This window comes from Natrix helvetica (assembly GCF_964273705.1).
Source record: "Natrix helvetica genome assembly, chromosome: 2".
In the NCBI taxonomy this organism is placed as follows: Eukaryota; Metazoa; Chordata; class Lepidosauria; order Squamata; family Natricidae; genus Natrix; species Natrix helvetica.
Genome location: NC_138552.1, coordinates 139,656,345 through 140,631,344, shown reverse-complemented (window position 1 = coordinate 140,631,344; position 975,000 = coordinate 139,656,345). Strand labels below are relative to the sequence as shown.

The 975,000-nt window shown below is 40.2% G+C and overlaps 14 protein-coding genes and 1 long non-coding RNA gene across 30 annotated transcripts in view; 8 read left to right on the top strand and 7 right to left on the bottom strand.

Moving 5' to 3' along the window:
- Positions 1–33,276: 33,276 nt before the first annotated feature.
- Positions 33,277–45,337, top strand: LOC309388323. Of its 2 annotated transcripts, XR_014174755.1 has the most exons (4): positions 33,277–33,724; positions 34,038–34,255; positions 40,115–40,219; positions 44,367–45,337. It is a non-coding gene; the product is annotated as an uncharacterized lncRNA (long non-coding RNA). The 2 variants fall into 2 exon arrangements; XR_014174756.1 differs by having other exon boundaries at positions 33,277–34,255; positions 44,367–45,335.
- A 26,069-nt stretch (positions 45,338–71,406) lies between these two features.
- Positions 71,407–566,806, top strand: KLHL29 (kelch like family member 29). 3 transcript variants are annotated; one of them, XM_081940649.1, is made up of 15 exons: positions 71,407–71,850; positions 170,409–170,511; positions 213,068–213,131; positions 261,506–261,819; positions 390,642–390,783; positions 391,533–392,075; positions 456,828–456,966; positions 475,332–475,531; positions 482,516–482,775; positions 511,317–511,515; positions 515,971–516,153; positions 517,559–517,739; positions 534,125–534,318; positions 548,667–548,811; positions 564,070–566,806. In XM_081940649.1, exons 4-15 carry the CDS (start codon positions 261,556–261,558, stop codon positions 564,251–564,253), a joined length of 2,634 nt encoding a protein of 877 aa, XP_081796775.1. In that variant the 5' UTR covers positions 71,407–71,850; positions 170,409–170,511; positions 213,068–213,131; positions 261,506–261,555; the 3' UTR covers positions 564,254–566,806. The 3 variants fall into 3 exon arrangements, with proteins under 3 accessions (XP_081796775.1, XP_081796774.1, XP_081796776.1); XM_081940648.1 differs by lacking the exon at positions 213,068–213,131; XM_081940650.1 differs by lacking the exons at positions 71,407–71,850; positions 213,068–213,131 and adding an exon at positions 156,124–156,144.
- A 10,831-nt stretch (positions 566,807–577,637) lies between these two features.
- Positions 577,638–656,203, bottom strand: ATAD2B (ATPase family AAA domain containing 2B; the record flags this gene model as incomplete). 4 transcript variants are annotated; one of them, XM_081943301.1, is made up of 28 exons in its annotated part: positions 655,714–656,203; positions 648,401–648,555; positions 643,943–643,989; positions 643,275–643,428; positions 642,240–642,342; positions 640,999–641,107; positions 640,315–640,431; positions 638,892–638,967; positions 637,872–637,970; positions 636,704–636,794; positions 636,375–636,490; positions 634,802–634,976; positions 633,097–633,185; positions 626,323–626,482; positions 625,178–625,268; positions 617,701–618,012; positions 614,539–614,671; positions 610,965–611,151; positions 609,197–609,382; positions 607,430–607,565; positions 605,427–605,623; positions 601,129–601,288; positions 599,611–599,733; positions 591,397–591,534; positions 583,765–584,448; positions 582,941–583,044; positions 581,743–581,871; positions 577,638–580,924 (listed from the first exon to the last, which is right to left on the bottom strand). In XM_081943301.1, the coding sequence occupies exons 1-28, from the start codon at positions 655,885–655,887 to the stop codon at positions 580,883–580,885; spliced, it is 4,287 nt and encodes a 1,428-aa protein (XP_081799427.1). In that variant the 5' UTR covers positions 655,888–656,203. The 4 variants fall into 4 exon arrangements, with proteins under 4 accessions (XP_081799427.1, XP_081799425.1, XP_081799426.1 ...); XM_081943299.1 differs by having other exon boundaries at positions 636,704–636,815; positions 655,714–656,202; XM_081943300.1 differs by having other exon boundaries at positions 605,442–605,623; positions 636,704–636,815; positions 655,714–656,202.
- A 340-nt stretch (positions 656,204–656,543) lies between these two features.
- Positions 656,544–682,230, top strand: UBXN2A (UBX domain protein 2A). 5 transcript variants are annotated; one of them, XM_081942758.1, is made up of 7 exons: positions 656,544–656,678; positions 670,990–671,040; positions 674,630–674,756; positions 676,311–676,420; positions 677,197–677,334; positions 680,012–680,170; positions 681,668–682,230. In XM_081942758.1, exons 2-7 carry the CDS (start codon positions 671,000–671,002, stop codon positions 681,861–681,863), a joined length of 771 nt encoding a protein of 256 aa, XP_081798884.1. In that variant the 5' UTR covers positions 656,544–656,678; positions 670,990–670,999; the 3' UTR covers positions 681,864–682,230. The 5 variants fall into 5 exon arrangements, with proteins under 5 accessions (XP_081798884.1, XP_081798883.1, XP_081798881.1 ...); XM_081942757.1 differs by lacking the exon at positions 656,544–656,678 and adding an exon at positions 665,560–665,682; XM_081942755.1 differs by lacking the exon at positions 656,544–656,678 and adding an exon at positions 665,666–665,905.
- Positions 682,231–688,603: 6,373 nt separating this feature from the next.
- MFSD2B (MFSD2 lysolipid transporter B, sphingolipid) lies at positions 688,604–723,131 on the top strand. Of its 2 annotated transcripts, XM_081944198.1 has the most exons (14): positions 688,604–688,810; positions 696,585–696,710; positions 697,905–698,029; positions 706,191–706,314; positions 708,013–708,091; positions 709,895–710,043; positions 711,409–711,499; positions 711,602–711,723; positions 713,086–713,169; positions 713,525–713,605; positions 714,743–714,852; positions 715,747–715,890; positions 716,756–716,932; positions 718,269–723,131. In XM_081944198.1, the coding sequence occupies exons 1-14, from the start codon at positions 688,676–688,678 to the stop codon at positions 718,315–718,317; spliced, it is 1,596 nt and encodes a 531-aa protein (XP_081800324.1). In that variant the 5' UTR covers positions 688,604–688,675; the 3' UTR covers positions 718,318–723,131. The 2 variants fall into 2 exon arrangements, with proteins under 2 accessions (XP_081800324.1, XP_081800325.1); XM_081944199.1 differs by lacking the exon at positions 711,602–711,723 and having other exon boundaries at positions 713,126–713,169.
- Positions 723,132–723,275: 144 nt separating this feature from the next.
- Positions 723,276–736,853, bottom strand: LOC309387595 (WD repeat and coiled-coil-containing protein-like). Its single transcript, XM_081944197.1, has 4 exons — positions 736,822–736,853; positions 732,947–734,862; positions 731,955–732,072; positions 723,276–724,326 (listed from the first exon to the last, which is right to left on the bottom strand). The coding sequence occupies exons 2-4, from the start codon at positions 734,837–734,839 to the stop codon at positions 724,043–724,045; spliced, it is 2,295 nt and encodes a 764-aa protein (XP_081800323.1). The 5' UTR covers positions 734,840–734,862; positions 736,822–736,853; the 3' UTR covers positions 723,276–724,042.
- Positions 736,854–739,145: 2,292 nt separating this feature from the next.
- LOC309387398 (WD repeat and coiled-coil-containing protein-like) lies at positions 739,146–748,003 on the bottom strand (the record flags this gene model as incomplete). Its single annotated transcript, XM_081943871.1, has 3 exons — positions 739,146–739,352; positions 740,941–741,061; positions 746,093–748,003. 3 exons carry the CDS (start codon positions 748,001–748,003, stop codon positions 739,207–739,209), a joined length of 2,178 nt encoding a protein of 725 aa, XP_081799997.1. The 3' UTR covers positions 739,146–739,206.
- Positions 748,004–750,915: 2,912 nt separating this feature from the next.
- FKBP1B (FKBP prolyl isomerase 1B) lies at positions 750,916–776,931 on the top strand. Of its 2 annotated transcripts, none has more exons than XM_081944923.1 (4): positions 750,916–751,131; positions 756,628–756,675; positions 775,230–775,342; positions 776,649–776,931. In XM_081944923.1, the coding sequence occupies exons 1-4, from the start codon at positions 751,095–751,097 to the stop codon at positions 776,775–776,777; spliced, it is 327 nt and encodes a 108-aa protein (XP_081801049.1). In that variant the 5' UTR covers positions 750,916–751,094; the 3' UTR covers positions 776,778–776,931. The 2 variants fall into 2 exon arrangements, with proteins under 2 accessions (XP_081801049.1, XP_081801050.1); XM_081944924.1 differs by lacking the exon at positions 750,916–751,131 and adding an exon at positions 751,167–751,305.
- Positions 776,932–779,079: 2,148 nt separating this feature from the next.
- On the bottom strand, positions 779,080–786,857 carry SF3B6 (splicing factor 3b subunit 6). The gene is made up of 4 exons (XM_081941937.1): positions 786,664–786,857; positions 784,686–784,804; positions 783,734–783,872; positions 779,080–780,084 (listed from the first exon to the last, which is right to left on the bottom strand). Exons 1-4 carry the CDS (start codon positions 786,691–786,693, stop codon positions 779,995–779,997), a joined length of 378 nt encoding a protein of 125 aa, XP_081798063.1. The 5' UTR covers positions 786,694–786,857; the 3' UTR covers positions 779,080–779,994.
- Positions 786,858–791,415: 4,558 nt separating this feature from the next.
- RNASEH2B (ribonuclease H2 subunit B) lies at positions 791,416–811,128 on the top strand. Its single transcript, XM_081944938.1, has 11 exons — positions 791,416–791,556; positions 793,365–793,436; positions 793,815–793,922; positions 795,267–795,343; positions 795,635–795,752; positions 797,773–797,837; positions 798,886–798,991; positions 799,279–799,360; positions 804,815–804,857; positions 809,095–809,175; positions 810,724–811,128. The coding sequence occupies exons 1-11, from the start codon at positions 791,469–791,471 to the stop codon at positions 810,829–810,831; spliced, it is 948 nt and encodes a 315-aa protein (XP_081801064.1). The 5' UTR covers positions 791,416–791,468; the 3' UTR covers positions 810,832–811,128.
- Positions 811,129–825,141: 14,013 nt separating this feature from the next.
- SERPINE3 (serpin family E member 3) lies at positions 825,142–874,851 on the top strand. Of its 2 annotated transcripts, none has more exons than XM_081943536.1 (10): positions 825,142–825,173; positions 827,137–827,198; positions 858,907–859,200; positions 860,834–861,067; positions 862,452–862,643; positions 864,855–865,053; positions 865,977–866,077; positions 868,182–868,268; positions 869,134–869,217; positions 874,273–874,851. In XM_081943536.1, the coding sequence occupies exons 1-10, from the start codon at positions 825,163–825,165 to the stop codon at positions 874,314–874,316; spliced, it is 1,308 nt and encodes a 435-aa protein (XP_081799662.1). In that variant the 5' UTR covers positions 825,142–825,162; the 3' UTR covers positions 874,317–874,851. The 2 variants fall into 2 exon arrangements, with proteins under 2 accessions (XP_081799662.1, XP_081799661.1); XM_081943535.1 differs by lacking the exons at positions 825,142–825,173; positions 827,137–827,198 and adding exons at positions 832,745–832,793; positions 839,866–839,928.
- LOC309385729 (guanylate cyclase soluble subunit beta-2-like) lies at positions 829,643–832,775 on the bottom strand (the record flags this gene model as incomplete). Its single annotated transcript, XM_081940435.1, has 3 exons — positions 832,462–832,775; positions 831,423–831,519; positions 829,643–829,857 (listed from the first exon to the last, which is right to left on the bottom strand). Exons 1-3 carry the CDS (start codon positions 832,771–832,773, stop codon positions 829,643–829,645), a joined length of 624 nt encoding a protein of 207 aa, XP_081796561.1. The 5' UTR covers positions 832,774–832,775.
- Positions 839,930–846,161, bottom strand: LOC309387210 (uncharacterized protein C13orf42; the record flags this gene model as incomplete). Its single annotated transcript, XM_081943537.1, has 3 exons — positions 845,551–846,161; positions 842,811–842,955; positions 839,930–840,174 (listed from the first exon to the last, which is right to left on the bottom strand). The coding sequence occupies exons 1-3, from the start codon at positions 845,965–845,967 to the stop codon at positions 839,930–839,932; spliced, it is 807 nt and encodes a 268-aa protein (XP_081799663.1). The 5' UTR covers positions 845,968–846,161.
- Positions 874,852–884,399: 9,548 nt separating the features above from the next.
- On the top strand, positions 884,400–938,988 carry WDFY2 (WD repeat and FYVE domain containing 2). Of its 2 annotated transcripts, none has more exons than XR_014174302.1 (12): positions 884,400–884,632; positions 913,294–913,361; positions 921,589–921,662; positions 927,521–927,575; positions 930,217–930,367; positions 931,786–931,898; positions 933,309–933,435; positions 934,516–934,621; positions 936,410–936,511; positions 937,373–937,459; positions 937,814–937,922; positions 938,007–938,988. XR_014174302.1 is itself a non-coding variant. In XM_081940697.1 (12 exons), the coding sequence occupies exons 1-12, from the start codon at positions 884,493–884,495 to the stop codon at positions 938,034–938,036; spliced, it is 1,206 nt and encodes a 401-aa protein (XP_081796823.1). In that variant the 5' UTR covers positions 884,401–884,492; the 3' UTR covers positions 938,037–938,988. The 2 variants fall into 2 exon arrangements, 1 of the variants encoding a protein (XP_081796823.1); XM_081940697.1 differs by having other exon boundaries at positions 884,401–884,632; positions 937,373–937,503.
- Positions 938,989–943,993: 5,005 nt separating this feature from the next.
- Positions 943,994–975,000, bottom strand: part of ATP7B (ATPase copper transporting beta) — a 64,234-nt gene continuing 33,227 nt past the window's right edge. For both annotated transcript variants that reach the window (XM_081943523.1, XM_081943522.1), the window contains exons 10-21: positions 967,736–967,863; positions 965,916–966,070; positions 963,833–963,967; positions 962,097–962,291; positions 961,104–961,289; positions 959,555–959,747; positions 957,800–957,946; positions 954,482–954,624; positions 951,228–951,431; positions 950,996–951,113; positions 949,078–949,180; positions 943,994–946,724 (exon numbers count right to left, since the gene is read on the bottom strand). In XM_081943523.1, coding sequence (XP_081799649.1) covers positions 946,469–946,724; positions 949,078–949,180; positions 950,996–951,113; positions 951,228–951,431; positions 954,482–954,624; positions 957,800–957,946; positions 959,555–959,747; positions 961,104–961,289; positions 962,097–962,291; positions 963,833–963,967; positions 965,916–966,070; positions 967,736–967,863 — 1,963 coding nt within the window. In that variant the 3' untranslated portion in view covers positions 943,994–946,468. The remainder of the gene's footprint in view (positions 946,725–949,077; positions 949,181–950,995; positions 951,114–951,227; positions 951,432–954,481; positions 954,625–957,799; positions 957,947–959,554; positions 959,748–961,103; positions 961,290–962,096; positions 962,292–963,832; positions 963,968–965,915; positions 966,071–967,735; positions 967,864–975,000) is intronic.

Genomic DNA, 975,000 nt, shown 5'->3' with positions numbered 1-975,000 from the left:
ATCAGTAGAAAAAACATTAAGAAAAAGCTTCTTTCCTTCATTTGCATCCGTGTATGGCCTGCCTTTCCAACTAAACCCTCTCCAGATAGCAATAGCACTTAGACTTATATAGTGCTTTACAGCCCTCTCTAAGCTGTTTGCAAAGTCAGCATATTTCCTAGTTCAGGGTATCAAACTCGCAACTTGAGGGCAGATACATCATGCACTGGCCATGCCCACACCCAGTTTAATGAAGGGAGGGAGTCACGATATGTTACGTGATGACACCAGGATGACTCAAGTTAGACGCCCCTCATCTAGGTTCTCAGAAGGATGGCAGTCTGAATCAACTTTGAACCGGTCAGGATCAAACTCCTGGCAGTGAACAGAGTTTGCCTGCAATGCTGCACTCTAACCACTGTGCACCAGAGCTCCCAGATCAGTGATGGCGAACCTATGGCACACGTGCCCCAGGTGGCACACGGAGCCATTTGTCAGGGCACGCGAGGCACTGCCCTGTCAGGTGACCAGCGCGCATGCACACGCTGGCCAGCTGAGTTCACCCTTTTTTAAAGCCATTTTTCGCCCTCCCCAGACTCCAGAGCCTTTATAGGAGCCTGGGGAGGGCGAAAACAGCCTCCCTGCCCCCCAGGACGCCCTCTGGAGGCGTCAGGGAAGCCTCCGGACAGTCCCTGAAGCCTTCGGAGCGCTTAAAACGACCCTCTGAGCAAACCGGAAGTCACTTCTGGTTTGCTCGGAGGATCGTTTTGAGCGCTCCGAAGGCTTCAGGGACTGTCCGGAGGCTTCCCTGATGCCTCCGGAGGGCGTCCGGGGGAGGCTGTTTTCACCCTCCCCAGGCTCCTATAAAGTCTCTGGAGCCTGGGGAGGGCAAAAAAAGCATGTAAAAATGGGGGGAGCACCTGTTGTGCACGCATGCGCACTGGGGGTCACGCATTGCATTATGGGTGCGGCATACTCGCACAAGACCCCCCCCTGCGCTCCCCCCACTTATGGCACACGAGCCAAAAAAGGTTCGCCATCGCTGTCCTAGATGCTCCCAGCCTGCAATTCTTAGAATTGCCACACAGCTCAAAGCCATAATGCATGAGAATCCTAGGAGTTTCAGTTCTTGTAGTCTTGCCAGGCCCCAGGATGGGAAGAGATCAGGAAGAAATTGGAAGGTTATAGGCTAAAGTGCGCAGTGAGGGCTGCTTTAATAGGAATGGTTTCTCATGCAATTGTTTGCCTGGCTGGGATTAGTCAGAAGTCCTCCGCCCTCCTATCTCCAATATTTGCCCTTTAACAGGCTCTATCCTGCTTCTCACTGCCAAATAAGCTGTCCCTTGGTTTCACCTGTACTTTTCTATTTGCACATTAAGACATACAGGCAATTGTAACTTATTTGCCTTTCCCCCAAGTGTGCCATTAGCCATCCTAATGTGCTTCAATACTGCAGCTCTGTAATCTATTAGCCCTTATTTTAAGCCTCTCCAACCTCTGGATGCCACAGCTGGATTTTTTTCTTGACAGGTGATTAACCTGCAATCACACCGCAAGTAGATGAATCTGGCTTTTAGCACAGCCTCCCATGCAACCATACCTGAGAAGCTCAATTTGAGACAGGAAAGCACATTTCAAAGAAATTGATCAGAAAAAAAAATATATGAAAAAGATGAGCAGGGCTTTTAATAGCCACAGAAATATACTTTATCCTTGCCTTTGATATCCCAGGAGTGCCATCATTTCCCCTCCACCATTCCATTAAGTGTCCTTTTGAAATTAGCACCAAACTTCAGCCAGAGCAGGATTATCTCTGGCTGTGTGGCAGATTAGATCCTTAATTGAATCTCTTAGATAGGATAAAGTCTAATACTTCAACCAAATTGCAAATGGTACATACATGTATGCCTACATACATACCCATCATGTTTTTTTCTTTTCAGGACAAGCCACATTATACACAGTGGGGAGAAAATATAAGTAATGGTAAAGACATGGGATTGAAAAAGAAAAGGTAATGCAGCTAGTTCTTGCTTACTGAGTGCCTCATTTAGCAACTGATCAAAGTTATGACATGTAAAAGATGAACAGCTTTGTCATCAATCTTACATTTATGGTTGTTGCAGCATCCTGCTTCCATATGCTTGTCAGTTAAGTGCTTTACAACCAGCTTCCAACAAGCAGAGTTAATGGAGAATAAAAGAAATAAAATTGCAAATCACAGACACAGGATGACTTGCTTAACGACTGCAGTGAATCACTTAACGACCAAATGAGAAATGATGTCATAAGCTCAGCATGGTCATGTGATTTTACACTTTGCAACCAGGGAGCTTAGTGATGGAGTTGCCAGTCCCAATAGTGATTTCTCAGCTGGTACTATCTCTATAGCTGAATCTAATATTTCCTACATCTTTTCACACTTCCTGCTTTTGCTTCCACTGTGACCCTATGAAGTTTCAAATGCTGGGATTTATTCTTTAAACTGCTTGTCTCTTTTCTCTGGAAGAATTTATCAGGTCCATCCCACTATGACACCATAACCTTTCCCTTCCTCTCAACCTATTCACTCATTGGAACATCTTGAGCAGGGGTGTCAAACTTGCTGTCATCACAGTGTTGTCACGTGACATATCAGGACTTCCCCACCCCCTTCACTAAACTGGGGAGGGCGGCACCAGTACAAGACGCATCTGGCCCACATCCCATGAGTTTGACAGCCTTGATCTTGAGTAAGCCAACTAGCATGTCCTTCCCTCTATAAGTTTCATGGAATTGAACAAGGCATTAGGCCACTGTTTTATAAAGACTGCTTCCTCGGGAGCACAAATGGCACCTTCTCTTCTCCTTTGTTTGGAAAACTGTTAAAACTTTATTTGCTCGTGCATTCAGCTCTACTTGATTAGCTGTGGGTGCTCATCTGGACATTTGTGCCTTTATGTACTTAGGCATTTGTTTATATAACGAATGAAGGCAAATAGACGTGTGTCCCAGAAGTGCAGTCTTCCGAGCTTTCAGGCTCATGCTGGAGCCTATCCTCAGGGAAGTTCTCTCTAACAGAATGCATGTTTTGGGCTATTCTATGGGATATTCTATTTATATGTTTGTTTATATAATTTATTTTTCTATCATAGAAGTTCTTTTGTTGTTGTTCCCTTAGTTTCTATTTTAATATATGCCATCCAATTGTTTCCATAAATAGGATAAATAACTATGTATTTTGCAGTTTGATCCTCATTATCTCCAAAAGACCAAATCACCTCAACATACTAATATTGGATACTCGTTTTTATTTAATCCACCTTAATTCAGTAGCCATCCATTCTTCTCTGCTCGATTTGCCATATACTATTCTTTTATCAATTGCCCTATATTCAATTTATTTTATGCTTCCACTGACATAAGTTTTCATTTTACATAACAAAGTGGGTGGACATACAGTGTTATAAACAGCCATTTTTATTTCTTGCAAAATTGTACTAAATTCCTGACAATAGCTCATATATTACCCACTGCTTGTCTACCAGCTTTTGCATCCCTTAATATTTACCCATCAAATTTTTCATATTTAATATTCTTCCAAGGTACATGCATTCCTTTGCCTAGTTTTCATCTGTTGTTGTTTAGTCACTATTGTTAGAGATGTAACCCTAGGCTTGGCTTGGCAATGTATATAAGCTATGATTACTTTACTGTTACTTTAAATGCTTAACAGATGTAATTGGCTTGTTACCTCAAGCAGCCATAAGAGGGAGACAGAATGGTTGTTAGATCTCTCTCTCTCTCTCTCTGTTTTGTTAGAAGCTGATCGGTGTATTTTGAGGTATTGTGGTTTGCTACTGTTTAGCTATACTTTGTGTGTTAGACTGACTATTTTGATAACTGAATTACTGAACCGTGTATGACTTGGACTGTTAACCGGACTCTAAATATCTCTATATTTCTACATAGTAAATTACTATATTTTTATACTATTCAGTGTCTCTGTATGCTGGTTTGTGCATGTTATTCCATATCACTCTCATTACGCTTCTATGCATACTCGCTCTTCTAATGGGGAGCTTAATTACTTAACAACTATGTCCGATTCTGCAACCCCATGGAATGCCTGCCCCCCTCTTGCTCCACTGTTTTCTGGAATTTTCCCAAACTCAAATCCACTGTGTCAATGACACTATCTGTCTCATCCTCTATCATCTTCTTCTCCATTTCAACTTTCAAACTTTCCTAGCATCGGGGTCTTTTCCAATACATCCCGTTTTCTCATTAGGTAGCCAAAGTATTTGAGTATAATTTTTAACCATTCACTGGTAATTATAACTATGGCCTTTGATATTTTAATTTTCAGGTTTGTATTAATTATTGTATCACACCATCTGAATAATATTTGCTGCAATTCACTCAAGTTCTACATGCATAATCCTATCCCCCCAATCAATACAACCCTAATATCACCATAAACATCATTAAAGGGTTTTTCCCCCCCATAAACACATTAAGCCATTAGGGAGTTTACTTGATCACAGTCACCTAAATCAACATACAAAACACTTCCTTCATCACTTGTTTACATTTCTCAGTGGTCTGCTGAAGAAGTCTTCAAAATGGACATTAAAATTACATGTAGTTTCCAAATTTTGCTCATTGTCATCTCATAATCTTTCAATCACAATCCCACTAAAAATATTCCCTGGAACATTTAATAAACCAATTCTCCTGTGGATTTTGCATTCTATCTTGCTACCATTCCCTCTGTATAAGAAGCAGATCTGGCACTCTTCAAATTGTCAGGTATAAATGCATTTCAAATTGTCAGGTATAAATTGTCAATATAAAGGTATAAAATGTCAGGTATAAATGCAATTTCATAGATAACTTAAGCAAATTGCCCACCCACTCCATCAGCAGATCAGATCAATATTTCAATCTTTCTCCAGTTGCTTCCAGTTGCCTTTTGAAAAAAAACATCTTTGCGGCAACCATGATATGGATGACTGAAAATCTCCATAGACATCAACCTTTCTGCAATTAACTTGTTTACAGTGTAGCCATGCAGTGTTTTCAACATTCTCATGGCATTTATGAATCCCATCATCTTGGGTTTTTTGAAGGGGTGGATGCTAACATTGATAACATTTAGTTCAATTGCACTCTTCAACATATAATTCACATTCTCAAATAGATCTCTAAAATATCCTCCCAGTATTTCTTCCCTTTGCTTTCATACTAAATGTTTTCATCACTTACATGTTCATTCACTCAGCTGGAGGTTCCTTATTTAGCCCTTTTTATCTACTTCCAAATTAGTTTGTATTTCTATAACAATTGTTCTTCCCTTTCTCTGTCTTTTAAAATCTTACTGGCTCCTTATTCTATTTAAGTACATTCTTCGCAACTATATTTTTCTATACATACACATCGTGCAATAACCTTTCCCCTTCTCATTTTAAGCAATCATTCTCTTACCTGTTTTCTTTTTTTCTCTTCCACTTCATCTTTCCACCTTTCTCTTCATCTTCATCTTTCAAGTATCCTCTTACATACTTCTCATTAGCATGATTCACTTTTATGGCACTTTGTAATATAATTCTTTTCACTCTATTCTAAGAAGCTTCACTCCTCTTTCTATGTATTTATCAACATTCCATTCATTCAGCTGAGAGATTGATCTGTCATCTAATATTTTTTTCATATAGAATGCAAACTTTCTCTTCCTGCAATCATTCTACGTTCACTCAGATTTCTTTTCTTCCTTCCCTTTTCTTCAATATCTATTTTCCCAAGAGCCACTCTTGACACGATCGAATAATGGTCTGTGCCACCTAAAGAGCCTTCATTAATTCTCTCAGTCTTTCATCATAAGCATTGAAATCAATCATGCTTTTAGAGACAAGCCCTTTGCCAGTGTATGTACGAATAGACTTATGCTTACGTATTCAAAATAAACAACTCTTCTTCTAAGCAAATAATCACCATTCTTATTCATTCTTGTCTCCTAATGGCACAATCACTTTTTCTGTACTCTATCATCTTTTCCTCACCCATCCATTCATGTCATCTAATAGAATTTTTCCCCTCTGCATCTCATTTAAAGTCTTGCACAATTTTCTCCAAAACTCATCCCAGGTTCTTCCATTATCATCATTCACTTGAGTGTAACATGTAACTAAAACCTTGAGTGTAACACGTAACTAACAACTATGAATTCTTATTTTTATACTTCACTTGAGCAGCCAAAGGACATAACTTTATATGTTATGGAGTAAATTTTAACCTTTTTATTCATAACTAAACTCAAACCTTTACTTCTTCCGATGCACTTTAATAACTTTTAATTAAAGTGTAAAAAAATACAAAGATAAAAAAACTAATGCAAACTAACAGAGAAAAATTAGTGGAAAGAGAAAAAGAAAAAAGGGGAGGGAAAAAGGGGGAAATATATAAAAAATGAAAGAAAAGAAATATAGAAATAAACAACTTTCTCCTTCAACAAGACAAGTACAAGCATTTTCATTAACAACTTCTCTAATATTTCAACCAAAATCTCTTCAATGCATAGTTCCTCTTTTTTTCTATTGGCAAATAATTGCCTCACATTTCAATCACTCCTCTGCATATGTTAATCACCTCTACTGCATTCAGATAGTTCTACACTTTCCCTTTATCCTAGATTCACATTGTCTTTTCTTGTTTTCATATTATTCATTAAAATATTTCTTAATGTATACCTCTGTTCCAGGGGTGGGTTCCTGCCAGTTCTAACCTCTTCTATAGAAGAGGTTCCACAAATCTACCATGCCGTTTAGAACCGGTTCCAGCTCCCTCCCCCCGCCTGTCTGCACATCATCAAGATAAAGAGCGAGAGGAGGAATTCTGGGAGTTGACGTCCACAAGTCTTAAAACTGTCAAGTTTGAACACCCCTGGGGTTTTTTTCCCTAAAGGGTTAAGGGTGCAAGGGTCTTGTAACTTGACAGCTTTAAGACTTGCACTCTTCAATGCCAGAGTTCCTGAGCCAACATTTTAATTGCTAAGCAAGAGCGTTGTTAAGTGAGTTTCACCACATTTTACAAGTTGGCCATGCCCACCCAGTCACATGACTGCCAAGCCACTCCCACTCAGTCACATGGCTGGCAAGCCACTCCCACCCGGTCAAATGGCCACAAGCCACTCCCACCTGGTCAAATGACCACAAGCCACTCCCACCTGGTCACATGGCCGGCAAGCCACTCCCACAAAGCAGGCCACACCTACAGAAGAGGTTCTAAAAAAATTTGAAACCCACCACTGCTCTGTTCCTTTCCAAGTCACAGATAAGTCTGTAGATATTAACCTAAGGCCACTCATTAAGGTTTTGCCCAATTGTGTTTTCCACGTTCTTCTTCTTAGCACTGTTAAGTGAGTGGGTTTTTAGAAATTGGAAAGAGGTGTGGAATGAAGAGGTATTTAAACGTGTTTTAAGAGACAATAAAATGTTAATATTGAATACTTGCTGTGGATGAAGGAAGAAGTTTCTTTTCTTTTTTCTTTTCTTTTTGTGTGTGTTGGTGTGTGTGTTTGTGGAGGGGGGTGTTTCTGCAATTACTTTCTCCCTCTCCCTATACATATACTGTAGTCCTTGCTTACTGTTGAAAATTACGGCACTGAAAAAAGTGACTTATGACCATTTTTCACACTTATGACTGTTGCAGCATTCCCAGGATCATGTGATTTACATTTGGATGCTTGACAACTGACTCACATTTATGACAGTTGCAGTGTCCAGGATTGCAGTGTCCTGGGGTCATGTGATCCCCTTTTACAACCCACTGACAAGCAAAGTCAATGTGTAAACCAGATTCACTTAACCATGTTACTAATTTTACAGTTGCAGTGTTTACACACACATCTATATATAAACAAATGGATTTCTGCATTACGTTTTTATATTCTTCTTTGTTCAATATAATTCTTAATAAAATTATTGGGGGGGGGCAGGGATTGTGGGATCCACATCATGTGTAGATTGTGAGGTGTTGTGGATTGATAATTTGCATCATTTCACAGGAGGTTGATTGCCTGGGCCTAGACTCCAAACTCTCCCGTGTGTTACCCGCTGTCTAAGCCAGGGGTGTCCAAACTTGGGAACTTTAAGACTTGTGGACTTCAGTTGAAGTCCACAAGTCTTAAAGTTCCCAAGTTTGGACACCCCTGGTCTAAGCAATTCAGCTGAAGGAAGTTGGGACTGAAGCTAGCAAGCAAAGCAGGAACTGAGTCAGTAAATAAATACGGGGCTGATCTTTACAGTGTTGGTTTAAAGTCATTAAGAAGCTGCCCAGAGAAATTCTGAAGTTTAAAATGAGATAGAAACTACATTAATTGCGAATATTTAAATAGAACTGTTGTCTCTCATACATCAGACTATGAAGCAAATAAAAACCTGTTTAGGACCTCATAAATAGTAAACCTATTCTAGCATTGCAGGACTATAGCTTTCCCTTTCCCTTTTAATTTTTCTACACAGAAAAACAAATTTCTATGCTGACTTTGCTCTGTATGGTATAGACATAAAATATCCTTTTCCTTCTGAACAGAAAGTAGTATGAGCTCCTTTTTCCAAATGGTGGAAGCCAAGGGATCTAATTCTACAGTAGTCTCATTGTATTCGGTGGGAAAATGGGGATAGGATTGCATCTTGAACCGCCTGCACAAGAATAGTATATTTCTTAATGCCCCTTTTCCAATTCTCCAGGTGTGTTAGATTTCTCTCTCCCATAATTCACAGCTTTATGCTGGTTGAGAATGATGAAACGTGACAAGAAAGCATTTCTGAAGGCTATTTTAATCAAGATTTGAATTCATCTGTATCCATGTGACCAGTTCAGGTTGCTGAACAATTAATGATAGGCAAAGCAAGTTTCTGGCCTATGGCAGCAGATTAAAAGAGTTTAGTATTTCCCTCAGACAAGCATATTGCAGTCAAGGACAATGGCTTCTCTGGGAGACGATATACTATATACTTAATGTGGTAACGAAACTTCCACAAGCAAATACCAAGCTCAAAGGGCACCAAGGTCTCCACTATAGAATTTATGAGACAATTATTTTCATAATTGTATATTTGCCATAGTTATACCTGACTTTCTTATTTCCATGCAGTACAGTTCTTCTTTGCTATATTCTTTGTTAGCATTTTTTCCCCTTCAGCTTTACAATAGAGCATCTGTAAGCCAACATTCTAAATTACCTGCAGTTCTAAATGATATTTTTTCTACATTGTTAACTTTTCTGCATTAGAAGATAGGCTTGCTCCTTAACCATTCCCCCGCCCCTCCATTCAATTGTGGTCGATGCTCAGAAACGTCCTGGACCAGGGGTGGGTTGCTGCCAGTTTTACTACTGGTTCGCAACCTGCGCCAGATGTGCGCAATGCACACATGTGCTGTTCAATTTAAATTGTTCTTCACAGATGCGCAGAACAATTTACAGTGAACTGTGCAAGTGCAGTCACTAAAAAACCAAATGGTGGCAGCCCAGCAGTGGCAAGGGAACCGGTTCAGGGGCATGGCAGGCCTGGGTCGCTTCTGGTTCTGCAACCTAGGCCTGAATTCCACTACTGGTTCAGCCGAACCGGGCCGAACCAGTAGCAAACCACATCTCGCCTGGACTCATCCCTGCAGTTTTCTTGACAAGGACTTTCAGAAGTGGTTTGCCATTGCTTCCTTCTGAGGGCTGAGGGAAAATGACTGGCCCAAGCTCACCTAGCTGGCTTTGTACCTAAGGTGAAACTATAACTCATCATCTCAACCACAACACCAAACTGGCTCTAATATCTATGTAGTAATGTGTATATGTGTATGCACATATGAATGCACTATTAATATGTGCAAATGCTGTTTGACATGCCCAAGTTTCCACCCTATTTTTATACACTCTCTTTCTTTACCCATCCTTAGATGATAAATAGGCGTCATACTGCCTTCTTGATGACGTGGGATACAGTTCCCGCTATCTTTTGGTACTGGTCTTAATAGGAGATGAAGTTCAAAATATCTAATGGTTTCCATATTGCTTAGGTCTGCCTTTGGCAAATACTACTAGCCTTCCTTTCTCACATAGCAGTGGGGCAGAGGCAATAATAACATCAAAGGAATTACTCATCCCCTTTTCCCTTCTCTGGACCCTTTCTCTAGCAAAGGGCCGCAACATGCCTGAGCACTGGCAAATGCTCATGTGGTATTGAATGATAATATGGTTTGTTTAATTTTGGTTTAGTGTGTTGCATGAATGAAATCATCAAGAACTATTGTTCTCTAGCTTGTTAAAGAAATCAAAGTTTAATGCTATCTGTGAGTGCAACCATTGACTCCTCTTTATTATTTCTCTATGGCAGGGCTATCAAACTCCTGGCCTGCACTGGCCACGCCCACGCCCAGTTTAGCGAAGGGGGAAAAAGTCCCGAGATGTTACAGGACAATGACGTGATGATGTGATTTTGACACCCCTGCTCTATGGGAACAGTACAGTCTAACACACCCCTACTTGGGACTTCTGGCTTACAGTTAGTCCCCCTGATCACATATTTTGCAAGGATAGTAACTTTTGTGCCCATTTTTCTCAAATAAATGCAATAGATGGAAGCAGCATAGAAAAGCCTAATTCTTTGGATATAAAAATGATTTCATGGTTCCATAAAAAAATGAAGAAGAAAGATATCTTAGCAGCTGTATCACTCATACCATTAGCTCCCAAACTGGTATCTATGTACCATTGATCATTTGCAGAGACACAGATAATCCTGACTGCAAATATTAAAGTTCTGTGTCTAAAATCTTAAGAAACCCACCAAGTCTTATATGAATGTTCTTACTTCAAATTTTGGCAAATGTCAAAACTTTAAGTGGGAATAGCAAAATCTTTTATGATTTGGCAATGGCAAATCATAAAAATATGATACATACAGTTTGCCTTAGAAGGTAGAAGACTCTTCCTTTTTAGATATTTTTGAGTGGAAACTGAATACACACCTGGAAATCTGTTTTATTAGATTAGCTGCACTGGGAAGGATTGGACTAAATAAGCTTTTAAGGTAACCTCTACTTTAGACTTGAATGCCACTTGTAAGAATATCGTTCACATTAATGTGAAGAGAATTGGGAGGAAATTTTGAACTTCTTTTTCTAATTCATTCAGAGCTTTGTACTGATAGAATGTTTTCAGTGAATACTTTTCAAGTGGCTTTCATTTCAATTTTCTTTTCTCATCTTTCCTTGGTTCCTAAAGGGAATGAATAGAAGACACTATGTTAGATTGATGTGGATCAGATTTCCCACACTTGGGGACTCTGAAGATCTATTCATCCTAGCCAGCAGAGTTACTGGGGTTGGTGAGGATTCTCATCCAAACATTTGATGAGCACTGGCCAGCTAAAATATATTTGTGTAGCATCCTTAAAAAGTTTAAGCTTGATTACAAACACTGACTTTATCCTCTTTCCTATTATTTTCAAAAGATACTGGGAAAGCTTTTTTAAAAAAAAAATAGTGTCCAGACACAATGTATTTTATACTCACTATTATTCCCATCTCTTTCTTAGTCCCTCTCTCTTTGTGACATATTGTCTGCATGCTGTGCACTAAATCATAAATATGCATTTACATGATGACAATGCTGATATCAGATATGGAGCAAAGAGGGAATCTCAACAAGAAAAGACTTCACATACACAAAAAACACCTTCCCCATCATTCTGTACGTCTTGCTTTCAATTCCATTTCTTTCCACTGGATACAATCTAATGCAGTGTGAGAACAGCCCAGCTGCTTCTGTGGAGGCACCTGTTGAAATATACATGGCCACCACCTGGAGTGAGGAGAAAACCTCAAAATGGAGAATAAATAACTTACTGTTAAGAAACAGCTATCCAATTGTTATTCACAGTAATAGAAGGGGGGGAGAGCTCCTGCTTCATAATTTAGGGATTCCATCAGGTTCACATCTTTATAATGCACTGGAGTCATATATCAGCTAAAAAGGGAGAATAAGCATGTACTTTTCCATTAGAAAAAGAGACAGGAAGGCAAGATAGCTTGATAGACAAATGCTGTTCTCTATCAGGGCAGCATCCAGGCAAGACTTGCAGAGTGGTGTTGGTGGTGGGGGAACCCTACCCTTGGTATTGCACAAATGAATACATATTTAATTTAGCAGAATCATGAGAAGAATATATGAAAATTGGTAGAATTGAAGGGCACATTAATGGTATTAAACTATGAGAGAATGAAGTTAATAAAATGGTCTACTAAAGCCTGAGGGCCAAACAGGCCCACAACATCAGCATGAGAACAGATTTCTGCTCCTGGCCCCAAGCCAGCCAGAACATGAATTCCTAATGGAGGTGATGCCTTATTATTCATGCAGGGTCCAATACGTTAATCATCAACAGAGTCTTAACAGTATAGCTACAGACCTGTAGGAGTGAACTGAGATCCTTGGCCTCTTGGCAAGAACAAAAATCTTATGCCACAATATCACAGCATGTGGAAACAAAAAAAAAAAGACCTTCCACCACCAGACAGGCACAGGCAAACGTATACACGCAAAACAGGAAAGAGATTTGAAGATACCTGCAGTATGCTGACATTTGGACATTGTGTTTCATTTTCAGAACAGATGGCTATTATGTGAAAGGTATGAAATATGACATTTTTCACTAGCTAGCAGTGGGAACCTTGTTATATCTGTTTCATGCTCTCCATGCAAGAGTCAGAAAGAGCAGAGAGAGAAAATGTTTATTCCCTGAATTTTTGCATTGCCAAAAGGGGAAAAAAAAGAAGTTAAAATATTTTAGGGTTGTCGAGAATGGATTGGAAGTTTCAAAGCTGCTAAAGACTTTATATCTGTTTCATGTAAAAACGTAGCTGTCAAACTCCAGGCCCATGAGCTGGTTGTGTCCAGTGGTGCATTAACCATTAAATAGACTAAGCATGTGCTTAGGCACTAGGCCCAAAGGGGGCACCACAAAGTTGAGAAAGAAAAAAACCCAATGAAGATTTGAACAGTATGTACAAAGGAGGGGGGCACCAAGATTTGTCAGTGCTTAGGGCACCAGTGAGCCTTAATCCGCCACTGGGTGTGTCACGCACAGGCCACGCCTACGCCCGGTTTAGCAAAGGGGGGAAAGTCCCGATACATCATGACACTGCCATGATGACATGAGTTTGACACCCCTGATCTAAAACAAAGTAGTATGGTTTTCCAAAGCACTTATTTAAGAAAACACATACACACACCAGCATAAAAAAACAATCTGGACAAACACTCCATTGAAAACTATTTTGAAATTAGCACAGCAACCTCAGAATGGGTACCTTCATTATTAATCACATCAACTGTAATTATCTTAATTAAAGTACCTTGCAACCCTCATTTATTTATTTATTATTATAACCCTAAATCTGTTCCTACAATAAAGGTCCTAAAATATGCTTTACTAATGTAAGATTCAACTGCATTTACATTCAAAAAATATATAGGATCTATGGATTTTTAATATAGTATGTTTTTTTGCCACCTAAGGCTCTTAAGCTTGCTGATAGCTTTGCTGAGGCATTTAGAGTACAACCTTAAGTAGCTTTCTCTAAAAGGAAATCTGTCAGCCATAATCTGAATGATGTTATATATAAACACTAGTTGCCATCCAAAATCTGTTTCTGCTATCATATTGGCACTATTATTGACTGCTCATTTGTTTGTTTTTAGTTTCAATTATTATGTTGGCTATGTCGGAACATAGCTCATTTCATCCAAGGGTTACCAGACAAATTGCAGACGGACAGCACCCATGTGTCTCCTCATGACACATAATATGGGCCTTGGTATCATCAGCAAATTCAACAGGGAAAATAAAGCAACACGCATCATGGGATGTTTGAAATCCACAGCTGTCCACTCCGCCTGGAGACAACCTCAGCTGGATAAAGGCATGCTAATTGCCTTCATTAACCATCTTAATTTGGCCACAGGGCAACTGCAGTTTTGCATAAGCAGAGTGTTGATGAAATTCCCCATTACATTTTGAGTTGACTGAGAACTTAGCTTTGCCTGGATTGGTTTATCTTCTATTTAATCAATGTTTAAGATTTATTTAATCAATGTCTAAATGGTTTCAAAACAGGTAACTTGAAGGATATTGATTAAAAGTGATCAGTGAGCAAGGGCACTCATCTCAGCATGGGGCATACACTTCTCTTCATGAAGGCCTAACAAGTGAGAAGCTACTGCCATTGGCATGCAGGCTTTTTCAAAATGTGTTTCCTTTGAATGACTTTGTGGAGGCTACTCAATTACCTATACTTTTTTTTTCGGTGCACATGTATAATTTTCCTGAAATGAGAATCCCAGCTTCTGCACTTTGTTTTTTAATCTCCTACTTAATATGATTATTTTTATTCAAATAGCAAAGGTTTTACTCTCATAGAAACCTTAGCGACATTAATTTCTGACCCTTGGTGTCTAGATAATATCTTTTAAAATGACCCCAACAGGGCTGTGGAACCTATGACAATAAATGTGAGGGAGGGGGGAATAAAGTCTTCTGTTAATTTAAAACTTCAGCTGAATAGGGGGAAAAGTTTAAAACATATCTGTACGGATAATCAAACACGTTAACCAGCCAAATGCATTATTTTAACTGGGTTTGTCAAAAGTTAGATTTGTTCAGAGAACTGGCAAAGTCTCCTTCTAAGTTACATCAGGTGAAACTGGATAACAGATAAGGCTAGATTAGCCTGGAGCCAGGTTTATAGTTAACCTACTGAAGCCTATTAAAGTTAATCTATTCTAGATCTGTTTGAGTGTCAGACACTGAGTAAAAACTATTATAGGCAAAGTGCCATGACATTCATCACAAAACAACATTACACAAAACAATATGAAAGTGATATGTTAAAGGTGTTACAGAGAAATTGCTATTATTTCATGGCAAGTTTCACATATGGACCATATTATGAGTAATGGATAAGTAAGAGCCACTGCAGTATATTGCTTAAGATGCTGAACTAGGAATGGGGAGAGGTAGGTTGTAAGTCCTCCTTTAGGGACTGCAGCTCGCTGGGTGATCTTGGGCCAGTCATTCTCAAAACCTAGAGCTTCACTGCCGGAACTAGGCAATTCTAATAGATAACCATTGGTCCTACAACCAAGTGGGATAAATGCTAAAGAAAAAATAATAATGTTTAAATGTGTATTTGAAGGGAAACCTAGAATTCATCTGAAAATCTTGAAAAAATCACATGCCCTTATCAAACTTGTTTGCATCATAATACAAGAATAAGTATTTTGATTGTGCATAACCAGAAGGATACATCTGTTCTTTATTAAGCCAACTGATGCCAACTGATGAGATGCTAAAGTGGGCTCAAGAAAAGAAAAAAACCTCTGGCTAGCTAGGCAGTTTCAAACTAAGTTAGATGGTTAACTAATCATATTAAAATCCAATTTCTCTTTGAAACTAGCGTTAGCTCAGTCTACAGACCCGAGTCTCTCTTGCTTTTTCATATGCTATTAATAGCAAAAGGAGTACTACTGGAAAGCCATAGATTTACAATTTATCTGATAAGGCTGAGCGGTGGCTTATCCAAGACTGTTGAATGTACCAAGCCTAATGGTTAAAAGTTCAGTTTTAATCAGAAGCTACAAAAATTCAAACCTGGTTCACCACCCTAAGTGGGCCACACTCCACAAACAAGGCTGCACTACCAGACAGATGTCTAGATGTTTTCAGCACCATTGTCCTCAAAAATTCGGGTTGTACTCTTTTGACTAGTGTGATTGGAATAAGGTTCTAGCTGAACTGCATGATGAGGCTGCACTAAAGTCTTGACTGCAAAACAGATTTGTAACAGAAGGAACAACTTCTTCTCCTTTTAATAGTAAATTGTCACTTAGGAAAGTTATCACTGATGTGCATTTTTTAAAGACCAACCCGACTGAGACTGAGGTGAAATTGCTGCATCACTAGCAAGGAATAGGACTTCTCTGGATCTGTTACATAATTCCTCTGTATTTTCATTATAGTGTCACTTCATATAGATCTCTGCACACATTCAAAATCAAAAGTTCATTGGGTCCGTCTAGAAATCCTCTAGTTAACCTTAAGATTTATAGAAATGTAGAGTTGACATTCAATTCAATGTATAGAATTTTCAGCATTTACTTTTCTTATCTTGCTATACAGTAGTTTCAATGGAAAGAGAAATTTACGTAATAATTAATTGTTCATAAAGTGGATTATTTCAGTCACCTCCTTCCTGTTTAACAGATAGTGTAAGTGTACTATATTTTCTCTCTTGAACATTTTTCTTAAATGAACTATATGAATCATGAATACTTGCAATCTATCTCAACTTGGCGTTTTTTTTCCCTTGACTGAAGAAATTAAAAATGTTAAAGATGTATGGTCATAAATGTCAAATGCAGAATATGAAAAGATATATCTTATTTTTGTTTAACCAGCAATCGTTTACCATAAGGTGAATTTTAAAATCTATTTTATACCCAGCTTGGAAAATTAATTAAATAATAACAATTTTATCTGACTTCTAAACACTAAAGCACAAATGTTAGAAAGAAGCCATACCAACTGGAATATGAGTATATAGATAACCATAGATATCTGGATGAGTTATTAATTTTTGCCTAGTTGCCAATATATACCCATAGAGAGATCCTCATTTTTCAGTTGCATCTATCCATGCACAAAGGGAAAAACAAGGAGATATTACATTCATTGAAATTAATGAGCAAGTCTACTTGCATAAAAGCTGCATATATGCTTTGGGCTTGGAAAAATGGAATTTCATTACTATAGCAGCAATACATTGTTATATATGTTTAGGTCCAATTAGTATGCTCCTCTCAACAGTTTCAGTACCCCCAGATATTTTCCAGAGAATCTCTTAACAGTCCAGGTTTTGATAGGCAGATGGAAACAACCCAATATTACAATATGCCATAGTGATTCCCCAGGCCTTTCCAGAATGGAAGATGGCCACATGTTACAAAAAGCATTTGATTTTGTGTTAATTGCTATTCAAAAGTGATTATCGTGTAGGAATTGTATAAAATACCAAATCGACCTGAATAAAGTTGTTGGGTGATATATTTACCTGTTCCAATTGTTCCCTCATTGATCACAGTCGTTGTAAATATACCGAGATGATTCATTGCTTGTAATCAAGCACAGCATTTATTTTAATAGCTTTTCCAATATTAGTTCTGAAGCTCCTAGGGAAATATGAACTTGATTTCTGTTTTCAGTCACCATCACCATATGTAACTGCATGGTAGCTACTACCATTCCTGCAAAAATACCCAAGATTGTACTGTAAAAATGCACTGAAGTTGCTAAGTGGTGTGCAGTATAGTTTTCCATTATATTATCATTTTACAAAGTCAAGTACTTAAAAGTAAGAAAATCAATGGCCGATAAGCATAAATCTTTCAGGGCTTATATGATGTACAACTATACATTATTTTTGCCAAGCATAAGGATTGTATGCTGTACATGTGTCTTGCAATGTTTGTGTTTTAAGAATTCTAGAATTTATCACAACAGATTCAGAATTCATCAGAATTATGGACCTTTATCACTTTGAAATAACTGTTATCTATTTCTTTTATGCAGATGTATATAGGGAAAATGTATTTTTTTCCCCAGAATATACATAGACAATCAAATATTAGGTATGTTTCTTTAGTTCATCTACATACTTTCACTGATTTTTATTTCCCTCCCCTCTCATATATCTCCAATCAGGACAAAATTTATTTGAAGTTTAAACTATTATGAAATTAAGCATGAAGATTTCACAGAAATCAGTACAGAAGTTTATATGCAGGTAGTCTTCGGCTTATGACCCCAACTGAGCCCAAAATTTCGACAGTTGTTAAGTGAATTTTGCCCCATTTTATGACCTTTTTTGCTAAGTGAATCACTGCAGTTGTTAGGTTAGTGACACGGTTGTTAAGTGAATCTGGCTTCCCCATTGAGTTTACTTGTCAGAAGGTTGCAAAAGGAGATCATACAACCCTCGGACCTGGCAACGTTCATAAAACTGAACCAGTTCCAAGCATCTAAATTTTGATCATGCGGCTATGAGGATGCTGCAACTGTTGTATGTGTAAAAATGGTCATAAGTCACTTTTTTCAGTGTTGTGTGTAACATTGAACAATCACTAAATAAATTGTAAGTTGAGGACTATGTGTCGGTTTTTTTTTTAACCACATTAGTTCCATACTCTGACAGTTCCAATTTCAATTTCCCAGAGATTAAATACATGAGTGAAACATATGATTGGTTCAGAAATATCTCATCTGTTCTGATTTGTCCCAAAATTCCATAGCAGGCAGTTTCATATATCACCAGCATTTCCATTTTCCAATCACTCAAAAATTCCTTGAAGCCAAGTCACAGGTGTCTTTACTTCCACTTGACACGGAGATGTTAACCAAGAGTGCTGAGAAGAATTATTTGACCATAGTTCTGTCCAGGTGTGGGTTGCTGCCGGCATTACTGCTGCTTTGGTGCACACACAATTTTGCGTGAGTGCGCTAAATTCGCATGTGCACCAGAGGCGCAGTTGCCCAAAAATAGGTCTGCACATGCGCAGAACATTTAAAAAATGAAAAAAACCTATCACACCAACTGGGGAACCAGTTCAGACATGTGACAGGACTGGGTCGCTGCCTGTTATGGCGATCCAGGCCAGCAAACCACTACCAGTTCGGCCGAATCGGGCCAAACCAGTAGGAACCCACCTCTGGTTCTGTCCCACGCTACTGCTGTACCTATGATAACAAAAACAGCTTCGCCCCCCACTCCATGTAAAAGGACAAGAGATCCATTTACTCTCCACTCTCATTCCCTTTCTTAAATCATATTGCGTGCATCTGTCTGGTTTTATGCAAAAAAATAAATAAATCTGTGAAGAAACCATGCTGAAAAGCCACAAACCAATCACTCTATTTAAAGGGCTTTTGCAATAATAGCACAGGTCTAGAAGTTAATGTGGGCCAAAAATGTTCATCTACGGGGGAATGAGCTCTGCACAACAGCAGCATTGTAGAAGATTAAATGGAGATGCCTCTAAAGTTACTACACTATGTTCATTTCTGTTTGGTTCTGTTGCTGTTCTGTTTAGTAGATATATGAACAGGGAATTGTAAGCACACCAGTGGTGAGTTTCTGCTGGATCGCACTGGCTCGGGAGAACCGGTTGGTGAAATTTACCGATCCGGTGAGAGGAGGTTTGACCGGTGGACCCAGAAGTAACTTCCAGAACGCCTGGCCCGGCCCTGTCACTCGCTCGCCCTGGACGTCCCATCACAGCTCACTCGCTCCCCCGCCCGTCCGCACTAAACTAGCCCAGCTCACCGCTCACTGATTGGCTGGAGCCCAGCCAATCAGTGAGCGGGCTGGAGGCGACCCATTTAAAAGCATGGTGTCAATGGCCAACATTCTTCTCGTTCCCGAGCAGCTGTCGTATTGCGCTTGCTGACCAGTCCTCCCTTCACTTCAATTCGTCTTCCAACAGCTTGCTGCTCCCCTCAGGTAAGCGACTAAGCGCGAGGGGGTGGCGGCGGGAGGCTAGCTTATGCCAGCTTGTGGCTTTCATGAGGGAAGGCTTCAGGCCTTTCCTCGCGAAAGCCGCGAGCTGGACTATGCCACGTGGCCGAAAGCGGGTGGGCGGCGGTGGCGGAAGGCTAGCTTTTGCTGCGTGGCCAAAAGCAGATGGGCGGCAGTGGTGGCAGGCTAGCTTTCGCCACGTGGCTCAAAGCGGGTGGGCAGCAGCGGCGGCAGGCTAGCGAAAGCCGCGAGCTGACGTATGCCACAGGGCAGAAAGCAGGTGGGCGACGGCAGCAGGCTAGCTTTCACTTTTGAAAGCTGCGAGCTGGTGTACGCCACGTGGCCGAAAGTGGGTGGGCAGTGGCGGCCCCGGCGGCAGACTAGCTTTTGCGGCTTTCGCTAGGGAAGGCCTTCAGGCCTTCCCTTTTGAAAGCTGTGAGCTGGTGTACGCATGTGGCCAAAAGCCCCCCACCCCCCCTCCAGCCTCGCCTGGCTGGCTAAGCCTGCCAGGCGGGGTGCCTAGCTAACCGACAACCCTTGTCCCTCCCGGACTAGTTTACCTGTCCTGCTGCTTCGTTGCCTGCCTGCTCCCTGCTCCCTGCTCCCTGCTCCCTGCTCCCTGCTCCCTGCTCCCTGCTCCCTGCTGCATCCATCACATTGGAGAGCTGCTGATTCTGCCTGCTGGTAAGTCTTGCTTTCTGTGTCTCTCCTTTGTGCAGGTTGTTGGAGTAAAGTGGTGATGTGATGGTGCAGAAGACCGGCAAGCCAGTGATCCTTCCTCTGTACGTCTTTATTGCTGGGTGTGCTCTGTGCTGGGTTCATCTTTGAGATAGTGAAGTGCAAGCAATTAAAGTCCTGCTTTCTGTGTGTCTCCTTTGTGTAGGTTGTTGGAACAAAGTGATAAGGTGATGGTGCAGAAGACGCAAAAAAGAACAGTAATTTTCCTTTTCTATTAATTTGTATGCTTGTTTCATCCTAATGCAGTGCATGCAATTAAAGTCTTGCTTTCTGTGTCTCTCCTTTGTGCAGGTTATTGGAGCACGGTGGTGAGGTGGTGGTGCAGAAGACCAGCAAGGCAGTAACCTTCCCTCTGTAAGTAGCTGTCTTTATTGTTTTGTGTGCTGGTTTCATCCCAATGCAGTGCATGCAATGGAAGAATTCATTTCTGTGTATCTTCTTTGTGCAGCCCATTCATTGGAGTCAGTGATACTGAAGACTGGCAAGAACAGTCATCTTCCTTCTGTAAGTAGCTCTTTTATTGTTTTTGTACTTATTTTAATCTTATTGTAGTTCATCAATTGTGGCAAAGAATACAGTGACATCATCTTGGCCGCTCCCACCCAGTCACATGACTGCCAAGCCACTCCCACCCAGTCACATGCATGGCAAGCCACTCCCACCAGGTCACATGGCCAGCAAGCCACTCCCACAAAACAGACCACACCCACAGAGTAGGTTCCAAAATTTTTTGAAACCCACCACTGAAGCACATCCATTAGCTGCATAGATCCAACGGGTGGGTCGGTAGGTAGCACTAGGTAAGTGTGTGTGTGTGTGTGCCTTTGTCCGTGTGCAAACATGTACGTTCATGCTGGAAGGCCAAAAGAGACAAAATGTTCTGCTTTACCTACCCATGATTTAATGTCAGCAGCAGGTCCTTAAAAGCTTTGAAATCGTAGCATCAAATGTTTCTTGTTCAAAAACAATCTAGTTAAGAAACTGAGGAAAAAAATTCCACCCTCATATGCCAATCTGGATGGCTTTTAATGTACCTAACCCTAACCCTATATACAAGTAGTCCTCGATTTACAACAGTTCATTTAGTGGCCATTTGAAATTACAATGACACGGAAGAAGGTGACCGGTGGCCATTTTTCACACATACGACCATAGCAGCACCCCCATGATAAAAATTCAGATACTTGGCAACTGATTCATATTTATGAAGGTTGCAGTGTCCTGGGATCATGTGATCCCCCCTTTGCAATCTTCTGACAAGCAAAGTCAATGGGGAATCCAGATTCACTTAGCAACTGTGTTACTAGCTTAATAACTGTAGTGATTCATTTAACAACTGTGGCAAGAAAGGTCATAAAATAGGGGGCAGAACTCACTTAACAAATGTCTCACTTAGCAACAGAAATGTTGGGCTCAGTTGTGGTTGTAAGTCGAGGACTACCAGTACCAAGAAGGGCTGGCATGAGTTTAAAAAGATTGTGACTCTCTAAGATGGAGAACTCTGTGTTGCAAATTCCACCAGGTTCTCCCCCTCCTACCACACACCGACAGAGACACAAACACAAACATACAAAACCCATTGCTCCAGATGGATGAAGTGCTTAGGGAAACTCCAAACTTTGTTCCTTCTTCTGTAATGCTAACAAAGGATTTCCCCAATGGCATGTTTTAGAAACAGTCTGAAGAAGTACAAAAATGTTTACTCTGCCTGGATCACACCCTATTTTATGCTGACTTTTGAGGAAGGGAATATAGATCTATTGCTTTCTGCCTTTCTTATGGAGTAACTCAAAGGTTAGGGTAGTAACATAGTTCCTACCAGTGGTGGGTTCCTACTGGTTTCAACCAGCTCGGCCAACCCAGTAGTGGTTTGGCGGCCTGGGTCGCTGGAACCATCAGTGACCCAGGCCTGCCATACCCCTGAATCAGTTCTCCGGGTGGCACCATAGACGCTGCCATCTTGTTTTTCACTTCTGTGAATGCGCAGAACAATTTTTATTGCACGGGCATAAATACACATCAAGCATGCATGCGTGGAGCACACCCACGAGAGAACCAGCAGTAGTGCCTGCCGGAACCCACCCCTAGTTCCTATCCTATGTTTCTGTCCTATATTCTTGTATTTGCTCAGAGTTAAACAGCCATACAAATTATGTTTAAATTCAATAATAAACTTGTATTTCCATACATTTGTTCTCCTATTAAAAAACTGATTTCTCATACCTTTCACAAGAAGAATTGTTAGAAAGATCATCTCGAAAAATGGGACAGAAAAGACTTCTATCTTTTTTTAACAAGCCTTGTTCATCCACAGAGAAGATTCTGGCAGAATAAACCCTCTTTCAAGAAAGATGTCCCTTAGATATCTTCTTTTTCTGCAATCAGATTTTTTTTAAAGAGCAATGTACTTCTGCTCTTTCAGTTCCTAGATTTTTTACATTGGCTGATAAGAGCGAAGAACAGGAAATCCAAAAAATACACAGAATGTATGGAATAATTTGAGTTCTGGAGTAGAAGACAAAAATTTAGATGGATTGTACACATACCATGTTTTATCTTTTCTAGAACTTCTATTCAAAAGAGACATAACTTTGAGCAAAAAAAAAATGATGTTCCTTGGTGTACTGCACATTCTAAGCCCAATCACATGCTACGGTTGATACATCTACAGTAGATGGAACCTCTCTAAATGTGGAAGCCATTAAAAATTCATGGCAGACTAAGGAGAAATGACTAAAGATTCCAAGAATCACATCACATGGGGATGGATTCCTAGAATAATATCACGTGGAGATATTCAAAAGTACTCATAGGTAAATCATAAATATAAATAATAATAATAATTAAATAATTTAAAGAAACCCATTGCTCTGAAATCCATAGAAGTCGGCTCAAGGGACATATTCATTGGAGAAAAGCTAGCAGTTTTCACTGATTCACTGATTTGCCTAAAATTATTTTTCTGGAGAATTGGGAGACTCTCTGGAACTATATGGAAGGCACGTAGGGCAGGGAGTGAGGAAAGTGAGTTTGTTTTCCAGGTAGATTTCCTTATTAGGTTTCTTTTATGAAAAACATAAAGTAACCAACATTAATATAACACTTGGTATGTCAAGGAACTGGATTAATATGTGCAAAAGAAAACTGGCATGCTGCTGAATTAAAATAAGGTCTGAGGGATTTGCTGGTATCATATATGCTGAACCAATCACAGCAAATTATCTGATCTAGATCTCTGGGATCGCTGAATATTTTGAAAAGATCAGGGGGTGCTAGAGCCAGTGGAAAGGAGATGTGATTGCCTCTGTTCTGGCCCATGATCCCGTCAGCTCAGACTCTCTTCTTACCTGTAAAGAAAGATCTGCCCTTGCCAACGGATTCTCTCCCTATTTATAATTCACTAATGAAAAAAATGGAGATTACTTTATTCATTGCTTCATTCATACTTCATTCTTATAATAATCACTCATGATTTCTAAATTCTATCCAGGAAAAAGGATGTACTACATGCCATAATGTAAATCTATGCCAGGATCCCCCACTCCCTCCCTGTACATACATACGTGTGTGTGTGTATGTATGTATGTATGTACGTATGTATATGTAAAAGTTCCCTTTGCACATGTGTGCTAGTGATTTCCGGCTCTAGGAGGTGATGCTCATCTCCATTTTAAGCCGAAGTGCCAGCTCTGTCTGCAGGCGTCTCCGTGGTCATGTGGCTGGCATGACTAAATGCTGAAGGAGAAACAGGAGCTCACTCCGTTATGCAGTGCTAGGGATTCGAATTGCTGAACTGCCAACCTTCTGATCGACAAGCTCGTATATACATATATACATATATATGTACGTATATACTGTACGTACATACGTATATACGTACATACGTACGTACATACATACGTATATATATTGCCCTCATTCAATTACATAGCACTGAATTGAATATAGACTTAAAATCAGTGGTCTCTGTTATATTTAATAATACCGAGCAGAATACCAAAATGGCAGCCTTTACCTGTAGCAGTATTCTTCCCCTCCTTCACTTTAGCCACTCCTTTCTATAGCTTCCAATTACGTAACCAGGAGGTGGAGATTCAGATTGTTTGCTTATTGGAGACTGTTTTGTTTAAAAGGTAACTGATATTCTTCTACCTTATTTAAGCTCCATTTAATTCAGGTTCCCATCTGCTTCATTTTGATTGTGTTTTGAAAATGAACATAAAAATCACTCTTTCTGCCAATGGAACTTGGGTTGGGGAGTGGGGAGGAAAATAATCCTCAACTATGCAGCTGGCACAGTTCCACCCACAAAAGAAATCCATTGATCTGTCCTGATTCCCAATCCTTGGTCTTTCAGAATGGCTCATATATTCATAAACAAGCCATTGAACAAATGCATGCATCATCTTTATTGTTCTTTATAAGCCGGCTGTTGGCTCATGCTAGCTTCCAGTATGAAAAATGAATGAACTTACTCCCATGTTTGCCTTATCGCTTAGCTCATAATTGTTTTGTTTGGAGCAGGAGGAGAGACCAATATAAATATATCTGCTGTTTTGTCATTTCTAAAGCTAATACATCCTTTTCTCTGAGGCATATTCTCCTGACTTTGGTTGGGACTTTTATAACTGTTTACTGTTGGAATCCATCTTAAAGATATTTATTGCTGGATCTGATGTAACCTAGATGGCAATATCAAGGCACCATCTTTCTACCAAGCCTTGGGAAAACATCAAGAGTTTTGAGTTATATATAAAATATTAGAAGCATATATAATAATCAGTTCAATAAAGACAAATATATTACTTTTGCAGAATGGAATGTAGGATTAGAGGCATAATATAGGTAACATATTGGAAACTATGTTCATTATACTTAAAGTTTAAATCCTGAATAACATAAATAAATTGCAAGAATTCATACAAGCTATTCTTACAAACACTGTCTTTATAATCTAGTAAAGCTGAAACCCTTTTCCATAAATCCCATCAAATTTAGTGAAACCCACTCCTGAATATTTATTTTGCTTATTTAAAACATTTTTTTTATCATTCATGCTAATTTTTTCAGAATCCTGCAATGGCTTAACCCACACACCTTCCCCTCTTTCAAGAAAAACGTTTTGATTTCTGCTTTTTTCAGCTCCTCTATAAGAGTTGTTGTTTGCAGTGGAACAATTAAAAAACATGAGGGTTAAACATTAATTTTCTGATTGTTCTTAATCATTGTTATAAATATGCAGTACGTGTTTCTTAACCTTGGCAATTTTGAGATGTATTGAATTTAATTGTTAGAATTCCTCAATCAACATGGCTGTATGTCTTGATAGTCGTAAAGCAAGTCATCATGTGACCAACCCAATTGTATGAGCTTTTTTGCATTGTTAAGTGAATCGCCCTGGCCATTAAGTGAATCTGCACTCATCATGTCAACTGTCCCGTTTACCATTGGTCACGTTTGCCAAAAACCAGGAGTAAACACTGGGTTTTGACAAAAATATTGTAAATTGTGGTCAGGTAACCATGGGACACTGGAAACAGCCATAATTGTGGGCTGATTCCTGAGTGCCCAAAATGCGGTCATGTGACCATACAGAGGAGCCCAGGCATCAAAACTTTGAAACTGAGTTATAAGTATCTTTTGAGTAGTCTGTCATAACTTTGGGGGAGGGGGGTCCATTGTAACTTTGACTAACTGTATAACAAAAAGAGATAGAAAGAACTGGGTTCAAACTTGGGAAGTGTTAGGTATTTAAATTTAGTAGCTGGAGCAGTGGAATTGTGCAATGAATCAGAACACATGGTTAGAGTTGATTGGTTGAAGAGTGCTGGCTCCTGCGTGAGGCTGCTCTGTGATTGGTCACTGTGGGTGCGGAGGGGGAGTTTCCCTTTTTCCCCTCTTTTTTCTTCTGTGTCCCCCGTGTGCTCTGTGATTTACCTCATGATTTGCCTGTATCTTGTTTGGTGTATATATAGATGTAAAATATATTCATTTTTATAAAACTACAAGTTTGTGTCAGAGTCTCTGACTTCATTTGGATACCTGATGCACAATTCCCTGACAGAAAGTTAATTGCATTTTCGTATGCTTGTTGTCTCACTACCTAGATGTGGAACATTGAACTTACAGAAATTCATAATGGGCCAGTATTGCTCTTTGGTGTTCCCACTTTGATAACTGTAGCAACAGCACTTAGTGTCAGTGTTCCAAATATCATCCAAAATAAAATCAGAGTCCAAGGCAAAGTACTGCTCTAAGTTCCAATTTATTAAGAGAGACATGTTGGCACATCTATGGAAAACCCGAATCTTGAAAGCTTCCTGGGTTTTCCACCCAGTTGAAAGTTCATGATCTTGCCCCCACATCCACAAGTCCATCACATGGTCCAATCTTCCACTGCCATGCTGGCAGTTCCACCCATCCAGTTCCAGTCAGGTGCAGAGGTGCGGAGACAAAAAATGACTGGGCTTCTAGAAAGGAATGATTTATTTCGACAACAACACATTCTACTCCTTACTATTCCCCCTCCCAATTACCCCACTAATGAAACAGCATAGTAAAATAATAGAGAGTGTGACACGCCAAAGATCCTAAAAAGAATATGACTGCACTTAGACTTGTATGTCATTTCACAGTGCTTTACCGCCCTCTCTAAGCAGTCAGTCTATTGACCCCAACAATCTGGGTCCCCATTTTATCGACCTCGGAAGGATGGAAGGGTGAGTAAACTTTGAGCCTGTTAGATACTAGCTACAGTTATAATGGTTTCCACCAAGGTCCTCTGTTCCGGCGGGGACAGAGGTTTAATCTCATTGGTCGAAGGGTCTGACAGCTCCCTATAAAAGGGCTGCTGTCAGATTCAACCTTCGCTGGATTGTACATACTTGTTCTGTTACAATAAAGAGCTGTTGTTGCCTTTAGCCTGAATGTGCCTTTCCATTTCCCGATCTAACAGAGCCGGTGATGTTCGAACTGCTGGAAGTGAGCTGAATTAGCTTGCAATAAATACTGCATTCTAACCACTGTATCACCATGGCTCCTTGATTTTTGCAAGACAGATTTTGTATAAACCAACCAACAACAACAACAAACAATTGTAAAGAAAATAAAAAGTGCAGCAACACTTCTAGAAAAAAACATGTGCTTTAGGAGAAAACCCATGTATTTGAAATAAATACGTATATTAAGAACTCTGTGATTTACAAGAAGGACCCTTAAAATGCATGAAATTTTAAACATGAAACATTGCATGCAGTTTCTTAAAACATGCTTGAAGATTCAGCTGATAACAAGGCATAATATATTTATGTACTGATGTGTAAAAAGTTGACAAAGGCAGTAATGCACTCAATCTGTCCATCCCTACTCTGAAAAGCTTGAAGGTTAAGGGCCAGGTGCAAACACACTTGGCTGATGAACCCTGTGCCTGCCTGCCTTCACTAGGTGTAGAAGACACAGTTTTTAGGAGCCTTGGAACCGGATGGAAAGAGGAATTGCTTCACATGCTAGACATAGATTGCTTTATCTTCTTATTGTTTTATCTGCTGACTCTCTTCAAATAAAGTTTTGAAACTGAACCACCTGTCAAATGTGTTTATAAAAGGAGAAAGTGAGATGAATGAGTCTATCATGAATAGCAATCTCTATTTAACAACCTAGAATGCATACAGGAAGGAAAGAAGGAAGGAAGGAAGGAAGGAAGGAAGGAAGGAAGGAAGGAAGGAAGGAAGGAAGGAAGGAAGGAAGGAAGGAAGGAAGGCTGGCTTTCATCTATCTCTGGACACCAGGGGGAAGATGACATACCACCTGAGTAATAATTATTGGTTGACACCAAGTACATTGTAGAGGAAAAATACTATTTTAAGGAACCTAAATCTGTGTTTATGTCTCTGGGCAATGACAATTAGTGAAGCAGGCTTCAAACAGTAAATAAATAAATTCCCAATGCTGAAGGTCTTTGTTTTCTTTCAGTTCCCTATTTTCTTTTCTTTTCTGGAAACAGAGAATGAGAGCCATTTCAGTAAGTGCCATGCTAAGCATCAACCCCGAATTCCAGTATCTAATGCTTAGTTCACACTTTCTCCTCTCTAAAGGGCAAAAGAAAAGGAGCACATAGTACTCAGTTTACAACTTTGTAGGTATTGCATTCAAGATCTAATTATGGAAGTATTATGAACTATTCTCCAAGGCACCTGAGGGTAGAACAAGAAGCAATGGGTGGAAACTAATCAAGGAGAGAAGCAACTTAGAACTGAGGAGAAACTTCCTGACAGTTAGAACAATTAATCAGTGGAACAGCTTGTCTCCAGAAGTTGTGAAAGTCCCAACACTGGAAGTCTTTAAGAAGATGTTGGATAGCCACCTGTCTGAAATGGTATAGGGTTTCCTGCCTAGGCAGGGAAGACTTCCAAGGTCCCTTCCAACTCTACTATTGTATTGTATTGTATGGAGACTTTGTTTATTATATTTATATAATATTCACTTGTACTATAATTTAAATAGATGTGTCATATATAATTCAGTCTCAACAAAGGGACATGCAAAAAATAAGCCCCTACTGACGGGTATATGAAATTTCAGCAAAGCCAGCAGGCAAAATAAATGGCTTGCTTTTAGGTTTTGCTTTCCGCCCCAGGCGTCTGATGGAACCAGATAGGTTCCAGGCGGAGCTTGGGCCACCTCCTGCAGACCTGTCCCGCTCCCGGGCAGAGGACCTGGTGGCCGCGTGGAACAGTGCGGCTGCCGGGGCCTTGGACCGGGTTGCGCCTTTGCGGCCTCTCCGATGGCAACGATCGACTCGGGCTCCCTGGTTTAACGGGGAGCTAAGGGCGATGAAACGCCACAGGAGACGCCTAGAGAACAAGTGGAGATCCTCCTGCTCCGAATCCGATCGAACACAGGTAAGAGCCTACTTAAGGACCTACCTTGTGGCAATAAGGGTGGCCAAACGTCAATATTGTGCCACCCTTATAGCGTCCGCAGAGAACCGCCCTGCCGCCCTGTTTCGGGTGACCCGCTCCCTGCTGTCGCAGGGACAACGGGACCCCCCCATTGCAGGGCAGGGCAGAGGAGTTTGGTGAATACCTGCAGGATAAAATTGATCAGATCCGGAGGGGGTGGACCCACTCCAGTGCTCCAGGGGGGGCGTCCGAGGCTAGTCTTGAGATTCCACGCTGGGAGGAGTTTGACCCTGTTGTCACCGAAGATTTGGACAGGTTGCGCGGGCGACTACGAGCCACCACATGTTTATTGGACCCGTGCCCCTCCTGGTTGGTACTGGCTTCCTGGGAGGGTTCACGTGGCTGGCTACTGGGACTGGTGAAGGCTTCGTTGGGTGAGGGCCTTTTACCAACCGCCTTGAAAGAGGCGGTGGTGAGACCCCTGCTCAAGAAGCCTTCTCTGGACCCAATGGAGCTAGCAAATTATCGTCCTGTCTCCAACCTTCCTTTTTTAGCGAAGGTTGTTGAGAGTGTGGTGGCTCAGCAGTTCCCGCGTCACCTGGAGGAAGATGATTATCTAGACCCGCGCCAGTCCGGCTTCCGACCCGGTCACAACACAGAGACGGCCTTGGTCGCGTTGGTGGATGATCTCTGGAGGGCAAAGGATGGGGGTTGTTCCTCCATCCTTGTCCTATTAGACCTCTCGGCAGCTTTCGATACCATCGACCATGGTATCCTATTGCGCCGTCTGGAGGGGTTGGGGATCGGGGGCACCGTATTGCGGTGGTTCCGCTCCTACCTCTCTGGCCGGACGCAATGTGTTTTGACAGGGGAGCAGAGGTCGACCCCGAGGCCCCTCACTTGTGGGGTCCCACAGGGGTCGATCCTCTCGCCTCTCCTGTTCAACACATATATGAAACCGCTGGGCGAGATCATCCGTGGTTTTGGGGTGAGATATCATCTGTACGCTGATGACACTCAGCTGTATTTTTCCACCCCAAACCACCCCAACGAGGCTGTTGAAGTGATGTCCCGTTGTCTGGAAGCCGTGCGGGTCTGGATGGGTGACAACAGGCTCAAGCTCAACCCCTCCAAGACAGAGTGGCTGTGGCTTCCGGCACCCCGGTACAACCAGCACATTCCATTGCTGGCCATCGGGGATGAACAATTAGCCCCGGTGGAACGGGCACGCAATTTGGGCGTCCTCCTTGATGCCCGGCTGGCTATGGAAGATCATGTGGCAGCCGTGGCGAGGGGGACATTCCACCAGGTTCGCCTGGTGCGCCAATTGCGACCCCTTTTGGACCGGGAGGCCCTGCACACAGTCACTCACGCGCTGGTGACGTCTCGCCTGGACTACTGTAATGCTCTCTACATGGGGCTCCCCTTGAGGTGCACCCGGAGACTGCAGTTGGTCCAGAATGCAGCCGCGCGGGTAATTATGGGGAGATCGAGGTTCTCCCATATAACACCGATCCTGCGCGAGCTGCACTGGCTTCCTGTGGCCTACCGGGTGCGCTTCAAGGTGTTAGTCACCATCTTCAAAGCGCTCCATGGCACAGGGCCTAGTTACCTGCGGGATCGTGTCCTGCCCCATACATCCCTGCGACCCATTCGCTCACACAGAGAGGGTCTCCTCCGGGTGCCATCCTCTAGAGATTGTCAGAGGACAACAAGGAGTAGGTCCTTCTCTGTGGCGGGCCCTACCCTTTGGAACGACCTCCCCCCAGACATTAGAACAACAACCGATCTCCGCTCCTTCCGCAGTAAACTGAAGACCCACCTGTTTTGGCTAGCCGGCCTGGCATAATTCGACAACTTTTCCACCCCTAGGTCATTTTTAATTGTCAATTTTAGTTTTTAAACTATTAATGTTATTTATTGTAATTATTTATTTATTTTTTACCTCCTCTGTATGACACTGTGCTAACTGTTGCTTGTGTACGTCGCCCCGAGTCCCTGTGGGGAGAGGGGGCGACTAATAAGTTTAAATAAATAAATAAATAAATAAATAAATAAATAAATAAGGTGGTGTATTACAAAAATATGGATTACCAACTAGCAAAAGTTGTACATATCTGGGACAAGGGTTAAAATGGAAGCAGAAACCAAGATCATATCAATCTATTTTAGTAGAATATTATATACTGCATCCCAACTGCCAGAAGTTCTCTAGTATCTCAGGTAAGATGTTTCCCTCCCTCCCTCCCTCCCTTCCTTCCTTCCTTCCTTCCTTTCTCCCTCCCTCCCTCCCCCCCACATACATACATACATACATACATACATACATACATACATACATACATACAATTTATATGGCTACCCATCTATCAAAGAAAATATTGAATTTGCTGCAAGGGCACCAGCATAGGGCAACTACATCCAGTGGTGGGATTCAGCCAGTTCGAGTGAACCAGTTGTTAAATTGCTGCCCCTCCCTGCCCTGCCCCTCCCCGCCCCATCCAGCCACTATTGGCCTTGCAAGCCTACCCCCGTCGGATCACCTTGCCCTGCAGCTGGTCCCATAGACCTGCATCCACCTCCTACCTGGATGGTGGCTGCCTACCCCTGTCGGATCACCTCACCCTGCAGCCCACCGTACCTAGGCCAGTCTTCATCCTGAGCGGCGATCCCAACACCGGTCCAGTGGCCCAGAAGCCAGGCCTGGCTATGGCATGCTGCCCTCGCCTGGGCAGCTCCAAAATTAAATGCTTCCTTTTCTTGCAAGTATGTATAAACATCATTAAAGGGTGAAATGACGAGTGAAGGAGAAAGGAAGTTCTGTAACCAGAAAAACTGAAAATGAAAACAATATATTCCAGTTAAATTAGAAGTGGTTCTTTGTGAAGGATCTGTGAAAGTTTTGGAATATTGCAATAAGGCCCAAGAAATAAAAATAAAGCAGAAAGATTTAGTTAAAAGAGAAGAGAAAGAATGGTAAGACATCCACAGACTGCTTCGAAAATGCCTTTCAATTTTGTTTTCATTTACAATGGATTGGAAATATTTGCTTGACTATATGCTTTAATGTTCAAAAAGAATACTCTTTATCAGTATAAGCAGAGATGTATTCTTCAAGCTTTAGTGCATTTTGCAAAAATCATTATGAATGCCGCTGTAGAATGCCAGGCTCACCAAAAATGCAATTTAATGGAGAGTAAAGTAAGATTTTACACTTAGGCAAGAAAAAAAAACCAAATGCACAGGTATGAATAGGTGATGCCTGGCTCAACTGGAAGTAACTGTGAGATGGATCTGGGAGATGGAAACTTATCAAACAGATCCAATGTACAAATAAGAAAAAAATCCCTGACAAGGAGAACAATTAATCAGAGAAATGGGATGCCTTCAGAAGTTGGGGATATACCATCACTGGAGGTTTTTAAGAAGAAATTTGTCCATAATAGTATAGGGTCTCATGCTTGAGCAGGGGTTGGCCTAGAAAACCTCCAAAGTCCCTTCCAACTCTATTATCCTTCATAAATCTCTCCATTCAGTCTTACCAAGAGAATGGTGATAAACAATACTTGGAAATGTACACCAGATCTTCTGATAGCAAAATCTCATCTTAATATCAAGAGGAAGATTACTTTGAAAAAGCTTCCTCTCTCACCATAAGAAGCAAGACAAGGCGAGGACTGGCTGAGAGGAGAGGGGTGAGGAGAGGCCAAGCGAGGCGCCCCTCGATGTGAGTGACATTGAGTTGGCCACGTCCACCCAGTCACATGACCGCCTAGCCACGCCCAGCTATGCCCACCCAATCACATGACCACCCAGCCACGCTCACCCAATCACATGTCTACCCAGCCATGCTCACCCAGTCACATGATCACCCACCCATGCCACATAGCCACGCCCACATAACCTGCTGTTACATTATTTGAATCCCACTACTTACTATATCTGTCTGCCCAGAAGTAAATCAGACTAAATTCAGCTGACACGCATGCAGGTTTATAGTTTTAACCTACTAATTCACTATGGATAAGAAGCCACAAAACATTTCTGGTCAACGTTAACCAATGTAATATTTTTGAGAAATCAGACAGTTTCAAAATGGTGTGTTTCTTCCTCCCAGTAGCTATAAGAACGTTAATACATGTCACTTAAATGATGCGCGGAATCTCTAAAGCGTTACAAAAGTATCCGCTATTTTAACCCCAGCAGTCTCCTAAAAGGTCAGTAAGTAAGTACAACCTGCAGTTCTGAAGTGTGCTTTCTGACTTTTCTTCTTTTCCCTTCCTAAGTGCGCAGTTAAAGTTACAAGCAAGGTGAATAATACATCTGTGTGGTAACCATGGTAATCAGCTGTATTAACAATTTTAAATGACAGTGTATCTGCCAGGACTTCACAAAAGAAGACAAACCCTTGAATAAGCCTTGACGATTTTTTCCTTTTCTGCCTAATTGCAGACCTAGTTCTTGGAGGCAAGTCCCATTGAAGTAATAGAAGTTGATGTCACGTAAGTATTTTTGGGATACACTGTTAGACACCCTCAGGGAGGCTTCAGTGGCTTTCATTTGAAATTAAACGGCCTGGCTATGGGGAAAAAAATCTAAAAATTCAAGGCTACTTAACTTCCTTTTTCTACTTTTATCTTAACGCACTCTTTGTTTTGCTTTAAGAATGGATATGACATTGGATCTCTCTCTCTCTCTCTCTCTCTCTTTCTCTCGGTGTGTGTGTGTGTGTGTGTGTGTGTGTGTGTGTGTGTGTAGTCAAAAATTTGGCAGAACATTATGTTCCAACTCCTTCTTCCCCAACTTGGTTTCCAGATGCATGGCAACTAGAACTCACAATCAACACAAGCCAACAATTTTGGGGCTGCAGTCATAAGATACCTGGAGGGCAGCTAGTTGAGGAATAGCATGAAAATACTGGAGAAAAAAGCTGTCATGAAAGGTCCATATAAAGGCAGAATCACTTAGTTTTTGTAGTACAATAGAATGATCTTTGAGGTAAGAAATCAGCCCTGCTCCAAGTCAATGTTTTGGTGAGTAAAGTCCATATTAAATCTGAATTATATAGTAAATGTCAATAGAATTTCACAGGGTACAAGATTTCCATGTTCCAATGTGCAAGCTACAACTCTACTACATAATTTTATGGAGCAGAAAGTTCAAGTCGATGCAGGATCCCAATTAGAATTCTGTAATGACATAATCTCAAGCTTGCATGATATTTGGAAATACTTACTTTGTTCTCCACATAGATCTAATGGCCTCGTTTAACTTTTGGTGAAGTGTCAAGTCTAATAATTTCTTGAATATAGCATAGCAAATATACAGGCCTAAAGTCAATCTGTCATAAAGAAAAACTCTTTAGGCTAATAAAACTCGTGGATATTGGATACTGAAGATCTTCTTGATGGTCAGAATGGCCTTGAGTACAATTTCATTGCAGAGGGCTTCCTCTGATAAGGGATAATTTTACCAATGTCTCTTTTCCCTTACATTCTCCAGAGGCCTGCTCCAGATATTTGCAGATCCTGTAGAAGAGAGTTGAAAGGGGAAAAAAAAGAGTAGGTTAACATTTATTTGTTTGTTTGTTTGTATCCTGCTTCTATTATTTTTACAAACAACTCAAGCTGTGAACATAAAGTACATAATATTCCTTCCTTCTCCTATTTTCCCAACAACAATCCTGTGAGGTGTATTGAGCTGAGATTGTTCCAATTGGGCAGAGACTGGCCCATAGTCACCAAACGGCCTTCCTTGGTTAAGGTGGGACTTGAACACACCGTCTGGTGCCTTAACCACTAGACCAACTGGCTAAATATTACCTTCCCCTTCTTTACAAATAGGCTCCACTTCCCTAACTGAAGAAAGATGATCTATACTCTAGCTATCCAAAATTTATATGACCTTGCATTTGAATTAATACCCGCTCCATGATTAAGAACCGATAGAGAGAAAAAATTAAAATCCTGTGCAATAAATGTGTGTGCTATATGCCTACTATATGTGGGTATGAAACTGGGAGAGATTTGTACGCATATAGGGGTAAATATTAGGTACTATATGTTCACTGTCTTGAGATATTTATAAAAATAATAAAGGTGGGGTTGTTGTTTTAAAAAAAAGGCTAAGCTAAGCAACAGAGAACCTCTTGGTAAGCTATAGGAAGTGGCAAGAAATTACCTCACCAGACTGCTTCTTATTAAAAGAATCCTGCCTTGTTCTCATTAGCAGCCATTTTATAAGAATATACCTTCCCATTAGCAGCCATATCTACAAAATATAATAATAATAATAATAATAATAATAATAATAATAATAATAATAATAATAATAATACTTTAATTTATAGACCGCGCCCTTTCCTTGATAGGACTCGGGGCGGTGTACAGTCATATTAAAACAATGTGGATACAAAAATATAGATATACATAGATAGACGGAGGAGGTAGGATATACACTGTACAGTAATGGATTAAAATACGAATAAAAGTTAAAATTACCCTTAAAAATACCCCAAAATAAGATGTTTGCCAGGAGGTTGAAAGTGGGACTATAAATCAGCTAGGCTAGCTAATTGGAACAGGTGGGTCTTAAGTTTCTGTCGGAAGGAGCGGAGGTCGGTAGTAGTTCTGATATCGGGGGGGGAGGTCATTCCAGAGGGTTGGGCCCATCACAGAGAAGGCTCTACTCCTGGGCGCCGCCCATTGACACTGCTTAGTGGACGGCACCCGGAGGAGTCCCTCCCTGTGGGAGCGAAATATATACAACATCCCTCAAAATGATAAAAGCTACAGATCTGGCTATCATGAAGGGACCAAAGGGGGAAAATCAGAGTTGTAACTCAACCTTGTAAGAGGTTAAGTTGTCATTCAAAACCATTATCGCTCAGTTCTCATTGCGTATTGTATTACACCGTGCAATAAACTAGTATGCTACTTTGATTTTTTTTTATATTAAAGGTTAAAGGTTGACAATAAAAAATATCCATGCAGAATTCATCACAATACGACAGCTAATATGTGCCAGATCAGTGGTTCACTCCATTAAGATGATTTTTCCTTTGTTAAAAGTTTAGCCTTTTTCTGCCTATGGAATGAACAGGCCAATTTGGGGCAGTTGTCTTAGGACCAGAAGCAGTATTCAGCCAGTTCTGATAGGTTCTGGAGAACCAGTAGCGGAAATTTTGAGTAGTTTGGAGAACCGGCAAATAGGCTGGCCCCACGCCCGCTGCCTCTCGCTGATCTTCTTTTGTTGCCCTGAACAGGAGAATGGAACTGGAAAGCAGGTTAGTAGGGTGGGAAGAGAATGGGGATTTTGCAGTATCTTTCCTCAAAGCCACACCACGCCCATAGAACCGGTAGTAGAAGAAATTGAATCCCACCACAGTTCGGGACCCATTGTTTGTTTGTTTGTTTGTTTGTTTGGATTTATATGCCGCCCTTCTCCAAAAGGACTCAGGGCGGCGTACAACATTAAAAAACACACATCCCAAAAGTTAAAAAAAAATTAAATCCATATCCAAAAGAGGCGACTCCAACTTTGGCTCAGTGTGACATTATATGACATTGTCAAGCACCCCCTCTTCCTAAATCTAAAATGGCTTTCTTTCTTTAAGGGTGGGGGATGCTCACTTTTTTCCCCTACCAGTTTGGCACTCAAGCCCCCAGACAGCCAGTTACACAGAATGAAAAGGATTAGCGTTTCTGGCAAGATCTCATTGCACAAGAAGTAGGGGAAGGAAGAAAATACTTGTTTTAAAGGCAGTCTCGTTTTTTTCTTTAGGGTGGACATTTAAGATAGATCATCAATGCCGAATGGCTTCTCACTGTCTAAAATCCTGGAGTTCATTGAAAGTGTTTTATAGAATCTGTTTTGTGCCAGCCAACATTAAAATATGTCTCCCTCTGGTGGCCAACTTTATAAACAGATGAGGTGACCTTTTGACCTACCTCATAAATTCCAATTTACAGGAAAAAAGTCAAATTCCAAATAACATCTCTACCCTTCCAGCCTAATACATCACTTTTAATTACAGCGATTCTCATTTGGTTCAGTGAAAGGCAATTTTTTTCCCTTCCTTTTAAAGCAGAAAAGTGCTTCTAGTATTGAGCTGTTGCATTGTATTTTTTTACTTTGCTGCTCTTGTCCACATTAACTTTGTTTTTATCTTTTGCTGTTGTTCTATTTCTCTAATTGATTGGCCTTGAATAGTCAGAACTTATCTCTGGAGTTCTACTTTGGCTTTAACTAGAAGTTAGTTATGATTTCTTATTTATTATGAATGATTATGAAATAGCTTCTATTTTTTTCCAACTGCAAAAGCTACTGCTTGCAAATAATGTAACCAGTATGTTGTAGACATTAGAAATTATAAGTCTCTTAATATATTCCCACAGAAATTCAAAATATAAAAACAGTTGTCCTGTTTCTATAGAAAAACATCTGGCTAATATGTATATTCTCCAATATCCATCCTTCCTTCCATCCACCCTTGTGACTGGAATTAAATTTATTATTTTTTGCACATTTTATGATTTAGTCCTTTTACATATAGAAGAGTCTCAGCAATCAAAAGAGAGGTGGGGGAATGGCAATTGCAGAATCAAAGAAAATGAAGAAAAAAGAGAAGTTAATTAATACAACATTCAATAAACAGCTATGAAAAAAACATGAAATGGAAGATCTAAGAGACTGCAAATAACAATGCCTTGATTCAGCAAACTTCTGAATTCAGAAGTGCAAATAGATGTAATTATTTGTCAGGAGGAGGAGGAGGAGGAGGAGGAGGAGGAGGACAGAGCTATAGAGATAGAAACAGTGGTAGTATTAAGCCGGTTAGAACCAGTTTGAGCAAACCAGTAGTGGTGACCTATGGATGGCCAGCCCAACCACCCTGGTGTATGCTGTCCTATTTAGCCACGCGCATGCATGCAAGCCACACATGCGAGAAAAGCACATTCCCGGAAGGCGCACGCTCATATTTTCAGTGCACGTTGAACTAGTGGTAAAATTACGTGAAACCCACCTCTGGATGGAAATTAAGTTGATATTATTGTGACAAAGAGTAAGAAAGAGGGAAAGAGATTTAGATCAGAGTTTTTGCATTTTACTCTTATGGCCTGGGGAATTCTCAAGATGTGCTGGGCTTCCACTCATGCAATTTCCAGCTGACATAGAAGCCACCAGGCTAGAGAAGACTGCCTAATAGGATAAACTTTCCACACAGCATTACTAAGCCACAGCATGGATAAGCATAATGTTAGTTTTCATTTTAGACCTCGGAACAAACTCCTGCCTGCCTATGTTTAGCAACTTTGCCTTTTATTAAATTTAATCATTTCCCCCTGTGGCTTTAAATTGAGGGCATTTCCTGTTTAAATTCAATTACTTTCCCATTTAGATTGAATGCTGATAATACTAATAATAATATTTTAACTTTGCATAACTGTAACCTGATAAGCGTGAATAGGAATCGTATGGCAATGAAACAGAGTGGCTTCCAAAAATGATATATGAATTTATTAATAAAAAGAAAAGATTTTATTGCAGCTTTTGTGAAAATCTAAGCTGTTTCTATTAAAAATGAAGGGAAGGGAAGCAAGGGAACATCCTTTTCCTTTGGAAATAAATTATGTTTACTTAATTGCAATATATATAAAATCTGTATATTGTTGCTCGAGGTTGGGCCAACTAATCAAATATTAATTCCATAACAACTACATTTGCTTCTATTCCCATAATTGCATTTGTGATATTCTATCCTCCTCTACAGTAAAGGTACCCCTCAACCTACAACCACAATTGAGCCCAAAATTTCTGTTGCTAATTGAGACATTCGTTACCTGAGTTTTGTCCCATTTCATGACTTTCCTTAGCACAGTTATTAAGTGAATCACTGCAGTTGCTAAAATAGTAATACGGTTATTAAGTGAATCTGGCTTTCCCATTGACTTTGTTTGTTAGAAGCTTGCAAAAGGAATGACCTCAGGACACTGCAACCATCATAAATATGAACCAATTGCCAAGCATCTGAATTTTGATCATGTGCAATTGACGGTAAGTGTGAAAAATGGTCATAAGTCACTTTTTTCACTGCCATTGTAACTTTGAATGGTCATTAAATGAAGTGTTGTAAGCTGAGGACTACCTGCATTTATACAAATCAAACCCAAAGGGAATCAGGACTGAAAAGTGAACTTTGAAACATACAAAATCCAAGAGCTGAAGTAGAAATTGTCTGTCATAACTTTTTTTTTTTTGACTAAGATAAGAAGTCTCCATAAATTCCTCTTCATCTGGGCCAAACTAATTGCCAACCTGATCAGGAAAGTCAGGAAAGTTATTCAGCAATAAGAACCTGATAAGGCAGCCTGAGACAGAATTCAGAAATTCTGGTCACAATGCCAATAGATCCTGGATATCTTTAAGGGTTCACACTCCAGACTACCATAACCAGATTTCATTTTGGGATCTAGCCTCCTCCAAAAAAAAATATATTTCTTTCTAGCCAGGTGGCTATATGAGTTCCTAAAGTTCCAAAGTAATTTTTTTATTATTATTTATTTAATTAATTAATTATTATATTTGGAAGCCACCCATCTTCCTCACAGAGCAGTTCTTGGTGGTCGACAAATAGACATGAAGACATAAAACTTGTTTATAAATATTACAATAAAAAAAAAAACAAGAATACATTCATTAAAGAGTGCTAACCAGCCCCATAGCTGCATGATCATCTATAAGCCCCAAGACTCACCTTTTGTAAGTGCTTGAAGACCTCGCTCTGATGACATCAGAGCAAGGTCTTCAAGCACTTACAAAAGGCGAAGAAAGGAATGTTGCTATGGCTAATCCTCCACTACTCCTTGTTATTCCCCCTCCCGTTTTCCCAGGCACTACATGTGGCAAGCGTAAAGCTCCAACGAAAAAGATGGCCTCCGGGGCTGACACTCTAGCTGCTTTTCAACTTGGGCAAATCCTATATAAGGAAACTTACAGTAAGTTATAAAGAAAACAGAATGTAAATTTGCAATTGAATTAGCTTAGTATGTGGCCATCATTGAAACAACTATTATTATTATTATGTGTACCCTTCAAGTCATGTAGATGGCGGAGGTTTCTTTTATCGTAATGTCAGCTAAGTGTTAAGAACAGACAGATCAGCCCTTTTCTGAGTTGCCTCTAAGTTACTTTTTGTTTTCTTAATTAGTAGTTTGCTTTGTTCTTTTTCTAACGAAAGGACTAATTATGAGCTCTTTGCCACCAGAAGTGTTCTGTAGATTCCCTCTTTTCAGAATTAGAACCCAACCAATTTGACATAGGTCTCTTCCAAACTACAGGTAGTCCTTGACTTATGTCCATTTAACAACTGTTTGAAATTACAACAGACTCCCAAAAAGTTATTTACAATTTAGATTCGAACTTCTGATATTTACCACTACCACCAGAGATGGTATTCTGCCAATTCAGACCAGTTCACTCAAACCGGGAATGGAAATCACCCAACCGCCTACCCGCCTACCCGCTGCGGCTCTATGCTGTCCTATTTAGGCACTTTTTAAAGCCAAAGTGCATACACAGAAATCTGAACGCATGCGTGGACAGGGAGCGTGCACTCACATTTGCGAACCGGTAGGAAGTAAGTGACTACTACCCCTGACTACCACCCATGGTCACATGACATTTTGGGCACTCAGCAACTGGCCCACAATTGCAACACCCCACAGTTAGATGATCAGAATGTATGACTTTTTTTTTTTTACCAAAAACCAGTGTTTATTTCTGTTTTCTGGCAAAAAAATACCCCAAAATGAACAATGGGCTTGCTTAACAATCATAGTGTTGGCTCGATGACTGTGGAATTTGTTTAATGACTGCTAAAAAATGGGTAACAAAATCAGGCGTAGTCACTTGGTGACCTGCTTAATGACTGTCATGACTTATAACTGAAATGGTTGTAAGTGGAGGACTACCTGTACCACAACCTGTTTCAATCCAATCCATTCCTTTCCTTACTGCCATGAGGCAATCCACACCACATGCAGTTGAGCAATAGGACATACAAAAAAAATGACATCCATGCAGTTTCCTCCCATCTGTGAACAGTTCCATTTAGCTTTTAAAACATCTGAACATTCACAGTAAGGAAAACTGCAAAACTGTGAAGACACCATGCCACTGAGGCTGTGTTCTCCTTCTCAGTAGAGAAATGATAACATAAAGCAATAGCAACTGAATGTCTATGGAAATTGGGAAGAGGCAGAATTAGGCAACAATTCTGACCAATGCAAAAACAACCCAATAGAGGGTTCTATGTCTACTGGAAAAGTGGCTGCTATGCATGTCTCATTAAACCATGATAAATCTCAAAATAAATAGGCTCAGCTGCCAAACATGGGATCATACCACTGGTGAAATCCTCTGAAGTCTGTTACCAGTTTAGTGAGTCTGCTACCAAGTGCTCACTTTGCTGAGACACGCCCGCACAGCGCTAAAAAAGGAATATTTGCAGGAGTCTGCAAATGTAAGTAGAACACTCAGGAGGGGGGAATCCGCTGTGCCACACAATTTAGATTAGCTAGAAAGCAGGAATTCTGATGATTCTAGCTAATATAAATTGTGTGTCACAGCTGATCGTCGGAAATACCCGTTCGCCTGAACTGGTAGCATTTTTTTTACTACCGGTTTGGGTGAACCAGTCCGAACCAGTAGCATTTCATCCCTGGATCATATGGTGTAAATTCCCATATTTGAATGAAAATTCTTCAATTTTCCTACTGGAAAATTTCCAACTGGAAATTCTTCATTGTGTTGTGGAAATTGAGAACTCAAAGACCAGCTCTTTGCAATGCAAGAAAGTTTATTGCGCAGGTTCAAACAGCTCAAACAGCATATGGGGGTTTGAACCCCGAACAGTCTCAAGCAACAATCTTATATAGTCATTTTGACGTAAGCATACACGTAGGCATATATTTGCTAAATTGGTAAAAGGGAGAAATGGAAAGATACAGAAGAGGTCAAGAATAAAAATACATTATGGAACATTAACATCTGCTAGAGAAATACGGAACTATCCCCTGTCCTAGACAGATAGCAGGATACACCCCTCATGATCTGTCTGAACATAAGACAAAAATATAAATGTCTACAGCTAAAAATATAATGTCATGCCCCAGTGATTTCACCCTGCAACTGTTTGTAACTATCTTTTTTCCTTGACCAGTCTTTGCATTGTTATAATGAACCAAAGTCTGAACCAAGATTCAGGGCCTGTCTTCCCTCCTTCCTTAATTGCAGTTAGACATCCTAAGTAGAATATTCCATGGTCAAGATATAATAGCAGAGTGAAATCTGCAGGACATTATGTTTGAGAAAACTGAGCTAGTGCATATGCACTTGGAACATTTCCTGAACTAAAGCGTGAGAGGGAGTAAATGTAAGAGCAGATATAAGAGATACAGCCGCTAGATGCTTATATATACTAAGATCTGTGGATACTTCAATCCTTCGGCCTGAACATCTTAGATTGGGTCAGAAGAATTGGTGGTCCTCCAATTGGTTTAAGTTCTGGCCAGCATGGTCAACAAATAAGTTGGGAAGAAATTGAAAGTTAGCAGTGGGTTAAGGACCCATAAATTCCAACCAATCCCAATTGGTTGGAATTAGTTAGTTTGATTGATCCCAATCAGACTAAATAATGACAAGTATGTTAATAGTTTAGCAAGTTAAAAATAAACAACTGCACTCATTTGGGGAAGAAAGTTCTGTCAATAAATAATCATCTTATGAAGCCGAAAAGGCTTTTCAAGATTACAGGTGGTAACCATTTGATTGTTTGATTCAGGTTATCTCTGGCATGTTGGACAGGAGATTGGCCGAGATTATTCTAGGAAGGCACTATTCTGAAATGTTGCTGCTGTCCTCAAGGTTTTTTTTTCAGCCAAGCATGATGTTCAAATAGTTGAGATCACTGTGCTTATAATTGTTTATGAAGTAAATAAATCTTAAGGATAAGGCAAAGGTATACTGAAACAGATGGAGTTTGGTAACCATCAGTAGGAACCACAATTAACTGCACAACTGATCCCACTTCTGCCTTTCATCATGTTATTTATACATTTTAAAAAAGCAAAGGTGCAGGATAATGATTGAGAATTTTGTCAGTTTGTGCTAGAATATCCATGTTATTATTACTTTGGGCAAAATATCCAGCTGTGCTGATTGGTATCTAACATTGAAATGGATACAACAACAAGGTGTTTTTGGCAGAGGAACATGGTGCAATGCAAAGACAGAGTACAGGATGCCTCTTAGATGCATATGCTCTTCAGTAACAAACAATGAACAATCAGGCTGACCTGCCTCCCTCCCGCTCTCCCCATGGCCAACTACCACCAACTTTGGGACTATGGATGATAGGAAACATATGAAAGAATTCTCATAGGCAACATTCTGTGACACAAGACCATTATGTTGCAAGACCCAACGGGGATAAAATGATCGGGTTTGGCTGGAGTTGTAACTTGTCCCATCTGAACAATGCCAAGTTAAGAAAGTCTGACCTCAATAAGTCCAGAACTGCAGTAGGACAATCATATCTTGCATTATGAGTTTTGACCCACCATCATATCTCTGCTAATGTCCACCTTTAAAACATTTAAGGTCTAATATATGCCATGATCAGGTGGTAATGTGAAAAAGATACAAATACAGATGAAAATTCTACACAGGACACAATTGGCATATTAGCATTTTTATTCCTTTTTGGGGGAGTGGCTGCCCTTACTATGTCCCTTTGAGTTGGACATACTACCATGTGGCTGCCATCAATAGCAATAGCATTTAGACTTACAGTATATACCATTTCACAGTGATCTGCAGCCCTCTCTAACTGAGTTAAAGAGGCAGCATATTGCCCCCAACAAACAGGGTCCTTATTTTACTGACCTCGGAAGGATAGAAGGCTGAGTCAACCTTGAGCCAATCAGGATCGAACTCCTGGCAGTCGGCAGAATTAGCCTGCAATACTGCATTCTGACTACTGCGTCATCACAGCTCTTTTCAAGGTATATTGCAGAGAATACTGTTGCCAAATTGAAATGGTAAAATATGCATATGAAAGTGGGTTTTCTTTTTTTTTTACAGAAAGAAAACAAGCAACACCCTCTCCGGATATAATTTGAAACAAAAGATCCTGAATGCGAGGGATTTGCAATCAGAGGTCTAGTAAATCACACAATAAGCTTTGCAGACATTGCTAATGCACCAGTGATCAGGGCAAGACTGGTCCCCTTCACAAAGAAAGAGGAGAAAAGAAGCAGCCCTACAGTTCAGCTTATAAAACGAAGCTCCATCTTTTCTTGTCTATGAGCCTTTGATGGGAAGAATAATGTTGTCTGTGTCACTAACCACAAAATCAAATCAGAAAGGTGACTGACATGTAAGCCCACTTCAGTGTTACGGAAGAATGGGGAAAAAAGATCACACATACAGTTGTTATACAGCTGGCTGTATAGTACAGCAGCTAAGAGCTCAGATTCATCTTCTGCCCAAATTTTGCCTCTGGTTCTGTCATCAGTTCACTAGGAAACCTTAGGCTAGATTTTAGTTCTCAGCCTCAGCCGATATACAATCTGGGAGAAAGAATACACATTGACTTTATGTGGCTGTGCTATGGATTGTAGGCTAGTACCTGCTAATATGTTAAAAAGCTCAGAAGTACCGTGCGCGTACTAGGTGTGAGTTGCTTCATGTCAGATTGACCAAAAAGAGCATTTTGGCTTTTTTCCTCTACAACGTTTCAATTTATAGAGAGGCGTGTAAGTTTTTCAGAGGACCAGATGGTATCAGAGGTTTTGCTCTCTTTCCTGCCCTCACCAATCCCAGCAATCTGTTCTCTGTATACAATATGTTCATAACTTACCCTCTCTGGCAGACACTAGTCATTTTTGAAGATATGCGTGTGTATGCATATGAACCACCTGTCCTCCCTCAAATTGTCATTTTTATTAAAATGCCTTCTATGGTTTTTTTTCTGCAAGACCTTCCCTGGTTGATTTGTATCTCTTCTTTGGAGTCACCTAGGATTTTGCCTGCTACTCACAAGGAGTTCTTGATTTCCATGCTTCCTAAAAGATCCCTCAGTCTAAGGCTTGAGTTACATTTCTGCATCACTTCATGGCAGAGAACGTATGTGTCTACGATTTGGAGATGGTTGCCCAGCTGTTTCATTTATACTTCTGCAAATGATAAAGTCATTTGAATATGCCTGGCCTTCTACCAGTGGTGAGATTCAAATAATTTAACAACTGGTTCTCTGCCCTAATTTTTATTTTATTTTATTTTCTTCGAATTTCTAGACCGCCCCCTCTCCCGAAAAGGACTCGGGGCGGTGTACAGTCCACACAACAAACAATAAGTATCAAATACAAATATAAATACAGATATAAATACACATAAGGAGGAGGTTAAAAATTTAAAAAGAACTGTACGGAAGAATATAAATCTGGTTCTAAAAACCCTAAAATCAGTTAAATTTAAAACCGTACCCTATAAATAACCAGGTAAGAATATGTTTCCAGGAGGTAACAGTTGTCACAATTATAATTATGCCAGGCCAGCTAATCGAAACAGGTGAGTCTTCAATTTTTGTCGGAAGGAGCGGAAGTCTGTGGTGGTTCTGATATCGGGGGGGAGGTCATTCCAGAGGGTTGGGCCCATCACAGAGAAGGCCCTACTAATGACCAGTCGGGTAGGCTTGGCTCGGTGATCATGTGACCGTGTGGGTGTGGGCAGCTCAACGTCACTCACGTCGATGGGTGCTTCGCCTTAGCTGTTACAAGGTAATAAGGGTTAACCAGAGGGGCAGTTTCTGTAAGCAGGGCAATAAAGATTAGGCTAGAAATAACATCAGAATGTTTCGTTGCCGTCTTCCTTACAGGATCAGCCCAGTAAAGTGGAAAAACAAAAGGAGATTTCTTCCAACAACTGGTTCTCCAAACTGCTTTGAAAGTTAACAACCAGTTCTCCCGAATAAGTGCTGAATCCCAGGAAGCCAGATCAACCAATTAGCAGGAAGGACACGCAACTCCACACAATGCATAGTTGAGATTTGGGAGGTGTGTACACTGGCCTGTCTGCAACCTGCATTTACCCATCAACCCCTTTGCAGTGTAGGTATGCATTGACACTTACACACAGTTGTTGACAGGTTTAAACCAAGCTTAAGGTGTGAAGCCTACAGTGATGAGCCACATTGTCCAAAGATCAAGGATTATATCTTCAATGTAATTTATCATTTTCTTTAAATGGAAATATCAAATCCTCACCCCGTAAGATGAGACATCTGTTAAATTTACCATGTCTTTTTAATCTTCTCCTGATCTTTTTTTTCAATAAAATGAAGCAGAAGTTGCAAGACATTTCAATTATAGGGAACAATAGTGGCCACATTTAGAATGCTGATGTGCATATGTGCATGTGTGTGTGTTTAAAAACAAAGTATAAAATTAAAATTAGCATCAAGTTTCTGGAAGTTTTTTGAACCACTTTTCAGAAAACTTAACAATAATAATCTCTCTTTTGCTTAGCCTTTCCTTCTCTGGATTTCTATTACAATGTGGAAGAAAAACACAAGGCAAATGGAAATGCTGCCCTATTTATTTACTTTTCCAGTGTGTATGAATATCCCGTTTCTCCGAAAATAAGACATCCCTGGATAATAAGCCCAATCGGGCGTTTGAGCGCATGCACTAAAATAAGCCCTGCCCCGAAAATAAGCCCTCCCCAAAATATTGCAACACAGCAGCAGCCATGAGGTGACCACGCTCGCCGCCTCTTGCACCTCAAAAATAATAAGGCCTCCCTGAAAATAAGACCAAGCACTTATTTCAGGGGTCAAAAGAAAATAAGACCCTGTCTTATTTTTGGGGAAACACGGTATATTCTCAGAAGAGGGACATGGCTTAACTCATGTTTACCTGGTGATGAAATTTGAGTTTAAGTAGTCTTAAGCCTAGCTGCTGGCCCAATATGAAATTTCTTTTTCTTTTGTATAGTCGATATTTAAAATATAGTGATAAGATATTTATTCCGCACAAGAAAGGAGCAAGCTTTGGAAATGATAAGCATACTCCATTCCAAACATTACTTGTCTTATAATCTTCTGAAGATTAATCTGAGTTTGGTATATGAAATAAAGATGAGAGTTTATAAATTAATATTTTCTGGAGAAATACAGACACAGAGAGAAACACACAAACATACAAGTACTGGCTTTGTTTGTTTTTTAATATCCTCTTAAAAATGTCATATTAATGATATGAAAAAAATATGACACTAAACATCATGTAGAGCCCTTGGTGGTCTCTGAGTTTGGTTGTTTGCTTGCAGACAGTTTGTTATCAGACTAGATAACAGTTTCAGTGCTAGAAGGGAGTGGGTTTACTTATTGGTTATGTGCAGTAGCTTGCCATGTCAGTGTTGGTGGGAGTGTTCTTGGTAATTCTTCGATTAAGCTGTTGTTTACTGCTTGATTGTTTGTCTGAGTTGGTAGTTCTTGACTGCGGTGTGGTTTACTGCTTGACTGTTTCTCTAGTACTAATCCTGGTGTTAATCTCTGCTTGTCTGGGTGTTGTCTGATGAGGAAGTATTGTGGTGTTTTGGTTTCTTTTTTAGCTATATAAATTATCTCTTTTGAGTGGCATTTAAATGTTGTTTACCTCTATGTGCCTGTTGATGGCTGATTTGTCTGAGTGCCAAGCTTCTAGGAACTCCTTAACATATTTGGATTTAGCTTGCTCTAGGAAACTTACAGATTTCCAATTGAAACTATGGTTAATTCTGTCCATGTGTTGTGAAATTAAGGCATTTTTATTGTATCTTCTGACTGCTAGTTGAGTGTTCATGAATGCGCTCTGCTAGTCTTCTGCCTATTGTCTTACATAGTGGCTGTTACAGACCTTACACTGTATGTTTTAGATAACTACTGTTTTTTTCTTCTTGGGCTATTGGATCTTTTAGTTTACTTAAAATATTTCAGAAGGCTTTAGTTGGTTTAGTTTATGTGCTATGATGATGCCATGTGCTTGTAATATTCTGTTAGTTGTTTCTGAGATATTTTTGATGTATGGCAGTGTTATCTTTTTCATAGCTGCCTAATGTTCTTACACAGCTCTTCTTGTGGGAGTTTGGGTTGTTACTTTGGTGGTGGAGCACTTTGCTCCCATTTCTCTCTGCTGATAGGGATATCTGGGAAGGGTAGTGTTCTGCTTTTTCTCCTTCCCAAAGTGAATCTTATTCCTCTGAAGATATTGATTTCTTCATGTGTCTCCTTAATTGTTCTTTTTTCTATTATGACAAAGGTGTGGCCTAGATCCATATATAAGACAGCACTCAATTCCTAGACAACTAGCGATTAATACCAAGATTACCCCTAGACAGTAAAGAACAGCCTAATCAAAGACCTACCATGGAGAAAACATCCATCACCACCACCAACACATACACCAAAATGCTGTGTGTATAAACAGAAAGCAAATCACGTACACTTCTAGCACTAAAGGTGTTACATTGTCAAGTAATGAAACATCTGCAACCAAACAACCAAGCTCAGAAAGCACCAAGGGCTCCACATTTCAACCCTGAGCTGAACTGCTGGTTCAGAACCAGTCCTTTCTGCTGGTTCTATATATACTGACTCTGAAAAAGATCAAGTGACAGAAAACCATTTTCTAGAATAAATTGTTGTAGGCATAAAAATACCATTGAGCCTCCAAAAATTACAAGCAGCAATGGAGTACTTAAATATTCTCTAGAAGAATAGCTGGATTTAATGTATAGAGTATTGTGGCGCGCACACAGGGATGCTATGCTTCTTTCAAGTTCTATGTTCACTAGATAAACATTCACCAGGCCTCAATAGCTTAGTTGCTTGTATTACATAAAACGATTTCCTTTACTGAACATTTGCTCTTCATGCAGCATCAAGTCTAATCTTTTTTGGAATAAAATAACAGGAAATGGATAAAACACCTTTTCAACCTACAGTCATCAAATTCCTTCAATCTGTCCAGAGGTGGGCGTCACGTACTGTAACAACCGGTTCGCCCAGAACCGAAAATGCGAGCGTGTGTGCAGCATCAAGAAACTGGTGATTATATAGGATGGGATAGCGTCAGGGCAGGTGGGCGGGCCCAGCCGCTAGTCAGGACTACCGGTTCTCCTGAACTGGTCCAAACCGGCAGCAGCCCACCTCTGAATCTGCCCCTCCAAATACTAAGCTGGTCTTGCTTAGATTTTACATAAAACAATTTCTTTGGGGTATATGTTTGCTCTTCATGCAGTGTCAAGCCTAACCTCTTCTGGAATAAAATACAGAGTATAAACAAATCCAACCATTCTGCTGCTGCAGTCATCCAAAATGACTATTTAAATATAAGCGAAGACACTAAGCTGCAGTGTGGAACCAAAAGACTGCACATATATATGTTCTCTGGTTTTTATTTTGCATCCTTTCTCCATTCCTGGGTGGCTAAAGCAGCAGGGTCCATACCTTTGTCACTCCATTTATCTTTTGTTTATAAGATGGATGAACAGTCTTTCAATTGTTAACCTACTGCAACAAGTATCTACAAAGAAGTGATATGTTAAATTCAGCCAGGAAACGCAATGACTGGTGAAGCAAAGTGAGAATTGTTTAATTGTTTCTATACCAAAAATATCATTTTATTTCCTAAATAAATGTTTTTTTACTCTAAGTGAAAAAGAAATCTTCTGGGGTAGTCCTTGACTTACGACCACAACTGAGCCGGGATTTTCTGCTGCTAAGTGGGACATTGTTAAGTGAGTTTTGTCCCATTTTACGACCTTTGTTAAGAGAATGACTGCAGTTGCTGAGTTAGTAACTGGTTGTTAAGTGTATCTGACTTCCTCATTGACTTTACTTGTTGGAAGTTTGCAAAAGGTGATCACATGACCTTGGGACACAGCAAGGATCATAAATATGAACCAGTTGGCAAGCATCTTAAATTTTGATCACATGACCATGTGGATGGTCCTCAAAGATTGTAACTGTAAAAAATGGTCATAAGTCACATTTTTCAGTGCTGTTACCTTGAATGGCCATTAAACAAACTGTTGTAAATTGAGGACTACCTGTATTGAGAAAATGACAAAAATTCCCTGGAGATTTAACTGACAAACGGGAAGCCAAAGTAGCTGCAGATCACTGGAAAACAAACAAGCAAACCGGAATTTTCCTTCCCATCAAATAAATAAATAAGATCTTTTAAAATATTGAAAATTGGAGGACATAAAGCATTAAATCTGAGTAGGAATTTTAAAAGCGGGATACTTTTCCATTTCTGATTCCATAATATTTTCAATGAAAACATAACACATAGTGTCAATATAAGATTCACATGATGTGTTTGCTTTTGCAATGCAGCTTCAAATGAGAGTCAGTTAAGTGCATCATGGCTAACCAAATCAGTAGGACTTGCAATACAGTATTAATTGTTTCCATGCCTCAAAATTGGGGGAGGGACCTTTGTACGACAGTCATAGTAGGTAGATTTAAAGCCCCTTCTTGTCAATGCAGATTCGGCAACATGTATGATTGAATAACTATCCTATAAATTTCTATGTTTTAATTTTCTATGCAGATTTAAGAGGATTGCTTATTTCCTTGACTACATTCTATGACATTCTGTTGATTTTGTTTTTGTTTTGTTTTATTTTGTTTTACTTTAACAGTGTGAGGCTTTTAAGAGCCAAGGTGGCACAATGGTTAGAGTGCAGTACTGCAGGCTACTTCAGCTGATCGCTAACTGCAGTTTAGCAGTTCAAATCTCGGCTCAAGGTTGACTCAGCCTTCCATCATTCCGAGGTGGGTAAAATGAGGACCTAGATCCGTGATGGCGAACCTATGGCACGCATGTCAAAGGTGGTACATGGAGCCATTTGTCAGGGCATGTGAGGTGTTGCCCTGTCAGCTGGCCAGCGCGCATGCACGCGCTGGCCAGCTGACTTCGGCCTTCTTTTGAGGCCGTTTTTCACCCTCAGGAGGCTTTCCTGAAGCCTCCAAAGCCTGAAAAACCAGCTATAGGAGCAAACTGGAACTTCAGGAACAGACTTCCAGTTTGCTCATAGGACCATTTTTCGCCCTCCAGAGCCTTCAGGAGGCTTCCCTAAAGGCTCCGGATGGCAAAAAACGGACCTACGGACAAACTGGAAGTCACTTCCGGATTGGTCATAGGGCCGTTTTTCACCCTCCGGAGCCTTCAGTGGCCTTCAGGAGCCTTCCCTGAAGGCTCCGGAGGGAAAAAAACTGGCCTTACGAGCAAACCAGAAGTGATTTCCGGGTTCCCCATAGGGCCGATTTTCGCCCTCCAGAGCCTTCAGGGAAGCCTCCTGAAGGCTCCAGAGGTCGAAAATCGGCCCTATGGACAAACCGGAAGTCACCATTCCCGAACTTCCGGGTTCCCCATAGTCCATTTTTCGCCCTCTAGAGGCTTCAGGGAAGCTCCTGAGGCCTCCAGGGGGCGTTTGGGGGGAGGGGAGGCTGTTTTCGCCTTCCCCAGGCTCTTAGAAAGCCACTGGAGCCTGGGAAGGGTGAAAAAACCACGGCTAAAGTGGGGGAGGTTGCTAATCGCGTGCATGCACGCACACCGATGGAGTCGCGCGCATAGCATTATGGGTGTGGCACACTGGTGTATGATCCCCCTATGCTCCCCCCACTTTTGGCACAGCAGCCAAAAAAGGTTTGCCATCACTGACCTACATTGTTGGGGGCAATATGCTGACACTGTAATCCGCTTAGAGAGGGCTGTAAAAGTACTATTAAACAATATATAAGTCTAAGTTTTGTGGTCTTTTTTATGCTGTTGTTGCTGGTACGTTACAAATATTGAGGGCAAGTAGTTTTGGATCTGAATGTATTGTTAAAAATGAGTGTATTCCTGAATTTTTGATTTTATGCTCTGTGAACAGGGATAGTAAATATATTTTTCTTTTGAAGTCCAAGGAGAGCTTGTATTAAGCACTCTATAAAAATCAAGCCAAGACATTATTAAAGTCCTCTTGACAGTAACCAGAGTCTTAGTCTCTAGCAACCGGTAAATTACATGCTAGTGATAAAACTTGTACCGAGTAGAAGATAAGGGATATTAAACCTCAGGTTCAGCCTCAAGTTTCCCCACTTTGGTCTACTCTAAATATGGACTCTAAAATATGGACTTCAATTCCCAGAATTCCCTGGCTTTGATTGTCACAGACGAGAATCCTGGAAACTGATGTTCACACTATATAAGACATCCGGCTTGGGAAATGTGGAAGGTGTTTCCTGTCACCCACAGTCCTAAATATGATACCAATGCTGTCCTATTGGGCAGGATTACAGTTCCTGCAAAGGGCTATTAACATTGGAAAACTAATAACATGCAAAATAAATTCTGGGCACTAAAACCTACCTGACAGAACCACTCTGTCTGACTTGACATTCCCAGATTATAAATCTCTTCTATTAGGAAACTATGCATCTAAAACAAGCAAACTCAATTTCTAAGGAAGTAGAGAAGACTAATCTTCAATATACCTAAGACTGTTTCCAGTCTGTTAACTTTTATCTGGCATATAAAAGAGAAGAAGGATAACTATTAACAGCCCCACTTTCTTTTTACAGGCTTTTCCTGAGAGAGAGACCCAAGATAAATTTTAATCAATATATTCATTTAGCTGCTGTGCTATCCTAAAGACACTTCAGCTGTAATACAGCCTCCCCAATATGGTAGCTAGCCAAGTGCTTCACCATAAATCACTAAATCTACATCTGCAATTTAAATAAACTATGGAAGTATCTAAGCACAACTGGAAGGCACAAAATGGGGAAAGCAGTTATAATTCTATAGTATTAGGAATGATCTCTCCCTCCCAAAGTAGAAAATTTGATTTCAGCTTAGAAGATTTGATCTGAGAGCATCTTTCTTCACCATTTTACAGCTCTCTCTGTCTCTGTCTCTCTCTTTCAGTTTTGATGGATCTGGGATAGTTTTGGAGATTACATATACCAATTCTCTCCCACCAACAGAACTTTAGTTTTATTGGAGAGTCTACCATTCTACCACCTTTCAACCACAAGAGATGGGATCTAACTCCAACTGAATCTGAGTGACTTTGTCCACCAGATAGCATGAATATACCTCACCAAAGCCGTGTAGATAATTCTGTGATCCAAACCTCCGCACGTCACTCTAAACAGGGCTGGTGGGGAGCTACAATGACAGATAAAAACAAGATGGAGAAATAGCAATGTATCTCTACGTTGGCAGGACCAAATCGGGGATCTTGCTGACATTCAGCCAGATTCATTCTTTGTCTTTCTTCAGTGGTCTTCATAAATTGTTTCCAGCTCCCAGAGCTCCTCAGAAAATAAAGGTGCACCTCAGAATCAGAACCCAGAAAGCAACCACATACGAGCAATACAGTCGAGGGCCTGTATCACATGTGTTGGAAGAAATGTCCATCTGGGTTCAGTTCCAATTAGGGAGAAAGACACTGGAAACAATGGTGCCTGTTTGGAAAGATGGTTCTAATGGTAGACAGGACCACATGGTTTGAGGTCCTGGGCAAAAAGGGCACATAGGTGTGTGTGAGAGAGATTTATACCCTCTGTTGGGCTTTGAATTTGAGCTTGTATTTTGATTGGTTGTCAGACTCCCATAGGGGAACTCTGTAAGCTGTGCTGAGTCCCAAGCTTGGTTGACTCTTGCTGGGTGATGATGTAATAAAAGGGCTTTGGGATTCCTATTATGGCTCTGCCTGAAGGAGGTAGATCTTTGTTATGTAGACTAAAATGGCCCAGGCCTTAATGGCCCATTGAAAAAGATGGGGAAGAGGAGTTTCTGCCTCCCTTTTAGGGGAAATATTCTGCCCTTTTAATATTTCCTAAAATATTTCATTTTTCTAGGAGTTGGGTGGGTGCTAACTTCCTATTCCTACACATGCCTATTCCAGGCTTAGCCAAAGCCTTGACCAAAGTATCTGATAGGGAAAAACTCCAAGCTCCCTCTGGAATCCAACAATTCTCAGGTCTTGTTGTTTCACTTCTGGCTGATTGTTATTCAAAAAGTTATGTCTGTCTGTCAAGCACGATGATTCCTCTGTAGGAACAAGACGAATTCATGTTGCTTCAGGCCTATCATGGCTTGTTTTGTTTGAAGTTAATGCACAGTGTATTCAACAAACTCTGGATTAGAAAAAAAAATGATTTCCCTTAACTGCTGCCATTTTCTCCTTGCCTGTATTGTTCTGCCGAGACCAGTTTCAGTTCCTGAAACCTTACTTGAGTTGATCATGAAACCCAAAATCAACTTCGGTGAAAGTTTTTAGGGCTAGAGAATGGAAAATTGTAATTTTTCCAGCAAAGAAACTACATTCAGCCGTTAGGCAAGATCTTTCATGACCTTGAGAACTACTGGAATCCAGACTGAAAGTCTGCTTTCTGAACATTTCCTCTGTTGCCATTTTCATAGTTTGTTTGTTCCTGGTGCAACATAATTGTGTAATCAAGACTTTAAATTGATCATGTAAAGCTCTGCTCTCTCCTTCAGTGTATCAGGGGGCTGCGTAGCTAAACCTAAGATCAAAATTATTTTTGGCAGAAGAGAAACTAATTTATTTTCAGTGGTACAAAAGAATCTTTGTCATTTTGACAGTGCCCTGGAACTGTCAAGTTTCTACTGTCCGAGTTAATGGATTATTTTTGAAATATAAGAGTGATCTTTTTAGATTTATGAACAGATTCTAATTCTTATTTTATGTATGTAGCTTGTGCTCTTTATAGGTTTCTATATACAATGTGAACATGATATACAGTACCCATGTACTTGAATGACAAGAAACAGGAAGAATGGCACCAGCCTGCTCAGGAACACATTATAGGAATATACTATATATTGGAGAAAGAATAGAATGGAGTGGAGTGGAGAAGAGTGGATTGGAATAGAATAGAGCAGAGCAGAGCAGAGCGGAGTAGAGCAGAATAGAATGGAGCGGAGCGGAGTGGAGTAGAGCAGAATAGAACGGAACAGAACAGAATGGGACAGAACAGAACAGAAAAATGAGCCTAAATAAAATAAAGTATCTTGAAATAAATAACAGTGCCCAGCTTTTTATCCTGTGTATATTAATTAGTGACCATAAGCCAAAACTGGGAGTGCGCATAGCATGGCAAGCTTGTCAGAAGGGACCCTCTCTAGTTTCTTGGACTGTATACGCAAGGAGGGGGGAATGTACTTTCAGACTTGAACGATTGATATAAGACTTACAAGATAGACCAGACAAGGAGCATTATTAGAAGTGCGGCCCTTGGTACTTCTGAGCTTAGTGGTTTTCTTGCAGAAATTTCATTACCAAACTAGGTAACATCATCAATGCATTAGCTACTTAGTCTGCTAATGAAATGTCTGCAAGAAAACCACCAAGTTCAGAGAGCACCAAGGACCCCATAGTTGAAGCCCGAGTTACAAATATTCTCTTTCTATCAATATGTAGAAGGAATAGCGCTAACTTATTTTAAGGTTACATTAACCAAATCTTGCAAGTTTGAAAGTACTGCAGGCTTTGTCTACCTGTTCCAAGGTTATCCCCACATACTGTTACAGGTATAACCTATCCGGCAATGTACCATAGAATTTGTGAATTGTTTCCCTGGATGAAGAGACCAAAGAGTGGAACAGGCAGAAATAGCAATATAATATAAAACTGCTCAGTTGAATCTTAGCTGTTCCTGAATTAATCTGTCTTCTGCTGTATTCTAGTTCTTGTAACCTGAACTCCCTTAGCCTTGACCCACAGATTTATTCCTGGTTATACAAGATTCACATGGGCAGGGATGGCTGGGGGAATGTGGGAAGCGCTAGTTGAATGCACCCAAAGTGTATCACACACAGGCACTTGAGCTTATATTCTGGATGCAGAACCAACCCCGTGCTACTGTGCTATCTGTGTGCATAACAGAAGAGCAACACGAAAACATTATTTTTCTACTCTACTCAGTTTCATTCAGCCATGTTTAAACTGCCAGCTTCCCACAGACAATATTACTGGAATTTTGTTTCTTTTTTTTCATTAAAAGAATGAAAAGGTTATAAATATGACATGCCTAGAGCGAGAAGGAAAAGGGGGACTTCAAATGGCACACCACAAACAATATGCTTACTATTGTAGTTAAGGCTGTAATCCTCAAATGAAGTGTCGTTCAAATCGGCTTTGTGAGAGAAACAATTTGTATAAATAATTGGAGGGTAACAACCTGCATTATTATATTATAGGCTATGTTCAGATGAGCTGCTTTCTTTCTGTACCTCCAGAAAGGACAAGGGTGATAATTTAACCTGACATCATCTAGAGAAAGGATTTGCTTCAATTCCACATGTCACTGGTTTTCATCCTGGCTCATATTCCTAACCAACGCTTTCATCCTGGCTCATATTTGTAACCAACACATGGCAGGGTATAATTATGATACTGCCTGCAAAACAAAAACCAAAAAGAATTGGATAATTTATTTGTTGGAATCTCAAACAGAGGGTTGGAGAACTGTGGCCTGATTCTGCAGCATTATACCTGCCAACTTTTCTGGCCTTCTTGACGTGGTCTGTAGATCTTTTTGCAGTAGGCCAGCATCATTTGGGTAGCCCTGAATTCACCCTTACTAAGTCTGAAAAGCAAAAGGATATTGTGGGCATCTATTGGTTGTGATTAGACCTCTTTTTAAGGACTGCATCTATAGGAAGCAAGTTTTCTTCTGGCAGGACAGAGTTCCCCACCCTAGCTCCACCTCATAAACCCATTTTGTAGATGAAAATTAAAGATTTCACACAACTCTTTACCCTACTCGCTATGTCTGAGGATGGGCATTGTATTGAAGGAGCTTTTACATTGTGTTCCTTTGTGAGCGGGAATCCTGATTGGCAAAAAAAATGGCTGGAAGATATTGTGGGTCAGTCCTGAACTGTGTAATAAGCTGCCCCAGCAAAACTCTATTTTGAAAGCTGGCACACAAATTCATTTTTTTTAAAAAAATACCAGATTTTCAGGAAGAGCAGAAAAATCTACATTTTATGTGTAAGCTTCATATCTTAATCTCAAACTGAATTAACAGGAAATTATTTTTGCAAAAGGATTGAATGGTCCCCTTTAATTTAGTTTTTAGCTGATTCCCCCCCCCCTATTTTGTGTTATGTCAGGTGTTGGTCTACATGATCTCAGGGCTGTCTTAACGCATGGGCCTAATGGGTACTTGCCTGTGCCCCCCACCCTACTAATCTGCGTATGTTAACCCTTCAATGTAATTTGTATCAGAGGTGGCATTCTGCCGGTTTGCCCTGGTTGGGTCAAACCGGTAATGGTGGTGGCGGGAGGCTCTGCCCACCTGCCCAGGTGTCATCACGGACACTCTGCACATGTGTATAAGGTTCTGCGCGTGCGCACGCTCCCAGTTCCAAACTGGTAGCGAAGGTAAGAGAAAGCCATTCCTGTCTTGTATCTTAAATACAGCAACTGTATGGCTTACTGAGTATTATTGTTTTTCAAGCCTCGTGTATGGTTCAAATGTTTATCATGTTAATTATTTGCTGCTGCACAGCATGTTTTTAATGTTTCAGCACCGATTTTGTTGGAAGTGCCAATAAAATCAACATATGCTTCATTTTATTGACCATTTACATTTTTATTCCTGTGAGTTGTCGTAGGGGCCCAGGACACTGCTTTGCCCCGGGGCCCATAATGCTGTTAACACGGCCCTGCATGATCTCCAACCTTTCAATCTTTTGATTCTGTGCCGCTGCTCCTCTTTTGCTTCATCTGAAAGTTTTCAAGTTATGTGCTCTTTACTGCTATTCTGCTATGACCAGAAGTGGGTCTAAATGAGATTTTTCCAGTCACAATGGCTAGTAATTATTAGTAGGACTTACTGGTAAGCTCTCATTTATTCACCCATGACAGTAATTATGGCAATAAGAACCGTGGTGGCACTGTGGGTTAAAATGCAGTATTGCAAGATAATTCTGCTGACTGCCCACTGCCAGTAGTTTGATTGTTACCAGCTCAAGGTTGACTCAACTTTCCATCCTTCCGAGGTCAGTAAAATGAGGAGCCAGATTGTTGGGGGCAATAGGCTGACTCTGTAAACCACTTAGAGAGGGCTGTGAAGCACTGTGAAGCGGCATATAAATCTAAGTGCTATTGCAAGTGCTAATTCTGTAATTATTATTATAAGATAGATCATATGAAGTATGTCTTTATAGACTTTATAGACTGTTTCCGATTCTTTGGGGAAGTTCCGCCTTCTTCATCTGATAAAAGTTTGTGTTCTTTTCTCTATATTTCCTTATACCATACAGTTATATATTTATTTGCCTCCATGTGCTGCCTAGGGCAGTGTGTGTGTGTGTGTGTGTGTGTGTGTGTGTGTGTGTGTGTGTGTGTGTATTTTGATTCTCATTCACTAAGTCATTCACTCTTCCTTCAACCAAGTCCTGATTTCAGTGGGGCTTGCTCTAATATAAGAAGATGTAAGATTGAATGTCCAGATTCACAAACTATAGTAAGCCATATTGTGATTTTAGTTTTGTCTTAATTTTGGCTTATGCTTACTATATCCTGCAGACCCAGGCAAATGAAATATGGCCAAACCATTGTTAAATAAAGCATAGTTTAGTTCATGTGTAACAAACCATAGGCAATTCTACATCTACTTATCTTTGAATAAGATCAATTACATTCAGTTATGATTGGGAGCATTCATATAGACAAGAATGCACTATTTCTTAGGAATAATTTCCAAAGTCTAAGCAAGATTCATATTTGAATAATATTCGAAGTATTTTTCCATGCATTCTTTTTTTCTGAAGAGATATCCTAAACAGATAGGAGGAGGGCTGTTTATCCAAAAACGCCCCAGTCCATCAAAATATGAACAATACTGGAAATATAGCACCTTATAGAAATATAGCACCCACCTTATTCAAAAGTGGGTCAGTTCCATGGATATGTATGCTGGGAAGGAAGAGGCGGTGGAATTCCACTTGCACACTAAGCCAAGGGCTTTTTATCACATGGCATATGGCAACCATTTGAGAGAACCTTTCTAAAATACTATTGTTTGTTGCTCTACTAAAATTTCCATTGCACTGCCAATAGTGCATCTGCCTACAGAGATATCAGCTGTTTTGAAGGGTTGAATGAAACATACACAAAAAAAGGAGGCAGCACTGACCATGATCATCTGCTATTTTACAAAAGAGAAATCAAATGCTGCACTTCCCTATAATAGGGTTATACCAGATATTTGTGAAGTGCAAATTCCAGGTGACAACTAGGTCAGTGATGGCGAACCTATGGCATGCGTGCCACAGGTGGCACGCGGAGCCATTTGTCAGGGCACACGAGGCGCTGAGTTCACTCTTTTTTTAAAGCCATTTTTCATCCTCCCCAGGCTCCAGAGGCTTTATAGGAGCCTGGGGAGGGCGAAAAGAGCCCCCCACCCCCTCTAAGGCCCTCCGGAGGCTTCATGAGCTTCCCTGAAGCCTCTGGAGCGCAAAAATCCGGGCCTATGGGCAATCCAGCCCTACGGGCAAAAGAGCCTTTTGAAGGTCCCTGAAGCCTTCGGAGCGCTTAAAACGACCCTCCAAGCAAACTGGAAGTCACTTCTGGTTTGCTCGGAGGGTCGTTTTGAAGGTCCCTGAAGCCTCCGGAGGGCTTCCGGGGGCGGGGGAGGCTGTTTTCACCCTCCCCATGCTCCTATTAAAGCCTCTGGAGCCTGGAGAGGGTGAAAAAAGCAAGTAAAAATGGGGGGGGTCGCGCCTGTAGTGTGCGCATGCGCACTGGGGGGGTTGCGCATTGCATTATGGGTGCGGCACTCCTGCACACGACCCCCCTGCGCTCCCCCCACTTACGGCACGCGAGCCACAAAAGGTTCGCCATCGCTGAACTAGGTGATAGCCAAGAATTGATATTTTGCAGTGACCATCCAGATTTTGCGGACAGAGACAATAGTTCTATTCCTTAACTGACTGCAGCATACTTGTTTTATTATTTTCTATGAACAAGATGATCTGCAGTGTATTTCTTTTTTTACTATTTCCAACCAAAGGCAGAAGAGATCATATCTTCGCCTTTCGAATGACTTTCTAAGGTGTTGCACTGAAAGAGAATGGCTAGGGGGATATCACCAAAGATTTATGGTGGAGAAGGGATCTTGACAACAACATTTTTTAAATTTATTTGTATCCTGCCTTTATTTTTACAAATAACTTAAGGAGGTGAACATATCCCACAGACCTTCCTTTTCCTATTTTGCTCACAACAGTAATCTTGTGAGGTGGGGTAAGCTGAGAGAAAGAGAGCGCGACTGGCCCAAAGTCACCCAGCTGGCTTTCATGGCTAAGTCAGGATTTGAACTCATGGTCTTCTGCTTTCTAACCTGGTGCCTTAACCGGTAAACCAAACCAGATCAACACTCTAAGTAGAACTTTCCTGGCAGTGATTATGAATGTAAAATACTCTGCTAAGTTTAGATGGAGGTTGAACATAGGTATAAGGTAAGGGGGCACGCACACATGCGCGCACACACACACAGAGTGTACAGGTAGTCTTCAACTTACAACCATTCATTTAGTCACTGTTCAAAGTTGCAGCAGCGTGGAAAAAAGTGATTTATGACCATTTTCACACTTACTGCCACGTAGTCACATGATCAAAATTTGGCTGCTTGATTACCGACATGCATTTATGACAGTTGCACTGTCCTGGGTTCATGTGATCACATTTTTAGCTCTTCTTACAAGCAAAGCCAATGGGGAAGCCAGATTCGTTTAATAACTGTGTTACTACCTTAACAACTGCAGTGATTTACTTAACAATTGTGGCAAGAAAGGTCATAAAAGGGGAAAAACTCACTTAACAACTGTCTTGCTTAGCAACAGAGGTTTTGGGGTCAATTGTGGTTGTAAATTGAAGAGTATCTGTAGTTTTATGTAACTGAAATAACAAGCAATAATCAGATTCTTTGATACGTTTAGGAGATAGGTTATAATGTTTAGAACTGTCATGTTTAATTGTTCTTGAAATGTTATCTCCTCTTAAACATACTGGATATATTTGTTGAAATCGAAATTTGCAACAGCCATTCGTACTGGATTTTGGCTTCTTCTTTAATTTTATTGATTTTACTGATAATGTACTTAATTTGCATTTTTTACACAATTCCTTTATTTTATAATACAATTTCCCTAAGAATCATTACTAGTTTTATCCATATGTGCAGCATTAGTTTACATAATACTGAATGCCTCATACCTGGAAATTGTTACAACGAAAAAGCAGGCTGATGGTCGAAAGCTTCATCCCAAATATTTAATGTGTTCCGGATTATCCAAAAATATCAGCTGTTACCTGATTGTGGTACCATAAAATACTAAAGAAACCTGATGTTGGACTAAATTATTTGAAGTACAATAAAAAATATTTTGCTGGAAGCTTTTGATTCCTTTATCTCAGTAAGAAATATTCTCTACTCCTCTCCCAGAATTTGATAGATAATGATATTTCTACAAATAATTCCTAGCCATTTTGTATCCTATTTTATAAAAAGCTGTTGTATTCTCAGTGTTCTTATACAGTCAAAAAGTTCACATTGCTTTAGGATGGTATTGGATTATAATTTAAAAGATTCCTAGTAACATGATCATTAACTGGTCACTTAATACAGAGCATTTATATTTAAATAATGAGGTAAATTTATATTACATGACATCCAGCATCCCAGTACTTTACAACCTGTTGGTACTTTGTTTATTGGCAAAGTAATTTTAAATGGTAATATTGTCCCTGTTGGTTTTGTATTTTTCAATTTGTTATCTGTCACATGTTTATTTCAATTATTATAGAAACTTCGCTGCATTATATTGCTGCAAATGACTTTGTGAATTACCTTGGCACCCATATGAATGAAAAGCAGGTAAAAAATATTTAAATTTTGAGAAGTTGCTAACATTAAAAATTCTTAATCTTCTTTAGTAACAAGAACAGTAACCCTAATATTTTTGAAGGCAATTTCAACATCCTAACCACTTTTCAAGAACATCTCAAGATGGTTTACATAGTAAAAACTTAAAAGAGAAAGCAAAACATTAAAACTGACCTTTGTTTTTCAGTATCACAATAAAAACTTTTTCAAATAATACTGAACATCCCCTGCCTACTACTTTGTTACCCAACAACTTGCTGTACAAGTAGTGATACGTAAATTTCATTTATTCCACAGAATCAGGTTTCCTAGTATAAATTTGAAGTAATCACTATGTAGACCAAGATTATGTAGTAGCATTTTACATCTTATAAGGAAGATGGTAGATTTGGTGCATAAGGCTATGCTAATGTTCTTGTGTAGATACACATATAAAAGAAAATTTAAATACAAACATGTAATCATGGTGGGAACAGACTGAGCAGGCAACCTGTGTGCTGTAATTCTATCAATTAGATGCAACCTGTTGATCAACACCTTTAGCATTCGTGACTTACTTTCTTATATTTCTCTGTAAACTCTTAAAATAAAAGGCTGCTGAAATGAAAGAGTGTCTTTGGCTGCCCTTTGAATAAAAAAATATCTTCAGTGAGACACATGGAGACATATAGGAGGAAGGGAAAAGAAAGACACAATCCTTTCATAGGCTACCCCAGTAATGTTCTTACACCACAAAATAATTAACCTCCAAGCAGAGAGATGTGAGAGGGCCATGTCGAAGGGCTGCAAGAATGAAGAAAGAAACTTCTGCTGCACAGAGATCTACTTGCATAATGCTGAATTAATCCCTCTATCCCAGGGGTCACTGTGATAGGCTAAAGCTTCCATGGGTCTCAGAGGACAAATTTTCTGTCTCTGCAACTAGCAACCTGGTTCATTTGTTTGTTTTTTAAACAGAAGTTGCCTAGCTCTGACACTGAAATAATGTACATGCCATAATATGTTCTACCAAGCTATGATTCTTTCCAATAGAATGCATTATACAATTATTTAAAGTCTTTCCAGCTTCAAACGTGCTGTACTGTTCTCATCTGCGTGTCATAGACCATTAACCCTCTACAAATTTTGCGTCGTCACAGCATTTCAGAATTGCCAGGACTCCAAGGTATGTGTTGGAAAAATCAAATCAGAAGGGAACAGAGTCCCCTTTCACAGGATAGAAACATTATCCCAACAGAGGCAAAAGTTTAAAATTAATATATTTGAAAAATATAGTATTATACTGAAAAACAAGGCAACTTAGATTTTTAGATGGCTCTCCCATATCCAAAAGAAAGTTTAAGAGGGAAAATTCATATGTCACCATCATCTCTCACTTCAAAAGTAACTGGTTTTCCTTCCCTGTCTATGTAATATGTCAACTTTAATTTGTCACCAGGTTAACGGCTTGAAACCCTTAGGCTGCATCTTAAAGACCATGTGTAATAATCTCATAATACACCAAATTAGTTTTCTAAGACCACCCAGGCTTTGATGTTGCTGAAGGTTTTTGATTCACACTTCTATAAGTTTGGAGATTTGAATATTGTTCAGAGATTACCATGTTATATATCAAGTCAGCTACCGACTGAGTTTTTCTCATCAGGTTCCAGTTCAAGTATTTGTCATAGGTAAATAAGACTTAGACTAATGAACCATGTTTGATTTTTTTGAATAATTCACATCTGTATTTTTTATTCTCACCCCTCAAGTATTAGAAGTTCAGCGTTAAGACAGGTAATCTACCCAGCAATTTATCAAGCTTTTCATTTCAGGCTACATGATAAAATAACTAAATAATAACTAAAATAATCTCATTAATAATACTTAATAAAACATTTTGTGCCCGTAAACATTGATGGCGCTTTTCCAAAGCCAGTTTGTTTTCTTTCAGCCATTATTGGTCCTTTATTTTAAAACATACTTTTCACTTTCGATCGTTCCACAAACCACTGATTTCCATACTTTCCTTCCCCTGCTCATCACAACTCTGATTGCTATTATGACTGTTATTTAGCATGACTCTTATTTTCAGAATGGAAGAGCACATCTGTCTCTAACAGGCATTCAAGTGTGCTGGTTGCTTCCTGTCCTCTGCCTACAACGTATGATTTGATAAATCAAGAGCTACAATCCACAAATCACTTACTCCGAAGAAGGTCTGTCGCTGCCAACAAATTGCCTCACATACAAGCTTCCAACTTGAAAATATTTTTAATGCTACTTATGTCAAAGGGATTGACACACGTTAAAAGGAAAAAAAGAGAGATGCCCAAAGTTCCCAGCCCAAAGAATTAAGTGAGTTGGAACGTCTAAAATGCAGACGCTTCTAAGTGAGTTTAAATTTCAGCTTGGGGTTGTTGCCAGTGAACACACGTTTCAAGTCTAATATTTCATATTTAATGTTTTGGTATTACAGTAGCTAGATATCTGGTAAAATTGTTTATAACTGGCTTATTAAGAGAAAACCGCTCACTAATTTCAGTGGCAGTCTGGTCAGGTCCATTGGGAAACAGCTATTTAGTGGTCGAAAGGAACTTAAGCTGCCCCTTCTGAAGACGTAAACTAATAAACCCAGTGGGAAGAGTGAATGTTAAGTAAGGACACATAGGATCGGGTTGCCAGTCCTTAGCTCAGGAAACCTGACTACCGTACGTCAAATTCTGGGTTATTTCAGTGGTTGATTTTAAACCGATCCCAAAGTAGCGAGGATCCAAGACAGCCTTGCATAGGGCTCCTCTGTTCCACCGCTCGCGCACGATATACGATACAGGTGGTACTCGCAATGATTGTGGTGATAAAGGTAAATATTACAACCCCTGGTTTTGAATCCTCGGAAACATGAGGAAACGCCACAACAGTGGCTCCTCTCTCTCCCCGAAACGTCGGGTAAAGGAGGAGAGCCTGAGCGCGGTTGGATGATTAAAAAAAAAATACCAGGGAACTGTTGTATCTTTAGTGTCAATCAGGGTTGAGGATGATTGCCATTGGTTGAAATTAAAGGAGGGTTCTGGCGGGAAAAGGTCATGTTCTAATTGGTTATCGGGTTGAAGGCCACCTGTATAAAAGGCTGTCAAACTGGCAGGCTCTGTTCTGTTCTAATAGTTGTGTTATTAAAGCAGTTCGGTTTCAGTGACCACTAGCCTCAGTCATTTGTTCCTTCACAGGGAATACATAAAACTGACGACGAGGATGGGATTTTAAATTCCCTCAGCCACCCGAGTTACAGTTTTAATTATAAGCCTCATAATGGCAGCCATTCCGAGCTTCGCACCTTTCAACGCAGAAAAAGAATCCTGGGAAGCATTCATTGAGAGATTTGATTGCTTCATTCTGGCCAATGATCTTACTGAGGCGACGACTGAAAGGAGGAAAGGATTTTTCCTTAGTGCCTGCGGCCCGGAAATATTTGGCACAGCCAGAGCGCTGTCCACCCCAGCGTCCGTTAAAACTATTCCTTGGGAGGTGCTCCTGAATAAATTAAAAAATCACTATGCTCCGACACCGTCTAAAATTGCGAGAAGACACGTGTTTAGGCAGTGCATTCAGAGGGAGGGTGAACCAATAATTCAATATGTGGCCTCGCTGCGCAGATAAGCTATAAATTGCCAGTTCCCTGAACTTGACGACGCACTAGTGGAGCAATTTGTGTGTGGTATTCGGGACTTGAAATTGCAGCGGAAGCTGTTGGCTAAATCAGAACTCACCCTCCAAATTGTTATTGATGAGGCCAGGGCCAGCGAGAGGCCGAGAACTCCCCAAATACAGAGATATATCTCAGCCATCCCCACAGGGCTCAAATCAATGACTGTTAACCAACAAGAAATTCCTGAGGAGGAATTATTTAATGAGGGTGATGAGGTTGCCCGTCTGAGAGCTAGGGCAACTGGAAGTGGATGGCCTGCCAAGTTACATCAGAAGGATTGCCTCAGTTGTGGGGGCAACCACAACCGATTGAATTGCTGTTTCAAAACAGCCACATGCCGCCGATGCGGAAAAACAGGGCATTTGGCAAGCGTGTGCCAAGCTCTGCTTCCTAGCCCCGGTCAATCTAACGATGCTTATTCAGGAAGAAAGTCGGCCAGCCAAACGGGGGGCCCAAAAACCTATTGCGCTGCTGTGGATGACGAGTAATCCCAAGAGGTTTGGGATGTGCGCTCGATGGTAGAGTGCTCCCAGAAATATTTTTTTTCTTATGGTACAGATCGAACAGTCACCTTGCAAAATGGAAATCGACACCAGTTCCACTAAAACTATCGTTTCCTGGTCAACACTTAAACAACTGATGCCTGCTGATACGAAGGACTCGTTAACGCATTGCAGATGCCGTCTCCGCGATTACCAAGGAAAGGCGATTCCGGTGCTTGGAATATTGTCGGTGTTGATGGAGCATCAAGAATTCAAGGGCCACCTACTATTTATTGTCGTCGCCAATCCGTTGGCTAGCCTTTTGGGCACAGACTGGTTTGAACCGTTGGGGCTAACTATTGCCGGGATACATGCTGCAACTGTATCTGATGATTTTGACCATTTGTATGACGAGTTTGCTGATGTGTTCGAGGGGACATTGGGTAACTATAAGGGCACCAATATTACATTGAATTTAGACCCCACAGTTATGCCTATTCGGCTAAAAGCCCGAAGGGTGCCTTTCGCTATTAGAGCTAAAGTGGAGGCAGAATTGAATAAATTAATCAGCCAAGGTATCCTGGAACCCGTTGATCATTCGCAGTGGGAGACCCCTATAGTCACCCCTGTGAAGGCCAACGGTTCCATACGGATCTGCGCTGATTACTGTTCCACTTTGAATAAAGCACTGCAGGCCAATCCGTACCCTATTCCAGTAGTGCAACATTTATTGCATTCATTGGGACAGGGACGGATTTTCGCTAAACTAGATATGGCCCAGGCTTATCAATAGCTACCTGTTGCTGAGTCTACGGCCAGGGCTCAGACTATTGTCACCCATAAGGGGGCCTTCAAATGCCGCAGATTCTAATTTGGAGTCTGCGTGGCTCCGGGTTTATTTCAAGGACTAATGGAACGTCCGCTGCAGGGGCTGGACGGGGTGGTCCCGTATTTTGACGACATACTGCTGGCTGCCAAGAACACAGCGGATCTTGTTGTCAAGATATGGGCCGTCTTAACACGTTTTAGGGAAGCCGGCCTGCGACTGAAAAAAAAAGTGTCTATTGGGAGTTCCATCAATAGAATTTTTAGGATTTTTAACTGATGCTAAAGGAATTCACCCCATGCCTTCCAAAGTGGAGGCTATTCATAAGGCTCCTACCCCTACTTCTAAACAAGAGCTGAAGGCATTTTTAGGCTTGCTTAACTTTTACGCGGTATTCCTGCTGCACAAAGCCGCTGTAGGGGAACCGTTACACAGGATTCTGGATAAATCAACGGTATGGCATTGGGGACATACAGAGGCCAAAGTGTTTGCCGCCGTGAAGTCACTGTTGACGTCAGCAGCTGTCCTCATACAGTATAACAAAAGGCTACTGCTGACTCTAACATGTGACGCCTAACATGTGACGCCTATCTAACATGGCTCCTATTGCCTATTTCCCCCACACCTTATCGACCACGGAAAGGAATTACAGCCAGGTCGATAAGGAGGCGCTTGCGGCTGTTGTGGGAATCAAGAGATTCCACGACTATTTGTATGGCCGCCGTTTCCTCCTTATCACTGACCATAAACCCCTTCTGGGCATTCTGGCAGGTGACCGCCAGACGCCTTTAATTTTATCACCTTGGATGTTACGTTGGTCTGAATTCTTAGCTGCCTACTCTTACCGGTTGGAGTATCGGCCTGGGAAGCACTTAGGGCACACTGATGCCCTAAGTCGCTGCCCATTACCCATTTATTATGATTATTAAATTTATAGACCGCCCCCTCTCCCCGAAGGGACTCGGGGCGGTGTACAGACAACACAATAAAAAACAGTATACAAAATTAAATACTCTTAGATACCCCTAAAATCAAATTAAATACTAGGCTGTACAGTATGATAAAAATTAAAAACAACCTAAAAACCTACCCCTAAAAATTTAAAATACAGGCTAGAAGGATTAAAACTACGGTTAGGCCAGGCCAGCTAAGTTGAACAGGTGGGTCTTAAGTTTCTTGCAGAAGGAGCGGAGATCGGTGGTTATTCCAATATCGGGGGGAGGTCATTCCAGAGGGTCGGGCCCATCACAGAGAAGGCCCTACTCCTGGGCGTCGCCCGCTGGCACTGCCTAGTGGACGGCACCCAGAGGAGTCCCTCCCTGTGAGAGCGAATCGGCTGCAGGGATGTATGGGGCAGGATGCGATCCCGCAAATACGTAGGTCCTGTGCCATGGAGCGCTTTAAAGATGATAGTCAACACCTTGAAACGCACCCGAAAAGCCACAGGTAGCCAGTGCAGCCCGCGCAGGAGAGGTGTTACATGAGAGTACCTAGTACCTCCCATAATTGCCCGCACGGCCGCATTCTGAACCAACTGCAGCCTTCGGGTGCATCTCAAGGGAAGCCCCATGTAGAGAGCATTACAATAGTCCAGTCGGGACGTCACTAGCGCATGGGTGACTGTGTGAAGGGCGTTCCGGTCCAATAGGGGACGCAATTGGCGCACCAGGCGAACCTGGTGGAACGCCCCCCTTGCCACGGCCGTCACATGGTCATCCATCGACAGCCGGACATCCAGGAGGATGCCCAAATTGCGTGCCCGCTCCACAGGGGCCAGCTTTTCATCCCCGATGGCCAGTGATGGAACCCACTTGTTGAACCGGGGCGCCAGTAACCACAGCGACTCCGTCTTGGAGGGGTTGAGCTTGAGTCTGTTACTTCCCATCCAGACCCATACTAGTGCAGGACCCAGCTCCGGCGTGTCAGGTCCTCGGTCTGGACGATTTAAAGATGCCTATTACTGCATCTGATATAGAAGCACACTCACACAAGGACAAGGTAATTCTAAGGGTCCTGGAGTGGGTCTGTAGAGGCTGACCTCTGGGTCAGATGGCAGAGGAGTTCCTGCCATTTGTCCAAAGGTGAACGGAACTCTCCAAACTAAAGGACTGTCTCCTCTGGGGTAATCGTGTTGTCATTCCAGAGACACTATGCTCCCAAATGTTAGAATGGCTGCATGAGGGGCATCCGGGCATTGTATACATGAAAGCCTTGGCCCGGAGTGCCCTGTGGTGGCCTAAAATGGACGATGCAACCTTTGCCAGTTGTCTCGGCCGGTGCCTCCGATGGTAGAGGCCAGGGAATGGGAGTTGCCCTCATCTCCGTGGTCCTGAGTGCAGGTGGATTTCGCTGGCCCAATTCAGGGAACAATGATCTTGGTGCTGGATGCGTTCTCCAAATGGGTCGAGATCGTACCCATGGGCTCCACCACAGCAGAGGCGACAATCAGGGTGTTTAGACGTTTATTCACCTGTCATTGGGTACCCGACGTAGTGGTTTCAGACAATGGTCCGCAATGGACAGCTGAGTTTCCAAACATTCTTGGCCTCCCTTGGGGTGCGTCAAGCCCGTACGTCACCATTCTATCCTGCCAGTAAATAGCAGAGCAGAATGAGTGGTCCGCTCTGCAAAGAAGGCATTAGAAAGAATGTGGAATGGGCACTTACAGGACAAAATATCAGATTACTTATTGTTACAACACTCAACCCCTGTCCATTAAATAATAAGAGTCCAGTGGAGCTTCTGATGGGCCGACGGCTCCGAACGACTCTAGACAGAATACACCTTCATTATGCAGCCAATACCCATAGCCCGATTAGGAGATTGGGCAATCAAGGGTTTGCTAAAGGGGACTGGGTTTTCGCACAGAATTTTGCAGGCACTCAAAAATGGATGCCCGGAGAGATAATTGAAGTAACAGGACCCTGCTCTTACAGGGTCCTACTCACTGATGGTCGGTTGTGGAGACGACATATAGATCAACTATGTAGCCGGCACGCACCTATCGGCCCAGAGGCCCAAACCGACACAGAACACAGACAACTCCTGGAAACATCTAGCGCCGTCTGCTGGCCTAATACCCCACCAAACCTCTCATGCCCGCCGTTCCCGCCAGACATCTCGACAGCCAACTCACCTGGCAAACAGCGTTACCAGGCAGGGGTAGTCTCTCCAGGGAGTCCTGCGGGCTGTCATCACGAAGGACGGGAAGCGAATCCAACACTTACTTCGCAGACGCCAGGCCAACCCCTTCGACCTCAACGAAGCAGGCGACTGGCCAGCCTATCTCTCAGACTACGCATGCGCAGTCTGGGGGGAAAGTGGTGTTGTATCTTCAGTGTCAATGAGGGTTGAGGACAATTGCCATCGGTTGAAATTAAAGGAGGGTTCTGGCGGGAAAAGGCCGTGTTCTAATTGGTTGCTGGATTGACAACCACCTGTATAAATAGCTGTCAAATCGGCAGGCTCTGTTCTGTTTTAATAGTTGTGTTATTAAAGCAGTTCGGTTTCAGTGATCACTCGCCTCAGTCATTTGTCCCTTCACAGGGAATACATAAAAGGAACCACGGCACTCGTGGTGGAGCAAGCGCCGGGCTGGAGTGGAGCCCGCAGGCGGCAGTGCCGACGGCTCTTTCGCCGGCTCCCTTTCCTCATGCCAATTGCAGTCTCTGCACCGGGGTAACTTTATCGGTAGAAGCGCTGCGTCCGATCTCTTTCCCCTCTCGCCTCGCACCCTCTGCGGGGGGCGAGAACATGCTCTTTGCCCGCAGGCTCTACCGCCTGAAAGATGGCACAGCTCGTCCGCCAGTCAGGCCGAGGAGAAAGCGGGAAGGGAGACAGAGAGAGAGAGAGAGAGAGAGAGAGAGAAGGAGCGCAAGCTGCTTGCAGCAACCCCGGGAAAACCACCGGCGCTGCTCGCACTCGGGTGCAAACTGTCGGCTCCAAGCCCTCCCTGGTGGTGGTGGTGGGGAGGCTGGGCTGGGTGGGCCCAGGCGAGCCTCGCGCGGGTGGGGTGCCCAGCGGAGAACAGGCAGCGGCGGGTGGGCCGAGCTCTCCGCCTGTCCCGCCCTCCATCCTCTTCGTCCCACCCGCCCACCGCCCGTGATTGGTTTCGCCCGCCCCTCGCCCGGGCGCGGAGGCCGCCTCCCTCCCCAGCTAAAGCGGCCAGTATGTGAATAGGACGGAGCCAGAAGGGAGCAGCATGCAATCGACTCTGCGCCAGCTGCCTCCGTCTGCCCAAGTGCCCCCGCGGCGGCGGCGGCGGCTCCTCTCGCTCCGCGCCCTGCAGCTCCGCCGCCTCGGCCTCTTCATCGTCGCGACGCGGAGTTGAGAGAAAGCAGCCCCAGCTGTGTGTGCGGGGGGGTTGGCGGCGGTGGGGTGGCGGTGGCGGAGGGAAGAGAGGCTGCAATGCCTAAGCCGCCGCCTCCTTCGCCTCCTCCTCCTCCTCCTCCCCCTGCTGTTTCTGTGCATCCTCCTTCTCCGCCAGCCTGAAGAAGGTGGCGGGGGGGGGGGAAGGAAACCGCTTTTCGCCCGACAAGGACACGCACACTTGCGCGAGTGTGTCGCCCCCTTCCCGCGCCGCTGCTCGCCCGCCCTGTGGGCGAAAGGTAAGGACGGAAGGTGTGCGGCGGGTGGATGGGAGAGAGTCGCGAAAGGTGTTGGGGAGGAGGGCTTGTGGCGGCCCCGCGGAAGAAGAGCCCGAGGAGGCTGCCGGCTTGGCTTGGCTCGCCCGAGGCGAGTCTCGCTGCCACACTTTTTGCGCGCCCCGTTGGGGTGGCTCGCTTGTTGTAGCCGAGGCTGGCCGCTTTGCCAAGAGTCAAGTCGCCTCCAGTGGATTGAACGCCTGGCTCATGAATCCCCCCGCGCCTGCGCTCGCTGCCTGCGTGGGAAAACTTCCTGCTTGGGTGTTTTGGGTGATGTGCAAGACCAGGAGCGGTAGCGTGGGGGTGCTCTGAGGTAGGGTTTCGGGCTAAGTTGACGCGGGGTGGGTGGGTGGGGGGGATGTAGGAGAAGAAGGGAAATCTGCTCGGGAGGCGACATCAAGCTTTCCTTCCCCGAGGCGGCCACCCCATTTCTCTTCCCGGCCACCTTCTTTGCCGTGCTCTCTCTCTCTGTACCAGACCTTTTTAACTTCCCTCCCGGTGCGGGTTGGAGACGCCGTCTCACCCCGCGCGATGTATAAAAAGGTGGTTGACTTTCTCCTCTGCATCGAGGAGGTAAATGACACCAGGGGCTTCATCTTGTTGGTCGGCCCTACGTGTGTGTTTTAAAAAGGCTCCCGTTTTGTAGATGGCTTATTAAAAGGGGGGGGGGAGAGAAACGCACACCACATAACCACTGCAAAATCATCCATCATCACCACAAGGCAGAGGCTATCTTTAATTAAAGCTATCTTGAAAGGAATACAAAATGACAAGCTCCCACCTCAGAATTGATTCTGGAGAAAGTCTCTCTTGGTGCCCATCGGTCACTTTCCATGGATCTTTTAAAAGATGGTTTTGTTTAAATGCACTCAAAAAGATAAAATAAAACCCCAGTCTGGTAACTTCCAGGTATTAGCCTTAGTTGCCTATTCTCCCTTTTGACCTGGCTTCCCTCCCATGGTCTTAATCTTATCCCCTCCTCCTCAAATCCTACTTCCTTAAAGTGTCTTAGATGTTTTTAGGGCAGGGACTGAATTCCTTTTGTTGTATCTGGTGTCTGCCAGCATGTAAACAGTGCCAGGTTGAAGGTGTGTCCAGAAAACGCTTGAGGCGATTGTTATATATTTGTAACACTTGAAACCCACTTTTTACTGTTGAAAACGAATCCCAAAGTGTGGTGTCTTTGATATGATTTTCAATAAATTCTGTCAAATTTGAGGAGTCTCACTTGAAAGTAGATAGGTCTGGACTCAGAGGTACTGTGTCTCTGTTGGCAGAAGTTGTATCTATGGATCAGCTCTCTCCATCTCACATATACACCTTTTTTATGGAACTTTGTTAATAGTGTGAAGACTACGTGTGTTCTTGTTCTCTTCATGGGGAGCCATTAACATTTTACTGTTTAAAGAAATCAGGGTCTGGTATGGTTCTTATCTATTTTCTGTATTATCCCACCAGTGTGTTATGAAAGCATAACCTCTTGTTCTTCTCTTCTTTGATTAAAAATATGTATTGTAATCTAAACAAATGCAAACAATCCTTACTGACATATTTAATGTAGAGATAACTTGTGAAATTGTGCAATATTTAATACTGTAAATGTTATTCTATTACTACATGATTTTTAAGCTAATTTTTTCTATCCTTCTTTGACTTATTGCTCGCCAGAGAGTTTATTTTTGAGAGTTTACTAAAACAGGCTCTTACTGTATGCCTTTAAGACTGCAGGTATCACATAGCTGTCTCTTCAAATTAAGCAAAGAGCTGAAAGTTTTAAGTCCCCTTCAGTAGTATGACTTTTTATTTTATTTAAAAAAATGCAGTGTTCTTTTAATCCCTTTCAATAAATCAGCAGTAGCTCTGTATTATGATGGGATTAAACTAGCAATAGCATTTACTTTATAAAGTGATATATAATCATATTTTATTGATATTCTGCTGTTTGAAACTTTAGTTATGCACAGTGGGTTACCTGTTCTTATTTGCATGAGAAGCAAGGTTTTATTCTTCAATAAAGAGCCTCCCCCTCATCGTGGTTGTCTCTGGGAGAGTTTTTCCCAGCTTGCAATGAAGTATGGCATTAATATATTGGCTTCTATAAAAGAAAATTAATAATCAGTACAGTAGTTAGAACAATGTTTTGTGAAAAGGTCCCCCTCCATTATAAGCAGTGTGTTTCTTTGGAATGAATATCTTTAAAAGATGTAGTAGTTAAGTATTGAAACCAACATAATAAATTTAAAATATGGCAATTTTACTATAACTTTTTTTTTAAAAAAATGAAGTTTTGTCAGCTGCATTATCATTTGATATAATTTTAGATAAATTGGACATTCTATATGATAGCTTCTTGGATGATTCTGAACATAATGTACTTCGGAAGAACCAGTGCATTTGAAAGTTTTAGATGAGCTAAAATTTCCAGTACCATCTAGCGTAGTATAGTTTAAGAGCCACATTCATAGTTTTTAAAGCTTTCTCTTGACAATAGAAGCCATGAACAAATGTTCAATTGGAATTATTGCCGGAAAAGAATATTTTATGGTTGTCATGACTACAATTAGAGCAATGTTAGCTGGTTTTCACCTGAACAAGTAGTGGTAAAGGGGGATAGAATTCAAATTCTTTGTTTCTTTGAACTGTGTTTCTAATGTATGGTATCCAAACTTTAGATGTTCAATGCATGTAAAATTGATTTTATGGAAAAACCTTGCTTAGCATAAAGAGCTTTCTCCTGTTGCTGAATTCTTTCTCAAATGTAGTACAGAAGGATTGAAGGAAAAAAGGTCATCTAGTCCAGCCCCCTACCCCAAGATTTTCTGCATAATCCAGGCAATGGCATTTCCAAGTAAATAATACACACATGAAAGTAATGTTAATGGAAAAAAACTGAAAGTGATTCTAGTTGTACGCTACAGGGAAATAGATACGGAACCATTTTTTATCCTTTTAAAAATTAAGAATCATTGTTTTTGTGTGTTTAGCAACATGAAAATGCTAATGGTGCTATCTCACCCTGTTTTTTCAAGTATATATTGAAGAAATCATAGGGAGAGAAAGTTCCCTGCTATGTACAGCTCAAGAGCATTATTGTCATCTATTCACGGACATCTGCTTACAGGGCAGTAGTTCTGTAATTTTGTATTATGTATTGTAATTATTAATGTTATATATGCTATAATTTGCTTGCACCTTGATCTGTAGCACATATCTTTGCTTTTTGCTTATGTGTGATCATTTTCATTTCAGTCTTGTTTACTGTATTCTCTCCATTTCCCTATTCCCTTTATATTTAACTATTTTAGGACAAATATTCTTGAAATTAAGGCCATGTTTTTTTCTTTCCTACGTTAATGTATAAATGTACACAAAACTTTTTAAAAGATACACTAATTGCATATATTTTAAAATGTAATATAGTTCCAGATAAATAATTTATCAGGAACTAACTTTCACTTTTATTAAGATGTCCAAAATTTGGTTGCAGTTTTATTGGTGTTTCATAAAGGATCTTTAAAATCTAAATATCAAAATAATCTCTGTACTTAGACAATATTTTATGGAGGAAGAATAGCCTGTTGGATTCTGCTGCAACTTTACTATTTAAAGGAAGCAAGAGGATTGGAAATAACCTCTCTCATGATCTACTTACAATGCAAAAGAATGCAACTCTGTAAAGGTCTATATCTGACTTATTAATGGGTGATAATGTAAAATACTCTGAATTTGAATTATGATATCTTGATCTGAATATGAAAGAAATAATTTATTATATGTTTTTAAAAAACTTTTTTAAAATGAAGAGATAAAAATAGAACTGTGTGAAATATTTTTTTTATATAATAGTTGCAAATGTTGGTGCCAAATGTGTAGAAACATTAACACCATAGAAAATGAGGTCCCCCCATATTTTTTTTAAAATGTTACTTCTGTTTAAAAAATAATTATAATTTATTAACATAGATTTAAACCAATATTAATAGTTTTGGGGAAAACAATGCTATGGTGTTATCAATGAGCACCCTGTGCAACATGATCACTGATTTACATTTTTCATTTTATCAAAATAGATTTGTCCAGGCTAAGTGCCAAGTGATGTTGTTAGAAACTTTGAGCTTTCAGAGTCTGTTTCCCTGACTGAACACATAGCTTAGGCAGGATTGTTATGTCCTTATGCAGTGACGGAGATGAGTCAAGCCAGGCAGAGTAGTTAATTAAGTCAGAGAGATAATATAGCAAAGGCCAGTTGGGGGCAGAATATAAAGGAGCAATGGACATTCCTACTGTCAATCTACAGAGGCAGCAATAGAATATCAATCATGAGAATTATGGAATCTTTTCTAAAGTATGAAATTCGTGTTACCTAAAAAATGTGCCCTACTTGATGTTGTAAAATGTTGAGTTATAAATTAACATGTATTGATCAGATTTGTACCGTCAAGAAATGCACATTACATTTAAATTTAAGATTATTGGATGAGAAATGATTGGCTGTTTTACCGTGCATCCAAAAGGCATGACATGATGAAACCCTCACAATAAGGTTGCCTTTTCCTTCCAGATATCGAGGCTTATGCACTAAGATGAGTGTTTCAAAGGATGCTGAAAAGAAAGCATCCATTTTGGAAGAACTGAAGAGTAGATGGATAATTTGCATGATACAGAGTTAGTGTAAAGTATTCTTTAAACTTTACTTCTAATTTGTTCTTAGAATAATATGATTTTATCCCATCTTTTTAATATATAATTCAAAGCATCAAACATACCTGACATTTCTGTTTCCTTTCTTCCCCATAAGAACAACTGTGAGGTGGGTTGGGCTGAGAGAGAATTCTGACCCAAAGTCACCTAGTCGGCTTTCATGTCAAAGGGAGGACTAGAACTCACAGTCTTCTGGTTTCTAGGCTAGCATGTTCACCACTAAAGCACCGTAAATTGGTCCATCAGTTAAATATAAATTTTATCACTCGGTCCACCGCTTTCCAAAGTTACTTTTTATTTGATTTTTTTTATGGTGAAAAAGCTTTTAGTATACACATATGGGAAATATGGATATAAATATGTCAAAGCTTAAATAGTCTTTTCAAATTTTGCAAGGATGCTTATGGAATCAGCTTGGATAGCCCTGAACCCTATTTTCTAACCATAGTAAAACAGTCTTCCTCAATGTTAGTTTAAATAATTTCCATCTAGTTTACTGTGAGTTCAATATGATATATACCTAATGCAAAAATAATATGCTTGTCAATTGGTCTGGATTCAGAAGTTGCCATCTTTGCAAGATCAACATAGTGAAAACTATTACTGATGGACTGGGTGGGCTGGCTTTTAAGTCAAAAGAGCCCTTAAAAATAAAGATATCTTTGGAATGACTGGAAAAGGCAATGGTAAGAATAGGAAAGGCAGAGCTGTGTCCCCAAGCTTAATTGATGGTAGCATCTTTAATCTGGATGTATTTATTCACTTGATCATTATATATGAATAGGCTAGTTTAGATGAAAATGTGTGACAAAGAAGATAGTAACTTTGGGAGTTATTTCTTTAAATCCATCTTGTCTAGTGGATTTCCAGGAGATATTTGGAGAGCTCATGGAATGTTATCCAGGGATGAATATTTCCCCAGTTCAGGAACAATAGAACTAGGTGAGCAGTGTTATAAAATACCCCAACTGTTGCCATAGAATCTATCCTATTGGTCACAACAATGTTGAAAGTAGGAGATGTTAGTTTTTAGGAAAATAGCCAACCCAAGTCATTGCGGCAGTTTATTCTATTTTGGGGGGCACTGGTGCAGAAGGTTTCAAGGCACTTCACCTCTCCGGGAGAGGGGGCGGTCTATAAGTGTGAATAATAAATAAAAATAAATAAAGAAGATTGCTGGTATTCCCTGTGAGATTCATCTTGGAATTTGGCTGGTGGTTCAAGGGCTGACTGAATAACTGCTGATGTTATTCTGATATTCTGCATTTTGTTATCTTGGTTAAGTTAACCAAGTTAACCTAACATTAAATTTCATCATATACTTTTTAACAAATCAGGATAGATAAAACGGAATTTGCTCATATCAATTCTTATATGATTATATTAGAAGACAGGCATTTCCAATAAAAAAAATCAAAATTCCCATTTTATTTTCTAATCTGTAGCCCTCAGATGGAATCCAAAAGCCTCTGGCCTTTCTTCCCTCCACCCTCCCTCCCTCCCTCCCTCCCTTCTTTCTCAATAGAAAATAAAGACCACTGCTGTTGCAGTATTATGCCACAATATTTTATGAAGTGCTAGTAATGTATACTTCAGCCCATTTCCACAACCACTTACAACCTACCTAATTTCTCTTTCTCTTAATCTTGTTTGGAGCTTCCAACATTTAATATCATTTGTGTTGACAAAAATGTGAGAGATACTCTGTGAAAACATCAGTATCCCCAAACTATTCTTTTGTGGGAAAGTCAGTGTAAACCCCAACAAGAAATAGCTCCTGTGTTACCACCTATCATTTTTTCCTTTAATAATAATAGCCCACATGGGGGGAACGTTATAGGGATCATAATTAACTTGTAATTCAGATATTCAGTTTGACATTGCTGGAATAAAAACATGTGGGAAAGTAATCAAATAATCTAACAAGAACTTATCATGGCTTCCTACTTTTACTTGATTTTGCTGTTATCCTTTGGATTCCTTGGTTAGCTTAGGCTACCACTGTGTCATTTTTTTTTAAATTGAGATCTTTGATAGGATCTGATCTGTATATCTTATGACAGCAGTCAATTTTTAGCTTTCAGGGTACATAACTTGGGGAAGAAGATATAGTGGAATACAGTATCCAGTTCCTCAATGGTATTGCTGTATGTAGCATTAACTATTCTTCATTTTTCTGAATTAAAACTGTCTATTTTTTCTTCTTACTTCCTGTTACTTAGATTTTATTTTAGTATATAATGTTAATTATAAGAACAAATTGATACCTGTCATGATTGCAATGTATCAAAATTAAGAAATTAAGGTGAATATGGTATACGGTTAAAAGTGATTATTAAAAATATGATTTATTTTCTAAATAATAATAGGGCAGCTGAAAAATGAGTTAACAGCTTACTGGTTTTGCCTGGTTTCGTACCTTAAAAAACCTGCTTAAGATATTGTGATTTGCTTTGAAATGCTTTCAAAATGCATTTTATTTAAAATAGAACTATAGGGGCTGACGTCTACCCGTGCATTAATAGCTATATAAATATTAAAACAGTCCTGCTAAAGAGTTGGTTTGAAGCATGGGCTGATTGTAAATGCTTCTGAGAAGACATCAGCTTGTTCATTTGTGTTTCATGGTCATCCATATCTATTATTTTCTCTGAGCTGTAAGAATGTGTTAAAATCCATTACAAGAGCATTGTGCTTTGGAATATATTAAAGTGCTAAATTGGAAAACAGATTTCATTATGGTTGTCTAATTAGGGACTGGGGAAAGATAGCTTTAGACTCTGAGCTGTAGTGGTTGAAGAGTATTAAGAAGGCTAAGCAGATCTTGGTTTTGAAGGGAGGCTGCTTAGAAGCATAGCGTAACTGCTTTGAACAGTGTAATAGAAATAACACTTGTTTTTCAAATCCACAAATTTAAAATAATCGCTTAGGAGAGAATATCAATGTTGAACATATTCCTGCCTCAGTCTGAGTATCTGACTAAATAGACTAGGCTGCTCTTCTCTGTCCTACTTTTTTGCAGATCTGTCACACTGGGATAGAAATGCACATGATGAACTGTAGCTAAAACCAACATGTTTTGATGTGGTCCCTTTTTCTCCTAATAGTAATTTTTCCAAAAAATAAAAATAAAGTAAAAATGAAATCTTTATGTAACCAAAACAGTCCCATCTGTACACAAGAGGGAGATCTACCCACAGGTTTGTGAGAATCTCAAAGCTTGTTGAAGTGCATTAGAGAGAGAGAGGTTAAAATATAATTGTAGTTTTAACTGCTGTGAAGAAAAGAAGCCACATCTTTATATATTTTTATATCTCTTTTTTTCTATTTGCTTCTACTTTTGTTCTTATTGAATTTTTAGCTTTCTCTTTTTATTTATATATCAAATTTATATAGCTGCCCATCTCAAATGAAAGTGCATCTGGACGGCATACACGAAGATATAAAACAATAAACAAAACCCCCATCATTATTAAAAAGTTAGAAAAATATGTGGCACAGTAGAGATTAGATTAGCGAGGAGATCTCACCTGTTTGCTGAGAACCCCAAACCTAACAATAAAACCAGTTTTTAAGGGACTTCCAGAAAGTAAGTTTTTCTTTTATTTCTCTTTTCATTACACACACAGACACACACCAGACATTTGTTACTCTAAATTGCATGGAGCTGCTTAAAATATAGAAAGACTTTCAAATTAATATTTGCCTCTTTCTGGTGGCAGTATATAAACATACTTTTTTCCAGTAGAGTGGAGGGAGGGGTCACAGCAGGGTTAACACAGCCTGATTGGTCCATTTGACTGAGAGAAAACTTCTTAACCTTCGCCTTCTCCCGTTGGTTCCCAGTTTCCTCTCAGTCAAGGTCCAAGACACAGGTTTGGTTCCTAGTAAGAGAGTTTTATTGGGTTTTATTAGTCAGTGTTAGTGTTGTTGGCACTTTGAATTCGGATTTTTTTTTTTTTAGTTAAAATTTTTTGTAGTGGTCCGCCTTGCAGGGCTGTTGTTTGGCTGCCCTCAGGAGGCTGAGATAGTCAGTGGGGGGGGCGCTTCCTCCCCCTCTCCTAAGGGATCACTCCGGACTGGTGCCTGGGGTCTCGGGTGTGCCGGGCGATCCTGCGTGCTTTAAATTGTCTTTTTTAAAACTTTCTGGTGAGGCTCGCAGCGCGCTGGGGCTTTTCGGCGCGAAAGCGGCTTTTCGGCTTCTAATTTAAACCGCTAGCTTCCCGGGCTGGTTACAGCCCACGGCAGCAGCGCGGAATCGTTTTCTTGGTGTTGGAAGGCTCCTCGTGGCTTAGGAGCCCAGCAGTGATTTGGAGAGTTTTTTGGGAAAGGCGAGCTTGCAGCTGCAGGCATTAGCAATTAAGGGCGAGGTAAGCGGCCATTTTTAGGCGCGCTTTTGAAAGAACCGCCCAAAGAAGCCGGCGGCCATTTTGAGTCACGTGTTTGGGGCTTGCAACACGGAGAGGCTGTGAAAAACGTGGCAGTGCTGTTTGCAACTTTACCGGAGGCCCGGAGCAGGCGATTCTCACCAGCTGAAGGGCAATTCCTACCAAAAACTTCGTTCTGGAGCACGTGAGTGGGGATGGCAGATAGAACTGAGTCCCAGCAGGCCGCGCCAGCTCAGGCAGGCGAAGATCAGGTTGAGCCCACTCCCCCAGTTAGGCCTCGGGTTTCTAGGCCTTCAGCTGAGGACAGGCCTTCGAGAGCTCTGCAAAGGGATGAGCTCAGGCGATCCAGGGCCATAGAGAAGGTCATTGAAAGGGCTGAGAAGAGACAGGCCAGGGATCCTAGGCCCAGATCCAGATCCCCACACGCGGTGGCATCCTGCCCTCCCCCACCGGTGGCTAGGGGGTTCAGCCCTTCCTCTTCCTCTTCCTCTGCTTCCCCATGCAGATCTGATAGGAGTCAGGAGCGGGGGGCGCCTCGCTCTCCTTCTGCTTTCCCGGGGATTAGAGAAGAAGATAGGGGGGATCCATTGGAAGGTACCTCTGCAGGTCCAGTTAGGAGTAGGAGATCCAGCAGGGCCTATGTGGCACCAGACTATGATTCAGAAGGGGATGAGGAGGATCTCGAAAACCTCCCTGAGAATCTCAAAAGGCTTATTTCTGCAGCCATTTCTAGGGGCATTTCCCAAAGGGACAGACCTTATCACCACAGTCGAGTTACTCCCTTTAGTAGGTCCAGATCTAGGGCTTCTTCGCCTTCCCTCATGAGTGAGGTCTCCTCTAGGGGGGAGGCACGGAGGGATGATTGGGGGTTCTCTGAGGAGGAGGATGCGGCTCCTGAGCCGCCTCGCTCTTCCAATCTTTTCCTCCAGGCCATGTTCAAACCATTGCTTAAGAAGGCTAGGAGGACCACCAAGGTGGGCACGGGGGACCCCACGGTCCCACCGCCCACGGATCCGGACATGGTCATGTTCTCAGCGACGGCCACCAATGAGGAGATTCCTGCCCCTCCTCTTTTCTTAGAGGTAGCTACTAGCCAATGGGCCCGTCCTTCTAACTTTTCCCCACCTGGCAGCAACGACCGTCGCGCCTACAACATGGAAAAGTCTTTTGTGCAGGCTATTCAGCTTCCAGTTATAGATCAGCCCATAGCAGCTTTAGTCTCCTCTTCTCCAGTAGTCTCGGGGGACGCGGCTGACAAACTTAAGGCAGAGGACAAGAGGGCGGAGCTCACATTACGTAAAAATTTTAAGGCCTCAGCATGGGCGGTGCGGGCAGCGGCTGCTGCCTCGTACTTTAACCGCACTACGGTCATGTGGCTCCGCCAGCTCCAGGAGCGCATTCCGATCCAGGAGGAGCGCGTACACCAGGATTTGGCTAAAATAATGGCAGCGTGTCAGTATTCGGCTGATGCGACCCTAGACGCAGTTAGATTTGGTTCAAGTGCTTTGGCCACCTCTGTGGCCTCTCGTAGACTTTTGTGGCTCAGGAACTGGCAGATGGACTATAAAGCCAAGTGGGACCTAGTAGCTGCCCCCTTTGAGGGTCCAAATTTGTTCGGGGCTTCCTTAGACCCGATTTTGGTGGAAAACAAAGATAAAAAGAAAGTTATGCCTACATCCACCAAGAAGGCGGAGTCCCGTAGTCATCCCTATCGCAGGCCCCAGTTCAAGTCTTATGACAGGGATCAGGACCAGCGATACCAACCGTACAGGCAGGACAGGTCATTCAATAGACAGAGTTTTCAGGACCGTTCTAGATATCAGCCGCAGTCCAAGCGGCCCTTTCGTGGGGGGGGGCGGCCGCCCCTTCCGCAGAGGGAAATGACTCGAACCCGAGTCATCCCATCGGAGGCCGCCTGGCACTGTATGCGGACGAGTGGGATCGGATCACGTCAGATGGTTGGGTCAGGGCGACCGTTCGCCACGGCCTAAGGTTAGAATTCCTCTCCAAACCCCCAAGTTTTTTCAAAGTTTTTCCCCCGGCTCGGGACCCGAAGCGGCGGCGTCTCATGGACCTCGCGGTCGCCCATCTTCTAGAAATCAGGGCAGTGGAGGTCGTTCCGGAGCCGGAGAGGGGTCTGGGCTACTACTCCCATCTGTTCGTAGTTCCAAAATCCTCGGGGGGTTGGAGGGCAATCCTCAACCTGAAACGCCTAAACCGCTACCTAGTATACAGGCGGTTCAAGATGGCGTCCCTGAAATCCATTCTGCAGGGCATTCGGAAGGGGGATTACATGGCCTCAGTAGATTTGACGGAGGCCTATCTCCACGTCCCCATCCTTCAGTCTCACCGGCGTTATCTCAGGTTCTCTCACCGGGGCAGGCATTACCAGTACCGGGCTCTCCCGTTTGGTCTGGCCTCAGCTCCGCGGACGTTCACCAAGGTCCTGGCAGCACTGGCGGCTTACCTGCGTTCCATTCCGGTGAGACTTCAGTGCTACTTGGACGACGTCCTCGTTCAGGCAGGGTCCCTCCCCAGAGCCAAGTCGGATCTTCGGCTGACGATCCGTTGGCTTCAGGCGTTGGGGTTTTCAGTGAACTTTCCCAAGAGCCACCTGTCCCCATCCAGGCAGATCCTACACCTAGGGACAGTGATAGACTCCGAGTCAGGGAGGGTCCGCCTGTCTCCAGAACGTTTGTCCAGCCTACGCCAGCTGGTCTCCTCCGTACAAAAAAGACGGTCTGTTTCCATCCTGACCTTGTCTCAACTCCTGGGGAAGATGGTCTCTTGCATAGGGATAGTGCCCTGGGCCCGGCTCCACCTGCGACCTCTCCAGTGGGCCTTGATCCCGGTCCAGAGAAGGATGATGAGCAACTCCTTGCGGCCAGTTCCTCTACCGGTGGAGGTGAGACTCTCGTTTCGGTGGTGGTTGTCCCCAGCGCTACAACAGGGGGCTTGTTTTTGGGAGCCCGAGAGAGTCACAGTGACGACGGATGCCAGCCTCTTTGGCTGGGGGGCCGTGATGGACTCCGACATGACCCAGGGACATTGGTCTGCCTCGGATCTCCGCCACAACATCAATTGGCTGGAGTTGAAAACCGCGCGGCTTGCCCTACGGACTTTTCGTCATCACCTGCGGGGGCGCCATGTCCTCCTGCTTATGGACAATGTGGCGACGAAGGCCCATGTCAATCGCCAGGGGGGCACCCACTCACGTTCTCTCTGGAGAGAGGCGCAGTCGTTGGGCTTGTGGGCGGAGAGACACTTGGCCTCCATAGTGGCGGAGCACATCTCAGGAGTGTCCAATCTTCAGGCGGATTGGCTGAGTCGCACAACCCTAGACGATGGCGAGTGGCAACTGGGCCCGGAGTTGTTTCGGAAGATATGCAGCAGGTTCGGCACACCTCGGGTGGATCTGTTCGCCTCCCCCGACAACGCTCAGCTGCCCCGGTTCTTTACCCGGTTCCAGTCTCCGTCGGCGGAAGGAGCGGATGCTCTCAGGAGCCGGTGGCCCCCGGGCCTCCTTTATGCCTTTCCTCCCCTTCCCCTCGTTCCCCGTACGATAGGGAAGATAGTCACAGAGAGGGCTCTCGTTATTCTGTTAGCACCATACTGGCCGAGGAGACCCTGGTTCGCGGACCTGGTCCAGCTGTCGGTAGCAGACCCCTGGAGGATTCCCCCGGGGGAGGTCGTTCTGAGTCAGGGGGCTTTACATCACCCAGGGCCTCAGTGGCTTCATCTGACCGCCTGGCTCTTGAACGGAGGATCCTGAGGGGGCAGAGACTTTCGTCGGGAGTTATTGCCACCTTAGAGGCGTCTAGGAGGCCGTCCACGGTTAGGATTTACAATGCCACATGGAAAGCGTTTGCGAAGTGGTGTATTCCTTTGGGGTTGGATCCTTCTAGGGCTACCGTCCCAAACGTGTTGGAGTTCCTCCAGAAGGGGTTGGAGGACGGCTTGTCGCATAATACGCTCCGGCGTCAAGTGGCGGCCTTGGCCACCATTCTGGGGGGGGAGGGTTCCCCCATCCTTTCCCGTTCTCCCCTGATTAAGCGTTTTCTGAAGGGGGCGGCTAACATCCGTCCGCCTCCGGTTCATAGGTTTCCAACCTGGGATCTGACCCTGGTTCTCCAGGCTCTGACGAGCTCCCCGTTCGAACCACTTAGGACGGTACACATGCGTCTGCTTACCCTTAAGGTGGTGTTTTTAGTGGCCATTACATCGGCCAGGCGCATTTCAGAGTTGGGGGCCCTTTCTTCACGCAGTGACCTGTGTGTAATACACCAGGACAGGGTGGTCCTTCGCTTGGATCCTTCGTTCATTCCGAAGGTGAATTCACAGTTTCACAGGGCCCAGGAGGTCGTGCTCCCGAATTTTTGTCCCAATCCCTCGAGAGAGCGGGAGTTGGTGTGGCATAAGCTGGATGTTCGCCGGGCTGTTCGCATTTACCTAAAGCGAACTGAGGGCATTAGGAGGACGGAAGCGTTATTTGTTTCCTTTCGTCCAGGCTCGTTAGGATGTAAGGTGTCTTCTTCCACCATCGGACGATGGATTAGGTTGGCCATAGTTGAGGCTTACGGGGCTTCTGGGAAGACTCCCCCATCGGGGATCACTGCGCACTCCACCCGCAGTGCCGCTACTTCGGCGGCCTGGGCCACCAGGGCACCTTTCGAGGATATTTGTAGGGCGGCTGCCTGGGCTTCCCCCACACCTTTTATTAGGCACTATCGTTTGGATGCTTATGCCTCGGCTGAGGCATCTTTTGGCCGGAGGGTCCTTCAGAGGGTGGTGGCCGATTCCTCACCTGGGACCCAGTCTGCCCGCCCGGGGACGTAGCGTGGGTATGTCCCTGCTGTGACCCCTCCCTCCACTCTACTGGAAAAAGAACGTTGGTCTTACCTGAACGTTTTTTTCTGGAGTAGTGGAGGGAGGGGTCACATTTCCCGCCCTAGTTAGTTAGTTAGACTGGGTCTGGGAGGTGTAGAATCGGGAGGCCCCGGGGGGGCTTGTTCTTGTTTGTGTTTGACTTGCAGTTGCTGGCCGTGACATCGCGGAAACTGGGAACCAACGGGAGAAGGCGAAGGTTAAGAAGTTTTCTCTCAGTCAAATGGACCAATCAGGCTGTGTTAACCCTGCTGTGACCCCTCCCTCCACTACTCCAGAAAAAAACGTTCAGGTAAGACCAACGTTCTTTTCCTTGAATTCTGGATGCTATATCATAATCGATTGATTATATGCCATGAAGTAATTTTTGATTCCTAGCGATCACATACATTTTACTAAGCTGAGGTATTTTTTGTTTCATTATTGTTAAGGCTGGTCTGACAGTCAGATGTTTAGACTAGATTTGGCAGCACTTCTTGAGTCTGCTGAAAGTAACGCTACCTTTTGCAAATTGACCGATGATAATTTTGTGAATGCTGATGGAGTCTAAGTGGTGCTCCAGATGTTTTGGGATTGCTTCTGAGATGCCTATCACTATTGGCCTTATCTTGTCTTTCTTTTGACATAGTCGTTCTACTTCTATTTGCAAGTATTTGTATTTTGTGATTTTTCTCCAGTACTTTCTCTTCTCTTCTGCCGACTCCAGATACTGCCAAATCCACTAGTTAGACTTTTTTGTCTTTCTTATCAACTGTTATTCAGTCTGGGGTGTTATGTGGTAGGTGCTTGGCTGTTTGATTTCTAAAACCCCAAAGTACTTTAACTTCATCATTTTCTATTACTTTTTATTTTATTTTATGGTCTCACCAGCTTTTGCTTGTAGCCAAATTGTATTTCTTGAAGATCTTTCAATGCCCGTGGTTGCGGCTTTGTCATGCCGTTGTTTCTAGTCAGTCTGTACGATCTTCTTCAGTTTCTTTCCAGAGGCAGTTTGCTGTTTGTTGTTTTCTTCTCGATTCTTTGAGATACTTTGTATGCATTTGTTCTTTTAGTTCTTGTGCAGTCAGAATTAGCCCCTCTCTTTTTTTCTTTAATTTTTCTGCTCTTAACCATTGCCATTGTCATTTATTTTGCCTGCTACTTTTTTATGTACTGGCCATATAATACTTTGTCTCTTTTTCATTCTTCATACGGTCTTTGTTGTAAGCCAGTTTGATCTCTCCAATATTCAGTAACCCTATGGCAGTGATGGCGAACCTTTTTTGGCTCGCGTGCCACAAGTGGGGGGAACGCAGGGGGGTCGAGTGCGGGCGTGCCGCACCCATAATGCAACATTCGACCCCCCCAGTGCGCATGCGCGCACAATGCGCAACCCCCCCATTTTTACATTTTTTTTGCCCTCCCCAGGCTCCACGGGCTTTATAGGAGTCTGGGGAGGGTGAAAAGAGCCTCCCCCGACCCCCCGGAGGCACTCCGGAGGCTTCAGGGACTGTCCAGAGGCTTCCCTGAAGCCTTTGGAGCGCTTAAAACGACCCTCCGAGCAACCCGGAAGTCACTTCCGGTTTGCTCGGAGGGTGGTTTTAAGCGTTCCGAAGGCTTCAGGGACAGTCCCTGAATCCTCTGGGGGGGCGGGGGGCTCTTTTCGCCCTCCCCAGGCTCCTATAAAGCCTCTGGAGCCTGGGGAAGGCGAAAAATAGCTTTTAAAAAGGTGAACTCAGCTGGCCAGGGTCTCGCGTGCCCTGACAAATGGCTCCGCGTGCCACTTGTGGCACGCGTGCCATAGGTTCGCCATCATGGCCCTATGGTATACTAGCTTCAATGGATCATCTTTACTGTCCTTCCGATATTTTTCCAGTGCCCCTTCTTCTTCAACTTTTTGGTCTAGTTGCAATATTACATACTCACGGGCTTTAAATAAAGTCTGTCAACATCACTGCATGGATAAAGACATGATTCTTTGTCTCTCTTTTTTTGGTCTTCCTATCCAGGGCTTTTAGTTCTGCTTGAGTCCAGTCCACTATTCCAGCTGTGTATCTAATGACTGGAATTTCCCAGGTGTTAGTTTTAGCATTTATGACATTTCCTCTACTGAATTAAGATATTTTCACTCTCATGTTGTATTTGCTTCCAACATTTATCTTGACTTCAGTGTGCTCCAGTGGTGGGTTGCAGGCGGTACACCCCGGTACAGGTGTACCGATGCCTGCCAGGAGCCCACTCGCCCGCCCGAGCTCCTTACCTGTCTTTAAATTCTTTGGCGCTTCCACGCACGGCATGTATAGCGCCTGCGCAATGTTCTGCTGAGCAGCTGGAGAGTCGCAGAGGCATTGCTGAAGGGTAAGATGCATGTGCATGCTGTGTGCGTTCATGTGGAGGATGTCGGGCCCCGTTGCAACTGTACCAGTTAGCAATGGGATCCAGAACCCACCACTGGTGTGCTCAATGCGGTCAGTTTGAAGGATGCACAAGTATTTGTAGTTATCATCTTCATTCAGACTCTACTTTATTCCCATAACGTAGGGCACCTCGATTCCTTCAGTTTTCATTATTTTTCTCCTATTATTGGTGGGGATAGCCATTTATCCAGCCCAAAATTCCACTGCAATGTTGGGCAAGTTCTTGATGACTCATTGTCATCTTCAGATTATGGGCAGTGTGGTTCCAATACTAGTTGTAGGGTACCTGCAATGGCAGAGGGATTATGTCTCCATTTTGTGCTTCTATACATCCCAGGGGCATCTGAATGCCTATTTGGGAAAATGAAATGCTACCTAAATTAGACCTTAGCCTGATCCAGTAAAGTTGTTTTTACATAGAATTATTCACAGGTTTCACTGTTTTCAGAAATAACTGACACATAGGTAAAGTTGCATAGAATGTTAGGTGTTATTTACATTTATCAAAATGGATAGCAATGTGTACTGTAAATCTTGGAACTGCAGATTCCTTTGACATATATCCTTTTTTTATATTTTATGTAGAAGAAAACATTGCCGTCCAGTGTAAAATAGGGGGAATAAACCCTTTTGCTGTATCCATTTGCTATATGTAATAAAAATGCAAATGTTATAAAGAATTATAAGAGTGCTTTGTTTTCCATATTAATTTTTTGTGATGGAAGAATTGCCTATGGAAATGACCTTAAATCTACCCAAACTACTTATGTTTTTTGCAGTTAACAACTGCTGCTGGAAATAATGTAGATAGGAAAATCCGAAAGAAATCACTTTGAGAGCTAGAGAGGGTTTTTGAAATTAGATTTCCCCCTATGAGTTCAACTCTTCTTCTGTCCTTGTAGGAGTGGAGGGTTAAAAAAAATCCAATGTTCACTGTTTCTCTCCTAGGGAACACAGCCTTGACTTATCAACTCTACTTAACTATCATTTTACATGATAAAAGGACAAAGGAGGTGATATTAAATCCCAGTTTACTGCATTTGCTGGCTTGTATATTTTCAAAACTATAGTGTAAATATCATAGGAATATATTTACACAGCAAGGAGGGAGAGGATGAGGTATATGCATCAGCACAAGTCAAGCTTGCTTATCCCAAAGGGAACTACACTTTGTCCTTCAACACAGCTTCTGACCCTCTTCTCCTCCTTTCTCTGCATTCAAAAAAAGCTGTCAGCCAGAAAAAAGTATACAAACATATATATTTATGCATATATTCCATTATTTATCTACAAGATGCTTCAAAATGAGGAGAGATGTCTAATCTGGGTCGGTCACTAGAGGTTTTGTCTTCAGATCTTTCAGATTCATGCCCATCTTCAGGGGACTGTCATGCCTGGAAGCCAACTTTTACATTGGGCCTTCAGGCCTGCCACATTTTCTACTATAGGAAAATGGGAGGGGGGATTATATGGAGTATGGGCGATATATAGTCTAAATAACATTCCTTTCTCAGAGAGTCAAGGTCATCTTGCCCTGCACCTGGAATGGTGTGACTAGGAGGCATCTCCAGTTGGGACGGTACCTGATTGGGCCATATGATGGACATATGGGTGCTGGGCAGGGACTTGAAATTTCATTTGGGTGGGGAAAACCTGGAAGCTTTCAGATTCAGGTTTTCCCAGATATGCCAATATGACATCTCTAATAAAATGGAACTTTGAGGAAACTCAAGCCTTGGAGTCTTCTTTCATTGCGGGTGTTACTTGGAATCCTGACAGGAACTTCTCTCTAGCTAGAAGCTGACTAGAGAGAAGTTCCTTGAGGATGGGCTCCAGCACAAGTCTGCAAGCCTAGAAGACAAAATCTTTGGTCCCAGTGAACTACCCAGATTGGATCCTGCATCATTATCCTGGGACAATATTCACCTTCATTTGTAAGGAGAAATTGTCACAAAATTCCTGAGCACATTATGGTATGTTTATTTAGGAGTAGGACTTAACTCTGTTTACTAAGATTTTCCAGAGAATTTTATACAAGCAGTCCCCGGGTGAAGAACAAGTTGGCTTCTTAAGTTGAATTTGTATGTAAGTCGGAACTTGCACTTACAAATGGACTGTCTATTTACACATAGCATTCTTCATATGATTGGTTACTTAGCCATTGTTACAGTAGAATTGCCTGAGAATATTTATGAGCTGGATTCAAAGTTCCCACAGTTGGCCCCTTTGCAGTCATTTGATCAGACTTCAGGTACTAGGCAGCTGGGCTGCATTTGCAACCATTTGCAATATCCCGTGGTCACACAAGAAGACATTTGATTCTGTGCTTTAGCATAACTGGCCCATAATGAACCATTGGTTGACCTAACGACCGCAGCATTTGCTTAATGACCATGACAATCACATTATAACAATAGTGTTTGCTTAATGACCACCACAAAAATGGTCATAAAATTAGATTGGTCATGTGAGTGACCCAATTGATGACTATCATAATAATGACCATGAAAGGCAGGCTCCGTTATGGCCATAAGTTGAGAACTACCTGTCCAAAAAATGGCAGATGTTCTTGAACAGTGAACCTCAGAAAACATGCAATATTTTCATGAACTTTTGACAACATTTATGGACTGCCTGTACCTACAACAGCCTGGATGTTACAAGTATACAATTCAGCAGGTTATAAAAACATTGCACAGTTTCATCAGCTCAAGGAAGGACAATACTGTCTGACAGTTAGAATAATTAATCAGTGGAACAACTTACCTCCAGAAGTTGTAAATGCTCCAACCCTGTAAATTTTAAAGAAGAGATTAGATAACCATTTGTCTGAAATGGTGTAGGATTTCCTCCAAGGTCCCTTCCAACTCTATTCTATTCTATTATTCTAACAAGCCATATTTAGTAAAAGACAGCCTGTTGTAAGTACAGGTAGTCCATAAATCAAATGTTTTTGATCTGGGGACTGCCTGCATAGGATTGTAGCAATCACAGGTAAAAATTATACTAGCAGGGGATAATGGAAGCTAAAGAACAATTATTTTTGGGAGGTTAATTTGGTTGCAATCTGATGCAGATTGATTTAATATGACTTTCAAATAATGATTAGATTGTACTATATTTGTAACTAAAGATTGTTTAACCCACACTAGCTGCCTTAAAACATCAAATAAGGCCACCAATAGGTATTCAAACCCATTTAAAAATGTATTTATCATTAAGCGAGTGAGCTATTCCCAAAAAAGAGAAATAGGCAGACGCAGCCTCACTCTTTTCACAGTTAATGAACTTTAGTATAACTATGTAGATTAGGCTGTTAGTTGTCTTCAAATATTGCTGGTGCCATGTTGTAGGGAATTAATCAGATATGGTACCCAGAATGTAATCTATAAGGCTGCGCATTGGTAGGATAGAATTTCCCAGGGCCCCGATAAATATTGACAGAACTACTTCTTTGTAAAATAATAAAAATGAAAAGTAACCCTTCAGATAAATTTTCTTCTTTCTTAACCATAACCTCATCTTGAGAAGTATTTGACATTGAAGGATTTTAAATCAGCTACAGGTGGCTTAAAGATGGCTTTATATGTTAAGGGTTAGGGTTGCTGTAGACCAGTGGTTCTCAAAGTGGGCAGTACCACCCTCTGGGGGGCGGTGGAATGATTTAGGGGGGTGCTAAGAGGCAAGGGGCGGTGGCAGGGGGGCACTAAGAGGCAAGGGAAGTGGCAGAGGAGTGCTGGAGATGTTCTGCTGTACTGTATTCCCGACTCGCCTAGCTTAGCGCGCAGGCGCGGAAGAGAATGCAATGGGACTGAAATCGAGAGTCCTTCCCTGCGCGCTTGTGTGGAGGTGGCGGCTCAGTCTTGCCTCACCAGGAACCGGTGATGCCGCACCTTTGGGAAGGCTTGGGTCTCGTGCGCGCCTTCAACGGGTAGAAGGGCTGGGTTCTTCGTCACATGAGACTGGCAGTTAAAACTGCTCCTCCAGTTGTGGGGTCGGGGCGGCCGTGAACCCCTAAATGTAGCAATGGAGTTGTCTTCCCTGCTTCTTGCCGGCTTTGCCCCCTTCCTTCTCTGCGGCCTGCTGAATGGGCGCGTGGGTGAAAAGCTTCACAAGAGCTGAAGGTCCTGTCCCACCCGACATGAACGCATGGAGACCCTCGGTTGGTCTGTCATGCTATGTAGAAATTGTGGTTTGCTTAAAACACAGCTAACAAATCAGATTATAAAAATAAAATGTGATACGACTAGAAATTGTAATATTTTGAACAAGCCAATAAAATAAGGAAATAAGTAATATGCAAGCCTCAATCTTTTGTTGCTTGATACTTGCCACAGCAAACTTGTTATATCTAATGTGCTTAGTTAGCTAGTCAGTGGCTCAGAGTCTATTTGAATCGGAAGGCTTAAATGACCTCTTTTTATTTTGCCTATATGGTAATTCCTTGATATGAAAGAAAAATCTTACTCTATTAAGGTTGAACCCCTGCTTGCAATCCAGCTATTTTCAGTAATGATTAATATCAAGGGATACTTATTCCTTGATTCCCAAACAACCAAGGGAAATGTAAAAGGAAATGTTAGAAATTAAATCAATTACATCCATAGTTGAATAAGATAACTAGCTATAAACAAAACGTTCAAATCAAACTACCAAGCATATCCCTAAACTGTATGCTATTTCATAAATATATAGAATATTACTTAATGGGAGCAAATGTAAAGTATCTACTGTATTTGTTTTAGTTTTATAATGGAAGAAATGCAGTTATTTGCTGCATTTCAATAATTCCTTAGTCTGAATATCTAAGATTCACCAGTTTAACCTGGACAAATATTATACTTCATTTCCAAACAGCAGAATATCACTGGGGTTGATTTTTTCCCCCCTACAATGCAGAAGACATTATTTTATTGCTATGTATGTTAAAAATTACTCCGAGGTCCAGTTTGGCCACATGGATACAGCCATGCAATTTTCTTGGGACCAGCATGGAATGTGCTAGTAAAACTATATGGCTATTAGATCTTGAAGCTATCTAGACAGGTCTACTATCAGAGGTGGGTTTCTGCCGGTTCGGCCTGGATCGGGCAAATCGGTAGTGGCAGTGGCGGGAAGCTCCACCCACCCGCTCGGACATTGCAAGCGCATGCGAGCAAGCATGCGCACGAGCAAACTGTTAGTAAAAAAAAATGGAAACCCACCATTGTCTACTATGGCACATTCAATGGAAGTCAACATTTTGAAGACTGTCCCATTGAATCCAGTAATTCATTTAGGAGTAAGCTGTGTGAAGCATCTAGTGCCTTTGCTCAGATATCCTGGTACGATTTCCCAATACTGTAGAAACATTGAGATTCTAATTTTTCAGTCTACAGCAGAGTTCCCTCGACCTTTCTGGGTTTGTGGCTTGGAGGGGAGGAACAGGCATCTTTACATGTGCGCAAGCAAATGGGGCGGTGTGTGTGCCATTTGCAGCTACAGTAGCACCTGTGTGGTGCTCGTGGTGATGCTAATGGCCTCGCGTTGTTAGCTCCTGCATGGTGGTTGCAGTGAGGCTAGCGTGAGTGGGGCGTGTGGCTGTAAGCACATACACATGCACACTGGCCAGTCAGTCATGTGGCCAATAGGTCACAGCCCACAGGTTAGGGACCCCTGGTCAACAAAATTGATTCAAATCATCATCTTGAACTTTTATGTACACATTAATTCTTGTATCAGATTAATACTGGATATGGATAACACAACAGAGTATATAAAATAGCCTGAATGAACGAATGAATACACACACCTATGCACACACACACTTAGGATATGGGAAAGTATAAAGTTTTCAAGAATAATCTGTAGATTCTGCTGAGAAATCTCCAGGAAAGTGCCAGAGAGCTTTTTCAAACAATTTGTAGATGACAGTGTCATTTACACATAATAAGATTTCTATAAGGCAACACTGTGCAGCATTTGAAATTTTATTAGGTGTCCTCATTTGGGAGCATTAGCAAGGATTGGTTGATGCCAAATGTCTTAAATGTTAATATGCGGCCTTTTTAGGCTGTTGTTACAGTGTGGGAGTTGTATTTCCCAACTCTATTGCCAGCAATGTCTTCTGGAATTCATGAAGTCTAAATATGCAGCTTACAGTGTTGTTGGAATACACATTTGACTAGCTCTGTACTAATTAATCATTGAAAATTATATATTATTTGATTATGAAATACTGAATTATAAATTATCAGTGATATACATATACAAACACACACACATATTTTGCCTGTTAGTGTCATATAATTTTGGCTATGATTTATAGTTACTGATGATCCTTTTCCATTTTCATTACGAGTTTGCTGTATGTCCCTTTGAGAGACTGAGTCGAGCTCATTTTCCATTGAGTAAGAAGCCCAACAAAAATTAAGAAATCAGTGTGTTTTAATATCCCCCTCAATTTGTTCTAGAGGACTTGAGCAGGCAGGTGAAGTGGACAGATCATAGTTCTTGACTCACAGTCAAATGAGAAGTCTTCCCCTTTTAAAGTTTCTCACTTTATTTGAATGTCTATAGAGTCTTCTTTACGATATACTAGGTTCCATAAATATAACCTCTTATCTCTTTTTAGCTTGCCTATAAGAACAAACACTTGGATCAGACTATGTCTTGTCTTGGTCCAACATTTTGTTTCTCACAAGGACCAACAGATACCTTCATGAATCTGATAAACAGGAAGTGGAGAGTTACAGATAGTCCTTGACTTAACAACCACTTGTTTAGTGACCATTCGTAGTTAAAATGATAATGAAAAAAGAAACTTACAACTAGTCCTTGCACTTACGAGTATTGCAGCATCCCCAAGATCATGTGAATCACCTTGCTTAGCAACGGAAATTCTGATTCCATTTTTGCTATAAGTGGAGGACTACCTTTAATTTCCTTTTTTTGTTCCCATGAATGATGATGGGTATTATCTTTTCTAACAGTGTTCAGCTGATAGGTAGGGTAATAGCATAGAACAGTGATGGATAACCTTTTTGTTGTTGGGTGCCAAAAATGCGAGGGTGCGTGTACATTTGCATCCATAATGCAAAGTGCCCCCCACATGTGCACAACCCCCCCCATGTGCACCGCTACTCGCCTCCAAGCTGACTTTGGTATTTCCTTTGGGTGGGCAGGTGAGGCCGTTTTCGTCCTCCCCAAGCTCCAGGAAGGCCTCCTGAGCCTGGGGAGGGCGGAAAACAGGCCCAACAGGCCAACTGGAAGTTTGGAAATGATCCGGCTTCTGTAGGGCCTCTAGGGGGCCGGGCTCCATAATGCAAAGTGCCCCCCACATGTGCATGTGCGCACAACCCTCCCCTCATGTGCACTGCACTACTCACCTCCAAGCTGACTTTGGTATTTCCTTTGGGGGGGCAGGGGAGGCCGTTTTCATCCTTCCCAAGCTCCAGGAAGGCCTCCGGAGCCTGGGGAGGACGGAAAACAGGCCCAATGGGCCAACTGGAAGTTTGGAAATGATCCGGCTTCTGTAGGGCCGCTAGGGGGCCGGGGGAGGCCGTTTTCATCTTCCTCAGGCTCTGGAGGCTTTCCTGAAGCCTCCCCCGGCCCTCCGGAACGCCAAAATTCAGCTGTGCATGTATGCACGCTGGAGCTGACGGCTCGTTTGCCAGCAGATATGGCTTCGGGGGCCACCCGTGGCATGGTGGCCATAGCTTCACCATCACGGGCATAGAACATAGACCATAGAGTTGAAAGGAACTTCAGAGGTCTTCTAGTCCAACCCTCTGCTTGAGCAGCAGACCCTATACCAGTGATAGCGAACCTATGGCACGCGTTCCACAGGTGGCACGCGGAGCCATTTGTCAGGGCATACGAGGCGCTGCCCTGTCAGCTGGCCAGCTGAGTTCACCCTTTTTTAAAGCCATTTTTCACCCTCCCCAGGCTCCAGAGCCTTTATAGGAGCTTGGGGAGGGTGAAAAGAGCCTCCCCTGTCCCCCCAGAGGCCCTCCAGAGGCTTCATGAGCTTCCCTGAAGCCTCCGGAGCGCAAAAAAACGGCCCTATGGGCAAACCAGAAGTTCGGGAATGGACTTCCGTTTTGCTTGGAGGGTCGTTTTGACTGCTCCGGAGGCTTCAGGGAAGCATCCTGAAGGTCCCTCAAGCCTTTGGAGCTCTCAAAACGACCCTCCGAGCAAACCAGAAGTCTCTTCCGGTTTGCTCGAAGGTTCGTTTTGACTGTTTCCGCCCTCCCCAAGCTCCTCTAAAGCCTCTGGAGCCTGGGGAGGACAAAAAAAGCATGCAAAAAATGGGGGGGTCATGCCTGTAGCACGTGCATGTGCACTGGGGGGTCGCGCATTGCATTATGGGTGCGGCATGCCCACACACTACCCCCCCCGCGCTCCCCCCACTTATGGCACGCGAGCCAAAAAAGGTTCGCCATCCCTGCCCTATATCATTTTAGATAAATTATTGTCCAGTCTCTTTTTGAAAGCCTCGAGTGACGGAGCACCCACAACAAAGGCAAATTGTTCCTTTGGTTGATTGCTCTTACCAGTAGGACATTTTTCCTTAGTCCTAGATTGTTTCTCTCCTTGGTTAGTAAACCAGTACGGAACAAATACAGATTTAGTTTTTTAGTATTTGTGACTATTGTTGGATATAGAAGTTTTTAGATTACTATTCTTCCTTACACTCAGGGCTTCGTACAAATAATACGTTGAGTGTTGTTGTTTTTTCTTTTAATCTGTTTCTGAAATATAATGACAACATCTTAATTATGAATATTGCTCCTCCATAAAGCTCCCCCAATGTGATTCAGATAGTTAATATAAAACAATCTAGTTGAAAAACTGAAAGCAGTAGTCTAAAAGCCCACTAAAACTTCTTCAGTAAATCACTAAATGAAACCAATTTTCAGCTACATTTAAGACTAGCCAAAGATGAAGCCATAAATTACTTCCTTCAGGTTACCACTTGAAAAGGTTATGTCTGTAGTGCCAGCCAATCTGATGGACTATGATGGCAGAGCCTGCAAGCAAGGCAGGAAAAGCCTATCTTAAGTTGTGATATTTTTCTAAACCTTATAATACTTCCATCAGTTCTGGAAAACGTTTTTTTCCCCACCCTTAGGAACTTGTGTTGAATTCTTTTGGTGACTTCCCTTTACCCACTTCGTCTGAAAAATATTAAACTGCTGGGATTTCTATCTAGGGATCTTAGGTTTTGCATACTATGAGCGAGCTAGCTGGTAATGTTTCCCCCTTTTTGCTTTCATACTGTGTTAAAGATAGCAATTGGAAAAGAAGAGGCAATTCGGATTCCAATTCAAAGGTCCCTAATTAGAATCGCAAATGTAAATTTCCTATTCTTTACAAAATTCATAATTTTGTAAAGAAGATTAAATGTAAAGGATATGCTCAACCCAGTTGAGGAGCTTAAGCTTTTAATCAGTCCTATCAGTTTATTTTCTTCTCATTTTTGCTGTGGAAAAGATCAAGTATTTTAAAATGCATTTCCCCTTCTTTTCATGGAAAATTTATGCTAAACGGAGAGAAGCAGAAATGTTTCTAAAGCCAATGTAACTGTAAGCCATTATGAACCTGAATATGATGGAAGCATTTTTCAAGAAAAACTGTGAGTGGCTGTGTGAAATAAATGCAAAAGTATTAGGACTCTTTAGTAAGACCTGAAAAGCATCCAAAGTAGGTACTTTGACCTGGTATACAGCCAGGTGCAACTTCTGAAGCAGTTATGTGAGCCTTGCAAAATATGTCGCTTTTGCAATTCAAAGGGAGGTACTTTGTATGCACTCCAACATTTTGCAAATTCTCTCTTCTCAATACTCTCCACAGTCTTACTCTTCAGCATTTTGGAAAGAAAGTACCAATTTAGGGACTTGGTTTATAGGATTCTAGAACCTGCAAATTAAAAAGCATCCAACTAAGATAGCTACTGTTTAAATAAACAGTTGGCAGTCAGGAAGCATAGATCTCCCAGATAAACGCAATGTTCTTTAATCAAGTGAAGATAATCCTAAGGGATTATATAGAATAGAATATTATCACATTTAAAAAAAAAAAAACCAACCCTCTCTATTTTCATGTCTTTAGCATTTATAGGCTGGGATCCAAAGAACTGCAAATAATTTTTCAAAGTTTCTTTGGGCCTGTTCTTTTTAAATTTCTATTTGAAACGTGCATGCCCTAATGTTTCAGAAATCGAAGTGTAGAGTTATGGCATGAACTTCTTGAGAGTGTTTATTTGAAAGCCTTGTTTTGGGAAATTAACACTGCAAAGCATTAACCTCAAAGTAGTCTTTAATTACATTGGAAACACCAGCACTCTGCCTAAGATTCATTGCAGACAATAATGTCTTCTCCAAGTTGCTCTGGTAAAAGCCTTTAATACCATTAACTGCTCATCACTTTTGTAAAGTGCTGTACTTCATTTCAGTCTAAATTTAAATAATAAATCTGATTGTTTCTTAACAAATCAAACCCAAGTTCAGTTGTCTTTTTTAAAAATTGTTTTCTGGAAATCTTTATGCTTCTTCATTCCATCTTTTCCTCTTAGGAACAATCAGTACGTTGTTGGAAGGTGTCGAGTTTAAAGCTTGTTAATATGTGAAAATCAGGATCATTTATATGCTCTTGAGGTTTTCTTTTTAATAATTCAGAGGCTATAATTTATTTCCAAAAGGAATCAAACAATGAAGTCTCTATGTAGTGGCATGACTTCAGAAATTGAGGATGCCTTCAGGATTATAGCATCATTTTAAAACATTGTTTTGTAGTTTGGAGGTACAAGGAGGAAGATAATTTATTTCTTTGTTTTAAAAAAGCGAAATCATCCTGCATTATTTGAGTTGTTCCCCGCCTCCTAATCCAATCATAACTGTTGGGAAAATAATGTATGTATCAGTATTCACCATTTACCAGCTTCCATGTATTTCTTGCAATGGGCGATAAACACCAAAATTATACATCAGTGTAATTACATAATCAGTGTTCTTTTATTCATCTGGAATGATATTTATGTATTTATTTGATTTTTATCCCAAGGTGGCAAGCATACCTTATATTCCTTCCTTCTGATATTTCCCCCAAACAACTCTGTAAGGTGGGTTGGGCTGATGGACCCATTACGGCTTCCATGCCTCGTTTTTTATTTTTTTTTACAATTGTGTAACACAGCTAATTTTTGTGAACTTTCTATTATAAATTGTTGGCTGAATGGTTCTGTTTAGTTGGTTTATTTATGGGATTATTAAGGGAGGGCTGACCCTTTCTAGTATGCATTACAGGATATTTTTTACATTTACGTTATTTTGTAGTGCTGACATTTTTGTAGTGCTGACCTTTTGCCCACTTTAGGAAGCTCTCCTTATTTATATTGCAATTATCCAGCTTGATAGTATTAGTTACTCTAGAACTGTGATAGTGAACCTATGGCACATGTGCACTGGCCAGCTGATTGTCGGGAGTGCATGTGCGCCAAAATCTGGAAGTTCAGCTTTTCCAGAGCGCGATTCCTTCACGCGCACAGCAGTGCTGAAAACCGATCTGCGCATGCGGGTCGGCCAGCTGATCGTTGGGCGTGCATGCGTGCTAGAATCCAGAAGTTCAGCTTTTCCAGAGTGCGGCCCCGATGAGAGAGAGAGAGAGCATGCGACAGGTTCGCCACCACTGCTCTAGAAGAATGCAGTTTCCAATAAAGTTGACTGAATTGCAACAAATATTTTTCCTCCTGTAGTAATGGGGGGTTTGATCCTAACCCCTTGAACCTTAATCTCAGGTTAGGTTTTGTGTAGAACTTTGGGCATTTTGACTTAATAAAGGTTCTGTCTGTCACTTGAGACATGCACAGTATGTACATACTGAAGTACAGTATTAGTGCTGCAAAATATCCTCAGAGGAAGAATATACATATCCTTGAACAAGCTAAATTGAATTTTCTTAATCTCATTTCCTGATGTCCTTAAATTATTGTTCCCAATAATATAATCTGCTTATTCTTCTGAGAGAGAAATACAAAGAATGTTGTGGGAGAAGGTCGTTCGTATAGCAAAAGAAAAGGAAAAAGGAAAAAAGTTTCTGTTCACAAACAAGAGAAAATTTGCCCTGCACATACTAAATATTAGTTAAGGAGAGATGAGATATTTTGATAGACATTTGAGGGCAAATGGGAGTTTAAAAGGGAACTGAAGTCAGAATGGTTAAATACAAATTATTGTTAGCCCAGCTCTGGGAACTAATGGAAAAATACGACAGCCTTCCTAATATGCTACATAAGGCTCTCCCATTTGAAATCAAACACCAAATATAAACAATTCTGGTTGAGTTAAATGCCAGCTTGTTGGCCTACACCAAAGGGCTTAAAAGGGGGAGAGATGGTTTTAGAAGCTAAACTTTACAGAATCTATAGCAAGGAACGGTTACACTCCATTCCTAAAATATCACTGGATTAATTAAAATGAAGGATAAATTGCTATCCTTAATCTTCCCATATACCAATAACTTTTAAAAGTAGAATCAATGCTATATCTACAAATTGGAGGAAAACAGGGAAACAAATAATTTAGAAGCCGCTCTCCTGAAGACAGCAAGCTCTTGTTGAGCTACTGAGACAAGCAGAAAACTTCTCATCCTGTGGAATGCCCTAAAGCAGTGTTGTTGAAACTTTGTTGAATAGACAGTGGAATTTAATCTTACTCTTACAACAAAATAAAACTTATTTAGCTAAGAAAATAGCTAAGGAACTGGGGCAATGTTTTTACAGAAACACACACACATCCATATATGTATGTATACACACGTACACACGCACACGTACATGCACATGCATGCATAGAAACATAGTTTTTATATACACACATAAGTTGATTTTCTATAGCTGATAGATATGAAAATAGAGTATTCCATATCTTTTTTGTAAGATAATGTTTATAACTGCAAGACAAACTACAGGTACTCCTTGAGTTATGACCCTAATAGCGAATGGCCATCATGGTTGTAACTCACGATGGCTGTAAAGTGGATCAGTCACATGACCGACCTGATTTTCTGACTTATTTTTAAAGTTAACAAGTGAACCCCATTGCTGTTAAGCGAATCAGTGGCTCATTATGGGAAGGCTTTGCCGAAAACTGGAAGTAAAGTCCAGTTGATGTTAAAAACTATTGTAAACGCAGTCACACGACTGTGGGACAGTGCTAATACCAATGCCGGGTATTTGAAAGTTAGTCACATGACTATGGAGGGTTCCCGATTATTGGGACTTCTGAATCCAGGTTGTAAATATCCCCCAGGTAGGTCCATCCATCAAAACTTTGAACAATCGCTAGGTGACCAGTCATAAGGTTTAGCTATACACTGAATATCCAATGAAGAGCGTTAATTACAAAAAGCATAGATCAGTATGGATCAATGCATAAAAGCAGGAAAAAAGTTTTCTTATTACAGCAGCCCCAAACCTTTGGGCACCAGGGTTCCATGGAGAGAGGATTTTCCGCAGACTGGAGGTGGGGGGGGGGGGGGTAATTTCACTTGCTGCCTGCATTCTGCAAATGGGCTTAGTTTATTTGTGCAGCCCGGTTTCTGGCATGCCGGAGTCCGGTTTCAGTTCACGGACGGGGGGTTGGTGACTCCTGTCTTATGATATTTAACAAAAGATTATTTGGAATCAATTATTGAGGAAACACTGTTTTCAGGAATGTTGCAGGGTGTGATAAAGTGAAGAGGGTAACCTTGTTAGTATGATTAAAGCTTCATCTGCGTGCGGCACAGGCATTGCATGAAGAAAACATTGCAAGTTCAATTTCACCATTGCAACTATCATCTTGATTCTTTTCTCTGTCTCTTTTTTTTAAACATTCTCACTAGACATCCCTGACTGTCTTTTAAAGGTAAAGGTTCCCCTTGCACCTATGTGCTAGTCGTTCCCAACTCTAGGTGGTGGTGCTCATCTCCGTTTCAAAGCCGAAGAGCCAGCACTGTCCGAAGACGTCTCTGTGGTCATGTGGCCGGCATGACTAAATGCTGAAGAGTCGAAGATGCATGGAACGCTGTTACCTCCCCCCCCCCCCCCAAAGGTGGTCCATATTTTTCTACTTGCATTTTTACATGCTTTTGAACTGCTAGGTTGGCAGAAGCTGGGACAAGTAATGGGAGCTCACTCAGTTACGCAGCACTAGGGATTCGAACTGCCAACCTTCTGATCGACAAGCTCAGCATCTTAGCCACTGAGTCATCACGTCCCCTTCGACTGTCTTTTAGGAAATGTTATAATGGTTAGGTTTTGGGCGCATGAAAAAAAATTGCTTGTCTTTTGCATGTAATTTGTTAGAAGTCTAGAGGTAAGTTTTACTTACCACACCCTAGAGCACTCTAAATTGATCATATCTTTACATGGATTAAATTATTTCTGGTTAAATGGTTACGTTTGGTGATAGAATAATCTCTGAGTTTCATTTTCTGGATAATATTTGCTTTTCATAATCATAGCTAATCAGTCTTTGCATTTAGATTATAATTTGTATGTTGCTCAGATAGGTTGTAGCACCTAGCTGACCTTAGCTGATTTTGTAACCTAAGAAAAAGAAACTCTGCTTAGAGGAGTACTCTTCTAAATACAAGAACTATAGGCTAGATTAGGAAGTTTAAACAAAGTAGGTAGCAGCATAGACAGGACTATTAAATCACCATGAGTCACGCTCAGTGTACTTTTTACTCAGCTGTCTGTTGTTCTCTTGGCAGCAGCAGATATGAATTGATAGGTAGTTTGGTTGCATTCCTCTCTTTGAATTGGCATCTACTTTTCCTTCCTTTTCTGCAGTCTGTCAAAACTTTAGGGTGTTGGAGATGACAGGACAGGATTTCTATTTATAAGAGAAGCCATTCATTTCTCAATTTTGCTGTCTCATAGAAATACAATCCAGCTTCGCTGCATACCGGTTCTTGATTTCGCCAGTATAGATATCTGCAGGTCTCATAGCTGAAGACATTATAAAACTAACTCCAATTAATTGTAGACAGAATGAGCTGGTACTAAACGAGTCTAGTTTATGTAACCATGCCCCCTCTAGTGGCTGATTCCTGTGACTTATACTTCTTTATCATTTTGAAGTCTCCTACTTCATCTTTTGAGATAGGCTCCTTGTTCATAATAACAAAAACATAATAATGCAAAATGGGTAAATAAACAATTACAAAGTTTATTTTAAGTAAATTGTAAAAGTAGATTTTTGGATCTTGACATGAAAGTTAAACCTTTTTTCAGAAAGGAGAAAATCTTTTTTCCCCCCAAGCATCAGAGCACATTTTAAAATTTTGCAGAGACATTTGTTGACCTCTGTGGTCTATCCTGGGATATACAGTTCATTTTGGATCAACATTTTCATCTGTTATTGTGAGGACACCCAGAAGTGGGCAGCATTAGGGTAAAGTCCTGCCTTGATTTAGTGTACATTTTTATGTAAGAGTTATTAAACTAACGATTACTCATCATATATTTAATGATACCAATACAGAAGAGTCAGTTAATTATTTTAATCATGATTTATCCACAAATCTGGAAGAATCTAAGATAACTTCTAGTAAAAATGTATTCAGCTTACTTCATAAAATCTGAATGCATATTTAATACTACAAGGGACATGCAGATTTCTAGAATTACGAAATACAGGTAGTCCTTGACTTATAACTCTTCTTTTAGTGACTGTTACAGCACCCCATGGTTAGATGATCAAAATTCAGATGCTTGGCAACTAGTTCATATTTATGATGGTTGCAGTGTCCTGAGGTCATGTGACCAGCTTTTTAGCTCTTCTGACAAAGCCAATGGGGAAGCCAGATTCGCTTAACAATGTTACTAACTTAAGAAATGCAATGATTCACTTAGTGGCTGAATTTTTATTGAGATGGTTGTTGGATACTTCATTTATATTGTTTGTGCCGCACACAGAATCTTAGGCAGTATAAATATTATAATAATAAAACAATAAACAAATCTATTATCATTGCTATATAAAGGTAATCCTCGACTTACGACCACAATTGAACTCAAAATTTATGTTGCTAAGTGAGACAATTGTTAGGTGAATTTTGTCCCATTTTATGACCTTTCTTATCAGAATTGGTAAGTGAATCATTGCAGTTGTTAAATTAATAACACGGTTGTTAAGTGAATCTGGCTTCCCCATTAACGTTGTTAGTCAGAAGGTCGCAAAGGTTGATTACATGACCTCAGGACACTGCAACCGTCATAAACATGAGTCAGTTGCCAAGCATCTGAATTTTGACCACATGATCATGAACTAACGGTATAGTACAGTATGAGGCTTTAAAATGTCAATTACATACCGAGTATCTTATTCCATTGTAAACCTATTCTGAGGGAAATCCTTTGCTTCATAGCCATTTTTAACAGGATATTTGTCAACTCGCAAAGCAATTATGATCTGCTCTTGAGTTGCCATGAGCAGGAAGGGGGGATAACTGATGGAACAGTTCAGCAGCCACATTCAGAAGCACATTCCACGCATACCTTCCTCAAGGTTGGTTCTCAGATTACCAGGACCAGCCTGAAATGCCCATGAAAGTGCCTCATTGGACATTGTGATTAATGACACACTCTGGGAGGACGGGGGGGGGGAAACAGGGTCACAGTTGAACCGTAAATCATGTGCTTCAAACGGGAACAATGCTGACATGTTGCGCCTAATAAATAACTGGATTTCTTTTGGAATTTGGCTCGAGGCTCATGAGCTAATTAGGGTATCCATCAGAACCCTGACAATAATATAGTTTTAGTTCAGATTTGATGCTTGTTTTTGTCAGTTCCAGTCTTGAGTAATTTAGACTGGGTTTGGATTTATGGTGAAAGCATTGATTACCCAGAATATACGTTTTGCAATTAGATGGATTTAGAGAGTCAATTTGGGGTAGCAGTTAAGATGTTGGCCCAGAAACCAGGAGAGAATGAGGTCTAGGCTTCCCATAGGCACGGAAACTACTATGCTGGTTGACTTTGGGCCAGCTACACACTCTCGGCCCAGTCTACTGCACAAGGTTGCTATGATGGAAAACAGAAGAAGGGAAGATTTTTTGGTATGCTTGCCAAAAAGTTGGGGTAAAATACTGTAGCAATAATAATGTAATTTTAATAGAAGAAATCGTGTCAAGGGTGCAAGATGTAGATTACATTAGGAAAAAAAAATAGCTTGTGCAACAGTAAGTGAGCATTACCTACAATTTTCTTGGATTTTTTATAATAATAGAGGGGACTTGGGAAGCAGTTCTGTCAGATCATTCTGGAAAATAAATAGTTGTTAGGTATTAGATTATCCAAGTAGTTATAAATTTATTTATTTATTTATTTATTCTTCGCATTTCTAAACCGCCCCCTCTCCCAAAAAGGGACTCGGGGCGGTGTACAGTCCACTCAACACATAACAGGTAATAAATACAATATAAATATACATATACATATACATATACACATGGAGGAGGTTAAAAAATTAAAAGAACTGTCTAGAAGAATAAAATATGGCTCTAAGAGCCCTAAAATCAGTTAAATTTAAAATACTACCCTTAAAATAACCAGTTGAGAGTATACTTCCAGGAGGTAGAAGTTGTAACAATCAAACAAACAAACAAAGCTCTGGATATTTGTTATTAAATATGCTTACTGAAATTAGCGCTCGAAAGTATACAGGATTACATTTGAATTCTACCTGGACATGGTATTATAGAAAAACAAGGTGACTACAATGGATTTAAAATCATTATGAATATGGTATGTATGTAATGTCTGAAAACTTGAATTGAGAGTTTATTGTGGATTATTGTGTGTTGGGGCAATACCACAAATGAATAGATCATCCAAAGGCAATGAGATTTAGCATGGGTCCTTCCACTGTGGCACAATTTAACAAAGCAGGCTTGATCCTCTTTGTGTGATTTGCTAACCAGAGGATACAGCTTCTCCCACCCGCCATCTGATTCCTTGCTTGCTACATGCCTTGCCAATAGTTGCGGCTGGTTTGTTTAAAGATTTATGTCCTTTTGGTACTCCGCCCCTTGTTAAAAAGAGAAACAAATTGGAGATTATTTTAAGTTTTCTTCCTCAGCAGTAGACAGAAATTGCTGGCAGACAACACTCAAGAAAACAACAGCGGTATTCATTGGGGAACTATATGGAGCATCAGGAAAAAGCCGTTTGGAACTTTTGGGTGCATCGGTAACAAACCATTGACTCTGGTGTTCTTGTTCTCTGTTAAAAAAACAGTTCTGTGGGTTTGCAGAATCAGGGCTTTTCCTCCCCTACTTGAGCATTTATCCAAATATATAGGCTCTAAATAAACTTTAAAATGTATACAAAACCCAATATTTTTAATTGAATGTTGCAGTTATTAGTTCTTCATAAAAGTAACTGCTTTGGGTCTATCACATTTATTACCTTACCTACCTGTTTCTCTGTTCCTTTAATGTTTAATTTTAAATGTGATGTGGAAAAACCTTGCAGCCTACCTCTAAATTTAAGATAACAGATAAATGCAGGATGCCCTTGGCCTACTTATTACCACAGCCTCCTTATTCCCATGGTCTTGAAATGAAATATTTGTACTTATTCTTCTGTTCTGAAAATGTAGTAGTGATTATCGGGTCTAAACTTAGATTTGTTCATGTCATTACTAATGATACCTATTGTTGTGAGGGGGATGAAATGAAAGGGATATCAATATGCTATCTTTATTTAATTTTGGGGGAGCACTTGAAAGAAGAGTTCTTAATGTCTCTTTTGTTATCAAGTTATGTCAGTAGCTGCTTTTGACTGAATAAATTTCTTAATTTAGACAGTTCTGAGTAGGAACTCTGTTCAATTTGCTTAACAATTTTTCTCCTTGTCTACCATGTTGCCGTGCTTTATCATAGGGTGGATAGGGTCTTTCTAGAAGGGATAAGTGAAGAAAGATGGGAGAGTATGCCAAGGATACAGGTAGTCCTCAACTTACAACCACAATTGAGTCCAACATTTCTGCTGTAAGTGAGACATTTGTTAAGTGAGCTTTGCCCCATTTTATGATTTTTCTTGCCATAGTTATTAAGGGATTCAGTGCAGTTGATAAGTTATTAAGCTAGTTGTTAAGTGAATCTGGCTTTCTCATTGACTTTGCTTGTCAGGCCATAAAAGGTGATCACATGACCCTGGGACACAGCAAAGATTGCAAATATGAACCAGTTGCCAAGCATCTGAATTTTGATCACACGATGATACAGATGATGCATATACCCGTTCTCCCCCCAGCTCCCATGGCTTGGCGTCTTCAGGATACCACTAGGTTGGTGAGTGGCTCTCTGCCCGGCTGGAGAGGGGGGGTTGCCACGCAGCTGCTCATGAGCATGGTCACCTCATGGCTGCTGTGTTGCGCTGCTGCGACAGTGCAACACAGCTGTTTGCCCCTGAGGCTACGCCCGTGTCCTCCCGTCCCCGCGCCAGGCTCTTCGGGAGGCCATTCGCAAGAGAGCAGCCGCCCAGCAAGCCCAAAACAATAAGCCCCCTCCCCCGATAACAAGGCCAGAGGCATATTTTGGGGGTAAAAAAAATAAGACCTTGTCTTATTTTCGGGGAAGCATGGTGTATGTCCTTGAGTATATACCCAGCATTTTCAAAAGGATCTCATTGATAGAGAACCAGATTCTGCACTGTGCTTATGATATAGGTCAGTGATGGCGAACCTATGGCACACGTGCCACAGGTGGCACGCAGAGCCATTTGTCAGGGCATGCAAGGCACTGCCCTGTCAGCTGGCCAGCGCGCATGCCCGTGCTGGCCAGCTGAGTTCACCCTTTTTTAAAGCCATTTTTCGCCCTCCTCAGGCTCCAGAGGCTTTATAGGAGCCTGGGGAGGGCAAAAAGAGCCCCCCGCCCCCTGGAGGCTTCATGAGCTTCCGTGAAGCCTCCGGAGTGTAAAAAACCGGTCCTACAGGCAAACCGGAAGTTTAGGAACAGACTTCCGGTTTGCTCGGAGGGTCGTTTTGACTGCTCCAAAGGCTTCAGGGAAGCCTCCTGAAGGTCCCTGAAGCCTCTGGAGGGCTTCTGGGGGGGCGGGGGAGGCTGTTTTTGCCCTCCCTGGGCTCCTATAAAGCCTCTGGAGCGTGGGGAGGGCTAAAAAAGCATGTAAAAATGGGGGGGGGGGTGCGTCTGCAGTGCGCGCATGCGCACTGGGAGGGTTGCGCATTGTGTGGCATGCCTGCACACAACCCCCCTGCGCTCCCCCCACTTATGGCATGCGAGCCAAAAAAGGTTCGCCATCACTAATATAGGTAGTCCTTCACTTATAACCACAATTGAGCCCAAAATTTCTGTTGCTAAGGGAGACTTTTGCCTCATTTTACAATCTTTCTTGCCGCATTTGTTAAGTACCGTGTTACCCCAAAAGGGTCTTATTTTCTTTTGTCCCCCGAAATAAGCACTTGGCCTTATTTTCAGGGAGGTCTTATTATTTTTGAGATGCAGGAGGCAGTGAGTGTGGTCACCTCATGGCTGCTGCTGTGTTGCAATATTTTTGGGTAGGGCTTATTTTAGCACATGCACTCAAAAGCCCGATTGGGCTTATTATCCGGGGAGTCTTATTTTCGGGGAACAGGGTAGTAACACAGTTGTTAAGTGAATAAGACTTCCCCATTGACTTTGCTTATCAGAAAGTCACAAAAGGCGATGACATGATGCTGGGATCCTGCAACCATCGTAAATATGAGTCAGTTGCCAAGCGCCTGGACTTTGATCAAGTGAGCTTGGGGAGGCTGCAATAGTCATAAGTGTGAAAAATGATCATAAGTCACTTTTTTCATATGTATATATTTGCTAGCATTTTCTTTTGAAAAATTTACCCCTCCACAACCTTGGGCAGTTAGCTTGGTTGGGGTGGAGTCACTGGCCCCAAATCATCCACAAACCTTCCATCGGAAGCTTAGAAAAAAGGTAATAATGGCTTTGCATATATATGAAGAAGGCCAGTTTGGTATAGTGGTTAAGGCACTTCTTTTTATTTTGAAATAAAATATTTTTACAGTGAGGGACGGGAAATGGAATATCTTTGGGCCCTTTAGCTCATTTTGTTCCAAATTGAAGCTGCTCACAAAACACACTTTGCAAGAATTTCAGGGGCTCAACCACAACAGAATAAACTCCTAGCCTTTTATAGTAAGTGATTCTCTTTAAAAGGTTTTCCAAAAAAAAGTAGTAGTTTACATGCTGAGATTTAGCACTATAATTCCATCAAGGCTGTTATGATAATGTACAGAATATGGTTTGATATAGACAAAACTTTATATTTTCAAATTCTCCCTTAGAGAAACTATGACTATCTGGTGTGTTTTGCATTTGTTTCAGGCTGGCTATGATTTTAAGCATAATCTTGTCAGAATAAAATACCTTATGCTCATTCGAAAGCCCATTCCAGGAAAAGAGAGCTGACGTTGCGATGATAAGACGTGCGATCCTGGAGCTCCAAGATTGCAGTTGATATTTCTGCCACTGGGCGGTCCTTTTGGACCTAAACCGTCCCAAAGAGACGGTGATAGAGAAGAGTACGTCCTGCTGATCTCAAGGACACCACAAAGTCTCTGATTGATCCAGGAGAAGCTCTTTTTCCCAATGACAGAAACCCAGCTGAAGTTGGGACAGCTCTGGAACGGAAAGAAAACAGTAGAGAATAGTGTGTCGGATTGGTGAGGAAATTTTATTATTAGAAAAGAGATTACCCCCAAAAAAATTAAAACTAAATTAAAATTGAAGATAAAAGAAAACAAGCGGCGAAATTGAGCTACATTAAACTTAGTGTGTTATCCTTTTTTTTAATTCTCTTTTTACGAATGGAAGTTCTGCAAATGTTTCCTATTTTTTAAATTGGAAGGCTTAGTTTTTCTTCTTCTACTTTTTAATTTTTACTTTTTCTATATATACTTGTGGATTAAAAATTTCTTGTTTTTCTACAACGTTTGATTGGATTCGTTTTTTTTATTAAGAATTTTTCTCGATATGTCTGCTATTTAAAAAGGGCTTTAATAACAGAGAAAAAAAAGTAACACTGCCACTTTAAGGCTAGAGGCTCATTGTATTTTCTTTCCGCTCTTTGATCATCGGAGTTACATTTCATAGCCTTTCAGTTTGTTTATTGAGAGTGATAGTGGGAAGAGCATGGTTTGTTTATACAGCTGCTCTTTCAGAGTTTTTGCAGTGAAGGCAAAGTTTTGACTTGAAAGATTATAATGAACTTGTTTGGAATACAATAAAAGCCTTGAATGCTATAGTGGCAGTGTTTATAAGTTGGAAGGATGGCGCAACATGAAAAAGAAACATTAATATTGCAAATGATTATGTTTAAAATTCAAAAAATATTAGTAATAACAGAGAAAATTGAGATGAGAATGGATGACGCAGAACAAAGAACAACAAAAAGAGATGGAAAAATTGAGAATATTTATCAAAAGAAGAAAGTTGAGGACAGAGTTCCAAAAATTGAAGGAAAAAAGGAACAAAGAGATGAGAAAATTGTGGATAGTGACAGCATACTGAGTGTGGTTGGAAATAGTAAGAGTGGAGTATGGAAAGGGGAGATAGGTGGACTGGAACTCTACCTCAGACTTCAAAGTACAGAAGAAGAAAAAAGAGAAAATTTGAAGGAAGTAACGAGAAAAATCTTGACTGAAACATCGGTGATAACCAAAGATAAGTTGATGAAAGGAACAGATGCAGGGTTTCGAGTGCTCATCAGATATACAATGAGCAACCAGCTGCGAAAAGAAGTCCATAAAAGACCCACTAAGAAAACAACCAGAATATTAATTCCACACATGACATGAGATATAAAACTGCACTACTACTGGAAAGATACAGGTTGATGTAGTGAAAGTTTATAATAAAAATTAAGTCAAACTTAGTTAAATTTAGAGTATTATATATAGTCATATAAATGAATAATATTGATAATAATACATATATTGGTACTAGTTTGAGGATATGAAATTTTATACAAACTGCAAATGAGGACTATGAGAGGAGACTTAAAAGTATTTGTTATTAAATATAATCAATTTTTATTTAGAATATGTTAGAAAGATGAAATGTTATTGAATGGAATGCTATTATATAGTTTTACCTCAAATTTAGGATATTTCATACAAAAGGATATAAAAGGATATTTATAGTCAAATGAATGTTTAATAATTATAATAATTTTTATATAATATACTGGATTAATGATAAGAGAATTTGTTTGAAATGAGTTGATAATTTGCGATCCTACATACATTTAAAAGTGAGGACTATGGAAGTGATGCACAAAAACTTTACAACCAAACGACATGCTGTATGTGATTGAAGAAGGTTCTATGTGTTATTTGTTGTCTGTCTTTATCTGACCAAAAAAAGAAAAGTATTCTTTTTAAAAAAAAAACAAGAAATGATATACAAAGATTTTTTGCGGAAATACCACCCCAAGAAAATAGAAATTAAGAGCTGGAAAAGACACCTGCAGCAACAGAAAAAGAAAGGAAGAGAGGAAGAGAAGAAAAGGAGGGAAGGAAGAGAGAAGGTGAGGAGAGAAAGATGGAAGAGGGAAGGAGAGAGGGTAAGAAGTGGAAGAGGTAGAGAGAAGTAGGGGAGAGGTAAGGGAAGAAGGAAGGGAAAGGAGAGTAGGAAAGAAGAAAGTAGAGAAGGGAGAGAAAGGAAGAGGAGAGGAGATGAGAAGAGGAGGGAAGGAAGATAGGAGGAGAGGAAGGTGGAAGAGAGAAGAAGAGAGGGTAGGAAGGGGAAGAGGGGGAGGGGAGAGGTAAGGGAAAAGAGGAAGGAAGGAAGTAGAGAAGGGAGGGAGGGAGAAAAGGAAAGAAGGTGGTGTCAAAATAGGCAAGGGATGGTAAACAAAACAACCCAATGGAATATTACAATTCTATAAATTGAATGACAAATGTATTAGAATTATGAATGTAAAAAAAGAATAATAATTATGTGAATGTATATATAGAGAACAAAAAAACCCTTTATTTTTTAAAAAAGAAAGCCCATTCCAAATTGAATTGTAATAAATTTCTTAGCTTCCCCTATTCCACAGGATGATAAGGATTCTAACAAGTTGATTGATTATTTTAAAACAAACTAGGAAGAAAAAATGACTTTTAAAGAGGTTTAATTAGAGAAAAGTAGTAAAAAATGTCTTTTAAAACTTAGAAAGGCTGAACCAATGATGACAAGATAAAGTTTCTGATTTTAATGAACTGGCAGGATTCATATTATCAGAAGAATGATTTATATTTTTGTTGGTAAGTCTATAAGAATCACCTTATAGAGTGTCAACCAGAAGTTCTCCAGCTGGATAGACAAGAGGTGTGTGAGCTCTGAAGAGACTCACATGAACTCTGTCTGGCAAACCAATTCTGAGATCCTTTTTGATCAGAACCCCCCTGGGTGTGTGTGAGAAGAAGGAGCAGCATCACATCAGACCCAGAGGGAGTGCAACAGGTCCCTCATAGGTTGGAGATTTGCTCTCTGAATCAGAGTCGGGGCGTTAGCAAGGCAACATGGCTGCACAAGAAGTTGGCTTCCAGCCAAAGCAACTGAACAGGAGCATGCAGGATGAGATGAAAGCCCGGTAAGAAGATCTAATTAACCCACAGTCATAAATCAGAACTTGCAATAGGCAAAGAACCTTGAGAGTATAAATAATATTAATGGACAGATTTGGATTTTGGCAAAAATAAAGAAAGAAGGGGGAAAATGGAGGGTTGAACCACTAGCCCAAAAAGAGCCATTTGCTTGAAACTAGTGTGGACAGAAATCTGGACAGAAAAGGAGAAAGTAGAGAAGCCACAAACCCACTCAAATACAAACTCTAAATTTGGTTTTGGATTTGAAAAGATTGTGTTTTTAAAAGAGGCTAGGAGGTTGATATGAAAATTAAAACATACCAATGAGATTTGCTCAGTTCGAATTTCTTCTAACTAACATATCGCAGGCAACTCCAATTATTAAGAGGCGGAATGTAACAAGGGGAAAAAAATCAAGAAAAAAGCTCTATTTTCTCAATGATAATCTAATCTTGCTCTGCGGTGAATGGAATGAGAAACTCTGAGCAGAAAGATTTGATTAAACAATTGACATAAATCAGAACTTGGAAAAGCAGGAAGCGAAGAGAAACATACCAGAATTTGGCTGTATCCAAGTTTGTTACAAAGTACATTTTGAGCAACTATAACCAACGAGAAGTGGAAGGCAACAAGGGAAAAAATAATAAAATCAAGAACCGGGAAAATACGAAGTTTTTTCTCTCTGCAAAAGATCAAGATGGCTTCCACTTCTCTTCCTCTTTACATTAGCTGAATTAGCTAAATTTAAGGTGGACCAGAACTTTGAAATAAGAACTATATAACTGCAATTTTGGAACTGGACATTAAGGAAGAACAAAAGATTAAGATGGCTCCAGCTTTCTTCCTCTCCACATCAGCTGAACCAGCTAAATTTAAGGTGGACCAGAACTCTGAAATAAGAACTGTATAACTAATTGTAACTTTGGATCTGGACATTATGGAAAGGTGGGAATTTGAAGAACTACATGGAATTATAAAAATATGCATAAATCATTAAAAGTACGTCTAAATAGAATTTTGAACTCAGAGAAGCAGGAACTGAAGGAAGAAGTGAAGGAAGAAGGGGGAGGGATAATGAAGGGGTAGAAACGGTGGAAAATAAAAAGACAAAAAACTTCATTGGGTTTGACAGTGGTACTAGGGAAAATTGAAAAGGGGGGATGTGTCCCGACAAAAGGAAATAAAAAGCAGACAAAAGATTTTACTGAGGTTGACAGTGGCATAGGGAAAACTGTAGAGGGGGTTATGCCCCAACAAAGGGAAATAAAACAGATTTCACTGGGTTTGACAGTGGCTTGGGGAAAATTGAAGAGGGTGGACATGTCAAAACAAAGAAAAGAGAAAAGATAGGAATAGCGAAGTAGGACAAAAGACTTACTAGGGAAAGAAATGAGATAATTAGAAATTGTTATACGGGGAAATATAAAGCTGAGATGTGGTTTACTCCTATACATGATAATAAAATTGAGTTGCTAACTGATTGAATATGATAATGGAAAGATAATTAAATAAAGGTTAAAATATATGGAATATTGACAAATATGAAACTGTTATGGGGAGAATGTAAAGCAGAGGTATGTGATCCACTTTTATACATGATAATTAAACTGAATTGCTAATTGATTGAATATGACAATGGAAGGACAATTAAGTATGGATTAAAATATATGAAACATGGATACATATAGAACTCCTGAGATGTGTACCACTTGTTATTCTATATAGTAGATTAAGGGAAATGTAATGAACATTGAACGGTAAGGATTGTTATTTAAAGACAATTAAGGGTAACCTAAGCCAAGATATGGAAAAATGGAGAGGGAATATGAAATATACCTACAATGGGAAATTATTGAGATTACAAAGAATCACAAATTTGGGACGTGTAAGGATGCATAATTATATAAATATAATGAGAATAGCTGGGTCTACATCTCGCCCAAAAATAGGCTGGGGGGGGGAGTTTAAAAATACAATTACTATATATGTATAGTTCTTTTTTTTCTGTTTTAAAAAAGAAAGAGGAAGATATATATTGAAAAGGAATTATAAATACCATCAACATAAAATGGAACTCGCTCAGAGGCTGAAATACACCAAGTAAATGAGATGAAGAGTGTGAAGTAGAGGAGAGAGGTAAGGGAAGAAGAGAGGGATAGGAGAGAGGGCGGGGGGAAGAGGAGGAGAGAAAGGAGTGGAAAGGGGAGAGAGGAGAAGGAGAGAGGAAGGGGAAGTAGAGAAGAGAAGGCCGACAGAGGGAAGGAAGGAGGAAGGGAGGAGGAGGAGAGAGGAAGAAGAAAGTGGTGTATGCAGAAGAGCCAATAATTGTTTTTGGGAGTTGATGGTAAGACGAATTGATGTAAACAGTTAATATAATATGATGTTGGTTATGTAATACGTAATACGTGTGGCTATATGTTGTGAAAATGAAAAAATAAAAAACTTTATGTATATGTATATATAAGAATCACCTTATAGAAGCATTAAACAATAAATGGTCTGTTAATATTGAATTAGATGCTAAAACTATATTTTATGCTAATTAGAAATAAATGTAACAAAAATATTTGATAGTTTTATTACAATATAGTACTACATATATGGGTTTGAAGATTACTGCAGCTGGGGAACGTTAATGTGTTTTAGAATATTTTGCTTATGGCTTTTTTGTGGCTGAATGAATGCATAGGCGAAAAGCAGTTTTTAGAAGCTGCAAAGTATACTACATGAAGAATTGCACTGCAGTTAAGTTTATTGAGCATAAATAACAGAAAGGATATTGCTCCTCTCTAAGAAGTGAACTTTTCCTGAGGTGGAAAAATTGTGTTTTCCAAAATAATATTCGTAATATAAGACCGCATGCATAAGATAACAACAGTATGACGTCATCATCAGTATGAAGTCATGAGATAACAGTATGAAGTCATCTTGGGAAGTTTGTGGATGCGCTCATGCAGGCTGCTTAACAATAATACAAAAATGTTATATGTGCCAATACAGGTAGCCCTCCCTTAGCGACCACAATTGGGACCAGCATCTCCATTGCTGAGTAACGTCATAAAGCAAGATCGCATGACCATGGTGTATTTACAGTTTCACTTCCAGCATTGTTGTTAAGTGAATCTCTCATAGTTGTTAAGCGAGACATCACATAATTATAATTTGTGATTTTTATTGCTGGCCTCTCCAGTTGACTCTGCTTGTCAGAATCTGGCTTTGAAGCACACAGATGGCAATCAGATGACTGCAGGACATTGCAGTGGACATAAATGCCCAGATCTTACATTGGGATGCTGTAATGCTTGTAAGCACAAGGATTGTTTATAAAGTTACTTTTTCAGTACCACGTAACTTTGAATGGTCACTAAGCAGGGCAGTCATTGAGCAAGGACTACCTGTACCTTCTGGGATGTATTTTGACTTCCTTTTCTAATCTATAGCCTTAATATGGTCAGTCACTATACGTGAACATCAAAAATCTATAATGTACAGTTTTACAGGACATTTTCTAATCAGAAAATAGAATACTGTTTTCCTCTTATTATGCACAAATTGTTTACATTTCACAGTTCATGTATTCGCTTATTTTCTTTATAGATTTCTTGTTATGTGATTTAGGTGGCAAAGCAACCATTTCAAACATGTTGATGAAGTGGTTTCTAATAGCAGTTATCTAATAAAGGTTAGTACTTAAATGGGAAATCACCAGAAAATAGTTGGATTTCAGGCTAGGTTGTAATTTTAAAAAAGAGAGCCGAAAACATTGTCAAATAATTCAGTATGTATTATTGCCCAGAAAATCATGTGGACCTATTCATAAAATCCACCATTTCTAAACCTTTGATTATGTAGAAACTAAAACGTTTCTATAACATTGATTTATATTTTCAATAGTTTTCTGTCAACTCCAGCTAATATTCTGCTTAAATTGTGAATGCCTGTGTATCTAGGTATCTGTCCGTCCGTCCGTCTGTCCGTCCGTCCATCCATCCATCCATCCATCGATCTGTCTGGAAGGATCTTCTAAAATGAGGAGGAAACAGAACAAATCACATTATGAAGTTTTTACCAAATTGTTTTGGATCAGCCATAGTTGAGCCCAACCAAAGCCTAGAAAGTAGTTTCTGTTTCAGGTGGTTTTTGTTTCAGGTGAAACAAAAACTGCGTTAATAGATGAGAAAAGGCTTTCTGCCGTCCACTGTAGCAGGTTCCATCAGCCTCCCTTCACCTCTTCTTTTCATTGCCTTCACTTCCTCCTCCTATCTATTGTCACAGGATGGCACAACCCTCTGGCCCCACCACTTTCCTAACACTTTTCCTCCTGTCCAGCTCCCACCATTGCTGCCAATTCTACTTGGAACAAAACACCCTTTTTGATAATTGTACAGACTAAAACACCTGGGCATGAAAGCTTCCACTTTAACTCGCGCCTGAAACAAAACTGTTTTGTATGTGGTATCTTTCTCAAGTTGCATCTGATAGTTCTTTATTCAAACTGCTGGAATTATAAGAACAGAAGTGGCTGCCTCATGCTGTTTGTCATACACCGTATACCTTGACTGATTGTAAATTTTCAAGTCTTTCTCATCATCTTGGTCATTTTAATATTGGAAATGCTGGAGCTTAATATGGGAGTCTTCCATATATACAGCATGTAGGGCGTTGTGACTTTTATCTATTGTGAGATTTCATATTCCTATATGAAGAACAGAAGCAGCACTTATTCAGTCTGAATAAACTGAAGTGAATAATATGCTGCAAGTGTTAATGGAATAGATTTGACTTCGGAGGCCTGTGTGATAAACTTTTAAAGCTACCCCACAGTGGCTTGCATACAGAGTCTCACTTCTGTTTGGCTAATCATGTTTGCATTGTAAAATATATCCGTAGCTCAGCAGTGTTCTCAGAACAGTGTTAGATTAGATTAGTAACATACTGTGTTAAATAGAAATATTTGAGTGTAATGACATAATCTGGAATGAAAATGAAGGAAGTTGTCTTACTTTTCTTAAAGCCTGCAGGTTAAAATACTAGTGGTTTGTTCATAATTCTCAAATTAATTTTTAAAAGTTTAATTTGAGAGAAAAGGGGACGACCTTTCCTGATAGTTAGATATAGATGATAGATTAGATAGATAGATAGATAGATAGATGATAGATAGATAGATGATAGATAGATAGATGATAGATAGATAGATAGGTAGATGATAGATAGATAGATGATAGATAGATAGATAGATGATAGATAGATAGATGATAGATAGATAATAGATAGATACATACATGATAGATAGATGATAGATAGATAGATAGATAGATAGATGATAGATAGATAGATAGATAGATAGATAGATAGATAGATAGGTAGGTAGGTAGATGATAGATAGATGGATGATAGATAGGCAGGCAGGCAGGCACCCAGCCAGCCATCCAGCCAGCCAGCATTGTATAGGAACATGTTTCCTAAAATGCAGTTCTCATTTAGCGGCCACAATGAGGACTGGAAATTCAGTCACTAAGTATTGTGGTTGTTAAATAGAAAACCACATGACTGCAGATGTGCTTACGATCTTATAGTTTACTTCAGATTTCTTTTTTCTCTGTTTAGCCAGAAGTTGGGATAATTAGCCTGAAGGGAATTGATATTTGCATTTACATTTTTTGAAGAGGAGGATATTTACAAGTGTACTAGGAAAACCAGCAATGGTATTTTCTTATAGCGACTCAGGTGGCTCAGTGGCTAAGATGTTGAGTTTGTCGATCAGAAAGTTCAGCAGTTCGAATCCCTAGTGCTGCGAAATGGAGTGAGCTCCCGCTACTTGTCCAAGCTTCTGCCAACCTAGCAGTTCGAAAGCATGTAAAAATCAAATCAAATCAAATCAAATTTTATTTGATTAATAATAATAATAATAATAATAATAAATTGAATTTATTAGCCGCTCCCTTTCCAAGTAGGACTCGGGGCGGCGTACAATGGAGCATATAAAACATAGAAAATGTATAAAAAACAAATAGATTAGCCGCAACCCTCTCCCGAAGGACTCGGGGCGGCGTACAGTCAAAAAGATAAAATACACATAGGACACACATACATACGAAAAAACAAGGACAATTACATTTGTGCATGGAGGAGAGTAGACCTGCAAGTGAAAGACAATAAACACGGCTAAAAACACAGTTAAAACACAGTTTAAAATCCCCTAAATAAAATTGCTGAATTAAAAACCCCTCAGGAGCGTAACGAAGTTATGGTTGGGCCAGGCCAGATATTTGAAAAAGGTGGGTCTTGAGCTTAACACGGAAGGAGCGGAGGTCTGTAGTGGTCCTAATATCCGGGGGGAGGTCATTCCACAGGGCTGGGCCCGCCACAGAGAAGGCTCTGCTCCTAGGCGCCGCCCCATGACATTGTCTAGTGGACGGCACCTGGAGAAGTCCCTCTCTGTGCGAGCGAATAGGTCGTAGGGATGTATGGGGCAGAATACGGTCCCGGAGGTAACTAGGTCCTGAGCCATGGAGCGCTTTAAAGATCATAATCAAAACCTTGAAACGCACTCGATAGACCACAGGAAGCCAGTGCAGCTCGCGCAGGTGTGGTGTCACGTGGGAGCACCTGGTGCTCCCCATAATCACCCGCGCGGCCGCATTCTGGACCAACTGTAGTCTCCGAGTGCATTTCAAGGGAAGCCCCATGTAGAGAGCGTTACAGTAGTCCAGGCGAGACGTCACCAGCGCATGGGTGACTGTGCGTAGAGCGTCCCGGTCCAATAGGGGGCGCAATTGGCGCACCAGGCGAACCTGATGGAACGCCCCCCTGGCCACAGCTGTCACATGTTCATCCATGGACAGCTTGGCATCCAGGAGGACGCCCAAATTGCGCGCCCGCTCCACGGGGGCAAGTTGAATGCCCCCAATGGCCAGAGATGGAATTATCTGGTTGAACCGGGGAGCCGGGACCCACAGCCACTCCGTCTTGGAAGGGTTGAGCCTGAGTCGGTTGTCATCCATCCAGACCCGTACGGCTTCCACACACCGGGACATCACTTCGACGGCCTCGTTGGGGTGGTTCGGGGTGGAAATGTACAGCTGAGTATCATCAGCGTACAGGTGGTATCCCACCCCAAAACCACGGATGATCTCACCCAGCGGCTTCATGTATGTGTTGAACAGGAGTGGCGAGAGGACCGACCCCTGTGGCACCCCACAGATGAGGGGGCTTAGGGTCGACCTCTGCTCTCCTGCCAACACACGTTGCGTCCTGCCGGAGAGGTAGGAGCCGAACCACCGCAAGACGGTGCCCCGGATCCCCAACCCCTCCAGTCGGTGCAACAGGATACCATGGTCGATGGTATCAAAAGCCGCCGAGAGGTCTAATAGGACCAGGATAGAGGAACAGCCCCTATCTCTGGCCCTCCAGAGATCGTCTACCAACGCGACCAAGGCCGTCTCAGTGCTGTGCCCAGGGCGAAAGCCGGACTGGCGCGGGTCTAGATAATCATTCTCCTCCAGATGTCGTGGAAACTGAGAAGCCACCACACTCTCCACAACCTTCGCCAAAAAGGGAAGGTTGGAGACAGGACGATAATTGACCAGCTCCATAGGGTCCAGGGAAGGCTTCTTGAGCAAGGGTCTCACCACCGCCTCTTTCAAGGCGGCCGGGAGAGACCCCTCACCCAACGAAGCGTTCACTAGGTCCAGGAGCCAGTCGCGTGTAACCTCCCAGGATGCCAGTACAAGCCAGGAGGGACACGGGTCCAACAAACATGTGGTAGGTCGCAGTCGCCCACGCAATCTGTCCAAATCCTCGATGACAACCAAGTCAAACTCCTCCCAAAAAGGTTTCTCAAGACTCGCCACTGGCGTCTCGACTGGGCCACTGAAGGGGACCCAATCCTTCCGGATTTGAGCGACTTTATCCTGCAGGTATTTCCCAAACTCCTCTGCCCTGCCCTGTAAAGGGGCCTCCCGTGGCCTCTGAAACAGAAGGGAGCGGGACACCCGAAACAGGGCGGCAGGGCGGTTCTCTGCGGATGCAATGAGAGCGGCACAATATTGACGTTTGGCCGTTCTCAATGCCACTAGGTACGTCCTTAAATGGGCTCGTACCTGTGCTCGGTCAAGTTCGGTTCGGGAGGATCTCCAACGACTCTCTAGGCATCTCTTGCGGCGCTTCATCACCCTTAGCTCCTCGGTAAACCAAGGGGCCAGGGTGGATCGTTGCCGCCGGAGAGGCCGCAAAGGCGCCACCCGGTTCAAGGCCCCGGTAGTCGCATTATTCCACGCGGTCACCAGGTCCTCTACCCGGGGGCGGGTCAGGGCTGCAGGAGGTGGCCCAAGCTCCGTCTGGAACCTGTCTGGTTCCATCAAGCGCCTGGGGCGGAACCATCTAGTGTTCTCCGGTTCCGCCTCCCCGCGGCGAGGAGTAGCACCAGGGAAGTCAAGACGGAGGAGTGAGTGATCTGACCATGACAGAGGAGTGATGGTTAAATTCACTCCTCCCAGATCACTCAACCACTGGCGAGAGACAAAGACAAGGTCCAAGGTGTGACCTCCCTCGTGTGTCGGGCCCTGAATCATTTGAGTCAGGTCCATGGCTATCATGGAAGCCATGAACTCCCGAGCCCCCTCTGATGCTTCTCCCACCGACGGCAGGTTAAAATCCCCCATCACTAAAAGTTTGGGGGTCTCAACCGCCACCGATGAGATCAGCTCGAGGAGCTCAGGCAGGGTCGCTGATGTATGGCGGGGAGCCAGGTATACTATCAGCAAGCCCATCTGCCTCCTAGGGCCCCATTTCACAACCAGGGATTCACATCCGGACGTCTGTAGCACAGTGGACTCCCTCGACTCTAAATCCTCCCGGATGATCACTGCTACCCCACCGCCCCTTCCCCGGGCCCGGGGCTGGTGAAATGCTTGGTAACCTGGTGGGCACATTTCCACGAGGGGTAACCCTCCCTCGTGGCCCAACCAGGTTTCCGTTATTCCCGCGAGGTCCGGCTCCCCCTCCAAAATCAGATCGTGAATGAGGGGGGCCTTATTGACAACGGACCTCGCATTGCATAACAACAGCCTCAGGCCCTGGGCCTGCAGATCCTGACCACCTAGAACGCGGGGGTTGGTACAAGCGACCGGGTGTAACCAGCACCCACGGTCTCCCAACCGACTACGGGTTGTTAGTCTGTCCTCGCATCTGCCCCTCCCTACGACTGTTGGAATCACGAAGCCCTGTATGGGAATGATATCCTCTCCCCCCTCCTCCTCTCTGCTCCTTCTGCTCAAGACCTCGCCTGGTGACCTGGCTCCGTCATCGCTCCTGATCTGGCCCACCCCCCCCCAACCCCTAAACCCCTAAAAGAATTTAAAAAACATTTCACTAAAAACCCCCTAAGTCTCCGCTTCCTCCAAGTAGGAAAATGCAAGTAGGAAAATAGGAACTAACTTTAGTGGGAAGGTAATAGTATTCCGTGTGCCTTTGGTATTTAGTCATGCCGGCCACATGACCACGGAGACTTCTTCGGACAGCGCTGGCTCCTTGGGTTTGAAATGGAGATGAACACTGACCCCTAGAATTGGGAACGACAAGCACATATGTGCAAAGGGAACCTTTACCTTTACCTATTTTCTTATCATTCCTTCCTCTTCCATCTCTCTGTTCTGGGTGTGTTGAAAGAAGGAAACACATGGGTCACGCATAGGACAGCACATGTTAACTGACTGTAATGGTGAATACGTACCGAAAAACACCATGTCAATGTGATAAATGGGAATCTTGGTCACAAAGTTATTGTATTTTTGTAATTTCAAATGGTCGCTGCCCAATGTAGTTACTAAGCAAGGCCTACCTGTAAAATTTCTTATTATAAGTGCATCATTCACCTTTAAGCTTTGTAAACTGCAGGGTCCATATCTTTATTTTATTCAGTTCATAGCCTATTTTTCTAAACAAATCTGAGCACTTGGCCTTGCCTGCCTGGATTCATAAGTTGGCCTGTTAATTTTACCTAATTTTTAAAATGTTAGTGTTATATTAATTGGGTTTGTTTTTTTGGATTGTTTCTAATTTCCTTTTAACTTTTGTAATATGTGTTTTTTAATGCTGTACACCGCCCTGAGTCCTTTGGGAGAAGGGCAGCATATAAATCCAATAAAACAAACAAACAATAAGTTAAATAGTGTCAGGCTGGAATGGGTGGGGTGGGGTGGGGGGATTCTAGAGAAGTTCCTTGTCTGTAAACTAGAAAGTCTTAAAATGTCACTTTATCACTGAGGTGGGTGGAATATAAATTTAATAAATAAATAAATCTGTATTCTGTAAGACATTGGTGTCAAATCAGTTCTGCAGTGCTGCCAAGAAAATTATGTGGATATGCACATAGATGAACTCATCAAAATTCAAATTAGAAGAGATTTTACCTTCTTTCTGACCATAACACATAAGGGAGTATCTTGGTTATAAAAAATGGGTCACCTAGGCTGGAAAATACATATAGGATTTAGTAATAATTGGCAATATCTTATTTTATTTTATTTTATAACTGGGAATAAAATACTGCTCTGTTTTGAAACATTTAATTTCTTACTTAGGAATTTCAATTGTGCTTCCCGCACTATCAGCAACTTTTCTAATTTAATGTTTGTATTCTTGTCTTCTACTTTAGTTGAAAAAATATTTTTTTCTCCACAATTATAATTATCCTTAGTGAATCAGTTGCTAGGGGTTTTTTTTGTTAGAAAAGAGAATATTTAGGTCACATAAAGAATGTGGTTATAGACTTGATTTATTTGTGCTATGAACTTTATAGCGAGCTTTAAAATGAGTAAAAGGGCCTTAGCTAAGTTGTTAGATGAAATAAACAAAGCATTAGCATGCAAATCAAGTGGCACATTAAGTAAAGTTGATAATAGATAATTAATAAAATATAGAAATTAAAATATGGAAAGTATTTTAGATTGTGGGCCAGAGTGGATTTGATTTAAATCAAGTCGATTTAAAGCATGATTTAAATCACTAGTAAAAAGGCTTGATTTAAATCAACTCGATTTAAATCATAATTTTTAAAGAGCAACTGTTATCTCCGTCCCGCAGCGGCTCTTCCTTTGACCCACTGTTGACTCCCCAATAGTCCCATTCACTTTAATGAGACAACTGTTGATGCGGCAGAGACACAACAAGATGAGGGACGTGGTAGGCAGCAGGTGAGTGGTTGCCTGCTAAAAGCGCTGCCATGATGGATCTGAAATGACAGGTGCTCTTTAATATTATATTTATAAGCTGCTTAGAAAGTTTCACTTTTATTTTTACTGCTTACCAGTCCTCCTCACAAGAGCCTGATGGTACAGATGCATTTCTCTTCAAACAATCATACAGTTTGTAGTATGCATAGGTTTGCAAAACAATGGGATAAAGGAATATTCCTGAATTTTGTTTTATGATTTATCTCATGGTTACTGTGAAATTGTGTGAATGCATCAATGCACATTATCTCAGCTTGCAGAGCTTGGATTCATTGAATGAATTTACCAAAAATGTAAATATTGCACAATATACAGCCTCATGCTACATAACTAAGCTCCATTTCAGGAGAGACTGAAACCAAAAGGGAAATTAGCCCAATTAGTTAATCATATTTTAAAGAACAATCGCAATAGAATTTAAACTTACATATCACTTCATAGTCTCTACAGCACTAAGTGGTTTAGAGAGGCAGCATATTGCTCCCCCAACAATCTGGGTCCTCATTTTACCAACTTTGGAAGGATGGAAGCAGTGGTGGGTTTCAAAATTTTTTAGAACCTCTTCTGTGACCGGGTGGGAATGGCTTGGTGGTCATGTGACATGGGCATGGCCAACTTGGAAAATGTGATGAAACTCACTTAACGATGCTCTTGCTTAGCAACCAAACTTCTGGGCTCAATTGTGGTCATAAGTTCTTTTTCTTTCCTTCTCTTTCCTTTCTCCTTCTTTCTCTCTCTCTTTCTATCCTTGGCTCTCTCTCTTTTTTTTCTCACTCTCCTCCATTCCTTCCTTCCTTGTGTGTATCTCTCCCACTTTCTTTCTTTCTCTCTTCCCTCCCTCCTTCCTTCTTTCTTTCTCTCTTTCTCTGTCTCTTTCTTTCTTTCTCACTTTCTTTCTAAATCACTCAAAGGCAGTGTTTCTCAACCTTGGTGACTTTAAGTCCTGTGGACTTCAAATCCCAGAATTCCCCTGCCTGGCTGGGGGATTCTGGAAGTTGAAGTCCACAGGACTTAAAGTTGCCAACCAAGGTTGAGAAACACTGCTCTAAGGTTTGATGAAAGCAGTCACAAGTTTAGGGTGAAATAAGTCTTTCTCCAAAACTTGAACCAGGATTTCAACAAAAACCTCTAGGTTAGCATCAAGCTCAGGTTTTGACTTTTATCCAGAGCCCACCCGCTTCAAAAGTTCGGGACAGACCAGGTCTCTCCAGCTTAGATTCCCCAAATAGCCCTGGCATTCAGGAAACCATGAGTGTGTGCCACCTCTGAACTCTCAGCAAAACCCTCAGCCACCCTTGATACTACATGAAGACTTATTGATGCTCAACTATCATGGGCTGTGGGAGAGTGGCCACCACAAGGGATGGAAGGTAAGCAAGGCTAGGAGGCATCAGAAAGCTAGGTTGAGGGATGTCTATGGGGATTCTTGGTCATCCAGGATGTCCCAAAGATGTTTTTTTTTTCCAAGAGGCAACTGGACTTTCTGCTTTTTCTTTGAAGACCTTTCACTTCTCCTCCAAGAAACTCCTTCAGCTCCTCCAGAAGCTTCCTCAGAACTGAAGAAGCTTCCTGGAGGAGAAGGAAAACATCTTCAAAGAAAAACCAGAAAGTCCAGTTGCCTCTTGGAGGAAAAAGAAACAGATAAGGACACCGGGTCCTAGCCTGTGTCCATCCCAAGGAAGGACTCAACCCGGCTTCAAAAATGACCCATGCTCCACAGCCAGCCAATCTGCAAAAGCGTGGAGGTGGGCGGGGGGGTGCGTTCAAGACCAGTCACGCCCAGGTTCCCCCAATGTAGTGCCTGGACACACGGGGGGGGGGTAGGTGGGTGGGAAAGGGATAAAAGTTGCGGTTATGGCATCCCTACTCCCCCGCAAAAAGCGTCTCGTGTGGTTTCTTCAACCCTCAGCTACGCTGTGCTTTCTAAAAGAAACCCCTGAAAAAGCCACAAGATCTGGAGAGACAAGCAGTTGGACTTTGGAAGGGGGGTGAAAATCCCCAGAAGCAGCTTGCCCGGGACCTGAAGAGGTCCGTGTGGGGCTCCGGAGGCTGCAAAGTGTGGCACGAGGGGCAGAAGCCCCTGAACCCAGAGGGGAACGTAAGCAAAGGAGGAGATGGAGAGCTGGGTGGAGGAAGGGGGAAACTACTGCTACTGCTGGAGCTGCGTTGCCCCGCTGGGTTCAGGGACTTCTGCCCCCCATGCTGCACTTTGCAGCCGCCGGAGCAAGAGGTCCGTGCAGGGCTCCGTTGACTGCAAAGCACGGCACAAGGGGCAGAAGTCCCCAAACCCAGCGGGGCAACACAGCTCCAGCAGTAGCAGTAGTTTTCCCCTTCCTCCACCCAGCTCTCCACCTCTTTCTTTGCTTACGCTCTGAGGCTGCTGACACCCAGGGAAGGGGGGAAATGCCGGCCATCTGCCTCCCTCCCAAAGCAACCTCGCAAGTTTTCAAGATCCTCTGGAGAGGCTTTTTTTTAAAAAAAAAAAACCCAAAGCCGTAAGATCTGGAGAGACGAGCGGGCGGTCTTTTGGGGGGAGGGAATCCCCAGAACCAGTTTGCCCAGCACCCTGAAGAGGTCCACTTGGGCCTCCAGCGGCTGCAAAGTATGGTACAATGGGCAGAAGTCCCCGAACCCAGGGGACAATGCAGCTCCAGTAGTTTCCCCCTTCTTCCACCCAGCTCACTCGCCTTTCACCCGGAAGCTCTGCTAGCGGGACACCTGCCATTTCACCTCCTGATAGAAGCTCGGGAGAGATGTGCAAACGGCCGCAACTCGAGGCTCCCGAGGAAGACGCTGGACACCGGGGGTGGCGGTGTGGCCCCCTTCTGCTGCTTCCGATAATGCAGGCTTCTTGGAGAGCATTAAGTTGCGGGCACAGTGGAGCACTGATTCCCGCAGCTGCGTTTTTCCTTGAAATTTGCTGCCCCGGTAACTCAAAGGGGACACTCTCCCAGCAGCATCTCAGGCGCTCCCACCCTTAGCCGGGAGATGCCAAACTGTGCCCAGCCATCCTCACTCCCCCCTTGGTAAGGGTGGGAGTGCCTGAGATGCCGCTGCGAGAATGTCCCCTTCGGGTTGCCGGGACAGCAAATTTCAAGGAAAAACGCAGCTGCTGGAATCAGTGCACCACTGAAAGTTCTCTGGTTCGGCTGCACCCGAGCTTTTCTGAGCATGGGGAGACGGATGGCACAAACTACCGTCCATCTCCCCGTGCAAGTCCTTTGCTAGCAGGCAGGTTCTAGGATGCGTGCCGCCACCAAAGGACCTTCCCGGAGTTGCTTTCCTGAGCACGGGGAGACAGACGGTAGTTTGCGCAATGTGGCCAGCGCCTAGGAGGTCCTAGGAGACCGGCCGTGCCGCATAAGCTCCCACCGCCGTCCCCACCCCCGCGCCCATGCTTTCTGGCTGCCAGACATCTTAGGCAAGTCCAGGGCCGTTGCAAAGGCCTTGTGAGGTCCCTGAACCTGTCAAAGATGTTGGCCATGCCGCGTAAGCTCCCGCCGCCGTCCCCACCCCCGCGCCCTTGATTTCTGGTGCCCAGGCATCTTAGGCAAGTCCGGGGACCTTGCAAAGGCCTTACGAGGTCCCCGAACTTGTCAAAGATGCCGGCCGTGCAGCGTAAGCTCTCGCTGCCGTGCCCACCCCTGCACCCATTCTTGCTGACAGCCATGCGGCCCTGTGCTATAAGCGAGCCTGGGATCCTTGCAAGGCCGCAAAAGGTCACCGGACTCACTTATAGTGCAGGGCCATGGCAGGCCGCTCCTGATGGCCTGCCACTGCCCCCCCGCCCCATGCTTAGTTGCAGCTTACTTACCTCCTTGGAGTCGGCAGGCAGCAATAGAGAGTGAAGCAGGAAAATAGGTAAGTGGGTTTAGATAGAGTTCTTAGAGGTGGGCGGGGCAATTGGTGAGCCAGCCAATCAGTGATGGGTGGGCAGGGCTATGATAGTGCAGACGGGTGGGGGAGCGTGCGAACAAGCAGCCTCTGGATGGGCGGGGGTGAGTGAGCGAGCAACAGGGCCGGGCAGGCGTTCCGGAAAGTACTTCTGGGTCCACCGGTGGAATCTCTTGTAACCAGTTCGGTAGATTTGACGAACCGGTTCTTCCGAACTGGTGTGAACCAGTAGGAACCCACCTCTGGATGGAAAGCTGAGTCAACCTTGAACCCCTACAGGATCGAACGACTGACTGTGAGCAGAGTTATTCTGCAGTACTGCATTCCAAACACTGCACCACCACGACTCTTAATGCACAGGAAAGGGTGAGGCCTGTGAAAAAATGCCATGGTACCACATTTGTTTTAAAACTAATAGCTTCTGCAACTGAAAATGTTTTTAAACTCTTTGCTAGAAGAACGTGCCAGGTTGATAGCAGTGTTCCAATATCTAAGGCACTGCCACAAAGAAGAGGGTATCAACTTATTCTCCAAAGCACTTGAAGGCATGACAAGAAGCAATGGATGGAAACTAATCAAGGACAGAACCAACCCAGAACTAAGTATAAATTTCCTGACAATTAGAACAATTAATCAATGGAACAACTTCCCTCCAGAAGTTGGGCTGCTCCAACACTGGAGGTTTTAAAGAAGAGTTTGGACAGCCATTTGTCTAAAATGTTATAGGGCCGGGATGGTGAAACTATGACACGCGTGCCACAGGTGGCACGTGGAGCCATTTGTCAGGGCACATGAGGCATTGCCCTGTCAGCCGGCCTGCGTGCATATGCACGCTGGCCAGCTGTGTTCAGCCGTTTTAAAAGCTATTTTTCACCCTCCCCAGGCTCCAGAGGCTTTATAGAAGCCTGGGGAGGGTAAAAAGTGTCTCCCTCCCCTCCAGAGGCTTCAGGAGCTTCCCTGAAGCCCCCGGAGCGTAAAAAAAACAGCCCCATGGGCAAGCCGGAAGTTCGGGAACAGATTTCCAGTTTGCTCGTAGGGTCGGTTTAAGTCCTCTGGAGGCTTCAGGGACCTTCAGGAGGCTTCCCTGAAGCCTCCGGAGGACTAAAAACAACCCTACGAGCAAACCAGAAGTTCGGTTTGCTCATAGGGTTGGCTTAAGCCCTTCGGAGGCTTTGGGGAAGCCTTCTGAAGGTCCCTGAAGCCTCTTGTAGGGCTTAAACTGGCCCTACAAGCAAACCAGAAGTCACTTCTGGCAGGGCTAGGCTGTTTTCGCCCTCCCCAGCCTCCTATAAAGCCTCTGGAGCCTGGGGAGGGTGAAAAAAGCATGCAAAAATGGGGGGAGCGCCTTGCGCACTGTGGGGTCGTGCATTGCATTATGGGTGCAGCACGCCCGCACATGACCCCCCCTGCGTTCCCTCCCCTTATGGCACACAAGCCAAAAGTTCTAGGTGCTGTTATAGGGTTTCCTGCTTAAGCAGGGGATTGGATTAGAAGAACTCCAAGGTCCCTTCTAACTCTGTTATTCTGATGATTCCTTCCTCCCTCCCTCCTGTTGAAAATGTTGTTCTCCCTAGTGGTGGAGGCAGCATCCAGACTGGGTTAACCTTCATCCAATTATATTGAGGACTGGGTCTTGTAATGTCTTTAAGATCCGCCCCTGTTGCTAGGTAGACCCCAGCTTTGACTCAGTCCAGTTGTGAGGACGGCTGCGTTATCGTGTTTAGCCTATCAAGGTCACAATCCCACAGATACTGGAGTTCATGCAAGATGGGTTGGATAAGGGGCTAGCACCAAACACCATCCGGAGGCAAGTGGCAGCCCTTTCGTCAGTCTTGGCATGCGGGGGGTCTCCTTCCCTGGCTCAGCTGCCCATGGTACACAGTTTTCTCAGAGGGGCGTCTAACCTCAAGCCTCATGCGGTCCATAGATACCCTTCCTGGGATTTGACCAAGGTTCTTGACCCCTTGACCAGGGCTTCCTTTGAACCTCTGAGGGAGGTTTCACTCAGGTTTCTGTCATTAAAGGTAATAATAATAATAATAATAATTTTATTTGATTAGCCTCAACCCTCTCCCGAAGGACTCGGGGCGGCGTACAATCAAAACGGATAAAAATACACATAAGACAAACATATATACAAAAAGAACAGAGACATATACATATGTGCATGGAGGAGAGTTGACTTATAAGTGAAAGACAATTAAAAATACAATTTAAAATCCCCTTAGATAAAATTACTAAATTAAAAAACCCATCAGGAGCGTTACGAAGTTATGGTTGAGCCAGGCCAGCTATTTGGAAAAGGTGGGTCTTGAGCTTGACACGGAAGGAGCGGAGGTCAGTAGTGGTCCTAATATCCGGGGGGAGGTCATTCCACAGGGCTGGGCCCGCCACAGAGAAGGCTCTGCTCCTAGGCGCCGCCCCATGGCACTGTCTGGTGGACGGCACCTGGAGAAGTCCCTCTCTGTGCGAGCGGATGGGTCGTAGGGATGTATGGGGCAGAATACGATCCTGCAGGTAACTAGGTCCTGAGCCATGGAGCGCTTTAAAGATCGTAATCAAGACCTTGAAACGCACTCGATAGACCACAGGAAGCCAGTGCAGCTCGCGCAGGAGAGGTGTCACATGGGAGTACTTAGTACTCCCCATAATCACCCGCGCGGCCGCATTCTGGACCAACTGCAGTCTCCGAGTGCATTTCAAGGGAAGCCCCATGTAGAGAGCGTTACAGTAGTCCAGGCGAGACGTCACCAGTGCATGGGTGACTGTGCGTAAGGCGTCCCGGTCCAATAGGGGGCGCAATTGGCGCACCAGGCGAACCTGGTGGAACGCCCCCCTGGCCACTGCTGTCACATGTTCATCCATGGACAGCCTGGCATCCAGGAGGACGCCCAAATTGCGCGCCCGCTCCACGGGGGCGAGTTGAATGCCCCCAATGGCCAGAGATGGAATTATCTGGTTGAACCGGGGAGCCGGAACCCACAGCCACTCCGTCTTGGAAGGGTTGAGCCTGAGTCGGTTGTCATCCATCCAGACCCGTACGGCTTCCACACACCGGGACAAGGTATCCTTTCTGGTGGCCATAACTTCAGCACGTCGGATTTCGGAGTTGCAGGCTCTTTCATCAAGGAAGGAGCTGTGCATTTTCCATACAGACCGAGTGGTCTTGCGCCTGGATCCCTCCTTTGTGCCCAAGGTGTGTTCCTGCTTCCATAGGACCCAGGAGGTTGTTCTCCCCAACTTCTGTCCTCATCCGGTCCATCCTCTGGAACGCAAATGGCACACGTTGGACGTCAGGAGGGCTCTTAAAATTTACTTACAACGTACTGCTGCAACTTGGAAATCTGATGCTCTCTTTGTCTCCTTTCAGCCCACTTCCCTGGGTAACAAGGTCTCTGCTCCTACCATAGGCAGGTGGTTAAAGGCCTGCATTTCCTTGGCTTACCAGTCTCAATCTATACCAGTGCCTGTCAGGATCACAGCGCATTCCACCAGAAGCGCTTCCACATCGGCTGCATGGGCGGCTCAGGCCTCCCTGCAGGAAATCTGTAGGGCGGTCACCTGGGCTACACCCAATGCATTCATTAAACATTATAAGATGGATTCTTTCGCATCAGCAGAGGCGGCCTTTGGTCGCAGGGTGCTGCAGTCGGTGGTCGGGGCTGATGCTTTTTGTCACAGTCTTAGACCCACCCTGGGACAGTTACTGCTTGGGTACGTCCCAGTCTTGATGCTGCCTCCACCACTAGGAAGAAAGGGTGTTGGTACTTACCTGAGACGCCTCTTCTCCTAGGGTGGAGGCAGCATCCAGCCCCTCCCTGTTTGGGGGTATGTTCTTCCGTCATGATTGGAGTGAGTGTTGAAGGTTTGATTGACTGTTACCTGTTTAAATAATAATAATAATAATAATAATAATAATAATAATAATAATAATAATAATAATAATAATAATAATAATAATAATAATTACAATAAAAAGAAACAGAACTTGCTGTGTGTCGTTGGTTCCATCACAAGGTGGCCGGATGAGGATCTTATGGTATTGGCAGGTTTGCGCAAATGTGGGCCGGAATGTAAGTATGTTCTTTCTGTTAGACGATAACGCATGGGGTCTGTTATTTCTCTTCGTCAAAGCTGGGGTCTACCTAGCAACAGGGGCGGAGCTTAAAGACATTACAGGACCCAGTCTTCAATATAATTGGATGAAGGTTAACCCAGTCTGGATGCTGCCTCCACCCTAGGAGAAGAGGCGTCTCAGGTAAGTACCAACGCCCTTTCTGGAGATTTTCCAGAATAGTATGGTTACTGATGCTGAATATTTCAATAATCAAAGCAAATTGCCACTCCATCACATATGTTCAGTGAAAAACCTGTACTAGAACAGCATATGAAAGCTATAACACTATCTAATTAGATCATTTTCTATATGAGGAAGGCAAAGCCAGCTGTATGCTCTTTTCTGATTCATCACCTAGTTTCCTCCATTAATTAGTTCTTACCCATAATGGCAAAATCATGCACATGTTAAGGGAGACTTTATGCAAAACTAAGTATGGTTTATAACATTATGCTGTAAAATAATTCATGTAATATATAACCTGTTATTTCCCTTGTAGCGAATTTTATTAAAATTCAGTATGATACAATTAAAACCTTGGCATTAAAACATCTCGCTTCTCTAAATACTTCTGTTATATATGTCTGAGTGTAATTTTTATAATTCCAGGTAAGGAGAAACTTCCCAAGTAAGGAATACAGGAGGGTATTACAGGGAGATACTGGAGGGCTTGGGTGGACCAGAAAAAGCCATGTGTGAATTTGGGGCAGGTGGGGCAGGAAAAGGCTTGGTGCAGTCTGCCTGAGGACCTAGGAATGGCAGAGAATGAATGGCACAGAGGGGCATGTGCCACAACCTCCCAGTAGGCATTGTGCCACAATCCCAGAAAGGATGTCTGCAAATTACCGGAGGGACTTGTGACCTTCCCATTGATTTTGCTTATGGAAAACTATGGTGAGGGTCACAAATGGTGACTATGAGATATTACAAGAGTTATAAGGGTAAGCTGTTTGCCCAGTGTCCAAATCATTATCATGTGACTGTGAAATACTTGAAAGCCAAGAAAATCTGGAAAAATGAAACTCTTCCTTTGTGGTCTAATTAAGTCTGATATAACAAGTTATTTACATTAATAATTATTAATGTTCATTTGCTAACAATAATAGTTACTGTAAAATACTAGAGGTACTCGTTTACAAAAATGTTTTAGGCATAAGACCCTTCTCATTTTAGCCGTATAACTTTCAATATTATTTTTCCCCCTTTGGCCAGTTTCCAGCAGTTTTTCAAACTAGACATATCCCAAATTCCTTTTCATTTGGGGGGCTGATTTTAGTCTACAAATAGCAAATATATAATGATATCCATAATCGTTGCTTTCTGCACCGAGGTTTATATTAGCGTTCTTGAAAATTAAAAATGTATAATATGAATATATGAAGGGCCCCAAATCCTTTTATTTATCAATTCGCTTTTCTAATTTTTTCCCAACTCCTTTTTCACATAGGGATGTTTGTTTTCCAAAATAGGAGCTAACCACTTAATTGTTTATGTACATTTCCCTTTGCATTGCTCCCAAATAACATAAGGCATTACTTGCATCTTATAATAAAATAAAGCATTTTTTTTAAAAAAAGTAATTGCAAAGCATAAAAGCATTTTTCTCCTTTTGAAAATGGCTACTGCAAAGCCTATTCTTTTCATATATTTGGAGATAATATATTTGGTGCTATATCTTCTCATTATTTCATTTTGAAATAACTTTAACAATACCCTTCTACTTTAATTATAACTAATGTGGTATGTTAAAAAGTAATGTGTTTATGTTGTTGTAATAGTATTTGTGTCTGTTCAAGCCTCAATAAAATTTCATTGTCACTTCAAAACCTATGCATGGTTTGAATAGTTGTTTGTGTAAACCTACCGTATTTTTCAGAGTATAAGACGCGCCTCCCCTCTTAAAAAGGGTGAAAATTTGGGTGCATCTTATACACTGAATGAAGCCCCACCCACCCACCAGCTCCAACCCTTTGGCCTCTGCCTCCCAGCAATTTACCTCCTTGCAGCAAACAGGCGGAGGCTGCAATAGGCTATAGTAATCCCTGCAGCCTGAAACAGCTGATGATCAGGAGAAAGTGAAAGTGAAACTTGCTGTTTGCTCCGTGGCAGATTTTTTTTTCTTGTCCTAATCAGGCTGTTTGCTGCAAGGAGGTAAGTCAATAACTATAAATGCCTATACAATGGTCAAATTATTAGACTTATTTTTTAAAGACTGCTTTATTATTGTTCTAGACAGGTTAACAAAATGAAGAAGCTTTTTAAAATAAAAAGGATTTAAACAAACTGGCGACAGCCACAGAATATTCGGCAGACGCTACTCTCAATGGCTCCAAGTTCACCACACGAGCTATGGCAGCTAATGTGGCTTCAAGGCATCTAGCTTGGCTTCGCCATTGGCAGGCGGACATGCGCTCCAAATGGAGCCTTGCTTCCGCTCCATTCAAAGGGGATAAACTCTTTGGAGAGGCTCTTGATCCTGTTTTGGTAGAGACAAAGGACAAGAAGGTCTTGCTGGTCCAGCGCAAGAAAACAGATAACAGCGTTTCTCCATACTTGGTGACTCAAGTTTCGATGGAGGAAATATGTAGGGCAGCCACTTGGGCCTCTCCATTGCCGTTCATCAAAAATTATAAACTTGACTCATTTGTCTTTGCTGAGGCTTTGTTTGGGCACAGGGTCCTATAAGCGGTCCATGAGGCTGACAGGGACCCGGATAATTCATCATCCTGCCCATAGGACTTAAGCTTGGGTATATCCTATGCTTGGATTCTCCAAGCAGCGTACAGGAGAAGGAACATTGTGTTGTCTTACCTCAACCGTAGTTCTCTATGCGCTGCGGGAGAATCCAACTCCACCCGAAGATCCGGGTCCACATCCAGATTAAGTCAAAAATGAACAAGTCGACACATGCAACGGGTCGTCAAAGCCTTCAAATGGTCCACGTCTTCATTGATAAAAACTGAAGTCAAGCTGGGAGACGTGGCTAAACCACTCTAAAATTAACTCAGTCACCGGGCAGAAAAACTGAAGTTGAACCCCATGTTTGGATTCTCCCGCAGTGCACAGAGAACTACCATTTAGGTAAGACAACAGTCCTTCTCTCACATTTCTCCTTCCTTGCCATCTGAGTTCTTGTTAGTTGTTCAAGGAACTCTAGTTTGTTATCTTGTTCCAATATCCTATGTAAAAACAAATTAAGAAAATACTGTTCTTTTCCTATGTCCTTCTCCTTTTGCACTCAAAAGTAGATTTGTGTGTTGCTTCTTCATCAGCAGTGACCCTGGCAGTGTCACAAGCGCAGGGATAGTTGTATGGGATTTTGTACTTGCTTCACTGTTTGTTCAAATTCTACATGATTTGTTACAGTGTGCTTCAGGGTTCTTTTTTAGTCTTCATAGATTTAGCTTAAGTCATAATAGGATCTGTTGGTGGTGGAACTGAATTTGTGCAGAACGACTTCATTTACAGTGCTGTTCTTCCAAATTGCTTTGAACCTCTTCATCTGTCATTCATTTGCAACAAGCAATACCAGGTCATTTTTAATTGCTCCCAAGAGCTGATCAAAACTGTACAAGATTCTTTGTTGTTGTTGTTTTCATAGTTTGTACCTGTTGAAGGAAATATTTCTGGGCACATTGGCGTGGACTTCATCAAATGCCTGTCTTTAACACCATCTCATTATTGTCCCTTTTTACTGCATCTCCTGGATTTCTCTGAACATCTGCAATTAGTCTTCTATGTCTTCTATCTTTTGAAACCATATGGATCAGTCTAAAGCTCAGTACAGTGGAGGATCTTAATGTAAAGTACGTGTAACAACAAACAATAGATATTTGTTTATTACACAGGAAGCCTTTTTGTATACAACAGCTCACTTCAGCTCTATGTGTTGCATAAGAAAACAGGACAAAATGTATTTTGTAAATTTGTGTGTATTGGTACCGTGTTTCCCCGAAAATACGACATGTCCTAAAACTAAGGCCATGCCAAATTTTCGGGATGGGCAAAAATATAAACCCTCCCCCGAAAATAAGCCCTAGTGAAGGAGTGGGTTTAGCCAGAACAGGGGGAAGCCCTTCCCTTCCCCGTCACCTCAGGGCTTCTTGGCCCCTTAATCGGATCAGCTGGGCCGCTCTGTTCACAAAACAGCTGATTCGCGGGTGCTGCTCAGGCCTCTGCCTATAGCAAACGCCTGTCACTTTTGCAGCCAATTGCGGCTGCAAAAGAAGCCAGAGCCCAAGCAACACAACCCAAATGCCTCATGCCCTCCTTGCCTAATGGTGACAGTCACAGCTCGCAATTACGTCCACGGAACAGGAAAAGAAGGCATGGAAACCTGCAGACCGACCTTTCAAAGAGGAGTTTCACCAAGATGAAGGCGACACAAATGCTGCCTTCAGCCACCTCTTCGTCCTGGTGAAACTCCTCTTTGAAAGGACGATCTGCAGTTTGGGGGGGGGGAGATTTCTTGCACTTTGGCAGCAGCGTCTCCTCGCAGGGCTTCTTCCGATGTACCAAGTGTATGGATTTTAATGCCTACAGGAGGTCGCTTCTCACCTGCATATTCACACTGAAGGCTCGAAATGGGGCGTTTTTGCGAACGGCTTGTAAATGGGGGGGGGAGATATTCCTGCCTCTCCCCCTGTTCTAAAGGTCAGCACAGACTCAGAACAGGATAAGAGATGAAATCCCCCCTCCCCATTTTCAAGAGGTTTGAAAAACGCCACATTCCAAGCCTTCACATTATCCAGGATTACAGGATTGAAGGCATGCGGGAGGGAGGATTTTGTCTCTTATCCTGTTTTCAGTCTCTTACCTCCGTATTTTCTCCATTTTTTCAAACGGTTTGCAAAAACGGCTCCATATTTTCAAACGGTTTGCAAAAACGTTCCATTTCGAACCTTCAGCATATTGCAGGATTGAAGGCTCGGAATGAGGCATTTTTGCGAACAGCTTGAAAATGGGAAGGGGAGATTTTCCTTCCTCTTACCCTGTTCTGAAGCTCAGCACAGACTCAGAACAGGATAAGAGGCAAAATCCCCCCCCCCTTTTCCTGGCAATCATTCTTTCCTTGGGACCTCAGCGCAGATGCACATCCCCCAAATGCTCTATCCGAAGCCGCCTCTGCGTCTTTGCAGAGCTCCCAAGGAAAGGATGGTGTGTGGGTGGGTGTGAGAGAGATCCCTAACCCCCCCCCCCCAAGGCAGCCACATCCCTCCACTAACCTGCTTTTCTGTTCCATTCTCCACTGCCACGTGCAGGGCAAGAAAAGTAGTTTGTGGGACTACTTCCAACTTCGCAAGATCTTTTTTTTTTTTTTTTTGCAAGAACTTGGAAGGTATTTTCTGGTATTTTTTTTTTTTTTACCATAGGCACACAGTCTACTTTCCTTGTCCTGCACGTGAAGCTGGAAAGGAAGTTAGTGAAGGGATGTGGCTACAGGCAAGCAGGTGGTGGGACGGAGAGGGTGGGGCTGGTGGGCTTGCTGCCTCCTGCACCTGGAAAATAATAAGCCCTCCACTCTAATAAGCCCAAGACCATATTTTGTGCGTCAAAAAACTATAAGACCCTGTTGTATTTCCGGGGAAACACGATATATGTATCTTCATGTCAGTGTTGATTCCTGATGACTGCTTGGATTAGTCCCTGCAGGTTTTTTTGGCAGAGATTTTCAGAAGTTGTTTGCTATTACCACCTACTCAAGGCTAAGAGAGAATGTCCTGCCTAAGGCCACCCTCTGGTTTAATCCCTAAAGCTGGATTAGAACTCAGCTTCTTGGTTTCTAGTTTGGTGTTTTAACCACTACACCAAATTGGCTCCTGTTATTTTTTTCCATTAGGCAACTCTAAGATCTTTGAAAGTTCAATTAATTATCAATTAGAAGTCCCAGAATTAGCGTCTATATTTTTTGTTAGCAAAAAATTAGCTCAACATTAGCTTTTTATATAACTGCAGACTTCATCATGCCTCTAGCCAGCCTATAGTTTTCTCCATAGGAAACAATTTATATTTAGACTGGTAGATAAAAAATAGACCAAACTTCAATCAGTCAATCAGTCAATTTTATTTTGGTCTTTCACTAGCATAAATTATAGAACAAAACAAAATTAATCATAACTTTATGAAATATTTTACAACATAAAGGCACTGAATAATATTAAATGTTAATGACATAAAATACCTACTGAATGAGAATAAGATCTATAAACCAATTACTACAAGCATATAACATAAAATGCATTTACTATGAAATACCCATGAGATTAAGATCCATTAAAAAAAATCCTTCAAGCAAATAGCCTATATACATCTAAATCCTATAAACTATTTATTAAATTTATAATGCGCTATAAAATACTTATACAATTAAATCTATAAAACTGAAAAAACTTAAATAGGTAAGTTAATTGATTTAAAGTCTGTAAAATGTTCCAACTTAACCAAAATCAAAATATAAATATTGAATATTTCTAGCCAGTTTACATGTAATTTACCACTGCATTCTGTATGTGATGCACAAAACTTATTGTAAATAATGGAAGATTTGGTATCCAGAAATCATCGATGCGAATGGTATTCTTAAGTAATGTCTGCTGTAAACACTTATAGGTACAGTGAATTGTATCATGTTCAGTAGTTTCTACTCACAACGATAGAAATGATCCATTAAAGGAATCTTTCTGCATTTTCCTTCAAACACAGGCAAAAGAACAGCACTGAAACTTTGTTTTGTTTTTACCTCTTTTGTCTCTCTCTCTACAAACATTTGTTGAACATTTTAATGGTGAAAGGCTGTTGGTGTGAAATAGATGGAAACATCAAAAAGATATCCTGATCTAAAGACTACAGAAATTGACACAGATAGGACGAGTGACAACTTTGAGGAAGAAGGTGAGACTGAGCTATCTGAAATATGGAGAACAAAGTCATTGACTTGTTTCTTCCTTTGATTAATCTTTTGAACAAGCCCGTTCCAATGTAATACCATCTAATATCTGAAAAGGCTTAGGGTGCCTAATTGGAGGCTGTCCATCACTCTTCCAATGTACCTATTTCCAAATACTTTCAGAAATACTTTTGCTTCATTTTACAAGGGCATCACCATGGATGTATCCATAAATGTGCTGAGTAATCCCAAGCTGATCAACATTTATAACAGAACAGAATAACACAGTTGGAAGGGACCTTGGAGGTCTTCTAGTCCAAGCCCTTCTTCAGGCAGGATATCCTACATGTGCCACATGTGGCACACAAGAGCCCTCTCTGTGGGCATGTGCGACATCGCCAGCTATACTTCGTGGGCACCGGAACACCGGGAAATGGCCCGAAAAACAGCCTGAAAACAGCCCCCAAAATGGCCAAAAAACTGCCATGCATGCCTGCCAGCTGGTCTTTGGATTTCCAGTGCTCCAGCACACACACATGCATGCGTATGAACGTGTGTTCAGGTTTGGGCACTTGGTGCTGAAAAGGTTCACCATCACTGCCCTATACCATTTCCTCTTGCTGCCCGGCAGGTATCTGCACAAATTGGCTTTAAGCTTGCTTGCTTGCTTGGTTCAGTTAGTTAGATAGATAGTTAGTAATCTATCTATCTATCTATCTATCTATCTATCTATCTATCTATCTAGATAGATAGATAGATAGATAGATAGATAGATAGATAGATAGATAGATAGTTAGATAGATGATAGACAGATGATAGATAGATAGATGATAGATAGATAGATAGATAGATAGATAGATAGATGATAGATAGATGATAGATAGATAGATAGATAGATAGATAGATAGATAGATGATAGATAGATAGATAGATAGATAGATGATAGATAGATAGCTTATAGACTGCCACAATCTATCACAACTCTGCGTGCCTTACAGAGTAAGACATGCTTAGACCAAAGAAGAAAGTTATGAAAAACAGACACCATCTAATCTATGCACAAGGAGTTTCTCTTCCACTCCAGCCCAAGGCCAGGGGAAAGAGCCAAGTTGTTGCTGTTGTTTAAAGCCAGGATTGGAACTATATGACTTGCCAGAGGCCGGTACCATGACAGAGAAGGACAAGTTCCTGAGTTGTACCAGGTGACAATGTTTGATTGATAGGACCTGATAGAAAGTACCAGGGTGGGTGGTCCTTCAGTGCTCCTGATCTTCATCAGTATTTTATTTTCACAGCAAATAAAACATGAGTGTCACTTGATTTAAAAAGACAGTGAAATATTGCCAACTATGATGGTACATTAGCTTCAGCAAAGATAGGGAAACTGAGGAGATGGAAAGCAAAATGAGTTCTTGTCACCTTGCAGTTCAAGTGTTAATGTTTGAGACCTGCTCTTGCAGCATTTGTCCCTGGCATCACAGCTGCACTGGGGATGTAGCTGCAGCACCTTGATGATCACATGGAATATAGATTTTGTAGAGTGCTCTTAAGTTGATATGGATGTGACTTAAATATTAGTTATGTCTTTCCCTCTTTTCTAGTTTTTGGGTATCTTGTCCAAAAAAGTATTCTAAGAAATGTGGTGGCTTGCAATTAGTTTACAATTTTCACTAAGGTTTTCCTTCAGTTATATTTCAATATTTTTTCTCAACCTAGTTACCAATAGAACTATCTAAATAGCTCCACCTGCCAAGTTCTTCGAGTTCTATAATTGAGGGTTATATTTAGGTCATGAATTCATTAAACATTTTGATTCCATTAAGTTCAAATCTGGAAAATTGCTGGTAGAAGGAGAGGAGTTGACAGTTCGATAAGATTGGCCAGGTCTGAATTTAGGAAAACTGGAGAAAAAGAAGGTTTATTAGAAAGCAAAATTGACAATGTATTGATAAGGCCAGTGGTGGGATACGACCAGTCCGGGCGTACTGGTGCCTGCTGGGAACACCAGGTACTGTTCCAGTATGGTGCTCTGGGGGGCCCACCCGCCCACCCCGTCTTCTTACTGCTATTTGAGCTGATAGGGGCATTTGCGCATGCGCACGGAGCATAAGGCACCTGTGCAACGCTTCACCGAGCAGCTGGAGCATCACGGACAGTGGGTACGCATGCGCCCTTGCTGCACACATGCACATGGTGGGCTTCCGGCCCCGTTATACCGTTCTGGTTGCAATGGGATCCAGAACCCACCACTGGATCAGGCAATACATAAAGATACTGCTGGATGCAGAAAGCAAACATAGTCCAGACTAAATTGACAGTTTAGCTCAGGTAATAGGGCATATGGAGTTCCTAACTGTGCTATATCTTAAGATGGTAACACTGAACGTGCTCTTCTACCAAAAATGGAAGATTTATCTGTGCTACTAAATTTTCCTAAGATCACTAGAGAAAGATCTGATTCAGTGAAGTTTATTCCTCCATAAACTGATTACTAATGTCAAGTGGATGATAAATGGCTGCAATTAAATAATTTCATTTCTACATCAAGAGATTGGATTGAGTTATTGACTGAGTTATTTTAAAAGTTGTTGCAGGAGATTGCTAAAAAGTGGTCAAAGAGAATTGGAATTTGTAAAACTGATTTAACAACCAAATCAGGCTGTCATTTCATCTACTTGCTCTAGGAATTGTATGAATTAATTGCTCACTCTAGAAATTTTTGTAGTTGCAGGGTCATTAAGCTTGGTCCATGTTTGTTAATACATTTAACAGGACAAATTTGTCAGTAAATATTTGGGGGGGAAGTGAAAATTTCTGATAAGTTCTGCAAACATAACTTCGATACATTTTTTTCTGAGTTGAAATTACCATTAAAACCTTCCATGAAATGAAGATGGTGACAAAATCAAGTAATGGTAATGAAAAACATGATCTCTTCATATTTCCAAACTCCATTCATTAAAGAATGTGATACCCCAAGGCTCTGTTTTAGACCCAGTATTCTTCAACGTCTTCATCAATGATTTGGATGAGGAGATAAATGGGGAATGCATCAAATTTGCAGATGACATCAAGCTGGCAGGAATAGCCAACACTCCAGAAAACAGGCTTAAGATACAGAAGAATCTTGACAAACTTGAACATTGGGCACTATCTAATAAAATGAAATTCAATGGTGAAAAGAGTAAGGTTGAAAAGAAGGACTAGGGGAGACATGGGGGTTGCCACAAAGAAGACGGAGTCAAACTATTCTCCAAGGCACCTGAGGGTAGAACAAGAAGCAATGGGTGGAAACTTATCAAGGAGAGAAGCAACTTAGAACAGGAGAAATTTCCTGACAGAACAATTGAACAGTGGTACAGCTTGTCTCCAGAAGTTGTGAATGCCCCAACATTGGAAGTCTTTAAGAAGATGTTGGATAGCCATTTGTCTGGAACGGTATAGGATTTCCTGCCTAGGCAGGGGGGTTGGACTAGAAGACTTCCAAGGTCCCTTCCAACTCTGCTATTGTATTGTATTCAGTGGTGGGTTTAAAAAATTTTTAGAACCCCTTCTGTAGGTGTGGCCTGTTTTGTGGGAGTGGCTTGGTGGTCATGTGACCGGGTGGGAGTGGCTTGGCAGTCATGTGACTGGGCGGTCATGTGACATGGGTATGGCCAACTTGGAAAATGTGGTGAAACTCACTTAACAACACTCTTGCTTAGCAACCAAAATTTTGGGCTCAATTGTGATCATAAGTTTTCTTTCTTTCTTTCTTTCTTTCTTTCTTTCTCTTTCTTTCTCTTTCTTTCCCTTTCTTTCTCTTTCCTTCTTTCTCTTTCTCTCTCTTTCTCTTTCTATCTTTGTCTCTCTCTTTTTTTACTCTCACTCTCCATCCCTTCCTTCCTTTCTTGTGGGTATCTCTCCCACTTTCTTTCTGCAAAGTGTGGCACGAGGGGCAGAAGCCCCCGAACCCAGCAGGGAGCGTAAGCAAAGGAGGAGGTGGAGAGCTGGGTGGAGGAAGGGGAAAACTACTGCTACTGCTGAAGCTGCATTGCCCCGCTGGGTTCAGGGACTTCTGCCCCCCATGCTGCGCTTTGCTGCTGCCGGAGCAAGAGGTCCGTGCAGGGCTCCATTGGCTGCAAAGCGGGGTAGGAGGGGCAGAAGTTCCCGAACCCAGTGGGGCAATGCAGCTCCAGCAGTAGCAGTAGTTTTCCCCTTCCTCCACCCAGCTCTCCACCACCTCCTTTGCTTAAGCTCCCCGCTGGCTCTGAGGCTGCAAGCACCCAGGGAATTGAGGGGGGGAAATGCTGGCCATCTGTCCCCCCTCCCAAAGCAACCTCGCAAGTTTTCAAGATCCTCTGGAGAGGCTTTTTTAAAAAGAACTGCCCGAAAAAGCCCCAAGATCTGGAGAGACAAGTGGTTGGTCTTTTGGGGGGGGAGGGAATCCTCAGAACCAGGTTGCCCAGTACCCTGAAGTGGTCCACTTGGGCCTCCAGCGGCTGCAAAGTATGGTACAACGGGTAGAAGTCCCCGAACCCAGGGGGCAATGCAACTCCAGCAGTTTCCCCCTTCCTCCACCCAGCTCACTCACCTTTCACCCGGTGGCTCAGCCAGCGGGGCACCTGCCATTTCACCTCCTGAGAGAAGCTTGGGAGAGATGTGCAAACTGCTGCAACTCGAGGCTCCCGAGGAGGACGCTGGACACCGGGGGTGGCGGTGTGGCCCCCTGCTGCTCCTTCTTCTGCTTCCAGTAACACAGGCTTCTTGGAGAGCATTACGTTGCAAGCACAGTGGCGCACCGATTCCAGCAGCTGCATTTTCCCTTGAAATTTACTGTCCCGGCAACCCAAAGGGGACATTCTCCCAGCGGCATCGCAGGCGCTCCCACCCTTATCTGGGAGGCGCCAAACTGCCCAGCCATCCTCACTTTCCCCCCCCCTGCTAAGGGTGGGAGCGCCTAAGACGCCGCTGGGAGAACCTTCGGATTGCTGGGACAGCAAATTTCAAGGAAAAATGCAGCTGCTAGAATCGATGCACCATCGAAAGTTCTCTGGTCCGGGTGCACCCGAGCTTTTCTGAGCAAGGGGAGACCGACGGCGCAAACTACCGTCCGCCTCCCCATGCAAGTCCTTTGCTAGCAGGCAGGTTCTAGGACGCCTGCCGCCATTAAAGGACCTTCCCGGAGTTGCTTTTCTGAGCAGGGGGAGACGGACGGAGCAAACTACCATCCGTCTCCCCGCGCTCAGGAAAGGAAGCCCGTGCAAGTCCTTTGGTAGCATGCAGGTTCTAGGATGCCTGCTGCCACCAAAGGACCTCCCCGGAGTTGCTTTTCTGAGCACGGGGAGACGGACTGTAGTTTGAGCGGTGCGGCCAGTGCCTAATAGGTCCTAGCAGACAGGCTGTGCTGCATAAGCTCCCAACGCCGTCCCCACCCCTGCGCCTGTGTTTTCTGTCGGCCAGGCATCTTAGGCAAATCCAGGGGCCTTGCAAAGGCCTTGCGAGGTCCCCAATGTGTCAAAGATGCCAGCCGTGCCACATAAGCTCCCTCCGCTGTCCCCATCCCCGCCCCCATGCTTTCTGGTGGCCAGGCATCTTAGGCAAGTCCAGGGACCTTACAAAGGCATTGCGAGGTCCTTGAACATGTCAAAGATGCCGGCCACGCCACGTAAGCTCCCACTGCCGTCCCCACCCCCGCGCTCATGCCTTCTGGTGGCCAGGCATCTTAGGCAAGTCCAGGGACCTTGCAATGGCCTTGCGAGGTTCCCCGAACTTGTCAAGAGACGCCAGCCATGCCACGTAAGCTCCCACCACTGTCCCCACCCCACGCCCATGCTTTCTGGCGGCCAGGCATCTTACGCATGTCCAGGGACCTTGCAAAGGCCTTGCATGGTCCCCGGACTTGTCAAAGACGCTGGCTGTGCCGTGTAAGCTCCTGCCACCATCCCCACCCCAGCACCCGTGCTTGCTGATGGCCTTGTGCTATAAGCGAGCTCAGGATCCTTGCAAGGCCGCAAAAGGTCGCCAGACTTGCTTATAGTGCAGGGCCGTGGCAGGCCGCTCCAGATGGCCTGCTGCCACTTCCTCCCCGCCCCGCACTTAGTTGCAGCTTACTTACCACCTCGGAGTCAGCAGGCAGCAATAGAGAGCCAAGCAGGAAAAAAGGTAAGTGGGTTTAGATATGGTTTTTAGAGGTGGGCGGGGCGATTGGTGAGCCAGCCAATCAGTGAGCGGTGGACAGGGCTAAGATAGTGTGGACAGGCGGGGGAGCGAGCAATGGAGCGGCCTCCGGATGGGTGGGGGTGAGCGAGCGAGCAAAAGGGCCGGGGCAGGCGTTCTGGAACTTACTTCCGGGTCCACCGGTGGCACCTCTTCTAACTGGTTCGGTAGATTTTACAAACCGGTTCTACTGAACCGGTAGGAACCCACTTCTGATTGTATTGTATTGTCATACCAGTATACTGAAAAACCTAGCCAGCAGTAGCCATGCAATAATATTAGTACCTCCAGTTTGTTATAAAGAAGCAAAAATATTCCTGTTGTAAGATGAATTAGGCATGATTTTTTAAAAGTACTAATTAGCAAAACCTCAGCTGGTTTTTCCTATTGTCATTCCATCACTTAAAAAAGCAGATTTCTTCAGAGCTTGTAGCAGATCCTGTTGAAGATCACGATTCCTTACAAATTGCACAAGGCTTGGAATCATGGTATAAAGGAGAATTGTTTTGGAAATGGTTTCAGGAGGCAGATGTCTATCAATAGTAAAAGAATCACTGCATTTGTTCAGTGTGTTTTAATTTTGGTGGCTGATATAAATAATAGAAGTTACAATGCTCCTTTTCTGATTCTGTGCAATGCTGCTGAGCTAACTTTGCTTCATGGCTTCTGTTTCTCTTTAGAATGGCATTTTCTCCCAAACATGTTTAGGCAGAAGAGCTGTTAAGAGAGGAATTGGTCCAACATTGTAATTATGGGCATTTCTTAGATTTGGTTTGGTAGGTAATGCCACAATGGTATTGAAGTACAGCATTTTTCATAGCAAATGAATCGGACCTGGAAGGTGAGGAGGTGATTGTAAATAGATGTATTAGCTGAGACATTGTTCTTATTATTTTGGTGGTATAGTTTATTATAGAAGTGATAAGTAAGATGGGAAGGGAGGTCGAATCTTTAGAAAGCCCCATATTGTGGGACTGCTCTAAGACTTTGATCCAACAATATGAAGAAAGGATTATATATAAAATATTTTGTTAGACTGAGAATAAATGATTATGATGGTACATAAATATAATAAATCAATGTATTTCTCTTCTGTGTTTGCATGACATATCTAGCTATATTAAGTTAATTGTGTTATGTGTAAATGATGGTGTTATCCAGGGGTGTCAAACAAAAGGCCTGTGGACTGGCCCTGGCCTGTGGGAATATTTTGGTTTGGCCCATGAGCTTGTCCTGGAAACAGGGAAGGACCAGTCCGTGGTGCCTGCCAGCGAAAACTGAGCATTTGAACATCCAAGAAGGGACAGGAAATGAGAAAGGGAAAGAGGGAAGAAAAAGATGGGAAGAGAGCAAGGAAGTAAAAAGAAGGAAAGAGGGGAAGGAAGAAGAAAGGAGAATGAAGAGGGAAGGGGAAGGAAGGAGATTATTATGAGAGGGAGGGAGGGTCTGAGGGAAGTCCTACTTTAGCACTTGGCCACCACAGGTGGCCCCAACACGAGTGAAGTTGAGCTGGCCACATCCACCCCCGCCATGTCTCCCCCCAGGTCAAACACAACCCTGATGCAGCCCTCAATGAAATCGAGTTTGTCACTCTGATGTTATCCATTCAGTAGTGTTTGACTCTTGGCAATTCTGTGGGCCATATTTCTCCACATCTTCTGATCTTGGACTACTACTTTGAGTTTTTCTATGCTCTGGCTGCTGTCAGCTTTGATGATGTTCAGCCACTGTGTTCTTTGATGGCCTCCCCCCACTCTAACTCTTCCAAACATAATTGCTTTAATCCAGTGAATATGTGTAAAAGGCTGATGCAAAACATACTTTGTTCCTTGATACCTTTATTGCTAATTATATTTTGAATGCATTTTGGAATAAAGCTATGGCAATGCTTGTCTGTTATGAAAATTGTTAAGTATCAAACACTTGAATATAAAGTAATCATCCAAACCAAAATATGTATTCCCTGGGGAAAAAAAACAGCCTCTTTGCTCCTTATATCTCCAAACCTGGTGTAGAGCCTTGAAAGCTGATATGGTGGTCTTCAGACCCAATTGATAGCTGCATATTTCAGTCCATTACGAATTTATGCTCAGCATCAGTCAGGGAATCCTCCTCTTTCCCCAAAGACTAAAAAAAGATTATCACTTTAGTCAAAGCGTTTAAATGTTAATTGCAAGCTAGGATGTATGCTTCTGTCCAGCTGAATTCTGGATTGATTGATGTGAAAAGTTTTTAATAGACTCTGAGGGCCAGGACGTAGCTATTAATGAAGGGTTCTAATTTATAAGAAAGTATCAGGTTGGTGGGAGGGTTAAAGTGAAGAGCTATTTTTATTCCTCCTCCTGCTGGGTGGTTTGGAGCAGATCTGCGGGGGGGGGGGGGGAGGCTGTTGGAGTGATGCTTTGTGAATGATACAAAATAGTTCCAGTGGTCACTTTTTATTCTTTCTTCCGTTTGACATCTTCCTCTGAGATTTTCTAGTTTTCTTGGCAAGTGGAAGTTGCCTGGAGCCTGCTGTCTTTTTCCTTGGGTTATCTTCAGTGAGCCGGTGTTCTCCTAAGACTTTCTAAAAGAGGAAGTATGAAATAAAATATGCTGTAGAGAATCAGCAAGGGCTAAAGACAGCAGAGAATATGCTCACTTGTATGAGCTAAATGGAACTTTAGAGAAAATGATCTTTGCTTAACCTGTCATTGGAAGAAAATAGGATCTTTTCTAGGTCACTTTCATAAATTTGACATCATAAAATACTCTCAGGTACAGTGGGGAAAAATACTAACTGAACAATGAATATCATCTTGACTATTCTCCATTTCCTCTATCCGTTTTTACTGTCAGTTATGTGTATGGTGTATAGTTCCTTAAAGTTTTAGTCGTAGACCAAGCAAATGGGCAAGTATATGACTAAAGGGAAAGGTTTCCCTGTACCAGTCTTGTCCGACTCTAGGGCATGGTGATTATCTCTGTTTCTTGGCCAAGAAAGTTAGGGTGTTGTCCGAAAACATATTCCGTGATCATGTAGCTAGCATGGCTATAGGCCAAAGGTGCACAGAATGCTGTTACCTTTCCCACTGAAGGGGTACCTATTATTCTCCTATGATCATGGAGACAGCAGCCAGACTGGTTTGCTCTGTCCAGTAACCAATTGGACTGAGTCTACACTTGTGATGTCATCGAGCCCTGGTGGCTCCTCCCAGTTTAGACTCAGTCCAACCTGGACAAGCTGTGAGAATTGATCTCTCTCCTTAAAACTTTTTTAAATTGAGCTATTTCATTTATTGGCTTTTTTTCTAATTTTTTTTCTAAATTTTTCTATCAATTTGGCTAACTTTTAAATTGGATTGAGAATTATTTTTCCCTTTTTCTCTAGCCGCTTTAGGGCGGAAGATTCAAACTTGCTTCCAGCTCCCTGCAGCAGCCTTGCGACAACGAGTTAGCTCCAGACGCAAGCAGGCACTAGTCAGCGTGGCACTGACTTTCAGCTCACGAGCTACGGCTCAGAGGCTGATTTGAGGCTTTCGGAGCGGCACGGAGGCTGGAAACAGCGAAGGGATGCCCAGGAGGCTGGTGGCGCTTCGGAGACATCATGCTAAGGCAATTGCCGTTGGGACATACTAGAAGCGTGCCAAAGGTAGCGACGGCTTCTTTTCTACTTGCGGAAGCATGCGAAAGCTGTGGTGGCCATCTTGCGGCTTGGGAAAAGCACGCGAAGATGCTGGCCGCCATTTTGATTGCCCAGCGATCTGGCAGTGTTCGCAGAGCAGCCCTGAGCCTTGGATTCCTGCCTGCAATCCCCAGAAACTCGTGAGATCGTTCCTCTTCTTCTTCAATTTGGGGGATTTGGTGCTGGCAGGCAAGGCTGAACAGGGGGCTATCCCGGATCGGGATCTGGAGGAGGCAGGACCGTCAGGAGTGAGGGGCAGCCGCAAACGGGCTGCAGAGTCGGGAAGAACTGTAAAACCCTCTAAATCTTCCACCAGAGATAAAAGACAAAATGCCCTGGAAAAGGAACCGCAAGAGGCCCAACAGCAGTCTAGCCAGGAAATCCAGGCCCCACTACCTCCTGCTGTGGGGGATCAGGCTGCTTCCCCTGGGCCCCCAACCCTCCCCCTGATGGGGTTTGCCATCACCTAGATGAATCTGATGGGGAATTGTCATCCTCATCATCCTCTTCCTTAGAGCCAGATACCAGGGGCAATTTCTTTGATCTCCCTCTTAATAGGGATTGTTCCTTTGAACAGGCAGGCCACCTTCCTGCTCAAGCCTCAGCACTACCTCAAGCCCCTCTTTCTTCTCCTGCAGATATGGCAGCCATAATCTCAGAAGCCATAAAGCAAGGCATTGCTGCTGGACTTCAGCAGCGCCCTCTTCCTGCACCATCTCGCAGTCACAGGCATAGATCACCTGGGGATACCCAGCATCACCCGCCTTCTGCTTCTGTTACTCAGGCTTCCAGCTTTGGGGAGCAAGACAGTCTTAGAGATTGGGACCTGTCTGATGATGAGGTGGCCATTCCGGATGCCCCTGCGTTTACTGGAGTATTCAAAACTGATCGTTTTAAATCCCTCCTACTAAAAGCAATAAAAGCAGCTAACTTACCTTCTTCTTCTTCAGCTTCTTCTACTCAGACATCAGCTACTGAGCCAGCTACCACTGATCGTCCCAGCACTCCGTTCACCAAACTTACAGTGGAAAAAGAGGTTATTCCTTCCCCCCAAATCTTCATGAATGCGATCCAAAAGCAGTGGGAATCCCCTGGTTCAGGTCCACAGCCTACCAATCTAGACAAACGCCTCTACAACGTCACTCCGGACCTCACCAAGTTTCTCTAGACTCCTCCAGTGGATGCTCCAGTCGCAGCCTTGTCTTCATCTACAGTGGTCTCTGGGGCTCCTGAAGAAGTCCTCAAGCCTGAGGAGAAAAGATTAGATCAAACCTTAATCAAAAGTTATCAGGAAGGTGCCTGGGCAGTTAGGGCCTCCACAGCCACTTCATTTTTCTACAGGGCAGCTCTAGTCTGGATTGAGCAGCTCCAGGAACACATTGCTACCACTGACACTAGATCACATAGGGATCTAAACAAGATCAGGGCAGCTTTTGAATATGCGGCGGATGCTTCCCTCAATGCTGCCAGGTTTGCTTCTAAGGCCATAGCCTTTTCGGTCATGGCCAGGCACCTGCTATGGCTCAAACCATGGCAGGCAGATATCTGTACCAAGTGGCGCCTCACAGCCTCCCCTTTCAGTGGCATTCAGCTTTTTGGGACGCCTTTGGATCCGTATCTCACAGAATCTAAGGACAAATGCAAAGTTCTTTCCTCTATCTATAAAAAGCAGGACAGTTGCCCCACTCCTTTTTACAGGAGTTCGCCCTTTCGGCCAGCGGACGGGGGATCCTCCTTCTCCCATCCCCAACGCCATTCCTTCACCCCCAGACAGGGATCTAATCAGGAGAGATCCAACCGGAACGCTCAGCGTTTCCCCACTAAGAAGTCTTACCGAGGGGGAGGAAATCGCCATTTCTCCCATCGAAAGTGACTATCTGGACTCTCTTCCAATTGGGGGCTGCCTAACGTTTTTCGCCCACCGCTGGGAGGAGACCACGGCAGACAATTGGGTAATCAAAACAATCAAATTCGGTCTGATACTGGAATTCCTCTCCACCCCCCAGGAACACTTTGTACCATGCCCTGTATCTCAGTTCCCTCGCAAGAGGCTTCTGATGGAGCAGGCCATTCAGCATCTGATAGAGATCCGGGCCATCCAACCGGTCCCCTCTCATCAGAAGGGATTTAGCTGCCCTGTTGGTGAGACATGACCTCTGCATATTCCACCCTGACCGTGTGGTTTTAAGAGTTGACCTGACATTCTTACCGAAGGTCAATAGCCATTTTCATAGGAGCAAGAATTGACCTTGCCTGACTTTTGTCCGAATCCTCATCATGAGAGGGAGTACAAATGGCACACCCTTGATGTACGTCGAGTCTTTAAGATCTACATCAACCACACGGCCCCGCTCCGCCATTCAGAGTCTCTCTTTGTCTCCTTTCGTCAGGCCTCCTTGGGCAACAAGGCCTCACCGTCGAGTCTCTGGTGGTGGATCAGGGCCTGTATTAAGATGTCTTATGAACTTCAGTCATTGCAGGTCCCACAGAACATTACAGCTCATTCTACATGAAGTGCAGCAACTACGGCAGCGTGATCTACGCAGTCTATCTTACAAGAAGTTTGCTGGGCAGCCACGTGGATGTCTCCCACCGTCTTCATACGCCACTACAAGTTAGACAAGTATGCGTTGGCTGATGCTTCTTTTGGTCGCAGGGTGCTGCAACAAGTACATGTGCCTTAACGTCTTTCCCTTATCGTTCCCACCCTAGTGGACAACCCATTCTTTGGTACATCTCAGTCTGGCTGCTGTCTCCACAATCATAGGAGAATGGGCGTTGGTTCTTACCTGATACACTCATTCTCTGTGAAGTGGAGATAGCAGCCAGCCCCACCCTTTTGTGCGTTGCTGTGCCTTGATTTTTGGGTACTGTGGAGAGAGTCTGCCTGCGCAAATACTTTGTTTTTGTTTCACAATTCTCACTTGAGTCTACAGTTTTTTTCGTCTAAACTGGGAGGAGTCACCAGGGCTCAATGACATCACAAGTGTAGACTCAGTCCAATTGGTTACTGGACAGAGCAACCAGTCTGGCTGCTGTCTCCACTTCACAGAGAATGAGCGTGTCAGGTAAGAACCAATGCCCAAACTGCTAGGTGGGCAGGAGCTGGGGTGAGGAACGGGAACTCACCCTGTTGCACAGTCTCGGGCCTCGAATCTGGGCTGTCAAGCTTTCCAGCTGACAAGCTCAGTGTCTTAAACCACTGAGCCATTGCCTCCACCACCACCATATAAATGTAGGGGTATAATATATATATACACATACATACATACATACATACATACATACATACATACATATCCTAAAAATGCGAGTTGTAGTTATAAAAGAAACAGACATTGTGATCTCCAGAACTTTAAAATATATTGCTCACTAAGCTTTCGTTAGCCACTGCTAACACCGTCAGAGTGTAAAAGCCATTAAAGAGATACCTGCCTTTATACAATGTTAATCAATTTGGCCGTTGCGTGCGTGATAGGCCCATCCACCCGCCTCCCACCGCATTCGCTTTGTTGTTTTTACATCAGGCATGTTAATCGATGCTCCTATTCCTTCCTCCCTTATCAAACAGCTGTCTGGCATTCTCTCTGGCTTCCTCCCACGTCTCCTCCCTCTTCTTCTGTCTCACAGGCACATCTGATATAGTAACCAGCTTCATTTGTTGTTTTGCTTGTGATCTTGTAACTGACCGGGCTCGTTCCTCACTGTTCATATCTATTATAGCTTGAGGTAATTCTGCCAGCTCCTCGACATTCGACCTGGGCTGGCTATGTCTTCGTAGTGCATATCTGCATGTCCAAAGGTGTGTGTGTGCTGTCGATCTCTACTCCCAGATAGAGGTTGGTCTCTGCTCATTCTGCTGGATCTTTCTTGGTGCCTCAATGCTTGGTAAGCGGGTAAGCAGGTCGATGTGTCTATTGATGGAGTTTTTGTCGGAAAACCAGGCTTCTTTCAATGGGCATCCCCCTTTTGTTACATTATGGGTAGCAACTTCTGCCTCTTGAAAGTTGAATGTATGATTGTGCTCTTTCATATGTGTCCAAATCTGAGAGCGCTGTTCTTTGCAGCAGATAGCCAGTTCATGTTCATGCACTCTAGTCTGTAGCCCTTAGCTGTTTCCCCTACATAGTTACTTGCACAATTGCCTCCTTTTTGGGTAATGCTTCTTTTGGGTGCATCACTTTAACGGCTGTTACACTCTGACAATGTTAGCAGTGGCTAAAGAAAGCTTAGTGAGCAATATATTTTAAAGTTCCAGAGATCGCATTTTTAGGACAAATGTGTATGTATGTATGTATGTATGTATGTATGTATGTATGTATGTACACACACACACCACGCACACATACACATATACACACCTACACATACATACATAATCTTGATCTCTTGTAAACCTGACTTTTTATTTAAAAAATACAGATTGAATTTAAGTCTGCCAACTATAAAAAGAACCCGGTTTATTCGGGGAAATAACATATTATATGATCTGTGATGTGATGCAATGTGATATGTCTGCGATGAATGCCCTTGTGTAATGAGCAATATAGTGAAACATGGTCAATTAATGACACACTAAATGCTCAGCCAAAGGGGTCTTTCTCTATCTTCCATACACAACATTGAAAGAGTGAATGCTCTGTATTTTGGAACCTTCAAAATATTTAATCTATTGGATTAAAATTTTTGATGGAGAGATATCTTCTGTATGTTCTGCTAATATTTTTTTGTATCCTAGATCTGTTTGTTAACATCTTACAAACAGTGATCCCCTAGCTATTAAAATAGGGAAGAGGAACCGAATGTCAAGAGTTTACTTTCTAGCAATTTTATACTGGTTGTCTTAAAATTGCTTGCAACTGAAAGGGAAACCAAATCCTCAAAAATCAAACAAGTTTCAGACAATAGTTGATATTGATTTGCTTGGCTTTCAATACCAGGGAGACAAAATCAGCCTCTAACTGGGGGACTGCATTTGGTATATAAAATCGATCTAACCCCCCCCCCCCAGATATTTTCTAAAAAGGAAAAATCTTACATGCAAACTTGTCAACCATACAAAGCTAGGGCAACTTCTTTTCTTCAGAACATTTTGAGTGCTGAGGGGAATATGTCCAGAAGTAATATTTTGATTATTTTTCAAGCAGACTTTTTTCATATTAGTAACTAATATCCTATGTAGTACAGGATCCAGCTACTTTGGGACTTCTTTTGTCTAATGGTATCTACCCACCCTAGTGGGACACGGTGGCTCAGTGGCTAAGACACTGAGCTTGTTGGTCAGAATGTTCGGTGGTTCGAATCTCTAGTGCTGCGTAACGGAGTGAGCTCCAGTTACTTGTCCCAGCTTCTGCCAACCTAGCAGTTTGAACGCATGTAAAAATGCAAGTAGAAAAATAGGGACCACTTTGGTGGGAAGGTAACAGCGTTCCGTGCACCTTTGGCGTTTAATCATGACAGCCACATGACCAGGGAGACGTCTTTAGACAGGCTTTGAAATGGAGATGAACGCCACCCCCTAGAGTCGGGAATGACTAGCACATATGTGCGAGGGGAACCTTTACCTTTAGCTACACACCCCACATGCTCTAAAAAGATGGGCATAGTTCAATATCTGCTTATTTTTGTCTTAAAGCTGGAGTAAGTTTGAGTCCACTCCAGTGTAAGTGCAATTGTATAGTTTTATAGGCAAGTTGACTATTGGGGTGTGTCAAATTTTTCAACTTTCAATTTCCAAACATTAGGGGTGCTCAAAATTTGTGACATGCCTTGGGGATTCTAAAAATATTTTAGTTACTTTAATACAGGGGTGTCAAACTCGCAGCCCGCCATGCCCGGTTTAGCAAAAGGGAAAAATGTCGTGCTATGTCATGTGACAATGCAGTGATGATGCGAGTTTGACACCCCTGCTTTAGTATAACTTACATGTGCTTGCTAAATAACTACATAACTATAACTTTTTAACTTATTGTTTCATTTGAATGTCAGTTCGCAATAGAAAAAGCCTTTTTCCATATTATTTTCATTATCTTGATGTCTCTAGTGCGAAAAATGTTATTCTGATCAGAATCTGGCTTGAAGTCTGAAATATTTCTGTCCTTCACTCTTGAGTTTTATGTGTCTGAGTTTGGTTCTAAATGACTGTTTTTATGCTTTCTAATATCTGAAACCTCATGGTTTGTTGAGTCTTAACAGTTGCAGGGTTCAGTTGACTAAATTAACTTCTGCTGATCCATGAATGTAAATGATGCTTGCTTGCTTTATTTATTTATATATATATATATATGTCTCAAATTCATTACTCTGGGCCAGCTAAATATTAAAATCAGCATAAAAATGTAAAACAATCTGTAAAAAAATGAGCTGACTGTTTCAATTTCTGTTATTCTGATTTCACCATCAAATAAAACCTATGAACAAGCAAAGTTTGGGGTAAATACAAATTTTCTGGAGTGTTTGGAAGAGATTCCACCCAAACATCCTTGGCCTATCAAGAGAAATTAGGGATAAAAATAGGCACAACACTATGCAGTTTTAGCCTGCCTAAAAGAGAAGCACACACTTTTTGTGTTGATGAGTATTAACATTCAAAGTAGGTCACAGTGCCTCTACTGAATATTTCTAATAGTATAACCCTCTCTGTTTCCAGAGTTTAATTACAACGGGGATCCCACAGGGTTGCTAATTTCATGTCACAGAGCTAGTGAAGTTTCTTGATTTAAGTCATATATATATGGGATCCAGATATGTCTGTCAAACCACAAATGGTAGCAAAGGAATGAAGAATGTTAATTCAATTGACTATTTTTCTGCTGTTAATGGTAAGTACCACCAGCTGCAGATGATCAGTATTGCTTTTCATCTGCCTCTGGTATTTTTCACCAGAGCTGACATGATTGATGGAGGCAGAATTGGAATGAAGGGTGAGCATCGCAACTTCTTTAGCCATTCTGTTTCTGATTGTGTTTTTATTACAGGAGTCAGCTTGGAATGTTTAATTACTTTTGGAAACTAGCAACTGCTGATGATGTCAAATGCTGATAATTGGTTTAGGGCACAGATGTGCTATAAATTAAGCTGAGGTCATCTCAGATAATTTGTGTATTATTGCCTACTTACTTGGGGTGGCGGGGGAGAGGAAGGAGGTGGAAGGCGCTTTCTTGCTGGCTTTCAGAAGAATTTCATGCCTCTAACCCAAGGTGATGGTTTTGTGGGTCATGGAAGTTGAATAACAACACATTTAAACTCGGAGGTATGAAAGCCACACTAGGTAAGAATAAATTCCATAGGAAAGCTAAAACTACTTTTATTGAGATGGGTAATAATAACTAAATCATGCAAGCCTGTTTGTGGGGTTCCTCCTCCTCCTCCTTATAACTTGAATTAGGTACTTGCCTGAACCACTTCCAAATATTTTGTCATTTTCTCGGACTTACGAAATGTTTTAGTCCCTTTTGCTTAGAACAGGGGTCTCCAACCTTGGCAACTTTAAACCTGGCGGATGTCAACTCCCAGAAATCCGCCAGGCTTAAAGTTTCCAAAGTTGGAGACTCCTGACTTAGAGAACAGTTCCTGCATATTTCCATCATGCCCACTTTCCTTATTCTCTGTGAGGTATTGGGGGGGGGGAGATACATCACATGTATGTTTTGGAGCATGTTAAAGGACACATGTGTGTAATTAGGATATTTGCACAATGCCTTAATGATACACATGTCATTTTTACATCACTGTGACTGGTGGTTGATATCTCCATCTAGATAGTGTTCTGTTTTTCCATATATAAGCGTTGCCTTTTTCATCCCAGTAGCTGTAGCCCACCATGATCCGGGAAGAGGAATGACAGTTTAGTAATAGCTAAGGTTCTCTATCCCTGCTGCAAAGCAGCGCTTTTTAAACAGCATATTATATCAGACAATGGACAGCCTTCAACAGTGATAATGTGCAAAATACTTTTATAATTACTAAAGTTACTGAATAATGTAAATCTTCGTAAAGCACTGCTCTCCAGAATATTAAACATTTATGTTAATTTGAAAAAGAAAACTTTAGGCCCTCTTTTCATCCATCAGCAATTAGATGCATTAAATATATATCCCTGTTTTTGTTGCATTTCATCCTGTTACATTGGCAGTGATTAGTAGGGAAGCTTAATATGATTCTGAAGGCAGCCTCGGCATTTTTAGTTGGATAGCCTGCTCATCTTCAGTAAAACGGTACTGTAGGACTTGGAACCTGTATAGCTGATTCATAAATCAAATTTTACTATGAACTTTTGTGGAGGTCCTCTCTCCCTCTTCCCCCCTCCCTTTTTTGGCTAAAGGTAATAAGATTGTGTACCGAGGATTTCCTCTTCTCCCCATGGAAATGGGCTTTGTGTGTGTGTATGTGTGTGTGCGTGTGCACACACACACACACACACACACACACTCCCATGTTTCCTTTGGATCCAAGACATTCTTTCTATACAGAATAAAATAAGCCCAGCTATATCTTATTTAGCATGTATTTGATCCAATATTGGGTAAACAGTTATGTCTTTCATATCGAATGCAGAATGGAAGGCTTCATAGTCTCGTCTTATACATGTTTTCATATAGAACCTGCAATATTCTATGTCAATTTGGAATCATTGCTCCTACGTAATATTTTTTAAACTCTAACTATGAGTCTCTAAAGGCCAAGTAAAAATGCCAAGTTTAGTTATATGTTACTTCTACATATAATTTCAAAGCTCTGCTCTGGTCTTTACATATAATTAGAAACAAACACTTTTCAAATACCAGAATCTATCAATCTATAATCTTATCCATCCACCCATCCATCCATCCACCTATGTTTTAGTTCTTTGTTTAGCATCAAGGTTGTTCTTTGGTTTTATATGGCAACTTCTTTTGCAGTTGTAATGTCTTTGGCAGATTTTATAAACTAATATTTTGTGTTAGCGCAGCTACTACTGTATAGTCATTTGAACTCCTTTATTACATTCCTTTTTCTTGATTTAAAGAGTTATGTTGCTCATTAAACTCACGCTCATGCATGGGAATCGGTTATGAACTTGTTGTGGCCTGCATGGATTGAACAAACAAGCAAAATTTGTTAACAACTCCATTAGCACAGTTCCTTTTCATCAGGCTTGGATTCTACCTAATGTACCACTAACCATTATTTTCTCACCTAGTTTGCTCAGCAGTGACAGATAATAGATGAAGCCATTACAAATATATTTGACACTGCATCCCTGAAGATGTGAAAATTGAAGTCTCTCATCATGATTTAAAATGTGTGTTCACTTGCTTAAATGAGGTGGAAGACGTAGCAGTGGAAATAAAGCAAGCCAGATTTCTAAAAACACTGGGCTGGCTGTTACTCGGGTTAATATACTGCATCACGCCCATATAGAGCCATCTGAAGATAGCTTAGGTTGAATTTGTGCTTAATCAAATGTTCTTGTGGCATGATTTTTTCCTGTGATGTGACATTCAATAACATGTGTCTGTCCTTGGAAATGGAATTTCATTGGGCTTCATAAAAACATATATTACTTTCTCTTTGTTTCATCTATTTTTTGAATTATGGTATTAACGTGAAGATGGTCCTTTGCAGTAAAGTTGGTAGTGGTTTGTGAGAATTAAGGCAAACATTTCAATTTGCCCCTGTAATATGAGGGAGCTCAGAAACTGACCAGGATGGCTGACTCACAGCTGATAGTGGTAGCTCCTTTCCTCCTTCCTTTATCATTCCACTCCTCCACTATGGGTCTTACCAGAGACCTCCGGAGAAAGTATTTTTTAAAGGTTGAAGGTGTGGGATCATGAAAATGAGTTCGGGGCCCTTTGTTCTGGTAGGACCCAAAGTTAATGTCTTCTTTCCCTACACTATTTTAGCCCTTAGGTCCCGTGCCCCCCAATTTCAGTGCGTACTCTCTCATTTGTTTTGTGCTCTTGATAATTGAGTGCCTACCCAGTTACAAATGAGAACAGTTTGGGTTAAATTATGTATTTCTGTATTTTCTCTCTCTTTTTGCAAAAAGGCAAATTGTACGTATAACACAAGGTTTATAAATGAATGAAGTACACTGTTGTGGATATGGCCCATTCCTTAGGAAATGACGTAGAAATCTAAATTAAGCTTGAAACACCATGGCTTTTCCAATTTTCACAGAAAGGAATCATTTGTAAGTAAGAGAAGCATTGAGGCTACAAAGATAATTGTATTTTAATTTAAGTGGCCAAACTATTTCCTAGTATTTTGTTTTCTTAGTATATTCTGCCTTAGATCCTATTATATCAACAGCCCTGTGCATCCTCTTTGTCAAGCTTCCCTTCTCGCACTCTGCCTGATCCTTGCTCAGCCTCCCTTGAACTCTTACACACCTTCCCTGACCTTTTCTGTGCCTCCCTTGCACTCTCACAAAAACACCTTTCCAAAGCTCCCCATGCCTCCCTTGTGCCGACCTGCCTCACTGTGCACCCTCCCCAAGCTTTGCTGTGTCTCCCTCGCTCCCTTGCATATTAGTTCATGCCCTCGCCTACCTTCCATCCTCTATCTTCCAGCTTGTTTTGCAAGCTACATTTTACTGGTTTCCCCACTGACTTGATTTATGGGAAACCAGCAGGAAGTTTTCTTGCCTAATGACCATCGGATTTGGTTAACAACGGCAATTGGGATTGCAGAGATTGCCATTGCTAAGTGAAACGTTTGTGCTTTATGTGTATGTCTCGGTATATGTCTCTGTTATATGTTTGTTTTGTCCACATATTTATTTCATATGTTTCGTTGTACGCCGCCCCGAGTCCTTCGGGAGAGGGTGCGGCTAAGAAATAAATATTTATTATTATTATTATTATTATTATTATTATTATTATTATTATTATTATTATTATTATTATTATTATTATTATTAATTCAGCTCTGCAAAACAGAATTCCCAGTTTTGTGTGTGGCCCCTTGGGAAAATTAATTGCCCTGCCCTGATCTAAGTTCTAGAAAATGTACACTTTTTACTACCTATGTTCTCCTATGGACTGCATAGAAAAACCTATCTACTTCTTGCTTTCCTCTAAACTGACCTTCTAGCTGGAATACACTGAACTTTTCTTTGCCTATTGATTTATTTTTGAAAATGCACCGTGAATGGCTGCCATTTTAACTTATGAACTCTGGGTAGCTAACAACAATCAACAAAAAAGGATATCCTAAAACCTTTATAATGGTATAGAAGCATCTGGAGAGAGCATGAAATAACTAGGTTTACAGCACAAATCTTTTCATCATCTTTAAGTTATCTTCTTATTAGTTTGCAGCTTTCTTGCAATATCCCAGGAAGCATTAAGACAGATAGACAGGTTTCTACTGACAGTGTGAAAGTCCCAGAGATTAATCTGGAGAATTATTTTTATATAGTTGTGCAGTAGAGTAGAATAAGGAGAAAATAACTCATTTGTCCAATTTATGTTATTTGCTAAATGGCAAACATTCTCTTAGCTATTTTTAGGTTCTGTAACAACACTGAAATAAGTGCAAGCTTCAAAAAAAGCTTCAGATAGTCCTCACTTACTGAATTAAATTGGATCCAGCAACTCTATCTCTAAGCAACGTTGTGACCATGTTGGATAACGGTGTTAGTTCCACTGAGATCATTTAGCAAACCACCCACAATTGTTAAGAGCAATGTCACTTAATTGTGACTTACAACTTTCTTCTGGTGTCCCCATTGACTTTGCCTGTTGAAAGCCACAAATGATGATTAAATGGGTATGGGATGCTGCAGCCATTGTAAATGCACATTGGTTGTGAATTGCAATTGCAATCACATGACTGGGGGCATGTTGTGATGGCTGCAAGTTCAAAGACTGGTCATAAATCTCCTTTTTTCAGTGCTGTCGTAACTTTGAATGGTCACTGAACGAGCAGTCAGTAAGTGAGGACTACCAATATTGCTCTCCCACATAGATGAAAAATGCTGAACTATATCACTGGAAACTATGCAAAACATAAGGGCAATAACAAATACTTGGAAAATATAATTTACTGTTGGCTTGTTTGTCCTGGGCCTGTGGCTGCATTTCCTACTAAGTGAAATGCAAAGCACCAAATGCAAATTCCAGAGCTTCAGAAGACAAGACAAGAAGCAATAGTTGGAAGAGCAGCAACCCAGAACTAAGGAGAAACTTCCTAACAGTGAGAACAATTAACCAGTGGAACGGCTTGCCTTCAGAAGTTGTGGATGTTTCATCACTGGAGGCTTTTAAGAAGATACTGGACAGCAATTGGTTAGATGGTAAGGTCTCCTGCTTGAGCTGGGGGTTGGACTAGACCAAGGTCCCTTGCAACTATGATATTCTGATTATTGGGGGAGTGAAAATATCCTAATAAACCAATTTCTGTCCTATCACAGTGTTTCCACTTGATCTCCACACTTTGCCCTTGGCTTGCATGCTTGCTTGTGTTCAGCAATATTCAGCCTGGTTGTTGAAACTGGGTGTTCAGTGCACCTAAATTGTACTGTTCGGGAAAATGTTGCCTGAAATCATGGGTGCTACAAATGCTTTAGTATTATTTGGGAGAGTTAGAGATGGGCAAGATATAAACTGTAGTATCCATTGACTCGTGCCTGGTTCTTGCTAGAAAGCAAATGTCTTTTGATGTGTATGACTTAAAAATATTGACGTTGACCTGATGGAATTGCGCAGGAAGATTATGCACTATTCGTGTAGAAGAAATGTTTAATACGGGGAAAGACGTAGTCAGATGAACACTTATTTATAGTCTGATGTCACAGATTGATTAAATAGGCGAGTAGGACATTGTGAACTTGTGCAGTTGATGGTTTTCCCTTCATGCCAGACCTTAAGCATTTGAAATCCTTGCTTTTCTTTGCCAGTTCACAACCATATTTCCAAAACCTAACAGCTTGAATGAAATAGCATTTCCAGATCTCTGCCTGTTGAACCTGAAACAAACTCCTACATTAACAAAGATATTGGCAGCCATGCCTGTATTCAGGGGTTTGCAAACCTCTATACCTCCACCTCCTACCAGCAATATATCTATTCTGGGTTTTCTCTAGGCTCAATAAACGTAAAGCCTCTCATAAATAGATAATGTGCAATAATGTGAAGTGCTGGCGGCTCTGTGTCTGAAAACAACCACATTTCCTAATATTTAATTTTTCATCCAGCTATTTCATTTAGACCTATGTTTCTATGCTTTTGATTTATTGCTGTAAATTTTCTCTCGATGGTGTGTTTTGGATTTAAAAAAAAAATTTTAAGCAATTAACTGTTTTCTCTCATTTTAAGTCAGTCATCTAAAAATATCTTTAGCACAGTTTTAGGAAACGCGTAATGAATTATGAACTGAGTGTTGGGTGATAAAGTAACCCTGCTATCATACAAATTTTCTGTATGTATTAGAATTTATGGCCATGCACGCAATGCATACCTTGTTTTCTCTGAATGATCTATAGAAGGCGATTTGTCACATACTGCTTTTAGAAACAAAAACATTTTTGGACAATAATTATAATTCTCCACTTGAAAATATTTCTCAGCTGACTTTAGCCTGTGTAGGAGGTAAAAGTATTTGACAAACAAGAGCTCAGTGGGTGGTGTTTAATATCATGTAAATGAGACTTGAGGCTGTCTTTCTCTCCTCTGCCTCTATGTTTGCCTCCCATAGTATAATCTGTTTGGTTTTGAGAATAGGTAGGTTTGCATCATTGATAGATAGATGCAGCAGAATACAACCAAATTGGACTACTGCAATACACTCTACATAAGACTGCCCTTGAAGAATATCCAGAAGCTACAGACTTCCTCTGTATATATACCTCTGCTCCGTGAGCTGTACTAGTTGCCAGTTTGCTTCTTGATCCAAGTCCTGGCTTTAGCACCTAAAAACCCTTCATGGCATGAAACGGGTCTACCTGAGAGACTGCCTCTCCCCAGTTATATCAGCCCACCCCATTAAAGCTGGCAGAGGAACCATGTTGCAAATACCATCAGCTGGAATCTACAATTGGTGAGTCCCAAGAGACAGGCCTTCTCTGCTGTGGCACCCTCCTTATAGAACATTCTTCTCACAAAATTAGATTTAAGTAAAGGTAAAGGTTTCCCTCGCACATATGTGCTAGTTGTTCCCGACTCTGGGGGTGGGTGGGTGCTCCTCTGCATTTCAAAGCCGAAGAGCCAGCGCTATTAAAAGACGTCTCTGTGGTCATGTAGCCGGCATAACTAAATGCCGAAGGCGCACGGAATGCTGTTACCTTCCCACCAAAGGTGGTTCCAATTTTTTCTACTTGCATTTTTACATGCTTTCGAACTGCTAGGTTGGCAGAAGAAAATTACATTAGCTCCATCCTTTTTTCATTTTGCAAAGCTCTTAAGACTTGGTTTATGTTATCAGGCCTGGGACTCCCAAGGAATCGGAGATTTGCTTACAAGACTCCATTGTTGATTTGACTATTTTTATCCTCTTTTTGTCTGGGGTTTGTATATTTGTTTTTTATACTATTTATTTCTTAATGCAATTTCTTTATTTTTTTATATCTTTTATATTTATGTTTTTTCTCTGATAGTTATCTGTCATCAATTTTTGGTGGGATGAGCAGCTATACAAATTTGATCAATACATTGGGTTATATTAAGTGAAATACAGCACTCTTATTTAATCAAAATTATTTTCAAAAATAATACTGTTTTATTGAAAAGGCGCCTGACATAATTCATTGTGTAATGAGATCACTGCATCATTTATAATTAAAACTAGAGTATTTCCTGTGGGCTTCTTTGAAAAACTAAAGACTTTTTAAAAAATAAAACCCTTTTTCTTTAAGTAAGTAGAATAATCTTTAAACTCCTTTGATACATAAATATTAAACGATCTTTTCTGACATTAATAGGCCTACATGAACTAAATATAAAATTGATCTATATTCTTGGTTATACATTCTAATTTTTTAAACAATAGGAGCTTGATCTAAAGCACTTTGAATGAAAAAAGAAAACTACTAGTGAAAAAAAATTGCATGTTGGTACAATAAACATTATTGTATTAGAGCAGCTGTCTCCAATCTTTGTGGCTTGGCAACCCAGCTGGGGAGGTGAGAGGGGAACCACACCAGGCAAGTGGTGTGCACCCATATGCCATGCAGCTCGAGTGCAAGTGGAGCTGCGCATGATTGTGTGTGCTGGCCCGCAGCTCATGCAAGTTGAACTGTGTACGTGTGCACGTTGACCTGCCTCTCGTACAGCCTGGTTCCAAATAGGCCACGGCCTTGTAGTGGGCCACGGCCCATGGGGTTGGAGACCCCTGTGTTAGAGGCTCTTGTTATACTTCACGTACATATTACATGTATTTGGTTTTTTACCTTACTCTTTTATGAGATGTAAAATAACTCTTGATTAGAGCAGAAAGTACTACAGTGTGACATTTCCATATTACTTGAACAATAGTTCAGTATTGAATATTGTGATGGGTGATGGAAGTAGCAGTATCGGATGCTTTTAATTTCAGTCTCTACTTGTTCAGGATAGTACAGGTAGTTCTCAATTTACAACCATTCATTTAGTGACAGTTTGATATTACAAAAGCAGTGAAAAAAGTAATGAACAACTGCTACTCACACTTATAACCATTGTAGCATCCCCACGTGATGAAAATTCTGCTGCTTGGCAAACCAGCATGTATTTTACCTCAGTGGCTTTGGTCCAGGGTTTTGTGAACTCCATTAATGACCTTCCCAACTGGGTTCTGACAGCCAAACTCAGTGGGGAAAGTTGGGTTCACTTAATGACTCCATATGCAACCTAAATTGTAATGATTTCCTGAACCATGACAAAAAAGTTATAAAATCAGGTGTACTCACTTAACAACTGTCTTGCTTAGCAACATAAATTCTGCTCCCAATTGTAGTTGTAAGTTGGGAACTACCTGCATTTACAAAATAGTTCAGGTGTTCCTTTTCCCATAAGAATATTTTTTCTTACTGAATTCTAAAAAGAATAAGGATTTAAGATGCCTCCATGTCCTATTCTTAAATTGACATTTGATTACTTGTCGAACAATGTACAAGAAACATGTAGCAAAGTTATAATTTTAAAAATGCTATAGATGTATTGCACGAGAATGAGCAATTACCAATATAACCATTATTTATTTTATTTTTTATTTTTTAGCTTTAGGATGCTGCATAGGGAAATTGTAATAAAATACTGAAAAGTGACTTACACTAAATTATTTTCCAAGTTGGGCCTTAGAAAAACAGTGCTATAAGCAGATTGTGAGGTAAAATCACTTTTGTTGTTAGGTGTTTTTCTGATGCCTTATTTTCTGGCTGCTCTTTCTGACAAAGAAGACTCCAGCTAACAAAAGCATCTACTACAATAAAGTCACTATAAAGTCACAGTAAAGTGTCACAGGACTTTCTTAGAAGAGGTTAACATTTACACCTCTAAAAATGATCTTAATGGTTCTAAATAATTTTGATTTGCTTCTCACCAAGAATCTGCTTGAATTACTTCCTTACTGTGTAAGTGTTGTCTTTAATGGCTATTTAAACGGTTGCATGGTATTGTATTTTATGAAATATTAATAAGTGTGTGAGTCTGATGGAACTAAAGAACAAAGCACTATTTTTATAATACGGTAGTGAAAATTTGCTTTCTACGCAAAGTACAAAGACAGCGAGACTGGCTTTCTAAATTGTCAAATATAACAGTTTTGTGTGTGACTTTAGGCATATAGAGCATACTGTTTTTGTAGAAAAAGTTACTTGAACACATAACAAGATGGAACAGTCTCCCAGCATTAATTATTGGAGCGGAGGGAGTTTGTGTTTGTGCCAAACAATGTGTGGATTTTGTTTTCTTCATCTGTTCTTACAGGAAGAAGATAAACGTGACACATCCCAAAGTTTCTAGAATTAAATAGCTGTAACTCATTTAGTTTTACAATGCAATACAATACAATAGCAGAGTTGGAAGGGACTTTGGAGGTCTTCTAGTCCAGTTTCCTAGGCAGGAAGCCGTACACCGTTTCAGACAAATGACTATCCAATATCTTCTTAAAGACTTCCAGTGTTGGGGTATTCACAACTTCTGGAGGCAAGCTGTTCCACTGATTAATTCTTCTAACTGTCAGGAAATTTCTCCTCAGTTCTAAGTTGCTTCTCTCCCCATTGCTTCTTGTTCTACCCTCAAGTGTCTTGGAGAATAGTTTGACTCCCTCTTCTTTGTGGCAATGCCTGAGATATTGGAACACTGCTATCATGTCTCCCCTTCTTTTCATTAAACTAGACATACCCAGTTCCTACAACCGTTCCTCATATGTTTTTGCCTCCAGTCCCCTAATCCTCTTTGTTGCTCTTCTCTGCACTCTTTCTAGAGTCTCCACATCTTTTCTAGATCGTGGCGACCAAAACTGAATGCAGTATTCCAAGTGTGGCCTTACCAAGGCATTATAAAGTGGTATTAACACTTCACGTGATCTTGATTCTATCCCTCTGTTTATGTAGCCTAGAACTGGGTTGGTTTTTTTGGCAGCTGCTGCACACTGCTGGCTCATATTTAAATGGTTGTCCACTAGGACTCCAAGATCCCTCTCATAGTTACTACTATTGAGCAAGGTACCACCTATACTGTACCTGTGCATTTCGTTTTTGTTGCCTAAATGTAGAACCTTACTCTTTTCACCATTGAATTTCATTTTATTAGATAGTGCCCAATGTTCAAGTTTGTCAAGATCCTTCTGCATCTTAAGCCTGTCTTCTGGAGTGTTGGCTATTCCTGCCAGCTTGGTGTCGTCTGCAAATTTGATGAGTTCCCCATTTATTCCCTCATCCAAATCATTGATGAAAATGTTGAAGAGAACTGGTCCTAAAACAGAGCCTTGGGGTACTCCACTGCATACATCCCTCCATGTATATGCAGTTCCATTGAGGACAACACGTTGAGTGTGGTTGGTCAGCCAGTTACGAATCCATCTGGTGGTGGTGCTGTCCAACCCACATTCTTCTACTTTATCTAGTAGTATGTTAGGGTCTATCTCAGCAATGGCGAACCTTTTTTGGCTCGCATGCCATAAGTGGGGGGAGCGCAGGGGAGTAGTGTGCGGGCATGCCGCACCCATAATGCAATGTGCGACACACACCCAGTGTGCATGCACGCACTATAGGTGCTTCCCCCCATTTATTGCATGCTTTTTTTGCCCACCCCAGGCTCCAGAGGCTTTATAAGAGCCTGGGGAGGGCAAAAACAGCCTCCTCCACCCTCCCAGAAGCCCTCCGGAGGCTTCAGGGACTTTCAGGACACTTCCCTGAAGCCTCCGGAGCAGTCAAAATGATCCTCCGAGCAAACCGGAAGTGACTTCTGGTTTGCTCGGAGGGTTGTTTTGAGCTCTCTGAAGGCTTGAGGGACCTTCAGGATGCTTTCCTGAAGCCTCCGGAGCAGTCAAAACGATCCTCCGAGCCCGTTCCCGAACTTCCAGTTTGTCCGCAGGGCCGTTTTTTTGCGCTCCGGAGGCTTCAGGGAGCCTCTGGAAGGCCTCCGGGGGCCGGGGGAGGCTCTTTTCGCCCTCCCCAGACGCCTATAAAGGCTCTGGAGCCTGGGGAAGGCGAAAAATGGCTTTAAAAAAGGGTGAACTCAGCTGGCCAGCGCCTCGCATGCCCTGACAAATGGCTCCACGTGCCACCTGTGGAACGCGTGCCATAGGTTCTCCATCACTGGTCTATCTTATCAAATGTCTTACTCCACTGCATACCTCCCTCCATGTAGATGCAGTTCCATTGAGGACTACACATTGAGTGCGGTTGGTCAGCCAGTTATGAATCCATCTACCCTGTCCAACCCACATTCTTCTACTTTATCTAGTAGTAGGTTATGGTCTACCTTATCAAATGCCTTACTGAAGTCCAAGTAAACTATATCGACGGCATTCCTCTGGTCCACTAATTTTGTCACTCTGTCAAAGAATGCAATAAGATTAGTCTGGCATGATCTGTTTTTGACAAACCCATGTTGGCTTTTGGCTATTACTTTGTTTGCTTCTAGGTGTTCGCTAATTCGTTGCTTGATTATCTTTTCCAGAATCTTTCCTGGTATTGAGGTCAGGCTGATAGGTCTGTAGTTTCCTGGATCTATTTTTTCCTCTTTTTTGAAGATAGGAACCATATGAGCTCTTTTCCAGTCCTCTGGCAGTTTCCTGGTGCTCCAGGATCTCTGAAAGATATACCGTATTTTTCAGAGTATAAGACGCATCTTTTTTCCTCAAAGAAGAGGCTGAAAATCTGGGTGTATCTTATACACCGAATACAGCATTTTATGCCTCCCGAAGCCCCGCCCCTTCACCAAAATGGCCATGCATATCCTTATGGACACTTTCAGAGAGCTCGTGGGGGCTGGGGATGGCAGAAATGAGCAAAAAATGGGCCATTCTTTGCACCCCAACCCTCAGCAGCTCTCTATAAGCTTCCATAAGGCTATGCATGAAATTTGTTTTGACAAAAAACGGGCCCGTTTTTGTGAAAAACTGGCCTTTTTTGCTCATTTTTTGGGGGCCCACCCCACTAGGAGCACTCTGCAAGCCCCCCTCCCCAAGGCTATTCATGCCTTTTTAAAAAAACAAACGGGCCCATTTTCGGGAGGTTTGCAGAGTGCAAAAACTTTTTTTTTCCTTTTGGAAAGCTCTTTAACTGATTGTTTAGAATTACATTGATCAAGTGCTGTGCCAGCAGAAACACCTACTATCTACTGTATTTATCTCTATTTCTCTCACTCTATCCCTCTACCTTCCTACCTACCTACACTCTCTCTCTGTCTCCCAGCTACCTACTGTATTTCTCTATCTCTCTATCTCTCTATTTTTCTCTCTCTATCCCTTTATCTACCTACCTACCTAACTTCTCTCTCTCTCTCTCTCTCTCTCTCTCTCTCTCTCTCTCTCCCTCCCTCCCTCCCTCCCTCCCTCCCTCCCTACTGTACTTCTCTCTCTTTCTCCCCCTCTCTATCTTTCTATCTACCTACCTACTTTTTTTAAAAAATTGCCTTTTCAAAACCTTGGTGCGTCTTCTACTCCGGTGCGTCTTATACTTTGAAAACTACAGTAGTTCAGTGGTTCTGAGATCTCGTCTGCCAGTTCCTTCAGAACCCTGGAATGTAATCCATCCAGTCTTGGTGATTTGAACTCGTCTAGGGTAGACAGGTGCTCACTTACCATTTTTTTCCCTATGTTAACTTGTGTTCCTAATCTGATTTTTGTGCTGCTGTTTTTGATAGGTTGGACTGTTTTATCCCTTTGTGTAAAGACAGATGCAAAAAATGAGTTAAATAGTTCTGCTTTCTCCCTGTTGCTTGTCACCTTCTTGCCATTTTCTCCCAGCAATGAACCAATTGTTTCATAGACACTATTCTTTGTTTCCCTAAAATCTTTGTTATACAGAACCAAAGTGTGTTGCAGTAAAAATGCAAAATCAATATATAGCGTTACATTCACTTTAAAAGATTAAAAAAAAAGATTCCTAGGCATTGCCAGCAGTTCATTTTGTAGAATTACATGTCATAGTTGCGATAAGGATTATTTTCACATTTATTACATCCAAGATAGGCCAAGGATAGAAACTGTCCATTTAAACTTTCTTCTGTGAGTACCAACCCTGATAAAGTGTTAGATAATTAGATAGACATAGGTACACAAACACAAGCACACACATTTTGTGTGTTTTTTATTTTAAAAAACACAAAATCATACAATCCTTAGTAATTGCCTAGATTCTCCCCATTGTTTATAATACCTCAAATACTTCTTACCGAGACATAGAAAAAGACTTATTTATCTACTTAACAGAATTAATCAATTATTTAAATACATTTTGCCCTATCTGATATAAAATATCTAAGTTTAAAGGAATCATTATATAAAAATTGCAACAAATACTATATGAGAAGGCTTGACTAGACTGGGCTTTTTTTCAAGGACATGTTAAGTTTCTCCATACAATAGATTTATATTGATATGATGAATTTTTCAAACCATCCAGGAAATTATTTTGCATATAATTCTGCTAAATGTATAAATTATCCAGAGACAGGCAACATGGCAATGGAAGCAACCAAAGTTCTTTGCATGATTTTTATTTATGATTTGTAAAAAGCCAGCATTCATTTCAGTGATGGGATATGACTGGTACGCCCCGGTACGGGTGTACTAGTGCCTGCTGGGAGCACCAGGTACCGTTCCAGTATGGTGCTCTGGAGGGCCCACCCACCTGCCCTCCTTACCTGTGTTTGAGCCGATTGGGCTTCCATGCATTCGCACGGAGCGTACAGCGCCTGCGCAATGCTCCGCCGAGCAGCTGGAGCATCGCTGGTGATAAGTACTTATGCGCATGTGTTCTGCGAGTGTGCACCGTACCGGTTGCAACTGGGTCCAGAACCCACCACTGATTCATTTATACAGTCCTTCGAATGGATTTAGTTCTATGTAAAATTCTTAACTTCCTAAAACCATTTAGCTGATTTCTTTCTTTATTTTCAGGTGATCTGATTTCACAAATAGCATCTTCTTTAAATGACAAGAATCTTGGGGCTACATTCATTTACAAGATACTGAATTAAAAACAGATTCTGGAAAGTATAAGGTAAGCTTTTAGTGCACTTTAAACATGCCCGTGTACTATGTGCTGTTGTACGTGAGCCTGTGAACTGGTGTCAGTTTCCTAATTTGTGACTGTTTATAATCTGTATTAGTTTACCGGCCTCTCTTGAGGTTATTACATGTGAAGCTATTTTGGGAGCGACCTGCAATATCTGGTAGAATGGAGAAACATACAGGCACATATACTGCTAATTTTTTTGTCAAGCTGCTGCAGTTGAATGGGTTACTGCATGGTGATACCAAGGTCAGTTTTTTATTGAAACACTTTAAAACAATGCCCAGAGATTATTACCAGTTCCAAACTTTTTGTTCATTGTACTTTTTCTGTGGAGTAGTCTTTAGGAACTATTTAATAGACATGGAACCTGATATATAGCAATATCCTGCCTCTATAATGTTTAAAAAATACAAAACTAAATTCTAGCCTATTCGTTTTTGGTCCTGGGTTTTAAATTTTGTCATATTTCAGCAGTTAGAACCAAGTCTGAGATTTCTCAGAGTTCAGATTAGCTGTTCTGAAAGTCATGTTCTCACAGCATCGTAATAAAGAACAACTTGTGCTGATGTGGCAAATCTCCCCTGTTTTGTCTGTTGCGTTTTTGTTTTTCTGATAGCTGATTCCGATGTCCTTTGAGGCCCAGAAAAAAGAGAGAAAAACCCATGCTTGCATTAATGTTGATGTCTTGTACCATACAAAAACTCTGATTTAAATTGTACTGCCCACTTTTTCTGCAGTTGACTTGGAATTTGCTTTGGATTGATAACATTTGCCTGCTATGATTTTTATTCCTGGTGGTTATTTCTAAATGTCTTTGCACTCTCTAGTGGGGTGAATATTTTTGTTTTAACATTCAGAGACACTGCATAGATACTACAGCACAGAGAAACAGTCTTAATAAAATGTAAAGGATGATCAAAATAACTTTTGATAGGGAGCAGAAATTTGTCTCTCATTTCTTTTTCGATATCTATAGACTGTAATAGAAACAAGTATTAGAAGTTAAGCTATGATGCTGTTGTTTTTAATAACTTTAGCCTATTACCTCAGGAAGGTTATGTGGGGCAGGGAATAAGCTAGAAGGGAAATTTCAGTTGCAGTATTAGAGGTTTGCACACTGTTAAATTGAATTAATGAGGTTATTAAAAGCTTATTGCAGGAGAGTCCCAACAGTGAATCCCTTCATTGGCTACTCAACTTAGCAAGCAAAATGCATCAGAATTTTTTTTTTAAAAAAGTTATATCAAGACCCCTAACTTTGAAAATAACAGTGTTGGAATTTATTTTTCCACTTCTGGATGTGTATAGGGTTTTTACTTGGTTGTGATTCAAATTCATATATTTTTTAAAAAGCTCTTAGTTTCTTGCAACAAAATTAGGTCCTTTATTTTTAAAAGTCTAAAATGTTATTTTAAAATTAAAAGTGAGTTTCTTATGGTTCCTTGAATGCCTTGATCTCATAAGTTCTGGAATTTAAGAGATGTTAGGAGCACAGTACTGTTTACAAGCCAACATCATTCACAAAAACTGCATACAAAAACACAAAAAATCATCTATATATATATAAAAGCGAAATACCACTCACGCATCATCACAAAATTGGCATGTTTGTTCCTCCTGACTTCTAGGTGCTTGCTAAAAAAGGATTTTTTGAAATGACCATCAGATCATTAGTATTCCTTATAAAGTATAAACATGCTCTGATGCTAAGGAGCTCTACTCCCCCTCCCCACCTGAAAAGAACTCTATTCCAACTGCCAGTTGCCTCACATTCCGTTACCTCAGTTGAAACTGGCAGACATTCCACTCCTTCACTCAGGAGCGGTCTGGGGCTCCTTGCAGTACTAAATGTGGGTATCTCACCAAAATGTCTACGCCTTCCACCTATGGAACTGCTTCCAGATTCAAGGAGGCAGGAGCGATATTCCCTTATGTCTTTCAATCACTGACCACCACTGAACCAACAGATTGTGAAACAAATTTCTCCTGCATACCCGTTGCGAAGAATGGGTATCCAGCTAGTAATGAATATAGCATAGTCGATCAAGAACATAGAATTACTATAATTTTAAATATTTAAACATTGAATCTTAAAGCTTCTTTCCTTTTTTTCCTATATAGGCATTTATTCTGATACATCATTATTTTGTAGAAAATAAGAGTGAGTTTCATTTTTTTACTTTCAGAGGAGTTTGCATTTTTTTCATTTAACCTGTTGTCAGTCTAAAAATATCTGATTAGTTAGCTTCTTGAATGAGGATTTTTTTTCTGTTTTATACTGTTGATATTTCAAAAAGAATCCTAAAAATAAGCTTGGACTAGGATTGAGCTGCTTATGAGATCAAACTGTCTTTTTCTAGCTCAGAAATAATAGCAAAACAATATAATTTACAAAAACCAACAACAGGGAAACAATAAAACCCATTAAAGGTGGTCCTTGACTTAAAAACATAATTAGGACCAGAATTTTGGTTGCTAATCAAGGTGGTTGCTAATTGAGTCATGCCTGATTTTATGACCTGTTTTGCTGTGACCTGTTTAAGTACATCACTTTAGTTTTTAAGTGAATCACTTGGTTGTTAAGCGAATCTGGTTTTCCCCCTTGACTTTGCTTATCAGAAGCTGGCAGGGAAGATCAGAAAAGGTAATCACATGACCGGCGGACATTGCAACCATCGTAAATATATGCTAGTTGCCAAACACTCAAATTTTGATCATCTGACCGTGGGGATAATGCAACAGTTGTAGGTTGAGCACTGGTTGTAAGTCACTTTTTTTTCCAGTGCTATTATAACTTTGAAACAGGCGCTAAACAAATGGCTGCAAATCGAGGACTACCTGTACATGGATATGAGGTACCTGGAGAGTTTCTCAGAAGGATCACAGGTTTTCAACACTTTGCAAAGGAGCTGCCCATTTACAATTATGTACCCTTTGGGGAAACGCTACTAAAGAGGAGCAGGGACAGTCCCAAAAAATGATCATTTATGTGGCTCTTCCAGGAAGAGTGGTTTATTGAAGATTAAGAGTAAGCCAACCCTGCTAGAGTTTACTGGATGGGAAGAAACGTCCAAAAAAGGCAAATGTAGGTACCCAGATTTCTAAGCCAGGTATGGTTTGACTATGCCTATAGCACTCTTGTTCAAGGTACAACCAAATTTTGGTTTTGCATAAATTTGGATACTAAAGGTTTTTAATTGAACACTTCTTCGAACACAAACTGAACCTGTATAAATTGAAGTTAAGATTCAAGTCCTGAGAGTTTATGTAGTTGCTTCCTTTTGGCTTACCTGGTTGGAGAGGACTTCAGGTAATCACTCACATCTCACAGACTTTTTGTAGTCTGATAAATGTTGATGACTTATTTTTTCTTCTTCTTTTCTGTGAGCTGCTTGATATACACACATGGCAACTGTATGAAACCAATTTCAGAAAGACGCATCATTCTATCATAGAAATACTTTATGTATCTTATTTGGCAGAGATTTTTTTATTTATGCTGAAAAACTCCCAATGATAAATGATTTCAATTAAATATATATTAAAGGAAACATTTATTGCTCAGTGTCTTTTTTAATTTTATTATAAGGGAATACGTTTCCCTCTTTCCTCAGCCCGGAATTTAGAGTTGATTTTCTGGCAACCAGAGATAAAGTATAATGGAGACTGTAATATAGTTTTAAAAGACAGAATGACTGCATGCTTTATTTCAAATAGTGGCAGGCTTTTCCCATATTACCGGAATAACTTTTAATACAAATAAAACAAACTGAGATTAATAGCAAAGTCTGAGTCACTTTGACATATCTAAGAGAACTGCCTAGAGATAGGACTCAGAAATTATATTATACATTATATTTACTTTATACGCATTATCAAATAACCTATTATTCCCCTTGTTGTATTCTCGGAGCGTCCACCAGCAGGTGGCGCTAGAGGAGGCCTGTCCACGCGCGCCCAGGATTGGTCGTTTTAAACAGGTTCCAGGGCGGCACGAGCATCAAGCCCCTATTGGCTACCGGCTTGACAGCTGGAGAATATAAATAGCTGTCAACCGGCTTTCAGTTCAGTTCAGTTACTAAGTTGAATAAATCAGTTACTGTTACTGGTTGTCTGTCAGTTATTACTGATACTTAATACTGGCGACGAGGACGGGCGGATCCAACCCAGCAAAACAAGTTACAATGACAACTTCATCGATGTTCGCCCCATTTCGTGTGGAGGCAGAAACCTGGGAGGCGTTTGTGGAAAGGTTTGAATGTTTCCTCCTGGCACACGACTTAACAAGCCTTTCCCTGGAGAGGAAAAGAGGCATATTTTTAAACTACTGTGGACCAGAGATGTTCGCAACTGCAAGAGCTCTCTCAGCTCCCACCCCTGTACACACGGTGCCTTGGGAAACATTAATGGCAAAATTAAAAACACATTATGAACCGGCACCTTCACGTTTTGCAAGGCGACAAGATTTTCGCCACTGCATTCAAGGAGAGGGGCAATCCATAAGCCACTACGTGGCTGCGCTCCGTGCGGCTGCTATTCCTTGTGAATTTGCTGATTTGGACGAAGCCCTGTTGGAACAATTTATTTATGGTCTGAAAGACATTAAATTACATCGCCGAATTCTATCCCGGTCAGACCTCACTTTGAAAATTGCCGTTGATGAGGCTCGCGCAGCGGAGATGGCCGAACAGTCAACCCCTGACCGTAGACGGTTGCCACAGCCGTTGCCAACGGGACAACAGTTTCCATCGCCTCAAGTAAATCATCAACAACTAGCCTCCTCTATACAATCAGAAATTGACTTAGCAATAGATCGTCTGCAATCATTAAATTTTAGAGACAGTCGCGCCTGCATGAGCTGCGGCGGCAAGCACGCACGCTCAACCTGCCGATTTAGGGCAGCTATTTGCCGGAAATGCGGAAAAAAGGGACACTTAGCAGCAATATGCCGCTCATCCGCTCCTGACAACCGGCCACAAAATCAAAATGCTGCCTACCGTTTTTCTGCACCTGCCCCACCAAATCGCCGCCTAAATTCTCTATCTCTGGGAGACATCCAAGAATACAACCCCGAATGGGTTGTCGACTCAGCATCCGCATCTGCAGGAGGTCGCGGTAAGATGCACCTGACTATCTTCCTCGAAGGCCGGCCTTGCTCTATGGAGCTAGATACAGGCTCAGCTCGCTCAATTATTTCTTGGCAAACATTATCATCTACTCTACCCCACTACAAAGTAAAGCAACTCAGCCCTGCAAACTGCCGCCTGAAAGACTACCAGGGAAACTCCATCAAGCTCCTAGGCTGCGCTAAGCTACTAGTTACTTATGGCTCCTTCACAGGCCACCTACCATTATTAGTGGTACAGGATCCCCTGGCCTCTTTATTGGGGCTCGATTGGTTCAGTGCTCTGGGTTTGTCAATAACTGGCATCCATGCAACGCAATACTCTTCCTTACCTACTAACAATTTCACCTCTCTAATTGCGGAATTCAAAGATGTTTTTTCACCATCATTAGGCTGCTACAAGGGCTCCCCAATATCTTTAAACCTCGACCCTTCAATAGCTCCCATCAGGCTTAAGGCCAGACGTCTACCATTCGCCTTAAAGGCGAAAGTAGACGCGGAAATTGACAAACTCCTGGAACAAGGAGTTCTACAACCAGTTGATTTTTCCCCTTGGGAAACTCCAATTGTTGTTCCCCTAAAATCTGACGGTTCTGTAAGAATATGCGCAGATTTTAAAACAACAATTAATAAAGCCCTCCAAGCACATCCCCACCCAGTACCGGTAGTCCAGCACGTACTACACACATTAGGACGAGGTAAGATATTCGCAAAATTGGATCTAGCCCAGGCCTATCAACAGCTACCTGTTGATGAAGCCACAGCACTGGCACAGACAATAGTCACCCACCGCGGGGCTTTTAAATGTCGTAGGCTGCAATTCGGCGTCAGTGTGGCCCCAGGAATATTCCAGGGATTGATGGAGCGGTTGCTCCATGGCATTCCTGGGGTCACACCCTATTTCGATGATGTGCTCATCGCAGCCAAAGACGCCCCCACGTTAATAAAATCCCTACGTGCGGTCCTCCAAAAATTCCGGGCTGCAGGCCTCCATCTTAAGGCATCAAAGTGTAAATTGGGAGTCCCTGCCGTAGAATTCCTGGGATTCCTAATAAATAAAGATGGAATCCACCCATCACCAAAAAAGGTGGAGGCAATCCTTTCCGCACCAACCCCAACCAATAAGGTTGAGTTGCAGGCTTTCCTAGGCCTCCTCAATTTTTATTCGTCGTTCATTCCACACAAAGCGTCGTTAGCAGAGCCCCTCCACCGACTTTTAGACACTTCAGCACCATGGCTCTGGACCAGCCGCGAGGCGCAGGCGCTCGCGGCTGTCAAAAAGGCTTTGACAGCTCCACCAGTGCTAGCGCAATACGACGAGAAGTGGCCCCTGCAGCTAGCTTGCGACGCCTCTCCATTTGGAGTTGGCGCAGTGCTGAGCCATGTATATCCTGACGGCTCAGAGGCCCCCATAGCGTTCTACTCCCGCACCTTGTCCAAGCCTGAGCGTAATTATAGCCAGCTGGACAAGGAGGCGCTGGCCGCCGTTGCGGGAGTAAAACGTTTCCACCATTACCTGTATGGGCAGCCATTTACCCTCCTAACGGACCACAAACCACTTCTAGGCATTTTAGCTGGCGACCGCCCCACTCCAGAAATTTTATCTCCCCGCATGTCCCGTTGGGCGGAATTCTTATCAGCCTATAACTACACGCTGATCCATAAGCCAGGCATAACAATGGGCAATGCAGATGCTTTGAGCCGTTGCCCTTTACCTATTGGACCCAGCTCCTACAGAAACAATCTGCCTTTTAGATGAATTGCAACTTCCACTGTCTGCATCAGACATAGCAATACATTCCAAAGCAGACCCCATCATCTCAAAAATAATTCATTTCGTCCGCAGTGGATGGCCTAATTCTGATATAGACCAGCCACTACTGCCATTCTATCGCCGCCGAACGGAACTGTCATCTCTCCAAGGCTGCCTCCTCTGGGGACACAGAATAGTAATCCCAAGCAAATTGCGCCAGGCACTGCTATCTCGTCTCCATGAGGGCCACCCTGGCATTGTCCGTATGAAATGCCTGGGGCGCAGTTACATATGGTGGCCCTCCATGGATGCGGACATTGCAGCGTGGGTACAGGAATGCCCCCAATGCCAGCAGGTCCGCCCCGCACCACCAGCAGCCCCATCCAGAGAATGGGAACAACCCAGATCGCCGTGGAGCAGACTCCACGTGGATTTTTTAGGACCAATAGAGGGAACCACCTTCTTCTTGGTAATTGACGCGTGGTCAAAATGGGTAGAAATGTTCCCTATGCATTCCACTACGTCTGCAGCCACTATAAAAATCTTAGACAACTTATTCACAACACATGGGTTACCTGACATCATAGTGTCGGATAACGGGCCCCAATTTACTTCACAAGAATTTCAGACATTTCTCCAACGCCAAGGCATTCGCCACGCTCCCGTGGCTCCCTTCCACCCGGCGGCTAATGGAATGGCAGAGCGCGCGGTGCGCACGGCCAAGGAATCACTGGCACGCATGGCTCATTTGCCAATGCAGCAACGAGTAGCCACATTCTTAAGATGCCAGCACACCACCCCTTGCCCAATAACTGGCAAAGCCCCTTCCGAGTTGTTAATGGGAAGGAAACTACGTACAACGTTAGACAGATTACATCCCTTTTACGCTACCCCTTCCTACCCATCCTCTCCCCCCCCTAGGGTTTTCATGGTAGGGGAAAGAGTGTTCGCTAAAAACTTTGCAGGGGATCCTAAATGGGTGCCTGGTGTTGTATCGGAGCTAACGGGGCCCTGTTCCTATAGGGTCCTCCTTGGAGATGGAAGAGTGTGGAGGAGGCACATAGATCAGCTGAGGCGAAGAGACACCGGTGCAGCGTCAAACAACTCAAATGTTCCAAATGTTATTCCAAGTTCACAAAGACCTGTTGACGCCGCCCATCAGCCCAGATCTGAGCGAACAACTAGCTCCGGCCGCCAAATCAATGATCCGATACCGGCAAGCTATCTACCTGGTGAGTTGGGAGGAGTTCCACGGTTTGGCCCTTCATGGACACTTCATCGAAGCGATCCTCCCTCTACGGCGGCAGTCACTCCACAGCTAAGAAGATCGCAGCGCGTGCGCAGAAGGCCAACAAGGTTCCAGGATTACGCATGCGCGGACAAGGGGGAAGGAGTGTTGTATTCTCGGAGCGTCCACCAGCAGGTGGCGCTAGAGGAGGCCTGTCCACGCGCGCCCAGGATTGGTCGTTTTAAACAGGTTCCAGGGCGGCACGAGCATCAAGCCCCTATTGGCTACCGGCTTGACAGCTGGAGAATATAAATAGCTGTCAACCGGCTTTCAGTTCAGTTCAGTTACTAAGTTGAATAAATCAGTTACTGTTACTGGTTGTCTGTCAGTTATTACTGATACTTAATACCCCTGAATGTCTTTAGGTTTTCTTTTTTTCTTGTTTTGGCTTAATTTACACAAATTTAACATGCATTCAAAATGTAGTTCTCTCTCCACTAATACTGGTATTTATGTAGAACCTCTGTCTGGAATCATGTTTTTTTTAAAGAAAATACATTAAGAGGTAGGCATAATATTAACCTATTTAATGTAGTAAATTATTTTAGGTAGGTGTTCAGAAAGGCCCCTCATCATCCTATCTTCAATATGTGATTGGTAGGGAGTTGGTTTGGGTCCCCCACCCCACCTCCTACAAATTGCCAGCAGTTGTTGGTTGCCTATGTGACTTTGAACCAGGTGATCTTAGGGAACATCTTCTCCTGTATTCATCTGCCCATTCACCTTAAATGAAATAGGTTCAGTGTCCTCCAGGTCCCATCCCTCCAGAATTGTCACATTTCTGGTGGCAGCCCTTAACTTTTTGGAATTGTCATCCATTCAAAATCACATCTCTCTTTGCCAGGATGAGGGTGCACTTTGGTTGGAAGGTGGGATTGCAGGCACATGGTATTTTTGTTTGTGTTGTTTTTGTGTTTTGGAATTTGGGGAGGGGATAATGTATCTGTTTAGATAAATCAATATATAAGCGTTTTATATGGTTGTTTTCTGAATAAAGCCATTCTAAAGTGTCAATTCAGTTGTGGCTTGAGAATATTTTTAAACGTTTCTTAAAACACCTACTTGTTATATGAAAGCATTTTTATGCTGATTCTCACTAAGACACCTTACTGCTGATTCCCTTGTTCTTCTCCTGCTATGTCAAGTAGGAAATCTATAAAAAAAAACAGTACCCCAGTACTTGCAAAGGTAAAAATAAACTAAATGAACCAAACTTGCAATATGTGCTTGAAATCAGACGTTAACAGCATAGTAATGAAACCAAGCTATGCCTGTATACTTGATACCCAGTGTTTTTAAAAGCATGCGAGAGCAGGCTTACTAAGGAAGAAAAGCAAATCCAAACTTTAAAGCCTTAGATTATCACTTAATGTTCCCAGGAAATAATTTCTTATATTTCCAGGAAATATTTTTTTTATGATTCTTGTGCAGCACCTGCAACATATGCCATACGTGTGACCCCTGTTTTTAAATTGGACTTTTGAATGTTACAATTGCTTTTGTGAAATGGGTATTTTCATTTGTATTCAAAGATCTGAAATAGTCATTTGAAGATTCTTGATCACAGTTTCAAGCAAGTATTTGTCTTGGTGCTGATTTTCTGTCTCTGGCATAGAAATAATTTGTGCCTAGCCTCTCTGGAAATCTTATCTCCCTGAGTCTTGGATAGCAGGCTATAAATGCAGAAGAGTCCAAGGGAGAAAGATGATATATCATGTTATCCAGTAATGCTGAGTAGTGACTCATAATATTGGGAATTATAAGGCAGATTTCCCAGTTGGGAGGTAGGCATATTTGACATCATCTTATTTGTGCTAAAGGTTTCCTTCCAAAATTCTTATTTTCAATCCAAACATTTTATGAAAAGCTGTATGTGCCATCTATCCTTAATTTTTTTCAGATAAAAATTTGGAACACTATTTGGTTTTTTTAAAAAATAATTGAGTCAGTTATTTTGTTTTATAAAATAAATAAGTAAGTATAAAATATACTTTCCCCCTGCAAAGTTCTAGTTTTTTTCAAGCTTCATGTAACTCAAGCTAACAAAGCAGTGATGTAATAAAATAAATAAATGGTTGATCAGCCATTTTCATCTGGTCTCTCACCTGACTGAATGTGTATTTTCCTAAAGATCCATATTTCTCACCTGTTTTTTTCCCCTCTCGATTAGGCCATACCTTATATTCCTTTATTTTCTTCTACCAAATATCTCAGCTTTTTCCTTTCTAACTTCTCTAATGGTGCTGCCTTTGTTTTAGCCAAAAGCTGCCAAGAAATGCAGAGAAAGGGGTGTTTAATTTTTATTTCTCCTCAGGTGAGTGAACGGATGTGGCTGCCTTCGGGGGTGGTGGTGAGGGACTTTCTTTGTGTATGTGTATGTCTCCCTCCCTCTTTCTCTGGAGGCTGGAGAGATGGGCCCATTTTTGGCCTCTTGAGGCCCCTGCGCCTCTGGTTTTTGGCCTCCAGAAGCCATGTGGGGGCTGGCGGGTAAGTGGGGCAATGTGGGCAGGGTAGCCTCTTCCCGCGCGGGCTGGATTAATGGCTTTGGCAGGCCATAGCTGGCTCGCGGGCTGTAGTTTGAGGACCCCTGCTGTAGCTGATGGTCTTTGGATTCAGGACGATTCTGATTGTTTAAACTGGGATGTTGTTTATGCTTGTTTAAATATTCATCATTTCGGGCATGTTTTGAGAGGAAAAAAACTAGGGTGGAAGAGACATCCAGTTTAGGTTTTAAACTTAATTGAAATGCTATATTTTCCTGATTTGTTTTACTGTGCCTGTTTGTATGCAGTAGTTACCTATTAATTATAACAAGTGGTAATTACCACCAGCTCTCTGATACTATTTTCCAGAACAAATAGACTCGCCCTGTGACTGTTTATACTGTTGGTTTGTCTTTTTTAAAAAATATATAACATATTTCATCTTGGCAGTAATTAGATGTTCTGTTCTTAATGTACATCAGACATAGTATTTAAAATCAATAAAATTAATATTTTTAAAATTAAAATAATGTTTTCTGGCCTTATTTTCCATCTAAACAAGGTATGTTTTATGATAAATTAAAAATATATGGATATAGGTAATAAAATTGCCATGCTGTAATTGTTTTGGGTCAAGATGTAAAGGAATTCTGTCAGAAACAAACACACACACACACACACGTACATACACACACAAACGTTTGTCAAGCTGACAAGCTGAACAATAACTAGAAAAGGCTTCCTCAACCTGATTTGAATAGTTTGGATTACAGCCTCTATTAGCTGATTGGAGATGAAACTTGCTGTAACTAAAGGGAATTATAACATTCAGTTACTAAATCTGGGAGGTTTGGATTAGAAATTCGAAGAAAGGAAAGATTTCTATCTTCTATTTGATCTGGGATAGTTTTAATCAGTCTTAGTATTCTTCATTGTGTAAATTTTAATTTGCAGAATTTTAATGCCCATGGTGATTGGGAAATTCTCGGCACTAAAGTCCATACAATTGGGGGTGGGTGGGTTACAGTGGTGGGTTTCAAATTTTTTTAGAACCTCTTCTGTAGGTGTGGCCTGCTTTGTGGGAGTGGGTTGCCGGCCATGTGACCGGGTGGGAGTGGCTTGCCGGCCATGTGACCATGTGGGAGTGGCTTGGCAGTCATGTGACTGGGTGGGCGTGGCCAACTTGTAAAATGTGGTGAAACTCACTTAACAGCACTCTTGCTTAGCAACCAAAATGTTGTATCAGAAACACTGCCATTTGAAGCACGCAAGTCTTAAAGCTGTCAAGTTACAAGACCCTTGCACCCCTAACCCTTTAGAAAAAAAAACCCAGGGATGTTCAAACTTGACAGCTTTAAGACTTTAAGGTTTAGATAGGACTCTTAGAGGCGGGCGGGGTGATTGGTGAGCCAGCCAATCAGTGAGCGGCAGGAGGGGTAAGCATGGTGCGAACGGGCAGGGGGAGGGAGCTGGAACCGGTTCTAATTGGCATGATAGATTTGTGGAACCTCTTCTATAGAAGAGGTTGGAACTGGCAGAAACCCACCCCTCGTGGGTTATGCAAACTTTGGAGAAACTTTGTCTGGGGTAAAACTGTAAGAAGTGGGTTTGCTACTCTTTTAATGCTAGTTATGAAAGCTCTGTTTTCTAAAGCATTTTATTCATTTGTCGACCAATTTAGCATCACTATTTAATAAAAGCATGCATATTACTTAATTGAAGTAGGGGGTCCAAATGGAACAATCTGGTGACATGCAGATGAAAGTAAAGCATAGCACAGGTTTTCTATAGAGACAGTTGATCCCACAATAATTAGTAATTGCTGAGAGTGGGAAACATGGTGTGGGTTTCAGGTTCAATATAAATATTCAGAGACAGCTTGCAATTTAGTGCCTTCCATGTATTTTGGATTTCAATGTATGGCTGTGAAAGGTAGACCATAAGAAAGGCTGAACGCCAAAGAATTGAGGTCTTTGAAGTATGGCGCTGGAGAAGACTCCTGCAAGTCCTTGGACTGCAAGGTGATCAAACCAGTCAGTCCTAGAGGAGATCAACCCTGACTGCTGTTTAGAAAGCCAGATCCTGAAGATGAAACTCAAATACTTTGGCTACCTAATGAGAAGGAAGGAGTCACTGGAAAAGAGCCTGATGCTTGGAAAGACTGAGAGAAAAAGAGGAAAGGAGTGAGAGAATGAGGTGGCCGGATTGAGTGACCGAAGCGGTGGCATGAGCTTAAATGGACTCCAGAGGATGATAGAGGACAGGAAGGCCTGGAGGAATGTTGCCCATGGGATCGCGATGGGTTGGACACGACTTTGCAACTAACAACAACAAATCATCAGTGGCAAAGTACTTTGAGAATTTTGAGTTTTCTGTTATATATTTCTTGTAAATTAGACGTGGGATTAAAATGGATTTAGGGTTACCTCTAATATGTGAGCACAAGCACTTGGGTTGTTATTAATCTCTCTGAATGAAGTTATATATTTTTACAGACACATAACAGCTGTATCTAACTGTGTCCACCTGCTAGTAGAACAAATGATCGCTTCCTAGTATGTTAGTTTCTGACTCCGACACAAGGTGGTTCAAGAGGTAAGGGAAAAAAGGTCGTTAAGATCTAGTAAGACTTTGGATAGAAATTTCCAACTCACTGCTCTTGAACAACAATCTATCCCCATTCCCAAGTTTGAAAAAAAATGTATACTTCGAAGTCTCCCATTTTCCGTTTAAGATAATTGAAAATAAAGATATAATTTTTGTCTCTTAACCTCTTTACCTGTAAACAGAACATGGGTAGGGAACCATTTTAGCCCAAAGAAAATATATCAGTATAGAAGTCTTTTGGAACTGCATTATAACTTTGGACAGAGCAATGGCAAGGTAACCTAATACACATGGCTAAAAAATATGATGCCTGTCTTTGAGATATAGTAGTGTCTGGGATGTATCACTCAGAGAGCATAGCACAAACCTATAAAACTATTTTAAAGAAAATCATTTTTTTTGTAAATGCAGTTATTAAAAACAATGCTTAAAAACAATACACACACACACACAACGCCTGGATAGTGTACTGGTTAGAATGCTGCTCTTTGATGCAGATAATGTATTCATGTGTGTGTGTGTGTGTGTGCGCGCGCGCGCGCTGTTTTTAAGCAATCTAGGGATCCTTGGCGAAAGACTCGCTAATATTTTACCTTCCTTCTTGGATATGAGAGTGACATGAACTAAGAGAGTCACACTGATTCTGACCATGTCTGGATTAACAAGGTCCACACCAGATGTTCAGGAACCAAGATAATCTGATTATAAGTGGGCTACTGGAACAAACCATACATGGACAAGACAAGAGAACCTAGAATTGATGGAATGCTATTACATTAGTAGACCTAATCAGAGGGAATATATGAAACATCTGAGGGAATTATGAATGGACAGAAGACCTTTATCCACACTAACCAAGAAACAGCTATTAACAGCTAAACAGTATGGACCTTCGGTATGCATTATTGCAACATCTGCCGTTTGACGCAATTAATTCCAAGGTTACCAAACCACTACAGAAAGTGTTCCTCTCTGTGTAACATTCAGTTATAAGCTAATGTATCGGAGCATCGGGTTGCCTTGTTTTAATAAACATGCGAAGAACTATCCATAAAGCACCTTGGCTTTAATATGAGTTTTCTCTTGGTGATTTTAATCACTGGCTTTAAATCTCCTTGATTTAAATAAATGTGTCTTGATAGATGGACAGTTTGGTGAGACTCAGCATAAACTTTGCACTGGAAGATACCTGATCCCGAGCATTGACATCTTTATTAGTTATGTTGTCAACAGCAACTTAAATCAAAGTACAGGAGAGTGGCAGCTGGCATCAACCCATATATATATATTTATTTGGTAAGTAGAAATGGGTTGATTCACACGCTTGATTATTTGGGCGGCATCTCTTCATGTAGATTTTGTAGACGGTACCTACTTACTTGAAATCTTTTGTCATTTCTGTTGAATTGTGAATAGGCTACTGTTTGCAATTAACTTTCATTATGCACAAAACAGGTGTATACAGATTTACATTTGATTGGGAGTTTTCTTTCATTTTTAATTGACAACCTAGCTAGAAGGCAGCATCTAACCAATCTTGGTTAATCTCAAAGAATTAAGCAGAATTGAACATGTTTTATTATCTGGATGGGAGACTATTAGAAACTACCAGATTCCAGAAATGACTTAGGAAATTGAAAAACACTCCAGAAGAAACTAATGGCAAATTATTTCTGTATTAGTGACCAAGAACTTGCAGGGCAATAATGCTATTCTGCTTTTGTCATATGCCACAAGCTTTCGTAGATGCCCATTGATAAGACTGCAGAGAGAAAACAGAATTGCCCTAAAATCAGAGGTACTTTGCAATTTCATTCTGAAAGTTTTATTTCAGTTGCTTTGGAGTGGTTTATAAATGCAAATAAAATCAATACATTAACATTTCGGGGGGGGGGGGTGTCAAAACCTCCCCACTACCCATTTGCTGCCCTCTGACATTGGAAAAAAATATTTATCCAGAAGTTTGTAAAATGAGCATGTTGGTGAGCATTCTGTTCGTTAAAGAAGTCAAATATTTATGAACATGATACTAAGAAACAAAAGTGACACAAACTTGCTAATACTTTTTATAGAAAAATAAGTACAAGCAAAGCTGATGACTGAGTTTAGGGGTTTTTTTTTTGTTCAAAAGAAAAAGATGTCTCAGTAACAGTAGTAGCAGCTTGTGTTTTCCATAGTCTCTCACTGCACATTTCTCCTTTGCACTTCTTCCTACACTGTCTTTTCTTCAGAGATTGAGAGATTTGCATTCTAGCAGATCAGACTGCATAGCTTGATGCCTGCTGAGAAAAGCTTACACACCTGTTAAGCTGTCTGTGCAACTCCAGCAGGGAGTCTTGCTACTCTGAATTCAAACATCTTTACTTTGGGAGAGGCGGATGAAACGAGATTTGATCTAGAGAAACTCTGGAGATGATAATCCTGATGCTAATTTTATATCTTGAGAAGACTGGTTTATACGCTGCTTGGAACAGAATGGAGGGGTGGGAGCGGATAGGTAGATGGTAGTCATAAATTTCACATCAGAAGAATTGTATTTAAGATCTAAGGGAATTTAGCAGCTTCACTTGTTGCAACTTCGTATGTAAGGTGGGACGCAGTGGTTCAGTGGCTAGGACGCTGAGCTTGTCAATCAAAAGGTCGGCAGTTCAGTGGTTCGAATCCCTAGTGCTGCGTAACGGGGTGAGCTCCCGTTACTTGTCCCAACTTCTGCCAACCTAGCAGTTTGAAAGCATGTAAAAATTGCAAGTAGAAAAATGGAAACCACCTTTGGTGGGAAGGTAACAGCGTTCCGTGTGCCTTCGGCGTTTAGTCATGCTGACCCCATGACCACAGAGACGTCTTCAGACAGCACTGGCTCTTCAGTTTTGAAACAGAGATGAGCACCATCCCCTAGAGTCGGGAACGACTACAAAATATATGCGAGGGGGAACCATATGTAAAGAATAGATGGGAGTGCCATTTCATTGTAGGTTTTTTTTCTCTCTTTCTCATGTGAAATTCATTCATACTTATATCTACCTTGGGGAAAAAGAAATTAAATCTGCCAAACTACTTCCAGGTTATTTATATCATGATCACTGAAGTATATGGTTTGAACATCTTCTTCACTAAATTTTAAAGAAGACAGGGTTTTTTAAAAACAAAAACAAAAAAACAAGAGGAAGTTTCTATTTTCCTTGCAGAACACATCCGAAATAGAGGAAACGGGTTTTGTAATGTTAATCCATGCAAACCTTTTCAGAATCGTGTCTGGCTTGTGCATTATACTAAAACTGAGACTGCAATATGGGTCTAAATTTAAAATGCTATATCGCAGGTCATTAAAAGTGATTTATGGCAGTTCTAAATTATTTCCAATCATTTGCTATGCAGAAAGACATTCTGTAGATAACAGAAACCTAGGATGCACTTTTTATAACTATTGACAGAATATCTATTAAAAAGCAATTTACTTTCCCCTTTCATAATATAGGTTTCCCTTACCCCAAACCTTTATAACTAATATTATAACCCATATAAAATACAGTTTTGCTTCTACTTTTACCCTAAGCTTTGAACTGTCTGTAAAATTGCAAGAGTCTCTTCCTCCCTGTTGGCATTTTTTATTTGACAGATCTGTTCATTTTGGGAATGATTGAAATGCCCAATTAGACTTAGGTACCAAGAAGAGCACTCTTATGTATTCAGGTCCCCAAATACTTAAACACTTGAAATTGAGGACAAGACTTTGGAACTACAAAATATTTTGCTTTTCACTGAAGGAAGATCTTAACATTTCCATGCTTTCTAAAACTGATAAGAGGGAAGAAATGCTCTATCCTGCCCTAGGGATAAAATGTACATAAACAAAGGATTTGTGTCTTTAACCATCTTGATAGTAAATACCTCTTTGCGTTATGTTGTTGGAATGCTGTTAGGCTGCTTTCTCTAGGATTTTGAAACATGAAAGCAAAATACAATTCAATAACTGGGTATGAAAAAGGAAGAAAAATATTCGGTCTGCAACAACAACTGATGTACAACATTAATTTTTACTACCTTCTCCATTGAGTGTTTCAGCTTCAAGGAGGAGATGGAGCATGGCATTCACTTGATTACTACCAAACTGCTGTTATTAGCCGTTCTGCTTGACAGTATAATAATAGTAATAATTCATTTCGTGAGTACAATAAACTATAGATCATAAATGTAGGAACATTAAAAGTAATAACTAAGGGAGTTGCTCTGATAGAAGTGGAAAAGTTTCACTGTAATAAGCTAATCCTCATTTTTGTTTTTCATCTGCTGTAATGAGAGTAGAATCTCTTTGTAATTTTTCTAAAGAAACAGTTCTCTTTCTGAGTCTTGCATTTGCTTTAGCTGCTCCAACTGTTATTCTTGGTTACTTATTTTTTGCAACAACACTGGTTCGGCCGAACCGGTAGTGGTTTGGCAGCCTGGGTCGCTGGAACCAACAGCGACCCAGGCCTGCCACGCCCCTGAACCAGTTCTCCAACGGTGCCATAGGCGCCGCCATCTTGTTTTTTGCTTTTGCGTATGTGCAGAACAATTTTTATTGCACTGTGCGCACATCTCACACACGCAGTGGGGCCACGAGTGAACCAACAATTATGCTTATGTGTAACAGAAAAAAGTATTGATATTAAGACTGAATTTCCTTCTATTCAAACTTTAAGTATCTAATACAAAATAACACAAATTTTAGTGTTTTTAGTTTTACATAGAAAGATATTGTCTCTTTCTTTTAAATTATCTCAGTTAAGTCATATGGATTTGCCATATCTTGTCTCCTCCCCTGATCCCACCCCCAAAAGTTCATCCACTTTGGGGAGGAAATACAGTTACAAGAGAGCAGCATCTTCTTTTTAACTGAAAATTATCCCTACTCTTTCCAGCCCTCCCTGTCCTGGAATGGCCACATTGTAACACACATTAAGGTATATGTAATGTATGTATGTAAATATGTATGTATGTATACAAAATAAGGTAACATATACACATTACACTATGTTCTGTCCCTTCCATACATTCAGCCAGATCATAACTTAGATTGACAAATCACAAAGAATAAGTTTAACTTGCAGAATTATAAGACTGCTCATTTCAGCTCTGACCCTGGTCAGTAAGTCACATTAGAAACAAGTGCAATATCTAAAAACAAAGCAAAAAAGTAAACATAAAGGTACACAAATCAAGGAGAACAAGCATACCTCATCAGAACAGGTTGCACACATCAGATAGATGTATCCTCCCCCCCCCCGCAAAAAAAAGTTGGCAGGAAAACAGCATATGAAATCTACACACATTCTAGATGTATGATTTTCAACTGTTAGAGCTTCTCAAAAAAAGTAACTATAAAGAGGCTTGTGTATATGGCAGTCCCATCTCTGTATGATGCTTCAACTAGGGAAGACTCATAGGCAAAATTGAGAGGAGCAGCTGTACACATTTTAACCTCCCTTTGAACTATAAAATGTCGAATGACAAACCTATCTTTCATTATTCCATCATTCTCTAGCTCTAATATATACAGTATGTACCGAGCCCCACATAGATCACAATGTTTTACTAATTAATTATTATTTTTTCCTTTCAGAGAAAATGTTGTAGGCACATTCCGAGATCATGTGTCAAAAGAGTAAGGAAATGTTTAGAAAGAAATGGCAACCAATTTGAACATTTAATGTACGCTACATACTAGATTGTTACAGGGAGCCTGGTTTTTGGTACACTGTGTATATATTTGTATGCATATAAATATGTTTATTAAAAATTTTAAAAAATAAATATGTTCACACTTCTAGTCCAAGAAATGGGAAGCCTACCAACCTCTGCAGAATATTGGAAAGATTATTCCCTGCTTGTTTTGTTGGCCTGTTCACCCAACTGGTCATAGTGGCTTCTAAGTGCTATCTGGGGAGAATGCTGGTTTTCTGTAAGAAAAAAAAGATACCTTTGAGGTTCAGTTGGTATAAATTAGGAAATTAGAGTTTAAGTTGAGTAAAATGGGAGTACAGCATCACCCATCTGAGATCTTAAAAAGAGCCTTGTCTGAGGATAGCATACATGCATTTTTCTTATTGATCTTATTAGAATATTTGGGATTTTAATTTCTTTTGTGGGCTATGGTCCATTGTGTCTTTCTCAAAGATGTATAATCAATTATTTTAATTCTATTTTAACCACTTTATAATCATATTGGGTAGGTTATGTAAAATAAGTATATATTTAAATAATATCTGCATTTATTTTGCTTTCCAAAAGTCAACATTTTGGGGGATGCATTTTATATAATTGCTTTGCACCCGGTATAAGCTATTGTTTTGTACCAGTGGTTCAATAATATATCTTTTTTCCTATTTATAATTCATTTTTTCTTACATCTGCCATAGTGCTTTATGTATATTTTCTAATTTTCCAGTACCATTGGTGCTTTACTGTCCCAGCTCATTTGTAGTCCTTTTGCTTGTTTTTGCTTTTATATATCTAATTTTTTACACAAGTTGGAATGACACAAGAAATAGAGTCTCTGACTACAGCTATGAGAATTTGCTAATTCAGTGTGCTGAGTTACATTCCATATTTGAATTTGTGGGGATATTTATAGTGCAAAAAAATTGCTTACAAAGACAGGTTCTCATCACCTGGAATAAATTTCTTTGCATATTTTCAAGAAATAACATTATTCTGGCAACTAATTGGAGGAGTTTAAGTACTATAATTCAGAGACATCCAAGCAGATTAATATTCAAGGATTTACTGTATATGATAAGCTGAACAACAGACCTTTTCAGTAGCAGCTCTGCTAGCAGATGTGAAACCCAATGAAGTAAAACATCATGTCTCTTTTTTATATATTATATATTCATTGCCGGCTATTAAGCATCTAAATTAAAATGTGTAGCAAACTCCAGTGACCCCTTAAAAGGTTAACACACTTTATTCTTGCATATAATAAGTGTCACACTGATTAAGTGTTAATATATTCCTAACTTTGGCACTGTCTACAAACTCAAAAACCTTGCTGTAATCTATAAAGCAAGAATAAACCACTTTTAAGACTCTTGCTCTATTATCTACCTAATGCTAGCAATCTAATATACCGTCTCTCCCGCTTTTTTGAAATTGTCAGTTCATCTAGCATTTCTTTATCTATGGTTACATTCTTCTGTTATCTTAATTGAGGAAACAGCTCTTGTGAGGAATTTATATAATGTTCCAATAAATTCTGTATTCTCTTGCATCTCCCTTCTTCAGAATTAGTCTATAATGATCTCTAAACCTGTTAGTCTTCATCCATGTCACCAAAATAGAGGACGGGATAAGGTAGAGCTGGATATGACTGCATACAGTGTCTGTTGGACTGGTAGAACAAATATATTATAGAAATGGCAAGAGATGACATCTGGATTCAAAACTGGAGACTGAAACACTAGCAAATTGAGATGGATAGATAACAACATTTTGTTAGCTGAAAATAGTCTTAAAAGAACTATTTCTGAAAGTAAAGATGAAAAATGAATATAATATGGGTTTCAGGTTGACTATAAGTAGATAAAGTGTGCTAGAGAAGTAAACAGAGGATTAATCTTAGCGAGGAAGGCAAGATTATGGAGGATAAAGTTAGTTCTATGACAGTAAAGATCAGCATTGTTGAAGCAATGTTTTTCCTAGTATAATAAAATATGTCAAAGAAAGCAGGGCAAGGAGAGAGAAAGAAGAGACCCAAGCTTTGAATTATGGATTTGCCTACAGTTTCTGTATGCAAAGTCTAAAACAATGATGGCTAACTTTTTTTTTTCCGTGCATCCTGCTCCCTGTGCATATGTGCACCCCTCTGCGCATGCGCACACGACTCCCCGCACCCTGTTTTGGGCCTAGCAGGCCTCTCTGCAGTCTCCTCGGACCAAAAAACAGCTGACTGGGGGCACCGCATCCCTCTTGTGGCCCATTTTGGGCCTAGCATGCCTCTCTGAAGCCTCTTGGGTGCCAAAAATGTGGGGCACCATGCTCCCCTCACACCACACACATGTGCACGCCCCCCCACATGTGCACATGTCTCCCACATGCATGGCAGAGAACTGAAAATCAGCTGGCTGGTGGGAGGCATGTGGACATGCCAGTGGAGCTGAGCTGGGTGACGGCAGATGTGCCCGCAGAAAGGGCTCCGCATGCTACTGTTGCACACATGGCAGAGGTTCACCATCACGGCTCTAAAAGTAGGATCTATCCTGCACCAAATATTGACTATCTTCTGCTTTGAGATCATGATTATCAACCAGAAACTCTTTAAGGTTTGGATATGTGATATGAGCAGATAAGGAACTAATAAAACAACAACTGTGCTTTGTAAGATTAGAGAAGTAGAATGGAAAAACAACAGATAAGGTGGGTAGGCAGAAAGAAAAAATCACTGGAATGTCCTCAGAAGGGTTTTAGATTATCTCCAGATTCAGATCAAGAGGGTCGGGATATACCCACACGGTTGCCCCACAAATACAAAGCAATAGCCTCCACTACTACTTCTCTTCAAATTAAGGCTTACAATATAATTTCTCAAAAGATTTTCCAGATCATTACTCAATGCACTGTTTGCTCATAAGGAAGAATTAAAGTTTGAAAACATTAATTCTATACTTCCCCTTGTCCCTATTGCATTGAATGCAATAAATCATGCTTGTACAGAGCATTAGGTGCAAGTCTAATAGTGAGTAACATTGCTGGGATGAAATGCCTAAGACCCTGAGAGAGAAGGCAGTAAGACAGGAACAAGGCTGTTAACGTAAAACATACTGAAGTCAGATGAAGGCAGAGTCTGCCTTAATTGCGCACAGTACAAGTTGTGCAGAACACAACTTGGTAGGCTTTGCAGATTTGAATACTTTATCCTACGTATTAGTAATAAAGATCTTTCGGGAAATCCAAGTGATACCAACTGAACTTGCCAACCTCACAGGCTTGATTCATCTTTGTTTCAAGGCTATTGAGTCATTGTCCAAAGACATTTCTGCCGTCATGTGGACAGTATGATGCCACAGAGTGCTGCTCTTTCCCCATCAAAGTGGTACCTATTTATCTACTCTCATTTACATGCTTTCAAACTGCTAAGTTAGCAGTAGCTGGGGCAAGGGTATTGAACCTGGGCTGCTGGCTTTTCCAGTCGACAAACCCAGAATCTTAACCACTGAGCCGCCATGCCACCACAGGGCTTGATAGTTATCATTTTATTGACTCTAAATAATTTGGCACAAAGAACTCAATTTAAAGGTTAAAATATATTGAGTTCACAATACCTTGTTTTTGTTTTGAGAGGGAGATGTTATATTTGAACTGGAAAGGGTCCTGAGCTCAACATACTTCTGAAATGACCAGAACAACATTAGACATCTTCTAAGGAACAGTTTCCTTCAAGCTGAAAGCAATGGCTTTAAGCTAAAAACAAGGCATTTCAGACTCAAAAAGTTTCCAGTTCGAAAGGTTTTTGCACATTCTTAAGGATTACTTCTTTTGCAAGATAATAGTAATTCATGTTCTATTAGATTATTGTGCCCATGGTACCTATCTTTTAAATGGTCCAAAAGAAATTTATTAAACATTAGGTATTACAATGGTCATTTTTATCTAGAGAAATAAAATTCACATTTTGTTCTACAAACAAGATTACTTCATGTTATGTTGATATGGAAACATTTTTTAAAAAACATATTTATTTATTGGACTTCTGTGTATACCTGTGTTAAGAAGCCTGTTGTGGGCAGATTACCACAGTAATAAAAACCAAAATCAAAACAAAACAAAACCCCAATAATAAAAGCAAAAAAGCAAAACCTTAGTGCATCTACCTGTGCTTGCTATAAAACCTTTCCCAATTTCATCATATCCTACCCTTACTCTATCAGTCAATTACATATAGAAATTTGTCTTTTGGATTTGGCATGCTATTTGTAGAGAGATTGAAAAACACCCCAAAATATTTTTTTTTGAAACAAGCTGTCTTGAATTCAAATGTTCCTGAATTTGTTTCATACACTCTTTTCTCTCACCATCCAAAGGATCTGTGGATCTCAAAAAGAGAAACAATTATGACTTATTATTATTATTATTATTATTATTATTATTATTATTATTATTATTATTATTATTATTATTATTATTTTAAAGTAAGCTGTAAGCCAGTTTTTGAAAAGTGGACTGTAAATCTATTAAACCAATACACTAACATGCTTGTGGCAAATAAATTATGAAAAGTATTTCATAATTCATTTTTAAGGCTCAGAAGAGTTAGTATCCTTTCCTCTCACACAGATGTACAAAACAAAGAGGAACTTGTCACTTTCTCTGTTACACTTGATAGCTTTTAACAATTTTCAATCCAACATTTGTTTTGAATTCTCTCTTCAAATGGAACTGAAAGCAGTGCAAAAAATAGTTAGAAAGAAGGTTTCACACAATCCCTTTTAAAATAGTACAAATCCTTTATTTTAGTTTATCTGTAGATACAACTTCAGAGGAATTATTTGGCAAGGTAAGTTATTGCAGAACTAGGATATTGCTTTCCAAGTATTTTGGACTTTGGTTTCCTAAATGTAGCCAGTGAAGAGGACCCTGTCATCTGAAATACCTAGCGACTTCCATATTGTCAATTTCTGGCTAGTTTTAATACTATATCTTAATGTAGATTGATTATAGTAACACTGCATCTTCCCAATAATAATTTATATTTTGGATACAGTGTTCTAGTGTTTCAGTTTTCCCTTCCCCAATTCTGCTTCTAGGGATGGGAGAAGTTGGAGCATGATATCAATGAATTTCTTTTTTGTTGTAAATCATAGTTGAAGAGAAGATGTTGGGACTAGAGAGTTCAAGGGCAACCATGTATTTTCATCAATACTCTGTTTTAGCCAGCTTGAGAATAGGAAATACACTCTCCAAATCTGATTGATTCACTTGATGTTACGTCTTAAATAAAAAAAAGTTTCCAAATATGACCTTTATTAGGCCAACAGAAAGGTCAGAGTAGCATGCGAAATGTATGAGTTCTCTTTGTTTGTTTTCTTGTGATGTTAAGTTAACTCAATACGTATTGTCCAAATCCACAATTTGAAGTTTTTCTTTGGGGAAATATTGTTGTATTTGAAATCATCTATTTTGCATGAGAAGCATCATTGTGAACATATTTAGGATAGAGTCCTCAACAGTTCTTGAAACCCTAGGAAGAAATGGGATCTGAATGTTGGGGATTTATTGAGAGAGACATCTGATCATGTCAAAGGATTTTTCCTTCTCCTCCAGCCGTCCTTCCTCCAAGTCTTCCAAGTGTATCTTGGATAGTTCCCAGGTTAACTTCTTAGAGCAAATTCTGAGAATGAATAAGTGTTGGAGGATAAGACAGAAATTGTCTTCATCCATTCTTCTGATAAAAGCAGTTCTACCAGGAGAGGGACTTAATTGGATCCCAAAAATATTAATATCAAAATCTGATATACGCTAGAAATGCTGTTTTTATCGGCAATATTTTGCCAGCAAAAACTATAATTTTCAGTTTCTTTACTTTTTCATATATTATATTTTATATTTGTCAATTTAGTTTCCTTTAGCTTACAAATATAGGGATAAAAAATTATTGTACCAATGTATTGGTATAAATGCTCATGAATCATATTGAATTTCACAGTGGGACTTGTCTATTTATTCAAATCTCAGATGGATCTCTATGTTGAGAGCCATATTTTGACACTGCAGTATATTACAATTCTGTCTATTTCTACTTAATTGTAGCTATGATTTCTATAATATATTACTCATTTTAAAATGAATATTATCTGTGTATGTAATAATATGTTTCAAAATCAGGCTGTCTGTGTAAATGATATTAGTATTTATTCAAGATTACATTTACAAGATAGAATTGTCCATGTACTCTCAATTTCTCAGTTATGTATCAGCTTTATCTCAATGTTTTATCTCTGTCCTACAAATATTTTTGATTCCACATAAAATAAGAAAGTGGATGGGAGACCTATTTGTAAACATCTTCAAAGGTTTAACAAGCTTTCATTTTTAAAATTTCAGCCAGATTTTTTAAATATCCAACAAGACATCCTTTTCCTTATCATTCTCTTGGCTGGTTATTTGGTTCCATTTTTAATGCTTTCTGCATCTTGTCAGACAAAATTTATCCACATCTGTCATATCCTTGTCTTTTGGACATAATCTATCTGTAGATTCAGGCATAATTACAGATACTATTCACATCTCATCTACTAATTTCTGGCTCCATTCTTCAAAGATCTCCTTAAATATTTCCAATATTATGGCACTTTGCATTATTTTAACTGATACCAAAAGATAACTTGTAATTTTTTTTCAACTTAGAATTTTTAGTCCCCATTAGTGTCCAGTTTCTAAAATCATAAAGTCCCTTATTTTAGTTATGGACCAAGATAGCCAAAATAACTCTGGCTCCCACAAGAAGCAATTTATATTTTGTCTAGTCAATTCCAAAATCTTACAGTAAAAGTCAGTATTCCAAATGTAACTGGAATACTGCAACCTTCTTAGATCGAAATCATATTTATTTTTGTTTTTTTATTTCAAATTCTTTAAATTATTAAGCCTGTAATACGTTTTTCTTTCATTCACATTTGAGGTAATGAAGATAGTTTACAATTTTCATTTTGAAATCTCTAATAGCTTTAAAATGGTTAACAGGCAATTTTCAAAAGTAATTAGAAAGTGAGATTTCTATACGTAGTGCCCTTTAAAAGTTCCATTGTAGTTGTGAACAAACAGGCACTGAAACCTAGAGATAAATGTGGTCCTGCAGTCTCCTCATGAGACTGGGGCATGTGTGGGTGGATCTCCCATCCTCTCCTTATCTTGTATCTTTATCTACTAATTCTTTTGCACAGATGTCTTCAGTTGTCCTACTTGCTTATCATTATCATTAAATGTAGACCACATAGAAACATCATCTATCCCTTTTAGAAAATGGTTAACAAAAATTATCTGTAATGAAAATTACAAAAACCCAGATAAACAGCAACTACAAAAAGTAGCAGATTCATATTCTGAATCCATTCTTTGAAATCAGAAGAATGAGTGTCCCTCAATTTACTGAACATCTCTTTAGTATTAGCCAGGCTTGTTAGAGCCAAAGCTCTTCCTAATAATTGGGAAATGTTGCTATGTCTATACATTTTCCTCTCTAAAAAGAAAAAGAGAATGTCTTGTAGGGAAGCAACAAAAAACCCCAAAAATATTTTTTAATAAACAGCAAAAGGGTGACTAGAACATTGATTTTGGGTTTTGAAAAATTATAGATGGATTAAGGCAGGGGTGTCCAAACTTGGCAACTTTAAGACTTGTGGACTTCAACTCCCAGAATTCCCCAGCCAGCAGAGCTGTTGAAGTTATTTATCACTTGTCTGGAGGGAAGAGTCGTTTATAGATCTTTTTATTTTACTTTCTCCTTTTTATATTCTTCTTAGTTTGTATTCGTTTTTTATCTTTGTATAAACTTTAATAAAAATTATTAAAATTAAAAAAAGTGTATTTGGCTCTCTTTAGGCTATTATGGCATTGTGGTGCTAAGAAAATGAAAGCTGTTTTCCTGTAAAATTACCTTTCATCTTCATTGGTTCCTTTAGCCTGCTTTCCGACTTGCTAGAAAGTATATGTCTTGTCTTTCTGAAACATGATATATGTAGGCTTTTCACCCTGCTTGTGCTGTAGCAGTAATATAATTCAAGTGAAGCTCGCTAAGATCCTGATCTCTAGAGCGCAGGAGGGAGTGCTTTAGAGATTAAGATTTAAGTATGCCATCCTCACCTCTCGTGGAGCATTGAGTGTGCTGAGAAAACACAATAGCAAGAGCCAACCATTCGATCAGGAACCTTAGCTTTTATTACCCAGTTTTCATTATTGTTTTGTCACTGGAGGGTTGTATTTCCTAACTTGGGGTGGGGGAGGTAGTGGAGTGGCAGTATTCATATTCTTGTTTTATGTACTATATAGGTAGTCCTGGACTTATGATCATTCATTTAACAACTGTTTGAAGTTACGATGGCCCTGAAAAAAGTGACTTAAGACTGGTCCTCGCACTTACGATTGCCACAGCATCCACATAGTCACATCATCAAAATTTGGGTGCTTGGAAACTGCCATGTATTCATGTTGGTTTTAGCATCCAAGTCACGACTGCCATTTATGATTTTTCCAAGAAGCAAAGTCAGAGAACAACTCCTGATACATTTATGGCGATTCACTTCATGAGCCTGGCAAAAAAATTGTAAAATTGGGGACGCCTCCCTTAATGATTGCCTTGCTCAGAGATGGGACGTTCTGGTTTCACTTGCGGTCATAAGTCAAGGACTACCTGTATTATTATTGTTAAGAAATAGTTCACTTGCAGTTAATTATAGTATTATTTGAATAAACCATGTCTGTCTGTCTGCCAGTCCTGTGTTTCCTACTTCTGTTGCACAGAAATACTTTTGTCTTGTTCTGTGAGGCATTGTGAAGCTAGGAACCAGTTTGTGTGTGTGCGGGTATGTGTGCATGCAACCTCGTTCCTATTGTACTTATTTAAAGCCATGCTGTTGCATCCCCCCCCCCCAAAAAAAAAAAAACCAACAACAGCAACGAGCCATGCTTTCTGCTCATATTCCATTCATTTACTTTACAGGTCATCTTTGACAGATTCTGCTAATGCAATTGTTTATAACTATATTGCTTTTAATACGAATAACTGGATTGGATCCGAGTAACTGGATTGAATCCGTGTTTGTGTACAGTGAATGGAAGCCCATAGGCTTGTACTCTGTGGAGGAAAAGACAGAGGAGTTGTCCCCACTTTGTTTCATTTTTCATTCTCGTTTATCTCCAGAAGGCATGAAAAGCCCTCAGAGTCTCACAGAGAATAACGTCTAGAGGTAGAAAAATATGGGTGAATATTGCTGCACATTCCCTCACCACAGCCACATATCCTGTGTTTTTCCTAAAGAAGAATTCTCCAGTTCATAGTGGTGCAAATTTGGATCCAAATATCTATATAAAAATAGATTGTTAGTAGTAGTATGAAAGGAATTAATACAGTCCTCCGCTTACAACACTTGTACACAGCCTGTGCCTGGCCTTCTAGGGCCTCCCTCACTCCCTTGCGATACAACACCATCCTTATCCTGCTGCCTGGTGCTGAAAATCCTCCTTGAATTTCACTAGGGGAAATTTCCAGTGCCACAGCAGAGAGACACTGCAGTTAGTCCCTTAAAGGCAGCACATGGCATGTCTTTCCACTTAGGAGCCGAAAATTCTGCTTAGAATTCATGGGAGAACATTTTCAGCACCAGAGTGAAGAGTCAGTGTGGTAAATTAAGGTGTGCAGGATACCTTGGGTGGAGGAAGTATGGGGAGGCCTAGCGAATATCTCTCCACTAAGGAGCTGCTTGGATTTTACTTAACAACTGCTTCACTCAATGACCTGACAATATTCCAGTTCCAATAGCAGTCCTAAGTTTAAGGACTATCTGTGTTAGACTGACATTACATTGTTGATGTTACATTTGTAAACAAAGCTCTCTCTCTCTCTCTCTCTTCATCAATAGTTTTACTGAGACTAGTAATATAATTGATAATATCCACTTAAAAAATAATGACACCTTGTAAAAAGAAAAGAAGATTGAGTGATGTAGATGAGATAATAGTGTTAAATTGCTATCCCTGTCTCCTATGTTTTAGTGCCTGAGGGTAGCACAACAGCTTTCTGTATATAAAACAGTACATAAGAATTCTTCTCTTCTCACACCCTAAACAAATGCTAGTTTATCTTAATCAAAGATCAAGAGTTTTTCACTGAGGAATTTTCTAATATGATAATGTCTATCAATTTGTTAATAAAAATACACAAAGGGATATTTTTCTGTCGTTCATAGTAATTTTAATATTTTTAAGCAGCCCATACCTCAACATTTACAGGAATGGTAAACATCTATCACATAATTTTTCAAGAAAAAAAGGAGGGGAGAATTGAGACTATAGTATCTTGGTCTTTATTGCAAAACAATCATTTTTGTTTGTGTAGTTAAGAACATGTATCTTTAATTATAAAACTTGAATAGAAAAATCTTGGGTATTTGGAATTAATTAAACTAAAATCTATTTGGAACAGAATTAGGATATTGTATTGAATTATAATTGCAAACAACTGTAGGGATTATATTTTTATAATCTATGTTCTTGATTTCTTCAGTCTAAATATTTTTTCATGTAGTAACTAAGCAGACATGGGAGTTAAATTGGGAAGAGATGGGGGAAAAGAGAGGAGAGTGATTGTCTTATGGCTTTTGATGAAATCATACTCTTCCTGATTTTTGGCTGTCATAAATTATCAAGGGTGAAGAGTTTGCTGGTTTGCTTCCTTTAATCTTGCAATCAGCCAGCCCAGTATATTTGTATGACATAGGCTATTTTTAGTAGGCTATATCGCTCAATTATTGCATTTTGAGGATATTGCACAATTTAAAGTATTTTAGGAACCTCTTGCCAGGCCTCTCCAAAACCCTGTTGCCACGATTGTTAAGGGATTTCTTTTTTATTTCCTTCCATTGGTAAAATTGTCCATTTATTCCTACAGTACTCTTTCCTTTCTGCTTGTAACCAGCTGGCTATCCATTAGAAGGCAGTTCCTTTTGTGTCATGACAACCAAGTTTAATCATTAGCCTTGATCAGAAATGTTGCCAAAGGAATCTAAGTATACAATGTTTACGGGTGGTTGCCAGTTGACTTGATGCTCAAAAGATCTCAAGAAGGTTGTTGTTGAGGCTGGCAGGTTTGTTGCCCTCAATGCTGACGGGTTTTGTTTTTGTTTTTTGATTACCTTGTGAATGTTTGGATGGGAATCAACCAGGAAATGCCAAAAGTGTAAGCTAGATTGTGAAGTTGAAAAAAATAATCATGAATCTGTCACTCAACTCCATTTCATTTGAACTTTCCTGTGGCTGGTGATTGGAGCTGCTGGCTGGAAGGGGGGGGGGGAGGAGACAGAAAAAGAGGAGCAGGTAGTGAACCTTTAACTTCATTTAATTTGAACTTTCCTGTGGCTGGAGATTTTAATTTGAACTTTCCTGTGGCTGGAGATATCAGCCTGATCTCAATACCAGGAAAGATTCTGGAAAAGATAATCAAGCAACAAATTACCGAACACCTAGAAGCAAACAAAGTAATAGCTAAAAGCCAACATGGGTTTGTCAAAAACAGATCATGCCAGACTAATCTTATTGCATTCTTTGACAAAGTGAAAAAATTAGTGGACCAGAGGAATGCTGTCGATATAGTTTACTTGGACTTCAGTAAGGCATTTGATAAGGTAGACCATAACCTACTGCTAGATAAAGTAGAAGAATGTGTGTTGGACAGGGTAGATGGAGTCAAACGATTCTCCAAAGCACCTGAGGCTAGAACAAGAAGCAATGGGTGGAAACTAATCAAGGAGAGAAGCAACTTAGAACTGAGGAGAAATTTCCTGACAGTGAGAACAATTAATCAGTGGAACAGCTTGCCTCCAGAAGTTGTGAATGCCCCAACACTGGAAGTCTTTAAGAAGATGTTGGATAGCCATTTGTCTGGAACGGTATAGGGTTTCTTGCCTAGGCAGGGGGTTGGACTAGAAGACCTCCAAGGTCCCTTCCAACTCTGCTATTGTATTGTATTGTATTATATTGTATTGTATTCTAACTCACCAAAGGCTGATTTCATGTTAAGGGAGTGTATATCTTTTTAGTTTTAATCAATAGGAAAGTCCACTATGATAATGCAGTTTCTAAATTCAAAATGAATGAAGCACTTTGGATTGACTGTTAACCAAAATGTGTGTCTCTAACCTGCATTATTCCTGATCCAAAGTCCTCCCTGAAACTCCCCTTTTTATATTTTTGTTTGTTTATTTGTATCCCGCCTTCATTATTTTTACAAATAATCCAAAGAGGCAAACATATCTAACACACCTCGTCTTTTTCCCAACAACCTGGGAGGTGAGTTGGACTCAGACAGAGAGATAGACTGGTGCAAGGTCATCCAGCTGGCATTCATGGCTAAGGCGGAACATAGTTTAACCAAGTTTGTTTAACTATCATTTTTCTTCTAAACTTCATTGGGAGGTCAATTATAAAGGAATTGTAGGGGTCAGACATGTTTTGTTTCTATTTTAAACCCTCATTATGACACATCTAATAAAATGTTTTTGAAGATCCATAATCACCTTAACTTAATATCATAAATAGCCATGTCACCCAAACCTCAGATCATGTCCTTCCAGTTCCAGTAACCACCTATTCCTGAGACACTCAATCTCTCATCCATACCAGACAACAAGCAGCAAAGTACAATTTTAAATTAGGTAATCCTAGCCTGCCTCTTTCTTTGGCATCTTGCAATCATTTATATTTAATTCTTGGTTGTTGTTGTTGTTTTTTTAAAAATTGCCATACAAACTTTAAAAACATCTTTTTGCCATTGTTTAAATGGTACATGCGTCAATATTGGCAGTGTCTGAAACAGAAATAACATCCTAGATAAAACATTCATCTTCATCACTGAAATTCTATCCAACAATGACAGTTGTTGTTTGTCCCACTCCAATAAGTCTGTAACTGCAAAATTTTGAGTGAGTGATATGCTTCTGAAACTACAAAATGCAACATGGAAGTGAGAGTCCCTGCAATATGTATTGAACGGCTTTGCTCTGACAGTTCTCTCTGTTTTTATTGTACATCCGTCTCAACAAATCTCTTACAGTGTTCAGTGATCTGGGGTGCTGGTGGAACAGACTTCAGCAGTTTTATAATTCTTTCCATTTCAACTTAACTCATCAAGGAATTGGCATTTTGTATGAGAAACGTTGGGGAATCTTATCTTTGTATAGTTGCTTTTTAATTAAAAGGTCCCCATTGAGAGAGTTCTTTTTTAAATAAAAAAAAAGCAATTACATTTTATTAATCAGAACTTAACTGTCCTAAAGGGAGGAAACCAGAATGCAACCTGTGGGATTCTTTCTCCCCCTCCCCCACCCCAAGTGTAAGGAAGATCCCGTGCGTGAAAATGGGATGAATTAGATATGTTTTGCTTTAGGCTTTCTAGAAGAATGAACTTTTGTGTTGTCTTTAATATGACTGAGATATGCTGCTGTTTGTCCCAGATGGTCTAATCTTGCATTCTCAAGATAGGTTGGAATTGCAATTCCCACAACTTGCGGTCCCAGCACATCTGAAGGACACCAGATAGAGTTAGGCTGCCTAAATTTGGAGTTTTGTCTTTGCATGTAAATTAAGAACATTTGACTATTGGTGAAAGGAGGGGAAAAAAATTATAGTACGAAATTGCTCCTGAAAGACAAAAGAAAAACCTAGCGAACACAAGAGATTTGGCAGACCTGTCGTGTTTAGAAATAATTACCGCCCCAAATTTAAGGTGCTGTGTTCCTATAATTCCAGTGTAGTTCTCTCCATATACTTTCTGGAGCACAATGGTTTTGATAAGCTACTCTGCATTTTCTTGGCAAGTTTATTTTCTTTGCTTGTGTATACATGTAAGTGTAGATATAATATATAAAAGCCCCGGTGTGCTTCCCACCCATATCTTTTTGTATGCCACACATGAAGTTAAGTTTCCTGTGGGATTTGCTTACAATCTTCTGTGTATGCATTTGAACATTTTGGAAATGACAACCTGGCAACCTCCTACTGGTATTTTTTTAAAAAAATGTTGTAATAGCATGCAAGGATATTTTTTTAGTTTATGTACAGATTTTCAACTAGAGTAGCTAACAAAATGTTGCAAAAGCCACTGGAGAATTGAATTTTAAAATTACAAGTGCTAAACCTTGGTTGACCGGAGGCAGACATCATGACCTGATGTAGAACTGTACATGGACGTGTGTGTGTGCATGTGTGTGTGTGTGTGCATGTGTGTGTGTGTGCGTGCGTGTGTGTATCTGCAAACTGATTATAGCTTTAAAAAAAAAAGTCTCACTTTTTTTCTATTTTTTTCTTTGTTTTTCTTTCTTTTCTTATGTACAGCTAATCCTTGGGTTATGACAGTTCACTTAGCAACTGTCGAAAGTTATGACATAATACCCCCCAAGTACTTGTGACACAGTCCTGAAGTTATAAATGTTGCAGAACCATGGCAATCGTTCACACTTACGAATGACGGCAGAGGCACTGCAATATTTACCCTGCATATTCCTCCTGCCAGGTCTCCAGAGGCTTGTGGAGACTCACTTACCTTGTGATGATCTAGTCAGCCGTTGGTTCCTTTGCCTGCTTCATTGCATTCGTAGAGAACAGAAACCTAAAGTCATGTGAGATATCGCACTACAGTACTTTAGGCATCTGTTCTCAGCTAACCGAGGTCTGTACCAGATCCGGCCGAAGAGCGCTTGCAAGTTGACGAGACTTTGGGGCAGCAAAATCACGTTGCTTCAAGCCTCCCATCAGCTTGCAAATTTTTTTCGTGGCAAGACTGGAATTGCATGAAAAACGTTTGCAAGTTGATGGGATGCTTAAAGCAATGAGGTTTTACTGACCCAAAGTCTCGTTGGCTTGCAAACGCTTTTCGCGCCAAGACTGCAGGCAGGCAAAGAGGCTGGAGAGGAGACAGCTCGCTAGATCTCCACAAGGTAAATGACTGGGTGTGACAGGATGGGGGGGGAGAGCAATTGTGGGGACCTCAAGGGACCATGAGTTATCTCCGTTGGGGGATGCCTTGTGTGGTCTGAAGCAGGTGGCCTGTTCCATCGCTAGGCCCAACATGGCCTTCCCCTCTGAGATACCTCATGTGCACTTAACAACCTGCACATTCAATTAGCGAATGTGTGAGCGAAATTGATTGATCACATTTGATATGATTTACTGTTATGACTCCTCGGGTTACAAATGTTACACTGCATTCGTAACCTGAGGATTACCTGCTACCTTTCTATAATTGAGTGCAAAGTTTATATTGCTGGAGGAGAAAGAATAGATATACGTTTGTGTGCATTTAAAAATATCTTTTTGTTTACTGTATATACCCTGAATAAAAAAATGATGGAAACATTTTATCATCAAAAAGAAAAAAAGGTAGCATTCATTCACGTAACACTTGTATTCCATATATTTTATAGGCATCTTCACAGAAGTTCTTAAAACAACCTTATCAGTTTAATTATGCCCATTTTTACATGGCCAAAATCATAAAGTAAATTCACACCCATGATTTTTTTCATCTAGAAACTTTTCTCCTGCATAAAAACTTCTTTCTTCTACTCATGTTTCAACATTACAAACTATTAACTCATTCTGAATAGTTTTGAAAGCAACACATAGTTTTGTATACATTCTCACATTTAATATCTTTTCTTTAGTGTTTCAAAAGCTAGCTGTAAATTTATGATTCAGACCAGATAGATGGACAGACAGACAACATTTGTCTGCTTCTCTTCATACAAATAGGTTAGATCTCATACTGTAATTACTTACTGTTAATGTACAATTATTTATTAGATTTTTATTCCATGTGAAGTATTCAAATAATTCAGAACTTTTTTTAAGTGTAATGTTTTCAAACGGGGGAAAGTTGCAATACATCACATGACAACAAGGTGATGCCGTCAGTTTGACACACACACCCGCCCCGTTCCAAAACAATAAAGTCCCCCAAATAAGCCTCTACTCCTGTATATCCTATTTCCCTGACAATAAGACCTTCCCAGATAATAAGCCCAATCAGGCTTTTGCGTGCATGCGCTAAAATAAGCCTCCCCCGAAAATAAGCCCTCCCCCAAAATATTGCAACATAGCAGCAGCCATGAGGTGACCAAGCTAACTGCCTCCTGCACCTCAAAAATAATAAGACCTCCCCGGAAATAAGGCCAAACACTTATTTCGGGGGTCAAAAGAAAATAAGCAGGGAAACATGGTATTATGCATAAAGATGCTATCCAAGTATTCTATAAAAACTTTTAAGACAATGAAATCTGTTGAAAAACAATTATAGAATACAATATACTATGAATATTTAATTGAGAATGTATGATGATAAAAATGAAACAAAAAATGACAAAAAATTGAACTTTAATTTTGCTTTTTTACCAATTAGATAGATTTGTTGTTATAGAAATGGCCATTTTATACTATTATGTAAAAGTAAAAAGTTGAGGTTTTATGTTATTATCTTATTCTACTGCACCAAAGGGAGTCGGAAGTCAATGTCTTTTCCTTTTTTCCTTTCTTTTCCCTGACTTTTCCCTTCCCTTTTCTCTTCCCTGTTTTCCCTATTTACTTTGTATTTTCTTTTTTTGCTATATTATAAACTAATAAAAACTGTTGAGAAAAAGAAAATGTCTGATGACTTTCTTTTTATTTTACTAAGAACAATTAAACTTCTCTTAGTGGAAGATAGAAGCATTCAAGCAGAGTGAGAATGTATTTAAAGACAGCATAGCAGTAAGCGATTAAAATTATCACAAGGAATAACATTAGCAGGAAAGAAAAAAAATTCTGAATATAGAAAAAAAAACCCTCTGCTTAAATAAGAATATAATATCAAAGAAGAGGGTATTATGAATTCCACATAGTGGGTGACAAATACACTTGACAAATACCCATGACATTGCATTTTTAAGTATGAATAGTAGTTAAGTGGGAGCTTTAAACCTTTATACTTACCTGAAGAGTATATTCTCAGGGTAAAGCATAATCAGTAACAGTCAGATGAAAGAAAATGATTTCATTATGCATTGTGGCAGGAATGCCAATATTAATAAGCTTGGGGACTGTCCTTACAGGATTTTGCTGATCGGCCATTGTTCCATGATCCCCACTGCAGTGTATATCATTAGATACTTGCTTGTGGGCATGTATTTGTGTGGTGCATTTAATTTTCACAGCAGAGTTCTTACATGTATAAACCAAGTAAATAATAATTTACTGGTTTAATATGTGCATAATAATAAGAGCATACATTCTTTTTTTGTCAAGTGTTTTATTTTATATTGCTTATACATATCAATGCATGAATAGTGTGATACGTATAAGTACATTTTAGTACTTATAAACATAATATTATTACTTATAGTTGTTACATTTCATTTTCATTTCATATTGTTTAAACATATCTAATACTACTGCCATTCAATTTCTGAACTTCCCTCTTATTATTACATATATCTTTTGTGTTTGTTTGTGTGTGTGTGTGTGTGTGTGTGTGTGTGTGTGTGTGTATATATATATATATATATATAATTGTTCCCCTCTTATTTCTAGTTCTATTCTAACTTTCATTCATGTCACCGTTGTATTCAAAAACTTTTCTGTCTTTCATCTTTCACCTGCTTTCATAGTTCCCTTATTTAACTCTTCACATCTGTAAATATTAAAGTTTCATCCTTCATTCTTTCATTATTCAGGGTTTCAATATACAATTCTAAAATCAATCACAATATCATTTGAACACATAGGGTAGATCTATTCATATTCCTTCCATTCATCTAATCCATGTAATTCTACTTTAAATATACATGCTTATATTAAAATATATTCTTCTGTTATCTAATTACTCATTTAATGTTATTATTAACAATTATATTATTTATAATTTCATTAATTATTATTAATAATAATTTTATTATTATTTAGAAGAGCATACATTCTAAAGAGAAAAGAAATTAGCCCTGGCTCTTGACTAAAAAGCTTTCCGTTGTCATTGTGGCAAGTGTGAAAGATTGAAGCTACAGAAAGAGCCATTGAATGCAGCCTGACCCCATTTCTGAATAAATGTATTTAGTCTGATTGTGGATGTTTCAAAAAATCATTTGAGGAAAAGTTTAGTCTTTATATTAGTAGAGTACTTCTATGCTATTCATTTAAAGACCTCTTCTTCCACTGAGCCTGAGGAAAAAGCTATGGCTGTTTTAGGAATTTTATTTTAATGAACAAATTCCTTAAGGAGTATACATTTTTTCTATTCTAATTCATCCCCCCGCTTCTTTCCCAGCACACTGAGTGGATGGCAGTGGAGAAGTGTGCTAGGATATTCCATGACCAGGAGGAAACAATGAAAGTATGGATGAGTTTGGATGGAAGTTGCTTATGAAAGGCTGTAGGATTAATCCATGGAAGTTTGGAAAATGGTCCACTAACCATGGCATGTAGCTTCTTAGATGGGGAGGAAGGAAATCTAATAAAAAGGCCAATGTGGATTTTCCTGTTGGTTGTAGTTGATTTCTAAAGAGAAAAAGCTAAGCTTCTGGAGTGGGGAAACGCCTGAAAGCTTGGCAGCATGCTTTGATGGTCTCCATATAGCAATAGCACTTAATCTTATATATTACTTCATAGTGCTTTACAGCCCTCTATAAGCGGTTTACAGAGTCAGCAGATTGTCCCCCAACAATCTGGGCCCTCATTTTACCGACCACAGAAAGATGGAAGGCTGAGTCAACCTTGAGCTATTCGGGATCAAACTCCTGGCAGTGGGCAGAGTTAGCCTGCAATACTGCATTTTAACCACCGTGCCACCATGGCTCTTGACTTCATAAGGCAGCATCTGAGTACAGGAATGAGTTAGCAATGACAATGTTGCTCCAAGGTGATATCCCCATCCCTTCCCTTTCCTTCTTCTTTGGATAAGCCTCTAGGTCAGGGGTGTCACACTTGCGGCCCATGGGCCAGAAGCATCACACACTGGCTATGCCGACCCCCATTTTAGCAAAGGAGGGAAAAGTGACAATACGTCACAGGATAACAATGTGACGCCTCGAGTTTGACACCCCTGCTCTAAGTGCATTGACGTCAGCAATTCAGCTGTGCCCGACCCTCAGCCGTTGTATAGATCAGCGCTGTCCATGCCCTTTCTCATACTGTCTCCTCCAAATCTGCCATGGTCATCCTAGTATCATCCTTTTTAGTATCCAGCCAACAGGTGCTATGGTGGCCCCTTCTCCTGTTTTGCTGATCATTCCCAGCATGATTAATTTTCGAGTGAGTCAGCTTGCACGACACCCCCTGATGCATTCAGTAGGATTTTTAGCTTTAGCTATTGTTTTCCTCTGTAGCCAAATTTTGTATTTCACTTGCCAAGTATTATAAGAATTGCAACCTGCTTCCTAAAGCTAGTAGCTGTATTTAATAACTAATTACTCTAATGATCCTATAGACATCCTGGAGACCTGTTTTAGCAGTGGTGTCAATTGCAGCCATCTGCACAATGAATAGAAGGAACTATGACCCAGCTGTAGAGTTGAAACTTGTTGGCGTTTTCCTACGGGCAGCCATATGGTACTTAACAAGATTGAATTGTTCACGCTGCAAACTTCTCTAATGAATGTTAACATTTTTGTTCTGAGAAATATATTTTTTTCACCAAAGTGTTGAGTATTTTTAAAATGGTGAAAGTGTTTAAAAGTGACAGAATATAAATGGAAAAGTCTTCAGGGAATAGGGAGGGGGGAGTGGTAAGGCGGGAAGCCTTTCTCTCGCTTGCTCGCAATTGCTTCCAGAGGCCTTTATGATAGCACTCCTCTTTTTAATAGTGCTGTCACTTCGTGCATGTATTGGCAGCACTAAAACAATAAATAAGGAAGGGTGTAATTAGAAATGTTGCTCACGTTTGCCACAAGCATGCCCAGGTTTTCAGATGATTTGAGTTAATAGCAGCTTTCTTTCATGTGCATTTGCTTACACGGTTGAGACAGCTGCCATCTTGCTCATCACTCCAGGGAGTTGGGCCAGTGATACTAAACACATGAGACTGTGTGACTCAAGCTGCAGGCTGTCCTCAAGTGACAACAGCTAGCTGGATTCCAGCTGAGGTCTTCTGCAATACCCTGAGCATGTTATATGGCTAAATATATAATTCTGCAATTAACCGGTTAGCAAGTGCTGTTCTTCTGACTGGTGAATCAGAGAAACAACAGTTGACATGGCAGGGCTGGGCCATTGGAGGAGCATCTGACTCCTTTCTGGTGGTTCATGCTTTGTTCTCTGAAACATTGAAAATGGGTGGAAATGTAGCCTTATCTGCTACAAGAGCCATGGTGGTGCAGTGATTAGAATGCTGTACTGCAGGCTACTTCTGCTGACTGCCAGCTGACTACAATTTCGCAGTTCAAATCTTACCAGGCTCAAGGTTGACTCAGGCTTCCATCCTTCCGAGGTCAGGAAAATGAGAACCCAATAAGCTGACTCTGTAAACCGCTTAGATACCGCTTTACCTCTGTAAAATGGTATATAGGTCTAAGTACTATTGCTAGTGCTATCTCATTGGCTTCTCTTTCTTTCCCCAAGCTTATTATGGTTGACCAAGTACCTAAGAAAATACTACTCTGACACTAGAGAAGCAGTAGGTACCCTGTGATTTTTGTTGCTGTTTTAAACATGTGATTGAGATGTTTTCCTATGTACTGTTTGGAGAGTCCAAGCAATGGTTTAAATCAGTCTGGTTGCCCTAGGACTGAGGAATCTTTTTCCTTGGCCATGCCTCCTAGTGTTGCTTAGCCCCCAGAATTTTTCCTTAGTCTGCCCGTTCAGGAACTGTTTTTGTGAGCTCCAGCTTAATTTATCCTAGGCTTGGACTCTCCTACCTTTTATTCCTATTTCTTTTTCCTTGTTGTTTGTTTTATTTGTATTTTAAACCCAACTTAGTGTAAGTAATCGAGTTTTATTTATTTATTTATTTTTTCGTTGGAACTTCCAACTGAGACTCGGAGGTAGGCATGGTGTGCTCCACTGGCCACACCGCTTCTGGACGGCAGTGGAGAGCTGCCGAATCGCCTTTAAAGCGCGGCAGGGCAGCAAGGCTCTCAGCAGTTAGCGTTTTCTTTTCATTTTTTTGTGCTTTTCTTTGCCTTTGAGAAGGCACAGCCTGCCACGAAGAGGTGCGTGGCCATTTTTTAAAATGTGCGACCGCCATCTTCTCTTCCTCCTTCACCTTCGCACTGGAGTGGTGGCCATTTTGGAGGGGCTTAATTTCACACCTTTTTTTCCATTGGCTTTACCGCTCAGCCGCGCTTCAGCAGATAGCCGCAGGGTGGTCAGTTGGCCCTTTTCGGGTCTCCGGAGGGGTCACTGCCACCCACAATGTTTCCCCAAGCGGCGCTGGTGTTTTGGCCACCCAGTGGTCATACACCCACACTGGAGGACATTTTGGTTCTACCCCTCTGTAGACCCTCCTATAGCGGCCCTCACTTCTAATTTGGTCCTGCCTGATGACCTATTAGAAGGCCTCAAGGCAGAGGACAAGAAAGCAGAGAAGGCCTGGTACAAGACTCACCTGGCGACAGCCTGGGCCATTAAAGCATCTTCCTCCGCGTCCTATTTCAACAGGACTTCTATCATTTGGCTACGCGAACTTCAGGCTAAACTACCGGCGGGAGACACTCGTCTTCGCCAGGACATAACCAAAATTATTGCAGCATCCAAGTACTTGGCTGATGCCTCCCTTAACGCGGTTAAATTCGCTTCCAGGGCGTTAACCTCCAACATGACGTCCCGCCGCCTTGTGTGGCTTCACCATTGGCAGGCGGATCAGATGAACAAGTGGGAGTTGGCTTCTGCTCTGTTCAAAGGGACTACATTGTTTGGAGAAGTCTTAGACCCCTTTTTGATCGAATCCAAGGATAAGCGAAAGCTTCTGCCTACCTTGAACAAGAAACAGAACCACAAGTCCGCTCCCTATTTCAAGAGGCATTCCTTTCGTTCCTATGAATCCGCAGGCTCCTCCCCCTCCTCGAACGGACCAGATGGCTTCAGCTGTTCGCCCCCCAATGGGAACTGACCACGGAGGAAGCCTGGGTCCTCCAGACCATCAGGGAGGGACTCTCACTAGAATTCCTCTCTCAAGCCCCTCAGAACTTTGTTCACTGCCGAACACCCTCTTGCCCTCTCAAGAGGGAGCTCATGACCCAGGACATCCACCATCTCCTGGAGATCAATGCCATGGAGCAGGTACCACCCGATTCTATCGGTCGGCTCTATCTGTCCAGGAGGACCTTTGTGTCATACACCTGGACAGGGATGTACTGTGCCTGGACCCTGCCTTCATCCCAAAGATCAACACCTGGTTCCATAGGGTGCAAGAAGTCATCTTACCAAACTTTTGTCCGCACTCCAACCACCCAGGGAATGTGTATGGCACATGCTGGATGTCAGACGGGTCCTGCGGATAAACGTCAAACGAACAGCAGTCTTCCGCAGATCAGAGGCTCTCTTTGTGTCATTCCAGCCAGGTTCTTTGGCTAAGAAGATGACATCTTCTACTGTCGGCAGGTGGCTGAGAGCATGCATTGCAGCAGCATATGAACATCAGTCCAGGGCAGTACCTCGTAACATTACTGCTCACTCTACAAGGAGCACTGCCACCACCACGGCCTGGGCTACCCAGGCCACCATTGACGACATCTGCAGAGTGGTTACGTGGTCTTCCCCATCGCCCTTTGTCAGGAACTATAAATTGGACATGTATGCATCGGCCGAAGCTTTGTTCAGCAGACGGGTTCTCCAGGGGGTTGTTTCCACGACCGAATCCCAAGACAGACTTTCTGCCCACCCTAGTGACATGTAACTTGGGTATGTCCCATTGCTTGGACTCTCCAAGCAGTGCACAGGAAAATGACCATTGGCTTACCTGAAGGGTCCTTTTCTGTGCACTGCAGGAGAGTCCAACCACCCTGGTTCTTCCGATCCAGGGATTTGAGACCATCGTGTCAACTTGAATTTTCATTTACTGCTTCATCATACTTCCAGCCTTCACTGTTTCCAGACCTCGTCAAAAATCTGGGGGCTAAGCAACACCAGGAGGCGTGGCCAAGGAAAAAGATTCCTCAGTCCTAGGGCAACCAGACTGATTTAACCCATTGCTTGGACTCTTCCGCAGTGCACAGAAAAGGACCCTTCGGGTAAGCCAATGGTCATTTCCATTTCTGTGAGTTACTACTGTGCATTGAATATTATGCAAGTGCTACTCCATTACATACATAGTCAAAGAAATTCTTAGGCATTTTAGAAATGTCTTAATTAACTGGGAAAATATGAGATGCACTATTGGAATGTAGTGCACAAATAAATAAAGGGAATATATACAAATATTTCAAATGCACATACCAGTACTGACATTGAAATAGAACAATTGCAATTGCCTATATATCTATCTAGATAATTTTGTACAAACCAAGATGAGATACTCTTCAGGTGGTGGTTGATGTATCAGAACAAATAATCTTTTCCTGTATCTTCTGTTTGTGTGCCAACAGAGGCTGGGGTGCCTTGCAGTTTGCAAAACAGGCAGTTCAGGGCATGATGGCTACACTATAAATGTGTAGGTAGCTTTGATTCCCCCTCTTTTTGTTTGCAAAAACCTTAAGGAAATTTAAGCAAGGATTATTGCTTAGTATCCTACTCAACAGTGCAGCACAGATGTACCTTGGGTCAGATGGTTTGGGTAAAGTCATGCTTGAATATATGCTAAGAGAAAACTTCATTTTCTTTTACACTAATCTCAATTCTTCTTTTAGCCTTTTGCTCTTTAACTAAGGAGCATAGCTTTCAACATTAAAACCTGTTCAGGCCTGTGGCTTTAAGGTACTTAGCTATTACAGGTGCATTTACAAGTGCATCACAAATAGAAACCACAACTTGAGAGTTTCCTTGGAAAACATTAAGTAATCCAGTTCTCTACTATGGCTACCATGAGTATTCAATAGCTGCCATCCCATGTGATTTTGTGTCTGTTGAGCAAAACACATACTTACAAAGAGACTGAAACTCCTTTTCCTTCATCATAATCCCGTGTATTTAGAGTGGAAAATCTTAAGAAAACCTTGACCCTCCTCCCCAAAACAAAACAAAAAACAAAAAAGTCTAGCTCTAGTGTACATGTATGTGGCATAATTTCTCCTATTTCTATGGGGGGTCACAACCCTTGTGAGAATATCTTCCATTAATTATCTGAACCCTTCCTTCACCAATTTCTTAGTATAGTTGTATAAGATTTAGGAAGTAGGTCCTGAAAGCACTACAGGTAGTCTCAACTTACCATCATAATTGAACCTAACATTTCTGTTCCTAAGTGAGACAGTTCTTAAGTGAGTTTTGCTCCATTTTACAACCTTTCTTACCACAATTGTTAAGTGAACTGCTGCAGTTGTTAAGTTAGTAACACACTTGTTAATGATTCTGACTTCCCCATTGACTTTGCTTGTCAGGAGGTTACAAAAGATGATCGTATGATTCTGGGACACTGCAACCACCATAAATACATGCCAGTTACCAAGCCTCCAAATTTTGATCATGTGACAAAAGGGATGCTGCAATGGTTGTAAGTGTGGAAAACAATCATAAGCCACTTTTTTTCAGTGACATTGCAACTTGGGATGGTCACTAAACAAATGGTTGTAAGTTGAAAGCTACTTCTATTATTTAACTCTTCCACAGTGTTGCTGATCTTCCTTACAGTCTTACTGAGTAGTTGTGGTCCCAGATCGAAGACTCAATGTTCCTAAAATACTCTGTGTAATCACATACTTCCTGTCACTGGTTAGAAGATATGACCAGATTAAGCTTGTTGTAGGACCATGATCATCCCATCCCATAAATATACTAATTAGCATTCCTGTAAAGTAATCTATTCTTTGAATAATACTCTCTTTAATTTGTATGCCTATGTGTAACTGTTGGTGTTTATTGGTAAGTATGCTTTGTAATTTTTTTATTGTATTTTCCTTATTCACCCCCTGCTAATGCTACAGTTTCATAAGCCAGTGGTTCTTTTAAAAGCAGAGTGGGGAAGCTGTGGAGTCAACAATTATTGGCCATGTTGGTTTGTGGCTTTGAGGAATGCAATAGTTTAGTAATGGCTAAAAAAGCCCTATTTTAGTTGAGTTTTTAAAACAGGAAGCAAATCATTAATGAAGCTGTCTTCAAATTAAACTTTGCTCTGCTGACTTCATGGATGCATTCATATACGGATAGTCCTTGCTTTATGACCCTTTGTGTGATGCTGCTGAATGAATAGTATCTATGACTGGTCCTTGAAATTACAGCTGTTGCAATTCCCCTGTGGCCACATGTTAAAAAATTCAAGCCCTTGGCAGCCCGTCTGCACAGAGTACACTTCAGCTCCCAAATGTCTAGCTCTCTCCCATCTCTGTCCTTTTATCCAGAAAACACTCCTCTGTTGCCCTCCGGTCCCACCAGCTGATCTTCACCATCTCTTCCCCTGTGCTGACAAGGCATACCTGGTAACAGAGTGCAGGGTGGCAGAGTTGGCAGAAACAATGGAATGAAGAGTGGTAGAGTGTAGGCTGGCCAAAAGGACAGAGATGGGAAGAGATAGTCAGAGAGTTGAACTGAAGGCAAGTGCAGCAAAGCAGGACAGGAGAAGCATTAGGTCCTTGCCTAACAATGGCATAGTCTCTGTCTAACAATCGCAACAAGTACTACCGAAACTGCCATTGCTAAGCAGTGCAGTCATATGATGTTTCTCTTAAAGACCATATTGCTTAATGATGGACATTCTGATCCCAGTTAGGAGTGAGGACTACCTATAATTTCTTGGCCGAAATGTACAGTGCTGGGCTTTCCTTGTTGTCATCCATTTAATAGTTGCCATGCTGCCTATTAAAGCAGCCTCCTAAGAGACCAGATTATTTAAGACCTGATGGGTAATAGTTGCCCATATGAATGGCCTAGAGTTTAATTCTTTTTTTTTTCAAAAAGTTTTATTGGTTTTTTAAAACATTTATAAGGAAAAGGGTAAGTGGAATGGTTACAAATTTTGGCAGTTGCAAGTGTGGCAGACGCCCCCTCCCTCCAAACTCATAGGATACATCTAAATATAAAACATTAATACATAATCATAAAAAATCAGCATATTAATTCTAGAAAAAATAGTTTTCAATCAGTTTATATAGTTATGATATAAAGTCTAGATATATTTTCATTATTACTTTCGGTCTGTTTATAACATTGTGGTTTTCTTATTCATTTTTGTGATCTGAGCTTTCTTGGTGTTGCCCCTTCACCCCCCGCTGGCAGAGCTCCGGCCCCTCCCGTGTCCTGTGTGACCATTGTGGTGTCTTCTGTTTTTTCTAGGTTCGCTTTATTTTTTTCCATAAAGGCCTGTGCCTCTATGGGTGTATTGATTCTGATTCTTGTCTCCTCCCAGAATATCAGCATACCTTCAGGCATCAACCATCTAAACCACACCCCCTTCTGGTATAGTTTATTCGCCAATTGCGAATAGTTTTTCCTTTTCTCCCTAATTTTTTTGGGGATCTGCTTCAGGATGGTTATCTCCCTGTCATGATATGTCAATGTTTGCCCCTTTTGTACACCCAGAATTTCATCTCTTGTGCTTTTCCTAAGGAATTTAATATGAACCTCCCTGGGTACATTGTGTGTTCTGGCATATGCTGAATTCACTCTATAGACCAGATCTATCTCCCATTCCATCTGCTGTTTATCTTTGTGTATGTATTCAGCTAAAATATTAGTCATAATGTCCCTTATATTTTCCCCATCTGCTTCTATTACATTTTGAAATCTAAGATAAAAGGACATTCTCTCAAACTCTGTTTTCATTTGTTGGATATCAAGTTCTTTGTTTCCCTTCTGTAAAGCCTCTACCCCCCCTCTCGCCTCCGCCACCCCACCCTCCACAAGGTCCAGTCTCTGTGAGTTCTTATAAATTTGGACTTGATTCTCTTTAATTTCTTCCTTCATTTCTTTTAATTGTTTCTTAATTTCTTCCTGGCCCTGTATGAGTTGCTGGAGCATTTGTTGCAAATCCACCTCTGTACTCTTAGGTTGCATCAGTTCTGTAATCTTTGACTGTGTGGCAGGACTGGATGTTGCAGATGTCGGTGCAGAAGTAGCAAAGCCAGGTTTTCCAGGGGGTGGTCTTTTTGGAGACATGGTTTATAAAACAAAGAGATCAGTCAGTGTAGAGACTGGGCAGCTGGAGAAGTAGAGCAGGCAGATGAGTCCAGAAGGCAGAGGATCCAAACAGGTGGGAGTTTCTTTAGTCAATCTAGCAATAGATGAAAGTTTTTTCTCCAAAGAGTTCAGGAAATAACAATCTACAAGAGATTCCTCTGGGTGACACGGAGACAAAGACCGGAAGCCTGAATTTTAAAGGTGGAGTCAGATTTCACAGTTCATGAAGACAACGGAAATGTGCCATCTTGCCCTGCCAGCTTTGGGCTCAGAGGAATAGGGAAAATTTTAAAAGTTCAGAAAGTTCTCAGGTCATCAATAAGTTCTGGAACTAAGTCCCATGAAAAACACTTTTACTGGGGTGAGGCATCATTAGTTGGCTCTCCCCCCTCCTCCTTCCCCTGGGGACGAGAGCAGAATTTTTACAAGCCGCTTGTCCAAGGGGGGGGGAAATCCCCCTCCCCTCTAGCCGCTCCTCCAAGAATAAATCCGAAAGATTAACTTTTAAGATTACTGAAAAGTCCATCAACTCAAAAGTAAGGGGATGAAGAGAGGAAGCATCTCACCGCACCGCCGCTGCTTCCTTCAGTTTTACGTTCTCCGATCAGCATGGGGCGAGACGCAGGCGCGCCCTCCAAAACTGCTCCCCGGTGCCTGGAGCAAAGCGGAGAAGCCCCCACCAGCCGCCGCCGGTGCCAGAGCCTTCCGCGAGCCGCTCCTTCGGCAGGGCGCCTCTCCAGGGCGTCCTGTGCCCCCCCAAGGACGGGGGAAGCCCACCGAAGAGCGGGAGCGGGCAAAGTTCTTGCCCGTCGCCGTAGCCGCCAGAACCGGAAGTCCGGCCTAGAGTTTAATTCTTAATTCTGTCACTGTTGTAAAACAACCTTGTAATAAATGTTGTTGCTGCTTCTTATTCGTTAAGCATTATTCGGTGGAATATTAGTATTTATTTGGAAAATAAGAGCCAATCTCTGCTATATTTAACAGTAAACAGAGATGAATTTTCAGCATAGGCATTTCATTCGAGAAATCTGTGGCACGTAATTTCCTCCAAACATCAGTTCTGTGTTACGGAGACATTATGCCATTCAGGTTGTTGTTTATGTTATCAGTGTATACATAATTCCATGCTGAGCCTTATTTCTGTCCAATGCCCAGTCTCTGCTAATATGTCTTGGAGATTTGCAGAGCGGTAGCCTGCCTTCAAAATTAAGAGGAAATGCATTCTGAAGAGGCTCCTTAGGAAATGCATTTAAATTACAAACTCCGGTTTCTGCGTCTTAGTATTTCATATAAAGCACTTGAGAGAAATTCCCCCTGGCTTGAACCACTGCACAAATGGAAGAAGTGCAAAGCAAGCATTCTCAGGACTATGCAACAACAGCTGAATGGCCTTATTTAAATGCCACGGGCGCTCGGAAATAGAGGGAATCTAGACAGAGCATGCTAATAGTCAAAAATGAATTTTGGCTAGGAGTAAAAGGCTAATGGGATTGCAGGCAGCCAGGTATTAATTGCTATGCAATTTGCAATTAACTTGGGGAGTTGTTTCATCTGTGTGGGGATATTACTGGGTGTGAAGGGAGACAGATTGGATGGACGAAACACCTGCTCTTATGATTGCAGCTCTCTGAACGTTGAGATAGCTAGGATGAAAGCTTTGAGTTCTTGATTGGAACTTGCAGGGTAAATTTTCTGAGTAATGTGCACTACATCTAAAGTAAGCCCCCCCCCCCCAAGCAGGTTTCCCTTATATTCATAACATATAAGTGATACAAATCAAGGATTAAGAAACATGAACATGTCCTAAAGATGACACATTCTGCATGTGGTCTGTCCATGGCAGTAATTGAGCAATGTGGACACAAGGAAGCTGGACTAAATGGGAAATTTGTTCTGATCAAACATGTCTATTCTTACATTTTCATAATACAGTTTCCCTTGGTAGGAAGGGATGTTAAAGGCAAGACACTGAAATATAACATTAAAGGTACAGGTGCTATTGTGCAGCGTTTATTAATAATCCTAGTAAAGGTTAAGAGTTTAGGATTACAGCCTTAATTATTCACTGTGTCTAAATCTGAATTTCCAGGATATTGACCTTTTTTTTGGCCTTAAGCAAAAAAGCTTAAGAAAGACTGGATGGAGAAATTTTGCTTAATCAACCAGGAATTATTTAATTAGACCTCACCATTCTGTAGTAAAAAAAATAAATGAGGGGGGATAATTTTGGAAAGTGCAAAGTTTTATCACAATTTTCAAAATGTGGTCTTTAAGAGAGAATTACAGGAGTACATTCAAATGGGATATTTCTTTTAATGATTCAATCATACATTCCTTGCTCAATACCTATAATTTTAATTTTTACAAAATGATATCATCTAGATTTAAAAATCAGGAAACCCTTTCACCATTTTATTTCTTTTGGTGTGAGAGTACGGGATGGGTAGGGGAGTCAAGGCAATGAAGTTCTCTTAGCAATATAAGCTATATCAGCTATAGATCTCTAGTACAAAATTGTAATCAAACGGTACATTATACAGATATAGGGGCTTTCCTCTAGTCTGGATAGTTTCAAACAAGCAAATAATGATGTATAACCCTATAATAGATTTGCCTGTTCTGTCTTTTAATCCAGAGCTTTCCGTACACTGATAGGGATTGCCAACATCAGCTACTTCATTTATCATCAATGTTACATCCCATGTAAGAATCATGTATTGTCATGTGTCCTCTACTTGATCTCGCACTCATGTCTCCTACTGCCTCAGCATTCTCAGCAGCTCTTCTTTGGGTACCCCCTTACTGATCTATTTCTAGATGCTTTAGTTTTATTCAAACAATAGTGGCTTTGGCACTTTCCAGACTCTGCCCATACTCTTTTCAGCCAGTATACAGTCTCTGGGTGTTGAACTTCGGGTGGAAATCTCTGAACATTATGAGGAGCTTCCAGGTCTTCACATTGACAACCACCATGTCCTCCTTTAGCTAACGTACTATATCAGCGGGGCGTACATGTTGATGGTGTGGATCATGTTCTTCCCACTGAGCTCATTCTTCAGGACCTGTCTTGCCCTTTGGTGGTACATGGACGTTGCTATCCTTCTTGCCCCCTCCTCATGCTTTCCATGTGACTGTGGCATACCAAGGTGCTGGTAACCAGTCTATATGTCTGCTATTTGGTCCACTGGTGGACTGCCTCATCAGTCTTAACTACCTTCCCCCTCATGACTACCATCCAGTCCAAATGACATCCCAATGTTCTCACTCTATATTAGTGATCAGGGAGTAGATGTTTTGTTCTCCAGTTGAGGTTACAGGAGGGTCAAGGATTGGGTTGTTACATCTTTTTCTGCCCAGAGACTGAGTCATTATTGAAGCCACACCGCCAGTCCTCTCTTGCTTGGCCCCAGTTCCGACTCAATCTTTGCCCTATAGAGACAGGAAAAAATTGACTCTTTATTCTGATTGAAATTTTCCAAATTATTCCAAAATACTGGACTCTCCAAAACTTCAACTGATTGAGAGCCGATGTTACCCATATAGAGGAGGTCCCTGATGGTAGTTTCACTTTTGATCTTGTATCCTTATCCAGTCCTTATGATTACCTAGTTGAGAGGGTTCAAGTCTTTGCAGAACAGCAATGAGGTCAGTGCCTCATCTTGGTGTAAGCTGCACGTGATAGCCACTAGTGTGAGCTGTCTTGACTTGATTTCCAACATAATCTTTCACAGTCCCACTGAGTTCTTTAGGAAGGTCCTTAGCGTCCTGTTGACATTGTCTAGTACAAGACATTCACAGATCCATGTGTGGATTTAATGATTATTTGCTAGACTTTGAGTCTTGGATGTCTGTTCTGAGCAGCTGGTATTTTAAGCATCTAGGGTTGTTCCTAGTTCCCTTCTGAACTCTGCTCATATACTGATCCATATGTCCTATGCCTTGGCCCCTATGATTTCTGATAGGACTTTCCGTGTTATGGGGAGGTGAGTTATTGGCCATTTGTTGACAGATGCTGTTATCTTGTGGGGTTCTTTCATGATCAGCATTGTCCTTCCTTGAGTTAGTCAATCTCAGTGAGAGCCTGCTGCTAGCAGGTGATTCATCTGTGCTTCTGTTAGTTTCTTTAGCCAGTAAGTGATAATGTCCAAACCAGTTGCCATCCAGCTATTCATGTTCTTCAGAAGTTGTTGGATGTCTGCTACTGTGATAGTGACTGGTTCCTCTTCGGGGAGATTGCTCTATTCTGCTCTCAAGTCCTACAGCCACTTTGCACTTGTGTTCTAATCAGTACACTATCCGGCAGCTACAGTCTAGATATACAGTGTGTGTTTTTGTCTGTGTGAATTTTTACACATACTAAAACTTTCATATCTGTTTCATTGTTTATAACGTTCAGTTTGGATGCAGTGGTCCATTATAGAGCCACGAGCTTTGAATCAGTGTACCTCAAATGGGTTAACTTACAGTATGGATCCAGAATCCATGATTCCCATGGAATTGAAATTTGCAAAGTTGAGTCTGTTTCAGTGCTGCTACGTTGCCAGACTTCTGCAATCATCCACAATCACATGAAAATCATTTCTAATGCTCCCTGCCAGCTTTCTCCAAGGAAAATGGGGAAAACAGCAAGAAGGGATACATCATTTGGAGGTGGCTAGTCAACTAATATAAGACTCCACCTCCTCTGTGTGCACTTTGCTCCCTTCCTTCCCATCATTGCATTATTGTCAATTTATACTATTTTAATGTTACTATTTATGTTTTTAATGTTTTATTGGTTTTAATGATTGCGTGCTGTCTAGAGTTGCTTCCAGGCAAGATAGATGCCACATAAATTGAACAAATAAAGAAAATGGAAATTGCTTCCGCTCCAACTGTTGTTGGGGTTTTTTTTTTTTTTGGAAGGGGAGGGGGTTGCTGGCCTGGGATCATTCTGTTTGTTTAGATAATGAAATATCTCTAAAATGATGACCTAGCATGTCATGAGTTGTTTAATACTGTATGTATATGTTTAAAAGAAATAAATGAGGAATGACACCTTGATAAGCAGTTAAGACTTACTGAAAATCCTTGGTCCATAATAATGCTGTGGCCATTACCATTTTGTACTTATACACTCAAGAATAACAATAGATGAATGATTAATGTTGTTATAATTAGTATAAAGTAGTCTTGGTCTTTCCCCCAACATTAAGAAACTATGAGATAAGAGATCCCAACATCTAAGCTAGGAAATGTATCAAAGTTATATGTTGGAAGATTATAAATTGGATGATTCCCCTCATGCACATTTAATTCTGGTTTGTGATGGCAAAGTTTTAAAAAATGCATGTAAACTTCAAAAATTTCAGGTTTTCTTCTTCATTCCTGACCACCTTTTGAGTAAGCCAGCATTTCAAAATGTCCTTCTGGACCTGAAACTGACATTCAAACATTAGCTGTCTGATTTATACATGAAGACATTTGGGTTGTGCTGCTGGATTGACATATGTTTGGGATCTTAAATCAGTGTAGTATGTGGAAAATTCAAATATACCCCAAATGTGAAAACATCAGACAAAATTTGAAAAGCTGCTTGCCTGCTGTGTGAGATGCAGAGTGTGATTCATTTTTGATAGCATGCAGAAAAGCCAGCTTGTCACTTTCACATATGCTAGGGTTGTATTTATAGTAAGAGAATATAAAAGGCTATTTTATCTATGGCTAAGGAAGCAAATAATTCAATCTAAAGGCAGTTAACAAGTGCAGATCTCTGTATTATATTATAAATCTGTACAAAATCTGTGTGTTCCATCCACAAAACTGCCAGGAATTTTATATCAATAGAATGATATCAACACTTTTCCCATCACTGGATTTTGATGTCCATGTCTTAATCAAATAGGTCACCTACATATTTCCATTTTTAAAACGCTAACATTATTATTACTTCTCTTGAGAGTGAAATCCCAAGCTTCATCTTTTATCTTACCTTTTATCTTTTATTGATTTTACCATAATTTCTTTGTTTGACTGTTGTGAGCCATCTAGAATTACCTGTGAGTAATATAAGCATTCTAGGCAAGCATGTTATCAGTGTATAGTTTCCTGATGCTGCCCCTTTTCCTCGCTCTTTTTGAATCAGATACATTTTGCCAGTTATTAACCAGTCACAGATGTCTCCTTTATGCAGTATTTCATGAAGCTATTTAGCTATAATTGGATGTAAGCTACTTACTTATCTGAGCCAAAAGCCATGCAATTGATCATTTCAATGATGATTAGGGGCTGGAGACTAAAACATATGAAAAATGGTTGCAGGAATTGGATTTGTCCAGTCTAGTGAAAAAGAAAGGACTAGGGGTGACATGATAGAAGCGTTACAACATTTGAAGGGCTGCCAAAAGAGGGGGTCAACCTATTTTTCAAATCACTACAAGGCAGGACAAGACACAATGGATGGAAACTAATCAAGGAGAGAAGCAACCTAGCACCAAGGAAGTTTCCTAACAGTAAGAACAATTACCCTGTAATTGTTGGAAGGTTTTAGGAGACTGGACAACCTGGAGGCTTTTAAGAGACTGGACAACCACTTGTCTGGAATGGTATGGGGTCTCCTGCTTAAGCAGGGGGTTGGACTAGAAGACCTCCAAGGTCCCTTCCAACTCTGTTATTCTGTTACCTTGTCTTCTGTTAAGAGTTGTCCAGTTTTTAATCCTTTTCATTTTTCAACATTTCTCCCATTATTTCAGTGCCTTTCTCTAAGGATATTTACCTGACCTACCAATATTTAGGGGACTAGGAGTGGGCATGCTCCTAGTCTCCTAAATATTGCCACCTTATGTGAGCTACCAAAGTGTGCGTTTGCCATGGCAGCCACTGCCCTATGGAACTCTCTTCCTCCTGAAGAGCATCCACTTAGCCTTCAGAAAAGCTTTGAAGACCTGGGCCTTTCCTCCAAGCGCCAGGAGAAGATTGGATATTTAAATATTTCCCTTAATAATTAATTTTTGGTAATGGAGCTCCTTTTGATTTGTCAATTGTTGTTCAGTGAATTTGAGTCTGGATAAATTCTTTTCCAATGTTTAAACATTCATTTTAAATATCCACAGTTTACTGTTTACAATTTATAATAGTATATAGTAAATGTATAAAATATTTATAATATAGAACAATTTGTAATATAATAATAGCAGGTGCAGTTTTCAAACACAGTGTAGTTTTGTCTTGCCTATGGTGATTGTTCTTTCACTAATCCTACAGCGCCCGGTTGCCCAGTCCTAGTTCCTGAGTCCCGTTGCCTACATGTCGAAAGATGTCCAGATACTCTCATATCTGACATGTTCCTTGTTGAGCTGGGCAACGATTGATCTGGTTACAGGATTCCTTTTCTGTTTTCTCACTATATTAAATGGGTTGGTGCAGAAGTGGTATTCAGCCAGTTCTGACAGGTCCTGAAGAACCAGTAGTGGAAATTTTGAGTAGTTCGGAGAACCGGCAAATAGGCTGGCCTCGCCCCCGCTGCCTCCCAGTTGATCTTTTGTTGCCCTGAACAGGAGAATGGAGCTGGAAAGCAGGTTGGGGGGGTGGGGAGGGAATGGGGATTTTGCAGTAACCTTTCCCTGCCATGCCACAAAGCCACACCCACAAAGCCACACCCACAGAACCGGTAGTAAAAAAAAAATGAATCCCACCACTGGGTTGGTGGTTACCCTTAGTCTGGCACTTCTTTTAAGATCTGTCTGCATGAGTGACTCTTCCGGTAAAACAAATAACTGCCACATAGCTCTGGACTCCATCAGAGCATCGCAAGCCCCTGGCAAGATATTCGTGTTTTGCTTTTATTATTTTTACAAATAAAGCAAGGCGACAAACCTATCCAGCACATCTTACTCCTCTTATTTTTCCCACAATCACAACCCTGTGAGGTAGGTTGTGCTGAGAGAGAGTGACAATGGTTCATTCTGCAGTCAATCAGATATTTAGATTGGCTTGGGTGTTTTTATCCACTTATCAAGTCTTTCTCAAGGACCTGGGAGAGTCCAATGATGTGGTTTGGTGATGTTAAAGGGGTATAGTTGCAAGATGTAAGCTTTTCCAAGTAAAGTTTATTACGAATACTGCTTTGTTTAAAAAAAAGCTTATGCCTAGTTCTTGTTCAGTAAATTATTTTATTGCACTTGCAAAAAAAAAAAAAAAAGACACGGATTTAGATCTGTGGTAATAATTGGATACAATAATCTTTTACTTTTTTAAAAAAAATATAAAGCAACAGTTTTCTCCTAAAGACAATCTATCTTGCTTTTGTTCCTTGTAAGAAGTATGAGCCTGTTCCAGGCACTTTTCACAGCATCTCAGATTTGTGTGTGTGTACTGTGAGTCCTTTGGATATGGTGAAGGAAGATCTTTTGTTTTAAATATGAGTCTGACCCGGTCATGTATAATGCACAAGAATGTGTGAGCTAATGAAACCACCTTGTAACTCTGGCTTATCCACTGTTGTCTTTGCCCAAACCAGGCAGTTTTTCTCTTGCTTTCATTCCCTCCCAAGAGCAGAATCTGGCTGCTATACTTTCAAGACTGAAGGAAGGAAGCTGCTGATAGGAAACACAGGTTCATCAAAAAAAAAAACCTCTTTTTTTCCTCCTCATATCAGGTTTTTATGTTACTTTATACCAGATGTCTAATTTGCCTCTTTACTTTCTGCATATTTTCATAGCTGACATTTTTAAATACACCTGCTAATTCCTTGACACATAATTATCTATACCCACATCTATTTTTAAAAAATGTTAATTATGAACTTTCTATTTTTCATTTTCTTATATATAACTTACTATATGAAGTTAATCGTGATTGGCTACAGTACTTGCTTTTATTAAATCACTGTGTCCTGAATCCTCAAACCTAGTTTGTTTGACACCAAAGGAAACTACTGTGTATGAAAGGCACTTAACGTCTGCCAACTCTTATCATCATTTTCAGTCCCTCTGGCATATTCCATGCCTACGATCTCTTAATCCTCAAGGCTACCTATTTGTGTGGCTCAAAATTAGAATGAATTTTTTTTTTTAAAAAAATCCTGTTCTCTGCAAATAAATTTAATCCAATCAAGTGGTTTCAATATTGACTACAAACCATTTTAAACGTTTTTTAAATGGACTTCAGTGTGTTAGAATGTTGTGGTTATATAATCCATTTCTGTAGCAATTTGCATTTGGGAGTATAATAAGTAATTGCTATGTATATTAGGGCTGACTACACAGTGCTTCGGTTTTTATTTGAGAGAGGTGCTTTGCAGTGTGCAGGTTTGTGATTATGTCTATCTGTAACTCCTTAAAGCAATTCTGTATTTTCCCAGGACTTTGTAACTGATCACTATACCTGCCCTGTCATCCCAGCAAAAGACACGGTTGCTGTAAGGAGTTGTGGACAGTCACTACATTTGGTTCTCTCCATATTGTGAAGCACATTAATGGAAACAAATATTTTACAGTTTGAGGGTTGTTGTTTTTTTGTTCCCATGACTGCTAGGAAATTCTGTGCTAATCTCTCAACAGTTTTCTAATTTAGCAGCCCAATATTTCCTCCCCTATAGAAACCTAGAATAGTTAAACTGAAAAGAATACAAACAATTTTTGTTTTGCAGCATCAGATTTACGGACTCCAATTACTCCTGTAAGAGTATTGACTCAGAGTTGCATTTCTGAGTTTTGCAAAAGTTACACTGCTTTGCTCTACATATTGAATTCCCTGAGACAGTTGATTGTTTTTCTGTACTTTTCTGATTAAGTGATAATACCCCACTTTATAATGTTTGTATAGAATTTTGGGTGATAAAATAATATATTTATTACTTATCAGGCTGTACATAAGTGAATGGCACGACTTACTCATCAATAAAATTTATTGAGTTTAGGTTAGCCAAAAAAATTAAACATAACAGTTATCGAAGGTATTAAGGTTCATCACATTTTCTTGATTTAGACTTTTATCAGTAACACTGATAAATTAGCTTTCTTCTTGCCACCAACAAAACGTCTCCATTTTGAAAGACGAGACATTTTTACAGCGCTGTGATTGGAGGATGATTTGAGCCAGATAGCTTTCCATTTTTTTCTCTAGGCTTTTTCCCTGCTGTAACTGCAAAAGCCTTGCTAAAGCGAAGCAAGAAGAAGGTTGTTAGCACTCCCAAGTGGTCTGTGCATACCTGATCAGCTTTAAAAAAATGACCCCCTCTAAGAAACTCAGAACTCCCTGGAAAGTCATGACCCACATTTTGAAAAGCTGTGACTTAGCATTTTTTTTCTTTCCCCCTTGTGTATTGCAAATTGAGATGCTCGTTGCTGGAGAGTTTCACAGGTTTGAAAATGGTTGCTTTAAACCTTGCGAAATGGCAACCTGAAACTGACCCAAAAGTGTTTGCAGAGATCATTCAGAGTTCAACGCTGTTAGATCATCCATAATTCAAGTACCATCATGCAAGTACTGTGATCACAGGGTTTATAACTTAAATGGCATTTAAAGTAAATTGATCCTCTAGAGCAGTGTTTCTCAAACTTGGCGACTTTAAGTCCTGTGGACTTCAACTCCCAGAATTCCCCAGCCAGCTATGCTGGCTGGGGGATTCTGGGAATTGAAGTCCACAGGACTTAAAGTCTCCAAGTTTGAGAAACACTGCTCTAGAGTTTGGGGGCAGAGTTGGAGTTGATGATAAGGATGCTATTGGGGCGAAGCAGAAGGTTCAGTTTTATAGACTTACTTTTAATTTTTAATACAAGCAAAAATCTACTTATAATAAATACGTATTACAGTCCATGAAATATTTATCGGTTGAACATGACCGACATACAGTACATGTTATTATGGATTGTTTTTAAATTACATTTTCTGCACTAGGCAGTTAGTTTTACATGACTGCTGTTTTCAGTTGCTTATAAGAAAGAATCTTCTAATAATAAAAATATATAGGTTTCCAAAACTTTCAATAGCTACATTTTGTGTTTCAAAATGATTGGTTCTACCAGCTGTTAATATCTCTTGATGAGCTGCCTTCTTTTCTTTCTTTCTTCCCATCATTTTTTTTTTTGTACTTTTTGCATTTTAATAAATCTATAGTTAGAGCTGTTACATCACAGCTTGGCTGTATTGCTGGAAAGCCTGTTGAATTTTTTCCTCTTTTAAATCTCTCTTAGCAAGAATAGCTTGCACCATTTTTGGGGGGTCTTGATTATGTAAAATGAAGTTTAATCAATTGTCTTGGAAAATTAAACAATAGAGATTGCATGGCCTTTAAAAAAAAGAATTGTTTGATGATTTTTATTTATTTTTCCTTTCAATTCTCACAGCCTCTAAGTAGCTAGCTTACAAGAAGCAAAATCATATGATTAAAACAATAATAGAACATACCGTTAATCTAATGTGCCACCCATAATAAATCATGACAACACACACTTATCAAGAGTCTTACACTTTTTTTGTTTATTGTCTGTCTTGCTATAGTTCTTAGCTTAATACTGTAGTATCATGAAAAAAAAATCATATAAAAGAAACAGCAAGATACATTTATTGTTTATTACAAAGGAAATGAATTCTCTAACTCTTTTTGCTTATGCATTATTATTTATTTCCTGCCTTTTTATGTCTATAACTAAATCAAGGCGATCAACACACACAATATTCCTTCCATGTCCTATTTTTCCCACAACAACAGCTCTGAGAGGTGGGCTGGATAGAGAGGCAGTGACTAGCCCAAGATCACCCAGCCGGCTTTCCTGCTTAATATGGGACTAGAACTCAACACACTATATCAGTTTCTAGGCCAGGACATTAACCACTATAACAAACTGGCTCTCTTAACATTTATTTAAAGTTAAAGAAAATAAGGTTACTAATTAAGGAGCCTGTGTATTGCTAAATTCATTTCTTCACATCTTCATAAGATATTCATTAAGCTACATAAGCTTATATGGCATCAACACCACTGTTTTGTGGGATGCAGTGGCTCAGTGGCTAAGACGCTGAGCTTGTCAATCAGAAAGGTCCGCGGTTCGAATCCCTAGCACCGAGTAATGGAGTGAGCTCCCGTTACTTGTCCCAGCTTCTGCCAACCTAGCAGTTCAGAAGCATGTAAAAATGCAAATAGAAAAATAGGGACCACCACCGTGCGTCTTTGGTGCTTAGTCATGCAGGCCATATGGCCACGGAGACATCTTCAGACAGCGCTGGCTCTTTGGCTTTCAAACAGAGATGAGCACCGCCCCCTAGAGTTGGGAACAACTAGCACATATGTGTGAGAGGAGCCTTTACCTTTACCCTATCACTGTTTTGGCATAACTGCAGCATGCTGTAAATCAGTGGGTCTCAACCTTCCTAATGCCGCGACCCTTTAATACAGTTCCTCATGTGGTTACCCCCAACCATAAAATTATTTTATGTTTTCTGTATTTTTTTTGAAAATACGTGTTTTCCGATGGTCTTAGGCGACCCCTATGGAAGGGCCGTTCGCCCCCAAAGGGGTCCCGACCCACAGCTGAGAACCACTGCTGTAGATAATACTGTGATCCTGTTGAAAAATACAATAGAGGCTTGAAGCAACATTAGCAGTCTCTGGTAGAAGAACTGCAAATACAATTTTTCCTTCAATTAAATATCGAGCTGAAGTGAAACCCCTCATATGAACGATGTGATGCAGGTTACTATTTGAAATGCAAATTCGTGTACTTTTTTTTTTATTCTTAAGTTTTTCACTCAAAACCCCTGTGCAGAAGCCCCAAATGTGAATGCTTTGATAAGCAAGAAGGTTTAAAGTCCTGGTGTATTCATATTCTTGCTTTAAGACTTCAGCTTTCTTAGTGTATTTACACTTGGGTAAAAGAAACCATGTTTTTGTCCATATAACGAGCAGAGTTTATTCTGCTTCTTTTTGTTTGTTATGCTGCTCCTTTTTGTTTCTGCAAAGCATTACTCAGTTTGTTTTGAACATTTCTGGCTCTTCTGGGATATAATTATGTATCTGCAAGTAGTTTTTCTTGTTCCCATGTTTGTAAGTAGAGCATAGCTTTAACATAGCTTTGGTGTTAACTTTATACAAGAGCTCTTGTACAGGAATGGAAGGCCACTGAATATAGGAATTGATGAAGCTGTCTTTATGTCCAGCTAACTCAACCAGAATAGAGCTGGAAGGGACCTTGGAGGTCTTCTAGTACAACACCCTGCTGAATCATGAGAACCTATACCAGTGATGGTAAACCTTTTCGGCACCGAGTGCCCAAACCGGAATACACATGCATATGCATGCACCAAAGCGCCTGGTTTTTTGGCCTGGTTTTTTGGCCATTTTCCGGCACCCCGGAGCCCATGCAGAGCAGCTGGCTGGAAACCAAAAGAGCAGCTGGCGACAGCACAGGAACCCACAGAAAGAGGTGTGTGCCACCTCTGGCATACGTGCCATAGGTTTGCCGTCACGGCCCTATGCCATTCCAGACAAGTGGCTGTTAAAAAACCTCCAGTGATGAAACATCCACAACTTCTGAAGGCAAATTCTGTTCCACTGGTTAATTGTCCTTACTGTTAGGAAGTTTCTCCTTAAGGTTCCTAAGAAGAAGGTTGCTTTTCTCCTGGTTTAGTTTCCATCCATTGTTTCTTGTCTTGCCTTCTGGTGCTTTGGAAAATAAATTGACCCTCTCTTCTTTATGGCAGCCCCTCAAATACTGGAATGGTGTTATTATGTCAACTTGGATCAACTGACTGTAAGGTCCTTCAAAAAAATTTATCAGGATAAAAATCCACCTCTACTTGGAGAAGCTATGGATTGATCATGAAGTATTTTGTTTTCAAAATGTGTGGCATGCTATTAAACTCTGTAGAAATCAAGCCAGAATATGTTATGCATTGGGAGCAATAAGTGCCCCTATAGCACAAGGTATACTGGTTGTCCTTTTGGTTCTGGGTCCAATTCATTACACCGGTTATTACTTTAAAGCCCTTTATGGCATGGTATAAATGGTATCTGAGAAGATGTGACACCCCATTGGGATTGTTACATCCCACTCCAGCAGAAGCAGATAGCTATGGACCCTTTCTGTCAAGGAAATTCAGCTGGCAGGGTCCAAAAGAGCTTTTTCTCCTGTGGTCCCCCTCCATTTGAAATAATCTGCCAGAGGCAGCATGGGCTGATCCTTTGCTATTTTCAGGCTGGCCCTGCAGGCCAGATTTAAGCACCCCATGGGCCAGTCCTGGCTTGCGGGCCTTGAGTTTGATACGCCTGCTATAGGGCCTCTAAAATAGGGGTGTCAAACTCATCACATCAGTGTCACATGACTACTGCTACTTTTTCCTCTTTGCTAAACCAGGTGTGGGAATGGCCAGCACTTACGCCGCCCCGAGTCCCTTGTGGAGAGGGAGCGGCTAACAAATTAAATAAATTAAATTAAATTAAATTAATCCAGCCCGTAGGTCGGGAGTTTGACAGCCCTGTTCTAGAAGGACCTTAAAACCTTGCTCTGCCAGCTGGCCTGGCCCCCCCGAAGATGATTCTTAATGCTGGGTGGCTGACGGGATAGAGAGAAGTTCCTATCCCTGTGCCATCAATCCCCTTTGGTTTTTCGTTTCTATTTAATTCTTGTTAATTTTTTCTCTATTATATTTTTCATCATTGTATAAGTGCCCAGTGTTGCTTCAATAGTGAGATGGGTAGCATATAAATTGATTGATTGATTGGTTTATTGAATCTTAGATTTTGCCATTTCTAAAGCACTAACAGGTTGAGAGCATATCTGTCATGGAACCTAAGCCTTAACAGATGCTACTTTTCGGAGTTAGAGAATGAGAGGAGATTGTCACTTAGCCAACTTGGAGCTTTGTTTATTTTACCTTCAGCTGACCTGGGTCAGTCTATCAGAGGTCACACTTCATAAAGGAAAGCGTCTTCCTTCTTTCTTTATTCCGAGTTGACAACTTCAAAACGAAACAAAAGACTTTTTCAGCTGGGGCAAAAATACTGATTGCCGTTTTGTCAGTGGGTCCCATTGCCTAGTGCAGAAGTAGTTGGTAAAGCATAATAAGGGATAGGAGCAGGAACAAATTAAACAGGAAGATGCTTAATAGCTTTTCCGTGGGGAGAGGTAAGTCTAGAAGGTAATAATGATGCAAATCCTTTGAACAATTTGTATAAAGGATGTGACACCTGCATTCTCAAAGGAAATACAAACACTAATGAATAGAAATACATGGCTTAGCTAAAAATAAACAAAAAAGGAAACAGAAATCTAAGCTTAATTTTCCACACACAAGCTGTTCAAACAGCCAGGCACAATGCTAGAACGCAGACTGTATCAACTGGAATGCCCTTGTTTTGCATGTTTAAAGCTTGGCAGCAGAATTAGTGCTGTGAGAAGGATAATAACAGAAAAGGTTTCAAACTGAATCAAAAGGTTTCTAATCAGTAGGTCAACGTGAAAGGCCTCCTCCCCACATATGGACAAATATCTCTTGACCAAAGAATCTCAGGTAATTTATTGTGAGCTGATATGAAGAAGCTTGGGTGGAAGGAATCATAGTCTTGAACGTTTCAAAAGTTAAAAAAAACCCAGTGAATTCAGTTTAAGATCACTAGATGTAGTTTTTTTTTTCAACTAGATTCAAATGATATCTTTCTTTCCTATATCCTAAATAATGTACATAATAAATTAAAGGGACCTTTCTTTAGGAAGCACAAAGTGACTGAAATATAATTGTGGGCTTTAAATTATTGATACCCCTTTAAATTGAAGTGGCTTCTGTAGATATTTAAGGTTGATTTTTTTTTTAGTGACATTGACATAGATAAATTTTGCAGCCAGCAAGACGAAGGCTGTATATTTAATAGTGAAAAAGAACTATCGTAGCTCCTTTTTCCCTCTCAGGATTTTTTTTCCCCCTGTAGCTTCTAATACAGAATGCTATGTACTCTGGCATCGTTTTTATTCTCATTGGAGCCATAACCAAAATTATTCACAGAAGTTTGAAAAAAATTGTATTAAAATGATAAATTGCAAAAGAGTTTGGGCAACAAACAAATAAAACAGCTTTCTCAGAGACTTTAATTTTTGAAAACTGCCAAAGGCTGTAAAAGAAATTGGGTTTCTTGGTTTCACTTTGGTCACTGACTAATATCATTCCACATCCCCAAAATGCCACATTTAATTCTGCCTGATTTGGAATAATTGACCGATCAGGAGCAAAACCCATGAAGTTAGCTTTAAATTACTTTGTACCCTTAAGGGAGTTTGTAGATTGAGAAGGCTGTAAATGGAGGTAGAGCTGTGCTACACATGTCTCTCCATATTACATTTGGCCCGTATAAATTATGGTGACATTCTAATGTTAATTTTTCCCCCTATATTAAAATGAGGTAACATGAAATTTGGTATTTCTGTATTTAAATGTATCTTGACGTAAGCGAGTACTTTTATTCTGTCTTATATCTATCCTTTTACCTCACGTTTTATCACTATGCAGTTCTTCATTATCACGTCTTCAGACTGTGTAGAGAAAAAAGAAATAAATGACCCAGAAGGATTTTTTAAAAAATATTGTGGGTTAAATATTTTAATAAATGTTATTGCACTCATTCATAAGGAATATTCAGATGTTTTATATTAGAATTTTAAATTAACATTTTGGTTTAACTGTGGATCAAATAATTACAGATAGAGATTTTAATCAAGATTTAGATCCTGTGTTAGATCATACAGGTAGTCCTCAACTTAATGACCATTTGAAATTACGACAGCCTGAAACGGGCTTACAACCTATAAAGCACTTCTGGCTATGGTAAAATATTTTCTCCCTCTCCCCCATCACACACACACACACACACACGCACACACACAGTCATATGACTGCATTTTGGGTGCTTGGCAAACAGCAAATCTTTATCACTTGTTGCAGAATCCTGTGGTTATATGACCATGATTTGTAAGTTTTTTACCAGTTTCTAGCAAAAAGCATCCATTTGAAAAAATACGGTAGGTTTGTAGTGTTTACTTAATGATCACAGATTTGCTTAGTACCGTAACCACCATGAAAATTGGTTCTGGTCACCTGAGTGCCTTTACTTATAACAACTTACAACTGGAAATCCAATCTTAAAATGTCATGGTAAATCAAGGCTTACCTGTAATTCTGTTCCAATGGTATTTAATTCTCATGCAGGAAAAGTGCTATAAGCTTCTATGTAGGTGTTCAATTTTCAGGGTATATGGCAATTTTTAAATTCTTAATAGGATGTGTGTACACACGCTCTCTCTTTCTCTCTCTCACACACACACACACACTTCAGATTTATTCTGACTCAGTCATTTCTTACCATTTTGATCCTTGGTTGAATAGATAACTGTAATATAGATCCCGCTGAAACATCCTGTCATGCTCCAGTAACACTATCAATTACTACAAGAAAAAATAGTCCTATTTTTTTCAGGATTGTACTTCAATACATCATAATTAAATGATTCACATTTTTTTTTAAAAAAAGAATGAAAAAAGTTTCTGAAGATTTTTTTTCTAAATTAATAGATACTCCACAAATGCTTTATGGACAAAAAAATGTAAACAAGAAAATTAGAAAGAATGTGTATATATACAAGAGAAAATTATACAAAGCTTTTATGTGTTAAACTGGAACTCTATATCCACTTAATATACGTATGTTTATTGAATGGCATGAAGCACAGAAGCACGGCTTGGTAAATTGCTTCTTGACTGAAACTGCATCCACAAAGTAATATCATTTCTATACTATAAAGTGTATAATTACTGTAATTTAATAAATTGATATTTTCATTTCTAAACTTGTCTTTATAATACCGATTCATACTTGGAAAAATTAATAGTTTCTTAAATTATAAGAAATATTCCTTTGAAGATTACACATGAAGACTGTTAACCTGTGAGACAAGGCAGAAGCTGCCGTGCCTAAAGCTGATGCAGGGTGGACCAAAATCAGGAATTTTGTCTAAAAGATCCCTTAGGAAAGGGGTGTCAAACTCGATTCCATTGAGGACCACATCAGGGTTGTATTTGACCTGGGGGGGCGTGGCCAGGGTGGGCATTTGACACAGACTCAAGATGCATTTTTCCCTTTACATTCAAAAAGCTATTCCAGACAAAGGGAGATTTTCTCTCTGGCACAAATAGTGTCATTTCCATAATATAGAGATTAAAGACATATAGAGTCCCCTGCTGCTATTGGGCTTGACTCTTTTGTATAGGAGCAGAGCATAAATGAACTGACAATTTCTCCAGATGTCTCTAAAAATCGTCTATCCAACAGTTTATCAATCTTTGTTACTATCTTTGACACAGCCCTACAGGAGGACTTAATATTAGTAATAATTTACAAAATTGATATACCACCCAATTCTCAATGACCTTGGGTGGCTCACAACAATAAAAAAAATTACAATTAAACCAATCACAGGTAAAAGATTAAGATAAAAGATGACAAACTCAGTGATACGAGGGGGCTCACTCTCTCTCATCAAAGACCTGGGTGAAGAGCCAGATGTTTTTGGCTCTTCTGAACAACAGCCATCCAGATCTTGAAGGGTATCAAGTTCTGGTTGGCAAATGCTGCTAAAGAGAAGGTAAAGAAGGTGCTGCCCCCTGCAGCACTCTGGCAGCCAAAATGGGTCACAGGGGCACTCTACTGACTGAAAACGGGCCATGAACGGGCCTGTGTGGCCCATTTTTGGCCTCCTGTAGCACTCTGCCAGCTGAAAACAGGTTGCGGGGTGGCTCGCATGGCCCCCCCGTGGCTCACTTTTGGTTGGAAAAGTGCTCCAGGAGGCTGTAGAGGCAGAAAATGGGCTGCACCCCCCTCCCTCATGGCCTGTTTTGGCTGACAGAGGCATCATGGCCCGGTCCTTTGATATCTCCAGGCTGGTCCGCTGGCCATATCTAAGCAGCCTATGGTTCACATCTGGCCCGTGGGCCTTGAGTTTGACACCCGTGCCTTAGGGGAAGTAATTAAGAAAGAACCAAGTCATTAAGAAAACACCTGAAGCCAGACAAAAGAAATTAGTTCAGAGCACATGAAACTATCTGTGGATAAGAATGGGTGAGTTTGTATGTGTGTTAAAAGAGCAAGTGTATATAATTTATCCAATAAAGTTTTGCTATTATTTTAAATTATATGACATCACGCAGTCAGTCTTTAAAGGGGGTACTGAGTGGACACATCACCCTGAATGATCTTGGATTGGATGAAATTTGCCCATTAAGATTTAGCTACTTCGGAAGCAGAACCGAGGGAAGCAAGGGAAGCTGTCAAAAATGTGGGGAAGTAAAGAATGTGAGGAAGGTGCAAGTAATGAAAGAAAGACGGGAAAGAAGAGAGAGAGACAACAGGAATAGGAATTTGGGACCACCAGGGACAGAGAGCGGGGAATGGAGATGAGCAGGTGCAAATGTGGCAGAAGCTGAGAGATTTGAGAGAAAACTTGGAGAGATGGGAAGGGGCTTTACTAAGAGCTTGAAGGAGCAGGTACAGTCATTAGAAATCAGCAAAGAAGGCATGGATCAGAGGAGGAAAATGGAGTGAATACAGTTAGTCCTCGACTTATGACCACAATTGAGCCCCAAATTGCCATTGCTAAGCAAAGCCGTTGTTAAGTGAGTTTTGCCCCATTTTCCGATACTTTTGCCGCAGTGGTTAAGCAAATCATTGCAGTTGTTAAGTGAATCATGCAGTCATTAAACAGGCTTAACCACAGTGAAGCTTCAAGGGGGGGGGAAAGAGTTTACGGAAGATGAAAGAAAATGATGGTGTATCTACTGATTTACAATAAGCCAAGATGGTTTTATAGAAATGCTAGGCACTCTGCCTGGTTCAGTCCTATGCTGCAGGCTTGGGATTTGAAATATGGAAACATCATAATGGTAGGACGTAAAATATGTAATAAATATAGTTTATATGTCTTGCTGCTGCAGGCTAGTGTTCAGTGACAGTACTTTTCTTCTGCTTTTCTTCTTATTTCCCAGAGAGGAAATGTGCAGACAGTTGAAGTGTTGTTTGAGGTTTCTAAAGGAAAAAGGGGAGGGAGAAAAGTACCAACCCCAGTTGTAATGTAGTTGCAGTGCTGTAATGAAGCTCAGATGGACGCGGTGGCTCAGCGGCTAAGACAATGAGCTTGTCACTCAGAAAGGTCAGCAGTTTGGTGGTTCAAATTCTTTGCGCCGCGTAACGGAATGAGCTCCCGCTACTTGTCCCAGCTTCTGCCAACCTAGCAGTTCGAAAGCATGTAAAAATGCAAGTAGAAAAATAGGAACCACCTTTGGTGGGAAGGTAACAGTGTTCCATGCGCCTTCGGCATTTAGTCATGCTGGCCACATAACCATGGAGACATCTTCAGACAGCGCTGGCTCTTCAGCTTTGAAACGGAGATGAGCACCACTCCCTAGAGTTGGGAACGACTAGCACATATGTGCGAGGGGAACCTTTACCTTTTTTTTTATAAAGAATTTTTTTTATTTTAATTAAACAAAAACACAAAAAAGAATCATCCTTCAATACATCTTGTAGAAAGTGTGTCGATTGGTTACAAATAACTTTCGTACATTTCTTCCAAAGTCATTACTTGTAGTTCATAATAGATTATACATTTTTCCTGTACACCGCTTGGAGAGTCCAAGCAATGGGTTAATTCAGTCTGGTTGCCCTTGGATACTGAGGAACTTTTTTTCTCCCTTTAACCACACCTCCTCGTGTGATTGCTCCCAGAATTAATTCCTCAGTTGCCCGAATCGGATGCATATTAAGAGCTTAGGCTATTAATCTTTGGCTTGGACTCTCCTAGATCTATATTTTGGAAATTTTTCCTGTTTAAAACTGCTTTTTTCTCCCTGCCCTTTTTCCTTCTGCAATCAACATCTGCTTCAAGCTACTCGAAGGCCAGGAGGTAAGCGTGTGTGGGGGAGACTTTTCTCCACAGCCTCGCACTCGTGCAGGCTTGGAGGTCTGCCGCTTGCTTCTAGAGCGCGGCAGCAGCGGCGAAGGTTTTTTTTTTTTTTTTGCTCGGTTCCCTTCCCGGTTGTTATTTTCCGGCCTGGTTTTTTGTTTTTTGACTCCCCCTGCGTTTTTTTCCATCCCTCAGCCGCCACGGAGTAGCGAGTGGCCCGGATTGCTCCTGACTGCCGCTTTCCTCTCCGCCTAGCCCCTCGCTGTTGCGGCGGCCATTTTTAGGCGCGAAAAGTTCGCGCCTTTATTTTTAGGCCTCTGCCGCTCAGCCACGCTCGTGCAGGAGGCCGCCTTGGTGGCCACAGGGCCTCGCCGGGCCCGCCCAGCGAGCCCTCGGCCACCACTCACTGGACCTCAGCGGCGCTGGTAATTTGGCCACCACGTGTCCTTTGCACCGGCACAGGGAAGGGTTTTTATCCTTAAGAACTGGCCAGGCCTTGCCTTTTCTCAAACCACTAGTCTCCTGGCCTACTGACTTCCCTGTCTCTCCTGCCGGGGTTACTGCAGCCTGAGCTGCAGGCCCACTTCATAGCTCAACCTCCTGGGTGTCCTCCTTTTAAACTGGCTACTAGTGTTAAGGCTGAATTGGATTATTAATTTTTCTATGCCTGCATTATTAATCATGATTGTGTTTTTTTGTGCATTTCAGTGTAGCCAGTCGAAATCCGCTGCAGCCTACCCGCTTGCCTGTGTTTTCTGCATCATCCTTGTGCGGTCATTGGCATGGAGCTGCCCCCTCCATCAGGTTCCCTTGAGGCTAGACCTGGCCCCTCTCAGGCCCCTAGCAAGGATAACCCCTCCATTAGGGGTGGGAGCGTTGGCAAGGGCGTTTCAGGGGCCACTAACAAGCCCCCTGTCAAGGCCCCGTCTGCAGCCGAAACCAAGGATGCTGAGAGGCGCCAGCGGGCCCTTGACAAACAATTTGAGAAGGCCTGGCGCCAGGCTGGGGCAGGGTCCCCCCCAGGGGAGACCCCCATCCCCCCATCCAGAGGTGATATCTTGGCATTGATGAATGAGGAGGTAGAGTCTCAGGATCTGTCCCCGGACAGATCACTGGTGGAACCAGTCTCTCCAGCTCCTTCCTGGTCATATGAACAGGACCCAGTCCCAGAGGGTCACAGTAGGGCTCCCCCAGCCGGCGGCTCCCATTACCATCTCCAGGACCCCAGGGACCCGGAATCCGACTCCGATCAGAAGCCCGAGCTATCAGCACGCATGCAGGCCTTGGTCGATCGCGCGATCGCCAGAGGCATCGCTGAGGGCCTCTGAAAACACACCCCTCCCCCCCAGGGTCAGGGGCCACCCTCCAGGGTCCGGCGGCTCCTCCTCCGGCCAAATGTGGCCGCCACCCTTCCCTTGAGTCGTCTGTGGTCAGCGAAACCTCCGCCATCGAGGACGCTGACCAGGACGGGCAAGATCTATCTGAGGACGAGGGCCTCCCTCCAGACGCCCCCTCCTTCTCAGGACTTTTCAAACCTAGTCTCTTTAAGTCCATTCTCCACAAGGCCAAGCAAGCTACCAGGGTAGGGATCAAACCTAAGCCGGCCCAACCTTCGGCCGATGCTGTTCCCGAAAACCCCAATGCGGCCATGTTCGACGTTCCGGCCCCCCAACAAGAGCTGGTCCCGGTTCCAGGCTTGTTCCTGGACGTAATCCAACGTCAGTGGGCCCAACCAGCCACCTTGTCTTCTCCCAGCGGGGCAGACAAGAAACTGTATTCAATGGATCCCACCTTGGAAGACCTTTTGGCCCTCCCAGCTGTGGACCCGCCTATAACTGCCCTCACCTCCAACTCTCCCCTCCCAGCAGATCTGCTGGATGGGCTCAAGGCAGAGGATAAGAAGGCGGAGAGGGTATGCCATAAGGCCCACCTGGCGGCTGCCTGGGCCATCAAAGCCTCCTCTTCCGCCTCCTTTTTTGGCAGGGCCTCCGTTATATGGCTAAGGGAACTGTTGGCCAAACTCCCGGCAGGGGACTTGCGCCTTCGCCAGGATGTTTCAAAAATAATTGCGGCCTCCCAATATGCGGCGGACGCATCCCTTAACGCCACCAAATTTGCGTCTAGAGCCTTGGCGGCCAATGTCACCTCCCGCCGCCTACTTTGGCTCCGCCACTGGCAGGCGGACCAGAAGCATAAATGGAAGTTGGCCTCAGCCCCCTTTAAGGGTGCCAAATTATTTGGGGAGGCGCTTGAGCCCCTCCTCATTGAATCCAAAGATAAAAGAAAGATCTTACCTTCCACCACGAAGAAGCAGGACCGTAAGTCCGCTCCTTACCCCAGGAGGCAGCCTTTTCGTGCCTCTGAACCCTCTACCTCGTCCTCCTTCACCCCACCCTACCGACCGGCCGGTCAGTCAGGGGACAGGTTCCAGGACAGATCCAATTTCAGGGACAGAGGTAGACAACAATTCGGCTTCCGTAAATCCAACCGTGGCGGTGCCTCCAACAGGCCCTTCCGCAAATCAAAGTGACTCCCCGGGCCTGTCACCCATAGGGGGGCGGCTCCAGCTATTCGCCCCACATTGGGCCCAGACCACGGAGGACGCTTAGGTCCTCCAGATTGTCAGGGAGGGCCTATCCCTGGAATTTCTATCCCCCCCTCCCCGGAACTTCATCCGGTGCCCCACTCCTTCCTGCCCTCTGAAGAGGGAGCTTATGACCCAGGAGATACTTCATCTCCTGGAGATAGACGCGATAGAGCAGGTTCCCCCCGACCAGGAAGGGAGGGGTTTCTACTCCATCCTCTTCCTGGTACCAAAGAGCTCGGGGGGGCTGGAGGGCCATCTTGGACCTAAAGAACCTCAACAGGTACATCGCCTACCGGAGGTTCAAGATGCAGTCCCTCCAGTCCATCGGGGATCCGTCAGGGAGACCTCCTTACCTCTATCGACCTCAAGGAGGCTTACCTACACATCCCCATCTGTCCCCAGCACAGGAGGTTCCTGCGCTTCTTTTATGCCGGCCGGCATTTCCAATACCGGGCCCTTCCCTTCGGCCTGTCGTCGGCTCCCAGGACCTTCACCAAGGTCCTGGCGGTTGTGGCAGCCCAACTAAGGCGCAGACCCATAAGGCTACAGTGCTACCTGGACGACATCCTGATCCAGTCGTCGTCCAGGCAGCAGGCCTTGCGGGACCTCCGCATCACGATGAGAACTCTGAGGAGCCACGGCTTCTCCCTAAATCTAAAGAAAAGCCATCTGGTTCCCACCACCAGACTTATCCACCTGGGGGTGTCATAGACACTTCCCTGTGCAGGGTTTTCCTATCCCAGGACAGGCTAAACAGCTTAGTGGCCATGACCCGCAAGGTGATGCTCGCAAGACAGGTACCGATCATCCTCCTGTCACAGCTGCTGGGGAAAATGATCTCTTCCATCTCGATCGTCCCATGGGCTCGCCTTCACTCCAGAGCTCTCCAATGGCTCCTCCTTCCTCACCAGAGGGCCTCAAGGAGCAACTCGAACCGGCTGGTGAGCGTCCCCCCGGCGGTGAAGAGGTCACTCCGATGGTGGACGTCCCCTGCACTCCTCAAGGGCCACCTGTTCAAAGAGCCCAACCGGTTAGTGGTCACCACAGACGCAAGCCTCGCCGGCTGGGGTCACACATGGGTCATCTAGTGGTGCAGGGCAAGTGGTCACCCGCAGAGAGGTCCTGCAGCATCAATCTTCTGGAGCTGCGTGCGGCCCGCCTGGCACTCCGGCATTTTCACCAGGACATTCGCCATCAACATGTCCTGTTGATGACGGACAATGTGGCCACCAAGGCCCACATAAACCGCCAGGGGGGCACCAGATCCAAGACATTGATGAGGGAAGCGGAGTCCCTGGGGCACTGGGCAGAGAGGCACCTGGCATCTCTTCGCTCCGACCATATTTCGGGGGTCGACAACACCCAGGCGGACTGGTTGAGCAGGACCACCATAGACCCGGCAGAGTGGAGACTGGATCCGGCCCTGTTCCGCCAGCTGTCCCGCAGGTTCGGCACTCCAACGGTCGACCTCTTTGCGTCCAGGGAAAATGCTCAGCTTCACCGCTATTTCTCCCGCTTCCAGTCCCCGGGGGCGGAAGGGACGGATGCCCTTCGTTGCCCATGGCCCCGGGGCCTACTTTATGCTTTTCCACCTCTACCCCTGATTCCGCAAGTCCTCCACAAGATCATCGCGGAGGGGGCAGAGGTACTCCTCGTGGCCCCGCACTGGCCCCGAAGATCGTGGTTCGCCGACCTGGTCAGCCTATCTCTGTCGTCTCCGTGGAAGATCCCTCCAGACCGAGTCTCCCTCAGCCAGGGGGCCGTAGTTCATCCAGAGCCCCAATGGCTCCAATTGGCCGTCTGGCACTTGAGGGGGACCAGCTGAGGCGCGAGGGCTTTTCAGAGGACGTAGTCCACACTATACAGGCAGCTAGGCGGCCGTCGACCACTCGAATTTACGATGTGTCTTGGACTTCCTTCGCCACATGGTGCAACACCTTACATTTGGACCCGGTGACGGCCCCGGTTTCCCGTGTCCTGGACTTCCTGCAAGGGGGTCTTGACAAGGGCCTCGCCCCGAATACTCTTCGGCGACAGGTAGCGGCCCTCTCCACCGTTTGGGCTGGTGACCCGGTCTTGTCCCTCAGCAAGGTTCCTAGAGTCCGTTCCTTTCTCAAAGGGGCCTGTAACTTACGACCTCCCACGGTCCATCGCTATCCCACCTGGCAGCTGTCCGTGGTTCTGCAGGCGCTCACCGCTCCACCTTTCGAGCCTCTCAGCACTACGTCGCTACGTCATCTCACACTCAAGACGGCATTCCTCATCGCCGTGACATCAGCTCGTTGTATCTCAGAACTGGCAGCCCTGTCGGTTCGCCAGGACCTATGTACCGTCCACCCAGACAGGGTGGTGCTGAGACTAGATCCGACCTTTATTCCAAAGGTTAACACTTGGTTCCATAGAACGCAAGACATTGTAATTCCTGATTTCTGTCCGCGACCGTCACATCCCAGGGAACGTCAATGGCACATGTTGGACGTGAGAAGGGCGCTGAAAACATACATTGCCCGCACCTCCGAGTTCCAGAAATCGGAGGCCTTGTTCGTGTCGTTTCATCCAGGTTCCCTGGGCAAAAAGGTCTCTTCTTCTACTGTTGGCAGGTGGCTGCGCGCTTGCATCGCCTTGGCCTACGAAAGCCAGGCCAGATCGGTGCCATGGGGTATCACTGAGCACTCCACTTGCAGCGTGGCCACCACTGCGGCTTGGGCCACTCAGGCATCGATCCTAGACATTTGTAAGGCGGCTACGTGGTCCTCCCCGTCGCCCTTCATTCGACATTACAAGCTGGACATCTACGCCTCGGCTGAGGCGTCCTTTGGCAGGAGGGTACTTCAAGGGGTTGTGTCTTCGACCGAATCCCGGGACTCTGCTTCTGCCCACCCATCTGGACAATAACTTGGGTATGTCCCATTGCTTGGACTCTCCAAGCGGTGTACAGGAAAATGACCATTGGCTTACCTGAAGGGTCCTTTTCTGTACACCGCGGGAGAGTCCAACCCACCCTGGTCTTCGGTCCGGGGATTCGTTCCTTTTATCGACTAAAGACATCTTGGACGCCTTCGCTCCATCCTCTCGACAGACTGACTTTTTTCGTCATTAATTCTGGCAGCAATCACACGAGGAGGTGTGGTTAAAGGGAGAAAAAAAGTTCCTCAGTATCCAAGGGCAACCAGACTGAATTAACCCATTGCTTGGACTCTCCCGCGGTGTACAGAAAAGGATCCTTCAGGTAAGCCAATGGTCATTTAAATCAAAGATCTTTATATATCTTACCATCATTATATCACAATTCTCATTTGACTACAATTATTTGAACTTGCTTCAGCCTGAACTTATTCATACTTAAAAACACAACCACATAATGGCACTCCAAACCTCCAATAACATTACACTTTTATGACATATTCTAAGTAAAAATCAGTTAATAAAGTTTCCAAAACTTTTTTCCCCGCTGTTTAGAATATTATATCCAAGTTGCTTTTACCAATACCAGAGCATGTATATATTATTAAACAATATTCATTAACATTTCCTTGTTGTTATTATAATTAGCTAAAAGCCATTTATTCTTTATATCCCAACTCCTCTTGTCACACACACATACACCCAAAAATTACACCTTTATGACAAAACCTAAATAGAAGTTTGTTGGTAAAATTTATAGGTCTTTTTCCCAGTTTGCACAATTTGCAATCTACATCCAAATTTCTTTTACTAGTTTAACAATACATAGTATATATCATTAAGTTGTATCCATTATCATTCCATTATTGTTAATTATAGTTATTTAATTGTTAACGAATAAACATAACAATCTAAAACAATCTAAAAATTACTAAATTCCTACTTATTGCTCAACCAAGATTAATTAATTTTTTATTAAGAACTTTCATTGTCAACCTGCATCTTTCCAATACCAAAACATCTCTCTTGCCAATTGTGGTGTCAGTCTTCTTTTTATCTCCTTATAAGGTTTTTATAGATTTCTCTCCGCACTTTGTTGCTTAAAGGATCTCTCAGATAATCTCGTTGCCCTCCAATTATTTTTAAGATTAGCTTGTTTTTGGTTATCAATCGTGTTTCTGAAAGAGTTTCTCTTCTTAAATCCATCATCATTACCCTTTTTTCCTCTTCTGTATCTTGAAATCTGGGATGGAGCTTCAATTTGTCGAAAACCTTCTTCCTTGTTCCCTTCATTCCACTTTCACCCACATTTGCTCCATTAATAAATTCATCAGTTGTCTTGTCTTTATCTTCTATATCTTCATTCTCCACTTTAATTTTTGGGGCTCCAGCCCCTTCATCTTTTGATGTGAGAAATACTAGTTTTTCCAACTTCTTCTCAATTCTCCTGTATCCTTCCAATAAGTTTTGAATTCCAGCCGAAATGTTTTGAAATGTTAAGGTTTCCTCCTCAGAATATTGATCCATGTTTCCAAAAAAGAAGGAAGAAAAGAAAAAAAGAACTAATAGCCACTGCCACTCTAGTCCTCCAAGCCTCTTTTATTTTTTAATTTTAGGTTGATTTAAGCACAAGGTTTTTTTGTGCTCTTCAAAAGAGAAGGGTTCTATTTTGTTTTGTTTTCCCCCTTTCTCTCCCCTGCCAAAATAGTTCTCACGGGCACCTGCAAAAACAATTTGTGCCCTTGGCTCTTTATCAGTTTGTATAAATAATTTACAAACCCTTCTGTTACAAAGTCAGTGCAAACAAAGAGAAAAAATGAGAGATACATTGTTTCAAAAACTCCAGCTTCCGACTTCTGAGTGGCTATGTTGTTACCTTCCACTTTCACTATCTCAGGCTTAAATGAAATAAAATTCTTTAATAAAATTTAATAACAAATACTAGGAAGAATTGTTAAAAACAAAAAGGAAGGTTTTAGTCCAGAAATCAAAAAATAAAGTAACAAAGAACAGAAGAAGAAAAAGGTTGATCCGTTCACTTTAAGAGAAGAAACAATGTTACGAGCATTTCAATCCACAAAATATGGTTACAAAGAAAAAAAATGCAATCCAGTATTAATTAATTTCGCAGCTTAATTTTTGCTTGAGGGTCTAATTTGGCTTTTATTTTTTTAAAAAAATTCTTTGGGCAGTTTTTCCCAAAATAGAAAAAAAGTCTCACCACTTTCTCTTTTCACTTCCTCCTTCCGGAGCGTCCCGACTTCATCAGCCTGGGGGCTGCCTGTTTACCGCCGGCTTGAAGAACTTCCCTTGGTCAATCAGGGACTTTGTGATGTCCCTGAGACCAGCAAGGCTTTGTCTTCCTGATCACCGTCTCTACGGGACGGTTTAGGTCCAGCTGGACCGTCCAGTGGCAAAAGTGTCAACGGCGGTCTTGGAGTGTCGAGACCACACGTTGTGTCATCGCGACATGGCTCCTCCTTCTCCCAAAACCTTTACCTTTAATGAAGCTCAGATAAGAAGAATTCTTCCTTCATTGGAAGGATTCTATGAATTCATAATGTATTACATTGTCTTGATATACATATATGCAAACAGAAAGGATAAAGTGGTGTTGGAAAGTCAAAAGGATGTGCCTCCGGAATCAGGGACTCTAATCTTTCCTGAAAAGCAGCCTGGGGAACAAGGGAATATAGCCCCAATAATAACTCAGTTGAGATAAAGCAGAATATCAGTTTAGTTTGTATTTAATTTGTGCCCATATCGCAGCATCCAGTGAAAGTGTCAGAGATAAAACAAAAGGTCTTGATTATTAGCCATGCTGAACTCTGTGCTTAACTAAACCGGTATTGACCTAATAGCGTTAAAGAAATTGCATAACAGGCATGTGAGATAGTTTTCAGCAAAGAGAAGAGGAGGAGTGCTTTGGATGAGAAATGCTTAATTTTGCAGTTAAACTACTGGTACTTTTTTTTGTTAGGGTAGCTGGCATTGGCCCCGTTGCTCTTCAGGCATTGTCTTTAATGTCAAAACAGAAGTAACTAGCAGATGAAATCAATACCGTTTTCCCTTCCATATTTTACTAAAAATAAGAGGATAACAAGATCGATAAAAAGGTAATGATCTGCGCACATTGATATACTCTGGGAATAAGCATGATGAGCATGCATGTTAAATTGACAAGCTTCAATAAATAAAAAACAATTCTGCTTGTACATCCAGTTGTTGTATATAATTAATATGTAAAACTGAACTGCCTTCGCTGCTTTTATTAGAATATCCCCTCAAGCCAAAAATTATCTTTATTTTTAAATGCTTCATTTATTCCCCCGCCTTTGTCGTAGATGCATATATTCTCAAAGAAAGTTGGGTCTTCTCTTATTAATAAAGCAAACAAAATACCACAGGGCTAAGAAACTGCAGAGCATGGTATTAGGGGAAAGCAGACTCATTAAAAGATTTCTCTCTCCTAACCTCCTGGCTGAAATTCTGTAAAGGCCTTTAAAACGAGGTGGAAGTTCCTATTAGTACAGAATTTGGTGGCTACGTTTCTGAAGGGTTTACCTAATGGCGGGATGTGGGGGGGACAGCAGGGGGGATAAAGGAGGGAAAATGACAAACGCAATGTCACACCATGGCAACACAAGCAAGAGGTGGAGCTTGCATAACAACAGTAGACAGCTGCTTTTATCATTTTGAGGGAAACATTGGTTCCCGCAGATATCTCTGCCTAAGGGGACCCATATTAAAACAGCTCCTAGGGCAGCAAACTGCAGGGAGGTTAATATAACAATGTGTGTTGTCATGCAAATGCCTCCATTCCCTATTTGTGTTCTGACATTTGAATCAGGGACATAAGGCGTTGTTGGATAACAGCTTGTTTTGCCTTTGCCCCCTTTCACCAATGTATGAGACGTATCCCACACTCATTGTACAAAGGTAGTTCTCGATGTGCAACCTGTTTGAAACTAGAACAGCACTGAAAACTGTGAGAGGGATCTTGGAGTCCTAGTGGACAACCATTTAAATATGAGCCAGCAGTGTGCAGCAGCTGCCAAAAAAGCCAACACAGTTCTAGGCTACATAAACAGAGGGACAGAATCAAAATCACGTGAAGTGTTAATACCACTTTATAATGCCTTGGTAAGGCCACACTTGGAATACTGCATTCAGTTTTGGTCGCCACGATGTAGAAAAGATGTGGAGACTCTAGAAAGAGTGCAGAGAAGAGCAACAAAGATGATTAGGGGACTGGAGGCGAAAACATATGAAGAACGGTTGTAGGAACTGGGTATGTCTAGTTTAATGAAAAGAAGGGGAGACATGATAGCAGTGTTCCACTAACTCAGGGGTTGCCACAAAGAAGAGGGAGTCAAACTATTCTCCAAGGCACCTAAGGGTAGAACAAGAAGCAATGGGTAGAAACTAATCAAGGAGAGAAGCAACTTAGAACTGAGGAGAAATTTCCTGACAGTTAGAACAATAAATCAGTGAAACGGCATGTCTCCAGAAGTTGTGAATGCCCCAACACTGGAAGTCTTTAAGAAGATGTTGGATAGCCATTTGTCTGGAACGGTATAGGGTTTCCTTCCTAGGCAGGGGGTTGGACTAGAAGGCCTCCAAGGTCCCTTCCAACTCTGCTATTGTATTGTATTGAAAAAAAGACTCCTGCAGCATCCCCATGATATTGCAAATTCAGGTGCTTGGCAACTTGGAAACTAATCAAGGAGAGAAGCAACCTACAACTAAGAAGAAATTTCCTGACAGTTAGAACAATTAATCAGTGTAATGACTTGCCTCCAGAAGTTGGGAATGCTCCAACATTAGAACTTTTTAAGAAGAGGATACCATTTGTCTGAAAATAGATGCCATTTGTCTGAAATAGTAGAGGGTCTCCTGCCTGAGGAAGGAGTTGGACTAAAGGACCTTCTAGGTCCCATCCAACTCTGTTATTCTGTTCTATTTCTATTCTACTCCTATTCCTATTATTTATATATTTATATTCTATTTATGACAGTTGCACTGTCCTGAGGTCATGTAATCACCATTTGTAGCCTTCCCAGGTGATTTCTAACAAGCAGAGTCAATGGAGGAAGCCAGATTTAAGTAACGACCACGTGATTCACTTAACAACTACAATGATTTGTTTAACTTTGACAAAAAAGGTAACGAAATGAGGCACAGCTCACTTATATATAGCAACTGGATGTACATGCAGAATTGTTTTTTATTTATCAAAGCTTGTTAGTTTAACATACAGGGCTCATCATGCCTTGCTAAGCAACAGGAATGCTGGTCTCAGTTGTGGTGATAACTAGCTGTACAGTGATATACATTCAATGTGAAGTCTGATTCAGGGCACAAATGGAACCCAAATTAGCATGTCCATTTAATATGGATAAGACACTTGAGAAAATAATGCTTGGACATGACAGTGGATTGGATGAAGTACCACTAAAGTGCCACTGAACTGCTCCATTTGATTGGGGGAGTTTTGTTCCATTTTAATGGGAAAATATTCAACTTGCACTTCATAGCTAAAATATGACGGGAAAATAGTTATATTCCAATACTTGCACTTTTCTTAATGTTGCAATATAATTAACCAATCAGACGGTGTTAAAATGTACACGTTATGAAAAGGCAAAACCATGTTTTTATATATTGGGGGAAATTATATGCTGCAAATGCATTAAAATAGGTTAAAGTGCTTTCAAAAACTACCTGTATTTGTCCAAACTGAGCTAACAATTTCATATTAGGAAATAAGTACATTAGGAAAAAATGTTTATGGAAATCTGTTTCAATTTGTATGCATTTATAACTGATGGAGAAATTACATACCAAAGATATGAAGAATTGCAGACAGGAATGTCAGCCTGTCTCTCTCTCTCTCTCACGCACACACACACACACACACTTACTTACTTACTTACTTTAGGGGGATTTGGAGAGGGATAAATAAAAGGTCAAGTCCAGGGAACATTATCCTATCTATCTCCCTTATATCTCCTCAGGTGTCAGCATCTGGCTGGCCTGGGGTGGTCTCTGAAGCTAAGCAGATTTTTTACTACCGGTTCTGTGGGCGTGGCTTGGTGGGCAGGGCGTGGTTTGGCTTGGTGGGCATGGCAGGGGAAGGATACTGTAAAATCTCCATTCCCCCTCCACTCCAGGGGAACGTTACTGCAAAATCTCCATTTCTGAGCTGGGACTCAGGAAGCAGAGAATAGATGGGGGTGGGGTCAGTCAGAGGTGATATTTACCAATTCTCCAAACTACTCAAAATTTCCCCTACCGGTTCTCCAGAATTGGTCAGAATCTGCTGAATACCACCTCTGTAGCAGTGGTAAAACTCTTCTGTAGTGATGCCAAAAGAACTACAGGAATGGGTCCATGAAGTCACCAAGAGTCAAGCTCAAAGGAAAAATCTTACTTTTTAATTCATTTTCCTTCTTGCTTCTTAATTTTGTTTTAGTTATTGACCACAGATTCACCGTGAAATCACAACTGCACAATCTTGTACAGTTCTCAGGAAAGTGGTGGGTCTCTTAAGGATTGTGTTTTTTCCTAAAGCATCTTTCTTCACTTTGGTTCCATGATACATTACTGTAGATGTTACCTTGCTTTTGTACTTTTATTGTCATCTTAAAGTGTCGCAAAATATATATTTAAAATGGTGACTAGGCAGCTTTCCTTTATTTTCCCTACCGTTGTGTTTCAGACTTTTGTATGCTATCCGGAGAATTGAACTGCTTTAAAATGTTAAACATTGAAAAGAAATGTTTTTCCTTGGTTCTACAGAATTTTTTTTGCAGAGAAAAAATAATAGTGTCCTTTGTCATGATTGTCCACCAAATAACACCTGTACATATTTACAGCCCATAAGAAATAATATTTTTTCTGCAACTGAAATTTAATTATTAAAAATAATGTACAGGCCAAACTTATGTCCTGCTTTGGGGAGATTTTTCTCTGTTTTTTGTTAGCCTACTGAGCGCCTGTGTTCAAAAGCAGCATATCTCTGAAAACAAAAGAGTACCTCCTATTGTTTGGGCAGAACAAAAAGCTGTAGGCATTTTCTTCATGTCTGGTTGTGAGTTTCCTGAAAACTTCTGGCCGACCAGATAAACTTTAGATCTGATCCAGCAAGGATACATTTATGGTCTGACAAATCTTTAGAAGAAAATGAGTGCATGGCTTTCCTTTTTGAGGAACATAATGGAGGGTGGAGATCAAGACAGAAGCTGAAACGAGAGATTTTGGTTCTTCAAAAAATAATAATCAGAAAGCTGGATAAAAATATTGTAATCCACTAAAAGGCTACAAAGTGAAAGCAAATGAGCCAATCTTTCTGTGGGTTTGTGGTATTGGCTGAGTACTCAGAAGCATCCACTCAGTACAGCTGAAATCTACGCCAAATTGCCATGGGCAGGTAGGGCTTAATTTATCAATCAATATAACAATTATATTTACAGATGCGCAGAAATACCAAGGAAATATTTCCTGACCATACTTTTTGGGTGGAGGTTACAACCTACTGGTCAATGTGGTTAAAGAAAATGCTGTCTGGATAGATTTACTGATGCCATGAGCAGTTCCTTTCACCTTAAGTACTGGATAGTGTTGAGCCCACCAGAGAAATACCAGGGTCTTCTGTAGATCCCCTTCTCTCTCAAGGCCTTGGTAGATATATAACCAGAACTTTCAAATGCTTCCGGGGAAACTCTCAGAAGACAGGATGTTGACTGCTAAAAAAATCTCATCTGCTTTTGAGTAGATATTACCTGTTTCACCCATGCTATTGTATTTCACTCATCTTCCCCAAATCCTCTTAAAGTTGTATTACTTAGCAGAAAAAAACTCCTACTGTTGCCTGGATGGCCCTGTGCCCATTATCTAGTCTTCTGTAGTTTAAACTCTTTTCAGAAAGTTATGGCTTGTTTTAATCATGATTTCTTGAATAAACCAGAATGGCTGGATTCCTACATGTGGTAAACCAGAGCTGTTAAACTCACAGCCTGCAGGCCAGATGCGTCACACGCTGGCCACACCCACGCCCAGTATAGCGAAGGGGGGGGAAGTCCAGATATGTCACGTGACGCCCCTGTCTAAACCAAAACCAAATATGGTTTTTCAGTCAACCTGTTTAGTGTATGGCTCCTCGCTACGCTACTGAAAGGGGACAATACAGATCAAAAGAAAAACAAAATAAAAAATTTCACCCAAGAGACTGAGTTCATATCTTAATAACCAACCAGTAAAACCAAGATTTAGAACAAAAACCGATCAAATCTAACCATTCATATTTTGTGGGTTCTCCAACACTGGAGGTGTTTTAAAGTTTTTAAAAAGAGATTAAACAAGCATTTTTCTGAAATGTTATAGGGCAGGGGTCAGCAACCAATGGCTCTGGAGCCGCATGTGGCTCTTTCATCCCTCTGCTGCGGCTCCCTATCGCCGGTTAGCTCCACAATTGATAGGGCTTTCGGTTAGGACATGTCATGATGTTAAAAAGTTTGCTAGGCCTGAACTGCCTAAACTGACACTCAAGAGTTAAACTAAGAAAGCTTTATTGCGCAGGTCATAAAACAAAATGTTATCTGAAAGTGATTTATTGCGCACGCGTTACACATTCCAGAACTAAATTCCTTTCTTCTTTGTTCGGCTGCCAGCTTGGCAGACGTAGCTTTCATTATCAAAATGTAACCATTAGTTATTTTCTGTTTCATTTACTTTTATTATTTTATTATTAAAGTTTGTTTATTAATTAGAATACTTTTAAAGACTTTTATTTTTCTCAATATCTCAAAAGATATGCGGAAGGGAATCAGCCACGGTCCATTGATCTCAGATTTCCCCAGGGCATTTTTTTTCCCTGACAACTTGGTAGCAGAGGATGGTTGTAGCTGAGATGGCTACAATTTATGGCTGTATTTTCCCTTCATGCTATCTAAAGATAACCGACTAAGCCTAATTAGCAATGTCGGAGAAAAAGAAAAAAAAGAAAAGGAAAGATGGGGCGAGCACAGATGAATCAGCTTCCTCTGACAAGGAGGCCCCCTCGGACACAGAGAAGCAAGATCAAAACGTGCTTCAGGAACAACAAATTCCTTCAGGTGCCGAGCCAGATGTGGGGGAAGGAGCTACAGGACGCGACATCCATGAAACTAGGTCAGTGGTTCCTCCTTCTAAAATATCTCCAGGAGATTATGAATTTTTGGGGGCCAAGCCAAAACTTCCCACTCTGCCAGAGCCACTCCATTCCCAGACCCTCGCAGATTATCAAACAATTGATGAATGGCCGGCTGAAAAAACATCCTCCCACGCAGAAAGCAAAGTCTATGAAATCTCCCCAGATGATGAGCAAGAAATGCAAAGCTATCTTGATCAAATAGAACGTTTCGAAAAATATGCTAGGGACGCGAGAGTGTGTTTTGAGGAGATAAGGCGAAGTAGGAGAAGCTCCCCCATTCCCAAAATGTCTGAGGACGCCATCTTGTCTTCAAAACAACAGCCTAAGACACACCCCACAGAGTTCATTGGTCAATCAGAACAAAGAGACATGTACACGTCACCGAGGTCACGTGGTCCCTTTGAGTCAACTGAACTTCCGCATACGTATAGAAAGGCAAGGCAGCCAAAAAGTGAAGCTGCACTGCCATCTGCTGGCGGAGAAAAATTATTACAGCAAAAGATGAAGCAGTTGGACCAGATTTTTAGAGATCTGTCTATGAGTTTTACAGAAGCCCAAACTTTGCCCTCAAAGGATAAGTCTTCAACACCCCCTGGCGGTGCTGAATCCTCCCTAGATGGAAAAGGGCAAAGCCAAAGGCGAATTCGAGGAAGCCAATTTGATGTTGCCACGCAAAGGCCAATGATGCAACCCCAGCATCCCCTGGTTCAACAACCAGATTTGCAACCAGAGCAACAAATTGTTCCGATGCACATTCCTCAGCAGGTATTCACAGTCACCCCTTTGACTGGTGAGTCCAAATTAAAGGAGTCAGGAGAGAATTATAAAGCCTGGGTCAGTGAAATTGCGCTCTTGCTTCGAAGAGAAGGCCCACATTCCATGGTTTTTAATCCTCCCCCTCAGCCCTGGACACCTGCAATGAGAGACCTCGAAAACAGAGCAATCACGATTTTACTCATGTCAATGGAAATTGAGATCCAAGGTATCTTTCCACCTGATGCAACTGCCCAAGAAATTTGGGCTATTTTGGAAGATTGCTACAGGCCCGTTTCAATTGAATCCTCATGTTTGCTCATGTCTGAGTTCCATGGTTCGAAGTTGAAACCTGGTGAACGAATTGGTGGACATTTGACCAAACTGAAAAGAATGAGAAGTGAATTGAGACAAAATGGCCATGTAATCGATGATATCCAAATGATTAGCATCATCATTAACTCATTGAATTATGAATGGAAAGATGCTGTTGCAAAGATTAACTACGTGCCTATTGCTCAACGCACAGTTAACCACGTTTGCAGACTTTTAGTGGAAGACGAAGCTATCAGGTTAGCTACACCACATCTGCAACGGCCTCCAGCGTTAAAGGCTCCAGCCAGACGTCCCTTCCGAGGAAGAGGCTACGCTCCAAGGATGCCAAAATGCTACACCTGCAACCGTGTGGGACATGACACCCGGGATTGTCCCCAACGAGTTCCAGCTCCCGTCACGTACCAGCCCAGAGGAACAGATTCCAGAGGCAGAGGTAGAGGCGGAAGACAAGGCCGTCGTGGTCCAAGGCGTGATTCACAAGCTCCACTTGTGACACTGGCCATAACCAACGTTCCACAACCTGATCCAAAGTTCGACAGACGTCTTTTGTGGACTTTAGACAGTGGAGCAGCTGTGCACGTTACCCACAGAAGGGAACTTTTCACAGAGATGGGCGAACCAGAGCCCGAGTATCGAGAACTGTATTCCTTCACCAACCACACTTGCAAGGTTATGGGAAAAGGAACTGTTTACATTGAAGAACTCGATACACACATCCCTGATGTTTATTACATACCTTCAGCAACCAGTAATTTGCTTAGTCAAAGTCACTTGTCTAGAGATTTAAAGTTCCAGGTTCACCACCTCGAAAAAGCAAGTTACTTAGTTAAAGATGGTGATATTATTGCTGAAACTATGCTGATTGGTGGTGTTTATTATTTAAAGCCAATGCCTAAAGGGCAAGCACAGGCTAGTATGCAAACTCCAAAAAGGCACAACGTAGACCCAGAGAGAGTTGTCCCAGAGAGAGAAAACGTTACTGTGCCAAAGGCTCCTAAAGCCAACAAACAGAGAAAACAAAAACAGATTGCTCAGAGCAAGCCTGAGGGTCCTCATGAAACTGTTAATGTTGAGAATTCACTAACTGGTAAACCTTTGCATTCCAGGTGTATTCACAAGTGGCACAGAAGATTGGGGCATGCCAGTTTCCGTGTTCTTAGAAAGATGCCGGAGTTCGCAAAAGGTTTGGATCTAAAGGGGTGTAAGGTGTTTTTGGATTGTGCGGTTTGCAAAAAGGCTAAATCCAAGGCGGCTGCAATTCCCAAACACGCTACACGCCGGTCAACACGCATTTTTGATTTGGTACACACTGACATAGTGGGTCCTTTCCCACCAACACTTGGTGGCAGAAAGTATTTTTTAACAATTGTAGATAATCATTCTAGATATGGATTTGTATATCCTATGAGAGAGAAATCTGAGACCTTTCAGATCTTTAAAGACTTTGCAGCGTTTGTTTCTACACAATACCAAGTTCGCATCGCCAGAATCCAGAGTGACCGTGGTGCAGAATTCATGTCTCAGCGTTTCCAGGACTGGATGCGTAAGAATGGAATTCTTCATCAGACATCTGCTCCATATACACCGGCTCATAACGGAGTCGTAGAAAGAAGACAAGGGGTTCTACAAACCATGATGCGTTGTCTTCTAGAAGATGCCAATCTCAGTAACGCATACTGGGGTGAAGCAATCAAATATGCAAATTACATTGTCAACCGTACTTGGAGCAGTGTAATCAATCAAACTCCTTTCTACATGCTGTATGGCTACAAGCCTGATCTCAAGAACCTCCACATTTTTGGTTCATATGCTATGGTGAACACTCCCTTAAGTCAAAGAAGAAAGGGAGGTATAGTAGCAAAGAGACTGAGATTTATGGGTATTGATGATAATTCAAAATGGTACAAATTCATTGATACTAAACATGTGATTGTCATTTCACAATCTGCTAATTTTGAGGAAGACATTGGCTGGTCCAGGATTCATTCCAATGATCCTGAAGTTTATTTTCCTAGAGATGGTGTTCCAGATGCCACGCAGCCTGATGACAATTCGCAGGCAGATATTCCTTCTACCAGTTCTTCACAACCTGATGTTCCGTCTTCGCAAGCCGCGGATGCTGATGCTAGCAACGAACGTGAGGACGAGGATGATGATGATGATGAAGAAGAAGACTGGTCTGTTGTTCCTAGACGCTCCAAGAGTGTCACAAAAGGAATCCCTCCACAACGTTATTCATGGCAACTGACAAAGTCACCATTACCTTTGATTTGCAACGTTACTCTTCCTCCAGAGACATTCACACAAATCAAACAGCTTCCTGATTCAGAACAAGACAAGTGGTATGATGCAATGCAGGATGAAATGGACAGTTTGAAGAAACTTAATGTATTCACACCTGCAAAACCTCCAGCAAACAAGAAAGTCATTGGCACCCGATGGGTCTACAGAATCAAGAAGAAACCGAATGGTGAGTCTTTATACAAAGCCAGACTTGTAGCTCAGGGTTTCGCTCAACGTTATCCTGAGGACTACACAAACACTTACTCACCAACAGTCAGAACTGAAAGTGTAAAAATTGCCTTAACCACTGCAACTATTCTTGGTTTAGAAGTTTTTCAATTTGATGTGGACACAGCTTATCTACATGCAGACCTAGATGAAGAGATCTACGTGAGAAGCCCTCCAGGATTCCGAAAGCAAGAAGGGGATACCTGGTTCCTGAACAAAAGTCTTTATGGTCTGAAACAGTCAGGTTTAATGTGGTATTTATGTCTTACTGACAAACTAAATTCAATGGGCTTTATTAAGTCCGAAACTGATGAATGCGTGTTCACAAAAAGATCTAACAATGCATATGAGATAATTCTTGTTTATGTTGATGATATTGTTTATATTGGTCCAAATAAGAAAATGAGTGAGATTTTTGCCAAAAGTTTGCAGAGATACTTCACACTAAAATCTTTAGGACACATTAGCACTTATTTAGGTGTTCAAATTTAAAAGACACAGAAGGGGTTTAGTCTTTCACAAGAAGAGAAAATTGACCACATTCTACATCATTGCAACATGAAAGATGCTAGCACAACAAAGACACCCATGCAAACAGATTTTCACAACTTAACACATGAACCAAGTCCTGAGTTCGAGGATCAAACACTTTATCGTTCAGTCATTGGTTCACTATTATACATTAGTAGTTGGACCAGACCTGACATCGCACTTAGTGTTAATCTTTTATCACGACACGTAGGTAAGGCAACACAATTTCATTGGTCATGCATTAAGAAGTTGTTGAAATACCTGAAACACACTAAACACATGAAGTTATTGCTAGAACCAACACACACTGATCAACCAAAGTTGATTTGTTTTGCTGACGCCGACTGGGCGAGCGACAAGAAGTCACGCAAAAGCACTTCTGGTTACATGATGTTCCTAAATGGTTGTCCTGTTTACTGGCAAGTGAGAAAACAGAGTTTTGTTTCATGTTCATCTACTGAAGCTGAATATGCTTGTGTTTCAGATGCTTGTAATTCTCTAACGTGGTTTGATGCTTTGATCACAGATATCTGGACACGTCCGATTCGACCAATCACCGTGATGGAAGATAATGTATCTGTGGTTTATATTTCTGAGTCACATTTTACAGGTTCTAGGTCCAGACACATTGACATTCGTTATCAAAACACAAAGCAATTAGTTAAGCAAGGTTTTGTTAAATTGCAATATGTTTCTACACATGATCAAATCGCAGACATGCTTAACAAACCACTTGCCGCAAATCATCACGAGTATCTGCGAAAGAAGATGTGCCTTAATTGATGATTTGATGACGTCAGCCCAGACTAGCAAAAGAAGGGGTGTCACGATGTTAAAAAGTTTGCTAGGCCTGAACTGCCTAAACTGACACGCAAGAGTTAAACTAAGAAAGCTTTATTGCGCAGGTCATAAAACAAAATGTTATCTGAAAGTGATTTATTGCGCACGCGTTACACATTCCAGAACTAAATTCCTTTCTTCTTTGTTCGGCTGCCAGCTTGGCAGACGTAGCTTTCATTATCAAAATGTAACCATTAGTTATTTTCTGTTTCATTTACTTTTATTATTTTATTATTAAAGTTTGTTTATTAATTAGAATACTTTTAAAGACTTTTATTTTTCTCAATATCTCAAAAGATATGCGGAAGGGAATCAGCCACGGTCCATTGATTTCAGATTTCCCCAGGGCATTTTTTTCCCCTGACAGGACAGGTAGAGGAAAAAGGATGCCGCGCTAGGAGGAGACTCTATGTTGGGGAACTGGATTTCCGATCAGGGGGCTTCCAGTTAGAACCTTTGTGGCTCTTTTGAGTGTTTAAGGTTGCCGACCCCTGTTACAGGGTTTCCTGCTTGAGCAGAGTTGAGCTAGAAGACCTCCAAGGTCCCTTCCATCTCTGTTATTCTGCTCTTTAAAAGAACTATACGACACTACTTTGTGTCTTTAATGAATATAAAACAATTCTAACCTGAAAACAACAGATCTTACTGCGAGTAGTGTGATATGAGCAGCCCACAAACAATAACCTGTTAGTCAAATAAAAAAGTATTTAAACTTTCACAGAGGAAGGGTAGGTGGGAACAGATTTCAGATTTATAGAGACAGAACCCTAGGATCTTGTAATTGGAAACAGAAAGAAAAGTCAGAGGAGCATAAGAAACTAAAAGAGCATTTGGTGAAATAAGGGCAAATCAATATGTTTTTTTGGAGGAGGGGAGATCAGAGGGCTCAGAACCCAAGCTTTGAACTGGCTCTGGTTTGAAGAGGAAATCAATGAATAACCCAGCAATGTACGAAACATTGAAATAGTGTAGAAGCTCCTGAATGGCTTCAGTGATACAATTCTGGACTAAGAGCAGGAACAAAGAGAGGAAAAACCAACTACCCAGACCTAGAAAGAATGGGGGGGGGGGGAGGAGGAAACCTATACCACCTTTACAATATTTTCTTTGGTTCTGCAGTTGGCAGTATGTAGCTTAAAAGGTTTCTTGTTAAAAGTGATATTCTGTTAATCCAGATAAAATCAATAATTTAGCACGCAGAGAAGCATTTGGCACGTAGTGCATCCTTTTCATGTTTTTGACAAGAGAAAATACACGGTGCTTTGTTTTTAATATGCTGTTGTGGTCCAAGAATGAAAGTATTCCCATAAATCTGTTAACATTAGCACATTTTGTTTGAATTTAGTACCACGGTCTTCTGTGTTATTTATTTTATGTTTTCAGATAAAACGCTTCCGCTTTTGAATGTCTCTCTGAAATGGTTCTGGCTTTGCTATGAAGATGTAGAGTATTTCACACTCAGCAGATGCAGTCCTTGTCATCAGATCTGATTACAGAAAAGCTCTCAATCTTTCTGCAGCCATTGCATGGGGAATGTGAAACAAAGTAGGGCCTGTCAAAATATCTAGTTTGGCAACTTTTAGTGCAGTGTAGATGCTTATCTGTAAATGCATAGATCTCTCTCTCTGTTTTTTTTTATTTTCCCTTCTAATAACAAGCTATGGTAGCTATTTTTATAGCAACTGTGACTGTATGTTTTGGTATAATATTTTATCTGTATGTAGAAACCACGAAATAAATGTTCTGTATTGTAGAAATTTTCAAATTAAAGCATTCTCATTAGATTTTGAAGACAGTGACAACAGTATGTAAAAACACTGCTTCATAAGTTGCTCTGGTTCACAGTAAATTTCTGGGTGGAATTCAAGGTATTGTTTTCCCCTATTGTTTTCTCCTTCATGGCATAGAGCCGTGATGGCGAACCTGTGGCACGCGTGCCACAAGTGGCACGCGGAGCCGTTTGTCAGGGCACGCGAGGCGCTGCCCTGTCAGCTGGCCAGCACGCATGCGCGCGCTGGCCAGCTGAGTTCACCTTTTTAAAAGCTATTTTTCACCTTCCCCAGGCTCCAGAGGCTTTATAGGAGCCTGGAGACGGCGAAAAGAACCTCCCCCGCCCCCCCCCCCAGAGGCTTCAGGGATTCCGGTTTGCTCGGAGGGTGGTTTTAAGCGCTCCGAAGGCTTCAGGGACGGTCCCTGAAGCCTCTGGGGGGGTGGGGAGGCTTTTTTTGTCCTCCCCAGGCTCTTATAAAGCCCCTTTATAGGGATAAAAAAAATGTAAAAATGGGGGGGTCGCGCGTTGTGCGTGCATGCACACTGGGGGGGTCGCGCATTGCATTATGGGTACGGCACGCCCGCCCTCGACCCCCCTGCGCTCCCCCCATTTGTGGCACGCGAGCCAAAAAAGGTTCGCCATCACTGGCATAGAGTCTGGTTATGTAAGGGTCTTTCTATCTTAGAAAACTGTCTGTATCTACCTGTACTGTATGATATATATGTCCTATATCCATGATGGCGAAACTATGCCACATGTGCCATAGGTGGCACGCAGCACCTTCTCTGTAGTCACGCGAGCTGTCGCCGCAGTTCAGCGAGCCTCTCCTGCTGGCCAGCTGGTCATCGTATCCCTGCACACGAATGCATGGGTGGCACATGTGCAGGGGACATGTACGCATGTGCTGGGGGAGGGCACGTGCAGCGGGTGGAGCACATGCATGTGGGTCACGTGGGCATTGGATTTTGGGGTTTCGAGCATGTGTGCGCTTTGGGTCTGGAAAAGGTTAGCCATCCCTGTCCAAAGTTCTGTTGATTAAGCAGGATCACTTCATGGGATTCAAAAACTAGGCCTTGAATATTGTAGCATCTCCCTTCTGATCCCATAGATCTTCCCCCATAGATCTATTCAGTCCTCACTCTGGCTTTATTGAAATAGCCCCTTAAAATTTGATTCTATCCCCAGTCTTTGGGCTAGAATGGAGTGTGCGATGTTTAGAGGTTATGGCATTTTTCTCTCAAGTTTGTTTTTTTATATTGTTCTGTATTGCATTGTTTTAAATTGATATTATATGCCATCCAGATTCACAGTGGAATCAGATGGCTTACAAATTTATAAATAAATTTCTCCATTTTCTGACTGACATTCTTTGTATTAAAGAGGAGGGAATATTGCAGTATTTTTTTTTTCTTTAAAAAATGCATTAAAAATAAGATTTTTGTTGTTGTTGACTTTGAGTGTTCTGTTTAATCTGTAGGCATGAACTCCATCCTCCTACAAATTTGAATTAGCAGATTGTAAAAACAATATTATTACTTTACAAAATAGAACAGAGAAATTAATAGGGGGAGTTTAGGAGTTTGGCAGATAAGAAATTGATTCTCCAAGAAACGGAGTTGACCTTTAGGAATTTTGAAGGGCAAATCATTATACTGGATGTATTTTCATCTTGGGATTCTGTATCAAATTATGTTTGTTGGACATTCTAGGAAGCTCTTTCTAAAAAAAATTAGATATTTTTCTCAAGGATGTTGACATTTAACATAAAGAGTGCCTTGCCTTCATAATACCTAACCCCCCCCCCCAAAAAAAATATTATAATTGGAAGCCATTTATATAGAAAAATAGTAATTAAATCAAAAGTATTTATCTGCCTTTAGAAATCCTGTCATACTGTAAAACTCTATGGCACTGTTCCTTGTGCACCTTACTCCTTTTATATGTTAAAACTAAATAATTTTCCATAGCAAATCCACTTGCTACTCATCTTTCCTATGTAGTGTTTTCAAAGAACCATATAACATGGAGGGGGGGAGGGGTTGTGCGATACAGGACCCAAAAAGGGTATTTGGGGAGGGAAAGTGAAACATAATCCTGCTTTCAGAAACTAATCTGTCACTGAGAGCTGAAATGGCAATTTATGTGGTCTGGTGTTTCATTGTAGCCTGTCTCTGGTTTGTCTCCCTGGGTCATTGTGGTACCTCCTCTATGTGCTAGAGGCCATTCTCCTAGGCACTGCTTGGAGTGTCCAAGTACGGGTTAACTTCATTTGCCAATCAAAGAATTAAAACAAGGAAATTACCTCTAGTGGCATGTTTGGTGTGTGTGTGTGTGGATGTCTGTGTGTGTATTTTCTCCTGAGGTTTAAATTATTAACTTCTCTTTGTTTTTTGCTTTGGTTCTTGATAGGCAATCTGATAAAATCCCAGTGAGAAACGGCAATTGCTGGTTTTGCCGAGATGTCACGGCACCACAGCCGGTTTGAAAGAGATTATCGCACAGGATGGGATCGCCGGGAGTGGAATGCCAATGGGAATCATGTGAACAGCAACAGTAACTGTAACAGCACAGTGAACAGCAATAGCAACAACAGGCCAGGACTTCTGCCTGTACCAATTGTCCAATCCAGACTGCATGCACCGGCCACAGGGGCTTGCACTACTGTGAACAGCGATGTGATAACTACCCTTGCAGCCAGTAATTCTGCAGCCTCAACAACCAAAGTAAGAAGCAGCTTCTTTGTGTTCTTTTTTTAAAAAATTGATAATGAGTTAAAACTTTTTAGAGGGTGTGAATTTTTGCTTTCGGTGACTTGCCTGTTGATGGCAGTCTGCACTGGGATTCTGCTCTCATATTAGTTTATGGTACTCAATTGCCTAGATGTCCATAGACAACTCTTACATTGTGGTATTGTGAAGATACTCAAAATCAGCCCAAATCAACTCTACTATGAAATTCTGAGCATTTTACCACAATGTTGATAATTTTTCATTGCAGTTGCCTGGAGCAGCATTAGAAAATGCTTACCATTGCCTCTTGGTATCTGTATGACCTTTCTTAGTAGTTTACTATATGTATACTATTGTATTATAGAATTATTTAAAGTACTGGTAATGGCGATCTTCTTAGTCCTGTTATATGTGTAGCACATTGTAATTATTAGCTGGGGTCTCTCATAACACTAAACAACAGTGCGATTGCTTGGTTTAACTTTTGTGGCTTGTGAATCATGGTTTATGGCTTGCTGTTTTGTATGACCCACTCCGTTCATTATGGAATAAACTATGAAGTAACATGATACACAAGGCAGGCAATTATCTGTTTTAGTAGTTTATAATTAAGACTTAGTAAAAAAAACTTAGAGAAGTGCAGTATATTTCTCATAAGTACAAGTTACTGACTTCTTTTCCAGAAGCAACACAGCTTCTCTTGGAAATTAACATCCAGAACATTTTTAGCATTCAGTTGCTGTCAGAGATTCTGTTATCTCTCATGCTTTTAAAAATTCAACTTTTCATCACCTTTATTCACCCAGCATATTTTCCTACCTTTATTTATTTTTTTCTCACTATAGTAAGTCTCTGACATCTGTTCTAAGCATTCCCTTCTTGACTTCTCTTTTTACTTAAACAATGTACTGCGTATCTTCATTCAGTTCAAATTGCCACTGCTCGGGGCTTGTAAATAAGAGCTTTTCTCAGATACCTTGGTAATTTACTTATTTAGGTCAAACATCATAAGTACATTATTGTGTCATTTGTGGGATAACATTTTTATGAACAGTACACATAGTTTAATGTCATTGCAACTTCTTACAGATGTCTCTACTGTATACTAACAATAAAAGTTCTTTGCCTGGTGAGGAATAAAAAAATGAAGGAATAAAAGATGATCTTGGCTTATAATGTCTATGGCAGGTGTGTCAAACTCGATTTCATTGAAGGCCACATCAGGGTTGTGTTTGACTTCAGGGGGCTAGGGTGGGCGTGGCCAGCTAAGCTCAACTGAGGATTCTTGTCAAAATAATTTTGTCTATGATATATTTGACCATAAAAACTATTTATTATGAGATATGTTTTCTGGGTTATTTGGCAGTTGGAGACTGCTTTTATTTTTCATTAGTCTTTTTAGGATATTTCCCACTTGAGATTTCAAAACTACTCCCGTTTCCACTTACATAATTCAGTTTTTCAATAGACACTGTAGAGTTATTTGTTCGTGTGTGCGTGACTATCCCTGTCTTTATCACTCTATATTTCATCACAAAATAATACCAGGGCAATATATCAATTAGAATACAAAATAGGTTAATAACGTAGGAAGGAAAAGCTGAGAAAGACCTATTAAACTGGAACACTATAGCATCTTTTTTTGTTATGGAAAGTAAAGTGCAGTCTATTAAATCAATCACTTAGAAAAACTGGATTTTAACTAGATTAATTTTAAAAAATCACAGGTTTTAACAGGTACCAAACACTAACCTGCAATCGTTGCGTGATGATAGATATTCCCTTCGGCCGATCCGCTCTCACAGAGAGGGACTCCTCCGGGTGCCGTCCACTAGGCAGTGCCAGCGGGCGACACCCAGGAGCAGGGCCTTCTCTGTGATGGGCCCGACCCTCTGGAATGACCTCCCCCCCGATATCAGAATAACCACCGATCTCTGCTCCTTCCATAAGAAGCTTAAAACCCACCTGTTCAATTTAGCTGGCCTGGCCTAATCCCAGTTTAGTCCCTCAAGTCGGTATTTTAAATTTTTAGGGGTGAGTTTTTAGGTTGTTTTTAATTTTTATCACTTTGTACAGCCTATTGTTTAATTCGATTTTATGGGAATTTAAGGGTATTTATTTTTGTATACGGTTTTTTATTGAGATGTCTGTACACCGCCCCGAGTCCCTTCGGGGAGAGGGGGCGGTCTATAAATCTAATAAAACTTAAACATTCCACAGTTATGGACCTTCCTATCTTTTTACCTGTGGTGGCCAAGTACTAAGGCGTTCCTGAGACCTTCCCACACTCTCATTATAATTTCCTTCCTTCCCTTCTTTTTCCTTTCCTCTTTATTCTCTTTCTTCTTATTTCCCCTCTTTCCTTATTTTTCCTTCCTTGCACTCTTCCCACCTTTCCTTCTTTTTCTTTGTCTTTCCTCTTTCCCTTTCTTCTTTCCTGTCCCTTCTTGCATGCTCAAATGCAAAAGGGGAAATAGATGCTTAGATCTGGCTGGCGTGTCTGGCCTGGAAATAGCAAAGGATTGGCCCGTGGTGCTTCTGCCAGCGAAAACAGTGCTCAACGCGCCCCTCGATGAGCTCCATTTTCACTGGCAAAGACACCGCGGGCCAGTCCTTTACTATTTCCAGGCCAGACACGCTGGCCAAATCTAAGCATCTTGAGTTTCACGCCCCTACTCTAGGATAAACATTCTAGTTTTCTCACCAAAACCCTCGTGCCCATAACATTTTACATGTTGTGGGATTATTTCTTTCTATCTGGATGGTATTAAGGAATACTCTGAAGTCAATGTTCCCAATGAGAGCAAAGATGTTACCTCACAGTTCTCCTGGAAGAGGATAACAGACATAATTCAGGTCTACCAGCTAGCTAAGCAACAGTATAAAGAAACATGTCTTAAGGTATAACTATATTTTGGAGAATCTCCCCCCCCCCCAAACCACACACAGATGATTACACTACCATCAACATCAATCTGAATACCAGGCCCTTTTGATATAAAAGTTTGTCACACAGTCAGTCAGATCTTCAGACTGGATTTGGCATTTTTTTCAGCCTATCAAGTCCTTCCCAAGGATCTAGGATAGGCAGATGATATAAATATTTATACTGATATTTTATTTGGAATAGTTGTTCTCTAATCGTTACTCTTTTTCCTGTTTCTACCCTGTTTCCCCCAAAATAAGATCTCCCCGGGTAATAGGCCTGATCGGGCTTTTGAGCGCATGCGCTAAAACAAGGCCTCCCCAGATAATAAGCCGCCCTCAAAAATATTGCAACGCAGTAGCAACTATGAGGTAACCATGCTTGCCGCCTCCTGCACCTCAAAAATAATAAGATCTTCCCAAAAATAAGGCCAAGCGCTTGTTTCGGGGGTGAAAATAAAATAAAACCCTGTCTTATTTTCGGGGAAACATAGTATCATCTGAGTCCTCTTTAGTTAGGACACTGATAAGTAAGTAAGAAGCTATTTGGAGGCAGCTGTTCATTTCAATCCCCTTTTGCAGAAAATAGTAAGCTCCAACACTGACAGGATGTGCAGGACAAACAAATAAATACATTTAAGGTTCTTTTTTTTTCTTCATGTCAAGTTTAAAGAATAGCTAAGATGTTTAAAAATATATAGAATAAATGGCAGACCAGTAGATTTTGTCGAAACGTTTGTGATAGTTGAATGGGAATACATGTATTTCTGGTTTTCACTTTATAATAGGCAAAAAGCTTTCCTAGAGCCTTTTTAATGATTGCAAGTGCCAAATAAAACAGATGTGTAAGGGGGTGGCGACAATAAATTTATTTAAAGGAAGCCAGGCTTGATTGTTTTAACTATGTTTCCATGCCACATTGTTTCTACCACACATATTAAATAAACAAATTGATGCAAAAGAAGAGGAAAACACTTCAACAATGATTTATAAGAGTAGTGTCCTTGAAAAAAAATGCTTCAGTATAATGCAACAATTTTCATTTGCTAACAGAGAAACAGAGAAATAATATTTCACTAAGCTACTTTTTTTTTTTTGAAATTGCTGTTTAACTGTGTTTTGATTGGAGAAAAGTAGAAGGCAAGCTTCTCAAGCCAGCACAATGGATTCATTTGTCTTGACCTCAACTCCTGGATATTATGGAACCCATTTGTTGGCTGCTGTTAATCTATCATTGCTCCAGATGTTTGAGACTACTAAGCAGCCTTTGTTTTCAAAAGGAAAATATTCATCAAATAATTACTCTGAAGACAATATTTCTGTGGGTAATATTGTGAAACGTAGATTCTTCAGGACATTTTCCTTTGGGCTTAGCATCCAAGCAGCAGAAACAAGGCTATTTCTGAATCTGCTCAGATAGTACACTTTTTATTTGTTTTTATTTTATTTGATATTTTTACATCATTTCATCAATTGATATTTATGTCATTTAGATCATTATATAAATGATGCAAATTAGTGCAGATAACATCTGCAAATGTCAGTTGTGCAGATGATATAAATTATCTGAGTTATATGATTCTGATTTAGTGGATTTTTGGCTTTAATGAAAACCCTTTCATCCTGAGGGTCTGTTAAATTGAGGTTTTACTGTAACTAATTTTTAAGACAGCTTTCCACAGCAGATTAAGTCATCACTATATTGTGATGTTCATATAAAAAACGGAATGAAAATGTTTAAAAGGGATAGCTGATCATGTATTTCAGACCAATAGTTACATAAATCAATCCTAGATATGTTGATCAAACTTCATGATTACATTGCTTGTATGAAAGGACAAACAGCTCACGGTAATGTTTGTGTGCACAATATTATGACAAGCAATTTTTAATATTATCTTGGGAGTCTTCTTGATATGCTGTTTTTGTCTGATATAAGGATCTATACAATCCTTTCTTTGGTTTCAGACCATTGGAAAAATCCTTTACCTGGAACATTTAAACTGCAGGATATATTTTTAAAGTTTTATATTTCTAATAATATTTAATTAAAGTTATTCAAGCCCCAAGTTTGAAAGGAGATGGGATTATTTTTCCCTTGGCATTACTTTAGCAAAGGGATTTGATGATATAATTTTATGTAACAATGTTTAAAACCGAGGCTTCTTTTGTTAACAAAATTAACATATTTTAACATTCCTTTGAGAGAGAGTCAGGATTTTCAAGTAGAACCAAGAAACGAGGGGGCGGGGAAGGAATGCACCTGATAGAATTTGTCACTTGAATCAATTGTTGTTAGGATTTTCCTTTTTTTTGCTCCTCTGGGATATTCATGTTCTCCATGTCAATGGAGATTAAATTGGCCAGCAGGATCCCAGCACAGTTGAGTTGTCTGATGTCACAGAAAATGGCCTTCTCCCCACATAAAGGCAAGGGCTGCTGCTTTAACACTACCAAGCATTTTGAGAAAAAAATATCTACCTTTGGCCTGCCTAGTCCTCTTTTCAAATAATGCAATGTCTTCTGTGTAGGTTATTTTTCTCACGTTCACTCATGTGACCTAGAATGAGAAAGCTACTGTATCACTGTAATAAAATTCAGATAAAATTATCTCTCATCATGGAACTCCTGTCTCTGCATGGCTGGTGGGTAAATTTCAATTGCTCAAAATGGAAGAGGAGGGATTAAATATTGAATGAATCAGGACAGATTTCCACCAGAGCATTTTTCTTCTGTTTTTTTCTTTTCTTGAACTTTTTGTTTTTCTTTCCTTTTGCTTTTTTCCTACTTACTTTATATTAGTCTATGTTAGCCTTTAGCTTTTCATTTAAAAAGTACATTTAAATCAAAATTATATATACTGACTAATGCATTGTGACTAAATATGTGTGTGTGCTTTACATTTAGATCCCCTGTTTTTCATATCCTACAAAACTTGACCATCCTTCTGTAGCCTGTGTTGGAAAACTCACTCTATGCTTCCTTCAAGATGATTTGGATGCTGTTTTTCAGCCAAAGCTATTGGATTATCTAGACAATTTAGGAGGCAAAAAGTTCCAGGCTACTTCTCTTCTTGTCTTGTCTTCATCTTTCACCCACAGTTCTCACCCTCCCGTCTTCAAAACATAGCAGCTAGAAGACAAATATAGCTGTGTTCTAGCAGATAACATAAAAACACCTTCGGTTTGAGTTCCTGAAGAAAAAGTAGGTTATAAATCAAATAAATAAATTAGCTCGCTAGCTAGTTATTAGCCAGAGGTTTCCTGTCCTTCCTCTCTGTAGGCTACAATAAGCCTCAAACCCCAATGTATTATTTAAAACTCCATGGCATGAAAGAAGGACTTCAGTAATGATTGGCTGAGAAGTGTTTAAAGTTCCAAAGAACAAAAGTACAGGATGGAGTTTTGTTAAAAATGAAAAGGCCTTGTTCCCAATCAGGGGCTATCTACCCAGCCTTGGTTGTTCCTTCTTTCCCTCTTGAATTCATGTGTCATTAATATTTTAATTTGCTTGCAGAGGTTTAAATGACTCAGTCCATTTCCATGATGACATTGCACCATATTGTCCAAACAGACATTGATTGTTATCTATGATATCATTTACTGTGTTTTTCAAACACTGCAGCATCAATTGGCCAAAATCAGAATACATTCCAAGTTAGGGCAATTAGGGCACTGTTTGGTTCTTACGTTATTTATATACTTTAAGATGCAACTTGTATGAAATATCTTTTTAAAAAATTAAGGGAAATAAAAAGAAAGGGGAAAAGAAAATAAGAGATACAAGGGAAGAAAGAAAAAGGCTTTGACTTCCGACTCTTTTTAGAACAGTAAAAGATAGCAACATTATAACTTCAACTTTTTGCTTTTACACATTCATATATAACCAGCCATTTCTGTAGCAAGACATCTATCTAAACAACAAAACTAAAGCCAGACTTTCATTTTTTTTAATCACAAGCACAAAATCCAGAAATGATATCCAAATAAAAAAACATAAACATATTCTCCTCTTTGAATAGAACAATCAGTTTAATCATTACTGCTTTATCTTCCTGCTGCTGAAATAGTGTATATTTCTATTTGCACTTGATAATCTTTATAAACAGGGACGCGGTGGCTCAGTGGCAAAGACGCTGAGCTTGTCAATCAGAAAGGTCAGCACTTCGGCGGTTTGAATCCCTAGCGCTGTGTAATGGAGTGAGCTCCCATTACTTGTCCTAGCTTCTGCCAACTTACCATGTTTCCCCGAAAAGACGATCTGTCCTAAAACTAAAACCTTGCCACATTTTTTGCGTGGGCAAAAATATAAGCCCACCCCTGAAAATAAACCCCCTGGACAACACCCCCTCCGGCCAGGCAGAGCACCACTCGCCGACATAGCGGTATCCTGAAGGCAGGCGCCAAGCTGCAGGAGCAGGGGGGAGAAAGGCGCTCACATTGCTTGGCGCCTTCAGGATACCACTAGGTTGGGGAGTGCTGTTCTGCCTGGCCGGAGGGCGGAGTTGCCGGGCGGCTGCTCCCTTGCAAACTGGCTCTCGAAGAGCCGGGCACAGCCTCAGGGGCGAAGGAGCCATGAGGTGACCAAGCTCACGAGCAACCGCCCTGCAAACCCCCTCTCCAGCCGGGCAGAGCACCATTCACTGACATTCACTGGAAAACTTTCTGTCCAGAAGACTCTCTTACAGAGAGTTCCAGCAGCCAGCCCACAACCATAGAGCGCACTCCTAGAGTGGCAGCTCCTGGAAGACTCGGCAGCCAAGTTTTGGAGTTTGGAACTGGAGAAGACGTTATGCTCGGAGCACGGCGCCAGCTGCTGCAGGGAGAGCTGGGCCCGAACATGTTGAGGCTAGGAGGCATGCCTGCTGGAGGCGGAACAGGCACTCGCACAACCCCCTTCTCCAGCCAGGCAGAGCTCCATGCACTGACCTAACTGCTATCCCTAATGTGCCAAGCCACAGGAGCTGGGGAGCAGGCAGAGCGCTACACAGTTTGGTGCCTTAGTGATACCCCCTAGGTCAGTGAATGGCACTCTGCCCAGCTGGAGAGGGGGATTGCCGGGCGGTTGCTCGTGAGCTTGGTCACCTCATGGCTGCTTCGCCCCTGAGGCTGTGCCCAGCTCTCCGGGAGCCAGTTCGCAAGAGAGTAGCTGCCCGGCAACCCCAAAACAATAAGCCCTCCCCTATAATAAGCCCAAGGCCATATTTTGTAAGTAAAAAGAAAATAAGACCCTGTCGTATTTTCTGGGAAACACGGTAGCAGTTTGAAAGCATGTAAAAATGCAAGTAGAAAAATAGGAACCACCTTTGGTGGGAAGGTAGCAGTGTTCTGTGCGCCTTTGGTGTTTAATCATGCCAGCCACATGACCAAGGAGACGTCTTCGGACAGCACTGGCTCTTCAGCTTTGAAACAGAGATGAGTACCGCCCCCTTGAATCAGGAATGACTAGCACATACATGTGCAAGTGGAACCTTTACCTTTAATCTTTATAAACTACCACCATTTATATTAACAAAGTTCACTGTATTCTTTCAGATTCTTTAACCTTAAAGGGGAAAATACTTTTTCGTCCATTTTAAAATATTAAGCTTTTATTTACGAAACATTTCTAAACTGAAAACATTCTAATACATCTTTTTAATTTTCTCTTAGCATACATATGATAAAGTTCACTCTCAGACCTATAAAATTCTAACTAAGCCCAATTAACTCATTAAATTTAGAGTCCTGGTATCGCAGTGGTTAGAATGCAGACCTGCAGGCTACTTCTGCTGACTGCTGGCCGTCTTAAGACACTTTGAGTCTCACTGGCTCAAGGTTGATTCAGTCTTCAGGCCTTCTGAGGTTGATAAAATGAGGACCCAGATTTTTGAGGGCAATATGCTGACACTGTAAACCGCTTAGAGAGGGCTGTATGAAGTTGTATATAAATCTAAGTGCTATTGCTAAATTTAGATCGCTCCCTCCAAGTTAATTTTATAGAATATTTTTTCTTCTTGTTGTATATATCCTTTTTAAAGCTCTAGATTTTTCTTTAAGCTAATACATCTTTTTCTTTAACTTTCTCTTAACATAGGTATTTTCAAATACATTTTCAATAATATTTTACAAACTGTAGGAATTACTTAAGCATTATGTATAAAGGAAAAAATACATTTTCAGAGTTTAGATTAAGACTTTCTTTCAGTTACAAATATCAAACCGATGAAAATCCATCCTAATTCCAATTGACTCATTAAATTTAAGTCACTACTTCCAGTTTGTTTCATGGAATAAAATCTTTTTCTCCTCTGGAATGTTTGTCAAGTGGTTATAAGCTTCTCTTTTTCTTAAGGATTTCTCAACGTTGTTAATATCCATGAGGAAAAAGCCCCAACTTGTCTTTTTAAATATTGCAAATTTTCTTGCAGTTCTTCTTTCCATTATATTAGGAGGCTTCTATTTAAGCCATCACAATAAAAATTAGTGTCAGGTTTATATTACAAAATTACAGTTGACTCCTCTGCATTGTCAGTTATTTGTGAAATTGCCTCGGTGGTTTGATGACTTTCTACACATATTTGCATCTCTGAATTAGTTGAGTAATCTTTTTAACATCCTTGGAGCATAGCTGTTTTATAAACAATTGGCCATCTTTTCACCGCCATCTTTTATACATTGATAAAACAATAAAAGTTATTTAAAAAGAAAAAAATAACATACAAAATAAAATAATCAGAAAAAAAGAGGTGCATTCTTTAGCTATAACATCTATTAAAACCCTTTTTGTTCTGTTATCTCTTTAGTAATAGTTTAATAAAGATAAAAACTAATAGAAACTGATATAAGAAAAATAAAGAAAATCTAAAGAAGTAACTTCTGATTTTCTTGACAGCAGTTGTAAATATATGTTTATGCCAGTGGTGGGTTGCAGGCGGTACGCCCCGGTACGGGTGTACCGGAGCCTGCCCGGGGCACCGGATACCATTCTGTTCCAGTGCTCCAGAGGGCCCGCCCACCCGCCCAAGCTCCTTAGCGGTCTTTTAAGTCTTCAGGGCTTATGCGCACGGCACATACAGCGCCTGTGCGATGTTCCGCTGAGCAGCTGGAGCATCACAGAGGCTTACGGAGGCGCTAAGATACATGCTTCCTTGCCTTAAATCAGCTTCTCTTACACAGCTCTTCCAATGGTTTCTGGTTCGCGCATGCACAGCAGCCAGCCGGTCTTCAGGTTTCCGGGGCTCCAGCACCTACGAAGATAGCCTGGCTGGCGCACATTTGCATGCCAGAAACCAGAAGAGCAGCTGGAGATGGCGCGCATGTCCACAGAGGAGGCTCTGTGTGCCACCTCTGACATGTGTGCCATAGGTTCATCATCATGGCTATATAGTCATTCTCCAAACTGGAGAGACAGCATGATGTGGTATTGCAATGCTGAATTGAGACTAAGGAGACCCAGGTTCAATCCCCACTCATCCACGTGTTCACTCTTTTTTTTTAATTAAAGTTTTTTATTTTTTCATTTTCATAACACATAAGCACATGTATACTGTTACATAACCAATATTATTAAATATTAACAACAATTCGTCTTACCATCAACTCCCAAAAAATGATTACTGATTCCTTTGCTCTCCATACACCATATTACCCTGTCCATCACTTTCTTCTCCCTGTCTCTGCCTCCTCTCTACCTCCTTTCTACCCTCTGTCATTCTTCTCTTCTCTACTTCCCCTTCCTCTCTTCTTCTCCTCTCCCCTTTCCACTCCTTTCTCTCCTCCTCTTCCCCCCTACCCTCTTTCCTTACCCTCTCTTCTTCCATTACCTCTCCCCTGTCTTCCACACTTTCCCTCTTATCTTCTGAGCAAGCTCCATTTTATTTTTATGATATTTATAATTTCATATCAATAAACCTCTTTAATTTTAACATCTTTTTTTAAGCAATGAAGAAAAAAATGTGTACATATATAGCAATTATATTTTTAAACACATCCCCCAAACTTATTTTAGTCTGGAATATGGACCTGATTACAATTCCAAGCTATTCTCATCATAATATTGTATAGTTATATATCATTACCTGCCCCAAATTTTAATCTGTCTTTATAATCTCATTATAAGTATATTTCATGTTCCCCTCCATTTTTCCATACCTTAACAGCTTATATTTGATTGTCTTTAAATAACAATCCCTGTTGCTCAGTGTTCGTTACAGTTCCATTGATCTGCTACGTAAAATAACAAGCAATACACACTTCACTTTGTTCATCTTCTTAAGAATTCTATCTGCATTCATATTTCTTGTATTTTAATTTATATTTAATTGTCTTTCCATTATCATATTCAATCAATTAATAACTCAGTTTTATTTATCATGTAAAATAATGTTTCATATATTTTAACTTTTAAATTATCTTTCCATTATCCTATTCAATCAGTTAGCAACTCAGTTTAATTATCATGTTGAGATGTAAACCACATGCCTAACTTTATATTCTCCCCATAACAATTTCTAAATATCAGATTTTTCCCTAACAAGTCTTTTGTCCCAATTCTGTATTCCTGTCGTCTCCTTTTTCTTTGTTGGGATATGTCCACCCTTTTCAATTTTCCCTAAGCCACAGTCAAGCCCAGTGGAATCTTGTACCTTCTTTTTATTTCCCTTGGTTAGGACATATCCCCCCCTCTTCAATTTTCCTTGTACCACTGTCAGAGTCAGTGAAATTGTTTTTCTGTTCACTCTATCTTGAGCTTCCTAAGGAAACAATAAAACAAAAAACAATAAAACAATAAATAATAAAACAATAAAAACTTACCTGGCAAAGTCATTGTAGTAATATGTGTTAATAAAATCACAATGAATTAGTTAGAGTTGCCATACCTAGGCTGAAAAAAGCTAGATGGCAGAGAAGAACTATTAGAATCTTTCTTGACATCTAATGGTCTTCTAAATGTTTACAGACCAGGTAATATAGCCCTAAAAAAATAACACAACCTGAAAACTTATTTATTTCCCATCCATTCTATTGAATGGATCTTGATGTACTTCAGCCTTTCCATAAATAGGGATATAACAGTGTTTTCATGATGTAGGTTCAGCTCTCTGAATTCCTCAGGCAATATGACCATTGCTGAAAATTCCCCAAGTTGAAATCCTACATCTGGAAATTGATTGTTTAGAGTAGTTAAACAATAAATACAAATGGGATTTAATTGTTGAGGAATCTTTTTTTTTTTTTCGTTTGTTTGTTTTGCTGTAGGATGTTATTATCTCTGGAACTGCAACCATTGTTTCTTACATGCTCATTCATTCTGAACCATATAAAATTGTTCCCAAATCAAGATTTAACGTTTCTATATGTTTCCTATTAAAGGAAATCTCAAAAGGCTATAATATTAAAAAGTACAGTTAAAACAATATGTTAATAACAATACGCATTAAGATGTTTTATAAAAGATAATACAAAATTACATCAACGGGATAAACATTCAAATTAACAGAACGTGAAAGCAGCGATTAAAAAACTAAAAATTATGGCAGCATTAACACATTATTAAAAGACTTGAGAGAATAAAATGTCTTTGCTTGGCATCAAGAAGACAGCAAAGATTGCACAATTATGTTTAATTGCTTTAGAAGAGCGTTTTCCCTCTCCAATTTGGGATTGCTATAAAATGAAACCAACTATTTCCAAGAGGCAAACACACAAAAGACTTTATGATCGTCTCTTACATTTTTAGTTGAGCTTGATGTGATGCTTTTCACATTCAGGGGAAAAAATGCTTCACTTTACCCCCTTTTTGTTAGGTCAGTTATTATTCACTTATCTTCCTTGAATTGTATGCAAATTCCATGACCCTTACATGTCCCTTAGGGACATTTGGACTTCATTTCGATGGCATAATTTGTAGTAGATGTGTTTTACTTTAAAGACAGAAAGCTTACACAGTCTCTTTTTAACAGCAGATAACCAAAAGTGTGTTTCTGTGTTTAATAAATTAAATTTCCATCACATCTGATAATTATTTCAACAAATCAAAATCTCCATCAATATAATAGGTTGTTACAATGCTTGTTTTATTGATTTCCTGAGTGTTTAGTGTATATCAAGAAACCTAAGAGCTCTGGCCAAATTCTAAGCCTAAGTGTCTTGAAGATGAAAGTCTTGTAGTGTAAGAACTATAATTTACATCACAAAGCACTTAGAAAATTATATCTGCACCACATGTAAGATGTTTCTAAGGTGGTGTTTCTAGACCTTATACTTGGAAATTTATTTTAAAAAACGGGAGAAAGACTTTCTAGTAATTGCAGTCTAGTCGGTGTATTTGCTGGGAGTTCTTTCCTTTTTCTAATCATCTTGTTCATTTTCTTCTCTGCATGTATCTTCTCTTTCTTTCTTTTAACTTTACTTGAATCTATTTGTAGATTCAAATGAAACAAGAATTCTTTAGATATAAAAGGCACTGCTGTCACCCGCATTTGTCTGATTTCAGAGAAATTGGAAACTTTTATTTTCCTCCATACATGAAAAGCATTCTCTCTTCTGCTAGAGAGAAGTCCCGTGAGGATGGGCTCCAGCACGAGTCTGAAAGCTCAGAAGACTAAAACTCTAGTCCTGGTGACCAACCCTGATTGGATCCTGCAAAAGCAAACAGCATTTATTAAATCTCCATCCCAACCCCTGAAATTCTATGGATCCTCTTTTGCAATAAGCAGTCAACTCAAATAATGTTTTTTTTCCCCCATAGGTGTGTGGCTTTGTTTATGCTATTAATTTGCCTCAGAGAAGCCTGAAGTCTGTCTTAGTTTGCCTGTTATGAATGTGGACGTTTCCCCACTGCTGTTGAAATCTGTTTGATCCATCATTAAATCAGCAAAAAAAAACATACTAACATGAGATTTGCTATCTCTGTTGTTGACCCCTATCCTGTCTCCATTACCTCTGACTTTCTGTCATAGTAATGTTAGCAAAAGACTGCTCATGGAGGGTGGCAGAATAATAATAGCTAAGAGTCCCTTTCTGGGAGAGGGGCGGTCTAAAAATCTAAGAAATAAAGAATAGTTAAGTATGTCATTCATAAGCGGTGAACCAGATAAAGACAAGGAACAGTCAAAAAAAGATGTTGCAGCCCCCCCCCCCCCAAAAGTACTTACAACACAGTCTCGAAGTTACAAATGTTGCAGCACCACAACTTATGACTGAAAGCAGAGATGCTGAAACATTCCTCCTGCCTATTTCCCCTCCCCCCCATCCTATCACTGATCGCTCACTTATTTATTTATTTATTTATTTATTATTAGCGTTTATATACCGCCCCCTCTCCCGAAAGGGACTCGGGGCGGTGTACAGTCCACATTAAAATGCAACAGATTAAAACATAGAAATAACTACAGAAATACATGTATATGAGGAGGATAAAATATGCCAAACTGTACTGCTAATAAATAAGTCAATACAAAAGTTTAAAATATCAGATTAAATTTAAAACACTATCCCTCTAAAAACCAGTAAGAATGTGTATGCCAGGAGGTAGACGTTATAAATTATGCCAAACCAGCCAGTCGGAACAGGTGTGTCTTCAGTTTCTGTCGGAAGGAGCGGAGGTCAGTAGTGGTTCTAATGTCGGGGGGGAGGTCGTTCCAGAGGGTTGGGCCCATCACAGAGAAGGCCCTACTCCTCGGTGTCGCCCGTTGGCATTGCCTCGTGGACGGCACCAGGAGAAGGCCCTCCCTGTGAGAGCGGATTGGCCGCAGGGATGTATGTGGGAGGATGCGATCCCGCAGGTAACTAGGCCCTATGCCATGGAGCGCTTTAAAAATGGTGATCAGAACCTTGAAACGCACCCGAAAGACCACAGGTAGCCAGTGCAGCTCGTGCAGGAGAGGTGTTACGTGGGAGTACCTAGTACTCCCCATGACTACCCGCGCGGCTGCGTTCTGGACTAGCTGCAGTCTTCGGGCGCGTCCCAAGGGAAGCCCCATGTAGAGAGCGTTACAGTAGTCCAGGCGAGACGTCACCAGTGCGTGAGTGACTGTGCGTAGGGCACCACCGCCTCTTTCAAGGCAGTCGGTAAGGAACCCTCGCTCAATGAGGCGTTCACCAGGCCCAGAAGCCAGCCTCGCGTCACCTCCCAGGATGCCAGTACCAACCAGGAGGGGCACGGGTCCATTGAACATGTGGGTCGCAGCCGTCCACGCAACCCGTCTAAATCCTCAGGGGCAACAGAGTCAAACTCCTCCCAGAGTGGGCTCACAAGACTCACTGATGTCGGCTCGTCCGGTACTTACCTTTTGAACATCTGTAGTCAGGGCCATGTAACATAAAAGCAGCCGTTTTCTTATACACCTTTCTGTGCGGAGAACGGAGACCTGCAGGGCAGTGAGATTGCTCCCCTGCAGGACTCAGTTTTCCATGCCACAAGCCTTGAGGAAAAGGGAGGGAGATCCCTGTTTCAGTACAAATAATCCTAAATTTATTATGACATTCGAGACTGGAACTTCAGGCCTGTTGTGGTCATTAAGCGAGATACCCACATAAACTGCTTCACTTCATCAAGGCACCCATATTAAGCAGAGGCATAGAGCTTCCTCAGGGAGTAAAGGGGGGGGGCTGGGGGTGCAGGCTGTGAGAACTGGGAGTCACACTGCAGTACAATATAACAAGAGAAAAATGTCTGAAGGTAAGTGGTGTATAGTAGCTCTTGGGGAGCAGTGGATTGCGTGGGGCAATCATGCAATTCCCCAAGGCTCATGCACCTTGGAGAATAATAATAATAATAATAATAATAATAATAATAATAATAATAATAATAATAATAATAATAATAATTTGAATTTATTAGCCGCTCCCTTTCCAGGCAGGACTCGGGGCGGCGTACAATGGAACATATAGAACATAACACATGTGTACAAACACATAAACATACATATATACAAAGACATACATGCACGGAGGAGGTAACAAATTACAACATTTAGACAATTAAAATCACCATTAACCTACCCCGATAGTAAAAACCCAATGTACAATTAAAATTTAAAATTTAAAAAAGACAGTCAGGAGGAGTAAGAAAAATTACGGTTGAGCCAGGCCAGATAATTGAAAGAGGTGGGTCTTCAGCTGTACACGGAAGGAGCGGAGATCGGAAGTAATCCTGATGTCACGGGGGAGGTCATTCCACAGGGCTGGGCCCATCACAGAAAAGGCTCTGCTCCTGGGTGTCGCCCCCCGACACTGTTTGGCGGACGGCACCCGGAGAAGTCCCTCTCTGTGTGAGCGAATTGGTCGTAGGGATGTGTGGGGCAGGATGCGATCCTGCATGTAACTAGGTCCTGTGCCATGAAGCGCTTTAAAGATCATAATCAAAACCTTGAAACGCACTCGGTAGACCACAGGAAGCCAGTGCAGCTCGCGCAGGAGAGGTGTTACAGGGGAGTATCTAGTCCTCCCCATAATCACCCGCGCGGCCGCGTTCTGGACCAACTGTAGTCTCCGAGTGCATCTCAAGGGAAGCCCCATGTAGAGAGCGTTGCAGTAGTCCAGGCGAGACGTCACTAGCGCATGGGTGACTGCGTAGGGCATCCCGGTCCAATAAGGGACCCAATTGGCGCATCAGGCGAACCTGATGGAACGCCCCCCTTGCCACGGCTGTTACATGGTCATCCATGGACAGCCGGGCATCTAGGAGGACGCCCAAATTGCGCACCTGTTCCATGGGGGCTAGTTGCACGCCCCCAATGGCCAGAGATGGAAGCACCTGGTTGAACCGGGAGGCCGGAAGCCACAGCCACTCCGTCTTGGAAGGGTTGAGTTTTAGTCGGTTGCCATCCATCCAGACCCGTACGGCCTCCAAACACCGGGACATCATTTCGACGGCCTCATTGGGGTGGTTCGGGGTGGAAATGTATAGCTGAGTATCATCAGCATACAGATGATATCCCACCCCAAAACCACGGATGATCTCGCCCAGCGGTTTCATGTATGTGTTGAACAGGAGAGGCGAGAGCACCGATCCCTGTGGCACTCCACATGTGAGTGACCTCCGGGTCGAACTCTGCTCCCCTGCCAACACACGTTGCGTCCGGTCAGAGAGGTAGGAGCCAAACCACCGTAAAACGGTGCCCCTGACTCCCAGCCCCTCTAGCCGGTGCAACAGGATACCATGGTGGATGGTATCGAACGCCGCCGAGAGATCTAATAGGACCAGGATAGAGGAACAACCCCTATCTCTGGTCCTCCAGAGATCATCAACCAATGCGACCAAGGCCGTCTCCGTGCTGTGCCCGGGTCGGAAGCCGGACTGGCGCGGGTCTAGATAATCATTTTCCTCCAGGTGACGTGGGAACTGCTGTGCCACCACACTCTCTACAACCTTCGCTAAAAAAGGAAGGTTGGAGACTAGACGATAATTGACTAGGTCCGTTGGGTCCAGGGAAGGCTTCTTGAGCAGGGGCCTCACCACCGCCTCTTTCAAGGCGGCCGGTAGAGATCCCTCACCCAGCGAGGCGTTCACTAGGCCCAGGAGCCAGTCGCGCGTAACCTCCCAGGATGCCAGTACAAGCCAGGAGGGACACGGGTCCAATAAACATGTGGTGGGTCGCAGACGTCCACGCAACCTGTCCAAATCCTCGATGGCAACCGAGTCAAACTCCTCCCAAAGCGGTCCCTCAAGACTCGCCACGGGCGTCTCTACTGGACCACTGAAAGGGGCCCATCCCATCCGGATTTGAGCGACTTTGTCCTGTAGATATTTCCCAAACTCCTCTGCTCTGCCCTGTAAAAGGGCTTCCCGCGGTCTCTCAAACAAGAGGGAGCGAGTCACCCGAAACAGGGCGGCAGGGCGGTTATCTGCGGACGCAATAAGAGCGGCACAATGTTGACGTTTGGCCGCTCTTAATGCCACAAGGTACGTCCTCAAATAGGCTCGTGCCTGTGCTCGGTCAAATTCGGAACGGGAGGATCTCCAACGACTCTCTAGGCGTCTCTTGTGGCGTTTCATCACCCTTAGCTCCTCGGTAAACCAAGGGGCCAGGGTGGTTCGTCGCCGCAGGAGAGGCCGCAAAGGCGCCACCCGGTCTAGGGCCCCGGTAGTCGCACTATTCCATGCGTCCACCAGGTCCTCTACTCGGGGGCAGGTCAGGTCCACAGGAGGTGGCCCAAGCTCCGTCTGGAACCTATCTGGTTCCATCAGGCGCTTGGGGCGGAACCATCTAATACCTTCCGGTTCCGCCTCCTCACGGCGGGGGGTGGCACCAGGGAAGTCAAGCCGGAGAAGTGAGTGATCCGACCATGACAGGGGAATAATGGCTAGATCCCCTATTCCCAGATCACTCGTCCACTGGCCAGAGACAAAGACAAGGTCCAGCGTGTGGCCTCCCTCGTGAGTAGGGCCCTGAATTAACTGGGTCAGGTCCATGGCTGTCATGGAAGCCATGAACTCCCGAACCCCCTCAGACGCTTCTCCCATCGACGGCAGATTAAAATCCCCCATCACTAAAAGTTTGGGGGTCTCAACCGCCACCGATGAGATCAGCTCAAGGAGTTCAGGCAGGGCCGCTGACGTATAGCGAGGAGCCAGGTATACTATCAGCAGGCCCAACTGCCTCCCTGGGCCCCATCTCACGACAAGGGACTCACACCCGGATGTCTGTGGCACGGTGAACTCTCTCAGCTCTAAGTCTTCCCGGATAATCACTGCTACCCCACCGCCCCTTCCCTGGGCCCGAGGCTGGTGAAATGCTCGATAACCTGGCGGGCACATTTCCACGAGGGGTAAACCACCCTCGTGGCCCAACCAGGTTATTCCTGCGAGGTCCGGCTCCCCCTCCAAAATTAGATCGTGGATGAGGGGGGCCTTATTGACAACGGACCTCGCGTTGCATAACAGCAGTCTCAGGCCTTGGGTCTGTAGATCCTGACCACCTAGTATGCAGTGGTTGGTACAAACGACCGGGAATGACCAAAAACCCCGGTCTCCCAACCGACTACGCGCTCTTGATCTGTCCTCGCACCTGCCCCTCCCCACGACCGTTGGTATCAAGGAGCCCTGCACAGGAATGCTATCTTCCCTCTCCTCCCCCACTCCGCTCCCTCCTCCTTCGACCACACCTAGGTGCCTGGCTCTTCCATCCCTCCTGACCTGTTCCTCCCCCCCACCCCTGGAACCCCTTACAATTTTTAAAAAACAATTAATTAAAAAACCCCTCAATGTGCGCTTCCTCCACCTCTCTGGGTTAATGAACCCGTCCTCGAGGTGGGCCCTTGAGAGGGCAGGAGTCCATAACTGCGAGAGGGGGGACTCCCGCAGTAAAATAAGGTCAGACCTCGCATACATGATAAATGATAAATAATAAATACATAAATACACCGGGCTAAAGATGGATACTGGGTGCTAAAGGTGTTAAATCAGTCTACCCGTTAAAAATCATGACAGAACGGCAACCAAGATTACAAGATGAGAGAGATGGGTAAAGAAATAGGTAGAAGTGGTTAAAAAATAAGTAGGGCCTATAATCTACAGTTCTCAATAGTAGGGGGTTAGGCAGTTCTTAAAGATCCGTAAGAGAGTGAGCAGATGATCCATAGCGGACGGGGGGGGTTCAACAGCTCCCCGCAGTCCTTCCAAGCCCCAGATGGTAAGGGGTTAAGCTGTCCTCAAAGTCTATACAAAGGCAAGCGGATAATCCATAATGGGGAGGGGGGGTGTCGACGGCTCCCCGTGAACCTTTCAAGCCCCAGCGTCGCCTGAGCGCCATTTCAGGCGGCCTCTGTTATTCACTCCACACCTTCTGCCCGCCTCCGGCGCCCTCCGGCGACTCCGATATTTCAATGTTTCAAGCCCAGCTCAAACCTCCCACGACCTCCACTGGGCTTCTGGTAGGCTCGGGGCTCCCAGCAGGTCCAGCGGGGCGGGGGACTGATGTTTAGAGCCCCTGATGATCTTCCGGGCCGCCTCTGCCACCAACGCCTCCCTCCGCCTTCTCTCGTGTGGGACGCCATCGTGTCCCCGTCGCTAGCCGCTCAGGGCGTCGCTGGTCTCACCTCGGGCTGTCGTAGCTGCCGTGGCTTGCAAAAACGCCCGCAAACGCCGGCCAAGCAGATCGTAACCGCCAAGACGCCAGCTCCAGCAGCCGTCGACGCCTGCAGTCTCCCGGAGTAAGCCGACGCGCGCGCACGCCGACCGCCATTTCCCGGCTCACTACAGATTTTCGAAAAACACCGGTTTGCTTCTTCCACTCTCCTGTGCCGTCCGGCCAATGCAAAATAGGATTTCTAAGTGACAGTGCTAGTGCTAAGACTGACATTGAAGTTTGGGCCAATGGCAGCTGGCTCAGATTGCTGAAGGCCCCAGGCCATTACTTCAGGCCCAGACCCGGTGCTCCAGCTGAGTGTCACTATGCAAGGCAGCCTAGGTGAGAGAAGACTTGCAGCACCCCTGTAGTAGTAAGGATGGGTGTGCTAGCCAAGTGCCCAATTTTGTTTATCATGTGACTGCAGGGGCATTGCAGTGTTCATAACTTCAAGCATGGATCATAAACTCTTTGCTCCGTGCCACTGTAATTTTGAATGTAAATGTGTTGTTCTGTTTTAAAATCAGCTTTTTGCTCCTTGTGTATCTTCACCGGGCGTTCATGAACTTCAGGCCCAACACGATCATAATTTCACTGGCAACATGATTTAATAAAGGGTAGGGTGGCAGATCTTACAAATACAAAATCTTCCTATCCTTGATATAAAGAATTCTCTGTTTACAGTGTTTTTATATTGTTGATTAAGCAAAGAAGTAATTTCTTTCTTAAATATATGTACTCTAATACGCCATATTGCAGAAACTACTTGAGAAAAGCCCTCTGCCATGGCATTTGGCCAGTAAATTTCATGGAAATGCACATTCTAGCTGGTTTGACCTTTCTCAATTTAGAGTTAAAGTAGCGCATGGGTCATTATAGATTTTTCTTGTCCAGGAAATGAAATCTTTGGCACTGGAAATGAAGGAGAAAGTCAGCTATTAAATAAATGGTGACACTTCCCTAACATGTTATCCGCTAAGTGTTGAAAAGGAACTGTTTCTCACTACCTGCACAATTGATTTTTCACTTAGCAGACTGTCTATTCACTGTCTTCTGCTGTAGTGAAGTGGGGGGTGGGGAGTGCTTCCTTCCTATAAAGCTTTCCTTAGCCCCACTGTATTCCTTTTGAAATTCCTCATTTTTCCAGTTTTAGACATGATTCACAATACCCGCATTTGCAAATATTGACATACTATATTTGATGTAATTTTGTAAATACATCTGTTGGGCTTCTTTCTATTAAAGAGGGGTTGTGCAAAGAAAAAGTTCCAAAGATTGAATTTATTCAGAGCAAACCTATAGTGGGTCACAGGTCCGCAGCGTATGGAACCACCTCACAGCAGATATTCTGTTCCCAAAAATTCCTCTTTCTCATACATATGCACAGCATTCAAAATACCCTCATTAGTATGAACTAATATGAAGTCTAATTGTTTGGTGGGGTTTTTTTTTAGTGGAGATCACAGAGCTCAGGAAGACATTATTCTTTCCTTCCTGTAGTAACCTCCTTCCTAAATTCATTTGTGTAGTAGTTAGGCTTTAACATAGCCCCCATTTCCGTGTGCTGTCTTTAAGGCAAATTAAGACTTGTTTTTTATTATGGTTGGTCGCGCAGTCAGATAGATGTTCAGACTGGCTTTTGGTATCTTTGTCCACTCTGCCAGTGAAAATGGGCTCCTGAGCATGCCCTCCTGAGCTCTGTTTTCGCTGGCAGAGGATTGCAAGAGGCCGTCACAGCCAAAAAGGGAGCTCGGGAGCCCGTTTTCACTGGCAGAGTGCTTGGACCACCACAGGCGGCCCCAACATGAGTGATGTAGAACTGGCCACGCCCACACTGGCCATGCCCACCCCACCCGGAGATCAAACACAACCCAGATGCAGCCCTCAATGAAATCAAGTTTGACTACCCTGGTCTAGCTTATTGGTGGTCTTCATGAAATAGCTAGGAAGTTAGTGGATTCCCATGTATCACTATGTATTCCATTGTTTTTTGATATTGAGGATCATTATTACATCACAGACATACAATATAGTTCATTATGGTTCCTTGGTTCCCATTTGGACAGTGCACACACTAGATTAATACAGTTCAAAATCACCTACTCTGTTTCCCTGAAAATAAGACCTCCCCGGATAATAAGCCCACTCAGGCTTTTGACCGCATGAGCTAAAATAAGCCTTCCCCTGAAAATAATCCCTCCCCGAAAATATTGCAACACAGCAGCAGCCATGAGGTGACCACACTCACTGCCTCCTGCACCTCAAAAATAATAAGACCTCCCTGAAAATAAGGCCAAGCACTTATTTCGGAGGTCAAAAGAAATAAGACCCTATCTTATTTTCAGGGAAACACGGTACCTGGCAACCTCTTACTTTGAAATACTTTACAAAATATGGGGATTTTTCTTACATATGTTACTTAATGTCATGTTCTTGATGAAATATTCATACATGGTAACGCTACTTCTTCTGCTCAGTTTTAATAATAATTTTTTTTTAATGTATGGCTCCTATTCTGTAATAACTAACATAACATGAATTTTATTTTGGCTGTATGTTTTACTTGGGGTTGGGGGCTATTGTACCAAAAAAGTATATTCAGAGGGCATTTCATTTTTAAAATTGTCCAAAAGAATTTCTTACGTAGAGCTAGTTTAATCCTATCTTCCTTAAGATTTTTGTCATACAATTTAGTGTATTTAGTTCGTGGTAATAAATTTATGGAGGGTCTTACCTTTTTGGTTCAGTGGAAAGATTAACTTTCTTCAAATGAAGCAGGTGTAGGTGTTCCAAAGGATTGAGGGCAGGGGAGTTGGACTTAAAGTACAGTTTCCTTCATTTTATTCAAAGTTTCTGCTTGGTAAGCATTCAAACAAGCATATTGAATAGCCCTGTAATTAGGTAATTTGAATTCACACTTGGAAATTGAGGGATGCATTCTGGCTAGCTGGTTTGCTGTAAGGTGGTGCATTCAGTCTTTAGTTGAAAGGCTTAAAGCCTTTATATCATTGTTGCTTGCCTGCCTCCAAACTGCTTTGAGTGCAAAACATGTATGTGTTTGGTTTACCTCTCTTTCTCAAGAGAGGCAGCAGATGTTAACAGTGAATTTAGCAAAGAGGGAATAAAGTGCAGTGGTGTCTTTAATGAAAGTATTAAGAAGATGAATTTGTGTTCATATAATGAACAAACTATTACTCTAAGCTTTACACATAGATTTATAACATTCTTTTCTTAGCCCAAATTTTTTTTAAAGTATTTGTATGTCTGAACAAAGCTGTCATCAGTCGACAAAAGTAGAATTTTGAAGTCTGAAGCTCTCTTGGAACTGTAATTCAATATGAAACTTCATCAGAGTTAATACAATTGTGGAGCAAAATGTGGATATTTAAATACTGAAAGTATGGCTTGAACTATATTTCTTGACCATTCCCACAGTGAACAAAAAGAAAGGCCAGTCTGGAATTTTTTTAGCGCGGCATATCAGTACATAACTAGAGCCAGCTTAGCTATGCATCTTGGTGAAGATGGCAGAGATCGAGGTCTCAGTAATGCAGGAAGCCTTTTAAAATATTGGCTTTAGTGACACCACAAGACATCTTTTTTAAAAATATATGTTTTCATTTTTTAAAACAAACATAAACAAACAAAACATGTAACATAAAACATCTTCAAGTGTGTCAATTGGTTACAAGGTTTTTGTGCATCCTTTCCGTAGTCATCCCTTAATTTATATAAAGTCACATATTGTCAATCAAGTATATTTGTATACATTATTATTATAGTACTTCATTTGTTTGACTGTCAATATTATTTCTTCATTTTAAAAAAGGTATTCTAAATATGGGTTCATTTATATTATAATAATTCATTACATCATCTTCAACATGTCCAATAATAAGTATTTTTTCATATATACATCCTTTTTTAAATCATTCTCTTATTTTGGTGTTGGTAACATTCTCTAATAAATTTTCAATTCCATATTATTATTATTTTAATCTAATCACTAATTAAATAGATCCCATGTCCTATGAAATTGTTTATCTTCTTGTTCTCTAATTTCATATGTCAACTTACTCATTTTTGCACATTTCATTGCTCATATCATCAATCTAATATATATATGCATACAATTACTATGATTATTAAGCATTCATTGAATATAGCTATTATTACATCCTTTTTATGTGAAGCATACTAAATTTAAAGTAAATTTATATTATGACATTTCATTACATCATCCTGGACTCATCCAATGGTGTTACATCTTTGTATTCTATTCTATATAGAATTGTTTATCTTTTATAAAAGAAAAGGCTTTTCCACATCATCTCCATGATCCTCATTTACAGCTTATATAAAATTCCATATATCAATCTGGTATATATAAATGCAATATTATCATTATTAATCATTTATTTGACTATAACTATTATTACTTTGTCTTATATATAATACTCAAAGTTTAACTAAGTTTAACTTAATTTATTGTGACATTTCATTTCATCAGGAGTGATCTGGGAGGAGGGGACTTAACCATCACTCCCCTGTCATGGTCAGATCACTCACTCCTTCGTCTTGACTTCCCTGGTGCTACCTCCCGCTGCGGGGAGGCGGAACCGGAAAGTTCCAGATGGTTCCGCCCCAGGCGCCTGATGGAACCTGATAGGTTCCAGACGGAGCTTGGGCCACCTCCTGTAACCTGACCCGCCCCCGGGTAGAGGACCTGGTAGTTGCGTGGAATAATGCAACTACCGGGGCCTTGAACCGGGTGGCGCCTTTGCGGCCTCTCCGGCGGCAACGATCCACCCTAGCCCCTTGGTTTACCGAGGAGCTAAGGGTGATGAAGTGCCGCAAGAGACGTCTAGAGAGTCGTTGGAGATCCTCTCGCTCCGAATTTGATCGAACACAGGCACGAGCCCATTTAAGGACGTACCTTGTGGCATTGAGAGTGGCCAAACGCCAATATTGTGCCACTCTCATTGCATCCGCAGAGAACCGCCCTGCCGCCCTGTTTCGGGTGTCCCGCTCCCTCTTGTTTCAGAGGCCGCGGGAGGCCCCCCTACAGGGCAGGGCAGAGGAATTTGGTAAATATCTGCAGGATAAAATTGCTCAAATCCGGAGAGATTGGGTTCCTGTCAGTGATCCAATGGAGACTTCCATGGCGAGTCTTGAGGTATCGATCTGGGAGAAGTTTGACTTGGTTGCCATCGAGGATTTGGACAGATTGCGTGGACGACTGCGACCCACCACATGTTTATTGGACCCGTGCCCCTCCTGGCTTGTACTGGCATCCTGGGAGGTTACACGAGACTGGCTCCTGGGCCTAGTGAATGCTTCGCTGAGCGAGGGGTCTCTCCCGGCTGCCTTGAAAGAGGCGGTGGTGAGACCCTTGCTCAAGAAGCCTTCCCTGGACCCTTTGGAGCTGGCCAATTATCGTCCTGTCTCCAACCTTCCCTTTTTGGCGAAGGTTGTAGAGAGTGTGGTGGCCTACCAGTTTCCACGACATCTGGAGGAAAATGATTATCTAGACCCGCGCCAGTCCGGCTTCCGCCCCGGTCACAGCACGGAGACGGCCTTGGTCGCGTTGGTGGATGATCTCTGGAGGGCCAGAGACAGAGGTTGTTCCTCTATCCTGGTCCTATTAGACCTCTCGGCGGCTTTTGATACCATCGACCATGGTATCCTGCTGCGCCGGCTGGAGGGGTTGGGGGTCCGGGGCACCGTTTTGCGGTGGTTCGGCTCCTACCTTTCTGACCGGACGCAGCGTGTGTTGGCAGGAGAAGAGAGGTCGACCCTACGCCCCCTTACTTGTGGGGTGCCACAGGGGTCGGTCCTCTCGCCACTCCTCTTCAACACATATATGAAGCCGCTGGGTGAGATCATCCGTGGTTTCGGGGTGGGATACCATCTGTACGCTGATGATACTCAGCTGTACTTTTCCACCCCGAACCACCCCAACGAGGCCATCGAAGTGATGTCCCGGTGTGTGGAAGCCGTACAGATCTGGATGGATGACAACCGACTCAAGCTCAACCCCTCCAAGACGGAGTGGCTGTGGGTGCCAGCTCCCCGGTTCAGCCAATTAATTCCATCATTGGCCATTGGGGGCGTTCAACTTGCCCCCGTGGAGCGGGCGCGCAATTTGGGCGTCCTCCTGGATGCCCGGCTGTCCATGGATGACCATGTGACAGCCGTGGCAAGGGGGCGTTCCACCAGGTTCGCCTGGTGCGTCAATTGCGCCCCCTACTGGACCGGGATGCCTTACGCACAGTCACTCATGCGCTGGTGACGTCTCGCTTGGACTACTGTAACGCTCTCTACATGGGGCTTCCCTTGAAATGCACCCAGAGGCTACAGTTGGTCCAGAACGCAGCCGCGCGGGTAATTATGGGGAGTACTAGGTACTCCCATGTGACACCGTTCCTGCGCGAGCTGCACTGGCTTCCTGTGGTCTATCGGGTGCGTTTCAAGGTTTTGATAATAATCTTTAAAGCGCTCCATGGCTCAGGACCTAGTTACTTGCGGGATCGTATTCTGCCCCATACATCCCTGCGACCAATCCGCTCGCACAGAGAGGGCCTCCTCCAGGTGCCGTCCACTAGACAGTGTCGGGGGGCGGCGCCTAGGAGTAGAGCCTTCTCTGTGGCGGGCCCAGCCCTGTGGAATGACCTCCCTCCGGATATTAGGAATACCTCTGACCTCCGCTCCTTTCGTATTAAGCTTAAGACCCACCTTTTCCAAGCAGCTGGCCTGGCTCAACTTTGATCTAACCATATCGCTCCTGACGGGTTTTTACTGGGTATTTTAATTATATTTAATTATCTAGGGGTTTTTAAATACTGTATTTTAATTGTTTTATTTATCAGCCGACCTCCTCCTTGTGTATGTCTCGGTATATGTCTCTGTTATATGTTTGTTCTGTCCACATATTTATTTCATATGTTTCATTGTACGCCGCCCCGAGTCCTTCGGGAGAGGGTGCGGCTAAGAAATAAATATTTATTATTATTATTATTATTATTATTATTATTATTATTATTATTATTATTATTATTATTATTATTATTATTATTATTATTATTATCATCATCATCCTGTATCCTTCTAGTAGTAGTGCAGTCCAATATCTCTTGCCATTTGTAAAATCTGTATTCTAGGTGTTTTCTTGATAAGTCTTTTGTGAACTTCTCTTGGCAAGTTGTTGTTCATTGCATATTTTGTAAAGACTCGAAACCCTCCATCTGTTCCTTTCATCAGCTTGCCTTTGGTTATCACTGGTGCTTCTGCAAAAAAAGATACTCTCATTGTTTCTGCCAAATTTTCTCCCCTTTCTTCATCTATGTTTTGAAGCATGAGATAGAGATCCAGCTTGTCTACCTATCCTTTCAGTATTCCATACGTATCATTTCCTTCCACTCTCGGTTTGCTGTCAGTATCAACAATTTTCTTGTCACTTTCTTCATATTTCTCTGCAATGTTTTGAGCTCTATCTTCAAGTTTCATCATTGTTTTATCAACGTCCTCAACTCTTTCTGTTCTTTCTGTTCTTTGTTCTATAATCTCCAAATTCTTTTCAATTCTTTCTGTGCTTATTAGGACTTTTTGAATTTCTAGCATAATTTTTTTTGCAAAGTTATTTCCTCTTCTTCTTCATATTGCACCATTTTTCCAGGTTGTGAACACTGCCACTAGGACATACAAGGCCTTTTACTAGGTTTCAAATAAATTCACTATAATCTTTCAAGTCAAGGCTTTCTCTTTACTGCAGTCCAGCTACTGATAATATTCCAAAAGAGAACCTGTACCACAAGACATATTTTGCTGGTGCTACGCATAGCTTAGTTCACAAAGTCTTAAGTTACTGCAGCACAGTGACCTACTTGTACTTGTTGGAAAAAATATGCAAATCAGAGTACTTTCTTTATATAATCTGCTTTTTAAAATCAAATATGTTTCTTTGGTCAGTTATCTCCAGACTCCCAACTTGCCAGGACATCATGTTTGCTGTAAAGCATCTATACATTTTAATCTTTATATGCCTATAATACCATTTCTTGTGATCTTGTGGCAGTTTCAAGATTAATCATACATGGATGTGGCTTGAAAGCTCTCTGAATGCTGTGTGAAGATTTTGATTTGGTGTCTTGGCTGAAAGAACTCTTCTAATTTCCAGGGAAGGAAGTGGATTTTTTTTAAACTTAGAAACTGAAGGAAATTATTCCCACTGAAATAGAAAATGTTCTATCACATGCATACTGACATTGAAGTGTAAGGGAAAAAATATTGTATTTCACAATGAATAAGTGAAAACACTATTTTAAACTTCAGTGATTTCACCATTCTTGTAATCATTTTCAGAATTCTAATTTTTTAATGGCTTGATAGAAGACCCCTGTTGAGACTGATATTAATGTTTCTTCCAGACATGTGCCTACATTTTCAGGCTGATATTTTTAAAAGTGTATAAATTTCCAGCAGGACTAACAAAAAACCAGGTTTGTTAAAATAGGCAGTTCATTTGCTTTATTGAATGGAAAATTACCACAATACTTCAAATGTCATTCTGTGGCAAGGCTAGTAAATACTAATGTACAATGATACTGGGCATAGCTGTAGATTACTATCTTTTATTTAACAAAATCATACATGAGGTTAAGGTCAACTATCAGTAATACTCATAAACTGAATAATATGGTCCTGATACATATTGACAATTAGTTTTTAACCTGGTGTGATTTTAGTTTGAAAAAGTACCTATAATTTGTATTAACAAAAGATTCTGTACAGTAATGTGTTATTTTTATGAAAATTAGAAGGGAGTGCTAAAAGCCTTTGGAAGAATTACAAATTCAATTCTTACAGTCCTTTTCTTTATAAGTAATTTATAGCAAAGCTGGGCCTTGATATGTTTGGAAAAATCCATTTGTAAATATCCAGCAAATTATCCTTTGGAGCTTATTGTGCCACACTGATCTAATTTATAGATTTTATAAATGCCATGGTTTTCTAATTTAATCAACATATTAAGTCTGCATTTTGAAACACTGAAGTATTTTGAGAAAGCATTGCCTTCAAAGTAAAATGAGGTCTTGTGATGTTTAATAATTATATTATAATATTTTCTTTCATTCTTTAATGGAAATATATTTTTCAGAGCAAGGGTAAATGCTTTTATGTCATTTTATAATGGATATTTTTATTTTGTTTTGGGATATTTTGGGACATTTTGATTTACCAAACATCATATAACTTCTAAAAGCTTATTTTAGTTAATCTATTACAGAGGTGTCAAACTCGCGGCCCGTGGGCCAGATCTGTCATGCGCTGGCCATGCCCACCCCCATTTTAGCAAAGAGGAAAAACGATAGATCACATGCTGAGAATGTGATGCTGCAAGTTTGACACGTTTGATCTATTATATTGCTTTTTTCCTAATGCTAAGGTTCCATATGGAAACAGTTTAAACCTATAAACTGCTTTAATCTATTATCTATGTTTCTGTCTGTCTATTATCTGTCTGTCTGTCTGTCTGTCTGTCTATCTCTTCATTCCAATATTTAAAAGCCACAGAATAACCACATACATGTGTTTGTACAGACAAACACATACATACACACACACATGTATACATACATATATATCAGATATGTTCCTTGAGGAAATACCTAAGCAGAATAACAAAGAAATCACATGAGTCTTACAACACTTTTTTATACATATAAATATAGGTAACAATTAAATAAGTGTTTTACATTTGGATGATGGAATGTCCATTGTGGTATAAGTAACAAGAATGGGGTGACCTTGATTCTGACCTTTTGACAATGGGGATGTTATTTTCTTTGAAGAAACTGAGACTACATGCTATAATGTCATTTAGGGTTTTCAAAAATCCATCCTTTCTGTTTGAACTATCCAAAGAATCAGTGCAAATACTGAAGCAATAAAGTAATGTGTTATTCTCTCAATTAACCCACCAAATAAATGGGCTGTTATATTCTGCATTAGCCAGCAGTCTAAATATCCATCAAGAGCAGCTGGCCACATAGTGCCTTGAAATTACAAAGGGCTGAATATTATGCAGAAGGTATGAATCTGTCTTAAATAGCTCTAGGATCTCCAATGCTCAGGGCCTTTTGGTCAGAAGTAGCCTTGGCTACAGCAGCCAGCAAGGCTGCAGAGCAGCTGAATGAGCAGGAGAGACATCACTCTGCAATGGAACTGTTGTCTCTCTAGATGACAAGCCTTTCAGAGCATCATTGTTTCAATCCTGCCCTGTCATTAGCTTGTTTGACAGGATTTGCTATAACACACTGCTTCAGTCCAATAATAGGTCTCTCCTACTATTTAAATCACAGTGTTCCCAACTTGTAATTGGCGGGCAATAAGCACCTGTAGTGTAGTTCACACTCTGCTTTAATTTTAATCTAGCAGTCTGTGGAGAACAGATGATGTTTCCTATCTAGGGGCTAGTAAAAAAAAAAGGGGGGGGGGACCCTTCTGATTACTTTGTGCTTGTCAGAGCATCCAAAGACCTAAAATATGTACTTTCTGTGGATTTCTCTCTTTCACACAGTGAGGTTCTGTGAGTTATCCCTAAAATGTAGTTGCTTCAACAATGGTCAAGCAACAGCTTTAAATCAGTTGTCATTAATCCAAAGAAATAATTGTTGAAGTTGGCTATAAATTTGCTTGTGTAAAAGAATTGGGGCAGGACACCTCTTAAAAGCTGGAATTGCAAGCAAGTGAAAGCCTAGTAAATGCATAAATGCATTTGTCTAGTTTGTGTTTTTTACTTCTCTTATCATCCTTGAAACGTGCTATGCTGCGTCGTTGTTGAAGTAGAAATCTAAATAAGAGGAATACATTATTTTGCAGATTCACAGACAGAAATAGGTAAGAACCCCTCAACTTAAGTTTGACTCTTGGTGGCAACATAGATACAACCTTGCTGCTTTCTTGGCAATAATACACAAATGCTTTCCCAACTGTTAGCTCCCAATAACATTTAATAATTGAACCGTATACTAAGCATATGGTTTCCCCCTTTCATCCCTATACCTCCCTCCCTAGATTCAGAAACATGAATACATTAAACACCCAAATTCTGCGGATGAATTTTAGAAAGTGAAAAATAGCGGCACTAGATTCAAAGGGGGAAAATGGTACTTCAGATTGCTTATATTTATTTATTATAGGCACGAATGTGGCTCCTTTCTCCAGTTTCTTAAACCAGGGAAATATTTTCCAAGGATCACATGCCCACTTAGTAGGAAAAGATGCAGCTGCCTTAAGGCATTGCAGACAGGTGCCACTTTTTCATCCTCACGTCCCCTGAAACATCTTTTTGCCTTCAAACCCAAAGCTCTGCACCACCATAAGAAACAAGGAAAGACTAACTAACAAAAACAGAGGTTAGAATTTTAAAAGAATTCAAAGAGATAATAAAAATTTGCATTGAAAATATTGCAAGATGGACAAATTAATTGTTTTATTATTTTAAGATTAATATTGATATGTTTATTAAGATTACTAGTATGATTATAGTTATTGTTGTACCTTTACTTTAATTATACCGAGACAACACGATGTTCAGATAGACATGGAATTTTTTACATTTTTAATGAAAAAATGTATCAATAAAACATATTCAGAAGGAAGGAAGGAAGGAAGGAAGGAAGGAAGGAAGGAAGGAGGAAGGACAGACAATACTGTATTGCAATAATGAGCAATTTGAAATAGAATGGATAAAATGTTCTTGGACCTCTTTATTTCTAGATAAAATGGATAGTTGCAGATGAGAAATATACAGTATATCACAGAAGTGAGTACACCCCCTCACATTTTGTCAATATTTAAGTATATCTTTTCATGTGACAACACTGAAGAAATGACACTTGGCTACAATGTAAAGCAGTGAGTATACAGCTTGTATAACAGTGTAAATGTGCTGTCCCCTCAAAATAACGCAACACACAGCCATCACACAGAGATATACTTAAATATTGACAAAATGTGAGGCAGTGTATTCACTTCTGTGATATACTGTGTGTCTGATGTGATTAATAAGTACACATGCAAGGAGGGAAGAGGAGGATCCTAAGCTATCCACTGTTTAATGAGTAAAAACACTTTAACATGAAATAATCATAAAAGAAAGTTCTTCCTTTTGACTAACTGGGTGATAGGAGTTTTGATTCATTATTTACTATTATTTACCAGGCCAGGATTGACAGATCTTAAAAGGATCTTCTCCAGGATGATCTAACCCCCACCTTTCAAGCCTTCTAGGAGTGTATCTGGTGTCACTATATAATCAAATCCTTTCCCTAATAGTTCTAATCGTTCTCTTTCTTTTCATCTTTCTTTTTCTTTATATCTTTATTAAATGTTTTACAAATAGCATGAATCACAAACTAATAAAGAGTAAAAGCAGTAAAGAAAGGAAAAAGAAAGCAAAAAAGGAAAAGATAGAAAGAATAAAAAGAAAGAAAAAGGTTTTAATTTCCTCTAAAGCAAATATAAGTACAATTACAAAATTATCTCTTACTCAGTGATTACAAAAAAGTTCATCCTCACCAAAACCACAAATCATAAATTAACATTTCTATTTTATGGAACAAGTCTTCAAAGGCTTTCCAGTCAAACTTAAATGTGGTCTTTTATCTAATCACAAAAGTTAATTCAGTCACCTCTGCAAGTTCCATCTTCTCCACCAATCTTTCCTTTTTTTTTAGAAATTCATACCTTCCCAGTTTTGAGCACATCATAGTCTTGTTACAATTATCATATATAAAAACTAAGCCTCGTGACTTTTTTCTATCCATTAGTCCCCAAAAAAGTCTCTGGTTTCACTTGTACTTTAACTTTTAAAATCTTCTGAATTGATGTACCTTTCTTTTCATCTTTCCAAGCATTATGGACTACCCAAGGGAGCTGAGTCTGGGCTGGGCACAATATGCCTAACTATGATACTTTCAACTTGGTCATTTATGCCTCAAGTGAGAACTTTGAATTGATTTAATTTATGATCCATTTGTTTGTTTTCTTTAAAGAACTAGAATTTGTTGGAAGATGGAAAAACCTCAAGGGGTGATTAATATTACTATAATAATCTTAAAATGGTAATGTCCACAGATTCTTATTGTTTTGTATTGTTAGAAATTATGAGTTAGATGCTACCCATTATTTAATATCATGGTTCTATTAACACTTTCTTAAACAATTATTTTATTAGAAAGGAGCTAGCCACAGTGCATATTTTAGGTACAGATTTATATAGGCTGAAAGTTGTCAAGGATTTTCATTCTCTAAAAATAAAAATGCTTCACAGGCAAGTGATATTCGCATACTGTGAAACTTCAATTTTTCGGATCTAAGCTTCTGCCTATACAGTTGAATATTTCTTTCCACCCTGGGATTCCCATTTTCCTACTCATCCTCTACTTATCTTTTAAATTAATTGAATCTTAACTTTTTCAAAAAAAAAATAAGGATGCTTCAACTCAGCATGGAAGTGAAATCAGATTTGTGAATAATAGCAATTTGCTGGGAGTAGATTTAATAAAATAACATCTGAAGCACAATATGTGTAATCAGATTCAGACCAGGAATTATCATTTAAATTTTAAATTAGTATGTCATCAGTGAGAACAGTTCAGTTGGTTATCCCCCTTGGTTTTTGAAATATTTTAAATGGTTGGCTTTTAATATGTTGGTTTGCATGCAGTGCTAACCTATTTTAGCACTTCATGCATAGGTTGGAATAAGATTGACCAGAGCCTTAAATTAGGAAATTTCCTCATTCTTTCCTGTGCTTTCATACATAGCTGAGAAAACAATTTTGAAGGGGAAAAAAAGTTTGATACACTTTCCAAAGGATTGGCTTTTTCTTATAGAGAAACTAAGAATACGTTTAAAAGAAACTGGTCACATTTAAACATGCCAAATTCTCAAATCATGCATTGTTCAGTTGGTTTATTTACTTCCTCTGGTTTTAACCTAATCTCAGATTCATAGGTTGCAATAAGTTAACTTCCATGAGATGCCAGGTTTTCTTTAGGCCCCTGAGAGAAAGGAAGTGACTACAGTCACTTATGGTTTGTACATATGATCTTTTTTTTTAAATACTAACTTTCTCCCCCTCCAATTAAATGTCATTCCGGCTTTACATATAATTGCTGCATTGCTATATAGCAGCGGAGGCGAACCTTTTTTGGCTCGCGTGCCATAAGTGGGGGGAGCGCAGGGGGGGGTTGTGTGCGGGTATGCCACACGCATAATGCAATGCGCGACCCCCCAGTCCGTATGTACGCACTACAGGGGTGACACCCCCCATTTTTACATGCTTTTTTCGCCCTCCCCAGGCTCTAGAGGCTTTATAGGAGCCTGGGGAGGGGGAAAACAGCCTCCCCCGCCACCCTGGATGCCCTCCGGAGACTTCAGGGACCGTCAGGAGGCTTCCCTGATGCCTTTGGAGCGCTCAAAACGACCCTCCAAGCAAACCGGAAGTCACTTCCAGTTTGATCGGAGGGTCGTTTTAAGCGCTCCGAAGGCTTCAGGAGGCTTCCCTGAAGCCTCTGGAGCAGTCAAAACAACCCTCCGAGCAAACCGGAAGTCCGTTCCCGAACTTCCGGTTTGCCCATAGGGCCGGTTTTTTGCACTCCGGAGACTTCACGGAAGCTCATGAAGCCTCCGGAGGGCCTCAGGGGCGGGGCGGGGGAGGCTCTTTTCACCCTCCCCAGGCTCCTATAAAGCCTCTGGAGCCTGGGGAGGGCGAAAAATGGCTTTTAAAAAGGGTGAACTCAGCTGGCCAGCGCGCACATGTGCACTGGCCAGCTGACAGGGCAGCGCCTCGCGTGCCCTGACAAATGGCTCCACGTGCCACCTGTGGCACGCGTGCCATAGGTTCGCCATCACTGCTATTCATCCCAACAAAAAATATTTCTTCATCTCTTAAGAAAAGAACCTTATTAAGCATCTGTGTAAATAAATTTTTGTTTGAAAGAATTTGTCCAGAAATAAAATGGAAAAGCTTGAGAATAAAGATTTATTAAACATCTTACCTGATTGTATCTTACTAGAATATGAAGTTACAAACATATGTGAATTCCCTGTCCCTCCTAGTTTCCTTTTCACACAGCTAGAAGTGTATTTCATTTCTGTAAGTATTCCTCAATCATGTTACCTAGATAAAGAGTATTTGGTACTCTTTGAGGTTGGTTGTTCTCCATAGTGAGGGGGGAGGAGTATCCAGGATGGGTTGACCTTGTCCTCTCTTGTTTGGACTGAGTCAGATAAGCTCTTTGGGCCATGCCTTGACCACCAGGTACTACCCAGTTATCGACTCAGTCCATCAACGGACGGCTGTGGTCATCCTGAGATCCTGAAGAAAATTAAAGAAATCTTAATTTGCTGCAAACTTGATCGCAATTGCCTCCACTGCTTGAGCAATCACTAGAGGCTGAACAAATCCCCGGTGGGGGTAGAAAGCCCGTGCAGCAATCGCTAAGGCGGCGCGCAGCCCAGGTCATAGAGCGAGACCTAGGGCACTAAGTGAGGACTCTCACCGGAAACCAGGCAAGCGAGCTCCGCAGAAGCCTCTGCAGCAAAGAACAACCGAGGAGGCTCTAAAGGTGCCGGAGAACTCCGTCACTCCCCTCGGGTTGAGCGACGAACCACGGCATTTTAAAGCGCCACGGAGCACCCGTGCCTACAAGCGATTGCGAAAACACCAAGGAGAGCCGGAGTGGCTCGGAAAGAGCAGTGGAAGGCAGGGGGAAGCAAGAGAGCCCCAGCGGCAGCGGAAGCCATGCAGCAGTCTGCAAAGGCACAAGCCGCTTCCATGTGCTCCCAGGAGGAGGAGCTTTTTGAATTTGGAGCTGGGCGCCATTTTAAAATCACATGGTCCAAGATGGCGGCCCCCAGCAGCTCTGAGGATGTCGGCAGGACTCAAGCACCCAGTCCTGCAACCAGCAACCCCATCAGAGGCTCTGGGGAGCCCTTAAGCAGGTGAGAGAACCTCTCGGAGTCTTCAGCCAGGGGCGGGGGAGGCAAGGCAAAGTCCAAAAAGAAGCAAATCTCCACCACGGGGGCCGAGGAAGCAGGCTGTGGATCCAAACCTCCCAAGCCTAGCTCCAAGTATGAAAAGCAGAGGCACCAAGCATTGGAGTGCATCTGCCACAAAGCCAGCAGTAAAAAGGCACCCCCTGGCCAGGAACCTGAGGAGAGACCATCTGGGCTGCCTTCCCCCAGCAGGCCTGCAGAGGGGGAGCCCCCCCTACAGATGAGGATCCCCTTTGATACCTTGGGCATCTGGGGAGCTGCGCAGGGATGGCAATCACCCCCACGTGCATCAGCAGCGGGGCCATGACATCAGGTCTTCCCCACACACACACCTGCTGGCATGGGGACTGGACATCCAACCACAGCAGGGTTTCCAAACTTCCAGAATATGATGGTGCAGGCCTTTCAGCAATGCATGGCAGCGGCTTTTCAACAGCCACAGATTCAGCCTCAGGTGTACCTTGCCAGGGGTCCCTGAGGAGTTAGAGCCCCAGGAGGAGGACCCTCCAAGTCCCCAGGCCTCATCCCAGGAAGACAACGACTTGGAATCCAAAGAGTGCGAAATCAGAGAGGACAAACTCTCTGAAGATGAAGGTATGCTTCCTCCTACACCTACCTTTTCCAGATTGTTCCAGCCCTCCCTGTATAAATCTCTGCTGTTCAAGGCCAAGACAGCTGCCAAATTGGCAACAAACCAGCAGAAACATTGATGCACTCCCAGGGCTTCTCAGCTGAAAACATCTTTGAAGAGCAGCCCATCGAGGCCAACATGGTGCCCACACCCAAGTCCTTTCTGGAACTGGTCAAGCGACAATGGACATCCCCCATGACAGGCCCCATGCCCACCTCTACGGGCAATACATTTTTCAACGTGGATAAGGACATGGTACAGGTGCTGTCGCAACCCGCCATCGATGCACCTGTTACGGCCCTGCATGCACCTATCAACATGCCCGGGGAACCAGAGGATGCTCTGAAACTGGAAGACAAAAAGGCTGATCTCACATTACAGAGGAGCCACCAAGCGGCAGGCTGGGCAGTGAAAGCAGCTACCACCACCTCCTTCTTCAACCGGTCTTCTCTTCTGTGGCTACAGGACCTCCAGCAGCAGATCCCCATTTCAGATGTCAAGTCACAGCAAGACATCAACAAGCTGGCGGCTGCCATCCAATTTTCTTCCGATGCCACCTTAGCTGCAGCCAGATTTGCTTCTAGAGCAATCACCTCTTCCATGGCATCTCGCTTTGGCTGTGGCAATGGCAAGCGGACGTGCTCCACAAGTGGCGCCTGGCATAGGCTCCATTCACGGGGGACTCCCTCTTTGGAGCAGCTCTTGATCCCTTCCAGGTAGAGAACAAGGACAAGCGGAAGGTGCTTCCCACAGCCCCGAAGAAGAATAGCTTCAGGGCGGCTCCATACCCCAGACGTTCCTACCCTCGGGGACAAGACTTTGGGTCCTCCTTCCGGGGTCAGGATTCCTTTAGGGGGTCAGATTTTGGGTATTTAGACCCCAGACAGTACCAGGAAGGCTTCCATTCCAGACAGAGATTCCCAGATAGACATCAGAAGGGCAGACAGCAGAAGCGGCCCTTTCAAGGGGGCGGTGGAGGAGGAGGAGGGCGCTCCTTCTGCAAAAACTAGAACTAGACCTAGCTCACCCCCAATTGGGGGTCGCTTGGCGTACTTTGCCAACCGCTGGGACTTCTCATCCTCCAATAAGTGGGTTCAGAACACCATTCACTATGGCCTCTCACTCGAGTTTCTCTCCAGCCCCCTGAGCTCCTTCCGGATCTGCCCAGTCTCAAACAACCCAACCTGCAGGTTGTTAATGCAGGACGCCGTCCAACACCTCTTGGACATCAGGGCTATCCAACCAGTACCTCTAGAGCAAATAGGCCAGGGATATTATTCCATTCTGTTTGTGATCCCCAAGGCCTCGGGTGGCTGGAGAGCGATTCTTGACTTGAAACGCCTGAACCGATTCCTATGCTATCGGATGTTTAAGATGCATTCACTGCATTCCATCTTGGAGGGGGTTAGGCAGGGAGATTTCCTCACTTCCATAGACCTCATGGAGGCCTACCTGCATATACCTATAACCCCAGAACACCATCAATATCTCAGGTTCTGCTACCTAGGGCACCACTTTCAGTATAGAGCCTTACCTTTCGGGCTCTCTTCGGCCCCTCAAGTTTTAACTAAGCTAATGGCAGCATTGGCAGCGCACCTGAAGCAGGTACCGGTGTGAATTCAATATTATTTAGATAACCTGCTGTTACAGTCATCTTCCTTTAAGGGTGCCCTACAGGATCTAGACATTACTATGTCAATCCTGAGAGATCACGGTTTTTCGGTGAACCTCGCCAAAAGTCACCTTCATCCCTCCACTAGTCTGATCCATCTAGGAGCCCTGATAGATACAGAGGCAGGCACAGTCTCTCTGACATCAGAAAGAGAGCTCTCTCTTAGGCAGCTAGCCGCCCAGGTAGCCAGGGAGCGTAGGGTGTCCTTAGCCAAGCTGTCCAAATTGCTAGGCACCATGGTGTCTGCCATTGGCATTGTTCCTTGGGCTCGGTTCCACACCAGAGGCCTCCAATAGTTCCTTTTGCCTTTCCAGCGAAGGCACATGAGCTGCTCCCAGATCAAAGTTCTTCTACCAACAGAGGTAGCCCGCTCACTGATTTGGTGGACATCCCCAGTGATAACCAAGGGCGAAGTCTTCAGAACGCCAGACCGGGTGACAGTAACAACGGACACCAGCCTGTTCAGATGGGATGCCCATCTGCGAGCGCAGATGGCAGAGGGACAATGGAGCCGGGTAGAACTGACTCACAACATAAACTAGCTAGAGCTAGGGCGGTCCGCTGAGCCTTGCTGCAGTTTCATCATCTGTCAGAGGCAACCATATTCTAGTCCTCACGGACAACATCACTACCAAGGGGCGCATAAACAGACAGGGGGTGGGGATCAAATCAAATGCCCTCATGCTGGAGGCCAAAAGACTGGGCCGTTGGGCCGAAAGACATCTTCTTTCTCTGACTGCAGAACATATAGCAGCACCAGAGTCGACTGGCTCAGCCGGACCGAGGTAGACAATTCGGAGTGGAAACTGTAGCCAGCAATCTTCGAAGAAGTGGCAAAGCGCTTTGGACACTCAGAGGTCGATCTGTTCGCCACTCCCCTCAACACTCAGCTCCCGAGGTTTTATTCCAGGTACCAGACACAGGGGGAGGATGCAGTAGATGCTCTCCGCTGCCCATGGTCTCAGGGGCTCCTCTATACCTATCCACCCTTGTCCCTGATCCCCAGGGTCATATAAAAAATCATACGGGAGGGGGTGAAGGTGGTTCTGATTGCCCCACACTGGCCCCGGAGACCTTGGTTTGCAGATCTCCAATCCCTCTCGGTGAACAGGCCCTGGAGGATTCCCTGGAGAGGATCTCCCTCAGTCAGGGGTCGCTGGAACACTCGGACCCTCAGTGGTTCCAGTTGACCACTTGGCACTTGAGCGGAGCATCCTGGGGGAAGACCATTTTTCCCCCAGTGTTATTCCGACAATCCAGGCAGCTCGCAGACCTTCCACGGAGCGCATTTACAGTGCTACATGGCAGGCCTTTTCAACATGGTGCATCTCCAAGGGCCACGATCCGGTTTGGGCAACTGTTGCACAAGTTCTGGACTTCCCTCAGGTGGGTCTGGACAGAGGGTTGGCTCCCAACACGATTAGGAGACAGGTCTCGGCCATCTCATCGGTACTACTGTGTGGTAGATATCAAACACTGACTCACCACCCCATGGTCAGGCGGTTCCTCAAGGGGGCCTCCAACCTTAAACCGCCCACGGTACACAGGTACCCTTCCTAGGACTTACACAAGGTGTTGGACTCTCTGACAAATCCCCCGTTCGAACCTTTACAAACTGTTTCTCTTAAGTTTTTGACACTTAAGGTGGCCTTTTTGGTGGCCATCACCTCTGCTAGAAGAATATCCGAGCTGCAGTCTCTGTCTACCAGAGAAGATCTCTGCGTGTTCCACCAGGACAGGTTAGTGCTAAGGTTGGACCCCTCCTTCATACCCAAGGTGTGCTCTTGCTTCCATCACTCGCAGGAGCTGATATTACCCAATTTCTGTCCTGACCCTTTTCACCTGTTAGAGAGGAAGTGGCACACCTTGGACGTGAGGAGGGCTCTGCAGATTTACCTCAGAAGAATCAGGCTGCACAGGAAATCGGAGGCCCTGCTTGTCTCCTTCCAGCCGGGATCCCTGGGGAACAAGGTGCCATCCACCACTATAGGCAGGTGGTTACGAACCTGTATTGCTGATGCCTATCAAGCACGAGGTCTGCAAACACCGAGCTCTATCACAGCACATTTTACATGAAGCTCCACCACATTGACGGCCTGAGCCACGCAGGCCTCATTGATTGAGATCTGTAGGGCAGCCACGTGGTCTTCCCCCTCACCATTTGTGAGGAACTACAAGTTGGACTCCTTTGCTTCTGCGGAAGCCTCATTCAGATGTAGGGTGTTGCAGGCTGTTCACAGGGCGGGGGAAATGCCTTACCAGACATAACTCGGTGCGTGTATGTATGTATGTATGTATGTATGTATGTATGTATGTGTATATATGTATGTATGTATGTATGTATGTATGTATTCGGGTCTTTTCCCGTGTAAGGTTGAGATTGTCTTTGCAACGTTTCGGCAGGATCTCACCTGCCAACTTCAAGCTGTGGGCTTAAAATAAAACATTTCTGCCGCCTATATATATGGTACGCCCCATCCTGGATACTCCTCCCCCCTCACTATGGAGAAAGGGTGTTGGTACTTACCTGATATGCCTCTTCTCATAGAGGGGGAGGAGTATCCAGCCCCTCCCTGATATGGTTATGTAGCAATTCGTTATGCTGGTTGTTGAAATGTTCTGTTGAAGGAATAAATAATAAAGGTTTGAAACTAAAAATAAAGCCTAGAGTGGATGACACAGTGAGTCGGATAGAGTTCTTTGCTGATAACTGGGTAGTACCTGGTGGCCAGGGCGTGGCCCAAAGAGCTTATCTGACTCAGTTCAATCAAGAGAGGACAAGATCAACACATCCTGGATACTCCTCCCCCACTATGAGAAGATGCATATCAGATAAGTACCAACACCCTTTTTCTTGCACACATTTAATTACCCAAACTAGGTAACATTCAACCCTGATCCAGAAATGTTCCCCTTTATTGTTACCTAGATATTCATCACTGCCATTCATTTGGTTCATCATTGGAGATCGTTGAGAACTTGTGAGAAAGAGTTAACTCTGAAAAAAATAGGCATTTCTTTTGATAATGTTAAGTCCTATCTATTCCTCTTTCTTAGGAAAGAATTTATGTGCCATACTGTCCTTACTCACATCTTTAACTTTTTAACCTTACAAAGTACTGTATATTTCTGTATGAAAATAGATGGTTATAAGAAAGTGACTTACTTCTTATGATATTCTTATTTAAAGCTGTCCTTTAGCTGATGTTCAACCCGTGGTTGGGTTCCCATTTTATCTCGTTTTGAATGCCTACAGGTCTGTTTTTGATTCTTGGCAACTGCCTGGGCAAGTTCCTGCAGTTTTTCTGGCACAATTTTCAGAAGTGCCTTGACATTACCACCTTCCTAGGGGTGAGAGACAGGGACTATAATAATAATAATAATAAATTTGGATTTATTAGCCGCTCCCTTTCCAAGTAGGACTCGGGGCGGCGTACAATGGAGCATAAAACATAAAAGATAAATAACAGCACAAAAACGTACATACATACACAACACACATACATACATACACGGAGGAGGAAACAAATTACATCATTAGACAGTTAAAAATCAGCTTTAAAATACCCCAATTGTCCAAGACTGGTCCAAGATTACCCAGTTGGCTTCTTGCCTAGAACTTGTTAAGTTATTAAGCTCCCCGTTAGAAGAGTGAGTATGCAGAGAAGCGTAACGAGAGTGATATGGAATAACACGCACAAACCAGCATACAGATACTGAATAGTATAAAATATAGTAGTTTACTATATAGAAATATAGAGGTATTCAGAGTCCGGTTAACAGTCCAAGTCATACACGGTTCAGTAATTCAGTTATCAAAATAGTCAGTCTAACACACAAAGTATAGCTAAACAGTAGCAAACCACAATACCTCAAAATACACCGACCAGCATCTAACAAAACAGAAAGAGATCTAACAACCATTCTGGCTCCCTCTTATAGCTGCTTGAGGTAACAAACCAATTGCATCTCTTTAACATTTAAAGTAACAGTAAAGTAATCATAGCTTATATACATTGCCAAGCCAAGCCTAGGGTTACATCCCTAACAGAACTCATGGTCTCCCGGTTTCTAGCCTGGCACCTTAACCACTACACCAAACTGACTTTCTTATCCAATGTTGGAAGTATTATTTTCTGCATACTTTTATTTAGCATATTTTATATCTTTTCTTCCTTCCATTGAAAGTTATGAAGTGCCATATGTTCAATTCCCAGATGTCTCCTAATCAGACACTGCCAAATCTATACCTGTTTAGCTGCATTATATCATATCCCTCAGATCATGCCCTGGGAATATATTATTTGGTTAGCTGATGTTGGTTGCAGGAGCACAGAAAATGTTTTAAATGAATAGATTTGTGTTTGCATTTTTTGTCTTCACTGAATTGGATGCTTATCACTCCACTAGTGTATATTGCTTAACCCTGTTTCCAAAGCTACTCCTGTGTTTCATATATAGTTTGAATTACTTGTTGGCAGAATGTGTGCAGATTCCCTGTATTACATTCCCACACATGAACCTTATATTATAATTGAAACTGCAAAATGACATTTCTGTATCAGCAATTGCTCAGCACCATCTTGCTAGGACAGCCAGAGGCAGGAATTTGAAATACAATTTCTGAAGTGTGTCATCTGTAGAAATTTACTTTGGAGGAAAAATCTATACTTGCTATTATTCTCCTGCTATATGTTCTCTTCTTTAACAGTTTAACAGGGAATCAACTTCTGTTATGAAGTCTACAAAATATAATCTGTTATGGATCTTTAAAGACAAACAGATCAATTGTAGGCTAAACTTTTGTAATCCAGAATCATAAAGTCTTATTCCATAATAAATATGTTATCTTTAATAATGAGACAATGTTGTTGTTTTAAATTCTTTTCTGTTTTTTTTTCTTTTGTGACTTTTATGTACTGATAAATGTCTTCAAATATCAGCAAGAAATCAAGAGATTCTTGGGAAGAGGAAAAAAAAGGCTTATGAATGATAGGATATTTTAATATATCGGAGTTGGTAAAGCTCCCCTTTGTGTAACCTTCCATTAATTCCATTTAAATGTGAATTACAGTTTATTACCATTAAAAGCAAGAGGAGGAAGCAGAGCTTTAATTCTTTTAAACCAGTAAGGGACAAAATCTAGGATGCCTAACTTGCTTGGAAGCTAAGCAGGGCTGGGCAGGGATAATATTTGGATGGGAAACTTCCAAGGATAAAGGCTAGACTAAGAAGTTTTTTTAAAAACCCAGGAAGAAATTATGATAAATTTCTAAAAAAGAAATCACTGTACAAACGTTGATATGTTTGTATGGTGATTTCTTTTTTAGAAATTTACCATAATTTGAAACCATCAGGAATTTATCTCAGCTTGAAAGAGACTTGATTCTACTCTCCATATGCTTATTAGGATACGCTGGTTTTCTGCTTATTTTATTTTTCTCTGTATGGTTGCAAATATTATTCTTGAGATGTTCATTTCATTATTATTTATGGCTTGTCAAGAGTAATGTTATTATTGTTGATTACTCACAATAGGTTATTTCATCAAACTGTTTTCAGAATGCTTGAGGAAAAAAACCCCAAGAGGTGAAATTTCATAATTAATGTACCCACATGATTTGTAGTGTTGTGTGATTGATTTTTTTTTCTGCTCTGCAGAAAGAAAGAAACACTCGAATTCCTCTTATTTGGTTTCTAACGGCCTTGTTGTCAAAATAATAACCTTCCCCCCCCACCCCCTTAAGCCTGCCCTTTGTAGGCTTCAAAAAATTATTTGCAAGAGCAGGCTAATGTTACTGAATTTGGGGGCATAGTATAAACTACACCATTATTAGTGAAAATATACTTATCACAGAACTATACCAGAATTTTGTTATCTATATGATATATGTGATTTTTTTCCCTCAGAGGTTCATATTATGGTTCTAGATTGAAATATTTTAAATGTGTAATGGAGATGACCCTAAACGTGGGTTCACATACACATAAAGAATGCTTAGATATGGATATATTCATTTGAAAAAAAATATGAATATTAAGTTAGCTGATCTTAGGAAAACGAAATAGGATATTTTCATTTGGACGGATGATCAATAATAAAAAGCCAAATCGAGGAACTGGAAAACATTGCAGAAGAAGGCACTTCTGTATTATGGCCGATAAAACTACTGGAATATATTCATTCTCCATTTCATAACAATGGATTACACATATTACCATCTCTAACAAAATTAATGGGCATGTATGTATCTAGACTTAGATTCAAATAATCATTTGAGATTACTAATCCTTTATTCATGCACTTCACTATGTTAGTATCACTTCCTTTTATTCTCAGTTAAGTTTTGCTTTGTGGGTTCTAATCTGAAATTTACAATGGGATCCTTAATTTTTTCCAAAATCAAGGTTCAGAGTTTTAAAGTTTTCTCAGTCATCACTGATGAATCACTGGAACTCTTGACAGTGAAATGGGAGACAAATCCTTGAATCACCGTAAGCTTTTATAATTTATATTCAACCAAAGGACAAAGAAATAAGGACTTTGAAGTCAACATTTTAAAAAATATCCCTATTTAATATAATGCCCTCTATAAATTTTAAGGAACTCTAGACATTTTGAACTCCTTTTCACATTACTTTCTTTTGCTATGGAATCCTACTTATCATTGCTCTATGGTTATTAAAATCCATTTTCTATAAATCCACATTTAATTACGGAAAGCTTTTAATGTCTATGAAGATTCTCAGTCATCCAGGTCATGGTTGTCCCAAAGGTGCTTTTTTCAAGAAGCAACTGGACTTTCTGATTTTTCTTTAAAGACGTTTCGCTTCTCATCCAAGAAGCTTCTTCAGCCCTGATTTTCTTTTCTTCAAAGAAAAACCAGAAAGCCCAGTTGCCTTCTGAAAAAAGCATCTTTTAACATCCCTTAAAATCAAGGATTAATTTTTCTCCTGAGTTCCAGCTATTTCTGCCAAGGCTTCCCTAATAGTTTGCATCAGGTCAACAATTGATTCCACCATTTCTTTCCACCTAAGGAAAGAAGATATCAGAAAGACAAATGAGGAATTTCCTAAAAGGATGAAGTTTGAAGAGTTTCTCTTCCAGCAGATATTTATCACTCCTACTTTATGCCTCTGGGGAAAAAAAAAAACCCTGTACTTTGCTTTTGGAAAGCATCATCCCACTGTTTCCCTTGCTAGAATTACTATTATATTTATTTATTTCATTGTAATCTAAATACCCCCTGCAGAGCATCACCAAGTTCCTTTACTTGAACTTTAAGCAAACTGTATCCTTTAGTTGCCTAAATAAATGTGATGTCCCATTCAGAACTGAAGGAGAGTTTTAAAAATAAACTCCATTTCTTAAAGTACTAACATAGGGATTACAAAGGCCATAACAATCAAAAAGTATTACTCTTCCTATCTTTTGAGAGGTTTTATAGATCTCTTTGAAGCAAAAGTCTGCATCTAAGACCCCTTCAAGAATTTTGTCTGTGACTTCAGCATCCTGCATTTTTAAAGCCACCTCAGCCAAATGCATTTTTATCAGTCCTTGCAGTGCAACATATCTCATGTTTCCAATGCATCATTCAGATCATTCACACCAAATCCCAGACAGCAATACCTCCTATCAGCACTTTTTGTTTAAAGAGTCTTAACTGATTCTTCTTCTACCTTCTTGATTCTTTTCTTGCACCAGAAGGATAGGTGAGAGGAACCTATAGATCCCCAAGTTTCGACTTTTCTCCTTATATCGCTAGTAGTTGTCACTCTTTGTAATAGTATAATTTGTCTCACCTGATATAAGTCTTAGAATTTGTTCTCTCACATCCCTGATCCTTCTCTCTGGCAAGCAGAGTGCTTAATGAGCTGATAGGTCTAATAAAGCACATGTTCAGGAGCTATTTGTAATATTGAAGCGATGTTTATGTAACTCAGCATTCTGCAGAATTCAGTTTAGGGATCAGTTCTTTGGATCCAGAGCAAGAAGGATTCTTCAGAGCAAGCATGGACGTACACACCTCCTTTAAAAAGTTGTTTCTTTTGCTAGGGTTGCAAAGTAGTTATATAAATCCTAGAAAAAATGCATGTTTCGCTTAAGCAGATTCCACCAGGGTGCAACAGGATGCTTCAGAGTGTCTTAGTGTTAATTCAATGCATCTCCTTTGTCCTTGAGGGGATATCCTGTGCTGTTTATCGTGCAGACTTGGATCTTGTAATTTGCCTACCCTCTTTGTCACAATGTTCAGTACATAAAATGAATATCTCAAGAAAAAGATGCTCTCTCTGTTATGTAGGCACACACCATTTTTCCCTTGCCTAGATTTAAAAAACTTTGTTTCTAAAACAAAGCAGGAATGGAAAAGGGAAAGAGGTTGCTGAATAGAGGCTGATAAAAGAGAGGATTAACCTTCAGATTATATGTTGGTATTTCTAGGGACAAATGAAGTCAGATAAAAGGAAGTAAGTATCTCTATTTCAAGAAAAAAAAATCCTATTTCTGTACAATTAGGCAAATTCATTTGAGCCATGAACTGAAAGGTTTTGTTGATCTGTTTTGTTTCTGTGTGTTATGCTGAAGTCTCATCTTTATGTTTCTAAGCTTAGTAAATGTATTTTATATCAGATTTTTTTCACAGTTTCATAACATATTCCAGAATATCCAATAATTTATTTCCCTACTCGGAATCTTGTAATAATACTAATGATTCTTGAACATCCCTTGTCCCTTTACTGGGACTGTGAAGTGAGGAAATCCTTTTTATAGTAGACCAGTATCTTGTCTATATTTGGAGTATCACGTTATCTTCTGAATTTTATTCTTTTGAGAAATTCTTTTTCACGCTTAAATGTTTTATATTGTAATATTTCAAGTTAAATGGGCATTGTAACAGCTATTTTTTAATTATCTCTTGTGAGATTGGACTCTCCCAATATAGGGGGAGAAAGGTGCTGATTCCACTCCTGTATTCTTCATGGCCAAGAAGAGGTCCTGTAGAATTGATTGGATTTGTGAGAGTTCCAACTCTCTAGTAGCCATGCAAGACATGGGGAGAACATTAACGGAAGAACCTCCTGAAAGGTAGTTGTTGGTAGAATGAACTATCAAGTCTCCAATCCAAATAAGAATGTTTGAGCATTTCAGTCTTCAGTTCTATGGGCTTCTCTAGGTTCTGTTACAACTCAGACCCTGTTTCAACCATTAGGTCCTCAACACGGCATTTTAATTCTTCAAGGTTGTTTCTGAGTTCAGCTTACCCTTTAAAAAAACATACCTGTCTGAATTTAATTTTATTTAAATATCAAATAAAATCGCCTTTTTCACATCTTTAATATATAAAAGCATTTATATTTTATGGTTCTGAGTATATAAGTAGCAATAAGTGCTTTCTTTCATTTAAAACATGCTAGATATTTGTTTGGAGCACATTTATCAGATTATGTATAGCAATCTAATTAATTCCTAAAGTTCTGTATAGTCTAGATCAGTTATAGAGAATTGTTTTGAGTGTCAGTGTGATTCCTGGAGTAAATAAGAGAGAAGTTACACATTTAACAAGAAAACTTAAAAAGAACCACAATATTAGTATTAAGTTTTTCATCTTTTCTGTAGAATGGAAAAGATGGATGCTTCAGAGCTGACAGTTAGAGCTACTGTATACAACAGAGCTGTCAGCCAAAGATGTATGTAAGCTAGGCAGAACTTTAAACATTTTTACTGAGCCAAACAGATGTAGGTCAGCCAGGGAGGAAGTTGGCTTAAACATCTGAGGAGTAAACAAAATATGCCTAACAAAATCTTCAAAGCCATTGTTGAATGCATTAGATGAACCAGTGGGACCTCTTGTCCTTCTGAGAAACTAATTTCTCAACTTTCTGGAGTTTCTTAGTGTGATAGAATTCTAAGAGTCTCTAGTGTGAGACTCTGGAAAGTAGAAGAAGAAAAAGGACTGTTACTAAAGAGATTTCTCAGCCCAGGGGAGGTTAGAATTATGAGAAAGAGACCCAGAGTAATCTACCTTAATAACTGAAAGTATAACTAGAACAGAAGAATTGCTTTGACAGGCTTTTGAGATTGTTACAAAAGCAATAAAGATCTTTCCAGAATTCCAAGTAGTATTTGTTTTTTTTAAGTTTACCAGCTTCATCATGTCCTGCCTCAGGTTTCAAATACTGAAACTCGTCACACACAGTTGCTATGGTAGCTCATAGTTTATTCAAGGTCAAAAAGATAATCACAGTCAAAGCATGCAATTCAAAACACAATCTCTGACCGCTGGCCTGAATGATTTGCTTTTAAAAGAGCCCTACAGAAGAATAGTCCAAAAACAGTCCAAAGTTCTGAGAGCCATGTCTGAGTTGTCAGCCAGTCAGAAGATTTTCAAGGTTTCTTATGCAAACAGAATGAGAGCCAGAGGTCAAACATTATTTCCAGCAAAGGGAACAGAAATCATGGCTGCCTCTTCAATCAAGCTGTAGCTAGTTGGTTCATCCCTGAAAGTTTCAAATGTTTGGGACCCAAATATCAAAAGGACTTTCAGCCTCTATTCTTCTGTGTGCTAATGTAACTTTCTATGTAATTCAGCCACAGGTATAAAATTTACTGGTAAAAAAGAGGGACGTTCTTGGTAATTATAATTATAATGTCTTTCTTAAAGAAATTAATCAATTGTTAATAATATTATTTAGCATTGTATTGTATTGTATTAAGCTTTTACCTATTTAAAAGTTTTATCTCCTACATTCTTGTTAGGTTTTTTTTTAGATATCCATTGCAGTGAAATCTGACATGTTGAAACTCAGCGCGTAGGTTTAAGTATCTTAAAATAAATTCCAGTCTCTCTGGGGAGACTTAAGAATATTGTTCGCATGCTTACTTTCTATATTTACACATGTCATTTAAATACTCTCTATCCACAAGAAGTCAGATAGATTTGGTGAACCTTTTTTCACCTTTACCGTATGTGCTTTCACATTTCCTGGTCATTTTGTTATTGAATGTTGAATGCTTCAGTTCCCAGATTGATTTTGGTTTCAGGTATACCTACATTGAGATCCAGTTTGATATAGTGGTTAAGGCATCAGACTAGAAACCAGGAGACTGTGAGTTCTGGTCCCACCTTAAGCACAAAGCCAGTTGAGTGACCTTGGGCTGGTCACTTTCCCTCAGTCCTAGGAAGAAGGCAGGAGCAAAACACTTCTGAAAAATCTTCCCAAGGAAACTGTTTATCTACCTCTAAGGATGGGGCCAAAAATAGATTTAAGATTTCCATTAAGAATGCAGAATGCTACACTGAGTCCCATAAAACTGGCAATTCAAAAAAAACAAAAAACAGGCATTCCCGCAAGTAACTTGTATACGCCTGCCCTCTAAAAAAGCATTAATTCTGTATGTAGTTTTTGAGCCTATAAGTCCTTGATTTACAACAGTGCATTTAATGACTGTTCAAAGTTACAATGGCACTGAAAAAAGTGACATGACCATTTTTCACAGTAACAACCGTTGTAGCATCCCCATGGTCATGTGATCATAATTCAGATGCTTGGTAACTGATTCATACTTATGAGAGTTGCAGTGTCCCGAGGTCATTTTGCAACAGTTGGGCAAGCAAAGTTAATGGGGAAGCCAGATTCACTTAACAACCAGGTCACTAACTTACCAATTGCAGTGATTCACTCAACAACTGTGGCAAGAAAAGTCGTAAAATGGGGCAAAATTCACTTAACAAATGTTTCCCTTAACAACAGAAAAATTAGGCTCATTTGTGGTTATAAGCCGAGGAATACCTGTATAGTCTTGCCATTTAGTGAATTGATGTGGTTAGTTTGGTTATTGCAGTCCCATACATATCAATTTCCTTAAACCTTTGACTCAGTCAGCTTTTCTAATAGGCCCACATAGAATCATGAAGTCTAAAATTCTGCAAATCTTTTTAACAGTGTTGTTTTAAAATGCATCACAGGATATACAGATATCTCCATAATTCATTAAAGCAGCCTGGTCTCTCTTTTTTTGGTTCAAGTTTCAGAAGGAAGAAACCCCGGGTTTCTCTGCATGCATGTTCAAAGCATTAGGTGCTTCAAAACATTAGGTGAAAATGTTGCTTCTTTCTCTAATACTTTCCCAGCCAAAGGAAAGGTTATTGTATTACTGCTAAGTCAGAAAATAATACTGTACTCAGTGTATACTATATACATTTACTTTTTTGCCAGTGCAAACTCTCATAAATGTAAAACAATTCATTTGTTGGGAAAAACAATATACACTTGAATGAAAGTTAAAGAGAAAGCTACATTAATGAAAAGACTGAAATAATGATTTATGCAAAGGAAGACTTTATGAATCTTGCATAAAAGTCAGAAATTTAATAAAGTATGTGGTTGAATGGGTAGATGAAAGGTAGGTACATTTAATGGGGATTGTTATTTATTAGGAATTATGTATCAATTTATCTGATTTCTTTTGATTCTTACACAATGATTCTTCTTTCATATAACACTAATTCAGAAATATGCAGGATAAATTGTAGGCAAGCCAATTCTACAGGCATTAATAATGACAATAATATGAAACAGTTGTTACTGAATTATTCACATTTGAGTCAGCATTTATCCTTTTATTTAAGCTAAACTCAGTGTAGAACTCAGTAAGACTTACTTCTGAATTTAACCCACATTGAATTGAATCTTTGAAGTGAATGTGAAAAATATTAAATAGTTCATATTTGATAGGTATTCAACATATTCAAGGTTGATTCAGCCTTCCATCCTTCCGAGGTGGGTAAAATGAGGACCCAGATTGTTGGGGGCAATATGCTGACTCTGTAAACTGCTTAGAGAGGGCTGTAAAGCCCTGTGAAGCAGTATATACATGTTATTGCTATTAATATATTCAAATATATATTTGTATTACCTTTCACATAAAGCAAAACTATTGCTAATTTTATAGTAAGGTATTTATTTCAACTGAATTTTCTCATAATTTCTTTAACGAGCCAAGAATATTTTAGCTATAAATACCCTGTAATAACATCCAACTGGTCCTAGAGATTTTTTTACTTCTAAATTTCTCTAGAGTATTTCTGCATTGCTTCATTAGTTCTTGAAATAAACTGAAATTGTGTTTATAACACTAGCAGACTTTGAATAAAATGTCTTTTGGGATATATTCCAGTTTCAATTTTTGTTCTTTTTGGTTCCTTTGGTGTCACTTACACCATGGCTCAAAAATATTATTTTTTTTAAAAAAAATTATTTCTTTCAACTCTTCATTGGGAATTGATTCCCAATGAAGGTGAAGCAAAAAACTAATTATTTGATTTTTCCCCCTGTTATTTATTTTGTAGCTGGTACTTTTCACCTCTGTATTCCATGCTTTGTTTTAGTAACTTGTTGGTATTATTTGTGCTAAGTTACAATTTTAAAACAATTTTACCTATGAGTAGCAATAGAAATTTATCTCAAAACAGATGGCTTTAATTACATTTGTACTACTTGTGAATTCCATGTTCCTTCAACTATTATGCCTTTGTTATTAATGAGCATTATTTAAAATCTATAAAGATTCACACTAGTTAAACTGAGAAAATTAAAAAAATAAACTTATAAATGTAGAAGTTTTCCTGAACTTTCCAAAGTTATACTTTCAAGCTGTTCTCTTGCGGCCTGCTAGTTTGTTTTGACATGTAGCACCTGTTGTTTTAAATCACCTAGGAAGTAAAAGGGTATCTCCAGAAGGTGCGATGTAATTGCTATTGTTACTGATAAATGCTTGATACAGAAAGTTCTTACACTTTCCTAGTGTTTTTGACATCTTTTTGACTTCTCAGTGTTCTCGTTGTCAGAGCTGATGCCTCAAAAGCATGTAGTAGTTCAATAGGGTAATAGGGACTGGAGTAAGTAGCTTTGACTGACAATTTGAAGAAAGTGTGAACTTCAGTTGCTCCTCTTCAACCCCTTACTTTTTAGGAAAATGTAAACTCTTGTACACTGTTTAGTTGTGTATAGAGGTAGCATTGCAGTGTCATAGACATCAGCCCATGAGTTTCTCCTGACAACACAATCTGGTGATGGAAGGAATAAGGTTTCTGATACTCCTTACTGGAAATCTACAAATAGCCACAAACCTAGAACTATCATTGTTTTGCATAAAACATAATCTTTATTCTGATAATTTTTATCAGTTGAGATGTGATCTGCCAGTGGAGGACATGCACACCAGCCCATTGCCATGGACAGATCACTCCCTGCTCAGTGGTGGGATTCAGTTACCTTTCCTATCGGTTCGCAAATGTGAGCGCATGTGTCTCGTCTGCGCATGCATACCACCTTCTGCGCATGTGCAATACTCGCACATTACATTGGGGCAGGTGGGCGGAGCTTTCTGCAGCCGCCACTACTGGTTTGCCCGAACCAGAGCAAACCAGCTGAATACCACCTCTGTCCCTGCTCCCCCTTTGACTCATAATATCATTCCTCCATGCAGGGAGGCAGGGCCCATTTGATCTGCCCACCCCAAGCAATTGATGGAGTCCAAGGGGTTTCAGATGAAGCATGAGGTTTTCCCTGAGAATTTAGTGAACAGTTCAGTCAAGTCCTTAGTCTATGCTTGAAATGGACAACTGGCTGGGGTGTTGGGTTGTTCACTCCTGTGTGGTTTTTCTCAGGGGGTTTCAAAAGAACTGTAATCCTCCAACAGCAAAATCCTTCATTTAAGTTTCACTAGGGAAGTAAGTTTTTTCTTTTTAGAGATTTAGCCAAGATGTTCTCATACATTTATCAGAGGGGGAAGGGATTAGATCAGGGGTGTCAAACTGGTGGCCCATGGGCTGGATGCATCACGCACAGGCCACTCCCATCTCAGCTCCACAAATGGGGAAACATCACATGACTGCAATATGGCACGGCGGGTTTGACACCCGTGGATTAGACTGTAGGGCAGGGGTGTCAAACTCAAGACCCAGGGCCAAATCCGGCCCGCGGGGTGCTTAGATCTGACCCACAGGGCCACCCTGGAAACAGCGCATTTTCGCTGGCAGAACTCTCAGGCCACCAGAGGCACTCCTGACATGAGTGATGTATAGCTAGCCATCCCCACCCTGTCTCCTGAGGTCAAACGCAACGCTGATGCAGCCCTCAATGGAATCGAGTTTGACACCCCTCCTGTACGGCAGTTATGAATAATTCTCAGCTAATATGGTTGCCAGCAGGAATGCCAAATACGGCAATATTTGCAATCGAGGACTCCAATTACTGGAGAACATAAACGCAGCTATACTCAAGACACTATTATGCTGGTAATGAAATGCATCTTTTTAAACAGTACACGGCAATGGCAAAGTTGCATTTTGAAGCAAGTTTAAAGTGATGTCTTTATTGATGACAACCATCTGATCACTTTGAGGTTGGTATTTTATTTCAAGGGGAGACAGGCAAGTTGATATTTGTTTTACAGCATTATCTAAAAAGCCTCTTCCCAGTAGTAAGCTTTTATTGTTCCAAATATAACTTACTCTGCTTTGTACTATTTTTCCTTTGTTAACTATTATTCGTTATTCTAAGTGGAGCAAATATGTGATTATTACAAGAATGTATAAGATGTCAGGTGAAATAAAGAAATATGCATGCATGCTTTGTAATATTCTGCAAAGTAAACAGGTAAAATATATGTATGCAAGCCTCACTCTTGTATCAAATCAATGTACCAAGCAGTATATAGTGCCATTGGCTACAATCAAGCATTTTAGGAAACTTATTTCTTTCCTAAAATGTATTTGTTTTGTAATTCCCCTTTCCTAAATTTAGAATGCACAGAGTTTGGGTTTTGTGTCCCCAAAATCATTTCAAACGCTGCCGTTTATATTCCTTTTTAGTAGAATTAACTGTAGATAACATTTGCTTTAACTTACCTATCATTAAATGAAGTGTAAAGTCACTGTTTATTCTTCATCTTATCTTTGTATTCCCCCCTCCCCTTTCTATAGTGCCATTTGATATATTGGCAGTCATGGAATAGATTTTAGACTTCTTTGTGCATTATACCATATGAAAGAATCTCAGTGTCTATGACGTACTGAGAAAACCTATGAGACTTTGAAGCATTAATTTACTTTTTAAAAGATAGCTTAAAGATAGCTTTTTGTTGCCTGCAGCAATAGTCTAACAACACCCTGTGGGAGTAAGACAACTGGGTAAACATTGCAGGAAACTTGCGCTTATGATTTGAACACTCTGAAGATGTGTTTAGCTAAGGAGCATTGCTTTAAAAGAATCCTGTAAGTCAAATCGCTTGGGGTATAATTGTACACACTTGGAATGATGCCAGTATCAGTCCCTAAACAAACTGGAAGGGGATTGTTGGGTTCACAGCATTTGTGGATTGGTGTTTTAAGATTAGATTGATTTGCTGAAGAATGGAATAAGGCAGGATTATACTGTATTCTGCTGAAAATAGTAGTCCCCCAGTAAGACTATCAAACGTCCTTGTGATCTCAAAAATATCATTTGCTCAGTTATTCCTCCATAGTCAATTCAGTCTATCTTATGAAACAAGACAGCATTGGTATTTCCAGGAGTACATTTATTTCTCATCAGATGCACTGCATGCAACCCATATTAATTATGCTATTGGGTAGGTTATTATATATATTATATCAAACAAGCTCTCGTGTGGCAATGCTCTTTAAAATGTTGTCCCTTGTTTTGTGCTATTACAATTTAGCTCCACTTGTTTTAGACCTGCTATCTTTTTTGAGAAATTCAGTTCACATTGTAGTGACATAGTAAGAATTCATACATACATACCTATTACCTTGGGGGGAAAGCAATGTTACACCGACAACAGAAAAGGAATAAGGAGAAGTAAGCTAAAAGCATAGGATAAGGAAAAGGAAAAGGAAGAACAACTGAACTTTATTAAATTCCTATTCGCTACACTTGTCTATTCTTTTTTTAATCATCGATAATCAACCTTTCTTTCATCACATACAATGGTTGAACTAAGCATTTCATTTATTCTGACCCATGCTTTATGCCTATATGTAACTGCTCATAATACATCCAGAAATCAACTTTTAACTTCATATTTGCACAAAGACATTTTATAATTCAAGCCTCTTTGCTTTATCATACTCCTTATTTTAGTGCTGCCTCTTATGCGACGGGGGGGGGGGGGGTGATGTCCATTAATGCTATTGTTATTTTGAAGTCAACTCTTTTGAGCTATTAATGATTTTCCTGAGAAAAATATAGTATGCACCACTATTCCATTGCCCTACAAACGTGTTTTCTTTACCACATGTGCAGAAGAAATCTATTTTTTTAAAGAGATATCAGCAATCTCTGTTCTCTAAATGCCCGATGATGTTTTGTATATTCTATCATCTTGTTCCTATTGATCTATTCATGTCACCTGGCAGATTGTCTTTCTCTCTTACCCGCATTCATTCTCTCTTACCTGACATTCATCCAGAAGGTTGTACAGTTTTTCCCCATGTTTCCCTCTTCCGTGTTCACTGGAGCCTAACATTCAACTATCACCCACCTATAGATTTATTTCCATTTGCACCCACCACAATCGAAATAATACAAATTCATACTTTCTAGCACACATTTTACCCCTTTCAATTACAACTAAACCTACACCTTCAATTTCCTGGATGCATTATCAATTCCATTCCACAAAATCAATTCATTTTCATTCAGAACCGGTCCAACCCAGTCTTCCATAGATATACATGTTTTTCAGAAAATTCCATTTCATTGTTAATACCTGCAGCACTTATAGTACTTAGTGTCCCTCCTAAGGATAGCACAGATCAGTTTTGCCACATTTTGCTCAATAAGCTACAAATGTTTACCTCAAGCATATTCATACTATTATTTAAAAAAATAATTCAGATACACTATATTATAAAAAAGCTAATTTTAGTATTGCGATCATATATTATTATCTCAGTGCTAGGATACTGATAAAAATAAACTTATAAGTGAACTCTAAATTCTTTAAGGTCAATATATAGAATAGAATAGAATTGTTATTGGCGAAGTGTGACTGGACACACAAGGAATTTGTCTTTTTCATTCATCATTGTTCTTCCATAGCCTAAATGATTTTTTTTCCCAGGAATGATTCTCATTTGTCCTGTTTAAATTTGCCTTTGTTTTGTTCTTAAATAAAAATGTTCCATTGCTGTTCCTTTTAATTTTCTGATGGGAACAACTTAATCCATATTTCACTTGTTGCTACATTCTAAAATTGTGCCTTGTCTTAACCTCATAGTAAGGCTGATTTCAAAAACTTGATTTTTAAGCAGGTTAGGGAATATTTTTAATGTCTAAGACAGTGTGGGGTGTTTTTAGAATCCTATTCATGATGTTCACAATCAGGAACAGTATTCTAAAAAATGCATACATACCATAAAGAAAACATCCGAACTTGCTTCCTATGAAATATTTATAGAATGAGTATATTAGCAAAAGCAGCAGGAGAGTTTTGGTACTCCACTCCACTCGGAAAAAGAAAGCCTGCCTGTATTTACATCCTAATTACAATATGGCATGCACATACCCTGTGCTTGGCAAAAATAAAATAATGATCTTATTTTAAAACTTTTGAAATTCTTTTTTTTTTTTTTGTAATAAAATTTTATTGGTTTTTCAAGATTTATAGGGAAAAGGGTAAATGGACAGGTATACAAATTTTGGCAGTTGCAAAATGTGAGAGGCCCCCCTCCCTCCATACCCATAGTATACATTTATATATAATGCATTAATATATAATTGATTACAATCAGCATATTAGTTCTATTATTAAATTCAATCAAATTAAACATTACAGTATAAAATCCAAATATAATTCCATTTTCACTTTCGGTCAATTTATAATAATATGATTTTCTTGTTTATTTTTGTGATCTGAGTCTTCTTGCTATTGCCCCATCTCCCTCCACTGGTAGAGCTCTGGCCCCTCCCGTGACCTGCGTGTCCGTTGTAGTGTCTGGTGGATTCTCTAGGAGTGTTTTATTTTTTTCCATAAAGGCCTGCGCCTCTATGGGTGAATTAATTCTAATTCTTGTCTCCTCCCAGAATATCAGCATACCTTCAGGCATCAACCATCTAAACCACACCCCTTTCTGGTATAATTTATTCGCTAATTGCGAATAATTTTTTCTTTTTTCTCTAATCTTCTTAGGGATCTGCTTCAGAATGGTTATCTCCATATCATGATATGTCAATGCTTGCCCCCTTTGTACACCCAGAATTTCATCTCTTGTGCTTTTTCTAAGGAATTTAATGTGAACCTCCCTGGGTACATTGTGTGTTCGAGCATAAGCTGAGTTCACTCTATAAACCAGGTCTATATCCCACCCCATCTGTTGTTTTTCTTTGTGTGTGTAGTCAGCCAGAATGTTTGTCATGATGTCCCTTATATTTTCCCCATCTTCTTCTATAACATTTTGAAATCTAAGATAATAGGACATTCTCTCAAATTCTAATTTCATCTGTTGGATGTCAAGATCTTTGTTCCCTTTCTGCACAGCTTCCACCCCCCCCTCACCTCCTCCACCCCCCCTTCCACAAGATCCAGTCTTTGTGAGTTCTTATAAATTTGGGCTTGATTTTCTTTAATTTCATCTTTCATTTCCCTTAGCTGTTTCTTGATTTCCTCCTGGCCCTGTAAAATTTGTTGAAGCATTTGTTGAAAGTCCATCTCTGTAGTCTTAGGTTGCATCAGTTCTGTTATCTTTGACTGTGTGGCTGGACTGGATGTTGCAGATGTTGGAGCAGATGTGGCAAAGCCAGGTTTCCCAGGAGGTGGTCTTTTAGGTGCCATCCTTTATAACATTAGAAGTTCAGTCCATATATAAAATAAACAGTTAGAAAAGAAGGGTAGCCAGGTGAGGTCCGGGAGCAGAAGAACCAGGCAGAAGAGAATCTCTCTAATAAGTCTGGCAATAGATAGACAACGGAAGTGTGCCATCTTGCCCTGCCAGTTTTGGGCACAGAGGCATAACAAAGTTTTAAAAAGTTCCAAAAGTCCTCAAATCACAGTAGAAAGTGAAATTAAGTTGAAAAGAAAATCATCTCAACCTGGGTGAGGCTTCATTCGTTGGCTCTCCCCCCTCCTCCTTCCCCGGGGGCTGAGAGCAAAATTATTCCTCGCCGCTTGTCCAAGGGGGGGGGAAACCCCCCTCCCTCCAGCCGCGCCTCCAGAATACTCCGAAAGTTATTTTAAGGAAAGCTGACTAATTCTTCGTGCAAAATAGGGCATGAAGAGAGAAGCAACCTCACCGCACCGCAGCTGCTTCCTTCTATTGCTTCATTCTCCAGACGGCTTTAGCGAGGCGCGAGGCGCAAAAACGCGAGGCGCCCTCCGATCTAGCTCCCCGGTGCCTTGGGCGCGCGAGAGACCTCCCGTCGGCCGCCGCCGCTGCAGGAGCTCCCCGCGATGCCGCCCCTCTGCGGGGTGTCCTGTGCCCCCCAAGGAGTGGGGAAGCCCACCGGAGAGCCGGAGCGGGCAAAGAGCTGCCCGTCGCTGCTGCCGCCGGAACCGGAACTCCAAAACTTTTGAAATTCTAAAGGGGATAATAGTGGTAAGCAGCAGCAAACAGGCTAAGCAGCAGCCTCATTGAAGCAAAATGCATCATGAGCTTCATCCATGATAAGGGGACATTTACCATATCTGCAGATGACATAACACTGGGCAGAATGATGAATACTTTAGATCAAAAAGAGAATATTAAAAATGAACTAGATAGAGATATTTATGTATTTAGTAATGAAATATAGAAAACTACAACAGGCAGAGAGGGAGGGAGAAGGGAGAGAGAGAGAGAGAGGGAGAGAGAGAGAGTTAAAAAAACAAATCTCCATCCTCAGGCATAGCGGTGGTTAGATTTTCTTAGGCCCTATTACGATTTAAAAGCGCACTTCTTTTCAAATAGGAAAATGTACAGGTTCATTACCACGGTGTTTTTCTTTTTAAAGTTTCATTAATGTTTATTATAACATAAAATACAATGAAAATAAAGATTAAATGGGGGAGTGCAGGATCCCAGAGAAGAGGGGGGGTGGAAAGGTGTTGACTTCCGACTGTTTCCAACACGATAAAATACTAACATAATGATGACCTCAACTTTGTACATTACCTATAATTATTACAAGCCTGTTCTGCAACTACAGTTATTAAACCTTCAAACTAAATTCTAATTTTTTTTCTATTTCAAGCATATAAACCAGAATCCATATCCAAATAGAAACATGACCAAATAAAATCTCTTTGTTTAAAACAATTTAACATCTTGATTGCCATCTTGATCAAATCCTCCTCCCCCCCCCCCTTTGTAGGAAATGATATATATTTCTATTTACACTTCTTAATCTTTCTAAACTATCATCATCTACATTAACTATTCTAACCTTAAAGGGAACACTCTTTTATATTCATCTCAGGACTCTTAAGTCTTTCTTTAAAAAATTCATCTTTATAACTAAAATCAATTTGTTCTAATGCATCTTTTCAACTTTAACATACATACTTTCAAATTCACTTTCAATAATACTTTGCAAAGTTTAGAAATTGCTCAAGTGTTATATATAACAAAAGAAAAAAGAAAAGGTCAAAAGAATTTCCATTTTCAAACCCACTTTATTAGCACAAAAGAATGCACTGGAACTATTTTTAATTACATATGTAATTAAATCCATCCTAGCTCCAATTAACTTAAATTTAAGTCACACATTATAGCTTGTCCTCATAAAATAAAATCTTTTTCTTCATTTGAAATTCTATTAAACAACTATAATTTTCTCTTTTTCTCAACAGAAATATGAAATACGACTTTTAAAACAAGTATGTTAAAATTGTCAGTTTTCATGCTGATTTTGAAATGGAGTTTCCAAACTTGTTTCTTGGGAATTGTAGATTTACTTGTAAACTCTTCTTCTTTCAGTTGCACTAGGGGAGCTTGTAATTAAACCATCTTCATAGTAGGGCCTGTTTGTGTTGGATTTATACTCCAAAATTATAAGTAAGTCCTTTGCATTGTCAACTACTTGTTCATTAGCCACAGTGGTTTGATAACTTTCTGCACTTGGTTGCAATACTGGGTTAAACATCCTTCTTCCAGTTATTTAACTAATTTGTTCCTCTTGCTCCTCTTTCATGACATCTTTGGAACAGTTAATCTATGGAGTGCTTTGTTTTGTTTAAATACTCTTTCAAAATAATGTTTGCAATTTCTATCTGGTTTAGGTTCCTTCTGTGTTTCTTCATCTTCTATTCCTTTAGCTCCCTCTAATGGTCAAAGAATAAAACTTTTTTGAAAAAAAAGGTTTTTTTTGTAGATCAGCTGGTCAACCAGAATCCATTAAAATTGGAAGATTTCAGCCTCCCACAATAAACAATCCAAAATTGAAAATTATAATTCCCAATGTCAAATAAAAGTGGCGAATTAATGGAAATGACAAAAAAAAACTCCTTATGTTTCTTCATCAAAAATAGAAAGAAAAAATATTACACTTAGCTTGCTTCCAGCAATATCAATATCCGCAAAATGGCGCAGATTTTCAAAAAGGATTAACAGAATATTACTGAAAAGTGACTTTTAGCTGAATAAAGGTAAGAATCAGTATTTAAGACGTGAAAGGTGAGACTTATTCTCTGTTTGAAAAATAAATTCAAAATGGCTGCTTTTTCAACAATGAAGTCACCTCCTTCCCAGTTTATAGGTGACTCACATAGCTACTTAGGCACATCGCTCAAGAGTTTTCTTGCAATCACCACTGCAAGAAATGTTGTGAGATGAATCTGGGGCTTTTCCTAAACTAGGAAAACTCATGGAACCTAGTGCCCTGTTTGTCCATTGAAAAAGCTTCAGTTCAAAGGAGAGTTTTCCAGACTGGTCAATCAGCCATCTTCACTTGACGTCCCTACTATGATGTGCTTATATTTATTGGACCTTAAATCAGACTTTAAGTTGGACTTTAAGTTCTGGTGATTTTAAGATTATTGTTGAGTCCAATCTCAAACATGCACCACTGGTTGAGAATCACTATCGCAAGGGTTTGCATACTAGGTCAACAAAGGACCATAAGAAATGTATCTAAATTCTGGCAATGCTCAATGTTTGATTGTATAAAAGGTGACTGGCAATAAGTCCCCATGGACTGATGAAAATCATTTTGATGTGAAAATATAATGTAGGAGATGACCGGGTTGAGCCTGAGAGAGGGGTGAAATGCATCATTGGTTTCGAGTCCCTTCGCGCCCATAAGACATCCACCTTGAATTCCATTGACTCTTATCTACCGCCAATTTGCTTTGAACATTAGTAGTTCAGACTCTTGTAGAGAGCATAAATCTTTATATTCCTTTTGTACTGCCTGGACTTCTGATTTCCCACGCTTGACGTATAGGTTGGTTCATAAAGAGTTGTGGTAACAATATTTTATAGGAACAATTTTTCAATAACTGAACATTTCCACCAGACAGAGGGAATTTGGCTCATTGAATTATAGGCAGGCTGGTTAATGTACGCTTCTTGATAAAAGCAGATTAGAAGGAACAATGAAATTACTCATACTGACTTGTGTTAAATAACTTTTTAATAAAGTTTTCATAATGTAATCTCGAGAAGGGGAAAGAAAATGTTATGGGCTTTAAAATGCAGTACCCGTATTGTAGGATCTTTGGTCCCCTAACAGTACAGTTTTCAGTCATAAATTTTGGTTGTTAGATTAGACATGTTATTCACAAATCACTATTTGCTTTCCTGTATTGTAATCAGGCTATTTATTTCTTCCCACATTTATTTGTTTATTTTATTTATTTTATTCAAAACATTTATATAGCATCTTATATCAAACTCTGGGTGGCTTCCAATTAACAATTAAAACATCAATAATAAAATAAAATCATACATATATCTATTAAAATCACAAACACTAAAGACCTGGCACCAAAGTTAAGCTTCCATATGCTTTGTTAAAGTTCTTATTAAATCCTCTTGCTACCTCACTTTCCCAATCCTTGGGGGGAGGGGAGAACCAGGTCTTTAGTGTTTTTTGGGAAGGCAAGAAGGGTAGAGGCCTATTCTGAATTGGTTCAAGAAATTCAGCAGGTACTGGTATGTTGGTTGCTTTTCTGCAGGGAAAAAAACATTTAAAGTGAAAATGTTAGCACCATTTGCTTTTGTATTTTTTATGTTTGTATTTTTTATTTTTTATTTTTTTATTAATGCCATGGTGAGCTGTGGGAACTAGATTTGAAGATTGTTTGAAAGTTTGAAAGCATGTTAATGTGAATGAAGTATCTTTATTTGAAGCAAAAAATAACTAAGTTCCGTGTGCCTATGCATTCATGCTCAGTCCCAGCATAAATGCTGGGTGTGCATACATATGTAAGCGCAAGCGCGCGCACACACACACACACGGTAGCCAGCAGACAACAAATTTTTGCAAAAGTTTTGCTTCCTGAAAAACTTCCACTGATTATGAAAGACTCCTTCAAACTGAACACAAATATAATTTGAGAATGATTATATCACATAGGAAGCTTGATAAATATGGAATTAATTTTAATGCCTCCCAAAATGAATAGCTTGCCTCCCAGTTTTATGGGTGCTCCATAATTGGAGGATTTCGAAATTAGACTGGACAACCATTTGACCAAGGTGATATAAGCACCTTTCATGATCAGCTGTTGAACTAGGAGATCTCTAAGTTTCCTTCCAGACCTATATTTCTGCGTTCTGTGTTCCATGTTCTATTTAATTGCATAATGTTTCCAACATGCTACATGAGTTCTACAGAGCTATGTAAGTATTTTGCTATGATTATTTTTTTGTACCAACAATAGTCAGCCAACATTGATGGATTCCATTTGTTCTGATACCATTTTTCCATTGTGGCAATGTCTTGGTGAAGCTTTCTACCATGTCCATCACTGACTGCACCTAGATTTTCAGAAAAGTAATCCAAGGGTGAATGCAGAAAATGATACTTAAATGACATGTTGAACTTCATGGTCTTATATACTGTAAGAAGTTTGTCAACCAGCTGAATGAGTTTGGTGCTCTTTAGTTTCCAAGAAAATTCTCCACGACATTCTTGAATGCTTTCCAGATGATTGTCTCTCTCCAGGTGATTTTTTTCAACACAGCCACCCCCAATCTTTCCAGCTCTGAGGATCGGTGGCAGGGAGAGAAAAATGGTTTTGCATGTGCACCTTCTACTTGTGCAAATGGAGCTTCACACTCTTGCCTGCCGCTTACATAGTCCCAATTCCCAACGAGCCTTGGACCAGGGATTGAGAACCCCTGCACTAACAGATTTTCAAATCTCTTGTCATTGATGACATATCTGATCTGTGGATCAACAAAACTTTTCTCCTTATTCTTGGCATCACTTATTCTGGAAACATCTATCTCAATTAATGAAAACTTTACCTTCCTTGTTCACCACTTTCACACAATTTCCCATCAGTCTTATGTGAAGTGGAAGCAAAAAATATCTTTGTTGGATTAGCAAGTGGTTCATGCGCCACTTTTTTCTATCCTGAAGTGACCATTTCTTTTTCATCTAATTCATTCATGCAATTCTCTTGAATGGCTGTCCCATTTGCATGTACAACAACAGTGCTTGGTATTGCTGAGCTGCATTCCAAGCAGCAGAGCTACTACTTTTAGATCTCCAAAGAAATTCCAGCTGTATTTGGTGTACTGCATGTGTTCCAACAACAGTTCCATTTGTTACATGTTTCTTTCATACTTACAGCATAACCAGCAGGTTCTGAAGGGTGCATATCACCATTATGTAAAAACAAGATGTCTGTAAAATGGTATGTGATAGGTTAAATTACAGGTTATTTTGTGATTAGTAACCAAAAGTCTGTAAGATACACCCAAAAGATGTTCAGGAAAGGAACTCTTTGTTGTCCAGTGTAATCTAATTTAAAGTTAACGAAAGACAACTACTTAGATCAGGGATGTCAAACTCAATTTCATTGAGGGCCACATCAGGGCTGTGGTTGACCTTGGGGGGTGGGGGGGCATGGCCGATTGGGTGGGCATGGCCAGCTTAATGGCACTCCCCAAACAGCTGAACTTCCCTTTTCACACTGGGTAGGCTGGACTGAAGCCACGCTGGCCTGATCTTTCTTTTTCGCATTGAGTAGACCAGGCTGAAGCTACACTGGCCTCTTCGCACTGGGCAGACCAGGACAGCCCCTAGGCTGGATCCAACCACATTGTGTGCAGGATCCAGCCCATGGGCTTGAGTTTGACGCCCCTGACATAGATGAATGATTTAGTATTTTGGTTAGGAGATGAATGAATCCATGAATGTTGTTTTTATTGGTTAGATTAGACTCAATTGTAAAAGAAACCTCTGAAGGTGTGGTGCATATATATCCTATGCCATTTTTCTGGAGCCAATTAAAATTGTATTTATGAATGGGTCCAATTGACCTTTGCCCAATCTTGTATAATACAATGAGTTTGATTTGTATCATAGTTAATCTGATTGACCAGAAACAGCAGTGTGGTTTAATATTTTTGACATGGCTTGGTCCAAAGATAAGCTGCTATTGTCAGGAGAAGGCTATATTCATTCATTACCCTACTCTAAATTATGAATGAGATTTCTTAGTTCAGGTTTAGTTGCTATGTTTAGTTTGGTCCAGAAATGACAAAATGGAGCTGTGGAGAAAAACAGACCTTACTTTCAAAAATTATTCAATTTACTCTTTGAGTACAAATAATCCCTTTAATTCCAAATAGATAAGTACATTTCTTATAGTCATAGACCAAAAGAAAATAAGTAAATAAAATGTAGCTATTAACAATTGGAGATTGCTGTAGTAGAGCAGAGCTTATGCGAAGTATAACAACAGAAATTTGTTTGTCTTTGTCGTCCACTAAGTAATGTAAGTGAAATAAATAAAAATGCCATCTGGAGTCCTTGGTGCTCTCTGAGCTTGGTTGTTTGCTTGCAGACTATAGAAAATGCTCTGGGAATTTAGAAAGGAGATCAACTGCAAACAAGGGTCCCCATGGAACTGGCAGCATAATAAAACATGGAATGTATTTTCTATCATACCTACATCAAAAGGGCACTGTCATTTAGCAATGGGGATTTTCTTCTATATTAAAATAGACCAGGGATAAGCCTCTTCTGAGGTTTGCAACAGTGATCTTGTTCAGGTAAGAAGATGATTTAAAATTTGCAAACTGACATGCTGCATAATCCAATTGGCCTTCTACATCTAGAATCCTTTGCTTCAAAATTAAGTTGGCCTGCTCTAACCCCAGTGAATGTCCCCCAAAAAGCCATTGAAATGCAGTTTCCTAAAAATAGCCTTTTTGCTAGGAGTCAAAATTATCTTTTATAGATAAAGAGGCCAATCCAACTAAACTATGTAATAATTTCAACCCCAACATTAAAGATTAGAATCCAAAGGCCAATTCAACTCTAGTGATTCCTGCTTCTTTACCGAAGCACTGTATTTGTAATGCAAGACAGCTAGAACATATTGGATGTAAATAGCTTAAGAGCAGCATTTTGGTAACCAATTCAGGCCAAAGAAGCCATCATTAAACATTTAAAGGTTTAAACTTGCTTTGCTAGTTCTGTTATTTGGGATTTTAATAGCTTTAAGTCCTCATTATTTCAAAGAAATAAAAAAAATATGCAAAGCTCTTTTAAGACCAAAAGGAGTCAAGGACACTACTACCACATCCTCAGCCAATGAGTGAATTGATAGGGTATTTTAGGAGGGTAGAAATTCCAGTCTGCTTAAATTGGCCGTCAATGAATTTATATAAAAGTTAAATAGTACTAGTACCATGACTTACCCCTTTATTCATTGGTATTACCTTGGCTAGATGTCCTTAAGCATTACATCTGACTTTTACTGGAATGTTCCCGTACACTTTAAATATTAGTAGGAACAAACTTTTGTCATTTATGGAATCATTAAATTTGTGCCACAATTTGGTGCTGTAGATCAATCAAATGCAAACTTTAAATCTGTTTGTTTATTTAGCATATGACGTTACATTAGCCAGGAGACTACAATACTAATGCAGAGTAGTAGTTTCCCAGGGTATACCATAATAGGGCACGCTAGCTTCGCACCAGAAATAAAGGTGAGTTGCTTTTTCTTACAGCATCATCCAAGGTCCTCTCCTCCCTCCCTCTCTCCCCCCAAAGTTGCCTTGCAAATGGGCATTGCAACCAGGAAGGTTCTGTGCTGGCAGGATTCCAACTATTGTACAGCCAGCTCGTCTCCCGACTGAAGTGGTACCTATTTATTCACATAGAACTTGCTTTTGAACTGCTAGGTGGACAGAAGCTGTGGCAAATGACAGGAGCTCACCCTGCTACACAGTGCTAGAACTTGAACTGCTGGAGCAGAGGCCATCTCCCTGTTGAGCCACTGTGCGTATTTTTAAATCTGTGAAAGACATAAATAGATATGAACCACATCTGAAGCAGTATGGTCTAGTTTAAAGGAAACCTACTTGTCCAGAACTATACCTGTCTGTCTCTTAGGAGGAATTCAGATTTAACCAATGTAGGAATTTAATCTGCAGATATTCAATATGCGTATGACTGATCTAATAGGGTGGAAATTGGCAAGGTCATCCCTTTTGCCCTCTCTATAGGTCGAATCGTGATAGTCAAGTCCCAATCCTTCACAATGTTGGTGAAATTATCTCTGAACATGATTAAGGAAGCTAGTTGCACCAGTTCGTAATATTTTTCATAATTTCATACATAATATAATCTGATTGCCTGCTTATTTGATTTAAGAGCATTAAACTGGAGGTCATGTGGTTAAAGAGATCAAATTTATCTCCAAATCTAGAAAGTGGGTCTTTATCTGGGCATACAAGATAGTGAAATGTTTTTCTCAAATTGCAGCCAGTATATGAGAGGGCAGACAGAAAACATTATTCATGAAGTTACAAGTATTGCCCAAAATTTCTAATTAGAATAAATGAAAAAATGAAATAACTTACTTAGCATTAAGGAACAGGAACTTTTGGATTATTCAAGTAATTATACTTGTCATTTGATGAAGATTCTTTTTAGTATGAAATTATCTTTAGATAAGTTCATAGCATCATAACTCTGATAATCTATTATTACTATTAACTCTATAATCTATTATTATTAAATATTAATAGTCTGTAAGGGGGGAGCAATAGTTAATAGAAAACTTTTTAAATCTTTCAGAGCTGTAGGATAAATTTCCCTGGTATTCTAGTCCATGTTAATGATATGTGAAGTTAAAGCTTGTATTGATGTTCTAGTTTAATTAATTTGGAGTTAAAAGAATAATTTTATACAAGTTTATGTTGTTTTCTGGGTTCAGTTATGGTAAATATTATTTGGATTTGTTTTTGGAAGTTGTTGAATTAAAAAACAAATTCAACTAATATTTACCATAATTGAACTTGGAAAACAGCATAAACGTTCATAAAATTATTCTACCATTCTGTTGTGAACTGCAAGTTTAATGCAAAATCATTTATTTCAAACTAATAGACATTTGCTACAAAAATGGTATTATAACTATTAATGCATTCTTGTTGGGATAGTTCAGCCAAATGCTTCATTCATGTTTCCAGACAATTGGATTGTCCTTTACAAATACAGAGTTTGAAGGACAGAAATATTTTGCAAAACATATGCTGTTATACATTGCCGTTGTCCTCCTGTGGCATTTTTGGATCACCGAGTATAAGGTTTAAGCATCCAGATAAAATATGTAATATTTTTTATTTTAAAAAAAACATTTCACCATAACATTTTTGGATATGTATTTTTAAAATGTTCTGTCAGTACATCCTGCTGTTTAATATGAAAAATAGAGTTCATGGCTGCTGTTTTTTCCTGTCACCTTTGTCTTTAACAGCGTGACAGATTTTGCTGAAAATGTTCTTAGTAGGATGACTTGACCTTTGAACAGAAGCCCTCTGTTCAGTTGTAGTCCAAAGATGGGCCAGGGGTAGTGCCATTGTGCATTTGCTCATCCTCCTTACAAAAGGGAGTTAGTATAAAAATTGTAACTGGCTCTATGGTATGGCTGGCAGGCTTCTCTGTACTGTTCAGCATTTATATTTCAACAAAGGGGCTTTGTGCTCTGTTGAAAACAACAGTGCTATATTAAATAGGAATTTAGAAGCTAGAGGGGTTTACTCAAACATGCAGTAAATGGCAACAGAACAACAAAAGATTACTGTTATGAGTAGATAATCTGATTAGTAAATATTTATTTCACAAAAAAAGACTGTTGTAATATTTGGGATCAGAGTGCGGTTTACCAGTTGAGTAAATGCACTGTCCTAACCACATTCACTTCAGCTTTTAAAATTATATTCTGTAGATCAGTATTTCCTAAAATGTTGCTTTTAGACTCATTGGGGGAGGGGTCCTTTGAGACCTTCTCAGGGGCCATGAAATCAAAATTATTTGTCAGATACTGGAGGTATTTGTAAAAATGTAAAACAATATCACTCTTGATTAGCTTTAATTTAAAAAAAAACACCAGAAGGTTATTTCCATTAAAATGTTATATATCTACTAGGTTTAATATTAATTTTACACTATTCGGTAAATAAATATTCTACAAATACATCAGTTTTAATTTTGAATACAGTAAATATTGAAAATATAACATCTGCTACAAAAGTTCTTTTCTTTCATAATTTTTAAAAATGAAAAAGGGTCCCAATTTTAAAAAAAAAAGTTTAAGCAACATTGCTATAGAGCAGTGGTGTCAAACTGGCGGCCTGCAGGCCAAATGTGTTGCGCGCAGTCTATGCCCACCCCAGCTCCGCGAAGGGAAAAAACCATTGCGATACGTCCTGTGATGGCAACGTGATGCGGCACGTTTGACAACCGTTCTGTAGAGCATCAACCAGAGAGGCAAAAGAATCATGCATGTACGTTGGAGAAATAAAGTTTAGTGTTGAGTACATTTACAGAAAGATATTAGGGGATGGTGGTTGCCACAGTGGGTTTAGTTGTTTTAGTCTAGATTGTTTAAAAGCAAGTCAGGTTTGAAAATTCCAAACAAGGGTGTTTCTCTATAAAACGTTTAATTAAGTAGTTTGTAGAAATTAGCATTCTAATTTCTACACAGTTTAAACTGGCCTAGAGGCAAAAATCAGTAGATTAATGAAATCTTCTTTTCAGCAGACATATACAGAGAAAAACAGTATCTCTTCTGATAGTCGGATGGTGTATGAAATATGCATCTCAGCTCTCTCTACAGAAACTGCATTCAAAATACATGTTAGTCAGCCAATGTATTGCATTCATTAACTCCTCATATCAATATGTAAGAGGGAAATGGAAAGAGAAACTTATTCTGCCCCAACACCACCATCTTTCCCCTTGTTCAGTGGGAATGTTTCATATTAAGGATTCCCTTAAAGTTAGCTATATAGCTCATTTCTTTATTATTTTATCTCAAGAGCAGAAAGTGCTTTTTACCACTTTAGAAATTCTACTTATGTTATCCTTTCCTTTCTGCATCACTCGATACACACTCCATCGACTTGATATTATATGATTTTGTAGTTCCCTTACAGAGAAGAGAGGATGATACAGGGTTTGATTCATGTCCTGTACAAAGAAATACACTTTAAAGGGAAGTAAGTGCTATGTTGTATCATATCATTAAGCAATTCGCAGAGAGTACCTAGGTCTGGAGTGCCCAACCTGAAGTCTGTGGGTGTCATTGTGCCCACAACCCCTTTCCTTTGCTACACCTTTCCCTGTTCCACTTTTTAAATGTTTAAAATATTATGCCTATTTTCAAGAATGCCCTTATATTTCACACAGGCCCCATTCGTACAAAATACATAAGATGTTGACTGCAGACCCCTACTTGGTTGATAGATCTGACAAGAACAACAAGCAAAGGCATGCTTGAGGTTGACATATCCAGGTGGAGACGGGCCTTTAAAGGGCACGCAAGATGGTGCTTCTGGTGAACCAATGTTAGATGTAAGTAACCAGAATCACTCATGAATAATCTCAAGCAGAAGCTTTATTGTTAGTCACCTGTGTTACAGGAATCTTGCCACACTGACTGAAATTGCTTGGCAAATGGTCAGATAAGGCTTCAGGGATTCTGAGGGAGGTCAGGCCTGTGCTACTTTCTGCAGTGCACAGACTCCAAGCTTGGTCCCCTCTTAACATCTCCCTCCAGTCTAGCTGGAGAGTCCACCACACTGATGTTTTGTGAGCGTAGCAGGTATTTTGTGGAATAACCAGCTCTCTCCCATTTTCTTTGCATGCCCACAGCTTGCAAAGCCCCAATGCAAAATATATCTGATTCATATTAATAGGTAATGGGGCTTTGTTCTAGAAAATCATTCTTATTGCTGCCTGTTTTAAAAGGAACAGGGTCGTGCGGGCAGGGGAGGCAGGGGAGGCAGAGCCGCACCGCTCTCATCATGAAAATTAAAAAAGGGGGGGAGGGAAAAGGCGCTGAGGAGCCTTCTGCACACGTGGTCGGGAATGGGAGCGCTCCGTGGTCCCCTTCATGTTGACTCAGGAGTCAGGAAGCAGGGGAATGGGACCACGTGTGCAGGAGGCTCCTCTAGCCTCAGCCTCCCTCCTGCGCACATCCCATTCCCCGCCTTCCTAAGCCAACATGAAGGGGGCCGCGGAGCGTGAGCCGTGGTCCCGCAGAGCACGCTCCGCGGTCCCCTTCATGTTGACTTAAGAAGGCGGGGAATGGGACGTGCGCAGGAGGGAGGCTGGAGGGATCGCGAAGGAGGGATCGCGCAGCGTGAGCCACGGTCCCGCGGAGCACGCTCCGTGATCCCCTTCATGTTGACTTAGGAAGGCGGGGAATGGGACATGCGCAGGAGGGAGGCTGGAGGGATCGCGGAGGAGGGATTGCGCAGCATGAGCCGCGGTCCCCTTCATGTTGACTCAGGAGTCAGGAAGGAGGGGAATTCCCCTCCTTGCTGACTCCTGAGTCAACATGAAGGGGACCGCGGCTCACGCTGATGATGTCACCAGCCTCACCAGCCGTAAAGCTCACCGCACGTCACTGAAAAGGAAGGTGCAGTTGTTGCTGGAAATGAGGCTGGAAAGAGTGAGCTTCCCTAGTCCCAGAGTAAAGCTCAGCATCCCTCCCCCCAAAAAAGACAAGGCCAATGTAGAATTGAATTTGGAAGGAATTTCTGATTCAAGGAATTGGTAGAAGGCTAATTTAAATAAGAACCTAGGAGCCTGGGGTTTTCTGGATGAAGGTTACATGGCTAGATATAAGCAGGGACCTAAGTGAGGGCATAGTTAACATTGCACCATTAATTCTTTATTTGGGTGGGGTGTTTTAAAGAATGGATTTTCGGGCATGGGGATCTTTGGTATTCATTGTATTATCTGAGTAGCTGGAACTAAAAACTTGGCCTAGATGCTTGGAGAAATTTTGTAGGGGCTCATTGGACATTTTGCACCTTAGCTTCTTCCCCTCCCCCTTGGGAAATAGCAATCAATTTAGGGGATGTCTCGGTGTTTTTTAAGAATACAATTGATGCAATTGTCATTTACATGTATTAGAATTAGAGTATCAAAATTCAAAAGGCAGGACTGGAATATTTTGGCAAGAAGAATGTTAGGATTCAGCAGTGAGGGTGGGATGAGGGAGTTGCAAATGGGCTCCTAAGAGTCACATAAAGGCCAGAGCTTTATCTTTGGTGAGTGGTAATGTGACACCATTTCTTTGGAAGCAGCCCTTTTCTTCACTTCAACCTTTTGAACATTGTGTAGCAACATCAATACTTTCCTTTTGGGTAATGCTAAATGTGATTAACTTTGAGCAGAGTATGAAATCAAATCCCGGTTTCAAACTAATGAAGGTGAGTATTAAATTTGACGTGAATATCATCATTATGTTTAGTTCTGGGAAAGGAGGGCTGAATTTGGATGCTGGATAAGAAAGGAGTAGCCAAGCTGAAAAATTAGGAATTTCTACCATATGCACAAGCTAAATTATTACTTACACTCAATAATATCATAGAGCAGATACTGGATTTCATTGGGTACTGCTAAATCAGTCAAATTGTTCAATTGCTCTAACTTGTATTTGCAGGGTGCTGAGTTTCTAACTCTCATTACACTGTCTTACATCACCTACAGAAAATATATGGATTCTATTCCTCTTGGCACATTTCTCAGTGGTGGGCAGAGTAACTTTTAAGCTTTGCTCAATACAAGCTGCCGTTGATCAGCAAAAATCATAAACATATAGTATCAGTTTACTTTGAACTTCAGGAATGACAATAATTGCAGTTTTGTCTTGAAAAGCAAGATTCTCCTTTTAGCAAGTCAAGTGTTTTAAGTAGTCAGATTTCATCCATTGATTATTTATTTTCCTTTCAACATTCATATCTTTGACAAAATTAGAATGACAGTCACTTAAAAGTATGGCAAAAATGATGATAGGTCTAAGTACTACTATTGATTTTTAATATATTTGCCAATCAAATCCTGATTTCAAATTAATCAAATTGAATAATAAATTTGACATGGACAACATTAGGATTAGTTCTGGGAAATGAATTTGTATTTCTATTTATACATATTTGTTTCATTAGAAACATTCTATTTTTTTCTAAATTATTTCTTTGCTGAAACTTAGGGAGTTTTTGAAATCCAATTGTTTTTTTCTTTATCATTGGTATAAAGTATATCAGCTGTGATTATTATTATTATGGTTAGTCACATAATTAGCCAGATGTTTAGACTAGATTTGGCATTTTTAGATACCTATCAAGTACTTCCCAAAGAATTGAAGTAGGCAGATGTTGTGTTTGATGGTGTTAAGGGTATTGTTGTAGGATATAAGCTATTCCAACTAAAGCTGCATTTTGTAATTGACTGAAGGGATTTTGTCAATGCTGAGGGTATTCAAGTAGTACTCCAGATCTTTTGGGATTTTATTTTGTGATTTTCTCCAATTCTTTCTCTTCTCCTCTATTGTCTACAGTTACGACAGTGTCCAATGTCTAAACTTTTTTGTCTTTCTTATCACCAATTGTTAAGTGTGGCATGTGTTGTGGGAGATACTTTTCTGAATTCTAAAATCTCAGAGCCCCTTACCTTCTTCATTTTCTATTACTTTGTCTATTTTGTAATCCCATCAGTTAATTATTATGTTGTGTGGAGGGTGTGTGACTTTATCCAGACTGGTTTTCAAACCTTTTCATACATTTCTTGCTTTTACTCTTAGTTACTGAGAAAGAAAATTTGTGGTTAGCCATCATTGTAAAACATTTTACATTTTTTTGCTCATGATGTAAACATAGAGGAAAAAAATAACATTTACATAAATTTAAATTAATTACATTTGTTCTTAAGAGTCTTTTTAATTGGTTGTTTATTTTGTCAAAGAGACATGGTGCAGATGTGCATGGACCATGAAAATGAGAATTGTCCTCTTGCAAATTATTCTTTATTCTTTTAAGTCCCACTTCATCAGACCAAAGTCTTCTATAGTCCAGTATCTTGTCTTTCACATTGTCATTTTGAAGCCTACCAGGAGAATGTAATAACGATGTTCCTCATTAGCAATGTTCGTGTATTACTTGCTGAACGGCCGTAGACCAAAAGAATCAACTTCAGTCAAGTTGTACAATAATTGAAAGAAGGTAAAAACAAGGAAGTTAACAGTGCTTAGTATACAGCAAGGGCCAATATGATGTGAATTATATAAATTCACATCATATTGGCCTCACATTATATAAATTAAACTCAAAAGAGACTGAAAACCTCTATCGACAGATAAATAGAAGATATTGGAGCAGAGCAGTCAACAGATACAAAAGTGAGTGGAATATAAAACTAAATGCAGATATAGCTATCTATAGAGCAAAGAACTGTAAAGCAAACCTATCCTTTTTTGTGAGCATTGTGATGGAATGTGCACCTGGAGAAGCAGTGGAGGGAAATCTTGGCAGCAGAGAACTTTCCCAAGAAGAGTTAGTATATTTCATTAAAAAGAAGTCTAAATTGTTTTACTGAATAAATTGATAGATCTTTAGAGAAATGGCTTGTTCATATATTATTGTGAAAAAGCAAAAAGTTGATCCTAATGCCTTATTTTACTGCAACAGAGACAGTCGGAAGTCAATGCTTCTTTTTCTTTTCTTATCCTTCCTCACGTCTCTTCCTCCCCACTGCTTTTCCATTTACTTTTGTATTTTGTTTCTTATAATATTTTATAACAATAAAAAGGTGTTTTTTTTTTTAAAAAAAAGAAAGAAGTCTAAATTAATATAGCTTGCAGTCCCAAGCTGGAGGGAGACAGAGGAAAAGATTCTGTGTAGACATTTTAGAATCTTTCAGGATATATTTATTAGGGTAGAGAGTTGTAGCTTTAGTTTAGCAAGATTCTGTCAGTTAGGTGTACGCAAACAAAGGATTGGACAGTTGGATTTCACTATTTGAGATTGGGGCTGACTATGATGGTCTTGCAACAGTTGATCTATAATAACTGATTATGGTAGATTGGAAGACTTACTAAGTGATTCAGTGTGCAGATATGTTATATGCAGATGTGTTATATGAAGCAGCCTGATTATATGTGCACCTTGGTATCAGGAGTACATACAGAGGAAATCCTGACATGAAATGTTGTTATGTTTACCTATAGTCACTATTGAAAGCTGGCAAGCTCAAAGTAACAAAGAAGTTAGATTATTTTATACAGGTGAAACTCCAAAAATTAGAATATCGTGCAAAAATTCATTTATTTCAGTAATGCAACTTAAAAGGTGAAACTAATATATGAGAGAGACTCATTACATGCAAAGCAAGATAGTTCAAGCTGTGATTTGTCATAATTGTGATGATTATGGCTTACAGCTCATGAAAACCCCAAATCCACAATCTCAGAAAATTAGAATATTACATGCAATCAATAAAACAAGGATTGTACATAGAACAATATCGGACCTCTGAAAAGTATAAGCATGCATATGTACTCAGTACTTGGTTTGGGCCCCTTTTGCAGCAATTACTGCCTCAATGTGGCGTGGCATGGAAGTTATCAGCCTGTGGCACTGCTGAGGTGTTATGGAAGCCCAGGATACTTCAATAGCGGCCTTCAGCTCTTCTGCATTGTTAGGTCTCATGTATCATCTTTCTCTTGGCAATGCCCCATAGATTCTCTATGGGGTTCAGGTCAGGCGAGTTTGCTGGCCAATCAAGCACAGTAAACCCACGGTCATTGAACCAGGTTTTGGTGCTTTTGGCAGTGTGGGCAGGTGCCAAGTCCTGCTGGAAAATGAAGTCACCATCCCCATAAAGTTCGTCTGCGGAAGGAAGCATGAAGTGCTCCAAAATCTCTTGGTAGATGGTTGCATTGACCCTGGACTTAATGAAGCACAGTAGACCAACACCAGCAGATGACATGGCTCCCCAAATCAATACGGACTGTGGAAACTTCACACTGGACTTCAAGCATCTTGCAGTGTGTGCCTCTCCATTCTTTCTCCATACTCTGGGTCCTTGGTTTCCAAATGAGATGCAAAAGTTGCTCTCATCAGAAAAGAGGACTTTGGACCACTGAGCAACAGACCAGGTCTGTTTTTCTTTAGCCCAGGTAAGACGCTTCTGACTTGTTGTTCAGAAGCGGCTTGACAAGAGGAATACGACATTTGAATCCCATGTCCAGGATCCGTCTGTGTGTGGTAGCTCTTGATGCACTGACTCCAGCCTCAGTCCACTCCTTGTGAAAGTCCCCAACACTTTTGAATGGCCTTTTCCTGACAATCCTCTCCAGGCTGCAGTCATCCCTGCTGCTTGTGCACCTTTTTCTTCCATACTTTTCCCTTCCACATAATTTTCTATTAATGTGCACTTTGGGAACATCCAACTTCTTTTGCAATTTCCTTTTGAGGCTTTCCCTTCTTATGGAGGGTGTCAATGATGGTTTTCTGCACAACTGTCAGGTCAGGAGTCTTTCCCATGATTGTGATTCCTACTGAACCAGACTGAGAGACCATTTAAAGGCGCAGGAACCCTTTGCAGGTGTTATGGCTTAATTAGCTGATTAGAGTGGGACACTTTGAGCCTAGAATATTGCACCTTTTCACAATATTCTAATTTTCTGAGATTGTGGATTTGGGGTTTTCATGAGCTGTAAGCCATAATCACCACAATTATGACAAATCACGGTTTGAACTATCTTGATTTGTATGTAATGCGTCTATCTCATATTAGTTTCACCTTTTAAGTTGCATTACTGAAATAAATGAACTTTTGCATGATATTTTAATTTTTTGAGTTTCACCTGTATATAGATATGGATAGATAGATGATAGATAGATAGATAGATAGATAGATAGATAGATAGATAGATAGATAGATAGATAGATAGATAGATAGATAGATAGATGATAGATAGATGATGATAGATAGATAGATAGATAGATAGATAGATAGATAGATAGATAGATAGATAGATAGATAGATAGATATAGAGATAGAGATGATATATAGATATATATTGGCTTAAGATTCTCCATTTGCTTTACCTGGATTCATAAAAGGTATAACCAGGAAGGATAGGACACAATGAATAAAGTCTAAATCTATTTGCTTTTGAAGAAAGAATTTTAACTCTCCCAAAGTATAAGATAGGCCAAAGACTCACCGCACAATATTTGTTTTAATCAGAATTTAACTCAGCAAACTCTTAAATGGGCCTCAAAGAAGAAAGACAAATTCCAGTCACAAGGAAGTGCATTTGTGGTTGATCAAGGTACAGAGAATGCCCTTTGAACAGTTGGATTGAATTATTACCAGGGTAAATGTGTCCTTATACACAGAGATGTGTACCACTAGCAGCAAAAACAAGATCTTAACTAATTTCATTGCAGTACGGACATAATTATTGCCACCAGCAGTACTGAGAAGTATATTTTTCTAACACATGTGCAGTATACTGCTGCCATGGTTTACAGGCATTGATACGCTTGAATTTTATACATCTGTTTCCCTAAGAAATATTCTAGAAACCAATTTCAAGTCTTGGAAACTTCATGGACACATAGTAATGGGCAGAAGGAATAATTTTGACAGACAGGAGGAAGAGCCTCTACCAAGACAAAAGTCAGATAAAAGAAATCTGAGTCCAGGGCAGAGCTGTACCCTGATAAAACATTTACACAAAACCCTCCCTAGTTGTCATGAAGATAAAGGGAGGGAGAGGGGAAGTACATTCAGACCTGCAAGATACTGTTACCATAGGCAATAAAAAAAAAATACATGACCTTGATTTCCTAGTCAAGTCTACCTTGAAGGGCTAATGTACATACATCTAGTTTTCTTGGCAATAGTATATAAGTTGTTAGTCATCTTTGCTCTATGAACACTTGACAGCCTGCTTCCTGGCTTTTATCTGGCTATATACAGTGAGGAAAAATTGGGATAAACCTTGCGTGGCAAATCTTTACACTTTTTAAAATACTGCTGCTTGATAAAGTCAGTTCACAAGTCACATTTATTTAGGCTTATAATTAAAAATTCTATCTGCCCGGTGGCTCTTCCTACAAGCATTGTGGCTAGCTTGTGTGATTGATTTAGAATTAACTAAGCTATGGCATTGAAATGTGGGGCTCAGATTATTTCTATCAAGAAAAATTAGAGGGTATAAAGTAAGAGAAGCGAGAGCTACATTTTCTAAGTAGCACCAGTTAGAAGCAGCCTCTTTGTTGTATTTAAATGGGGTGTGCATATTAAGTTTAAAGTATAACAGCCACACTACTTATGAGAGGAGCCAGCAGGCCTGTTCAACATTGAGTATGCAAAAAACTTCATCTTTGGTGGAAAGGGTTACCTAACCCATACACTAGGGTTATTTGTGATGTAGGGTTATTTGTGTATGTGTTTATTTATTTAAGATTCTTTCAAGTCAGTCTTGACTCGTGTTGACTGCCTGAATGTATCCTGGTAGTTTTCTTGGCAAGATTTTTGGAAGCAGTTTGCCTTCCCCCCTTCCTAGGACTGAGAGAAAGTGATTGGCTCAAGGTTACCAAGCTGGCTCTGTGCCTTAATTGGGACTAGAGCTCGTAGTTTCTTCCAGTTTCTAGTCCCGTGTCTTTAACCTCTATATCAGTGATGGCTAACCTTTTTACCATTGTGTGCCAAAAGCGGGGGGGTGCGGGGGAGTCTTGCGTGCGTGCGCCCACACCCATAATTCTATGCACCCTCCCTCCGTGCATCCGTGTGTGACCCCCCCCCCCAAGCAGGCTTTCTAGGAGCCTGGAGAGGATGAAAACGATGTCCGTCCGTTCCCCCCCCCCCAGAGGCTGGAAACTTCTGGAGGGCAAAAACAGCCGAAAATGAAGGCAGAAATCAGCTGGCCAGCATGCACATGCGTGCTGGAGCTGACAGGGCAATGCCTTGTGTGCCCTAAGAAATGGCTCCATGTGCCACCTGTGGAACATGTGCCTTAGGTTCGCCATCACAGCTCCATATCAAATTGGAGTTCATCTATGTATGCATGATGTAAACATCATTGATTATTCTTTTGTTCTCTCCCCCCCCCCCCAATCTCTCTCATGGATATTGTTGCTTTATTTCATGGGTGTTAAACTCCCAACATCATGTTGCTGTCACGTGATGTTTTGCGATGTTTTTTCCATTCACGGGGGTGGGCTTGGCCTGCATATGACGCATCCGGCCCACAGGCCACCAGTTTGACACTCCTGCTTTATTTTATTCTTGCAATTGTTTTTCTTTGTCTCCCAGAGTCTTAATTATTTGGACAATTTACAAAGATACATAACATAAACTCATTAATCTGCTAGCAAAATGCTTTGTTCTACTAATTCCTATTTACCAAGTTCCTAAACTAAATGTACCTGAGAAGAAAGTTCTTTCGTTTTCTCCTGCCATTCTGTGTCCTGCTGTTTTATACTCAACAGTTGTTGGCTTTCTTTTGGGATGCTGTTCCTCCAGGCAATTTTTGAGTCTTAAAGAGAAAAAGTCCAAACCTTTCCTTTAAAGGAACTTGTACAAAACCTCTCTTTGATGCATAACAGATCTTGGATTAAAATCAATGCAAAAGCTACAACAGAAGAAAATAATTATCAATATTGTGTACAACCTCTACATTTTCTAAAACAAAGCTGCTTTCAAGTTTTTCACATGTTAAAACACAAGGGGAGAGCTTTGACCTGATTCTCTAGGGATATTCCTTTAGAAAATGTTGTTTCTTTGATTTTTTTTTCCCGTGTCAAGATTTCATGTCATGCTCTTCTTAAACAATTTCTTTAAAGCACCTAGAAATAAAGTTGAAAATACAACAAAATAGGTCACCAAAAAACAGGCTAGGGTCTAGACTATGCAAATATATAGTAAGATAAAATAGTTTCTGGGAAACCTTAGTTTACTCTGGGAGAGGGTGAAGGAAGATGTTATACACAGTATTTGTTAAGTACAAGAGTTTAAGTTTTATCTCTGAAATATTGGGGTAGAGGATTTTTTCCCCATATACTGAGAAACACGCATCCCCAATTTGTAATCTGAAATGGTACAAAAACCAATTTTTAATACAGTATGTGATCTATTGTGTGCTATCTCCAAAGCTGAACTGCTGTGGAGATAGAAAAATATAACTGGAATAAAGAGGACACAGCAAGAGAAATTTAGTGTTGGTAGACATTTCAGAAAAAGTTTTGCAAAGTTTATTTTCTACAACCAACAAAAAATTACTTTTCCTTATATTGGGTTTTTCACTATTTGTTTGCTGTGGGGGGGAAAAAACCCAAACTCTTTTGCAATAGTCCTTTCACCATTTACAAAGTTTCAAAGGTAGAAAATGGAAAGTTTCTTAATCTTTGATATTAGAAGGGTTCATCATTGAGTCCCAGTTGAAGAAGTTCCTAGCTGTTGGCAGCTGATAAACATTTGTTGATTCACCTCTCTCATTCATTGTTTCTATATTTTCTCATTTCCTTTCCTATCTATGCATTACTTTACCATTTAGTAAAATGAAGTAGCTAGATCTCTTCAATGCATTTTTTTCTATCTTATTCTTTCCAAACTGTTTAGAAGTATCATCCAGACATTGCAGATAAACTGAAAGATACCGAGCTTTTCATTGCCAGATTTTCCTGACAAATAAATAACATATGATCCTTCAAAAGTTGATATACCTATTTATTTTGTCATAGTACAATGAATGGCTGACTTGATCTTAATCTCATGTGTTGGTTTGTTCAAATGATGAGGTGGAACAAACCTTTGTAGCAAATACAAAAATTACACAGCTGCTGATCTAAAACATGAGTATTTATGGCACATGTCTAGTATAATCCAAGTGATATTGGTATATCTAGAATGTGCTGGTCCTTATGTTTGAATTAGCCTTAAATACATATAAAAATGGTTATATATTTTTGTCTTTGTATTATCTGCTCAATTTTTTGTCTTTTAAATTATTTCAATCAAATTTTGTTTGATTATTTAAGCAGAAAACTACAGAATTCCTTTTTACAGGGTCACAAATAACTATGGCAGCACACCACATGTGTTGTGCACTTTACAAATATTTTTGGCCTACGAAATACATCCCCATAATGATTTTATTACACTTACGACAAAGTTGTTGTTTTTTAAGCTCACGCCTGCTTGTGGCTGTTTTCTTAGTGGACTTCTTGATAAAGATTTTTACAATTTGTGTGTGTGTGTGTGTGTGTGATGTGAGAAGAGAGTTGTGTGTGATGTGACAAGAGAGTTGATGATTGTTTATACTGCACTGGAATGCTGTCATACATGATACCACAGGGCCAAAGGTTGAATCTATTGGTTTAGATGGAACCATATTGGGAGCTCTGAAACTGGCACTGAGATAAGTCACGGTGATGGACAAAGATAAAAACAGATTTCTCTGTTACTGACAGGTGCTGATTGGAATGGACCTCATCTTATCTTTAGCTGACAGCACTACAGTTTAGTTCTTTTGAAGTGACAGCAACAATGGGGGCAAACTTTACAATCTGGCCTTGTGATTTGGGAAGGAAGCTGCAGCCCTAAAAGAACATTCAGTTCCTGTGCAGTTGCCATTACAAGTAGAATGCTTCTAGAGAGACAGGATGGTCAGATGGGAAGCCTGTTTGCTCTCCATTCCTTATTTAAAGGAATAGTTTCTCATACAAATATATCTTCAATAAACAGAACGAGAGACACTTTTCCAAGCAGTGTATTTTTTTTTACTGTATCTTACTTTATTATATCATGGAAAAATATCAAAAGAATATTTACATCTACTTTATTAACTACAAGTAATCCTTCAATTGTGTTGATCATGTCAAGCTGTGGAATGTCCTAGAAGACCTTGGGGTGCCAACACAGGTGATCAAGGTGTTGCAGTCACTGAGTACAAATCAGGAAGCCACAAATCAGGAGCACCATATGGAGAACTGATGGGTTTAAGATAGAGAAAGGAGTATTGTAAGGTTGCATTCTTTCATTTTTTTAAAAATTCAACTTGTATGCTTAAGTGATCATGAAGAAGCTAAAACCTGAAGAATCAAAAATCAGAATAAAGGTTGGAGGAGGGACCGTCAACGATCTTCAAAATGCTGAGAACACAACTCTGCTCTTAGAAACCAAAGAAGGCCTAAAACATCTGATCAGAAGAATTAAAGAAGAAGGTGGCCTCTTGCTGAATGTCAAAAAGAGTAAAGCTTATGACCTCTGCATGAATCAAGTATGAAAAGGCAACAACATCAACCTCGCAACTAAATGCACATTAGTTCATACTATCGTGTTTCCCATAGCTACCTACAGTTATTAAGTTGGACTATGAAAAAAGTAGACAGAACAAGGTATTCATTTGAGCTGTCGTATGGGAGAAGGCATATTCCTTGGACAGCAAAGGTGACAAACAAGCAGGTACTGGAGTATATAAAGCCAGACATATCACTAGAAGGCAAAATCTTGTTTGTTTGTTCTTGTTTATTTTAGCCATGTCACACCATCAAACTCACTCCAGATTTATTTATTTATGAAAATTTATACAGCTGCCTACTCGCTCACAGTGACGCTAGGTGGCTTACAAACAATAAAAACACAAAATAGAAAAAAACACATAAAAATAGAAAATAAAACCCATCACCCATCTCCCTGGCGACAGCACATGATTAAATAAGCCATTTGATGGGCTCCATTGCACTCTGCCTTCCCCAGGCCCACTTACATAGCCACATCTTCAGGGTCTTCCGAAAGATTGTCAAAGTGGGGGCCAGCCTAATTCTGTAGGGATGATGTTTCAAAGGTAGGGAGCCAACAGGGAGAAGGCCCTTCTTCTGGGTCCCATCAGATGTACCTCCTTAGGGATCGGGACCCACAGCAGTCATTGTCTCCCCGCTCTAATGGGTTGGGTGGATGTGGCCAGCAAGAGATGGTCCCTCTGATAACCTGGTCCAAAGCCATGAAGGGCTTTAAAGCTGACAACCAGTTATGCTTGGTATGATCAGCTGTAAAAGGAAGTGAGGCTGTCAGAAAACTTAATGATTAGAGATCTTCAAAGTTAACACCAGGCAGAGCATAAAAACAACTGAAGGAAGCTATGCAAGATCAGAAAATGTGGAGAGAGAGATTTCATAGAATCGCTGGGAATCGGACAGGATTGAAAGGCTATCACCATCATCACTGAGTGGCTCTGGGTTTGGGGTTCGTTGGCTCAGGGATAATTGCAATCTTTGGTCTTGGATGGGATGACATTACCCCAAACCCTGTGCGTAATCTGGGGGTTCTCCTTGACTCACGACTCCTGCTCAAAGAGCAGGTGACGATTGTGTCCAGGAGGGCCTTTGCGCAACTATGGGTTGTGAGCTAGTTACGCCCTTTCCTGGACCAACAATCCCTACTCACAGTCACTCATGTTCTAGTCACTTCCCATCTTGACTCTACATGGGGCTGCTCTTGAAGAGCATCCGGAAATCCCAGTTAGAACAAAATGCAGCGGCTAACATGGTTTTGTGCAGACACATGCACATGTACCCATGTATCACCTCTCCTGCTGGAGCTGCATTGGCTGTGGATTTACTTCTGGGTACAATTCAAGGTGCTGGTTGTCACCTTTAAAGACCTTCATGCCTTGGGACCAGGTTATCTGAGGGACCGTCTCTTGCCAGTAACATCTACCCAACCCATCAGAGCGGGGAGGCAGGGAATGCTGTGGGTCCCATCCCCAAGGGAGATACACCTTGTGGGACCCAGAAGAAGGGCCTTCTCCATGGTGGCTTCCTCTCCCTGGAACAACATTTCCCCAGATATTAGAATGGCCCACACTCTAATGCTCTTCTGGAAGGTGCTGAAGACCTGGTTCTGCCAGCAAGCCTGGGGAACCCAGAATGGGATGGAGCCCATTAAATGGCTCCTGTGATCTATCACTGGCGAGTGGGGGATAGGGGTGATTTTATAATATTATATTAATTTTATTTTATTCTTTTTAGTAGTTTTATTGTTTTAAATGTGGTTTTATATTCTGTCAGCTGTCTTGAGTCGCCATGGGTGAATAGGTGGCAATATAAATTCAATAAATAAGTAAATAAATAAATCATATTCCTGTAAAATACTTAAATCATTGTGTATATCACATAAGCATTCATTGGATAAAACTAAAAATATAGCAATCAAACAGAACCCCAGAGTGACAAAACAGTCCGAAATTGCTGAAATATAAACATTTCAGAAAGGGGAGCAAAGACCTAGTGAAGAAAAATACTTGATACACCTTAGCTTAATATTAGTTTATGAACTAATTTTATTAGGATGCTGGGAGTTTATTAATAATTTTTATTAAGTACAATACCTAAAGGATAAATCAAAATTTTATCTGAATGTTAGGCAATGCTTCTGTCCACTCTGATGTCTAAGCAAGTCCATTGGTTTGAAGATCAATACAAATTCTATCTGTAAAACATTAAATTGAATTATCATTAGAATCAAAACTTTGAGGGTTAACACAAGGGCAACAGCTGCTTAATTCTCTTTGATCTCCCATTTGTTATGCATTCACTGCTTATACAGAGAAGTTGAAAGGAACATGGAGAAAAAGAGCATTCTGATTTTTATCTCAATAAATGATCAAGTGAACAATAAGAATATTTCTCCTGGTTGGCAGACATGCTTTTACCAAAGGTCCCCTTGTATGTGAATGGGATACGTTATTTCTCCTTAAAATAGGCTTCTTGGTTTCAGGGTATAGCTCCGAATATAACCTACTGCCATCTCTAATCCACAACCTGAAGATGCCACTTCTTGAAACACGGCACTTCAAATTGACATCCAATCACTAGATGCCATCAACTTTGAAAAGAAAATACTTAACTTTCATCAACTGTTTTATATCAAGGCAGATAATTCAAGTGATACTTATATCACTTGATCTTCTTAACAAGGAAGAATTGTGAAGAGAGCAAATAAAGCCTTAGCAGCAACAAAATTCTGAAGGAATCGTACAATGTATTCCACATGGAATGCACAAAAGGATACATAGGATGGCTATGGACAGGGACAAAGTCTTGCCTTACAAAGGCACGCAGTCAGGCTAATAAAAATTGCAGCTAACAATTCAAAGCAATAGCAGTATTCTGTGGGTAAACTTGTAGGACAATATGTTCAATTTAAAAAATCTTACTAATTTTTACTGGTGGTAAAGTATTAGTAAAAAAAAAATTGCTAATAATTACAAAAATGCAATCATGTCAGTGCAAGGTATTTATCATAAGGGAGGCTAATAGCATAAACTTTATGGTTGGAGAAAAATGAAACAGGCTTACATGAATTTGGCTAACAAGGTAAAAAATAAAGCAGACAAAATCCTTCTCAGAATTCCTTCCAGTTCAGAGTGGTGGCATCTTCCTTGTTTGTACTGTAGACGTAGCAGGGAAGGATTGAAGCTAATCATTTGTAGCATTGTTTCTTTCTTTGATGTGGAAAACATAAATCTGGTTGAAATAGCAATGATAAGTTTAGAGGGAAAAGCTCAGCGCATCACCTTTTGCTTCTCAGCTGTAAATTGGATAGACAGGGCGCCATAGCGAGCAAGGTAAAAAGAATCGTAGTTCTGAAATGAGTGCTGGCTATTAGTCATTCATTTCAGCTAGTGATAGATCCATGTAAGATACCTACCTATTTGTTATAAAACACCTAAGAAATATGCTAAAGGTGGTACCTCATTAGTCGCTGAATATAAAGAGGTTGTCCAATTAAGAGGTGAGAGAGTAAAATACCAAAGACTGCAGCAGTTTGCGGTAACCTAAATATCCTGCTACTTTACTTATTGGATTTATTATCCACTGTAATTTGAGGACACTTAGTGATATACAGTGAAGTGGAAAAGCAGATATCAATAGAGTAGGCAGCCATCTAAACTGACCTCAACTCTTTACAGACGTCTGAAAAAGGAAACTTTCCGGAGGAAAGAGAACTGATAGAAATGTCAGGGGCAGCGCTCCGGAATGAAGCAGAGAAGTTCAAGGAAGTGTAAGAGAAGGATCATAACTTACGCAAGATCTGGGAGGAGGTGGAAAATGTTTCCCTCACTTCAGCTAACTTCAGAATACCAGCTTCATTAAAAGAAACAAAGGGATGTTTCACCCACAGGGACACAGGGAGATTTCAGAGGCAGTTAATTGTGCCCAGGAATTTTTGTAAGCACATCTCAAATTTGGTCCCAGACTCATTGAAATGGAAACCTGGGGTGGATGGAACTAAGGAAAGGCAACATTTTTGCTGATCTAAATATGACAGGGACTTGACTGGCTATCTAAAACCATGTGGGGTTTGCCAGAGAGTGGGAAATAGCACCGACAGGATAAATATGTCTTTACAGTTCTTACATACTATGGAAACAGTACTATGTAGAATATTTTGTTCCTTTTGAAAGCGTAAAAGATAATATGTATAAAAAGAATAGACGTTCTTTATCGCATCACTGTGACAGCAGTGTTTAGCTGGAAATAATTTTGCAATTATATAAAATTTCTTTTAAGCTCCCAAGCCTGCACAATATGTGGCACACTAAACTGAGAATACAGTACGAGTTTTCTATTGTATTTTGCTAAGAGTATGACAACCACCTTGTGTTTGCAGTCACAGACAGATGGTTTATCAAGGTGTGCAGTTCTGCCTTTCTTGGATATTTTTGGATTTGTTGTTCTTTCTAAAAATAAAGGTAATAAGATATGTAATTTATTCATTCCTTGAGAGTCCACATATTTTTCAGAATATAATTTGGGCTCTGCTTTATTTTCTGAGAAGTGTAATATTCCAACTAATTCAGCAGAGTATCCCAGTTATTTCTGATAAATGATGGTGGCATGTGAAGCAAACAAAGTAATAGCCAAAAGTCAACATGGATTTGTCAAAAACAGATCATGCCAGACTAATCTTATTGCATTCTTTGATAATGTGACAAAATTAGTGGACCAGAAGAATGCCGTTGATATAGTTTACTTGGACTTCAGTAAGGCTTTTGATAAGGTAGACCATAACCTACTACTAGATAAAGTAGAAGAATGTGGGTTAGACAGCATCACCACCAGATGGATTCGTAACTGGCTGACCAACCGCACTCAACGTGTAGTCCTCAATGGAACTGCATCTACATGGAGGGAAGTATGCAGTGGAGTACCCCAAGGCTCTGTTTTAGGCCCAGTACTCTTCAACATCTTCATCAATGATTTGGATGAGGGAATAAATGGGGAACTCATCAAATTTGCAGATGACACCAAGCTGGCAGGAATAGCCAACACTCCAGAAGATAGGCTTAAGATACAGAAGGATCTTGACAAACTTGAACATTGGGCACTATCTAATAAAATGAAATTCAATGGTGAAAAGAGTAAGGTTCTACATTTAGGCAACAAAAACGGAATGCACAGGTACAGTATAGGTGGTACCGTGCTCAATAGTAGTAACTGTGAGAGGGATCTTGGAGTTCTAGTGGACAACCATTTAAATATGAGCCAGCAGTGTGCAGCAGCTGCCAAAAAAGCCAACACAGTTCTAGGCTGCATCAACAGAGGGATAGAATCAAGATCACGTGAAGTGTTAATACCACTTTATAATGCCTTGGTAAGGCCACATTTGGAATACTGCATTCAGTTTTGGTCGCCACGATGTAAAAAAGATGTGGAGACTCTAGAAAGAGTGCAGAGAAGAGCAACAAAGATGATTAGGGGACTGGAGACTAAAACATATGAAGAACGGTTGCAGGAACTAGGTATGTCTAGCTTAAGAGAAAGAAGGACTAGGGGAGACATGATAGCAGTGTTCCAATATCTCAGCGGTTGCCACAAAGAAAAGGGAGTCAAGCTATTCTCCAAGGCACCTGAGGACAGAACAAGAAGCAATGGGTGGAAACTAATCAAGGAGAGAAGCAACTTAGAACTGAGGAGAAACTTCCTGACAGTTAGAACAATTAATCAGTGGAACAGCTTGCCTTCAGAAGTTGTGAATGCCCCAACACTGGAAGTCTTTAAGAAGATGTTGGATAGCCATTTGTCTGGAACGGTATAGGGTTTCCTGCCTAGGCAGGGGGTTGGACTAGAAGACCTCCGAGGTCCCTTCCAACTCTACTATTGTATTGTATTATATTGTATTGTATTGTATTGTATTGTATTTGCAGACCAGTGTCAGAGCTTCACATAAGCTGGGTTAACTGAAGTTACAAACAGTTTCCTGATTTTTAAAGATATCCTTCTTCTTCTGTTGTTTTCTAGTAACTATTTAAAGTTAATTAAAAATAATTTAAAATCATTTCAGAACTTTAGATGGATTCCTTATATGGATATCTAGATACAACAGCTTAAATACAGATTTTGCCATTAAAAGGCCCTGGTAGCAGCAGGGAAATTTAGCTTTTTCAGATCCTTTTTTCTTTCTATAGCCAATTGCAATCCCTGAAAATTTGCTCCAGAGAGATCACGAATCCCCAGGAATTCAGAGTGTTACAGTAAATGGTTGTAGAAGGCGATTTATAATTGCTGCATCTGTCCTCTGACTGAAACACTACTGGTAGAAGAATGTTCAGAGACACACAAGGCCAATGCCTATTAAGCAGGACATTCCAAAGTGGCTAGAACCACCCATCTCAATGTATTCACTGATGGATCCATAGGCAGCAAAGATGTTCTCTTTGTCCAGGAATGCCATGCCTCCCCTTTTTGGAGTCATACAACAAAGTCCAGAAGGCAGAATGGGAATCACTAGAACAACAGCCAAAGGTTATAGCTTCCTGCATAGCTTCCTGAAGGTGCTCACCTTCCTCCCAAAAGATGCATACATGGCAGCATTGGTATGGGAGCCATATTAAATCAGGACAAAAAAAACACACACACGCGATAGAAAAGTAGAAATCCTCTAACAAAAAGCTCATAAGCTATAGCTATAGATAATACAGCCACCACTGGTATCTACAATTAGCTAGTTTGGTCATATTTCATGGTCTCTTGAATGAGGCCATGAGATGGAGGGAGATGGGTGGTTCATAAATTAGATAGATGGATGGGTGCAGAGGTGGTATTCAGTAGGTTTTGACCAGTTCTGGAGAACCGGTAGCGGAAATTTTGAGTAGTTCAAAGAACCAGTAAATACTACATCTGATTAGCCCCCATCTATTCTCTGCCTCCCGAGTCCCAGCTGATTGGAAGGGAATGGGGATTTTGCAGTAACCTTCCCCTGGAGTGGGGAGGGAAAGGAGATTTTACAGTATCCTTACCCTGCCATGCCCACCAAGCCTTGCCCACCAAGCCATGCCCACAGAACTGGTAGTAAAAAAAAATTGAATCCCACCACTGGATGGATGGATGAATGGGAGGGAGGGAGGGAGAAAGAGTCCATCTCAGTCTCATAGTATTTGAACAAGTGAAATTAACCTTTGGGAATCCAGTTCCGTTTTGTTCTATAAACCGTCTGTATATGAGTTTTCTTTATAAAAAGAAATATTTTAAATAATAAGGAAGAATGCAAAGCATGTACCATGAGTGTGGGATTTATTCCAGTTTAACCAAGGAATCGTTTTCTGTTTTTTTTTTTAAATAGACACTTTCAGCTTCCATTTCAGAGATTTTAATTCTCCCAAAATTGCCATATTGCAGTCTTAATTTCTTTCTATTACTGTGCTCCAAGACCTTTTATGATGATGAGCAAAATTAGTCTTTTTAGCAAGTAATTACTTAAATTACTTTAATTATCTAATAATGTAACGTCAGCAACAAAAATTATATATACTCCAGCAGAACCATTATAATGCTGATTAAAGTAATTGTTAGACCCTAAATACTAGCCTATCTTTTCCCAAAGCCAAGAATTTGTACAATTTCAGTATTATTTGCTTAGCATAATTTGGCTTCAGGTGTTTATCATACCAGTCAGTGATAGCTAGAAAGGTATTTGGCATAATTAGTTAAGTGATTCATAATTACTGAAACATCTGTCTGAATTAATCCCTGATTTATTAAACTAAAATATTCTCATAATGTATTTGACCATATTGTCCTCTTGGAATAATTGGAAAGGCACCTTAGATAAATTTCATTTCATTTTTTTTTCTTTGTGTATTACATGTCATAGAATCTTTAAAAATATATTTTGGACTGAAGCTTTTGGATTGCACTTCAATAGCATTGGATTTTTATAGTAAACTTATTTTTCCTTCATCTGCTTGTATTTTCTGGCACAGTCCTGTTTTCTCCAATTCAGTTATATCATCCTCACTTCTTAATGTTTAAGAGCATTATAGTAACAGCTTATGCCTGAATTGGTGGAAGAAGTAATTTTACTTAATTTTTATCAAGCTAGCTTTTGTTTTATGATTAAATAATTCTCTCTGATGCAGAAATAAAATCAGTTTTCTATTTATGATGAACATAAAAAAGCATTTGGAATTGTGCTTTGAAGTATCTTTGAGTTTCATTATATCACACAAAAGCCAGCTATTCATGCTCTGGGGCAATTTGTGCATTTGTCAATTTGTGTGTATGTATAATACAGTCAGTAGGTTCTAATAGCAGAATTGCAGAATCAAAAGTTACTGTCTCATTTCTTGCATGTTAGCATTTAATGGCAAACACAGTAGTCAAAATGTATTTATTAAAGCCAATGCTGCCTAAGGGTCCCCCCCCCCCCCATTCTGTTATTCCTTAATTGTTTCTAATCAGCGTTCCGTGTTTTGACATCCAAATGATACTGGAAACAACAATGTTTTATCTGATGCAATTGGCTGGCTAATTTGAAACAAACTCTAAAACCTTTCAGCTCTAGTTGGCCTATTTAAATTAGGAATAAAGTGTAAAGTGACTAACACTCACTTTAAGTCAGTGGCATCCAGGCTAAAACAGTCGTGACAGTGGAGGGATAATGTTTCATGCCCCTGTTCTATATTAGGGAAAGCGTTTTTTTCCTTATATGCCGCATCATGTGAGGCTATGATGATAACTATGATGAACAGTTCATCGCACAATAATGCTTACTATTTAGAACTATTTTCAATGACCTCTGGTCATGAAGGTAATACAGAATGGGCCAAAGGATAGCCTTACAACTGAAGAGGATAAAGAAAATACTGTTTGAGCAACCAAACCCAATATGACTCGGGGTTGTTTCAGCTGATTGATAGAATCTTGCTTTTAGGCTCTGTTTAGTGATATGACTGCAAACAGTTTTGACATGGGGGGGGGGGGTGAAGGGGTCTGCAAGGCAGCAGAATTTATATTTAGTCATGCTCAAAATTGTCAGTTCAAAGGAACAGTCATCATTCTTTTTATAGGAATCTTTAAAGAAAGGAATAAAAAGAAATGCCTTTCCTTCCACGTACCCTTCCATTAATTTAAAAATAGCAACCAATCTTGATAGAGAGTTCTTTAAGTATATGGATAAGAGACAGATTTCCGATTGACCATTGGTTTCTTTATCACTTTCAAGAAGTGCTGAAAGATTATTTGTCAGATTTGCAAGAAGGGGGTTGCTTTTGAAAGAAGTGGTATGATGGGCCTTCAAAGGAATTTCACAAGTTTCCTTTGTTTAAGTCTGAAAGTCCTGTCTTTCTACATCAAGGTATCACAGCAAATGGAAGCCATTGTGTTCATGAGCCAATTTCAGAAGAACAGATGTGTGAAAAGAACCTATAAAAATGGACTCCTTTTTTTAAAAAAATCAAAGAAAGTTCAGGTTTTATTTTACTATTGAATAGGTTTGATTTCAAAGCCACTTTGAAAATTTAATATTTTATGATATAAGAAAACTTCATTGGAAATAAAATTGAGGGTTTTTTTTAAGGATTAACCAAAGCTGATAAATGATTTGTTGTGAATTCTAATTATTCCTGTTTTTTACACTGCATTTCTGAAGAGATTAGTAGAATAGTAAATGCTGTACAATCAGCAAAAATGTATATTGGAGCTACCGGTAGCAGGTTGAAATCAGTGATGCACGTTTAAATAGATTAAAATTGTTTAAGGGAAAGGGTATATAGCAATAGCACTTAGACTTATAACCGCTTCAGAGTGCTTTACAGCCCTCTCTAAGCAGTTTACAGAGTCAGCATATTGCCCCCAACAGTTTGGGTCCTCATTTTACCCACCTCGGAAGGATGGAAGGCTGAGTCAACCTTGAACCTGGTGAGATTTGAACTGCCGAATTTCAGACAGCCAGCAGGCAGCAGAAGTAGCCTGTAGCACTGCACTCTAACCACTGTGCCACCGCAGCTCATATACAGTTTCAGGTATATTTTAAAATAGTTGCTTGATCATTTCTTTTAGTAGTATGATCCACTAGATCAGGGGTGTCAAACTCACGGCGTCACAGCAGGATCACATGACATATCGGGGCTTTTTTTCCAGAGTTTGACAACCCTGCACTAGTCCAAACTGCAGCCCCTAAACTATATATGCAAATTGGTATCACACCCTAGCCTGCAGTTCATCCTCAGAAAAAGTAAGGTGTTGGTACAGGTAGTACTTGCTTAATAAAGTTAATTGCAGCCAGAAACTCTGTTACTAAAGGATGCAATTATACAATATGACATCATGACTGCTGATTCGTGATGGCAGTTGTAGCAATTCTGATTATCACTGTGATTTTTATCACAATACCCTTTACCCTGAAAAACCGTAGACTGAATTCCCGGTCAAAAAATGAAACTCAAATGCTAAAACAGACACAGTATAGATATAAACATTACAATAACTATTCAATTGCAATGGATAATAAGAACATCTTGTACAGTTTGTGTTTTAGAACACCCTAACCAGGATCCTGGACTAGTTATTCACTAATGGGTCAGAAATCATGGTTTCTTTTTGGTTTTTGTGCTATGAGACAGGCTATCAAAACTTGTCAAGATGACATGATAAACAAACTGCAAAGAGCACTCTCATGATCTGTTTATTTGCTCCTCCTGACAGGAGAAGCTAGCCAGGACCAATTATACCACACACGCTACACTGGTTTGTTCACAGCAAGCTGGACGTCACTAAAATTCTAATTCACTGGATTATAGCCAGTAGTTTGTAAGTTTTAGTCTAAAAATTATAAGGTTGCAGAAAAAGAACACTTGTTTTGTGCAACCTATTTCTCTGGATAAATCCTGATGTGTTGTTGACTTACACGCTAGAGCTGTGATGTGTGTTGTAGAGATGTTATAGAGTGTGTTATAGAGATCCAAATTAGAAATGTTTGGGAAGATCATTAGTGCAATATCATCTGCAGTGTTTATTGTACTGTGTAAGTTTCCTTTTTTGAAAAAGTTGTGCAAAACTTATTATCTGTGCCTTCTCATCTAAAATGAGCCTTGTGCCTTGTGATGCTTTACATAATGTTATTAAGTGTATGTGGGGAGAAAATTGCTGTTTCCCGTGTAATACATTCTGTCTGCAATACTGCACAGCACAAAAATCTTGGTTAACCTTATAAGTTGTAAGAAACACTCTTAAGACATGACATTGTGCTGACACAATGGCTGAGCACATGACCTAAACATGTGCTTCACGGTTTTTGCTGTTAGAGATTCAGATGTTACAATTCTTAGGGTTTTTTATATATCTTATAGCAGTAGCTTTTCTCCATGGAAATTAAGACTGCATATAAAATGAGATTTAGTAAAGCTGAGAGATACTTATCTCAAATTATGTAGGAAGTTTAATGTCTGTATATCATTAAACCTCAGTTTTCCTGGTCAGAGTCCTATGTGTTAACAGCCTTTTAGTTAAATTATAAAGTAGAGGAATTTTTAAGAACATGGTTCATATTTCTTTGTACAGAACACAGACTGAAATCTGTAGAATGTATAGGATTTATGCCACTCATACATAATGTGGTTATGGTTGTTTTTATCCCTAGAAATGTCTGCAGTACCTTCTTTATAACCCATCCAGCCTTTCAACACTGCTCACTCACCAATATTAAATCTTGGAGAGCCATCAAGATGTGTAGCAGTTTGGGACTTCAGTGCATGCCCAGGAGGGATTAATTTATCTTCAGCTGCTCAGGTTTTTGGTTTGTTTGTTTGTTTGTTTGTTTGCAGCAAGACTCAAATTATTTAGGGTCTATGGCTTCCAAACCACAAATATTACAAAAATAGAATTAATGAGCTTTGTGCATTTTGATTGGCTGAAAACTCTTAAGCTTAAACAGAAGAGTAATCACAGGACCAATTTTAAAATCTCTTTATTTTTTTAAGCCCTTGCATTTGCATTGCTCATCTTATTCCTGTGTTGCAAGACCGTCTTGATATTTACAGTCTTCCTTCTGCAGAAGCATGGAATAGTTTAGCGCAGAAATCTCTTGTGCTTCCAGACTTGAGCAATCAGGGATGTCAAGCCAATGGAGACTAACGGTGCTCATCAACAAAATAGCCATGGGGAAGGAGAGATAAAACATTTGAAATGCTGTTTAGCACTTTAACAGCAGAATGCCACTTTGCATTTGTATTTCTGAATTTATATTCTTTACCTATCTTACCATAACATTTTTAATTTGGGGTCGGCTCAGCAGAGAAATTATGAGCGCACAGACTAACACATACCCAAATAGAGTCTGAAAATGATAGTTGGGCTTCACAGAGGAAGCTTGGTGAAAACTGATAAGGGAAAAACAATGGGATCAGAACATTTAATAGTAACTTTTATAAGTCACTTAATACACAAATTAAGGTTGGAATCCATTGGAGCGCATTCAATTAAATGAGCTTAAGTAGTTTGCATTTAATCTGACATTAAAGTTAAAATCCCTACATTGTTCAGAAGTGAAAACTGATATTTCTTGCAACTTGCGAATCTGTTCAAAAGTGCACTGCTTTGATAGAGCCAACTGTTTTACAAATTCTGCTGAAACCCACAGAACTATACTGTGTTTTTTTTCTCTTGTTACTTCCTATAAAAAAGGAAAGTTAGTGAGATGGCAAGAGGAAAACAATGAAGAATATTCTGAGATGCACTTTCAGACAAGCGCAAAATTATTGGCCCTTCGTTGTGTTTATTTTAGTATTCATCCCACTGTTTTTCCCATTCATTCCCCAAGTGAGTCACTGAATGTTTATTAACTCACTGTTACCTGAGAGATCACTTTTCTCCAAGAGTCTCTATCTATCCAACCCAATCTAATAGAATGAGCATACTACAGATCTCATCCACCAAAGAGTGTGGGGATTAGAAAACAGGCTTTTTCTTCAGTGGCCCCTGCTCTATGGAACATCCTCCCTTCGGAGATTAGAATGGTCACAACTATGTTAGTGTTTCGTAAGGTCCTAAAAACTTGGCTTTGTTCCCAAGTCTCCGTACTGAATGTGCTAAGGGCCCCACTTCCTGGCTGTACTGCTAACAGACCAAGTATCTTGGCTGCTATATATATTTATTCTGGATGCTTTTATTGTTTTAAAATGTTTTAGCATCTTAATTGTAATATATTTTTTGGGATTGTAAGCCACCGAGAGTCATTGACTGAGATGGGCTGCTAGAAGGGAAGGGGAGGGAGGGAGGGAAGGAAGGAAGGAAGGAAGGAAGGAAGGAAGGAAGGAAGGAAGGAAGGAAGGAAGGAAGGAAGGAAGGAAGGAAGGAAGGCAGGCTTCAAAAGACAGAAGGAAAATGCACCGGGTTCAAACTCTTAGAAGCTAGCTCTAAAACAAAAGCTTTGCCTTTTTCACATTGCAGAGAGAAAATATTCTGTGTGACTATGGCTTCCTTCTTGTCTGCAGTGAAGGATTTTATCTAGCCAAGTCATTTCTGAGAGTCTTCTGCCAGGGTAAGTCTCTTCCTAAATAAGGAGTTGAGTGTCTGGAAAGCCAAGACTTACTGTCAGGCTCTGATGCGAAATCTGGCTTTATTTGGAGGGCATTTTGCCCATTCACAATAGGCTCTTTCAGATGCTTTTCATAGATACCCCTAAGAACCTTCCATTCCTCAAGCATCCTATCATACTGTTATCCTCTTTAATTGTACTGATGTTTTTGTAAGCTCATTTAACTTGTTGTAACTGGTCACTAAATGAGCTGTCATAAAGCGAGGACTACCTATATATTCATGTCATGCCGTGCAGTTAAATGATTTATGAGATAGTCATTGTAGTTAATCCTAGAAACAATTGAAATCCAGCATATAATATAATATATATGAAGCCCAGATTTCTAAGTAAACCTTGTAAAGAATAGTTCTGCAGATTTTTAAATTTGATTATCCTTATCAGCTTCTCCAGTAAGTTTGGTAGAAGAGCATTAATTATCTCCCTCTCTTTCCTTTGCATTACATATTCAATAAAATTAAATCATCATAATGAAATCTTACATATCAGACATGGTGCAGCCTCAAAGCTGCAAAATGTTTTTAAAAAAATAAGAAGCTTCTTATTTACTGACTTTGGGGTAAATTGAAGCTGTAGAATGTGTAAAATGAAGACTTTTTTTAAAATGCAGATTTAGATGGGGCTACACTTTATTTATTGGAAGTAGGTATTTTTATTTCAGAAAATATGAAACCAAGGGGAATGATACAGATCTGTAGCTCCACCCAGCTCTGCATGGCTTGCTGTAGTCCTTTCTCATCGTTTCTCCTGTCATTGGGCTGCCTCAAAGCAACTGCTATGGCAAATAAAAAAAGAGCTATGTCACTTGGACACACTTCAAGAATACATTACAGTTGACTTACATGTCAATGAAGGAGAGCACCACAATTTCAAAGGCATGTTACTCTATTACTGATGAAGTGTACAGTTATACTCCACACTGCAATTTGTTACATCTAATGTTTACACATGTCTTCTACGGAAGAACATAATGTAGATGGATAACAGGAGGAACCAACTTTGTCATGCTTACCTTTCATATAGATCTGTCTGAGGCAGGAACAGAAAAGCACAACTCAGTGTATATAACATTTCTGTTGTAGTTAATATGATAGACTTTTATCTCCATAATTTATCAACTGGTTCCCCTTGGTTCAAAAGGAACTATTATCTTTCAACTAAGCTTTGAGTACATCCAAAGTTAATTTATATTATTGTTGAATATGATTATTTAACCATTTTCTTTGCCCTGCAAAGCACAATACAATTTGTACAGGAAACAGATAGTTTGGTGATGGAAAGGCAGCTCCAAAAGTCTGGTGAAGGATAATGGAAAAGGAGAAGTTCAGCCCCTTGTCATCTTGCTGTTCTGTATTTCCCCTCTAATACCATAGTGTTCTAGACTTAGCCAAATTTCTCAGAAACATCATGGATGCCAGTTAGCTACACCCCATTCAGAAATGTCCCTATTTATAAACAGTACAAAGCACTTCATATAGTAATAGTAAAATAATGTTTAGCTAACCACCAAGGCCATTCATAATTTAGAATCATAGGGCTGGAAAGTGCTCATGTAGTACAATTTCCTGCCCAATGCAGGAATTCTCATACTATCCCAGACACATGATTGCCCAATCTTTTCTTTAAAACATCTACTGATTGGGCAACAACTCTAAGAAGCCAGATGTTCCACTGTTTAAAGGCGTTCACAGGCAAGAAATTCCTCCTTATTTCAAGCTTGGATCTCTTTCTGTTAACCCACTGGTTCTTATCTTATCCTATCAGCCCTCCCAGGTAAACCAAATAGGAAATACAACTGAGTTAATTTTACTTTGGTTACCAGTTTGCTTCTGGATCCAATTCAACATATTGGTTGTTACCTTTAAAGCCCTATATGGCATGAGTCCATGATATCTGAGGAATCATCTGCCTCCAGTGGGACTAGCCCACCTCACTTGCACCAGCAGAAGAGGCCTATGGATTCCATCTGCTAAGGATTCCAACAAGTGGGTTCAATGAGGAGAGCCTTTTCTGCGGTGGCTCCATTCCTGTAGGACACTACCACTGGTGGTGGGAAACTGCTCCTACCTTTTGGCTTTCTGGAAAGGTGTTAAACATGGCTTTGACAGTTGACTTGGGGCCTTGAGGAGAGTGCTCCCTACTGGAGGTGATTGATAGGGTAAGAGGGCTTCATCCCTGTCCTGTTGGTCTTTTAGTTCTGGTTTCAGTATAGTTTTTAAAATCTTAATCTGTAGTTATATTTTAATTATTCTTCTATTTGTTTCATAATCTGTAAGCTGCCTAGAATTGCCTTACAGGACAAGATGGTGGCGTAAAATTTTAATAAATAAAATAATAAATAAACATACTGTGTTTCCCCGAAAATATGACCTGTCCTGAAACTAAAGTCTTGCCACATTTTTTGCATGGGCAAAGATATAAGCCCACCCTTGAAAATAAACCCCCTGGACAACCCCCCTCCAGCCAGGCAGAGCACCACTCACCAACATAGCGGTATAAGGTGCCAAACCGCAGGAGCCGGGGGGAGAGAAAGGCACTCACATTGCTTGGCGCCTTCAGGATACCGCTAGGTTGGGGAGTGGCGTTCTGCCTGGGCAGACGGGGGAGTTGCCAGGTGGCTCCATTCCTGTAGGACACTACCACTGGTGGTGGGAAACTGCTCCTACCTTTTGGCTTTCTGGAAAGGTGTTAAACATGGCTTTGACAGTTGACTTGGGGCCTTGAGGAGAGTGCTCCCTACTGGAGGTGATTGATAGGGTAAGAGGGCTTCATCCCTGTCCTGTTGGTCTTTTAGTTCTGGTTTCAGTATAGTTTTTAAAATCTTAATCTGTAGTTATATTTTAATTATTCTTCTATTTGTTTCATAATCTGTAAGCTGCCTAGAATTGCCTTACAGGACAAGATGGTGGCGTAAAATTTTAATAAATAAAATAATAAATAAACATACTGTGTTTCCCCGAAAATATGACCTGTCCTGAAACTAAAGTCTTGCCACATTTTTTGCATGGGCAAAGATATAAGCCCACCCTTGAAAATAAACCCCCTGGACAACCCCCCTCCAGCCAGGCAGAGCACCACTCACCAACATAGCGGTATAAGGTGCCAAACCGCAGGAGCCGGGGGGAGAGAAAGGCACTCACATTGCTTGGCGCCTTCAGGATACCGCTAGGTTGGGGAGTGGCGTTCTGCCTGGGCAGACGGGGGAGTTGCCAGGTGGCTGCTCCCTTGCGAACTGGCTCCCGAAGAGCCGGGCACAGTTTCAGGGGCGAAGCAGTCATGAGGTGACCAAGCTCACGAGCAACCGCCTAGCAAACCCCCTCTCCAGCTGGGCAGAGCGCCATTCACTGACCTAGGGCGTATCACTAAGGCGGCAAGCCATGTGGGGCTCTGCCCGCTCCCCAGCTCCCACGTCTTGGCACATTAGGAATACCAGCTAGGTCAGTGCATGGAACTCTGCCCGGCTGGAGAAGGGGATTGTGCGAGCACCTGTTCCACCTCCAGAAGGCATGCCTCCTAGCCTCAACAGGTCCGGGCCCAGCTCTCCCTGCAGCAGCTGTCGCCGCGCTCCGAGCACAACATCTTCTCCGGTTCCAAACTCCAAAACTTGGCTGCCGAGTCTTCCAGCAGCGGCTGCTCTAGGAGTGCACTCAGAGTGACCTTAGGTATTCTCTGTTTTTCCAGAAGCAGAAACCACCATCGGAAACATCTATATTTAACTTTTAATGCTTTTTAATCAGTGTTGGCTGAATTCTTTTTGCTGAATAATATTGTTGATGAATGTAATCCTGCTGTCACCCATCAAATAAATTATTCAGTAAGTTTATTTTTATAGATGGTTGAAAGGTATCCATTGAATAATATATTTTAATTATTCATGGTGTGTGTATTCTATTTGTTTATACTCCTACTATGCAATGAGTTTTACATCTGAAAATCCCAATGTTTTCGTTCATAAACTTACAAGAAGCTGGAAATTTGGGGGCAATATCTGCAGAATATTGAGAACTATGCATATTAAAGGGACGTGGTGGCTCAGTGGCTAAGACACTGAGCTTGTTGATCAGAAAGGTCGGCAGTTCAGCTGTTTGAATCCTTAGTGCCACGTAACACAGTGAGCTCCCATTACTTATCCCAGCTTCTGCCAACCTAGCAGTTTGAAAGCATGTATAAATTGCAAGTAGAAAAATAGAGTCCACCTTTGGTGGGAAGGTAACAGCGTTCCGTGCGCCTTCGGCGTTCAGTCATGCCAGCCACATGACCATGGAGTCGTCTTTGGACAGCGCTGTTTCTTCGGCTTTGTAATGGAGATGAGCACCGCCCCCTAGAGACGGGAATGACTAGCACATATATGTGTGAGGGGAACCTTTACCTTTATGCATATTAAATATAATTGCCTGATTTTTAAAAAAAGTTCAAAGTTTTTTTCAGTGTTACTAAATATGTGATCTGATTCTGTCCCAACCTCTTTTTGTGCTCCTTTTAATATACTTGAGTACATTTTTTGTATGAGAGAGGCTATAGCTTACTAATAGAGAATTACTTAACAACATGCAGAAAGTCTTGGTGTAGAGTAAATCACCAAAACTTTCAAATTTTACTATACATTCCATTATCCTGGCGACATCTCAGTGTCAGTAGCATTTTGCTTTGGTAGATGAAGGTGAATGCTTATATCATTGGTTGCAAACGGGGGCCTTTTTTCTGCAAGTTGTGTTTGATCATTCTTGTTTGCCAAAATCTCCTGCAACGTCCCTTTGAGAATCCTTAACCCTTTCCTTCTGGACACCAATAGAAAGACATTTTTCCACACCTGGAAGGTATGTGTATTGTAAAATAAGAGATTTACTAGTCATTCCGAAGTCTGCACTGCCAAGTCACTGGTGGACTTTATTACCATAAGATGACATATATGTGGTTCCAATCCACCAACCTTACTCTAAACTCAAGATCTTCAGTTAAAAAAGAACCACTCACTTAACTATAGTTGTTTTGCTCTTAATTGGATTTTAATATATTAATTCTTTGCTGTTGAGCTATTGACTACCCATTCATATCATTTGCTCATTTGGAAAGCAGCTTGCATTCTCCATAAGTTCTCATTCTTATTCAAGATTGTCTCAGGCTTTTGTGTCTGCCAGGACTAGACTTTTCTGCCTGTAATGTTTAGCACAATAGGTAAAGGTAAAGGTTCCCCTTGCACATATGTGCTAGTCGTTCCTGACTCTAGGGGGCAGTGCACATCTCTGTTTTTAAGCTGAAGAGCCAGCGCTGTCTGATGATGATTCTGTGGTCATGTGGCCAGCATGACTAAATGCCAAAGGTGTACTGAGCGCTGTTACCTTCCCACTGAAGTGGTCCCTATTTTTCTACTTGCATTTTTACATGCTTTTGAACTGCTAGGTTGGCAGAAGCTGGGGCAAGTAATGGGAGCTCACTCTGTTATGCAGCGCTAGGGATTCAAACCGCCAAACTGCTGATCTTTCTGATTGACAAGCTCAGTGGCTTAGTCAGTGAGCCACTACATCCCCGTCACAATAGGTACTTCATCTCATTTTATTATAATGTAGCAAAAGATCCTTGCACTGTAATACAGGTAATCCTCACTTAACAACCATTTGCTCAACTACTCTTCGAAGTTACAATGGTGCTGAACAGATGGTAGTTACGACCATTTTGTGGCCTGGCTTCAGCCAAGGGAGAACATTCCCATGCAGATGACAAGGTAAAGTTCAGGCACATGCAAACGCTTGAGGGTGAGGCTTGCAGAGGTGCTGTGTGGGAGTACATACCCCTGCCAGAAGGATTAGAGTATTTAGGAGCAATTTGTTTGCAAAAAGTCTTGTAAAATGTCAGGAAGGCTTGTCTGCAGAGAGGGCAGCAACAGGCAGGAGAAAAAGTAAGAGAAAGTGTGTGCATGGTGTGTGGATGGCAGCTCCTTGGCACCAATATTTTCCAAAGAAGGATCAGTGCTAGCCACATCTTAAAGCCTGGCTCTGGGGCCATGACAAACTGGTCCACAAAGTTATGGCCATTATAACTCCTCTGCATCAGGCAATAAAAATTCAGGCACTTAGCAGCTCACCGGCATCACAGAAGCATCACAAAAGTCTAGCCAAAAGGACCAGTTGTGCATTCCTTGCCAGCAGGATGAGGAAGAAGGTAGTGAAAGTCAGCTGGGGACATTGGAGATGGGGTAGTAAGCTAAACGGAGACAGTAGAAGGTAGGGTGGTCAGAAGGCAGAGATGGAGAGACATAGGTGGATGTTGGATGTTGAAGTGGAGGTGAGAAGGTAGAGTCTCATCTGCCAAAGGGAGTTCATTGAGCAATCCAGCAGGACAGACCCACTTGTTTTCACCCGATGGGAGAAACACGCAATCTTGGCCTTATGATGGTATGGTCCACACCTAAATACTGCAACCTAGACTACCAGAACCGCCATTGCTAAGTAGTGCAGTCACATGATATTTTGCTTAATGACTGCGTCATTTAGGGATGGAAACTCTAGTCCCAATTAGGGTCATGAAGTAAGGACTACCAGTGTTGAGACATTCAATTAAAGCATTCCTATAAGATATGCCTCATTGTTGTACTTGCCAGGATGCAACCTGGTTGCAATGACTGCTTTTATTACTCACTATTTCAGGGGTATTGTCCTCAGTATTTTTTTGTAATTCCCAATTTCAGATAAGATTGATGATAATGATCCAAGTATCTGAGTCTTAAAAAAGAAGAGCTAATTAACTAATTATTGTGCTTTGTTGATTGGTTGTGTCAGAATGTATGTATGCTTCCTGCTCAGAATCAGGAAGGATAACAGGCCTGGTCTGTTAAAGGAAAGTAATTGAAGGGAGTCTTATTTTCTCATGCAGCATATTTCTGGTTCCTTTAAAAATCTTGAACACTGGAACATTCTGGTGTGAATCAATGCAGGAGCAAAATTTACACTGAATTTATAGGTTTAAAATTTACATTGAACTTAAAGAAATACAATTGCAGATAGTAACCAGTCATTTTTAAATAAAGTTCTTCAGCATCTTCAAGAGCCATGCATTCTTTCTGATTTTCCAGAATAGCTTCAATTGACAGTGAGAAAGTGAGTTAAAAGTTATCAGCTAACAGATTAAAAACAAACTATTCTGGAGGGAAAGTTAATATGTTAAGAAATTGTGCGAAGTATTGTTCAAGAAATAAAAGGGAGGGAAAAGACAGAAATTTCTGTGTCATAGAAATACTGTAGAACAGTAATTTCTTTTATTATTATTATTTTAGAGGTTGAAGTGTGAAGAAAGGAGCTGATGATGGTTTTGTATTTGGTTCCTTTGATAAACCTGAAAATGGAGCTTTGATATTTCTTCAGCTAGATTATTTTCAGCATATTTAGATAAAATTCGTACAGAATAGCAGTTTTTTTTAAAAAAAATCATTCAAAGGGGAAATGAGACTCATGCCATTAAATTTATTTTCCTATATTATAGTGCCAATTAGTACAATTAAAGTGTGACTTAAAGATTTAGAAGTTCTCTGTGAAGTATGAAATAAACCAGAGGCACAAGCGCCTCTTGAACATTTGAATGATTACTGGTACTCCATTACAGTCATCAATCTTATGAAAATTAAGTGGGTATTGATGTCAAACTTTCATCCATTTTTTTTTATTTAAAGAGAAGATTTAAATTCTTTCTAAACTTTTTTACCACTCTGTTCTTTTTCCATAATCCTACACACACACACACACACACACACACACACACACAAAACTTCTTGATGTGTTAAAACTCTGGGGCTGTAAGAAGCCCCTGATGAACCGTAGCACAAAATCACAGCTGGCCCTGGAAGCCTTAAGTCTTTTGTCTGAAAAGATGTAGGGTTTTCTGCTTGAGCAGGGGGTTGGACTAAAAGACCCTCAAGGTCCCTTCCAACTATTTTATTATTTTATTTAGACATTATTGTTTGTCTAAAGTACCTGGCCCCTGCATTCTAGGAAACGCTAATAGCACAAAGCAAAACCGTCTCCCCATGTCTGCCCTTTTGGCTACTCCGCACAGCAGCACTTCTCAGAAGTGATGGCAGCGCTGCTGGGGCTGAGGTATAGCCTGGGGTCTTCAGCAATCTCAGCGCACCACTGCTGCCCCCAGGCCTTTAATCGCAACATCAGCACCACCAATACTGCCTCCAAAGTGGAGTGCCACCTGAATCCCCATGCTATGGCCAGCCATCCCAGTACCTCAGTGCAAAGCCCTAGCTGCCTCTTCTGCTTTGTGTTTCACAGGCTCTGCCACGCTAAATTGAATTTTGCCATTTAATTTCTCCTGTTGCTGGTGAGGTGCACACATCCTGGCTCTATGCAAGGGACGTCAGGCCTATTTCCTAAGGCTGCGCACCACCCTTCTCCAAATTAAATCACATTCACCACTCTCCAAATAGTGCTCTGCCTTCTCACAATGGTTTGGAAGACTTCTGGAGCCTTCTAAAAGCTTTTCATGCCTACTCCTTTTCAAATTGTGCTCATCTGTCTCCAAACTGTACACCATCTTCTGGTGGAATTGTGGAAGGCCTCAGTAACCTTCTAGAAGGATCATGAGAAGGCATTGTGTGAGACTAGCAGTAGAGACTGCTGAAGGCCCCGGCCTTCTACTTCAGCCTCACCATAGCCACTACCTTCCTCTGTGCAGGATGGCCAAAGGGCAGAGGTGGTGGATGGGGAGAGAGGCAGCTTAGGTGGAGTTCAAGAGGAGGCAGTCATCTTAAATTTCCAAGACTCAAAGCAGGGAGAGGCCAAACTGGGAATGATTTGGATCGCCCCAGGGTGGGTCCTTACCTAATGACCAATCAGATTCAGTTCTCTATGGCAACGAGGTCTGCTGGGATTTCCATCACTATTTGATGGGGTCAACATAACACCATTTTACTGCTGCATTGCTTAGCAATGAAAACTCTGTTCCCAGTTACCATAGTTCACCATGGAGTACCTGTAATTTCCATACAGAACTGCCCGTAACAAATTCTTTGGGTCTTAAAAGAGTAGCTTGGTTTCTAAATTAACGTATAAAATATAATTTATGTAAGCCTCAGAAAAGTTGCAATAATAAAATGAAAGCATGAATAAAAGTTTGCATATAAATGTTAATACATTAACATTTCATTCATGAAATTGAGGAGGTGACACTGAGGACAATAACAGTAACCATTAATCGCTTCTAAAGGGAAATAGTTTTTGTGCAAAACAAAGTTGAGTTGTCTATCTGAGCAAAATGCATTGTGAAAAAAAAATAATACAGTACCATAAAATAATTGAGTTACCGTATTTGGCACCTTTTCAATTCCTAGTTTGTGGTACTTCATGAACTTCTTATATTGCGCATTCGAAATGCGTTCATAGTGTTACTTTACAATAGTGTATCAGCAAAGAAACAGAAATCAAGCAAATAATGAACGCCTTTGTTAGATAAAAGGTTACAATAATAAATCCTATCTTAAGCATTTTGTATTGTGTTTTGAAATGCATACAGTCAGTGCTATAGATTTAAATTATGTGTTTGTAAATCTTGTAAATGTAAAAAAGACAAAATTTGTAGCCCTGCATTCATATGCATGCTTTCAATGGATCAACCTTAAGAATGTATTCGCATATAAAAATCAACTGCATTCGTTACCAATAAAAAATGTAGATATAAATCTCTATGATATATGAATACCATGAATCATTAGGGAAATTGACGGAAACCAATCCCAGCAGGTAATTGCTTAGTGTGTTGGAAGAAAAGCAGTTTAGAACATGTCTATCACAATATATCCTCATGTTAGGGATTTTTTTTCAAGGATGAAACATAGAGTCTCATTTGCCAGCCACTGGAGAGGTTATACAGGTAGCCCTCGACTTACAGCAGTTAATTTAGTGACAACATCACTGAAAAAAGTGACTTATGACCATTTTTCACACTTAATTATTGCAGCATCTTCCTAGTCATGGGACCAAGCTTTGGATGCTTGGCAACTGACTTATATTTTTGATGGTTGCAGTGTCCCCAAATCATGTGATCACCTTTGGTGACCTTATGACAAGCAAAGTCAATGAGGAAGCCAGATTCACTTAACAACCGGGTTATTAACTTAACTGCATTGATTCATTTAACAACTGTGGCAAGGAGAGTCGTAAAACAGGGCAAAACTCACTTAACAAATGTTTCACTTAGCAACATATATTTTGGGCTTGATTGTGGTCGTAAGTCAAAGAAAATTTGTACCTGTAGTCCAAGAAAATTTGCACCTGAGTCTGATTTGACTAATAGTCAATCTCATAATCCCCCAAAAAAACCATCTACAGTGAAAGTCTAGAAAATATAGCTGTGTTATTTAATAATCGTAGTATTATTAACTATAGACTACTAAAACTTTCGTGTCTGTATATTTGTAACCTTCAGTTGAGCAAAATAGTGTATCATAGGACAATTTTCAACCAAAATACTTTAAATGGTCTAACTTGCAGAATGTGACCAAACTCTGAGATTCATTATTCTCATGGGATTGAAATTTGTGGGCCTCTTCAGCCACTGAACTTTCCAATTACGCTTCTCAGAAACCTGTAGATTGTGTGACACAAAGGAAGATGAGAGGATATGTATTCACACTCTCTTGGATATCTGCTTGCAAGTTAGGGCAGCCTGAAGGGCACAACAGTCAATGGATGAGCCTCTTCCTCCCTAGAAGGAAGGAGCCCTTGAAGACACCCCAGGATGGGGAATGAGAATGCAATTTTCCTCACAGCCCATGGCTCCCCCTCACCCAGCAAAGTGGGTGCACATGCATTTAAATATTTTGGGGGAGGACTTATTTTCAGGGTAGGGCTTATTTTAGCACATTCGCTCAAATACCGGATTGGGCTTATTATCTGGGGAGGTCTCATTTTCAGGAAAACAGGGTATGCTACACTTAGATATTGAGTTTGAGAGCAGGAGCTGGAAAAGTTAATAGTATGATAGTAAAGATTCCTAAGTAACGCTATGAAATTGAGGATGAATAGCTCCCAAAGATTAGGACTGTGATGGTGAACCTACAGCACGCATGCCACAGGTAGCACGAGGAGCCAGATTTGGTGGCATGCCAGCCGTCAGCTCCGGCACATGCATGCACCAACCAGCTGATTTTTTGTTCTTCCAGAGGCCAGAAGAGGCCACTTTCAACCTTCTCAGGGCGAAACGGCTCCAACGGCCCAAACCAAAATTCGGGAATGAACTTCCAGTTCACCCGTTGGGGCTGTTTGTCGCCCTCCCCAGCCTCTGGCAGCTTTCCTGAAGCCTGGGGAGGGAGAAAAACGGCCCCAACGGGCCAATCGGAAGTTTGGAAACAATCCGTTTCTGGTTTCTGGAGGGCCTCCAGTGGAGGTCATTTTCATCCTCCCCAGGGTTCAAGAAAGCCTCTGGAGCCTGGGGAAAGGTTGTGCGCACATGCGGGGGTATGCATGCGCAGGTGGGCGGGGAAGACTGAGTGGGCACACGCATACAATAGTGCATATGCACGCAATTTTGGCACGCCATAAGAAATAGGTTTACCATCACTGATCTAGGGGATAGTTGGAGAGCATATTTTCTTCCCATTCTCATTTCAACCAAAACAAGAAACAAAAAGCTCAGCCTGATTTTTTTTTTTTTTTAAAGAATAGAAATAAATTGGGAGAGATGCTCCAGTTTTGGGAATAAATACAGAGAGGCAGGGAGAAAGTTCTGGAAATGTTAGGAGCTGCTTTTATTTGAAGATCTGATGTGGGGAAGGTATTTGGTTGTCGGTTTGTATACTGAGTTATACTTCTCTGGGGTTCAACTTCTGTATTGCAATTTTTAAATGAGTATATAGCTGGCTTCTATTTTTCTTGTTTTCATTTGAATTGTTTGCATTTGATAGCTATCCTGAGTACACCAAGCTGAAATACAGAATATACCAACTTAAATTATCTGTATCTCCAGAGATTTTCTCTTCCAGCAATTGATTTTCACTATGAAATGAGTGATTACAAGATTACAAATTCCACAATTATTGGGGAAGCATGCTTAAGAAATAACCACATCAGAAAAAAAAATGACTTGCGGGATCTTAGGAAATTGTAAAACTTTTACAGAATATTTCATTTTCACCTAAATAAAATTCTCATTTTATCCTCAAAGTACACATCTTTTTCATTCATGTGTGTGTGTATATATGTAGAGCAAACCCCTATTGACATGCAAACCTGAATAGTTTGCAATATAATTTCTCCATTACCATTATTCTATTTTCTTCATGTGTATTATATATAACATATGTAAATAAAATGTAATTTCAAAAAAAAAATACTATTCCTAGATTGTGCAAATAATTATAAATTAGTATTACACTCACAATTGAACATCTTTAGCTGTTGCTACATGCAATCCATATTTTAACCAAATCAAATATAATCTAAAAGAAGTTATTCAATTTTTTAAATGTATTTTCTCTTTATGTATTCTTTCAATATATAAACTGCTTTATTGGCAATTGTGTTTTTATTAATTGCTAACAATCTTAAACTTTTTATAATTAATATATGACTGACTAATAATGCCAGATAGTAACAAATCAGAGTAAAACTCATATTCCCTTCATTTTCAATCTGAGAATTAATTATAGAATCTACATGGCCATAAACTACTGTTCATATGTTCATTGCATGCCATGGCCTGACAAGTGTATTGCCAGCGTGGTGTAAAGCTTAAAATATTGAATTAGGACTAAGAAGAACCAGGTTCTAATGTATGTTCATCCATGAAAATTAATTGGGTAATCACTTTTTCCCCCAGCCATTTAATAGCGTTGTAGGGGGGGGAGGGGGGAATAGAAAAGGTGTTACAATAAAACAACTATCCTCACACCTTTCTATGTAACGTAATTATACTGACTGGTCCAAATTTAATGGATTATTTTAATTTCAATGGATTGTTTATCACCAGCTACAGATTAATGCATGCAGCTAGATTAACGTTATGTATTTGAGCCTACTCATACCATTAAATGATGATTCTCAATTAAGAAATATCATGAGCTGGGGAAGAATAGGGAAAAATAATATATAGGAAGTCTTCCACTTACAAACGTTTGTAAGCTACAACAACAACACTATAAAAAAAAAGGGACATGACCCATTTTCATACAACCATTGCAGCATCCTCATGGCCACGTCATCAAAATTTATGTGCTTGGCAACTGGCATGTATTTATGACAGTCACACTGTCTTCTCAGGGTAATGTGATCACCATATGTGAACTTCCCGGCCGCCTTCCGACAAGAGAAGTCAATGGGGAACGCCAGATTCACTTAACAACAAAGACAAAAGGGATCATAAAATGGGACAAAATGCACTTAATAACTGACTTGCTTAGCAACAGAAATTTTGGGCTCAAGTGCAGTTGTAAATCAAGGACTACCTGTAATAAAAAATAACAGAAAATAAATAAATAAATAAGTAAATAAATAAATAAATAAATAAATAAAACAAATAATAGAAAAATTTATTCTTCAAGCATTAAGACAAATCTACGTATGTTGGATGTTGGATGATGCTGGATAGCTATTTGTCTGAAACGGTATAGGGTTTCCTGCCTAGGCAGGGGGTTGGACTAGAAGACCTCCAAGGTCCCTTCCAACTCTACTATTGTATTATTGTATTGTATCTAAAAATTTACTTTACCAGCTGGTGTTAAAAAATAAACAAATGCTATCTCTTTAAAGAAATATCTGTTCCTTAAGAAAAGTTGTTATAAAGTAACCTATTTATAATTTAAAACTGGCATAATCTAAGTGAATAGAAATGTTTTCAAAAATCACTACCATGTGCATTTAGTTAGGTAAACCACCTACTTTTTACTAATCAGAGTCTCATATATATACATATATAAGGTTACTCTGTAAAAACTTTTCCATTTTTGATCAGTTTGGACCAACAATGTCACTCTTAATTCTAGAAATAGCTATTCAGTAGTTGAAATGGCAATTGGATGAAACTGAATTGCTCATTCTGAACACCATGCCTTGGACCTTTGTACTTAGGCAGACAAAGTTTTAGCAATAATAGTGTAACCAGATGGGTTGATGATCCGTTCTTCAGTAATTCAGTTGCTGTTAGCCTGTCAAGGAAAAGCCTGTGCTAGACATCTACCATGGAAGCAATTCTTAACGTGCCATTTAGGTTGCTTTTAATGCAGAGGGGCCCACTTACATCATTTAAAAAAAAAGTCAGTTTTGTCCTTTTGCAGATTGTTTCCATCGCCAGCTTGGAGTGGACTGAATTTTGACAGAAAATTAAAGGTGCCCCTTTACAGTTTATCAGTTTATTCCCTCAAGTCACTTTCTGGTTTTTCTTTTATTACAGTTTTGGTCAATCATGGTGTAGTACTGTTACAGCAAACACTTTTTGCCTTCTTAAAAGAGAGGCTTTTGAAAGGAATCCTTGCACTAGTAGAAAAGGTTTACTTATGGCAAGAAAAACACTGATCTACCAAAAGAGCACTACCAAGAATAAATAAGAATAGATGGCTCTAACATGAAAAATAATTTGTTTTTAATACAATTAAATTATTTTAATACTATTGTTGTTGTTTCACCTGTATGCAATATTGATCACTAAATATTACAATTCAGCGTCGTTTTTGAAAGAGCTTTTGAGTGACACAAGGATTTTGGAGGTCATGTAACTTTGGATTTACCGTGCATGAAGCATATAGTAAAACCAGATCTTCCTATTTTGAAAATATGTAAGTATTTCAATTGAAAAAAACAACTAAAGCATTAAATTAGGTTGACTCAGCCTTCCATCCTTCCGAGGTGGGTAAAATGTGGGACCCAGATTGTTGGGGTAATAGGCTGATGCTGTAAACCACTTAGAGAGAGCTGTAAAAGCACTATGAAGCAGTATATAAGTCTAAGTACTATTGCTATAATATAAAGAGGTCAAATTAAGGGTGGTTGGTCATCCTGTCAGCAGATTTGAAATAAATATCATTTGCACACCAAGCGTGAGCCGTGATGGCACAGTGGTTAGAATGCAGTATTCAGGCTAACTTTGCCCAATGCCAGTAGTTTGATTCTGACCGGCTCAAGATTGACTCAGCCTTCCATCCTTCCGAGGTCAGTAAAATGAGGACGCAGATTGTTGGGGGCAATAGGCTGACTCTGTAAACTGCTTAGAGAGGGCTGCAAAGCACTGTGAAGTGGTATTGTCTAAGAGCTATTGCTATGGGTTAACATGCTTGAATAACAGAAACACTTCATCTTTTTTTATCATTAATATCTCCATATTATTGTCAAGTAGTGTGTCTCGGGTAATTTTTGGATTTCTTTAATCTTTTAGGTATATCATTCAACTCATAATAATTTCCCATAGGTGCCAATTTCAACTTAGAATTACATTTGCAGAAAATTGGATTTCCCCCCAGGTTTTCAGTTAGATTGTTGAAAGTGAACTCTTTCCAAAAGATTTTCAAGCCTGTAAAAAATATAACATTTTCTAAAAAGTTCAAATCTGAACAGGAGACATACCTGATTTCCCTAAAATAATGACATGTATTGCAGTTTCTATTTAGGTTATTGTAATTGTTACTAAATTTACATTTATTTTGTAAGTTAGCACTTACAGTATTTTATGCAACGCTTTCTTGTCTTTTACTCTTTTTCTGAATGGTAAATCTTGATGGTGAAGTATGTAAAGCTATTTACTTTCAATACATTTTATTTTTTTTATAATTTGTTGAAGTTTAAAAATACAAAGATAAAAATCTAATACAAAGTAAGGCAAATGCAAAAAAAGTACAAAGAGGAAAAAATGGAGGAAGGAAGAAAAAAGGGTTCAGAATGTAAAAAAAATGGAAAATATATAGAAATCTCTTCCACCTTCATCAAGACAAGAACAAACTTATCAGCTTTTCTAATTTCAGCCTAAATCTGTAAGATATCATATCTTATTGTCTATCTATTAGCAAATAATAAACTATATCCTTCAATCTTTGCAATTGCAACACTTTCTTTCAATTTTAATACCATAGTTTATCACTTTCTCTAAAATACAACAAAAATTAATATCTTCTTCTCCTATCTTATCCATAAACAAATCTCTAAAGCCTCATCATTCAGTTCTGGTAAAAAAAAAACACTAAAAGCTGCTAAGAAAAAAAAACCACATCTATTTTAACTTTAGTTGAATAAGAGAACATTATAAATCTTTTTTATATTTTAAATCTATGCAAGCTGTCAGTAAAATTAACAGCTATGGAAAATCAAGATCCTTAACCATACATTCTGTGCTATTGACATTAAACACATCATGTGAAGCTTCTGGAGGAACCATGTGACCTTGGGGATTCAGTTAATTCGTTGACCCCACAATAAGCTTATGCACGTCCTTCATAACTGTAGAAGAATAGTTTGAAGCCTATTTTTCCATCTTCAGAACTGATGCAAAAGTATATTGTGCTGTTGCTTGTGTATATTACTCCTTTCTCCTGTGCGCTGCTTGGAGACTCCATGCATGAGTATAACTTTTGTCTATCTGCCCATAGACTGAGTTTAAATTGTTTGGACACGCTTCCTTGGCTTGACTGGTTCCAGTTTCTTAACTCAGTCTACCCCAAAGAGACACATCTTTACTTCTCTCTCGGTCACTAGTCATATATACAGAAATTATTCTTGTTTTATTATTCTCCAACCAATGAAGTAATTAAGAACAGATATTGCTTAAACCAGAAAGAGTAGTAGTAGTAGTAATTGTGAATTATATGTGAGTTCCATTAAATTAAGATTTTGTTTATGTGGTTTAAGTATACATTTATTTGTGTGCATACACAACAAAGGAATTAATGTCAAATATGATTTATTTGATTATTTATTATCAAGGATATTCAATCAGTCAAGGATATCATGATTCGGTGCCTTCTTCACTCCAGTTTAATATCTACATGAAGCCACTCAGGGTGTTACCTGATAGCACAGATGAGTCAATTGTGCCTGTTCCTAGATTAGAAGGCTTTCTGACAGCCCCTCATGGCTTGGTCACTTCTCGTATGGATTACTGCAATGTGGTTTATATGAGAATAGCCTTGAAGAATATTCAGAAACTTCAGCTGGTGCAGTATGCAGTTGGGTAAGCAGTTAAGTGTCGTTCTTGATTGGTGCACTTACTTCCCTGTTCTGTGGGATAGATTGATTACCATTCTGCTTCCCAGTGTAATTCATGGTAGTGGTGATGACCTATAAAGCTGCTTATGGTATGGGAATGGATTATTTGAGGGACTGTCTCTCGCCAATCACACCTAACCATCCCATCAGATCAGGTAGGAGGGACATGTTCTGAATCCCATCTGCCCAGGACTTTTATCTAGTGAGACACAGAAAGAGGGCCCTTTATGACATGGCTCCTACCCTGTGGTACAGCATTCCCCTGGATATCAGATTATCCCTGACCCTGCTGGTTTTTCTCAAGCCTTAAAAACATGGTTGTGCAAATGGGCACTAGATTATGCTAGAACCGGTGCAACTAGAACTTAGTTGTTAAGTATGGAGAAAATTACCATATTTTTCGGAGTATAAGACACACCTTTTTCCCTCAAAAAAGAGGCTGAAAATCTGGGTGCGTCTTATACACTGAATACAGCAATTTTTTGCCTCCTGTAACCCTGTCCCCTTCACCAAAATGGCCGTGCATAGCCTTTAGGAGGCTTTCAGTGTGTTCATGGGAGCTGGGGAGGGCAGAAATAAGCAAAAAAGGGACCGTTTTTGCTCAATTTCCCCCCCCCTCCAGCCCCCAGGAGCACTCTATAAGCCTCCTAAAGGCTATGCATGCCGGGGTTTTTTTTAAAACAAGAAACAGGCCCATTTTTGTGAAAATGGGCCATTCTTTGCTCATGGGGGGGGCAACCCCCCAGGAGCACTCTACAAGCCTCCTAAAGGCTATTAATGCCCTTTTTTGGGGAGGCCTGCAGAGTGCAAAAACTTTTTTTTTAAAATTTGCCTCTTCAAAATCTTGGTGCGTCTTATACTCCGGTGCGTCTTATACTCCGAAAAACACGGTACCTCAGCTGTGAATTTTGTTTTATGATTTTATTCTGTTCTTACTTAGCTTGTTGTTTTTAATATTGTTCTTTTAATCCTTTGTGAGCCCCCTAGATTGTATGGAGATGGGCAGCTATAATAATATGATTAATAAATAAGAACTGTATGCCTAGAAAGGGGTTAGCCAGAATTCTGACTGAAAAAATTACAAGCCAATAGCTTGGTAACAAGCAGGGGATTTTTTAATCTTCAGTATGACATAGGACTGTGATGTCAGGAATGTGAAGAATGTAGGATTGTAAGAAAGAACACTTATAGTAGGTATTGATTTTCTGCAAAGCTCTGAGTACAGATCATATACTTTTGGTGTGTTGCATAGGAATGATAAAAATATTACTATTTTATCACAATATGATCTTTACAGCTGGAATGCTTTTGATAAACTACTAAAATTAACCTGCCTATTACTTGTTACACTGTTAGGATTCTATCCTATTAGATATTATCATCATATTCAATAAACAGTGGTGTTTAATGTATGTGCATCTTTTCACACCATTCCATTTACACTGAAGGACGGGCAGCTCTTCTGTTTTCTGTACCCATTCCAAGGTCACTAGGCTACATGCCTCTTAGATATCTAAGCTAACTTCTAAAGTTAAAAATGAACATTTGAATTAACTTCCACATATTAATGGGGGGGAAATATAAGGAATGCTTCTAGTAACACTAAAAATATGTTGGTCAGGAACATAAATGTTGCATGTCATTTAAGTTTTAGATAATATTTTTTGCTGAGAACCTAAATGTTTGTTTCAGTTCATTACGGTCAAAGAGCAGTACAGAGAATCTAAATGATCTGTGGTAGACGTTTTGATGCATTATGCAACAAAATATGGATCTGAAAATTAATGGATTGAAGATTACAATGGCTGTGCTTGACAATAAAAATGATGTGGAGAACTATAGGTTAGACAAAAATGCCCCCAAATCAGAAGATGTAAATTAATTTGTCTACAATGGCAGAATGTTTACTAAAGAATGGTACTGGAATGAATGCATTTTAAGATGTGCAAATGCTGGTAGAAAAGTGGTGGGTAACCTGATTTCTTGAGAGGGGTATGTCTCAAAGAAAGCAAAGATGGCCACTTTCTTCCCTTATTATAAAACCTCAAATCCAATTCAAACATTGTTAGATCATTCGTATCAGAAATCCCTTTCTACAACTCTGATAGATATTTAACTTTCCAAGAGTAAAACTTTTGGATATTCCTAATGAGAAGGTTTTTGTTTATTTTGCTACAAGCAAAACAGAAATTATTTATTAAGGCTGGTAGTCCTCGACTTACAACCATTTATATGTATATTTATTGGTGCCTTGATAGATTCCAATTTTGGAGATGGAGCTAAGCAGAGCTTATGCATTATTAAGTAGCAATAATTCATTTAAAACCATGTTACCAATTCTATGAATTTCAACCTAAATTGGAGAAATAGTAAGACATGTCTTACATGAATTAATGTCAGTTTCTGGAATATTTGTATCTTTATTTGTTATTTACTAAATTACATACTGTAGCTGCCCATTTCACTTTTACATGACTCTAGGTATTTTACAATAAACAAATAAAAATACAAAATGCACACTGCAAAATACATACATACATACTTGTTTGGTTTCCACCAATAAATCAATGAACAGACATTTTGACATCGATCCAGTCTACCAACTGCTGAGAACGAAAGAACTGCCTCAACAGTGATCCCGAAGATAGCATTTAAAATGAATAAACACTAACCACTACGTAACAATAAAATCATAACCCATCAGCTCACAAGATATCGGACCACGTCTCAGTAACAACGATGAGCCAATAAAACAGACCAAAACCAGAGCATGCCTCAGAAATATCTGAACAAACAATATTAATTTATATCATACCGACAGTATTTAAAAACCAAAAGACCATATTTTGGTAACAATAGCCAGCCAATCAAACAGGACGAAATCAGACCATGACTTAGAAATGGCTGAACAAACAACATTCACACTAATTTGCATCACATAAAAAGATATTTAAAGGCTAATGTTCTGACAGACAAGCACAATTCAAAGCGCACTGACGATGTCTCCTTGAATGGTGATGAAACATTTGCAACCAAATTGCCAAGCTCGTAGCTCAGACCAACAGCCCAGCTACCAACCCGAGTTACTAATATTCAAATATATTTCATTAAAGCAAATATTTATCGCCACATTTAGAATAACAGAGTTGGAAGGGATCTTGGAGGTCTTCTAGTCCAACCTCCTGCTTAGGCAGGAAACCTTACACCACCTCAGACAAATGGTTATCCAACATCATCTTAAAAACTTCCAGTGTTGGAGCATTCACAACTTCTGGAGGCAAGTTGTTCCACTGATTAATTGTTCTAGCTGTCAGGAAATTTCTCCTTAATTCTAAATAGCTTCTCTCTTTGATTAGTTTCTACCCATTACTTCTTTCCCACCCTCAGGTGCTTTGGAGAATAAGTTGACTCCTTCTTCTTTGTGGCAACCCCTGAGTTATTGGAACACTGCTATCATGTCTCCCCTAGTCCTTCTTTTAATTAAACTAGACATATCTAGTTCCTGCAACTGTTCTTCATATGTTTTAGCCTCCAGTTTTCTAATCATCTTTGTTGTCCTTCTCTGCACTCTTTCTAGAGTCTCAGCATCTTTTTTACATGATGATTTTGTGATTCTTAAACAACAAGCCAGAGTTGAACAACTTCCCCCTCAGAAGTCGTGGATGCTCCAACACTGAAGATTTTAAAGAAGAGATTGAACAACCATTTATCGGGGAGGGGGGGAGTTTCCGCTTGAGTAGGGGGTTAGACTAGATGACCTCCAAAGTCCCTCCCAGCTTTGTTATTCTGTTTGCCAGAATTTTAATGGGGCTTCACATCACGGCTGTAAATGAAAACTAAGATTGGGCCATGCGGAGTTACACACAGACTCCCAGCCTTGGCAACAGTGGTGAGATGGCATCAGAACACTCCCTCTTGGCCCAAGTGATTCCACAGATTTATTAAGCACCAGGCAATGAAAGGTCCTGTAAAAATATCCACAAGAATATGTTTCTAGTTATTCCTAAATAAAAAAAATTGAACATCCAAGTCAGACAACGCCTACAACAGTAGGCATCTGGCATTATCATAACACAAACAGTCCCAAAGGACAAGATCAACTGTTTCTTTCTTTCCACAAATATCACACAGTCCCATGACATCTCTTCCAGTTATGAAAATATGCACTGCGACCTAACAGTATTTGAAAACAACCAGCTTGCTTCACCTGGCCCAGGCAGTGAAAACCTCAATAATTTATCAACACATTGAGACTTGCACACTGGGCAAGGGGCACTGCCCTAAAAGATTATTATACAGTGCCTTGCTTTCTTTAGGTATTTGATAAATTTATATAGAATTGTTGATGTGTGGTTTATTATTTATCAGCTTTTGATAGATTTTATTTATTTTGTCTCTGAATGTGACAGGAAAAAAAAACTTTAGAGCAACCTGGTTAAAGTTTGGGGCATTACTTTGTTTATATAATTTTCCGGGGGGGGCGGGGTTCTTTTATTTTTTTCAGTTTTTCTTCTTTTAAATGTAATTTCAGTTTTATACTGTGTTATAAAATGTGTGTGTGCGCACGCGCGCACGCTTTTAAATAGTCTGGAATTGTCTGTCTATCTAAAACCAGGGGTGGGCCTCAAAAAATGTATCAAGGGGTTCTCTGCCCGGTTGCTGGGTGGACGTGGCAATGGTGGGTGTGGCCTAGTCGGGCTCCTGCACCACAGTGGGGGAGGCGTTTTTGCCCTCCCAGGGCTCTGGAGGTGAAAACAGCCTTCCCAGGCTCCAGAGACCCTCTCGAGCCTGGAAACAGTCCCGTTTCCAGCCTTCCCAACTTCCAGTAGGCCCATTTTTCGCCCTCCCCGAGCCTCCGCATGCACTCTGCACTTAACTGCATCCAAAATGGGCCGCTTGGGGACTCCTAGGAGGGACGGGGTGGGCAGGGCCAGCCAGGAGTGGGATTAGGGGGGTCCCCGAACTGCACAGAATCTTAGCTAGAGGTTCTCCCGAACCCCTGCCAACCCCCAGCAGCCACCCCTGTCTAAAGCAGAGATAAAAAAAAATTGGGCCATTCTAAATAAGGATGGCAAACAATTTATAATACAATCTTGCTGCTGTTCATTACTAGGCATCCTTGACCCTTTGAGGGCTTAATCAGTAGAAGTAGGATGACTGAAATAGATCTACCAATCTTTACAGAGAGTCTACAAGGGCTACTTGCCCTCGGTCATTTTACCTTCTTCCAAGAAGTAGCCATGCATGTTATCCCCAGCAAGGATTACTTCTACTTATCAAAGATTCCTAATGATTTTATGAAAGAAAAGCCATCCTATTGTAAAAATTATAGAAATTACTGCAGTAAAGTTATATGTGAAAGGTTGTAGAATCTCCCAAATATTAAAAATTGTGGGGTTACGAGCAAATGGATTGAATTTCTGACTGATTCATGTTTGATATTGTGACATAAGGATATAATCACAGGATATTTGATCATGTGGAAGGAAGGAAGGAAGGAAGGAAGGAAGGAAGGAAGGAAGGAAGGAAGGAAGGATCGCAAGGCCAGACATTATAAATGTCTCTTCCATGAAAGTGCTCAAATGCAATCAGAAGAATGTGTTTGATTTAGTATATTTGATTTATAAATTTCATATGGTACAAACACAATACATTGTTTGCTGTAGTGCTGAAACATCAAAACAACAGAGATAACCTTGGGAAACAATGCTGCAAAACTTGAAACCTGATGTGGGGAATAACTATGTGTCATGGCAAATCTGCTAGTCTGATTTTAAAGGTAGGGAGGAAACACTTCTAAATTTCTTTACTATTTGAATAAACACACATTAGGTTTAGCCTGTAATGCACATCGGGGAGCAGCCTTCCAGATATATTGTTACTTTCTGTCTTGTAAAACAAGAAAGGGGAGGTGTTGAGGAAAGGTAGAAAAATGGAATGTATTATAGGTAACTCCCAGCTGGCTAGATACTTTCTGGAATTTGAATCCTGAATATATCTGAAGAATCCAAATTAGGGAAGTCTGGATTACAGTTATTTAAGAGATTGCTGAAAGTACTGGAAATGGCAATTGAGGAACACAAGCTTCATTTATTGGGTATTGATGGTTGCACAACATTAAAAAAGAAAAAGAAAATAGTTCAGGAGCAGGAATTAAGATATGAGCTTGTCAGATGATGAGGACCATAATCTTTGATGCTCTATCCACTGATCTTGATTTTCTAGTACATCCTTATGTAACTACCTAGTTCCCACCATCTCTTCCCACATTTCAAGTATCCAAAAGGCCTGCATGTTGATGATATCACTTGCGTCCCTATTGTTAGATGCATTTCATTTTATAATGAAATTAATTGCTGTTATGACTGTCAGTCATTCCAACCTTTTTCTAAAGGGAACTAAGGCTTTGGCATACATCATCATTACTGTTGGAGCACTGTTAAATTTTTCCAGAAATATAGGCTTCCTGAGAAATTAAGAAACATAGCTGAAGAATTATCCCTATTGCTACTTGATAGTTGTAAAAACTACATCCTGCAGATTGTTGCAGTCTTACTGCATTGCTCCTATTTGTTTTCTAACTTATCTCTAGTGATGATACCATGATACTTCTTCAGAGAGAAAAAGCTTCTTTCACTTGAAATATTTTCCATATGTAAACCCAAAATGAGCACAGAACTCTATTTGCCACTAGATAATGGAGCTGTAACAGCCCCAGAATAGTGTTCTGATAATACCTTGTCTTTATAAGTATGTATTCTGAAGCAGAGGTAATTGGGTTTCATTCACTTTAGTTGTTTTGTTCAGTAGCTGTTTCTATCCTAGCAGATATTTTGCACAGTCTATGCTAAGAATAAATCAACTAGCATATTGTAACTCTAAAGCACCTGCCTCCTTCAGGCTGTGGCTCCTTTCATTCTGTCTATCTTTATGGTCTGTCTTCCTTCCTCTCCATTTTGCTCAAAGCATTTCAATTGGACTGGTTTTATAATGCTCTATTCTAGATGCTTAGATTGGATGAGTTAGAAGTGTTAAATAGGGCCTAAGAAAGTATTAGAATTTTACCAGTTATCAAAGTCTTTTTGATAACTGATCAAAGTCTTTTTCCCCCCAATACCATCAATATATTCTTTGTGAAAAGCAAATTTCTTAAGGAGAATGAAAAGAAAAAATATCATCTAGGTATAGCTAAGCAGTTGGGTTAATAAATAGATAGATACCATCTCACCATTGAAGGGTAAGGATGTAAGAAATTGATGGCAAAAATGGTAAAAAAAAAAAAGAATCTGAAATTTATACATTGACCTTTCCAAAAAAAAATCTATATGAATCATCATTTTGTGCCTTCTTTATGCAATACAGATATTCTATTCTGGGGACTATTATTTAATGGTATAACATTCAGTGTAATTGATAATTAAGCATGAGGAAGTGTGTGTGTAGATTGTTACATTTGTACATTGGACAATGATAGGAAGGAACTAACCAAATTGTTCCAAGGAGATGTTACATACAAACCATATTCAGGCTGACACAGGATTGGTGATTTAGCTTTCATGGGCAGGATTATATTATAACAGGAGTGGAAAACTCACAGCCACTCCCACCCCCAGATTAGCGAAGGGGGGGTCACAATACATCACATGACAATGTGAGTTTGAAGCCCCAGTACTAAAAGATCTGTGACACAATTTTGAAAAGCACTTCACCTAACAATGATTTTGGGCATTAGCTGTGCACTTGCCTAACAATGAACAAAGCATTCAAAGCACTAATGGCTACATGCCACCAGTCATAAAAAAACTGTTGCTTTCACTCATCTGAGATAGAAGATTTGTTTCTAATGCACAAAATACTTCCAAAGATCATTCAAATGGTAACTTCTCAGTCGTCTATATGATCATTTGGCCCATATTAAAGACAGTATGGGGAGAAAAGATTAAGACCATTCAGGAATTATACAATATAAACTCCAAATTAGATGCCAGGAAACAGTGCTGCATTTTTCATCACTGTTTTCAACAATAGCCATCATACTTAGCTTAGCACAAACGCATTAGAGGTTGTGGCATCACAATGTTTGGGATACAAACAGGTGTTTTAAATTTACATTATATAATCTACACACAACTAACCTAGTGTAACAATTCACGAGGTAACCCTACATTCCTCTAGACCAGGGGTGTCAAACTCGCATCATCACAGCATTCTGTGACATATCTTGACTTGTCCCCCCCCCCTTCACTATAGCAAGCATGGGCGTGGCCAGCACTTGATGCATCCAGGCCGTGGGCCGCGAGTTTGATACCTCTGCTCTAGACCCTTTCAGGGGCAGCATCTTTTACATTTTTTTGCCATGAGTTAGTGTAGACTAGAGTGATAGAACAGCTTTGAGAGATAAGTATGTATTTTTGTTTATATGCAATCAAGGATAGAAAATGGCAAAACAAAAATCTAAAAATAAACTGAAGTAAAACATAAGAAACAGCTGTTTTGCTGTTACAGAATATTTTCATTAAATTTCTTGAATTATGAATTTAATACAGCTGTAAAAACATCAGAGGAATGCAAGGAAACTTAACAGCATTTGTTCCCTGAATGTATACATCTGTGTAAGAGCTTAGTTTTTATTTGCATATAAGCCTTTAGTTTGAAAAACTGAAAAAGTGTTAGAATTTGATCATTTCATTGAGAAGGTTTTCGTTTATTTTGCTACAAGCAAAACAGAAATTATTTATTAAGGCTGGTAGTCCTCGACTTACAACCATTTATTTAATGACCATTTAAAAATATACGACACTGAAAAAAGTGACCACTTTGACCATTTTTCATAGGATTGTTGCAGCATACTCATGATCAAAATTCAGATGCTTGGCAACTGGCATGTATATATGACGGTTGCAGCATCTAACAAGCAAAATCAATGGGGAAGCCAGATTTACTTAATAACTGTGCTACTAACTTAACAACTGCAGTGATTTAACAACTGTGGCAAGAAAACTTATAAAAGGGAACAAAACTCATTTAACAATTGTCTTGCTTAGCGATGAAAATTTTGGGCTCAATTATGATTGTAAGTTGAGGACTGCCTGTACAATAAGAGAGACTCATCACGGTTATTTAATTGTTGAGATCTTCTCTACCCAGTATATTTGATGGGGAATGAATGTAATTTATTGAGAGACATGTTTTTTTCACTATCAATATAATCTGCTATTGTAACTGTGGAGATGCCTCATGTTTATTGAAAGTAGCAAGTTTAGTATTACTTACATATGTTTTACACTGGCTGCATGTGAATATTACTTACATTCCATCCATATTCTTCCACAATTTGAACTTGCAAACCTTTAGAACATTTCGCTTAGCAAGTTATTTTTTTCTTTTTCACAGCCTGTTTCCCCATGTTTTTAGCGTTCAATTCGTGCTTGGTATTGAAAAGATTAGCATACTTATTGATTGGTGTGTGACAATTACTGGTTTTCAAATGAATTATTGTAAAGTGTGTTAAAAGATATCTAGTAAAATACTTTGAGTGTGGCTACCATGGAAAAGCAGCTTGTAAATAAATAGGTGACCATCATACCAGAGGTGGGTTGCTAATTTTTTTACTACTGGTTTGAGCGTGCTTGTGCGCATGCTCATGTGCATGTGTGAAACTACACACACGCAGAAGCATCTGGGTGGAGCCTCCCACTGCCACTACTACCGGTTCGGCTGATCCAGGCCAAAACCGGCAGCAACCCACCTCTGTATCATACCTACATAATCTCTGAACTAGGTGATTAAAATAGGCTACATGGGGCTCCTATTGAAAACAGTTCGAAATGATAGATTTGGCAGATTGCATCAACCAAAATAGTGTTGGGATATTGTAAGGTTTGGCAATTCGCTTAGGTCAACAATAGGCTAAAAGAAGAGCTTAAGTGGAGACTTGAAACAGAAACAGCATTTATTTTTGATCAAAGCAAAGAGCTGGGTAGACCATTCAATGAACATACAGACAAAGTGCATGTAAGGAAGGCTACACCCTGGGGAAGATATGGTGTTTATACCTTCAGAGACATCATCTTAGTATTCAGTTCTGGCCCATGCCTTCCTTCCAGCCCTGCATTGGCAGCAAGGAACAGAGGGGTTGAGTGCTTAGCAACAGAGGTATTTGCCCGATGCCCCGCACCAGGCACTGACTTGTACACAAAAACAAGATAACAGGAGTTAGATGACTGGCAGAAGCAAATGGCAGAGGCAATTCTAATTCTTACAGGAGCAAAGCAATTCTTACAGAAGAACTGAAATAGCAAGCTATTATTATGTCCCAGTCATTCTCTGTATTTACTATTATTATGTCCCTTCATTCCTCCCTTTTCTTTTAGGACAGGATGTGTCCTGTCAACGGTGGACTAGGGGTGTATATTTAATGGGGACGGTCTGGAGGACCATGATATTTGCCAGTTTATTGGGAGGGGTAGAAGAAACTATGTGTTGGATTAAAGGGGAAAGAGGGGAGAAGGAAACCTCGAAAGGTTAACAACACTAGAAACCCAATCTTTGACCAGTCAGAGAAGATACTGCCAAACCAGGTGAAGTCAACTGCCCCAGTCCAAATGTGCACTGGGATGTGGGCAACTTTCCATACTTTGGCAGTTATCTCCTCTAAAGCTTGTCCTTGATCCTCTGTTTGCAAACAATAGTTTGTGAGATTAAATTTTCCACATGTTGCAAGCATTGCCTGTAACCTTATAATTCTATTCAGTATATAAATGGGAGTTCTATAACCATACATTCCAGCTTCTTCCCAGGTGACTGGTCCATATATGGGAATTATTCTGTCTAGAGACCAGTCATCTTTCTGTGGTCTACCTCCTCAGAAACAGGTATACCCTTGTTGTATGGGCAGTAGAAAAAACTAGGTTTCGCAATTCCAAATACACATAATCCATACCATTGGCCAGGCAATTGCACATAGACAAACTTCCTACCTATCCAGTATAAGCCATCTGGAGCATGCCAATTAAGAGTTACTACATCCGTCCATAACCCACTCAGTCTAGTTATATTTTCAAATAGGTTGTGTCAGGTTAATTCCAGACTGAAAGGTGCAGTAAGAGAAGAAAACACCCTTGCTTGTAATATATGATTTTTCACACTTACCATTGCATTATATTCTCCTCCTGCTACTCCTATACATAAGAAAATTATTCCCAAATATTGAACCATTGCATTAAATCATTTCATTCTATATCTTCAGGAATTATGACATCACTAACTCCTAAGACTACTGTGTTCAAGTAAGGTTGATTTGATTCAATGCCCCGATATATAGAGTTTATATGGGGTGCAATCATTTCCACAATCACAGTATCCCACTATTCCCCATAAGCATGTATCAGTTCACAATCACAACAACATTGAGTGATACCGTTACAATCACAGAACCAACACAATCTTTAGAGTGCGAAGTTGCACAGCTGCTTTTGGGATCTTCAGCTGGAATAAGAGAGGCTACCACTCAGGCCGGAAAGACCAAAAAGTTGCTACTTTTGCAACGAGAAAAATCACAAACAAAACCCATTCATGCCACAACGACCACATCAGTTTTTTGGAGAATGTTTATTCTCAGTGGGTCTTCTCCAGGGATAACTTGCCACTCTTTAAGTTCTTCCACTGCTCATTTTACATGTGTGTAGTGGTCCACCCTTTGTCTTTAGTTTGGACTGCTGTTTCAGTGGTCAACAGGAGTTGGTAGGACCTGTCCCAAACTTGGCTAGTTTTTTCCTCATGTCAGCTTTTATCAGGACGCAATCACCAGGCTAGAACTTATGGACAGCAAATTTGAGAGGTAGGATTTGAGCTAGTCGTCCTGTGTTTCTGAGGTAAGATAAGAGGTAGTTTAATACAATCAACTCGAATGTATTGAAATGGTCTCACACTAAAATGGTTCTCCCTTTTCTTTATGTGTAGAACTTGTTTACTAACTGTTTTACATTTTTCACGTATTTGTCACAATCCACAGCATCCATAAGCTTCTACAAACAAGTCACATCATACCTTAGTCCCCCAATGACTACCCTGATGTAGTAAGTCCAAAATCAACATTTACCTTCCATCAGGTACTACCCGTTCACCTCCTCCACTTTCTACTGCTCACACTTTCTCTAACTCCTTCTCACCTAACATTAAACATTCAGTTCCTTCTGCCGCTGCCATCCTGACTTCCAAGTCAGCTAAATTATTGCCTCAAGCTTCAAAGTAATTCAGAGCTTGATTTAAGGCATACAATTCACAAGTCTGTGCAGACCAACATAACTTTCTAGTTTCTACCAAAACTCCTTCTCTTACCTTCTACCATTTCCTCTTCCCATCTATAAACAAATTAACCCCTTCTCATCACCAATACCCAATTGTCCTTCTAAATCTCCTCTTAAAACTGAGCTGGATTCAAGTGAATATCAGTGGTTACTACTAAATCATTTTGTTCCATAAGTATGTTCTCATATTTCAAAATCCTTGAATCTGTCAGCCATCAACTGGCTTTTTGGTTCAAGATCACCCTCGCTTGAAGAGGTGCACTTGGGCTCCTCCAAAAGTCAATTTTCTCCTTTCCCTCACTAACGCTGCTGTAGCCACCACTGCTTAAACACAATCTGGCAATCCTTAACAGACAGGATCTAACATTTTAGATAAAAATGCCACTGACTCTGTCTTTCCTCCCCACTTCTGGGTTAAAACCCTCAAAGCTATTCCCTTATCCATGTAACACTAGGCTCTTTGCATAGCACTCTTTATTCAAAATAGCATAATTATCCATTCACAGCCTACAATATCCAGTCGATCCTAGACATTTCCTCAATTACTTCTTGGTTTTAGGCAAGGGTTGATTCTTTCAGATGTTATTTTTCTACTTCTTTCACTGACTAAATGTCCTAAGCATTTTATCTCTCTTTTTGCATATTGTCATCGGATGGAGCACCGCGATTCCTAAGCATTCAAAATCAGTGTGTCTGATTCAGATTCCATTGAAATGGAAACAAACTCTCATTAAGTAGGTTAAAAACATTTACAAATCTAAGCAAAAGATTTCAGAGTCATCTCTTTCATATAGGTTTATATAGGACTTTCTATTGTTTTTAAAGTAATGATATAACTCAGGGCACCCACAGCAGTGAATACAGCATTCGTCATATGAAGAAATTGTCGAGGTCCCACTATCAAAAGTGAACCAGTTCCTTATTTCAGTTTATAAGTCCTTTTTCTCAAGGGCCAAGGTTTGGATGCTTTCTTGGTGATGACCTTCAGCTGGTAAAACTCTCTTCTCTGATAGAATAGACCAGATTCTTTTATCTTCTTCAGTTCTTTTGTCTGAAGAATTCTGCACTTTCCTCTGTTTTTTAATGGCTGATTCAAAGGAGTGTGTATGTGTGTATTGTTAAAACATTTTTTTTTTCATGAAAGGTGTGCATCTATTGACTGAAAGGCGGGATTAGCAATATTATAAGTAAATAAACAAAATAATGCCATTGGGCATCTTGATATTTAATACCTTTCTTTTCTGTCTCTTCCTGAAGTATGTGCTTTTGAAGTATCACAGCCACAAAGCCTTTCAGAGGTTATCTATTCAAGCAAGTAGACATTTGGCCTCTCTTTTCTTTCCTTTTGAAATGCACACCTGAAAGTGTGTTTCAAGCAATTTACCTCTTTCATGTGTTCCTTATTTAAACCAAATAAGCGTGTGACATGAAAGCTAAAAAGCAAAGTACACCATAATGCAATTAGTTCCTGTGATGTCTACAGAACTTTTTAGAAAGCCCATCTCTTTACAGTGGCCAATGGACATATCAGATAATTAAAGCTAAAATAAATGCTCCTGTGTTTTACCAAAGACACAGCGTTCCTTTTACCATGGCTCTGAATTTCCAAAGCACTAATTTGTATCTTCAAGACCACCAAAATTCAATATTCAAAAATAACATACAAATAAGTCTGTTATTAGGGGTATTTTTTCATTTAGCATTTAACATTTAATAATAATCATGAATTTTATTGGGCTATTTCTTCTTTATTTTTGCTTTCCTTCATTGTACCCCAAGATTATTAGGAACTGTAAATTAAAATTTGTAGCTTCTTTCTGACTGAATCAATATTAGTTTGGGAGTGTGTTTGCCTTCTGACAGGGTAAATCTATTCATTGAGAACCAGGAACTGTGAACCATGTTTTGATAAGAGGCAGAATAAAAGAATTTTTTGACTGACAGAGGATATTTTGTTTAATCTAGCCAACATGGTATTTCCTCCCCAAATACATATAAATTAGAACACACATCTTTTGGGCAACTTCTTTTTCTGTTGGAACCTATCTAGATATCTATGTGGTGATAAAGAAGGTCTATATCCAGGATGGCGAACCTATGGCACGCGAGGTGTTGCCCTGCTCAGCCTTTTTTAAAACCATTTTTCGCGCTCCCCGGGCTTCAGAGGCTTTATAGGAGCCTGGGGAGGACGAAAACAGCCTGTCCTGCCCCCCCTCATGGAGGCCCTCTGGAGGCTTCAGGAGCTTCCCTGAAGCCTCCGGAGCACAAAAATCCGGCCCTATGGGAAAACCGGAAGTTCAGGAACAGACTTCCGGTTTGCTCGTAGGATCGGTTTAAGCCCTCCAGAGCCTTCAGGGGAAGCCTCCTGAAGGCTCCGGAGGACTAAAAATGACCCTACTTAAGTGACCCTAATTCACTTCCTGTTTGCTCGTAGGATCGTTTTTAGTCCTCCGGAGCCTTCAGGAAAGTCTCCTGAAGGTCCCTGAAGGCCCGGGGGGTGGCGGAAGAGGCTGTTTTCGCCCTCCCCAGGCTCCTGTACAGTCTCTGGAGCCTGGGGAGGCTGAAAAAAGCATGCAAAAAATGAGGGGGAGCGCCTATCATGCGCACATGCGCACTGGGGGGGTCATGCATTGCATTATGGGTGCGGCATGCCCGCACACGACCCCCCCTGCGCTCCCCCGCTTATGGCATGCGAGCCAAAAAAGGTTCGCCATCGCTGGTCTATATTGTTGTATTTGTGGAGGGAGGGATATAATACTGAAAGCCGAATTCACTTCTCTGGCAAAGACATAAGGAGAAACTGGGAAGCACCTTGGTTATTCTATTAAATATTTAGTTTTCTTTGGATATTTTTGCTTGTATCACAGAACCTTACTCTTTTCTGCTCATTTCTTTTAATACCCAGAAATATAGCCAGTGTGGACTTGGTGCAACTTCTATTGTCTTCATGTATTATTAGTTCAATTTTAAAGATTCTTACGCAATAAAGCCTCGTTAACATCTCAATTGACTTTTGGAGAAAGTCTATTTCTTGAAAAATGGCATTTGCTTTTTCATTATTGGAATAGGGATAATGCAGAAAAAATCCCAGCATGAAACTATGGCCCCCAGATAGCTAAAAAAATGTATTTGGGCAAAGTCAGATAACTCTGATGAGTAAGAAATGCTATTCGGGATGAATTATCTAATACCTTGCACGTTGATAGTAACATTGCAGAAATTCTTGGGTGGTACATACTGATTGTCCTGGCAAGTAATTAAATTGGGAGTGGAAGTATTCTTTTCACAGCCGCCTTAAGGTAACAATTGTTGGACTAATCATAATACCTTCCAAATAATAAAATATATATTTAGCTTGCTCTGTCTAATGTTGACCTAGTTCAGGGGTGTCAAACTAGCAGCCCGTGGGCCAGATGGGTCATGCACAGACCACACTCACCCTGGTTACACAAAGACAAAAAATGTTGTGATGCGTCATGATCCGGCCCATGATGTGATTGAGTTTGACACCCGTGGTCTAGTTTAATGCAATATAAAACTTTATACAAAAACATAAAAAGCACCATAAGGATTCTGTGTGTATATGTCTAATTTCGATATGTTTTCTTTCATTCTCTGGCAGACACTTTCCATTTCCAAGACAGATAATCAACCACAAGGATTAGCAACCAGTGTAAGGTGGGGACAGACACCCATCAATCAGTCTACTCCCTGGGATACAGATGAGCCGCCATCTAAACAAATGAGGGAGACTGAAAACCCAGGTATACTTTCAGCCTTATTTGCAATTCTGCTGGAGAAAATTGTTCAAAGCAAATTCAATATGCTCTTTCCAATTCCACTCTAAATAAGGCTTTATCGTGAGTCCTTTTTTTAATATCACAGCTGGCTTTGCTTTCTAGTTACAAAGACCTCTTCAGGTTATTCCTGACTATTTCAAAAGAATTAAAATGCTGCAAATTTGTTAAAGTTCTTTCTTCTGCCCTTTCTGTTCCTGTTTATCCTGTGCCAGAATAATAATAAAATCCCCCTGGTTTTTAGGTTTAGGTCCTGTGGTTGTGGTGTTATCTAGATGTGTTTAATACATAAAGTCTCTTTTTGTGTCCAGAGCCACCTGAAATATTTTCCAGCTTCCTGACACATCCAGCTTCGCCAGGCACCTAATTATAATCTTTTTGTAGTGGCTGGAACATGGTTATTATACACACTGAGTGATTGTCAGGGAGACACAAAAACAGATTGGAGAAAGAGGTTAATTTTCTTGGAAGCAGAAAATTACAGAAAACTGTAAACATACTGTCTTGCACGTTGATCAGGATTTTTAACGCTGATGCTTTCCTGCCGTATTATAGCATTTACTGCTTTGCACTTACCATTTTGGACTGATGTCAGTCCATCCCTCGTTATGAGAGAGAAGGGGACAGATTCAACAGAATCACATTTGCAGAGGGAGCTATTTTGGGGGCTGACCTTTTGCAAAAATTGTTCTTATTGCTAGCTTTCCTTTTTCCAGGTACAGCTCCATGGGTTACAACAGTTGCAGCATGTAGCCAACCAACTCTTATAACTCATTCTTATGGGATGAATCAGCCACCGACCTTCAGCCCAGCAGTCAACGTCCAAGCCCCTGTCATTGGAGTCACACCCTCACTCCCTCCACATGTTACCCCCCAGCTTCCATTAATGCCAGCTCATTACCAGCTTCCGCAGCAGCCTTCACGGCCTCTCGGTAACATGGTTGTGAATCTGCAAAGCCAGCCTTTGTACACAAACAGTCAACCCATTACTATGTCTTCTATGACTGGGGTTGGTCAGGTGACTCACCCAGGCCATGGGGCAGTAGGGAATGGTCACATGACTTGTCCTATCCTGCCTCCACCACCACCTGCTTTGCCTTCAGCTGCCCTACCTAATAGTGTTCCAGCCACCAATGGGCAGGCTGCTCCTCAGCTTCCTCCTAACTCGACGGGCAATCAGGACAACACAAATGGGTTGCAGATGCTACGGACTGTTGGTGTGGGGAAATACGAGTTTACAGATCCATGGCATCCAAAAGGTAAGTCGGCCCAAACTCTTCATAAATTTGGTAATTTTGGTAATCGGTACCTTCAAAGATATGTCCACTTTGTGGAGGGTAATAAGATAGTAATATTGAAGTTCTTCCAGCAGCTGGAACAAGAGGACATCCTGTCAATTAAAGCATCTATCATGTTGACAGTCTTGCATCAGCACTCCGGCATCTTCCTGCCTTGTATCTGAGGTAGCTTTTCATGAATTAAAGATGATAAACTGGATCTTCCAAGAAGGAAAGAGGGGGAAAATATGCTTGTTTTGGAACTGAATTTCCAAAGAATCTCAAATAAGTACAGTAGAGATCCACATATTAAGGCACATGAAACTGCTGTTGTTCCTTGCCATGGATTTTATTTTATTTCTCTTGAGAAGCACTTTCTTATAAGTCACACCACCATCTTTCTGGCTTTTGTTGTGCTTTTTGAGTTATGCCGTTTCATATGAAGTGTCAGATTTTTTCTTCTTTTAACATTTAGAAGAATTAGATTGATGTTCCAGGCAGCTCTGGGTACGGGAGAGATTAATCAGCCTGAAAAAAGATAATATGGACATCCCATGGGTTTTGCCATAGCATAGTTGAAATGAACCTACGTGAAACTATCAGCAGGATGGGAAAGTCCCCTGGTGCAAGGAATTAGGTGTGCATCAGATCTGTATGCTCTGCTGTGTGTGTGTGTGTGTGTGTGTGTGTGTGTGTGGTCACCCTTTGCTCTGTCCCAGATGGATCAACATTCTAGGTGTAGGCCAGTTTCAAATCTGTCATGGGGAAAAGCATACAGGTGCCAACACACTATTTGGATATGGAAACTGAGGTCATGTTGTATGAGTTCATGTATATGTGAGATCAGTGTGTGTGTGTACACAATATTGTGTGTGTGTATACAATATTGTGTGTGTGTGTAGTATTAGATATAATTAAAAATTGTCTTAACAATGTGAAAGACAAGAAGTTTCTCCTTTTAAAAAATATAAAGAGCCCGATATTTAAATTAGTTTTTTTAATTAAATGTTGAGGGTTTTTATGGATACATGAAAATATTGGATTTACTGCCAAGCTTTTCCTTGTATTTCTAAAGGTTTTAAAGATTATTTTTGTCTTAAGTAAAAAAAAAAAGCAGGAAAATTAATACTATCTCAACAGTTAATAAGAGAGGATCTTTCAAATATTAAAATGCCTTGCTGACAAAATTCAAATGCTAATATATAATTCATGAAAACTATTCCTGAGCATCAGAATAATTCTGTTTTTTTTTCTGGAGATGGTTCTTTAAAAATTGACAAAAATACTAATATTTAATATCCATGTTCTGGAACCATTTTAAGCTAATGTTCCTCTCTAGTGTGTCCTGAGCTAAGCTTACGAAAATAAGATGAGCCCTTTCGGTAGCAAGGTGTAACACAGATGTTTTCATCCTTCCAATTCATACCTAGAATCGATGAGGAACTGTTTTCTTAGAAGATGTGTATCCCATGCAGTGAAATGGAGCTAATGTTCACATTTACCAATGACAATCTTAGCTTTATCAATGGTCATAAATTGTAGGGCAGGCAACTGTTTTCTCATGAATTAAATTTTACTAAGTTCCCAGTTTATAGTCATCCCCATCTGATTTATTCTCCCTCATTTAATAGTAAGGAGAGATTGAACAATTCATATAATAATGCCTGAAAAGCAATCGTAAGTTATATATTTATTTATTGAAGGATTCATTTCATTTCCTCCTTAAAAGCATGTACTTTGAAGCTATAATTGCACTTGTCAGATCTAACATCAAACAAGTAGATTTATAATCTAGTTAAATAGGAAGAAATCTTCAATTTCACAACTGGCCTCTATACTTAAGCGATGTTTAGAATAAAAACCTTAATATAAATTATCTAGTGTTCATAAAGAGAGTAGTATAATATCCCACCTAGATGTTTTGCATTTTTCAGATCTGATTAATTTCAGATTTGTATATGGCTGGCTGCATGTACTCAACAAAAGGGGACAGTTATGTTTTAAGTAAAGAAACAAAAATGTTTCAGCTAATTTTTAGAAATTTTCTCTCTTATTTGGGGTGAATCCCAGTATGCATTATAAGGAAGTTTGGCTACAGATGTTTCTTAATCGTTTTTCATAGTCTTTCATTTATTTCTCCCCCATTTCATATAGAAAAGCAAGCTTCCCTATTTTACAATTTGACAAGTCTCCTTAAGATTAATAAAACTGGTTTGCAATTTCTCAAATAAAATAATATGTCTTGCCAGTCAAAATGTAGGATACTGATGTTTTATACATTATTAGGGAACTGGTTTAAAATTGCACATTTTGTTTTTCCTGATTATGTTTCGATCAGATGAGTTGTATTCCTGTAGGATCTCCACTAGAATGCACTCAAATATTTTTGTCCTAAGCCATTTCTATTTTATAATATGGTAGAATTATTTCTTTCAGCACAAAACAAAAGAATTATCTGGATATCCCATTTGCAATAGGTCAATGTTTTTCCATGGAAAAGTGGAAATTAAGCGTTTTTGATTCATCTAACTTCCTTTAAATATTTTTCTGATTTGCTTTAAATATTCTTTATTGTCAGAATATATGCCAATTGAACATTTAATTGGTACCTTATAGTTGGTAGTGATGGTGCAGAGTATCTTTAGATATGTTAGGTATTTAAATGTTTAGCCTTGCTACATTATTTTAATATTATTTTCCAGTTACATGTATTAAGAAATTAGAATTGTATTGATGCAATTATTGGAATATTTGTGAACTATTTCTCTCCTTTATGAAATGCTTAAAAGTTATTTCTCAGTCATGATCAGTATTTCTATGCCACCAACATTAGAAAATGCTGTAGGTAAAGTAAAAACAGCTGCAGGTGAGTTGGAATAAAAATGATGCTCCTAAAAACAAATTCCACCTTCATTACTACATGGAAAATTAAGCCCAGTGTTCCTCGTTTTCTGCAGTTGCCTGACATCTAGAGAGACTGAGAAATAACATCGGGCGTAGTGTCACTGGAGCCTGTAGAATATGGTGTCACAAAATCTTTCAGGTGCCGTAGAGATAGATTTTAAGTTTCTATCATTTTGGATCTCTATTTTAAGTTTAATTTATCCCAGAATTAGATAACAACATTAGATAAAATTATGTTTTAATTCCCACTGAAATTAGACTAATCGGTGCTCTAAGGAATTATTTAATCAGATGAATAATTTTAAGGATATTACTTAAAGCATTTTATGAAAACTTGGAGGAAATGCAATAGTTCACAGACAGTATGCTTAGAAATTATTAATCAAACACTTGCATGAAATGCTAAAATCAAACTGGTGGTTCCTTCAAATATGTTGGACTGTTTGTCTATTTTGCCGTGATGAGCATCATCCTTACGAACACAATTCTTTCCCATTACGTTAAATATCTGTCCCAAATGAAGTTTACATTTGTGTTGTGAGAATAATTCATTTTTCTAACAGAAAAACTACAGACTAGTGGTTAATATTTGATACACAATATATTCCCAGTAATTCTGTAAGTTTCTCCTCCAAAAGACTCAGAAAACTCACATTTCATTTTACCAACCATGAAAATATCCTTTAGATATTTTCTAAAGGAAAATATTTCGGTGGCGCAGTGTTTATAGTGCAGTCCTGCAAGCTACTTCTCTGACTGCTGGCTGCCTGCAATTTGGTTGTTCAAATCTCACCAGGCTCAAGGTTGACTCAGCCTTCTATCCTTCCAAGGTGGGTAAAATGAGTAAAATTGTTGGGGGCAATATGCTGACTCTGTAAACTGTTTGGAGAGGGCTGTTAAAGCACTGTAAAGCAGTATATAAGTCTAAGTGCTAGTGCTATTGCTAGTGTTGTTTGTTTGGAAGAATTTTTGGCTACATATATAATCCTCTTCAAGAACCCTCTGAGTTGAGTGGTGTACAAGTACTCCTTGCTTACCAACTGCCTTGTTTAGCAACCATTCAAAGTTACAGCAGTGTAAAAAAAAAGCAGCTTCGTGATCAATCCTTCCCTTCATGACTGTTGTGGTGTCCCACTGTTATACTATCACCATTTTGGTGTTTCACAATCAGTGTACATTTACAACAGTTGGAACAAACTTAGAAACTCTTTTGCTAAATATTTTTGTCATTCCTGTAATTGTAAAATTTTATCAATGTTTTTAATACTTTGGGTAATTTCTTTAAATTATATTAGCTGCCCAGAATATTCACTGATGTGGAAAGATGGAGAATCTATCAAATAAAGCAGTAGAAATAAAGTAGAGCAGACGTATTCCCTTTTCCTTCTTTTTGTTTTCAGTTGCTCCATTCAGTAGTTTCAGCTGTATTCATGCTACATGGGATCCCCTCTATGATAGGAACAGCTTTATCTGTTGAATATAAATAGTGCAGATGGCAAAGTTCACTTGCCTTTTTTAAAAATAAGTATTTATCTAAATTCATGTATTTTTGCATAAATGGGAAGGAAATCACTGCGGGAGACAGCTAGGCCCAGTGATTGTTTAATCCATGTAAACCGTTTATTATAACTAACTAGCCGATAACCCAGCGTTGCCTGGGTATTTATTTATAGGGGGGAAATGTCCGGACAAAACGTAATTTCTAATGTTGGATTTTCTCCTTTACCAGAGGGAGCCCCCTTGTGTTGTGCTGTGAAGCCGTTACCATGGCAACTCCACTGCACTGCACAGTAGAAGTCATTTTACAGCAGTACAATAGAAGCCATTTTAAGGCACAACAGGCTGTATCTTAACAGAACCCACACCCCGAGAGGTTTTAGCGGTGTCTTACCCCCCACAATATTTTTCTCCAGAGGGTAAGTCATCTGTGTACCAAGTTTGGTTGAAATTGCTCGAGGCGTTCCAGAGTTATGCTGGAACACACACACACACACACATCCACTTTTATATAAATAGATAATAAATGTATATAGAGAGGACACGAAAAGAGGAACACAGGTGGCTCTCCAGAGCTTGGCCAACAAGATCAGAGATTTGAACCTCTTTGCTTCTTACCTATTTCAGCAACTGAATTTAAATGTACTTCTTAAATTAAAAACCCCTTGTTAAACAGACACTCCAGTATCCATATTACCTGCAAACCAGTCCTTTATGCCTATTCATATTTTAAATTCCAACATTTTAATCACAAACATTTTATTTGATTCCTCATATCTTGAAGCACAACAAGCTGGCTACATTCACATTCACATTTCTGACCCAATGAATTGCAGGATCTTGCTATATTATTAGCTCACTATATTTTGTGTGTGTGTGTGTCATAAAATCTCCAGAGGTGGGGATTAATTTAAATAACTGGAACTGACAGTAGGTAATTGACAGGCTGCCAACAAAAGAGTGGTTCAGCTGAATGCTTTGTTAGCTTCTGGAATAAGAAGCAAAGGTAGCACTAGAGAAGATTGCTCCTGAGCATCCTCTCTGTTTCTGCCAAATCTCTGAGGAGTTCTGGATGATCAAGAGGATAAAGAGATGCCTGAGGCATTGTTGGTAGAGGATAAGAAGCATGCATGATTAGATATGAGCATGAGCTCAAATTGAAGCCAACTTTGTGACAGCAAAGCAAAATTACTTCTTTGCTATTGCAGCTGAGGAAAGCCAACCAACGGCACCATTTAGAGGTGCACTCCCCACTTGGAAGAGGTAGTCTGGATGGCAAGTTGTGATTAACTGGCTGATCCTTTTATGGATCAAATTGCTTTCAGTCACTTTGGCAGCTGGATAGACAAGGTCCATGGAGTTGTCAGAGGTGGCATCCTGTGATGTTTTTGATGTTGTGCATCCAGAAGAAGTAGACAAGGTTTTTAGCTTTGCCTCTTGTGGACCTGACCTTTGTCGTCATGGCTGGTTAAAGTGTCAGAAAGGAAATCTGATGTTACATACAAGTTACAGTCAGCACCGCAGCAATTGAGGAGGGAGTAGGAACAATCAGAAATCATGAAGGAGATGCCCGCTTATCTTCTTATCAGATTCATTGCTTTTGGTTGAAGAAAACGTGGTGGGGCATCACTTACAAACAATTCTAAAAGATTATATATACACATGGCAGTGTAGATGGAATGAAATATACATGGGCATGAAATAGAAATTCTGTTGGTCATCCTCATGAATGACCTCTGGCAGAATTCTGGTGGAGACTTGTTTGCTATGGGTGTATTACTTGGAACCCTGACAACAGCTATCCTCATCCATCTTTTGGCAGCTCTTGATCATATTATCTTCTGGGGCCGTTTGTGAAGGTTGGGAGACTCCTTCCTGAATGGGCAAATCCAGTCAGTAATTATATGGGCAAGAGATCAAGGCAGTGCATTATAGGAGAAACCAAGGTTTAGTCCTCTACCATGTCCTGTTCAACATCTTTACAAAGGTGTTGGCAGAGCCCATCTGCTGATGATATCCTATTACGTATAGGTAGACCTTGGTTGACAATCATAATTGGGTATAAGAAATCTGGCATTAAGCAATATAGTCATAAAATAAAATAAAAATCCCATGATTACTCTGACGTACAAAAGCCGTTCTGGTTGTAGTCATTAAGCAAATCACACATGGTCATTATGCGCAACATCACATGTCTGGGCCTTGCAACTTTGTTTGTTGGAAGCTGGCAGGGAAGGTTGCAAATGCCAATCACATGACTTGCAGGACTTCAACCTTCGTAATTGTGCACCCGTTCCCAAGCACCCAAATCATAAATCATGTGACCTCGGGGATGTTATGGTGACCCCAGCTTTGAGGACTGGCCATAGGTTTGCTCATCCAGTGCCATTCTAACTTCAGTTAAACTCATCTCCTTAACTGAGGGCTACCTGTATTTCCTATTTGAATCTAATGAAAGCTGTAGTATTATCCTGACCATTGATTTGTCCTTGTCTGAATGGATAGAAAATTGCTCAGAGAATTCAAGTTAGATAGAGATGTCATTGACCCTGCTGACCTTTTAAAAGCCCTCTCTTCCTGTAGTGTAATTCACTTTACAAGAGGCTGTCCTTCAACTGATGCAAAATACAAACGTCCTTGCATTTATTGGACAATTTCTAATGCCATACAACACTGCTGCTGTGGAGAAAGTATTGGCTATTGGCCATAATGCTCTGTAAGTCTTAAAGCCTGAAAGTTTACAAGACTAGCTATCTCAGAAATATTCTGCTGTCCCAATTCCAAAAAAGAAAATATTAGTTGAAGATTCATTTGTCAATATGTACAATAAGAAAAGATTAAAAGTGGATATCCCTGTCTGGGATATTTTCTCCTTTGGAAAAACTTGCTCCCTGAAGTGAGGGTGGCTCCCAATTTCACTCCTCTTCTGGCAACTTACAAAAACTTGGCTTTTCCAAAATGCCTTTGGAATCCAAGTGCTGAAATATGTGATTGTTATTATGTGTTAGGTTTTTATTGTATTCTACTTTATTCTCTCCACACACACTACCACCCAGCACCCTGCAGTGCTGCTTCATCTTGGCAGGGGAGAAAGTCTGGATGAGCAGAGAATGCTGGGAATGCATACAAGAAATATATAACTTCGGTAGGGTCATCCAAGCTGTGAAGGTCATTCCAGTTGCCCAGTTAAAGCAAGCAGGCATCTGTGTTGGACAAAAGCAATGTAGGAAAATACTGGAGACAGATACTGATGTATCTGTAGGGAAAAGGAAAAGAAGGAATCTGTAGGATCCTACGCATCTGTAGGAAAAGAAAATCTGAAACTTGAATACAATATATATATATATATAGAATTATTATATCCAGCTTCAGATACATTGGCCAAAGAGTCCCTGAAAGAGGCTCTAATACTGGGAAAGCTAGAAGGGAAAAATTTAGAACTTAGAATAATTGTATTGTGACTTTGAATGTACACTAATTGGCAAACATTAAAATGAAATTTCATTGCATACAGCTCTCAAAGGGCCTCCACCTTATTCTCAAAGAAAAAAAGGTAACAACCAGCAGCAAGTTGAATGGACTCAATAGTAGCAAAGTATAGGTTAGGGATAGATCATCTTAGATAATATCTATGTGGTGGCTAGGAGTCAAAAACAACTTGATGGCACATAATAAGTATAGGCTGTGGAGTAATTGGTTTATATTTAAATGACAGCATTGCCAAAAAAGCATTAAGAGTTGTTAACCTAATCTTGTGAAGATTCTTCTCCTGTAACATTGTACTGCAAACTCGGGCATACAAAACCTTTGCCAGACCAATTCTTGAATACAGCTTGTCTGCCTGGAATCTACACTGTATATTGGACATTAATACAATTGAACGGGTCCAGAGGTACTTCACAAGAAAAGTACTCTATTCCTCTGTCCACAATAGATCCCTTACACCACCAGGCTCGAAATCTTGGGCTTGGACAACCTGGAACTCTGCCATCTATGGTCTGACCTAAGCATAGTATACAAAATTATCTGCTACAACGTCCTACCTGTCAACGACTACTTCAGCTTCAACCCCAATAATACACTGGCAAACAATAGATACAAAATCAAGATAAACCGCTCCAAACTCAATTGCAGAAAATATGACTTTCAGCAACAGAGTGGTCAATGCCTGGCATGCTCTATCTGACTGTTGTTACATCCTCAAACCCCCACAGCTTCAACCTTAAACTCTCTTACCATGGACCTCATCCCCATTCCTAAGAGGTCCGTAAAGGGGGCGTGCATAAGCGCACCAGTGTGCCCACTGTCCCTGTCCTACTATCCCCATTTATTTGCCCTCATTTCCTTGTTCATGTCCATGTTTATACTTATACCTGTTATCTTGAACATGTTTGACAAAGTAAATAAATAACAATAAATAAAATAAAATAAAAGATTATTGTAAAAAATCACACGCCAAGGTCTTCTTTCTGTAACTCTTCAATATCCTGAGAAGGGTAACAAAATGCATGTGTATGCTTTTTGTTGCTTTTTGCATCATAAGCATTTTTGTGAGCATTGTTACTTACACATTTTTAGCTACTTATCCTGTACTTGTTCTGATTTTGCCATGATTTCCTCTTGCAACATCCTTTGTTTCCTATTGCTCAGTGATTGATTATGCACCACCAAGTCAGTGCTGCTTCTTAGCAACCAAGGAGATAAATATTCTCCAGGAGATGCCCCAATCTGGTCTTTCTGATTGTCCAACAGTGCCTGTTGCTTAGTATTTTTGCTTCTTCTTTGCTTCATATCATAAGTCACTCGTGCAAGCAGAATTATATTTCAGGTCATATCTCAGAAATATCCTTATGTAGAAAAATAAAAATAATTTGATACATCAAAGGCAACATTAGAATTTTTTTTAAAAAAAAATAGTTGTTTACATAGATCATCCTCTTGTGATTTATAATTAGTCTTGGGAGGATACATTTTTTAAAAGGAAGAAAACTAATATTGTTTCTCTTCAGTAATTAAATGGTAGCCTTTTATTCGTCTTTGGGAAGGAAAATAAATACACTCCAACTGCTGTTGCTTTGCTAAATAAGTAATTATAAAAGACACAGTACATATGAGAGCAATGGTAGCCATGAAACTAATTTCTTCCATCTATCATCAAGGAATTTTTGCTATCGTGCTTTCCCAGATCTAACTCTATTTTTCGATCCTTGATTTAAGTACACTGACGCATCTTGTTAGAAAAATATTGCACTTACATAACCCATATTAGTGTCAACAGAGATGTAATCTTTTGCCTTTGTGTCTCTGAAACAAATTTACAATTTCTATTTATAATGTATTTTTTTTTCTAAGTAGATTGGTACTGTTTCTTCACTGAGGTTCTCTGCCAATTCCAGTGTTAACTCTGAATGAAGAGATGCCACTTTGAAGGAACAAGTCTGGGGGCTTGGACTCACAGCTGATACTGGATAAGCAGGTGGAGGCCATGGACAGTGCAACCTTTGCCTGGGTTTGACTAGGGTGACAGTTAGGATACTGCCAGGAGCAGAAGGAATTCGCCATGGTAAATAAACCCTTATCACTACACAACTGGATAAGACAGGAGTGTCCAAATTTGGGAACTTTAAGACTTGTGGACTTCAACTCCCAGAATTCCCCAGCCAGCATAGCTGGCTGGGGAATTCTGGAAGTTGAAGTCCACAAGTCTTAAAGTTCCCAAGTTTGGACACCCCTGGGATAAGAGGTTCTACATGAGGCCGCCTCCCAGAAAGCAAAAACAGTCAGAAACTTCAGTTGGTGCAAAACGGATTAATGCTTTTTGAATTTTGCTCAAAACAAGCAGAATACAGTCATGCATAAAAACTGCTCTTGCCATTTTCACTGCTACAATTTCTGCGCCCCTTCTAAGATGGCCCTAAGTAGAGCATCTGACATTAATTCAAGAAAAAGACAACAAAGCTAAGCATCAGCATAGCTAGGTCTGATTTGGAATTAATGCATAAAGGTTAAGCTGTTGAAAGGCACTTCTTGGCTACAGCTGCCATATAACCTCCAAAGCACCCTTAGACTACAAGCTTGTTTTGAGGGCATTATCCCTCCTCCACCCCACGCACAAAGGTTGGGAATTACTTTCAAAGTTAGTGTACTATTGGGGAACATTCATAGTTTGTCCAGATTTAAGCATTTTATTTTAAGCCTCATTGGGCCCATTTCTGCCCATCCATGCCTTCCCTAATAATAGCAGCTGAAAAAGATAAGCAAGGGCACACATTATCTATATGTTTATGGCAATGTATTCTGTTATCTCCTGGTGAGTTTGCCCAGTTGTTTCAGGTAAATTTTAAATAAGATGAGGACAAACTCTGAGGAATGCTACAGTTTAATATCATGGGGCTGAACATGATTCTGCCAGTTTTACCTGTAACCAATCTGAGGAAGGATTGGGGAAGCATCTTAAAACATTCTAACCCTTTTTCTACCAGGCATCCCAGAAGGATACCATATTTGAGGGTATCACACTACTGAGAAGTACATTGGAACTTGTAACGGGTTTTATTATTGGAAGCAACAATTTAAATAGACTACATGTCTTTTAAAATGGAGTTATGAGGAAAGCGTAATAAGAGATGGAAAGGTTAGCAGCAAGAATTTCAAAAGCTGAAATTGAGAAGTTCATATAAAAGAGATTAGGAACCTCTAGTTTTTCAGATATTGCTGAACTACAATTCCCAACAGCCCAAAGTCAACATGCTGAAGAATGCTGGGAGCAGTAGTTCAGCCACTTCTGAGAGTGCCACACTGATACCAAAGATAGAGGTGTATATTTCACATATGTTCTTACAATTAATCTAGTAACATAATAATACTATTTGCATTTGTGTATTGCTGAAGTTTATAGCATTTCCCCTCAAACAACCAATATATGATAATATAGAGGCAATCGTGAGACTCTTAACAGAAAAACATTTTAGTCCTCTGTACAAAATCATTATTTTCTTTTTTTATTATACTGTGTAGAGCAAGAAGTGAACTCTTGCCCTTCTCCTTTAGGGGTTTCTTTAATTCACTTTTATAGTGGTGAAGTGGTAAAGAAAATGTTTTTTGAAAGATAAAGACATTTCAAAGTTTTATCAAAACGAAAGAAATCATTTATCTCTTTTTTTTCTTTAGCCCAAGCATTTGAAATAAGCACAGAAATCCATATATAGATGGATACACACACACATACACAGACACAGACAGTGTGTGTGTGTGTGTGTGTGTGTGTGTGTGTTGTATTTGTCCTGATATATACATATATATATATATATATACATATATACATATATATATATATATATATATATATATATATATATACATATATATATATATATATATATATATATATATATATATATATATATACATACATACATACATACATACATACATACATACATACATACATACATACATACATACATACATATATATATATATATATATATATATATATATATATATGTTTTCGTAGATTTTCACGGGTGTAGGTATGCTGGTTTTGTTGTATTCGGGTCTTTTCCCGTGTAAAGTTGAGATTGTCTTTGCAACGTTTCGGCAGGATCGCACCTGCCATCTTTCTGAGCCTACGCTTGAAGATGGCAGGTGCGATCCTGCCGAAACGTTGCAAAGACAATCTCAACTTTACACGGGGGACATGAAATCAACTTTGAAGGAGCCAGGTTAATTTCCAAAACAGAACACCTCAACAAGAGAATAATTATGGAAGCCATCGAAATAGAGAAACACCCCCACAACATGAATAAACGTGATAATACCTCCCGCCTACCAAACATCTGGAAACCAGCCCTAGTCAACAAACGAACACCACCCACCACCCAGGCCGTTACAACACGAAACAGCAACGGACACACAGCCAGCACCAATCAGCACCAATCTACCAATCATGATACAACCACACGACCAATAATTCCACTTACTGAAACAAAGCCAGCACCCCATCCCCTCCCACCAAGATTTACAGAAAGACGGCAGCTCCGATCGCATTTTAAGCCAAAGACAGCAGCCTGAAGATTGCAACACACACACACACACACAGACAGACAGACACACACAAGAGCCTTTTAGCTGTATTATTTCAGAAAAACAATCTCTTTTAATATTCTACAGGTGCTTCTGCAATAGAAGGGATATCTTGCAAAACAAAATAATTATTCCTAGAGGCATCTGTTTTATGCCTTGAAACAAAACTTCAAGAAAAGAACAGAAACAGAATGCATTTGTTCAGTGTGTGTGTGGAAAGGAGATGAAATTGGTAGCATGCGTTATTAGTATATTGCGTTTTACTGATAAGATGTATTAAACTGTGGAGCTCAGGGCCACTAATATAAAGATCATAGCAAGTAGTATAATTTATTGGTGAAAATAAAAGGAAAATAGCTATGTTGCTGCAACTGACCATCAGAGCAAAGTGTGCTCTGCTTGACCTTCAATTTTGGTATACCTGACAGTTCTTAATAGTTTTGGGGAAGTATTTATTTGATTAATGATTGGTTGATTATGTGCCATCAACTTGGTGTCAACTCATAGAGACTACATAGATTTTCTCCATGACAATCTGTTTTTAAACTTGATTTTTCAGGTCTTTCAGCAGTGCACTAATTCTCACTCTCAGTCCATCCATCTTGTTGCTGGCTGTCTTCGTCTCTTTTCTTCTACCTTTCCCAGCATTAGACTCTTCTCCGGAGAATTAGTTCTTCATATGATGTGTCCAAAGTAGAATAATTTCAATCTGGTTCTTTGTGCCTCAAGTGAGGTTGATTTTTTTCTTGATCTTATTTATTTTAATGAAATTATAATTCTTCAAACATTAATAAAAAGTAGGTCAATAATATAACACAGTTATTTTCATATTATGAGTTTGAGTTACTATTACAATCATGGTAAAACAGACACATAGAATCTTGGAAATTTATTTTTAAAAAGACATATCAAAAACCGCAACTGTAAGCATATTTAAACTGCCTGTCTAGCTGTGTACTTGGGAGAAACATTCTTGCTGCAGCTTTCATCTCTGCTACTCTCCGTTTTAAATATGTCATCTTTAATGAGGAGTCAGTGGAGCTATCGCATTGAAATGGGTTTAACACAACTGGGCCAAGACACCATTTGAAGGAAATCACATTTAAATCCATAGGATTTATTTTAAATGCACTTTAAAATAAAAGGATAAGAAATAATATGTTGATTTAATGAAGACTGAGGGAACTAAGTGCAAGATTAGGTTGTTTTGGCCTAAAAAAATATCAGGTTTGCCGTTAATGCTTTTCAAATTTCTCCTGACCTTGACTCAAAGATTGTGTAGGTCAGGAGTGAAATTCAGCAGGTTCTGACAGGTTCTGGATAACCGGTGGCAGAAATTTTGAGTAGTTCAGAGAACTGGCAAATACCACCTCTGGCTGGCCTCAGTGGGGTGGGAATGGAGATTTTGCAATATCCTTTCCATGCCATGCCCACCAAGCCACGCCCACAGAACCGGTAGTAAAAAAAATTGAATTTCATCACTAGTGTAGGTGCAAGCGCCTAAAAGCACATGTGCATGCCTAAGTGCTTATCTCCCTAGGAATTAGTTCTCTTTTGAGTCTGTGACAGAGGAAAGAGCAGGAATGAAGGATGTCTAGCAATTTTTCCATGGAGATTTGGAGTTACTTTAAATATGTCCTTGGCTTTGGTTCTGTTCATTGAAGTAATTTATTTTAATTGCTCCAGGATTAGTGAGAAAACAGCTTGCACAAAAGTCAGATTTCAGTACAAGATATTTGCTGTTAGTTTCACTGTCATAGGGGGATAAACCTAAATTGAGTATGCAGACTCTAAGCATGTAAATAAGTATGGCGCTGTACGCGTGGGCATCAAATGCAGTATGCGGCTCAAAATGCCAATCTTTTCCATGTGCAATTTTTGTTCTGTTGCCAAGTTAATTCCTGCCAGTGTGGCAGATTGATTTAGGAAGCTGTTTACATCACTGGACTGAATGATCTTTTTAAAAGTCAATTTTGTTCTCATTTGAGTTTTCCTGGTTGTTGGATCAGCTCCCGAGGGTTGTGAGAAGCCACTAATGAAAAAGAATTAGTGACGAGACTGTTCTTCCCACTCACTGAAGGAACAAAATTGAGGGGAGCCAGGGAAGCAGACGAACAGGAATGTAATTCCAAATTTCAATCTTCTTTGTATTATGGGTCATTACCTGTTAATTGACTAAATGGCAGTTCTCTGTGAAGTTTTGTTTGGCTTTTATAATGAAGACAGATGATATAATTAGTATCATTTCTGATTTGGAAATAATGAAAGTGTTGTATCTATGAGGTGTACCTTTCAGCCTACATGGTATCAGAAATAACTTCCTATTGACACAAGAACATCTAGGGTTTTATGTTTTATTTTAATGCGTTCAGTACATTGATGTAGTCTGAAAATAGTAATGTGTTCCTTCTTTTTTTCTTTTTTCATTATAGCAATAGTTTTCTTAAGCACTTAAGAACTTCCATTGTTTCTTCATATTGACCTGCATGTTGAGAAACATCTGTGGGGTATAAAGTTTGGAAACCCATTATCATTCTCCCAGCGATTGCAAACTTAACTTTCAATACTGTGTTTCCCCCAAAATAAGACAGGGTCTTATTTTCTTTTGACCTCTGAAATAAGCACTTTGCCTTATTTTCGGGGAGGTCTTATTGTTTTTGAGGTGCAGGAGGCAACAAGTGTGGTCACCTCATGGCTGCTGCTGTGTTGCAATATTTTCGGGGAGGCCTTATTGTAGCGCATGCGCTCAAAAACCCAATTGGGCTTATTATCTGGGGAGGGCTTATTTTCAGGAAACAGAGTAGTTACTCATATTTTTCAATAAGCTACAGTGTGGATGATATGAGTTACACGTAGCCTGTTGCGTGAATCCAGCCAGTTCTTGGTTATTCAATAAATCACAGCTAAACAGATCATGGCTTGACCTACTCAAGTCGTTTTGTGCCCTCTCTGCATATTGCAAGAGATGGTTTGTCATGGTAGGCAAAGGTTTTCAAATGCCCACTCTGGAATCTATGGTTAGAATGTCGGATGTTATGTGGAAGGAAACATACTAAGAAGTGCGGCAGGGGGGACTTTTGCTGCAGGTGAGAGACTTCGTGAAGCTATTCCTGCCTTCTTTGCAGAGATTTATATGCCTTTTTTCCATATGAAAAGGCCTTCAGAAATCTGTAATAAAAACAATTAAATGCATTTAGAGTTATTAAAATACAATAAAAGTAAGAACAGAAAAAAGGTGTGCATCTTAAATTTTAAACAGAGATGATGCATTCAATAAAAAATAATAATTGGAGAGGGCAACTAAACTGGTGCATCAGTAAAAAAAAAAGGCCCTGTATTTCTGAGAGATTTTACAAGTCTGCTATTCCTCATATAATTTCTTTTCTTTTGCACCTAGTCATTTTGATTTAAAAAAACAGTCTTACTTGGCTGTTTCTTCAACAAAATACAAGATTTGAGGTTTTTGCCACTTGCTTTAGTTTAAATGACTAAATAAAATTTTTGGAGGAATACGATTATTATACAGGCTCAGACCAGCCATCATTCTCTCAATTGCTACAATAATTTGATATGTTTATACATTAACAGTTAACAAATATAATAAAGCTAATGGAGTTCTTCTTGCAAGAAAATTAGGATAATTGAGGAAATAAATTATATATTATAAAGTACTGCTGGTGTTTATTTTTATGTATTAATAAAAATGTTCCATGCTTTGGCAAACATGTTTAGCTGTAGAAAACTCATGAATATCTCATAGCACCAGTCCTATCTGAGTTTCTCAAATCCAGGGGGAAATTATTTTGCTGCTGTGCCACAGCTTTCAGCTCCTTCAACTCTGAGCAACTTCAAAAAAGATGAAGACTGTAACTTTATGTAACTAAATTAAATTCCCAATCTTAATGTTTGCAGGCTGGTGGCGTGAAGCTTCAGCTAAGCCTGGTGTTGTACAGGATCATGCTCATTGTTCTAAAGTCAGGTTTTTTTTAGTGTGTAGGCACTATCCAAACTGGCTATCAGTGTTAGTTTTGGAGATTTTGGCAGCTATGGGATGCAAGACAATGCAGGCCGACATAGAAATAGAAAGAAACTCTCTGACTGAAATGAGCCCTCCTTGGCAACTTCTTCCACATTTGCTGCATCTTTAGTGATAAGTCTGCTTGAATATCTCAGTAATATTGGGTGGAGTTGATCCAAGGCCTATATATCAATGGTGGGTTCCGGATCCCGTTGCACCACGGGCACACGCGTAGCAAGCGCGCAGTGCACACATGTGTACTTACCGCCCGCGACGCTCCAGCTGCTCGGTGGAGTGTCACGCAGGTGCTGTTTGCTCCTTCTATGTGCGTGAAAGCCCCGATCGGCTCAAGTACAGGTAAGGAGGAAGGGTGGGTGAGTGGGCCCTCCGCAGCACCATACCGGAACGGTACCTGGTGCTCCCAGCAGGCACCGGTACACCCGTACCAGGGCATACCAGTCGTACCCCACCACTGCTATATATTTACCAGTTGGGTTGTAATATTTTCAAATAGAATTGGGGGAGGGGGGGACAACTAGAAAAGAATGTAACTTTTTAAAATCAACATTCCTCCTAGTCATCAGAAACACGTGTAATGCTGTCTCCAAGGAGTTTGCATGTGTCTTTTAATATCACCTTGATAGCCACTTATCAATTAATAACATGTATTTAAGTATTACTGGATTGTAGTGATTGTGTCTTTACAAGATGTTTTCTAGCGGCAGAATGAGCTTTTCTTCCCCAATGTGCATTCCCCAAGCTTCGCCACTTAATTGGGGAACTCTCTGAACCATGACATGTAGAGGGCAGCAGTAGAAGATGGGAAGGAAACAACAAGAAAATCCTATAAATGAACAGATGTAGCCTTCTGAATTCTGAACAATAGAAATCGTTAACTAAAGACAAGCATACTCCATTTGGAGAGTTCTGCTGGAAAATATGTAACAAAGGAGCAAGAACGGATGATATGGAAATATGTAAATAAACGACCAGTTTGAAAATAATATCAGGCTCTTTTTCTCTACCCCGGTAGAATTTAGACATGGTAATAGGGTATGTGAGAGCATCTCTGTGATTTCCTATAGAAGGGAAGGTCAAGGGTAGTAATTATTTCGTTTAACTAAAAGCTTGTCATGTCTATAATAAGGCAGCACAGAAGGGCAGTCTTAAAATTTCTAGAGTTAGGAACTTCTGAAGTATTTTTGTGTTCTCCCCATTGTTTTATTTTATCCCATCGTGGGGTCATGAGGGGCTTTAACTGACAGTTTTGTATATTTTGGAGGCCATTGGTTTAAACATTATTCAGTAAGAAATGACATATAATACCGTGTCTACTCCAGAACTTGTCACTAATGGATGTATTAAGGGCTCTGAAGTGCAGACTAATGAAGCCATTATGTTGTCCAATAACTCATGGGTTGAAACTGTCCTTGGCAGATGCAGAACAGCATAGCATTTCAGTGACATCTTTATCATACATTCTCACATTACCATTTAATAGTATCAAAGGAAATCTGAGACACAGTTGAAGGTGCATCTCGCATAAACAGCTGAGAAATGCAACTTTGTCGTCTTCTAAAAAAGAAACCTGAATTATGGAAAGCTGTGAAAAACTGTACAATTACTTCCTTGCCTTAGACTCCACGTGTGGGTTATATGTACAAAGAGATTTGAGAAGTTAGAAAACTTTCATTATATAAATACTTACATGGATATTCTTTTTCTGGAGTAAGCATTGTAATACAAAGTGAAGAGTAAGAAGTAGTAGGCAAAATAAATTTTAACAGCAGGAGATAAGAGAACAAAAAGAAATCTAATTAAATCCAGTTTCAAGCAACACCATCTATTATACCTCCTGATACCTTTATCATTTACAAACCATCTTTGTTTCCATCATATCTGTATATCAATTCATGCATTTTCTTTTTATTATTAAACTTGTAGTTTCGTGTTTTTTCCCTGAGAATTCCATTAACTCTACCCACTTTTTTCCTGCTCCTTCTCTTCCTCTCAATCCATTCACATACGTGTTTTGCTATTTGATCCTTGTTCATTCGCTCCATATGACCAAATCATCTCAGGCGTATTTCCTCCATATTGATCAGTTTTACAGTCAATCTACTTTCATAATTTTTGACAGTAATTCTTCTAACCCATTCCCACTGTATTCAGCTTACTTTTATGTCTCTCCTGATACACCCAATCTTCACTTTGAATAAGACAGCTAGGAATTCTGGAAACTATGGTCCCAATACATCTGACAACATTAAGCAAAGAAGACATCCTATATATCATAAACCTTCATATATCCATCTTAGCTTAAGCTTTATACATATTATCCTTCATTATTTTTGCCTTTCCATAATTATTCTCTGGTCTGATACTCTTGAATGTAGAAATATTGTTGTACAGAGACATAATAGAAAAATGATCAGATAAACACTAATAGGAAAAGCTGAGAAGCAGTCTTAGTGCTTGCATTCTTCATTCTTGTGCTTTTCCAAAGAGTGGCACACTACAATAACTCATTTACAACTGGACAGTTGTGCTTTAACTTCCAATTCAGCTGCAAAGGTCTGGCTGTTGTGTTCTGCTCTCATTCCCTCAATTCTATTTCAGGTAGAATCATGGTCCAGTTATATGTGCTTTATAAATGATCACTTACACAAATGCCGTGTTGTAGATTTCAGAATGTTTTCATTTGCAGACTTTACCAAATTGTTTAATTTCAGTTTTCTCATAACTGGCCAGGTCTCCAAAATTGGAGCAATTACATATGTTGATACAAGCATTTTAGACGTAGACATCATTTCATCATGCCTGGCTTTTCTTCTTATAAAGGAAACTGGCAGTTTGTTTACTCCCTATCCCTAATTAAGATTTTAAATCTCAACCTAGTTGATTCTTAACATTGGTTGCTTTACCTTTTATTTATCAAATTTATGTAATGTTCCTCAGATAAGAATTAGAATCAGCAAGGATTGACAACTCTGCTTTCTCATCTTTCTCTGTAAACAATAAGATAGGTCAGGCTAGATTTTATTTGTGCTTCCTCTTAAAATATTCTACTCTAAAATATATCTATATTTTCAATAAACAGGACTTCCAATATATTTTCCACAGTGTTACCAAGTTCCTCTAATTTAGGTGTAAGGTCATGGTGTTCTTCAGAATCTTCTGAAAAATGAGGGTTTATGGGAAATATATGGGTCAGTCTGAGGATCTTGTTAGTGTTTTTATAGAGATTTCTGTCAAGCTCTTGTCAGTATTTGTCACTGCTGGAACTTTTAAGTATCTTCTTTTTTATAAGATATAGTGTAGAAAAACCTGTTTGTCAAGCTATCTCTCAAAGAGTGACAATATGTATTAACAAGTTTTTACGTTTTTGTGAGTAATGTGTAGTTGGTATGTAATTTGTTACATAGAATCGAGATCTGGATGAACATTTGATTAAGTTGAGTGCAGTGAGAGTGGGATATTTAAGAAGTCTGATAATATAAGAGATTGGGACAAGAATCAATAGATGACGAATGAAACTGGATTGAATACAGCATCAATTGACTACAAAGAAAGTGGCTAATTTTATCTAGAAATATAATAGGCATTGTCAAGTCTGATTAAAAATTTGGTAAACTTAAAACAGAGTGAAACAATGGTCTCTGAATCTTTGAAAATATTTCATGCTTCTTTTTTGTGATATGACCAACTTGAATGATATCGATGATTGACTTCACAGTTAAGAATTCTACAGGAAAATATGTTTAAGAGATGAAATTTCCTTTTGCTATTTAGGAGGAAAGAATTCAAATGTATTAAAATGTAATCTGGGTGAGTGTTTTGTTGTTTAAAAACAGTGCTTTTTGCACTGAAGAGAATCATTTGTTTCTATTTGTGTTTGAGATACGTATTATTAGCTATTTCTAGGTCTATATGTACTCAAATTATGACACTTTTCTTCAGAGTTATACATGAAAGCAAACTGTTAGAATAAGCAATTATTTATTTTCAGAAAGAAAGACCATCATACTGAGGAGTAAATTCCATGTATATGCCAGCTATATTCATTTTTCTGTTTTAGCATAGTGATTGGTTATGATTTTTATACTGAAATAAAGTATAGGTACCCAAACGATTTGTATCATTGGTGCAACCTTTAAAAGCTAATGTTTGAACTGGAAGATAATTCATCAGAAAGCAAATTGTTACACAAAGTACACAAATCAAGGCACACTATAAATCCACATACATAAGTGTTAGGTATTTAAAATGCTTAAATCCAAATGTGAATGTGGTATATGCTCATGCTATCTACTTCTATTGAACTAAGGAAGAGAAGGAAATGAAAGAACCAATGAGAAATACAGTTCTCATTGTTTAGAAAGATAAATACTTTTTATTAGTTGTTGCATGCAGTGATAACGATTACACACAACATCTCCACTTCCTGAGAAATAATTGAGTACTGATTCAGTGAAAGAAATACATGTCATTTAACATTTCCTTCTGCTTTTCAGACCTGCAAAGGTCATAATTTCAAGGACTGGCCATACAATTCTTTTTTCATCACCACTGTAACTGTGAAAAGTCACTAAACGAGGCAGTTGCTTAAAGAAGATTAGAGATAGTAGGAATCATATACAATTGCAGGTGGCCCTCGACTTACAACCGTTCATTTAGTGACCGTTCAAAGTTACAACGACACTGATATAAATGCCTTATGATCGTTTTTCACACGATTGTTGCAGCATCCCCCCGGTGCCATGATCAAAATTCAGATGCTTGGCAACCGACTCATATTTATGACGGTTGCAGTGCCCTGGGGTCATGTGATCCCCTTTTGTCACCTTCTGACAAGCAAAGTCAATGGGGAAGCCAGATTCACATGTTAACTAACTTAAGAACTGCAATGATTCACTTAACAACTAAGGCAAGGAAAGTCGTAAAATGGGATAAAACCCACTTCACAAATGTCTCGCTTAGCAACAGAAATTTTGGGCTCAAGGGTGATCCTAAGTCAGTGGTTCCCAAACGTTTTCAGTCCACCACCCCTTTGGTGCTACAAACTGATCCCCAGTGCCCCCCACCCAATTTAAAAACCTTTTTAGTTAATGTTAATTGAACAAAATTGTTGAACATGATCCAGTGATACCAGGTTTTCAAAGTCTGATAGTCATTTATCAAGAACCTTAGTAACTAGTAACTTAGTAAACTCAGTAAAATTTAGTAACTACTTAAGTTGAGGACTACCTGTACATGATTTACTGGTTCAACACCACCTGTTTTAGAAGGACAAATACATTCCAAAATGGTATGTCATCTGTCCTTTAGGAGAATTAAAGATTGAAAAATTATAAATTGAAGAGTGCTAGTGGGTGTCATGTGGATGCCTTTCTTTGCCTCAACCCTACACAAATACACCTGTTGCTCTTATTGATAAGCATGCATACTGCTCATTTGTGTATGCTCTTCATTTTGAAAGTTGATGTATAACAGCCAGCGAACAATACACAATGAACCTTAGAGAAAGTTGCTTTATACATTTCCAACTTGACTACAAATGCTTTAGCTATGACTGAAAATCCTGTACTGTTTTTTTTAACAAGATCTCTGTGTTATGGCACAATAAGTTTACCCTTTTATGTAGAGTTAGCGATGTTGTATGTAGGCTCATATTTTAATGTAATTGCTACAGCAAACCATTTGATTTATTTTCATTCTTGGAATGCCTTCTCCATTACAAGGTTTGAAGCATATTATGTCTTATGTTTGCTCACGGTCTAATTTTCTATCTTCTTTTGAAATAAGCATAAATAAAATTTGGTTTAGCTTGTACATTAATATTACCTTAGAGATATAAAGAGAACTAGTATTTTCTCATGACAGAACAATTGTAAAACAAAGTAGTCCACCGAAATAAAAGGACATGATCTGAGGTTCAGATGGCATGGTTTTTTATGGTATGATAAAGTTAAAGGTAATGTAGATTTTTAGAATCATTATTTTAGTAGCACCATTTGAAAAAAAATGAAATATACTGTTTATATATAAACTTATATAGAAAAACTTATAGAGAATTGTTAGAACAGGAACATGGAGAATATAAAATATAAATCAAGAGAGCTACTGGCTACAGAGAGATTTAGTTTTCAGTAGTTTTCATGTGCACAGTTAAGAGAAGATTTAAGGTAGGTAATAGGACATTTGGAATTGAGCAGCGGAAGTCAGAAACTGAACTATGTACAAATGATGAACATGTAATTGCAAAAATATATAAACTTTTATTGAAATTTGAAATGGAAGAATAAGTGAAAGACTATAATAAAGTTGCCTAACATACTGAGGGAGCAATAAAAAAACTATGGTTAAAAGTATTAAAAGTTGCATTGTTATAACTTAAAATATATTTTTTTGTAAAATTATGTACCATAGGTGTAGGGCTCTACAAAAAAATGTCTAGAAAGTATGAAGATACTTCAAATTGGAAATATGGACCATACAATGGTTCATTTTACAATGCCTTGTAAAAAAAAACAGAATTTTTTGAGTTTAGATACATATAATGGTGCAAAGAAATGGAAAGATTAACATTCAACTAAAACCAGAAATTTTCTTGCTGGAATTAATGGATAAGTCAAAATTGAAAAGAGCCATGGAAGATTCTTTTTATATATGATTACTACTGCAAGATATAAGCACAAAAATGGAAAGACTTTGAATACGAGGCTGTCGAAGTGATGTCCCGGTGTTTGGAAGCCGTCAGGGTCTGGATGGGGGACAACAGACTCAAACTCAACCCCTCCAAGACCGAGTGGCTGTGGTTACCGGCACCTCGGTTCAGCCAGCTGACTCCATCGCTGGCCATAGGGGGCGAACAATTGTCCCCTGTGGAGCGGGCGCGCAATTTGGGCGTCGTCCTTGATGCCCGGCTGTCAATGGAGGACCATGTGGCAGCCGTGGCAAGGGGGGCGTTCCACCAGGTTCGCCTGGTGCGCCAATTGTGCCCCCTACTGGACCGGAGTGCCCTGCGCACGGTCACTCATGCGCTGGTGACGTCTCGCCTGGACTACTGCAATGCCCTCTACATGGGGCTTCCCTTGGGACGCATCCGGAGACTGCAGCTAGTTCAGAACGCAGCCGCGCGGGTTATTATGGGAAGTACACGTTACTCCCACGTAACACCTCTCCTGCGCGAGCTGCACTGGCTACCTGTGGCCTTTCGGGTGCGTTTCAAGGTATTGATCACCATCTTTAAAGCGCTCCATGGCAGAGGACCTAGTTATCTGCAGGATCGCATCCTACCACACACGTCCCTGCGACCTATCCGCTCACACAGAGAGGGGCTCCTCCTGGTGCCGTCTGCTAGGCAATGCCAGCGGGCGACACCTAGGAGTAGATCCTTCTCTGTGATGGGCCCAACCCTCTGGAATGACCTCCCCCCAGACATTCGAACTACCACCGACCTCCGTTCCTTCCGGCAAAAGTTAAAGACTCACCTGTTTCAATCAGCTGGCCTGGCACTTTCTTAGTTTTACCTCCCAGGGATTTATTTTATTTTAGGGTTTGGGGTTTTAATTGTGATGTTTTAAGATTAGAATTATTTATTTCTTAGTACAACCTATCTCCCCCTCCAAATGTATCTTAAATGTAGTTTAAATGTATTTAATTATTATGACTGATTTTATTATATTGACTGTACACCGCCCCGAGTCCCTTTTTGGGAGAGGGGCGGTCTAAAAATCTAAGAAATAAAATAAATAAATAAATAAATACCCAGATGGAGGGTTGATTGTTGAGAATGACAGAACAAGCAGAGATGACAAAGTTAGCTGTTTTGGTCAGAGAAAGATCAATTACATTTATTAGTGACTGGAAGCCCTTTTGGAGTTTTTGCTGAAAAAAGAGAAAAATGAACTTGTGATTTATGAGTTGGAGATTAGAAAGGGTAACTTACAGAAATAAGAAAACCATGATGTAACTTTAGAGAGAAAGGACAAAATATAAGAGAACCTATAACTGCTGTCAAGAAAATTTGAAGCCATTTATTTATTTATTTTCTTCTTTTTCAGATGTTCTTTTTTCTTTTCTTTATTACCTTCATTTTCTCTTATGGTTTTTATTTTGTTAAAAAAATCTTCAATAAAAATTAATTAAAAAGGTAGATCACAATGGTCATTACATACAGTATTTTTGCTCCATAGGGATTTCCTTTTCATCATCACAGCTGCCTCTTTTTATTATTATTATTAACCTGGGAGTTGAATTATGAGGCACTCAGAAATTGTAGCTGAATATAGAAGTCTCCTATATGGAGAATGCTTTTCATTAGTGGATAGAATAAAGAAGATAACCTTGATGGCAATATTCATGAATTGTTACCAAGCAAACCGGAATGGAGCATTTTTTTAAAGCTCAGAACAATGAGCAATAGGAAGTGAAATGGGACAACTCACCAAGGACAGTTCAGCACGGCCAGTTTGCGCCACCAAGTTGCCTCTGCCAACTCACAGCTGCCAAGTTGCCAAAGGACAACTCCACACGACCAACTCAACGCAGGGATAACCCACCGCTAGAGGGAGAGCTGGAAAGGCAAGCAAGCAGGTGGGCAGAGCGTCAGAGCAGGCGACAGCATCAGTGGTGGAGGATAGGAGCTTCCCATTTTCACACCCAATAATGACACCGCCACACTGAGCTTCAAGCATTCTGCCCACCCACTCGCTCGCTTGTTCAGCTCTCCCTCCAGCCACTCATGGCAAATTGTCCCCATGGCAAGTTGGGCGTGGTGGCAATTTGTTCTGTGGTGACTTGCTGGCTGTGAATTGGCAGAGGTGATTTGACGATGGTGAGTTGGCAGCAGTGAGTTGGTGCAGCGTGTTGGTCCTAGACTCATATGAAGCACTGTAGATCAGGAAGATGACTCTCTAATTTACTGAAATGTAAAAATTGGGAGAAGGTACAGCACAATCAGACTTGATTTTGTTTTTATAGCAAAAAAAAAAAGTAGTTTTAGTTGTCCAAGAGAGCTGATTTTCCCAGTCCAGTCTGTGGGGGATGACAATTAGATCTTGGAAGCGGGAACTAGTTGATGTTGCTTTGTTAATGTATCAAAATCCAGATACTAATTCCATCTCCAGTTTTAGGACTGGAAATAAGTTGTGCTTTCTCTCCTTTTTCGTATGACTTGTTTTTTTAGAGTTTTAGCAGGGCTGCCGCATCAGACTGAACGAAAAGAAATTGAGGCTTTTGAATTGGGTTGCTGGAGAAAATTGATGAAACTATCTTTGACTGCAAGAAGAACCAATCATTCTATACTGGATGAAGTAAAAATAGACTGCTCACTGGAAATGTCAATAATGAAGCTAAAGCTTAGATATTTTGGACAAATATTGTGAAGACAAGAGTCATCGGAGAAGACCCTGATGCTTGGAAAAATCGAAGGCAATCAAAAAAAAAAGCCGACAATGGACAAAATGACTAGATTCTTTCACTGATGACACGCACATGATCTTACAAACACTTGAAGAGGCAGCTACTGAAAGACAATCCTGCTGAACTAATGTTGTCTATCAGGTCACAAAATGTCAAAAGCTATTTAACAATTGAACAACAGCAACAGCACAATTGAATGACTGAACAACACTGTCCAAAATTCAGATGGTCACTAGATGACAGCACATAAATAGAAAGCTCTAAGTCTGTACTCCTATCTGTCTGATTTTTGCAACTCAGATATAATTTTTGGTGGTAGTAATAATTTGTTGTACCACTTAAACTACAAACTGGGAATGGTTAGCAATGGGAGGAGAGGTTAAGATTTGTAAGATTCAATATTTCATTTCCATTGAGTTCTTACCAATTTAATCAAACCTACTCCTTGCATGAAAAGATGTTTCCTATTATCTCACCTGAACAAATAATAATAATAATAATAATAATAATAATAATAATAATAATAATATATTTATTTCTTAGCCGCACCCTCTCCCGAAGGACTCGGGGCGGCGTACAACGAAACATACGAAATAAATATGTAAACAAAACAAACATATAACAAAGACATACACTGAAACATACACAAGGAGGAGGTCGATTGATAAAACAATTAAAATACAGTATTTAAAACCCCTAGAAATTAAATATAATTAAAATACCCAGTTAAAAACCCGTCAGGAGCGATATGGTTAGATCAGAGTTGAGCCAGGCCAGCTGCTTGAAATAGGTGGGTCTTCAGCTTAATACGGAAGGAGCGGAGGTCAGAGTTATTCCTAATATCCGGAGGGAGGTCATTCCACAGGGCTGGGCCCGTCACAGAGAAGGCTCTACTCCTAGGCGCCGCCCCACGACATTGTCTAGCGGACGGCACCTGGAGGAGCCCCTCTCTGTACGAGCGAATTGGTCGCAGGGATGTATGGGGCAGAATACGATCCCGCAAGTAACTAGGTCCTAAGCCATGGAGCGCTTTAAAGATAGTTATCAAAACCTTGAAACGCACCCGATAGACCACAGGAAGCCAGTGCAGCTCGCGCAGGAACGGTGTCACATGGGAGTACCTAGTACTCCCCATAATCACCCGCGCGGCTGCGTTCTGGACCAACTGCAGCCTCCGGGTGCATTTCAAGGGAAGCCCCATGTAGAGAGCGTTACAGTAGTCCAAGCGAGACGTCACCAACGCATGAGTGACTGTGCGCAAGGCATCCCGGTCCAGTAGGGGGCGCAATTGGCGCACCAGGTGAACCTGGTGGAACGCCCCCCTTGCCACGGCTGTCACATGGTCATCCATGGACAGCCGGGCATCCAGGAGGACGCCCAAATTGCGCGCCCGCTCCACGGGGGCAAGATGAATGCCCCCAATGGCCAATGATGGGATTAATTGGCTGAACCGAGGGGCTGGTACCCACAGCCACTCCGTCTTGGAAGGGTTGAGCTTGAGTCGGTTGTCATCCATCCAGATCCGTACGGCTTCCACACACCGGGACATCACTTTGATGGCCTCGTTGGGGTGGTTCGGGGTGGAAAAGTACAGCTGAGTATCATCAGCGTACAGATGGTATCCCACCCCAAAACCACGGATGATCTCACCCAGCGGCTTCATATATGTGTTGAACAGGAGTGGCGAGAGGACCGACCCCTGTGGCACCCCACAAGTAAGGGGGCGTAGGGTCGACCTCTCCTCCCCTGCCAACACACGCTGCGTCTGGCCAGAAAGGTAGGAGCCGAACCACCGCAAAACGGTGCCCCGGACCCCCAACCCCTCCAGCCGGCGCAGCAGGATACCATGGTTGATGGTATCAAAAGCCGCCGAGAGGTCTAATAGGACCAGGATAGAGGAACAACCTCTGTCTCTGGCCCTCCAGAGATCATCCACCAACGCGACCAAGGCCGTCTCCGTGCTGTGACCGGGGCGGAAGCCGGACTGGCGCGGGTCTAGATAATCATTTTCCTCCAGATGCCGTGGAAACTGGTAGGCCACCACACTCTCTACAACCTTCGCCAAAAAGGGAAGGTTGGAGACAGGACGATAATTGGCCAGCTCCAAAGGATCCAGGGAAGGCTTCTTGAGCAAGGGTCTCACCACCGCCTCTTTCAAGGCGGCCGGGAGAGACCCCTCGCTCAGCGAGGCGTTCACTAGGTCCAGGAGCCAGTCTCGTGTAACCTCCCAGGATGCCAGTACAAGCCAGGAGGGGCACGGGTCCAATAAACATGTGGGTCGCAGTCGTCCACGCATTCTGTCCAAATCCTCGATGGCAACCAAGTCAAACTCCTCCCAGGTCGATTCCTCAAGACTCGCCACGGACGTCTCCATTGGACCACTAACAGGGACCCAATCCTTCCGAATTTGAGCGATTTTATCCTGCAGATATTTCCCAAATTCCTCTGCTCTACCCTGTAGAGGGGCCTCCCGCGGCCTCTGAAACAAGAGGGAGCGGGACACCCGAAACAGGGCGGCAGGGCGGTTCTCTGCGGATGCAATGAGAGTGGCACAATATTGGCGTTTGGCCACTCTCAATGCCACAAGGTACGTCCTTAAATGGGCTCGTGCCTGTGTTCGATCAAGTTCGGAACGAGAGGATCTCCAACGACTCTCTAGACGTCTCTTGCGGCATTTCATCACCCTCAGCTCCTCGGTAAACCAAGGGGCCAGGGTGGATCGTTGCCGCCGGAGAGGCCGCAAAGGCGCCACCCGGTTCAAGGCCCCGGAAGTCGCATTATTCCACGCGACCACCAGGTCCTCTACCCGGGGGCGGGTCAAGGTTACAGGAGGTGGCCCAAGCTCCGTCTGGAACCTATCTGGTTCCATCAGGCGCCTGGGGCGGAACCATCTAGTGCTTTCCGGTTCCGCCTCCCCGCAGCGGGAGGTAGCACCAGGGAAGTCAAGACGAAGGAGTGAGTGATCTGACCATGACAGGGGAGTGATGGTTAAGTCCCCTCCTCCCAGATCACTCAACCACTGGCCAGAGACAAAAACGGGGTCCAGAGTGTGTCCTCCCTCGTGTGTCGGGCCCTGAATCATTTGAGTCAGGTCCATGGCTGTCATGGAAGCCATGAACTCCCGAACCCCCTCTGATGCTTCTCCCATCGATGGCAGGTTAAAATCCCCCATCACTAAAAGTTTGGGGGTCTCAACCGCCACCGATGCGATCAGCTCGAGGAGTTCAGGCAGGGCCGCTGATATATAGCGAGGAGCCAGGTATACTATCAGCAGGCCCAACTGTCTCCCAGGGCCCCATTTCACAACAAGGGATTCACATCCGGACGTCTGTGGCGCAGTAGACTCCCTCGGCTCTAAGTCCTCCCGAATAATTACTGCCACCCCACCGCCCCTTCCCTGGGCCCGGGGCTGATGAAATGCTCGGTAGCCTGGTGGGCACATTTCCACGAGGGGAAGACCTCCCTCGTGGCCCAACCAGGTCTCCGTTATTCCCGCGAGGTCCAGCTCCCCCTCTAAAATTAGATCGTGAATGAGGGGGGCCTTGTTAACAACGGACCTCGCATTGCATAACAACAGCCTCAGGCCCTGGGTCTGTAACTCTTGACCACCTAGACCGCGGGGATTGGTACAAGCGACCGGGTGTAACCAGCAACCACGGTCTCCCAACCGACTATAAGTTCTTAATCTGTCCTCGTATCTGCCCCTCCCTGCGACCGTTGGAATTAAAGAGCCCTGTATAGGAATGATATCCTCCCCCTCCTCCTCCCTTCCGCTCCTTCTGCTCACGACCACACCTGGAGGCCCAGCTCTCACATCGCTCCTGATCTGACCCACCCGCCCCCGCCCCCCCACCCTGGAGCCCCCTAAAAAGGATAGAAAACATTTCATTAAAAACCCCCTAAGTTTGCGCTTCCTCCACCTCTCTGGGTTCACAAACCCGTCATCAAGGTGGGCCCCGGGGGGGGGGCAAAGGGCCATGCCTGCGAGAGGGGTGATTCCCGCAGCTGGAGCAAGTCCGACCTCGAATACGTAATGGTAAAAAGCTATGACAAAGTCAGGGTGCTGTTGATGTTAAAATCAATAAGCCAGGATCTAATGGGAGGAAAGAAATGTCCACGATCACAACTAGGTGGGAAGATCTTATGTTGGCCAGGTGATCGGTTGGAAGATGGATGGTAAATAAATAGATGGAGGCCTGAGTGCGGTCCATTATGGGGGGAAGAGGGCAGATAGTTTGTAGTAGCTAGTTGTTATAAAATAGCAGATGGCGAGGGTGGGAGGGGGAGAGGTAGTAGGAGTAGCCCGGCAGGTGAAATGCCATAAGTCATAAATAGCAGGAAGTCAGCAGGATACCAGATGTTAAGTGGGCAGATTATAGTCATCAGGGGCACCTGGGCACAAGCCATGGCAGGTAGTTTGCAAAAGGACAGTAGATCTTAGTCTGCCAGGTGGGGGGGGCAATAGATCTTAGTCTGCCAGGTGGGGGGGGCTCCTGCCTGTTTCCAGGACAGGCCCTGTTCTGCCCCTACTGCAGAAGCCCTGTTCTGCCCCTCTTCCCCTTTCTGCCTAGTTCCAGCACACAGCACAGCTTCCACAGCTTCCAGCAGCTAGTCCTGGCTTCAACCTGCCTCCCCTCCTGGTCTGGGCGCCGTTCCAGCCGACTTACGGCCCTCTCGAAGGCCTCTCGAAGGCCTTCCGTCGACATCCTGCATCACGGGCCTCTCTCCGTCCTTGCGCTGCCCTCCGGTGGCCGCCGCCATAATCGGTCTCCAATTCCAACTGCAATCTCCATGTCAGCCAGTGCTTTCTTAATCTCCCTCTGGCTATTCGCCATCCTGACGGACCAAATTAGGTCTCAAAGAAAACCAGGGTGGTCATTGAGGCTCAATCCCGGCCCAAAAGGTGGAAAAAGGGCCGGCAGCAACCCCTCCTTTGTCAAAGAGCTCCGGAGCATTTTCGGAGCTCAGAAGTCAGCTGCCATTCCCCGGAAGCTCCTCCTACTAACAAATTCTGACTTGACTTCCTTATGCAGCATTTTGGAATCATATTTATAAGGACACTTTAGAGCAGTGATGGTGAATCTACTGTATGGCATGCGTGCCACAGGTGGCACGCAGAGCCATTTGTCAGGGCACGCAAGGCGCTGTTCACCCTTTTTTAAAGCCATTTTTCGCCCTCCCCAGGCTCCAGAGGCTATAGGAGCCTGGAGAGGGCAAAAAGAGCCTTCCCCCTCAAGTCTCTGGAGTGCAAAAACCCGGCCCTAAGGGAAAACCGGAAGTTCGGGAATGGACTTCCGGTTTGCTCGGAGGGTCGTTTTGAGCACTCCGAAGGCTTCAGGGAAGCCTCCTGAAGGTCCCTGAAGCCTTCGGAGCGCTTAAAACAACCCTCCGAGCAAACAGGAAGTGATTTCCAGTTTGCTCGGAGGTTCATTTTGACTGCTCCGGAGGCTTCAGGGAAGCCTCCTGAAGGTCCCTGAAGCTTCCGAAGGGCTTCCGGGGGGCGGGGGAGCCTTTTTTCGCCCTCCCCATGCTTCTATAAAGCCTCTGGAGCCTGGGGAGAGAGAAAAAAGCATGAAAAAATGGGGAGGGGGTGCCTGTAGTGCACGCATGCACACTGGGGGGGTCGCGCATTGCATTATGAGTGTGGCATGCCTGCACACGACCCCCCTGCACTCCCCCCACTTATGGCACGCAAGCCAAAAAAGGTTCTTCATCGCTGCTTTAGAGCATTCAGGAGCACAAAGACAATACCTATCTATATCTCTTTAAAGTGGTGACATTTCTTTTCAGAATTACATGGCAACTGTACAGTTCTTACTGTTTAAATAGTTTCAGACAATTTTTAGATCAGAACAACGGCTTTGCACTTAATTTAAAATGATGGTATTTTGAAAATGAAAGTGCATTAGCGTAAGCATCCATTGAAGAAAACTGCAGCCCGCTGTGTCATCTGTCATAAAAAAGAGTTATTTCAATTAACTTCTGTTATCGGTAAACTATAGCTTATGAACATGGCTTGTTTCTGCTAATATGGTTAAGATAAAATACAATCTTCGGATTTAGTAATTTTATTATATTTGCAGTCTTATCATAGTACTCTATGCATTTGTCTGTTTTATTGTACAATATCTGGTCTTGAAATTAAATGTAATGCAGTTTGAGTTTTACTATTAATACAAAGCCATAATTCAACAATACATATAGACTGAACTTTTTTTCTCACTTCCCAAGACAATTTTCAAACTGGCACCCACCTAGCCTTCATTTGGTTTTATTAAGCTAATTTCATACTGGCTCTGCATATTGTCTATTCTTATTTAATATTTACAGCTGGTTTATTAGATAGGCTTTGTCTTCAGCTAGTGCTGCTCTGAGGGCTAGCTGCTCATTTCATTTTAGACATGTGTCTTCCTATGGAAATATCCAACTACAGTATACCCTTCAGCACAACTGTCTGCATTTTAAATAATTTATTCCCAATGCAAGATTAATACTTGCATCATATAATCCAACAAAACGTTGTAATATTACTTCTAACTTGTAAGTTCTGCATTCCTGATTAAAAAGTGCCAGGGGAAAATACATAATAAGCAGCTAACTTATCTGTCCAGAGTTTTCAATTTTCCTTCCTACAGTATTCCATTTGAACTTCTCTTTAGGATTTTCCACCTGAAATGATATATTTGCTTTCAGATTGAGCCACTGTTTAGAGGTGCCCAGGAAATTACTCCCCCCCTTTTTTTTCTCCCATACCTTTTCAGTGTTTCCAGTCAATACCATATTCCTTTCTTTAAGTTCCACTGGAGCAGTAATGCCTTCTGTAAGTCTAGCTCTGCCTGTGAACTTTATTTATTTAAATAGGTACTCCCTAAATGCTATTAAACCCATTTTAAGAGTCTGACATGCATTTGCACGAAACTACACAGTCTGGGATAATTAAATTACTTGCAGCACCTGATGCATTTGATTAAAGCGAGCCCACTGAATCATGTGGACAATACATGATGTAACCACAGCATCAACACAATTGTGAAGATAGTATTCTATGAATGTATTCCTAACTAGACAGGAAAGCACCAGATTTTCTGGTTGAAAAGATTCATAAAAGGATATTATTTGTTTTTTGGAGCGAGAGGAGGCAAAGCGATGAGTATACAAATTGAATCATTCAATCAAATCTTGAAAAGTCTGTGAGACAATGCGATATGGAAAGGATGCTTCAATCAGTTATAATTTATTGTTCCATCTTAGGGTTATTCTAAAAGGGGCATTATAAAATACTCAGGGCCTAGCATCTCTGAACCTACTTCCTTGAATCACCATATTACGGTATCTATGTAGAATAGGCACCCTGTGAAATTGGGAGTTCAGTTGTATGTTTGCTGCTAGGTTAATATATTAATAAAAATAAATTCATGGTTGTGAAAAAAGGTATGCAATCCACAATCTGATTTTCTACCCCAACCCCCATCTCCAGTTGGGGCTGAAATGTTGCATGATTCAAATACATATATGTAAATGTCAGCTTTGGCTAAAAGCATTATAATTTGTTTATCGCAGGATATTTCTGTTTGGTTAACAAGCACTGGACTTTCTGGAAAGGTAATTCAGCTTCCAAGCAAGTTTGTATAAACAGACTCATTTTCATAGCTCATCTAATCTCTTATTTGCTTAATGCTGGGCAAACGTTCTGGGTGCTGTGAAGCCAAAAATAAATCCTTCTATGAAATCCAATACGTAACTGGTCACAACTTGATTTGCTCACTTTACTCCCAAGTAAATGCACAAAGATTGCCATTGCAAGTTCCATTAATTCCAATAACATTTACTGGTGGTCATTTGGAAATAAATAGGCTTAGAAATGTTTAACTTTCACGGATGTGTGCATTTATATTATTCCTTTGGCACCTAGAGACCCTAAAAAAGGGGAATCAGTTTGCTCCCCCAAATAATATTTTAAACAAAGGAAGCTGATTTCCTGGTTTTAGGAGATAATGGGAGTACCTGTGCTATCCATCAGGCTAGAACAGGTGCTCTTTTTATAGATGTTCACAAATGGCAGCCACAAAATAATTTAATCCTGGTAGTACTGGAAATAGGCACATTCATTAAAAGTTTTTTACTTGGTAAGCTACCTCTTGCTTTTGTTGCTATCTTCGGCTGCCTTCTTCCATCATGAATGCAGTACAGACTCTGTAACTGTAAACATTTGCTGCAAACAAAATTATAAATAAACCTGCCGCGTTAATTCGTTAGGCTTAAAAATAATGATGCCATCTCAGAGTCAATGCTTTTGGTAACATTGAACAGTTTCAAATGCATCTTTAGGGCATGGTACACTTTTCCCAGTCCCCCCTGCAAAAAAACAGGAACTGCTCAGCTTGGTAGTAAACCATTTTAAAGTTTCCAAATATGAATTCCTAAATAATTATACTGCTTGATTAATTAATAATGTCAGCTTACTTATACGGTATTTAGCAAACCGCAACTGATTTCTCTTGTGAGGGAAGCAGGCTCTACATGAATGCTGCTGTTGAGTTATTGTGAATGGTTTCAATAGAATGTATTATGTCCCCTAACAATTTTGTATATGCAGGAAGAACGAAAATGAAAAACATGATGGGAAAACTGAGATTCCAGTCTATTTTGTTCAGGTATTTAGCTCCTGCCTATACTTATGCCTATAAAACAAAGCTTTCTCCTGGTCATTGTATTTCCTATCTTATGTCTTGAGCTGGATCTTCAAGCCACTCTTCAGTTATTACCTTCGGTAGCAGGGATCTGCGTGTCACTGTAGCCCTCCCAGGTTAAAGACCCCAGTGATAGGGCTATTCTCTATGCTTGCTCTGTGCAGTTCCCATAACTTGATCTATTACAGTGGCGGGATTTAAATAATTTAACAACCAGTTCTCTGCCCTAATGGCTGCCTGGGTGGGCGTGGCCATGGTGGGAATGACCATCCTGCTTCCTGCACCCCCCTGGGTGCAAAAACAGGCTGGGGGGGCACCACCCCGTGCCCCGTTTTAGGCCTAATAGGCTTCCCTGCACTTACCTGGGAGCCAAAACAGGGCATGTGGGGACTCCTGGAAGGGGTGGGGCGGGAAGGGGTGGGGCCAACCAGCAATTTAACAACTGGTTTGTCTTAGCCGGCCCGAACTGGCCCAAACCGGCTGAATCCCACCACTGATCTATTGCCTATGTTCTGACATTGCCAGAATTCCAGACTTCCTTGCTATGCAGCAGGCATCTCCCAAGTTCTTTCCTGCTGCAGGTAATCCTCGACTTATGACCACAACTGAGCCCAAAAATTCTGTTGCTAAGCGAGACTGTTGTTAAGTGAGTTTTGCCCCATTTTACAACCTTCCTTGGCGGCAATTGTTAGGTGAATCTGGTTTCCCTATTGACTTTGCTTCTTGTGAGTAGGTCACATGGGCCCAGGACACTGTAGTCATCATAAATATGAGTCATTTGCCAAGCATTTGAATTTTGATCACATGATCATGGAGTTCCCGCAACTGTTGTAAGTGCGAAAAATAGTCAGAGTTCGCTTTTTCCAATGCCATTGTATCTTCAAACAGTCTCACTAAACAAATGATTGAGAATGTGGCAAAGGGTTGGCGAGATCTGAACCCCATATATAATTTGATAAATAGGTCAAGGACATTGTGCAATAGAAGAATCATCTACAACAGGGTTTAGCAATTAATTTTCACCAGAAACCACAAGAGAAACTCAATTATTATGGAGGGCCACTGCCTGCTGCTCCCCTCCTGCTTCTGCCCCACTTGCCCCCCCCAAAGGGCCAGATATGGTCTGCGGGTTGTAAAATGCTCATGTCCTATCATATCATAATCAAAATTAACATTTTGCTTTATTTACCTATGATTTGCTTAAAATATCTTGTTAAATTGACACCATAAAACTTATATGTAGGTTTGCAGCAACTATATTTCTTCTGTGGTTAACAGGCTTATTTTAGTTACCCTTTGTCTAAATATGGGTCTTTTTAGTGTCATTTATACTATTTCATTGTTCTTAACTATTGTTTGAATGATTGGTGTTGTCCCCCCAATGTGCTGATGCTGGAATTCCATGATATATAAATAAACATCTACTGGAACCATTCTTACAATAGCACAAGTAGCAGAAATTTATGGAAAGAACAGATTAAATGCTTAGACTTAAATTCTTCAATGTGCAACTTGGCTTAAATTGCTGTGTTTGAATTTTGGGTTGCTGAATCAGGTGGAAAAAATCAGACTGACACATCGCTTGTCTGTGCATTTTTACCATGATATATTACTAAAAGAAAAAGCTCAAAGCCCGCCATTGACAATTCTGGCTAAAAACTTATAAATTATTAAGATCTATAGCTTTCTTCTCACAGTGGCCAGGGAATGTAGTGCATATATCAGAGAGGAAATGAAACATCAACATATACTTAGTATTGCACATAAGGCATCATTATGCATGTAATAAAGCACTTACTGTACAACAGCTAAATAGACCAAAAATTTAACAGTTGTATTTCTTGAGCTATTCATCATCAATTCAACATGACATTTAAATTAAATAGCATTGTAGATCACTTAAAGTGCTTTATTATTCTAAGTGAGAAACCCAAATAAATAATTGCAATCAAGGGGTATATTTGTTTGAATATACTGTACTTCATAAAGAAATCCTCCCCAATGATGCAGCTATGTAGCTTATACATCTAATGATGTAAAAATCTGCATGTATGCACAAAAACCCATTAATAGCATTTCACATAGTGTGCACTGAATCCTACAACTGTGTTCTTTGACTAAATACTACACAAGCTCCTTGCCTCTTTGATGAGGAATAAAAATCCCATAGTAGTACAGGTAGTCCTCGATTTACAACAGTTCGCTTAGTGCCCTGTTACAAGAAGTTACAACGGCACTGAAAAAATGACTTATGACCCTTTTTCTCACTTATGACTGTTGCAGCATCCCTATAATCATGTGATCAAAATTTAGATCCTGGGAACTAGTTCATATTTATGATGGTTGCAGTGTCCCTGGTTCATGTGATCACCTTTTCCAAACTTCTGACAAGCAAGGTCAATGGGAAAGCTGCATAAGAAGTAACGATGTTACTAAACAACTGCAGTCATTCACTTAACAACTGTGGCAAGAAAGGTCGCAAAATTGGGCAAAACTCACTTAACAAACGTTTCACTTAACAAACATAAATTTTGGACTCAAGTGTGGTCGTGAGTTGAGGACTACCTGTAATAAGCACCTTGTTTTACAGTACTTTGTATACTAGTAGCAATAGGTACTCTCTATAAGACTGCTATGGCTTTATTGCTAGATCCATTCCTACAGTAACCAGGCAATATGGGATAAAATTGCACATATTTTTTTTTTAAAAAGGCAAAATTTATCCCAAGCATGGAGATCAAAATTTCTTGTTCATCCCTGGATTAATTTGCATTTTTCCATACATCATGTGAGGAACATTCCAACTTGTAACAATTCTCTAGAGCCAATAAATTAGTAATGTGAAAAAATCAAGTTGAAGATAGATATTGACACTGATTTCAGATGTGCATTGAAAAATTGAATTATGTTTTAAAACCCATTGAAGAAGTGTTTGTGCAGCCACTATTGGTTCCAGCAGCTCAGTCATTAAGCAAGGCATTCACTAAGTGAAACTGCAATCGTGCTAATGATCTTACTTCAACTCTCTTTTGCTTTAAAATTTGAGGAGGTCATAAATGTGAGGACTGGTTGCAAAGTTACTTTTTAATGACTATCATAACTGCAAACAGTTGCAAAAAAAAAGCAATTGCTAAATGAGGATTACCTGTATTTGGAGTGCAATACTACATGATTTCAATGCAATCATTTAACAAAATTAAATGATAGAATCTGAAAGATACATTGAAATTTAGAAAGAAAAAGGAGGAATAAGATTTTTTTTCTTTTGAAAACCCGGGAATCCCACAAGGTTTTTTTCTCAGTATTAAAGAATAATAATGAGATCATCAGGTGAGCCCTTTTGGGTTGAATATTTTGCAGGCAGAGAGACTTTGTAGAGAAGACTTTGTCCCTGGCTGCTACTTATGGCACTAGAGAAAATCATCTAATACCGTAGTTAATAAATCATACTGAAAATATCCAGCCTGAGTTGTGCTGTCTTTGTGAGAATAATAAAACAGAGAATACTAAACTATAGCAGGAGAGAGAGAAAGAGAGAGAAAAAGAATTTGCAGGGAAAAATATTATTTGCATTTTTAAAATAATTGAATTTATGGATAGAATGTTATGGGGATGCAAGATGAAAATATTATCAAGAATGACTAATTTGTAACTCTGTAACAGTTTTTTCCTGGTGGTTCAATGACAGTTGATGTAGTGAAAAGATTAGTAAATACTGTAAATAAAAGGGGAAAAATAATCCTTTTATAATGCATAAAATACTATATAGCTATTTCAAGAGTTGCAAATCAAATTGGGACAGAGCTCTAGAATGTATCTTAAGTAAATGGGTATTATGAATGCTATGATATAGTTGGTCATTGGATATATTTTTGGAGTAGTGTATTAATGTATATGAATAGATTTATGGGACAATCTTTTAAAATGCTAACATGAGGTTGAACTTATATAGCAAAGCTTTGGAATCCAAGTGTTTATCAGTTATTGTATTGAGCAAGGTACAGTGGGGGGGATCATATTGAAAAATTGGAAATGTGATAGTATTCCAGATCTTAAAGAATGGTTGTTGGAAATAGATGATCTGTCGGTTTTGGAAAAGGAAATATTTTCTATTAATCAAAGGTGGTAGCAATATCTATTGCTAGTTCTCAAATTGTGACCACAATTGAAATTGGAATCATGGCCGTTGAATGAAACAATCATTAATAGAGATGGAGGGAGTGTGGTTTGTTGCGCTTTTCCTCTCAAGCTCCTTCCTGCTTCAAGCCAAAGGGACACATCATTGCTCCCAAGCACCCATATGGGTGGAGATTTAGCATACACTGATTTTTAGCACCAGTATGGATCTTAAATTAGTAAAAATGAGTTGCACTCTTGAGTATCCTTCAGCAGTGGGATCCATACTGTCGGGCCTCTCTTTCCTGGCTATTTCCAGATCCAAGCAATAAATGTCTAAAACTGCCTTTAATTTGATTTTTTGTTTGATCATTGGTTTATAATGGCTGTTGTTGGTTTTAAGAATGTATGAAGAAACCAGTTTGTTGTAGTGATTAACGTACCAGGCTAGAAACCAGGAGATCCTGAGTACTAGTTCCACCTTAGGCATAAAAGCCGATTGGGTGACTTGAGGCCAGTCACTCTGTCTCAGCCCAACCAACCTCACAACAGAGATGGGTTGTTCCCGGTTCGGCCCAAATCGGGCAAACCAGTAGTGGCGGCGGCGGGAGGCTCCGCCCACCCACCCGGAGCATTGCGTGAGCATAAGCGAAATGGTAGCACCAGGATTTGCCTTACAGGGTTGTTGTTGAGAAAATTGGAGGAGAAAGGAGTGTTAAGCATGTTAGCTGCCTCAAGTTATTTTGTTGTGGTGGAATCTGCCACTTACTGGAGGGCAGAGTAGGTGAAACAGCAGCCTTGAATGGTTGCTATGCAGGAAGTGAGGCAAAAAGGATCCTCCCTGATTCTTCAAAGCATTTTTCAGATAGTTTTGCAGAATGTGCTTTAGTCTGGCAAGATTTTGTCTGTTCAGCAAACAGAAGTAAAGAAACTGTTGTGAGCATTTACATGTGTCATTCTTAATTTCCTTTGCCTGACATTTATAAAAATAAAAAAAGTGGGAAATAAAAATGCTTGGAGTACCGTATTTCTTTCTTTTTAGGATGAAGAAAGAAACAGGGGTTTCATTCCTTTATATAAGCAACAAATAGCATTTTCTTTTTCCCCATATTTCCGCTTTGTGTAGAATTGTGAGAACAGGAGACATCAATGCAGAGATGTATCTAGGATAATTTTCACTTAACTAAAACTAACTTTCATTTAGTTGGAATGGAGGGGAAAGAGAGGCCCAGCTGTCTTTTCTCTGTGGAAAAGAGCAGCTAGGTTCACATTCTAGGGGTCTGCCATCTGCTTTACCCTGCTGCTGTCTTCCTTCCATCCACTTTTCTAATTTCATGCCACTTCAATTATGATAAGTAGAAGAGCATGACAAGCAATCCCTTTGTTATGACAGGTGTGTTGGGCCCATGGATTTGTAAGGCATACTTAATGTCACCATTCCTCCTGGTACTGCTCATAGCCAAGAAACACAGTTGAAAGAGACAGAAAGAATTGCGGTCTCTGAAAGTCTTCTCCTCACCCTCTGGATAATACTTCAAGCCAGAGGATCAACCACATCCTTTCCCTTGTGCCTCCAGTCTTCCAAACTCTAGTTATTATGAAGTGGCACTTTTAAGCATTGTTCTCCTGCTAGCATAAGAAGTTGCTTGTTTTTACATGGCTCAAAAAGCATTTGCAATTGTTGAGATACAGCAACAACTTCAGTGTTATTAGAATGAGAGTGCTAGGTATCTGTATATGGAGGGTACTTGGTAAGGAAAGACCAGATTGGAGCACAATTTCACTATATTGTATTTACCTATGAAAGCAAGAGTATTCTAGAATAGATTATTAAGAAGCGACCAAGAAAATGATATCATCAGTAAAGGAGCATCTATATAAATGAATAGACTGCCTTTTCCGTTCGTTGATCCATCAAATCTATACAGCTGCCTAGCTCACCAAAACGTGACTCTGGATGGCATACAGAAAGACTATAAAATAGTTAACATCTAAAAAATAATTATTATTTTAAAAAATAAGCAAGGGTAGCAAATGTTTAAAAAAATGGAGCCACATCAGTACCTCTCCAGTTCCCTAAGGCTCCAGGGCTGATGGTATGAGCAGGTTTTGAAGGACTTCTGGAAAGCCATCAGGGATGGAGCCAGCTTCCCTTTGAGGAGGCACCATGACAGAGGAGGTCCCCCTCCTGGAACCCACCTAGTGTAGTTCCCTAGCAGAAAGGACCTGAGTCCCTTCTGCTGATCTGATGGGATGGTCAGATACAACTTGGGAGAGGCAGTCCCTCAAATAACCTGGCCTCATACCAGAGAGAGCTTTGACTTGGACCCAGAAGCAGATTGGCAATCAGTGCAACTCCTGAAGCAGAGATGCAACTCATGTAGCAGAGTTGCAACATGCCGTTTTAGGAATGCACATAACTGACCATGCCCACTGTATTTTGCATCAGCTAAAACTTCCAGATACTCAAGGGGAGCCCAGTGTAGAGTACATTACAGTAATCCAATCTAGAAATGACTACGACATCTAGAGTGAGCAGAATCCCCCAACCTTGTGTCTAGTGCATAGTTTGAAGCTGTGCAGAGGCCTCTTAGCTGTGACTGCCACTTGCTCTTCAAGCAGGAGTCATGAATCCAGGAGGACCCTCAGGTTGCACATGGTTTCCTTTTGGGCCAGTGAAACCATTTCAGCATTAAAGAGGCATAGTCCTAGAACAGGCAGACCCCCAAAGTCCAAAGCCATTCAATCTTTCCAGGGTTCAACTGAAGTCTTTTGTTCCCCATCCAGACCCTCATAGCCTCTACCTCCACATAATTCACCAGGCATAGATGTAGATGTTAAATAGGATCAGAGAGAGCACCAAACCCTGCAGAAGTCCACAAAATAGGGCCTAAGGAGATATCTCTCCTCTTCAGTCACCAACTGGAATCGACCCCGGAGAAAGGTGAAACAGCACAATATGGTGCCACATACCTCCAATACTCTGAGATGATCTAAAGGGATATCATGGTTGATGGTATTGAAAGCCGCAAAGAGGTCAAATAGGGCAAGCATGGATCCCCAGCCCACCCTCACCAGAGATCATCGAAAAGCATGACTAATGTCGTTTTTTCCATCCCATCCCTAGATCTGAATCCTGACTGAAATAGATTCAGGTAATCCACTTCATCCAATGTCCTCTGAAGCTGTTGCACAATTACCTTCTCAACCATCTTCACTCAAAGAGGGAGGTTAGAAAAATGGATGAAGATTGCCCATCATAGTGGAGTCCAACGGTAGCTTCGTGAATAGGGGCTGAGCTCGGGCGTCCTTAAGAGGTTAAAAAAACCAATCCTCTCACTCAAAGAATTAACCATCATTAGAACACATTCACACAGCAACGCCTGGGTTGCTTTACTAAAGGGAGAAGGGACGTGGATTTAAAAGCAGGTGACTGAGTTCACAGTCTGAAGGGCCCATCTATTTCCTAAGCCCCAACAGGTACAAACCGTTCCCAGATAACCGGGCAAGATTCTTTCCCAGTTATCTTCCCCAGACCTGCAACAAGACCAGCATCCAACTACAAACAAATATACAAATAGTGAACAAATACTTCCACACACTCCTATAAAGGTTCTCCAAGCTCCCTCTTTCCAATTGTGATGTTAGGAAGCATCCATATTTTTAAAAAAATCTTCTACAAGGTATATTTTCTAATTAGAATCTCAAAACAGTCCACATAGTCCAAAAAACTTAATCCTGAAACAAATTGATGTCTAATGTCTATATACGTGAAGGTGGCACAGTGGTTAGAATGCAGTACTGCAGGCTACTTCAGCTAGCTGCAGTTCAAATCTCACCGGCACAAGATTGACTCAGCCTTTTATCCTTCTGAGGTGAGTAAAATGAGGAGCCAGATTGTTGATGGCAATAGGCCGACTCTGTAACCGCTTAGGGAGGGCTGTAAAAGCACTATGAAGTGGTATATAAGTCTAAGTGCTATTGCTATAAAAGGGTATGGGACCCAGAAAGCAAAGTTTTTGGTAACATACAATAGTATAGAACAGGGGTGTCCAAACTTGGAAACTTTAAGACTTGTGGACTTCAACTCCCAGAATTCTGGGAATTGAAGTCCACAAGTCTTAAAGTTCCCAAGTTTGGACACCCCTGGTATAGAAAGACAGTATCTTTCTCAGAAAGAATCCATAAACATTAATTGGCCTGAAAAAGGGAACCATTTTTTGAAGAACAAATGGACAGTTCCAGCATTTAATAGTCAGACATTAGTGCTTTTTATTATGCTGCATATGAATTTAAAAAGAAAAAGAATACCTGGTTGTAATGCTGAATTGGATTAATCTATAATCCTATATTTAACTTCATATGTTTAAATCTCATTTCATGAAACACAATCCTGCATTCTAAAAGTGATACGGAAGAGCCTAGCCTCAAAACAAAGCTCAGTGTTTTTTCTACATGCACGTTTTGCGATATTAAATAAGCTGACACAGCTGACTTTACTGCCACCATTTTTGGGGAGTACAAAATAAATGTGTTTGCAATAAGTATATGTGCAAAAATGGCATATACGTATTTAGTTCTGGAGAACAAATTATGTAGATATTTTCAATGTGTCCTTGGGACTATTTCTGGTTGATTTGGGGATGGCAATAAATGTAGGCAGGAAGTGAGACAATTCCTGTAATCAGGGGTCTTTTTAGTATAAAAGGTTCATCAGAAGAAACTTTTTACCTCAAAACTGAGATTCCAGTCTATTTTGTTCAGGTATTTAGCTCCTGCCTATACTTATGCCTATAAAACAAAGCTTTCTCCTGGTCATTGTATTTCCTATCTTATGTCTTGAGCTGGATCTTCAAGCCACTCTTCAGTTATTACCTTCGGTAGCAGGGATCTGCGTGTCACTGTAGCCCTCCCAGGTTAAAGACCCCAGTGATAGGGCTATTTTCTATGCTTGCTCTGTGCAGTTCCCATAACTTGATCTATTACAGTGGCGGGATTTAAATAATTTAACAACCAGTTCTCTGCCCTAATGGCTGCCTGGGTGGGCGTGGCCATGGTGGGAATGACCATCCTGCTTCCTGCACCCCCCTGGGTGCAAAAACAGGCTGGGGGGGCACCACCCCGTGCCCCGTTTTAGGCCTAATAGGCTTCCCTGCACTTACCTGGGAGCCAAAATAGGGCATGTGGGGACTCCTGGAAGGGGTGGGGCGGGAAGGGGTGGGGCCAACCAGCAATTTAACAACTGGTTTGTCTTAGCCGGCCCGAACTGGCCCAAACCGGCTGAATCCCACCACTGATCTATTGCCTATGTTCTGACATTGCCAGAATTCCGGACTTCCTTGCTATGCAGCAGGCATCTCCCAAGTTCTTTCCTGCTGCAGGTAATCCTCGACTTATGACCACAACTGAGCCCAAAAATTCTGTTGCTAAGCGAGACTGTTGTTAAGTGAGTTTTGCCCCATTTTACAACCTTCCTTGGCGGCAATTGTTAGGTGAATCTGGTTTCCCTATTGACTTTGCTTCTTGTGAGTAGGTCACATGGGCCCAGGACACTGTAGTCATCATAAATATGAGTCATTTGCCAAGCATTTGAATTTTGATCACATGATCATGGAGTTCCCGCAACTGTTGTAAGTGCGAAAAATAGTCAGAGTTCGCTTTTTCCAATGCCATTGTATCTTCAAACAGTCTCACTAAACAAATGATTGTAAGTCAAGAACTACCTGTATTGTTTTTCTGTCATGGCTGGTGTCATTGCTCCACCGACGCTGCCACTCTCCAACTGCTGCTATCGATACTGTTCCAGCCCCTTTTCAGTGTTGCTTCCACAGCACTGGTAGCAAGGCAAACCATACAATAATTAGAAACGTGGTTTTTTTTTTTAAATAAATAAAATTGGCAATTTGCTTTAAAAAACCTTCATTATCACTATGAAAAGGTCCATTTTTTTTCAATAGGTGTCCTGTTTCGGGTTTCAAACTCACATACACTCAATTGCTAAGGGAAAATAGCAATTTACTCCAAGCTGAGTAGATAACAGCAGACAAGAAAAGATATGTAAATCGAAACAATCTCAGGGAAACAAAGCTTGCATGGGTAGTTTCACTTTCAGTGGGAGGACACAGAAGAAAAGTCAAATCTAATCCAAAATTCAGAGGAAAGGAAACAAGCAAAGAAAATCTTTCTGCAGCTTTTTGTCCTGAGAAACTGCAGGAGAAAATCAGTTCATAAACACATGCACACTGGACAGAAGCTGGATCCTTGCAAAGCTTTTTACTGTTCAAATGACTCTGTAGGACAGAGCTAGGACTCGCCTTTAGGATTATCTTAATAAATTGTGCTGCTTTTGCTGATACCCATAGCAAAAAAATATGGTGTCATTCCAAATTTGATTTGTAAAATTATCTGGATAATGCTGTGTAGTTTCTGAGTACTTTTGAAATTTTTTTACATTTCTAACTCATGTAGTAACACGTATAGTAACACATAAGTTCCTTATTTCTCATGACATTTGCAGCATTTATTACTAAACAATTTGTCTATCTTGGTAATTACTGATGGTGATTGCCAAGTAATTCTTGCTGTGTCTTTAGTCCATTCATGGAGTCTGAAACGAACGTATCAGCATAAAGTTTGCAATTGTACTTACAGTTTCTTACTGCAATTGTCTCCAGCATAAAAAAATACAGGTGGCCATAATTGAGTCCAAATTTTCTGTTGTGAAGTGAGACATTTGTTAAGCGAGTTCTGCCCCATTTTATGACCTTTCTTGCCACAGTTGGTAAGTGAATCGCTGCAGTTGATAAATTAGTAAGTTAATAGTTAGATAAATTAGTTATTAAGTGAATCTGGCTTCCCCATTGACTTTGCTTGTCAAAAGTTTGCAAAAAGTGATCACATGACCTTGGGCTATAGCAATGTTCATCAGTATGAACCAGTTGCCAAGCATCTGAATTTTGATCACAAGATCATGGGGATGCTACAAAAGTCGTGTCTGTGAAAAATGGTCCTAAGTCACATTTTTCAGTGCCGTTTTAACTTTGAACAGTCACTGTTGTAAGTCGATTAACTGTGTTTATAAAAGGTTCTAGCAGTGGCATTGTTGGACTTTTCTTTATAGCGTTACATATTTTTAGCAAGCTTTGTTTTATAATACACCCTTTAAAATGTTCATCCTCTTTCATTTTGCTGTAATAGAAATATATGTGAAGCCCACTAACTAGGCCAACTCCTTCCAATATTGATGTACTACTGTTTAGGGATTTTATTCATTATGTTTGCTGTGGCAGACAGCTTGCTCTGTAATATAGGTTTGGAAGTTTTGAAGAGCAAGACTATTTCTGCCTTTTGAGTCTTGTAAAATGTTAAATTTTACTCTAGGTTTCTTTTTCTCACTCCATATAAATTTATGAACAGGATTTTTTTTTTTTTTGCCATTCTTTTTCTTGGAGTGGAATTGACATCATTTGAAATAAATAGTGTATTTGGAGTAAGACAATTCATCTTAATAATCATAATTCTTAAGCAACAAATCTTTCCATCTTTCAAGATCTCTCTTAATTTATTTCCTAATTTAATATAATTGTTTTTATATATTTCTTGATCGTTCCCTGTGAAATAGAAATCCAGATGTTTCATAGCACCTGGCAGATTCCTTCCACAGGAAATCTTCCTGCCTGTATTTTTGGTTTTTTGACACCCAGGTTCTGAGATAAATAACTGATTTCCACATAGTCAACTCTTAATTCAGCCCTTGGCTAGGATTAGCAGAAGAGTCCGATAGATTAGAATCTTTATTGTAGGCAAGCAGCCTTTAGCACGAGAGTTGCTAGCTCACTGCCATGCCAAGAAGTCAGAGATTTTATGTATCTTATCTCTAAAGTTTAAGCTATAGGTTTTTCCCTTGGGCAGTCACACTCTTCCTGATGAACAGATACCACCAGCCTGGTCACTTTAGGATCTTAAAAAGCAACTACTGATATATGTTTACACAACAGCTTTATATTGCCTTTCTGCCAGTGAATTAAAATTACCATTGTTGCTGCAGGAGGATGAGGAGATAAAATTAATTCCTGATTGTATAACAATCATTTTCAAGGCAATATGCTGCCCCCCCCCCCCCATACACAGACACACACACACAGACAGCTCAGTCACTGGCATGTAGAATTAGCCCAACAACTTCCACTACCTAATCCAGTGATTAAGGCGCCAGGATAAAAACCAAGAGACTGTGAGTTCTAGTCCTGCCACAGAAATAAAAGCCGGCTAAGTGACTTTGGGCTGTCCCTCTCACTCAGCCCAACCCATCTCATAAGGTTGTTGCTATGGGTAAAAAAAGGAGGAAGAAAGAGGATTTGGTATGTTCGCGACCTTGAGTTATTTATAAAAATATTAAAGGCAGGATAAAATTCTTTAAAAACATTAGCAGTTGCAAACTAAATAAGACTTCATTAGACATCACAGAAGAATATTTGTTGGGGGGCTTTGCTTTCTCCTCAGAAGAAAAGCAGGTTGTCAACATAATAAATCAATAGATATGTTTATATATAAAATATACATAAGACAATACAGCTATGAGGCCTACAGGGCAGGCCTGATTATTTATATACCAAGAGCTTATATTAGGACTAACATTTTTGTCACTAACCGTCAAACATAACCGGATAGTTCCCTGAATTAACACCTCTGAATGCCAATCATCCTGTTAATGTGTAAGATGATAAAAGCTAAAAGGTATGAATCCTATATCCATCCAGACTATTCATAAGAATGTTTCACAGCGGAGTCCAATTTTGTAAAACATATATCACATCTAAAATACTCTTAATACCTTGTTTTGAAACTACATCTCAATAAAAGATAAATGTGTGGGGGTTTTTTAAGCAATTACTACAGTAGTGTAAAAATTATACAGATGCCAATCTTTTAACAGTTTTTAGAAATCAGAGAAACGCACTAAAATTGCAAAGACTCAATATTAACCCTTATGTGTAGTGTCAGAGCCTCCTTAAAAATTTTATATTTATTACGAATTTTGAATAAAATAAGACAAATCTAAAGAAAAAGAAAGAAAAGGAAAAAAGAAAGAAAAAATACAAGGAAAAAAGAAACAAAGAAAACTAAAGTTGTGAAATATAATGATTTCCAACCTTAAACAGTCACAATTTTATTATCCTCCTTCTTAGATGTTATGCAAATACTTTTCCTTCTCGAGCATTCAATAATCTTATTATAGTATAGCCTTTATTGTCATTATACAAAATAAATACAACGAAATCATTGCAATTACCATGTACAAAATCAATATATTTCTCAGTAAACTCAAGTCTTTTCTAGTTCATTGTACATACGGTAAGTCCCAATTTAAAAGATTCTGTTCTTTTTCACATTATTTAGCTTTAAAATCCTTTGCACCATTGTATTAATTTGTATCCAAAATGTCTTATCTTTTACTGACTTCAGTTGAAGACATGAAGGTGATGGGCTAGATATCCCTGAAGGAGCAGCAGGGACAACATTATGGTTGAAATTGGTGGCCAGGGGCCACTCTCGTGTACTCTAGTGAGGTACTACTCATGAGTAAATTGCAAAAACCAGCGGTTTTGTAGTTGGCTGGTGAATGAAATGGCTAGGAGTCGCAGAAGTCCATCTAGTTCACAACCATAATGCAGCCTACATGATCAGAAACCTCAGCCGAGTCTCATTTATTAATCACCATTGGAGTTGTTCTACTACCGATTCACATTTATGTTGCAGTGTCCCAAGGTCGTATGATCACCTTTTGCGACCTTCTGACAAGCAAAGTCAGTGGGGAAAACAGATTCACTTAATAATCGTGTTACTAATTTAATAACTGCAGGGATTTACTTAACAAATGTGGCAAGAAATGTCATAAAATAGGATAAAGGCCACTTAACAAATTTCTCACTTAGGAACATAAATTTTGGGCTCAATTGTGATCTTTAATTGAGGACTACCTGTACCGTTTTTTAAAATGTTAGAAACCTTCCGAATAGCACATTTGATGGCATTCCCTGGGTGAGTTTCCTTCAATCCTAAACAAAAGAAATTTCAAGTGTGACTTTAAGGATTTTGGGAAATAAACAGAAAAATGGGTGATTAGAGTGTGGGTTCTTTTTAAAGCTATAAATGGATTAAGAGTCTAGATGGACTTGAAATGGGATTTTAAAATTAATTGAATGAATCCTCCTGGTAGGAAAACGAGCCGTGCTTTGAATTATGAAAAAAATAACAGGATAAAACGGAAACTTTGAAGATTGGAAGTAGAGGGAGCTAAAAAGAAAAAAAAAGTAAGATTTCAGTTAAAGGAGAAAAACATCTGTTTGACTTGTTAATACAGAATGGAACAAAATACATTCTTTTTTCTTCTATATACTTTTGTATTTTTCTTTTGCATTCTTTTTTCTTTCCTGCATTTTTTTTATTTATTATTTTAATTGTTTATTTGCATAGTGTAACATTCAATAAAATTATTTGAAAAGAAACAAATTCTCAGTTTTGTCACAAGTCCATCATGCTTGATAAAATGTCCCCTTCTGGTTTTCACATTTAAATTCTTCCTCTTTCTTTGCATGGGAAAGATGATACACCTACCCACGATCAACAAAGTTTGTGTAGAATTCTCCTACAATGTGGATGCTAGATCCAATTTCTACTATTCTGTGTAATACAATGCAGGGCGCAGCCTCTGTGTTACCCTCTCCTTTTTAAGAAGTTAATGAAAAGATGCATAGTTATTCCAATAGAGGTGTGTTTAACCTTATCTTTAATAAACTAAATTTTAAGATACTTGTCTTAGCTGGTAAATGTATCTTTCCACAACTTCTATAATACTGTAGAACTATACAACTATAGTTCTTATAGGAAACGTGAATTGGTTGATAATTTTTTACATGTATATTCCTGTGATAGTATGAATTATCATCAGTTTGAATATTTGAGTGCTTCATTTTCATAGTTTCCTTTTTAAAATTCCGTTAGTTTCATAGGGATTTTATAGATATGGGAATTGTTTCTGGCACCCTAAACCAGACTATTTTGTTGTCTTAACAATGGAAAACTTTTTTTTCACCTATTGCGCACACAGGCAGGCAAATGAGGTTCAGAGATTAAACGTTGAATTCACTATTTCTTTAGATTGCATTTTATACTTGGCAGTTACTGGTATTCTTTCATAAAAGCTTTCCTAGTCATTATAGTAAAAACTTTACTCATCAGAGACCTGTTTGAAAACTGCCTGCTAAGTTTAAGAGCAGATTGTTGAAAATACATATATAAATATGTGTGCGTGTGCGTGTGTGTGTGTTGCATTTGTGCTGATAAATAAATAAAGGGAGACTAGTATAGATCTATTTCAAGCTATTTAGCTCTCATCAGCTAGCCATACTGGAATTTGAACTTGGGCTATGGCTAGCTGTTGAGAGCTAAATAGCTTGAAATAGATCTATGCTAGCCTCCCTTTATTTATTTATCAGCACAAATACAACACAAATGTAACAAAGGAAACATTAAAAATATGGTTTTTAACAAGGAGACCATCCAACCAAATATGGTTTGGATTGTCTCCTGGAGTGAGCCGAAAGACAGAAAAGGGAAGCAGTGTGTTCCCTCCCATATTTGGGCATACCAGGGGTTGTGACACAGTCCACACACACACACATACACACACATATAGTTTCAACAATCTGCTCTTACAGTATTCATATTCTTCAAATTATTACTGAACTTCCAGATTAAGGGTCTTCTGAGATATATTCTTCCTCTCCTCATGTAACAAAGGCAATAGTTGTCTGTTCATTCTCCATTTAAATATTATTAAGAATAGTATACTATATGAATATGTTTCTTGTTTCTAGAAAGACATAAAAATATTGTACTTAAATTGGCAATAACATTGAGTGTATGTTTGTAGGTGTGTGCAGGGGAATTGGGGTTGTTTTTTTAAACAAAAATCTATGCTGTGTTTTTCTACCATGCACACAATGCTTCATCTTGGAAGACCTAGGAGATACAAGCACATTAAAACTAATCAGTCTGCTTGGAATAGAAGGGAAGGGAGGAGGTATGCCTGTCATTGCTTCGTGAACCCAGAGCTTTGATTGATCTGTTCAAATATTAACATGCCTAGTGGGGTAGCCCACAATGTCCTCCAGGCCTCCCAATATATAAATATTCATACAATAACATCTGCCATGGTTGCATATTTACTATTCTGCAATCTTCCTGTTGTTTTTAATGGGAATAACTAGTCTCTTTGAGGAAATTCCAAAGGAACTAAAAAAAAATCCCTGTATGTACCTGTCATTTAAGAAGTCCTCTCAATATTGTTTCTAAACACCTCTTTTCTTATATGACAAAGACATTAATCATTGCATTTCCCACATTCCAAAGGTAACTTCACCTCAGCTTCTTCGCTCCATAAATTATCTCTTGGAACGTATGGAACAATCCTATTAAACCCATAGCAGAAATATCTTATTTAACAAAAGCATCTTGCTACCAAACACATTTTAATCTAACAAAGTGTTATGTAACTCCTAGGCCAAAGCTCAAATAAAATATTGTTAGCGGTCTTTTTATACCTATGGTAGAGAATATGGATATGTCCCTGTGGCCCAGATAGGATCTTTCTTTATGAAATGCTCTACTATCCCATTTTTGTTCCATCTTGGAACTCAGTAGAGTCTCTACAGTTTCTGCCCACACACTATCCAGATCATCAACTGGTTCTCTCTCTTAGGTCTTGGAGCTATGTTGCCATCTGTATCCTTGAAGGCACATTGTATATATTTACGCTTCTTAAAATTTATTGGGAGGAATAACCGGTGGGGGGAGAAGAGGCAACACTGAGAAAACTTAGATCACAAAAGTGAATTAAAAAAATAATGCAATTGCTAATACAGGGAATTTTTTCTGTTTGATGTAAAATAGATTGAAATTACTTGAAGATATAAGGTAAAAATATGCTGTCAAAATATTGCTAAGTAGTAACTATATAATGTATTAATAAGTGAAAGTTATTAGAATTGGGGGGAGTGCCATTTCCTGCATAATGTAGCTGTCAAAATTTGTAATTTCACCCATCATCCCCTTTCCTAGAATTTTTTGTAAAAACAATAAAAAAATTGGTTTAAAAAAATTATTGGGAGGAATATGATACAACCAATTTTGTAAGTACAATGACAATAAAGATTATACTTATAAGATAGATGATTCTGTCATTATTAGAATGAAACTGGTGAAATGTCCTAGAAGACAATGAATGTATACTACTGATTTGAACACATATTCTCACACAGCATTACCTGAAAAATCATTCCATCAATAAAGAGCAGCTTTCTGCATTCATTTTCACTCTTAGCAATGAAGTAATTCCTCGTTTTTCCAAGCAGTGACGTGCGGTGAGGTTTATGACTGGTGAGGCACTGACACAGTGCTGGGTTTCAAATATTTTTAGACTTGTGGACTTCAACTCCCAGAATTCCACAGCCAGGCATGCTCAGTTCCAATTTAAAGCGACAGCATTTGTTTTTCTCCTTTGCTCCTTCTTTCTTTTTCTTTTTCTTCTCCTTCCCCTCCTTCCTCCCTCTCTCCCTTCCTCCCCCTCTCTCATACACACACACACACACACACACACACACACACAGAAGTTGGATTGGACTATCTCTCCTACCCCTTCCCTCTCTCACTCACTCTCAAACAAACCCCCACACACACAAAAGTTGGATTGGATATCTTTTCCAGTGGCTTGAAAGCAGCTCCTCTGCCATCCCCCCCATTCCCCTGCTGCCTTTCCCAAACACCTCCACCATTGCAAATGCAGCCTGCTGTCTGGGTGGGAAATGCCTGGAACACAATAAAGCCCACCCACCACCTCCTGCTGGCAGGCTGGGGTGAGAGGAGAGGCAGAGAAGCCGGAGGGGAGCCGATCTGAGCCTTCCAAAAGAAAGAGGTTGGGGGGAAGTGTGTGTACTACAGCATGGCTCTTTGCCTGGCTTCCTGCCTCCTCCTGTGGTCTCCTCAGTGCTCGCTTGTGCTCTCCCTCCCCAAGTGTAGTTTGATTGCAGGCGGAGCCATGTTGCCTTTTCAAACTTGTAATCAGTGAAGCTGGGCTAGATTTTTATATAGTTTTATCCAGCTGTGTGTGTGAGAGAGAGAAATGAATGGGGGCCTGGGGAGGAAGTCACTACACTTGAGGAGGGAGAGCACCAGTGAGGAGACCACAGGAGGAGGCAGGAAGCCAGGCAAAGAGCCATGCTGTAGCACACACACTGGCCCCACAACGTGGCTCTGCCTGCAATCAAACTACTCTTGGGGAGGGAGAGCACAAGCGAGCCAGGGTCCTTCCCTCCAGCCTTTGCCCAAAGCCCTGCACAGCACCAGGAGGATGAAGTTTGAATTCCTCCCCCTCCCTCCAACCCACACATACCTTTTCCAGCTTTTTTTTAACAGTTAAGCAGAGTCATCCACAGTGAGGCAGTAACTAGCTCAGCTTTTTCCTTTTACTTTTTTTTTTCATGATGAGAGTGGTGAGGCTGTGCCTCACTTGCCTCACCTGACTGCACGTCACTGTTTCCAAGCATTCTTCGACCATACAGTCAGTATGTATGGCAGTCCCCAAGACTTCAGTCTCTGCAACAATATTTGGTGAAGTAATCTCCCCCCCCCCCCCCACCTTGGTTCGGTAAATTATACAAAATAGGGCTATTGGTTACTTCTTTGGGGACTGCCCAAAGTTGAGAATAAGGTCCCTAGGCACTGTTTTTTTGGCAGTGAGGACATTCTTTATATCAGGCCGGGGGAATAGGATTTGCTTTGAGCCCTTACAGCATTTGTACTATTTTCAAGCAACCAAGAAATAAATTATTCTAGATGCTATCCGAAATAAAATGGAGCCATTCATTTCATCACTATTCATTATAATGAGTCCCTGTTTTGTGCATTTCTACATAAATACATTATTAGCATATGCTGCAGTGAAGTTTTTTAAATGTAGTCGATTCTTAAGGCATGTCTTACTCTACGGATACATAGATTTTTTTCCCCCAAGGTGATACTTAATAGGTGTTTTCATGAATATTTTGGGGAAATGAAGCCCTTTAGAAAATGAAATTAAGATGTATCTGTACCGAACAGTGAAGGCATTGGTTAAAGAAGAGAAAATTCTTCCTTACTAGTGTGCCTGACTAAAATTACTTTCATTTAATGTACATAGTTGCCATTCCTCTTTATTTCATTGCATTCTGTGGGGCGCATTCCAATGGACTGAGATTCTCATCCCATTCTCTTCCTCTGCCGCCTCCTCTTCTTCCTCCTCAGCAACCCTTCATAGAGGAAGAGAGTTACAAAGAGTTATAAAGAAAATATATTAAAGAGTGGAAAGGATTTTTCAAGGGACTTGCAGGGAAGACATAGCAAGCTCAAAACGGTGCCACTAAAAACAGAGCTGACTACTATGGCGGAATGAATAGCCAGCAAGTAGCTATTTTTCTTCATAATTTTTCTCCAGAGAAGGAGAGGACTTGAGATTGCTATCCAGACAGTTGCTCCTTGTGAGTCTCAAGTGGGTTTAGAGCTTTGGGAGTCAAAGGAATATTAATTTCAGGAGTGTCTGCCTCAGTAGATAGAAAGTGTGTTTAAAGTTGTTCTGGAAGAGGAACAAGTTTTGCTGGATGGGACTGTGGCTAATCTGAAAGTAGATTTGAAAGTGACAGGCTGCAAGAATGATATGGATTGAGATGCTATGCTGAATATATAGCTCAGCGATGGCGAACCTTTTTTGGCTCGCTTGCCATAAGTGGGGCGAGCGTGGAGGGGTAGTGTGTGGGCGTGCCACACCCATAATGCAATGCACGCCCCCCCCAGTGTGCATGCGCACACTACAGGTGTGACACCCCCTGCCATTTTTCATGCTTTTTTTGCTCTCCCCAGGCTCCAGAGGCTTTATAGGAGCCCGGGGAGGGTGAAAACAGCCTCCCTCACCCCCCCCGGAAGCCCTCTGGAGGCTTGAGGGACCTTCAGGATGCTTCCCTGAAGCCTCCAGAGCAGTCAAAACGACCTTCCGAGCAAACCGGAAGTCTGTTCCTGAACTTCCGGTTTGCCCGTAGGGCCGGGTTTTTGCGCTCCAGAGGCTTCAGGGAAGTTCATGAAGCCTCTGGAGGGCCTTCAGGGCGGCGGGGGAGGCTCTTTTTGCCCTCCCCAGGCTCCTATAAAGCCTCTGGAGCCTGGGGAGGGCGAAAAATGGCTTTTAAAAAAAGTGAACTCAGCTGGCCAACGCGCACATGCGCGCTGGCCAGCTGACAAGGTAGCGTCTCGCGTGCCCTGACAATTGGCTCCGCGTGCCACCTGTGGCACGCGTGCCATAGGTTCGCCATCACTGATATAGCTGATGCTTTGATAAAAAGGTGTATTAATAACAGATGAAGAGTGACATGGATAACTTTCCTGTGTTCGATATACAAAAGAGGCTTGTTAGACTTTTGAAGAATTTTATGAGAATAGACAAAGAAAAAAATGAAATCAAGTTCTAGGATATTATTTGAAGGGAGAAAAGATCAAGATTATTAAAAGTAAAAGGAATACAAAGGTGGTTTATTTGATCAAGGTTAAAATAGATACATTGGCATCTTTGGTAACCCTTAATGCACTTTTGTTGAACAATGATGTATTGAGGATTTATTTATAGATAAGATGAGGAATGGGAAGAAGTACACTTTGACTGTATTTTTTAAGGAGAAGGTGATATGTTAGTAAAACTGCTTAAACTTGTGACGAAAGGGGAAGTCATTTGTTTAAATTTTTTTGCTTGCTATCTTCTTTTTTTGTTTTTTGTTTTGTTTTTCAACCTAGTTATTTTCTGTACTTTCTATTTTGTCTTTTTCAGTTAATATTAGTTTTAGTCTTTTTAACTAATTTTTAATAAAATTACTATAAAAAGAATGGAAGGGATTTTTGTGAATATTTGAAAGGCAATTAGAGACCTTATTTCCTAGAGACCCTGCATGTATAGATTACCTCTCTGTTCCATTCCAAGAATATATGAAATTTTTTTGAGCTTCACATCCAACTAGACTTTAAAATAGTTTTTTAGGGAGAGCTCCCTCTTACTCTGAATCTAGCAGCTATGATTGGGGACAGGCCTCCATTCATTTAATTTAAACTAAATTATTTCCAAAAATATGTGTATGGGTCCCAGTGTTTTCTTAGTTTTAATTATGTAAAGCATAGATTTAAAAAGGTACTAAAGGTAGCATATTTGCAATATTACAATGATTCTCTTGCGTCTCTACTTCTGAAATTTACATGGCTTGTTAATGGCTTTAAAGCTTATGAATTTCTCCTAAGACTGAATAAAATCAGGCCTCTGTTTTTCAGCTTCTGTTGGAATTATGCCATCTCGTGTTTAGTTGTCTGTAAAACAAGTTTCCTTGCTGCAGGAAAGGAAATATAAATAAACAAGCTGATGGCAATTCATCTATTGCCCTATTTAGCTATGACTTGATGGTGTTCTGCTTTTCTTTTTTCTTTTTTAATTTGTATATTTACAATACAGCAGATCTACGCAGATCATTTGAGATCATGTGAAGATCTGAAGACAGATGGTATTGATATGTTGGCAATAACCCAAAGTGGTTTTATTTTATTTTATTAAATTCTGGTAAGGTCCTAAAAGTGTGAAATGACCACTGAATATCATTAAGAAATTGAACGAAATCCAATGAACATTTAATTTATTCACACAAAATAGAAGTGTTGCTGGTAAAAAGGTTGTCTCTTGAAGTCAGGTTAATACTCTGTTTTAGACAGAATTTCACTCCTTAAAAGATTCAAATTTGTTTGATTAGAATTTAGCCTTGATTTTGGATGTGACATTTATTGAAGGAATTTCCTTCTATTGCACTTAGTTCTCCTTCTTTAGCAAATGTCCATAGTTTTCCATGAAAGGGCACCACCCTATTTATAATAAAATAATATGTTATGTATGACCAAACTTGTCCATTTATGGTGGGTAGGTTATTGACTAGAACTAATTTCATTAATTATATGCCAGTTCTTTGTGGTTGTTGAACTACATTAGTATTCTATTTCTACACTCAGTTCAGAATATCCTTCTCTCCATAAGGCTTTATATGAGTCGTTACATAAACTTCTTGGAAGGCTGATGTCTCCCAGTGATCCTCATCAAATGTATTAATTCTATTCTACCATTGGAATGCAAAAGAGTATGTATCAGGTTTGGAAAGAGACTTCTCAGCCATGCCACCCTTTGGTGGAATAATTTTCACAAAGAGGTTCGTCTGACATTGAGGCTTATTATTTTTTCACACCAGGTGGCCCTTTTGTTTCTGCTTTGAAATTGTATCTCACCTACGATTTTCCTCAGTCACTGTGAATTACAGCCTTGTAACATACTATAGTTTTAAACTGTTTTGCCAGATTTTATTTAAATGTGGAGAGGGTGGCACTTTCTCACAATTCAAGACATAAGAGCAGCATCCTTATGAATTAATGAGCAAAATCAATTGATTTGATATTAAAGCAAAATATATTTTCATATAGCTTTGAAGGCCTGACTGAATCAAAACATTTGGTTGATTGAAGTGAATTACCTGTATTTTTCGGAGTATAAGACACACCTTTTTTTCTCAAAAAAGAGGCTGAAAATCTGGGTGCATCTTATACACAAAATACAGTATTGTTTGCCTCCTGAAGCCCCGCCCCTTCACCAAAATGGCCGTGCATACTCTTATGGAGGTTTTCAGAGAGCTCCTGGGGGTGGGGAGTGCAGAAATGAGCAAAAAAATCCCCCCCCCAGCCCCCAGCAGCACTCTATAAGCCTCCATATAAGGCTATGCATGCAATTTTTTGGATGATAAACGGGCCCATTTTCACGAAAAACAGGCTGTTTTTGCTCGTTTTTGCCCCCACCCCTCCCAGGAGCACTCTCCAACACCCCCCCCCCAAGCTATTCATGCCTTTTTTAAAAAATACTGGCCCGTTTTCGCGAAAAATGGGCTGTTTTGGAGATGTTTGCAGAGTGCAAAAACTTTTTTTCCCCTTTAAGCTCTTTAACTGATTGATGAGAATTACATTGATCAAGTGCTGTGCCAGCAGAAACAAAGTCTTAGGTGCTGCAGATTGTCAGCTATTTCTTTCTCCAGCACATGGATAAATACACCTGGAAACATCTACCTACCTACCTACCTACTCTCTCTTTCTCTCTCTCCCTCCCTACTGTATTTCTCTCTCTCTCTCTATTTCTCTCTCTCTATCCCTCTACCTACCAACCTACCTAACTATTCTCTCTCCCTACCTACTTACTGTATTTCTCTCTCTTTCTCTCCCTCTCTATCCCTCTCTCTACCTATCTACTTTTTTAAAAAAAATGCCTCTTCAAAACTTTGGTACGTCTTATACTCGGTGTGTCTTATACTCCGAAAATACAGTAGATTCTTGATTCCATGTTTATTAAAATTTGCTATGAAAAATAGCCATGATACTGCTCCTTGAAACTTCTAATGTTGAGTACTAATCATGATGACTCTGCATAAATTTCAATATTGAGATCTATAAGGATTTGAAATTGAACTGGAGACCTAATCTGTACATATGTTCTGCTGGTGAGGTTCCCAGTGAGAGTTGAATGGCTAAAATGGGAGCTGAGTGCTGGGCAAACTAATTACTTGCTTTCATTAAGCGGGTTTTCCTTATGGTCCTGGTGATAGTTCACAGCCTCTTAGGCTGAAGATATATAATATGAGCTGTGAAGATTTGGAAATTAATGTTAAAAAGAAATCTGAACAAACATTCTCTCCGATGTTGCTAGGATATGTTCTACCTGGGTTTGTCCTAGAAAACTATCTTAATATTTCTTTTATTACCTCTTTTTGGTAAGTGGCAGACAGAATAACTTTCTGTAAAGTCTGTGGTTTGAATATAGTTTAAGGTGCCACAACCTTGCCATTTTTAATATGAAAGAGTGAGCTGGGTTTATTGTATTAAGCCAAATTTAATTTGTGTCTTGATCTGTTTGAAGGCCAAGTGAAGGTTTGAAGAATGGGCGTGGATTGGGCATGCAACATAAAACCTTGAACAATTTGTGCTTAATATAATTGTGGAGGCACATTCACTCTTTCCTCAAAAAGTAGCAGTGAAGCCTCTGAGATAATCTTCCCTGTAGAGAAGAGGGAACTCTTCCACCTCTCTTTCCCCCATGTACCATTTGACACCTTTCAAGAAATGTTTCATCCTGTTCTAGTGTGAAAGTTCTAGTTAATAGATTCTGGAATGGCTTCTTTGACCTAGACCTGAACTGCTGCTTAGTTTTTGTAATATTGGCATTAGTTTTTGAATTTTTCCAATAATTTTACACAACTGCTTCTTGTAGTTATACACAGTAAGATTCTTTGGCATACATTACCAGTAGTTACAAGATCCTGCAATATTTTTATTCAGCAAATATTTATTTTTAGTGTTGACATTGACTTGTATTCCTACAAATGAGGAAGGAGATTGTGAGCAGGCTGATAGACTTGATGTTTCCAGGTAGTACTTTCGATATTAGTATGATTTGTGCTTAGTTTGAAGTCAGTTGTAGTCATGTACAATGATTTGCATGCTATACAGTACATAATATCTGATGTCCTATGTTCAGATCTGCTTCTTCCAATAATTTGGGGGTCAGAGGTGCCCAGAAACATAACCAAAATACTTGCCATCCCAAAGGATATACAGATATCCTGTATTTGTGGATATGCTGCATTAGACGTTACTTTGTCTTTTTGAAGGCAGCCAAAAGGTCATCTCAGTTGGAGTATTAGTGACATCTGAATTAACATTGTGGCTACTAGCAGAATGAAACATTCAACAGTAAATATTAATTCCCAGCTTCCGCAATCTGATGAGAATGTAGTAGGCACAACATTATTTTCATATTAGTGCTATTCTTCTACTTATCTGCTTCCTTTTATTTTCTGAAGTCCATATTTGATGGGTGAAAACTAGAAAAAGAGAAGAAAGTTTTCTCCATTTATAGTAGCTGTAGGTTGAGAATGCCACATATGCTTCTCAGTATGTAGTTCTATCTTAGTCAAAATGATAGCGACACATTCTATTTAATTTCTAGTTCACTTGCTGAATGCAATCTGCTCAGCACTTCACAGTATGGCAGTTGGCAACTCTGATAAGTATTCATACATTTAATTTTTGAAATCATTAGTATCCTTAAGATCTAAAGCTTAGTGTTATTCAGAGGTGATATTCTGCCAGTTCGGGTGAACCGGTGGCAACGAAATGCCCCGCCCAGATGTTACCACGGAAGCCATGCACAGAAGCACCACATGTGAGTGAAAGGTGCATTAGTGAAGCATGTGCTCCCAGTTCCGAACCAGTAGCGAAGATAAGAGGAAACCATTACTGGTGTTATTGCTTATGATTACTACAGCTAATATTGGTCTTTATACTTAAAAGGTTTAATATAGGCACAACAGAGTCCATAGTGTAGAATAATAGACGTTCAATCCACCTTTCCTTGAAAACCCCTGGGACTTGCGGCCTGGCTCCATCTCCTACCCCTAGTTGTCATTGCCATCACCTAGGAAGACCTACTCAGGCACTCTTCCTCTTTCCCCTCCATTGTGGAAGAGAAATAACCCCCCTCCCCCCCAAAAAACACTGCATCATTTCTGAAAATTCTAAGTAAAAGAAATACAGTACAATAATTGTTATATTTAATTTGTGTCTTCATTTATTTGAAGACCAAGTAAAGGTTTGTGGAATGAGCTGTGGATTGAGCATGCTTGTGACATATAAAACCTTGAAACAATCTGTATAGCAATTTTATATCACCTCCTGGTCAAGTAGCACCAAAACCTATGAATAAAGGTGTCAGCCTCTAAATAAATAATAAATTTCACAAAGTATGGGGGGGGGGAGAGAAAACTCAGCACCATTAAAAATAAAAGTTAAAATTGTAGAGAAACCCTTTATAGCTTTAGATATTGGAATTCAGGTAATCAGTGCTAGAAGACATAAATTACCAGGGATCCCGCATCTGCAAGAAAAGGCTCCAATATCCTTAAAACTCCAGCAGATCAAAAAATGATGGTGATCTAACACCAATAAGGAAGAAAACAATATCACAGATTCCTTAATGGTTGGGTTGAAACTGCCAGAAAATGCAAAATCCTCAAAGTATGCAGAGAAAACAATGCATGCAACACCACACCGAAAATAAAGATTAAAATAGTATGTCTACCCAAGTACCAGGTTAATCAGATTTTTCTTCTGATTTCAAGTTACTTGTTCTTCCTTTTGGTTTTTCTGGAACGTTCCAATTATAATCTGGTTAAAGGTAATGATGTCAGCTTTCCCCTTCTCTCAGCTCATGCTTGAGAGAAGTTGTGCATTTAAACACAACCAGCAATTGAAGTGGCAGGGAGGTTGCAATACTGTGAATGCCATCTGGTTTTGGTAAACAACAGTTATAAATGGAGTTTTCATACACCTTTCAGTTTTGTCAACCATTTTTTTCCTCCCAAATACCTTTGAAATGGGAGGTGTTTTGTCAAATTTCCAATAATTGCTTCCAACTATTGGGAACTTTGCCTGAGTACTTCCATCCCCAATACAGCAATGCTATATACTATATATGTATATGTATGTCTGAACACACATTCACATTATGTATGTATACACAGACATGCATGTGTGTCAGTGGTGGGTTTCAAAATTTTTTAGAACCTATCCTGTAGGTGTGGCCTGTGTTATGGCTTGGTGATCATGTGACTGGGTGAGAGTGGCCAAGTCAATGTCACTGAACACTTTGCCCCAAAGAATGACCTACAAAAAGAAGATATAAAAAAGGAAATTTATTATTTTGTGCACTTACTACTTAAATAAGAATAAAATAAATACACAAAACAATAAAACAGCTACTTACAGAGGAAATTTGGCTGTCCTTGCCAGTCTTCAACATTATTGACCACCTTACATACACACTTCCAGCCCCTCTGCCCCTTCCCTCTTCCTGGATTCACTCAGTTTTAAAAACTCACAGCCTGTGCACACGCACACTCTTCCAGCCCCTCTGCCTCTTCCCTCTTCCTGGATTCACTCAGACATCTTTAAAACTCACAGCCTGTGCACATGCACACTCTTCCAGCCCCTCTGCCTCTTCCCTCTTCCTGGATTCACTCAGACATCTTTAAAACTCACAGCCTGTGCACATGCACACACTTCCAGCCCCTCTGCCTTTTCCCTCTTCCTGGATTCACTCAGACGTTTTTACGTTGCACATGCACACACTCTTCTAGCAGCCCCTCTGCCTCTTCCCTCTTCCCCAACATCCTCCCCACACACCCCCACTCCAGCCACTCACCAGTTCTTTCTTCTTCTGGTTCTTCTTCTGAGAACTTTTTGGCAGCATGGTGAGGATGGGGAAGGTGAGTGAAAGAACGAACGAGGGGAGGGAGTGTTCCAGTATGGGGCCTCCTGACCAACGGGTACGGGAAGGCACACTAAATTTCACCATCCGGTATGGCCGTCCCGGTTGAAACTGATGTGTGTTTGTATACGCACATATACACAAATACAAACATACTGGGGTTTCACTTCCTGAATCTTCCTTTCCACAAATAATTACTCAGAATGTGTGCATAAAAGAGACCAAGAGCTGTTTGTGGAAGAGAAAGTTTGGTGAAAGTATTCATTAATTAATTCTCTTTTTTCTGCTTTTTGTGCTGTGTTCTCTTTGGTCAGTGCAGGTACTCCTCGACGTACGACCACAATTGAGCCCAAAATTTCTATTGTTTAGCAAGACATTTGTTAAGTGAATTTTGTCCCATTTTACAACTTTCCTTGCCATAGTTGTTAAGTAAATCACTGCTATTGATAGGTTAGTAACTTAGTTGTTAAGTGAAACTAGCTTCCCCATTGACTTTGCTTGCCAGAGCAAAAGGGATCACATGACCCTGGGACACAGCAAAGGTCATAAATATGAACCAGTTGCCAAGCATCTGAATGTTGATCACATGATTTTGTGTGTGTGTGTGTGTGTGTGTGTGTGTGTGTGTGTGTGAGCGAGGTGGGGAAGGGAGGGAGACAATCAGAAATGTCTGTATTTCTTTATCCTGTCTTATTACTCTATTCTGTTTTGGAGTGAGCCATGTTCTTCAGAGCCCCACACTTACAAATCACTCTTGCATACCCACACACATTCCTTTGAAACACTCACAATCTTGGTTTGCTTTTGTGCTGTAAAAAATCATTCTGACTCCCCTTATCAGTTTTGCAAAGTCTCATTTGCTGGGTGTGTCGGTAAACTCTACTTCTGAAAGATGCCCGTCATGATCTACTCTAATCCTTTGCATGCACCAGTTCATGTGCCTTATTTTAGGAAGTTGTAGATGAAATTTGTACATTTTGTTAAGGACGGCATCCTTGGTTTTCGTAGTTTGCAAACCTTGATTCTGTCTGACCCACTTTAAAGCATGGATGTTTCTGAATTATGCTACTGCATTTTTGCTCAGTTGGATCCTGTTCAAGTGACTTCTTGAAGGACCCCAGGCAGTAATGTACCTTCCTCTACAGCAGATTTGATGCAGCCTGCTGTTGACTTTTATGCCCCTCTAATGATTACCTAGCTGTCTGGAGAATTCTGACCCTTTTCTGCACAGACTAATTAGCTTTTCAGACTTTGTTGTAATTCTATTTTTTTTTTTAAGTAAAATGTATGCAGGGTGTTTTTATATCTTTGTTGCTTAGTTCTGAGTATAATTGCACATTATCAATATATAATGTCAGTATTTGCAAACTACGGTTGGTGCTATTTCTAATTGCTGCTATTTTTTCCACAATGAATTAGTTTGACAAGGTACGTTTGGGGAGTGACCATTATTAGGAAGCATGTTTAGTATGTGAGGGCCAGACACACTTAAAGGTCATCTTTTATTCCTATTAGTGCAAATGGATTTAAGCTTCAAGAAGTACAGTATTGTAGCTGTGAGGCTGAAGAAAATGAAGTTCTTGACCTATTGCAAATGTAATGCCACAGATGGAATATCAGCACAGCTTAATTAGTAATTTCAAACTTTGCCTGTTTACCAAAATATGTGTGTTCCATCTGCTTTATAGCCATTCTGGTACTTTAGTTTAGAAAATAATCTCTTGTTTCCCAATCTACTTTAAGTGGATTAAGGCATGTTGCTGATTTGCTCTCCCCGCTTTATGCATGGTAAGTGAATTATTGCAGGAGGGAAATGTTCTCCAAAGTCATCCTGTATTGCCTTGGGTTGAAATTAATTGGTACCAGAAACTCAATTGTAAAAGCTCCTCTAAAAACTGAATACAATGAAAATTCAGATTGGAAGAAATGGAAGAAATAGTAAGACTGCCTTTAATTATCTCTTTTTTTTTTTAATTAAACATGAAATATGTCAGAAAGTTTTCCTGCTGCTTTTATAATTTTCAAATTGTCATTGATAGACCTGTTGTTAGCAAAAACTTCCTGGTTTACAAGAACTTACAACATACTAAGTTAAGGATTTTTGCAAATGTTGCACTTTTTCATATTGCTTCATAAATGTCAGTTTATTCAGTATTAATTCCAGTATATTTAGAAGTCAAGCAAGTTCTTGCATTCTGTTTCAAAATGTATTGTTAACTGTTCTATGATGATGGGTTGTTGCATTTCCAATTTTGACTGATGCAGGAAAACTTATTTTTCTCTTCAAAATGTAGGATTTGTTGCCTAAACATATTGTTTCTGACTTTTATATGCATATATTTATTTATATAGTATGATGTTTGTGATTTCTTTGACTATCCAACGTTGAACCAGTCTTGCCAACAAAACCATCAAACATTTCCTATTTCTCTACTCTTCTTGTTTTTAATTTTTACTTTTAAATAATACATTTTTGAAAAAAAAATCTCTTAATGGGAAACCTGGCACTGTCTGTCTTCTCTGTTCTGCAGAAATGTTGAAGGAGTTGAACCAGCAACGCAGAGCGAAAGAGTTTACAGACCTGAAAATTATTGTTGAAGGCAAAGAGTTTGAAGTCCACCAAAATGTTCTAGCTTCCTGCAGCTTGTATTTCAAGGACCTGATTAAAAGGTTTGCCTTCCTTCCAGCTGTGATCTGGTCTGTTCTTTTGTAGGACGCATTTGTGTCGCTTTTTTTTCCTCCCCTCTCTTTCAGGTTTATGAAGATTTGACTCTCCTGTCACAGAGCCAGTAGCCATTCTTTCCACTTACTCTGAATGTATTTTTTTCAAACAAAAGACTCAGATTCATTTCTTACACATAAGCTGATCTGCACAATTCCAGATCTCATTATTTGCACATTTTGGCTGAAGAGAGATGCTCTGTCATGGAGCATTTTAAAATCAAACTCAAACAACTGAAAAACAGTGTTGATCACAAAACACAACTTACTAAGTTAATACTTTAAAGAAGGGATACTACTAACTCTTCCTCCAGGCTGCAATAACCAATATTATTTTTAAATTGCCAAGTTTTCATACTAACGAAGATTGTGTTGTATAATAGACATTTAAACCTTTGGACGTTGACGTTTGGGACATCTGATGCTTGTGGAATTGAAAAAGGTGAATCAAATATTGAAGTCACACCTTTTTAGCATGATTTTATAAAAAAGAGAGAGAATTTTAACTTTTAAAAAAATCCTGAATTCTTTCTACTTGATATTTCCCCTCCTTGACCAAATAGTGGGTCAGGCCTGCCATAGTGTCTTTGTCTAAATTTCCATCTTTGCAATTTTCTCCCTCCATCTGATTGTAACATTGCATGATAACGGTTTATTTACCATTACATGGATTATTTTAGAATGTGTTTCCTTCATAAATTCATTGTATTTTTACAGTATTAGCAAATCAACATAGAAAGATTGGGGGAACCCAGAAGAATGCAATAATGGTCATATTTCTACAGTCATCAGCAAATTAATCTGGATCCTGATTTCCACCTCACTGTATTTTCCAGAACAGACTCTGAACCTGGATTGTACGAAAAGAGAAAAAAAATGGGGATTGCAAAACATTGTGTTGGCTTTCAAATTGAGCTTTTAAACATTGTCACTAACACAGTAGTGGCTATATTTTATTCCAGGGTTGCATTTTTGCTGTATCTTCTTTTTCTGAGAAACAGAAAAATGTCCTTTCATTAAAGCTTGGTTTTTTTGTTTGTTTTTAAATAATTGTGGTGACACTATACTATTGTTGTATAGCTGAACAAACTGCCTTATCAATTATTCAGAAAGAGTTGAGCTAGTATCATACTTTTCCCCTTCCATAAACCAAATTATAGCTAGCTTTAGTTGCTCTTGGATTCTATATTCCTGCCTGCTCATTATCACTTACTAGTGAAGGTTACATCATATGCCTCTTGCCAAGATGAGATATATATTCTGCAGGGAAAGTCTTTGGCTCCATTGATAAAAAATCCTGCAATTGACTAGCCTTGCAGTATTACTAATTTAATTGCAAAATCTCTTCCTTGCTACTCAGGTTGTCAGATACCATCTGTTTCTGGAGAAAATCAGGTCTGAATTCAGTAATAATTGCAGAATACTTTAAGACAAATCACTGATAACCTCCTAATGGTTTTTCTTGCAATTTTAGCATCTTCAACTTTTGTGAGCCTCCTTTAAACAATTTAACAGAAGATGAGATGAAATGCTTGAATTAAGCAATTCAATGAATGCATCTGGATGATACTTCTGGGACTTCTTTTTGTAACTTGCAAAATTCTTCCCTATTATTGCCAGGACCTGACAATGTAGCGCCTGCCACTTTCCATTGGTTAACATTATTTGCTATTAATCACATTTCGCCTATTAAGAAAACCCCAGCTCCCCTGAACACAAATATGTTAGGACAGTCCTGACCATGTCCCTGTATATAGCATAGGTCAGCGATGGTGAACCTTTTTTGGCTCGCGTGCCACAAGTGGGGGGAGCACAGGGGGGGCATGTGTGGGCATGCCGCACCCATAATGCAATGCGTGATCCCCCAGTGTGTATGCGCGCACAACGCGCGACACCACCCCATTTTTTCATGCTTTTTTCGCCCTCCCCAGGCTCCAGAGGCTTTATAGGAGCCTGGGGAGGGCGAAAAGAGCCTCCCCCGCTCCCCCGGAGGCTTCAGGGACCGTCCAGAGGCTTCCCTGAAGCCTTCGGATCGCTCAAAAGGATCTTCCGAGCAAATCGGAAGTGACTTCCGGTTTGCTCGGAAGGTCGTTTTAAGCGCTCCGAAGGCGTCAGGGAAGCCTCCGGACGGTCCCTGAAGCCTTCGGAACGCTTAAAACGACCCTCCAAGCAAACCAGAAGTCACTTCCGGTTTGCTCGGAGGGTTGTTTTAAGCGTTCCGAAGGCTTCAGGGAAGCCTCTGGATGGTCCCTGAAGCCTCCGAAGGCCCTCTGGGAGGGCGGGGGAGGCCCTTTTCGCCCTCCCCAGGCTCCTATAAAACCTCTGGAGCCTGGGGAGGGCGAAAAATGGCTTTTAAAAAGGTGAACTCAGCTGGCCAGCGCGCACATGCGTGCTGGCCGGCTGATAGGGCAGCGCCTCACGTGCCCTGACAAATGGCTCCGCGTGCCACCTGTGGCACGCGTGCCATAGGTTCGCCATCACTGGCATAGGTGCATCCACTTTGTACTTAACCCACCCTTCATTTCAGACTAACCTTTCAGAAATTGTCCTTCCAGGACAATAACATTTTCATATAATAATAATAATAAATTTAAATTTATTAGCCGCTCCCTTTCCAGACAGGACTCGGGGCGGCGTACAATGGAGTATAAAACATAAAACATATATACAAACACATAAACCTACATATATACAGGACATAACATGCACGGAGGAGGTAACAAATTACATCACATTGGACAATTAAAAGTCACCATTAAAATACCCCAATTGTAAAAACACAATTTAAAATTTAAAAATTTAAAAGAACTGTCAGGAGGAATAAGAAAAAATTTACGGTTGAGCCAGGCCAGATAGTTGAAAGAGGTGGGTCTTCAACTGTACACGGAAGGAGCGGAGATCGGAAGTAGTCCTGATGTCACGGGGGAGGTCATTCCATAGGGCTGGGCCCATCACAGAGAAGGCTCTGCTCCTGGGTGTCGCCCCCCGACACTGTTTGGCGGACGGCACCCGAAGAAGTCCCTCTCTGTGTGAGCGGATTGGTCGTAGGGATGTCTGGGGCAGGATGCGATCCTGCATGTAACTAGGTCCTGTGCCATGAAGCGCTTTAAAGATCATAATCAAAACCTTGAAACGCACTCGATAGACTACAGGAAGCCAGTGCAGCTCGCGCAGGAGAGGTGTTACAGGGGAGTATCTCGTCCTCCCCATAATCACCCGCGCGGCCGCGTTCTGGACCAACTGCAGTCTCCGAGTGCATCTCAAGGGAAGCCCCATGTAGAGAGCATTGCAGTAGTCCAGGCGAGACGTCACTAGCGCATGGGTGACTGTGCGTAGGGCATCCCGGTCCAATAAGGGGCGCAATTGGCGCATCAGGCGAACCTGATGGAACGCCCCCCTTGCCACGGCTGTTACATGGTCATCCATGGACAGCCGGCCATCTAGGAGGACGCCCAAATTGCGCACCTGTTCCATGGGGGCCAGTTGCACGCCCCCAATGGCCAGAGATGGAAGCAACTGGTTGAACCGGGAGGCCGGAAGCCACAGCCACTCCGTCTTGGAAGGGTTGAGTTTTAGTCGGTTGTCATCAATATGAATGTGAAGATAAAATTAACGAGAAGAGACTCACAATTCTTTATAACTAAAGATGGATGAACAATGGGACTTCGAACTAGCACTATATAACATCTTCTGACAGATATACTTGTATATATAAGTGAGACTGGATACATATGGTTAGAGATCGTATTTTCCATTACTGTAGTTAGAACTAAAACGTCCACAGTCAAACCTTCATAAGACTTTTTCTGATTCCTCCATTCTCTCATATATAAATACAAACAGCAAGAGATGCAAATAGAGTAAAACTTAAAGGTGAAAACCCAAAATGGCTTAACAAGGATAAGCATGAGTTCTCTATTAAAATGGGGCTTTTAGTTAGGAAGAAATAAGTATCACAGTTGTGTGTAATCACACCCAAATAGTTTTTTTTAAAACTTGTAGAGCAAATACATTAGTGGTGGGTTATGACCGGTACGCCCCAGTATGGGTGTACCGGTGCCTGCCGGGAGCACCAGGTACCATTCCGGTATGATGCTCCAGAGGGCTCTCCTGCCCGCCCATGCTCCTTACCAGTATTTGAGCTCTTTGGCACTTACGTCGAGCAGCTGGAGCATCGCGGAGGCGTCGCAGAGCATCGCAGGAGATAAGGACGCATGCGCATATGTGCGTGCTGCACGCGTTCATGTGGTGGACACTGGGCCCCGTTGCACCGGGATCCGGAACCCACCACTGAAATACACAAAGATGTATTTTAGAATGAAAAATCAGTGAATGGATGGAGGAGAGATCCCCATTGATATGCTCAAAATTGCCGCCTTTATCAAAGGCTTTATCACAAGCTTCCAAATATGGAATATTATATGTTGGAGCATTATGGGTGGAAACCATTCTTATGGTGAATGAGAATATCAGGCATTAGAACTGTTTCAGCCATTGGTTTTGAGCTAGAACTCTATGTTACAGTGCTGTACAGCAAACACGGTGTCCCAAATAAATGTCAGCTGAATGCCAACATGTTTGTGTAGGAAATACAATTCCGGAGAAGAATGTTGGGAAAGACTCCTTTGAAACTATGTGTATAGTTTTGGGAACTTGTGTTTGCTGTACATCATATATTTAATAAATTTCTTAGCCAATTTTCAACACTGCAGTCTTCTCAGATTTATATTGTAAATTTATGTGAACAGAATTGGAAATTGACTGGAATTTCATTCCACTTCCTTTCAGGCAGGTTTTTGCATCCTTTCAGGCATATATAATTTGAATGTTCCTGTATCCATTTCTCCTTCAATTACTTTGGGCATTGCATTGTGCATGAACAGAGATGCCAGACATCACCAGTCATGACTGCAGTTCTTCCAATTTTTTTTTGGGGGGGGGGTGGTTACATTTTAACTATGGTTATATCATAAGAAGTATTTATATCATAAGAGATATGAATAACTATTATCTATCTGTAGGTAGGTCAATAAGACAACTCTGCACACACAGATACAACACATGTGTATGTCTTTGTGTATTTAGTTATCAGTTATAGTCCCTATAAATTGTAGCTTCGGATTGAAATATTTCCCTTTATAGGCACTGGTAGAAAATAACTTGAAATTAATTTCAAGTTCTAAATATTGATGGTGTGATTTTTTTAAAAAAAATATTTGCTGCTTTTGAAACTTACGAGAGCTTCCTACTCGTCTACATGGAAAGTTTATTGAAGTTTCAAGTCTAACTTTCTTATTATATTGGTGTCAGCATCTTGTGAAAGTGTTCACACTTTTTAGATCACAAGCCAAAAAATACTAGCAAAATCTAATATTGGTTCAGGCATGGTAGAAGTAGGTCAAGAGAATTTGCTGAAATGAATCAATAACTAATTAAATAGTAACATTTGTGTTTTAATGGGGACATGAAATGAGCCCCCAACTGGGCATCCCCTGGGCAACAGTGATATCCCCATCTAATCACCAGAGGTGCTTTTTCAAGAGGCAACTGGACTTTCTTATTTTTTCCTTGAAGACGTTTCACTTCTCATCCAAGAAGCTTCTTTAGCTTCTTGGATGAGAAGTAAAGCATCTTCAAACAAAAAAATCCTTCGGGACTACCATGACCTGGTTGACTGAGAATCTCTATAGATTCTCACCATCTAATCCTTCCAACTCAGAAGCAGCAGCTTGTTTGTGTTTGGTCTGTCCTGTTAATGATAATTCTTTAATTATATCCCAGATGTTTGTTTAAGCTTATTCCGTGTATTCAAACAGATTAGTTCTTTATGTATTACATTTATATGCCGCCTGACTCCTGGTGACTTCCAAAACTATAAGTCCTATTAATTTCTGCAGAAGGCTGCTGCATCCTGTAGTGATTTTCTTTATAAAACCACGTGAAGCCATACTTTAGGCCTCCTTTATTAAGATTCAGCGCACTTGGGAAAACAAAGCTAGAAATAATTATGTACTTGTTTAGCCAAGTCCTAGTTTTCATCTGTTTTCAATTTGCACTTTTAGTGAGAGTATCTAAAACTGAGTAAATACTAAATCTGCTAAATGCCTGTTGGAACACAACAAAATTAGCAGAGAAATTAACAGCCATTGAGCACAACACAATTAACCAAGACACTCGGCCATCTGAGGCGAGGGGTAGCAAATACTGTCAAAACTTTGGAGACTATCCAAAGTCATCCTAGTCATTTTGGAAGCAAATCAGAAAAACCCACAAACACTTGTCCCCTTACCTGGCAATAAAAGCATAGGAATGACAAATTAACACTGTACTCCTTTTCATGATGCTAAAAGTCTGCTAGTTTAGATGGCTTGCCTTATTCTAACTTCCACTGTCCCGACCTTAGGTGCATACTCCTGTGGTTTCCCAGCCAGCGTGGAGATTAGTCCAGCACTTCCAGAAGACAGAATATTAAAGAGGGATGCAGTACCTTATTTAAAAAGAAAAGAGCCATTAGCTTAAATGGTATTGAGTTTTGAATTAAAGCCAAAGGAATGTCAGCAACTTCTGTTAATCCAGTTATAAAATCTCAGAGATGGCTTGGTGGAAAGAACAAAGTGTACTCGTTCTTTTACAGCTGGGTGGGTACCCGGAGAATGCTAGAAATGTCATATTTTTTTAAACCTAGATCATTTAAATAGTATTATAGAAAAATAGTTCAATGTCCTTTTAGATAGTTTGAGATAAGAGGTCTGCTTTATGCCCTATTTGTTAAGCAGTGGAACATATTCTTAACATTTCAGGTGGCTTTTAGGTTTGATGCTTTACAGCTGCCAAACCTCTGGAAAACTCGGACTACACATTCATGAGTTTCTATATAGAAATTCATTGAGAGTTCTAACTATATCAGTTCCTTCCACGGAAGATGATTGGTCTTGCACTGAGCCTGCAGGACTGAAAGTATCAATTGGAGATAAGACTTTAAACCTAACTGCAGTCAGAACTGAATATCCGCAAAAATTATCTGGAGCCAGTAATAATTAAAAAACATGATTCCAGTTTAAAAGGTTGAGTGTGCTACAGTGCATGTATCCTTTAGGGTTTGGGGTTTTTTAATGAATTGTGAAATTCTCACTTATTAGATGTGCTGTGGTCCTTTAGAGATTAGGAACCTGCACACAGAATGTAAATGTCATGAATCAAACAGTGCATTCATGTTTATTTATTGTTGTTTTGCTCCTTTTACCACCAGCAGCAAAATTGCCTTGCTCTCCTAAAAGCTTAATAGTAACTTTGCAACAGTGCAGTGCGCTGAGATGATATTGTATCATTTAAATTTGTTAAACATTCATCCCCTTTAAAAAGTTAATGAAATATAGTTTTTTTCATTGGTTGACCTTCCTGACAATAATTACTAGATTTGTAAGATTTATACAAGATATTTACTCTGAAGAGTCAGAGAGGATCTTATTAACCTGTTGAATAAACAGAATCTGGCATCTCAAAATCAAGAAAACTATTCTTGAAATTTATTTTCACCCCAACTTAATTAGACACCTATTTCATTAATATTAAAGCTGTGGATCACTCAGCTTCCTTTGAAAGTTTAGTGCTTACTCCTAGGGTTTTCTATTCAGTCAAAACATAACTGCAAATCTTGTCCAAGCAATGTCAAACTAATCACTAAGCTTGCTTTTGCTGTGGATAAATAGGCAGTGAGGCATGCTACAGTGGTGCACAAGGTGGTTTCATTACTTAACCAATAACCATACATTTACTTGAGTCTCACGCCCTTCTGGTCCTGATTGTTTGGGGACTTAGATTAAAGTCAAAAGGAAATCATGATCTCTATAGGGAATATTTACATCCCAAGTTTTGAACAACATAGTCAATTAACTGCCAGGAGTTTCATATACCTGAAAGAGCAAACAATAACAGACAGACATCTAATGGGTTACTTTATGTGGATGATGCAACAATCTGAGATTGAGAATTTTGCAAAAACAGCTTTAAAACATTGTTGAACCATTAATAGTCAAGACTGAACAGAACAAGGTTATTTTCCACTTTACTGGGTCCTGCAAAGTACATGAGAAATTCATAGCCCAAAGCATTCAACATAGTGTTAGTGTATTTACTGAAGCTTTTAGTTTAATTTTGTTTTGTTTTGTTCAAGCTACGCTCATTTTAAAAGCTTTTTGAGGCAAAAGTCGTCAGCAATTTCTACATATTTTTCAATTTGGGTCATACCCCAATTTACGCCTTTGAAAGTTCAATATCAAACTCATAAGGGCAGTCTTTCACTTCTTAATACTATTCCCAACACTTTTTTAAATCAAAACTCGACTTTTGTGACAAAATGAGAATCCAGATTGTGTTTTAATATTTTTTAATACTGAATTTAACTCCTTAAGTTTTGTACCCTTAAAATAGTAATTCCATCAAGATTTGTATAGTTGTTTTTTAGAGTCTAAACTCCAAATATGATTTTTCTCTGCTACTGTCAGAAAACACCAGATTGAGTATTAAAACACAACTGATACAGATCACCAACTGGATGTGTCACTGGTTTCAAATTATTCTAATCTGAATATAATGAATTGTTTCATAAAGCCGCCTGATTATTTATCAATTATAACAATCCCTAAGTGCAGAAGATGTAATGATATAGAGATGGCTTGGGAAAGACTTTAAAACAACTCTTTCAATATCTCTGGATGTGGTTATCTCAGTATTTCAAGGAGAGAAAGTATATATACAAAGTCAGAAACTACAGCAAAATAGCTGGATTTACTTATTTCACTGATGAAAAAACAAATATTAAGATGCAGTCAGATCTATGAATCCATTAAATGTCACCTGCGGTCTGTTTAGCCCTACCTGGAGACATTAATGATTCATAGCAGGCTTTTCTACATTCCAACAATGGGATCTTTAGGCAGCTATGTTTAATTAGTGGTTTATGTGAATATACCACAGTTTAAAAGATTGCAAGATGTTGCAGCTAAACATTTTGGTGTTTGTAAGTAATTACGGAAAAAAAGATCAATCGATATGTTAAAAAGGCAGTGCTGAACAATACTCAAAGTACTGAATAGTTGCACTTAACTCATATGTTAGTAAGGTAATGGTCAAGATTTTACAATCTTGATTTTAACAATGCATGGAATCAGAACTCTGTAAAAATGCTAATGTGTTCTACATTGCATAGGAGGCAGAGGCATTTAAGGTCTAATATCTATTAGATAATGGCAAAAGCAACAGAGTCACCTAATTCAATGAAGCCATAAACACAGTTTCTGACAAGTGCGCCTATGAAATAATATCTATCAGATCATGAAGAGCAGCAACAGCAGTATATGAATTAACAACAACAATACATGAATTAAGCTCTCACATAAAATTTTAATTGAACGAATCCAAAATCCTTAAACAAGATGCAGATTTCCTAGCTTGCTCAACCATTCTGTCAAATTGGAGGAACTGGATAAAAATATTAGAGAGTTGTTTGATCTCACTAAATTAGATAATTGATAAATTCTTATTTCACATGGAACTTACTCAACATATAAGAACAATTAAATATTCATAAAATTCAGCCTGAACTGAACAAATATTTAACTATACTGCAGTATCTGGAATTTTGCATAATTTAGAGCGGGAAATACTTTGATACTTTTGAGTGAAAATTAATTGTTAGAGCAACACCTGTGTTCCTTACCTTCTTTTAGTATTGTGTAGTAAATATGATTAAAGGGGGCCAGAGAAAATGCTTTATGCCTACAATGTTCTTTCCTGCTATGTTTTATATTCTGTCCTTGGCTGTCCTTGAGGCTTCAGGAACATTTTAGCTGTATATTTTTTGTTTAATTCAGTAACCAACTGAGCTATTATGTAGTATAGTAGACAGGCTGGCTCTGGTGATGCTTTCATATGTATTTGGGCCAACAATTATTCTTCGGTCCATTGTCTTTGTTCCTCTAGAAACAGATTCTAAGGAAGCCTAATCAGTAAGTTTTCCAAGAAAGACAAGCATGTTAAGGAACATTTTGTTCCAAGGACAACTGGCTCACTCTTATTTTAAGCTGTGCTTTTAAGATTTTATCCCCCCTACCCAACCCGAAAGTTACAGCCGAATAGCAGATCTGTAGTTCAGCATACTTGCTCAGCAACTATAGCATTAAATTTGCTTAAATTTATCTCACAGCATTTCTCATCAAGCCAGATTTGGCTCCACAGAGCGACAGTGACTATGGTGAGTAATTTACTGACGCGGAATGTTAGATCCATGGATTTGCACCAATGAAAGATATTTTCTCAAAACCGAGCAAATGTAAACATAGGCCAAAAGATTCATCCTTCCAGTAAGCTGAAATAGATCTGGTAAATCCTCATATCCTGAGGCAGTAAATGCATCCATCTGCAGAATTGAAAATAACTAAAAAGATGTGTAAAGTTTACAAGATAAGTTTCTGAAACTATTATAAAACAGTCATAAATACTGAAAGGACCGATATACTTCTATAACACATAATTGAACAAATAGAAAATTATAATAGGTATATCACAACCACCCTCAGGCATATTTCAGGAACAAAATGGAGCCTGTTGGTGGCACTGGCAGCAAAAGCAATGGAATTAGCAAGAGTCTTATGCAGAGGCCTTTGACTCAGAAGTAATAGCAAACACCATAAAGCTTGGGTGGGTGATTTTTGTGCTAAAATCAGAATATCTTAATACCTGGTAGAAATCCAAAAATATTTCTGATTAGCTCACTTGCTATAATCCTAAATTATGGGATTTATTTCAATTAAGCAGAGAGACATTTCTGGTAGTTGTGAAAAATGGAGTCTTTGGCAGCCCAAAAATAGAAAACATAAGGGGAATTGCTGTGTGGATACTAACTTTTGTGTAAGATAATTTTTTTTAATGATAGGGCTTTGATTTTTCCACAACAGTAAACAATGTAGAGTCCCTTGTAGTGGTGGGTTGCAGGCTGTACGCCCTGGTACGGGTGTACCGGATCCTGCCCGGAGCACCGGATACTGTTCCAGTACGGTGCTCCGGAGGGCCCAACCCCCGCACTACTTACCAGTGCTTTATGCTGTTGGTGCTTCCGTTCACGCGCATGGCACGTACGGCGCCTGCCCGACGCTCCAAGGAGCAGCTGGAGCATCACGGAGGCTTGCGGAAGCATCATTTGATGCTAGACCGCAAGCATGTGCCGCGCATGTGCATGTGGATAACTCCGAATCCGGAACCCACCACGGGTCCTTTGATACTAAAAAGAGATGGATTGAGCTTTCACAGTAGACTGAACCATTATGTGCTTACTTGATTCTGACTTAGCATGTTATACGAACCTACCCAGAATGACAGAGTTGGAAGGGACCTTGGAGGTCTTGTTGTCCAACCCTCTGCTCAAGCAGGAGATCCTATACCAGTGAATGCCAAAAAGGGAGCATTTCGTGAACGGGCCCGCACCTGGGTTACAGCCAGGAAAAGGAGCTTTCCAAGGGGCATGTGCGTGCTGGAAAATGAGCTTCTGGTTTCCAGCGTGCACATGCACGCAGCCCAGAAAGTCTTCCAGTAACTGCCACGCATGCGCACATGTCAATCAGCTGGCTGGTGTGCATGCTCACACTGGAAAACAGAAGACCAGTTCTTCCAGTTTCTGGCACTGTCTCACGCACAAAGTCCAGCTGATTGTCACACGCGCATGCGCGGCAGAAACCCAGAAGATGAACGGGCAATGCCACGCGTGCCAGGCAACATGGCTCCACATGCCACTTCGGGCTCGCATGCAATAGGTTCGCCATCACGATCCTATACCATTCCAGACAAGTGGCTGTCCAGGCTCTTTTTTAAAGTCTCCAGTGAGCCACACTCATTTACTATAGTTAAACGAACAATGGCAGTGTTTGAAGCCAACTACTGAGGCATAGAATTGGAACTATTGTCTTTAAAAGCAATAGTAAATAACCCAAACCAAATTCTTGTAATTATCCTCAGCTTTTTATGAATATAGCTTGTCTGATGTAAATGCCAGACCAATCAAACCAATTTCAGTAGCATGTTCACTATTTCACTCCTATTAAAATTGATTTGGTTCAGTGCTTAATTCTTGTCAGAGCTGGCTAGTTGACCAACTTAAAATAAAACAGGTTGGGATATTTAAAATAGTGTTCTCACCCACTGTAAACAGATTTTAATAGATAACAGATATAGATAATAGACTCCAGCTAATAATTTCCAAGACAGACAAAGCTTCATGGAACTTTCAGTCAAAAGAATTTGCTAGCAACAAAACAATATTTTTTACAATAAGTTTGAAACTTATTGAAACTCCCCTCCTCTGGAGGGAATGCTGTTACATTCCTCAGATAGAAAAAAGCTGAAACAATTGTTCTGAATCTCTCAGTACTGTATCTCTCATTACTGTAGTCATACCACTTCTTCTGGCATATGGCTTCATTTTTGAACAACCTGAGTTTGTTTTGACTTGTTAATGTAACTCAGGCAAGTAACTAGAGAGCAGACAGCTGTCTATAATATGTATAGATAGCTTTCCATATGTAATGTGAATTTGAAAAAAGAATATTGCCAGCCTTCAAAATGCAATCAGATGGTTAATCAGCCAAAATAAATATGGTTAGCAGGTGTAATGAGATCTACGAAGCTTAGCCCTGTGGGGGTAGATGGAGGCTGTGTACAAATCCTGTCTATAAACTAAAATTTTTGAAAGCAGCTTTGAGTTTGAAGGAACTTTACGCCCTAATACCATAAAATAATGCCTTACCTAAACAATTTCCAGTGAAATGTTTTGATGAGAAGGTGTGCGTATGTGCATACTGTGTGTAGAAATAGACCACGGGTGAAATTCAGCAGGTTCTGACAGGTTCTTGCTGGTTTGGCCCTTATAAGCCCTATATGTCTATTCTGAATAATTCACTGATAAACCTCATAAAAGTTGGGTGTTAAAAACTTCACTTCCTCCTTTAATACTAATTTGAGCAAATTGGTTGGCCCCTGCTATACGTGGCGTGCAGTTCTGATTGACTTCCTAATATCTTCATAAAGCCTGATCAACTATTCTGTGCATCCATTCTCCAATGCCAGGCTGATAAAAAAAGGACAAAAATCATTAATTATTAGACATTATTCTTTGAAAGCAACAACAAAAAAATCCCCCCTTGAATTGTTGGGGGAAGTTATTGATTTCCTGCCATAGTGTGAAATGTTTGACCTTTATAATGTGAGCAGTGATTACTGGGCCAATAAATGACATCATTCTATTTAAACTTTCAGGGAGAAGGGGGAAAAAACTAATATACCATACAATTTTAAGTATTTACTGATTTCTAAAATGAATTCTAGCCAACCTCCAATAATACATAAAATTGTACAAGTGCACATTTTGACACTTTGTACTACACAAAGCATTTCAGGTGTAGTATCATATATACCACCAGAAAGTTTTAATTCCCTTCTCTCTTTTTTGGGATTTTCCAATTTACTGTATACACAACTAAATTTTGAAAGCTCATAACCCAATCTACTCCTTTCCATAGAAATACAATACTATTGTGTTGTATTGTAAATACTTAATTGCTAATGCAACTTTCCCCTCTTTAAATATGATTACAGGTAGTCCTGAACTAACACCACAACTGAACCCAAAATTTCTGCTGCTAAGTGAAACATTTGTTAAGTGAGTTTTGCCCCATTTTACGACTTTTCTTGATACATTTGTTAAGTGAATCACCGCAGCTAAGTTGGTGACCCGGTTGTTAAGTGAATCCCGTTTCCCCATTGACTTTGCTTGTCAGAAGGTCACAAAATGTAATTGATCACATGACACACACCCCGGGACACTGCAACCGTCATAAATATGAGTCAGTTGCCAAGCCTCTGAATTTTGATCACGTGACCATGGGGCTGGTGCAGTGGTCATAAGTGTGAAAAATGGCCATAAATCACTTTTTGGGTGATGTAACTTCGAATGGTCACTAAATGAACTGTTGTAAGTCGAGGACTACCTGTAATCTCAGCAACTGCAGCCTTTGGTTGTTTCAGCAGTATTTTCCTGCTGCAGACTCAGAGGCAATCAGGGAGAGTCAAGGAAAGACAGCTATAACCCTAACCTAGTCCCTTTTGCACCAGAATTTGTCGCCAAACTGTAATTTTAATTTGGCAGAAGGAGAGCATCATTAAAGTACATGGGGAACAATTATATTAACTACATTTAATTGTGGGATCAGCTGAGGGTACTGGGGACTCCACAATTCCACCCTGAGCTACATAACTTCTCTTCTATTGTATTTAATTTGAATAAAATGAAACCATGTTATATGTTTATTTTCTTCCCTAGCTTCATAAAGGTGTCCTGCCTTAGTCAGTTGCTACTGTAAGCAACATGGGTCTTGGTATGCTACTCAGGTGCAGACTTCAGTCTGAATACATTGCACATTCTTGTTTTATGGCAGGCATCTCCAAACTTGGCAACTTTAAGAATTGCGGGCTTGAAGTCCACAAGTCTTAAAGTTGCCAAGTTTGGAGACCCTTGTTTTATAGGGACAGATGCCCTCTTAAGCAATAAGAAATGTCATCTTTGTTTGTTTCTGACAAAGACTGTTGGGTTATATATGTATGTAAGAGAGAAAGTATTTAGGCAAAAGCTGGCTAAATTGATTCAAAAATTGTGGCCAGAAAGTGATGTTTTCAACGTTGGGGAAACATATATTCTCCTTGCACTCAGTGTGTTATTTAGTGAAAAACACCTCCATAGATTGCTATCCATTATATGCACTAAAGTAGGTTAGGTAACTGTTGGAAGATCCTATAACAATTAAATGCAATGCAGATCATGAAAATTTATATATTTGCCTCAATTCACCCAAAGAAGGGAAGCAGAGCTTCCTGAGCTGTCCAGCAAGATCTCACACCTGTCTGAGGAAAGTTGGAGGCCATTTCAATGTCCCTATTGTATCCGATGTTTATTTTGTCCTCATTTTTTTTACTTTCAGGATAGATCCTTCCATTAAGCAGAATGAAGCAGCTTCTTGTCCAGTAGACGGAAAAGGGAAACCCTTGTGAGGGTTTTGTTTTTTGCTTTTTTGCCTTTGTTCCCAAAGTAATATGAGCAGCCTTGGAAGAACAGATCTCTTGCCTTGGCATGAGAGTGCGAACAGCTGTTGATCCTAATTAATCAGTCCTTGCTTGTTGCAGTTTACCAGATAGGTTTTAGTGGGGGTGATTTCTGACCTTGGTTGTTTTGTCACAGATGTTTCATTACTCAAATTAGGTAGCGTCATCAGTGCTAAAGTTGTGGAGTGAGCACTGATAGTGTTACCTAGTCTGGGTACTGAAACATCTTCAAGAAAGCAGCCAAGCTCAGAGAGTACCAAGGACGCCTCCTTTCTACAAATACCTTCCTTTATTGATACGTTTTAGTGGGATTGGGAGATGGTGTTTGTCTAGTTATAGAAGTTAATCTACTCAGTCCATTGTTTAGGTGGGTTTATATCCTTTTGCTTATCTCCTAGAAACCATGATGGAAATCCATCTATTCTCTTAACTTTGTCCAACACTGTCCACATCTTCATGGAAGCCATATTTGTTCTCTGTGTGTTTGCTTGCTTTTTGAATGTATTTGTTTTAATGTAATTTGTTTTGTTGATTGGGTCAAGAACTTTCTTGTCATGCAATATACCCTGATCTGTGGGCCACACAGCAGTTCTGTTGCCTCATCCTGCCAATATTAAGTTGTCACCAGAAGAAGAAAATGATATAATTTTCTTTTCCATTTCTGGCAAGTCATGTTAGATCAATAAATCTCTGCTGGGTATTATGCTCTCCATGAGCAGCTTTTGTGATTGATTAAACACCTTAGCTTTGTTTTGGTGCTTAATCAATTGGAACAGCCATTTATTGCTTGGTATATTATGAAGAGACGACATCATCACAAAATTATTCCAGAGAGAAATAACAATTTGAAGTTGTCTCAAATATTGGGTTTGGTTTTTTTTTAAAAAAAAATTATAATAGTGGTAAAAGCTATTCACAGGTTTCTGGATGCATTTACCTTCCTTTGTCTCCAGAGAGAACTGAGTATGATTAATCACTTGCAGAACTATTGATACAATTAACATATATAAATGTTAGCAACTTGTGACAAAAGCATGGACAGAAATACTCTCGTCCAGATTCACATTCTACCTTTTTGCAAAAAGTGAGGTTTTTTCCATCTATGATTTTCCCGTTAAGCAAGTAGAAAAAATGCTGGCTTACCTTAACAGATTTAGCTACTAGCTATTGTCCTTGTTGCTATTTTCATCAGCATAAATACAATGGATGATGGAATGAGTAAGCACATCCTCATCAATAACAATGTGGTATTACTGAGAAAAAGGCACATAGGGAGATGAAAGAGACTCTCATATAAACTGAAACAACAAAATAATTGAGGCATTTGAGACAATTGTGAACTACGTGCAGTGCCCAAGTGTACCATTCTCTGTTTTGTTTTCTGTATAAAACTTACAATATTTCATAGGAAAATTTGTAAGCTTTTACCCAGGTAAAATGCAACCATACTGTAAAGATACCAAAATTGCTGAGGCATACGCTATATTCTCAAGTTGAGGTATTAAAATGTTTGGTAGCATCAGAGCAGAGTTGTCTTAAATAGGAATCATAGTAATGTGCCAGATCTATTGGTTAAGGCACCAGGCTAAATACCAACCGATTGCGAGTTCTAATCCTGCCTTAGGCATGGAAGCCAGCTGGGTGATTTGGGCCAGCCAAGAGGTGGGTTGCTCCCGGTTCGGCCCAGATCGGGCAAACCGGTAGTGGCGGCGGTGAAAGGCTCCACCCACCCCCCTGAACGAGCAAACCGGTAGCGGTGGGATTTACAACCCATCTCTGACCCAGCCATTATCTCTCACACTCTAATTCGCCTCACAGGAGAAAATAGAAGGAGGAAAGAATATTAGGTATGTTCGCCGTCTTGAGTTATTTATAAAAATAATAAAGGTGGGATAATAAAATAAAAAAGGTTGTAATCATTGGGAGACGTGAGAGCTGCTGAAAGCTGATACAAATGTTGGTGTTAATTCCGACACAGGTTTCAATGGCAGAGTACCCGGACTTGAACCCACATTAAAACCAATTAAGGTTTCTGTGAGAAGGTGCTGATGGCGCTAACCATTTAAAAGGCATTTGCTTTCCTATGCTAACAGACTTTCCTCCCCTTTTCTCGATATTACCAAATGCTTTTTGTTTTGTTTTGCCTTTCAGGTATAACCCAACTTTAGCATTTTGCAGCAGCTATATCCCTGTGCCAGCCGTTAGGAACTGGGCCCTTCCCCCCTAACACCCCACCACCCTCCCCGTGTATCTATTTTTTGTCTGATAAGTTCACAAGCACTAATGCACACTTGAAATGCAGGCGCTATTTTGATCACCCAATTGTTCAGCACTTTACGCAGGAAAAAGCGGTAGGCCACAGTCATGAGACTTCGAGAGGATGGCTGCTGGCTGGCTGTGGCAGAGCTGGTCGTTGTTCTACCCCCGTCCCTCCTTTGCTCTAACCATTTTGTCTGTCTATCTCGTCTTGTATTTAGTTTTCAAAGCAATACCATGAGGGGTCTCCTTCCTTCCTCTATTTTTTTTTAAGCGCCTTAAAGGGAACAATATATTTTTAGGGTCAACCAATGTGCAGACACCAAATGTGCAGATTATTTTCAAATTGCCTGCAGCCTTGAGAATACGAAGCATTTTTAAGCTCCATTTTGCCATTTACTTTCTATTTGGAGATATAATTCCATGTATTTTATGAAGGATGCAGCTCCTGGGAATAAAAAAGAGATAAGGTGTTCATTTACAAAGCAGGGTTTATTTTTCTCCTGCTTGGCTTTGTTATTCAATGATGGAGAGATGCGAACTGTAAACATAAAAATGTATTGCTTCCCTTTGAAATTTAATCCTATTCCATATTTTCATTAATGTTGGCTGGTTTTGTTCTTAATTTTTGTTCATTTCGTTGGTTTGCGATTTTTTTGCATGAATATGCAGAGTAGCAATAAACTGATTTTTTTTTTTTTTGAGTGTGCAGATTTTTCTCTTTCAGATCCAGTAATAAAAACCCTTTTGAGTTCATCTGTTCTTTAAGATACAGTATTTTTTTTTATTCTTAAACAAAAACAAGAAGAGTCTATGTCAGTGAATTTATAATATGATTTTCTGGGCAGCAGTAAGTGACAACCGTTGGGGGAAAGTTAATGTCCTGTAAGAATTTCGTTGTCTGCTGTTGCTAGGTCACCCCGGGACAGTAGCCGAAGCAGCGAGAAGCTGGAGCTGGAATTATCAAATCTCACAGCGGATGTTCTGGAACTGCTGCTGGAATTTGTTTATACAGGTTCCTTAGTAATAGATTCCGCCAACGCCAAAACCCTTCTCGAGGCTGCTAGCAAATTCCAGTTTCATACATTCTGCAAAGTCTGCGTCTCTTTTCTAGGTAAGTATCGATGCTATTTCCTTCTATTTTGCCTTTCAGCTCCTCTAGGATTATATATATGAACTGTAGCATTTTACATTCTGTAGCTAGCTATCCAAGAAGCATAGAGCTCTAGAATTGCCCTTAGAAATGCCTTCAAATGGAAGGCAAATGGAAACCATTCATACGTATATTCCGGCGAACTTTTTATCTTAATTCAGAATAATTCTGGAATTAAAAAGAGCTTTGACACTGTGATTCCACCCACTTGAATTTTTGGGGGCAAAAAGTTTTTTAAAAAAAGTACAAGCAAAATGGAATCCAACACTCCTGTCACATCCTTTCCCCATTTACTTGCTATTAATGGTCGCAACCCCAAGGTTATGGCAAAGGTAAGAAAGCTTGCTCTTCTTTTGGGGGGCTTGAATCATTTCCCAATTCTGCCCCACCTACGCATGTGAAATTTCCCCTGCACCTCACCCCACCCCGCGTGGGGGGAGCTTTCACCCTCCCTAGACTCCAGAGGCTTTCCTGAAGCCTGGGGAGGGCGAAAAACGACCCAACAGCCCATTACATCATTACATCCACCCTAGTTGCCAAAAGACTGATCTGGAAGTCTCATGAGGTGAGCATTCTTCCGTTCACTAAGGCCCAAATGGGGCTTAAGGCATTTGTGCTTTCTGATTTCATTGCATTTGTTTGGTCCAGATTTTATTCATAGAGTTTAAAGATGGATATCTCGTGGTATTTGCCGCCCTAGTGCAGATTTAATAACTGTGCTCCAGCATTTTTTAATAGATTCTATAGATTTTATAATAGCCCACAAATATATCTGTACACATTATCTCTAAAGATTCAGCTATTATAACACAATATATTTATTTCCACTAAATCAATGTGAAACTTTTCTTTTCCAATGCTTAATATTTGAATTCAGTGAACTGTGTTATAGTTATGCAATTGGGAGACTTGGCTGCAAGTTTAATTATATATGAGGAACTTAGAGGCTTGCATTCTCATTTGGAGAATTCATAAAATATAATTGCTTGTTTTGATTTATAGCCCTTGCTGGATTGAGTTGCAGGAATAGGTCGTAGAATATTTGCTCTATGAAAAGTTTAGAGAAAAGCATTTTAGCTGGACTCATTTTTCATTTTATCATAAGCATTGCATCACGTTAAAACACTATTTCCAGTGTTCTTCTGAGAGACACTAATGGAAAAACTAGTTAGGTCTCCTCACTATGTTACAGAAGCAAATTGGCTTAGGGATTAATTTTCTATTTGAATTTGTATTCCTCTTCCTCTCCTCTTCTATTTTCTTTTAGATGGCTTTAAGTAACCTAAAGATTGAAGAGAATATTTAGAGCAGTTCTCTATTTTCCTTGCTGTCTTGTGGGTGATTTTTAATGTGTTTTTATTATTATTATTTTGGAAATAAACAGATGCACAGGGGGAAATGTAGTATGATTTCTAAATACAGTGCTTTCCCATGAAAACTTGCAATATTAGACAGCTGAATACAGCACCTCAAGGTTTTGAAGGGGTAAGAAAGAACATGATCTGAATAGGAATCAATGAATGCAGCAGAATTTATAATTCTATCTACTGTCTTCAATGGTGAAGAAGGAAGAAGAATGATGAAATTATATTGCTGCTTGTGGATTATCACATCTGAAATTATACGTCTGCTTGTCAGTCATTCAGATTGGAGAATCTTGAGTTTCATATCATTTTTTTATCAAAATGTTCTGAATGAAAGTTGGATGAATTTGCAGGGTGCCATATGTTATAAACCATGCTTAACAAATCTTTAGAGCTGGATTAGCTCATGATGTTAAGCCATGCCCGAATCCTGACTTGGCACCATGCGCCCTTTCATTTGCATATTTTTGGATTAGTGAAGATGTGGTTTTTGAGATACCTTAATCATGGTTAGCAGATTGTTAGTGAGTGATGAAATCTCAACCTGTCTATATGTATTCCTTCCACCTGTCTGAACATGATGAAGCATTATATTGGCACTAACATTGGCTGCCATAAAGACTAAAACATTTCAGTTTAAACAACCTGTTAATTTTAAATCCTGGGTTATGGGGTGTTTTTAAAACCTATACCTGGACTATCATTAATCAGAATGAACAATGCTGATATAAAGCTTAATCATTAGTAAGCAGACAGGTTAAAGAAGTAGTAAAACAAAAGAAACTTAAGAGTGAGTTTTTATATTGTTCTAAAGCCAATGCTTCAGAAATTGGAAGCAATACAATACAATAGTAGAGTTGGAAGGGACCTTGGAGGTCTTCTAGTCGAACCCCCTGCCTAGGAGGAAACCCTATACCGTTTCAGACAAATGGCTATCCAACATCTTCTTAAAGACTTCCAGTGTTGGGGCATTCACAACTTCTGCAGGCAAGTTGTGCCACTGATTAATTGTTCTAACTGTCAGGAAATTTCTCCTCAGTTCTAAGTTGCTTCTCTCCTTGATTAGTTTCCACCCATTGCTTCTTGTTCTACCCTCAAGTGCCTTGGAGAATAGTTTGACTCCCTCTTCTTTGTGGCAACCCTTGAGATATTGGAACATTGCTATCGTGTCTCCCCTAGTCCTTCTTTCTCTTAAACTAGACATACCCAGTTCCTGCAACCGTTCTTCATATGTTTTAGTCTCCAGTCCCCTAATCATTTTTGTTGCTCTTCTCTGCACTCTTTCTAGAGTCTCCACATCTTTTTTACATCGTGGCGACTAGAACTGAATGCAGTATTCCAAGTGTGGCCTTACCAAGGCCTTATAAAGTGGTATTAACACTTCATGTGATCCTGATTCTATCCCTCTGCTGATGCAGCCTAGAACTGTGTTGGCTTTTTTGGCAGCTGCTGCACACTGCTGGCTCATCTCTGAAAGATATAATTCTGTGGTTCTGAGATCTCGTCTGCTAGTTCCTTCAGAACCCTGGGGTGTAATCCATCCGGTCCTGGTGATTTGAACTCGTCTAGGGTAGACAGGTGCTCACTTACCATTTTCTTCCCTTTTTCAATTTCTGTTCCTAATCTGATTTTTGTGGTGCTGCTTTTGATAGGTTGGACTGTTTTATCCCTTTGTGTAAAGACAGAGGCAAAACATGAATTAAATAGTTCTGCTTTCTCCTTGTTGCTTGTCACCTTCTTGCCACTTTCTCCTAGCAATGGACCAATTGTTTCCTTAACTTTTTTCTTGTTTTTAACATGTTGGAAGAAGCTTTTTTTGTTAATTTTTACTTTTGTGGCAAGCCTTTCTTCATTGTGAGCCTTAGCCTTCCTCACTTCATCTTTACAGGCTCGGGCTATTTGCTGATATTCTGCCTTAGTTATGTCCCCCTCCTTCCACTTTTTATACTTAACTTTTTGTCTTTCAGTTTTATATTTATAGCATTATATGTCTCCTTTGATAGTAAGAATTATTCAAGAGAACTGAGTCCTGTTATTATAAGAGTGATATAGATTTCAAAATAATTTTAACCCTTAAAAATCATTAGCAAACATGAAGACTAGTAAGTTACTTTCTACATTTTATGCCTGAATTACTGTCCAAAAAAATCTTTGTCAGTGCTGTGTGCACAAAAAGCTCCAAATGAAACTTATTTTGCTAATATACAATACAATACAATAGTAGAATTGGAAGGGACCTTGGAGGTCTTCTAGTCCAACCCCCTGCCTAGGCAGGAAACCCTATACCATTTCAGACAAATGTCTATCCAACATCTTCTTAAAGACTTCCAGTGTTGGGGCATTCACAACTTCTGGAGGCACGCTCTTCCATTGATTAAATGTTCTAACTGTCAGGAAGTTTCTCCTCAGTTCTAAGTTGCTTCTCTCCTTAATTAGTTTCCACCCATTGCATCTTGTTCTACCCTCAGGTGCCTTGGAAAATAGTTTGACTCCTTCTTCTTTGTGGCAACCCCTGAGATATTGGAACACTGCTATCATGTCTCCCCTAGTCCTTCTTTCTATTAAACTAGATATACCCAGTTCCTGCAACCGTTCTTCACATGTTTTAGTCTCCAGTCCCCTAATCATCTTTGTTGCTCTTCTCTGCACTCTTTTTAGAATCTCCACATTTTTTCTACATCGTGGTGACCAAAACTGAATGCAGTATTCCAAGTGTGGCCTTACCAAGGCCTTATAAAGTGGTATTAACACTTCACAAGATCTTGATTTTATGCCTCTGTTGATGCAGCCTAGAACTGTGTTGGCTTTTTTGGCAGCTGCTGCACACTGCTGGCTCATATTTAAATGGTTGTCCACTAGGACTCCAAGATCCCTTTCACAATTACTACTGTTGAGCAAGGTACCACCTATACTGTACCTGTGCATTTCGTTTTTGTTGCCTAAATGTAGAACCTTACTCTTTTCACCATTGAATTTCATTTTGTTAGGTAGTGCCCAATGTTCAAGTTTGTCAAGATCCTTCGGTATCTTTAGCTATCTTCTGGAGTGTTGGCTATTCCTGCCAGCTTGGTGTCATCTGCAAATTTGATGAGTTCCCCATTTATTTCCTCATCCAAATCATTGATGAAGATGTTGAAGAGTACTGGGCCCAAAACAGAGCCTTGGATACTCCACTGCATACCTCCCTCCATGTAGATGCAGTTCCATTGAGAACTACACATTGAGTGCGGTTGGTCAGCCAATTACAAATCCATCTGGTGGTGATGCTGTCCAACCCACATTCTTCTACTTTATCTAGTAGTAGGTTATGGTCTACCTTATCAAATGCCTTACTGAAGTCCAAGTAAACTATATCAACGGCATTCCTCTGGTCCACTAATTTTGTCACTTTGTCAAAGAATGCAATAAGATTAGTCTGGCATGATCTGTTTTTGACAAACCCATGTTGGCTTTTGGCTATTACTTTGTTTGCTTCTAGGTGTTCACTAATTCGTTGCTTGATTATCTTTTCCAGAATCTTTCCTGGTATTGAGGTCAGGCTGATAGGTCTGTAGCATAAGTATTAAGACAAACTAGACAACCCCATGACCTGTTGAGTCACGGCTTCAGAGATATTTACTTACCTAAACAGATCAACAGAATGACCACAGCCAGGCAAAAAAACCCCCTAACAAATAGTGGGAATGGTTTCTGACTTCCTTCTCTGTTGATTTTGCTTGTGAGAAGCTGGCAGGGAGGATCTGAAATCATAATCACATGCTGGCTATGGCAATGTGGCAGTGCTGCAGCAGCCACAAATTTAGCAATACAATTGGGGTGAAGATCCTTTAAATTTCATTTGCACAGGAGTAAAGGGTCACAGATGTACATGTACTTTAAGTTAGCAAATATGAGGTACCTTGATTCAGAAATGTTGGAACACTATGATGCACCGTTTGGATTAGTTGAAGGTTACAACCAAGAAGAGAAATTTAGTAGTACACATGTCAAGCAAGACCAGTCCAAAACCTCAGTGTCATCAATGTGCATTGTACAAAAACATAGTTATTCATTTATTCAGATTTTGTGGCTGTGATATCCTTAGACAACTTTGCCCAATTGGTTAAGGACCAAGCTTTCTAGAGAACATAACTGCAGCTGTCTGTCACTTAATCACCTTGGATGCACTTGGTTAGTCTCCTACCAAGTAGTGTTGACGGCACATTGTACCTTAAATTACAGGAAACTGCATGTTTGGTGATTTCTAATTGACCCAAGGAACTACATAAATAAAGATAAATCCTTGATGTAAAAGTAGAAATTTTTGATTTTCTACTGAAAAATACCTTTCCACTGAAAAATTCCTTTCTCATAAGAGTTTCCCCACACACAGCAAGTAGGATTTTTTCCCCAAGTAAAAGTAGATCTTTACCCTGATCAATATGGGATTCAGATTATTTTGACTTCCCTTTGAAATGTCTTTACTTTCAAAAAAAGTTTCCTCCGGGGTGACACTCTTAAGGCTCCTGGAGGATCTTTTACTAAGAATTTATTTATTTTAATCTTTTTTGAGGTTTCTTTCTTGAGGATTTACTTATTTTAATCTTTTTCTGAGGATTTACAATTATTTATGCAATTAATTTCAAGAATTGTTTAATCCCAAATTCTTGAGTTTTAATTGGGAAACAACTGCAAAGTCACTGCTGCAGTGCAGGATGGGTAGGTGGAGGAAGTAGTATCCTTAACTGCACCAACTTTTCTGATTTCTTCAACCATAATAATAATAAATGTTTAAAAATTGTTTTTTTTTAAATGAAATCTAAGATTCTCGGGATGTTGAACCCTGTATCTTATTGCTAGCTAACCCTAACCCTTGAATGCTCTCATCGAACTGCCATGTTTACACAGCCCTTATAAGACATCACCCCTACTCTTGGCTCTTCATGTTCCCTCTTAATAAGGCTAATATTTAAGATATGCTGGGCTCATTTTGTATTTATATTATTACCCTTATTATGCACATTTGTTAGAGGCTGGTATTTATCCTTCGTCTCCAATCACCCTTTGAGATTCCAGGTGGCATTCAAATGGCATGAGCCATGGTGGCGCAGTGGTTAGAATGCCGTATTGCAGGCTAATTCAGCTCACTGCCAGGAATTCAATCCTCACCGGCTCAAGGTTGACTCAGCCTTCCATCCTTTTGAGGCTGGTAAAATGAAGACCCAGATTGTTGGGGGCAATATGCTGACTCTGTAAACTGCTTAGAAAGTGCTGTGAAGCAGTATATAAGTCTAAGTGTTATTGCTATTTATGACAATCAGAACAAGAAATGACAGACAGGCTACATGTATAACAGAGGTGGTTGCTGCCAGTTCGGCCCAGATCGGCCAAACTGGTAGTAGTGGTGGTGGGAGGCTCTGCCCCCCCCCCCCGAGGCTTTGCATGCCTGAACCAGTAGTAAAGTAATTGGCAACCCACCTCTGACGTACAATGAGTAAAAATCATCATCATGGTATATATTTGTGACCTGTGGCATGTAATAATATTGGTCAAGAAAATGGAAGACCTGTCCTATACCTTTTGTTTCTTATGTTCTTTTTAGAAAAACAGTTGACCGCTAGCAATTGCTTAGGAATATTAGCCATGGCTGAAGCAATGCAGTGCAGCGAACTATACAATATGGCAAAGGCCTACGCCCTGCAGATTTTCCCAGAAGTGGCAAATCAAGAGGAGATACTTAATATCTCAAAGGATGACATCATTTCCTATATGTCAAATGACAGCCTAAACACAAAAACAGAAGAACTGGTTTACGAAACAATGATAAAGTGGATTAAAAAAGATCCCTCCGTCAGAGCACAGGTAAGGATATAGCAGAGTTTATGAGATTCCTGCTCTTCCTTTTATTTTTCAATAAAGCACTTTTACATCATATGTTACTTGTTTCCTTTTCCAATCTAAAGGTGGCTAGATGAGAAGAAAAATGCAGATGGGTGTAACAAGTATTCGGTTTTGTCATCTGATTGCTGTATCTGATTAAAATTAAAGGACTCATATTTGTTGCCAGAACAACACAAAAAATAGATAGAAGGATTAGAACAGGCTTTCAAAATGGAAGGCAAAGTTGTTTTTTTAAAAAAGAAACAAATGATGCCTCTTCAGCAAAAAAAACCCAAGAAATACATAATTGACTTATGAACATGGTATACTGAGAGGAACTATGCTAGATCAGTGCTGGCTGTGCAAATGTCAGTAAATATTTATTAGGGCAACTTTCTCTGGATAGTCACTTTGCTAGCAGTTGATCTTAATTGAGATAAAAATTCAGATAAAAGGTTATAAATTCTGCCCTGGTTCTGAGAACCTTAATAGTAAAATGTTGTCGTTGGGCTAGAATTACAAGAGCAGCACGTAAATTTACCAGTTATCTTAGCTGATTAAGATTTATACTAAGCTAACTTCACACATTATCGATCTAAGGTATAAGAATTGACTCAGTGATCAAGTAGTCTCTTCATTTGCTTCTCCTATAAGTTCAGCTCAATGAAGTTGTGGCCGAGGTGATATTGTTATTGTGTCTGACATTTATAAGATGTCTCTATGGCATGTTCCATATACATAACTGGTTTGTATTCCTTGTTGTCTCATAACATTTCATCAGGGCAAAATTACGCTTTTCAGAATTTAGCAAATGTTAACACTTAGAACAGTGACGTGCGGTGAGGTTTATGGCTGGTGAGGCTGGTGATGTCATCAGCGCGAGCCACAGTCCCCTTCATGTTGACTCAGGAAGGTGGGGAATGGGACCATGTGTGCAGGAGGCTGAGGCAGCTTCAGCCTCCTGCACAAGTGGACCCATTCCCCGCCTTCCTGACTCCTGAGTCAACATGAAGGGGACCACGGAGTGCGCTTCATGGGACCGTGGTCCCCTTCATGTTGACTCAGGAAGGCGGGGAATAAGAATTGACTCAGTGGAGCCCATTCCCGGACCACATGTGCAGAAGGCTCCTCAGCGCCTTTTCCCTTTTTTTTATTTTCATGATGAGAGAGGTGAGGCTCTGCCTCCCCTGCCTCCCCTGACCGCACGTCCCTGACTTAGAAGCACTATGATAAAGTAGAATCATAGTATTTTGGAATTACAATCAAACTAAGCAAATACCTTATTCCATAGCTTCTCCCTATAGATTACAGTGCTCAACCATTCTTACTTCACTCACATAAACAAATATATATTTATAAGTCAGTTTCAAAATTGATTGTCTATTCAATATGGACAAAGATTTAATATCAGAAGCACAAAAAGAGTTCGCAATAAGTCACCCCTCCCAATGGGGCTTAGTTTCTGCTTATGGTTTCAGGAGTTTAACAATACAAATATTGTTAAATTAAACTCTCAGTTCAGAAGGAAAGGATTAATTTTGTACAATAATTTAATAGAGTCCAGAACAGTAGAGAATCTGGAATAACTGAAATTATTTCCAAAGATATTGCGGGGTATTTATATGTTTGGATTTATGCCAGTGTTTTTAAATAAGATTTAACTCTCGGCAGGGTGGGAAGTAATTATCTATTTTTGCTGAACAAACATATATGTTTTGTCCAATACCTCTTAAACTTTTTTTTTACTCCAGGATTTAATCAAATAATCCCCATAAATACTACAATATCCATTGCAACCAAAACTGGTTTTATAGCTTCCCAAACTTTCTTAGAGTAGAGATCAGCAAAATGTAGATGTAGGCTAATTAAAATACCCAAAAGACTAACAAGGTCATCCCATCATTCAAAATGTTCTGGGCACTGGTGTAATATGGAAAGTATACAGGAAGTACATTTTAAATTACTGGCAATCTAAAATACTCCGATACATTTCAGAAGTTGTTGTACTGCCAAAGGAATACTGAAAGACATTAAATTACGCTCAATACAAAGGGCAACAGGTCAGAAACCTGGATAAAGAATGGAAACAGGAGGGACCTAAAATGAAGAGTGTCCTGCATAAGGCAAGACTTCAGCACATGGTCAATTTTGCAGTCAACAATATTCAAAGAAAGAGTACTAGTAGTGTTCTCCTGCCTTAGTAATAATGTGAAACAAACTCCAATCTTGTGTATTATTCTCTGTTTCTGAATGGCCTAAAGGAGACCAGTTCTTGCTTTTGTTTCCACTAATTACTAAATCTCAGGTTTATTAACCTAGATCCATGACGGTGAATCTATGGCACGTGTGCCACAGGTGGCACATGGAGCCATATTTGCCGGCACGGCAGCCCTCAGCGCCGGCATGCATGCATGCGCTGACCAGCGGATTTTCTGCCTTCCTGAGGGCCAGGGGAGGCCATTTTCGCCCTCCCCAGGCTTCAGGAAAGCCTCAGGAGCCTGGGGAGGGCAAAAAACAGGCCCAACGGGCCAACCAAAAGTTTATTACCGAACTTTCCGTTGGGCCGTTTTTCACCCTCCTTTTTCAATCCTATCAAAGGTATGTTTCTGGAAAAATGAAAGCAGAAGGTCATAACCAGGGATGAAGCTTTTGTTCATTCTTGGTCTCTGTTGGCGATGGCGCTCACTACTGCTTGTCGTCAAGAAATCAAGGTTTATAATTCTGATTAGTTTATTTATTTTGCTCCATGGGCCATTCAGCATCAGTAGCATCTTTTGAATCAAATACTTGGAATAGCAGTACACTGAGGCCAAAAGATATTGCACAGAAAATGTTATTCGTTTTGTACTGCTGCTTTCTTTTTCTTCTCTGCTAATTAAAATTCACACAGTTGTAAGAGTTGTAAGAGTTTAAGTTGTAAGAGGTGGTTTCATTTTTTTCCCCCTTTTGCCATTGCTACTGTTGCTTTTCCTGCTCTCCCATTCCTGCTGTTCAGACATTTTTTTTCAACACCAGCCTGCATTTTCTTCTCATCATACTTCTCTTCTGACGTGCCTTTTGGTTTTATGGTGCTATTCTTATTTTATTTTATTTTTTTGCTTGAGAGTTTCTCATTTCTTATTTTAAATGTTTATGTATGTTTCTGTGAATATGTTTGCAGTTAAATTATTGCTCAGATATTGATGACTATTCTTGTCATATGGTATGGATAAATCAGTTTTCAAGATGTTTGCCATAACCTATTTTCCCCCTCAGTTGCTGTATCCGATATTACAGGTAGTCCTTGACTTATGACAGGTCGCTTAATGGCTGTTCAAAGTTACCATGGCCTTAGAAAGAGCAAAGCACTTCTGACTGTTGTGAAACATTGTGCCTCTCCCTCCCCTTGTGATCACCCAGCTACATTTTGGACGCTGGGCAATCTGTTCGCACTTAACAACTTATTACCAGGAGCCACATGTGATTGCCATTTGCCATCTTCTCTGCTGGCTTCCCTGAAAGTCAATGGGGCTGGCTGAAAGAGCGACCTGCCAAATGGCGCCGAACGTCTCTGCCAGACTGTGGAAATGGAGCTTGGCTTGTGGAGAACATTTCTGTAGCCTAGTGGAGGCATTCTCTTCTTCAGATTGCAGATCACAAAGATCTGAGCTTCATTTCTGCAGCCCTTGGGAGGGGTTTCCCACCCCTTCACACACAGAAACAGAGCTCAGATCCAGAAGGTCTGATCCAGAAGTCTGATCCATTTGTTCAGCCCTTTAGAGGAATTCCCTCCCGTACAGAGAGAGGAGGGGAACTCCTCCCAAGGGCCTCAGAACCAGAGCTCCACACAGTGTTTTGGAGGAGTTCCCTTCTGTGCATGGAGGGGTGCAAAAATCCTTCAGCATGCAGCTCTTTTACTCCATTCACTTAACAACCTTGGAGATTGTTTAGCAACTGCAACTGGGATTGAATCATTGAACGAATCAGTCATTTGTTCAACTGCTTCATTTGATAACCAAAATTGCAGTCCCAATTTTAGCAATAGGAATAACGCTTACACTTACATATCGCTTCATAGTGCTTTTACAGCCCTCTCTAAGAGGTTTACAGAGTCATCAAATTGCCCCCAACAACCAGGGTCCTCATTTTACCTACCTCAGAAGGATGGAAGGCTGAGTCAACCTTGAGCCGGGTGAGATGTGAATTGCAGCTAGCTGTTAGCTGAAGTAGCCTGCAGTACTGCATTCTAACCACTGCGCCACCTCGGCTCAATTTTGGTTGTAAGTCAAGTATTACCTGTATCTGAAGATAGTCGCATAGATGCTATCTTCTAACATAGAAGTTTTTTTTCTCTTAGGATGCTTTCATAAAAATCCTGTTTTAAAATTTCATAATGGCATCTTTAGGTTCTGGAACTCAAGAAGAGATTACACTGGGGGCGGTATAGAAAGTCAAGCTCAATAGCCTTGAAAATGTGTGTTTAAAAATAGCTGTAGTTATATAAATGGCACTCCCCATGGTCAGGAAATATAATGCAAGATTTTACACTGACTAGACACTAAGTCGTATAAAGAGAGCTGGACAGAGCTGGCTATATTTAGTTTTGGTAGGCTAAAGGATAGTGGGGTGATGATATGAAATCTTCTTGAATTACCTGAAGGATGTCAAACAGAAGATTAAAACGTCTTTATTTATCTCAGAGTGCAGGACATAGACTAACAGATTAGGTTATAGGAGGGCAGATTCCAATTCAGTGTTTTTGGGGGCAGAAATGACCTTTCTAACTGCAGGAGCAGTTGACAGTGGGACCAATTTCCCAGGGAAGTGATGGCTCATTTTCACTAGAAAGGTGTAAGCAGAAGCTAAGACAACCACCTGTCATTAATTTGGATTTTGGCATTCAGCAAGGGATTAGACTGGTGGTCAGAACAGCTCTTTCAGATGGGATTGACATCAGAATTAATCCTGAAAATGGCTAAGAATAAGCCACAAGTAAAGTAGCACATTTTAATTAAAATATTAAAAGCCATCATATAGGAATAATCACAACTATATCAGTAGTACTAGCATTTGTACGTTCAAATGATTTCAACAGAAAGTCACCTCAGATTCCCAAAGTTTGTCTGATCAACTATTTATTTTTGCCTGCTCATAAAAGAATAATGGAAACAATGTTCATTTGATCTCCTTTTGCAGGCAGTTTCAGAGGCTGTAAGCAACCTATGAGGAGATGTTGCCTTAGTGTCATTTTCTATCACCCCTAATGATCTCTTGCAGACTAGGATACCTCACCCATAGATCCTAAAACCTGAGCAGATTCAAATGAGAAAATTGCCTGTCTCTTAGTCATACAATAACTTGTGTGTCCGAAGCAGTACTTTGCATTGTGTTCAAAATCTCTGTGGTAGTTGGGTCTGTAACATGGCTTATTTTTGGATGCAACGTTCTCTAGCAACTGAAGTTTCTAAATATTTTTCAAAGGCAACCTGATATAGAACTCATTACAATAGTCCAAACAAATTATAATTAATGCATACATCAAACCTGGCATCTCTAGAATTGTACACAGTTGGCCCATGAATCTTAGCTGTGTAAATATTCATTTACTCATTTCAGCATTGATGTTGTGCCAAAGGCAATCAACCAGAGGTCATTATGGCCAAGGAATACCCACAGAGTTTAAAGGATGTCTTTCTATCGAGCTGAGGTTTTAATTTCTAGTCTCAGTTTGCCTTTAAGAACCTGAGTTTTGTTTGGATTAAACTTTAATTTATTTACCCTCATTACCCTATTGACAACATAAAGTGGTGACTTTAGAACTTGAATCATTTATTTGGATTTAAATGGAGAAAGAGGGGTAGAGTTGTGTTCATCAGCATAAGAGCCATGGTGGTGCAGTGGTTAGAGTGCAGTACTGCAGGCTACTTCTGCTGACTACCAGCTGCCAGCAATTTGGCAGATCGAAACTCACGAGGCTCAAGGTTGACTCAGCCTTCCATCCTTCTGAGTTGGGTAAAATGAGGACCCAGATTGTTGGGAGCAATAGGCTGACTCTGTAAACCGCTTAGAGACGGCTGTAAAGCACTGAGAAGCAGTATGGCAGTCTTAAGTGCTATTGCTATAATTGGTGATGCTGCTCTTCAAAACACTAGCCACCCTCTCCCAGCAGTTAAGTATATATTAGGTAGCAGTGGGGATAACCTGGAATCCTTAGAGATGCTCTAGGTCAGTATTTTCCAACTGACTGCTGCTATTAGAAATTTGTTTGTTAAAGGTACACAAGCCTTAAAGCTGTAGCACCTTCACATAGAAGCCCAAAGAATCAGGGAGAGATTTTATGGTCATGTGAGGCCAGATTGACTTCTTCTGAATCATTCTCAAAGCCTGAAGAATCCTCCTGCTGAGTTATTTGAACATTTGCCTCAGTGTGAGGTCAGATTTCCCAACAGCCCTATACCAATGTCTTTGAGACTGCTCTGTGTTCAAATGGGAGACACCTGGGGATTGTTCAATGTGATCAGTATGAGGTGGCAAGCTGTCTGGAATGGCAACAGTGGCGTAGCGTGGGTTGTCAGCATCCGGGGCAAGGCAAGTAATTTGCACCCCCTAAGATGTTGCGCCCGATGCGGCCGCCCCCCCTGCACCCCCCACGCTACGCCACTGCCCCCCTGCCAGTGCAGGGTCATCCGAGGAGCTTCCGGAGCTGAGACGGGCCAGTCTGACGCCCCAACCCTTCTCTTCTCTTCTCTTCCAATATTTGTGTTTGTTAAATGCAGTAATTTCACTTCCTAAAGTGAATAAGAGGCTTCTTGGCATGGAGTGGGATCCAGGCAAGGGGGGAGGTCCCTGCTTTTGAGGAAAGAAGGAATAGACCGACTGCCTTGTGGGGCCGGGAGGCTGGTGAGCCCACTCCCTCCAATTACACCGGGCAAGGGCTGCCCAGGTGCCCCTGTTCGGAGAAGAGCGTCAGTGGCCAGGAACGAAGCAAGCCCTCCTGACTGGCAGGCGGGGCCGGGCAGGGGCGACCCAGCAGGCTTTCTCGGCCCGCCCCTTCCAGCTGGCCTGTGCGGAAGCGGGAGGCGGCGGAGGGAAGAGCATGGCGGAGCAAGAGCCCGAGCCTCTGCGCCTGAAGCGGCTGCACGGCGGCTTCTTCGCAGTGCCTCCCGCACACCGGGTGAGCAGACTCCGACTGCCAGGGTGCCCTTCGCGCTCCCCCGGCGGCCAGGCGGGCTGGGGTGTGTAGTCCGCGCTCACCTGCCAGGCGCCAGTGCTGCATCCAGGCAGGAGCTGCTCCCCCAGCCCACCCCGACACACACACACTGGCTGCTTCCTCCCCCCGCGCCCCCAGCTGCAGAAACGGCCTTCTCACCAGCTCTCCTTCCAGCTGGGAAGATGCCGGAGCGTCAAGGAATTCGAGAAGTTGAACCAGATCGGAGAAGGGACCTATGGCATCGTCAGAGCTGCGAGTGCGCCCCCCCAGATGTTGCGCCCGGTGCGGCCGGCCCCCCCTGCACCCCCCACGCTACGCCACTGAATGGCAATTTATCCGCCATTAGCCATCTTTTTCTGAAGTCACTAACAAGTGTTTTAGGCCCTTTTGAATGCCTTTGGGAAATAACAAAGCTAAACAGATCTGCTATAGTTGCACATGTTCTAGAATTTTTCCCAAAACATTTACGGAAAATTCTCAGAGGAAAAATCAGCGTGGGAAGTGTTTGCAGACGGGAGACATGAAGATGAGTGGTTCCCACACCAAGGTATCTATCATATGTCAGGCAGAATGTATGTTGCAGCCATCGTGGGCTCCCTTATGACCTGTTTTGATCCACAGTTTGTACGTTTCATATCTCTACTTTAAAATGTCTTAAGAATCCTGTTTACATGGATTGTATCAGACTATTTTAAGAGAGCTTCTAAGCAGCTGAGACATGTTGGAAGAGCAAATGCTTATTTTTTCCAAAGGTCATTCAATATTCTTCCAGAAGAAGAAAGAAGAACTCAATATTTATTAAGCTAATGCTTTGTAAATAACTATATCCCAGTGCTTTGGAATTGAATGCCAACTGCAGGCAATAACATTTCTGGAATTATTGGAGCGCCACTAATCATCTGGTTTTATGTTTAAAAATAAAATAAAAAATTGGAGAAAGCAACCAGCTTAGATGCTCTCTTCTTGAATAATTAGGCTATATCATGTGGCAGTGAGAACAGATTGTTGGCTAGAGACTCGCCTTTTAATTACTTGACAATGGAAAACCTGGATCTGAATGAAGTATCCCCCAAAAATCCTTCAGCTGTTATACTACATTTTTAAGATCACAAAATGAAAAACTAAGATACTAAATACTTTTCATCAGGTGGAACCTTCAAATTACAAAGCAGATGGATTGAAAGCCCAAAAGTAAGGAACATCCCTTCTTGGCTCTTAGCTACAATTTGTGACTTAAGCAGAATTTTCCATTTTTGCTATGTGAGAAATTTCTTCCTAGGAATAAAATCTTGTTCCTTGAAATACCATTTCCTATGGAAATAAATTTTGGCCGTAGGTTATATCCTATACATAAGTAGTATGCCCACACTGGAATTTTCTTGAGTTGAGTTTTTTTAAAAGTATAATAAAAAAGCTCATTTAAAACAACCTCATCTCTCTGTGTGCAATGAGGCTTTAAATTAGCCTCCACTGAGATCAGAGCAGCCTATTATAAAGCCTCATTCCTGCATGAAGGGAGCTTTGCAGAGAGGTCAGTGCTGTAGTAGGAAAGTGTAAGACTTCTCAGGGCTCCCCCTCAAAAATCACTTCCTCTCTACACCCACACTCTGCTCGGGCTATAGAATGCCCTGTGTGGTTGTTAGGAGTTACCATTTTAAGTCCATGTGCAATGTAGTGTAGGTGAGAGAAAAGAAAGTGAGAAGAGCTCAGAAAAGCAATCTGTCGCACACCGCTCTCTTCTCTTCGGTAGCTTGAGCTAGGAAAGCGGAAAATCACTGTGGAATCTTAAAGCAAGAATTAATGCTGTTTTCAGTCAGCCTTATGCTATCCCAGGACTCCAAAACTATGGTTGCATAGTCTGGTTTGCGAATCCATCACAATTTGTCTCCTGGAAGGGGGCAGCATAGATAATAACTTGCTCAAAATCCATTTTCACTTTGGATTTTCAAAAATACAATAGCTTGACCTCGGAGGTGACTAGATCTCTTCTTTGAACTATTATAATGCGTCATACCCAGAGGTGGGTTCCTACCGGTTCGGACAAGTTCAGCCGAATAGGTAGTAACTCATCGTGCCATGCCCCTGAACTGGATCTCTCAGCGCCATCTTGGGTTTTTTGTTTTAGTACTGTGCATGGGTGCGTAACTCGCAAAGTGCATCCCTGAGCAAACCGGCAGTAGCAGCAGCCGGAAACCACCCCAGGTCATACCTGAAACTGGCCTGGGATCATCACTTCCCATAATACAGCTACAAGATCACAGGACAAGCAGCCCCCTCCAGACTGATGTTGCTGAGCTTTGACTCTTTGGTTTATAGTTTATTTTTAGTTCCAGTTGAAGGAGGTGACTGCTTATCTGGACTTTTAAGATCTTCAATTGCTGGATCCACCAATGGGAGGCTACAGGAGAAAGGTTTGGTTATAGAATGGCCTCATCTGGCACTTGGCTGTGTCATTTAGGTCAGCGTTCCCCAACCTTTCCAGCTTTGCGGACTGGTGGGGAAGAAGGGATGGTTTTGTGCGAGTGGCAGGTGAGTGGGCGCAGCTCCATTTGTACAAGTAGTGAGCATGCACTCACTCTGCTTGCACAAATGGGGCTGCATGCATGTGCACTTACCGCTTCTAAGACCCGGCTCCGAACAGGTCACAGCCCAGTACTGGATTGCAACTCAGGAGTTGAGGACCCCTGATTTAGGTAGCAAGTAAAAAAAAATTGTATTTCCTCTAGAATAATATAACTTCTTGACTTGAATTCTTTTCAAGTACTTGTTTTTTTTAACCTGTTTTATCTATTATCTGTTCTCAGGCTTTACTTGCTTGGTAAGATAGTTAACATTGTTATAAGATGGAGGATTTTTTTAAAAAAAAATTCTCTCGACTGTTTCATTTGTACCACACCCATGATGACCTTTTAAAAATACTGCGAATGATCAAAAACCCAGTTTTAAAACAGAATGCCTATTTTTTTTTAAAAAATAATGAACTACCTGTAAAACTTCATACGTCCCTGAAAATACTATCTCAATAGTAACTTAATGATACCTGAGAAACAAAGGTTTGCAGAACCTTGGAAGAATTGGAAGAATTTACAGAATAGCACAGTAATTGATTAAAGGAGCTAATTTGAAAAGGATTCCAAGAGCTGAACATACTGTGACTTAGCAGTACAACATATAAATGAAAAGGATTTGAACTAGATTGTGTTAGAAGGAAAAGAAGTACTACAGAAATGAAGCAAAAACAGTGTTACAGATATGTTTTAATAATTTTAAACAGGCCTTGAATATTGCCTGTGTAATGTTCTGATGTCATAGCATTTTAGCTTTCTTCAGTCGATCGCTAGGTAAAAAAGATGTGTTTTAACTTAATAAAAGCTCTATACACAAACACACATACATGTGTATATATACATGTATATACATACATACATATAACACATATAACATATAGTTATATACCGTATTTTTTGGAGTATAAGACAGACTTTCCCTCCCTAAAAGTGTGTGAAAATTTCAGTGCGTCTTATAGACTGAATACGGGCATGTGGCCTCCTGAACCCTTCATATGTCGTGTTTCTGCCCTCCCCTGGCCCCCAGAAGCACTCTCCAGGCCAAAAACAGGTGCGTTTTTGGCAAAAGCGGGAGGACATGCGGAGCACTGCAGAGTGCTTCTGGGGGCTGGGGAGGGCAAAAATGCGATGTGTGGAGGCCAAAAACTTTTTTTCTTGTTTTCCTCCTGTAAATCTAGGTTCGTCTTATAGTCCGGTGTGTCTTATAGTCCGAAAAATACGGTATGTACTGTAAATGTGTGTGTATGTATATATTACAAGTGTGTGCACACACTTGTATAAAATGTGACATGATAGCCTTCTAGCAGGCAAGGAAATAAAGTTGCTGAGTTATTTCAGTTACATTGATCGATTACTCAGGACTAACCTGTACAAGTAGTTTTGCCTCGTGTGTCAGTTCTCTCCTTTTAACACAGCAACACAGCATAACTTAAACTTAGGATAGGTGCATAAGAAAGGTAAACCAAGGTTCTTTTTTTTAAAAAAAAAGCTCTTTCAACTTGAGAAACCTCAGTGCAGTTAATTTAACGCTTCATTTTTGTATAATGATACAATATGAATATAATTTTTTGCTCATCGGGTTACCTCCAGAAATATGTGGGGAGCAGAATCCGGAGGACTGAATTGCAGTATAGTAATTCTTATATAAGTAACACTTTGAATTAGCTGAGTAGCTTTGAAGATGTCAAACTATAACTTCATTATAGCAAAATATGGTAGCTATACCTAAAATAGCACACTAATAAACTTGATGCCAACTCTTTAAATCATATTATAAGGTTTCATACTATTATTCGTATGACGTAATTCCTGTATTTTGACAAGTTTCTCTGGAGGCCAGTACAGGTAGTCTCCCCTTCGGGGAGAGGGGGCGGTCTATAAATCTAATAAAACTTAAACTTAACAACCACAATTGGCACCAGCAACTTAGTCATTAAACAAAGAGGGACTAAGTGAAACTGTACTGTGCTTACTATCCTCACCTTTCCTTTGCCTTACAAACATCTGAAGGTCATAGCACTTATAGCATAAGGTTTAGATTTACAGTATATTGTATACCGCTTCACAGTGCTTTATAGCCCTCTCTAAGTGGTTTACAGAGTCAGCATATTGCCCCCAACAATCTGGGTCCTCATTTTATCAACCTCAGAAGGATGGAAGGCTGAGTCAACCTTGAGCTGGTGAGAATTGAACTACTGGTAGTCAACAGAATTAGCCTACGATACTACATTCTAACCACTGTACCACTACGGCTCATAAATGCAAGGATGTTACTTTTTCATAGCTGTCAAAATGTGAAGAATTGCTTAGCAATGCAGTTGCTAAATGAGAACTATTTATAAATATGTATAAACGTGAGGATGCCTACATAAATGAAAACAGGTGTTCAATTTGATCTATCCTAATAAATATATAGCAATGATTGGATTCAGTGAAATAAGGACCCCAGTCAATATTTAGTACCTGATTAAAAATCATAACAAAATGCTTCTAAGCTGTGGACCCAAGCTGATTGAAAAGAAGATCCCAAGGAAGCAACCGGTGTTTCGAACATCCTTCCTCAGTCTGATGTTCTGCGGATTTTGGGGAACTGCAGTTAAAGCCACTTTACTACTGGCTGGAAACTCTGAGATTGTAATTCCAACAAATCTCAGAATTCTCAAATCAGGGAAAATAGCCTAGACCAGGGGTGTCAAACTCAAGGCCCTTGAGCCAATGTGACCCGTGATGTGGTCGGATCTGGCCCACAGGACCATCCTGGAAAATGTAAGGGGCCGGCCCACATCACTTCAGCCTGGTCTCCCCAATGTGAAGAAATATCGGGCCAGCATGGCTTCAACCCAGTCTACCCAATGCGAAGAGGAAACATCAGGCCAGCGTGGCTTTGGCCGAATCTACCCAGTGAGAAGAGGAAACATGCCAGCAATTTGGGGAGTGGCTTCAAGCTGGCCATACCCACCCAGTCGGCCAGCCTCCCTCCCCAAAGGTCAACCACAGCCCTAATACGGCCCTCAATGAAATTGAGTTTGACACCCCTGGCCTAGACCAACTTTGTATTTTCCATGGCTAGATTCATTGTTATGGATTGTCTGCAGTGAGTCCATGACAAGCGCAAAATCTATGGGTCCCTCCCCCCCATTCATTCATGTCCAATTCCTGGAGCCTGCCAGTATAAGCCCTTACAGTTTTCCTGGCAAGGTTTTTCAGAAGTGGCTTGCCGTTACCTCTTTCCTAGGGCTGACAGAAAATGTCTGACCACTCCACTCCGCTGGCTTTGTGCCTAAGGTAGGACTCAAATTCATGGTCTCGCAGTTTCCAGCCTAATGCCTTAACCACTATACCAAACTGGCTCTCAATACCTATGTGCATGCAGTTAAAATAATAGGTAAGAAAACAAGGCTACAATCAACAATTTTACATATCCAGCACAATTTTTAAAAATACCTGAAATTTTCATGGATTGTCTTAAAAAGTATAATGAGGAAAAGATAGAAATTATGCTTCTCTCTCAACATTTTCTGACTAGGCTTTGCAAATTTTTATATAGAAAATACAGTCAATTTCTTGCTAGAAACAGAATTAAGTTTCTGCAACAATATTAGAGAGATCAAATAATCATTTTTGCAATAAAACCCATAGTCGTTTCATTCATTTATGTTCTCAGAGAAATTAAAGTCAAAATATATGACCGGCAAGAAACTTAAAATCAGAAATTTTAAAGCCCTTTTCACCATATGATAACCATCATTTAGATAAAGATAATCTAGGGGTTTGTCTTTTCCATAAAACAATTCTTAATCAGTCTCCTTTAATGCTAATTTCAAAGTAATAAAATTGAGTGCCTCTAAGTAAATATATATGAATCTTGAAGTAATATTCATTTTTATAATATTACTTTTCTCCATAAGATAGTTAACATTTATCAGGGACAGTATTTGGCCAAACATGGAAGCTAAGCAAGAGTGAGTTTGGTTAATACTTGAAAGAGAAACCATCAGAGTATTCCCAACTGTAGCTGGACTGAGAAATTGAAAAACATCCCTGAAGAAGGCAATGCCACTTTTGTATTATTGCAAAGAAATGTTACTTGGATGTGTTCATGTAATCTCCTGGAGCCAAGCTGAACTTGAGGGTATCTTTACCTTTTGGATAACATTTACTTATTTCAATACCATGCAAATGTAATTTTATATGAAATAATGGTAACTATAGAAAATGAGATGATATTTAAGACGACTGGGAAATGTTTGACCTTTCTAGGCACTGCAGCTGGAATTGTCAAAAAAAGTAATAACTTTCCCTTGTAATATTTAACCCATAGGTAATTTCATGAAGCAAAGATTTCCTTTTTAAATAAAACTGGGACCAAAATGTACCTTGATAGAGGATTGGGAGGGGGGAAGGAGGGCTTGAACAGAACTAAATAGCTAAAGATTAGAAAATTTCAATTTTGAAATCTAAAAGTGAAGAGAAGGAAAAGATGAAGAGAAATTGTGAGCTCAAAATGGATTAGTAGACTAGAAAGAAGTCCAAAATATTCCCAGTCCAATAAACCAGGAGGAGGAGAAGAAAAATTACACAATGGTTGCTGCTTCTTTATATCAGTTAGAAAACGCAGAAAAGGAGAGGTGCAATGACAAGCATGAACAGCCAAAGAAAACTGGTACATTTGAAATAACTCTATTGAAATATCAGTACGATATTTATTAGCCAAATGTATAACAACTGTATAAACAAGGAAGATAAAATAACAAAGGAAGAATGTCGCAACCCATTCTCAAATCTAAATCCTTAGCTTGTGTGCTTTAAAGAAATATATGTGATGGTAAAAAAGAAGTACTAAAAACTGAAGAAGTGAGATGCTGATGCGAAATCAAGCCACCATCTTGGTCCAAGACTTAAGACCCTTGGCCTAAGCAAAGGTCCAGACCAACCCATAGAGAAAGAATCATATACCTTTCTTCAAAAGTTGCAGAAATGTTAAATTTGGCAAATGAAAATCACACATCAGGCTTATATTTTTGCAGTGTCCCAAATCAGGATTGAAAACTAGAAAGATAAGAGGATGCCAGCTGTACCTTTGTTCTTATGTATCAGAAATGCATAATACTGCCTCAGAAAACGATACTCAAGGAAGATACCAAGTGTCAGGAAAATAGCTTCCAAATGGGAGTCTGGTTCAGATAATCTCGTGCACATTCACCATTTCAATTTAAGGAATTCATTTTAGCAGGGTCTCACAAACCATACGCATCTTAAATTCAAGGAACAAATCAAACACTTTCAAAATTTAAATTGGTTTACTTCAACAGAAGGTGAGGGCTTTCACTAATTATGCAAAACAAATGTATTAATGAGGTTTTTCCATTCAGACTGCTAATTAATATGAAAGGCAGACTCTTCTTTGCTTCAGATTACATGGGAGCATTGTCATTTGCATCCCATTGCATAGGCACATCACCTGAAGAAACGTCACTTTCTGAGGGATTGCCAACTGCGTCAAAAAGGTAGATTGGATCCCCCAGCAGAGCAAAATAGTAGACAAAGGAAGTCAAGCAGAGATAAAATTGCTACTTCCACTGACAGCTCATCAGAATAAGATGATATAATGTGACAGACTAGAAGGATTCAGAACAATTTAAAGGGTATAGTTGCACAGTTACAAGAGAAGAGGTTGTTGTATGGTTTATCTTCCTGGAGCATTATAAGTCACCATGATTCATCTTTCCAAAACAAAATTATGGTCAGAAACATCATCGCAAAATGACTCGAGGGACAAATTACAAAAGTTATTGCAGAATTGAAGAATGGCAAAATGCAAGGTCAGGATAGATTTCAGAGTAAGTTTTATAAACAGTTCTAGAAATCATAGTACTATTTGTCAGAAAACTTAAAATATTTTTTCTAGATTTCTTACTCCAATTTAGGCTAATTTCATTCCTCCTACCCTAAAAATTGGTCTCAGGTAAGAGAATTTTGAATTTATTCATCATTTCAATTATACTAAAGTTTGAGTGACTGACTCTATTAGCATTTGATATTTATAGACTTTGACTTGGTATTGTTGTACATAGGCATTCTTTGCCAGTCAATAGGTTCCGATGTTCAGAAATCCCCAATAAATATCCCTAGGACTCAGAGAGGTTGACTGGGTGAAAGTCTTATCTGGCTTTGTGCCTCAAACAGGACTAGAACTCACCTCTCCTAGTTTTTAGCCTGGTTTCTTAACCACTATACTAAACTGGCCTCTATTCTCAAATTATTCTCAACCTAGTGCTTTAATTAAAAGAGATAAAATCAGTGGTGGGATTCAGCCAGTTCACACTGGTTCAGCCATTTTTGGCTAAAAAGGACCCATTTTTGGATAAAACGGGCTGTCTGGAGCACAGCAGAGTACTTCTGGGGGCCGGGGAGGGAGAAAAAGTAACATGCAGAGACCAAAAACTTTTTTTCTTGTTTTCCTCCTGTAAATTTAGGTGTGTCTTATAGTCTGAAAAATACAGTAATTAGCAAGACATTATTAAACATCAACCTTTTTATCCCCCAAAATTGAGCTGTAGTCTTCCTATTACAAATGGGGTTTTGCTCATATTGTACAGTTAAGTGGGTGCTTATGAGCTCAGTTTAAAGAAAAATAAAACAATGGTAGAATTAACGGCATGCTTTTTGTTTCGAATACACATTAAGGATTTGAAAATGAGAACTATATAATGGAAAGTGCATACAATTTGGGAGAACTAGATCCACATCCCACTCCTTGGGCATGTTCTGTAGAGGCAACCTGAGGAAATTACTCTTTTTTTTTTCTTCACAGAAATGGGAATACCCTATGAACACATTGTTGATTAAAGAATTGTCCCCAACCATTGTTCGTTAATGGCTTTGCTTCATTCTAGACAGTTGTGAGAAATGGTTTTTATCATTGACTTGAATGAAATTACAGAAGATGTTTTTCCAGTCTGCAGAAAAAATATCCTGACAGACTGGCATTTTTGACCAAAACCTATAAAGTAAAATTCAACAAGGATTAAAGTACAGTTCTGCGTTTAGTTAAAAATAAATAAAAGATAGAAAATTAAGAAAGGAGTGATGAGCTTGGACAGCAGTACATGTAAAAATAATGTTAATACACTCAGCACAGCTGATAACAGTAGCATGATGTCTATATTGTGGGAGGTGCTTGTCCCTGTGCATTTCCCCTTAGTATTGTGTGTCATATCTGAACTGAATTGTCTCTAAGAACTCCACTTCAGTTTAGAACCCATGTTATACAGTATCTCACATTTCCCCATATCTTGAGAGTATTGCACTATGAGAATAGTCATCAAATATCTAAAGAACTGTCATGTAAAATGAAAAGGAGCACTAGAACCATTGATGGAACTTTAAATAAGAATGTTAATAATGATAAGGTTGTTCTAGAGTAGAGCAGGAAGGAGTTGGGCTGCCTGTTTTTTTTTAAGGAATAATGTATTTACTTCCAGGATTGAGGATCCTGCATTGAGCAGGGGTTAGTTAGGCTTCTTGTGAAAGATGTCAACAATTCTGAAGAGTTATTGCTATTGGCTGAACTGCATTCTTAATTAAGAAAGGCCTTTGGCTAAGTAAAAAAAAATTAAAACAAGGATTATTCCACATTGATTAAAATGGAGCCATGCTGATTGATTTGTCAAAGCTTTATCTGTAGAACTTCTGAAATGGTATTCATTTCTTTCAAGTGAATAGTTAAATATTCTGAGACAAGATTATGTCTGCACAATTAAGGCAGACTTTTTCAGGAGCCGAGGGTTAGTTCTTTTGAAACTCAGGATGAACAGGAAGAACAAATATTAAAGTTTGCATACACCAAAATTCCCATCTTTGCTTGCATATAAGTAACTAATGCAATATATACTGTGACTTCTGGAGGGGTATACACACATGATATATATACTGAGACATTTTGGAAATTCTATGCTACTGGAATTCTGCAAAACTGGATGAGTTGTTTTAAAATAAAGAAACAGGATACACATGAAAGTAAATTGTAATAGAGTTTAAAAGAGAAGGAAGGAATAATAGTAAATAGCAGGAATGCTGGATTAAATAATATGTATTAAATACTGCATTAAATAATATGTATTCCTAATATCCGTAAAAGAAAATGGATAATAAGGTAATTATCACAATCTCAGTTGACGAAAGTAAAAAGATGTCACAATTGAAGATCTTATAGATTGCCTTGATTACTAAAATGTGTATCAAAATTAATGAACTCATATGTAAATTTAAAAGAGTTACAGTATAATGCATACATTGTTTTAAACAAAGTTCCTCTCATTTATCCAGGGACAGGGAGATTAGTTCTGTGTGCTTGTTTTCATGTGTATGTGTGCAAACAAACAGATATCCTCAAAGATCTTGGTGCAGTTTTAATGAGATTCTACATCACTCAATGCTAGTAATGATTAATTGGCATTAGACGGCATCTGAGAGAATGGTTAAAAGAATATCAGCATTTTGTTGTTGAGGCAGGACAACCTGTTTTGATTTCTTTTCACAGTGAGGAGTTCTTAAAATGAGAAGACAATGGTTTTTTTAAAAAAAAATGATTTAATTAAACATTTACTTCATTACTGCATTAGGGGTTGGTAGGTTACTAGGTTTTCCCTAGCAACATCATCATGGTTAGCTCTCAAAAGAGAAGGGGATCTTCTTTGTAAGCTTTGTGCAGCATGGATTGACTAGTGAGGTACTGTTCAATCTAGTCTAGAAGAAGTTGGAGGAAGGGTATTGCTTTTTAAAAAAAAAACATTTCTAAAACAAGAAAATTTAAAGAAACACTGTGTATCTCATCTCTTATAGCTAAGATGGTCAAGTAAACTATGGTTGAGTACAGTGGTGGGTTGCAGGCAGTATGCCCCGGTACGGGCATACCGGAGCCCACCCGGAGTACCCGTTACCGTTCCAGTACGGTGCTCCGGAGGGCCCACCCGCCTGCCCCAGCTCCTTACTTGTCCTTTAAAGTCTTCAGTGCTTCTGCGCACACGCATGGCGTGTACAGCACCTGTGTGACGCTCCGCCGAGCAGGTGGAGTGTCACGGAGGCTTGCGGAGGCGTCGCTGACAGGTATGATTCGTGTGCGTGTGCGCTGTGCACGTCCATGTGAATGACGCCGGGCCCGTTCCAACCATGCCAGTTGGAACAGGATCCGGAACCCACCACTGATTGAGTAGCACCAGTACTCTGAGGAAACAGATTTGAAAATGGGTCAAAAATAATAATTCATAAGAAGTGCTTCCAGATGGGTGGGAGAGGAAGTACAATCCTTCTCCAAAACAGTGGCATGAAAAAGTAGAGGTGGCTGATTAAAGGAATCATGTTATAGATGTAGTTATTTTAAAGAGTCACTGGATAAAACAGTGACATCTTCTTGTGTGGAAACCTGAAAAAAACCCCACAGTTTTAAAGCAGTGCTATGCCAGCACTCTTGCCTGTTCCAAAATACCTTTCCCAAATCATTTTTGATTGACCTATTATCCAGCTCAATATTAGTCTATTATAAGATAGAGTTTGTAACTAAACCTACCTTTGCTAGAAGATGCATAGAGTTTTGACCCCATTGATTTTCTTTGATCTCTCATCTTCTTCTAATTTGAAGGACTACGGTATCTAGCAGCAGGTTTGTGGTCTCAAAGGATAAGTCCAAAAAGTTTATAGAGAACTTTTCCTTCTTTTCTGAAGAAACACTCTTCAGTAATCCTGTAAATGTCTGCTCTATTCCCTTTGATTTTTAATATCTTTAAAAAAAACTATTGAGGGAAAGTGCTAAAGACTTTGGAATGAATTACCAACAGTACTTTTACTGTTACCCTTTTAAAAAAAATACCACTGTTCTCTTTCCCAAAAATCTTGATTGTTACTTTAAATAACTCTCTGAAATTGGCGATAGTGTGGGTTAAGTAATAAATGGAAGCTACATTCATAAAAATTGTGTTGTTGAAATGAAATGAAATGAAATTTAATTTGTTAGCCGCACCCTCTCCAAAAGGACTCGGGGCGGCGTACAATAAAACACATACAATATACATATATATACAATACATATACAAATACAAATAAACATATACACGTACATGTACATGGAGGAGGTAACACTCATAAAACATATATAAAAATAGAATTAAAATAACTATTTAAAACACCCTCAGTTAAAATTACAAAATTTAAAAAGCCCGTCAGGAGCAATAAGATAAAACTATGGTTGAGCCAGGCCAGCTAATTGGAAGAGGTGGGTCTTGAGCTTTACACGGAAGGAGCAGAGATCAGAGGTAATCCTGATATCAGGGGGGAGGTCATTCCACAGGGCTGGGCCTGCCACAGAGAAGGCTCTGCTCCTAGGCGCCGCCCCCGACACTGTTTGGTGGACGGCACCTGGAGAAGTCCCTCTCTGTGCGAGCGAATTGGCCGTAGGGATGTATGGGGCAGGATGCGATCCCGCAGGTAACTAGGTACTGTGCCATGGAGCGCTTTAAAGATCGTTATCAGAACCTTGAAACGCACCCGATAGACCACAGGAAGCCAGTGCAGCTCGCGCAGGAGAGGTGTTACATGGGAGTACCTAGTACTCCCCATAATCACCCGCGCGGCCGCATTCTGGACCAACTGCAGTCTCCGAGTGCATCTCAAGGGAAGCCCCATGTAGAGAGCATTGCAGTAGTCCAGGCGAGACGTCACCAGCGCATGAGTGACTGTGCGTAAGGCATCCCGGTCCAATAGGGGGCGCAATTGGCGCACCAGGCGAACCTGGTGGAATGCCCCCCTTGCCACGGCTGTCACATGGTCGTCCATGGACAGCCGGGCATCCAGGAGGATGCCCAGATTGCGCGCCCGCTCCACGGGGGCCAGCTGTACGCCCCCGATGGCCAGAGATGGAAACAACTGGTTGAACCGGGGGGCCGGAACCCACAGCCACTCCGTCTTGGAGGGGTTGAGTTTGAGTTGGTTGCCATCCATCCAGACCCGTACGGCTTCAAAGCACCGGGACATCACTTCGACGGCCTCGTTGGGGTGGTTCGGGGTGGAAATGTACAGCTGGATATCATCAGCATACAGATGATATCCCACCCTGAAACCACGAATGATCTCGCCCAGCGGCTTCATGTATGTGTTGAACAGGAGTGGCGAGAGGACCGACCCCTGTGGCACCCCACAAGTGAGGGGGCTTAGGGTCGACCTCTACTCCCCTGCCAACACACGTTGCGTCCGGCCGGAGAGGTAGGAGCTGAACCACCGCAAAACGGTGCCCCGAACCCCCAACCGCTCCAGTCGGTGCAACAGGATACCATGGTCGATGGTATCAAAAGCCGCCGAGAGGTCTAATAGGACCAGGATAGAGGAACAACCCCTATCTCTGGCCCTCCAGAGATCATCAACCAACGCGACCAAGGCCGTCTCCGTGCTGTGCCCGGGTCGGAAGCCGGACTGGCGCGGGTCTAGATAATCATTTTCCTCCAGGTGTCGTGGAAACTGATAAGCTACCACACTCTCTACAACCTTTGCTAAAAAGGGAAGGTTGGAGACAGGACGATAATTGGCTAGCTCCGTTGGGTCCAGGGAAGGCTTCTTGAGTAAGGGTCTCACCACCACCTCTTTCAAGGCGGCCGGAAGAGACCCCTCGCCCAACGAAGCGTTCACTAGGCCCAGGAGCCAGTCACGTGTAACCTCCCAGGATGCCAGTACAAGCCAGGAGGGACACGGGTCCAGAAAACATGTGGTAGGTCGCAGCCGTCCGCGCAATCTGTCCAAATCCTCGATGGCAACCAAGTCAAACTCCTCCCAGAGTGGTCTCTCAAGACTCGCCTCGGACGTCTCCACTAGACCACTGAAAGGGACCCATTCCTTCCGGATTTGAGCGATTTTATCCTGCAGATATTTCCCAAATTCCTCTGCCCTGCCCTGTAAAGGGGCTTCCCGCGGCCTCTGAAACAGAAGGGAGCGGGTCACCCGGAACAGGGCGGCAGGGCGGTTCTCTGCGGATGCAATGAGAGCGGCACAATATTGACGTTTGGCCGCTCTCAATGCCACAAGGTACGTCCTTAAATGGGTTCGTACCTGTGCTCGGTCAAATTCGGAACGGGAGGATCTCCAACGAATCTCTAGGCGTCTCTTGTGGCGTTTCATCACCCTTAGCTCCTCGGTAAACCAAGGGGCCAGGGTGGTTCGTTGCCGCAGGAGAGGCCGCAAAGGCGCCACTCGGTCTAGGGCCCCAGCAGTCGCACTATTCCATGCGGCTACCAGGTCCTCTACCCAGGGGCGGGTCAGGTCTACAGGAGGTGGCCCAAGCTCCGTCTGGAACTTATCCGGTTCCATCAGGCGCTTGGGGCGGAACCATCTAATACCTTCCGGCTCCGCCTCCCCGCAGCGGGGGGTAGCACCAGGGAAGTCAAGTCGGAGAAGTGAGTGATCTGACCATGACAGGGGAGTGATGGTTAAATCCCCTACTCCCAGATCACTCATCCACTGGCCAGAGACAAAAACAAGGTCCAGCGTGTGGCCTCCCTCGTGTGTCGGGCCCTGAATCAATTGAGTCAGGTCCATGGCTGCCATGGAAGCCATGAACTCCCGAACCCCCTCGGACACTTCTCCCACCGATGGCAGGTTGAAATCCCCCATCACTAAAAGTTTGGGGGTCTCAACCGCCACCGATGCGATCAGCTCGAGGAATTCAGGCAGGGCCGCTGATGTATAGCGAGGAGCCAGGTATACTATCAGCAGGCCCAACTGTCTCCCTGGGCCCCACCTCACGACAAGGGACTCACACCCGGATGTCTGCGGCACCGTGGACTCCCTCGGCTCTAAGTCTTCCCGAATAATCACTGCTACCCCACCGCCCCTTCCCTGGGCCTGAGGCTGGTGAAATGCTCGATAACCTGGTGGGCACATTTCCACGAGGGGTAAACCTCCCTTGTGGCCCAACCAGGTCTCCGTTATTCCTGCGAGGTCCGGCTCCCCCTCAAGAATGAGATCGTAGATGAGGGGGGCCTTATCAACAACGGACCTCGCGTTGCATAACAACAGCCTCAGGCCCTGGGTCTGCAGATCCTGACCACCTAGTATGCGGGGGTTGGTACAAGCAACCGGGTGTGACCAACAACCCCGGTCTCCCAACCGACTACGGGTTCTTAATCTGTCCTCGCACCTGCCCCTCCCTACGACAGTTGGAATCAAAAAGCCCTGTATTGGAACGATATCCTCCCTCTCCTCCTCCTTTCCACTCCCTCCCCTCAAGACCACACCTGGTGACCTGGCTCTATCATCACTCCTGACCTCCACCCACCCCCCAACCCTGGAACCCCTACAAATTCTTAAAAAACACTTTACTAAAAAACCCCTTAATTTGCGCTTCCTCCACCATATGGTTCCAAAACCATAACTGAAAAGTGTTCAAAATGCCCCACTTGGTTGTGATTTAGCACAGTTGGTGTATAGCTCACTTTTTTGGGATAAGATTTAAACACTGAAAGATCCCTATACATTCCAAATCTTGAATTACAAAATAAAGTAAGTAGAAACTGGTAATTATTCAAGCCATTGACTCACATCTAATAGGTTTCAATAAGGGCACATATATGGTACCAATTATTCTTCAATTTACGACTGCAATTGGGATTGGGATTTCCATCATAAATCAGTACAGTTGTACAGTGAATCATCATGTGACTATACCCAATTTTATAACCATTTTTACTAAAACATGCAGCCATTAAGTGAATCTGGCTTCCCAAATTGATCTCGCTTGTCCGACACCAGCTGGGAAATTGTGATGACAAATTGTGATGACGTGACCGCAGACATTAGAGTTGTCATAAATGCAAGCAGGCTGCTAAGCACCCAAATTGCCATCAGGTAGCCATGGAGGTAGTATAACAGTTTTAACTTTAAGGGTGAATCATAAATCACTTTTTCTGAGGCCATCATAATTTTGAACCATCATTAAACAAGCAGTTGTCAGTTAACGTAATGAAATGTATAGACGACCTTGGGGATCAAGGAGAATTGATGCTGACTGGAAACAATTGGAGAAGAAAGGCAGGAGTCCCCAGTGGCTTTATGGTCAGAGAAAGAGGAAAGATTCAAGGTTAAGCGGTTAAAAGTGGCAATGGGAAGTTTGCATTTTCAGACTTGCAAGGTTTAATTAAAGCAGCTCTAGAGTAAATTGGAATTACCATATTTTTCAGATTATAAAACGCACCAGAGTATGAGACACACCAAGATTTTGAAGATATTTTTTTAAAAAAAATCTGTCCTCCTTGGCTCCCAGGAGCACTCTGCAGGCCTCCCAAACCCTCTGCATGCCCCCCCTTTTTTTTTTTTTTTTGTGAAAAGGGGGCATGCAGAGAGTTTGAGAGACCTGCAAAATGCTCCTGGGGGCCAGGGAAGGCAAAAATAAGCAAAAAATGGCCAGCTTTTCGCAAAAACAGGCCCATTTCTTTCAAAAAACAGGGCGTGCAAAGAGTTTGGAAGGCCTGCAGAGTACTCCTGGGGGTTGGGGAGGGCAAAAATAGTTCCATTTTTGTGAAAAACAGGCTCACTTTTTGCTCGTTTTTGCCCAGAAATACTGTATTCAGTGTATAAGACACTCCCAGATTTTCACCCTCTTTTGGGGGGTAAAAAGGTGCATCTTATACTCCGAAAAATACAGTAGGTGATCTAAACATTTCATCTCTGGTTCATCTGGGTGGGATGACAGTCAAGGCTACCTGCCTTTTTATTACTCAACTGCCACTTCATATACATCCCATGCAGTATCATTTATCTATCCTGCAGGCAGTTCGAAAGAAGTGGTCTATAGGATCTCCCCAAGGACAAATTGTGAATTCTGTCATCTATGAAAGATCCCTTTTAAAAAATATCCCAAAATTAAGACAGCCTGCTAGATGACACCAAAGTTTATCTAGTCCAGCATATCTAGTTTATCTAATCCAAAATGTTCAACCAGATGCCAATACACTAGCAACTCTACTGACATCTGTGGCTATCATAGCACTGCCTCTAAGGAGCAGTTCTGCACTGGGCATTTGTTCTGGAGTTTATAGTTCTGGTCATTACTTGTAAAAAAAACCTATATTTTGGCACAAATGTGCTTCCTGAATTGCTTCCTCCAACCATCAGTCACTGTATATGTCCCAAAAGAAACTGTATGTGATGGTGAAGCTCATAGCATTGTTAAATTTGAGAAATTATTCAGAATTGAACTGTCCCAACAGCTCTATAGTGAGGGGTGGTATACCCAAGATGGAATGAAGATTACTTACATGTTATGGATTTGTTTACTTATATTCTATGGCTGGACAGATAGACAAGAGTTTTTCTGACAGTTATTTACCTTGCTCTGCTTGTTATAGGGTTAGGGTAATTCTTTGGATTTCTTTCTTTCCTGGTCAGTGATACACATTTTCACTCATCTTCCATTAAACTGTTGAAGTTTTTTTTTAAGTTACATTGCAGAATTTTGGAGAGGTTGTACACCATCCTGACTTTTCCTTTTATTATTATTTTTTTATAACTAGTCAGTCTTTTGACAAGCTTTGTCAGGCTTCAGGGTAGATCTGGTTGTCAGTCTCGGTTTTCCTAACACTGAACCCCCTTTTTACAGAACAAGTACAGAGATGGTATTCAGCAGGTTCTGACCAGTTCTGGAGAACTGGTAGCGGAAATATTGAGTAGTTCAGAGAACCGATAAATACCACCTCTGACTGGTCGCACCCCCATCTATTCTCTGCCTCCCGAGTCCCAGCTGATCGGGAGAGAATGGGGATTTTGCAGTAACCTTCCCCTAGAGTGGGGAGGGAACTGAGATTTTACAGTATCCTTCCTCTGCTACACCCACCAAGACATGCCACACCCACCAAGACATGCCATGCCCACCAAGCCACGCCCACAGAGCCAGTAGTAAAAAAAATTGAATCCCACCACTGAACAGCTATCCTTGTCAGAATGCTTTTCTATGATTTGGTTTAATTTCACTTTCTATTGTAGCCGAGAATAAAGCAATATCCATCCCAAAGATTTATTCTACGCAGCCCGTTGAAATCAAAACCCTTAAATAGGTTTGGGCTTCAGAGCTTAGATTCTAAGGTTTTTTTCTCCTGCCCTCCCTTGTCAACAGACACTTGGCTGTTCTTCTGATAAATTTGAAGGCACCTAAACTATGTTGTCATAACAGAACTCTCTAGTCCAGTAATTGCTGGCTCCCAACTTACCCGCTTCCTCTTTTGTAGTTTGGTCTGAATGCTTGTGTTATCCTTTTTGCTTTTTAAGATACTGACAATTTCCCGGCTAATATATCGTCAACTTTTCTCCTCTAAAAAAAATTGACATATTGGAAATCAGAGATGTGCCAGTCATACCACACTTCGGGAGCATTTCTTCAACAATGTCCATTATTAGCATTTTGATACCAGCTTTATATTATTCAACACAAATATGAAACAAATCAAGACAGCATGTAAATAAAGCCAGTAACAACAGTAGTGTTTTTTAACAATATACATCAGTGTTATTAACGTTAACAACTGGGCCAAGGGCATAAGCTGTCATAGGCAGAAGTTTGATGTTTCAATCATTTTGTACTATGTTCTCAATTAGATAACCAGTCAAAATAAATTGGATATGTTTGCAATAATACTGCAATTGTCAAAGCTTTGAAGGATAAGTATTGTCTAAAGATATGATATTATTCAAACCCAGCCTTTATTGATTATTCAGGATAATCTAATGCACACATACAGAACATTAATTTGATCTTTTTGCTATGATATTCCCTGCTCTGAAGAGATGAACATTTTTATTAATTCTACATTTAGATGGTTACTGCAGCTGATATGGTAAAACAGCAAATATAAGTTTGCTTTTCTTACAGCTCTCTCTGTCTTTTTGTTCTTATAATTCCATTGTTGGCTAAACAAATAAGAGCCTAAATAAATGTAATTTTAATAATGTAGAACTGACAGATGGTTATTTTCTCCCAAAGATTGAAAAGTGGTTTCTTATGAATCTCCTAATATTTCATCTCTGCTAGTTTTTTTTAAATAAAAGCAACAGCTATCTTCTTTCTGTCCATTATAAAAGAAGCTTTTTTTAACTTCACTTTTGATCATATTGTGGGAGATCTAGAGAGTTTAGTGTCCTAAAAATGTTTCAAATAAAACATTTTCAATATATGTGATTGATGTCCTGGTGAGATGTCCTGCTCATAACTAACATAGTTACCAAACTTTAGTCTCTAATAGGTCTGAATTGATAACCACTTTCTAGAAAGTTAGAATTAGGTGCATTTAGAACATTAAGTAGAGCATAATTTGACCCTCCTTCCAAATCCTCATTTTCTTCTATTCTTAACTGGCTGTCTTCATTCTCCATGACGCATAGTGTCTGCAAGGTTGAAAAGTTAACTAAGAAAAGTATTCAGAAGGATAACAGTACTCCCGGTTGCCTGAAGATTTCAGGTGCTTTGAAGTTCTTAAAGGTTTCCATCTTCCTTTCCAGTGTTTCACAGCATTGCTCTAGCAATATCTTTGACTGTTCTTAATTACCTTTTCCCATTTTTACAAATCTGCTCTTTTTGCCTGTTTTCTACCTGTTGTGTTTTTATGGCCTGAGGCAGTTTGTGATATTTAGGAGAGATGAACACTTGCAAAGAAATAAATGAATTCTCTGTTTTATAATATACCTTTTTCTCTCACTTGGACTTTTTGTTTTGGTTAAGCCTTGACTGATGATAGATATTTTCAGCTGTTTAAATATCCTTTGTACCGCAAAGTTTATTTTATTGATGCAGAAGGATGGAGATATGCCACATGCATTTGATTATTAGCTCCTTGAGTTTGACTTCTAGCAGAACCTAAAAGAACGTATTTGTTTTGTCAGTGAAAAAAAGCCCATGGCTTTGTCACAACTACTGCTATTATTCACTACATTCACTTTAGATGTTCTATAAACATGACATTTGAAATGCTGCTGGAATAACTGTTGGTTTGAAATAAAGCAGCCAGCCTTAAATTTCAAAGTTAACCGAAGAACTTGCAAAAATCACAGCAGGCCTCCTCTGTTCAAGATATATAAATTTGGCATAGGTTCCACCATCAATTTTAAGTTTGAAATGTTGGTTTACATGCTATAAAACGAAAGCTGATATGTTTTGACATTATTTCTTCCATTCTGTGAGTAAGAAGGCTTACCTTTTCCCCAGAAGAATGTTTTACCTTCATCAGGGCATAACTACTGTATTTTTCGGACTATAAGACGCACCGGTGTATAAGACACACCAAGATTTCGAAGAGGTAAGTAAGAAAAAAATTTTTTGCCTTCCCTCAGCCCCCAGCAGCCCATTGCAGGCCTCAGCAGGCTCAGGGAAGGCAAAAAAGCCTCCATTTTTGCAAAAAAAAAAAAAAAAAGGGGGGGGGCATTTTTTGCAAAAATGGGATGCGGGAGCTTCGTTTCGGGAGGCCATAAATGGCTGTATTCGGTGTATAAGACGCACCAACATTTCCATGCCGTTTTAGGGGGGGGAAAGGTGCGTCTTATAGTCCAAAAATACGGTATTTTTTGAGAAGATGAAACACACGAGGAGAAAGGCCTAGACAGAATTATTATCATGAAAATGGGCCAAACACCAATGTTCCACTGTCCCAAATAGATCCAAAAGAAAAAAGAAAAGAAGGCAAGGCTGTTGAGAAACCAGTTGCATGAAGAAGTCACAGTGTCTGTCTTTTTTTTTTTTACAGTATTCTGCTGAGCTGTTGGCAGTGGTCCGTCTGCCCTTCATCCATCCCAGTTATCTGCTAAACATTGTTGACAATGAGGAATTGATAAAATCTTCAGAGGCCTGCCGGGATCTGGTGAACGAAGCAAAACGTTATCACATGTTGCCACACGCCAGGCAAGAGATGCAAACTCCACGAACCCGGCCCAGGTTATCAGCAGGTAATGGTGGAGCCTTGAAAAGATAGTACTTCTGAAATGGCTAATGGTATTTGCAGGCTGCAAGTAAGGAACCAAGATTAAAAGGCTTCCCCTCAGTTTTTCTGTAAAGCGTCCAAGATACAGTCAGATATCACACTGGGCAATTGGGCATTGCGAACTGGGCAATTGGGCATCCTGCAGTTTTCTTCAGGTTTTTCCCACTGATTCTCCTTGTGGCAAAAGTTATTGAGAGCGGAGGACCGGCAAGAGGGCATTCATCATCCCAGACCAGGTGCTAATTCCCTGGCAGATGGTTTTCTGTCATGGTTTGGTCATATTTATTTAACAGCCTAGCATAGTCTGGAGTTAGAATTCTGGGCATGTAGGTAGTTTATATTTCTTTAATCCAACCTGACTTTTTCCCCCAAACATCTTTAAAATTACAGATATCCTTGAATACATTAGATTGCCTTCCAGAAAATAATCTCTCTCTTTTTTTTCTTTTTTTTTTGCCATTTAACGATGACAATAATAGTTTTTTTAAAAAGTTTTTACAATAACACATCTAAATCTCTGCATGACCCTGAGGTATCACAGCCACACACACCTTTTGTATCGTTTATGAAATGCCTGGCTGGCTGCAAGCAGATTTATTAAGCAGAAAAGCCATTAAACATAATGTGACTTCTAGATAAGTCTACAGAGGATCTCTGTTGCTCCATTGAAATGAAGACTCGTTTTCATAAAATAAGGGGCAGACTACTGCAGGAGAGAAGGTATTTCTGCCTTGGTAAAAGTGAAAACTCCCAAAAATGTACATTGGAGTCCATGAATGCAGCGGGCTCCTCCACCCATAGTCCTCACATTGTGAGACAGAAGGGATCACAGTGGCCTCTAGCCTGCTCTCTTGTAAATCTGTAACTAGTGGTGGGCTGCTGCCGGTTCGGACCGGTTTTGGCGAACCAGTAGTTGAAACCCGCCCATCCGCCCCGGTGCAATGCTGCCCTATTTAGCCTTGTTTTTTACGCCGCACGCACGCATGCAAGGCGCGCGAGCGAAGCGCATGCGTGGAAGGCCGCATACTCACAATCGGCGAACCAATTGTTAAGGTAAGTGCAGCTCACCTCTGCCTATAACCTTGAGAGTTCTTCTTTTAAACCTATAGCCTTGACAGTTCTTCTGACCAATCCAGTTTATCTTTTCCTCTTACTTCATCAACCCCTTCCCTTTCCAGTCCAGCAATCCTGTTCTTTCACTTTCTTTCCATCCCTAATGTTTTTCTTCCTTTTTTGCTATTTGCATTGAAGAGACAGAAAGAAGTACAGGTAGCCCTCGACTTACAATCACAACTGAGACCAAAATTTCTGTTGCTAAGTAAGACATTTATTGAATTAGCTTTGCCCTATTTTACGACCTTTCTTGTCATAGTTGTTAAGTAAATCACTGCAGTTCTTAAGGGAATCATTCAATCGTTAAGCAAATTTGACTTCCCACATTGACCTTACTTGTCAGAAGCTGGCTTGGAAGGTCACACGTGGTGATCACATGACTCTGGGACAGTGCAACTGCCATAAATACTAGTTGCCACATGTCTCAATTTTGATCACATGACCATGGGGATGCTGCAATGGTGATAAGTGTGAAAACTTTTATAAGTCACTTTTTTCAGTATCGTTCTAACTTCGAAATTACTAAACAAATCAAGGACTACCTGTATTTGTAAGAGTCTTTCAGCGAAAATTGTTTGGCATATATGTATAGTTGGAGGATCTATGCCCATGATGGTGAACCTATGGCACGCATGCCACAAGTAGCACCCAGAGCCCTCTCTGCGGGCACATGAGCCATCGCCCCAGCTCAGCTCTACTGCGCGTGCGTGTGCGCCTCCCACCGGCCAGCTCATTTTCAGGTCCCTTCCACGCATGCATGGGGGGGGGGCATATGTGGGAGATGTGTGTGCATGTACAGGGGGGTCACAAGCACGGGGGGCATGCGCATACATGGGGCGGGGGAAGCAGAGCACACCGCCCATGGCCCATTTTTAATTCCAGGAGGCTGCAGGGAGGAGACGGGGTGGTGGTTGCACATTCATTGCATTATGAATGCAGGCACGAGCACTGCCATGCACACACAAGCCCTTTCAGCACGCAACGACAAAAAGGTTAGCCATCACTGATTTATACATTTTTAAAATGGGGTGCCATTTTATAGACAATTACTTCGTCTTCAATTTTGGGCACTGTCCTTTTTTGTCCTGAATGTAATAGTTTACGTAAATTGACCTCTTCAGACTGTGGAAAGTCATAACTGAAGTGCCTTTGTTTGGTAAATAACTAAGTCTTATATTTCATTTGACATTCTTGGTTAAAATAATACCTTAAAAATGTAATATGGGACTTTTTTTTTTATGTCTCCTTTTATATCCTTGTATATACATGAGCATATATGAAAAGAAAGATGAGCAATACTGTGAATGATTAACTAAATCAGTAAACAGATTCAGTTCCCGGATTTTATTTATTATCTAGGAAACATAAAGAGATCCTGATCTGCTTTTATTATAGTAATGTTAAAAACATTTGAACATACCCATTCTGTTGAAAGATAGCATGACATCTCAGGTGAAATTTAGGCATATTTACATGTGGAAGGCATACTAATTGCCTTTCAAAGGTGCTTCAAGACAGCAGGAAAATTCAAAAAGCCAAGACATTATTATTATATAAAACTGCACGTCAGGCTGGATTTTTTGCAGAAATGTTATCTGATTAGAGAATTTATCAGAAAGATGAAATACTTTCAGGCACAGCCCTTCTCTTACTCTTGTAAATTGGAGGTGACCAGCAATTTATCAAAGTAGCTGATAATTTTACAATTTTGGGAAAGTATCTGTTTACAAAAAAAAAAAATGTAGGGGTAATGCAAACTATTTTCAGAAAATTATTAATTAAGAAAAAGTAATTTCCCATGAATAAGAAGAGTTATTATTTCTGTAAGTCAAAGTCCAATTAGTTTAACTATTCATTAAGAGTGTTTCAATCCTTTGTGAAAATCACAATATCTACAATATCCTCTCGAGACTATTTATTATAATCACATTAGTTCTAAACAGGTGATGAGTTTTCCTGCCATTGTTCTGGAAACAATCATTTTAGTGCCTGCTGAATTTACTCCCAAATTTTATAATCTGTCACTTGTTGATACTATCTCTGTATATCTGTAAAGCAATAAATAGTTCATTCCAAAGCAGAGAATTATTATTAGATTTTTATTCTGTCCCTCCCTTCCCCACCCCCACCCCTTTTTTTTTTTTTGAGACAGAGAGGGTCAATTCAAGATGGCAACACATGTAATACTTCTATTTCATATTTCCCCACAGCAAGGATTGCTGGAATGAAAGAGAGTGACTGGCCTAAAGTCACCTAGCTAGCTTTCATGTCTAAACTAGAACTCTCCAACATCCTTGTTTCTAGACCAGTTCAGTGATGGGCTGATACTGATTCGATCCAATTCGGGCCAACCAGTAGTTCTGACAATCAGCTGGCCCTATCCACCAGCACCCGCCCTATCCTATCCTTAGCTGATTCACGGGGCACAGCTGATTTCTGGGCCTTTGCTGTTCTACACATGATCACCGAACCAGTTGTTAAACTGGTTGCAATCCACCACTGGGCCAGTACCTTACATCAAACTGACTCTCATGGTAGCTAAACATTTGAAAATGTTCCTATTCTTTTTTATGTCATACTGAGACATAAAAATGTACAGTAGTTGTGTTTATTTTCCTCTCCCCAAGGGGAAAAGAAATGCTTAAGTCAAAATTTCCAAAACATAGGGACGGAAACATAAACACCCTATTTGATGTCAAGCTGGCAATGCTCAATAGATTATTTTAGAATACACATCCATCATTTAAAGAAAACTCCAGTTTTTGAAAAATATTTTTGAGTTCTTCAAATAAGTTCTTTAAACAAAGATCTTTAAAGGAGTGAGTATTCAAATCCATATTAGCAGGTGAAGTGTAATGTTTTCCCCTGGATTAATATTAATTCATTTGAGTTAAAGAGTGTGACCCCTTTGACATTGGATGAATATTAATGTTGTTTTGAAAATAAGGATAAACATAAATATTAGCAGGAAAGGTATATTGAAAAGGAAGTGTCTTTCCACTTGATAGAAACATACTCCAAACTTAGTCTACATAAATTATCTTGCTAGATCTTGAAAAACACCATGCACTGTGTGCTGCTTAAGCAGCAAGAGGAATATTTTACAAACATGTTACTCTGCTTATCCTGTTCAGGGTGCACTAAGCATATAATCAAATGTAATGAAACAGCAGAAAAGAATTAGGCTTATGCAAAGAATAACAAGGTAAGGGAAATTGGAGATTATGATCCTTCAGAGATTATGATCTGATAATATGTATTTGTATCTATTAAAAGTAATCTATGTTTGGGTCAATTACCATTCCAGGTGTAGCAGAAGTCATAGTCCTAGTCGGAGGCCGTCAGATGATTGGAATGAATCAACGGGCTTTGACAGCAGTCACATGCTTCAATCCTCAGAACAATAAATGGTACCCACTAGCCACCCTGCCCTTCTATGATCGGGAGTTCTTTAGTGTGGTGAGCGCTGGAGACAATGTCTACCTCTCAGGTGAGCAACAAATACGGTGGATTCTTTGCAAACCTATATGGCAAACTAATCAGAATGGATGCATGATCATTTGGCTGGGAAGAAGAGAGTTCCTTCGAGCATTTTCCATTTCATTTCAGCTCAGATTTTCTCCCTAGGACATTTTCCCCGTGTAATGTGCAAAAAGATGCATTAGGGATCTTGATTAAACTGTGAAGAGTTTTTCCTTGCAATTGTGACACAGTATGAAGCATCTGGATCTGAATCAAAATGATTATGTTTCTGTATCTGAAGCCGGTTTGCTCAAGCTGTTGATCTGTATGACCATGTTTACTTAAAAGACATGTAATCCCTACTCATTTTTTTAAAAAAAATCTGTCCTTGAAACCTCTTCCTACTTTTAATGAAAAGGAACAAGCTCTTCTCTCACATGTTTAACTGGAGGAACAGAAATGCTACAACATTATCAACATACCACATTTTTTAAACTGCCACCACAGCTTCATTATTCATGGTGGCACAGTGGTTAGAGTGCAGTACTGCAGGCTACTTCTGCTGACTGCTGGCTGCCTGCAATTTGGCAGTTCCAATTTCAACAGGCTCAAGGTTGACTCAGCCTTCCATCCTTCTGAGGTGGATAAAATGAGGAGCCAGATTGTTGGGGGCAATAGGCTGACTCTGTAAACCACTTAGAGAAAGGAATGGAAAGCAGTATATAAGTCTAACTGCTATTGCTATTGTTATAATCATACTATAGCCAACATTTCACTTGTGGAAGAAAACTTACATATTCAACCTTGGGGACTGCATGGGAATTAGGAAGGAAGTACAAGGTATGAAAGATTGCAGGTGGATAAAAGGTGAGAGAAGAATCAATTGCAAAAGCTGTTTGCCACATGCCACTGGGAGTATCTTGATACTTTTTTCATTATTACTATTTTAGTGATACTCATAGACTATAATGTGTAGTGACTCTTCGAAATCCTGTATTACTGTATTACATTTTGCATCCATGGATGGCTCAGCAATTCTGAGAACAGCCACCCTGATTGTAGCATCCATTGCCTAGGCCATGTGTTATGGATAATTTCTAATCTGAAAATGTTGAGTAAGCTGCTTAGTTGCTTCATACAGTTGCATATGCAACTGAATAGCCTGTAGGATATTTATGAATGCTGCCTAATTATGCTCACATATGCAAATGTCCTGCCTAGCCTGACATCATGACAGCCTTTTAAAAAAAACCTTTGGGATGCATAAATAAGTGACAGCAATCTGCATCATCGGAACAGATGCTTGCAATCGACAATGATTTATTTTAATTAGTCATATGTCATTTTGAAGATCTTGTATTGCAGTTGACTTGCCTTGCAATATATATCAAGTCACCGTGGTCTTTTTTCCCCCTTCTCCTTACTGAGGACAGGTGGTATGGAAGCTGGAGTCACACTAGCTGATGTCTGGTGCTACATGTCGCTCCTTGATAACTGGAATCTCGTTTCCCGAATGACAGTCCCACGATGTCGACACAACAGTTTGGTTTATGATGGCAAAATATATACCATAGGAGGCCTTGGTGCAGCGGGCAATGTTGATCATGTGGAGAGGTAAATTTATTTTGTGTACAGAAAATAGTTCTGAAACTACTCAGAAATTTGATGGTGAAAATAACATATATTTTTTCAGATTCTTTAGTAGATTGGATATTTTTTTTAATCAGATAAGGTTGGGTTTGAGTTTTGTTCTGTTTTTGTTATTTTAGTTCCTCCTGAACCAGGTCTTAGTAAAAGTGTGACTGAGAATAAGGAGTCTCGGTAAGTAACAAAAGTCATTAAAGAAAAGCTTAGATGTACCAGATCTCTGTTTACTTTCCCATTGGAGTTATCCTGGTATACTATTATTCGAGGAAACCCAACAAATCAGTTTAATAGACATACAGGGCAAGAATAATATCTCTAAAACCAGCAGGGAGGTTAGCACTTTTTTATTCCTGTGACTTTAGCTTTTATAAATTTAGAGAACCATCCTTCTGCGACTTATTATATTAAAGGGAACTGCTTCCAGAGATCTGTGCCCAAACAGGCCCACCTCAGTACCAACTCAGTGGCCCACCAACCAACACACAAAGGTGTCTCAAAATTGGCCAACTCAGCATATCTGAGGCATTTCTGAAGTATCTCCATTCCTAGTGGAGGTTAATTGTTTGGGGTCTGTATCATGTGAGCATGTGTTGTGATCCTATTGCTTCTGCCTTGCTGCACAGCATAATGAAGTGATCACCAAGACCATTCTTCGCGGTTCTTTCCCAATGGTATTTTGTTCTGGTGCCTAATCTTTGTGTACAAGGCCACAATCGTTTATTGTTTCTCAAGATGCCTGGAGAGAGATGTATTATCCAAATGCCCCTTCGGTGTGTTTTTTAACTATTAAAAACTAATAGTAAAAAAAAAAACCTAATTCATTTGTACAATTAGCAAAATTCTATCAGCTTTCCCAATAGTTACAGGAGAGACCCATCCTACGTCTGTGTTGCAAATTTTGAGGACAGTGATTTGTATGGATTACGGAGTAAGAAATTTAGTTTTTTTAATTAAACATCAACTGAATCTCTTAAGACCCAAAGCAACTACTCATATCTTTTATACAAAACAATGGGGAACCTAAGTTATTTAGGTTTCTGTGGATCCTTATCAATGCTGAAAGCACTTGTTGTCCAAATTGTTTCTCAGTCTACAGTATCATCAAAGTGCAGCATTGTTCATGAGATTGCTAAACTGGCATGTTGATTTTGTCTCATTCTAAAACCATTATCAGAAGCTGGAAGGAGTAAAGGTAGACTATGCCTACAGTACAGTACTTTTTGTAGGTACTTATAGCCAGACTAAAATGGTTACTTGTATTTCTCTTATTATGAGATTAATGTTTATAATAATTGGCACTTTATTCTTTTCTTCATTCCCTCATCAAATCTATTCCTTTTGATTCTGCTATGCCATCTACTGGTTTTTAAGCCCTTGAATTTTTTGCTGGCATACAGTAAACAATACCTTGGCACCTCCTGTTACTCCTTTTTTTAGATCAAGCTATGTTTTCCAATCTCTAGATTTTTTTATTACTATTTCTGTAAAAGGTGTTACAAATACTATATTTCAGATTCTAGGCAAATAACTAAACCATTCAGCTGTTTTGTAAAGTGACTTCACAGAAGATTTCAATTTTTAACTTGAATGATTGTTTTAGCTATTTCCATTTCAAAACTGTTATTTTGCACAGTGCATAAATCTCACAGAAGAAGATACTTCAGTCCCACAAAGATCTGTGGACATTCACTCAGGGATTCATAGGTATATGTGAATCAAGTATGTACACCATATCATCAAAATAATTTTTACAATAAAATCTACTCAAAATATAAATTTCCTCCAGCAAAATTAGTTCAGTCAGAGTGATAACTTGCGATAGATGATGATAGATAGATAGATGATAGATAGATAGATAGATAGATAGATAGATAGATAGATAGATAGATAGATAGATGATAGATGATAGATAGATAGATAGATAGATAGATAGATAGATAGATAGATAGATGATAGATAGATAGATAGATAGATGATGGACCGACCTGTAGAACAGCCTTCTACAATTAGAATATGTAAATTTTTAACTCCCTGAGTTTTCAATTCAAATCCTCACTTACACTGGGCACTTTGTGTTTGGGAAGGCTACTGTAAACTATTCAAAGCTGTTGATATACATCAGCGATATTTGGAAATCATAGTAAGCCAAAATTTCATTAGATACTTCTAGTCTACTCGTAAATCAGCATGATGGCTACTTACCAAGTTTTCTTGCTAACCCACACAGTTTAATCTCTGGCTTGTGCAGCATTGGTATGAAGATCATAGCTTATGAATGTTATGCTGAGAAAGGTCAAAGGTATCAGTAGATTCACAGCCCCATATGAACCTGAGGAGGACATTTTTGGTGACCAATAAGCCAGAATTCTTTAAAATTAAGATGTACTATAATGTCCAAGAGAAGACCTCATTTTGTTGCCAACAATCTACTGAATTTATTGCCAAAACTGCAATTTGACTTAGATATGTTATTCAAGGAATGGTAATAGTTAGATTTCAGACTAACAGCAGGTTTAGGGTTAAATTTTCATTAGGTAATTTTAGCTCAGTTATTCAAAGAAAGATGGGATATAAATATAATAAATAATATTGGTAATTATAATTTGTAGCTATTCTCTTAGTTGCTAAGGTACATCATCAGCTTTCATTAATGAAGATACTTCATGCCTGATTTTACGTACAAATATTTCAGTATCAAACAATATACAGATATTAGTTCAGTGAAAATTACCTGCATGTGCTTATCCATCATGAAAATAAGGTTTTTCCAAAATTTCATCATATAATTTCTCCAACCCTGCTTCCCCGCTGTAGAGTCAGGAACATTATTCTAGTGGAGTATTTTTAATGCTCTGCAATAGTTTTTTGTATTGCTTTTCTATAAATTCCCTTTTGAGAAATAAGAATATGCATTGAAGCTAAGCCATCTATTCTATCACATTCCTTTTCAAATGGATTTTTTTCCCTTTGCTCTATGCAATAAGACAAAAGAATTTTAAACAGATCCATGATGTTCATATGCTTGTAAGATTCAAGTAGCACAACACTTTGGAATTCTTGATGTGCCTACAGAAGAAAAAATGTGCCTGCAGCTTTGGCCAGTCATATTTCAGCTGGAAGAAGAAAAGGAGTTATACAGGAAGGACATATTTATGGGAGGCATAGAAAACAGACTTTCATAATATAGTACAGTGTTATTTTTCCGTAACTGTGTTGCTGCAAAGTATCCTCTGAATAATGTATAAGATAGTGAAGGTATGGTACATAAATTTCAAGTAATGATGGTACAGAAGCTTTATAAGAGAAATAAATTAAAGCATTCATTCATAAAGTTGCTAGCCAAGACAGAAAAGAATTAAGAGGAAAATGCATATGTGTATTTAAACATAATTCAGAAAAAAGAGTAATTTACAGTATAATCCAAAGAGCTTTCTCCATTCAATATAAGTACAGAGTAACAAATATTAAAATCTGTAACAACTGAAAACATGGAATGAGAAAAACATGACATAGCTGGAATTGGGGAAAGATGTCCAACTTGTCATGATAACTATTATTTATTTTTATTTTTTACATGTTTTAAAGACTTCAGTGCTTTGTAAGTTTAAATAATAATCGTCGTTTCACGGTGTATTCTGGATATATCATACCATATTGTAGCATATAGCACATCTATCTATTCATACTTTCATTTTTAATCTTTATCTAATCAAAATGTCATCAGTTATGGAGGGAGATCATCATAGTGAACAGAACACCAAATTTTGGAGAAATTTTAAAAAATTAGAATAGTTTAAGAATGGGGAATCCCCAAAACATTCCAATAATGTTTATTGACATTATTAGTGGAAAGGGAAAGGTACAATTTGAAATCCAGAAAGAGTTACCAAACATAGGCATCTGTGCTGTGGTATTTTGTTACCCATTCCATTTATTATTAATATTACTTCATGATGACAATATAGCACATTTCCAGTACCCCAAGTGGAAATGTCTTTCCTTTATCAAACATCCATGTGTGATGGGTGAATTTCATCTCCATACACAGATACTGTAAAGGGTTTGGGCTTGAGACCAAGATATGCTTTAAATGGGGGATAGCTCAGAATAGTGTTTACCAGTTCTCTCAGTACAGATAGTCCTCAACCTATGAGGACCATCTGTACGCTGATGATACTCAGCTGTACTTTTCCACCCCGAACCACCCCAACGAGGCCATCAAAGTGATGTCCCGGTGTGTGGAAGGATCTGGATGGATGACAACCGACTCAAACTCAACCCCTCCAAGACGGAGTGGCTGTGGGTACCGGCTCCCCAGTTCAGCCAATTAATTCCATCATTGGCCATCGGGGGCATTCAACTTGCCCCCGTGGAGCGGGCGCGCAATTTGGGCGTCCTCCTGGATGCCCGGCTGTCCATGGATGACCATGTGACAGCCGTGGCAAGGGGGGCGTTCCACCAGGTTCGCCTGGTGCACCAATTGCGCCCCCTACTGGACCGGGACGCCTTACGCACAGTCACTCATGCGCTGGTGACGTCTCGCTTGGACTACTGTAACGCTCTCTACATGAGGCTTCCCTTGAAATGCACCCGGAGGCTACAGTTGGTCCAGAACGCAGCCGCGCGGGTAATTATGGGGAGTACTAGGTACTCCCATGTGACACCGTTCCTGCGCGAGCTGCACTGGCTTCCTGTGGTCTATCGGGTGCGTTTCAAGGTTTTGATAACAATCTTTAAAGCGCTCCATGGCTCAGGACCTAGTTACTTGCGGGATCGTATTCTGCCCCATACATCCCTGCGACCAATCCGCTCGCACAGAGAGGGCCTCCTCCAGGTGCCGTCCACCAGACAGTGTCGAGGGGCAGCGCCTAGGAGTAGAGCCTTCTCTGTGGCGGGCCCAGCCCTGTGGAATGACCTCCCTCCGGATATTAGGAATACCTCTGACCTCCACTCCTTTCGTATAAAGCTCAAGACCCACCTATTCCAAGTAGCTGGCCTGGCTCAACTTTGATCTAACTATATCGCTCCTGACGGGTTTTTATTTGGGTATTTTAATTGTATTCAATTATTTAGGGGTTTCTAAACATTGTATTTTATTGTTTTTATTCATTAGCCGACCTCCTCCTTGTACATGTCTTGGTATATGTTTTTGTAATATGTATGTCTTGTCTATATATTTATTTCATATGTTTTATTGTACGCCGCCCCGAGTCCTTCGGGAGAGGGTGCGGCTAAGAAATAAATATTTATTATTATTATTATTATTATGACCACAATTGAGCCCAAAATTTCGGTTGTTAAGTGAGACATTTGTTAAGTGAGTTTTGCCCAATTTTACGACTTTTCCTGCAACAATTGTTAAGTAAATCACTGCAGTGGATAAATTAGTTAAATGAATCTGGATTCCTCATTGACTTTCTTTGTCAGAAGGTCACAAAAGGTGATCACACATGACCTGGGGATACAGCAATGTTCATAAATATGAACCAGTTGCCAAGCATCTAAATTTTGATCACATGATTATGGGGGTGCTGCAAAGGTCGTAATTGAAAAATGGTCATATGTCACTTTTTACAATGTAAATTTTACACAGTTACTGTGGTAACTAAATGATATGTTGTAATTTAAGAACTACATGTAGTGTTTCTTATTCTGGGTGATTTTGAAGGCTGAGATTAGATCCCTTGCCCCCACCCTTTTCTTCCATCTAGCTATAGTTTTGTTTTTCTGCCTAAGAGCTTTAAAACCCAGTGTCCAAACAATGAGAGCAATAATACAAGTCATATGATAGCTCCTTGCCATGATAACATTGGAGTAGACTTGCTGTTCAATTCCTCTATAGGAGCTGAAGCTGTGAATCCTGTCACATTAGCAGCTGCCAGCTGGTTTATCATTATGTAAAGTCATGGAAGAAAGTTCCTCCATCCCCCAAAAATATCAGATTTAAGTTCTGGCACTTGATTCAAAGTGCTCAGGTTATTCATTTCCTCTCTCCTGGAATAGTAGGCAACCTTTTGATCTGAAACAGCTATTTCTGTGTCCAGACTTTGAAAGAATCACTTGGACAAAACAAAGAAAGTAGAGGTCAGAAACACTTTGACCTAGAAAGGAATTATTTGTGACAGCTTAATGTCCATTTAAAACGTATTCCTCTGCTTTGGAGAAGGATCAATAAAGAAGTAATATGAATCTGCTTCCAGAAAGGATTCCAAAGTAATGGAATCAGAATAGTAGCAGACATAAAAATTAAAATGTTGTTTCAAGCATGGCAAATGGACGCAACTTGGTTACAAGGAGGTGAACTGTGCCTTTTATACCAGTGTGCCATCTTATTAGTATTATTTACAGTGAGAAAATTAAGACAAAATTCTTCTTATTCCCGAAGGCATCACTTAGGGAGAAAAGTGCATCTTTCTTTATCTAGAAGATTTAGTTCCAGTTAGCCGTACCTTTTGAAGATGCTCTTTCTGATTGTGAGCTATACAACAGACCATCATTTAGCAATTGATTCCCCCCCCCCCATCTTGCACTGTAGAATAGCAGGAGGTCTTCAACAAAACTTTTAAGGAAGTTCTATCCTCTTTGATGTACAAGTAATCCTGCTTTTGTCACAGAAGTTGAATGAAATTGCTGAGTAAACAGAAAAAGTATTAGACAGTATAGATATGTCTGAAACAAGCAGAACATATAAAGGAGCAAGCACAATTAATCTGTTTACTTTTTTGCGAAACAAAGGTAGCAGATACATAGAAAACATATTGTGTTCCATAACATAGTTTCTGTTCTGATTTGAAAAATACAAAGCTCGCTATCTCAAATATATAATGGTAGAATGTCAGGACCTTCCAGAGCTATATCCAATAGTGGTTTTTTTTTTTAATAATCTCTTTCACTCTGACAGAATAAAAGTAGGAGACTGACAGGCAAAATGTAATTCTTCTTCCACCAAAAGCAACACTGATTTATATTTGGGGAAACAGCAAACATTCAGAACATTTTAGCCGTCTTCTTATCTTGTATAATCTGGCCTATGTATAGGCATAAAATTGCATGTGTGTGATTGAAATATCCAAACGCAAATCCCAAAGCCATGTTTTTGGAAATAAACATTGTCAAATGAAACCTACCCTAGGAATATGCGAGTCAAACATTTTGCTTTTTTACTTCAACTTTTTTTTCCCTACGAAATACTTAGAATATTGAAAGTATCTTTTGCATTGCTGACGAATCTCTCCCCTTATTTAAGGTCAGCTTCTATGATAGCCATTCGTATTTCCCACAGCTTTTGAAATTAAAATCATGTGTATGTTTTGACAACAGGTTAAGTTTGCTTTGTCTTTCATTTTTCTTCAGTTCCTTTCTTGTATTTTATTGATAAAATATTTTTATATATTTTTTATTTTTTAAAACATAAAAAAAACATTAAAAATTCTCATCCATTATGTACAGCATGTCATTTGGTTACAAGCTTTGTGCATCGATATTTTCAGTTACATATACAGTCACAAGTTTTTCATCTAATATGAATAGGTACCTCACTTTCATTTTACATCATATGATCAATTACAGTTAATATTTCTTTTCTTTCAGCAGACCTAATTCCCTTGCATTCTTAATTATCTATTTAATAACAATATACCTTTATGTAATCACTTATCTCATTCTAATTATTTTTACAATGTAAAAGAATTTTCCAACTATTTACAGTATGTTTATACCTCACTACTTTCAATTATGCATAGTCCCACTGATCATCCATCAAGTATGTTTATGTTCATTGTTGTCCTTGTACATCATACATTCCAACAAAAATATTGTTCCTTCATTTTTAAATAAAGTATTCTAAATGCTCGCTTCATAAATATACCAATCTTTCATTACTTCCTTATTAAGCTATTTATCAACAACAAAATATCTTTGTAATATACATCACTACCTAGGGTTATGCATAATATTACCAATCGTCTATTAAATGTACACAGATTCATTATTATCCTTATCCTTCCTTTTTAAACAAAATATTCTAAATTATTCCATTCATATCTAAGTCGTTCTTTCATTGTATCATTATTAATCTATTTAACAGCATAATTGTATTATTACTTATCTCCTTCAATTAAAATATACATAAAACATTTTTCAATTCCAGGCTTTTTTGTCCAACCACTGATAAAACAAATCCCATATCTTATAAAATTGCTCATCATCTTGTTCTCTGATTTCAAATGTCAATTTGCTCATTTCAGCACACTCCATTCTCTTTCGAATAACTTCCTCTTGTTTTGGTATTGTTTCATTTTTCCATTTTTTTGCAAATACGATTCTAGCTGCTGTTAGAACGTTGATAATCAAGTATTTCAAGTCTTTATTGTAAGTTTCTGGTATAATTCCCAATAAAAAAATCTCTGGTTTAAGGTCTATGTGTTTGTGTATCATTTTCTCCAACCACATGTGAATCTTAGTCCAGTATCTTTTAGCTTCAATGCAAGTCCAACACATGTAGTAGTAAGAACCCGGTATCTGATGACATTTCCAACACTTTTCGGATTTATCCTTAGACATTCTTGAAATTCTCGTTGGGGGTAGATGCCACCTGTAAAACATCTTATACAAATTTTCTCTATATGCAGTTGACATCGTCATTTTATAATTTTGTGGCCACAATTTCTGCCATTTCTCTAAATCAATCCCATGTCCAAAATTTTTCCCTCAAGCTATCATAGTCTCTTTAACTTGTTCCTCTTGTAGTTTAACCTCTAATAAATAAATTAATTAAATAAATATTTAATTAAGTAATTGAATAATTTTAATTACTTTTTCATCAGTACCTCTAATTCAGTCATTTTGTTATAAAGACCTTTTGATTTTCTATCTTCATTATATCTAGAGTGTATCTGCACATATTTCTGCATGATATTTGGAACGCTGACATTTTACGCTGACCCGGTCAGCGTTGGGAATTCAGCACCCCCTCACCAGCCCCCCCCCGGGCGAGGGGGGGTGCTGGTGATTTATTTTAAAGGGAGAGTTGGAATAATGTCAGCGTTCCAAATATCATGCAGAAATAAATCAAAGTCCAAGGCAGAGTTATCCTTAAAGTTCCAATTTAATAAAGCAGACATGTTAGCACATCTGTGGAAAATCCCAAATCTGAACTTCCTGGGATTCCACCCAGTTGAAAGTTCATAATCTTATGCCCACTCCCATAAATCCATCACATGGTCCAATCTTCTTCGACCCCGACAACTCCACCCCGCTGGTTCAGGTCAGGTGTCAAGGTGCGGAGACAAAAGATGACCTTGGGCTTCTAGAAACAATGATAAAACATTCCACAAATCTACTCCTTTCTATTCCCCCCTCCCAACTACTACACTAATGAAACAGCATAGGAAATTAATAGAAAGTGTGGCAGGCCAAAGATCCTAAAAAGGAATATAACTGCAGGCCTGACAATAACCATGTGCTTTAGTTCCCTTATACCATAAAAAAGCATGCCATCCCAACAGTAAATCATGACCCTCTACATTTAATAATCTAGAGTTTTTTAGTGTTATCCACTCCTTAATCCACATCAGGTTTGTTGCTTGATAATATAACTCCCAGTCAGGTAAGCCCAATCCTCCTCTTGTTCTAGCATCTTGTAGCAACTTGAGTTTTATTCTTGCTTTTTTCCCTTGTCAAATAAACTTCAAAACTATTTTATTTAAATCTTCAAAAAAGTCCTTGCCCATTCTGATTGGAATTATTTGGAACAGATACAAGATTCTGAGTAAAATGTTCATTTTAATTGTAGAAATTCTTCCTATCATTAATAGTTGTAAATTTTCCCATTTCATCAAATCAGTCACAATTTGTTGCTTTAGTCTAATATAATTGTCCTCCTTAAGAGTACTGCTGATAAATATATCCCCAAGTATTTGACCTTGTTTGTGACTTGGATCTGAAAAACTTCCGCCAACTCTTCCTTTTGTCTTAATGATACGTTCTTTGTCAAAATCTTTGTTTTATCTTTGTTTATTTTCAAATCTGCTACTTTTCCGTACTCCTCTATTCTTTCTAACAATTTGGGTGCTGTCTCTAGTGGATCTTCAAGAATAAAAACCAAGTCATCTGCAAACGCTTGTAACTTATATTCTTCTTTTTTAATTTTCATTCCTTTTTTTTTCTTCTTCTTTTTTGATTTTTCTGTTTAAGACTTCTAATGTTAAGACAAATAGTAACGGTGATATTGGGCAACCTTGTCTCGTACCTCTCTTTATTTCAATAGAATCTGTCAATTCTCCATTTACCATTATCTTTGCTGTTTGTTTATGATATACCATTTGTATAGTTTGAATAAATTTCTTACCAAAATTCATCTGTTCTAATTGTAAAAACATAAATTGCCAATTCACATTATCAAAGGCCTTCTGGGCATCAAGGAACATCAAAGCCATTTGTTTTTCGGGATGGGCCTCCTAATATTCCAAAGTATTCAAAATCATTCTCATATTGTCTTTAATTTGTCTCTTTGGTAAAAAACCATTTTGATCAGAGTGGATAAAACTATTTAGGTACTTTTTAAGTCTCTCTGCTAATATGGATGCGAATAACTTTTAATCTGAATTTAATAAAGAGATTGGTCTATAGTTCTTGGTTTGTGTTAAATCAGTCTCCTCTTTGGGTAGCAGTGTAATATATGCTTCTAACCATGATTTAGGTATTCTACTTTCAGACATCACTTCATTCATAACTTCTAAAAGTGGGAGGGGCAAGGATTCTTCTAATGTTTTGTAGAATTCCACTGGTAACCCATCCGGTCCCGGGGCCTTTCCATTATTTTGTTTCTTAAGTGCTTCCATTAGTTCCATCATTGTTATTTTACCTTCCAACATTGTTCTGGTTTCATCTGGTATCTGGGGAAGATTAACATCCCGTAAGTATTTTTTGATTCCTCCCTCTTCTATTTTCTCTTGTCTGTACAGCTTAACATAATAGCCTTGTATAATTTTCTTCTACTCAGCATTTCCATACTGAATTTGTCCTTAGTCATTTCTTAACTGCAATATTTTCTTTGCTTCTCTCTCTTTTTTCAATTTATATGCCAACCATCTGCCTGGCTTATTTGCATTTTCAAAGTAGTTCTGTTTGGTGCCTCTAATTTTTTGTGCCAATTCTTCTTTTTCCAGTAGAACTATTTTATGTTTAATTGTATCCATTTTTATTTTAACATCTTTTTTTTTGTGGAGATCTCTGTAACTCTTTTTCAAGTATTTTGTAATCGCTAAAGCTTTATGTGTTGGTCTTTTCTTTAAATTTATCTTCCTTATATAATCTATTATTAGTCCTCTAGTGACAGCCTTCATTGTGTCCCAAAGATTCTGCATTGATGTATCTTCTTTTCTATTTTCTTTGAAGGAAAAGGCTAGTTCTTTTTCCATTTTCTGTACAAAGTCTTTCTCTTTCAATATGGTATTATTTAATGTCCATCTGGATTTTGTCCTTTGGCCCTTCCATTTGATTATAATTGGATTGTGATTCGCCCAGGTGCTTGTTTCAATCTCGATTTCTTGTACATTACAAATCAGTTCTGTTGAGGCCCATATCATATCGATTCTGGAAAATGATGAATGTCTATTTGAATAAAAAGTATATTGTTCTTCTGTAGGGTTTCTTTCTCTCCAAATATCTTTCAAATTTGTTTCCTCTATCATCCTGAAAAAGGATTTCGGAAGCAATTTTCTATTTAACTTTGTTGTTTTATGTGTTTTGTAGTCCATGTTCTGGTTTACAATGCCATTGAAGTCTCCCATCATACAAATAGCAGTATAGTCCAACTCAACAAATTTTTTGTGGATTTTTTTGTAAAATTCATCTTGTTTTCACTGGGCGCATAAATTGCAGTTAAAAGTATTTTTTTAGTATTATCCATAATTTCCACCATCAGAATTCTTCCCTCTTTGTCTGTATAAAGATATAAAGCTGGGATATTATCTTTAATATGGAAGATCACTTCTCTTTTCTTGCAGTCCGCCAATGTAGTAAATATTTTTCCAAGCTTTGGTTGTACTAATAAATATTCATATCTCTTTTGAATATGTACTTCTTCTAGACAAATTATATCAAATTTCAGCTTTTCTAATTTGTGAAATATTTTCCTTCTTTTATTTGCTGAATTAAGTCCGTTTATATTGAATGTGACCATTTTTCTTTCCTCCATGTTTATACTTTATATACAGGATTTATAGCTCTAGTTGATCTGGGTTCTCGTTGTTCTCTGAGATTTACTCCACCCACCACGCCTTCTTCTTTATCAATTCCACCTACAGCACCTTCTATTTTTTCACTCTCAATTATAGGTGCCTCCAGTAGTTGCACCGATGATTCTTCTTCTTTTCCAGTTTTCTCAGCCATTTCTCTGAAATGTTCTGTATAGAAAGCTTCTGCCTTATCAATTATGTCTATTCTGTATCTTTGTCCTTGCCATCTATAATTAACACCTTTTTTAATCAGAACCTTTGTCAAAAATTGATCTTCTCTTCTCTCTCACTCTTCTTGGAATTTGTTTCAGAACTACAATCTCTACCTTTATATTCTAATTTTCTATCTCTCGCTTTCTGTAGTATTTATAATTTAGTTGCTTTCTTGGTAAATCTTACATGGACTTCTATGCTATCCATCATCTTCTCTTGGGATATCTCTAATACATTTATCAAAATTTCAGATATTATTTGTACTAGGTTCTCTCCTCTTTCTTCTTCTATGTTTTGAAAACTTTAAAAAATTCAGATCTATCTATCTCCCACACTAATATTCCACTACTCTCCCTTTCCACCTCCCTCAATCTGCTATCAAACTCCTCAACCTTCTTCTCTTCTTGTTGAACTTTTTCTTCAATTTTTTGGATTCTGTCCTCGTATTTCATCATCCAGTTTTGCATATCTTCTATTTTTCCTTCCGTTTTAGCTACTTTTTGTTCTATGCTTTCAATTCGTTGCTCTATTGTCTCAATTCTTCTTTCTATACTCTCAGTCTTTTTTACAATGGTATCTAATTTTTCATTCTTACAATCATCTCCTGTTTGTAATTTCTGTATCATTTGCATGATTGCATCTAAAGTTACTCCCTTCTCTTTTTGTTGTTGAAGCATCGACTGTATTGATCTTTGTCCTCCTGCAGGTGAGGAGGCAGGGGTTGTTGTTGTATAACCAACAGGTGTTAACCTTTCTGCTGATCTTCTAAGTTTTTTTGTGTTTTAGTCCAATTAGTCTAATTAGTATCACAAGGATTTCAGCTATAATTCACCTTATTGTAGATAGAATGAAAGGAGAAAAAAGAAAGAAAAGAGAAATAGTGATCTCTTACTTGAAAGAGAAAAATGGAAGAGAGAAAGGAAGGAGGGGGAAAGGAAGAAAAAATAAAAATAAAAAAATTCTTCAATCCAATTTACTCAAATTTTAAAGCAAACCATCTATTTATGTCTATTTATGTCCAGTACCTTCAAAGTAGAAAAGAGAGCAAAGAAAAATCAAAACTCAATACTTCAAAAGCTTTAAAAAAAAAAGAATTCAAGGAGCCAAGGAAGGAAGAGAAAAAAATCACCACCTCCCCAGCAAAACTAATATATGCACTGACACAAAGTTAGGAAAAAAGAATTCAAAGTCTCTTCTTTTTTTTAAGATGAAAATCTTTCCAAGGTCACTCTGAGCTTTCCCTTAAAGCTTCTGTTTAGTCTGAAGTAGGTTTCCAGGTACTGAAAGTTCCACAGGACAGCTGTGTAAACAACTGTCCTACCCCTATCAGTTCTTAACTAGATAGCCTTCAAGAGAACAGCTTCTCTCTAAATAGTTCAAATAGTAACAGTAACAATGTTTCAAGTCCGCTAGGTGGCAGTGTTAATTGTATCCATCCCCAATGCTTATTTTTTCCCTGCTCCATTTTTAACTTTTTTAAATTCAGAAAACAAGAATTCAGAAATACAAAAAGAAAAGCCAAAAAAAAAGAAAAAGATCTTCAATGCAGTTAAAATTTAAATTCAGTATCCCCACAAAGTCCAGAATTTAAAAAAAAATTTAAAAACACAATAAGCCAATCCACATTAAGTTACAATTGAAAGTCCAGCCTGGTTTCCAAGAATAAAAAGGGAAAAAAGAAAAAAACTTCAGTTGGCCATCTTAGATCCGCTGCTTTCTCTCTAGTCAGCCTTTATTTTAACTTAAGTTTCCAACTTTAGGGTGTTCTCTCTCCAATAGAAAAAAGATTTTAAAACTCTCACCAAAACAACATGCTTCTCTCCTGCGCTTGAGTGTGGGAGCTGTCAGCAGTTTCAACAACCTTGAGACGGACTCACAATCACTGGCAAAGAGGGCTTTTTCCAGGTCACCAGGGACTTTGCGGGTGTCCCTGGGACCGCAGGATCTCCCCCTACCTTTCACCATCTCTTCGGGACGGTTTAGGTCGAGATTGGACCATCCAGATGACCCGAATTCAACGGCTGTCCGGAGAGCCCGGAAAGTCGTCGTGGCACCGCTACGTGAAGCTCCGCCCCAATTTATATTGATAAAATATTATTGGTCCCTCAACTTACTCCTGCAGTTTTTAACTAGGATATTCAGAGACATCACTAAAAGGTCATTAGCAATATGAATGTACATTTCACAAAAGAAAGAAAAAATGAGTGAAGAATCATGAATTCCAATAATGTTCATGTTTATTAACTGCAATGTTGCCAGTAGCATTAAATGTATATGTGTGTGAAAGCTGGGGAAAAATAATAATGCTGATATAGTTTGTGTCTCCCACTATTAGAGTGAAAAATTTGATATTGAACTGGCTAGGCTTCATTCCGTGGCAGTGTATAACCACGATAACTCTCTTTTTTTTCTATCTGCCAGTTTATTTTGATTGCTACCATTTTAGCTTTAAAAATAGGTGTCTGAACTGGTGATACTGTTCAAAATGAATCTTCATCTATGGTTTATTAACTGTACATCTTTATGGTCAGCAGCTTGATTAAATTTATACCAATGACCTTAGAACTAATTTAGCACTCTGATGCATATACTTAATCGGCTATGAGATAAGGGAAGAAGGTTGAAGTGGTAACATCCTAGATTTTCAGTGTGTTACGATAAAATGAGGCACCTTTGTTTACACAGTGAACATTAAACCGAGACAACTTTCATGTCTCCAAAATATTTAATAGATTTAATATTCAATAACGGAGGCCAAGAGTTATCATGCTATGTTATGTCTGAAAAGCAGGTGATCTTCAAGCTAAACAATTGAAGTGTGGCATTTGCTTTCCTCTAGTTGCTGCTAGATATCACTGCACTGATTTGCAAGGATTATCTCTTCTGTTCTAATTAACTGAAGTTAATTAATAGGAGACATCTTGACAAAGGAATCCTGGATTATTTTAGTCAAAGATATAATTAGATTTGAGAGGCATATATAGAATAACTTTCATTTTCTCTTCTGCTCATTCGCTAGCTGTCGCTATCACTGCCTGCCTTAAAATGGTAGAAGGGCTTCTTGATAAGAACAGAAGAAGCTATTGAAAAGAAAGGAATTGATATGAGATGGAAATGAATATGGGCCTTCCTGTCGCATAGCCGGGATCCATTGGATGATTGTCTGTTGTTTGTGTCTGCCTACTGAACTTAACCCTTTTCAATACACCTAAACAGAGCTTATCTCTCTTTACTTAACTTCTTTTTTTTCCAAGGGCAAAGGATTCCAGGATTTTATTTTATTTTATTTTTTTAGTTTCTGCTAGAAAGAGGGAACGGAATGTGTGCTTTTATTTTGCTATTATATATGAGAAAGAATTGTGCATCAGGAAGAAAAGTATTGATATATGCGATTGGGAATAGTTAACTTTACAAAATGGTTACTTTATAGGCAATTTGTACTTCTTAATTCAGTTATGGGTGGTTTTATCCTTTTATAAGTTTATTTATTGGTGTCAAGTGCAGACATTTATTTTGGGATTGGAAGACTCTAATTTCAAGAATTAGATTCAGCTGACATTAAAAATGTTAAGTTGAAGAATCAGATAGTTGGGCAATGAACAAGAATTCTATCATCTATCTATCTTTCTATATATCTATATCTATCTATCTGTGTGTGTGTGTGTGTGTGTGTGTGTGTGTGTGTGTATATGTATGTATGTATGTATATACAGCTACATATATTTCCCTTTTTTGTTGATAGATAAATAGATAGAATCAGTTTTGTTTTGGAAAAATACAGGAATTGTCAACTGGCTGAATTATTAATGAGACTAGAAAATACATTTATGAAGTTGTTTTCTTGACAGGTGAAGATTCATCTCTCTAGCATCTAGGTTTATTCATCTGTCTTCGTTCTAGGTATGACACTATCACCAATCAATGGGAGACTGTTGCTCCTTTGCCAAAGGCGGTGCATTCTGCAGCTGCAACTGTTTGTGGCGGAAAAATCTATGTTTTTGGAGGCGTGAATGAAGCTGGCCGAGCTGCTGGAGTCCTGCAGTCATATATTCCACAGACGAATGCATGGAGTTTTATAGAGTCACCAATGATAGGTAAAAATAACATGCTTCCAGTTGTAACTTGAAGATGGAGAAGGAGCGATGCATATGCTGTTGATTTATTGACAACGAATTCAAATTTTAATGTATTTACAGCAAATAATTAAGAAAGTATCATTTTCTACATTTATGAAACTTCTCATTAGTTAGGCTAATGGAGCTGGTTAGCACGCTGAAAGCCCTCCCTCCACCTTAAACAATAAACATATTGTTACGTTTCCCTTGGCCATTGTAGAAGAAACAATTCAGGACTTGCTTGTAGCATTGATTTATGGGTGTAACATTGTCGCTGTTCCTTCGCTGCTGTTAGTGTTCAACAAAACATGACATGACATGCATATGATGTACCATGAAATACCCAGCAGGAAGACATTAACCACTGGTAATCAAGTTGGTGCATTAGAGCAGGGCAAGCCATCTCATTCCCTAACTCTTTCTATTCCTAGAATCTGCTGAACGATGTTATGAGGTTTTCCTGTACTCTTAACAAAATGGCGAAACTTAATACATTATGCAAAGAAAACCCCACCCCTACAAAAGTAATTAATACCCTAGAGACCACAGGTGTCAATCTTGTGGTGTCATGTTGCTGTCATGTGATGTTTAGTGACTTTTTTTTCCTGTTCACGGAGCTGGGGCAGGCGTGGCCTGCACATGACACATTTGGCCCACGGGCCACCAGTTTGACACCCCTGACCTAGATCTATTACAGTGCCAATCCATGCAGTCTAGCGGGGGAAAGACACACTCATATTCTGTGCATTTGCAAATAGTGCCCTCAGAAAAGTATCAAAAGTGTTAGGGAAGGACTTGTATGCTTCCTCAAATAAAAGTAGCTAATTGACAAATGGAATATTAATTGAAGCTGTTGTTATTTTGATTTGGTCTAAAAATAGAATGTTTGAGTGACAGTTTTTAAAGAAATGGTGTGCATAGATTTCATTATGATGTTTAAAAAATTGGAGTAGATACTTGTAGAGATAATTCAGCAGATACTTGTACGGATAAGACAAATTCCCTTACTCTACATTTGTTACCATTTTCAATTGAATCTAAAACCATGACAGTATTTGAGGGAAAAGCAAAATCTTCTGAAATAAGGGATTCAGTCACAAATTTTCCATAGTGCTTTCAAACATGCTTTAGAGATTATCCATCTGCCTTGCTGCCTTTTTCTTAAAGTTACTGCGCATGAAAAGTTTTTTATATTCAATTGTCATTTGAAATACATACAGGTGGGATGGGGTTTTTTTGGGGGGTTTTTTTGCATCCTCAGTTAACCTATTGTTCATAGGTTCAGTTTCCCCTTTTTGCTTTAGCGATTCCTATTCTGCAGTCAAAACAAGATAGTAAAGTAATCCTGATTGTCTGCTCTGTTTTGGTCTTGAGATTTCTTCTGGATCATTGTCCTGATGTGATATGAGGTCAGCCCAAGTTGACTTCACTAAATGGCAATCTGGTAAAAGGACAACTGGAGTGCTCTTTCTTAGTTTTTTTTAGAATCCTTTTGACAATGCAGCCAGTCATTGTTGCTAAAACACAAGTGAGAACTTCATTATTCAAAGTAGTTCTTATGTCCTAATAAGCTTTAGATTTTTATTTGGAGGCAAGAAGGAAGCAATGTTTAAGTCTTATCTCCATAACAGTCCATAGAATATCAATAGGAATCCTTCACACACACACACACACACACACACACACACACACACTGCAAATTGTTCTTTGTAAGAGCTGATCAAGTCTTTTAAAGATTTTAAGAAAATAATAGGTTTGCAAAATCATAGTTAAGATAATTATTGATTACTATACACTACTTTTGTTTGGAAGGGCTAAAATATTTCACAAATGCAAGGTTGAAGTGCATTTTTCTGATTGCTACTCATGGTAGTATAATAATGATGAGAAATTTTGGGACTAACCTAGACTGATTGCAGGGGATAGGAAAGCTTTTTTTATTATACAGGTAGTCCATGTTTAGCAACTGCCTCATTTAGTGTTCATAGTTAAACAATGATGAAAAAGTAAATTTATTACCCAAACAATCAGTCACATGGCCCAATCATCACAGCACCTGCAGGTCTGGTGACATCACTCCTCCTTCCTCCAGCCAGGAGTGAGAACGTCCTTGGTTCCCAGGGGAAAGTATTTTATTTTGACTACACAGCCCCAGCTATCTCTAATCCCCGCTCTCTATCCTTTGCTCCAGTGTGGTAACATTGAAGCACCAAGATGGCTTCAGCCAGGTTTGACAAACTGGTCCATTTAACAACCAAATTACTGATCCTAACTGTGGTCGCTGAACAAGGACTTCCTGCACTGAACTAGTGTATATCATACAGGCCTGCAAATGAAACAGTAGCAAGCCACTATTGTGGCTCAGTTGTTGCTAGAAGAAAATGTGTACTTAATTCTCTTTAGCAGTCTAATGAATAATCAATCTCCTGTGGAATAGATTCTCTCGTGAAGTGATATGTTCCCCATGAGAACTCTTTAAACAAAACTTGAAATGCTTGAAGAATCTTGCACCAAATAGGATTGAACCCAATGATCTCTTAGACCACTTCCAACTCTATGATTCTTTAACGCAATTCCTGAAGCACAGATCCATCAAACCAGCAGAGAACTTAAACACCTATATATGAAACATCACCGATACAGATTCAGTTATTACTTAGAATGAATTATAGTGACCATAAGCATGGTCTGTGTAAGAATTAATAGTGTGTGGTATTAGCATGATGAAGGTCATAACCTATTTCGGCAGAAAGATTAGCCATATTAAGTAGTTGTTTGTATTTCAAATTATTTCATCTGTTTTTTACATATGTTTATAGTGCACCATACATATAAAACAAATATATCACTTTAAGACAAAATGCAAATAATTAGAATTGCAAAATGCAACATAAGTAAATAAATAAATAGCTGAATCTGCAAACCTTATCAGTAGTTGCAAGCACAAATATAGAATAGAGCAGATATAAAGCGTAGGATTGAAATAGATCTGACTACTAAGCTGTTCCATTTCACGCAATATTCTCTCATGGACAACTTTCCCTGACCTGGTAATCTCTAGGTGCCTTGCCTTAACTTAGAAACTTTGGCATGCTTACATGAACCCCTCTAAAATATTAATTTTCATAATGACAGCTGAGCTAGCCTCAAACCAACCATTTAGAAAAAAAATTAATGGTCTGCCAACGTTTGTAAATAAAGTTTACATGTCTAATTTTTGGGATCAGTCTTTCTAATAAATCCAAACTCTCCCCAGCTATTTCTGCCATGACAAAATTGAGCATGAATAGCAAAAGACTTCATTCTACAGATGAATTACAGGTAATTGGGGCACAATTAAAGATTTTTTTTTTTTAAAAAAAGACATCCCTAATAAATAATGAAGGAAAAAGGGAGGATGTAGAAAGTGGTTTTAGTGTATATTATTGTGGATATAATTCCCCTAAGTATTTAATCACTGGACATGCAAGCTATAAATGTGTCAATTATCCATACACAGTCCAACATGCAAAAAAAGCCCAAGCAACATTCTTCGTTGCGCATAGATATTGAATAGCCCTTGAATAGGGTCTGAAGCAGACATTCATAAAATGGAGTATAGTTCTATAAGGTGGTTGGTGGGGTCAAAAGCCATTCCACCACGAGTCTGCTAAAGAAAGGAACTCATCTGGTTCTCTTCAGAATTTCCAAATTGCACATTTATTAAAGGGGAGATGTTTTAACAGTTGTGTTCCTACATATTTAGAGAAGGCAAGGGAAAAGTCACAAAAACTTCCCTGCACACTTTTTTAACATCTCAAACCTGATGTGGAAAAAAAGACAAAAGAAGAATAAGAAGGGGGGAGAGGGGAATAGAAATTGAAATGAATCAGAATTCACAGTTATCCATTTCCACTGCAGTATCATGTACATATCACAAGCCTGTTGCTCGATGCATTTAATCATTATCAGTACCTGAGGAAGCGTTATCGGATTGATGGCATTTTTGTACTGCAATTCTTTCTGGCTTCTGAGGCCTATAGTGGATGGAGGGTTTGGAATTTTACTCCCACCTTGAAAAGGGCAGAAAAGCAACAAGTCCAAGCATGGTTGCATACATGTGGCATTTTTTACTCATATGGTGGAGATTGTTGCATGTGAAAATGTACAAGTGCTTTGTAAATAGCAATGTAGATTTCTAGAGGGAAACTGTGATACCAGCTTTCCTGAGGTTTTGGTGGAGTGTTACTCAGTAGCTAAGACACTGAGCTTGTCGATCAGAAAGGTCAGCAGTTCGGCAATTTGAATCCCTAGTGCCGTGTAACGGAGTGAGCTCCCATTACTTGTCCCAGCTTCTGCCAACCTAGCAGTTTGAAAGCATGCAAGTAGAAAAATAGGAACCACCTTTGGTGGAAAAGTAACAGTGTTCCGTGTGCCTTTGGTGTTTAGTCATGCCAGCCACATGACCAAGGAGACAGCTTCGGATTTTGCTGGCTCTTTGGCTTTGAAACGGAGATGAGCACTCCCCACCCCCTAGCATCAGGAACAACTAGTACATACGTGCAAGGGGAACCTTTACCTTATATATCTCTTTATTCTGCAGGCTTACGTTGTGCAGTTCTTCCTGGCAATATGAACCTACGACAGATATTCCTTAATGACTGTCTCTTTAGGCAACCATTCACAGTTACAACAGTGCTGAAGACTAACTTTGCAACAGTTCTCTCATTTACACTTTTGTTGATCTGTAAAGAAAAGGAAAGCTGAAGTAAGGTCATAAGCACAGTCGTGATTGCACTAAGAAAAGGACCTAATGTATCAAGATGCACATTTCCCAGATCTAATTTATATCCCTAAATCACCTTATAAATAAATGATTGTTGTGGTTGTCTTTGGAAAAGTTGGGGCCATCATTAACATGCTTGTGCACAGTGGACAAAAGAGATAGTATCGTGGTGAAAGTCTAAAAGTGGCATCCTGTGCGGTAGAGCGATTTTTTTCCTCCTGCCAGCAAATAGCTTATTTTGCTGTAAAGGTTGTTCTTTGATGGCATGCTACCCAGGCTCAAATAGGAGAAACTATGAATGATTCAGGAACACCCTCAGATGACTTTGGGCATACCTGGGAAGACGAATATCAATGGGTGCAATTTTCAGTAGGTGTAGCCGGAGCATCATGTCTCCATCTTTTCCTTTCAATTGTTTATTCTTTTTAAGTTTGCTTCAAGTTTTAATTGCAACAAGTAGTTTCTTCTTTTCAGTTTCATTCTTATTTTTAACAGTTAATCAACTGGTTGAATGCTGATTTACTCTAACTCCTTGCTGAATTTTAATGTGATTTCTTTGCATTTTTTTATTGCTTTATTTCAGAGTTGTGAATTACTTTTGCTTTCCCCATACACAAGTTGATGGCGACTTTTTTAGGTAGTGAAAGCAATCGAATTTGATTTACATTTACATCAGAATTTCACTACAAGGATTTTGTATGCTATTAATTTTTAAAAGCTCTGGTCTTCTTTCTTTTAACCTTTGATGGGAATCTGCCTTTTTTCTATGTACTTTTCATTGTGGAAAATATTAGCTGAATTTTTTCTGTGGTTATTTTGTTATGGTATATTTACTTCTCCTGTCATTGAGAGGAACTATTTATGTCTGGATGGAATAGCTCAGCTACAGGAAAGTTTTGGATGGTATTAAGATTGTAAATAATGCATCAACTTAATGATAAAGCCCTTTGGGGAGCCTTTGAAAAACATACTGAAATTGAAAACGTAGATTAAAAGTTTGATAACCTAACTACAGTTTTAAATCAACCCAAAGATGACACTCAGGTACAAGCACCAGCTGTTAAACCAGATTTTCAACCAGATGAATTGGAGTCTAGTTTGTTGCTGACAGATTTGAAGGAAAAGAAGCCCGGTTTGAAAACTGCAGGCTTGCCGGAAAAGGCTGAAAGAGGCAAGGAATTTAAAGACTTAGAAATGACAGAATTGGACTGGACTTTCTCAAGAAGATTGATGGAGAGTGGGAAATGGGCATATTATATCTAATCACAAAACAATTGTCAAGAGACACTGCATTACAACTTGTAGGAGAATTCTTTGCATAACAAACGCTGCAGAGATATTTACAACAGAGATTTATGATCTTGGGGAATGAGATGCAATTGTTGGGGAGAAGTTAGATCAGGGGTGTCCAAACTTGAGAACTTTAAGACTTGTGGACTTCAATTTCCAGAATTCCCCAGACAGCATGGCTGGCTGGGGAATTCTGGGAGTTGAAGTCCACAAGTCTTAAAGTTCTCAAGTTTGGACACCCCTGAGTTAGATGTTAAGTTAAAGTTTTATCATTAAGAATCAATCAAGGATAATTGAGAGACTAAAGATAACGATTGTGGTGGTTTATAGTAGATCAGAAGCCATTTTGGACTTGGTTAAATACAAGTTTAAGTTTATTGTTGGTTTTACCAATTAACTTATATTTTTAATAAACTAGATAAATGCCAGATCAAATTGGTTGCATGAACAGATTTATAGAAATTCATAATTTGTGGTCCTGTTTCAAGAGGTGGGGAACTATTATTCTTCAAATATATTTATCAATATTCAACTAAGGGAAACAATCTATATATGTGTGTGTGCGTTTTTAATGCATTTTTAAAGGTCTTATTTAGTTTTGCTTTGTTTTTGCATTTTTCCTCTTTTTTGTAGTTTGTATTTTAACATTGTAAATAAAATTAAAATGTTAATACAAAGAGTTACTATCTCAGCATGCAGACATAGAAAAATTACATCAAAATGTGTAGTAACTTTGCCTGGATAGCCTCCTAATCTGCAATTGGAATGCAAATTAAAGTTATTGCACTTTGTGTTTTATCTTTAATTTCACTTAATACTTTTTTATTTTATACTTCAATCTATGAACACCCTAAATCTTTATTCTTCTGTTCTGTAGCATTTGGGGGGGCATTAATAACATAGCTTATAATAAAGTTATAAAATAAAGTTGTATTTTAAAAAATCTAATATTTTAATGTGGGATTACCAGGCTTTGAAATAATAACACTGCTTTAGTTCAGCGAGAGATTGTTCATACTTCATAGGCAAGAATGAGTTCCGAATTAAACTCTAAATTTAGCTATTTGTTCTTCTAATAGATCTTGCACTTTTTTCATTATAAAGGTTTGATCTCACTGGAATTCCCCATGAGCAATAATTGCTATTTCTGTAACCTATTTAGCCTTTCCGACTCAGGGGTAGGCTCCCAACCCGAGATTCATTACTACAAAATACACAGAGAGATCCTTCCTCTTTTTTGAATAGATGTGTACTTTGAATCATACAAAATTCCCGCCTGCTTTCGTTAGAAGCTGGATGTGTTTTATAGACAGAAGCATGTTCTTCTTGTTTCTTCAAGATAAAAAAAAAAAAAGAGGTGGGGAATTCCAGATTCTGTCAGGCTTTATTTGCACTTCTGTTGAAGAGGGGATACATCCAGAGATGGGTTCCTACCGTTTCGGCCAAATATGTAGTAACTTGGCCTGCCATGCCCCCGAACCAGTTCTCTCGGCGGTACCATAGGCGCTGCCATCTTGTGTTTTGCTTCTGCGCATGCGCAGAAGTGTTTTTTTAGTACTGCACATGCACAGCATGTCCCTGACCAAACCACCAGTAGCAGCAGCCAGAACCCACCTCTGGATACATATAAACAGAAATACAGCAAGCATTTGTCGAATCTGTCTTAGCAGTAGAATATCCTTTATCTAAGCAAGCAGAGTTTTCAGAAAAATATCGTTGTTGCTATGTATTTTTTAAAAAACGATTTCATGAATCGTACCTGACTTTCATTACAAACACTGCTACTCACAAAAATTCAATTTCTTTACAAAATGTTCTTTTCTACAGTTTCCTTATTTTTATTTCTTGCTCTCTAGTGAATGCTCTCTTTTTTTTGGCCTGTTTCTATATAATTTAGGGGAGAAGGAGGGGATAGTCAGTGTGGTTCAGTGAGCAAAATATTCCTGGTAGAACTTACAGTAACAGAAGCAAAATTCCAAGTGATGAAACTTACACCGACACAGGATAGGTTGGATTGGTAATAAATTGGAAGCATGCAGGAGACATATGGGTAACTTCCTATTACTTGAAATTGTAGGATAGCAAATTGGGTAGTCATCTCTCTCCATTTGAATAGGGAAGAATAAAGGAAATATACAAGTGCTAGTTTGCACAGGCTGGCCTATTCCTTTGGGGTTTTGTTCGATGTTAATTTTTCCCTCCTCTTCCTCACCTCTTGCATGCATTGTTTTAGGGATTGTGCATGTTAGCTTTGCTAGAACATGTCACTAATTCAGTCACTGTAGTCACCAGTGTGTCTGGATCATAGACTAATGGCTTCAAGGAACAGCAGGAGCTCCTGACAACTGTCTGAAATCTAGAAGCAGTCACTGATGATTTGATTCACTGCTCAGGTCTCACTTTGCCATGCAGATTATTAGGGATAGGAATACTCAGTCATAAGATTCTTCTTTGCTATAGATTTGTAAGCCTTTCCTATTTCTTTCATGCCTGGGACTCTTTGTGTGATCTCTCTGTTGTCTCCCAGGAATGCTTTATTGCTGTTATTTTACCTTCATCTCTTAGGCAGTCCTCCCCTGCCCTAGTTCTCCCAGCTGGGTGCTGTTGTGGGACGTAATGCCCATGCTACATAAGGATCCATGTTAAATAGTGACTTTCTTTGACTCTAAATTAAGCCCAAGAAATATCACTGCTTACCTTGAGATACTGAGATTTTGTATGATTTTCCTCACTATAATCCTTAACTTTCTTACTTAGGAACTTACATTTCCTTTCATAGATTTGATAGAAGCTTATTTTCATATGGTGACTGCCAATGGTGGGATTCAAATTTTTTTACTACTGGTTCTGTGGGCATGGTTTTGTGGGCACGGCAGGGAAAGGATAATGCAAAATCTGCATTCCCTCCCCACTCCTGGTGGAAGATTACTGCAAAATCCCCAGTCCCTCCCCATCCCACTAACCTGCTTTCCAGCTCCGTTCTCCTATTCAGGGCAACAAAAGAAGATCAGCTGGGGAAGCAGCGGGTGTGGGGCCATCCTATTTGCCAGTTCTCAGAACTACTCAAAATTTCCGCTACTGGCTCTCCAGAACCTGTCAGAACGGGCTGAATACCACCTCTGGTAACTGCCCACCATTGGATTCCTTGATTCCTTGTCCCTGTGATCAGTTTAGGGAAGGGATGTCAAACTCAAGGCCTGTGGGCCAGATCCGGCCAGTGGGGTGCTTACATCTGGCCCATGACGCCGCCCTAGAAACAGCGAAAGACCAGCCCACAGTGCCTCTGCCAGCGAAAACAAAACTCTATTTTCACTGGCAGAAGGTTGCAGGAGGCCGTCCCAGCCGAAAACAGAGCTTGGGAGCCTGTTTTCGCTGGCAAAGCACTTGGGCCACCACAGGCGCCCCCAAATGAGTGACATCAAGGTGATCATGCCCAACCTGTCCACCCCCCAGGCACCACAAGGTCAAACACAACCCTGATGCGGCCCTCAATGAAATTGAGGTTGACACTCCTGGTTTAGGGGCATCTTGATAAAGGCATTCAAAGTATGTAGTAAATGTTTAAGCAAATAGTTGTTACATTTGTTCCTTTTCCCTTTATAAGTTACAACTCTCTAATGATGCTTTCAGTTGCAGAAGCGCAGGATAATCCTTTAGGCTTTTCTGCTGCTTCCAATCCTAGGATTCCACAAGTCAGTCTGAATTGCATTCTTGTTGCACCTTGAAAGCTACAGGGGACTAACTTTGGTTCCATTCTCTGATGGCGTAATGAGGAATGCATCCAGCTCCTAAAGCAACTAACTCTATTCAGTATATATCATGGCATTGCTAACCATCAGGACGTAATGGTGCACAAACTCTCTGTTTGGAATATGGACCTGCATTCCCATTTCAAAGACTCCTATTTTTTTAATGCTTCATCCTCTTTCCACTTTGGAGAGTCTTGTGTTCTTTCCATGATGCCCTTTGAGTCCCTTGGGTAGTTTTCTCTAAGGTAGCTTTTCTTGTCAATTTCTTAGACAAGTGTAATTGAACAATTATCTTTGCTCCCTACTATCCTTACCGTCTCTTTCATTAGGATAAGTGCACATTTGGATGTTTTCTTTTTACCAAGGGACATTTCCAATTTGTGCCTCTGTCAAGAATTGGTTTTGCCAATGCTTCTTCATATACCTTGAAATAATCTGGAGATTTGTGTGTGGGTTTATAATATGTGTGTGCATTTGTGGATGGATGGATGGATGGATGGATGGATGGATAGATATAGATATAGCTACAGAATATCCAAATTCTTCAGTGTTAGTTCACTATCAAATTCTAGCAAATACCCTCCGGTGTCAGACGTGAATTTTGACCAGCAGTGACTTCTGTGACAACTTTTTAATGAGAAATACAGTATATTCTCTTTGCTTATCTTGAACTATGGTTTGTTCCCAAAGACTGGCCTTCAGGCATCAGTCTAGTCTAGATCTTTGATCCAAGATGGTCTCAGCTTTTGGCAGGACTATCTTCTATCCTATCATGATCCACATGCATGAACCACAAATACCCAAAGAAGAAGAACTAATTATTTGCCTGTGATTATAGTTCTCCAAATGGTCACCTGTGAATTTATACAACCTAGCCTTCCTCCCACTTGTACTGCAAAGATAATTAGAGGTATGTATGGAGGTAGGTGCAAATGAGGGACATGATGAAAACACTGCTCGCTTTTTTCTGTATTCAATGTAGTCAATATACTTAATAGACTGGACTTCAAAACTGTTGTGCAAGACAGACCCCATATGTTCAGATTCACAAATAGTCAACCTGAAGAACTGAGCAACATGATTGACAAGTAGTATCTTGTGAAAGATAGTATTGATTATCCAATGTCATTCAGTCTTTATGCAGAGACGTATCTTCTAATTCAGTTTATAGTCATTATCCTTTTTCACATAATATGTTTTCAATATTTTTAAAACATTAATTTTTATTATTAATGGTGTAATCTTGAACACTGCCTCTTGATCCATCAACCGCTTGGTTCACAAATGCTTGACATTTGGAGATGTGATCTATGTTCTGATTCTGATTTTATTGTAAAATTCTAGTCCTTTATGGATCAAATAAAAGATATTTAGTTATGCTGTAATATTATCTATTGTTATGGACAAACAACAGACAGAATTGTTGCCACGCAAAACTGAGGGTATTTGCTTAGGGTAGCTGGAGGGGATAATTAATATAATGGTCCCCGAAAACTATCCATTGAGAGGGCCAGGTGCGTGATCTACTGATTTAAAATGTTCATCCCTTCCAGTGGTGGGATTCAAAAATTTTTACTACCAGTTCTGTGGGCGTGGCTTGGTGGGCGGGCAGGGGAAGGATACTGTAAAATCTCCATTCCCTCCCCACTCCAGGGGAACGTTACTGAAAAATCCCCATTTCCTCCCGATCAGCTGGGACTCGGGAGGCAGAGAATAGGTGGGGGCAGGGCCAGTCAGAGGTGGTACTTACCGGTTCTCCGAACTACTCAAAATTTCCGCTACTGGTTCTCCGGAACTGGTCAGAACCTGCTGAATACCAACTCTGGTCCCTTCCCTTTTTTAAGATAAAGTGATCACTGAAGTGTTGACAGGCACCCACAGTTCAATAGGACAATCTGAAAACCTAGATGAGTGACCACTTACAGAATCTTCCTCTCCCTAAAACCAGTAAGTGAGGCTTGATTCCTTCTCACTCCTCCCGAAATTTCAAAATAGAGCTTGGTTCAAAAAATAATAATAAAAAGCAATTGTAGCTATATTTGATGGGTCATTAAAAATACAATAAACGTATACTCTAGGGGTGGGGGAAGAAAGCACACAATAATATAATGCTGATTCTTCTGCAGGAGATCTGAGAAACTGCTGACTCTTCAGAAGAAACAAAAGCAGAACTCTCCTATTAAAACCTCAAAGTGGGACATTCGTTTATACCACAAGGTGATACCACAGCAGGGCATTAGCCTCCTGGGGAGCTTATATTTCTGCCTTAATACAACCTCTGGGTTTTTGAGTTAATGTTTCTTTATTAGATTAATACATATTTTGCAAAGTAATAGTCCCATGCAAGGAGCAAAGGAAATGTGATCAGCATATATGGGAAGGACACTTCCAAATAATATGTTGCGTCAGTAGCAATAACCACATTTTAATTTTCCAAGTATCAGAAGTCACAACATGTGGTGGTATCTACCCGAAGGAATGTTGTCTTCAAGAAAAGGCGGACAAATGACTTGCTTTTTATCTGTTTGGACAATTGGCTTCCCCATACCTAAAAGGGTAGTTAAAAGTAGGATTTCTCCACCTAGTACAGGGATGTCAAACTGGATTTCTCAAAGGGCCGGATCAGCATTGTAATTGTCCTCTGCAGGCCAGGAGGACACAGGACGGACAGCAGAGAGGATGGATACCTCCTGCAGCACCCTGCCGGCCAAAACGTTTTCACCAGCGGGGTGCTGCAGGAGGCCCTCCAGGCTGAAAATGGGACACGGCGCAGCCCTTGTGGGGGGTGGGCTGCACTCTGTTTTTACTAGCAGAGACACCTCAGACAGGTCCTTTGCTATTTCCGGGCCCGACCCGCGGGCCAGATCTAAACATCCCGTGGACCGGATCTGGCCCACGGGCCTTGAGTTTGACACCCCTGACCAAGTACTTCTACAGAGCTGTTAGACCAGTCCTGGCTAGGAGTAATAGGAGAAGAAGATAAACATTGTCCAAGAATATCAGATTTCAAAAGACTGTATTAAAGAATACAGATTAAATGGTATTATTGATGCAGGGTACATGATCTAGTTTGGGTGTTATCATTTTAAACTTTTTTTTTCAGATAACTTTGTCTGCTTTGGGAGAATTAACCCCTAAAGTTAATGATACATCGGTGAGCAGGAGAAGGAGATATATATATATTTTAAATGAATTTTAGGCAGAGATTTTTGTGGACGAATGGAAGGCAAATCCTTTCATGCCCCCATATAAATCTACTGGGAACTGGGAACTAAATATGAAAAGGTGATGTCTTCCCCAAATCATCTGGCTATTATTAAACCACAGGCGTATATAGTCTATACAAAATTCTAACATGTAACCTGATTGTAAGAAGTCAACAGAGTCCTAGTTGGTTCCAAGTCAGTTCCATTATTCATACTTTACACAAACAAACAAACAAACACAGTTTAAGGTGAACAGCAATCAGGGGGAAATGCTTTCTTAAGCTTGTTCAATTATTCTCATGAGGAAGTATGCAAACAACATGGAAAAGAATGGATGCTAATGTGCATAATAAACAGAGCTGCATCTATTTTGCTAACCTGAACCTCACTTAGAAGTGAGATCTAAAAAAAACCATGTACATTGCGTAACATAACATGCCAGGTTGTGTGAAAACAAGTAGATTGTACAGGATCTGTTGGATTGCAGAAATCTTGTGTTAAGGCTCCAACGATCATGGAGGACCAGGTTAGGTCTTAAAAATGGGCAGCTAGCCCTGCACATCCGCTACAAACAGCAGAAGCTGTACTTGGATACTACCAGAGGACAAAGGGTTGGGAAACGCTCTCTGTGGCGTTATTTAATATATCTTCATTTTTTGTCATTTGCCCCATTGCAATATTTTCCATATTTCCTTAAATCCCATAAGGAGGCTAGTACAGATGATCAGAATTGTAACCCATTGTATATCCAGGGTCAGGGAGGTTGAGAAAAGTTGGCCTGCAGTTTCTGGTTCCCTGCTGTGTATATTCGGCTAAAAAGAAAAGAGAGGGATCAAAAGAGGTTAGGCTAGAATATTGATTCACCTCAAAGCTTAAGTATGGAATTTCTAACATCAGAGCCACCATCTGATTATGCTGCTTAGAAACTAATCTCCTTGTCTGAAAAAGGGGCTGCGATGCCATGTCTGAAATAATTTGGCAGATCATTTCAGTTTTACCAGGGCCATACTTTTTTTTGAAGGCGCAAGGATGCGTGCCGATATGGGAAGTGACAGTGCTGTTGGATTGCAGCCACTGTGTGCTAAGAGTGGGGAAGACCCACAAACTTTTAAAAGTGCCTTTCAGAAGTTTAGGGGTGAAGAAGACAATCAGCAATAAGAGCAGCAGCAAAAATATTTCCTCATTTTTCTTTTGCTGGCCTTGGAGATTTCAAGAAATGTGACTGATCTATAAATGAGGGGGATGCATAAATGAGAAGCTTGATTCTAGCACCAACCCTGGTAACCAATCTTTATGTTGCTTTTTTTCCATTGACAGATAACAAATACGCTCCTGCGGTCACTCTCAATGGTTTCATCTTTATCCTCGGAGGAGCTTACGCACGAGCAACCACCATCTATGATCCAGAAAAAGGCAATATAAAAGCAGGCCCCAACATGAACCACTCCAGGCAGTTTTGCAGGTGAACCAAACAACCACAGGATGGTTGAATTGCTACTATGTGTGTGTGTGTGTGTGTGTGTGTGTGTGTGTTTTTCCCCTTGCTGGAGAAAGTGATGGTGTGGGAGTGAGCAACACAGCAGGAATGAAGTTGCATTCAGATTGCTTCTTGGTCGTTCTTTTAAGGACCAAGTGTTCTCCAGACTATAGCCAGGAAAACTGAGGCTATGTAGTTCGGCAGTTCAAATCTCACCAGGCTCAAGGTTGACTGAGCCTTCCATCCTTCCGAGGTGGGTAAAATGAGGACCCAGATTGTTGGGGGCAATAGGCTGACCCTGTAAACCACTTAGAGAGGGCTGTGAAGCACTATGAAGCAGTATATAAGTCTAAGTGCTATTGCTATTCTCTTGGGTAGGATTCCTCAGTTTTGTCTTGATCTCAATTAAATGTGTACTCATTTCATAAAGATTCAGGTAAGGTGAATTTTCCCAAAAGCTACCGTGTTTCCCCGAAAATACAACATGTCCTGAAAGTAAGGCCATGCCAGATTTTCACGGTGGGCAAAAATGTAAACCCTCCCCCAAAAATAAGCCCTAGTGAAGGGGTGGGTTTAGCCAGAACAGGGGGCAGCCCTTCCCTTCCCCGGTCACCTCAGGGCTTCTTCACCCCTTAATCGGATCAGCTGGGCCGCTCTGTTCACAAAACAGCTGATTCGCGGGTGTTGCTCAGGCCTCTGCCTCCAGCAAACGCCGGTCGCTTTTGCAGCCAATTGCAGTTGCAAAAGAAGCCGGAGGCCAAGCAACACAACCCAAATGCCCTCCTTACATAATGTTGACAGTCACAGCTCGCAATTCCGTCCAAGGAACAGGAAAAGAAGGCGTGGAAATCAATACACCTGGGACATCGGAAGAAGCCCTGCGAGGAGACACCGCTGCTGATGTGCAGGAAATCCCCCCCCCCACCTGCAGATCGTCCTTTTAAAGAGGAGTTTCACAAGGATGAAGGCGACACAAACGCCGCCTTCAGCCACCTCTTCGTCCTGGTGAAACTCCTCTTTGAAAGGACGATCTGCAGGTGGGGGGGGGAGATTTCCTGCAGCAGCATCTCCTCACAGGGCTTCTTCCGATGTCCCAGGTGTGTGGATTTTCATGCCTATAAGAGGTCGCTTCTCACCTGCATATTCACATTGAAGGCTCGAAATGGGGCATTTTTGTGAACGGCTTGAAAATGTGGAGGAGGATATTCCTGACTCTCAACCTGTTCTGAAGGTCAGCACAGACTGAAAACAGGATAAGAGCCAAAATCCCCCCTCCCCATTTTCAAGCGGTTTGCAAAAGTGCCCCATTCCGATCCTTCACATTCTCCAGGATTGATGGCATGGAATGGGCGTTTTTGCAAACCGCTTGAAAATGGGGAGAGGGGATTTTGTCTCTTATCCTGTTTTCAGTCTGTGCTGACCTTCAGAACAGGGGGGGAGGCAGGAATATCCCCCTCCACATTTTCAAGCCATTCGCAAAAATGCCCCATTTCGAGCCTTCAGCATATTCCAGGATTGCAGCATTGAAGGATCGGAATGGGGCATTTTTGCGAACAGCTTGGAAATGTAGAGGGGATATTTTACTTTTTCTTACCTTGTTCTGAAGCCCCTCCCCCTCTTTTCCTGGCAATCGTTCTCTCCTTGGGATCTCAGCGCAGACGCACATCCCCCAAATGCTCTATCTGAAGCCGCCTCTGCGTCTGTGCAGAGCTCCCAAGGAAAGGATGGTGTGTGGGTGTGTAAGATCCCTAACCTCCCCCCCAAGGCAGCCACATCCCTCAAGTAACCTGCTTTTCTGCTCCATTCTCCACTGCCACGTGCAGGGCAAGAAAAGTAGTTTGTGGGACTACTTCCAACTTCGCAAGATTTTTTTTTTTTTTTTTTGCGAGAACTTGAAAGGTATTTTCTGGTATTTTTTTTACCATAGGCACACAATCTACTTTTCTTGTCCTGCACGTGGAACAGAGAATGGAGCTGGAAAGCAAGTTAGTGAAGGGATGTGGCTGCCTTGAACTGTGTGTGTGTGTGTTTTTTTTCGTTCATTCTGCCAGGAAGAGCCCCCCCCCATGAGGCCAGAGCAGCACAGTCAGCTGTTCCGCGGCCAGCAAGCAGGGCAGTCGAAGGCCAGGATGCAAGAAGAACTTGGGTCATTGTGGGATCCAAGCAAGCGGACAAGCGGGTGGTGTGATGGAGAGGGTGGGGCTGGTGGGCTTGCTGCTTCCTGCACCTGAAAATAATAAGACCTCCCCGAAAATAAGGCCAACCCTTATTTGGAGGGTCAAAAGAAAAAAAAGATATTTTCAGGGAAACACGGTACTGAAGATGTTTAGCATTAAAAGCACTGCATTGGGAATGCACAACACAGGTAAGCCATCAGTGAAAGTTTCATGGCATATCTCTTAACACTCCTGAATATTGCCCCGAATAACCAGGGGAGAGATCTGTGGGAAGCAGAATGAAGGCAATGCAAAAGCCTCATCCCGCTTTTTAATTCAGTTGCCTTTTCATATTATATTTATATTTGTACCCTATGACTATCATTAAGTGCTGTACCTTATGATTCTTGACAAATTTATCTGGTCTTTTTATGTACACTGAGAGCCTATGCACCAAGGACAAATTCCTTGTGTGTCCAATCACACTTGGCCAATAGAGAATTCTGTTCTATTCTATTCTATATTTATAATATATTCATACATGCAAACCGGTGCAATAAATCCACTGCATCATGAATATCCCACTTAACAGAATCAACAACACAGTTTTTAATCAATGTGTTTTGGTTGCATGATTAAAAATAGAAACAACTATTAAAATTGAATAAGCAAAGCCATACTAACTGCACTTTAGAATTCGTGATGTAGTTTGAATGTTTGCAACCAGAGAAGAAATGGCCATTTTAAAAGTATTTGATGGGCTGTGGGGACGGATTGAGATTTAATTGACATCTCATGACAGTATTGCAGTGTCATCTTCAATGTCAAAAAGAACAAAATGGTACCCAGGCTTTGTCCATGCTTAAATGTGTGACTTAAAGCCCCAGGTGCAATGTTATTACAAGAGCTTCATTGTATGAAATGTGCAAAGGTTGGAGTATGGCTGAAGCAGGGTTTTCACTATTTCCATTGTCTTTACCTTTCAGCTCCACCTATAAACACTTTATCTATCTGATTGAAATATATCTTTGTGCCTAAGACACAAATGTCTGTGTGTGTGTGTGTGTGTGCATACCAGTTTAAAGTTCATTGTTAATTGGTTATTGAAACAGGTCATGGTCCAAAACTAATGGTATTAATTTTTCGAATCTTGGTGTGGAATTGTAAACGAAAACTAACGTGTACTGAATCCCAAGTATTGATTCAATTATTAGATTATTAGAGAGAGAAAATAAATATCTCTGAAGCCAGATGCCAAAACAATATTTAGTCTCCTGTCTCCAATCTGGCATTCTCTATATGTAACTGGTCAAATGTGCTGCTATCTCGGGCTGCTCTCTCTTTGCCAATTTTGAATGAAAAGGAACACCAATTTATTTATTTATTTATTCATTCATTCCCTATCTTTATTATTTTTGTAAATAACTCAAGGCAGCAAAAGTACCTCATGCTCCTTCCTCGTCCTGTTTTCCCCATAAGAGCAACCCTGTGAGGTGGCTTGAAAAGTTTGTTTTGCAGTAAATCTGCAGTTCCCAGTTTGGATTGCATATATAATAACAAGTTAATTAATATTTGTATAGCTTGCAAATTGTGATAACACTGGTAGCAATATCAAATAGATAGGCTTGTTAATTAATTATGGCTTGTGTAAAACACAATTTTTGTTTAATAGCTTGCTCAGCTTTCAAACTGTTGTGAGAAGCTTCAAAGTTCCTCCCCAAATGCCCGAAGAAGGAATGGTGGAGTACAGAAAATTGAGTTGTGGCATAAGTCACTCATTCTCAGCCCAACTCACATCACAGGGTGGTTGTTGGTCGAGGGGGAGGAGGAAAAGAAGGGCCATTACGTATGTTTGCCCGTTATTTGTAGGTGTGTTTGAGTTATTTATAAAAATAATAAAGGCAAGATACAAATACATAAATAGATGTTGTATTGCAATGAGGCTTGAAAATAGGTCCAATATAATCAGACATCCTTTGCTATAAAAAAAATTCGACACTGTGGCAAACTTTCAATGCAGACCGGAGGACTGGGCAGGCATTTCAAGACACGAAGCCGTTGGCTCAAAGAAAGCAACGCAACAGCACTGGCAGCGGGAAAGGGCCAGAGAAAAGAGAGGTTTCCTACAGATATCACTTTTGTTCTCCCGCCAACCCCTCTCCCCAAAGAGCAGAGAGATTAGAGAAGAGATTGCAAGAAAGTACTGTAAGCATACCTGCAGTTCCCGATCCATCTGCTGGTGCCGCCACATTGCCCTCAGTGTGCAGAAGACAGTAAGTGGGCATTCAAGCATTCCAGAGGGTGAGAAAGTGGTTAGGAGACAAGCAAAAGCAGAAGATGTGAAACCGAATAGTCTGGTATCCTTTCGGAAAGAAAGGACATTTGTGGTTATGCAATTCTCCACTTGGTGACTCCTTCATTAGTAATAGTCCAAATTAGGGTTGTTAAATGAGGACCACCTGCATAATAGTTTATTAGTACAGAGGATCCCAGTAGCCCAGGGGTGTCAAACTCACGGGCTGCGGGCCAGATGCGTCACACACTGGCCATGCCTACCCCCATTTTAGCGAAGGGGGAAAAAGTGATGCGTCCTGTGACGACACAAGTTTAACACCCCTGCAGTAGCCTATTCTTATTGTTAAAAGGTTTGGCTTTTTTATTTTATAGCACCCTTTCCTAAGTCTTGTATATACAGGCAAACTGATTTCTTTGATTTGAGAGTGGTCAATAGCTACATTTATTGGTGATCGAAAACCTCTAATGGATTTTTTGCATAAAAATAAAAAAAATGAACTTGTAATTGATGGCTTTGATGATTACACAGGATAGATTGTAGAAAGAAGAGAGTCACCATGCTACTTTAGGGAGATGTTAAAGTATGTTAACTGTAACTGCTGTGAAGAAATATCGGAAGCTACTTCTGTGTATTTATATATCCTCCTTAATGTCTTTTTCTTTTTTTCTCTCCTTTTTTTTCTTATTGCAATTTTTGCTTTCCCTATTATTTGTCTCTTTTTGTTGTTGTTGTTGTCTCTGTTCCAATTTAGCTCGTATTGGTTCTAATTATTGCTCTTAAATAAAGTCCAGTAAATATATAGATTATATTTAGATTTTGGCTTTTAAAATGACATATAGTTGCTTCCATTCTCAATATTGGGACTGGAAGAAAGGAAAGTACCATATCCCTTAAAACAGAAACACATTTTCCTATTTTGGGGCTGTTTCTCCTGTTTTTATTTAAAGAGTGCCCTCTCTTGGTTGTAAAGAGCATGCTGTCCTGAAGCTAACATTACATTATATGCAGTAAATATTACCGTCCAAATCCCAGCCAAAGCCACTGTGTTCCTGCTGCTTCTGTGCTAATTACAGATTTTCATTGTTCCTCTGAGTTAACAAGAGTGAAATTGAATGTAGGAGAACCCCACTGTGTCCGTGCAGTAGTTAATTATATTTTTTCTCTCAAGATTGTAAACCAGAAGCAAACAGTGTGGTACAACTGACATAACTTCCCTTGGTAATTCATTCCATTAATTATGTGAAGCTTTTTTTTAAAATGAGGGATGTTCTTCAGTGATATTAAAATTACTTGGATGTGAATGACTTTAATGCAGTCATGCTTTTCACCAAGATCTCTTGACAGACTAGGATTTCTCTAATAATCTGAAGACTTGAGAGTTTATTCAAGATAGATAATTTTACATTTACAGTACATCCCTTTAAAAACCCATAAAAGTAGAACACTTACTTAACACCATTCTGCTCTTCAGAATAATTCTTTTTTTTTTTTTACATCCAAGATGGAGGAGATGAATCCTTCCTAGTGATGAAGTAAAAATTCTACATAGCAGTATTCAGGTTTTACCTGTTTTAACAAATATTTATCAATTAAAATAAATTTTAATTTTAAAATTCAATACTTTGATGCTTCTAAAATATCTATTTATGGGTCTTCTTTTTTTAAAAAAAATAGTGAATTACTGAAAATCGGTGGAACTGAACAGAGGGAAGCTTTATGCTACAAGGTGAATCACACACTGAAGTGATTTACGGCTGAGACAAAGTTTAAGGCATTGACAAGCTAAAAAAACTCTCATGTTGAATTGCTAAAGATTATAACGGGGTTTGCAGTTATAATGGGGATGTCTTTTTCTTCTTTCTTTCTGTCTTTCTTTTTTCCTTCCTTCCTTCCTTCCTTCCTTCCTTCCTTCCTTCCTTCCTTCCTTCCTTCCTTCTTTCTTTCTCCTTAACTCACAATTTTCTCTTTTTCTATTTGGATACTCCTGAATTTTTTCTGAAATACCTTTCATATCAGCTTCGTTGTACATGCATAATGATATATTTCCCCCTATTTTTCCTTTTGGTATTTTACTCTGATAAGGCTACCAAATCTGGACTCTAAAGTTCCAGGACAATGCTTGTTTTTCAGTCCTTTGTCACTTTTTGTGAAGTACAAGGTCATATCTCTAGGACCATCTGCCAATAATTGCTTCTTTGAGCTCATGCTGTGTCATCACTGATAGCCTGAAGCCACTTAGAGCTTTTTTGCATTCCTTTCCCAGGTCTGAACCTGGTGATCATACAAAGTCCTCAGTAGACAGATAAGGAGGTTTTGAAAGTCTATCCACAACTTGTAAGAGTCTACCTAGTAACAAGCAGTAATCTTTTTTGTGGGGGAGGGGGGAATTCCCTTGTCTTTTCTGTTATCCATCTGACATTAGCAAAGTTATCTCAGGCTTGCAGGACTATCTCTTTGGAATCCAACTGGCACTGTGTATTGTAGACGTCCGGAGTGCAAAATCTTGATCGTTATCTTACTATCACATGAAATAAGTGGCATTGTTCAGATTTTTAGTGCCTCCTTTTTGGATAGCAGGATGAAATTGATCTGTTCCAGGCCCATGGCCACGGCCGTGTTTTTTGTACCCGCTGACAAACCACATGTGTTACCTTAACTGCCTCATCTTGTACAATTTCAAATAATTCTGCTGTATTTCATCCACTCCCGCCGCTTTCTTTTAAGCAATATTTTTATGGCCCATTTAACGTCACTTTCCCAGAATGTTCAGTGAACCAGCCTGTAGAAATATCATCAGTCTTTTTCCTGTGACTTTTAGGCAAATGAGATTTGTTGTCCTCATGAAAACCTTTAGCAGAGCCAAGATTCAGGTTGTACTGAGCGACACCACGAGTAAGGTTGGGTGTTTGCTTCCTTTTTAAAAATCATCTTTTGTTCTTAAGCAGCAAAGCGTGGTGACCGAAGTTTGAGGTGCTTTCACAGATTAAAAGAAATGGCTCGTTAGGGATGAAAAAGATTCTTTAGATGAATGGCACAAAGGAAGCACTGGTATTTCTTGGCTGCTTCTTGCTCAAAAGCTTACAAACCTGAAAGCCATCTTTATACAACTGTAATCTTCATCCTTTGAAGAACGGAGAGAAAATACAGGTAGTCCTCAATTTACAACCTCGAATGGAACCTGTTCCTAAGTGAGGTGATTGTGCAGTTAATCACGTCCAATTTTATCACCTTTTTTTGCTGTGGTCATTAAGTGAATCACTTGGTTGTTAAGCAAATCTGGCTCCCCCTGCCTTAACTTTGCTTGTTGGAAGCTGGCTGGGAAAGTTGCCAATGATCACATGTAGCAGTGGTGTATAGTCTGCATTAAGCAGACTAAGCACCTGCTTAGAGCATCAGGCCCAAAGGGGGCACCACAAAGTTGAGAAAGAAAGAAAAAAACCAGTGAAGATTTGTACAGTATGTACAAAGGAAGGGGCACCAAGATTTGTCAGTGCTTAGGGCACCAGTGAGCCTTAATCTGCCACTGATGTGCAGGGACAGGAAACCGCAACCATCACGAATACATGCCTGTTGTGTGGGCTGTTGCAATAGTTGTAAGTAGTGAGAACCATTTTTCAGCCCCTTTGTAACTTTGAATAGTAAGTAAATGATTAGTTGTAAGTTGAGGACTACCTGTGAACAGAAAGAAAAGTGCATTGTGATTTTAAGTATGTGTGTATCTTGAGAAGGAAAGTACACTGCATAATCTAATATTCATACTTTTAAAGTTGGATTTAATTTATTTCATGCTTGTCTTCCTCCTTTAATAGTGTATGATCAAATAATTCATTTCAATTGATTCTGCTTTTTTCTGTGCTTCCCAGCAAGCAGGAAATGTACACTCCTCCCTCGCTTTGTGCTTCTGAGTAAGGATTTGACCATCTTTTCTATAGCAATAGCACTTATAGCACTTAGACTTATAAACAGCTTTACAATGCTTTACAGCCCTCGCTAAGCGATTTACAGAGTCAGCCTATTGCCCCCAACAATCTGGAACTTCGGAAGGATGGAAGGCTGAGTCAACCTTGAGCCTGGTGGGATTTGAACTGCCAAATTGCAGGCAGCTGGCAGTCATCAGAAGTAGCCTGCAGTACTTCACTCTAACCACTGCGCCACTGTGGCTCATATCCAGTGTGGCTCATATCCACTGTGGCTCCATGCACCAGAAGTACTGTTTTACAAATAACAATAATGTCCGTAGGTGAGACCTATGTTCCTTTGTCTCTCTTTGGCCCTAAATAGGTAATCAGAGAAAGGAGAGGCTTGGTATTCCTGATCAATATAAAACCAAAGCAACTTAAGATTGATTTTCAGCGTATGGTCTATTTTCTACTATTTTAATCCTTCTTTTCCAAAATGCTCAAATCACTCAACAGTTAATACCACTCAAAATTACGCAATGACATATCCAAATGGAGGTGGGGTGGGAATGTAAAAGCGCTATAATATGAATTTAGTGTTAGAAAAAACTGACAGAGTTCCATCCACTTGAATTTCAATTTAATTAGGGCTTCCATTGTTTTTAATGGCCAGTTTAACAGGCTAGATCATGAGATTCTGTGCCATAATATAAGCATTTCACCACGGCTGCCCAAAAGTGGGACTATGCTTGGCTGAGAGTGTAAAATAATATTAGGCAAACAAGATCAGAGCTACAAACACCTGGACAATCGCTAGATGGTTGTTGAGAGTTAGGACCTTCTGTATCTACTAGTCATCCACAGTTTTGATGCCCAGACATGGTATGTCTGATGGTATGGACCAATATTTCTCAACTTTACCAACTCTTAAGATGGGTAGACTTCAACTCCCAACATTTGGGAATCTGGGAATTGAAGTCTACATAAACTTAAAGTTATCAATGTTGAGAAACACTGGTATGGACAGACTCTATGGTTGAAAGAAATGTCCATCTGGGTTGAGTTCCAAGTTGGAAGAAAGACACTGGAAACATGGAGGCTGCTTGGAAAGATGGTTTAATGGTGGACAGTCCTGGGCAAAAAAAAAAAAGCACATGGGAGAGACAGATTTATATCCTCTCTTGGGCTCCACCTTGGAGCTTCCTGTTCCTGTGAAAGAAATATATAATGATTGGTTGTCAGATTCCCATGGAGCCATTCAGGGGTAATTTTGTAGTGTCTTGAGTCCCAAGCTTGGTTGAATCCTGCTGGGTGATGTAATCTCCCCAGGTGCCATGTGGTGAGTTCTGTTGCTAGATGGGTAGAGGGCTAATCCCATCATGTCATGAGGGCCATTTCTTTTGTGTTGTAGATAAGATGGCCCAGCCTTTGTCTTATAGATAGGTTGGCACCAAAATATCCGCCGGGGTGGGGGTGGGCAGGGAGCTGAGGCTCTGAGTTTGTCTTTAGAAATGTGTTTCTCCTTTGGGGAAAATATAATATTCTGCCTTTTTAATATTTCCTAGAATATTTCATTTTCCTCACTGAAGTCCTTAGATTCTCTCCATCCCACCAGGCAGGAAGTTGAGATAACAATTGTTATGTGCTGGCCTGCCACTGTTACACATTTTAAGATTCTGTCTTTTGTTTTTGGTGAAGGCATTGCCTTAACAAATAAAAAAGCCAGCAAAAATTGTTGTGTGGCCAGGCCATAGCCCGCAAATAGTCAGATTGACGGCGATGATGTTACCATTCAATTGTGTCCAATTCTTGACAATTCTATAAGCCAGGTCTTCTGAACTTGCACTACTTCAACAGAGGCCAAGTCACTTCTCCAAATGGCCTTGGTGGTGCCTCCTCAGAACCTTGCAAGATGCCAAGAAGGATTGCAGTCCTGTCAGTAGGATCTCCTTATTTGGCTTAATCTTCCTTGTGAGGGGGTAGGCTGGATTTGGTGGGTGGCTTGGTGAGGTGATGAATGGAGTATAGGAGGATAAAGAAGGAGCAGAGGAGCATGCCTAGAGGCATACGGATTTAGTATCATCTCAGTAGAGCAGGCTGGGGAATTCTGGGAGTTGAAGTCCACAAGTCTTAAAGTTCCCAAGTTTGGACACCCCTGCAGTAGAGTGAGAGAAAAAAGAGCTTCAGTTACTGAACAGATTGGAGCATCTGGATAAGGGAAAGCAGCACCAAAGCTCATGAGGAACGCCAGGAACCAGACAAGCTATAGCTGAGAGATGGAACACTTGCCTTACCCGAGTGGATCATTGGCTTGGATCCCCTGATTTTGCTGAATCACAGATCTTTCCTTGCCGGTCCATCAGAAGGATGAAAGTTAAACATTGATTTTGTGTCCCACTGGAACAGAGTGATCAAGACGGATACTGAATTGTGTCTAAAGTAAACAAGCATTATTGGTTTGCTGGCTAGAATTTTCCTATTTGTTAGGCTAAATATTTTGCTGAAAGTATAAAACAGGATCGAGGCGGGTACGTTATGACTGTAGAACTGCATATGCACCAAAGCATTTACCCTTTCTTGGTTTCTTAAAGAGAAATGCTGATATACGATTCTGTCTTCCTACTCTGACAATTTTCACAAGGTGCATTGTCAGAAACTGTCTGAAATGGAATGGATTCCATTATTTTGAGATATAATGCATGAAATCACAGTGAAAATCCTAATAAGCATCAAAGCATTTTGGAAAACAAAACTTCTTAAATCTTTTTCCAAAATGAAAGTAGGAAGCAAGCCTGACCCTCCCTCTGTTCCTGATGCTGGCCTGCACCTTTTTCTTATCCCCACCTGCTCTTGTTCCCCTTTCAGATGCCTTAGTCGCACAGGAGTCAGAGGTTGGTGTACCCTGGCACCCATGCCTGGCCTGTAGGAAAGAAATGGGCTGTGTCACTGTGGACGAGAAGACCTGGCTCAGCCTAAACTTGCCAGTCGCTTAATGGGAGATTGTTGCTTTCTCCTCTTATTGGCAAGTGTATGACCACAGAACCTCCTCCTTAGCACATCTGTTCACTACAGGGGTGCGTTCCTGCCAGTTCTAGCCTCTTCTATAGAAGAGGTTCCACAAATCTACAGTGCCATTTAGAACCGGTTCCAGCTCCCTCCCCCCGCCATCCGCACATCATCAAAATGAAGAGCAGAGGAGGAATTCTGTGAGTTGAAGTCCACAAGTCTAAAGCTGTCAAGTTTGAACACCCCTGGGGTTTTTTTTCTAAAGGGTTAGGGGTGCAAGGGTCTTGTAGCTTGACAGCTTTAAGACTTGCACACTTCAATGCCAGAGTTCCTGAGCCAACATTTTGGTTGTTAAGCAAGAGCGTTGTTAAGTGAGTTTCACCACATTTTACAAGATGGCCATGCTCACCCAGTCACATGACTGCCAAGCCGCTCCCACCCGGTCACATGGCTGGCAAGGCACTCCCTCCCGGTCACATGACTGCCAAGCTGCTCCCACCTGGTCACATGGCTGGCAAGGCACTCCCTCCCGGTCACATGGCCGGCAAGCCACTCCCACAAAGCAGACCACACCTACAGAAGAGGTTCTAAAAAATTTTGAAACTCACCACTGGTTCACTACCACTAAATGTGATTGGATGACATAGGCCTGTGATGGCGAACCTATGATATGCGTGGCAGAGGTGGCACACAGAGCCCTCTCTGTGGGCATGCGCACCATCACCAGCTGATCTTCTGGCCAGTAGTGTTCAAGTGTTAAAGATGGCTAGGCTTGATACACTGGTGTTTTCATAGCAATGCTATTTTGGGATCTTCATTTGGGATGTTTGCTGAATATTAATCTTCAGTTTAAAAAAAATAGTGGTTTCTGTTCCCAAAATGAAAAGGGGGAGACAATTCAAGAATTGGAAGCTGGAATAGCTTCTTCCTATATAACCAGATTTCACTGGGATGATATTTTTTTGATTGGCGCTTTTTTTTTTTTAAAGAAAAAAGAAAAAAAAATTCCTAAACACCATAAAAGGGATTTTTTAAAAAGAAAAAGAAAAGAACACTGTTTGGAGCAGCTCCAGCTAAATTAAGTGTGGCTCTGTTCCCGTTTTTCAGTTACTAAAATTGGCAGCAAGAAGTAGAAAGACTGTGACGCATATGAACATGCTAATTCAGTCATTTAAATGTTCTTTTATCACCTCAAGGACTACTGGAGAGGTTATTTCTTCATCTCCCTGTTATTTCTGGACAGGGATTAATGTTCACAAGGCGGTCAAACCGAGATTGTGAAATGCCTCCGCTTGACAATCCCTGGATAAAAAGAATGGAGGGTAAACAGGTTTGGAACACAAAAACTCTCAGCAACAGCTCTGGAAGAAATTGATATTGATGATTCAGCATCAGGCAAAATACCTCCAGATGTTAATGAGGAATTCTTCTGCCGTCAGAAATGCTCACTTAATCACATCTGGCCCGAAAACAATCGCTTTCAGGGATCGATGATGGAAGAGCTGGAGAGAATGCCCTAAAACCTGTGCCCAAGCACAGCTGTCATCTAGTAATTTATTACCTGCCTAATGAAATCCTCATATTTTGCTTCCTCTGCCACTGCCATTTGAGTTATCCATTGTTCAGGCCAGATGCTGAAATTTCCTCATTGGGAAACCAGGTCTATAGGTTGGGCTGAGATTCCAAAAGCACCGGCACAGAGAAAGCTTTCATACCGCTTGAGTGTCAAAAGACGTGTGGTTTTCAAGTATGAAAGCACCAAATATGCCAAACGTTTCTCCAATAGAAGGGGCACGGTAACACAATACTTAGCTTTAGTGGTTTTAAGTTAAATGCTTTTAACTGAGAAATTTCTTTGATACCATTCAGAATGATTATTCAGCATTGTTGTAAAGCAGGGGTGTCAAACTCAATTTTGTTGAGGGCTGTATCAGGGATGTGTTTGATCATGGGGGGGGGCATGGCCAGCTCAAAGTAATTCCTGTCGGGGCACCTGTGGTGGCTCCCGAGCTCCGTTTCCACTGGCAGAAGCACCATGGGCCAGTCCTTTGCTGTTTCCAGAACGGCCTCGCAGGCCAGATCTAAATACCCCACGGGCTGGATCCCGCCTCCGGGCCTTGAGTTTGACACCCCCGTTGTAAAGGATGTTAAAATGGTGAATTAAAAAAAAAAGAGAATCCATGCAAAGAAGCATCTTTTTTCATGCACATTATAATCAGCTTGCGCAACATACCCTTTGGGGAGAAGGAACAAAATGGCGTTTTCTTTTTCTTTTCTTTTTTCATGTTTTAAATCATTTAATGTATTAATCAATTAAACAAACCAATATAAAACACAACAGTGAGGATACAATCAAAGGTTGAAAAAATATCTATAATGATAAAATGAAGTAGAACATTTTTAAAAAGAGGACAAACATTAATCCAGATATACAACTGCCTCAGTCCTTTCATGTCATCTAGAGCATATATTGCTTTTGTCTTCTCATTTCTACAATATAAAGAAATGTTAAAAATGAACAATATATCTCCTGATTTCACTTCTTCAGTATTGTTTTCTGTCCAGTATAAATTGTGTAATTTATCTAGCGTGTGCAAATTTTTTGGAAAAAGAAAAAGCTAGAGCAGCATTTCTGAACTCAACCCTCGGTTCTACAAAGGTGGGTTAGAGGATCTTTGACAGATTGGTTACCCCAAAAATAAAACGTTTTTTGAAAATTTTGTTTCAAGCTTGGTTTTTTTAATAGAAATTGTTTGCTATGAGTTTTTAAAAGGTATGAAAGCAAATGAAATATTAGTTTTAAGAAAGATAAGCTATCAGTTTTATTTTTAAGAACACAAAATGGCGTTTTCTATTTACATTGCCAGTGGCATAAGTACCAAGCTCTGTCCTCAAGAAAGTACTATTAAATAATAACTTTCCTAAACCAAGTCGTTTTCAGTTCTGCCTTCTGATTTTAAAGGCTGCTTTTGGGCATGCAAAATGCAAAAAACACCCCAATCCTGTTGCAGCACCTAAACCCATAGGATGGAAGAGGGGAGGTCTCAGACTTTCTCTTCTAGAAGCCACACAACACAAAACAGTTTGCTGCTTTGAATTAGTAATAGAGGTGGGATAAAAATAAAATAAAATAAAAAATATTTTCCCCCTCTGATTGGGAATGTGCTTGTTCCCACTTAATGATAATAGTGAAGGGGAAGGAACCATGTCGGGTCAATTGCATGGAGCAGATCTCTTCACTTCTTCCTTTTGAGCCCCACCCCACCCCCTCTTCCAAATTGGGACCGAAATGCTGCTGCTCTTTTGGTTGGTCCCTCTGAGCAGCTTGGGGACCTACTCTCCAGTTGGGAGAGTAGCTCAACTTTCTGCCACGAGAAGCAAACCCTCACCCTCCCCCCCCCCATTAGATTCGCATTGCATTCTATGCAGCCTCTGGATTTAGAGGGAAGAGGACCAAAACACAAGCTATCTTTCATTCTTCCATTCTTCCTTTAAGGTTGTCTTTATATAGACTGTAGAAAGCTATCGTGAATTTTCTCTTTCCGTTCGTGTATATGGGAATCTAAATGATCCCAGCAAGGGAAAAACTGGCTATGGTGCCCTCCCTGCTGCGGGGTCATCAGGGCCAATTCCTGTCCCATTGACATTTGTGGTTGCCTTTCCACCCACGGGAGAAAATTGAAAATTAATTAAGATGGGCAAAGGCTGGATGTGCTGGTTATTATAGTCATTGGTTTGTGGCAGTTACGACTCTAATGCAGAAGCTGTTCTTTCAAACAGCAGGATCAATTACTAAATAGAGCAAGTGCTTAGCGGACTGTTACTAACTGCATTCCTCTCCTCTCTCTCTCTCTCTCTCTCTCTCTCTCTCTCTCTCTCTCCACAGCGCTGTGGTTCTTGATGGAAAAATTTACGCCACTGGTGGAATTGTCAGCAGTGAAGGCCCCGCTCTAGGAAATATGGAAGCTTACGACCCCAACACCAACACATGGACGCTGCTTCCCAATATGCCATGTCCAGTGTTCCGGCACGGCTGCGTAGTCATTAAAAAGTACATTCAGAGCAGTTGACTCCATCGGAAACTTGGCTTCTGCCTGCTGAAAGCAAGCTGAGCGAACGATCCTGCAGAGAGAAAACGGGAGATACAACAAAAGAACATCTTGTCTAAAGTTATGACTAATCTCTACACTGAATGTAGAAAATCATCCTCACTTTTTGATGAACAATGAGCAGAGACGGCATACAGTGGACAAGAACAGGATTTAACATACGTGTACCACTAGGTGTCACCGTGGTGTTGGCTACAGACACGGGCTTTTGGTCCACCCAGGTGCAATAGCGTTGTTATTTCAAAGAGGGGAATGAAATGAACCGTGTGCGTTCTACTATGCTGAGAGCAAATTCAATCGTTGAAGTTACTGTGCCGATTTGGCTTTGCTGCTACATATTACGCATTGGGGGGGACTACATGAAATGAAGGGCAAAGTGTCCTTATCACTTTGATGGCTACCTTTTTGTTTTTAAACCAATGTACGCTTTTCAAACAGTGATCAAGAGCAAACTTCCCTCGCCGAACATACCAACTGAGGTCAGTCTTCCATCAAAGCCAATGTTTATTACAGCCCCGAGAGCAAAGCTAACAAAGCATAGAGGTGTGCCTGTCCGTCTCCTAGCATTCCACGTCCTTTGAATGAAAAGGTTTTCTGAAACTGTACCCCAATGTGAAAGGTCTGGTCGCGGGAGGGCCCTCCTTCTGCCCTACGGCTGTTTGTTTGTTTGTTTTCCTACTGTATGAACAAAAATCACAGCTACCTATCTGTAAAACAAGAGTCGTCTAGGAGCTTTTTATTCAACTTGTATTTCTCTGTTCAGAGATTAGACCGAAGAGTTCTCCGTTGGGTTTCCTATTTTGAGCCAGTGATTTGAGGCAAGGCCTTTGGGTGGGTGGGGGGGTTGTGATTGTCACTGAGTGCTAATCCACTAGCCAGAACATATAGGTCACTGTCTATATTTTTGTCAAATGAATCTTAAAAAAACAAAGATAAGTCCTATTTTTTCAAATTCTCTTCTGCCCCTTTCCTTTGCCAAATGTACGTTAAGAGTCTTAAGAAAAGTCCTCTCTGCTCAAGGGGCTTCAGCGGCTGCATTTGAAAGAAGAAGAAGAAATGGTTTTTGCAGCTTCTCGCGAGGGTTTCACAATAATAATTGAGAATGCAGTTTGTTAAATCCTTCTTTTAGCAAGGCGGTCTGGGGGAAATGGTTCCTCTGTAGAGTTGTAAGTATATACACAGCAGGGCTATATTTTTATATGTATATTAAAATATTGTACATTCAGAGAAGCGTTGTGATGTGAAAAAATTCTTTATAAAATTGTAAATGGAGCAGATTGGATGGCTGACAGCTGGGACACAGGGTTGCAATCGTAACAACAAACATATATATATATATTATGATTAATCCTGTGCGATGGAGATTATGGTTGATTTTCTTTGCGAACAACGGTCACTGTTTGTTTGCTAAACTTCTTCATGGCCATTATTAAGACCATTTTCCCCCCCAAGTGAAGTACCGAATGCCAGATACTATAGGGTGAAAGGGAAACCTCAAGCTCTTTTTTTTTTTTTTGCATAACAGACATCAATTTGGTCCATAATGGGGATGTGATCTGTTAAGTCACTAGAAACCGAATGGAGCGGGTTGGGGGTGGGGGCCAACTGGCCGTGAACAGCCTATTTTTTCAACTTTTCAGATGCTCCTATGGTGACACTCCTCTTCCTTCCTTCCTTTCTTTTTTTAAACATTTCCCTGTTCCAGATAATTGGTCACCATGATAGGGACATTACGATGGCATCAAAACACTATTAGGGTGATAAATGGTTTCCAGAAGCATCCCTAGAGCAGGGGTAACACGGGCTGTCACCTTTATACCTGAGCACATCCACTTGGAAGCCAATTCCACCGATTTCAGTCTGCCTCTTCCAAGTGGGTGTAGCATCATAGCCTTACTCTGACTAGTAGGAAGTCAGAGAACTGCAGCCAATGCCTTCATGATTTTGATACCAAATGCGTTTTCTTTTTAAATTGGGACATTTTGGATAACTGTATTTACAGATGGCTGGCCAATCACACACTAAAATTATTTTGGTAAATATCAATTTTTAGAAAGCAGATATTACTATTAAATTTGTACCTTGACGTATCTCAAAGTAATTGCTCACATAGGCAGCAAAATGGCATCTCTCCCATGGCATAATAGAGGATAGCATTTAAACTTATTATGCAGTTGTAACTAATTCTTTAAAGGGACGAAGCCACGCAAAGCTTTTTTTTTTCCTTTTTGTCAACCATGATGAAAGTATAAATTTGAAAAATCGGCACAAAAATTCCTCACTGCCTGGGGCAGGCTGAGTTTTATGATATTGGTGTCTTTTCTACCTCCAAAGGAGGGGCTAGCGTGTAAGCCTTGCTAAGCATTTAACATCTCCGAATTTACCTTCCCCCCCCCCTCACACTGGAGCAAAACTGGCTATTTCCGTGCATACTAAAAACAGGGTTGTCTGTAATTATATTGTATATATGTTTACTGTTCAATTCTTGTTAAAATAAATCTATTTCTAGATCTAGATTGAGCATTGTGGATTTTTTTGAAGTAAGTGGCATTATGTTTTAAGTCAAGTTAGCTCCTAGCTGCGGAAGCCAAATGTTGGTACTTTGGGGAGATTAATCCGAATAATTGATATTTTATCAAATATTTAAGATACGTTTAACCATCCTTTCATGTTAGCATATTATATTTATTTGTGCAATCACTTTGAAACAACTTGTGACTTTTAGTAAAATACTTTAATCTCAGACAAGGCCCACACAAATGAAAGAACACCAAGAGTGAACCAAGAGCACTAGTAAGAAATAAAACACATTCAATTGGCCTTAGCTAGTTTTTAGTCAGTTTACTATATCCCAGCAACTGATTCGCACAGAATCAGTCCATTTTAACAGATGTCTCGACATGCTTTGAGGTCTCAATCAGCAATCAATGAAACATTTTTATTTCTCCACAGTAGCTCAGTCTGGACAAAGGAAATCAGTTTTGTTACAACTCAGTTCTTGAGCCGCAAAGTACTTTCATGATATACGTCAGAAGTGGAGAACTATGGCCCTTTTATGACTTGTGGACTTCCCAGAAATATCGCCTCAGCGATTTCCCTATCCTTCGCCTACATTCGGATGTTGCCCTTAAGGCATGGCTTGTTGCTGCCTTGTGGTACCATCAATCATCGGGGTGTGTTTGCAACGTGTGAGGAACAGCCGGACCATGACGGATATGGAATTTGGCACTTTGAAATATGGTATCATTCTCATCAGTGGGGGCTCAGGTTGAACCAACGGATTATTCCACCCCGCTTCATAAATATATAGCAAACATTTTACATCAAATATGTATTTCATGAAAACACTTTGGTGTGCGTATTGCTAGCTATTATTAGCTGTACTCATGTGATAAACCGAGTCACAATGATGCCATTATTTAATTCATGTAACAAACTGAATCTTAATTACACAGGGTAGGTTCATACAACAATCAAGACTTGTGTTTATTAGCTGGTTTGTGGGACAGCATATAATACACATTCATTGTGGCAAGACCTCACAGTAAAAATGCTGCCCACCCAATACCAAATTAGAAAATCTGGATGACCAGATAGCCTAAACAGCTTTTTAAAAACTAACTAAATGCAGAATAATAATAATAATTGCAGCTTCCTGCAATAACACCAGCAGAACTGCAAAAAAAATGTGCTCTGTGTGTGTGTGTGTGTGTGTGTGTGTGTGTTTTCGTAGATTTTCATGGGTGTAGGTATACTGGTCTTGTATTCGGGTCTTTTCCCATGTAAGATTGAGATTGTCTTGGCAATGTTTCGTCGAGGTCCCACTTGCCATCTTCAGGCTGGTGTTTACGGCTTCATGCTTATGCTCCAACCACGCCTGACTCGCATAAGTACGAAGCCGAAAACACCAGCCTGAAGATGGCGAATGAGACGTCACCGAAACGTTGCCAAGACAATCTCAATCTTACACGAGAAAAGACCCGAATACAAGACCAGCATATATATATATATTGTAATATACAATCTTATAATTGCTATTTAACATTTGTCTGTTCATCATAGTGTCTATATTCATTTTTACACACATATATATAATACAGTTTGGGTCACTTTCTTGCCACCCCATGCCTCCATCTTTTTTTGCAACACCTTTCTCCTTCCATCTTCTTAACTTCCCTTCTCTAGCTTCTTCCTTCCTCCTCTCCTTCCTTTTAGGAATATCGTATATTTTAAGAAGGTACTTGATTGATACCTAGGACACTGGCAGCAACCCATATCAACCATTAGCACCAATCAATGGTATTTGTGACACATTTTTAAATATTCAGTTGACTGAGTTTCATGTTTCCTGAATAAAGTATGTAACAACAACAACAAATTATAAAAGGGAGAAAAAAATGATGAACAAAAACATAAGATGCATATTTACAGGCATGCATATTTCAATAAATTGATGCCGTAATTCATCGCAGACATCCATAGTTGATCTATAATAATTATACCATATGGATGTCACCAACTTCTTGATCCTTCTACCAGGGTAAACAGGTCTTCAGCACTTTCCAAATGGCCAGCAGAGTTAAGGCTCATTTGGTCTCAGATGTTCTAGAAGCCTATATCTAAATCTTCTGAGGGCATAAACTGGCCTGCGGTTTTGGAAGCAAATTTATCTTGGTGTTCGTTTTGAAGCAGAAGACAGACATATAGAGCGAAGGAGAGGGAGAAGAAGGACAATGAGAGTATATATATATATATCAATTCAATATACAGCTGCTGACTTTCTGGTTTAACCTAACTTTTCACAGATTTGATGCAGATGAAATATATACATATATCTCTTAGCTTTAAAACCAGGTATAATGTCAAGGGATTGAATAAAAAAGGTGATGTACAGGGAGATATCAGGCATAAAAGTTTATACTTCAGTCCTGTGGTGCATAGCCATGATTGTTAAATTTAAACCTAGCTCCAAAACAATTTATATAGCTTTTTACTTTGATAAAAGAACGTGTAACAGTTACTTTTATGATAGTTAGCATATCTCCCAGTTCTATAATGTGCTTTTATTATAGTGTGTGTGTGTGTGTGTGTGTGTTCCAAAAGATAACATAAAAAAATAATCAGTTTATCACGAGTGTCAGCAACACCTGAAGATTTTGAATTCAGCTCTTTGCAGGCCAATTGCAGAGAAAAGTTTATGCAATTTTAATTCTAGTGACCTAATACAGTTGGTCACTAGAAATTAAAATTAAATCCACAACACAAGAGTTCATGAGGAAGAAAAGTAGGGCATGATCCAAGTCAAGGCACAATGTTAACCCAAAGCAAGGCAGGACTCACAGACAGAAAACACGCAGCTAGGAAACAAACAGGTTCCCAGCATCACTTCCATCTGTCTGGTGGGCTAAATAGCAGGCTTCCAGTGCAGCCCATCAAGAAGGATGAGACTTTGTCCTCATGAGTAGTCTGGCTGATCTTCTCCGCTGAGAGCGCATTCTATCTAAAATCTCTTTATTTCGTGGCTGAATTTTATAGCTTAATTATGGGCAATCCTTGGCTCTTCCATATCCCTGGTATAGAATTCTGAAGAATTTGAATATCTTGGAAAAATTCATGGAAAAATTAAGAGAGAAAGTTTGTCTTCATGATTTCATCTTCGTCTATGTTGTATTTGGTTAAACATTTTTGAATAAGTATACCTGAAAAATCCTGGGAATATTCTTAAACTTTAATTGCTCTAGTCTTTCTTTCTCTTCACGAACATGGAAGATTTCGCTGTTGTAGCAGAAATACAGCTAGTAACAAAAAGGTAAGTTAACCATGAAACATTCCAATAGGAAGTCTTAATTTAGCAATATTTCTAGAAGTTTTTCCATTTAATTCACTAGATCTCCTCTTGGACTTTAAACATGAATTTCAGTCGTGCTCTTTGATTTAATTTTTAAATTAAAAATTAAAATTAAAATCTGAAAGTAGGGGTCCATCCATTTACAATATAGCTGTCAGTTGAATGGATTTTCCCCCAGTCCCTCAAACTGCAAGGAAAACTCTTAGTGTGTAGTGCAAATCTAATCTCATGACTGCTGAGGTCTACTCATGCTGAAATCAATCACTATTTTAAAGTGGCAAAGAGATATTGGGACTCCTACTTTAGTCCCCTTGTTTTAACAGCAGCAAATATTAAACACTTGGCATATGAAAATCTTTCTGCCAAGATAACTGCAAGTCTTGATGAGTTTATTTTTAAAGGACAATGGTATAGTATTATTTTCTGCATTGTTTGATTAATTTAAGCTTTAAAAGTATAAACATTACTTTAACATTTAGAATCACAGAAATATTGATCATATGCAGAATGATGCAAAGACACATATCAAAATACTTACTCCGTCTCCGCTACTATCCGTGGTTGGGGTCGTCATTTTCTTGATTGCAATACAAAGTGACTTTGTTGTACTTCACACCTAATACTGTAAAAGAATAATTTTGTGTTGCATATCTGATTTCATTTTTACTACCAAATTTTGCATGATAACCTTTCTACAGAATAAAAATACGTAATGTCTTAAAAACTGTATCATTTACCTTTTGTATGCAATCAGGTGTTTCTGTAGATTCTTCTCTGGCAGAGACTGAAAAATGTTAAACAAAAATTTTATAACAGAGTAGAGCCTCATCAGTTGAAACACATCTATTTCTCTCCAAGAAACGGAAGGACACATTTTACCATCTTGGTCTTTCCCGGATGGGTAGAGATACGAGATGGGAGCAGATGTCATCAATTGCCTGCTCCCGGGCCCTTACCATTTCTTTCTTTTTCTCAGCTTCTTTTGAGACCTCCTGTAAAAAGAAACTGGTGAAGTACAATCAAACTTCACTTTTAATTCATTATGAAATCTCGCTTAAAGAGGTTATTCTAATTTCTTACTATCGTGTACGATACTTACAGTTTTCACTCTGCTGATGGCTTTCTGGTACTTTCATATTTGTCCTTTAGCACCTCGTATTCCCTTTCCTTATCTCTGTCAGCATCTCCTGACAAAAAAATGACAAAAGAACTAGAACGTCTACAGTCAAACTTAAGATGAAATAAATCACTGTTCTTTTTAGAATTAAAACTATTAAAATGTTGTTAAGTTTCACCTCTAGCCAGCTGCGGGGACAGCTGAAGCTGCCTTTAGTTGCTCTGCTGTTAAAGTGATGTTTTAATGGCACTCTTCTTCCAAGATAAACCTTGATGTACAGACAATTGACAGCCTCCAAGATAGTGTTGATGACAACATGGTCCTAAGCTGGGATCCTCCCATCTCTAGTTTAGTGATTCTGGTGATAAGGTGATTTTGGGCCTTGTGACTATTAGTTGTATGGATGTTATGCAGCTGTTTGCAAATTGTCAAGGCTTCCTATGGAGCCAGCAGTATAAAAGTGCTATTAAATCAGTCAGCCTGAGTCAGCTTCTATCCATCTTTCCTCCAATACAGTTATCAGAGAAGACATTGCTACATCTACTGTTCTGGTTCCATTGTTGTGTATAGTGACGTTAGATTGACAAACAACATAAGATTCAATCTCAGCTTCTTCATTTAGAGTCTAACAGCTCCAAACCATCGGTCAGGACTTTTACCATGCCCCTGGCACATTGGGACTTAGTTTGCCTCAGAATATCAATGATCCTACATCCAAAACTGGGGGATGACCTCACCTCAGTAGCTTCATGCACTCAAGTGAGCAGCCACTGGATAACTTCTCCTCTCCTCCCTTATTTCCAATAACTGGTACCAACTTCCTACCCTTGTAAGCATCCAGGACGTTTTGGTGAATAATACTGAAGACCCTAGAAATGTAAAAGACCCAAGAAAGGTGCACTTCCCCAACCATGTCCTGAGCCCGTCACCCACCAGGAGCAACTAATGCTGTTTCTGCCCAAGTCTTGAGCCTTACCACTTTTTCATCAATTTCCCTAAATAAATTGCTAAAGAAGCAGATAGAATTTTGAATCCTGAACTAATCCTAGAGTTACACATTCAAGTTGGCAAGTAAAGAAATAAACAAAACAAAGGATCTCTTACCTCAAGGATATGTTTTCCCATGTAATATAGAAATGTCTCCATCCCTAACGCCTTAAGCTAAAGTTAACTAATCCTAAACTAAATAAATATAAATATAATAAATAAATATAAGTAAATATAATAAATAAACAAATATCGTGTGCAAAGTAATCTAAGTAAACAAGTAGATTAAATAAGATAAATAAGGAAATAAGCAAGGAGGTAGTGAAAAATTAAATAAAGCTAAATATATTAAATATACATAATATATAACCATAATAAATAGATATAATAAATAAATAAGTAAATAAATAAACATTGTATGTAAACTAATCTAAGTAAACAACTAGATTAAATAAGATAAATAAGGAAATAAGCAAAGAAATAAATAGTGAAAAAATAAAGCTAAATATATTAAATATAGATAAATATAAGAAGTAAATATAATAAATAAATAAATATTATGTGCAATCTAAGTAAAAAAGTAAATTAAATAAGGTTAATACTGAAAAGTTAAAGAAAGCCAAAATCTGATCTAAGCTACCACTAGTCAAAGCGCACACAGAGTAAAACTCATCAGGGAGCAACTTTCATACAGCCCACCCAAATATTTTATTTACTTTTCCTTTACTATTTCAATATTTTTTAATATTGGTCAAATGTCAGTACAAAATCCTGTTGATGTGTTTGATGGAATCAGAGCAGAGGTGGGTTGCTCCTGGTTCAGCCTGGATCGGGCAAACCGGTAGTGGGGGTGGTGGGAGGCTCCGCCCACTTACCCAGCCGCTTCTGCACATGCACAGAAGTGTCACGCGCGAGTGACCGCATGTGCACAAGCAAACCGGTAGTAAAAATAATGGAAACCCAACACTGAATCAGAGGATTAGCTAACAAAAAAATTGCCATAGAAAAATTAGTGCCACTGAAGAAAGCAGGGAGATCTCTGGAGAAACATGCACAATTTAGAAGGGAAAATGGTGCAGAGGAGAGAATTGGAGAGATTTCTGTAAACTACAGTAGGGCACTTGCTCCACCCTTCTATATTGCCTTTTACACTTGGTGGGGGGGGGGGAACCTCTAGACAAACACAATAAAACTGAATTCAGCAACAGCCCTTTATTTTCTGCCAGAGCTGTTGATATACAAACTGCAATATGTTGCATGGCCATTATTACTGTGATACAGTGAACGTTTCTTCCTGTTTTTCTGTCCACAGTAGAGCCTTTTTGATGATCAGAATAAGTGACAAAAAATCTATTATGTTTAGGGAGCATCTCTGTATTGAACATTTAAGCAGAAAGCATTCCTATGATAAGCTGAGTCATGACGATGATGTCATTATTTAATCCATCCAACACACTGAATCTTAATTGCAGAGGGTGGGTTTATGCAACAATTTAGAACTTGTGTTTATTAGCTAGTTTGTGGGACAAATGTGATACTGGTACCTATTCATTGTGGCTATCCCACACCAAATTAGGGAAGGCTGGATGACTAATAGCCTGAACTGGTTTTTTTTAAAATTAGTATTAATTAATGCAAAAAACAAAGGAAAATACACAAATTATAAAATTTAAAAAGGTAAAAAAGAAGAAATAAGCATACAAGATGTACATTTACAGACAATAAATTGATGCTATAGTTCATTACAGACATCCATAGCTGATCTATAGTAATCAATTTTGGGGGGTCATGTTTGCATTTTTGGTGCTGAACAATAAGTCTTTTGATTCTAAGTCTATTTTCTTTGTCAAAAAATAAAAGATAAAGTGTTAATTTCACTGCATCTCCAATAACAAATAAAATAATTTCAAAACATCATTTGTTATTGAAAAAGGCTGTAATCTTAAAAATTCAGACTGTTGAATTTTTTTTTAAATCGATTATTGGTTAAGGCATGCAAGCAAAGCAAAAAAAAAAGAATTATATGTATATTTCTAAAGAACCTAACAAAAGTAAAAAAGCAAAACAAAAGGGAATTTTAAGATAAACAAAAAGAGCATTCTAGAAACAACTTTCCCTTTTTCCAAACCCCCTTTCCCCCAGCTACTAATTGTTACTTGTATATTTTAATCCTACTTTGGACATTATTAACTTATATCTGTTGGATCACATTAAATATTATTACTAATGAAACAAGTTACCCTGTGCACTTTCCCATTCATACAGAACCATAATTGAAATCTGAGAATAAAGAACATTTCCCCCAAATTTCTGCCGTTATAGCTTGACATAGCAACAGCTTTCCTCTCTCTCTCTCACTTCCAGACCAGTTCAGGGCTACAAAAAAAATGCTATAACAATGTCAAATGTAACAAAGCAATTAAGTTCAGAGCTGATTGTCACCAATGTCAGTGGGACTTCTTGGTTTTCGTTTGGTTTATATATTTCCTAAAATTCATCTCCCACCGTTCTCTTTTTTCCAGAGTCCAAGGTCTGCTTTTCCTCAAATTTGGGGATGCAAAGCCTAAGAGGGATAGTAGTTAATTGTTTCCAGGTCCTCTATTGCTTTGAGAGCAAAAGTGCTGCCTCTGCTCTCGTCTACCTTTAACAGAGTTATTTTAGGTCTGCATTAAAAGGCATTGTCCATTGATTTAAGAAGAGCTGTGCTATTCTGCCATGTTTTGTGGGCCAAGTCAATAAAAAGGGGTGAAAGATGAAGAAGCAAGCCCAGAATAGCCCATATAAGTTAGGAACGTTTGCTTTTCTTTCCCCTTTCCACTCCTTTCTTTTCTGAGCTCATTCTGGCCTCAGTGATTTCCCTAACATTCGCCTACACTCACATGTTGCCCTTTGATCTGGCTGGTTTGGCCTTGCGGGACTGGCAGTCATTGGGGAGCGTGATTGTGGCAGATATGGAATTCGGTACTTTGAAATAGAATAGAATAATAGAGTTGGAAGGGACCTTGTAGGTCATCGAGTCCAACACCCTGCTCAAGCAGGAGACCTTACACCATTTCTGACAGATGGCTGTCCAGTCTCTTCTTGAAAGCCTCCAGTGATGGGAGCACCTACTCTGGTGGCAAATTGTTCCACTGGTTAACTGTTCTGTCAGAAAATTTCTCCTTGTGATGTCATTGTCATCAGTGGGGGCTCAAGTTGAACCAAGTGATTATTCCCCCTGATTAAAATAGACATTCATAAACATATAGCATTCGTGTTATATGAAATTTGTATATTTGTGTATCAGAAGTGGGGAACTATGGCCCCTTTATTACAAGAGATTTAATCGTAAAGGTTAAATAATGATTCTAAGTGATTGTGTTCTTTACTTTGGATCTCTCGGTGGAATGAACTTTATTCAGGCATATTGAACTTGCTTTCCCCTCGCTCATCTTTGAGTGAAACGGTTGGGCACAACTCTTTTTCCCACTATTAGCAACAAATAAGGTTACTCTGAGCCAGTTTAAAAGACGAAGAGATATTAGAGTTATCATTCCTCTTGTGAAAGAAAATGAAAATGGTGGCTGATAGCAGCCCACAAAGCAAAAATTCCTGCTTTCTTGGTAGTTGGCAGCTACAAAAGGGCCATTCAATATAGAAAGCAGTACAGGATTTGCCACAAAAAACTGTATTTACCTGTTTTCTTAACCAGAATCGGGAAAAAGAACTACCACTGCTTTGAGGAGGGGCGCATGCCCTAGAGCAGAGGTGTCAAACATGTGGCGTCGTGGTGGCGTCATGTGAAATATCAGGACTTTTACTCCCTTTGCTAAACTGGGTGTGGGCGTGGCCAGCATGTGACACATCCAGCTCGCAGGCCGCCAGCTTGACAGCCCTGCCCTAGAGCAAGGACAAGCTGATCCTGTCATTGGTCCCGTACTGACTGAATTTAGCCCTGCAAGTTGACAGCTTACTGATTCAGCTTCCTACCCCAAAAAATAAGCTTACGCTATTGCGTTTGCGTAACTAAGTAATCTATAAGAAGATGTCTATGGAGATTCTGAGTCAACCAGGTCATGGTTGTCCCAAAGGTGCTTTTTTTCAAGAGGCAACTCGAGTTTCTGGTTTTCTTTGAAGACGTTTCGCTTCTCATTCAAGAAGCTTCTTCAGCAAGATCCTCTTTAACTGAACTCCATAAACCTTCCTAAAAGAGTCCTCCTCTACGTGCAAGCAGCTATTTCAGCATATGCTGACTCCAAATGTTAGGCTCACCAGAGCCCCATGGTTCAGAATACCCCCTGAAGGGAAGAGGCAGCAGCACCACACAGCAGACAGCCAAATTTAAAAGAACAGGGCTGCCTGCACACTAAGGGACTCTGCTTTCTACTGCTGTAAGAAGTGAAGAGGATTCAGAAGCTACAGCTAGCACAGAAGGTAGCAGCGCAGGCAGTTCTTAGGGGCCCTGAATTGGCTCATGTTACATCACTGCTTCATGACCTGCACTGGTGCCGGTCTGCTTCCCGGTGCAATTCAAGGTGTTTGTCATCATCTACAGGGCATAAGTCTAGTCTTCTTGTGGAACCATCTCATCCTGATGGGACCTGCCTATTGGAACCTCTTACGCCCTGAGGTGAGATCGGCTGCTACCCTCCTGATGTTTCGAAAGAGCCTCACGATTCGAGGTGGTGACTAATTAAAATTCAATGCCACCTGTCCCCCTTCCCCCCTCCCGTGTCCAGCTTCCTTCTTTGCCATCTTGTCTCCTTGGTTTTTATCATTTAATGTTTTTATTTGCTATCTTTTTATAATGGATGATTTTAATGTTTTTCAATGTTTTATGTTGTAAGGCGTGTAGAGTTGTTGGATAAGAGATGCCCAGCAAATACATTTTATGAATGAATGAATGAAATCTCTGTGTGAAAATTGTTCCTAATGGAGTAAATCAGAATATAAAACCAGAGCAACTTTAATTACACAAACTAAAGGGTGTTCAGAAGGTATGTGTAAAGAAATGTTATTTATGCTTAAATGAATTAATGGAAAAAATGATAAAGAATTAGAGAGAGAGAATGGTACTGTTGAGGTTGGAAGATCAGGATTATGCATACTTATTGTATCATTGTTGATAGCATTGTTTAAAAAAGATTTGACCCAGTCAATACACTGTCCATAAAATGTGCATTATATTAAATATGTGCCTCAGTAAGGAGGTATTTTTTACTTTTTCCCAAGCTAGTTTGGGAAGGAAATGGGAAGGAATGATACATCTAAATCCACCTTTGTGAACCACAGACCCTAAAGCTGGATCTATAGGTTTTCTTTTGCCAGAGCAAGAGCCAACCTGATTGAACCTATTAATCAATGTACACCTAAAATTAAAACATAACCATTAACAAAATGATTAAGAGACTCAAGAGTTTTTACTTGTCCTTTTTATTCAAGTATTTCACAGCAGTTATATTACAAATTACAGTAATATGTTCAAAATATCCAGAATTTAAAAAAAAATTAAATAATTTACTTAACTAATGCAAATAAAGTCAAGATGCAAAAAAGCGTAACACAATCCTCTGAATACAACTTATAGAATCCAAGATTTATTATAGCTGATGAAGTAAATCTTATTTTATCAAAAAACAAACACACATGAATAACCCAAAAGACATCCCCATTTCTGAAGTAAACCAATGTACAATACAGAAAAAAAGCAGGTACAAGCTCCAATTCAAGCTTAATGTTGAATTTATATAAAAGGGAGAGAATTATGAGTTGCTGCACATATTCAAATACGACCTCCAACTTAACAAAAACTAAAAGAAAAAAAACGTAAAGAAAACATGGGAATGTAAATTGTTAGCAATATGAAAACAAATCAAAACCAATCACCCAGTTATTCTATAATAAATACATTGGCATATGAGAAAACTCAAATAATAAGACTGAAAACACAAAACATAAATTAATCACAGCTGAAAGTCAAGCTTGCAAACACATTAACTCCACAGCCATGGTTATCTTAGAGCAGTTTCATCATTATCCCCACAGAAATTTAACCTCCGCCTGGCCTAGGATGTGGCCTTGAACAGGAGTTCATTGGTGATTCATAACAAGATACAGGAATTGAATTTATTGCCAATTCTCTGTGGCAAAACAAGAACAAAAATACAAAGAGAAGCGACCTGACAACATGAATAGAATAACAGATTTAACTCTACAATTGCTAAGCTATTAATAAAGAAAAGCAATACATGGTTAGTGTGGTTTTGGAGCCAGAAGGATGGATATATAATTTTATTCATGTTGCCCACTAACACATTTATAGAAGCTAATTCTTCTCAAAAATCTATAACAATTAGAGGAAGTTCCTCACTTTTTTTTTTAATCAACATTCAAAACTACAAATATTTTTTCCCCTCAACTGATAAACTGGAAGATGCCAGACTTGAATTTAAGATGCTCTTTTGAAAATTATTTGATAATTATTTTAAAGGATTTAAACTTGTACAAATTTAACGACCTGTTAAAAATGTATGCAGTTTTTCTTCTCACAAGTGCTGCTGCTACTTGAAGTAAAGAATCGTTGAACTACAATATCTTAAAAAATGCTGCAAGAACCTGAGACTTGCAAAAAATTGTTTTACCAGAAACTTGCTACAAAAAATCTGCTACATTTTATTTCTGAAAGTTTTATAACAATCCTCATCGTAATACAAAATGCTAATGGACTGACAGCGAAATGGCCTATGCAGATATAATGGCAATAAATATTAACAGAAAAATGAGAAAGTCCCCCAATCAAATTTCTAAAATGAAGTACTAATTTAAAACGTTTTGATTTTTAATCGCACTTTCCCACCTAAAAATACAGCATTTCTACAGAAGTCACGTTCAGAATAGAATCCCTCAATGCCTCTCAGGAACCCAAGGGCCAGTGAGCAAGCGAGCAAGCGAGATTGGCCTGGGGAGGCTCAGCTAGAAGGACCAGGCTCGGATGTTAACTTGCAAAGAAAAAAAATGGGAAGGAACTACTGGTGTAGCTGACAGCTAGAGCCTGATTCTCAGCTGTGACCGGCACACGGGGTGACAAGTACCTTAAGCTTCAGCATGTAAACGGCAGCAGGGCAGATTACAACCTCCCGTAAACACTGTTGGTAACTGAAATACAAAAAAGCTGAGGTAGCTAAGCATCTCTGCAGTAGTCCAACATTGGATGATTTCATTTTTGCTTCTTGGAAGCAAAACACAATGAATTGCATATTTGGGCAGGTGGGGGCTATACTCCTTCAACTACAGTTTATATTATAAAGGGATATTAGTTTGTAGATGACACTAAGACCAAGAGAAGCCATGGGACCATGCTGATCTTTACATGTTGATCTGAAACAAATCTGGGTGAAGCAGATTGTTGGCTGCCTGGAATGTCCTCTTCAATTCCTAAAACAGGAAAAGTGTCTGAAAACATTCAACTATCACTGAGCTCTGGAGAATGGCAATATTTCGGGGGCTAATTAAGAGGTTCAAAAACTAACCATTTAAAGTTACTTGGTCATTTCCTCTTTAATACTGTCCCAAAATGAATTGGGGTGAATCAGTTTGGTCTAATTCATATGAAGATGAAGGACTGCAGGACCTACTTGCCTTACCTACCCATGACCACCCAGCAAATCTTTGCTTCCACACTAATGGAAGTTTAGAAAGAAACCTGTTTTAAAGGACTTTGAACAAATAAAATGGAGCAACATCAACAAAAAACAAAAACAAAAAAAAAACCACAACTACAGCCACCTTAAATATCCACAGTGAGACTTTTTTTTAGGAGTATAAAGTTGTTTTAGAAATGAATATATCTTATCATTTTGAGATAATATGAGATTAAACTTATTTTCATAATTTGGATTATCTGGAGAGCAACAGAGAAATGTTAAAAACATAATACTGGCTGACATTTGACAGTGCAGGAATCTGAAACTGTTATTTGGGAACACAGGCTTTTAAAAATAACTAACTCTGTCATTGGCTACAATCTCAACTTTTTAATAACTTCCTCCTCCTCCTCCTCCTCCTCCTCCTCTTTCTCCACCATCACCACTGACTAAAAAGGCACATTGAAGGCAGCTCTAAAGAGCCTCATCTTCATATTATTGTATACCAAAGTCAATTCCTTTGTACCACAATTCACTCCCAGCTGTAAAAACAGGCTTCTGTCCTTTACCTCAGGGAATAATAATAATAAAAAAGCAAAAACAAAAAAATCTTAGAAATTACCCACTTAAATAATCAGATCTGCTCTATCCAGTTTGTGGGTGTTTTGTCAGCCTGCTCCGTTTTGCCTGAAACTTCTCATAAGATAACACATGTAGACAGCAGAAATGAAAGCAGTTTCTGTAGCACCAAAAATCTCTGTGTTGTGGCATTATATTCTTTATTTATATCAAGATACAAATATTTTGAAGTTCTGTTTGGTTCTTGTAGGCTGGCTGGTTTCAGTTACCTGAGACGATAGCACCAAATTCATAACAGAACGTGAGAACAAGAGCGAGCATGTTAAGACCAAGGCTCTGCATATACTTGGTGCAAGTGGAAAGCGAATGGCTCAGAGGACTGCTCTCCTGTGAGCAGCCCATGAAAAGACAAACCCTCACACCTCGGAGAGATGTATTCACAGGAATGTTTCAAACATATCAACTGTTCTTTCCATTTCCTGGAAGGAAACAACATTATTTGATTATTCATCACCACTCAAGAGTAATGTTAAACAATAACATTTCACTACAGAAGTCTCAAGAAAGAAGAGATTGAGAAATCACACCAATTCCATTTCAACTTAGGGAAAGTAGACAGTTATCAATCAATCAATCATGGATCCATCTTTCAATAATCACAATGGAATTAAATTAATTTTGCTATACTATAACATTTTCACTACCAAAATTAAAAAATTGACAACTACTGATCGCTAAAATCTTATTCTTCTTTTCCAAAGAGAGCTCAAAGTGTTTAAACAACACTTACTGCAATACAAGCAATTTCTGGACAAAATTGAACAGAATTAGGTGCGATGCTGAAAGAAGTGCCTCTGCCCTTTATCAGTGGGGATGGAAAGATTCCTCTTGTTGTGATTGTGGTGCTGATATGCAAACAATTAAACATATTATGCAAGATTGCCCACAATATGTGTTCCTTAAAAGAACTGCACAAAGCAACACCAGATGCGATTGCCTAGAGAGCTGAATTGGACATCCAGTTATGTTTTGTATATAATTATTTGGACAATGTGCATATGTTTACTTCTCTTCTGTAATGTTCTCATCTTATGCTGAGGAATTATAAATAATATTGAATATGAAACAAAACAAGCCAAAAAATTTTTTTAAACAAAGTAAATTAGTCTAAACACTTTTAAAATAAAATTTATTTTCCTGCTAGCAGAAAGCTCTCTGAGACACTGGGCTTGCCTTGCCTTAGAGAAGATCAGATGAATCACTTCCAGCATGTTCTAAAAACAGGTTGCAAACTTACTTGTACAAGTTGCGATTTGTCATAATCTTTACGATGCCGATAGATGCACTGATTAAGTAGAGAGTAGAGCCTCTCCAGCTGGTCAACTGTCAAGTTGTCACTTTTTTTAACCAATAAATCGAGTAAATTCTGTGAAGAGAAGTTTGGAAAAAGCTCAACATTAAGTTTGGAGGCAGTGTAACATTTTGCTTAATAATTGTTTTATATATTAATTATGTGATCTAAATTACTAGAAAATTTGTATTGGTTGTCAACTGTCAACTATGTGCAGGGTTGAACGATGAGGCTTTAAAGGTTTGTTTATAGATAAGAAATGGGAAGAAGAGATTTTTGTTGTTGCATTTTTGGAGAAAGTGATAAACTATGGTATCAAAACTGAAGTTACAATTGCAAAGGAATTTCTGGAAGGAAATGAAGAGAAGGTGATAAAAAATAATTTGTGGGACATTTGATGGGATTAAATTACAGTATGGTAATTGTCTCTGGTAACTCTTAATGGAATCTCTTCTGATTAACTTTGAATGATGGTGCTTTAAAGATTTGTTTATAGATATAAGACTCGGGAAGAAAAAAAATTATTTGTATTTTTAGAGAAAATGGTAAGTTATTGTGTAAATTAAGTGAAAGGAATATGAAATTTACTTACCAGAGTAAAGTTAAAATAGTTATTGATATTTCTGGTAGTTCTTAATGGATTTTTGCTGATTAAGATTAAATGGTAAGGGTTTATGGATTGCTAATACATAAATATGGAATGAAGAGATTATTAGATATGTTAAAGAAGATACTTTACTGAAATGGTTTATACTTCGCTTGATGAAGGCGGAAGCAATTTCTTTATCTTTTTTCCTTTTTTCTTTTATATATTTTTCTTCCTTTGCCCATACTTCTTCTCTCTGCACTTTTATCTTTTTTTTGTATTTTTCTTTGTATTAGTTTTTATCTTTGTATTTTTAAACTCAAATTTACAATTAAAAATTATTTCAAAATTCTATATATTAAGATATTCTTCATTTTTGGGTTGAGCAACAATACTAAATTATAGTAATTTGATCCAACTTGACCTTATGAAATTTAAAACATAGTGAAACAGAAGGGGACATATTTTTAATTTTGTAACAGATACTTGGCAAAAAGAAAAGTGAAAAAACAAAATGTTGGTATTAAGATTTAAGACTGTATATCCAGTTAACCTTACCATTAGCCTGACACGATCAACAACTACAGGAGGTACAGGGTCTAACTGTTCCTCTGGAACTTGTGTCAAAGCAATTTTACGAAGTTTCTTATTTTTCAATGTACCTGCAAAGAAATATGGATGAGATTATAATAATTCTAAGATGTTATTCAACTGCATTCCAAGCAATGGAGCTAAATTTATTAAATGGAAATGTTTAGACTTAAATAGTTCTCACTAACTTGCTTTATAGAAAGTGGAAGCAATGACAACATGCCTTTTAAGTTATTTTCCATCATTTTCTTTTCTCCACCCATCATCAATGTAACAATGAGTTTTTTTAAAATAGCATTTCCCTCCATAGAAATGGGGGAAGTCACAAAATTTCAAATCAATCTTGATTTGATGCCTTTCCTTCCAACTTCTTCTGAATTCACGCTATTCAGTTGACCAGATATTCTGAGGTTTTTCCATTATATTATACATATATATAATAAATTAATATAACTTTTGAAAAACCTCAGAATATTTGGTCAACTGGAGAGATGCATGAACTCAGAAGTTGAGAAGCACCTTAATCTAGGTTGATTTGAAATTTCATTGTGTCTTGAAGCCAAGATAAACATGGTAAAAATGATTTGAATCAAGATATACATATATATTCAAAACATAAACATATTCCAAGCAAAATATTTTGCCCTAGCGCTGTGCAGAATTCAAGTGCTCATTTTTTTTCGGGCTTCTGTGCAAAACCACTTCTTCCAAATCATTTCTAAATCCTATTCTGCATTTATCTCAATTATGGGATGAGGAAAAGAACAAAAAGTAATATATATTTCATGTACCTTCTTTATCTGACTCAGTTTCTTTAGTTTCCATATCTGTGCTTGATGATTTCTTTTCGTTATTGCTGCAATGTGAAATCTCACTACAAGACTGTTGTAGTACATGTTCTCCTTCTGGACTATAATTTGAAGCCTCTGATTTTTTGGGAGAGTGGTCATTACTTGTTACCTCTTGTTTGGGCGTACCCATATCAACAATGAGACTGACATTTGATGGGTCACATTTGTCATACTGACATGGTGGAAGAGGTGTGCCTTCAGCGGCCTCACCATTTAGATGGTCCCTTTGGGAACCCGATTCCTCCTTAGAGTCCTCTTCTACATTGACCATAACCTTGTTATTTACTACCAAGGATTCATTAGAGCTCTCTTCTGTAGACGGAATGCTATTTTCTTTTCCAACTGTCCCATTATCAAGTCTCTGTTCTCCATGTATATCCATGACATCACATGATGATTCATCGTTTGTTAGAGAAAGATCTCCAGTTTCCTCTCCGTTCTCCTCAATGCAGTCGATACTTCCTTCAAGCTCCCCGTTTTCTAGGAGTTTGTTATCGTCCCCTTGAGTTTCATCATCTGCAAACTTGGCATCATCTTCATCTTTTTTCAAATTATTCACTTTTCTCTTTTTAATAATGCCTTTCCCCCACTGTGAACGTCGTCTTGATTTCCTTCTCAATCTAACTGTATCATGAAAAGACAAAGTATAATTTAATTGACTTCATTATTAGATATTTAAATATTTGTTTGACATATAGTGCTTTTAATCTATGAGTAAGATATTAATAAAGTCAATATTGCAATACTAAAATGTCATCTACCACGGTGATATTAAGGTCATCCAATGTACTTTTGATTCTAAAAATATTTTAAAAATAAGCTGTACATGCATTAGTCCAAGCAAAATATTGCAGCAACCTTCTGAATAGAAATATTTTATTCTGCTGTCCCGAATGGAATTATCATTACTGCAGGGTGGATTAACAAAGATGGAGGCAGTTTTTATATTAAAAAAATAGAAAACCAATCCACGAAGCAGAAATCAAAATGTATACATTAAAAATGTAATACTGTAATTAAAAATGGATTAATTCCTGTCAAAGTTCAGTACCTTCACAGCCATATTGTCTGTTTTAAAGCAACTACAGACTTTTATAAATTTAACAGAAAAATAATGTTTTATATGTAGCAAAACAGGATACGTTTTCAACCTCTGATACATTACGAACGAGCATTATCCTGCCTGCATAATTTTAAGAATTTCATCTTGAGATGTGGGTGGAGAAGTAATTTGAAACTTAAAAGAGCTTTTCTTCAGAGAAAAAGAAGCTATTAACAGAGATCAAATAACCAAACCAATTTCTAATTTATAAAGTAAGATTCAAAGATATTATAGAATTTGAGAGTTCAAATTAGAATGAATCTCCTAAAAGTATAATTGTGACTACTATCACATGGAAGTCCAATTAGGAAATTCTCTAAAACCAATGATCTTCATTCTACCTCTTCAGAATTTCAAGAAACTCCCATTCTATCATGAGATATGAGAAGCTGAACCCAAACCTTTCTATATGTAAATTATACATTCTTCAATAAGCCAGAACATCTCATTAAAATCAGTACTAGCAATTTAAGCAATGCAACAAAAGAGAAGACATGAAGTGCATTCTGTCGGGCCAACAAGAAAGACAAAATAATTCTGTATCTTGAGAATATTAGTTGCCATCTACAAAGGAAAGAACTACATTTTGATGTGAAAATGGGCTGGCAATGTTAAGGGAAAAAAGAAACAAAAGTTGGCATGTTTTTCTAATATTTTGGGAGCACATTTTTAGAACTTTGTCCTTCCAAGTGGGCCAGGCTGTACATGACTGAAAGTCTTATGGGCTTCTGGACACTGTTTATAGAGGATATTTCTGAAATTACAATATTTTCTTTGGGCAAGGATAAGTCTCAAGCCTTAAGGCAAAATAGCTGTCCATGAGGTTTCACCAATTTTACATGCTCAAGTCATAATTCAGCATCGGATAATGCTGAACCTAAAGTCAGGCAAGTGAGCTAAATAATTAAATAACAACATCAAAAATGTAAATGTGCTTTTGACACCATCTACTGGCAATATTAAGCAACAATCTACAGTAAGTTCTATAACCAAGTAAAATTTATATTTAGTGTGGTTGTATTTGAAATATGTTTTAGTTTCCAAAACACACAATGTTCATTTCATCCAATGTTGAGTGAAAATACAAATATTTTTTATCAAATACAAGCAAGGAAACTAGCAGAGTGTGTGTGTGTGTGTGTGTGTGTGTGTGTGAACTTGTGCTGTGGCACAAGGAAACAATTATTAATGGCTTAATAGCCAGACATCCATCTTCCAATTAACAGCTAAAAGCCATACACACCCAGGAACCAAACAATACAACGTATAGAACAGTCCAGTGCACATATTCTGGAGGGAGTAAAAGTTCTCTGATGAGGTGCTACAGCTTGAGCCTCAAAGCTCGGAAGAATAAAGCTTTGGTCTTGGTGACCGACTCAGATCCTATATTAACTTCCTCCCAATCACATTACAATTTCCATATTTGAAATGAGAAATTAAGTAGAACTTGAATTTCTTTGTTTAAAAATGAAAAAGTGCAAATAACCTATACCGTGTTTCTTCCTCAAAGCCTATGTTCCCCAAGCAACCTTCATACTCCATCTACCTCATACTGCTAAAATTTGGTGGCAAAATGGTGGATTTTTTAAAAAAAAACTTTTTAACAGATTTTTTTAAAAAATAAAATTTAGACAAAATGTCTAAATGTTTCTTTTGGGCCTAACACATTTAGTTTGAGCAATTCTATCCATAAGCTGTAACAATGGAAAAAACATCATCTACTCCCCATGATGACATTCTAATGCGCCTTGGGGCTTTTACGAGACCAATCTCTCGACACACACACCCCACAGAGTTTATTTTCCTAGTTTTCTAGACCCTGAGCCAGACTTTTAAAAATACTGTTAATTACAGACAGAAAACAAATACATGATATCAAACTTTCACGAACAGGTGAAATATAGCAATTTAATTTCCTCTAGTATCAAAAGGAACTTAGATATCTAAAGCTAACAATGTTCAAAAGCCTTTCTGTTCACATTTGATAGAACAAAACTTCTGAAGAGGATGCATTTCAGGTTCTTGATTTCCCTGCAATGTGGTGATTTATTTCTTGATCATATTTCTTGATTTATTACAATGTTTACCTATGACTGGTAAGGAAAGTCACAAATTGTGATCTCATTACCCCAGAACTCTGCAACTAAATACATACACACTAGTTATCAAGACTCAAAAAAATTTTTAGGGACTTCCTGTGGCAACGTAGGTGCTGATGGATGTTCCTATGGGAACAGGAGTGACTATAATCGCAAGTACAAAACACTCAGATTTATTATAATTTCCTTCTGTGAAGATTAAGGGGGATAAAAGTGAAGATGGCACCTGAACATCAAAGGGCGTGGTGAAAGTGAAACCTGAAGCAAGTATCTGTTAAGTGCTTGCTAAAGTTGTAAAAAGAATCAAGAGCTCGAGACTAAACAAAACAGCATTGGTTCGCTAACAAGCTATAAAAACTAACAAGTCGGGTTAGGTAGACTTTTTGGATAAGCAATTTGGCCATTGAAAAGTTTGATTTGAGTATTTGGAAATGGCTTCAAAGCAAACTAAATTAACTGCCTCTAAGAGCGCTGGAAGCTCTCCAGCCCAGACACAAAAATTGCAATCTTTATTACCCCAGCAGAAGCATTAACACTTGAAGCCCTTCAAAGTAACCTTCAAAATGTCTTAAAGGAACAAGCTTCTGCTCTGGAAGGCAAAATCACTCAAGCCCTTAAAGATGCGCCTAACGAAATGTCTGAAATTAAGGACTTAATCCAAACTCGCAACCAGCAAATAAGGGAAGACATAGTGGATACATTTAAGGGTTTGCTTGGTTACGTAACATCACTGGAGGATAGAGTGGAAGAAATCAATCAGTCCAATGTGAATTTGGAAAACAAGGTTGTAGACATTCAAGGCAAGATTGATAAGTCAGAGGCAGAAGTCACAATGACACAATATAGAGTTATGGAGTTTGCTTTGAGAATAAGAGGCTTGAAAGAAAGTAACCAAGAAGAAAATTTAAAAGAGATATTTGCGGAAGCTTTTGTCCAATTAACTGGTGAATCCAAGACCGAATATTACTGGCAGATGGACAAAATTTACCGTGTAAATTCATGGATTGCCAGACGGAGACAAATACCAAGAGATATTGTAATCTATTTTGTTACCAGGAAAATAAGGAATTGGATATTACAAGCGACGTATAAAAACAAATTGCAGGTCGCAGGTCAAGAGGTGACAGTATTAAAGGAAATTCCCCCTAAAATGTTGAGATCTAGAAAGGATTATGCATTCCTAGTGGATGAACTCAGAATTCGCCAGATACAGTACAGATGGGAGGTTCCAGAAGGATTGGTGGTGAATTACTTAGGAGAAAGATATCGTCTTAGTTCAGTCTGGAAAGCAAGAGATTTTTACAGCAATGTATTAAAGGCTGGACACCCTCCATCTCCAAGATCTAGAGGAAGAAAAGAAGCAGGGGAAGATAAACAGGAAGATATCCAGGCACAAGCGGGTGCTGCTCAAACCCTGGACTTACTTGAGATAGAAGAAATCATGGAACAAAGACAAACCCGAGCAGTTACCAAACGTAAAGAGCAAGAATTAAAGATGCAACAAGCCCAGACAACAATCCAAGAAACTATAAGCATAAATACAGAAGCCGTGGGGGAAGCCAGACCGAAGATGAAATTCCAGCAGGATTTCCAGGTCACTCTTAAAAAGCTTCAGGGGGCTGAAGATGACAATTAAATTTCTAACCTGGAACGTTAGTGGTTTAAACTCACCACAAAAAAGGAAAAAAATATTCCACTATCTGAAACAATTTAAAAATGATGTGATTTGTCTGCAAGAAACACATATTAGAACACAGGACCAGAAATATCTGATGAATGCAAGATTGGAACTACATTTTGTGGCATCTGCTCCGGAGAAGTAAAATGGTATAGTTATATACTTAAGAAAAGATTTAAAGGCTGAATTAATTGAAGCAGATCCTCATGGAAGATATATTGCAACTGAACTATTAATAGAAGAAAATACTTTTAACAAGAGTATATGCCCCCAATCAACAAGAAAATTTTTACAAGTTGCTTCATACCAAATTAATACAATGGGATTATAGATCGTGTATATTACTGGATGATTGGAACGGAGTATTGGACACTATGAAGGACAAGAAGAGACTCTTGCAAAATACTCAAACACGAGCAAGATTGCCTAAATCTTTTTTTGACATGATAGATGATATGGAACTGAGAGATATTTGGAGAGAACGGAATCTTAAAGAACGGGACTTTACATTTTTTTCCGATAGGCATCAATCCTTTTCTAGAATTGATTTTATACTAATTACAAATGATTTCCTTTCCAGGGTGAAGAAGACGAAGATATGTCCGAGAACTCTAACAGATCATAATCCGGTTTGGATGGAATTGGAATATGGAGAGGGATCTAGGTGGTCTTGGAGATTAAATGAAAATCTATTTAGATACGAGAGAAATGTTACAGAATGCAAAAAATTATTGAAAGAATATTTTGCTTTTAATATTCATAAGGGGACATCTATGGAAATGGTTTGGGACGCAAGTAAAGCACATATGAGAGGTGTTTTAATAAACTTAAATAACCTACATAGACGTAGACAGGGAGAAAAGCGAAGGGAATTGGAAGAAGAGATAAAATAGAAAGAGTAGGTGCTAATATCTAACCCAGATGATAAGAAGACAAAAGAAGCAATTACTTTACTGCGAGGGCAGTTTAACATGTTGATGTCAGATCAAGTAGCCACTAATCTGCTATACGCTAAACATAATACTTTTTGTAATGCAAATAAACCAGGCAGGTGGTTAGCATACATGTTAAGGAAGAAACAAAAGTTTCGTACTATAGAGAAAATAGAATACAAAGGTAAAGTCGTCTATCAAGACACGATTAAAAAGGCTTTTTTAGAATTCTATACTAGACTGTATGCTGGTGATAAAATACAAGGTTTAGATATAGATAGATATTTGGAGAAAGGGAAAATCCCTATAGTTACATATGAGCAAAGGGAAAGACTGAATCAACCGGTAACCACGGATGAAACTCTCCTGGCTATTAGGCAGTTAAAAATTGGCAAGGCCCCTGGTGCAGATGGATTGACAGCGGTTTATTACAAAAAGTTACAATTAGAAATGGTAGAACCTCTTAAGGAATTATTTAATAAAATTCAATTGGAAGGAAGGGTACCACAATCTTGGAGAACAGCATTTCTTTCCCTGATTCCGAAAGAAGATCAGGATCACACTCAGCCAAAAAACTACAGGCCTATATCATTACTTAATACAGATTATAATTTTTTTGCTAAAATATTAGCAAACAGGCTGATGTCAGTTATACAACAAGCGATTCACAATGATCAATCTGGTTTTATACAGGGGAGACAAATGAAAAGTAATGTAAGACAAATTGTTAATATATTGGAATATTTGGGGAAGAATAACCAAGTCCCTGCAGTGGTTATATTCTTAGACATGGAGAAAGCATTTGATCGAGTGAATTGGCAATTTCTAATGAAAATAATACAAAAGATGCAGCTTGGAGAGTATTTCACACAATCTATTAAGGCAATATACCAGAAACAGACAGCACAAATTATAGTTAATGGTAGCTTAACAGAATCCTTTAAAATTGAAAAAGGAACAAGACAGGGGTGTCCCATCTCCATTATTGTTCATCTTAACCTTGGAGTTATTGTTGAACAGAATATGTGGGTCAGATGATCTACAAGTAATTAAGATTAGGCATTATGAATATAGAGTACGAGTATTTGCAGACGACTTGGTTGTAACTTTAACACAACCGGGGAAATCAGCTATAGGTTTAATGAATATAATTAATATGGTCAAGTATCTGGGTTTAAAATAAATCTAGGGAAAACAAAGATGATACTTTAAAATATGACCATAAATCAAAAAGAAGAATTAGAAAGAGTAAGAATCCAAATTTTGACCATAGGGATGCAGTCATAATACAAGGGGCAGTCATACATCCCTTTTTTCAGTGCTGTTTGTAACTTGGGAAAGTTCCTAAAGTAATAGTTGCAAATCAAGGACTATCGCTATGCATGTTATGGGTAGAATACAAAAATTGCCCAAAATGAATCTTAAGAAATTGCAGTCAGAGTAATAACAGTATGCTGACTAATGTTTTAAAATTCTAGCATACAAAACTGGTCCAAGCAATACCCTCTCAATTAACAGCTGTTTCATCTCTTTTAATATATTCACATGGTTGAAAGTTGATCTCTTCCACTTACATAAGAATAATATATCCAATTAAGGTTTTAAAAGGCTAATAAAAGTGCTTTTATTGCCAAAACAATCTAAGAAGAGGTAGAGACAGAAATGGTGATGAAAAAAGGAGGAGGAACAAAGAACAAAGAGTCCTTCACGTGATATGCTCAGATGGTCTTCTGGTCACACAAAATAATCTCAAATACTCACATGCACATTTGTTTGCAGAATTGTGCCAAACTGTCATTGCATTTTTTTGCCGGTTCAGGAATGCCTCTTCAGCTCTGTTTTCTGTTTTCTGCACAGTGCAACCATAAGCATTTGTTTGCTCTGCTACAACTGATAAGCCTGTGCACAGAAGGTAAACACAGAAGGTAAACACATTTCAATAATCCGAGCAGCATTAACCAGCCAAGTTTTGTAAATCTGCTGTAATACTATATTTAAAACCACACAACAGTTAACTGTGTTTACCTTAATACAGATTTACACGAAATATTTATATCAAGAAACTTTGCATTTTTCTCCAAGAAACGCAAGTATCAGACACATACAGTATATCACAGAAGTGAGTACACCCTCTCACATTTTGTAAATAGTTAAGTATATCTTTTCATGTGACAACACTGAAGAAATGACAGTTGGCTACAATTTAAAGTAGTGAGTATACAGCTTGTATAACAGTGTAAATGTGCTGTCCCCTCAAAATAACGCAATACACAGCCATTGATGTCTAAACGGCTGGCAACAAAAGTGAGTACACCACTAAGTGATAATGTCCAAAAGGGGCCAAAAGTGTCAATATTTTGTGTGGCTGCCATTATTTTCCAGCACTGCCTTAACCCTCTTGGGCATAGAGTTCACCAGAGCTTCAAATGTTGCCACTGGAGTCCTCTTCCACTCCTCCTGACACCATCACAGAGCTGGTGCATGTTAGAGACCTTGCGCACCTCCACCTCCCGTTTCAGAATGCCCCACAGATACTCAATAGGGTTTAGGTCTGAAGACATGCTTGACCAGTCCATCACCTTTACCCTCAGCTTCTTTAGCAATGCAGTGGTTGTTTTGGTGTGTTTTGGGTCGTTATTGTGGCCCAGTCTCCGAAGAGAGGGGATCATGCTCTGCTTCAGTATGTCACAGTACATGTTGGCATTCATGGTTCCCTCAATGAACTGTAGCTCCCCAGTGCCAACAGAAGCCATGCAACCGCGGAACATGACATTCCCACCACCATGCTTGACTGTAGGCAAGACACACTTGACTTGGTACTTCTCAACTGGTTGCCACCACACACGCTTGACACCATCTGAAGCAAATAAGTTTATCTTGGTCTCATCGGACCACAGGACATGGTTCCAGAAATCCATGCCCTTAGTCTGCTGGTCAGCAGAAAACTGTTTGTCAGCTTTCTTGTGCATCATCTTTAGAACGGGCTTCTTTCTAGGACGACAGTCTTGCACCAATTTGATGCAGCATGCAGCATATGGTCTGAGCCAGGGGTGGGTTTCAGCTGGTTCTCACCGGTACGCTAGTGGAGGGGGGGCTTTCTCGTATGCCTTCTTTCTTTCTCCGAAGGCATGCGAGAAAGCCCCCCCCCATTGCCCGAACGTGTGAAAGAAGGAAGCTGCAGGCTCCTTTGCCTCGGCTACACAACCTCCTTTCGTTCTCTGTCTGCCTCCTTCACTCGTTCGGGCAGCAGAGAACGAAAGGAGGTTGCATAGCCGAGGGCAAAGGAGTCTGCAGCTTCCTTCTTTCACACGTTCGGGCAATCTTTCTTTCTCCAAAGGCGTGCAAGAAAGCCCCCCCCCCAATTGCCCAGCAGGGAAGCGAGCCCCGGGCCTCATCTCTGCCTCCTTCCTCGAGAGCTGGCTTCTAGGACGGCCAGCCTCTCCCGTCACTGCGCCCTTCACTCGCCTTCACCCGGAGGCTCTGCCAGCGGGGCGCCTCACGTGAGAAGCTTGGGAGACACATGCAAACGGCCTCAACTCAAGGCTCCCGCGGAGGCTGCTGGACATCGGGGGTGGCAGTGGCGCCCGCTGCTGCTGCTTCTGCTGCTCCCGGTAACACAGGTTTCTCGGAAAGCATTAAGTTGCAGGCGCAGGTTCCCCGGTGCTCGTGGCCGCTGCTTGGGAGAAAATCAGCTGGAATCTCAAGCAAGAGCCACGGGGCGAGATGCAAGCGACGAAATGGATCACCGCGGGTATAAAAAGCGTTGTCAGATTGCCTCCCATGGTCCGGGAACCAACCAACCAACCAAATAAAGTTGGCTTCATTTCCTTGTGCGGCAAGAGAGAAAGTTGCGTGAGATGCAGCTGCATTTTGCCTTGAAACATGCTGTTCTGGCAACCCGAAGGGGACATTCTACCAGCGGCGTCTCCGGCAACTTTCTCTCTTGCGTGCAAGGAAGCGAAGCCAAATTTGTTTATTTAACCTTCCGCTCCAGCCTCCCCCGCCCTACTACATTAAGCCTCCCATGGTCCGGGAATCGACCAACCAAATAAATAAAGTTGGCTTCGCTTCCTTGTGCGGCAAGAGAGAAAGTTGCGTGAGACACAGCTGCATTTTGCCTTGAAACATGCTGTTCCGGCAACCCGAAGGGGACATTCTCCCAGCGGCGTCTCCGGCAACTTTCTCTCTTGCCGCGCAAGGAAGCAAAGCCAAATTTGTTTATTTAACCTTCTGCTCCAGCCTCCCCCGCCCTACTACATTAAGATCCCCACGCTTCCCATTCCCACTGGAAGCACGCAGGCCATGCGAGGGAGCAGGCGCGCAAGGCCCCTCGATGAGCTGAGGGGAGCTGGGAGGCGCCAAACTGCGCCGCTGGGAGAATGTCCCCTTCGGGTTGCCGGGACAGCAAATTTCAAGGGAAAACACAGCTGCTGGAATCGGTGCACCACTGTGCCGGAACATAATGCTCTCCAAGAATCCTGCATTATTGAGAGCAGCAGAAGGAGGAGCAGCAGGCACCACCGCCACCCCCAGTGTCCAGCGTCCTCCTCGGGAGCCTCAAGTTGCGGCCGTTTGCGCATCTCTCCCGAGCTTCTCTCGGGAGGTGAAATGGCAGATGCCCCGCTGGCAGAACCTCCAGGTGAAAGGCAAGTGAAGGGCACAGTGATGGGAGAGTCTGGCTGTCCCTGAAGCCAGCTCTCAAGTAAGGAGGCAGAGTTGAGGCCCGGAACTCGCTTCTCTGCCTCCTTCCTCCGAGACCTGCAGGCAGCAGGGAAAACGAGGCTTCCTTGCCAGCTTCCCAGCTGGCAAAACAGAAATTTTCACCAACTGGAAGTGTGAGGGGGGGGGGGAGAGGGAGAGGGAGAGAGAGAAAAAAGAGAGAGAGACAGAGAAAAAGAAAGTAGGACAGAGAAAGTAAGTGGGGGAGAGAGAGACAAGAAAGAAAGAACGAAGGAAGAGAAAGAAAGGAAGGAAGGAAGGAAGGAAGGAAGAAAAGAAAGAAAGAAAGAAAGAAAGAAAGAAAGAAAGAAGGAGAGAGACACACAAGAAAGAATAGAAGGAAGGAAGAAAAAGAAAGGATGGAAAGAAAGAAAGAGGGAGAGATATAAGAAAGAAAAAGAAAGAGAACTCATGATCACAATTGGGCCCAACATTTTGATTGCTATGCAAAAGCATTGTTAAATGAGTCTCACCACATTTTACAAGTTGTCCACTCCCACCCGGTCACATGACTGCCAAGCCACGCCCACAAAATAGGCCACACCTACAGAATAGGTTCTAAAAAAATTTGAAACCCACCACTGGTCTGAGCACTGACAGACTGACCCCCTGCTCAAATTCTGCAGCAATGCTGGCATACGTCTATTTCCCAAAGCCAACCTCTGGATACGACACTGAGCACAGGCACTCAAGCTTCTTTGGTCCACCATGGCGAGGCCTGTTCTGAGTGCATCCTGTCCTGTAAACTGCTGTATAGTCTTGGTCACCGTGCTGCAGCTCAGCTTCAGGCTCTTGGCAATCTTCTTATAGCCTAGCCAGTGATGGCAAAACCTTTTGGGCTCCTGTGCCAAAAGCGGGGGAAACGTAGGGGGGTTGTGCACAGGGGTGCCATACCCATAATGCTATGTGCACAACACCAACACCATGTGCGCATGCATGCTTGTTTTGTTTTGTTTTGATTTGATTTATATGCATAACCAGCAACACTCCCCCCACTTTTGCCATGGTTTTTTTGCCCTCCCCAGGCTCCAGAGGCTTTCTAGGAGCCTGGGGAGCGTAAAAACAGCCTTCCCCCCACCTCTGTAGGCCTCAGGAGCTTCTCTGAAGGCTCCGGAGGGTGAAAAACGGACCTACGGGGAACCCGGAAGTTTGGGAATTGTGACTTCCGGTTTGTTCATAGGACTGTTTTTAGCCCTCTGGAGCCTTCAGGGACCTTCATGAGGCTTCCCTGAAGGCTCCGGAGGGCAAAAACCAGCCTTACGAGCAAACCGGAAGTGACTTCCAGTTTGTCAGTATGGCCAATTTTTGCCCTCGGAAGCCTTCAGGGAAGCCTCCTGAAGGCTCCAGAGGGCAATAAATGGCCCTACGGTCAAACCGGAAGTCCATCCCTGAACTTCCAGTTTGCCCATAGGCCCAGTTTTTCACGCTCCAGGGGCTTCAAGGCCTCAAAAGAAGGCCGAAATCAGCTGGCCAGGGCGCGCATGCCCTCACAAATGGCTCTGCGTGCCATAAATTTGCCATCACGTGCCTAGGTCACCTTTATGTAGAACGACAATTCGTTTTTTTCAGATCCTCAGAGAGTTCATTGCCATGAGGTGCCGTGTTAAACTTCCAGTGACCAGTATGAGAGAATGAGAGTGGTAACACCAAATTTAACATACCTGCTTCCCCTTACACCTGAGAGCTTGTAATGCTAAAGAGTCACATGGCAGCAGGGAGGAAAAATGGCTACTTAGGCCCCATTTGGACATTATCACTTTTGTTGCCAGCAGTTTAGACATTAATGGCTGTGTGTTGCATTATGTTGAGGGGACAGCACATTTATGCTTTTATACAAGCTGTATACTCAAAAATCTGGCAAATATCTGAAATCATGCACTCAGGACAGGAAGAGGAAGATTTCTAGAAGAAGACTTCCTTTGATTGACATAGCAAGTTAATAATTGGACATTTATGAGAAAAACTGCAATGGGAGGCTGGATCCAGGATGGCAAAATCTTTCTGGAGGAAGGAGAGATGTCCCTCAAGATAATAGGTCCTTGTGAAGAGACAACAGGAATTGCCATTTTGCAGTTGGCTTATAAGAGTCAGGGCAAATAATTCGGATTCCATCAAACGCACATTTGTAATGCAATCTTTTATTTGATGTTAAACTTGACTAAGCCTTATTACTTAATCATTTTTTGGATTTCTTAAATCCTGGAAAGATTAAGACTCTTCAGTTCAGAAAGGTTTTACTATATTCATTGGGTAAATGTCCTTCTCATGTATGTGTGCGTGCGCACGCGTACACACACACACACAGAGCAAAAGGGTGCTTGGAATAAGGATTTTAGAAAGCTAAGAGAGGATTAAGGGTTCCAAATGGATTTGGAATTATAGCTTTGAATTAATTAGAAGAAATTTTCCCATGGGAAATGGCGATTGTTTCAGGTCTTTCTATGAAAAGGGTATCTTGACGTTTGGCCCTAGAGGGAGCTAGAGATCATCAAGAAAAGAATGGAACATAACGTAAAGTTTTTGAAAACTGCTCTGCCAAACATTTTGATAAAACAAACAGAGTATGTTGTAATGAAGTGATAGAATAAATTGAAATGGGTAAATTGAATTTATTTTGGAGGGGGATTAAATACGATAAGCAATGAGAAGGATATGAAGAAAGGTATGGGCGTACAAAAGGAACTGCTAACTTATGTCATAAAGAGATGTACTGAATAATAATTGAATCAGGAAAATTACTTGGATAACTTTTTCTTACTGGATATACAAAAGGGCTCTGTTAAGGTGTTGAAGAACTTTATTAGAAGTGACAAACAAAAGAACAAACTTTACTTATTGTATATGCAAAAGAAATTTGTTTAAGTTCTGAAAAAAGTTAGCTTAAAAAAGATGAACAGAAAACTAACTCTCAGACTTTTTGACGGGGTTAAAAATTTAATTCTTGGGCAATAGTGGAAGCAAGAAGATGGCAACGGTCAGTAGGACATCAGGGACCACAAAGTGCTGTGTGTGTGTGTGTGTGTGTGTGTGTGTGTGTGTGTGCGTGCGTGCGCAAAAGGGCATAGATGGGGAAGAAGATCGGCAGGTAGGGAGATTTAAAGTGGTCCTGTAATCAAAAGTGTAGGCAGGCTGTCAATACCTAAATTTTGATCACGTGGCAGTTGGACTGCTGCAACAACTGTAATGTCAGGGACCGGTCATAAATCCCTTTGTTCAGGACTGCTGTAAATTTGAACAGTTGCTGAACAAATTATCATAAGTCAAGGACTACCTGCATCTTCTTCACTTCACTTCACATACATTGGCATCGCTAGAAGCAGGATTTTGTCATACATATAATCCTAAAATGTTCTGATAATTTCAGAACAATAACGTGTTTTACTGATGGTATTCCGCATTAATTATACTAAAAATACTAAAAATTCTAACATGTTTATATGGATGATAGTAAAGTTTTAAAAATGCTCCCAGGGTTATTTTTAAAATTAATAAAATTATCTCTGTTCTCCTGCAAAAATAAGAGATTTTGCAATACCCGTATCAGAAAAAACAGCTAGAATGTTTACAAATATATACTACTTGTAGTTAATAATTAAATATGGCAAACTATTAATAGGCTGCTATGATTACACATTAGATAGGATTCAATATCTACGAGCAGAAGAGGAACAGAAATGTATTCTTTTGTCCCATGCTTCTTGCAGGGATTCCATGTGGCAGGGGTCTGTGATGAAGAGAACACAGCATACAGCTCAGTGAACTGAAGAGTAAAAGATTGTGTGGTTTAAAAAAAAGAAGAAACACTTTTGTAAGTGATTCCTTCATAGAACAACTTCCATGCAATTTTACAGTATACTCTCTTTTCACTTTGAATGTTTGGCTTTTCCTCGGAGAGGACACAGGGGGAAAAGATGTAGCAAAATTATATTGAACCCACCATATTCTGCTGAAGGATCTTGGATATTACTCCGTGGTATGTTAAATGGCCTAAGGTTAAAATGTTATTCAGTTGATACAACAAACATGGCTTATGTTCAATAATGAATGAGACCGACCTTATCACTCTCCTCTTCTCTATAACTCCACAATGGCCTTTGCTAACTCATTTTAAAATTCTTTGAGCCTCTTCCTAGAGCCTAGCCTGTGTAACAACTACTATGCCATTTGCCTGTAGCTGCTACCTGCTGTGAACTAAAGGAACAAAACTAAAACAAACTTTGGATTATTTTGTGTTTGTCTCTCTGATTAGTGAAGACAGCAAGGGCAGAGAACACACCATGTTTCAAAAAGGAACAGTCATTGGGAAGGTCTGTGGAGTTGAGGGCAGTAGCCAGCTGCCCTGATCAGATACAACATTCATTGCTATCAATGCTTGGGACTGCAGAAAAAGCTAGAGGTCACCACAATCTATTCAAATATATTATCAGTTAAATAGATATAATTATAATTGGTCTTGCAAAAGCCACTTAGGAAGAAGATAAAAATCTATTCTTAAACTGGATCTATAGTTAAAAGTATTTGTGGAACAAAAATATAAAACTGCAAAAATGCCTACACGAACATATAAAAATGCCTACAAACAAACAAAAAGAACAGTCTACTGAAATGCTTGAGTTGGCTACAGTTCTGCAGTAGTCTTCAGATTTCCCCCCCAAAAAGATACAGATACACCCTGTGTTTTCTAAATGGCATTTCCTGAGACAAATTGATTATTTCCCTACATGTTGGAGTTATTTGAATTTAAATATTCAACTAACAAGTTGATTCATGTATTCATGTAAAACCATTATTTAAGGTAGCATCTGAAATAAGCATGATTATTAATTTGCTTAGTCTTCCAGCAGCGACTTGAAGAAACCTCATCAACTTTTATTACAAATAATTAGTACTACAAATATTCTGTCTGATGACATCAGCTCACTATAATCCATGCATCCTTTTTCAAAGGAAGGAACTGGAGAGAAGAATGAATAAAATACATTGTTGTGCATATAAACTTTTCTTATAATGGGTGTCCAATGAATATTTCACGAACAACTGAGAATCAGGGACCATACAAACAGCATTAAAACTACCAACTAGACTTAAAGTGTCCACTTTCCAAATCAAAATAATGTAAATTACAAAAACAATGCTGTTCAAAAATTCTTTCTTTTGAAAATAGGCTCATTAGAGACAGTCTATCAAGAATTCAATGACATTTATGTATTTTCACTGCCATGGCAATAATATAGAACAAAAACAGGATTACAATACCTCGTTTTTTTCTTGCTTCTTTAATTTCTTCACACATTTTGTTGAATTCTGGGTCCAGCTCAGCAGCAATGATAGCATGTGCCGTATCCTTCAGAGTACAGGCTCTGTGTCTAATAATTTTATCTATAAAATGAGTATAATATAACTTTATAGTATCATAACACATCACAAAGTCATTTTTGGTGACTTGTAGTTTTTAAATAATTTTTGCCCTAGAAGGTGTATAGATATATAGAAATATTGGTATATAGAAAAAAAATTATACATTTACATCAAACTGCAATTAACAGAGATTAAAGAAATAATATTTCCAGCATGAGTCAAGTAGCAAATATAATGTAAATAGAAAGACAACTTAAGTCCTCCCCCCAAATAACAGAAGAAAACAGAAAATGAGCAAGATGCATCGCTGGCTGCAAAATCAAAGCTGAAAATGAGGGATGCCTCTGAAGATTAGCCAAACAATCAGTTGCTGCTTGCAACTAATGGTTGGCCTGGTAAATTTAACCTTGTTACTACTTGTTTGTCATTTCATGCTTTCTCCTACCCTCATGTCTATTCTGGTCTTCTCCCATCTTCTTCTCTTTCTTCCCCTTCCCACAGCATCTATCCACCTCCCCCCCCCTCCATTAACCCCATTGCTAGACTATCTTTCTTCTATTTGTCTATTTCTTTAAAGGATATTGGGAGTGTATTTGCTGGTAATGTTTCTATGTGGAAAAAAAAGACCAATTGGCATATCCAGATAGGAATCAATCCATTTTTAACAATAGGTAGCTTATTTTATAGGCAAATAACTTTAAACAGTACTTATTTATGCAATTAATTTTTTTCTCTTCCCCTTAAAACTATTAAAACATCAGAATTCTTCCCAACAGGCAGGGAATGTTATACACTCTCGAAAAGATTTGGATGAAAGAACTGGTAACACACAGATCACTATAGTATTTGTCTCTGGTGATACTGGCCATTTATGTGCCCATGAATTTTTTGAAGGCCTTTACACAATATATAAATCTAATTATAACAGACTGACAGGAAACAACTGGAGAAAATAACGAAAAGGAAAGACCTGCAAATAGAAGTAGAAAGACTGTGGCAAAAGAAACAAAGATAATTCAATAATGATAGGTGCCTTGTATATCATCCCAAAATGACTCAAGCACCACTTCAACACCATCCACATTGAGAAAATCAATTGCAAAAAGTAGCCTTATTTAGAACAGCTTCCATCCTTCAGCACCATGAAACACAGCATCTGCCTATCCCACGTCCTGGAAGGACTCAATGGGTGGATAAAAATGCCAAATACAATCGAAACTCATGACTGACTATGCAATCAACCATAAATAATAACACACTTTAGTAAATAATCCCAGAATGCACACTTCTGGCAAAGCTAACTTTCAAACAATTTATATTAATAAGAAGCCATTTACACAGATATTTAAACTGCAATTGCTTTACAGTTAAATATTCGTTCCTATTTAAGCAAAAGGTGAAATAATATTTTCTTACCTCCAGGATCTTTGTCAGGATTATATTCCAAAGCATTGCTGCAGATAAGATCTATATCTATTAGAAAATCCTTTACACTCAAATAGTTGTGTTTATCAATTTTACTTATTATTGTAGAAAGATCCATTGGTACTTTGATCACTTCAAGATAATCTGAAACCTGTAATAAAAATGCAAGAGTGACACAGATTTATCATAACTCTTATATTCAACATCTTATTTACATTTTCAGAATATTAATTCAAAACACATGATCAAGGCTACAATTAGCATTGATAGAATCAATATATTATACTGTTGTGTTCACTCTGAAATTCATTTACTCTGACTTTTCAGCACAATTTAAATATTTGCTTGTACCAAAGTAATCTTGTTTTGTATAAAACAAGTAATTTAAAAAAAATCATTTTAAATATAGCATATGAATAAAAGACTTCAAACAAAGATTAAAGCAGCCCATTCACATATATTTCTATGGTATTTAGAAGACCTAGCAAATAAATTTTACATTACCAGTTAAAAACAGAATCACGAGAGTTGATAAGTTTACAATAGACACTACATATTATAGGGCAAAGCTATGATATAAAATCAGGGGGGGAAATGAAATTTCACCCATATTACTCGTGACAGATCTTTGTGTGCTGGCCATCCACATTACTATCTACTCTGAATTGGGGAAAGAATTAGGTCAATATTTGTGGATCTCTGCACAAACATCAGATATTGTTGCTCAGTTACATCTAATCAGTATAAAATATTCTTAAAATATAATGGCTGCTTAAAGGTAAGGTGTCCAAAGCATTAATCCAATACATAACTTAAATAACTCTACAAATATTAGTGAGGAAAAGGAAAGAAAAGGAAAGGAGATAATTTCTCTTATTTTAAAAGCTGTAAATAATCAATTATTATAGGGCTATGCAGATTCTATATTTGAGGCCGTGTAGGAATTACAAAATGAAATATTCATAATTAAAAATTATAATGTGCAGAAGTATTAAAAGGATGTAGAATCTAATGCACACAACATGCAAGAAACTCAAGCAAAATACCAACCTATAGCACAAACAAAACAAGAAATCTGACTTGGAAAAATGCCTTCTTAATCTATTCCATCCTCTCAAAGGGAAATTATATACTAACAAATCTGGGCCAAATCTTATTCATTTTTTTGAAAAGGAGAATTAAAAATTAAATGCCTTGTGTAATGGAAGACAAATTTGCAATACTTAATCTTAAAATGTCAGTAACATGCCAGGAATGGATTTTAATGTAAAGTTTATTATGTTGAACTCTTTAAATGTTTTTCTCTTGGTTATATAACATTCAAAGAAAAAGATTTCTAAACTGGGTCAGGCTCAACATACACAGCAGTATATGATGGAACACTTTAATGATTCATTCCCGTTATGATTTATGACCATTCCACATCTGTTATCAACTCCTTTATGATTACTAATCAAAATAATGTAACCCTTTAAACACACACCATTCTTTAAAATGCTATGATTTCTTTTTATGACATCAGGCTGAGATTTTGAAGCCATTCAAGCAAGAAGGCTTAGTGCTTAAAAATATCTCTGATGGTCAGTGCCTCTCAACATGACTCTCAAGAACCAGATGTGTTCAAACCCAAGGCACTCTAGAATGGGTCATTCTAACCTCACTCACCAAACTAAAAGACATGCATTTTTAAGTAGAGCGCTGGAAGATATAGTAAGGGAATTCTGGATTTTTTTTTAAAAAAAAGAACTCTAGCAAACTCTACCACCCATTCCTTTCCAGCCTGAAAGTCTGCTTTATAGTGTAAACATTTGTTTTAACAATACTGCTTCTTGCTCATCCTGATTTCAGCACTGATATTCTCCCAATTGCAACTATAAACTATACATTCAAATAAATTAGTAAATGTACATACCTCTGTTAAAGTCAGGATTCTGAGATGTAAAAAAAAATGAGACCAGCATAGCAATATAACTTAGACTGATATGCCACCCCATAGTGCTTTATAGTAGCGGTCCCCAACCTTTATGGCTTGGCAGAGGGCAGGAGGTGGGAACCATTCTACACAAGCATGCAAACAGGCTGTGGCCCAGCAGTTGGGGACTCCTGTTTTATAGCACTCTCTGGGTGCTTTACACTATCAGCATATTGCTGCCAACAATCTGGGCCCTCATTTTACCAACCTTGAAAGGATGGAAGGCTGAGTCAACCTTGACCCATCAGGATCAAACTCCAGACTCTGGACTAAATTAGCCTGCAGTGTTGTATTCTAACCAGAGTATCACCAGGGCCCTTATTTGTTTAATGTAACATAAACTGTACAATTCAATTGAAAACAAACTCAAACCTTTTAAGCAGGAAATTTTTTTTAAAAAGTACAATAACATGGTTTCATGAGTATGCACACCCTTAAACTAAAGCACTTTTTGATTTTATGACAGCATTAAGTCTTTTGGGGTAAAAGCCCATCAGCATGGCATATCTTGCCTTGGAAATCTTTGCCCCAACCCTAGACATACCCTAACCGTTAGCCTCCAGTCCCCTAATCATCTTTGTTGCTCTTCTCTGCACTCTTTCTAGAGTCTCCACATCTTTTCTACATCGTGGCGACCAAAACTGAATGCAGTATTCCAAGTGTGGCCTTACCAAGGCATTATAAAGTGGTATTAACACTTCACGTGATCTTGATTCGATCCCTCTGTTTAAGGAGCCTAGAACTGTGTTGGCTTTTTTGGCAGCTGCTGCACACTGCTGGCTCATATTTAAATGGTTGTCCACTACGACTCCAAGATCCCTCTCTCAGTTGCTACTATTCAGCAAGGTACCACCTATATTGTACCTGTGCATTTCAAAAAGACTATTTACCATGAGTTTGAATGGAATTGGTTAATTCTGAACACAGCCACACCCCTATGGATAAGAGGGTGTGAACACTTATGCCCATGGGTATGATTGATGTTACGTGATGTACCATGACTTTTTTGCGTGCCTTCGTGGGCATGGCCTGCACATGACGCATCCGGCCTGCCAGTTTGACACCCCTGACTCATGCAGTCACATTATTCCTGTAGTTATTTTCCCCCTAAAAGATTTCAGTTTATTCTTCAATTGAATTGTACAAATAATAGATTACAGTAAGTGGGGGGGGGGAAACTGAACGGATTTATCTTGGTCTGATTTTTTTTGACATCTCAAAAACCTGGCTTTTTAACAAGGGTATGTAGACCTTTTTATATCTACTTTAGGCTCCAAGGTGTGTCAACTTCTGCTATGTCTCTGAAATTATGATCCAGCCCAGTTATACACTTGCAAAGTGCAGTTTCTTTAGATCAGGCTTTCTCAATTAGCACTTTCACACGGTGGATTATTCCCGTGCTGATAGAAATATTAAAATATAATTGAACAACCTGAAAATGTTAGGATAAGAAAGGCTGGTTTAAATCATATAAGAGCACATAAATGATACCCTTTAAATGTGATTAGGAGATCTGGGTTGCAAAATTCCCTTTCAGCTTCTGTATCTCTTTGCCACCTAGTGGTGATCTGGATTTTTGCAGCTCTCATCTTATAGCTCTATCGGTGAATAATCAAACCCCATACATGCTAGCATAATGGAAATTACATTTTTTCCTAAGCACATCACAATTTTTATTTCTTGAATTATTTGTGCAAAATTGAGCTCTGAAGTTGACCAAAATGAATAGATGTCACAAGATTAAAAAGTGACATCCTATCTATAGAAATGACACTATAGCAGCTTTGCCTCATAATAATAATTATTTTTTTCTTTTTCTGCGCAAAGCCCAAAATTCTTTAAAGTGGCTCAAACTTGACTAGGCAATTCCAATCCTTTTGTTAATTTGTTATACAATAATTACAGAAATAGTCAGATCAAATAGTGTAGTTAAAGCCTTTAATTTTTCAATTCTCTCTTCAAGCTAGAAAAAGGTAAGAGGAGAGATTAATGTCCAATTTGCAGAATTTTCTGGATTAGGCAATATAATTTTTTTCTTACACTTCCAATAGCTCAATGTTGTATCTTCAGGCATTTATGTCTGTGACCAATTAAAATTATTGCCACGTTATGGAAGTTACAGCCTGAACAAGGCAGTGTTAGCCAGACGTTTACGGCAAGATAGCTGTGGCTTTAAAAGTTAAGATTATGCCACCATCCCTGAAAATGCGCAAAATAGGTTAGATGTAGATATTGTCTATGAAAATAAGTAAGAGGTAAATTTTGGATTAATTGCTAGTAGGTCAACTTCATTGTTTGCACATTACTGAAACAAGACCTCTTCAATATCCACCGGTTTGCTGAAGATGTTAAAGCGCTTGTCTGTAGCCAGCCTCTTGGTAACATCTCTGAGAAACAGCCGCAGCTCTCTCAATGTATTTTCTTCCTGGTCTTCCATTCTCTGCTTTTCTGTCTCTGACAACTGGCGGCTAGGAGGTGGCAATGCAAGAGGAAGCACCTCCATATCGGAAACAGCTGAAACAAAACTTGAAGTCAGGCAAAGTAGGCTTTTTGATTATAACCTCCACATACTAAAGCCCCAAACCATTATGCTCCTTATCTCAGTATATAGATCATGGAAGAACCAGAGGGGGGTTCCTACCGGTTCGGCCTGATTCGGCCAAGTAGGTAGTTACTCGGCCTGCCACGCCCCCAAACTGGTTCTCTCAGCAGCGCAATAGGCTCCACTATCTTATTTTTTGCTTCTGCGCATGCACAGAAGCATTTTTTTAATTCTGCGTATGTGTGAACGCGCACAGCACGTCCCTGAGCAAACCGGCAGTAGCAGCAGCCAGAACCCACCCCTGGGAAGAACCACTGCGAACTGCAGAACAATAAGCAATTGTATCCATCCATCTTTCAATCAAGGAGGTATTGACACCAAAAACGAAGGCAGGCATTTCAGGCTCCTACATAATATAAATATATCATTTATATTAATGAATACCGGGGAAATTGTGAAGAGTATAGACCACAGAGAATCTGTGCTCCTCCAGATATTCTACAAGTTTCCAGCATTCCTTCACTACTGCCCTTGCCGACTGGGGTTAGCTGGATTGAGAAATTCAAAAATTCAGAAATTCAAGAATTGGAGGACCAGAGTTTCCCTAGGCTGCTGTAAAAGATTATGCACTGCACACATTTGTGACACTTAATTCTGAAAGGAGTTGGGACCAGGCTTAAGAGCCATATGCTGTGAGATTATAAATTCCCCTCAAGCATTTTCTAAGGGATTAGGAGGCAATTTTCAGGCCAATGGTTGCATTTAGTTTTTTAAAGTGCTATGCCAGATAGCTTCCGGGGGGGGGGGGGGGAATGGCAAGGCTACTATCCAGCTATCTATGTACTACTAAAATTCTTGTGTCTGTAATCTTTCAACTGGGCAAAATAGTGCATCATGTTTCAACCAAAGTACCAACCAATCAAATGGGCTAACTTAAAGAATACTGGGACTCATTACTCTGAAGGGAATGAAATTTGGGGAAATTGTGGCTGCTTCGGTCCACTGTGCTGTGGTTGCTTCAGTGACACCACCATGCTGCTACAGTCATGTGGTCCAAATTTTCAATATTCCCTAACAGCTTCCTGGTCCCTCATGTGTTCCCCCACTCCCCACCCACCCACCCAGCAGCAGTAATTTACTTGTATTCTGGGAAGAGGGAGGGAGGATTTCCAACTCTCACTACCAGTTTTCCATAAGGAAATTCAACAATGACCCAATAAGTCCCAGATTGTCTAGTTTGATTTCTAATTATCCGCACGAATGAATTCACCCCTCTTTAGAGCTATTACATAAAATGTTCATGCGGGTCATATTTTTAACTGAACTACCCCAAAAAATTATTCTTCTGGTTAATCATCGCCACAATATTCTATCACAATATAATTCAGTAAGAATTTCGCCTGAACAGGCAGCATTCTACCTTCATTTATAGTGACCTATATTAGCTATTTCATCCCACACTTGTATTTACCCAGCTTGGAAATATAAACCTGGAATTGTGAACAGTTCGATTTTGGCATGTCCCATAATCTTTGTCACTTAATTTTTTTATGCTCAAGTCTGCAATGTGTATTATCCGTTAATTGTGAACAGATCTGGGACTTGAACTTTGATTCCACCTTAAAGCTAAAACTGAGGAGTTAGGAAATTACATTTGAACATAAATCCCATGTGATATAATGGTCTGTTGGTGTTATTTTTAAAGTTCAAATATGCAAATAATGTGATTTTCAAATGGAAAAGAGATACATTCCAGATTTTCTAAATCATTAATTTACCTGTGTGTTTTCTCCTTGGAGGTGGCATTGATGCCTGATTGAGAACCAGCTCTTGGAAAAATTTGTGCCTGTCTTCTTTGCTAGGTCTTTGAATATAAAAAACCTCTTCATATTGAATTTTAAAGATGCACTTCACCTACATGAAAATAACGGCAATTAGAAGCATTGAAAATATATTCTGGCTATTTCATAACCAGTGAGGAAGAATATTAATCTATATGTGAGGAATTGAAATATTCTGCCAATTCATAATTTATGTTGTCAGGAATATTTCAAGTCCCTGTAGGATACCTGTTGCCCTTTCTCTATGAATGTTGGACTACAATTCTCAGTGGCCCACATCAGTTATTCCAGTGGTCCAAAGAGTGAAAATTGTAACTCAACACTACTGATTAAATGCTATGAAGGGATTTTTCCATGGTGTCCATCAAGTAGTATCTGGTCTCAAATTACTTTCTAAAAAAACTGACTTAAACATCTGTTACCCAGAATATTGAGTCCCACAAAATACTTAAAAAACAGAGCAGATGGCGGAATCCATGTACCATTTGAATATGGCTACAATAATAGGTGAATATTTTTCCTAAAGTTTTTAGGAAAATCTGACTAATCATAGAACATTTTCTCTCTCTCCCCCTCCGAATTGCAGACCTAGGACCATGTATTTACTCTCTGCTTATAAATTTGCTTAAAACATAATGGAAAGAATGATCAATATTACTCCTTGTGATCCATGCTATGTTTAAAACTTGCTTTTCTTCTATATTATCTTGTTTTGACAATAATTATTGCCAATGAACTCAGTATAACTAGTTAATAATAAATTATTACTTGCTATACCATATATAGGAGAAAAGTTTGAATGGTCACTCTGACGATTCATAAAGTAGTAGAGAAAGGGCAGGGAGGGAAGGGATTATCTCTTTAATTTTTTTTATGTTATATGTTTTAAGATTTATTATTTGTAAATCTTAAAACATGTAACATTTAAAAAATTAAAGAGATAATCCCTTCCCTCCCTGCCCTTTCTCTACTACTTTATGAATCGTCAGAATGACCATTCAAACCTCTCCTATATATGGTATAGTAAGTAATAATTTATTATTAACTAGTTATACTGAGTTCATTGGCAATAATTATTGTCAAAACAAGTTAATGTAGAAGAAAATCAACAGTTCAAAGCCAGTTATTTCAGCAATCAGGATGTAGAAGCATGAGCATATAGACCAGATATTTCTTCCATTTTAGATCATTTGCAAATATAATTACCATCTAGACAAAAATGTGGAGAGCCAGTTTGGTGCAGTGGTTAAGATACCAGGCTAAAAACTGGGAGACTAAGAGTTGTAGTTCCACTTTGGACACAAACTCAATTGGGTGACCTTAGCCCAGTCATACTCTCTTAGAGCTAGGAACGAGTCAATGACAAACCACTTCTGAAATTTTATCAGTAAAACTGCAGTCAAAACTGTCTCAGAGGTACACACCCCTCCAAAAAAAATTGTCAACCTCTTATAACTTTTTTTTAATCCTCTGTCTAATAATTCATATTAGCAAATTGCAACCTCTATTTTAACATATAGCAGCAGAACTGCTAAATTCCCTCAGATATAAAAAGATGCTCCACATAATACAGTGGAGTGGAGGTTTCCCTCCAATATACAAAAACTGACAAAAGTTTTGCATCAACAAATTGAAATGCTTCAGATCTGGTTCGCTATTACCTAAGCGGTGCTTGGTAGTACCAAGAAATTACTCCATGCTCACCTCTTCAGGCAACTCACTATACATTGTTTCAGAGGTAGAAAGTAGAAATATTGGTGAGAACGATGGTATATCTTGCAGCAAAGTTAGAAAAGTTGCTCTCACAGTTTCACTGACAGCTTCCCACCAATCACCAATATGAGGCATGTAAACAATACTTGGTAGGGTTCTCCTTGCTTCACGAAAGATCTAGTTGAGAATATTAACAAATATTATCATTAGCTAAATATTTAACCAATACTTACAACTGCGGGCAGAAATAGGGTTATGGAACATTCCAAACAGATATTTTAGTAGAATATCCCTAAGTGTTTGTCACATAAATCATATATTTTTGGTTTCAAATTGCCCTTGGATACCTGTATAGTAAAACCATGGTTTTATAGGCCCCCATTTAACCAACTTTGATTTTACTTGCAAATAGCGAAAAAGAATACTGCTTCGCAAACCAATCTAGACTATTGATATGAATTACTTAAAGTAGTACACCGAAATAAATTACACACATTTGGCAAATACAGTTTTATCAAATATTTCACTTTAGCAGAACTCTTCCACCAACTTTTCCATTAAATTGTTAAATAAATGCTATACAATAGAACCTCAATTTTTTTACTATAAACAATGGCTTTGCATCTGAACATTAAATATTACATGTATTGCATACATAAAAATTAATATTTAACATTGCTATCAGTATTAATTTTGAAGCATAATTGCTTATTGAAAAGCTATTTTTCTATACACCAAATGGGATCTACAAAATCCTAAATTTTCACCTGCAAAGTTAACAAACAATAAACTTATTTCTCTCTCCCATACTGCTCCTCCATACTGCTCCCTTGTTCCTCCATTATAAAAAGAGACACAATATATTCTATTTGCCTGAGAATTCAACCTCCTCACAAGGCAAATAGAACATAGACAAGATGACAGATCTTCCCAGTGGTGGTCTTCATCCTTTGGAAGACTCTTATCTCAGAGGTATGGCTCCAACAAATTAAGTTAAATTCTACTACTCTGTTTAAATGTGTTTTCTGTATTTCGTTTCTGGTGTCTCTTATAATTGGTGTGGGATGTGAAATAAAATGAAGTATTTTGAACTACAATACAATAAAACTGAAAGAAATGTTCACTACCCCAATACCTGGCTTGGGCATAAACTGAAGTCCAGAAGAGAGGAAAAACTGTTTTAAAATATGAAAACACCTGTGAACTGATTTTCTATGCTGTCCTGAAACACAATTTGGTGGTGAATAATTTTGCTAAATCTACATTTTAAAAAAAAGGGTTGGTTTCTGAAATGGTTGCTGCAGCCATTGTTATCCTGCTCAGTGGCATATTTTAAGCATATTTGCTTAATTCAAGCTTCACTAAGGAGAGCAAGTGGTTCATTCTGTAAGGATTAATCTTAATCTAATTTAAACAGATTCCTCTCCTCCACTTGCTGTTTTTCATATATAACCTGTAGCTGTATTTCTTCTATGACTGTGTGCTTAATGTGTCATCCAAAAACAATATAAGCATAAAAAGCTATCCGACTGCCAAATCAGAGTAAAAAATAACCAGAAAGAAGATTCTTTCTTTACTAGACTTCTTCAAACTTTCTTTTATATATGGAATCTAACACAAAATCTAACTATTTCTAGCAACACTATATCTCAGAGAAATACTAAGATATTCAGCTTTTATAATTTAATGAAGGCCTCTATACACATTGAAAATTCATTAGATGCTACATTAATCAAAAGTGATATAAATGCAAACTAACCTGTGCACATGATTCTTCAGGCGTTTTGGCACTGACCGAATAAAGTGCTGGCAGATCTAATCTGTGTACAGCAATTTTTTCAAGAGAATGTAATAAAGCTGGAGCAAGGTGTGAAGTCTGACCTGAATCCCTTTCTCCGGAAAGCAGTAATCTTGGCCTGTAAGATGTGGGCTGGTGATAAGCTGACCTGCAACAAAAATAATATTTTGTTCAGATCTACAAAACACTTATCATAACCTATATTTTTACTACGTTAGCAGAATGTGAATAGCCTGAAATATTTCATCGTACTACATTTTCATTGTCTAACCATTTATCAATACTTTGATAGAGCAAAAATATTGTGCTTTCAATTTACACACAAAGAGATTAATGTGAATTGTGCTACATAAGCAAAAAAGCAAAACGACTAATTCCTCCTAAAAGACTTATTGCAGCTGTGCTATAGCCTCCCTGCTCCAGGCAATACAACAATCACAATAAAAAATATTGAGGAATAACCCTGAATTATTTTATATTATTTTACATTATACCTTATTCTGTTTTAAACTGGAAATTCATTTAGGCAATGACAAGCTGTAATTATGATAGTGAACAAAAACAAACTAATTCAGTTCTAACACACATACATAATAATTTAAATAACCTATACATTTTCTGATACATTTTCTTAATATGAAGTTTATTGGAATAGTCTTTTTGCTTATATTAAAGGGATATACTAAATATTAAAAGAGTTTCACAACACACAATCCAACACAAAAAATTACACTTCTTTGAATCATTAAATCAACTGCTCTTCTGGGTGGTTCTGGAAGATGTTCTGTAATGCCCACTTCACTTTGCTTTCTGCCTAGTGAAATTGAAAATCATGTTGTTCTCCTAGAAAAATTACCCTTAAAGATTTCCTTAAAACATTACACAGTTTTTACGGAATCAAAACTCAAAATTTCATATTACGGATGAAAACCAGCATGTTTACTACAGAAGTGATATCAAAGACTTTAAGCATGCTACTGATTTTTAAAACAATTGCAAAATATCACTATCCTTATCGTAAATCTCTTTATATTTTATTAGTTTTATTATGATTGCAATAAAACTATTCTGAGTAAATATGTATATAGCAAAATAAGAAAATGTAACCCTTGACCTGCATGGAACCTGTGCCTTTCTACCCCCTAAATTGCTTCCATTGATTCCCAAAAACCTGCTGCACTGTTTTGTTTGTTGTTTGTATTCTGAAAAGAAGCGTGGACCAGAGCCATGATCCATCTATGGATAAAAAACTATCCTATTATATTTTTCCACTGGAAGGGAAGAATATAATTGTTTCCATCTGTTCTCAAGAAAACCTCTGCATATTTTTTCTGTCAAAGAATTGGGAGTCTCAACAAATCTCAGTGCCACAATGTCTCCTATTCATGGAGGGGGGTGGTGGAGTTTTTTAGAATGTTATATAAAAAGCACAAGTAAGAAATTAAGTATAGGAAGTAAACACTTTTAAAAATGGACCTATCCGCTTTGGTTTCTCCAGCTTCTGAAATCAACAACCTCACAAATCCTTTCACTGGGCAAAAGTCATATAGGCTCTGTGTCTACAGAAAGTTGTCTAACAATCCCTTTTTAAAAGTGTGTTTCTTTGCTGGAGAGGGACAAGCCACAAGATTATCTAGAGGTTTACAATGAAAAACATTCTAGGCATCTGGCAAATAGTCACTTGAATTTGCTTGGATTGATTTAGTATTGGATTCTGACTGAACAAAGCCTCTCAAGATGACAATAGCAAGATCTTCTGTGGCTCCCTAGACCTAGTTTGAGTCTATAACTTCTGAGGTCTCTTCTCAGGTCAGATTTTCAGATCTACTAACACAGCCACCTATTTCCAAATTGTCCTCATTTCACCACATCACTTAATGATGTTCAAAGTTACAATGGACCTCACCAAAAGTCAGGGGGAGGGACTGGTACCCAATTTGATGGGTCCTGAATTAAACATTTGCTATTCAAGGATTAGATGGCAGCAATGACCAGGAAAACCTTTATGCAAATTCATCAAGTGTATCAATTATCCTGTCAGAAGCAGGAGGTACAATCTTTCATGCTTGTGTTTGGACTATAACAATGAATTTTCCATGGGGCTGTCCATGAAGGCCATTCAGAATGTGTAGCTGGTCCAGAAGGCAGCAGTACAGGCCATTAAAGGCATGTCCATATAACATCTTTGTTTTGTGAGTAACAATAGTTATAAGCAGGCTTTTGGGTGCAAGTCAAGGTGATAATTATTATCTATAAAACCCTTCATGATATAAGGCCTAGGGGACTGTCCATTATCCATAGCTCCTGTCCGCCCTAAATTATTTGTCATAGTTGGCATAGTCAGGGTCCCATCAATTAAAGTGTATAACCTGGGGGGGAAGTGCATCTTTTATGCCATAGCACCTGATTCTGGAACAATATTCTCCCAGAGTTTGTGTGTCCATTACATTGACCTTATTTAAACAAGCCCTTAAAACGTGGTTATTCCCTCAATGTCTTGGGCTGGAAGGAATAGCAGACCTCTTGTGAAATGATTGGCATATAGAAATTCATGTTATTATTCTCTAAACATTTGCTTTTGGTATTGTTTGTACAGTACATTGTATACTACCCAGAGTCATTATGGAGTTGTGCAGCCTATATATTAAAATAAACAAAATATGATGCAAGGCCAGGTTTACTTAATTTCACTTAAATATTTACCACCACAATGTTATTTATAAAATAATATTTAACTTCAAACTGTGAGGCCATATTACTCTCCCACACATAAACTCTTCCTATTATAAATGCATTGAATTACTACATTTAAATATATACTGTAATTTTCGGAGTATAAGATGCACCAAGGTTTTGAAGAGGCAAATTTTTAAAAAAGGTTTTTGCACTCTGCAAACCTCCCAAAAACGCCCCTTTTTTTTCAAAAAAGGGCATGAATAGCCTTTAGGAGGCTTGTAAAGTGCTCCTGCGGGGTGGGGGCAAAAAACGAGCAAAAAACGGCCTGTTTTTTGCGAAAACGGGCCCGTTTTTTGTCAAAAAAAAAGCATGGGTAGCCTTTAGGAGGCTTATAGAGTGCTCCTGGGGGTTGGGGGGGGCATAATTAAGCAAAAAATGGCCCATTTTTTGCTCATTTCTGCCCTCCCCAGCCCCCAGCAGCTCTCTGAAAGCCTGCTAAAAGCTATGCACAGCCATTTTGGTGAAGGGGCGGGGTTTCGGGAGGCAAAAAATGCTGTATTCAGTGTATAAGACGCACCCAGATTTTCAGCCTCTTTTTTGAGGGAAAAAGGTGTGTTTTATACTCCAAAAAATACGGTACTTTTTCACAAAGTCATTAAATAGCTATCAAGAATCATTATTTGTACTGTTTGGTTCTTAAAAGCCTAATGTCAAGATCTGATATATGAAAAAATGGTTAAACATCTCAATGTTTATATTAAAATAGTGTTGTACATAATATACTAATATGCTTACTTGGCACTGCAAGAGATATGTTGTTTAGTTCTTGATGAATACAGTACCAGAGTTATTAACTTACATTGTATAATGAAGGTAAGGTTTATGTACAGCAGTTGGTAATTGTTTCTTTGGTGATCCCGGCTGGCAACTTGTTTCAAATATTGATGAAACATTTTCATCTTCACTATCATCCAAAATTAAATTTGATGCACCTGTTTAATTAAAATAAAACTTTTATTAAAATATAATATTGATTCCCTTAAAAGTATTAAAAGTACAATCATTTTCTAACACAGATTAATATATGCAATCCTTTCACATAGAAAAATTTAAAACATCAACCCCAACATATTAAAATATTTAATCTGAAGATCTTTATAGAATTGATGTTCTCAGCTATCAACACAGTTCCTTTAGGAGCTATCATTCTGGTTAGAGACAGTGATAAAAAGCAAAGGAAAAAGAAGTATTTTGTATCAACTACTTAAAAACCTCCTAACATTCTTCATCAAAAAATTATCAGAACACAAGTTCTAAGTAGTCTCAACATTTTCTGACCTTAAGGACAAAATAACAAAGAAAATCCAACCCAATGAGATTTAAAGGTCAATCATGCAATTTCTGCATTCTTAGACAAGGGGAAAACTAAGGAACCTGTTGGGTTTCTGAGAATGTCAAATTACCAAGTCCAGCTTAAACATTGCGAAACAAAATAAGCTTGGAGTAAATCTGTACTGTGAAGAGAACAATAATAAACATAGAAAAAGTTATGTCGGAATATTCATATCTAAAAAAATCAAAATAAATATTTATTTCTAATATTTTGAACTCCATTCAAGTTTATACACGAAGTTGTTTTATTGCAATGCCTTATCTGTCATTGTTTAGAATAAGTAAGAACAGATAACACAATATTTTTCCCACCCAAATTTGTCTGGCTAAACAAAGTCCAGTGAGTTATTGAGCCAGGAAAGAATTATAACTTTGCATTTGCAAGACTTTTCACTGCATCACATTAATGTAGAAGCAGCTCTGAATGATATTCTTCCAGCAAAATTTTCCAATAAAAGTAAGAGTCATACTTATACAGAAGTGATACTCATTGCCCGTTATCTCACTTTATTCATCTAACTGTTGAGGACCTATGACAGCAATATCTAAAAATCAATAACAGTCATCTATAAAACCAAGAAATATATAACTGATTAAATTACTGTACAGGTAGTCTTTGACTTATGATTGCTTAGCAACTGTTAAAAATCATAATGAGCCTCCACAGGGCTACATATCAACAGGATTTGAAATTACAATGGCCGCTCTCTCCCAATAGTCACACAACCGGTGCTTGGGAATTAGCCCACAGTTATGGCCATTTGCAGTGTCCTACAGTCATGTGATTGCAATTTAAGTTTTTTTTGCTGGATACCTACATTTGCTTCTGGCAAAAAAGGCCCATTGTGTACAATGGATTCGCTCAATGACCAATTGTGGAAAATGACCACAATTACTATGGCAATTGGCTTAGCAAATCATAAAATTGGGTGCAATCACATGAGGACCCACTTAATCTCCAGCATGACTTCCAGGCTCAATTATGGTCATAAACTGGGGACTATCAGTATTTGTTTATTTATTTATTGGGTTTATGTCCTGCTGCAGTCAATCACCTCTTGGTGGCTGATAATAAAATGAAAATTTAAACATGTAAATTCTGACATATTTTATTTATTTATTTATTTCTTAGATTTTTAAACCGCCCCCTCTCCCAAAAAGGGAGAATAAGGGAAATAAATATTGTACAATACATTAAGTCAGCAAACCCATGAAAATGCTTTCTAGAATAAGTCAGTCTTCAATCGTTTCCGAAAGGCTAGAAGGGAGGGAATATGGATTGACAGACTGCTTGAGGTTGTGTTCTTCTCTTCTTGGCCCTTTCTCATTGTCAGGAGGATTTATCTGCCAATAGAACTACAGCTGCCAATCAAATTGCAGCACTGGGCAGGAGGGCAGGCAAGATGGCTGCAAGTAAGTTTTGCTAACGCAGGCTTCATTAGGAAGAGGTTGCAAACCCAAATCCAGGAATCAACATAAAGAGGCAAACTAAAAGATGAGAAGAGGCTACAAAAAGGAGGCAGCGGCTGAGGAAACTGGAGGGGGGGGCAGAAAGAGATGATTTCTTCCCTCAGAACTGTTATGAGGCAAAAGGTCTTCAAGCATTTTCCTTCAGATGGAATAAAGACTCAGAAGAGGGGTGGGGGGAATCAAGAAGGCTGGTCAGAAACAAGAAAACAAAGGTTTTAAAAAATAGTAAGCAAAGTTTTTAAAAAAGTAAAGACTTTGAAATAGCAAAAAGAAACTGAAAAGAAAAGACAGATTGAACTCTATAGAAGAAAATGTCTAAGAGTGGTCTTGAGCAATTCTGCAAAGATACACTGGGAATAAGACAGCAGAAACATGGAAGTCGGTCACAAACAAATATATAGGGAATATAGAATAGAAAGCTATGAAAATATAGTGATCTTGAAGAAAATAGTGTAGATAAACATCTTACAAAGAACAGTTAAAATAGAAAATCATTTTATTACTAAGATTCATTTCTGCACTAGTCAAAGGAATTGATAATTTACAATGTTCCTCTTTTCTTTGTAAGTGTTCCTTTTGTAAAATAAAAATCTCTTTCCATCTATTGAAGGAAAATACAAAAACACAATCAATTTCCAGTGTTTTGTGTCTATTGAGTCTGGGTCAATTTGCTTATTAGTGATTTTTTTTAAAAAAGTCTTACAAATGTCAGCCAAACTAATTTTCAATGAGTATTCTAAGGCAACAGTGCTACAACAGAGAAGCAGCGCCACCTAGCGGGAATTTCAAGGACCAATCGTAATCACCATTTGTTCAATGTCATTGTAACTTCAAATGGTTTCTGAATGAGTGGTCATTAACTGAGGATTACCTGTACTTTCTTTTTTCTCAGAACTCAAGGCAAGTTTCTGAACTTTTTGTTTTCATAATGGTTTCTGAATGTCTTCCCCAAAGTCATCCTCTTGGCTCCCTAAATTCAGAGAGCAAAGAACTCTCAAATTAATTCATATATTCCCAATTTTTTTTCTGCCATCAACTTGTTTTTATTTTATACTTTATTGCCATTCACTTCTACCGTTCTATCATTTCAAAAAATAAATCTTAGGTTTCTACAGGAACTAAGGGGTTGCCATAAAACGGATTAAAAACATAGAAATACCTTCTCTTTTGTCACCCTGACTGAATTCAGCATGAGGAAATACTTTATGTAAGACAGCCAGCATTTCGTTGAAGGTTCTTTCCAACAATGGCCTTATGATGGGAGACAAAGCATGCCCTGATGATGTTACAGCACGTTGAGAAGCAGGCACAATATTCTGCATTGCATGATAGAAGTCTTGTGCACTGAGAACTATTGAAGAAACATCAAGCTGTAATTTTTGACTGCTCGCATAGATCTGAGGATAGCGCCGTCGCAGGGCAATCAAGGCAGCTTCAGTACAAAGTGCTTTTATGTCAGCGCCACAGTATCCTAAGGCATGAAAATAAAACATACAGTGGTTCTATTAAGCAGTATCGAAATTTTGTGCATGTCAAGTATGTCCACAAAGCTGAATGTAAGCAGCAATATTCTACTGGATTCATACTGCACCGAGCAGTGTGTGTAACTTAGATGATCTAAGAAAATAAATATTGACATTATCTTATTAAACAAAGAATACTCAAGAATTCATGTGAAGAAACCTGTGAGAGAAAATCTAGGAATCTATTGAAAAAGGTGAAAATATACACATACAAATTAATATTAATGGTGGTCTATACATACATGAGTGGAATTGCACCCAAACTAGCTAGGTAATAAAGCAATAACCATGACAAATTGGATTCCCTTCCTACACAAAAATGTCTTTTGGGAAATGAGAACCAGAATAGATCAGGCAAGAAAGTAGAATTTGAAATTTTTGTCATTTCACATAGTGTGTGTGTGTGTGTGTGTGTGTGTGTGTGTGTGTGTGTGAGAGAGAGAGAGAGAGAGAGAGAGAGAGAGGGAGAGGGAGAGGGGAGAGAGGGAGAGAGAGAGAGAGAGAGAGAGAGAGAGAGAGAGAGAGAGAGATATTTTTCAAGAAAGTGATAATGACATCTACCCTGATTTAATTAAAAAGAAGAATCTTTGCTTTGGGTTCATAGGGAAGAATTTCTATTTTCTACACTGAAGGTTCAGTAACTAAACAAGGTGGTGAGTTCTGTCCCTCTGCTTCCATGGTAACTATTTAATGATCATCCTCTCCGAAGATCAAGGAGCAACCTCACTGCTAAAGTGCAAGTTTCACAGATCATTCTCTGAACAGCTACAGTTAATGTGGTCCTGCAAACCTTCACAAAAACTCAAACTGTTTAGATTGCTATATAATTTGGGCTGGCGGACCTTGCAAGATTATTTTCCATTTTCTAAGGTGGTTTGAACAAAATTAAGTGGTTTGTAAACCTAACTCAATTTTATTTCCACTGGCTGAGCGCCAAAAACTGGGATTTTTCTGAGCAATACTCCAGTGTAAACGGAGAAAAATCCCCATTTCAAAATCCTTATTCTTTCATAGTATTTGCTATCAATAAATGCCACAAAAAAAATCTAATTTCTTTGCCTTATTAGCCTCAATTCTAGCTCTCCGTAGATTTTTTAATTAGCTTATGGCTCATTTTCTGAATTTAATTATCAGGAGATCCAATCTAAAATTAAGTCCTATTCACTTTCATTTTGGAACAAATTGCGTTCCAACATGTTTCCTTCTTTTAGGCAACTCTCAAGTAATTACACTGCTCAACAAAGTTAAGTGCAAGCTTTCATACAAAAATCAGATACTTGTACAGTGAAATATGCATCACTTAAAATTTATATAATTTGGCTGCAATCATTTTATGTCTCAGTGCAGTATTTTACCATTCCTCTTCACTGACAACTGATATCTTAGTGGATATAAGTACTTTTTAGTACTAGGTGTTAGTAAAAACTATCTAAATAATAAAACTCCTCTTTGAAACATTTTAGACAAATAAAAGGTAGCTATTGTCAGCCACTGTCATATCACTCACTTATCTGACCATCCATTGGCAATATTCTGTGTCTGGAGGCTGCTAAAATAGGATGTTTCTGGATGAATAAGCTCTCTAATTAAAACTCAAATGACACAATGTTCAAACTCTGGGCTGGAACTACAGATTACTAGGCATAATACACTAGTTTATCATGAAAAGAAATAAAGTTATTTACGTGACTCTAAAGTGGAAAGCAGAAATAGGCACCCTTCCCCTTCTAGAATGTTGACCTCATTCTAATTATTCTTTGTCATTGGTTATCTAGTGGAGTTTGAAAATAATTTAATTCAAAACTCCTGTGAGAGTTTATGAGAGGCTCCTGGTTATTTAGTTATTTATTCATTAATCAAATGTATATAGCTGTCCATCTCACAAAAATGACTCTGGGAGATATACAACAATACGATAAAACAATGCATGTAAAGAAACAATCAATACAAAAATATAAGCATCAATATTAAAAGAAAAATATTATAAAAACAAATAGACAAACCCTAGATAGAGAGAGAATAAGAATAGCCAGCTCAGCAATGATGACATAACTAGGTTTTGAGGAACTTCTGGATTGCCAAAATTCCAGAGCAATATCATCCTAGAAACATTACCAATTGAAGTTTGATGCAACATAGTTGCTACCGTCGTTATATAATACAGATCAATAAACTGCCAACGTGTCAGAAATAGTACACGAGGATACTTAATTAATATTGGATAATATTGCTACAATTTTTTGAAAAATGATGTAATCATTACAAAACTACGAAACAGTTATATAATTAAAGTTGCAACTCAATCATGTAAAAGTGCAGAATATGTGATATATTTTTGAGAATATAATAAATTCTTTCTTCTTTCTTTCTTTCTTTCTTTCTTTCTTTCTTTCTTTCTTTCTTTCTTTCTTTCTTTCTTTCTTTCTTTCTTTCTTCGTAGGCTACCCACTCAGAATATTTCTGGGTGACATGCAGAATCATGGAATCAGTACAACAATCAAAACCATAAAAAGGAAAAGGAAAAGGCAGACAAACAGTCAAAGAGAAGAGGGTCAGGACTGTTTGGACCTCTGGGAGAAAGTTGCTTCACTGAGCAGGTGTCATGACAGGGGACGTATGTCTCCTACATATCTTCAAATTACATCACTTAATAAATGGAAACTGATGCATGCGGACAGTCAGTTCTTGGAAACCTACTGATAACCAGATCAGGTAACAGCGTTACATGGGCATAGTATGCCATGGCCATAACTCCTTGTGCCACCATGTTCTGGACTACTTGAAGTTTCCAGGTAGTCTTCAAGAGCATCCCTCTGTACACTGCATTGCAATAATCCAGTCAAGAATTAACTTAAGACATGAGACCATGTTAATAAACACACACACACACACACCGACCACATACTCTCGATTTAGGTGTAAGTGCAATTGTAGCACAAGGAGGATTTATACAAAGGTCTCGGGACTGCAGCTGCCATCTGTTCCTCAGGTAGGAGCTGTGAGCTTTTTAATGAACCAATATATACATGGTTAAAAATAAAACTCAAGCCTGCTCATAGCATAGTTGATTTTAAAGAACAAATAAAGCCAGTATAGTGTGATATTCTTTGATTTACTCTTTCTGTCTTGTAACAGTCAGAAAGAAGAAACTTTAGGATAATGTTCTCAATAGTACAAATATAGATTATAGGAGAATTTCTTTCCTACAATCTGCCTAATACACACACACACTTCACATTTTAAGTTTTAATTATTTGTTATATTTTTATACTGTCTTTAATTTTATTTTTCCATCTGTGTACACTGTTCAACAGTAAAATATCTTATATGTTTTGTCTGTATTAAAAGTGGCATATAAAGCAAATAATAATGCATTTATGCAATGTGGAAACTCATATTTTGAAAAAAGTTGGAGAAATAAATAGAAAAGGATTCCACATGGAAAAAGATATGTAATGTTAAAGAGTATTAAATGAAGTATGATTTCAGAAAGAACTGGCATGCAAGAGATTGACATGAGAGCCATAGCATGTTTTGCATTTACCAAATTGTATTTTGGAAGATGATCTTTATAGTTATTTTGCTTCAGTATTTAAAAAGAATACAGCTTGAAAAATTTGCATGAAATAAAACAGTGCAGAAATGGAAGCTGAAACTAATGCTTGATGCACTCAGTTCAAAAAATGAAACTACAATTCAAAAAAGTTAATCTTAAAGTGGGAGTAAAATGAGAATTATCCAAGCTTTATGGGAGGACTACAAGCATCCTAAATAACATTGGATCAGTTAGTAAGTTCTCACAGTCACAAGATGCCTTAGAATATATACATAAAATATAGAGAAGGGATACTAATATGAAGTAACATAATCTAACTTCACGTTCATCTAATGACCTCTGCTAGGTAAAGAACTTGCCAGGGAGCTGAAATTCCAGAGAGGTTTTTGAATTTTAATAATGTCTCTGATGAGGCAGTCTCTCAAAAATTAATTTTTTTTAATCACAGTGTACAGAATGTGTAACAGCAAGCAATGAGTTAAACAGAAGGTGATGTAGTTAAAGATCGAGGGAAATAAGCCACATGGAAAGTGATAAATCCCCGAGTAAATAAAATTCAGTTGTCAAAAACGTTCTATAATTCAGCCTTGTACCCTATTTAATACATTATTTTCATTCATAATATATATTTAGATTGCAAGAGTGCACTAAGAAAATCAGGTTGTCGAAAGACTGAAGGCTTAGTTCACATAATCTAAGCTATATCATGTTAAGATGTGGAATTAATATAAAGAAATATAAAGAAGTTATAGATAAAACAAGTGTTCTTGTAAAGTGGAATAAATAAAGTAAATTTAAGTGACAAAAACAATGAGATTTGTTACCAGATGGAAATGGAAGGGGAGGAAAAGTCTTGAATTTTAGTTCATGCCACAAACTATACATTACAGAAGCAATTGCAAACTGGAACAACTAAATTGCCTGAAGAATGGACATCCCCATTTTTAAGAGCAGATTTTAACATTGCCTTAACTTGTTTATCACAAAAAAAGTATATGGGATATCAGCACATATGAAGTATACTTGATAGATACCATAAAATAACCGCAGACTGGAAGAGAATTTTGACTGAAGAGTCCTCATGCGTATGCAAGTAAATGTTTATAAATTACCTATTAAGTACAATTTGATGCAATCAGGGGGTTCTGTTAGCATGTAAAGTATGGATTAAAAATTCTCAATTTTTCAAGAGCTGGAAACATGTGACTTTTATTTTATAACTTTCTATCACTATCATCCTGATCTTATCAACTACTTCTATATCCTTTTTTTTTCAAATTGTCTAGAAACTTAGAAAATGTTACATTTCCATTTAATCCTGCATTTCAAACTGCAGGAAAAATTTCCACAGAGTTTCAAATTGTGGTTTCCTAAGACACAGGTAGCTCACCACCTACTTTGATAATGCATTCTGGGTCCCTTTTTCAAAAGATGACCCAATGAAGTATGCTTGCATTGTTTTTATGCCTTTCCTAGCCATGTGGCATTATATAGCTATTTCACGCAGGTTTGTATCCAGGATTTCTTAAAGCCCCACACAAATATAAAATCTATTAAAATTTTAATTTTCCTTCCAAAATAATGTCAGCCTTAAGAAGCCATGCAGTAATAACTAAGATTTGTATGCAGGTTCTAAGATAAAAATAAAACATTAAAATGTTTAAACTAAGCACAAATCATTGAGTGAAATCTATGATTATTAAGCATATTACTTCTGCAAAATGCAGCCTTTTCTTCTTTATGATCCAAATCTTTCTTAGTGGCAATATCAAAAACAAGCAAACTTTTCTCCCTAGAATTCCCCACAAGGGGTGAATAATAAAAAGTGTTTATCAATGGCATCAAATAAAATACTAAGTAAACATGTGAGTCTAAAGGTAAAGGTTCCCCTTGCACATATGTGCTAGTCATTCTTGACTCTAGGGGGCGGTGCTCATCTCCATTTCAAAGCCAAAGAGCGAACACTGTCCAAAGATGTCTCCATGGTCATGTGGCCGGCATGGCTAAATGCCGAAGGCACAAGGAACGCTGCTACCTTCCAACTAAAGGTGGTTCCTATTTTTCTACTTGCATTTTTGCATGCTTTCGAATTGCTAGGTTGGCAGAAGCTGGGACGAGTAACAGGAGCTCACTCTGTTATGTGGTGCTAGGGATTTGAACCACCAAACTATCATCCTGTGAGTCTAAAAAATGCACATAAATTTTTAAAATGCCAAACAGATTATGTATTACAAGCCTGTAAAACAAAAAAATGACTCATCTTTGTAAATGATGAAAAAATGTTATTCTTTTATTAGACTTGCAAAATGTTTGTGAGATTTAAAAATATAAATCTATCTTCAGTGGGAAATTCAGAACGAAAGCTCTGGGATTTTCTCTATTTTAGATTTAGCAGATTTTCCTGTAAATCTAAACAACCATACCTCATTATATGGCATATTTTTATAAGATCTGTAAGAGAGTTTTCACATTCATAAAATATCACTTTTCAAACTGGAATATTGGCCAATGAAGGACCCAACTTGTATTTTCTATCTGCTAAATGGTTGTTGTAGAGTCACTAAAAGAATCTACATGAAATGGATTTGGCACATGCTTTCTTACACCAGACAAAGGCTTAATTTGTCATTTGTTGGATAATTGTTTTCTTCTCACCAGGAGATGTTGGGGTCTTGGCAGATCAAAAGTGGAAGAATGCTGCTTCGGAGATAGATGTTCCTGTGGATGAAGAGGATAATTCGGATGTGTACAGTAGCTGTCTGAATGGACGATGCTCAGTTTAAAATGTTACTGTTCTGTTGGAGAGTTGAATGATTTGATGCCGTCGTTTTTCAAAAATTGAAGACTAACACAAGAGTGACAGAAGATGAGCATTGTTTTGAAGAGACCGTTTTTTTAGTGATGTATTTGCAATACTAAAGTATGTCTCTTAGCACTCTTACACTGATTCTCTGTCTTTAGTAAGAAACAACTACAACAGTTGCTAGCGTAGTAAGTTTTTTTAAATTTTGTTCAGCAAGTCTACTATGCAGTACATCTTGTCTGGTGTTCCATCATACTATGTTTTAGGTATGTATAAGTGCCCAACTCAAGAGACAGAAAATCGTATCCTGTGCCAGTTATTCACTTATGCGAATTATACATTAGAATTTGGAGGATTATTAACATAGATGTTTTCTCAGTGCAAACCATATCATTAAAAATGTTGTAGGAAAGCAAGCAGTTATCCCAATTTTATTTGTGAAATAATCATGGCTGATATTAATTTTTCCTTATGAAACTTTATCATATTAATTTTGGAGTTGTTTTGCATAAAAATACATGGATCATGCCAAGATTTTTCAAAATATGTTAAGTTTTGAGGTAATGACAGGAAACTTTGGCAAGTGGCATGAAAATAAATATTTGCATTTGCTGAAATGAATTAACATGAAACTTCAAATATAAAATGGAAAAATTGATCACAATTAGAAATTTAATCAGAAAGCTTCAAACATTCTTGAATGTTCTTTCAGGAATGAAAATATAGAAAGCAGAAGTAATAAGATACCACTCACCAACACATTTTTCAGCTAATTCTCCTAAAAAATGATTGGACAATTTTGGATTCCAGTCCCTGGTATGAATTTGTAGAATGTGCTTTCTTGCCTAACAGAGAAATAAAGAGATTTTAAGAATTTCATCATAAAACTATATCAAATACATCAGTCATCCAAATAGTTCATCATCTTCTCTTTAATATATTTCCCCCAAATCATTTAATATAGAAAATGTACTGAACCAAAGAGGTATCATAATAAAGATTACTATTGGAATGTTTAGATTAGAAATATCAAAACTGACCCTAATATATTTTATTCTAAAAGCAACTAAAGTAGTATGCATTATTCTCTTTTAATTATTTACTTCTCTATATAAATATTATAAATATAGCATTGCCAGTCTATTAAAAATAACTGTAATGATTCAACGGAACATTTCAATAAACATATGTTAATATAAAAATTGATGTTGTGAGCTATGCAGCAATATTTCAGTTGGTAAACAGCATGCTCATAATCAATGAGCTTGTTGGGCATGATTGTTTTGAATAAGTTCAACAATAAGCTCATATTGAAATGAAGTGCATTATACCAGGTTTCAGGCAAAAGCTGACAATTCCACTGAGAATGCAAAAGGGTCTAATAACAGTGATGGTTAACGTTTTTCTGCTTGGGTTCCAAAAGGGCGCGCACGTGTGATAATGCAATGCCCTCCCTTTCCGCACATACATGCACAACCCCCTCCTGCGCTCCACCCCACGCATGTATGCAGGCCTCACTAAAGCCTCCAGAGGTCCTATAGGCAAGTTGGGCCATTTTTTGCCTTCCCCAGGTTTTAGGAAAGCCTCTGGAGCCTGGGGAGGGCTCGTTTTTCCCCCCGCCCTCCAGAAGGCCAAAGATCCACTGGCCAGCGTGTGCGTGCTCACTGGAGCTGACATAGGGCAAGCCTCATGTGCCCTCAGATATGGCTCCTTGTGCCACCTGTGTTTGCCATCACAGGTCTAATATCTTACATTGGGACTGATATGATTTAACTGCTGCAATTTTCTATGTGTAATAGCATTATCAGATACTATGAAGTTATCATTTCAAAAATTGGCTTGGAATATAAAAGTACAAGAAAATATAAGATATATAAAGATAGCATTTTATATGCCTACCTTTTGATCAGGCAAGCTAAAAAGAAATTCCCTGTCAAAGCGACCCGGTCTCCTGAGTGCTGGATCTATAGAATCAAGTCTGTTTGTAGCACCAATGACAACTATTTCACCTCTGTTGTCCAATCCATCCATGAGTGCAAGTAATGTAGACACAATAGAGCTAAAACATATTTCAACATAATTTTGTTTAGGGCAAAGCATTAATAGATACGTGCAGCATTTCAAACTTAACTTTAAAACAATACTGAAGTGACAAGTATATATATTGCCAATACATAAGTTAAAGGTAAAGGTTTTCCCTGTCCAATCATGTCCGACCCAAGGGGGGGAGTGCTCATCTCTGTTTCTTAACCGAAGGAGCCTGCATTGTCCAAAGACAATGGTCATGTGGTCAGCATTACCTTCTCATTGAAGTGGCACCTATTATCTACTCACATTTGCATGCTTTCGAACTGCTAGGCGGGCAGGAGCTGGGGAAAGTAATGATAGCTCACCCCATTGTGTAACTCTCGGGTCTCAAACCTCGGCTCCAGCTGACAAGCTCAGCATCTTTAACCAATGAGCCACTACAGCTCCTTTTGCCGAAAAAATAATTAATCCTACTTATTTAGACGTTCATGAATTCATGAATTGGTTCGAGTTTGTGGCCCACCTTTCTATTTCCAAGGCACCAGTTAATGTGAGTGCATGAATTAAAACCTAATTTTTTAAAAAAAAATCTTAAATATCTAAAATCATTAATCAACTTGAAATTTTTTAGTATTTTTAGTCTAGGTGTGATGCAAGTGATAGATCACTTCTATGGGCTAGATAAATGGAATTTTGAAATCAAGGTACATTTTTAGGAGATCTCCTATTTTCAAAATTAGTATTTGGGCACACTAAGATAGATGGCCTTATTTAAAATTTAAAGGTTAAAATCTGTATTTTAAGTTAAAACTGAAAGTCTGCAAATTTCATTCACTTAGTGTCATACAGTAACTACCAAATGTTGCTCTAATTGTGTGAGACAAGGAAGTCTTTCATCATCAGATGCCATCTGATGACAACTTCACTCTCAGATCCAACTCAATTCTAAGAAAATGTGAAATCTAGAATAAGCTCTAGTGCATGGTGTAGAGTTTAAGATTCTAGCTGAGAGCCATAGTTACCTGATCCATTCAATAACCTTAGTCTGAATGTTAATGTTAGACTTACAGAACTGTAAGCCTGGGACAGGGGTAAAAAAGAAAAGCTTCCCTTCCCTTCAATTGTTTCTTCAATATTTTCATTTAGAATTAACCTGGATAACATAAATGTTTTAATTGTGATGCTATTAAAAAGCTAGAATACCATCCAATTATCATGAAGGTTTTCTTTGTTAGATGATAATCTGAAAGGAGAAGAGGAAGTTTAAAAAAGGCCTATACTTTTCTTGAAATAGTCAGTCTCTATCTCCAAGTAGGTAATTAATGTATATTCTCATCCATGTCCTTTTTGTCTCTGACTCAGTAAAGTAGCTCTATTTTCATTGCACAAATTAAAATGACTCCTTTTTGTATGCCGAGAACGAACTAAGTCATATTCAGCATCTAAGAAAGGTCAAATGTTACAGTCACTGGATCAATGGAATAAGGAAGGCAAAAGGAACAGAGTTAGGCTGAACGGCACAACCATTTGATAAACTAGATCTCTAATTGTCTCAAAGATGCTTTTCAAAATGGCAACTCGCCTTTCTTGGTTTGTTTTCCTTGAAAACATTTTACTTCTCATCCAAGAAGCTTTTTCAGTTCTGACTGAATGGTGAGAATGGGGCGTTGGTTGTTTACCTGATACGCCCCTTCTCTGGGCAGGTGGAGACAGCAGCCATGCATGGGTTAACTCAGCCAGTAACCAATAGGACTGAGTCTACTGATTTGACGTCATAGCCTCTGAAGAGTGTCCTTCCGCTTCTTTGATGGAGATAAGTAGACTGTTGTGCCTCAAAAGATTGCTCTCAATAGCTGATAGTGATTTCCTCACTACTGCCCCTCTGTGAACTAGGCCCGCACAGAGAAAAAAGGGTGGGGATGGCTGCTGTCTCCACCTGCCCAGAGAAGGGGCGTATCAGGTAAGCAACCAATGCCCCATTCTCCAAAGTTGGTGGAGACAGCAGCCATGCATGGGACATACCACAGCCTTTCCTGTCCACGGGAGGGATTGCAATGGCCTAGGAGTCCGAGGAGGGAAGTACTTGTTGAAGCACCCGCCTTCCAAAAACTGCATCAGCTGAAGAATATCTATCCACCCTGTAGTGGCAAATAAAAGGGGTTGGAGTAGTCCATGTGGCCACCCTGCAGATTTCCTCTACCGAGGCTTGTGTAGACCATGCCGCCGAAGTTGTCGCACTGCACGTAGAATGTGCTGTGATGTTGGATGGTGGCGTGAGATGAGTTTGATAGGCCCGTGAGATGGCTGACCTGATTCAGCGCCCTATCATCGAAGAGGAAGCCTTAAGTCTCTTATTGGTAGAATGGAAAGAGACGAAAAGGGCCCCAGTACTTCTGAAGTTGGCCGTCTTAGTGATATAGATCTTGAGGGCACGACGCACATCCAGGGTGTGCCACTTGAGTTCAAGCCTGTGTGTTGGATTGGGGCAAAAGTTGGGAAGAGTCAGATCTTGAGCCCGATGAAAGGCCAAGTTTACCTTAGGGACAAAGGTGGGGTCAGGCCGAAGGACCACTCGGTTCGGGTGGAAGACACACAGATCAGATCTGATGGACAGCGCCACCAATTCCGAGACCCGCCGTGCCGATGTGACGGCAACTAGAAAGACTGTCTTCAGTGTGAGGTGTTGCAATGAGGCCGACCTCAAGGGTTCGAATGGCAAAGTCAAGGACCGTGGCGAGATTCCACATGGGAAATCTATGGATGACAGGAGGGCTGAGGTTGGAAGCGCCCCTGAGGAATCGACGGACATGCGGGTGCAAGGAGAGAGGTTCAGGCCGATGCAGAGAGAGAACTTAAGAAAGAGCTGCCACCTGCTGCCTTAGAGTGTTAGGAGCAAGTCCCCTGTCGAGACCCTGTTGTAAGAATTATAAAACCTCGGCTGCTGAGGCCTCAAGAGGAATAATAACTTGAGAACGGCACCATGCATTAAAGGTTTGCCAGGAGGATTTGTAAATCCTGTTAGTGGATGGGCGTCGAGTCAATCTGACCTTCTCTAGGGATCAGCTGCTATTGGTCTTTTGATACGGCAAAAGGAACCACTGGAGGCACAGGACGATTGAGAAACATGAGACCATCTTCCCTGGTAACTGAGATAGTTGAATCGGTGAAACCAGTTGCTTGCCCCTTACGTCAGCCAGGTCCCTGAGGCTGACTTGTCGTTCTAGAGACAGAAAGACCTTCCCCTGTACAGAATCTTAGGGCTCCCAGATGGAGTAGTCGGGAGGTGGGAACTAGGTGGCTCTTTTCTTGATTTATGGAGAAACCTTGTTCCTGCAGCACCCGAATGGTGATCTGGAGATCCTGGAGAGCTTGATTGTGCGACCTGGACAGCAAAAAGATGTCGTCCAGGTAGCACAATATCCATATGAGAGTGGCTCAAAGATGGGCTGCTACTACTGCAAGCTGTTTGGTGAAGACCCTTGGGGCTGATGACAGCCTGAAGGGGAGGGCCTGATACTGGAAATGACTGCCTGCATCGACAAACCTCAGGAACCGTCGGTGTTGCTTGTGAATGGACATGTGGAGGAAAGCCTCCGTGAGGTCCATTGAGGCGAGGAGATCATTTTTGCGAACACTCTCTACAATTGACAGGAGAGAGTGCATTTTGAATCTCCTGTACCTGATGAAACGGTTGAGAAATTTGAGATTGAGGATCGCTCTCCAGCCCCCCGAAGACTTTGGCACGATAAAGAGCCAAGAATAAAATCCCCGTCCCATCTGGTCTGGAGGCACAGGCTGAATGGCTTGAATATGGAGCAGGTGATGGATGGCTTGCTCCACCAGGAACCTCTTGTGAGGGTCTCTGGAGATCAGACACGTGACAAAGTGGTTCGGAGGGCTGGAGCGCAAGTCCAAGGTTAGGCTGAATCTGATTGTGGACCTGACCCATGCATTGTTGGTGATATCATCCCAATGATCCGCAAAGGCCGCTAGATTTCCCCCAATTGGGAGGTCCTCCAAGCAGTCACTTCTGCCTCTTAAAAGGAGCGATTAGAATTATCCCTAAAGGATTTTCTGGGGTGAAACCATTGATTATTCCTGCCTGATCTGCTGGGGAAGGAGGGACCCTGTCTGGGGGTAGCCTGACGTTGTGGACGGGAGATGGAGAAATCCCCGTCCTGCCCATGAAAGGGCTGCCTCCAATAGAAGGATTGGTTTCGACTTTCAGGCTTCTTGGTGGCAGCCTGAAGGACCTTACACTTGTCTTTGGATTCTATCAATAGAGGTTCTAATGGAGGGCCGAAGAGGAGGTTGGTGGAATAAGAAGAGGAGGCAAGTCTCCACTTAGCACAGGCGTCCACCTGCCACTGCTTAAGCCAGAGGAGCCAGTGGGAGGTGACTGAAGAAGCGATGGATTTGGCTGCAAAGCGGGCCGCGTCCAGGGATGCATCTGCAGTGTATTCTAGGGCCGCCTTCAATTTATTAATGTCCCTGCGAGCCCTGGAACTCCCTAGCAGGGAGTCTCTCATGAAGCTGCCTCAGCCACAGCAGAGCAAGACCTGCTAAAAAAGGAGGCTGACGTTGCGGCACGGACAGCCCATGCCGAGGCTTGATGCCCTTTAACAAGCATTTGTTCAAGCCTCTTGTCCTCAGGACAAAGGAATTCTTCAGGCGTGGCCGAGGCCGCATTTGGAGAGGACAAACTTACCACCAGCAAGTCGATGGATGGTACCTCTATAGCCTTGGAGAGCTCCGGCCCCACGTTGTATAGACGCTTGTCCAAGGTGTTGGGGAGAGGACCTGTACCTGGGGAGACCCACTAGTTCTGGACGATGTCGATTAACAGTCTAGGCGATAGAATCATCTCTTTCTCCACCTTGGGTTGGATGAACAGGGGGTCAGTGGTGTCCGTCTTTTCCGCTTCCATTGCCTGAGAAGTCTTGGGGGCAGGAATCCCCGCTATCTTTTTCGTCTTAAAGAGAAGAGACCGAAAGATAGCTGGTTTAAAGAGGCCAACAAATGTAGGTGGATCTGGAGGGAGACCCTCGTCCTCCGAGAGATCCGAATCATGCAGGGGGAATTCTTCCGCTCCAAAAACCGATGGTTGGATGGAGGTTCCAGGCAGTTCGTGTGATGAAGAGGCCAAGAGGTCGACATTCCTACGCCTGGAAGTCGAAGAAGAAGAAGAAGACCTGCGTGGAGTAGAATGGGTAGAAGACCTATGTTTAAGACCAGTTGCTATGCCCCATTCGATGGCATCGGAGATGATAGTAGCCATATCAGGGTGTAAGGCTGTGGCCTGAATGAAGGAGATACATCCCCGAGACAAAATTTCCCCCTCGAGTGAGACTCCTGTCACCATCAGACTCCTCCCCACTGCAGATTTGTTCATTTGTGCACCTGGCCTCCTCAGGTTGAATAATGGAAGCTGCAGGCAATAGGTCATCCTCTGAGTCCGATGATAACTCGGGAGGAGGGCTAGCTTCCACAAGCCTTTGGCCTGGAATGGATGGAGCGCTGCATGTTTAGTTTTGTCCTTGGCCTTCCTGGGGGTGCTTGCAGGCCTCTGCCACCCTCTTCCGAGGGGGTGGTAACTGCGGGCCTACGACTGGGCCTGGGGTCTTTTGAGGAGAGTTCCGTAGGTAAAGCCTCAGGAGCTGGCCTGCACTTATTCGCCCTAGCCTTGGGAGATCCCGCTGAAGGACTCGGGGCCTGAGAAGTTGGAGGGGCCTGTGGGTCTTGGGTGGGAGTGGAAGCCATAGCCAGTACTCATGACCTTCATGGAAGAGAAAGCCCGATTCAAAATGGTCACCGGGAGGCTTTGCGCCAAAACAAAATGTTCACTGAGGCTCAGAAGCCTATGAGCCGAGCTCCACGAGACTGTTGTGGCCGCGGTTCCAGTGAGGGCAATGGGAGTCCCACACAAACGCAGCGGAGGTGATGGTGGCTGCTGCGGCGTTGGTGTTGGCGCTGGTGGCGGCTTTCGTGGCAGCGGTGGCTTTATCGGTGGCGGCTTTCGTGGTGGCAAAAGAGGCGGTTGGTGTCAGCGGAGGCAAGGTGGTCTCTGAGGCAGTGACTGAAGTTGCCGGTAAAGCTGTGCGAGGGCGGGAGCCTCCAACGGCCGGTGTCAGGCAGCTAGAGGGCGAGCCAAGCCCGTGGGATCGTCTGCCACTGCAGGTGAGAGCTAGGAGGCTGGAAACCCCAGAGGAAGCTCTTGTGACCGCATCTGTGCACATTCCAAGGTCTGATCTGGAAGCCTGAGGCCCAGAGAGGAACTAACGCCGAAACGCAACGGATCCTGCCTTCCAATGCCAATCTGAAGGCAGGAACCTTTTTGTCAATTTATTTAATTTTGAAAAAGAAAAAACAATTAATTATTTTAGATAGCCAAATAGATGAATTTAAGTCACAAAGTTGAGGAGACAGTAATATGCACAGCCAGTCCAAAATTGACCAAGTCTAAAAAAGCGGGAGGACACTCCTCAGAGGCTATGACATCAAATCAGTAGACTCAGTCCTATTGGTTACTGGTTAAGTTAACCCATCCATGGCTGCTGTCTCCACTAACTTTGGAGAAATGGAAGAAAACCTCCACTATTTATGCATCCAATACTACATATACTAGAAGTAATATGCTAGCCTCACCTGTGAATTTGGTCTTGTCTACTGGAGCGGACTGGGGCCAAGCCATCTATTTCATCAAAAAAAATTATGGATGGCCTCATCAGGTATGCCTGGGGTAAGCAACAAACAAAATTAATTGTTGATATGAAAATATTTTTTATACTTTTAAAAGCTATGAGAAAAATTATCTTTAATTGCTGTATTGAATCAGAAACACTAAGGTCCTTGAGTTCACTCATAATTATAAAGCCAAGAAAATGCATTAACTCTGCCCTGTCTACATACTGCAGATTACCTTTGACAGCTAATAGGTAGACTTCATGATGCAAAAACCTGGTAGCCTCCACACGAGTAGTGATAGGGTGGATTAGGATTGGGAGTAGTCCCTTGTCAAATGTGAAAATAAACTTTAAAAGCTCTGAAAAAAAGAAATTGGGCCATCTTTGTAGAAGCTTATTGAAAAATTCTGCATTTTAAAGCTGTTTATTTTTTTGAGTTTTCTGAAAATTTCCTTTGAGCTAAACTCAACTCCCAATGACCTTTATGATCTAAAACTCACAGAGTTTTCTTGGCAACCTTACTGAAGTGACTTGCCTCTCCCAGGATATATTTCGACTGACTATCCTACAGCTGTAATCTTTCATAGTGGTCTTTCATACATGTACTAAGCAGGTCCATCCCTAGTCAGCTCCACAAGATTATCTATTAGTGGCTAGGGTATAATCTATGTAAACACCATCTCATCCAATGTCAGTTACACAGATACATTTTTTCTGACATTTTCACCTCCAAGAATATACATGCTTTGAGGAAACTAATTTTATTCTTCAATCAGTACAAAAATATCAAGAGTGTCTTTGAAGGAATACAAGCAAAAATACAAGACTTCAGAGGTGTTGAGTAATCAATATCACTTTTTTATCTCTTGAAGCAAAAGGAGCCACTGCATTTTCTACTGATTTGACAACTTATTCCGATTTCTTTTTTATTAGCAACTTTACTTATTCATCTTTCTGAAACATAAATGTTTTTATGGGCATTTCCTAACAATGAAAAAATACATTTGCCAAAATTGGCCTGCAAGACCTATTAAGTCTATAGCATTCCAAGTGGAGATTTTTTCCCTTTCTGGAACCTCACTCCTCAGTGTCAATCATCTAATGATGGAAGCGGAAGCAAAGCAATGGGTCTTCCTCCACCCAAGAGCTTCAGTGTCAAAGGACTACATTCTGTGGAGAGGATATTGTCCCATTCATTAATACAATCAGCTTTTTTAAAAAAGGGTGATAGATACAATTTGTCCTTTGGACTAGAGATCCGGCAAATTATATTTGCTTAATTTTCAGAATGAAAATCATAACCGAAGGAAACAAAATATTTCCTTCATGTCTTCTTGCAGTTCATGGTTACTCCCAGCAATTGTTTCTATTCTTTGCTGTTATTTCACATGTAATGATCTTTTTCTTCTCCCTATAATGACTCCAGCAAATATTAATACAAGAACTACCATGAATGATCCAAGGTAATGAACTCACAGTCTGGCAATACGACAACAGGGACTGAAAACAAAATCAGTTTTCATCCAGCTATTCTGAATGGGAAATACTTTTGCTCATTATGGTATTACTTTTGCAAACATAGAGGGATATATTAGCAATCAGCAAAAATGTTCAAACGGGTCTCCCATTTCAACTGAAGGATTGAATACATAAAATTGTGTACTAACTTGATCAAAGAGGAGTCGAAGCTGCCGTTCAGATTCACCAACCCATTTACTGAGACAGTCTGCTCCCTTCCTCATAAAAAAGGCAACTTTTCTGTCTCCATGAGTGCATTCATTGGCCAGAGCTCTAGCCACCAAGGTTTTACCTGTTCCAGGAGGACCATAAAACAAACAGCCCCTGAAGACAAATGGACAGATACAGAAATCACTATTTCTTTTTCTTCATAAGCAGCCCAGTATTTGCTACCCAGATAAGGAGCGCAAGAGCTCAGTGATCTGTTCTGGATACCCAGTGAAATGAAAGTTATTGCTAATTAAAAACAATGAAGGGGGAAAGTAGAAAATATTTACAAGGAGTGGTTATTATTTTTCATCTATGCCATTTTTTTCTATTTTAATAAAGATGTCATTCACTTTTTTCTCATATGCTGGGCCGATTTATTGTTGCATATAAGCATCATAAATTAACATGAATGTCAGAGATAGGGCATACATGTGACATCTCTGGTTGGGTGTCAAGCGGGCAGCTATATATATCAAACAAATATTCTAAACAAATGCAAATGAATAAAGTTATAACACTAGCTTTGTTATAACTAAATAACAACCCCCCAAGCTTTCTGTGTCTCATGCAAACATTAGTTCTGGTAAATAGGGTCAGGAGGAATGAAAACAGTGATGTGCCTTGGGACAAAAATTAGTCTTTATTAAGAAAATCCTATGCTTAGCTGACTCATATACAGCGTTAAATTTTTACAGTAAGGAATTTTGCCAACTCTAAGTTTTTCTGGAGGCTCCCCATGACTATTTCCATCTTTATTGTTATCCATTCAATAGCTCCTTTCATAAGTCGAAGAACCCACATTCTGCTTCTGTGTTACATTTAGTTTCATTTTTCTTTGTACGGGATGGATCAATATTCATTTATTCCATATTTTACAATATTACTGAACTATTTCACGTTGTTAAATTTTTCATAGAAGCAGCAAATGGTCTTTGTTTGACAGCTCTATTTTCCTTAGCTTTTTCACACTTCTAGATTGGCAACTTTAAGGGAAATTACACAACACAAAGATGTAAAATACCTTTTCTGCAAGAAAAATTTCTAAAGCAAGATATTTCATCAACTGTCTTACAAATGTATTTGACTTGGCCTATTATCTTCTTCTCTCAGCAAACTTCAATTCCAGCAACTTTCTCACTACTATTCCATTTTTCCAGAGATTTGGAGGCATACTGAGTCATGGGGGAAGAGAATCTGATCTAGGAATGGCTTTTTTCCTGCTTAAATCAAATGGCTGAACCCAACTACAGCTAGTAAAACATGGATGTCCCCCCTTCAAATAATTTGCAACGTATTGTACCTTTTAATCTGACAAATAATAGGATTTTAAAATAATGAAATAGGGGAAATAATCATGTTGGCCCAACGTGGTTCATTTTAGTTAAATTAAATTAATTCAGATCTAGCTTTTGTCCACTTCTTTATTAAGCTATTCTTTAAAATTACCCTAAAGCCAACAAAATTTGTGTATTCTGGTAGATTAATTCAAGTGTAAATATGAGCAAAGCCTACCTTGGTGGCTGAATTTTGAATTTTTCAAATATTTCAGGATACAGAAGAGGAAATATAACCATTTCCTTAAGTGCATGAATATGATTGCTCAACCCACCTATACTATCAAAACGGACCTAAAAGGAAGATAAAAAGCAATACAAAAAATTATGTAGCGAAGCCATCAACATATTTCAAAATTTCAGTAACAAAATTATTATCCAAAATAGTCTACTTTTAATCTGGTGTAAGCAAAATAGCTATAAATATTTCATTCTTCAAGATTGAATGTTACAAAACAACTTAAAGATTTTAGCACAGTCAATTCTAAACAAAGAAAAAAAGCACACCGATTTGTCAAGAGTCATTGGATCCACGTCAGCCAAGCTTGCTCCAACTTTCACTCGTTCACGTAAGATTCCACTAGCCAAATCTTCTGCTCTGAAATTCATTGGCAGACACCTATGACATATTTTTTTAAATCCATAAATTTAATGCTGAATAAATATGCATGCATGCATAGAATGGAATTGTGACTTTTCAGGTACAGTATTTCATCTTGTCCCAAAAATAGAATGAGAATGTTAGTCATTAGAGGAAAAAAATTATAACTTTCATGAAGACATAATGGATAAATAACCCCACTGCCACCCCCAAAAGTAAAAAAAAAATCAAATAATACATCAAAATAAATTGAGCTGCATCTGAAATTACATTCAGTGGAATTTCGCTAACAATGGAGGAAGGAAGGAGTTTAGAAACAGCAGGGATGAGCCCAGTCTATCATGTAAAGTCCCTGGCTGACAATTTTAGTCCACACATTCTGATAACAATAGTACATCAGTGGCTGTGCCCTGTATAACTTTCAGAAGAGTACAAGGACAATATTCAGCCCCCAACCTAAAAATGTTGCCATTCTTTTCTTTACAGCTCCATTTGCCCTGAAAAGTAGTCAAATGGGTGCAAGATTCTGTAGAATAAGAATGGATCCATGATGATAAGAAAGATGTTCTACTCTGTTCTGGCATAGAAGGTATCAATTAAGACTAAAGATGAACAATAATCAAAAAAAATAATGCCTCATTCCTTACCTCCATTAGAAATACAAATTTATGTTCACAGATGGGCAAGTCTGAAGAAATCCCATGATATAAAAACATATTTAAAATGTATATTTTCTCTTACTACAAGAGAATATTTGTAGTTTAGAGTTGAACTGTGGGGTCCTTGGTGTTCTCTGAGTTTGGTTGTTTTTTTGCAGACATTTAATTAACAAGCTAGATAACATTATCAATGAGCACTGATGATGTTTCCTAGTTGGGTAATGAAACATCTGCAAGAAAATAACAAAGCTCAGAGGACACCAAGGTCCATACATAACATGTATGACCATGCCTCATAACAGCACCCTTAATTAGAATAAAATAATTTCCACATGGTTGGCAAATTTCATCAGGCCAAGAACATGAAACCAAGCCATTTTTCCCCTTAGTTGAATGATGACAAAGAAATTGTTACCGGTTTCTCGCTCTTGCCATGCTTTTAGATTTTCTTCTTTCAAAACGTTCTTCATCTGAAGAGGTTGTATCACTACTATGAATGGCATGTTTTTTTCTCCTGCGGAAGCAACAGAACATTTTACTGAAGACGAGTGTGCACTGAATTGTGCTTAGTGAATGCTAACAAATTAAAACAGATAATTTAAAGTTGCAATGTCTTTTGTTTAATGCTTCTCTTGTTTTCATCACGTGAGCTAGTTCAGATGCGACAATACACTGATATGTCAGAGAAGCAACAAGACACGGCAATCCCTGGTCTTCCCATATACACACAAACACTGTTGTTCCAATGTAAAAGGAGAAATTGTGGTTTAATTTTGACTACAAAAGAGGATCAACATGTCAGGCTTTTTTTAAGACAGAGATTAAGCCACAATTTCTAAATTGAAATATAATGGAAAAAGGAAGCCTGAAATTAACACAGGAAATACAGTAGGTCATTCTCTATTAGGCACAGAACAAGAATCACCCATCAAACTTTACTGCAAAATTTAATTTACCAGCCCATCATTATCTCTGATATAAATCTGTTTTCCAAAAAGCTGAACACAATTATATATATATATATATATATATATATATATATATATATATATATATATATATATATATATATATATATATATATATATATATATATATATATATATATATATATATATATATATATGTAAGAAAATGACAAAAAAATGACAAAACTATTCAAAGATAGTTCATAAAACATTACTTCAGCAAAATTTCTGGAGGAACAGTTTTTAGAATACCAAACTATGACAATGGTTTAGAGGGGTGATTTGCAAAGTATTCCTCTGCATTGTGTTATGCTATCTTTCTCTTTTATGTTATAGTTGTAACAGAGGAAGGATACATTGGCTTAGCTTTTGTATTTTTTTACCCAGCTGATTCTTCAAGAAATTCTTCCTGAAATTCCAACATGGTAGCATAATGGCAGTAGAAAATATCCTAATATATTATTTACCTGATATGACTTCTTCTTGCAGGAGATCTATGAATGTCAAATAATGTGCTTTCCCTTTTCTTTTGGTGAGCTGGAACTAGATAAGATAATAAATTTTGACATGTAAATGTTTTTAAAGTGTTGTATAAAATTCTAGTTCCTTGCTGTAAGGCATCTAATGTTTTTCATAAATCAGAAACGTTTGCAAATAAGATATATTTCTTCATCCTCTCTTCTCCAAATTTGTTTTTTTTAATTCTGTTTTTATGTAAGATATACCTTACATTAAATACTCCTACTCACACTTGATTTTAATGAAACATTGAATTCTAGTTTTAGAACACCTTTCACTAAACATTGTAGCATAATAAAGATAAAAGTTTTAAGATAACAAAATCTGTATTACTGACTTACAAAATAATTCTCATTGAAATACAGTCATGTGCAATTCTGTGTCTTTCACTATGGCCTAGTACAATGTCTTGATTTAACATTACTCACATAAACAGAAAGGTTAAAAAAAGCCAGGTTCAAATACTTCCCAACTCTCCTCTCCAACACAACCAAGAAAAGTAGTACAAACCAAAAAGTTGGTTAGTTTAAGAGTTTGCATGTAATAATCAGCTATAGTAAACAAATTATGTACTGTTAAACAAAGTACCAAAATAATCACAGATCTTAGTTTATCAGAAATAATCCCAGGTAAACACAAACAGCAAAGTAGAGATCTATTAAATCAAAACTATTTATTATTTATGAAAAAGGAGGAAAATGGGGGAATGAGCATTGTGTCTTGCATGAATTTATACTAAACACTTTGCATGCAATTCCCCAAAACATGTTTTGAGTGAGTTGCCTAGTGAGTGGACAGAGATCTTAGAGGCATTTCTAATTTTATCAAGTCTAAGAAGTAGAGGCTGTGGCAGAATTAGTCATTTATTTATTTCATTTGTATCTTGCCACAATCAAACTACTCTTGGTGGTCACATACACACAACCATAAACAGGACTGTACCTACTTTTTTCAGTAAGTAAATCAAAGAAAGGAAAATACAGGACAAATAAGATGCTACCATAAGTATATGTTCAAAGCAGTAACAGCCCAAACTATCAACTGTTATAGAAATCTCCCTTTATACTATATGTTCAACTTCAAAAAAAAAAGGGGGGGGGGAAATAACACTTGGAGAAGTAATAAGTTTTGTTTCTTTTTTTCCCTACACGCTTTCTTACAGAGAGTAGCAGATGATTCTTCCTTCAGCCATTTTATCCTATTTAATTTTAACATTAAATAAATTAAATTTAGAGGACCGATCATTTGCTGAATTTTATTATTTTGAAGTTGATCCATGATCCATTTAGTTCTAATCTAATGCCGTAACAAGGGTAAAATATTGCTGAACCAAGTTATTTCAGTTACATAAATCATTTTTTAAAATCTTACCTATAGGAGGCGCTTGATATCTATCTACTGTTTTCCTTTGTCTGAGATTATATGGGCGATCATTTTCTTCTCCTTCTGCCTCCTCTGCTTCAATATCCCCATCTTCTTCTTGAGATTCTAGAAAAATCCCCATTAAATATTTATAAAAGTGCATTAAGGTAATTTGATAATATCTATTAAAGAGCACCTGTTACTTTATGGAAGAAATGTATTTTATAAAATGTAACACTGATTTGGATAGTTTGCAATATTCCAGAATGAACTTTATAATAGATAATTTTAATATGTTTAAAAACACTTCTTGAAATATTATAAGGTATCTATGAGACTTTGAACACATGATAAAGCTGTTATAATTTCAAGAGCAAAACTATAAAATGACAAGAAAGACCCAACAGCAAAGATTTTTTTCAAATCAGTCCTGAAAAATTCATTCAAAAGCACCATGAATGTCTGAGAGGAAAAACAGCACTGATTAGAGTTTATCAAGCCATGAAGGAATTACCAAGGCCTGAATCCATAACTAAAGAAGACCCGTCTGTTGGTATCCAACATTTAAGTGTATAGTTTGATTAATAGGTTTTTCTGGACTATTAAGAACTGAAATAACTTGTGTTGTTTTTCAGCATAATCACATTTCACTTGTATTTATCAAAGTACTTGTCAAATTACTATCACCATTACCTTCTTCTTCACCTTCTGTGGAAACCTCATGGTGGTTCTGGATTCCATAGCTATTTCTCCTTAATGATTTCCTCCTCCTTTTCACTCTTGAGTACATATCCATGTTTTCCTAAAATAAAAACCTCAAGAATGATCTGCATTTCTAACAGCTAAATATACATGTAGCTTCCAACTATATAGTTAACCAAACTCTCATAGTCATAACAAGTATTTTAATAAGAGAGAATCTGCATGTATGCAAGACAGAGAGATGCTAAAATCACTGGCTAAACAAATGTAAGTATCTTTATTGGAAATTCCAATCAGAGTACTGAGTGTTCTATCTTAGGAACTATAAAAGAATTCATGGGAGAGTTCAGAAAATAATTCAGTTATTGTAGCTATTCGGCACATAGAAATATTTGATTTTATAAGAATGGAGTATCTGTTCTTAGATAAGCCCCCACATCTGGAGACAAGGGAGGCACAATCAGCACTGTAGAACTCACAGCAGCAAGGCACTCTCTGACTAGCTGGTTACAATTCTCTGGCCTTGCCACCATGTGGCAATGTGAGGCACAGGTTGTTGCTGCCCCAAGAGCTGGAATCTACAGAAATGAGCCAGAGACTCAAGAATTCTACCACCCAGAGCCACAGCTTCCCAGCAGCCAATAAGGTAGCTGGGAAGGGCGGGGCTGTTGCAGGCTGGCCAGCTCATAGAAGGGAAAGCCTTGTTGCCTCATCAGCTAGCTTCCATTTATCCACTCATCCACCACAGCCTGTTAGTAGTTGTGCAAGTCTCCAAAGTTGCAACAGACAAGGCAGAGGAACTGTTTTTTCCTGTTCCTGCGACTTGATTTTGGATATCAGCTGCTACTATTTAAAGGAACCTAGGGAGTCATAAGCCCTGAATGCCAACCAGTAAAACATGTAGATGTAGATGGACTATTTCGCATTAATCATACTGTCCTACAGATGGCTAACTACCATATAATCCACCACAACCCATGTCACTTCTTATGAGTTATTATTGTATTGTTTATAAGATAGTATAGTGTTGAAACTGGTTTTCTCCCTAGCCAGCTGCATTGCTTTCTCTTTACCTTATGCTCCTGTTATAAGGATTGAAAACTGTATACAGAATATTCAAAATTCATTTGATCCATTTTTATTAACAAGTGCTTTCGATGCTAGGCTATAACATAATCAAGGCTTAAACAAAATGTAAGGAAAAAAAAGATGAGAAGAGAATTTAAACTTACAAATTCAGTATCTGTCCACATACGCAACCGTTCCACTTCACCTGATCGCCTGTTCCGTCTGATGTTAATATTGTCCATTTCCTGAAGAACAGCTTCAGCAGTACTAACATGGAAAATGGTAGTAATTTATTTACTTAATTTATATTCTGGCTTTATTATTTTTATAAATAACTCAACACACACAATACTCCCACCTCCCCCTATTTTCCCCACAACAATAACTCTATGAGTTGACTTGGGCTAAGAGAGAGTGATTGGCCCAAAGTCAAATATGTAACAACTGTCTTGTGATATTGTTAAGTAAATATAATAACCTGGATCATAATTAAATATGGTTAAAATTAAATAAGTTCCTTGGAAGATTTTGGTCCAGTAAATAAATCTCCTAGTAGAAAACACAAAAAAGTGATTTTTGCGTTACAACATTCCTACACCCTTTTTAGAAGGAATCCTCAGTGCCAAAGCAAGTTTTTACTGAATACAAGGGGCTGCATTTAAAGAAATGAACATTACCACCCTCTTCCCAGTGTGAGCAAATTCATATTTTATCCATGATTTACAGATATAGTTCAGAGGCAAAAATCAAATTAGAAAAATATGTCCAAAGTTTATTCCTATATTCTCCATAATTCCTGAACAAACTCAACTCTTAAAATTCTGGTTCACATCATTTATTGCAGGGATAGAGGTTTCCCTTTATTGCTGGGAACCTCATTTTTTTAAATGTAAAGTTTTGCCTCTGAGATGCTGTGATCATAAAGTGGATAGGCTGAAAAATGTCTGATCCATTTGTTTTCTATTTCCCGGATTCAGACTACATAAAATAAATACAATAAAGTTCTCAGATATAGAAATTGGCTAGCTGAGTAGATTTAATGTTTACACGACACTGTTTGGAAGCTGAATATTCAAGTTAGGGAACATCTTTTTAAAGATATAAATAAAATGCTTCTCATGGACTGAAATATAATACAAACATAATTTTAACAATACCATGAAATTATGCACTATGATTATTGCACTATTCCAACATACCTGTTTACCAATTGGTCAAACAGTAAACTCTGATTGAGACTTTCAAATCTGTTTTTTCTAGATCGACAGCTTTTTCTAATTTCTCTGCCTCCATTTATACAGGCATGGTCACCGTCTCCCTTTTTTTCTCCTCGAAGAGAACAGCTTTTGAGAGCTGCAAATTTCAAGTTATAATATTAATATTGAGAAATAGTTAAGTATTTAGGATGTCTACTATAACAAGATGCATGGGACTGTTGAAATCAGCTGGGTTTATATAGCTGCTGTTTTAATGGCATTTACATGAGTGAGCTACCCCAGAATCTTACGATTAGAAAGGTACAAAAATTGCGTAAAATATTTACACGGACAGACAGACATAGTAATACTATTTTATCCATAATAAATATTTCAATTTTAATGATAAATGTATATTACTCTGCCGCCTTCGTGTCAAATTTGCTTTGAGGGATCTGGGGTGCAGTCTAAATAGAGTAAGAAAATGGAAATAAATGAGGCCACTTTAACAAGTGGCTACTTGGTCATGAAACAATGAACATAGCTTTTTTTTACACTTTTGCACTGAACAGAGTAATATAGCATATCAAAAAGTTAGGGAGACAGAAAGAACATTAAAAATATAAAAATGTTAAGCATCAGAATAAGCAATTTAATTTTGAAGTACTTACATAAACTACGACCATTTGGTAGAGTAGCACCAGATTGAGAAGTTAACCTAAGAACAATTTAATTTGGAAAATTAGTTTGTTGCATTAAAATTACAATTCACATAATGTTGCTATTATTTCTATTCTCAAGTGTTACTGTATTTTTCGGAGTGTAAGACACACCTTTTTTCCTCTAAAAAGAGGCTGAAAATCTGGGTGCGTCTTATACAGCGAATACAGCATTTTTTTGCCTCCTGAAGCTCTGCCCCTTCACCAAAATGGCCATGCATAGCTTTATGGAGGCTTTCAGACAGCTCCTGGGGGCTGGGGAGGGCAGAAATGAGCGAAAAACGGGTCGTTTTGGGGAAGTTTGCAGAGTGCAAAAACTTTTTTTTCCCTTTCGGAAAGCTGTTTGCTTAAAGTGGTTGATGAGAATTACATTGATCAAGTACTGTGCCAGCAGAAACAAAGTTTTAGGTGCTACAGGTTGTCAGCTATTTCCTTCTCCAGCACATGGATAAATACACCAGGAAACATCTACCTACCTACCTACTCTCTCTCTCCCTCTATCTACCTATATACCCATCTACCTCTATCTCTCCCCCTACCTATCTACTGTATTTCTCTCTATTTTTCTCTCTGTATCCCTCTACCTACCTACCTACCTATCTACACTCTCTCTCCCTACCTACCTACCTACTGTATTTCTCTCTCTCTCTCTCTCTCTCTCTCTCTCTCTCTCTCTCTCTCTCTCTCTCTCTAATCTACCTACGTAACTACTCTCTCCCCCTACCTACCTACCGTATTTCTCTCTCTTTCTCTCCCTCCCTATCCCTCTATCTACCTACCTACTTTTTTTAAAAAAACTGCCTCTTCAAAACCTGGGTGCGTCTTATACTCCAGTGCATCTTATACTCTGAAAAATACAGTATATATTGGACATAAACTGTTATAATTTCAACTCTGCAAGTGATATGAAAACTATTTATATCCCATCTGTGTATTTTAAAATGATAAATGCTTTCAAATGCAAACATTTGTTTGTTGAAATTTCTATTGTAAAAGAAAACTTTAATTAGTTTACATTGATCAGTTTATATGTTCCAGTGCTATAATGCAGTCTATATTTTTTTTCTTTGAAAAGAAAGCAAAATACTTTTAAGCTGAAATAGGGCCATACCTCAGTCAATACAAAATAGAAAGTAACGTGTTTAGTTCTTAGCAACACCAAAAACAGCTAAATGTCTTTTCTTTAGTTTGAACGGTAACACCGCCCCGAGTCCCTTTGGGGAGAGGGGGTGGTCTAGATATCAATTAAATTAAATTAAATTAAATTAAATTAAATTATAGCAAAAGTTACATAAAATGATAGGGATCAAAAAAAAAACCATTCAGAGTTCCAAACTGCAGTTTGAGTATTCCTAGGTCAATGAAACAACTCTTATTCTAGAATTTTGACTTGAACCTGTGCAAATTCACCTATTGTGAATTTACCTACCACCCAACCTAATGACCTAAATGGTTCTAAGACAAAAAAATAAAGGAGTAAAGAAATTTATTTTGTTTTTGTACTGCTTCCTATTGTGGAACAATCAACATCTTTCAAATGTTCTTCAATTCAAAGATGGAATACAAGAATATTCTAATAGAGTATTTAAATGGGATTGTTTTATTCTGACTAAGAATTTTTTTCCCCTTCCATTTTGTGTACTTACCTATAACAGGGACTTTCCACTTGTGGAAAGTGCTAACTAAAATGAATGTTACAAATAGTACTAATCTAATATTACAAATAGAACAATAATATCTACTAAACCAATTATGAGATGAAAAATGGCAATAATCCAAACCTTGAATTTTTTTTTCATTTTAATATGCTTTAGCCACTACTACAAAATGCAATATTATCACAGAAAGAACTTGTAACGTAAAAACTTTGAATAATTTACATTCCAAAATAGCTAAGGAGTTAAAATGAAAAGAGGATTAGATATATATCTATGCTGGTAAATGCATAACAGCTGGCTCTGCTGGCTTCATTCACTTGGTTGCACTACTAGCTGCCTAACAGCTGATTGACACAATACTAGGTACAGCAACTCAGGTCTGCTATCTACTGGCTTGCAAAATTCTAAAAAAAAATTAATAATAGGCTCTCATGAGCAATACAAGCCTGTTCCAGTACATCATTGGATGTATGTGTATATCCTATCACCAATGCTATAATAAATCTTGTCAGACTGAAGAAATCTTTGTTTTGATGCAAAGCTAGGAAACATGCCTGTAAAAACATTCAGGTGAATGCTCTTATGGCCCTGCCATAATTAGGAAATTCGCCTTCACAAATTCCCACAGGTATAATTTTTACATTAAACCCAGCATCAACTGGGATATCAGCACCAAAGCTTTCATGCTTTTCTGTACAAGTAGTCTTCAATTTATGATTGTAATTGAGCCTGGCAATTATGGCCATGGGCTGTGTCAATCATAAAGCAGTTCATCATAGGATAACCCTGATTTGACTTTTTGTGTGTGTGTGCAATGGTCATTAAGCGAATGCAACAGTTGTGAAGTGAAAGAAGCAGTTGTAAGGCTAATATAAAGGTTGTTAAGCAAATACTGTGGTCGTTAAGTGAACCCACTGTTTGCTATGGGGTTCAACATTTACAGAAGTAAACGTTGGCTCCCAGAAAAAAAGTTTTAATCACAGATACGTGACTGTGGAGTGCTGCAAACAGCACTAAATGAGGGCCAGTTGCCAAGAGCCCAAACTGTGGCCATGTGACTGTGGTGTCTCTGTGGGTGCGCGTGCGCATACACATGATGTCAGAACTTAAAAAACAGGCAATAAGCAGCTTTTCAGGGGTCTGCCATAACTTTGGTAATTAAGCAACTCAACATAATTTGAGGACTTCCTGTACCCTCTTCCCAGTTTAACCTCCATGCCAATACTGCAGATGAATGCTAGTTTTAAACTGATGTTGCCACTGTAAGTATTACTGCAATCAAAACAGAAGAGAAAGAGAAGTGAATGGGTATTCTTGCAACAGAAATCAGGAAACACACATACAATGTGCCTCTTCAGAAATATACAGAATATAAACAAATTTTGAAAAATTCAGGATTTAGAGCTCATCATGGAAATAAGAGCTCTTAATTTTTCCTTTCCAGAGACCAATTACTAATTGTATTTTTAAATGTATCATTGTAGAATTCTTGCCTAAAACATATGAACGCTGGCTTTTAAAAAAGGAGGAGGGGGGACTTAGATTTTCTCATGTTTCTCTCTTGGGGGCAGTATATACATCACCACCACCATCATTATTCCAAACTAGTTCTCTCAGCAATAAAACAACAAAATAGAAGGATATTTAGCTATTGGATCTAATTAGCATAAATAATACGGAAATTATTTATCAAGATAAATAATATTTAGCAGTGACATTTTTAAAAACATCTATGAGCCTTTCACTTCTGACTTTACACAATTCATGTTTAAATGTTCATAAATAATGGAAATTCCATTAGGCATGATGGTCCTCTTGAAATGGACATTGTCTCATTTCAGTTTTTAAAGTAGGGAATCAGAAATATTAGCATTCATTTGTGCAGTTCCAGATACTTAATACAATAATTTTAACAATGTATGTATTACCTCTATCAACTCTATACTTTGTTTTGTTTTTGTTTAAAGTAACATTTGTTCTCTTCCCTGCAGAACAAGTAACACATGCTGAAAAGAATCATAAATAATATGTGGTCAATTCAACTCCAAAGCCTAATTTGTGTGTGTTACATTGGTTAAACGATGTAATTGTTGGGGATCAATCTCACAGGTCAAATTTGGAGTTAACAGCAAAAAAAAGCTATTAATTTGTAGCAGAAACAAACATGGCTAATGCTTTCTATTGCTGAAGAAAACATGGAACTAGTTAAACCTATTAACATAATACTATATGCACGGAACAGACAAAACTGTACTATAATCACAAGGAATTCCAGATGTCTCAATGTAAGCAACAGATGGAATTGCTCTTTTTCTTTCCCACAAACAAAATTTGTCATCTGAAATAAAGTTTGGAGTGGGGGGAGAGAAGGGAGGAAGCGGGAACAAGCTGTACCTCATGCACTTATGCATGAAGTCAGAATATCTGGCTAAAATCAGTTAGTAATGATGAATTACACATGATGAGAAAGATGGGATGGGAGTATAACACCCCAAATTTAGTTTTCCCTTTCTCTGAAGCATACAATAGATTTTAGTAAGTACATAGGCTGGAATCGAACACAATATGAGGAGGCTATTTTAAGCAGTAGAAACATTTATTTTAAGAGAATAAAGATTTTGCATTAATCAATAATTTAAGATCTTTAAGAAAATGATCAAAACTGTGTATGTATGAGTACACGCAGATGCGCACGTGCAGACACACACACAAACACACACAGACAGGTTTTTAAAATCTTTAATATGCTTACCGGGACTGACCAGTTGAGACACTCCATTCCTCTCGCTGTCCAGTATTGCGAGATTTTGATTTGTCTTTGCATACAGAATCAGCATGTTTCAAGGTACGTTTGGCTGGAGGAGATATATGACTATCACTCAAACTACCATCACTACCATCATCTCTCTAGAGAGAGAGAGAGAGAGAGAGAGAGAGAGAGAGAGAGAGAGAGAGAGAGAGAGAGAGAGAGAGAGAGAGAGAGAGAGAGAGAAAGCAAACAGTTAGTAGTCTCATTCATGACACTGTTCAAGATAGATATTCTCCAATTCAGGAGAAGGGGGAAGAACTGGTTCTTATTCAGATAATAGCAATCATCCTCATCTGAAAACTGTAAATCTAATTCTAGAAAGGAAGTATGAGAGAAATTGAGGAATTTGCTATACCTTTTTCTGGGGATTAAATCAGATTTGAGTTTATTTGTTTTGTATTTATATCTCACAACGATCAAATGCATCTCTTAGTGATTTACAAGACATGTAGAAAATTACTGAAACATCAACAGTAGCCTAATTTTAAAATGTCTACTATCAATAAAACATAATGGACTCATATGTTGAATCAATATAGGCATTAATGACTAATTTTGCATTATAAATGCACTACAGAATTTTCTTAATGCAATCAGGGAGGGAGCCAATCTGATTTCCATTGTAAGTGGTTCCAAATGCCAACATTTATATTAACAAATATTTTATTATTATTACTTCAATTTATACTTTATCACTTCAGCCCTAGGCCAAAGCCATTCATACAGCCTAAAAAAGGAAATTAAAACCAATTTAAACAAGTAGCTTAAATGAACAATTAAAATGACTTGAAACATGAATTAAAGAATTATATAAAGAATATCAAAATTGAGAATGATCTCATTAAGCCAATAAAATTTAAATTACTGCAAATTGATTTCCTATATTGACTTTTATGGTGTTAACTCACTATATATTTGACTTTTACTTTACACTTTTTCTAAGTTTCATACTTATGTATAGAGAAGGAACTCTCCTCAAAAATATCTGATATCCAATTTAGAGTTTGAACGCAGGTAATAAACTAATTTTCCAAGAGGATTGCTTTCTTATTTCCCTCAATAAGAATGCACAGGACAACTTTGAATAGTTTGGCTGGTGGAAGTCTTGCCCTTTTGGGAAAGTATCACACTAAAGAAATTGTTCCAGGCAAATACAAGCAGAATGTCAGGAGTCCTTGCCCTGTCTTGGTCAGAACTTTCCCCCCATATTTCAGTAACAAGAAACTATGTGGAGACGCAAATAATTACAGGTAATCCGCAACTTACAACCATCTATTGAGCAACTGTTCCAAGTCACAACAGCACTGCAAAAACTGACTTTCGACTGGTCCTTGCATTTATGACCATCACAAAGACATTATGATCCCATGATCAAAATTTGCAACCTTCTCAGCTGGCTTCTAACAAAATCAATGGAGGGGTGAGCTGGATTTGTTTAATGTCACTTAACAAATGCAGTGATTTGCTTAAAAGTATGACAAAAAAGGGTGTAAAATTGGCTGTGATTCACTTAATAACCACCCTGCTTAGCAAATTGGGAATTTTGGTCCCAATTGTGGTTATAAATCAAGGACTATCTGTATATCATGGACCAAGGCTTCTCTCCATTATGCTCCAAACCCTTGATATCACCAGTCCACAAAACAAGTCGAGGAGCTGATCAACACCATTTCTCCACTCCATTTACAGACACACTGTCACAGGGCCTCTGAAGTGCACAGAATGGTGTTTCTGAATGTAACACAGGAAATAAAATTGTATGTGACAGTACAAAACATACATAAAATAAATCCCTGCATTTTTTTCAGCAATTATGCAGGTTGTTTGTACCATTCCATACAAACCTAGTTATTACTTTCAGAAACTTCAGATATATTCTATACAATAAGAAACAAGAGTTCTGGAGGAAAAATAACTATATATTAAATATTAAATAATGGCCAAGTCACACCCTACTTTGTACACAAAGGTGTGTCTATATTGTTAATAACATACAAAATGCTGGGATTCAATCCTGTAAGAGTTCTGAGTAATTCTATTCTATGTAGAAACTGAAGCTACACAACTGGTTTGAAACCTGTTTCAGTGGTGTGGGAGAGCTTAACTAGATAAAGCAGACAAGGCAAAAACATTACGGCATCATTGCCTGAAGTCATTAAGCAAGCAATTTTCAATGTAATGTAATTAACGCCAATAAGAGTGAGATAAAAAGGACATAACCACGCCCCCTTCCAATAGCTTCAAGAGATATTTCTTCTTTATTTCAATGACTATTTCAAGACTGCTTAGTAGGCACTTATTCATCTTCTAAAGGCTCTACCAAATAAATAGGGGGATACTAGATATAAAATTGTCAAATTCAATTTAAGTAAGTACTGAAAGGTTTGAACTTTTTTGGGTGAAGTTATCTCACAAAACTCAAGAGTATAAAGGCAATGACAAAAACTTAGGATGTGTACAATAATTTTACCCAAGTCAAGCAAATATAGGTTTAATGTTTTTTCTAAATAAGAAAAAATTGAAGATGCAGACTTTCTATCCTCACTGCAACCCTACCCCCTAAAAACATTAGAAAGAGACTAGTGAATGTTATAGAGCTATGACGGGAAAAGAAAAGGGAAGGGGACATTTTCACAAAAATCTACTTGAAAAAAGGGTATTTCTTCATACCTCTATAACGATTTCCAGTCTTTCTGTAACACATTTTGAGAGCACCTGAGAAATCATTGAAGAGGAATAACATACATTTCTCTATCAAGGTTTACTAGTAAACCACTGCTTTTTACCATTCAAAATTACAACCACCTCCCACAGGATCCTTACAGGGCTGTGTGGAGTCCACTAATATTCACTTTGATGACCCACGACTTCTGTGCCAAATCTGCTACGAATCATATTGTGGAAGTATGCGAATGATACGGCAGTGGTGGGTCTTATCCAGGACGACAATGAAGATGGTTATAGAGAAGTGGTGTAGGCTCTGGTGGACTGGTGCAATAAAAGTAACCTGGTTCTAAATGTTAGAACATTTAGAACCTAAAACAAAGGAGATGATTGTAGATTTTAGAAAGAGCTGGCATAGTCATATTCCATCAGTATAAAGGATGCAGCTGTAGAGGTAGTCTATAGCATTATTAGTATTAAGTATCTGGGGGGGCAGATAACTATCTGAATGGTCTCTCCACACGTCATCCTTAGTGAAGCGTGCAAACTAGTGTCTGCATTTCCTGCATCGGATGAGGAGAGCATATCTTTCTCCTTCTGTCCTGGCCACTTTTTACAGAGGCACAATTGAGAGCGTTTTAACAAACTACATCACTGTTTGGTTTGATGGCAGCAGAGCCTCAGAGACTCCATACTGAGAGTGGTAAGGTCACCCAAGAAGATTATAGGAAGCTCACTTCCTGTAATTCAAGATATTGCTTATAAGGATTATGCACTTAGAGCTCAAAGCATTGTTAGAGACCCCACACACCCACTTTGCGTTCTGTTACTGTTGCTCCCCTCTGGGAGGTGGTTTTGGAATATTTCTAGTAGGACTACCAGATTCTGTAACTGCTTTGTTCCCTATATCATCCATCTGGTAAATTCGCAAAATTTGTTTTTCTCACCATGTACATGTATAAATCTGAACTAGACTGTGTTGTTTCTCTGTGTCTGTACCAGGGGTGGGTTCCTGCCATTTCTAACCTCTTCTATAGAAGAGGTTCCACAAATCTACAGTGCCGTTTAGAACCGGTTCCAGCTCCCTCCCCCCGCCCGTCCGGACATCATCAAGATGAAGAGTGAGGAGGAATTCTGGGAGTTGAAGTCCACAAGTCTTAAAGCTGTCAAGTGTGAACACCCTGGGGTTTTTTTTCTAAAAGGTTAGGGGTGCAAAGGTCTTGTAACTTGACAGCTTTAAGACTTGCGTGCTTCAAATGCCAGAGTTTCTGAGCCAACATTTTGGTTGCTAAGCAGGAGCATTGTTAAGTGAGTTTCACCACATTTTACAAGTTGGCCACCCCCACCTAGTCACATGGCCAGCAAGCCACTCCCACCCGGTCACATGGCTGGCAAGCCACTCCCACAAAGCAGGCCACACCTACAGAAGAGGTTCTAAAAAATTTTGAAACCCACCACTAGTCTGTACATGTGGTTATATGAATAATTTTGTGCTTGTTTGTTTGTTTGTACCTGTTTATGTAGTGTATATTGGAGGTGGTGACCCTTTGAGAGCTGTATGCACCAAAATTTTAATGTATGCTCATTAGTGTACATTCAATAAAGTTATTCTAAGCCTCAGAAAGAACGCTTTATGAACAATAAAGTACTTTTAGCCATGATAAAACTTCACACTATTGCACAGTTCCCACATGACTGCATTTTGGGCCAGTCACTTTCTCTCAGCCTACAGAGGAGATAATGGCACACCACTTCCAAAAACCCTTGCCAAGAAAACAGCACAGACTTGTCTAGGCAGTTTCTGAGAATCAGACAGGACTAAACAGAAGGGCCAAAAAGGAATTTAACTAAGAACCCTCTATAAGGCCACAGTAAAGAGTACTCTAGGCATCTAAGGTACAAACATGCTCCGATTTAGACTGAATGAGCAGATCCAGTTAAGGTGAGAGAAGCATGGTTTTTCTTGGTTACATGGAAGGAGCTCATAACTGCAGAGAAAATGGACAGCACACTTGGAACTGTTAAGCTGGTCACTTGTTTGTTACTCTTTGCCTACCCTGGTTTTATGAAATTGGCTCAGGAAATTAAATGCAGTTGGGTCCAGGCTGTGGCATTGGCTTCTCTGAAAGATTAAGTGGTTCCATCTGCCTTTTAAGTAGTCATGCACTCTTCCTTCAAAAACTGATCACTGAACTCAATCATCCTGGATAATATTGATTCAGTTTTCAATCTTCATCTTTAGGGGAAGACCACTGAATAGTGGTAAAACTGCAGCTACAGAGGATCTTAGTTTTAATAAATTATTTGGATCCTTTCCAAGTCTGTGTCCATTGACTGTTGATGATCTGTAGTAGAAGTGAGTTAGGAATGGTGCAACAATAATGGGCTTCTTAGATCTCTTAGTGGCTATCATCCTGAGACCATGAAAAGAGTGAGATTTGGAACACAATAATACCATAGTTCTCCTCTGTGGCCAGTTGTAGTTAGTGTTAGTAAATAGGGAGACTAGAACCCCCAATTTGTGAGGTACCTCGGAGATCAATGCTCTCACCCCTACTGTTTAACTATACAAGGGCATCAAGAAAGATCTGAGGTCAGGTATTATCATTACATTGATGATACTAATTATACAAGTCAACTCCTGGACTATTAAGCAATGGTGGTCTAAAATTTTCACAAATAAAAATCAATTGATCAATTAGAATGCAATGCATCCATCCCATTACTTTTTAAGCTCCAAACGCTTATTTCTATGGTGCAATATCAGAATATTCATGGCTGCATTATGAAATATCACATGCAATGTGTTATGTACTTAGTTTAAAAATAATGGAAGTACTTTAAGTGCATAACAGGTTTTAGCCAAATGTAACTGACAAGTGAGTTACTACTTTTTCAAAACCATTGCCAAAGTAACCTTAAGATTTTCCAGGAAATCAACAACAAAAACAGATCCTCACAGTTGCCTATGTTTGAATGGAAGTTGCAGACACACTGGCCCCTCGTTATAACACACAGGAGAGCTTTTAAATTCTCCCAATGCTCTGCAAGATTGAAATAGCATATGAATTCAGTATGTGAATGATACTGAACTATATGATTCACACTGTTAACATACACATGAAAAATTTAAAAGCAGTTATTTTTAAAAGTCCACCAATAAATCACTTATCCTGTTTTTCATCAAGGTAAAGAAATGAGACGTGCATCCAAAACTGTAGAACATTCAATTAAAATGTATAACTTAATCTGAAACATTAGATTATCACATTCACTTATAAGTCTATTTATTTATTTCAAGCATACAAGTAGTCTTCGACTTAACAATTCATTTAGTGAGCAAAGTTACAACAGCACTGACCATTTTTCATACTTATGACTGAAGCATCCCCATGGTCACATGATCAAAATCCAGACGCTTGTCAATTGACTGATATTTATGACAGTTGTCGTGTCCCAGGGTCATGTGATCACTTTTTGTGACCTTCTGACAAGCAAAGACTGTGGGGAAGCCAGATTAATTTACCATGCTTAACCGTAGCGATTGCCTTAACAACCGAGGCAAGAAAAGTCGTAAAAACGGGCCAAAACTCACTTAACAATCATCTCAATGTTGACTCATTGTGGTCATATTGATATCTGAAAAAAGATACCAAACATAGCAGCGTTTGGGGAAAAACAACCGTCTTCCAAATTACTTAAAGTTGGTGCAGTTTTAAGTCACTTGTGTTTTTCTTTCAAATGGCACTTCCACTTTCAACCAGAGAGGGAGCTCTGCTCCAAACCCAGCTGGCTGCCTGGCACAACAGACACAGAAATGTGGGTGAAAGAGAGAGAGAGAAACCCACACATATTCTTGTAGCGCTGCCTTGTCAATTGTTCAAGGCCAGACAAATCCCCTCTTTTTGCGCAAACCTCTCCCCTCCGCCACTGCTCTTCGCCCGCGCCAGGCCGTCCCTTTTGGCCTCTCCTTCTCCTCCTCCTCCTCCCCCACTTGCAACGACCGCCTGCTTCTTTTTCTCCCCGGCTACACTCAGGCTCTCTTAAGTCGCCCTACCTCAAATGACCTCCCTCGCAATCGCAGCCCGCCTCCTTCTCCTGCTCCCCCCCACCCTCTCTTCTCTCCCTGAGCGCAGCGCTCCCTCGCCGCTCACGTCTCCCTCTGGCAAACATTCCCCAGCGCTTGTCCGCCACAACCACCAGCGCTCTCCAACCCGAGGGCGTCCTTTTCCAAATCAAGACACCCCCCTCCATTTCCCCCCTCCTCCTCAACCCCCCCCCGGGGCTTCGGAAGCCCCTCATCCCCAGCGGGAGAGCCTCTTCCCCCTTCATACCACCGCTCAAGCAGGAGCCCCCCTTTCTTTCCCGAGCCAGCCGCTGACACTCCAACCTTGACGGCCGCACCGAGACAATGAGACGCCGCTCCGCTCCTCTTGCGGCGGCGACCCCTTCGCCCCCAACCACCACCACAAGCCGCCCGTCAAATGACTGGAGCCGCTGGGCTCTTCGGACTCTCTTCCAAAAGGTCCCGCTTGTCCCGTCAAGCCCACCCCTCTTTCTCGCCCTCGTCGCCCCCCTCCTCCTCGGCTTACCCGGACCGAATCCTCATCCTGACCGGCCGCCGCTGCCGCTGCCGCTGCCGCTTTGGCACTAGTCCTAGACAAGCGGGTCCTGGATGAGATTAAATGGCTACTGGACCCCGGGACCGCCGCCGCCGCCTTCCCGGAGAGACGCTGAGATTGGGAGCTCTTTCGGGTGTTCACCATGGCCTCACTGCAGCCACCCCGGGAAGGGCGGCGCTGCCGCTGACTCCACCGCCTCTGCTGCGAGGAGCGACGCCGCCGCTGAGCCGAAGGACAAGGGCCCGAAGGCGCGGAGCGCTGCTGCTGCTGCTCCCCCTCCTCGTTCTCAGCTCAGTCACCCACCACTAACTGGCCGCCATTACTCGTTCTCTCGTCCCTTTCTCTCCTCGTCACGGCGAAGCCTCCCGCTTCCACTGCGAGGCGCTGCTCCGCCGCCGCCTCTCATAGGGCCGCCTCTTCTTCCACCTCCTCCCTACACCTGGCAACATAGAGCTGGAAAATGATGAGAGCGTGACATGCAGCCTGAATTTCCGGTGGAAGTTGGAAGCCGTCATAGGACGGGAGTGTCTATGAGCCCCGGTGGTGCCTCTCTAGATTCTTTCATCTCGATGGTGGTGGTTCTCTATACTATACTGTACTGTACTTGTTACATCAGCGGCTAAAAGGGGGGAACCAAGTTAAGTTTTAGGTCGGAAGTGCCTATTGGGAACGCTCTGATGTTTTCTATGCGTGATGCAATACATGCGGCGCTGGGCAAGGGCGTGCTCTATGGTTGTTTTAAACGGGGCGGGGTTAATGAAGGTGAGGGAGGCGGGAGGATTTTGCGTGCTTACGAGGGAGCCTCTTGGGAACTGAACGAAACTGGGTTTCAGAAATGGTAACTAACTGTGATTCAGTATTTGCTTTTCTCGGAATGGAGAAAGTGCAGAATCTGATTAAAAAAGATTTCTTCTGAGAAAAGCATGTTTTACTCCGTAAGTAATTCAACACGTTTCATTCCACTGATTCTTCCATAGGAAGGATTGTCACCTGTAGAGTAGTGAAGTTTATAACTCGATATTTGTGCTTCTTGCTAATTAACCTGAAGTAATGTGTTGCGCTCCCCGAAATGTACTCACAAAATTCTGCCTGGAAAACCCCAGTCGAATATATTTTGTTTTCCAACTTAAATGGATACATTATACAAAATAGGCATATGTATTCAGCTAAGTTTCTTGAATCTTAAAATTATGTGAAACTTCTGCTTGTTCGTACAATACACTAAGCCAAGATATGTTGTGCTTGTTTTTGTGATTTAGCACATTGCATTAATCCATCTGATTGTGGTTTATTCAAAAACTATACATTGCTTAATGCTTTGGGTGAATATAGCGGCTATATTATAGCCAAATAAGGCAACCGTAATTTTGTAAGCCTGCTAGGAGAAACTGGTCTAAGTTGTTTGAGGCATATGTCATGAGAGTATTGGGTTCGTTGACAGGATTGGTGAATGGCCTAGTTCTTTTTCTTTAGGATTAGCTGATTGCTGTCAACAGCAGGCTTTGAATGAGGAATATCTGTGTTCATGAGAAGGTTTTCTTTCCCCATTTTCATTAGGAATAGGGTCATCACACTATGTGCAAAGAACTTATTTGGAGAGCAGACTGAGAAAGGGGAGAGAATGGGGCTATTATTTTCCGATACTTCTAATGACTGAGTGAAGTACATTCCAACTTCTGTAAATTGGGTAGAAAACAGTACATTAAAGAGAATAAATCAATGACCCACCATCTGTATTACACCAAGAAACAATAAAAACAAAAGAATATAATAGAACAAAAGACCTTTCACTACTACAGTATAACGTTGCAAAATTACAGCATTCCACTCCGAAGACCTGATGGAATATTTATATTTTAATAGCTTTCCTAAACTGGAAGAAAGGGCCATCCAGTTATCTGGAGGAATTAATGTTCTACAGAAGGGGGGCAGAAATTGACAAACTTCACTTCCATGATCTTTGGATATGGCATTCCCTGAACAAAGGGACTTGAAGACATCCAATTTACCAGATCTGGTTGGACGGGCAAATACTATTGAGAATATATAATCCTACATTTATTCATGTGCGGAATCATGGAGGTGATAACTAACACCTTGAATTGCATACATAAGACAACTGGAAAATCTGAAGTCGCCCACATTTTGGACCTGTAGTTTCTAAATTGCCTTCAATGACAGCCCACATAGAACACATTGAAGCAACAGTTGTAAATGACAGACCTGATGGAGATATGCAAAAGTCTTCCTAATCACAGCTACCACCTGCTGATTGAACAAGAGCTGTGAATCTAGGAGGATCACAATGTTACTAGCCAATTCCACCAAGGACTATGAGCTCATCTTGAATTCATGTCCGGAGTGTTCTGATGTCTATATCATGTCTATTCATGTTCTGAAACCAAAACCACGCCATCTTGCTTGGATTATAACTGAACTTTTCCTACCCAACCCAACCCTAATAGTCATCAGACCTCTGGTGACCCCTCAATGTCAACAATTATTTGCTGTAAGGCCAATGATGTGTTACTAAGTATAATCAGTTGTGCTAGACAACAACCTCACTCAGTGGCTTAAGATCTGAGTAAAATAGAGTGAGGAGAGCATTTATCTCTGCAGGATTATACAGCTGAAGAACATTGGGTCTGATCTCTACCATTAATTGGAACTGCCTGTTTACCTAGAGGCAGAATTAGTGAACAGTAGTGCTACTCATTTCCCACTTTTAGAGGCTGTCCAAAACAATGCATATACAGGTAGCCCTCAGTTTATGATCACAATTGAGCCCAAAATGTACATTGTTAAACAAGACAGTTAATAGCAATAGCACTTAGACTGATATATTGCTTCAAAATGCTTTATAGCCCTAAGCAGTTTACAGAATCAGCATATTGTCCCCAACAATAATGAGGTTTGCCCCCCATTTTACGACCTTTCTTGCTACAGTTGTTCAACAAATCACTAAAATTGCTAAGTTACTAACAATTAAGTTAGTAATTAAGTGAATGTGGCTTCTCCATTGACTTGACTTATCAGAAGGGCACAAAAGGTGAAAATGAACTCAGAATACTGCAACCATCATAAATACATTCCAGTTGCCAAGGGGCTGAATTTCAATCACGTAACCATGGGGATGCTACAACAGTTGTAAATGTGAAAAACAGTCATAAATCATCCAGTGCTATTTTATCTTCAAATGGTCACTAAATGAATGGTTGCAAATTGAGGATACCTGTATACATCGTCCTGTGTGTATATGCAGATAATCTGTTTCCTGCAGGGCATGTTGCAGTTGCAGAGTTGGTCCTGAAGAATCCTAGAAATCTTTCTATAGCTACAGTGAACTTTGGTACTTCCTATTTTCTATCTATCTATCATCTATCTATCTATCTATCTATCTATCTATCTATCTATCTATCTATCTATCTATCATCTATCTATCTATCTATCTATCTATCTATCTATCTATCACACACATATACACATATATACAGGTAGTCCTCGAGTTACAACCACAATTGAGCCCAAAATTTATGTTCCTAAGTGAAACATTTGTTAAGTGAATTTGTCCCATTTTACAACTTTTCTTGCCACATTTGTTAACTGAATCGCTGCAGTTGTTAAATTAGTAACACTGTTGTTAATTGAATCTGGTTTCCCCGTTGACTTTGCTTGTCAGAAGGTCACAAAAGGTGATTACATGACCCCAGGACACTGCAACCTTCATAAATGTGAATCAGTTGACAAGCACCCAAATGTAAATCACGTGACCATTGGGATGCTGCAACAGCCGTAAGTGTGAAAAATGGTCATAAATCACTTTCTTCAGTGACATTGTAACTTTGAACGGTCACTAAGTGAATTGTGATAAGTCCAGGTATTACCTCTACATATTTTTGAACATCAGTCACATCCAATACATTTATTCTAAATCAAACCAAAAGAGGTAAACATTGCCAATTCTGTTTCTACAGTTGAAATTTTTCTTCCAAGAATAATACTGCAAATAGGTGAATATTCCAGACTATAAAGATTGGAAGATCAAATCCAGCTCTTTTGTAAAGGAGCAGCAGCATTTCCTTCTTTCTTTTGCTGGAAGTTTTATTTTTTTCTAAATCATTTTATTCTAAGCTGTTTGCCTCCTTCCTTTTTATGTGGGCTCTATTATTTATGCATGCTTTCCCTGGCCACTGCAGTCTTCCCAAGGCAATTTGTAATACAGCACTGCATCAGCAATATTGCAATATGAAAAGTTCATAAGTTATCTTCGAGGGAATACATTTCTATTTTTCTATTCAGAAAGATTTCGACAATAAGCAAGTACAACCAATGTAACATATACTGTATGTTATTGCATGCTGTCAATGAAAAGTATCTTATGAGAGAAAATAGAGGATTTAATGAAGTACTCAGTTGATGCTTTCACTTTGCAGAAAGTCCTTGGCTTTGTTGTTTGAGAACTCATATAGATACTACCTCATTTAGTGTGCTGAATATACCTTCAGCTAATCCTTGAAAAGACCTCTGGAGGCAATTCCGTCCCTCATTGTTCTTCATGTACATATGAACCATCCATCTCACTTGCTTCTCTGAAAACAATGGTACTACACAGAAACTTATTAAGGGTTGCAGAATTACCAAATGAAATGTAACATCCAAATAAATCTGTAATCTGAAGAATATGGGTCTAGTCTTATTTATTTTTAAATTTCAAAATTTAAAATTAATACAGCAAAGCAGCATAGATTAGAGGCATATATAGAGACTTATTTTTCTGATGGGTGTGTCCTTAGGCAGAATTTTTATTTTTTATTACTGTATTCTACCTTTATTATTTACAAACGAGGCAGCAAACATATCCAAAACACCTTTCTCCTCTTATTTTCCCCACAACCACCACCCTGTGAGGTGACTTGGGCTGAGAGAGAGTGACTTTCGTGGGCTAAGGCAGGACTTCAACTCACTGTCTCCCGCTTTCTAGCCTGTGGGAAGATATCTGCATATTTTCATTTTCTTTCTCCCACCATAGCCCCTTTTACCATATTCCTTAATACAGGTGGTCCTCGACTTACAACAGTTCATTTAGTGACTGTTCAAAGTTAACAACAGCACTGAAAATAATGACTTGTGACCATTTTTCACACTTATGACTGTCGCAGTATCTCCATGGTGACGTGATTTACATTCAGATGCTTGACAATTAGTTCATGTTTACGACAGTTGGAATGTCCCTGGGTCATGTGATCACCTTTTACGACCTTCTGACAAGCAAAATCAATGGGGAAGCCAGATTCACTTCACAACCATTTTACGAACTTAACAACTGCAAACGTAGCAAGAAAAGTCATGAAATGGGGCAAAACTGAAGAAATTTCTCATTTAACAACATTAATTTTGGGCTCAATTGTGGTCGTAAGTCGAGGACTATCTATATTATGGAAGTTTTTCCCAAAAGGGACATAGGGAAAGAAAGACAGGAGACTGTAAAAAGGGGAAAAAAATTTCCTGTTAAGCCAGTCTTTCCTGGATCAATCCCCCCCCCGCCCCCAATAATGGGAAGACCTTTCTTCACCCATAGAAAGTTTTGTTGGTTTCTTGACATTACCATCACTTTTCTGTCCCCTTTTCATCTTTATGTCCCTTTTTCATCCGTACTGTATCAACCTAGGAATAAACATTTTTGAGAGTAAAAATCAGTTATTGGCGTCACCATCAGTGCAGTATCACTTAGCTCTGTGGATGCAAGACAGTAAAGATCAGACAAGTCACTGCACATCAGTGAAGCCTTCTACTTAATATTAATTTTCTCTTGCAGAGATATATGATTTCAGTCTTTGTTTACATTACTCTTCCTCTGTCATTCTCTTTGTTTTTTGAACTGTATTCACATGAAATTCATATGAAATATGTTCTGCTAAAACTAGTAGCATGTATTGAAAAAAATGCCTGGAGGGATTAGAAGAGGATTAAAAGAGCATTATGAACATATGGAGAAGGGAGGTATCATTTTTTTCTACGCAGCTTTGAAACTGTTAACCATTGGTTAATATTTGTCCTGCTGGCATCCAGTTTGCATTTTGTTTCAAAACAGATACATCTTTAAATTTCAACTTGGAAAATTACTTCTCCTTATGTCAGATTTTCATTATTTTCTATAACTAGAGTAAATCTTTAGCAGTTGACTTCTTTGTTAGAATGTTTTTGTTAGAAAATATTCATTCTACCATTTGTGGTAGTAATTCTGCAAAGTTGCTATTTGACCAGCATAGGGCACTGAAACAGATGTTGGGAAAGGATTTTGTAAATGAGGATTAAGGAACCAAACTTTCTGCTTATTGATATACTGTTATTATATGAGCAGTACTAATGAACATTATTATTACTATAATGATAACTATTGCTCAAATTAACTGTAACCAGACAACACAGTTTATAATAGACATTGAAATTGTTGCTCTTTCTTATATAGTAAAAATTTTAAAACATCCCTTCATAACCCTTGCAAAATTGCTGAATACCTATTTTAATAGACTAATTATTCTGAAAAACCTGAGACCTCCTCCATATATCTCAAGGGACATCCTCGTTTCCTTACCTAGTTAATCAAGGATGATGTAACTTCGTCCTGGGTGAAAAGAAACAACGGAAGATCTAGCTGACTTATGAAATACAGCAAAGTTACCAGCTATAACAAGATGTTTCTCTGTGGCTAATGGATATATTGATTTCATGAAACACTGCATTTGGGATTAGAAAACGGGTGCATTAAAACAAGATATCACCGAACTGCAACTGCCAATATTCTTCACCATTGCCTAGGAGTTGTAATTAAGCAACATTCTAGAGAGCTGCAGCTTCCCAAGTCCCCTAGAGCAGCGGTCCTCAACCTGTGGGTTGGGACCCCCTTTGGGGGTCGAACGGCCCTTTCACAGAGGTCGCCTAAGACCATCAGAAAACACATATTTTTGATGATCTTAGGAACCGAGACATCAATTTTATGGTTGGGGGTCACCACAACATGAGGAACTGTATTAAAGGGTCACAGCATTGGGAAGGTTGAGAACCGCTGCCCTAGAGGGATACAGATGTATAATCTGTTCCAAATGAAAGTGAAGTCAGAATTATGGATTTTTTTTCTCTACATCTGCACAGGGTGCCTTGTGTGCTGATTAATGAATTTGTAAAATGGATCCATACAATATATTGATCAAATACTGCATGTTGACAAAGATATACTTAACACAAGCAATTTCCCATCATTGCAAATATTTGCATTAGAGAAGAAATAAACAATATGTTTTTTACCGACTATTATTAAATAGATATTTGGTAATATGGGATGGTTCTGCATTAATTTAAGATCTGCAATTGTTTGAAAAAGTATCCCCCCTCCTTTTGGAATTTTAAAGTTTTTATATATTTTGACACTTATCGAAGCATTGTTCGATCCTAATGATATAAAAACTGTATGAATGAACAAGTAACATCAAAGATTGGTGATTTTTCATTTATTTCATAACAAAATAATCTAGCTTGCAGTAGACCAATTGCCCCTTAGTTTCAGTAAGTGATTGCATCATGTTTAGCTGCAAGAATTGCATGCAAGCACCTCCTGGAATTGGTGATTATATATCATCTATGGGGATTTAGTCTCAGTTCTCTAGCAGCCAAGTAACATTAGAGGTTTTCTTGGCATAAACTGCTCATTTTGAGTCCTGCCAAAGTGTTACTGTGGAGCTTTAATCTGGACGATGACTTTGCCATTCTAAAATATTGAATGTGTTCTTCGTTATTTACTCTCTTGTAGTTTGCTTATGTCTGGGGTCACTGTCTTGATGCACTTCATGTGATAGATGACCAATATTCTGTAAAATCTGATATTCATATTCCATACTTTTTCCACTTATTCATAAACGTTCCTCCTGACCTCCCTTGCCTTCTTTCAAATGCTTTCTCACAAAGTGACAAGTTTCAGTGTTTTTCTTAGTGATTTCCATCTTGCTGTTCTTCCTTGAACCCATTTTTCATCAACGACTTTTCTGAAGTTAGGGTCATGAGGCTTTAGCCATGGTGCGAGAAGCTTAGATTATTTTTGTATGTAAAAATTGGAAGTGAAGAATCTGTTACCGTGCAGAAACCTGAATTCTCATTAACTCTTGCTAGTCTGACCAATGGAAGACATAGAAATCATGATCCAAAACACTTGGAGTGACTCAAACACAAGTACTTGTGCCTTAGAGGTTGCAAGCAATCCATCATTCTTTTCTGATTCTCCTGAAATGAGGGGAGTCAAAATTTTAGGCACATTTTAGGAAACCCGGGAGGTTTTAAATGAATAAAATCAGTGCATTAAAGTGTGAAGGTGCTTTGCAGCACTGATTTTACCCTTTAAAACTTTTGAAAATTCTTTCCCAAATGCCCATAGTCCGTCCTGTCCGTCCCCCCCCCCCCAGTCACAAACATTGGGGCAGTCCTCAGGCAGCCAACATTTGTTTATCCCTAAGTTAAATGGATAAATCTTGTTTTGTTACAGGAACATAAGGCACATTAATCCTATAAGTGGCAGACATTCTAACATGTTAAGTCAAACAATTTAAAATTAATTGTTTGGTCTCTTGTTTCTATGGATTATTGTGATAACCTGACATGAGAAACACAATGCCATGCACAAAGGTAAGATGTAGTTGATGATATACAATCCAAAGCATGCACTGCAAGCAGTCATGCCTTCTTAAAAAACTGATGGTATGTCCAATTGTTTCCAAAACAGCATTGAGCAGATGGACTCACTGGATACACCCAAGAGGCAGACAGATATTCCTGTAAGCAAATGAATCAGAATTAGATATGTTTTGCTTGTATCATTTCTAAAATAGGCCAGCCCATTTCAGCACATTTTTCTACTGTTCATAATAATCTTGAGAAATGGCCTCAGGGGTAAGCTTTCTTTTAAAAAGAAATGATCTAAAACTTAAATTTAAGCAAGCCTATTAGAAATAGAGGAACTAGCCATGTGATGTCAAGCTGTGTACTGTATTAAGTTTATGCTGTGCCCTATGCATTGCCTGTCTGCCTCATCAAGAATTTCAGATAGGATCCTTTACTAGTCCTTTTACTCTGCCAGTCGTTTACCAATGATAGCGTAGTATTCACAGGTTAAATCATAATGTGGTCTGATTTTGACTCGGCGTGATCCATGAACCCGGTCCACTGATTTATTAAAGAAACCATGGTTAAAGGAAACCACGACTTAGCTTGAAATGCGAGCCACTCCTTTTGCAGATGTAATAAGGCTAACCTGAAATAGTGAAGTCGCCCCATCCAACCCCTTAACAACGCTATCGCCCTAAACACGCGCTTTTCTCAATTTGTACAAAAAGTCGGTGGTTTTTAATCTTCATTCTGCAAGTCCCTTGGGGTAAGCGGTTGCGATTCTGCACGTTTGAACCGTTTTAAGATGACATTTATTGTCACTTTTTTCAGTGAACACATCGGCACACATTAAAATGAATTTATTTTTTTTACTATCTGACACCTTGTATGGCCTGAAACCTTTTCTCCAAAGACAACGTGCTCCGCGGGGCTTCCTCCCAGCCTATTTGTATTTAGGAGAGCAGACACGATTTCCAACAACTGAGCTGCTGCTGTCGCGTCTCTCCGCAAGCGCGACTAAACTCCGCCGCCGGAGCATTCAACTCGCGGTGCTGCTGCTGCCTCCAAGGGCAAAATACAGTAGGGATAACGCGTCCAGAAGCCGGCAACATCTTCCAATCGGCTCCTCCCTCCCGTTCAATAACAGCCAGCAAGGTCCTCCCCTCTATGGGCGGAAAAAGAGCCCGATGCTGCCCCTGCCCGACGCGCTAGTCGCCGGGGCTTTACGCAATCGGTTCCAAATAACGCAGCGGCCGCCGGCTTCTCCCCTTTGGGAAGGGGAAGTAGGTGAATACTGTCGGAAGGAGCTACGGACCGGCCCTGGAAAAGCAGCCTGGGTGCTCCGCAGCTTGGAGCGGAATCGACAGGGACTCCAGCCGTTATGCAAAGAAAGCCCAGGAGCGCGAAAGTTAGCGCCGGGAGCGGAGAGTGGCCTCTCATCAAGGGAGAAGAGTGACTCGGAACCTTCATCGGCCGCGGGAGTTCGCCGGTTTGATCAAGTTGCGTGAAGGTGGGAAGAGCTTTCTTCCCGCACCCCCTCACCCGGGAGAAGGACGGGAGTGGATGCTTTCGCGGGGAGGCAGGACAAGCAGCGGTTTTTGATTTCGGAGATGGTTGGGGAAGGGAAGTCGGGCGTTTGGGCGCTGAGCCCAAACAAGCGGTTTCTACGAGTAGGCGCCCAAGTGGCGCTGACGTTTTTACTAGCGCCGCCCAAAACGCTGTGGTTTTTCGTGGTCGACACAAGTTATTTAAAAGGGTGCTGATTCTGCAAAATACAGTTTGGCTGAGGTCCAGACCGTGCTAAACCACAATGTATGTATGGCTTTGGCAGGGAGCCAATTGTGGTTTATTGGACGACATACGCGTAAATGAAAATTAGTGCAGCCCAGTAAGGACACGCGTCTCAATCTCCTCGCCTCTCGTTCCTTTGCCATGTCTTGATTCAGTTTACCATCCATTTCGAAGCAACGTCTGAAGAGCTCGTACGGTATGGTATTTTTAGATCAAAGCGCCCAAGTCCTTTCTGACTTCCGAAGTAAGGCAAAAGTAGGTCTGAGGAAAAAGAAAATCCATATTGAGAAATACCTTCATTGGTTTCGATGTGAATTCCACATCATGCTGCAGGAAAATGTGGCTGGCCAGAATAATTTATGATTAGGTGGATCTGCAAACCCAAGGAGTTGGATTTCTTCAGTAAACCATGGTTAAGTTGTGTGTTGGGCTAGACATGGGCAGTGAGGGATTAGGAAAATAAGATGGGAAAGGATAACACTGACACACAGGCAAGGAAGATCCTTGACAAATGTTTAATTGTTTTAAAGCTGGGACTGCAGCTTTAAGATTCAGATAAGATTAAAAAAACAATAGCTTACATTACAGCATAAGTCTCTTCATTTTTGCTAATCGTTACTATCAGTATATTTGGATTGTTGAGATATAGAAGGAATGCTTAGTTTGTGCTGTGTTATAAATAGATTAAAATATCATCAACCTCCTGCTCTTTATCTCCCTCTACAGTATTTATACTATGTGAACCTAATTTTTTTTGTACCAAAAAACCATTGTACATTTATTCCTTGTTAACTGGGTGCAGTTCATCCCTTTTCTTCAGCGTAGTAGTGCCTTCTGCCTTTTTTGATGCCCAGAAAAATCCAATAATCTTATTACAAAAATAGGGCTTTAGATATTTCTATTGCAAATCTGTCAGAATTCGTTTAACCCCTGCATGCAGTGCTTTTTTAGAAGCAATGGGTTTCCTGGACTTTAGTCGAGATACAGTACTGACATTTCTTTGATGGTCATGTTGTCCTGTACTAGAAAACTTCATGGGGATCTGGTGATGTTCCTGGGCTTCTCAGCAGCTTCTGATAACACTGATCCTAACCAGATTAGAAGGGCAGAGTATAAATCAAATATCTTACAAGTAGTTCCATGCATAGATTTTAGCTAATGTGATTGGTTTTGGGGCTTTGGCTAATTTATAACAGATAACTTAAACAGTTTGGCTCACCATATTTACTGAATAAACAAATCATGACTTAGTATGACATGAGCCACATCATTGGGTTGCACCTGAGTTCTTAGCTATGATTTAACAATGATTTATTGAATACATATAGTTGGATGGGTTCACAAAATATGTTCAGTTATAAACCATTATTTACAAAATAGGGTGGCTTAATTCACATATTCTGATTTAAAACCAGGAAACTTCATTATGGCTTTGCATGTTATGAGAACCTGAACAATGTACAGATAATATTGGCTTGGAATTTTAGGAATTATGGTGCCAGTGTAATTTGTTTCTATGTAATGTGACTTTAGACCAGTTATTCTCTTTCAGTTCTGCCTATAGGGCTGGTAATGCACGTGTAAATATAGGAAAGGCCCATTGAAAGGTAGGATAAAGATGTTATAATAAATACATTAGAATTACTGAAACTTCATTTTTGCTATATTGCATTGGATTACTTACATTTTTTCTCCCCAATTGTTAAAAAAAAATCTTCACTTTTATTTATTTGCTTATATATTTACACAATATGTGATTTTTTTCCGGTATTTTTCGCACTATAAGACACATTCTACACACACACACACACACACACACACACACACACGGGTGGAAATGTCTGTGCATCTTATAGAGCGAATATTGCAGTGGGTGGAGGGAGATTAGTGCCGTTTGCCGCCGGCAGGGAACATTGGAGCCTTCACTGCTGAGCAGCTGATTGGTGATTGGATCGGCCTCCCAGAATACCGCTGATCAGCTGTTTAAGGCAGTGGGAATCGCCGCCACCTCTTGCTATCACCACCGAATGACAGTGGCAGTGTTAAGCAGTGGTGGCAATTGGCAGCAGCGATTCCTGCCACCTAAAACAGCTGATTGGTGTTATTCCTGGAAGCCGATCCAACTGCCAATCAGCTGCTTGGCAGCAAAGGCTCCAGCATTTCTCAGCAGCGGCAACAGCTCAGCTCAGTTGACTGGTGGTGGGCACAACGGAACAGAGCCCTGATGAGCCATGTGCAGGGGCTGCGATAAACGTGCTGAAGCTGACCAGGCTGTTTGGTGTTTTGCTACAAGGACGCTAGCCAGATGAATACTGGATGGATGCTGGGAGGCAGAGACAGATTTTTTTTCTTGTTTTCCTCCTCTAAAGCTAATATGCAACTTATGGTCCGGTATGTCTTATAGCGCCAAGAATACAGTAATTATGTGAAGAAATATTTGCTCCTTTCAGATTTTTGTCTGTTCTGCCAAAATTACTCAGAGAGTAACATAAAATAATCCTTGAATTCACAAAGAATTCAACAACAGCTTGTAGATTCCTATAGGGATTTGTAAGTATACAGGTTACTGCTGAAAAGCATTTGGATTTCTGGAGTAAAAAATGAAACTTTGGGAGGTTACATAGATGTTGTTCAATTAGAAAGCAAACACTTACGTCCCAAAATAAGAACCATATACCGACCCGTTTATCAAACGTGAAGAAGATAATATATATGGGAGATTCCTTGCTGCCTCAGGAAATGAATGACACACCATCACTGAAGGAATCCTGAATTTGGCTTTCTATCAGAATTTTACAGGAAAATACCAATCTAGCTGTCTGTCAGCAAGCAAAAAAGTTGATCATTCAGGCAATAATCCTGGACATGGAAGAGAACAAGTGAAGAAAAACAACTTCGGTGTTTTCGAATGGCCAAGTTAAACTCCAGGCTCCATTTATAGAAATTTTGCAGCAAGACCTGAATCAAGCAGTTCACGGTTGCAAAACCTCAAATGCTACAGAGTTGAAGTAACTGCAAGGAAGGAATAGGGCACCATTTCCCACGGTGGTGGGAGCATTAGACCATCTATTACAGAAAGTAGGCTTGATTGCAGTTATTTCAGCTAAAGGACTTTACAAGCATTTACTGAATCTAAGGAGGCAATTACTTGTTCATGCTAGCACATTACCTAGTATACAACATTTGTTTATGAAACAAAAGATACAGTTGCACAACTTTGATGTTATTTATTTACTCAGATTCCTATCAATAGGACAGGGCAAAAAATATTTGGTAATATATGTAAAGAGATCAGCAAATCTAAGAGGGCAAATACTTTTTCACAGCACATTTAACTTATCATGACTGGCAGTCAATCACAGCTTTGTGGTACGTGAAGCCATCAGAGTTTATTACCTTCATTGTACGTTTTAATAGCAAATTCCATAATTTAAGTATAAGCAGTCCTCATTTAGCAACTTTGCAGTTATGACAGTAATGAAAAAGTCACCATGTGATCAGTCGCCACATTTATGATCTTCACAGGTCTGTAAGGCAAAAGAAAAGTGAAGTTCAATCATAAACACAATTGTGGTTTTGCTTAGTAATCACTTAAGAACCAAGTTTCCAGTCCCAATTATGTTGCCAAATGAGGACTACTGTATATGCACTGTATAAAGAACTATTTTACTGCAATAGCTTATATATGTACTTTTTGTAAGCCAGCATGTATATATACAGTATGTATATTTTTAGAATGAACTACTGATGTACTAATAAGAGAAATTGGTCTGTCTTATGATCACGGCATGTCTGGAATCTTTGAAACAAAATTAACCATGGATATAGTTACACTTGCATAAGTAAAGGCAGCATAGAATGAGGGAAAAAAGAAATCATTGTTTCTTGTTTATTAGAAAAAGAAAGAAAAAATTATATGTGCAAATGTAAGATATTTCAATCTTTAAAAAAGAAAGGAAAGGAAGCTGATCTTTGTGAAATACAAACAGAACAGTATTATTATTTGGGATAATAAGTTGCATGAATCTCATCTACCACCATGCTAGTTTCCTTTAGTATTCTATTTTAATCCCTTCCTTTAATATATTTTTATGAACTGGAATTTTAACTGCATTGAAGGTACACTTTGAAGTGCAAGGATGCCTCCTGGCACTGTTTGGGCAATTTGACTTTTGTTGACAATTTAAACTAGGGAAAGGCATTCTGGTATAGTTAGCAACCATCAGGGACCTATTTGGCTGCCCTTTAACTCCATAACAAATACAGGTAGTCCTTGACTTACGACCACAATTGACACCAACATTTCTGTTGCTAAGTGAAACATTTGAGAAATTAAGTGAATTTTGCCCCATTCTACAACCTTTCTTGCCACAATTGTTAAGTGAATCACTGCAGTTGTTAAGTTAGTTACATGGTTGTTAAGTGAATATGGCCTCCCCATTGACTTTGCTTGTAGGAAGGTCACAAAAGGTGGTCCCATGATGCTGGGACACTGCAACCGTCATAAATATGAGTCAGTTGCCAAGCGTTTGAGTTTTGATCACAGGTCCATGATTGTACAACCATTACAACAGTTATAAGTATGAAAAATTGTCATAATTCACTTTTTTTTCAGTGCTATTGCAACTTCAAATGGCCAGTAAACAAACTGTTGTAAGTCGAGGACTACCTGCACTTTGGAATTGGGGAAAAACTTGCCCATCTCCTGTCTTGGAATACTTAGGCATGTAACTAACTGGTTTATGTCTGTGAATTTAAAAAGTTGTTCCCTTTCATGATGGTAATACTTTGTTTTAACATTAGGTGGAAGAAAATGCAAGAACTGGACAAGATTGAAATCTTGAATCCAGAATGGTAGGTAGATTTTACTACTTTGATCCTTAGGCTTATTAATAAACCTAATATGAACTGAAGCATATGTTTCAGCTAGTTTTCTGTGTAAAGTATGGAGCTAGTATTAGTATTAGACTGGAATAAAAGTTTAAGCAGATGCTTAAGTCTTCTGAATCTTTTAGTTGCCACTAAGTTGGCTGTTTTGGAGAGCCTTCCAGTGTTAACCGCTTTCAGTTTTGGAGGAGGAAGATGCTTTGATGGAAGAATTACTCTTTAGCCTAATAAGGAAATCAAGATACCCAAAATCAATAGCAGTGCTCGTTGGAAGAAGATATTTCATCCAGAATTGCAATTTAGCATACCACATGATGGGATGAGTGTTCTAAATAAACACAGAAGACAGAAATCAAAAGGAGTTGCCCAGATGCAAAGATTATTGTAAACTTGTGAATACAGACGGAAGCCTTTCTTTTACTGTATAGTCTAAATCAAATAGTTATACTCCAAAGAATTTATGATAGAGGTGTGAAAAGCCTTTGATTCTAAAATGGCTGTTTCAAGTTCTAAATAGGGTTGTTTCAACCTTGGTGGCAGTCTTCCTGAATTACTCCAGAAGTATTCTGAGCTTGAAAAGATCCTGTTTTGGGCTTAGAATGCCATATCAGTTCTAAATGGAGTTATTTGAAGCTCAGAAGATTTCTGAGGAGTGGAACTATTCATTTCAAATTTAAGACATTTCAAATTCAAGATACTTTAGTCTGTGAACTTGATGCCCTGTCTTTATCTTTTCACTCCTAGTATCTTATCACGAGTACTTCCAAGCAGCAGATTTCTGCACTGTGTGAATCCATGAAAAAACTGCTGAAATGTCAGTGCATGTTTAAAATACAGATGGGAGAGAAAGGAGGGTCGAACTCTCTGTGTATTTGTTTTATATGCACAGAACAGATAAAGCATACAGAGGCACTGTGTTTCCACGAAAACAAGACAGGGTCTTATTTTCTTTTGACCCCCAAAATAAGCACTTGGCCTTATTTTCGGGGAGATCTTATTATTTTTGAGGTGTGGAGGTGACGATCGTGGTCACCTCATGGCTGCTGCTGTATTGCAATATTTTTTGGGGGGAGGATGCACTCAAAAACACGATTGGGCTTATTATCCGCAGAGATCTTATTATCGGGGAAACAGTATTTGTGTCTCACTGTATCAGAAGCAATCAAGTTTTCTATAGATACGGTAATATCCACTTAACAACCACATTTGGGATCGGTAAGTCTTGTCACTAAGAGAGGCATTGTGTGACTGCAATGGACCATCACTTCCCATTTGGTTGTTAAATGAGTCACTATGTCATTAAGAGAGTCATGTAACCACAATTCACGATTTTATTGCCAGCTTTATTAATTATACTTGTCAGTAGCCAGTTGTGAAGCTTGCAAATGTTAATCACATGATCAAAGGGAAACTGCAACGGTCACAAGTCCAAGACCAGTTGTGCACTTACTTTTATAATTTAGCAAGGATTAAGTAACTAAATCTGGAAAGAGGTAAGATTTTGAAATAGTTAAGAATTGAAATGTCTGAGGATTAGTAAACGTGATAACTGCATTGATGGCATAATGATTCCAACCAAAAGTATAATTTCTCATTATGCTCTAACATCACTTTTAATATTTAGATTATGGCGTTGTTGTTATTTGTTAGGCTTTTGTGTGCTAAAAAATAATTTGTCCATCATTTCCCAATTTAGCATCCTATGCATTTCTGGGGCTTCAATGCTCACAATCTCATAATGCTGAGGACTGTGTAAATTGACTTCTAATAGACTGTATTGGAGCAGAATGAGAAAGCTTTCTGTAGTTATTACTTATTAGTTAGGATTTCTGTTTCTTTTATTTATTGTTCAGCTGACTTTTCAATGCTTTTTCAGAGCAGTAGATTTCCTTTTCAATGCTTTCTACAGTCCTGAATGAACAGGTTGCCACAGCTGCAGACTTAGGCAAGTGATATAATTTGTATTGGAGTAATTATTAGCTCTTCTCCTTCACCATAAATTATTGAGTTATAGCTGCCATTAAAGAATTGAGCTGCACTTGGCTGAAGATTTGGGTAGAGAAGGTTTCATTTGAAAAAAACATTAACAACTCTGCATATAAGAAAAGACAGATTGTGTTTCCATCCCCTTGAGAACTGTAACTATATTTTCTAGGCGAAGGAAATATTTTCTTGGTATTTCGTATGATTAAACATATGCTAGCAAGCGAACTTAAAAGGATTATTTGCTTTTTCTCTTGCTTCATTCTGTCATGCTGTTTTAATAAATGAAAAGATTTTATATATATATATATATATGGCACGAGTACAACTTTGATCTTTTTCAATCAAGATAATTGCTTCATTATATGGTGCTATAGTGAGATAATAAGCTGTTAAGAAAGCTGTGGTAGATAGGCTGACAGCTTGAATGATTATCAGACACCCTACATCATATATCAGGAGACAAGAGTCTGCCATATGTAGTGTCTTGGAGAAAAATTAAAAATTAATGTGAAATGACAGATCTTCTCAGCATCCTTAAAAACATCACTACGGTAAATAAGCAGTTCCAGCAATTATACTATTATGTCCTATTAAGTAACATGGAGACAAGGATCTCATGTTAACTGAGCAAGGCTTCCAGCCACAGTCTATAATCCACAAATAAGCATGATATCTTGCAGGACACTTCCAGTAGAAATGTCCAACTGGTATAGCAGCATCCATTGCAGTCATTGGAGTAGAAAATGCAGAGCATTCACTGTTCTTTTTAACCTGGTAACAGCAGCCAGAGCTGTGCTTGAAATGTCAGAGAAGAAAGAGAGCGGTTGCTCAACAGGTAGGCACTACACACAGCATGGGCCACAAATTACTTTACTAAGGGACTTCCGGGGTTCCATGCTGCCTAGCCTTTGTCATTCCTTTCCTGGCAAAGACTGTTTGTCTTACTGGAGGAGGAAGAGGAGATTTTTATCTTCTCCTTTTTATATATACTTCAGGGAAGTGAATATATCTAATACTCCTGCCTTCTGTTTTCCTCACAACAGCCCTGTGAGGTGGGCTGGGCAGAGAGAAAGAGAATGACGTGCTTTCGTGATAGCAATAGCACTTATATACTGCTTTATAGTGCTTTACAGTCCTCTCTAAGTGGTTTACAGAGTCAGCATGTTGCCCCCAACAATCTGGGTCCTCATTTTACTCACCTCGGAAGGATGGAAGGCTGAGTCAATGTTGGGCTGGTGAGATTTGAACTGCCGAACTGCAGCTAGCAGTCAACTGAAACCCTAACCCTGCAATACTGCACTCTAACCACTGTGACACTTCAGCTTTTGCTAAATTAGCCTTTTCCAGCATGATGCCCTTATGATTACTAGAACTGTATTTGGCATTGAGAAATTACTCCTTCATGGTTGGGTTGGGTTGGATTGAACTGTAATGGTCTTTTTAAACTAAGAACTATTAAAGATATAGTACACATTCTGAAATGTTTTAACAGTTCTGTGAAAAGCAAACGTTTAGGTTATGTTTAATTCAAACAATACATTTTATGTGAGTTTTCCATCTTACTTTGCAGGATTTACCAACCCAAAACTGATGGCCAAATTCAGAATGGTGCAAAGCAGAATAATTCTAATGATTGTGTTGATAACCTTTTTGAAGAAGCTCAGAAAGTTGGGGCCATATGCTCAGAGCAGGCTAAGGTAAGTCTAAAGTAAAGAGATGCGGGGTTGCAAGACATGGTAGCTATTTAAAAAGTATAGCAGTTTTTATTTAAGCAGTAGCATTTCCCCCTGAAATCAACTAACAGTCAAAAAGGAAAGAAGTAGGAAAAAGAAGATTAAGGAGGCAAAAGTTAAACTGAGATATGCACAGCAGAGTATGCCAGGTAACAGGCTAAAACATATGAGCTTGGACTTTTGTGCTATTTGGATTCTGACTTAGGTCAGATTATGATTAAGTAGCTGGTGTTCAGTATATTTGTGAAGAAGTGCATCTATGGATAACAATGAGGAATTCTCTTATTGTTCTACTAAAGAGGAAAGTAGCAAAAAGTAATGAAAAAACTAAATATTCATTTGAAAAGGTATTTACCAGGATTGTGATTATCATCTTTTCTTTATTGTTCAGTGAGCAACATTTGGGAAGTACAGTGAAGCCAGAGAGTGTGCGGATGAGATTAATGTTCTTGATGTCATTAAGCATCATTGCATATGAATGTGGAAAAGAAAGCTACTGTGTGTCTGTTGAGTTAGGAAAGTATGTGATGGAATGAATACTATAGGCTTGAATTATGGAATGTCTTCTGTGTTTATGCAGTGAAAGGATGATTGGTGAAGGCAGTAAGAGTGGTATATGATGGAAGTGAAGCATGTGTGAGAATAAATAGAAAATTTAGTGAACAGCTCAAGACAGCAGAAGGTAAGACAAAAACGTGATTTTCCGTGATGGTGATGGGCATGTGCGTATGAGGGTGTGTGAATGTTGTAATGGTGTGAATGTGTTTTATACATAATGACATATACTTGACTGAGAACCCTAAATGATTTACTGTGGCTGCTAGACCGTGTGATGCAGTCAGCACTGTAACTTTCGAAATAAATGTATTGATGTAGTTGCGTTTGAAAGGACAATTACAAGGTAGGCATAAAAAGCAAAAAAAACAACAACCCAAGGTTAATTTTTGTAGTACAGTAGAATGAGAAAGAGTAGATAAATTTTAAGAGAAAGGTAATTCTCACTTAACCACTGTTTGAATTAACAACAGCTGCAGAAAGATTGCTGGCTCTGTTCTGATCCAGCCTTAACTAGATTTTCTGAAGCCTCGGTGGTAAAACAGGAGAATGACTCAAGAACAAATAAGTGAGGAATGAAAGTGCATTAAATACAAAAACATTGGTACATGAAAAAATAAATACTTGAAGAAAGGGTGAATGTATCAAGGGGAAGCAGAGGCCCTAAGTCACAGTTGGATGAAGTTGATAGGCTAGCAGCCCAGAGTCACCTTATTGGTGAGAGGGGCAGCCTATAAATTTAATAAATAAATAAACAGAAGGCAGTGAGTGAAGTAAAGGACGTAATTAGAAAGAAGGAAAATTTACAAGCATAAAAAGGCATAGTGAAAGATGTTGGTTTCTACAGGCATTTTGGATTGATCTTTGTGAGGTTGTACTGCTCATATGTTTATACATTTATTCTTGCATAAATGGTGTGGCTTAGCTCTTGATATAATGATAATTTGTGCTTTCATTTTATAGGCCGATACAATTATTACATTATGGAAAAATGGGTTTACAATAAATGATGGTGAACTCCGAAGTTACACAGATGTTGCAAACCAGCGCTTCTTCAATTCCATTAAAAAGGGGCAAGTAAGATTTGTATTAACGGGGTTTGCACATTACACTCTGTAGTGACTGCCCAGTTTGGGCAAAATTTTGGATGTGTTGTCTACTCAAAACGTGCATCAATCCAAACTGCTTTTTTAAATGGTATCCCTCTTTGAGATATATGAAAGACAAACTAGTAAAATGGCATTCCATGTTTATTTGCAATATATTTGCTGAATAGGTGGGATGTTTCAATGGACAAAGTATGATATGCTGACATTTAAATTTAAAACTGGTCTTTTACATGGAGATGCTTCATTATTATACAATATATGGAAAAAAATGGGGAGAAAAAGCTGAAAACAAAATCTTGGACTATGATATACAGGTAGTCCTTGACCTATCATTGCAATTGAGCCTGAAATTTCCACCATTAAGCAAAACAGTTGTTAAGTGAATTTTGCTCCATTTCTTTTCACAACTGTTAAGTGAGTCACTGCAGTTGTTAAATTAATAACCCAGTTGTTAAGTGATTCTGGCTTCCCCGTTGATATTGCTCATCAGAAGGTTGCAAAAGTTGATCACATGACCCTGGGACACTGCAACTGTCATAAATACGTGCCAGTTGCCAAGCATCTGAATTTTGATCACATGACCCACGAGGATGCTGCAGTGGTTGCAAGTGTGAAAGTCAGTCATAAGTCACTTTTTTCAGTACCATTGTAACTTCGAACTGTGTCTAAGTTGCAGACCACCTGTATTGGTTTTAAGTAATCAAAACAATCGTCTCTCACGTTTCAAATATTTCTCTTAGGGAGCTGCCTCTCGAGTTACAGAGGATCTGTGACAAAGAAGAGGTGGATGTGAAGGTGGATGATAAGAAGGATGAATTATATACGTTGCCAAAGGCAATATTTCATCCTTTCTCTGGAGCAGGGTATCGATTGGGAAGGTGAGCAGCTTCATGCTTTTACGGTAGTAATTGAAACTGACTTATGAAATAAATGGAGGTGATGGTTTTCTTCAGTGGTGGGTTCCTGCCGGATCGCACCGGATCGCGCGCTCCCTTTCGGCGCTGAACCCGGAAGTACGTTCTTGCCCCGCCCCTGGCGACAGGACGACGCTTGCCTGCGCTCCACCAGCTCGGCTGGGACCGGAGACGTTTCTCTGCTCAGCAATGTCTTCAGTGGAGCGGTGGCAGGCTGAGCCTGCGTCCCTTTCAGGCGCTCCGCTCCGCTGAGGAAACATCTCCGGTCCCAGCCGAGCTGGTGGAGCGCAGGCAAGCGTCGTCCCGTCGCCAGGGGCGGGGCAAGAACGTACTTCCAGGTTCAGCGCCGAAAGGGAGCGCGTGATCCGGTGCGATCCGGCAGGAACCCACCACTGGTTTTCTTCCATTCTTCTTATGCTTCAATCCTGTATCCTGCCTATATTTACTTTTTAGTAAATCCCAAAGAATGTGTAATGTGAATAAGATGGTGCCTGCATTTTTTTGGATTTTGAAGACGACTTCTGTAGGTAGTTCTCACTTTACAATCCCAACAGGGACCAGAATAGATACATAGACATTAACATCATCTATAGAGTATGCAAAAGAGACAACTGACCAGCCCAAAAGAGAACAAAAAGACTCCAGCACCTCTTCACCAGTAATCAGTACCCAGATCACCATAGATCAGGGGTGTCCAAACTTGGGAACTTTAAGACTTGTGGACTTCAACTCCTAGAATTCCCCAGCCAGCTATGCTGGCTGGGGAATTCTGGGAGTTGAAGTCCACAAGTCTTAAAGTTCCTAAGTTTGGACACCCCTGCCATAGATTAACTCCAAGGTTAACTTCAGGCCAACCTTCTGAAGTAAGCAACACCCCAATCAAACACTGCCAAAGAGCCATCAGTAAACAGCCCAATCAAAGAATCTCTAAGACCGTCCCCACCAACAGTTGACAGGCAAACCACTAGAATATTAAACTAACAGCAAACAGCACTCCTCACCAGCACTGATGATATTACCTAGTTAGGGCAATGAAACGCCTTCAAGAAAAAAAGCTCAGAGGGCACCAAGGACCCCTCACCAGAATTTTTCTTGTCAACTTGTTTTTCCAACTTTTGCCATGGCTGTTAAATGAATAATTGCAGGTATTAAAAGAATCAGGGCCATTAAGCAAATCCAGCTTCTCCCATTGATTTTGCTTGTGGAAACTATCTGAGAAGGCCACAAATGGGGGGGTTCACATGACCCTCAGATGCTAAAATCATTGTAAATGCATCCTGGTTGCCAAGAACCTGGGTTTTGATCACGTGACCATGGGGACGCTAAGATGTCATAAGTGCAAGTCGTAAATAACTTTTCAGTGTCATTGGAAGTTTGAACAATCACTAAATGGATAGTTGTAAATCAAGGACTACCTATACAAAACATTTGCTTCAAACGTGGAGCTGAAAATATTGTTGCCTTTCTACTGAATATCCTATCAGAGTACCAAATAACCAGTTTAATATTTGTAAATGAAAGAGATGCTGGAAGACCAACAAAAATCATAACAATAGTCCAGTTCTCCCTCTCATTAAGTTACCTCTGGATAAATACCCTTCAAATTGTACAGCATAACTGTACATGATGTCTTCCTTTATATTCATTTTCTTACTTACCTTTCCCTAATCCAAGGCTGGCTTGGGAAGTTTTAGAATGTCAACCAATCTGGAAGATAGGTTGGAGAAAACTGACATAATTTGATGTCCTGGCCATTATGTTTCAGGAAATGTTGAATTCTGTTCATACTGAGTCATTGTGGAAATCTCTGCTGTTGTTGTTGGGTTTTGGAGATATATATACAATAAGGGCTATAATATAAAATAAACCCTAGTATGTGCACCCTAGCATGAGTGGTGCAGTGGCCTAGAGGTGGAGCTCTAGCCTCATAATCAGGAGACTGGAATTCGATCATAGGTAGAGGCAGATATTTCTCTGGGCACAAAGAGAATATAAGTGCAGAATATAGTTCCACATTGGCAACAGGAAAGGTATCTGGCCGGTAAACGCTCAGCTCCATTCAGTTGCCCAGCAAGGGCTTATGGAGCCATTAAAAGACATTGATGTGCATGTGTGCCCAATATAAGCCCTATCCCCAAATAAGTCCTACTTAAGTGCCTGGTGCTACCGACACTTGGTGAGGGGGGTTGAGTTGCCCCATGTGCACACTGGCTTACCTTGGGGCCCCCACAGCCAGGTCATCCATGCCCCAACAATTGTCTTGCTACGGCAGCACCTGCAACCATGTGCAGCGAGAGCCCACATGGCTGCCGGCCCACTTCTGCTTGCTTGCCGACACAGCAGAGAGCAGAAGGCCAAGCAACATATCAGTGCTGCAGCCACAAGGCGAGGCAGGTGTTGGGACATGGCTGGCCTGGCTGCGGGGGCCTTGAGATAAGCTGGTGTGGGGCACATGGAGCAGCTAAAAAAGAAAAAGGATACCAACCGAAAATAATCCCTAGTTCTTATTTCGGAGCCTCCCCCCAAAATTAGACTGGGTCTTACTTTCAGGGAAACACTGTATTTAGCTACATAACTCATACATAAGAAATTAGAATGAAGTGGCATTATAATTTCATATGATGAAAACTTTATTTTTCAGTGCTACACCTAGAATAATTTCCAAAGTAAAAAAAAAAGGTGAAGAAACTGAAAAGAGAAAACCGACAGTAGTGCTAAATAATTCAGAACCTATCACTAGAATCCAGATTTGGTTAGCAGATGGAGCAAGGATAGTACAAAACTTCAATATTTCTCATCGGTAAGAATAGATCACATTAACAGAATTCATTTTGTACAATGTACTGTGCAGTTTACGGGATATTTAGTTCCTTTCAAGAAAAAAATTACAGCCCACCAAGCTATTCCCAAGAATGTTTACTTAGAAATGAAATTCTATTGCAATCATTGGGGCATACTTCCAAGAAAGTATTAGATTTCAGCCAAAGGGCTTTTAAAACATTAAATTGTTTTGAATACTGGGCCATGAAATATATTAGCTTTTCAGTATTAGCCATGGATAAAACCTAGACAAATATTGGAAAGTATATGTGAAAATAATAGTGTAAATTTTTCAAAAATTCAAAAAAGAAAACACTGTTAAGCCAAGTGGTGCAGTCATTGTGACATAAATGAGCCGCTTTGCATGGCTTCACACTGAATCAAGGCATTAGAACGTTCGGGAAATCTTATGTCAGAATGATTGCCTTGGCAAGGTTTTTATGCTAGGCTTCGTTTGCTTAGCCCTAATTTGTTGAATAAGCCACAGCTGCAATCCAAATTACTGTAAGGTAAAAAAACTGTTTTGATTTGCTAATAAAGTTGTGCCTCTGCTTTTTCATACTTGAGTCTGATTGAATTTGATCCAGTGTTGCAAAATATATATTTTTTAAACTGTGTTTCTCTATGGATTGTGTGATATATAGAAATACATGGCATGTTGAGGGGAGTTTCATCACTCCAGACTGATTTTTTCTCTTTAAGATATTAGTTGCTTCCCAATCACAGCAGTTTTGACACCTCTTGACTTCAATTCCTAAAATTATCATCAATTGATATGCTGGCTGTAGAATTCTGGAAGTTGAAGTCCATGTACTTCAAAATTGCCATGATTGGAAAAACAGTGAGTAAACTGACTCTCTGGCTAAAGAACAATCTGTCCTTTGGTTTTTCCAAAACAGTTGTCCTCTCCATATACAGGACACTAAAGCTTCTGCATAGAACAACAACTGATACAGAACAACAGGCTGGGGAAAGCTATCCTACCCCCTTTAGTATCTACAGAAAAACTGTTCTTCTTATCAATGGCTGGCCATGTGCTTCAGATTCAGAAAGAGCAATATTAGCGATCTTCTAGGGAAAATTAATTTGGGATGGAGGATTAACAATTCCTTTGCATATGCAGTGTAATAATGTTTATAACTGTTCTGATTGAGGATAGAACACCTCCTTTCATTGTATCGCAAACAGTCAGAAAAACTTGAACAAATATATACTTATATCAGCATAATGTTTTCATACATAACATAACATGGAAGTTGTTAATTTGGGAAGAACTGGTTTTCTAATGAGCAGCTTAAAATGTGTAATGATAAAAATAAGTTCTATAGGAGAACTTAGAATATACCTATGTGGCGTTTGTAAGGGTTCTGATTTCCTCAAAATCAGTTTCTTCTAATTGCCATGACTCCATGAAATTTATTCTTTAAAACTGTGATTTAAAATATCAGACATTAATTTTTGTTCCTTCCCATTTTAGAATAAGCCACATCAGAGACTTCATAATGGACTACCAGAGACATCAAGGAAGAAGACCTTTCACACTGACTACTTCACTTCCTTTTCGAGAGTTGCTGGATGAATCTCTCACACTAGAAGAAGCTAACTTAAAAAATGCTGTTGTTGTGCAAAGACTTAAAAATAATATTGAGCCTTTCCGAAGTTTCTCTTCTTAGTATTCTCTACCTAAAAGAAAGAACAGTTGCAGGAAAGGTCTTGGAAATATAGAAAACAATATCCATACAATAGGTCTCCAGTTGTGATTCTTTTAATGTAGAAATCCGACTTAGTTGAGTGATTTTAGCGGAATCACCTCCACTTAGGAATAGCAATAATTCCTGTGTTTTATATGACATCTAAAATGCTGCTTTGAAAGGGCATGCAATGTATGCTGAACTAAAGCTACCCCAAAGTTGTTTTCTATATTTTTGTTCGTTTGTTTGTTCGTTTGTTTTAAATAGCCTGGCAGAAAGTAATAGAGACAATCCTACTGTTCTTGAACATTTCTGTAAGTTTGAAGTTGAACAAATTTTGAAAGCACAATTTGACTTCATTCTTGCTTACTTTTTATATGTTATAGTTTGATATATTTTATTCTATCAGTGCTGCAGTATGATATTGACATAACTTAATATATACATTTAATTTGTACAGAAAAACTACCACAGGTAGTTTTTAAGCATAGTGGCTGTTTCTTTTGAAAATTGGCCTTCCAATTTATGTTTTAGGATATCAGAGGAGCAAATGACTAAAGCAGCATCATGTCACAACCGCTTTCATATGTATATAACACACACACACACACACACACACACACACACACATATTAAAGAGTCAGAGCTTAAGATGTGATTCTGGTTTTACTATTTTGACAAGTTTATATCCTAGGGACATCTGACTCTGCATGTAGGAATAATTCTACATGTAATAATTCCACTTTAATTATAAGGGAGTACCTCTGGATAGACCTAAATTTCAGTTGAATTTGATGCCATTAAAAACAGAGAAATGCATTATCTGTAGTCCTAAATGATTTATTTAGAACTCAGCTCTACTGCTTTACTCCTGAGGAATGTTTCGGTTGTTAGTTTTCAGATTGAAGCACTGAATAAGGAGTCTGTCTACTACAGTACATAAGAAATAACATTCAGCTTTAAAAGGCAAGTCTTCTGCCTTTGGTTTTCTAAAATAGAAGCAAGCTTTCAGAACACATTTCAAGCAACCATTAAGAAATGAAGCAGAATTAGAACTACATGTTTGAATTGATTCAAAGGCAGATGGTTTAGGATATAAAGCGTACAGCTTTCATCATTAAAAATATCTTGGCAGATGGCAGCTCTGGATAGGGTCATCTGGACTTGGAAACTAAGCAAGATCAGCCTTGGTTGCAACTTCAATGGGGAAGCTGCCAGGGAATCCCAAAGGTGTAGAGTAGGCAGTAAATTTAAGAAACAAAGTCCCATAAGAAAGAGGCAAACTAGTTCTGTACGGTTGCCAAACATTCTGCAAAAAGGGTATGCATAGCTTTTAGGAGGATTATAGAGTGCTCCTGGGAGCCCGTTTTTCGCTCATTTTTGCCCTCCCTAGCCCCCAGAAGCACTCTGGAAGCCGCCTAAAGGCTATGCACGGCCACTTTTGCAAAGAGGGCGGGGCTTCGGGAGGCCCAAAAAACTATTCAGTGTATAAGACACACCCAGATTTTCACCCTCTTTTGGGGGCCGGAGGGGAGGTGTGTCTTATACTCAGAAAAATACGGTACCTTTTATCATGTTGGTTTGATAGGGTGGGGTTTATCAAGTGGAACCATATTATTGAGTCGTCCTACCTGCAAAATTATTCTAATTTGTTTATTGTACCTAACATTTTAAAAATTCTGGATATGAAAGAAACAATAATAATCATTTAAAAAATTATAATCGGGCCTGATAACCAAAGGAAAAGGGAATAAAGAAATTGGGCAGAATCCCAATTCTTCATAGCTGTTGATCAGGAGAAATGGCCTGGAGGAGGAGGAGGCAAGTCACAATTGGGCCAATTTACAGAGGAGAGCCCACCTTTCCTTCTGTGGATAATTCAAACATGTATATTCCAGAATGTCATGCTCTTGGATCACCCAACGAGGTCACTTTCAGGAACAATTACGAACAGCTGCATGGGACTTGAACATGGCTCCTGACACATTAGCAGGAACTAGAACTGAATAATTAAGTCTGCCCCTGCTATCGTTCACTTTTTTATTATTATTAAGGAGTATACGTGAGCTTTGCAGCTGGGACATTTTTTTCTTTGATGATCCATCTCAGAAATAAGGCCGCCTTTCTCCATCTGTGCTGCAACAAAGGCATCAAATATTATCCCAGAATACCAGTTGTTTGTTTTTTTAATACATCAGAAATGGGATTTTGCCATCAGGATATATTACTTGGCCTTATTTGTGAATTCCATTGCTTGTTGGGCAAAAGGTGCTGTTTTTACATGGCTGGATATGCATCCAGTTTAATTTTTTCTCCCTTATTGTGATATGCAAGCCAAGGCCTTTTAGGTTATGAACTTTGGCTTACAACTTAAGAATGATGTGTAAACCCAGCCAGTAATGGCTAATTTATTAACTCATCATTGAATAAATCTTAGCCTAGCAAAGTATACATCCAGTAGTTTTTGTCTCTAAATAACAATGTTTTAGGAAAAGCACATTTACACTATATTGCCAAAAGTATTCGCTCACCTGCCTTTACTCGCATATGAACTTACTGTAAGTGACATCCCATTCCTAATCCATAGGGTTCAATATGACGTCAGTCCACCCGTTGCAGCTATAACAGCTTCAACTCTTCTGGGAAGGCTGTCCACAAGGTTCAGGAGTGTGTTTATGGGAATTTGTGACCATTCTTCCAGAAGCGCATTTGTGAGGTCACACACTGATGTTGGACGAGTTTACGTGGCCTACCACTTTGTGGCTGAGTTGCTGTCGTTCTCAAACACTTCCACGTTCTTATAATACAGCTGACAGTTGACCGTGGAATATTTAGGAGCGAGGAAATTTCACGACTGGATTTGTTGCACAGGTGGCATCCTATTACAGTTCCACGCTGGAATTCACTGAGCTCCTGAGAGCGACCCATTCTTTCACAAATGTTTGTAAAAACAGTCTAGGTACTTGGTTTTATACACCTGTGGCTATGGAAGTGATTGGAACACATGATTCTGATTATTTGGATGGGTGAGCGAATACTTTTGGCAATATAGTGTATATACCACTTCATGGTGCTTTATAGCCCTCTTTAAGCTGTTTACAGAGTCAGCTTATTGCCACCAACAATCTGGATCCTCATTTTACCAATCTTGGAAGGTTGAGTCAGGATCGAACTGCTGGCAGTCGGCAGAATTAGCCTGCAATACTGCATTCTAACCACTACGCCACCACACCTCTTGGATGATTAGGACACCGAAATCTTGTGGGGTTGCGTTTTTTACCTTTTTTCTATACCTTTCATTTTAGTGTAGGTTATGCTGATGCATCATAACGGTGCAGGGGGTATTGTTGGATAGCCAAGGAGGTTTCCTACATCCCAATGCTAAACATCAGAGATCCTGCTAAATTCAAACAAAGTATAATGCTTGCTTTCACTTTCTTTGTATGGATTGAGCCAATTAATAAAGCAAAGTAAAGCAAAATAAGGCATTGTGTGGTATATGACCTGGGTCTTCTCCATCTGCAAATTACCTCTACTAGTGACCAAGAGGAGGAGCTAAGAGTCAAAGCCTACTAATATCATCCCTAGACCAAAATGAATTTTAAGCATTATTTTAAAAAATATTTTTATGTATGGATGTGTGCATGTATTTTTTTATTTGGTTAAATGCTTTAACATGGAACTAGTTGATAAATGATATGAGTCCCCCAAGGTTTTTTTGTAACAACCAATATGGAATAGATAGTCTCACAATTTGAAACATTATAATTTCATTTCTATTACCATTGTATCATCTTTTGTGTAAGAATTAATTTTACTGATGCAGACTAATGGGGATTTTTATTTGTAAATTCCTGCAATGAAATAAATCTAAACATTCTTCAAAATCATTACAACTTTACAAGGTTTATAGACTTCCCTACTTCTGTGTGAAATACTATCTTTGTGAATTGTTACACATGTAACCACTTAAAAATGAAATATGCTTGAAATCTCAACAGCAATATGCTAACTTATATATCAGCACATATAAAAACATGCTTGCATACAATTCAGGATGTGTATGTCCCAGTATCTCAGGAAACTAAAAGGTCATCTTGTAGGATGTGCTATATCTTCTATTCATTATTTTAAAAACTGCAGGTTATATCTCTTAACAAAGCACAGAACAATGTGGAGTATAAAATCAGTATAGAAATGTTGATGTCTTCTGTTTCTAGCTCTCTATGATGTTTCTAAAAGTAACTGATCTTTACATCTTGTTTGATTTTATCTACACATTTGTACAGAACTGAATCTGTTACCTGGAATGGAATGTATCTTATGAATTTTAACCAGGACATCTCATCAGAAACATCCATTTCATTTAAGTTAAAAACCATGTATGAGATATTATGTCCTAGTATGCTACTACAGGTAGTCCACGACACGACCACCATTGAGCCCAAAATTTATGTTGTTGAGTGAGACATTTGTTAAGTGAGTTTTGCCCCAAATTATGACCTTTCTTGCCACAATTGCTAAATTAATCTCTGCAATTGTTAAGTTAGTAACCTGGTTGTTAAGTGAATCTGGCTTCCCCATTGACTTTGTCAGGTCACAAAAGGTGACCTGGGACGCTGCATATGTCACCAATATGAGTCAGTTGACAAGAGTATGATTTGTTATCACGTAACCACGGGGATATTATAATGGTTGTAAGTGCAAAAAATTGTCAGAAGTCACTTTTTTCAGTGCAATTGTAACTTCGAAATGTCATTAAATGAACTGTTGTAAATCAAGGACTACCTGTATCTTGCTTCTTTGGTTATACGGTAGAATAATCAAAGCCACAAGTATTTCATTGAAAAAGATTTCTCCTGCTCTTTCAAGACATCCTCTTTAGATTAAAATGAAGAATGCGTTGAAAAGAAACCTTAAATAAGAAAAAAGCAATTCAAATTTCCTTAAGAAATAATATTTGAATAACGCTGTTTAGAAAATGATCTGCAAGATGTTTCACTGATGTCAGACAAATATCAGTCATAGCCATAGCAGCATCCAGATTTGCAATTTTGGAGAGGTGTCAATAGTTGTTAAATTTGCTGTTGAAAAACCGATAATCTGTGTTCAGCCCCAGTCAAGACTCAGGCAATTAAAAGGGAGCAAAGAGTATAAAACCTGTTTCAGATTTTGAATTTCCACCAACAGGAATGAATTACCACCTTTGACAAATGTGGAATTCTCATTTGTTAACTTTACCCCAAAGCCAAATAGTACTATGAAGTAACCATAACTTAGTTGGAAATTAGATACACGAACAGGTTAAACAGAGAATTGTTCCTATTTCATAATATTCCATTTTACACTTATTTTCCATACAAAACCGAATTCGGAAGTTGACGCATGGATGTAAAACAGGCTATTTGTATCCATAGTGGAATCTGTTTTATATGAGATTTTATATTCGGTAAGCCACCTTGAGTCGCCATGTGCGAATAGGCGGCAATATAAATTCCTTAAATAAATAAATTCTTGGTAGTCAAAAGTTGACTGGACTTTTGAAAACAAGTATTAACTTTTTAAAAAATGGGTTATTTCTGCGATAATACAACTTCACATTTGCAAGTTCTTAAAATGTGGGATACTGTATCTACCGGGTGGAAATATGGAATGTAATCTGGAACGTAAGTCACTTACCCCTCAAAAGAAAAGAGAAATTACGTCCGTCCCGTTGCAATATATTCTCAGAAAATCTAGGACGTCTTTCCAATTTTGAAAGAGTAAATTAGAGGGGGAAATACACCACCATAGTCTTAATTTGGGGGGAATACGTGTATATAATATGCCTGAGAATGGAGCGTATTTAGTTTGCATTTGTAACGCAACACAATACCATAATATATAGAGACAGTCGCCAAGCCTTTCCTGCAAGCACGGGAAAACCACGTATGTAGTGATTAAGGTACCATTTACACTGTGATTTCTAAATCCCGCTTCAGCCACGAAAGCCGGCTGGCTTTGGGCCAGTCGCCAGTCACTCTCTTTCTCTCAGCCCAACCCACCTTACAGGGTTGTTGTTGAAGAAAATAGGAAGAGGGAGGTGTGTTGGATATGCTCCTCGCCTTATTTATAAAATAAAGGCGGGAGAAAATTTTTTTTTAAAAAGCCCGTATATTTTAGTCCATTTATTCAATGTTAGGGTCACATATCACGGAACCACTACCGTAAAATGGGGTACCGTATTTTACCGTGAAGCCAGCCCCCCGTGGCTTGCATTCCAGTCGTTGCAACCAGCGCCTTCCTGAAAATTTAGTTCCAAGATGAAGTGCAATGAGCTGCGTACCTGCGCACCTCAGGCCGCAACTAACAAGGGGCTCCGCACAACGACAGGTTTGCAAACCCGACCTCGGGATTCCCGGGGGCGCCAACCAACCCCGCATGTCCCGGTGGAGCAACATTCGGATGCTGTGAAAGAACAGTGCCAGGCGGGCAGGCGGCGCTTTAAGGGAGAAGGGGATGGTGATGATTTGAGATCCGGATGCAATGCATGGCTCCGCACGGGGCTGGAAGCAAAATGCAGGCTGTATCCCGTCCAGAAGACGCGAGTCCGGCACGAGGTGAGGCTGGTTTCCTTCTCCGCGGTACAGGAACATTCCGCGTCCTACTGAACGGGTCCGGAAGGCTGTGGGCAAAGCGGCTGGCTTTTCAGTGCTCTCCACACAAGGCTCCCTCCTGCGATCGGTCCCGCCCCGGATTATCAAGTGCCGAAAAGCCGGTGGCAGAAAGCTGGAGAGGCTACTGTCTAAGCTGGGATGGCAGGTGTTGGAGCCAAAGATCCGCCGCGGGGGCAACAAGGCAAGCTGCCTCCAAACCTTCCATTGCAAGACACCGGTCAATCCAGCCACTTTCAAGAGCCGGAGCTGTCGCTGGGGCGGTCGGTCGAAGGGGTGAGTCTCGCGATCCTCCAGCTTGCGCCGTCTGGCTTCTTCAGGCATGCTCCCGCGCTATTGGGACCGGGGAGAAGCTTAAAGGTTTCTGAGGTGCTTCTCCGAATCCTTTCAAGACGGCGAAGGAGGCAGTGCAAATTCCTTAGTCCAGGAATCTTTGGAGTACTTAATATTTCATTTCCTAATATCCTCATTTCCTTTGTTCATATCCATGTCTATACTTTACCTGTTATAGGTATAGAATTCTTTATTGGCCAAGTGTGATTTGACAAACTAAATAAAAAAATATTGATCTCTTGGCAACTGCATGAGATTTACCATTGACTTTCTGCACAATATTTCTTAGACTTATTGATCTGGCCCCTAGCTCCTGGTTCCTGGTGGTTTCCCGTTCATGGACTAAACAGTGCTTACACTTTTGGGGAGTACCAGCTGGGCATCTGATAATAGGAGATAAGATATATGGAAAGAAAAGATGTTGGTGAAATGAGGGAATTCAAGTACAGTATCAAAACCCTTGTTCCTTTTAAGGAAGGCAGAAGCTTGATCTTTGTTTTTTTCACGATGCAGAACTAGATTGAAGTAGCTTTAGCTGTAAGAAGGTAAATTTTAGATAAACTTTAAAAGTGATCAAACTACTGACAATGGAAGTATTTCAAACTGATGGTTTTCCTTGATCAGAGATCTGGCTGGCCCATCTGTTGTGGAGATGCCTTTTCAAGAGCAGGGCATTAGGCCCCCTTCATTTTGGTGGCATCATTTCCAAGGGGACTAAAACTATAAAGCTTACAGTGTCTATAAGTCACCCAACATATTAAACCAAGGTGAAATGAGCATATTTCGGCTTGGTGCAATATGTAACTCTAGGTATCCTCCTTCCAAAGAGTGCATTATGATGTTAGGGTTATTCCAGCTGAATAATACACACCACAAGGGATGTGTTTTTGGGAAGGAAAAAAAGTAGAAATTTTCAGTCCGTTTTTCCCCCTCCATGATGGCAATAGATATTGGGATGAAGTTCATCCTGGAAATGATAAAAAAACAAGTGTATCTTAAAACTTCAGAACTATAAAAGGTGAAAATCATTGCCTTTTCGGGCATTTAAACAATAGAAACATGCTTTAAGTTAAACCTTGTATAGGTAACGGTATTGGGGTAATCAGGTGAAGAAGTTTGTTTTTGGCTAAGCACAGTCATTGTGATGCATTCAACAAACTATGGTTACATAAGCATGAACCAGGTCAGAGTCTACGATCTAGGCATAAGCTGGGAATTTCAGTGAATTATGTTAATAATTATGAGGAAGATGATGTTATTTAGATCTCAGTAAGAGGGCTACAAAGAAAATTATACTGTATTGTAATTTAAAATATTCTTCTAAAAATGTTTCCAATTAGCTCTATTAGAATTAGTAACTCCCCATTTCAAATAGGCAAACTAAGTAGATTATACATTTAAAACTTATTTGCAACTTTTTTTTAGAAAGTTGTCTTGGCATTGTGAGTTCATGAAATACTTTCTTAAAGATGAATGCTCAAAGAAAGTGCCTGCAGGCATTGGTGATAAGACTGGTTTAGAATTTTATCTGACAGCTCCATATTCTGTTGTTCCTTCCAGCCTTGACTGGACTAGCCTGATAGTAATGAAGAAAAGGAGTAGCTGCATTAGCAACTTATAATTGATGAATTATTCTTTATTTTATATATTAAATGGACTTTGTTATTGTTATTCAGCTATAAAATTCAAACATACACACATATACAAAAACATACATTTAGACCAATGAAGTTGTACTTTAAAACATCTTTTGTTATTCATCACATTTCTGTTAGCCCATGGTGCTCTTTTCAATATACTCAGTGATGGAGATTTATTCTCACACAAACTTGCTCTTTCCTTATTAGTTTGAATGAGGGATGCCTTTTCAAATTATACATTTCTTTGAAACTTCTGGCTGCTTTATGACAGGATTCTCACATTCCACAAAAATGTAAAATGGTTGATTTGAATTTATAATTTTGTGTACTCAAATATGAATATGAAGAAACATACGGTGTTAATATGGAAAGTGTGGTGGAACAAACCTAGAATAGAATAGAATAGAATTCTTTATTGGCCAAGTGTGATTGGGTCACACAAGCAATTTTTCTTTCGTGCATATGCTCTCAGTGTACATGAATCATAAGGTACAACACTTAATGATAGTCATAGGGTACAAATAAGCAATCAGGAAACAATATCAATATAAATCCTAAACTAATAGTCATAGTAATGCAGCCTTAGTGAATAGTGTGACACTGGTGAGGGAATTATTTGTTTAGCAGAGTAATGGCGTTCGGGGAAAAACTGTTCTTGTGTCTAGTTGTCTTGGTGTGCAGTACTCTATAGCATCGTTTTGAGGGTAGGAGTTGAAACAATTTATGTCCAGGATGCGGGGGTCTATAAATATTTTCATGGCCCTCTTTTTGACTCGTGCAATGTACAGGTCCTCAATGGAAAGCAAGTTGGTAGTAATTGTTTTTTCTGCAGTTCTAACCTTGGTTTAATGCAAACTAGGATAGTGACTGGCTCATGCTGAAGTTATCAAATGCTGGTGGTTTGGATTAATGCAATGTATGAAGCCAGAGCTACAATATCTGTTTCACAATTCTGTCCTAAATAATGTTTTAGTACAGTACTTCAAATAAATTATGCCAAACTATTGTGCTATATGGTTTGCTGAATAAATTAGTTGGTTGGATTCACACAGCACCCAGCCATAGTTGAGCCCAAAATTTCTGTGGCTAAGTAAGATTGTTAAGTGTGTCTTAGCCCACTTTATGGTTATTTCTGCCAGAGTTGTTAAGTGAACCACTCCAGTTGTACAGTTGGCAACACAGTTGTTAAGTAAATCTGGCTTCCCCACTGACTTTGCTTGTCAGAGTTTTGCAAAATGTGGTCACGTGACCGTGGGCACTGCGATCATCATAAATATGAGCCAGTTACTAAGTGTCTGAATTTTGATCACATGACCATGGGGATACTGAATGGTCATAAATGTGAAAAATGATCATAAGTCAGTACCATTGTAACTTCAAACAGTCACTAAACGAACTGTTGTAAGTCGAATATTACCTATATTTGTCTAGACCCATCCATTATGATTTGTACATCACAATAAATGAGTTTCACACAACCTCTCAAGCCACAAACAAGCAAATGCAAATTGTGTTTTGAATAAATTCAAGATATAATCCCTAATTAATGGATTCATACATTGTGCTAAGGCTTCAAATTGTTGGTTTAGTGTTGGCTTAATATGTGGCACATACCTAAACCTTGCAATCTGCAAATTCTGTGCGAGCCCATCCAATAGTGATGTATTCACAAACTATGGTTCCTTACCATGTTATGTGAATCAATTAACATGTTTTAAAAAGGGGAAACAATTTCTTTCACTAGTTACAATAGGAAAGTTCATGACATTCAAAGTAAAATAAATGACTATTTTCTGTCCTTTAAAAAAAGCTCTGAATTGAATGCCTGAGCCTTCTTGACTTACACAGCCCATTTCAGGCCTGCTATAGTATTGTTTTTCTGTCATCAGGGTAGGGATAGGGGAGGCAGATAACTATTTGTGAGACAGAATGTTGTTTGAGATTGAAAAATAACTTTAACCAGTGGGATTTAAGTGCTATGATAGAGTTTGCATTAATTGTATTAGTGCGTTTACTATTTTTTATATTCTTACTGAGGAACAAGAATAGACACCTGGTGCAAAGCAGATGTTTCATTTTTTTAATGTTGGCAGTCCATTATCTTGAGTGGGACTGGTTTTTTCAAAAATAAGTTTTAAGTCTTCTTTTCTTTACTTGAATTTATCAGCAATTAACAATACAACTATATATATATATATAGTATTCTCTTGTTGAAGTGTTCTGTTTTGGAGATTAACCTGGTTCCTTCAAAATTAATTTCATGTCCTGTAGCTTTAAGATCCTGGAAAAGGGAGGAAGTTTTTTCTTTTTTTCTTACTGCGTTCTTGTGTTCTGCGATGCATGTATTTATTCTCCTGTTCATTTGTCCTATGTATGTTGCAGGGCAGATTTTGCATGGTATTTCGTAGACGCCTTGGTTTTCTAGCTGGATTTTGTCTTTGGGGTTTCTTAAGATGTTGGCTAATTTTTGGTCAGTTTTGAACGCTGTCTTGATATTATTTTTGTGGAGAATTTTGCTGATTTTATCTGTGGTGCCTTTGATGTAAGGGAGGAGGGTGATGCAGTTGTCCTGTTCTGTGTCTTGGGTTTTGGGGGGAGTCTCCCTTTAGATTAGGTTGGTAATTGTTTTTCTTTGGAATCCGTTGGAGATTAATACATTTGTGAGTATGTAATTCAGTTTTCAGGTGGTCTTTGTTGGCTAGGCATTTGGTTCTGGAGATGAGGGTCTTGGCTACAGAGTTGATCTGTGCAGGGTGGTGATGGGATTGTGCGTTTAAGTAGCGGTTGGTGTGTGTGTTTTTTCCGGTAGATGGTGTGTCCTAGGGAGCCATTGGGTTTTTTGTGGATTAGGACGTCCAGAAAGGGAAGTTGGTTGTTTGCTTCTATTTCCATAGTGAATTGTATTTTGGGGTGTAGGCTGTTGAGATGTGTGAGGAAGTTATCCAGTTTTTCTTTCCCATGTGGCCAAATCACAAAAGTGTCATCAAGATATCAAAGCCAGAGTTTGGGGTTGTGTTCAGATTTATCTAAGGCATTAGTTTCAAAATGTTCCATGTATACGTTTGCGATGACGGGTGAGAGGGGTGATCCCATGGATGCTTTTTCTATCTGTTTGTATCTTTGTCCATTATGGATGAAGTATGTGTTGGTTAGGCAGTGGTTGGTCAGGTCCAGGATGTGTTTAGGGGGGTTGTGTTTGTTCTGGATAGCTGTCAAGGCTTCTTTTATAGGCACTTGAGTGAAGAGTGATATGACATCTGGAAACCAGCCCTAGTCAACAAACGAGCCCCATCCATCACCCAGGCTGTTACAACACAAAACAACAATGGACACACAGCCAGAACCAATCAGCACCAATCTACCAATCATGATACAACCACACGACCAATCATTCCACTTACTGAAACAAAGCCAGCACTCCACCACCCCCACCAAGATCTATAGAAAGACGGCAGCTCCGACTATGCTTTAAGCCCAAAACCCAGCCTGAGGATGGCATGAGACCTCGCTGAAACATTGCCAAGACAATCTCAATCTTACATGGGAAAAGACCCGAATACAACAAGACCAGCATACCTACACCCGTGAAAATCTATGTATATATATGTGTGTGTGTGTGTGTGTTGTATTTGTGCTGATAAATAAATAAAGGGAAACTAGTATAGATTTATTTCAAGCTATTTAGCTCTCATCAGCTAGCCATACCCTTACTGGGATTTGAACCTGGGCTGTATTACATATTAGGCAGGAGTCTTAGCCACTAAGTCACAGGCTCTCCTCCTTACACACACACACACACACACACACACACACACACACACGTGTGTGTGTGTGTGTGTGTGTGTGTGTGTGTGATAGTAAGAATACTATCAGGTTAAGGTTAAAGTTTCCAGTGTTGTTTAGATTATTATTTTTTAAATAGACCAATGTAAGATTTTATATAATTGCCTAGATTGTGACCTGGTCTATTTTAATAAAATTTCCATCAAAAAAGACTGAGCCACTTTAAAAGACACGAAAGATTTCTTTACATTTATATTTCTTCACATTACCTATTTCTTTACATTTTCTCCAGTACGTTGATTTTATATTAGAATCCATCATGTTCAGTTTCCTTGGTGTTAAGTAACTTTTTAAAAATACTTAAATGAGTTTTCCCTAATTTTGGCCAACATTGACTCCAATGCTCTTTTATGTCAGTCATAAAATTAAAAGTAAAGGGACTTTTATATCTGATTCCCATTTTGCTTTTAATCTATTCAAAAAGTTTGTCCTCTCTTCCAATAGAAGTATTTATATAGAATTATTTATTTATTTAGCAAATTGACAGGTAGTTCCCTATCCCTGCTCATACCCTTTATAGGTAGTCCTTGACTTATGACCACAATCGAGGCCAAAATTTCTGTTGCTAAATGAAACATTGGTTAGGTTGATTTTGCCTCACTTTACGACTTTTCTTGTTATAGTTGTTAGGGAATCACTGAAGTTATTAAGTTAATAATACAATTGTCAAAGGAATCAGGCTTCCCCATTGACTTTGTCAGAAGTCGCAAAAGGACCCCGGAACATTGCAACTGTCATAAATATGAGCCAGTAGCCAAGCATCTGAATTTTGATTACATGACCATGGAGATGGTGTAATAGTCATAAGTGTGAAAAATGGTCAAAAGGCACTTTTTTCAGTGCCTTGTAATTTTAAACAGTCACTAAATGAACAGTTGTAAGTCAAGTACTACCTATTTGGCCCATTCCCTTTCAGTTTTCAATTTATTAGGTTTACATCCTATATTTTAATTAAAAATAATATTCTGCACTATAAACTTCAGGTATAATTCCTGTGTCACTCATTTTCTTCAGATTGGCTTTTTAGGTATTAGTTTATGGCCCATAGCATTTTCTTTTCTACAGTTGCCTCAATGCTCCAATTGCCTATCCCAGTCGGAAAGGCAATGCCATACAATCAGGTTTCTTTTCCTAGAGCAGAAGAACATATGCTGTGTCTGTGCAGGAGCCATTACATGTGGCCCTGTCTGAACGTCTCTCAAGGCACAGCATAAAATGAAAACTTCAATAACAGTTTTGAAAACAGGCACAAGAAAACATGTTTCAGACAGTCTAGATTAACTTTCCTGTCGTTGGTTAAGCACATTAGGTACAGCTTAGTGGTGGGATTCTAAAATCTTTATTACCGGTTCTGTGGGCGTGGCTTGGTGGGCGTGGCAGGGGAAGGATACTGTAAAATCTCCATTCCCTCCCCACTCCAGGGGAAGGTTACTGCAAAATCCCCATTCCCTCCTGATCAGCTGGGACTCGGGAGGAAGAGAATAGATGGGGGCGGGGCCAGTCAGAGGTGGTATTTACCGGTTCGCTGAACTACTCAAAATTTCCGCTACCAGTTCTCCAGAACTGGTCAGAACCTGCTGAATATCACCTCTGGTACAGCCTCACAAAAACGAAATGAAAAAGAAGAGGATGGAGATTTTTTTCTGATGGATCCAAACTAGATTGGTCATTGGGACCAGACCACCTCTGGGTCCGACCCAGAATGGACCCTAATTCTAACATTATTCTAGGACATATATGTTTTGTCTGGACTATTATAAAGCAATATCAGGATAATCTATCATATCAGGAACAATATTAGGATAATCTAGCAAATTTAAATTAATATTCAGAATTACTTTTATAACTTATTTATTTATTTCTTCCTTACATAAATAGCACTCCAGTGAAAATTAAAATTATTTAATACCCATTTAACTAAGTACAAGAGATTTTACTGTGGGGAGGGCCAGTTGGATGATCATAGCAACAGAAAATATTAAATCCTCGAAATATATTACAGTATTGGTAAGATCCATTCCAGAATTCATGAGCCAGTTTTTAAGATATTCAGGTCTTTTCGTCAATCTAGAAGTTAAACAAGGTAAAGCCAAAGGGAAGAAGGGAAAGGAGGAATGATTTGACAGCGGTCATAAAGTCTTTATATTGCATTACGTAGAAGGAGGCATCAACTTGATATTGAATCGTGTCCTGAACTTTCAAGAAAATCTTTGGTCTTTTCCTCACCTTTTTAGCTTGCTCATGAAGACAAACTTTCTGTGTGCAGCAAATTATGCTATGGCATTGGAGGGGCCCCTAATCAGGTTGCGAGCAGTGCCACCTCATTCTTTCTGCAAATCTACCTCTTGGATATTGCTCAGGTAAGCATTTTCGGAAGCCTAAGCACCCTCAAATTCCAAGTTTAAGCTTGAGATTTATTCATTTAAGGAAAAAATTCTACTATATGGCCACCCAACTCACTCTCAGAGGCTCCCGGTGTCTTATAAAGATATTGCCATGGTTGGTCATGTCATGTGTGATAACTTAACATTTAATTTATTCAGTTTTTCTCTGGATTCCATACTCAGAGAGGAAAAGCCATGGAAAGCAATTAAAATATGAATGGTTAGTTTATATTATTTTAGCCAAAAAAATGTTTCCAGAATTTGTTTTGCCCTGCTTCCTATAACGAGCTGATTATTATAAAAGTGAGTTTTTGATTCATAGAAACTATCTTATTTATTTATATCCCACCTTTCTTATTTTATAACTCAAGGTGGCAAACATAGTTAATACTCTCTTTTCCTCCTATTTTCTGCACAACAACCCTGTGATGTAACTTTAGCTGAGAGAGAGTGACTGGCCCAAAATCGCCCAGCCAGATTTCATGCCTAAAGTGGAATTAGAACTCACCGTCTCCTGGTTTGTAGGCAGCATGTTAAGATGCTGGCCTACAAACCAGGAGACCGTGAGTTCTAACTAACACATAGACCAAACTATCATCTCAATGTTATCCGCATTTATCGTTCCCCATCATTCAGAGAGCAGAGGGAGGTTCACTCTTGATCTAATAAGGGAAAGTCTTCTTTGAATCATCTGTCACTGTCAGTGCCTTCCTGGACCAATCATGTAATTTTCATACCAACAATATTGGTTTTTATTGTATTTTTCTGTAACATTCGTCCAATATTTTGAAAAACTACCTCTAAAATCTATGGAGTGTGGATTATATGACATCACACATACACAAAAATCAAATGAAATTGTTTATGGAGCATAGTTCATGGTTTGCTGTCCGATTTCTGAGACAATAAACATGTTAACTCTTTGATAACCATTAGTTACAATTAAAATATGGCATGATGCAATATTTATTTAAATATGTGGAGCAAATTCCAGATGAATAAAATTATTTCAAACCAACTAAAGTTTCTCATAGGACATTGTAGTCAAAAATGTCCATGCTTTATACAGGGCAAAATATTGTGATATGGGCAAGTTATTTAGCACTGATGGCTTTTTAAGATAAGTATGTTGTACTTCAGATAACTGCTGCTTGGTGTTTTTTTTTCCAGATCCCACCATTCCAGGCCTCCTTGGTGCAGGTCCTTGGCAGAGCGTGTGGAGCTGCTGCAGATCCTCTTGCAGGCTTTTTTATTAATCGGACCAAAACAACCAGATTTGGGCAACTCATACCTTGGTAAGCAAAGCTAATATATTTTCTTCTTTGTTGATAGGTTAGAAGTTTTTTTTAATGCATTCATTCACTTGCATAGTCTCCAATCCGGGTACACGTCTTTGAATCTATTTGGCCTAGTTCATACACCACACTAAAACTACATTGGTTGCTTCATCTAAAACTCTAAGAATAAATCATGTTTAGAAATGACTATAACTTTTGACCAACGGGTAAACTAGAATAGAACAGAACAGAATAGAATAGAGAATGGAATTAGACTAGAGTAGAACAGAGCAGAACAGAATAGAATATGAATGGAATATAGAATGAAATTGGAGTACAGTAGAACAGAACAGAGCAGAGCAGAACAAAACAGAGTAGAATAGAATAGAGTAGAATATAGAATGGAATTAGAGTAGAGCAGAACAGAACAGAACAGAATGGAATATAGAATGGAATTAGAGTAGAGTAGAACAGAACAAAAAAAGAACTGAACAGAACAGAATGGAATATAGAATGGAATATAGAATGGAATTAGAATAGAGTAGAGTAGAACAGAGCTGAACAGAATAGAATATAGAATGGAATTAAAGTAGAACAGAGAAAAACAGAACAAAATAGAATATTCTTTATTGGCCAAGTGTGATTGGACACACAGAATTTGCCTTGTTTGGTTATTTTCAGATAAATAGCACTTTCATTTTCTGTTATTCTTTATAATTTTGTTCATTGATTAGCTTATATTTGTATTCATATTCCAATCTCCTAGTATGATTTAAATTGGACTCCTTTCCTCTTCAAATTACTTCTATGTGTTTGTAGTTTAGGCTAAAATACAAAGATCTCATGACAAATGATAAATATTCTTCTTGTTACAAAAAGAAGCCAACCCACAATATTTGTTGTTCTGTTCCCATAAGACTCTATATTCTACAAGTGATAATCTACACTGGGAAGAGGAAAAGAGTGCTACATAGCTAGATATTAGCATTATTGTGGTTGACTGTTGTCTTATCAGCCTTTTGCAGTGTTCAGTAGATTAGCCTCTTGTACAATTCCTTTTTTTCTCAGGAGAAACTGATGACTTTACAATTTTTTTCTTTCAAACAGATTGTTGTCCTCAAGACAATTAGAATTTAAAAATAAATTATTTTGTAATAGCCTTAGCAGGCAGCATTATATAGCTGTGACCTTGTTTGATCTTGAAGATTTGATCCAGGTTAATACCTAGATGGAAAACAGCCTGATAGGTGTAAAATCGGCTTCCTAAACCGAATAGTTGGAAACATTGCAAAAGAAGGCAATTGCAAGATACTTCCATAAGTCACTAAGAATTGAGTTTTACTTCAGGGCATCTGTATTTTTTTTTAGTAAACCTCTCAGCCAAAGCCCCATGTCCTATTTCCACACACACACAAAAGCCAACAGAATCTTATTGTATCATAAGATTAGTACATTTATATTTATTTCAGTACACGATTCCTTGAGTTATTACCCATTTTACCACACGGCCAGATCATTACTCTAATTTATTTATTTATTTATTTTTGTACTTCTTAATCACCCATCTCCATTGGATGTTTCTCCTTATCTGTCTTTAGTTTATTTTCAGAATTTTAGATACAACGGAGTTGATTTAGAAAATACTGGGATAGGCTACTGAACATAATAATGGAAGAATGTACCTATATTGACTCTAAATGGTCTCTTTAATCTGTATAAATAGTCCTCGGCTTACAACAGTTCATTTAGTTCAGGTTACCACAGCACTGAAAAATGTGACATGACCATTTTCATAGTTATGACCTTTGTGGCATCCCCATGTTCATGTGATCAAAATGCAGCTATTCCAACAGAGGGTTGTTTGATTACAACGGTCGCGGGGAGGGGGGGATGCGAGGACAAAAGAAGATCCCAAGGTCGGTTGGGAGACCGTGGCTGCTGGCTACGCCCGGTCGCTTGTACCAACCCCTGCAGTCTAGGTGGACAGGTGCTACAGAGCCAGGGCCTGCGGCTGATGCTTTGCAACGCAAGGTCTGTCACCAACAAGGCCCCCCTCATTAATGAGTTGATCTCAGAGGGGGAGCTAGACCTTGCAGGGATAACGGAGACCTGGTTGGGCCACGAGGGTGGTTTACCCCTCGTGGAAATGTGCCCACCAGGTTTCCGGGCATTCCATCAGCCCCGGGCCCTGGGTAAGGGTGGTGGGGTGGCGGTGGTTATGCGGGAATGTTTAGAGCCGAGGGAGTTCACTGTCCCTCAGATACCCGGGTGTGAGTCCCTTGGTGTGAACTGGGGCCCAGGGAGGCAGTGGGGCTTGCTGATTGTATACTTGGCTCCTCGCTATGCATCAGCAGCCCTGCCCGAGCTCCTCGAGCTAATCTCAGCGACGGCAGTTGAGACTCCCAGACTTTTGGTCATGGGGGACTTCAACTTGCCATCAACGGGAGCGGCTTCCGAGGTGGCTCGGGAGTTCATGGCTTCCATGACGGCCATGGACCTGACCCAATTAGTGCAGGGCCCCACTCACGAAGGGGGCCACACACTGGACCTCATTTTTGTATCTGAACAGTGGACGAGTGATCTGGGAATAGGGGACTTAGTCATCACGCCCTTGTCATGGTCAGACCACTCATCCCTCCGGCTGGACTTCCCTGGCGCTATCCCCCACCGCGAGGAGGCGGAACCAGACTCTACAAGCTGGTACCGCCCCAGGCACCTGATGGAATCGGATAGATTCCAGACGGAGCTTGGGCCAATACCTGTAGCCTTGTCCCGCTCCCGCTCCGAGGACCTAGTGATCGCCTGGAATAGGGCGACGACTGGGGCCTTGGACCGGGTTGCGCCTTTGCGACCTCTCCTGCGGCATCGACCCACCCGGGCTCCTTGGTTTACTGAGGAGCTACGGGTGATGAAGCGCCACAGGAGACGTCTAGAGAGCAGGTGGAGGTCCTCACGCTCCGAATCTGACCGAACACGGGTAAGAGCCTATTTGCGGACTTACCTTGTGGCAATAAGAGCGGCCAAGCGTGGACATTGTGCTGCCCTTATTGCGTCCGCGGATAACCGCCCTGCCGCCCTGTTTCGGGTGACCCGCTCCCTTTTATCGCAAGGGACGCGAGAGACACCCTTACAGGGAAGAGCAGAGGAGTTTGGAGAATATCTTCAGGACAAAATCGATCAGGTCCGGAGCGGATGGACCTCCGTCAGTGGACCAGACGAGCCGTCAACAGCGAGTCTTGAGAGACCATTCTGGGAGGAGTTTGACTCTGTTGCCCCCGAGGATTTGGACAGGTTGCGTGGACGGCTGCGACCCACCACATGTTCAATGGACCCGTGCCCCTCCTGGCTGGTACTGGCAGCCTGGGAGGTGACACGAGGCTGGCTTCTGGGCCTGGTGAACGCCTCATTGGGTGAGGGTTACTTACCAACCGCCTTGAAAGAGGCGGTGGTGAGACCCTTGCTCAAGAGACCTTCGCTCGACCCAATGGAGCTAGCTAATTACCGTCCAGTCTCCAACCTCCCCTTCTTGGCGAAGGTTGTTGAGAATGTGGTGGCGCAGCAGTTTCCACGACACCTGGACGAATCCGACTATCTAGACCCACGCCAGTCCGGCTTCCGACCTGGGTACAGCACTGAGACAGCCTTGGTCGCGTTGGTTGATGATCTCTGGAGGGCCAGAGATAGGGGTTGTTCCTCTATCCTGGTCCTATTAGACCTCTCGGCGGCTTTTGATACCATCGACCATGGTATCCTATTGCGCCGGTTGGAGGGGATGGGAGTCGGAGGCACCGTTTTGCGGTGGTTCGGCTCCTACCTCTCCGACCGGAAGCAATGTGTGTTGACAGGGGGGCAGAGGTCGTCCCTGAGGCCACTCACCTGTGGGGTGCCGCAGGGGTCGGTCCTCTCGCCTCTCCTGTTCAACGCATATGTGAAGCCGCTGGGTGAGATCATCCGTGGTTTTGGGGTTGAGTACCACCTGTATGCTGATGACACTCAGCTGTACATTTCAACCCCAAACCACCCCAACGAGGCTATCGAAGTGATGTCCCGGTGTTTGGAAGCCGTCGGGGTCTGGATGGGGGACAACAGACTCAAACTCAACCCCTCCAAGACCGAGTGGCTGTGGGTACCGGCACCTCGGTTCAGCCAGCTGACACCATCGCTGGCCATAGGGGGCGAGCAACTGTCCCCTGTGGAGCGGGCGCGGAATTTGGGCGTCCTCCTTGACGCTCGGCTGTCAATGGAGGACCATGTGGCAGCCGTGGCAAGGGGGGCGTTCCACCAGGTTCGCCTGGTGCGCCAATTGCGCCCCCTACTGGACCGGAGTGCCCTGCGCACAGTCACTCATGCGCTGGTGACGTCTCGCCTGGACTACTGCAATGCCCTCTACATGGGGCTTCCCTTGGGACGCATCCGAAGACTGCAGCTAGTACAGAATGCAGCCGCGCGGGTTATCATGGGGAGTACACGTTACTCCCACGTAACACCGCTCCTGCGCGAGCTGCACTGGCTACCTGTGGCCTTTCGGGTGCGTTTCAAGGTATTGATTACCATCTTTAAAGCGCTCCATGGCATAGGACCTAGTTATCTGCAGGATCGCATCCTACCACACACGTCCCTGCGACCTATCCGCTCACACAGGGAGGGACTCCTCCTGGTGCCGTCCGCTAGGCAGTGTCAGCGGGCGACACCTAGGAGTAGGTCCTTCTCTGTGATGGGCCCAACCCTCTGGAATGACCTCCCCCCCGACATTCGAACCACCACCGACCTCCGTTCCTTCCGTCAAAAGTTAAAGACTCACCTGTTTCAATCAGCTGGCCTGGCACTCTCTTAGTTTTACCTCCCGGGGATTTATTTTAATTGGGTTTGGGTTTTAATTGGGGATGTTTTTAAGGTTTTAACTGCTTTACTTTAAGATACAGTCTTCTAACCTCCTCATTTAATTTAAGATTTGTGTATTTATATTTATTCCTATGTATTTGTGTTTTAATTTGACTGTACACCGCCCCGAGTCCCTTTCGGGAGAGGGGGCGGTCTAGAAATCTAAAGAAATCTAAAATCTAAATCTAATCAGATGCTTGGCAACTGGATCATATTGATGTCCCAAAATTTGCTGTGTCCCAAGGTCATGTGTGAACACTTTTTGTGACCTTCTGACAGTCATAGTTAATGGGGGAGCCAAATTTACATAACAATCAGGATTCTATCTTATCAACTGCAGTGATTCACTTAACAACTGTGGCAAGAAAAGTTGTAAAATGGGGCAAGACTCAATTAACCAATGTCTCACTGAACAACAGAAATTTTGGGCTCAATTGTGGTTGTAAGTCAAGGACTATCTATACTTAACAACCCATCATCTTTAGGGTCATCCTTATAGATTCTGTCCTCACAACCCTGAGCAGAGCCCTGGTGAAATTGCCTTCTCCTCTACCTCCTCACTGACCCATGGAAGTACCTGCCATTTTGCGGGGGGACTGGGAAACAATGAGTTACAGACCATGACTCATTGTAGTTCCCACTCTGGGGAGTCTCCAAAGCCCCCTGTCCCTTCACTAAGGAAGAGAGCTTATCCATTAACTGTTGGCACATCTCTGCCCACACTACCACATTAGCAGTTATCCAAGTTGTTCTTTTGTCTTTCCCTTGCCACCAACAGCTATTAAGAGATTTCAGTTTTCAGCATTGTACCAAACCAGTCAATCACGGTCAGCTGTTGGGCCTTGCTGCCAGCTGATTGGATACAGTGGCCAGAGGGAAGTCGGAAAAAGAGTGGAGATAAGGCCTTCCCACTTCCCGCTTTTCTGGAAAGCATAGCCTGAAATTATGATCCTGTGAGTGGCCACAACTTTGCAAATGCAACTTAGTATGAAAATCCTTGAAATTTCAATTACAGAGAAGTAATGGGTCCTAAATCTTGGATGCATTCTTTAAATTATTTGAAGTACCTTGAATTGAAAATTGTTTTCCCATTGAAGGTTACAAATAGCCCAGCAGGAGAATTTTAGTAATACATAGATGATTTCATGAAAATGTTTTCTTATGTGATGGGACTTTATATGTGTATTTCATTTCATTTGGCAAACACTCTTTCCATCCATCCAAAAGTTTGGGAGTGTATGGAAGGCAGAATGCGAATGTACATGGAATATCAATTCTTTCTTCATTACACTATATTTGGTCATGGCAGGTGCTGTTGTGGCAGATGAATTCTTTATATAAATGTCAAAAGGTTAATTGATGCAACATTCTAGAAGCAGAGAGTTTTGCTTGATATAGAATCCAAACATGTAGAGCTAACACAAGGTTACCTAGATATATCCTAGAAGTATACCACTCAGAAGGCTGATTTGCACATCCATTCTGGATTCAGAAGACAAACCTCCTGAGCCAAATCATTTTATCACTTTGAGTCTCAAATTGGAAAGACATAAAAGTAGCAGGTACCTCATAATCATTCTGGTATTCCCCTACATAATCTCTACACACAGTTGTCCTTTTGAAGCACAGCTATTCCTCAGTAACTGAGTTGGAACTGTCAACTCAATTGTTAAGCAACACAATCTCTAAGTGAAATTGTGAATGTACTTATGTACTTACTTCAGCCTTCCTTTGCTTTGCAGACCCGTGAAGGTTGTAAATGCGAGGATTGGTTACAAAATTAGTTTTCATCATCGTCATAACTGTGAATTGTCTCTAAAACAAGACAATTGCTAAATGAGGTCTGCCTGTAAAGTTTATTCCCTTTTGAGGACTCTTTTATTGTTATGTGTTTTTTTTTACTCTGAATTATATGAATTGTGTTAACTTACAGTATAAATTGTGGCTATTTCACTACAGGCCTTCATAAGCAGGTTCTAAAATGTTCCACCTTAAGAATAAGGTAGAAACATCAAATATGCTGAACTAAGTTTTTCATGAATTCTATCTTTTTCTTTTGTTGTTCATTATTCGTGATAATGTATTCTTGTCTATGTTGCATGAATCGGATGGTTAAAAATGCTCTTCAGATAATACTATTCTGATGGGATTAATCTGCGTGTTATCTATTCTTCCCAGTTTTTGTTAATAACACCCATGGTCATCTGATTACATTGTGTAGTAACAGCTTTACAAGAATGCTGGAGAGTTCTGTTATAACTAGAGGTCATGCTCTGGGAAATAACTGCCTCTGCTCACCCCTCACAAACAGGCACAGCTAGAATTTACTGCCTTTTGTCCCTTCATGTTACACTGGCTTGACTGATACATAGAACTGTTTATCAGGCATGAGTTCATTTAAAGGTTGTTTAATCTGTTTTACTGATCGATCTGTTTATTTGGTCTTGTTGCCATGAAAATAAATGGAGGTCGCCTCAGGCCCACATTCATAAAAACGGCATTTGGATGTCAGTGACTGGTAACAATACGATAACCATGTTTAAAACTAATCATGGCTAGTGATTAACCATGGACGTCACAGTAGACTGTACAGCAGATTGCGGTTGTTTGTAGATATCAGAACCACCACCGACTTCCGCTCCTTCCGACAAAAACTGAAGACTCACCTGTTCCGTTTAGCCGGCCTGGCCCATTCATAGCTTATTCTACCTCCTGGCAGATATTTTAATTGGGTATTTTTAGGGTTATTTAAATATTGTTTTAACTGCTTTGCTTTTTGTACAGTTTCTTATTGCCTCCTCTTTTATGTTTGTATTTATGTTTGTATTTTCTATCTATTGATGTGTTTTATCTGACTGTACACCGCCCCGGGTCCCTTTGGGGAGAGGGGGCGGTATAAAAGTCTAAATAAAAGTAAAGTAAAAAGTAAAGTAGTTTGCCAGTCAGCTTTCCCTTCTTAGTTTATAAACACCATTGAGTTTATGAAATTCTGTATTGAACCATTTGTAAAGATATTTTCATAACTGAAATTTAAATTAGCATTTAGATTTTCGGTGTCAGCAAATGATGAAATATAGAATCTAAGATGTACATTCAAATGTTAAATGACTGTATTCGTCTTTCTAGGAGGGAAGAAAAGTAATTTGAAAAGCAATATTTTCAGTTTTTTTTTTGATTTGTTTTATTTCAATATTTATGAAGTATTTATTATTTTATTCCATGTACTCTCAACTAGTTTATCTGAGTGGGACTATTCTTTCCATTTTACTTCACGAATACTTGTTTGCTTTCACTCCAGGTTGTTGGGTTGTACACCATTCACGATTGTGTCCTATATCTTGATGTGGTACATACCTTCCTTCACATCCAACCGAATTCTGTGGTATCTGACTTTTTATTGTCTTTTCCAAGCCCTGAGTACAGTAAGTTGACTGGTACTGAAAATTATTTTTTTTAGATATAGCAAACATTATGCATTTCTGGCTATCATATCAGTGAATTACACATTTTTCTCAGATAAAATGGTGTACCTGTTCAGTCATACAGTTCCAAAAGGGAAGTACTACCCTTTTTTGTATTTTTTGTATTTTTTGGAGTATAAGATGCACCTTTTTCCCTTAAAAAAGAGGCTGAAAATCTGGGTGCGTCTTATACACTGAATACAGCATTTTTTTGTCTCCCGAAACCCCGCCTCCTTCACCAAAATAGCTGTGCAGCGCCTTTAGGAGGCTTTCAGAGTGCTCCTGGGGGCCGGGGAGGGCAGAAATGAGCAAAAAATGGGCTCCCAGGAGTACTCTATAAGCCTCCTAAAGGCTATTCATGCCCTTAAAAAAAAACAGGCTGTTTTTGGGAAGTCTGCAGAGTGCAAAACCTTTTTTTTCAAATTTGCCTCTTCAAAATCTTGGTGTGTCTTATACTCCGGTGCATCTTACACTCCGAAAAATATAGTATATATCTTTGGGATAATTATATTAATTGAGTAATTCAAAGAGACTTAGCAAATGTAGCAAGTAAAAGATACTGTTCATTGTATTTTTAATTACCATAATTCCTGGAATTATGGTAATTAAAAATATCCATTAAGATCTGGAAAAAGATCTCCTACTCTAGCAGGGGATTGTTCTAGAAGACCTCCAAGGTCTCTTCTAACTCTGTTATTCTGTTTACAACTATAGCATGTCAGCTTTTTGTCTGTGTTGACCAACTGGATCAACATAAAAATAGCCATGCTCCCAGAATGCCAATGTTTTATTACAAAGATGAAATTTTTTTGGGTGTTTTTTGGACTTTCCATTCAATGATTGCTTGATCCTGTTGGTTGGCATATTTTTAAAATTATGATTGAAGTATGGCTTCTGTGTATTGTAGAAATTATCTGCCTTTCACAAGTAAAAGTCAGAAGGAGTCTTGTAGCATCTTTTCCTACCAATGCAATTTATTAAAGGGCATAAACTTTCTGAACTGCAGCTCATTTCATCAGTGGGTAGACTAGCTTATCTGATGTAGGATTTAAATAGATTGGATGGAGCTGAGAGTGGAGGGGAAGGCAGGTTGGTTATGCAGATATGTTACATGTGAGATAGATTACAAGTACCTTATCAATTAACAATTGACATGTGTTTTAAAATCCCTTGTATTTGTTGAGACCTTCAGAGAGAGACTGAAGCCTTTTGAAGTATGCACATTCAACCATCTAGTAATACTGTCAAATTTTTGTTTTTCCAAATTGATCATTGCAGCTGGCCGTTTGTTGGGTGATGCTGCTGGCGTACATTATTGTACTATAATACTGCTATCCTGTAAAATTAAAGATTACATGGCACTATTGTGATGGTATATCATAGTTCACTGGAAAAAAATATGATACCATACCGTCATGCTATTTTTTAATTTATTTAATATATTAGTGTGTTGCCTATAATACTGATCAAAAAAGGTTGGGATTTTTAAAATTAATAACAACACTATTTTATGCTAAGAAATAATATCTTATTAACAATTTTCCAATGCATCCGTGTTATGGGTAGCAAAAGTCACTATGCAGGTTGAAAATAAAAATGTCATAATTATTTATTTTTTTAAACTATTTGTGATAGAGCTGCTAAGTATTTTTGCTATAGCTGTACCAGGTGCCATATTCTGCTCTCACCATGTTTCTGAGCACAGATCAAGCAGATCGCGATTCAGCAACTGCCTACCGTAAGTTTCAAAGCCAGCTTTTGATTCTGGGAGGGTGGGAGAGACATTGGGTAGGGTGGGGATACAACAGGTATGAAATTCAGCAGGTTCTGTCAGGTTCTGGAGAACAAGTAGTGAACAGTTTGAGTAGTTCGGAGAACCGGCAAATACCACCTCTGGCTGGCCCCAGAGTGGGGTGGGAATGAAGATTTTGCAGTATCCTTCCCCCAGGAGTAGAGAGGGAATGGGGATTTTGCAGTATCCTTCCCCTGGAGTGGTGAGGGAATGGGGTTTTGTAGCATTCTTCTCCTGCCACGCCCACCAAGCCACACCCACAGAACCGGTAGTAAGAAAATTTGAATTTCACCACTGGGATACAGTTGTGGTCTCCATCTTAGGACGGGGCTACAACTTTCTTGGAGAGTTTTTAAAGGATGGAGACTCTTTGTTTATCTTTTATTTTCAACTGTGTTCAATTTATTCTAAAGATTAAGGAATTTGCTCATTGTACTTTCTGCCTCAAAACAGTCCTGCAAATCAACAAGGTCATTCTGTGGGATGTAGAAAGAAGCCATTAGAGCCACCCCATCATTTTATCTATATAAACCTAATGGCTGGTCAAATGACCATCCCGGTGAGGTTTTATTCATTGTTAAGTCCCTTTGATGATATTAAGACAATACTGTTAGTAAAATGAGAAAGTGAGAGAGAGAAGGTGAGTAATTTGACATTACTGGTTTTTTTACAATTCAGATTAACATAGGTAAAAACAGAAAGAGAGGAACTCACTGCAAACTTTACTGTGTTATAGGTCTATAAGTCTGCTTTTTCATGTTCTTAGGGAAAAAATCATCTTTCAACATTCACCATAGTCCCTCATGCTGCTTCATATATTAACATGTTCTTGAGCAAGTTTTTGAAAAACAAAACAATTCAGGTGTTAATTAACATATAATACCAAACTAAACACTTGGAAAACTTTTCCTTCTCCTTACTTTCTTTGCAAATTCTGAATTTATTCCCCACCATATGAATGGAGTAAATGGAAAGCACTATATGAATCGTTCCAGCTCTGATTTGAAGGACAAATGCAGCAATAGTTGAACAATTCAAACACAGAGACAAACTGCAGTTTCTGTTAGAATAGAATAGAATAAAAAAGAATAGAATAGAATTCTTTATTGGCCAAGTGTGATTGGACACACAAGGAATTTGTCTTTGGTACATATATTCTCAGTGTACATAAAAAGACAAGATACATTTGTCAAGAATCATAAGGTACAGCAGTTAATGATAGTCATGGGGTACAAATAAGCAATCAGAAATAGAGAAACATAGAAAGAAATGGAGCAGAGAAAAGGAAATGTGTGGGCCTGAGGCTCAGTCAGAGACAATTTATGACATGTAAGATTTCCATTTATCCTCTGGGGTCTGTGCATTGTGCTGGAAGAGATAACTTTGTAATAAATCATTGGTCTTTAAGTAATCCCTAATCCCACTTTTTTATTTCCTTGCACATATTATTTCCTGAATTTCTGACTGCATGTTACAATGGCTCCCCCCTCTTGTTATAGTACAGTTTGATATTTACTGCACTATACATATAAATCACTGTTTTACTGCTGGAAGCTGGCTAGAGGGATGTGTATGTCAAAATCTACAAGATGTGCTGCTTTTACACAAGTGATGGAGGTTTTTGCTCCTGAAACTGCACCCACCATTCTGCAGATTTCGAATGCCCTGTGGAGAATGCTATCTGTGCCTGTGGTTCAGCATTCATTAAACAACCCAGATTCGTAGAAGTGGCTTGTTTTCTTCCCATAGGAATGGTATTTGAAGTTCTTGGAACACTGATTGGAGCTACGCTACATGGTCAGATAGTTGCCAGTGCTCACACGTCTAGTCACTGTATCCAGAATGAAACTATTGGGCTGCAACAAAACAGCTCTGAAGTCCTAGATGTGTCTTATGGAGTAAGTCAAAAACATTTTGCCATGTTTTTCTAATGCTACGTTACACTAGAACGAGGACGACAAATTTGATGTAATAAACCCAGATCTTAAAAATATTCTTGCAAAGCAGGTTTCATTTGAATTTAGTGGAACTTGCCAAGAAATGATTCTTATTTCAGTTTATGTCTAATAACTGTATCTCTTCACTGTGATTTGGAAATGATGTATCAAGAGGACTTGTCAAAAGGGGGCAAGGCACAAAGATTAGTATAGAGATGATCCTATACATGCAAAATCCAGATGTATGCCTGATATCAGGAGACATGATAGCAGTGTTCCAATATCTCAGGTTGCCACAAAGAAGAGGGAGTCAAACTATTCTCCAAGGCACCTGAGGGTAGAACAAGAAGCAATGGGTGGAAACTAATCAAGGAGAGAAGGAACTTAAAACTAAGGAGAAATTTCCTGACAGTTAGAACAATTAATCAGTGGAACAGCTTGCCTCCAGAAGTTGTGAATGCCCCAACACTGGAAGTCTTTAAGAGGATGTTGGATAGCCATCTGTCTGAAATGGTATAGGGTTTCCTGCCTAGGCAGGGGGTTGGACTAGAAGACCTCCAAGGTCCCTTCCAACTCTGCTATTGTATTGTATCACTTAATTCACATAATGGAAAAGCATAAATGTGTAAAATTACAAAGTTTTACATGTGAATTAATTGTATGCAGAATGGGACAAGGGATCACGGGGTCATTACTGCGCCCAGTTCACTCTGGCCCCCTATTGTAGCCAACCTATTGCGGGCGTTCATTCTCAGCTAGCCCTCCACCACTTCTCCTGCCCCACCACTGGTCTCCCTCTTCCCCCCCCCCCCACTATTTGGCCATCAGCAGTTCACCCAAGTTAGCACATCAATGTCACCAAAATCAGTTGTTATCACTTAGTTCTGTAAATCCTTTAGTTAATTTCTAACCAAAATGAATTCTTGTAATTTCAGTAATTACCAATAGCACTTAGACTTATATACCACTCCATAATGCTCTACAGCTCTCTGTGAAGCAGCATATAAGTCTAAGTGCTGTTGCTATTTGTAATGCAACTGCTTTGGCTCTTCTACTCACATTTCAATATATAGTTGCATTGTAGATGTTTAGATATTTAAACTTTATCCCTGACAAGTTTAGTTCAGCAGGGATTGCATCTAGTCCATCAGATTTATAGAAGACAGAGGGAAGTAGTTCTTCATTTGTGCCATCTACCAACAAACTAATCACTTTACTTGTAGAATTGCTTGTCATTACAGCTCTATTTTGTTTTAGGCCATTGTTTGTTTTTTTATTATTTATTTCTTGCTTGTGTCATTTGATTGAAATCTTCTGTCTTTAAAGAAAAAAGTCTACATGATTGCAGCTGGGCTGATAGGAGGCATTTACCTTATTGGCATTCTTTCCCTATTCTTTGGAGTGAAAGAAAAAGTTGGTGAGCATATTTAAAGCTTATTAATATTTCTGGGTGTCTTATTTTCTTCATTTAATCTGCAATCTCATATAAACAACATTGTATATATTCCACCCATTATAGATCCATATACCTTAATGCCAGACCAAAAAGTTCCTTTCTTTAAAGGACAAAAGCATGCCATGAAGCATCAACCATATTTGATATTTACAGCAGCATTTCTACTGATTTTAACAGCAGTTCAGGTAATTCTTACCTACCCAGCGTCTGCGTCAACTTCGTTTGTCATAAATTGCATTGAAGAATCTATACCAGCGATGGCGAACCTTTTTTGGCTCACATGCCATAAGTGGGGGGAGCGCAGGGGGGTCGTGTGGAGGCATGCTGCACCCATAATGCAATGCACGCCCCCCCCAGTGCACGTGTGCGCACTACAGGTGCGACCCCCTCATTTTTTGCATGCTTTTTGTGCCCTCCCCAGGCTCCAGAGGCTTTATAGGAGCCTGGGGAGGGCGAAAACAGCCTCCCCTGCCCCCCCAGAGGCTTGAGGGACCTTCAGGATGCTTCCCTGAAGCCTCCGGAGCATTCAAAATGAAACTCCGAGCAAACTGGAAGTCCGTTCTTGAACTTCCGGTTTGCCCGTAGGGCCATTTTTTTGCGCTCCGGAGGCTTCAGGAAAGCTCATGAGGGCCTTCGGGGAGGTGGGGGAGGCTCTTTTCTCCCTCCCCAGGCTCCTATAAAGCCTCTGGAGCCTGGGGAGGGCAAAAAATGGCTTTTTAAAAGGGTGAACTCAGTTGGCCAGCGCGCACATGCGCCCTGGCCAGCTGACAGGGCAGCGCCTTGCGTGCCCTGACAAATGGCTACGCGTGCCACCTGTGGCACGCGTGCCATAGGTTTGCCATCACTGATCTATACAGCTGCATCATAAGAACTTGATCATATGTACTGTATGTGATCTTATTTTCCCTAAAGAGCAATCCTATTTTCCCTAAAAATCAGCCTAATATCTTCTGGGGGGCATTCAGAGATTTTACTGATTTTGGCTATCATGACATTTTTATTATTTATCAAAAATGTATAGATTTTTAAGTTGAAAGTCAGTGGGCGTGATCCAGTGGTATCACAGCTACAGGTTTGCTAACCTCCTTCCTGGATTCATATCAAAAGAAAATATACAACTTATGGCACAAAAAGCATGCATGTCCAGATATTTTTAATATGCTTTTTATATAAAAGCATATCATATTGATCATTCATAAGAATGATATATAGTCATTTTTAAATGATGAAAAAGCCAATTACTATGTAATCATATCAAGAAATAGAAATAGCAATTAGACTTATATACTGCTTCACAGTGCTTTACAGCCCTCTCTAAGCATTTTACAGTCAGCATATTACCCCCAACAATCTGGGTCCTCATTTTACCCACCTCGGATATATGAATTGTAAATGGAAAACCTTATTAGTATCACTATATTTATCCATCCTCCTTCACATTTGAATCATGTCTACCCTCATAATATAGTTCTGTTTTCTTTTAATGACATTTATTAAATGTATATGCCACCCAACTACTAGCACTCTTTTCTTTTCTCTTGTTCTAGATTGAACAAGGAAATTTCGTTCTCTTTTGTACTTACGCAGCTGATCTTCGCAGTCACTTTCAGAATTTAGTGCTGATTATCTTGGTAAGTGTGCAGACAAAACTACGCTTTTGTATGTCTCTTCTTATCATATTTCAGTGGTCCATCCCTATATGAAAATCAATTTTTCATGACTGAAGGCCTTTTTCCATTTATACCTAATCTTGGCACAATGTAATAAAAGGAAAAATATTCGTTTCTGTCATTCTTGTCACCTTCTTAAACTCATGGTTATCTCTTCTGACACCCTCAGAGTCCAAGCTTCTGCCCCCTTGTTGTGAAGTGTAGCTATTGATATTTATATGGTACTGCAATCTTCGAATTGCACACTAAATTCTCTTGGGAGCCATAAACATATTTTTTTCCTTTTCTGACATTTTCTTCCTTTTGTAATGTATAGATGTCAGCTACAGTGAGCGTTCCATTCTGGCAAAGATTTCTGAAGCATTTTGGCAAAAAAAAAGCAGCATTTGGAATATCGGTAAGTAGGCTGCTAATAGTTATGGCTGCACAGCATTTCAGATTCCACAAAGGTGTTTCAGAGCATACAGAGGCAAGAATGGAGCACCTGTCTGTAACTCTTTAAGGCAGCCATGCCTTTTTCCATGATCATGTGGCAACAGCAGAGGGCAGCTAAGATATGCCAGGTAAAGGTGTGGCAGCTTTAAAGAGTTCTAGAAGTGTTGGGCTTGTGCCCCTAAGCACTTTGAAACACCCTTTAAAAAATGAATTTAAGGCACTGCATAGTCCTAATAATCAAAGAACTTAGAATGTAATCATTTGATCAATAGCCTTTTCTATCTAGGCCATGCCTTTTAAGCTATTTGTAAACCTTTTTTTTTTTGAAATCTGTAATCTCCCTTTGAGATGACTTGATGACTTAATTGTAGCTAAGTCTCTCGGCTCTTGTTCTGTAAATTAAGAATATCTTCCTGTTATGGTTTATATTCTGTTCAGCCCAACAGACTCCAGATTATGTAGCTGAAAGCTAAAGGGATGCTGTCTCTAGGAATAACACCTCTTGTCCTACAGATTTTCTATTTATAGTGGTTCTGAAATAGTACAGCCAAATGCTCCCTAACAGTATTTTTCAAACTTGGCAGCTTTAAGATATGTGAAGTTCAATTCCCAGAATTCTCCAATCAGCTGCCTGGGGAATTCTGGGAGTTGAAGTCCATACAGTCTTAAAGTTACCAAGTTTGAAAGGTTACTGTGGCCAGTAACACGTATTCTTGATATATATATATTTAAAAACAGTGCTCTATGACCTTCAGAGCAGAAGGAAAACCAGACTTAAAATTAAAAGGATGATTTCTGCAGCAAAAAGACCACTCACCACTGTAGCACTTTGAAGCACATGCTTTGCATACGGAAGATTTAGGGTTTTGTCCCAGGTCTGAAATTCTAGCACATTGACACCAATCATTGCCAATGATATTAATCTAGACAAGTTGGTGGTGACTTCCTGTACTGCCAATCTATAATAATTGTCATTGTCGTGTCAGTATAGTAATCTTAATCCTTTTTATACCATTGTCCATTTGAGACATTATACTTTCTTAGACAATCAATTAAGGGTGAAATGATTTATTTTTCTCCTTACATTCATTCATTCTAGTTGATGATTCCTTCTGTAATCACGTTGGTGACTATCCCTAATATCTTTCTTGCCTACTTTGTGGCTTTTGTATCTGGACTTAGCATTGCAGCATCTTTCCTCCTGCCATGGTAAGAGTCTCTTACAGAGAGGGGAGCATAAGGGGTAGGGTATGCAGGGAATATCTGCTGCATTTGACTAAAAGCAACACTTTAACCTTTCTATGATACCCTGTGGTCTGCCTCCGGAAGATACTTCATTTAGTTTAATTAAAAATTAATAACGATGGAATTGATTCACTGCAATGATATATAGCGGCGTCTTTAGGGCTGGGAGCTCTTGGGGTTATGGAAAATCCCAATCTTGAGGCCTCAGATTGTGTCATCAGAGATCAGATCTTTCAAACATCTTGTTGGGAATCTTAAGATAAATGAAGAGACGTCTAAGCCTAATGATTGAAATCCTGGTGATTTTTAACAGCAGCTTCAAATATCCAAAAGTGGGGGGGGGGGAGTATAGGATTAGGCAATAAAGCATATGAAACCCTCCCTATTAGTTATGTATAAAGTATTATTTAAAGTATTTAAAGTATTTTAATAAAAGTATTATTTTAAATCAATATGAAAATATAAAAGCTTTATTATCAAAAAGTGCATTTAATTTTAGATCAATTACATTCCACTCACTAAGTTTTGAATCACATGATTTTTAAAGTCATATTTTTTTTGAAAAACCTGATGCTTATTTTAAGATGTCCTTTAGGGATTGTGCACAATTTGCATATTCTTAAAAGGGGGGAGGGGTTCACATGATCACTGGTTTTGGTTTTTGCACATTATTTTTATTTGCAAGGACTGGAATGATAGAAAAATAAGAAAGGTCTGCACAACTGGGATTTACTGTTAGAACAAAAACTAGCAGAAGTTTGAATGGCAATTATACAGATAGTTGCTACTCTTTCTATGGTATTCCTATACACCTAACTGTGATGTGCATCTTTTTAATCTGGTAATTGTTGATTAAAGGTCCATGCTGCCTGATGTAGTTGACCATTTTCGAATGCAGAACATTCACTTACCAGGGCATGAAACTATCTTCTATTCGTCCTTCATCTTTTTCACAAAGATGTCAACTGGTATCGGAATGGGAATTTCTTCCTTCAGTCTACAGTGAGTGTTTTAAGTTTTGTTTTGTTTCGGATCTTGCATTGGTTCCATTCAATAAAGAGGCACAGGGATAAGCAATCTGTGGCACTCCATGTATTTATAAATTACAACTCTGGCATTCTTTACTATTGTCCTGGTGTCCTAGGAATGTTAGGAATTATACTTTAGCAACTACCATATTTTTTAGAGTATAAGACGCACCCTTTTCCCCTCTAAAAGAATGTGGAAAAGTTGGTGCATCTTATACACCAAATGCAGTCATTTTTGGCCTCCCAAAGCCCGTTTTTGCAAAAAAATGGGTAGTTTTTTTTGCAAAAACTGAGGCTAAATTGCCTTCCCTCAGCCTCCAGCAGCACTCTACAGGCTTCAGCAGGTCTGGGGCAAGGCAAAATGCCACCGTTTTTGCAAAAAAATGGCCGAAAGATTGAGCCTTTTTTGCCCCAGTCCTGCTGAGGGCTGCAGAGAAACATAGAAAATAAACAAGCAAGCTATCCTGGCACACAGGGTGGGACCAGTTAATCCATTAAGTAAAACAAGTTTGCCAAGCATTGTAGCTACATATGGCAGGAACTAGGGGGCTAGTTTAAAGGAACTGACCAGTGTTAATGGAGATCAAGATACTGTTATTACAATCATAATGAATGAATTGCTCAGATTGCTTTAAAAATATAAGAGGCATTGTTTTAAGGACAGCCACCAGTGTTAAAAAGATTGGTCTTTACATAAAAGAAACCAATAGGAGAAAACCAGCAAAGCTTAGAAAACAACAGGAACAACATTCAAATTGAAGGTGGGAGCACAGAACGAGGGTTAGCTATGTGTTATTATTTGAATGAATTACACTAACAGTTGCATGACTTTTTAATAGATTTGTAGGCTACAAATCAGGGATGTGCACCCAGTCCACCCATGTTGTCATCACGCTGAAAATCTTGGTTGGTGGAATTCCATCCATCCTCATCCTTTTAGGCTTATCCATACTCCTGTTGTACCCAATCAACGAGAAAAGTCAAAAGGAAATGAAACATGCCTTTGAAAATTCAAGGTAGGTTTGTACTAATATCAGCCTCTCCTGGTATACATCTTTCTTTGGTGAAAGTGGTCAAAAGTCAACTGTATTATAATAAAAACAATATTTGACATTTACAGATTGCAATATATTTTTGTTTGAACATCCAATTTCCCGTTTTGAGAATATCCCCATTTATTCACCCATGTGCATTCATACACAAAAACCTGTGCTTCTGATTCCTAATATATTCAGAAAGTTTATAAATCAAATAAAATGTTCACCCCCAAAATAAATTAAAGCACATTGTAAAGCTAATTCTTTGAAAGTTGACTCTGTTGACCTTTTGGAGCTTTCTTAAAATTACGGTAAATCCAATCCTGATTTGAAACAGTTTCAGAAAAGCCAGAAGTTAAATTTGGAATTATGTGCATGCAAAATTTCTACTCCATCATAGGACTAATAAAACACTAGACTTTAATAGAAATTCCATGTAGTCCTTGACTTACGATTCACAATTGAGCCCAAATTTTCAGTTGTTAAGTGAGACATTTGTTAAGTGAGTTTTGCTCCATTATACAGCCTTTCTTGCCCCAGTTGTTAAGTGAACCACTGCAGTTGATAGGTTTGTAGTTTGATTGTGAATTTGGCTTCCCCATTGATTTGGCTTGTCAGAAGGTTGCAAAAGATGATCACATGTCCTTGGGGCATGGCCATGGTTATGCATATGGAACAGTTACCAAGCATCTGAATTTTGATCACATGATCATGGGGATGCTACAAAGGTCGTAAGTGTGAAAAATAGTCATACGTCACTTTTTTCAGTGCCGTCGTAACTTTGAACGATGGCTAAATAAACTGTCGTAAGTCAAGGATTGCCTCTATTCTCTCCTACAGACTTGTGGTGTTTGGTTTTGGTGGGTCTTGCAATGCACCTATTTTGCATTATCCTGAAAATGGCTTTTCCACAGAGATGACGTACAAATGACAGGAAATAAATTCTGATCACTTGACCAGAGATATACAAGCTGTTAAAATTAAAGGCCACTTTATTGATTTGGATTCTGAAGCTAATGGGCTAATGAAAAACCATCTTAACGTGGCAGCTTTTGTTTCTTTTTATCAAGTGAGCAGCCACATTTTGTACCAATCAGCAATTCACATCTTAAACAGAGAAGTACATTAAGTGAGGTACCCGTGGCAATTAACCTGCTAGATTTTTAGCTTTTTCTGGAAATGTTTCACATTATATACATCTCTGAAAGGAAAACTCAGGATTAAAAGATGGGATCCAGACCCAGCAGATGCCATGTTTCAATTACCATTTAAACTGTTTTTTTTACATGAGATTCTTTCATATCTTACAAAACAGGAGGAATCATTTGAACACTGAAAACATTTCCGTAGGAGAGCCTGAATAAAAATAGAAATCCAGTGGTAATGAAAAGGCAACCAGAGGAGACGACTTCAGCATCCTTGAAGGCATTTGTCTTATTCCACCAGTGTTTAACTACCAATATACCAAGGCTGCTGTGATAAAAAAAGATGACGCTTTGGAGCATGGCTTGGAGAGCCTGTACATCTATAGTGCTGGATTGCTATGAAGCCTCGCACGAGCTGATTTATGAGATGCAATAGGTGGTGCTGTCTCCTTTCATTTACAGTGCAGTACATGTTATATACTGAGGAGAACAGCTGCATGGCGAGTTAAAAGCCATGGTCTTGTGACTGCTATCCATAAGCTGTTAACCAAGATAGTGGTTAGAGGCAATTTCAACTAATTATAACTTATGGTTCCTACCAAAAGAAATCCCATAATTTCTGTTGATCACAGAATTCCATTTATTGTTAATGCAATGCCATTTAATCTGCTTCTTCTTCTGTTTTTTGTACAGATTTTTTAAATCCCACCTTTATTATTTTATGGATTACTCAGAGCAGAGAAGATACCTAATATTCCTTCCTCCTTTAATTTTCCCAACAACAACCCTGTAAAGTGGGTTGGGCTGAGAGAAAGAGAGTTACTGACCCAAAGTCACCTAGCTGCAGAGGTGGGTTGCTCCTGGTTTGGCCCGGATTGGGTGAACCGGTAGTGGTGGTGGCGGGTGGCTCCACCCACCCACCCAGACGCATCACACACATGCACGAGCGAACCGGTAGTAAAAAAAATGGAAACCCACCACTGCCTAGCTGGCTTTCATGTCTAAGGCAGGATTAGAACTCTATCTCCTAGTTTCCAGCCTGGTGCTTTAATCACTAGATAAGGGGTGTCAAACTGGTGGCCCACGGGCTGGATGTGTCATGTATAGGCCCCGTCTACCCCAGCTTTGTGAATGGAGCAAATGTTGCAAAATGTCACATGACAGCAACATGACATAGCAAGTTTGACACCTGTGCAGTAGATCAAGTTGGCTTAAGCTTCTATTCATCTATGTGACTCAAGAACTTATAAAATCCAGCCGTACTTGACTTCGATACTTCCTTAAACTCAACAAGTTTTGAATAACCCAAAGTGTTCTTCTAAAATAGCATAGATATGCACCTTAAAATACATCTTTCCTTGATAAATGGAATGCAGGGTGAAACTCAGTAATTCCAAGATTCAGAGGTTTGGTTGATTATTTCTTCAGTTCAAAATCATATGTGGAAAACAAATGGTACAAACTTGTTGACTTATTTTTCCATTTGTGAGTATGTGTGTGTGTGTGGGGGGAATCAGCATTCTGCATCATGTAAATAGCTGACATCCGCAATGGAAATTGCTTTCACAGTAATGGAGGGAAAAAGAAGAAAGAAAATAACCGCATTGGACTTTTGTCTGTAGTGCAATAATGCACACCAGAGAATGAGAGGCAGTTCACTAAATGATGAACTCAGACGTATTTTTATTCAAGATAGCCCACTTTTGGATTAATCTGGTGGAACAGAACACACGAATTCTAAAAAGTCTGATCTTCAGGCGTTTTATTACATTCAACGGGGCTAACATAAATAATACAGGAGGATGTAGTGTTATCACTAATTGTGGAAGCATATATATGGAGGTGCTCCATCAAGTGAACATTTTGAGAGGCATTATAATTAACATTGTAGTAGCTATGGGTTCCCTTGATGGAGGCACTAGTTTGCACTGTTAGTACTTCTACACAGCATTTTCACTGAGAGGCTCAATGGCAGTTTTGTGTGCTCCAGGGAATGCTATTGGATTTTTTTAAAGGTCTACAGTAATCCTCTCTGCGGCAAATGGACAACGGAAAAAATTGATGCAAACTTTCTAAGTCTGACAATAGGCGAAACTATAGTCAAATATATTTGAAAATGGATCTTTATTTCTGTTCATGATTTTATAGATTAAAATCACCCCTAGATTGGAAAAAAATGTATTAATGCTTAATTATTTTGAAAGTAGTTCAGCGCTGTCAATAATGTTATGAAATAGTTGGAAGTTAGGCAAGAGCTGGGCAATATTGTGATTTAGTATTAATTTTCAGCAAGGTATATCTGAAAAAAAGCACATCTGGTAAATTGTGTGTCTACTTGCTTTTAAAATACACATAAACAGGCACTGTCGCTCACCAGATGCAGCTCAGTAGAATATGATCTAAAATCAATTACATTATTATTTATTCATATGCAAGGATCACTGTAATGAGTAAAGTCGTATTCCTGGTTGCAGAATTAAGCATAATTGATAGAATAATGACAACATAATAATAAATATTATAGCAATTGTGCCACCCTCTGTTCAATTCATCTCACAAAACCCTCAGCCATCTCTTTCTTTCTTAAGCTTGCTAAGAAAAGTGAACAATATTGAAGGGAGATTTAGATTCTCAAGTACAAATTCCAGTGTCCTTTTTGATTTAATGTGCCTAAGCCCCACATTGAGCTAATGTCTTATTTGACTGGGAGGAAAGCACAATCTTTGTGAATGGAATCAAATTTCATATATTGGCAGCAAATCTTCAGTAACCTCTGGAAGGCAGCAAAGATATTCAGAGAATTCTCACTTCGCTATTGTCTAGAGGTCATCTAAGTTTTTGCATCTTGGGCCAGGGTAATTTTGTTTGATACTTGGTATTTTTAAATAATTGTTGCAATGTTGTCCTTTACAGTTGTTCGGGGTTATTTTCCCTTTCCCCCACTTTATTTAACAAAATAGAAAAAAAATAACTAGGGAAGAGAAAAAAAAGCAATTCAACAATAGCAAAAATGTAGAGACCTTCTCATAGGTATGAAATTTTGTGGAAAGTTTTCAAAAAAAAATATAGGTAGTCCTTGACTTATGACCACAAATAGGCTCAAAATTGCTAAGGCAGTTAAGTAAGTTTTGTCCCATTTTGTGACCTTTTACCACTGTTAAGTAAATCATGGGTTGTTAAGCGAATTTAGGTTGGAAGCCATCTGGGACGGTTACAAATGGAGATCCTATGACCCCAGAACAGTGCAACTGTCAGAAATACATGTCAGCTATCATCCCAAATTTTGGTCATGTGACCTTGCTGCAACCATTGTGTGAAAACTGGTCATAAGTCACTTTTTTCACTGCTGTTGTAACTTCAAAGGTCACCAAATGAATGGCTAAGCCGAGGACTAACTCTAATCATATTTCATGGTAGCCATCCAGTCGTACCTTAGAGTGGTGCAGTGGCCTCGAGGTGGAGCTCTCTCCTCACAATCAGGAGGCTGTGAATTCGATCTTAGATAGAGGCAGATATTTCTCTCTCTGGGCACAATGAGAATACGTATATCTGCTGAATAGAACTCTGCATTGGCGACGTAAACACTCAGCTCCATTCAGTTGCCCACAAGGGATTATGCGGTCATTAAAAGAAGAAGATCCAGTCATACCTTACATCTATAAGCAGCATATTCTTAAGTTCCAAGTCACTGCAGGTCTTCAGTAGACTGAATAAATGGGTGGGTGGTGTTAAGTCACTCTGACTCTAAAATGTACAGTATGAGAAATAGTTTGACTGCAAATAATGTTTGTTATATAGTTGCCTCAATGCTTATTGAATAAATCTGCTAAGACTTCAATGTGTTTTGCTCTGCAATTTATCTGGAATATTGTGCAGTGCTTTTATCTAGGATAAATACCAAGCAGTATACTTTGGGTGTATGTGTCTAAGCACACATGCATTCAAGCACATGAAGAAAGAGTGTTACTACTATACTATACAGACGGTGACAAGAAAACTATCAATTCCTCCAAGAATATACGTAATAGGAAACTATTAACAGCAATCAGCAAAATTTGCAATGATGTGCAAACTACTGGAAAACTTGAAGTGATGACATTTTGTTACCCTTACAATATTTTAAATAAAAAAATGGAATTGAACCTTTTATAATGGCTTTACCTGTGTTGAACCAAAAGGAATAACAAGAAGTTAAACTATTGATTTATTTGTTCCAGTCAGGAGAATCAATTTGTCCTTTCGGGGGATTTGAGAAATTGCATTTGAGAGAAATAAAAAGTTACTTTTTCCCATTTCCTTTGTAAAAATCTGCTTCTTGCATTTGTGTGTTTATCATGAACGTTTGTAAAATGAATGGAATAGGAGAAATACATAATGTATATCTATGGGGAAGAGTTACATGTTTTTCATAAGGCTTGTTGGAGACATGTAGACGAGTTTGAATAGTAGAACTATTTAAGCAGCCTCAAAGATGACATTCTAATATTTATTTTTCCCTTCAATCATGTCCAGTTTTTCGGCACTGCCTGGACAAGTCCCTGCAGTTTTCTTGGCAAGGTTCTTTGGAAGTGCTTTGCCATTACCTTCCTCTTATGGCTGAGAGAAAGTCACAGCTGGATGACCTTGGGCAGTCCCATTTTCTCAGCCCTAGGAAGGAGGCAATGGCAAACCATTTCTGAAAAAAACATGCCAAGAAAACAACAGAGGCTTGTCCAAGCAGTCTCCAAGGCTGAAGGATTATTATAATGTTAAGGAAGGAGAGGGGATAATGATTTTATAACTGCTGTAAAGAAAACTGGAAGTAGCTTTTTAGTTACCTTTCCCCCCTTTAACTTGTTTTCTGAAATCTTTCTTTAAGTTAAATGAAAACTTTGGTATATTGAAGATCCAACTAGAAGCAATCAATAAATTCTCTTTGCATAGCTTTCGTGCCTAAAATAACTTAACAGCTCAGTCTCTGTTTTCCAGACTGATAAAGATGGTGTTTTTTTTTAAACGCTCCTTTCTAAACAGCACTATAACCTTGTTTCAGTATGCCTAAGGATTGCCAACGTAAAATTGGATTTGTGAGACTTATATTGAAGATCAGTTTAGCTCCTCCTCATCCACTATAATCCAGCATTCAGAGCAATAATTCAGACTTGCTAGTTGACAGTCTTCAACTATTATGAATTAAGTTATTTTTAATGTTTTTTTTAAATTAGAGCTATTTAACTTACATGCATATTGGAAACGTTTCTTGGACCCAACTGAGTAAAAAATCAAGTTTAGTTGCAGGTACTAAAGGACTTCAAATATCCAAAGGACTTTGGTACTCATTAGTAAAGTAGTTTTGTAAATGGTCTCATAACTTTCAAGTACATTTGTAACAGGCACTGGTACAATAACTAAGTTAAAAGTAGTATAATGATGCAGAAACTACAGGTATAACAGTTTGTCTTATAATATAGTAATAAACATAACTCAGTTTTGCTTTCCACTTCTAGAATCACTAGAAATCCACACATTTTTTTCCCAGTTTGTTCATGCCACTTATGCTTCTTTTGAGAAAATGCTAAGGGCAAACAGGCCTCTTTCCTCAAGAAAAAGCCCCTTTCAGCTTTGGCAAACATTTAATGTTCATCAGAGTGAAAAAAGAAAAATTGCTAATAGAATCTAAAAATGGAAATATGTTCAGTCAGCCTAGCAAATAGGCTTTGTAGAGACTGAGGTGCCTTGCACAGCTGGTCTACCACCATTACCAGGCAGGAATAATTTAAAATTATGTGTCAAAATGGCAAGTAAGCCATGGAGTAGTAGTAAAAAAAAAAAAGAAAGGCAAGAGCAATGGTTTAGTAAAATATCCACCCTTTTGTGAAAGCACAATATATAATGGAGTCCACACTTTAATTATGCTTCATGAAAGATTTCACTTCTATGTTGATCAACTTGCAAACAGTCACGATTAAGAAGAGATGTTGTTTTGCTCATAAGAAAGGTCGTCATTCACCAGGCATGGAGAAGATTGTTCTCTCAAGGCTTGCATAGAGCTGGCTGTAAAATCCAGACTTTGGGAGGAAAGCTTCCTGTATTCCTCAGTGGAATTGACTGCAACTAATGCTTTGCAGGAAGCACTACTGCTGTCATTAGACATAGCATTCACATCCCTTATAGTGATCTCCTGTTGGGATTCAAATGTTAATGGAATAAAGCCCTCGCTGTCTGCCGTAAGAACAATCCAGGACAAATCTGCAAAAGACAAGAGACACAAAGGATATTTTAAGGAATTCCAAAAAGAAGCAGCGACTGTTGGCATTGGCATTGTTTATGGGCTTCCTTGCTTACCTCTATACAAAGGCCAGTTGAATAATATTAGACCAAGCAGTTAGGGTACAACACATACTGGGTACAAGATTGGTTTCTCCTATGATTTCTAGATTCATTTTTCCTTACAGAGAAAATTGCTAACAATGCATCTTGAGGGAAAAAAACCTTTGAACACAGATGGTCTTTGACTTACAACCGTTTGTTTAATGGCCAAAGTTAACAATAGCCATTGAAAAAATGACTTACGACATTTTTCACACAACCACTGCAGCATCCCCATAGTCACATGATCAAAATCCAGACTCTTGGCAACTGACTCACATTTATGATGGTTGCAGTGTCCTGGGGTCATGTGATTACCTTTTGCAGCCTTCTGACAAGCAAAGTCAATGGAGAAGCTAGTTTCACTTAACAGTGTTATTAACTTAGCAGTGATTCACTTAACAATTGTGGCAAGAAAGATCTTAAAACGAGGCAAAACTCACTTAACAAACGTCTCACTTATAAAGAAAAATGTTGGGCTCAATTGTGGCCTTAGGTCGAGGACTACCTGTAATAGACTATTTTTAAATTAGATTATCTATTCAGGATTTTTTATCAGGTTGGAAATAATCAAGTCAGGCTAAATTCCTGTAACAAGTTCACAAAAACCAAGGGCAGGGGTGGGTTTCGGCAGTCACGACTGCCGGTTCGCTCATGGGTGCGCTGCGCACACTTGATTTGCACTGCACGCGCAATGCAATAAAAATTGCTCTGTACATGCGCAGAAGCAAAAAACAAGATGGTGCCACCCAGAGAACCGGTTCGGGGACACGGCAGGCCTGGGTCACTGCCGGTTCCAGTGACCCAGGCCGCCAAACCACTACCGGTTCTGCCGAACTAGTAGGAACCCACCACTGACTTACGGGTGCTATTACAGGGCTTAAACTACATTCTTAAAATTAATGGTGTATAATCTGGCAGGCAGGTATAAAGGTCTAAATTCACTCTCAAGGAGGGAAACAGCATAAGAGAAAGTCCACTCAACAACTGAAGAAGTCACTATTGAACAATCTGCTCTGAACAATTCTGCTGTAACATATATGAAAAGAACCTAGTTCTCCTGCCATGGCTGACACATAGATTCTCCTGCTTAAAATTATGCCTCCAATGTCCGTGAACATTCTTGTTTGCTAATCAGATATCCACCAAAGGCTAACATACACAACTGGGTAGGAAGAGGTGTTAAACCCTGGAGCTGCCAGAGCTCCAGTTTCTATGATGAGTTTCTTTCATTGGTTATGTAAAGCTGTGTTGCAAATGACATCATGAGAAGATTGCAATCATGTGAACCTTTAATCTTTCTGCTTAGTGTCTTATTTGAACTAGTCAGGTAAGGCCAACACTAAGAAACATTTTCAAAATATCTCTCTAGGCACAAGCAAACCAGCCTGCATATGTAACATAATATATAAGCCAATGTATCAGTCTGAAAATTTAAACAAGATGACTCCAGGTCATGGGTGAAATTATAACTGTTAATTATAACTGTTTGTAATAAAGCATCAAATTACTGAGAACTGATTAGCTGTTGCTGAATTAGATACAATTTATTTCCTTTATTTAGATGTACAGACCTACAGTATGTGTTTGCAAAAAATAGCAGACAGGCATAGTTCAAGAGATGGGAAAAGAATACATGTCTCAATCACTAAGTATGAAGTAATAATAAAGGTTGTGAGAATAATTTAGATCACCAAATAAAGGATTTGCTCAGGTATGTGATAGCATCTAAATAAATTTGGCTACTGTAATCTAAAAAAACTAAATAGAATTAGATGTGGGTGTACTTGGATAGGAACCACCCTGGGCTATAAACTAGACAGAAATGCTGAAAAAACATACCAGAAAGAGGCAGTGGCAAACAGTTGTCCTACTGTAAAAAAAATTCCTTAGATGAGTCCATAAAGTCACCAGCAGAACTCAATCGAAAAGAGATTTTATCATTACAATCCAAAGATTTGGACAAACAGAAACTTGTGGGCATTCTATTGGACTTGCTGGAACAGTCTTCACTTTGAATAGTATATCAAGTTTTCACCAGGAGGATTATTTAAATGTATACAGTATGCCAAGTTTGTTTTACCATAAGACCAAACTCAACCTTTAGCAGGACACAAGCACTTCTTCCCACAGCCATGATAAATAATGCATCCAGCCCTATTTAAGTTTCTCCTAATTATATTCTAAATCATTTTCCAGCTATCTCCAGTCATTGGTTCAAGTCTTTCTCTGTAGAAGAACCAAAATGAGTTCGTTCCACCTTGCTCCTAGCACCCAATCTCAACTGAAGGCCACTGTTTGTTTTTTTAGGTTAAACATTCCCAATTCTTTTCACTATCCTCAATATGAATCTCTTCTATATATTTCCAGACTCTTCGCCATTCTGGCTAGCCTCTTCTAGATTTGCTAATTTTGTCTGTGTCCTTAAAATATGGGGCCTATGGATGGTTACAGTATTCAAATATAGCTTACTAGCACAGAATGGAACTACTACTTCTTGTGACTTGAAGTATACTGAGATATCATTAGTTTCTAACAGGGACAGGGTTATGACAGGGTTATGACATAGGAGGAGGAGCTTCCGGCAATGGCGGTCGCCTCTTGAGCTCCGGGAGACGCTACAGAGCTCCAACGGGGCAATGGGTGCTGTTTCCGGCCCTCGTTCCATCGGAGGGCCGAGAGTCGGACTGATGAACCACCCGGGCTGGTTTTGGACCTATTTCGGTCCGTCAGGGTGGTCGTGGTGATCGAGGGGAGGCCATAGAAGATCGCCGAAAGGCAGGAAGAGGCTGGGGGGGTGCGAGCAGGCGTGGAATGGCGGCGCAACAGCGTTCGGCGTTTTGGCGTGCGCGCCGGCAGAGGAGACAAGTGGAGCGACAGAGCGGCCGGCAAAGAGGCGAGGCAGCCGACTAGGAGAGGCCGAAAGAAGACCTGAGGCCAGGCGGAATGGAGATAGCAGCGGCTGCGTGTAAAGATGCCTCTACCAAGGGCCTTGCCGAGGCTTTTTCGCTGAGGCTTCTCGTCATCCTCTGGCGGCTCCCTGGACTCCTGGAGGCCGGCGCTGTTGGAAGACGCCGGAAGACCAAAGCCTGGAACAACGCCTGGGTGAGCGCTGGGTGATAGCCTGGTTTATTGGACCCTTCAGGTGGGCGCCAGGACAGAGTGGGATAGGATGGTGGCTATGGTGGCTGGGGGGGCCTGGATCATCTGAGGCTTCTGGAAGATCTGGCCTAGGGCCATGGACTGGGCCTATGACCATGGAGAGGCTGGAAGGCTGCCTGGGATTATGGTTATCTGGATACCTGGGCCAAGACTGCCCCCCCACCCACCCACCAAGGACCCTGAATCTCTGTTCCTGAGCCTATGCCCACCTAGGACCATCTAAGACTATGGAGAGTTATCATCTATTTTACTATCTTACCATTTACCAGCTGGGGCTATCACCCATTTTTTCTACCATTTTTTCCATCTTCGCCATATCCGTCTAATCTTATCATCTGGACATCTGCTCCCCCCCCCCCCCACTCTTTACTGAAGAATCATCCAGGACAATGCCTCTTACCCCTCCCACACTGACTTATGGGACTAATGCCTTTTACACCCCCCCCCCAATACTGACTTATTTTTACCATCTACAGCACCTTAACCCCCACTGGAATTTTGATAATAACCTATTCGAGGTTAGACTTGCTCCGCCTGCGGGAGGCCCCTCTCTCGCAGGTTTGGCCCTTGGCTCTTTCAAGGGCCCGCCTCGAGGACGGGTTCGTGGACCCCGAGAGGTGCAGGAACCGGAAGTTAAGGGGATTTTTAGTAAAATGTTTTTTATCTTTTTTAGGGGGTTCCAGGGTGGGGGGGAGGGCTAATCAGACCGGGAGGAGAGCCAGTGCCGGACAAACAGGTGAGTCTAGGAAGGACGGGGATGCGGTGGAGGGGGGGAAAATAAAGGTCACTAGAGCAGAGGGTTGTCATATTACAACGGTCGTGGGGAGGAGGGGATGCGAGGACAGGATAAGATCCCAAGGTCGGTTGGGAGACCGTGGCTGCTGGTTACGCCCGGTCGCTTGTACCAACCCCTGCAGTCTAGGTGGACAGGAACTACAGAGCCAGGGCCTGCGGCTGATGCTCTGCAATGCAAGGTCTGTTACCAACAAGGCCCCCCTCATTAATGAGTTGATCTCAGAGGGGGAGCTAGACCTTGCAGGGATAACGGAGACCTGGTTGGGCCACGGGGGTGGTTTACCCCTCGTGGAAATGTGCCCACCAGGTTTCCGGGCATTCCATCAGCCCCGGGCCCTGGGTAAGGGTGGTGGGGTGGCGGTGGTTATTCGGGAACGTTTAGAGCCGAGGGAGTTCACTGTCCCTCAGATACCCGGGTGTGAGTCCCTTGGTGTGAACTGGGGCCCAGGGAGGCAGTGGGGCTTGCTGATTGTATACTTGGCTCCTCGCTATGCATCAGCAGCCCTGCCCGAGCTCCTCGAGCTAATCTCAGCGACGGCAGTTGAGACTCCCAGACTTTTGGTCACGGGGGACTTTAACTTGCCGTCAACGGGAGCGGCTTCCAAGGTGGCTCGGGAGTTCATGGCTTCCATGACGGCCATGGACCTGACCCAATTAGTTCAGGGCCCCATTCACGAAGGGGGCCACACACTGGACCTCATTTTTGTATCTGAACAGTGGACGAGTGATCTGGGAATAGGGGACTTAGTCATCACGCCCCTGTCATGGTCAGATCACTCATCCCTCCGGCTGGACTTCCCTGGCGCTATCCCCCACCGCGAGGAGGCGGAACCAGACTCTACAAGCTGGTACCGCCCCAGGCACCTGATGGAATCGGACAGATTCCAGACGGAGCTTGGGCCAATACCTGTAGCCCTGTCCCGCTCCCACTCCGAGGACCTAGTGACTGCCTGGAATAGGGCGACGACTGGGGCCTTGGACCGGGTTGCGCCTTTGCGATCTCTCCTGCGGCATCGACCCACCCGGGCTCCTTGGTTCACTGAGGAGCTAAGGGTGATGAAGCGCCACAGGAGACGTCTAGAGAGCAGGTGGAGGTCCTCACGCTCCGAATCTGATCGAACACAGGTAAGAGCCTATTTGCGGACCTACCTTGTGGCAATAAGAGCGGCCAAGCGTAGATATTGTGCCGCCCTTATTGCGTCCGCGGATAACCGCCCTGCCGCCCTCTTTCGGGTGACCCGCTCCCTTCTATCGCAAGGGACGCGCGGGACACCCTTACAGGGAAGAGCAGAGGAGTTTGGGGAATATCTCCAGGACAAAATCGATCAGATCCGGAGCGGATGGACCTCCGTCAGTGGACCAGACGAGCCGTCAACAGCGAGTCTTGAGAGACCATTCTGGGAGGAGTTTGACTGTTGCCCCGGAGGATTTGGACAGGTTGCGTGGACGGCTGCGGCCCACCACATGTTCAATGGACCCGTGCCCCTCCTGGCTGGTACTGGCAGCCTGGGAGGTGACACGAGGCTGGCTTCTGGGCCTGGTGAACGCCTCATTGGGTGAGGGATACTTACCAACCGCCTTGAAAGAGGCGGTGGTGAGACCCTTGCTCAAGAGACCTTCGCTCGACCCAATGGAGCTAGCTAATTACCGTCCAGTCTCCAACCTCCCCTTCTTGGCGAAGGTTGTTGAGAATGTGGTGGTGCAGCAGTTCCCACGACACCTGGACGAATCCGACTATCTAGACCCACGCCAGTCCGGCTTCCGACCCGGGCACAGCACAGAGACAGCCTTGGTCGCGTTGGTTGATGATCTCTGGAGAGCCAGAGATAGGGGTTGTTCCTCTATCCTGGTCCTATTAGACCTCTCGGCGGCTTTTGATACCATCGACCATGGTATTCTATTGCGCCGGTTGGAGGGGATGGGAGTCGGAGGCACCGTTTTGCGGTGGTTCGGCTCCTACCTCTCCGACCGGAAGCAATGTGTGTTGACAGGGGGGCAGAGGTCGTCCCTGAGGCCACTCACTTGTGGAGTGCCACAGGGGTCGGTCCTCTCGCCTCTCCTGTTCAACGCATATGTGAAGCCGCTGGGTGAGATCATCCGTGGTTTTGGGGTTGAGTACCACCTGTATGCTGATGATACTCAGCTGTACATTTCAACCCCAAACCACCCCAACGAGGCTGTCGAAGTGATGTCCCGGTGTTTGGAAGCCGTCGGGGTCTGGATGGGGGACAACAGACTCAAACTCAACCCATCCAAGACCGAGTGGCTGTGGGTACCGGAACCTCGATTCAGTCAGCTGACACCATCGCTGGCCATAGGGGGCGAACAACTGTCCCCTGTGGAGCGGGCGCGCAATTTGGGCGTCCTCCTTGATGCCCGGCTGTCAATGGAGGACCATGTGGCAGCCGTGGCAAGGGGGGCGTTCCACCAGGTTCGCCTGGTGCGCCAATTGCGCCCCCTACTGGACCGGAGTGCCCTGCGCACGGTCACTCATGCGCTGGTGATGTCTCGCCTGGACTACTGCAATGCCCTCTACATGGGGCTTCCCTTGGGACGCATCCGGAGACTGCAGTTAGTTCAGAACGCAGCCGCGCGGGTTATCATGGGGAGTACACGTTACTCCCACGTAACACCTCTCCTGCGCGAGCTGCACTGGCTACCTGTGGCCTTTCGGGTGCATTTCAAGGTATTGATTACCATCTTTAAAGCGCTCCATGGCATAGGACCTAGTTATCTGCAGGATCGCATCCTACCACACACGTCCCTGCGACCTATCCGCTCACACAGGGAGGGACTCCTTCTGGTGCCGTCCGCTAGGCAATGCCAGCGGGCGACACCTAGGAGTAGGTCCTTCTCTGTGATGGGCCCAACCCTCTGGAATGACCTCCCCCCTGATATTCGAACTACCACCGACCTCCGTTCCTTCCGTCAAAAATTAAAGACTCACCTATTTCAATCAGCTGGCCTGGCACTCTCTTAGTTTTACCTCCTGGGGATATATTTTAATTGGGTTTGGGTATTTTAATTGGGGATGTTTTTAGGGTTTTTATGGTATATTTATTTCTTGTACAGCCTTATCTCCTCCACCCAAATGTATTTAACTGTTTTATATTATTGTATTTTTATCTGCATTTGACTGTACACCGCCCCGAGTCCCTTTTTGGGAGAGGGGGCGGTTTAGAAATCCAAGAAATAAAAAAAAAAAAAAAATGAACTCCAGCCCTACCCCTTCTATTTTGGCCCTCCCCACATTTTTATGGAACAACGGTTGTGAAACTGTTTCTCCATTCAATTATAGTCAAACATGATTACATTCCTCTTTCAAACTTTCAATAATAAAGAGATGTTATAAATGCAGCCATTTTTTACAGTTGTGATTTGAAGAGAACTATTGATGCCTGAAGAGAACAGAGTATAGTCAGTAAAAGAAAATCCATTGTAAAAAAATGTAACTATTTGGAAATGCCATTTATATATAAAAAGGAACAAATATTTTTCCACTGGCATGTAGGCTTGTTATTAGTGTTCCCTAAGTTAGCTTTCATACTTACTGTGCTGCATTTCAACTACACCCACATTGAAAATCTTCTGAATTATGCTCAGACGGAGTTTCCCATCACAGAGGATAACAGCATGCTCTTCAGAAGTAACAGATCCTGAAGACTCCTTCTGTCAGTAAATAATTAAGAGTTTTAAGCATAATGATTCATAACAGCTAGTCCCATGCTCATGAACCCAGGTTTCAAAGGGTGGAAATAGATGCCATTCAGATACAATCTTGTTACTTAGTGCCATACTTTATGCCCATTGGTAAGAGCTGCATACATAGAGATATTACTAAGACTGAATTTGCACAATTTTCACCTTGAATATTGTAGTACTTTGGGCATATTCAGATTAATGGCTAGAGCAAAAGATGTCACAAATGAACCCAGTTCAATGTTTGTTTTCTCTGTATAGGTAAAAAGTACTGTCAATCATGTCTATTATCTATGAAATAGGTGCATGTAATTTTTATATGTGCACGACAATACTTATTCATACAACACATAAACACACATTTATTCATGGTCCTTTCTCCAGCCCACTCCAGGAGATATGTTCCTTCCCATGGAAGGAAAATTAGGCTAAGAGAAGACAGCTTCCTTAGGATCATCCAGCAATTCTTGAGACTTAATGGAGAATTGAACCAGAGTTTTTCTTGTCTTAATTAAGTGTGCCTCTAGCCAAATCTAATGGCTCTCAAATGGCATTTCTGGAATATTTTCAACCTCTTGAAAATTACTTTTTAGATTGCATTGCAGTGACAATTCTAGAGAGTCTACAAAGACCCCAGTCACACTGATGCCTCCAAAAAAGTCCAAATCTTCCCTCTCCTATCTTTAAAAATAGTTTTACATAACTAGATTATAGCAAATGGCTTGTTGCTCTTAAGAAATTTTACAGCAAAACTCACAAGGAAGGAATTAATATTACTAATTTTTAAGTACAGCTGGAGATATTAAAATTGTGACAGCATACTCTTTTTTTGATTGAAAGTTACCTGACAAATCACGTTAACAAAAGAAGGTTCACAAGATGGTGGATACTGCGGAACAATTTTTTTCCCGGATCTTAGAAGCTCAGTTATCTCAAAAAGTTGATGCTGAAGTTCTGCAAAACTGTAGCACAGTTCTTCTAGATTTTTAGAGATGCAATTAGCTTCTTTTTCACTTTGCAGTAAGTTCCTTTTTACTTCATGAGAACTCTGCATTTGTTTACCATACGAATTAGAAGTTTCATGAGATCCAACTCCCGGTGTGTTTGAAGTTGGTATATTTAGTGATCCTGAAGAGTTTTCAAGCTCTTGAAGAACAAAGGAATGAGCTATTGGCTCAACGTCTAAAGTTGTCAAATCTTGAGGGAAATTCTTGGACATCTTTTTCTCAGCAGAATCCACAATGCTTGTTGGCAGACATTGCTCATCAGCGATTTCTTCTATCAGTTTTTTCTTCCCAAAGGATGGCATGCTCATGCAGTCTGGGAGCAGCAATCCTTCCCTGAGAACATGGCCATCAGAAGAATGCCTTTCAACGCACTCTCTTTTCACTGGTGTGTTCCTAAAACAAACCTGAGTAGGCCCCGAAAGTGCAGAGGGGCCTTCTCTAGAGGTGATCTTTTTGATGATCAAGCGGAGAATGTACTTATCAGAGCGTGAAGATGGAAGAAAAGCAGGATCCATTAATTTTTGCTTTCCAACCAGGATCAGTAACAGTTTCTCTGTTAAGAAACATAATCCCTTTGGCCTCTCATTCTTCTCCAATTGAATTTGTTGAATGTTAGGCAGGAGTGATGAAGCTAAGGAATAAGCCAAAATTATATTACAAGTATTGGAGGCAACTACCACAGTCTGTGTTTTAGAGTCAAAAGCCAGGATATCTGGGACCAGGATACCTGGGATGCTGACTTTTTTGCTAGTTGTCGCTTTTCTTTCAAACGTTACCAAAATCAAGTGTGACGCATCGTGACCACTTCCAGTTAGGTAATCCTTGGATCTTAGATTAATGAGGGGACTTTTTTCAGATAGCTGTTTGCTCAAAGGCAGATGAGTCAAATCCACTGGGGACGATGCTAACATTTCCTGGTCCGTTAACTTTTTCCCATCATCTACACAGGCATCACCCTCATATTCTAATGGGTTACTTTGAGAAGGAATTGAATTTCCAATAATTTCATTTGGGATTTCAAAGGAAACACCAGCATTTAAGCTGCAGATCTTATCCAGTGGCAATTCAGTAGCAACTGCCACTTGTGCGCTCACGGTTGGTTCGATCGCACAAACATAGCCGCCTACATCCAATATTGGACAAAAGGAGCAAGCATTTAAAGTTTTCTGATCATCATCCCACATGTAGGAATGGAGCGTGCTACCTATCCCGATCACCAGACGTTTGCCTCCCTCAGTCCAACAAGCACAATGAATGATACCGGTACCTTTGATATCGGCTTTTATTCTGGAGTTATTGAGTCGCACCGAATGGAGCACAGACGTTTCTCGTGTAGTGAGCACCGCTAAGATTTCTTTTTGGGGATGCCACACGCAACCCTGAGGAAGTATAGGAAACAGCTCGCTGATTTCACTGATCTGATAAACCATCAGCTTGTTTTGTTCTGAAGCACTGTAACAGAGTTGCCACATTGTAATGTGTCTTTTATGCTGAATAGCAAGAAGCGCAGGAGCGTCTGGGGCACAAAACGGACCCCAGTAGAGTCCGTGAACGTGTTCAAATTGACCCACAACATTTGAATTGCCAAAGTTAGGTTCCCCATTACGCTGGTATAAAGAAGTCAGTATCACTTGCTTTCCGTCTGTCCAAGCAATCCCATGCACAGGATGGATGGCCTGGTGTAAGGCATTAAGGCCAGTTCTCAAGAGCTTCCCTTTCCCCAGCTCCATGTTCAAGTTTTCATGGAATACATCTGTAAAGGAAACAAATACTGTTTTAATTCTTTCATGACTAGCTAATTTTCAAACCAGTAAGGCAAACTATTGAAGTTTTATAATTGTCGGGTACTGTTTCATTATTCTGTTGTGGATTTTGTTGAGCTTCTTTTAATTGATACATTGGTACTCAGCCTGACTTAGTTTCTCAATGTTCTAAGTAAATGAATTGTCTCAAATGAATTTGACAGTCACATTTTAGTACAGGAAAAGAAAGAAGATCATCAGTTCTCCAGCATATATAAAGGTATACCTTATAAGAAATACACATTTTCCTTTCCATGAATTTGGAAAAGGCTGTAGTTGAGGAAAAATCAACAATGGGTATCTAAATTCAGCTTCCCAATATTATGTTGTGACATTTTGGTATATCGGAAAAAAAATTGCTCAAAATGATCAGCCTATTTTTGACTTATGGGACATGGATGATGTGAGAACAAGAGGCCTAGCAAAAGCAATCTAATCCCAATGTCACCCGGAAATCACCACATAATAAAACCAATTGGGCCACAATCACACTGCAGAAATCTATTTTGCTACTGAATTCCAGGAGCATTTTCTGGATACTGAAAGCATAAAATCTGTCCCACAATTAATATTTCTGTTCTAATCAATTATGAGGAATATTTCAAATTTTAAATTAACCTAAAGAGTTTGTTCATTCAGGACCAGGAAAATGTGATCCTTCAGATATTAGTAAAGTACAACTTCCAGCAGCTGCAGTGAGTTTGGGTAATGCTGAGAGATTTTTACAGTTTAGCATCTGGATAGTCAAATGTTCCCTCTCCTTGTTTAAAAATGAACTGGGTGACCATGACACACATGGGGCTATTTTGTATCAAATTGTGACTACAAGTAGTCCTTGATTTACGACCACAATTGAGCCCCAAGTTTCTCTTGCTGAGACATTTGTTAAGTGAGTTTTGCCCCATTTTACGACCTTGCTTGCCACAGTTAAATTGGCTTCCCCATTGACTTTGCTTGTGAGAAGGTTGCAAAAGCTGATCATGTGACCCCAGGACACTGCAATGGTCATAAATATGAATCAGTTGTCAAGCATCTGAATTTTGATCACTCGACCTTGGGGATGCCACAACGGTCGTATGTTTGAAAAACAGTCATAAGTCCCTTTTTTCAGCGTGGCTGTAACTTTCAACTGTCGAGGACTATTTGTATCCAATTGAATCAAGTATTTTCCAAGGGGGGGGGGAATCCTGCTTACATCACCGGCTCCATATTTCAAGAATGGAAAAAATTCCAGAGCAGATCTCAGAATAACCAGGAGTTGTAATGGGGAAGGAAGCAGTGGAAATATATAGACATCAAGCTGAATATAGTCTATCGTTTGCAGGCTGGGATCTTTCAAGATGTGGCACCTTATTTTTCCCCGACCAAGATTGCAATTTGGAAGTGGCTCTCCTTCATCACTATGTGGGACATGACGATGGGGAGATCATCCGTCACTCCCTATTTCATCCTTTTAAAACCCCGCGTCCCCAGAGCTTGTCGGGATAAAAACTTCACCTTAGGAAACCGGCGTAACCAGTGGCGGGGGCAGATGGGAACTGTAGTCCAATCAGAAACCTAAAGACCGGCTAAGTCGAAAGAAAAAAGACCGGGCAAGTCGGATTCGGCGTTTTCGAGAGCAATTTCTCATTGCATTCCCCACCCTTGAGCCTTTTTTATTCTCCCCACGGGCAGCGCCTCGGCTTCTTTTGCTGAGCCTCCTCCCGGTTCTGACCGCCACTCCGCCGCCTCCGCTCGTGCCCCTATGGTTCCATCCCCACATCCATTTACCTCTAAACACGCGATCCGGCTGTTCGTCTGTGTAACGACATCACCCTCTTTTCACGCCCACTCGGTGCTCCGTTTATGCCGGAATCCCAGATTCTCGTTCTGGGGAGGAAGAATCGCCCAGCAGGAACACATGGACTTACCCCGTCTTGCCACAAGGGACGCTGCTGGCGGAGGCTTTCAAAAAGGTTAAAAAAGGGAGGCGGGCTCTAAAGCTTATAATATAGGCACGTATTCCCTTGCCTGCCTATGAGGTAGCGTCACCGGAGCTCTATTTCTCTATTGGCCCGTGTGTGAGCTAACAAACGCCCCCTTGCGACAGAAACGCAACTCAGGAAACTTCACGCTCCGGCAATCCTTCCCGCCATGCTGTTTGGTGGCAGAGCCCCCCTCCCCCGCCCTTGGAGGGGGAAAAATGGCGGGAACGTTGGGTTGATTTTGGGGCTTACGCGGCTGCTGCAATGCGAGCCTCGTTTTTTTTCCCCGGAAGAGATGCTTTTCCACAGTTTTGCGTTCCTGCGGCTGAGGCCAAAAAGTCAGAAAGTAATAAAAGCGTAAATGTCTTTTAAGAACCGCAAATGGGTAGTGGTTCAAAAGACCAAATCGCTCACGTTTATTGTTTTCTTTGGCTTATTGTAGTCATTGATTCTTGTTTGTTTTCTTTAATACTACAAGCAGTAAAGTTTTTTTATTTTTTCTTATTGTACTGTTCTGAATAACGGAAAAATTTAAAAAATAGGGAAAGCTAGAATGTTTTATTAACGGTTTATAATATTTATAGGTTGTCGGTGTGTCAAGAGTTTGAAAACTTACAATTGTCTTTTGTAGTAAAATTGCACAGACTCCATGATTTAAGAAACACTTTATTTTTGTGCTAAGGAGGTACAACAGAGGCAACTGTTGTGTTATAAATGTTTATTTAGTTAACTAAGTTCAGTTATGATTTGAAGTCAGCTTTATTATTTTCCCCTCAAAACCAATTTAATGCTATTTATCCCTCCACTTGCTATCCTTCCACTTGCTACTTATTATGAAATATTGAACATTCAAGAGTTCACAAACTTTAAATGAAGTTTGTGAACTCTTGAATGTTCAATATTTCATAATAAGTATGAAATAAAATGATGTGTTCTCCACACGTCCAAAATTAATGAGAATCTAATTAAATGAATCAGAAACATTACTACGTGCATTAATTTACTGTATTGAGAAAATGATACAAAGTTATATATTTGTGGCCAAAAATATATCAGTCTTTGCTTTCAAAGTAACTGCTGTGCCCAGAACCCTTTGGGAAGGAATAACTGCAACTAAACATTTCCAATAATATTTGATCAGTCCTGCACATGTACTTGGAGAAATTTTTGCTCATTCCTCCCTATAGAAAGCTTGAACTGGGAATTTAGGTGCGCTTCCCATGAACTGCCTACTCCGACAACATTTTCTTTAGGAAGGTCAGAACTTTGGCCAATCCAAAATATTTCCTTTAATCATTTTTGAATTAGATTATCTTGGGGTCATTGTCCTGCCGCATGACCTACCTTCTCTTGAGCTTCAATTCATAGGCAAATACCCTGACATTTTCCTTTTAAGATTTATTGGTAAAATTCAGAATTCATAGTTCCATTGATGACAAGCTGTCCTGGTCCATAGGGGGCAAAGCAAGTTCGAACCATGATACTGCCTCCACTATGTGTTTCTTGCATTGGAATGGAGTATTTACCCTTCACCAAACAGAATGCTTTTCATTCAAGCCACTTAATTCTATTTTAGTCTCATCCATCTACAGAACATTCTTCCAATAGCATTCTGGCTTATCCATGTGATTTTTTTGCAATCTGTAGATGAAGTAGCAATGTTCCTTTTGGAGCAGGGGTGTCAAACTCAGCAAAGGACTGGCCCATGCTGCCTCTGCCAGTGAAAATAGAGCTCGGAAGGGCAGCATGTGGCCCTCCTGAGCTCCCTTTTCGCTGGCAGAGGCCTAAAACGGAGAACAGCAGGGCAGAGGGCTGTAGGGCGTCAAGCTAGCCATGGCCCTGGCCACACCCACTCAGCCCCCCTTGAGGTCAAACACAACCCTGATGCGACCCTCAATGCATTTAGCCCTCCAATTATTTGTTGCTTTCATTGTAGTATTCCCCATGCTAAGTGGAAGAAGTCTAAAACAGTTGTGTTATGTTGTTATTTAAAAATAATATATTGTTTGTTCATCTGCAGAGTTTCCTAATGGCAGTACTAACTTTAAATAAACACATCTGATAGATTTTTTGCACACAATATCTGATTGGCTTCAGAAGTTATTCTTTATTTTATTCTTTATTTTAAATCCAGTATTCCCTTCTTAGTGTTGAGAACCATCCTGATTAGAATGTAGAGTAAATCACTGAAGGGAAAACACACTGCTAGGCAACTTTTGTAAATTACAGTTAAAATACACTTGAAAGTCCCAGTAATCATATTCTAATGTGTCAGTTCATTTATGTTCCAGAATGTTTTTTTAGTTTCCTGAGTCTCACCATGTTTGGGGGTTATGACGACAAATTTGCTTTGAACACGTAACTTTCTTGGGGATCAAAATTATCCTTGCCATCCCTTATTATGATCTCCTGCTTTGCTTTAAAAGCTACTGGAATAAAACCTTCACCATCAGCGGTAAGAACTATCCAGGAAGGACCTAGGGAAGAGGGAAAAAATGTCAGAAGATGTATGCATGAGTTAGATATACAAGTGCTTGTCTAAATGTTAAGTATATAATCCTTTGTGCTTCTTTTAATAGGTTTTTTTCAATACTGTTACAAAAATTACATGTCTGGTTTCTGTTTTAAGCCAAAGCGGATAGACAACACAGCTAATTATTTTTTCACCTTTAATATTTACAAAAAGATAATCTGGCTTTGATATGATAGTTGCATATTATACATACATACATACATTTGATATATTTTTCTATGAAGAAAAATGAAGTTACCTCTTGTTACAGAGATAAAATAACAAGCTAATTTTAATTACTGTAATATACAACTTTTTAAAAGAATAATAGAAAGCTTTAATATTTGAGGGTTAAATCTGAAAAGAATATTAAATATTTATTGTGCATCCTCTTTGTTTTAGTTGCTTAGTTAGTTTAGAAAAGTAAACTATAAAATAGTAAACTCATGACCTGAATTTCTTGATTACTGAAAATAATTATTTTAATTATTTTTAAAGTTTCTTTTAAAAACCATATTCTAAATTCTTATTTTGTTAATGTGGTATGTTGTGCACAAGGGAGCTATTCTTGCTCATGTATGCATTTTTGATCAATTGGGAAGTTTAAACAAACCTAGTAAAAACTATTTCTTATGATTTTAAAACATTTAAGGAAAAGCAATAAGAAAGCTTATTGCACATTTTTATCAACTTTGTTAAAGATTAAAACTGTATTTATGTTTTGCCATGAGTCATTGTTTTGACCATAGTTTGGCTGAGTTTAGGCTACATGCTAACCCAAAACAAAGCAAGTTACATGTGGCTTAGCATCTTTGTTCAGCCAGTTGTTTAATGGCAATGATTTTTTCTTTACTACTAACATTAGTAGCTTTATAAGATTGCTGTGATATAAGAGGGCAGCTTTATCAGGCATCATTAATCAGTGCATAGATGTCTGAGATCAGAGGGATAAACTGATTTTGCAAATTCCAATAATCCATCGTTTATTTAATCATTTACTAAAATCACAATTAATCTTATGCAATTCTATACATAAACCACTAGGCTCAGTGTCTAAAATCATTGAATACACTGAATTATCAGTGTATTTGAGCAGAGGTAAAGTTGCTTAAGTGGATTAAATAAAGTGTTACCTTACTATCAATTTATAGGCAATCCTTGTTATTCATCGGTTCTATATTTGTGAATTTGCTTACTGACAAAAATATTTTTGTATCCCCAAATCTGTATTCACAGCATCGTCGTGCTTACTTTCTGGCATGTGGGGCTGCCAAACAATCAAAATTACCCAATATGCAGGCTCCCAACTAAGGTTTCAGCATTTGTTAATTTGCTAATATACGCAGTATTTTCACAGAGAATTGCCTGTATTTCCAATCCATTTTCTAGATTAATATATCCATAAATAGAGGATTCACAGTCTTGCCTAGACTTAGGAATGAAGGTCAATTGAACATTGTACTGTTGGGTTATGGGGGGAAAAAAACCCTGTGTACCTCAGGTTCCCAAAAGTTAGTTTTCACTAAAACAATTAAATAATAAAGAGGACTTGCCATGTTTCATTTCAACAATATGCAGATCAAAAAGTTGCTGGACTAAATTCAGATGAATTTTGCCATTGTATAGTAGAATATTGCGAGTTTCTTCAGCTATTGCTCCATTTGAAGAACGCTTCTTCAGGCACATATACATTAAAAAAAATATGTTATTAAAATATTGGTGATATTTAAAATCAGTCATTCAATTTGTTAATCCTATTCTCAGAAACAAAAGAGGTAGCCTGCTTCGTGTAGGAAGCAACCAAACATGTCTATTCTTAAGATAACCCCATGAAATCAATATGAACCAATATGGAGATGTAAGACTGAAGCAGCTCAGAAAGAATATTTGGATATATTGGATACTGTGCAATGCCTAGCAGCCCAATCAATTTGATCTTACCAGGAAAAGCAGCTAGTAATCCCCCTACTTTTGGGAATCATTAATGATCATCATCAAGATGATCATTAATTCTTAATTTTACTTCCCTGTGGAAGCAGCTGAAAACAGCTCTTCCAGAGGATATTTGAAATGTGATGCTACAATATTGATTCCTTTTATGTATTTATTTTGTCATGCCATCCATGTATTCTTGTTTTACTCCTGCAAAGTCTTGGGAAAGCAGGGAATAAAAATAATAAATAATAATGTTCGAATCAATCTCAATTGGATTCAGGAATAGCACAAACTCCACAATCATGGTTTACAAACCACAATTGCTGGGATCAGAAAACATACATTATGCCACAATGGGCCAAACTACATTATAGTACTGCATAATATTTGAGCCCAAGCAAAACGTAATTGGCTGAGTTTAGTCATAAATATTGTAGCATTATAACAAATAGTGGGAAAGTACACAATCACTTCCTTCAACTCCTAGAGATTACTTATAATGACGTGTACATCTAGGTATGACATAAAACTGAAATGAGGGGAGGTAGAATGCAAGAAAACGTGCACAAAAATAGATACGGTAAATCAAGAAGCAGGATAAGAAATGGGTTTTAAGGAAAACAAACCACTTGAGATACATACATAGCAAGCCAAATATAATGTATCCAGTTATATCCAATGATGGATAGAATTCACTTGCTCATTCCTGTTAGATTAATGAAATAGCAGTAGTTAATTTCATTTGTGTGATTATAGAAGAGCATGTTTTATACAATATGCTAAGTCAGAATCAGTGAAACCAATTTTTGGCCTAGTACAATGTGTGAACCAATTCTTATTTCAATGTTTACCATAGATTACCATGTCAGATTTTTTTTTCTGAATAATGAGAGTGAATTCTACATTTGAGACAGTTTGTGAGTGTACAAGGTATGTTGTGACATTACTAATAGATAAATATTCATATCCTTAAGATTAGTCATCACACAGTATTACATTGTTTTCAATGGTTTGTTTTTACTGCAATAATTATAACATATTCTATTTCTTATTATTCCATCATTCTGGTTACAGTCCTAGATTATAAGGTAGTAAAACTGTTTTGTACTTACTAGGATTTCATTTTCTTTAATATCACACATTAATCATATTCATTCTATGTCAATTGAAATTTGCAATATTTCTCAACTCAATTTCTGCAAGGAAAACAATAATGGGGTTGGTGGGGGATATGCATGTGTGTATTTGAAACTAAGGAGTACTAGAACCTTGAATTACTTTTTTTAAAACTCAAGGTTAATGTTGCATTCTTACATTTTGAAATAAGCAACACATCAGACTGGAGATGGTGGTATTTTGTCTCCAGTACTATGTTGTGCTTTTGGAAACATTAAGCACCAATATTTCTCTGCCTTCATTGAGTATGCAGTGTGCTCTCCAATGTGCTGTTTTAAGATTAGGTATTCTCTGTTGGAAAGTGGTGGGCCATAGATTTTTTGCTAGGTATGTTCTGAAGAAAACACCTCACAATTGTTTGCTCCACAACTTCATGAGTGAGGAACTTGTGGAGTCATCTGGCATTCCTTTGAATTTGTGAACTCCTAAAAAGTTGGCAGAATTTTCACCATTTTGGGGGGCTGAATCCTTATTGCTCCCAGATTGTCTAAGCTGCCAAAAGGACGTGAAGCACAGTATTCAGGAAGCAGTGAATACTTCCTTGAGGGAGCAAGTAAAAACAGCACTATTGAAAGAGGCAATGTATTCCCCCTTGAACCACAACAATTATCATTCATCTCCAATTTTTCCTTTTTCTTTATTTTGTTATCACTAGCTCCTTAACCAAAATCGCACATAAACCTTGGGGGTGGGAGGCAGCTTCTTTAAGATACAGTGGGTGAAGTCTTCCCATTTACAGACAGCTTAATTCCAGTTTTTATTTACAGTCTGAAAGTTTGTTTTATAGCAATATAAAGAAATTTGATTTATATATAAAAATCAAATATAAAGGAATTGACTCCCAATATAGAAATGCAAATGAACATTCTTTTCAATTCAAATCAGAATCTGGGGCAGGGAATGATGAGATGCGGAAAGAAGTAAAGTTAAAATCAGTCTGGTGATTTTCAGCTGCTCAGAGCTAGCTGATGGTTGATTGCAATCACATCTTCTAATTCTAATGGAAGATTCACTGGATGCCTGGCCCCCTGCAGGGAATTGTTAGATCTCTTTGACCATGTGCACCCAGGGTTAGCTAAGCACTAGAGGATGTTAAGATATAAGGTGAATGGTTACAATCATTAACATAAATAAGTCAATTAATTGCTAGACACGGAGTGGCAGATTAAAAGCCCTGGCATGACATCCACTATCACAAGGCAGTTGTGGCAGAACTTGGAGGATGCCCACACCAGATCTAAAGCATCCTTGCGTGCTTCAGATCTAAATACTGAACATTTAAGAGAAAATAAATCTGTTTCCGTTGGGGAACTACAACTCCCAACATGTCTCAATATATTTATGCTGGCTAAATACTTGGGAGTTGTAGTTCAGCAACATCTGGGAAAAAATTGAGAGTTGTACTTTATTTCCCTAACTCTGGACTTTTTTCTTCTTGTATTCTGTTTGTTTGCTTTGATGCCAACTGCTATAAATCATTGTGAAAATATCATTACCAGACAGAATGCCATCTGTTTCATACTACCACCCACTGAATAGAATTGCAATTAAGAATTCATCAGACTTCCAACCACAGAACCGTTAGCACCAGAGAATGTAGAGTAAGTAACACAATTATCATCTTGGATAACAAATACTATTCTGTTTTTTATATATTCAAAATTTTCGTTTATTCTGAACTTTATCTTTTTCTCTTTGCTTCAAAGTATGCACCCACTATCTCCTATTTTAATTATTGCCCTTCCACCTTTTCAAACGTTAAAATGCTATATATGCTATAAAACATCAATTTTACATTAATCTGCATTGGCTTTCATAACCATTGGTGTTTTCAGTCTACTTCCAAACTGCTTTCCTGATTGCTGTTATTAAATATGACTTTGATAAACTGCAGTCATTCTAGTCTCCTGATTTGGTTAATTGACTTCTTCAGACTTATTTTCCTCTCTGTCCTCTACCTTCCATTACTTGTGTATGTTTAACTTGGTTTATTATCAATTTCTGTTCCTTTAATATATTGTTGACTTTGACTTGGGGTGTGTGTGTCATTTTATGATCACTGAAATAGCTTCATCTTCTAAAATCTCCTTAAAACAGAATATCATCAAAGTGTTTATGATACCGCTTTTTCCTTGCAACTTTGTGGTATAAATGAGTTTGTTTTTAACCAAAGAAGTGTGCAAAACTTTCAGATCCAAAGGCCATGTATGGTCTTTTAGTACTGTGCTAGGAAAACTAGACAAAAAGTTGGAGTTGAGGGAACTGGAGAAAAAAAATGTAATTTACATTTATATTGAATCACAATTCAGTACAGCTAACAACATGATTGCTGTCAGGCAGGCATTTAAAGACTTTCTATTACATAAAATTAACATTTTGATACAACTTTGGGGAGTCTTGTGAGTTGCATTTGGGGACATCTGCTTTTAGGAGGCCAAGTACAGAGGAAAAGAAAAAGGGGAAGGAGGAGAAATGAACTACCTATGGCTGTATGTAGGGAATCATGTGTATAGTTACAGAAACTCTTCCCTAGTGAGATGGATTATGGACATCAACTATCCTCCCCATCATTTGTTCTTCACTTCTATGGTGAGTGAACATGGGAATAACCAAGAACAATCCTGAATTTCCATTTTTCCTTTACACCTACCAAAATTTGACAGCCCTATCAATTTGATAAATAACTATTTCTAATCAGTCTAATCAACATAATTGTACATCCCCAACCCTCTGCTTCCATTCTTTTAATGTTCTGTGAAATGCAATGTGTTAATAAGCATATTCCAAATTTTCAAAATACATCCTGCATCAACACAAATGCTTTTAAAGAAAAAGTTAATTATTCAGACATTTTTTTCCAGCTTCTTCTCCTGCAAGGAAAACAGCAATGAGGATGGTGAGAGATATCATGTGTGTGTTTGAATCTAACAGGAATATCAGAACCTTGAATTTATTTTTTTAGACTCAAGGTTAATGTTGCATCCTTACATCTTGAAATAAACAACCAGAGGTAGTAGGGCTTTGTCTTCAGTACTGTCTAATGCTTTAGAAAACATTAAAACAGCAGGAATTAAAATTAAAACAGTGGAAAAAATTATGTTTTTATACATAATTTTTGTGCTGCATGAAGATGTGAGGAAAAAGAAAGGAATTCCTATGCTCTTGAGAAGACAAGAAAGCCTGAACCATTGGGTTTATTTTTATTTTTAAATTTTCTTCATTACGTGAGCAAATATATTTCTCAATGCTTTAAATATTTAAATGAATCTTTTAAGCATGTGTAGGATTACTAACATATATTGATCCAGTAACTTGTTTTTCCAAAAATTATTTTAAAAACTACATACTTGAGTATTTATTACAATAGGTAATGCCTTCAAATGGACATATAATACATTAATGACAATCACCCGAGCAGAAAAGAATGTGCAAATCTCACTTCTCTAAAGCCAAATATGAAACACAATAGCCATTATTCCCTGGACAATACTTCAACCGAGCATGGAATGATGCAGCCTGCTAAATAATTTAAAGATTTTGTCAATTGGTAGCAAGCTGCCAAAACAATTTACAGGGAAAATGTTTTACAATTACCTGGTATTTGATGTGTAGGAAAGGTGGTTCTTGAGAAGAAGGGTAGACAAGAGATAATCTCCTCCCATTTTTAGTGTGTTCTATTAATTCAAGGAGTCTCAAATGTAAGTCATTGAAGCTGCTATACCATCTTTCCAGATTTATGGATATTTCAGTTGCTCTTTTATCATTATCCAATATGCTATTTTTAGGAGAATTTAAAGATTTGTGTGCTACTTTAGATGAAGTCGATATATTGGAAAATCCAGTAGGTGTTTCAGCACCAAACAAGGCCATTGACCGATTAATTGGTTCAGCTTCCAAAGTTTCTAGAATGGATGAGTTTCTCAAGGCTCCTTTTTCATAAAAAATGCACACATTGGATGGGGATGTTTGTTCATAATTAGGACTTTTCACTTCCAGCCTGTGTTTCCTTCTACTGGGTGACTGAATAAAAGTATTAACTGGTCTTGAGAGCTCCTGCTCCACAATACAATCCTCTGAAGCAAAGTTCTTAAAATGTCTTCTTTTCTCAGGAAGGCTAACAGAAGGCTCAAAAGTGAATGACAAAGTTTGTCTAGTCCCAGATTTTGATGAAGAGTCTTTGCCAGATATTAATTCTTTCATCAGCAATCTGACGACGTATCTGTCTGAATTAGAGGAAGGAATAAATGTGGGATCGGTGAATTTTTGCTTGCCAACCAAAACTAGTAAAAGTTTATCTGTCAAAAAGGACAGGCCTTTGGGCCGTTCGTTTCTGTCTAGTTGGATCCGTTGCAAGTTGGGCACACAGGATGATGTAACTGAAGAGACCAAAACAATATTGCAAGTATTAGAAGCCACTGCCACCATTTGAGCACTAAGGTCAAAGGCAATTACATCAGGGACCGAAATGCCTGGAATGCTGACTTTTCTAGTTGTGGTTATCTTTCCTTCGTAAGTGACCAAGATCAATTGTGAAGAACACTGACCACTTCCTAAAGGGCTGACCTTCCTCCTCAAAGGTATACGACTGCGATCCAGTTTCCGGTGGTTTTCCCGGATACTGGTTAAATTAATTGGGCCTGATGAAGATGAAGCAACAGAATGCACTGCTACTGATTTATCCGAATCAAAAGACTTCCTTCTCGAATCCATTGAGTATTCTTCATCCCCAAGCACCAGAGTAGACTGCGAAGAATCTGTAGACATAAAATCCATTTCAGAACTAATTGGTAAATCAAATGTAATACCAGCATTTAAACCAGGTACCTTATCAGGAGGGAATTCAGTAGCCACAGCAATTTGAAAATCCAAAGTAGCTTCAATAGCACAGATACAGCCTCCAACATCAAATATTGGGCAAAAAGTGCAAGCATTCAGTGTTTTCTTGGCCTCATCCCAAATATAGGAATGAAGAGAACTGCTTATAGCAATAATTAGACGATTGCCTTCCTTGGTCCAACAAGCACAGTGGATGAGTCCCGTGCTTTTAATGTCTGCTTTAACCTTGGAATTGTCTAAACGAACTGCATATAAAACAGAAGCATCCCTTTTGGTAAATACTGACAAAATATCCCTCTTTGGGTGCCATGCACAGCCTTGGGGAAGCAGCTGGAACGGCTCAACAATTTCACAAGTCCGGAAAACCATCAGCTTATTCTTTTCCAAAACATTGTGGATTAGCTGCCAAATGCTCACACGCTTCTTATGCTGAACAGCAAGCAGAGCTGGCAAGTCGGCAGAATAACATGCATTCCAATAAAGTGCGTGGACATGTTCAAATTGACCGATAAGAATCGAATCACCAAATCTCCATTCTTTGCTATGAAAATGCAATGGTATCAGTGTAACTTGCCTGCCATCTGTCCATGCAATTCCATATATTGGATGAATAGCCTGGTATAAAGCATTAAGGCCAGTTCTAGGAAGTTTAGCTTTTCCTAGCTCCATTCTTGACATCTTCTAGTGCTTGCTCTCAAGTAGAGGTTCCATCAGACTCATTAGAACAGCTTAATGTATCAAAGTCTTCTAGTTGTAGACCAATTCCATGTTAGTAAGTGATGGCCTTTCTTTTAAGGTTGCAGCTCCCTTCACTCTGAAATTCTACTGCTATTACTCTAAGAATAAATCTACTTCCAGACTGCTCTTTCTATGTTCTTTTCCTGGGAGAAGCTAATGAGCTTTAACTAATTACTGATCTCATCTATTGCATTTTCTTAAAAGACTATTTTTAACTTTTAAAGACCGGACTTTAAAAATAGCACTTTAATACCTGAAGTATATCAAGATCTCTTCTATGCTCAGAAGAAAGCTTTTGAGTGCTGGAGAATAACTTTAGTTGTAGCATGAACTGAAGGACCAAGCTCTTCTGCTCTTTGAAGGGAAAACTAAGTAAAAAGGAACCATATCTTCAAAGAGTAACATTTGTAAATAGTTCAAAGCAAGTAATATTAAGGATAAACAAAAAACCAAAATAAAATATTACTGTATTCTGACTGATACTGCCATTTCCTTCTGCTGCATCTAACCTCTTTTCATTTTGCTCCTTTTAATTTGGGCAACAAGAATATATACAAATGTTTATTTCACATTTGCAGAAAACAAAATCTGGGTCTTAATCCTGTTATATTATTTTTGGAATAGAACTCTGATCAAAGATGCCTGCAACTATGCTCAGGCAAATAGATTTTACAGTGTTTAATACATTTGAAAGCTAAACCACAGCTTTTGTAAGAAATCCTGGATGACAAAAAACAGATGTTTACAGTAATATTAAAGTAAATTGATTTAGGGGTATCTTGGTACATTTTTCACGAACTAGGTGGTTTTTAACATATATTGTAGATGTTATTTGATAAGGTACTTATAATCAGTCTCACAAGTAACCTGCATCTGCACAATCAACCTGTCTTGCCCTCCCCTCTACAGTCTCATTCCAATCAATTTAAATCCTACATCATGAAGCTGTAACTCACAAAAGTTTATGCCTTAAACCAGGGGTCCCCAACACCAACACCCCCGTTTGTGGAGTGGCACCAGTCTTCAGCATGCCAGAAACCGGGCTGTCCAAAAAAGTCAAGCCCCGTCCACTGGATCCAGGCAACATGTGAAACCACACATCCTCTGGTCCACGAAAAAACCCTCTTTCCACGGAACCGGTCCCTGGTGCCCAAACAGTGGAGGGCCATTGCCTTAAACTGTTAGTCCAAAAAGATGCTACCAGAATCCTTTTGATTTTTATTAATGGCAGAGAATTTGTACAAAACACAAAAACCATACTTCAATCATCATCTTAAACATATGGCAAGCAATCATTGGATGGACACACCCAACAACAGTCATCCAATTACAATCATAATTGAGCCCAAAATTATAGTTATATGTCGTTATGATCATAAGTTGAGTCTCACATAACTAGACCCAATTTTTAAATATTTTTGTGGCAGTCATTAAGTGAACATCATGGTCATTAAGAGAATATGGCAATTGTTAAGCAAACCCATTTCAATAAAATGTAGAAAAAGTGCACTTGGGGAAACAATCTAAGTTACATGAAGAAAGCTCACAAGCTTCTCTATCTGAACTAACCAGCTTTTACAAAGTCCTTAAACTAGGTTACTCCAGTTTTTCAAGTAGGACAAAGAACATCACAGCTGCACCTCATCTATTTCTAACATTGAAAATGTTGGAAGAAATGTCCTTCTGGGTTCAGTTCCAAGTGGGAGAAAGTCACTGGAAACATGGTGGCTGTTTGGAAAGATGGTTTTAATGATGGACAGGATCACATGCCTTGAAGATGTTGGGTGAAGAAAAAAAGGAAAGAGATGCTGAGAGTGCCTGAGTTTTATACGCTCTCTGGACTTTTGAATTTCAGCTTGAATTCTGATTGGTTGTCAGACTCCCATGGGGCCATGCAGGGGCAATTCTGTAGGCTGCCCTGAGTCCCAGGATTGGTTGAGCCTTGCTGGGTGATATAATCTTCCCAGGTGCCATGTGGTGAGATTGGTAGAGGGCTAATCCTACCTATGTTGGATTTTAGGTGAGGGCATTTGCCTATGAATAGACCTAGCTATCTCTTTATCTCTTATCTGCTGTGGGCTATTGAAGATGGTGGGGGCTATTATGAGTGAGTCTGTTTCCTGCCTAAAACATGTTTCTCAATTTCTCATCCAGGGAAGTATAATATTCCGCCCTTTTAATATTTCCTGGAATATTTCATATTTCATTTAGGAGAGGGGTGGGTGCTAACTTCCTACAGTAAGGAACCATTGATTTCCTGAAGATGCCCGTTTTTGTGATTCCAGTGAACACAGACGCTGTTGTGCTGCGAGGCGGCGAGTGTGTGTGTGTAGTTTTTAGATAAGACTAAAAGAATACTTTTAGTCTTATCTTATCCTGGTCAAGAGCAGTTTCTGTCCAGAAACAAACAGTTGCGGCCTTGGGGAGCTGAGGCCGCTATAGACACTAATCAAGTGGCTAGGTTAGTCTGCGCAGGTGGTTAGATACCGCTGACGCTGACCGCTGGATGCATTCAACACCCATCCAGGATGAATTCAGCACAGCGAATCTTTGCTATCTCCGTTCGTTTAAAAAAACAACACCAAAGCTGACCCCGAGAATAGCTCTGGCCGCACGTCTAAACGGGGCAGCCAAAGGAGCAATCGCCGCTATCCAGCAGGAAGCAGATTGCCCATTCAGCTGCGCTTTTAGCCGCTCGCACCCACCCCGCTACTCCAAGCGGCTGCCGAGCAAGTCCAATGAAGCAAAGCCAGGAGCTTCCCCCCCTCCCTCTCCGACAGCCCTGCCTTTCTTCTGCCATGGAGTAGGGGGATTGGCTAAGGGAGCCGAGAAGACCTCCCCTCTCCCATCTTTTTCATTGGCTGGACATCCTGACGGGCAGCTCAGAGGGCAGGTGAAAGGGGTATGCATTTGCCGAAGATTCTTGCGGAGCCGGGGCTGAAAACGACAGCCTTGATTAAGAAGCGGGCTTGGTTGGACGTGGGGGACGGAAGCTGCGGTTGGATTCGAGGGCGTTGTAGCCATGGGAGTGGAAGTCGAGACCATTTCTCCGGGAGACGGTACGGTTCTAGAGGGTTTTTTTAAACCTTCCTTTGTGACTTTCGCCGTTGGAAAAGAGACTGCGGAGGTAGGAAGATTGGTGGGGAGGGGGGAAATTGTAGCCGGAGGGAGCCGCAGAGGAGGCGCGCTATTGCCCCAGCCACCACTTCTCTGCAACTGCTGCAGAGGCCAAGGTAGTATCTTTTGGGGAAGTGTGTAGATATCGTATGTGTGTGTGAGGGAGAGAATGTTAAAAAAAAGAAGAAGACATCGGAGGAGAACTAGAGTCCAGTATTTGGGACAGGAAGCCGAATTTGAGATTTTTTTATCCCGTGAGAAGGGTGTGCTTGCTAGACAGCAAAGGTGATGGAGCAACATCAGTCCTGGTTAGTCAGTGTAGATGGGAAGAGCGAATAGACTTCTCTGATGGACTAAACTAAACAACATGTTGAAATAAAGCAGTGCTTCTCAATTATTTTCTGTCATGCCCCCCCTAGGAAGAAGAAAACATTTCGCGCCCCCCGCGCAACTGTAAATAGTATCATTTGTCTATAAAATTGTTATAAGTACACCTCTGCATAACACTGTATCCTTATTAACGTATAAGAGAATAAAAAAAGAAAGAAATGTGGATCAATTTACAACAAAGAATAGCTTTATTAACTGTAGCAGAAAAGATTTAAAGGAGCACAGGATTTAAAGGAACACAATATTAAAAAAAACTTTAACCTGCAAAACAAAAATATATAAAATAATTTGAGCTGAGCCCCCCTTTACGGAGCCTCGCTCCCCCCCTGGGGGGCCCGCCCCACTATTTGAGAAGCACTGAAATAAAGAGAGCTGTCTGAATGGTGTAGCACCTCCCCGTGTATTCATGAATTTTTATATACTCTGATCCTCACCTGTCTTTCCTTTGCCATAATCTGTGCTTCCAGATAAGCGCACGTCCCTGTCCTACTGTCCCCATTTATTTGTACCCATTTCCTGTGTTCATGTCCATGTTTATTCTTATTCCTGTTATCTTGTACACGACTGACAAAACTAAATAAAATAAAATGAAATAAATAGTTGCTAGTTTCCTAAAATGTGTTCGGTAGCGTTTGATGGAAGTTTCAGATCAAAAAATGGTGAGGAGTTAGATGGCTTTCCTCCGGATATTAGGAACTGTGGCCCAAAGAGAATGGGAACCTAGAGGCTATAAAAACAAAATCTGCAAGGGAAACTGCCAGGAGAAAAGAAGGAGTAGCAACCTTGCTGTCAAACAAGGAAAACTTGAGACTTCCTGATTTAGAAAACAGAGACTGGTGTCTTTCCAGAATGGCATAAAGAAGGAAAAAAATATCTTAGAGGGCTCTATGGGGTCAGTCATTTGTAGTTTTTGGCAAGAGCAGCCACCCCCAGCGATTAGGGTTTATTTAAATCGCATTTACTGACAGCTGCATAAATCCAAACATGGTGAAGTAATTTAGGAACAAGAGCAAATTATAGTGGCAATTATCATTTAGCAGACAGAGGAGATCTGTTTCTTGGTGCCAACCTGGAGAAGACTTTATTCTTAGAGCAGCCAAGATTACAACTGCAGCACTTAGCAGCACAGTTTTGGGAGAATCAGGAGAAGTGGTCAATAATTAGTAGGATAGTATTAATTATTATTAATGGATATTAAAGGGTGGTGATGCAAACCCATGCTGGTTTTGCAAAGTTCTTGCTATTAAGGGCCATTTCTGATAGCACCATTTCAACAATCCCATTTAATTAAAAAGTATAAACTTGTGTATAAACCTGCAGCTCATCAGATGCATAACAGAATAAGAAAGTTGGAAGGGACCTTGGAGGTCATCTAGTCCAACCCCCTGCTCAGACAGGAAACCCAATACCATTTCAGACAAATGGTTGCCCAGTCTCTTCTTAAAAACCTTCAGCGTTAGAGCATTCCCACCTTCTAGAGGCAAGTTGTTCCACTGGTTAATTGTTCTGTCAGGAAGTTTCTTCTTAGTTCTAAGTTGGTCTTCTCTCTTTGATTGGTTTCCATCCATTGCTTCTTGTCCTGTCTTCAGGTACTTTGGAGAATCGGTTGACCCCCTCTTTTGGGGGCAACCCCTTAGATATTGGGACAATGCTATCATGTCACCCTGTTGTGGCCCAGCAGCGGCCGGCTGAGCTGTTGGTGGACTTTGACAGCTCAGACCATTATGGGACTGCTCTGGAGGATGAGGAAGACTCTGGAAGGTGTTTGGAGACAGAGCAGGAACTAGAGAGGCCTATTGGCCACCAGGTGGCATCTGAGTCAGGGAGCAGTGAGGAGGAACAGAGGGAGGTTGTCCCTGATGTGTGTGTTCGTAGAGCTGAGAAGAGAAAGAAATAGCTGTGGAGACGACGTCATAGAAGGAAGTAAGGACAGTTGGCTAAGGGTGTGGTCCCTCCCAAAGAGTTTATAGGTGGAGTGACAGGAGGGGGAATCTTTGCAGGAAACAACAGTCCATTTTACTAGCCATTGAGAAAGCATTCCGTAAGTTTAATCTTGGTTCTTGAAGATAGCTTTCTAGGCTCCTAGCCAAGGGATGGCTTTATCTATGCAATTAGTCATGGCAGACAGCCAAGCCTGTGTCTGCATATTCATTGGAATCACTGGGCAGAACATACCCCTAATCCTTCTTTTCATTAAATTAGACATACCCAATTCTAGCAACCTAGCATAGAGGCTAGATTGATGCAGATCTTAAACTGGAGTGGGGTGCAAGGAGGGGAAGGCAGGTTTGGTTAAGCAGGTGCAGCTTACATGTGAAACAAATTACAAATACTTCATCAATTAACAATTGTAATGGGTTAAAAACCATTAGTGTTCGTTAATATCCCCCACCCCTCTTAATTTGGGAAATGTTCACTTTCTGATTTTTTGCCATCATAAACTAGCACAGATTTCCTTCTATGGCATCTGCAGTTGAGGATAATGTGTTTCCCAGATGGCAGACATCAATATCGATAGCATAGGCAAAATGTGGTCTTGTGGTATCTTTGCAGAATTTACATGTGAAATTTTTGTTTAGCGCATCTCATGACACAAAAAAATGACTCCTGTGAATGCCTAAAATAGTCACAGCACGCTTGTCCTTAGTTATAAAGTTTTGCAAAGCTTTCCGTCTTTAATATTTAGATGAAATGATGGCTAGACTCTTCAGTTTCTATCAGTCATGATGAATATTTAGCACTTCCTGATTCAGAGGAGGAATATTTCTGATGGCTAGTTGCTGGGAAAATTAAAAAAGGGAGCTTTTGTTTTCCAATTAAGATTATTAGCTTTTCAGAGGCATTTAAGTTTGCTACTGTGGAAAATAGGCCATTAATGTGAACTGTGATTTTTTTTTCTGTTACCCTGCTCAGATAAAATCAAGAACCTTTCTTTAATAATTGCTGAGCAAATAGGTTTTAAAGGAGATGTATAGCAGGGATCTTAGAATAAGATCTTTACTACACCCATATGAGGCTGGTTGATCTGTCAAAAACATTAGTCTATGATTATCTATATTGCAAATCTTTGATCAAACTGCTAATCTGGAAACATTAGTTGTGAATGAATGTCATTTGGTAAAAAAAACTAGTTGATTTCTGTATACAAGCTAGTTTATTATTTTGGTTCATTGCACATTCAGCCAGATGTTCAGACTGGATTTGTTATTTTTATCCATCTATATTGAGTCTTTCCCAAAGATCTGAGATAGGGAGAAGTAGATGTGTTAAAGCAGGAGTGTCAGACTTAAGGCCCGGGGCCCAGATCTGGAAACAGCGAAGGACTGGCCCGCAGTGTGTCTGCCAGCGAAAACAGAGCTTGGGAGAGCTGCGGGTGGCCCTCGGAGCCCCTTTTCATTGGCAGAGCATTCAGGCCACCAGAGTGACCACGCCCAACCTAGTTCCCCAAGGTCAAACACAACCCTGATGCAGCCCTCAGTGAAATCAAGTTTGACGCCCCTGTGTTAAAGATATAATTATTTTATTTGTATCCTGCCTTTTTTTTAAATTGTAAAATTATTTTTACAAATAATTCAAGGTGGTGAACATATCCACCACACCTTCTTCTTCCTATTTTCCTACAGTAACGGCTGTGTGAGGTGAGCTGGTCTGAGAGAGAGTAAATGGCCCAAAGTCACCCAGCTGGCTCTCCTGGCTAAGGTGGAATTTAGGGTATGGTCTCCTGCTTTCTAACCTAGTGCCTTAACCACTAGACCAAACTGGCTTGTATCTGAAATCATGCTTCAAAAAAAAACCCTTGAACTTTTAATAAAAGGTACAAGTCATAATGGTTTATTACTTCTATTTGTTTTCAGTAGTCACTTTGTTTTTTGTTTGTTTTTGGTAAAATTAATTATCAGCATTTTGTTTCTGAAGATGAGACTAAATTCCCATGTAGTCTGGACTTCCTTAAAAACGTAGTTCCCCAGAAAGCCAGTCTACCTGACTATAACAACTGGTTAAGCCCTACTTTTTTTTCTTTTCCAAAGTACAGCAAGAAGAGACTACTGGATATTACCATGGCATATTCTCAGTTTCTTGGGCTTAAGAAAACCTTGTAGTGGTTAACACAATGTAGGTGCCTCCTGGGATGCTAGAGACCATAAAAGATATGACAACAGGTTGATATGGAAGGTTTTCCTCAGGGGGATAAAATTTTGAAAACCTGAGGAATGCTAACATGAGGGGAATAATATAGAGACAGGTTCTGACCTTCCCCCCCCTCACGCCTGTGAATAAACCAGAACACAGGCTTGGCTGTTTGCCACTGTTTAATTACTGAGATAACGAATCCTTTGGCTGAGGGCCCATACAACTCACATTCAATAGAGCAATCCAGATAATTCAAATGAAGCAACGCAGATAGTCCAAACAAACAGATACGGCTAGAATACACAGATAGATTTTCTTAACTACTAATTTGAGCGGTTGTTTCCTGCAAATGTCCCCTCCCAACGCCTCAACTATAATCTCTCTTGGGAGGGGCCAATCCACAACCACCTGTGCTTAATCATCTTCTGTGAGTCTGCTTATGGAGTTGTTGCTGCTTCTGTTTCATAGCCCTTCTCAATCTAGCATCAGGGACAAACTGCCTTTGATCCTCCCCACTGCTCCATGCCTCAGGCGCCTCCTGATGGCCAACCAGCCTCTCTGGTCCCTGCTCTGAGTCTGAACCCTGCACAGCGTCCTCCATATCGTCCAGGGCAGACTCATATGGCTCCTCGCTGTCCGAGTCCATCAGCAGCTCAACCGGATCCTGCTGGGCCACAACAGAGACATTACACTGATTATATGTGTAATTGTTCAGTGTGTGACTTTCCATTACATATACAGACTGGCTTTCACTCTTACCGGTAGTGTTAAAAACTAAATTGAATTATTAAACTGCTTTATATTTTTCTTATGTAGTTTTATGTATTGGTTTATTCTGTTTTATCTTTTTAAGAGTATATTTTTACCAAAGAGATACTTAATAACTTCTTTTAAAGCATGTTTTATATTTTTAACAGGAAGGACTTTCCCAAAGAAAGGCCAAACATGTGTAGTCCATTACACAGGTAAGGTCCATTATGAATAAAGTGATTTGTCTTTTTAATGCTGCTTATTTTAATCTCTTAGTGTCTTCCTCTCCCACCCACCTCCACATTTCTATTTATGAATCAGTGGCATCCTAATCCACTCAATGCCTATTTTTGGATTAACATAAATTCTATTAATTTTTGTGAACTTGATAATTGATATTCATTTCAGCTATATGCTCACCTACCCAGATCACTCCACTTTGTAAAGAGTGAACTTGATGGAGATAGAGATTGAGGCTGTAAAGTGGAAAACAGCAATGTAGTATGATTTGAACAGCAGAAATATTTCTATTGCTAGTGTGCTACTTTCTCCATCCTTGAGTTTAATTGTCATTGATGGCAGGATAACATTGTTCCAGGTCGTGTCTTTGAGGTATGAAGAGATAGACTCCTCTTGATTCCAGAGTGAATTATGGAAGCTTTAAAAAACTATCAAGCAAGGAGCATTAAAATCCAATGACTTCTTCATCTTTACAGATGTGACAACCAATTAAAGAAGTTATAGTACAAAGGATTTCCTTCCAATATAGTCAGCATTATTCCAATAAGGACTCCATCAAAATCTCAGAGCAGATTGTACTAGCAGTACCAATATTTACTCCTAATGTTTGAGGCAGGTGTTTCCAAAATGATGAAATGTTCTAGCTCTATATCTAAATTCTGGAAGAAAATTTGAGTTGCTGGGAAGAGTCACTTGGTTCATAATATGGCTGTTCAGATCCCATTTATTCTCTTCTGATAAGACTTGCCATATGTGGTATATATTTATTAAGCAAAGCTAAATGAATATGTGAGAGTAGACAGTTATAACATCAATTCTTGCAAGCAGTGATCGTATCAGACGTAAATTGGATCTGGTACCTTGCTGCTGTAATTTTGATGTAAATACAGGGACATGAAACCGTGATAGAATTGGATCTAAAAATGATGGCTATTAAACTTGAATTAGACATATCAAGAAGTCCATACTTGATCATGAATCTCACTGGCTGAATTTTGTCCAGTTACTCTCCCTTGACACAATCTATACGAAGGGCTGCTTTAGAGATAAAATTAGGGAAGACAGTTTTGTATGTGATAGAAATAAAATCAATGTGGGAAAACGTAGAATATCAACACAGTAAGTAAAAATTAGAGTGAACAATCCTTCTCCAAGTCTGATAGTAATCTAATTGTCAAATATTTGCGGACTCTGGAAGTAAGGATACTTTTCATATATTCTCCCCCTTCCTTCTGTACCAGAAATGTAGTTTGGCTTTTCTGTGATTTCTTCTACAATTGTTTTTCCTCATGTTTGAATTTTTCCATTGTGCACTGATGAATCCATTTGATTCAAGACAGAGCAAGCTTGGGGACTGTAGTAAGTATGCTTTTTGATTCCAGAAAGAAACCAGGTGCATGATAAAGAAATATAATCTAATAGGAAGATATATGTGTCCTCCTAGCTAGATGGAATACATCTATTACAGTGTAATGCAAATTGCACTGGACGTAACATTACTGAAAATTGCATCACCACACACATTGTAACTGTGTCCTAGGAAAGATAAAGCAGCCAAAACTGGATTAGCTACACACACACACACACACACACACACACACACCTACCTACCTACCTGCAATTTTATTGTTTTTGCAAAGCTTCATCTTTTAAAACTGTTGTAACCTAAGGTGGGATGTTCATTTACAGTATATGGCAAAAGTTCACAATTCATTTTTCGCTACATCATTACCATGCCTCAAAAGATGGAGATTTTTCTTTTCTCAGAAAATTAATCTGATTATCTATAAAATGCATTGCCAAGAGATCTGGGAGTATTTAGTGATTCTTAATAGCAGAGAAAACAGTTGTATGTTTTGTGTAAAACATGTCTTCTGAGACTCTGCAGAAATAGTTGCTTTGAAGAAGTCCAAGTTGTAGTCAATAAAATTCCCATTTTGCTTGTTTAGTGTTCTGTTTTTTAGAATGAGAGAAACTTAAGAGGACTACACTATTGTGAATTGAATTATTAATAATTTATATTGGTAATCACACTATGTAAATAATTAAGGTGGTAGTTCTTGTTTTCATATTTCATCTTCCTTCATAATAGGAATGATAAATTATTAGTGTTTGTTGCTTTAATTTAAAATGAAATGGGCCAAAACTAGTAGCATCTGTGCTTTATGGGATACTTACACTACAGAAGCAAAGTAAGCAGAAGTATATACAGGTAGCCATCTGTGATGATAAATAAGCCCAGAATTACAGTCCTAGGTCATTGCAGTTGTAAGTCAAGGCACCATGTGACTGAATTAGAAGTTACTAATAATGACATCACTAAACAAATGCAGCAATCGTTAAGTGAATTCATTTTCCCCAATGGGCATTTTATGCGGGAAACCAGAAGTAAATGTTCTAAACCAACATAAAACATTGCAAATCATAGTTATGTGCTGGGGGTGCTGCAAGTAGCTGTAAAAGTGAGCAAGTTCTGACAGTAAGTCAAGAAATACAAGTAACAAGTGACTATAATATAAATGGTGGTTTGATTTCCATATCTCTGTTTTTAACAGTGCTATAAACATAGCTATTGTCATTTATTCACTTGTGATTTATGGCTAGCATTGTATGAGAACTTAGCGAGTTGTTGTATATTTAAGTTTACTATGGGTTGGCAGTTTGTGAAAGTAATCAATGTAAACCACGGGTGTCAAACTCGCAGTGTTACCTTGCTGTCATGTGGCGTTTTCTCCCTTTGCAGAGTTGGGATGGGCCTGGCCTGTGTGTGACGCATCTGGCCCCGGGGCCGCCACTTTGACACCCCTGATGTAAGCTTTCCTCAAAAAGACAAGTTTTGTCCAAGGAAACTATGGACAAGATATATGGATGATGTAGTGTAGTGACCACAACTTTGCCAAATTTTAATCCCATAGGAGTTGTGGGTCCCAGATTTTTGATGCATTCTGTCATTTAGTCTATTTGAGGTATCTTGGTTCAGAAATTGTTGCCATGTGACCGCTTCACCCAATTAAAGGTTACAAATAGACGGACTATTATAGGGAGTACTTAGAACCATGCAATAGACCTGCAGGAATGAGATTATGCTGTGACCTCCATGCCCACCGTCATGTTCTTGCTACTCAACTACACCATCTTCCAAAAATTAGAAAACAAATCAGGTTGAATTCATCTTCTCTATGTTTTGGCTTCCCATATCATTTAAAGCATAATCTGAGTTCTACACTCTGCAGTGGAGCTGAAACAAGGAAAGTTTATTCCCTGTGGCAGATAGTAGTCCTTCAGCCTATGAAGTGTAAAAATGTGGGATAAGAATATAACAACAACAACAACAACAAAAAAGGCAAGACCAGTGAGTGTGATCCACTCCTCTAATTAGAGCTGAATTCCTAAACTCCTCAGTTGCTCTGACTTGCCATCATGAAAATCTGCACTGTTAAAAGATGTAAGAACTCTTCTGCATGAAACTAGCTGAAAGTTCTCCAAACGAGAACACTTTATGCACATCAAATAATAGAATATATCAATTTAAATGAACAACGGTGCAACCTGAGGCTCTGTGACTTTATACTTGCGTCTGAACCAATCACCAAAAAAGGAATGTCTCTGGCCCAGATAAGGTTGCTTCCAAATGCAAGTTAGGACATTGTAGAGCTATTTCATTCTAGTGCAGCTACATAGCCGCACTTAACCAACCTGAAACAATCTCACAAGCTAAGATGGATTGGCGTTAGTTGCTACTTGGGGGAACATTTGAGAAGAGCACATTGGCAGACCACTTCTTTATTGTTGCCAAGAGAACTGCATGAATGAATCATGCTTGGCTCTAAGGAAACTTTATTTACATTTCCTTAATTTGGTTTTCCAAGGAAAGGAAAAAATAGAAAACAGCGGATTGAAAACGGAAGTCATCATTAACTGAAAAATCCCCACTCCACCCACACCATGGGTTAGGATTAGGGGAGGGAGGTCTTATAAATATTTTGCCTTTTTCTTACTAACTGTGGTTGTTTAACCATGTCCAAGTTCTATTTTTTGCCTGGATCCTATGTCAGACACTGTAAATGAAAGAGACTTGAGTGATGCATCCCAATGATATTATGAAGGCTGGGATGCTTGAAAGGGTATACTGTAGATTAAATAGCTACTTTGCTTTTTATGCCAGTGTTCCTATACCTCTAATAACACTACAAGAGGCAGCAGTTCAATCCAGATGATTCCTAATCAAAGGACTGAATATCTAGGTGTTTTTCCAAATATTTTGAAAAGCAACTACAAATTCCACTCCATTCCCAACAAGAATAATAGGATCAATGTTTGTGGGAGATGTAGTCTCAATTATCAAATAATACCATCCTGTTTGGTATCATTACACCCAGGTGTTTGGATGGTCTCCATCCTGATAACGTTCAAGCAACTTGTAGAGATTTATCTATTATCCCAAGCTTTGGGGCAGGGTAAAGTTTGAGTGCTGCTAAAATGGGGTATAGATACTCTTCGACGCAACAGTTTACTTAGGGACAGTTCAAAGTTAGAACAGCATTAAACAAGGGACTTATGACTGTTGCACCATCTTTATAGTCTTGTGATTTACATTCAGATGCATGACAAGTGGTTTATGTTTATGATGGTTAGTGTCCCGGGGTCAGGTGATCATCTTTTTGCGACATTCTCACAAAGTCAATGGGAAGGGCAGATTCACTTAACAACCTTGTTACTAACTCAACAACTGCAGTGATTCACTTGACAAACATGGCAAAAAAAGGTCGTAAATTGGGCAAAACTTACTTAATAAATTTCTCACTTAGCAACATAAATTCTGGGCTCAATTGTGATCATACGTTGAAGACTACCTGTATTTTGGTAGTATGTTGTTTTGAGGCTGGTCCTGATTTCTTTTTGTCCTTTTAACTTAAAAGAAAAGTTTTAATTATAAGCTGGCCACAATAATTGGCAGTCAAGTGATTGGCAGTCAAATGTACAACCCAACACTACGTTGATGAAATCTACATCTTTTGACCATGGTCTCGCCATGCAGCTGTTTATAGGCAAACACCACTTCTAAAAGAGCAACTAGCACTCTAACTGAATTGGTGGCACCTGTCCCTTCACATGTTTATTTCCTTTCCATGAGATCAGGCAATGTGTGAAAATGCAGTCTAGTGTGAAAAGTATCCATGAGTGATTGGAAATAAATCATAGAGGTGATAATATGTGAATAATTGCTGGTGCGATTAAGGACCTCTTGATGCATCAGTTTGGTCTCTCAGTTGGATATGAACAGCTGCTAGTACTGTGTCAAGTAGAAAAGGAAGAACAAGTAAGAATCAATGCTATTTTTTCTGTCTCAAGTACATTTTTACAAACAGTTTTTTTTAAGGGGCAGACTTTTTTGATTTGTGAATATGGTATGTGGGCATGGCTGATAATGGAAACCTTTTAGCTTCTAGCCAAATTTTCTGTGAAATTCATATTCATAAAAATATGGCAATAAAAATGTAAAGAAAATTCTCAGCTTAGGCTTCATTTTCTTTTAGCTGTCCAGCTCTGTCAGTGGCTCTTACAGAGGCTGAACAGTTGGGTGAGAGGGTGGGGGGGATGTTGCCTCTGCTAGAAAAAAATGTTTGCCTGCCCCATCATAGGGGCACCGAAGATGACATTGAACATCTTTGAATATGATTCTGGCTTGGAGCCAATCCGTTTGCTTTTATGCAGCATGCACAGGTCTTTTGCCCATCACAACTGACAATTGGCAGATATCACAATTAATGCTATCAAAAGGTTTCTGTATAAGATACTAGCCACCCAGCGGCTTCCTTTAGTGCTGCTTCTTGTTGAAACACAACATTGGTGCACATTTTGTACCTTGATGTTTGAAGCTTTAAGCTCAGTCTTATAAAAATGTATGTGCAACGTTGAGAATGTTGCTATAAATTTGTCGTGGGGGAGGAATTGGGCAGAATGGCATGTGCGAAAGAGATCTTGGGCTCAGGAGAGCAGTCTGCATCTGGGACTGAGTCACTTTTCTCTGTGTCAGGGCATCCTGTGCAGACATTCTCCACAGGTCAAGGTAAGCCAACACAGGACACTCGTTCCTCTGATTGTATCCTTGGGTTTATATTAAGCACTGGACTGACTTCCCACCTTCAGCCCTACTCTACTTCTGTAAATATTTTTGCTGCTGGTATCTATTGTTGGCAGAGAACACCAGCTGAGAGTTCTCTTAAACCTTTCCTTAATATGTGGCTCTGTGCCATGGAAACTAGACTCTCTGGCTTAGACTGGGGAGTGCAAGGGTGAGCAAAATTAAGATAAGCAGTAACATCCTGAGTAGGTTTCCACCAAATGTTTCCTGCATGGAGAACAAGTGTTGTACTCCTGTATTTTAAACACAGAGAGATTTATATGGTTGCTTTCACCAGTACCCAGCAGGGTCCAATTGGCAAAAAAAAAAAAGATTGTCTACAGCTCAGGGTGTGATAGAGTGTGTCATAGTGGGACTTTTGGTGGTGATGAAAAAGTCTGCTCATCCACCCAGAAAGAGGAAAAGGATAAAGAGAGATAATGGAATATCTTGTGAAAGGGAGAACAGGGGTATATGCAGGAACATTCTATTTATTTTTACATTGCGGCCTGGCTGACAGACATATGTAAAAGCACCCACAACAGTTTCTCCACACTCCAAATATTCTCCCTGTAAAAAATGTTGGAGAAGCTACTGTACAGAATGCAAATTTTTCAGTGGGCTTGACGGTTTTAACTGAATGGTGTTTTCTTCTTATTAAGGGAAGAATACCCTATACCAGGGGTGTCCAAACTTGGGAACTTTAAGACTTGTGGACTTCAACTTCCAGAATTCCCCAGCCAGCCATGCTGGCTGGGGAATTCTGGGAGTTGAAGTCCACAAGTCTTAAAGTTCCCAAGTTTGGACACCCCTGCCCTATACAAACACAATTGAGGCCAACATTTCTGTTATTAAATGAGACATTTGTTAAGTGAGCTTTGCCTCCATTTTAACACCTTTCTTTCCACAGCTGTGAAGCGAATCACTGCAGTGAATAAGTTAGTACAACATGATAGTTAAGTGAATTTTGGCTTCCCCGTTGACTTTGCTTGTCAGAAGGTTGCAAAAGGGGATCGCTTGGGAAAACAGCAACACTCATAAATATGAACCAGTTGCCAAGCCTCTGAATTTTGATCATGTGTTCATGGGAATGCTGCAAAGGTCGTAAGTGTGAAGCACGGTCATAAGTCATTTTTTTCTTTACCGCTGTAATTTTGAACGGTGAGAAAACAAACTCTTGTAAGTCGAGGACCACCTGTAGTAAAGATATCATGTAAGCTCAGAAATAAGCCATACTGACCTCAGTGAAACTTTACATATGCAAGTTTGTGAAGTGTACATCATTCCATTTAGGAGGCATGATAGAATGAAACATCTATATCTTTCTGCTTTGGGGCTGTATATATATATTCTGAGAATATCTAATTGCCAAGAAAGCAGGGAATAGGGAGTTGGGCATGGACTTCAGTTCAGCTTTTAACTGTTGGCTGTTTGTATGTTAAGAGGTTACTATCTCACAGGTTTGTTTTCTGAAACTCTGCTTTCTGTCTGGGAATGTGACTAATAACTGTTTTCTTTTCTTGCGAGTGATACTAAAAATAAAGGGTAATTTCTTTTGTTTCCTTGCAAATACAGGTGGCTGAAGGGGAGTGTGCATGAATATTGGGGGGAAAAGGTGGATAAAACAAAAGTGATAGTGCAGGTTATACAGGAGAAAATAAGTGAACTGGAAAAAGGGCAGTTAGAAAAGGGGGGGATTAGTTTGGGAAAGAGGAGGAAGAGAGAAGATTCGGCTTGGATAGTCCTGATCATCTTATTTCTTTGAGCTATTCCAGACTTTATAAGTGGTGTGAGAACTTATCAGACTGCGTCTGTATTTTTGTGTTAAATATGTTAGAAAATATGCTATATTTATCAGTCTACTGAGAGATGGGTGATAAGCTTTCAACACTTACTCAATAAATAAAGCTCTTATGCTTGCAATTTGCAATACTTACCTGTTTCTGATATATTAAGTGACTAATTAAGTGCCATCAAGTTGTTGTTGACTCCTAGTGACCATATAAATAGATTTTCTCCTTAACCTGGTTTTCCAACATTATACCCATTGCCACTGTATCTGAATCCATCCCCCTTGCTGCTGGTCATCTTCGATTTCCTTCCACCTTTCCCAGCATTAAAGTCTACTCCGGAGAGATAGTTATTCACAAATGAAGGCAAATATACTGTCCCAGGATAATGTTGCCTGGTCCAATCTGGGTCAGTCACTGGGACAGAAGTTTACTCTTCTGAGCTTTCGGACTCATGCTGGAGTCCATCCTCAGGGAACTTCTTTCTACAGGAATATGGAACTTCTCTCTACTACTTAAGTTAGTAGGGCAAATTCAAGAAAAAAACCCAAACCCTTCTGAATAGTATTTTAGATATGTCAATAGAAGAGGTTAGAACTGGCAGGAACCCACCCCTGCCTCCGGTCCACAGAAAAACTTTTCTCTGAGGCAGGGGTCATGCGCTGGCTGAGGAATTCTGGGAGTTGAAGTCCACAAGTCATAAAGTTGCCACGGTTGGAGACCCCTGCATCTATGGAACCGGTCCCTTGTGCCCAAAAGGTTGGGGCCATCTGATGTAGAACGCCAAGATCAAGACTTTGTTGTTTCTGAAGTAGGACAAGGCATAAAATATTTAAGTTAGTGAGACAAATTCAAGAAAAAAAACCCCCAAACCTCCTGAATAATAAGAGCAATTTGAGATTAGAACATGTGTTCAAACAGATGCTGGTCAGTCATCTGTTAAGAATGCTTGAATTTGGAATCCAGCACTACTAAGTGGGGGGGCAATCTAAATGGCTTCTTCCAATTTAGTAATGGGTAATCAAAGGTTAATATGGGCTTTTTAACCTATGCTTGAACCTGGCTTTCAATGTTCTCCTGCTATTGACAGTTCTATTTGAGGGCAATTTTCTGTATGTGGTCTCAATATTTCCTTTAGCAATGTTTTGATGCATCCATAGGTGATTATTCTGTACATGAGCTCACTACCTGCAGCATGCGTGGCTATTTCTTTATTATGAAATTTATATGGTGACCATCTCACAGTTCGAGGTGACTCTGAGCAGCAGGTATTTATAGGATAATAATTTATGTTATCCTGAAAAGTAATAAGTGAATCTTAGGCCCATGGCAGATGTTTGCAAATCAGTGGTACAATAAGCCGTTTCAACACATACAGAATAGGGGTGTCAAACTCAATTTCATTGAGGGCCGCATCAGGATTGTGTTTGATCTCGTGGGGGTGGGTGGGAGGTGGCCAGGGTAGCCGTGGCCAACTCAACATCAGTCGGCCCGCCCAGGCTCTGTTTTTGGCCGTGACAGCCTCATGCAGCCCTTTGCCAGCAAAAAAGGAGCTTGGGGGCTCTGCTTCCGTTTATTTTGGCAGAAGGCTGCAGGAGGCCGTCATGGCCAAAAACGGAGCCTCTGAGGACTGTGTGCGGGCCTCCCGAGCTCTGTTTTTTCTGGCAGAGGCACTGTGGCCTGGGCCTTCGCTGTTTCCAGGACAGTCCCATGGGCCAGATGTAAGCACCCCGTGGGCTGGATCTGGCCCACGGGCCTTGAGTTTGACACCCCTGGTATAAAATATAACATGTTGGGAAAGCCAGTTGTAGAATATGGAATAGATCAACATATCTGAAACTTCATTGGAGAATTAGATAGAAAAGTCTAACATGTGGTCAATAAATACACATTTAGTATTCCCTATAGTATTATAGAGAAATAATAACTAGTATATTTCCTGCCTATGAAAGATTAAAGGCTAATGCACAAGTTGATTAAAAGCAACAGGTCATTCGGTATTTTGCAGTATCATACAGAGCATTAACTTTCATAATCAATCTCAAAATAATCCCTGTGGCTCACTTGGCCCCATACCTGGAATCCACTCGATCGATAAAGAACTGAGTAGCAGCTGCTCATTACCATAGGAGCAAAAATAAAGGTTGCATTTTCACAAAGACTACATGGCATTTCTGAAGAGTACCTGTAGAATTCAATAAATAAACCAAGCATAACAATTACATGTCATTTGCATATAATGCAGTAACTGCTTTATGCCATTCAGTAACCAGAGATTTCTGGGCACTTGACCAGGTAAAAGTTATGACCACAAATTACATGCATATAAATATGGACATATTATAAAGTTGGAAACAAGTTAAAACAGCTTTAGAATAATATCTTGGATTTCAGTCTGTTTATGGCAGAAAGGGAAGAGTGTTAAGCTAAGTGATGGTGGCTTGGCTAAAGCCATATAATAAGTTCAGTATGGCAAACATCTTCACTTCATTCCTAAGGAGGACCATACCCTGTGCCAGGCATGTCCAGCCCATGGGCCACATGCAGCCCTGAACAGCTAATAATACAGCCCCACAACATTGTAAACTTTTAACATTGTGCAATTTATATGCATTAACTACAGGTAGTCCTATACTAACAACATTACATTTAGTGGCCGTCCAACGAAACAGCAGTACTGAAAAAAGTGACGTGACCATTTTTCACACTCACAACCATAGCAGCATCACAATGGTCACCTGGTTTACATTTGTATGCTTGACAACTGACTCACATTTATGACGGTTGCAATGTCCCAAGGACATGTGATCCCACCTGACAAGCAAAGTCAATGGGGAAACCAGATTCATTTAACAACCGTGTTACTTGTTTGACAGCTGCAGCGGTCCACTTAACAAACATGGCAAGAAAAGTCATAAAATGGGGCAACACTCGTTTAACAAATTTTTCACTTAGCAACATACATTTTGGGTGCAACTGTGGTTGTAAGTTGAGGACTACCTATATTTTACATATATTTTATGCAGCCCAAGAGAATTCCTTTTCACTCAATGTAGCTCAGGCAAGCCAAAAGTTTCACCATCACTGCTCTAGAGAGTGATCTATAGAATTTGGAGTAAAAATGAATGGATTGTAAGGAATCTGCTGTCAGGTTTTATTTTGATGCAAAAGTTTTAGAAGGACTATTCAGCAATCCCCTTTCTGGTTGCAGTTTTTTAGCTTTGGTCTGATTCAGGTATTTTGGTAAGCAAAGGAGATAAAAACTAATAGCAATGTTGATCAAAACGATCCAGTTTTACCTAGACTAAAAATGAGAATGTTACAGGTTAGGTGTCTTTTTCTTGTGACAAATGCTTTGGTGGTTGGAGTACTGCATAAAATAAGCGCTCTCAATTTTTCATTATTTTTCCACCTGGCATCACCCTTTCATTTTCTCTCTCGCTTTTTTCTTCTCTTTTATACATATCCATTTATACACAGCAGTGGAGGGATTCAATTTTTTTACTACTGGTTCTGTGGGCGTGGCTTGGTGGGCGTGGCAGGGGAAGAATACTGCAAAATCCCCATTTCCTCCCGATCAGCTGGGACTCGGGAGGCAGGGTATAGATGGGGGTGGGGCCAGTCAGCGGTGGTATTTACCGGTTCTCCAAACTACTCAAAGTTTCCAGAACTGGTCAGAACCTGCCACCTCTGATACACAGTCATAATAAAGTAAGCTGGGGCTGGTAAAAATTTATCCTATACAGAATCACACATGCCAGCCTACAAATGAAGCACAAGTAACTTCTGAATACAAAAGACACCGAATGATCCTTGGTTTGAAAAAGCTAAACGGCTCTGAAAGCAGCCCACTAAATCTCAATATTAAAATGACAGAGTCTCAGCAATATTCATTGTAGATGTAGTGCTCAGTCCAAGCCTGCCAGATTGCTGACTTGCATCTCTGAAATGAAAGGTATCCAGGCAGTCAATGCCTCTGCCACCATCTAAGATCCTACGTGCTACATTGGTTAAAGGAGGACATAGGAAACGGCAATTAACTTGCAAGTCTTGCAAAAAAAAAATTGTACTCAGTGACTGTCTGCGTTGGAGATGATGAGCAATTCTGAAGCCAAAGCCGTATTGGGTTTTCAAAATCGTGACAGGCTCGTAGCAAGAGCTATTAATAGCAGCGGCAGAGAGTTAGACATTCCCCAAATAACAAGCTGCGAAATATTTTACTGCATTTATAGGGCCTGATCCGGATTTAGAAGAAAATGAAAATCTTGTTGGAAAATCAGGGACAATTCCTTGGATCCGTAAAACATGTATTCAAATAATGGCAAAACTGTCCATATCGCATGCCTTTACGACGTTTTAGATTATAGTTCAAAACAGCTGCAGCTATATTAGGGTTTGGCAGATGTTCATGCTATCTGCTGGCCGTTTAATTTTTCAACTAAGCCATAAGTCCTGAGGGTGCCTGAGGCATCAACACATCTTTGGTGCAGCAATACTTCATAATGTAGTTGAATGTTCTTTAAATTGTGTTCTCATGATTACAAAACCCTAATTAACCCAGATGGGCTGCAAGGCATAAAAGGAGCAATATGGTAATGCTTCCTTGATCATGGATGAAATCCTGCTCAGCTACAGGGCAATGACTAATGTCAATTTTTGATATAACAAAGAATGAGCGCGATAATTTTTTGCCTTGCATTCTACATTCTTTCAATTTAGATTTTCTTTTCCTAGGCTAGCTCACTTTCTGCAATTACCAGCACAGTTGGAAATAAAATTCGTTTAAATCGTATTTTGTGGGAAGCTAAGGAGCGAATGCATTCAGCTCTTCCCGCTCTCACAATTCTCTTTAAAAAATGTAGACCAACCTGCCGAACTACCGGTTGGCCCGTTGGGGCCGTTTTTCACTCTCCCTAGGCTCTAGAGACATTCCTGAAGCCTAGGGAGGGAGAAAATGGCCTCCTCCGTCCCCCTGGAGGCCTTCTGGAAGCTGGAAACGGATGGTTTCCGAACTTCCAGTTGGGGCTGTTCTTTGCCCTCCCCAGCCTCTGGAGACTTTCCTGAAGCCTGCAGAGGGCAAAAAATGGCCCAACGGCCCAACCGGAAGTTTGGAAATTATCTGTTTCCGGATTCCGGAGGGCCTGCGGGGGACCGGGGGAGGCCATTTTCGCCCATCCAGGCTTCAGGAAAGCCTCTAGAGCCTGGGGAGGGGTCGTGCGTGCATGCGCAGGTGGACAGGGAGGATTGAGTGGGCACACGCGCACGGGCTATCGTGCCCATATGTGCAATTTTGGCACGCTGTAAGAAAAAGGTTTGTCATCACTGCCCTATATGGATCTAAGCCACCACATGTACTTCCACAATGAAGTTGCGAGGAGGTCATTGTGATCTGAACTGCAATGAAGAATTGTAGGAATGTATCATTTGATTAAATAGTCTAGGATGTATTCTAGAACCTGGAGGTAATAGTAACTTGAAGAGGAAGAACAGAAAATGCACAGTTGTTACTCTCTTAGTCTTAGTCTTCAGGCATCTTCCCACATTCAAGTCACATTTCACTATGTTTCCAAAAGGACAAGTTTTATGATGAGTAGGAAGATAAACCTTTTAGTAGCTCCCAGTGTGTTTAGAGCTGCAGTGTCATGCAAAGTAGCATTGTGTCCAATTCTCTGAACCGTTTTTATATTTCTGTGATAAATAATCTAACTTTCTTCCCTATCTGCCTGCAATTTCTGCTCTTTGATGTCTTTTAAAGTTTTCTTATTTGTAATAACCCTTTAAAGACTGAACCCTGCAATAGCATTAGGCAAGAAAACAAAACAAAACAAAAGTAAGTAATGCATGTTGGAAAATATACACAGCTCCTGCCCAGTCCCCCAAATTTTGCCTAAGTTTTCTGCCATCTCATTACTCATTCATCTATTATTAATTATAACACCATAGTGGTGTGGGTTTATACGTGGCCTGAAAAATCATTCAACATTCAGTTTGTGAGTGTGAAAAAATAATTGGCCCCAAAGCAGGGACGTGCGGTCAGGGGAGGCAGGGGAGGCAGAGCCTCACCCCTCTCATCATGAAAATAAAAAAAAGGGAAAAGGGAAAAGGCGCTGAGGAGCCTTCTGCACACGTGGTCCGGGAATGGGACCACGTGTGCAGGAGGCTCCTCTAGCCTCAGACTCCCTCCTGCACACGTGGTCCCATTCCCCGCCTTCCTGAGTCAACATGAAGGGGACCGCGGAGCGTGAGCCACGGTCCCGCGAAGCGCGCTCCGTGGTCCCCTTCATGTTGACTCAGGAGTCAGGAAGGAGGGGAATGGGACCACGTGTGCAGGAGGCTGAGGCAACTTTACCCTCCTGCACACGTGGTCCCATTCCCCGCCTTCCTGAGTCAACATGAAGGGGACCGTGGCTCGCGCTGATGACGTCACCAGCCTCACCAGCCATAAACCTCACCGCACGTCACTGCCCCAAAGTCAATCAACTCAATTAAAGGGATACTTGGCCAGTGGCTTTGACTATGTCATTAGACAATGCATATACATTTTATAAACTTTGACTTCACTTATCAGAGTTACATTCTCACTGTATGGGTTCTAGAGATATGTTATGCCCTGCTCAAAATAAACCAAAGCCTCTTGTTTTGGCTAAAGCCAATGTTTATGACTTCACCATCAGAAGGACATGGGTAAAATGGGTTTTATGGGAGAGTAGTAGGATAGAAGTAATATCTCACTAAGGAGAGCATTGAGGCTCATTGAAGCTTTGCCAAAAAGCACTTCGATAATCTTCCAGACCTCTGGAGGAATGTTTACGTACACATGAATTTGAAGGTGAACTTTTGACGCTACAGAAGTATTGTTATGTCTGGCAGAACTAAACCCTGCATTCCACAAGCATAATTTCAGACCAACTGGAGCGTGGTTTGGGAAATTTTGCTGTGTTCGGACACGAGCAATTTGCCATCGTGAAAAAAATCATGAAGTGTATTTTTTTATTAGAGACTATTACAGAGGGATAGGAATTATAATGTGAAGGGTTCAAATCTAAGTGGACACCGGGTTCTTTGGACCCAGAATGGCCAACTTCGTTTTACCTGCTGGTAGCTCTTTGAAGGAGCCGTGCCTTTTTCTGGACTGACACAGTAGCTAGGCAGGTTCAGAAAAATACATATTTGAATGAAGATGTATTAAAGAAGTTGCAGCAGGCATATGAACTTCATTCATTCACAGGGTGGCTTTGGCCCCATCACTAATACGTTGCACTACTATTCATAATACACTCTAAGCCAAAACCAAACAAATCAAATTATGATTTTCATAGAATGATTGTGTCCAGTCAGCATCCCTGAGCCTAATCTACTTCACAAGTTGTTGTAGAGAAATGTACTCTTCTTTAGGAGAAGAGTTAGGAAAAAAAAATACCAGAGAAAGAAAAAAAAATAACAAAACAAGTTCCCATTTGGAGGAGTTTCCTTGGGGTTGTAGACTTTTTTTTTAAGCCTGTGTTTATGTCATCTTTTCCCTTCAACAGTTAAAGATCATCTTGTTCATCTGTAACTAGATACCTTGCTAAAGCTGCTTTGCTTGTCAATCAGTCTGGATGACGCTTGGGATCTTATCAGGCAGCAGTACTGACAGAGGGTAGTTACATAAATGTGAGAAATGTGCTGCTCCTTCCCAGTCTGGCACTTGAAGTATAATGACGATCCTATTTAGAATACTGCAAGGAAATACCTTGCAACAGAATAGAACCATAGGGTAAATTAAATCAAACAAGAAATGATATGTACAGTGGGGCAAAAAAGTATTTAGTCAGCCACCAATTGTGCAAGTTCTCCCACTTAAAAAGATGAGAGAGGCCTGTAAATGGCATCATAGGTAGACCTCAACTATGAGAGACAAAATGTAAAAAAAAAAACCCAAACAATCACATTGGCTGATTTGGAAAGAATTTATTTGCAAATTATGGTGGAAAATAAGTATTTGGTCAATATCAAAAGTTCATCTCAATACTTTGTTATATATCCTTTGTTGGCAATGACAGAGGTCAAACATTTCCTGTAAGTCTTCACAAGGTTGGCACACACTGTTGCTGGTATGTTGGCCCATTCCTCCATGCAGATCTTCTCTAGAGCAGTGATGTTTTGGGGCTGTCGCTGGGCAACATGGACTTTCAACTCCCTCCAAAGGTTTTCTATGGGGTTGAGATCTGAAGACTGGCTAGGCCACTCCAGGACCTTGAAATGCTTCTTACAAAGCCACTCCTTCGTTGCTCGGGCAGCATGTTTGGGATCATTGTCATGTTGAAAGACCCAGCCACATCTCATCTTTAATGCCCTTGCTGATGGAAGGAGGTTTGCACTCAAAATCTCATGATACATGGCCCCATTCATTCTGTCCTGTACACGAATCAGTCGTCCTGGTCCCTTTGCAGAGAAACAGCCCCAAAGTATGATGTTGCCACCCCCATGCTTCACAGTAGGCATGGTGTTCTTTGGATGCAACTCAGCATTCTCTCTCCTCCAAATACGATGAGTTGTGTTTCTACTAAACAGTTCTATTTTGGTTTCATCTGACCATATGACATTCTCCCAATCCTCTTCTGGATCATCCAAATGCTCTCTAGCAAACTTCAGACAGGCCTGGACATGTACTGGCTTAAGCAAGGGGACACGTCTGGCACTGCAGGATCTGAGTCCCTGGCGGCGTAGTGTGTTACTGATGGTAGCCTTTGTTACGTTGGTCCCAGCTCTCTGCAGGTCATTCACTAGGTCCCCCCATGTGGTCCTGGGATTTTTGCTCACCGTTCTTGTGATCATTTTGACCCCATGGGGTGAGATCTTGCATGGAGCCCCAGATCGAGGGAGATTATCAGTGGTCTTGTATGTCTTCCATTTTCTAATTATTGCTCCCACAGTTGATTTGTTCACACCAAGCTGCTTGCCTATTGCAGATTCAGTCTTCCCAGCCTGGTGCAAGTCTACAATTTTGTTTCTGGTGTCCTTCGATAGCTCTTTAGTCTTCACCATAGTGGAGTTTGGAGTGTGACTGTTTGAGATTGTGGACAGGTGTCTTTTATACTGATAACAAGTTCAAATAGGTGCCATTGATACAGGTAATGAGTGCAGGACAGAGGAGCCTCTTAAAGAAGAAGGTACAGGTCTGTGAGAGCCAGAAATCTTGCTTTTTTGTAGGTGACCAAATACTTATTTTCCACCATAATTTGCAAATAAATTCTTTCCAAATCAGCCAATGTGATTGATTGTTTTTTTTTTAACATTTTGTCTCTCATAGTTGAGGTCTACCTATGATGCCAATTACAGGCCTCCCTCATCTTTTTAAGTGGGAGAACTTGCACAATTGGTGGCTGACTAAATACTTTTTTGCCCCACTGCATTCTAGCATTAACTGACCTGGAACGATATATGCATAGATGCAGTGCCCCAAAGTATGGGTACCCTTCCACTTTTCCCTAAAGAATCCTAATTTGCCCTAAAATAAGTTTCAATTGACACAAATAAGTGGTATACACTATTCCATTCTTTATTCCATAATCCATGGAGCAGATACTTTTGATTCTGATGTAGAGGTGACGTATTCTTGTAAATGAGGGGAAAGGTGGAGGGATACCAATCCTTTTGGCTATATCGGTAAGCAGGCCTGGCTGCTACTACTATAGAGGTCACCAGCCTTTCCCTCCCTACAATCTTCAAGATTCCTTGGGTCAGTTTGATATACTCTAACTCTCAGAATGCTGACGGGGGAATTCTGGAAGAGGAAGTCCATACAATTTTAAGTTTCCAAAGATGAGAAACACTGCCTTGGGATCTCAATTCCCTATTAATCTTAACTTGGCCCTCTGTTTGAGGCTTCATCTTATCCCGTACCCAGTCTCCCTTGTAATAAATTTGTCAATTTTGTTTAGGCCAGTGGTTCCCAACTTTCTTTTGGCCATGCCCCCCACCTAAGCATTTCTAAAATCCTGATTCCCCCTGATTCCCTGCCATGACATCTAATTCTTACTTTACTCAAAAAGTGAACTCTACTCACGCAAAGGAAGCCTAAAAGTTAATTAACTTGGTTTAAACAAGGTTCAAATTGCCCCTATTAAAAATCAAATTACGCACCCCCCTGTGAGACGTGGGCTCCACGTTGGAACCACTGGTTTAGGCTGAGGTATGCCTCTTACAAAGGTGGGCTGCTAGGAGTTTGCAGGGGTTTGGGAGAACTTCTAGCTAAGATTCTGTGCAGTTCAGAGAACCCCCAAATCCCACTTGACTGGCCCTACCCATCCCTCCCCGGAGTCCCCACGCGGCCTGTTTTGGATGCAGGTAAGTGCAGGGCGTGCGTGGAGGCTTGGGGAGGGTGAAAAATGGGCCAGAAGGCCTCCGGAGCCTGGGGAGGCCGTTTTCACCCTCCTGGAGGCTCGAGGAAAGCCTCCAGAGCCCGGGGAGGGCAAACACACACACACCCCATGGTGCAGGAGGCCGCCTAGGTCACGGCACGGCCACAAACACCCAGCAACCAGCAACCTTGCTAAAAAATTTGAAGCCCACCCCTGGCCTATTGTTAACTTGGGCCTGACAAGAATAGGAAATGTTTATGTTGCTTTGACAGGAATGCTTCAGAATGGAAAGAAGTTTGATTCCTCCCGAGATCGAAACAAACCTTTCAGGTTCAAGGTTGGTAGACAAGAAGTCATTAAAGGGTTTGAAGAAGGAGCTGCACAGGTAAGAGAATTTATCTTTTCCGGAATAGAAAATGCCACAGTCATAATGCTAACAGTGTCATAAATGAAAGAGGGGGGGAAAGGGTATGAATTTAGAATCTCTGCAATGTGTGTGTTGGTATGTCAAAATTAGTACAGACAGGCAAACAGCTCTAAGGCATATTTACACTTAAGTAAATCCAGTGTACTCGACAGGACGCTTCCGATAAGCATTGGATAATCCTATCTTCTTCTTTTTTGTGGATTTTTTCCTTGGGTTTTCTGCTCAGATTCTCCTGTGTTTTATATAATTTCCTCCTTTTGTTCCTATGATTGTTTGATTTCACCCTGCTTCTACGTTTGGGATCGCAATTTCATGTGAAACACTTCTGAAGAGAATAAAATGTAAGCTTAGAAACTGAATCACCCACACACCATTTCTGGATCCCTAAAGTTTTCCAAATGAACATAGAAGGGCCTTGTGAATTTAGGGCATACTGTACTAATTGAGAGAAGTTAACCAAATTGACAGCAGCTGAGTATTTACTCTGCCTAATATGAGCTTCCCTGCTTCCCACTTTTTTATGTAGGCAACTTAGAATACCATCTTCTACAAGGAAGTATGGGGCCTATTTAATCCTGTTAGGATTTATATAAGAGCAAGCTTCTTAATCGCCTCTGTAGGTGTTTGCTTCTAATAGCTACCTGTTGTCTCCATCTAGTGGTTTGTTGTATACAAAATTAAATTTAAATGAATATGCCTCACAAAGATAAAACCTCCTTCCTGTCAAGCCAGGGGTATCAAACTCAAGGGATCCGGCCCATGGAGTGCTTAGATCTGGCCGGTGGGTCTGCCCTAGAAAAAAACAAAGAACTGGCCCATTGTATCTCTGTCAGTGAAAATGTAGCTCCTTTTTTGCTGGCAGAGGGCTGCAGGAGGCTGTTGTAGCTGAAAACTGGACCCGGGGATGCATGTGCGATCCCTCCACGCTCCATTTCCACTGGCAGAGGGCTGCAGGAAGCCATCGTGCCCAAAAATGGGGAGAGGGGGCATGCACGGCTTCCCAACAGGGGTGCGATCCTACCGGTGTAGCAACCGATTTGCTCTGCGCACACTTTTTTAACATATAATTTTGGCTTACAAGTTTGAAGTATTTTTTGGTTCAAAATGGTAGGAAATAAATTTGGTGGCATGAATTGCATTTTGATCTCATGATTTGAGGTATATAGAACTTTGACACTTATTGCCAGTTTTAAAACTTGATACATCCTGGGACATTGAGCTCTCAACGTTTTTCTTCTCTCTTTTTCATACCATCTAATGCCAGATGAGCCTTGGACAACGGGCAAAGCTCACTTGTACACCTGATATGGCATATGGAATAACAGGTCATCCTGGAGTTATCCCACCCAATGCTACTTTGATTTTTGATGTGGAGCTGCTCAGGATAGAATAAAATCGGGACTAATAATTTAAAAAAATCTGTTCATCAGTGTTCTTTCCCCATTCTTTTATAATGGAAGAAATCTCACTGAAATTTATATCTTCACTCAAGTTGTCATGCCAATAATGCTTATAAAGTTGTTTTCCCTACTTCCTTTCCCTCTTTTTTTTTAAAAAAACTGATTATTGGTATTTGTTCAGTTGGTTGCTTCTTTACTATGGAATGCAAGTTGTACATTTTATTTTGCACGTGAAACTTCAAAATTGTGATTAGAATTATATATGTAATTGAAAGCTATATATACAGATTTTACTTATTGAAGAACCACTGCCTTATAATACACTAAAGGAACACAGGTGCTCAGAAAACAAGTGTACATTGTGTACACAAGTGGGCATTAGCCAAACAAAGTTACCTGCGCTGCCACTTTTTTCTCAAGCTGTTACACTTGCAGCTGTTTTAATTAACACGTGAAATCTTTTCAGAAAAATAAAGCATTGATATTTTCTCTGTTGCCTTTCTCGTTTTAAACTACCGTCCAGCCAATACAAGGATTTATTCTGTTGTTTCTGTTGTTGAATGGATCAATCTTACCAACCCAAATCATGCAGTCCATAAATCCAAATTTAAGCTTAGATTTGAATTATGTAAATTCCCAATCAATGCACTTCAGTCTGCATATCAAAGGTCATAGAATTTTCCAGATCCTCTCAGGGCTTTCAGAGAAATCTGCTCCAAGTTCCAGTTTAGTTGTCATTGTCTTTAGATTAAGGAACTTCCTAAAGTAGCACTTGCTGAAGTGGGAATTTACACCTCAAAGAGAAAAATATGACATCCTGAAAAAAGAATAGTCCTTTTTGCTTCCGAAATCTTCTCCATAAAGTGGTTCTTACCTCTTGAATAGAAGTTGGGATGTATTCATTATATTGAGACATAAAATAGTTTGGTTTAGCTTTGAATGTGAAGGAGGGAAGTGGCCGCAAAATTGTGTAATATATGTCTGGTGACTGATTTCTCATGGTACTTCTTAGTACAACTAATATATTTTAACTAGTAGAAATGGAAGAGGGGAAGAGTCCATCGCAGTTGTGAACATAAAAATCTAACTATATTCAAAATGGGTCATTGCTCAGTCTTGATACCCGGAAGCTCTAATTCATCACCACCCAGTTTGAGTATTCAAACATAGCCACTCCCTAAGTATGAGGAGTAGAAACCACTTTCAACTTTTAATCTTAGACTTATTTCTCAAGCTTAGTTTCCTAGAATTTATACCAACACAAATCTCTGCATATGCTGTCAAAATTAGACATAAGCTGAGAATCTGGACTCTTTTTAAGACAAACCAAATATCAAAATTCACACGTTTTAACTCCATAGACCAGGGCTGTCAAACTCCTGGCCCACGGGCCTCATGCCTGGTTTAGTGAAGGGGGAAAAGTCTCAAAATATCATGTGACGACGCCATGAATTTGACACCCCTGCCATAGACCGTTGTATTGTATATTGTATTATATCCATTATATAGATTCAAGGGAACTGTATTTTTTCCATTATATATTAAAGGAAGACAAAGATACACTATTTTTAGACATAATTTTATGTTTTTTTAAAGTGTTGCTACAAAAGCAAGTGAGAAATGTACTGCTTTTATACTATGTTAACATTTTCATATCTTTTAGCTAATCTATTTGTGCAGTGATACTAAGCTGCAACTATCTTGAGTAATCTTATACAGTTAGACCTCCAGACATTTGCTTCCCATTTCGTTCTAATTATTTCACCTCACCCAGAAAACTAAACCAGAAATAGGATCCTTAAAGCAGACTAATAAAAGGTCAAGTCTCTGGTCTGGTTTCAGAAGTTGTAAGAATTTTGGATCCAGCATATCTACAACCAGCGCATGGTATGGAGCAAGATGTATGTTGTAAGGTACAACCACTATTTAGATATTTCAATCATATCTGAATTTCCAAACTTCTCAGTGATATCAAAATGCTGGAAGGGGACTACTCACCACAGCCAACTTGCCACAGGACAATTCAAGAGAGGGACAAGTAGAATGGGTCAGCTTACCCAGCCTTGTGGGCTTCCTAACTTCAAACCTAAAGCTTTTCAGTTTCGACTTTGAAAAAATCTAAGTGAAAACACAGCACGCAGCTACAAAAGTCTTTTTAGAGTGTAAGTAAAGTAGGCCTGGGTATTTGTTCAAAGAGCACTACCTTAAGAACAACAAAAACCAAAAATGCACAAAAACTGGGTATGTAGCAAATCATAACACCTGAAACAAATGTAGACTCATTTAGTCAGAAAATCACATAACTGTTCTCTTAAAGACCCAATAAGCTCACTTTATTTTTAAAAAAAAAATCTAAAAAATAAAGACATTATACAAGAGTTAACCAAATATTTAACCCTTACTGTATCTGATTGCAAGTGTTATCCCTCACTTGTAAAACAAAAGCAATACAATAGCAAAACTGAACATTTCTATACATTTTAGCAAAGAAAATTTGGATTGCATATGTCCGCATAACCTCAAACTCCTTTTGTTTTTTGAAGCAGTTAATGTGATCAAGATGATTTTTTTTTCAAATGCTGTCAGACTCTTGGTCCAGCACATTGCAATAGAAGAGACACAGAAGTGGATCTCTACAGGTAAGCAATGGAACTCTTAAACACACAACAGTTCTAAGCCACTTGGGAAGTGACAACCTTAAACTGACATTATTGTGTAATAGTACATACAAGATAAACTTCATTTCTTCACTTCTCTTCCTACAGCCCTGAAAAATGTTTACAAAGTACATCAGTTTTTTTTCAACATATTATGCAAAGACAAATTATGGGCTATACTTTAGGAAGTCAAGTACCAAAATATATTTTAAAATATGTATGTTTCGCCTTTACAAATTAAATATGAGACTGAACCCTCAGAATATTTTACACATTCAACTGACTGTAATGGGTAAAAAAGTGGAATGGCTAATTGTGGAAAAATGTTATTCCAATGCCTTAGCTAATTTCAATATTCAAGCGCCAATCATTATCATATAGCAGTGAGTAATCCTTCCAAAGGTGAGAATAATTAAGATGGTTATGTAATCAAACGAGGAACTAAAATTATCCATGCTTCGTATACCAGGTGTCCATATTTAGGGGTGACATTTGGCCCAGAAATACTGATGTTTTTTAAAAATCCAAAATAACCAGTTCTTTAGGAAAAGTTTTATTTTGGTGGATCTGTGTTTATTCCATATTTCTCCTTCAGAAGCTTGAGCTGTTCTTCTTTCTTCTTTGTATCCATTTTTTGGAATGCCTGTCACAGGACAAAGATAAATATTGAAAGCAACATATTATGAATGCAAATAACATTTAAGCCAATTTCACTTTGGGACTAGATAATCTTGTGCAATTCAGGTTACCTACCATCAAAAATGGTTTGTGATTTAACTACAAAATTGGAAACAAGCAAAATTAAGGGTAAGATATGGCATTCTACAATAACATGCTGGCCTTAAGTTATCTTGCCCCTCTCCCATTATGTCAGTACTGCTATACAGGAGAGAGATACCTCATGAGTCCTCCTGTATGCCTATTCCTAGGTTTGTGAAATGCTTGTGATACATGGAAGTTTGAGACCACCCATGCACCACAAACCATTAAGCTAGATAGAATAAATAAGCTGGTAGGTGTTTTCTTTAAGGTTTTTAATTTTTATAAACATCTCTGGAGGGCTATATCCAAAACTGCTGGTAGACTAAACATGACTGTTAAACTTTGGAAAACATTAAAAGAAAAAAAAATCTACACTAAGATTCAGATTTACTCCTCTACACAAAGGGAGTTGCCCTGCAATCTTTATTCTTTTAAGAGTGACTTGTACATTATGCTCATCTCCAGTTCTTTAAATATTTTTTTAAATTTTTGAATAAACACAGACAAAACACACACACACACAAAACCATCTTCCATTACAAATTGTAGAAAGTGTGTCAATTGGTTACAAAAACCTCCGCGCATCCCTTCCACAGTCATCAACTACAATTAATATCAAATCATATATTTTAAATCAAATATATTTATATATATTACTATCATCATACCTCAACCTTCATTTGACTATAATTGTTTTTACGTCCTTTTATATATAATATTCCAGATTTAAAGCAAAACCACATAATGGCATTCCATTAGCTCTTCCCAATATCATCTAGTAACATTACATCTTTATAACATGTTCTAAATAAAAATTGGTTATATTTAATAACAGAGTTTCTAAACCTCCTTTCATAGTCACCATTTGCAATTTATATCAAATTTCCTCTTATCAAACCAATACATATATATGCATTATTATCATTATCAATCATTTATTTAACTATATGCATTATCACTTCATTTTATACATAATGCTCTAAATTTAACTAAATTTGACTTAATTGTTTATTATAAGCTTTCATTACATCAACCTGTATCTTTCCAGTAATAGTGCAGTCTTATGTCTCTCGCCATTTGTGGCATTAGTATTCTGGTTATTTCCTTAGTAAGTTTTGTATGGACTTCTCTTCGCAACTTATTGCTTGTTGCATATCTTGTATAAGCTCAAAACTCTCCATCTGCTTCTTTGATCAGCTTATCTTTGGTTATCACTAGTGCTTGTCAATAGTGACAAGATTTCTCTCCTTAGTTCCATCAATTCTTCTCTCTTTTCTTCTTCTATACTTTGAAATCTGAGGTAGAGCTCCAGTCCACCTATCTCTCCTTTCCATATTACACTCTTTCCATTTCCAACCACACTCAGTTCAGTCAGTATCAACAATTTTCTTGTCTCTTTGTTTAGTTTTTCCTTCAATTTTTAGAACTCTGACCTCCACTTTCTTCATTTGATGAACATCCTCAATTTTTCCATCAAATTTTTCTGTTCTACGATCTATGCTCTCCAATCTCTTCTCAATTTTCTCTGTTACTTCTAATAATTTTTGAATTTCAAACATAATCTTTTGCAATGTTAAAGTTTCTTTTTCATGTTGCGCCATTCTTCCAACTTGTAAACATTGCCACTCTGGCATTCAAAACTTTTAATTAAATTTAAAGCAAGTTCATTTATAATCTTTCAAGACAAGGCTTTGTTTTCACTCCACTCCAGCTGCCAATAAAGCTCCTGAAGAGCGCCTGTATAAACAACCCATGCTCTTCTCACTATCACTCTCTGTAAACAAGCTGAAGAACCTTGAAATGCAAAGTCAAATGATCAAAGAGAAAAAAGAAAAGACAATATTTCCAAGCCTTCCAAGCCTCCAAGTGGCAGTGTTACTTCCTTTCCCTCTGTTATTACAGCTCTCTTTGTATTCTTTTTATATCTTCTTTATATTCCGGGCTTAAAGAAAACAAAATTCTTAAATGGAGCAAAAAAAAACCCATCCAACCCAGCCTTATAAAAATAAGAAAAATGATTTTAATCCATAGGTATATATAAAAAAAGAATATAAAAAGTAGAAGAAAAACTAATCCGTTCAATTTAAAGAATAGGAAACATTTGCAAAAGTTCCATCCGTAATAGCATTTTTTAAAAAAAAGGATAACACTATCTAATGTAGCTTAATTTCGCTGCTTACTCTCTTCTGTTTTCAAGTTTAATTTAGCTTTGATTTTTTGGGGGGTTGTCTCTTTTATAATAAGATTTCCTCACCAGATGGACACACTTTCTCTTTCCATTTTCCTCCCGTTCCAGAGCTGTCCCAACTTCAGCAGCTTCAATGGCTGTGCTTCTGTCGCTGGCAAAAAGAGATTCTCCTGGATCAATCATGGACTTTGCGATGTCCCTGAGATCAGCAGGATGTACTCTCCCCTGCCACCGTCTCTTTGGGACGGTTTAGGTCCAAAAGGACCGTCCAGCGGCAAAAGTATCGACTGCGAGCTCCAAGATTGCACGTCGTGTTGTTGCGACGTCAGCTCCTCCTCCGTCCAGTTCTCTTTTAGTATAATGCAATCACACAGAGTTTCTCTAGATTTTTTTTGTCTTGGAAATATGTCAATAGTTAATTATATCAGAAGCAAGCAATATTAAAACCCTAGACTGGGAAATTAAAATGGTGTAGTCAACTATCATAAACAGTAGAAAGGATTCTGAAAAGCAAGAGCTATTTTGTATTCTTAGTTACTGAAAAGTAAATCCTGTATGCAAAGGACTGTCTAGTCAGCAAACAAAAATGCTTTCATCCTTTAAGTACTAGTCTAATAATTATAGCAAATGAATGATCTAGTGAAAGGAGGAGAAAGTATTTGTTCCTTTTCTCTATGTAGTATAAAACTAAGCTAAGTTTCTAGAGTAGGACATCCTTCTCTACCTGACATAGAAATCTCCAATTATCAGCCTCCGCACTCAGCAAGTCAGCAACTTCTATGGTCATGTTTTATAAAAATATCCTTAATAGTCACCAAAATATCAAGAAATAACTTTTCAGATTTATTGAGACTATTATTCTATGCTACAAGCACTCTGCAAAGTTTAGCAACGAAGTATCAAAGCTGAAAGAAATATGAAACTGAGAAGGCTAATGACTACATTTATTTATTCTCAATGCTACTTCCAAGGGGGAAAACTCATATCCAGGATTTATAATCCATAATTAAAATAATCAAAATACAGTAAGTCAGGAAAGCAATAATGCATATATATTGTATATGAACCTTTATACAGCAGGTTGATTTTTCATTTTTTTAAAGAGATGGTTTTCTTTTGAAAAACTTATGTGTGGAGTCATTTTTCTTTATATGTCGCAGAATATATGAAAATGTACAAAACTCTATCTCACTTCTCTAACCAAATCCTTCAGTTTGTTACAGCTAAAATCTCCCTGGTTAGAATATTTGAAAAGGAAATTAAGTGTCCCCATAATATTCTCATCAAAAGGGAAAAAAGATAGCCGAATTAAAGAATTGATATGCTTTAAGAAGATACTTGCCCTGTTTGCATTGTAGTACAAAACGACAAGGTATCTGTTGCACACATTGAATCCTGACAGATGATCACAAGCATTTTTGGCATCAAAGATATCTTCATAGACTACATAGGCTGTTCCCCTTGTCTCCGGAGTATTTCCTCTGTAGGATAACAAGTTTAATGTCAGCAAACCAGTATTTTGAATCTTTGAGATGACATTTGTCACTAATACAATTTTTCCTGACACTTCAGCTGATTTTTAAAATCAGTTAACAACGCTATATATGAATTTACATGAGTATAAGACAGGAATAGGCAGGCACTAGGCTTCCTACAACATCCTATCTGCAAACCCCAGATTCTCCCCCCTCCCCAAATTAACAGAGCTAACATTTTCAGAACTTTTTATACTGACCTAGAGGTATTAAGCGATGAAATAAACAGCTTAATATTTGGGATCCCTCTGACCTACTAAACCACTCCCTTAACAGGGGGAAAATCCTAGATTGAGGCCGTTTATAAAAGGAATTTTCCACTGTGGTCACATCACAATTTTATTAGCCGTGTCTCTGTAGCCCTAGGCAAGACACAAACTAAAACCTAATCCAAAACTCAGCAAATTGCTCATCCCTGATTTAAATTCATTTTATTATGCATTATTCATTTATATGCTACACAATGAATCACAGATACATAATTTCCATCCTATTTTGTCAGATTGGCTGTAATGTAATGTGTTTGCTTTTGCGTAGGGTGATAGAGATTAGTTACAGAGCTGGGGAAAGTGTCTAACATATCAAAGGAGTTCTAAGTAGCTAAACCAGGTTAGGAGGTTTATTGCACTCTGACACTATTGTAGAAACCATTTTATGAAACTGCAATAATGATTTGTTTGCCAACTAAAAAAACTGTTTTGTATAACTACATCAAGTCTAATTCAAAGTTCAGTTTATTCAAATGTACAACAGACTTACACTCTGATTTGTCGAATAGGTCCATATTTTCCAAAAATGTCATACATTTCTTCAGCTGTGATTTTATATGGTAAATTTCTGATATACAAAATTCGGTTGACTTCAGGTGGTAGACGGATCTATATATAACAAGCATAACTTTTAGCAACATAAACATACATATAAACATTTTTTTCACTATACTTTCAGAGTTCCCAAAATCTGTCTTTTAGAAGATAGAAACAGGCAACTTTCATAAGCTATTACAGATGTAAAAGCTTTGCTGTTCTTTCCCCTCCTGTTTAATATATGCATAAAGCATTTGATGAGATCTTTTGCAGGTTTGGGGTTCAGTATTACAAATAGGTGATGATGTCCAATTATGGCTCTTAACCCTAAACATGAGATGATATACCTGTATTTTTCAGACTATAAGACGCACCGGTGTATAGATGCATCAGATTTCGAAGAGGTAAGTAAGAAAAAAAAAGTTTTTGCCTTCCCCACCCCCCACAAGCACTCTGCAGGCTTCAGCAGGGCTGGGAGAAGGAAAAGGCGCCCCAGTTTTTCACCAAAACGGGAGCATTTTTTCCTTCCCCCAGCCCCGCCGAAGCCTGCAGAGTGCTTCTGGGGGGTTGGGGAAGGCAAAAACACCCTGTTTTCCACCAAACTGGAGGCATTTTCCCTTCTCCCAGCCCTAATGAAACCTGCAGAGTGCTTCGGGGGGAGCGAGGGAAGGCAAAAACACCCCCATTTTGGTGAAAAACGGCCTGTTTTTCGCCCATTTTTCACAATAAATGGCTGTATTCAGTGTATAAGACGCACCAACATTTCCATGCTCTTTTAGGGGGGGGAAGGTGCATCTTATACTCTGAAAAATACGGTAACCCAGAGACTCAAGAGTTGAGCAGCATCTACATTGAATTAAATAAACTGCTGGAATAACTAGAGGGGGCTCCACTCTATTTTGTGATAGTAAATAAGATGATGGTGTGGCAATGGAACTGCCCCCAAATTTTACCTCAAGACACATAATATATTCCAATACAAGTTAGTTCTTTATATTCTTCTACCCACAATAACCGGTTCTAGGTGTCAATAACTGAACTGCAACTGTGGCTGCCAACCATGTGTTACATTGAACTCAGGGTGCTTATTAACACAGTATTACATTCACCTGAGTCTAGTTGATGGCAAGCTGTACAACCAAAGCTGAAGAGACCCACAGGTTTCTCTATTCCCACCCTATCCAAAAAAACACTTCTTCTTGTGCCATATCCGTCATGGGACATTGGCGATCATGTTGGCAATCCTGTTTTTGTCAACAGCCGCATGAAAAAGTGCTGCTGAGTTTTGTCCAAATCAGTCCCTTAGGTTTTGAAGCCATGATGCTCTTCTTCTGCCTGGACCTCGTTTGCCTTCAGTTTTTCCCTGGAGGATTAAGTGAAGTATACCATATTTTTCTGGGTGTTGCATCACATGTCCAAAATATTCTAACTTTCGCTTTTTAATGGCTTTGATGATTTCTCTTGGCTTTCCCAGGCAGCTTATCACCTCATTTCTTATTTTGTTAAAAACACGCCTAACTTTAATTGGGTGTTTATGATGTTACTGGTTGCTGCCTTATGTAGCAATCCTGGGGGACCAGACTTCAGTTCTCATAGTCAACACCGGCCATAAGGGCAGAAGAGTTATAGGTGCCAACGCCCAATCTACTTATGGGACGCAGGTCAGACATTCGGGACATTCAGCCCACAACCCCTCCAAAGAAGCTCTCGAGAAGGCCGGGACTACAATTCCCATCACACATAAGAGAGTTGTGGATGACGGGGATATTAGCCCAGATGGGAGGGTACGAAATCGGGAAAGCTGCCGGCTTCCCCGATCACTTTCACGTTTTTATTTCTTTTCCCAAATAACAAAAGGCAAACAGGGGCAGCAAGTTAAGGGAGAAAAAAAAGGGGGGGGGGCTTCAAAATGGTCGCCCTGCCCGACTCACATTCGCGCGTTTCGCCGCTTGCATCGCCATGGCAACGGTCCTCGGATACTTCGGGTTCACCCACCCCCCAAAAAAAAGGAGACCTCGGTAGACGCCGAAACCGCCGAACGCAGAGAAAGTACGCCGAAGCCCCTGCGTTGCGCTACGCCTCACCCGGAAGAAGATCAGACTTCCGGCCGTCGCACTTTCTTCCTCCGCCCACCTCAAATGGCTACATAGGCGTCCACGCTACCACGATTTCCGGTTCCGATTAACCACCTACTACAATGTGAGAGTGGGAGGGGTTTCCTGCGATGTACCTATATTCTTAAACTGGGATACACGGAGAATTTTTTTTTGTAGATGACTTGGAAAGAATCATGCTTTTTCCGCCACCAGCATTAATTCCCCAATTTGAAGCAGAATTTGGGAGTGGGTCCATTATTTACCTGGCTTTGTGATAGGTAAAAAAAAGAAGTATACAGTGTACGATCCGTTGCTGCTCAAAAAAGGAAGAGTCGTTTCTTCGCTTACCTGAATCAAATGTACCAGAGAACAATGAAACGAACGGTTTCAAAGAAGGGCTACATGGATGATCAGCAGATTAGAAATTAAGTCCTTTGAACAAATGTATGTGAAAGCACTTTAAATAATCTGAAAAGTTGTCTCGAAGAAGAAAATCAAGGTCCATTGTTCCAGAGTGCAGGGCCAAGAATGATGGGTTTATTTTGTGGAAAAGCAGATTCTGAATGATATTGGGAGTGGCTTCTTTTTTAAATTGTTACTTGTTCTTTTGTTGCTTTTATAATAATGACAGAGAAACGGGGGGGACACACCCACAAAGATACATGCATTGTCAAATGCACAGATTCTTGCATTGTCAAAGAAAAGGGAAAAACATTTCTTAAAAGGGGGGAAAATGCAACAAAAGAAAAGGTATAATGTATCATTTTAACGGTAAATAATTACAATTCTATATACAATCCAAGTGTGTGTAATACATTTATATAATTATATTTTATTAACATATTGCATTTTGTATAAATACAGTCCCATATTTCATTATATTTGTCCATGCGAAGTCTAGGTCTACAGGTAATCTGCTCATAGGTGGTAAATACAATCATGTCTTCAATCAATTGAATGAAAGGAGCCATACATCTTTCCAATACTGCAATATCAGTTTTTTGACTATAGTAAAGGCATAGATAATCCATTTACTTTGTTCAGTTATCAATTTCAATGTACTAGGTATGTAGTTCAAAAAATACCTGAAAAGGTTTCTTTTTGTGCATAATTATATTTATATAATCCAATATTTTCTCCCAAAACTTGGTAAGTAAAGAGACATCACAAAATCCAGAGTTCTAAAGAAAAATAATTTGCATATTAAATATGATCTTTACCTGCTTTTAATATAACTAGTATAAGCCTGGTTAAATGCTGGTGATAAAATTCCCTGATCAAACATCTCTTCATATATTTGACAAATTATTTTTCCCAAATGTTCTATAAATTTTTTATACTACTCAATAGGAAACATATTTAGTTCTGATGTTTTCACAGATATTAGAAGAGGCTTCTTAACAGTAATATCAGTTCTATGTGTATGTGTATCATCTATGCACATGTATCACGTATATGATAAATTTCAAAGTTGGTCCCTCCAAATCCTTGCTTTTGATAGCAGCATACAACAATAAGGGGGGAAATTGCAGTCATGTGATTTCTTTCTTGAAGTGGCACTAGTTAGGAGCTGAAGTCCTATAATTTAGCCATGAGATGGCAGCAACAGAATTGTCCTTAGGGTGTTTTCAAAAAGCAACCAGCCTTTCTTGGTTTTTTTTTCTCTTGAAAATGCTTCATCCAAGAAGCTTCTTCAGTTCAGAATTGAAGCTTTTGTTACACTTTTGTATATGGGATACCTCTTAATCTAAACCAGTGATGGCGAACCTTTTTTGGCTCGCGTGCCACAAATGGGGGGAGCGCACGGGGGTCGAGTGCAGGCATGCTGCACCCATAATGCAACGTGAGACCCCCCAGTGCGCATGCGCGCAAAACGTGCGACCCCCCCATTTTTACATTTTTTTTGCCCTCCACATGCTCCAGGGGCTTTATAGGAGCCTGGGGAGGGTGAAAAGAGCCTCCCCTGACCCCCCCGGAGGCCCTCCGGAGGCTTCAGGGACTGTCCAGAGGCTTCCCTGAAGCCTTCGGAGTGCTTAAAACCACCCTCCGAGCAACCCGGAAGTGACTTCCAGGTTGCTCGGAGGGTCGTTTTAAGCACTTCGAAGGCATCAGGGAAGCCTCGGATGGTCCCCGAAGCCTTCGGAATGCTTAAAACCACCCTCCGAGCAACCCGGAAGTCACTTCCAGTTTGCTCGGAGGGTGGTTTTAAGCACTCCGAAGGCTTCAGGGACGGTCCCTGAAACCTCCGGGTGGGGAGGCTCTTTTCGCCCTCCCCAGGCTCCTAATAAAGCGTCTGGAGCCTGGGGAAGGCGAAAAATAGCTTTTAAAAAGGTGAACTAAGCTGGCCAGCACGCGCATGCGCGCTGGTTAGCTGACAGGGCAGCGCCTCGAGTGCCCTGACAAATGGCTCCATGTGCCACTTGTGGCACGCGTGCCATAGGTTCGCCATCACGGATCTAAACTAATCATCATGCAGGGATGCCTACTTTGGGCTGATCTGCTTAGCCATCCTCCAACATCTAAAATAGCTACTGTAGATATATTCATTTATTTTTACTGCTCTGTAAAATTCATGGCTGAAGATGAAAATAAAATGTTTCATATAAATAACCTCCATATGGTCTGAAGAAATGTTCTTTTAGATCTTACAGCCCATCATTTTTATGATCCAAAGACATTGTACATTATGGCTCTAAAGCACAGTGATAACAATACCTCAATTTTAATAGGTTTTTTTTTTTGGTGGTCCATGCATTGTAAAACCTGGTTGACCAATGATCTGCTTTCAGTTAATCCAATTCCCAGAACTCTCTATCCACTTACTTTTCCTGGCAAGAAAAATGGCAGCAAAGAACTATTAAGATAAACCTTTACTATTTTTTCTTCCTTCATTCCCTAAAAGCAGCCATGGCCCATGTAAAACAATAGAGAGCAACCTGGATGTCAGTGCTTTTCAAACTCGACAATTTAAAAAATGTGTGGACCAGCTTTCAAAATGCCTCATGGTGCCTTGAGCCACCACTGTATTCTCAGTGGATAACTTTGGGAAAGTCACTTTTGCTCATACTACCCTATCTCTATCATAACATTGTTGGTCTAAAGATAAAAAGAGGAAGACCGTCCACCTGGGCCACCTTGAACTCATAGACCAAAGGTAGGATAAAAATGCAAAAATAGGCAAAATCTAGGACAGTTTTCCTTGCAGGTAAAAAATGATTTTTAAAATGTTCAATTTCTTTTGATTTCAGCTGTTTCTTTTTCCAGCTAACACAAATCCCAATAAAGCCGCCTATTACGATAGACTGACTTGGCATAATTCTGTGATCATATTACAAAAAGAGAAGAGTGAGCAAAAGAGTGACCTGCAGGCCTATCTGATGTTAGAAAGTTTCAAAGCTGAAGAGGAAAGGTCTGCAGAATCAACTGCAGCAGTGATGCACACTTACACATACACAATGTTTAAGTTTTAAAGTTTATACACAACACTTTTAAGTACAGTTAGTCCTCAACCTATTATCACAATTGAGCCCAAAATGTATGTTGCTAAAGGAGAGCAACATTAAGTTGTTAAGTAAGTTTTGCTCCATTTTACGTCTTTACTTGCCACAATTGTTAAGTGAATCACTGAGATACTTTTTTTAATACTTTATTTACAGTCACAGACCAAAACACGACCACTACAAGAAACACAGCAGCCAGTCACCAAAAGCCCAACTAAGGGAGGTTACAGCTCTCTCCTCTAATGGTCACAGCTCTCAAGAAAAACCCGGAAACCTGAGAGGTGATGTACGAGGAAACATCCCCAAGGCTTGGGAATGGTTAGGGTATAAAAATAGGAAGCAAATCACGAACAAATCACAGCCATCAGGTCCAGAAGGGACGATTTCAGGAAGAGACAGTAACCTAGATCTGTCCGCGCTATACATAGGGCAAAATAGAAGGACATGCTCCGTTGTCTCAACCTTGGCTCTGTCACAAGGGCACAGCCGCTCATTAATTGGGAGCCTCTTGAAACGACCATCCAGAAGTGCTGAGGGCAAGACATTGAAGCGAGCTAGGGAAAAAGCTCTTCTATACTTGGGAATGGTTAGGGTATAAAAATAGGAAGCCATCCTCAATCCATAGTTATTAACTTGGTTGAGAGTCAGGGGGGAGCAAGTTTTATTGGCTCTGGCTCGTAGATATTGTAAACACTGAGATTGTTAAATTAATAGCACGTTGTTAAGTGAACAGTTACTTTTTTCAGTGCCATTGTAACTTCAAATGGTCACTAAATGGACTGTTATAAGTCGAGGACTACCTGTATTTCACAGATACTTGCAAATCAGGTCTATGATTCTTTTTCGCTTTCTTTTCCTTCATTTTTCATCCAGGCCCACGCCAAAAACATTACAATCCCGATATATTTGAGACAGTTAGGAAGCGTTCGGGGTAGTTGCACTGCAGCCCCAGAGCATCCGCTTCTACCCTCGGCTTCCCACGCAGGAAGGCAGCTGCCTGTGGCTGGTTTGCGAGCAGCAGTGAGGATATTTTTCAAACCTGACTCGCAAGCTAAGCGGCGCCCGCCACTCTAACCCTTAATACCTCTGTGGTTAGTAAGGAAAGACCGGAGGGAGGCTGCGGCTCTTAACAGAAGCGAGATGCCGGGCGGGAAGGCGAAAGCGCCAGCGGCTCGGGCAGAAAAAAGCGGCGGTGGCAGCAGTCGTCAATGGGTGGTGGTTCTCCCAGGTAACGTTGCCCCAGAGCCAGCCGATCCTGGAGTGTTAAAAGAAGCGGCTCCCTTCCGTGCACGCGGGAGGGCTAATTGCGGGCTGCATTCAAGAGATTGAGCTTTTTATTATGTAGCCTGGAAGCAGCCCGGTCGGTGGTTGTGTGAATGGTGCTGAGCTTTGGGTTAGCCTTCCCCGTTTGCGATCTCTTCCTTCCTACGGCCCGACAACGATCCCGAACCTGCCCTCCAGAAGAGGTGGGCTGGTCCAATGTAAAACGAACCTGTCTTCAATTCAATTTCTGGGACTTCCCAGAAGAGCAGGGCAAGAAGCAATGGATGGAAATGAATCAAGGAGAGAAGCAACATGGAACTAAGGAGAAACTTCCTAACAGTGAGCAGCTTTGCCTTCAGAAAGCGTGGGTGCTTCATCACTGGAGGTTTTTAAGAAGAGACTGGATAGTCACGTGTCATAAATGGTATGGGTTTCCTGCCTGAGCAGGGGGCTGGACTAGAAGACCTCCAAGATCCCTTCCAGCTCTATTCTGATTCTGACTTGATGGGTGCATTTGCATAGGGCTAAAATGCAGGAGGGGGGTCTGCTATTGCTCCCTCATGGTATGTTATTGTTTTGATTGCCCAGTCCAGGGGTCACCAACCTTTCGGACCTCAGGGACCACTAAATTCATAATTTTAAATCTTGGACTGCTAATATGAATTTTTTTAAAAAAGATAAATAGTATTTAGTGCAATATCAAAAATGCAAATAATTTTTCTGTGGACCACCAAAATTTTCTTGCGAACCACCAGTGGTCCATGGACCACCCGTTGGTGACCGCTGGCCCGGTCGATGCTGTGGTCTCCCATCCAGGCCTGATATTGCTTAGTTTAGAACAGTGTTTCTCAAACTTACTAACTTCTAAGGTGTTTGGACTTCAAATCCCAGAATTCCTTAGCTGGTGTGGAGTTGTTTCATCCAATTGTTTGGTGGGATTTAACCTACTAAGTGGTTTCTAAGTGTAAGTAGCAGTGATTGGTGCCCTCTTCCCTTGATTCATCTCTTCCACGCTTATTAGGCAAGCATACATAGGTCAAAGAAGCTTGATGCTTCATACAATCTCCCCTCAAGTTTATGTTCTAGCCAGTTAAACCAGGCACTGAATCCATGTGGTCTCATTTCAGCATCAGTCTAGACCAAATTTGGTAACTTTAAGGCAAATGAACTTTAATTCCCAGAACATGCTGGGCTGCGTAGTTCTGAGAGTTGAAGTTCACATATCATAAAGTTGTCAAGTTTGAATAACACTGGCTTAGAAACAAAGAAGGAACCTGATAGCAAGTTTGAAAACAGTCATGCTCCAAATATTGTATTTCTTCTATTTTTAATCTGAAATTGTGGCACTGATGTCACCTAATTGAGTAATGAAACATTTGCAAGCAACCAAGCTCAGAGAGACCACAAAAGGCTCTATGCATCGGTGGGATCCAGGCAAGCCCAGCTGTCTTCTGAATCAGACTATGACATCAGGATAAAGTGAAGTGGCTTGGCCATCTTACTTCCATGCCCATGAACATCAATGGTTTAGGAAAAACAACGTCTGGGCTTTTCCTTCCAGCCTTATTTATAAGAAGGCTGCCTTCAAGAGGTAGGGTTCAGCCAATAAACTCTTTTCAAGTTTGAAAAGGACAAAAGGAAGATTTCTTTGGTTCTTGGGAGAAGAATTTATATCCCCCAGAACTGACTAGTCCTATATTTACAATCACGGTTTTAAAGGTGTTGTTATAATTTCTCTATGGGTGTCACATTCTAGTATTCTCCCTTTTTCAGAAACTGCAACAGATCTCCCAAAGAAGCCGGGTGCTGGACCTTTGTTTACAAGACTGCCACATCCAAATACAGGCAAGGCTCACACTGTAGAATATTACTTGCTTAATACCATCTGATCTGTTTTATTTCCCTGTGTAGTAATAGTCTTGTCCTCATAATGGTTACTATTATCCTTTTGTCAGCTGAAACTTTAAAAGCTGACATGCTATGGTATACAAGATAACCATACTCAATTGTTGTTTGATTATTTAATAGTGGAATAGTATGAATCATTTCCTCCTATTCCTTTTTAGCCTTTTGTCCATTTGCTAACTTTTCTTTTGCTTACAACTCATACATACGTAAATGTTTTTCTGTAAAATTACAATTGTTTTTTTTTTTTGTCAGATGAGCCTCGGAAAAATATTGCACAGCAAAACCGTAATGTGATAGTGGTTTCTTTCTTAACAGGACAAGCTGCCCTTTATTTATTTGGTAGTGATGCATGCCAGATATTTGAAATAAAAGCTTTTCATGAAGAATACCGCTCATGGTTTATTAGTCAAGAAGTTCAGTATGGTAAGTGGAAAGCTGAACAGCAAATAGATCTATCTGAGATAATGCTATAAGGCAAGGCTGGGAAATCTGGCTTTCTGGATGTATTGTCATTGATGGGAGAGGCTGGGAGTTGTAGTTTAATGTAACATTCCTGGAGTTCCGTATACTCTCCACTTCTCTTGCAAGTCTTTAAGTCTCAATTGCACTTCTTAAAATATTTTCTCTACTTTGAAGTTATTCATATTACAACTTCTTATTTCTTCCACCCCTCATAGAAGTAGCAATTGGGGTGTTCCAACAAAATTGCATTTATTTCATTGAATCATCATGACTTGTATCAAATGTTAAGATGATCTCTTTGCAGTGATTTGAAGGTATCACTATCCACCTCTGGATCTGGTGTAATCTTTATGTCTGGTAGGGGAGAATGAAGCCAGGTTTTTTGATATCCCTTTTCCTCCATGTCTTCATTTCGGTCATGTTTTGAGAAAAGGTTGAGGTCAGAGAAGGGATTACACTTTACATTTTTCAGTGATCCGTTTTCTCTGGTAGCACCTGGGAGAGAGATATTGACTTTTTCCTTAAATCTCATTTCTCTTGAGGTTAGATAGACAGAAGATAGAATTATGGCCTTATTTGTTACTCTGTATTGGGCAAGTTATTCTACTTAGACTCAGGTCTTGGGTTTGGTGGGGCGAATAAATCAAGTTATTCATCCATGATCTCAATTTTTTAAAACAAGTGGAAAATTACTATGACCAAATAGGGCAATTCTGGAGAAATTTTTAGCAGACTATACTTACCTGAATCACAATATCCAATTTATTTCTTCTCACTTTGAGTCACATGAGATCCAGTTTTGCCCTGCAGGTAAATTTTTTTACTAATACAGCAGTTATTTTAACAAAAGTATAGAGGTTTTTATGAAATTTGAGTAGGGTGCTATGGACACTTCAAATTTGATTTAAAAAATGGCTCAGAGCAGGTTGAGCCATGGCCTGCAGCTCTTTAAACCAGCTGCATCTTATCCTGGTTTGCATGATGTTCTTAGAAAGGTAATACATTTTGAAACTGTATTTGATGTAGCATAGCATATAGTCCTATTATTTTTATTTTCCTTTACGTATCTTGTATATGTGTGGAAACCAACAGATATTTGTAATTTGGATGTACAACATATTTCCTATTTATAATATATTTACCCTTTTAAAAACTTTAAAGTCCAAATTTAAATTGTCAAGAATAGATTGTATGTTTTTGACTTTGATGCTGAATCATTGTAGCTTTTGTCCCTAACTTATATGGAAGCAGTCTGGATTGTGGATAGAGTTCCTTTTAGAATAATATTTATTTTTCCACCTTCAGATGGACGTCTATTTTTTGCTACACCAATGGACCCTTTGTTTCTTGTGCTTTTTTACCTCATGAAAGCAGAGAAAGAGGTAGGCAACTAAAATATTTCAGAAAGATGACATTACATTATGTATCTCTGCCCCCCTCCCTCCAAAATATCTATCATTTCTAAATGTCTCAAGAACCATTTCGGTAATTATATTTAATGCTCTATTGCTTTCTTATGTATTAGAACATTTGGCTCAGCAGTAAGATAATCTTATTTGGGAAAAAAAAACTTCCATTAAACTTTTTGGGAGCCATGTTTTGGTTAAGAACTATTTGAATTAATACTTTTATTTTATTTTTTTAAACTGATTGTTCCTCTGCCTCACCCTCAGCAGGGAAAGTTTCAGCCACTGGATCAGGTTTTGGTGGATGAAGAATTTTCTTCCAGCATACAATTGCTACATTGCACAAGTACTTCACAATCAATTCACCACATAGCTGAGCAAAGAGGTACAAAACAAGCGAAAATATTATTACGGTAATTAATGTAGACCTGCAAACTTTAGCTGTTACTTAGGTTAGGCCAGTTGACATAGCCAGCCGTCTTAGGAGCCCCCACAAACCATTCATGCAGGAGCAAAAGAAATGAGATAGACTAAATCTAGTGTCCTGTGTGAATCCAAAGAGATCCCTAAATAAGAAACTATTGAGGTTGCTGACCTAGAGTTTATATCCAGGTTTCTGTCACTTGAAGTGCTACTAGAGAAGAGTTCTATTTGAATAGTCCTCCTGGTCAGAGCCAATACGCTCCTAATTCCCCTAACCCTAATTCATAATTCCATCTCCTATGCTGGGGCGGGGAGGCCTTAAAGGATTACAGGTAGTCCTTGTTTAGCAACTACAGTTGGGATCAGCAACTCAGTCATTAAGCAAAGTGGTCACTAATTAAAACTGACTGATCTTACTTCAGCTTTTCTTTGCTTTACAATCTCTGAAGGTTGTGAACGCAAAGATGGATTGCAAAGTTACTTTTTCTTTTCTTTCTTTTTTATATATAAAGTTTTTTTATTTTTTCATTTTCATAACGTATGACCACATGTATGCTATTACATAGCCAACATCGTATTGTATTATTAAATGTTTGCATCAATTCATCTTACCATCAACTCCCCAAAACAATAATGGGCTCTTTTGCTCTCCATACGCCATATTTGTACCTTATCCATCACTTTCTTCTCCCTCTCTCCTCCCCCACCCTACCTCCTTTCTTTTGAAAAAGTTACTTTTTCATTACTGTCATAACTGCAAACTATGAGAACTACCTGTATAGGAATTAGGGAATAGGGCAGGGCATCTGGTAGTTTTTGTAGGCAGTCTGCAAAAATTGCTGCCTGTCCAGTGTGCTACTAAATAAGAAGCTTTCTATGGACGAAAGGAGCTCATCTATTTTTAGGAGGCAACTTCAAGATCCAGCCCATGCTATTCATATTTCTTGAAATGTTCTCTATAAATATATAAGCATTTGCTCTAACTGTATCTACCATATTTTTTGGAGTATAAGACGCACCTTTTTCCCTCAAAAAAGAGGGTGAAAATCTGGCTGTGTCTTATACACTGAGTACAGCATATTTTGCCTCCCGAAATCCTGCCCCCTTTGCAAAGTGACCGTGCATAGCCTTTAGGAGGCTTCCAGAGTGCTCCTGGGGGCTGGGGAGGGCAAAAATGAGCAAAAAACAGACCATTTTTTGCTCATTTTTGCCACCCCAGTCCCCAGAAGCACTCTATAAGCCTCCTAAAGGCTATGCACGCCCTTTTTTTGACAAAAGAACAGGCCTGTTTTCACAAAAAATGGGCATTTGGGGGAATTATGCAGAGTGCAAAAACCTTTTCTTAAAATTTGCCTCTTCAAAATCTGGGTGCGTTTTATACTCCGGTGTGTCTTATACTCCAAAAAATATGGTAATAAAAAGAGGTATCAAACTCAGTGCCAGAGCCCCTGCAAGATTGTGAAAACATGGTTCTGAATCTCTTAAGCAGTGTTTCTCAAACTTGGCAACACTGAGGTGTGCGGACTTCAACTCCCAGAATTCTCTAGCTAGAATGTCTTGTTGAGGAATTTTGGGAGTTGAAATCCACACGTCTTAATGTTGCCAAGTTTGAGAAATACTGCTCTATAGGGCTGCTACCAGTTGTAGTGAAATGTCCTGGTTTCCTCAGCTCTCATCATTTCTGCCCCCTATTAACACAACTATTCTGAGGATACTGTAAATTGTAATACAACACAGCAGAAAGGCACTATTCACAAAAGAAAAGTGTTTTAGATAACACTCAGATAAATTGACTAGACTATGGTTTGGATTTAGTATTAATTAAGTGTGTGTATATTCAAGGTGTGTATGCATCACCTCCAAAATATTCAGTGATGTTGATAAACTTCTCCAGATACTGAAATACATTTGTATTTTGTCTCAATTACATTAATGCACAGACTAAATATATTTTCATTATTTCTCTTTCTCTTTATTCTCAGAAATAGGTGGTAAGAAATTTTTTAGATACAGTGAGAAGAAAACACTGACATGGTTAAATAAAAAGGTATATTTTTTCTCTTATCACCCATTTTAATATTAAGTATAGCATTTCTTTCTTCAATGACATGTCGATTGCATAATACAATATTGAAATATAAAGAAAATATGTAATAGTTATAACTGGAAAACACAATTATGTAAAAAATTGATTTTAAGACATATTTTCTTTCTTTGTATAGAGAAAATGCTGGCCATTTCATATATGGTTTTTATTTGACTGCAGTTCTTGACTGAGGGCTGATCTTGCTTCTTGGGACTTATTTTTTTGCCTTTCAAAAAGTTCTAACTTAGCATTAGACTGTATATTTATAAAATATCATACCAAGGACTCGGATCCACATGTCATCAGTTTCAGAGTTTTATAGTTGTTTCAATATTGGCGACTTTAGGGAATCTGAAAAAAATGGTAAAGCTTTTTAGAACACAATGATTGAATTAAATTGGACAGAATGCCCCATAGTGGTTTCAGTAAATATTTACAAATACATCCACTTTTTAATCTATAATATAATACATTATTTAGTTCAATTTAGTAATAGTCTAAAAAGCAATAGGCATGGGTCCTGTAACACAACTCTTACTTTTTTTAAAAAAAAAAAGTTTTTTGTACAGTTTCAGGAAAGCAGTTGCAGAGAAATGGCTGATATTAGCATAATTGTGCTAGCTTTATTCTTCCTACCATGGTTTGATTTCTATGGAACAATTTTGTTACATTAGGGGAAAATGATTTTGATATTGCAACTTAATGTGCATTAATCACTTACTAAAATGTTTATTTAGTTGAGTTCTACAGCTACCTTTCTTAATGCAGTGATTCTAACAGTAATGTGTACTATGAGTATAATTCTTCAAAGTCTTCTGCTGAACAACTTTAATAGGAATATTTTATTCTTTAAAAAAATATCATTGCCTGAACAGATACCATTTTGATAAGTGTCTATGCTTCCTATCCCTATGACAAAGATGACATTTGCTATGAAAAAAAATTAATGGATTTCAGTGTGTGGCTTCAAACTTTGATTATGGTGATACTATTTTGTGGCTTTTGCTAGGTTAACCAACTGGTGAAAGTATTGAAAGAAAATAACATACCTGTTGGTGGAAAAGTACAGGCTGCTACTTTTATCAGCAACAATCAGGCCAACAGTGGCACAGAAGGTAAGGTAACTACATTTGTTGAAGAAAGCTTTTTAAAGTAAAATATACTGCTTTGCCTTCATGGACTTTGATTTGTGGAACTTACTTTTGGGTTTTACTTCTCTTTTTAATCATTGCCAGAAAGGGACCCTAGCAAAATCATTTGTGTTTTGGTTTGTTTGTTTTTCCAACAACTAGGAGGAGCTGATAAAGAGGGGGGGGGGAGATGAATAGAATTAGCACATTTGGGACCCCAGGCTGCTAAATAAGATGAATAACATGCAATATCTATTTCATTTATTTTTCAGAAGATTATATTTGTTATGCTCATGGCTTAATATCAGAGTATATTCCCGAAGAGCTAAGTGCAACATTAGCTAATTATTTAAGGTGAGAATTTATTTTTTTTCAAACTAACTGTTTCAAGGAAGAATTTTCTTGACATGCTTTCATTGACTAATACTGGTTTGAAAAACATGCTTAAGTAGTTTATTTATTTATTTATTTATTAATCGTATTTATAGACCGCCCCTTCTCCCGAAAGGGACTCGGGGCGGTGTACAGTCACTAAAATGCGTTATAAAATACATACATAAAACAGTTAAATAATTAAATACGTAGGTGGAGGAGGTTGCAAGACTGTATATAGAATAATAAATATAGTACATTAAAAGCTTATTAAAACCCCAAACCCAATTAAAATGAATAAATCCCCGGGAGGTAAAACTAAGAAAGTGCCAGGCCAGCTGATTGAAATAGGTGAGTCTTTAACTTTTGCCGGAAGGAACGGAAGTCGGTGGTAGTTCGAATGTCTGGGGGGAGGTCATTCCAGAGGGTTGGGCCCATCACAGAGAAGGATCTACTCCTAGGTGTCGCCCGCTGGCATTGCCTAGCAGACGGCACCAGGAGGAGCCCCTCTCTGTGTGAGCGGATAGGTCGCAGGGACGTGTGTGGTAGGATGCGATCCTGCAGATACCTAGGTCCTATGCCATGGAGCGCTTTAAAGATGGTAATCAGTACCTTGAAACGCACCCGAAAGGCCACAGGTAGCCAGTGCAGCTCGCGCAGGAGAGGTGTTACGTGGGAGTAACGAGTACTTCCCATAATAACCCGCGCGGCTGCGTTCTGAACTAGCTGCAGTCTCCGGATGCGTCCCAAGGGAAGCCCCATGTAGAGGGCATTGCAGTAGTCCAGGCGAGACGTCACCAGCGCATGAGTGACCGTGCGCAGGGCACTCCGGTCCAGTAGGGGGCGCAATTGGCGCACCAGGCGAACCTGGTGGAACGCCCCCCTTGCCACGGCTGCCACATGGTCCTCCATTGACAGCCGGGCATCGAGGAGGACGCCCAAATTGCGCGCCCGCTCCACAGGGGACAGCTGTTCGCCCCCTATGGCCAGCGATGGGGTCAGCTGGCTGAACCGAGGCGCCGGTACCCACAGCCACTCAGTCTTGGAGGGGTTGAGTTTGAGTCTGTTGTCCCCCATCCAGACCCCGACGGCTTCCAAACACCGGGACATCACTTCGACAGCCTCGTTGGGGTGGTTTGGGGTTGAAATATACAGCTGAGTATCATCAGCGTAAAGGTGGTACTCAACCCCAAAACCTCGGATGATCTCGCCCAGCGGCTTCACATATGCATTGAACAGGAGAGGCGAGAGGACCGACCCCTGTGGCACCCCACAAGTGAGTGGCCTCAGGGACGACCTCTGCCCCCCTGTCAACACACATTGCTTCCGGTCGGAGAGGTAGGAGCCGAACCACCGCAAAACGGTGCCTCCGACTCCCATCCCCTCCAACCGGCGCAATAGGATACCATGGTCGATGGTATCAAAAGCCGCCGAGAGATCTAATAGGACCAGGATAGAGGAGCAACCCCTATCTCTGGCCCTCCAGAGATCATCAACCAACGCGACCAAGGCTGTCTCAGTGCTGTGCCCGGGTCGGAAGCCGGACTGGCGTGGGTCTAGATAGTCGGATTCGTCTAGGTGTCGTGGAAATTGCTGCGCCACCACATTCTCAACAACCTTCGCCACGAAGGGGAGGTTGGAGACTGGACGATAATTAGCTAGCTCCATTGGGTCGAGCGAAGGTCTCTTGAGCAAGGGTCTCACCACCGCCTCTTTCAAGGCGGTAGGTAAGTATCCCTCACCCAATGAGGCGTTCACCAGGCCCAGGAGCCAGCCTCGTGTCACCTCCCAGGCTGCCAGTACCAGCCAGGAGGGGCACGGGTCCGTTAAACATGTGGTAGGTCGCAGCCGTCCACGCAACCTGTCCAAATCCTCGGGGGCAACAGAGTCAAACTCCTCCCAGAATGGTCTCTCAAGACTCGCTGTTGGCAGCTCGTCTGGTCCACTGACGGAGGCCCACCCGCTCCGGATCTGATCGATTTTGTCCTGAAGATATTCTCCAAACTCCTCTGCTCTACCCTGTAAGGGTGTCTCCCGCGCCCCCTGCGATAAAAGGGAGCGGGTCACCCTAAACAGGGCGGCAGGGCGGTTATCCGCGGACGCAATAAGAGCAGCACAATGTCTACGTTTGGCCGCTCTTATTGCCACAAGGTAAGTCCGCAAATAGGCTCTTACCTGTGTTCGGTCAGATTCGGAGCGTGAGGACCTCCACCTGCTCTCTAGACGTCTCCTGTGACGCTTCATCACCCTAAGCTCCTCAGTAAACCAAGGAGCCCGGGTGGGTCGATGCCGCAGGAGAGGTTGCAAAGGCGCAACCCGGTCCAAGGCCCCAGTCGTCGCCCTATTCCAGGCGGTCACCAGGTCCTCGGAGCGGGAGCGGGACAAGGCTACAGGAATTGGCCCAAGCTCTGTCTGGAATCTATCAGATTCCATCAGGTGCCTGGGGCGGTACCAGTTTATAGAGTCTGGTTCCGCCTCCTCGCGGTGGGGGATAGCGCCAGGGAAGTCCAGCCGGAGGGATGAGTGGTCTGACCATGACAGGGGCGTGATGACTAAATCCCCTATTCCCAGATCACTCGTCCACTGTTCAGATACAAAAATGAGGTCCAGTGTGTGGCCCCCTTCGTGAGTGGGGCCCTGCACTAATTGGGTCAGGTCCATGGCCGTCATGGAAGCCATGAACTCCCGAGCCACCTCGGAAGCCGCTCCCGTTGACGGCAAGTTGAAGTCCCCCATGACCAAAAGTCTGGGAGTCTCAACTGCCGTCGCTGAGATTAGCTCGAGGAGCTCGGGCAGGGCTGCTGATGCATAGCGAGGAGCCAAGTATACAATCAGCAAGCCCCACTGCCTCCCTGGGCCCCAGTTCACACCAAGGGACTCACACCCGGGTATCTGAGGGACAGTGAACTCCCTCGGCTCTAAACATTCCCGCATAACCACCGCCACCCCTCCACCCCTACCCAGGGCCCGAGGCTGATGGAATGCACGGAAACCCGGTGGGCACATTTCCACGAGGGGTAAACCACCCTCGTGGCCCAACCAGGTCTCCGTTATCCCTGCAAGGTCTAGCTCCCCCTCTGAGATCAACTCATTAATGAGGGGGGCCTTGTTGGTGACAGACCTTGCGTTGCAAAGCATCAGCCGCAGGCCCTGGCTCTGTAGGACCTGTCCACCTAGACTGCAGGGGTTGGTGCAAGCGACCGGGCGTAACCAACAGCCGCGGTCTCCCAACCGACCTTGGGATCTTATCCTGTCCTCGCATCCCCTCCTCCCCGCGACCGTTGTAATAGGACAACCCTCTGCTTTAGTGACCTTTATATTCCCCCCCTCCACCGCATCCCCGTCCTTCCTGGACTCACCTGTCTGTCCGGCTCTGGCCCTCCTCCCGGTCTGATTAACCCTCCCCCCCACCCTGGGACCCCCTAAAAAAGATAAAAAACATTTTACTAAAAATCCCCTTAGCTTCCGGTTCCTGCACCTCTCGGGGTCCACGAACCCGTCCTCGAGGCGGGCCCTTGAAAGAGCCAAGGGCCAAGCCTGCGAGAGAGGGGCCTCCCGCAGGCGGAGCAAGTCTAACCTCGAATACGTTATTAAAAGTCCCAATAGGGTAAGGTACTGATAAAACAAAGTTGATAGGTCATAGCCGGCAGGGCTAGGGTCTCAATGAAGGACCAGAGTCTTAAAGTCTAGATGGTAAATAATAGTAAGTAATGTCTGGATGGTAACTTCAGAGGAAGATGGTAAGTAATAGGTGGTAAATAGATGGTAAATAATGTCTAGATGGTAACTAGATGGTAACTTCAGAGGGAGGGGGGGAAATGGGAGGTAGTCAAGTGTCGCAAATGGTGGGGAGAGGCAAAGATGGTAAATGGGAGAAAGATGGTTCAAATGGCCCCAGGTGAATAGAAATTCCTTAATGGGTGGGGGGGGCCTTCTTGTCCTGATTGTTTTAGGCTGGGCAGCTGCTCAGACCTGTCCATGGCTCCAAGTGCCTGCTCAGGCTGCTCAAGCCTGTCCATATCCCCAAGCCATGATCTCCAGTGGCCTCCAGGCTCCAAATCATCCCCAGCCATAATTCCAGAGCCTCACCGATGTCTTTGGTGCCTCTCCGGTGCTCTCCGGCACTCCGTTGCTCCTTCCTTGTTCCTCCCTGTGCCCCCGATGCTGGTAATGACCCTCCGGTGCCTCCGGTAGCTCTCGGGGGGCTCTCCGGGGTTCCTTCCCTTTGTTCCTTTCTCTTTTTGCTTTTCGGCTTTTCGGCTTTTTTAAATTTGCCGGCGTCAGCGCTGCCCGTCGCCATGTTCACAGGCTTCTTCCCAGCCGATTGCCGCTTACAATCTTCAACTGTGTAGTGGAGCCTGCCCTATTTCCTTGCCTGTCTTCCATACAGCTGCTTTTCTTGTCCACTTTTCCAAGTTGGGAGTATACTGTTCAGTGAAGCAAATTGGGTTAAACAGGACTCCATAGAATGGTGGGGATATTCCCCAAAACAGCAGAAGCCTGATTTCTGAAGTTCCTTGTCAGACCCCAAAACCAGGAACGACATATGGTGCTTCTTCCAAGCACAGTTATTTATTGTTCCACACCTGTAGACAGAATCTTGCTGAACTGAAATACTCTACTAACTACATTCAAGCATAAGCTCTAAGAACTATGAAGGAGGAGCTGTCTTCATCCTCTTTCTCTCACACAGTATATCCGGTCTGACCTGCCTCTGATTCCTCTGGAATGCATCCCCTCCCTCCTAGAAATTCTATATTCTATCACAATTCCAGAGGGAAGTTGTATAGGAAAGAAGGGGTACCCCAGTTTGCGTGTGTGTGTGTGTCCATGTTTTAGCCCATGTTTTGTCTTTGCTACTTTTTAATCTTTGGGATAAGGTTCACATGCTTGAAGTATTCAGTGCAGGACTGATGCACTAAATACATAGTGAAGACTTTGAAAAATATAGCCATATAGCTGAAAAATGGTTCTCAAATAATGCTCTTAACATTTGTTTTCACTGAGATGAGTTAGTAAGTGTATAAAAACATATTTACCCAGTTAGGTAGCTGACCATAGCTGATCTTGAAAAAGCTTTAGTTCGGTCAAATCTAGTTAATACTTAGAAGATGGAAGACGGTCAGAAAATATCGCGATTGGAATAGTGGGGGGGAATCATCTTGGTAGTAGGCAATGGCAAATCATTTCTGTATTGCTGTACTGTTAAAAAAACCATTAGGACATGTCCATAAAGTAACCAGGAGTTGAACTTGACTCAAGGAAAACTTCACAGTCTTTCACATTTTGTTCAATTGTTGATGAATACGTTATAATTCTGTAAATTAATTTCTGTGGAAAACTCACAGCAGAATTCATAATCACATGATTAGGTGAAATAAATACCCTGAGGTAATCACATAGCTTTAGAGTTAACTTGATCTTTCTGACTTCCAGCCTTCCACAAGGTACAGATCTTCCAACAGAGCCAGCATCAAAGGTAAGGACTTCTTAAGACAGGCCGCTTCTCAAAACTTACAACCCTGAGACATTCAGAGGTGCTTGGATTCCAAATCCTTGTGCTCCATTTCTGTAGCCATTGGTCAGAAATGGTGGTAATCATAATCTAGTAATATTTGAGAAAACCCTATTTAGATCCACCCTTGGTTTAGATGCTGCTCACTGATTTTACAGCAGGACTGAAAACAAATCCTGGCTGTAAAAGAACTACTTTGAATTCATTATTGAAGTGGAAGATAATTCTTGAAATATTTATTACCTTTGTTATAAAAAGACTTTGCTTTTTCAAGCATATAGGTAAGGTCAAGTTAGTTATGCAAGCTGCTTCATCAGGCAGCAGTGAGATTTTCAGCTGCTGGGCATCCTTGTGTAAAAATACACTTTAAAGCAGGGGTCTCCAACCTTGGCAACTTTAAGACTTGAGGACCTCAGTTCTCAGAATTCCTCAACCAGTTTGCTGGCTAAGGAATTCTGAAAGTTGAAGTCCACAAGTCTTAAAGTTGCAAAGGTTGGAGACCCTTGGTTTAAACAGTAGGTTCAGTCTTACCCTGACATCTAATATGAGCTCATTATGAAAATGCTAAAGCCTTAGGAGAATTAAGCAAGAATAAAACCTGAATTATTTAAAAAGCTTTAATAATAATAATAATAATAATAATAATAAATTTGGATTTATTAGCCGCTCCCTTTCCAAGTAGGACTCGGGGCGGCGTACAATGGAGCATATAACATAAAATACATAACAACACCAAACGTACATACATACACAACACATATACATATACACGGAGGAGGAAACAAATTACATCAATAGACAGTTAAAAATCTACTTTAAAATACCCCAATTGTAAAAACCCAATAAAATTAATATTTAAGAACAATTTAAAAAACAGTTTGGAGGAATGGGAAAATTACGATTGCGATTGAGCCAGGCCGGATAATTGAAAGAGGTGGGTCTTCAGCTGTACACGGAAGGAGCGGAGATCGGAAGTAATCCTGATGTCACGGGGGAGGTCATTCCATAGGGCTGGGCCCATCACAGAGAAGGCTCTGCTCCTGGGTGTCGCCCCCCGACACTGTTTGGCGGACGGCACCCGGAGAAGTCCCTCTCTGTGTGAGCGAATTGGTCGTAGGGATGTGTGGGGCAGGATGCGATCCTGCATATAACTAGGCCCTGTGCCATGGAGCGCTTTAAAGATCATAATCAAAACCTTGAAACGCACTCGGTAGACCACAGGCAGCCAGTGCAGCTCGCGCAGGAGAGGTGTTACAGGGGAGTATCTGGTCCTCCCCATAATCACCCGCGCGGCCGCGTTCTGGACCAACTGTAGTCTCCGAGTGCATCTCAAGGGAAGCCCCATGTAGAGAGCATTGCAGTAATCCAGGCGAGACGTCACTAGCGCATGGGTGACTGTGCGTAGGGCATCCCGGTCCAATAAGGGGCGCAATTGGCGCATCAGGCGAACCTGATGGAACGCCCCCCTTGCCACGGCTGTTACATGGTTGTCCATGGACAGCCGGGTATCCAGGAGGACGCCCAAATTGCGCACCTGTTCCATGGGGGCTAGTTGGACGCCCCCGATGGCCAGAGATGGAAGCACCTGGTTGAACCGGGAGGCCGGAAGCCACAGCCACTCCGTCTTGGAAGGGTTGAGTTTTAGTCGGTTGCCATCCATCCAGACCCGTACGGCCTCCAGGCACCGGGACATCATTTCGACGGCCTCATTGGGGTGGTTCGGAGTGGAAATGTATAGCTGAGTATCATCAGCATACAGATGATATCCCACTCCAAAACCACGGATGATCTCGCCCAGTGGTTTCATATATGTGTTGAACAGGAGGGGCGAGAGCACCGATCCCTGTGGCACTCCACATGTGAGTGGCCTCCGGGTCGAACTCTGCTCCCCTCTCAACACACGTTGCGTCCGACCAGAGAGGTAGGAGCCAAACCACCGTAAAACGGTGCCTCTGACTCCCAGCCCCTCTAGCCGGTGCAACAGGATACCATGGTCGATGGTATCGAACGCCGCCGAGAGATCTAATAGGACCAGGATAGAGGAACAACCCCTATCTCTGGCCCTCCAGAGATCATCGACCAATGCGACCAAGGCCGTCTCCGTGCTGTGCCCGGGTCGGAAGCCGGACTGGCGCGGGTCTAGATAATCATTTTCCTCCAGGTGACGTGGGAACTGCTGTGCTACCACACTCTCTACAACCTTCGCTAAAAAAGGAAGGTTGGAGACTGGACGATAATTGACTAGGTCCGTTGGGTCCAGGGAAGGCTTCTTGAGCAGGGGCCTCACCACCGCCTCTTTCAAGGCGGCCGGTAGAGACCCCTCACCCAACGAGGCGTTCACCAGGCCCAGGAGCCAGTCGCGCGTAACCTCCCAGGATGCCAGTACAAGCCAGGAGGGACACGGGTCCAATAAACATGTGGTGGGTCGCAGACGTCCACGCAACCTGTCCAAATCCTCGATGGCAACCGAGTCAAACTCCTCCCAAAGCGGTCCCTCAAGACTCGCAACGGGCGTCTCTACTGAACCACTGAAAGGGGTCCATCCCATCCGGATTTGAGCGACTTTGTCCTGTAGATAATTCCCAAACTCCTCTGCTCTGCCCTGTAGAGGGGCTTCCCGTGGTCTCTCAAACAAGAGGGAACGGGTCACCCGAAACAGGGCGGCAGGGCGGTTATCTGCAGACGCAATAAGAGCGGCGCAATGTTGACGTTTGGCCGCTCTTAGTGCCACAAGGTACGTCTTCAAATAGGCTCGTGCCTGTGCTCGGTCAAATTCGGAACGGGAGGATCTCCAACGACTCTCTAGGCGTCTCTTGTGGCGTTTCATCACCCTTAGCTCCTCGGTAAACCAAGGTGCCAGGGTGGTTCTTCGCCGCAGGAGAGGCCGCAAAGGCGCCACCCGGTCTAGGGCCCCGGTAGCCGCACTATTCCATGCGACTACCAGGTCCTCTACTCGGGGGCGGGTCAGGTCCACAGGAGGTGGCCCAAGTTCCGTCTGGAACCTATCCGGTTCCATCAGGCGCTTGGGGCGGAACCATCTAATACCTTCCAGTTCCGCCTCCTCGCGGCGGGGGGTAGCACCAGGGAAGTCCAGCCGGAGAAGTGAGTGATCCGACCATGACAGGGGAATAGTGTCTAGATCCCCTATTCCCAGATCACTCGTCCACTGGCCAGAGACAAAAACAAGGTCCAGGGTGTGGCCTCCCTCATGAGTCTCATTGTATCTCATGGAATTCAAGCTGACCCCTAAACTAATATGAGTGTTCAAGAAATGAAGAATATGTTTTGTTTTGAACTCAAGCCAAAATTGCACCTAGAAGTTCAGCCAATCTATGTAGGATTGGCTAAGGATTAGAAGAAGCAAAACTCTGAAGTAATTTAAATATTCTGAAATTGTGTGAAAATAAAACCGTATTAGATAATTCGGCTATTGGAAACAATAGAATTCAGAACATGCATAAACCTGCACAACCACCAGATGGCATTAAAGAGATAATTTTCAATTACAGCAGCTAAAATGTAACACCTGGAACAATGGTGTTTCTGTCCCTATCTGGAACAGAAGATCTAAAACATAGAATTCATGAAAAAAACAACTGAAAGCCATGAAATGGTTCATGGATAAACTGTTTTGCATATTTTTTGGCTACGCAGATATGTATTTTCAGGTGGCAATGTAGTACGCAGTCCCAAATTCCAGTTGTGTCATTTCATGACTGTCTCATTTAGGTTTTTTTTTTTGACAAATGTCAGAAGGATAGCAGCACTTTCAAAATCCACACCTCAGCTTTAGATTTACTAATTAATCGTCAAAGATTAGATCATACAGTGATACTTCATATTTCCCTATGGTGTATGCAGGGATGGGCTTCAAAAATTTAGCAAGGGGTTCTCTGCCCGGTTGTTGGGTGGGCATGGTGGGTGTGGCCTAATCGGCCTCCTGCACCACGACAGGGTGTTTGCCCTCCCCGGGCTTCGATGGCTTTCTACAAGCCTCCGGGAGGGCGAAAATGGCCTCCCCAGGCTCCAGAGGTCCTCTGGAAGCTGGGAACAGGCCCGTTTCTGGCCTTCCTGAATTTGCGATAGACCCTAACCCTCCCCGAGCCTCCGCGCACGCTCTGTACTTACCTGCATCTTTAACTGTGAAGTCCACAAGCCCAATGTGTGCTTTATGACACAAATCACTCTTTGAACATTATAGAAAAGGAAGCTGTCAGATGGTCCCGTGGAAGCTGAGGAGGATTATACTAAATTCAATACTGGTGATCTGAAAAACAAAAAGGTATGTATTTTTGTGTTTTCTTGCCTCATATTTTGTCCAATAGTAAGATGGTCTATTTTTTTAAAAAAAAGGGGAGGGAAACAGGGCAACTATTTAAGCAAGTGCGAGCTATAAGACATCGATAGAATTCTGCATTTCAGAATAGTGTAGACAGATTAACTGTCAAAACAGCTAGATAAAATATTAGGAAGAGTGGGGAGAGAGAATTAAAAGTACTACTTTTTAAAGAGCTGATTTTTAAAAAATATTTAAAAGCATGGTTTCTAGAGGTTTAAATTGCTTTTCTACAGGATTCCCTTTTATCATAATGTAGTTTGTTTGATTTTTGGCTCAGTCTGGTATTTGAACATTGCCGGAGGGTAAATGTTGCCTTAGTGCGATGTGCACAGTACATTGCAATAGTGGCATTAATATATTCAGTGTTTTTTCTAATGGTGCCAGGTTTTAGTTCTGCAAGCATCTTAAAAGGGTTATTTTTGGAAAGTGCAGCTCAGTACAATGTTTCCCACAGAGATCAGCGGGGCTTGGAATATTCTTGTGATACCGATTTAGTATAAAACCAGAATGTCACATAAAAGTACCAGTAGAGGACATGAAAAGTAGCACAGAAACTGAAAGCACTGGCTAGACTGCCCACTTAATCTGGTCTCCTACCAAGTCAATGAACTGAGAGTTGCAAAGAACTGATTGATTCCTCACAAGCCAGATTTCCTACGCATGTGGCTGCTTTGATATGCATAATTGTTGGTGTTAGTAGCCTCTCATTCATGTTGTCTACTTGACAACATGTCTGTGAAGAATCAGTGTAAATCTGTTTTTAAAAATTGTGTGGATTAGAATAGTATTTTGTTGGGAGGGCCGGAAATAGGTTCATTCTTAGGAATGCTAGAGAATTACAATTTCAAATTTTAGCTATATGTGTAGCCAAAGATTTGGCTAGCTAAAATCAGTGGAGACAATAAAGCCACCTTCTTGCTAGCTTGCTCAGGTCTCATAACTATCCAAGTCTGTCAGGTTTCTAAATAGCATTCAAAAGATGCAGCCAACTTTTCTTCTGGATCTTTGGCATGCCAGTCTATCTATCCAAGCTTACTATTGCCTTGGTGAGGTATTTCCTCTGATAAGTATTTTAATTCAGTTTAGTCACCATAAGTGCTGATTAACAAATTAATAAATCAAGATTGAAGTAGAAATTTTATTCTGGTGTTTATGTCAGGCTTTGTTTCATGATTATCAAAATCATGCCAACAATGTTAAAGATTATATATCGATCTTTTCAGGAGGTCACGTGGTTTAGGAAGAACATGCTTATATTTGATTTTTTTTCCACAATGTAATCTGAAAAATGATGTTTTTACACAAATTTGCTTCTCAGATCATTTACTGATTTGTTTAAAACTTTTAGTTAATTCTTTGGGGTTGGCGTGATTTTTATAATGACCCTCTGAATAAAATGTGTGAGGGATTCTGTGCAATTACCATTTGAGTCCTGTATGTGAAAAGAATTGAATCCTAAACTTTGTGCTGATGTTTTCTTCTTATTTTCAGGCAAGCAGTAAAATGTCAGCTGCACAAAAAGCTTTAGCGAAAGTTGACAAGAGCGGCATGAAAACAATGTCTTCTTTCTTCAGACCAAAAACTACCACACCAAAATGAAGGGAGGCGGGTGCTGTTTGGTTTAGTAATTATCTTAGTTTTTTTTTTAATGAAACTCAAGCTCCTTATAGCTTTCTTTCTTTCTTCAATTTTCCCCTCTTAAGGCATAAGTAGAAATCTACGATGCTGATATGAATGTAATCAAAGTTATTTTTTTTTAATTTGTGTTAGGAAAACTAGGCCCAGTCATTTGCTACAGATAGAAATCTGTCTTTATATCATGATTACTGAAAAGTCACAGTATAATGCAAAGCATACATTCATCTCTGAATAAATTTGTACTTCTCGTTTTTTAAATTGTTAATGGTTTTTGGCTGAGGGAAATCTTATGTGTGTCTTCTTTGTATTTTAAAAACTGATTGGGTATTATTGTTGTTGACTGTTTATTTTTCCACACTGGTAACCAGGGTGATCAGAGTCTTTGCTTACCGTTTTAAATGATGAATGAATTGAGGTATTTTTTTCGAAACTGGGAGAGTTTTAAAGATAGTGTTTTAAGGAGAAGCTGAATCTATCTATCTATCTATCTATCTATCTATCTATCTATCTATCTATCTATCTATGTACTATTTTATTCTATTTAGTCTAGTGTATTTAATTATTTACCCTCTTGAAAAAAATACTGTGTGGGTAAGACCTCGTTGTGTGTGTTCTGCTGAGATACAGCCTGTTGTGCCTTACAATTGCTTCTACCGTACTGCCATAAAATGGCTTCTAGTGTACAGCGCTGTGGAGTCGCCATGGTAACGGCTTCACAGTACTCCACAAGGGGGCTCCTTCTGGTAAGGGGGGAAATCCAACATTAGAAATTAAGGTGGTATCACTTTTCTTGATGCTTCTGGGGGCACAGAGAAAACATTTGTAACTAATTTAATTGTCACTGAAACCAGGGCTTTTCCTGTCTAATAAAGGATTAGGATAAAGAAATACCTGGACAACGCCGGGTTATCAGCTAGTTGTTAATATAAAGCTCATCAATACAGGCAGCCCTCAACTTATGACCAGTTGGTAAAGGACCATTCAAAGTTACAATGGACTCAACAAACAATTATTTATAACCCATCCTTGAAGTGATGACTGCAGTATCACTTCTGTGGTCATGTGCTCACATTTTGGATGCTTTGGCAACCGGCTTGTATTTATGAGTGGTTGCAGTGTCCCACAGTCACAACAAAATTCACTTGTGTTGTCTTCACAGTCCCAAGTGAACATGTGATCAAATTTTGTAATGTTTTGACATTGTCAAACAAAATGTCCATTGGATAAGCTGGATTTGGACTTTTGACTGGGTGGTTTGCTTAATGGCCACATTACTAGCTTAACGATGGTCAAATCAATTTATTTGTGGAGTTGCAGGGAGTGCATTCCCTTGTACTTTGTGGAAGGAACCCCAAAGCGTAGTGTTGCCTTATTCAAAGTAGATAGTTGTTTTTTTCCTGGGAAAAAGGTTCTATGTTTTCTTCAGGCGGGTGGGTGGATTACTTTTAGCGTGACAGCATCTGGTATATCCATTTCCAGAATGGAATTTCATCTTTATCATCTTTGCTTCCTTTTAAATTTCGTAAACAATTTTATGTTTTAATATTTAATTGTACACTGCTAGACTCCTTGTATGAGGGAAATGGGTGATTTCAAAATGGAATGCATAAACAAACAAACTGCAATTCCATACTATGGACATCAAAGGATCATCAAATGGTAACAAGCACACAGATTTCCTCTCAGGAAATGCGAAGTGAAGTTAACCACTCTGATATCAAGTCAACCTTACATTCCCTAGTCAGGGAATAGGATTAGCCAAGACTCAGGGCAAATTATGAGTCAGTTATAGAAAGAGCCAAGAATGGTTTGTTTCATTAACTGTTTAATGACAAACAAGATATCTGTGGTGTGAATAAATGGCTCTTATCCAAAGGATTGTGGCTCTATCTTGAAGGAGGGGGTTTCCAAAATCTGTTTACATATACCCTGTTTCCTTGAAAATAAGACTTTCCCAGATAATAAGCCCAATTGGGCTTTTGAGCACATGTGCTAAAATAAGCCCTCCCTGAAAATATTGAACATATCAGCAGCCATGAGGTGACCATGCTAGCCCCCTCCTGCACCTCAAAAATAGTAAGACCTCCCCAAAAATAAGGCCAAGCGCTTATTTTGGAGTCAAAAGAAAACAAGACCCTATCTTATTTTTGGGGAAACACAATATTTCCAAAATTTCCATTCTGTCCCCAGAATTGGAAATTCAGCTTGCAATTTCTGAAGAGTACCAAAGAGGAAGACTTTTCTGTTCCCTGAAGTAGATAAACATTAAGACCAGATTTCCTTCCCTATTGTATTACTTACAATAAAATATAAGCTCTCTCTCCCAACAGCCGCCACATTGTTAAGTCTTACCAGCAACAGAATAAGGAAATATTCGCAGATTCTTGGTTTCTCCCATCTTTGCAGCTGCATGTATGCTCAAAGGCAGGGAAAATGAAGCTTCCCTTTATATAAACCACTTTTTAAAAATATGTATTGTTTATCATAAAAAGTAAAACAAAACAAAAACAAACAACAAAAACAAAACATACATTCAACACTAGCATCATCAACAACAAAAAAGTATACAAAAGAAGAAGAAAAATTGATCAAATAAATTTAACATATAGGATCCACCCTGGCTGGGTGCTGAAAAGAAAAACAGTAAATTCTGTGTGTGTGTGAGAGAGAGAGGGGGGGGAGGGTGGTTAACGGGTTAAGCTAAACATTACTCTAAATCTTAAATTCCTGTTAGCTATCTGTAATTGTATTTAGCAGATAGAAAATCCACAAGTGATTTCCAGTCTCATAAAACTATCTAGCCCATCATCTCTAAGCAAAGCCGTTAATTTCACCATCTCTGATAATTCAGTCAATTTCAAAATCCGTTCTTCAACAGTTGCAATCCCTTTTAGTTTCCAGTGTTTGGCAAGTATAATCCTCTTACTATGCGAAGGAATAGCACCCCAAATTATTCAATTGGCTTGTCCATCATATCCAAAAGAAAAGCTTCCGGTTTCATTAATATTTGTATGTTAAATATTTCTGCATTGTCATCATTATGTTTATCCAGTATGTTTTCACATATTTGCAAGTCCACCACATATGATAAAATGAACCTGGATTTTGACTACATTTCCAGCACTTATTAGAATATTTATTACATTTTTGCTAGTTTATCTGGGGTCAAGTACCAATTATATAAACCACTTTTGACTCTGAGTAAAGTGAGAAAATTACAAGAATTCAATGAAAGCCCACAGTGTAATGGCTGAACTTTTCTAAAAGAGAATGCAAAATGCTGAAGGTGTGTGGTTGTCATCAAGATGTTTTGAAAGCAAGGATTCTTTTTCCTCTTGCGATTGTTCTCCATGACAACTTTCAGTTTCTAATAGGTTACCTGGGGGGCAGAGGAAGAACAAAGGTGTGAGAAAAACAATTTTGAATATTCCCATTAACGCTTGAGCTGTGACCAGAAACAGTTTGTTAGCCATTCTATGGATCATCCCCTTGTCAGTTTTCATAGGTGATAATTGCTATTTTCATAAACAATAATAGTAAAGTTCATGTAACTTTCTTGCCCAAGTTCAGATCTTTCTTCTTAAACTTACAGGTGTGTAAGCACAAAAAAGCCAGTTACAAAACTCAAATATGCAAACAACCCAATGGTTATGTCCATGTTATTTTTTACGACAATAGAAAAGAATTATTCTCTCTGCTCCTTAATAATTAATTGTAGATTATAGGATCTTAAGGAGTCCCCCAAAATTGAAGTGCTTTGTAACTTCCATAGGCTCTTAGAAATTCTTAGAAATAATTTTCGATTTGATTATTATAACTGATTTGAATGTTGAAAAGCTTAAATGTAGGAAAGCTTGTTTCTACTTTCCCGCCAATATTTTGACAGTCTCCCAATGAGGAGAGTTAGATTGAGAGAGAGGGAAGGTTCATTCAGATGCAGTCAACCCCCGGAAATTTTCTAAATTTTCTCATTTCTAGATTAATACTGCTACAGATATAACCCTGGAAAAGACCAAATGTTCTTATGATTCCTTCTCCAAACTATGGAACTATGAATAAGCAGCAGGAGGTCTAAAATGGCTCCCAAGTAAAGCAGACAAATGCACAATGTAAAAATCATAGGGAATCTGATCAAAGTGTACCACCATATGATCATCAAAGATTATCTATGCCTAACTCCTCCCATCTGCATATATTGAGTATACTATACACATTTTCATTAAATACCAGTGAAGAACGCTGCTGGGAATTCTATCATCAAACCTGAGGGATTACTTTATCTAGTTGGGCCCAGAAATAAAGTTTTTAAAGAAGTATTAATTATACATAATATATGTAAAAATGGAGACCTTCCAGCAAGTCAGTTTTTTCCAATCTCATTCCACTCTCAATATTAAGTAAATTGTTCATTATGCGGATTAGCAATAGCAATAACACTAAAGACATGTATACCACTTCACAGTGCTTTATAGCCCTCTCTAAGTGGTTTACAGAGTCAGCCCATTGCCTCCAACCATCTGGGTCCTCATTTTACCCACCTCAGAGGATAGAAGGCTGAGTCAACCTTGTGCCGTTCAGAATCGAACTTCTGGCAGTCAGCAGAGTCACCCTGCCATACTTCATTCTAACCACTGGGCTATCACCGATTAGTTCATATCTCTGTGCTACATATTTGTAATGACACTGCATGGCACCAGAAGCAAACACAACCAGGGCAAGGAATATAATAGGTTAAGATAGATAAGAGAAGGGATGAAATGAGACTTGACAGGTTTTCTTCAAAACTAATCATATTTGGTTACGGTAGTAATATTACTATTACTATTAATCTTCCCATTGTTTCTATCACCCATCTCCTCCCACTTATGATTGTATGACTATAACTTCATTGCTTGTATCCTTACAAATTAATAGCCAAAAGCCAACATGGGTTTGTCAAAAATAGATTATGCCAGATTAATCTTATTGCATTCTTTGACAAAGTGACAAAATTAGTGGACCAGAGGAATGCCGTCGATATAGTTTACTTGGACTTCAGTAAGGCATTTGATAAGGTAGACCATAACCTACTACTAGATAAAGTAGAAGAATGTGGGTTGGACAGCATCACCACCAGATGGATTCGTAACTGGCTGACCAACCGCACTCAACATGTAGTCCTCAATGGAACTGCATCTACATGGAGGGAGGTATGCAGTGGAGTACCCCAAGACTCTGTTTTGGGCCCAGTACTCTTCAACATCTTCATCAATGATTTGGATGAGGGAATAAATGGGGAACTCATCAAATTTGCAGATGACACCAAGCTGGCAGGAATAGCCAACACTCCAGAAGATAGGCTTAAGATACAGAAGGATCTTGACAAACTTGAACATTGGGCACTATCTAACAAAATGAAATTCAATGGTGAAAAGAGTAAGGTTTTACATTTAGGCAACAAAAATGAAATGCACAGGTACAGAATAGGTGGTACCTTGCTCAACAGTAGTAACTGTGAGAGGGATCTTGGAGTCCTAGTGGACAACCATTTAAATATGAGCCAGCAGTGTACAGCAGCTGCCAAAAAAGCCAACACAGTTCTAGGCTACATCAACAGAGGCATAGAATCAAGATCACATGAAGTGTTAATACCACTTTATAATGCCTTGGTAAGGTCCCACTTGGAATACTGCATTCAGTTTTGGTCACCACGATGTAGAAAAGATGTGGAGACTCTAGAAAGAGTGCCGAGAAGAGCAACAAAGAGGATTAGGGGACTGGAGACCAAAACATATGAAGAACGGTTGCAGGAACTGGATATGTCTAGTTTAATAGAAAGAAGGACTAGGGGAGACATGATAGCAGTGTTCCAATATCTCCGGGGTTGCCATAAAGAAGAGGGAGTCAAACTATTTTCCAAGGCACCTGAGAAGAAGCAATGGGTGGAAACTAATCAAGGAGAGAAGCAACTTAGAACTGAGGAGAAACTTCCTGACAGAACAATTAATCAGTGGAACAGCTTGCCTGCAGAAGTTGTGAATGCCTCAACACTGGAAGTTTTTAAGGGGATGTTGGATAGCCATTTGTGTGGAACGGTATAGGGTTTCCTACCTAGGCAGGGGGTTGGACTAGAAGACCTCCAAGGTCCCTTCCAACTCTGCTATTGTATTGTATTGTATTGATTTATATTGATTGTTTCCTAGTATGATTTGATTGCTTATTTGTACCCTATGACTATCATTAAGTGTTGTACCATATGATTCATGATGAATGTATCTTTTTTTTATGTACACTGAGAACATGCACCAAGACAAATTCTTTGTGTGTCCAATCACACTGGGTCAATAAAGAATTCTATTCTATTCTATTCCATTCTATTCAAGGTTTGGACCGGGTTGCGCCTTTGCGACCTCTCCTGCGGCAGCGATCCACCCGAGCTCCTTGGTACACCGAGGAGCTGAGGGTGATGAAGCGCCATAGGAGACGTCTAGAGAGCAGGTGGAGATCCTCACGCTCCGAGTCTGATCGAACACAGGTAAGAGCCTATTTACGGACCTACCTTGTGGCATTGAGAGCGGCCAAACGTAGACATTGTGCCGCTCTTATTGTGTCCGCGGATAACCGCCCTGCCGCCCTGTTTAGGGTGACCCGCTCTCTCCTGTCACAGGGGACGCGGGGGGCACCCTTGCAGGGTAGAGCAGAGGAGTTTGGGGAATATCTGCAGGACAAAGTCGCTCAGATCCGGAGCGGATGGGCCCCCTCCAGTGGACCGGACGAGCCGTCAACAGTGAGTCTTGTGAGACCATTCTGGGAGGAGTTTGACTCTGTTGCCCCCGAGGATTTGGACAGGTTGCGTGGACGGCTGCGACCCACCACATGTTCAATGGACCCGTGTCCCTCCTGGCTGGTACTGGCATCCTGGGAGGTGACACGAGGCTGGCTTCTGGGCCTGGTGAACGCCTCATTGGGTGAGGGATCCTTACCAACTGCCTTGAAAGAGGCGGTGGTGAGGCCCTTACTCAAGAGGCCTTCACTGGACCCAATGGAGCTGGCTAATTATCGTCCAGTCTCCAACCTTCCCTTTTTAGCGAAGGTTGTTGAGAATGTGGTGGCACAGCAATTTCCACGACACCTTGACGAATCCGAATATCTAGACCCACGCCAGTCCGGCTTCCGACCCGGGCACAGCACAGAGACAGCCTTGGTCGCGCTGGTTGATGATCTCTGGAGGGCCAGAGATAGAGGTTGTTCCTCTATTCTGGTCCTATTAGACCTCTCAGCGGCTTTTGATACCATCGACCATGGTATCCTATTGCGCCGGCTGGAGGGGATGGGAGTCGGAGGCACCGTTTTACGGTGGTTCGGCTCCTACCTCTCCGACCGGTCGCAATGTGTGCTGACAGGGGGGCAGAGGTCGACCCTGAGGCCACTCACTTGCGGGGTGCCGCAGGGGTCGGTCCTCTCGCCCCTCCTGTTCAACGCATATGTGAAGCCACTGGGGGAGATCATCCGTGGTTTGGGGGTTGAATACCATCTGTACGCTGATGATACTCAGCTGTACGTTTCAACCCCAAACCACCCCAGCGAGGCTGTCGAAGTGATGTCCCGGTGTTTGGAAGCCGTCGGGGTCTGGATGGGGGACAACAGACTCAAACTCAACCCCTCCAAGACTGAGTGGCTGTGGCTACCGGCACCTCGGTTCAGTCAGCTGACTCCAACGCTGGCCATAGGGGGCGAACAACTGCCCCCTGTGGAACGGGCGTGCAATTTGGCCGTCCTCCTAGATGCCCGGCTGTCAATGGACGACCATGTGGCAGCCGTGGCAAGGGGGGCGTTCCACCAGGTTCGCCTGGTGCGCCAATTGCGCCCCCTTCTGGACTGGGATGCCCTACGCACGGTCACTCATGCACTGGTGACGTCTCGCCTGGACTACTGTAATGCTCTCTACATGGGGCTTCCCTTGGGATGAGCCCGAAGACTGCAGCTAGTCCAGAACGCAGCCGCGCGGGCAGTCATGGGGAGTACCAGGTACTCCCACGTAACACCGCTCCTGCGCGAGCTGCACTGGCTACCTGTGGTCTTTCGGGTGCGTTTCAAGGTTCTGACCACCATCTTTAAAGCGCTCCATGGCATAGGGCCTAGCTACCTGCGGGATCGCATCCTCCCACACACATCCCTGCGGCCAATTCGCTCTCACAGGGAGGGGCTTCTCCTGGTGCCGTCCACTAGGCAATGCCAACGGGCGACACCAAGGAGTAGGGCCTTCTCTGTGATGGGCCCAACCCTCTGGAATGACCTCCCCCCCGACATTAGAACCACCACTGACTTCCGCTCCTTCCGACAGAAATTGAAGACACACCTGTTCCGACTGGCTGGCCTGGCATAATTTTAACGTCTACCTCCTGGCATACATATTTCTTACTGGTTTTTTAGGGGGATTGTTCTTTTAAACTTAATTTTATAGGATATTGGGGTTTTAAATTCTGTACATTTTAAATTATTTACTTAGCAGTACAGTTCTGTATATCTTTTTATCCTCCTCTTATTTATGTATCTACCTACTTAATAATTTTAATTGTTTAAATTTTATAGTTATTTATGATGTATTTTGATATGGACTGTACACCGCCCCGAGTCCCTTTCGGGAGAGGGGGCGGTCTATAAGCGCTAAGAAATAATAATAATAATAATAATAATAATAATAATAATAATAATAATAATAATAATAATAATAAAGGTTGAGATGGAAATCTCTAGGAGTACATACAGTCCTATCAGTGTACTGTAAATGACCCTCCAATTTTCTGACATACAATTGTAGAATTATGAGACAGGACTGTCTTTTCAGAATATCTGTGGTAGTGGAGCCTTAGTATTACAGCGAAAGACATTACTTTTCCTAAATTGGTATCCTCCTACTATGTTAGGACTGTCAGGGTGTGAATTCCGCCCTGAATTAATGAGGTGTGAATCTTGGCATTCCTTGAAAGCATACCTTTGAAGTAAGTGAAAAATAAACCCGAGGCATAATCTAATAAAAAAAACTTTTTAATGTAAATAAAATAAAAATACAAATGTACTAACTAAATTAATCACATCTTGGCAGAGCCTCTGTGTACCTGGCATGCAGACAAAGGAAGGAAGAAGAGGGTATGTGTGATGTAATGACATGTGCAGTAAATCATTTGCTGATAAGAAAACAGTTCATTCTACCGTATAACTCAGAATGCAGGCATAGCTGGCAAACCAAATAAACGCAGTGATAAGAACTCCTATTGATCATACTGGCTAAGAAGTCTGGCAGTTGAAATTTAAAATATTATTAAAACAGCTTGAGGAAGACACTTATAATAAGGACATCTCTGATGTATATGCTCAGGTAATCCTCAATTTATGACCAAAGTTGAGCCCAAAATTTACATTGCTAAGTGAGAAATTTGTTAAGTGAATTTTGTCCCATTTTATGAATTTTTTTTGCCACATTTGCTAAGTGAATCACTATAGTTGTTAAGTCAGTAAGAAGGTTGTTAAGTGAATCTGCCTTCCCTGTCAGAAGGTCTCAAAAGGAGATCACATGACCCCAGGATACTGCTGCTGTCATAAATATGAGTCATTTAGCAAGCATCCAAATGTAGATCACCCAACCATGGGGATGTTGCAACGTACATAAAAATGAAAAATGGTCATGTCATTTTTATAGTGCCATTGTAACTTTGAGCAGTCACTAAGCGAACTGCTGTAAATTGAGGACTACCTGTACACACACACACACACACACACCTCACAGAGTATATTACATACCATTGCTATGAACATTCCTAAAAGTCTCTTCAAACCGTCCCATTATTTCATCCTCAGTAGCACTGAGATTTTGTTTCAGAAAATAGGTTGTCATTTTCCCTTTGCCTTTCACCTCTATGGTTCCCCTTTCCACTGTCTCAAATACTTGAGGAGGAAGTGCTCTGTGCAGTGCAAGAAAGAACAACATATAGAGTTCATGACTTATTGCTAACTGGCCATCGCTGGCTAGCACTGCACAAAGTTATAAGTGAACAAACCATATTTGGGTTTAGCACAATATGCAAAGCAGATTATGAAATTTAATCCGGATACGGTCCAGTTCCTGTCTGGTGGATTTGGTATTTCATTGCAAGCCTTTCCTTACTTGAATGTTGTTGAACTGATATGGATTTTGTCTGGCAATCCATGGCTTTCCATCCTGGAAGCCGTATTGACGGTATCCCCAAATAAACAGTATCTGGGCATTTTCTCCCCAACTACACCAGCTAGCACTGGTCCGGTGTGTATCCCAATTCTAATCTGTTGAGAGAAACACAACATGGAAGCCACATGGTGGAAGAGGTTCTCGTGGAAATATATTCCCTTAGTGCATAGGTGTCAAACTCGAGGTGTCACGTTGCTGTCATGTGACATATCGCGATGTTTTCCCCCTTCATGAAGCTGGGGTGGGTGTTGTGTGAGTGTGATGCATCCAGCCCGCAGGCTGACAATTTGGATTCTGGAAAAAACACAAATTTTACTTTTAACTATTTTTTTGGTGTTACTTATCACTTATCATGAGGAACATGCCTGAGATCCATTTATATAAACAATCTTTCCTTGTAATTGTTCCATCTGGGCCCTGATTCGGAACTGGGATTGATTTTGTGTTTTAAGTTTTGTTACGTATTGTTTATAATTTGGGGCTTTATTGATGTTTTCTTTCTTTTTTAGGTATCTTAGCCACCTTAGAAGGAGGTTATTAAAAACACCACAGAATTATTCAGATAAATATTTTAAGTATTTTTGATGAAATGAAAAGCTTGACTTGCTTATATTTAGTGATTTTAGTCAGTTTAACAGACGTTGGTTTGGAAGTTATTTATCTACTGGGAGTAGTTTCCGTTCAAATTTAGAAAAAAATAAAAATAAAATCCCCACTCAACAGGCTCCTGATTTTAAAAAAAGGCCTGTAGGAGGGAAGGAGAACCGAGGAATGGGAAAAAAAACCAAATCCAGAGATTGATTCCTTATATGATATACATCAACATTTAGCAGATGAAGTTGCCATATAAAGGGAGACCACTTGGGGAAAGGAAGAAGAAAACAATAATTGGTCCCTGCTGTTTTAATTCTCTCTCTCTGCTGTAAGTGAGATGGCTTGATCTCTTTCTTATGTTTAAGTCTTTAAACAGTGAATTACCTGTATAGGCCTAGTGGTAATAGGGTTCATAACATCTCTTGCAGCAATTCTCATGCCAAGGGCAAAATTAGCCACCCTTTCACCATGACTGGCAACTGGGACTGGGACTCCCCCTACGACCATGTAGGCATCACCAATGGTTTCCACCTATAAAGCAAGAAGATGCATAGTAATATATGCATGGAAACCCACCAACCATTTGTCTAGGCTTACGTGCTGGTGGCCTCCAAATGTTTGGACTGCAACTCTTACATTCCACTGCTAGTTGGATCTAATGAGAACTAAACTTCAAAAAGTTCTGTAAACAAACATAGCAAGCATGTCTCCTTGTATTTATTTATTTAATTTGTTAAATTTATTTGCTGCCTATCTCACTGTGGGGCTAATCTAGGCAGCTTACTCTTATTTCTTTCATTTTCTTTGGGGAATCACTTACTGCAATGCTTTCTTTTTTAAAAAAATAAATTTTATTTATTAATAATTTCTAAAAGAAAAAAGGACAAATGAACGAGCGAAAGAAAAGAAAGCACAGATAAAATTGATGCAAAAATATAATATTCAGTAAGTGGATTACTGAGATTGTACAGTTTGTGCTCAACTCAAGTTTGTATTGATGAGAAATTAACAATAAAAAAAATATGACAATGGATTTGAGTTTCTGAACCAAGTGTCAAAATGTTGACTGATGCAGCTACAAAGGTGTATCTCATTTACTGCTAAGCAAACAGTGGTAGAGACATCGGATTACCCGGGCTAATTAATAAAATATATTATATACTGTAGTTATCCATGACTTTCCCAATCTGATACTCTCCAGATATATGCAATTGCAATAACATTAATAGCAAAAGCACTTAGACTTATATACTGCTTCTCAGTGCTTTACAGCCCTCTCTAAGCAGTTTACAGAGTCAGCATATTGCTTCCTAAATCTGGATCCTGAAAACCAAATCTGCCTTTAGGTTCTGCCTCAGTTTGCCTTCCCAATAAGCAACTGAGTTGGAAGATCATTTAAAAGCAGTTTATTAGGGTACCCTGATAAAGTGGGATCTCTCTGTAAAAAAGGAAAACTCCGAGCCCCATGCTTCACTCTTTTTTATAGTTAACACAACAAAGAAAACGCAAGAGGAACGTTGATTGGACAGAATAAAAGTAACCTTCCCTTTGCATAGTTACATGTAGTCAAGGATGTTATATATTTGCACCCCATAATATCACACCTGTTCAGTAAAATGAGGTCTGACATCAGAAGGAGCATAATTGTAAGGAAAAAGTTTGTTTTGAGTTCACGAAAAAGATAAGCCAGACCCCAAGTTGTACTAACAAACTTTTCTTACCTGGAACTAGTCTCATGCTTGTTTATCAGCTTAGGAATGTTAAAAGCTAATTAATCTGAACCTCATTTTAAAAGAGAGAAATTAAATCAAATTAAAATACAAATAACAAAACCCATGTTATTTGTCCCTCACTCCTCATTTTACCAACCTTGGAAGGATGGAAGGCTGAGTCAACTTTGAGCCAGTCAAGATCGAACTCCAGGCTGCGGGCAGAGTTGGTCCGCTATTCTGCATTTCTAACCACTGAGCCACCACGGCTCTTTTAATAGCCAATTTAAAAAACTGTTGCCAACATTTGTTAAAATCAACTAGTTCAATTCAAACTAAAAAAATATCTCGTTAAACAGCTGGTATGGCCAATTGCTGGAAATTGTGGGAGTTTCAATCCAAATGTATTTGCAGGATACCAGGCTGGGGATAGCCGTGAGAAAGGGAAAAAGGGAGGGAATGGTTGCAAGCCAGAAAATTGCTAAATTATACTAAGCAATCTCTAGTTTAGATGTTGGTCTAGAAAGCTGATGGTTTTCAGGATTAATTCTCCCTTATTACTGCCAATCTAAAATTATCCATCCATTCACCATATGCTCTTGGGCTATAAAAGACAGTAGCAAATGTTATAAAGATCAGCCACACTTACTTTATAAACTCCATGGATGTTAGTCAGTTGGTCAAATTTTGAATACATTAAATTAAGCATGTTCACGATCTGAATAGGTTCACAGACAGAACAGATATTTGTGAAAGTCACTACATCACTGAAAAGTATTGTGCAGCAGCTAAAATCTCCTGGGGAACAAATAAAAAAAAGAATAGTCAGTTTTCAGAAGCAACAGTTGCTTTGTTTTTGGTTTTTGATATGGCAAGAATAAGTCCAAAGTCCAACAATGTTTAATGGAAAAGGACTTTTAGCTATTATTCCCACTTGTCTGAATCCTACTAAAAACTGGAAAACCAATCGCAGCATATGTGACCTCTCACTTCATTAATATATTATTAAGGTGTATGTAGATGGATGGACTCCATTGGGTTAGATGTTAGGGTTTATTGAAATAAGTTGATGGACAAAGAAACAAATTCTTGTGTCATTTCAGAACCCACGTGAGGCTAAAAGTCTTTCCTTTATTCTTTCTAAAATCTACTTCAAAACAAAGTTTAGAAACACAATTTGCATCAATATGTAAGTAATAGCATGCAAAACCCTAGACAACAGATGAATGATTTTGAAAAAGTAATGTTTGCATGTCCATCCTTTTGAAGCAGCAAGCTGCAGGTCAAATCAATGGTCTTTGTCATTTTTCTTAAAATTATGATCCTGCACTTAGTTTACTTTTGTACTTATCTGAAAAGAAAACATTATGGGAAATATCTGTGTGCTAAATATATGACCTTATTTCACTTGGTTCCCAGGAAACCAGACCTCTATGCAAACCAAGTCCAAACACACAGAATCTTAGCTTTGAAGGGAGTGTTTCCAGATATTCAGCTGAATTCCTTACCCTTCCTGTTTTATGACATGCCATTTTCTATTTGATAATCAAGGGTAATAAAATTGCCATACCTGCTTCGACCTTGTTGCCTTCCTTCAGCTGATTAGCCACATGTTTTGGTAACATGGAATAGAGTACAGTTTCTGATTTCTTCTTCTCTATCTCTAGGTTCTTAGAGAGAATCCTGAGCTCTTCCTTTTTTCTCTCTAGTTGGTTGGAAAGCTCTATCTCTGCCAGGCGCTGCTGGTTGAAGAGGATCAGGTCTCTTGTTGGGTCATGTTGGGCGATGTCAGAAAGGTGCATCTCTTGTTCTTCTAACTCATCTAAACTGCGGAGCTTTGGTGAGCACAAGTAGATCATGCTACGATTGCAATCCATCCAGATCATTTGTCCTTTTCCCAATAAACACATTATACAATGCTTTCCATTAGGCTTAATCTATGAATTATTGAAATTTTATCTAGATAACTGTCAGTAAACTGAATGTGAAAATTATAGAGTCTGTGGGCCTAACGTCTAGATTTCACAGGTTTTGCAAATGCTTCAATACCCTTTTTTATTTTGGGTTTAGAATTTAGAATCTAGAATCTTTCCTTCCAGTGTAAGGTCTTGAAAGAGTTAAAGGCAACAGACTGATCAAGATCACACAGTACAATAACATAAAGATGGGCAACTTCTTGCAAGTTAGTGTAATCTTTAACTCTTTCCCTGTTTGATATCTCCAAAATTCCCCTAAAATTGTGCTATCAGTATTTGGTGGTAAACATCTAAATTAGGACAGCATTATTCCTTCCCAATTTAGGTGGAAAATGAAAAGAACTTTTTTTGAAAGTTCTGTTACAGGGATTGTTAAGAATTTTATATGTAAAAGAAAAAGTAGAGACAAGATCAAGAATAAGAAGATGCTAAATGAATGTAGATTGGATACAGAAGTGAATGATCAGCATGAAGGAATTAGTTTAGTTTAACGAAAAGGAGGACGAGGGGTGACATGATAGCACCATTCCAATATCTTAGGGGTTGCCACAAAGAAGAGGGAGTCAAACTATTCTCTAAAGCACCTGAAGGCAGGACAAGAAGCAATGGATGGAAACTAATCAAGGAGAGAAGCAACCTAGAAGTAAGGAGAAAGTTCCTGATAATGAAAACAATTAATCAGTGATATGACTTGCCTTCAGAAGTTTTGAATGCTCCAACACTGGAAGTTTTTAAGAAGAGATTGGACAACCATTTGTCTGAAGTGGTATAGGGTTTCTTGCCTGAGCAGAGGATTGGTCTAGAAGACCTCCAAGGTCCCTTCCAACTCTGTTATTCTGTTAAGTACACTAAGTTGGTTTGTTCATATAAAATAATTGAATCAAACTATAAAATAAATTATGAGGGAAAGGCTACTATATCAAGAGTAAAGGAAAAGCTGAGAAAAGTCATGATAGGATGGGATCCTCAAAATTGACATGTGTCAAGAACAAAAGATGACTGTTGGATATGGACATGATGGAAACCATCTTGCTTTGTAAACATAGAAATATATGGGGTTACCATGAATGTGAGTAATATAAATTACTTTCAGCCATGTTTTCTTTTCTTTGCTAATCCAATGGCTTTCACTTCTTTATTATTTCTTGCTTCTTTTGTGCATTCAGCATAACACTGCTTGTCCCAAAAGGAAATATCATGATAGGTAAGTAGATCTTTGCTATATCACTGAAAGGTTAACTTAATCCATGACTGTGCTACCTGACTCTATTAGAAAATAGCAATAGCACTTAGACTTATATACCGCTTCACAGTGCTTTACAGCTCTAAGCAGTTTTACAGTCGGCCTATTGCCCCCAACAATATGGGTCCTCATTTTACCCACCTTGGAATGATGGAAGGTTGAAACAACCTTGAGCCAGATGAGATTTGAACTGCCAAACTGCTGGCAGCCGGTGATCAGCAGAAATAGCCTGCAGTACTGCACTCTAACCACTGCGCCACTGTGGCTCTTATAAAGAAAATGCATTATGGTAATTTTATTCCTGCTTCTATTATCCTTAAATGCTTATTTTTTCTTAAATTTCAGAAGTTCACAGAAAATTTGTACCTCTGAGCTTCAGCGTAGGCCGTTTCTTCAATGAATTGGGCATAATTTCTCTCCGTACCTTGAGAACAAACTGGCTGTTGATAAACTTTTTCATGCTGGAAATAGCGAACGTGACTTGGGGATGAATAATAGAAAAACATTCATCTAATCTGGTTCCATTTATTTGCAATCCGGGTACAAATTTCTGAATGTTTACACCGGCCTGTTTGATTTTCAGCTGAGGAGAGAACCCAAAGGTAGCCTCAATAACGAAAAATGAGTTTTTAAGCCCTTTTCAGAAACAACAGGTAGCAAAACTTTACATCAAAATTAAAGTGGCGTCACTTGAAATATGTTTTTCATATCACAGTAAAACTGGGTTTAAGACTGGACTCAGGGGGAACCCACACAGCACTCAATAACTTTCCACTCACACACACTCACACTCCTTATAAATGGTTTCAGGCATCTTCTATAGTGCTGTATTAGCAAACCAGTGAAAATAACTATATGAGTTTCACTTTTCTGATAAAAGGAAATGGTAAATAAAGCAATACATTAAGCCATTGACTCTTACGATATTTATTCTATCTATTTTTAAAATTGCTCCCAAACAGTGCCCCTAGTAACATCTCCATATCACTATCTCACCCTGCAGGCCATGCTAGTGATTTTTTTTTTTTTTTTTTTGCAAATCTAATCCTCACCGGCATGACTGCCCTGCCCTGACGTTACACATTTTTACTAATTTTAATTATTTATGTACTGTTGCAACAAGTGTTGGTCCAATAGAAATGACTCAGCATGCCCATACCAGCCCCACTTCTAGCTGAATGGTTAAGTCCAAGAATCCAACCCAAAGTTTCCTTACTGTTTCATCGAACACGAGGTGGAAAGGAAAAGCATAGCAGAAGGTTCTCTCGTCCAACCAAAGCCGCTCAGGGAACAATGGTTCAAAGGTATGTAAAAGGTTCCCTGTAGAAAAGAAACAGATTTTTTAAATAGCTTCTCCCACCTGACACCCCCCCCCCTCCACCAGCCAGCATGACTAACAGAAGACATCCGTTTGGGAAGGTCTGGCAAACAATTTCTAGATTAAATTCCACTTTATACTCACTTAGCTTTCTCTTCAGTGTTCAAGTGAAATAATACCATCATTTTGTCAAAGAACTGCAGTGAGGTCGGTGTGGTGCAAGATCTCTATTTTACAAAATGGAGCACCAGTGGTGCTCCTTCTCACATGGAAGGTTAACTCTTTGAATTGGTATTTTTCTCAACCATTCAAACAGAAATTCCTTAATTATCACTCCAAATTTGATATTTTTCACTTGACGTAGACTGGCATCAGTAGTTCTTATGATTCCTAACCTCCCTTTACTTGGATCATTACTATTTTAGTTACATAGAGGAAGACAAAAGCAAGCATAGCATACATGAACTGGGGCTAGACCTTGAAACAGCTAAGTTTTCTACAAAAATGCACTGTATGGTTTTGAACATCTTCAGAAATAGAATAACAATTTTTAAAATGGTGATATTCACCATTAAATGGTGATATTTAATGACAGATTCCCAAGTATTTAAAATCATATGATCAGGGTAGCCCTTTGTACGACATATATATATATATATATATATATATATATATATATATATATATATATATATATATATATATATATATATATATATATATATATATATATATATATATATATGGCTGTGTGTGTGTATATATTCAAGCATAACTCTGGAACGCCTTGAGCAATTTCAACCAAACTTGGTACACAGATGACTTACTCTCCGGAAACAAATACTGTGGGAGGCAAGACACCCTTAACAACCTGTGAGCTGTGCGTTCTGTTAAGATACAGCCTGTTGTGCCTTAAAATGGCTTTTACTGTACTACTGTAAAATGGCTTCTTACTGTACAGCGTAGTGGAGTTGCCATCGTAATGGCTTCATAGTACTCCACAAGGGGGGTTCCTCTGGTAACGGAGAAAATCCAACATGAGAAATGACATTTGGTCCAGACATTTCCCCCCTATAAATAAATACCCGGGCAACGCCGGGTTATCAACTAGTAGTACAATAAAAACTGAGGATGTGTTCTACTGCTTTTGTCCTGTTAATCAGCCACATGATCTCATCCGATCTCTTTCTAAAATGCTCGATATATTCAGCAAGCTGAAAGACTTTTACTTGTATTCTTGAGATCCAGATTTCACCCATCACTTATTTACTAACTTACCCCCCTTAGAATTGACTGCCTGTCTCAAAACATCACAGGAGACCTCTCGTTCAGCAGTTTTCCCCCTTCCTTTTTGAAAAATCGCATCTTGTTGCTGAAAAGAAAAGGATATATTAAGTCATCTCTAAAAGATGCTTCATATGACATGTGAGCACAGTCCATAATTTAGAGATAGCAATAGCTCTTAGACTTATATACCACTTCACAGTGCTTTTACAACCCTCCCTAAGTGGTTTACAGAATCAGCCTATTGCCCCCAACAATCTGGGTCCTCATTTTACCGACCTTGGAAGGATGGAAAGCTGAGTCAGCCTTGAACCTGGTGACTGCCAAATTGCAGGCAGCTGGCAGTCAGCAGAAGTAGCCTGCAGTACCACATTCTAACTACTGCGCCACCATGGCTCTTGATGTTCCTATTTCCTCCGTTCTGTATCAACCCCTCTGCTCTTTCTACAGAAACATCACCTCTTTGTCCTCCTGAGATCCATCTTCACATACAGAAATTGCTTCTTCCTTCATGTTGTGCTTCCCTGTTTCATTTGTCTGTAAAATAAAAAACACCACATGCTCCTTCTTTCCAGTGCGCTCCTCTTCTATATTTTGTTCAAGGATTTCCAGGGACACTTCACAGTCAAAGAAATCTCTAGCTACAGCTTCAATAATTCCTACATAAGGAAAAAGGAACAACCTATTTTAGGGAAATATGTACATCCCTTCCAAAGTGCTCGGCTCTTAAGGAACTTAATGAAAAGCAAGTTTCTTATCCACTTCTTTCAATAACAGCCACATATAGCTTTCAAAAAATTTTCAAGTTTGGAGCAATTTTCTCCCCCATCAATGTTCTTCCAAAGTTCCTCTTCATTGTTCAGGAAAATTATTCCAACCTTTTAACAAGCTTTGCAGTTAAATGCAAAACAGAAGAAAGAAATGGGAAACTTTCTTCTTTATATTAATCTTTCTTAGGATATGGAGAGAATTTCTAGCAGGATAGGATAGATTTCCACAAAACTGGAAACCCAGGAAAAAATAATAGTTTTAATTATAACACATATTTAAAAAAACAGACTAAACCTTCTAAAGCTTTTTTTCTTAGACCTAGCACCAAGGTTGCTGATCAGACAACTGGCTGAGGTTACTTAATCTGATTTCAGTTTTGCTCTGTAAATATCTGTACATCCCAGTCTGCATCTGAACACTTTCTTTGGTACTTGCACTTGACTTCTCCCCAATTATTATAATTGTACATGAGAAACTATAAAGTAGAATACAGCACTTAGCTTTATCCAAAGACCTTATTGGAAAATAAAAATAGTAGATGATTTGACTCAAGTGCTTTGTTAGGAAGCATGCCTTCCTGTTTAATAAAAGGAAAGGATTAAAAAAAAAGAAGTGAAGCAGAAGCTGAGTGAAATTCTCCCTACTTCTTCCACAAGTGTTCATTGGTCCAAGGATTTGGCGATTCCTGGCCCACACTATCATTTAATAATTATCTTTCTCCAATCTGGTGTCATCCAGATCTGTTATAACTTCCATCCCAATCTGTTCTGGTCTTTGATGATGGCTTTGTGGTCCAACAGATTCCAAGACCTCCCTTTTTAAGTATCTCAAAACTTTCTTCTATGCAAGTCAAGGTCATCTCAAGCTTTCTAAAGTGCTCCTTTCTCTGTTCTAGCCCTTAAACTTATATACAGCCCTCTCTGAGTGGTTTACAAAATCAGCATGTTTTCCCCAACAATCTGGGTTCACTTTACCAACCTCGGAAGGATGGAAGGCTGAGTCAACCTTGAGCCTGATGAGAATTTAACTGCCAAATTTTAGGCAGCCGGCAGTCAGCAGAAGTACCCTACAATACTGCATTCTAACTAATGAGCCACCGTGGTTCTAAGCAATGCCCTAAGACAAACAGATGCATCATCCTCTAAAAAGTATCTATTAGGATGAATGATTATTAATGATAACATTTGCACCAAATTATATTCTAAAACGTTTTTAAAATCCATGGCACAAATTGGGGGGGCTTTTATACAAGACTTGGAATAGAGGGGAGGGGTGGAACAGTTATGTCAAAGTCACAGAGGTTATTGAGCTAAGTAAAAAAAATCTCATCCAACCCATCCACCCTGGCCCAAGTAGTCAATTCCAATGCTTGGTATACTTATGGAAAAGTTCCCACTCAGTTCAAGTATTGTATTATATACATTCCATTGTGAAACTGCTGCCTTCGTCATACCTGGGACAATGTGACAGAGGCCTTTCCTGTCTGAATAATAGTGGAGGAGCATTTTCCCATCTTTCCTTTCCACTCGAAATGATGGTGCATTCATTTCCTAGGCAGGACAAAAATCTGTTTCATTTTCTTTCAAAACTGCCAAGAGTCTATTCTAATACCCACCAGCATTATAAATGCATTTTTTTTCTTTGTTGCACAACTGACCTTCTGTTCAATTTATAATCAAAAGGCCAACAGAGAGCAATAGATAAGGAAGGAATGCAAATGGCAGAATTTGCATTCCTTTCTTATTGTGTTGGTTAATAAGAGTTTGCCTATTGATATCCTGAGATTTGTTCATAGTATTGAAAACACTGGAGAAGGTCTCAGCTTTCAATAACAGAATCAAACTCTGATTCATAACTCCTTGGACCTGTTCAGGTTATATGCAATTTTATTCCAATTTTCCTTTCACAATGAGTTGCATGCAAGAACTCTCTCTTTCTGTTTATTTTCTCATCCTTTGTCTTAAACACACCCACTGCTGAAGCATATTAGTGATGTAAAAATATGTGTCATAGTCGAGAATTGGTAGATTGGTGCTGATTGGTGCTGGCTGTGTGTTCGTTGTTCTTTTGTATTGTAACAGCCTGGATTGTGGGTGGTGTTCGTTTGTTGGCTAGGGCTGGTTTCCAGATGTTTTGAATCTACCAATCATGATACAACCACACAACCAATCATTCCACCTACTGAAACAAAGCCAGCACTCCATCCCCTCCCACCAAGATATACAGAAAGACGGCAGCTCCGGTCACACTTTAAGCCAAAGACCACAGCCTGAAGATGGCGAATGTGATCTCGCTGAAACGTTGCAAAGACAATCTCAATCTTACACGGGAAAAGACCCGAATACAACAAAACCAGCATACCTACACCCGTGAAAATCTACGAAAACAAATATATATATGCTCTCTCTCTCTCCGTCCCTCCCTCCCTCCCTCCTCTCTCTCACACACAAACATTAAGCTGTTTCAGTGTGTTTCTCCAGAATAAAATGTACCTGGTAGGACAAAGCAAGGTAGCTATGTAAGGAGTCAAGATTCTCAATGAACTCTGTCAAATTTCCTCCTAGTGTCCGTAGCATTTTATCATATCCTGATGTTTTGCAGAAATTAAAGAAGTATTGCCCAAAAAGCTTCAACACTGCCTCCTCTGGCATTTCTGCATGGGAAGAAAAAAAGCAGATTCGGGAATAATGGCATGTATACCTGGGCACAACAGAAAGTATGTGCTTTTTCTCATGAACATGCTTTGCCTTCTCTTTCCATGATACCTTCCTTGACAACTGCAAGACTTCATTCAGTTTCTCCATCCATGAAAATAATCTGCAAGGTAGGTGCATGACTAGCTTAAGAGGTGATTCACATCTACAATTTGATTCAAGGGCTCTTAAGTGTTGACTAGGGACTAGTGTTTTTTGAAGTCTTATTCCTGTTGGATAATGGATCCAAAAAGAAATTAAAATCTTCAGCAACTGTTAATTTGATTCAAAGAGACAAGTCACATAATGTAAAAAGTATCTGTTGAGCAAAACATATGTGCATACACAGTGTCAATTGAGTCTTGGAATGATTTCAGAAATTCAATTTGATCAAATCATCTTTGAATTTAATAGTTGCATTGAAACTTTACATAGTCTAGCAGGCAGCTCTATTAAGACAATTGAGCCCATAGCTGGGCACAAAACAAAAAGAATAATTCAAAAATCATATCATATGTTAATCCACAAGACAAACAAATCCTGCAATCAGTGAACCAAGAACAACCTATAGTTTCAAATTGTAATATAGCACTTGAAAACAAATCATAATTTATTCACTAGCTGTTTTCTCATATGTTACTTATATGAAACCACATTACAGTTTAGTGTGATATGAGAGCAGCACAGACTGCAGTCATTTAAGCTCCTTTAAATTAATTTGTTTAATAGCATTGAACTCGGTCAATTAATTTTGTGGAAACAAAGTATTGGACTGCAGACTCTTGAGGTTTAAAACGATGCCGTGGCAGAATAGAAATATGCTGGAGGAAAAGAAATCAGTTCAAAATGAATAACTTTAAAAGAAGAGAAAATATTTTAAAATGTAGCTACAATACAAAATGCAAAAGGATATTTTAAAAAATGTAAATCATTACTAAAATCTGTAAGAAAGGAAGTAAATATCTTTGTTATGGTCAATCACCGGAACGATATGCAATTATATAAGGCAATTAGAATAAAATGAATTAAACTGTAGAAATAAAACAAGGCATTACGTGAAATCTAAAAGACACGAAACTACACATTTGCTATGTTGCTACAGCTGTTAGACAAAAGGTTACCAATGTGCTAATGTACAAAATGAAGCAGGGTTAAAATACTTTAATTCTAGTTCAATTATTACAACTGTTATTATAGTTTTTAAGAGATAATTATAGGGAGATGTGCAAGAGTAGATATGTGTATTCGGGATGACTGACTAAAGTATTGCTTAATACGGGCTTAAAATGATGAGCGTTTCAGAATTCTTCCTATCACATCTGTAAGTGGGAATAATGCCACCTCTTGGCAAACAGCAAATTGAAACATGTAATTATCTCAGTACTTAGCATGTTGCAGGCTTCTTTGAGCAGCTTCACAGTCAGAGAATCATCATACATTGTATATGTCATAAAAGTGTCTTCAGTTCCAGCCTGAGTTCTGTGACAATGTGAAAGAAAAATTCTAACATGAAATGAAATACGGGACACAATTTGCCACTTCGTTTGCCATATTTGGGTAAAGCAACACATTCTACCAACATTTAGAGTGTGAGATTCAACTGACTGAAAATAGGTAGTCCTCAACTTTTAAAAAGGTAAAAGTAAAAGTTCCCCTTGCACATATGTGCTAGTCATTCCTGATTCTAGGGGGTAGTGCTCATCTCCGTTTCAAAGCCGAAGAGCCAGTGCTGTCTGAAGACAACTCTGTGGTCATGTGGCCAGCATGACTAAACACTGCAGGCGCACGGAACGCTGTTACTTTCCCACCAAAGGTGGTTCCTATTTTTCTACTTGCATTTTTTACTTGCTTTCAAACTGCTAGGTTGACAGAAGCTGGGACAAGTAACAGGAGCTCACTCCGTTATGTGGCGCTAGGGATTCGAACTGCCAAACTGCTGACTTTTCTGATTGACAAGCTCAGCGTCTTTGCCACTGAGCCCTTACACCGCATCAACTTACAACAGTTCATTTACTGATCTTTACAACGGCACTGGAAAAAAATGACTTATGACCGTTTTTCACACTTACCACCTTTGTAGCATCCCCATCATTTGATCATAATTCAGATGCTTGGCAACTGGTTCATACTTATGACCGTTGCTGTGTCTCAACGTCATGTGATCCCCTTTTGCTACAAGCAAAATCAATGGGGAAGCCACATTCCCTTAACAACCGTGTTACCAACTGAACAATTGCAGTGATTCGCTTAACAACTGTGACAAGAAAGGTCATAAAATGAGGCAAACCCACTTAACCAATGTCTCACTTAAAAACCAACATTTTGGGCTCAATCCTGATTGTACGTCAAGGGCTACTTGCACTCAGTTACTCGGTAGAGATGTCTGAAAATCTTTTTTTAAAGTTAAATCCTTTAACCAAAAGCATTGCTATGCCCTGCTAGGTTTTGGAATTTAGTGGGGCAATCACAAAATCAGCTTAAATATCAAAGAGACTTGTAGCAATAGGTTACAAACAAAAGGTTACAAATGTGGGTTGTGGCAGAAATGTTCGTGGATTATACCCTGCTCTTAATCTGAAGCACAGACTCTTGTCCTGAATGTACCCAACCCATCCTCTGGAATGCAGCTATCTCCTTGGTTCCATGGTCTTGCTTTACCAGTGATAATGCTGTGAGGTTATAAATATTTACTTGAGCTTTTCCCATGTTTCTTCACCAAATTTCTCAACCAGAAGGGACTTCAGGCAGGAGTTGATAAATCCATACTAGAGAGAGAGAGAGAGTGAGTGTGAGAGTGAGAGTGTGTATGTGTGTGTGTGTGAGAGAGAGAGAGAGAAAGGGGGGGCATTACCCAAAAAGAAGACTTGGAAAGAAGACTTACCATGGCACCTTTATATCACACTAGGCAGGACTGGTCTTCTTGGTGCAGGTGACCTACTCTTTCTAAAAGCTTGGAGACCCAGCATTTAAATACCAGGTGAATGTAGCTAGGAGGGTCCATAGGGAAGGCTGTGTTGACTACTACCTGTTAAATTTCAGTAGAGACTCTGAATGGGCATCGTTGGGGAAACTGAACTAATTGAATCCACTGGAGTATTGAAGCATATTTTGAAATCAAAATATGCTACTTTGCTGTTCCTGCGGTGATAATTCAGCACAGAAATCACGGAACATTTTGTAATAACAGAGTGGAATTGTGCAAGAAATACTTAATCGATAAAAGGTTGTGTCTGCTGTTGTAAAATCAACATGCACAGTTTAACCTTCTTCAGAGTCAACTTAAGCTTTCCTTTCTGCTCATTCACCCTCGCGGTCTTCCTCTTGGGTTCCTTGTAGTTCAGTCCCAGAGAGTCTGCTGCAGCAAAGAACAACATAGTTCCTCACACTGAAACCAATTGGAGTGGTATTTTGGTGGTGTGGCATACTTCGTCATATCTGGAGACACAGCACAATCATAGCTCTGACCTCTGGGTCTCTGTTGATGATCTGCCAATCCTATTTCCCCTCCTCTGTTAATCTTTTATTTATGTATTTATTCAGTTTGTCAAACTTGTACGAGATAACAGGTATAAGTATAAACATGGACATGAACACAGGAAATGGGTATGAATAAATGGGGCAATAGGACAGGGACGGTAGGCACACTTGTGCGCTTATGCACACTCCCTTTACGGACCTCTTAGGAAAGGGGTGAGATCCACGCTAGACAGTTTAAGGTTGAAGCTGTGACGGTTTGAGGATGTAACAACAGAGTCAAGTAGAGCATTCCAGGCATTGACAACTCTATTGCTGAAAGTCATATCTTCTGCAATCAAGTTTGCAGTGGTTTACCTTGAGTTTGTATCTATTGTTTGCCCGTGTATTATTGCTTATTTTTCTTTTGTCATTTCCCACCTTTCCTTGCATGTTCTCTTTCACAAAAGAAGAAAGAGCTGCTGAAAGAACAATTTTATTTAGTGCCTTTTTTCCATATGGAAACAATGGATGGAAACTAATCAAGGAGTGAAGCAACCTGGAATTGAGGAGAAACTTCAGTGAGAACCATTAACCAGTAGAACAGCTTGCCTTCAGAAGTTGTGGGAGCTCCATCACTGGAGGTCCTATATTATTATTTGGAAGAGACTGGAAAGCCATTGGTCTGAAATGGTATAGGGACTTCTGGTTGAACAGAGGGCTGGACTAGAAGACCCCCAAGCTCCCTTCCAACTCTATTCTATTCTAGAGATCTCAGCAAATTCTAGGGCGCACTTTCATAGCTACCATCACATTTACTATCTCTTCTGACATTCACTGCCCCAGGCTTTGAGAGAAGTTGAAGAATTGAAGTTATGGTCCTCCTTACTACCTGCCAAGCTACAACACACACACACACACACACACACACACACACACACACACACACACACACACTAAGCTGGTATGCTATGCAAAGCAAAACATCAATCTCCAGTATAATCATCATTTCCAATAGATAGTCTTAACCCTACATCTGGACCCTACATGGAACAGATCAGCTGGATGGTTGCAGGCTGGTGTTTTAGAATGGTACTCACCAGTTCAGAGAAAGGGAAAAGTTAAGCAGAAGCAGCAGTGGAAATCTCGCAGGAGTGGGGAGCAAGTCAGAGAGGCGATAGGGAACATTTTGGTATCTTGGTGCCGATACTGATTCTGTCTGTCTTTGGAGAGATTATGTGGATATAAAATCCCCACATATTTTGTAAGAGCACTCGCAATAGGTTTGGAAATTTCCAGAATTGTTCAGCAGCGTGGCATCTTGAATTTCATGGCACAAAGCAAATTATTGCAGGATTCATGAGTGTTAATTTGCAGGATCAAGAATTTGAAGGAGAGAGAATAATAAATGGAGAGTTGTCCATCCTTTGCTATACTTAATTATTCATTTCTAGCTTGTTTTCTTTCAAGGAGGTGAAAGCTATGGCCTTTTAAATCTCTCTCAGGTCATTTCCCCCCCCTTGAAATCAAATTATCGATCATCTTTGGGGAAATCTCTATAAGGCTTTGTTCCTACAGCAAATGGGACATCTGGGTATAGCGTCTACAAAACACCGGGGAACAATGCTGTTCTCAATATTCATAGTGTTGTTGTTGTTGTTGTGTGTGTGTGTGCACATGTATCACTCAGCAACTGCAGTTTTCCTGACCTGATCATTTGTAAGAGCGTGAAATTTAAGCTTGGTACAAGTTTTACCAAGTAAAAAACAAACTAACAAACCAACTACAATTCTACTTGGCCACAGCCATAATCCACTTAGATTAGAAATTTCTAATTACTGGACATCAGTAGTTACTCCCATCATCAATTAATTTTTAAATCTACTTCCATTTTAAAAAGAGCAGCAGGTAGGCAAGGAAAAAAATTCTAGAGCTCTTTGATTGGATACTGGCCTGTTTAATGGTTTTTATATCTTAATGTTTTTTACTATATCTTAATGTGAGGGATGCAGTGGCTCAGTGGCTAAGATGCTGAGCTTGTTGATCAGAAAGGTCAGCAGTTCGGTGGTTCGAATCCCTAGCGCCATGTAATGAAGTGAGCTCCTGTTATGTGTCGCAGCTTCTGCCAACCTAGCAGTTCGAAAGCATATAAAAATGCAAATAGAAAAATAGGAGCCACCTTTGGTGGGAAGGTAACAGCATTCCGTGTGCCTGGGGTGTTTAGTTATGCCGGCCACATGATCATGGAGAAGTCTTCGGACAGTGCTGGCTCTTTGGCTTTGAAATGGAGTTAAGCACCACCCCTAGAGTCGGGAATGACTAGCACATAAGTGCAAGGGGAGCCTTTACCTTTACTTTATATCTTAATGTAGTGAGGACATTAAGACTGGATTCTCAGGAGCAAATCAAGTCCCCGTAGAACACAGGAATATGGCCCCCAAAATCCAGCATACTGGATGATGGTGGTTTTTTTTTTTTTTTTGGTAGAACCTTACCGCAATACATTTAAGCTCTTTTAATAGTTAAAGAAAATGCTATAATAAAATGCCAGTGCCATTTTAATAATAGGAGGAAAGGAAAGAGTAGAGAACTAAAGATTCAGAGTGGCAACAGGCATTGAGCACAAAGGTAGAGAAAGTCTCCCAATATCCTTCAGCACCAATCCTGCTGGCTTTTAGGAACATACTTAAGACTTGGTTCTTCGCACAGACTCTGGAGTAGGATGGGATTATCAAGTAATCATTGGGTATCTGTAGTGTTTAGGACTGATTTTTTCCCTCAGCTTGGTCAGCTTTTTAACGCAATGCATGTTTTTATTGCTTTTTACCCTGTAAATTAAGATAATCATTTGGTAAGTGAGCAGTTTTAGAAATCTGCTAAATACTCCCTCCCGAAACTCAACAGTTTTGGCAACAGCTAAGCGCACTGTATGTTTTTCACTCCACATATTGCCTTCTGAGGGAGATGAAAAAGAATTTATTGCCTCTAAGTACTTTGAATGTGGGTGTTGGCTACAAGAATCACGTTCTTCTTTGGTTTCTGTTCCTTGCCCTCCACCTGCTGTATAAATAATGAATGCTGTGGCTTTTAAGTATTCTCCTTGAGAGACAAGCAAGGCATCCAGATTATAAATGAGGGCAATTGTTCAAAATTAAAATATTCAGGCTTTATTTTATTTAGAAGACCCACAATTTTTTTCATTAGAAACATAAATTCTGGGTGCACATTCCTAGATTACAGTGCTAACCTGAGTCCAGCCTAGCAAACAAAGAATGATTTTGAAAATTAATGTAGAAAGAATATTCAGCAAAGTTGCATGGCATGGATTTGTTTTATAATCTAACCTTTCACAGAGTAACACAAAATGTCCCTGGGGGATCATGGCATTCATGCTAACATTTTCTGTATGGTATGGATAATCAACATTAGATATGCTATGGAGAGGGAAGAACAACTGAATGAGATAATTTTCAGCATGCATCATGTTGCAGCTTACCTAGTTACCTAATGAACATATTTTCTGCCTGTTCACACAAGACACTGAATTATAAACTAATCAAACAGGTTGAACAACCTGCTATGCCATAAGATTTAACCTAGCTACGTTTACTAACTTGTTTGAATGCATTGATAAAGCCTTTACATAAATGTGTTGTGTCCACACAACTACAAAGGGCTCCCTGTGTAGGTAGAATGTAAAGTCTTGTCAGCTGTACATATTAAATAATTGCTACTGCTAATTTATTGCAGGATCAAAATATCCTAACTAGCTGCTTCTGAAGAAAGACTCCCGGTCTGGGTATGGATTTCCAGGTCAGTGCTGTTCTTTGAGGCACATTTTGGGTTTAAATTTCATTGTATTAAATGCTCCCTCTACAGCTTTAGGTAGATACATTGGATATCTCTGCAGTTTCTTTCTGGAGCTGAATGTTCTTTCTTGGCCTTTTCCTTTGGATTGGCTTGTAATCGCTTCTACTTGGCTGGTATCTTGGGAATATCTCCGAGGGGCACGAAGGATCCAGTTGGAATGTAAGCTGTGTTCTCTTGAACTAGAAACAACTGAAATATGGAAACAAACTTAGTATAAATGTATCTTTACAACAAGGACAACAAAATATGTAGATGCCGCTTAGGTTCTGTACACAGAAGGCTCCATGTTCAGCCTCCAGTATTTCTTGGCGAGAGATTTAAGAAAGCTGCTGCTAGTAAAACAAGGCTAGATGGACCAATGATCTGGGTCAATAGAAAACCGCTTTCCATTTTTCTGAACTAGGGATAGGCTAATTGGTCACAGGACCCAACTCCCTCACTGTGCTCTAACTATGTCCCCCAAAGCACTAGAATCACTGGGTCACTGAAATTTAGTGTTAATAGGACTGAACAACTGTTTGTAAAGATGTCAAAGTAAGAGTAGAAATGAGTATGCCAAACCACAGTGAGGCAAAAAAAAAAAACAACAACACCCATTTCCATCTTTAAACCATTTGCAGCTCCCAAATCCATAGTATTATAGGTACATTATGAAACTATTTTCTGGGATATTTATGTAATATGGTCACCAGATATAACTCTATTTTCACTATTAATTTCTAGCTGAATTCACCCAAAGATAGATAATAATGATTGCTATCGAACATTTTAACTGATTATTTAAATTGGTATGTGACAAACATACAGTATACAGGACCAATACTGTATTTGATATTATGGAATAGGGGGAAATTAGATGGGGAATAACTCATGAAGTGGTTTTATGAGGGATGAAGAGACAGAAGCCACAAATAAATAAATCTGAAGCCCTGTGGACTGAACGAAACAAAGGATCACACAGGCAGGCCTAGGCCTTGGATCAGAGGTGGGTTGCTCCCGGTTCGGCCTGGTTCGGCCAAACTAGTAGTGGAATTGTGGCCTGGGTCGCAAAAACCGGCAGTGACCCAGGCTAGCCACGTCCCCAAACGGTTCCCTGATCTCTTATGCCATTGCCAGCATGTTTCTGCACATACTCAGAACAATATTTAGTCAACTGCGCATGTGCCAGCAATGCTCGGCCGGTGCGCAAACACAAAGTGCATGCACAAAGCACGTATGTGCAGCAAACCGGTACCAACCAGTATAGGAACACAGCCCTGCCTTGGATAGACCATATTCTCATTTTTAATGGGTTATTCCAAATGGAGTAGTCTGCTTTTGCTCAACATTAAAGTGCTGGGATGGGACAGCACCCATTTAATTATTCTCCTCCATGCATCTGACTGGATACAGAAAGTTATCCTAAAATTCCTTATGCATTCAAAAACCAAGAATCTGGAACAGAGTTGCAGGGAAGAAGAAAGGGAAAAGATACAAAAATAGCCACGTACTGCAAAATAGATAGGTAACAGACACGTGATACTAATTATTTATTATTTTTAAGTCAATTGGTATATTATCCATCAATCTTCCAAGCAAAAGAATGGAAATCCCATGCCTGAATGTTTTTGTTTGGAAGAACAGCAGAGATGGAACTTTGTTCAGTTCCCAGCAGAAGCATAAGTATACTACTTTGATGTACCGTATTTTTCGGAGTATAAGATGCACTGGAGTATAAGACGCAGCAAGGTTTTGAAGAGGCAAATTAAAAAAAAAAGTTTTTGTACTCTGCATACCTCACAAAAACGGGCCCGTTTTTTTTTTCAAAAAAAAGTGCATGGATAGCCTTTAGGAGGCTTGTGGAGTGCTCCTGGGGGGGGGGCAAAAACAAGCAAAAAATAGCCCATTTTTCACAAAAACAGGCCCATTTTTTGTCAAAAAAAGAGCATGGATAGCCCTTTGGGTGCTATCTTATACACTGAATACAGCCTTTTTTGGTTCCCGAAACCCCACCCCTTCACCAAAATGGCCGTGAATAGCTTGTAGGAGGCTTATAGAGTGCTCCTGGGGGCTGGGGGGGCACAATTAAGCAAAAAATGGGCCATTTTTTCCTCAATTTTGCCCCCCCGACCCCCAGGAGCACTCTGAAAGCCTCCTACAAGCTATTCACGGCCATTTTGGTGAAGGGGTGGGGTTTCGGGAGCCAAAAATGCTGTATTCAGTGTATAAGATGCACCCAGATTTTCAGCCTCTTTTTTGAGGGAAAAAGGTGCGTCTTATACTCCGAAAAATGCGGTATCTATTATTTACTCTTACACCTATGTGTTATGTTTTATATGAATCTAGGATGATAGCACTAGCAATAGCACTTAGACTTTCATACTGCTTCATAGTGTTTTAGAGCCCTCTCTAAGCAGTTTACAGAGTCAGCATATTTCCTGGGACCTCATTTTACTCACCTCAAAAGGATGGAAGGCTGAGTCAACCTTGTGCCGGTGAGATTTGAACTGCCAAACTGCAGCTAACAATCAGCTGAAGTAGCCCATAGTACTGCACTCTAACCACTGTGCCATCTCGGCTCATGATGCACCAGTTGAGGTCTTTTCTGGCCTAAGTAGCCCTGGAAGCATTCTCATCACTACACATTTAAGCTACCGTAACAAGCTTTATATGAGGCTACCCTTGAAGACAACTCCAAACTATTGCTAGTACAAAATGCATCAGGCAAGACATCAGTAGATGAGAGCTACTATGGTCATTTAACATTTTGAAAATTCAAATCTGATGGATGCTATTCCGCATCTATTCAGATGTTATTAATACTATTGAGATATGTATGTACTTACTATCAAAATCTACATCAACATGTGGATGATCCCTCACAACTTTGTGAAGTCTTTCTGCCTCCAGTTTTGCAATAATTGAGTCAAAATAAGCAATTGCTTCAGTCACATCTGAACTGAATTGTAAGCCATTTCTGTCTGCCGAGATCTGGATGGTGTGACAATGGTTCAATTAGAATAAACAAGCATTATAATTGCAACCCTCCCTCCAACTTTCATGGATACAAAATGTAGACCTTTTCAGAAAACAAACCAATAAGATGCTAAGAATTTTTCTTTGCTAATTTGTCTTAGGTTCCATTTGAATTAGCTATTATGCTGCTTTTTGTTATATTTGTGGATTATCTTTAGTGTTGTCTCTGGGTGTGTGCATATATAAGTAGATAAGCAAAAAAATATCATTTTCCAGGTGTATGCGTATGCGCGCGCATTCCAAATAATAATATAGAACTATTCTTGATACAATCATTATTGGCCTTATGATTCTTTTGCATCAAGGCCGATCTCAACTTATAACTAGCAGGAAAAAGCAAGCAAATGAGAAAAAGTAGTTAGCTAAAAAATATTCAGAAAAAAACCCAGGAAGCCAAATTTGATCAAAATAATGTTGAACTTTCCTTTTACTGAAGTATTGTAGGCCTTTTGGTATTTTGGAATTCTACTCCATGAGCCACATTTAGTAAAGCAAGAAATGAAGAAAACTTACTTTTCAGAATATCTACAAAAAAAAAAAGGTTGCCTATTCCTAAGTCTTTTTTTATACTGCGTGACAAAAAGTCTATTGATTAGCTTTCTCACTTGAACCATTTGGAATCTTTGAAGAATTTTAATATCACTTGAGAGGATGAGGTGGCTCAGTGGCTAAGACGCTGAGCTTGTTGATCAGAAGGTCGGCAGTTCAGCGGTTTGAATCCCTAGCGCCGTGTAATGGGGTGAGTTCCCATTACTTGTCCCAGCTTCTGCCAACCTAGCAGTTCGAAAGCACATAAAAATGCAAATGGAAAAATAGGGACCACTTTGGTGGGAAGGTAACAGTGTTCCGTGTCCCTTCGGCATTTTGTCATGCCGGCCCCATGACCACAGAGACGTCTTGGGACAGCACTGTCACTGCGTTAATTGGTTTGCTAGACGAGCTGAACTGAATAGTTACTGATGAATTACTGCGCAGGTCATAAGGTCTTATCAGCAATGATGTACTGCGCCTGCTCATCACACATTCCAGAGACTTCTTCCCTTTTTGATCTTTGTCCGTCTGCCAGGAAACTGGGAGACAAACTGCTTCTGCCAAAATGTAACAATTAGATAGATTTGTTTTATTTCTATTTTCTTATTTTTGTATTAAAGCTTGTTTTTAATTAGAACTTGTTATTGGACTTCACTTTCGTTTCTTGAAGATATGCCTACAAAATTTTTCCCCTGACAAGCACTGGCTCTTCTGCTTTGAAATGGAGATGAGCACCGCCCCTTAGAGTCGGGAACGACTAGCACATATGTACAAGGGGAACCTTTACCTTTTTAATTTCACTTGATATCAAAGTATGTCTCTTATTGACATAAATTAAAATCTTAGAATCTTTGTTACAGGGAATGGATGCTGGTAAAGTTGTAATACAGATATGGAGAGAATTGCTGCATGGCTACTAACATCTTCAGAGTGATACATCCCCCACTTTTGCTAGCAAGTTCAAATTGTCATTCGTATTAGTATAAAAAAAGTGGTGGGCTACCCAACACAGTAAACCAGGGGTGTCCAAACTTGGGAACTTTAAGACTTGTGGACTTCAACTCCCAGAATTCCCCAGCCAGCATGGCTGGCTGGGGAATTCTGGGAGTTGAAGTCCACAAGTCTTAAAGTTCCCAAGTTTGGACATCCCTGCAGTAAACAATGCATTAATTTACAGTTTTTTTTTTTTTTTTTGAAGTGGAAACTGAGTGATTTCTGTGAGCAGTTAGCATGGCCATAAACAGACATGTGGCTTAATACATAGAAGACAAACGTCTATGAAGATTCTCAGTCATCCAGGTCAGGGTTGTCCCAAAGGTGCTTTTTCAAGAGGCAATTGGACTTTCTTGTTTTCCTTTGAAGACGTTTCATTTCTCATCCAAGAAGCTTCTTCAGCTCTGACTTCCATTCTCCACCATCCAGTCAGAGTTGAAGAAGCTTCTTGGATGAGAAGCGAAACATCTTCAAAGAAAAACAAGACAGTCCAGTTGCCTCTTGAAAAAACACCTTTGGATAGAAGACAAATGTGTGAAGAAAAAGAGAAGGTTTATTCTCTTTTGTTTATTAAAAGAATGACATGAACATTTGTCAAAAGGAAACAAAACCTTCTTCTTGTTCCTTCCCAAAGGTTGAAGCTTGAGCTTCAGTTTCTTGAAATTAAAACTCCTCCAGTCATGGATTTAACCACCAGGGGATCTTCATTTTCAAACTGCTCATACTGTAGTGTGTGTGTGTGTGTGTGTTTTAATTGCTTTATTTTTCTGGTGAGAAAAGCAATTCTATCCCAATCATTGGTAGCTTTTAAGTTTATTTATGATTGGTGAGAACACACAAAGCCTGAAAAGTAAATGTCCTTGCTCTGAATATTATATGTGAATAGGCTGTGTTAGTGTGACAAACTATATGGAGTCTGATACTAAAGGTTGTTACAAAACATAAACTCACCACATTCCCAAACTCATAGTGCAAACAGAGTGGTTGTAACATATTCTATGTAAACATGGGAGTAACATATCCTACCTTAGAAGTCATTTTGGGAGGAGGAGGAGGGGCTTGGGTTTTTGTTGTTGTTGCTGAAGATTTTGTAGGCAAAGGGGAAATTTCAGGCACTCTGCCTAAGGCTTTCAAATCCTTAACACCCTCAATGTATTTTTTCCTCAGAGCTAACAAATCTTGTAAATATTGCAAACAGTCTTGCGCCTTTGAGTACATCCATGCCTTTTCTTCTTTCAGCTGAAGGCCGGCAACTGAATTAAGGCTGGTGGTACTTTTGCTTTTTTTCAGAGGTTCGGTGAATGTGTGCTCCTCATCTCGGAGAGCATACATAGAGGTGCTACGGATCAAACGAACTGCAGAGCCATCATAAGCTGGGATCCCATCAGATAAACTGCTCCTGCTGGAGTTGGGATGAAATATGGAGTGTATTTTCCTGAACATAGTGTAGTTCCTTCTTCAGCTATTCCATCTAACATTCAATCTCACTTCAGTTTGTCTTCTAATGGACATTTCTTGCCAATACAGGAAAAGGTTGCCTGTGTTGATTATGAATGGGATCGGGTTTTCTTCTGCTTCAGACTTCTTTTGGCCCATTTCTTCATTTCTTTTCCAAACTTTGCCAAAGATGAAGGAATGCAATGTCATCAGTCTTATCTTTATGATGCCTGCATTTCGGTTCACCTAAAGGTTGTAGCAGCTCTTGTTTGCTTCTTTGTGCTGACCATGGTGCTGAAATGAAAAATATTTAGCACTTCTGACTATGTCAGGAGGCTACATAAAAGATGCTAACACATCAGTATCCGGTGCATTTCTAATCAATATTAGATAATATCCTGCAGAAGCTGGCAGCTAGAAGGGTTTTTGTTTTCTCTGCTATGGCAACCGAAGCATGGTTACCGCTATCTGATAACACACATGAGTGTTGAGAATAAAGCAGGCTAAGATCCATTACACTCAGCATGGAAGACTGGCCTTCAAATAAAACACATCTAATAATCTAAGATGGTTATTGTTGATCACTATAGGCACAGTTAATCTAGTGCTGTACATGATAGATTTAATGTATTTTGTTTTCCTTGGGGAACCAAAACCCAAGGTCTAAGAACCCACTATCCTTTTTTGCTTCTGGGAGTTCCCTGAGAGCTTTGGTTAAGCACATATGAAGCTGTATTGCAGTGATGGGATTCAATTTTTTAAATTACCAGTTCTGTGAGTGTAGCTTGATGGGCATGGTGTGGCTTGGTGGGCATGACAGGGGAAGAATACTGTAAATCTCCATTCCCACCCCACTCCAGGGGAAGGTTATTGCAAAATCCCCGTAGCTGGGACTCGGGAGGCAGAGAATAGAAGGGGGCAGGGCCAGTCAGAGGTGGTATTTACTATTTCTTGGAACTACTCAAAATTTCTACTACCGGTTCTCAGAACTGGTCAGAACCTGCTGAATACCACCTCTGAATTGGTTGTATTTTAAGAGAAGGGATAAATTACTAAAATTGTTTATACTCGTGATTAAGAGGGAAGTAATTCCTTATAAATTTCCTTTCTTTAGTATATTTTTTTCTTTTCTGCTACTGGTTCTCCAGAACTGGTCAGAATCTGCTGAATACCACCTCTGGTGTATTGTTTGGGGAGGGTTAATGAAACATCAGATAATTGCTAAGTCTTTCTCCCCTTCCACAGGTAACCCTCAATTTGTGACTACAGCTGGCACCAGAAACTTGGCCATTGAGTGAAGATGCCCACGTAACTGCTTTGCTCAACAGCCACAATCCAGGCATTCCCAGATGTGGTCATGAAGCAATCTCCCAGGTCACTAAGCAGACAGAGGGAAAGAGCTGCCTGCTTAGCTCAGCTCTCCTCCATGCACAGAAAGGAGCTGCTCCAGCGTGCTGCAGGAATGGAGCGCAGACTTTTGTGATTAGTGCTCTGTTTCTCCATCCCACCTATGGAGCTCCTCTCAGTAGGCACCTCTCTCAGCTAGGCCCCAGAGACAAGAGATTCCTCTTGGCAGGTAGCAGCAGCTTGCAGTCTTGCTTGCCAGCTTCCTCATTGTCTTTCTGTTGAAGCCGTCAGAGAAGATTGCAAATGGGTAAGGATGGGAGACCACCAGGGCAGCAGTGTAGATTAGGAAGTTGGAATAATAAAATGCCTCCCCGAGGAAGGCAGCAGCAAACCACCAGGTTCAATAATCGAGCAAACTATGTGGGAATATACACAAAGGCCCTAGGATTCTAATTCTCGTTCTGATTCTAAAAAGTTTTCAGAAACCTTTTTTTTAATATTAAAAAAACCCTGAAAATATAATTACAATGCTTGCTGTCTTTGAATGTAACACTCAAAACCACATGGGTTGGTTGCATTATCCTATCAATCTCTCCGTCACCCAGTCTTGCTATTCTATGCTATTGTCCACCTGCAAATACTCTGGTGAGTGGTTGAATGATACAGTTCTTATGTACAGAGCAGTGGGAAAGAGATGATGACCTTCAGGATTGCTTACCAAGAATCTGTCCCACTGCTCCTCAAACGTAACCGTGTTAAGATGTGTGAGCTTCAGCTCCCAGAATTTCCTAGCCGGTATGCTGCCTGGGGAATCTTGGGTGTTAAGTCCATATAGTCCATAGGTTGACTCAGCCTTCCATCCTTCCACGGTCAATAAAATGAGGACCCAGATTGTTGGGGGCAATATGCCGAGTCTGTAAACTGTTTAGAGAGGGCTGTAAAGCAGTAAGTGCTATTGCTATTGCTATTGTTATTGTTATATATCTTAAAGTTATCAAGTTTGAGAAACACTGATCTATTCAGAAAAGAATCACCACCACAATACAGTATCATAATCTTCTTTGCTGTTGAAGCTGTTGCAGGAAGAACAAAAAGCAATATCATTTCAACTTATCCTCTCCATGTGTTGCTTGGAGTTTTGAGACATCCATACAAAAGCCAGAATAAAATTGGAGCAGACTGTACCTGGGAAAATTCTGATTTCCTTTGCTTTGAGTTCTAACTACTCTGAAAGCACAGCTGGTGCTATCTTGTGGTGCTTTAAAGAAGTTTCAGAAAAGGGTAGATTTACATGACACATCCATTATTAATGCACATGCTTAGAAAGAGATGTAAGATCTTGGTTGTGTGGTTTAGTGGGTTTTTTTTTAAATTCCAAATTATTAGTTTGAATATTTTACATTTTTCCACTTTGAATGTTGAAAGTTCAGGGACTAACATTGCTTCAACTGCAGTTTTATTGTAAAGCTATTAGATTAGCTACTCTTAGGTTCTGAGTACTGTTGTTGTTCACTTTGTATAAATAAATCCTAGATTATTATAACTCAAATGTAAGTGCATACTTGCATATTAGTGGATGGGCAATGTGTTTGAAAAAAGAAAAAAAAATCAAGTGTCTATACACAAATTGGTCTAAGTCATGGGTGTCAAACTCAATTTCATTGAGGGCCGCATCAGGTTTGTTTTTGACCGCAGGGGACCGGGTGGGTGCAGCTGGAGTGGGCGTGGTCAGTTCGACATCAGAGGTGAGTTCCTACCAGCTTGGACCGGTTTGGCCGAGTAGATAATAACTCAGCTTGCCATGCCCCTGAACTGGTTCTATTGTCGGCGGCGCCATTTTGATTTTCGGTGCTGCGCATGCGAAAAACAATCTTCATTGCAAAAATTTAATTTTTTCCCTTTTCTAACATTGTGCGCATGCACAAGCCTTTTTAGGTGCAAATGCGCACACCGAACTGGCAGTAATGCAGGCAGAAACCCACCCTTGTTCGACAACACTCATGTCGGGGGCGCCTGTGGTGGCCCGAGCACTCTGCCAGTGAAAATGGGCTCCTGAGCTCTATTTTTGACTGAGATGGCCTCCTGCAACCCTCTGCCAGTGAAAACAGAGCACGGGAGGGCCACACACAGCTATCCTGAGCTTCATTTTTGCTGGCAGAGGCACCATAAGCCAGTCATTCGCTGTTTCCAGGCTGGCCAGATCTAAGCACCCTCACGGGCCTGATCAGGCCTGCAAGCCTTGAGTTTGACACCCCTGGTCTAAGTGATATAGGGGTTTCTCAGATGTGATGAAATGCAATAGGATTGTATTCTTTGTTCCTTCTGAGTTTTCTCTTCTTGTCAAAAGTAGACACTGGAGTGTAGATACATACAAGAGCCTGTAGACAGGCATTCCATAGTTATCTAAGGCTGTGGTTGCATAATGGCTCAGTGGCTAAGATGCTGACCTTGTCAATTAGAAAGGTCAGCAGTTCGGCAGTTTGAATCCCTAGCGCTGCATAATGGAGTAGCTCCGTTACTTGTCCCAGCTTCTGCCAACCTAGCAGTTCGAAAGCATGCAAAAATGCAAGTAGAAAAATAGGAACCACCTTTGGTGGAAAGATAACAGTGTTTCGTGCGTCTTCAGCATTCAGTCATGCCGGTCACATGACCACAGAGACGACTTTGGACAGCGCTGGCTCTTTGGCTTTGAAACGGAGATGAGCACCACCCCCTAGAATCGGGAATGACTAACACATATGTGCGACTTTACTTTTATGGTTGCATACAAATTCCATTTTGGACCAAGTACCCTAGCAATTCACGAAAGCTGACTTCTCTCCGGGAATCACACACATCCACAATTAATCCAGCTCAATTTACCTCTGTACCTGGTGGTTCTCTGTGCTACAGTGAGCAGACATCAGAAGCCTGTGCTTTAATTAGAACAGGATTAATTCAAGCTGACTGCCTCTCTGTGTGTAAATAGGGCGTTAGGGGTCAGAAAGTACTAAGTACTTTTAAATGTCTCCTTGCATAATGTTAAAAGCTACCAGAAAAGGGATGACCTTTGTGTAAGCAAAAGAATTAAGGGACAATTGTGAAGTCATTTGGTACCACTGAACTTAATCACTCTAGTTATGCAGAGCAACCATTGCTAATTATAGCTTGGTGCTGTAGCTGTCCCAGAGCCAGGCTGCTCCTGAAGAATTTTCTGTTTGGTGAGCTCAGAATTAGACCGAAGGATGACTAGTCTCTGGGTGTAATGTATTAACAAGGAATTAGGGGGAAAAAAAAACCTAATACAAAGCTTATTCAGTCCCTAATGCTCAATGGGTGACTTCAGACCAATCGTAATGTCTCAGACAAACCTATTTATCAAGAAAGGTTTTTTTTATTATAGCTTTATTGATTAGCCTATAGGCCACATCAAAGCACAAGGTTCAAATGCATATCACCAATAAAATCCTATACAAACAATTTAAAATAAGAGTAGGGTAAAATACAATAGCTATAGGATAAGATACAATATAATTTAGTACATAAGTATGTTAAATAGAATAAATGACATAAAATTATATTTTGGTGTCACCCTTACAATCTACCCCAATCAGTCGCAAGTATGCAGATCTCAACCGAACCATTTTGTTTAAGTACTATGCCAGTGATGGTAAACCTTTTTGTTGTTGAGTGCCAAAAATGCAAGGGCGCGCACGTAATAGTGCATGTGCGTGCCGGCACTCATAATGCAAAGCGCCCCCCCATGCGCATGCATGCACAACCTCACCCGCGCTTCCCCCCACACGTGCCACACTGGCAGCGCTCTGGATTGCGTATCCTCATCAGAGCCTTGTGTGTGTAACAGGGGATGGATGGGACCGATCACCTGAGAGGCTGGCAAAGAAGTCTTGGTTCCCCCATTGCCGCGGCTCTCGGAGGAAGAAGGCAGGGATACTGGCCAGCGTTCATTTCCCTTACTGCTCATCACCGCTCGCTCCCATGCCATTTTCAGCTAAGCAGGGCAGGCGGAGCCTGGGGTGCAACCAGCAGGGAGGGGTTGGTAATGCTCCATCCTGCAGGGGTGGCAGCGGTGAACAGTAAGGGAAGCGAATGCCAGCCAGCATCCCTACCTTCTTCCTCTGAGAGCCAGTTCTTTGCCAGTCTCTCAGCTGATCGGTCCCAGGCAGCTCCTGTTACACAAACACACACACACACACACACACACACACACCTTGCTGCGGCATGAGGCGAGCATTGCCAAGGCGTCCCAGTACCGAGGCCGAAGAAGTGGCGATGGCGAGGACGGGCAGGCCCGAGCTTCCCTCCCTCCCCCTCCCACCCAATCAGGTTTCTTGCACGGCTCTAGCCTGCGGCTCTGATAAGGATCCATGGTCCGGAGTGCTGCCGCTTCCAGCCGGGATATATTCTGCCAGGCCCTCAGCGGCTTCTTTATGTGGGCAGCTCACCTCCCCACCAGCAGCTCCTCCACCAGCATCCTGGCTGGAAGTGGAAGTACAACAGCTGCTGTTGGGGAAGGGACGAAGGGGTGGCGGTCACCTGTTCTCATGCAACAGTCGCTGTCCCCTGGTAACAGTGACTGTTTCACTGCTGCTTCCAGCCGAGACGCTGGAGGAGCTGCTGGCAGGGAGGCAAGTTACCTGCATAAAGATGCCGCCGAGGGCCTGGCAGAATATATCCCAGCTGGAAGCAGCAGCACTCCGGACCGCATATCCTCATCAGAGCTGCGGGCTGGAGCCGTGCAAGAAGCCTGCTTGAGTTGGGGGGGGAGGGAACCCCTTGCCCGTCCTTGCCACCGCTTTGTCCCTGGTGGCTGTCACAGTGCCACTTCTAGCTGGTGTGGGAGTGGCTGCAGGGGCCAGCTGGCCGCTCCTGCCCTTCCACTTGTGGCTGCCGCTGCCGCTGCTTTTCTGGGGTGTCTGAGCTGGCCAAGCACTTCGGACCGCAGATGAATCATGGGCTGGAGGGCTGGGGCCACGCAAGAAGCCCACTCGCTCTGGTCTGCTAAGAAGCGATGGCCAGGATCCCCTCTCCACGTCTTTTGGCACGCACGGCTGTTGCTCTTCCTGTTGCTGGTTTTTGCGTGTGCATGCACTCCAGGAACCATATCACCAAATGGCCAACGCACATGTGCACACTGGAAACAAGATCATTTTCCTAGCGTACACATGCGCACCGGGCAGCTCCTCTTCTGCTTTCTGGCACGCCAATGCACGTAAAGACCAGCTGGCTGCTGCGCCCGAACCCAGAAGAGCAACTGGTGATGGCTCCGCGTGCCAGGAGAAATGGCTCTGCGTGCCACTTCTGGCACACGTGCCATAGGTTTGCCATCATGGGCTAATCAATAAAGCTATAATAATAATAATAATAATAATAATAATAATAATAATAATAATAATAATAATAATAACAACAACAACAACAACAACAACAAGAATAAGAATAAGAATAAAGAAAGTTGAGGCTCTTGGAAGAAAGTGGCATATAAATCTAAGAAACTACAGGACAGTTGTAAAATGTAGTCTCAGTTGCATGGAATCCTTTGGGTATGCAACTTTTTATGGATTGAGGGGAACATCAAACTTTTAATCGAAGCTATCCTCTACTCCAAAAATTAAGGCGCTCAATTCAGTTCCGTTCCATTCAAGTGAAACTAGAATTATAATTATAACTTTTCAATAGAATATTGTTCTCACATTTGAGTGAAAAATGCTTTTATTTTAAATGGGAAGTGACTGTGCCCCCAAACTGCTGGCATAACACTCAATACATGCATTGGTTGTCTGTCACTGGTCACAGTCTGATCTGGAATCATCTGTCACATCCATCCTGTAGCCTAGTTTTCACATAGTACAAAGAGCAGACTATAGAGGAACAGGTCAGGGGTGGGTTTCAATTTTTTTTACTACTGGTTCAGTGGGTGTGGGTAGGTGGGGGGCATGTGGCTGAGAGGGCGTGGCCAACTTGACATCACTCACGCCCATGCCCATTCAGTCACATGCCCCCCCCCCACCTACCCACATCCACCAAACCGGCGAAAATTTCTGTTTTGCCAGCTGAGAGTCTGGCAAAAAAGCCTCGCTTTCCCCACCACCGCTGCTTACATGTGTGTAGGCAGGAGGAGGCAGTTCTGTGGATCTACATGACAAAAGCGAGGTAGGGTGAGCATTGGAGTGGATAGGGGCATGGCCAGCCACTGCAATAAAAATTGCTCTGCACATGCACAGAAGCAAAACCCAAGATGCTGGCACCAATGGCGCTGCTGGGAGAACCGGTTCAGGAGCATGGCAGACCTAGGTCACTGCTGGTTCCAGTGACACAGCCTGCCAAACCACTACCGGTTTGGCCAAACCGGTCCAAACCGGTAGGAACCCACCTCTGGAACAGGTTAGATATCAAAAGTAACTTCCTGACTGTCAGCCTGTAGTGTAGGCTGCCATGTGACATGGTGATTTCTCCTTCACTGAAGTACTTCAGACAAAAGCTAGATGATCATCTGCCAGAGATGCTCTATAGCTCCTGCAGAGCAGAAGATTTGAGTAGATTACTTCTAAGATCCCTTTCAGATCAATGAGTCTATTAATATTGTTATCGACTACTGTAGTCCAACTTATATTTCTATTGTATTGGAAGGCATGTGATGAGACCAGTGTTGGGTAACAGTTTAAGATTGTATGATGTCTATAACATTATTAAGAGCTACAACAACCACAAATGAAATTGTAGCGTTTTTAAATATTACTTTCATTTAAAATTACAAGTGTAAAGTTAAAAACCAATACAAAACTATAAAAAGGAGTAAAAATTGGTGCAAAAAATAAAAAATAGAAAGAAAAATAGAAAAGAAAAAATATACTACAGAAAGGAAATTTATAGAGAAATGACTTCCCTCTTCATCACGAGTATAAACAATTTTAGGAATTTATCCATTCTCTTAAAATGCAACAAATTGTATTACTTTTCCTTTTACTCTTACCTATCTTGATCATTAGTTCCTTCAAATAATGTCCTGGAACTTTATTTCTTTTCATTTTTCTTTGTCTTATCTTGTAAAATTATTCCATGTTTTAACAACCCTCTTTTGAAATCCAATATGGGGAAATTATCCAAGTCACTCGCTTGGGCTATTTCTATATCATTTTTGTTACAACATCAGTTGGTTTCTTTTGTATATTAGGATAGCATCTTTTTTAAGATACCATTCTTCTAGCCTGTCATTTTTAAATCCACTTTCAGATCAGTCAAACTTGTCAGATAAAATTTGTTTCTCTCCCATAACATCTTTTACCATAGCCTAATTATAGAAACAGACACTCTTATCTTCTGAGTCTACCATTCAAAAATCCTTCTATAGGTTCACTTTTAAAATATTTTGCTTCATTCTACATTAGCAATGGTTTAAAGGTTCTGCTTTAATTATGCTTTTTAGTTTATTCTGTTTCCTCTAATGTCGAAGTATCAACTTTCAAAGTCTCATCCTATCATATATTTCAATTCAAAATTTATTCCATAGGAAGGATTCTTACAATTCATTCCAAACTCTTATTTTAAATCATCTGGACTCTTAGTCCATTTTTAACTTTTCAAAATCAAAATTCTAATTACCTTGTTCCTCTGTGTGTGTGTGTATGTGTGTGTGCGTGTCTGTATGTATGTGTTTGTATTTAAAATGTTTGTATTTAAAACTTGCTAAGAATTGAACTAAACTCCCCCAATGTTTTCAGGCTTGTTGATTCAAAGTCTTGTAATATCTAAAAAGCAGTTAACAAGCAATTTCAGAAAGTAAATAGAAAAGGAAGCATGTGAACCTGGTGTCCTTAAAGGCAGTGACCATGGTTTGAGCATGATGATGGCTATTTCCTAGTTTCCCAGAGCTCTAAATCCACTGGATTTAGGACAGTGGTGGGTTCTGGATCACGTTGCAACCCGTACAGTTGCAACGGGGCCTGGCGTCCACCACATGAACATGCACAGCGTGCATGCACACATGCGCAATGCACATGCATCCTTTCCTCTTGCGATGCCTCTGCGAGACTCTGCGATGCTCCAGCTGCTTGGCGGAGCATTGCACAGGCACCATGCACTCCGTGCGCGGAAGCACCAAAGAGCTTATATACAGGTAAGGAGCTCGGGCAAGCGGGTGGGCCCTCCAGAGCACCGTACCGGAACGGTACCCGGTGCTCTGGGCAAGCACCGGTATGCCTGTACTGGGGCATACCACCTACAACCCACACTGATTTAGGAGCAACTCTCTGTACCACTTGATATCAAGGCATCCTTAAATCAAGTCACTAAACCTTCCTTGTTTGGACAGGAATTACAATGAAGGGGTCTACTTGCTGGCTCTTCATTCCCAGGAATCATCGGCTCCCCTTTAAGCTATGCTAACTTCAATTCACAATTTCTTCTTCGGAAGTGAACAAAAATGCTTCTTGTTGGTCAATGGAAATTGTGAAGAATAGCATCAGAGGGAAAAATTATTGAGAAAGTATTCAGTTAAATATTCTTTTACTATTAACATTTGACCATTTCCCCCCTTGTAATTTACATCAATCCACACAAATACTGTATATTTCAGACAGAAATCTAAAACCTGACCATCTAAATTTTATTGATCAATTGATTTCATTTTATGATTTTCCTCTACAAGATGTGTTCGATTATGTATCATTTCCATTTTTTTACAAACTGCAACAAAAGGGGGGAAATCCCAACAACTAACAACAATGAAAACAAAACTTTCACAAGATTACACGATGCTTACAAAAATGTAAGAGAGTAGGCCTGTGATGTATCATTCCATACTCACAAGAAGACAACGGGTTTTGGGTTTTTTTTTTAGTTTTTTAGGTCCAAATTTGTGTTCATTTCCTTTGCCACTGATCTCCAAGAAAGCCAAAGATCCCATTTAGTGATTCTTCTGTTTTAAAATCAGAAGAATACTGGGCTTTAGTTGGGAGAGGCTGGTTTAGACTTTCTTAACTGCATCTTTCCTCCCCCCCCCCCACCTTATAGCTAAATGGCATTTTTGTGCTATTATCTGCTATTTGTAGTGTTTCTAGTTTTAATTATCTAGCTTCCCACTTTTAAAAGTCTAAGACCACTCTACAAATTTATCCTGTCATACGTTATAGTAACTTAATATCACAGTTTTAAGTCAAGCCTCATAAACAAATACTAGGTCCTAGGCATCAGACAACAAGCTTCTGAGTGTAACTTATTTATTTACAGAATTCTCTTCAGATGCCAAAGGAGTGTTCTGTTGAACCTGAATGTTACCACACTGCTCTTTTGCCAAAAAGTGACCAAATTCTGAAATGGCGTAGTTAGAACAATATTACCGTGTTTCCCCGAAAATAAGACAGGGTCTTATTTTCTTTTGACCCCTGAAATAAGCGCTTGGCCTTATTTTCGGGGAAGTTTTATTATTTTTGAGGTGCAGGAGGCGGTGAGTGTGGTCACCTTATGGCTGCTGCTGTGTTGCAATATTTTTTGGGGGGGAGGGCTTATTTTGGGGGCGGGGCTTATTTTAGCACATGCGCTCAAAAGCCCAATTGGGTTTATTATCCATGGAGGCCTTATTTTCGGGAAAACAGAGTATTACTGTCAGCGTTCCAAATATCATCCAGAATTAAATCAGAGTCCAAGGGAGAGCTATCCTTAAAGTTCCAATTTAATAAGACAGACACGTTGGCACATCTGTGGAATCCCAAATCTAAAAGCTTCCTGGGATTCCGCCCAGTTGAAAGTTCATGATCTTATCCCCACATACATAAATCCATCACATGGTCCAATCTTCTTCGGCCACGCTGGCATCTCCACCCAGCTGGTTCCGGTCAGGTGCAGAGGTGCGTAGACAAAAGATGACCTTGGGCTTCTAGAAAGGAATGACAGCAACACATTCCACAATTCTACTCCTTTCTATTCCCCTCCCAATTACTACACTAATGAAACAGCATAATGAAATAATAGAGTGTGTGGCAGGCCAAAGATCCTGAAAAGGAATATAGCTGCAGGCCTGACAACTACATTATTTGACTTCAGACAAAGCCATGGGACATTTCTTAAAAGTTGGTAGAGGGGAAAAAATTGGGTCCTTTCATTCTTCCAGTTCTCCTCTGTATTGTTAATCTCCAAGTTTGTCAGTGTACTGGAACACCTTGATGTCAGCTATCCACAATTGTTTCATTTAAAAAAAATATGCAGTTTAGCTGCAATTTCATACATATGTTTTTCAAGTTCTTTCTTTCTTCTTAAAGAGAGTTGTAATTAAAGAACAGCAGGAGAATCAGCCGATCAAATTGGTCTCTTTTTCAGTGTTCCTTAATTAGCATGACAAAAGGTTTGGATGGAGAAAGGACTCATGGGATTTTGTCTAGCATGCTCAGGCCTTCTTCTCCTCCTTAATCCCTCACACTGTCTGGGTTAAGACCAGCACTGTGCCTGGTACACACCTGCCACCCTTTCCGCTTCCCTTAGCAAATCTGTGGAATGTGTAAAATTTGGGGGAGGGATGGAAGTGATGCTGGCAGGTGATACCTTTCTGAGCTGAAGCAGGTCACACGCCTCCTGAGACTTGAATGGTGCTTGTTGGCTCCCTCAGTACCTTGCTGGGATTTGCTGTACCTCTTTGCCTGGCTCCCTACAGAGCCTACAGGAATTTGGTTGGGGTGGTACAGACATCCCCAACAGAGCCCACAGTCATTGGGTGTCCTTTGCAGCAGGGGTCTTATGACTAAGACCCCATCTGGTTATATATTGTGGAGAAGAGGTTACACCTACAATGGGCATAGGTCTAACTTAAGCACAACAGAAGGACCCAGCAATGCACTCAACTCCATCTGACAGTAAGTAAAACCGTAGGAGTTTTGTGTCATAAAATCATAGAATTCCAGGATTCTTTTCTGGAGGAAAAGGCACAGATAGTGGTAGGCGCTAGTGGAAAATGCTGAAACAAATATAAATGTATTATTTTTGGATACAATGCTTTGATAGTATGCTTTGCTTTTGGCCTAAAATATTTAATAATACACATTCATATTTGAAGTACATATTGCAACATAGCTAAAAATGTCTTATTTGAGTTTTCTTTTGCTACAGATTTTTATACATTGTAAAGGCCGGTCTATTTTATCACATACTTACCAAGGACCAGTCATAAATATCACTTTTCATTTATTTTCTAAATTGTTATTATTAATAAATATGTTTATAATCCATTCTTTTACTTAAAAAGTGTTTCAGGCAGCTTTAGAGAGTAGTATAAATGAGACAGTCCCTGGTCTCAGGCTTGCAAGTTTTTTTTATATATAATGTTAAAGGAAGAGGGGATGAGGAGGGAAAAGGAAAAATTCAGCCCATGCAAAATTTGGACACAAAACTCCAAATAAACCCACAGTTATTATCTTGCCAATGTATGTGGTGAGAGTGTCCACCTGGTCTGCAACATACAGTATTTCTCATACAGGTAGTTCCCCTAACAGGGGCATGAGGAATTTAAAACAACATAATAGAATGTAGTCCAGTATTCTAAACATTAAATTAGAATATAGTCCAGTTGCCATTATCTCTGAAATGGGCTATTCCTCTTGCTTGTTGCAGGAAAGGCTACCTTAGAAGTCCAGTCTTCTGCCTTCATGCTGCCTCTTTCCATCACCTCCTTTCTTCTGTTATTTTGTGTTCTGAATATTGGAAGCTGTGAAAGCTATAATGATCTGAAAAAGCTGGAAACAGAGTTTGCCCTCACTCTTTACCAAAAGCTAGCGGAACGTAATAACAGAACGAATCTTGTCATCTCGCCAGCAAGCATTTCTTTTTCTTTGGGACTTCTGCAATTCGGAGCTCGTGGAAAAACCTTTGGACAACTGGAACACGCTTTGGGATACAGCTTTCGTGGTAAGGAATCTTCTGAGACATTAGTATTTAAGGAACACTGCATGTCATTATATAAAGTCCGTCCGAGAATTGTCATTTTTCTCCACTGCCAAAATCATATAAAGCAAAACTGGGTGCCCTTTGAACCTATGACTGTGTTAGTTTTTATGACTTTATCTTTTTTTGTAACATCTTGTCCATTCAAAATCAGCCAGTACCAAAGTGTTACTTTTTAAATATTCTGCTTTTGTCATGCTAACGATTTTTTTTTCATTCTTCGTTAAATCATGAAAAAGAGTTTTCCCTGTAGAAACGGGCCTTTCAAAGGTTTGATGAGAATCTTACCCAAGAACTTCCAACAACTGGAGAGGATTGTTGTTTTTTTAAAAAAAAATTTTTTATTGAACTTATTTAAACATTAAAAAAAACAAAACACAAATTTCCACTTGTATTAGCGAGTCCATATCAGTATCATTAATATCATTCATATTTACATAAGCTCTATTTCGGATTGTTTAAATCTAGTAGACTGCAGAAAGTCACTGGTCTCTTGTGCCCAGAACACTAGCTAGGTGGATATGGAATTATTACATAGGATCACACACAAAAAAAGAGACTTGGCATGTGCATCGATGTACTTCTAAATGCAATTGCTTTACAACTAAGGAAGTTGGGAAATACATAGAATGTCAGGGGAGTTTTAAAGATACAGCTCCTTTTGAAATGCAGACAGCACAAATGTTTGCTTTAATCCACAAAAACACGGAGCTCTTAACTGTTATTCTAATGGTTTAACTCAATCTATTGTTAAAGGGGAAAGAAATGACAAGGTTGATGGTTAATTAGCTTTGAGAGTGCTTCCAAAAGCTTATGATTTCCGATACAAATTTGGTTTCAAAGTCAATTCAATGTGACTTACAATAAATGCTAGTTTTCTCATAGCAAATACAAACATTTCCCCCTTAAATATTTCCTCCTCAAAGCAAATATAGAAAATGACAAGAAAATCTGCATCTCCTTATTTTTTTACAACTTCTTAGTCATAGAAGCTTCAAAGACTGAGACAAATATTCAATGATGGAGTGGTTGACAACTGATCAATCAAGGTGTGTCCAAGTGCAAAGGGGATGAAGAATGGTAGGGGGATAGATTCAATCCTCTCTTCTTCATCTTCACTTAGGCTCCCCACCTCTTCCCCACTTGTTCTAGGGCAAATTTTGGGAGCACATTTTAGAGAGAAGAACCTGAGAGAGATTGTTGAAGGAGCAGATATCCAATGTAGACATTGTTAATGAACTGGGGGCAGAAGACAAGACCAGTAGTATTTTTTGGCTCTCTAACAGAGTCACCTAAATTCTAGCAAAATAGAACTTGGCTAGAGTTGTGCAGCGAATGTTTCTAGCATCTACTGTTGTTTCCAGTTCAATGCCTTCATTGGCAAGATTGCTACAATCTTAGGACTGGAGCGAAAAAGTAGGGATGTCAGAAGCTACAGGGAGAAGAGGAAAATTGTATAAGCCGCTATTATCCCCTCCTACAGTATGACCTTCCAAAGATCATGGAGAGGGCAATTCACATTTGAGTGGTGTGACTTTGTATCGTTATGATTTCTCCCCCTTGACTACCATAATACGAGGACATTTCTTGTTCTTAGATGAGAACATCCAGAACTTCTTGCACACAGCCTACAAAGGAGGAATTAATTCCAACCAAAGTACTATAGTGCAATTGGCATGTACTCTCTTTGTTCAAGCTGGGATGCAGCTTTCACCTCAATTCATTCAGCAGGCTGCATGGTGGGGAAATAACACAGTGCAGCAAACCAACTTCAGCGATCCTAACAGGACCGAAGCACAAATTAGGGAATGGATTACCCAGAATACAGGAGGTAAGCATTTGGGAACCCCGTTGTTCTTTTTTGCCCCTTTGCAATGCCCATAGTTTGCACCAGCTTTTTTGAGACGCTCAAGCACAGTGTAGCAAATGTGTAGGCAAGCAACATTTGAGTTTGCTCGCCCACTTTCTCCCATGGTCTCTTTGGGCTGCAACCTGCTGAAGTTAGCAAAGACTGGCACGGTTATGAATCTTAGGACAGAAAGATGTTGAAATATTTTATTGGTATGCCCTGGCTGTCTCCGGCTGAACCAAGAAACTGAAAATTTGAGAGCCATAAATCTTGAAAGCAAAGATGTAATCTTCTCTGCAGCCTGGGTTCATATAATTCTGCTGGTAACCAAAGTTCACAGGCAAGACAGTGTTTGACATCCAAATAAGAGACAAACAAGGTTTCGATGAGAACAGTATAGCCTAAAGTAAAGTACATGGCACAGAAGGAAGATTATCATAGAGTTGTTTCAGCCTCACACAGGCTTACAAGAGTACAAATGACACTGCTTAGCCCTAATTTCCAGTATAGTACTGCATTTATATTTGAAGAACAACAAGAAAATTGTCCCTTATTTGTTGTACATTTCCTCAGGGCCAATATCACTTATGTCCTGGACCTGATGAGAGAGATTGCTTCCAAAAACTAAATCAGTGATGGAGTATATTCACAGCGCTCCAAATTTGGTTTCAGCTAAAACACCTGGAGAAAATTATGAGATGGAGCATCCTATATAAACCCAATTGTTTGCCTAACCTTCTGTTTGGAGAATTGAATATAGAAGAATCCGGGGTTTGACAGCTCTCCAGAAACATCATGATAAAGATTAAATTCTTTTTCTGCTATCGGACGTGTTCGTGGCTTTGCTTGGTTCGGCTAGATCAGTGGTCGGCAACCTTAAACACTCGAAGAGCCACAAGGGTCCTAACAGGAAGTCCCCCGTTCAATTCTGGGGATGACCGGATGTCCGGTTCCCCCATCATAGAGTCTTCTCCTAGCACGGTGTCCTTTTTCCTCTACCTGTCCTCACTGAAAGCCTTGTGGCTTTCAATTGTGGAGCCAACCAGTGACAGGGATCCGCAGCAGAGGGATGAAAAAGCCACATGTGGCTCCAGGGCCGCAGGTTGCTGACCCCTGGGCTTGATTTTCCAAAGGCAGTTTGCACTTACAGTACCAGCAGTCTAGTGCATCTGAATAGTAAGGTTCCCTCCCCCCCAAGATTGCAATTAAGAGGCCATTAATTTGTCATCAAATTCTTCTTTGTTAAGTCCTAAAAGCACACAAAGGTGTTATTGTTTCTGAGTTAACATTTCAAACAGAAAATAGTAAACGAGTTACATTCATCTCTGCTAGTAGATTTCACTCTTTTGTTCTCTTTCCATTACAGAAGCAAACTGTCTGTCCTTGGACATGATTGCGTCTCCCCTTAACCAGATAGCGGTGGTAAGCACCATGAACTTCAGAAGCACCTGGCAAAGGAAATTCACTTTCACACACACTCAGGCTTTGTCCTTTACCACTCCAGATGGCATCACCTTGAAAGTCCCTACCATGTATCTCAGAGCGGAAGTCAATTATGGTAAGGATAACAGGAATGGGCTTTTTCTATACAGACAAATTTCCCTTGTGACAGAGAGAAAGATTCTAGAAGAAAAAGAGAAGCAACATAGTATAATGGAACCAGGAAGAATCAGATTCAAGTCCACCCGCAGCCAAAGAAGCTCACTGGGTAATTTTGAGTCTCTCTCTCTCTCTCAGTCCAACCAACCTCACAGGGTTGTTGTTGCATGGAATAATGGGAGAGGGAGCATTGTGTTCACTGCCTCAAACTCCTGAAAGAATTCAAGTTATAAATCAAACAAACATAAAGACAAGTAAACAAGAAGCTTCAGAGAATATGCAGTAAAAGAAATCACACCAATGTTTGAATTCTCTGCACTTGTGGAGGGGCGCATAGTAACTATCACATGTCAAATGCAGCTAGTCAAACAGTCCTAAACTGTTAAAATGTCATGTAAGAAAAAGTGGAGAGTAACACAGTGTTTTCCCTTTTCAGAGAAGTATACAGCCCACAGCCGCCTTGTCATCCCTTTTTGTGTCGCTTCCAGTTTTCTCTTGCCAGTTGCCATTTAGCATCTTTTTAGTTAAAAGCTAGTAATTGCTTCCCACATTCTGCTCATCCAGGCACTCAAGTTGACTAATGACATTTTAAATCACAATGCAAACATATTAAATAGGTGATACATCCAGTTAACTATTAAAATCTTGGTGAAACAGATATATTTTTACAGATGACCTAAAACCAATGCTTCTCAACTACTCCAACTTTGTTGTGCGGACTTCAGCATGTTGGCTGGAGAACTCTGGAAGATGGAAGTCCACACACACAGCTTAAAGTTTCTGAGTTTGAGAAAAACTGATATAAATACTGATACAATGAGCACCCAATATAGTTTCCAAGAGAGTATGTTCCACAGACTTGCAGGAGAACAATGCAGGAGAACAAATAGTTTATGGCGGAAATTATAAGTTTGATATATGTTCTGATTTTCATCCTTGCCCTAAACTTTCTGTACTAGTGGAAACATACCCAAAATCCTGCTTAGCTCAGACTTGGTTTTGAATGGTGGTCTTACTTAATACGTTCATACTGTATATGCAACCTTTATGACTGGTACTACATAAACCTAAATTAGTGTAATATAAGAAATTGTGCTGCAAAGTAGAAAGTTGTTGATTCTAGCTTCATTTCTACTATGAATTCAGTTGGCCACCTTTGATACATCCCTCTCTTTCAGTTCAGTTTCCATATTTGCAATAGGGAAATATTTCTACTAAATGTATAGGACTCTAATGGGGATTTTTGCTCATATTTTGCTGCAATACAGCAGTATTTCACTGCTAGTGTAAAATGTGACATCTGATTAAATGCAGTTGATGCCTTTTAAGAATATCACCCAATTCATTTCGGTTTGGCATATGTCCATATGTACAAAATGTGAAATGATTTTTCAGATTATTTCTAAATACTACCAATATATGAAGCATTATTTTACAATCCAATAAATATGCAAATAATGGTCTCTGAGAAGAAATATTTGGGGGGAAAGGCTTTCAGTATGTTTAGTTACCTTGATGTAATTGTTAATTTAAAAATCTGAATAAAAATGGCTTTTGAGAATGCTCAGAACTAAACACGTATAGCTCATAAACCAGGGGTGGGTTCCTGCCAGTTCTAACCTCTTCTATAGAAGAGGTTCCACAAATCTACAGTGCCGTTTAGAACCGGTTCCAGCTCCCTCCCCCCCACCCATCTGCACATCATCAAGATGAAGAGCAAGAGGAGGAATTCTGGGAGTTGAAGTCCACAAGTCTTAAAGCTGTCAAATTTGAACACCCCTGGGGTTCTTTTTTCTAAAGGGTTAGGGGAGCAAGGGTCTTGTAACTTGACAGTTTTAAGACTTGCGTGCTTCAAATGCCAGAGTTTCTGAGTTGCTAAGCTGGAGCGTTGTTAAGTGAGTTTCACCACATTTTACAACTTGGCCACGCCCACCGGGTCACATGGCTGGCAAGCCACTCCCACCTGGTCACATGGCTGGCAAGCCACTCCCACAAAGCAGGCCACACCTACAGAAGAGGTTCTAAAAATTTTTGAAACCCACCACTGTCATAAACCCTTGTTGAATAGTGCTCTGCAGCTGAAATATCCCTCCTCAGAAGGACTTTCTGAAATTACTGAAAATCCTGTTATGCTTGTTAATAGTATACCACTGTTTTTTTTGACCTGCAGGTGAATTCCTAGTGGGCTCTCTGGATCAGATCAGTGTGGTTGAAATACCTTATCTGGAGGAGAAGGTTAGCATGTTTGTGGTGCTTCCATCCAATAGAAGAACCTCTCTAGCCAGGATTGAGACTTACCTTTCGGCTCAAACTTTCTCTCTGTGGTCCAGCACCTTGAGAAGAACAGCAATGGATATCTTTCTCCCTAGGTAAACAATCAATGTACATCCAGTTGCTTCAACATTTGGATCTCTGCTCGTATTTGCTGCGTGTGTAACAGGCAGGAGTGGGATTGAAAATTTTTAGCAATTCTCTGCCCGGTTGCTGGGTGAGTGTGGCCATGGGGCGTGGCCTAGTCAGCTTCCTGCACCATGGCAGCTGGGCGTGGGCGCTTTTACACTCCATAGGCTGTGGAGGTGTTTCTGGAGCCTCCAAAAACGGCCTCCCCCGGTCTCCAGAGGTCTTCTGGAGGCCCCCAGAGGCTGGAAACAGGCCTGTTTTTGGATTTCCAGTAGGCCCATTTTTCGCTCTCCCAGAGCCTCTGCGAGGGCCCTGCACTTACCAGGCATGATGAATGGGCCATATGGAGACTCCTGGGAGAGATGGGGCAGGGTGGGCGGGGTCAGCCAGTTCTTGTAACTACCAGTTCAGCGAATCAGATTAAAATTAACATCCGGTTTGCCTGAACCAGTCCAAACCGGCTGAACCCCACCCCTGGTAACAGGCACAAACATGACTTTAGACAAAATGCCATGGCTATGGATATGAAATATGGCTGGAAAGAGGAGAGGACACAGCCATATCATCTGGATCTGTGCTGCCTAAAATCTTAAGTGTAGAAATCCAGGGATAAGAAATGATTACAAAAGCAAAGGCATGCTTTAAGCCCTAGGAACAGAATAAGAATACACAACCTGTTCTGGTAAATATGCAAAATTCAGCATGGACCACGTGCTTTTGAAACGTTGCTCCATTGCAATCCCCATCATATCTCATTCTTAGACATGCTAAGTAGGCTGCTGGAAGGTGAAGTTCACTAAGCCCTGGAGAGGCCATATGTCACCTAGTCCATAGAGGAATTGCACTGAAAATAACATAGTACATTTATAGTGTTCATCTATCACCTTTCCAGGTTCAAAATTCAAAACCACTTGGATTTAAAGAGGATTTTACCTGCATTAGGAATTACAGACATGTTTGAGCAAACAGAAGCCAATTTTAAGGGTATTTCAGGTAAGTTTGCCTATACAACTTTTTCAGGTCAAATGCCATATGCAACTTTGAAGGCTTAGGAGCCACAGTGTAAAAAACAGGCAGGATCACAATAAAGAAAGGAAAAAGCATCTAATTTTAATGAAATATAAAATAAAATAGTACAATAATCTCTTTTACATTTAAAGTTTTCCACCTTCTGTTGAAAATTACAATTCATTGGAAACTTTTGGAAGATCTTAGGAGCTATATGCATTATGTTAAACTAAGGACTCAAATTATAGATTCTGCTCTGTGGCAATGATTCAGTGGTGGGTTGCAGGTGGTGCGCCCTGGTACGGGTGTACCGGAGCCTGCCCGGAGCACTGGATACCATTCTGGTACGGTGCTCCGGAGGGCCCATCCGCCCGTCTGAGTGCCTTACCGGTCTTTTAAATCTTCAGCGCTTCCGCGCATGGCACGTACAGTGCCTGCGCAATGGTCTGCTGAGCAGTGGGAGTGGTAAGACGCATGCGCATGCTGCGCACGTCCATGTAGACAATGCCGGGCCCGTTCCAACCATACTGGTTGGAACGGGATCCGGAACCCACCACTGCAATGATTCATTACAAAAGATCTTCTAATAGGCGTTTTGGGTCTATAAAACATTTTTTCTAATCATGGGTGGATATGGATTATTTCTGGAGCAAGAATGTACCTTGTCCTCTGTCTATTTCACACAATGCTTAATTCGGGACTCTTGTCACCTAAAATGTTTTGCCATGAAACTTACAAATCACTTCATTTATCATGGCTGACTTATCCTAGAAGTGCATTCAAAAGTCCATTTTTGTGTGTCTTTACTTGTATACAACCCTATAATCCATTTTTATCAGGGTGCAGTTGGGGTGACTGAATGGAACTGAGCATTTACAGGCCGGATGCCCTTCCTGATGCCTACACAGAGTTCACAGCAGATATGTTCTCTTTGCGCCCCAATAGAGAAACATTTGTCACTGCCTAGGTTTGAACTCTCAGTCTCCTAAGTGTGAGGCAAGTGTCTTCACCTCTAGGCCACCACACAGTTCATTCAAAAGCCACAATATTGGTGTAAAAATGAAAAACCTTCCATTGAAAAGCCCTATGTAGATCTTTAATATCAGGAGAAAGAATAAGTAAAATTGATAAAGTTATTTTGGATAAGAATTGGTGTTTTTTTGGTAAGCATAAGGTAAGGGTAAGGATGGTCTTTTTAGTAAGGACAGTTTTATATTGGAGGACTTCTTCAGTCATATTTGATGTTGGAAGTGTTAGGGGTGACTCAGTTCTCCTTGCAATTCATGTATTCATTAATGGATGGGCTCCACTTCACTGAGGATACTTACTAAATTTATAGACGGCATAAACTTTATAATTTCTGGAAGAAACACTCTCTTTTCCACAGGCCTTTATTTCATTTTGTCAAACTGTCAAACAATACCCCCCTGTCTTTGTACATTTTGACTGAGCACTCTGATAGTTGTCTTCTTTTAAAAAAAATTTTTTTTTAATAAATTTTATTTTGTTTGTACAAACTTCACATCTTTGCAACGCCTTACATTTTTTTACCTATCTGTTGTGTCTGTTTTATCTATACCAATAAATCTTTTTCAACTATGACTTCATATATTTGTGCATTTACATTATTTCATACATTTTTTTTCATTCTATATATCATATTCTATATGTTCTATGTACAGCAGTTTTTACTACATTTATGTCATTTTGTAAAGTATATAATATATTAAATCTTTTTTAACTATGACTTTATATATTTGTGCATTTACATTATTTCATACATTTTTTTCATTCTATATGTAATATTCTATATATTCTATGTGTAACAGTTTTTGCTACATTTATGTCTTTTTGTGTAATATTTATTTGCTATAGTCTATCATATTTCAGTCTTTTAATCCCTTTCCGGTTTTGTAGTTGTCTATTGTTTTGTTGATCTTTCTTCCTTTCTTTTTTGCTTTCCTGCTTTTCCCCTCCTGATAGTTGTCTTCTAGTACCTCTGTGACAGTAATCTTTCTTGAGCAGTTTCTTCTTTTAAAAAGTTGTTTTGGCTTTGCGTTGGCAAATAATAACTGATTTTGTTTGTTAGAACAAGGAGGACTTTATATCTCGGAGGTTGTCCACAAAGCAAAGATTGAAGTGACAGAAGATGGTACAAAAGCCTCAGGCATTACAGGTAAACCAGGGAGAATTAATGCATGAATCTGGAAAACAAGCAAATGGTTTATTAATTAAACAGCACTTGTAATACAAATTATTCTTTTATAATCAAACAAACAAAGCTCCTTGGGGGTAATCAATTTCCCCACAGGAAATTTTAAAACAGCTTAACCCAACCTGTGGTGCCCCATCAAATGTTATTATCAACCATGCACCTATGACATTGGGAACAGATCTTGCTTTCCATGTCAGATCAAAATTCAGATGCTTGACAACTGGTTCATATTTATGATGGTTGCAGTGTCTTGAGATCGGTATTCAGCAGGTTCTGACCAGTTCTGGAGAACCAGTAATGGAAATTTTGAGTAGTTCGGAGAACCGGCAAATACCACCTCTGACTGGCCCCGTCCCCATCTATTCTCTGTCTCCCCGTCCCAGCTGATGGGGAGGGAATGGGGATTTTTCAGTAACCTTCCCCTGGAGTGGGGAGGGAGATTTTACAGTATCCTTCCCCTGCCACACCCACCATGCCACGTCCTCCAAGCCACACCCTCACAACCGGTAGTAAAACTTTTTGAATCCCACCACTGATGTGATCATCTATTGCAACCTTCTGACAAGCAAAGTTAATGGGTAAACCAGACTCACTTAATAACCGTGATACTAATTTAACAACTGCAATGTTTCACAACTGTGGCAAGAAAGGTCATACAATGGAGCAAAAGTCACAACAAATATCTCACTTAGCAACATAAATTTTGGGCTCAATTGTGGTCATAAGTTGAGGACTACCTGTATTTAGTTTTACTTTCTGTTGGATATTTGAAATTGAACAAATGTAAATAAATTCACTGATATTCACCAATTGTTTTATATTGCAGCTATGGTGTTGTTAAAAAGATCCAGAGCACCTGTCTTCAAAGCTGACAGACCTTTTAATTTCATTCTAAGGCAAGCCAGAACAGGTAAACACAGATTATTTTAGCCCTAAGAAAACATTATTATGATAGCAAAATATTGCTGCTTTTTTATATATATGTTAGTAGTTTGACATTTCATTAAGCAAAGTTCTCTATTTTTTAAATGTATTTGTTAAATTTATATGGGCTCGTCTTAAATATTTGGCTCTGGGCAACTAACAATTAAAAACAAAATAAAAACAGTCTGCAAAATTATAAACAAAATAGCAACTGAGCATCAACACCAAGAGTCACCACCAATCAATACAACCATCAAATGGGTTCACCTGTACTTCCAGGGCCTCAGGCTTAATGGTGGAGACCTTGGGAAAAACTAGCAGGGTCAGGATGAGTTTGATCTGCAGAGAGATGATATTCCAGAGAATGGGTGCCATGGCTGAAACAGCCCTGTCTCACAAATTTGCCTTCATTCATGAGAAGCAGCTCTCTTCCTGGATCCCACTGGGGATCTGATGGGTTCCAAAACTTTAGAAAAGCAGCATCTAAACCAGGGTATCCAACCATAGCAACTTTAAGACCTGTGGCGTCAACTCCCAGAATTCCCCACCAGCATGAGTGTTGAAGGTCTTGCCAAAGTTGGACACCTGATTTAGACTAATACAATTTCCAAGCGATTGATACATTGAGCTGACCAATCTGAGTGGCAAAACTCCAAAAGTTCACTAGGGGATGACAAGGACAGAGTTTTCTGTTCTTATTTAGTGATCCCTCATATTGTTTTAGCATGCTTATCTGAATTCCATTTTTCTAATGTAACTTACGGGCATCTAAGCATTTTCGCCTCATTCATTCTGCGGAGAATGAATTCATAGATGTTATTTTCTTAAAATGGCACTGGCATGATTCAGTTTAGAAAGGAAATATATATCAAGGGCTACACTTTCTGCTACAATACTCTCTCCTGCATTGCCTTCTAATTAAGTAAAGTGTTTCATTACATTTGTTTCATACCATCAGAAAGGTATCTGTCATGGTCTTCTCAGTGAAGCTTTACTATTCAGGCAGGAACGGAAGGAAGAGTCTTAAAAGTACCACTGCACCAAAGTGTTGAAAGTGCCACTACTACTTTGTTTGACTAAAGCCAAACAAAAGCAGAGTTTGTCTTTGTTATTATATCTGGCTCATTTATATGGCACATATTTTTCTGACATTTCTTCCTTCAGATTGCATTTTCCTCCCCTCACAGTATTTTTATGACCTCTTTTTTCTTTTAGTAATTGTGAATTCTTTTTTTTTTGTAAAAAGTTTTTATTGGTTTTAAAACATTTATAGGGAAAAGGTAATAGGGTACATAGAAAATTTTAGTAGCTCCCATGTTAGCAGTAGAAATCCCCCCAAATCTCACACTTTTACAATTTTAAAGATAACGTGTAAAGGATAGCATAAACAGAATTCTTACTTTATATCAACAACATGTTCAATCATTTGTTTCTTTGTCACTTTCTAATATATCAACAATTACAATAATATTTCAGATATATTTATTTTTGTGACCTGAGCCTTTTCGATATTGCTCCCTCCTCCCTGCCCCCAGGTGGAGCCGTGCCCCCCCTCCCCATATCTTGTACATTGCTGCCTTTTTCCCCACCTCCGCTATCTTCGTCCTCTGGGAGGGAAATATGTTTTTTAATAAAGGCCTCTGCCTCATCCACTGTCTTAATTCTAACTCGGCTTCCCTCCCAGAAAATCAGCATTCTTTCTGGCAATAACCATCTGAACCAAATTCCTCTATTGTATAGTTTCTTTGATAAGGAAGAGTACTTTCTCCTTTTTTCTATAATCTTTTTTGGAATTTGCTTTAGAATGGTAATTTCTTTATCTTGGTATTTTAGAGGTCCCTCCCTGTGGGCCCCTAGTACCTCATCTCTCGTGGTCCTCCTGAGAAATTTAACGTGTACCTCTCTTGGAACATTATGAATTCTGGCATATGCTGAATTAATTCTATAGACCAGGTCTATATCCCACCACATCTGCTCTTTATTTCTCTTAAGGTATTCTGCTAAAATTGTGCTCATAATATCTTTAAGATCTTCATTTTCTGTCTCTGGTAGATTCTGGAACCTGAGAAAAAAAGACATTCTTTCCAATTCTATTTTGGCCATAAAGTTTTCCAGTTCTAAATTTCCCCTTCAGACCTCCTTAACCCTTTCCTCCATCCCAGCTGCCCCTTCCTCCAGTACCGCAATCCTCTGTTTATTCTCTGTTGTGTTATGTTGTACCCCTCTGAGTTCATTTTTGAGGTCTGCCACTTCCTTCCTCAGTTCGTTTTGACCTCTCATAATTTCCTGAAACATTTGGTTGACAGATAATTCTTTTGAACTTTCTCCAGCCGCTTCTTTTTGTAGCAATGAAGTAATTTTCGGCTGCTGGGTGCTTGGGCTGGAAGTCGCCGATGCAGGAGCCGAAAGTGACTTGCCCAGTGAAGGTTTCTTAGGTCCCATTGTCTAAGTTCAGAGATGGTGAATCTTATGCAAAGAAAACGGTGTCGCCGGAGCGCGCAGCCAGGCTGGTCCAGGGTAGCAGGCAAATCCGAAAGTAAAAAGTTAGTTCTCCTTCACTGTTCCAAGACACGGAGGTATACCAGGAAGGGAAAAACCAAATAATCAAATCCAGAAAGTCCACGAAGCAGAAGAGATTCGGAGCACCCTCAAGGGAGATGTTAAAAGATGCCAGAAATCATTTTTTCCCCAGGGTGGTTTCAAAAGGCAGACTTCATTTATAAGTACAGAAACGAGAATGGAGGGGAGCCATTTTGACTCCTCCTTTCTGCAGGGAGAAGAGCAAAAGTTTTAATTTTTAAAAACAGCTCAGCAAGCACTCTTGCAACTGTGATTTCAGTCTTTCTCACATAGTTAATTCGAGTGGCAAGTCAGCCTTTGTTCTCTCTCCATTCCGAAGTGGAGAGAGAGAGTTTGAATGCCGCTTTATCCGAGGGGGGGTTAGAAAAGAAAAACTCCCCCCTCCAATCTTCGGTTTAAAATAGATTGAACAGAAACTTACGATAGCCTGCTGCTTATCCGTTACCGATAGTTGAAGAGATTAGGAAGGATCCTCCACAACCAACATTTCAGCCACGCTTCCTTTGATTAACTTGTTTCCTCCGGAGCCCATTCAGTGAAGGGGCAAGCATGCCCCCCCTTCTGCTCCCCGGCTCCTGGGGCGAAGCTGGAAAACCTCCCACTGGCTGCCGCCGGGTCTGGGGGGTTCCAACAAGCCACCCTACGGCAGGGGTCCCCTCCAAAGTCCCCTGTGCTCCAAACAGAGCCCACCGAGAAGACAAGCGGCAGACAAAACGTCCGTCGCCTGCAGGGACCGGAAGTCGAATCAGTAATTGTGAATTCTAACACTTGTGTTTAAAATATCAGAACTTGCTTTGTAACATGACTCCCATTTACTCCATTGACCACAACAGAGGGAAGCACTCTGCAAGAAAGAAATATACTGTTGATTTATACCACACTTTGTAACTATGCAGTTGTTAAAACTTTCAACTTTGCACAGCTTAAAACTTAAATTTAAGCAGGAATGTGTAGGGTGGAAAGAGGTAATTGGCCTCACCCATCCTAGCCAATCCACCATGTGCGTCCCTCCCCTGCCACTCCTCCCCCTCTGTTCCTCCCACACCACCTCACCCCATGTGATTCGCCATGAGACAAATTGCCATGGCTGATTCACCATGTGGGACAATTAGCCATGCATCCTGGCAGCCAATTCACGTGCGAAGGGTTGGGCTTCTGTCTTCCATGGACCTGGTGGGCAGAAAAGGCGCTGTGTGGGGCAGGCAGTGCCGGGAGGCAGGGGATATGGTGGTTGCTGTGCAGGGCAACTGGTGGTCGCTCCTTCTCCCTGGCACTTGGCTTTTTGAGCTATTTTAATTGGCAGCGAGGTGATTTTAGACGTTATTTAGATCCTCGCAAGTACATCCCTGCTTTAAAAACAAAGTCCAAACAGCCTTCAAGTAAAAGTAACTTCAAATGGCCATATCATCTTTCTCTCCTTCCACACTTGAAATGGCATGGTTAGCTAATTGCATGTGCTATACACGTGATAAAACCCACAGCTTTGCTCTGTGACGTATTATAAATATAGGAGATATTACACTGCTAAGCATGAATGTTTATCTCCAGAAAGTTAAACGGAGTCTTTTAAAATCAATAGAGTGGTATGCCACAAATAGAATCTGCAGTTGCTTTCTGTTACATAACAGGTTTCTCATACAAAATGTTCACATTCAGAACGTTGCTTTTAGCCACAATTATCCAAAGCTGTATATCTTATGCTCCAGAACAAATGGTTACCGTATTCAAGGCCAGATAAAGTATCTTAGTGTTTTGGGTAACAAAGCTGAGATATTTTAAAATTTCATTTCATTTTTGAAGTATCCTGTTCTTCTCTTCTCTTCTCTCCCCCCCCCCCCCCCCTCTCTCTTCTTTCCTACCTTTTGGTGGTTTCCTTCTATTAGCTATGTTATAAAAAATAATAATAGCACTCTCTTATTAAAGTGTAGACATCTTATTTTTCAACTTCCACTATTACTAACTTCCAGCTGGGGTGAATGTGGCTCGCTAATTTCCTGTTTCTCAACCATGGCAACTTTTAAGATGCATGGACTTCAACTCCTGGAATTCTCCAGGCAGTTGCTAAGATTGAGAAACGCTGCCCTAACTGTTTACATAACATCATTCTGTTTAATCAAAGAGCCTTTCTCAACTTGCTGTCTTCCCCAGATATTGGGGCTATATTACCTAACCAAGTCAGCCAGTTAAGCAAAGATTATAAAAGAAAAGAATCGATTGAAGTTCTTACTTTGCTTTAAGCCAGGGGCCAACCCCCAGTTCGCACCCCAGTACTGGTCTGCGGCTCATTGGAAAACAGCAGTGAAGCTCTATTTGCACAAGTTGCGTGCATGTGCGCAAAACCATCTCCTCTCCCCTCCTGCTACCACTGTCACTGCCAGTCCACAGAGCCAGAAAGGTTGGTGACCACTGCTGTAAGCAATATGTCTAAACTGAGGCTGAACTGAATCTTTTTTTTTTACAGGTTCAATTCTGTTCATAGGAAGACTTACAAATCCTACACTCTAAACTTAAAATTAATTCATCTACTTGTCTACTTTTCCAAAGCCACTGAGGCAACGCTATACATATCTAAGTAGCACGTTTGATCTTGGATTTTTTTTCCTTTTAATGAACCTGTAATCCCTTGCATCGCGGTGGAGTCAGGGTGATAGAACAGAGCTCAAGTGTTTACTGGCTGAATGCCCTTCCTGACACCTATGCAGAGTTCGCAGCAGACAATGACTAATTGTGCACACAGAGAGAAATATCTGCCGCCACCTAGGATCCAAAGCACAGCCTCCTAATTTTGAGGTGACAGCTCCACCTCTAGACAGGGGTGGGTTGCTGCCGGCATTACTGCCAGTTTGGGGCGCACGTGATTTTACATTACTGCTGGTTCGGTCCAAACTGGTAGGAATCCACCTCTGCCTCTTGGCCACCACACCAGAGGTGGTATTCAGCAGGTTCTGACCAGTTCTGGAGAACCAGTAGTGGAAATTTTGAGTAGTTTGGAGAACCGGTAAATAATACATCTGACTTGCCCTGCCCCTATCTATTTTCTGCCTCCTGAGTCTCAGCTGATCGGGAGGAAATGGGGATTTTGCAGTAACCTTCCCCTGGAGTGGGGAGGGAATGGAGATTTTACAGTATCCTTCCCCTGCCACGCCCGCCAAGTCAAGCCACATCCACTAAGCCACGCCCACAGAACCGGTAATACATTTTTTTTGTATCCCACCACTGCACCACACATTCACATTTCATCTTGGAATATCCAGAGGAAATTATGGGAACAATAAATCATAATAGTTTTTTTTTGAGGGGAGGGGGTGGGTAGCTTCAGTAACCACGAAAATAAGGAAACGATGACCTGTGATGCTACCAACTTTAATTCAAGCATATTAAAATGAATATGCAGTGGAAAAGAACTGAAGCACAGGCACCAGATATAGTAATGCCTGGACCTTTCCTTCTTTCACTAAGCCACTACTTCTCAGCCAGGTGTCTTCTTGATGTGACACACACATATCATTCCACCTACTCTGCATTTGGGGACACAATGCTGGGGAAGAATGGCTGGGGAAAAAGAGCTTTTACTGTCTTAAGATTGTATTTCAAAGCAGGAAAAATTCAACGGATCCAGAAGGCATAGAGTTGAAGAAACCAATACTGGGTATATGATATCTCTAAAGTCTGCACCCCCAAAACTTGGATATAGCACACAGAACTTTTCCAAAGTTTTCAACACGTTGTAATTCTATTGTGCTAGCAGGACAAAACATTTGAAGTAATAGTTGCATTTGATTGTTTTTAACTAAATGTGTATATTCAGGAAAAATTTGGTTTGGTCTGAATCTACACATTTTCATATCTAAAAATGAATGCTAAGAATAGAGGCTGAGAGATTTTTCTAAGGAAAACGATGCTGACAGTTTTTCCTTCAGAGTTATTTCTCAATCCCAGTAAAACAAATGGGAAACTCCCATTGGCAATGAAATGAATCTAGGGATAGGCTAGGCTTAGGTCTACGTGAACTTGTGGCCAAAAACTAATGCTAGGGATAGATTCTTAGTGGTTTTCTAAGGAAAGTGACATTGATAGCTTTTCATTCGGACTTCTTTGTGGACCATAGTAAAACACATTGGGAAAATCCCATTGCCCATGAAAATGAAAGATAGGACTAGGGATAGGGTTAAGGTTAGGTCTACTTGCAGTCATGATTATAAATATTGGTAGGGATATATTCTTAGCAGTTTACCAAAGAAAGAAATGGTGTCAGCTTTTTGTTCGGAGTTATTTCTGGACCACAGTAAAACATATAGGAAAAATCCCATTGACAATGAAAATGAATCTAAGGTTAGGGTTTGGTCTATTTGGAGTCATGGCTAAAAACTAATGCTAGGGATAGAATTATAAAGGTTTTCTAAAGAAAGCAATCTTGATAGCTTTTCATTTGGAACTCTTTCGTGGGCCTGTGTGGGCCTTGTGGAGTGGCGCTGCCAGTATTTGCTGAAAGGGCAATGCTGATGTCTATTTGGGAAAAAAAAGTTTCATACTCCTAACTAAAGGTTACTTTCCAATGTTTATATCATTTGAGTTGTTATTTAAGGTGTTTGCAGATTAAAGTCTACTATCTGAATGGATGTTGATGATGGTACATTATAGACTTATTTTGTGAGTTTGTAGTAATTATAATGCTGTTTATTTGGGGGGGGGGATCTGGGTAGATGAGTGACTATACAAATCAAATGAATGTATGGATAAATGAATAAACTTGGTCCAAGAAATTTCTTCAGGCTTGTAAGCCATTTTGCATATTCATAAAATCGATCAAGGGGATGTGACCTGCTTAACAAATGTCGTGACTTAACTCTGTGACTCTGGGTCAGTTAGTCATAAATTGAGGACTACCTGTATTATAATGTCAACATAACGCAGAGCATAGCTTTTATAGCCTTATTTCCTGTACTTGTTTTCTTGTACAAAACATTTCCTTTCCATACATTGAGCATGAAGTAAAATACATTTTGAAATAAAACAAATTATTTCATTCTTACTGAAGAAATATATTCAAACAACTATCCCGTTTCCCTGAAAATAAGACCTCCTCAGATAATACGCCCTCCTGAAAATATTGCAAAACAGCAGCAGCCATGAGGTGACCACGCTCGCCGCCTCCTGCACTTCAAAAATAATAAAAAAGAAGAAATAATTTTTAAAAATAAGAAATAAAGCCAAGTGCTTATTTCGGGGGTCAAAAGAAAATAAGACTGTTATGTACTGAAGTTCCCTGCCATAGGCTTGCATTGCTGGCTTCTGATTAGCTAAGACGCGAGCAGCCTGCTGGCGGAAGAAATCAGCTACCTGATTGGTTAAGCGTCTGACAGCTCTAGTATAAAAGAGCTGTCAGCTGTCCTTTGCTTTGCTGTTTGCCGGTTCAAGGTTTGCCTTATATATGAGCTGTTTGTCATTGTTAATAAAGGTTGTGTTAGCTTCAACCTGCCTTGCCTCAGTCCCTGTCTGCCTCGTTCTCCCTATAGAACACTGGCGACAAAGGTGGGATCAGGTCTGAGGTAAAGGGCTCAGAATGCCGAGAATGCCGGCAAAAGTGAAGTCACTGTTAGAGCTGTCTCAAGTCACCAAGTGACGAGACGTCGCTCAGAGCTGATTCTTTCTGATTCTTTCCGCCCGTCCTTCTCAGGATGGCTACCCAACCGGCATTCTCGGCATTCAGACCGGCCACTGAAACATGGGACGCTTACCTCAAATGGTTTGAGTGCTTCCTGGAGGCAAACGACTTCACTGGTTTGTCTAGTGGCCGTAAAAGAGGCTATTTCCTCAGCGCCTGTGGCCACGAGATGTTCGGCACAGCCAGGGCTTTAGCAGCCCCTCAGTCGGTGCACTCAATGCCCTGGGAGACACTTTTGGAGAAGTTAAAAAACCATTATTCTCCAACTCCCTCACACATGGCGAGACGCTATGCGTTCCGACAGAGTCCAGAGAGAAGGGGAATCTGTGTCGGATTACGTGGCGTCCCTCAGGACAGCGGCTCTACATTGCAATTTCCCTGTGCTGGACGATGCCCTGCTAGAACAGCTGGTCTGTGGTATCAGAGACCTCAGACTCCAGAGACGTTTGCTGGCGCGAAAAGAGCTGACCCTTCAGGCAGCCGTGGATGAAGCCACAGCATACGAAATGTCGGATAAGTCCACGGCGGAAATTCAAAAATTTCTGCTGCCAGCCAGCTATGCCAGCAGGGGCCATGCTTTCCACTACGACGAGGTCGAGGACAAGGACCTCTCAGACGTCGAGGAAGACATCAGCCGCCTCAACCTGACTGCCTGAAAGAAATGAATTCAAAGTGACTTTTTGCCTCAATCTGGATGCCTCAGCTGTGGCGGGAACCATGCAAGGTCTGTTTGCAGGTTCAAAGCTGCCATCTGCCAGTGGTGTGACAGGAAGGGACATTTGGCCAAGGTGTGCAGGGCGGCTATGCCTTTCACTGACCAGCCCCCTGAACGCACGTTACCAAGACAGCCCATGAAATGGGTTCCTAAACACCGCGAAGACTGTTTTGCCATAGCGGGTGACCATCAACATCCTGAGTGGGGCATCAGCCATGCTTCCCTAGCAAAGCCAGCCCACAAAATTTACTTGACTGTCCGAATTGAGGGAGAGCCCTGCAAAATGGAAGTGGACACTGGCTCTTCCAAATCCCTCGTATCAAGGGCCACTATCCAATGGATAGTGCTCAGCCTTACTAAGGCTACCCTTAAGCAGTGCCCGGTTCGGCTCAGGAACTGTCAGGGACAACAAATTCCAATTGTGGGTTGCGGCACATTCCAGGTTGCCAGCCACAATTTCCAGGGGCCTCTTCCCCTCATCATCGTTGAGGGGCAGCTGCCCAGCCTCCTAGGGCTGGACTGGTTCTCGGCATTGGGGCTCAACGTTTCCGGCATCCACTCTGTGGTTCCAGACTGTTTTGCCACTCTGACCAGTGAGTTCGCAGATGTCTTCGATGACCGGCTCGGTAAATATATGGGGACACCCATTTTGTTTAATTTGGACCCCCAGGTGGCACCAATACGCCTTAAGCCTAGGAGAGTGCCATTTGTTCTACGGCCCAAGGTAGATCGTGAATTGGACAAATTAATTGCACAAGGGGTGTTAGAGCAGTGGACCATTCCCCCTGGGAGACGCCCATAGTGATACCCAGCAAACAGGATGGCAGCATTAGGATCTGTGGAGACTTTAAATGCACCATCAATAGAGGGTTGCAAGCGAACCCTTACCCTGGACCAGTGGTGCAGCACCTGCTCCACTCCCTGGGGCGGGGAAATGTGTTTGCCAAGCTGGACTTGGCACAAGCCTACCAACAGCTTCAGGTGGACGAGGCCACTGCCATGGCCCAGACCATCGTGATCCACCGGGGAGTTTTCAAGTGTAAGAGACTGCAGTTTGCGGTTAGTGCAGCCCCAGGCATTTTTCAGAGCCTGATGGAGTGGTTGCTCCAAGGGCTTCCAGGGGTAGTACCCTATTTTGATGATGTGTTTGTATCTGCCAGGGATCAAGCCGAACTCATCGTGAAGCTAAGGGCCGTCCTGAGTCGTTTTTGCCAGGCTGGGCTAAAACTTAAGCGGGAGAAATGCAAGATAGGTGTCCCCAGCATAGAATTTTTAGGTTACCTCATGGATGCCAAAGGCATCCACTCTACCCCATCCAAAATAGAGGCAATCAAAAAAGCCCCCACGCCCACATCTAAAGTGGAGCTTCAAGCCTTTCTTGGGCTTCTCAATTTTTACGCCATATTTTTGCCCCATAAGACTTCCTTGGCTGAGCCCCTACAGGTTTTTGGACTCTAACATGGCCTGGCATTGGGGTTCTAAAGAAGCCCATGCTTTCAGGGCGGTTAAGGATGTCCTCACATCCCAGTCACTGCTGGTCCAATACAGTGACCGCCTTCCTTTGGTTTTGGCGTGTGATGCATCGCCCTTTGGCATTGGGGCTGTTCTGAGCCATGTCCTTCCTAATGGCTCAGAAGCCCCAATTGCCTATTATTCCCGCACACTCTCGTCTGCGGAAAGAAACTATAGTCAGCTAGACAAAGAAGCCGTAGCTGCTGTAGCAGGGGTCAAACGTTTTCACGACTATGTTTATGGTCATTTTTTCCAATTGGTCACTGACCACAAAACCCTCTTGGGCCTCTTGGTGGGGGACTGCCAGACCCCCCAAATTTTGTCACCTAGGATGCCCAGGTGGACAGTTTTCATGGCTGCTTACAATTACCAGCTGCTCTATAGGCCAGGAAAGAATTTGGGGCATGCAGACGCCCTCAGTTGCTGCCCCCCTGCCAGCATCTGTTGTAGACCCTGCCCCCACTGCCTCAGTCCTCCTAGTTGAGGAATTAGCAATGCCAATATCCTCCCGGGATATTGCAAGGCTATCTGCAAAAGACCCCGTTCTCTCCAAAGTGCTGGACTGGGTGCGCAGGGGGTGGCCGCAAGGGCCAGTTGGTCAGGAGCTTCAGCCTTTTTACGTATGCCAGCATGAGCTATCCGTTCTCAATGGATGCCTGCTGTGGGGAAACTGGGTAGTACCTCCTCCCAATCTTAGAGCGCCAATTTTAAGTTGCCTGCACACTGCTCACCCAGGAATTGTGCGCATGAAAGCACTGGGCAGGAGCTACGTGTGGTGGCTCAAAATTGACCAGCAGATAGAAGACTGGGTGGCTGCCTGTCAACAATGCCAGCAGTTGAGGCCGGCTCCCCCCTCAGTGCCCATCAGATAGTGGGACATGCCCCGGGCTCCATGGGCACGAGTCCATTTGGACTTCGCTGGCCCGTTCCAAGGGCAGAACTTCTTAATTGTAATGGACGCCGACTCAAAGTGGGTGGAGCTGGCACTCATGCCATCCACCACTTCGGAGGCTGTCATAAAGGTGTTGGGAATGCTTTTTGCAACCCATGGGCTGCCAGATGTGGTGGTGTCCGACATCGGGCCCAGTTAACGTTGGTGCCCTTCCAAATGTTCCTAGGACAGCTAGGCATACGACATGCGACCACGGTTCCGTTTCACCCAGCCGGCAATGGCCAGGTGGAGCAGACTGTCCGGTCTGCTAAGGAGGCATTGGGCCGCCTGGGGACAGGAAATTGGCACAACAAATTGTCCCAATACCTCTGGAGCAACACACAACACCGTGCCCAGTCACCAACCAAAGTCCAGCAGAACGGCTGATGGGGCGCCAGCTCTGGACAACCCTGGACCGGCTGCACCCCAGCTATGTATCAGAAAAAAGGCCCAAACCTACCCTGATGAACTAACGCCGCCAGAAGCCGCTCCCGCGACTTGCCCTGACACACTCTCATCGGCTGCCCTACCTGGTAGTCCAGTTGGTCTAGCGGAGGTCACTCTTCCCGCCGTCTCGGCCGCTCAGTCTCCAGTAGTTCCACAGGCCCAGCCAGCAGAGACTCCTCCTTTGACCGCCGCCCCTGAACTAAGACGATCAGGGCGGAGCCGATGCCGGCCGGCGTACTTGGAGGACTACGCATGTGCCAACCGGGAGGAGAGGGGTGTTATGTACTGAAGTTCCCTGCCATAGACTTGCATTGCTGGCTCCTGATTGGCTAAGACGCGAGCAGCCTGCTGGCGGGAGAAATCAGCTACCTGATTGGTTAAGCGTCTGACAGCTCGAGTATAAAAGAGCTGTCAGCTGTCCTTTGCTTTGCTGTTTGCCGGTTGAAGGTTTGCCTTACATATGAGCTGTTTGTCATTGTTAATAAAGGTTGTGTTAGCTTCAACCTGCCTTGCCTCAGTCCCTGTCTGCCTCGTTCTCCCTACAGAACAAAGACCTTGCCTTATTTTCGGGGAAGCACGGAATCTTTTGAAAGAGCAGGAAAGGTAACCTAATGCTGAATTCACTTTTATTCATTGTGCTGCAAAAGAGGCCACTTACGAGCATGAAATGATTTATAGGAACTACTACAGACTCATGAACCCTACATAAGAAGACAAACCTACACCACTTTTATAAAATCTAACTTAAGCTTGATTTAGTTAAATAGCATAGTCTCCCTCCCTCCCTCCCTCTTACTCTCTCTCTTTCCTTCTCTCTCTCTCTCTCTCTCTGTCTGTAAAACTTCCAGGGTGAATAAATTCAGGATCTAATTCAAGAGGGATAAGGCTAATAGGTTCATTTATTCTTCACTTTTGTGCCATTGGGAATGCCTGACCTTAACACCAGCTGGTGTTAAGTACTTTCTCTTATGAGGAACAAACTTAAAGCCAGAATACCCAACAAAGAAGCTGTCTCAGGGATTGCAGGGTCAGCCAAAAATACACTGCAATGAGTTTGATTTCCATATATATTTTTAGAAAGGACAATGATGTTTAATGGAACAATCTGTTTCCTCCTCTTGCTGCCTCAACAGAGTGCTCTAGTAATAAGGTGACCAACTTTTTTACAATGAAAAGGAGGACAAAACACGTTCTATTGTCCAAAGTAGTAACCCTTTTTAATGTGATTTTTCAAGACGTTAGGGGGGGGAGGGCTCTTTAAGAATTAGATCAAAAACACCAAGATAGGTAGTTGGCTGCACAGCAATCTCGAAAGGATTTCCATTCAAGCCTAAGAATCGGGCATTAATTTCAGCATGCCTTCAAAGGTTTTTGCAAGTCAATCTGATGGAGGAGAAAATCTCCTGGGCTTTCCAGAACCTTTCTATCCCACAGAATAGCAATCTGGCTGTCTTTCCATTGGGGGAAATGGAGATAGCTTTGGGAATCCAACGACTATTTTATATATATTATAAAATCCGAAGCAAATCAGGAATATGAGCATTATATGTCGCATGCCCACGTACACTCTCAACCCCTTCCCCTCCTGACTTTTACACCAGGTTTAGAATGAGCTGGAAAGGACCTTGGAGGTCTTCTAGTCCAGCCCCCTGCTGAAGCAGGAGAACCACCTTCAGATCTTTTTAACCATCTCCTCATGCAGAAGTCCTGGAAACCCGACAATTCTTTTATAAGAAGCTTCCACTTGGCTTAATCATAAACGCCACAACAGATGGTCTTTGGAGTTTTAATGATGTTTGCTTTGATTTGGGGGAGAGAAGGAAGATAGGGCGTAATGTTTTTAGGCCACTGCATAAAAAAAGAGAGAGCTAGTCATTCTTTAGTTTCCTAAGCTTCACAAAACAGGTTAGATATATAGATGTTGAGACTTTGGAAAAAGTTCAGAGAAAAGCAACTAAGATGACCAAAGGCCTGGAGACTGTTGGAAGAAATGTCCTTCTGGGTTCAGTTCCAAGTGGGGGAAAAGACATTGGAAACATGGAGGCTGCTTGGAAAGATGGTTTAATGGTGAACAGGATCACATGGCTTGAGCTCCTGAACAGAAAAGGGGGATTGCATGCTTCCAGATGTTGGATAAAGAAGAAAAGAGAAAAAAAGGAGCTTGCTGAGTGTTCCTGAGTTTTTTATACTGTTTGGCTCCACCTCTCTGTTTCCTGTTCCTGTGTAAGAAATGTATTCTGATTGGTTGTCATACTCCCAAGGACGGGGTAGGTGGGTGTCTTAGCTAGCTTTGTAGGTTGTGTGTCTTTTGAGTCCCAAACGTGGTTGTTCCAGGATGCCATGTGTTTCTGTAGAAGGCTAATCCTACCTTTGTTAAATAGACTAGACTAGCTCAGGACCCCTAATGGCCCATTGACAAAGGTGGGGGCTATTAAGAGTGAGTCTGTTTCCTGCCTAAAAACATGTTTCTCCATTTCTGATCCAGGGAAATATAATATTCTACCTTTTCAATATTTCCCAGGATATTTCATTTTTCTAGGAGAGGGGTAGGTTTTAACTTTCTACAAGACTAAAATATGAAGAACGGCTGCAGGCTTCGGCTTTGGCTAGCTAGCCTAAAGGAAAGAAGAATTAGGAGTGACATGGTAGCAATATTCCAGTATTTGAGGGGCTGCCACAAAGAAGAGGGGGTCAAATTATTTTCCAAAGCACCAAAGGGCAGGACAAGAAACAATGGATGGATACTAATCAAGGAGAGAAGCAACCTGGAATTGAGGAGAAACTTCCTAACAGTGAGGACAATTAACCAGTGGAACAGCTTTGCCTTCAGAAGCTGTGGGTGCTTCATCACTGGAGGTATTGAAGAAGAGATTGGACAGTCACTTGTCTGAAATAGTATAGGTTCTCCTGCTTGAGCAGGGGGCTGGACTAGAAGACCTCCAAGGTCCCTTCCAGCTCATTAATTCTATTGTTATCTATTTTATATCATCTCGGTAAAATCTGTCTCATCCTTGATCTCTCTTCTACCTGTCGAAGACGCGAGAGAAAATCTGCGAGAAGAAAATTCTTTGCACTCGAGATGGAAGGGGCAGTTGATATAGCGGCGGCGACGATTTCTAATAACCGCCATGAAAGTCAGCTCGTAGCTAAACTAAGCCGGGCTTTCCTCTTCCCGCTTGACTCTTCTTATATCCCATTCCACCGCCCCGCTTTCCAATCGGGCGCACAAGATGAGTCAAGAGTCTCCCTTGGAGATCCGGAAGTCGCCCGAGAAAGCCGTTGCGACCGTAGCCCTTTGGGGTTGCCACTCTCTTCCGAGTGCGCAAGCGCGGCCAGAAAGGGTAGGGCGAGCGGGCGAGCAGGGCGTGCGGAGCTTCTGGTCGAGGTGGCGGCCCCGTTCTCGCGCTCTCCATGGCTGCTCAGCCTCCGCCGTCCGTGCCGCTCACCCGGCGGCCCCTGTTGCTCGGCCAAGCGGAGGGCTCGCAAGACGCGGTGACCATGGCGGCCATCGTGCCCAAGGAAGAGGGGCTCATCAGCGTCTCGGAGGACAGGTGAGGAGGGTCGGTCGGACGAGGCTTGCATGGTCCCGAGCAGTTCAAAGGGAAGGGAAGGCTGAGCCGCTCTCTTGCCCGGCGGTGCCTGCCCGACGTTGCGGCTCCATCAGCTGCTGCAAGGTTGGGGCTTCATGGGGAGAAAAGCAGTCCGCCTCGGCTACCTGGAGCCGCTGGTCTCTGTGCAGAGGAGCGAGTCCGAGCTGGCGCGGCTCCTGGACGAAACAGCGTTCCGCATCCCGGTCAGTGCGGGCGAGGGCTCCGGGTATCTCCGCGAAAAGATCTCTCGGTGTAGCATCGGGACGAGGCAGTCTGTGCCAGGTGCATCTCCGTCGCTCGCTGAACAGGCGAAGCCGGGAAGTCAGCCCGTCTGGAGCCGCCTGCTCGAGTCTTGGCAGCTCCGCTCCTAAAGGAAGGTTGGGAAGGCGGGATTGACTTGGTGGGAATGGAGTGAGCAAGCAGATCGCGGTATCAAGGGGCTGGTGAGATCCCAAACGAGCGGATCCCTTTCTTTTCTAGGTCTTGTGATCCCAAAGCCAAGCTTAGGGGGTTGGAAATACTGTACTAGGATGTAACTGTAAGCCAAGCGGCTGTGTTGTTTTACCCTCCCAGCTATCTTGTTTCTCTACCTGAAATTACCTACCTACCTTATCTGTTTGTCTACCTTATCTGTCTGCTTGCCACCGATCTACTTTATGTCTGTCTACCTACTTACCTTGTCTGCCAGCCACCTACCTATTCTATCTGTTTGTCTACCTTGTCTGTTGTGTGTCTGTCTGCCACTGATCTACCTTGCCTACCTACCTACCTACCTTGTCTATCTGCCTGTTACCTACCTATCTTATCTGTTTGTCTACCTTGTCTCTCTGTCTGCCACCAATCTACCTTGTCTATCTACCTACCTACCTTATCTGCCTGCCTGCCACCTACCTATCCTATCTATTTCTCTACCTTGTCTCTCTGCCTGTCTGCCACTGATCTACCTTGTTTATCTAACTACCTACCTTGTCTACCTGCCTGCTACCCATCTATCTTATCTGTCAACCTTGTCTGTCTGTCTACCTTATCTACCTTGTCTATCTGTCTGTATCTACCTACCTTGTCTGCCTGCCTGCCAGCCACCTAATCTGTCTGTCTGCTGTCTACCTACCTACCTTATCTGTGTCTGCCTGCCCCCTACCTACCTGCCTTTTCTGCCTACCTACATATCTTTCTATCACGTTTTTGAAGCATCCATCTCCCTCAAAGAGTTGTTGGAGACTTGTTGCCTCCAGTTATACACTTTATAGCCAGTAATTGCTCTGAGGCTTTCTTGGTTTCACCTGCATTGCCTCTTTAGGATTGCCAGCTAGCAATGCTGCAGTGCATAATTGGCAGGATTCTCCTACAGTATGCGACTCTTTTAGAGAGCAGTGGCAGAAAAGAGTAAGGAAAGCTTGGTGCTGCTACTGGAAAAAGGGAAAAGCAGTTTGGGGAGAAAGGAGGGATTTAAGGGAGAGAACCAGCACGATTTGCTTGTCATTGTTTCACCCCACTGTTTTCTTCCCATGTGAGGTCAGAATGCATGTGGACAAATTAAGGAGGGGCTTTACCGATGCTGCTGGATTAAACTCTTGGCTGCTCTGGTCCATATGGCCAAAGATGAGGGCCAAAGATATATATATCTATATATATACCCCAAGAGCCCTCATCTTACATGGGAAAAGACCCGAATACAACAAGACCAACATACCTACACCCATGAAAATCTACAAATATATATATTTGTTTTCGTAGATTTTCACAAGTATAGGTATGCAGGTCTTGGCGTATTCGGGTCTTTTCCCATGTAAGATTGACAGTATCTTGGCGACGTTTTGATGCGGTCACACTTGTCATCTTCAGGCTGGTGCCTTTGGCTTCATGCTTGTGCGAGCAAAGCGTGATCGGAGCTGCTGTTTTTCTATAAATATAGGTGGGTGGGTGTGGAATGTTGGCTTTGTTGCTATAATAGATAGAGTTAAATGAAGGAGGGATAATGATAACAATGTATATATATGTATGTATGAGTACAACATAAGGAAATTGGATGTAAATTGTAAGCAGTGATTTGGAAAGGAGGATTATAAATTTTTGTTACTAAATATTATTGATGTTTAGTCAGAATAGGCCATAAGGATATAGTGTTTTTGGAGGATATTAGAAATAACAAATGAAATGCCAGTATGTGGTTATGTTTTAAATCTTGGTATGATGATTTTATGATGAAGGACGTTTAAACAACTATAGTCAAATGAAAATGGAGGTATGATGATGGTAATATGTATAAAAATATCTGATTTAAAATACTTGAGTTAATACGAATTTTGTGACGACAGTGGAAGAGACCACAAAAGCTTTTTCTAACCAACTGATACACTTTCTACAGCATGTAAAGAAGGAGGATTCTTTGTGTTGTGTTTGTTTTGAAAATTTAAAATAAAAAAAATCTTTTAATAATAAAAAAAAAGCAACAGGACATGAAATTGATTTTGAAGGAACCAGGTTAATCTCCGAAACTGAACACTTCAACAAGAGAATAATTATGGAAGCCATCGAAATAGAGAAACACCCCCACAACATGAATAAACGTGACGATACCTCCCGCCTACCAGACATCTGGAAACCAGCCCTAGTCAATAAACGAGTCCCAGCCACAAAAACCGACCCAGGACCCAGAACAACACAAGACATCATCCCCAGTCATCCTCACCAAACATCAATTCCATCAACCAATCAGTTTGGCATTTATATTTTTTTAAAATATACCTAGTACTTGACTTACTACCACAATTGAGCCCAAATTTTCTGTTGCTGAGTGAGACAGTTATTAAGTGAATCACTGCAGTTAAGTTAGTAACATAGTTGTTAAGTGAATCTGGCTTCCCTATTGACTTTGCTTCCAAGAAGGTCTGAAAAGAACTTCACATGACTTAGGGACACTGCAATTGTCATAAATTTGAACCAGTTGCCAAGCATCCGAATTTTGATGACGTGACCATGGGGATGCTGCGGTGGTTGTAAGTGTGAAAATGGGCATAAGTCACTTCTCATCGTAACTTCAATGTAAGTCATTGTAACTTCAAATGGTCACTAAATGAATGGTTGTAAATTGAGGACTATATTCTTTCCTGTTGCCTGTAGTCAATGCAGGTTTTGTAGTAGGTGAGTTCACTTGTTTATTTAAATAATTTGTATGGCTGTCCTTCTTGCTAGGGTCTTGGGGAAGAAGAGTTAAAACCAGGAAACAACAAAACAGCTCCTTTAAAAATAAGTTAATGACCACAATCAATGTGATTCCTCTGAGAACTAATTATATTATTTAGGGTTACACATAATACTTGATCACTGCTAGGGCCTGAAAGTATAGTCTTTGAATTGTGATTGTGTAACCAGCTGTGGTCTCTCTTTTTCTTCTTTTTTTCTGAAGCTCCATCCTCCTTGTGTGTTCAGCTGTTGCAATAGTTTCCAGGATTCATTTTACAAGAGAAAATTTGTAGCTCAGGTGCTCTCTGAGTGTGGTTGGCTTGTTTTTCTTTAGCAGATGTTTCATTACCAAGCTAGGTAACATCATCAATGCACTAATGAAAACATCCGCAGGAAAACAACCAAGCTCAGAAGTCTACAGGTTTCATTTTCTAGCCAGAATTTTTATGGTTGCAGGAAATCCCATCATGGAGAATATGCTGTCTCCTGTCTCTCTTTTGCTACAGCGTTCGTCCAGTTAATCCAAAGCTTTGTTCTCCGTTGGCTAAGTAACAATGTGGTGCCAACTCCTGAGGTCTCCTCCTTCTATCCTGTGAAAGTCAAGTCTGAATTTGCCACTGGGTGTGCCTATCTGTTTAATAACCAAACAGTGGAACATAAGGAACCTTGGCCATGTAAGACTCATGTGATTTTGAAGCATCTTCCTTGGAAAAATATTTCTTACTCAGCTAATTAGCGCTTGAAAGACAAATGTATGCAGGATGTAAACGGGAAGTTGCTTTAACCCCCATTGCTTGTTCTTAGCTGAGGATATTGTTTTCTGTTTGACCTGATATTCTGAACCACTAAGAAAAGAATTATGTAGGTCTAAAATGTATAAAGGTACATATGAATTTATGCTGGAAGAAAGGACATTTTATCATGTTTGGAGGATGCGTAATAAAGCCAGAAAATTTTGGATGCACATACATATGCTATTCAGAATAATTTAAAGACCAATGTACAGTTGAAACCAAAGTGTTTCCTTTTGTGATTAATGCGTAGACAGTTGGAAAAAAGTCATGGAGCCTAGGTTTTATACATGACAACTGCAGCAAGATTGTTATAAGCTTAACAGTGGGAGGGTTTGGTACTGCCCACAATGGATGAATCATTGGTGAAGATGATGGAATTTGCAGAGAAGGTTAAACTGACTTCTTTGATTAGAGAAAAGACAGCATCTATGTTTATTGCTGACATGAAGTCCCTTATAGATTTTTTTTTTTTGGCACAAAACAGAAAATTGCTTTATTTGGGGTTTTGATCATTAGAAACCATTAGATAATAGAAAAAGTGGGGGTTTTTTGTAACTGTACATATTTTTTAAAATATTTGTATTTGCTGCAAAGGAAATCAGAAGCTTCTATTTATATCTTTTATTTTTGCATTTTTGTCTCCCCCCCCCATGTCTTTATTATGTAATATGTATTAGCTTTAACTTCTTTTTAGAACTTTTAATAAAATTGATCATATAAAAAGATAATTATGCAGGATGAGCCCTGGGGTGAAGCACTCATCCTTTTATTTTCTTTCCTTGCAAAGAATAATAATAATAATAAATAATAATAAACTTTATTTCTTAGCCGCACCCTCTCCCAAAGGACTCGGGGCGGCATACAAGAAAACACATAAAATATAAAATAGACAACACATACACAATAAACAAATACATGTACATGGACATGGAGAAGGGAGGCAGATAAATAGAGACAATTAAAACACAGTAAAATCTAAAAACCCCAGAATTAAAATTAAAAAACTTAATTAAAATTTAAAAAGAATATCTCCTATCATTTTGATTGAGAAATGTACTTAGATTTAATTTAAAAAAAATGTTAGGTATAGTTTAGCAAATGCACCTGTGATTGGGCTATTGGGCAAGCGTGTCCTAAATCAACCTGACAGAAAGGAAGCAGTCATTGCAGTGAAATAATGGCACTCATAATTTATTGAATCAAGGATCTCAAAATAACCTGGCCTATTCCGCTGCAAGCACCACTCTTTCTAGCTCTCCTATTCTTCTCCTTGTTCATCTTTCCTATGTCACATGGGAGGTGGGTGGATGGGCCTATCACACACGCAATGGCCAAATTGATCAATGATGTATAAAGGGAAACATTTCAATGGTAGTTTTTACACTCTAATGATGTTAGCAGAGGGTAACAAAAGCCTCTGTTATATTTTAAGTTCCCCTCTTCCCATCCCACTGCCAGTTCTTTTGATTCATTGGTGTTGCCACTTGTAAACCAAGTTTGACAGAATATTCTGACCACCCCTTACAGTTGTGAATTTTCTTCCTCTGTTTAGTCATAAGCTGCTTCTTAATGTTTCTCACTACCTCCTGGAACAATAAAGATCAGACCTATCCTTAGAGCAGCGATGGCGAACCTTTTTTGGCTCGCGTGCCACAAGTGGGGGGAGCGCGGGGAGGTCGTGTGCCGGCGTGCCGCACCCATAATGCAACGTGCGATCCCCCAGTGCGCATGCACGCACAACGCACCCCTCCCCCCATTTTTACATGCTTTTTTCGCCCTCCCCAGGCTCTAGAGGCTTTATAGGAGCCTGGGGAGGGCGAAAAGAGCCTCCCCCGCCCACCCCCGGAGGCCCTCCGGAGGCTTCAGGGACCGTCCGGAGGCTTCCCTGACGCTTTCAGAGCGCTTAAAACCACCCTCCGAGCAAACCGGAAGTGACTTCCGGGTTGCTCGGAGGTTCATTTTAAGCGCTCCAAAGGCATTAGGGAAGCCTCCGGACGGTCCCTGAAGCCTTTGGAGCGCTTAAAACTTCCAGTTTGTTCGGAGGGTGGTTTTAAGCACTCCAAAGGCATCAGGGAAGCCTCCGGATGGTCCCTGAAGCCTTAGGAACGCTTAAAACGACCCTCCGAGCAACCCGGAAGTCACTTCCGGTTTGCTCGGAGGGTAGTTTTAAGCGCTCCGAAAGCTTCAGGGAAGCCTCCAGACGGTCCCTGAAGCCTCCGGGGGGCAGGGGGAGGCTCTTTTCGCCCTCCCCAGGATCCTATAAAGCCTCTGGAGCCTGGGGAAGGGGAAAAATAGCTTTTAAAAAGGTGAACGCCTCGTGTGCCCTGACAAATGGCTCCGCGTGCCACTTGTGGCACGCATGTCATAGGTTTGCCATCACTGCCTTAGAGGCTGCTTCTCCCATTCTGAAAATATTTTGAACAGAGAGTGCGTGTGTTGACAATACTGTTATTATGAGTCAAAATAAATGCATAAAATATTTGGTATTTTCAATAAGAGTTGATTGTTCTCGCATTTTCTCCATAGTATGCAATGCTAGATGTTTTTATGCTAGTGAACAACTAAAGGTCGGTTTTGAGTCTAAAATAGAAATTTAAAAAGTACAAGCAATGCAGGAAGGGTTCTTTGTCTTCCGCCTTTGGGAGAGATAACTAAAATTATCTATTGTATTGAGTGTGAGGGTATTGAGTGTGAGCAGGCTTTGGTGACTGGGAGCAGAGTGCAATTAACAGTTATGTATTTGATTCCATTTATAGCACTTCCCAAGTAATTATCTTGAAGTATAATAAAAATAATGTTTATTGCTTATTGAACGAGGCATCATCCATGATGATAGTTGCTGAATACCTTCATTTCTTTCAATAATGAAAAAAGCAGTCCAATTTCTGCCCTCTGGATTCACAGTATAGATGGATGAGATGGCGTGCTTTTACTTCGCTGCATTATGACTCTCGTTTATTTTGTCTTTCATGTGACAAGTGAATAGGCGTAGGCATGAATCTGAGTAGAATTTAAAAAAGAATGCTCAGTTGCCTGGAGTTTGATGCTGCAGTGAATGTTCTTGAGTGCATTTGTACGAATGAGCTACTGCAAATGACAAGTCTTCTCCCAGCCAATTGTTCTCCCTTGGACAGGTCTTGGGTCACTCAGAATAGCTACGTTGAAAAAAACGGGACTTCTACCCTGAATAATATGTAGAATGAGAAGCACTTTGATTTCAATCACATTATTTCAATAACTTTGGTTTTATTAATGGTAGTTCTGTCCTACAGCAAGAAAGTCAGTGGGGAAGCAGGCGGGGAAAGTTGCGAATTGTTGTGGTTAGTCTCCCCTATCAGTGCGCCCTTGCTCAGCCCCTCTATGTTCTCACTAACCACTCGCACGCCACTTTGCACCTTCTCCAGTCCATGTGGTATTTGCCACACAACCGTTTGTACCCTTGCCTTCCCTGTCCTTCATCATGCCTCCTATGCATTCTCACCCTCTCCCCAAACCACCCTCAGTCATCTTTCCCAGCTTGTGTGGCACCTTTCGCACAACCCTTTGTGCACCTCCTCGACCTCCATGGCCCTTCTTGGTCCATCCCTTGCGCCCTCCCCAATCTTCCCTCACACCTCCACTCACCTTCCTTCCTTCTCCCACTTACCTGCCTGCTGGCATAGGACTTACAACTTTCTGAAGGCTACCCCAATTGACTTTGGTCATGGGAAGTCAGCAACACGTCTCACCTAACAACTGTGGGATTCAGTTAACAACAGCAACCAGGACTTCATAGATTGCCATCACTAAACATTGCACTTGTGTTTTTATGATTGCATCACTTAGTAATAAAAATTCCAGCCGCAATTGCTGTTGTAAGTTGAGAACTACCTGTATAGATTAGGGAAGGAACCATTGTTTTGAAATACACCGCAGAACTAAAAATAAATGATGTAAAAACATTCCTTCAGTTGCTAAAAGTCTCTTTATTGGACTAAGTGAGCAGAAACCGAAAAAAACCAGCCCTTTGAGAAGGTTAAATAAAACCGGACTAATTGGGCTAGATTTTTCCCTTCCTGCTCTTAATTCTTTTCTTCTTCACAGCTCTGGGATGCTTTTTTAATTTTAATTTTTATCTTGTCCCTGGACAAGATTAGGCTCCATCGCTTCCCTCAGTGCTTCGGTGTGCATCCTGAGTTTAGGCTCCGTTTGTTTTATATTTGTTTCAGGTTACATAGGATTTTCTGGAATGACCAGGACTGTACTGTTTGTTTTTCTGAACAATTATCTTTGCTAGGAACAGTGTTTGAATTGTATTCTGAACAATTGGGCAGGAGCCATAGAATAACAATGTGAGTGTATATTTCTGGGGAAATTAATCTTAGAACTGCACAAGAAGTTTTTGTTTTGTCCCTTTTGACCTGCTCATGTTTACAGTTAGTGAAACCTGTTCCTTCCCCAATCTTGCATCATGCGAAGTGACTAAATTAATCTCTGTTACTGTCTGAAACTTTCTTTTCCTGCTCACCTTGCTCTGATAATTATCCTGATCTACTGACAGCCTAATGAGAATTCTATTTGACTGGTCTCACATAACAATATATCAGGTAAATAACTGCTGGCAAGGTAATATGTTCAAACTATTCAGTCATCAAATGAGTTATCTCAAAATGCCAAAATAGGTTACATACTGTACCTCAGTTTGTCCAAATGTATCTGTTACATCAAGTGTTCAAGTTAGTTTTCTCCTTCCATTTTGTCAAGGCTAATGTAAGTGCTACAGTTTGTTTCTATTACTTGAATCATTTCTTGGGTTGCGTGTTGAATATTTGATGCACTTCAGAGGCTCGTGGGAAGGGTCCGAGGGTGACCATTGTTTGCACAGAATAAAGCTGAGCACCGCAGCAATTCTCACAATTCTTTGACACCAAGCAGAAAGTGCCACTATAGATAGTCCTTACTTTTGACCTAAAGAAGGAGAGTGCAAAAGTTGGCTTGAAACTCAACATTAAGAAAAGCAAGATCATGGCATCCGGCCCTCTCAATTCCTGGCAAATAGATGGGGAAGAAATGGAGGTAGTGACAGATTTTATTTTCCTGGGCTCCAAGATCACCACAGGTGGGGACTGCAGCCAAGAAATTAAAAGATGCTTGCTCCTGGGGAGGAAAGCTATGGCAAATCTAGACAGCATACTAAAAAGCAGAGACATCACCCTGTCAACAAAAGTGTGTATAGTCAAGGCTATTATTTTCCCAGTTGCCATGTATGGCTGTGGAAGTTGGACCATAAGAAAGGCTTAGCACCAAAGAATTGAGGCCTTTGAACTATGGTGAATGGAGAAGACTCCTGCGAGTCCTTGCACTGCAAGGCGATCAAACCAGTCAGTCCTAGAGGAGATCAACCCTGACCGCTCTTTACAAAGCCAGATGCTGAAGATGAAACTCACATATTTTGACCACCAGTGAGAAGGAAGGACTCACTGGAGAAGAGCCTAATGCTGGGAAAGATTGAGGGCAAAAGAAGAAGGGGACCACAGACAATGAAGTGGCTGGATGGAGTCACTGAAGCAGTCAGCATGAGCTTAAATGGACTCCAGAGGATAGTAGAGGACAGGAAGGCCTGGAGTAACGTTGTCCATCGGATCGCGATGGGTCGGAAACAACTTTGCAACTAACAACAACAAAGGTATGATGGTGCTGAGCAATGAGACTTATGACTTGTCCCAAGAGTTGCACCCATTCCAGCATCCCCACAATCCTGTGATCATGATTCAGACACTTGGCCACAGCCTGCATTTACAATGGTGACAGCTTTCTATAGTCACATGATCACCTTCAATGAACAATGTCAGTGGGGCAACAGGCAGGCAGTCACAAATCCCATGACCTGGCACTTAGTGACCTATGGTGATTCACTTAATGACTGCAGCAAATGAATTTGCCGTTGTAAATCAGATGCGGTAAGGTGATTTTTCATTTTACAACTGCATTGTTTAGTCATGGAGTTGCCAGTTCCAATTGTGATTGGCAGGGGGAAGATTATACCTGCAGAAAACCAAATTGCTATTTTTATAGGAAAAAAGGGGAGGAATCATATTCATTTTCCAGTAGAGTGGAGGGAGGGGTCACAGCAGGGTTAACACAGCCTGATTGGTCCATTTGACTGAGAGAAAACTTCTTAACCTTCGCCTTCTCCCGTTGGTTCCCAGTTTCCTCTCAGTCAAGGTCCAAGACTCAGGTTTGGTTCCTAGTAGGTTTTCTAGTTAGTCAGTGTATGTTAATTGATCTTGATTAAATTTAGAAATTTTAATTTGGTTACCTTTAGAAAATGTATTTTTTGTAGTGGGTCTGCCTTGCAGGGCTGTTGTTGGCTGCCCTTAGAAGGCTGAGAGATTCTGCAGGGGGGGGGCGCTGGCTTCCTCCCCCCGCTTAGAAGGTCGCTCCGGTCTGATGCCTGGTGTCTCGGGCGTGCCGGGCGACCCTACGGCTATGCACACATGCCTTTTAGTGAAAGTCGCAGCGCGCCGGGGCTTTTCAGCGCGAAAGCGACAAATCGGCTTCATTTTGAATTTCGCACAGTCCGGGGCCGGTTACAGCCTGCGGCGACGGCGCGGGGCCGTTTTTTCTGGGATTTGGAGGTCTCCCGGTGAGTAGGAGCTCCAGTGTCTTGCTTTGGTGCCGCTGGGGGCGGCGAGCGTGCAAACGGCCGCCCGCAGCCAGAGGAAGCGAAGGGCGAGGTCGGCGGCCATTTTTAGGCGCGCTTTGGCCAGGGACCGCCCAAAGAAGCCGGCAGCCATTTTGAATCACGTGTCTGGGCATTGCAGCACGGAGAGGCTGAATACAACGTGGCCGTGCTGTTTGTTGTCTACCGGAGGCCCGGAGCAGGCGATTCCCACCAGCTGAAGGGCTGTTCCTGTCTCAAATTTATTTGGTGCACGTGAGTGGGGCGATGGCGGATAGAACAGAGGCTCAGCAGGCCTTACCATCTCAGGCAGGCGATGATAAGGCTGAGCCCACTCCCCCTGTTAGGCCTCGGGCTTCTAGGCCTTCAGCAGAGGAAAGACCTTCCAGAGCTCTGCAAAGGGATGAGCTCAGGCGATCCAGGGCTATAGAGAAGGTCATCGAAAGAGCGGAGAAAAGACAGGCCCGGGATCCTGGGCCTAGATCCAGATCTCCACGCCCCGTGGCTTCCTGCCCTTCCCCACCTGTGGCCAGGGGGTTCAGCCCTTCCTCTTCTTCCTCTGCTTCCTCAGATAGATCGGATAGGAGTCAGCAGCGGGGGGGCCCTCGCTCTCCTTCTGTTTCCCTGGGGACTAGAGAGGCAGATAGGGGGGACCCATTGGAAGGCACCTCTGCAGGTCCCATTAGGGGTAGGAAATCCAGCAGGGCCTACGTGGCTCCAGATTATGATACTGAAGGTGATGAGGAGGATCTAGAACACCTCCCTGAGAATCTCAAAAGGATTATTTCTGCAGCCATCTCTAGGGGCATTGCTCAAAGGGACAGGCCTTCCCATCACAGTCGAGTTACTCCCTTTAGTAGGTCCAGATCTAGGGCTTCCTCTCCTTCCCTCATGAGTGAGGTTTCCTCTAGGGGGGAAGCACGGAGGGATGATTGGGGGTTCTCTGAGGAGGAAGATGCGGCCCCTGAGCTGCCTCGCTCTTCTAACCTTTTCCTCCAGGCCATGTTCAAGCCATTACTCAAGAAGGCTAGGAGAACCACCAAGGTGGGCACGGGGGACCCCACGGTCCCACCGCCCACGGATCCAGACATGGTCATGTTCTCAGCGACGGCCACTAATAAAGAGGAGATTCCTGCCCCTCCTCTTTTCTTAGAGGTAGCTACTAGCCAATGGGCCCGTCCTTCTAATTTTTCCCCACCTGGCAGCAACGACCGTCGCGCCTATAACATGGAAAAGTCTTTTGTGCAGGCTATTCAGCTCCCAGTTGTAGATCAGCCCATAGCAGCTTTAGTCTCCTCTTCCCCAGTGGTCTCAGGGGACGCAGCTGACAAACTCAAGCCAGAAGACAAGAGGGCGGAGCTCACCTTACGTAAAAATTTTAAGGCCTCAGCTTGGGCGGTGCGGGCAGCGGCTGCTGCTTCGTACTTCAACCGCACCACGGTCATGTGGCTCCGCCAGCTTCAGGATCGAATTCCGATCCAGGATGAGCGCGTACACCAGGATTTAGCTAAAATAATGGCAGCGTGTCAGTATTCGGCTGATGCGACCCTAGACGCTGTTAGATTTGGTTCTAGTGCTTTGGCCACCTCGGTGGCCTCTCGTAGGCTCCTATGGCTCAGGAACTGGCAGATAGACTATAAAGCCAAGTGGGATCTAGTAGCGGCTCCCTTTGAGGGTCCAAACTTGTTTGGAGCTTCCTTGGATCCGATTTTGGTGGAGAATAAAGATAAAAAGAAAGTCATGCCTACATCCACCAAGAAGGCAGAGTCACGTAGTCACCCCTATCGCAGGCCCCAGTTCAAGTCTTATGACAGGGATCAGGACCAGCGATACCAACCGTACAGGCAGGACAGGTCATTCAACAGACAGGGGTTTCAGGACCGTTCTAGATTTCAGCCGCAGTCCAAGCGGCCCTTTCGTGGGGGGGGCGGCCGCCCCTTCCGCAGAGGGAAATGACTCAAACCCGAGTCATCCCATCGGAGGCCGCCTGGCACTGTATGCGGACGAGTGGGATCGGATCACGTCAGACGGTTGGGTCAGGGCGACCGTTCGCCACGGCCTAAGGTTAGAATTCCTCTCCAATCCCCCAAGTTTTTTCAAGGTTTTTCCCCCGGCCCGGGATCCGAAGCGACGTCTCCTCATGGACCTCGCGGTCGCCCATCTGCTAGAAATCAGGGCGGTGGAGGTCGTTCCGGAGCAGGAGAGGGGTCTGGGCTACTACTCCCACCTGTTCGTAGTTCCAAAATCCTCGGGGGGTTGGAGGGCGATTCTCAACCTGAAACGCCTGAACCGCTACTTAGTATACAGGCGGTTCAAGATGGCGTCCCTGAAATCGATTCTGCAGGGCATTCGGAGGGGGGATTACATGGCCTCAGTAGACTTGACGGAGGCCTATCTCCACGTTCCCATCCTTCAGTCCCACCGGCGTTATCTCAGGTTTTCTCACCGGGGCAGGCATTACCAATACCGGGCTCTCCCGTTCGGTTTGGCCTCAGCTCCGCGGACATTCACCAAGGTCCTGGCAGCACTGGCGGCTTACCTGCGTTCCATTCCGGTGAGACTTCAGTGCTACTTGGACGACGTTCTCGTTCAGGCGGGGTCCCTATCCAGAGCCAAGTCGGATCTTCGGCTGACGATCCGTTGGCTTCAGGCGTTGGGGTTTTCCGTGAACTTCCCCAAGAGCCACCTATCCCCATCCCGGCAGATCCTACACTTAGGGACAGTGATAGATTCCGAGTCAGGGAGGGTCCGCCTGTCTCCAGAACGCTTGTCCAGCCTGCGCCAGCTGGTCTCCTCCGTACAAAAAAGAAGGTCTGTTTCCATCCTGACCTTGTCTCAACTTCTGGGGAAGATGGTCTCTTGCATAGGGATAGTGCCCTGGGCCCGGCTCCATCTGCGGCCTCTCCAGTGGGCCTTGATCCCGGTCCAGAGAAGGATGATGAGCAACTCCTTGCGGCCAGTTCCTCTACCAGCGGAGGTGAGACTATCTCTTCAGTGGTGGATGTCCCCGGCGCTGCAACAGGGGGCTTGCTTTTGGGAGCCCGAGAGAGTCACCGTGACGACGGATGCCAGCCTCTTCGGCTGGGGGGCCGTGATGGACTCCGACATGACCCAGGGACGTTGGTCTGCCTCGGATCTCCGCCACAACATCAATTGGCTGGAGCTGAAAGCCGCGAGACTTGCCCTACGGACTTTTCGTCATCACCTGCGGGGGCACCATGTCCTCCTGCTTACGGACAATGTGGCGACGAAGGCCCATGTCAATCGCCAGGGGGGCACCCGCTCGCGTTCTCTCTGGCGAGAGGCGCAGTTGTTGGGCCTGTGGGCGGAGAGACACTTAGCCTCCATAGTGGCGGAGCACATCTCAGGAGTGTCCAATCTTCAGGCGGATTGGCTGAGTCGCACAACCCTAGACGATGGCGAGTGGCAACTGGGCCCGGAGTTGTTTCAGAAGATATGCAGCAGGTTCGGCACGCCTCTGGTGGATCTGTTCGCCTCTCCCGACAACGCTCAGCTGCCCCGGTTCTTTACCCGGTTCCAGTCCCCGTCGGCGGAAGGAGCGGATGCTCTCAGGAGCCGGTGGCCCCCGGGCCTTCTTTATGCCTTTCCTCCCCTTCCCCTCGTTCCCCGTACGATAGGGAAGATAGTCACAGAGAGGGCTCTCGTTATCCTGTTAGCCCCTTACTGGCCGAGGAGACCCTGGTTCGCGGACCTGGTCCAGCTGTCGGTAGCAGACCCCTGGAGGATTCCCCCGGGGGAGGTCGTTCTGAGTCAGGGGGCTTTGCATCACCCAGGGCCTCAGTGGCTCCATCTGACCGCATGGCTCTTGAACGGAGGGTCCTGAGGGGGCAGAGGCTGTCATCGGGAGTTATAGCCACCTTAGAGGCGTCTAGGAGGCCGTCCACGGTTAGGATTTACAATGCCACATGGAAAGCGTTTGCGAAGTGGTGTATCCCTTTGGGGTTGGATCCTTCTAGAGCTACCGTTCCAAACGTGTTGGAGTTCCTCCAAAAGGGGTTGGAGGACGGCTTGTCGCATAATACGCTCCGGCGTCAGGTGGCGGCCTTAGCCACCATTCTGGGGGGGGAGGGTTCCCTCACCCTTTCCCGTTCTCCTCTGATTAAGCGTTTCCTGAAGGGGGCGGCTAACATCCGTCCACCTCCGGTCCATAGGTTTCCGACCTGGGATCTGACCCTGGTTCTCCAGGCTCTGACGAGCTCCCCGTTCGAGCCACTTAGGACGGTACACATGCGTCTGCTTACCCTTAAGGTGGTGTTTTTAGTGGCCATTACATCGGCCAGGCGCATTTCAGAGTTGGGGGCCCTTTCTTCACGCAGTGACTTGTGTGTTATACACCAGGACAGGGTGGTCCTTCGTTTGGATCCTTCGTTCATTCCGAAGGTGAATTCACAGTTTCACAGGGCCCAGGAGGTCGTACTCCCGAATTTTTGTCCCAATCCCTCAAGGGAGCGGGAGTTAGTGTGGCATAAGCTGGATGTTCGCCGGGCTGTTCGCATTTACCTAAAGCGAACTGAGGGCATTAGGAGGACGGAGGCATTATTTGTTTCCTTTCGCCCAGGCTCGTTAGGATGCAAGGTTTCTTCTTCCACCATCGGACGATGGATTAGGTTGGCCATACTTGAGGCTTACGGAGCTTCTGGGAAGACTCCCCCATCGGGGATCACTGCGCACTCCACCCGCAGTGCCGCTACTTCGGCGGCCTGGGCCACCAGGGCACCCTTCGAGGATATTTGTAGGGCGGCCGCTTGGGCCTCCCCCACTCCTTTTATTAGGCACTATCGTTTGGATTCTTATGCCTCGGCTGAGGCATCTTTTGGCCGGAGGGTCCTTCAGAGGGTGGTGGCCGATTCCTCACCTGGGACCCAGTCTGCCCGCCCGGGGACGTAGCGTGGGTATGTCCCTGCTGTGACCCCTCCCTCCACTCTACTGGAAAAAGAACGTTGGTCTTACCTGAACGTTTTTTTCTGGAGTAGTGGAGGGAGGGGTCACATTTCCCGCCCTAGTTAGTTAGACAGGGTCCGGGAGGTGTAGAATCGGGAGGCCCCGGGGGGGCTTGTCCTTGTTTTGTGTTTGCTTGCAGATGCTGGCCGTGACATCGCGGAAACTGGGAACCAACGGGAGAAGGCGAAGGTTAAGAAGTTTTCTCTCAGTCAAATGGACCAATCAGGCTGTGTTAACCCTGCTGTGACCCCTCCCTCCACTACTCCAGAAAAAAACGTTCAGGTAAGACCAACGTTCTTTCTGTTAACTTGTTTGAGAAAGAATTGTATTACATTAAATCTGGGAAATAATTAAATTAATTTATATCTAATTCTTGAATCAGTTCTTCCCACATTTTTATCGTATCATTTTGAAATCAGGAGCCTGGCATTCTCTCAAAAGCTAAGTGTGATCCTGGATTTAAAAACTGGGGCATATTATTGATGGAAAGCTAATTTTGCCCTCAAAATCCCTTATGAAATTCCACTAAATCCCCCCCTTTTTATATTCAGTCATTTGGAAACCATTGCTTGATTTAACCTTCTCTGGGTTTCTGTTGCTTGGATTTCAGATAGAAGCTTAATGTTGAAATATAAAGCATGCTTGAATGGTAATTTGGATTGTTTAATATTTGGTATTTTGTTCTCTCGCTGAAAAAAATAAAAAAGGTATACTGTCAGGTTGATTACTAACACTTTCTTTGACTTTCCCAAATAGTTTAGATAGCAGAAATAATACATGTCCTTATTTTGCGCCTTCTATGGAAAGGTCTATAAATAAGGTGCCTTTGCTAATTCTCTGATTACTAGGAAAATTCTGCATTCTAAGATGAGATAAAGCCACTGGACTCCAGAAGCTTTGTGTATGTCCAGTTGTTCCTGATCAAAGATCTGTTTGCTCACTTCTGATCTGTCAATATACCATTCCTCATCATTAGAAAACAGCAACGAAACCATAATTTGCTTCCTTTTGAATTTTTGCAGCTGAGCCACATGTAAGATCACCACATTATGTCATTCGCTTCCTGAATACTTAGGATTGCAAATAATAATGATTGTTGTTTGGTCCCTGCGACCAATTCACTCTCACAGAGAGGGACTCCTCCGGGTGCCGTCCACCAAGCAATGCCAACGGGTGGCGCCCAGGAGTAGAGCCTTCTCTGTGATGGGCCCAACCCTCTGGAATGACCTCCCCCCCCCCCCCGATATCAGAACTACTACTGACCTCCGCTCCTTCCGTAAGAAACTCAGACCCACCTGTTCCAATTAGCTGGCCTAGACCATTTATAGTCCCATCTTTATCCTCCTGGCAATTATTTTTTCTGGGGTAGTTTTTTAGGGATAGTTTTTTAATGTATTTCTAATTTTTAATTTTAATTGTTATTGTACAGTCTGTATGCCGCCTCCTCCTTCTATATGTATTTCTATATGTATTTATATTGTGTTTTAATATGACTGTACACCGCCCCGAGTCCCTTTGGAGAGAGGGTGCGGTTTATAAATTAAATAAAAGTAAAAGTAAAGTAAAGTTTCTTTTAGAAAAGATTAATGGCACCAGCAAGTTTTGGAAGGGTTGGTCATCTGAACAAATAAATTAGATGCTAAAAATGATGTCCATAGAAATCTATAGTATAAAAAAGAAAGAAGTGACATACATTGTAAATCATATTGGAGGCATATGATTGTTTATGTTCGTATGCAGAGAGAATTTCAAGGTACTTCTTGAATAGCAATTAACTAATATTTGCGGGAAATGGCAGTGCTGCTGTTTTTTTAAAGTAGTTTTTAAAATAGTTGTAATATTTGTCTAGCTATGTAGTTTATCCTTGTAGTTTATTACCGGTAGTTGCTGTACAACTGTGAATCCACTGACCCTAACAACATAAATGAAAAGAGGAAAACATTAGCATGTGTATAAGACAATGGGAAAACAATATATGCTGACACGTTTGTTCCTTCATCTGATTTTGTGCTCAGTGATGGAGAACCTTAGGCTCAGCGTGTCAGAAAATGCCTAACGAGTCTGCTTCTCTCTGTCTCTGTCTCTCTCACTCACTCTCACTCTCACACACACACACAAAACAGAAACAATTCCTTGTGTCTCCCCACATCTAGACCATCTTGAACTATGGAATTTGGTGGGCAACACTGAGGCTGGGCCTGAAATGGAGTCCCAGGCCTTTATTCCTTGTACCACTGCTGCCACTCAAAAAAAGACTGCCCTTCGCCGTTCCGCAAATTGTGTGAGAACAGATCATGCTTTCAAGAATAGTTGATGTTGGATGTTGGCGACTGCAAGTGTGTCACCCAAATCATTGTGGTGTGTCACCTTTGGTACATATGTCAGAGATTTGCCATCCCTACTCTAAATCGTGCATGATGCCAATATAGTCATTATTAGAACCATGAAGTTGCTGTAAGCATTTTCTCCTCCTTAGAATGACAGCATTGTGGTCCTATGAAGCATTGTTGTCCAGGTATACAAAGGCTCATGACTGACCTTGGCCTTTGGGAAGGGTTGGTCTCTTTGCCAAGTTTGGAAATCGCATCCTGTACAAATTCTTGTTATTTCCAACTGTCTGCATGAAGTGAAGTCGATTTTTCTCACTCAATGTAAGAGAGAGATTTCCCTCATTAGTAGTCAGCGGTTACGGAAGAAGGCTTTTATTATATCCTGGGCAGTGAGAAAGAAATGACAGTTACAGGATTTAATGTTGCTTCTTTGACCTTACAATTCCACTTTGAAGATTGAAACCTGGCTATGTTGGATAGCTATGCATAAAGTGTAAAGTTACAGAATCTGCTGATAATGTAAAAAAAAAAAAAAGATTGTTTCTAGCAGGGTCAAATTGGTCAAATTTGATATCTCCTAACTGCTCCCTTCCTTCCTTCCTCTTTCTGAAATGTGCCTATTGGTGCCTACATTTGTGGTTGTGTTTCTTCTAACATTTGCATTTTCTGCCTACGTTTTCTTTTTTCAAATAGAAGGGCTTCTGTTCATTTTTTGTTCAGTTTTCATTAATTGCAAAACTGCATTGTAAAATTAGAAAAGTACAAAGGTTGACTGCAGTAGCTTGAGAAATGCTTCTGTCATGGCCAAATTTCCTTTGTTCGCTAAATGTCAGTTACTTTCTTTACATATTCAGAGGTGGTGTAGCATCCCCCCCCCTCAGTGTGGCTTATCTGCACACAGAAATATAAAATATGCTTCTTTTATATCAAGAAGTTGCATATTTACAGACCTGCCCAATTTAATACTAAGGTACTTGGCTTGTATTGAATTCTGGATATGGACAAAAGGTTCAACTCTCTGTTGGAAGATGGCATTGAGCAGCCGTGAAAATCGATTTATCCCCTTACATTTCTTTTTTGTAATCAGTCTGTCTAGCCAGGTTGTCAGACTTTTGTTCCCCAGGAAAGAATTCTGCTCGTGAGACTTATTTCAGCTTTTACAGCCTCTTTATTGATCTGATTGAGAGAAGAAGGCCATAAATAAGAGAAAATCCATACCTGCGTTCTCTGTCGTATGAATATTCAAAATATTGTTGTAGAATCCACAATTTAAGGAATGTAATCCCTAAAGCTAATTAGCTGAAGCTTAAATCCAAAGATGACACTTTGCTGATGCAAAATATTATCAAGGAAATTATTTGGCATGGTTTACCGGTAACAATTATGTAGGGTTGCTTTTCTTCGTTGAAGGTAGCAATACGTTTTGCTTCAAAACAGAGATCCAATAATATTTCGAGGTAGTCCTCGCTTACCTGTACCTCGCTGATCGTTTGTGCAGTGATTCTTTGAAGGTATGACAGTGCTGAACATATGGTAGTTATGCTGGGTCCTCAAAGTTATAATTACTGCAATGTCCCCACAGGCACCTGATCAAAATTTGGATGCTTAGCAAGCTGCCCATATTTACAGCCATAGCACGAGCTTCAATTCCTGCCACCCATCTGTCTCGTCTTGTCTCTCCCCCCCCCTCTCTGCTTTTTTGGCTGCCTTGCACTTTGCCACTGCTGCCTTCAATCCCCCTGCCCTCCCCATCTGGCCGTTGCCCTCTTCTTCCTCCTGCTGCTGGCCCAGGATCAGGTGAGGGCATAGCCCACGTGGCAGGGCAATGTAGCCTTTTCTGACGAAGGGAGCTCGCTTAGCCCAGCCAGGGAGGAGACAGTGGGATGCAGTCTGTGTTGGAGGCAGGGTAGTGGTGCAGGTGGCATCTCCCTGGATGAAAGTGGTGGCCAGCAGTGCTGAATTATGCTAACTGGGCTTAATTTCCATCCCTAAGCAAAGTAGTCATTAGTCAAGGACCACATGATTCCCCTACCCCAGTGGTGGCTAACCTTTAAGTTGCTGTGTGCCGAAAGCACACACAAACATAATGCAATGCATGTGGAACACCAACACCCCGTGCCCCCCACCCCCCTGTGCGTGCGGGCCCCCTGTGCGCGCCTCCAAGTGCATGCACGTGTGACCCCCTGCGCTCTCCCGCCACACACGCATGCGTGCCCAACCCTGCGCATGCACCCGGCACTTGTATGTACTATCCCAACATGTGCAACCTGCCCTCCATGCATGCGCATGTGTGGCCCGCATGTGCCTCACCCACCATGCATGTGTGGCACAGACCCAATAACCAGTTGGCTGGTGGGAGGTGCACGCACATGTGCGGTGGAGCTGAGCTGGGGCGACGGCTCACATGCCCTCAGCGTGGGTTCCATGTGCCACCTGTGGCACACACGCCATAGGTTTGCCATCACGGCCCTACTCTCTATGAACTGCTGGCTCCATCCTGCTCTCTTCTTCTCAGCTGAGCCCAACAACCGCCTTGCCATGCTCACCTCGCATATCCCAGGGCTACCCCCTTGCCCATGCTTGGATTCCTGGCCAGCAGTGGTAGAAGAAAATGGCCAAGGTGAGTTGGCGGCAGCAAGGACTGCATGTTGAACGCAAAGGGCAGGATGGCCAAAAGGCCGGAGATGGTGTGGAAACGGGTGGGCTGAAGTGAAGGCAAGACAGCAGGGCAGCCTTGTCTGTGGAAGGAAGCTTGCTGGGCCCAGCCAAGGTAGAGGAGCAGAGCAGGAGAAACATAAGGATCCACCTACCGATGGCACAGTCCTCAACCAGGTATCCCAAAACTGTGTTGCTAAGCGGGGTGGTCACCTGATGCTTTTCTAAACAGCTGCTTTGCTTAGCAACAGAAATTGTATTCCTAGTTAGGATCATTAAGTGAGGACTACCTGTACAGCCATAAAAAAAGGCATCTCCTTTTCTCAAGGGCTGCATTTCTTCAGGCATGATCTATTGGAGACATATTGATGGGTAAAGATGAAGTAAGCAGGATAGATCTTTAGGGCCACAAGGTGATGGAATGGCCTCCATCTCTCTTCTGCACTGCTTCCCACTCCCACTCCCAACTCGCAGGGAAGGGACAGATACCTTTTGTGGTAAAATGAATTGTATTCTTTTTTAAAAAAATATATTGGTTTTCTATTAAATACATTTCTTAGTGTGTTGTCTGGGTAATTATTGCTTAACATTATAAATTTGCACTTAACCTCCACCTCTTTTTTCCAGCCACTGGTAAAATAGATTCCATGTTTGATAATAATCTGCGTCTTCTTTCTGTTTGATTTTCAATATCCATCTGTCAATTCCTGCACAATCTACTATCTTCTTGACTATCTCTTCATCTCACAGTGTATCTTCATTTTTCCATTATTGTGTGAATGTAAGCCTCGCTGCTGTTAAAAACATGTAATATTAAATACATATTTTCTTGTCAATTTTTAAATGATGTTATACCTAATAAAAACAGTTCAGGTTTTAAAATCTACATTTTTCCCTATCATCTTTTCTAGCCACCTATGTATCTTTGCCCACATTTTTTTTCTTTATCACAAGTCCATCACATATGATATAGAATGTGTCCATCTTTTGGTTACATTTCCAACATTTGCCAGACATATTTTTAAATATTTTAGCTAACCTAGCAAGTGGTAAATGCCATCTATAAAGCATTTTATATAAGTTTTCTTTATAAGAAGTTGCTGTTGCCAAAGGAACTTATAGTTCCTTTCCCATAAATTTTGCCATTTCTCTACTTCAAACGAATTGTATTCTTGCAGGGAACTTTTGAAACAAACCTACAGGCTGCATGCTAATTGGCACCTTGTCTTGTTCTTAGCTTGCTAAATTTGAATGTGTTTCTATGCTACCACCTGTCCTTTGTTTATATCTCTCATTGTTCATTCTTTCCTTGTCTGGATTTATGCAAGTTTGGGCTTGCTAAGTCCCTGCTGCTGCTTGGATACTCACTATAAAATAGTCAAAGATGGTAGGCTCTAAATGGCATTGTTGAAATGCTGCCTATTGTAAATAAAATAAAAATAAACTGCTTGATTTGGGTTTCTCAGGGATCCATTAGGCCTGATTTTACAGAAGATAATTTGCTTCTGCAGCTATTCTAGATTGGGCTGCAGTAAAGTAAAATATATTGTATTGATCTCTTTGATTTCTTCTATTGCTTTGTTACGTGAAGTAGTTTTAATTGAGAAGTTTGTGGATTCTGTTAGAGGGAAGGTTAAGTGGTTCATGATTCTATAAAGGGTCTATTTAAAACGTTGGGGGTTTTTTTGTAAAGAAGAGAAGTGTATTATAGTCCATCCTCATGGAAACTTACTGGATCAACCACTTTCTCAGTCTAACCTATTTTGCAGTGTTGCTGGGTGATAAAAATAGGAGGAGGAATCACTATGCAGTTTACCTTGAGCTCCTGGACAGAATCACGGAATGTAAATCTAAGAAAACAATAAATGCATACATTTCTGGATTAAAAAGAAAAAAAATATTTGCTGTTGCCTAGGATCTTTTACTTGGGATTTACTAATGATTTCATCCTATGAAATCTAAGGCCAGGAAATTCCTCTCAAATTCTCTAATATCCAGATTTGATAGACCAGGGATGGCTAACCCTTTTTATTTTCGCATGCCAAAAGCGTGTACATGCGGTGTTGGAAGAAATGTCCTTCTGGGTTCGGTTTCCCCAAGTGGGGAAAATGACACTGGAGACATGGAGGCTGCTTGGAAAGATGGTTTTAATGGTGGACAGGACCACATGGCTTGAGTCCTGAACAGAAAAGGTGATCACATGCTTCAATTTTGGTGGAGAAGAAGAGAAGGGAGGACTGAGATGCTGAGTCCCTGGTTTTATGCCCTCTCTGGCCTTTGATCTTGAGCTTGTATTCTGATTGGTTGTCAGACTCCCATGTTGCCATGCAGGGGCAACTCGCTAGGCTGCGTTTTGAATCCAGGTTTGGTTGAGTTCTCAGATGCCATGTTGTGAGTTGGGTAAAGGGCCAATATTATCATGCCTTAATCCCATCCCCCTGGAGCTGAAGGGGAGAACTCTTTATTATGTAAAGGGATTGGCATGGCCTTCTTAATGGCCCATTGAAAAAGTGGGTGGGAGCAGAAAGCTACAGGGAGCTACTCTCAATTTAAAACATGCTTCTTCCTTTTCACATTCAGAGAAATATTCTGCCTTTTCAATATTTCCTAGGATATTTCATTTTTCTGGGAGAGGGCTGGGTGATAACTTTCCACAGTGCAGACCCATAATGCTGTGTGCATGTGACACACACACCCCGTACCTCTGTGCATGTGTGCACAACCCCCTTGTGTGTGTCCCATGCATGCATGTGTGACTACCGTGCTCCCCCCGCCTCCCCTGCGCATGCACACACGTCTCCTGCATGCATCCCCCACCCGCATGTGTGGCAGAGAACTGAAAACCAGCAGGCTGGTGGGAGGTGCGCACACATGCACGGTGGAACTGAGCCGGGGTGATGTCTCACATGCCTGCAGAGAGGGCTCTGTGTTCCACTCGTGGCATGCATGCCGTAGGTTCGCCATCACGGTGCTAGACTTTTGAAGTGCTTACAGACCCTCTTGATTTTAAGCACTGTCAATACATCAGCTATTTTTCATCCATACGTTCATCTTTCAGACCTCCCTAGAAGCCGCAAATTCTTTTATATCGTATAGTTCTTGGGGAAATGCGTAAAGGGCAATAGTCCAATGACCTGCTCTCCTACGGAGCATTACCACCTACTTTCAGTCTTCCCATCCTTTTCAGTCTACTGGTTCTGGGAATCAGGCCATGGGAGTGTCAGAGAAAGAATGTTGTATTGTGCCCTGTGTGAGCTTCATTGTGACTGCTTCATTAAAGAATGGGTGTTCTGCCTTTCTCAGTTTCTCTGAATGGTTATTATATAGATTTGGAAACTTTAGGGAAATCAGTGTGAAGTGTATTAGTACCTACCAACTTAGACTTTAAAAAGTAGTACTGCTTCGCCTTTATCACTTGAGATGCCTTTAGTCGAAGCAAATGTAGAAAAGAAAAGAAAAACGCGTCTTTTCAAAACATAAAAGAATAATAACCAAAGCCTTTTCTGACAATGGCGACATCTTTCCATTGAAAAAGGGGCATCTGTCAGGCAATTAGACTTTGTTTACAATACTTGCTTTCTTTGTGGCAGTTCCTTGCTTCCTTTCAGGAAGGGGCAATACCCTCATTTACCCAGTTCCTGTTTTTTCCAGCTTGTCAGGATTCATGTACTCTTTCCATCCTACATTTGAACAGAGATGTGAAAAGGGAAGGGGGCCCATCCAATTGCTTACTTGCAGAAGAGGGCATGTGTCGACCGACATTATTTGCTCTTGGCAAATAAATAAATATACAGAGCAATAAAATATAAAACATTGAAGAAATAATTTTGTAGAACAGTAATTGTTGCTAGAAAAAAAAAATCCCACAGTAACTTGTGGGATTTTTTAACAATCCCACAATTAACAATCTGGCCATTCTTTTTGGGTGAAAAATCCCAGAAAGTTTTTTTCACTATCCTTCTTTACTTAGATTGCTGCTTGAAAGTGTTGATACAGTTTTGCAGTTATTAGTTTTCCATTTTGGGGGGGTGTTTGCACTATGGCTTATATTGTGGGCCACGAACTTAACAAAAATGAATTGTTGATTTGTTGCTTGTTGAAATAAAGTACTAATGACATATTTTTATGTTTGTATTTTATTACAGTGGTTTCAACATAGTTTTTGAAAAAATGCAAAAATCATGGGGTTGAAAAGACATACCAGTCCAGTAGACTAAGCAACAACGGGGTATTTTCAAGATGAAACGCAAACATGAGACCAAAAGACCAGATAGAAGACAAATTTACCATTTTCCTGAAGTGAAGGCTTAATCTGATAGTGAAAAGTTGTAGCATGTACTGGAATAGGAAAACTGGGCCATGAGAGTGGAAAAGAAAAGATGTGCCTACTTGAAAAGGAGAGAACTAATATCAAATATCCTATATTTATTGTACTCAGTTACATTTAATTAAGTCACATCTGAGGGATGATGCTACAAAGGTTATTTTTTAAATATATTAAATTTCTGGTTTATAATTTCAGCTGGGGTGTTATTATGTATCTATAAGTAATTGCCTCTTTACTTAATATAAATTATAAGGCCTTCTCCAAACAGACTTCTCTGTTATGTATTGTTCCTAGAATTCCTAGTGAAGTTGGCTAAGAATTCTGGGTTTTGTGGTCCCCGTATACAGTATCTGAAAGGTATATAAGGTTAACATAATCTACAATCTTAGACCATCTTTTGTTCCATACGTCTACTGGTTTTCCGAGCTGAAGGATTCCAGAAGTTGTTTTATTTTTTAAAATACTATTTATTGAAATAATATTGATGATATTGCTTAACAGATATGTAATCCTGAAAGTAATATATACTGTAAATAACTGTAATAAGTAGGTAAGTAAAATTAACAGACTCTGGCGTATCATGATAATGCAAGGAACAATCTATTGCAGGGCTCCCCAACCCTGGGCCAAGGCCCATTCCCGTGCCATGGCCTATTTGGAATTGGGCCATGAACACAGCTCAACTCATGCACCAGCTTGTCACTCATGCGGCCCGGTTCCCTCTTCACCTCACCCAACCAGGCCGCCAAGCCGCAAAGGTTGGGGGCTGCTGACCTATTGCTTTCAGCAGGCTGGGAATCTGGGAGTTACTTTCCCACACATCTAGGGGGTATCAATTTGGAGAAAACTGCAATAAACCTAAATGTCAACTGTCCAGTTGCCGAATCTACAAAATTCTTGGTACATTATTTTACCAAAAGTATAAATAAACCACATTGGCACAGAAGAATAAACCACATTGGCACAGAAGAAGAGAGAACAGCTCTGGGCTTCCCGTGCTAAAGCACGCATAGTTCATTCTCCCTTACCAGACGGGCCACCCACGGTCCATTACATTCACCAATCTCTTCTGTTCATTTTGTTAATGGGAACCAGCTGGCCATGCTGTGACATCTGCTTGGGATGTCCTTGAGGTGGGAGCAATGTCTCATGGGAACCAACGATACTTGGATGCCATTCCCTCCACCCTTGCATTCCATTCCATCCCTCTTCCTTTTCTTTGTCAAGCTGCGAGCGAAGCAGAATATAGGTGAAAGTGCGAGTCAGTCTTGACATCAACAAAAGAAAGATGGCAATTCTTGCAAAATATGCTGATTAACATTCAAAAGTCAGTATGTAGGTAAGAAATATATACAGGCTGTTTTCTTTCTGCATCATTTTTTGATTCTAGCTCGTTCCTTCAGAACAATTTTACAGGGATGTGTTTTTGGAGATGTGTGTACTCAGGCATTAAGTAAAGTTTCTCCCTGAGCATAATATCCATTTTCCCCAAACTGGTTTTTCTGGTTTGTAATCCCCTATTTTGTTTTTCTCCCCCTGAAGCCAGTAGCTGCTTGTTTGTTTTATTCAACCGTAGGCAAAGAAGCTAATGTTGAATACTGAATATAATTCTTAGGATATATCTTTTCCCAATGGCTTGTGATTGGTAGATATGCAAAAGAAAAAAGGTAAAGGAGCAGGAAAACAGAGGAAGATAGGGTAGAGAAGACCTGCAAAGAAAGATCTTGGAAAGTGGTAGACAAACAATAGTTTATCACCATTCTTTCTTCTTCTTTTTAACGTTGCATCTCTTTCCCCAATCTATCAAATTTATATGGCTGCCAGTGTCACTGGAAGTGACTCTGTGGCTACGAATACTGACTATTCTAGAGATGACCTGATATTTGTAGTATCCTTCATGTAAATGGCTTTGGAAGAATTTTGTTAGACATTAAAGGTTCTTTATTATTAGCGTTTGTTAAATTTTAATGAAATAGTAGATTAGAATATTAGAATATTATCTTTGCCTCTGTCCTTTTGTCAAAAAAAATGATTTAATAATTATGCCAAGAACTATTTCAAATATTCACATAATATTGTAGATTGCTAGGATCCAAAATTTAATAACACTTCTTCCTGCAATGGTTTGTTTAGGCCATTTCACTACTATTGGTTTATTGTGCCTTCACTGCACCATACAACCATCTCTGAAGTGCTTGTCCTCATAATTACTTTTGCGTGGCCCTAAAAGATGCCACAAGTCACTAGTGGGAAAATATAATCATGAATGCTGCACGGATGAACATTACAATGATAATACAATTAGTTATGTCAAGGCAAAGCCATGTCTGCTTTCTGAAATCTAGTCATTTGGATCGGCAAAACATTGTTTATGAGCTTTTGTGATGGAAGAGTCAGGTCTGTATGTATATGGAGGTGGGCAAATGAAACCTTTATAAGTTACATTACACCATTCTGAAGCATCGACAATGCACAAGCTTTAGTTTGAAAGAACATAATATTGACATAGCGCCTTTGATCAGAATGGTCAGCAGTTTGGCAGTTCGAATCCCTAGCGCCGCATAATGGAGTGAGCTCCCATTATTTATCTCAGCTTCTGCCAACCTAGCAGTTTGAAAGCATGTAAAACTTGTAAGTAGAAAAATAGGGACCACCTTTGGTGGGAAGGTAACAGTGTTCCGTGCGCCTTTGGCATTTAGTCATGCCAGTCACATGACCACGGAGATGTTTTTGGACAGCGCTGGTTCTTCGGTTTTGAAACGGAGGTGAGCACCGCCCCCTAGAGTAGGGAACAACTAGCACATATGTGCGAGGAGAACCTTTACCTTCATATTGACACAAACAGCATATCAGTAGTATTAAGGGCAGAAGTATTCCCTATGCTTGCCAAGGGACTTTCCTTAATGCTTCCTCTGTTCTTCGTTTTCTAATAAAATATTTTCTTTCCACTCTTATCTCTCATAGGGATTTTAAAAAAGCCTTCCATATTTATGCAACATTAAAATTAGGGTATGTTTGTTTTTATTGGCTGACTGAAAGTAACTGAATGTATGATAACAAGAATAATCTGGAAAAACGTCATTAGTTCAAAAAATAAAATGAGGAAAAAATGCAGGATCAATATGATGCTTCAACTGAGAGCTAGATGAGTTTCTGCTTTAATACAGGTAATCCTTGATTTACAAACAGTTGGCTTAGTGTCCGTTTGAAGTTACAATCGCATCGAAAAAAGTGACTTACTATTTTTCACATTTAGGACCGTTGCAGCTTTTCCATGGTCATGTGATTTATATTTGAATGCTTGACAACTGATTCACATTTATGATGTTTGCTGTGTCCTGAGGTCATGTGATCACCTTTTAACAACCTTCTGACAAGCAAAGTCAATGGGCAAACTAGATTCACTTAAGATCCATGTTATTAATTGAACAACTGCAGTGGTTCACTTAACAAAGGTGGCAAGGAAAGTTGTAAAATGGGGCGAAACTCACCTAACAAATTTCTCACTTAGCAACCTAAATGTTAGACTCAATTGTGGTCATAAATCAAGGACTATCTGTAGAAGGTACAAGGGGACCAATTCTCATTTCATTCCTTCAGAAGCCTTGATAATTAACTTATTGTAGTTAGAACTTTTCCATTTTCTTTCTGAGATGCTTTCCATTATAGGGAAATACCTGAAAATATCCTATTCTGTTCTTTTGTAGATCCGTTCGGGTCTGGATGAAGAGAGATAATGGTCAATATTGGCCAAGCATCTACCATACAATGCCATGTAAGTATTTTGTGATATATTATTTTCCCCTTTATTTTTTCTCTCTGCCTTGTTTTGCATTTAAATGTTAGGAATTTACAGTTTAACAGTGCTTAACATTTGGATTTTTAGTAACACAGATTTTCAGTTTGCTCCTTTCTGATATTTTAAAAACATTGAAATAAAATATTAATAGGAGAATAAATTAATAATTGGTGGGTTCTGTTAAATTGTATGGCAGACTTGCTAGCCTTAACTGTACCTCAAAAACGTGAAAGGTATCTCTCAAACATAATGATGCAGATGCTAACAGGTTTCTGCAAAAGATGAAAACAGTTTAAATTTGTAACAAAAAGAAGCATTTCTTATCAGAGCTTTCTGAAAAAGGAGCATGATTGATTTTATAGGTAGGTAATGCAGAAGCCAAGAGACTGAATGAAAATAGTTTGTAAATTCAGTCATGTGGCTTTATAGGCAATATTGATTTAGATAAATGAGGAGTATAGTATTTGGGAAAGGTTGCATAAATAGATCTGAATATATTTAGATTTTGCTGAAAATGTGATTGCTGTTCTTTTTTCTCGTTTAAAATAAGAAACAGCCTAAATAGAATCCGATACCTTGAAAATATTAGAAATCCCAAAAGTTATAACAAAGGTGGAATATTTCTGATCTGGAGATGGCTATCGGTTTAATTAATCTGACATGGAAATAATCAGTGCATAGCTAACCTTTATGTAAAAGTGCATATGTATTGCTTGATATCTTTGATAATTTTAATTTCTGATGACAAAAAAACCCACAGTCAAATTGATCTAAAACATCTATAGCTGTGACTTTTAGCTATGAAATTACCCTGTGGTGTTTTTATATGTTCGTTGGATTTATGTCTTGCCTATATTCACTTCTGAGTTTGTATTGTATCTCAGCAGCTGTCAAAAAAGGTGCAAAGCAATAGATTGTGAGAATTCCTGGCCTTAGAAACCTTTGTTACAATTCACGTGTTGGCAGACACGAGCATATTCATTTCCTTGACTCAGACCTAATCTTTCATTATGAAACGATAATTGTGCCACCTTGAGATAATCCTATCATAGAGCCCAGTAGTCCCAAATAACTCTAGGAACCATTTCAAGCTCTGAGTTTGGTGGTCTGGTTTTTTGGACACTGTCTTTCCTTTCCTGGCTTTATGTGCTTTGTTCTATGCCTCTTGTTCCTCTGATATGCTTTGAGGTTTAGCATAGGTCTGTTTTGTTTCCCTCGGGCTGCTTTGATTTGGATTGAAGAATCTGAAAAGGTTTGTTTTCTGTTGCACTTATGGTTGACAACTTTCGGCCCTAAGAGTTAAAGTACATCAGCTTCACAATCAGTCCCTGCGTGTTCTTGTGGTTATGAGCTGGTGGTGCTTGGAAGCCACAACATTCCTTCCCTCTTATTCTTAATATCCTTTTTGTCCAGCTAAAGGTAGTCTGTATATTTCATTCCACATTTCTGCAATTTTCTTGGCAAGGTTTTTCAGAAGTGGTTTGCCAATAGCCTTCTTCCTAGGGCTGAGAAAAAGTGACTAGCCCAATTTCACCAAGCTGGCTTTGTGCCTAAGAATTCATCGGTCTTCCAATTCCTAGCTTGGTGCTTTAATCATTACATTAAACTGTTTCATTGTAAGTTACTACTTAGCATATAAATTCTTTTTGGGTAAGGAGGGGAGGAGTCTGGAGGAGTCATTCCAATACAAATCTGACAGGATTTGTAACAAGATCAAGTGAGTACCATCCTGCGTAAAGCATAAGATCAGTGGTGCAATTCAGCCGGTTGTATCCGGTTTGAGCGAACTGGTAGCAGTGGCGGTGGGAGACTCCACCCACTCACCTGGATGTCATCACATCCTTTTTTTGATGCTCAGCGCATGCGGTAAAGGTCTGCATGCGCTCACATTTGCGAATCGGTAGTGAAGTAAGTTGATTTCACCCCTGCATAAGATGTTTTTGACACTGCTGAAAATATAGTTGTAAGGTGGCCTAAATTGTCTATGTTTCCTTTAATATCTATTAACAGTAATAAAACATGCACAGTATAACTCTCAAGTCTGCTTCGTGCAGACATAGTTTCTCCCTAAGACTACAGCTGATGGAGAGTTAAAGATTTAATTCTGAAAAGCTGACAGCATGGCAATATCACATGACCTTGTACAATCTAATCTTTGTTCCCTATATCTGCATTTCTCACTTTCTCACACTGTTGTGCTAGAAACCTCTGGAGAATCTGACATTAAGGCCTCACTATGTGTATTTATTTCCTGAAACTGCCCATTATATGTCTTTGACATTTAAACCACCCACCTGCCTTATCCAGCAAAATATTTGACGGTTAACAGCCCAACTATTGTCGCTGACATTTGTTTTTGTTGGAAGAAATGTGGGTTTTCCTTGAAACATTGTCACAAAAGGATAGGCCTATTGGACTCAAGGGGGCGGGGAGAGAAATAACATTCATAAAGGCAAGGTCTTTATTAGATTAATGGCAAATTTCCAAAATATTGCAAGGCCTTGAGTTTCAAGAACACATCATCAGGCAGGCAAAAGTAAAAGGCATGGGTTCAGACGTCTTTCCAGCCTCTTCATCAGGTGGAGCTCAAGGGGGCAATGGGAATTGTCTTCTGCAGGTGTGTGCTTCAACTCTCCTCTTAGGTTGCATTGTTTGTTTTTGTGTGCCTTGGGAAGTATAGGGCAGTCTGCATATCCTGTGTTCTGGGTCATGCGACCAGGAAGAGAGCACAGCATGAAGCATCCTTTTGGATGCTGAGGCATATGGGGAGGATTGTTTTCTGGAAATTTTTCTCTGCAGCTCTCAACCAGATCTGGTCCATTTTCAAGCTTCAGTTTTCTTTTGCCAGCTCCTCCTCCTCCCACAGCAAATTTGGTCCCATGCTGTTTGATTTCTGGAAAGTTATTTTGCTGACACACAGACAGTCAGATTCCTGGCCCCCTTTACATGATTTCTTTCCAAACTTTCCTTACGTTGGAAGGAATAAAACGGAAGGAGAGAGAAATAAAAAATGTGGCTGATCTCCGAACTCCACCCGTCCCAAATTGCACTGCTAGATAGAATAGTAGAGAGCTTGAAGACATAGGATCTTGTCATAGTCAGTACCTAAGGAGGGTTAGATTGTACAAGTTTTTTCCATGTTTAACATAGGTAGTCCTCGACTTAACCACAATTGAGCCCAAAATTTCCATTGCTAAGGCAGACACTAGTGGGAAACTATAATCATAAATGCTTTTAACTGAATTTTGCCCCGTTTTACCATCTTTCTTGCCACATTTGTTAAGTGAATCACTGCAGTTGTTAAGTTAGGAACATGGTTGTTAAGTGAATCTGGCTTCCCCATTGACTTTGATTGTCAGAAGTTCACAAAAAGTGATCATATGAACCCCCCCCCCAGGGCACTGCAACCGTCATAAATATGAATCAGTTGCCAAGCATCCAAATTTTGATCACATGACCCTTTGGGGTGCTGGATTGGTCTTAAGTGTGAAAAACAGTCATAAGTCACTTTTTTCCAATACCATTGTAACTTTGAACAGTAACTAAATGAATTGTTGTAAGTTGAGGACTACCTGTACTTGGTTTGGATGAACAAAGGGGGAAAAAGTTGTAAATTCCCCCTTTTAAAAAATGCAAATTCCAGTTTTTAATTAAAAAAGAGACAGGGCTCTTTTCCACATAAAGTTGCTAATGTGAAGACTGCTGATTAAATTTCATTTTTTTGTTTTCCACTAACTTCACTATTTGTTTATTTTGTCTACATACATATAACATATTCATACCGGTAGTTCGTGGTAACTTATTTACAATTGAAATTTAATTTATTTTATTTATTTTTTTATTTGATTTGATTTCTAGACCGCCCCCTCTCCCTGAAGGGACTCGGCAGTCTTCACACTAGCAACGTAATGTGGAAAAGAGCCATTTCTCTTTTTCACACCAAACCAAATCTGTTTTCTCCTATTGGATGAAAACATTTTTAATTTAAAAACTGGCATTTTTAAAAAAGGGGGTATTCACAACTTTTTTCCCTTTGTTCATCAAAACAAGTACAGGTAGTCCTCAAGTTACAACAATTCATTTAGTTACTGTTCAAAGTTACAAAGTTTTTATGACTCCAAAAATTATGAGAGAAATATAGCCTGATCAACTAAAATATTGCCCATTTCTCTATCCTTGTCAGCTATTGTGGGCAACGCAGTTGCATAAAACATTTTGATGCTGCTAAGATAACATGGGGTAAACAATTTCCATGAATGCTAAGCTGGCAGCGAAGTAATAAGTTAGTCAAAAGTGGTGTTTAGACAATATGGAATTTCTAACTCTTATGAACCATCACATCTGCTTTGTTGGCTCTTCATCCAGACTGAATGAAGAGTTTCATTACTTAAGTCCCAGGGTGGACAACTGTTTGGTAACTAAGCGCCACTAAACATTTTTCAAGGTGCAGAGGGCTACATCACCCCTGTGGATAGGGCTGAATTTTGAGGCAATCTTTGTTTCTAAATTAGGCTTCTTTTAGAATTTAAACTAAGCTGCCTTCTGTTTCTCAGCACAGCTTAGTAGTGATGTTAATTATAAGCAGTGGTTAAGAAGGAAATCTCTGCTGTAATGTCACTTTAAAGATTAAATGGACTGGCATTTGCAATGAGGGTTTTCAGGTTTTTGAAGGCTTTTTCCAAAATGCATGACACCACTGGTGCATTCTGATTGGCTAGTCAAGGTTGTAGAGAGCCAGACATATTTATTTGTCAGTCAGCAAATGTAATTGGGTCAGCTTGGGTTATGATGATCTTTCAGAATGAGCATTCCTTGCTCATTTTTTCAGCCCACGTGTTCAGACTTGGTTTGTTTGCTTTGCAGTTTTATATGGAGATAATCCTTTCCCTGCCAGAAATGAAGGTATAGTACTCACATAGTCAACAACTCCATCTGCAAATAATAGAAACAGTTAGCCCTCGACCTATGATGATTCATTCAACAACTGTTCAAAGTTACGATGGCATTGAACAAATGGTGGTTTCAACTGGTCCTCGGAGTTCTGGCCATCCCAGACCCCTGCAGTCACACAGTCGAGATCTGGGCACTTGGCAGCTGGTTCACACTTACAACCAGTTGCAGTGCCCCATGATCATGTGATATGCTGCTTGCAACCTATGCCAGTTTTCCCAGGAAGTCAATGGGGAAGCTGGCAGACAAACTTGCAAGTTGCTGGGGAAAGTGTTCCCTACCCATCCACCTTCCTCAGTTCTTCCACAGTCGTGCTAGGCACTTGCACACTTTCCCCAACCGCGCTCCACTCCCAGACACCTCTCTGACCCTTATTGAAGTCATTCTTTTTCTTCCTAGTGTTTCCCACAAGTGCAGGGTCCACTTTTTGGGGGGATGTTAATCCATTGGTTGAAATATAAATTATCCTACTGGCTTATTACCCAAGTTTGATATTTTGCATAATTTCTGACCATATTTTACAACAATTATACACTATAATGCGGAAAAATGGATTCTCAAGAAAGAGGAGCAACAAAAATCAGTTCCAGCTCACATACTCTATAAAGATAAATTAACTTTGAATATAATATAATGTGCTGTAGATTTCCTGCATTCATCCCCAGAGGGGGTGAACTCAGTGGTGGGATTCAAATAATTTAACAACTGGTTCTCTGCCCTAATGACCGTTTTCAGAAAATTAAACCTTGTGGCAGCGAAAATCCAGGAGCAGGCGGAAAAAAACCATTTTCTTGAGATGCCAGACCAGCGTGCATTTATGTGCCCCCCCCCCCCAATCCCCTTGCTTGCTACAAAGCCAGATTTCAGCAAAAAAAGGTTTGGAGGCAGGGGAATGCAATGCTAATCTGGCCATTTCGGAGCTGGTTCGCCGAACTCAACAAAAAATTAGGTATCAGTTCTACCAAACTGGTGCGAACCGGCTGAATCCCATCACTGGGTGAACTGCCAAGTCATGCAATGTGTGGGTGATTTTTTTCTTGGATGTTGACATAAGACAGCTGTCTTCCATTTCTAAACAATTTTCTGTCGTTAAATTGTGTAGGAGCATTAAGATAAATCTGGAGATGGTCGATTGGCATTGTTCAGTTTAGACATTTTCAGGAATTAAGAACACAGTTTTAGTTCTGTAAGAATCATAGGAAGAAAATTGTGTATTTTTTCCCCATTGCTTAGAGATTCTTAATTTTTCATATGGTGGTTTATATTTTACAAACTTTTCCAAGACAGAAAATGAAATAATATGGCATTTTCTGTACCAGATTATTTTTTATGAGGTTTGCCATACGACACAACTCCTTTGACAGCACAGTACTGAGTCTTGTTAGGTAAGATGATAGGTACTTGAATTTATAGGGTTTATTTTACTGGTATAACAATACAAATGTGAAATGGAGATTTCCTGATTTCCAGTGAGTTTGTGTGGCATGAAGAATATCTAACCATTAGTATGGAAAGTTCATCCTACCAATTCAAATAGTCCTTACTTAACTATTGTCTGTTTATTGACCATCTGAAATTACAATGGTGCTAAAAATAACTTTATTTGTTGCACTTGTGATCAAGTAATTGAAATTCAAGCAGTTCACAATTGGCGGGTATTTAGTGTCAGGGGAAAAAACACCCTGGAGAAAATGAGGTCTATGGACCGGGCTGATTCCCTTCAGCATATCATTGAGGTGTTAAGAAGAAAAAAAATAAAAGTCTTTGAGAGGTATATTCTAATTAATAAACAAACTTTAATAAAAGTAAATAAAACAGAAAGTTAACTAAATTGTTACATTTTGATAATGAAAGCTCCGTCTGCCAAATTGGCAGCCGGACAAAGAACAAAGGAATAGTTCTGGAATGTGTGAAGCATGCGCAATAAATCACTTTCAGATAACATTTTGTTTTATGACCTGCGCAATAAAGCTTTCTTAGTTTAACTCTTGAGTGTCAATTCAGTCAGTTCAGGCCTAGCAAACTTTTTAACATCGTGACATTTAGAACTGTGAAAATGTCCTGCAGTCACGAGATTAGCATTTTTGTGTGCTTTACTGCCAACTTCTAACAAGCAGTGGAGAAACTGGCAGTAAAATTGTGAATTGTGATCACATTAAGTGACCTTAATGTCACTTTTACATACACGTTACACTGTCACATAATGTTTTGCTTAATGATTGCATTGCTTAGCAACAGAGTGGCTGCTCCATTTGTGGTTGCTAAGTGAGGACTATCTCTCTACATCCTATCTCAGAGTGAGTGTGTATGGTGGGGGAATTTGAAAAGGTTTTATTTTCTTTTGGGGAGAAAACAAGTAGCCTAAACCTAGCATATGAAACCCATTTTATCCTTTTAAGCTCTGAATCCTCTCCCAAAATATTCCCTGGCGTACCTATGTTTGATCTGGGCTCAGCATATTCTGCAAAGCATTGATTACCTTGCTCCCTTTAGGGCCTTTTTTGTGTATGATAAAATGTCAACATTTAATTATAATTTCAAACATTTCAAAGTCTCCTTTGAGTCAAACTTGGCTTCTGGAGACTACATGGAAAGTTGTCCTAGCAACAGCACTAAAAAGGCTAGCCAATCATCATTACATTTTATGTCTTATTGATTGTATTGCATTTTCTTTTACTGTTGAGAGCTGCCTAGGATCTCTGAGAGTCAGGTAGCTTACAACTTTAATAAATCATTAGGGTTGCTCACACAGTCAGCCAGATTTTAAACTTGGCATTTTGTCCACCCATCGAGTCCTTCAGGAATCATATAATGGGCAAGTAATTAGATTAATGTATTTTTATGAGCAAAGCACTCCTTCTCAGCCAGTCCACAAAATCCAAACATTGCAAATCTCACACAGCATATTTCTGTGCCAGATGTTTAGTTTTTTGGTATGGATCTCAGGAGATGAGTGAATGTTTTAAATCTACTAAAAAGCAACAGATAATCAATACTAGATTGCTTGCCCTGCTTCCTCCCTTCAGCCAGTTCGCACCACTTTGGGAGAACCGGTTGTTACGTTTCTGAGCAGTTTGGTGAACTGGTTGTTGGAAGAAATCATTAGGGCAAAGACCGGTTGTTAAATTATTTGAATCCCACCACTGCCTCCCACCCATTCTGAACTGGAATAAAATGGGCAAGAGGAAGCTTATCTGTTCATAAGAAATGAAATAAGGGAGTTCAGTGTCACAATATTGATTTTATTTTCCAGCTCCATGTTCCTGCATGTGTGTTAACCCCGAAACAAGAAGATTATCTGTTGGTCTTGACAATGGTACAGTCTCAGTAAGTACTTATAATTAAGACTTCTGGTTAAGATTTGAATTCTTGGAATTGCAAAACTTAATTGAAATATAGCCTTGGGTAGAGATTTTAGCCCCACACTAACCACATGGGTTGCATGCAAAGGTTTCTGGCTTCCCCTTTTGTTATACACAAATAAGCTTGCAAAAGGCATTCAGGTTTTGAGAATGGCTGGATTTCAATTCCCAGCTGCCCTAGCCAGGTAATGGTAATGGATACTGGGAATTGTAGTGCATCTAGAAGGCCACAGATTCCCATCTCTTAAATGTAGGTAGTACTGAGCTGAGGTGGACATATGTTGTATAGATTGCTATGTAGATTATTACCTGAATTCATTTCTCTTGAGATAAGATAAGCTTGGATTTCACCCTACTGTATAATATGCCTCTTTGGCAATTATGATCAGGTTCTGAAACTCTGGTATATTACTGCATACTTGTGTAATGCTATATTGGTGATTTAAAGGTAAGGTCTTGGTGAGATATATCTGTCATTGTGGAAGAAATGCAGCCATTAGCGAAATTATTAATAGGGTTTCTGCTTCTCCTTTTCATACACAGAAACTTTAGAACAATCAGACAGAACCACGCATAATTAAAAATGTATGGGTTATATGGCTGTTAACAGGGCCATTAAATAGGGAACAAAATGGCTGCAAAATGTAAAAGCAGCATCCTGTAAAAACAGTTTAAAAATAATACAAAAGATTAACTTTCATACGTTACGCTTGGTTGGCAGCCGAACATATCTGTGCTTGATCTTTTCAATTCATGTTTCTGAAACATTCTTCTCTCAACTAATGGAAAACTAGTAGTAAAATTGTATTAAAGGTGCAATACTATGTATGTCAGAAGTAGACCTGTTTACATCCAATTAGATTTACACAATTATGTGAAGAATTTCTGACTGATTGCTATGTTGCAAATAAGTTTTTTTAAAAGAAAATTTATCAGGTTACAGAACATAGGACTGAGGGCGAGGGGAAAAACACCAAGCAAAATCAACCGTCAGATTATTATCTTTTCTTAAAGTTACAAGTTCTTATGCTCTTTTTTTTTGTTACAGTATAAATAGTATAAGAAAAGACAAGTCCAAAAGTCAACTATGTAGTTCTTCAGCTGAGCTGGAGCGATTCCATGTTCTCACTTCATGCTTTCCTCCTTTCTCGGAGTAGATTTCTGGCTAGTGAAACTAGATTTTAGGGAAACTCGATCCCAAGTATAACTCCTCAGATCCTTCACTTTGGCCATGCTTGTTGGGAGTTGCAGTTGAGTCAGCTGCTTTGAGGCTTTTATGTACAACTTGGACAGAAAACAACGAAGTGCCAGAAAGCTAGAGAATGGCTGAGGTTTTAGGAAAATGACTAAAGACTCAGGCAAATAGAATCACCAAGTGTTGCACAATTGATAACTAAGCAATTGCAAAATAAACAAAGTTATTATTAACCCCAAAGCCAAAATGGCATTCTTCTTCTTCTTGTGCCATATCCATCATTGGATGTTGGCGATCATGTTGATGATCCTATTTTTATCAACAGCCGCACTAAAAAGTGCTGCTGAGTTTTGTCCAAACCAGTTCCTTAGATTTGGACAAAATGGCATATGAAGAGTATATAGCTAATCTTCAATTTGCGACCACAATTGGGGTCAGAATTTCCATTGCTAAGCAAGGTGGTTGTTAAGTGAATCACACCCAATTTTATAGCCTTGCTTTGCCATGCTTGTTAAGATGTCACTGCAGTCATTAAATGAATCATGTAGTTGTGACGTAAATCTGGATTCCCCCATTGACTTTGCTTGTTAGAAGCTGCCTGAGAAAGTCACCCATGGTGATCACATGACCCCAGGACATGGCAACTATCATAAATGCAAAAAAAGAGGTTGCCAAAAGCCTGAATTTTGATCCCGTGACTGTTGTAAGTGCGAATAAAGTCATTTTTTTGAGTGCCATTGTAAGTTAGACAAATGGTTGTAAGTTGAGGACTACCTATAAACCATACTTCAGTGACCAAATATTTTGGGTAAAGTAATTGGCAGATTGAATCAGAAGGAAACAATATTATAGGATGTCAATACAACAATTCAAAACAGAAAAAGTTAAATAATAATTAGAAGAAATGATTCTAAAATAACCATTTACCTTTTAAAGTATAACAGTACAAGATTAAAGAAGCTAGGAGAAAAAGAGGTAGTTCTATTTTTAAGGTAGTCTTGATGACAATACTTTTATGTGTGTGTAAGTATGCATGTAATGTATGTATGTATATATGTATGTATGTGGTAATTTCTCCAAAACAGAAAGAAGATCAAATGGGCAGGATATTTAGTAGTTTATTTTTGCACATGTGAAGAGAAATGGCAGCACAAGGAATGTTGACTGGATCCTTGGGCAACAGCTGAGTTCGTTTCATGCCTGTGCTGTTTTTTTCCAGGCTCTTGTGTAAACTTACATTCTGTGACAGGAACATTGTGCAATTTTCTTTTCGTTCCCTATTCTCCATTTTATTAAGCAAATCTGTGGAAGGCCAAGGCCTGCTTTCCACTTGCAAATGTGCTGCGAGAGTTTCTTTTCTGTTTCCTGTCCCCTCAGGAGAGGCAACTCATATATGCTAATATTTTTAGAAGGTTTGGCCGTGTGCGAAGCAACAGAGACATTTTCAGAGTCCCTTTTTCTCCTCTCTGAGCTTGCTCCAACTTATTTTTCACCTTTTATGCATCCTCAGAATTTTTTAAAACAGTTGGATTCCTGTATCATATTTGTCAGTTTGTCCTAGCAGATGCTTGTACCAGCATTTCTTAAAAGAGTAAAATAAATTTGTCATCTTAAGGTTCAATCTGGCTGCTTTGTAAGAGGCATTTCTGTGTAAAGCTTTGAACTCTGGAAAATCCTGATCATTTTGTCTCTTCCCCTGTCCTTCCCCAAGCAAGAGACTTGTCTGCTAGATTAATTTTTCCCTTGTTTTCCTTGAAGAGAAGTACCAGACATGTAAACATTTATAAACATTTTTTCTTATTAAATACAGGTAGACCTTGATTTACACCAGTTAATTTAGTGACTATTTGAAGTTACAATGGCACTGAAAAAAGTGACTTATGATCATTTTTCACATTTATGACCATTGCAGCATCGTCATGAAAACAAAGTTCAGATGCTTGGCAACTGTCATATTTATGACAGTTGCAGTGTCCCGGGGTCATGTGATCATCCCTTGTAACCTTCTGACAAGCAAAGTCAATCGGAAAACCAGTTTTTCTTAAGAACCGTGTTACTAACTTAGCAACTGCGGTGATTCACTTAACTAGTGTGGCAAAAAGGGTCATAAAAAGGGGCAAAGCTCACTTAACAAATGTCTCGCTTAGCAACAGAAATTTGGGTTCAACTGTGGTTGTAACTTGAGGACTACCTGTATTCTACTTCTCCAAGACAGAACAACTGCACTTATTCCCCAAAATGCACATTAGAACTGGCATGTTGGAAGTCTAGGAGTAGAGAATGAAAGCAGAACATAGAGTGCATTTCTGTTGCAAGGAGAGGTGGACACTGATCGTTACTGGTTGTGGCATTGTCATACGAGCAGAAGAGACTTGGATTATTTTTTATTAATGGAAACTATGCGTGTGTGTGTGTGTGTGTGTGTATATAAACACTTCTTGAAGAAGCTTCATTGCTATATGCTTATATGTAGCAGAATAATGTGTATCTAAGACTCTCCTGTAAGTTAGGCCGAGTGGGAGTATTTACTGAGTTTCAAAAAGCAATAGAAAAAGTAAAAATTTCCCCTATCAGTCGTGTTCAACACTATTTCTTGGCCGAGGGAGCCAGTTTTGTCCGAAGACATTTTCTGAGATCATGTGGCAAGCATGGCTACGTGCCAAAGGCACACGGAATGCTGTTACTTTCCCACTAAATTGCTACCTATTTTATCTACTCAGATTTGCATGCTTTCGAACTGCTAGGTGGGCAGGAATACACCTGCATACATACACTTGCATACATACAATCCATATATGCAATAAATGCAATTAAACTACATGAAGAATATATACAATAAAAAGCAATGCAGGAGCTAATAAAGGTATCCAAATAACAAAAATGGCCATCTGTGCTCTTGACTTGAATCTTTCTCCACTCCAGTAAAGCGGTTTTGATGAGTTCATTAGCACAGTCAAAATACAGTAATAGTAATTGTCCTAACAGAAGAGTATATTTGTAGCTTACAGTTGAACTGTGGGAGTCCTTAGTGCTGTCTGAGCTTGGCATGATATTGCCTCATTAACATCCTTTTTAAGTAAAAGTCACTGTTTTTTAATTTTGCTAAATTTCTTCTATTGCTCCATGCTATCTTCCTTTATATTTGACTTCTTTTTTGTCACCCTGTGATGATGAATAAACTCTACATATCTGTAAACCTCACCCCTTTCTCTGTATACAGTGGTACCTGGATACTTGACATTAACTGGTCCAGGAGGCATGACAGGTACTAAAAACTACAAGTGCAAAACAAATGACATTACCCTTTGTTTTGGCTGGGAAAAACTCTCTTGTCTGCCTTTTTTCTTATATCAGTGACCTTCCCAGCAGGGCTGTCTTCCTGTCGCCCTCTGGAGCCATCCCACTCTTCCTTTTGCAGCTGCCAAAGATCAAAGAAGCTACAAGTAATGGATAACATTTTTGCATCAAAATGCATCGAGTATCTAATTTGACAAGTTTTAAAGCAGTCAAATACCAAGGTGCCACTGTACTTCTAAAAAATTGGAAGGATTTCTAGCAATGGTAGCAGCTTAATCCCTATCCTGTCATTGCCTTCTAGCTCTTGTTTTTATTTTTTCTAAGTTTTGTCTTGACTAGTTTCAACTTTCCTTCATACAACTTTCCATCTGCTTTTTAAAGCAAAAGTCCTATAACTAATGTAACTGATTTAAATGAATCATCATCAATTGTGCCTAGGAAATGCTTCTCTCAGTATGTCACAGGAAAGCCTTCTCCAGTCTGAGTGGATAAGATAGTAGATTAGCAACCGCTGATTATCCACTACTGGTAGAGATAATTGGGTATAAAGAGATCGCTACCATCTGCCAGTACTCTTGTGTAAGCATACACTAGGCAGAAAGAACTGCATAATTTCCTTGAAGTTGCAGCAAGCTTCAGTTTCTTTTAATCATAGCTTATCAAATATATCACAAGCTGTAAGGTTTCCATAACATACTAAGGCAAAACTAGCAAATCATATTCCACCTTAATGCAATTTGGTCTAGTGGTTAAAACTAGGCAACAGAAGACTGAGCGCCAAAATTGGGGCTCAGTATTAAAGGTGGGATATAAATAAATAAATGTGAAGCCCCTCTCTGATTGTCATCCCCAATCCGGCGCTCTCTGGGGATATTAGAAATCCTAGCATTTGCTATTAGCATTTTGGGAATTGTAGTTACAACACATTTCGAGAATCCTAGGCCGAATCTTACGTCTGCAACACACACCTTAAAAATATCTCTAGATTTTGTTTGTTTTCTGAGAAGAACTTTGCTATGTAGATGTTATGCAGGAAAACCGGGATTTCCAAGCCGTGTTTTCATTTTCCACAGATACCTGGTTTTGTGGGGTGGGGAGGTTATGGTTGAAAAGATCATATTTCTCTCATTCTGACCTGAGATGCCTTCAGAGTTTTCAGACAAGCCAATGAATCAGAAGTGAAGAACATGTCTCTTTCACTGGAATTCAAAAGGAATAAGATCCAAAACGATTGGCACAAAATAATAAATTCTTGGATTTTAACAAGAAATGTTACATTGCAAACTAGATATTTAATAACATTCTAAAGTGGCTACTCTGTTATTTTCCAGGAATTTATTTTATCAGAAGATTACAACAAGATGACAGCAGTTAAAAGTTACCAGGGTAAGAGATGCAGTTGGTATTTTAAGAGAAAAAAAAACCCTCCAGATTTATTTGTCCTTATTTCACAGCCTCCAAAAGCAATCAATTATTGTAGACTGGCTTTTTAAATAGTTCTGGCTGTTTTCCTGCATAATGCATATTTAGGGTGATTTTTAACTTTTTAATTGAAGTTGCTACCTGCAAATATAATAGCATTCCTTCATCTTCATTATTAAGTTCCAAGGCTATGAATTATAACATACTTTTGTTACTCCTGTGAGAAAAGTTTGAAACAATATCACCTTTCCAAATTATTTTTTTCAATAATCTATGTTAAATTCATCACAGCACTACTAGATTTTCAACTTCTTGCATTTGTTTAGAATGGCAAGCAAAACCTCTTTATGATTTTAAAACAACTTGTGGTCAAATGCAGATATCTGCATTTTTTCTTCTTTTGCAGCTCAACAGCTTTGGATGATTGGGTGTTTTTTCACATCTCATATACATTTCAGCTTTTAGTCTCAGTCAATAACATGAATACATTGTTATTAGAAGAAATCAATTTAATGTACAGTGCTTGGTTCTAACTGATGTCCTTTATGTTACTTACACTGATTCCAGAATACAACACCTTCTATGTTTCGTAGTCTAAAGCTGTTTTTTTTAAAGTCTTTGTGTCTGAAAATAATGGAACAAAGAAAGAGTGAGAGTGCAGAGATATTCTGAGAAATTTATCAATGCGAAGAAAATGTGTCGTTTAAGAATTCAAAGAGTGAATAATTAGAAAAGTAGTTTGCTAAATCTGTAAGCAGTGATTATTTAACAATGATCAGATATTGGTCTGGGTCTTCAAAAGCATTCATTTTAAATGTCATATGAATAGAAAGCAAGGGATTTTGTGCAGCCCTCTAAATATTTGGACTTCAACTCCTTTGTTTTATTAGGATTTGATTGCTCAAATCCAAAAAAGGCAGTTCACCATGAAGACTTCTGCTGGAACATATATTGCAGTCTGATTGAATAGCTGTCAGTAATACTATATAACGGCAGAACCTGCTGAAAGTAATTTTTTTCTGTCAAAAAATACCTACCCGTACAGGATAATAATTCCCCCTTTTTAAAATAGCTTTCCTTGGTATTCTGATAGGACAGATTTCTTCAGTCTGGTGCTGCTGTTCTGTTGTGTTGGATTAGAGATCCCATAATCTTCAATCGGGCTGAATTGTACTTGACTGATGATAGGAAGTGTAATCCATACATAGGAAGCATCCAGTTGGGAAGATTGAAGCTGGACTCTGGTCTGCTCTCTATTTATCTTGTAGTGATTTCATCACTTTAATTAGACATGAGATTAGAAAATGCAAATAGTTGGCCTTTATAAATGGAGCAATTCATATAAAACCCAACATTTGCTTGTTACGCTGAGGGGGTGAGACACAAAGATAATTCATGTTTGGATTCATTAATTGGATGCCACTTGTAATAATCAAATAACAAAATGAAAACTGGCCAGAATTACCTTGAAGTAAGATGGGTAGCCTATACATTTTATAAGCAAACAAACAAATAAATAACTTTAAATTAAAACTGTAGATTTGCTTCTTGGTTTGGAAAGTGTAAATGAAAATTTACCTCTGTCTGTCGAGCCAAAATAAAATGACACACTTCCACATTGAAAGTTACTTATTTTTATCTACCTATCTATCAAATGTATTTACTACCCATCTTGCGTTTCAGGTGACTGAATACTTACATCAAGAAACTTATATAATTTAGAGTTCTTTATTAAAGACATGAGAACCAATTTATTGTGGTGAGTAAGGCATCAGGCTCGAAACTGGGAGAAGGGTGAGTTCTAGTCCCACCTTAGGCACAAAGCCCGCTGTGTGACCTTTAGCTAGTCAGTTTCTCTCAGCGCTAAGAAGGAGGCAATGGCAAACCACTTTAGAAAAACCTTGCCAAGAAAACTCCAGAAACTTGTTCAGACAGTCCCCGAGCATTAGACATGATTGAACAGAAGAAGAAAAAATAAAAACATACAAATGACAACAGATGTTTGGTCTAGAAATCAAATAAAATAAATAAAATAAAATAAATAAATGTCAACAGATGTGTTCAATCATTAGTGTAGATCAGTGTTTACCAACTGTTTTATGTGTTTAAAATCCCCAGAATTTTAGGTTACTCTTTTTGCTAGGCTGCTAAGGAATTTGGAAGTTACATCTCAATACATTTTGAAGAAAGCTAATACACAGAACGATAGTTACACTATTAATATTGATATCTGAGATTAACTCCTATTGTCCTTCACTGCTCTTTAAATTAAATCTCAGTTTGCTGCTATCAAAGCAGCTCCATTTAGCGGTGGCTAGTTTTCAGGGCCCATCATGTTGCTTTTCGACGCCATTCCTTCATTCACATCACTTTTTTCCTGCTGTTCTAGGCATATAACACAACTTGATGCTGCATCTCCATAATATTTGCATTCCTTTGAGGTCATTTGGGCAATTTGAAGCAATCAGCGACAGTAGTAGAAATGGAAGAAGGCTGCTTCAGGATCACAATAAACTTGGAAACAAATATGATTTGGAAGTAATATATTTCTTGGATGGCAAAGCTCTCGTGTATGATATTAATCATCTTATTATTTCTCTTCCAGCTCACCAGAGCAGAGTGATGATGGTCCTTTTTGTTTTGGAAATGGAGTGGCTCCTGAGCATTGGGCAGGATAAATACTTTACTTGGCACTGCTCTGAAAGTGGCCAACGGCTTGGCAATTACCGGATTAGTGCAGGCGCTTGCGGATTACAGTATCCTTTCCAGGAATAGTGGCATTATGTACGATTTTAAGGAGTTTCCAACCTGCCATTTCATAACAAAACAAGCATTGGAATGTGTAAATATGCTTTTATGCATTGAAATTATAAACTGATGTTATCCTTCTGACACATCGTGGTTGCTTATTTATGCTGACTTTAACAGCCCATAAATGTCTTGCATTGGTTCCTCTGCAGCATTTTGAAATACTGAATATTTTAGGAACTAGAAATGCAGCAGTTGCTGATTGGAAATGTGTCATCTGTTTGCAGAACAGACAAGGGTGGGTTTGAATAAATGAAACGATACCTAAATATTTCCGAGCTTGATGTACTAGTGTATTTGGGTCATGCCTTGGAAGGTGTGGTTGGATTTTATCTATACACCAGTCTATATGAAATCAAGGTGGCTTCTCCCATTATTCAACTGGAATGAGAGGAAAGTAAGAGCAACGGGAGAATAACTCCCATGTCTATAGCAGATGAGTTCTACCAAACTGACATCTGCAGAAGGAGCACCATCCATGTCAAAGAACTGTTTGCTGAGGAGAGTGAGATGAATCATTGTTGCTCTTGGATTTCACAAGGAAATGGTTTTGAATCTGATTTGCCTAACAAAACCTGGGTTTGCCAGCAGTGAAAGTACATGTAGTCTTCAACGTACAATCTCAGTTGAGGTCAAAATTTCCGTTGCTACGTAGGACAGTAGTTAAGTGGGTTTTGCCTCATTTTACGACCTTTCTTGTCACAGTCGTTAAGTGAATCACTGCAGCTGTTAAGTTAATAACATGTTTGTTAAGTGAAGCTGGCTCCCCCATCAACTTTGCTTGTCAGAAGGTTGCAAATGGTGATCACATGACCCTGAGGCACTGTGACTATGAGCCACTTGTCCAATGTCCCAATTTTGACCATAGTGATGCTGCAACGGTTGTAAATGTGAAAAAGGGACTTGAGTCATTTTTTCAGTTCCATTTTAACTTTGAACAGTCACTAAATGAATGGCTGTAGAACTACCTGCATTCCAGTCAGTGTAAGAACCAGTTTGTTCAACAGAACATGAATACTCTAATATCGGAAAAAATGTAAATCCAGAGGACAGTTCTCCTTTTGTGGGCTGAGAGATCTTCGCTGGTTCCCTTGAGCAGGCAGTTCTTAGCTTGTAGAGATACAGGACAAAACATTTAGTTTCAATGATAAAAACAACATTTTTGTGTTGTTATCGTCTACTATATTGAGAGGGGAGATATTAAATGTGTTCCAGTTGAGGTGCTGCCTCTTGCTAGCAGCCCTAAGAGTAAATGGTAGTTTGTTTGGGGATGGCTGTGGGGAGAAAAGGTTCGGTCCATGCAAGCATTGAAAAGTGGGGAGAGACTCTTATGGCATTGCCGGTTTCCTGAACCCCTCTGTTCCAGATTTGATGTGGAGACACGGAATGTTTTTATTGGTGATCATTCTGGGCAAGTGACCATCCTTAAACTAGAACAAGAAAATAGCAGTCTCATAACAACTTTCAGAGGACATACAGGTATGATGTTAAATCACTCTGACATTTCTGTGGTCAGCATAAACACAGATGAAATATGCTACAAGGAAGAATCACTCTGAGAATAAGATGGCAGTAGCTGGATGGGTGGGTGGGTGGGTATAATCCTGAGGTTCAAAGTTCTGTGGAAATTAATTTTAATTTGAGTTGTCTACATGTGGCTACTTAAAATATCTTGTCACTTTCAGCCCCAGAAGTATTTTTTGTTGTTGTTGCATTACTTGAGATGTTTTTTCTCATACTGCTGGAGGGCTTTTCTACAGATTTTGCCTCACAACCAGATATTTTGGTTATGAAACAAATTTTGGGAAGGTTAGAGGAAGCTGAGTGCTTGTAGGCATCAGTTGTGGGAGAGAAGGAGCAGTGGCTAGGAAAGACAATGGCTGAGAATTAATGTAGAAGGGGTTAATCTGCAACCATAGAGCCAAATTTCCAATGATCTCTAGAATTGATTGAACCAGACTTTTAAAAGCTATCTATCTCTCCAAATACAATAGCAGAGTTGGAAGGGACCTTGGAGGTCTTCTAGTCCAATCCCCTGCCTAGGCAGGAAACCCTATACCGTTTCAGACAAATGACTATCCAACATCTTCTTAAAGACTTCCAGTGTTGTGGCATTCACAACTTCTGGAGGCAAGTCATTACACTGATTAATTGTTCTAACTGTCAGGAAACTTCTCCTCAGTCCTCTTCTTCTTTTTATGGGACAGAAATAGAGTATCAAAGGAAAAAAGGACAGAAAACAACATCACCTACTATCCCAGAAGTATCCATTACAGAAAAGGCTCATTTCTGGGGGAGGGGGGCTAGCCAATGAGATCTCCTAGCACAACCTCTCTGCTAGCTATTAGGTGAGCAGATGCTACCTGCAGTACGTGGTCTCAGAGGTAGTAGCTACTCAGAGGGAAATCTCTTTCTTTCACCTCTCTCTGGTGGAGAGGTGAAATTTTAGGAAGAAGCATTGGAATGTAGCAGTAGCCGGGCCATTCTGTTTGACCGAACAAAATCCTTCTCTTCAGGTATTCCCTAGCAGGCTAGAGAATGGCAGATATCAACATGCAGAATATTTTTCCTCATGCTAATGGTAGCTGCCCAGAAGGTAGAGCGAAACCCACTCCATTCGTTGACAATCATTTAATGGGACTAATGCTCAACAGTGACCCTGTGAGGTAGGTTGAGCCAGGAGGAGTAACCATCTCAACTCACTGAGTCAGCTTCTGTGGTCTTTTTCTGCCTTAGTCCAACTAGTAAGGTTGTCTGTATTGTCTCCCCGGGTTCTAATACCTTATAGAAAATAGCAGATTTTTAGTTACTCAATAATAGTGTTATTGTATGAAACTAATGCAAATCTTCATGATTCTTTTCTTTTTCCCCCCAACCTCATCTTTTCAGGTGAAATCAGTGCCCTGTGTTGGGACCCTGTGCAGCGTGTCTTATTTTCAGGCAGTTCTGATCATTCCATCATTATGTGGGACATTGGAGGAAGAAAAGGAACAGCCATTGAGCTCCAAGGACACAGGTACAAAATGAGTACCAGGTGCTTCTTTCTATAGCCTTGCTCTTTTCATCCCAGTCCCAAAATGTGCTTTTGGTCGCATACACTTAAGGCGAAGTATCTCATTCAGAACTGCGGTTAAACTGAAATTTTTCAGAATGAATTAGATTCAAGAATACCCCTTGAAACAGCATGCCTCAATACGTTTCTAGCAAGTGAAAATGAAATAATCTTGTTTCATATTAACACAAATCAGCCAAAATAAACCGAAGGCCACTTGGGCTTGTTTCAAACTCGGAAACACTACAGTGCCTGCGATGCCGCAAAGTATCAGCTTTCTGTGAGAGATTTCATGAGATTTTGGACATTTAGATATTGTTGACATTCAAAAACACTGAATGAAGTCTCTCAATAGGAGGGCTTGTTACCTGAAAAAAGATACTAATCATGAAAATACAATAATATCTTCAGGAGTTTGTAGGAAAGCTGTTATGCAAATATGACACTTACATTTATTTTTGAAAGTTAAGCCAGGCTGAAATAATTCCATTATCTTTTATTAGTGAAATAGAATTTAAAGTCAGACACCACTTGAGGTCATACTATCTTCAGATGATGGCTAATTTTTAAAATTGATGTATAACAGTTGATTAGTTCAGTTATATATCTACATACAGATGTCTGGAATGGAACAGTTCCTTATTGTTTGACCAGTTTAATTTTTAAAGTCTAAGTTTCACAATTGGAATCTCTTTCAAAAGGTGACTTTGCACCTGGTTCTAATTGGTGAATCCCGGGATTCTATTAAACCACAAAAAAAATCCTGACTGTCTTTCTTGTCTCAAAGGAACATAGAGATCATTATTTGTTAGAGTAATAATCAGGTTATGTAGCAGTATGCTGAAATTATAACACTCTCCCAAATAAATGCCACAGCATGAAATTGCTCTCTATTTTGCTGTGTATAAAGGCAGGACTTGGAGGGAGATTTCAGATTTTGTATGTGTGACAGACAAGAGAAGAAAGTTGGCATGTTCCATTTACTCATCCTATTCATAAATGATTCCTAATATTCTTTTTTATTTTACTCTCTGTACCCTGTAGTGATAAAGTTCAATCCCTCTCTTATTCCCATCATACTCGGCAACTCATCTCTTGTGGGGCAGATGGCAGGATCGTTGTCTGGAATATGGATGTTGAGAGACAAGAGGTATCCAGTCAGTTCTTCCTCTTTCTCTGATCAGGGAAGTTATCATTTACATAATCTTCAAAAGATGCATCAGAAAGCCATTTAAGCCAAAGGTGACTGCCTGAAAACTCAATATAATAACATTGTGTTTTCCTGTTGGGGGCTGCTTCACTACTGCCCCCACAGCCTGGTGTCCTTCAGATGCCTTGGACTAGGCCAGGGGCTTAATTTGGAAGGTCAAACTGAAAATGCTGCTGGAAGACATCTGCTTCCATTCCTGTTTGGAAAACTTTATTAAATGGCACCAACATTTTGGGGGCTGTTTTGCAAGGCTAGGGAGTTTAAGGGTAATAATAGAAAAGATTTCCAGTCTTAATTTGAGAGAAAGGAGAATATCTCCTGTATTGGGCAGTTCTACCAGCAAATGTTGGAGGTACAATCTCAGATTTGTGAGGGTTACAGGTGGAATGGGAGCCCATGTATCAGAGCCACAGTGGCGCAGTGGTTAGAATGCAGTACTGCAGGCTATTTCTGCTGCCTGCCGGCTGCCTGCAATTTGGCAGTTCACATTTCACCCTGCTCAAGGTTGACTCAGCCTTCCATCCTTCCAAGGTGGGTAAAATGAGGACCCACATTGTTGGGAGCAATATCCTGACTCTGTGAACTGCTTAGGGAGGGCTATTAAAGCATTGTGAAGCGATATACAAGTCTAAATGCTATTGCTATCTGATAAATGAAGGATTGTCCATCCTAGTCTTTGGTGCTTTGTAGGGCCATTGCTGTTAGGAGTGACATACTGTATATCCAGTGTGTTCTCTCTCACACATAAGTACACATATCATTGGAACTACCTCTCTACATACATTGAATATAATTCAATATGGCGCTGGATACACATATTTGTTTCTCTTAGAAGCTGGTCTAAAGTTTTTAATGCAGGCAGCCAGCTCTTTAGTTTGGTATTTGAGAAAATCTATACAGTAAAACCTTAATTTAACAAGTCTCATTTTCCAAACTTCAAATGCAATGGACAAAATTCATGTTTGTGTATCCCCTCAAAATAATGATATACTAATTCCACTATACTCAAAGTCATCTGGATCAACTTAAGTTGGTATTTTTGTGTATTTACCTCAATTGCAGAGTTAGTTTGTTAGTATACAAATAATGCTGTTTACAAAGTTAGGCATATTTTCATGATTATATGCTAATATAAATGCTGTAAATTGACATGAATGATATATATTTACATTTAACAGATATTCAAGAGTAGCAGTCTCCTAAAAGATAGAGATTTTGCTGTATTCCTACAGAGGAAATTGCTGCAATTTATATTCAAGATTTTATTAAGGAAGAATAAAATTGACTCACGGAACATATTCATATGCAACAAAGGAAGATATTTTAGATTTTTACAGTCAACTTCCTGAAGAGAAAATAGTAGGCCATTCTCCAGTGTGTCAATTGGCATTATCATTCTAATATTAAAACCTCAAAAAACAAATATTGAGACAAGACAAACCAAATGTATAACCGAAAACAGTTTAAGGGAAACCTTAGAGATTGGATTGAATCCATTGTTTGAAACTCATGGCTATCAACTTTACAGTATATCTAAAGTTCACAATATAAACAAATATATACAGAAATTGTTGATTTATAATAAGGTAGAATTTCAAAATAATTCACTATGCCAGTCCCAGTGAAGGGAGGAGCAGCATATTTCCTTAAGTGTACAGACTTGGTATCTATTTATGACCGGTGCACAATTGAGTTTAAGGATTCCCTCCTCCCTTCTTCTTTTCTTAGACACCAGAATGGTTGGATAGTGACTCTTGCCAGAAATGTGACCAGCCGTTCTTCTGGAACTTCAAACAGATGTGGGATAGCAAGAAAATAGGCCTTAGACAGGTACGTGTCATGCTGCTTTTTGAGTGATTGAAGATTGTCTCCTGTTCTCTTTGATACAAAAGTCCTGTGTGCCAACAGTAAACATTTCAGGAAGATGGGTGTTTATGGAACCAAAACTACATTACTGGTGCAAAAGAAGAAGCTTGTTAATTTGGAAAAATCCTGTGTTCTAGAAGTCAACAAAACATTTGAATTTGACATGTTTCAAGTATTCAGATTTTATTGGAAGTATTATTCTGATGTTTCACCTTGCTGAAATGTAGTTCAAAAATATTTTATACAGTTACATGTTCAAATATAATACATTTTATGCCTTAGTAACCATAAATATTGGGGGTCTTAGAGGAAAAAAATAATAACAGGAAACAGGGTCAGTGGTTAAACAGAAGAGTTTATGTGAGTTGAAGGCTACAACTGAGAAACTGACTGGTTCAACATATTTAGTGAGTAGGGAAAAATAAAATGAGATTTTCCTAAATAATCCGTGCTATATTTTATTGCAGGTCCTTGTTAACCTTGATTCTCACTTACGAAACTCATTTATCTTTTTGTGTATATAATTTGCTAAAATTCCAAAAGCTAATGGGCATCAAAGGAAATTAATTTGTGTGACTCAGCAAGAAATTCACCACAACCTTTCAGGGAAACAATGGAATATTTTAAAAAATCATTTCACATTAATGTGATTACCATTATGATTGTGATTATTATTTACTAATATAGTTTCTAATTTTTTTAATGTAGCGTAGCAGAGCTTTGCGGACAGAGAAATTGATAGGATCCACCTTGATATGCTTTGATGGGATAATTCTTTAAGTTCAGTTCTTTCATGGTGAATCTTATGTGCTTTTTAAATTTCAGCATCATTGCCGAAAGTGTGGAAAAGCAGTGTGTGGTAAATGCAGTTCGAAGCGCTCTTCCATACCTCTGATGGGATTTGAATTTGAAGTGAGAATCTGTGATACTTGTTATGAATCAATAACAGATGAGGAGTAAGTAACTTACCCCTTTCCAGTTGCTGGGGCAATTTATGCCAGTTTCTGGAGAGAAATGAAATGTCAGTTTTGAAGCTTTTTCTAGATCTATGTCAGAGATGAGAAATTTATATGTTGCTGAATGATAGTTCCCCAAATAATTCATCATGATTATGATGGCTAGTACTGTGAGAAATCATAGTTTAGCGACTGCTGAAGGCCACAGCGTCTGAATTAAGATTTAATTAACATTTTTAGTATCTAGATATGATATTGTGATCTTTCAGTTCCTATATTTTCACTTTGTCCTGTTATGTGCTTCCTTTAGGCGTGCTCCTACAGCCACTTTCCATGACAGCAAGCACAACGTTGTCCATGTAAACTTTGATGCAACACGGGGTTGGTTGTTGACATCTGGAACAGATAAAGTTATGAAGGTGAGAGTGCAATTTTCCCCAAACGAATCTACAGTGATTCTGGATGGTTTTAACAACCTTATTCTTTTTTCTCCCTTTGAACAGTTGTGGGATATGACACCAGTAGTATCCTGATGCGGTGCTGAAATGGGAGCAATGCAGTATTAATGAAGAAGAGATTCTTAATTCTGTTAACAGAAAATGAAGCAAGTTATGTACTGACTGATAAACGAGAGAACTAATATTGCTGGATGCATTTTTTCAAGTAACCTACCAAATTCAGGGTGAGGACTTTGCACCAAATGATCTACTTCACAAAATGCAGATTTTAAAAAAAAACAACAACCCTTAAAAGACTTCTCTTGTCTGGCTTCATTGAGCCATTTGGAACGCATCTGGAAGTTTCTGTATGTAACATTATTTGTGTTTTGTGTTGATATGCTGCTGAGGTGGTGGATCTTTGCAAACGTGAGCAGTTGCCTGCAATATTATATTGGTAAGATTGTTCTTAAAGTGACAAAAAGGGAAAACCAAGTATTCCTGTTTTTTGTTTCATTTTCACTTTCATTATGAAATGCAAAAGTTCAGATCAACCAGCTCTTTTGGGTTTATATTCTGGAAAATGGTACTATGAATTTGGGAGTGGGCATGGAGATAAAATAGACAAAGTCCATTTTTTCTTCTTCCAAAACCAACTGGAATGTTTAGTTTATTGCATCATCAAAATAGCCAACCAAAGCTTTGTAGTCCTGAGCATAGCCAGTAAGTACACAATCCAGTTTTGACTAACAAAACACACAACCTCAAATGGTTTTATAGTTGGCAGTAATTAAAAGGGCGCTCCATGTGAGTTGGATCACTTCTGAAATTTCCTCTGGGGAGTCTGCTGAAATTGTGCTTTATTAAGTATGGTTTGAAACGAATTGTCCCATTCTTGTCACTTCTCTGGAAGGATGTCTATTTTTAAAAAATGCTGATAATTGTAATTTTTAATTTTCAGTGTAACTCTCAAATTAATATAGTGAAACTTCACATTTTGCATTCTTGGGCAAATTTTTCAAAAAATAAAAAAAAAACCAATTAAAAACCTTTACTTTTTTACTATGCTTTAAATCTCTCTCAACTAAGCTAATAGAGAGTCCTACATTCAGCTAATGTAATGACTGATGCCTGACATTTGTTGCTTTTACTTTGCTAAAGAATAAGGACCTTTGTATTTACATGCAGGCGCTACACTTGCAAACATTAAGCAGATGTCCTCTCATACATCAGAGACCACACTCTTTCTCATTCACTTTTCAGCACCTATGGTGCTTAGCTGTTGCCCACAGTTTGGGTCTGAGACTCGTGCCAAGGCTGATGAAGAACACCAGACAAGAGATGTGGGTTTTGTTTTCTTTTATTGAAGCGCTCCAAGAAAAGAGGTCCTGCCCAAAATGCTAAGGGAGCTTGAACAATAGAATTAAGAAAGCTTTATACATTTTCACTAAAGCAGAAGGCAGGATAAGATGGGATATATAAGAAATATCATTTAATAAACATTTTAGTAATGCTCTAATAATTATTCTATTGGTCTCTAGCCGTCCCTATTCTTAAGCCTAATAAATGCTTCAGGAGTTATACACGTTTTTTTGCTCCAGGCCATCTGTATTCCTAAATTCTAGCTCAGGTTTGCAAGGTATTTAATGCTTTATTACTTTTATCAGCTTTCTAACCCCCCCCCCCCCAATTGTTATGAGTTTTACATGTGCTCATTACACTTGAATAAGCATTCTTTGTTATTGCCAGACGGACTTCACAATTGCAGGCTTCCTGGTTTTCCTTCAAGTGTATGCCATAACCTTGCTTTCTTTTAGCAAGCATTTATCATATTGTCAGATATAAATAATAACTATGGGAAGCCGGATAGGGAGAAGATTTGGGAGTCCCGGTGCTTCTGCTTAAGAAGATAGAGAGTAGTCACTTTACATCAGCAGTCCCCAACTCCCACTACCAGGTCACACAACCCATTTAGAATACATGCAAAGATTCATTTATGTGAGTGGCAAGTGCAAATGAAGCTGCATTCACTCACGTGCATGCCTGCTGCTCATACAGAACCATCTCCTCTCCCCTCCCATCTGCCAAGCTGGAAAAAATAGGGACTGCTGCTTTACATTGTAAACCATATGTACTTCCAACGGAGAGTATCCATGTATGACTTCTGTATTCTGAGACTGCACTCTGAATACGAAACCGAATATGAGTATGCCAATGTAAGTGGCTGACTCACCTTGGCGAAACTGAAACCAAGACACTGAAGCCTCTGATATAGGGGCAGGAAAATGATATTGTTCCACTCAGGCAGGGTATTGTTCCACTCGGAAGTCTGAATAATTTATATTGCACTACTTTGCCTTCTGCTTCTAAAGTGCATAGCTCAAGTGGTGGACTATAATACTAGGATGTGAGGGCAGGAACAGACTATGAAGATCATCTAGTCCAACCTACTGTCCAGTTCAAGAATCTGCTAAGCTACTCCAACCTACTGTCCAGTTCAAGAATCTGGTAAGCACATCCCTGACAGATGGCCAGGCAGAGTCTGTTTAAAAATCTCAACGTACTTTTTAAAAACTCTTGATTTTTAATGGAATTTTGGCAAGCTTCAAGAGGTGTCAAAATGCCTTTTCTCTTGAAAGGGGTGCTGTCAGTTGGATCTTACAGTCTTTCTCGTATTTGCAAAGTGATCAAACAATTCATCATGACATGAGTATGTTGAGTTTATTGCTGCAAGTAGAACCTTGAGATTTCTCAAGTGACAGATACTACTGGCAGATTAATAAGACTAGCTCATCCTCATGGAGAATTGTAAAGTGCCCATGAGTTTTAAATAGCCAACACCTATGTAAAGAACATGCTAATGATGAAATAGAAGCAGCCATGGAGATGAATAGAAGTATTATGGACTATATATATATATATATCATGAATAAGTAGTCTATATGTAGTATAATTTAAAATAAAAAGTACTATAGTTTACAATAAAAAGTAAAGTCGAAAAGATATCCCTGCATATATATAATAATGAAAAAAATAACATTAGAATCAATGATTATATGCATTATACACCAATCTTCCTTAGCTGCAATCTTGCTTAAGGGTGGGTTTTTTTTATAGTGGCTCAGCTGTAAGGGGCAGACATTTGTAACTTGAAGACTACCTATAAGCCGCATTACTGATCAGTCAAATGTGTAAATGGGGACACACTGAATGTAAAACTAGAACTTTGCTATACAGCCTATGTATTCTACACAATTGTTCCAATAGTTTCATACTTCTGATTTTATATGTAATTTTCATCTGAGAGAACCAGTTTACTCTGGTGGTTAGGTTTTCCGGCTAGAAAATGGGCGATTTTGAATTCTAGTCCTGCCTTAGACCCAAAGCTAACTGGGTAACCTTATGCCAGTCACTTTCTCTTAGCTGTAGGAAGCAATGGCAAAGCAGTTTAGAAAAACTTTACTAAGAAAAATATAGGGACTTGTCCAGGCAGTTTCTGAGATTCAGACACAATTGAGCAGAAGAAGAAAAAAAATCATCCTCTGCAGCATATTGTTACTTGGAATTGCAACAGAAACATCAAGGGTAAAAGAAAAGGAAAACCATCGCGGTATGACTGGTCAGAAACATTTGAAAAATGTGGGGGGGAAATGTCCCGGATTTCATCACAGTCATATTGAGGTTAGTGGAAAGATAGGATGAAATTTTGCAGGTGGAATGAAAACACCCTGCCTGGAATGAACCAAAGAAAAGGAAATATGGAAAGAGCGTGAAATGAAGGTAAACTCTGTGACTATTCTGCCACCGCGGATGTTAGCCACCGTTATTGTCATCCTGTGGCATGAGTGATCTGAAAAATGATTGCCTTATACTAGTGGGATCCAAAAGCATAAGAGCTGCCTATAGTTTAATTTTTTAAAAAAACCAAGGAAGAAGCAATACAGAAGAAAAAAAAATTCACTGAAGTGCAGATAAAAGGAGTTCGTCAAAGTATTGGCTGCTTGATAACACATTTCTGTTAGTAGCTTCTCCACCTTTTACATGTTTTTACAAGGTTGACATGTGTGGCTATGATCTAATTAATCTAAATATAGGAGTAGCAGACTAGATCACAAATAATCATATATCTATACTTCAAGAATCTACTATTCTTTCCAAAAAGTGGACTTTAGGAACAAATAGGTTGTTGTCTAGTAAAGCTAGTATATTTTGTAGGAGAGGGGGCAATACATTTTGTAGTCTGAGACTGTCTTTCCATCCAGCCTCCTTTAAAAAAAACATACACCGAACAGGTTTGCAATAATAGTGCTTCCTTGCAGAATAACATAAGTTTGCCATGAGGCAGCCTCTTTAGGAAAGCTGAGCCTTGCCCCACATTTCATCAAAACAGCTGGCACATTTCTGCAAAAAAAAAAGTAACAACCCATCAGTTGGGTGTTGCTGGGCCCTGAAGCTGACTGAGGAGCAGGTGGAGTCCTACAGGTGATTGGATGTGAAGCCTTACACATGCTGGTAGCATGTGCTGCCTGGCTTTAACTCTCTTTTGTGGCTAAGTGGGGGAGGGACCCCCAAGGAGTAGGAAGTGGAGCATGGGGTGCTTTAGGGTGGGGAAGACTCGTGAGGCCCAGTGGCAGGCAAAAAGATGTTTTTTTTTAAAAAAAAAAGATATGCTCTTATAATGTTTTTATTGATGTGTCTCAGTTCTTGTGGAATACTTATTGTCCTGGAGTACTTTTTTGTTGTAGGAGTTTTAGGGAAGTAGTCACACAAAGCACTCATACCAGGAGATTGCAATGCTGCAAAGGGTAATGTCCACAAAGTCTTTAGCAGTTGCCCGATCATAGAGAACTTCACTTCCTGCCTCGCAGACTCTGAGCTGTACTACAGAGAGTGTTTATTAGATTAGATTTTATTTATTAGATTAGATTTGTTAGCCGCTCCCTCTCCACGAAGGGACTCGGGGCGGCGTACAATAAATAAAAAAGCACATATTATACAATTAAACGTTACACGGAGGAGGTATAAAAATCACACAACAATCATTACAGTACATAGAAATAGTAATAATAAGATTAAGAATTAAAATACCCCAATATAAAATTACAAGTTTAAAAGATTGCCAGGATTAAAATGGAACTATGGTTGAGCCAGGCCAGCTAGTTGAAAGAGGTGGGTCTTGAGCTTTGAACGGAAGGAGCGGAGGTCGGTGGTAATCCTAATGTCGAGGGGGAGGTCATTCCAGAGGGCTGGGCCCATCACAGAGAAGGCCCTGCTCCTGGGCGCCGCTCTTTGGCACTGCTTAGTGGACGGCACCCGGAGAAGTCCCTCTCTGTGAGAGCGAATTGGTCGTAGGGATGTATGGGGCAGGATGCGATCCCGCAGGTAGCTAGGATTGTTAATAGACAATCTCTGGAAAGCTGCAGTTTGCCTGCTTCCAAGTTATACTTCTTGTTGAATACAGAAACTGACGTTATCCTTGTCTCCAGTAAACAACATTAAATTATAACATATTGAAAGAAAGAAAAAACCAGCAGGGGGAAGCAAACTTCTTCTAAAAGCACCTATTTGCTTTGGTTTGAAGACATGTCACAATCCTGAGATATATTTGAATAAGGCTTTAGCAATTAGCTAACCCAACAATTATTTTTGTTATTCTTGTTTGTACTACCCTGTTTCCCTGAAAACAAGACCTCCCCGGATAATATTGCAACACAGCAGCAGCCATGAAGTGGCCACGCTCCCAGCTTCCTGCACCACAAAAATAATAAGGCCTCCCTGAAAATAAGGCCAAGCGCTTATTTTAGGGGTCAAAAGAAAATAAGACCCTGTCTTCTTTCCGGGGAAACATGGTAGGAAAAGTTACATCAGATACTTCTCAAGAGTCTTCCTTTTTATTCAGTTTTCAAAGCTAGAGAAACTTCTTGGGGAAGATGCAAATGTAACACATTTCTTTCACCTGCAGGTTATCCAGGCCATATTCACAGGGGGCTGAGAATGATCTTGTTAGATTGGGTAATGGATAGGCACGAGGCACACACAGGCTTAACGGTAACAACAGCTCTTTATTAGGTGCAACAAGTGAGAACAATCCAGCGAAGGTTGAGTCTGATAGCAGCCCTTTTATAGGGAGCTGTCAGACCCTTCAACCAATAGGATTAAACCTCTGTTCCTGCCAGAATAGAGGACCTTGGTGGAAACCCCTGAAGTTAGAGCAAGTATCTAACAGATCTCGTGATTAACTGTATCTTAATGGACAATGAATTTGAGCTGCCCACAAGTGCAGGATTGCTGCTACAAGTAGCTATGTCTGGAGTAGCCATTCCCTTAACAAATTTTGAATGAGAATTTCACAGAGCAATGCAAATGTTATTTACAGGCTAATTTTGAAGCTTCTTCAGTAAACTACAATGCAATAGATGGAAGTGAAGCAACTGGTCAACTACAGTAGTAGAAAAAAAGAGCTGCAATTTCAGGGAGCCCTCATTTTTTTTTTTGCAATGTTCCCCTTATGCTGCTGGGAGAGAATCATCCATGGAAACATTGATCTCTATTCTTTGTTTATGGATATTTCTTGATGATGGAATCACTGGAATTAAATATTCCATTTCTGGAATATAAAATTCCACAATTCACCATTGCCGAATCTTACACACCGGACAACTTTGTTTGGCAATTTTGAGATAAATTCCAACTAATTAAATACAGCACAGGCTTTCATAGTGAAGCAATGATTTTAACTGCTTGCCCCTTTCCACATTCTAAGTTTCCACATTCCCAGCATTTGCTATTATACAAAAGCTTTCATTATTATTATTTTTTTGATGCATCTTGACTGAGTGCCAGGTTCATTACACATATTTGTCCCTTCCCCCTCTGATGGTAATTTGAATTGTGTGTAGATTTCATAAATAAATGGCAAGTGTGGATTTATTTTTTAAGGTAAGATGCTGCAGTTATGTATCCACGATAACTATACTGCATGAAGTGCAATAAATAATTGGATGAAATTATAAAAGAAATTAGAAATTGTAAATAATTATTTTCAAGTGAGGTATATAAATATTTTTTAAAAATTTCACGTAGGAAAAAGAATGGATTTATTTACTGCAATTTGCTTCATTGTGATTTTTTTGAAAAAAACTTCCAAGTCTATTTTTCAATATTTGAGCCACTGCTCTAATTCCAGTATTAAAAAAGATAAATACAAATTATTAGAATGTTTAGGGAACTACCATGTAGGGGTGGGCTGCTGGGGGTTTGCAGGGGTTCAGGAGAACCTCTAAGATTTTGTGCAGTTCGGAGAACCTCCAAATCCCACTCCTGGCTGGCCCCGCCCACCCCTCCCCTCCCAGAAGTCTCCATGCAGCCCATTTTGGATGCAGGTAAGTGCAGGGCGCAGGCAGAGGCTCGGGAGGGCAAAAAACAGGCCTACTGGAAGTTCAGGAAGACCTCCGGAGCCTGGCGAGGCCCTCCCAGAGGCTCAAGAAAAGCCTCCGAAGCCCAGTGAGGGCAAGAAGCCCTCCCTGCTGTGGTGCAGGAGGCCGACTAGGCCATGCCCACCATGGCCACACCCACCACTGAAGTCCACCACTGCCCCTATGCCTAACAGTACTCTACTTTTGTTGCCTTCTGAAATTTAAGAAACATTTGCCCTTTTTATGGAACTTGGGATTCAGCATCATTAAGAGGAGACAAAATATATAGAACAGCTTTCTATATGCTGCTTGATCCAATATTATAAAATGCACATGATATGAATAAGCTTGAAGGTTTCTCTTTTACTTTGCCTTCTTTAAGACTGCAAAAAATGAAAATACAGCATACCCCTAAAAAGTATGCTTACTTCTCCTCCATACCCCACCCTGAAGTACAACCAGCCTGATCGTTCATTTCAACAATCTTATTCTGACCTTTAAGAGAATATGTTTTTTCTGATATTACTTTAGAGGTGTCAAACTCAATTTCATTGATGGCCGCATCAGGGTTGTGTTTGACTTTGGGGTGGTGGGGGTGGGGTGGCCAGCTGGACATCACTCGTGTGGGGGCGGGCGCCTATGGTGGCCCAAATACTTTGCCAGTGAAAACAGAGCTTGGCCTTCCCAAGCTCCATTTTCACTGGCAGAGGGTTGCAGGAGGCTGTCACAGCTGAAAACAGAGCTCTGCTGGCAGAAGCACCATGGGCCGGTCCTTCGCTGTTTCCACAGCGGCCCCACGGGCCAGATCTAAGCACCACACATGCCAGATCCCCTGTATTATTTGACCCTCCTGTATTACTTGATGTAAATATGGCAGCATTTGGTAGTGAAATGCAAACACTGTTCCGTTCTTTGACGCAGATATTATAATTAGCCCATATCCTAATCCAGGAGCCATCCAGGATCAAATGAAGGTACACTCCTCCATTCAGATGAGAACAGGAACCACAGTGCACCCCAAATACACTCCTCTCTAGATGCTCCAGAAACAGACCCTTAAGCCTCTCTTAGTCCCATCCTTGAAAGCTGCTGCTCGGTATCAGATTAGATCCTTTAAATATATTGGTCTTCATCCTGATTGTTGGTGAGTAGTGACCATTTGTCTGCTCCATCTTCCAAGGCTCCTCGCTCTACATCTGAAGTCAGGGAACAAAGGGAAACTTGACTGATACTGTCCCAGGTAGCTAATTTGGAAGGTTTCCGTCTCCAATCATCCATCCCAATATGGACGCTAACTTGAGAAGGAGTCAGCGGCTTCATACAGCCTTGAGCCTCAGCTTCATATTTTTCCAGGACTGTTTTCTTGTAACTATGGAAATAGAACAAATAAAAAACAAAGAGATATCCAATAAAAGCACAGAGTTGGATATGACAGCAGTCTAGCAAATATTAGTACAGGTAGTCCTCGACTTACAACAGCTCATTTAGTGACCATGCAAAGTTACAGCAGCACTGAAAAAAGTGACTTACAGCTGTTTTCACACTCAACGACTGTTGCAGCATTCCCATGATCACGGGATCAAAATTTAGATGCTTGGCAACAATTGTGGCAAGAAAGATGTAAAATAGGGCAAAATTCACTTAACAAATGTCTCACTGAAAAAAGAAATTTTGGGCTCAATTATGGTCAAAAGTTGAAGACTACCTGTATTTATAACGGTTAGAGTGTCCTGGGGTCATGTGATTAGGCCGATTAATTTAACAACCGTGTTACTAACTTAACTGCAGTGATTCACTTAACAACTGTGGCAAGATAGGTCGTAGAATGGGCCAAAATTCACCTAATAAAGATCTCACTTAACAACATAAATGTTGGGGTAAATTGTAGTTGTAGGTGAAGGACTTCCTGTAACCTGTGAATCATGAATCTATTAAGAAATGGGACTGCTGAATTGAAGAAAATGTAAGGATTAGATTTGTCTAGCCAGAAGAGCTTTTGATGTGTTAATTAATCCATGTCTTGATTTTGGATATTTGGGCATTGATTTTCACTTGACTTGTGAAAAACATGAAGTAAAGTGGATGCAGTAGCCGCCATCTGCATCATCACCAATATCATCCTGTCTTGCAAAAACATGTCAAGTGGTAAAATTAATTCTCAACTTATGACCAGTCGTTTAATGAGCATTTGGTGTTAAGATAGCCTTGGAATGGTGCATTACAGTTCACAGAGCCATTCTTTAGAGTAAAATGTTGCCCCTCCACCCTCACCCCCATGGTCACATAAGCACATTTCAGGCACTTGGCAACCGGCTCAAATTTAAAACTGATTGCAATCATGTCCTGCAATCATGTGTGACTGCAAGGTTTTTTTATCAGTTTCTGGGATTTTTTTGCCATTCATTCATCTTAATTTTTTTTTAAAGTACATATCAAGGTAAGAACAATATGATGCAATGAATTAATTCCATTTTCTCAGTACAATTTTTTTTATAGGAAAAAGAATTTTCTGTTTGGTATCATATGGAATTCCAATATTTAGTGAGCATGTTTTAAGATGATATACAAAATGTTTGATATGCAATTTCCACTACCTATCTTTTATGCTAAATGTAACATGAATATTGTCAAGATGAAGGTCATTTTAAATGTGGGGAAAAATCGTAGATGGATGAATACTTCTAGCTGGATCATAGATGGGAGACAGTGAAATGAATGTACATTTTATTGGCATACTTTTATCTATAGATGCAGATGCTGGTGAGTCATAAAAATTGCATGCATGCATGTATGTATGTATGTATGTATGTATGTAGGAATTCTGGGAGTTGAAGTCTACAAGTCTTAAATCTGTCAGGTTTGCACACCCCTGGGGGTTTTTTTCTAAAGGGTTAGGAGTGCAAGGGTCTTGTAACTTGACAGCTTTAAGACTTGCGTGCTTCAAATGCCAGAGTTTCTGAGCCAACATTTTGGTTGCTAAGCAAGAGTGTTGTTAAGTGAGTTTCACCACATTTTGCAAGTTGGCCACGCCCACCCAGTCACACAACTGCCAAGCCACTCCCACCCAGTCACATGACCACCAAGCCACTCCCACAAAACAGACCATGCCTACAGAAGAGGTTCTAAAATTTTTTGAAACCCACCACTGCTCCAGAGCCTTTATAGGAGCCTGGGGAGGGCAAAAACAGCCTATCCCCTGCCCTCCTTCCCTGAAGCCTCTGGGGCAAAAAACCACCCTACGAGCAAACCAGAAGTCACTTTCAGGTTGCTTGTAGGGCCGATTTTAGCCCTCCGGAGCATTCAGGAGCCCTCAGGAGGCTTTGCTGAAGCCTCCGGAGGATTAAAAACGGCCCTATGAGCAAAGTGGAAGTGACTTCCGGTTTGCTCATAGGGTCGTTTTTTGCCCTCTGGAGGCCTCCGGGGGGTTCGGGGAGGCTGTTTCTGCCCTCCCCAGGCTCCTATAAAGCCTCTGAAGCCTGGAGAGGGCGAAAAATGGCTTTAAAAAAGGCTGAACTCAGCTTGCCAGCGCGCTCATGCGCACTGGCCAGCTGACAGGGCAACTCCTTGCGTCCCCTGACAAATGGCTCCGCATGCCACTGTGGCATGCGTGCCATAGGTTCGCCATCCCGGACCTAGATTTAAAATTTTAGGAAAAGGATACTCCCATTCTATTTGATGACTCTGGGCAGAGCATGTTAATTCAGGACTGGGAGCTGACCTACCATTTTAGCTGCAGCGAAGAGAGCAATACGGATATCGAAGATGCAGCCATTGCAGCTGACCCCATCCATGGATGTAACACAAGTCCTAAAGGCATAAATACCCCTGACACAAAAAAATAGACAAGATTTAGAATATTGACTAAATACAGGTAGTCCTCGACTTACAACACTTCATTTAATGACCGTTCAAAGTTTCGATGGCACTGAAAAAAGTGACTTATGACTGTTTTTTCACACTTACAACCTTGTTAGCATCCCCATGATCATGTGATCAAAATTCAAATGCTTGCCGACTGGTTCATACTTATGATTGTTGCAGCATCTCGGGGTCATGTGATCACCTTTGGAGACCTTCTGATAAGCAAAGCCAATGGGGAAGTCAGATTCACTTAACAACCATGTTGCCAACTTATCCACTGCAGTGATTCACTTAACAACTGTGGCAAGGAAGGTCTTAAAATGGGGAAAAATTCATTTAACAAATGTCTCACTTAACAACAGAAATATTGGGCTCAATTGTGGACGTAAGTTGAGAACTGCCTTGTAAAGTTATATCCAAGCAACTCTTAAGAATGCAGAATTTAGTCTTAAATCATTTTCTTATCACCTGCTTGCTCAAAGCTGAGGAGCTTACTACAAAACCAAATTACTTTTGGTATTCGTGTATTTCTTCTCCCACAAGTTTATTGCTTGCTTTCTATTTTCCATGCTCAGAATAACATTAGTTCAGTACAACTGGAGCTCAACTGGAACTGGCATTCCATTATTAGAGGGACTTCACGTCAGTGAATTTGTTGTCTTCCTGAGGCATTGGACCTCCATTTTCACAAAGTCCTAGTCATCATCATCAAACAGGATCAGCAAAAGCTATGTAAATTATAATATTTTTGGCATTAATTCCAACTGCTTAGGCAGCACCACATTGAGGCTGCTGAAGGGTATATTATGAATTAAGCCAAAAGCTTTTTCAACGCAGTGCATTTTCCTTTTTAAGCACTCTGCAAAATCAAAAATCTCTTGTGACGCGACTTTCCCTCCCTTACATTTTTCTGTCTCCTTCCTCTGCTTTCAAATAATTGATTATACATGGGGCTTCCCTTGAAATGCACTCGGAGACTACAGTTGGTCCAAAATGCGGCCGCGCGGGTGATTATGGGGAGCACCAGGTACTCCCATGTGACACCACACCTGCGCGAGCTGCACTGGCTTCCTGTGGTCTATCAAGTGCGTTTCAAGGTCTTGATTACGATCTTTAAAGCGCTCCATGGCTCAGGACCTAGTTACCTGCGGGATCGTATTCTGCCCCACACATCCCTACGACCTATTCGCTCGCACAGAGAGGGACTTCTCCAGGTGCCGTCCACTAGACAATGCCATGGGGCGGCGCCTAGGAGCAGAGCCTTCTCTGTGGCGGGCCCAGCCCTGTGGAATGACCTCCCCCCGGATATTAGGACCACTACTGACCTCCGCTCCTTCCGTGTTAAGCTCAAGACCCACCTTTTTCAAATATCTGGCCTGGCTCAACCATGACTTCGTTACGCTCCTGAGGGGTTTTTAATTTAGCAATTTTATTTAAGGGGATTTTAAACTGTGTTTTAATTGTGTTTTTAGCTGTGTTTATTGTCTTTCACTTACAAGTCTACTCTCCTCCACGCACAAATGAAATTGCCCTTTTTTCGTATGTATGTGTGTCCTATGTGTATTTTATCCTTCTGATTGTACGCCGCCCCGAGTCCTTCGGGAGAGGGTTGCGGCTAATCAAATAAAATTTATTATTTATTATTATTATAATGTTACAAGGCAGCTCTTAAAAGAACAGGAAAAACAATCCCACTGTGAAGTTTTTAAACAAATAAGACATCGCTTACTTACGGTACCTTCCACCAACCCATTGAGAATCATAGTATGAATAATTTACCTGCTGCTATAGGTATGCCAATGAGATTGTATATTAAGGCCAGGAATAGATTTACTCGGATTCTCTTCATTGTCTTCCTGGATAGATGGATACTTGCAACTACATCGAGCAAATTACTCTGCACCAAAAAAAAAAAAAAAAAATGAGGGTGATTTTTTTTTTGTTCTAACTTCTAAAAGTCCTAGGAATCCCCCCCCCCCCCCAATCATCACTTTACATTTTGGAAGCTCACATGAATCAGCACAACATCTGCTGCTTCAATGGCGACATCTGTGCCCGTCCCAATGGCAATGCCGACATCAGCCTGGGCCAGCGCTGGTGAGTCATTGACCCCATCTCCAACCATGGCAACTTTTCTTCCAGAGGTTTGGAGTTCCTGGACTTTGGCTACTTTGTGAGATGGAAGAACCTCAGCAAATACTTTTCTGATCCCAACCTAGATACAGAAAAACACTTCTTGTTTGAATCAATATGATAATTGACTATCTAGATCCGCGCCAGTCCGGTTTCCGGCCCGGTCACAGCACGGAGACGGCCTTGGTCGTGTTGGTGGATGATCTCTGGAGGGCCAGGGATAGGGGTTGTTCCTCCCTCCTGGTCCTATTAGACCTCTCAGCTGCTTTTGATACCGTCGACCATGGTATCCTACTGCGCCGTCTGGAGGGGTTGGGGGTGAGGGGCACCGTTTTACGGTGGTTCTGCTCCTACCTCTCCGGCCGGACGCAATGCATGTTGGCAGGGGAGCAGAGGTCGACCCTGAGGCCGCTCACTTGTGGGGTGCCGCAGGGATCGGTCCTCTCGCCTCTCCTGTTCAACACATATATGAAGCCGCTGGGTGAGATCATTCGTGGTTTCGGGGTCGAATACCATCTGTACACTGATGATACGCAGTTGTACATCTCCACCCCGAACCACCCCAACGAGGCCGTCGAAGTGATGTCCCGGTGCTTGGAAGCCGTATGGGTCTGGATGGGAAGCAACAGACTCAAACTCAACCCCTCCAAGACGGAGTGGCTGTGGCTACCGGCACCCCGGTTCAACCAGTGGGTTCCATCGCTGGCCTAGTTACATGCAGGATCGCATCCTGCCCCACACATCCCTGCGACCAATTCGCTCACACAGAGAGGGACTTCTCCGGGTGCCGTCCGCCAAACAGTGTCGGGGGGCGACACCCAGGAGCAGAGCCTTCTCTGTGATGGGCCCAGCCCTGTGGAATGACCTCCCCCGTGACATCAGGATTACTTCCGACCTCCGCTCCTTCCGTGTACAGCTGAAGACCCACCTCTTTCAATTATCTGGCCTGGCTCAACCGTAATTTTTCTCACTCCTCCTGACTGTCTTTTTAAATTTTAAATTTTAATTGTACATTGGGTCTTTTACAATTGGGGTATTTTAATGGGGATTTTAACTGTCTAAATGTTGTAATTGGTTACCTCCTCCGTGCATGTGTGTCTCTGTATTTTTGTATGTTTATGTGTTTGTACACATGTTTCTATGTTCTATATGCCCATTGTACGCCGCCCCGAGTCCTGCCTGGAAAGGGAGCGGCTAATAAATTCAAATTTATTATTATTATTATTATTATTATTATTATTATTGGGGGCGAGCAACTGGCCCCCGTGGAGCAGGCGTGCAATTTGGGCGTCCTCCTAGATGCCCGGCTGTCGATGGATGACCATGTGGCAGCCGCGGCGAGGGGGGCGTTCCACCAGGTCTGCCTGGTGTGCCAATTGCGCCCCCTATTGGACCGGGACGCTCTTCGCACAGTCACTCATGCGCTGATGACGTCTCGTCTGGACTACTGCAATGCTCTCTACATGGGGCTTCCCTTGAGATGCACCCGAAGACTGCAGCTGGTCCAGAATGCGGCCGCGCGGGCTATCATGGGGAGTACTAGATACTCCCACATAACACCTCTCCTGCGCGAGCTGCACTGGCTACCTGTGGTTTTTCGGGCGCGTTTCAAGGTGTTGATTACCATCTTTAAAGCGCTCCATGGCACAGGACCTAGTTACCTGCGGGATCGCATCCTACCCCATACATCCCTGCGACCAATTCACTCTCACAGGGAGGGACTCCTCCGGGTGCCGTCTACCAAGCAATGCCAGCGGGCGGCGCCCAGGAGTAGGGCCTTCTCTGTGATGGGCCCAACCCTCTGGAATGACCTCCCCCCCGATATTAGAACCACCACTGATCTCCGCTCCTTCCGCAAGAAATTCAAGACCCACCTGTTCCAATTAGCTGGCCTGGCCCATTCATAGTAATATTCTTTAATCCTCCTGGCAGTTATTTTTTAATTATGGGGTAGTTTTTGGGGTAGATTTTAATGTTGTCTCTAATTTTATTATTACTGTACAGTTTGTATATCGCCTCCTCTATGTATATGTATGTATATGGTGTTTTAACCCTGACTGTACACCGCCCCGAGTCCCTTTGGGGAGAGGGAGCGGTTTCTAAATTTAAATAAAGTAAAGTAAAGTAAAGTTCCAAATAGAACAGAACAGAATAGAATAACAGAGTTGGAAGGAACCTTAGAGGTCTTCTAGCCCTCCAAGTATTCAAATATTCAACCTCTTTTTCAGAAATGGGAAATACATTAATATTAGTTTCTCAAAGACTCTGGGAGGATGAAGAAAGGCAGAAATAAAATACTATAAATTAAATATATAAATCTGTAAGAGGCAATTTTTACACTTTGCTATAAAAATATTATCACATGCACAGAAAGTTCCACAAAGTACCATAACACATCTTAAAACAAGGTTGCAAAGGACAATTCAGTACTCAGATTTAGATACTGTACAGTACTGGATTGTTGTGTTCTTTTTAGAAAACTAGTAACTTTAGGTATGAAGGAAATGCCCTATTCCAGAGCTGCCATTTACACAAAGAGTTTATACTTAGCTTCTAGGCTTCTCTGTCTGGTTGCTTGGAAGATTACTGATTGAACCTTTTATTTGGACTAGGAATGATCTATCTGGACCCTCAAATGATGAGAAGGAAAGCAAACTCTAAAACATCTTGAGAATACCATGTTGCATGTCCTTAGCTTAGACTGATAGGCTAGAATAAGGATAGTTGGATTTAAATTCTCATGAAGTAACAAACCTTAATGAGTCCGTTTCTACAATGTCTCGTGGAACCTTTTGGCAAAGGGAACATGTGTTATATTCCTGATTTATCTTGAGGAACAGTCGGATAAAGAATTATTACGTATTTTTAATGATGGCATTGTATGCCCTCTCAATTTTATTCAAACCGGTATTACCTGTTTCTTTTCAATGAACCATTCAGCCTGTTAATGGTGGCTGAATCCATTTTTGATGTCACGCTCTATCAATTTTGTAGAATGTAAATCAGTTTTGTATGTTGTAAGAACCCCCAAGAAACATGAAAGGAATGGTTACCTTCCAATTCGGCACCCATTCAATGAGCCCAACAAAGATTAATAATTCTCTTGGATACCTTTTCGACAAGGAACCATACCTGAGTTGCAATTGCTTTGGCTGTTTTCCTATTGTCTCCTGTGATAAGCACCACATCCACTCCCATATTCTGCAATATGTGCATTGCTAAGACTGCCTCTGGCTTGACTGTGTCTGCTATTGCCATCATGCCACAAAGTGCACCTACAAAAAAACCATATCTTTACTTACATTTATGAGATCTCTGTGTCATGGCTTCTCTGGAAAGCTACAGTATAAATAGTCCTTGATGTGAAATCACCATCGAGCCTGGAATTTTGGTTGTAAGTTTTAATGATTATTAAGCAAGGTGCCCACATGATGGCCTTGTTCAACGACTGCAATCTAAGCTCTCCCTGTTGCTAAATGACCACATAGGTTGTTAAGCAACTACACAGGGTTATCCCAGAATGGGGAGGTCCAGGAAGGCCCAATACCCATTGGTATATGGAAACCTGCCATGGCTGGGCAGTGTCAGCTGGCTAGGTCCACCAGTGCAGGGACCTTCTTCTGCCCCACTACAGCAGGGTCTAGTTATGTTTCTGTTGCCATGCTCCATCCTGCAGATGGGCCCCATTCTCACAATGGTTTGGAAGACTCCTCCAAATTGTGCAAAGCTGCCAGAAGACAAGAACAGTTAAGACAAAAGGGGCGATTCAGGAGTAAGGCTTGGAGATGATTGGCACCTCCCATAAGACATGAACCACAGTGAGAACAATGTCAATTGTTAGCATGATGTCCTTTGGAAAGGAAGATGCCAGCAAAGCTGGTATTCTGAAAGACTCCGAGCCTCAGGCCTTCAGAACACTGAGGCTCAGAGTCTGTAGTGTTTTCTCCTCTGGAGAGGAGAAGGATGCTAATGAAAGAGGAGGATTCTGGAGGAGAAAACTCTAAAGACTCTCAGAATCAATGTTTCCAGGTAGTCCTTTCATTCTGTGCATGAAAGAAAACTATTTTTGCGGGCAGGCTGAACAAGGCTTGGAAAGATCCAAGAGAAGGAGTCATCCAAAGGTGGTTTTTTTTCCAAAATGCAACTGGACTGGACTGAATAAGCTTCTTAGATGATAAGCAAAACGTCTTCAAAGGAAAAAAGAAACAAGTAAGTCCAATTGCCTTTTGAAAAAAATACCTTTGGGACCTGTAAGATTGAGAATCTCCATAGACAGGGAAGGAGTTCTGTTCCATACAGAGACTGAAAGAGCTGCCTGTCAGAATAAGGCAGGCAGCTCTTTCACCGTGTAAAGGAAATTCTTTCTCTGGGTAGATTGAATGTCAGCATTCCAAGTAATAGATCCATCGCAAGCAAAAACTCCAAGGAAGGTGGACAACTCAAAGAATAGCTTTATTGGAAATATCACATTGGTGTTGTGGCCTGCCAGATTTGCACAGTGAGGAGATTGGGGAGGAACATGGGCCAGTCCTGCAGTCTGGGGAAGGCTCTGATGAGTGCTCTGTGTCGGAGGCAGAGAGGGGGCCAGAGCCGTATGCCAGTTATCAGCTGCCTTCAGAGTCAGACATCAGAGAGGCAGATGAGCAGCTGGAGCCTGTTCCCAGTGTGCGCATGCGCAGAGTGGCCAGACGAACAGTTAAAGAACAGGGGTTGACTTGGGAGTAAGACCACAGGTGGGCGATGAATGGCCCCTCCCAGAGGAAATAAAAGAGGAGCGAAAGAGGAGTAGAGTTTACAGGAGACAATTAGTTTGCTTAATTGGTTTGTGACTCTCTGAGACTCCTTGCCAAGTTTTGCAGATATTGCCCTTGCAGCTCTCCAAGCCAGATAAAGTCTGTGACTGTAAATCCTCCCTTGAAAGACTTCGTTGGATGTGAATGAGAAGAATTCACAGTAAATTAATAAAAGGGATTTTTTGTCGGGACAAGGAGTTTGCTTCGTGATTTTGGGAAGCCTAGGTCAGAACAATTGGCACATATCTGGTGAAAACCAAGTCTGAGGGTCACGTTGGTTTTCACCTAATTAAAAGTAAAAGTTTTTCCCTCAACTCCAATCAATCAGCCACATAGCCCAATCAAAGCATTGTCTGCTGGTCTGGTGACTTCACTCCTCCTTCCTCCGGCCAGATGTGAGAATGTCCTTGGTTCCCAAGAGAAAGTATTTTGTTTTGACTGCACAACCCCAGCTGTCTCTAATCCCCCTCCCTATCGCTTGCTCCAGTGTGGCAGCACTGAAAGCCCAAGATGGCTTTGGTCAGATCAGCTTCAGGGTTGACATTGGGTCTTTGGGATCCAGGCTTGGTTCAGCTGGCCCAGCACAGGTGTTTTTCCCATTCTGTGTGCAGAATGATTCTTCAGCCAGCCTGAGAGCAAAAGAGTTGCCTGACAGATTGATTCGGCCCCATGCAAGACAGAGTCCCTTTGTTAAGCAGATCTTTCACTCTTAAAAAGGCTAGCTGAAAAAGGTCTTCAGGGCAGACCTTTTTCAACCATTCCCCAGGAACCAGCCAGGCAACAGCACCTTGTGACCTTCCCTTGACAGCTTCCCCAGTTGACTTTCTGGAAAGCTGGCATGGAAGATTGCAAATGGCAATGATTGCGGGGTGCTTGACAATTCATCACAAGTGTGAAGTGCATAGATTGCAATCCTGTTATCACGGGGGTGTTGCAATAGCCGTAACTTTGAGCACAGGTCATAAGTCCCTTTGTTCAATGCTGCTATAATTTCAAATAATCACTGAACGAATGATTGCGGTACTCCATACTGTAACCTTCCCTACCCTAGTGTCAGCAGTGTAATCCTATGAAGTCTGCTACCAGTTTGGTGAGTCTGTTACCGAGCATGTGCATGCATGCCTGAGGCGCACCCACGCAGCGCTAAAAAGGAACATTTTGAAGCCTTCCGAGTCTGCAAAGGTAAGTAGAACAGCAAGGGGGGTAGGGGAGAATCTGCTGTGCTACGCGATTTAGATTAGCTAAAAAGCAGGAAATCCGACGATTCTAGCTAATATAAATTGCACGTCACAGCTGACCATCGCCCAGCTGATCGTCAGTATCATTCCGGTAATGACCGGTATCATTTTTTACTACCAGTTGGGGTGAACTGGTCTGAACCAGTAGCATTTCACCCCTGCCTAGTGTCCTCCAGAGATGCTGGTTTTTATCTCCTGTAATTCTCCATCCAGCATACCCAGTGGGGATGTTAGCAGAAGGAATTAGGGAAGCTAATATTCCATGCATCTGGAGGGCACTAGCACAGGGAACGGTGTTAAAATACAATGGCTTCCTAATTTGAATTTTTAGCTACGGAACAGAGCAACATCAGAGTAGCAGGGCTTTGCACATTTTTTCAGAAGTTAAACTTCCTCTAGTCCTGATTGGTTAGCATTACCATTTATGGCCACCAGGATTGCTGTCTGTCCTTTCATTTCATGGTCTCTCATGGCCTCATGAACGTCACTGGAGATATGCAGGCCATTCCGTCTCATCCATTCCCGATTCCCAATCAACACTGAATAAGTATGAGAAACTGCCGTATCTGTCAGATGTAAAAATGCAGAACTGTGAGAATTTAAAGAAAGACTTTTTATAAGCTACAGGGAATGTTAAAAACTCACCGGTATATTCCAACCTGTTTCCTTTAACAGGCATTAATCTATATAACTTGATAAGTAGGGTAAAAATATATCAATTTACCTCTCGGTAAGCCAATTCAGAATATTCTTCAAAACTTTCAAGATGTTATGGGAAGTACAATGTTCTGGAACTAGATTTGTATATGATCCCTTCACTGTTTGGCAATGATTAAAATTAGATAGGAAAGAGCACAGAAAGCAAATATCTTTTTATGGGGCACTATGAAGAACCAAGAAAAACTGAATTCCAGAGGGAAGAAAGAACTTTTGACTTCAAGTGATGCAGAATGGAGTACATATAATCAGACAATTCAGACCAGGCTAAGGCAAACGTCTTTCACTTTGAAGATTACAGATTCACTGGCATTAAGATAATCATTGTATATAGTCCTGGGCGTCTACCTTGCCTAACAAATACATGGGTGATTTGATGGAGTTTTGCTTTCTTCATACAGGACAGTTTGATGTTTTTTTTCTATACTGGGGTAAGAACATGAAATTGCACCCACTCTTCAGACTTGGTTGTATTGCCCAGATTGCTCAGCATCTCAATTTGCAGAAGCTGGAGATACTTCATTTAGGAATGTTCATCCATTTATTTTTCCTTCTATCTTATGGGTTGTTCAAATTACTCCAACCTTTTTGAAAAAAAAACTGTTTCCTATTTAGACATTAGAAAGGTTGAGGATTAATATAATGAACCCTAAGAATTTTTTAAAAAACGTTTTCCAAACGCCATCTATTATCAACTAGGTGATTTACTAAATCTAGTGTTCCTTTTGGTTTTCTTTTGGGCAGTGGTCTGTTGCTTGCTAAATTTGAAGCTCCTAAACTGGTCAGAAACAGGGATGTGGTGGCTCAGTGGGTAGGACGCTGAGCTTGTCAGTCAGAAAGATCGGCAGTTCAGCAGTTTGAATCCCTAGTGCCGCCTAACGGAGCGAGCTCTCGTTACTTTTCCCAGCTTCTGCTAACCTAGCAGTTTGAAAGGATGTAAAAATGCAAGTAGAAAAATAGGAACCACCATTGGTGGGAAGGTAACAGCGCTCTGGGCGCCTTCGGTGTTTAGTCATGCCAGCCACATGACCACGGAGACGTCTTCGGACAGTGCTGGCTCTTTGGCTTTGAAACGGAGATGAGCACCGCCCCCTAGAGTCGGGAACGACTAGCACATATGTGTGAGGGGAACCTTTACCTTTAAACTGATCAGAACACTCTACTGTCCAAGCTTAAAAAGGCTTTTATGAGGTTATCTTCATTTTTAAAAACCCTAAGAAACAATATCTAATCTTGACATGTTTTCCCACCACTTCCATATTTCTCCTTACTAGAAAAGTAAATCGAGAAGGAAAGGTGGCATAGCTTTACAATACTTTTTGACTGGCAGAGCATTTTAAAGGTTTTTTTTAACATCTTCAACTAGGAACATAGCCAACGTGAGTTGGTTGGACCTACTGTAACTTGGGTAATTCCTTAAGCAAACCTTCTCCATTTATAAGTAGCACCTTGCTTACCTCTTGCTTTGGGGAGTGGAGTCTGATCTTTAACACCTTTATCAAAGCCATCAATATGAGGGCTGAGGCTGGTCATATACTGCTTAATCTCATCACCCAATAAGGTTTCAGTGCTGCTAATATTACAGCTTATTCCACATCCAGGAACTGTCTGAAAATCTTTACAGCATCCAAGGATCTCTGTGCCAAGTTCCTGCAAAAATGCGCATTTTAAACATCACTTTGAAGAAGCAAAATGCTTCATTTTCATGCATAAATGGAAACACTTAAAGCTATAAGCAGTTTTCAAAAGCTTTTTCTGAAATTGTGATAATGTGCATGTAAAACGTGCCTGAAGTTAATATGATATGTACCTATTTTCTGGAATAATAGCTTCCCCAAATTTAAACTTGAAAAACATGAAGTGTATTTTAAATTCAAATTGTGTAATTCACTATACTATACTCAATTTTAAATCAAATCAGTACTATCCACTGGTTCGAAGGATATTTTACAATTCAAAATAAAGAATTTCTCACAGGTATTCCAAACTTGGTTTAAATGTCATGAATTCCCTCAAAGCAAAGTAGTTCTTCTCTTTTTAAAAAAAAGAAATGTAGCTATAGCTTTGGAGGATATTTAACTTGCTTAGGTCTATTTGACAGTACTAGGAAATTATGGTCCTTATGAGGTTACTGAATTGCAACACTTGGTAATCCAGCCAAGATAGCTAATAGCGAGGGATACTGGGAACTCTCATACTGGTTTTTTTTAGAGAGCTTTCATCTCTTCAGTTTAGATCGAGTTTGGCAGCTTGGTCCCTTCAAATACTGAAACCCCTCTTGTTTCAGGCTGCTATCCTGAGCCAACCAAACAGGAATTGGGTGGGAGTTCATATCCAAGGAGTTTCCTGTGCAGCACATGTTCCTGGCTCCACTCAGCTCAGGAGTGATGCTTAAAAACAAATCTGAAAAAGGTGGAGGCCCACAATGATTGGGCAATAAGAAGGGCGCTTCCTCAAGTAGTGGTACTAACTCTGAAGAAACTGATCCTAGGGAAAACAACTGTCATTTTTCCAAAAGAGCTGGGGAGAATCATCTCACTTCCTAACTCTCTGTTCTTTAAATAGAGGGGGTTCAATTTTCTGATATTATCACTATAAGACCTCAGTGTGGCTTCTTTTACCACATTGAAGACATTTCAGGCTACTTACTGTATGATGTTTTATATAAGACTAGCTGATAACCCAGCGTTGCCCGGGTATTTATTTATAGGGGGAAAATGTCTGGACCAAATGTAATTTCTAATGTTGGATTTTCCCTCTTACCAGAGGAAGCCCCCTTGTGGAGTATTGTGAAGCCGTTACCATCGCAACTCTACTGCGCTGTACAGTAGAAGCCATTTTACAGTGGTACAGTAGAAGCCATTTTAAGGCACAACAGGCTGTATCTTAACAGAACACCCCCCCCCCCGAGGGGTGTTGGGGAATTAAACTATTTTAGAGCTTATTCTATGCCAAGACAGAACTTTCTACCCAAAGCAGGATTGAATGTCAGTGAAAAGAACACACCTCTTTGCAATATCGAGTGACAGCCATTCCTAAAGGATGCTCACTGCTGGCTTCGGCAGTACCAACAAGAGCAAGGAACTTTTTCAGAGGCAAGGTAGCTTCTGTGACTCCTAGCAAGAGGACGCGCATGACTCTGGGAACACCGTAAGTCAAGGTTCCGGTTTTATCAAACATCACTGTCTTCACCTGGAAGAAATCATACTGACAAGTGATGGCTTTGCTAATTTGAAACATCCAGGGTATAGTTCCTTTGTAACAGAGAGAGGTAGGCTTGCTCATAGGATAGGGCATATTATGAGAAAAGTAGTCCTGGGCTTTGGCAGGATAGTGCCCTCTTTCCCTCTTGGGAAAGGTGCCTCTTTTTATGAATGGCAAACGTGCTATTTTAATTAATAATTAATTAATTAATCTAATTTCCTGACACACACAAATCGACCTATTTCCAAAATCTTAAGTTACTGTCCCTCCTTTAACGTTCAGCAATTTCTTAAGTAAATTCTCAATTTTTCATGTTTTGTTAGGTAAAGTCTCTTTCAAGTCAAACTTGATTCATGGACATATTTATGAGGTTTTCTTGGCCACATACAGAAACAGTTTGTCCCAACATTCCTCGAAGAAGCATTCAACTTTGTTAGGGCCATTAGTAATATTATCTTACAGATCTGCTAATGTCATAAATGCAAGTCTGACAAAATTTCGCATTTTGATTCTTGAGCGCTAACCCAAATGTCGAGAACAGGATTAGAATAACTATTTCTCTCTCTGAAGATCAAAAACTGGAGCTATTCCCTATGTAAAACTTGAATTCTGGACATTTCAATTAAGCTGCATATTAAGACAGCAAAATGAAACCGTTTTAGTGACTAATCAGCAGTTATACAAAGAAACCACAGTAAGCCTGGTTTATTTTTAAAAAAGATAGTGGCCCAGGTTATAATAAATTGCTTGCAGTTTAGGACTAATAGTCATCAGTTAGCAATGATAATAATTAACCTTATGTGCCATTTCCAGGGGTTTCCCTCCTTTGATTAGAATACCATTCTGAGCAGCAACTCCAGTGCCCACCATCACAGCAGTTGGAGTAGCCAGGCCCAAAGAACAAGGACATGCAATGCACAGAACTGTGATGGAGGTCTGGAAGGCAAACCGTAGGACAATTTCAGCTTGTGAGTTCTGTTTGCTGTGATGCTAGAAAGCAAGCAAGAAATATTTATTTGCAAGAGATATATTGGCAATCTTTTATATTAGCATCATTACGCACAAATACGCTCTCACACATCTTTGCCCTCTATTTTTGGAGAGAAATCACTACATGCGAAAATTTAGTCCTGCTACCGTTTTACGTTGAAGCTGCTGTCAAAGTACTCTTCCATATAAAAATATTCTATCAATTGTATTTAATTGCCTAGTCAGAATACATTTTCTTCTTCAGTAATCTGATCATTTTCACTTTGCTCCAGTCTTTAATTATCCTGCTTAACAGTTGTTCTTTAAAGCAGCATTTCGAGTATTTGAAGATTACAAATTAAAAACTTAAAACGCTGTAAGATGACAAACCTCCAGAGATTTCCTCACCCTGTTTAATGTCATGACTGCTGTTCTCTTTGGCAATCCAAACTAAACAAGGCTCTGTAACTGTATAAAGTAACAGTAGAATAAAAACCAGCTTTTGCCCAAATGATATTTGTCTATTGATCAGATTAATTCACATAGTAATATTTGCTCTCTATATTAATGTGTGAGAAAAAGAACAAATGCATGTCCTGACACTGAGATGCTATGACAAATGGGTAGAAGTAAAAAAACATGTTCAAGTGAATTATTCTGCATTTCATTCTCAAATGAGATAGCTAAGATCTTGAGAAACCCATTTGCCTTTCTCCTCTTTTTGATTCCTTGAGTTCTAAAGAAACTGCATTGAAAACCAGTATAAAAAAAACAAAAAAACATGCCTTTTTCAGATTTCATAGATAAATATGACAGATGTCAGGGTCCTGGATTTCATACTGAACCTGGAATCACTGAATTGGGTTTCGTGGGATCTTAAATGTATATGCCCAAGTGAACAAAAATATTTTTGAATAATTGCAGAAGAAATTCACAGGTATGTACACATATACAAACACATGTACAAACTCTCTGCGTAGTTCCTTGCTACCTAATTCTTCTCGTGTATTCTCAACATATTTATATCTTTTATAATCTCCTATCACAGGAGGTATTAGGGACACAGTGGCTCAGTGGCTAAGACGCTAAACCTGTAGATCAGAAAGGTCAGCAGTTCGGTGGTTCGAATCCCTAGCTCCCATTACTTGTCCCAGCTTCTGCCAACCTAGCAGTTCGAAAGCATGTAAAAATGCAAGTAGAAAAATAGAAACCACCTTTGGTGGGAAGGTAACAGCTTTCCGTGCGGCTTCGACATTTAGTCATGCCAGCCACATGACCACAGAAACATGGACAGCACTGGCTCTTCGGCTTTGAAATGGAGATGAGGACTGTCCCCTAGAATCAGGAGCAACTAGCACATATGTGCGAGGGGAACCTTTACCTTTTTACCATAGGAGGAGACTATAGGACACCCTATAGAGCCCTATAGGGCATCTCCCTGAAAGGTTATGAGTTTCAATTGTTCACTTGCAATTCTTATTAATGCATGTCGAACTCACTTTAAAAACTTTCTGGAATAGCAGGATATAAGTAATTACAATAATTAAATAAACAGTACTTACAGGAAAATATTTTAGTACAACATCAAACTGTATAAATCCGATTATGATCCATGTTATCAGGGTTACTGTTGAAATTATTATGATAAATGGAACAAAATAACCACTAAATCTGTCAGCTAGTTGCTGGATGGGCGCCTGCAAATCAGAAAAAAATTAGGTCCTTATGAGTGCACAATATTTTTTTAAAATACATTAACTTATCAAATTAAATATTTTACAAATACATCTGGTTGAGAGAAATACAGATCCCCCCCCATATCCCTCACCTGTGATTAAAATGCCATTAGTGAATTAACTGAAATGTGTCTCTTGAAAGAAATGCTTTTAGCTTGCTATTGAAACAAGGGGATTTACTTCTAATGAAGCATGTTTATAGAACAGGGATCTTCAACCTTTGCTTTGCTGGCTGGGGAATTCTGGGAGTTGAAGTCCGCCAGGCTTAAAGTTGCCAAGGTCGGAGCTACAGAAGATGTTTCAACCAATAGTTCTGTGATGACAAGATCCCTGGCCCAGCAGCTGCAACTGCACATGATCTTTCTGCAGTAATAGCAATAGCACTTGGACTTATATACCACTTCACAGAGCTTTACGGCCCTCTCTAAGCGCTTTGCAGAGTCAGCATATTGCCCCCAATAACCTGGGTCCTCATTTTACCGACCTCAGAAGGATGGAAGGCTGAGTCAACCGTGAGCCAGTCAGGATCGAACCGCCAAACTGCTGGCAGCCAGCAATCAGCAGAAATAACCTGCAGTATTACATTCTAACCACTACATCACTATAGTTCATAAAGGCCTTCTGCGATTTCCCATCTCTTGGCCCATGATAACAGATGCTGTCCTTACTGGTTCCCTGACCCAGCAGGACCAACTAATCCATAGAATCTGGTTGGAGAAAACCATGCAAGCCACCATCTGGCAAACATTTTAAACATTTATTGGGGAATTTTTTAAGGGAATTTTAATTGTATTTGTATTTTAATTAAGAACTGTACAGTATATTTTTTACCTCCTCCGTTTACGTCTATGTCTATGTCTACGTCTATGTTTCTGTCTATGTATTTGTATATGGTTTTAACACGACTGTACACCGCCCCGAGTCCTGCCAAGGAAAGGGTGCGGTCTAGAAATAAAATTTATTATTATTATTATTATTATTATTATTATTATTATTATTATTATTATTATTATTATTATTATTATTATTATTATTATTATTATTATACGATTGTATCACAGCGGCCAGTTGATTCGCCGGATTTGGCATTGATTACTAGTCGGGCCCCACCCAGGGGCCTAGGACGTCGTAACGTATTTTCGTAATATACGTGCAGATCCAAGCAGTGCAGCTTTTTGCATTTGACTGATGGTGATTTTGTCAAGTTTTAACTGTTTTAAATGTAATTCCAGTGCTTTTGGAATAGCACCCAGTGTGCCGATTACCACTGGAATTACCACTGCTGGTTTGTGCCATAATCGTTGGATTTCAATTTTTAAGTCCTGGTATTTCGCGACTTTTTCATGTTCCTTCTCCTCAACCCTGCTATCACCTGGTATTGCGATGTCTATGATTGTAACCTTCTTTTTCTCAACCAGTGTGATGTCTGGTGTGTTATGCGCTAGTACTTTGTCTGTTTGTATACGAAAATCCCACAGGATCTTGACCATCTCATTTTCGGTGACTTTTTCAGGCTTATGTTAATATTATTATTATTATTATTATTATTATTATTATTATTATTATTATTATTATTATTATTATTATTATTATCTGATCTAATGCAATTTAACATAGTTAGTTTAAAGGATGTATTGTGAAACCGAGCACAGAAAATAAATCAATTAGGCCAACTCAGTAAGTTTGATTTAGAACTGTCTTCCTGAATGAGGTGACCTCCAAAGGCTGGCAGAAGCTGGGATTCAGAAGACCTCAAATGTGGAAAGATAGGGAAAGAACTTTGCGAAAGTTAGGAGAGTGTTTTTTAGTTTTATATACTACGGTTCTGGAGCATTTCCAGTGATTTGAACACCTAGGTCAGCATATGAATTCCAACATCCCCTCCCCTCCACCCAACACTTTGTTTTACCTTTGACATCTGAGCTTCCTCAACTAGTTTCACAATCTGTGCCAGGGTGGTATCAGAGCCAACATGAGTTGCATTTACAAGCACAGATCCATGTGCATTGAGAGAACCCGCAATAACCACGCTGCCAGGTTTTTTAGTGACTGGCATGGCTTCTCCTATAAATATAATAAGTTAATCCACCGATAAGTTTTAATAGCATTTCACATACATACTGGCAGTTACCAAAAAATAATAATAATAGAGGTGCTATTAAGACATACCCTCAATTTTGAAGAAAGCCACACCTCAGTGGAAAGTAACAAGATCAAGGGGCAGATGAACTGTGATTGCTCCTTGGTGAAACTGAATCCTAGCCAGACAACAATAACCCTTTGTTCTCTTTCTGCGCTATTTTCTTCCCCATGGCAACCTTGCATCTCGTTCTCGAAAATTAAGCCACTCAAGCAGCAAAACCCTTTATTCAGAAACCAATGAGTTCTGGTTCTCTATCCATAATCATTTTATTAAATTGTTTCTGCGAACAGGAGAAAAAATTTGAATTCCCAGGAATGCCTTCAAATATATCTTGTCCATAGTGAAAAAGACTGGACCAGAGGGTGTGGGTGCAGAGCAGCAGAGGACAGAAAAATGTTTGCTAATGGAGATCACTTTGTGATTTCACTCAATGATTAATAAGATCCAAAATTATCTATCTGGGCTAAAGGGATCACCTTCCTTATTTTTATTCTCTTCAGGCACCAAAACTATTGGGATTCTTTCAGTGGTGGGTTCCGGATCCCGTTGCAACCGGTTATGGTGAAACGGGGCCAGGAGCCCACCACATGAACGTGTGCAGTGCACGCGCATACACGTGCAGCACGCACATGCATACTTACCACCCATGATGCTCCGCAATGCTTCTGCAATGCTCCAGCTGCTCGGTGGAGCATCGCGCAGGTGTCATGCGCTCCGTGCGCCTGCGTGGAAGCCCCAAAAACTTCAAATACCGGTAAGGAGCGAAAGCGGGTGGATGGGCCCTCTGGAGCACCGTACCGAAACGGTACCTGGTGCTCCCGGCAGGCACCGGTACACCCATACTGGGGCGTACCAGTCATAACCCACCACTGGATTCTTTCCAAATAAGATTTGGGCCACCATATATGGCTGTGGCAACACAGCTAGAAGTCCAACTTGAGGTTCAGAGGTAAAACTGCCTTCAAACTGTCCTTTAGCACATCCATATAGGGTTTTTCCCCCCGAATGGAATAGAACAGAAGTGGTTCACCTTTCTGTCTTCTGAGACCTTTTTTTATTTCCGACTCTATCCTAAACCTTCGACTTCCAACATGATTTCCCCATTCTAGTACTAACTATACAATACAATACAATAGTTGGAAGGGACCTTGGAGGTCTTCTAGTCCAACCCCCTGCCTAGGCAGGAAACCCTCTACCATTTCAGACAAATGGCTATCCAACATCTTCTTAAAGACTTCCAGTGTTGGGACATTCACAACTTCTGGAGGCAAGATGTTCCACTGATTAATTGTTCTAACTGTCAGGAAATTTCTCCTCAGTTCTAAGTTGCTTCTCTCCTTGATTAGTTTCCACCCATTGCTTCTTGTTCTATCCTCAGGTGCCTGGGGCAACTTCTTTGTATTAACTAAACTGAGCGTATCCAGTTTAGCCTTCTAATCAATCAAAGTCAACTAGATGCTACCTTTTTAGATGCTACCTAGTCTGGATATATTTAATCTCTGCGCCCCCCGCTCCATTCTTCTTGCATAACAGCAACCCTTTGGAAAGGTAAGTTATTTATTTTTTAAAAGTAAGGAATTACGTACCTGTTATAAGAGACTCATCGGCCATAGAACTGCCTTCAATCACTTTTCCATCAACTGGAAATTTCCCACCAGGGACCACCTTTACAATATCTCCTCGCTGAACTAATTCTACAGGAATTTGCTCTTCTCTGTAAGATAAAGCTCACGGTTAAAATTCAACGCAACTTTCCCCCTCAGATCTTGCTTTTTTTCAAACAGAAGAAATTATGCTATCTTAATAAAGTTAAATATACAAAGATAAATACAAAAACGCTACGTAAGTTGTTTTAATATTCTAAAACTATTTTTTATGTATATGACTGCACATGCCAGAAGATTGTAGTATTGAAGTAAAGCCAGGGATATCAGCTTCATCTCCACTTTCAATTTCAGAAACTCACTGGGTAACTTTGGGCTAGTCACTCTTTCAGCCCAACCCACCTCATTGAGCTATTGGAGGGAAACCTAGAGAAGAAATGCTATACATTTACTTGAGCTCTTGGAGGGAAGGTAACTAATCTAATAAATCAGTATTCTGGGGAATCTGAACTCTTTCTGACCATGTACTTCATTTATTATCCCACGATATTTTTCTACATCTTATTCAAGTAATGTGTGGCATTGCAAAGCAGGTATTTACTTATCTCTGGTCAACTGACTTTTCAAGACAGAACAAAATTAAACACAATCATTTATTTAAATTTTATTTATAATAACTACAGTTACATTCCATTTCCATCAAAATTAACTCTCAGCAATGAGTTAGAACAAATATAAAAGAAAAAATTCAGTCATGTATGTATGTATGTATGTATGTATGTATGTATGTATTTGTGTGTGTGTGTGTGTGTGTGTGTGTGAATGTATGTATGTATGTATGTATGCACGCATCACAGAACACAAGAACGCAGTAAGAAAAAAAGAAAAAACTTCCTCCCTTTTCCAGCACCTTAAAGCTACAGGACATGAAATCAATTTTGAAGGAGCCAGGTTAATCTCCAAAACAGAACGCCTCAACAAGAGAATAATAGAGAATAATATCGAAATAGAGAAACACCCCCACAACATGAATAAACGTGATGATACCTCCTGCCTACCAAACATCTGGAAAACAGCCCTAGTCAACAAACAAACGAACCACCCACCACCCAGGCCGTTACAATACAAAATAACAATGCACACACAGCCAGCACCAATCAGCACCAATCTACCAATCATGATACAACCACACAACCAGTCATTCCACTTACTGAAACAAAGCCAGCACCCCATCCCCTCCCACCAAGATTTACAGAAAGACGGCAGCTCCGTTCGCATTTTAAGCCAAAGAAAGAAGCCTGAAGATGCAAGTGAGACGTTTGCTGAAACGTTGCCAAGACAATCTCAATCTTACACGGGAAAAGACCCGAATACAACAAAACCAGCATACTACACCCGTGAAAATCTACGAAAACATATATATATACACACACACACACCAAAAATGTAAGGTGAAATTATTAAAATTGAATTTTAGAAAATAAAAGGATTAATATTTGGCCCATTAAATAAGAATTTTTACCCCAAGTCAGATTTTGCCGCTTGTCAAAATCCAGTCATTGTTGTTTTCAAGTTGCAGAGTTTTTCATACTTGGCAGGTTTAAGATGTGTAGAGTTCAACTTCCAGAATTCTCCAGCCAGTATTCCCCAGGTCAGGCATCTTAAAGATCTCAGCTTTGAAAAAGACTGCCTTACTGTACAAGCAGTTTTTGATTTATGACTGTTCGTTCAGTGAACATTCAAAAATATTATGGTGCTGCTGGAGAAAGGGATGTATGATCCGCTCCCAAAGTTCTAACTTTGGGGAGGGGAGGGGATGGAATCAATGCAGCACACAAAAATTCAGGCGTGCCCATTAAGCCAGGAAGCCTCAACTGGCTAGGATCTACTGGCATGTAGAAACCCACTTTGGGCAAGAGGTCATGGCCAGCTAGGCCCACTCTCTCAAAAGGCTCATGTCTTCTCACTACTCAACTGCACAAGTCTGCTTGCCTTCCCTTTCCATGCAATTGCTGGCATGTCAGCCGATGCAAGGTTCAGCTATTGTAGAAAGCTAGCTAATGTTTCCAAAGGTTAGAAAGAGCCTCAAAAGCATCACAAGACCAGCCCTCAGCTGGAACAAACCTTCCAGGAGTGGTGGGAAGAGTTGAAGGGCCACGTACCAATGGGTGCTTAATGACTGCAATAACTCACAACCCAAATTGTGGGCTCAGTTGTGATAGTAACTTGAGGACTACTTGTTTCTATGCTCATTGTAGTAGTTAGGGAGAGAATCCCAAAGGAGGAAAAAATTGCTTAAGACTTGCTCTTGTTATTGGATGGTGAAGAAATCATTAATTTCAAAGGAGAGTTTTAGAGGCACAATTCCACTTAGCTATTTAATCTATATACAGCAGTTCATAACAGGTGACTCAGAAGAACTATGTTTCAGTGTACCCTCAAAATCAATTACATCCACTCTTCCGGGTTGTTCCTTGTGCCGATGGCAGGCTTTTTTTGAGCCTGTCAGATCAAGAGGCAGTTAGAGGTGTTTTTTTACGATCTTTAACACCTCGGACACTCTTAAATTCTTGGAATTTATGAGGGAGAGATTCAGCTGCTGGGTTGAGCCCTCGTGTACCCTCCAGGAGGATTTATAGCCTCCGGAGTCCGATGAGGTTTGCCCCCCTTCGCAGTTGTTGTTTTCTCCTGCCTTTTTGATAACCTCTGCTAATTAGCAGAACCAGTCGCCGGGAACAGCCTTAACATCTCAACATCCCAAGAAGGAAGCAAGACTTTTGCAAGTATTTTAAGTCTTAATTGGGGGGGAAAAAAATCCCTTTAAAAAGAACGCTACTGCTGAGTTTGAGAGGCGTGGGCTTAGAACAAAGGATTCAAAATGGCGTTGATTTATAGCTGAAAACCTACAGAAAACGAAAGCTAATTACTTGCTGATAGTCGGGGCAGTAAAGGCGGAACGGTTGAAACAACCCTAACTATTAACAATCTTTAAGCCAGTTTATATAACCTGAACTACTTAAATGTCAAAGTTTTAATTTCGAGCAACTTAGAAAGAAACATTTGCAAGTATTAATTTACAGCTGAATACCTAAGGAAAACGAAAGTTAATTGAATGGTGACAGCTAGAGGCGGCTGTAAGAATTATTAATTATGGCAACGGAACAAAAAGCTTCACCAGCTGCCACAATAAATTATCAGGATTTCACGGACTTCATAAGGGAAGTAAATGCTTTTTTACGCAAAGAAATTAAGGAGGTTAAAGAAATGGTTCAGGATACCATTAAAAAACATGATCAGCTTGACAAAAAATTACACACTTTAGCCACAGGTCTGTCAGAAGTTGTTCTTAAGGTGGACAGCAAAGTTGATCATCTGGCTTTGGATTTGGAAACTAAAACGAAGGAATGCAAGTAAGGACTGTGACGTTGATGCTATTATACATCTTGGCACTAATGATCTATCCCAGAAAGATGTACTTTCTGTGCAGAATGATTTCCAGAACTTGGGGTATGAACTTAATAGTATAGGTTGTAGGCTTATCTTTTCAGAGGTTTTACCTGTATATAAGGAACAAAAAGGGAAGGGCCAGCGTGTAGCAGAGTTTAATGTTTGGCTAAAGGAGTGGTGTAAAAGGGAAGGCTTTGGTTTTATTAGTCATGAAGCCTGTAGCTGGTCCAATGAAAAACTGTACAAAAGAGATGGGTTGCACCCATCCAAGAAAGGAACTGAGTTACTTGGCATTAAATTCACAGATTTTCTTGATAAACATTTAAACTGAAGAGCGGGGACAGAGAATTAATAGATACAGAACATCTCTGTCCCCAGCAAACTAAAATTCATAGGGTTATAAATGCATGTAACATAGATGTGTGTGTGGGTAAGATTATCACTCCTGCTGTCAAGCAAAACCAAGCATGTAATAGTGATTGTCATACCATGTGCATGAATCACACAAGTGGCAAGAAAATAGGGGCAGTCAGGCATAATACAGGTTATGTAGACAGTAAACACAAGGTCAATCAAAATGGACTCAAATGTCTATATACCAATGCACAGAGCATGAGGAATAAACAGGGAGAATTAGAAATTCAAGTAAAAGAGGGCAGATATGATATTATTGCCATTACAGAAACTTGGTGGGATGAAACTGACAAATGGAACATACAGCTAGAAGGATTTAAATTATTTAAAAGAAATAGACCAAATAAAAGAGGAGGTGGAGTTGCACTATATATAAGAAATAACTATGTCTCTACAGAAATAGAGCACAACAATAATGAGAACTATCTTGAATGCATTTGGGTCAATATTAAAGGTTGTGGGGGAAATGACATTGCCATAGGTCTATACTACAGGCCACCCAACCAAGCAGAGGAAGAAGATGAACTTTTTGCTAGTCAGCTAACTAAGGTATGTAGGAAGCACACCACAATAGTAATGGGAGATTTTAACTACCCTGACATCAACTGGGAAACAAACTCTGCACCAAGTGGAAGATCCAACAGGTTCCTAACAAACCTAGCAGACAACTTTGTTTTCCAAAAAGTAGAGAAGGAAACAAGGGGATCAGCCATACTGGACTTAATTCTCACTAACAGAGAGGAAATGATAGAAGGTGTTGAAGTCATAGGAACCCTGGGGGCAAGTGACCATGCAATATTGGAATTCAACATTATCCAAACACAAGTAGTAGAACAAAGTCAAACTAGAGTCTTGGACTTTAAGAAAGCTAATTTCAATAAACTTAGAGAGAGCTTGGGAAAAATTCCATGGATGAGAATCCTCGAGGGGAAAACAACTCAAGAAGCTTGGGAAATTTTGAAAAATGAGATTAGAAAAGCCCAGTCTAACACAATACCAATGAAGAAGAAAAACAACAGCTCCCAAAAGAAACCAGCATGGCTGCATAAACAACTATCTGACAAACTGAAAGACAAAAAAAGTAAGTATAAAAAGTGGAAGGAGGGGGACATAACTAAGGCAGAATATCAGCAAATAGCCCGAGCCTGTAAAGATGAAGTGAGGAAAGCTAAGGCTCACAATGAAGAAAGGCTTGCCACAAAAGTAAAAATTAACAAAAAAAGCTTCTTCCAACATGTTAAAAACAAGAAAAAAGTTAAGGAAACAATTGGTCCATTGCTAGGAGAAAGTGGCAAGAAGGTGACAAGCAACAGGGAGAAAGCAGAACTATTTAACTCATGTTTTGCATCTGTCTTTACACAAAGGGATAAAACAGTCCAACCTATCAAAAGCAGCACCACAAAATTAGGAACGCAAATTGAAATAGGGAAGAAAATGGTAAGTGAGCACCTGTCTACCCTAGATGAGTTCAAATCACCAGGACCGGATGGATTACACCCCAGAGTTCTGAAGGAACTAGCAGACGAGATCTCAGAACCACTGAATTATATCTTTCAGAGATCCTGGAACACCGGGGAACTACCAGAGGACTGGAAAAGAGCTGATGTGGTTCCCATCTTCAAAAAAGGGAAAAAATTAGATCCAGGAAACTACAGACCTATCAGCCTAACCTCAATACCAGGAAAGATTCTGGAAAAAATAATCAAGCAACGAATTTGCGAACACCTAGAAGCAAACAAAGTAATAGCCAAAAGCCAACATGGATTTGTCAAAAACAGATCATGCCAGACTAATCTTATTGCATTCTTTGATAATGTGACAAAATTAGTGGACCAGAGGAATGCCGTTGATATAGTTTACTTGGACTTCAGTAAGGCTTTTGATAAGGTAGACCATAACCTACTACTAGATAAAGTAGAAGAATGTGGGTTAGACAGCATCACCACCAGATGGATTGGTAACTGGCTGACCAACCGCACTCAACGTGTAGTTCTCAATGGAACTGCATCTACATGGAGGGAAGTATGCAGTGGAGTACCCCAAGGCTCTGTTTTAGGCCCAGTACTCTTCAACATCTTCATCAATGATTTGGATGAGGGAATAAATGGGGAACTCATCAAATTTGCAGATGATACCAAGCTGGCAGGAATAGCCAACACTCCAGAAGATAGGCTTAAGATACAGAAGGATCTTGACAAACTTGAACATTGGGCACTATCTAATAAAATGAAATTCAATGGTGAAAAGAGTAAGGTTCTACATTTAGGCAACAAAAACGGAATGCACAGGTACAGTATAGGTGATACCTTACTCAGTAGTAGTAACTGTGAAAGGGATCTTGGAGTCCTAGTGGACAACCATTTAAATATGAGCCAGCAGTGTGCAGCAGCTGCCAAAAAAGCCAACACAGTTCTAGGCTGCATCAACAGAGGGATAGAATCAAGATCACGTGAAGTGTTAATACCACTTTATAATGCCTTGGTAAGGCCACACTTGGAATACTGCATTCAGTTCTGGTCGCCACGATGTAAAAAAGATGTGGAGACTCTAGAAAGAGTGCAGAGAAGAGCAACAAAGATGATTAGGGGACTGGAGACTAAAACATATGAAGAACGGTTGCAGGAACTGGGTATGTTTAGCTTAAGAGAAAGAAGGACTAGGGGAGACATGATAGCATTATTCCAATATCTCAGAGGTTGCCACAAAGAAGAGGGAGTCAAACTATTCTCCAAAGCACCTGAGGGTAGAACAAGAAGCAATGGGTGGAAACTAATCAAGGAGAGAAGCAACTTAGAACTGAGGAGAAATTTCCTGACAGTGAGAACAATTAATCAGTGGAACAGCTTGCCTCCAGAAGTTGTGAATGCCCCAACACTGGAAGTCTTTAAGAAGATGTTGGATAGCTATTTGTCTGAAACGGTATAGGGTTTCCTGCCTAGGCAGGGGTTGGACTAGAAGACCTCCAAGGTCCCTTCCAACTCTACTATTGTATTGTATTGTATTGATTTGAAATTTGTTGAAATGGAGGGGAATATGCAGAGGATGGATAAGGAGATTATTATGATGCAATTCAGATCTATGGAGTACGCTGTTAGACTGAGGGTATCAGAGAAAACCCTAGAGAGGACTTAAGAAAAGTTTGTGCTGATGCTTTGGCCACGTTATTGAAGATCGAGGACTCTTCTGAGATTTCTGCAAGGATTGATAAAATTTACAGAGTTAATTCACGTATTGCATCACAAAGGCAACTACCAAGGGATGTTGTGATATACTTTACTGAGAGAAATTTTAGAAATGATATTCTGCAAAATTCTTTTTATTCATCTATTCAAATAGATGGAAAAACTATCGGAGTCTTTAAAGAATTACCCCCAGCGATGTTAAAG

Bases quoted from the DNA above. Each gene is read 5' to 3' on its own strand.
- RNASEH2B (XM_081944938.1), top strand. From the start codon at position 791,469: ATGCCGGGCGGGAAGGCGAAAGCGCCAGCGGCTCGGGCAGAAAAAAGC. The intron at 799,361-804,814 runs GTGAGAATTTAT...TCTGACTTCCAG, and splicing joins ACATTAGCTAATTATTTAAG to CCTTCCACAAGGTACAGATC. The intron at 809,176-810,723 runs GTATGTATTTTT...TCTTATTTTCAG, and splicing joins GTGATCTGAAAAACAAAAAG to GCAAGCAGTAAAATGTCAGC.
- UBXN2A (XM_081942758.1), top strand. From the start codon at position 671,000: ATGCAAGAACTGGACAAGATTGAAATCTTGAATCCAGAATG. The intron at 671,041-674,629 runs GTAGGTAGATTT...CTTACTTTGCAG, and splicing joins GAAATCTTGAATCCAGAATG to GATTTACCAACCCAAAACTG. The intron at 680,171-681,667 runs GTAAGAATAGAT...TTCCCATTTTAG, and splicing joins AACTTCAATATTTCTCATCG to AATAAGCCACATCAGAGACT.
- WDFY2 (XM_081940697.1), top strand. From the start codon at position 884,493: ATGGCTGCTCAGCCTCCGCCGTCCGTGCCGCTCACCCGGCGGCCCCTG. The intron at 937,504-937,813 runs GTAAGTAACTTA...TGCTTCCTTTAG, and splicing joins GAATCAATAACAGATGAGGA to GCGTGCTCCTACAGCCACTT. The intron at 937,923-938,006 runs GTGAGAGTGCAA...CCCTTTGAACAG, and splicing joins GAACAGATAAAGTTATGAAG to TTGTGGGATATGACACCAGT.
- KLHL29 (XM_081940648.1), top strand. From the start codon at position 261,556: ATGTCACGGCACCACAGCCGGTTTGAAAGAGATTATCGCACAGGATGG. The intron at 475,532-482,515 runs GTAAGTATCGAT...TGTTCTTTTTAG, and splicing joins AGTCTGCGTCTCTTTTCTAG to AAAAACAGTTGACCGCTAGC. The intron at 517,740-534,124 runs GTAAATTTATTT...TCTTCGTTCTAG, and splicing joins AATGTTGATCATGTGGAGAG to GTATGACACTATCACCAATC.
- SERPINE3 (XM_081943536.1), top strand. The intron at 861,068-862,451 runs GTAAGCATTTGG...TTTCCATTACAG, and splicing joins GATTACCCAGAATACAGGAG to AAGCAAACTGTCTGTCCTTG. The intron at 868,269-869,133 runs GTAAACCAGGGA...TTTATATTGCAG, and splicing joins AAAAGCCTCAGGCATTACAG to CTATGGTGTTGTTAAAAAGA.
- SF3B6 (XM_081941937.1), bottom strand. From the start codon at position 786,693: ATGGCGATGCAAGCGGCGAAACGCGCGAAT. The intron at 784,805-786,663 runs GTGAGTCGGGCA...TGTTATATATAG, and splicing joins AAGCGGCGAAACGCGCGAAT to ATCCGTCTACCACCTGAAGT. The intron at 780,085-783,733 runs GCAAGTATCTTC...GTCCTGTGACAG, and splicing joins TGTACTACAATGCAAACAGG to GCATTCCAAAAAATGGATAC.
- FKBP1B (XM_081944923.1), top strand. From the start codon at position 751,095: ATGGGAGTGGAAGTCGAGACCATTTCTCCGGGAGACG. The intron at 751,132-756,627 runs GTACGGTTCTAG...TATTTTTAACAG, and splicing joins GACCATTTCTCCGGGAGACG to GAAGGACTTTCCCAAAGAAA. The intron at 756,676-775,229 runs GTAAGGTCCATT...TTGCTTTGACAG, and splicing joins ATGTGTAGTCCATTACACAG to GAATGCTTCAGAATGGAAAG.
- LOC309387595 (XM_081944197.1), bottom strand. From the start codon at position 734,839: ATGGAGCTGGGGAAAGGGAAGCTCTTGAGAACTGGCCTTAATGCCTTA. The intron at 732,073-732,946 runs GTAACTTTCAAT...ATTTACTGACAG, and splicing joins TTGTTAACGTGATTTGTCAG to AAGGAGTCTTCAGGATCTGT. The intron at 724,327-731,954 runs GTAAGTATGAAA...TGTCTTTTGCAG, and splicing joins TGTAGTTGAAATGCAGCACA to ATTTGTCCTGGATTGTTCTT.
- MFSD2B (XM_081944198.1), top strand. From the start codon at position 688,676: ATGGCAGGTGTTGGAGCCAAAGATCCGCCGCGGGGGCAACAAGGCAAG. The intron at 688,811-696,584 runs GTGAGTCTCGCG...TCACCTTTTTAG, and splicing joins TGGGGCGGTCGGTCGAAGGG to CTTGCTCATGAAGACAAACT. The intron at 716,933-718,268 runs GTAGGTTTGTAC...CTTACAAAACAG, and splicing joins CATGCCTTTGAAAATTCAAG to GAGGAATCATTTGAACACTG.